The sequence below is a fragment of the Symphalangus syndactylus genome, chromosome 18 (assembly GCF_028878055.3).
Source record: "Symphalangus syndactylus isolate Jambi chromosome 18, NHGRI_mSymSyn1-v2.1_pri, whole genome shotgun sequence".
Lineage (NCBI taxonomy): Eukaryota > Metazoa > Chordata > Mammalia > Primates > Hylobatidae > Symphalangus > Symphalangus syndactylus.
The window spans coordinates 82,107,998-83,208,308 of NC_072440.2; the positions used below are offsets into that span (position 1 = coordinate 82,107,998).

Here is a 1,100,311-nt window from a genome sequence, read left to right on the forward strand (position 1 = left end):
GGTGACCCCACAATCTATTTTTTTTTTTAGGTGGGAAGAAACTTTGTATGGTGGTTATTCCAACACCATACTCTGCTGTAAGACATTTCGCACTGACATTGCTGTCCAGTTTCTCCTATAGCTTGACTTTCTATGCTATAGATAATCATAAATGCTTCCTCTTTTTCGTAGTATTGTTATCCATAGGAGCATCTGCAGGCCTTTATGACATTTTCAACAACACCTTTACACCACAGAGTAGAGAATAAACAAACAACCACAGCAAGTATTGCATGTAGGTCTTGGCCCCACGTGGGGCATTGTGGAGAACGTGCCGTTGGTGCACCAGCCTGCATTTTGTTACCCTTTGTGGGCGTGCTTGCTGGCAGGGAGTCTGGGCATGTGCAGGAAGGGTGTATATAGCATCTGAAGGGGCTGGGACAGTTTTTTTTCCCTTGCGAACACTGGACAAACTGTGTGTTGTTCTCTTGGGTTTCGACTGCGACTTGTCACATGAGGTCAAGTGTGGAATTTTCCATTTGTGGTATTATGTTGGCGCTCAAAAATGTTTGGGTTTTGGAGCATTTTGGACTTCAGATTTTCTGATTAGGGATGCTTAACCTGTGTAGGCACCATCATTTCCTCTGGACTCTTCCCCTATCTGTTTCCTGGAATGAGGATTGTTGGACTAACACAAGCTTATCAGAACCATGGGGGAAAAGCCAAGGGAATTTCAGAGACCTTGGCCCCAACATCTTTGAGTTACTCAAACACCTGTAGAGCTGAAAATACAGATTTGGGAGACATCAGCATGTGGGTGGCCAATAATTCTGTAGGAGTGGATGGCATATTTTTGTGGAGAGTATGGAGTGAAATGGTCAAAGGGCCAAGGACAGAATCATGAGGAATTTTATCATCGCTGTGTGATGCAAATAACACAGTAACATACTTTAATCATGTATTTTCTAAAAATAGAGAACATGGTACAGATAGCGCCTAAGGTCCCCCAACCAACATCACCAATGCTAATCCTCTAACTTGATCCCCAGAAATAACCACTTTTTAAATGTTTGGTTTGTATTCTAAAAAAATACTTCCACTTTTACTCCTGCAAACAGTGTAAAAGAGTACTTGTTTCCCCATGTTCTGTCATCATGTGATGTTATAAGACTTAATATTTGGATCATCTAATAAGTGAAAAATAGCATCATTTAATATTTTCCTACCTTTTAGTGAGACTGAGCATTTTCTATTTATTTATTCCTCATTTGTAAACATTCCAAGAACTGTTTTTTCATATCTGCAGACTATTTTCTGTTGGATAGTTTGTCCTTTTCTTATAGATTTCTAGGAGTTCTTTGCATATTCTGAATACAAGTTCTTTGATAGTATTTGCAAGTATTTTCTCTCAGTTTCTTGAAATTATTTGATGCTATATTTTAGTACATAGCACTTGAAAAAGTCAGATTTATCTATCTTTATGATTTTTGATTTTAACATCCTTACCACAAGGATATCAAAATATTATATTTTCTTTCACTTTTTAAAATAGCTTAGTTTTACATTTAGGTATTTTTTCCATCTAGAAATTTTCTTTATTCATATGAGACAGGTATCTATTTTCCTTCCCCAAATAGAGAGCCTAGCTGCTCTAATACCATCTTTTGAGTAATCCATCTTTCCTCTTCTTATTTGAAATGCCACCTCTATCATTTATCAAATTCCCTATACACCAAGGTCTGTTTCTGACTCTGTGTGTTCTGTTGGCCTATCTGTTATGACATCAGATAGGTTCGATTTACTTCTCTGGATCCATTCCCTACATTTCACCCTGCCCACTGCCCTGGGAAGCGGTATGGAATATACAGACAATTCTCCAGCACCCGGCTGAGCCAACGGATTGATCTCCAGTAGAAAATGAGGGAGTGAAGAAGATGAGAGCAGGATATTTATTCTTCTGGCTCTCTGCCTGCAGGGCTGCTTGGGGCTGGCTGTGTTCCTCTATTGAAGGTCACATGTCTTCTCAAGGTGGCTCTCTTTTCCCAACTCCTTCCTTCTGGATTCTGGTAACTGCTCTCCCTCTGCCCCTGTAAGCCTTGGGGTGGTAATATCCCCAGTGACACTTGCTCTGGGATACGGCGCTTTTCCTTGTGATTTCCTAGACCCTGTCTATTTCATATGTAGATAGTCTCTGTATCAAAACCTCCTTGATTCCTCCTAATTGGAATATGCTGTTGGTTTCCAGCTGAGATCCTGATTGATATGGTCACATTGAGATTTTGATTGAGATTGCATTGAATATATAGTTTTGGAGAGAAATGAAATACAGTATAGAATCTCTCCATCCAAGAACATGATCGATCTTCCTTTATTAACATCTTTTAAAAAATGTCTTTCTATAAAATGGTGTGTGTTTTTTCTCAAAAAAGGTTTTGCATATTTATGATAGACTTACTTATAGGTAGCTTGTAGCTTTTGTTTCTAAAATGAATAAGATTTTTTTCTGAAATATATTTAGTTGGTAAATGCTAGTTTATAGAAAAGTTGTTGATTTTTGTGTAGTGATTTTGCGTCTGGATACTTTGCTGAACTCTCAAATAAGTTTCAATAGTTTTCAGTTGTTTTTCTCCAGTTTTCTAGGCAGATAATCTCATCTGTAAGTAGTAACAATTTTATTTCCTTTCCAATTTTTAAGTAACTTTTATTTCTTTCTCTTATATTGTTTCTTGTTTTGGAAACTGGCTAGACCTCTAATACAATGCTGAATAATGTTAACGGCAGTAAACATTTTTGTCTTGCATGATATTAATAGGTCATTGCACCAAGTTAAAGACTTTAGTTCTGACTTATTTGCTAAAAGTTTTTTTTATTATTACTATTATACTTTAAGTTTTAGGGTGTATGTGCACAACGTGCAGGTTTGTTACATATGTATACATGTGCCATGTTGTTGTGCTGCACCCATTAACTCGTCATTTAGCATTAGGTATATCTCCTAATGCCATCCCTCCCCCCTCCCCCCACCACACAACAGTCCCCGGTGTGTGATGTTCCCCTTCCTGTGTCCATGTGTTCTCATTGTTCAATTCCCACCTATGAGCGAGAACATGTGGTGTTTGGTTTTTTTTCCTCACTACAGTTTGCTGAGAATGATGGTTTCCAGCTTCATCCATGTCCCTACAAAGGACATGAACTCATCCTTTTTTATGGCTGCATAGTATTCCATGGTGTGTATGTGCCACATTTTCTTAATCCAGTCTATCATTGTTGGACATTTGGGTTGGTTCCAAGTCTTTGCTATTGTGAACAGGGCCGCAATAAACATACGTGTGCATACATGTGTCTTTATAGCAGTATGATTTATAATCCTTTGGGTATATACCCAGTAATTGGATGGCTGGGTCAAATGGTATTTCTAGTACTAGATCCCTGAGGAATTGCCACATCGACTTCCACAATGGTTTAACTAGTTTACGGTCCCACCAGCAGTGTAAAAGTGTTCCTATTTCTCCACATCCTCTCCAGCACCTGTTGTTTCCTGACACTTTTTAATGATAGCCATTCTAACTGGTGTGAGATGGTATCTCATTGTGGTTTTGATTTGCATTTCTCTGATGGCCAGTAATGATGAGCATTTTTCCATGTGTTTTTTGGCTGCATAAATGTCTTCTTTTGAGAAGTGTCTGTTCATATCGTTCGCCCACTTTTTGATGGGATTGTTTGTTTTTTTCTTGTAAATTTGTTTGACTTCATTGTGGATTCTGGATATTAGCCCTTTGTCACATGAGTAGGTTGCAAAAATTTTCTCTCATTCTGTAGGTTGCCTGTTCACTCTGATGGTGGTTTCTTTTGCTGTGCAGAAGCTCTTTAGTTTAATTAGATCCCATTTGTCAATTTTGGCTTTTGTTGCCATTGCTTTTGGTGTTTTAGACGTGAAGTCCTTGCCCATGCCTATGTCCTGAATGGTATTGCCTAGGTTTTCTTCTAGGGTTTTTATGGTTTTAGGTCTCACATGTAAGTCTTTAATCCATCTTGAATTAATTTTTATATAAGGTGTAAGGAAGGGATCCAGTTTCAGCTTTCTATATGTGGCTAGCCAGTTTTCCCAGTACCATTTATTAAATAGGGAATCCTTTCCCCATTGCTTGTTTTTGTCAGGTTTGTCAAAGATCAGTTGTAGATATGTGGCATTATTTCTGAGGGCTCTGTTCTGTTCCATTGGTCTATATCTCTGTTTTGGTACCAGTACCATGCTGTTTTTGTTACTGTAGCCTTGTAGTATAGTTTGAAGTCAGGTAGCGTGATGCCTCCAGCTTTGTTCTTTTGGCTTAGGATTGACTTGGCGATGCGGGCTCTTTTTTGGTTCCATATGAACTTTAAAGTAGTTTTTTTCCAATTCTGTGAAGCAAGTCATTGGTAGCTTGATAGGGATGGCATTGAATCTTTAAATTACCTTGGGCAGTATGGCCATTTTCATGATATTCATTCTTCCTACCCACGAGCATGGAATGTTCTTCCATTTGTTTGTATCCTCTTTTATTTCATTGAGCAGTGGTTTGTAGTTCTCCTTGAAGAGGTCCTTCACATCCCTTGTAAGTTAGATTCCTAGGTATTTTATTTTCTTTGAAGCAGTTGTGAATGGGAGTTCACTCATGATTTGGCTGTTTGTCTGTTATTGTTGTATAAGAATGCTTGTGATTTTTCCACATTGATTTTGTATCCTGAGACTTTGCTGAAGTTGCTTATCAGCTTAAGGAGATTTTGGGCTGAGATGATGGGGTTTTCTAGATATACAATCATGTCATCTGCGAACAGGGACAATTTGACTTCCTCTTTTCCTAATTGAATGCCCTTTATTTCCTTCTCCTGCCTGATTGCCCTGGCCAGAACTTCCAACACTATGTTGAATAGGAGTGGTGAGAGAGGGCATCCCTGTTTTGTGCCAGTTTTCAAAGGGAATGCTCCTAGTTTTTGTCCATTCAGTATGATATTGGCTGTGGGTTTGTCGTAGAGAGCTCTTATTATTTTGAGATATGTCCCATCAATACCTAATTTATTGAGAGTTTTTCTTATTTGCTAAAAGTTTTAAGAGCAATAAATAGCTGTTGAATTGTATCAAAGACCTTTTCAGCAGTTGGGAGATAATATTTTCAAAATTGATCTGTAACAGTTATGCATTTAATAATTATATTTTTATTTTATTTTTTATTAAAGTTATACACGTTCATTTGTTAAAAATAAGACTTCTAATAAAAATAGCTTTTTCTAGCCATTATTTCTCACACTTCTCACTTCCCTGAGTCAGTCATTTCCAGTTCTTCTGGCTGTTTCTTCTGGGTATTTGCCTCCATAGTTTTTAATTACATGCATATACTGCCATTTAAAAAAATTTGTTTGAACATTTTCCTCTACGGATTAGAAAGTTACAAAGTTTATCTTGATTTTTTCAGGTCTTTCTTCCATTTTGACATAATACATAACTGAATATTTTTCTCATGAAGCCTAGAGTTAATTAGTATTTATATTCTTCCTCTGCATATAACAAAAAAGCATGCCTTTATTTGTCTTTCCATTATCCAAACCCCATGTTGCTATTGATTCAAATTTTGAATTCAGATTTTTATTAAAAAACTTTTTTTGTTACAATCAATACTTTAGATTTAACAACATATTTTCCTGACTTCTTTTCTTAATATTTCTTCTTTATAAACAGTATCTAAAAATGTTTTATTAAATATTGAGTATATACAAAATAATGTGCATGAAATATGTATAAGATACAAAATAAAAATACAATGAGCACATGAGTACCCAAAATCCAGTGTAAGGAAAGAACATTATGTTATCTTTGAAGTCTTCTCTGTGACTCTCCTTGCTGTTTTTTTTTTTTTGAGACGGAGTCTCACTCGCTCTGTCACCCAGGCTGGAGTGCAGTGGCGCGATCTAGGCTCACTGCAAGCTCCGCCTCCTGCGTTCACGCCATTCTCCTGCCTCAGCCTCCCGAGTAGCTGGGACTGCAGGTGCCCACCAACACGCCTGGCTAATTTTTTTGTATTTTTAGTAGAGACTGGATTTCACCATGTTAGCCAGGATGATCTGGATCTCCTGACCTCATGATCCGCCCGCCTCGGCCTCCCAAAGTGTTGGGATTACAGGCATGAGCCACTGCGCACTGCCGACTCTCCTTGCTTTTCCCTCTTCACCCACCCAAGCATTCCCCACAAATTTGTGTTTGTCACTCCCTTCCTTTCCTGTATAATTTTGCCCCTTACACCATTTTTTTTTTTTTTTTTTTTTTTTTTTTGAGATGGAGTCTTGCTCTGTCACCCAGGCTGGAGTGCAGTGGCGCCATCTCACCTCACTGCAACCTCCGCCTCTCGGGTTCAAGCGATTCTTCTGTCTCAGCCTCCTGAATAACTGGGATTTCAGGTGCTCGCCACCACCCCTGGCTAGTTATTGTATTTGTAGTAAAGATGGGTTTTTGCCATGTTGGCCAGGCTGGTCTGGAACTCCCGACCTCAAGGGATCCACCCTCTTCAGCCTCCCAAAATGCTGGGATTACAGGCGTGAGCCACCGCACCTGGCCCCCTTACACTATAAATTGTGATTTTATCTGCAAGTGATATAAAAGTATCTATGGTTTCTTTTCTAATATATGAATAAATGGAATCATCCTTTATCATGTTTGTATCCTTAACTTTATTTAGTTTTACAAGTTTTTTAACTTTATGTAAATAAATAGCACAGTATACATTCTTCCACAAAAAATTTCTCCCCTCCCCCATTCAACATTATGTTTCAGAGGTTATCTGCATTTTTGTATGTAGCCTTACTGTTGTATTGTATTCCATGATTAATTATCTTGGGAGGTGGGATGGATAAGTGGTTAAGAACACAGCCCTTAGACTTATAATATCCTTGTTCAAATTCTTGGGTCCACCATTTATTAACTGTGTGACAGTAGACAAATTTTTTAACCTATTTATGACTCACTTTCCTTCTCTGTAACATGAGCATAATAATACTACCTCACAAGGGTGTGGTGAGTGAGTTAAAAATGTAGTAGTATTGGCTGGGTGCAGTGGCTCACATCTGTAATCTCAGCACTTTGGGAGACAGAGGCAGGTAGATCACGAGGTCAGGAGTTCAAGACCAGCCTGGCCAAGATGGTGAAACCCCGTCTCTACTAAAACTATAAAAATTAGCTGGACGTGGTGGCAGGCACCTGTAGTCCCAGCTACTCAGGGGGCTGAGGCAGAGAATTGCTTGAACCCGGGAGGCAGAGGTTGCAGTGAGCCGAGATTATGCCACCGCACTCCAGCCTGGGCGACTGAGCGAGACTCGGTCTCAAAAAAAAAAAAGTAGTAGTAGTAGTATTTAGAACACTTTCTGGCATGTTATAAGGACTATATAAATATTAGCTATTATTGTTGTGTGGATATACCATAACTTATTAATCTGTTTAATGGCTGATGGACATTTTTTACCATCTCAAATGGTGCTTCTGTGAACATCCCTGCACATGCTCCGTGGTCCACACGCATGTACTCACAGGGCATGAGCATCTTCAACTATAGAATCTCAAGTTGTCTTCTAGGGTGATTGTAATAGTTGACCCCTCTACTAGGACTGTGTAAGTGTTTTGTTTGCTGCACTTCTTCATTGCACTTGGAATAAAGAGATTTTACAATACTTGCTAACGTGGTGATTACAAAATAGTATCTTGTTATGGTTTATTTTTCATTTCCGTGATTACTAGTGGAGTTGACCATATTTTTATTTGTTTATTGGCTGTTGCAATCTGGTTCCTTCTGTGTGGTTGTCTGTTCAGTACTTTTCTCTTTTTTGCCTAGTTCTTTTGTCTTATTGCTGCTTAATAAGTTTTAAAAATTTTAAGTTTTAAAAATATATATTTGGCATCTTAATGTCTCACCAGTTGTGTGTCATCTTAATCTCTCACCAGTTATGTGTTATAAATTTGAGGCTTATATTTTTACTTTCTTTATAGTGTGTTTTGATGATCAAAAGTTACTCAATTTTATGTAGTTGATTTATAAATTTTATCTTTTATTATTTTGCTTATTGTACCATTTTAAAGAATCCTTTACTCACCATGAGAACATACAAATATACTCTTGTCTTTTCTTTGGAAAGTTTGCCTTTCACTATTATATCTTTAGTCCAGCTAGAATTGAATTTTATGTGTGGTAGGAGGTTTGGGGTTCAATTTCATTTTTTCTCCATGTAGATAGTAAAGTATCTCAGCAGTATTTATTGAAAAGTTCAACTTTTTCCTACTGATGTGCAGTGTTCTAAAACAGTTCTTTATCTCATTGTTTGACATCTTTGTGTTTTCCTATAATATTTTAGTCCATTTGCATTTGTTGTAAGCACCAATTTATTTGGATGCATTTTATCTTCTTTATTGCTACCATTTTATTTGTCTTGCCTTTGCTGTGTTTTTTTCTTCTCCTTTCTTGCATTTTTTGATTAAATGCAATTTTTCATTTCACTTTTCCTTTCTAATTTTAGTAATTCTCCTAGAAATGCTCACATACATATCTAACTTATCAAATATGAAGACTGTTAATTTTTTTAACTTCATTCAGAACAATAAAAGGACCTTAAAACAGGTTAACTGTGCTCACCTCTTCCCTGCATTATTTGTTTTTGCTGTGAATTTTAGATTTTTTGGTTTATTTTAAACCCCACAAGATGATATGCATATAGATCGTATATTTTTAGATTTACCTACAAATTCACCATATCTGTGCTCTTTGTTTCTTCTTATATCTCAGGTCACTTTCCTTCATCTGAAGTATATCCACTTGAATTCACTTAGTGATGGTCTATTGTGTAAAATTATCATCTTTTGTTTGCCTGAAAATGTCTATTTTTCCCCTGCTTTTGAAAGATGTTTACAAAGTTATTTTCTAAGTTAACAGATATGTTCTCTCAGCCTAATGAAGATATTATTCCACTGTCTTCAGGATTAGATCACTGCTATTTGGAAATCAGCTGTCAGACTGATTGTCATCCCTTTCATGTCATCCCTGCTTGTCTCTATGGCAGGCTTTAAGATCTCTTTATCTTTGGTAGTTTCCATTTCATTGCGATATATTTGTTGGTCAAAGCAAGTAACTGGGCCAGCCCAGATTCAAAAGGTGTGGAAAAATACTCTACCTCTTGATGAGAGAAGTACAAAATAGTATGGCAATATTTTTAATTGAGTGTGCATTTTATTAGTCACCAAATGCACTTTTTATTCTTTTGACAAATATTAGTAGATAAATGTAAAATACATATTCTATTTAGAGACAATATTGGGTATCCAGGTAGATTTGTCAGAAAATCAGCCCACAGGTTAGGAACCATGAATGTAGAAAATGCTTCTCACATGTTACTTTCAATAATCATAACAGCAATTACAATTACAATATATTGAATGCCTATTCTGTATTAGGCACTGTTCTAAGTGACTTTTTAAAGATAATTTTATTTTGATATAATTTTAGATATATGAAAAAGTTGCAAAAAGAGTACATAGACTTTTAATACATGCTTTATCACACTTTCCCTAAATGTTAACCCCTTACATCACCATAGTATAATTATCAAAACCAGGAAATTACTAGTGATACAATACTATTAACTAATCTACCTTATTTTAATTTCATAAGTTTTCCCACTAATGTCCTTTCTTTGGTTCATAGTCTAGTCCAGGATTCCACATGGAACTGGCATGTCTCCCTGACTCCTTCAATCTGATGGTTCCTTGGACTTTTTTTTTTTTTTTTTTTGCCTTTCATGACCTTGATACTTTAAAAAAACTAATGTCAATTTTTTTTGTAGAGTATCCCTTAATTTGGATTTGTCTGATGATTTTTATCCAACAGATTAAGTTTAAGCATTTTTGGGAATAACACAGAGGGGATGTTGTGCCTAGTACACCTTATCTGAGGAGACATGGTGTTGATTTGTCTTAGTATTGGTAATGCTAACTTTGATCACATGATTAGGATGTTATCTGTCTTGGTCCATTTAGTGTTGCTATAAAGGAATACTGGAGGCTTGGTAATTTACAAGGAAAAAAGATTTATTTGGCTCATGAGTCTGAGAGCTGGAAAGGCAAGATTGGACATTGAGTGAAGGCCTCAGGCTGCTTCCAATCATGGCAGAAGGTGAAGGGGAGCCTATGTGTGCAGAGGTCTCATGGTGAGATAGGAAGAAAGAGAGAGACCTGGGAGGTGCCAAGTCCTTTTTAACAACCAGCTCTCTTGGGAGCTAATAGAGTGAAAACTCACTCACCTCTGCAGAAGGGCATTAATCTATTCATGAGGGATCTGCCCCCATGACACAAACACCTTCCACTAGGCCCCACCTCCCAACACTGCCACACTAGGGATTAAATTTCAATATGAATTTGGTGGAGACAAAAAAGTCATATCCAAACCACAGCAATGTCTCTCAGGTTTACCTTATTATTTTCCCCCTTGTAATTAATAAGAATTAATTTATTGATTTATAATTCATAGGAACCTTGTACAATAAGTATCAAGATACTCTTCTGTTTCTTATCATAGTTAATCTATCATACTTTTATTTTACATTTTCTACTCTTTATCTCTCTTGGCTGAATTCTGGATAATTATTATAATTTTATCTTCCAGTTCTCTAATTTTCTCTTTAGCCATGCCTACTCTGCTAGCAAACACATCAATTGTCTTTTTAATTTCAAAATCTCTAATTGATTCTTTTAAGGAACTACCTATTTAAAAATCTTACTTTACTGATAAAATTTTATATTCATTTTTAAGAGGATTATAACTCTAATTTTTAAAAGCCCTTTAAATTTTTTATTAATATTTTTCCCACATGAAAGTTCTTTCTTCTTTTGGAGAGTTATCAGTTATGTTCACCTCACCCAACATTTAGTAATTCTTGGCTCTGCATTCATTTTCTGTGACAAGATTCTTCCCTGTGATCCTGGAGCCTGCTGATTTTTTCCCATATGGTTGATAGCTTCTTAGTTGGTGGCATCAGTTGTTTCTTGGCATGGCAGGTAGGACAGCCTCTTGATGCAGTGCCCAGCATGACTGTCCCACTGGCTTCCTGGAACAGTGGCCCATCAGCTTCCCATGTAGGTCTTGCTTGTTTTCCCAGAAGATGTTAGGATATCCTGTGGAATCTTAGCTTATTATGAGCCTTTTAATCTACTTTCTCCCTCCTTATACGCTTCACAGCCTCAGATCCACCAAAATTCTTCTATTTATGTGTAGTCCTTAAAATAAAATCTTAGGGATTTGTGGTGGTAGGATGGGAATGTTAACACTTACATGCCACTTACCAAATGTCATGTCCTGTTCTAAGTGCTTAACATATGTCAGCTTATTTATTTCTTACAACATTCCTATTAGGTAGGTATTATTCTTTCTTTATTTTTATTATATGTATATATATATATATATATATTTTTTTTTTTTTTAAGAAATAGAGACAGGGTCTCACTATGTTGCCTAGACTGGTCACGAACTCCTGGACTCAAGAGATCCTCCTGCCTCAGACTCCCAAAGTGCTAGGATTCTAGGATTACAGATGTAAGCCACTGCATGCAGCCTGAGGCAGGTATTATTCTTTTCTTTTCTTTTCTTTCCTTTCTTTCTTTCCTTTTTTTTAATGCTCTGTCACCCAGGCTGAAGTTCAATGGCATGGTCTCGGCTCACTGCAACCTCCGCCTCCCGGGTTCAAGAGATTCTCCTGCCTCAGCCTCCTGAGTAGATGGGATTACAGGCACGTGCCATCATGACCGGCTAATTTTTGTATTTTTAGTAGAGATGGGGTTTCACCATATTAGTCAGGCTGGTCTTGAACTCCTAGCCTTGTGATCCGCCCGCCTCAGCCTCCCAAAGTGCTGGGATTACAGGCGTGAGCCACCACGCCTGGCCTATGTATTCTTCTTTATTCCTATTTTATCGACCAGGAGAATGAGGCCCAGATGTATTAAGTGGCTTCCCCAAGATCACAGAACCAGAGTATTGCTGAACCATGGGCTTTGAAATCCAGATACAAAGCTTCCCTTTGCACCCCTCTCCTTATCAGTCAATGAGCCCAGCTTCTACAGCCCTGACCCCCGAGAGCAACATCCTACCCCTCACCTTACAGCCTGCAACTACAGAGACTGTCATTACAAGAGTGGCAATTCTGCTACTGTGACCCGTGTGACCTTCAAGGTACAGAAAGAGGAGGATTTTGGCCCTTGCTCTTCCCTGCTCTATCCCCTTGCTTCAACCACTGCTGCAGGACCGTGTTGTTGAAATAAGATTATTATAAGAAACACTCTCCTGGGAGACCTTGGACATGTAATGTCTCTTCTTCTGAGCCTGCTTTTCCCATATGTAAATAAGTACTGGAGGTCGAACTGGAAAAGAGTTTCTTTAGATTTTTTTCAGCTCTATCGATTCTCTGAATCTATAATTCACATGATTATTTTTCATTATTTTGTTTTATTGTATTTTGACTTATTTGCATTTCTTTTATTTACTTTTCTTCTTGTTTAAATGGGCCTAAAAAATGAAATTAGTACACATGGTTAAAAACTGGCATGATACACAAGTGCTCAAAATGAAAAACAGTGCCCTGCTATTCACCTCTTCTTCTAAGTATTACTCTTTGAAGACGACCACTCATGGCTGTCTCTGGTTTTAGTTCTGCTGGAGTTTATTTATTTCCATACTAAATAATGTGAGCACAGGCATTCCTTGACTTAGGAAGTTCAGACATCATCTGTTGACTCCCTGTGAAAGATGATGATGTGGGTCACCTACAACAGTACAAGGATGGGAGCCCTTGCCCCAGCACCATGACCTCAGCTAAATCCCATGGTGCCTCTGGAAGAGGGGACATTGACCCAGGATGGCTGCTTGGCATGGTGGTGGCCTTATTTATGTCTGCCAAGCTGAAGATGGGAGCACAGAGAAGGGCTAGAGAGGCTCATGCTTACAGTCTGAAGTGGGGCTTTCTACTCCGGGGAATAGAGGCTTGGGTTTTGAAGAGGTTAATCAACAGGGAGTATGTGATTATCTCAGATGAGCACATGGTTTATTGCTCCCAAGTGGGCCTGGTGGCACTGGGGAGCCCAGGAATAGGAGCTATTTTATTATAATTGATGTGTGCTGTTGTTCCAGGCAGTGGGAAACTGCAAGGTCACCTGAGATAAGAAGAGCAGAGTGCCAGGAAGTCCTCTGGCTATGTCCAGTGACTGGAAGGGGAAAATGTGGGATGTAATCTGTGCGGTCACATCAGGCCAAGTTTCCTCCATCTTGCCGGGGACCAGGACAGCATCTTTTGGAGCAACTGGGAGCAGGAGCTGTGGCTGGGGCCTGGGAGCAGGTGGCTGCTCCCTGATAATTAGATTGCACCACAGGAGACCTGAGGGGAGTGGGAGCCACAGAAGGGAAAGCTCTGCAACTCTGATCATCTTTCTTACCTACCCTGGGCTTAGTAGCTCACAGAGAACACTGTCACATACCTGTCACCTGTGTCAGCTTCTACCCTTTCAAGGGTCACCTTCCTAGTGTCTTTGGAGAAAAAGGGGGTTTGACTAATATCCACTGAACTGCCCATAGACATTGACTTCCTCGTGATGGGAGTGTCCTCCCCATCCCAGCTCCACTATGGGTTCACCTCACTTTCCTGCTGTCACCACCTGGAGCTTGGGGGCTGCTATCCCACACAGAGTAAGGACGTGACAGCCTGGTCAGCTCCAGTAGAGGAGTGGCTTGGGGAAGGCCACACTTGCCTACGTTGCCCTGTCCCTCTTCTCCCCAACACACTTCCATACAGGGCTGAATGGCTCAGAGCCATAGCTGAAGGTAATTACAGAGTTGGAGGAAAAAGGGTGAACCAATGCATGCTTTGGCTGTTTCCATAGTCCAAGGCAAAAATCAGCCGAATAATGAAACTCCTTTCACAGAGCCCTCTCAGGTCCACCCTGATACCTAGCCTCACTTCCTGTGCCTGAGTTGTCTTCTTCATTCCCTTTCTGAGAAACTTCTTCAGTTGTCCAACACACAAAACCTCTGCCTTTTTAAAAATTAAAACTCATACCCTCTATCACAGGGGTTGCTCTTAGCCCAGAATCCACTCTTTTTATTATGCCTCATACCCAGGACTTCATCCCTAACAGTATCAAGGGAGGGAGAGAAGGAATTTGAGGGATAGTCCAGGGTGGGCGTGTGTACTCTAAGGTCTTATGTCCCTTGGGGATCCCTCTGTCTGTGTGAAAGTAGAACTCTTCCTCATTCCTGGTCTTCCAGCCTGCACACACGTGTGCGCATGCACACACACACACACACTCTCACACTCCACAAATACACACAAAAGTGGAAGTGGAGACAGCACAGAGCCAGCTGCTCTTTATTCATCTTCCACTATGTCCCAGGTTGATTGCTCTAAAGAGAAAGATGATCAAAGACCCTGGACTTTAAAATAATCACTTTTCTTTACCTTTGACACAAACACATTCTCAGGCACAGTGCCTTCCTCCCCAGCCTACAGCAATCCTCAAGAAGTGGTGTTGGTGGTGATGGAGTCTTCCACCTGCAGTGGGGTCTTCCAACTGCACGCACGAGTTCGTCTGATACCACAACAATTCTGTGAAGCTTGGAAGTGGAGGCTGATACAGGCTTTCTGGCTTCCACAAGGTCAGGTGTGGCTGAGCCAGGACTAGAACCCAGGTCTCATGAGTCCAGGCCTAGAGCTTTCTACCACATTGAAACGATAGAGAACATTACTAAAACACATTGCTGAACTAGTAAAGTAGCGTGAGCATGTGTGAGACAGGGAACCCACGGCACAAAGTAGATAAAGATGTTCCAAGATATTATTTTCCAAGAGAATTTAAGGCAGAAGAACCCTGTCTATAATCTTGGAGGCTGTGTTTTTACCCTTCAGCCAAATATTTCATCACATACTTTAAGACGAGTTTGTTTCTTCATCTAAAGGTGGGAGATGTTGGATTATGATGGGGCCTTTTCAACCCTAGCATTCTGTGATATAAAAGCTAATGTGACAAGTGATATGAAGTAAGGAGAATGACCTCCTTTGCTATATGTTGACTTAGGAATGGTCTTGGCAGAGTCTGCAGCAAGACAGCTGATCTTCCCATCCAAACACATCCAAGGTCAGCCAGTTTGCCTGGTCCTACAGCTACAGTAAAGAGACGTGCTTGATCTCATGATGGTGAGAAATGATTGGCCATTATCAAGAGCAAGGAACTCATGTCAAATTCTTGGTCAGGTTAAACAGATCTTCAAATGAGACACTTGACATGTAAAAGGAACTTAAGTGGTTAGCGAAAAAGCGCTGTCAGCTGACACTGATGAGCTCATGAAGGTCAGACGCCCCGTGAAGTGGGGGCCCATCTTCTGCAAGACTGATGAAAATTGAAAACAATCAGAAATTTGGCTTGCACAAATAGACAATTATCTGTGAGAATGATGGCTGAAGACTTAATCTGAGATGAAAGGACAGACTCATTTGAGAGGGTGCTTGAGGAGAAAAGTTTCTGTGACAACCATGCTGTGCATTTGAATAATAATCAGAAACAACCAGGGCTTGGCAGTTGTCTGGATCTCTCAAGGGAAGCTGGACAGAGTAAAATATTTTTGAGGCAATGTCTTCTACCTTTGACTCCCCTCTCCAGGCAACTCACAGGGACATTCTTGATCTGGAAGCACTTGTCAAAAAAAAAAAAAAAACAACAAAACAAAAACATAGGGGTAATATCTATCTCATAGGTGGTCTTCAAAATAAAATAAGATTATGTTCATGAAATGGCATGCTAACTTGAAAAGACCTCAGCTAAGTTGACACTGAAGAATTCACGAAGGTCAGACATACATGTGAAGTGCATGAAGTATTTCTGTGATTTAGGTGTGCTGTAAGGAAAGGGGGTGAGTGATATCTTCGCAACAGTCATGCCTTTGACATCAGCAATGTGGGTTCTAGGCCCTGCTTTGCCACTTGTAGAGAAACCACGTGACACCTGGAGTCTCGTATTTCTCATCTGTAAAATGGGAATTACAAATCTCACCTTCCACAGGTGTCTGATTTAAAGCCAAAACAAATAACATATGGGAAAATGTAAATACTAATGCACTATGTAAGTGTGAGGACATATTAACATGATTATTCTTGCTTGGGTCCCCAGTTCATGGGATTGAAATTCAGCTGTTCCAATGACAGGTGAGCTGGCCTACATTAATAATTACCCCCAAAGTATACTTTTTTCCTTGCCACCTATCACCAATAAATATTTGATTTAAATTTGAAATCTGGCAACGCTGAGAGTCATCAATCCAAATAAATACTCAGCACTCTGCAAAACAACATTTCCCAGCCAGAGCCTACACCTGCTGGGTAATGCTTGCCTTGCGCATGTGCTGAGAGACCTGGCCAGGTGCTGCTGGGGCTGTCAATGATGACTTGCCCATCAGCTACTCAACTACTTGCAGTGGTGGCCACCGTGCTTAGAACAGCTTGCAGGAATCTGCAGGCAACTACAAAGAAAGAACAAGCGTTGTCCTAAAATGCTGATAAGCTGATCGAGAGAACAAGAGGAGCACAAATAAAATATAGAAAACCTAAGAGATTCTGTGGTAGACAACTATTGTTGCTGCCTGTCTAGCCTTCATCTACCCTGTTCTGGTAAGAAAATCTCCATTTTCCTTCTGTTAACCACCCTTCCCCCATTCTTGCCTATGTGATATTTGAGTAAGACCGACCTTAGCCCTTTGCTTCAGAAGTGGGCACGCAACCCAGGCCTTTTAACCAGAGCTTTGGTGATTGGTTCTGGGAAGGGCAAGTCAGTTTGGCCCAGGTTTAGAGTGCTTGCTCAAATATTAAGAAAAAAATATTTTCCTGAGCCTCAAAATAACTATAAAACGCTTCCTGGTGGTATTTTTAAGCACCTGGACCTAGCTGGGCCTGAGGCTTATTTGAACTTGCCCATTGCCTTAACCAATGAATTCTTTTTGTTTCTCTGTTTAGTCCATTTGAGGATACCTGTAGCCACATAAATAGTTATGGTTGTGTTTATTCCTTCAGTCTGCATGACGCTTATTGGGTGCCTTATGTCGGGCCCTGTGCAACGTTTTGATGAATGACATGAGCTCTTCCCTTACAGAACTTTAAAACTAGCAGATGAGACACAGAGTATTAAAATACAATATAGTAAGCATGATGATGAATGATATATGTATGAACTATTAAAGAGCATAAAGTGGAAACCCTTAATTCACCTATGAGTGGGTCATTTGTAGAGGACCTGGGAAGGCCTTCCACCTCGAGGAGGTAAACCTTGAGAGGCTACTTAAGGGCTGAGTAGGAATGATCCAGGAAATTATGGAGAGGGAAGGAGATGGATGCTTGTTTTCACCTCTGTGACGTAGAGAATAGTGTGTGTGTGTGTGTGTGTGTGAGAGAGAGAGAGAGAGAGAGAGAGAGAGAATGAGAGAATGAGTGAGTGATTAACGGCTGACAACGGAGGGGAACTGCAAGCAGGTCCAAGTTTCTCAAATGAAAATGCAAAATCTCATTGACAGAAGAGTGAGCACGAAGGAAGAGTCAGGATGATGGGAGAAGTCCTCTTTGCCATGGAGGGCCTTGGGACTTCTGTTGGATCTTGATTTCATCCTATAGGTCATGGGGAGCCTGGAAACGTGTAGAGCAGGAGAATGTTTTGAAAGGTCATGGCAGCAGCTATCTGGAGAATGGATTTGAGAAAGACACCCTTGGAGGGAAAGAGACCAGTTAAGAGGTTCTTACTCTAATCCTGATGAGAGGTCTAATTCAGTTTGGAGAGTCAAATGCCGATTAAAGAAATATTTTGCAGGTAAAATTTGTAATATTGGTGCCTGGATGTGGGGGTGAGGAGGAAAAAAGGGTTAAGTTTGTACCATTTAATTTTCCTACTAGCAGTATAGAGTTCCAATTACTCTGTATCTTCACCACCGTTTGTTATTAATTTTTATTATAACCATCTTACTAAATATGAAGTGGTATTCCACTGTGCTTTTTATTTACATTTTCCTGATGGCTAATGATGTTGAGCATCTTTTCATGTGCTTATTGGCATTTGTCTATCTGGTGGAAATGTCTGTACACATTCTTTGCTGATTTTAAAATTAGGTTATTTTTCTTTATGTTGTTGAGTTGTGAGAACTCCTCATATATTCTGGATGCTAGACCCATTGTCCTTTCACTTTCTTGTTAGTGTTCTTAGAAACACAAAAGTTCATAATTTTGATGTCCAGTTTCTTTTCTTTTTTCCTTTGGTTGCATTTACTTTTGGCGTCATATCAAAGAAACTATTGTCTAATCTAAGGTCATAAAGATTTACACCTATGTTTTCTTCTAAGAGTTATATAGTTTTGGCTCTTACATTTAGGTTTTTTATTTTAATTATTACGTATGATGTGAAGTAGTGGTTCAACTTCATTATTTTGCATGTGGATACCCAATTGCCCCAACACCATTTGTTGAAAAGACTGTTCTTTCCTCATTGAATTGTCTTGGTCCCTTTGTCAAAAATCAGTTGACCATAAATGTAAGGGTTTATTTCTAGATTCTCAATTGTATTCCAGTGATGTACATGTCTGTTTTTATGACAGTACTACAGTACCTTGGTTACTGTCACTTTGTACTAATCTTATCTACAATTTTAAAATTGATAGGTTCTCTAGCTTTGTTCTTTATGAAGATTTGTTTTAGCTATTTTGAATTCCCTAGATATATAAATTTTAAGATCATCTTGTCAATTTCTACAAAAAAGCCAGCTGGTATTTTGACATGGATTATGTTAAGTCTGTAGATCAATTTGGAAAGTATTAACCTCTTAATAACAATAAAAGTAAGTCTTCCAGTACATGAACATGGAATATCCTTCCACTTATTTAGGTTTTTAAAAATGTCTTTCAACAATGCTTTATGTTTTTATTGTATAAGTCTTACACTTCTTTTGTTAAAATGTATTTGTATTTTATTTTTTTGATGACATTGTAAATCAAATTGTTTTTTAAATTTATTTTTAGGTTGTGTGTGCATTTCTAGTGTATAGGAATACAACTGGGTTTTGTATATTACTTTTTTATCCTGCAACCTTGCTGAACCCTCTTTATTAGTATTAGTAGTATGTGTGCGTGTATTTCTTCAGATTTTTAAAATATGTGTGATTATATTATCTGTGAAGAGTTTTTCTTTTTTCTTTCCAGTCTGGATGCCTTCATTATTATTGCTAATTTCTGTGGCTAGAACTTTTACTACAATGTTGAATACAGGTGGCAAGTGTGAGCATTTTTTCCAGTGTTCCTGATATTAGGGGTAAGGTCTTCAGTCTTTCACCATTAAGTTTGATGTTAGCTGTGGCTTTTTCATAGGTGCCCTTTGTCAGGCTGAAGAAGTCTCCTTCCATTCCTAGGAGGGAATAGTGATGTTGAGAGATTTTACCATGAAAAGTGTTGGATTTTGTCAAGTGCTTTTTCTGCATCTATTGAGATAATCCTGTGGTTGTCTTCTATTATATTAATACAGATTATTACATTGATTGATTTACATGTGTTGACTCAACCTAACATCCAGGGATAGATAACATGGTATTTAATTTTTTTTTTAAAAAAATATGTTGTTAGATTTGGCTTTTTAGTATTTTGTTGAGGATTTTGACAGCTATATAAGACAGATTGTTTTCTAGTTTTCTTGTGATTTCTTTGTCTAGCTTTGGTATCAGGGTAAATCAGGGTAATACTGGCTTTATAGAATAAGTTGAGGAGTATTTCATTTTATTCAACTTTTTGGAAAAGTTTGTGAAGAATTACTTTAATTTATGTATACATGATTTTTATTTTTTATTATACTTTAAGTTTTAGGGTACATGTGCATAATGTGCAAGTTTGTTACATATGTATACATGTGACATGTTGGTGTGCTACACCCATTAACTTGTCATTTACATTAGGTATATCTCCTAATGCCATCCCTCCCCCTTCCCCCCACCCCACAACAGGCCCTGGTGTGTGATGTTTTCCTTCCTGTGTCCATGTGTTCTCACTGTTCAATTCCCACCTATGAGTGAGAACATGCGGTGTTTGGTTTTTTGTCCTTGTGATAGTTTGCTCAGAATGATGGTTTCCAGCTTCATCCACGTCCCTACAAAGGACATGAACTCATCCTTTTTTATGGCTGCATAGTATTCCATGATGTATATGTGCCACATTTTCTTTTTTTTTTTTTTTTTTTTTTTTTAAATTTTTTTTTTTATTATACTTTAGGGTTTTAGGGTACATGTGCACAATGTGCAGGTTTGTTACATATGTATCCATGTGCCATGTTGATTTCCTGAACCCATTAATTCGTCATTTAGCATTAGGTGTATCTCCTAATGCTGTCCCTCCCCCCTCCCCCCACCCCACAACAGTCCCCGGAGCGTGATGTTCCCCTTCCTGTGTCCATGAGTTCTCATTGTTCAATTCCCACCTATGAGTGAGAACATGCGGTGTTTGGTTTTTTGTCCTTGCGATAGTTTACTGAGAATGATGTTTTCCAGTTTCATCCATGTCCCTACAAAGGACACGAACTCATCATTTTTTATGGCTGCATAATATTCCATGGTGTATATGTGCCACATTTTCTTAATCCAGTCTATCGTTGTTGGACATTTGGGTTGGTTCCAACTCTTTGCTATTGTGAATAGTGCCGCAATAAACATACGTGTGCATGTGTCTTTATAGCAGCATGATTTATAGTCCTTTGGGTATATACCCAGTAATGGGATGGCTGGGTCAAATGGTATTTCTAGTTCTAAATCCCTGAGGAATTGCCACACCGACTTCCACAATGGTTGAACTAGTTTACCATCCCACCAGCAGTGTAAAAGTGTTCCTATTTCTCCACATCCTCTCCAGCACCTGTTGTTTCCTGACTTTTTAATGATAGCCATTCTAACTGGTGTGAGATGGTATCTCATTGTGGTTTTGATTTGCATTTCTCTGATGGCCAGTGATGATGAGCATTTTTTCATGTGTCTTTTGGCTGCATAAATGTCTTCTTTTGAGAAGTGTCTGTTCATATCGTTCACCCACTTGTTGATGGGGTTTTTCTTTCTTGTAAATTTGTTTGAGTTCTTTGTAGATTCTGATATTAGCCCTTTGTCAAATGAGTAGATTGCAAAATTTTTTTCCCATTCTGTAGGTTGCCTATTCACTCTGATGGTAGTTTCTTTTGCCATGCAGAAGCTCTTTAGTTTAATTAGATCCCATTTGTCAATTTTGGCTTTTGTTGCCATTGCTTTTGGTGTTTTAGACATGAAGCCCTTGCCCACGCCTATGTCCTGAATGGTATTGCCTAGATTTTCTTCTAGGGTTTTTATGGTTTTAGGTCTAACATTTAAGTCTTTAATCCATCTTGAATTAATTTTTATATAAGGTGTAAGGAAGGGATCCAGTTTCAGCTTTCTACATATGGCTAGCCAGTTTTCCCAGCACCATTTATTAAATAGGGAATCCTTTCCCCATTGCTTGTTTTTTGTCAGGTTTGTCAAAGATCAGATAGTTGTAGATATGTGGCATTATTTCTGAGGGCTGTGTTCTGTTCCATTGGTCTATATCTCTGTTTTGGTACCAATACCATGCTGTTTTGGTTACTATAGCCTTGTAGTATAGTTTGAAGTCAGATAGCGTGATGCCTCCAGCTTTGCTCTTTTGGCTTAGGATTGACTTGGCGATGCGGGCTCTTTTTTGGTTCCATGAACTTTAAAGTTCCATGAACTTTAAAGTAATTTTTTCCAATTCTGTGAAGAAAGTCAGTGGTAGCTTGATGGGGATGGCATTGAATCTTTAAATTACCTTGGGCAGTATGGCCATTTTCATGATATTCATTCTTCCTACCCACGAGCATGGAATGTTCTTCCATTTGTTTGTATCCTCTTTTATTTCATTGAGCAGTGGTTTGTAGTTCTCCTTGAAGAGGTCCTTCACATCCATTGTAAGTTGGATTCCTAGGTATTTTATTCTCTTTGAAGCAATTGTGAATGGGAGTTCACTCATGATTTTGCTCTCTGTTTGTCTATTATTGGTGTATAAGAATGCTTGTGATTTTTGCACATTGATTTTGTATCCTGAGACTTTGCTGAAGTTGCTTATCAGCTTAAGGAGATTTTGGGTATGTATACATGATTGACAGAATTCACCAGTGGAATCATCTGCTCCTAACCTTTCTTTCTTTCTTTTTTTTTTTCTTTTTTTGAGACAGAGTCTTGCTCTGTCACCCAGGCTGGAGTACAGTGGCGCAATCTTGGCTCACTGCAACCTCTGTTTTCTGGGTTGAAGCGATTCTCCTGTCTCAGCCTTCTGAGTAGCTGGGATTACAGGTGCACACCACCATGCCTGGCTAATTTTTGTATTTTTAGTGGAGATGGGGTTTTGCCATGTTAGCTGGGCTGGTCTCGAACTCCTGACCTCAGGTGATCCACCCACCTTGGCCTCCCAAAATGCTGGGATTACAGGCCTGAGCCACTGTGCCTGGCTGTGGGAAGATTTTTTTTATTACTAAATTCAGTTTATTTACTTGTTATAGGTCTATTCAGATTTTGTTTCCTTTTAAGTCAGTAGGTTATGTGTTTCTAGGAATTTGTCCATTTTATCTAGGTAATCTAATTTGTGGACATACTTTTTTCATAGTATTATAATGTTTTTCCATTTATGTATGGTTGGTAGTAATGTCCCATCTTTCTTTCTTTCTTTTAGTAATTTTAATCTTCTCTTTTTTTTTTTTTCTGGTCATTCAGGCTAAAGGTTTGTCAGTTTTATTGATCTTTTCAAATGACCAATTTTTAAAATTTCTGTTGTTTTTCTATTTTCTATTTCATTTATTTCTGCTCTAATTCCATTATTGTCTTCCTTCTTCTTGCTTTGGGTTTTTACTCATCTTTTTTCAGTTTCTTGAGGTAGAAGATTACTGACTTGAGAGCTTTCTCCTTTATTTTAATGTAGATAGTTCAAAGCTGTAAAATTCCTTCTAAGCACTGCTTTAGCTGCACCTCATATGTTTTGGTATGTTGTGTTTTTGTTTTCATCTATCTCAAAGTATTTTCCTGCATTTCTTGTAATTTCTTCTTTGACTCACTGGTCACTTAGAAGTATGTTTTAAAAATTTCCACATAATTATAAATTCCCCAAATTGACTTCTTTAATTATTTTCTAATTTCATTCCATGTCATCAGAGAACACACTGTGTGATTTTAATCACTTGAATTCATTTAGGACTGTTTTATGGTCTAACATATCATCCATACTAGAGAATGTTCCATGCACATTTGAGAAAAATACAAATTCTGCTGTTGTTGGATACTGTTCTTTAGATGTCTTCTTTGTTGAATTGGTTTGAAGTGTTATTCAATCTTTTATTTCCTCATTGACCTTCTGTGTAGTTGTTCTGTTCATAATTGAAAGTGGGATATTGAAGCCTCCAAATATTATTTTCGTATTGATGATTTTACTCTTCAATCTGTCAGCTTTTGCTTCATGTATTTTGAGGCTCTGTTGTTAGGTGCATATATGTTTGTAATTATTATATCATCATGATGGGTTTGTCATTTTATCATTGTGAAATGTCATTCTTTAAAAAATGTTTTTAATTTTAATTTTTTTTTTTTAGAAATAGGGTCTGCTTTTTTGCCTATGCTGGAGTGCAGTGGCACAATCATGGCTCACTGCAGCCTTGAACTCCTGGGTTCAAGCTATTCTCCTGTCTCAGCCTTTTGAGTAGCTAGGACTATAGATGTGTGGCACCCTATGCCTGTGTTGGGATCACAGGCGTGAGCCACCATGCTGAATGCCCAAATGTCATTCTTTGTCTCCAGTAACAATTTTTGTTTTAAAGTCTATTTTTCTAATATTAGTATAGCCCTTAAGTTCTCTTCTGGCTACTGTTTTCATGGTGTATATTTTTTCATCCTTTTTCTTTCAACCTATTTGTATCTTTGAACCTAAAGTATGTCACCTAAAGAAAGTATATAATTGGGTTATCTTATTGTATCCATTCTGCCAAAATACCCCTTTAATAATTGAGATGTTTATTCCATTTATAATTTAACATAATTACTGGTAAGGTAGGATTTATACCTGTCATTTTGCTTTGTGTTTTCTTATATGTCTTATGTCATTTTTGTATCTATATTTTTCCATTACTACCTTCTTTGTTAAATAGATATTGTCTAATGCACTATTTTAATTTCTTTGTCATTTTTATTACAATTTTTTTGAGTTATTTTCTTAATGATCACCCTGGAGATTTTAATTAACATCTTAATTTACAACAGTTTAGTTCAGATTAATGCCAATTTTCTTTTTTCTTTTTTTTTTTTTTTGAGACAGAGTTTCACTCCTGTCACTCAGGATGGAGTGCAATGGCACAATCTCAGCTCAGTGCAACCTCAGCCTCCCAGGTTCAAGTGATTCTCTTGCCTCAGCCTTCCGAGTAGCTGGGATTACAGGTGCCCACCACCATGTCCAGCTAATTTTTGTATTTTTAGTAGAGATGGGGTTTTACTACATTGGCCAGGCTGGTCTCAAATTCCTGACTTCAGGTGATCCAACTGCCTCGGCCTCCCAAACTGCTAGAATTACAGATGTGAGCCACCACTCCCGGCCCCAGTTTTCTTTCAATAGTAGATAAAACTTCGCTCTTGTATAGCTCCATTCCCTCCTTCTTTGTAATGTTTTATAATACAAAATATGTTTTTATATATTGTATGCCCATTGACACAGACATATAATTACTGTTTTATGCAATGCAATTGTCTCTTAAACAAGTTACAAATAAAACTCATTTATGTTTTCTTTTATATTTACCTATGTAGTGTCCTTTAATACTCTTTGCATCTTCATGTGTATTTGAGTTCTGCTCTAGTGTCTTTTCATCCTGAAGGACTCACTTGAGTATTTCAGACAGGTCGGCTAGCAACAAGTTCTCTCAGTTTTGTTCACTGATAGTTTGGTGAACAATTTTCAAGTTCACTGATTCTTTTGTCTACTCAGATTTGTAGCTGGGCCCTTCTAGAGAATATTTTCATTTCAAGTATTATACTTTTCAGCTCCCAGAAATCCTATCTAGTCCTTTTAACAGTTTTTCTGTTCTATTTGGTATGACATCATTCTCATACTTTCCTTAAGTTCTTTAAATATGCTTTCTTTTAGTTTTTTGAACATATTTAAAATAGTATCTTAAAGCTTTTGTTTAATAAGTGCAATGTTTAGACTTCCTCAGGGACAGTTTCTACTGATTGACTTTTTATTACTGTACATTTGCTATGCTTTCTTGTTTCTTTGCATGTCTATAATTTTTATTGGCAACTGGGCATTTTAAATAATATAATGTGGCAACTCTAGAAATCATATTTTCCCTTCTCCCCAGAGTTTATTTTTGCTGTTTGTTGTTATTAGTTTCGTGACTTTCTGAACTCTCTCAAGGCCATATTCTTTGTCATGCATGATCATTGAAGTTTCGGCTCAGTTAGGTTATTGCTTACTAGTGATTGGCAGAGATATCCTTAAATGCCTGGAAAGTCTCCCAGTCATTGCTGAGGCGTTCTTTGTGTTTTGGGGTATTCCTTCAACCCTCAACCAGGCCATTGATAATTCTGCCTAAGCCTTTGCTTCCCCTTTGCCCAGAACTTCAATGTCAGCCAACAGTGAGATCTTAGGTTCTTCTCAGGTCTTTCCTGGGTGTGTGTCCCCCATATTCATGCAATTGGCGATCTAGATTCTCAAGAATATGTCTGAGGTTTTTGAAGCTGCCTGTGGACAACTCTCATTCTCCAGTTTTTCTTTTTAAGCTTTTTAATTAGTCTTTTGTTTGCCTCAACTTTTGCCCACCTCCTTAAGCACTGTGATGTTTAACAATTGCTAGGCTGTTCCCACTGGGCAAGTTCCCAGTTATGTCAAATAAACACAACCCTGTAAGTGAGATCTTCTAGGGACCACCAGAGAGGCCAGTTAGTGGGAATTCTGTGGGAATGAGGCTTTGAAGGTGCTCTAGCCCTGTTCTGCCCCTGCCAGTGGCAGCCAGGATGCTGCTTTTCACGTTGATTGTAACCTGTTGATTTTCAAGGCTACTTTGGAGCTGGGGTAGGGATGGGGATTAGGACAAGTTAAATGCCACAGTGCTCACTGTTTGTCTGTTTTGTTTTTTTTTTTTTTTTTAACTGAGATTCAGCTTTTTGCCTTGAATAAATGTTCCCTGGTTTGTATCAAGTCTTTGATTAAATCTCAGAGTTCTGGAAAAGTTGATTCTGATCATTTTTGCCAGTGTTTTAGTTGATTTTATGGAGGAGAGGAGTTTTAGACGTCTTTCCTCTACCATGTTCGCTGATGTTACCAGATGTTTTTTCCATGAGGTAGAAGTAAACACAGGGATGATGAGCTCCAAAGACTACATACCACAGGGCAAAAGTGGTTGTGGCTAAGGAGGGGGCTAGTGAGTGGGATGCCTCAGGCAAATTTTAAAAGAGGGAAGGCTTATACTTAGAAAAAGAGAGAAAATTCTGTTTTTATGTGATTTGAGAGGCAGTCTGGCTCCAAGGTCTCTAAATGAGGATTGCCATATGCAGATGATGGCTAAACGTGTCATCTGGAAATATATCCCCATTCTTAAGAGACAACCTTTTGTGATGCTATACATCTTCCCAGGTGCTATTCCATCTTCCTCTTCTTTTCTCATGTATAGTTCTCAAAAGAGTGATGTACAGTTTTTTACACTACATCTCACTCCTTTGGCTTCCCCGTCTGTCCAGAGGGACTGGAGGAAGAGAGCTTCATAAAGAGAGGCATCCCAGCCTAGATGCTTCCAGTTTAGAGTATGGATCTGGGCTCTTGACATGGACAGAAAAGAGTGGCACTGAGAAGGATCCTCAGAGGACAGGTTGGCATATTTCAGAGACAAGCCATCTGAAGAAACCGAAGAGTGTGGCTATTTATTAGGCTTGCAAGGGGAGCATGCAGGACAACAGCAGCATGAGATGCTGAGTGGTAGGAAGCACCAAAGGATTTGACTGGGAGGACAGTCACGGTTCCGTTACAGGTAAATATATATGTTAGGCAAGTCCCTGGTAGCCAGTAACAGAAACTCCTTTGAAAAAGTTGACGAAAAGGGGAAATGACTGGAAGGACACAGGGGCATGCTTGTTTGGTGGTCCCCAAGGACAGGGAAGCAGCTCCCTCACTAAGTGCAGGCACTGGGAGGAGGAAGCTGGCCGAGCTCTGTCTCCTGCCCCCATCTCTTCTCCTTTGCATGTCTCTGTTCTTCTATTTCTCTGCTTATCTGCTGTCTCTCCCTCTCTGGTCCCTGTGGTAGAATATGGCCACCTCATAGCTCATGCATGTATGCAGTATGAGCCCTGCTACACACAGAAATTGACTGGCATCTCTCAGAGTGTAAGCCTTGGAGCAGAAGGTCTGAGTGCCCCAATCTAATTCAGGTGTCCTCTTCTGGTCAAATCAGCTATGGCTAAGGGCTGGATTTGCTCAACCAATATAACTGAGGGTCCATTTGTGGGCTCACATGAGAAGGGGCAGTTCCCAGGGAAAGGGGGAAAGTGATGGTTCATAGGCTATTCAGACATTCCAGCTTTCTCTTCTGTAAAATGGGGATAATAATAGTACCTATTTCATTTTTGTTGGGTTGTTTTCTAGTTCACAGGAGAAATATATGCTTTGAAAAGTGTTTGGCATGTAGTAAGTGCTGTACAAATGTTTGCTATTATTTTTCTAATCACCATTACTGAGAGATACTGATATGCTGAAAATAAAAATCAAGAGAAACATATTGAAAAATAACTTGATGGGATTTTCTTTAGCAGTGTCTTTTTTTTCAAATGGAAGAAAAATATAAAGCATTCCATTTTAAAAATTTATCATAAGAACTACACAAAACAATTTTAAAGTATACATTCATTTACATATAATGCCCAAATAAGAAAAAGAAAACATGGGCTAGAGAGAGAAAAACAGTAAAGAAAAACAGAAAAAAGAGGCTTTTTGACAGGGAGAGATAGAAAGACAGAAAATCACATAAAGATAGACAACTGGGGAGTATGAGAGAACTGCATATCTAGAGATAAGACACACAGAGTGAAATGGAGCAAGAGAGACAAGCAGGCCAATTAACATGCATCGAGAAATGAAATCAAGAAAACAATACAGCCAGCCAGTGCAAGGAAGTAATACTGTCATCTGATACCCTTTGAATACATTACCATTTATTTCACAAACTGTGAGGTGCTTTCTAAATCAAGGCACAGATTGGGAGGACGTCTCTTGCTACTTGCCCCTTTGGCTAGGATAACATTAGACTAAGGGTCAAAACAGCCTTAATGTAAGGGACTGAAAAGACTTGTACTCTTTTTGTTTTCTGAGACAGGGTCTTGCTGTGTCACCCGGAGACTGGAGTACAGTGGCGGCTCATGGCAGCCTCCACTTCCTGGGCTCAAGAAATCCTCCCACCTCAGCCTCCCAAGTACCTGGGACTACAGGCATGTGCCACCGTGTCTGGCTAATTTTGTTTATTTTTTGTAAGGACAAGGTCTCACTGTGTTATTCAGGCTGGTTTCAAACTCCTGGGCTCAAGCAATCCTCCCGCCCCCATCTCCCAAAGTGCTGGAATTACAGACATGGGCCACTGCATTTGGCCAAGACTTGTACTCTTGCTGACAGCCTGTACATAGCCAGATGAAGGCTGACGTTCGACTCAGCCCAGTTCCTATCACCTGTTGTTTTTCTCTATCTGCTCCAGCTCGAGCAAAAGGTGAACCTGTGGCAGGCCAGGTCTCACTAACAGCTGAAAGGGCAGGCCTCCGTAACAACTTTTTCAGCACTGAGAGTGGTTAAGTTAAATATTAAAGGCTGAGGTGGGGCGCAGTGGCTCACACCTGTAATCCCAGCACTTTGGGAGGCCGAGGCGGGCGGATCACAAGGTCAGGAGATCAAGACCATCCTGGCTAACACGGTGAAACCCTATCTCTACTAAAAATACAAAAAATTAGCTGGGCATGGTGGTGTGCACCTGTAGTCCCACCTACTCAGGAGGCTGAGGCAGGAGAATCCCTTGAACCAGGGAGTCGGAGGTTGCAGTGAGCCGAGATCATGCCACTGCACTCCAGCCTGGGCGACAGAGTGAGACTCCATCTCAAAAAAGGCTGAAAGGGCCAGTGCCCTTTTACAAAGGCTAGAATGTAGCAAAAACCCACCAAGAGCCTAGGCCTTTCCTGGGACTTGAAGCATGACAAGATAACGAAGGAAATCTTAACATGACCCATTGAGGATAAAGCAAGTTTTACTAGGGGTCTAAAGGAACTCCCCAAACTTCCATGATTTAGCAAGAGACAAGATAAGGGTAATCATTCCCAGCACCTGGACTCATTTAGCTTAAGTAAATTTACTGAGGCTCCAGAGGAAGGTCTTTAAAACTCAGACCTTAGTTATAGATTAGAAGAGGTTAATCACTTATGTCTTTAGATGAATGCACACTTGCACATAGACACATAGAAAGTATGCAAGCTCTGGAAAACTTTGTAATTTTGAGGTGGTCTGGCAATGTTTTCCAGGCCTTCTCCCTGTACCAGGTTACAGAAATAAACTCTTCTTTCCCAGTTCATCTGCATCTTGTTGTTGGGCCACGAGAATAAGCAGCCTGACCCTCAGTTTGGTCCAGGAACAAACCCACTTTTCCTGAATCCCCACCATATGTTGTGAATTGAGTTAAAGTGCTCTAAGTGTGTTCTACACCAAATCTTCACATTAACCCTAAGAGATAGGAATCATTGTTTTCATTTTACGGATGAGGAAATCGAGGCATAGAAAGGTCCCCCCCACTCCCCAAGATTATGCGCTATTCAAAAAAATACAGCAAATTTGTGATTCTAAGGCTGGCCAACTCAGAGTTTGTGTTTGTTCTCTATCACCTGTTTCTTTTTTTACTCTCTATCTTCAAAGCTAGTCTGCGTCAGGTGCCAGGGATGCAGAAATAAATAAGCCCTGAACCCTACTCTCAAGGAGCTAACACATTAGTAGAGGGAAAGATATATGTTAATACATAAGATTAAGTAATGCAGGTGCGGTCCTAGGTGTTACTGGGACAGCTGGGTGCAGAGGTGGGGTTGATGAGGATGCAGAGTATGGCCTATAAAGGGGGAAAGTCACTCTCCTCTCCAGGGTGTCAATGGAATCTGAGTTTTGCAGGTAAACAGGATGCTGGAAGGGCCAGATATTATGGTGGCCATGTGTTTTTTATTTATATACTCCTTTCTCTGATCTGTGAGGGCTATAGGCCCTTCCTTCTTTTTGGTTTGGATAAGGGAAAAAACAAGCGCAATTTGGGCTCAACTTCCTGTTTGTCTCTTTTCTGGGGGCACTGCAGAGATTGAGACATGGTTTCATTATGGGAAGGAAAGGCTGGTGCATTTAGACAGGAGAGCTCCTGACGGAGCGTATGAGCTTCTGTGCTGAGTTGGAAGTATTCCCTTATCTGGGGTCAGACTGACATGTCCTTGCTTGCTGCTCCTGGCTCCTTGGCCCACATGCTTTGTTTCTGATGATCCCAGAGCCCCTTTGTCCTTACTGGTTCATATAACTGAGGCAGGCATCTCTAGAATGACTGGGGAGAGTGTGGCCTTCTGGGAATCCTACCAGAACTAGGCAACCTCATATAGAAGCCACTGGGCACCTATGACTTTTTTTTTTTTTTTTTTTTGAATACGGAGTCTTGCTCTGTCACCAGTCTGGGGTGCAGTGGCGTGATCTCGGCTCACTGCAACCTCCGCCTCCTAGGTTCAAGCGATTCTCCTGCCTCAGCCTCCTGAGTAGCTGGGACTACAGGGGCGTGCCACCACGCCCAGCTAATTTTTGTATTTTTAGTAGAGATGGGGTTTCTCCATGTTGGCCAGGATGGTCTCGATCTCCTGACCTCGTGATCTGCCCACCTCGGCCTCCCAAAGTGCTGAGATTACAGGTGTGAGTCACTGTGCCTGGCCACATGTGACTTCTGAGCAATTGAAATGTGGCTATTCTGATTGCCATGTGCTATGAATATTAACTGTACACAGGGTTCCAAAGCCCTTGCTATGGAAAAAAGAATGTAAAATATTATAATAATTGTTTACATTGCTTACGTGAAATCATGATATTTTGAACATGTTGGGTTTAATATTAAAATTAATTTTATCTGTTGTTTTTACATTTTTTAACATAGATGCTAGAAAACTTAAAGTTACATATGTGGCTCACATTGTGTTTCTGTTAGGCAGCACTGCACTGGGCCCCTCCTATTCCTGGGGCAAGGTGGATAAAAACTACTGCTCATTCTATTCCCACCATTGTGGGAACAACCGCATGAAGCCCTTGCGAGGTGGAGGGGCTGTTGGGAGTGGAATAACCAGGCCTGGGGATGTTGGGCATCACTCAGACAGCTATGCCTTTAAGACAGGTGCATACATGCCCACAGAACAGCCATGCAACCCTTAGCGGAAACAGCAGTCCAGGGAGGCGAAGCCAGGCTGATTGCATCTCCATAGGTCTGCTACTTGTCATTTCCTTTTATGTTGACCTCTGACTCTGGATTCTATCTCTCACCATTTTTCTCAGTATCTAGCATTAGTCATGGCCCTACATGATGGAACAGGGCCCTTGAGTGCTTCAGTTCTGCAGTTAGTATAGAACTGAACCAAACACTGTTTGCATTTGAGTGAGCAGGTTCAGGGATGAAAAAGTCTTTCTGTCACCTATCGGCCAGAGCAACAGCACCGGAGTCCCCTTTCCTGGCTGCTGTTGGAGGCTGGATATGCCCTCCCCCACCATCCACTCTGCCTCTAGACCTGAGATTGATATTCCTTTAGGACCCCAACAGAGTTAGGAGTCTGTGCAGTAGAGACCTCACCCCATGGGCCAAGGTGCATTTGGAGGGTATGATAGAGGCAAGGACAACTTAGAGCCAAGTTGTGTTCTGTCAACTGAGGAGTGCTTGCTGAATGTGAGTACTGAATCCTGGGTGTGCCAGCAGGGATTTAACCAGGAGAGAAATCAAGAAAGTCAGGATGAGGATGCAAGTGTTTGATGGAAGCATTAGAAATCACTTCAAAAACATTGTGCTGTGTGCTACCACTAGCATTACCATAGAATGCTCCTTTCTTCCTTCCTTCCTCTCATCTCCCTCCCTCCTTCCTTCTCTGCCTCCCTGCCTCCCTTTCTCTCTTTCTGCTTTCTTCTTTCTTTGTGCTTGGGCATGAACCTGCCAATGTGTCTTTGCAATCTCTCAGAGCCCTGATTTACATCACTCAGAGGTTTTGCATGGCTGTCACCTCATTAAGGTATTTATGTCCTGGCAGTGCCTGAACTTGAATGTACCTTGAAGGTGTAATTGTGTGTTGCTAATATAATGGCTAGAGTTGCCCATACAGAGAGTAACATGAGAAAGGTCACTGGGAAGAATGCAAGGTCACAGAGCCACCTGAAGCGTGCTCAGAGTTGATTTGCTCATTTCCTCCAATCCCAGGGTAGGGAAGTGTCATGATGGCAGGTAGGGCTTGTAGAGGGGAATAACTACAGTATGGGCTTGTGCAGATGGAAATGGAGAGGAGTTTATTGTGCTTTCCAAATGGCTAAAAGCCTCACTGAGAATCTGAGAACAGACACAGCAATAGTCTCAAACTAGATGCCTATAAATATAAATGAACCAATGGGACAAATGGTCATCTCTCCCCTAAAGATGGCTTGCTGTTTCCCTAACACTGGCAAATTAATCTGAAAAACAATATTGGAAGATATTTTCCCCTTCAGAAATAGGTTTAAAATCCAGGCCTTGCATGGGATCTACTTTCCAGATTCCTCGGGGTATATGGTGTGAGAGTCATGGCTAGATCGGCCACTGTGAGGCTTTTCTTTTCCCACTGCACAGGGAAAGGATGGCTCACTGTGCCTCGGGGGCCTCTGGCCCCTGAATCATATCACAATTGTGAATTCAGCCAATTAAGTACCTGCTATGAGATGTACCAGGTGCCGGGAATACAGCAGGGAATCAAACAGTCATGGTTCCATCCCGATGTTGCCAACTGACTGGCTGAGGATTCAGACAATATGAACAGCGTAGCAAGTGCTGTCAGGGAGGAAAGAGCAAGCTTCCAGCTGCACAAAGAAGAGGCATCTGGCCCAGATCAGGTGGGCTAGGGGGTGCTCCCTAGAGGCAGATGCCCCTGCAAATCCCAGATGCTCAGAATCATGGAAGGGATCTTGGAAGTCATCTAGATCAATGCTTTCAACAGTGAACATACTGAGTCTCAGAGAAGTGAAGTAAAACCCTCAATTTGCACAGCTGGTAAGTGGAATACCATTCAGGACTCAGGCCTCTTTACTTCAGTCTATTCTGTTCCACTAAAATTATGAAATTCTTCTTCCATAATATTGGAGGTTGGACCAATTGAATTTTAAGATATAAAAGAATTGATGGGAACCAAAATATTGCTGTTATTAATGCTATAACTGATATAGGAGAATACAGCTATGGTCTTAGGGAAAGGCTGAACTTTACATCTGTTCATCCTGTCCCACAGGTGCTGGCACCTGTTGGAGGCTGGATATGCCCTCCCCCACCATCCACTCTGCCTCTAGACCTGAGATTGATATTCCTTTAGGACCCCAACAGAGTTAGGAGTCTGTGCAGTAGAGACCTCACCCCATGGGCCAAGGTGCATTTGGAGGGTATGATAGAGGCAAGGACAACCTAGAGCCAAGTTGTGTTCTGTCAACTGAGGAGTGCATACAGGGTGTATGCATTTTCTGTATCAGTCAGGTTCCAAGAGGAAACATGGCAACTGAGAAAATGCATACACCCTGTGGGCAGCTCACTTTGAAGAGAGAGAGGAGAAGAAAGGGCTGGGCTGCCTCTATTCAAGCTCTTCTTCCAAAAGCGGTACTCAGATGGGTCACTCCATAATTCCCAGGGTCCAGTCAGGGAGCGGTGGGGAGAGGCTGGAGTGGCCTACTAAGGGAGAGCCCTGTTAACAGAGCCTCCTACACGAGGAAGAATCACTAGGAGAGGGGAAGGAACACGCGAGGCCCCTGCCAACTCCTCTTCCATACTCGTTCATTTGTGCATTCAACACACTTTTGAGCACCTTCTCTTCCTCTGTGCTCAGTGACAGGAATTCAAACATGAAACTAGATGTGGCCTTGGCTTTCAGTGAAGCCTTTCCCTTAGTAATGAATACTAGTTTCTTGAAGTTTAACATTGGAGGAGAAGGAGTTATTAAACACCCATTCTAAGCAAGAACATCAGTAGCCTACAAAGGGCCTTTTTTCACACTTTGAGTCTGTTGAAGAAAACTCACAGGTGGTATCACTTGCTTTAAAAGTGCCCCCCACTCCGCCTTGTACAGTCCGGATCGCTGTGAGGCCATGACAAGGAACCGAGTTCTGTTTTTCTGTGAAGAGAATGGAATAATCATTTCCCTCTTCCCTGTGGCTGCCAGCTGGTCCCTTCAGTCACTCCCTGTTTCCCCTTCTTCCCTTTCCTCTCCCCTTCCAGTACACAGAAACCCTTCTCCATATCCCCCCATGAAGAAGGACCACCAGTCGTTGGCTCACCTCTCTTCCAAAATTCCAATGACTAGACTCTTTCTCAGAGTATGTTTGACTGATGCCACAGACCCCTGAGTCTAGAAGGGTCTAAGCAAAAGTGGGTGTTGACCTGAATGTAAGTTAGTTTTCTATTGTCTTAGTTTTTGCTTCTCCAAAACGAAACCCTGAGATGATACGGATGAGATGATATGGATGCAATTAATTTTGTATGTGTGTGTTGGGGGGCAATTCCAGGAAGCAGTAGTAGGGGAGTGAGGAAGGGAATCCAGGGAAGGAAACAAGGCCAGCCATATGTGAGGTTAAAGAGCAGGTAACTGCTCTGGGCACTTGGGGCTGTCTTCCTCTGTGGCCCTCTGAGAGAGCTTTTCTGCAACATGTCTCAAAATTGTCCTTTAAAGGGTGAGGAAGCCAGGGTAATGATCCACTGACTCCCATCCCTCATTGCGTGAAGGGCATTCCTGGGGCTCCAACTCCCTAAAACTTCTAGCCTCCCCTCCACCCCAGAGAACCCCAAAGCAGAGATGCAAACAAAGTCATTACGTGGATGGCAGCTATCAACAGTGACCTCCAGGGCAAGCTGGGGTGTAGGCAGGACACTGACCACCTTGGCCATGTCTCAGCTAGTCTTTTACGCCACACTTAAAAAAATTGCTGCACTTATCATACTTTTCAATTTTACATTAATTTGTATATTTATATGTCCCTTAAAGGGTGAGGAAGTCAGGATAATGATCTACTGTAAACCCAATACCTACCTAAGTGCCTGGAATGTAGGAGAGCCTCAATAATTATTTGTTAAGTGAATGAATACATAACTGAATGAATAGAAGCATGAATGAATAGAATCTGTGCTTCTGCAAAAGCTTTCTGTTCTCAGAGAATGACTGGGAGTGCCTCTGGGGCTTTAGTTGCTGGGGAGAGGAGAGGAGGAAGGTAGGAAGCTATGCCTGATTCTAAGTAATTCTTCCCCTGAAAAGTCTCTATAGTAACATGGTATGGCTGTCATTCAAAACATGCCGCCTCCCAGCCCTGGAGCTCAAATCTTCCTGGACACTCAAAGATCCCTTTGATGGCTCATTCATTTGACAAGTATAAAGTGCTTACTTTGGACAACCATTATGTTTAGAGCTGTAATACATACAAGAAAGATATAAGACACAAATCTTGCCTTTACAGAATTTATATATAGTACAGTTCAAGGAACACAATAACCCATGTGAATTGCAAAACAGCTTATGATCAAGCAATGGCTTGTGTATCTCAGATTAAGTACTTGTAGGGTTCAGAATCACCCGAGGGATTCAGTACAGCAAAGGAAGTTGGAATAAGCTAGGAACTTGGAGTGAAAATACTGGGGCTAGGCTCCCTTCTCTATCCCTAGACTGTAAGACTAAAGAGGGCACACACTAGAGTTGATCCAAAGGTAGTGAAGAACTACTCATTATTTAGATCCCACAAAGGCCACATTGTTCTCTGCCCCAAAGATGATTAGAGGATTACATCGACGCACCCACGCCCTCTGGTTTCTGGTTGGGTTTAGCCAATGGAGAGTCCAGTTGGAGGGAGGAGACTGAGGCCAGGAAATTGGCATTCCATGGCACCTTCCCTGTGTTCATCTTGGCTCTAGCCCACTCTTTTTTTTTTTTTTTTCTAGGATTCATTAACTTTACCTTCTCTCATCTCTGTGGGTCTTTGCTAGCTCTGGATTCCCTCATGATCCCTTGAAGTTCCCTACAGCTTTCCTATGCCTTTGTAATAAGTCCCTTTGTAAATAAAACCTCCTTGTATTGCCCAGTTTCCATGTGCCATGTTTCCTCTTGGAACCTGACTGATACAGAAAAACCCAGTCCCTGCCCTTAAGAAATTCATGGTCTAGGAGAGAGAGTTCCAGACAAAACTACTCCCAACCAGAAGCAGACTGAAGGCAGCATGCTGGCTTCAATGGACCAGAGAGCCATTCCTGAATCACATACTATAGAAGATCCCTGGGAACTTTGCCAATCCTGAGTGAGGAAAGGATGCAAGGTAGTGACTAAAATTAAATTTGCTACTAACCCAGTGGGATAGGACCTCAGAAAAGATTCAATTTTATTTTAGGAGATAAAAGTAATATGAACTTTCTTATGTTCCATGTTGTGGAATAAAATTCATACCTGCTACACATGGAGACATCATCTAGGACTTCTAGGGCTTCCAGTGCAGAACATATCTACCACAGATTGATGATTGCCCTAGCTGTGAGACCAATTGGTTTTGAGGCAATAGCTGTTTCCCTATTGGAACACTGGTGGGCAGAGGTGAGCATGAACCCTCAGAGGTCACACCTGATTTGGAGAACAACACGTACCAGTGATGAAACTGAAGTTTGAAAAAGTGCTATAGAAAGCTTTAAGCCTCTGAGTTGTTGCAGGGTGGATTAACAAATGTTTGGAAGGAAGAGAACACAAGTGTAGCCTTGTTAGATTACCCTGACAGTAGTCATTTCTTTGAAATTCCCAAGGAATACAAAGAAAGATTAGACTCACAGAAGAACATCAAGGCCCTATCTGTGATTTTATTTCTAGAAGCAAACAGATGAATAAATAAACAAACAAAATGGAACCTTTTTGGGCTGGGCACAGTAGCTCTCACCCGTAATCCCAGCACTTTGGGAGGCCGAGGCGTGTGGAACACGAGGTCAAGAGATCGAGACCATCTGGCCAACATGGTGAAATCCTGTTTCTACTAAAAATACAAAAATTAGCTGGACATGGTGGCATGCACCTGTAGTCCCAGCTACTCGGAGACTGAGGCAGGAGAATCGCATGAAGCCGGGAGGTGGAGCTTGCAGTGAGCCAAGATCACATCATTGTACTCCAGCCTGGCAACAGAGTGAGACCCTGTCTCAAAAGAGAAAAAAAAGGCAGTGGGGGAGGGCAAAAGATCTGAACAGATACCTCACTGAAAAAGATACACAAATAGCAAACAAGCATATGAAAAGATGTTCAACATCATTTTATTAGGGATCACAAATTTAAATAGTACAATGAGATACCACTATATACCTATTACTAACCCAGTGGGATAGGACTAAAATCCAAACAAAAAAACTAACCCTGAAAACATCAAATACTGGCAAGGATGTCAAGCAACAAGAACTCTTCATTCATTGCTAATGGGAATCAAAATGGTACAGCCACTTTGGAAGACAGTTTGTTGGTTTCTCACAAGGCTAAGCTTAGTCTTATCACATGATTTGACCATTGTGCTCCTAGGTATTTACTCAAACTTGAAGCAACCAGGATGTCCTTTGAAAGATGAATGGATAGTCAAAAGACACATGCATGTGCATGTTCATTGCAGCACTATTCACAATAGCAAGGGCATGGAATCAACCCAAATGCTCGTTGATGATAGACTGGATAAAGAAAATGTGGTACACATACACCATGGAATACTATGCAGACATAAAAAGGAACAAGATTCTATGCTTTGCAGGAACATGGATGGAGCAGGGGGCCATTATCCTTAGCAAACTAATGCAGGAACAGAAAACCAAATACCACATGGTCTCACTTATAAGTTGGAGCTAAATGATGAGAACACATGGACACATAGTGGGGAACAACACACACTGAGGCCTGGTGTGGGGGGTGGGGGGAGGGAGAGTATCAGGAACAATAGTTAGTGGATGCTGGGATTAATAGCTGGGTGATGGGATGATCTGTGCAGCAAACCACCATGGCACATGTTTACCTATGTAACTAACAAACCTGCACATCTTGTACATGTACCCCTGAACTTAAAAGGTTGGAAATAAGCAAAAAAAAAAAAAAATATATATATATATATATATATATATATATATATATATATATATATATATAAAGGTGAATGGATAATCAAATTGTGGTACATCCATACAATGGAATATTCTTCAGTAATAAGAAGAAATGAACTATCAAGCCATGAAAAGACATAGAGGAAACTTAAATGCATATTATTTAATGAAAGAAGCCAGTCTGAAAAAGCTACATACTATATGATTCCAACTATATGACATTCTAGAAAAGTCACCATGTTGTAAGGAAGTCCCAGCTACATGGGGAGATCATGCAATGGTATTCCAGCCTATGGTAGCAGCTAATGTCCCAGACTATAGACAGCATCAACTATATATATATATAAGTGTATGAGCCATCAGATAATTCTAGCCCCCAGCTGTCAAGATACTCCCAGCCTTCTAGCCTAGCGAGGACTCAGTTATCTCAAGCAGAAGCTAACAGCCCCCACTGTGCCCTGTCTGAATGCGCAATGCATAGAATTCATGAGCATAATAAATGCTTGTTTTGTAACAGTAAATGGTAGGATAACGTAAATGACTAGACTATATATCTTTATAACAATACTTAACTAGAATATATATCTCATATTCTGGCTACTATTTAATTGGTAGGGAATTCTTTGTGGTGTCTGTCCCAGAAGACTCAGAAACAAAAACATTTAGAAGAGAAAGGAGGTTTATTTGCAAAGAAGTACAAGATAGAGGACTGGCTTTCCAAATTAAAAGACAAAACAAAACTGAATTCTTGTGTTAGTTTCCCATGGCCTCTGTAACAAATTATCCAAAATGTAGTGGCTTGAAACACCACAAATTTATTATCTTAAATTCTGTAGGTCAGACATCCAAAATGGGTCTCACAGGGCTAAAATCAAGGTGTCAGCAGGGCTCCATCCCTCCTGGAGGCTCTGGAAGGAATTCATTGTCTTGCCTTTTTCTAGCTTCTCAAGGCTGCCCAGTTCCCTGGCTCCATTCTTCCACCTCCAAAGCCAGCAGCATTGGGCTGAGTCTTTCTTATGCTGTCATCTCCCTGGATCTCCCCCTTCTCCTTCTCTCTTCCACTTATAAGGACCCTTCTGATTACACTGGGCCCACTCACATACTCCAGGATAATCTCCCCATCTCAACGTTGTCTGGTTAGTAACCTTAATTCCATCTGCAACCTTAATTCTCCTTTTCCATATCACCTTACATATTCACAGGTTCTGGGGATTAGGGCATGGATATCCTTGGGGGCCATCATTCTGCCTACAAAAGTTCCAAACTAGCTTTCATATCAATTATAGGATGAGAGTGGAGGTAGTTTTTGCATTCGTTAGGTGGCTGAGAGTACGTTTTATACACTTTTGCATGCCTCTACAAACTTTGCATGTGTTCGAGTCTCAATAAATGTTTGTTAACCATCCCTCTCCCCAACAAGTGCATGTAGTTAAAGTAATCCTATTCATTTACCAATCACATTGTTCCAAATGGAGAGAAGGAAAAATTAAAATGACAGGCAAAGCCATCTGAAACTTACCCATGATATAATAACCTGCCCTTCTTGTTCTGGTTTATCTCATTGAATTCTTAGAGGAATGTTTTGAAAAAAGGGGATGGGCGTTTATCTGCACTTTATGCATTTTTTGCCTGTAAGGAGGATGAATGAGCTCTCTAAAGTCACCTGGATCTCCCTGTAGCCAGTATTGAGCTCTACCTTCTGTTTCCAAACCCAGAGCCTTGCTCTTACACACTTGATTGCTGAGCTTCCCTTGGCCTCTTCTTGGGCAGGTGAATTTTCTGTATGTGTCAAAATCTAATGTTTGCCTTTGCCTTCTTCTCTTCCTTCTTCCCTTTTCTGGACTATGGGGTTTTTTATCATCCCCATTCTGTCCTGCGCTTTTATTTCCCGCCTATTCTTTGAATGTAGCTTGATATTTCAGGGCAGGGTTGTCCAATCTTTTGGCTTCCCTGGGCCACATTGGAAGAAGAAGAATTGTCTTGGGCCAGACATAAAATACACTAAATGCTAACGATAGCTGATGAGCTAAAAAAAAAAAAAAGCCAAAAAAATCATCATGTTTTAAGAAAGTTTATTAATTTGTGTTGGGCTGCATTCAAAGCTGTCCTGGGCCACATGCATCCTGTGGGCCGCAGGTTGGACAAGCTTGTTCTGGGGCATCCTCAGGCACCAGCCAAAGAAAGCCAGGACAGGGCAGTTGTGTGAGCCTTGATTTCACTCTCCTTTTCCTGCATGAAGATGCCCTACATTTTGTGCTATCATACCAGCGCATTTGGACTGCAACAGCTGATAAAGTCCAAATTCACTCTAAAAGTCATTATCAAACTCCCGTGTCTTTTAGGATTATCAGGAGCAGAGAGAGCCAATGCCATCAACAGTGCTCTCAACTGGGCACTCAATAACTTAACTTTCTATTTAAAATTTATAGATATATTTGAAAATGTGGAATTGTTCATGGTTACTCAGCCAGTTAGTAGCAGACACAGGACTAGAATACAGTCTACTTCCCCGGCTACCCTGATCATCAGTTTATTACAGAGACCAGCATGGCAAGATGGTGTGGTCAGAGGTGAGGGCTGCTCTTCTCCATCTGTCTTCAGATGTCATTTTCTGAGCATTTTCAATTCAGAAATCTGACACTGGAAGATCTCAGGTACAAAGAATAGGGCAGAGCTTGGATTGAGATTGGGGTTTGAATCGCAGCTTTACTAGTCATTAGTTCTAGGCAAGTTAGTTAAATAATTCTGACCCTTATATTCTTCTGTTTTCCTTCCTTACATTTTTATGTAATGAGAATAATTATGACTATCTTTCAAAGACCATTGAGAGAAATAAATGATATGGTTCACATGAAAACATGTGACAAAGTATGTGACATAGCAAGTGTTCACCTTTCTTTCCCCTTTCTGCCTGCAATGCATTCAGCCACTCCTCGACTCTGTTCCTGAGAAGACACTGAGGGTGGCTAAGGCATACCTGGTAACTGAAATTGCAGCCTTGGTTTTGCTATGGGTACCCTAGGTGTGATGCATCCTATTTCTGTACACGGGTTTTGTTCCATCCATCAAAATGTAGGTAGTCAAGCCTTACCCTCTCCAAACCTCATGAGGTTTGGTGACTAAGCTTTTAGGACTGAAAAACCTATAGGACAACAGAGAAAGAGAAAAGATCCAGCCTCTAATCTCACTGTACCAGTGAATAGAAAATAAACAACTAGAACTATTTGCCAGCAATCACGAACTATAAATATTTCAGGATGAAATGAATTTAGAAATGGTAAAAAGCACTTGATTAATAGCTCCAGAGATTGAAATCCTTTATCTATGTAGTTACTATTGTTAATAGACTCGTATTGAACAGCCGCTATGCTCTAGGTAGGCTTCAAATAAGAGTATTTAAACACAGCCCCTCCCCAGTGTCTACAATGAAAGGAAATAGCAAATAAGCCAAGCATGAATAAATAAGAGATGTGCTAAAGGGAGCAGGGGGTGGGATTAGACTCAGTATAGATCAGGAGACCCTCAGAGCACTGGAACATGTCTTGGGGCTCCAAGAGAAGGGCTGGGGAACTAGGCACTGGTTCAAAGGAAGGCAGTGGGAATGATAAAATAAGCTCTGAAGGAAGGTTAAATGCTTCAGGCTGATTGCCCTGCAGAAGAAAGGGTTGAGAGGTCTGCCTTACTCAGGCGATCACACCCCAGCTGTCCATTGCATGCACATCCATCCTCCTCTCAGCTGTCTCCTCTCCTGCCCCTTATTCTCTTTGTGGTCAGTTTCCAGTTTTACCAGACTGCAAGTCCTCTGAAGACGAGATCATATCTTACTTATTTTTGAATGTCAGACCACTGATGACCACTGGTGCTTGTACAGACTAAGGTGCTTCTTTCATGTTTGTTGGACTATTGAGTGATTGGAAGGGAGCATGGATACCAGCTGGTGGGGCCACAGCTGGTTCATAGTACTGAGAAAACACAGGTTATTTGTCACTACTTAAGAAAGTGTCCTCACACATTGTTGGTGAGGGAAAGGGGGAATAGTTGTTTGACTGTCACAGTATACATCTATTGGTTGCTCACCTAGCATCCTATCCTGCTTTCCCCCTCTTTCTAACAGCAACCAGAGTTTCTTCTTGTGATGTAGCTGAGGTGGGGGTTACCTCATTTGGGGCCTATTACCGTAAGCTCATTTTCCTTGCCTGGGCATTGGTCTAGGACTGGAGGATGACCAAGGCTTAAGCTAATCAGTGCATGGCCATTCCTTGGCCACTTTGATTCTTTCAAGTTGGTCCAAATCAGAGTGAAGTTTATCTGTCTGTTTCAAGTTCTGGAGAAGAAAAGGGTCACTTCTCTTTTCCCTCTGGATGATGTAGGGCATGAATATTATGTTGAAATCGCTGTAACCACTTTGCTTCTATGAGGGAAACCGGATGAAGCCTCACATGGATAAGGGCAGAACCAGAGAAACAGAACAGGAACATGGATCAAGCTGCACCAAAGACCCTTCTCCATTGTGCTTTTCTGTTATGAATCAATACATTCTCTTTATATTTAAGTCCATTTGATTTGGATTTGATTAATAAGTCTAACAATGCATGCTGAGTGATGCAACCATAATTCTGCCATTAAACTTGCAAACTGCGAGACAGTGGCACAGTGGTTGGGAATCTAGTTTGGCTCCACCACTCCATCACCAGCTGTGGTACTGGGAGAGTTATTTGAGCTTTCTGAGACTCAGCATTTCTCATATGAGAGTAGAGTGAGGATAATAATAGGCTTGTGAGGGTTAAATGAGATGGTGCATGTCACTGCTAAGTATAGAATGAGAGCTCAAAAGACAGTAGCACAACAGTGCTTACATAAACCACACAGCCTTGAAGCATCCTACCTGGGATTTCAAGTGTAAAATGACACCTCTGGAGTTACGAGTGAATTTTCTTATCCTATTTCTCTTAGTCTCAACTTTAAGTTCATTGTGTCTACTTCTTAGAAGGTCAAGGCAACTCAGATGGCTTATTATTAATAACACCTTCCATTTTATTGTGTTGTATTCATTGTACTGGTCATGGTTCTCCAGAGAAACAGAACCAATAGGATGAATGGAGATCAACCAATCAATCAACCATCTGTCTGTCAAAATAAACTTATTATAAGACATTGACTCACAGAATTATGGAGGCTGAGAAGTCCCAAGATCTGCAGTTGGCAAGCTGGAAACCCAGGAAAGCTTGTGGTGTAAGTTCCATTCCAAGTCTGAAGGCTGGTGAACCAGAAGAGCTGATGTTGTGAGTTCCAGTCTGAGGGCAGGAGAGGACCCTTGTCCCAGCTCAAGCAGTCAGGAAGGTGAAACTTCCTCTTGCTCAGCTTTTTTGTTCTATTTAGGTTTTCAACTGATCGGATGGAGTCTACTCATGCTAGGAAGGGCAATTTGCTTTACTCAGTCTACTGATTCGAATGTTAATTTTATCCAGAAACACTTTCACAGACACACCCAAAATAGTGTTTAACCAAATATCTGAGCACCCCATGACCTATTCAAACTGACATATAAAATAACCATCACACTCATAAATCCAAAGATGTCTGTTGGGTACCTCCTGTGTGCCAGGTATTGTTCTAGGCACTGGAGATGTGGGAGTGGGAAAAAGGAAAGAAAAACAATTCCTATTCTCATGCAGGTGGTTTTTTTTTTTTTTTTATAAAAGTTTCTTAATAGTTTAGAAATGGTTTTCTCTTTATTGTCTTATTTTAATCCTCAGTATTCCTGTGGAGTTGTTTGACAAGAATTATATCTTTGCTATACAAAGGAGGAGATGGAGACACAGAGAAATTAAGTCATTGACTTGGCCAAAGCCGCAGTGCTCGAAGCAGTAGAAACAAGACTAGAGATGAAATCCCCTGAATCCAGTACAATGTTCTTTTCACTTTAGTAGATTTTTTTTGTATCTGTTTACCTGCAGAGAGCTGCAAAATGGAGAAGAGTCTATTTACAGAATTACCCGTCTCCACTCTGCAATGTGTTTAGGGATGGACAGTGCAATATGAATTGTCAAATCATTCATAAATAATAGTGTGATTACTACTAGTACTCATTCAGCAGAACACAGTCTAACAGACTTTCATGGCTTTGTCCAGTGAGAAACTACATTTGAGTAACACACTTGGGTTGGCATCAGTTGACTGCTAAATTCTCAACTGAAGACGAGCTCTTGCTTTGTTTAATGGCTCTCAAAATGTTGACATGCCAGAGAGCACAAAACAGCACTCTTTCTTGTTTTTCTCTCCTTCTAAAACCATGAGAAATTATTTAAGGAAGTTTTAATGAAATGCATCTGTCACTTATTAAGATGGATGGCTGGAGTGCAGCTTTCCATTACTGGAAATGGCAGAATCAAATTAGGAAATAACAGTCCTCAGCATCTTCTCCAACTGGCTTTTGCATAATGTGTTGGGAAAAATGCCACCTCGGCAGAAAACTGCTGTTTTGAGGGCCAATGTTATTTCCCCAAAGGGGCTGTGTTTACCAATAAGGTTCTTCTTCCTTTTGAGCAGGTGAAATGGCTGCCCTTGGAAGTGAAGCTCCCTTGCCTGGGACATTTTTTGGTGTTTGGAGGTTGGAGACTCTGTTTCATAGTCCAGGAGGCTTGGATAAGTTCTGGGGTGTGTGTGTGCGTGTATATATTTTTTAAATACAGAGTCTTGCTCTGTTGCCCAGGCTGGAGTGCAGTGGCAGGATCTTGGCTCACTGCAACCTCCACCTCATGGGTTCAAGCGATTCTCCCACCTCAGCCTCCTGCATAGCTGGGATTACAGGCACCCACCACCATACCCAGCTAATTTTTGTATTTTTAGTAGAAACTGGGTTTCACCATATTGGCCAGGCTGGTCTCGAACTCCTGACCTCAAGTGATCCTCCCGCCTCAACCTCCCAAAGTGCTGAGATTACAGGCATGAGCCATCATGCCTGGCTTGCTGTATACTTCTCTAAGTCAGAAGTCTTGGCTTCTGATTTGGCTTTTAAGCTTTTAATTTCTTCTTCCTTATTGTTCCAAGCAGCACTCATTCAACAAATACTGGACATCTACTACATGGCCAGCACTCTGTTGACACTGGGGTTACCAGCAAGAGCAAAACGATGTCCCTGCTTCATCTTGCTACTGTGCTAGATGGGGATACAAAAGATAAAGTTCAGAGAGTGTTGCATGCTCTCAAGGTCATAAAAGCAATAAAGTAGAGTGGGTTCGGGAGGGGTTTATTAGAAAGAATAAAAACTCTTTCACAAGCCATGAAACCCAAGCCCTTATTTTAGGATAATCATTGTATTTTTATGTTTCCAAGGAAAAAAATGTGCAGCTCGCATTTTTGTCGTTGTTAGAAAGGGCTTTGTGATCATGTAATTTATTTTCCATCTAAACAGAGGCATCTGTTTTTCAACATAATGATAGATGATGATTGGCTAGCCACCTTTGCCTAAGTACATCCAAACTCAAATTCCCCCAATGAGAAATCAGATCAACTCAGAATGCTTGATAATCATATAGTCTTTCGGCAAACATTCATTGAGCTTCTACTATGTCCCAGGCAGGGTGCTAGGTACTAAGGGGACTGCAATAAACAGGATGCACTGAGCATCACCAGCATCCTTTCATTTCCATAGCACTTTATGAAGAAGTTCCATATGCATGATTTTATCCTTTCAATCACCCTGCAAAGTAGGTAGGACAGATATGATGGAGAGATTGAAGTTTATGATTGTCATTAATGCTGTTCTCCAGATACTCCTGGTGTTTGGCTTTCTGAGCACAACTCTTTTAAGTAGTTGTGTAGTTGTGCTGTGTGATGTGCTCTCGCCAATGAAATAGGAAAGGATCACCTCACTTGTGAACGGTCCCGAAGAAGGCCTTTCCCTTCCCACTTTTGTGGGCAATCGTGGATGCTCCCATGTACGTCACCAGCTTGCTGAGTGACACCACAGTGAGCAAAGACCCCTGCTTCTCCACATCAATGTGTAGTATGAGTGAGGAATTAAACTTTTGCCATATTAAGCTATGGAATTTTTGCAGTCTTGTGACTGCCCCATAACCTGGCCCAAGGAATATAAGGTTCCATTTGATCACCTTTCTTCACTGGGATCTTACTATCTTGTGGGGAAACTTGGCATCTCAGAGGCAGTCTGTTTCATTGTTAGAAAGTTCTAATAGTTGGGAAGTTCTCCTGTCAAAATTGAAATACAATCTGCTTTCCCATCATACTCCTGCCTCTGGAGTATCAAGGGAGAAGGGAGTTCCCTATGTGGCGGCTCTCCAGACGATGTGGCAGCTGTCCTGCCTCCCTTCAGAGCTCTCTTCTCCAGGAGAAATGTGGCTGATGTGGTTCCCTGATGCCTCGTGATTCTTGTTCCCAGTCTCTAGATACAACGACTCACCAGTGCCGCTTTTAAATGGGGACATCATTGTCTTCAGGTGTTTTCTGACCACATCTACTGCAATGAAATCTTTTTTTTTTACTTTTATTATTATTATACTTTAAGTTTGAGGGTACATGTGCACAACGTGCAGGTTTGTTACATATGTATGCATGTGCCATGTTGGTGTGCTGCACCCATTAACTCGTCATTTAGCATTAGGTATATCTCCTAATGCTATCCCTCCCCTCTCCCCCCACCCCACAACAGTCCCCGGTGTGTGATGTTCCCCTTCCTGTGTCCATGTGTTCTCATTGTTCAATTCCCACCTATGAGTGAGAACATGCAGTGTTTGGTTTTTTGTCCTTGCGATAGTTTGCTGAGAATGATGGTTTCCAGCTTCATCCATGTCCCTACAAAGGACATGAACTCATCCTTTTTTATGGCTGCATAGTATTCCATGGTGTGTATGTGCCACATTTTCTTAATCCAGTCTATCATTACTGGACATTTGGGTTGATTCCAAGTCTTTGCTATTGTGAACAGCACCACAATAAACATACGTGTGCATACGTGTGTCTTAATAGCAGCATGATTTATAATCCTTTGGGCATATACCCAGTAATGGGATGGCTGTGTCAAATGGTATTTCTAGTTCTAGATCCCTGAGGAATTGCCACATCGACTTCCACAATGGTTGAACTAGTTTACAGTCCCACCAACAGTGTAAAAGAGTTCCTATTTCTCCACATCCTCTACAGCACCTGTTGTTTCCTGACATTTTTTAATGATCGCCATTCTAACTGATGTGAGATGGTATCTCATTGTGGTTTTGATTTGCATTTCTCTGATGGCCAGTGATGATGAGCATCTTTTCATGTGTCTTTTGGCTGCATAAATGTCTTCTTTTGAGAAGTGTCTGTTCATATCCTTCACCCACTTTTTGATGGGGTTGTTTGTTTTTTTCTTGTAAATTTTTTGGAGTTCATTGTAGATTCTGGATATTAGCCCTTTGTCAGATGAGTAGGTTGCAAAAATTTTTTCCCATTCTGTAGGTTGCCTGTTCACTCTGATGGTAGTTTCTTTTGCTGTGCAGAAGCTCTTTAGTTTAATTAGAACCCATTTGTCAATTTTGGCTTTTGTTGCCATTGCTTTTGGTGTTTTAGACATGAAGTCCTTGCCCATGCTTATGTCCTGAATGGTATTGCCTAGGTTTTCTTCTAGGATTTTTATGGTTTTAGGTCTAACATGTAAGTCTTTAATCCATCTTGAATTAATTTTTGTATAAGGTGTAAGGAAGGGATCCAGTTTCAGCTTTCTACATATGGCTAGCCAGTTTTCCCAGCACCATTTATTAAATAGGGAATCCTTTCCCCATTGCTTGTTTTTGTCAGGTTTATCAAAGATTATATAGTTGTAGATATGCGGCATCATTTCTGAGGGCTGTGTTCTGTTCCATTGGTCTATATCTCTGTTTTGGTACCAATACCATGCTGTTTTGGTAACTGTAGCCTTGTAGTATAGTTTGAAGTCAGGTAGCGTGATGCCTCCAGCTTTGTTCTTTTGGCCTAGGATTGACTTGGTGATGCAGGCTCTTTTTTGGTTCCATATGAACCTTAAAGTAGTTTTTTCCAATTCTGTGAAGAAAGTCATTGGTAGCTTGATGGGGATGGCATTGAATCTATAAATTACCTTGGGCAGTATGGCCATTTTCATGATATTCATTCTTCCTACCCATGAGCATGGAATGTTCTCCATTTGTTTGTATCCTCTTTTATTTCATTGAGCAGTGGTTTGTAGTTCTCCTTGAAGAGGTCCTTCACATCCCTTGTAAGTTGGATTCCTAGGTATTTTATTCTCTTTGAAGCAATTGTGAATGGGAGTTCACTCATGATTTGGCTCTCTGTTTGTCTGTTATTGTTGTATAAGAATGCTTGTGATTTTTGCACACTGATTTTGTATCCTGAGAATTTGCTGAAGTTGCTTATCAGCTTAAGGAGATTTTGGGCTGAGATGATGGGTTTTCTAGATATACAATCATGTCATCTGCAAACAGGGACAATTTGACTTCCTCTTTTCCTAATTGAATGCCCTTCATTTCCTTCTCCTGTCTCATTGCCCTGGCCAGAACTTCCAACATTATGTTGAATAGGAGTGGTGAGAGAGGGCATCCCTGTCTTGTGCCAGTTTTCAAAGGGAATGCTTCCAGTTTTTGTCCATTCCGTATGATATTGGCTGTGGGTTTGTCATAGATAGCTCTTATTATTTTGAGATATGTCCCATCAATACCTAATTTATTGAGAGTTTTTAGCATGGAGGGCTGTTGAATTTTGTCAAAGGCCTTTTCTGCATCTATTGAGATAATGTGGTTTTTGTCTTTGGTTCTGTTTATATGCTGGATTACGTTTATTGATTTTCATATGTTGAACCAGCCTTGCATCCCAGGGATGAAGCCCACTTGATCATGGTGGATAAGCTTTTTGATGTGCTGCTGGATTCGGTTTGCCAGTATTTTATTGAGGATTTTTGTATCAGTGTTCATCAAGGATATTGGTCTAAAATTCTCTTTTTTGGTTATGTCTCTGCCAGGCTTTGGTATCAGGATGATGCTGGCCTCATAAAATGAGTTAGGGAGGATTCCCTCTTTTTCTATTGATTGGAATAGTTTCAGAAGGAATGGTACCAGCTCCTCCTTGTACCTCTGGTAGAATTCGGCTGTGAATCCATCTGGTGCTGGACTTTTTTTGGTTGGTAAGCTATTAATTATTTCCTCAATTTCAGAGCCTATTATTGGTCTATTCAGAGATTCAACTTCTTCCTGGTTTAGTCTTGGGAGGGTGTATGTGTCGAGGAATTTATCCATTTCTTCTAGATTTTCTAGTTTATTTGTGTTGAGGTGTTTATAGTATTCTCTGATGGTAGTTTGTATTTCTATGGGATTGGTGGTGATATCCCCTTTATCATTTTTTTATTGCGTCTATTTGATTCTTCTCTCTGTTCTTCTTTATTAATCTTGCTAGCGGTCTATCCATTTTTGTTGATCTTTTCAAAAAACCAGCTCCTGGATTCAATGATTTTTTGAAGGGTTTTTTTGTGTCTCTATTTCCTTCCATTCTGCTCCTAGTCTTAGTTATTTCTTGCCTTCTGCTAGCTTTTGAATGTGTTTGCTCTGGCTTCTCTAATTCTTTTAATTGTGATGTTAGGGTGTCAATTTTAGATCTTTCGTGCTTTCTCTTGTGGGCATTTAGTGCTATAAATTTCCCTCTACACACTGCTTTGAATGTGTCCCAGAGATTCTGGTATGTTGTGTCTTTGTTCTCGTTGGTTTCAAAGAACATCTTTATTTCTGCCTTCATTTCGTTATGTACCCCAGCAGTCATTCAGGAGCAGGTTGTTCAGTTTCCATGTAGTTGAGTGGTTTTGAGTGAGTTTCTTAATCCCGAGTTCTAGTTTGATTGCACTGTGGTCTGAGAGACAGTTTGTTATAATTTCTGTTCTTTTACATTTGCTGAGGAATGCTTTACTTCCAACTATGTGGTCAATTTTGGAATAGGTGTGGTGTGGTGCTGAAAAAAATGTATGTTCTGTTGATTTGGGGTGGAGAGTTCTGTAGATGTCTATTAGGTCGACTTTGTGCAGAGCTGAGTTCAATTCCTGGATGTCCTTGTTAACTTTCTGTCTCGTTGATCTGTCTAATGTTGACAGTGGGGTGTTAAAGTCTCACATTATTATTGTGTGGGAGTCTAAATCTCTTCGTAGGTCACTAAGTACTTGGTTTATGAATCTGGGTGCTCCTGTATTGGGTGCATATATATTTAGGATAGTTAGCTCTTCTTGTTGAATTGATCCCTTTATCATTATGTAATGGCCTTCTTTGTCTCTTTTGATCTTTGTTGGTTTAAAGTCTGTTTTATCAGAGACTAGGATTGCAACCCCTGCCTTTTTTTGTTTTCCATTTGCTTGGTAGATCTTCTTCCATCCCTTTATTTTGAGCCTATGTGTATCTCTGCACATGAGATGGGTTTCCTGAATACAGCACACTGATGGGTCTTGATTCTTTATCCAGTTTGCCAGTCTGTGTCTTTTAATTGGAGAATTTAGCCCATTTACATTTAAGGTTAGTATTGTTATGTGTGAATTTGATCCTGTCATTATGATGTTAGCTGGTTATTTTCCTCGTTAGTTGATGCAGTTTCTTCCTAACCTTGATGGTCTTTACAATTTGGCATGTTTTTGCAGTGGCTGGTACTGGTTGTTCCTTTCCACGTTCAGTGCTTTCTTCAAGAGCTCTTTTAGGGCAGGCCTGGTGGTGACAGAATCTCTCAGCATTTGCTTGTCTGTAAAGTATTTTATTTCTCCTTCACTTATGAAGCTTTGTTTGGCTGGATATGAAATTCTGGGTTGAAAATTCTTTAAGAATGTTGAATATTGGCCCCCACTCTTTTCTGGCTTGTAGAGTTTCTGCCGAGAGATCAGCTGTTAGTCTGATGAAAATCTTTATGTATATTTATGCTCAGGTAACAAAATGAGTCATGGCAGGCAATGGCTGTGTTAGCCACATTCATTATTGTATTCCCAGAACCTAACCCACTACCTAGATCATAGAAGGTACTCAATGGATCCCTGAAGAATAAGTAAATTCATAGCATATGGAAAGCAAGGTTATGACCCAGCATTCTGAGTTTTGAGAGTGAAATGAGTGCTTTGGTAACTATTAATAATGTCTGCAACTCTGAAGGTGATGAGTGTTGGGTGATGCCCTGTAACATGACTTTAATATCAATAAAGACACGTGTGAGCTTGACTTATATTTTGGATATCTATGGCACAAGAAATTTCCTGAGCTTTTTACCCAAAAGGGTAAAAACCTTAAATAAGGAATTGTTGCCACTGATTGTACCATATAAGGATCCCATCAGCAATGGCTTAATATTCTGTAAAAAATGTGGATAGGACTGGCTGTTGGCCAGGGTATCTTCTAGTGCTAAGACGACTACTTGAGGTTTATCCAGCTTTGCTGACCTTGGGTCCTGGATATTAGAGATGTCTCAGTTAGGAAATGGAAAACAGCAGCTCTCCATTGGGTTTTATCACATGCGATGGTGGCACTACCAATCCTTAAGTAGAGACTGTCTCTTCTGGTCACTCGGTTGATACCAAGGGGCACACCAGTGGCCAGCGGGTCTGGGAGAGGGGTGACCTCCTCTGGCGCCACTGCATTTGGCAAGGGATTGAGGACCAGGAAAGCCATTTTATTCTGTAGTCAGGATATGCCAGAGGGTGTGGGTTTGTCTCTATCTTGTAGGTACCATTTCCATGTTCAATAAAGAGGCTTCTGTAGCCATGCTGATTCTGTGCTGCTGCCTCCCTGACCCAAGGCATAGAGGCAGCTGAGTAAAGACCAGTCTGGTAGAGCTGGGTGAATGCTGGGCTCAGGACCTGTGAAAGCTTCCATTAATCTCCAGAGGACTCCAGTATATAGCCAGAGATTGCTGCTCTAGAGAGCCAAGGAGTTTCACGTACTGAAGCCCATGAACAATTTATGGCCATCCCAGGTAGTCCAGAGACTTCAGGAGGCACAAGAGGAGGTTGTCAATGTGTCTATATAGCAGGAGGCTTAGGGAGGCATTAATGGGATTGACTGCTGCATTTGAACAGACTTTAGAGTCTTCTGTTGTAGGGGGCCCCATTCAAAGTAGGCTGATTTGTGAGTAACAGCATAAATGGGCTGAAGTCAAATTTGCAAGTGAGAAATATGTTGCCTCCAAAATCCAAATATAACCAGTAAGTGTGGAGCCTGCTTTAAAATAGTCGCTGCCAATAAGGTGAAGATTGTTTCTTTCCTGTATTGGGTATGGATTATCACTCACCTGACCAAATAGCACCCAGCAATTTTACTGAAGTGGTATAGTCTTGAATCTTACAGGGCACAATGGCTCAGCCCCAGTTGGAAAAGTTCTGTGACAAATGTTTGTGTCTTCTATGTGAGTATATCCTTTAAATATCTTCAGAGAAGGATGCCATCAGTGTGATGTCACACTTGTGTTCCTAGAGAAAATTGGGTGTTGTTAAGATCTTGCCTGCAAAGACTGAGTGAGATGGCAGAGTTGTTGAAATACCCCATGGTGGAGGAAAATGAAGGTTTATTGTGTTTCTTCAAAGGCAAGGGCAAATCTCAGCTGAGAGGCTGTCAAAATAGGCACCGAAGAGGACACCTCAGCCAAATCTATTACAACAAAATACTTTTCAGTTGCTAAAGAATGGTCAATAATGTCAATGATACTAGATATGGGAACCTTATTGAGGGTACCATGGCATTAAGGCTGTGCTAAACCACTCTCAGGCATCATTTATTTCCATCAGCGGTGAGCACTGGCCAAATTGGGTTATTAAAGTGGGAGACAGCAGGAACAATGGCCCTTTCTTTCAGTAAGTCTTACATAATGGGTCAATTACTGTAGCCCTTGTTTCAAAGTATATGCAGCTATATTAACTATTTTAACTGGTGGAAAGGAGGGTGTGGAAAAGGTCTATGGGATTCCATTTTGCAAAACTAACTGTGAGTACTGATTATTTAATTTTATTCCAATTTATTGCTCATTGGGTTCGGGCATCCATGCCAACTATAAGGTATTTTAGGGTAGTGAGTGCTATCTATGACCATGGGGAATTTAGGTAAGGTAATAGTTCTGACAGTTAAGGTGAGGGATAGGTGTCTGTCCTATATTTTATGTCTTATACGTTCCCTAAGAGTATAAGGGTATCTAGTTTAACTTTCATGGGATCCAAGGCATAGCTATAACTTGAGCCTAGTATTGATTAAGGCAGCGAAGATTTGCTAAATGTGAGGAGACCAATGAACTACCAGAGAGGTATAGGGACAGTTGTCCTAGGTGGTGGCTGGTGCCCTGGGGAGAGGCTGAGTCCCTAGCAGGCTTGTGGCAGTTGCCATTACCTAAAAACTGGATATTGGACAATGAGCCCTTGGGGTGTCAGGGATATGGGAGTCATGGAGGCCTGGAGCCACCTTGCTGTATATCTGATGCGGCCTGGCACTGGGAGCCATAACTTCCCCACAGTCTGTTATAATCAGTCTTGTAATTCTTCAAGGGTTGTGCCCAAGAGAAAATGATTTGAGAAACCTAGATTGTGGAGTCTCCAATATCAGGCCTTTGGATTGGAATCTTGGTTTTGGGGAAGCTGATTGCCTGGAGGTCCCTCATGAGGACACTGCCTCCTTTATGACTCCTACACCTTTGATTATTTCATTGATAGGAAATGTTTATTGGGTTTCATCTTATTTATTTATTTATGTTTTTGAGATGGAGTCTCACTCTGTCACCCAGGCAGTAGCGCCATTTTGGCTCACTGCAACCTCCGCCTCCTGGGTTTAAGCAATTCTCCTGCCTCAGCCTCCCGAGTAGCTGGGATTACAGGCATCCGCCACCATGCCTGGCTCATTTTTGTATTTTTTAGTAGAGACGAGGTTTCATCATTTTGGCCAGGCTGGTCTCGAACTCCTGACCTCAAGTGATCCACCCTCCTCGGCCTCCCAAAGTGCTAGGATTACAGGCATGAGCCACTGTGCCCAGCCTCATCTTATTCTTTATGGGCAACTAATAGCTCTAGGCCATCCAGTGCTTCCCTAATGGTCACAAGGTGGCTAATAAGGAGAAGTAAGACTGGCTGAGAATTTGAGAGTGCCCTTCTTAAAAATAATTGCCTTGTATCAGCATCAAAAGGTCCTGCTTGAGGCTAGTAAGAGCCTCTGGTACATCAGAATATTCAGCAAAACAATAATAAACCCATTGCACCATACCAAGTTTTCTCAATAGCTGTTGTCCTTCCTCCCAGGAGTTCCAACTAGTGAAGGCATGAGCGTTTGCCGTGGTGGCAGTGGGCTGGGCTATTTTCCCTGTCAGCAACACCCAGTAAATGGGAGGACAGACCGGGAGAGGAGCTCTAGAACACTGCAGAGGGCATGGATTATGTGCTCATTTCAATAGATTAAATGGATTTCTTAAAAAATTATTAATTTGGGGATCACAAAAAAATGGCCTGACAATCAGCTCATCTCTACAGATGCTACAGTAAATTCTGAATGAGCGTTATAGAGGTGCCAAAGTCAGTTGGCTCCCTGTTCATCTTCCTGTTGAATAAATTCTTTTAGTAAATTTTCAGTCAGTTCAACTGACAGACTCTGTTTCCATTTCTGCTTCTTCTATCTGAATACAATTTTTTGAGTAGTTATAGGTAACACTTCAGGGAAGGTCTTCCCCTGTCCCATTTTTGAGCTTTTCCGTGAAGAGAATTCCAGTCAATGGCACTAGGATCAGGAGCTTGACCCTCCATGTATCCCCTCTCCTCAATATTACCTGTTTTGAAGGCTTAGGGGCCTCTGCTCCTAGTGGAGTTGCAACAGCCCCTTCATATACTGATGCTTGGTGGCACCCGCAGTGTTTGGTGATCACTTTTTCAATTTTCCAATACATGTATAGTTTGCTCTGGCCCCTTTGAAAGAACTGGGGTGAGATATTCTGGTCCACTGATCATTAGGCTCTTTGCCACAGGACATCTGAGATCTCCCACTCTCGAATACTGAAGATCAGGCTCTTTTCTTGTGACAGAAGCAAAGCAGCAACAACAGCAGAGACACTTTGAGCCTCACAGAGTCCAGGTGAGCCAGTGCCCTTGGGCTGTTCCTCGGTGCACCCCATGTAGTTGCTTTTCCTCACCTGAATGACTACCTGATGGACCCATACATTGTACAGGACACCAGCTTTTCCCTGAGTGCCCTGTGGAACAAGGGTCAGTACCTGGTTGGTGCACACAAACAACAGTCAGACGGCAAGAGTTGTTCCCTGAGCCGAGTCAGTCAGTCTCAGCTTATGCTGGAATCAAGACAGTTGATTCAGTCTGAGACACATGGCTCCATCTGGGCCATGACACACTCCCCAGAGCAACTCTAAGGAGGGCACCAATCCTATTTAGGGACCCCAGTCCCTAAATGCCAATTATTGAAGCTTCTCATTTAAGGCAGTTAAATCTATAGCAGAGTCTCAGCAGGACTTGGTAAATGCAGCACAAACTAGCACAGCTCAAAGTGCAGGCTCGCCAGCAAGCAGCAGCACCACTCAAAGAGCACACTGGCCAGCAGGCAGCAGCCCCAGGTGCACGCACGCCAATAGGCAGCAGAGCTAGTTAGCAAGCCGAAAGCAAGAGCAGAAAGGCCCCCAGGTGGTGGTGGTCATTGCGCAGAGCATCCTGCTCACACCACTTATTGTCTTGTGGTAGCTCACGGAGGGCAGGATCAATCCCTCAAAATTGGCATGGAAGTCAATGCTGAGGATGCTACACATGTCCAGAAAGGGCACAAAAACCTTCATTTCTCATAGATTGAGGCTTTCTGGAGAGAGCAGCACAGGCCCCCAAGGTGGTCTGAAATGACTTTAAAACCAGGGGCCAGTGGCTTTGGTTTTTACTGTGGTTAGGGGGCGGAAGCAGAGTGAGTTCTGTGCATGGCCAGGGTTTGTGTGGTTTGAACTTCTCTGCAGGCACCCAGGGAGAAAACATCTGGGCTTTCTCATCAGCTGCTCAGTGTGGGGCAAAGGAAGACAGGTGGGGCCTGTCACACTCTTGAGGCCACCAATACAACATGCTGTACAAAATCCTCATTTTGGTTTGGAAGCTCAAATTGTATCATTAGTTACAGGTATTGTCAGGTGTTTTCCTAGAAGTGACAGTCTCTGTTTCTGACCAAGTGTCTGTTAAGCTAACATCATTTGCTAGTCATCCTTTCAAGTGAAAATGGTGTTCCATGGACAAAGCAGCTAGGACCACTTGCACCTCCATCACACAAATGCTTCTCCTTGTGACCACTATAGTACTTGGGTGTGCAACACAAGTGCTTTATGCTTACTTACCATCTCCTTACACACACTAGTAAAACGTTTACTCATGCATCAAGATTTAATAAAATGCATCTTGTTTACTGCTTCATCAGGGAAATTTGTAGACAAACTGGCATTTTCCCTTACTGAGAGTGAATGGCAGTGAGGTATATACAATGACTATTGATTTAGCTTGGTGGCACAGCCTGGATACCTGCTGAGGTGCCAGCACTTTCACCCAAAGCTGCTTTTGCACCGTCAGTGGAAATGTCAACTCAGTGAAAAAATAAACAATGTTTTAGTATTATTATAAAAGTAGTTCTGAACACATAGCCTTTCTAAAAGTATTTCAGGGACCACTCCCTTCCAGATGTTTGCATTCCACACTTTGAAGACGGCTGGATAAGATCAGAATCAGTGTCAGGAAAGCCCACTTGCCCTTTCCTGAGGCCACAGTGTAAAGGTTCTACTATGGTGAGAGGGGGTGAAAAATTAGGACAAATAATTTAGTCTCCTATGATGGGTGTTTTACCAATCTCAGCTTCTCTCTAGCCAAACTCACTCAATTTCCATTCCAGGCACTGTTTTGGGAAATTAATAATAAGCAACAAGTAGCTCCTAATGTGATTCCAGACCAGTAGAGGCTGAACATACTCCAATAAATGACCATAAAGCTTTGTTAATAGGTTCTATAATAGAAACATATACTATGGGAACACAGTAAGTCTGCACTTTGGGTTCAGAAAAGGCTCACCTAAGGATGTAATGTTTAGGTTGGGTCTTGAAAGACGAGTACTTCATGTGGAAAAAGGATAGGAGCTTTATGCTAGGGAAACAACAGGAGGCGTGACATGAATGCCACAAAGAATGAGACCTGCTGAAATTTCTTCAAAACCGGCTGCAACTCTGGGCTTCTATAATTCCCTCTGAGGCTCCTTTAATCACCCCAGATCCCAAGGTGAGGCTGATTCTCATCCCCACCTTCTCCTCTTTGGCCAGCCATTCACTCAGTCATCAAAATTGTATCAAGCACCTACTAGACATTTTTACTGAGTCGCATCTTATCTTAGTCTGAAGTGGGGAAGGCGAAAATTACAGCTTGAAAATTCCTTAGATCACCTGTAACATACAACACTTGTGAAGACACAAAGACTTCTTAGACTTCTTTGTGTCTTCACAAAGCCATACACATTGCATGTGATAGGTGAGCTAAGGAATTTTGTGATCCACACTGCATGTAACAAAGGACTCGGACACATTAGACGTTTGCAGTGCTGCCATGAGACGCTCACACTGTGAGAGGCATGTGGGAGCTGAGACCAAGTGAAGGACTCGCAGCTTCATAGCTTCTCGTTCATGGAGGAGCACATGAGCCTGGAAATTTTACGTTGTTTTCTTTTCTCTCTCTCCCATGGTCAAATCTGTAGATTAAAGCACACATAATGAGACTCCCTTCTATTTTGTCCCTTGTCAACTGGCATTCATCATTTCGTTTCTGTCCCGTCTGTCACCACCCCGCTGGACTCCTGGATTGCTGTTAGGGTCCAGGATAGCTGGCCTCCTACTCTGGTCTCTGCATGCTCCCATCCATTCTTGGCACTAGAGTCAGATGAAGCTCCTAAGACTCCTTGATTGAAGGCCTTCCGCATGATACCCCATGGCCAATTATACACTCAGCATAGGCAACTTCGTGCCATATGACTTTTATCTCTCTGAACTTCTTTATCCAACCAGAATGGGAGGTCACTGGGAGTAAAAAATCGCCTTTTCTCCCCTTGAGACCCTCAGACTGTCCCTATGATAGGACCTTCATGAAGTCTGTTTGCTTTTTTTTTTTAAAAAAAAAAAAAGGTGAAAAAGACATTGAGGTACATTTTGTCCCTTGCATGCAACTTGATGTTCACTTGTTTTTTTCCCTCTTGTGTCCATGAGGCTCCTCCTTCCCCTGCCTTGAGCTAATCATCTGATAATGATTACTTGCTTTGTGAACTCTGCACCTAAGAAATGTAAAGCTGTCAATCATATTATCTTTTGCAGATCTCTTTTCAAATCTGATTCTCTTAAAGTCCTAAAGCAAATACAACCCATTTGTAAGCACTTCCAAAGTTGTTCTTCCTCATGGGTACAATCACTTCCTGCTGAGCGAAGTTCTCTTCTGGAGATCCAGTCTCCCACACAGCCACTGTGTGTGGGATGCAGCACCGCAGGCATTAGGGCAGCTTTCTTTCATCCCAGTCCGGATGTGTGAAAAAGTAGGGGCCCCCTATCCTTACACCACCACCAAAAGTGTGAGTTTAATAAATATTCCTCATTATTGTGTCCAGCTTCCTTCTAAGAAGAATTCAGGCCAGTTTACAAAGAAAAATAAATTAATCATGAGACAAAAAAAGAAAAAGGAAGCAGAGAGCAAAACCTTCATTCTTGGAAGATGGAAAAAGGTTAGTGCAAAAATACACACCTTGAAACCTATGCACTTACAAAGACGGGTCATTTATTTGGCCTCTGGCTTTGTTTTGAGGCTCTGCAGTAAGAACTATCATTATTAAGTCATAATGCCCTGAGGTAAAAACAATCCAATTGATTGAAAGAAGCAGAATTCCTATTATTGAGTTCAGCTAGAAACTTCTCCCAAGAATTTCCATAAAGAAAACCCATAGAGTAACGATGTCTCCAACAATGTTCTTAAATAGATGTAGTTGGGGGTTTCGTAGAGCTGTTTCTTATCATGTCCCCAGATATAGCCTTAGAGAATGAATGGGATGTCTTATAGAAAGGAGGCTTCCTTGAAGTCCTGAATCAGACCAAGGCAGGGCAAGACTGGGCAGAAGACTGGACAGGGCTGGCAGGGCAGGGCAGGGCCAGGTTGGAGTGGACAGGAAGGGCTGACTGGGCAGGAGTGAACGGGCTGGGCAGGATGGAGCAGAACGTGAACTGGGCTGAGCAGGGCGTGGCTGGGCAAAGCAGAGTTGGGCAGGACAGGATGGCACTGGCCAGAACAAGGCATGACTGGGCTGTGCTGAGCAAGACTGGGCAGGGATGCCTGGACTGGGCAGAAGTTGTCAGAACTGGGCAAGGCTCAGCAGGACTGGGCAGGCCAGGGCAGAACTGGGCAGGGCTGCTAGTGCTGGGTAGAGGAGGGCTGGGCAGGACTGGACAAGGCTGGGCAGGTCTGGGCAGAAATCAAGGCATAGCAGGATAGGGTCTTATACTCTGGAAGGAGTTGCTGAAGGAAGGAGAATGTCCTTTGCTCCCAGAAACCCCAGAACTCCTCCTCCCGGGCTATCAGAAACCTGCTTGACCTGTTTCACTGTGGACTTTGAACCCTGCCAAGGGTAGCGGAGACTCAGAGGCCTCCCCTGAGGATGCTGTAGGAGTGACTCAGTCATCTTGGGCTGGGCAGAGTAGTATCCTCACAGTTGGTGAAGACCGTCTGGATCTAATGTGTCCTGTGCCTTGAAGGTCCTTCTTCTCTGGAAAACTCCTTGTCCTTAAAGACCTAATACAAATAGCACTTCCTTTGTGCCACCTTCCTGATGTTTCAGCTCTGCAATTCTCAGATCCTTCACTACATTTACTATGGGTCACCCATAATGGGAGTTTGTGCCATTCTTAGTGCTGGTTATCATTCCCCTCCTTCTACCCTGCTCATTGATCATGCGTGAACGTGATGGTACTTGAATGGTCTCTACTTTGACATATCCAACATTAATAACAAACTGTTTGCAATATGCTTCACAATTAATGTGTCAAGACACCTCCACTGGTAGTCACTCCTAGGCTGAGACAGATCCAACCGCAGGATCAGAGAATAGAGGTAGAAGGGGCTTTAAGAAGTCTTATCAGGCAACTGAGGCCCTGAGACGATAATTGACTTACCTGAAGTCACTTAGAGAATGAGAAGGAGAATCTAAGCAAATTTCTTCTGCCTCTCGGTCTGGTATTGTCCCCTGGAAGCCTTTTGTAAAAACATGGGATTTAATATCTCAGGTACTCTGGGTTAATGGCTCTGAAACCAAGATTTTTCCAAAGGTGGGTCAGTAACTCCCAGGATTTGGGGACTTCTAGAAATTCTCTGAAATGTCACTTCCCAGCCTGAACTCATGGTTCCTTTATCCCTTGATTCTGTGGCACCCCCAGGGGCTTCTTCCCCTTTTAATGGTTTTGCTGGGGAACTATAGGAACCCCCAAAGTGGAGTGAGAATCACAAATAAACACACTCAGATCAGCCTGGTGGGAAGATGATGGGCACTGGAGTCAGACAGACCTGGGGTTGGAGCCCAGTTTGATAGCTTGAGTGAGTCATTGACTATCCCCAAGTTCAGTTTTCTAATCTGTAAACAGGAGATGAGAGTATTCACCACACAGGACTGTCATGAAGACAATGAGACCTGAGTACAGAATTCCAGCTCAGAGTAGGTGCTCAGTAGACACATTTGTTGCCTTTCTTCTTGAAAGAGCCCCGAGATGTCATCTGTAAAGCCTGTTCGTGCCTGGAAGGCAGTTCAGAACAGCACGCTGGTTAGGAACTCAGGCCCTCAAGTCAGACCTTAGCCCTAGTTCAGCTTTGCTGCCTCTTACAGGCTGTGCTGACTTGCATGGGTGAGCCTCAGTTTCCTCATTGTTCCTACATTGCACAACCATTGTGAAAATTAAACAAAATACTGCATGTAAATGGTCTGACAGCTCAGTGCCTAGTATCACTCAATGCCAGCTCTTACTGGCAGTATTGTTACTCCACCAGAACACTTTAGATGATGACAAGGAGAATCTTCCAGAAGCTGTGGCTCCCTGCAGCCGACCAGCAGCTCTGCGTTGGGCTCAGCTCTCTGGCCAGATGTAGATGCAGTTGCCTCCCGTAATTCTGGACTTGTTCCCTGAGACCTGTTAGGAAAACGAAGGGGGCCTCATAGTAGCTGCGTCTCCTATTCAGGATGTCCAGCGGACTTAAAGCACTCAAAGGCATGTCTAAAAACTGTGTAACACATGGTTAAACCAGGCACAGGGTTCCTCTGTCCCCCAACCCCTTAACTCAGGGCCCCCCACCCCCACAAAGGGGCTGCTGCTAGGGCTCAGGATCCCAGATCACCCTCTCTGGCCTGTCCCTGATTAGCATTGCAGATTTCTCAAGCCAGGACCTGCCTAATCCTAGCTTGAAGCTTTAACCAGATAAACATTTAATGAGCCCTGGAGCACAGTGGGCTCAGTCCTGGGGGTATCAGGAGGGAGGGGAGCAGCCCCGTGACAGGGGGCTGGAGAAGCAGTTGCTGCTTGGAGCTGCCATCTCTGCACTCCCCTTCCCACACCCCACTCCCCACTTGACTTACTTCCAAGCCTTGGCTGTCCCAGCAGGCTCTACAGGGGTGAGCACAGGGGCTGATTCCTGCATCTCAGAGCTGTGGCTTTAACTTTCATCAAGTCATTGATGGCCCCTGGCTGAGGCAGGGTGGGAGTGGGGACCTGGCCTTTGATATAATTGGGGAGCCACTAGGAGGGCTGGACTGATGGGCAGGAAGGGCCCCTCCGGAGCAGCCTCCTTGGCAGATCACAAGGGGAAGGTCAGAGCACCAGTGAATGCTGCTCTTTCTTTCCCCAGGTCCTATGCCTGGCAGGCTCCAGGAGTCTGGGGGGACTCTGAAGGATCACGATCCCCCAGGACATAGGCCCCAAGAGGACATCTCCAGTGGCCCATGGGACACAATGAAATGAGACCATTTCTGTCTATGTAATGTACCATGTTGAGTTCCCTAGTAGGCCAATGAGGTGGGCCAGCCACATTTACAACCCCAGTTTATGGATGGGGAGACTGAGGCCTAGACAGGGTGAATGAAGTGCCTGAGGCTGCTGAGTCAGGCAGGGCCAAGACTAGAATCAGAACCGAGGTCTTAGGGCTGCAGTCAGTGCTCTTCCTGAGGGAGCCCCTGCCCTGACCTCACAGGTCTCCTCTGTTCCTGGGAAGGTTTGTGGAGAGGTCCTAAAAGGCAAATGGGGCCCCAGATGTGGGTGCCTGTGACATCAGTGCTAGGCAGACTGGACAGGGAAGCAGGAAAAGGTCTGGAACCCCATTCGGCCAGGCAGCTGGGGTGGTCAGATCCTCTCCAGAGCCTGCTTGTCTCCTCTGGAGAATTGGTAGAAAGAGGGCTGCTCGCCATGTGTTTTGGGATTGTTGTACGAATGAAATGATATGAGACGGGCATGAAGGTGTCTTATACGTGGTAAACAGACATAAAAACGAACAGTGTAACTAACATAGAGTCAAGCTGAAAGGAACCAGGTTGGGGACACTTACAGCAGAAAACAAAAAGGTAAGAAGGAAGGAGAGCTTTAAGATGGAGTTGGCTTTCTTTCCTTATTCCTCTCCATCTACTGCCTATGGGCTGTCTTTGCTTTCTGTGTGAAATGTGCTGATCCTTTTTTTTTTGATCCAGAAGCTTCAAGACCAACTTTAAGATGAAAATGATTTTATGAGGCAGAATCTCAGTGTAAATTCCGAATTTTTCCTGAATTTCTGATTTTAAGCACGTTATTATGTTGATATTTTTTAATACCATTCTCTCAATTCCCAAGAATACAAATTAGGTATTTATCTGTTTGACATTATAAAGTAAAAACAATTTAATTTGGATTTGCTACTGTAATTTGCACACAGATACCACTTAAAAATCATGTCCTAAAAATGTCAGACTTAGCTTGAACAAGTTTTAGTGGGAATATATTGCAAAGCAAAGGGAATAAATGCATCATATAGAATGTTATAAAATATAGATGCCTCAATCAATTTTAAACGCAAGTTTAGACTTCAATAAAGGAGAATGATCATGTGTGAGTGAATAATTGTTTCAAATGTAGTTATAATTGGGATTACATTTTGGCTCACATAAAATTTTGTGAAACATGAGTTTTATGCAGCAAAGATGTTTTGTCATCAGTTCCCATTTTTTTCTTTTAAAATATTATTGGAGGAAGGAAGATCTTTGCCAATGACTGCTTGGAAAGACCTAAGGGAATGGGTCAATATCATTAACGCTTAACTGAAGAAGAAACTGAAGCCCAGAGAACTTAAATAACTCTCCTGAGGTTGCACCGGGAATCAAGGCCAGAGAATGCTGTTCCCTAAGTGTCCTGACTTCTGAGCTTGTGCATTGGTCTCTAAAGTTTAACTGCTGCTCTTCACCATTACTTTTTGTTTGGAATGTCATCTGGTGCTACAATCTCATTTTTTACCCCCTCTTATAACCTCATTTACAGAGCTAAATATGTTCTTTTTTCCTCCCATTAGTTTCAGATCATGATGGAAGGAGACCCAGGGTTCTGGGAGTGTGACTTGGTCCTAGCATATGAGTATGCAGTGGTAGAGGGGTCAGAGGGTGATGGAGCAGCAAGGTCCTGCAGTCCCTTACCCCAACCCCTGTGTCTAAAACTGCTTTACTACGGTTTGTCATATAGTCCGAGGTCAGAAGAAAATCGAATTTGAAAAGAGGATTTCACTGCCCTACAGAGAGTATGAAGAGCACTGCTGATAGCAAACCACCCTCCTTGGATTGACAGATCTAAGGTTGGGTGGGTCAAAGGTGGGAAAGGCAGGGCAAGGGCAGCTGTTGTATCCAGTTGAGAGTGGGGGGGAGGAGGCCAGCAAAGAATGAGAACATGAATGTTCTCACTCCAGGTGTGAATCTGGAGAAGCCCAGAGCACCTGCATCTCCCAGCTGCTTTGGGAGGTTTTGCTTATTTCAGGGAATCTGGAGCAGCAGCCAAAGGCTGCCTCAGAAACAAACAGGCTGTTTTCTGAAAATAGGACATTTGGTGTCCTTAAAGGCAATATACCGTCAGCTCCCCGCTTGGTACATTTACTTTAAAGGGAACAGAATTACAGAACTGTTCAGTGCTGAATGAAAGGTTTAGAGATATACTATGAAGCAGTTCCAAACTCCATGTTGATGGGCTCAAATCCTTTCATCTTAGGATCTCAAAACACCTTACCTGGCATTAAGGGTGATTGCTTCAGTTTTACAGAGAGAAAATAGAGACAGAAGAGAACAGAGCCTGCTGGATGAGATAGTGAGGGGACAGTGAGTCGTGAATAAATCCTGGGGCTGAAGGAGACCTTGAAATGCTGTTGGAAATTTGATGGAATTAATTCTTTCCTCTCCCTCTGTTATGGAGCTTGAAAAGAAAGGGGAGACTGCCTTAGAATCTGAATTTCATTGCCAATGAAATAATCCTAAAGTGGGGATTAGATGACAACTGAGAAACCCCAAATGAAAGCACATTCCACCCTTTGCGTAGTTCCTAATAAAAATGAATAAAACATATGCTATACTTCATTGTTTACCCATGAATTCTCCTCCCACCAATATATTGACAAGGCTTCAGCAAGAGATCCAGCACATATGGCTGTGAGGATAAGTGATAGATTCTGAAATAGATAAAAGTAAAAGCACACAGTCCAAGAATCAGTATTTAGATCATGAAAAGGGGGTGGTGGTGACTTCTTATCCATGTCTTTGCTATGATGAATAGCACTGCAATGAACATAGGAGTGTGTGTATCTTTTTGATAGAATAAATTCTTTTCCTTTGTGTATTTACCCAGTAGTGAGATTTCTGAGTTGAATGGTAGTTCTAAGTCCTTTGAGAAATCTCCAAGCTGCTTTCCACAGTGGACCTAGTTTGCGTTCCCACCGACAGTATATAAGTGAACCCTTTTTGCCACAGCCTCACCAGCATCTGTTATTTTTTGACTTTTTAATACTCATCATTCTGATTGGTGTAAGATAGTATCTCATTGTGGTTTTAATTTGCATTTCTCTGATGAATAGTGATGTTGAGCATCTTTTCATATGTTGGCCATTTGTATGTCTTCTTTTGAGAGGTGTCTGTTCATATCCTTTGCCTATTTTTTAATTGGGTTGTTTTTTGCTTATTGACATGTTTAGGTTCCTTGTAGATTCTGGATATTAGACCTTTGTCAGATGCATAGTTTGCAAATATTTTCTCCCATTCTGTGGGCTGTTTTCTGCTGGCAATTTCTTTTGCTATGCAGAAGATTTTAGTATTTTGTTTTTTTTTTTTTTTTTTTTTTTTTGAGACAGAGTCTCGCTCTTTCACCCAGGCCAGAGTGCAGTGGTGAGATCTTGGCTAACTGCAAGCCCCGCCTCCCGGGTTCACGCCATTCTCCTGCCTCAGCCTCCTGAGTAGCTGGGACTACAGGCACCCGCCACCACACCCAGCTAATTTTCTGTATTTTTAGTAGAGACGGGGTTTCACCGTGTTAACGAGGATGGTCTCGATCTCCTGACCTCGTGATCCGCCCGCCTCAGCCTCCCAAAGTGCTGGGATTACAGGGGTGAGCCACCGCGCCTGGCGGAAGATTTTAGTTTAATTAGGTCCCATTGGCCAATTTTTTTGTTGTTGCAATTGCTTCTGGAGACTTAGCCATAAATTCTTTGCCAAAGCTGATGTCAAGAAGAGTATTTCATAGGTTTTATTCTAGGATTTTATAGTTTTAGGTCTTACATTTAAATCTTTAGTCCATTTTGAGTTAATTTTTGTATACGGTGAGAGGTAGGGGTCCAGTTTCATTCTTCAGCATATAGCTAGCCAGTTATCCCAGCACCATTTATTAAATACTTTACCTATTGCTTATTTTTATCAATTTCATTGAAGATCAGATGGCCATAGGTGTGCAGATTTATGTGTAGGTTCTGTATTCTGTTCCATTGGTCTATGTGTCTGTTTTTGTACTAGCACTCTGCTGTTTTGGTTATTGTAGTCTTTTCTTTCTTTGAAATGGAGTCTTACTTTGTCTCCCCAGCTGGAGTACAGTAGTGCCATCTCAGCCCACTGCAACCTCTGCCCCCCAGGTTCAAGCAATTCCCCTGCCTCAGCCTCCCGGGTGGTTGGAACTACAGGCATGTGCCACCACACCTGGCTAATTTTTGTATTTTTTTGTAGAGTCGGGGTTTCAACATGTTAGCCAGGCTGGTCTTGAACTCCTTACCTCAGGCGATCCACCCGCCTTGGGCTCCCAAAGTGCTGGGATTATAGGCGTGAGCTACCGCCTGGCCAGGTTATTGTATTCTTAAAGCATAATTTGAAGTCAAGTAATGTGATGCCTCTAACTTTCTTTTTTTGCTTAGGATTTCTTTGGCTATTTTGGCTCTTTTTTTATTCTATATGAATTTTAGAATATATTTTTCTAATTTTGTGAGAAATGATGTTTGTGTTTGATAGGAATAGCATTGAATCTATAAATTGCTTTGAGCAGCATGGCTATTTTATTAATAACAATATTGATTCTTCTAATCCATGAACATAGAATATTTTTTCTATTTACTTGTGTTATCTCTGATTTCTTTCAGCAGTGTTTTATAGTTCTCCTTATAGAGAACTTTCACCAGTTTGGTTAGATAAGTTCCTAAGTATTTCATTCTTTGTGTAGCTGTTGTAAATCTTTGTTTACTTTTAAGTGAGGTTATTTGTTTTTTCTTGTTTAGTTTATTGTAGATTCTGGATATTAGTCCTTTGTCTGACACATAGTTTACAAATATTTTCTCCCATTCTGTAGATCATCTGTTTACTCTGTTGATTATTTCTTTTGCTATACAGAATCTTTTTAGTTTAATTAAGTTGCATTTGTCTATTTTTGGTTTTGTTACATTTGCTTTTGAGGTCTTAGTCATAAATTATCTGCTGAGGCCAATGTCCAGAAGAGTTTTTCCTAGATTTTCTTCTAAGATTTTTATTTTGGGGGTGTAGTGATATGGCTTGGCTGTGTCCCCACCCAGATCTCATCTTGAATTCCCACGTGTTGTGGGAGGGATCCGGTGGGAGGTAATTGAATCATGGGGGCAGGTCTTTCCTGTGCTGTTCTCATGATAGTAAGTAGACTCATGAGATCTGATGTTTATTATAAGGGGGAGTTTTCCTGCACAAGCTTTCTCTTTGCCTGCTGCCATTCATGTAAGACATGACCTGCTGCTCCCTGCCTTCTGCCATGATTGTGAAGCCTCCCCAGCCATGTGGAACGGTAGGTCCAATAAACCGCTTTCTTTTGTAAATTGCCCAGTCTTCGATATGTCTTTATCAGCAACGTGAAAATGGATTAATACATAATCCTTTGTCAGATACATAGTTTACAAATATATTCTCCCATTCTGTAGGTTGTCTATCTACTCTATTGATTATTTCTTTTGCTATACAGAATCTTTTTAGTTTAATTAAGTCTCATTTGTCTATTTTTGGTTTTGTTGCATTTGCTTTTGGGGTCTTAGTCATAAATTCTTTGCCAAGCCCAATGTCCAGAAGAGTTTTTCCTAGATTTTCTTCTAAGGTTTTTATAGTTTCAGGTCTTACATTTAAGTCTTCAATCCATCTTGAATTAATTTTTGTATATGGTGAAAGATAAAGGCCCAGTTTCATTCTTCTGCATATGGCTAGCCAGTTATCCCAGCACCATTTATTGAATGCAGTGTCCTTTCCCCAGTGTATATTTTTGTTGACTTTGTCAAAGATCAGTTGATTGTAGGTATGTAGCTTTATTTCTGGGTTCTCTATTCTGTTCAATTGACCTATATGTCTATTTTTATACCAGTACCATGATGTTTTAGTTACTACAGCCTTGTGGTATAATTTGAAATCAGGTAATGTGATGTCTCCAGCTTCGTTCTTTTTGCTTAGGATTGCTTTGGTTATTTGGGCTCTTTTTTTGATTCCATATGAATTTTGTGATTATTTTTTCTAATTCTATGAAAAATGATGTTGATTTGATAGGAGTTGTGTTGAATCTCTCACCATGCCTGAGTTCTTATTTGAGACTGAAGGCCAATGCTGTTAGAATTTTAAATGTGGTTAAGACAACAACAAAAAGATGAAATATTTTGGAATAAACTTAATAAGAAGTGTGTAAATCCTATATGAAGAAAACCAAAAAACACTTTTGAGAGACACAGAATTGAGTAAGCACATCCCTGTTCTTTGATAAATATTTCAATATCATCAGTATGCTGGCGAAGTTAATTTATAAATGTAATATATCCCCCCAAAACTGATAAGATACTTTTTTGCCATAGCTTTACAGATGATACTGAAAGTCCACATGGAAAAATAAACATGCAAGTATAGCCATGAAACAGTGAAAAGAAATAGCTATGTTTGTGTGTCTGGGGGAGGGGGAGAAGTGGGGGAAGGAAGCAGTAAGTCCTAGGAGATAAAATACACTGCAAAGTCCCTATCATTTAAAAATGCAGTTCTGACAAACAGACAAACTAATGGAATAGAAAGTTTAGGAATCAACCAAATACATGTAGCAATTTAGTATATGATAAAGGTGGCATCTCAAGTCACTGGGGAAAAGATAGATACTTTAATAAAAAATATGAGGCAACTAGAAATCCATATAGTAAATAATAAAATTAGATGTATACAATATGCAGCAGTAAACTCCAGATGTATCAGAGGGAGAGTAGAACTACTGGCCATGGTGGCATCAAGAAGTTGGCATATTCTCTGTCCCCAAAATACATATCAAACTGGACAAAAATCCTTTCAGGGATCTGGAAATCAACCAAAGGCTGACAAAACATTGAGAAGCATTTATTCATGAAAAACTACCAGAGCAGTGACTGAGAACATCGCAGCCTGCAAACTACTTGCTGGGGCCACTGTCAAATTCTCCCCTGACCCTCTTACAAATCCTATCCACTCTCCACACACAAATCTGTTGGCAAAAATTATAATTTCACCATTGCAGAATTGACCAGGAAAAACAGTAGCTTTGCTGCCCAGGGGAGTGGACTTGATATGGGGAAGAGGGAGGAAACTCAGGGTGTTGTCAGTAAAAATAGCAAACTCAGTAGAAAATGAGCAGGAAATACTATCACTCTGTTAATTTGCTTGGAGGTCCCAGGGCAAATCGGGGTATGAGGTGGATCAGTGAGATACTTAACAGGAATATCCTAGATATTAGAGTCACAGAGGGGCTCTCTACCCTTCTCTGACTGACCATGAAACCATGACCTACTCAGGGACCCAAGAGAGCTCAGGGCAAAGTGAAAGTCAAGGCTGACTTGAGAACTAGCTGACCTTTGAAGGCTTCCCAACCTATACATAGATAAACCAGCAGAGTGGAAGCTTTAAGAGACCAAGGCATTTGAGAACAGCCTCTACCCAAGTGTTGGTTATCTATGAACTACATAATCCTAGAAAGCCAGTGAAAGAAGTGAAGTTAGGAATGAAACAACTGCACAGAGACATTTGTGGCTATTCACCATGGGAGAAAGAGATTCTGTAGCTTAAGTTCAGGCAAGCTACCTCACTTTCCCTACCAAGAAAACCCTCAGGAAAAAAAAAAAAAAGAGAATCCAGAGTCATCATAATATATTACCTAAAATGTCAAATTTCAAACAAAAATGTTGAGCATGCAAGGAAACAAGGTGTGACTCATACTCAAGAAAAAAAATAAGTCAATAGAAAACGGATTCTGCATGAGCCCAGAATGATAAATTTAGCAAAGACTTCAAAGATCTATTATATATATATTCAAAGAATTAAATAAATATATGGTGGCAATAACTCAACAAATAGTAAATCTCAATAGAGAAAAAGAAACTATAAAAAATGGAATTTCCAGGATTGAAAAATACAGTAACTTTTAAAAAAATTTACTAGATTTGTTCAATAGCAGATTTAAGATAGCAGAATCAATGAAATCAAAGATAGTTCAATAACCACTTAACATTCTAGCTAAAAATGCGTAACACAAATCTAACGAGGAAATATCAAGCAAACCCAAACTGAGAAGTATTCTATAAAATAACTATATTCAGATAAAATTCCATAAGGTAACTGACCTATAATTTTCAAATTATCAGTGTCATGAATGTCAAAGAAAGGACAAGGAATTGTTTTAGATAAGAAAACTAAAGAAACAAGACAAACTAAATGTAATACTTGATAACTGCACTGGATTCTTTTCTGGGAATAAAATTACGGTAAAGGACATTACTGTGAAAATTGATGAAGTTGACAAATAACCTCCAGTCAGATAAAACTATATCAGTGTTAAAGTTCTTGAATTTGATAATTCAACCATGGTTGTATAAGAGGATATCCCTGTTCTTAGGAAAGATACATTGGTGTATTAAAGGTAAAGGGACATGGCGTGTATATATTAATATATAAAACATGCTTTCAAATGGTTTGAGAAAAATTATTTCAGAGAGAGAGAACAAATATGGCAAAATGTTACAACTAATGTGCCTAAGAATAATATCCAATGCTCTGTTAAGACCTGCAGTGTATTTTATGTGAATTAGATGGCTCTTTAGTCAAAAATCGGGGCTACACCACACTTTTTATGGACTCTGGATTTTAAGGGTTTTAATAGCCCTTTTTGGAAATAATATTTTTTCTTTTAAAATAAAAAATAAAACTAATATATACACAGTTTATAATGAGACTCTCTCTCACCCTCAGGTCCTGCTCCCTGCCTGCCCATCTTCCACCTCAGCCCTCCTCCTCCAAAGCAGTCCCTCAGAACCCTTCCTGGTTTTAGCCTGGCTCCCACCACGGGTTAAATGGCACACTCTCAATCTGGGACAGCATCAGCTGATTTTCTCCTGTGATAAATGAGGTTTTGGCTTATTTACATTCTCATCTTCCTTTTACTTTCTTCTAAAGAATCAAGTCACTACTTTCACTTCCTTTAGCTTTGAAATTTTAAATATTATATTTAAGCCTCTGTATTTTGTGATAGCAATAAAGACCATACCTCTTGACTCTTACTCTGCAAAATGAGGAAATGAAGACCCTGTACCTCCCTTTAAGTCATCTTCCTTCACCTCTCAGTTTCTGTGAGCTGAACTTTTATATCGCTGAAGTTGAGAGTGTGTACATTATATTTTGGGATTATAATTAAGTTTTCTTCTTTCTTTCTTTCTTTTTTTGCTTTGATTCTAAGTTGATTCCAAAAGTGGAAACCAATGCAGAGATTTTACATTATTATGAGGAGGTGCTGACTATTTACTGTAAAGCCAAAACCAATTAATTACTGTGCTCTGATTACATTTCTTTCTCTACAGTTGCCATTTCATTATTCCTGTACCACATAAAGAAAAATCTTCAAATAGATTATTTTTTCTTGCATTTTACCAGTTGCTTAAAATTATGTCATATTTTTTCGGATTTCACATTTGGACTTTGCCTTTCTTGTACTTGCCCTTCCTCAAAATTACAGATTGCTTTACATTTTTCTTGTTAAGGGAAGGAACATAGGCCTTTTTGCCTTTCTCTTTTTACCACTCAGTCTCTCTGTCGTTCAGAAATCCATTTTGTGTTTTCTTTATGGACAATGATCTCTTATTCTATGTTGAACCAGCTGCTTCATATTTGGACAAGTTTCTTGAGAGCTTTTTGGTTTCCTTGGAGTATCTAAGTGCCTTCCTTTATTTATCCCCATGCTTTTTGTTTTCTCATTCCTAATGTGTTTTTTAGATTCTGTTCTATTGAGTCCCTTCCTCAGCTTTTCCTCCCACTTCGGTTTTTTGTTTTTTTTTTTTTCTTAGAACCTTCTTTCTTGAAGGTCTCAGTTTCCCTGGTCCATTCTTCACTGGTTGGTAGGCCTATTTCACAGCTATCATTCTAGAACTTTTGTATTTAGCTTCCTGGGTTGCATCTATTGTTTCCTGGATGCAATATTTCCTCTTTCTTTATTTTCAACCCTATTTTGTTGACAAACATCCTGAAATAACTTTAAAAGACGGTATGTAGAATATAAACTTTCTGAGATTTTTTTGGTATCAAAAGACTTTTATTCTTTTACACTTGTTTAGTAAATTACCTGGTTATAAATTCTAGCTTAAAATTTTATGTTCCTCAGCCTTTGAGATGTTATTCCATTATATTTTAGCATCCATTGTGGAGGCTAAGAAACATGGTGTCAATCTGAATCTTTTTTTTATTTTGGTAGGTAGCCATTTTCCCCCATCTGGGTAGTTTTACTAGTTTCTATTTAGGCCTGGTGGTCATGAGTCTAGACATGGGTCAGTTTCTTTCATCTGGTTTGACTCTATGTTTTCCCTTTTAGCAGCCCTCTCAACTGAAGTAGACTTTCTGAATTAAACACTATGTCTCTTTTCTCTCATATGTTGCATCTCTTTGTCTTTTTGTTCAACATTCTGAAAGTGGTTTTTGGCTTTATATTTTAAAGATCCAATTTATTAATTTTTATGTTGGGGAAATTATATTTTTGATTTCCAAGAGATCTTTAGTGTCTTTGGATATTTTAAAAAAAAAAATGGCACTCTGATCAGGATTTTCTTGAATTCCACTGGGATTTTCACTTAATCTTAATGTTTCTCGTGATGCTGCAGGTTTTGCTTGGGCATCACGAGATTTTTAACTGAGGCTGGGGAGAGGCTGATTAGGAACTCTCTGTTATTTGGTGAGGCCTCTTGATTGACAGCTTTCCTTAGGGTGGGAAGACTGAGAGCCTTTGTCCTGGGGGCAGCCCAAATGTCCACATGGGTAGGGTTTTGCTTGCAGACACAAATCCTCACAATAAAGGCTCATGTCCTCTCCAGATAGTTTGTTTTAATTCATTAGAGACTTTAGTTTTTCTTTCTTTGCACAGGGCAAATGGCTAGCACCCAGTATTCTGCATGAGAGTAGAAGAAAATTGTTCCATTAACATGCCTGTATTCTTTGTTCCACTCTGACCCTAGCTTCCATTGTATTTACTCTCTCGGGAGGTCTGCCTGGAAATTTGATTTCCTCTCTGTAGGCAACTGTACCTGTATTCTAGGCTACACTTATATCTGTTGTCAGACAATACAAACAATTTCCTTCTCCCTTTGTTGAACTTTCTGTTTTGTGAATGGGCTCCTCCAGTTCTGTTTGATGTTTAATGAGGTCTTGCAAGGTATAAGACATGTGTCTGTCTACTATCTTTGGCAATAAGTTTTAATTACCAACAGTTTTGTTAACAGGGGTCTTTGGTCAAGCTTTCTGCCTCCAGGAGGTGCTGCCCTGTTCTGTCTCAGGCAGTTTGCACTAATCCTTATTTTAAATTTAGAGATAGCAGTTCCACAAACACTTTTCAACACACTAGTAATGCATTCAGTTTTATAACTTTCGGAGACATAAACCTACTCATTCCTGAATTAGTGATTCTCCTTTCACCAAAGGTCAGTATTTATTGCTTGGTAAGGAATCTTGGTTTTCTGGAACCTCCCCAAATCCCTGGCTTTCAAAAGTCCAAGCCAAGATCACATAATCTACAGGGGTAATGTTATCTTGAGCTTTGCTCCCTCCAAGTCTTTGCCCATCTTCCTCTTTCTGCTGAAATGTTTGCTCCTTTCTCCTGCACCTTACCTGTTGTCACTTCCAATAAAAATCACACCTGAGATTCCAGGCAAGACTGGGCAGGCCATTCAAAGTGTGCTTCCTATCAACATCCACCTTCTAATGAAGTCGCTGCCCTAAGGCCTGTGGAAGGAACTGTGGTCATCAGCAGCTTCTTAATGTGTACCATATTGTCCCGTGTGATTCCATCGCCCTCTCCTGTCACAGAGGATTGTATGAAGCTTGGCCATGATCCAAGGAAAACCAACCTATAGATGTGACAGCAACCTGTGAGGGGCCCTGGGCTTATTTTGCCTAATCAGACTGATGGTGACTACATTGGATCCATTACTCTCCATTGGGCAGTTAGCTGACAGCCGAGATGATGAGCAGAGTCAGATACACGCAGAGAGAAGGCAAGTCACATTCACAGTGGGGGCATTAATGAGTAACAAAACAAGACTATTGCTGGCACTGTCTTGGGCACCAAGTGACTTTTGTCTAACCCTAGACTGTCTGAGGCTTGGTGTGTCATGGGCTTGTTCTCCCCATTAGAACAGGTTGAAAAGTTTTTCTTGGTTACAGCAAGTCCTGGCTGATGGCTAGGAATCATTTTCTTATTGCTGTCTGCATTCTAATCATTAGCCTCCCACTGTTTGGGAGTAATATGGGTAAATTTCAGAGCTCAAGCTAGAATAAGATAAATCCAAAGGCTTTGTTCAAAGACAAAGTGTTCTATGAAGCTGCCACTGCAACCCCAGGGATTGCTCCTCCCTCTAAACTGACAGTTAAAAATACTACTGATAAGACATAGCCCATACTGCCCCATGGTTTGACTTTCAAACCTGTGCTATTACAGGATTGGAAGAGTATGAGGACCATGGCTTATTATTATTCACCATTATATCCTTACAGTGCCTGGAGTAGGAATGGCACAGAAGAACTATTCAGCACATGTTTGCCGAAGCAGTGAATGAAAAGACAAAAGGGCAGGAAATGGAGAGAACAATGGAGAAAAAAGATTTTAATTAAATACATGTGTGAATTTATCTCTGGCTATTATTTATTCCACCAAGTACACGGATGTATGAATTCATTTAGCAAACCTTTCTTTTTTTGCACATTTGCTATGTATTAAGTGTTAGATATACAAAGAAAGGTAAGAAAGACACAATCTTTTTTCTTAAGGGGTTCTAAATCAAATAGAAAATATAGAGTTGTAAAGTAATATTTATAATACAATAAATGTTGTGTCCTGACAGTTCTCTGAAAGCAAAACAGTAGCTGAAATATAAATGATGTTGTCTTCACCGAAGAGGAGGAAGAATGAGGCTCCTACTATGTGTGACCCGGTGCATACATTATCTCAGTTGATTCTCAGAGCAAGCTTTTCGTGGTCTATATGGTCCATCCTTTGTTTATTCTACAGCTGAGGGATCAGGCTCAGGGAGACTTGAGTTTTGCCCCAGATCACACAGCCAGCAAGTGACAGAGACATGATTCCATCCAAATCTTCTGACTTTAAACCCTCCTGCTCTGTGAGTGTTGAGTACCTGACCCAGGTGACTTTTCCGGAGCTTAACCTTGCTCTGACATAAGATCAGAGGGAAGAAAACACACCTTTTCGTTTAAGAAGATTGTCCTGACTCTAACACCCTTGGGGTCTTTAGGGGGAAAACAAACTCCCTGCTTGTTGGCCTCACAAGACATTTAGCCTCAGCAGCTGGCTTCTGTTCTAAGGAGGCCTGGTTTTCTCATCTCACACCTGGCCTCAGACTGACTCTGCTGGCCCCCAGCTGCTGGGCCCAATGGGAGGTGCAGACACAGGCTCTAACCTGCAGCTTGCCCTGCCTTGCTTTCAGCCTGGGCTTTGCATCAGCTCTGCCTTCAGGGCTTTGTTTAATTATTGCAAATCTGCTGACTCTGGTTTTTTTGTCTTTTTGTTTTTAAAATCCTGGACACAGATTCTGCAAGGAGCCTGATAGAAGTAAAACGTTTACCCACCATTGGTGATGTCATTACCAAAAGTGGTTGGCAACTTTCAGGCCAAGTTCATGCTAGAGTTAGTCTGGAGCTCAGCCTGGCTCCAGATGAAGACAGATGTAGGAGGAGGCAGGGTGCTTGGAGATCTGAGTGACTACAGAGCCACTTGTCGCTACCAGTCAACAAGCATCCCAACACAAGAGCTGGCCCTCCAGGGCATAAGTTAAAACAGGAAAAGGCCTAGAAAAAGTAGGGAGAGAGACACAGATCCCAAATGGCAGTCTAAGGGGCCCTGTGAAGATGCCAGCCTCTGCAAAGTAACAAAAAAAGGCAGAGAGACAGCATACATACACCACATTGCCTTACACACCACGTGCCTTTATTGCAGTGCCACCAAGCAGAGAGAGCACCTTTTGGGGAAGGATGCTTCTGGAAGGGCACAGCTGCCCATATTCATTCTGATAATTACTCTTGAGGACATCACATTTGATGCCCAACAATATCTCTTATGAACACTCTGGCAGGTGATGATGTTCCAGATTGGAAGAGAAAAGCTCACAATACTGTTCCAGGGAGGTCAGAAATTCATGTATGGGTCCCTAGCATTGCGGGGGGAGGGGGGCAGATTCAAATCAGAACAAGCACTTTTCTCTCTGTCCCCTCCTGTCTGCACAAAGTTGGGCAAGGAGTTCAACTTCTGTAAGCCTTGATAATCTATACAATGGAGCTAGTGCTAACTACCTAGTAGTTTGTTGTGAAGATTAAGTGAGAGAACCCATTTAAAGGGCACAAGATACAGATGGAGTCAGAGCTCACTAGATAGTGGCTGTCACGAGTAAAGAACCCTTTGTTTCACCCCATGAAAAGGTTCAAGAGATTCTTCGATCCTCAGTAGACCCTATACTGAGCGTTCATACCCATTAGACTCTCTCCATGAACCTGCACCTTTTTCCTCTTCCTGGGTTTTGATGGGTCTTACTGATCCTAAAATATTCCACTCAAACATTTCTCTCTCTGGAACTTTCCCTGCCATCACTAAGCTGAGCCAAATGCCGCTCCCCTGGGCTTCAGAGTTTGCTTGATATACCACATTGTCTTGAAATTATCTGTTCAAGCACATATCTGTTACGTGTTTTTCTCTCGCACTAGTGGTAAGCTTCATGAGGGCAGGGGCTACATTATTCCACTTTGTATTCAAGCATCATTCATAGTGAGCTGCACATAAAGTCTAAAATGAGGAGGACCGAATTCAAGGTCCAAGTTTGCCCCTTTCTATGGGTCGGGGCCAGATGGCTGCCGAAGGAGGCAGGGACAGTAGCATCAACTGCACCTTAAATAGAACAGGAATCCAAAGGGGAACAAACTCTATTTCTGCATGTCCCTGTCTGAGCTGTGAGTACCTGTGGGGGCTTTTGGCAGATCTAAGCCATTAAGGGGAAGAGAAAAAATGGGAGAAGAGAAAAAAAGAGGAGAAACAGTAAGAGGAAAAGCAGAATTGTAGCGGATCCATTATAGACCTCTGCTGATTGAGAAAAAAAAAATCATTGCCCAATTGAGAGTGAAAGTGGGAGAAGAATATTAGAGAGAGGACAGCCAAGTAATATTTTATAGACTCTCGCCCACCTCTGTGGGAGACTTGACTCCATGCAATGCAGTAGAAAATTCCCATGACGTTTCAGCTAGTGGGAGGCTGGAGAGCCAGAGTTTTTGCTCCAATCAGTGGGAGGCAAATAATTCCAGCTCTGGAGTCAGATTGTCTGGTTTGGGTTTCACCAAAAGACCACTTACGTAGCTCTTTAAAACCCTATTTTGTGACTCATACAATGTGAATAATAATGATCTCTCTCTTTTTATTGTAAGGATTAAATGAGATGATCAGTGTAGATGTAGTTGTCAGAGTGCTTAGTACATAACAAGTACTTAATAAATTATATCAATTATATGTGCTGGTATTTTTTTCTGAACATCCTGGTCCTGACTTTGGAGTATTAAAGAGTCGAGTGGGAAGGTTGTAGGAAGGGGAACCATTGGATAAAGAATCATATGGCCTAGAGAGGAGGAGCTATTCTCCTCCCAGTTTATGTTAAGACGCTCAAAACATTTTTACTGTGGATCTAAGGGAATTAGCCATATAGAGAGACAACTACAACAGTGGAAAGAGTGATCCTGAAGTGAAAACTACTGTGTTCTGGTCTAAATCCCCGTACTGCTCAGTTTTGACACATTGGACAAATTCTACAAGCTCTCTGGGTCTCTGCTGTTTCATCTGTCAAATAAAGGAATTGGACTGTAAGCTCCTTTTTGGCTACAATCGTCGATTCTAATGTCTAGCCAAACCAAGTTGAAACTTTTCCCCTTTGTCTATATTTACTTGCTACCCCACCTAGTTGGCTGGGGGCTATAAAGTAATTAATAGGCAAAGCAAAGGTCACCAGACAGGCTCTTTATAAAGAGAACTGATGGTTGAATAAATACAAGCTATATCTAGCACTCTCTGTTTAAGTATTTAAGAACCCAAAGATTTCTGGGGTAGAGGTAGGAGAGGGAGTGGGGTTGGGTGTGAGACATACATGGCTTCCTCAGAAGGCAGAGCCAAGCATGTGTGGACAAGGGTCCTTTTCTAAACTGCAAGTGGAGACTGCACAAGGAAGGGGTTTCCATCTTGGGGAAGAGAGAAAAAAGAACAAACCACAGTGATTGATTACACATAACCAAAGTGTTGTCTGATGGAGGAAGGTGGGGAACAGTTTGATGGAGGAGGATATAGCTTCCCATGGCACTCCCGGGGGAGGACTGTGACCACCAGGGCAGATTTCAGATTTCAGTGCAGTAAGAAAACCCATCTTTTCCATTGAAGCAGGGGCTGGGAAACTTTTCTGTGCAGGGACAGGCAGTATACATTCTGGGCTTTGTGGACCATACAGTACTTGTCACATCACTCAACTCTGCCATTGTAGTATGAACACAGCCACAGGTGATACATAATAAGCATGGCCATGTACAAATAATGCATTATTTGCAAAAGCAAGCAGTAGGTCATATTTGGCCCATGGGCCTCAGTTTGCAGACCCCTGCATTGGAGAATCACCTGTAGGATAGGTGACCATTGGAAGTAAGTGGTAAGTATCCCCTCCCATCATCACCATCACAGTAAGGACAGGGTGCAATTAGAGGTTGAAAGACCCTTCCTTAATAGTGTCAAAGTGTATATACCAGCCCAGGTTGGGTAGGGGTTATAATTAGCTGGCTTATGGCATGTCTTTTAACACTCAGTCCTACAATGGTATTAGATGGTAGGCATAGGGAGCTAGTATGGGGTCCCTAAGTACCCAAGAGAGGGCAGGAGACCTTGGAAGAAGCTGAGGCCCATAAGGCAAACTTCACAATTAGCCTAGCGCTGCTGCAGTCTCATTTGACACTTTTCCGCCTTGATCTCTTTCTTTGGAGAAACATTGCCTGGTAAGGATTTTCTGTTCTTATAATTTTAGCAGATTTGAAGGGGATATCATGGAGATGGTCAATTATCATCATATTAGATTAAAAAAATCCCTTCTCCTGCTGTTTTGGTTCCTCCCTCACCCCATTTGCTCAACACAAACACACACACATACACACACACACACACACAAACACCACTCACTCATTGTGTATACATTTTCAGTTGACCAGCTGCATGAGAAGCAGGCATCCAATTATCCAAAAGGAGCACTGTCTAAATAGAAAGATGTAGCTCTCTCTTGCCCCCAAGGGCCTCCCCTTCAAGGTTTGGTTCCTTAAACACTGTGTCCTTTTTCAGCTTCCTTCATAATCTGTTTAGCTTTCATCAAAAATATAGCAGGACTTGGAAGCAGGAGGAGGGATATGGGGCTGCTGGAGGGAATATTAAGTGTGCACACACCCATGCTGCCGTTATCTGACTCTAGGCTGCCAGGCACGGCTGCATCTGGAATATTAAGATGCTGGGCTTCTCCTGGGGCTGCCAACATCTCAATTTGGAACCTGTACCAGGCCACTGATAAATCGAGTTCTCATAAAACCCAGCTCAAACCCAAGTGGAGCCAGGCAGGATTCTAGGTCTTTACCTCGCCATTACCTCCAGTAAAGAGCCAGCTAAGGCATCCTAGAAGACCTTCACAGAATTACCTTTCAGTCTTATGGCATGGCTAACTATAGGTTTCTAAGACATGGCCTGAGGGACACTGGTATTTCTGCTATTTTAGCATCTGCTGCATTTCAGAGTAGAAATATGGTGGGAGTGGGAATCAGACCATTTGTGTTCAAGTCCTGGCTCTGATACTTAGTAGTTATGGAGCCTCGGGCAAGTCTCAGCCTTGTGAGACTTAGGGTCCCAATTTGTGAAATGGAGATTTAAAAGTCAAATAAAATGAAGCCATTCCAAGTGCAGTTGATTCTTATTATTCATGGTAGTTACATTCTATACAGTTGCTGCAAACACTGAATTAAATACTAAACCATTGCTCCTAGGGACAATATGGAGTTAGGTTCCTGCAAGCTTTTGGTCATAATAGTTTAATCATTCTAGCAACACATTGTTAAAACCTTGTTTTATGTGTGTTTCTGTTTATACATCCTATTTAATACAAATTGTTGATTAATTAACATTGAATTCATAGCCAACAGAACTACAACTCATGCCTGAATAAAGCTTATCTAACACATGCATTTTCTTTGTAAGTCATGTCACATCCTTCTGGCCCTGCAGCACTTCAGCACCACATGTGGGAGCTATTTTAAACAGTGGAATTGAAGCAGGTGGACAGGCAAGCCCCAGAATTGGGGTTTAGCCAGGGAAGGTTTGATATGGTTTGGCTGTGTCCCCACTCAAATCTCATCTTGAATTGTAGCTCCCATAATTCCCACATGTTGTAGGAGGGACCCAGTAGGAGGTAATTGAATCACGGGGGGCAGGTCTTTCCCATGCTATTCTCATCATAGTAAATAAGTTTCAAAAGATCTGATGGTTTTATAAAAGGGGGATTCCCCTGTACATGCTCTCTTGCCTGCTACCATGTAAGATGTGACTTTGCTCCTCGTTCACCTTCTGCCATGATTATGAGGCCTCCCCAGCCATGTGGAACTGTGAGTCAATTAAACCTCTTTCCTTTATAAATTACCCAGTCTTAGGTATGTCTTTATTAGCAGTATGAGAACAGACTAATACAAGGTTCTTGGCTTCACCCAGGAAAGCATTCAAGAGTAAGCCAGTGGTGTTAAATAGCAGTCTTTTATTGAACTGGAGCTGCTTCTGGTGGAGCAGGGCTAACTCATAGGCAGTGTGCCCAGAGTCACACTTGTGGGCTGTTGGTGGCCATATTTATATCCACTTACTTGCAATACTTGCAGTTACAATACTTGCAAATTAAGGGACATGTTAATACAAATTAAGGGGCAGGTTATTCAACAACATTCTAGAAAGGGGTGGTAACTTCCGGGTCATTGCCATGGAATTTGTAAACTGTCCTGCCACTAGTGGGAGTGTGTTATGCTGATGAGCAATGAGGGCAGCTAGGGATCACTTTTGTTACCGTCTGCTGGTTTCTGCCAGTTTTTTTTTTTTTTTTGAGACAGTCTCTGTTGCCCAGGGTGGAGTGTAGTGGTGCAGTCTCAGCCCACTGCAACCTTCGCCTCCCAGGTTCAAGCAAGTCTTCTGCCTCAGCCTCTGGAGTAGTTGGGACTAACTACTAGGTACCATTGTGCCTAGCTAATTTTTGTAGTTTTAGTAGAGACAGGGTTTCACCATGTTGGCCAGGCTGGTTTCAAACTCCTGACCTCAATGATTTGCCCCCGCCTTGGCCTCCCACAGTGCTAGGATTACAGGTGTGAGCCACTGCGCCCAGCTGGTTTCTGCCAGTTTCTTTACTTCATCCCATCTGGATCAGATTCTGTTTTGTGTCAGCAGGGTTGTGACCAGAAAACAAGTCCTGCTGGTCTCCTACCTCAGAATCACCAACAAAAAGCACAAAAATGTGCCACTCAGTAGACTGCACAAGGGTGCTGGCTTACAGTCTGAGAGCCAAAACGTAAAGGCAGAGCTTCACCTGGTCCCACCTCAGCTGGGGGCGTGCACATTTTCCCTCATCTGCATATGTCTACGGATGACTGCAAATGCATCTCAAGACTTGATTTGGGGGTTACACAGAAAGAAATTTTAGTAGGAGAATTTGCAAATACTGAAATGTGAATAATGAGGAAAAACTGTGCTTTGGGGTGGTCATGGTGAGGATCTATCAGAAAGTCCAAACTACCCTATCCCTTGTGCTGAGTCCTTTGAAATCTACTTCCTGCCTGCTTCTTCCACCCTTTCTGCTGCTGCTCCTAACACATACCCCATTCTCCAGCCACCTCTCTTACTCTCTGGTCAGGGAATGCTGCTTCTTACCTCTGTACCACTACACATACTGTTTTCTGCCTAAGGTGCCCTCTTTATCCTCACAAAACTAAGCTATTGTTCTTCTCAGAAGATGCCAATGGGTAGGCATCTTCATCCATGTGGGCTGCTATAATAGAATACCATAGACTGGGTGGCTTATCAACAACAGAAATTTATTTTTCATGGCTGTAAATGCTGGGAAGTCCAAGATCAATTTGCTGTTAGATTTGGTGCCTGGAGAGGGCCTGCTTCCTGGTACTTAGATAGCCGTCTTTTCACTGTAACCTTACCTGGCAGAAGGGGCAAACAAGCTCTCTGGTGTCTCTCTCGCTCTCTCCTTTTTTTTTTTTTTTTGCTCTGTCACCCAGGCCTCTGTCACCCAGTACAGTGGCACCATCTTGGCTCACTGCAACCTCTGCTTCCCAGTTTCAAGTGATTCTCCTGCCTCAGCCTCCCGAGTAGCTGGGATTACAGGCGGGCCCCACGATGCCCAGGTAATTTTTTTTTTTTTTTTTTATTATTATTTATTTATTTTTTTTTTATACTTTAGGGTTTTAGGGTACATGTGCACAATGTGCAGGTTTGTTACATATGTATCCATGTGCCATGTTGATTTCCTGCACCCATTAACTCGTCATTTAGCATTAGGTGTATCTCCTAATGCTGTCCCTCCCCCCTCCCCCCACCCCACAACAGTCCCCGGAGCGTGATGTTCCCCTTCCTGTGTCCATGAGTTCTCATTGTTCAATTCCCACCTATGAGTGAGAACATGCGGTGTTTGGTTTTTTGTCCTTGCGATAGCTTACTGAGAATGATGGTTTCCAGTTTCATCCATGTCCCTACAAAGGACACGAACTCATCATTTTTTATGTATTTCTAGTAGAGACAGGTTTTCACCATGTTGGCCAGGCTCGTCTCAAACTCCTGACCTCAAGTGATCCACCCACCTCGGCCTCCCAAAATGCTGGGATTACAGATGTGAGCCGCCACACCTGGCCTCTGGTGTCTCTTTTATCAGGGCACTAATCTGTTCATGGAGGCCCCGCCCTCATGATCTAACCACCTTCCAAAGGCCCCATTTCCTAGTATCATTACCTTGGGAGGTAGGATTTCAATATATGAATTTTACAGGACACCAACATTCAGACCATAGCAGTAGGAAATCTAGTCGTCCACACAATTTGTATATTTGGCTCAGAAGCAAAGAGTTTGATTTTTATGATTTGTTTTTTAAAGCATGCATAAGTTATGGGACAAACAAATGAAAATGACTTTTCATTAAGGATCTGTTTCTTTTGTTTCCCCTAATTATTAGCTCTTGAGGAAACTCAGTCCTTTGTGAATGTTCTCACTGTTAGGGCTTGGGGGGAAATTCCTGCTCTATTTATCCTGGCTTTTATACTCAAGACTTTGAAAATTCTCACTCCCAGCTTGTGGTTTCCACTCTTGCCCTATGCTTTCATCAGATGAGACCCTTTAGAATGGTGAGGAACAACCAGCACCATAATAACATCAGAAATCAAAGCCAGCCCTTTATGTCTCAGAATGATAGATCCAGTCCTTAGCCCTGGTCACTCCAGGTCAGGGCTGGACTCCTGGAGAAGGAGGAGCCAGTAATGTCATGAGTCCTGTGAGTATGGCTCCCAGACAGTTGCCACTAGGCAGTTTGGCTAGGTGTCACTGCTGGCTGGGTTTGGGCTCCCATCCATTTTTGCCTGCTTCTTGGATACGTGTGCTCCATTCTTGCCTTGTTTCCTGCCTACCTCTATCTAGTTCGGGGGCTTGTTTCCAAGTTCATTTCATCTTCACTCCAGCCAGCTAATTTCCAGCTGCTCCTGGCTTCTCTCACCTGCATGAACTGCTTCTCCCCTATTCCCTGCCAAGGCTCTGATGGTGTCATCTGACTTCAAAAAGAGATGGCACTGGGTAGTGGAAAGAATACTGTGATGAAAATTAAGCAGCCATGGGTTCTGGTCCTGTTCCCACTTCTCATTATCTGTATGTTTTTATACATGTCCTTTATTTTTCTGTGTCCCATTTTTCCTATGTGAAAAATGAAAGGTTGACTAGATTGCTAAGAGCTTTTCCAGCATTCACATCCTGTGGTGCTATGAGTCTTTGGAAGAGAGATGGGTGGGATGCACCTGATTTGTCATCCACAAGTGGTTAACTACCTTTGAATATCCCCAAGGCTAATGGAAAATCTGCCTCGTGACTGTTTGGTTGAAAATGTTCAGGAGCTATATTTCCCCAGGCTTGTTGGTGACAACACTCGGGTGAGTGCTGACTGTCAACACAAATGAAAATTAAGCAAAAGCAATAACATAGGCAGGGAACATTATCTGGCTTTCAAAGTAATCTCAAATTCATTCATTACTCATCTTTTGGAGAAGCAAAGCCTCCTAGGGTATCAGAGAAAGTCTTAATACTGAGTTTTCTAATGCTGCTTGGTGACTTAGAGATTGGCTTAAAAAGGAAACGCAAGTAGCCAAATGCCCATGAATCAAAAGAAGAGAATATTCATTGATTTGGGGACCTTTATAATATAAAATGAACCACACAAGATGACAATGACAATAGTGGTGATGATGGCAATAGTGGTGATAGTGATTGTGATGGTGATGATGATGATGGTGATGATGGTGATAGTGGTGATAGTGACTGTGATGGCGATGATGATGGTGATGATGGTGATAATGGTGATGATGATGATAGTGGTGATAGTGATTGTGATAGTGATGATGATGGTGATGGTGATGATGATGGTGATAGTGATTGTGATGGCAATGATGATGGTAATGATGGTGATGATGATGGTGAGGATGGTGATGATGATGGTGATGATGGTGATGATGATGATGGTGATAGTGGTGATAGTGATTGTGATGATGATGGTGATGATGGTGATAGTGGTGATAGTGATGGTGATGATGGTGATGATGATGATGGTGATAGTGGTGATAGTGATTGTGATTGTGATGATGATGGTGATAGTGGTGATAGTGATTGTGATGATGATGGTGATAGTGGTGATAGTGATTGTGATGATGATGGTGATAGTGGTGATAGTGATTGTGATGATTATGGTGATAGTGGCGATAGTGATGGTGATGATGGTGATGATGATGATGGTGATAGTGGTGATAGTGATTGTGATGATGGTGATAGTGGTGATAGTGATTGTGATTGTGATGATGATGGTGATGATGGTGATGATGGTGATAGTGGTGATAGTGATTGTGATTGTGATGATGATGATGATGGTGATGATGATGGTGATAGTGATTGTGATGGCAATGATGATGGTAATGATGGTGATGATGATGGTGAGGATGGTGATGATGATGGTGATGATGGTGATGATGGTGATGATGATGATGGTGATAGTGGTGATAGTGATTGTGATGATGATGGTGATAGTGGTGATAGTGATTGTGATGATTATGGTGATAGTGGCGATAGTGATGGTGATGATGGTGATGATGATGATGGTGATAGTGGTGATAGTGATTGTGATTGTGATGATGATGGTGATAGTGGTGATAGTGATTGTGATGATTATGGTGATAGTGGTGATAGTGATTGTGATTGTGATGATGATGATGATGGTGATGATGATGGTGATAGTGGTGATAGTGATTGTGATTGTGATGATGATGGTGATGATGATGGTGATAGTGGTGATAGTGATTGTGATTGTGATGATGATGGTGATAATGGTGATGGTGATAGTGGTGATAGTGATTGTGATGATGGTGATAGTGGTGATAGTGATTGTGATTGTGATGATGATGGTGATAGTGATTGTGATGGTGATGATGGTGATGATGGTGATGATGGTGATAGTGGTGATAGTGATTGTGATTGTGATGATGGTGATAATGGTGATGGTGATAGTGGTGATAGTGATTGTGATGATGGTGATAGTGGTGATAGTGATTGTGATGATGGTGATAGTGGTGATAGTGATTGTGATTGTGATGATGATGGTGATAGTGATTGTGATGGTGATGATGGTGATGATGGTGATGATGCTGGTGATGATAATAATAATAGTCAGAACATAATTATGTGCTAGGTGCTATGCTAAGTCTCCATGCATACTACCTCACATAATCTTCAGAATCACATTGTATTATTCAAGGTCAAACCAATGCATAAACAACAATATTTTATAAACAATGAACCCAGACATGTTAAGGGGTCATTACTGTTGGGCAATGTTAGTATTCATAATGTTTTACATTTATTTCTAGTTTATAAGCCATTGCTCATCTATGATACCCTTTCTGCTTTGACATTAGCAACAATCTAAGTTGTAGAAAGGGTGAGTATATCTCATGTTATAGAGGAAGAAACTGAAACTCATAAAGGCAACAGGCCTACGAGCACCTAAAAAGGAACTGATGAAGATTACTTCATGGCAATTGCATCAGAAATTTGAGAAGGACAATCCCATCATTGCAATGTGTAGCCACCCTCCTACCCCCCCAACCTCCCACCACCCCCTCCCCCTGCCACTACACACACACACACACACACACACACAAACATTGTTTAGTCTCATGTAGCAAAAGCATTTGCTTAACTGCATGCCCTTTAGCCATGTTGAAACCTGATTTGGAAATATTTAAGACTGCAAAAATTTCCCAAAAATTTTTAGAAAGAAAGCTGCTTACCTTTCCCTGTATGGCGCTGGGCTTATTGTTTTGTTTGTTTTGTCTGGGTAGTTCTCTGGCCCTGCCTTCCCAAAGCTCATTCCATGGGTCAGATGAGAGGAGTTTGCTGCTCTCTGCCCCTCAGTAGTGACAGCTGCTTTTTTTTTTTTTTGCTGCATTTCTCTTTGAAATCACTGACTTTGGAAACTTTAGGCCTGCTTAATCTCCAGTCTGTGTTCCCTTAGCTGCAGCCAGCCCTGAACCCAGGCTCTGTGCGGAGCAGAGGGGGACTCTGGCTCCTTCCTTCTCTATGCTGCTTCCATTCCCTTCAAGGTCAGCCAAAGGGCTCAGACAAGAAGAAAAGATGATGTCAGTGTTCTCTCTTCCAGTTTCCACATTCAAGAAGTTTATGAAACTCATTCTTTTAATCTTTATTCACATTTCACCTTGCCTCAGCTTGGTACCATGTGGCCTTGTGAGTAACTTTCTTCTTATTTCATCTTCTAGGTCATTCATAAGGATGTTAATCATTTAGAAGGATGGGAGTTTTCCCTACCCAGAAAATGCTTTTTCCTGAACTCATTGAAAGTCTCTTTGATTTGCCCAAGAACTAAGAAAATAAGTAACATATTTATAAGCTCTGGGTGTTATATCAAAATCCCCACATTGTAGAGAGGTCTGCTGGCTGCTCCCATTGGCAGAGTAGGTGGTTGCTTATACAGTGTCTTTTAAAAGTTTGCTAGAAAAGCCTTCCTGCATCTAAAGATATTGCCTTGGATTCTGCATTACAGATATACAGCTTAGTGTTAAGCATTGGCCTCTTAGTGCAATATGGGTGAGAATATCTTTTAAAATAATACTCCTGGAGTGGTTATCAGCTAGAATTGTGTCTGACTAGAATAACAGAGGCTAGATTGAATTTTCCCAGGTATAGCAGATGCTGTTAGTATCCCACCCATACCTGTCAATAAGGTTCTTATTGCTACTGCAAATACCCCCAATCACAGTCATAGGGCTGTTTTGGGGTAGGGGAGCATGCTTGGCTTGTGCGCTGGGCAAGCCAGAGTACTGAAGAATTAAAGCCCTACAGAAGCAGCCCTCTTCCAAGGACAGATGGGATTGAGTGGATACATACCCCAGCCTCTTCTCCACTTGGTTAGATAATCCTGGCATTGTTCTACATTGTCTCCCAGACTTCCCCAGGGATTAAGCTCCAGGTTCCAATTGTGCCATTGGCTTGGCGACACACTGCTACTGGCTCCCTTTGCTTCCCTGTCACTTCCCATCCCTCCACCAGTGTTTCCTGAAATCACTCCCAAATAAACTACTTGCAGCTGAATTCTCCTCTCAGGGCTGCTTTTGGAGAAACCCAAACTGGGGGTGCAGGTAAGGACAATCCATGAGACTTGAAGGACTCAGGCTGTTGCTTCTAGCACCACCTTCTCGAGTCCAGTTTTCAGTGTTATGGCCAGAGAGCTGCTGCCGCCCCTCCAGGGTATTCGTCGGTATTTGGGGCAGGATAAAGGGAGAAAACACCAAAAGCCAAGACAAAAGCCAAAATCTCTGCCAAAGATTTTGCCCTTTAAACAGGAAGAAGGGATGCTGTATTATTCAGGGTTCTTTTAGAGGAACAGAATTAAAAGGATATGTATATATAACAAATACATATATGTATTCATCATATACATATACGTGCATATATGGACATATACGTGCATATATGGACATATACGTGTGCATATATGTATGTACGTATATGTATATGTATACAAAGCAAATTAGCACAGGTATATAGGTGATAAATATTAAACTTTAATTATTGGAAAATGATAGGCCCAAACTACTTTTGATGCAACTATAGATCGCTGCATATCATATGGTTAACCAAATAACTGATAATACTCTAAATTGATAATAAGAAAGCTAGATGAACAGTGATTATATTTTACAAAAAGCAAAAATAGCAGCTCTTGAAAATCTAACCAGTTAATAATTGTGGTAAACTTGTTCTAGTAAGAAATCACATGAAGTATTATTTGCATTGTGAGTGCAACTCATGATAGCACTGCAGACCCAGTGATGGAGGAAACTGATGTCCTCAAAGTGTTGGAGTACACCTACCTAGCAGAATATATGTACATATATACACATATACGTATATGTACATATATGTATATATGTATATGTTTATATGTACGTGTGTGTGTATATATATAGGGGAGTTTGTTAAGTATTAACGTACACAATCACAGCATCCCAAAATAGGCTATCTTGAAAACTAAGGAGTGAGGAGAGCCAGTCCGAGTCCCCAAACTGAAGAACTTGGAGTCTGATGTTCGAGGGCAGGAAGCATCTAGGACGGGAGAAAGACGTAGGCTGGGAGGCTAGGCCCATCTCTCCTTTCCACGTTTTTCTGCCTGCTTTATATTCACTGGCAGCTGATTAGATTGTGCCCACCAGATTAAGGGTAGATCTGCCTTCCCCAGCCCACTGACTCAAATGTTAAATCTCTTTTGGCAACACCCTCACAGACACACCTAGGATTCATACTTTGACTCTTTCAGTCCAATCAAGTTGACACTCAGTACCAACCATCACAGATGCCTTCTCCAAGAAGTTCTGCCTATACTTCTTTTGCCAGAATTATTTCACACATACTCCCCTACCCCAACTACAATTGATACTACATTGAAAAATTGAATGGCTCTAGCTGAGCATATTGCCCTGCCAAACAAAACTGGGACTCTCATTGTGAAATAGAAAAAGAATGGATATTGAGTAGGCAAGTAGCAGTATTTGTCACCGTAGTTACTGCCTTATGATGTATCTCTAACACTTGAGTGAGGCATGAGTTCATTAGATCCACACTGCTCAAAGTGTCTGACCAGCAGCACTGGCATCACCTGAAAGCTGATTAGAAATGCAGAATTTCAGGCTAGCCCCAGACCTTCTGAATAGGAATCTTTTTTTAACAGGACCCTCCCCCTTCCCCCGCCCTCCCTTCTTAGGTGATTTGTATGCACAATCAAGTTTGAAAAGCATTGTCTTAGATTACTTTACTTAATGTCAAAGAAACAAGGGAATCCCTGGTTCTTGGAATCTTTTCCCTGGCTTTGCCCAGTGCCTTCTCAGTGGCAAATTTCTGCTAAATAAATTCACAACTGAATAAATTATGTCAACCCAGGTTTCAGGGAGAAATATCCTTTCTAGTAGCTCATAATCAAAGTGATCCCTTCTCCTTGGGACGATTCACCCCCTTGGTCAATGCTATTTGCATTTCTTTTTTTTTTTTCTTTTCTGTATCATAGTCAGTTTTGAACATCTGTCTTTGTTTTCCTGAACCAAAAGGTCCAGGATCTTCTCTCATTCATTCCCCGTCATCTCCCATCATCCCCATCCCACCCCTCCTGATATCCACCCAGCTGGGTGCTTTGCTAGGGTAAATTGAGATGATTAAATCTTATTATGTTTCTGTGCCTAGTTCCACCTTTTCTTTTTCCTTTTCAACCTTTTCTCCTCAACTAACAGTGCCATCTTTCTGGATTTTTCTAGCATTGTTTTAGAAGTTTATAATATTTTGAATGAATAGAAAAGTGTAGTGCAGAGATTTCAAACACTTTGGCAGTAGGATTCTTTCTGCAAACATAGAAACTCAGTGTGTACCCAGATTACAGGCTGCAGTGCTTTAATGAAGTGGTTGGGGGACTTGGATCCCTTACCAATGGCCTCTCCGTCATTGCCCCCTCAACCCCTATAATTTCTTAAATTTTTTTTTTATCATAGTCTACTTGAGTGAAACGGAAACCTCCCTGACCCATCAATTCCTTCTGTCAGTGACTGATAGGAGTTGGTGGAGATAAAATATAATTGAAGGACAAAATCAATTATGTTAAATTTGTTGCTATAAAGAAATACATATTGCATATTATTTGTATTGTAAAAAAAAGAACACATACAAGAGTCTATATATGCTAAAACAATGCCTTGTGATTTTAAGATAACTCTGATTTTTATTATACTTTCTTTGTTAGAAGGCTCAAGTGATTCAAATGGCACAAATTCACAGGCAGCACATAAGTGTGTCATTTAAGTGTCCGTATACAAAGCAAGTTAGCACAGGGATAAACATGATAAATATTAAACTTTAATTATTGGAAAATTATAAGCCCGAACTACTTTTGATCACTATAGATCACTGTACATCATAGGGTTAAGCAAATAAGTGATAATATTCTAAATTGATCATAAGAAAGCTAGATGAACAGTGATTTATATTTTACAAAAAGCAAAAATAGCAGCTCTTGAAAACCTCACCCGTTAACAATAATTGTAGTAAACTTGTTCTCGTAAGAAATCGCATGTAGTATTATTTGCACTGTGAGTGCTAATCGTGATAGCACCGCAGACCCAGTGATGGAGGACACTGACTTCCTCAAAGTGTTGGAGTACGCCTACCTGTAAAGCATTGCACACACAGTAGGAGCTGGGAAACACAGCCGGGCTCAAAAGATGTCCTCACTTTTGAGTGAATACTGAGTTGGACTCTTCCGCAAACTCTAATAATGAGCAATTTTTAGTTTATGAGTAACAAAATTTAAGAACCTGGATTGCTGAGTTTAAGTTGTGACTGTGTAGCCTGTGGTCCTGAGTCAAGATGAAAGTCTGCAGTCTTCCCTGAAAGAAAGGGAGACCTCTTGCCTTCACCAGGCTTTGAAAATCTGTAAAGAAGGCAGAGAGTCAGACTGGAAAAATGCTTCGCTTCCCTCAAAGGAGCCTCGTTCATTATGTGGTGCTGCTGGAGACAGAAGCTAAACTCACCAGATGGGCTCCCTCAATGGGCCAGGAGTGCATTCATTTCTCGGCAAACTTGCCTTGATGTGGTGTGACTTTCAGGGAAGTAACTAGCGGCGGTGCTGGTGGTTCATTAGCCAAGTCCCCAAACACCCCGGGAGGCATGGCAGCGGGACAGCTTCTGAGTGAAGGTTTCTTAATGGGCTGAGCTGCTTTACTCGTTTGCTTAAAGACCAATTTAAAAGCAGTTCAGCAGTTCTGCCACTTCACACCACCCTTGACTCCAACCACAGGAGGCTGCCTGTGGATCTCCTCAGCATTCTAAGGCCACCATCCAAAGTGGTCCTGACTGTGTGTGTGAACAGTAGACAGTTTGTAAATATGATTGTACATTGCCAGGGATGCTTGTTCTTACCAGTGGCCGTAACTCAGACTTGCAGGTGAGACCTGCTCAACATCATCAGGCTGTGGAGAAAAGGAGGAAGTAGAAAGAGGGCAGAGATGGGTACAAGGCAACCAACCATCTCTGACGAAAATGGCAGCTAGCAAGCCAGTGACTAGTGTAACCAGGGGTGTGGCAGATGCCATCGTGGCTCCTGTTAGCCCTAATACCTGAAGCAGTTCAGGAGCAAGTGCAGGCATCTGAGACACTGTGGAATTAGAGTCAGGGCTGCTCCATGGATAGGGATGTACAGAACCAGCCTTGGGCACATGTTGTCTATGGCTGGAAAGATCTTGCTATCATAGGCTCCCATGGCCCATTCCAGGAAAGGCTGATTTCTCTAACGAAGGCTCCTAGGTTACCTCACTAGTTCTGGGTTTGTCTGGGTTTGACAGACATGTCTGATCCACTTCGTTCAGAGTATTCACTAGAATCTACCCATGGATGGTTTGAGTGTGTCTCCACCTTTCCAGAAATGCATGTGCATTCTTGGAGTTTCCAAGCCTAGTTGTTTAGAAATAGCATTTGTCCTGTCTGGATGGGGGTCATAGCATACCTAATAGTTCTAGGAAGAGCCTGATAATTTAACTTCTCATCAGAAGAGTTGAGGAAGAAGAGTTGGACCTTGTAGGACCTTTAGCACTTCCTGCAGTACTGATGAAACTGTAAGGCTGTGCTTCTCAAATCATGGTATACATAAGCTTCACCAGGTGTTGGGGAGCCTGGGATTCTAAAGTTTTAGTAAGCATTCCTGGCTATTCTGTTTGTTGGGAAACTGTGATGTGTGGTTTCACAGTCTTCACAAGGTCAGCGTTAGCAGGTGTGGGTGAGGATAGAGAGTGTGTCTGAAATGATTTTGAGACCAGGGCTCAGCATGCTTTGTGAGTTAGAGACAGGCAAAGACTATAGGGGCTTAGGAAAGAAAGAGAGCTCAGATAGAACAATAGTATACGAACAGATTTGGGTTGAAAGATTTTGCAAGCACTGTCTTCTTTCTTGAATGTTCCCTGAAAATTAGGCCCCGGTAGTAAATTTTTACTCAGCAGCCCTAAGCTGAAATGTATCTGGTGCCTACCTTTTGGTAATCCCTTTTAGAGGAAAATGTTTAAAAATACCTTATTTTTGGTCTCCAGGAGAGAGTTTACCATCTAATTCTAGATGACAAATTCATTCCTCCAGTTTGAGATACGTACACATATCACATGTCACCTGATAGGTGCAAGATGGGGGCCACAGTGATTGATTGGGGAATCTGAATTTTTGATGGGAGCATGGAGTTTAGAAAAGAGTCGTAATTCAATAAAAAGATGTCTTTTTCAAGGCAATTCTAGCATTAGGCATACTGGTGAGATATTAGAACCATTCTCATAGAGTCAGGAACAACACAAGATTCTACACATCCTTACTATGATTTGGCTTTATTTTGGAGGAGCTAGCCAATGAAATTTGATAAGAGAAGTGTTGCCAAATGCCAAGGGTTTGGTGAAGGTCAGTTGCTCACTGCACAGAAAGCCAGTCACTGAGACAGTGGATATTGTCAGAAAAGAAAAGCTTTCTTGTGGGTGACATCTGCAGAGAGATGGGAGACAAGGCTCAAATTAGTTTTTTCCATGGCTATAATTAGGGGTTTATATAGTAGGGAAGGAAGAGAAGATGTTCAACAGGCAGCAGGTGGTCAGACAAGGGGTCTGGAAAGTTTCCACTCCTTGATACTATCTGGGAGGCCTGATGATTGGTTTTCTGAGAAAGAAACTCGGATAAGACAAATATAAGTTTCTCAAGCTTCAAGAACAGGAAAGTCAATATCTATGTTTACTGAAAAAAAGCTATAAACATCAGTTCTATGGGAAAACTGAGCTGGTTTCAGAAAGAAAGGAGGTATAAAACTCAGAAAGAAAGCAGCACAATTTTCATTGTTTTCAGATTATATATACTTGAAAAATCCAAGAAGACCAACTGAAAAACTGTTACAAGCGAGTGTATCCAGTAAGAAGGCCAGATATAAAATGAATATAGGAAAATCAATAGCATTACAATATTATATAATATATAACTCCAATATTATATAATTCCAGTATTATATAATATATAGCCAATTCAATAGCATCATATAACCAAAATTATGTATTGTATAACCAATTCAATATCATTATATAACCAAAATCAACAGCATCCCAATATTATATATAATTCTAATATTATATAATATATAATATAACCAGTTAGAAAATATATTTGAAAGGAAAAAAATTCCATTTATAATAGCAAAAGAAACAATAGGAATAAACTTTACGAGAAATATGCAAGATCTATGTGAAGAAATTATTAAATGCTACTTAAGAACACTGTAAAAATACTTCCTGTGTTCTTGGACAGAAAGACTCAACATTGTAAAGATGGCAGATTGTCCTATGTTAATTTATAAATTTTAAGTAATCTCAAAGCAACAGGATTTTTTTTAACTAATTGAGTCAGTTCTGAAATTTATATGGCAAAATAAAGGAGCAAGAATATTTAGCTAAATGCTGAAAAGAATGGATAATAGGAAGGAAGGAACAGCTTTCTACCTATTATAAAGCTATAATATTGTAAATGCTGTGTAGCTAAGGAGGGATACACAGACGGATCCATGCAACAAAATGGGGGAGCCAGAAAAAGACCCAAATACAGGCAAAAATAATTTTATAATAAAGGCAGGATTTCTTATCAGTGGGGAAAAAAGACTTCTTACGAAATAAATAGTGTTGGGACAATGGGTCCCATGTAGAAAGAAAATTTAAAAAGTAAAGTTGGATTCTTGTCTAAATCTTTATGAAAACAATTTAAATGGACTAAAAAGATTAAATAATATCCCATAAAATCACTAGAGGAAAATATAGAATAAATTTAAAATGAGAGAGATATTGTGTGTGTGTGCGCACGTAACTTACATATAACCCAGACACCATAACAAATTATTAATTTGATAGCTGCAAAATTTATTTTGCCTGGTAAGATAAACCAATTAGAAGGCAAAAGACAGAAATGTGCTAATTTTCTTATATATAAAGAAATCCTAGTAATCGATAAGAAAAAAAACAACAAATCAAAAGACAAATGGCAAAATACATAAGCAGACACTTTCCAGAGAAGAAGATACAAGTGACTTTTTAAAATAGGAAAATATAACTGATCTACTCATAATGGAATAAATGGAGCTCAAAGTACAATGGGATGCCATATTTTTAACTATCAGATTTTAATGATCAAAAAATTGATACACTGTGATAGTGAAGATGTGAGAAAATAATTGCTCTCAACTGTTGTGGGTATAAAAATGGATATATTCTCTATGGAAGGCAATTTGACAGTACCAATTTCAAATGTGCATACCCCTGGAGCTGGCAATTCCACTACTAAGAATTTACTGTAGAAATATACTTGCATTTTTACAAAATGAAGGGCACATAAGGTTATTCTGTATAACATATATTGTTATGTAATAGTAATAATGCAGCGAAGATATATTTTAAAACATTAAATTCTATTAATAGAAGCTGGTTAAATACATGTGGAACAACCATAAAATAGAACAAAATAGTCAATTAAAAACATGGAGACTGTTTTATAGCTGTTGAGATGAAGTAATCTCAGAGATATATTGCCATATATTTTTAAAAAGCCACAGAATACCTATAGCATACAACCATTTTTATGTACATGTATGTGTGTTTTAAAATCTATACCAACAGATCTTAACGTTTTGGTGTCAGGAAGCCTTTATACCCTTAAAAATTATCAAGAACTCTAAAAAGATTATCTTAGAAAATTCTAGAAAACCTAAGAATACACAAGCACACATTCCGTTAGCTGTCAACATGATGATGTCATCACATATCATATAGCTTTTGGAAAACTCCACTGTATACCTCTGTTAGAATAAAAGTGAAGCAAGTGAATAATGCTTTGGTATTATAATAAAAGTAGCTTTGATCTTATAGACTCCCTCAAAGGGTCCTGAGAACCCCAGGGGTCCATGGACCACACTTTGAGAACAGCTGACCTTTACATCTATAATTATATATGCATAGAAGGGTTCTGCAAGAATACCCCAGATTGGGTAACCATTATTGCCTCTGAAGAAATTAACTTGGAGGACCAGGGACCCTGGAGGGAGAAGGATGTGCTTTTTACTGCCTAATCTTTTGTAACTTTTCAATTCTATGCATGTCTTACTGATTACATTTTTAAAAAAGAAACTTAGGGATTTAGAGAAATGAATTGAAATGCAAACAGAAATTTATGAGCTGTAGAATTAATCAGAGTCATGGACAAAGATTGATGTACATGAATATTTGTTGCGGCATTATTTATAACAGCAAAGACTTACAAACAACCCACATGTCCAAAAATAGAGATTGGTTAAACAAATTATGGTATATCTATACATTGTAATTCTATGCAGTCATTAAAAACCATAAATCCCTAGAATGTTCTGTGATATGGGAAAATGCTTATAATATAATGTTAAGTTAAAAAATAGCACAGGATATAAATTTGCATCAACCAAATGATTCTGGTTTAAAACAATACCAGAAGGAACTATAACAAAATTTTGAGTCATTCCTTTTAGGTGGTAAGAATGTGGGTTATTGAAATTTTCTTTTAAACACAGTTCTGAATTTTCCAAATTTCCCACAATTAATATGTATCACTTTTATAATCAGAAAATTCTATAAAAGAAAAAATAATTAAAGGATTCCTTCCCAGGAATATGAAGGGCTGTGTAGCTTCAGCTGCAGGTGTTGAAGGAACAGTGAAGTATTTTTGAGGGGTTTCCTGCCTCTGGCTATAGCCTGTGGTGATGAGTCCTGTCTTGGTGGACATTTGGGTATATGTGGCACCAGCTGTGGCAGATTGACCTGCAATGGCACAGCCTGGCTGGGGACACAGGTGGAAAGACAGAGGAACCTGGTGAACAGGAAGAAGTGGTATGTCTGTTATCTATTACTGCAAAACAAACTAATCCAGAACTTAGCCACCAAAAATACAATAAATATTTATTATCTCACAGGTTATGTGAGTCAAAAACCTGACCTAAGCAGGTGATTCTGGTTCAAGGTCTCTTACAGGGTTATAGTCAGGTATTGGCTGAGGCTCTAGGCATCTGAAGGCTTGCCTGGGGCTGAAGCATCTACTTCCAAGATGGCTTATTCACATGCCTGGCAAGTTACGGCTGACTCTTGGCAGGCGTCCTTTGTTCCTTGCCACATGGACCTCTCCACAGGGCTTCTGAAATATCCTTACAACACGGCAGCTGGCTTCCCTCAGAGCAAGTGATCCAAAAGAACCAAAGTGTCTTTTATGACCAAACTCAGAAATCATACTCTCATTTCTGCGTATCCTGTTGGTGACAGTGGTTCCCCTAGTCACTGTGGGAAGGCAATGGACAAGTGTGCAAATATGAGAAGGTGGGACTATTTTCGAGGCTGCTTAACACCAGTGGACGTATGCTTCTCAAAGTAATGAGCAAGACTTCAGAGCTCGGCTATTACCACAGGGCCAGACATCTTGGACTGGTGGGAGAGTTGAGGGTCTGTTTTACAGGATGAGGACTGGCTATCTGGGCCATACTGGCTGCTAAGCCATCAGGAGCCATGAGACAGGGTTTGGGACTTGGAAAGGGGAAGTAGACACAGAGGAGGCTTTTCCCTTCTGACACTGATGTCACTCCCTGTTTACAGGACTGTTGTCCCACTGGCTGGGGGTGCAGATATTGGCCGGTGGTGTTACAACCTTGTATCCTGGATGCATTGGATCAGACTTGATATAATTTTATTTTCCAAGAAGCTTCAAAATATCTGCAAAATATTGACATTGTAGCATCCAAGCTACTTCTCCCAAATTGCCTCCTATGTGGAAATGTGCTGTATACAAAAGTCCCATCCGACTGCATATCCAGATTGGTGGCTCTGAAAATATGGTCATGATGGACCTATGTTTCCCTAGTGCTAGTCAAATCTACTTGGGTACTCAGTTCACAATCAGCAAGGGGTGACAGCAGAGGACTCTGGGGTTCTGTCACAATGGGATGAATAAGGCCAGTCCTGGATACCAGGGTAGACAGGTGCTGGGGGTCAGATACCCATGAGACTTTGAGAAAAGTGTTTAGGTGGGGCCTATGCAGGGAGTCAGTGCCAACAGGGACCAGTGAGAGGGAAAGGGCAAGTCCCAGCTTGTCTTAGTTTGATTTGCCAGGAGCAAAGTCCATCCCAAATTTTCTCAAGGTGAGGTGTTCATTATAAGATCGCAGATCTGATGGAAACCACCAGTCCTCGGGCATTTAGGTGCTCCACTATTAAAATGACTCAAAAGTCAGCTCCACACAGTCTGGGCTTCCTAGTTCAAATTTTGGAGAGAAAAGCTGATTGGTTCAACCTGGCCTGGGGCTTAGCTTCCCTGGAGTCAGGTGTTCACCTCTGATCTCATCAGCTATGGTTATGACTGAGGTCCCATGGTAATTAGTAATGCCCCCCTTGGCCGTAGGCATAATCACAAGAAAAGGAAAAGGGTGGAGAGATAGGTAACTCTAGTTTATTTCCCAAAGAGAGGCCTAGGACCTGGTGTGCACACAGCTGGGCCAGCAAGGTACTGGCATCATGGAAGCCAGTTATGGGGTAGCAGACCTCAGAGGAAGGGCACTGCCTGGGTGAGGGTCCTATAAGAACAACGCTAAGAAACAGTCTTTTAAGAAATTAGAGACAGGGTGTGGCTTGGTCATAGAGGCAAGACAAAATAGGATTCACTCAATTTATTAGAAATGGGATTCAAAGTGAGAGGGAATTAATATGAGAGGGAGTTGATGTTGAGCTGCGTGGTCTTAATTCCTCCTAGATAGAACCAAGACTGGTCTCTGAATGGGGATGGGGCTCAGTCAAAGGCATTCTGCCATCCTAGGGTCTTGATAAGAAAGGAAGGCAAGGACAGAGGCCCAGGCATGACAATGCACATGAGAGCTGATAGATCAGATTAGACTGGCCAGAGGGAGCTGTCTTTTATTTGATCATTATTTGTCCAGTTGACAACTGCAGCAGGTCAATTGGATGTAATCTATAGCTAAGAGACTGACTTGCCTACAGTTGATCTGATCCACCTCACAGACATGTCTAAGCTCTAAGACACCAAAGGCTTCTCCGTGATGCCACTAAAAGTCACAGACCACAGTTCTGGCTGCAAGGCAGAGAGAGAACTACATGGAAAGGATACTGCACGTGGGTTTGGAGCCCTTTAAAAGGCTTTTCAAGAAGGCTGTGTCGATAACCAAATTACCCAAAAAGGGTTTCTTTGTCTTCCTCAGCTCAAAAGGATATTTAAAAAGGCAAGAGCATGTTAGAATAGCAGCAGGTGATAAGACCAACACTTGTTCATTACAGTAATGGCCCCCACTCCTCTTCCCTGATGTACTGTGCTTTGGCAAGAACACGGATTGCTGTGAAATGTTCAGTGTTGGACACAACGTGCTTCTATCTCTCTTGCTGTTTCTCCCCTCTTCTGTAGATGTGAGGTTGTTTCTAGTCTTTAGGAGAGAGCTGTCACTCTTTGGTGTCTGGGAAAGGCTTTTCTTCTGTCTATGCCACCTCTTATCAAGCTGCCAGATAACTCTCATTGTTTCCACAATGATACATTCACAGACTGAAGCATGTCGAGGAGAGATTGTGCTCTCTGATGACGGCTGGACTCCCCAGCTGAACTGTGGATCCCTGGGGAGTTGAGGTCATTTTTTCTCCGGGTAACTCTAGTCTTCTGGACCCTTCCTAGTCTAAGTCATCTAATGCAGTGCTTGCCCGTCTTCCCCTTCTTTGGGAGTTGGTAAGCCCATTTGCTAGATATTTGTGACTCTCCACCTTGCAGGCCCTCTCATGATAGGGTAGGACGATGTAAATCTTCCCAGCCAGAGTCGTGAATGGAAGCGACATGTGCCATTTCCAGGCTGGAGGATTTACTTGTGGGTGCAAGACCCTCCAAGTTCACAAGAGTGAGTGCTCCCTCAGCCTGGATCTCTAAGTGACTATGACGATCAGAGCCCTCAGCTCACCTGAAATGGACATGGATTATGAGAAGAATGTATTTCAATATATTGTTTTTAATTTACTTAGATTTGGAGGGGCAGGGTTGGTTGTTATTACATCATAACCTAGCTACTCTAATATGCTTTCTTTATGGGGATCAAGTTCTATTGCTATATGTTCTACAAAACTATTAAAAGTCATTTGTTAAAAAAAAGAAAAGGAAAAAAGTCACTCATAATTCTGCCATCCAAATCTTTTTTCAATGTTTTCCTCCAGTTTTTTTTTTTTGTATTTTTAATTTTTGCTGAGTTGTAGCATAGGTGTGGATTCTATTTTGTACTCTGGGTATTTTTCATTTAATTTTATCAATGCTCCATGGTAGTAGGAACCAAGACTTTTATATATATATATATATATTTTTTTTTAAATTATAAATTTAAATTTAAGTTCCCTGGTACATGGGCATAATGTGCAGTTTTGTTACATAGGTATGCATGTGCCATGTTGGTTTGCTGCACCCATTAACTCATCATTTACTTTAGGTATTTCTCCTAATACTGTCCCTCCGCCATCCCCCATCCCCCAACAGGCCCCTGTATGTGATGTTCCCTGCCCTGTGTCCAAGTGTTCTCATTGCTCAATTCCCACCTGTGAGTGAGAACATGCAGTATTTGGTTTTCTGTCCTTGTGATAGTTTGCTGAGAATGATGGTTTCCAGCTTCATCCATGTCCCTACAAAGGACATGAACTCAATCTTCTTTATGACTGCATAGTATTCCATGGTGTATATGTGCCACATTTTCTTAATCCAGTCTATCATTGATGGACATCTGGGTTGGCTCCAAGTCTTTGCTATTGTGAATAGGGCTGCAATAAACATATGTGTGCATATGTCTTTATAGTAGCATGATTTATAATCCTTTGGGTGTATGCTCAGTAATGGGATTGCTGGGTCAAATGGTATTTCTAGTTCTAGATCCCTGAGGAATCACCACACTGTCTTCCACAATGGTTTAACTAATTTACACTCCCACCAACAGTGTAAAAGTGGAACTTAGACTGTTTTATTCACCACGGTCTCTCTCCATGGCACATCACATAGAGCAAAGCATATAGTAGGTGCTTAATAAAGAGTGATTACATTAATATTTAATGACTTTAATTACTCTTCTCTTAGCATGCCGATCCTTACAAGATATCTTGTATGTGACTGGTCAGCAATGTCAGGCTACAGATTCAGAGCTCAGGCTTGCCATGTGGCAGAGCATATTTTAAAAGAAATCCTGGTTTTGTTTTTCCTCTGTCCAGCACTGGGGCCAAGCTCTCTTCCTGGTTGTGCTGGAAACTCACAGTCGTCTTCTAGTACCTGTCAACTCTGGTCCCCAGTCTTGAATGAGGCCTTTAGGCCACTTGAAGAATCTCACAGAGGATTTCAGACTTGTATCTTAAAGACTATACTTGGTCCTTTCTTCTAATTTGAAACAGGAGTCTGGATAAGCCAAAGGTTTTCCCAAAGTCACAGAGCCTCTGAGAAGAAAGGCTGGGATGAAAATCTTTCCTGAACACACGTCTTGGTTCATTTGAATGTTTCTTCTGGGTTCCAATTCTTGCTCTTGGCCCAGGGTAAGCTCCTTTGGTCATGGGTTTCCAAATGCCTTAGCAATAAGTATACTCTGATGTGTAGTTTCAGGTCTACTTATTGATTTATCTCTTTCCTTTTTTATCTCCTTTCTCCTCCTCACCTCCCTCCTGCTTGCTGCTGCTGCTCCTGCTGCTGCTGCTGCTCCTGCTGCTGCCCCTGCTTGCTGCTCCTGCTCTTGCTCCTGCTGCTGCTCCTGCTCCTGCTGCTGCTTCTGTTCCTGCTGCTGCTTCTGCTCCTGCTGCTGCTCCTGCTCCTGCTCCTGCTCCTGCTGCTGCTCCTGCTCCTGCTCCTGCTGCTGCTCCTGCTGCTGCTGCTGCTGCTGCTGCTCCTGCTCCTGCTGCTGCTGCTGCTCCTGCTCCTGCTGCTGCTCCTGCTGCTGCTCCTGCTGCTGCTGCTGCTGCTGCTCCTGCTTCTGCTCCTGCTCCTGCTGCTGCTCCTGCTCCTGCTGTTGCCCCTGCTCCTGCTGCTGCTCCTGCTGCTGCTGCTGCTCTTGCTCCTCCTCCTCCTCCTTCTTCCTCTTCCTCTTCTTTTTCCTCTTCTCTCTCTCAATCTCTCTCTCTCTCATATAACACGTGGTTTCCCCCAGCCAGAATACAACTGTATCCTGTCCTTATTTTTGACATTTGACCATGATTATTGACTTGCTTTAGCTTAGCAAAGATAAGGGTACCTATCATGCCCTTAGGAATTTTCGCATTTGCTATATTTAATTGTCACAACAACTTTGTCAGAAAGAGATTATAATCCACTTTTAAACAGGAGAGATAGGGCCAAGAGGTTAAAACTCTTGACCAAGCCCAGAATACTAGCTACATTAAATAAAGTAAAATTAATTTAATAAAGTAAAATTAACTTGAATAATATATTTTATGTAACCTGATATACCCAAAATATTATCATTTAAACATGTAATCAATATGAAAAATACTAAGGAGAGATTTTATGTATTTTTTTCATAATAAACATTAGAAATGTGGTGTGTACTTTACACTTACAGCCCATTTGAGTTTGGATTAGGCATATTTCATGTGTTCAATTGCCACATATGACTAATGGCTACCATATCGAACAGTGCACATCTACAGCATAAATCAGAGTATGAGACTTTCCACTAAAGTAGTGTCTTCCCATTGCAATCAAAATAAAATGCAAACTTGTTACCATGGCCTATTCAACTGTAGAAGATCTAGACCTTGGCTGCCCCTCCACCTTTCTGTCTTCTGTTTGCTATGTTCCAGCCAGATTGATTTCTTACTGTCTCCTGGACATGCAAACCTATTCTCATCTCAGGACCATTGCATGTGGTATTCCTTTGCTTAGAACGTTCTCTCTCAAAAGCTTTTCGTGACTGCCTCTTTCCCACCAATCAGGACTTAACTCTAACCTCCTTAAAGAGGACTTTTCCAACTATGAAGCTAGAGCTAGGGCAGCACCTGCACCTGCTGTCCCAAGTCATCTACTGCATGGCTCTATTTTGTTTTTTATAGCACCTATTATTATCTTAAATTACTTTATGTGCTTGCACATTTATTATCTGTCTCTCATCATTAGAGTGTAAGCTTCTTAAGGTGAAGGACCTTTTATTTTGTCCAGAGCAAAAAATTCCTGGAACATAGAACAACATCCTGTATACATTAGGTACACCAGGAGTATCTGTTGACCAACAAAATGCCTAACTTGATTGATCCTGTAGGTCCCAATCAGATTTTGCAGTTGTGAGATGTGTTTTACCTTAAGTCACATTGCTGAATTTGTCATGTCATTTTTATTATTACTTCCCTTATAGAGAATTTATGTACCTCCTTGACTGAGTTGTTCACTTTTCCCTTTCCAGAAATTGGGAATTTCCTGAGGAGGGTGTTGGTGGTCTCAGTGTCCTCTTTGGCCACTTCCTCTCTTGGTACGTGGTCAACTCACATTCCTCCTCCCCCAGCCCAATGGCCCAAGTCATCTGCAAGGTGACTCAGAGCAGCCCACCCCACTTAGTTATCTCCTTGGGGATTCCAGTATCTATGTCAGAATTTATGTCTGCCACTTCCACTCCCCATCTCTCTGATTTGGCCTTTCAGCTTCTTCCTCTGTTGATCTCAGCTTGAATCAATCCATTTTACCTCATCCCATTTTCTCCATTGTGAGGTCACCCAGAATTTAAGAGCATGAACTTCTTAGTCAGGTAACCAGGTTCAGCTCTAGTTACCTGTGTAGCTTTGTTGGGAAGTTAACTTCCCTGAGCTTCTATTTGTGATCTGTAAAAAAGAGATACTATTACTTTTCCTCAGAGTGTTACTGGGAATATTAGATGAGATAGTGAATGAAAGTCTTTTTGAAATAGATCATAATAAATGCACAAGAAGTGTTAGCAATCATTCTCACACTTTTCATCTTTCTGTCTCTGTTTCCCCTACGTGCTCTTAAATTCATTTTCCCGTCTCCCATCCTTTTGATGGAAATTATATAGGATAGGGGTGTTAAATTATAACTTTGGGCATGAGTTAAGGCCCTAACTTTTTTCAGTGGGTTGTGTAAATGTTGGAGGAAAAGAGTCACTGGTTTGAATTCCAACTCTGTTATTTGCTTGCTGTTTTACCTTGGGCAAATTATTTTGCCTCTCTGAGCCTTAGCTGTTTTATCTCTGTAACAGAAATAATAACATATACCCTTTCCCAAAAAAACTGTGTGATGTGTTAGACACCCACATGTCTACAGATGCATACATTAGTGCCTGGTAGGCTATCAGTATTAATTCCGGCCTCCTTTTTTAAAAAAAAATATCTAAAAAAGAAGAAATTTTTGAGATTTAGTGTGATTTAATCTACAGGGAAAGGCACTTATTTTTCCTTGGGAAAAGTTTGAGACAATGTATGAATCATGAGAATTAATTGAGACTCTTGTGTCTATGAGGTGCAAAAGCAATGGACAGGGGCATTATTAGAGAATATTAAACCCTGGCAGCTCATTTAAAGTTTCAAGTCTCTGCAGCCCCCTAGTGGCCATTGGGTGCAGCAGACGATTCACAGTTACCTGACAAATTACTGGAGTCAGTAATGCCTTTGGTCAAGAATTGTATAGAGAAATAGGGAAAGGCTGGAGTTTTAGTCTTTTTTCATATTTCAAATAAAAATTCTTCTTCCAGTAGGTATGTCAGAAAAATCTGATGAAAATCAAACATATATTGTACTAGGAAAGTATTAATTACCATAGCATTTTCCTCCCTCTTTTCTTTCTTTTCCTCCCTTCCTCCACCAAGATAGGAACATATTTTCTTCTCCTTGGGTGAGATAATTATTTGCCCTAAACCTTGTAAAGTCAGTGTATCCAGTGTGACTTCCAGAGAGAGGGCAGATGCCTGTCAAATTAAGTGAGCTGCCAAACATAGGGCAGGAAGAAAGCCATTCTGAGAATCAATATTCCTTTCTTACTGGGTCTTCCACTTGCCAAGGGATTGCCACAAAGTTGGAAAGAGCCCAGCTCCTAGAAGAACAGAGGTTCCACTTGGCCACTATCTCCTGTGGGGTGGTAGGCAAGTTACTGCGGCCCCCAGGAGCTCAGTGAGGGAGGTTCAGTGTGACACTGTGCTCTGATCCTGTGAGAAAACTCCTGTGCTACCCGCTAGGCCGTGAGCTGCAGAGACGATCTTGCCTTATTCTTAGCTTCAACAGTCAGCCCAAGACCTGACAACAGCCTTTAAGAAGGAATCAAGGGGATTTGTGTGACCCAAAGATGGTAGTTTTGTCTGAGGATCTAGTGAACCACTTGTTATAAAAACAGCTATTATCTGAGTTCTGTGTTGGCAGCTCAGGAGAGACTAAAGGAAAGGGAGAGGAGAGGTACAGCCATTACAGGTGAGTAAAAAAGGCCTAAGATTCTGAACACTCATTCCCAAGATTGTGGGCAAGCAATTAAATGCTCTGCAACTCAGTTCCTGCATCTGTAAACCTGGAATTAAAATGTTTGCCTTGCAGGGACTAGGGGAGGTTACACATGTTCAGACACCATTCTGAGAAAACAGAGCGACTGACAGGGGTCTGAAATGTATTTGTTGTAGCTTTAGAACAACTCTGCCAGACCAAGACCATCCATCCCTCTTTGCCCCCCTATTCCCAAATTCTCCTGTGTGGACGGCAGGACTCCAAGCTCCCAGGAATGCATTCAAATAATAGATGGGTCAGAGAATATTCTGTCTCAGGGCCTTAATACAAGCTGTTCTCAGATTTGCCAGTGTCGGGCTGCCACCCCCTCCCCACTCCCTCCTCCCTTCCCACTCCCTCCTCCTTTCCCACTCCCTCCTCCTTTCCCACTCCCTCCTCCCTTTCCACTCCCTCCTCCCTTCCCCTCGCCTCCAGTTTTATTCTGGAAACTGTTTTTCCGAAGTCGGACCCGTTTAATCTCTTAAATGTATAATTAGGGAGAGTGCTTGATTGCAAAGGCCTCTTCCAGTTCTCACATTTGCTCCCTTTCACACTGCAGAGAAATAGGGCAGGGAATCTGGAGGAGGGGAAGGAACAAGAGACTGGAGAGGGACAGAGGGCGGTTGGGGCGGACTCACTGCTTTTCTCAATGAATGCCGAGGCCTCTGCAGATTTGCATAGGAGCCTACCGAGCCACGCCATTGGTTGGAGGGTGCGGGTGGGGCGGGGCGAGGCCGGACTGCGTGGGTCGGGCCAAGGCGCGGAGTTGGCTTGTGAGCCCCGCCCCCTCCGGGCCCCGCCCCCTCCCTGCGCGCGCTCGCGCGGCTCCGCCAGCTGCAAGTGGCGGGCGCCCAGGCAGATGCGATCCAGCGGCTCTGGGGGCGGCAGCGGCGGTAGCAGCTGGTACCTCCCGCCGCCTCTGTTCGGAGGGTCGCGGGGCACCGAGGTGCTTTCCGGTCGCCCTCTGGCCGGCCACCCAAAGCCGCGGGCGCTGATGATGGGTGAGGAGGGGGCGGCAAGATTTCGGGCGCCCCTGACCTGAACGCCCTCAGCTGCTGCTGCCGGGGCCGCTCCAGTGCCTGCGAACTCTGAGGAGCCGAGGCGCGGGTGAGAGCAAGGACGCTGCAAACTTGCGCAGCGCGGGGACTGGGATTCACGCCCAGAAGTTCAGCAGGCAGACAGTCCGAAGCCTTCCCGCAGCGGAGAGATAGCTTGAGGGTGAGCAAGAAGGCAGCCTCCACCTCAGTTCCCACCCAGACCGGGCAGAGGAGCTTGGAGGAGCCAAAAGGAACGCAGGAGGCGGCCAGGACAGCGTGCAGCAGCTGGGAGCCGCGGTTCTCAGCCTGGAAAGTTGCGGAGATTGGAGACTGCCCTGAGAGGGGACAGACCCCAGCTCCAACCGCCGGGGGCAGGAGAGGACGGTACCCAACTGCCACCTCCCTTCAACCATAGTAGTTCCTCTGTACCGAGCGCAGCGAGCTACAGACGGGGGCGCGGCACTCGGCGCGGAAAGCGGGAGGCTCAAGGTCCCAGCCAGTGAGCCCAGTGTGCTTGAGGGTCTCTGGACTCGCCCCTGAGCTTCCAGATCTGTTTCATTTAGACTCCTGCTCGCCTCTGTGCAGTTGGGGGAAAGCAAGAGACTTGCGCGCACGCACAGTCCTCTGGAGATCAGGTGGAAGGAGCCGCTGGGTGCCAAGGACTGTTCAGAGCCTCTTCCCATCTTGGGGAGAGTGAAGGGTGAGGCTGGGCCCGGAGAGCAGTGTAAATGGCCTCCTCCGGCGGGATGGGAGCCATCGGGCTCCTGTGGCTGCTGCCGCTGCTGCTTTCCATGGCAGCTGTGGGCTCCGGGATGGGGACCGGCCAGCGCGCGGGCTCCCCAGCTGCGGGGCCGCCGCTGCAGCCCCGGGAGCCGCTCAGCTACTCGCGCCTGCAGAGGAAGAGTCTGGCAGTGGACTTCGTGGTGCCCTCGCTCTTCCGTGTCTACGCCCGGGACCTACTGCTGCCACCATCCTCCTCGGAGCTGAAGGCTGGCAGGCCCGAGGCGCGCGGCTCGCTCGCGCTGGACTGCGCCCCGCTGCTCAGGTTGCTGGGGCCGGCGCCCGGGGTCTCCTGGACCGCCGGCTCACCCGCCCCGGCAGAGGCCCGGACGCTGTCCAGGGTGCTGAAGGGCGGCTCCGTGCGCAAGCTCCGGCGTGCCAAGCAGCTGGTGCTGGAGCTGGGCGAGGAGGCGATCTTGGAGGGTTGCGTCGGGCCCCCCGGGGAGGCGGCTGTGGGGCTGCTCCAGTTCAATCTCAGTGAGCTGTTCAGTTGGTGGATTCTCCAGGGCGAAGGGCGACTGAGGATCCGCCTGATGCCCGAGAAGAAGGCGTCGGAAGTGGGCAGAGAGGGAAGGCTGTCCGCGGCAATTCGCGCCTCCCAGCCCCGCCTTCTCTTCCAGATCTTCGGGACTGGTGAGCAGCTCCCGCCTGAGTGTGCCGGGATTTAGTGTTTTTAGTCACATTGATATGCAGCCATTAAATAATCCGCACTTCCACCCCACTTTCTAAAACCTCAGCTCTGCTTCTTCGCCCTCCTTCCTCCTGCAAACCTCCTTCCCGAATCAGACCGTAGTTTCTTGCTTTCTCCCTGAAGGCAGTTCAAGGGTCTTCCTTCCTCTTTAGCAACCAAGTTGGGAGAAAAGTTTCATACTCTTGGCAGAGCGCCTTCTTCTCTGGACTTATACGCAGTCCGAGACAAAATTGGGCGCCCCTCTTCCTGGGCCCCTGGGATAGTTGAAATGCCCCGTTTACTTCCAGGTTCCAAGCTTAGTAGTAGATGTCAAAACTATTGCCCTTCTCTCCCTCTTGTGCCTGGTCAGCACAGATTTAGGAAATATGGTACACCTTCTCAGGGAATATAGAATTTCTCCTCATATTATTGAATCTCACCCAACTGTCCCCATTCCAAACGTTGGCTTGGGCAGGTATTGCCAGGGATTGTCTCTTCTTCATTTATTTATTCTCCCCCTCCTACCCGCACCCATTCTGTTATGCACTCTCGACTCATCCTTTCTCTTACATGTTGTTGGGAGAGCCCCAGAGAAACTAAGGAACAGAGGACAGGAGGGAGGTGTGGCGGAAGGAAGGAAAGTTGTCAAGATTGTCTTCCTTTGGGGAGTCACTAGGAAGCCAGGGAGAAACCATCGTTGGTTTTTCTGCTTTTCTTACCTTTCCCCTCTCCTCCTTTCCCCTCTGATTCTTAGCTTGAACGTCTGCAGTAGCAGCTCTTGATGATAGTCTCTGGCAGGCTTGTTTCACTGCAGATCTCCCTGCTGGAGACTCCTAAAATGAGATTTTTCTGTTTCATTTACTCCCTCATTTCTTCCCATATTCACTGAGTTGGGGGTGTGTGTGTGTGCAGGCACTTACTTCTAACTTTTTCCAGAGTATCCTTTGACTGGAAAACCGGGTGGTTTTGAATCGATGTTCTTCTTGTAAGACAACTGGGGAAGACTTGTGAATAAAATATACAATGTAAATGAATGAGAAAGGCACAGAAAAGAAATCAGGCTTTTAAAAAGCCTACACAAATTCCATCAAGCAAACCCAGCTTCTTTTCTATCATTCTCATCATCAGAAATAAATGAAGTTCTTATGCTCCACTGGCTACTAATGTCTAATATTAATTGGATAGAAAGCATTGAAAAGGGCCCATTGTAGAGCTACAAGTATCTTGCATGCTTGTCCACACACATACACACACACATATGAGTACTCTCATGCAGGAGGGATATTCAGAAGCTGAGGTTCCCTAGTCATTGCACAGAAAACATATTAGTATGTGACCCCCAAGAAAAACAGTGCGGATGCACATTTCAACATTAGTGTTAGTGGCACTGGCACCTAAAGTGAGCCCTTTTCATTTAATGCTGGAATTTATATTGTCCATCCTAGGAGGCACTGATGAGTTTGATAGTGCCTTCAGTGAACTGAGATGGAAGACTGATACTGTTTTTCCACCCAAGATATTTTTGTAAAGAACAGCTGGGCTTTAATGTCGTTGTTGTTTGTGTGGTTTACACATGCAACATTCTGTTTTAGTGCCCAGTGTTTTAGTAATGGATATAAAAATGACTTCTCTGGAAATGCAGATTATCTTCTAGTTTCATGCCTATGAGCATCTCTGGAGCTTCCCTATCACCTTTTATCAAATGACCATAGAATCCAGCTGTCTATATCAGCTGTTTTCAGATGTTGGTGACAGGCAAAAGGGCTCATTTCTACAGGCCCAAGCCTGCCAACTGTAAAGAGGTAGGTTGCATGAAGCTATCAGTGGATGTCTCTGAAGAGTCACATGCTTAATTCATTTAAAGAATATACTCCACTCAAGTCTTAAATAAGGTGTTGGAGCTGCTGAGTGGGGAGGTTTATGTAGAAAGGCTGTGCTCCAAGGGCTTCTCTGCTATTGGCTGTAGGGAAGCATTGTGGGCATCCCAAGTCCTCCCTCAGTGGCCCAGTACATTTGGCAGCTGAACCAAGCCCTTATGCATCATTTGACACATCTAGCAATGCTGATTTCAGTAGGATCCAGGATTCTGCCATTAAAAGGCAAGAAAATTTGGCCAAGCATTTTTCAGCAGGATTGGGATCAAATGATTATTGATAGGATCAAATAAGACACTAAGTGTAACTGGATGAGCTCCCCATGACTTCCAGAGAGACAGACAGCTTATTGAAAAGCACTTTAGGCCTTGTGGTGATCATACTTGGAACAGCCTGGTCTCTCCTGTCTCTGAGGACACATGCTGTCTGCAGTTAGGCAGCTGGCCATGCAGGACTAGCCTCTCTCACATTATCATTGCCTCCCCAGCCTCATTCAGATACAGTCTCCATTGCAGACATCCCCATGGAGTAGATACACCTTGCTATACCATGTTCTGTGTTTCGGACAACATATATCATTATGGTTCCATTCATTTTCCTTATGAAAATTCAAGGTTAGGTTCTGACACTGGGATTGATTTTGCTATTTATCATGTTTGGAGAAATGGGTTCATTATTTTTATACAGGCTCTGATTTATAGAAAAGGCATTTAACTCTGCTATGATGTGTGCTCTTCAATTACACAGAGGGAAAGTAGGCACAGCTCAGCTTATTTCTTCCTGTGTCTGCCCAAGTGTCTTGTCTGGAGGTACACAATGATGCTGATGGGGCTATTTGTGGGGAGGGAAGAGCTGCTTGTTCTTCCATGTTTTGTGGTGAGGGGCCTGGAGCAGCCCATTTGGCTCAGACCAAAGATAGCTTCCTAAACCTGAGCAGGACCATGACTAAAATAGTAAAAATGAAAAAGCACCAGTTAGGAGAAAGCAAAACCTTTGCATTGCTTGTGATTTGGGCTGTGTGAGAGGATAGAAAGATGTCTGAGAGGCCTTATAATGCATGAAATGCTAATGGTTTTTCTTTGTGGGTTGCTGTGAATTCATAAATGGGATCAGCATTCAAGCATGAGGCAGATCCCAAATTCACCCATTCATGGAGAAGAGGTGAAGAGGCAGTTTCTGGGACTGTATTAATGGTTCTGGCCTCTCCAAGGACAGCCCAAATCATAGAAAAGATGTCTGTCTCCAAGGCTGGCATGTTGCCCACAGCTCCAGTCTATATCCTGGCTTACAGGTGTTTTGAGATCTGTTTCTGCCGTCACCCAGGCAGAGGGCTAGGGGATGATGACTCATGGGATAGGAGGCCTATTTCCCTGTAAGCACTCCCTCCTCACTCCAGGAAAGTGGATACATGACTTGGGATTTTACATGTACTGTGGAGAGGCCTGAGCAATTTAGAGATGTATGCAATGCAATATATCTGACCTTTGACCTCCCATATTTGTCAGTCCCTTCCCATTTCATTTCTGGAGTGGACAGAGAGAGCAAAGGAGGATAGAAAGGAAATTGGAGCTCCCAGAAGGGATATCAGTTATTGGAGGTGAATTGGGAGAATTGGAATTAGTCCAGAGAAGAGCAGAGAACTGATTTAACAGTCGAAGAGACTGATTTACGATGAAAGATGAAAAGAATTAAATATATATGGCTGGGCTAAATGGCGATGAAGGGAAAGCCATGGTAACAATCTACAAATCTCTGAAGAGAGAGAGTGGCAGTGAAGGAGAGGAGTTATTTAACGTGGCCCGTGGAAGTAATCGGATCATACTTGTAGAAGGAAACTTCGGGTTGGATATCAGGGAAACCTTGTTTTCTGACATTGATATTCCTTTGACTATGGAATGGAATTCCAATGGAGTGGGGAGTCAGGTGAGATGTGGGTCAGACAAGCCCCAGCATTCCTAATTAATCAGTTCTATGTTTTCAAATATTGAGAAGCCACAACAGGACAGAGAGCTGGCATGCAGAATGGCAGAAGGAATCAGAACCTTTTATGATCCAAACCCTGGAGCCTTTGGGCATTGGTGTTTTTAGAGGAAAAGAAAGGAATTGCATATACATCTTTGAAGTTGGTGAGAAGCACTTAAAAAATTGTTAATGACAAATATTTTGAAATTACTGAATTTATTCTTCCCTGCCCTCCAATTAAACATAGATTATTTCTCTGGGATGCGATCTGTATATCCAGAGGTTTGGGAGGCACACTCACCAGAGAATTGTGTATCATCTACATCCAATTAAACATTTCAAAAATTTTTAAAAGAGAAAGAAGGTCCATGAGGGGTTTTTGTGTAAGGCATGGGAGGAAAGTGTGATTATTAATAAAAATGGGTATCTTGGCTAAGCGCAGTGGCTCATGCCTGTAATCCCAGCATTTTGGGAGGCCAAGGAGGGCAGATCACTTGAGGTCAGGAGTTCGAGATCAGCCTGGCCAACATGGTGAAACCCTGTCTCTACTAAAAATAAAAAAAATTAGCCAGGCGTGGTGGTATGCGCCTTAGTCCCAGCTACTAAGGAGAGTTGCTTGAACCTGGGAGATGGAGGTTGCAGTGAGCCGAGATTGTGCCACCTCACTTCAGCCTGGGCAACAGAGTGAGAAAAGGATATCTATAAGGAAGTTGGTCTGCTGAAAGTCAGGAGGAACTGGCCTGCAGGTGGGAGAAGAAAAGAATGAGAGTTGCTCAGTAGAAGTCTCAGTGCCCTGCCACTCAGGATCACTGCCTGGCAACTTCACAACATGGAAATTTTTCCAGTCTGACCTGTAAAGGAAATTTTGCCTTTCTTTATAATCATTATTAGTGTCCTGTTACAGTTATTTGGAACTTTACAATTTATAAAGCACATTCACATTTATTATTACTTATTTATCCTGTGGTAGGCAGGACAAATGTTTGCTTTATTTTGTAAATGAAGTAACTGGAATCCAGACATTTAGTAACACTTTTTCCAGGCCATACAGTACAAAGTGGTATACACCTGGAAACTTTCATACTGACTAGAACCACAGTTCCCCTTTGCTTCAAATCAGAGTTCTTTCCACTAAGGGAATCATCTCCAAGTGCAGATTACAAAGATCAAGACATGTCAATAGGTGAAAAAATTTCCAGTATCTTTGCTAGAGGGCCATGCAACAGATATTTGGTGGGCAATAGCCAGGGCTTGGAAAAATTCCTCGAAATCATTGAAGCCCAGTTTTATCATTAGAAAAATAGGGATAGTAATAGTTCTTAAATGTTCCTAAGTGGAGATACTAATAGTTCAAGGTGTTGTCATGGGGATTAAATTAGATGATGTGTGCAAATCCTTAACCCAATGCCTGATGCAAAATAAAGTGCTTCATCAATATGAACCGCTATGGTTTTCTTATATAATAGCAACAGCAGCACTCCAGCATCTGGTCATGCAGGCTGTGCACTCTACAACATGGGGTTCCATATACATTTTAGTCTGTCTGAATGGTGCCATCTGGAGTTGTAATCTCTATGTGTGGCCATGTGTGGCAATCTTGGCGGCAGCAATTGTGATGCTGTGGTTCTCCATTCAACTAACTTCTTACTCCCAAGAGATGAAAGGTGGGATGTATGGGAAATGAAGAGAGTTATAAGAGTAGTAGTTTCTACTATTTCACCATGGAAGGCGACTTTCTCAGAAATATGCATGGAAAGGAGGATTGAAGTGTGGTGAACTAATGTCCTCGTGAACTAATGTCCTCTCCTAAGTCTTTTGACTTTGGATTCAGTTCAAAGAGTCAACCAGCATATTCTCAATCCAGTTATTTTTTTTCTATGGAAAGCAAGGCTTAACTTTATGAAAATATGAAAGTTAAGATGGAGGAAGAACAAGATAGAGATGTTGCAGTGGTATCATTTTCAGATGGCAGACCTTTCTTAACTGAGAGTGCTCTGTCCAGGTCTAGAGGCACTGGACTACTGGCTTCTGGGAACTCCTTTATTGTAATTAGCTGAAGATGTGTTCTTTCTATATTTTCAGCGTCACCATTCATTGCCAAGTGGAGAATATGGAGAGAAATGTAAATTACCAACTGGTTAATGGACCTGAGCACATTAAGAGCAGTTAAACTTTGAGATTCAATGGAGATGTATAACCCAGGGACTTGAGTGGGAGGCTGCCTCAGGAAGATCCCTCAATCTAAAAAAAGAGACTAAGAATCCACAGAGCATTTTGTACATGGTGGTTTTTATGAACCATAGCTGAGCCATTGCCTCCAAAAGATGCACATGAACATCATCTCTACTTGGGAGTAGATAAAAAATAGGGCGTGTGGGTGAGGATGGTTGTAGGTCTAGGATCATGTGGAGAGAGCTGAGAATAAAGCTATCAAGTAGTCCTTCTTCTTTACAGCCATTGTGTTGCTCTGTGGTCTAGGTGTGGCCAATGTTTCTTGACCTTGTGATGACCAGGGCTCTTTCACACAGGTCAAGATGTAAGCAGGGAGTGTTGGCCTGGTGGTGAGGTAGTGGAGGAGGTTGGAGGCATTCTTCAGTATGCTTTTTGATTAACTGTATTTTTCATAACAGCTTGTTTTTCTTCAGTAAATTTTGTGATGAATTTTTCAGCTGGCTGTTCTGAGCTTGGGTCCTTTCCCAGGGAAATTGTATCAGATTCGCTTTGTGTTGTGGTGTACATATTCCAGAAAGTGGGCAGAGAAGATCCCCTTGGGGAAGATACACCCAATCCCTTGGTTATTTAAGAGTCTTTTTTTTTTCTTGCACCTTACCTTTCTGGCTAAGTAACAACAAGTGCATGGAGTGGTAGGCAGTCAGAAATCCTTAGAGTAACAATAAAGCTAAAGGAAGGTATGAAAAAGGTATGAGGTTAGAGGACAAGGGAAATCTAGGCAGGCTTAAAGAAATCAGGAAACTAGCCAAAGGAAATGAGGATAGATTGAACCATTGATTACATTTTTCTTTGACCCCTACTTATCTTTTATTTAGTTTTCATTGGAATATGAGTTCAAGAGGGTGAGCATGGAAAGGACTCCTTTAAGCCGAGATAATTAAAGTAAGTGTTCTGTGGTGAGGAGAACACTAGATTAGGAGCTTGAAGACTTGAATTCTATGATGTTCTTTATCTTTTGTTAGCTTTGCAATCTTCTACAACTCTCTTAAACTTGCTAAGCCCGTAGATTTTTGTTTCTTGCTTTTGGAAAGGAAATAATAGAGACTTTGTCTCAATTATCTCATAGAGTCATTATGAGCATTGTATAAGATCACCTATGTGGAAAGTTCCAATTTGGACTGTTCAAAAATAAATATATAAGGCAGTAGAAAAAAATGAATGCACAAAATAATAAAATGTGCTGAGATTCTGCTTTACTCATTCAAGATTTCAACCAACCCTTGGCATTAGGAGCAGTGGTATAAAGTCCCAGACTTTGAGGCAGGCCCTGAGGTTCAAGTAATTGCCCAGTGGGCTTGAAAAGGGGCCCCTCCCTAGGGTTTCTCAAAATGACATCATTGCATTGAAGGCATTTTCTCCAATTTCAGACTTTTCTGGCAAAGAGTCTGAAAATGGGACAGAGGAACCTTCATTTTAACAACAGAAAATGATTTTTTTAAAAAAATTAAGGGATGACAAGTATAATAAAGTGTATTGAGAGTATTAATCTTGAATAGCTTTATGATAATTTACATATGTAACATCCATATAATCACCACCCAGATAAAGATACAGAATGTTTCCAGCACCCCAGAAAGTTCTCTCCAGTCCTTTTCCAGTCTGTATCCACATTCCACTCAAGGTCACCATCCTTCTGATTTGTATGTAAGCAATTAGTTTTGACTGTTCTTGAACTTCATGTAGATGGAATCATACCATACGTACTCTTTTGTGTTTGTGTTTTCTTACAGAATATGATTTCTGTGAGATTCATCAATGTTGTGTATAACAATATTCTTTCCTTTTTATCATTATGTTGTATCCCTTTGTATGAAAATAACACCATATATTTATCCATCTTCTTCTTTGTTTTTCTACCAAGGAGTTTGATTTGTGGGAAATCAAAAGTAGAACCATCTATCCCAAATAATGAACAGAATAAGACACAGATCTGGGGCTGAAGCCCTGCTGTCTTTTTTTTTTTTTTTTTTTTTTTTTCTTGAGACAGAGTCTCGCTCTGTCGCCCAGGCTGGAGTGCAGTGGCGCAATCTCGGCTCACTGCAAGCTCCGCCTCCTGGGTTCACGCCATTCTCCTGCCTCAGCCTCTCCGAGTAGCTGGGACTACAGGTGCCCGCCACCACGCCCGGCTAATTTTTTGTATTTTTAGTAGAGACGGGGTTTCACCGTGGTCTCGATCTCCTGACCTCGTGATCCGCCCGCCTCGACCTCCCAAAGTGCTGGGATTACAAGCGTGAGCCACCGCGCCCGGCCATCCTGCTGTCTTATTTACTGACCCAAGGCTATTTATTTTATTCTCTCCGAACTTTCCTTAATGGTAAAGTGAGAAAAACAACACCCACTTCCAGAGTTATTTTGAGAATTAAATGTGATAAGGCATATTGTAGATCCCAACCCATGGTCAGTGTTCAACAAGTGTTATTCTTTCCTGAACTCTTGATTATATTTTTGCCCTTGTTGGACAGAATCCATGCTTCAGAAACTCTTCCTGAAACAAGGAAGGTAAGTATTTTACAGGTAAAGCCATTAACCCACAGAGGTAAAAGGAACAACCAAGGGCTATGTAAGTCATATGTAAGACTTTTTAATAAAAAATTTTGTTTATAAATAAAATAATTTTAAATAAAAATAAAGATTTTTACATTCAGTTTAAAAGTTAACAAAGAAAATAAACTATTCAATAAATAAATAATTAAAAAAATTTTTTGGCCTTTTAGTCAGGACTGTTAAGAGAGAAAAATTGTAGAAGGAGTGGAAAAAGACAGAAACACAACTATATTTGCATAAAAAGAAAAAATGAAGAATGATGAAGCTGTAAGTGAAGAAACTGAGAGAGGAATGTATAAGAGGCAACCCAGAAAGACAGAAGGCAGGAATTATCTCCCAGACACTGAGATGCATAGACATAGAATAAGAGACCAAACAACGACACAAAGAGTGAGGTGGGGGTGGGGGAAGGAGAAGGGAGTGAACACATGACTATTTTGGGCTTGGATGGATGCTGACCTGGTGTCAAAATCTATACTCCAAATCTAGGCTAAAATTGTATGCTATTGTTTTTAACTTTATTAAAGTCTGATTCACATAGGATAAAATGTGCCTGTTTCAAGTGTATAGTTTGATTTGTTTGATAAATGCATACTCCTGGGCAACCACCACCCTAATTAGGATATAGAACATTTCTATCAACTGCAAAAGGTCCTTCTGGACCTTTCGCAAGAACACCGTACACTCCCTGCTCCAGGCAACTTCTGATTAGATTTTGATTACAATAGATGAGTTTCATCTGTTCTGGACTTTCATAGAAATGAAATCATATAGTGTGTTTTCTTTTGTGTTCGGCTTCTTTCACTTAGAATAATGCTTTTAAGATTTATCTGTTTTGTTGTATGTGTTAGTAGTCTGTTTTTTGTTGCTGTTGCTGAATAGTATTCCATTGTATGAACATATGATAATTTGTTTATCCTGTCGTCAGTTAATGGACATCTCAAAACCGTTACAGATAGGTTGTGTACAAGTCCAGAAGTTGCCTGGAGCAGGAGTTATAGGGGGTTTACTTCCAGTTGTAACAGAACAACTTCCATTAATTCAGCAACTTAGAAGAAAATAATATTTCCTTATTTTTTTTTTTGTCTGTGGGATCAGTAATGTCCCCTTTTTCATACTTCATATTGGTGATTTGCATTGTTTCTCTCTTTGTTGTCATTCTGGCTAGAGGTTTGGCAATTGTATATAATTTTTTTCAAAGAGACGCTTTTGGTGATATCGATTTCTGCTATTTTTAAAATTTTAATTTCATTGATTTCTGCTCTTTATTAGCCTTCCTTAATTTTGCTTGTCTTGGGTTTAATTTTTTTCTTGTTTCTAGGTTTCTTAAGGTGAAAGCTTAGGTCATTCATTTGAGACCATTCTTTTCTAATATAAACTTGTAATGCTATAAATTCCCTCTAACAACAGTTTTACTTACATCCCACACTTTCACTCAATTTAAAATATTTTATAATTTTCCTTTTGGCTTCCTCTTTTACCCCTGGGTTATTTCTAAGTGTGTTGTTTTATTTCCAAACATTTGTTTTTTTTTCCCCAGATATCTTTCTTTTATTGATTTCTAGTTTAATTCTAATATGGTCTGAAAACATGCTTGATTTTATTTCAGTTATTTAAAATTTATTAAGGTTTGCTTTATGGCCCAGAGTATACTCTGTCTTGATGAGTGTTCCATGTGCTCTTGAAAAGAACATGTATTCTGCTATTGTTGGGTGGAGTGTTCAATCAGTGTCACTTAGGTAAATTTGCTTAGTAGTGTTATTCAGATCTTTTGTTTCCTGACTGATTTCCTGTTTGTTATATGGATTACAAATAGAGGAGTGCTAAAGTTTCCAAGTTTTTCTTTTGCCTACTTCTTTCAATTCTATCATTTTTTGCTTAATGTATTTTGAAGATCTATTATTATATGCATACACATTTAGGATTGTTATGTTTTATTGCTGATTTGACTATAATTATGTAAAAATCACTCTTCACTTTTTATCCCTGGTAATATTCATATTTTGAAGTTTAATTGAATTATCTTAATATAGTCAACCCAGCTTTCTTTTAATTAGTGCTTATATGGTGTATCTGCTCCAGCCTTTTACTTTTAATCTATGTCTTTATATTAAAAGTGGGTTTCTTTTAGAAAGTATATAGTTGGATTTTGTGTTTTAAAAAGACAATCTCTGTCTTTTACTTGGTGTGTTAGGCCACTTGTATGTAATGTTGTAATTCATGTGGTTAGATTTAGGTCTGTCATTTTATTATTATTATTTTTTTATGTTTGTCCCCCTGTTTTTCTGTTCTACTTTTGTACCTTTCTTGGCATCTTTTGGGTTATTTGAATTTTGGGGGCTGGATTTCAGTGTTAATTCATCTGTTGGTTTTTTGGCAAGAGCTCTTTGTATTATTATTTTAGATTTTAGTGGTTGCTCTAGGTTTTATACATATATAGAGAGGGTCTTTCACATCCTACTTAGAGTTGATATTTTACCACTTTAATTAAAATATAGAAGCTTACAATTACGTAGGTTCCTTTGTCCTCCTCCCCACTTTTTCTTACAGGTGTCATTTGTGTTCTATCTACATAATTAAAATCCCTGCTAGATTTTATATATATATAAAAATATACAAATATATATTTATATATATAACTAAAAAACATATATAAATATATATTTATATATGAGTAAAATATATATACATGCCAGTCATGCATGTTTTAAATAACTTTTAAAAAGAAAAATAGTCCTTTATAGCTATCCAGATATATACCATTTCTTTTGCTCTTCCCTTTTCCTCAAGTTTCAATATTTTCTATTTTATCATTTCCCTTCAGCCTAAAGAGCTCTTTTTTGCATTTCCATTAGAACAAGACTATTGACAATAAATTCTCTTAGTTCCTGAAGGATATTTTTACTAGGTTCAGAATTATGCATTGACAGTTCCTTTCTTTCCACACTTTAACTATTTTGTTCCTGCGTCCTTCATAGTTTGTGATGAGCAATCTGCCATTAAATTGTTGTTCCTTTATGTAATTGCTTTCAATATTTTTTTCTTGGCTTTTGGTTTTCAGAATTTGATTATGATGTATCTCTGCATGGTTTTATTTGACTTTATCCTGTTTGTAGTTTTTTGAGACTCTTGAGTCTGTAAGTTTATGTCTTTCATCAAATGGGATTTTTCAATCATTATTTTCTCCTTTTTTTCGTGCACCAATATATTCCTCCCCTCTTTTGAGACTCTGATTACACACCTATTAGATCTCCCATGCTCTTGAGACTCTGCTAATTTCTTTTTTTGAAATTTTTCTCTTTTTTCTTTAGATTGAACAATTTCTATTGACCTATCCTCAAGTTTATTGACTCTTTCCTCTGTTATTCCATTCTGATATAATTATTTATTTTAGATATTGTAGTTTTCAGTTTAAATGTTTCATGTTTGACAATGACTTCTATTTTTTTGATGAGAACTACCTTTCCATTCATTTTCCAGAGTGTTTACTTTTACCTTCTGGGACACAGTCATAACAGCTTCTTTCACATCTTTGATAATTCCAGCATCTGGATGATCTTATTATTGCATGTGATATCTTTCATCTTAAGAATTAGTCTTTTTTTTCTTTTATGTTGAGTAATTTGAGATTGTATCCTGCAAATTTTGTACATTACGTTGTTTGGTCTGAGTTGGGTGTCGTTTGAACCTATGCTTTGTTCTCAAAGCCTTTGTTTTTCTGCTTTGAGTCTGTCTGCACCTCTGCCACTCAGGTGAGCTGAGGCCCTTGGCCAGTTCCTTCAGCGAATTAGCATATTTCCTTCTCCAGCTCTCTTCTCTTTAGGATTCCCCTTAAACTTAGAGTTTTACCTACCTGTATTATTGCTGCACAGATCCTGCATTTAGGGTAGCCCTTGAGAGATGACAGCAGAGAGATGATAAAGCAGATGAAAGTAGAGAGATGATAAAGAGAAACAAAATAGGGATTCCCTCCATACTCTTTGGACTGAAGGGACCCCTTTCCCAGTCCTTTATCCTGAAAGTTGTGGTTTCTACCAGGGTTTCTATTTGAGGGTTTCTATCAGCAGCTATGCTGGCTCTATTGAAGGGTCACCATCATGAGATAAGAAGGAAAAAAAAAGTAAATGTAGATTTTCCTCTGCACTTACTGAATCATAAAGCTCCTTTCCCTGTCCTTTGGGTGAGAAAGAAAAGATTGCTTTGGGCCCCTTAGCTGTCCATGGTGCCACCACCACAGATTTTCTGGGTGCCTGCATTCGGTTCACAGACAAAAGAGGTAAAAACGGAAGACTTGCCTTCATATGAACTGCTTTTTTCAGGTTTTGACTCTCTTCCTCAATGTTCCTGATTTTACTTTTCAGAGTCCCCAGTAGTCATTTTTTGTTTTTCTTTTTGTTGTTGTTGTTGTCTTGTCCAGAGTATTTTGGTTGTAAAGAACAGGATAAACAGGACTTAGTGGGCTTATTTCATCTTGGCTGCACTGGGAGTTTCTCATTTCTATGTTGAATAAGAGTTTCCATCTATAATTTTTTCCTTTAGCCTTTAATATTTAATGTTGTGCTATTCTGTATTTAAATTATCTCAGCTTCTGTTTGCTGAAAGTGACTTTATTTTGCTTTCATTTCAGAAAAAGATTTTCACTGGGTATACTTTCAGGTGGGATAGCACTTTAATGCTGTTGCTCCATTGTTACATGGTTTGCACTATTTCCAGTGAGTCAGAGAATTTCCTGAGTCAGAGATGCTCTTTACCTGTTTCCTGTTATGTCTTTCCCACCTTCTGCCTTCCTTAGGATTTTCTTTTTATCATAGGATTTTAGAAATTTGATTAATGATGTGCCCTTATGTAATTTGCTTTGTGTTTTTCCTCCTTGCGATTTGTTGATAGACCCTTGGTTCTCTTTATATTTTTCATCACATTTGGAAATTTTTAAAAAAATCGTTTTCTGCTCCTCCTTTCTAGGAATTCAGTTACAATTGTGCTGTACTTTTATGGTTCCCATATTTTATTAAGGGTCTGTTCATTTTTTTTCTCAGCCCCTTTTCTCTCTGTATTTCAGTCTGCATAGTTTTTATTGCATATTTTGAAGTTCACCTTCTTTTCTTCTACAGTGTCTAATGTGCTAATAAACCAGTCCATGTAATAAGTTTTCACTTTAGATACTGTATTGATTTTCAGCTCTAGAATTTCTGCTTCCATTTTTATTTCTATCTTCATTATGTTTATATTTTTCTCTAAGTCTTTGAACACATATAACAGCTATTTTAAAGTTCCTTACCACTAATTATAGTATTTCTATCATTTCTATGTCTACTTATATTGATCAGTTTTTCTCTTGGATATAGGTCACATTTTCCTGCTTCTTTGCATACCCTGTAGTGTTTTTTTTTTTTGATGTTGTGCATTATGAATATTCCATTGCTGAATGTGTGGACATTTTTGTCTTCATTGAAAGACTTTTGAATTTTGTTTGACAGTTAATTTACTTGTCTATCAATTTTATACTTTCAAGGATTATTGTCAAGCTTTGTTTGAGGGAGTTTAGAGAAGTCTTTATTCTGTGGTTAGTTTAAGCCGCCTCTTAAGGTTTGACCTTTCTGGAATCTCCATCACATGCCTCAGGTATTCAAAGGTATTCAATGAGTTCTCTCCTCTCTGGTTCTTAAACACTTAAAAAACATTTCCCAATTCCATGTATGAGCTGTAGAAATTGTTCGGCTTACAGTTCCGTGATAGCTATTCTTTACTTGGTAGCTGTTCTTTGCTTAGTCTTGTGGAATCTCTCTATGAATGCACAACTTAATATTTAGCCAAAGACTCAAGGGGACTCCTAGGCAGTTTTGTGGAGCACTGTCTCTCTCTCTCTCTCTCTCTGTCTCTATCTATCTGTGTGTGTGTGTGTGTGTGTGTCTAGCTGTGCCTTCTCTGGTTTGCTCCCTGGAAATTTGAGCTGCTTCAGCCTTCCTAGACACCAATCTCCATGACCTAAAGCCAGTGAGGCCACTATGCTCTCTTTGGCTTTCTCTTTCCTGTGTCAGAGTCTGGTAAATGCCTCTAGGCAAAAAATCAGGACAGTGCTAGGGCCCACCACATACACTCTCACTCTTTCAAGGATTATAGTCCTGTGTTGCTGATTATTCCACAGTTTCTTTCAAATATTTTGTTAGTTTTATAGTTATTTATGGTAGGAAGGATCGTCCGTCATGGCCAGGAGCCTATATGATAAGCTTTGGGATCTAGGTCATACTAGCCTGTCTCCTGAGACACCATATAGATCTCCATGGGAGGTGCACACCAAAGAGAAATTAGACAAGGGAATCCTTTTAATGGAGATCTATAAGTTTGATTTTTTGCCTGAGGAAGTGCTTATTTATTGGTTTAGTTTTTTTTTCTTTTAAATTGAGCACTTGCCAAGTTGAATGAAGTACAGTCTCTTCCTCCCAGGAGTTCACAAACTAGTTGGAGGAGAAAAGGCAGACAAAGCATGCTAATAAATAACTACAATAAAAGGCAGCACTTGAATGCTAAACAAATGGTGCAGGTGGTTATAGTGGTTGGATAGAGGGTTGGAAATGTCAATTCCTGCTGGGGTGATTAAGGAGAGTTTCATGCTGTACCTCCAGATCTCAAAAGCATTCCCTTAAAGGCAGATGAGCAATACTTTTCAGTGCATTATGGGAGAGGTAAAGTTTCTCTGAGACAGGAAACTATAGCTCTGGAATTTTAGAAACAATAAGCTTATTGCCTTTTGGCAGGGAGTCAGGTCAAAGGATATCTGCTGAGAATGATGGTTTCCTTTTGAGATTGAGATAGACGTGAGTAAAAAATAAAAACAATTCCAGAAGGAGGTAATTTGAGAATAGGGTCTTGGAGAGAGTGCAGCTTTTTGCTTGGAAAAGAGAAGGGCAAAGGATCTTCTGAGTTGGGGCAAGAGCCAAAATAATGCCCAGGTGAAGAACAATTGGCTAGAGAAAGGGAGAGAGGAAAGAGAAGAGAAAGGAGAGACAGACAGAAAGGCAGACAGACAATGTGTGTGTGTGTGTGTGTGTGTGTGTGTGTGTGTGTGTGTGCGCGCGCGCGCTCTGGAGAGTAGAACCAGCCAGAGCAGAGAGCTCTAAGGTGCTAGGTCAGATATTCTGAACTAGAGGTTAGCCTGGCTTTTTGTGTCTGGAATTTTGACTTGATGCTAGAGAAATCTGAACCTATTTAGGTCTTGAGTAGGGGAGATGCATTTTGACTGCATGTTGACTGCAGATTATTCAGGATGTATTTTAGTGTGGGTCTCAGGCCTGGATGTAGAGAGAGCTAGTGTTGGAACCCCGTGAAGCTGTTACACCAAATAAGCAATGAAAGAGTCAGAGCTGGGCCAAGAGATGCCCAGATATAAGAGGAACAAATGAGAAGGAGTCAAAAGCCTAAAGTTTTGACCAGGAACCTTGAAGACTTATGGTTTACTGATAAAGAAGACAGTTGGGAAGAGGATCTGGTTTGAGGGGTGAGTGGTTGGCATGACAATAATTCTAGTATGGCATCCATCCAAAATGAGGGTATCTGGGACGCACATGAAAACATGGGCCTGAAGCAGGAATGGGGAAGTGGTCAAGGCTGAAGATAACAATGTGGGAGCTATTTACACGCACGTGGTAGTTTAATTCTTGAAAAAAAGAGATGAGGTTTCCAGAGGACGTAGAGAGAGGAAAGAAGGAAGGTCAGCTTAGATTTAGGAAAGTTCATAATTAGACAGTAGAATGGAGTCAATGACATCACCAGAAAGAATTTTCTTACGAGAAGGAACAGATGCCTCTCTGGATCATGTGGTGTTAAAGAAGCTCAGCAAGGCAGATGGAGTGGAAAGAGCATTGTGTTGGACCAAGAGCAATTCATGGAGTGTCTTGTAGAGAGCAGGAACAGGCAGAAGGAAGTAAGTTTAGAGAGAATGCTGAAGAAATAGAAGCAAAATGTGTTTAAGTAGTCATTTAAGAAGCCTTTGAAAGAAAGAAGAGAAAGAGAATGAAATATCAGTGATGTCAGAGGGTTCAGCAGCATGGAGGAAACATGTTTTATGATAGAAAACCTCTTAATGTTGAAAATCAGGAGGGAAAAAGCTAAAGAGAAAAGATTTCAGGTATCTGAAAGAGAGAGGATAATTGTATAGCAAAACCATTCCATCTGGGCATTGCAGACTCTTATGCAGGACTTAGATGCCATTATATCTAGGGCCCTGTCTGCTTCTGGGTCTCCTCTTAAAATAGAGTTCGTTCAATGTTATTTAAAAAAATATTTCTGCTGCTTGGGAGGCTGAGGCAGGAGAATGGCGTGAACCCGGGAGGCGGAGCTTGCAGTGAGCCGAGATCGCACCATTGCACTCCAGCATGGGTGGCAGAGCAAGATTCTGCCTCAAAAAAAAAAAAAAAAATTAAATATATATGTATATTTCTGGGAATGTGGGGATCACTATTTTCCAAGGCTGCCATGTTGCTTGTTGGACAAATCTGTTGGGAAAATATTGAATAGTGGCCAAATTCTATTCCTCTGTAATTTAATGATAACAGCTACCATTGAACAGTTTGACGTAGACTGCTTTATTTAATCCTCACTATAATGTGGTAGTTTTAAGATTTTAGTATTCTTTTCATTTTTGCAAATAAAGAAACTGATGCTCAGAGAGGTCAGGTAACATGATCCAGGTTGCACAGCCAGTAAGTGAAGGATCTGGTATTTGAATTTCAGCCTGTTTAACTCCACATCTGTAATCTCTCTTATGTCTTTTACTTATGACTGTAGTTTGACTGACAAGTATTAACTTCTCCCCAGCATGAGGGTCTTTCAAACATTTGAAGTCAGTTATCCCACATATCCTATATATTTTTCTTTGTCTCCTCCTTCTTTACATTCTCCTCCTCTTTTTCTCCTATCCCTTTTCTTTAAAAAATCATTAATTCAACAAATAATTATTGGGCAGCTTCAGTATATTAGACACTGTACTAGATGCTGCACAGACAGCAATGAACAAAACAGACATGGGCTTTGCCCTCATGGGATTTATAGGATAGTGAGGGAAGAATATTAAATGTGCAAATGAACAAATAAATATATAATGAGAAATGATGATACGTGCTGGGAAGGAAACAAATGTCTCTAGCCCCCTTGTCACTTTTCCTCATTCACCACAGCTTTCACAGTGCTCACTGAGCCTGCTTCTTCCCCCCCACCCCGCGCGCCCTCTCCTCTTAAAGCATGGCCCCAGATGAGGACAACATTCTGCTCCTGTGACCTGACCCTCTAAGTATAGCGAGGCCCTTGAACTGGGAAACCTGTGTTGTTGCAGTTTAGCGGTAGGCATGGGCAGAACTGCAGGCGGGGGTACAATATAGAAGGAAAACAACCTCCTTCTCTGAGACGAGAAGACAGATGTATCCAAGGCCATGCAGAGATGAAAGGCAGAGAGCCCAGGAGTGGGGCCAGACGGTGGTCTCAATCTGTTCTGTGAAGTATGAGCAAAGGTTGTGCTAAACAGATCACAAAGCCATGCATCCCCTTCCATTCCTCACATCCTGCCTTTCCCTTCATGCTGCAGCCCCCTTGGACCCACACATCTGCTTGACAAATGCAGCCAAGGTGGAAAGCACAAAATTTACTAAATAGAATGCTTCACTGTGGGTGGCTAAGGTAGGAAAAGGGATGCCTTCTCTCCCTCCCTCCCTCCCTCTCTTCCTCCCTTCCTTCCTTCTTTCCTTCCCCCTTCCCTTCCCTTTCCCTTTCCCTTTCCTTATCCCTTTCCCTCCTTCCCTTCCTTCCCTCTTCTTTCTTTCATAGTATTAATCTTGACACCATAATTTGGAAGAATCTGATTGGAGAAAAATGTCATGAAGCACAAATGCAGATTTGATATATCTGACCTTTCTTCTCTTCAGAACAATAAATGTCAAATAGCTTAAAATGACAGCCTGGATAACTAGAGATTATTTATGTGCTTAAATATTTGAGCAAGAAACATAGTTTAGACTTAAGTCTAATTTACATGAACATGCTGACCTATGTGAATCAGAAGCACTTTAAGGGAACCATCACAAGCAGTGGTGTTTGCATTTCAGAAAACAGAAAATGTGAAAAATCAGAATGGAGTAGAAGTGGCAAATGACCCTTGATAAGTAATGAGAATGTTTGATAACATCAAGAAATTACTTTGCAGCACAAAATTGTGTTTGCATTTTTCATATCTGAGTGGTGTGGTGGCATCTGGAGAAGGACCCACAACCCACATGTCCTCTTCTTTATCAGATGCAAAGTATTTTATATGTGCATGTATATGTGTATCATTTATACCCATTTTACTGAAGACATTTATTGTTAAAACAGAAGGAGGGAGAATTATCTTGCTCCAGCTGTGTAAATCCTGATAGAAGTATAATCCCCCAGACAGAGTGTAATTCTCTACTCAACCTCACACTCAATTGTCATCAGGAACAGGCTCCGAAAGGTGGGTTTCTTGTTTTGTTTTGTTTTGTTTAAAGAACTCTGAACATTTGATAACCCATGTACGTCTTAAAGGAGAAGATATTGCGTTGTGTTAAGGAAGCAGAATCTGGAATTAGTTCTGGGTTTGACACCCAGCTCCAGACATTCTTAAGCTAGTATGAAAATAGTTTTTCTGGTCTTAGCATCCTTATCTATAAAATTATCGTACTTGCTTTATAGGGTTCTTTTGAGGAGTAAATGAGGTAAATTTTATTTATTTATTTATTTATTTTTGATACTTTAAGTTTTAGGGTACATGTGCACAATGTGCAGGTTTTTTACATATGTATACATGTGCCATATTGGTGTGCTGCACCCATTAACTCGTCATTTAGCATTAGGTATATCTCCTAATGCTGTCCCTCCCCCCTCCCCGCAACCCACAACAGTCCCCGGAGTGTGATGTTCCCCTTCCTGTGTCCATGTGTTTTCATTGTTCAATTCCCACCTATGAGTGAGAACATGAGGTGTTTGTTTTTTTGTCCTTGTGACAGTTTGCTGAGAATGATGGTTTCCAGTTTCATCCATGTCCCTACAAAAGGACATGAACTCCTCATTTTTTATGGCTGCATAGTATTCCATGGTATATAGGTGCCACATTTTCTTAATCCAGTCTATCGTTTTTGGACATTTGGGTTGGTTCCAAGTCTTTGCTATTGTGAACAGTGCTGCAATAAACATACGTGTGCATGTGTCTTTATAGCAGCATGATTTATAATCCTTTGGGTATATACCCAGTAATGGGATGGCTGGGTCAAATGGTATTTCTAATTCCAGATCCCTGAGGAATCGTCACACTGACTTCCACAATGGTTGAACTAGTTTACAGTCCCACCAACAGTGTAAAAGTGTTCCTATTTCTCCACATCCTCTCCAGCACCTGTTGTTTCCTGACTTTTTAATGATGGCCATTCTAACTGGTGTGAGATGGTATCTCATTGTGGTTTTGATTTGCATTTCTCTGATGGCCAGTAATGATGAGCATTTTTTCATGTGTCTTTTGGCTGCATAAATGTCTTCTTTTGAGAAGTGTCTGTTCATATCCTTCACCCACTTTTTGATGGGGTTGTTTGTTTTTTTCTTGTAAATTTGTTTGAGCTCTTTGTAGATTCTGGATATTAGCCCTTTGTCAGATGAGTAGGTTGTGAAAATTTTCTCCCATTTTGTAGGTTGCCTGTTCACTCTGATGGTAGTTTCTTTTGCTGTGCAGCAGCTCTTTAGTTTAATTAGATCACATTTGTCAATTGTTGCTTTTGTTGCCATTGCTTTTTGTGTTTTAGACATGAAGTCCTTGCCTGTGCTTATGTCCTGAATAGTATTGCCTAGGTTTTCTTCTAGGGTTTTTATGGTTTTAGGTCTAACATTTAAGCCTTTAATCCATCTTGAATTAATTTTTGTATAAGGTGTAAGGAGGAGATCCAGTTTCAGCTTTCTATATGTGGCTAGCCAGTTTTCCCAGCACCATTTATTAAATAGGGAACCCTTTCCCCATTGCTTGTTTTTGTCAGGTTTGTCAAAGATCAGATGGTTGTAGATATGCGGCATTATTTCTGAGGGCTCTGTTCTGTTCCATTGGTCTATATCTCTGTTTTGGTACCAGTACCATGCTGTTTTGGTTACTGTAGCCTTGTAGTATAGTTTGAAGTCAGGTAGCATGATGCCTCCAGCTTTGTTCTTTTGGCTTAGGATTGAGTTGGCGATGCGGGCTCTGTTTTGGTTCCATATGAACTTTAAAGTAGTTTTTTCTAATTCTGTGAAGAAAGTCATTGGTAGCTTGATGGGGATGGCATTGAATCTTTAAATTACCTTGGGCTGTATGGCCATTTTCACGATATTGATTCTTCCTACCCATGAGCATGGAATGTTCTTCCATTTGTTTGTATCCTCTTTTATTTCATTGAGCAGTGGTTTGTACTTCTCCTTGAAGAGGTCCTTCACATCCCTTGTAAGTTGGATTCCTAGGTGTTTTATCATTGTATGAGGCCAGCATCATCCTGATACCAAAGCCTGGCAGAAACACAACCAAAAAAGAGAATTTTAGACCAATATCCTTGATGAACATTGATGTAAAAATCCTCAGTAAAATACTGGCAAACCGAATCCAGCACCACATCAAAAATCTTATCCACCATGATCAAGTGGGCTTCATCTCTGGGATGCAAGGCTGGTTCAACATACGCAAATCAATAAATGTAATCCAGCATGTAAACAGAACCAAAGACAAAAACCACATGATTATCTCAATAGATGCAGAAAAGGCCTTTGACAAAATTCAACAACCCTTCATGCTAAAAACTCTCAATAAATTAGGTATTGATGGGATCCATTATTTATCTCAAAATAATAAGAGCTATCTATGACAAACCCATAGCCAATATCATACTGAATGGGCAAAAACTGGAAGCATTCCCTTTGAAAACTGGCATAAGACAGGGATGCCCTCTCTCACCACTCCTATTCAACATAGTGTTGGAAGTTCTGGCCAGGGCAATTAGGCAGGAGAAGGAAATAAAGCGTATTCAATTAGGAAAACAGGAAGTCAAATTGTCCCTGTTTGCAGATGACATGATTGTCTATCTAGAAAACCCCATCGTCTCAGCCCAAAATCTCCTTAAGCTGATAAGCAACTTCAGCAAAGTCTCAGGGTACAAAATCAATGTGCAAAAATCACAAGCATTCTTATACACCAGTAACAGACAGAGAGCCAAATCATGAGTGAACTCCCATTCACAATGAGGTAAATTTTAAAAAAAGTTTAGTATAGCATCTGTCACATGGTTAGAGCATTGAAGATATTATCCATTATCTTCTGTTTCATTATTATTGATGTTTTTATTAATAAAGGGGTTTCCCCTCATTATTTTTTGTGGCTTCCTTTCTATGTCATTTTTGCCAGGATCTAACTATTCCCACAGTTAGAGTTTATATTGTGGAAAATATAACTAAATAAATGAGGGTCACAATGTAATTCTTTAGATATTGAGCAGTGGAGCAGCTGTTTTGTTCTAAGAGTGAAAGTTACCAGAAAACGAATCCTGTCTCATTATGCATTGCCTAAGGATTCCATATTGAACCAGTGAATCTTTTGTTTATTTATTTATTCATGTTGAAAGTTTTAATTAAATCATAAATATTTCCAAAGTCAAGATATTCATTGTAAGATCTTTTAATTTCACAGCAGAAAAAAAACCTATTTCAATAACTATCTATGAAAGTTTAAAAACTATAGGGCCGGGCGTGGTGGCTCACGCTTGTAATCCCAGCACTTCGGGAGGCCGAGGCGGGTGGATCACGAGGTCAGGAGATCGAGACCACAGTGAAACCCCGTCTCTACTAAAAATACAAAAAATTAGCCGGGCGTGGTGGCGGGCGCCTGTAGTCCCAGCTACTCAGAGAGGCTGAGGCAGGAGAATGGTGTGAACCTGGGAGGTGGAGCTTGCAGTGAGCCGAGATTGAGCCACTGCACTCCAGCCTGGGCGACAGAGCGAGACTCCATCTCAAAAAAAAAAAAAAAAAAAAAAAACTGTAATATGAGTTGAAGCAGTGGAAGGAGGGAAGAGAGTTCTCAACCAGGAGTTGTGAGATTAGGTTTTCATTTTAGAATATACTAAGTTATTCTTTTTTAATCTGGGCAAATCACCTAAACTTCCTGAGTCTTTGTTTCTGTAATATCAAATAAGTGAGTTCTAATCTCTGTCCTTTTCATATTAAAATCCTATGATTCTAACCTACTTCCTGGGCTGATGCTGAAGCATGACTGGGAAGGTATTATTTCTATAAACAGTTGCAGGGTCCATTAGAATTTCATAAAGCAGTAATAAGAAATGATCACCTTCTCTGATTCTTATGTAATTGGTAAATTATGATAAGAGCTGCTTACCTCTAATATGCTTTAAAGACCATGACTAGATTAGGAACATTTATTTTTCTTTCTACCCCAAAGGAAAACCCAAGTTATTCTGATGCTTTTCTGGATATATAGTAAACTCACCAGAGCTGCTTTGTTATGGTTTTCTGTTCCAATCATTATAGCCAATTGTGTGAACAGAGGCAATCAATTGATTGATAGACCAACTGATAAATAAATATCTACCTACTTACATACATACATAAAAACTGTATTTTCTCTTCCTTATTTGGGTAGAGTTTATGTTAGGGTTGGGACTGAGGAACAAGGGAGTGTTTGACTCATTTCTCTCAGATGGGGGACATAGTAGGTGCTCAGTAAATATTTGCTGAATCAGTGAAGGAAGAAAAAAGGAATGAATGAGGGATATAAATGTGGTATATTATAGGGACTATCTGAGCAAGTTCTTTCTCTCTTTCATAGCCCGTGTCCCAGTGAACACAGTTTGTGTTTATACATTCACTTGCCCACTTCCTAATGGTTCACTGACTCTTTCCTAAATTCCAATTCTTCATTCTACAAACACACCAGTTAGAATGGAGATCATTAAAAAGTCAGGAAACAACAGGTGCTGGAGAGGATGTGGAGAAATAGGAACACTTTTACACTGTTGGTGGGACTGTAAACTAGTTCAACCATTGTGGAAGTCAGTGTGGCGATTCCTCAGGGATCTGGAACTAGAAATACCATTTGACCCAGCCATCCCATTACTGGGTATATACCCAAAGGATTATAAATCATGCTGCTATAAAGACACATGCACACGTATGTTTATTGCAGCACTATTCACAATAGCAAAGACTTGGAACCAACCCAAATGTCCAAAAATGATAGACTGGATTAAGAAAATGTGGCACCTATACACCATGGAATACTATGCAGCCATAAAAAATGATGAGTTCATGTCCTTTGTAGGGACATGGATGAAGCTGGAAACCATCATTCTCAGCAAACTATCACAAGGACAGAAAACCAAACACCTCATGTTCTCACTCATAGGTGGGAATTGAACAATGAAAACACATGGACACAGGAAGGGGACCATCACACTCCGGGGACTGTTGTGGATTGGGGAGAAGGGGGAGGAATAGCGTTAGGAGATATACCTAATGCTAAATGACGAGTTAATGGGTGCAGCACACCAACATGGCACATGTATACATATGTAACAAACCTGCACATTGTGCACATGTACCTAAAACTTAAAGTATAATAGTAATAAAAATAATCATTGAGACTTCCCATGTGTTCAGGACTTTGTACGGTTCTATAGGGTAACAGGCAATAATTACAAGATGTAGTCCCTGACTTTAAAGAACTTAAAGTCTAATGAGGTAAACAAAAAATATAGGATTTTGAGTCAGAATTTGGGGATTCAAGACTTGACACCATCGTCAGTTAGTTTCATGATCTTCATTTAAACTCTCTGGGTCCTAGTTAAGTGCAGGGATTATACCAACCCCACCAGGTTGAGGGGATCAGATAAGATTATATGCATAGGTTAGTGCACTGTAAAATCAAAAGCACTGTGAGCATTATACTACATACTTTAAAATAATACAAGATGGTGTGAGCTTAAGAGCTAAATGTCCCACCAACAATGTAAAAGTGTTGGTGGGACTGTAAACTAGTTCAACCATTGTGGAAGTCAGTGTGGCGATTCCTCAGGGATCTCGAACTAGAAATACCATTTGACCCAGCCATCCCATTACTGGGTATATACCCAAAGGACTATAAATCATGCTGCTATAAAGACACATGCACACGTATGTTTATTGCGGCACTATTCACAATAGCAAAGAGTTGGAACCAACCCAAATGTCCAACAACGATAGACTGGATTAAGAAAATGTGGCACATATACACCATGGAATACTATGCAGCCATAAAAAATGATGAGTTTGTGTCCTTTGTAGGGACATGGATGAAACTGGAAAACATCATTCTCAGTAAACTATCGCAAGGACAAAAAACCAAACACCGCATGTTCTCACTCATAGGTGGGAATTGAACAATGAGAACTCATGGACACAGCAAGGGGAACATCACGCTCCGGGGACTGTTGTGGGGTGGGGGGAGGGGGGAGGGACAGCATTAGGAGATACACCTAATGCTAAATGACGAATTAATGGGTGCAGGAAATCAACATGGCACATGGATACATATGTAACAAACCTGCACATTGTGCACATGTACCCTAAAACCCCAAAGTATAATAATAAAAAAAAAAAAAAAAAAAAAAAAAAGAGCTAAATGTCTTCGGGCAAAGAACAGTGAGTAGGAGTGGTGAGTACAGGCTTCCTGATGGAGCTGAAGCTTGATGGGTTTTAGAGGAGGAGTAGGGTTTGGAATAGTCAGGATGAAAGAGGAATAGGATTCCCGGTGGGGACCACAGAGTATGGAGCACAAGGTCAGTCCAGTTTGTCTTCCTAGAGTGCCTAAAATGAGCCTCATGCTCTACTGGGCCCTCTCAGTTTGGAGAAGAGATTTTATGTCCATAAGTACAGTTGGATGGGCAGGATGGGGCCAGGACCTTGAAGAGCAAGCAGAGGGTGTTTGACTTTCTTGCAGCAGGAAACAGGCAGCCATCAAAGGCCTGATGTAAATAGCATTTTAGGAAGATGAAACTGTTAATGGTGTGTGTGGTCTGGATTAGCATGTAGGGACTGGAGTCAGGAATCTGGGGTGGAGGAGAAGGAAGATTTGGAAAGATGCAGATTCAGCAGGATGATGGAGAAAATGATGGCTTCAGAAAAATTTCACAGGCCTTGGCACAAGGGGCCGAAAAAGAGAAATTCAAGTTTTCTAGCACTTTCTGCCAGCAAGATTAGAATAATAATGGGTCATTTGATAGAAAAGAATTTGGGAAGAAAAAACATTGGGGAGGAAGAGTTGAGTTCCATTTGCACCTTTTGCACCTAGGGAGCTGAGATGATAGCCCAGCTCCAAGCAGCTGTGTCCTGCTAGCTGGAAACGTGGCACTAGAACTCATGTAAGAAGTCAGGGCTGGGCATGGGGATTTGGGAGTCGTCAGCACAGAGACTTCTCTTAAATTATGCGCTTTGCTTAGAACTTAATTTCATGTTTTTTTGGAAGATAAGAGAAATGAAAAGCTTGCTGAATTATGGATTATGCAACTTTATTCAAAGTAATTCTCTTTCCCCCTCCCCTCTGTTTCCCTGATGAATTTTGTATTCTGTTCTTCCCATTGATCCACACCCCCTACCCCTAATTCTTTGTAAACTGAGGAACACAATAAACTATTTCTGTCAGATCAGAAGATTGTCAGTGAAGGGATTAAGGTGATCGAGAATGTTCACCAGAAGATATGGCGATCTTCCTGACCCCCTCTCCAATCCTTCATAGATCACAGGGAGAGAGGCTTTCTTTAGAGGAAAGCAACAATTTATATTTATAGGAGGAAATGTTTAAGGAGCTAAATTCTCAGTTCCCTGGACAACCTTGTTGTTTGATTTGCAGCTTTTCTTAAGTAAAGCACTGATTCTCAATGAGAGATGAGCGGCTTGGCCAATAATGCAATCAGATAAAGTAGGGTTTTCCGACCTGGTGGGTGGGCTTGAAGCTGGGACTCCTTCCCTGGCATCAAGCTTGCCTTTGTAGTTTGAACTGAGTTAGCATAAACAGCGGGTGCAACACTCAGAAGTTGAATTTTCTTTAGTTTAATCCTCTTTGTCCTCCTCTTCAAAGGGAAAAATTTGCAAGCAATTTGCTGAGACATGCTCAAGAATTACCTGCCAGAGAGAATATCAGACATGACCTCAGATAAGGCAATGATGAGAAGGGGGGTTGGAGAGAAGAGAAATGTGGCACTGAAGTTTATTGAACATCTATTACATGCCAGGCACTTTACAGACATTCTCATCTAATCTTCACAGTTGCAAGAGATAGATAGTTTTATCTCTGTTTCACAAATGAGGCTCTGTGGGGTTAGGTGACTTGCCTAGGTCAAGTGACTCATAAGTGGCTGAACTGGGATTTGATCTTAGGTTTCTAAGCCTGAGGATCCCCTCCTCATTTCAAATCTGTGCTTTCTTCTTACCCCCGCTATGAGGAAAAGCTTGCTTGCTTGCTTTCTTGCTTGCTTTCTTTCTTTCTTTCTTTCTTTCTTTCTTTCTTTCTTTCTTTCTTTCTTTCTTTCTTTCTTTCTTTCTCTCTCTCTCTCTCTCTCTGTCTGTCTGTCTGTCTGTCTCTCTTTCGACATTCAGCTGTGATTTTCCGGAAGCCTGTGGAGTAGGATGGAAATCGAGTGGTTCTCATATCTATCTACTCCTCGTCTGTCACTCACTTCCCTTGTCCCTCACTCCTTCTTGATTTCTTTTCTCTTGTTCTCTACCTCTCATAGTGGGATGTGCTCCTTTCTTCTTACATGTGTCTCTCTTGAGATGGAGCGGTTAAAGGATGAGGAGAGTAATGAAGCAGCAGAGCATCAAGTCCTTCATCTCTCACAGTGTCCTGTGCATGTTTCATTGCCCTTCTGTGAAGCCCAGTCAAGGGCATGTAGATGGCCCATGTTTGCTGGTTACAGCTTCTGACTGTCATTTTGACTGCGGATAGACATTGAGTGAAGTACCCACTCTGTGCAAGGCACCACAGTGGGTGCCAGAAAAAATTATTTTGAAGTGGCTAAATTGAAATTTCCTTAAAATAAAAATGAGTGTGCTTACGTTTTGCCTATTTAGGAAATATGGGCTAAGGAGAAAGGAGAGAGGAAGCCAGAAGAGGAGGCAGCAACCCTGCTTAGAAGCCAAGGAGTTCCCTGGTATACAAAGTGACAACTTGATATGCAGCCTTGGCAACCTGCCCTGGTCCACTATATGGTCATTACCTGGTCTAAAATGCTTGAGTGTCCAGGGCTCCCTGTTAGGTGGCCCATCTCCATTGACACTGCTCAGGTGGCACCCCATGCAGATTCTCTACTCTCTTTTCTCTTCCCCTGAGATTTATTTAATGATAAATGAAAGAATGCATGAACTGGCCTACTCTCAGGATAGATCTGTGTGTGCTTTCCAAAGCCCATTCATCTGGGCAAGACAGGGAAATTGGAGTGGGCCAGAGCCCCTTAAAATGCTCTCAGGTCAGGTCAGCATTTCAGAGTAGAGTGGCTAATAGTGAGGATTTTAGGTCAATGAAGAGGTGAGAACAGCTGTGATGCCCATGATGATTATGCCCACGAAGTAGCCATTGCAGTGCTTGGCACATGGTAAGTGCATCCTGAATCTTTTAGTTAGAATACATTTGGCTCAAGTAACAGAGACCCGTTCAGAGTAGCTCAACAATCAGGGGTGTGGTATTTCCTTTTTTCTCTTTCTTTTTTTTTTTTTTTTTTTTTTGAGGTGGAGTCTCACTTTGTCGCCCAGGCTGGAGTGCAGTGGTGTGATCTCGGCTCACTGCAACCTCCGGCTCCTGGGTTCAAGCAATTCTCCTGCCTCAGCCTCCTGAGTAGCTGGAACTACAGCAGCCCACCACCATACCCAGCTAATTTTTTGTATTTTTAGTAGAGACGGGGTTTCATTGTGTTAGCCAGGATGGTTTCGATCTCCTGACCTTGTGATACGCCCCCCTTAGCCTCCCAAAGTGCTGGGATTACAGGCGTGATCCACCGCGCCTGGCCCTAGGGGTGTGGTATTTCATGTGAGAGCTTGAGAGCACATGTGACTTCAGGGTAGGTTAATTCAGCTGCAACATGACAAGCTCAAGATCCCAGGCTCTCTGTCTTTCTACTCTGCCCTCCTCAGGGTGAGTAGCCGCCCCCAGGGTGATGGGTGGCTGCGGAAGCCTTCAGCACCTTCACACACAGCTGCTTGCAGGGGCAAAAAAGGGGCAAGCATCTTTGGAGAACAAAAATCTTTCCTGAAGGCCCCCACTGGATTTCCTCCTGTGCCGCATTTGCTGGGGCTGCCTCACACGATGCCAAAGTCAATCACTAGAGAAAAGAACACAATTCATAGTCTCAAGCTCGAGTGCACATCAAAATCACTGGAGGGTTTTTTAACACAGGCATTGCTGGGCCCCATCCCCAGAGTTTCTCATTCAGTAGGTCTGGGGTAGGGCCCAAGAATTTGCAGTTCTAACAAAACCTGCTGGTCTTAGGGCCACACATTGAAAAGCATTGATTTGAACTATTCAGCAATCATCTCCCAGGCCCAGGGCAGTGCCCCTGAAGTACCTAGAAGCCCCAAATCTGAAAAAAAGCAGAGGCTCTGTGAGCAAGAAGGAAGGAGGAAGTGCCTGCCAGGTAGTCACATCATCTTTAATTTTTGGATTTGCAGATGGATATCAAACACTGAGATTAGTAGACCACCAGAGGTGGTGGTGGTGGCTTCTTCTCCCCTCCCCACCCTTTTCTTCTGTTCCTCCTCTTCTTCCTCACTGTAAACTTTGGTGCCATCTGAAACTCCTCTCTTTCTGAACATCAAATTCCTCCTTGTTCTGTAATGGGTACACCCAAAGCTTACCATGTTGGGGACATTCAGTCCTGTGGCAAGGGCTGATGGTCTTTCAGTGGAAGCTGAGCTGCCCGAGCTCAGCCATCAGGAAGCTTGATGTGGCGGTTACTTCTAAATGAGCACTCATTATTGATGTTAATTGAACTTGAAGTTAATGAAAAAGGATTATTTTACAGGGCTTAAGTTGAGGCCAAAATTGTTATTACAGGTTAATTATTCTCCTTAAAAGGCATCATTACAGCCATGACTGTTTTTTATCAGCTTTTTCTCTGGTGCTGAAAGAGATTTCTTCGAAGGCAGATTCCTGATGTAATTAGTCACCTCATCTAATTCTTAATCACCAATCACTTCCCTCTAGATAAAGAAAGGGATGTGAGTTGGGTACTCTCCCTTAATCGCATTTGATCAGTTTCAAACAAACCCTTTCTTCTTCTATTTTTGGTTAGGAATGTGGCCTTTCCCCATGTTTTCAAACCTAAAACTTGGAAGAAGAATTCAGAATGGGTTCACTGAAAAAATCAGGCAGACCTGCTATGGACATCTCTAGGCTGCCTGGGGCTGGGGAAGGTGGCAGGAAAGAGAGGCCCTGAAGCCATGGAACTGTGTCACCTGCTGTCCTTTCTCTTCACCCTCCCTCCTTCTTTTATTCTTCCCTTTCCCTTTTCTCTTCTTCTAGTCTTGCCTTTACTCCTTCCATCCTCCAACCTCATTTTCACTTCTGTCTGATTTCAAGCTCATAATTTGGCCTTTGGATCTGACTGCTTTTCTTTCATCTTCTCTTTCCCCTTTCCACCTCTCTCTATAGCACAAGCCTGCACACTGGGCTAGAATTTGGGGGAGCCCGTTTGGCTTCTGCTACTGAGGAAAGATAACATGGGCCATAAGAAAGACTCTCACCACACCCAGGGAGAAGGGCAGGGCACAGGAGGGTCATGGACATTTGAGGAAAGCCTGAGAAGGGTAAGGGCTCTTCCTTGAGAGAAAGGGAAGGCTGAAGGGAATAGGATTGAGCTACACAATTATAAAAAGTCCTAGGTAGGAGGAGGAGAGATTTAATCACCAAATCCCAGGGTAACTGAATGAGAGAGGAGGTCTTGAGGCTTTAGCACCCTGTCTCACAGTGCCACACTGCTGACTGGTGGAGGGAGGAGCCGTCAGGGAAATCCTGCTGAAAAGCCTCCCAAGAGAATCCTCCCTGGGGACCCCACCCCACCGCCTCCCACTCTGATGTCCCTGGTAACAGAACAAACGCACCCTTCCCTTCCTCTTTACAATTATTTTTAAACTGAAGTATTATTTGTTAAAGTGACATGTGAATGCACTCTCCTTTTTCTTTATTTACTTTTTCTTTTTTATTTTTGTTTATTTATTAATTTTTTTTGTTGAGATGGAGTCTCGCTCTGTCCAGGCTGGAGTGCAGTGGTGCGATCTCAGCTCACTGCAACCTCTGCCTCCTGGGTTCAAGTGGTTCTCCTGCCTCAGCCTTCCGAGTAGCTGGGATTACAGGTACCTGTCACCATGCCCAGCTAATTTTTGTATTTTTAGTAGAGACGGGGTTTCACCATGTTGTCCAGGCTGGTCTTGAACTCTTGACCTCAAGTGTTGCACCCACCTCAGCCTCCCAAAGTGTTGGGATTACAGGCATGAGCCACCGCGCCTGGCCTCTGCTAACTTTTTAAAGGTGGATTGTAGATCTCTATTTACATGTATGTCTATCTATATCTAAGCTCCCCTTTGCTCAAAACATCAACCTAGGCTCTTTCTCCTTCACTAGAGATAACCTGTATTAATAGTTTGGTGTGTATTCTTCCCAGTATTTCCATGTATTTACACAATACAGAAACCTGCCTGTGTGAGGTAACGAAAAACCCAAGCTGAGCATCTTCTTACAATGAACTTTTATTGTCCGATGGGATCATGTGGAGGTGCTCCACACTTGTCTTAGCTTGCTAGAGCTGCCATCAGAAAATCCTACAGAATGGGAAGCTTAGCAGCAGAAATTTATTTTCTCACAGTTCTTGAGGCTGAAGTCCAAGGTCAAGGTGCCACAGGATGGGTTTCTCCTGAGACCTCTCTCCCTGAGTTGCAGGTGGCTGTCTTCTCTCCATGTCCTTGCAGAGCCTTTTCTCTTTGTCTCTTCCTCTTCTTGTAAGGATGTGAATCCTGTTAGATTAGAGCCCCACCCTTATTGACCTCATTTAACCTTAATTATCTCTTTAAAGGCTGGATCTCCAAATGCAGGAAACAGTTCATGGATCCTAGGGATATATTCAGTAAGTTTCCCTTACTTCAGGATGGAGAGAGCTGTGTCAGAATGTTCTGGCATCAAACACAGTATGTGGGGAATCTAGGGAAGACCAGAGAAAAAGACAGACCCATAACCTGTAGCCAACCCTCTTTCTTCACCCCAAGCCACTGAGAATGCTGGACAGCCAGTATCTCACTCCTGTGGTCCTCCTTTCAAAAACACATCAGCCAAAAGAAATGACCTAGGAGAGCAGATAAACTGGCCAGTAAGATGGTAATTAAGCAGACGGAGGCTCATGATGAACTGCTGAATTGAGATGGTTAGGGATCTCCTGAATTAAGCCACTGGAAGGACTACTAAAAGGCACATATAATCTAGAAGGAATAAAATAATAAACTATGGCCAATCCTGGAACACTCATTTAAAAGACCATGAATTCCTTTCTGCGTTGTTTCCTTTCTGTGGGTTTCTGAAGGCATTGATGGTGTTAAGGCATTCTGGTGCTGGACCATGGTATAGCCAGGCTCACAGCCACAGACCAGGGATCCCTGGAGCTGTAGCTTCCTGCTTCCAGCCTCAATTCTTGTCTCTCTGCCAAGCCTTTCAGTCTTAAACTTGCAGCTCATGGCCCATTCTCCTTTAAAGAAAAGCTCTGTGTTTTAACCTTTGTTCACTTTCAATGTCTTTCAGAATGAAAAAAGACTTTCTAATGGAATCCCAGTGCACTGCAGTGTGGTCTGCCTTCCCAAGTTGTCACCCCTCCACAGTGCAGAGTGCCGGGGAGGAGGTCATCCCAAGTAACAACTTTCAGAGCTAATTAAGGTTTTACATCATTCTAGAGAATTAGGATCAACGAGCAGCGCTTGTGTGTAACTTGCCAAATCCAAATGCTGCCTTATCTCCAGGCATAAAAGCTACATTAAGTTTTAAGACCTGATTCAAAAACACATTATGGATAATGATGACACCTTGATATTAAGTCTTCAGAAAGCAGTCTGGGCACATGACTTGACATATGGAGGTTTTACCACTGATGGAAACGTGGGGCTTTTTATGGTTCCCATTGATTGTTAAACAAATGCTACATCTCTCTATAGGAGATACTGACCACCAAGTGCATTTAAGAGGAGTATGTCAGTCTGTGTGTGTGTGTGTGTTTGAAAAATCACATTCTCACAGATACTGGTATGTTCCCCTCATCCTCCTAGAAAAGCAAAATAGTTGAGAATTGAAAGGGAGTCCAGAATCACAGAATACTGCATTCAAAAAGTGCTTTAGAAGTAATAATGAAACATTAATAGCATGATATCACCCTGATTTTTAAAATTTAATTTTTCTGTACTAGAAGAAAATATCCTTGACTTGAAGTCATTCTGCTTGGGGTCTTGCTGGTCCCCACTAATTAACTAAAGTATCTTAGATAAGTTATTGATAGTTTTTTTCCCTGCTCCCCCTCCCCAGGTTATTGGTAGTTGTGAGAGCTAACACTTTGTTGAATGTTTTCTCCCCTGCAAAAGTCAGGCTTAACCTCCATTTCTCATGTAGCCCTCCCAGCAACGCCACATGGAGGATAGTATTGCTTTTCCCATTTCACAGAAGCTTAGAGAGGTTGTCCCTTGCCCAAATATCTCACTGTTCAGTTGTGGAGGAGGAGCTCAGGGCTCCTGGACCCCCAAACACCTGCCCTTAGCCCCCATGCTATGCTGCCTCCCCTGGGTTTAACACCACCATCCACAGCAGCAACAAATATTCATTGGGGGCTACCATGAGCCAGGCACTGTGAAGGAGACAGACATGGCCCCTGCCCTCAGAGTTTGCAGGTGAGGACAGCTAAGTGCTCTCTGGGTTTCTTGATCATTTTCTATCATAAGAAAAGGGTTTGGGTCCTTGACACCCCTTTCAACTTGAAAGTTTATAAGCACTTAAATTATTTGCAGTGACTTCTAGTTTTCCATTTCTTCATTTGTATCACCAATTACATGCTTATATTGGGTGACTGTCATGTGCCAAGCACTCTGCTAAGGGTTTTTGTAGAACTACTGAATTTTGTCCTCATATCGGTCCATAAGAGACTTTAAATGAGGAAATGGAGATTCAGAGTTTACCTTGCTCAAGGTCATTCTGCTTGTAAATGTCAGAACTGGGATTTGAACACAGCTCTGTCAGCTCCATGCTTTTCCCCATGGAAGCAACTTCTTGAGCCACTGTTCTTGAAATTCAGTAAGTTCCATTCATTTAAACAAGCTAATTTCTATTATTACAGATATTATGGAAACAGTAATCTATTTAACTGAGTCATCTGGAAGCCTGCTCTGCAGTCTGCTTATTAGAGGCAGGATTGTATACCAGGGAATTCAGACCTGAACAGGACCTAAACCTTGGTGTTTGGTTGCCAAGCTCAGAAAGAATCCTGGAATCTTCCCCACAGTGAAAGTTAAAGTTTTGCCACTTAGAATCAAATTCGGGAGGTTGTTAGTTACAACAACAATAACAATAGCACAAAGAACTAATATTTATACACCTCTTTATAGTTTCCCTGGCCCTTCCACATCCATTATCTTATTTGATAAGAAGAAAAGAATAATGGAATGAATTGGGAGCTGGTGAACATATAAAATGATATTGAGTCTGCACGGCAGAAAGTCAGAGCAATGAGAAAAAGGAGCAGGGTCAGTCATCGGAAGCAGACGGGCTTATCTTTAAATACCTGATCAGGAAGGCGGCTGAGCAGTAGATAAATGTAAAAAGGACCATGAAGCTGAGAATAAATGGAGCAATCTTTTTCTGAATGGAAAGTGGCTGAAATCCCAGGGCCAGGGAAGGGGAGGGGTGGAAATATTCAAGAATTATGGCCTGAGAAGAATCCCTAAAGCTGTCAGGCAGCAGGGGTGACAACAGCACATCAGGAGTGGCCCAGAATAGATGGCCCCATAAATCAAGGAGGGAAACATTATGGCCAGCGCAAGGCACCACTGTGCCCTAATGGGGAATGGGCTGGAGGACTTTATAAAGCTGGGTCGGCCAGGCTCTGGGCACAATGGAATTGACTGAGTCAACCTTGGAAAGGCTCAAAATTCAGCACGTTTAAAAAAAATGGACTAGTGGGTGCTTAGATCATTCTGAGGATCCGCAAGTCATTCTCCCCCCTTTACCACAAGCTTACTTAAAAGGAAGAAACATTATACACAGTTGGGAAGTATGTGTGTGGGAGCAGGAAAGAAGATGCATTCTCCTTGCATCAATGTGCGTAGAGTCAGTCTGGACTGTGGAAGAGTCTCGGCTCTAGCGTGGGTGGTCATGGTGTCAAGTCTTAGGTCTGCCACTTACCAATCATGTGACCAATCCCTTCAGCTCTCAGCCTTCAGATTTTCTCTACAGAACAGGGACAGTAATATCTTAATAATTGCTCATTGTGAGGGTCCAATGAGCTGATTGATTGTAAAGTGCTTAGCACAGGGTTTAGTGCAGATAAGTGATTAGAAGCAATTATTAGCGGGGACAGTGGAACTACCCTTCATTCAGAAATCACAGTCCAACAGATGAAGAGTATAGTGGACAGTTTTCACTTGGTTATGCTGCATGAATAACCTCAAATTCTTGATACTTTCCAGCAACTTTGTTATTGATGTTGCTTGTTGGTGCAATGGGATGGCTGCTGCTCTTCTTCAGGCTGTCAGTAGATTCAGATCTGCTCCATGCATCTTCCCATCCTGTGATTCAAGATGAAAGGACATCTATGTGAGCTGAATATTCTCAGATTGGAGAAAACTAGTGCAAAAGAGCTCTGAGAGCCTCTTGAAACTGCCACATTGCCCCTTCTGCACACATTCCAATCAGCAAAGGAAATCTTGAAGCCAAGGCCAACATCAGTGGACAGGAAAGCACATCCTTCCATGGTGGGGGTGCAGGTAGTAGGAAAGACTGAATATTTGCAAGACAGTAATAGAGTCTGCCTAAGGGGCATGGTTAGGACCATGGTTGTACATAGAAAGCCAATTGACTGGGTTAGGGAGAGATGGGTTGAACTCAGTCAAGCCACTGTTTACTAAAGCAATAGATATGTGGTCAGAGAATGAGCTTTTGCTGAATCTTTCTCTTGATGCTAGCATTGTATAGAGAGAAGGTGGATGTCAGGACGACTGTGCCCTTCCTTGCAGTCCTGCTGCATCTAACCTTCCACCTGTGACATGGCACTGACCTTCCTTATCAGCCCCTTCAGCTCCTAAGCTTGGATAGCATGTGGTCCCAGGGAAGCGTGAATTGATGGTGAGTCAGTCTCTCTCTAAGCAGTTGGATGTAAATGTTAACACTTGTTTCCCAGGCAGCATAAGAATTCAGCATTTTCTTATGGTTCTATGGTTCTCCCTAGAATTATAAAATGTTCTTCTTTATGGGCCTCAGATTTGTCATTTTTAAATGAGATGGGATAGAGTGATCTCTAAGGCCATTTGCAGTTCCTATGGTCTATGACCATGATGATTTTACAAGTGTAGAGAAGGCATGTGAATTACTTGACCTGAAACGTGCTAATGCAGATAAGTGTTATGTCAACATTGTGCTCATTTAAGATGCATGGTGTTACCCGTATTACTGTAAGTAGAGGTTGTCACCCAGCATCCTCTGTAGGTCTCCTGTACCCTGGAGTTTCTCCTACTCTCACCTCTTTTAAAAAATCTGCTGCAAGGCATCCTTAAAGTGTGCACGCCTAATCATTGTTTACACTCTTGAAGGAGATGAGCCTTTACCCCCAAAGGAAGGCCTTTCTAATACTGTGATGTTACAGGTGTATGGAGGAAGACGTTTTAGGGCAGGAAGGCCCCTCTTTTTCTTTTATTCCAATTTGATAAATACTTACAAAGCATGTGCTTTCATGCTATGTGCTTTCATTTATGTTGTCTCTTTTAATCCTCACAAAACCCCCTTGAAGAAAATATTAGTATTCCCATTTATATAGATAGAGAACACCGAGTTCCAGAGAAATTAACTTGCCCAGTCATACAGCCAGGAACAGCAGGTGTGAGATTCAAACTTAGGTCTTCTTCACCAAAATTTCCATTCTATTCAGTTCCTCTTTTGTTACGTTTCGAGAAGATGTGTGCTGAGCTATGAGTTCGGGGCTTCCTCCCAAGACTTGAGAGGTCTTCTGGCCTGTGTGGCCGGAGGCAAGTCTCCAATAGCACAGAATTGAGGCAAGGGAAGAGTTAGCCACCAGGAGACCTTGGTTCTTAGATGGAGGGACACAGCTGATTAAGTCGCTGGATTAAGATGAGTCATATATGTGAAGTAGGACTGATGGCAGCTACCCTGCCACCCTCTCAGAGATTCAGAGGGGCCCTGGAGAGAGAATATACATAAAAACTCCTTGTAAACTGTTTAATATCATTCAAATAGATGACAATGTTGTTGGTTCTCTTTAGAAGGAAATGGGAACAAACCTAACTGCCATTTTCCCTCAACAGAGGTTCTGCCTGAAAAGGCAATCCTGTCCCCTAAAATGTTTGTTTTGAGGGTTCTAGGACACAGGGCAAAGAATATCACACCTATAACATTTTTGTAGTGGAGAGTACAACAGAAAATTTCAGACTCACTTTTAGAAAACTCAGGGCATAGAAATCCAGATTTCTACCAAAGGCATTGGTGGATTCAGGCCCAGGCTTGTTTGACTCTGGAAACTTCCACTGTTTCATTCTGAAACAGTACTAGTGCTTAGGTTAGGTATGGTACTAAAAGGGGTTACCAAATATAAGACATAGCCCCCTTCATTCTTGTGGTGCATGGTCTGCTTAAGGTGGGAAAAGGCACACTGACATAAAACAGCAAAACCAAAGTGCTAAGGGGCAGAGGGCTTGGAGTCGATTGTCAAGATAAATGCCTGATTAAAGACCAGGCACAGCTTGTCTGTCTCCCACTTGTAGATGCTCTACGTTCAGCTAAGAGTGCAAATGACCTGGAAATCCTTGCTTAGGGGACTGGAAACCTCTGAATGTACATGTGTTTTGAAGCATTTCTCTATAATGTCTTTGTAAAGCATCCTGCTGTCTTGGTTTTTCAGCTTGCTTTCACAACAGGGTCCAGCAACAGCTGGTGGTTGTTCTTATCCTTCAGTAACTTGGGTCATAAAGAGATGAAATGACTACCCAGTCATCCAGGACTAGCAGTACTGGAGTCTGTGTCCATCACAGGGCCTTTACATACCTCACCTGCCTGCCCTCCTTGTTTCTCTCTCTCTCTCTCTCTCTCTCTCTCTCTCTCTCTCTCTATCTATCTATATAGATACAGATAGATAGATATTCCACAACAGTACTGGGGGTCTGTGCATGGCCAGATCCAGGAACGGGGTGTTTTACCCTGCTTTCTCTCTGCTGTCACTTTCTCTCCACAGCCTCCCCACTATCTATCTATCTATCTATCTATCCATCCATCTATCTGTTCTTTAAAGGAAAAAGTCATTTTAAAGAAAATAGATCCTGTGGGAATGATAATTTATAACACCTGATAATCTAGACATTGCCATATTTTATCTAGAGGTTTATATTTCCTGTAATTCTGCTTTGAATGGTATCATTCCTTAAATAAGCAAGTAAACATTAGTAAATAAAATTATGTTAACATTGATCATTAGCTTATATGTGATATATATAATATATAGTATATATGTATATATATAGAATATATAATATATATGTGTATATATGTATATATAGAATATATAATATATATGTGTATATATAGAATATATAATATATATGTGTATATATGTATATATAGAATATATTATATGTGTATATCTGTATATATAGAATATATAATATATATGTGTATATATGTATATATAGAATATATAATATATATGTGTATATATGTATATATAGAATATATAATATATATGTGTATATATGTATATATAGAATATATAATATATATGTGTATATATGTATATATAGAATATATAATATATGTGTATATATGTATATATAGAATATATAATATATATGTGTATATATGTATATATAGAATATATAATATATATGTGTATATATATAGAATATATAATATATATGTGTATATGTGTATATATATAGAATATATAATATATATGTGTATATATGTATATATATAGAATATATAATATATATGTGTATATATATATATGTATATATATATTCCTTTTTTTTCCTTTCTTCTGCAGAGAAACCATTGTATATCTCTGGAAACATTTTTTTCTATTTAAATGTGCTTTAAAATGCAACTAAGTAAAAAGACAGAACTTTTTAAGAAGAAAGCTTAATATAAATCTAGCCAGACTAGATTTATATTCAAAGTCACTTTTCGGTTCAAATTAACTTCTACTCACTGGTTTTCAAACTGTGTTTGGAGACAGAGGTGCTCCCACGGTTGATTCAGTCACAGCTACTCACTCTTGTTGGTTTTATACATTGGGATTCCCCTTAGGACTTCACTTAACAGAATGTTCTATTTCAAATAAACAGCTTGAAAATTCCACTTTTACACCAACAGCGAGTTCCCCAGGAGTCAGAAGGAAATGGTGTATTGGATGTTACAGTAACAACATTTTTCTGATTGTGAGGAAACATCTTAGAAATTGGCATGTAACTTTTTTTTAAAGTGGTTTTTTTCAATGAAAATGTAAAAGATGCAAAAATTTTGGATATAGTAAGAGGGACTCCTTTTTGGGAAATTAATAGGAATTCATAGACATATATCAAATTTTACTTCTGTGAAATTTCAGTACTCCAGAGCTAATTAGGTATACTGAACAGAAATATTAACAATTCCTTTCAGGTAAGCTGGAGCGTGCATTTCAAGGCCACTGGCGCCGTGTGACTCTGAGTTCAGAAGCTGGTTCGGTGGCTGGAACAGCCCACCCCAGTGGAAATTCCACACAGGGCAAAATCTGCACTTGTTTTGATGGGAAAAGGGGAAAAGTCCCTTTAAAGAAAATAGGTCCTATGGGAATGATAATTTATAACAGCTGATAATTAATCTAGACATCACCATATTTTATCTTGAGGTTTATATTTCTTCTAACCCTGCTTTGAATTGTATCAATCATTAAGTAAGCAAGTAAACGTTAGTAAATAAAATTGTGATCATTGATCATTAGCTTAATACATGGGTTCCTTTTTTAAAAAAAAATAAATAAATAACAATTTATTGGAGCATGTGCTCAATGTCTACAGGCCCAATCCTCCACAGCTAGGAACAGCCATGGTAATTGGATAATTGACTTATATTGCCAGAAACCAAGACATCAATATTTACTAGTTAGCAACTAGCTGAGTCACAGGTATTGCACGAGCCTCTAAGAGGTGATAAACCACCAGTGAGTCCTCCTCTCACAATTAGCTTTTTGGACTTACTCTGTCCTCAAAGTGGATGGTAGAGAAAAGGTACCCAGAAGGCTTTATGATTACCTGACCTGACTTTCTCATTTGCCAAAGGTTTTCCTGGTAGCCCTTTTAGGTTCTCTTGTGAAATCTAAACACAGGGATGTTTCTTTCTTTTGAAGTAAAGGTCTTTTAACATAGCAGTCCTTCCAGTAAGCACAAGAAAAGATTGGCTGTCTGAGTTTTAAATTAAATGAAGCTACCCAGGAATGAGACAACATGAACAGTAACAGGATTTTGGTGCAATGGAAGATACAACATAATGGGCTTGTCAAGCCTCTCCTACTCACAGTGTGACTTTTAAAATGTCCATATTGGCATCACTTGGGAATCTGTTAAAAATGTAGAATCCAACGCCCAAGCCTCAGGCCTACTGAACCAGGATCTGCACTTTGACAAGATTCCCAGGATGGCAGTTTAAAAATATAGGCCCAAAGTCCTTTATCCTCCTCTCATTGAGAGATGATGGGCTCTATGTCCCTCCCCTTGAATCTGGGCAGGCTTGTGACTGTTTGACCAATAGTGTGTGGCAGAAATGACCCAGGATGACTTCTGAGCATAGGAAAGAAAAGGTCATGCAGCTTTCTCCTGATTCTCTTGAGATGCTAACTTTGGGGGAAGCTGGCCGCCATTTAAGACCTCCAAGTGCTCTGAGATACCTATGAAGGCACTGTGGCCAACAGCCCCAGCTAAGCCCAGACTTCCTGCCATTCTTGCTAGATTGTCAGGCATATGAATGAAGCCACCCTGTGCCCTCAAGACCAGCTATCTGCCAGCTGAATATCACCAAGTGACTCCAGCTCATGCCACATGGAACAGAAAAATCACCTTGTTAAAACCATGCCTGAATTTTGGAACTATGGCATTTATGAGATATAATACAGTGGTTATTGCTTTAAACCACTAAATTTTGGAGGTAGTTTGTTAGGCAGCAAGCTAACTGTAGGCCCAGTAAAATGTGAAAGCACTGGATAAAACAGCAATAATCAATCATTCAGGGAGGCATTGAGAAAAGTCCACAGAGTAGTCAAAATGCTTGGATGGGTTAAAATATTCCTGATTTCAAGTGAGAATGTTCCTCATTCAGTCTTTCTCTTCCCTTCTTTACTGTGTAAACCATGGGAAACCTTCTGATAAGAATTTGAAAATTGGCATTTAATAAATATCCAATTTGCCAGATGTTGAGCTAAGTGCTGCATTGTGTTATATCAGCTAATCTTCATAAAAACCTTTTGAGCTAGGTATAATTATTCCATGTTGTAAATGATGGAACTGAGGCCAAAAGGGATGATATAACTTGTGCAAAGTGAACTGCTGGAACTTAAATGTAGGTCTGTCTTACTTGAGTGTCTCTTTCACCCGGGTTTTGATGGCATGAGGCTGAGATGCACCACAGTCCTGACAAGGTACTGTTAGCTAAGGGCAATCTTCCTTCTTTCTCTTCCCTTGTGGGAGGAAATGGACATGGCTGGGGCCACAGGCCTGAGTTTTGAGTTATATCTCTTTTTCTGTTTAGTCTCTTATAAAAGGGCTAACAAAGATGAAGGTACAGGCAAATAGACAGGTACAGGGCTAGGGTACTACACATGCATGATGGGTTATTCTTAGTTAACTGGCTCAAATGTACACTTGACTTTTGAACAACCCCTGCACAGTTGACCCTTTACACAGTCAAAAATCCAAGTAGAACATTTGACTTCCCAAAAACATAACTACTATTATGATTAACCACTAATAGCATACTGTTGACTGAAAGCCTTACTGATAACATAAACAGTCAGTTAACACATACTTTACATATTATGTCTATTTTATACCGTGTTCTTACAATAAAATAAGCCAGAGGAAAGGAAATGTTAAGACAATTATAAAAAAGACAAAATACGTTTACTATTTATTAAGTGGAAGTGGATCATTACAAAGGTCTTCATTATCTTCAAGTTGAGTAGGCTGAGGAGGAGGAGGAAAAGGGTGGGTTGGTCTTGCTATTTCAGAGGTGGCAGGAGCAGAAGAGGTGGAGGAGGTGGAAGAGAAGGCAGGAGAGGCAGGCATATGTGGTGTAACTTTATGGAAATACCTAGTAATTTCCATCTGACTTTTGCTTTCTCATTTCTCTAAAAATGTTTCTATACAATATCAATTCTTCTTCCACCATGTGCTTTAGTTTCAGTGCCCTCATAGAAGGACACATGTTGCAAAAGAAGTAAAAAGTAGTTTTGAGTAATTAGAACCCTTTTTCTGGATTGTCTACTGTCAATTTGTTTTCTGGCACTGCGTCTTCTGTGTCTTCCTCCTCATCATCTGGCACTGGTTTGGAGGCACTCATCTCCATCAAGTCATCTTCTGTTAATTCCTTTGATGTGGTTTCTATTAGCTTTTGAACTTCTCTAAGACCCATATCTTCAAAGCATTCATTCTGCACCATTTTTTTTTGCCATATCCATAATCTCTTCCATGATTTCCTTGATTGTCATAAATCCTGCAAAGCCATGTACAAAACCTGGGCATGGTTTCCTCTAGCAGGAATTGATTGTTTTGGGCTTGGTGACTTTCACAACTTTTTCTATAACAACAGTGGCATCTTCAATGGTGTAATCGTTTCAGACTTTCATGATGTTCTGTCTGTTGGGGTTCTCTTCCATAGCATTGACAATCCTTTCCATTGAGTATCATGTGTAATGAGCCTTAAAGGTCCTTGTGACCCGCTGATCTAGAGGCTGAACTATAGACATTGTGTTTGGAGGCAAGTAGAATACTTCAATGCCTTCATTGTTGAACTTAGGGGTTTCTGGGTAACAAGGGGCATTATCCAATATCAAAAGAACTTTAAAGGGCAGTCCCTTACTAGCAAGGTACTTCCTGATTTCAGGGACAAAGCATTAAGGGCACCAATCCAGAAGAAGAGTCTCAGCATCCAGGCCTTCTTGTTGTAAAGCTCCAAACCTGTCTCTTTTCTCTTCAAGGTTTAGGGGTTAGCAGCTGTATTGATAAGTCCTGATCATAAACCCATCTGCATTTGCACAAAATGGTAGAGTTAGCCTATCCCTTCCTCCCTTGAATCATGGCGCTCACTTCTCTTCCTTACTGATAAATGTCCTTTGTGGCCATTTCTTTTCTGAATAGGGCACTTTAATCTGCATTAAAAATCTATTCAGGCAGATATCCTTTTTCCTAGTTAATTTTCTCCATGGCATCTAGAAACTCTTCTGTTGTCTCTTGGTCAGCAGAAGCTGCTTCCCTGTTATCTTGACATTTTTATAAACCAAACTTTTCCTTAAAATTATCAAACCATCCTTTGCTGACATTACCTTCTCCAGTTTTAGATCTTTCACCTTACTTTTGCTCAAAGTTGTTACATAATGACTTGGCTTTTTCTCAAATCACATTAGAGTCTACAGGTACGGCTTTCTTATAACAATCCTGCATTCATATAAAAGCTTTGTTTTCAATCTGACATAAAAAGGTATTTCCCCCAAAGTGCAAGGTTTTTATGCCTGCAGGTGTAGCCACAGCAATGGCTTCACATTTTTTTTTTCTTTTACAACGGTCTTTATGCTGGATTCATTTATCTTGAAATGGCTGGCAGCTGCAGACCTCAATCTATGGCACATATCAAGCAATTCATCTTTTTCTTGTAATGTCATGACTTTTCTCTGCTTCTTGGGAGCACTTCCAGCATCACTAATGTCACATTGTATGGGTCCCATGGTGTTATTAAAGGCTTACAGTATTGCACTAAACATGGTGAATAATATGTGAGAACCATGAGAGATCACATTTTACTATGATATGAAATTTACTGGAGAGAAAACTACTCGTGTAGAGAAGATTTTAAACAGATACAACACTTGACCTCTTGCAATATTAACAGGTGGTTATGAACTATTACAGTAGTACAGTATTAACTAAAATTAATTTCATAGTTATGATTTAATGCTACATCTTTACATTTGTTCACATTTCTCTCAATTATGAATGATGCCATGTACAGTCTGTGTTTGTGTGCACAATAAGTTTTAATACATTTTAACTTATAGATTTGTGTATATTTTATGGTAGTAAATGATAAAATAGACTAGTATCTACATATATTTTATGATTCATAACATACACAACTTTTTCTTATTTTTTGATATTTCCAGGCTGTGTAGTATATCTATGAGTTTCCTCAAACTGTCACAAATCTCCAAAAAATTTTCCAATATATTTATTGAAAAAAATTCACATATAAGTGGACCCGTGCAGTCCAAACTCATGTTGTTCAAATGTTATCCATATTTAATTGACATATGAGGAAATTCCATCTTACGCTTCAAGGAGTGAGTAGGTCTGAGCTTAGTTTTTACCCCATTGAATCTGAGTTAGTTGGCTTCTCTGTATTCATCTCTTGGGAAAAGAACACATTTCAATTCAGCATTCTTTACTGAGGGCCCCTGTGAGCCTGGTGTGATGCTAGGCACAGTTGGGGAGATACAGTGGTAGACAAGTCACAGCACCCATCCTCAGAAATTCATCATCATGCACCAATGAATATCACAGGGCAGAGGCCAGAGGATGGAGAGTCTGGGAAGGTTTTCTGGTGAAGATGGCCTAAACCTGGGCCTTGAAAGAGTTCACTGAAAGTAAATGAACTTAACAGCATTAAGGCAGTAGGATACTTAAAGGAAAGACCTAGAATAAGGAAAAGACCAGGTTGGGGAATGGCTGGCAGACCTCAGGAGCTGGAGTTAGCACAGGCTTGGTTGCTGGATAACCATTGTTTTGACCTGCCTAACAGGGAAGTAAGGGATTCTTTAATGCTGTACTTCTTTTCTTTTCCTTTCCTTTCCTCTTTTCTTTTCTTTTTCTTTTCTTTTCCCTTCCCTTCCCTTCCTTTCTTCCTTCCTCCTTCCTCTCTCCCTTCCTCTCTCCCTCTCTCTCTCTCTCACCCTCTGCTCCCTTTCTTCCTTCATGAAAAAATTCTCTATCAATATAAACATTAAGCTTACTTGCGCTTCCGTTTATGACCAAGGAAAAACATTCGAGTAATAGGTAGAGTGACCAGCTTTCGCAAATAAAAATACATGATGATCAGTTAAGTTTGAACTTCAGATAATCATATCTGATGTTTACAATATTTGGGATACACATCACTAAAAGTTGTATTTGTTGTTTATCTGAAAGTCAAAATTTAACTGGGTGTCCTGGATTTTATCTGGCAACTTTAGCATTAGGTAAACATAAACAGCCCTTTTGACTTCTCAAGCCAGGTGAAGTGATGCCTCCTTGGTATTATCTAGTTCGTTGTTGTTGTTGTTGCCTGCCTGTCACCAGGCTGGAGTGCACTGGCATGATCTAGGCTCACTGCAACCTCCGCCTCCCAGGTTCAAGGGATTCTCCTGCCTCAGCCTCCTCAGTAACTGGGACTACAGGTGAGTGCCACCACACCCAGCTAATTTTTGTATTTTTATTAGAGACGGGCTTTCACCATGTTGGCCAGGCTGGTCTTGATCTCTTGACTTTGTGATGCACCTGCCTCAGCCTCCCAAAGTGCTGAGGAATGAGCCACTGCGCCCAGCCTGGTATTATCTAGTTTTTATAAACAAATGAAGTTTCGATTTAACCCACTGTAATAGTTTATGTTGAGACATTATGTTTTGCTTCATACTTATTGTTTCCATTTTTTAGAAAAATGACCTGTTTGCAATTTGTGGCTTGGTTTCTTCTTGTCTGGCTTTATTCTCTTGATTTTAACACTTTCCTGTCTGACAGTTGAGTTCTAGAAGTTGTTCTGCTTCAAATCCCTCGAGATTTGTTTTGAGGGGACATCGATGCTCTCACACCTACAGTCCTTCACAACCTTTTCATGGCCAGCTTAGAAATGATTAAGTTTATTGAGGCAACCTCAAACAGAGTCCCATTTGCAGATGGAGGAATTGGGTGGGGGGACTGTGATGTGTGTGTGTGGGTCCTCACTGAGCTGCTGAAGGGCTGAGGGTCAGATCAGAAGGGAAGAGCCAAAAAAGTCACACCCCATTCTGCAGGCTCCTTTGGCCTTCTGAACTGAGGAAGCTCTAGTTGTTTTTCCCTCCAATGTGCTGGTAATAGAAACTACAGAAAATTTGAGGTTTAAAATGAGGGAAAGTGGGGGAGTACATACAATGAAAGTAATAATGAGAGAATAATTCATTTTGACTTGGAAAAGGTGAAGAGGATCATTTTGACTTGGAAAAGATGAAGAGGATGGGGGATTGGGAAAAGTTTCATGGAGGAAGTGGCGTTTCAGCTGAGCCTTAAAACAGTTGGATAGAACTTTTGCCCCATTCTTGCCTGTGAAATTTCCTTTCCCCTCCCAGTTCTACCTCATTACTTTGTAAAGAGTTTAACAGCCCACGCAGGAGGCGGGGAGACAGCCAGCAGCCTGTTGTGTCTGGGCAAGCTGGCAGGAGGGCCCGCCCCGCAAGTACAAAAGTTTGCCATGCTTGACAATGCCACCATGCCCTTTGCTCCAAAGTCAGAACAATTCAGCCCCATCTATCTTTCTTGCTTCCTGGAAGGCACAGAAATGCTCCTCTTTGAAATTTGATAAAAGCAGCAACCTGCCAATCAGAAGAGGGAAGATCATAATTAATGATAATAGCCTGGTTTTAATTATAGCTATTTAGCAAGTTAGCAGAACAATACCAGTAAAACAGCTCTACACTGAATGGGTCGGGAGCAGCCTGCTGCTTCCTTCAGCATTCACATAGTGGTCCTGGAACTTTGCAAGGCTCAGCTCTTTGGAAATGGAGGGATTGGAAACGAGGGCAAAGCAGCCTGCATTCCTCCTTCTCCAGTAAGAGATTTCTACCTTTCTCTGTTCCATACAATTTGCAGGTGCATCTAGCATGAGCTGGTTGTCCATGAGACTACACAGTTGAAGATGGACCTACATTCTGTTGGAGTAGAGGCAAGAGCTCAGATATGCATATTACAGTGAGGCACCTTAGTTGAACTGTCCATCCTTGGCTCCTTTCTCTGTCCGGGGCCAGACCTAGACTACTAGAAAGTTAACTCTGGAAGGAAATTTAGAGATCCTCTAATCCAGAGAGCTTCAAAATTTTTAAGGCCAGAAAAGCTGCTCTAATTGAAGAGGAAGAATGAGAAAGCGGCCACAGAACCTTGCTTCCAGCCTCCATCTTGCCAATGGCTATAGCCCCATGGTTGCTCCATGAAACCCTTAGGATTCCTTAAAGAAGCAATTTTTCAGCCTCATTTTTTTATGATGTGGGTACTAGAAGAAATATGGCTTTCCCATAACCAAGCAAATAGATATTGTGAGAATTAAAACCCAGATCTCCCCTTTCCTCCCAGGCATATGTGTTTATGATATCCCACTTGGGCTATTTTTTCAGCACTGAAAATCCAAATATACCTAGCCATAGATCCCTGGGGACTTATAAAGTAGGAGCTTAAGTGGGGGTGGGAGACAGCCACTAAGTCAATGGCTTTTAGTTTGGTCCAAAGGGGAGAGTCCATAGCTTTCATCAGCTTTTCAGCAGGATTTGTGACCCCCCAACATTTAAAACCACTGCCCTGAGGTTACTCAGCAACTCAGCCAAGGGCTCTGACGCACCCTGACTTCCTGCTTCCTTCTGAGGTTAGACCATCACCCTACTCCTGCCCTGGGGCACATCTGCCCAGCCAGCTGGTTTTTCCTACTTCACAGCTAATACTGAAATGACCGGAACCCAATCAACATAAAAGCTGATAGGCAACAAAGGTTTGGAGCAGGATGGAGAGCAGGCTGCCTCCCAAGGCAGCCAGGGGAAGATTTTCTCTGAGAGATGATAAAGTGGCCTTGTCATTAACGAGGCAGACATCTTTCCAAGGATGGGTCTGCAGAAAAGATGGCATTTCCCCAATCCCCTTTCTAACAAGACAGCAGCCTCTAACAGATGAAGAGGAAATCTGTAGTACAGAGCTTCTTGGATCTGCTTTAAATCTGCCATGGGACATTGGCAGTTGGAGAAAATCATCTCAGGTGATAAAGAGTTGGATTAGCATCAGATGACTGTGAAGTAATAATTTGTCCCTTTGAAATAATTCAGGCGGCCTTTCTTCTCTTTGACAGATTCAGGCCCATGAAGTTTCAGCCTTGTTAGTTATCAGATTTACAGGAAACCTACTGACTGCTTCTTTTTTTTTTTTGAGACGGAGTCTCGCTCTGTCACCCAGGCACCCAGGCTGGAGTGCAGTGGCGCGATCTCGGCTCACTGCAAGCTCAGCCTCCCGGGGTCACGCCATTCTCCTGCCTCAGCCTCTCCGAGTAGCTGGGACTACAGGCGCCCGCCACCACGCCCGGCTAATTTTTTGCGTCTGACTGCTTCTTACCAAAGGGAAGAGAAGTTTTTCCCTAAAAGAAAAGCATTCTTTTGGAGTGAATGACCTAGCATTCATCGTTTCTCTTCCCTTTGATAAGTGGGCACATCCTCTTTGTTTCTTAGGAACAATCACTCTGTCGCTTTGGGGAGAAAAGGATAGAATAAGTACCCCATTGTTTGAGTCAAGCTGAATGAACCATTATCTAGAAGGTGAGTCCTCTACTTTCCCATGCTGTCAGTCTCCTAGGACATGAGTGGACAGTGGGATTTGTTTGGCAGGCGTCTAATGCCTAAAGAGCTGGAGCAGAATAGTTTAAAACAGGTTGCCATAGATAGTCATTGATGAGATAAGGAGCTTGCACAAGGATGTAAATCACCTTCATCACTAAGTTTGCAAGTTAGTTCAGTTGACACTTTTTTTCCTTGCAAGACCTTTTTGACGGAGGAAGCAGTGTGTTGCTGCATGCATAGTTGCACACTGCTTTCCTGGTCAACCACCAGCACTTTGGTTTAAAATAAGAGTATTTCCTTGTAAGCTGTTTTGTCTAAAGTTTGGAAGTTTTCCAAGCCAAATTCTTTTAGAATCCAAGAAAACTGCTTGGAGGAGGGATTCTGATTCTCTAGGTCAGGATTGTGTGTCCTGGGCTGCCATGCAGGCATAGGCTATGTGTGGACAGTAGCCCTTTAGTACCACGCAGGGGAGGGTCATATATCCTGGTTCACTGAGTTCAAAGGATCTTGTGTCTTTGGAGTCAGAGAGTGCTGGGTGGAATTGACTTCTCCTGACTGACCCTCCCTGGCATCTGTCCTTTTTCTTGCCTGCATACTGTGTGGCTTCTCTGCATGGACTTTAGCCAACTAGACTACTATGTTTCTCTGCAGCATTTTGCCCTGGATTCTCTCCCTGCTCCATCTACCAGCCTCACCTTCTCAACTCTGGGTCCCTGGCCAGCACTGTCCCCTGATTTTACTTTCCTCTTAGACCTAGTAACCCTGTACCCCACATACCTGTCAACTACAATGCTTTCCAGCTCCCCACCCAGCTCTCTGCTGTGTCTACTGTCACTGCACTGGCCGAACCTCCATACCTTAGAGTCCTCCTTGCTCCATAATCTCATGAGATGACAGTTCCTTTATCATAGTGATTGGTAACTTGTTCATCCTCTAAGGAAGAGTGGAAATTTCTAAGCCCCAATAGTGACCTCGACCTACTAGTAACATCCAGGTCTGAGCTAGGGGAAGTTGTTTTAAAATGCCTCAACAGGACCTTTCAGCATATTTGCCTAGGAATGATGGCAAAAAGAACAAAACTTAGGCTTGGGATTAAATATGGACTTTACAATTTACCAGTTGTTAGATCTCAGGCAAGTCATGTGAGCCTCAGTTTCTCAATCTATAAAATACAAATGACTGCAGGAATGTTGTGAGAGTAATAGAGGCAGTGAACAGTGTACTTAACACAGGCTTGGCTTATAATAGTTTTCATTATTTTCAATCAACCTTCTAGAGACCTAATTTCCCAAAGGCTCATAACTTTTTCTCTCGTTTTCTGTGCCTCTTGCCCTTCCTCAGTGGGTAGAATACTGCAGCTCCACACTAATATTTCTCGGAGGCAATCAAATCCCTTTACAAATGGTAAACAGGTGGCTTCTTGCTAAACAAAAAGCTGTGTACTTGATTGATCCTGCAATCCAACAAAATGAAAGAGGTAGCTTTTTATCTTGTACAATGGATGAAAAGCCATTCTTATCAAACAATGTTCTACTCAGCTTTTCTCCCAAGATGGGGTGGATGGGATAATGCCCTCTACAGATTATGGTAAACAGGTGGGCCCACTACCCTATAATCTGGTAGTCATGTCTCTCTTCTGGGTCTGGGAAGGAAGCCAGAATCCCAGGGTTGGGCAGAGGGAATAGGAGGTTTCCTGCCTTTGCTTTACTGGGAAACATATGGCAGCCAATCATTCCATGGGGAAAAGCAGCCTCCTGGATTCTCCCCTAGGAGCCAGGAGGCAACCACAAGGAGCAGCTCTTTTGCCTTGAAGACCTGACTCCGAAAGTACAGATAGGCAGAGCAGAGCCAGTGTGTGGGAGGGGTGTGGGAGTGGGGTCGTCACCCATAATATGCTGCTATGTCTGTGAAATTCTGAGCCAATGAGATAGTTGGTGGACTGAGGCCTCATGAATTCATTCAATTAAACAATGAACTGACTTACCCACTGAATGAATGAATGAATGAATGAATGATTACTTAATACCTACTACGTGATAGGCATTGTCTAGGCACTAGGGATACAGCAGTGAACCAAACAGAAAAAAGTTTCTGCTGTCATGTTGTTTATATTCCAGAGGAGAGAACAGATAATAAGCCAAAAAATACATACTGGTAAGGGTCAGGGAGAAAATAAAGCCTGGGAAGGGACAGAGAGTGATAGGATGGTGGTGCTCATTTACATAGGATGGACAGGGAAGGCCTCTGTGACAAGCTGGTGTTAGACCAAGAATGGGAATGGCATGAGAGACAGAGCCATGAGGATATCTGGAGGAAGAGAGCTTAAGGCAGAGGAAACAGCAAGTACAAAAAGTCTGAGGTGGGAATGTATTTTGGCCCACATCAGCCTCCAACTTAACTTATAAATAGGCAAAAAGAAGTTAGATATTTATGTTTATTTTTGATATGCAAATGTGATACCACAAGAGTCACAGGAGACACTGATCCTTAAGAAAATTACTTCATTGAACTTCTGATAATGTAAATATGTTGGATTGGATTAGCTCTAAGCTCTCTTCCAATTTGGAGGGTCTGATTTTTACTATGAGTCCTGGGAGGTTAGATATTTCAGGGAGAAGTCAGAACGAAGGAAGCTAAGAAAGATGGAAGGATGGACAAGAAAAAACTGGTGGGACAGGGCCTGAGAGCTGGTTCAAGGCAAAGGTGGGATCTACAAACACAGAGCATTCTAAAGGGAGAAAGGATCAGTATTGTCATCTTCACCTTCATTATCATCCCCAACACCACCATCATCATTATCACCACCATCACCATCACCACCATCACCATCACCACCATCACCATCACCACCATCACCATCACCACCATCACCATCACCACCATCACCATCACCACCATCACCATCACCACCATCACCATATCACCATCATTACCATCACCACCATTGCTATCACCATCGTCACCATCATCATCACCACCATCGCCATCACCATCATCACCATCACTGCCATCACCACCATCAGCATTATTGCCATCACCATTACCATTACCACCATCACCACCACCATCACCATCATCATTACCATCACCACCATTACCACCATTACCACTACCATCACCATCACCACCATCATCACCACCATTGCCATCACCATCATCATCACCACTACCATCACCATCACATCATCACCATCATTATCACCATCACCACCATTACTACTACCATCACCATCACCACAACCACCACCACCACCATCACTATCATCACCACCACTGTCATCACCATCATTATCATCACCACTGTCATCATTACCATCATTGCTAACATTTAATGAGTTTATCATGTGCCAGACATTGGACTAAGCATCTTTTGTATTATCTCCTTTAGTCCTGACAACAATAGTATGCAGTTGAGAGTATTATCCCCATTTTACGTATGAGAAAACTGAGAATCAGAAACGTAAAGTAAGCTGCCCATGGCCATAGAACCGGCAAAGGCAGGGTAGATAACAGAATATAATCTCAACAAACACACATTGCTAGGCAGAACCCATAGTCCAGAGTGAGGATGAAGCAGAGAAAAACAGACAAGGGTGGGGAGGGCCAGGGAAACCAGAAATACCATTTGACTCAGCAATCCCATTACTGGGTATATACTCAAAGGATTATAAATCATTCTACTCTAAAGGCACATGCAAATGTATGTTTCTTGCAGCACTATTTACAATAGCAAAGACTTGGAACCAATAAAAATGCCCATCAATGATAGACTGGATAAAGAAAATGTGGCACATACACACCATGGAATACTATGCAGCCATAAAAAAGAATGAGTTCATGTCTTTTGCAGGGACATGGATAAAGCTGGAAACCATCATTCTCAGCAAGCTAACACAGCAACAGAAAACCAAACACCACATGTTCTCACTCATAAGTGGGAATTGAACAATGAGAACACATGGACACAGTGGGAGGAACATCACACACCGGGGCCTGTCGAGGGGTAGGCGACAAGGAGAGGGAGAGCATTAGGAGAAATACCTAATGCATGCAGGGCTTAAAACCTAGATGATGGGTTGATAGGTGCAGCAAACCACCTTGGCACATGTATACCTATATAACAGACCTGCACATTCAGCACATGTATCCCAGAACTTAAAGTAAAATTTTAAAAAATAGTAATGGTAAAAAAAAGAAATATTTTATTGTGGTAAGTGTACAATTGAGTGACATTAAGTCCATTTACAATGTTGTGCCACCCTCGCCATTATCCATTTCTAGAACTTGTTCACCATCCTAAATAGAAACTCTGTACTCGTTAAACAATGACTCCCCATTCCCCCACCCTAGTAACCTCTAGTCTACTTTCTGTCTCTATTTGCATGTATCAAAATTTCATTCTTTTCTGAGGCTTGAATGATATTCCATTGTATGTATATACCACATTTTGTTTATTCTTTCATCTATTGATGGTCATTTGCGTTATTTCTACCTTTTGACTATTGTGAATAATTCTATGAACATTGGTTTATAGGTATCTGAGCCTTTGCTTTCAATTCTTTTGAGTGTGTACCTAGGAGTGGAATTGCTGGATCACATGCTAATTCTATATTTAACTTCCTGAGGGCCTGCCAAATACAGGAATGTTTTTTTAAAGCTCTTTAGGTGATTCTAATATGCAGTCAGGCCAGAAGAGCTGACTGCAGGTAGGGACTGCTAAGGAAGTTCACTTGATGAGCAGGGGGAAGGTGGGCACTAGGAATAAAGACATACCTTGGTGTGAAGTCCAAGGTGTTTGTATCTGTGCCTCCAATGTCATTTACAAAGGCCCCTCTGATACGGAAATTACTACCCTTTGAATCAAGAATCCACTCTTGTCTCCCCTGTTGCTTTCTTGTGGGATTTTCTGAAAAAGATTTTCTTGTGTATATTTCTATGCAAACTTGTCTCATGCCTTCTTCCCTTCTCTCTTCCTGGCATGTTGAGAAATGACATTGGTAATTTGGAGACAAAATCCCCAAAAAGCTTGAACAACATCAATAGTATTTCCTCTAGGTGCATGTGGGCTGGGAGGTCCTGTCCAAGGCATAGTAACTGCTTTAGGTAAGGGTTCCAGCACTAGCCCTGACTTAAATTGTCCAAATTTTCATGTTGTCTGAGTTCTTCTCAAAAGAGAGGAAAACATCTGATCTGACTTATCTGATATTTCACTGAGTGCCTTTGGGTTTAACTTGTCATTGCCAAGGTTTATTTCAACTATGTCAGCCTTTGTCACACCAACACAGCACTTTTCATACTGGGCTTGAGTTGACAGTAATCAAACATTGCTTGGTCCTGGGTGGCGGGGGTGGGGTGGGGACCAGAGAAGAAAGCCATAGAGAAGGGAATAATCTCACCATTTTTTGAAGTCACATAAACAGTCATACCAACAAGTGCTTCTGTATGCATAAATCCTTGAGCAATGGTACAAGAGAATTTGTCCATACATTCCAGTGCATTGCTATATTTGGTCAGTAGTTAATGGGTGCTTTGATGGTGGAGCAATTCCTACTTAGGGTTGGGGAGGTCATTGTAAGGAGGATCCTTTATGGAACCGGTATTTCTTCCACTGCTAAATTTGGGTTCTGCTGAAAGAAAGTGCTTCCAGTACAAACTAGGTTCCCATGGAATCTGCTTTATTGTCCAGAGGCTGCTGCTTTGTTGGGGACATTAAAAGGGATTTTGATGCCCAGAGTGGAGGTGATTATCAGGTGGTTATTGCTACCTAGTCATTATCACTACTGTCCTGGGTAATGATGTTCTGCTTGTCTTGGTGGCATTTTCATATCACAGGAACTCAGGAAGGGTGAGTCCAACTCCATGGGCCCCTGCTTTGCCCAGGAAGAGGCCACGATGAGGCATCTGCTTCTTCCTGTGTAGCTTCGTTTAAGACTGACTTTGACTCCAGCTGCTCAATTCTGTTCCTAGAATTTGGCTTTAGGCACCTTCTGGATTCTGTCTCTGGGCATATTTCTAGCATCTTGGTTTGCTCCACTGATTTTAGTTGTCCCTTATACTTCCCATCTCTGACCTGGAACAAACCCTTGAGCACAGTCCTCATCACTGTTCCCCATCACCATTCCAGGTTTCCCATTCTCAGTGCCTGCACCTGACAAATGCCAGCACTCTGGTTCCGCCTCAGCTTCTGTTGCTCCAGTGGCATGTGCTGACCTGGCTTCAGAAGCTCTCTGGGTCCCAGCACACATCTTTTCTGCAGCCGCTTCCTCCACCCCCTACAAATGTCATTCTGGCTCTGGATATGGTATTTGGGAGTATTGAGGAGAAGAGGCATCTGAAATCAAGCCACCAAATTCTAGACTTTTTGTCATTAATCATGAGAAATGCCACTTGGATCTCTTGCTTGTTTGAGATGGGAGCCCATAGCACTGAGCTGTCACTTTGATAAAACATCTGTTAGTGGTTGGAGCCACAGCCCAGGGTGGATACCACCAGTGCCCCTGATTCCTGGAGGGAGTGTGGCTGGAGATACAGTCAGCTGAGGAGCTCACACTGTCTAAGACACTTTCGAAGAAGCCTTTGGGGATTCCCTGAAACTCTTCCAAGGAGAGATGTTGTGTGTCTCTTAAACCGCTTGCTTTTTGACTTGCAAATGTTCCAGTCCAACAAGTTCTTCTGAATGCACACATCTTTGGGCAGTGGGACAGAGGATTTGTCTGTACATTCCTTTCCACAACTTGAAAGTGAAGAGAGCTACTTTTGGGCAGATCTGTGGCAGAGATTAGAAAAATGAAATTTAAAGAAACATAGTTATAAGAGACCTTAGTGATTATAGAGGGTCACTGACTTACAGTAGGTTGACTTGTGATTTTTTGACTTTATAATAATGCAAAAGTGATACGTAGTCAGTAGAAACTGTACTTCAAAATTCGAATTCTGAAATTTTCCTGGGCCAGTGATATGCAGTATGATACCCTTTTGCAATGCTGGGCAGCAGCAGCAAACAAAGGCTTCCAGTCAGCCACACAACCATGAGGATAAACAACAGTCTATGGTATACTGTGCTGCCAGGTGATTTTGCCCAACTGTGGGCTAATGTAAGTGTTCTGAGCACATTTAAGGTAGCCTAGGCTAACCTATGATGTTGTATTAAATGCATTTTTGACTTACAATATTTTCAATTACTCTGGGTTTATCAGGACATAACCCCACTGTAAGCTGAGGAACATCTGTATCTAGTTTAACTACCTGTTTTGTCTGCTCACCAAATGAGGAAATTGAGGCTTGGAAGGATTTCAGGTTGTCCTTAATATCATGCTCTCTGCAGATCAGCTCTGTACTTAAATTCCTTGACTTCCAACACCCTCAGTTCTTCTGAGTTAAGAATGTTTCAGAGACCAGTTCAGTCAACTTCCTGTCGTTGTTCAAATATTCTGGGGTCTCCTCTCTGAAAACCTCTGAGCTTAATCAAAAAGAGAAGCAAGTGGAGAGTGTGAGGTTTCCTGAAGCTTGGATCTGTGGGTCAGTGTGTCCAGCATGCCATGAGATCTATGTCAACCACGTACTTACTGATATCCAGTCTAGGGCTTGAAGGACAATGGGCTGCATGTCTTCTTTGGCCAGGAAGGCATGTTAGAAGACCCACACCTCTATCAGATATGAGTGGTGTCTCTCTAACCTGATTGGGCAGGTAATATAATTGCCCTCAATTTGTGATTGCTTCTTCAAAGCTAATGCCAGGCTTTTATCAGAATTGGTCTAGGATATGCTGTGAACCATCTGTGTGACCTTGGGTGAGTCACTTTCTCTCTCTGGACTTCAGCTTTTCTCCTATGTAAAATAAATAGAGCTGCTGATGTCTAATGTATTTTTGTGGGGGAGGGGACTCATGTGCTATTAGTAGCAACCACTGTAGAGTGTCCAAAGCTCTTTTTAAGCACATATGTAGTCAAGGCAGGTTTCTTACGGTCAGGAGTAGAATTAGGGCCATTGGTTGAGAGTGGATTCTAGAATCAGAGGTTCTGTTGCTCTTAGATGTTGGGCATGCTCTGATTTGATTTTTCCTTTTCCATGCTGCTTGTGCCTAATGGCCCTAAGCTCCCCACTTCTCAGTGAAGGACCAGCCTTGGACTCCCATCTATGAATGATGAGTGGGGGCAATAGTGGGAAGAACTATACAGGGAGTGTAGTTGTCGATCCAATGAAGCCTTTCCAGGACATTCCATCCAGTAGGATTCAAGGGTGCAGGATGATTGCATGGTTCTATTATGGCCTAGATAATAGTTGCCCTTGGAGATAACCCAGGAGAGCCTGGATTAGTTTAGATACAAACTTCCTCTAGGTGAAAGGATGCCTTTACTGGTGGTTGGCTGTAGGCTTAATGTCACCAGGGATCCCTCCTCTGCAGTCAGGCATCTTAACCCTTAACACTTGGCATCTGTCAACTTTCCTAAAGCCAATGGGTTTTATACCAAGGTTCATGCATATTGACCAGCCAGACATTTCTGTCCCCACAAAGAACTGAAAAAGGAACATAAAACACACTCATGCACAAACTGAGGGCTGATGTGTAAAACAGTCCTGGATTCCTTATTTTCCTCCAAAAGAGATTAGCTAAGCTGCCCTGTGATCCTGCAGGACTTTGTGGTTCCTGTGGGCAATGCTCTTTATCAAAGACCTAAAACACTTAATTGCTCCTACTGGAAAACAGATCCAAATCTTGATCAGTTTTGCCCTGATTTCTTTTTCTTATTGCCTAAAAAAATGACCAAAACAAAAATGTATGAAGTAGATAAGAACATTCACAGGTAATCCCTAAGATAACCAGCACCATTAGTTTAAGGTACATCTTCTTAGACTTTTTTCTTTGTAGAAGCATATGTATTTTTGCATATTTTTATTTATTCAAAATTGTATTACATGTTCCACATCATTAAAAAGTCTTTGTAAGCATGATTTTAATAAATACATATTTTCTAAAATAGATAAATCATAATTTGCTTAATTATTTCTTTAATGGTGGTTGATATGGTTTGGCTCTGTGTCCCCACCCCAATCTCACATCAAATTGCAATCCTAAATGTTGGAGAAGGGGCCTAGAGGGAGGTGATTGGATCATGGAGCAGACTTCCCCCTTGCTGTTCTCATGATAGTTTGTGAGTTCTCATGAGATCTGGTTTTTTAGAAGTATGTAACACTCTCCCGTTCACACTCTCTCTCCTGCCAGCCATGTGAATTTTTGCCTGCTTCCCCTTCACTTTCTGCCATGATTGTAAGTTTCCTGAGGCCTCCCCAGAAGCATAAGCCTGTACAGCCTGCAAAACTATGAGCTTATTATACCTCTTTTCTTTATAAATTACCCAGTCTCAGGTATGTCTTTATAGCAGCGTGAGAACAAAATTATACAGGGATAATTTACCCTAAATTGTTTCAAGTATTTTTCTTTTGTTTTATTCATTATGATGTGTGTTGTCAAATTAACTCACCAACTTTTAAAAAATGTATACTTCTACCAGCAATGTATGAGACTACTCAGCTCACAATACACCATTATTATCATTTTGCTATCGTAGAAGAAGATCATTATTACCTCATTATTATTTTAATTTGAAATTCTTGATAACCATCAGGTTAGATATTTACCATTTGTATTTTCTCATTTAGAATTGTTCTGTTTGTGTCATTTGCCCATTAATCAATTAGGATCTTAATGTTTTTGTTTTGCATATTTGTTTGTTTTTGGTATTTGTTCTTTGCTTATAATCTTTGTGGCAGATACAGTTTTTAGTTTATTTTCTTTTAATATTGCATATAATTTTTTGGCATGCAATTCAATCCATCAATATTTTCCTTTGCAATTCCTTTGCTTTTACATTTGGAAAGCCTTTCCCTGCAAGAAATAAAATATGCCTTTATCCATACTTTCTTCTTCTTCATTATTTGATTTTTCAATATAAAGTTTTTTGATTATATCAAGTTAAGTGTAGGATCTAAATTGATTTTCTTCCAAATAGTTAACCAATTGTTCCGGTGTCGATTTTAAAATAATTCTTTCCTTCCTTACTGATTTGTGATGCTTCCTTTAACTTCTATTAAGGTTTGCTTCTAGGCTATTTATTCTTTTCTGCTGATCTCTGTTAGGGGTAATATTGAGACAATTCGATAGTTATTAGGTCAAGGGATATAAAAACACATTGATCTTACCTTAGCCTAACTATCTCCTTTCCTCCCAAGATGCCTAAGGAAGGTATATATTCAAGGGACATGCACATCAAGATAATTTTATTATTTAGCTGAGGTAGGGCTCTATACTTTTATGTGGCTGTTCCAGTTGTCTCTTGTTATATGGTTGCATAGCAAACCACTTGAACTTAGGGGTATAAAACAGCCATCTTATTATGCCCATGGATTATATGGGTCAGGAATTTGAAAAGGGTGCAGTGAAGATGTCTTGTTTCTGTTCCACAGTGTCGGAGGAAGACTCAATGGCTGGGGGTGACTTAATGGCTGGGGGATGGAATCATCTGAAAGACTGTTCAAACCTTGTCTACTGGTCAGCAGTAGCTGTCAGCTGGGACCTCAGCTGAAGCTGTCAGCCAGAATACCTGTATGAGGTCTCTGCATGTAGCTGCTTGGGCTTCATCACAACATGGTGGCAAGATTCCAAGACTAAGGGTGCCAGGAGAACTAGGTAGAAGGTTTACTACCCTTTATAGGTTACCCTCGGTAGCTATGTAGAATAACTCTGCCACAGTCACAAGTCTGTCCAGATTTAAGATAACGGAACACCAACCCCACCTCCTGATGGAAGGAATGTCAAAGTCCCATTACAAGGAAAGCGTGTGGGATGGGAGACATTTTTGTAGCCATCTTTGGAGGAAGGTATGATTTGTTAGAGTGAGGAAATTTGGCAAGCTGGATTAGAGCATAAGGCTTAGACTCCTTTTCCCGCTTGATGTTCTCTTCCCCTAGATATCCATATAGCTCACTGCCTCACTAACCACCTTCTCAGTGAGGTCTCTCCTGACCACTCTATTTAAATTTGACCTTATACACACTCTGGAACTCTCTATTGCTCTTCCTTGCTTTTTTTCTTCAGTTACACTTATCATCTCACATGCAATATAGTTGTCTAGTTTATTATGGTATTATTTACTGCCTGTCTTTCCCCTGTGGAATATTATCTTCACAAGTGCAGAATCTTTGTCTGTTCTGTTCATGGATGTCTCCCAAATGCCTATAACAGTGACTAATACATAGTAGGTGCTCAAAATAATTGGACAAATAAATGGCTGAATGAATGGCAGGAGCCCCTTATTCCACTTATTCTCTTGGCCACCTCCCATGTTGAGGCTCCTTTGGAAGCCCAGAGAGAAAACCAGACCATCTTCTCTCCTTCCTTTTCCTTTTCCTACCTCCTTGCCTTCCAGCTCCAACTCTACAGCCTTTCTGCTCATCACTATCTCTTTCGTGGCCAGCATTTGCTCTGCTCTAGCCAAAGTAGGGCATGATCTTGAGGCTTTGAGCTTCCCAGATTACACACACCTGTTCCTGCCACCTTGCTCTCCACCCAATTATGCAGGGTCCATGTCTTCTGCATGTAACCTTCCAATGGAAATGAGGTCATTGCTGTCTGCGCACCTGCCCACTCCTCCCATCCCCAACTGTGTCTGTAGTCATCTTGCTGCAGCACACCCCTCACTCAAGCAAAGCAAGGAGACTTGATCCTTAGAACAACCCTGAGAAGCATGAAGGTCAAATATAGGGGATCCCATTTGCAGATGAGGAAACTGAAGAACCACATAGCTTTCTGAGGTCATAAAGAATGGCTGCTGGAACAAGGGTGCTCAAGCTTGGAATCCATGAATCTCCACTGAAATGTCACAGTCCCCTTCTGAAAGTGGTAGCTGTATTACCTTGTGGCTCTGGGCCCCTTCTCAGTGTCTTTGGGCTTCCATTTCCTCATAAAGGAATTTAAAACACATCCCAAGTTATGAGGCAATTGTAAGATCTTAAATTGTCAGAGACAAAACAGTCTTGTTGCAACTCATGGATCTGTTGAATACCATGAATATAGCAACAAAATGGCTGAATATCCTTTTGGGACAAGTGAACCTTGTCGTTTGATCAAATTGCCTCCCAGAAGTACCATTTTGACTATCTTTAATACAGAAGCAACATATTGAGCAAATGACTATTTTGGTTATGGTTCTTCTACTCTCGCTACCTTTGCCCTGGAGAACATTTAGACAATCTCTTAATGTTTTTTGTTTTTTGTTTTTGTAAGGACTAACCTTCCTTAAAGGGACATGAGGACACAAAAATAACTTTATTTTGCCATCTTTGACATGCTCACGTGAGCTCTGGGCCTTGATAAAATGGGGACTATTTTCTAGAAGGTTTCTTTTAAATCTAACATTCTACTGTTGTGCAGTCGAGTGTCTTGCAGAATCTGGACAGGGCTGGAGGCTTTCTTTACATAAATATATTAATTCTTCCACCCACCCCAGAAGCTGGCATCCAGGGCCAGCTAGATAATAAGTTATGCCCTTCAATTATTGAACCAGTGTATGTATTTCAGCCAAAAGGTTAAAACTGGCTTGTTTGTAAGTGGCGAAAAGGACCAGCCATCATACACAGTTCTGATTCTGGTGCACACCACTGTCTGTGAACCACAGATTATAGGGAGGGAACCGAGAGGCCCAGGAGCCTTGCCCTCAAGGCTGATGTAGAATTGTGGAGTTTCCAACAGGTGACTTGTACTCCATGTGGCTCATTTTCAATAGGCCTTTAAGACTTTTCTTTCAGACTCTTCTCTGTTTCAGTATCTTTCAACTCCTTTAATTATGACGTTCTTTTCATCTTTAACTTTAATTCTTCCTTATGTATGTTCTCATCAGTCACTGCCAGTCTCTGGTAAATCTGCATATCACAGAGATCAGCCTGGGGCTGATATAGCTCCTAAGTATAGCCTGTAAATGGAACTGGAGTTTAGGCTCCTTATTACCATAGAAATTAAAAAACTCTTCCATTCATGTGTAGTTTGGGTTCTTAGACAGGGTCCACTAAACCTGCCAACTCTTAGTGGGCTGTGGAGGCTTTGTGCTTGCCCCATGCTGAGCTGGAACCATGCTCTGAAGCGCATCAGATGCTACCAGCTCCCTCTTCTCTGAGCATTGTGTGTCGAGTTGCACCATGCTGCTGTGCAAACATGGATGGGCTGACTGCCCTTCCTTTCAATTCAGTTAATAAATTCAGTGGGAGTGAGTTCAGTTCCTGAGATGTGCTAGAGATGAGAAAGGATGTGGCAGAAGAAGTACCTATCTCTTGAGGGATGAAGTGGCCTCATTTCACCTCCTGAGAGTCAGAGAGTGCCCCGTCTGCAGCCTCTGGGCTGGTTGGGGTCAGTCTGCAGATTTTCCTTGCTTTCTCCCATGCCCTTGTCTTTCTCTCCCATGTAGAGAAAGACACTGATGTTGCTGTTGTTCTAGGAATAGTGGAGACAACTGTTAGGTTAGTTAAAAACAAAAACAAAAAACACTGAAGAATCAACTCCCTTCAAGCATGGGCTAGATGCTGAAGATAACATACTGCCCCTATCCCCAGAGACCCTTGCTCCCAGCGACCTTTGGGGCCTGGGAGAGAGACCTGGGGCATCTGGAGACCTGGTTTCAAGTTCTGACTCCTGTCTTACCAGCAATATGATTTTGGACAATAAAAACCCTATCAATAACAATAATAAGTACTTCTGTTTTGGAGCACTAACTATGTGTCAGGCAGAATGTTAGGTGACTTCCCACATTACCCATTTGAGTAAACTTATCTTTTCAACTTTCAGTTTCCTTGTACTAAACAGACATTGTCAGCCCAGCTCTTCCTCCAACACAGTCCCCAACCCCACACCCCTGTGGACATGGTCCATTGATCTAAGAATGGATGTCTGAGCAAAGGTGGACCAATAGTTCTTCACCCTAGACTTTGGGGGCAGGACTGAGTTGTATTGGGAGAGAGAGAAGGAGAATGTGTATCCGTGAGTGTTTGGATGTACAGATTGTTACATATAAAACTCAGGAGCAGCTGAAAAGCAAAGGAAGCCAGTCCACATAGGAGAAACAAATAAAGCTGACTGGCAGAATGGTGAAGAAAAAAGAAGGGTTCAGGGTCCTGAGGGCTCCTCAGGCTCAGGCTTCAGTGTGCTCTGGGGACCCAGTTCCTTGCCTGTTCTTGGGCTCTGTGGGACAGCCTATGTCCTAGCAAAATCTTTCCTCCTTAGCCGGAGCTAGTAGGAATTAGGTTTCTAGTCACTGTGATAAAAATCCTAAATACATTTCTTTTGTGAAAAGTGGGGAAGTTGCACAATAGCCGTCCCATGGAGGACACATGCCCAGAGCAGGTCACCTGAGGTGGCAAGAAGATCATGGCAAGGTTGGGAAGACTTTGTTGAACCAGAACACCCCAACCATAAGCTCTGCTAATTTAATTGTTGGCAGCAGAGTTCTGCTTTAGGCTGATAGGAGCAAAAGCCCATTGAACTCAGTAGCATCAGGCCAGAAAGTGGCTAAGAGGTCTTGGCTGACATCTCTGACACTTTTGATGGATATCAGCCCTGCTTGATCTCCAGTGCCCTTCAGGGGAGACGATGGGAGGTGTTTGTCATCTCGATGTGACTTGCATGTCTAACTGCTAGTTCTATACATGTCTCATCTAGGAAAAACACTCCCAGTTCTCCAAACACGGGATGTGTCTTTGCAGACTGCAGACTCTCCCATCATTATAGGCACCCTGGCACTGGAGGTTCTTTTGGGCATGTGTGGAGCGATCTTTTTCTCCCATTCAATAGATTTAACTCTTCTCTTTTCTTTCCTTTGTATTCTCTTTCCCCATGATTAACTGAGACAATATGTGTGAAGAAATACTATGCAAATACATTAACTTACCCATCATTTGTTTATTTGACAAATGTTTGCTGACTATATGCCAGACACTGTATTAGGATTTATCAACACAGTTGTAAAAGAGAAAGATGTGATTCCTGGTATCATGGGGCATGCATTCAAAGGGTAGAAGGAGACAAAAACAGTAAGTAGAAAAGTAAAAGCAAAAATTGTATGTTGTGGTGAGTGCTATGAAGGAAATAAGCAAGTGACAGAGAGAAAGAGAAAGGGCCTATTTAGGGAGGCCAGGAGTACTGCTCTGCCAAGACTCAAAAGAGAGGAAGAAGCTGACCCTTCAAGGGAAGAGTATTTCAGACATGAGAAGTGGTTTTGGCAAAGACCCGAGGCAGGATAAACTGGCTGTGTTCAAGACAGGGAATAGACCGCTGTTACTGCCCTGTGGCAAGTAAAGGGAGGGGCATGTGTAGGTAGCCAGGGGCAAGAGGACAGACCCTGGAGTCAGACAGTTCTGGATTGAATCCCAGCTCTGCCCAGGTACTAGCTGGATGATCTCAGACAAGCAGGTAACCACTCTGTGCCTCAGTTTTCTAGTCTGAAAAATGTGGACAATAGTACTTATATTTTGGGTTATCATAATTATGAAATGAGATAAAGCATTATGTTAGTCCAAATCTTCTGAGAAGCAGATGTCAAGACAGGATTAGATGCACAACAGGCTGTTGGGAGAAATGTCTTGAGGGATAAAAGAGGAGAAGCCAGAAAATGTGGGAAAGCCTTCAGACCTCAATGCAGGTCTGACTTATGAAAGAGAAGGGGAAGGTTAATAATACTGCAATCAACATGGGAGTGCAGATATCTCTTTGACATACTGATTTCATTTACTTTGAGTAAATGCCCAGTAGTAGGATTGCTGGATCATATGGTAGATCTATTTTTATTTTTTTGAGGAACCTCCATACTAATTTCCATAATGGCTGTACTAATCTATATTCTCACCAACAGTATAAGGGTTTCCTTTCCTCCACATCCTCAGGAACACTTGTTATCTCTTTTTTTTTTTTTTATATAATAGCCATTCAAACAGGCATGGGGTAATATCTCATTGTGGTTTTAGTTTGCATTTCCCTGACCGTTAGTGGATGTGAGCATTTTTAAAAAAATATTGGCCATTTGTATGTCTTCTTTTGAGAAATACCTTTTCAGGTCATTTGCTCATTTTTAAATTGGGTCATTTTCTTGCTATTAAGTTGTCTGAGTACTTTATATGTTTTGGATATTAACCACTTTATACATGTATGGTTTGCAAGTATTTTCTCACAATCCACAGGCTGTCTCTTCACTGTGTTGATTATTCCTTTCACTGTGCAGAAGAAGCTTAACTTTTTATTTGATGCCATCTCTTTTGTCTGTTTTTGCTTTTGTTGCCCATGCTTTAGAAGTTATATCCAAGAAAACGTTGCCCAAATGAATGTCAAAAAGCTCTTCCTCTATGTTTTCTTCTTGTAGTTTTACAGTTTCAGGTCTTACATTTAAGTCATTAATCCATTTCAAGTTGATTTTTGTATATGGGGTGAGATAAAGATCCAATTTATTCTTCTGCATGTGGATACCCAGTTTTCCCAGTGCTCTTTCTTAGACAGACTATCCTTTTCCTCATTGTATGTTCTTGGTACCTTTGTCAAAGATCAATCAACTGGAAATGTGTGGATTTATTTCTGGGCTCTCTTGCTGTTCCATTGCTCTATACATCTGTTTTTGTGCCAGTATCATTATGATTACTAAAGCTTAGTAGTACATTTTAAAATCAGGTAGTGTGATGCCCCCAATTTTTTTTTTTTTTCTCAAGATTGCTTTGGCTATTCTGGGTCTTTTCTGGTTCTATATGAATTTTAGGATTGCTTTCTCTATGTCTGTGAAAAAATGTCATTGGAATTTTGATAGGGGTTGCACCGAATCTGTAGATCACTTTGGGTAGTACAGACATTTTAACAAGACATTCTAATCCATGAATACAGGATATTTTAAAATTTATTTGTTTCTTATTTAATTTCTTTCATCAACATTTTATAATTTTCAGTGTTCAGATCTTTCACATTTTTGGTTAAATTTATTTGTAGGTTTTTTATGCTATCATAAAAGAGACTTTTTCAGATAGTTCATTATTAGTATATAGAACTGCTATTGAATTTTATATGATGATTTTATATTATGAAACTTTATTGAATTTGTTTATTATTTCTAACAGTTTGTTGGTGGAATCTTTAGGATTTTCATATGTCAGATGATGTCATCTGCAACGGTGTCAATTTAACTTCTTTTTTTCCTGTTCAGACCCTTTCCCTTCCCTTTCTTTCACTTCCCTTGCCTTTCTGTTTTTGCCTAAATGCTCTGGCTAGGACTTCCAGTACTACATTGAATAGAAACGGTCAGAGTAGGCATCTTGTCTTGTTCCTGATCTTAAAGGAAAAACGTTCAACTTTTCACCATTGAGTATGATATTGGCTATGGGCTTGTTATAAATAGCTTTTATTGTGTTGAGGTACATTCCTTCTATAAGTAATTTGCTGAGGATTTTTATCATTAAAGGGTGTTGAATTTTGTGAATTGTGGATTTTGCATTTATTGATATAATCATATGATTTTTGTCCTTTATTCTGTTAATGTCGTGTATCATATTGATTGATTTGTGTATTTTGAGCCATCCTTGCATCCGAGGAATTAATCCCACTTGATCATGGTGAATGATCTTTTAATATGCCATTGAATTCATTTTGCTAGTATTTTGTTGAGAATTTTTGTATCTGTGTTCAAGGATATTGGCTTGCAATTTTCTTTTCTTGTAGTATCCTTGTCTGGCTTCAGTATCAGGGTAATTTTGCCTCATAAAGTGAGTTTGGAAGTATTCCTTCCTCTTCAATTTATTTGGAAGAGTTTGAAAAGGATTAGCATAAGCTCTTCTTTAAATGCTTGGTAGAATTCAACCATGAAACCCTCAACTCCTGGGCTTTTCTTTAATGGGAGATTTTTGATTACTGATTCAATCTTTTTACTCATTATTAGTCTGTTAAGATTTTCAATTTCTTTATCATTCAATCTTGGTAGGTTGTATATTCCTAGGAATTTATCCATTTTTCCTAGATTATTCAATTTGTTGCTGTGTGATTGTTGATAGTAATCTGTTATAATCCTTTGTATTTCTGTGGTATTAATTGTAATGTCTCCTCTTTCATTTTTTATTTTATTTGAGTCTTCTCTTTTTTCATAGTAAAGATCTGTTGATTTTGTTTACCTTTTTAAAATACCAACTCTTAGTTTCATTGATCTTTTCTATTGTTTTTCAAGTATCTGTTTCATTTATTTCTCTTCTGATATTTGTTATTTTCTTCCTTCTGCTAACTTTGGGCTTAGTTTGTTCTTCTATTTTTAGTTCCTTGAGGTCTGATGTTAGTTTATTTGAGCGCTTCCTCCTTCTCCTTACCCTCCTCCTCCTCCTCCTCCTTTTTGAGGCAAGTTCTTGTGCTGTTGCTCAGGCTGGAGTGCAGTGGTACAATGACAACTCACTGCAGCCTTGACCTCATGGGCTCAAGTGATCATCCCACCGCAGCCCCCTGAGTAGCTGGGACTACAGGCCTGTGCCACAATACCCAACCACTTTTTTTTATTTTTTTGTAGAGACAGGGTCTTACTATGTTGCCCAGGTTGGTCTCGAACTCCTGGGCTCAAGCAATCCACCTGCCTTGGCCTCCAAAATTACTTTCTTCTTTTTTAATGTAGATATGTATTGCTATAAACTTACCTCTTATAATTGCCTTTGCTGCATCTCATAAGTTTTGGTATGTGGTGTTTTAAATTTTGTCTCAAGATATTTTTAAATTTCCCTTTTGATTTCTCTTTGATCATTGGTTGTTCAGGAGCATGTTGTGCATATTTATGAGTTTTCTGAAATCTCTCCTATTATTGATTTCTAGTTTCATACCATTGTGGGCAAAAAAGATACTTGATATGATTTCAGTCTTCTTAAGTTTGTTAAGACATGTTTTGTGGCATAGCATATGATCTATCCTGGAGAATGTTTTGTGTGCACTTGAGAAGAATGTGTATTCTGCTGCTGTAGGGTGGAATATTCTGTATATGTCTGTTAGATCCATTTGGTCTAAAGTCTTAGTTTGTGTCCAGTGTTTCCTTATTGATTTTCTGCGTGTGTAATCCAAGAAATCTTGATAATTGCTATTGGTATCTTGTTTTTGTTTTCCTAATTTCTTTTCTGTTTTTTTTTTTTCTCCCTTGCCTTAACTAATCCTTAGTTAGCTATAGAACCTCAGGACATTACCCATCCTTATAGTTGAGCAAGAGACTTCCTAACAAGAGCTAACGTAGGCAGTTGCCATATGGTAGGATTTGAGAGGTACCACAAAAATTGCCCTTTCTTAAACAAACAAACCAATCATCCCATACCTGTGATACTACCAGAAGTTCCATTGTTAAGAATTTCTTCCCCTGGGGTAAGCCTCAGACCACAGCTTCCAAGGGGAACATTTTAAGGCCCTAGCCGTGTAGGTCTTTGTGTGTCTTATTTGGAAGCACTCAATGTTGCTTAACCCTACCCTCTTGAAATTCTCCCCTTCCCTCTCATGGGCCACTGCTGTTGTGATTCTTGTTTCAACCTTCCTCCCTTTCCTTTTGTCCATATCTATATTCTTTGCTGACTCCTTTCTCCCATCCTTTGGGAACCCCAAGGCTCTACTAACACCCTTTCCCTTATAAATCTACTATGACTTCAACCAGGAACATGATTGTCAATCAATATGTCAAATTTTCACATCTTCTGAGCCTCATAGCACATCTCTCAACTTTCCTTTTGTCATTTCCTCCCAGAAGAAGTCTTTCCAGTAACTCAGTCCCTATGTGACCAAACCGTCTTCTCCTCCCCTGACATCCTTCCTCTGGGTTTCCTGTCATTAGGCTGGAAATCTATGATACATGTGTGATGTTTTCCCTCTTTCCCCTCCAATTCCAATCACTCCTGATTTTTTCTATTTATTTTTTTCACAAGCGACCCCCTTTCTCTGCCATTACCTTCACTCAGGTTTTCTTCTTCCACCTGCGGTTTTACCGTGGCCCACTCTCTATACTTCTCATTGCCTCCCCTGATCCCTCCATTTTTTGGAACTGTCTGTTGAATATTTAATACATATGGGTGAAGTCAAAGTGGTTTTGAAAGTTCTTGAGCATGGTTTGTTCTCAGCAGTTTTGGCATCCCATAGTTTTCTTTACACGTGCCACTTGTGCCTAAGTCTGGCTTCAAGGGAGAGCGGAGGACAGCTTCAGCTGTAAGCCTCTCTTTCAGGCCTGGCCTGACTCCCATCCCAGACCTGACCTCCTGCTGAACAACTGCTGCCTAAGCCTTAGCTTGCAGACACAGCAACTTCTTGCCACTACTGTCACCTAGAAAGGGTTCCTATCCCCAGTACATAATCCTTCCAGTGGGACAAATCCAATTCCTAGCCCCAACCCCTTCTATTTTATCTTGCCTCACCCACTGAAGTTGTTAAATCAAAGTGGCCGTTTCCTGAGAATGTCTGGAAGATCAACCGGGTCAGACCTTTTGTTTGTTTGTTTGTTTTTTGAGACAGAGTCTTGCTCTGTTGCCCAGGCTGGAGTGCAGTGATGCAATCCTGGCGCACTGCAACCTCCACCTCCTCGGTTCAAGCAATTCTCCTGCCTCAGCCTCCTGAGTAGCCAGGCATGTGCGCCTGACTAATTTTTGTATTTTTAGTAGAGACAAGGTTTCACCATGTTGGCCAGGCTGGTCTCGAATTCCTGACCTCAGGTGATCTGCCCGCCTCAGCCTCCCAAAGTGCTGGGATTACAGGCGTGAACCACAGCACCCAGCCTTGTTTTTGTTTTTGAGATGGAGTCTTACTCTGTCGCCCAGGCTGGAGTGCAGTGGCGCAATCTCGGCTCACTGCATCCTCCACCTTTTGGGTTCAAGCAAGTCTCCTGCCTCAGCTTCTGGCATAGCTGGGACTACAGGTGTGCGCCACCACGACTGGCTAATTTTTTTTTTTGTATTTTTAGTAGAGACGGCGTTTCGCCACGTTGGTCAGTCTGATCTTGAACTCCTGACCTCAGATGATCCTCTTGATTTGACCTCCCAAAGTGCTGGGATTACAGACATGAGCCACCGCACCCGGCCTCAGACCTTTTGTCCATGTAACCTCCTGTCAGAGCATAGGAGATGCTGTGCGAGAGGGGGGTGGTTCCACTTTTGTGTCTCAGTTATCACCCCAAGGGATGTTTCTCACGCTTAATTATGTGCTATTATTCATATAATGTTAGAGTGCCTATGGTTCCATTTATGTAACATTATTAAAATGACAAGATTATAGAAGTGAAGATTAGTGGTTACTGGGTGTTAGGGATTAAGGAAGGAAGAAGGTAGGTGTGGTTATACGGGGGCAACAGGAGGGATTCTTGTGGTGACGGAACTGTTCTGAATCCTGACTGCGGTGATGGATACAGAAACTAATGCATGTGATAAAATTGCATAGAACTAAGCATACCACATGCATGCACATGCACACACACATCCACACCAATGCAAGTAAAACTAGGGGAATCTGAATAAGGTTGTTGGATTGTATCAATGTCAGTATCCTGGTTATGCTATTGCACTAAAGTTACGAAGATGTTACCATTGGCGGAAACTGAGTAAAAGGGACACCACAGGATCACTCTATTTCTCACAACTGCATGTGAATCTACACTTGCTTCAAGATAAAAAGTTTAACAAAAGAACTAGCATTTCTAGCTCTAACACTTGCTTAGTGGTATTTGTTGAACTGAACTGTTCATTCTTTCAGCCAATTCTGTCTCTTGGGAATAATAGATTTCATGGGACTTTTGTTCATTTAATGAGAGTATGTTTCTACCCACTCTCCAGAATGTACTGCTAGCTTCAGCTTCTCCAGCTTCCTCTTTATTCTTATATGCATAATTTTGTTGACATCAGTCATACCACCGTTGGTGCTCTTGCCTACGGACTAGAGAATCCCACTAACTTTAGTCCAGCCTCAATGCTCCTTTGATTGTTTAAACTGCTCTTCTCCTGCCCATCAGCTGTGCCCATGGGATCAGAGCCATATTCAGCCTTAGCCGAGGGTGACTGCACTATTATATGCCACAGTCAAAATTGGATCATCTCATTGGTTTGTATTTTCCCTTTTTTTCTTTCCAACATTTTTGGCCACCGAAACATATTAACTGGAATCCCCTGGGGTCCACTCTGGGAAAGACTCCCAGATGAATTCCCTGAGTCTTAATTGAGAACTCAGCTCTCTGAATCCTTTAAGTTGCAGAACTACTTTTCTACCTTTCTCTGCCCATTCACATAGTCTTGTAGGATCTTAAGGTTCCTTCCCATCAACCTCCCAATTTTATATTTAAAAAACTTAGTGTCACCTACCAAATCTGAAATTGTACTGCACATTTCATACTCTAGGTTATTTATAAACAAGGTGCATAAATTCGAGCCCAGTTCTAACTCCACAGACATGCACATTTGCCCCTTCTGGATGTTTTCTGCCTTTAGGCTAGAGTCCTATATTTGCTAAATCCCACCCTCATGGTCCTGTACCCGACACACACACTTACACACAGACAACTAAGGACATTTGGCTAAAAGGTACAACTGAGAACGGTACCTATTACAGAATCCTAGAGGCGGGAGAAACTGCGAGGTCATCCAATTCAGCGCCCGATCTAACTCAGGAACTTCATTTGTTAGGGATTCCTTCTTAGCATGAGTCCACAGCTGTTTGTCCTCTGGAGGGACACAGGATCCGTTTCTTTTCTCCTTCACCCGTGACGCTTCTCCACTAATTGAAACTCTGTTTCCTGGGTGATGCACCCACTCGTCCCTTCAGTCATTTTGTGCACATCGTAGGCAGACAGAGGATGGCACCACTTGACCCACTTCTGTGTGTGTTTAAGAGGAGGTAGGATTTGGTGAAAGCAGCTTGTTGGTGGAGTTACATAGACCTGGGTTCCAATATCTATTCCTGCACCTCCTAACTGCACAACCTCGAGCAAACTACTAACTCAGCCTCAGACTTATTTTCCTCATATGTAAAACTTGTCTCAAAGGTTGAGATGAGAAGTGACTGAGGTCGTGTTTGTAAAATACCTGGTACACACTAGCTGCTTTCACTATGATAGCTTATATTACAGGTAGTAGTTCGGGTAGTTTTACTGAACACTTACTTTGTGCTGATACTACATCAGGCACTTCCCATGCAATAATCATTTTTATTCTTCACAATGACTCTTAAATAAAGGTGCTGTTATTATTTCTCACTTTACAGACAAGAGAGCTAGGGCCTGGTTAAGTCATTTGTCCAAGGCCACAAAACTGTAAAGCAAGAGAGCTAAAATTAAACCCCAAGTTTTTTCTGAAACTTAAGAGTTATGAGTCCTCTGGCAACTCTGTGTCATTTTTTTTGCTTCCTCCCTCAGAGAACCTCAATACATTAATCAGGCAGTCACTTCACATCTTTCTTAAGAAGAGACAACGTATCAGTATAGAGAATATGCATATTTCATCTGCAAGTCATCATAGTACTGCTCGCTCTATGTTTATGTAATTATCATGAATTTTAAATTAATGTCATCTGAATTAATGAGGTCACACATTAAAGAAACAAAACATGATCTTTAGGATACTTCTGGCTTTAAAATTTGATGATTCTATAGACATAGCAAATTATAGGGAAATAAACAACTAAATAATTGAAGAAATGGGAAGACTACACAGTGGCTGGTTTTGACCAAGATTTTCAGGATTTTCAGAACCTGAAAGCCGTGGGCTTATGGAGACAAAATAGGCAAGGTCTCCATCTGTCCAACCTTCTCTGACCTTGTGGCTCTAACACAAGAACCGGGATGTATAAATTCCTGTGTTCACTTCTTTGAGGGAGGCACAGAGACTTTTGTCAGTGTGTTGATTCCTATTAATTAATTTTTAGGAACTCTTCCGTTAATTTTTCCCAAAGTTCAAGGGTATAATCCTTGAATGTTGACCAATTAATTAAAGGTTATGTATAGGCCTATTAATCAAGGTTCTCTTCTTTACATTTTCATATCCCCAGGGGTATGAGGTAGTGATCTCTTGGTAGAAGGAAGAAGGGGCTAACTGTTCCTGTGTCACTCCCAAGAAATGAGCACGGCACTGCATAAAGAGATGAGTTACTTGTGCATCAGGGTGGCAGCTCTATACGGTGGGAATAGCATGGGCCCAAGATTCATTCTGACTCAGATGTAAGTCTCTTAACCTAAGAGCCTTGGTGTATCCAACTATAGAAAGGAAATAATAATAATATTGCCATAGGGAGGCTGTGAATATTAAATGAGATAATGTATGTGAAATGCCAAGGTGCTAGCTTGTTCCTTTATGGCTTCATTCAATAAATATTGACTGAGTCCCTCTGAATGCCAGGTCCATGCCATGCACCAGAATTACAGTTGGTTACATTGTAAGACAGACATCGTCCCTGCCCTCATGTAGCACACAGTCTAATGGAAAAGGCAGACCAGAAAAAAGTCACAGATACAATTCTGTATTGTGCACTTAAAATTTGTCAAGAGAGTAAATTTCAAGAAAAAGAAAGAGAGGGTAGATCTCATGTTAAGTGCTCTTACCACAATAAAATAAAGACATAAATAAGCTAGTATATTTAACTACAAAAGAAAGTATGCACGCACTTCAATGAATTTATGTTGGTAAAGTATTTAGAACATTGCTGGTTACAGAGGAAGTGCTATGGAAGTATATGTTTAATAAAAAATATATTCAAGCATTAGGGCTTTATTATAAGGCCATAATTATGGGATGTGGAAAGATTTAATTGCAAAGATGCTTCACCCCAGGATGGTTAATAGAAAGTTGGAAACAACCTTAAAGTCCAACAGTGGATGATGAACTACATTAGTGCATTTCGTGTTGCTGCAAAGAAAGACCCAAGGCTGGGTAACTGGTAAATAAAAGCTTATTTTGGCTTATAGTTTTGCAGACTGTACAGGAAGCAGGGTGCCAGCGTCTGCTTCTGGTGAGGCCTCAGGAAGCCTCAGCCTACAATCATGATAGAAGGAAAAGGGGGAGCCAGCATATCATGTGGTAAAAGAGGGAGCTCTTAAGAGAGAGAGAGGAGGAGGTGCCAGGCTCCTTTAAACAACCAACTCTTGTGTGAACTAACAGTGAGACATAAGGGATTCACCTTCATAACCAAAACACTTCCCAGCAGGCCCCATCTCCAACACTGGGGATCACATTTCAACCTGAGATTTGGAGGGGACAAACATCCAAACGATATCATTGCCTAGTAAATTATATTAATCCATATACAAATAAAAGAGAATAGAGGGAACGTTAACGTAGCTAGTGTGATAGCAAAGGCCTCCTTGACGAGGTGACAACGTGATCAATGAAGTGCAAGAAAGACCCATCCTGTGCAGGGTGGAGGAGGACAGGATAAGAAAGAACGTTCCGGCCAGGAGCGGTGGCTCACACCCATATTCCCAGCTACTCGGGAGGCTGAGGCAGGAGAATCGCTTGAATCTAGGAGGTGAAGGTTGCAGCGAGCCCAGATCGTTCCACTGCACTCCAGCCTGGGTGACAGAGTGAGACTCTGTCTCAGAAAAAAGAAAAAAAAAAGAAAGTAAACAAAGAAAGAAAACTTTCTGGTCAGAGGGAACAGTAAACCCCAAAGCCAGGAGGTGGGGAGGGGCGTGGCAAATCTGAATGAAGGATGAGCCCCCAACTGAAGAGAGAAGAGGAGGGAGGGAGAGGAGAGGAGGGAGAGGTATGGGAGGATGGGGAGCCCAGCACGGGCTGACCCTGCAAAGTCTCCTAGGCCATCTGAGTGATGTTAGATTTTATTGGAAGTGCAACAGAAAGTCTTTGATGAGGTTTGAGTTGGCAGATGGCATGATCTGAATTAAGTATTAAGAAGACTGCATGGAGAGTGGTAGGTAGGGAGAGCAGAGGTGGGAGGCAGGAAGGAGGCTGGTTGAGAGGCTGCCGTAGAAGTCCGGGTGAGCAATGAAGGTGGCGGAACTGGGTTGTAGAAGTGGGGAGAGTAAGGTGTGGAGGGCCTGGGATCTTGTCTGGAGGTGGCATCCCCAGACTTGCTGAGAGATTGGATATCTAATCTATCCAGGTGAGAGAAGGTGAAGAGCTAAGGATGCAAAGCCTGGATTTTGGTTTGAGTAACTGGGAAAATCAAGGTGTCATTTACTAAAATGGGGAAGACTGGTGTGTGGAGAGAAACACAGGTTTAGGCTTTGGGCATGTTGGATTTGAGATGTCTGTGAAATATCCAAATGGCAAGATCAAACAGGCTGTGCGGAAGTTGGGGGGGTGGAGAGATAAAAATAAAAGTTGTCAACCATATTGATGGTGTTTAAAGCCTAAATCAATAAGGCTGCTTTCTATTCCCATATAATAATAATAACAGCAACTGCTAGTTTATGAGTTTTCTCTGTCTTATTCTTTGGTTATAGCTGTTATCTTAGTCAGTTTGGGTTGCTATAACAAAATACCGTAGTCTATGTACCCTAAACAACCACATCTATTTCTCACAGTCCTGGATACTGAGAAGTCCAAAACCAAGGTGTAGACTGATACAGTGTCCAACGGGGATGGCTGCTTCCTACTTAGCAGATGGCTGTCTTCTGGTTGTATCTTCACATGGTAGAGAGCAGAGAGAGAGGGAGAGAGAGCAAGCTCTGGTCTCTTCATCCCTTTCTAAGGGCACTAATCCCATTCATGAGGGCTCCACCCTGATGACCTAATCACCTCCCAAAGGTCCCACTTCCAAATACCATCACACTGCGGATTTAGGCTTCAGCATATAAATTTTGGGGGGACACAAACATTTGGTCCATAAGATTTGTCAGGCATACCCATTAGATTGTAAACCATCAGGAGTAGTTATAACTAAGTGACCTAGGAGAGGGGGAATAGGTGTGGAGGAAGGTTCCAGAACTGTTGGAATCCTCTGCTGGGCAGGCTGCTCATCCAATTCCAACCACTACAGTTGGGATTGAGAGATCTGTCTCATGGCATGGAGGGGCCCTTCCCCACACCTCTGAAAGTATCATCAGCAACTGTCATACTTGTAGGTCTGGCTGGTGTGGCCCGTCTTTGTAGGTAATGGTGAGTGGGGCTGCTAGTCTGGCTTTTTGAGTCTAAAGGGGTTGAGGAGGGCCACACAGATTTCATTGCAGAACAGATGGCTCACAGCCTCTGCACTTACACCTCCCATTGTCTGCTGTCTGATTGTCACCTGGGGGAAGGCTGCCATGCCATGAAAATGTAAGAAGTTGCAAGCTTTATTAGTCCATCACCACCTTACCTACCTTAGCATAGCCTCTTCCAAGGAAATAAACTCTGTGCCACAGGTCATTGGATAAACGCTACATAGGGGCTTCGTTTCTTATTCCTGTGCTGGCATGTAAGGGAACGGAAGAGAAAAATCGATGAGTTTTTGTTCCGTTCTCTATCTTCCCCTGCAGGCAGATATGGCCAGAACAGAGTAATAATATGAAGAAACTTCTCTTTGGCTGCACATAAGAAAATACAGGTTCTACCTCTCATTCTACTACTTATTGCTGCTGACCTTTTTCTGGCCAGTCCCTTGAACATTCTGCATCTTGGCTGGTCCATCTGTAAAGAAGGAGCAGTCTATGCCTGCTCTACCCTCTCCCAGAGCTGTTTTAAGCAGCAAAAGAGACAACAGGTGTGAAGGTGCTTTGGTAACTACAGAGCCGTAGAAATGGGGATTTGTTTGCATGTATTCAGCCAGGCGCCTGTTCTCATGGAAGTGTGTCTGGTGAGGAAGATGAATAAGGCGAGCTGCTTGGTCTAGACAGTGGTCCTTAAAGTGTGGTTCCCAGACCAGCAGCAGCAATACCTGGGAGCTGGACAGAAACACAGACTTCCAGGCCCCACCGTAGACTTACTGAGCCCAAAAGCCTTCCAGGAGTGCCTGATTCCCACCTAAGCTTGAGAACCACTGGTCTAGGCATTCAGGAAAGCACTTCCTGAGAAAATGATTTTAATAAAACCTGAGAAATAATCAGCACTTAGCCAGACCGAGAGGAAGGGAATGTGAGATTCAGAACACCATCCCAGAGGAAGGTCTTGGAACAAGAGACAGCTTCATCTTTTTGAGAAATTGAAATGAGTCCAGTGTGGTAGGAGTCAAGGAAGAGCAAGTGTAGAAGGCAATGAAAGGAAGCAGCCAGGTGTGAGGGGCCTTGTAAACCAGGGAAAAGATTTTGCAGTTTATACTCAGGTCAATTGAAAGCCATTAAGGGGTTTGGAGCAGAGAAAGGCCTTTTCTGTCAATAACATGCTATTGTAATTTTAAAACATTTCCTTACAATCCAATAAAGGCAGTTAATTGTCTTAATTAGAGCTTGCACTCTAATTCGGGAGAAGGCACACTGCAACTGTTGGGGCAGTCTTTGAATATACATATTAAACACAAATTTTGTGTTTGGCACTGTGCTAGGCACTATGACGGAGGCAGAAAGTTACGCAGGTCCTTTCAGGGGATTGAGAAGCTGAGTGAGAGGACAAGACAAAGGCACACACACCAGCACTGGTGAAGGGCGCCAGGCATCTCCACGTTAAGTCCCCCGGGGGCAGGGCTGGCTGTGGCAGTGGCTCAGAGGGTGGGTAGCTAAAGAAGTGTTGGGGCAGCCAGACCAGGCTTCCTGGACAAGGAAAGGGCTTGGGAGAAAGCACAGGGGCAGAGATGAGCAAGGGATTTCTCTGTATTCCCGGGGAACAGTTCCCTTGGGAAGTACTACAAAATACACTGAGAGGCACAGCTGAGGCCAGATGGTACAACCAAGTCTAGGGAGAGGAACCCCCTCCCCAGCCTGGCTGCATGGACCCCAGATTATCTTGATCCCAAATGAAGCTATCCTTGGGGTTGTGGCCAAGGGCCCTTCTGGGAGGGCTGATGCAAGGGATTGAGGCCTTTTTCTGCAGTTGCCGGTGAGAATTCCCTGTTCAGTCTCTTTCTCAGGCTCTGGGGCATCCCTGAGAGTTGCTGGCTTTGCCCTTGTTTTTCAACCTTTTTATAGAAGTATAACAATCATAGAAAAAATTACATAAACCTTAAGTGCACAGCACAAAGAATTTTTTTCAAATGAACACATCTATGTTCCCCCCGCCCCCCCCACATCATGATCAAGAAACAGGACATTCCCAGCACCCAGAAGTGCCCCCGCCTCCGCCATTCCTCGTCTGGCGCTGCCCTCCCTGCAGGGAACCAGTCCCCACTTCTAACTCACTGCTTTTTGTCTTCTATGGGCTCTTTGGTTTTTAGCTTCCCAGCGTGATGTTTGTGAGCTATGTCCACAGTGTTGCCTGTAGTTGCAGATTGATTCCTCCTCATTGCTGTGTGATATTCCAGCAGGTGAGGTGTATACAATACCATTGATTTGTCTTGTTATACTGTCAATGGGCATTTTGGTAGTTTCCAGTTTGGGACTATCATTTTGTTGCATTTTAAACTTTGAACTGGGTCTTCCTTTTCAGTTTTCTCAGATTCCCCTTATTGTCACTAATTTCCTCTCCTCTAAAACTGTTCTACTCTGTTGTATGTGTGTTTGGCAATGGAAACAAATAAAAAAAGAAACCTAAATAAAAAATTGGCACCACGAGATTGGAAGGATGAGGGGGGAGGGCACTACCAGAGAGCCACCTCTCTCCTCCCTCCTCCCCTCTCCTCTCCCCTTCTCCCCCTGCTTCCTCCCCACTCCTCTTCTTCCTCAGAGGGCCTAAGCGAAGGGACACCACTGCAACCAGGTGCTGACAGCCAGGTACCAGCAAAACTGGCCAAGGTAGATTGCCCTCCAGAGCCTGTGAAGGGCAGGAAATGTATCTTGCTCATTTTTATAAATGGCTTGGTGTGGACACTTGGTAAATGTTTCTTGAATGAATGAGTTTCTGATATAATAAAGTGTCTATGTTGCCTGTGAATCTATGATGTGCCATGTAGGCCCTGAGAATACAGTGGGGTGTGACATCTTTCCCTTGAGGATCTTCTGAAACACATTTGGCCAAGCACTTAGGCCAACATCAGGCACCATCTCAGCACATTCCGCCTCCTGCCTCCTGTGATTCTGCCACAGCTCTGTGGGTAGTCCCTCTTCTTACCCCATGCACAGGTAGGGAAGTTGAGGCACAGCTGCCTGAGTGGTGTCCTGGGTTCATACAGTTAGTGAGGGGACATTCAAAGCCAGGGGTGAGCTTGAATTTGTGCTCTAACTGCCACTGTGACATCTGACTACTATCAAGTAAGCATAGATAACTGGAAGGGACAGCAGACAGTGAGCAGTCTCCAGAGCAGCTAGTGGGAAGCCCAGCTTTTCTGAGGAGGCGGGGTCCGAGTGGAGCCCTCAGGAAGGTGATGCTTAGACAGGTGGGAAGAGCAGGTGGGTCCTGTGAGATGGGGGGCAGCTCGAGGACCCTCCTGGTGTGCATGGGGATGTGTAAGTCAGGTCAGGGATGCTGCGAAGGGCAGGTGAGACTATGGGGAGGGGAGAGGTGTCTCCGGGCTGTCCTGGGAACACAAACCCTAGGAGTATATTGTGGCCAATCAGTCCACCTAGAGCTGCCCGAATCAATATTTCACACTCTAGAATCTGCAGCTTTGCTGCTGCTGGGGTCCCTGGTGGCTGCATCTCTGCAGTCCTGACTTGTGCATTTTATGTGAGCTCAACTTTCCTCCCTAGCCAGTCTCCTAAGTCAGCTTCTGCCAACAGCCCACAGGATACGTGCTCGAGACCTTCATCTAGCCTTCAGAGCGACATAGCCCCCACCTCGCCCTCCTGGCACCCATTCCAGAATTTAGCCACAGGAAGCTCAGCACTGAGACCTGCTGGAAACCTCTCCCTTTCCACAAACCAGAGAGCCTACCCCTCACTTTCCATCCTGGGTAACCCTCAACAATACACAAATTCATTAACATTTATTAAGGTTTTACAGGCTAGGTATTAAAACACTATGCGAAAAGCCCTTCAGGCTAGCAGAAACACTTCAGAATTCTCTACTCATCCAGCAGTTTGATAATTACCTTGAAGGTGGTATGGTTAGAAAGCACATATCTGCATACACATGTTCATTTCCTTCCTTCCTTTAAGTCTAGCTCGGTGGTTCTCAAACTTGCTAGTTAAAAAAAAAAAAAAAAAAAAAAGCCTTCCTGAACAAGGTGGTCAGCAAGAAACATGCAGGCTGCATGTTCTGGGGAATTTAAGGGATTTTCAGGGATAGTTTTGAATCTATGCAATTCAAAATACCAATTTTTGCCTTTTGCACTGACATCAGAATTGAAGTCCCACTGTACTGCTTAGGTGGTTGGGAATAAAAGCCTCCCCACTTCCTCCTCCCAGAGGCACTAAGGTCTACTCACACCCACTGCCCCGATCCCCCAGGAACCCTGGCAGCTGCGTACCGAGCCTCACCAGCAGCCAAGAAAGCACTTTTTGGAGACTTGGAAATCCCTGCCACTTATGGGGGGATTTAAGTCCAGTTGGCTCCCGAGCTGGGCCTATTTTTTGGAGCCAGAAGTTTGTCTCGCCACTAGACAATGAGCGTATCAAAGCCGAGGCTATTTCCCATCTCTGCTTCTCCTTCTTACCCCTCTCTCCACCCTCATCCTCCTCTCCTTCCTCCTTTACTTCATCTTCCCTCTCCTTCTTGTCCTCTTCCTACCCTCTCCCATTTCTCTTCTCCTTTCTCACTTTTTCTACCCCTTCCCCTATCAATGTTTTCATCATTGAGCACAGTGCCTGGCATGGAACACCATTCTATAAAATTTATAAACGAATGAATGAATGCCATTCTTTGGCTTCAGAGGAAAATCCACCTATTTTTTTCCTGTCTTTTTTCAATCTAGGACTCTTGGAACTAGATTGTCATGTTCACCTTTCTGTCTTTTTCATTATTCCCTGAAAGCACAAACTCAATTTAGGCTTTAGTGAAAAATGAAGAGCATTAGACCAACCTTTTAAAATTGCTTGGTCAGTACTTCCTGCTCGCCTGTACTTCACAACGCTGTCATCACTGGGTAATTATAACATTAAGTATGTACATGATCAGCAAGTTGCTTTTAATTAAAGTCCCCTGTTGGTTTCTAGGTATCTCATAGCTCTTGGGGCATTTGTTCAACTCCTTGGGCCTCAGGCAGTTTCAGCTCCGGTGGGTATAGGAGCCCAGGTCCAGAGGTCCTGGGTCAACACGTCCCTACCACCACCCCATTCCCCAGCTTTCCTGATAGTACTTTTGCCAACCGTGTGGTGAGCAGCTCATTATGGTCACCTTTAGAAGAAGGGGCTGCCTATTCATAGATGAGAATACCGAGGTGTCGTGGAAGGAAGGGAGGAGCCCCTGGGAACACGGCTTCTCTTGGCAATCCCTAAACCACATCCAACCCACAGTGAGATTCCTCCCTGTGTTTTTGCTGGTGGAGACCACCTGGACCTCCTCTCACGTTTCCCTGCAGGGGTGATGGCAACTGTGGCAGGGCCGTTTTTTACTTTACAAGCTCCTTTTTACATGTGTTTACAAATTCTACAGCTCAGCAAGATTCTAGTTCTGGAGTTAGACAGATCTGCTTGTAGGTGCTGGGCCAAATAACCTCACTGTTCTGAGCTTTGTTTTCTCTGCTGTAAAATGGGAATAATAATAGAACCTATCTCATAGAATCCTTGTGAGCATCAAAAGATACGTGTAAAAGGCTTCACATAGATCCTGGCACATGGTAAACACTCAACAAGTGTGGCTAATATGATAATAGTAGTGCTACTTAGCAGTTGTCCAGTAAGGAAGCTGCCAGACTTTTGACAATCTCTGGAGGAGGATGGTATTGCTTTCTTGCAGTGTCAAAAATCTCTCAATGCCCGGGGGAGGAGGTGGACTTTGGTACATACAGCACTGACCAGAGTCTCCGCCACCAAGTAGACTCCTCTGCTTTATAAAAGTTATAAGCAAGAACTCACTGAGAGCATTCATTCACTCAACAAATGTTCACATGCCTGCTGCGTGCCAGGCTCTAGACAAGGATCACCCTAGACAAGGTCTTGTTCTCATGGAGCTAGTATTCTTGAGAGGAAGACAGATAATAAGTGTGTAAATAAATGGACAAGGCAATTTTATGTAGTGATGAGTACTGTGAAGAAAATACAATGGGGTTCTAGGACAGTAGGAAATTTGGAGAGGGGTGCTGTTGAGTTCCAGAGGTTAATAAAGGAGCCAGTCAGCGTGAACTGGCTGTGCAGTCTGGTCGAGGGGCAAGTGCCAAGGGCCAGATCCTAGAACCAGCATGGTGTGTTCAAGAAATAGACAGGAGTTCAGGGTAACTGGCCTGGGAGAGGCCAATTCCAGGTGAGATCAGAGAGATTGGCAGGGCCAGATTATGAAAGCCTGCTGATCACAGGACATCACATTCCCAAGCCCAAAACCAGATTTCTTTTTTATAATCATGGGCCAGATGTATGGGCCACATTATAGCACTATATGATCTAGACCAGACCACTGGAGAAGGCTTCCTTCATGAGGCAGGATTTAGTATGAACCTTGGATGGGAAATAAAGTTGTGCATTGTGCTGCAGAGAACCCTGGCATGAACTGGAGCACAGACACTTTTTAAGAGTGCTGTGGAGAGTCACAGTCCCCAAAATCTGTCTTGGAGCACCAACACCAAGAGGTGCTCCTCAGCCAAAGATTTCTGGGAGTCTTCCAAAAGTTTGGGGACATGGTAAACTAGATTTTATTCTCCAAGGTTAAAAAATGTGTCCGGGCACAGTGGCTCACGCCTGTAATCCTAGTACTTTTGGAGGCTGAGGCAGGTGGATCACCGGAGGTCAGGAGTTTGAAACCAGCCTGGCCAACATGGTGAAATCCTGTCTCTACTAAAAATACAAAATTGGCCAGTCATGATGGCACATGCCAATACTCCCAGCTACTTGGGAGGCTGAGGCAGGAGAATCGCTTGAACCTGGGGAGTGGAGGCTGCAGTGAGCTGAGATAGTGCCATTGCACTCCAGCATGGGCAACAAGAGTGAAACTCTGTCTCAAAAAAAAAAAAAATGTCATTAAAGGTTGAAGAAGCCTTGCAGCAAAGACACATGTCTCACCTTTTGTAATCCAACATATCCCAAGCTTACTTAACCGTGAAACCTTATTTATTTACAGAGTTCCTATTAACATCCCCCAGAATTAAAGTGCCAGGGAACACCCTTTGGGAATCACTGTTGAAGAAGAAGCCAGGGTTTGTGTGAGCCTGAGGGATCAGTAGCATCTGTGATTCAGCACCTGTGCCCCTGAAGGTTCATGCTGGTGATCCCCTCCAGTGACTCAGATCATTGAGTGTCAACTGTGCCTATGTTAGCCCTGATCCACTTGCTTTATTTTCATTTTGCCAGCAGGACAAGGGAGTGCCTGGAGACAGGAAGTGAGTAGATTTACATCCATAACCCCCCCGGGACTGGACTGAGACTGCGTTGGTTATGAAAATGCTCTTGGGCCTTAGACGACAGCCCTGGAACCCCCAGTGATGAGCTTCTCAAAGAGTTGAGGTCCACAGCCTGTGAGGAGCCTTTCGGTAGGATGGGCAGTGTGGGTACTGTGTGTGTGTGTGTGTGTGTGTGTGTGTGTGTGTGTGTGTGTGTGTGTGTGCAGGGGGGTTATCAGGGTTAAGGTGATTGCATTCTCAGCTCGTCTCTGCTGCTAGCAACATCAAACACATACTTTTAAACTTTTGGCTCTCATTTCCCTGCTGATGACAGTAAACCTTAGTTTGTCAATCAGTTGGATGGATCTGGGTTGGTTTTTGGCTCATGAATCTTAGAAATGGAAGTGACTGTAGTGAGAAATCATCCAGTCTCCAGTCTCCTCCCCTAAGAACCAGGACAATGGTTCTAACCTTCAGAGGATTGTGAATTCCTTTGGGAATCTAATAACAGCTATGGACCTAACCCCAGAGAAAAGGCACAAATGGAGATTCAAGTAACATTTCACCTACTATATCAGAGGTTTAAAGGCCTTTTTATGTCCTTGATACCCCCTGTGTGTGATATGGTTAATAACTGTTCCTTGAATACCTATTTAAATCCTGTTGTTCATTGTCTCACTTTGCTCTTAGGATAAGGTAAAATATCCCCTAAAATGGCACACGAGGTACATGATCTGCACCTGCTCCCCACTGGCCTCGGGGGTCACTGCTCAGTCTCTCTGCCCCCATCTCCTGCTGGTCTAGCCACGCTACAGCACCTCTGAGACTTCTTGCTCTTACCTGCCCCTGCTTTCCACAAGGCCTATGCGTACATTGTTTTCTTTCCCTAAAATGTCTTTTTTCCTTTGTTGCCCAGACAACTCCTTCTTATCCTTCAGATAGCAGTTCAGGGGTTACTTCCTCAAGGAAATTTCCTTCACCTCCTTTTCTAGATCTTATACAACAGATCATCCATTCTATGCCCTTTACCAAGTCCTATATGTCAGATTATCCATCCTGTATTCTCATAGCACTGTAGACGTTTCTTTCAAAAGCGTATGTCACAGTTGAAATTTACCTCTACTTTTGAGATTAATTAATTAAGGCCTGGCTTCCCCCACTAGACAGCAAGTTTCATGAGGGCAGGTGTTGGATCTTTGGTGCCTAATAATGTGCTCAGCACACAGGAGGTGCTCAGTAGTAACTTCGTGTAGGGTGAGAGGATGATCATTGATTATGAATGCTCCCTATATATCAAAGCAACCCATTCCATGATCCCAGAGATTTTGTTCTGTTACCTTCTGGTTTTGAAAAGTGACAGTTTTTTGCTTGCGTCCATTTTACTGACAAATTATGAGAGGTTTTGTCCTTTAAGTAAATCAGTGACCACTTTGGTCTTTGCAAAACTGTTGGCCAGGGCTCTACAATAGAAATCCCCTTCAATGAATTCATCTTCAGGCAGCACTTGGACATCACTCTGCCCACCCTCAGGCTGCAGGAGTATATGATAACCATATCCATCAGCAGCCATCCATATGATCACATTTACATTTCTGTCCTTTCATCATTCCTGCCATCGTTCCTGCCTCCCTTCCTTCCTTCTTTTCTTCCTCCTTCCCTCTTTTCTCCCAGCAGTTTCATAGGTACCCTTGCAACCTAAGTAGAGAATGTGACACACACGCACACCATACACACACACCACACACACAACTCTTGGAGGAAATTTTATGTGTATATGTGTGCCCGGTATGTGGGAGTAGGTGTAAAGTAGGGCAAAATTTCACTACCAATAATTCCGATTCATAGTTGAAATCGACTGCATGGTGGTGGGGCACCGAGACCCCTTCTAGCTGGTGGGTCTTTTCCCCTCATCCCTATTGATATTCCCCTCCTCTCCATGAACACAACCTAATATTGGTATTACTCAAGTCTCAAGCCCCAATATTTTTCTTACCCAATCACCCTCACCTGTTCACTCTGCCCCTGCCATTTGGTCCAGCTGCGTTCTGGGGACTTCATACAGTGGGGAGAACCTCACCTCACAAGGATGAGAAGCCGTGGGCATTCCCTATTCTCATTTCCTCTGTCTTTTGTGCTAGAGCATTTGCTCCAATCTGCACTTCCTCTCAGTATCCTGCCACAGAAAAATCCGAGGAAGATGGGAAGCCTATAGTTTCCCACCTACAACTCATTTCCCCACCTGCAAGAGAGGAGTGTTGGTGGAACCAGGTGCTGGAAGGGATGTTTGCACAGCCCCAGGAGCTCAGCACACACCACTGTTGTTAGGTCTACACAGTCCAGTGCAGGCACATGACAAAGCTGCTCTGATAGAAATGAGCCCTGCCTGCTTAGTCCTTTCTTACTGTCCTCCTTCTCCATGTGGTCCAGTCCCAGCATGTGGTCCATGCTGTGGGTCCTGGAGGTAATCAGCTGCCACTTAATTGAGAAATGTTCAGAGTCTTCACTGCCCCTTAACCACAACTAACCTGAGAACTTGAGTGTTTATCCTTGGAGAGTGAAGTGGTAGTGGTAACTGTGTGGGGTAGTTGGTGAGAAAGTTCATTGTCAAGTGGGAAGAAGAACAGACATGTGGGATGTAGCTGTGTGCCCTGGTAAAGCATGAGAATGATGGTCAGTACAGCCCGAGAACACCCCCAGATTCAGATTCTTCGTCCAGTTCTTGCTTTTTCTGAAGTGTGACGGTGGGGCTCTTCTTGAGTTCCTTCCAATAAATCCCTTGTTACTTGAAGTCACTCAAACAATTGTCTGTTTGTTGCAACCGTGAGAATCTAGCTAGAACCTCTCCTAGAGTCTTTCATAGATATAATATATATTTTTTCTTTCTTAGGATGGTCATAGATGTATCTGTCATATTTAACCTATCACACTACAGACTTCTTAAGTCAGGCTCTCCTTCAAAGTCGACTTCCTAGCTTCTGATGAAAATTGATTTGAAAAAAGAGAAGGAGGGAATGAAGGAGGGGGGAGGATGGAGAAAAAGAGGGAGGAGAGAAGGGAGGAGAGGAAGAAGGCAGAAAAGAGGAGTGAAGAGGAGGATGGAGGAAGGAAAGGAGAAGAGAACGTTAGTTTTCAGGAGGGACCTGCATAGCCTACACGTCATTACACTGTGTACCATGGCTGGGGTAAGAGTGGGGGATGAGGTAGGTCAAAGGCATAAGGGTCAAGGAGCAGTTATTGGCTAAGTTTGCCATGAAGAAGGGTCAGATAAGGCCTTGATTCAGAACAGAGAGTTTTGTTTTTGGATAAACTAGTTTTGATGGGTATTTTTGGAAGATGAAGAAATGGAAGTTTATTTCATTGTCAATTCTGCCCATTTCAATTTGGCAAACAGATTTCTTCACTCCCCTTTGTGTTTCAGACAGCACTAAGGCTGTTGTTCATTGCAGCTCCCCAGGACTCACGGAGCACAGCCCCCAGCAGAGGCTGCCTGCTATTACCCAGAAGGCCAATAGAGGGCACCCAAGAACACTGAGCAAAATTTGGTGGAAGACACCAAGATGTTCAACCGCAATGGCAGTAGTGGTTATTATCCTTCTCTAACATACAAACTGAGAAGACTGTATTCATATGGTAAAGGTGCAAATGGAAGAGCACCTGCCATGAATGCAACAGAAGCAGTTGCTGCATTAAGGAAGCTTGGGTTAGATTAGCTTTAAGTTTCTTTCTGAACACAAGCCAGTGTCTTGACCAGAAGTATCTCTTCTGGAATTAGCTGATGATGGAACTTTATAAAACATTTGCATGTAGGATATGTTAAAGCCTTGATTCTGTTCACTATGTTGTCTTGGAAGAAATTGCTTAATATCTCTAGGCATTATTTTGTCTATTTTTTTTAAATGATGGGGGTAATATTAGGGTAGTGGGAGTTTGGCTTTTTAAGACCTTTTAAGGTAAAATCTTCTGTTACTACAACTGATAGAAACCACATTCAGAAAAATCTGGCTGAACATGACTTATTCAAAGGGAGAAGAGTTAATCCTGTCCCCTAACACAAGGCTAACAAAATGATTCTTAGAGTAATACTTGGAGTAATACTTGGAGCGGTGACTGCAGTGTTTGATGGCCAATGAGTTAAGACAGTATAGTGAGGGTGAAAAAATAACAGTAACTGTATCTAAAAGACTTAGATTGAAATCTTGACTTTATTTAATAGCAAATCACTTCACCAAGTCTCAGTTTTTTTTAATCTGTAAAATTGGGATAATCCAAATTGCCTTGTCTACTCCAAAGTGTGAAGGTCAGATAAGATAATGCAATAGCAGTGTTTTGCATACTACAATGTGCCACGTAAATGTTCAGCTATTAATAGATGCAATAACTTAATGTTTCAAATTTTAGTGACATAGTATGTGTGAATGTCTTAAATTCTTTCTTTCCTGAACTTAAGATCTCATATAGCCATATTGCAGCCATGGTTTTTCTTTGTAATCTTTCAACAGAAAACACATTTGAAAAGAGATATGGAAAGAGTTCCGAGATGCAGAGGGAAAGGAATTAGATTCATAGATTTTAGAACAGAAAGGAATTCAAGAGACTAAGCAAAACCAGGTGATTTATAGGCAATATTGAGAATATGTTTGAATTAGTAACTATGGCTAGACTGTTTAAAGTGGGAACTAAGCTTTGTCTTTATCCATTTATTCTTTCATTTCAGTTGCTTAAAGTTCTAGGAATCCACATTTTGGAACTGTGGAAAGAACTAGAGTCTTGCAGTGGGATTGTCTATCTCTTTATCTCTCCAAGCATTTGTAGGACATATACCTATTTGCCAGATACCACATTAAATGCAGGAGGCAATACAAGGATGTACAAGATATTGCCCCTTCCCTCAAGGCACACTGAGTACTTTGCCTGTCACATAGTAAGTGACTTAAAAGAAAGAGATAGATTTCTGGGTTTGTTTTTGTTTGTTTTAAGATATATGAGACATATATGTCAAGGAGGTGGTATAATGTAGCAGTTAAAAATAAAAGCTATAGATTTAGACAGCTTTGGACTGTAATGTCAGATTTGCTAAGTAGACTAGCTTTGTCTTGAGCAAATAATTTGGCTTCTCTAAACCTGAGTTTCCTCCTCTATGAATTGTGTTAATGCTGCCTACCTTGGAGCATGACTGTAAGGATTAAATGAGCTGATGTGTGTAAAGTGCTCAGCACTATGAGTAGTGTGTAGTAAACTCACAATTATTATTATATCATTATCATTATTACAGAGTGACACAACACCAAGTCATAATATATCTCACAGAAGAGACACCAAAAGCCACAGAAATCCACAGAAGGGAGCACTCAGCAAAGGTTTTGTGGGGAATGACCCTGGACCATGTAAGGATAAGAGAATTTTCTATTGGCAGAGATAAAGAAAAGGTCATTCCAGAGAACGCAGAAGAAGGGACACAAACAAAGGAGGGAAGCAAGAGAGAATGTGCCAAGGGTTGGGAATGGCGAGACAACCATTTTGCCATGAACAAAAAGCTTGTGTTGTGATCTACTTAATGTATTCATCCTGACTCTGAAATTTCCATAAAGATACCTTGCCATGTCTCCCTGTGTAGAAAATTGCCGCAATTATCCTAATGCTTTGCTGGTCTGAATTGGAAGGCAGTTATGTGAAATCTTGAAGATGATGAGATTTGTTTCCTGGAATTCTCAGCCACTCATTCTTCTACCAGTTTTCTCTCTCACTGGGTCCTCCCCTCTGCCAGTCATCCAGCATCTCTAGGTACTTAAAAAAACTTACTCACTTTTCTTATTATATAAATAATATGTGTTTATTGAAGAGAAATTAGAACATGCAAGAAAATCTATCTCCTGTGACCCCCATGGAATTTGACCCAGCCATCTCCTCAAAAACATATTCTTAGAAAAGAAACAGATAAATTAATTTGCACTTAGGTGGAAATGGTTTTCAATGGGACCAATTTAAGAGCCCTTTGCAGACTACCAGGCCTAGAACTTCAGAATATATAAATAATTATCAGTGTAACTTTAGGCATCAGAAAGCATATAGGGAAGTCATTTTGGGTGGTAAAAGTGGTGCCAGTATCTACTTAAAACATAAAAGTATATTATACATAAGCTGTTGGGTTGTGCCTTTTAAATAACTTTTAAACATTTTTATTTAAAAATAATTTAAATACCGTGAAAAACACTTATCTTTTGTGTCCAGTAGGGTGAGTTTTGACAACTGCATGCACCTGCATAATCCTCTTCCCTATTGAGATATACAATATTTCTATCATCACAGAAAGATCCCTCATGCCCCTTCCCAGTAATCTCCTCTACAGAGGCAAGCACTGTTATTCATTTCACCCACAGGATCCTTTTTTTTCTGTTCTAGAACTTCATATATGTGAAACGGCACAGATGTACTTTTGCGTGTCTGGCTTCTTTCACTTATCATAATATCTGAAAGATTCATACACATTGTTGACTTGATCAGTGGCTTGTTCCTTTTTATTTATAGTATTCTATTGTATGGTTAGTCCATTAGTTTGTGCATTCTCCTGTTGATGGACATCTGGATTATTTCCAGTTTGTAGTTATTATGAATAGAGTTGCTATAAACATTTTTATACAAATCTTTTATCTTTCTATCATTAGTTTTTAACAATTTGATTATGATGTGCCCTGGTAGAGCCGCCATTGTATTTATCATGTGTGCGTTTCATTGAGCTTCTTAGATCTGTAGATTTGTATTTTTCATCAAATTTGGGGAAAATAATCAACACTATTTTCAAAAATATTTTTTCTGACCCAACTTTTTTTCTCACTTTTATTTAGGCCAGTTACATGTATGTTACACTGCTTAATATTTTCCCATAGATCACTGTGGCTCTGCTCCTTTTTTTCCTTTTTAACATTTTTTACTCTTTAGTTTTGATAATTCCTCTGACTGCTCTTTCAAGTTCACTAATCTTTTCTTCTGCAGTGTCCTCTGTTGTTAAGCCCATCCAGTGAACTTTTCATTTTAGATAATGTATTTCTCTGTTCTAGAATTGCAGATGGATTCTTTTTAAGATTTTTTTGCTTACCATTTCTCCATTGTAATTGTTTCTGTGTTTCTTTATTAAATTCATATTTTCCCTTAAATATATGAACAACTTACAATACCTATTTTAAAGTCATTTAAATGAATGCTATCAATTCTTCTCCATCATTTCTGATTTGTTTCTATTGATTGACTGTTCTTCTGGAAATGAGTCACATTTTCTTTCTTCTTTGCCTATCTGGTAATTTTTGATTGTATGCTTGACATTATTGGTGTTACATTATTGACTGCCTTGGTTGTATTGTCTTCCTTAATAAATAGTTGAATTTTGTTCTGGCAGGCAATTTACTTGTGAATCAGTTTAGTCCTTTTGAAGTTTGCTTTTAAGCTTTTAAAGAGATGATCTAAAGTAATGTTTAACCTAGGGCTAGTTTAGGTCTACTCCTAAGCATGGACTTTCTGGGGCTTCTGTGAATTTATTGAGGATTCTCCACAGTCTTGTGCCATCTCCAGTAGATTGGGGTACAATATCTTGCAGTTATGGGAGCAATTATCTTCGGTAATTTTTCTTTCTCTAGTAGATATTTTCCTGGCTCTGTGAAGTCTTATACTGCACATGTGCGGCACAGTATTCAGCCAAAGACTCAAGGGAATACCTATGCACATTTGTAGATCTCATTGTTTGCACTGCTCCCTTCTTTCTGGTGCCATATCCTACAAATTCCAGGCACCTCAGTATCTCCAAATCCCAATATCTCTCCCCTGGCCTCAGCAAGACCATGTTTTGGCCTTCTTTTGTGATGTCACTCTCCAACAAGTGCCTCCAGATAGAAAATGAGGTCAATTCCATGCCTTACCTTATCTGTTTCCCTACAGAAAATTATCTGTATAATTCAGGATAGGCTAAGTTACACTATGAAACATACAACTCTCAAAATATTGGTGGTTTAAAACAACAGAGGACTACTTCTAGTTCATAATACCTCTCTATCAAAAGTTGAGGGGGATGTCTCTATTCACAGTGGGATCAGGGATTACAGTCCTTTACTGCCTGCTGTCCAGTATTTGAAAACAGTTATTTAATATAAATTTTTTTAGTTTCAAAAATGTTTGCACTAGGACACATAGCTCTGTACCAGTTATTTTATCTTGACCAAAGTGAAAGAACACATAAAGTAATGCTGTCAGTTCATTTTGCATATGGAGGAACTGTAGCATTGACCATGGATTACCTAAGAGCTCCATATTAAGCTGGAATAACAGTGACATTTTTCAGCTCTTGGTTTCTTCAACCACCATATAATCTCTAGTAGAAAGTAAATAGATTTTGGAGCTAAATTGATATTCATGAAAACCAAAGCATGTTTCACAAGGAGGTAACAGATTAGGGGTCTAAGCTCTGATTTACTGTAGTAGCCATTAGTGAAGTTCTTCCTTATTCTGGCTTAAGGTGATATTACACTTACTTATAGTTAGCAGGGCAAGCTCTCTTCTAGTTGGATGGGGCCACAAAATTAGCTCTGGCCAGGGAGTTGTGAGCAGAAGTGGTATATGTCAATTCTGAGTGAACACTTATTGCTGACACGAGCATTCCAATCTCTGGTTTTTTTATGGTGACTATCAATGTTCAAAATGGTGACTCGGTCAGCCTGGGTCTCTGAGTGACTAATGTTAGCAGAGAGACCCTCTCTACTTTCAATAGCTGGGTAGTATGAGCAAGAGGTAGTTCTCTGTTATGTCCAACCACTGCAATTTTTGAGGGTTGTATATTTTCATAATGTAATTTATCCTAACCTGAGTGATACAGATAACTTTGATAAAATTTGCTATTTTAATTGTCTAGGTCGGTTCCCCAGAAGCAGACCCTGAAATGAGAATTAGTATACAAGAGACTTATTAAAAGAAGTGCTCCCTGGGAACACTGCTAAGGGAGTGCAGGAAGCAGGATGGGGAAGGGAAGAAGTTAAGTTATGGAATGATCTCAGGCAAAACCCCCTCATTTGTCGTGCTGCAGCATGATCTGCAGGGAAGCTATGGAATGGAAGTTGTGCCTCGGTGATGTCTCAACTCAAGGCAAGTGAGTTGGACTATATTAGTCCATTTTTGCACTGCCAATAAAGACATACCCAAGACTGGGTAATTTGTAAAGAAAAAGAGGTTTAATGGACTCACAGTTCCACATGGCTGGGGAGGCCTCACAATCATGGTGGAAGGTGAGGCTTGTCTTACACAGAGGCAGGCAAGAGAGAATGAGAGCCAAGCAAAGGGGGTTTCCCCCTGTAAAACCATCAGATCTTGTGAGACTTATTGGCTACCATGAGAACAATATGGGGGATACCGCCCACATGGTTCAATTATGTCCCATCAGGTCCCTCCCATAACTCATGGGAATTATACCAGCTACCATTCAAGATGAGATTTGAGTGGGGACACAGGCAAACCATATCATGGACTTTCTTATATCGACATACAGTCTGGATTGGGGAGGGGACAGTGGTGCATGGGGAATCTGTAGAAGGAGATACACGAACATCTAGATGAAGCATCAGCATAGTATACTACCATGATCCCAGGGGAGAAAGAAAACACTCCATACCTTCATTTTCAGTTCTGTACAATGGGAAGCAACGTCGTTTCTTGTCTCTTATAAGAATGGCATGGAAGAAATGCACGGCAGTGTTATTTGAGGGTAGAAATTCTGGTGGTTGCGGTACTCTCAGATGGAAATACCTTTCCTCCCTTATGTCATTAGGTCTTAACTGTCAATATATCTCTGTAATATGGCCACTGAATTTTACCCCAAAACGTTTACATTCTCTGCTACTTTCTCAGCCTCTAAATCAGCTTAGAACGAAAAAAAGAGCATCAAAATTTGCCTTCAACTCTTGCTACTTATTATTTGCTAGCTGCTAGCAGGGTACTCAGACCTTTTGCTGCACATAAAGACATGGGTCAAAATTGCTTGTTTCTTTGTCACCACTTGATTTACCCACTCACCAGCCCAGCCTGAGTGACTGCTGCCTTTTTATTTGGCTTAGATTGCGAGGCTCTGCGAGCTTGTCTAATGGGGCAGTTTTCTTTACCATGAGCTCTGAATGAGTTACACTTCCTTTGTGCTCTTTTGAAAGGTAAAGCAAATGGAATTTTGCCTGCCATGATTTGAAGTGAAGGTGTGTGATTCTTTTGCTGCAATTGATGGTACCATTAGTGCTGAAGGCAGATCAGGAAACTCTGGTCTTTCTGTGTTTTGGTGTGACTAATGTGGAAAGACTTCTCAGGTCGCTGCAGTAAAGTGGTTTGGGACCAACTGCCAATTAGGGGAGTACAGAATCATAACCCTCATTTTCTTTTCCTCCTATTTTTGTGATCTCCCCTCTCTATACTCACACCCTTTTTGCTTGTTGCCATTTCTAGACAAAGTATTTCCTATTGCAATCTCAGTTTTTCATTTTGATTTTTAAGTTGATAAAATGTCTATTATATTGGCATTATAGCTGATGTCTAAGAAAACTTCACTAAGAACTTCGAAAAATCTTTACTGTTCATTCCCACCCTACTTACTTTCCACATACTGACATTGTCCTAATTGTTTAGAGTTGGTACTTCCCCTAGAATTTTCTGCCTCCAGCTCTGTCAACCCATATACCAAAATAACGTGTCAAATCAGTTGAGAAAATTGATGAGACTGGTTACTTGGCATTGTGTCAAGCCCACAAAACCTGGCAAAATCAGCTGAATTTTTCACTTTTTTTCTAACTGGGTGAGTACCATGTAGACAATAAACATATTGTGTGATTAGAGCTCTCGGGCAGAAAGAAGCAGTCTCATATTTTCCCCAAACATCATTGGCTGAGAAGTCAGTGGTTTTGACCTTACCAGATGTGTGGCCTTGCTGGTCATATTAATTTAACTAACATTTTAGAGTCTCATACTCCTGACTTATGTCTTAGGATGAGTTTAATAATATTTTATATACCTTTGCAGTTTACAAAGTGCTTTCATATACCCCATTTTTTCTGCCCAACCATGCATCCTAATGATTTTGCAGGATTAAACTGTGCTCCCTGGCTTGAGATAATGAGGGCTGGGTTGGGCTGAGGAGTGCAGTTGGTATTGGTAATGTCAAAGTCTATAAGAGATCTCGAGTAATCATGTAATTAAGCTTCCAAGGACAATGGCATCAAAACTGTCTAGAGCTGGAGGTGGTGAGATATGTTTGTAATTTTTCAAGAAAGGAGATGCTGCATGCTTGAGATGCTTTCAAGGAGATACAGGGTAGACCCGGGCTCCAATCCTGAATCTACCACCTATGAACGGTGTCACCTTGGGTAAATTCTACATCTGTGAGCCTCAGTTTCCTCATTTGTAAAATGGGAGCTAAAATGCCTGAAACATGCAATATTGTGAAGATGAAACGAAACAATGCCTGTGAAGCATGTGCCCAGAGCCTGGCACCTGGTAAGTGCTCCATAAGAGGCAATGATTATTCTGGGCACTGGAGGATTCTTGCTATTGGATTTCTTCCTAATGTTTGCTTCCATCTTTTTTAGAAAGCTCAGGATATTGAAAATAAATGAATGCTTCAACCCAACTAATGAAAATTCACACTGTAGAGCATGAGAGATGAGCATGTGCAAAGATGGATCTGAAAACAGGCAGATTTCCTATTTTGTTCAGTGTCTTACAGGTTCAGGGCCAAGCCCGGAGGCTGCTGCATTATTGATGTGGACTTGCTCCTTGCACAGGTGCCGTGAGGGGTGGTGGAGGAAAACAGAGACACAGGGATGCAGAGCAGAGATGCCTTTTCATCATTCTTTCAATCTGATACCTGGAGAGATTCCAACAGAGGAGACGAGAAGAAGGGCCTGATGCTCACTTTCCTTCCAGGCATGAGGGCTCTGTGAGGCTGGAGTCCGGAGGTCTCGTCCCCTGACAGCCCTCTCTGTATTCCGTAGTGTGACTCCACTTCCCTACCTCAAGTGCTCTCCGGGCTGTGCACCCACCCACACTGGGCTCTCTTTCTTTCCATGCCCCCGCCTCTGTTGAAAGCCCTCTCCCTACTTCTCTTCGCCCTGTCAATCCCTACACATACTTTAGAGCCCAGCTCAACTGCCACCTTCTCAGGAAGCAAGCTTCTCCTGATTTCCCAACTACCTCCAGTTTCTTTACATGCTCTCATGGTGAAGTGAAAATTGAACATTTATTTCTATTCTTACTTGATTCATGCCCACTAGACTTTGAGACCCATGAAGATGGGCAGTGCCTCACTCAGAGCCTGGCACATGGTAGGTGTTCCCTAAGTATTCGTAGGCTGGATGGATAAATGGTTGGATGGGTGAGTATTCAGAAGCAGGTACAATGGTCCGTAGTTTGCCCAATGTGCTGAAGAAGCAAGGGTTTTAGCTTCGCTATTGCCTCGAAGTAGCTGTGTTCAGAAGCTTTAGATCTCTGGGCAAAATAACCACATACATAGTGAGAAGAGGCATGACAGAAATGTAGGGATTCGTGTAGCCCTACTGTGCACACGCACTCACTCTCATGTGCACCCTACATATCCCTCTTCCCCCAAAGATAACAAATTTTGGGCTTCTTGGTTGTTGTGCATCGGTTTGCCCCTTTGAAAGATCTACCCCTTCCTCTTCACTTCACCTCAGTTCCCTAGTTCTGACACATCAGGCTCTGCCTCTGCTTCTCTGCTCATGAGACCTCCTGCCAGGGACCTATGTGATGGGACCCCACACCCAGCTTTTGGAAATTGCCACCTGCTTGCTCCATATATCTGCTTTCTGGGCTCTCCACCCTCTGCTTTTCTTCTCATTAGTCCAAAGTCATGTGAAATTGGTGTCTGGACATCCTGAATTTAAACCCAGTTTCTCCATGATGTTGAGATGCCCTTTATTACTGTTTCTTGTTTGTCCATTTCCACGAGATTACAATGCATACAGGGACCCTCATCTCCCAGTGTCATGGTGAAGACTCACCCGTACTCAAGATTCCTTACCTGTTGCTAGAGGTTCTTCATAAATCGTATTCAGTATACTGAGATCTTTGAATGATAAGACCATACCCAGTTGGAGAACATTGTGAAATCCCTACTTTTCTAACGTTTTCAGAATTAAGCATGTAGTGAAAATGGTTCACCTATTCAGGAGATATTGGCCATTAACCCAGACAGATGCTCACAAATGATGCCTTGCACTCACTGTATAATAATGAGTGCTATTAAATATGAATGACCTCATTTGTCCTCCTGGCATGTGTGTCCCATAGAGAGTGACACATATGTATATGGTCATTTAGCATCTGGAGAAACTATAGCCTAGACAGGTTAAGTGATTTCTATCAATTCCCAAGGCTAACTATTAGGTGTTGGATCTTGAGAAGGCATTGCACTGGCCAGACTTGAGTTGTAAAAGTTGTAAATTATAGTGATGATAGAATAAGAAGACAAAATATATACACTGATGTGGGTCAACAGAGTTGGAGCTAGGTCAGGAGGGGGTACAGCACATACAGTAAAAACAGGAGAGGATCTGATCAGGAACTAAGAATTTAGCCTATAGAGGAGTCATTGTGCCTCAGGGCATAAAGAGAGAAGCTCTAAAGCATGCTTCTCAAAGTGTAATATATATCCAGAACTCCTAGGAATCTAATGAAAACCCAGATTCTGATTTGGGAGGTCAGAGATAAGTCCTGGAACTCTACATTTCTTCTTATTCTTCTTCTTTTATTTCTTAAGAGTTAGGGTCTCACTCTGTTGCCCAGGCTAGAGTGCAGTGGCACAATCATGGCTCACTGCAGCCTTGTACTCCTGGGCTCAAGTGATCCTCCCACCTTAGCCTCCCAAGTAGCTGGGACTATAGGCACATGCCACCATGCCTGGCTAAGTTTTGTTTTTTTGTTTTTGTTTTGTTTTAACTTTTTTAGAGACAGGGTCTTGCTGTGTTTTCCAGGCTGGTCTTCAACTCTTGACCTCAAGCAATCCTCCTCCCTCAGCCTCCCGAGTCACTGGGATTACAGGTACAAACTACCATGCCCAGTGTACTCTGCATTTCTAACAAGTTTCCATGTGGTGCCGGTGCTATTGGCACTGGATCACTGTGACTAGCAAGGGTCTTAGGAGCCCTGGATGGGATTAATGAAGACCTTGCATCAATAGGGCTCCTCTTACCTGAAGTCTCTTTTGAAAGCCCCATATCTACTTCCTCAGCAGGATATTCCTACATTCTAGGGCTGGAAAGGTGATGGTGGTCAGTGGGGAATGCTAGGCTATGCCCAGGTCCTGGAAATTGACCAGTGATTTTTCTCCTAGATTACATTAGCAACAGCCCTACTTTTTGAAGTTTGGGAATAATTTTTCCCCTGCAATGATTAATTCAATTGGAAGGGAAAAGAACTCTTTGCCGTTGGTCTCTTTGTGAAGGACAAAGCATGTATTTGTTCACAGAGTTGAAATAAATAATTGAAAACAAGTTTTCCTAAAAGTATTTACAGCCAAGAGCCTCACTAAAACATCCACTACACAAACACTCTGTCTTCAGCAAGCCAGAGCCAAGTCAACGTTAAACTTCTCGGCAGCCAGTGGCTCCATGCCACTTCAGTTTGCCAAGGGAGTGATGAAGGATGCCCAGATTGGAGAGCAAAACCTTGCAGAGAGACAGCAAATTATGGCATCAACTTAATGGAAATCTCAAATGTTCACCCAGAGGCTGACAGCTTCTGAGCTCCCATCAGCCCATAGGGTTTGCTGTGTAGCTACTAAAAAGAGAAATCAAAGTCCAGTAGGGAGAGAGCTTCACAGGTTCGGGCCATGCAGGCTGAGAAATAGATACGTACATCCATAGCTTGGGGCACTGTGCTTCAGAGAATCAGAGACAGTCTTGCACTGGTGACCTTGGATTTTTCTAACAGCAGAACTCAGTAGTATTAGGATAGGTTCACTGTTCACCAAGAATTAATCTGATGAATAATTTACCCCCCTTAGGTGAAAATGTTCTTAGTAGTGGACCCACCTCATTCATACAAATGCAGACCTATAGGCCGGGCGCGGTGGCTCACGCTTGTAATCCCAGCACTTTGGGAGGCCGAGGCGGGCGGATCACGAGGTCAGGAGATCGAGACCATGGTGAAACCCCGTCTCTACTAAAAATACAAAAAATTAGCCGGGCGTGGTGGTGGGCGCCTGTAGTCCCAGCTACTCGGAGAGGCTGAGGCAGGAGAATGGCGTGAACCCGGGAGGGGGAGCTTGCAGCGACCGAGCGAGACTCCGTCTCAAAAAACAAACAAACAAAAAAAAAAAACAAAAAAAACAAATGCAGACCTATAGTCTGATTCTAAATAATTGGTCCTCTGAGCATCTCCTGTGATAAGCCTAAAGTATACTCAAACTTGCTTGGTAATAGTCTTGGGCACCATGCAGTAGGACCGAGAGTAAGGGAAGTCTCATTCTCTGCTCTTACAAACAACCATCTGGAGACTGCATCTCATCCAACTCCCCAGCCTTGAAAGAGACCCTACAATCTACAGACTCAGTCCTAGAAGGTACAAAGAATATGGTTAAACTGATGCAGTTTAACCATCTTCATCTTTCTTTCTTTTTTTTTTTTATTATACTTTAAGTTTTAGGGTACATGTGCACAACGAGCAGGTTAGTTACATATGTATACATGTGCTATGTTGGTGTGCTGCACCCATTAACTCGTCATTTAACAGGTATATCTCCTAATGCTATCCTTCCCCCCACCCCCCACCCCTCAACAGGCCCTGGTGTGTGATGTTCCCCTTCCTGTGTCCACGTGTTCTTATTGTTCAATTCCCACCTATGAGTGAGAACATGTGGTGTTTGGTTTTTTGTCCTTGCGATAGTTTGCTGAGAAAGATGGTTTCCAGCTTCATCCATATCCCTACAAAGGACATGAACTCATCATTTTTTATGGCTGCATAGTATTCCATGGTGTATATGTGCCACATTTTCTTAATCCAGTCTATTGTTGTTGGACATTTGGGTTGGTTCCAAGTCTTTTCTATTGTGAATAGTGCCACAATAAACATACGTGTGCATGTGTCTTTATAGCAGCATGATTTATAATCCTTTGGGTTTATACCCAGTAATGGGATGACTGGGTCAAATGGTATTTCTAGTTCCAGATCCCTGGGGAATCGCCACACTGACTTCCACAATGGTTGAACTAGATTACTGTCTGACCAACAGTGTAAAAGTGTTCCTATTTCTCCACATCCTCTTCAGCACCTGTTGTTTCCTAACATTTTTTAATAGTCACCATTCTAACTGGTGTGAGATGGTATCTCACTGTGGTTTTGATTTGCATTTCTCTGATGGCCAGTGATGATGAGCATTTTTTGATGTGTCTTTTGGCTGCGTAAATGTCTTCTTTTGAGAAGTGTCTGTTCATATCCTTCACCCACTTTTTGATGGGGTGTTTGTTTTTTTCTTGTAAATTTGTTTGAGTTCATTGTAGATTCTGGATATTAGCCCTTTGTCAGATGAGTAGATGCAAAAATTTCCTCCCATTCTGTAGGTTGCCTGTTCACTATGATGATAGTTTCTTTTGCTGTGCAGAAGCTCTTTAGTTTGATTAGATCCCATTTGTCAATTTTGGCTTTTGTTGCCATTGCTTTTGGTGTTTTAGACATGAAGTCCTTGCCCATGCCTATGTCCTGAATGGTATTGCCTAGGTTTTCTTCTAGGGTTTTTATGGTTTTAGGTCTAACATATAAGTCTTTAATCCATCTTGAATTAATTTTTGTACAAGATGTAAGGAAGGGATCCAGTTTCAGCTTTCTACATATGGCTAGCCAGTTTTCCCAGCACCATTTATTAAATAGGGAATCCTTTCCCCATTGCTTGTTTTTGTCAGGTTTGTCAAAGATCAGATAGTTGTAGATATGCAGCATTATTTCTGAGGGCTGTGTTCTGTTCCATTGGTCTATATCTCGGTCTTGGTACCAGTACCATGCTGTTTTGGTTACTGTAGCCTTGTAGTATAGTTTGAAGTCAGGTAGCGTGATGCCTCCAGCTTTGTTCTTTTGGCTTAGGATTGACTTGGCGATGCAGGCTCCTTTTTGGTTCCATATGAACTTTAAAGTAGTTTTTTCCAATTCTGGAAGAAAGTCATTGGTAGCTTGATGGGGATGGCATTGAATCTATAAATTGCCTTGGGCAGTGTGGCCATTTTCACGATATTGATTCTTCCTACCCATGAGCATGGGATGTTCCATCTTCATCTTTCATTCTAAGTCTCCTTGCAAAGCCAGTAGTAGTCTTGGGCTGTGGAATCAGTTTCTTAGTAGGAGTAGTAAATCACCTCACATAGGGTTTGAGCCTACCAATTAATACCCTGACCCTGCCTTTGCCAACAAAGTTCACTAAACAGATTGGACTAAGTAGGATAAATACTAACCAGAAAACAGCATCTCTAATATGTAAAATCTACAAAGAGTTCATCATTTGGTAGAAGCTCAGAAGTAGAGAAGACCTGTGCATTTAGAGGACATCACATCATGACAGTGAGCCACAGGAAGCAAGTGTTGTTGGAAATGTCTGACCTCTTTGAAGGTCAATTGGGTTTTGCATTAGACAGTGGGCCATAAATTAGGGATCTTGAGCAAATTCCTTAGTCTCTCTGGACCTTGATTTCTCATCTATAAAATAATCTTAAAGGCCTTCACTTCCAGCTCTGATATTCTAATTTTTCTGGGCTTGGAAAGCCATGCTCCCAGAGCTGCCTCTGATCTGTGTGTTGTTCTGAGACCATTGCTTGATGTCTTTAAGCCTCTCTTTTCCCTCCAGCAATAGTTACCCATCAAATGTCTTATGATCATTGGTTGAAAGATACTGGATTGAGACCGATTTCTCTGTTAGTCTCTAACACTTGGATTTGGGTTCATATATGTGGAAATCAATCTCCTGTAAGGGTACAGCAGCTGAAGGCAAACCTTTCTGAAATGCTGCACCATTAACATGCCCCTTTAATGGGTTTAAAGTTTGACATCTGACTAATACCAACATGGCATATGCCTGGAGAATTACAGCCATGAGCTTGGGTAAAAACATTTTCAGTGCCCCTCCAATTTTTGTTCCTTATGGCAAATAAACCACATGATGCTCTCTTTTTAGTACTCAACCAATGCCTGGGGGCCCCAAGGAGGTGTGGAAGATAGCTGAGGGAAGGGAGATCTGATTTATTGCTCTGATTAATCATGGAGGGCAGGCAGGCATTGCTCTGATGTTGGACTTTCTCCTGGGAAGTGTAAGAACATTATTCTCCTCATTCCTTGCACACCAAGAACATTTGCTGCTGCTTCAAGCACAGAAAGGGTTGCATAAACATTTTAATATTGCATGAGGCTTGTATAAGACTGACTGAGTATGTGAATGCTAAACCCTGACACATAAAGAGACAGAGAGAGAGAGAGACTGGTAAAGACCTAAGATTGTCTTTTTTTTTTTTTTTTTTTAAATCAACTGGTGATGCTGTCTATAGTAACTCAGAATATTTTGATGATTCTCATTGGAGAATTTTGTCATTGTGATATATCAAAGCCCATGATCGATCAAGCCCAAACGCCAAAAACTACAGACATATTTCCTGTTTTTGCTTGATTTTTCACACACAAAATGTCATAAAATCACAGGCGTGCTCTGTCTTTCTTTTTCTGTAATAGTTTGGGTTTTGCTGTTGGATTTCTACTACCCCATATGGAGAGGCTGGCTTTAAAGAGATTTCAGAACTCAGGTCTATGTGTCCTTCCTACAGAATAGCAGGCCATGGCAGAGATGTTAGGGGGTGGGGAGGGGCACTGCAGGGAAGGACAGTTGCAGGTGGGCACCTGTCACCTGAAAGAGCCCCAGGAGAGCATTTGTGTAGGGAAAACTTAACTTGTTTGGTTTAGCATTCAGAGAGTCATAAGACCAAGTCATGGGTCACCAGGCACTGTCAGTCATGCTACCAGAGCATCTATAACATCTTTCCATAGTCACTCTGTTCTAACCCGTACCACCTAAACATCCAATTGCCCTTTTTGTTGTTTTGATTCTAACTTCTCAGTGTTTCTCAGATGCTTCATCTGATGCTTTCTTCATCTCAATCCCAGTCCAAGTTCAGATCATCTCTGCCTGGACCACTGCACTGGCCTCTTTGTTTCTTTTACCTTTATCTGTCCAATCTTTGGTACACAATGATTTAAAAAAAACACACACACAAAATGATGTTTTCAAGACAAAAACTTAATTCTATCACAGTCATGCATAAAGTCACTCAGTGATTTTCTCTAGGATTCCTTTAGAAGTCTTCATCCTTAATCTGGAGTATGAAGCCCTCCAGATCTGCTTCCAACCTACTCTCCAGCTTCACCTGCCAGTATTCCCTGCCTTGCATGCCATGGCCTAACCCTGTTGTCTTTCTTTCCGTTCCTTGAACATACCAAGGTCTCTCATTCTTCTGGCTCTTTACATACACTGTGATATATATTTACTTCTCGGCCTCTCCTCCTTGATTGTAAATTCATTAAGACATGGGCCAAACCATACTCATCTTGCTTGTTGTTATGGCCCAGGACCTAACAGGGAATCTGACCACATAATAGGCACTTAATACATATATGGTGAATGAATGGATGGACAGATGAAGAGATGAAGCAAATGTATAAGTCTATTTTCATGCTGCTGATAAAGACATACCTGAGACTGGGCAATTTACAAAACAAAGAAGTTTAATGGATGTAAACTTCCACATGGCTGGGAGGCCTCACGATCATGGTGGAAGGCAAGGAGGAGAAAGTCATTTGTTACATGGATGACAGCAGGCAAAGAAAGAGAACTTGTGCAGGGGAACTCCTCTTTATAAAACCATCAGATCTCATGAGCCTTACTCACTATCATGAGAACAGCACAGGAAAGACTTGCTCCCATGATTCAATTACCTCCCACCAGGTCCTTCCCACTACACATGGAAATTCAAGATGAGATTTCGGTGGGAACATAGCCAAACCATATCATTCCAGCTCTGGCCCCTCCCAAATTTCATGTTCTCACATTTCAAAATGAATCATGCATTCCCAACCATCCCCCAAAATCTTAATTCATTTCAGCATTAACTCAAAAGTCCACAGTTCAACATCTCGTCTGAGACAAGGCAAGTCCTTTCTGCCTATGAGCCTGTAAAATCAAAAGCAAGTTAGTTACTTCCTAGATACAATGGGAGTACAGGCATTGGGTAAATACAACCATTCCAAATGGGAGAAATTGACCAAAACAAAGGGGCTACAGGCCCTGTGCAAGTTTGAAATCCAGCCAGGCAGTCAAATCTTAAATCTCCAAAATGATCTCCCTTGACTCCGTGTCTCACATCCAGGTCACACTTGCAAGAGGTGGGCTCCCACAGCCTTGGACAGCTCTGCCTCAGTGGCTTTGCAGGGTACAGGCCCCCTCCCAGCTGCTTTCATGAGCTGGCATTGAGTGTCTGTGGCTTTTCCAGGCACATGGTGCAAGCTGTCAGTGGGTCTACCATTCTGGAGCCTGGAGGACAGTGGCCATTTTCTCACAGCTCCACTAGGTGGTGTCCCAGTAGGGATTCTCTGTGGGGGCTCCAACCCCACATTTCTCTTCTGCTCTCCCCTAGCAGAGGTTCTCCATGATGGATCTTCCCCTGCAGCAAACTTCTGCCTGGACATCCAGGCATTTCCATGCGTCTTCTGAAATCTAGGCAGAGGTTCCCAAACTTCAATTCTTGACTTCTGTGTACCTGCAGGCTCAACACTCATGAAAGCTGCTAAGGTTTGGGGTTTCCACCCTCTGAAGTCATGGCCCAAGCTATATCTTGGCTCCTGTTAGTCATGACTGGAGTGGCTGAGATGCAGGGCACCAAGTCCCTAGACTGCACACAGCATGGGACCCTGGGCCCAGCCCACCAAACCATGTTTTCCTCCTAGGCCTCTGGGCCTGTGATGGGGGGAGGAGGGGCTGCTGTGAAGACCTCTGACATGCCCTGGAGACGTTTTCCCCATTGTCTTGGGGATTAACATGCAACTCCTTGTTACTTATGCAAATTTCTGCAGCTGGCTTGAATTTCCCCTCAGAAAATGGGATTTTCTTTTCTATCACATTGTCAGGATGCAAATTTTCTGAACTTTTATGCTTTGCTTCCTTATAAAACTGAATGGTTTTTAACAGCACCAGAGTCACCTTTTGAATGCTTTGCTGGTTAGAAATTTCATCCACCAGATACCCTAAATCATCTCTCTCAAGTTCAAAGTTTCACAAATTTCTGGGCCAGGGGCAAAACAAAATGCCACCAATCTCTTTGCTAAAACATAACAAGAGTCACCTTTGCTGCAGTTCCCAACAAGTTCCTCATCTCCATCTGAGACCCCCTCAGCTGGATTTCATTGTCCATATCATTATCAGCATTTTGGTCAAAGCCATTCAACAAGTCTTTAGGGAGTTCCAAACTTTCCCACATTTTCCTGTCTTATTCTGAGCCCCCCAAACTGTTCCAGCCTCTGCCTGTTACCCAGTTCCAAAGTCACTTCCACATTTTTGTGTATCTTTTCAGCAGCACCCCACTCTACTGGTACCAATTTGCTTTATTAGCCTATTTTCATGCTGCTGATAAAGATATATCTGAGACTGGGCAATTTACAAAATAAAGAAAGTTAATGGACTTACAGTTCCACGTGGCTGGGGAGGCCTCACAATCATGGCAGAAGGCAAGCAGGAGCAAATCTTGTCTTACATGGGTGGCAGCAGGCAAAAAAAGAGAACTTGTGCAAGGGAACTCGTCTTTATAAAACTATCAGATCTCATGAGACTTACTCACTATCAGGAGAACAGCATGGGAAAGATTTGCCCCCATGATTCAGTTACCTCCCATGGGATCCCTCCTACAACATGTGGAAATTCAAGATGAGGTTTGGGTGGGGACACAGTCAAACCGTATCAGCAGAGAAGGGAGTCAATGTCTGGAACAGTATCTTTCCATTATGTCTCCCTCCATGTAGAATCATTGAATTCGGAAATAAAAGCCAGAACTGAGAGAGTCCTTAGGGAGAATATAACCAACAGCCTCACTTGATAGGTGAGGAAACCAAGGTTGTGAGAAGTCCAGTGATTCATTGCACCTCACACAGCCAGCTAATGGGCTAGGACTAGAATCCAGCTCTCCTAATGCCTATTGCAATAACTCTTCGGGTTCCTTTGCTGCATCCCCAAGGAGTTCACATTTGTGACTTGTAGACCTTCGGGGGATGGAAGGAATCTTTTTGTCAATTTATACGTGAGGAACCTCACTGAGGCTCAGAGAGGCCAAGGGCCTTGCCCCAGGTCAGTTTTTACACACCACTCAAGTCCTAGAGAACAGGGATGGGCATTAGCCACTGATCATAGCCACTGCTGGCTGAAATGAGGCAGCCCAGGAGCCAAGAAGCATGTGACTTTGACTATACATGGAGCTACAGTGATGCTCCCGGAGCAAATGGGCAGAATTCAGACTTGGCCACATGAGTTTCCCATTTCCTCTGTCCTCCTCCCACCTGAAAACTGGTTCTGCCTTTGTCTCCCCTCTGCCTAAGTACCCTGGGACTTTAGTTCTCTAGGCTGGTCCTGTAAACTGCCAGCAGGTGCTAGGTAGTGATATGACCAACCAGGTTGGGAGCCAAGGCCTTTGAATTTCAGATCTCCCCCTTAGGTAGGCGGCAGGGATGAGGCCTTGGATTATTCACCTTTCAGTCCTTTGACTCCTCCCTCTGCTGAATCAGGTGGCATTGGGACTTGGGAGCTGATTTTACTGGATTATTGGAGAAATGTGCATAAAATCCTTTGGACTCTTTAGGGAAAAGGACAATAGAAGTTTCAGACATCCTTATTATTTCACTCTGCAGAAGAAGGCCTGATTTCAGGTTTAGAAGCTAAGCATGCAGGGCCTGAGAGAGCTTCCTGAGGTCCCTTTCCTTTCTAATAGGTCGGAAGGAATGTCGAGACAATGTGTGCAATAGCCACCTCAGAGTGGCCCTTCAGCCCCTGAATCCCCAGTCTGTGTTCATCTTCAGAAAGGCGACAGTGGGAAGGGCAGTTCAGACAAGATTGATTTTCCACTTAATCCTGGCTGGCAGGCAGGAGATTGAGTTTCCCTTCTCTTCCCCCAGGCCTGAGGAATGGGAACAGCTGAGGGAGGCCAGGACAATTCAATTTGTGAAATGCATTCCAGAGGTCTTCCTCTTAATGCCAGGAGGATGTCAGGAGCAGAGTGGTCTGGAGCAATCCAGTGTCCCAGAACCCCTACAGATGCCCTTCATCAAGGGTAGGTGGCCAGGACTGGGGATGGCACCAGCTTTCTTTTCAGTCTCATTTGTGGGGATTGGTCTTGGACCTTTCAGGGCAGCAGGACTGAATTTCAGGGATTGTACCTTCTCACCAGTATATGAGAGCCTCTTGGCCCTCAAATTCAGGTGCCCTTCACTTCGATCTGTGCAAGAGAAATTTATCAAAATTGGTGCTCGTGCCCTTCCCTGAAAAAGTCTTCCCAAGTGATAGATCCTTGAGGGAAGGGGGGATAAGTGTGGGTTCAGAGAGGGCAGAGGAGAGTAAAACCAAGCTAGAGCCTGAGAGAGAAGCGGTCTCCCCCAGTGACTCAGAGGGCCACCTCCCTAGAAACTATAACACCGAGGGTAGAAGAAGATGGATGGTTGGTGGGGAGAGCACCCACCATTATTCTCACAACCTTCCTCTTCTTCCTCTGGCAACAGTGGGTGGGAAAACGGAAGGTGGGTTCCATGTGATGCCACCTTCCCCTAGTGCCACTGTGACACTTGATTTGGCAGTAGTCTCGATCCCCTCCTCTAGTGGAGGCTTCAGCCAGACACCCACCCTCACCCGGGCAAGCTCCAGATAGAATAAGCATGCTATCCACTAGCTCCTTCTTCTCCACACAGCATCACTCTGCTCTACCCCCAACCCCTGAGAACAACACGTATCCCCAAAACAAGTGTGCTAAGGTCAAAGGCTGCAGGGCTTTGAGAGTCAGGAACAGAAGAAGGAGAAGGGAAAAGAGAACACTGTAGGAGCAGTGGCTCCAGCTCTCCGAGTCCCATTTGGCAAGTGCTGGGTTAGTTCTCCAACATCACATCACTTCTGTTCTTCTAAGAGGAAGATTAGTTAAGGGACTCAGGTCACAAAGCCAGTCAGTGGCAAAGCCAGGGTCAGACCCAACACTTCCAGGCTCCAAAGTCTATGTCTTGTAAGTGTAGTAAGAAGACAAGAATCTCATGAATCTTCATCTTCTTTCATGGCTTGGGACCTCCTTCTTTTTCAGCTGGATCCCTATCTTCTTTCAGTTTTGTACATTGCTCAGGCTTTCAGAAAATATCTGATGTTTTCAAGACCAATGTATTGGTTATCTACTGCAGCATAACAAATTCCCCCAAAACTTAGTGGCTTAAAAATACAGCAACATCTGTGACATTATAGTTTGCGTAGGTTAGGCATCTAGGAACACCTTAGCTAGATGGTTCTGGCTCAGGGTCTTTTCTGAGGTTGCAGTCAAGCTGTTGGTCAAGGCTGCAGTCATCTGAGGGCTTCAATGGAGCTGGAGAATCTGCTTCCATAATGGCTCATTGGCATGTCCTCACTTCCTCCCTATGTGGACTTCTCCATAAGGCTGCCCAACTGAGCTCATAGCATGGCAGCTGGTTTCTCCCTGAGCAAGTGGTCCAAGAGAGGGCAAGGAGGAAGCTGCAATGCCTTCTGTAACCTAATCCTGTAAGTCACATACTGTCACTGACACCATATTCTATTCATTAGAAGATAGTCGCTAAGGCTGGTTCGCTTTCACAAAGGAAGGAATTATGCTCCATCTCTTGAAGAGAGGAATAGCAAAGAATTTGTGGATGTATTTAAAAACCATCATGCTCTGTTACCCAAGGCACCCCAGTCTTAGGGACAGATGTTTTGTTTTCCTCTCTTGTGCCAAATGAATATGGGAATTGCCTGTTCCTCACCTGCATTGGGGCCCAAACCCAAGAAAGACACGTTTCATTCTGTTCTACTGCTGTAGGATCATGGATTGGGGAATGTGGATGGTGGAAGGCAAGCAGTCACTTCCAGTAACACCTTTTAATGAACTGCTGACCATGGGGAGTCTAGCACAGGAGCTGAAACTTTCAGAACAAAGTCCTTTTAGCAAATAAGAACAAAAACAAAAAACACATGCAACAGCTCTGAGTTTACTTGTTTTAACCATTTCCTAATGCTCCAACATAAATTTATTTTCATTCAATTGGTAAGATCAATTTGGTAAGAAACTTTTTATGGCAATGAATTTTTCTCTACACCGTGGGAGAATGCACTCAGGGATGAAAAGCCCTGGGTGAGCAGGAGTCCAGGACATCGCCCAGTCATCCCTCTCATGGTAATAATAACACTCAGAACATGCACGAGCCCGCAGTGTTTCAAGCAGTATTAGCTAATCTGCTTCACACAAGAATCCTGTGAAGTAAGTGCTATAACTCATCCTGCAGATGAGGAGACTGAGATATGAAGAAGCTGTGTAATGTATCCCATGTGAATTGAGCGGCAGAGCGAACCCAGGCAGTAGTGACTGCAGAATCTGGGCTCTTAGGCATTCTTAGTGCTTTACACATAGCCCTGGATGAAAAAAACAGGAATAAAACCATGTTTCTCAGTTTGTAATGTGAACATGAATCTCCCAGAGTCTGGGGGATCCTGTTAAAAATGCAAATTTGGATTCAATAGGTTCTGGTTGGAGGCTGAGATTCTTCATTTATAACAGGCTCCCTGATGATCCTGATTGGAGGGACGAGAGAGGCAGGAACTACACTTTCAGCAACAAGATGTCTCTTCTCTTCCCCCATGTTTCTTTTCCTGGGGGCAATAGTTCTCCACTCTGGCTGGACTTAGGATCACAGGTGTGGTGGTAGAGTGGAGGATGTGGATATTAAAGAAAAAGCAAACCTTCTGCCTGTGTTCCACCCTTAGAAGTTCTGATTCACTTGGTCTGGGGTGCCTTCCAAAGGAAGTAGGTTTGAAAAGCATCCCAGATGATTCTTACATGCAGCTAGAGTATAGAACCAAGACCCTAGGCGTCAATCTGCATATTACTAAGAATATCTCTGCAGCCCCACCCAATCCAGAACCTGACCAGTCTCATTTCCCTTTGCAGAAACTGTGGCCAGGGCCGCCTCACGCTGTGCCAGCCACAATCAAACCCTATATCTGCTACTGAGCTGCTGGAGGCACGGGGGACAGAAAAGTTTAATGCTATATTTCTTATGCAATGGAATATTCTTGGAGCACTAACAGGCTGCCTTGCTTTGGGGGCGAACAGCAGGCGCTGCAGATTGAGGCTCCAGAGCTGGGCCAGCATGGAAAACCTGTGCGCTGCTCCCAGCCAGCGTGTTGGGTATGCAAGGCACGCGCCGGGCCGGGCTTCCTCTAACGTCTCATTTTGCATAACACTTTTTGTTTTCATTATGCCTAAATTTGGCCTGCCCAGAGAGCGTGATTAAAATGAAAACCTTATTCTAATAGAGCTCGGGAAATGAAAGAAGAAATCTAAAAATAGGCCAGGGAAAAGGGAAAAACTCAAATGGTATAATGACCAAATTGCTTCAAACACACACACTTGCAGTCATTTCTTTTCGAGAGAGAGAGAAAACAGCAGCGACATCCATGCAGGTGTTTGTATAATCCAGGTCACATCAAAACTCCTGTCAGTTTTATAAATTCACAACCCTGGGAAAAATGGAAGCAAACAGTAACAGGAGATAATAAGAGGAATAATAAGTCTGACTCCCTGCCTCTCGCACGATGGAGTTCGGCGAGCCAAGAGGGTATCTATAATGCACTTTGTTCTCTGTGGAGAAACACTGGATGGCGAGAGGAAATACAGCGTTAGTATTCTAGCACAGGCCTGATGAGGACTGGCCATAAGCGCTTGGTTTTTGGCTTCATTTCTTGCTTTCTCTAAAATTAGATAATCCAGCCTTAAGAGCTCAGCTTAAACAATTTCTTTTTTTTTTTTTTTTTTTTTTTTTTGAGATGGAGTCTCGCTCTGTCGCCCAGGCTGGAGTGCAGTGGCGCGATCTTGGCTCACTGCAAGCTCTGCCTCCCAGGTTCACACCATTCTCCTGCCTCAGCCTCTCCGAGTAGCTGGGACTACAGGCGTCCGCCACCACGCCCGGCTAATTTTTTGTATTTTTAGTAGAGACAGTGTTTCACCGTGGTCTCGATCTCCTGACCTCGTGATCCGCCTGCCTTGGCCTCCCAAAGTGCTGGGATTACAAGCGTGAGCCACCGCGCCCGGCCCAGCTTAAACAATTTCTATAGAAGCCATCCCCTAGTTCCCTGGCCCAAGTTCAGTCCTCCAGCTCTAAGTTCCGAGAATTCCTTCCATTTCCCCATCGGGGACTCTTTTCTCTTCATTACTTTTGTTTAATCTGTGTGTGTTTAGCTCAGCCCTACATCTATATGGCCTTGGACAAAACATAGGTAGTGCTTAGTATGTATGTATAAAGGGAGGAAGGGAGGAAGAGAGCAAGGGAGGGAGGGCGGGTCCTTGGGCAAGCCATTTAAATTCCATGAGCTTCTGTTGCCAAGTCAGTATAATGGTAGTGGAGAAGAATTTGGGCAGATGACCCCTAAGCACCCTTTCTGTTCTGACTCTCCATTGTGAAGCTTTCAGTTTTTCCAACCTGCAAGTCCCCTCCACTGGGACAGAGTGGTTGGCTGGACACACAAGTGGCAGAAGACATGGCCCAGCCATGTTGCTCACAGGCACAGATAAGGCCAATAGAAAAGATGCCATCTTGCCGTCACGTTGTTTATTCACCTCTCAGCTTGTCCCCGACTCCAACCATGCAGTATGATTTATAATTTGTCCTAGTTAAAGCTGATATCCATGAAAGCTGAGCTATCCAGTTGTCACAGGGAAATCAAGGAAAGAACTAGGACTAAGATCAGAATTCAGGTCACCACCCACCCACCCCCCACCCCTTAGTGTGACACACCCACCTCCTCTTGTATGTAAACCTTGAACTCCCATCTGATTGGTCTCAGGCTGGAGCAATAAGTGGCAGTGTTGAAGCTGCGTGACCTTGGGCAGGTTACTACTTAAGCTCCCCGTGCTTCCATCATGTCCTCTGTAAAAGAGGAATGGACATTTTTCTACCTCCTGGGGTTGTTGTGAGGATGTAATGAGTTCATACGCACAAAGCACATAAAACAGGACCCAAAGTTAGGTACTCAATAAATGTCAGCTCTTTTTATTGTTCCCTCTCTCTTGCATATTCCTGTCTCAGCCTCTGTGCCTTTATTCATGAGCTCCCACTCCTCTATTGAAATCTGATTCAGCTTTCAAGGCCCAGCCCCTGATAGACCATACATCACATCCCGTCAAGCTGGGAGGAGCTGTGCAGATAATTAAATCCAACCCCCTAATTTTACAGATGAGAAGTCAGAGGCACAGAGAGGCACAGCCAATTGCTCAAGGTCGCAGAGCCAGGTGGTGTGGAGCTGGCTAGAAACCAAGGGGGACCGACCTTGTGGCCCACCCTTTCCTTCCAACACTGGGCAGCCTCCCTCTTTGGAACTCAGAGCTGTTATTGTCGGCATCTTTCCTCTGGTGCTTGCCCTCTTGGGAAGGCTTTTTTATTAGCGTATAATTAGTAAACACTTTTAGAATTGCCTTTCTTGATGAATCCTTCATCCCCTGCCTGCTGGGCATGTTACTTTGTACAAAGTAGGCATTCACTGATAATAATAATAATAAGGTCTATTGGATTAGGAGGCCACTGTTTACAAAGCACTTTCATATATGTATGTAAGTATCTCATCGATGCAACAACCCGTGAGGCAGAGATTATTTTTATCTCCTCTAGAGAAAAGGAAACAGGTTTAGAGAAAGGAAGAGCTTGCTCAGAACCACCCAGCCCTCACCCAGGTGAACCTCTGTCTGCAAATGTCCCTGTTATTCCTGCTTGCCTGAATGAATGAATCTATTACTTAATGTTTCATGTGGATTTGTTTTGTTTCCTTAACTAGAAAGCTTGAGCTGTGTGTTAAAAATACTTTATCTTCTCGAATAATCTACAGTAATCACAGCAGATTCATAATGTATACTTGTGGAAGAAATTAGTCAGTTTTCTACCAGCGCCTCCAACCCCGAGGAGACAGGGTCTGTCCAGACACACAAATGCCATTGGCCATGTGGCCCTAATTCACTTGCTTCCCGGTCTTGTGTTTCTCATTCTTCCCTGTAAAATGTGATTAAAGCTATTTACCTCCTTTCAAATTCTTTGAGAACAGGCTGGTAACGAAACATTCATGGACTCTTTACACAAAGGGACTGTAAACACAAAGCCAGGAGAAAGAGTGTATATGGAATTTCCAGAGCCTCAGTTTTGGGTCAGTGTCTCAGGGGCACATCAGGTAGCAGAAGTTGGAGGACAGTGGGCAGGAGGTAGGAGGAGGCATCTGACCAACCCATTCCTGGTCCTTGTTTCCTTGATCTTTCATTACATTCTTATTTCATTAATTAATAATGTCACTACTACCTTAATATTATTCATTAAAACAGTTGATTCCAGGCAACCCTGCAAGGTTGAATGTGAATCCCACACGAGAGGCCTTTCTACAACCCAACAGCAGGAGGGTTCCAAACAAGAACTTCTCCTTCCTCAGAGAGGGACTGGTAGAAGAGGGGGCATGGCGCAGAGTCCCAGTGCCTCCCTCACCTTCTTTGCAACAACCAGATTTTAAACAGAACTCTTTATATTAAACATATGGTAGGCGAGAAATAGCGGGGTCACTCAGAGACTTTAATGAATAGCCCCTGCTACCCCTTCCCCTCTATTTTTAAGTAAATTAAGAAGGTTAGTAGTGACTCTATAAAGACTTTCCAGTTACTGTGCTAAATCTTTTCCAAACTTTGACTCCTGTCCTCACAACTTGCAAGTTACTGTTATCCTGTTTAACAGACAAGAAGACAAAGCCTAAGAAAGCTTAAGAATTTTTCCAATGTTGAACAATTATTAAGTGATAGAAGTGGGATTTAAACTCGGTTTAGACAGTTTCACCAGGAATATCTGAGGTTCCAGACATACCTTGCAAAACACTCTAGATTTCTGTGATTTTCCACTAATGGCCCGCACCATACTAGATGCTAGATGTTACACTGAGGCCAAGTCCATCCACTCATACATTCATTCATTCATTCATTCATTCATTCATTCATTTCAGATTAAATTAGAGGGTTTGTAAAACCTGACATTCTGTGATTCTGAAGCGCAACCACCACGACTACTGCCACTCACATTCCCTGCATTGACAGTTTACTAGTTGCTAGGCACTGCAAGTACATTTAAATTGCATGTAATTCTCACACCAATCCTGTGAATAGGGATTAGTTCCATTTCACATAGGAGGAAACTGAAGCTCAGAGAAGTTAAATAACATGGTCAAATTCATGCAACTAATAAGGCAGACCCAAGATTCAGGCTTAAGCATGCCTGACTCTTTTTTAGAGACTGTCTTGTTTTTCTTTTTTGGAGAGGGAGTCTCGCTCTGTCACCCAGGCTGGAGTGCAGTGGTGCAATCTTGGCTCACTGCAAGCTCCACCTCCTGGGTTCATGCCATTCTCCTGTCTCAGCCTCCTGAGTAGCTGGGACTACAGGTGCCCACCACCTTGCCCAGCTAATTTTTTGTATTTTTAGTAGAGACGGGGTTTCACCGTGTTAGCTAGGATGGTGTCGATCTCCTGACCTCGTGATCCACCCAACTCGGCCTCCCAAAGTGCTGGGATTACAGGCGTGAGCCACGGTGCCCGGCCTCAGGCATGCCTGACTCTTAACTCCCAAGCAGAGGTGAGGTGCTTGACTGGAGAAAGGACCTATATACCATCATGAAGGGAACTGGGAAGATCACCACTGGGTTGCCTCGATTAAACTCACAGCTCCACCACTTACAGTGCAGCATGACACGGACAAGTCAGTTAGCCGCTGGGCCTCAGTGCCTCTTCTATGAAACAGAATAGTATGCTTGCCTCCTAGGGTTGCTGTTAACATTTGCAGAGTGCTCAAAGTGTTAGCTGTTTTTGTTATTTTCTTCTTCCAGGGAACTGAGTCTGGGCTGTTGCACCCCAGGGGAGGTCAGCCCCAAGTTTCTTCATTCCTTGTACCACCGTGGGAGAAATCAGGCCCCAGACTTTGGAAGAGAGGTTTAAAGAGATAGCCTCTCAGATGTTACTGAAACGTGAACTTATCCTTTCTTTCTCTCCTTAAGTTTCTTCCAGCCATGACAGCCATGGACTTAATAGAATTCAATTCACTAAAATTCTATTCGTTCTGGATATGAATTATAGAAGGAGCTTTCCCAGGAAGCTGCTTATGGGACTGACAGTATAGATGCTATTTGCCACACAGTTGTGAGTTACAGGGTTCCACAAGGAGAACAGACTGAGTTTAGATGAGACACTTGGAGTCGGCAGATATGGATGCCGTAGAGTTCAGCATTGGGTCCAGGTTACAAGCTGATATTACTACAATGGGCCATTATTTGTGCAAGGGCAGGGCCTCTCATTTTATAAGGAAACAGACACCCATATCCCTGTAAGTTCTAGGAAATTTATTTTTAAGCCTCTTCTTTTTTAATCTAAGTAATGAATTTAGCAGGCTGTCTTGGGGGAGACAGTGACTCCTTGCTTCTGGTGTAACAAGAATATGCAACCTTGAGCCCTCAACACAGTTATTTCCTTAGCCTGCTTTCCCTCCTCCTCCTCCTCCATCCACTCCCTAATTCCCCTCACACCCCCGTTCTTAGTGCTAAGAGATTCTAGCTTGTGACATCTCTGCTGCATCCTTCTTGGGCGCTCACTGCCCAGACTGGAATGGATGTTTGGTCTTTACCTAAATATGAGGTAGGGACACCTGGAAAAGACATTTTTGAATCTTCTTTGATGTCTGGCACAGTGCAGAACCTCTAGTAGATGTGCTCAGGAAATACTGGCTGGACAAAGGCATGAATGTGCTGTACTCTGTCGGAGTCAGCCGTATTTACTGGGATATTCTTCAACCTCCTCCATGAAGCTTTTCCGGATGGTGTCTTCATCTAGAAATAATGTCTTCCAGTCTGAAATCCCATGAAGTTTATCTCTTAATGGAGCATCATGCTTCACAATGTGTCATACCCAGGTCCTGGTTTCCTGGAAGGACTGTACACGTCTTCAGATAAGGACCAAGTTGGCACCATCTTTATTCCGTATACAGCCCCTAGCATGGAGTCCATCAGCGAGATGTGTATGTGTGTGTGAACTTGAACAGCACATTCTAGATTGTGTGTGTGTTGGAGGGATGTATAGCCCCAGTGTCCAGCTCAGTCCTAACACATGATAAGTGATACATGAGCATGACTACGTGAAGCCCAGGTGGGAAATGTTGTAGAGGAAATGCAGCCCTGGATGGTGGGCCCTCAGAAGTGGAGGTCTCTGGACAGGTGGCCTTCTCCCCTCAATATGGCACCATCAACCAGATCAGGGGTTCTTATGTCTCACTGGAGCCAGGCACCACTTTGGTTATACCAGTACACTCACATGTGCTTGGTAAAAGGCAAATGGAGTTTAATCTGAAACCCCATCATTTAAAAACAGGAAGGGAATTTTTTATATGTATGAAATAATAATGTAAATTCTTAGGATAAATGGTGCATAGAAGACACTCAGCAGTTGTTAGTAGCCTTGCTTCCCTCCTCGCAGGGGTGTGTTGGAGTCAGCTCACCAAGTGCCCCTGAGAGCTAATTGTACGCAACTCTTTCTGACTCTGTGGAGTGAGTTTTTGTTGGTAGCTAGAAATTGATGATGGCGGGGGTATTTATGCTACAGAAACCAGCAAATACTACAGAGCAGAGCTTACCTCCTCTCTTACCCTCTTACCCGAAGCTGGTTGTTAAACATTTACCATTGGCTGCTCCCATCCCCCACCCTGGCAGGCTTAGATGCTATGTGCTTGGCTTTGTTGTGTGTAGCTGTGATGGGCACAACACCTGAGATATGTGAAGGAGAACTGGGTGAGTATGGACCAGTCTGTAGAACTGTGTGCCTTTTGTGTCTCATACTTGTCCTTCCTTCAGGAACCTCCTCCCTAGGTTACACTTGATAGGCATGAGGAGGCATGAAGAACCTGAATTACTGCCTTTTTAAAACAGGGATTTACCTTGTCATCTTTGCTATGTGTGTTTTACCCCTTCAGTTTTTCTGCCCCTTGCACCTTCTTTGCCACCTTTTCCAAGCCTTTACTCTAATTGTGCCATAGCTTTGCCACCTTAGCATTATAGAGCCTGGGGGGACATTTGAACTGGAAGGGGCGTAGACAGATACCAATGCATTACTCTGGACATCATTTATGCAATGAGATACACAGTATCAAGAGAAGAGAAAGGCATCAGTCACATGAACTTGAAATCCAGATCAGAGCCAGGAATGGAGAAGCAGAAAGATTACAGATCCTACAGTGCAATCTGCCATCCTCTGTTTGGCCAGTTTAGCTACATGCCTTATTGTGTTTGCACTTTAGAGTCATGTCCTTGGCATGAAATCAGTTTGTGTTAGGAGCATGGGAATATTTCCTGTGTGAAGCAATGAGTTAGGTCCATCTCACACCTGTCAGTGAGTCACAAACCTGAATACATGAAAGCTCCATCCATGCAGAGCTTTTAGAATCAGGGAACATCCGTTTTTTAAGGACTATTACATTTGATCTAATCCTCTTCTCTTGAGACATGGAGATAAGCTTGACATTACAATGACCCAATGTAAATACTATTTGTAAATATCTCACGGGCTGGTTATCTCTGCTTCTTTTGTAAGTATTCATGGGAGAGACCCTGGCTTTCCATCCTACCAAACTTCTTTCTGTTGTGCTACCTCCTCAAGCTACTTCATGTCTCCTTTCTTGTGCTCTTCAGTTTCAAAGCGGGAGTCAGAATGTGCCTGCTCCCCCCCTTCACCTCCCCTGCTCCCCTCCAGCCTGGCCTTCGACCTCAGCACTGTGTGAAAGCTCCTTATCTGTGTGACACTTGACACCTTTTTTCTTACCTCATCTCTTTGGACTCTGCAGTAGTCTGCTTGGGTTGCCATAACAACATACCGTGGACTGGATGACTTAACCAAAATTTATGATTTCACAGTTCTAGAAACTAGAAGTCCAATATCAAGGTGCCATCAGAGTTGGCTTCTGGTGAGGTCTCTCTTCCTGGCTTGCAGACAGCAGCCTTCTCACTGTGTCCTCACATGGCTTTTCTTCTGAGAGTGCGCAGAGAGAAAGCTCCCTGGTGTCCCTGGTAGAGCCCTATCTTCATAACTTCATTTAACCTTAAATGCCCTCCTAAAGACTCTATCTTTAAATACAGTTGCATTGGGAATTAGGGCTTCAAGCTATAAATTTGGAAGGTACACAATTCAATCCATAATGTATATATTCTTAATATAAAGCCTAAGAGACAGCCAGAAAAGGCCCTGTGATTGCCTCTTTATCAGCACAGGAAAGCATAGCTCAGAAAGTTCAAGTGACTTGCACAAGGTTGTCAGGCCAGTCAACATTGAAACTGGGAGGAGAATCTGCATTTTCTGACTCTGCCCCTGATCTCTTCACATTGTTCTCCCAGGCCCTCCAACACAAGTCATACAAGTCATACCCAACTAAAAATGCAATAGTCTTTTCTCAGCCATTATCTCATTGATAACATTTGATAGTATGACTATCCCTCTTTTTTTTTTTTTTTTTTGAGATGGAGTTTTGCTCTTGTCACACAGGCTGGAGTGAAATGGTGCAGTCTCAGCTCACTGCAATATCTGCCTCCCGGGTTCAAGCAATTCTCCTGCCTCAGTCTCCCAAGTAGCTGGAATTACAGGCATCCACCACCACACCCGGCTAATATTTGTATTTTTAGTAGAGATGGGGTATCACCATGTTGGCCAGGCTGGTCTCAAGCACCTGACCTCAGGTGATTCACCCGCCTTGGCCTCCCAAAGTGCTGGGATTACAGACATAAGCCACCACGCCCGGCTGACTCTCTGTCCATTTTCAGAAATTATGGTATCTCAATTTAATTAACTTGTGAAGGAGAAAATTTTACCCAAAACACCACCATCTTGACACCATCACTATTCTTTGTCTGTGTTACCTTTTTAACCCATATACAGTCATTAGACTTAGTTGTCAATGGGAAGTTGGAATGAGAAATCCATGGACTTGTCAAACTCTCCAAGTCTGACTTGGGAAGATTCTAAAGCCAGAGGCAATACAGACCACAAAGTACAAACTGGTTGCAGATAGACAAGTCCTTTCTCAGTGAAGCTGGACCATCCAGCAGCCACTTCCCTGTGCTCTTCACAAACCTGCTGGCCAATACTAGTTGCTCTTTGGAATTCCCTGGCCTTGTATATGTCTCTGGAAAGTAATCATTTGAATTCAGGACACAGCAGCAGAAGACACATCAAGATCCCACCAAACCTATGCTGTGATGGCATCTGAAGATTGGAAGTAGGGATCATGGGGATCTCACACACTCTTCCTAATGTCCTACATCCCCAAACCAGGATAAAGGGCTGTTAGGAAGCAAGGTGCCAGGCAGCCCCCCTCCTATCCTTAAACCAAACTCCCTCATGGAGATAAAAGTAGTAAGGTCCAGTAGAATGAATATGAATGGAGTCAGACCAACTGTAGTTCACATCCAACTCTGCCATGTAGTCATTTATTTTTTCACATCCTCCTTTGTTCCAGTAAAATTTTTAAATGGCTTTCTGCCTTATTACTTGCTATTAGGAAGACATTCAGAAAGCCATCTTGATTTCAAACTCTCAGTATTATGGAGATACTAACAGCTACCTTGCAAGGAAGGCTGTTTTGAGGATTAAATGAAACCATGTATGGAAGGTCCAAGTACAACATGTGGCACATAGTAGGTACCCAACACATAATATTCATTGTTTTAAAATGGAAATGTACTTGTGTGATAAGCTTGTGCTTCCAGAACCTTGCTCAAGTAAATGCTCTTCATCCATATTCTTCTTTAAAACTCATATGCTCTCCGATGTAGTTTAGCTTCTGCATAAAGTTTACACTGACCTGGTGTCATCAATCAGGGACTCATTATTCCACTGGTTTGGTGAAGCAATCCCTGGAAGGGCATTAGGATTTGGGAATGGCAGGTGATTATGGATGGGGCTAAATTATTTACTTCATCAAAGTATCTCTGGGCTTTATCATGCAGGCCTGTCATAGGAAGCTGTACATGAAGATGAATAATGGTCCCTTTAACTCAGGGATCTGAAAGGTCACTGGGGCCAGGGCAGACATATAAAGTTGTGTTTGCCGCATCCATCAAGATGCAATTGTGTATGGATGTGATGCATGGCAGGCAGTGGAGGATGGACTTTTGCTTTCCGCTTTGTATGCTGGTCATGCGGGGCTGCCATGTGGAAAGGCAGTGATCAGCCACCAGAAGGCCCAAAACCCTGTGCTGACACCACTCTTCGTAGCCACTGCCTCCTATGCGGGAGCATTCAGAGCAGCAGGGGTTTGGAGCATGGGCCAGCGAGAAGAGGGTAATGGCTTGTCTGTTTTTCCATCTGATAGGTATCCTGGGTCTCAGCTCACTCTGTCTCCCAGGGATCTAGGAAATTGATGGAAGAAAAATGAGGCAAAGTGACTAATTCTGTCACTACCATGTGATGCACCTCGGGGTTGGGGATCAGTTGGCTCTGGGTTTCAGGTTTCTTGGGCTGAAAAGGAGAGACTGAGACTCTTGGGATCCAGAGCTTCCGAGAAGTCACGTGGCTTCTCTGAGTGCCAGATGCTTTTCAGACGAGGCCGCTTTTCATCTTCTCTCCACCTTCATAGGAGACACCAGACAAATGTGACGCTATGGGCAAGTCATTTGCTGCACTGGAACCAACATCCTTGTTCTCCAAACTGCGGTCACATTTGTGCCACCTCCATTATCCATGTCCTCTTTGTGTAACCTGTACTTAGTATCTTTTCCCATAGACTGTTTTTAATTTCAGTGCATTCATTTTTAAGGAAGAAACCTTATATGGTTTAGTAATTGCATATAGAAAATACATGAAAAAAGACATAAAATGAAAAACAAACATTGAGATTAGATCCTTGATAGATGCTTTGGCCAAATCAAAGTCTAAGCCTGAAGTTTGCTGTCTCTTTGTTAAAAAAAGGAGCTTGGCAAGTGTCAGAGAAGCAGCACCTAAATGAAACTCTCTCTCTTTGAGATACTCAGAAGGGTTAAAAGAGAATTAAAAACAGACATCACCTTCTCACAATGTGATTTAATGTTATTTAATAATCCATGCCTGTGTCACGGAAAGCATTTCCCAAACCATCTACAATGAGATGCCATAACAACAATAGTATGGATTCTATACTGTGGGGAAAATTCTACAAGGAAAGTTTAATTCCCTTTTAACTCCACATTTTTATTACTTCATCTATTATCCATAATGATCACCTTACTAACCATTTATATTTCCATTTTCACTCATACTACTTGCTTACTGGCTTGTATGAAGCTGGCATTTATTTGAACTCCCACCCAACACTTGTACCTACGAAAAACTTCTAGGTGCTAAAACCATTGTCGCTTTCACTCAGCAAATCATTGGAGCCTGGAGGCAGGCCAAGGAACAAGCCCCGAGACTCCCTCTGCCCAAAGCTCCTGGCATGTGTTGGGCCTCTGAGCACAAAGCCCTCCCTGGCAGAAGGACGCCTCCTCAGCCTCTTCCTGAGGGCTGCCACCATTCCAATTAGTAATGTTTTCAGACAGATGCAAAATCGATAGCAAAAGACTCACACCGCTCTGGTTATCTTCTATTCTTTTTCATTCACCCTCCCTTGGCTTCCCTAGATGAAAGTCTGGGGAGAGATTCGTTTCCTCCGTTGTTTCTTATTTTGTCACTGTTGTAGCCACAGGGGCGAGAATGACAGATATTTCTAGGTTGTCAAGGGAGAGATAGGAAAGGCGAGCTCTTTGTAGCACCTGACAATTTGCCGTAAAGACCCAAAGCACTATTTGTGGGCTTTAAGAAAATTAAAGTTTTAATTGTCACTTCAATCTGCACAGATTGTAATCCTTGCTAAGGATTGCTCCCAAGTGAAATTTGAAAGTACTTTAGGTGGTCGGGTTGTCTAAGATCTCTTTAATTATGGTGTGTGTGTGTGTGTGTGTGTGCGTGCGTGCGCGCCTGCATGTGGGCACACATCTATGTTTTTCCTTACAATTGTCTAACACAGACCTGTGGTCTTTTCCTCCAAGAACCCTGTTTGTTCTTCTTACCACCATCTAACTTAAGACCTTCTTCTGCAACTCATTTGTTTTCCTTCTTGTGTCTTTGCCACCCAGAAATGGCCCCCATGCGTGCCTGTACATACCCTATGCAGTGGGGAGAGTTGTGATGAATCAGCCATTTCCCCATCTGACTTCCTCATGGTGTCACCAACTCCTCTACCTTCCCCCTGAAGGCTTTAAGTCCTCACCAATCTTTTTTTGACAAGCCCCAGCATTCTGGACAACATCTGCAAATATTGACACTGCTCAGGTAGAAAATCCTGCCAGGTGAGGACATGGGCAGGTAGTCTCAATTGGACTTCAGCACAGCTCAAAGTTTTCAGCCACTGCAATTTTAGTTACCTTTGTGTTTGCCCACATCAGCTGGCGGCTCCTTCTCTCCCAACTTTAATTGTTTAACGGTAGCTTCTAAGCTATCTTTCATTTTGGGGGGTGTTCCTAGATTTCGATCTCATCTGTTTTCTAAATGATTTCTTCCCTCTGCTGTTATCACATGGAACCCTTTTCTTCTGATTTAAAACACTGTTAGTCTTTCTCCTATGCTATTAAGAAGCTTCACCATCCCACACCTCTCCCCGCTCACAACAACGATTACAGACCCAATGTACATACGCACACCATGTGATTTAGGCTTTGCATTCAACTCTGACCTTTTACCTTAGTCTTAAGACCATCCTAAGGGATTCAGGCCTTTCCATATGGTATCACAGTTAGAAGACTATGGAAAAAAAGATAACAATGCATTGATTTTTATTTAAACATCTGGATATTTGAAGGCTTCTGGAAATTGCCTACTGAAGCCTGGGGATGTATAGACACACAGAGGCACCCCTCCATTTCACCTCCTCACTCACATGTACATGGCTTGTCAAATGTGCCGAGTTCCTTATGGTTTGGGTTCTGTAATCCTCAGCTGGTATCTCTGCTACCTAGCCCAGCAATATGAAGATGGTGCTCAGATACAGGAGTGAAACAGAGATGAAGAGTTAGGGATGGAGAGGTGGGAGAAACCAGCAGCCTGAACACATAAACAGTGATGAATAAAAAGTGCTCCCCATTATTCACAATAGCTAAGATGTGAACTCAACCTAAATGCCCATCAATGATAGACTGGATAAAGAAAATGTGGTACATATACACCATGGAATACTATGCAGCCATGAAAAAGAACAAGATCATGTCCTTTGCAGGGACATGGATAGAACTGGAAGCCATTATCCTCAGCAAACTAACACAGGAACAGGAAACCAAATACCACACGGTCTCACCTATAAGTGGAAGCTGAATAATAAGAATACATAGACACAGGGAGGGGAACCACACACACTGGGGCCTGTCTGGGGGCAGGAGGAAGGACAGCATCAGCATAAATAGCTAATGCATGTGGGGCTTAATACCTAGGTAATGGGTTGATACATGCAGCAAACTACTGTGGCACACATTTACCTATGTAACAAATCTGCATGTCCTGCACATGTATCCAAGAATTTTAAATTAAATTAATATCTTTTAAAATAGTGCTCCCAGGAACTCGAGCCTATTTGTATAGTGCTTCTGTCCTGTAGCCCTTAATGTGTAAGGACTCCTTGTCTGTTATGTTAGCTGCCCTCACAGTCACTCTGTGAGGTTGGGGAGGTGGGCACTATGACTGTTCTCATTTAATTTAATAGGTGATGAGTTGTTTCACAGTGGGCAGGTCTATGCAAACTTAGCCCCCAAAGTTCAAGGAAGCTGAGAGGCTGAAAAAGAGGCTGACAGATCCAGTTTCTCAGAAACATTTAATAGAGGCTTCCAAACAGAAGCCAGACAAGATAGTAGATCTCTGCACCATTACTTCCCAGGCCCAGGAAAGGGGGATATGTGATTGAGAAGTGATGTGTAGGACAGTCAACACACCATAACATCAAGTTTGTTTTGACATCTAGGGGCAGGATTTATAGTAAATACAGTGCTCTTATGCAGGAACAATAGATAAACTGGAAATCTTACAGGCCTTCCCAGAACTAGGGTTACTCGAAAGTCAACATGACAGATTAGCATCCAAGATGGAGTTGCTTTAGCCCCCAACATGGGTCTAAGAAACAGAGAGGATGGGCACACTTTCCAACATGGAAAGTCAGAAGTAGGACTAATAGGCTGCGACGCCAGCCCTGGTAGCCCCTTAAACCCAACGCTGGTATTCCTTCAGACAATGGAAGGCAATGGAGGTAGAGTGGGAGTCACAGGCCTCCACGGCCGCCAGGGAAGTGAGCTATGATGGCTCAATAACCTCTCTGAACCTGCGTTGCCATATCTGCTGAAGGCACACAGTCTTCCTGGCCTGCCTTACTTTTAAATGGTTACAGTCTTAAGCTGCATATGAGGTGAGGGTTTCAAAGTCCATTGTGACCCAAACAATGCTGGGCATTAGTCCGTGTTAGGCTTCAGGGATGAATCCATACCTTGTATCCAGGCCCATTCTAGATCTTGGAAGTCTCATTAGTTGGGAGTGGAATGAGATGGCATCAAGGGACACAGAGCATGGGCTGCCCTGCCTTGTACCCCACCTGTCTGTGGGGCCAGTGGCAACGGGCAGCCACTTTTAACTTTCACTTGGAAATATATCTTTACATTCAGCAGTTAGTTCTTAGAAGATGAGATTACTGTTCTGAAAATGTTCTAACTTCGGGCTTCACAGATAGGCAGGCTTTTATATTTTGCAATGCAGTAATGAGAAAAAAGAAAAAGAGATTTAGTTTTCCTGGTCTGCCCCTGAGTATTGCCTAATTGTCTTGAAAAACAATTGACTTGGTCTTTCTCATTCAGCTTCTAATACTAAACATATATATATTATGTCTCCCAGCTTACTTATCTATTTACCACTGTTGCTTGGGGGAGGTTAATTTCTTCTCGGTCTACATTGTTTGTTCCCTAAAAATGCCTCCTGTAAGGGACATTGAGGCAGAGCCCATATACACGTGCAAGGAAATGGAGAACAGTGTCGTTTATGAGGCATGACGCACCAAAGGGTTTGGGCCTCCTTCCCCCACCTCCAGCCTCTAAGCTTGGCATCTCATTATTTATCTGCATTACTTCTTAAATCCACATTTCACTATGTAGACAAGCCGAGACAATGTTTATTCTACATGAATGAATCAACCCTGGTGCAGTCAATTTATTTCTCCTTAGTAGGATAAAAAGACAATTGCCATGTGATGGATTGGATGAAACATACAGCAACTGGAAATAATGGTGAAGAAGGTAAAGACCAGCACCCTGACAGCCCAATGTTATTTTTCTCTCTAAACAGAGGTGGATATGGCTAAACCCCTCTATTCAGTTTCCACACCTTGACTGTGAAGAATACCCCAAGCATGACAGTGGACTCGTGTAAACAACCAATTACTGTTTTACAAAGTTAATCACCAGTTGCTGGCCATTTAGTTATTATTAAGGAATCAGTGGAATTCAAGCAAATAAGAGTCTGACTCTATTCAGCTCTACAATAATACTTTGTGGGAGTTTCATCTCTTCTGGCCCATTCTCTGCCCACATCTGCTGCCTAATGGGCTAAGTTGTTCAGAAGCTCATGTTGATGGAGTTGCAGCAATGACAGATTTCTTTGGTCTGAATTACGTGGACTGTTGCCCAAATTGCCACTTTTTGTTTTGCTGGCATAGACACAGCTCATTGAGAATGAGTAACTCCCTGAGGTTGCTTTAAAAAAAGATTTGGCATTTAATAAAAGCAATTCCTTACTTGCATAACAGTTCAAGCCATTTTAGATAATTAAGAAAGAATTCCTTTGAATACATTGTAACTACTTTTTAAAAGTTCTGTTATATTTTTAAAATCCCATTTAGGTTATTTGCATTTTTCCAAGAAACAGAGAACTCTACCTAAGCCAGAATGCATGGTTTGGGAGTTAGTGTCAAGGGGATGGCTGTCACTGTCTAAAATATGTCTTGGGCCTTCTGTTTGGGTTTTCAACATTTTCCTCCTTCTCCTCATTATTATAAACCACAACTGATAACCAAAAAAAGAAAAAAATAAGAGTTCCAGTCTTTTGTTTCTTTTCCCCTTTCCAGTGTAGGTACAAAGGTATAGAACAATGATCTAAAAATCATATTGGCAGAAGGAGATGGGTAGAGAAAAAATCCTGAATAATCTACCAACTTGATAATCATACCCTGAATATAGATTTGGGATTTGGCTCTGGAGGGTTTTCTCCCCTCCTCTCCCCTCCTCTCCTCTCCTCTCCCCTCCCATCCCCTCCCCTCCCCTCCCCTCCCTTCCTCTCCTCTGCTCTACTCTCCTCTTTCTCTTGATAAGCAAGACCATGGAAGTTGCCCAGTGCAATCAACCTCTAAGCTTTCTTCTTTTCTCATTCAATCTCCATACTTCACTGAGCTTAAGTAGGTAACTACTTTGGGAGACATGCATGGGTTTCTTATGTGACTGAGCGAAATATATTTAATCTTGATTAGTTTTGGGAGATTTTGTTTTGACATTTAAACGAAGTCAACATTTAAACAGAACTATTTTCTTTGATTGTACAGTTTTCCTTACAGAACAAGAGGTAGATTTTGATTTGGAGTTCATCATTATTATTTATGTCCCCCAGACCTAGGGGTTAAGAAGTTGTTTACTCTATCATTTCCCAAACTGATTTGCCCTGTAATGGTATTGCAGCTCTGTAGTAGAAAGAATACTGACATAAGAGTCAAGTGACCTTCAGGATCCTAAAGCTGATTCTTCAATAAATAACTGTGGTTTTAGGCTGTGATTTCTCAGCCTCCATTTCCTCAATATTGAAATGATGTGTTACTGGATAATTTCTAGGAGCCCTTTTAACTTTTACGGTTTGCACTAGCAAATGGAGAGCTGTATTTCTTTCCTCCTGGAAAAAGAAAGAAGTCAGGCAGGGAGGCAGGAAGGAAAACAGAAAATGAAAAAAGTTAAGTGAAAAACAGAAGGCAAAACCAAGGAATAGAGGCCAATTTCTACTAAAGTGGTTGTGTGGCATCCCTATTCCTTGAAGGGTGAAAGTCGTGCAGCAATAGCATACACAATGCACGATGCAGGCAAAACCTATATGTCTAGGAGCCGAACTTAGAATCGTTAAAATCAAATGAGAAAACCGAAGTGTTGCTCAGTATAGGTAGCAGCTAGAATACTCATCTGTTTTTTTTTTTGTTTTTTTTTGTTTTTTTTTGTTTTAACAAAACAGTCTCTGGGACTGAGTGATAGATGACTAGTCATTGAGCTTAAAAATTCTATGTGTTTTTCAAATTAGGTGCAATGAAGAGGAACTGGAAATTGGGAAAGCAAATGGGTTATTGTTTTCCATGTTTCTTGTTTTCTTCGCCTACTCTTGGTGGAAGACATTTCTCACAGTATCTGATAGTTATTATGCATAACTTTTCTTTTTCCTCCATCGGCTAGGTAGGGGGGCATATTCCTGGGCCTCACGGTCTTCCATGGGTTGAAGGTTGTGTCTCTCTTGCCATCTATGGGTTCTTGGGAGGTTGGGGGAGCTGCTTCAGGACCTGTTCCTCCCTGAGGTTGCTCTGCCCCTCACTGTGAGTAGGACCCCCCTCACCCCGATTTGGGTGACAGAGGGGAGGCCAGTGCCCATGGGAGCCCTCAGGAGGGAGAGAGGAGCATGGGCACACTTGGTGGCATGGCTGTGATCTGTCACCACACATCACAGATGCCAAATGACTATACTGTAAATTACTCAGCTCCCCAAATTGCCTTATTTAGGACCCAGAAGCCCCATGCGTTGGGAATGTTGTGGCTCTTCCTCTCTGCCTGTTTTACCTTGGTGGTTGGATGGGTGTGGGGTAGATTTGAGCCCAAAGGGCTCTCCTTGCATCTCAAAGAGAAGAGCTTGTTGTTAAGTCTGAGGTGTAGGAAACCTGAGTGCCTCCAGGGCTCTGGTCCTTCTCAGCCACCTCCCTGTTGCCACACTTCAGTGGAAATTCCTGGGTACCCTAATCCTAATGATTTCAGGGCTGGGGTAGGTAGCTGCAGGGGGTTGTAAGGAGTTATCTGTCCCTGTTGACCAGCCATTTCTACCAAGATTCCTGGTCCATAAGGAATTATCCTCTGCATAGTTCCAACACCTTCTTCCAACTCACTTTTATGTGATTATCTTAGATTGCCTTTGAATGCAATAAAACCAGGTAATGGTTCACGTTCCTTGCCTGAGCTTCAGGAAATGCTGGGAATGATGAAGAAACATGCAAGGATTTGTTTCTGTGCTCAGATGCTAAGGACTAAGTGGTTCCTTGCCTTTGCCCAGCATGCTGGTGGCTGGACTTTCCTGAAGTCCTCTGAGAAGTTAATCCTGCTGTCTCTCAGCCATGAGAGCTGTGCCCCACCTGTCACTCTTTAGCCTCCTCTCAGGCATTGCCTCCTCTGAGGGGTCCTCCCTGGCTTTCACATTCCTCTCCACCCCTCACTTTCATCTCCAATGAGTGTCCTCATTCCGGGCTGTCATCATTCTTAGAGCACGGCACGCACCACAGTGAATTATGGTTGTTACTTTGCATGTTCACCTCCCCTACTTGGAGTCAGGAGCTTTGTCCTATTCTGCACCCTAATGCAGCACAGTGCCTGGCACAGAGAAAGTTCTGAACACAGGTGTGCTGAATGAATAGATGAATGCAAGGATGCTGGCTCGGCCACAGTTGTTGTCATTGTACTTTTTGGTCTGGTTTTGCATTTCTTGATCAGCCAAATGTGGTTTACTGATGACAATACAATATTATAGTATGGCTTTTTCTCGTTTTGAGGTCTTTATGATGATTTTAATGTGTTTTTCTATTATTTTTGTCAACTCTTGTCTCTCTTAAAATATTGTTTTACATTTTTATTTATTTTACTTTATTTCTGAGACAGGGCTTGCTTTGTGACCCAGGATGGAGTGCAGTGGTGCAATCATAGCTCACTGAGCCTTGAACTCCTGGCTCAGGCATCCTTTCACTTCAATCTAGTAGCTAGGACTATAGTTGTGTGCCACCGTGCTTGTTTTTGTTTGTTTGTTTGTTTGTTTTGTTTTGAGACAGGATCCCACTATGTTTCCCAGGCTGGTCTCAAACTCCTGGCCTCAAGCTATCCTCCTGCCTTGGCCTCCTAAAGCACTGAGATTATAGGCGTGAGCCACCGCACCCAGCTGCTATTACTTTATTAGTGTTTTTAAAGTGATGCATGGTCATTCTTTCCAACCCATCTCTTCTGTGACCCCATTCTGAACCACTTCAGCGTCCAAGTTGGTACCCTGGCTAGATCTCAATGGCTAATTCAGACTTTAGAAGTTTCTGAAAATGTTTCTTTTTCAGTCAAAAGAGAAATAGAAACAAATGATAGAGAAGCAACTATGGAAATGTTGGTTTTTATAGTAACCTGGCTGGTGAAAAAGCCCATATGAACAATATCTAGCTGGTGCAGCTGTGGTTTCCAATTTCAGACAATTTCAAATCCCCTCATCTCATTGATTTCTCACAATAGCTCTGTGAGGTAGGTGGAGCAAATTTTTTTTAAATTTCTGTTTTATGGACAAGAGAATGGAAACTCAGAAAAGCTCAATGGCATATCCAAGTTCTCACTGGTGGTGCGCACAGAAGGAGGAATAGAGCCAAGACCCCTGACTAAATGCAGTGTCCTCACCATCACACCGATGACCTCTCCATTCTTTCCCTCTTTCTCCCTTTCTTTTTTTTTCCCCAGGAAAATTCTCCAGAAAGGTCAGAGTCCTTCTCTCTCTAGGATTGAGGTTTCTGTGTATTATTCTCCCTGGGGTGGGGTTAAAGCCGTCCTTACCTAACTATGGCTTAAAGGAAGAGAAAAGTTCTCTGGGTTATTATCATCCCGCCTTTGGATGTCCATGGAGGCATAGTGGGTTCTAGATATGGTGGCAAATATAGAATGTGGCCAAAGACTGTCATACCTCTCAAGAGCTTCACCATTCTTTAACTGCCTTTGAAGGTACATTTGCTAAAAAGACCTGGATGCGAGGAGCGGGGGTTTTTGTACTTTGTGATGAGAAGATCAAATTCTATGTATTTTCTGTCCAGCACAAAATCTCTTCAAATCATGTATGGTTTCTAAATTTTAAACAACAACTCACATTCCAGCAATATTTGAAATCACCAGTTTCCAAATGCAATAGAATTCTAATTCCTTAGATTTCCCTTTGATGGGATTTCTATGGTTAATTTTGTCCCTGTGAGTGAACCTAGGGCTGAGTGTACTTGGCTTTCCCAAAATGGAAAGGAGCTGGTGATGATACCGATTTAATAATAAAGCATCCAAAAGACTCCCTGTCTCACACACAAAAAGAGAGGCTTTGGCCACATAAGTCCCAACATGGTGATCGTTATTTCCTTTTGGATTTAGCCTTCTGTGCTTGTTTCTTTATTAGCTGATATAATGAAGGACACTGGCAGGTGTGAGGAATCTGGCTGCTAGGCTTTGCCCTCTGGGATCAGTAGTTGATGGCAACACCAAATAGTGCTCACCCTTAAGATACCTGGTCACAAGCCTGCAAGAAGCTTTAAGACTTGCTTACTGACCAGGAAGATCTGGAGCTTACCACCCCATGGCCTTTCACAGGTGGCTCTACTTACCCCTTTTCGTCTTTTCTGGCACCCTTTGGATGGCCACAGCTAAACCTTTACTTGACCCAAATTCTTGGGTCAATGAGTACATGAATAAACAGGTCTAGTGCTTTGGTGAAAGTGAAAAAAAATCCTATTTATCTGCTTTTTGGAAAAAAAAAATCAACAAATATTTATTTAGCACCTACTTTGTGCATGGATATGGAAATGAGTAAGAAAGAGTCCCTGATTTAAGGAGATTTAAAAATCTAACACTACTCCAGTAACTAGTCAGAACATCAGTTCCTTCAATCAGCAAACATTTAGTGAGTCCTTCTACACTAAGCAATGTCCCTGGCACTTGGGCTATACTGGTGAATGAGACAGACATGGTCCCTGCCTTCAGGGATCCTAGAGTTCCAAAAGGGAGAGAGACACATGAACAAGCAATGATAGTGGGGATATTACTCCTTGCTGTCCTTCCATGGGAGAAGGAGAGAGTGTCTGATAAACTGGATCTTAGGAGAGATCTACAGGCAAGAAATCAAATATAACTGGGGTGCAGGGGCAAAGATTAGAGGATGCTTCAAGGAGAAGCATTTGAAAAAAAATCTTTGAAGGACTTATGAATAGGAGCAGGAGGTGAGCATTTCTGGTGGAGGAAATAGCATGAGCAAAAGGCGATGAAGTGGGAGAACAGAGTGAGCTCAAGAAACAGAGTTATGTGGACTGTTTAGAATATACAGGATGGGACAGTTAAAGGAAGTTATGAGCAGAGAGCTGCTAAACTTCATTTATTTTTAATTTTTTTAAAATTATTGCAATCTAAAGAAAGGTTGCTAGGATAGTATTGTTGATTTCCATACACATTTCTGTTAGATTTTATAATCTAATTATTTACATTTTGCCATATTCTCTCTCTATATATATATATGTGTGTGTGTATGTGTGTGTGTGTGTATGTGTGTGGGTGTGCATGCATGTATGTGTATGTATGTATGTAATTTTTGTTATTGTTGTCATTGAGCCATTTGATAGTAAGTTGTGAACATTATGACCTTGTGCCTCCTAAAATTACACTAATAGAATTTTATTTGTGCTTATTCTTCTACATTTAAAAAAACTCATGAAAGGTAGCTCACCTCCTCTTCCCATTGTCATACCCGGTGCCCCACCCGACACCGGCGCTTCTTTTAATGTAGTTCCAGCTCCGCTTGCATCTTTCTGAGCTTTGAAATGAACAGCTGCTGAATAGCTAGGTTGCTTAGAGAAAAGAAACGAGTTTAAACAACTCCAAAGTTACTCGTAGTCTTTGCTGGGTTGAAGCAGACAGGGCCATCTGTGCTTTCTGTTCATATCTCAGGACCTGAAAGAAAATATTCTATGAGGCTTAGGAGAAAATGACATAAAATGAATCCATTCTGCTGTCAGCGATCATAATGAAACTAGAGAACAGGTACAAAATCAATTCATTCTTATTATAATTTTCAGATTGCCATCTTCCCGTTTGTTCAGATGCAGGTCTGATGTCTCAAATTGGTCTTTGTAATATTTAAGGAGATTTTTTGGTCTTCTAATATTGGCTTATCAGTTCCAGTAATTTTACCTCCCAGAGTGAAATTGGCTGCTAACGTTTGGAGGAAATCCGTGCTGTATTTTTCGTAAGTTTTGCTGATCGTCACTCACCAGGCTACAGTAAATGTGCTTCTGGCTTATTAAGAAGACAGCCACAGAGACTGGACGCTTTATTACAGATCTCTGATGGTTCCAGGAGCTCTTCCCCAGCAGCGACAGCCTTTGTGAAGCATTTATCTATTTATCTATTTTTCTGCCATAATACCTAGATCTTCTGTTTAGAAGTCTTCTCATTTGACCGTAAGGATAAAAGAGAAAACTCAGCCTACAAATGATTCTTTTATTTCTCCTTCAAGGCTGTGTGTGTGGACCTCACAGAGAGAGATTAGGAAGGAAAAGAAGGGCAGGAGGAAAGGCAGTTCGAAGGCAGTTGTCACCCTCATCTTTCTCCTGTTGCAAAGTAATAATTGGAATATGCAGTTATGTCCTTTTTATAAAAATATGTTATGCTAATTATAAAAATAATGCATAGTAATTATTTTTCAAATAATTGAAAAAGAAGAAATTAATTGTTCATAATACTACCCACCGAAGATAACTACTGTTAACAATTTAGTATTTTTTAAATCAATCTTTGTGAGTTTAAAGCCTAGGGTTGATTCATATAAAATTTTTAAGATGATCTTTTCATTTAATATTACATAAAGTCTTAGTCATCTTTGTTGGAAGTTACATAATAACTTATCTTTTGGATATGCCATATTTACTTTATCACTTTTTATTTCAAGTAGCTACTTTGCTTCCTAGTTTTGTTCTGTTTTGTTTATCCTATAAAGATTGCAGCAGTGAATATTCTTATGCAAAAAAGCTTTTATGTGTATAACAGGTAATTTTCTTGGGATGGATTTCGATGAGTTAAATTACTGGGTCAAAAAATAGGCATATTGTAAAGGCGATCTATCTTTGCCTTTAGAGAGTTTTTTAAAATGCTCTTCCAGAACAATTTATACGCCCACTAGAAGTGTATAAGAATGCTTATCTCACTCAACACTTGCCAGAACTGCATATTATTTAAAAATATTTTTTAATTAGATAGGCAAAGAAAAACTACCACCTTAAATTACAATTCTTTGCTTACCAGCAAGGCCGAACAACTTTTCATATTTGTTAGCTCTTTGTGTGTGTGTGTGTGTGTGTGTGTGTGTGTGTGTCTGAATTTTCTGTTGATGTTAATAGCCTTTTCACCTGCCTGTCTTAGTGTTTTTCAAAATTATTTGGATGATATCAGGGCTAACCCTCCATCTACTACATTTGTTGTAAGTTTTTCCCAATTTGAAAGTCTTTTGCAATATTTGTATGCAGTTGTAACACAGACATACTTCCATTTTTCGTGCTTTGCTTTATTTCACTTCACAGATATTGCAACTTTCACAAATTGAAGGTTTGTGGCGACTCTGCATGGAGAGAGTTTGTCAACACCATGTTCCCAACAGCATGTGTTCCCTTCATGTCTGTGTGTCACATTTTGGTAATTCTCGCAATATCTCAAACTTCATTATTATACCTGTTATGGTGATATGTGATTGGTGATCACTGATGTTACTCTTCTAATTGCATTGGGATGCCACAAACCATGCCCCTATAAGGTGGCGAAGTTATTAAATAAATGTGTGCTCTGATTGTTCTACCAACCTGCCATTTTCCTAACTCTCCCCATCTCCTTGGGCCTCCCTGTTCCCTGAGATACAAAAATATTGAAATTAGGCCTATTAATAACCCTACAGTGGCCTCTAAGTGTTCACGTGAAAGGAAGAGTAGTATGTCTTTCACTTTCAGTAAAAAACTAGAAATGATTAAGTTTGGTGAGTAGGCATGTCAAAAGCTGAGACAGATCGAAAGCTAGGCCTCTTGTGCCAGTTAATCAAGTGTGATGGAAAGGAAAATTATTGAAAATTAAAAGTGCTACCCCAGTGAACACACAAATGATTTTTTTAAAAGCGAAACAGCCTTATTGCTGGTATGGAGAAAGTTTGAGTGTTTTGGATAGAAGATCAAACCAGCCACAATATTTCCTTAAGCCAAAGCTTAATCTAGTGCAAAGTTCAATTCTCTTCAATTCTATGAAGGCCAAAGGAGGTGGAGAATCTGCAGGAGAAAAATTGGAAGCTAGCAGAGGTTGGTTCATGAGGTTGAAGGAAAAAAGCCATCTTTATAACATGAAAGTGTGAGGTGAAGCAGCAAGTGCTGATGGAGAAACTGTAGAAAGTTATCCAGAAGATTTAGCTAAGATAATGGATGAAGGTGGCTACACTAAACCATCAAAGTAGGCAAAACAACCTTATATTAGAAGAAGATGACACTTAGGACTTTCATAGCCACAAAAGAGAAGTCAATGGCTGGCTTCAAAAACTTCAAGGGACAGGCTGACTCTCTTGTTAGGGGTGAATGCAGGTGATGACTAAGTTCAAGTCAGTCTTATATACCATTCTGACAATCCCAGGGCTCTTAAAATTATGCTAAATCTACTCTGGCTGAGTTCTATAAATGTAACAACAAGGGCTGAATGACAACACAAGTGTTTACAACATGGTAAATCATGTAAACTGAATATTCAATAAACGGAATATTTTAAGCTCACTCTTAATACCTACTGCTCAGAAAAAATGATTCCTTTTAGAATGTTACTGCCCATGGACCATGCTCCTCATCATCGGAGAGCTCTGATGGAGATGTACAAGAAAATTAATGTTTTTATGCCTACTAACACAGCATCCTTTCTGCAATCCGTGGATAGTACACTAATTTTGACTTTCAAGCCTTATTATTTAAGAAATACATCTTGTAAGGCTGTAGCTGCCATAGACAGTGATTCCTCTGATGGATCTGGGCAAAGTAAGCTGAAAACATCCTGGAAAGGATTCACTATTCTAGATGCCATTTAGAACATTTTTAATTCGTGGGAGGAGGTCAAAATATCAACATGAACAGGGGTTTGGAAGAAGTTGATTCCAACCCTCATGGATTACTTTGAGGGGTTCAAGACTTCAGTAGAGTCTTCACTGGAGGAAGCAATTGGAGATGTGATGGATATAGCAAGAGAACTAGAATTAGAAGTGGAGCCCAAAGATGTGACTGAATTGCTGCAACCTCATGATCAAACTTGAACGGATGAGATGTTGCTACTTGTGGATGAGCAAAGAAAGTGGTGTTTTGAGATGGAATCTCCTCCTGGTAAAGATGCTGTGAACATTGTTGAAATAACAGCAAAGGATTTAAAATATTACATAAACTTAGTTGATAAAGCAGTGGCAGGGTTTGAGAGAATTGACTTCAATTTTGAAAGATTTACTGTGGGCAAAATGCTATCAAACAGCATCATATGCTACAGAGAAATCTTTCATGAAAGGAAGAGTCAATGGATGCAACAAACTTCATTATTGTCTTATTTTAAGCAATTGCCACAGACACCCCAACATCAACATTGAGGCAAGACCCTCCATCAGCAAAAAGATTATGACTCACCAAAGACCCAGATGATTGTCAGCCATTTTAGCAATAAAGTATTTTTGAATTAAGATGTGTATATTGTTTTTTTAGAGATTATGCTATTGCATACTTAATAGTCTAAGAGTAGAGTAAGCATAACTTTTATATGCACCAAAACCAAAAAAAGTTGTGTGACTTGCTTTATTGCAATACTGGCTTTATTGCAGTGGTCTGGAAATAAACCCTCAATATCATTGAGGCATTCCAAATGGTCGCATTTTCCTCATTTTCTTTTAATCCTTTTTACTGATTTTAATCTTAGAAAATCCTGTCTTATCTAAAGATGTGTGAAATACCATTTTGTGTTTCCACTGAGTTTTGTTATGGATTATTTTTCTTACACTTACTTTATCTGCCTTTTATTGTGGTAGATGATTTGAATTGAGGTTTCAAATGACTTCTTCCCCCAAAAGTTAACTAGCGCCCCCAGCGGTAATTATTATCTAGTGCTACCCTCTCCCTGAAACTGAGATGTCCTATTTATGACGTATTAAATTCTTATACAGACCTGAGTCTGTTTCTGGAGTCTCCACTGGAATGTTCCATTATTCCATCTATCTAACTTCTGCAACTGTTCCACTGTTCCATCTATTTTTGTGTTAGCACCACTCATTTTAAGAATTAAAGCTTTATAAAATACCTAATGTATAGTTAGAGAATTCCCCATCCCTCCATTTGTTTTCTCTAACAAAAAAGGTTAAAACTATTTTTAGTTATTTGTTACAACAGAGGAGTTTTAGAATCATTTTTCAAGTTCCAAAGAAATTACATTCATGTTTTGGTTAGAATTGTTTAAACCTATACATGCACACAAATGTCTTCAAGTTTACAACTCTTATTTCATAAGCTCATGTTATGATCAGAATTGCTGATTCCTAAACATCTATGGAAAACACAAAATACTCATTTTCAGATAACTTAGCACATCTGAATCACCCTGATTGTTTAGAAAAAATCCTGAAATGCTATGTTTCAAATTCCCTCAAATTATAATTATTAATTGATGATAAATGACAAAGGCTGTCTTTTGGTCTATATTGCACAAACCATATAAACTAGTTGAAAGTAAGCCAATAAATAAATGGATGGATGAATGAATGAGATTACAAAAGCGTTATGAAAAACAAGAGATCTGGTCTACCAGAGGCCTTCAGTATCATCTGGGCAGTGGCGACTATTGTTTGGAAATCTTTTTTTTTTTTTTTTTAATTATACTTTAAGTTCTGGGATACATGTGCAGAATGTGCAGGTTTGTTACATAGGTATGCACATGCCATGGTGGTTTGCTGCACCCATCAACTCGTCATCTACATTAGGTATTTATCCTAATGCTATCTCTCCCCTCCCCCCACCCCCCGACAGGCCCTGGTATGTGATGTTCCCCTCCCTGTGTCCATGTGTTCTCATTGATCACCTCCCACTTATGAGTGAGAACATGCGGTGTTTGGTTTTCTGTTCTTGTGTTAGTTTGCTGAGAATGATGGTTTCCAGCTTCATCCATGTCCCTACAAAGGACATGAACTCATCATTTTTATGGCTGCATAGTAGTCCATGGTGTATATGTGCCACATTTTCTTTATCCAGTCTATCACTGATGGGCATTTTGGTTGGTTCCAAGTCTTTGCTATTGTGAACAGTGCTGCAATAAACATATGTGTGCATGTGTGGAAATATTGTCTGACAACATCAATTACATATGGTACAGAGATAGAAAACCAAATGTTTATTGAGTTACACTGGGCATTTTGTTAGGTGTTTTTCACATGTTATCTAATAGAAGAAAAATAAGATAAAGGAAAGGAAGAGACTTGCCAAGAGGTCACAGAGACTATAACAGGTGTACCCAGATACAAATTCCTATCTCTTGGGCTCCAGAGCCTTTGCTGTCACTCCAGTTTCAACAGCCTGTGCGTGGGTAGGTCTAATGTACAGGATCTTAAAGAAGGATTATTTTTTGGCCAGGCGCGGTGACTCACACCTCTAATCTCAGCACTCTGGGAGGACCAGGTAGGCGGATCACCTGAGGTCAGCAGTTTGAGACCATCCCGGCCAACATGGTGAAACCTCATCTCCGCTAAAAATACAAAAATTAGCCAGGTGTAGTGGTGGGCACCTGTAATCCCAGCTACTTGGAAGGCTGAGACAGGAGAATTGCTTGAACCTGGGAGGCAGAGGTTGCAGTGAGCTGAGATCGTGCCATTGCATTCCAGCCTGGGCGACAGAGCAAGACTCTATCTCAAAGAAAGATTTTTTTTGTGTGTGTTCCAATGTCAATGTCAGAAAAAGCAATGGGTAGTAACATCTTAGAAATAAAGTCCCACTGATAAGATTATTTACCCTTGGAAAAGAACCACAAGATTCATCTTTTCTCTCTGTTATATGGAAGTAGGTCCACAAGGATGTGTGCCATAGAGGAATCTTCTGGTGTATACTGAGAACAAGAGGATTTTGCATAGATTAACATTTTTTCAAGCCCAGTCTATGTCACTTGTGATTGCATAGACATGGCTCTTGGAGGCTTAACCTGGCATCTGGTCTTAACATGAGCAGCCCTGCTTTAATTTACTTTCCACTCCGCCACCCTCCATCCTGACAAGATAGTCTAATTATGGCAGATGCAGGGTTGTGAACTGTGGTTTACTCTTCTTAAAAAAAATGACATTAACATTGCTGTAATCATTCTTTAGCTGCATACATTAGAGATTTCTTCCCTAGAGCCCCAAACACTTTGCAAATGTGATCTCATTAACCCACATGCCTACCCTCTGTGGTAGGTCGGCCGTCTTGACGGCATTCGGGAATTGAATTATACAAAGAGAAAGTGGTCTCTTCAGAGCTGCCTGCCAGCTGGGGATGGGATCAGGATGAACATAAAATCTTAGAAATTTACAGGGCCCTAGATATTACCTGGTCTGACATCCTCAACAAATAAACAGGAAACTGAGGCCTGGAGGGGCCATGCTACTAAACTCCAAGGTTCTCCATGGCCAAATGTTATTATCACCTGGGAAGCTTAAAAATAATATTATCCAGGTTCCACTCCAGATCAATGTAATTGCAGTCTCTGGGACCTCCGCACATCAATGATTTTAAACGCTCCTTAGGTGATTCTAATGAATAATCATGATTGAGATTTAGCTGGACAACAGCAGACCCAGGAGAAGCCCCATTCATTCACCCCAGTCTAGGGGTCTGCCCATGGCTTCACTTTGTCATTTTCCACCATACAGTTTGGTTTATGACAGAAGTTCTTGAGGTTTTAATCCAGGCTGGCGTCTTTCATACAGGAAATAATCGGGGTAATTTCTTAGCTTTTCACTTCATTTCACCAGCAGAGGCACATTGTAAAGCTGTGGCAACATGGTGCAGAAGTAACTGTGTGACTCTGCCAAGCCAGTCAATCAACTGGTCACCTAGATCACTGGACAGAATCAGTCAAATTGGTTGGTTGGTGGATTCAGCCATTCCAGATAGAATAGCCTGCCTGGTTGGCTAAGTGTGGTCATTATTCTTCTAGACCTTGTCTTTTACAAGGAAGTGTGATGATATTTATTTTCCATCATAAGCTCAGTGCTAGGGAGCGCTGGAGATTCTCAGCATTTGCTCTGTAAAAAAATAAATGAAATGATATCCTCCAGCATTGTAAGAATTAGAGATTCAACAGTTCATCACAGTGCCCATAGGAGGTGCTCAATAAATGGTAGTAATATTATGGTGTTCATATTGCCTTGGGATATTGCAATGACCTAGACTCAGACCCAGGGAGCCACGCACAGGCATGTTCATACAGACACACACACACACACACACACACACACACAGTGTACCAGGATGGAGCATGTTTTTAGACTCGGCCATTTGCAAAACTTAGCTAAAGTTGATGGTGGAAGGAAGAAACAACCAGTCTACTAACTCTTTTACCTTCAGAAAGAAGTGTCAATATAGAAAGTGACATTGGTTAGGGAACTGGAAAAAAAAACCATAAAGCTGTGTCTGAATAAGAAAACAAGGTTACTTCTTAGGCTGTATTTGAGGTGCAGCTATAATGGGTCTCTTGGCTCTTGTTCCTTAGCCCTCCAGGTTGTAAAGCTGAAGTCCTTTGACCCTGGAATCCGGGATTACCCTGTCCTGCAGCTCCAGAAGCTCTTCCTGTCCCTTTCTGTTCTATTATGACAGTCAGTCAGTCTTACTGAGGTTCTTTGAGACTCTTTGCTATGTTCCCAGAAATTCAGTCTGCATCCGTTGCCTGTGAACTTTTCCTAATCTCTTGTTCAAGAGCTGGGTCCTTGTCTAGTTCCCTCCTTTTCTCTTTCTCATGAATACCCAAGTCCCTATATAACTTCTAATTTCTCCCAGACCCAGGGGTCCATCATGAAAGCAACAGAAATGGAAAGGGAAAGAAAGCAACTGTTGCTCCTGGTCTCCATAGCAGGCTGTTGGGATCTGTCTAGACCTCTCTGGTTTTGGCAGCTAGACACTCGTTCCTTCTCTGACAAGGAATGTCATGTTAATCTGTCCACTGGAATATCCCTCACTGCCTGTCTCCCATGACATTGTAGCCCTTCCTGTCATGACAGGTGCTGTGGCTATGTGGTCAGGCCTCGACCCACCTCACGAAGCACTCAGCGAGTTATCACTAGGCTCCTTAATCTAACCAGCTGTACTATAGCCAGATGGCCGGATAAGCTAAGACAAGTTCGTTTGTTGTCTTTATAGACAGGTCATAGGCTAAAGAGCAGACAGAGGCTGCGAGGTATGTCTCTTAGCAATTGTGATCACTGCTTGTTTCAAGAAACTTTTTTTGCCTTTATACAAATCCCTGGTGTCTGCTGCAAATGATGATGTGTTTTCATTTCCATGACTATGCCTATGTGCCACACCTAACCAATATTTCCATATACTAACACTGAATTAAGTTGTAGATTCTAATCTCACTTGAATGGAATTCATGTTCACAGAAGAATAGCAAAGATCATTGGTGATTTTGATTCCATTCTTCATTAGTTGGGACATTTGGTTGGGATGTAGGTCATTTGGTCCCACCCACATTTTCAACATCATTTCTGCTTCTTTCTCGGAGGACCACTTAAATATTCTCCCTTACTTAACCTGCCCTACTGTCTTGCAGCCTCTTATCTGCATACTTACTGCTTCCTCTCTACAGACTGTCTTTCTCTCATTCTCTTCCTGGCTAACTCTGACTCATTTTCTGAAATCCGACCCACACATGTGTCAGCTCCCTTGTAAAGCCTCCCTGGGCTACTCTCTTTCCTTATGCATACGTCCCATGGACCGCTTGTCATATTTCTGTGAGCTCCAAGGAAAAGCCTGCACATTGTTTATCTTCACATACATGATGTGCACAGTATGAGTCCAGTAAGTGCTTTGGTGCCAGTGTATACATTTAACTGCAAATTAATAAACAGTGGCCTTGGATTGCCCTCTGTGACTTTTGGCTCAGTCATAGAAAAACATTAAGTAGCTTAAGGAATAAAGCCCTAATTAATTCATCTTTGTATCCCCTACCCAGCACCCAGCACTGTGTCTCGGACATAATAAGTACATGTATTCTAGATGAATAAACAATCACTAGATAGTTTATTGCAGTGCTAATGTGCCTTGCCTAAAAATGGTATTTGCTTGGGTTAGATCGAACCTGATGTGAAACATGTATGAAATTGGACTTCAAGAGGCTTCTTTCTGTTGAGGGGGGCTTCCATTCCCTTTCAAAAACTCCCAGGGAAGGCCAGGCAAGGTGGCTCACGCCTGTAATTCCAGCACTTTGGGAGGCCGAGGCAGGCGGATCACGAGGTCAGGAGATCGAGACCATCCTGGCTCACACGGTGAAACCCTGTCTCTACTAAAAATACAAAAAATTAGCCAGGCGTGGTGGTGGTCACCTGTAGTCCCAGCTACTCGGGAGGCTGAGGCAGGAGAATCGCTTGAACCTAGGAGGTAGAGGTTGCAATGAGTCAAGATCATGCCGTTGCACTCCAGCCTGGGTGACAGAGCAACACTCCATCTCAAAACAAACAAACAAAATAAACAAACAAACAAAACTCCCAGGGAAATCCTCTGAACATTTGTCTATGTAAACATAATAAGCAGAGTGAATACAAGAGAACTTTTCATTAGCATTTATTTTCCACCTGGATTTTGGGCTCCCACAACTGAGACTCTGACCTCCTACAGTCAGGGACTACCTTATTCACCTTTTCCTTGCCTCACCCAGCACAGTACACAACTGGTGCTTTATAAATGTTTACTGAGGGAGTGGCCATGTGGTGATCTCTACACCACTCCTGGAAGCCCTCCAGCACCGTCGCTCTTAACACACATCTAGGTATAACATTGATCGCTGCAGATGCCATTTCCTTTCTAGGAGAAGTTATTTGTTCAAGTGCAACTTGCTGGCCTTTGTATTGTCCTCTGAAAAGAATCCCTGATGGCTGTGCAGATGCTTTAGTTAAGTGGAATAAGATAGTTTCCATTTTCGTATTGTTAGAGAGTGCCACTCATGTTGGCTGATGAGTGCTGGTTAGAGCTAGGGGAGGATCTCCTATCCTTCTCGGGTTCTATAGACATTTCAGATAATATAAGGGAAAGAAACGAAAGACTGGATGGGAAAAGGAGAAAAAAAACTAACCTAGGCAAAGAAAATGAATATGAGAAAACTCCAAGGGACGTGAAAATCGGTAGCATTCGTCATTAAAAGGGGAACATCAATCATTCTTAGTCTCATTTTATCTTGATTGTGTGCCTGAGTGAAGGCGAAAGTGGAAATGACAACGGCAAAAACTTTTAAAAGCCACTTTATCCAGGAACAGTGAATAAGAAAGATATTTAGTTCCAACCTTGCAGAGAGGGTAGTGTGTGTGTGTGTGTGTGTGTGTGTACTCAAAAACATTTCCCCCTACGTAGGTGATACTCCCCCTGAATCTCTCCTATGCTTCCTGATATCAAGGGAATGAAAGATAGGGGTGCAGTCAGAAGTCACAGAGGAGGTTGCTGACGGGAGGCCAGGGATGGCGGGTGGTGAGGGGTCAGTAGTGCGATAGTGGTCTGTGGCTTCGGGGCTCGTGCTAAATTCATTTTCCCACTGCAGGATTCATTTTCAACCCCATCTACTTTATTTCTTGGTCTCAGCCTTGCAGCCTGCACACATTTGTATGCTTTGCTTCTTGTTTTACACATTTTCGCAAGTCACGTGGACTTATGCCCATGTCACTCACCTCTGTTAATGCAAGGTTGTGTGAAAGGTTGTGGACAAATGGAACTTTTGTAAATTGAATCATCTTTCAGATGTATTTGGGAGCTTTCTATTTAACAGAAGGTAGGCTTGAGTCTTGGGCAAAATGAAAAAGACTTTAGCAATCTCACTCACATTCCAGTTTGTTTCTTCCGAAAGGTAATTTTGTGTTTTTATCGGCAATTTTCTTAAAGCTGAGTCTGGTTTTCCTGAAGCAACAACTGGGTGCCTGCCATTTGCAGGATATTGGTATGTTCTGCTGAAATGGCTCCCACCTCCCCACTCCCCTCATGTATACCAGGAAGTACCTGGGACAGAACTGTCGTCTGCTTGTGTCTAAGTCCTTATACCCACGAGCTTACGTGCACCAGGATATCAGCGGTGCTTAGAGGCAGTTAGGGGAGAGAGGGCAGAGTCCTGTGAGAAATCTGTGGCCAGAGTGTAGGCCCAGCTCTCCTGATGTCTAAGCCAGTACTTGTCCCTCTTTTTGCTATGCTGTCCCTCACAGCAGGATCCATCCTGAAAAGGGATACTTCTTGTCAACGGTTCAGGGCAGTTCAACTTGATCCTCCCCTTCTGTGTCAGAGGTACATTCAAAACTGCTGGTGGTGGAAGGAGATACTGCCTTTGTGGATTTCTCACAGCTCCTCTAGTTGAGCCATGCTTTATCAACTAAAGCAGAAGAGAGCACTGCATCTCTTGCTAAACAACTGGGAGAATGGTTTAGGAGGCACTATAACGTAATAACATAGTGCAAAGGCTAGGTTGGATTCCTGGGTTCAATCATAGTTTTAAATAAGTAGCAGTCTGAACTTGGACCAGTTCATTTTTGTTGTTGTTGTTTTTTCTTGTTGTTGTTGAGACAGAGGTCTTGCTCTGTCACCCAGGCTGGAATGCAATGGTATGATCTTGGTTCACTGCAACCTCTGCCTCCTGGGTTCAAGCGATTCTTCTGCCTCAGTCTCCCAAGTAGCTGGGATTACAGGTGCCTGCCACCACACCTGGCTAATTTTTGTACTTTTAGTAGAGACAGGGTTTTGCCACATTGGCCAGGCTGGTCTTGAACTCCTGACCTCAAGTGATCTGCCCGCCTCGGCCTTCCAAAGTGCTGGGATTACAGGCGTGAGCCACTGTGCCCAGCCTGGACCAGTTGTTTAACTCCACTCAACCTCAATTTCTTCACCTATGGGACAGATGTGTTCATACCAGCCTCAGAAAACTGTGAATATTAGAGAAAATGTATATGCAGCATGGTAGGTGCTAGATAAAGAGAAACCCTCATTGTCATTCGTGTTTATTAGCACTAAAATTCCTTTCATCCCATCTTTGTCTTGTTCTCTACTTTGTCTACACTTTCATTTTCTGTTATACTTCTCTCGTGGTTTCCTAAAGACATTTTCTTGGTTCTATCTCCTTGCTCCCTCATTTCTTCCTTTCTTCTTCTGTCTCTCTCTCTCCTCTCTCTGTCTGTCTCGCTGTCTCTCTGTCTCACTCTCTCGTTGTCTCGCTCTCTCATATCTAATATTATGGCATTCCTGTTCTTCTATATAAGAATTACAACATTTCAAAGCTGAAATACCCCTTGGAGATTCTCAGATCTAGCTCCTATGTGTGAGATGAGACAACTGATGCCCAAGGAAATTAACATCTTACACATGGCTGCCACTTGGTGGAATCTTGGAGGACTGGGACGGGTGCTCAGGCCACCTGCTCCGCAACAACACTTTGTCCCTGGGGGTGACCATGGGAGGGTCCTCTATCCCCAGGGAACCCAGTGTGGACAGGGATGTTACAGTTCTTTGTCTCCCTAAAGGGTAGTGTTTTTCCTGTGTCCTTTCGAACTCCTCGGGAGCACTTTGTATTTAAAAGCTTTTTGATAAAACAGCTAAACCAACTCATCTCCTGGGACAGCAAAACTCAGTAGAGATTTCTCACGAAATTCTCTTATTGTTGGACTAGACTGAGGATATTTTTACTTTTTTTCTTGCAATCAAAAAAATTTAGTCGCTCAGCATGGATAGTACATCATGAATGGGCAGTTGTGGGTCTTTGATCTAATTTTTATGTGTCTGATTTCTCAATAATAAATGGGCTTTTGTTAGAAGACAGGTTGACACTTACTGAGTTTGCTCTTTATGGGTCTGTAGTGAGTTGGGAGCCAGCTGTGGATGTGTTCTCTTTTCTTGGTCCTACAGCAAAACTGTGACTTGACACATAATTGAACATTGTTGCCTAGGCCCTTTCAATATTCCAGGCATTTGAAAAGAGAGAAAACTGTGTTCCATCCAAGAGAATAGCATCTAAGCTAATGTCAGGTGACAATTTAGCATAGTTGTGACTGATATGATCCATCACAAAGGGGGGAAGAACTATTGATTATGATGCAGATAAGAGAAAAACACATCCCAGAGACAAAAGTAGGAAAAAGCGAAGAGCCCGTAATGTAACCGGTTGTCTTTAAGTCACTGCCCTTGAGGAATGACAAACGCCTTGCACTGGCTCAGATTTCTTTGAACAGCCTAGAAATGGAGCACAACACTGCTACCATCGCAGGCAGGAGTTACGTTAAAGAAAGATGTTTTGAGTAATGTTCATGAACAGCAAAATGGCTCACACAACAGACATCCTTCTAGAATGTGGTCAGAGGGCATTCTGCAAAAGGGCCTGAGAATGAGGACTGGGGAAGAGGAACTGGCATAAACATGTCAAGAAGGCTCATTTGTCTGTACTCTTGAAAGGTGAGGTGAGAGGCAGAGGCACACAGAAGGTTGGCTCTGGGGAGTGATAATGGCATTTGAAGCTTTTCACTTCTGTGTAGGTCACTGGCTCAGTTCAGAGCCTAACTGCTCGAAATTGTTACTGCTTGATGGCTGATGGGAAATTAGGTCCTGGCTTTCAATCTGCCTCCTAAAAGTATTCCGTGGGAATTGGTCTCCCTTCCTGGAAGACCGGCAAAGGCTGGGAAAGGCAACAGGTACATAACTGTTCTGATGCCAGAGGGGATCTTGCTGGAGTGGGGCGGGGTTAACACTGGCCAGGTGCAGGAGAGGGAAGGCCGCGAGGGGCGGTGATGGTGGTGGATGGGTGGGGGGCACCAAAGAAGAAAATGTTTATTCCTGCAGCCCCTGGAAGTGTGAGGGCTGCAGGAATCCTGGGGCTGCCAGTGGGCTGACCAGCTTGGGGATCATAGACAGCAAGCTGAATGGAGTCCCATGAAGAAACTCATGCCTGGCTCTGGAGGGCACAGTCCTCCTTACAAACCCACAGGTCTCTTCACCCTACCTCTCTCTGATCTACCTCTGGCTCCCTGACTCCAGAGAGTCCTTGTCTAATCTCAGGACAGGCAAGACTGATTGATGGGCTGTATTCCAAATCTCTTACTTAAGACTCTTGCAAAGCAATTTAGCTCTTAGAATTAAACAACTTTTTTGTGTTTCTATTATTGTCCCCCCTCCCCTGAGGCAATGACATGAGGAAGAGATAGGGTAACCAGATAAGGGGAAATCTATGGAATAAAAAGCACCTCAGTTAATATCTCCCACTGTCAATCCTGCTATACTTCCCTATTTGTTTTTCTTTTGACACTAACTTGACTCCTGGGCTTTTGAAGCCTGCACGCAGACTGTCTGGGGGACCACTGTGGGCTCTGTTCTTTCTGTCTAGAGGAAACTCCCTGTGGGCAGTTCACACACCCAAAAGCTATGAGAAGGTTTATTTTGTGTCGTAGGACAGGTTAGCAGAGGACAGGAGACAAAGAGGAGAGCCCATGGAGAACTTAGCTAGAGAAATTCTCTCCTGATTCCCCAGCTTTTTCTCTTGCAAAACAGGAGGTATGAGGGTGTTGCACTCAATGATGAGCTACTACTTCATGGCTTACAACTGTTTGGACACAGGTTTAGTTGATGAGAAAAACCTCAGTACAGTTCATCACCCATCATAGGCATGCAGTGTCATTTTTATACGGGTGAGACAGATTCTTTGTTTGCTTCGCACATTGTAATGATTTGATGTCACTTTGCAGATCATCTGTTTCTTAAAAAGTGTCCCTATTGCATTGGCTGTGTGATTGCAGGCGTGTTCTCTCTCCTTCCTGGAGGTGGGGAGCTTTTTGGTGACATGCAAGGCCCATGCAAGGAGGATGGGGAAACTGGCATACTAGACCTATCAGTAAGCCTGGGAGAAGCCCAGTGAGTGGTTTCCATTGGTCTCGAATACAGAGATTTGTGCAAAAGCTTAAAGGCTGGGGTACAGTTCTTTGAGGGAATCGCCCTGCCAAGGTAGAGGGTGGGATGGAAAACAAAGATGGTGTTCTGTGGAACAAACTGCTGCCTCCACAGCCCTGACAGATGTTGAGCAGCCTTCATGCTCTGTCTGGATAGTAAGTGGGTGTCTTTTAAATATTTGTATGTAAGTTTCTCTCTCACTATCCCTTGAACTCCGTGGGAGCAATGTCTGAATCATCTTTGTTCTGTTTATTCCTGGCAGCTTCCAGACACATAGAAAGTGCACAGAAAATCCTTGTTATCAGAATGAATGAAAGGAGAGAGCAAAGCCCAGGGGAGTTCTATCTTTTCTGAAGATGATGTTTGAATGCCTTGGCATATTTTAATCCCTTCCTACCTGACCATTTCTTTAAACTATACTTAGGCCTCTAGAAAGTCATCAAAGAACATTTTGCTGAAGAGCTGAGGCACTGATCTTAAAAAATTAGAGCTTAGGTTTCCATATAATGATAAAGTCAGAGCTTCATCAATGGAAAAGATGCTAGAAAGATTTGGAGACACTCTCGCCAGTATCATCTTCCTTAACCAGCATGGGCTTTTTGCTGTGGCATCTGTTACCCCGACATGCCATGGGTTGTGCTAACATAGCCCGTCAACTTCAGTGGAGGGCGCTGCTCAGATCTCCCTAAGGTGTTCGGGACTTAGCTCTCCCAACCTGGATTCCTCCTGTGCATTCCTGACTCCATTTGACCCTGTCATGTTGCAGTTAGGCCCGATCAATAATCTTTTAAAATAAGCTTTGCCCTTTGAAAACTAGCCCTAAGCACTTTGCATTCCTTTCTGTTTGAAAAGTTCAGTTTTATTCCATGCTCAGTTCTAAAAATACCCTAGAGAGGTGGGAGGCCCACGCCATGCAGTTCAAAGCTGCTCCAGTGGGTGAGGGTCTTCAGGGCTTGGCAATGAGCTCACTTGGGTGAATTTATCACCTTCACACTTTCTGGAAATGGGCTCCCTTAGAGATAGAATAGGAAACTGAGCATTCTGTCACCTGGCAATCTCAGGTCCATGGACAGGAGGGCTCTGTGCTCGGAAGATGAGGCAGGCACCAAGACCCTGAGGGTTGCTGAAGAGCCTGAGTTGAAAATGGCCCCCAAAAATTTTGTTTTCAAGATGAATGCAGTGTGTAGACACTATTGACTGCAGGTCGATTGATAATCTTCAGTCTGCATTTTTGAGAGCACCTGTAGAGATCCGGAATCAATACTCATTGTCTTTGGGGCTGGGATGCTTTGTCCACAATGATGCTGGTTATTTGGTTCTCAGCATTCCCAAGATCAAGGAATCTTGTCCCAAAGCCCCATAAATGTAAGACAGTTTCCTGGTGTCAGTGAAGTAATACATTTGTTCCCTTTGCCTATAATTGTCCCAAAGTGGCTAGCAGAGGTCTAATCTCTGTTTTTACTCGATGTCCTTGGGGAATGAAGGCACAATGAGATACAGGCTGTTCAAGCACTGAGCTTTTTACACTCTGTTTATCTGATTCTTCTCTCTAATTAAAGTTACCTTCTACACTTGATTGGTTTTTAAAGCCCAATATTTGGCAATTAAACCTTCTTTATTCTAACAACTGTGTGACATTTCCCTGATTGATTTAGCACATGATATATTATCTGCAGAACCAAAGACTGACTTCCTTGGGGAGCTTCTTTTGCAGAATTTGATGTCCGGTGACTTCTCTAAACATCCACTGAGCATTCTGCAGACAGAATGATGCAGACTCTATTCAGGAGTCCATATTGCTGGTGAAGAGAGAGCCTTGGCTTGAATTCGAACTCAGGAGACCCCATTTAATCCCCAAATGAAGCTACTTTTCTAGAGCCCCCTCGAGGTATTTGAAAGTGCCCCCCTTTTTATCTGTGTCTGTTCATTATAACCAAGGAAGCATGAAGGGTGTCTTTGGAGAAGCCAGCCTGCACCCACCATAACAGCAGTTTAGCCCACTCAGCCCAGGCCCCGGGTGGGGTGCTAGAGGCTCTCGGGGCACAGAGCACTTCCAAATAGAGCTGTCTGATACACCAGGAGCAAATTATTTCAACTTAACCTTTCCTAGAGGCCTAGTCAAACCACCTCAAGGTTTTCTTTCTTTCTTTTTTTTTTTTTTTTTGAGACGGAGTCTTGCTCTGTCGCTCAGGCTGGAGTGCAGTGGCATGATCTCGGCTCACTGCAAGCTCCGCCTCCCGGGTTCACGCCATTCTCCTGCCTCAGCCTCCCAAGTAGCTGGGACTACAGGTGCCCACCACCACGCCCAGCTAATTTTTTGTATTTTTTAGTAGAGACGGGGTTTCACCATGTTAGCCAGGATGGTCTCGATCTCCTGACATCGTGATCTGCCCTCCTCGGCCTCCCAAAGTGCTGGGATTACAGGCGTGAGCCACCGCACCCGGCCTCAAGGTTTTCTTTATTCCATTTTCTCTCAGACAGGAAAACCTGTGGCGGGATGCATGAGGGGTTCAACAGGCACAGACATTGTAATACAGCCCCTCCCCTTTCCTTATAAGAGTGGATCCTATTTCCTATTCAGGTTTGTTCAATTTTTGATGTACAGAGTTGTAGTGTTGCCTTTTCTAGGCCATAGGAACCTTTCAGCTGCCATAGGAATGAGGGTGCGAAGCAGATAGCAGCCACTGCACAGAAAAAGCATCAGTGTGCTCAATACTTCCTCCCCACCTCACTCCTGCTGCACACACACTTGCACACATGCATGCACGTGTATGTATGCACACATGATGCCTGCACCCATGCATGATGGCGGCCAACCTGAACCATCTTGGAATGCACACAGAACTCCACCTCCTGCTCTGTTGGGAAGTCATCTTCTTCCAATTTAGCATTTGAGCCAAAATTTAGTCTGTGACCATGACCCTTCCTGGGAGACTGGTCCAACCATATAGGCATTCTTTATCTGTTTGAGAGTGTTTTCAGTCTTTTGTCCTCACATATGAGTTCAGAGTGATGCTGAAGGGGGGTTAAATCACTGCCATCAACTGAATTGGATTCCCTGTGAGGTGATTAACTCTGCCACCTGACACCAAGGACTGCAGAGCACATCTTAGTGCCTTTGTGTTTCCTGTGCTGTGAATGCAAATGATTTTAGGGGGTTTCTCCTAGACTTGTGGTCCTGTCCTGAGGACTCTCCTGGGGAGGATAACTGGAGCTATTAAAGACCCGCTGTAGTAATTCTGGTGTGTTTGTAAGCTTCCTCAGCAATACTTCCCTACCTGGAGCTGAGGTGTCCCGCTGCTACCTGGAGTACTTTTGCATCTGAGCATCACTGTTTTTGCCAGGTAGAAGGCTGGACTGGTGTATTGGGATGGCTCAGAAAGCAAGGGCCTGCAGGAATAATCCCTGAGACTATTGATCTGGGAACTTCTGGCTGAGATCATTCTGGGGTGAGCTCACAGGCTTGGGCAGTCAGAGCTAGAAAGGTTTCTAGTGCCTCCTTACTTAAAGTGTGGTATGAGGACCAGAAATAGCATCATCTTGGAGCTTGGCAGAACACAGCCCCTTAGACCCCATCCTAGACATACTGAGTTCAAATCTGCATTTGAACAAGATTCCCAGGTGATCTGTAGGTATGTTCCAGTAAACAGCCAGTCAGCCTGTCCCTCATCTTATGAGATATTCTTTTACCTGTCCCTCTGAGATACATTGCACCAAGAACATGCCCACATGGGGAAGAGAAAGCCAGCCAGCCAGCGGGAAGTTGCTGCACGAATTTCTGACTCAGGTTTCTGGATGGTAGAAGACCCTAGGTACCTAGCAATAAGCAAAATAGATGGATGGCAAGAGGGGATATAGAGAGAAGGTCTGCACAAACTTAACCTTCTCTGACATTCACTTCTCTTCTTCTTCCCTACAAACTAGCTGCCAGTGACTCACTGTCAGGTGACCTCAGCCAGTGACTCGTAGGCTGGGTGATGATTTCAAGAGACCCTGGTCTCTGAGAAGGTCATGATGTACCCTTTTTCCTACTCCTGCCATGGAATTAAAAATAAAATAATAGTACATTGTAAAATAGGTTATTAAAAATCTAATAGAATTCTGATTTTCTCCTGGATGAATATTTTGCTTCTTGCTTTAAGATAGCAAATGTTAGTTTAGTATATGAGCCCCTGATGCCCTCCCCAAGCACATACTCAGCTTCCCACTGGGTGCCAGGCCCTGCCCTTGCTGTAGTCTGAGGAGACACATTCTTGAGACTAGATGAGGAAAATCTCGACTCCATGGCCGCCTACCAATTACAGAGCCAGTTGCTGGTAGACTGGGGGTCAGAACCCTTGTTTCTGGGGTTCCACCTGGATACTTAGGTCACAAGTAGTCCTGGTTCGCCTGGGCAAGGTGGTATCCTGAAGGAATCATGAAATTTTCTTAGCTTCTAGGACTTGACGTGAACTAAGACTTGGGGTTTGGGCTTGTCTTTTTCTTTTTCTTTTTTCTTTCTTTTGTTTTTTTGAGACAGGGTCTTGCTCTATTGCCCAGGCTGAAGTGCAGTGGTGCAATCATAGCTTACTGCAGACTTGACCTCCCAGGCTCAAGCAGTCTTCCTGCCTCAGCCTCCTGAGTAGTTGGGATTGCAGGCATGAGCCACCACGCCCAGCAAAATCAGGACTTGTTTTGAGTTTATCCATATCTTAGCCTCTGGGAGCTAATGAGAAACAGATCTGACTCAGATTTGAAATAAGTCAACTATACATTCAACCACCATCATTTCACTACCATTTGCCATGAGTGAGAGGGATAAATTGGCCCTCTGACCAAGGTGGTGCAGGGGCTCAGAGTGGATCAGAGAGAAGCTGCCCACCCAAAGGCTGTTTTCAAACTATAGTCTGCCACTGTTTCTTGCTCAACACTGAATCAAGGTTAGGATTGGAAGGAATGAGGAGGGGGTTTACCATTGCTGTTTTTGACTTTTAAATTGATTTTTGATGAACACCTTTCTCTCTTATGCCTAAAGAGCCAGTTTAATCATCACAATGTCTTGTGGGAGTAAGAAGTTTTTTTTTTTGTTTGTTTGTTTTACAAAATTCCATTGTTATTTTCTTAGCGTAGTTACAGTTCCATATTAGGGTTACATATGTCATGCTTCTTCCAGGAAGATCTGAATGTAATTAAGCCTTGTGCTGTGCCTCACATCATGCCTTGCAAGGAGAAGGTGATCAACATTATGTCTGATTCAGCAAAAGGCTTGTAGTACCATCAATAACATGGTTTACTGCTTCAAAATTAGCAATCAGAAAAGTCTCTCTCCATCACTGCCTTCCAGATGTTACCTGAGTATACCTGGGAGTTTCCTGGGTTATGTCATGTGACTTTTTCAAAATGCTCAAGAATGTGTAAAATACCCCATGGTGCCCTGACCTTTATGATTCTCCTTCACTGCAATACTTACTAAAACTTTAAACTACAGTCATTGATCATTCTACTATCCACTGGGTGGTTACTATCTGTTGCCAGCCCTGTGCTAACCACTTTACTTATATTAATCCTCACAATAGCCTATGGACAGGTACAATTATTATCACCATTTTACAAATTAAGTAACTTTCCCAAGGTCACCCAGCTAGTAAGTGGGGAAGCAGGGATTTTTACCCAAAGAAGTCTGTCTAGAAGAGTCCAAGTGATTAACTAAGCCCTGCCCTAAAGGTATAAACAGAGAGAGCCATTCTCTCTTTTGATTTCTGCTTTTGTTTTTGTTTTGTAGGGGGAGGGAGTCTACTCCAATCCTATATGGTAGAACAGGTTTCTGACTATGAGGAAAAGCTTTGGGGTGTAACATCTAAGGCTTCCATCATGTGGTACACAGTTATTTAGGAGGAATTTCCTTCTCCCCTGGTGGCGTGACAATCTCCAATTCCTTTGGTTAGCAAAATAACAAGACTGTCAGGTGTTTTGGTAACAGAAATTATGGGCTTCAGTGAAACATTTCTCTGACTTTCCAGTTGAAGAATGGTTTGCTCAGAGTTAACCAAGACCTGAGAGTTGGAAGGGAATTTAAAGGCCCTTTTGTTCAAATCCCCATCTAATTCATGGCTCCCTTAATAACCTTCCACTGAGCATAATGTTGTATTTTGGTTTATTTTTTAGTCAGTCAAAGGGGACCTTGTGCTTGTTGACACTTTCGATGATTAAAATAAGAATCCTTTTTATTTGGTCTTATTCTGAATCTTTAACCTGGATTTCTTGTCTCCATCTTTTCTCCCCTTAGGCCCTATTTGTCTGCTTAACATGAGCATCTGGGTTAACTATATCCACAAAGAAATCTGTTCTTTTAGTTATAGAATGAATGACTATATAAATTTAAATTAACCCATCCCCAATTCAGAATTTTAGAATCATCCCTTTTGGTAACTCTTTGGCGAAGTTTGTTTCAGCTACTAATTTTTTTTCTTGGAAGTAGTTAGGTCATCCATTTTCAAAGAGAAGTCATATGTACTCAACAGAAACTGTTTAATTACGGGTGTCAGTATCCATCTTTGTCTGGTCTAAAGTGGTACCTTTTGCATTCTACTGGAAGAAATTACTCAGGCACATGGCATTCTATTTTTACCTCCTAGGCCCACCTCACAGTCCAAATGTCAGCACTTTATGGAAAGAGAACTGGGCTCAAAGCCAAAACAACTGAGTGAGTCCCAGGTTGGATTCTGCCCTAGGACCTTAGTCAAGGCATTAACCTTTGGGAATCCTGGTTTCTCCTTGAGATAATAGCCACTCTACCAGCTCTGCCCTTGTCATAAGGTTGTTCAGAGGCTCAAAACAGAGATGTATGTCAGAGCACTTAGTAAACTGTAACATGGTATGGCAATAGAAGGTCAAAGCACCGGGTTCCCAGAATGATTATGATGTGGGTACGTGGGAACCAGAGAACAAGAGAACCCCACAGCTTCAACCCCACAGTGGATTCTTGTCCTTCTAGAGTGAATGTCTGCAGATGTCTTGGCAGGGGAGGGTGGTTGGAATTAAGTTGCCTCAGAGATGAACGTTCCTGTCAGTCAGAAATGTGTCAGTCAGGGAGTTTCAAAGCAACAGGGGGGAGAGAATGAGCTGACAGTCATTTGTAAAAATTTAATGAGCACTAATTAAGCATCCTGTTTGTAAATAGCACCAAAGATAGCATTATATAAATGCTCACCTAGACCGTTTTTGGGAAGTGGCATTAGGCACAGGCAAGCTGCTCTGGTTAGCACTGTGCCTTGCCTGCAACAGCTCTGAGCATCGATGGGCAAGGGTCTTATTTATATCTTTTAGAACTTTTCCACAACAGACTAGCTCTCCATTGAATATTATCTTATCAAATTATGTTTTTCTCAAGATTTTGATAAATCTGGCACCATCCCAGTTCTAAGACCCTCTCTTGAAAGAAGCCTTCACATTAAAGACGTCTTCAGAGATCCTCTTCCTTCTCCTTGTTCCCTTCAAGATTCTAAATTAATCTCTTCCTCTTTGAAGTCTTATTTTTTGTGATGGGTTTTAAAAAGAATAGAATCTCATAGGGAAATTGATGAAACAAAATTCAGCCAAAATGCATTTAGCGCTTAATGCCATAAATATTTCAGTCGTCTTTCCCATCATCCATCCCAGTGGATGGATGTTTTACTTATATTTCTCTGAAAAATAATGATTCTGTCAGTTATCAATAATCTTTAACTTTATGCTAAAGAAACTCATCATTGTCTAGTGAGTTTTGCCCTTTGTGGTCGTCACTGCCAATGTCCTTGGGGGAAACTCACCAAAACTGAAGTCAGTCAAGTGAGAACTGAGACTTAAAGACCTAAAAGCAGAGGCTTCCTCTATCCCAGTAGCGAAAAGTAAAGAGGGGAAGATAGAGGTCACTTCCTAAAACAGATGGCCCCTGAAAGATTGTTTTGGCCAATTCTCTGTTTCTACATAGGATTTCTCATCCCTCACTCCTGAGCAATTGCTATAGGTACACTGGTGTGCTGGTAAGGGTTGAATAACTAGTTCTCTAAAAAGAAAAAACGTGTGTGTGTGTGTGTGTACATTTACTGTGTATTTTACTGATAGAAAAGATGTGTAGTGTACAATTTACAAATAATAAAATATTCTTTTTTGAAAACTCCAATTGATTCTCAGAGAATGCTTTTGTTGATTTTGCCAAAATTTGTATTAATAGTCAACATATGGTTGTAATTAACAAATGAGTATAGTTCCAACATCAATGTTTGTTGGTGTTTTTGTTTACATTGACAAGCAATGAAAATAGTGAAACAACAAAGGTAAACATGGGAACTCTAGCACGTCATTCCACGAATCCCATTTTCCTAGAGTTCTGAGGAGAAAGAAGTCATTCCCCCTACAGAGAAGTCCTCGCATTGCATGGTAAGCCAGTCCTCTGCTTTGATCGTGAGACCAGGTAGGAAAATATTATCAAGACCTGTAAGAGGCTGGGGCACTTGAAGAACTGAGATTCATTCGCTCTTTAAGTTCTAACATGTTATCAAATTTTATACGTGCCCATTGTTTAAAAAAGCAAATAGTGTATAAGGCTCGTCGTGAAAAACAGTACTCCTCTACCCCTTACCTTCCATCTACTCTGAGCAGAGAGACGCACTTTAACTCTTTTAGCTGTTTTAGGGGGGCATACAGCTAGACCTCTGTAAATAACACACTTGTGTTGCTGTTTCTTGATTTGTCATTTTAAACCCTTTCTATTGACTTCCCACTATGGTGAGGAAGTGTGGGAGGCGGGGAATTGGTTCACTCCACTCGCATTCTCCACCCCACCCCTGCATCTGCATATGTGCCAAGACATGCCTTTAATTTCTTTTCACTCTTCCAATAGAAATAAATTTTAATTTCATTCAAATCAATATTCAGTGTTTATATTATATAGCAATGCAAATGATATTCATGACTAAGCCTTTATTTTTCCTTTCATGAACCATCTTTTATTTTCCCTGGAGGTTTTGCTTTGTTTTTGTTTTGCTTTGTTTGATATTTACATTTAGATTACATTATATCCTTTTATATCAGCTCAGTTTCCTCTGAATGTATCACTGTGTCAACCTTAGACTCTGCCAGTTGTCTGTATTTCTAATCCAAGTATCAGAAGCCTCTGCCGTCCCACCAATCTCATCTTCAAGAAATCTCTCCTGGAGTCCTCTTCCCTGCTCCCATCTGGGTGGGTTGTCCTCTGGCATCCTGGGCCCTGCCATCTGCCTCATCTCAGGAATTCTCTTTACCTGGCTGCCGTGTGGGTTAGACCTCTGTCTTCCAGTGTCCGGATGGTACTGGCTGGTACCGAAGGAGCCCCTCCTCAGTCAGCTTCCTGAGAAAGAATGAAGAGGAGATAAGACATTTGAGGCCCTGCTTATCTGACAAAGCCATTATTTTGCCTTCACATTTGATTGGTAGTTTCTCTGGGTATAGAATTCCAGGGTGCAGGCTGGGCGCGGTGGCTCACGCCTGTAATCCCAGCACTTTGGGAGGTCGAAGCAGGCGGATCACGAGGTCAGGCAATCGAGACCATCCTAGTTAACACGGTGAAACCCCGTCTCTACTAAAAATACAAAAAATTAGCTGGGCGCGGTGGTGGGCGCCTGTAGTCCCAGCTACTCGGGAGGCTGAGGCAGGAGAATGACATGAACCTGGGAGGTGGAGCTTACAGTGAGCCGAGATCGTGCCACTGCACTCCAGCCTGGGCAACAGAGTGAGACTCAGTCTCAAAAAAACAAACAAACAAACAAACAAAAAAAAGAATTCCAGGGTGCAAGTCATAGCCCTTCAGATTTTGGAAGACATCACTCCATTGTTTTCTGGCCTCTGGTATCACCATTGAGAAGTTCAAAGCCATTCAGACTCATAATCTTTGGAAGGGATATGTTTTATCTTTCTCTGTCTAGAAGCTTGTTTGATTAGAACTTGCCCTATGTACTCTAAAATTTCATGACACTGTGTTATGGTTTGAGTTTATTTCATTTGTCTTGCAGTATGAACTCCTTTAATCTAGCAATTCAAGTCTTTTGGTTTAGGGACATTTGTTTGAATTGCTTTGTGGTTAATTTTCTTTCCTCCTTTGTGTGTGTGTGTATTTGTGTATGTGCGCATGTATGTGTGTATTTGTGTATGTATGCGTCTGTGTGTGTGTGTCTGTGTGCATGTCTGTGTGTGTATTTGCCTATGTATGTGTGCATGTATGTGTACGTGTGTATTTTTCTGTGTACGTGTGCATGTCTGTGTATGTTAATGCTTGTCGGTGTATGTGTGCATTTATGTGTTTGTGTTTGTCTGTGTATGTGTATGTCTATGTGTCTGTGTATGTGTGCGTGTGTGTGTGTTTCTGTGTATGTCTATGTGTGTGTATTTGTGTATGTGTGTGTTTCTGTGTCTGTGTGTATTTGTCTGTATGTGTGTGTGTGACTGTGCGTGTGTGTGACTGTGTGAGGCTGTGTGTGTGTGGCTGTGTGCATGTGTGTAACTGTGAGGCTGTGTGTGTGACTGTGTGTCTGTGTGTGTTCTCTTTCTGGCACTCTCATTATTTACATGCTGGGCATCCTGGACTGGTCATTTGCTTTTCTTATATTTCCTGTCCTATTTTCTATCTCTTTATCTTATAACCCTCTGTTGACTTTTTTCATTTCTACTATAATGTTTTTAATTTCACCAGTCTTGTTTTGCTATCATAATTTTTTTATATTATCCAGCTCTTGTTTTCATAAGTGTAATTTATCTTCTTTTAAATCTCTCAGGATATTAAATATATTCTGAATATAAAATGTTTTTCTTACATAATTCCTATTTGGTTGCTTTTATCCTGTTTGCTTGATTTGATTGCCATATTTCAACTCAAAGGTTTTCCTCAGATTTCTGTCAACACTAGTTTCTGCTCTTAGTAAGAGGAGGACACTGGAATGCTGTTTGGAAGCCCTGAGCTTGTTGTTGGGACATGTCATCTGTGAGCTTCAGTGTAGGGTGTGACTGGACGACTTTGTTAGAGAATCTTGTAGTCAGTACCTTTAGGTCTTTCCTTTTGAGCTGTTCAAATCCCCTTGGAAAAGCTCTCCCAGTTACCTGCTTAGAGGTATAGGCCTAGTGGCCATGATTCTGGCAACCCAATGGGGAAAGAGTTTGGAGATCTCGGCATTTAGGATACAAGAACACACTCCTTCTTCCTACACTTGGTAGTTTACCCTCTTCCTCTAACTGTGCCTGGTGTCCCTGGACTGGGAGTCTCCATTTCTCCAATTCCAGATAGTAAAGAAGCCTCTGGTCTCTTGCTAGATATAGGAAGGGGATTTGTGGATCCAGCTGCTTCTTGAATGAACTTTCATCAAGGCTTCTTTGCTTAGTTTTTCTTCCCTCCCACCAACACTCCTAGAGGTAGCACAATCAATGCCTAATCCTTTTTAGGAGTTCTGGGAAAATAGGGCTGCTGCTAGGCCTTCACACTATCAATTGAGGATGCAGCTTTCTGATCACTGTTCAACTGATTGGCTATCAGTCTAGTCATCCATTTGCTGCCCAGTATCTAAACCGCTGTTGCTGTTGTTTGCTTACTTATTTTCTTTGCCCTTGCACATTAATGCCCCCTTTCCTCCTGTAGCATCTCGATGCACATTTATTTCATGTCACCTTTTTCGTGTTATCATTCATTGTAAATCTGTCTGATCACCCCTCTAAAGAGGGAACACCTCTGAAGGAAGAGATGCATCCACATACTTAATAGTTCTCAGTACTCAGCAGGGGAAGATCACTATGTGCTGAAGTCTGACTACCCTGAGGTCTGTTCAGTAGCCGAGCCAGGCCTGGGGCTAGGTGCTGAGGCTCAGATACTGGTGGACTCGTCTGTGCCCTCAAGGAGCTTATAGGTGGGTGCTGTTTTCTCCTGTCCAATCACAGGGAGCCAACTTCTGCCTGTTGACATCTCGGTGGCTAAAGAAAGAAGTGATGGCTGTAATCGTGAGCTTTCCTTACTCTCTATTTATCAGGAAAAAAGACATAGAAAAAAGTGAAAGACAGCCTAGAAATGAAGAGACATGTCATTCTACAGACTGATAGGAAAAACAAGGCTGAGGAAGGATGGAAGTCAAGAGACTCCAATCCCTTTCCATATACTTCTTTGCCCTCTTTAATAGGAAAGACTGTTTCATAATTTCAAAAGTAATACCAGCTCAATGTGGGAAATTTGAGAGATAAAGAGAACTATGAAGAAAAAATTTAGCCAGATGCTGTGGCTCATACCTGTAATCCCAGCACTTTGGGAGGATGAGGTGGGTGGATCGCTTGAGCCCAGGAGTTCAAGACCAGCCTAGGCATCATGATAAAACCCTATCTCTATAAAAAATGCAAAAATTAGCAGGGCATGGTGGTGTGCACCTGTAGTCACAGCTACTTGGGAAGCTGAGGCGGGAGGATCACTTGAGCCCAGGAAGTCAAGGCTGCAGTGAGCCGTGATCGTGCTACTGCACTCCAGCCTGGGTGACAGAGCAAGACCCTGTCTTAACAAAAAAGATAAAAAGGATAAAGAAAAAATTTAAAGTTACTGTTAACCAGACCACTTTTAACATTTTATTATAAATATTTGTTTATAGGCACATATACATATCTATATATACACACATAGACATATATAATTTAATAAAATTGTAATTTGGTTAAACTATACCTCCTCTTATAGTTTAGATATCAAGTAATTATTTTTTATTGATTTTAATTTATTACTTGGTCAAATTTTGTCCATTTTAATATTTTGAGATTCATCATTTTTAATTAAGAACTTTATATACCAATATAATGGAACTTTGTTGTATCTTTTCCATCAGTGTATTATTTTCCTTTTTTACTTGTATTTTGACATCTTCTGACATATAGAAATTAGTATTAGATTTGTATGCAATCAAGGCTATCCATCTTTCTTGGCAATATCTTCTTGCTTTATACCAAGAAAGTATACTGAGTAGATTTCTTGAGGCGGATTTCCTGGGGAGGTTTATTTCTGAAAAAGCCATCAGCTCTCCCTGAAGTTGTTTAATTACCATTTACTGGGCCCCCGTTTACCTGGAATTCCATGGCTGGCTCAGATAGAAGACGTGGATTGGGATTTTTAGAGCTCCAACTCTCTGCTAAATCTGTTCATTGTCCCGTTTGCCACTTTCACAAAGAGGATGGGCATGCTCGCTGCAAGCAGAGCCAGCAACGTGGCCACAGCTGTCATCAGATCTCTAAGCCATGAAAATTCTTGGGAGCCTCTTGGGATACTCCAGCTGATATCCACCTTTATTTGAAAGTCCTAGGATCCTCCCCAGAAGACTCACTAAGACAAGAAATAGCAAAGACTGCTCTAGGCACCAACTGTCACCCGGACAGTAACAAGTCATTTTTCTTCCCTTGTAGCTACCTAATGAGTAATCATCACGACTTCCCCATACTGGGGCTAGAAGACAAACAGTGTTCCTTGGAGTTATGTCCTTTCATCTTGCCTGTTTGACATCCCTGTTGACAGGACACAAGATGCCAGGCCAGATGGTGCCAGGCACATTATACAGATGAGTGGCAGCAGTCCAGGTGTGCCAGGCAGGGGGAGGAGGCAAGGGGGAAACTGAGCATTTCATCACGGGAGTGTACTATAAAGAACAGGTCCAGCTGGGGTCTGTCTCTTCTTGAGAGCCTGAGTGACTGATGTTCCAAACAGATTCCAAAATGCCTATTTCAGTAAGGGCCCGGGAAAATGAATACATGCATCCTAATGACTGCATCTTCCATTAGGCCCTCCATGAAGCAAGAAAGTAGGACGTATGTTTGTGATGGAAAGAGCACCATGCCGGGAGCCAGAGGCCCTGAGTTCTATGCCTTCATAGGATGACCAGCCATCCTGGTTTTCCAGGGACTGATGAGTTTCCTGGGACATGAGATTTTTCACTTTTAAAATCACAACGGTCCTGGGAAAACTGGAATGATCTCCTTTTCTAGCTATTTGACCTTAACTGTGTCATTTATCCTGCTGAGCCCCCATCTCTTGCCATTTATCCCTGCTGTGCCTTTAAAAAGTTGCAGTAAACCTCATGAAGGTATTGGGAGACAGAGTTAAAAGTTGTGTGACTTTGATCAAGTAACTTAGCCTGTTTAAGCTTGGTCTTACTTCTTACTAATGAACACTTCATCAGATTGTGGTGAGAATCAAATGAAAAGTAAAAATTATATGTAAACTCCTGATCACAGTGCCTGGTGCATAGTAGGCCCTATTAAAAGTTATTAATAGCTGTGGTTCCTATTATTTAGTACATTGTCAAAACTAGATGTCATTGTTACTGTAAGAGATTTTGGAGTTAAGAAAGTCAACTCTGCCCTCTTTGAGTTGGATTGCTCTTTATCCAGAGAGGGGCCAGGTGGAGCCTCAGAAGGCCGAGGTGTTCCACAGCTTCTAGAAGAGCCTTTTGGAGGCCAGGCTCTGGGAAAGTGAGGAGCTACACTCAGAAGCTGGCAGCACTGGTCTCCTCCTTTTCTCCTGGACATGAGTTTCAGGTCTGTCAGGGACACTTCCATGCTTCCTGTCAGAAAGTAAATCATGCAGAGGATGGCAGGTGGAAAAGTACATAAAGGATTGTATTCAACAATCACTTATTAAGCTTCAGCTTTGCTCCAGGTCTGATACTAGTTACTATGCATATGAAGATGAGGAAGACTCATTTGTTACCATATCCTCAAAGGGTTATGGTCTGCTGAGTAGACAGATCAACGTAGATTTAGATCATAGACATTTGTTTAGATGCCATGACACAGGTGTCTGTGCAATGCTGGGAGACCCAGGGGAAATATTCACTGCCCAGGGTATGTCTTGATGAATGAGCAGGAGGTGGTGGAGAAGAGGAGGTTTCAGAGACTGGGGAGACAATACTCAAATATGTGAGGCAAATATGTTTGTATTGAGAACATGGGGTGATTCATGGTGGCTGGGGGAGAGAAAGGAACTATGCTGTGTAAGAATAAATGCCAGGCTTGTAGGACTAGAGGATCCTAAGCAGCCTGAAGGGTTCTGAACAATGCCATGAAGGAGTTGGGATTTGTGGTGGTACAAAAGGATCCATACCAGATGTTTAAGAAGGAAACAAGAACCAGCTTTCTGAATTTGGAACTATTGCTCTGTCCACACAGATCTGTTTGTAATTATGTTCATAATAGCATTGTTTATACCAGCAAAAATCATAGTGTTTATATGGATTCTGTTGAGTCGATTATGCATTGATACAACAAAATACTGTACAGCTAATTAAAATTATATTAGTGATATATATTCATTGGCATGAAAAGACTTTAAAGAGTGTATTACAAAGCAAGACAAAGCATTTCCACATTTCACTTCAAATTATATATGAGTTTTACAGTGGTGCGCTGCAGCCAGCTCACATAAGCTCACAAGATCTGATTTGCTAGCATCTCTTTCCAAGTCCATGTTCAGTGACATCATGTTGGTAGCATGAAATAAGCCAAGTGGAAGTATTTATTATGGAAATTGGCAAATACTACAAATAAGGGCTTAAAAAAAAAAACAGAGAGCTTGTTAAACATCTCCCAGCCCACCACTGTGTATATATAAATATTGAGAGAAAAACCTGAACACTACTGGTTGATGAGATTAGAAGTGACTTCTTTGCTCATCTGTATTTTCCAAGTTTTTAAAATTGACATGCATAACTAAGGCACTTTTTTTTTATTCTAAAAGTGCCAGGCATGGTGGCTCATGCCTGTAATCCCAGCATTTTGGGAGGACGGGGCCGAAGGATCACTTGAGCCCAGGAGTTTGAGACCAGCCTGGGCAACATAGTGGGACCCTGTTTCTACAAAATAAAAAATAAAATAAATAAAAAGAAAAATAAAAGCAAGCTCACTCTGATAGCAGCATCATGATGAGGGATGGGAGCAGAGGGATCAATTAGGAGATCACTTAATCCAACAGTCCTGGAGAGAGCTCATGAGAGGCTGAGATAGGGCAGTGAGAAAGTGAAGGAAGGGGAGAATTACCATAAGAGGCCACTCTATATACTTCAAAACTTTCAGTCATTTTCAGGTGAGAAAGTCATGGAGAATGAATACTTGGGCAATACTTTCACAGAACTGTATTAGTCCATTCTCACATTGCTTTGAAGAAAGACCTGAGGGTGGGTAATTTACAAATAAAATAGGTTTAATTGGATCATAGTTCTACAGGATATACAAGAAGCATATTGGCTTCTGCTTCTGGGGAGGCCTCAGGAAACTTATAATCATGGCAGAAAGCAAAGGGGAAGCAGGCACATCATATGTGGCCAGAGTAGGAGCAAGAGAGAGAGAGAAGGAGGTGGTGCCACCCACCTTTCTAAACCACCAGATCTCACTAGAACTCACTTACTATCATGAGAACAGCACCATCAGGAGATCCAATCACCTCCCACTAGGTCCCACCTCCAACATTTGGAATTACGGTTTGACATGAGATTTGGGTAGGGACACAAATCCAAGTCATATCAATAACCAACACAAGGACAACCAGAAACAGATTTCATGAAAATGGAGCATCTAAGGATTTTAACATGATACACCAACCTTCATTTTAACCAAGAATTTTAAATCCTCTTGCAACCTTATTGTGATTGAAGGATGACATCAACCAAAATGACTGGACTTGAATGCCTTTGCTTTTGGGAGTCCCTGCCCACCCTAATGGGATATATTAAGCCAGTGACAGAACAACATAAGCAGGCAGGATCCATTATATTCATATATGTAGTGACTCTCACAGTGCCTGGCCCCAAGTGTGTGTTCTAAGAATGTTTGATGAATGAAGAAATAAAAGGTGAGGCTTCCTCAGTGGTGTGCTGATAAATGTTGAAGAACTATTTTCCTGATTTGGGACGTTCACTGATATTTGTGGTGTAAATACTCCTACCATGGCCAATTTTAAGCTGTAAGTGTGATCACCAAACTTGGGATGAGGTGAGGACAATGTGGTCTTGGGAGCCTCTAGGAGGCTACATACAACTAGACCACTTGGTACTCAGGGCCCACCCCTAGGCACCTCTCTGGCTAGACCCACCATCCCCACAATCACTTGGAGAGCTCTACTCAGACAGTCCTGCAGTCAACACAGGGCCTCAGCCTGACCCTTGGACACATGTAATGAATGCCATGGTCCTTGAACTGCATCCTGGTAACATGAGGGGATTGACCCCAAATAGGGACTCCACTGGAAACCCTGAGTTAGGGTTGAAGGAAATCTGGATTCTGGTTCTGGGTGACCACAGGAGGTCACAGGATGTCTCTGAGGGTTTGTCCTCTTGCCTGTCTCTTGGAGATAGTGATCTCCACCTCCCCAGGTGGCTGTGAGAGTAGAATAAATAGGGTGTTACTAGAGGGAGTTTCAAGGATCCCTGAAAGTTGGTGTGGGGCCCTGAAGAAGGCTGTTTCTTTCTCTACCCCTTTCTTTCTCCTCCCCTCTGCATTTCCCTCTATTGGCCTGGGCTTTATTGTGTGTGAACAGGAACCAAGTCACCTTTCAGTGCCCTAGGGTTAGGGGACATGAGTTAAGGCTTCAGGAATCTCAGGGGCCTCAGACAAATCATAAATAAGTGTGGAGCACTGCCCTCAAAGCTGATAGGAAAGGGGCAGCAGGACAGCACCCTCAATCCTCACTATAGCCTGTGACCTGCCAGGCGGGCACTCTAGGTTCCCTTCAGCAGAGGTGCATGAGCTCCTCAAGAGGCAGCTGGGTCTCCAGTGGCCCATAAACGTGGGGGTTGAGCCTGGTTTAATGGGGAAACACTTAATTTCCTGATTTATGAGGCACTCGTTATTTTTATTAACTGTCCTATTTTATTAGGCCTCATTCATGGACTGGGAAAATCCTTACTCTTATGGTTCTAAATGCCAAGATCTCCATCCAAGCAGAAAGATCCTTAGAGGTTGCATATCTGGTAAAAAGCTAGCTCTCAAAGTGACTAGAAGGAGAATGTTGGCATTTATAATGATTATAATAATGCTATTTAGTGCCTACCTACGGGCCTGATTCTACACTGATACCACATGTTTCATGTACTCCTCAAAGCAACCCTACATGATAGATACTATTATTCCCATTGTACAGATGAAGAAATTGAGGTCTAGCAAAGGTATACAACTCGACCAATGTCACACAGCTAGAAAGTGGTGGCACAAGACCCATACCCACGTCCCCAGGTCATCTGACTTCAGAGTCTTTTTTTTTTTTTTTTTTTTTGAGATGGAGTCTCACTCTGTCGCCTAGGCTCGAGTGCAGTGGCACGATCTCGGCTCATTGCAACCTCTGCCTCCCGGATTCAAGCGATTCTCCTGCCTCAGCCTCCTGAGTAGCTAGGACTATAGGCACGCACCACTACGCCCAGCTAATTTTTGTATTTTTAGTAGAGATGGGGTTTCACCATGTTGGCCAGGATGGTCTCTATCTCTTGACCTCGTGATCCACCCGCCTCGGCCTCTCAAAGTGCTGGGATTACAGTCGTGAGCCACTGCGCCCAGCCAATCTCTTTCTTTTAAAGAGGCCCTGCCATAGATGGTTGGAACTAGAAAGAGACTTAAAGTCTCTCCCCTAACCTCCTTGCATGGCTGCAACATCTTAGCTGGTTGCTTAAGCTTCCCTTATCCTTATTTCCTCTTCTATTCTGTAGTTCAGAGCCACATACATCTATGTCTCTAAGAGCTGCTATATTTTAAGAGCTAACTTCACTTCAGCCATAACTGAATCCTGCCAACCCCTTATTATCATATTTTTCCTCTGCCGAGACATGGATCTGGTATAATGATTTCCTCTTGTCAGATGGACCAAGGGCTACAAGTTGTTCCACAATATATACTCATGGGGAGACTGCAAAACGCAACCCTCTGTGCAGCTATTAAAATAACCTTCCCTCTGTAATGGATTAGTTATTTCAGCAAGGAGACCCATTTGAAGGGAGATCATGAGATAATTGACTGTCAAACAGTTGAACAATGTTAAGGTCAATTGTAGTGGAGGTCAATTCATTTGAACAATGGGCCTGCTTCTGACAGGCCTCATAATGTTGATAATAATAACTTTGGTTTAATGGAAGCATTCAGTGGTGTTAGAGAAGAATGAACTATTAGATGTTCAGATTAAGTATTGTCTAAACTCAGAGGGTTTCGGACGTTGTTTGGTCATAGAGAATAAAAATCCTCGGCTAGGGAAAACCAACTTTAAAGAACAGCTGGATTTAATGTCAAAGGCAAATGATTTTCTTTCCCCCTTTACCGATTGACTTGAATTTACATCGTGCAGATTGTGATTATTCCCCTACTCTATATTTATAGTTTCTCATTTGCATTTTCCAGAATAATTAAGAATTTAACCTAGAATGGGCCATTTTTGAATAGAGGTGAATGCTTTCTGATTTTCAAATAAACCATCTCAATTAGATACCAAATATACATTGTATTCTCCTTGCCTCCTGCTTGGAGTCCTTCTAAACTTCTGGACTCGTTACTGGAACCCAAAGGGAGAGATTGCTCACCCCATCCAGAAGTCTGTCTTTGTCTAGGAGGTGACTCTCATTCACAGAAGACAAGCCATTTCACAGATGGGGTCATCTACTTATGGCTATGTGGAGCCCACAGACAAGCTCAGCAACCTCTTTAATGGGTGGACACTGAGGGACTCCCCAGTGAGTTCCCAGCAGACAGCAGAAGAGGAGAGCAGCTCTGCATTCTTTGCTTAAATTCCACTGAACATTCCCAATCTATTTTGCTTTGCTTTCCAGTGCGGACTCTTCCTTTGTGCTTTTAAAGGATTTACATCTCCAAGAAGAACAGAACTCTGACACTCCCTGAGGTCATGCTGCCCTCAAGATTCAGCCGAGAAGGGGTAGAGCTAATCTTCAGGAGAGTTTGCTCCTCCAGCCAGAGCATATTCATCATCCTATTGCTCCCATTTAACACAGGAAGGCCAAAGCTCCAAAGATCAAGGAATGTGTCCCACATCACAAAGTGGCAGGAAAAACCGGCAACTGGGCCCACATCTATCTGCCTTCAAAGCCTATTCACTCTTCCTATCTACTTTACTACATCCCAGATTTATACATGGGACCTCATCATCGTGAGGGCTGCTTGGTTCTTCAGCAACAAAGCCCCCGTCTACTCCCTAAGTTCATTCTCTGTTAGTGGATAGGGGGCTACTAAGACCACGTCAACCCTGCAGCTGCTGGATTCTGCATTGCTACAACATGGTTCCAAGAGAAGGGCTGTGTTCTCCCTGGGCAGGGGGCTCTATATCCCCAGGCAGGCATGAACAGAACTGCAGAGGTGATTCATCAGAGCTTCCTGGGAAGTCTGCAGCCCCAGGCAGTTGTTTCTTTCCTTGGGACAGAAGGGGCAGGGGTAGGGGAGAACCATGAGACTCTGGATGATTGTAGGTGTGCAAACAGCCAAAAGCTCTTTCAGAGTTCTTGGATGGAGGCAGAGCACGCTGAGGTGTGTTGAGGACAGCTGACCTGGTTTTACTATAGGTTTTTGAGTTGTCTGCAAAGTTCTCTGCATGGTTGCGTTCCAGAATTTCAAGTACTCCCTCTACCCCAAACAAAAATTAGCAGTAATCCCAACAATAATGTCTGTAAGCCCTTTGCAAAAGAGTCAAAAGACTCTGCCAGTCAGACAGCATAACCTGTGAATTTCCTGGTACTCACCTGGACCAGGTCATTGATCAACTAGTTAGCAAAGATTGGGGCTTAATGGAGTCTGATGGGTCCATTTTGACATTGAAATTCACTGGAGACATCCCCAGGAAGGGTGGACCTTAGTGAGGTTCCATACTGGAGGAGCTTAGCCAATGATATTTGCACTTACCAAGCACTTACTATATACCTGGAATAGTAACTAGGACTCTTAAATGCATTTTCTCACTTCATTATCACTCTGTAAGAATGTAAGTACTATTATTATCACCCATATTACAAATGAAGAAGCTGTGGCTGAGAGGGTTAAATAGCTTGCCTGAAGTTGTCCAGTTAGTTAAGTGTTGGCACCAGAAGTCCCACCCAGTCAGTCCAACAGACTCTACAGATAGGCTGAGCATCAGGAAAAGTAAGTGTGTATATAGGGATGTGTGTGTGTGTTTAGGGGTGTGTGGGTGTGTAGGGGTACTTTTGTGTGTAGGGGGGTACTGGCTAGACAAAAATGTTGCCAAGCATCTTGTCTGGCCTGAAAGCGAGGGCAGAATACTGTCTGAGTAAAGTACTTGTAGCTTAGTTGCACTTGCTGTGACAAAACCAAACAAACAAAACTAACTTTACCTCCGTGAGAATGATAGGCAGAGGTTTAAAAAAAATCCTGTAATACTTCCTTTGTTTTGGCTTCAAAAGTGCTGTTGATAACAGCTGTTCCCAGTGTTCAGTGTATTTATTGTTGAGTAATTATGTTTTGCTTTCATATTGGCAAAGCTATTATTTGTACCCTTAGGAGCAGTGGACATCGTGTATGCACAAATGAATTAATGTGACAATGGCTTTCGATGTTGGAAGTAGTGACCTATTAATCTGCAGTGTTAAATAAATACTCAGACCTGTTCATCATGGTGCCTATCACTACTGGGTTTCGCTGGCTACAAATTTCACAAGATCATGCAACCCAAAGGACCGGAATATAGACAAAAAGAGAGAAATCATGGACATGTCTCTTGTGATGATTTTGAAACCTATTCAAAGGCCAAAGAGTGTTTCTGATTTAAAACAGCCAGAGTGGTCAAAGCCAGACATTGGAAATTTCCCAGAAAGCATGTCAGGGGAAAGATTCCTGCACTGTATCCTGCCGCTAGAAGGCTAAATCAAAGTGACATTCCTCTTTCTCCACTCACATTTGCACACACGCACACATGCACACACGTGCACATGCATGCCCAGGGATCTTTGATTTCTCTCAAACTTCCTAAGTACCTCATGGAGGTCTCAGTCAATAGCATTGCTTGACTGTTTTATTATTACTTACCATTTCCTGTATACAAGGCAACATACAGTTAGCTAACTTACCCACTAAGTTGACTAAATGGAAAGGCAGACAGAAAACCTCAGTTAGGTGAAAGATGATGAATATTCTCAAGGAATAGGAAGGTACAATAATGAAGAAAAAGGTCTTGTGAGACCATCTTGCAGACTTGCATTCCTATTGGTTAACTTCAGACAAGAGGAGAAACTGACAAGCAGGGAGGAGACAGCTTACACACAGAGAAAAGAGATGGGAAATGGAAGAACTGCGTTTAGTAAATATTCTTATATTCTTGTGTCTTCATTATGTCCAAAGTGAGTGTGGATTGTGGATTGCAGAAAAAAAAAAAGCAAGACTTAGCCTGTATTCCCAGAGAAGTCAAATTGTTGGACAGCAAACACTGAGCCTATAAAGAGGCAGTGAGAGGTGGCTGTGTATAAAGGGCCCCAGTAGGACATGGTGAGAATGAAAGGAGAACAGTCTTTGTCTTAGACATTCTTCAAGGCAAATCTGAAATGTCCAGAAAACAGGAATTTGAAGCCCTGACAGAGGTAGGAATTCATTTTGGCTAAAGCCTTTTTCATTGGGAGAAGAAGAATGAGAGAAAAAAGCAGGAAGAGGCCAGAAGGGAGGTCACCCATGGAGACAAATGATGAATAAGGCCTGAGCAGTGCCTGGGGAGGGAGGAGGGAGCCAAGGAGAGGGCCAGGTGCTTGTATTCAATGCAGAAATGGATGAGATCCAGAAAGTAGGCCAAGGGACCTTGGTCTACAAGGTACAAATCCTGTTCATCTCTGATACATCCCATGGGCAGTGAAACCCTGGAGTCAAATCACCATCCCAGACACAAGTAGGCCAAGCCTGGCACTCAGAAAAGGTTTAACCAGTGGCTTGTCAATGAGATGCCATAGTTGAACCTTAATGCTAAAGTGAGTCCTAACTCCAAGGCCAGCAGGCAGCTGTTCCTCTACCTGATGGGAAAGTCACAACCACCCCCAATGCTCCCCAAATAAAAGTATGTGGGGCTGGGCACAGCATCTTGAAAGGCTGAGGCAGGCAGATCACTTGAGGAGGAGTTTGAGACCAGCCTGGCCAGCATAGCAAAACCCTGTCTACTAAAAAGACAAAAAATTAGCCAGGTATGGTGACACATGCCTGTGGTCCTAGCTACTCTGGAGGCTGAGGCAGGAGAATCACTTGAGCCCAAGAGGCAGAGGTTGCAGTGAGCCAAGATCAGGCCACTACACTCCAGCCTCGATGACAGAGTGAGACTCTGTCTCAAAAAAAAAAAGAGGATGCAGGTAAGGTATGAATATCATCTCTTGGGAATGGGTGTGTTTTCCCTCATGAAAAGAATCAAGGCCTAAGTGAGATCATGTCTGTCTACTACTCAAAATCCTTTAGATTAGGGGTCAGAAACTGCAGCTGGTGTGATGTGTGAGCTAAGAATGATTCTTACATTTTCAAAAGGCTGTTATAAACAAACAACAGCAACCAAAACCAAACCAGAATATGCCACAGAGGCTGTATATGCCATATTCTTATATGGCATAAAATATTTACTATCTTGCCCTTTACAGAAAAATGTTTGCTGACCTATGCTCTAGTGGATTCCCACTACATTTAGACAAAATCCAAAGTTTATTATGGCTTACTAGTGGCATTGGCAGGTTACACACACACACACACACACACACACACGTAACAACAAAAACAAGATGTTTGCAAAATATTTAGATATATGAAAAAATGACTTGTTGTTTATCTGAAATTCAAATAAAACTAGACATTTTGTATTTTACTTGGCAGTCTTCCCTACAGGACATGAAAGGGTGGTATAGCAGGAGTATAAGCTGTGGATCAGACTGCCCGGGTTCATAGCTCAGCTCCGCCACTTATATAACTGGGTGAGTGGTTAACCTTTCCATGCCTCAGCTTTGTCAGCTGCAAAATGGGGGTGATGGTGTCTTCTAGGGCACCTGGAACAGTATGTGGCGTGTAGTAAGAGATCAGGAGTACCAGCTGTTACTACATCACCTGCTCCAAGATACCCCTCTGGCTTTCCCTCCCGCTGCTCCCCAGTTTCCACATTTCACTACAGCTATTGTGGTCTTCTGGCCATTCCTGGACCCTGCCTTAAAAGCTTTGTACCCATGGCACCCTCTGCCTGGAACACTTTTCTTCCTATTATCCTACAGAGCTCACTGCCTCAATGCACAAAGGATCCTGCTCAACTGTAACTCTTGGAAAGGCCTTTCCTGCTCTCTCTCTAGCCCCCTTTCTGCTTTCCTCTGTCATCACAGCATTTACCTCTCCTTGATACTGTTTATCTGTGTTATTTGCTCATGATCTGCTCTCCCACGGCAATGCCAGCTTCCTGGAGCGAGAGTCTTAGTGATCTTGTTCTCTGTAATGTTCCTAATCCCTAGCACAGTGACTGGCACATATTTGAAGAATAAATGGGCCAGGTGCAGTGGCTCACACCTGTAATCCCAGCACTTTGAAAGGCTGAGGTGGGTGGATCACTTGAGGCCAGGAGTTCAAGACAAGCCTGGCTAACATGGTGAAACCCTGTCTCTACTAAAAATACAAAAATTAGCCAGTCGTGGTGGTGCGTGCCTGTAATCCCAACTACTCAGGAGGCTGAGGCAGGAGAATCACTTGAACCTGGGAGGCAGAGATTGCAGTGAGCCGAGATCGCGCACTGTATGTCAGCCTGGGCAACAGAGTGAGTGAGACTCTATCTCAAAAAAAAAAAAAAAAAAAAAAAAAAAATCAATGAGTAAATGATCTACTGTACTTTGCTAAGGGGCTTGCTTCAGAGTCATGGAAATAGTTATAAAGACATCAACACAGTGTACAGAGGATTGACTACATGCTGAGACAGGGTAGTGAATAAACAGATAGGGTCCTTGTCCCCTTCTGAGTTTACAACCTAGCTGGGAAGGCAGATATGACACAGATACTTGGGACTGACAAAGTATAAAATCTGAAAAGAGTTGTTAACAAAAGTCCTGGGGACCTTGAGAGCATTTAAAAGGTCCAGAAGGTCCTCCCGGGAAATGGACTTTTGAGCTGAGCCATGAAGCAAGACCAATTTAGCCAAGTGAAAAGGGGGAAGAAGAGAATTGTAATCCAAGGGAACTGCATGTGCAAAGGCCTGGAGGCAGGGTAGGCCCAGAATGTTCAAGGAGCATAAAGGAGTGCAGGGAGCCCAAAGATGTGGGCCCCTTGCCACTGTGTGTAGAAACCTATTAGTCCCGCTCAGTGCTCGGGCATTTTGTGTTCTGGCTTGATGCTTACATCAGCACAACTGAGGTGCATCTGGGCCAACAGCAGCCTCCTTGCATGTACTTATTAAAACTTGGGTTTATTATTCTTTTCAATTCATTTAAGCACTGGCAGAAAGGGCTGAGCTGACAGGTCTGAAGATGGATGGATGGGTGATGCGGCTCAGGTGCTTGAGGTGCTGTGACTCTTTTTTGCCACTCCCTGTTTGGCAGTGACAGCCCCGTAGGAACAGCACAGCCTTGAGTCAGCACTGGGTGTCCTCCCATCGGCAAGCTCTATGAGCCCCAATCTCCCCACTAACAAAATGGGGAGGTGGGTACTAATATGTGCCTCGTAAAAAACAAGAGAATTAAATGAGAAGGGATATAATGTGTTCAGTCTGTTGCCTGGCACATGCAGGGGACCCAGGAATGGTAAGCCTGTCTCTCATTCCTCCCTCTTCAAACCCAGCCTTCTTCTACTAGGCAGAACCCATTCAGAGAAGGAAGACTTGAAGCTAGCGTTTGCCATCCTGGGCCGTTTGAAATCCCCGTTACCTGAGATAGTCTGCAGAAATAGGTGCTGTGGTAAAATCGGTCCATGGAGAATTCTTCCCCCAAAACCGCAAGGTTTCTTTTTAAAGCACCAAACAAGGGATTTTCCTCAGCCCAGAGCCAAGGATGTGTGGATGTTTGACACTCTGGAGCTTCCTGGCAAAGTCATTTTGTGATGCAGCACAGGTCCTCACACAGGGCCATTCACCGGCAGGGACTCCAAGTCCATGAGTCCCTTTGAGTGCAGGGTTGAGATGTTTCTGACTAAAGAGGGCTGCTCCCCTGGCTGCAGTGCTGGTCACCAGCTCCTGCGTGAAATCGCCTCATTGTAGAAAAAACCAGAGGGTTCCTCACTGACACCCCACTGTCACTTTAGCCTCCCACTCCCGGAGTTGGTACTCTTAGAGAAGCTGCTATTGGAAAAACTTCATAAGCATTCCTTCACAGGCAACCAAGCTCAGAATCATGGTGCTTCCTGCCACTCTGGGGCAGGGGTCTTCCAGAAGAGGCTTCCCATCTGCACATCCATGCTGGCGTCCGGCGTCTCCTGAGACCAAGAGACATTTTTGTCATGAACACTTCTATACTACTATTCGTCAAATGGATGTAGAAGCTGTTGTAGGTAGAAAAATAGAAACTCATTCAGAACTTTCTTCTGAGAAATAATATTAGTGGCCACTAAGTTATAAATACCAACATGTATGGATTGGCAAATATTGTTAGCCTAAAAACAGTCCTTATTCCCAGACAAGTTTGGAGCTCTACTTTATTATTATTATTTTGAGACAGGGCCTTGCTCTGTCACCCAGGCTGGAGTGTGGTGGTGTGATCATGGCTCACTGCAGCTGCAAGCTCCCAAGCTCAAGCGATCCTCCCACTTCAGCCTCCTGTGTAGCTGGGACCACAGGCATGCGCCACCACATCTGATTAATTTTTTAATTTCTTGTAGAGATGGAGTCCCCCTATGTTGAACACTGCTGTAGAATATTTGGTATTCCTCATCACAAATGAAGAGACTGAGTCAGAGAGTGACTGGTATCATGCTTAAAGTCAGTGAGGGCAAGCAGGGTCTATGGTATGCTAGTTCGTGAAGTGTATGATGGGGTCACACTTCAAACTGCCCTGTCCTCCTTCAAAGATCCTTCTGCAGGGAGATGCAGGCAGAGAGAAAGGCTGCTATATTCTGCATCCTGCTGAAATTGCTCTGGCCACCCTTGGATGGCCTGGATTTGAGGACCTGGCTTTCTTATCTGATAAGCCCAATCACTCCTGCGTTTGGGCTGGCAGCATCCTGCAAAGGTGCATGGTCTAGAGCAAAACAGAATGAGCACTGCCTTAGGAGTTAGAAAACCTGGATTCTAACCTAGTTTAACCATCTATTATCCTTGTGGCTTGGGGCCAGCAAATTCCTCTCTTTTTGTTGTTTGGATTTTTTTTTCAACATCCACATCTGTATAATGCGGCATTGGTGGGAGAGGGAGCAGATCTGCTTTACCTTTCTTAAAAGATGCTGTGAAATAACAAGATGTAAAACATTTTAAAAACATTCAGAATGATTCAGCCAGACTCGGGCTGCTGATTGTGTTTTGGTGCTAATGCCAAAGCAAACATTTGCATTTCTTTTGGCATGTTTAGCATCAGATTCATGGCCTGGAATTGTCAAAAACTGACCAGAAAAAGTTTCTTGGAGTCTGTCAAGGGCATTCAGTTATGGTTCAGCCGAGTTTAAACCTTGGGAAGTTGCAGGATGAAATTGGAAATTGCCCTGGATAATGGAGAGCCAAATTGGACCTTAGAGCAGGTAGCAGGGTGACTTATTTTTTAATGTTTCCAACATGAAAGAACACAATTGATTTCTTTCCTCCTTAATCCCTCCAACTCCCTAGCTTTTATTGTTTCTAAAATAAGATAAACCAAGCAGGTGTTATTTCAGCTCTGTAAACAATCTTTATTTTTCTGGCCAATAGGAATAGAAATTGAGACGGAGACCAGGCTTAAGAGAGGGGGAAGCCAGGGCAATCAAGGAAATCATTGATCTTAACTTAGCCAGTTCCTACTACTTCTGCAAAAGCTCACAGTGGTCGTGCTCCCCCCGTAACTTACCCTTGGGTCTTTGTTGATACCTCATGAAAGTGCGGAGCCTCCGGCAGAGAAATCTTCAAGCACTCTGGTTCCTTGCACTGATCAAATCACACTTGTTATTTTTTAAGATTAGTGGCAGCTCCTAAAATGACTTTACTTTCTTGATCCAGGCAAATAATTGTCCAATGATTTTATTTTAATGCTTCAGTGCTGGGAACATTGGAGGAGTTTCTATTTTATGGCACATTCTGAAGTTCCTGACCTGTTTTCTTCTCCTTCTGTGTGTTTCTGCCATGGGCAGAACTGTGTTAGATTCAGAGGCCTTTTCTGAGTTTGTCGACAATTAGCAGGGTGGAGACAAGGAAGACATGAGCCTGAATGGTCCTAGTGAAGGAGATAAACCTGTGACCCTGGGCTGGGTCTGAGTACTAAGATTGGGGTGCTTGCTGCTGCTAAAGTGTAGGCATCAATCCGGGAAAGCCCCTTCCCTCGTACCAGTCCCAAATCTTGTGTGTTTCAGTCTTGGGTGAGTCCTTTCGCTCCTTGAAAAGCAGTTTTGGCAGAGCTGGCTCAGATGACAAGACTGTTTCTCCTTCTTCCTACCTTCAGGGCTATTCTGCAGTGTCAGTACAGGACGTGAGAGCAGAAACAACAGGGTATAGAAGCTCCTCGAGCTAGCATGAGGTTACATCTTGATGAACCCATCATAAGCTGAAAGTAGCAGAAGTCACAAATGTATTGAGTACACGTAAGCTACCAAACATCATAGCCTAGCCTAGCCTACCTTAAACGTGCTCAGAACACTTACACAAGTTTATAGTTGGGCAAACTCATCTGACACAATGCCTATTTTATAATAATAAAAATAAACAATTTATAACAAAAAAGGTCAAAATTTAAAATATGGTTTCCACTGAACACACATAGCTTTTGCACCATCATAAAGTCAAAAGATCATTAAGTTAATGCCATCATAAGTTCAGAACATCTTTGTAGAGTACAGGTGAGGTCTTTGATGACAGACAGACTCAGGTTAGATGATGTTAGCTTTGTGCTATTATCTTAGCTTCCTGAGCCTCTATTTCCTTACCTCTAAAATGGGGATAATACCTCTACCACTCTGGTCTCAAAAATGTTAGCTACAATTATCATCATTGTTGTTTTATAGTTATCCTTAACCAGTATCTCTAGGGTTTATGTATATTTTCATCACCACTAATTACTACTTGTTGGTTGAACAAGAGGACAGAATGCTTGAGCTGGGGAACTGTCCCTAAAAATCTAGAACATGAAGACATGGTGGATACTTGCTATGCTTCTACTGTGACTGGCAACACGTCACCTCATGAAAGGTGGTCACTGCCTCAGAATTGTCCCTAAGTTTCGGTAAAATGGTGCTTCATACAAGTAGGAGCCTGAGAATTGGGATCCTAGGCTGCCTCAGAAACCAGTTATCTGGTGTTATTCATTAACTCAGAGCAGCAGAAGGCAAGAAGAACAGAAAGTGCAATTATTACTTGGGATTACAAGAAGCTGAGATTCTCACACTCCAAAAACACACAACTCATCCCCGAGACCATGGGGCAGGCAGAACCCAAATCAAACTAGTCATGGGCCACATAACAACATTTCAGGCAATGAAGGACCGCACATACATCAGCGGTCCCATAAGCTTTATGAGGAAGCTGAAAAATTCCTATCACATGCTGAAGTCATAGCCATCATAATGTCCTAGCACAATTAATTTTTTAAAAATAAGTTTAGTGTAGTTTAAGTGTACAGTGTTTCTAAAGTGTACAGGAGTGTACAGTAGTGTCGTAGGCCGCCCTCACTCACCACTCCTTACTGACTCACCCAAAGCAACTTTCAGTCCAGGCAAACTTCATTCATGGTAAATGCCCTATACGGGTGTACCATTTATTAGCTTTTATATTTACTGTAACCTTTCTTTCTTTTCTTTTCCCTCCCCTCCCCTCCCCTTCCTTTTGAGATGGAGTCTTGCTCTGTTGCCCAGGCTGGGGTGCAGTGGCTTAATGTCGGCTTACTGCAACCTCCACCTCCTGGCTTCAAGCGATTCTCCTGCCTCAGCCTCTGGAGTAGCTGGGACTACTGGCACAGGCCACCATGCCCTGCTAATTTTTGTATTTTTAGTAAAGATGGGGTTTCACCATGCTGGCCAGGCTGGTCTCGAACTCCTGACCTCATGATCCACCCACCTTGGCCTCCCAAAATGCTGGGATTACAGGCATGAACCACGAGCCACCGCGCCTGGCCTCTGTCTTTCTCTCTCTCTCTTTTTCTCTTTCTCTTTCCCTCCCTCCCTCCCTCCCTCCCTCCCTCCCTTCCTTCCTTCCTTCCTTCCTTCCTTCCTTCCTTCCTTCCTTCCTTCCTTCCTTCCTTCCTTTCCATTCTGTTCCATTACACTCCACTCCACTCAAGCAATCAACCTGATCTCAAGCAGTCTTCCCACTTCAGCCTCCCAGGTAATTGAGACTACAGGCATGTGCCACCATGCCCAGCTAATTTTTTAATTTGTTGTAGAGATGGGGTCTCACTATGTTGCCCAGGCTGGTCTCAAACTCCTGGGCTCAAGCAGTCCTCCCACCTTGGCCTCCAAAGGTGCTGGAATTATAGGCATGAGCCACTGTGCCCAGCTCAGTACCTTTTCTATATTTTAATACGTTTAGGTCACAAATACCATTGTTATACAGTTGTCTACAGTATTCAGTACAGTAACATGCTGTACTGTGGCCTGGTTTGTGGCCTGGGAGCGATAGGCTATATCATATAGCCTAGGTGTGTAGTAGGCTACCATCTAGGTTTGTGTAAATGCACTCTGTGATGTTCACACAGTGATGAAATCATCTAATGATGCATTTCTTAGAACAAATCCCCATCGTTAAGCAATGCATGACTGTACTTCTCGAGTCCCATGTAATCACACTCTCAGCGGATGTGCTGTCTCTCTGGGGCAGCTGTTCTCTGCCTGCTGCCTTTTTCCTGAAATGCGTCTCTAGGCTGTTCCTTCCTGGCTAATGCTGCCCTTGAGATATTGACATGAACCTGCTTTCAAGGGTCTGGAGTGTTTTAGGGGAGGAGCACTACACTTCTGATTACCATAGGTCCAGGTAGAATGTGTTCCTATTCCGTGAAACAAGAAGACTCAACTCATTTCTTCTCTCTCTGTCTTGATAAATTTGGGGAAGATCTCAATGAACAAGTGTCACTCTAGTTTCCATATATTATAGATAAGCTGTTCTGCTAAACTGAAGCTGCTTTATGTGGGCTAATAAATGGCTGGGCTCACAGGGTTGGAGATGCTCTGGGCTGTGGGGGAGCCATGACCTCCTTTACTTTGGGGACTGAGAAGGATGGGCCTACCACCCTATGGAGCAGCTTCCCTCCTGCTCAGCAACTGTTAGGCCTTTCCTTGGGTTTGGGTCTGAGGACTTCCCTGCCTGAGACCCCTGGGTCTAGTTGGTCAGCAGTCACACGTGTCTCTCTGGGGTCCTAAGAATATTTATTTAAAACTATTATCTATTCAGGATTAAGGGGCCTTTCCTTTGGAGTATTTGTTCTCTGAGTGGGTTCTCTGAGCACCTGAAGTGCTGTTTGTAAAAGACATAGGTTGGTGTCCCCAAGCATTTCATAATGAGTGTGGGTTGAAAAGCTCCTCTGGTGATTTTTAAAAGGTTGCCTTTCATCTCTATTATGGGTTCTCAGAGCGTGACCTCCAAACCACCAATATCTGCATTTCCTGGAAAACTGGTTAGCAATGTGAATTCTTGGGCTCCCCCCGAGACCTACTGAATCAGAAACCCTGGGGACTGGGGGCAGTTCTTTGAGCTTTAACAAGCCCTCCAGGTGATTTTGTTGTGCCTTGGAGTTTGACAGTCACTGTCCTAAGTGGTCAGGAGGTGTGAATGTCAGGTATTTCTCTTCTGTAACAGGCCAGAGGACACACCTTCAATGTTATCATTCAAGAGATATGTTAGTATCTCTTACTTTGGGAGGCCAAGGCAGGTGGATCACTTGAGGTCAGGGGTTCAAGACCAGCCTGGCCAACATGGCGAAACTCCGTCTCTACTAAAAATACAAAAATTAGCCAGGAGTGATGGCTCGTGACTGTAATCCCAGCTACTTGGGAGGCTCAGGCACAAGAATCACTTGAACCCAGGAGGCAGAGGTTGCAGTGAGCCATGATCGTGCCACTGCATTCCAGCCTGGGCAAGAGAGTGAGACTGTGATTAAAAAAAAAAAAATGTGATATGTTAGTATCTCTTAAAGTACCATCGACTAAGCGCCTTCCACTGAATCACTGAAGGATACCTATTAAATATGTATATACTGTGGTCCCATTTCAGTTTTTCTGAATGAAAACCTTTGAGGTTGGTGACCTGGGATTGTGCCTGTTCAACATGCTTCCCACGGGCTTCTTTCACCCAGTAAATTTTAGAAATAACTTTCCTATTCAATGTATGGTGTTTGGAGCAGCAGCATGTTCATCACCTGGGAGCCTGTTAGAGATGCAGAATTTTAGGCTCCACCCCAGATAGTTAATCAGAACCTGCATTTCCAATATGATCTCCAGGTGATTCATATACACATTAACATTTGAGAAGCGTTGCCAAGGGCCATATGCTTAGAGCACTTGCTATGTGTGGGCTGCTGATTCATAGTTTAGTCAACACATCCTTGAGTAGAAAGTGTCATTCTAGGGTAGACCAAGGGCTCTTAAAAAAGTACTAGTGTCCCATGGGTCCTGACTCAGACATCCTGGAGCTTGTCCAGGATGTGATTAACAGGGTAACAGATGTCTTTGCAAAATACTGGAGAGAGCTGATCCACACCTAACGAGTGCCAGATCGAAGGCACCATGTGGATCTCTTGTTGTGGGGCTTGCAACCCCTTTAAGAAGGGAAGTCTACTTGACCGCCCTTCCAAACTGCTTGTTTTCCCAGAGGAGACAGGTAGGCAATCTCATCAGTTTAGATGACATCTAGCTCAGAGAAGCAGAGATTTAGGATTCACATGACTCATTCTTTTGTTGCTAGTTAGTTTTATGTAGCTTTCCAGAAAGGTCTGCCAACTGTCCTTTATACCTTAGTTGAGTTGAGGGTAGTTTATCTTTCCTTTGGACCTTGCCACTTTAGAAGGGAAAGCTTGACAGTGTGTGCTATGACAGGCTCCAGACTTCCATCAAAGCAACTTTAGGCATCAAAAGCAGATGAAAAGGTAATGGATTTGGTGGCGGGGGAGGGGCTTTCTAGGAACCCACAAGAAATTACTGACTTGTTTCTCTTTTATATTTCTGGGAGGAAAATGATTGGGCCAAATGGTTTCTGGGGCTCTTTCCGTTACTGGAAATTCTCTGGAGTGTTTGTTGAGCATTCACTCTGTGCTAGGTCCTGTGCTAGACATTGAGGGGATAAAAATGTAAACTGATGCTTCTACCTGTCTCCCAGGATGGGGTGGGAAGGGAGACAGAGACATCAGCCCCTCTCTGAGGTCCAAGAGATACTCTCCTCCTGTCACTCCAAAACTGATGTATCCTGATGGTAACTCAATAGTAAAGGAAACTTCCATTTTTATTGGTGTGAGTAAACTCATTCATTCAACAATTATTTTTTAACGTCTCCTATCTGTAGACAACTGTTTCTGAAATTTGTTTTTAGATTTGAATATTAAACTGATCTTTCTTAAGAGCACCTGTTTCAAAGATAAGTTTGTAAACTTTCAGACTAGTTGGAACATATTGCTGTGAATAAAGCACTGATTAGAGGAGAAGAAATGGACTATTTTCCCTCTAGTTTTCCATAGGACAGTTTGAGAGAAGTCAAGCTGAAGTTTTAATTGAGAAGGACTTTTCCCTCAGTCAGCACTGGCCACTCGTGAAATAGAGTGACCTCCTGCACTCAACAAACACACACACTTGGAACTAGTGAAGGAAAGGTCAGATGCCATTGCCAAGGGCTTTGAGAAGGGACCTGGACTTGGTGGCGTCCTACAGTACTTTCCAACCTTGAGATTCTGTGAGAAATTAGAGGGCTGCGTGAGATTCATCTCAGGGACTATGGTTTCTTTTAGCATAACATCTTCATGGCTTATTTCATCATGTTTCTGCACAAACATTATGAGTAGAAGGGCTTGCATTTGCTTTTCTAATTTTCTCTCCCAGGTGAAAAGACACTGGGCTTATGGTTCAAACATAATGGACTGATAGAAAACATGAAAGTTAGAAGGTAATAGATATCTGAAAGATAGCACCTAAGAAAAATTACAGGCACTTTCCCCCCTAAACTGGACTAAGGACCTAGAGTTTCAGTGAATCCCAGAAAATATCAGGTTTCTCATCAACCTTTCTCTAAGTTACCTAAACCATATCACAACCCACAACTAAGGGAGATGCTGGAGGTGGCATGAGAGCCACATTAAACCCTATGCCTGGGTAGAAAACTGAGAGCTTAGAATAATTTAGATCAAGTTACCCTCTTATTTAAAGAGTTCAAGCAAAGCCAAACTCTGTTGCACCATTCCCTATTTGCATTCTGAAGATTCAAGAGGCCCCAAATGCTGATCCTATAATTTGGGTACCTGTCACCAACATGCATGGACCTAGTCCAAACACTACTTGGTGTTAGTAATGTGTGTCAGAGAGTCAAGTAAGCAATTGTCATTTTCCATAAAAATTAATTGTTTAAAATTGATCTCTAGCTGCATTTTAATTTTTTTTAATCAAAACTTTAAAGAAACCCATAGTTGGCAGTATTGCCCAATAGCCGAGAGAGCAGGCTGTGGAGTCAAACAGATCTCAGTAAGAACCTTTAGTTTTGCTTCTTTCTAGTGGTGTTAGCTTAGGGCAAGTTACATATCTTCTCTGAACCTCAGTTTCCTCATCTGGAAAGTGGGAATAATTGTAATACCTATGTCACAGGGTTGTTGTAAGGAATAGTGAGATAATAATCATAAAGTGATGGAAGAGTACCTGATTTATAGTTAAGTGCCTCATTAAGATTGCTATTATTACACCTGATTTTTCCATAGTGGGGCTTGAGAGTGTGGACCTGTGGTCCTAGCATTCTGAGGTCAAAAGTAGAAGCTCTATGAATCTCAAGGTTTTTATGGTCTAGGATCATTCCCTCATTCAGTTATTTGTCCATCTAACAAATATTTATTTAGCACCTACTCTCTGCCAGGCACTATGGTAGCAGTCAGGCAATAAACAAGTGACTAAGCCCATGTGTAATTATTGTTTGGGATACACGCCAGGAAGGAGGCAAACCATGAGCAGTGATGGGACATGCTGCTAAGGGGGGACCTACTTTGATGGGGTAATCCAAGAAGAACTTTTTGAGCAGGTGACATTTAAGCTGGGTCCAAACGATGAAAAAGATCTTGTTAGGCAAAGAACCACTGATCTTTTCATTAGTGCATAAGGTAGACACGATTTCGCCAGGAGTACTCCAAACAAATTGAGAGCCCCAGCTTTCTTCTCATCTGTACAAGAAGTAGACCTTGCCAGCAACTGGGAGGGAAGGTTTTGCTCATTTTATTGTATATGGTGGAGGGTTCAATTATATCAAACTTCTCTAGGGTCTAGCATTTTCAGGGGTGTTGTGCCACCAGGGATACAGTTTCCCACCTCAGTGGAAGCTGGCAGGAAGTTGCAGAAAGTTATCTTATGAAAAGAGAGTGAGCCTTCAGTCCAGATCTGGGATAAAATCTGCCACAGCCACTTCCTAATTCAGTGAGTTTAGGCAAATTAAACGATCTCTGCGTCTCAGTTTCCTCTTCGGTAAAATGTGAGTGTGACTGCTGTTGTCAGGATTGAAACTGAAATGAAATAGCCATACAAACCATTCAGTCTAGTGCCTAGTATATGGTAGGCACAGAGTAAAGCACACTTTCCTGTGGGGCTGTGTATTTAAAACAGTGAAAATCGATTCCTCACTTTCTAACCCATGTGGTAGAAAAAGACATCTTTGGCATACGTGGTGGCTTTAAAACAGGTCCACAAATTCTTTGACACCCCTTCTATCCACAGATAGAGTTGAATTCCCTTCTTCTTGAAAATGGGCTTGCCTGGGTCACCGACGCCTGATGAGTAGAATGCAGTGGAAGTGACACTGGATGAGTTCTGAAGTTGTGTTGGAAAAGTTAATATAGCTTCCAACTGCTCTCCCTCTCGGTACCTCCCATCTTGAAACCATGTTGTAAAAAAGCCAAGTGGCCACATGGAAAGGCCTCTTACAGATGATGTTCCAGCTACAGCCCCAGGTGAGATCCCAGCCAAGAGTCAGCATCAGCTCAGGAGGTCGAGGCTGCCATGAGCTGTGATTGAAACACTGAACTCTGGCCTGGGTGACAGAGAGAGACTCTGTCTCAATCAATCAATCAATCAAATAATTTCCCAGAAAACTCAGTTAATAAAAAAGTCAGCATCACCCACCAGATACGTGAGTGAATGAGCCTTCAGATGATTCCAGCCTCCAGCCTTTGAATGACTCAAGTGAGCTAGAGTTGACCAGAGACAAGCTGCCCCAACCAAGCCTTGCCCAAGCTGAAGATTTGTGAGCAAAATAAATGCTGTCATTGTTTTAAGCCCTAAGTATTGGGGTTGTTTGCTACACAGCAACAGATACCTAGAATAGCACACTTCTCACTTCTTTGTCTTTGTCCAACCCACCCCCTGCCATAGGGTCTCTCCCAACACTGTAGACCCAGAGTAGCAGAGATATTAGGAAGGACACTGTACTATAGTGGGATCTTATTTCTTCTACTAACATCCTGCAAAGTCTTAAGCAAGTAGCTCCTCCTGTGGGGCCTCAGTTTCCTCCTGTGTGTGGTGAGTTTGGATTAAATACTCCCTCAGGCATCTGCTAGTCCCAAGGTCATGTAGGAAACTGATATGAAAAAAGGAAAAGTTGCAAGATTTAGGTATTTTGCATTGTAGGCCTAAGTTTTGCATGCAGTGGCATAGAAACACAATGTTCTCTGAGAGCCTTCTTTGCAACTTTTCAATTAAAGAAAACATGGTCTAAGCATTTTTTTTTTTTTTTTATTTCAGAGGGAGATTTTATGTATCTCGAGACCTCCACGTGAACCATAAAATGGGCTTGGAGCCTTGCAGGCCTGTCCTGATCCAATTGTCTAGCAATTCTCATAGAATCCTCATTAGAACCTATGCCCTTAAGAAGCCTGCAAACCTGGGGCCCATTTAACACCTGCAGTTCTCTTAAAGTTTAAACAAAGACTGGCAGGCCTCAGGCTAACAGAGTTTTAAGCCCCCATCTGTTGGGTGGTTTCTGGCAGATGGTCTTTAAAGATGCTGTGTGTTTTATCATTTCAGTTTCTTCTGAAGAGGGATTTAAAATCAATTTAGGGGTCATGTTCCGGGACTTTGTCAAAAGTACAGGCTCCACGTCAAACAGGAATCCGTCCTCAGGGGCTCACTAATGACAAAAGGAAAGTGATCCCGGCTGTGCTGTGGATTCTTGTTCTCATCTCCTTCCTTTGTGGAGGGGATAGCTTTTCTTTTGAAGTCTGTTGCTTCCTTCATTTAGTCTTTAGTTTTATACCACCAAGGTGAGTACTGCTGTGTCTTATGTATGTAACTGACTGTGGTATGGGAGACTTCCCTAATGAGCAAAGGCCAGTCTGAAAAGGGTTGGCTTCCAGGTTTCCAAGTCGAACATCATACTCTAAATGAAACAGAGGAAATTCTCATTAAGGGAAACTTCTGGGTAAGCTTTGGCGGAAAGAAGAAATGAAAAATTGTAGAAGCTTTAGAGATCTCAGCTAGCTTATGCATTATCAATATGGAAAAATGGATCGTTGATTTTTCCATCCCCACTACTACCCATGGATAGGGAAATCATGAAACTCAACATCAGAAAAAGTAAATACCAACAGCCCAGAAAGAGCACAACTTGTTTTTCTTGGTCTGTTTAAGGCTGCTGAGATTGAATTGTATCCCTAGGATATTGGAGTTTTTCTTGTCTATTGCCTAGAGCCTGGCCATTATTGTGATATTTGGCTGAGATGTCGCCAAAGTACAAGAAGTGTTTGTCATTATGAGTCCTTCACTGAAAGGTGGCTGACACATGAAGGGCCCTATTCATTGCTGGCTGTTGCAGCTGTCATTTTGGTAGGGGCTGCAGCTTTGTGTAGGGAAGGCTCTTGCTCTAGGCTGCTCTAGGTGTCTTAGAGCAAACAAAAAGGAGGGAATAAGCTCTTCAGGTTGTAGTTCCAGTTTGGATTGCAACCTAAGGCATCCTTGCTCACCTGACTAGAATGGGAGAATAAGTGAGGTTTGGCATGCCAGAGTCTCCTGCCAGGGGTTCCCTGACCCTGAGCTATGGTTGCTGGCTTCTGTTGGTTAGATCACTGGACTAATGTGTCAGTGCCTAGTTTTGGATCCCTGGCTAGATGGAGAATCTAACATACAGATATAAAGCCTGTAGGGGAAATCAGAGGCAGGAAGGACCTTGGCAATCAATTGGCCTAGCCCCTTTCTATTATGAATGCAGAAACTAGGCCCACAGCCATGGAGTTCTTTCCTCACAGCCTGTAACAGAGGCAAGGCCACCCATCTCTTCTCTCAACTCCAGCTCACGTCTCAGTCCAGGTCAAGCAACCTGTGAACTCAGGCCCTTGGTCACGAGGGTGTTCAGAAGAGGGCTTAGCACCATTTGCCCATACCTACTGTGGGAAAAGCAATGTAGAGTGCTTGCCCTGCCGATGTTTATCAGCAAGGCTGCCTTAGAGTTAAGATGGCATCTCACCTAATGGACCTGTCCCTGCGTTTTCCCTCCAGAAAGAGGGACTTGGACAAGATGCACCTCCCTGCCCTGTTCACTCGCAGTCACACAGGCCCTGCCTGAGGCGAGGCTGAATAGAAGTGAAGGCTGTCATGAGTTGGAAATGGCCCCCATTCCCAGGGAAGCCCTGTGAGCAGTAAAGTTGTTGGTGTGATGGAGGCCAGATGCTCACTGATGTGGGAGGCAGAGCAGGTTTCATTATTGAAATGTTCAGATTTTTTCATGGGTGATCGAAACCTTCTTAGTCCCAGCAGTTTGGGTGAGTAATTCTCTCTCCCCACCTCCTCTTCTTGACCCCATTTGGACCCCAGTCATGTAACTGCCAGCCTTTACCCACTAGGGTCCCTCTGAAGCTGCAGCTTGGATCCCATGTCAGAGTCTATCTATGTGGCACCTTCAACTTGCCCCAGAGACTTTTGTAAGGGGATGGAGGCCAAAGAGGCTTTTGTCTTGGAAGAACCATCACAAATGACACTCTACTTCTAAGAAAGGGGTTGAGCTTGGTTGCCGTCAGCTTCTCATTGACTAGGTGATGTCACCAGGGGAGACATGGGCTGGTTCACTTCAATAACCAAGCAGCTCAACTTAAAAGCTCCGAATGGATCTGACCTCTTTTTCCAGATTGTTTTTGTGAAGATTGATTAGCTTCAGTATGCAGATTATATAAATTCATTTTATTTTAATACACATTATGTTTTAGAGCAGTTTTAGGTTCACAGCAAAATTAAGTGGAAGGTACCAACATTTCTCATATATTCCCTGCTCCCACAATGCATAGCTCCCCCACTGTCAACATCCACACCAGTGTGGTGTAATTTGTAACAATTGACAGACCTATGCTGACACAGCATTATCACCCAAAGTCCACAGTTTACATTAGGGTTCACTTTTGATGTTGGGCACTCACCGTTATGGTATCATAGAGAGTGGTTTCATTGCCCCCCAAATCCTCTGTGGTCCACCTATTTATCTGCCCCACCCCTACTCCTAACCCCTAGCAACCACTCATCTTTTTCCTCCATAGTTTTCCATTTCTAGAAGGTCATACAGTTGGAATTATACAGTCTATAGTCCTTTCAGATTGGCATCTTTCACTTAGTAATATGCATTTAAGTATCTTCCATGTCTTTCATGGCTTGATACATTTCTCTTTTTTATTTTACTTTATTTTTTTCTGAGACAGAGCCTTGCTCTGTCGCCCAGGCTGGCATGCAGTGGCACAATCACTGCTCACTGCAATCTCTGCCTCCTGGGTTCAGATGATTCTCCCGCCTTAGCCTCCTGAGTAGCTGAGATTACAGGCATCCACCACCACGCCGGGCTAATTTTTGTGTTTTTAGCAGAGACAGGGTTTCACTTTGCTGGCCAGGCTGGTCTCGAACTCCTGGCCTTAAGTGATCCGCCCGCCTTGGCCTCCCAAAGTGCTGGGATTACAGGTATGAGCCACCACACCCAGCCTGATAGCACATTTCTTTTGAGAGCTAAATGATATCTCATTATCAGGATGTACCACGATTAAATAAATTTTAAAAAATCAAATACTCTATGTTAGTGTGATTTGTCTGTTTTACTTGACACCTAATATTGGCACTATTCATAACCATTCACAATCTAATGCCTCTCTCATTTTTAATTTGTTCCTTTCAATAGTCCTGTGAAGCAGGTAGGAATTGTCATGGTCCAAAGATAAGAGAACACAAGGACAAATAACAATGTTTTTCTGTCTCTCTGTCCCTTTGTCGAACCGTCCCTCTGACCTCGTGTCTGTCTTTCTGACTGCCCTCTGTCTCGGTGACTGACTGTCCATCTCTCTCTCCCTCTTTGACTGTCTTCCCTTCTTTCATCCCTTCCTTCTTTCTTCCTTTTTTTCATTGAATAAATATCCGCTCTCCTACTATATGGAAAGCGTTATTTTTGTTAATTCACGAAGCTGATAGAGCTCTGTTTTACCTTTGTGGAGCATAATAGTCAAGTAAACTGGCCCTGCATAGTTAGGGACTGAAAACTTCTCAATGTCAGAAGTAGAGACTTGAAACAACAGCCTCTGACCTCACATCAGAATGTAGTAGCTCTCTGAAGTTCTACTAAACTAGGGAATGAGTATGTATGGGGTAGGCATTCAATCAGTGTTTGTTGAATTGAATGCAATACAAATGATAAAAGTAACATTACAAGTGCATTTTTGAAGTCTTCATTACATGTACTGGAAGGTGTTTTTGGCATTTTATCCACATTTCTAGTTGCATCCTTAGTGCCTAGCACACGATAGAGTTCCTTGTACTGCCGTGGTATGTATCACTGGCTGTAGAGTCAAAAACCATGCTTGCCTCTAATTATTTGATTGTAATGGGGGTTTGGGGAGTGAATTCACATTGAAACAGTCATTGATATGCGCTTGGTATTCACAATACACATCTCATAAAATCTTTTAACAATAATACAAGGCAGAATTGTCATCTTCATTAAATTTTGTAACAGATGACAAAAAGGAGGCTCACATTGAAACAGTCATTGATATGCGCTTGGTATTCACAGTACACATCTCATAAAATCTTTTAACAGTAATACAAGGCAGAATTGTCATCTTCATTAAATTTTGTAACAGATGAGAAAAAGGAGGCTCAAATATATGAATCTGCCTCAATCATATGCCTTGTAAGTGGTAGAATAGAAATGTAGACCCAAGTTTATCAAATTTCACAAACCATGTAACTATGTTCTTTTTTTTTTTTTTTTTTTTTTTTTTTTTTTGAGACAGATTCACTCACTGTCGCCCAGGCTGGAGTGCAGTGGCACAATCTCAGCTCACTGCAATCTCTGCCTCCCGGGCTCAAGCAATTCTCCTGCCTCAGCCTCCCGAGTAGCTGAGACTACAGGCACATGCCACCACGTCCAGCTAATTTTTGTATTTTTGGTAGAGACAGGGTTTCACAAAGTTGGTCAGGATGGTCTCAATTTCTTGGCCTTATGGTCTACCCGCCTTGGGCTCCCAAAGTGCTGGGATTACAGGTGTGAGCCACTGGCTCCTGGCCTATGTTCTTTTTTTTTTTTTTTTTTTTAAGAGAGACTGTCTTGCCCTGTTGCCTAGGCTGTAGTACAGTGACATGATCATATCTCACTGCAGCCTCAAACTCCTCGGCTCCAGTGATCTCCCTGCTTCAGCCTCCTGAGAAGCTAGAACTACAGATGGGTGCCACTATGCCTGGCTATTTTAAAAAAAATTTTTTGAAGAGACAGGGTCTCACTATGTTGCCCAGACTGGTCTTAGACTCCTGGTCTCAAGTGATCCTCCTACCTTGGCTTCACAAAGCACTGGGATCACAGGCATGAGCCACTGTGCCTGGCCAATATAATAATGTTCTTTTCTCCCTTTTCTGCACATCTTTGAAATCAGATATCCTAGAAATTATTGTTTTGCTATTTTTGGAATTGGACTGTCAATAGCAAATATCCTTGTGTGTTCTGACTATGGTTTCATTCTGAGTTTCATGAAGCTCTAAGCATAAAACTTTAAATCACCAAGTAGGGCAAATGGCTCATGGCATGGTGTTCTTATCATGCTTCAGCTTTAAGTTGAGGCCACTCTTTAATTGATTCAATCTCTATAGAGGGTAAACAAGTCTCCTTTCAATAGTCCTTGCTTGAAATTTCAGTTCTTCATTTGATTCTCTTTTCCCACATTGAAAAACCCTAAGGTCCACATATTCAAAACACGTTTCGTATTTCTCTTGGTCCCAAAAACCTGGGCAACCTTCTCTAAATATGACCAGAGATGGATTCATGGGCTGTGTTATCACCACCCAGTAGTTCTGGAGTGACAACAAAGTAGTAGATGGCCACATAAGTTATAGAATTTTCCCAGCAGGCTCATAAGCTAAATTATGCTATCAAGACATAAATGTGGAAGGCTATTTTATGATAAAAAGTAATGATACATACAACACGAGCATGATTCTTCTGCAAAAAGAGCATGCCAATTTATAATATGTCGTTTACTTTTCAAGCGTCCGTCTGGTCCTTCTCTTTCCATTGATATGGACTCCAAGGTCCATGGGGGCTGGGACTACTTGGTGTGATGCTCAGTTTTGTGTAACTAGGTGCAGCACCTAGTTACAGTTCAAGAACAGAACAAGGGCTCAGGTAGTATTTGATGAATAATTGAATGAGTGTAATATAACATGATCTCCCTGACCTGAGGCACATGAAAAGGTACTGCCAAAGCCATCTTCCTAGCTTGCTGTTGCTGATGATCTCTACCCTTTTTCACTCCTCTCATACCAGGATCTGGGTGTCAGGGCTCAGATTAGGCCCACCAGGCTTGCGTTTTTGTTCTTACTCTCTCGTGCCTGTTGTTCTCCCTCTCACCTTGGCTCAGCTATCCTCATGATGGCCTGACTATTTTTCCAAGGTCTAACTTCAACTAGAACTCAAACCATTTTCCACCCTCCATGCAGGCACATGGGTTATTCTGAGGAACCATCCCAAAACGTTTCCTAGTTGTGGAGACTCAGGGAGGATTATGTAAAAGAAAACAGACACCAGATTGCGAAGGATGGTGGAGGTAACGCTTTCCAATAGACTCTCCTTTTCTGGGAAGCCATGTTCATGGCAGATGCCTACCACCTGCTTGTTGTATTCTGGATTCCCTAGTTTGTCAGTTCTTTTCTAAAATAATGCAAGAAACCAATGCAAAATTATCACTGTGCTTTGCCCACTGTGGAGCCCAGAGGAGTCACTGCTGCCCATAGCCAAGAGATTTTGCTTCTCGTTGTGTCACTTAAGATTGGAATTAACGTATTCTTAGCTGCCATGCTGCACTGCTAGCTATACAGAACTTGGGGCAATCATACATCCAGACCCATTTTTTTAAATATATATGAAATGTAAAATCAGCACCAACTGCAGTTTTCCAGAACACATTCTGTAGTTGTATAGAGAATAGTTTTACATTTGTTTTTCAAAAGTAATTCACATTCATCAAAACATAATGAAAAAATACAAATATAACTAAGCTACCTATAATTAAATCATGCAAAGATATCTATCCCTAACATTTTCAGGTATAGCCTCCCAATCTGTTTCATAAATTTATCTCCAGCTAGCACCTATATATTTTCACAACATTAGATCACATTTTTATATTGTTTTATGACCTGCCTTTTAAAATTAACATATTTGTAAAAAATACTTCTACATCAACACATAAATTTCTACAAACCCTTTTACTGGATAAGATTTTATTTTAAGGATGCCCAAAGTATATGCAACCTATCCCATACTGTTAAACATCTAATTCTTTCTAATCTTTAGGTGCTACCAAGTACTGGAACAAGGAACATCACTGGGTCTAAGTATTTGTGCCCATTCTCTGTTACTTCCCTGGGATAGTCAACATTAGCAATTCAATTAATAAAAAATATTTTAAGACTTCTGATACATAAATTTTAACAAGTATTAAATTTCATCCTGTATACGGCTTAGATAATTATAAATGTTAACTCTATTTTCTGTGATATCAGTTATCACTACAAATTCAATAAGCATTTTTTTCTATGTCTTGTCATTGATTTTTAAAAGTGTTCAGCAAGATAAAAATCACTCATTCTATAAATATTTGCCAAAAGTCCACACTACATAAGATACTCTGCTAGATACTGGGGTAAGGGGAGTAGAAATTCAAGAGTGTATAAGCCTTAATCTTGGTCCTCTTCTATTTACTTAGTACAGGAAACATTGCTTCATTAATAAATAATTCTAAGCATTATTTTTATTAAACTTGTTCCCTTGTTTCCATTTTTTAATGTACTAAAATATAAGTTACTTTGTCAAATTTTAAAATACACTGTCAAAATGGAAATAAGGGTAATTTGGCATGAACATGGCTTGCTTTATTTCCAGCCTGCATTTTTAAAAAAATGACACATGGTTATTTTAGTCCATTAGAAAAATTCAGAAAAGTATAAAGAAGAAAATAAATGACTCATAACCAGACCATTGAAAGGCAATTACTGTTAATTGGTGTATTTCCTTCCAGGCATTTTCTTTGTATATTTTTCACATAGCTAGATCATACAATATATGTAATTTTCCAAGCATATAATGTAAATATTTCCCTATGTTATCAAAAACGCTTTGAAAACATTATCTCTAATGGCTCTATAATATTCCATCATGGAAATGAACTACATATATAGGGTTTGATCATTAATAGTAAAAGCTCTGGAGTAAGACTTCCTGGGCTCTAATTCTGATGCTGTCATGGGCTGGCTTGGGGTCTGGAGCAAGTTACTTGTCGACGGCTCAGTTTTCTTATATGCAAAATAGGGATAATTATAATCTCTAACTTACAAGGTTTTTGTAAGTGTATTAGTCCATTCTCACACTGCTATAAAGAACTGCCCCAGACCGGGTAATTCATAAAGAGTTTTAATTGACTCACAGTTCTGCATGGCTGAGGAGGGCTCAGGAAATTTACAATCGTGGCGGAAGGGGAAGCAAATATGTCTTTATTCACATGGCAGCTGAAGAAAGAAATGCCGAGCAAAGGGGGAAAAGCTCCTTATAAAACCATCAGCTCTCACGAGAACTCACTCGCTATCATGAGAACAGCAGCATGGGGGTAACTGCCCCGTGATTCAATTACCTCCCACTGGGCCCCTCCCATGACGTGTGGAGATTATGGGAACTACAATTCAAGATGAGATTTGGATGGGGACACGGTCAAACCATATCAATAAAGAATACGTGAGATAATTCAAGTAAAGCTTAAACTAGCACCTGGTACATAATGAGAATGCAATAACAATTATTATTACTACTACTCTTACTACTACTATTACTATTATTTTCTAAATCATTTAACCTATTGCTAGATATTTAAGTTGTTTCCAACTAAGATAGCATTTATTATTGTAAAATCACTGAAGGCTGTGATTGTTCACAAACACTTTTATAACTTTCAAATATTTTCTTAGGAGAGAATCAAAGTCAAAAGTATCAACACTCTTAAATATTGCCTAAATTAGTTATCTGTCCTTATGTACAGGATAATGCATCGTTGTTATTCTAAACAGGGCAATGGTATATCCAAATCAGAACCCCCTGTGGGGCTTTCTCTTGCCTCATCCTCTCCTTACCCATTTCCATTCTCCCTGCAACCCTTAGATGACGTGTGAGAATCAGAATCTCCGGGGCATTTGAAACTCTTACCCTTTTAATTTCTTCATATGCAAAACGAGAATACCAATACCTGTTTCATAGGGTTGTTGTAATAAAAAAATAAAATGATCCATGTGCATAGTAATTTACACATACTCATTTTTTTATTTATTTTTATTTTTTTATTATTATACTTTAGGTTTTAGGGTACATGTGCACAATGTGCAGGTTTGTTACATATGTATCCGTGTGCCATGTTGTTTTCCTGCACCCATTAACTCGTCATTTAGCATTAGGTGTATCTCCTAATGCTGTCCCTCCCCCCTCCCCCCACCCCACAACAGTCCCTGGAGTGTGATGTTCCCCTTCCTGTGTCCATGAGTTCTCATTGTTCAATTCCCACCTATGAGTGAGAACATGCAGTGTTTGGTTTTTTGTCCTTGTGATAGTTTGCTGAGAATGATGGTTTCCAGTTTCATCCATGTCCCTACAAAGGACATGAACTCATCATTTTTTATGGCTGCATAGTATTCCATGGTGTATATGTGCCACATTTTCTTAATCCAGTCTATCGTTGTTGGACATTTGTGTTGGTTCCAAGTCTTTGCTATTGTGAATAGTGCCGCAATAAACATACGTGTGCATGTGTCTTTATAGCAGCATGATTTATAGTCCTTTGGGTGTATACCCAGTAATGGGATGGCTGGGTCAAATGGTATTTCTCGTTCTAGATCCCTGAGGAATGGCCACACTGACTTCTACAATGGTTGAACTAGTTTACAGTCCCACCAACAGTGTAAAAGTGTTCCTATTTCTCCACATCCTCTCCAGCACCTGTTGTTTCCTGACTTTTTAATGATGGCCATTCTAACTGGTGTGAGATGGTATCTCACTGTGGTTTTGATTTGCATTTCTCTGATGGCCAGTGATGATGAGCATTTTTTCATGTGTTTTTTGGCTGCATAAATGTCTTCTTTTGAGAAGTCTCTGTTCATGTCCTTCGCCCACATTTTGATGGGGTTGTTTGGTTTTTCTTGTAAATTTGTTGGAGTTCATTGTAGATTTTGGATATTAGCCCTTTGTCAGATGAGTGTGTTGCAAAAATTTTCTCCCATTCTGTAGGTTGCCTGTTGACTCTGATGGTAGTTTCTTTTGCTGTGCAGAAGCTCTTTAGTTTAATTAGATCCCATTTGTCAATTTTGGCTTTTGTTGCCATTGCTTTTGGGGTTTTAGACATGAAGTCCTTGCCCACGCCTATGTCCTGAATGGTATTGCCTAGGTTTTCTTGTAGCATTTTAATGGTTTTAGGTCTAACATTTAAGTCTTTAATCCATCTTGAATTAATTTTTGTATAAGGTGTAAGGAAGGGATCCAGTTTCAGCTTTCTACATATGGCTAGCCAGTTTTCCCAGCACCATTTATTAAATAGGGAATCCTTTCCCCATTTCTTGTTTTTGTCAGGATTGTCAAAGATCAGATAGTTGTAGATATGCAGCATTATTTCTGAGGGCTCTGTTCTGTTCCATTGATCTATGTCTCTGTTGTGGTACCAGTATCATGCTGTTTTGGTTACTGTAGCCTTGTAGTATAGTTTGAAGTCAGGTAGTGTGATGCCTCCAGCTTTGTTCTTTTGGCTTAGAATTGACTTGGCGATGTGGGCTGTTTTTTGGTTCCATATGAACTTTAAAGTAGTTTTTTCCAATTCTGTGAAGAAAGTCATTGGTAGCTTGATGGGGATGGCATTGAATCTATAAATGACCTTGGGCAGTATGGCCATTTTCACGATATTGATTCTTCCAACCCATGAGCATGGAATGTTCTTCCATTTGTTTGTATCCTCTTTTATTTCATTGAGCAGTGGTTTGTAGTTCTCCTTGAAGAGGTCCTTCACATCCCTTGTAAGTTGGATTCCTAGGTATTTTATTCTCTTTGAAGCAATTGTGAATGGGAGTTCACTCATGATTTGGCTCTCTGTTTGTCTGTGATTGGTGTACAAGAATGCTTGTGATTTTTGTACATTGATTTTGTATCCTGAGACTTTGCTGAAGTTGCTAATCAGCTTAAGGAGATTTTGGGCTGAGACAATGGGGTTTTCTAGATATACAATCATGTCATCTGCAAACAGGGACAATTTGACTTCCTCTTTTCCTAATTGAATGCCCTTTATTTCCTTCTCCTGCCTGATTGCTCTGGCCAGAACTTCCAGCACTATGTTGAATAGGAGCGGTGAGAGAGGGCATCCCTGTCTTGTGCCAGTTTTCAGAGGGAATGCTTCCAGTTTTTGCCCATTCAGTATGATATTGGCTGTGGGTTTGTCATGGATAGCTCTTATTATTTTGAGATATGTCCCATCAATACCTAATTTATTGAGAGTTTTTAGCATGAAGGGTTGTTGAATTTTGTCAAAGGCCTTTTCTGCATCTATTGAGATAATCATGTGGTTTTTGTCTTTGGTTCTGTTTATATGCTGGGTTACATTTATTGATTTGCATATGTTGAACCAGCCTTGCATCCCAGGGATGAAGCCCACTTGATCATGGTGTATAAGCTTTTTGATGTGCTGCTGGATTCAGTTTGCCAGTATTTTATTGAGGATTTTTGCATCAATGTTCATCAAGGATATTGGTCTGAAATTCTCTTTTTTGGTTGTGTCTCTGCCAGGCTTTGGTATCAGGACGATGCTGGCTTCATAAAATGTGTGAGGGAGGATTCCCTCTTTTTCTATCGATTGGAATAGTTTCAGAAGGAATGGTACCAGTTCCTCCTTGTACCTCTGGTAGAATTCAGCTGTGAATCCATCAGGTCCTGGACTCTTTTTGGTTGGTAAGGTATTGATTATTGCCACAATTTCAGAACCTGTTATTGGTCTATTCAGAGATTCAACTTCTTCCTGGTTTAGTCTTGGGAGGGTGTATTTGTCGAGGAATTTATCCATTTCTTCTAGATTTTCTAGTTTATTTGCATAGAGGTATTTGTAGTATTCTCTGATGGTAGATTGTATTTCTGTGGGATCGGTGGTAATATCCCCTTTTTCATTTTTTATTGCATCTATTTGATTCTTCTCTCTTTTCTTCTTTGTTAGTCTTGCTAGCAGTCTATCAATTTTGTTGATCTTTTCAAAAAACCAGCTCCTGGATTCATTAATTTTTTGAAGGGTTTTTTGTGTCTCTATTTCCTTCAGTTCTGCTCTGATTTTAGTTATTTCTAGCCTTCTGCTAGCTTTTGAATGTGTTTGCTCTTGCTTTTCTAGTTCTTTTAATTTTGATATTAGGGTGTCAGCTTTGGATCTTTCCTGCTTTCTCTTGTGGGCATTTAGTGCTATTAATTTCCCTCTACACACTGCTTTGAATGTGTCCCAGAGATTCTGGTATGTTGTGTCTTTGTTCTCGTTGGTTTCAAAGAACATCTTTATTTCTGCCTTCATTTCGTTATGTACCCCAGTAGTCATTCAGGAGCAGGTTGTTCAGTTTCCATGTAGTTGAGCGGTTTTGAGTGAGTTTCTTAATCCTGAGTTCTAGTTTGATTGCACTGTGGTCTGAGAGACAGTTTGCTGTAATTTCTGTTCTTTTACATTTGCTGAGGAGAGGTTTACTTCCAACTATGTGGTCAATTTTGGAATAGGTGTGGTGTGGTGCTGAAAAAAATGTATATTCTGTTGATTTGGGGTGGAGAGTTCTGTAGATGTCTATTAGGTTGACTTTGTGCAGAGCTGAGTTCAATTCCTGGATATCCTTGTTAACTTTCTGTCTCATTGATCTGTCTAATGTTGACAGTGGGGTGTTAAAATCTCCCATTATTATTGTGTGGGAATTTAAGTCCCTTTGTAGGTCACTCAGGACTTGCTTTATGAATCTGGGTGCTCCTGTGTTGGGTGCATATATATTTAGGGTAGTTAGCTCTTCTTGTTGAATTGATCCCTTTACCATTATGTAATGGCCTTCTTTGTCTCTTTTGATCTTTGTTGGTTTAAAGTCTATTTTATCAGAGACTAGGATTGCAACCCCTGCCTTTTTTTGTTTTCCATTTGCTTGATAGATCATCCTCCATCCCTTTATTTTGAGTCTGTGTGTGTCTCTGCACATGAGATGGGTTTCCTGAATACAGCACGTTGATGGGTCCTGACTCCTTATCCAGTTTGCCAGTCTGTGTCTTTTAATTGGAGCATTTAGCCCATTTACATTTAAAGTTAATATTGTTATGTGTGAATCTGATCCCGTCATTATGATGTTAGTTGGTTATTTTGCTCATTAGTTGATGCAGTTTCTTCCTAGCCTCGATGGTCTTTACAATTTGGCATGTTTTTGCAGGGGCTGGTACCGGTTGTTCCTTTCCATGTTTAGTGCTTCCTTCAGGAGCTCTTTTAGGGCAGGCCTGGTGGTGACAAAATCACTCAGCATTTGCTTGTCTGTAAAGTATTTTATTTCTCCTTCACTTATGAAGCTTTGTTTGGCTGGATATGAAATTCTGGGTTGAAAATTCGTTTCTTTAAGAATGTTGAATATCGGCCCCCACTTTCTTCTGGCTTGCAGAGTTTCTGCCGAGAGATCAGCTGTTAGTCTGATGGGCTTCCCTTTGTGGGTAACCCGACCTTTCTCTCTGGCTGCCCTTAACATTTTTTCCTTCATTTCAACTTTGGTGAATCTGACGATTATGTGTCTTGGAGTTGCTCTTCTCGAGGAGTATCTTTGTGGCGTTCTCTGTATTTCCTGAATCTGAATGTTGGCCTGCCTTCCTAGATTGGGGAAGTTCTCCTGGATAATATCTTGCAGAGTGTTTTCCAACTTGGTTCCATTCTCCCCGTCATTTTCAGGTACACCAATCAGACATAGGTTTGGTCTTTTCACATAGTCCCAAATTTCTTGGAGGCTTTGTTCATTTCTTTTTATTCTTTTTTCTCTAAACTTCCCTTCTCGCTTCATTTCATTCATTTCCTCTTCCATCAGCAGTACCCTTTCTTTCAGTTGATCGCATCTGCTACCGAGGCTTCTGCAATCTTCGCGTAGTTCTTGATACTTGGCTTTCAGCTGCATCAGCTCCTTTAAGCCCTTCTCTCCATTGGTTATTCTAGTTATCCATTCTTCTAATTTTTTTTCAAAGTTTTTAACTTCTTTGCTATTGTTTTGAATTTCCTCCCGTAGCTCGGAGTAGTTTGATCGTCTGAAGCCTTCTTCTCTCAACTCGTCAAAGTCATCCTCCGTCCAGCTTTGTTCCATTGCTGGTGAGGAACTGCGTTCCTTTGGAGGAGGAGAGGTGCTCTGCTTTTTAGAGTTTCCAGTTTTTCTGCTCTGTTTTTTCCCCATCTTTGTGGTTTTATCTACTTTTGGTCTTTGATGATGGTGATGTACAGATGAGTTTTTGGTGTGGACGTCTTTTCTGTTTGTTAGTTTTCCTTCTACCAGACAGGACCCTCAGCTGCAGGTCTTTTGGAGTTTGCTAGAGGTCCACTCCAGACCCTGTTTGGCTGGGTGTCAGCAGCGGTGGCTGCAGAGCAGCGGATTTTCGTGAGACCACAAATTCAGCTGTCTGATAGTTCCTCTGGAAGTTTTGTCTCAGAGGAGTACCCGGCCGAGTGAGGTGTCAGTCTGTCCCTACTGGGGGGTGCCTCCCAGTTAGGCTGCTCAGGGGTGAGGGACCCACTTTAGGAGGCAGTCTGTCCGTTCTCAGATCTCCAGCTGCGTGCTGGGAGAACCACTACTCTCTTCAAAGCTGTCAGTCAGACAGGGACATTTAAGCCTGCAGAGGTACACATACTCATTGTTAGTCAATTATTACATTATTATTAAAAAAACATTAAATTTACAATTCATACTTCTACCAGGAATATATAAGATTATCTATCTCATTGCCCTCGGCAGTGCTGAGCATAATTATTTTAAAATGTATTTTAAATTGTATTTAAATTACTAAAATATCTATTAAATTTATTTAAATTATTAAAGTGATTTTAAATATTTTCTAATTCAATAAGTGAAAAGTAGCAGTCCAGTATTTTAATTTTCTTTTATTTGATTACTGTTGGAATTGAGATTTTTTTCAAGTATTAGCCATTGGTATTTGGATATTTGTGTGTGTATTTGTGTGTGTTTCAGAGAGAGAGAGAGAGAAAGAGAGATCACGATCTATGTTTATTTTTACAGGTGTCTTTATTTTGTAATCATTTTTCTTTTTGAGCATGGGGGAAGAGGTTGTTCATTTGGTAGTAAAGATACTATCCCTAGACTGACTTTGTCTTATTCCTACTTAACTAGTTTCGTCTCCCTCTGGTCGATGTATATTTCTAAAGGCTTCTGTGCCATCCGATTAATGATCTATTTTAGAGTTTTGTCCAAGAGCACTCTTAAACTTATAGGCCTGTGGTCCCTGAACTTTATCTTTTTTTCATGTTAAAAAAATCTGAAAACATCTCTTCTCTTTAGGACAACATGAAATCTCCATGATTACTCAGAGCAGATGGGAATGGAGACGGTCTGCAACACCTTTTCTTGGAACTTGAACATGGTTGAGGGATAACGAATATAAACAGCACAGATTGCACAATTGCCAAGTCAGTGAATCTTGGACACATGGCTAGAAGGAGGCTGAGTCCTGGGCCCAGTGTTGGATCTCTGCCCTGTCCCGCTGCTTGTTCTCCAAGTCCTCTCATTGGGCCCCTAACTCGTTTTTCCATGCCTCGGTTCTCACCGTGGGAAACTGATGTATGTTTTGCTGGCTCCCAGACTGACAGCTTTTGTAAGCATTACAAGCAACTCCAAGTTCAGGCCACCTACTTTTGGCCCCTCTGATGTTTATCAGTGGTCTGCCAGGATCTACAGGCCACAAGCTCAGCAAGTCCAATCTCCCATGGCCACTTTTTTTCCAAGACAGCCCCTCCAACACCTCCTGTTACTGCCTGCACAGCCCTGAAAACCTGCCGGATCCCCATGGGTGTGTCTGGATTGCAGATCTTCCCCTCCTGTCTACAAAGTGTATGTTTCCCTCATAGGGATCACATGACTCTTCTCTGAAGTTTTAAAACTCAGAACTCTCAATGGCTGGGCCCACATTTTGCCCAGCATTTTATTTTCTATAATAATAATATAAATCACATTGACTGAACGCTTACTCTAGCTAGGCATTGTGCTAAGTGCTTCATAAGCACTCTTATGGCATCTTCAAGGCAAGCATGTAAGGTTGCTTCTATTGTTCCCATGTCACAGAACAGGAAAGCAAAGTGTGAAGAAATTAAATAGTTTGCCTGAGGTCACGTAGGTGCTAGTAAGTATTGGAACTGTGAGTTGAGTTCAGGCCAGCCTGACATCTAAACCCATGATCTCAACTCCAAGACAACATGTTACCATCTGGGATTCCCCATCTGGCCTCCTTTTCCCTTAATCTAGTTTGCAGCCCCTTTTATAAATTCCATATCTCTTGCCACAGATCTCTATTAAACAAGGACATTTCAAAGCTATAGGAAGACCTGGCTGCTATTTCATTCTGCTGGGTGATACCAGCAGATCCTGATCCTGCTATACTTCATGTATGACTTCCAGGGAGAATGGCTAGGTTACTCTTGTTCAGTGCCCCGCTTTCAGGGAGAATGCCTCACCAGCCAATTGTGTATCTTGCTCTTGGGTGTCATGTTTTCTATTTGCTCAGAGTGGATTTCCTTCTACTTACTTCCTAGCCTCCTTCCAACCCCCTGGAAGGCTGCTTCATATTCTAGTGCTTCTCTCTGTTGGTCTTATATTCACTCCACTTATATCAATTCATGAAGGTCAGGAACTCAAAGTCTTTATCTTTGGGGTCTCCCTTAGTCTATTCAGGCTGCTTAAAAAAAAAACCTATAGACTAGGTAGCTTAAAAACAACAGAAGTTTATTGTTCACAGTCCTAGAGATTGGAAAGCGCAAGATCAAGGTTCCAGGAGATTAAGTATTTGGTGAAGGCCTATTTCCTGATTCATGAGCAGTGCCTTCTTGCTGTGTCCTCACATGGTGAAAGGGGTGAGGGTTCTCTTTTGGGCCTCTTTTCTATGGGCACTAATCCCATTTATGAGAGCTCTGCCAAAAGCCCTACCTCTCAAAGGCCTCACCTCCTAATACCATCACTCTGGGGAGTGGGTTTCAACATGTGAATTTTGGGGGAACCATAAACATTCAGTCCACAGTGCTCCCTAACAGTCAGCAACCCATAAACATGTCTTCCTCAAGTCTTTGCACCCCAAGGGTGAGTTAAACCTAGTATAGATGTAATTGCTACTTACCTCAGGCAGGAAAACTGCACAGTTCTGCAAGTGTGGGCAGTGAGGAAGCCATGGCTGGAACCTCTGGAGTTTGTGACAATAGTTTTTGGCTCCCCACTGCTCATTTCAGAGTCTGGGACCCCAGAGTAGGTGGAAAAGTCACTTTTGCATCTTGTTTTATTTCTCTCTCATATTCTGAATACAGCAATTTCTTGGTAGTGGCAGATTTAATAGTCACACTTTCTACTATTTGCAAGCGACCCCAAATTATATGATATGTAATAAATTGTCATTTTGCTGAGATAAGAATTTGAAAAATCTCATGCTATGAGGCTGGGTTTGGTTATGAGTCACTTAGTGAATGATTTATTGTTTTCTCCCTATTGTAGCAATGCATTTTTTGGAGGTAATGATATGTTACAGCAATATTCTTGAAGATGAGGATTCCAGAAGTCTCTGGATGTATGCTGTACAAATGACCAGGGTTTACCCAGTGTGCAAGGCCCAGGGCAAAGTGAGGACTCTCTTCTCTTCCCCTCCCACTGCTGAGTATGAGAAATTAATAGGGAATTGACCTCACCTTCCTACAACACCTTTACAGGTCACTGACAGAACCTCCCAAGAAGTCAGGGGTGCTCTTGGTGCGCAATTATAAGAGATAGATGTAGTATCATCCAATTAGCCCTTGGTTCATTCACCTGCTCCAAATATCTTTAATGTTTAGTCCTGACTGCTTCTCTTGGGCCAAATTGCTATTGTCCTAATGAAAATGTATATCTTTGGTTTACATTTGGAGATATTAGAGGATTTGAGGAAATATTTTCATTTTCCATCCAGAGGTTTAATATTGTATAAGTGCTGCCTGAGTGTGACCTACCTGTATCTAATGAAATCATTAATTCAGCAGGCCAGAAGGTTTAGTTTCTGTTATACCTGTTGCCAGCAGCTCATCCTGTCCTGATGCTGCCCAGAATCTCCCGTGACAGCAAGACCCAGGAAGTCTTGGGAAGATAGAGTGCCACTTGCAGAAAAAGAGTCCATTATGTTGAGAGCCGCTCCTGGAGTCATTGCCAAAAGCAATTTCTCTGAGTTTATGCTCAAACCTTGGAAGGCTTCTCCTGCCACCATGATTGAAGGGGACATGGAAGGAGCCAAGCCATCTTGGCCAGCAAATGTCACCAGTAATGATGAGCCCCTAATCCTGATGGGACTTCTGATAAGACGCTTGTATGATGACAGATGAGGCTACGCACAGCAGTTTAACTCAGTCATTTGTAATCGTTACTTTTCGGCCATTCACTAACCATCCTGTGAAATTATTTTCTGAATTTCCCAGAATATAGAAAGGAGCCAAGTTTTACCCCTTTTCTTTAGGGGAGCCTCTTGACAGTTACAAATGCTTTAAGGCAACTTTCTGAGGTGATCTCAGATCAACCTTCAAAGCCCTTACTCACCCATACCACCTGCTTTGTTTGAGTGATGACATAGTTTTGGCAACAAGCACCGGGAACTTTCAGAGGCCAACATCTCTATTGCTGTGTAGAAATGTCCCTGGGGCAAGAGGCAGGGTGACAGCGCATCCTGCTCTTCTCATTGTGTGATTGTGGCCACATCACCTGACCCAGAGCTTCCTTCTCCAGCAGTGAGCTGTGGTCCCATGTGTGCTGGCCAACAGGTGTGCAGAGACACTGTACACCTGTAGCCTGTCAGCACACTGGGAGGCTAGGCCAGACCTGGCCTAGGAGTGGCAGGAGACCCAGGCTAGGAGTGGCAGGAGCCCTCGGGCCAGTTGCCTTTCACTGCAAGCAACCTTAACTGTTTACTCCAGTGGATGATATATTATTTTCTGTGTGTATCATGATATGAAAAAAGGTGAGGAAGCACTGGCTTAGCCTCTCTGATTTTTTGTTTTCCTCCTGTGTAAGTTGGGATTTGTTTTTCTTATCTTATTAAACCTTTATGAGGATCAAAGGCTTAAATGAAAGGGCTTTGGGAGCCCATGTATTTGTGGGGTGTGTCATTGGCCACAGAGATAGAACTCTTTCCCTCTATCTCTAGTTTACTTTCATTGGCTGTTCCTTTGAAAATGAGGTGGAATTCCACTTTTTTTTTAGCCTTTCCAGGTCATAAAATCAATGTACTGTACCTACTATTTAGGTTCAAGCACTTACATAACCCTATAATTCTGTATAGTCTTTGCTTTTTATGACTTCTGCAAGGCGCCTACCTGAGCAGAATCTGCTTACCCCTCTGTCTACTTGTGCTGAGGACACACACTAGTGTATCTGCCTCCTCCTGGTCTATGCTGCACTCACATCCCAGCAGCTCCCAAATCCCCACAGGCCTGCTCTTCCTAAGGACGGCCTTTGCTTTCTCGGAGCTTGTGCTACATTTAATGGCAGGTCCTTGCACAGGGGGGAGGGGATCCCGAGTTGCCATGACTTCAGCATCTGTATGCCAGGGTGCAAGCTGCTTTGGTGGTTTAATAGGACGACTTACCTTCTCTGCCCTGTAGACAAATCTCATGGGTGCAGAGGAACTCTCTCCTTCCCTTCTCCTCAATATACTTTTCAGCCAAGTGCTGTCTTGTTAAGTGAGTGAAAACCAAGTCACAAACCAATATACAATAAAATGTTAATGCTGGCTTCTCTGGATGCTGGAGGTATAGGTGATATTTATTTTCTCCTTTAGACCTTCTTGATTTTTTTTCAGATTTTCTATAGTAAAACCAAAAGTGTATTTTAAATTATATTCTTAAAGATGCACTCAAGATGTGCTGCATGAAGGCAAATAACAGCTTCAACATTCCTTCACACTTGCTAGCTCCAAATTACTGCCTCTGCCTTTAGAGCCAGGCGATTTGGAGGGGGTGGGAGCTGGGAGGGAGTGGGGAGGAGGCTGCAATGTGGGCCATTGAATTTCCTCTTTAGACATCACTCTGGCAGCTAATTCCAGGGTGCTCATCTGTATGGTGGCAGCGTGACTTTCATGTTTTCCCCAAGGTGTTTTATGGCCTTTTTACAGTGGTACTTTGAATAACTTTCTCTCAGTAACTTCCAGGTAGTGAAAAAATATCAGATGATTTCTCTTTCCCCCACCACGTTTCTTCCCTTCTTTGTTGCAGCTCCACTGCTTAATAGGCGTCTCCTTGCCATCTCTTCCTTCTCCTTCCTCCCTCTTCTTTTCTCTCTCTCTCTGCTCTCCCCTCCCTCTTTGCCTCTCTTCACCTCATTTTTAAAGCAAAATAAAGAGAAAGGCTTTGACCTTGCTGGCCCTGGCCATGGGAGAGGGCAGGGAGAGCAAGCCAGGGCTTATCCATGACCCAGATGGCTGCAAGAATAGTTCCTGGGGCGGATTCAACCCTTCACTTTTCCAGAGGGTAATTCAGGTTTCAGAGCAAGGGGAGGCTGAGGTAGTGGCTGGATTCCAGGCCCCTTCCCTGCAGGAAAGTTGGCCAACAGACTGAGCATCCGAGAAAAGGCAGGAGGGTCCCTGGCAAGTCAGGTCAGTCCTGTTACAGGGCAGAGCCATTTTAGGTAGCAGTTTTAGATGGCCTTCTAGGTTGATCTAGAGGGATCTGTCATCCTTAGTCAGGAGAACGCAGCAGGCATCTATGATCTGGTCACTCCTTCTGCTGTGTTTAATTCCCTGTCCTTGTTTTTGATTGCAATCAATGTCATCTCCAAGGGGTTCTTTGCTGGACAGTGGCAGTGTGATTGGGCCATCTATCAAGGTTCCTCTATAATGCCTCACCTTTGTTGGTGGCAAATAAGGAGCTGGTGCTCCGTTCTGAGAGACTTGAGTTTCAATAGACCCCTGCCTTCTCCAGCCTCCCATCCTACCCCACTCCCTTTAACTAGTTAACTCTACTCCTCTGGTTAAGGGCCTCAGCTCAGGCATCAGCTTCTCAGGTAATCTTCCCCTGGCTCTCATAATGAAGTCAGATCCCTCATCATACGTTCTCATAGGGTTGTGTCTATCTCCTTCACAATGGATAACAACATCAAGATGTCAAAAGGACTTGAGAGGTTGTTGGACGGCTGTCTGCTGCCTTCCACGCTCTAAGCTCCTCAGCCTGGAAGCTTTAAGAGGGTAGTGTGGGGTTCCACTCACGAATGCAGCCCAACTGCCAAGGGCAGAGCTCGGCACATAGGAGATACTCAGGAAGTATGAATGGAATTAATGAATTAATCTTAGCTCCATCCCTTTTGGCTCCAGAACCTTGGACAAGTTACTCAACCTCTCTGAGCCTCAGTTCCCGCGTTTGAAAATGGTAATAATAATCCCCACTCAGAAAATTGTGGGATTTGTGGGGCAATGATTATAAAGCCCCCAGTATGGTGCCGGGCACCATGTGTAATAGACACACAGGAAGTATTGGTTTCTTTCTTAGTGAGTTTGTTTTTTTTTTTTTTTTAAACATCCCAGAGTATTGCAGTTTAAAGGTTTAAAGAACAAAAACATGTCTCCCTATTTCTTCTCCCTCTTCCTTTCTTTGCTACCTTCTGCTGTGGTGGGTGAGGCATAGAATGGGGGCACAGAAGATCAGATTTTGTGATTTTTTTCACTAACGAGATGACTTTGGGTGAAGCATCGTTCCTTCCTGTGTTTCAGCTTCCTCACATGTGTGATAGGAAGACACAGATAAATAGTCTTCATGGCCCCTCCCAGCTCCCCCACTCTGAGTCTCTGCATGAGGCCAAGGGTAACACTGATCACCATTGTTAACAGTGCAAGATGAATGGAAGCAACAAAGGTCACATAGCGCCAGAGTAGGATGAAGTCAATCAGGCTGTTGGCCTATCTATTTTAATACAAGCTGAGTTTATTTTAGTAATACAGGTGAAGAGTGATTTAAAATATAGCATCATGCCAATACCCCTTAGTAAAAGCACAAGGATTTCTAGTGTACCTTTCTTCAAAAGAACCTGAGGGTTTTGTAGATACTGTCTCATTAATTCTCTGAGCATCCCAAAAGTTGGCTGGGAAAGCATGATGAGTTCTGTTTTACATGCAGAGAAACAAAGCTTGAAAAAGGTTACGCAGCTTACCCAAAGTCATGCAGTAACACTGCTGTACCTGAGAACACAGTCCTCTAGCACATCAGCCTATCTCTGGAAATGAGTTCAGTCATGGTGAGGGGCCTTTGTGCTGAGTAATGTGGTATCTGGAGCTGGCACTTCTTAGAGGATAGACTCTATCCTGAAATGACAGGGGTGACAAGTAGATAAAGAGAGATTGAAAGGTGTGGAAGTTAAGAGAAAGTGTTCTGTCCCTCTTCTTCCCCTCACCCTAAGCATCTTACCTTGGACAAGCCAAGGACCAATTTCAAGGATCCAGGCATCAGGCTTTGTGGTGGTTGCCATGGAAACAGTCGTGGCTGAGCCGGAGGCCCCACAGAGCCAGCTGCCCTGATGGAAGGTGTGTGTTTCTAGGTCGACTTCCTGGTTGACCCAAAGGGATCTATTGTCCTCAGTTAGGAGAATGCAGCAAGCATCTCTGACCTGGTCAGTTTCTTTCTTCTGTATTTAATTCCCAACCCCTGTTCCCCAGGACAATCGTCACCTGCAAGGGATTTGTACTGTAGAGTGGCATTCCTAGCTGGTCCACACATCAGAGGTCTACAGTCATACATCCTATCCTAGTACTCACTGGCATGTGACCTTGGGCATTTGTGCTTTCTGAGCCTCAATCTTTTCATCTGTAAAAGAGGTTAACTACCAAGGTTGTTGTAAGGATCACAAAAGCAGATGCCCCTGAAAGGCATCAGGGAGCCCTAAGTCATGGTGAATGTGCACACAGTTGCAGTCCACTCTTCCACACTGGAGCTTCCTTCTTCCTGTGAAAATGGGTCACACTCTCCCCAGGGCACTCACTGCATGATTTCAGGAGTCATCCTGGTAACCGTTACTTCTCAACTTGAAACATCAGGTCAAGAGAAGAGCCAGTTGTTCTTGGATAGTTTGTAGCCTCTTGTCTAACATGTCCGGAGACTCCTGGGCCTGCTGGTGGGTGATTATCCTTACCAGGACTCTCTCACTCCAAAAGAAAAAGGTCTTTTGTTGATGGACTTGGTTTTCCAGGCTGCCCTGTCTTTGTGTCTTTGTGTCTTTGAATCACTTTCAGTACATTAATTATTTAGTGCTTGGTAAAGCTCTCTGAGATCACAAGATGAAAGGCCTGGTGGCAGTTCAAAGCCTTCCTTTTGATTATTATTCTAGTCAACATATTTTGGGGGGAGAAAATAGGCTTAAGATCACAGTGGAGTAAATTTCATAAGGAGTAGAGTACAAGCAAACCACAGAAATGGACCCAAGCAGATAGTCATGTTGCCCTGCTAATGGAAGCACTCAGGTCTTACTGGGGTGGGGAGTGCGGGTGTGTTAAGAATCAGGCCACCTGGAGAGTGATATTTGCTGTCTCGGATTAGTAAAATAAAAATGCCCGGCCGGGCGCGGTGGCTCACGCTTGTAATCCCAGCACTTTGGGAGGCCGAGGCGGGCGGATCACGAGGTCAGGAGATCGAGACCACGGTGAAACCCCGTCTCTACTAAAAATACAAAAAATTAGCCGGGCGTGGTGGCGGGCACCTGTAGTCCCAGCTACTCGGAGAGGCTGAGGCAGGAGAATGGCGTGAACCCGGGAGGCAGAGCTTGCAGTGAGCCGAGATCACGCCACTGCACTCCAGCCTGGGTGACAGAGCGAGACTCCGTCTCAAAAAAAAAAAATGCCCATTAGTCTTCCACAGCTGCAAAAAGCCAGTATGAGTCCACCTTGGCTAGTTAGGTAGGGCCAGTGACCAAGCACACCTGCAGCAGGGGTTCAGGGCCAAAGGAGACATTGTGAGGCTCATGAGTGAGTCAGGAGCTGCTTGCTTGGGATGCTGAAATCATCTCTGGAAAGGTGAAAATGCAATGAGTGACTTGGAACTATCAAATTCTGAGAGATACAGATTCTGAAGAGGAGGCATCAGCTGTCACATGGCCTTTGTTATTGGACTTTGGCCGTGAATTATGAGTCACTAGTACCTGCATAGATGTGGTATCTCAACTGATGAAATAGGTCCATGTCTTGATCTGCCCCTGCCCCTGCAAAGCATGTCCTACATGACACCAAACCAAAAACAGCCTCTGTGAAATGCTTTTCCTAATTTTTTCTAAATCAATGAGCAAAAAAAGAAAAGAAATCAACATAAACAACAGACCTGAAGCTTAAGTTGTGTGAGTGAAATTAATATGCAGTTACAATCTATCATCATTAACATGTTTGTTGAATGACCTCAACACCACTATCCTAAGTGGTTAAGGAGTTCAGGGCCCAGGTTCAAGTTTTGTTCTGGCACAACCCAAATCCCAGCTCAACTGCTTTGGTGTCCAGCTCAGGGAAGACAGGGACCTTGAGGAGGAGGGATTTGAGCTGGCCCTTTAAGAAGGGGTAGGATTTAGGAAAGCAGGGGCTGGAGAAGGATCTTCTAGGCAAAGATTAGCTTGGGCGTAAGTTTGGAGACTAAGGAGTAATGGGATAGAATGTGACAGGAAGGATTCTGAATGGGAAATAAGGCTGAAAAGGCAAACAGTGGCCAGAGTGTTTGGGCTCCAAATTTACACGCTTTAGCCATTTCTGGAGCAACCTCTTTGTCATTCTTTTTTTTTTTTTTTTTGGTATAGGATACCCTGCAGGTAACCAAAGCCCTAATGGCAGGCACCATGCTAACAATTTCCTTTATTAATATTCCTCACTGTTGTGCCTTGGGAAGGGGTACATGCTTTCATTGGCTGGCAGAGGTCCTTCACCATTGAGTGAACACAGAAGTTATACATGGGTCCTCTTGGGGAGGCAGGAAATGCATGCTGAAACTATAACTTTTGACAGTACAAGAGAATATTATGGGAGAGTAATTTTTGCTTCAATATTTGAGCTACCAAGAAAGAACACAAACTTCTCTGGCAGGATGGGATGGGGCTTAGAGAAAGGTGAGGCGGAGTGGGAGCTGTTTAATTCCATCCAAATTCCACCCTTGACACTAATAGCTCCCTTCTGAATGAGCCAGCTGGAAGAAAATGTGAAAGCAAACCATAGAGAACCAAATATGTATGAACCAGAGAGGACCTTAGCGAGCAGTGAGTTCAACCCGCTCATTTTCCAGGCCTAGAGAAGGTATGGGGAGGGCTATATGTTTAGGACAAATGGTGCATCTGCAAACTCTCCTTTCTCTGAAATTACATGTCTGTTTTTCAGACTAAATTAACAACATCGCCCATCACCGCTAACTCTAGGAGTCATGTAAATTTACTGAGGTTTCTTTTGCTGAACAGGTGCAGGCTCAGCCTAGTGAATACCCAAACCATTTCCCCGGGGCTGCCAGTCCCAAAAACAGGCCTGCCCTGTACTCTCTGAGAGCTGTGCCTGATTTGACATCCAGACCACTATTTATTTGGCCACATTAAGCTTTGCTTTGTGTGACACAAAATCATTGTAAAAGAATGCATTATTAAGTGTGTTTTCAAATAACGGGGAAAAGACAAGCAGACTGTCACTGATTGTTTTATTGTTGGAAGGAAAATAAATAAGTAAAACGTGTACAGGCAAGGTAGGAACTGTTCCAAATAGCATTTAGAATAGAAGCATTTGTTACATTTTATTGATGTAGGTTTGTAAAACATGCTTGCTAGTGAGCCTGGGGCATTCATGTAAATAACCATCACACATGCATAGCTCTTCATTATTTATACTGACACAAGTATGATATATTTACTATGTTATGTTCATTGGCTTAGGAATAAATAGACATGCAGTGAGACATATAAAAATAAAGGTTGGAAATACACACTGCCAACTGGCTGCAATTTGGGTAGTTGTGATCATGTACAGTTGGCAAAGTTAATGATTAACTAGTGAATAACAGAGAAGCAGCTCTCTGGAGCACTTTTGATTTCTGGACATTGTAATTATTGACACAAGATGATCTAAATATAGAAAAGAGACCAAGACTCCCACTGATTTTGGATTCTAAAACAGAGATAGGAGCATACAATTTTAAGAATGATATGACTGATACTGAAAGACTATGTCATGCACATATTATCTCGTGTGGCCCTTACAAAACCCTGAGAAATTTTAGAATATGCCCTATTCTTATTCTCATCATCATTTTCAGAAAATTGAGGTTTGGCAGAGTGTGTGCTTAGCCTGAAGTTAACAGCTAATAAGTGCCAGAGATAATACCTTCCTCCAGGGTGCTGATTTCATTTATCTGACAAATATTTATTGAGTGCCTGCTGTGTGCCAGGCATGGAGACGTAGCAGTGACTAGTGCAGGAGGTACACAATGAATAAACCAATATACAGAACACATATATGTGTAAGAAATAGGGCAAAGGGATGGGAGTGGCTTATAATGAGTTGTCTCTCAACGGGATGACCAGGGAAGTTCTTTCTGGGAAGGTGACCTATGGACAGGGACCTGGACAGAGAGAGGGAGTGGCCATATACCTCTGAGTAGGAGGAGCTTCCTCGGCTCAGAGAACTGCCAGTGCAAAGGCCCTGGGGTGGGAATGTGCTTGGTGAGTTTGGGAAAGAACAAGAAGACCTGTGGGATTGAGCTCCAGCAATGAGGGAAAATGGTTGCAAATGAGGTTAGAGACAGAATCAGGAGCCAGATCCTGTGGGGCCTTTAGGGGCTAGGCTATGGCAAGAAATTTGAAAGCTATTTCAGGGGCTGCAGTGTCAATCTAACTGCCACATAGAGAACAGACTGAAGGGGGGCCCTCTGGGAGCTCATAGCAATAATGGAGAGATGCAAGATGGGAAAAGATGAGAAGGGATAAAATTTAGGTAGAGCCATCAAGATTTGCTGATGAATTGATGTGGGGTGTGAATAAAAGGAAGAAGTTAAGGATTCCTCATTGGTTTTTGGCCCAAGCAACCAGGCGAGTATTGGTAACACTTTCTGAAATGGGGAATACCTAGGGGAAGGGAGGTCAGGTTTTTGACTTGCTCATGATAAATTTCAGATGCTTATCGGGCAATAAAGTGGAGATTTTGAGCAGGCAGTTGGATGTATATTCTGTGTATTCTGTTGTTCAGGGGAGAGATTGGGCTGAAGACACAACTTTGGTAACAGTAGTATGTGGATGATATTTAGAGGCATGGAACTGGGTAAAATCACTTTGAGAGAGAGTTTAGATGCAGAAAATGCCCAAGTTCTTCAACTTTTAACAACTGTCAAATAATAAAATAAACATCCCACAGAGTTGTTGTTTTTTTACGACAAGCTTACTTACATGTCAGGCAAGGAGAAATTCACTGTATGGTTTTCCAAGTAAGAAAAGTCAGAGTTTTTAAAGTCTTACGAAGAGGGCTATAATGTGGTTCTGGTTATTTGGAATTGACAATCGGTCCTTTGAACTAAAGAGAATGAATGAATGCATAGGTTTGTGTGAGCGTGGATAAACAAGTTCTCTTCATTGGTCAGCAAAGAGTCTTCAGTTATGTACAGGAAGGGTCTGGTGTCCCGCAGTCACTTGAAATTTATTGATCATCAGCTGGTTAGAACCAGTGGGATAAAATACAATACTCAGCCATGACAGTTCCTAAGCAAGTGCTGCCAGAAAAGGAGATGTTTCCTCCTCCACAGTTTGGAAAATAAGGAAGACCTGGCAAAGAAGAATAAAGAGGATCTTCCCACTGAAGCAGGAGGCAACCAAAGACTATGTGGTGACCAGGATGTGAAAAATCTAAGAAGCAGGGAGTAATTGCAGGGGCAAATGCTGCTGAGGGGTCCAGTAAAACAAAGACCGAGAGTTGTTCAATGTATCTGCAGCCTAGGGTCGTCGGCGACCTTGAGTTGGAGTAGTGAAGCCAATCTAGATTTTGTTGGATTTAAGAGAACATGGGAAGAAGAAGGTGGAGACAGGAGCAAAGACAAATCCTTTAATAGATTTAGCTGTAAAGAAGCGCAGAGTAAAGGGACAATGGCTGGAGAAGAGTGTGGCAGTCAGAGAAGCTTTTTCTTTCTTTATAAGATGGCGCATGTTTGTGTGACTGACTTGGTAGAGAGGGAAAATTGTTGATGCAGGACCATCGTAATAGCAGATCCCTTGAGAGGAGACAAGACTAGCACCTAAGTGAAGAGGCTGGCGCTGTTTAAGAGTGTAGACTGTTATCCTTTACAACAGAAGAGAAGGCACTGATACCTGTAAGTGGGTAGATCACTTCTCTTTTCTCAATAAGCTAGGAAACAAATTCATTCACTGAGAATGTGGAAGCATATGGAGAACTGGAGGTTTGAGAACTTAAGAGGAAGTTTGAACTAGTTGTATTGGAAAGAGAGAGAGTAAACTGAGTTAGTCAGGGAAGGCAATGGGATTCCTGGGCCATCCTGAGGGCCTTGAGGTTTCTGGTGATGAATTTAAAACGAGGCCTGTCAGCACTGTTGTGTGTTCCTCCACCCCTCTTCTCCCACTACCACATCCACCTGCTCCAGGATAATTGTAAAGAAAGAGGCAAAGGAATTGAGATTGTATGCAATGGAATTATGATAGAGATGAGCCCTCGAGCTGAAGCTGAGGACATTAGGGGGATGATACACAGTGAAAAATGCAGAGTGTCAAGAGCTTGAGGTTTTCACTCTGCCTTGATACCCTGCAGTGCCTAGAAAGGGCTTAAGAAATCATCAGAAAAACAACAACAATTGTATCGCTAGCAAATCAATAATGCCCTCAGTCCAGGTATATTTCTTCCTCATTTCTCTTCAGGCCTTCACTTGTCTGCCTCACTTGGGCACCCAGAAGCTCCTGCTCCTATTTCCCCACTCCTTTCTCCTCTATGCTTCATCTTCCAAGGTCCAAGAGTCACTCTACTTGAGCCAGTTGGTCTGCATTCATACCTTCACCCATATATCTGCATTGATGAGGCCCATTTCACTCTGGATCCTCGTATTTTCAGAGTGGAACTCTGAAAAGACAAGGCTTTCTCTAGCTTAAATGGATTGCTTCTGATGGCATGGCTTCTCTTTCTGCTAGAAAATCCTTCCCTGCAGTGGTTGGGTAGGGCAAGGGTAAAGAGCGTGATGGGAACAGACAGGGTCTTGACCCTGTACTTGTTAAATGCAGAAGTATTTTGTTCTTTATAGTCTACATTGATGTGTATTCTATGAATTTTGACTAGCACTCATTTCTGTTCCAATGCTTCTGATTTTGGCAAACAACTGCATTCATGTGGGCTTTGCTTTCCTTGATCCTTGACTTTTCAGGTGGGGAGGCTCAGCCTTTTGGCTGACCCCCACATTAGCTCCCTAGCCTCATCCGACTTATCACTTGCACTCCCTACTCTCAGGGGTAAGATTGGACACCCTGTGAACCCACTGGCTGGAAGAAATTCTAGGAGTTCCTGTAAGGGCAAGATAAGACTTTCTGCTTTTTTTCAACCCTGCAATATTCAACCCTGTGGATGACTGGCAAGTTATTGGTGTTTTGTGATATAAAAGGCTTTAAGCTCATGCTTCTGAAGGGATGGCCCACAGTGATGTCCATACTACCTTGCTGAGTCATGACCCAGCCCTCAGAGCCCTTCCTTTTGAAAGCTTTCTTTTTTTTTAACCCCTGAATATATTATCTGGCCCCCATTCATATCAAAGTTATCTGCCATTCCGTACCCATTCACAGATTCATAAGTGCTTCCTGAAGTCTAGCCCCATCTGCCTGGTTCTTCACATCCAGGAAGAAGTTAATATCATTCCCAAACTGAATGGTTCAGAAAAATGACATCACTTAGAAACAGGAAAGTATAACCTAGGCTTAGTCTTCCTGTCACTTCAAAGCTACATAAAATTTGAGATTAGCCGATGACTCAGACCTAGAGTCTAAGTGAATTTTTATTCACATGGGAGTCATTGCAGGGGATTGATTGTCCGAGTCTTCCCAGACCCTTCCCACTTGCCCTGTTCTGAAGCGTGCTCAGTGGTGGCGTCCGACCTCAGCCATTGTGCCGTGGGGACCCTGCCAGGCCCTGTGGAGAGCCGAGGACCACCCTGCACCAGTCTGTGGCCTGTGCAGAGTGGTGAAAGGAGCTTGGACTTCAGTGTCAGTTGATCTAGTCTTTTGACCCTGATTTCCTGTCTCCTGCTGGCTGTGTGGCTGTAGTCAAGGTAACTAACCTCTTTATGCCTCAATTTCCTCAGCATTCCTCAAAATGAGGACAAATAAACTTACTCACAAGGTTACTGTAAGAAGTAAACAAAATCACACATTTAAAGCACTTAGCATCATACCTGGTCCATATGTGCTCTATACATACTAATTTTTTAAAAGGCTAATAAACTTAACTCCACCCAAAGTAACCCTACGTGGCTTTGCATTCACTTCTCTGAGCCCCATTGCCTATCTATGAAACAGAGTTGATGTGCAGGTGAAATGAGATGGCTTCTCTCTGCAACTCACGAGCACAGACTCTCACCCCTTTCAGTGCATTTCCTCCGAGCTGTTTTGCAGAAATGCTGCAGAAAGATGTACCTGGCACCAATCAATTCCGTTCTAATCTCTGTAGACCAAATATAAGAGAAAAGTAAAAATTCTCTCCTAGATACCCAGGAGCCAGCACTTCCAACTCAGAGCTACGGAAAGCAGAGATTAAAATGTTTTTTTAGGAAGTAGACCGTGGAATGCCCATCCTGTCCCAGTTGCAGGGCACAAGGGCCTTTAATAAGCATTGCCTAAGGGCAGCACCTGCAGGTAAAATAGTGGAGGGGTCTGGAAACAAGAGACTGCCATGTGTAATCAGGCCAGAGATTTCCTTCAAGTGTGTGAAGTGGGGTTGATCCTAAAAGGGAGTTAGAGGTAGGAGACCAGAACCTGCAAGAGCTGGTGCAGGGGGTAATGCGGAAGAAACTGCAGAGCAGGCAGACTGGGAAAATGCTTCTGCTACTGTTACTGCCTGCCTTTTCTTCTTTCTCTTCTTCTCCTCCTTTTCCTCTTCACAAAGTCCCTCCAAGTGGGTTAACAGTTACCACCAGAGTAGCAGATCTGCCCATTCACCGTAGAACATGGCCTGTTGATATGAGGCAAACCTGGGCTCAGTTCCTGCTTCCATCACTTGCCTCTCTGGGTCTCAGTTGATGCTGTAAAATGGAGATGATCATTTCTACCTCAGAGAGCCACGGTGAATATCATGTGACATTATGTAGGTAAAGATTCCAGCATGGCGCCTGTACCAGAGAAACTACAGAAGAAATGCTAGTTTCCTTCCTTCCCTCCTCCCTGCACTCAGTCTTGTGACACATCTATCTATGAAAGAGAACTAATTCTCAAATCCTTCCTTCTTTAACAAAAAAGGCTTTTTGTCTGCCATAAAACATTAGCAAATAGTGACTGACCTTGGGATTTTCTGGAAAGCACTGTGTTAGAGCAGGCAGTGTGTGATCACTTGATTTGTAGATATATTGTAATGACTTTTCGCCACACAAAATACACTTGAGGTGCTGCTAAGGACAGGAATAATGCTTCTCTGCTGCTTTTCTTTCAAGCCTTCTTTCTGTCATGCAAATCAGAAACATTAATCCTTTTGGCTTTCTGGCCTCTTGGCTTTGGGAAAACTACAGTCCCCTAGCTTCCCCCACAACCCTGAAAATAACATAATTGTTAAGAACTCATGACTTCAGAGTGAAATTTCAGCCCTCTCATTGATAAGGCAATAACTCAAGCAAACAATATTAGATGAAGTTACAAGTCTGAACATAAAGTAGAGATGGAGGCATTATCTAGACGAGATGAATTGGAGTTCTCTATAAAGCTGCACAAATTATTATAGGCAGAATAGACCTTGGGTAGAACTCTTAGACCAAGCCGTTAAGTGCCCTGGCTTCTAGTTCGTCTCCCAGAGATCCTCAGCATGGCCTTGGTAAGAACATTCAGACCCCTTATATCTGTCTGCCCTTGGTAGAAAATGTACATCGGGGTCCTGAGGTCAACTCAGTCTACTAGTGGCTCAATTTTTTCCCCCTCATCTTTCTGATGGGTGTCGTGAAAGCCCCTTATAAACTTCATTTTTGACTGATATTGAGTGACAGCTAAAAGACACACTCCAAGCACATGGATCAGTGTTTTCTTTGTTTTTATGTCCAGGTCATAGCTTCTTGGAATCACCAACAAACATGCCTTCTCCTCCTGATTATTTTACATGGAATCTCACCTGGATAATGAAAGACTCCTTCCCTTTCCTGTCTCATCGCAGCCGATATGGTAAGTACATGTTTAATAGTTACTTGAGATGCACGGTCACCATCTCGTAATAAGGACTTTGTGAGTTTCAGTTTGGGATTCATAGTGCTCCAGGGGATTCCCTCAGCTCCCTATATGCAAAAGAAGTCTTTCTGAACCCTCTGACTCCCAGTGATGCTCAACCCCGTGGACCATTCCAGCCAGGCCATTCCAGCTGCATTCTGTATCCTGATGGGAGCCAAGGGCTTTGTGGCTGCCATATCCCTACCACTTAGCCTTTATGGTGTATAGTATTCCAGCCATCCCCTTATCAATCATTAGGGGAGATGCTCATTTGCATCTTGACTGTGGCTTGCTTTCTGGTTCTAACCCACAGTGTTTCTAACAATCACAATCTCTCTCTCTCTCTTTTTTTTTTTTTTTTTTTTTTTGAGACGGAGTCTTGCTCTGTCGCCCAGGCTGGAGTGCAGTGGCACGATCTCGGCTCACTGCAAGCTCCACCTCCTGGGTTCACACTGTTGTCCTGCCTCAGCCTCCCATGTAGCTGGGACTACAGGCTCCCACCACCACGCTCGGCTAATTTTTTTTTTTTTTTGGTATTTTTAGTAGACACGGGGTTTGACTGTGTTAGCCAGGATGGTCTTGATCTCCTGACGTCATGATCCGCCTGCCTCAGCCTTCTAAAGTGCTGGGATTACAGGAGTGAGCCACCGTGCCTGGCCAACAATCACAATCTCTTAAGATGGGATTATTATTGTGAGTGTCACAGGTCTTCCAGGGCCGCTTACAGTTAAGAAGCTCCTTAAAGTTTCCCAAACATGTTCTTTGATATTATTTTGGTTCATTTGATTCTGCAACAGCATCCAACATGAAGAGACCAGGTCCAATTACATTTTTACAGATGCAGAAAATAAGTTTAATAAGATCACACAGAGTGGTTTCTCCAGCTACCAAGCCAGAGTTCTTCCCCTACTTTCATTTTTTCTCCCAGGTGCCACCTACCCAGCCTGGTAGGTCCTGTCCTAGGAGCCCTCAGGAGGCTGCCTTTACATGGTATAAGATTCCTCCTTCTCTGTGCTCATTCTAACAGTTGATAGTAGCTGGGTCTCTGCAGTGAGAAGATTTAGAGGAGAGAAGAAGCATTTCCAAATGAACATTTTAATTCTCTTGAACTCCTCTAGGGTGAACCCCATAAGGACAGGCACTAAGCTTTGCTTTCCACTTTATTCTATCGCATGGAAGTTATGCATAAAGACTTACTAGTTTTTCAATGGCTACTTTCAATAGCAATAACCACAATTACTTTCGCACCAGCCTCATATTTATGATGAATGAATGCAAAAGGCCTCCAGAGATGAAACTCATTCATCAGGCCTGATTCAATTAAGTATTTATAAACCTGGTGTGGCACTGAGTTCTAGAGTCCCTTCTGGGCATATTTACCTATTCCTCTATGCAGTCTATACCCTTGGGCCTAAGCTATTTAAAATGCACCTAACAGAGATGTTCCACTCACTGTAGAAAAGCTTCCAGTCCAAAGCCTGCTGTCTCTCATCTATAACGCTCTTGGTTCATATTAATTGTACCTTTCTGTACCATATTTTGAACTTAAAAAAAAATCCATCAAAAACCCTAGGGCAGTTTAGAATTATCTTCTGTGCTGGAATGTTTCCTGCGACTCTTAAGCAGGCCTCGCAGGAGAGAAAGATCAGTGGTTGAGAGGAGATTCCAGATAAGAATTACTTCCTGATTTTATTTAAGCCAGACACTGAGTGTCACCTTATGATAAGGGCAAGTACCTATAAATAATTGATATCTGGATCTTTGCATTGTTAATGCTTTGTAACCAGATTTGCGATACAACTGGTCTTCAGGTAACATTTTTGATTTTGCTCCCAAAGTCATTCAGTATCTCTACAGAAGGACAATTTTTATAAAATGCAGAATGCCCAAAGGGGCAAATCTACCCCCTCCATGCTGCAGAGGGTAACATATTTGTTCCCTGCAGAGCATCTTGTAAGAGGTTGCAGGTCAAAAGGAGAAAATCGTGAAAGCTTATTAAGCTGCCTCCTACCCACGGCTTGGCCCTGATAAACCCATTTGTTGCTCCCTGAGCTTCATCCTCCTTATCTGTAAAATGAGGGTGAAATGGCATGCCACCTTAGGGTAAAGGAATTGATCTGGAGGTTTTTCAAGATCTCTTTCAAACTCTCCTTATGGCCTGGAATCCTCATGATTTCCCTTCTTGGCAGAGGAGAGGACCCAAACCATTGGCAGTTACTGCCCAAGTTCTGGGTAAGAGTGCCCAAGTCATCACCATTGTTGCTATTGATTTATGGGGAAGGAGGAGCTGATTCTTCATTGGTGGTTCCTTAACTGATCATGGTGGGCATTCCAGAGGCTTTACATCTTTCTGCCATATTTAATTCAGCTGAGACTTATAAAGACATTACCACCACCATCACCATCTCTGTGTGCTTGGCCCTGTGCCTGATGTGGGACGTGATGCAAACATAAAGACAGGTAAGGGTTGGCCCTTCCCTTTCAGTGCTCATAGGCCAGAGAAATCATTCCATAGGCAGCTAAGCCCATTGCCATAGTGTCCCCGGTGGGCTGACCTCAGAGCACAGACAAGGACTTGCCCCAAGACCCACTGCAGAACAAGCTAAAGGCAGAGCTAAGGCCAAGAGTCTGGTCCCCTTAAGGATGCTGGTCAGAGCTCAGCCCACATGTCTATGAATCAAAGAGGCCAGCCAAGTTGGGTGATAAATCCATACCTTTCAACTGCCGTGAAAGACATTTTAAGAAATGTTAACAACTTCATTAATTTTAAGGCCTCAAACTTGGGCAGATAAATTTGACTGGAAAATTGCTGCCTGAAGGGATCGTTCTTCAGACAGTGAGAATTCACCAAGTCTCTGCAAGTCCATCATGGAACTTCATGCTTGGCTGGCTCTCTTCACCTGCATTCTGGTGGGGGGATGTCAGGGTGGGGGAATGAGAGTGAGCATCAACAACCTGACCGCAGGTGTCCTGATGACCACTAGGCTAGGCCTCTCTTGGGTGAGCTGTCCAGTTCTGAATTGGAATGGCTTTCTTCTTTCCAGTGTTTTATGAGAAGAGACGAGGTGGAAAGAGGCTAATAAGATTTACTCACCCCTAGTATGTAATTATCTGCTTGAGGAAAAAGTTTGACCTACCTTTTTGAAGGCTCCCCGTATTTCTTCTGATTTGTGTTGGGGCCTGATATGCTGTGTAAAATATATTCTCTCCCGTGGCTTTTGACATCAGATTCCAGTCCTTTCTCGCCTTTGTGTTGAATGACGAGTGCCCACTAATTTCATCATCAGCGAGCAAAGGGCTGCACATTCCTCCCCTAAGGCTTTGAGAGGGAGGACGTCTGAAGAAAGACTTTATTTTTCTTTTTATCATCAGCTCTAATGCCTTTAGACTTATTTATAGGCTTGGCTAAAGGATTAGGCTCTAACTACCTACCCAGATAAAAATCTGTTCCATCAGGTAGCACCAGATGCTAAAAGATTGAGGCCACTGGGGGTTTTGAAAGGCAGTTTTGATCACCTTCAGTTTTAGAGCCACAGAGACAGATGGTATCCTTTCCAGCTTTAAATCATATTTGCCCACTCTGAGTTTGGGACATCAACTTTTTAAACAGAATGACGAAAAGTTCTACCCATATGAGCAGGAGAAAGGGACTTTTCATTTATTTAAAAAAACAAAACATGATACATTGCAAAACTCTTTTACCCACCTTTCTCATTTAAGTTGTATTATAAAATTGCAGTAGATGAAAATTATTTTATATTTTATTTTTATGGGAATACAAATCGAGGGTCAAAGGAGTTTATTAATGTGCTTTCAATTTACGGGGTTAGGTGAGCCATTAGAAAAGAATGAACCCGGACTTTCTGACTCTATGAGTGCTCTTTCTATCATATCACAAAGTTATTTCAAAGATGAGCTTTCCCTGCCTGGAGAGCATGCCCACTTCCTGGATGACCTGGTGTTTAGCTGAATGATCAATCTGATGTCTAAGACCTTGGGTAGCTATGGGACCAAGACTTGATATCACCAAATGGAGACTATCCCAGGCAGGCCAAGTAATTGAACCCTCTCTAACCATGAGTGGAATCCCCTTAGCACTGCAGGTAGTCTTGTCTTCTCTGCCCTCCCTCCCCATCCCAGACTATGGTCCCTGGGGATTGACTTGTGTCTCCCCACAAAATTTTGTTAAAGTTCTAATGCCCTAGTACCTGTGAATGTGATCTTATTTGGAAATAGAGTCTTTGCAATCAAATAAAAATGAGACCATACTGGATTAGGATAGGCCTTAATCCAATATGATTGGTGTCCTTATGAGAAGATAAAACACAGGCACATATAAGGTGCACACCATGTAACTATGGAGTCAGAAATTAGAGTGATGTGTCTACAAGCCAAGGAACACCAAAGATTGCGGGCGGCATTGGGAGCCAAGAGGAAGGCCTGGAACAAATCCTTCTTTAGTGCCTCAGAGAGAGCATGGCCCTGCCTACATGTTAACTTTGAATTTTTGGCCTCCAAAACTGTGAGAAAATAAATTTCCATTATTTTAAGCTGCCCAGTTGAAGGTACATTGTTATGACTGCCCTAAGAAACTGATCCAGCCCCCTAATGTCCAGAACATTGGCTCCTGGAAAAGAAAATATTCTTCCCAACATCCCAACATCTAAGCACAACAAAATAATTGTTAGATTTGAATAAAAGTTCTATTCAAACTTTGTGTGCTTTCCAGTCCAAGGGGACCTATCCAATTCAGGGGCTGGTGCTTTTAGAAAGAAAAATTAGACTCTTTAATTACTTTCCCTGCCACTGCCACCATCACCACCCATCCTGTTAATGTATCAATTTCTTTGATTGAAAAGACTAGGTAAATTAAATATCTCTCTCTCAAAAAAAAAAAAAAAAAAAATCAGCCTAACACAGAATCAAAAATGGGAAACACAAAGGACCTCCGGCTCTGTATGGGATTTGCTTCATAGCTCTGGCAGGAAGACAGTTTGATCGCATTTCTGAAATTACGTATTTAATGTGGCTGGCCGTGATCAGCCATTCTGGTCCTCAGGAGCACTGGTGTCAGTGAAAAGCAGCTCCCTTGTGGACTGTTGTCAGGGTTGAAAGCTTCCTTACCAGCTCCTCTGCCCCTTCCAGGCCAGGTCTTTTTGTGTTCTTTTCCTAGCCTTGCTCCACTGAGCTAGGGGGTCAAGCTCTTTCCTAGCTCATGCCTCTGTATTTTCATCTACAAGCTTGGTAAGCAAAAGATCTCTGCATGCATTCACCACAAAGGCTGAGTCCCAAAGGGGACAATAATGCTGGCAGTCACACAAGACCAAGGATCAGGGACCAGGCTATCACCTTGAGGGCCCTGACCTGCTGGGAGCCAATGTACTCAATCCATGGAAATTCAATATAAAGGAGTTGGCTTAGGTGTGTCAAGGAGAGACATGTTTAAAATGCTCCTCTTGGTCATATCCCTTTAAAACAAAGACACATAGAGCCATGCACAAATATGAACAATTATCTCTATGTTGGTGGCAAGCTGAGTAAGGAAATGCAGAAAGAAAAAACGTCAGAATAAAATATAGAGAATGAATGACCATGTGACACAAAGGTAAGAAAAACAAGTCAGAAAAAATCCATTCAAAACACTTTTCACGAAAAGGGAAACATGATGAGGGGACAGAAACAGAGAGAGACACACAGGGAAAGAGAGAGAAAGACACAAAAGTAGGGGTCTTCCTTGGCTCTCTGACTGCCTTTTCATTTATTCTTTTCCCTGTTCACATGGGTTCAGCTCTCACCCTTGGGCAGGTGGCTTCCTAGTGCTTGCTTCAGTCTTGACTTCCCCCTGCAGAGGCCCTCCCTCACCCCCCACCCTGCCTGCATCATTTCCCCCTTAGCATGTCTCCACCAACACAGAATGGGAGAAGGGATGTCAACAGTCCTGGAGTGCTGAGTGTATGCTTGGTTGTGCTCTAGGCATGTCAGTGATAAAGACAAATAGGACACATTTGCTTCCCTCAAGGAGCTCTGGGGGAAGAGGTAAGCATGCCTGCTCTTTGACAAGTGCAGAAACAGAGGCCCAGGAACACAGAGGACAGAGGAACAGGTCTGTAGAGGACTCAAGAAGAGAGATGTTTTGGAGACTGTGGCAGCTGAACTGGACCTTGGACTCTAGGGAGCACAGAGAGTGGTGAGAAGAGTGTTCTGGACAAAAGGGATGCATGTGCAAAGGAGTTTGGGAACAGGTCAAGCTCTGTGGCAAAGGTTGTAGAGGACCTGGGGTGAGGCTGGAGAGAAAGTTACTCTGGGAATGCTCAGGAGTTGGGCATGGTCCTACACATGAGGCATAGGATGGAAAAGAAAGGGAAAGAGGAGAATCTGGAAGAGATTCTGGATGTAAGGTGAGCACCACTTGGTTTCCTATTCAGGAGAATCCACCTTGAGTAATTGAGATTACTTGAGTAATTGAAGATGTCATTGACTGGAACAGAAAAGAGAAACGTTTGGCAAGGAAAGATGTTGACCAAGACATCTAGAGGGAGGAGGAAATGTGGTGAGATCCACCATAATCAAGTTACATTTGAAATGCCTTCAAGACAGCCAGGTGAAGATGGCCAGTAGAGAGCTGTAAACCCAGGCCTTGCTTTTGAGGAGAGAAGTGGATGGAGAGTTATTAACAGCAAAACTGAGGTTGAGGCCAGGCACAGTTGCTCACGCCTGTAATCCCAGCAATTTGGAAGGCCATGCAGGTGGATCACCTGAGGTCAAGAGTTCAAGACCAGCCTGGCTAACATGGTGAAACCCTGTCTCTACTAAAAATACAAAAATTAGCTGGGTGCACATGTGTCTCTAGCCTCAGCTACTTGGAAGGCTGAGGTAGGAGAATCACTTGAACCCAGGAGGCAGAGGTTGCAGTGAGGCGAGAGTGTGACTCTGCATTCCAGCCTGGGTGACAGAACGAAGCTCCATCATACACACACACACACACACACACACACACACACACATGCACACAGACTGAGGTTGAAGCTGGTGATTGGAGGTTGAAGACCCAGAGGAGATCCAGGATGTTTCATTTGAGAGGTAAGCAGAGGAAGAGGAGCATGAAACACAGAGAGAGGAAGAAATGGGAGACAGGAGGAGAACCAGGAGATGGTATAGTCACCTGTGTTAGTCTGTGCTCATGCTGCTAATAAAGACAAACCCGAGACTGGGTAATTTATAAAGGAAAGAGGTTTAATTGACTCACAGTTCCACATGGCTGGGGAGACCTCACAATCATGGCAGAAGGCAAGGAGGAGCATTTTGTGGTAAGTAAGATGTGCTTACCTCTTGCCACATCTTACATGGTGGCAGGCAAAGAGAGCATGTGCAGGGGAACTCCACATTATAAAACTATCAGATCTCATGAGACTATTCACTATCATGAGAACAAGATGGGGAAGACCTGCCCCCATGATTCAGTTACCTCGCACAGAGTCCCTCCCATGGCACGTGGGAATTATGAGAGCTACAGTTCAAGATGAGATTTGGGTGGGGACACAGCCAAATCATATCAACACCAAAGCCAAGGAAGTGAGGAATTTTTAGATGAAGGAATGTTGTATGTATGTGTGGTACCCCCAACATTCCAATCAGTTCTGTGGAGACAGAATCTCTCTCTGGGTTTAATGAACCATCGGTACCTAATAGGAAGGTTTGCTCGGTTTTAGCAGACATGACATGGCTCTTGGATTTAATAGAGCTTCCTTTTGGATACCATATAGCAAGTATTCACAACCAGCAGCTGGTGACCGCACTATAACCCCAAATTAGAACCGCACTATAGCCCCAAATTAGAAGTGAGGTTGTGGACCTCACTTTATCCCCATATTCTCATGGAGAAAATTTTTGTGTCTCCCCACTACTTGGTGCCTCTGTGTCACACTTTTCCTTGTGTCTTAGTTATTTGTGGTCCTGCATTATCACTCTTCCTAGACTTTAAGCATTTAAACGTCAAGGAATTCACATCTTGTTTCCTTTTGCACACCTAGTACTTCTCTCATGTTTTGTACTCATTGTGTACTCACTAGAGGTAATTGCAATGTCTGCTCAGCAGTTCAGGGACAAATGAGGAGCAAACTGAGGTCTCCCAATTCCCAACCTACAGGTTTCCAGCCCCCAAAGTTCTCTATTTTATTAAAGGACAGGGACATTCCCACCAGCCCTCTCATTTCTAGTCATGTTAATCAGTTTCAGGAAAGAAGTGTGTCTAAGGGGAGAACAGTTCCTGAGCTGGACTTACTTTGGTTGAGGATTCAAAGCTGTGATTTTAACTACTTTGAGCAGGCTTGTTTTTTTTTTCTTTTCTTAACCTAAAAAAAATATTCAGCAGACATGAGTGAGCTGAGGAATTTCTCTTTTGACAGCTTTGGGACATCTGAGATACCGTATACAGAGCACTTCTAACCAACCTAGAAAGACATGTGTCCAAAACATGTTCAGGAAAAGGACTGATCAAGAGTGAGAAAAATGAGAGAAAATCCTCTTAAAATGTTTTGTCGAGAGCAACCTCAGGTGCAAAACTTTGTGTCAGAAGAGACCTCTAATTCACAGGACTTGAACCAGCCCATTTGGGTAGATGACTAGAATAATTTGGTCTACGAGAAGTTCATAGAAATTGTGAGCTGTCAGGGCCTTCTGTGGTCTGATCAAATAGCCACATCTGTAGGATGAGGAAACAGGCCTAGAGAGATTAGTGATCTCCCCAGGACTAGCAGCAAAGCAGAGATTCAAACCCAGGCCATCTGCTTGGCAGAGCCCATGCCTAACCTCTGTACTGTAGAGGCAAGGGTTCATTTTCTTCTCAACAAGGGGGCTCACAAAGTATTTTCTCACATTTCAGTCCCATCTGTTGGCTTTACACACCTCATCCCTTGAATACCTTGCGTTTCCAGCCCAGCAGAGTTTTGCTGCCCCACGGATTGCCTCAGTGTGGGGTCAGTGCCTTCCTGGTGTGGATGAACACATGGCCACACTCAGTCTAGTTGCCTCATAGTCACTTGGAGAGCACCTTAACAGGATTCTGGTGAGGGTGTTCGCTGGACTGAAGAACTAGGTCTGGTAATCCTAGGGCTTTAACTCACCTCTGCATTGCCTATTTAAATCTTCTCTGGGCCAGGCATGGTGATTCATGCCTGTAATCCCTGCACTTTGGGAGGCCAAGGTGGGTGGATCACCTGAGGTCAGGAGTTCCAGACCAGCCTGGCAAAGATGGTGAAACCCCATCTCTATTAAAACTACAAAAAATTAGCCGGGCATGGTGGCAGCTGCCTGTAATCCCAGCTACTTGGGAGGCTGAGGCAGGATAATTGCTTGAACCCAGGAGGTGGAGGTTGCCATGAGCTGGGACTGCACCATTGCACTCCAGCCTGGGTGACAGAGCGAAACTCTATCTCAAAAATTAAATCAATCAGTCAAACAATCTCCTCTGTAACATCCCAACAAAAGGTCTTCCAGCCTCTGCCTGAAAGCAACACATAGAACCACAGCGGGGAAAACTCATCTCGGGGATCTGAGACGTGGAATGAATTCCCAGCTCCGATTCTTGTGAGTTGTATTACCTTCAGCCACTACCTACTCCTTTTGGTTCTCTATGTCATCTTTCAAGTGGAAGTGATCAGGATTACCAACTGACAGCATTATTGTGAGGACATGATGACAGATCTGAATGTGCCCAGGGCACAGAGAAAGGTGGGTTTTGGTGGCATGGCTCCATTTGCTCTAAGGCTCTTGCTTAAAAATTCTTTTAAGTCCCTAGTTTTGCCCTCTGGAACTTGAAAGCATTTTGCCTTTAATCACACTAGTATTTGAGCTGGGATTTAATTCATGCAGTTCAGCTTCAAAATTTATACAACTATACTGAATTAAGCAATATCAGTTCTTCACCTGCCTAGAATAACCTTATGTCCTCCTCTGTTCTTAGCAAACTTCCTAGCCAAACCCTTACTATCTGTTCAAATTGTTTCATCCTTCAAGATGCAGCCCAGCAGCTGCTTTTTCTATGGACCTTTGGTCCTCCCAGGCAAATAGCCTCCCTTGTTCTGTTTTCCCCGAGGCCTCTTAGAGTTAGGTATGGGCGAGTTCATCCCCCAACTGGACTGGGAGTCCCTGAAGAGTAGAAGGTCTGTGTTCGGGCAGCCTGGTACCGTCCTGTGTTTTAAAACAGGAATGGAACCCCATGTTTACATTAACACCCAGCAGGTCCTGTCTCTTTAGAGACAGAAGAGTAAGTGGGGAGGTCCATCTGCATATTCTGAGGTCTCCCTTAACCAGGAGGCTTCTCTTGTTGTCATGGATGCCACATTGCTCAGAGTTCATCTCCAACCTTCTGGTTTCAGGAATAAACCCATTTAGACAGATGTCATATTGAGCAGTGATACAAACTGCTAAGGATTTCACCATGCCCTCTTGAGCCTGCTTCATACTGTTAGAGACTTCCTTACCCAACACACACACACACACACACACACACACACACACACACACACACACACAGACATATTCTGCATGAGTGTTTCCTGGAAATTGCAAGCAGAGAATTAAACTGGAAGTCCAATCTGGTTCTGGTCTCAACTCTCTTACCGCTCCAAGCCCTAGGCCATGCCATCTTGGCCAAGTCCCTTCACTCTTCTGAGCCTTAATTTTCCCATCTATAAAATGAAGAGGCTGAGCTAGTTAACCTCAGAATTATTTTCAATTTTCTGTTCTGTGATTAAGAGCAGAGTCCTGTTTTTCTATCTGTAACATAGTAATGGTCACAGATAAGAGAAACAAGAATTCAGCTTTCCGTGTGTATCTCCCACTGCAGTGTGCACGTGTGCACACACACTGCCCTCTGAGGCTGTGTTCATGTAATTGATGGAAGGAGACTTGGCCCTTCTTCTCTTCAGCTTGATTATAAGTGAGCTAAACAGATGTCTTGAATTGGGTGATTGGTTCCCAGATGCATTCCAGGGAGCAGGCTGGTGGGAAGGAAGTGAATGATTTCAAGTTCTGGGGCTCTGTGACAAATGAACAGTGGTTGTGGGCAAAGGGGGTAGGGGCCAGGTTGGATACTTAGTGTTATGAAGCAAGTGACAAGATGTTGATGGCAGCTGGTGGATTAATAACAAGGGTGACTGGTGAGCCAAGTACCCCTTAAGGAGATAATCCAGAAAGGGGGAGCCACAGTCCCTAATCATCTGAGCCTGGGCTGGAAGTCAGGCCCCCTGGGTTCCTCCTGACCAGCTGGCTAGAGTGAAGTTAGAGAGTTTATTTTGGCCACCTGCCCAAAGGGGCAATTATTCTTAGCATGGTAGAGATGGAAGAGACCTGAGAATCATTTTATTCCCCCACTCCATTTTAGAGATGAGGACACTGAGGTCTGGAAAGGTTAAGTGACTTGTGTGAAGTTATATCACAGAGCCAGAGCTAGAACCCAGATCATCTTGCTGGAGGTCTTCCAAAGGCAAGCTCAATCAGCCGTCACAAAGGAAAGATTGAGAGAGGAGCACACGTTTCTCCACCCCGTTTCCTTTTACGCTTCCAGCTGAAACACGGCTTGAAACAAAGTTTTCTTCCTGCTGTGCTGGATATACTCCTTATGTCCTCTCTGCCATTGCTGACTCCTGGAGACACTTAAAGAGTAACAGCAATGACGCCCATCATTAAATAAGGCCAAACTGTGTGCAAGTCACCATGCAGGGCGCTCAACATACACTATTGCATTTCACCCTCCTCACAATTCCAGGAGGTGGTCCCTGCTTTAATTCTTATTTTATAGTTGAAAAAATTGAGGCACAAAGGGATTAATTTTCTCTGACATGTGGAGCTAGTAATGGCACAGCCAAATTTCCAACTTGGGAGCCTGACCTCATGCAGGATCTGTGCTTATAGTTACTCCCTGCAGTGCCTCCCCAGACACCCTGGTGCCTCTCCCAGCCCCCCAAGAGGTTGATATAAAATAGGGCAAGGATAGAAGGATGTCTGTTCTAGCCTGCTTCTCCCTGGGTCCTCCAAGGTCAAGTCAGGTCAGTTCATCCCCAGGTTCCTGGTGATAAATCTGAGGCACAGGAAAACACAGTGCTGTGTCTGCATCACAGGGCCAAGGTGGTAAGAACATCCATCTATTAATATATGGTATCTCAGGGTTTCAAAAGCATGGCGACATTCATTACCTTATGCAATCATCACAGCAGATATATATATATATATATTTTTTTTTTTTTCTTTTTTTCTTTTTTTCTTTTTTTGAGATGGAGTCTCACTCTGTCACCCAGGCTGGAGTGTAGTGGCACAATCTCGGCTCACTGCAACCTCTGCCTCCCGTGTTCAAGCGATTCTCCTGCCTCAGCCTCCCGAGTAGCTGGGATTACAGGCACCAGCCACTACACTTGGCTAATTTCTGTGTTTTTCGTGGAGACGGGGTTTCACTATGTTGGGTAGGCTGGTCTCGAACTCCTGACCTCAAGTGATCCATCCGCCTTGGCCTCCCAAAGTGCTGGGATTACAGGTATTTATATTATTTTTATCAAAATCATTAGTGTGATAATTCTCCCTGGTTTATCCATGAGAAAACCAAGACTCAAGTGGTTAAATGAATTGCCCCAAGCACAAGGCTAATAGGCCTGGAGCTGGGAGGCTTCCTAAGAATTCTCTAGTGAACTTTCCCCTTTGCTTCTGGCCCCATGCTTTCCCTCACCCTGTTCTCACTGCGGCTCCTGGCCTGAGAACAGACCTGCTCACCAGCAGGGAGCTTCTAGCAACCATCAGAAAGCAGTTTGTTGGCAGAAGAATACATGCAGGAGGAGACAACCCAAAAAGCTTTATTGGAGGTGAGTTGAGCCGTCTGATCATTGGGAGATATTTGAAACCTAGCCATATATGTTTTCGCCAATTTATTCCAGAAAAAAATAGAATTTTTCAGAATTTTTCTACTTGTTTAAGATATTGTTTTGTCTATTTGTCATGCACAGCTTTGAATAATTATAACGATAACAATCACAGGACTAGAAACAGAATTTTAGTACCGGCCTTGCAACCAGCCACTGTGCATTCTTTGGTGATCCCCATCATTCTCCAGCCTTTTCCTTCCTCTCAGAGGTCTCCAAGGTCCCTCATGACTCTGAAAGCCTACAATTGGGACATTCTGATGAATCCCTTGAGCAAAGAGGATCCTCCCTGTGCCTCAGGATTAGTGGCCACTGAGAGAGTTCCCTTGAGCTGGGTACAATCTTTAAGGATTGACAGTGTTTTAAGAATGCTAATTTCAGGGTTTCCATTTAATGAAATGTAGCTTTACGTGTAGATCTCTCTAAGGGCCAGCTGTGAGAGAATTGCCATGTATGCATGATGTTTCATATGGTTCTTTATTGAAGACACTTAACCAGGCTTGTCAGGAATACATTGGCATTTTCCTATGCCATGAAGAAAACCAGTTGCAGCTGGAGGGGCCAGTAAGTGAAGCCTGAGGATGCATGACAGCTGGTGGTTCAGTACCTCTGACCAGCCCCCGTCTGGTGCTCCCTGAAGAGGTGACATTCAGAAAGACTTCTGCAGCCAGGAAAAATGCCCTCCACACTGTGTGTGAAGGACTCATTTATCAGTGGCATGGCCCTAAGTCAGTATTTTCCCTTGCCTGGATCTTGTTTTTTTTTTTTTCACTTCTCCAGTGAGGAAATGGTTGACCTCAAATGTTGCTTAAAGTTCTAACAGCCTCTGACTGCAAATATCACCAAAAGGCAATGCCAACCTTACTTTGGTACAACAAAATCCTAAAGAAATGGTCATGGTCATGTGCCATCACCTCCTTCAGATTGACAATTGGAATACTATTTCTCAGGATTAACAGGAAGCTGTGCTCACAAAAGGCATGGTTATGCAAATTCAGAATCAGCCAATGTGTTTTGGGAATTTCTCCATTCTAAGCACATGCCTCATCATCTTAAGCCCTTTCAGCAGTTCTGGGAAGTGAGGCTTCTCACTGAGATGACCTGACTGAGGCTTAGCACAAAGCAGTGTCCCATATCACAGAGCTGACAAATGGCAGAATTAGAGTCAAATCTCAAGTCTTGTGCTGTATTCCTGTGAATCAATCATGATGATATTAAGGTCACTTGATGAATAAGACATATGGCCATAGACATATGGGAAAAGATTGTACAACTGATTGGTATCACAGATATCACCATTCAACAAGTGAGGACAGTCAGGCCCAGTGTCAGGCTCTGTATCCCAGTAGTTAGACATCAAGGCAAGATAACTGGAGACAGGGAAGCATTTTTAGCAGGAAAATAACCCCAACACAAAATCACAATCATATTGTCATATTTTAAGTGAGTGGCAAGCCTGATAATTCTGTTTTCAGATGCAGATCCCATTGTCCAAGTATTCAGTTAAATGAACTCTTACAGGCCCCTTCTGAAAACAGATACATCCTGATGGCCACAGAAACTTTGCCCACTCACCCTCAGTTTTCTAAACTGGGATCCCAAGCAGACCCAAGAAATACAGCACATATTCTGGAAGACATCAGTGATATGACTTGGCTGTGTTCTCCCACGAATCACATCTTGAATTGTAGCTCCCATAATCCCTACATGTCATGGGACGGACCCGGTGGGACGTAATTGAATCATGGGGGCAGCTTTTTCCTGTGCTGTTCTCATGATAGTAAGTCTCATGAGATCTGATGGTTTTATAAAGGACAGTTCCCCTGCACACACACTCTTGCCTGCTGCCATGTAAGATGTGCATTTCTCCTCTTTCGCTTTCTGCCATGATTGTGAGGCTTCACCAGCCATGTGGAACTGTGAGTCCGTTAAGCCTCTTTTTCTTTATAAATTACCCAGTCTTGGTATGTCTTTATCAGCAGCATGAGAACAGACTAATACAATCAAGAAACCTAGAAGGGAACTTTAAGCCCTGGGCTTTATTACACTTGTGGCTTTGGCTTCCTGAGCCATATACCCACTGAGATTCAGACTGAGATCTTGGTGATGTGTCCTCAGACTCAGTCCTCGCCTAGGGCATCCCAGGCCCAACTTTATAGGTCATATCAGAGCCTTCAAGATAGCGAAGACACTCTGGCTCCTGTCCTGCCCCCAGCTTTGCCCTGCCTGTCCCTCTCTGGGCCCAGGTCCTTTCCTGCCTCACTTGCAGAGCTTGTACATTGTTCTAGTATGAAGTGCGGCCATTCAGAAGAATGTTGGGATTCTAAATCAGCACATTGGCTGATTCAGAATTTGCATACCATGCCTTTTTTTCAGCACAGCCTCCTGTCCATCCTGAGAAGTAGTATTTCAATTGTCATTTTGAAGGAGTTGATGGCACATGACCATGACCATTTCTTTAGTATTTTGTTGCACCACAGTAAGGTTGGCATTGCCTTTAGGTGATACTTGCAGAGTCAGTGGCTGTCAGCTCTGCCTTACTTGTGGAGCTCGTACACTGTTTCCTGCCTCACTGCAGCCACAGACATGTCCATGTCTGTGGCTCTACATGAGGGGAGCTATGTCTGCTGCCTTTTCTATTGGCGATCCCGTTTGTGACCTACTGAAATCAGGGCCTCAGGACTCACAGGAAGGAAGCACATCAGTAAAAGACCACATAGTCCCTTCCTATCTGAGTAACATCAGATGTGACTTCACTTCTCTGAGCTCCAATGCCTTCATCTGTTGAATGGAGATAAGAATCCTGCCTAATTCATAGGGATTAAATAAGATGGTCATGTAAGGTGCCTGGCTTGGTGACCAGCCCCAGTGAGCCCGTGGCGAGTGTTATTACTTATGAATACACTTCCCACACACCTTCACAGAAGTCCTCTCCATGGGGGTCAGGGCTTTTCTATACACACTACAGCATGCATTGCCAGGAACAAGAAAGTAAGTCAGACCTCCAGCTTTACTTCATAATAAGAGACAAAATCAAGAAGGATGAAGTGTTATGGAATTGACGGGCATGGCATTCTTCTCTTTTTTATGACTCTTCTTTTTCATTCTGCAGTACTTGTTTCCAAAGCTCACGGTGGCCTGAGGCTGTGAGGCCTCATCCGAGGGGCTGATGTGGACCTGCCCCAGGGGGCTGCCCTTTAAGGCCCTGCCACTGTACATTCACCTGGAAACTGGGCAATGTTGGAGGGGATGTCTTTAAAACTAAGGGGAGCTGCTGGTCCTCTACCTTGAAACTGACCCAAGGTGATTTAGAAAACCAGTAGGATTTAGGAAACTAGTCTCTGGGTTAACAGGCTTAGGGTTAAGGCGGCATAAAGGGCTTTGATCCAAGGGATTCTGGGGAAATCTGAGGTCAGTCTGGATACAAAGGAGGATTGTTGAATATTCTGAGCCCACTCAAGAGGAGACCCAAGTGTCCAAAATGCACCCAGCTCCCTACTCCCCTTTTGTAGTGTTACAGAGAATAACTAGAACCTACATGCAATCTCCTTGAGTGTCTTGGCCTGGCACATGGCCCCAGTTGGAAGGCCTCCATCTCTGCCTGAGTAACCAATGCTGGGCTTCCTAGGCACAGGCCTTGGGCTTGACTGCTTTGGGAGTCTCACACATTCCTAGAGGCTATATTTCCACTCTCGGGTTCAGAGTGTTCAAGGTGGGTGGTCATTGACAACTCTTCTACAGCCAGGGGGTTTTGATAAGGGAGACTGGGTATGTCTTTGGGCAAGCTCACTACCGTGGTTTTCTGATACTTACCACAACATTTTTCTGAATGGCTGTGCTTCATACTAAAACAATGTCTAGAAGCTAACTGTTAATGAATTCAGTCTTTAAAAATGTGATTCACATACTGGGAGATTTCAGGAAGTGAGTATCAAATGATAAAAATGCATGAACACACACACACACACACACACACACACACACTCACTCGTTCATCCTGCAACCATTATGTGCAAAACTCACATAAGCTTTCCTTTTTGTTTTTTTGAGATGGAGTTTTGCTCTTGTTGCCCAGGCTGGAGTGCAATGGTGGGGTCTCGGCTCACCGCAACCTCCGCCTCCTGGGTTCAAGCCATTCTCCTGCCTCAGCCTCCCAAGTAGCTGTGATTACAGGCATGCGCCACCACACCTGGCTAATTTTGTATTTTTAGTAGAGACAGGGTTTCTCCATTTTGGTCAGGCTGATCTCCAACTCCCGACCTCAGGTGATCCGCCAGCCTGGGCCTCCCAAAGTGCTGGGATTACGGGCGTGAGCCACTGCACCCAGCCAAGCTTTCGTTTTTAATTCTTTGAGAATCTGGAGGCAAGCCAAGTCCCCCATTGCGTGTGATGTACATTCAACCTCCTTCCATAGGAAATCTGCCTCTTGGGATGACAACCAGTCCTTGTTTAGGGGCAGCAGCTCCTGAGCAGAAGCAGGCTGCATGGTCTGTAGGTTTGGTTGTGTCGGCCCAGGGTAAGCCTATGGAATCACTGACCTTCAGAGATGAAGGGCACCATGGAGGGTACATGCTCCATTTCTTTCATCTTCCAAACGCAAAGAAACAGGCCTAGAGACAGAAATGGACCTGCTGGGGTCTCAGCTGCTTTGTGCAGGACCAAGCCCAGAACAATCCTCACTGCTCTGCTAGAGCCCTTTTCCTTCATAGCACTTGACGCTCCTCTCAGCTGGCAGATCTTTTCCAGAAGGTTCCATTACCTTACCTTTCTTCCATGATGGAAATGACAAAAAAGTAGGTGACAATGATTTCACATATGTGATCGGCAGGTCCTGGAAAGTGTGTCTTTTTCTCAACGCTCTTTTTCAATGGTCAGATTCTCTTCGGTCAAAACAAAAAAGGTCAGGATCTCTGGATCCTCCTGAAGGTCATAGTCATTCTGCAAAATGGGCCTGACATTGAGAAAATATAGATCTGTCCCCTATCATGGAGAAGCCTTTTCAGATATGAAAAGTTTACAGGCTTTGGGTCTAAGAATAACCAAGATAAAACACTTCATAGGTTTCTCATCTATTGCGTAATTTAATCTTCAGCCCTAAATCGAGATTCTGAAGCTGCAGGAGAGAGATGAACAACACTGGATATTCTGCATTATCCAGTTCTAGGTCACTCTCTGGGTCTGCCTTGGGGTAGTCCTTTCATTTGGGGGCAAGAAAACTTTTTAAGCCTCAGCTTCCTCACCTATAGAGAGAAGAAGAAACCATCCACTTCTCAGTGTTGTTCTGCAGATGAGGTACAGTGATGGAAGGAAAACACCCAGGACAGTGCCTGGAAGACCGCCAGGAGGGGCTGAGGGAATGTAGTTTCCCACCTCTGCCCCTGGGTGGGTGTGGACCTGCCTCTGCGGTTGGATTGCTTAAGGCTGAGCACTATACTGAAGCCCTAGACCCCTCTGAATCCCTCCTGTAAAATAGATTCTACAGTCTCTATCTCATAGGCACTGAGTTGGAAGAGGGTGAAGGAGAGAGATTCAAGAAACACCCTAGGTCTAGAACCTCGGAAAAGGCCCAAGGAAAATAAGACTTAACCTGGTGTTTTAGACAAGTCCCAAGGTATTATTGCCCAAGAGGCACTGAGGCTAGTTTGAGAGAGAAAAACCTGTGTCTCCATGTTTTGTAAGAAATTAAATCAGAATGTAGAAAAGCCTAATTCAGTTTCAACCAAATGAGTAGTAATATTAACTCCATTCCTATTTAAAGCTAGAAAGTACAGCTTTAACAGCTAAAAGGAGGTTGCTGCGGACTAAGAATTACAGAAGGAACTCATTTGATAATCGGTACGTTTGCATAGCCTGTTTTACTAGGCAGGATCTGGCCCAAACACAGCCAATTATCACACTTAAACTCTCCAGAGTTCAAAGATCCCAGAATTAATATGCTCGGTGCTGGGATTGTATATTCCACTGTCTGTTTGTTGAATACACATGTAGGGCATATTTGCCAGGCAGGACACAACTCAGACAGTTGGCATGCCTCACCTCTGTCTTGAATAGAAACAGGTCATCTTTCATTGGAGGAGAAAAATCAAGATAGAGGATGGCCGCAGAAGTCGAAGCTTTGGGAAAGGCATTGATAATTGTCAATGTGGGATGGGAGTGGCTGGTGGCTTTCTCTCCCTTTTGCTGACGTGAACATCCACCAATGTGGATGTGTCTTTTTGAACCTCCCTAAAGGAGTTACGTTTCATGGCTACGCCTCTCCTTATTAGTCATATTTCATGGTAATCCTTGCGAAGTACAAAATGTTGGACCAGTTTTCTCTTTGTAGTCTGCTCGGAAAACCAGGTGTCTTCAAGTACATCTTGAAGATTAAGGCAGCCTGTGGTTCCTAGACACCAACTGTAGAGCAAGTGGCTTATCAACTCAAACGAAGTGAGAGCTACCCATTTCAGCTTGCCACTATGAAGGCAAGTGGTCTGAATCGTGAAAGGGCAAGGAGTATTAACCTTAGGGCCAGAAGGATGGCAGCTCCTGGAAAGCAGCTGAGGAGCAGAAAGACGCTCAATAGAAGTGTAATTGAAGGATTTTTTTTCTTTTCTCCTACATTTAAATAGTTTGGTTAGTGTTAACGGGAATATTTTGCTCCCACTCTGCAGCAGGGCCAGTTGTCTATGGATGTGGACACCCATTGGAAGACAATCCAGTGACTGGCTGCCTGCCTTAGAATCTGCCCCCACTGTATTCTGAAATTTCCAACACCAGACTTGTCTTGGCGATTGGGGTAGTAGTAGCCTCAGAAGCAGCTTTTTAAATGCACAAATGCTAATTGGGACGTAGCACCCATTAGCACTGCCACAAAGATTGAATTATCAAATTAGCTATTACAACTCTTCTGAGGCCAAGGACTTTGGAATCTTTAAAAAGCCAAATCAAGAGGGAACTTTAGAAAATATCTGTTGTAGATTTTATATTTGAGGAACTTGAGGCTCAGAGAGGTTAAGTGACTTATTCAAGGTCACCAGCAAATCAGTGGCAGAGTTGGAGCTGCAGCCCAGGTTTCACCCGGTGCTTGTTCCTGGAATCATCTAGTCTGTAAGCCCTTTGTTTTGCAGATGAGAAAACCAAAGTTCACACATGAGAGGTAACTAGTCAAGCCTGGACTCAAACTGAATTCCTCATGTTGTCTGTCCAATATCTATCACATTATCCCATTTTTTCTTATTCCCATGGCTTCAGGGAGAGGATGAAGTAAGAGGTAGTTGAACGTTTTGTGTCTTGGCATCTAACGTTAATCCATAAGCCAGCTTTGAGAGCCCACCATGTGCAAAGTTCTTCAGCCGCTTTGGGGAGTAGACAATGAGCAAGGAAGGGGAAGAAAAGCTGAGTGGTCCATGTACCCTAAAAGTGGGGCAAACGTGGAATCATTGGACAGAAAGAGTCTGCCCAGGGAAGCTCAACAAAGTACAAAACATCCCAGGGCATGGGTCCTTCCTGCCTCTCTTTTCTCTCTCTCCTTATCCAATGACCCTCCCCAATCACTCCCCAAGAGAAAATAAACCCTGATTCACTGTCATAGCCTTGGCCCTCTTCTCTGGGGAGGAGATCGAAGGGTAGATTATAGGGCTGGCAAAGCAGGCTGTGAGGAAATTCCAGTTCCCTATGGCCCTTCTGTTATCAATCAGAAAGGACAGGGCCTGGCTAGCATTTTTCGGAACATCAAACATGGACCAGGTCCATTTTTTATAGGCAGTACTTTTTTTATTATTTATTGTTTTTATTTTTTATTTTACTGTAAGTTCTGGGATATAAGCGCAGAACATGTAGATTTGTTACATAGGTATATGTGTGCCATGGTGGTTTGCTGCACCTATCAACCTATCACCTGGGGTTTTTTATTTTATTTATTTATTTATTTATTTATTTATTTATTTATTTTAGAGAAAAGGGCAAGCAGGTTTTATTTCTGGCTAGGCATGGAGAAGGAGAGAGCACTTCCTCTAAAGACAGCTTCTCCCAGAGCAGTTGGAAGCTGGGGAATGTTACAGGGTTAGACGTGGGTCAGGGGCTATGTAAGCTGGTGTGGGGAAGAACTTCAGACACACAGGTGCAGATCAGGAACATGCTCTTCATACGACACGTGTGCAGAAAGTGGCAGTGATTCTCTTCTATGGGTGGGGACTTTCACATTATAATGATATGCTAATGATCTAAAGGTAACAGGGGCCACTGGTTCTGGTTTGCTCTGGTTTTGTGCAGGCCTTATATTCCTCTGCAAAGCATCCTGAAGTTCCTAGGCCATCTGGAATTCTTTTTTTTTTTTTTTTTTAATCCTTTAAGTTCTGGGATACATGTGCAGAACATGCAGGTTTGTTAAATAGGTATACACGTGCCATGGTGGTTTGCTGCACCCATCAAGCCTTCATCTACATTAGGTATTTCTCCTAATGCTATCCCTCCCCTAGCCCCCCACCCCCCTACAGGCCCTGGTGTGTAATGTTTCTCTCCCTGTGTCCATGCGTTCTCATTGTTCAACTCCCACTTATGAGTGAGAACATGCCATATTTGGTTTTCTGTTCCCGTGTTAGTTTGCTGAGAATGATGGTTTCCAGCTTCATCCATGTCCCTGCAAAGGACATGAACTCATCCTTTTTTATGGCTGCTTAATATTCCGTGGTGTATATGTGCCACATTTTCTTTATCCAGTCTATCATTGATGGGCATTTGGGTTGGTTCCAAGTCTTTGCTATTGTGGACAGTGCTGCAATAAACGTATGTAGGCGTGTGTCTTTATAGTAGAATAATTTATAAACCTTTGGCTATATACCCAGAAATGGGATTGCTGGGTCAAATGGTATTTCTGGTTCTAGATCCTTGAGGAATCGCCACCCTATCTTCCACAATGGTTGAACTAGTTTCCACTCCCACCAACAGCGTAAAAGCGTTTGTATTTCTATTTCTCCACATCCTCTCCAGCATCTGTTGTCTCCTTTTTAATGATCGCCATTCTAACTGGTGTGTGATGGTATCTCATTGTGGTTTTGATTTGCATTTCTCTAATGACCGGTGATGATGAGCTTTTTTTCATATGTTTGTTGGCCACAAAACTGTCTTCTTTTGAGAAATGTCTGTTCATATCCTTTGCACACTTTTTGATGGGGTCGTTTGTTTTTTTTTCTGGTAAATTTGTTTAAGCTCTTTGTAGATTCTAGTTATTAGCCCTTTGTCAGGTGGATACATTGCAAAAATTTTCTCCCATTCTATAGGTTGCCTGTTCACCCTGACCCATCATCTAGATTGTAAGCCCCACATACATTACATATTTGTAGGCAGTATGTTTTACCACCAGTTCTTACAGCAAACTGGAGTGGTAATTATCAGCCTAATGTACAGGTGAGGGAATTAAGGGTCAGAGAGGTGAATTTTCTTGCTTGGAGTCACCGGGCTGGTAAAAGCAGAGCCAGACTTGGACTCAGCCCTCGTGGGTTGCTTGGGCAGGCTCTGCCCACTCACCCTCAGGCCCTCTCTATATCTTCAGGTAACTTCACAAGATGCAGAGCTTCTCACCATTCAACCTGTTAGTTAGCTTTTTTTTTACCTGCCTTCTCTGAGAACATCTCCCGTAATATGAGTTACAGAAAGAGCACATTTTATTCTCTTAGGCCCCTTTTCACCAATACAGAGCCCTGTGGTATTGACAACTGATCTCCCCTGGACAGGGCAAAGGGTGTGGAGGAGATGAAGGCCAACCTCCTAGTGTGGAGTGGAGGGGGCTGAAAAGTCACGTTTGGGAAATGGTTTGTTCCACTGACCCTTGGCTATTATTGTAGGTCTGGAGTGCAGCTTTGACTTCCCCTGTGAGCTGGAATATTCCCCTCCACTGCATGACCTCAGGAACCAGAGCTGGTCCTGGCGCCGTGTCCCCTCCGAGGAGGCCTCCCAGATGGACTTGCTGGACGGGCCTGAGGCAGAGCGTTCTAAGGAGATGCCCAGAGGTAAGGGAGAGGCTGCTGGTGATGTCCTGGGTGGGTCAGGGCCAGGCTGGAATGCCTATTTCTGTTTGAAATGATGAGACTTCACTCCTGTTCTGCTCTGTTTACTTTGAAACCTGCTTTTAATATCTGTGCCTTTCCATGGCTTCTTGGGCCATGCAAGGAAGGGAGGAAGACAAGTCCCATCTCAAGATCAGCCCGACCCTTTATTCTTTAATAAGTAATAAAAGTAGGGTTTCATAACTCTCTTCCATGCAGATTTCCCTGTAGGAGAAAGTGCTGATCGGTATTTGAAATGGGATTGCCAGATAAAATACAAGATACCTCATTAAATTTGAATTTCAGATGAACAGCAAATGATTTTTTAGTATAAGTGTGTCTCATGCAATAGTTGGAACACACTTAAACTAAGAACTATTCCAATTTTACAAAACATTTCAAATGTAATTGAGCGTCCTGCATTTTTATTTTTACTGCCAAATCTGGCAATCCTAATTTGGAAGGTATTGTAGAACTGGCTTAAATGTTTGTTTCTAAGCCGTTCATACTCAGGCGACATGTTTCCTTGGTGTGATGCTTCCCATGGTCTAGAGCTGTTTATGAATGCCCCTTCTTTATTATCAGGCCCTAGGAAAGGTAGGCTCAGAGGAAAGTAGTGGGCAGTTGTTAAATTGTGCTGAGTTTCTTAGAGAGAGACATGAAGGCACTAAGCCCTAGTCTAGTTTTAGGTCTCACCAAGCCAAATCTTAGGACTCCCAATGTCTTGGACCCAAGAAACTCTACTGACTCAGATTTGAAAGCCTATGTTCCTGGCTTTTTGGAAGAAGGAATAACTGAAATGGCAATGGGCCTATTAGACATTCAGGGTAGTTTTTTCAGTTTGCAAAGCACTCCCACCTACACTATCTCATTGGATTTCAATGACAGAGGCAGGGCAGATAAGAAAACTAGCGCTCAGAACAGGGAAGTGACTGCCCCAAGATCACACAGCATGTACCTGTGGGTCCAGGTCTAAATATCTGCTGTGATGAGTCCTAGACAAGGGCACTTTCTGCCACATCATGCTTCTGTCTTTGTAGAAAGATCAGGACCAGAGCCTGCTGTGATGTGTCCTAGACAAGGGCACTTTCTGCCACATCATGCTTCTGTCTTTGTAGAAAGATCAGGACCAGAGCCTGCTCTGTGGCCAGATTCTTGAGAGAGATCATCTCAGGCTCATGCTACTAGGAAGCCTAACAGGTCAGGTCTTGGGTAAGCTGATGAGGGAGATTGGAGGTGGCGCAAAAACAACTAATGCTCTCAGGCTTATACCTCAGCCTCTACCTTGTCATCAAAGAACCAAAAGAGACTTTCCTTTCTATACACTTTCCTGGGCTTTTTGTTTTTATAACTCTTTTGGAATTGGTTGACCTTGACTTATATTTTAAGCTGCTTTTATCTGGATGGTGATAGGTATTGTAGGGTGTGTGTGTGTGTGTAGGTGAGTGCTCTTAACCTGACAGTGCATCAGAATTCTTCTGGAGAACTTATAGAAAAGACTGCCTAGATCCTTTAACCTGAGATTCTGAGTCAATAGATCTGAGATGGAGACTACGTGTCTGTGTATTTTACATTTTTACTAGGAAATTTAGCAAAAAGTGGATATAATATACATGCATAAATTAGAGATTACAACAAAACCAAGAACACTTGCATTCTCACCACCAAAAAGCTGAAGAATCTGAACATTATCAGTCTTTTTGGAGTTTCCTCTCTCCCACTTAGATCACAAACTTTTCCCCACCCTCCAAGGTAACCACTCTCCTATATTTTGTGTGAATCACTTATTTGCTCCTTTTCATGGCTATACCACCTATGTATATAGCTCCAAACAACATATTGACTAGGTTTGCATGTTTTCAGCTTCGTATATAAATGGGATTATACTGTTTTTGATCTGTTCACTTTGATACATGTAGCTGTGATTCATTTGCTTTTGGTACTATATTAATCCTTTGCATAAAAATATCACAATTGATCTCTTCAACTGTCATTGAACATTTGAATTATTTCCAGGTTCTTGCTATTGCCATCAACACTATTGTAAACATTTTTGTACATCTCTCTTGGTGCACATGTTCAAGAGTTTCTCTAGAACAGGGATCCCTAACACCCAGGCTGCAGACTGGTACCTGTCCATGGCCTGTTAGGAACGGGATGCATAGCTGGAGATGAGTAGCAAGCAAGCCAGCATTACTGCCTGAGCTCCACCTCCTGTCAGATCAGCTGCCACATTAGATTCTTATAGGAACATGAATCCTATTGTGTTTATAGGAACGTGAATCCTATTGTGCACTGTGCACACACATAGACTGTGAATGCAAGGGATCTAGGTTGAGTGCTTCTTATGAGAATCTAATGCCTGATGATCTGAGGTGGAACACTTTCATCCCAAAACCATCCATGGAAAAATTGTCTTCAAAGAAGCTAGTCCTTCATGCCAAAAAGGTCAGGGACCATTGCTCTAGAGCATGTAACTAAGAGTGGAATTGCCGGGTGGGAGGGTCAGAACATGTTCCATTTCACTGGGTAATGCCAATCTATTTTCCAAAGTGGTTACACCAATTTGTACTCCCACTAGTGACATATTGGTATTCCTTCCCATGGCTTTACATCCTCATCAATATCGCTATTGTCAGGCTGTATTTTTTTATCTGTCTGGTGAATTAAATACAGTATCCCATTGCAGCTTCAATTTTCATGGAAATCTGTTTTATTTCATTTTTCGTAAGTTTCTTGGATGATTCTGAGGCATAGCTGGGCTTGTAATACTGTTGACTTACTCCCATTCAGACTTACTCCCATTCAGCCACCCCAGGACTATCTCCAGATTCCAACACTTAACCTCTAGAAACATTTTTTTTGGTCGTTACAGATTTTTAAAAATTTGTATTCCAAGAGTGGAACTGTGATTACAGTTCAGTGAGATCAAGAGAGAGGGACAAGTGGAAATTGTGTTCTTTGTAAATTCCACAGATGTTACTGAGTCACACATTATAACTTTGAAAGTTTGTGGTTTAAAAAAATGTTTTTAAACAGTGCCAATAAATTGTGCGTTTCACTTGGTGACCTGTTTCTCCTCCTCCACCTGTGATCGCTGACATGCGCAAATTACACTGAGTGCTATGACAAAACAAAAAAGAAGGGGGAGAGGAGGGAAGGAAGAAAATAAATACATTTTTACTTCTCAGCATTCTTTAGCATGGAAACATATCAATGCCTTTATGTTTTTACGAAGCTGGATCCCAAGGGTCAGTGCACACACTGAATGTGAAACTTTCCCATTAGATGCATCAGGATTGGAATATCCATCTTTTAAAAGTAAATGTTGTCAACTTCCATTGCTCTGAAAAGTAATCACTGTTAGCATCAGGTACTAGTTAGCAATACGAAGGATGGTGGTGTGAACAACCACAGCAAAAGCTGCTGTGGATACACCAGTCTCCTTTACCAAGCTCTTTCATGAATGGGCACATCCAAACATAACTTAAGAGAGGCTCACCACTGTCAGAAACTTCTGCTAATTTGTCTAGGGTCTAATGGAGTGGTCTGTACTCACACAGCATGGATCAGTCATGGAAACAAGGAGATCAGCCTCCCAGCCCTCCCAGAAACTCCACTGCTTCAGTAATGGCACTGAGAGGTGATTGGAGCTTTCAGGAGTGGGTCTCTCATCACTTTTCTAGTCAGTTATTTACAACACTACCTTTCCCTGAAGTAGCGTTGTTCCTCATGAAGCAGCCTATTGTAATAAACTCCCTTGACCTTCAGGGAAAGAAGTGAAGGTTCAGAAAGAGAAAACAACCTGTCTATTCTGCACAATGGCCAAGCAGTGTTCTATATTCCAATCCTAATCCCAGAGCTTTAGGGTTTCAGTTTCTCGGTCATTTTGGCAGAAAGGGTGCTGGTGGTGAGGATGAGAAGTGGGGATGGGTTGCCTTTAGTATGATGTAGTCACTATTTTGTTTTCTAACTCAATATTCATGGGTCAGATAGTATTTAGATGCTATTGCAATATTTCTTGTCAGGTATAGAAGGGCCAGAAAAAAGCAGCAAGATGATACCAATCAAAGATAATGAACTATAAGTATATAAATCCTGAATGGTTTTAATTTATGGCCCCTGTAGCTGAGAATAATAAGGAAGATACAATTCAGAGCAGCAAGATAATAAAAAGTGATCATTTTGATGGAACATAATATTATAAATTAATAAAATCTTGAAGAACCATCAGATGGAGGCATTCTGTGACTTTTTGAGAAGTGCCAAGGGCCATGTTGATGTCTAAATGCTTCCGGTGTTTTGGAATGTAGTCAAAGGTATTTTTCTTCTCCAGCAAGGCAAGATTTTACTCTGTAGCATGAATCCTGGCTTAAAAATGGAAAACACACTCTCAGCCCATCTGCAGAGCCCCCTCCCCAGGGCCTCACTCACGGGCACACGCAGAAAAGATGGAAGCAGACTCCACAGTGAGGAGGCTCCTATTCTTCCTGGAACAGCTCAACTCTCTCCCTGTGCTCCGACTCTCAGGTTTTTGCTTTGTTTTGTTCTGCTTTTGGTGGAGGGTCTGGATGCAGCACTGCTACTGAGGTTCTTTTGTTCATCAAGATGGCTTCATTTTCAAAAGGTAGTGAAACGCTGTCCTGGAGCCCTGGAGTGGCTAAGGATGTTTTCACACATCACTAGGGTATTGCAACACCAGAATGGGGTCATTCAAATTTTTGATGCACTCCTGTTGTACCCTTGTGTATTAGTTTCCTGTGGCTGTTGTAACAAATTCTTACAAACTGGATGGCTTAAACAACAGAAATTCATTCTCTCCTCATTCTAGAAACGAAGAGTATGAAATCAAGATGTCTGCAGGGTTAGTACCTTCCGGAGGCTCTGAAGGGAAATCCTTTCCATGCCCCACTCCAGCTTCTGGCATTGCCGGGAATCCTTGGCATTCCTTAGCTTGTAGATGTCTCACTCCAAACTCTTCCTCTGTCATCACATGGCATGCCTCCTGTGTCTCTGTCTGAAATCTATGTCTTAACGAGACATGTGTTATCGCATTGAAGGCCCACCTTAAGTCCAGCGTGATCTCATTCTGGAATGCTTGATAACATCTGCAAATACTCTACTTTCAATTAAGTTTATCTTCACAGGTACTCAGGGGTTAGGATTTGGACGTATGCCCTGGGGGCCACTCTTCAGCCCACTATGCCTTGTTTTTTCTCCCCCTGCGTCTGGGTTGGCATGTGGATCCCATGCACCTGTGGACTGTGAATTCTTAGACCCTTCAGGAAGTCTGATTAGACAGGTTCAGAGGAGCTCAGATTCATACTAGCATTTCTCATCCTTTCTTCAATTTCTTCCCCCACCCCAAAAGTTTGCCATGTTCTTAAAAGGGTCCCTGAACCCCTCTCAAGTGAACTGTATCCCAGGAGTGGCAGGGACCTGAGTCACCTTTTGAGCTGCAAGTGCAGACTTTGCGGGAAAATTCTCTCAGGATATAGCCTCCTTTGCACACACAGTCACTGCAGGCTGCAAATAAGTGGCTGAGTTGACTCTGAGTCTCACCTCTGACTCTTGATCTTTTGAGGTATTGATAGGCTACGAATGATAAAGGGCTGCCCAGCATTTCCTCCTTCATCAATAAAACTCATCATTAGCCACCCATTTCTGCCTTCAGGCTTCATTTGCTGATTGATGGGGACTTCTGATACCTACATGTGAATGGGTTTGCCACTTTTCCTGGAGAGCAAGTTCCATAGGTGAGGAAGGGTAGGAGGTGTCCTCATAGATGAGGACAGGCTCTCAGTAAGATGGAGATGGATGACCTTCAGAGCTGGAGAATCACTGATCTTTCTCCCGAGAGTGCTGCCATTGTCCCTGATCTGCACCGCTGCAGAGTGGAATGTGCTAGTGCAGGCTTCAAGTCCAGAATTTATGGCCCACAGGGTTCAGTGGCCACCCTGAAGTTCATCTGGTTAATGGGAGTCAATAATTACACACTTCACTGTGTCTGTAGGAACAACTTTTAGCAAACCTCTTATTTTAGAAGACTGTTAAAGTTGGGGAAACAGGAGAGGTAAGAAAACTGGAATAGAAGAAAAATGTAATTGGAATGACTGCTGATCACACCCACACAGACACAGACACACACTCATGGGCAGAACAATGTTCCTTTCTTTTCACTTGTTTCAAACCGGATGATCTAAACTGGGACTACTCTTGCCTGGTATCACAGGCTGCAGCTCCCCAGAGCTCCGTTCCTGTGCTGCTCTGTTCATGGCCAAGTTTCTACTTTAAGTTAATGGTTTCTAAACTTTATTCTGTTGTATGCCCCATTGGTAAAATATTTTTGAGCCTGTACTCCTACCATGTTATATTCCTCAATTATATGCACTTTTGTGTGCCTAATTGTATAATACTATTTATTAGCAAAGGTTTTCCTTTTCTTTTTAGGTAAAATAAATATAGCCACACATCTGTCCTCTATTAATGGAATCAGACTTCCTTGTTTGCTAAGTCATCTTACCCTGGCCCCAAGGTTCCTGATGTCTCTGTCCTTTTTCCAGTCCTTTAAGGAGTATTTTTGGGGCAGGGTTCTCCCTGTCCACTCTCTTCCCATTACATGGGCTGTGCTGGCCAGGGACTTCTGCACCAGGAAGTCCTCACAGACAGCTCTAGCCCCTGTGTTCCCTCTTAAGTTTCAAAGACCTTTATCCTCTTTTCTTAGAATCTACATCGTTTGGAGAGGAAAGAAATAACTTCTTGGTTGAATGCTACTGACAACACTAACTCTCCAAAGTCAAGAGATATCTTTATAGAAATTCTTGTTTCCATTTCAACTGACGTACCTAAGATACAGGCTGCAACCGATATTTCCTACTGGATTATCTAAAAAACTATCTTGGTGCTGTTTATGATGGTGAAAAAGTAGAAATAACTTAAATGCCTAAAATAAGGAATTAGTTAAATAAAATATAGTATACCTAAAATATTATACCACAATTACACATATACATTGTAAATATATTGAATAATATGGGGAAATATTTGGAACCTATTATTAGGTTTCAAAAAGCAAGTTAAAGAATGTGTGTAGTAGAAATTGTTTGTAAAAGAAAAAAAAACTATGTACATAAGGAAAAAGTCCATAAGGAAATATACCAACATACTAGCAGAAGTTATTTCTAGGTAAATTAATTATTAGTAATTTTCATTTCCTTCTGTTGCTTTTGCTATTTTCCAAATTTGAGTTCATTAACATGTATTATTTTTTATAATATAAAACATGCTTTTTTTTTAATACAAAGGGATAAAAAATTCTCATTCGAGAGTGTATTCTATTGAGTTATCTTAGACTTTGGAGGAAAAGTGTTAACTATTTTGTGCCACATACACAGGCAAAAAAGCCCAGCCAAAAATCCTGGCTAGGATGTGGTAGGCAAGCAGACAGACAAGCAGGTTATTTTCCTGCCTGCCTGCCTAGGGACAGCACATTGGCAGCTGGCATGGGCTCCCAAGTCCAGAGCACCCCACCACCTACCTCTTTCTGCTTGGCTTATCCTTGAAGGGTAGGAAGAGGGAAATGTGGAAAATAAGTATGCAGCAGGCTCAGGAATATACCCAGGGCCCAAATCCAGCATCTAAGTAAGAGTACAGAAACACACCCACTTCAGTTCAATTTTTGCCCCTGCAGACTTACCAAGAGGGCTCTGGGTGCTCATGCTTTTCATTTGAGCATGATTTCTCATCATACTAAGGTCACTGGGTGGATGTGTGGCCTTTTATCTCTGTCCATCTTTTGGAATTCACCAGGAAAGCCCACATTAGTTCTCTGGTTCTGTTTGTAGAAACATGTCACTTGTCTCTCAAGCAATATGGTCCCTGGCCCTTAGATCTGGACTCTTGAGCAATCACATCAACAAGTTGTGATGTGTGATTCTTTCTGTCTAATGCGATTCTGATACAACTAGCAACTGGAGCTTGGACTCCTGAGAAGGGTTGCCTTAATGAGTGGCATGCTTGCCTCAGGGGTGGACCTTCCAGGGAAGTATTGTTCACCTCCTCATCAGAACAGGCCTCTCCTGGGGTGTTGGGATGGATTATAGATGTCCAGTGAACATGGAACCCCTCCTAACTGAACCTCATGGGTCTGCCCACAGGGAGATAGGGAGCTAGGCATGTGGAGCAAGGAAAGAAGGACTGGCTGGGGAAGCAGAGGCCTGTCTCTGGTCCCAGCTCTGCCATTAGGAGCATCACTTTGCCTCTTTGGGTCTTGGGTTCCTCATCTGTTAGGCAAGATCTTAGAGTAGATGGTCAATAAGGCCATTTCCTGCTCTAAGGCAAGGGTTAGGCATATCCAATACAAATGATGGCCAAATACCTGGCATAAAACCTGTGAGGCACAGAAATCTCTACCAGCCCAGGGAGAGAGACCCGCCTCCTAAGGTTTGGCCATGGCTTCTGGAATCTAAACAGCCCAGTGATTCAGGTCACCCTTTGTACCACAGAGCCAAGATAGGATCATTGCCTCCAGAAGCCCTACGGTTTTCTCTGGAGGAAGGAAAGAGGAACTCCTGGCCCGTCACAGCAGCTGAACTTGTCAGATTAGATTCTAGAGGTTCAGGAGCCTGAAGAGGGATTACACATAGAGCTAAAAACTAGTATTGGCAAATTAATGCTTCCTCCAGCCCCCAACAAGATGTCCCAATCCCTAGAACCTGTGAAGGTATTACTTTATAGGGCAAAAGGGACTTTGCAGATGAGATTGTCTTGGATGATCTGGATTGACCCAGTGGAATCACAGGGGTCCTTAAAAGGGAAGGAGGGAGGCAAGAGAGTCAGTGTCAGAGAAGGAATGTGAAGAAGGAAGCATAGGTCAGAGAGAGTTGGCGATTTAAAGAGGTTACATTGCTGGCTTTGAAGATGGAGGAAGAAGCCATGAGAGGAAGAATGGAGGTGGCCTCTAAGGGCTGGAAAAGAAGAGGACATGGATTCTACCCGGAAGCTCATCCGGAAGGAACACAGTCCCACCAACCCATTTTAGACTTCTTACCTGCAGAACCAAAAGATAATATAGTTGTGTCATTTTCAGCCCCCCACTTTCTGGTAATTTGTTACTGCAGCAATAGGATACTAACACAGCTGGTCTTGACCAAGTCGGCAGGAAAATTGACATGCTCTTGGGCCCAGGGCCAGGGCTTACCTGGGGCACGATTCTAGAAGGAACAGGGCTCAGAGGACTGATGGGGCCTTCAAGACAAACTGACTTAGATATATTAAAGATATCCAATGAATTCTGGCTGGAAATGCAGTCCTTAAACTGTCTCCTCCACTCTAAACAGAATAAACTTCTCTATGGACAAGAAATGGGAAAGAAATACCCAAGAGGACAAGGAGTTGAGGCCAGAAATAAGGAGATGCTTCTGGGAGTTTGGCTCTTGTAGGGCAAGAAGGACCTAAAGCACCTCCAGGGAGGGTCCTGGAGAAGGCACGTTGTTAGAAATGGGGCACCTGGGATAAGGCTACTACTTTACCTGTAGAAAGAGCCTGAAGGAGCTGTAATAGCTGCCAAGGACTCGGTTTCTGTGAAGCTCCTGTCTGGGGTGGTTGGAGGAGGCAGTGAAACTACACACACAGGGGCTGGGTTGAGCTGCCAGCTGGCTCAGAAATGAGCCCTGTTTCCTGTTCCAAATGAAACTGGCAAGAGTTGCAGACTGTAAAGTGCTTCTCCAGCCACAGTCACAACTGATCCCTATAACATAGCAAGATAGGTATTATCAGTATTTCTAATTTGTAGATGATAACCAAAGATGAACTAGTAAGTTTCAAAGAGAGGAAACTGAGTCTTTCTCATTCATTGCAGTGTTCCAAGAGCCTAGCCTAAGCCTCCATATAAAATAGGCATTCATTAAATATTTCTTGACCTATGGTTAGAAGCTTGGAGAGATGAAGTAAGAGGTTCAAATCTCCAAAGCCAGTATATTGCAGAGTCAGATATTCAATTCCAGTTTTTGAATACCCAATCTTATGTTCTTACCATTATGACAAACTCTTCTTAAAGCACAGTGCTTCCCAGGCCTGTGCCTACAGAAGACTCACCCTCATTAGATATCTGGCAGTACCTTCAGAAGTTAGGGGCATCACCCAGATACCAGTGATACTGGGGTGTCTGCTTTGTTCTATGACACAACCAAATTACATCAATTGGGGTGTCTGGAAGTGCCGTGCCTTCAGAGGAGTCTTGGGAAGCCCACTGTCACCTGTGTCTTCTTTGCAGATGGCCAGGTTGAAGGGTGCTGCCCAAGGCAGCCACAGCCTAAAACTTACCATCCATCCTGGCCACACAGAGATGCAATCCATGTGAGGAAGTGGAATCAGTTACTGCCACCAGCTAAGCTGTTTATAGTTTCTCTGCCCTTTTAGAAATGGAAGGAGCACTGTGCTGAGAGTTGAGTGCTGGGTTGGTGTTGGCTGACACGTGACATCAGACCTCAGTCTCTTAATTGGTGAATTGAGTGGGTTGGACTAGATCATCTATAAAAGTATGTGGAGCTGTCTTTTTGCTTTCCTTACTTCCTCGTATTAAAAAGGTTTTATTAATGTTATCTGAGTTTTTTAGCCTTACTGATTTCTATATATCAAATAATACAGATAAGACACATCCTAAAGAAAAATGGGCTCTGCTTAAGAAAAGCCATAAACTACTCTGAATTTATGCTTGAAGGGATTTGAAAGCCAGGACCTTGCAAAAAAGAATAAAATAAAATTCTCTTGAATGGGGATAACTACAGAATTATTCTACCTAGAGTGGAAATATAATCTTTACTCATTCAAGATAGAGAAAGACTGGTTCAATGTAAGTTGAAGAGGGATCTGGGGGTCATTTTACCTCTGTGGCTCCCTTTCCTGACTTGTTATAAAAATCAATCGAAATAATGCATGAGAGACCATTCTGTAAACAGGAAAATGGCATAGTAGAGTAACACACAGCCCTGCCTGACAGCAGCCATCCAGCCACAGCAGCCTGAAGCAAGTGGTGCTGCTCTGTCTTGATTTAAGGATCTTGACCCTACAAAGCAGGCTTACATATGCCTGGGCCCAGGCATTCACATATAACATCATATCTGGGAATGGGGGGTGGGTTAAAATCAGGAATTTTGGACATGACAAAGGATTTGCTGAGAATGAGGAGCCCTCACCTGAGGCAGTAATCACGCACATTTACAAATGGAAGTGCAACAAGCTTGAAAGAATACACAGGGCTTCAGATCTCATTGTCCAGCTCTTTCTACTAAGTGATTGGTGAGGACCTTTAACCTGCGTAGCAAAGGTCATGGTCAGGTTATTCTTATCTAATCCATTATGGTCCACTTTGAATTTTCTACATCTTGCTTTGGGATCCTTACTACTGATTGCTAGTCATGTTATTTTGTTTTTGTTTTTGTTTTTAGTTTTTTTCTTTCTTGAGACAGAGTCTTACTCTGTTGCCCAGGCTGGAGTGCAGTGACGCCATCTCAGCTCACTGTAACCTCTGCCTCCTGGGTTCAAGCGACTCTCCTGCCTCAGCTTCCCAAGTAGCTGGGACTACAGGTGTGCACCACCACACCCAGCTAATTTTTGTATTTTTATTAGAGATGGGGTTTCATCATGTTGACCAGGTTGGTCTCAATCTCCTGACCTCAAGTGATCCTCCTGCTTCGGTCTCCCAAAGTGCTGAGATTACAGGTGTGAGCCACCATGCCCAGCCTTCATGCTTGATCAAAGTACATGTGTTGAGTATTACTCTTAAGTACATGTGTTGAGTATTACTCCTTTCCTAGTCGATTCTTATGGAAGCTGTTAGTATTTGGAAATATGCGAGATGTTGTGTTTACTTGTTAATGAAACTGATAGCATACATAGTGTGGCAGCTCCCTGTGTCTCTTTTCTGGAGCACCGTGACTTGTATTTGTGTTATATTTGGTAATCTCCTTCTTTCTGTTGTGATCATCATTTGTTGCATCTAGAGGCAATGAAAGAGGTATTTAAAATATTTTGCTAAGAATGATGAATTATTCTTAGGCAAGGTGCCTACAATGAGAATAGTCTTTCAGTTATATATTGCCATGACAGTAAAGTAGATAGACATTAAATTTACTTCTGCAACAACAGCTTGGGATGCCCCTGTTTAATCCCGCTATATCCAATATTGCTTCAGCTAAGCAAACATAAAGTATTATTAAAATATCATTATGTAGATTAAATAATCTTCCTCTCCTAAGAATTATTTTTCTTCATTTATTAAGACAATACATTGATACCCAAAAGGAATTCATTCTATAGTGGTATGTACCCAGGCAGTGCAGTGTGGGAGAACTCAGTGCAGTCACTGCTATCTCTCCCATGTCCAAGCTCTAAACACAGATTATGTCCTATTTGGAGCCTTTAACTATAAAATAGGTCAGAGCACTGGGAATATAAAAAAATAGAGTCATCAAAATAATCAATGCTTTCAAAATGAGGATTTGAGAGAAGACAGGAGTCTCAGTGCTTTTGGCTAGGCAGTTCTCTAGAGAGCATCCATAATTGCCCAGCCCTCAAATGAGTGCTTCATTCATTTCTCTCACTTTTGCTGTCTGTTACTTTTCCATTTCTCTTCTATCCCAGTGTTCTCTCTTCCTCTTCCCTCCTCAATCTCTTTGCCATCAAAAGCCTAAAGTATTCTTCCCATCAACAACTCTGGAAACAGAATAGGTAGAACCAGCAAGATTGGCTGACATACAGACTAAATGGGCTGGCCCTACTAATAAAAACAAATTCAGACACCTGTTGGTCTTTTGTGTGACACATTTATAAGGACAAATTTAAGAAACATTGATTGCTAGAGAAACAAGCTTAGTTGCCTAAATTGATAAGAGAGGTGAATTCCAGAAGCCTGTGGGAATGAGGAAATAATTAAATGGAATAATATTTTTAAAGTACGCTGGATCAACTGGGTTCTGTGCTCCTGAGGTCAAAGACAGGATGAAAACTCAGTGTCCTTCAGAAGGAAATCAGATGTCTAGATGGAGTGAAATAAAGATGAGGTTGGGGGGGGAAGGGGGTAATGTGCATGCCCAGTGGGGTTGTAGGTGAAAGTGATAATCTCAGAGGGAAGTGGGATGGGGCTGGGATAGGGAAAGAACTACTCTACTAGCCTGAGGCTCCATTTATGGCTGCATATATTCCCAATGGAGATGGGACAGAGTCTGAGGTAGCCACGGCCTTTTAGCCAATCCTAAGGTTGTATATATGCAGAGCAGACACGCAAGAACTAAATGGCCTGAACATTAAAGTGCATTCTTCCTCCAGATTTTTAAGACCTGACATACACAAAACAAGAAAAGAAATGCATTATCTTACCTATACACAGATCTATTGACAGATGACAGAAGTTTTACTGACTTAAGAAGTATAAGCACATCATCTGTAAAAACATTTGCCAGTCACTAAGGAACATAGGAATTACCCATAGAAATCCAGGCTTAAAAATCAAAACAGCTGGGTATGGTGGCACATGCCTGTAGTCCCAGCTACTCCAGTGGCTGAGGCAGAAAGAATGCTTAAACCCAGGAGTTCTGAGCTGTAGTGTGCTATGCTGATAAGTGTCTGCACTAAGTTTGGCATCAGTACGGTGACCTCGCAGGAGCAGGGGACTACCAGGTTGCCTAAAGAAGGATGAACTGGACAGGTCATAAACAAAGCAGGTCAAAACTACTTTGCTGATCAGTAGTGGGATCACGCCTATGAATAGCCACTGCACTCCAGCCTGGGCAACATAGCAAGACCCCATCTCTTTTCTATTAAAAAGTAAAAATAAAAATAAGCACCTGAAAAACAATCAACAGAGACATCAGACTCTACACACTGCAAGGAAGACAGACTTCACAGATAGAACCCAGCCAAGTTACTAAATGAAGAAACAAAACTAACATAGATAGCAAAATAAAACAACTATAAGAACAAGAAAAGAACCTATGGCAGTCTTCAGGGGGAAATATCAGAATCCAGAATTGCTGTAATATATTTCTAAAATGTTCAGTTTTAACAAAAATGAGAATATATACAAAGAAATAATACAATATGACTCATACTCAAGAAAACAAAAAGCTAATAAAACTTTCTGAATCTCCTCAAATATTGGATTTAGAAAACAAAACCTTAAAAGTAGCTATTGTGAATATATTCAATTAAAAACAACAAAAAAGTTTAAAGAAATAAAGAACAGCATGACAACAATGAGCAATAATAACTGAAAAATTGAGAATTTGACTGGACAGATAAAAATCTTTTAAAAAGAAACCAAAATGGAAAATCTTGGGTTGGAAAGTGCGGTAACAAAAATGAAGAATTCACTAGAGCAGCTCAGCAGCAGATTTAAGAAGGCAGAAGAAATTTTAAAATATGAAGACAAGCCAGTATACATTTTTCAACCTAAAGAACAGAAAAATATCTTTAAAAAAAATGTTCAGATGCTAAGAAACCTCTGGGACAACATCAAGTGTTATAATATATGTTTAATAGAAGTCCTATAAGAGAGAAAAGAAAAGGGGGGCAAAATTTTTTTGAAGAAATAATGGCCTAAAACTTGCCAAATTTGGTGAAAAAAATCAATTTCTGAGGCACATCCAAGTGCCTCAGAAAATCCCAACTAGAATAAATACAATGAGATCTACATCTAGGCCTATCATCATCATATTGTTAAATGCCACCAAAGATCTTAAAGCAGCAAGAGAACAATAGCTTATCATGTACAGGGGATATTGAAATGATTAATGGCTGACTTCTTATTTGAAACACTAAAGACTAAAAGACAGTGGAATACATATTCTAACATGTTGAAACAAAAGAAAAATGTCAACAAGATTTTGATATCAAGCAAAACTAACCTATGAAAATAAAAAGAAACCAATAATTCCCAGAAAAACAAAGACAGAGAATTTGTTGCCAGCAGACCTGCTTTACAATAAACACTAAAGGAAGTGTTTCAGGCTGAAACGAATCATACTAGGAGCTAACTTGAAACCACGGGGAGAAATGAAGACTACCAGAAATGGTAAACATATGGGTTAATATAAAAGGCTCAAACAACCTTTTTCTTATTCTTCTCTTAACATCTTAAAAGACAGAATTATATAAATCCACAATTATAAAACTATATTATTGGGTTGATAACATATATAGATGTATATAGGACAATAACAGCACAAAAATGGAGAATAGAATTAGATTGGAGCAAAATTTCTATATTTTAGTAAAATTAGGTAATATTAATCTTAAGTAGGCTGTGATAAACTAAGATGCGTGTTGTAATTTTTAGAGCAATCACTAGGAAAATAACTCCAAAATGCAGGAAAAAGAAACAGAGAGAAAAGAAAGAAAGAAAAAGCAAGGAAGAAACAAAGGAAAAAATGAAAGAAAAAAATAAACGATTCAAATGGTACAATGAAAAGTATTCAGTGTTGAAAAAAAGGAAGAAAGATACAGAGGAACTAAAAAACACAGGAGATCAGAGATTGTCAGACTACATAAAAAGGAAGATGAAATAGATGTTTTCTAGAAGAGGGACACTTTAGACTCAAATACTCAAATAGATTGAAAGTAAAAGGATTGGAAAAGAGATATCATGCAAACAATTAAACAAAAGAAAGCTGGAGTGGTTATATTAATATCAGATAAAATTAAGACAAAAATATATTAAACAATATATTTTATAATGATAAAAATGTCAATTCACCAGGAAGAGATAACAATTATAAATGTATGTGCATCATACAACAGGGCCTCAAAACACAAGAAGCAAAACTGTTAGAACTGAAAGGGGAAACAAGACAATTCAACAATTACAGTTGGAGATTTCAATAACTCCCAATAGTAGAACAACTGGATAAAGAAGGATATAGAATCCTTGAGCAATAACATCAACCAACTCAACCTAACTGAAAAATAGACATCTTTCCACCTAATGACTACCTAATACAAACCTTTTAAGTAAACAGAGAACTTTCTTCAATATAGACCATATGCTAGGCCATAAAGCAAGTCATTAATTTATATAAAATTATACAAGTAAAAAATCAGTATTATATAAGTAAAATGAAAATTAATTAAATTTAAATTTAATTAAAATTAAAATTATGCAAGTAAAATTTAAAAAGTATATCCTTCAATCACAATAAAACAAACTAAAAGTTGGCCACTGAAAGAAATCTCAGAAATCCCTGAATATTAGGAAATTAACTAATGAACTTCTAAATAAACATCAAAGAGAAAATCAATTGCATGGAAAATAGAAAATATTTCACCTGAATGAAAATTAAAATAAAACATATTAAAACTTATGAGATGAAATTTAAAAGTGCCCAGAGAAAAAAAGTATAGCTTTGAATGCCTATATTAGAAAAAAGTAAAGTCTCAAATCTATAACCTAAGTTTTTATTTTAAGAAATTAGAAAAATCAATGAAAACATGCGATGTAAAAGCATGCAGAAGAAAGGAAATAAAGACTGAGTAGAAATCCATGAAATAAAAAAGCAATAGTAAGAATCACTGAAACCAAAAATTGATTATTTGAAAAGAATAACAAAATTGATAAACCTTTTATCAGATTAATCAAGTAAAAGAGAGAGAAGGCACAAATTACTAATTCAGGAATAAATGAGGGACCATCACTCTTGACCCTAAAGAATTTAAAAGATTGTAAGGGAAACTAAACATCCTATTGCCAATATATGACAACTTAGATATGACAATATATGACAACTTAGATAAAATGGACAAATTTCTAGAGATACACAAATTACCAAAACCAATTCAGGAAGAAATATTAAAATCTGAATAGACTTATAACAAGTAAAGACTTGAATTAGTAATTGAAAATCTACCCCAAAAGAAAAGTCCAGACCCAAATGCCTTCATTGGGGAATTCTACCAAATATTTGCAGAATAAATTATGCCAATTTTTGACATATTCTTTTAGAAATAAAAGAATGAATACTTCCCAACTCATTCTGTGAGGCCACTCACTATTGCCCTGATCCTAAATCTAGGAAAATAGATGGGACAAGGAAAGAAAACCCCTGATCGATATCCTTCATAAAAGCTGGGTGCAAAAATTCTTTACAAAATATTACAAACCATATTTAGCAACGTATGAAAAGGATGATATACTATAACCAAGTGGAATTTATTTAGGATTGCAAGGTTGGTTTAATATCCCAAAATCAGTTAACGTAATACACCATGTTAATAGGATAAAGTACATAAGCCATTTGGCTATCTCAATAAACACAGAAAAGGCAGTTGATAGAATTCAACATCCACTCATGATCAAATTTCTCTATGTACTAGGAATAGAAGGTAATTTCCTTAACCTAATAAAGAGCACCTGTGAAAAACCCATACCTAACAAACAACATACTTAATAATGAAAGACTAAAAGCTTTTCTCCAAGATTAAGGGAAAAATATTTGTTTTCATCACTTGTAGTGATTGAACCTAGCCAATACAAAGGAAGGGAAGGGAAGGGGAGGGGATGGGAGGGGAGGGGAGGGGAGAAGGAAGGAAGAAGGGAAGGAGGAAGGGAGGGAGGGAGGAAGGAAGGAAGGAAGGAGGGAAGGAGGGAGAGAACCAAAAACATGCAGATATATAGATTGGAAAGGATAAATAGGGAGGGAACCAAAAACATACAGATACACAGATTGGAAAGGATAAATTAAAATTGCCTTTATTAGCAGATAAGATGATTTTTAGGTAGAAAATCCCAAAAGAATTCACAAGAAATGAAAACTAATTTAACAAACAAATGAATTTACCAAGGCCACAGATACAAAATCAATATTAAAAAATTAACTGTATTTCTATGTTCTAACAACAATTTCCAAAAGGGAATTAAGAAAGCAATTCCACTGACAAGATCATCAAAAAGGAGAAAATAATTAGAAAAAAAATTTAACAAGTGCAAGCTGTATACATTAAAAATTGCAGATTGCTGAAATTAAAGATAATATAAATTAAAAAAAGAGACATTACATTTTTGGAATTGAAAATATCAGTAGCTTCAAGATGGTATTTCTCCCCACATTGATCAATAAGCTTAATGTAATTCCTATCAAAATTCCAGCAGGCTTTTTAATTTTGTAACTTAAAATTGACATGGAAAAGACCTGGAATAGACACAATATTTTTTCAAGGAACAAATATGGAGAACTTCTACTACCTGATTTCAAAATTTACTATAAAGCCAAGGTAATGAAGACAGTGTGATATTAAAGAAAGGAGAGGCCGGGTGCGGTGGCTCACGCTTGTAATCCCAGCACTTTGGGAGCCCGAGGCGGGTGGATCACGAGGTCAGGAGATCGAGACCACAGTGAAACCCCGTCTCTACTAAAAACACAAAAAATTAGCCGGACGTGGTGGCGGGCGCCTGTAGTCCCAGCTACTCGGAGAGGCTGACGCAGGACCCGGGAGGCAGAACTTGCAGTGAGCCGAGATCGCGCCACTGCACTCCAGCCTGGGTGACAGAGTGAGACTCCGTCTCAAAAAAAAAAAAAGAAAGGAGAGGCTTATATATCAATGGAACAGAACTGAGAGTTCAGAAATACATGTTTAATTTATAATCAACTGATTTTTGACAAAGGTGCCTGAGGCAAAAGAAATAGTGCTGGAATAATTGGATATTCATATACAAAAAAATGAACTTAGAATATGACCTCATACCATACACAAAAATTAACTCAAAATTTAAGAGCCAAAAGTATACAGTTTCTACCCAAGAAAATGAAAATGGCAGAACATCTTTGTGACCTTGGGTGGGGAAAACCGTTTGTAGCTATGACACTAAAATCACAATCAATGCAAGACATGGATAAATTGTGCTTCATCAAAATTTAAAACTTTTGTGTTCTAAAAGACACCATTAGGAAAATGAAAAATCAAGCCACAAGACTGGGAGAAAAATTTGTGAATCATACATTGCATAAAAAAGTGTATCCATAATATATAAACAACTCTTACAAATCAATAATAAGACTAAAAACTGAATTAAAAAATAAGATTCAGGCCAGGTGCCATTGCCCACACCTGTAATCCCAACACTTTGGGAGGCCAATGCAGGAGGATTGCTTCATGCTAGAAGTTCAAGACCAGTCTGGTCAGTATAGAGGGACACCATCTCTACAACAAAAATTTTAAAAAATAAGATTTATAAAACTTACTTCAAGGGGATTTAATAAGAATTAAACAAAATAATACACTAAAGCTCACATTGGCACAATGTTTGCTACACAGGAAATAATCAATAAACAGCAGCAAGGGGTATATTCAGAAAGATATACTCATTATTTTGTAAATAAACAAACTGGGCTGCAAAGAAGGTAAAGAATTGTCCAAAGACATACAGCATGTAAGCAGCAGCATGGATCCAGCTGTAACTTTCAGTATCTAAGAAAAAAAAAAGTTCACAGGTGATTTTCACACTGGATGAGGGAAAGATGTTCCCCTGGGCCATCCCATCCTTCAAGGTAATGAGGGCTGGGACCTCCCCCTGGTCTGTGTCCCATCAGGTTTTGCTCATAGGGAAGGTTGGGGGCAAAGGAAAAGTGAGAAGCAGGCTGCCTTTAAGAGGAAACTCTCAGAATCTCAAAGTTGTCACTCTTTCCTTCACTTGATTTTCAGTAACTGTTTAAATATTATTATAGTTCATTGTCAGAATTATGTGGAATAGAGAAAAAAATAGAATCTGCTTTAAATGTGCATCAACAGTGAACTGGCCAAATTAATTAGGATGGATCCATAACAAATTTAATTACAAAAGCAATGTATATTTTTTAAAATGTTAAATAAATATATACGCTAACATGGAAAAATATTGATATAGTTAAATGAAAATGTAGGTTGTTAAACAGTATGCATATTATAGCCTCATTTTGGTTCATATATGTAATTTAGGCATAGAAAATGTCCTGGAAGCATATATACCAAACTATTATTGTCAGTTACTTTTGTAGAGTGGAATTTTGGTTGGGGAACTAGGAGGAGAATACATTTTTGTATCATTAGAATTTTTCACATATTTATTTTGTAATTAAAAACTAAAAAAAATTTTTTAAATATTTATATCTAAAAATGCTGTTTACTTTCTATTAAGAAAAGGAGACTTCCAGTTTTAAAATGGTGGTGTAGAAGCAAGCTTGTTTTACTCCCCACACCCTGTAGAAAATCAAAACCAAAGCACTGAGATTTTCACTAGCAACACTTGAAATTCAAACATGGGGATCAGACAGGTCCCAGGACCACAGAGAAGTGAAAATATTCTAAGCAAGTGGTAGGAGAATCAGACTTTCACATCTGTCACACCCCTACCCCACAATCTTCCTGGTAACAAGTTCACAGAAAATCTTTCCTCATTCACAATTTCTTCACTGGAAAAACTGAAATTGAGGTGGTTAACCAGCTTTTCCACCTTCTTAGGGGCTCTTTGGCAGGAGATTTTTCCTTCCCTTTATGCACAGGAAGCATTGTGATTGCCTAAAGGGAAGAATATCCCTGAGGATGGGCATAGGCAAAGGTAGGACTGCCATCTCCAGCCGTGGAAACTCTGCTCTGTAACTCAGCCAAAGGAGATGCCAAATCAATGTGGCTCTTCAGCAGCATCATGCTTAGGAGGCACATTTCACAGATTCCCTGGGCACAAACCACTAGCCAGCCTTCCCACACTACTGGGTAATCTCTTTGAGACCTCCCCCATTCGGAACAGGCAGCACTTTGACTATTTATTAGTGCAGAGGTGAACCTGGGCTTCACGTGCTACCTGGAACCAAAAAGGAGGCAGCAACCTAGAGGTAAAAATTTGCTAAGCAAATATATCCAATAAAAAACAAAACAAGCCAGAGAGAGAAAACTAGAATAAATAACTAATCTTTCAATGCAAAGATATAAACATACTAACAAGAAACAACAGCTAACAGGGAACCATGAACTCCCAAAAGGACAAAGCAACAATCCAGTGACTGACCCTAACAAAGTGGCCATTTGTGAGCTCCCTGACCAATAATTAAAAATAGCATTTTAAAGGAAACTTAGTGATCTCCAAGATAACACAGAAAAGCAAATCAAAAGTTTATCAGAGAAATTTAACAAAAAGATTGAAATAGTTTTTAAAAATAAAACAGAAATCTTAGAACTGAGAAATACATTTGCTGAAGTGAATAACTCATTAGAGGCTCTCAGCAGAAAAATCGGCCAAGCAGAGGAAAAAATCAGTGAGCTCAAAGACTGGCTATATGAAAATACACAGTCAAAGAAAAAAGAACAAAAAGGAATGAAGATTGCCTGTAAGATATAGAAAATTATCTCCAAAGACCAAATCTAAGAATTATTGGTTTTCAAGAAGGAGCCAAGGAAGAGCAAGGGGTATAAAGCTTATTCGAAGAAATAATAGCAGAAAACTTCCTCAAACTTGGGAAATATACAAGTCCAAGAAGGTCTAAGAACACCAGAATCAACCCAAATAAGACCACACTGGATTGTTGCTTTGTCCTTTTGGGAGTTCATGGTTCCCTGTTAGCTGTTGTTTCTTGTTAGTATGTGTTTATATCTTTGCATTGAAAGATTAGTTATTTATTCTAGTTTTCTCTCTCTGGCTTGTTTTGTTTTTTATTGGATATATTTGCTTAGCAAATTTTTACCTCTAGGTTGCTGCCTCCTTTTTGGTTCCAGGTATATAATAACCAAACTGTCAAACTTCAGAAACAAAGAGAGGATGCTACAGGCATCAAGAAAAAAAAACAAACTGAAATAACATATAAAGGAACTCCAATTCATCTGGTAACAGACTTCTCAATAGACTTCTAAGTAGGCCAGGAGGGAGTGGAATGACATTTTCAAAGTGCCCAAAGGAAAAAAACTCTGCCTTCCAAGAATACTGTGCTCAGCAAAATTATTCTTCAACTATGAAGGAAAGCTAGTCCTTCCCAGACAAATAAAAGCTGAGAAACTTCATGACCACCATACTCTTCTTAAAAGAAATGCTAAAGGTAGTTCTTCAATCTGAAATAAAAATAAACACTAACATGCAAAAGAAAAACATTTCAAAGTGAAAAACCCACTGGTAAAATTAAGTACACAAACCCATAATACTCTATTGTAATTATGGCATGCAATTCACTTATAACTCTAATATGAAGTCCAAAAGACAAATCTGTCAAAAACGATAATAGCTACAGCAACCTGTTGAGAGACAGGTAATATAAAAATTTGTAAATTGAGACAACTAAAAGTCAACATATGGGGGATATGGAGTTAAAGTATAGAATTTTTTTTTTAGTTTTTTGCCTTTGTTTTTATTCTTCTATTTGTGATGTAAGATGAGTTATCTCTTTAAAACAACTTATTATTATCTATAAGATGTTTTTGTAAGCGTATGGTAATCACAATGCAAAAACCTGTAGTAGAATCACTAAAAATAAAAAGAAACAAATTAAAACATACTACCAGAGAAAATCACTTAACCACAAAGGGAAATGGTAAGAAAGGGAGGATCTTAAAACAGCCAGAAAGCAGAAAATAAAATGGTAGTACTGAGTTCTTATTATCAATAATAACACTAAATGTAAATGGTCTCAATTCTCTAATTAAAAGGCATAGAGTGGCTGAATGGATAAAGAAACAAGATTCAACTATATACTGCCTTCAAGAACCCCACTTCACCTACAAAAGACACACATAGACTGAAAGTGAAGGGGTGAAAAAAGATATTCCATACCACTGGAATCCAAAAAAGGACAGGAGCAGCTATATTTATATCAGGTAAAATAGACTATATATCTAAGACTGTAAAAAGAGACAAGTTACTCTATAAAATAAAAGGGTCGAATTCAAGAAGAGGATATAACATTTATAAATATCTATGCATCTAATATCAGAGCTCCCAAGTATATAAAGCAAACACTAATAGATGTAAAGGGAGAGATAGACTACAATCCAATAATAGTAAGAGACTTTAACACCCCACTTTTAGTAATGGACAGATCATCCAGACAGAAAATCAACAGAGAACTAACAATGTTCACTTACACACTAGATCTAATATGCCTAACTGATATTTACAGAACATTTCACCCAACTTTGCTGATATGGTTTGGCTGTGTCCCCACCAAAATCTTATCTTGAATTGTAGCTCCCATAATTCCCATGTGTCATGGGAAGGACCCAGTGGGAGGTAATTGAATCATGGGGGCAGGTCTTTCCTGCTGTTCTTGTGATAGTGAATAAGTCTTACATAGTGTAAAGGGGAGTTCCCCTGTACATGGTCTCTCTTGCCTGCCACCATGTAAGATGTGCTTTTGCTCTTCCTTTGCCTTCCACCATGATTGTGAGGTCTCCCCAGCCATGTGAAACTGTGAGTCCATTAAACCTCTTTTTCTTTATAAATTACCCAGTTTTGGGTATGTCTTTATTAGCATCGTGAGAACAGACTAATACATGTGCAGAATAAACATTATTTTAATCAACACATGGAATATTCTCCAGAATAGATCATATGTTAGGCCACAAAACAAGTCTGAACAAGTTCAAAGAATTCAAAATCATATCAAATATCTTTGCTGCCCACAATGGGATAAAACGCTAATAAGAAGAGTAACCTTGGAAAATACACAGACACAGAAATTAAACAACATGCTCCTGAACAACCAATGGGTCAATGAAGAAAATAAGGAAATTTTAAATTTTTTGAAACACATTAAAATGGAAATACAACATATCAAAATCTATGGGATATGACAAAACAGTGCTAACAGGGAGTTTATAGCAATAAATACCTATGTTTTAAAAAAGTAAAAAGACCTCAAGTAGACTAATGAACCCCAAGGAAAAGCAGGAATAAATCAAGCCCTGAAACTGAAAAAAATAATAAACACCCGAGCAGAAATAAATGAAACTGAGACTAAAAAAATACAGAAGATCAGCAAAACAAAAAGTTTTTTTTAAAAGATAAACAAAATTGACATTTAGCTAGACTAAGAAAAAAAATAATACTCAAATAATAAAATCAGAAATGAAAAGGGGGACATAACAACTGATACCTCAGAAATACAAAGACTTATTAGAGACTATTATGAACAACTATATGCCAGCAAATCGGAAAATCTGAAATAAATGGAAACATTCTTGGACACGTACAATCTACCAAGATGGAAACATGCAGAAATAAAAAACTTCAACAAACAGAGTAATGAGATTGAAGCAATAACAAAAACTCTCCTTTCAAAGAAAAGCCCAGGACCTGACGGTTTCCCTGCTGTCATGTAACAAACATTTAGAGAAGAATTAATACCAATTTTACTCAAACTCTTCCAAAAAATTGAAGAGGAAGGAATACTTCCACATTTATTCTATGAGGTTAGCATTACCCTGATAGCAAAACTAGACAAGGACACAAGAAAAGAGAACTACAGGCAAATATCCCTGATGAACATAGATGTAAAAATCCTCAACAAAATATAGGCAAATCTAATTCAACAACACATTAAAAAGATTATTCACCATGACCAAGTGGGATTTATCCCAGGGATGCAAGGATGGTTCAACATACACAAATCAATAACCTATCTTACACCTAGAAAAATCTGAGGACTCCACGAAGAAAGCATTTGATAAAATTTAATGTCTCTTTATGACAAAAATCCTCAGCAAAGTGGAGATAGAAGGAACATACTGCAAAATTACAAATGCCATACATGAGAAACCCACAGCTAACATTGTACTGAATAGGGAAAAATTAAAAGCCTTTCTTCTAAGGAATGGAACAAGGTAAGGATGCCCAGTTTCACCAGTTTTATTTAACATAACACTGGAGGTCCTGGCCAGAGTAATTTATTCAGAGAAAGAAATAAAGGGCACCAAAATTTGAATTAGTATAGCCTCTATGGAGAACAGTATGAAGTTTCCTCAAAAAACTGAAAATAGAACTGCTATATGTTTCAGCAATTCAACTACTGGGTGTATATTCAAAAGAAAGGAAATGCATATATCTAAAAGACATCTGCACTCTCACGTTTATTGCAACAATATTCACAATAGTCAAAATATGGACTCAACCTAAGTGCCCATCAATGGATAAAGAAAATGTGTTACTTATACACAATGGAATACTATTTAGCCATAAGAAAGAATAAAATCCTGCCATTTGCAGCAACATGGATGGAACTGAAGACCGTTATGTTGAGTGAAATAAGCCAGGCATGGAAAGACAAATATTGCATGTTCTCATTTCTATGTGGGAGCTTAAAAATTGGATCTCATGAAGACAGAGAGTAGATTGATGGCTACCAGAGGCTGGGAAAGGTAGGAGAAGGGGGGTGAAGGGGAAGAATATTTACATATGTAGAAACTATATTATATAGACAGTTATTACCACTTAACTGTATACTTAAAATAGTAAAGATGGTAAATTTTATGTGTATGTTTTACCTTAAATTTTTTTTTAAAAAAAGAATAAGTTACTTGCTTAAAGTCACATGGATAGTTAATGTCATGCTCAAGACTGGAGCTCAGATCTGTGTCTTCAGCACACCATCCTCTTTCAGAATAGTCCTGGATGAGAAATTAGGAAGTTCTTCTGGAGCATAAGGTCATACATGAATAATTGATTCAATTATCAAAAGAGGTCTCAGAATCTCCTGTTTGGGAGACAATGAGTACTGGTCTAGAATGGTTTAGAAAGGAGATGAGAGCCTTGAGGAGATAAAAGGGCATTGATCAAGTGACTTCTGGGAGCTCCTTTCTTATTCTGTGATTCAACAGAGTAAGAAAATACCATTTTTTTGATAGTTTCAAATTACGTAGCACATTTTCAAAGCAGTGGGGAGAAAAAAAAGGGACCCTGGAAACGACCATCTAGTAATTCAATCCCTGTTAATATAGTGGAACAAATATTAAGAGGAAAAAAATACTATCTAGGATAATGGAATTATGAGCAATAAGCATTATGGATTTTAAAAGAACAAATCATGCCAGACAAAGTTGATTGCTTTTTTGATTAGTAGACTAAGGGAATAGAGTAGATGTAATATATCTTGATTTCAGCAAAAGATTTGATAGTGTCTCATGAAATTTTACTCAGGAAATTAATTGAAAATGGCCTAGAGATGAGCACTGTTGCGTGAACTTCGGCACGGTGGCAGGACAGCAGAAGGGAATGAGAAACACCCATGCATCAGAGTGGGGAGACATGAGGCAGGGAATTTCAGGTCAGGGGTTAGTTCTATTTAATTATTTCATTACTTCTCAGGAAGAAGAGGAGGCTGATCTTACGTAAGTGAAATTCATAGTATATCTTATCTGGGTGCTTTAATGAAAAAAAATCATTTGAAAGCTAACAAGTCTACATAGGTTCCAATCCCAGGCTTAAACTCATTCTGGGTCCCAGGGGAAGCCCTGTTGATGCAGACAATATCAAGTAGGCCAACAATTAACTTCAACTCTAATTCTGAATGATGAGGTGGGTGTAATGTTCTTAGCCAAGAGCTCTGCCTATTATTGTCCCCATGCCCTTGACACTGTGCCCTTGTCACTATGCCCTATCCTGCATAGGCCCCCTTTCAACCTCAACACCTGGGAGCCCACCAAGCACTCAGAGCCTAGTACTTAGTGCTATAATAAGTTATTTAGTACCTACTATGTTCCAGGCCATCGTAGGCATAAAGGATAAAGGATGCCATAAATATATAAGACATAGGATAGTTCATGGTTTGGAGTAGGTGACAGACACATTAAACTTGCAGTGATTATTGCTGTAATCAAGTTTAAACAATATTCCATGAAAAAAATACAGTAGGCCCAGAGTAACATCAGATAGGGAAAAGCAGGAGGTTAGGAGGGTCAGGGGTTGTGGAAGCCAGCCTCAAAGAGGAGCGGAGGCCAGGCGCGGTGGTTCACACCTGTAATCCCAACACTTTGGGAGGCTGAGGTGGGTGGATTGCTTGAGTCCAGGAGTTTGAGATCAACCTGGGCAACATGGAAAACCCTGTCTCTACAAAAAATACAAAAATTAGCCAGGTATAATGTCACATGCCTGTAGTACCAGCTACTTGGGGGGTGGAGGCAGGAGGATCACTTGAGCCCAGGAGATCAAGGCTGCAGTGAGCTATAATGGTGCCACTGCACTCCAATCCGGGTGGCACAGTGAGACCAGGTCTCAAAAAAAAGGGGGGGGGGGATATATTTTACCAGGTTCTCAATGGAAGCCTAGATTTTTATATAGGATGGGAAAGGAAAGGGCAATGTAGCCAGAGGATAGACTGATGGGCAGCCTTGGACAAGTTCTGAACCTCCAAAAGTGATCCGGAAGACTATTACAGTAATCATGTTAGCCCTAAGTTGTGAGGATGAAGTGAAACGTTGTCTATGTAGAACATAGCACCATGCTGAGCACAGAGTAAAGGTTCAATAGTTGGAAGCCATTATGCTGTCACTGCTGATGGTAGGACCTGGGGCAAGGTAGGGTGGAGCTGGGGTGCAGCATGAGGATGGAAAGATAGGTTTAGAGCCAGCTTGTGAAGAGGACCGTAAAAGTCATATTAAGAAACCCAGACTTTATTGGGCAGACAATAGAAGGACATAAATAGGGGGGTAACTTGACTAGTGCTTCTTTTGCCAAGATTGCTCTGATAGTGATGGAGGAAGAGTATGAGAAAGGGGTAGCCACAAGATGACCAGGTAAGGGGCTACTCAAGTGTCAGATAAAGACCCAAACCTACTCCCAAATGGAAGTGGGAGTAGAAAAAAGGCTCTGCGTCTGAGGTCTGTTTTGGTAACTAAAGAAAAGAGAACCAGTATTAACTTAATTGTATAGTTTGGACAACTGACTATTTAGTAACGTCATTATTTTTAAAACAGAGCTCAGAAACAACAAATTTCAAGTTTGATTTTTCATATTCCCATGAAAAATTTCTTAAGCAGACTTATGCAAATCAAGCCTCTGAACCATGGTTGGAATGCCATTTTCATCATTGCCACCTTTGTTGTAGAAGTGAGATCTTAGTGGGCTAAGATCATCTCTCCTGGCTCTCAGAGACATTGGCAATCGGAGCAGAGCTGTTTATAGGAGAAATGTTTCAGAAGGTTTTACCTGGGAAGAACTGGGAAAGCTGTACTAATCAGAAAGAGGTACACGAGGAACCCAGAAACCAAGGGGGTTCCTAGAGGTAGTACTTTCCCCTCTTTTTGCCCTCTCCTTGTGTTGTTTCAACGTAACAAGTAAAGGTTTTTCTAAGTCCCCTTCAGGGTAGTTTCATCATGGAGCAAAATGTTTCTTTGTTTTGCTACTTGACATATAGACAAACACTAGAGAGAAGCATTATACATATACTGACCTTAAACGTAATAGGTTACAGATTAGACCTATTAGTTATGATTCTTCTTCATTGTTACATGGAACAAAATTTAAACTTTCACAACTACTGATGCCCAGTTAGATTTTGTCCTATCTTTTATTTTAAACATTGAACAAAGGAGAATGAAAACTAGTTGAAAATATTGCCTGATTTGTTGTCTGTTATGAGAAGATATTCAAATATGTCTTAGATACACAATACAACTGTGAGTCACGCAAAATACAGTCCTGTTCTCTTGAAATGATCCCCATGAGATTAAACTCTACAGAGGGAAATTGCTTAAGGATCTCACTGATGCCATCACTGGTTGTACTCTTTCTTGGGTAAAAGTTGGTGGAAGAATCAGGGAGGGAGAGAAGGAGGATGATGGGATGGAGGAAGAGAGGGAGAGAAATCATTCTGGACCAAGAATTTTCTTTCAATCTCTTCCTGTAAAGCTTTGACTGATTATGTTTACTTTGACTCACCTGAAGTGATTAATAAGAGTGTGGCTCCATAAAAGAATTTTGGGTCTGTGTAATCAAGACATTTTTACTTAAACTTTTTTCAATGTCCCTAAGACATAATTACTAGGTCATTTTGAAATCATGTTTTATGGTTGCTCAGGAAGATGAATATGAGGAGTTTCAATGGGGAAATTAGGCCCACGGTTTAGTCTGCTCTGATTTATGAATTGCCCTTTAAGGAAATACAGTGGTCGTTGAATATAGGCTTATGGGAAGACCGTGTTGTTTAGGAAGCGTGTTCAGTGGAAGGAGTATTAGCCTAATAGTCAAACTTAGCTATGGGTCAATTTGTGACTCAGTCTGATTTATTGTCAATCATCAAACAGCTCTTGAGTACCTACTATCTACTGGACATTCTTCTAGGCCTGGAGAGCAATACATAGCAGTGAAAGATATGGTACTTATTCTAAGGAGCTCATATTTTTATCAAAAAGATAAAGCACAAACATGTAGCAAGGATTAAACATATTATAAAAGCAGGCACACTACCTTATCTTGGGAGGAAGCTGTCTTTATTTGGAAAAATGCCTTCATGTGAAGGACACAGATGTCCATATTTGTGCATGAAAACAATGAGAGGACATTTCTGGAAAGAAGAGAAGGAAAAGATAGGACCAGTGAAGTCAATTTTGACAGTTTCTTACTAGAGGGTAGTCGTAACTGTAGGAGCTGGCATAACCATAAGGAGCCAGCACGCCTAATGATCACCTTGAAGTTGTTGATGTTCGTCGATGTAAATTCTTTCTCTGTATTTATTGTACCACTCCTACCCAAATCTTATAATGAACACACAAATGGCCTTGCAATAAGTAACCTTTTGGATGAAATTTAAGAAAGGGGCCAAATTTCACTTTTGGGACAACTTATTATAAAACCTACAGGAAATTGGGACAAATGAGACAATTCATGAATCTGAAGTCAGAGGTGGCCATGAGCACCTGGGAGTTTGGGAAATCTTCATGAGAATTTTAGACTTTCACAAGGTATAGAATTGGAGGTTCAAACTCAACTTCCTTAGACCTTAAAGGGCAGGCAGGCTGGCCCCAGTCAACTTTTAGTTACATATGTATTAAAAGATACTGATAGGCTGGGCACGGTGGCTCATGCCTGTAATCTTAGCACTTTGGGAGGCCAAGGCGGGTTGCCTGAGCTCAGGAGTTTGAAACCAGTCTGGGCAACATGGTGAAACCCCGTCCCTGCTAAAAATAGAAACAAATTAGCCGGGCATGGCAGTGTACACCTGTAGTACCAGCTACTCGGGAGGCTGAGGCAGGAGAATTGCTTGAACCTAGGAGGTAGGGTTTGCAGTGAGCTGAGATGACACCACTGCACTGCATTCCAGTGACAGAGTGAGATTCCATCTCAAAAAAAAAACAAAACAGATATTCATAAAAGACACAGTATGATACTCCATAAACATGAGAGTTCAACAGATAGGGCATTTCTTACATTGGCCTCTGTTGGGCCTCAGTTTTCTGCTATGCCAGCTCTAAATGACACAGATTGGCCATTTCAGTAAGTGTGTAAGTGGAGGACAGAGTGAACACAAGGACCAGAGTCAGACTGCTCGAGTACAAATCTTGGCTCCATATTTATTCACTGTATGATCTTCAGAAAGTGACTTTATCTCTCACTTGTGCCATGCAAATAGAGAGTCATACCTTATAAGATTTTTATGAGAATGATGTGATTAATATATGACAGGTCTTAGAACATCACCTGTTAAGACCTAAACAATCATGTTATTTTTCTTGTTAAAGTTCAAAGTGATTTCACACTTATGTGTCCTCTCAACATTGACATAAACTATTCTTATCCGAATCACAGAAGTGAAAATATCATTCAGTGAAAATGCAATGAGCCAGATAGGGTGGTGAGTCCTGGAGTTGACAATCATAGATAACATCAGTGCAAAATGGCAATGCCTCTCTCATCTAATCTTCTGGCTTGTTTGAGAGCCCTAACTAGGTAGAGAGGAGAAGCAGGAGGGTTAGCATGATGCACTGGAGACTGAAGTCAGACCCGTCTGACTCTGCTTCCTGTAGCTGCATGACTTCCATTGAGATGCTTAATTTCTCTGAATCTTGTCTTTATCACCTGTAAAATAAGAATAATAATATCTTGTTTTAGGGTTGTGATGAGATTTAAATGAGTCAACATATATAAAATCCCTAGAAGAATGCATAACACTCAATAAATATTAGTGTCTTCGGTCTCTTTCCATAGCTATGTTGCAAGGAGCCAGAGAGGAGCAGAGTAAGTGCTTTTAACTGCCCGGGAAGATGTCCGGTGTGTGTACTTCATGGGAGAAGTCAACGAAATGAGAAGTTGAGGTGGCACTACGGTTTCCATGAGGGCGTTGTGTGGTCTCCTTCTTCTATGCCTTTATGGCTAATGCAGTACTGCAAGGTAGAATCCGGGAGGCCGTTTAATCACATTCAGGAAGAGACATAAGTTATGAAAATGCAAGGAAACTAGGAAGACCCCAAAGGAAAGAAAGCTGTGCGCTTTGGAACAGCTGTGCACATTCCAGCTTTCCATGGCCCCTTGCCTGTCTGCTTGCCTCTACTCACTCTTCTGACCACCCCTTTTTTCCCCTTTTCTCCCCTCTTCCTGGGCCCTTTCTCTCCTCTTTTCCTCTCCCCATCTTTTCCTGGTTTCCCTCATCCCTTTTTCACCCTGACTTCCTCGTATGTGTCTTTCCTTCTTTTCTTTCTTATCACACCCCATCTCCACCACTCCCCTTCTTTAAAAAGAGGTAATTGTGTGAAGCATTGGCCTGGGGATTGATGGAGTTGAGTGACTGGCATCCAGGGGGTGGCCTTGTCCCCACCAGTGATTTCCTCAAGAGGGGCCTCAAGAGGGAGTCGCTGAACCTCAGCATATTTGCCCACCTGTCTTGGCAACTCTTCTTGTTTCCAGTTCCTCTGAACAAATTGGACACAGATCACTCAGGCTTTAAAATGTTATCTGGTTTGTGTTCACAGTCAGTCCACAGTACAGCTGTTACTGCATTTTCTGGACTAGGATTTAACATGACCAGTCAGGAAGCGTGTCTGTGGGTGCAGAGCCTGACTGGGCCCTGGGCCCCAGAGGAACCATGCTGGACAGAGGGACCGTGCTGGACAGAAGGACCGTGCTGGACAGACTCTCGGTGCCCCCATTGTCCACAGCACATCCATGGCTTATTTGGAAAGGACAAGGCTTCCTTCCAAACTTGTATACATTAAAGGGCTATTTTATTTCATGTCCCGAAAGTGGGGTATCACTTTTTAAAAGATGGAGTCTGGCTAATAATATTTAAAAACTGGATATATAAGAAGGGGCATATTAAGGTAAGCTAAAGGAAGAAAGAACAGAGCTGGGAGGGGAGAGATGAGAGCAAAGGAGAAAGTTGAAAAGAAGATAAAGTGCAGCAGACAAGAAGAGAAGGAGGCAGGGAGGGAGGGCTCCTCTAAGAGACTGATGGTAATAAATCTCTTTTCTTTAAAAATTATCCAGTCTGTAGTATTATGTTATAGCAATACAAGACAGAATAAGACAATCTGTTGTGTTAAAGTAGACCCTCAGAAATGCCTGGTCCCTGGGAACAGATGTTGCAAAGGTAAAGATGGGTTGGTTTATGTGGTAGGCTGGTAGAACTGTTTGTTTGTTTAATAACTTGGGTCCAGCCCCAGCCCTGAGAGAATGGATGATTCACTTTGCCTCCCCAAATGTCAGTCCCTTTTGTATAATGTAGTGCTTAGAATGCCCTACCCTTCTTAAGGGGCTGCTCACAGAAAGTGTGTGACCAGGTTTTGTGACCAGTTGAGAACCTAGACAGTGCTGTCACAATAAATAGTTCACCATGGAGACCCTATCCCATCTCCCCAGCTCACCTTCCCCAGACAGAACAGCCCACTCCTGGGTGTAGTGATGTCAGTGGTATGCACTTGCCTTCCTGGAAACCTCACCTACTGATTCACCGTGGGATCCTAAATACTGTCTACAAATGCAATGCTAATTTCATTAAGTAGCATTGTTCCCAGTGAAACTGCCAATCTCCCTATCAGTCACTAATGCTTTTGTTTGAGTGGGTTTAGAGGATCCCTATCACTCCTTTTAACTACCTGCAGCAGGCTTGACAGTGAATATTAGTTCTGGGAGAGGCAGGAGGAGAGGAAACCCACAATTCTAGAGCGCTGGCTAAGCATTAACATCATCATCTCTTTTTAAGGGGAGGGGAGGGAGGACAATTCTGAAAGCCCAGTGAGATACATGGGTTTGCTTGAGATAATGAGCTCTCTCCCAATTTGATTTTTTCATTTTGCTGAAAACTTCATAATTTTGAATTAAACGCAAGTGATTTAAAAATCACAGCACCCAAACAGTAGCTTAAACTGGCTCAAAGAGGGAATTAAACTTATGGTCCCTGCTTCAGTGTAGTTTATGAGCCTCTTTATCTTGGTCTATTCTAGGGGTGAGTATGTAATAAGTATTATATATGTGTATTATATATTATGCAGCACACATAATTAAGAAAATTTGTATCACTTAATCCACTCTAGAAAGTAAATATACTAGCATTAATATGCATGCTAAATAAAATGGCACTCGTCACACTTGCATATTACACATCTTTAGAAATCATGCTAGTATTTTCTGAAGCCAGGTCAGCTCTGTGTGGGTGTTTTATTTGAGCACTTTTTCAGCCCTTGCTCTCCCATCCCTGAATAAGGGTTATACCTAGCCACTGCTGTCTTCCTGGAAGTGTTGTTTGGTGGTATTTGGCAAATAGTTGACATGTCTCCTAGAAAAGATATATTTATTAACTCAAATTTCATAATGCTAGAAAGGATACCAAATGAACCTCTTTCCATGCAGGTAGTTAGTTCAGGTGAGGTAAAAGAAGCCCAGAGAGATTAAAGCACCTTACCATAGCTCCAAGCTGATCAGTGAGAGAGAAGGCCCTAGAGCCTGGGCTAGGACTTCTGCAGGCTGACATAGTGCTCATTGTACCATATTACACTGCTCTCATTTGAGTGCTACACAAAGGCAGAAAAAACCTCATTTTAAGCATTTTCATTTCCTTTGTTTCCCATGGAGTTACAATCCTTTGGCCTGGCTTGAGTGGATAGTGGAGAGGAGAGGAGCAGATGAACACCGGAAGCTCACGTTTTTTCAGCCTTGTAGTTAGCTCTCCCTTCTCCTCCCAGAACAGGACACATGCATGGCCCGCAGAGACACCCGCCATCCCTCCAGCTGTTCAGTTGAGTGAGACAGATGCTCAGTCCAGCAAGTGACCCAAAGTGACTGGCAAAAATTAATTAACTTGCTGTGGAACTAATAATAAGCTGCTGGTTTGTTTTTTCTTTCCCTAACACCAGTTGCCAAAGAGTTTTTCATTAAGGGGCTGAATGCTTCCTTTGTAACCAGAATAACCTCATTAGTTACAGCCCCATCGTGGCTGGAGAGTCACACAACAAATCATTGTCTCCTCTTTAGCCACCGTGACCTAACTTGCATCTTTCATTGTCTTTCTTGGAGGAGTTTCTCTCGACCCCAAACATTCTCCATCCCTTCTTCAAGGTCTCTTTCAGAAGTGACTTTCAAGTGTATCTACCCACTGTGTTTTTCTTGATAGCAAAGCCATTTTGTGTTTGTTAATTCAGGCCTTTGTTGGAAAGAGAATAAACATGATCACTCTATGTCCATATTCCCCGATTCCCTAGCTTCTTCACCCAGGCACCTTTGGTTGGTGCTCTGCCATTTTAATTCATATTGCACGGTGCTTTACAATGTGTACATCAGTTTCAGAGACATATCTTTGGTCTTAACAAGGACCCTTCTATGCTATCCCCATTTTACAGATGAGCTCATGGAGGTTCAGAGAAGTAGCATATTCGGAGTCATTCTTCTACTGAAAGACACAAATGGTATTAAGATCAGGACTTCTGACTCTGAGTCAAGTGGTCTTTCTAATCCACCGCAGCTGCCTCTCAGTCCCTTCTTTTCCAATGTTATCTTTACAGTCCAGGTTTTGCTTCCCTTGTCACTCTTGTTCACCTTAGCCTTGTTCTTCCTTTAAGACTTTTGTGTCCAACTAATTAGCTTAAAGCCACCAAGAAGTGGGTGGCAGGGCAAGGGCACTGGATCACAAAAGATCCACCCGTTGGTTCATCCTCCTTGCAACTTCACCAATCTTACTTCAAGCTGGCAGCTTACCTGAACTGATGCTATTGTCTATGTTAAATATTTTGCGTGGGTGCTTTCTAGGAGGAAAAAGCGAGGAAGCAGAATAGGGAGACAACATGCCCTTTATATAAGCAGGAAAAAAGGTTCTGAGTTTTGTTCTTTGAACAGTTTTTTATCCTGCAAAAAGGGAAGGAGTAGTAGGATGGAGAATGTGGAGCAAGGATAAAGAAGTCTGTGATGGGAGCTTCAAACGCCGTGTCTACCTCTCTGTGGAGTATATAAGGTTTGATCCCTCCTTGCTCATTGGATTCTGAGTCTTTCCACAAAGAGTGCACTACCTGGCTTTAAGTCCTGGCTTTACCACTCACTTGCTGTTTGACTGTGAACAGGACATCTAACTTTTTTGTGTTTCAGGTTCCTTGTGTGTAAAATGGAGACAATAATAGTTTCAGTTTCATAGAGTTGTTATATCAAATAAACTAATACATGTATGTCACATAGAAATGCCTGTGCATAGTAACTCTTCAATGAATATTAGCTAGCACTATTACCTTAGCCAGGAATTGAGATATTAACATTTGCTTTTAATATGTTCCCCTGCATGTGGGAAGAAATGTGTATACATTAGTTGGCCAGGTTTAAATACATGTTTACAGTCTCAGTCATTAGTGTCCTGCAGGATAGAAATGTAAAGTGCTTCAGTTGAGATGCTTTAAAATTATTCATAGAATATTAGAGTTAGGAGGGATCTTACATATCATTCAGTCAATCCCTCTACCGTTCCAATAAGGCCATGAAAGCTGGGCTTTATCATAGACTTTTGTCTTTAAGAACTTAGTATGTGTGTTGGGGGTGTATATAAATATGGACACAGGCATTTAGTAGCACAGCGGCCCTACTCCTATGACCCAGTCTCCAGCTAGCACGACCATATGTCAATCAGGAGAGAAATGCATGAAGTATTAAGACACTTGATGTTTGACCTGGATTCTTTCCAAGTTGCTTAAACACACTCCTTCAGAAAAGAGAAATACATCTTTATACTTTATTTTCAATTTTATTTCTATGAAGAGTATCTAGAACTTTTATAATTGTTCAAAGGCAATCCATGTTTGTGAGCTGATTTTTTTAATGAGCCTGATCTCTGAAATGAGCTGAGACCTTACAACTCCAAGGTGATGAGTGTTAGAGTCCGGAGATCATGGGCCTAAGCCCCAGAGGACTGTCTTCTTGCCCTGTGTTGTTGTGAGTGAGCTTTTCCAGGCCTCCCTGGACTCAGCTCAGAATAATCTGAGGGAGGACTGAATGCGTTCCTCATGGACTCTGTTGTTAGTGAAACCTCAGTGTTAGTGTGGGACCCCTTAAGATACTATCTTCAGCATTTTTTTCTTTTACCCCCCAAAAATGGCTTGGAAAAGGTAACATACAGAATTGGTATATTATTATTTACTATTTATTTGGACATCTTGACATCTTCCCAAAATTATAAAGCACAAAACCATTAATTAGGTTCACAAAAGTGCACTTCCCTGTTTCTCTAGATCCTTAGTTTGTTAATGTCACCATATTCAGCCCCTACCAGTATTTTTATAATACCCCAGTATTGCCAAGTTTCCACCTACAGGAACTTCCTGAGTCTAATCTGAAGAACCTTCTTAGACTTTGAAGGTTGATAAATCAGAGACAAACATGGCTGATTCTTGTTTTTGCACTTTCCTATTAGTATTTTTGGACGTTTCTCTGATTTATATTCCTGGAAACCAATATCTGGTCTTCAGCAGCTCAGATACTTTCAGCTTTTGAAGATGTCTTCAGTTAGTAGAACAAAAGAGCTTGTTTTCTTGGCCTACAGTAAGTGAACAATGACAGAAGCAGCCAGTTCATCATCTTTTCTTTATTAACAGATGTCAAAGTAATTGATGAGGGCTTTTTTTTTTCAACCTTTAGTATATTTTTTAAATGGATTGATTCTGGGGCATCTCAGTTCATTTACTGACAGTGTCTTAAGGAGGGGAATGTGGCTGTAATCAATTTTCATTATCATTGTGTAGCTAATAAGGCTAAAAATAAGAACTCTTAATTTGCTATGGCATGATTGATTACCCAAGAAGAATATGGAAATAATATCTTTTAATATGCCTGGAGAGTTACATTAGACCTCTAAAATTTCCATGTTCAAAACATATCACTTCCTATAATCTTCTATCCACTAATAAAATAACTCAGGACTCATAACATCACTTTTCTCTGGGTCCTAACCTCAAAGGATGATCTCCAGTTGCGATTTTCATATTCAGTGTTCCCCTACCCACAAACTGTGTGACCCAAGCTTCCTTTTTCGTGGATTCTTTCCAACATCGTTTCTCTCAAAATAATTACTAGAAGCCATGCTAGACCTGGAAGACCCAAAGCAGCTTCCTGGAGCACTGACTGTTTGCATAACTCTCCCTAGAACGAAAGTAGGTCATCTGGAGCATGGCAGCCATCACGGAGTTCCCAAGATGGTGTGGTAAAGACAGAAAGCTGAAGATCATATAGCCTTATGAGCAAACCACTGGGCTGGGAATAAGGAGAACTTGGGTCCACGTGCCAACTCTGCTTCATCATCTTGGCCAGTCAACTCTTTTAATCTTTTAGACCTCAGTTTTCTCGTCTGAAAAATGAATACTAAATCCCATCCTATCTCACAGGGCTGCTGGACTATGCTAGTGATATAATGTGTATAAATTCACTTTTTAACTACACAATTCTGTATATTATTATTATTGTTGATATTGAAACAGAGTCTTGCTCTGTCACCCAGGCTGGAGTGCAGTGGTGCTATCTCAGCTCACTGCAACCTCCCCTCCTGGGTTCAAATGATTCTCATGCCTCAGCCTCCTGAGTAGCTGGGATTACAGGCATGTGCCCTGCCCAGCTGATTTTTGTATTTTTAGTAGAGATCGGGTTTTGCCATGTTCGACAGGCTGGTCTTGAACTCCTGATCTCAAGTGATCCTCCTGCCTTGGCCTCCCAAAGTGCTGGAATTACAGGCATGAGCCACTGTGCCCAGCCCTGTATGTGATTTTTACTACTTTTTCTCATCTTCTCTATCTCCCTATTTTGAATCACCTGTTCCTCATACCTTATATCTTTCCACATTCCTTTACCTTCTGATAAAACTTTAGCCACCCTTTGCTCCTGCCTGACATTTATTGAGCATCCATCCATATCTGGTCCTTTGGGATATGTTAGGACATTTAGTCTTTACAGTAACTTGGTAGAGTACTTATTGCCATGACCCTTTTACAGACAAAGAAACTAATGTTCAAATTAAGTTGGGTAAGCAAGAGGCAAAGTCATGATTTCAACTGAAGACGATCCTACCCTAGGTCACAGTTTCTCAGTGAGATGCTTCTTGAGTCTAATTCTTGGCCTGGTCAAATTAAAAGACAAGATGTGATGCACCTAAAGATGGGGTGAAGGGGGTAGGAGTTGGGGAAAGTCCCAAGTGGATAAACTGGTGGCTTTTTCCCTCTTTAGCATCAATATTTCTTGTGGTTTTTGAACTATCCAGGTGAGGGTGAAAAAAACACAAACTGGGTTTCTCAGCTCTCACGCCAAAAGTCAACACAGATAGAAGACATCTGTGACCACGTGTGGAGATTTTCCCCACACACCAAGCAAGCAGGAAGTTCTGCAGCAAACACCAGCTGGGTATCCTCCAATTCAGTTCTATTCTGACAGTATCTACCTGGAGACATCGTCAGACTCCACTGGTTGAGGGATCAGTCCCCAAAATGCCCCTGCTTCCTACCAGTCTTAAGTCCAAGCCTTAGGAACCTCTGCCTGACCAGCTTCAAGTTGGGGTTCTCACCGTTGCCATTTTGGGTTTGATTAATTTGCTAGAGCAGCTCACAGAACTCAGAGAAACTTACTTATGTCTACCGATTTATCATAAAGGATATTACAAAGAATATAGACGACAAGATGTGTGGGGCAAGGTATGGGGAAGGGGTGTGGTGCTCCCATGCCCTCTCTGGGTGTGACACCTACAGGAAACTGCAGATGTTCAGCTACCCGCAAGCTCTCTGAACCCTGTTCTTTGGAGTTTTTATGGAAACCTCATTACCTAAGCCTGATTGATTACATTATTGCCCATTGGTGATCAACTTAACCTTCAGCCACTCTCTCCTTCCCTGAGGTTGGGGGATGGGACTGAAAGTCCCTATCTTCTAATCCCGCCTTGGTCTTTCCAGTGACCAAATCCTATCCTGAAGCTACCTAGGGGCTGCCAGTCATCAGTCAATCATTAGCATACAAAAATGCGTCACTTTGAAATTTTTAAGGATTTTAGGAATTGAATGCCAAGAAATGGGATCAAAAATGAAACATATTTCACAATATCACACCAAGAAACTTTCATTATGGAAAAGGATGGCTCTTAATGGATGCTTCAACATTCTTCCCTTTGAGTTTAAATCACGTCATGCAAAGAGAACTCGTTACTCCTTCATTAACCAATCTCAATCATTTTTTTATTTCACTATGGGCAGCAGACCCTAAGCCAGGGGTTCCCAATCTGAAGACTATAATGCCTGGGGAGTTATGATAAGGAATCCAGAAATTTATCTGTGGACTAAAAAGATAAAATGGCTGACATCTCTAGGTGCTATTTTTAAAAAATATATAGATGCAATAGTGAATAATAAAATACAAATTTGTTTAAGAGCGACACTAAATTCACAGGACAGTAGAAGCTCTCTTAATTAACCTTCCCTTTACCAGCTCTCTGTATTAGCTTTCCCTCTGTAAAGCATCATTTTTTAAAAAATTCCTAGAACTGAGCAGAACACTCTGTAAAGTATCTTGATTGATGCCCATAGCATCCTGTACACTCAAGGCCTATAGGCTATTCCCTTGCATACATGCACACTTCTGCTCACCAGTTAAGATGCTCACTTCCCAAGAGGCTGTTGTATTTGTTCTAAAAGATATTTATGGTAATTACAAGATTCAATTGCAATGCAAGGAGAGAGCTATTGTTTCTATGAAAACTCAGTTGAATGCTGCAGAAAGATTCAATAAAGGCAAGCCACTACAAAAGAAGTTGCTGCTGGATGAGGCAGGGTCCCTGAGAACGACTCTCAAGTTGTCACTGCATGACTCCAAGGGATACCCTGTGGCTGATGCCTCCTCGAGTTGTGCAGGGCATAACTGCAAAACAGCACACAGAAGCCTTTGAATTGGGTGACTCTCAGAGTTTGGAAAGAAAAACATAAATATCTCTGAGAAGATGCTATTGAAAATGATCCTCAAATCTTTTTAGGTTCTTATTCCTCATCACATAAACCCAAACTGAAAATTATAACCAATACATTAAGGGTGTGATAAATGTGAGAAAGATGATACACAGAAGACACTGACCTTGGACATGACCCTACATCAAGAGATTGGTGTATGAATATGTGTGTGTGTGTTAGTTAAAACAGAATGTTTAAGGTATCATAATTTATGGTTCTCTGACTTAACTAGCTCTTTAAATTAACATTTGTATCACTAGTCCTTAGGGATTCCAGCCTTTGCTTGTTTTACATGTTCCCAAACAGCTTGAAGTGCAGCCCCCACTATCATGTCAGGAAGAGTGGTCTGGATGTGAGAAGCTTTGAAGTTACAGAGGAGATCTTTTTGGTGGCACTCAGATAGCTCTTAACTGAGTACAGGGTTGGGTAATTCCATCATTGTCATAGAGGGGGCTGAGATTTCTGCAAACACCCATATCAGCTTCTGTGTCTGCCACACACTCCCTGAACAGCCCACACCACTGTTGTTTCAAGAACTCCAAGTCACCGTGCGGCGACTAGCAGACTCTGCATTCTCCATAATTACACCCAATTTTCCAATTGAATTATCGCATGATTTAATTCGTTTGGTGCATCTGGAGAGCATCAGCATTGTGCAGCTGTTGCAGCTTCAAGAGCTAATTGTTGCCAAGCACACTAAAAGTAGCCCTATTGCAATGCTCTGATGTCAGAGGGAAGGGGGCAGAAACTTTCACTTGCCATTTTCCCTTTGGTTGAATCATCACCCAAAGAGCCTGAGGGGGTAGCAAACATTTAAGCTCTGTTAACACGGAGACCTCATCGGGTATGGTTACTGTCACTGGATGAAACTTCTTAAGTGAGTCAGACATATACAGATACCAGAAAACAGAGAAACCTGAAAGCTCTGTTTGGCATGTCTTAGAGAATCATGCCAAATAAGATTAGGTTAGAAACTAAAGGCAGTGTTAAAGGAGAGACAGTGCTTCCCAAAAAAGTACTAGGAAGTCGATTGTTAAGGAAGCCCCAAGACATCTTAAGACCCCAAATCTTACTTCTAGTAATAAGCCACCTTAAAGAGAGTTACCCTTTTCCATAATGAAAGTTTGTTGGTGTGATATTATGAAATATGTTTAGTTTTTTTTAATTCCATTTCTTGGCTTTCAAATCCTAAAATCCTTAGAAATTCCAAAGTGATGCATTTTTGCATGCTAATGATTGACTGGTGACTGGCAGTCCCTACGTAGCTTCAGGATGGACCAGCTTCTGGTCACTGGAAAGACCAATACAAGATTAGAAGATTAGGACTTTTATACCTGCTAACCTATCCATACGTTCATTCATCTTGATATGTTTCATTACAGCATCTATTTTGTATATAACCATTTGAAGGCTTGCTTCAGTGTAAAATACTCCCTAATATTCATCTTCAATCTCTTGTTACTCAGGGTCTTAGAGTCAGGGGTCTGAAACTCTGGAAGGCATGGTTGGACACTTGTCCTTCCTTCCCTTCCTTGTGGTTCTAAGGATGTGGAGTTTGATTCCCAAAGGGTCTCTGTCCTCTGCATAAATTTTGGGGTCTATACATATGCTGTCTTTCTTATGTGAAAGATAAAAATCATGAGTTCATGAAAAGATATTAGGGTTATCAGACCTGAGCTGAGGGCTAGCCAGGGAGGAAAGCAGGCCATGGGGGGCCGAAGTAAGGGCTGGAGGGCAGAGGTGAGTCAACTGAGGGAGAGAATAGAGGGACCCCAAATGGAATATAAGGACAGAGTCCACAAGCCAGGCAGAGGTGAGAGCATGGGTGGGCACCATACTAACCACCAGGAGGTCAAGGAAGAGTCTGCATCCTGAACAGTGAGATGTCCTAGCCTGCTCCTCTTTCAGACTTCAGAACAGTGTAGTTAGTCGTATGCCCCCCTACTAAGGAAAAAAAGGGGGTTATTCCTCAAGGAGACTGGCATACCCAAGAGAAAAATCTGTTATTGCCATGGGGAATCCTCCATTCAATGGTTCAGTCCTGGCCCAATCACCCTCCTATGAAGTTTACAAGGCAACAGCCCTCATTCATGTGCATAGAAATTCCAATTGGCTTTGAATTGTTCATAAAGAACAACCAAGGATCAACAGATATTTGATGGTAGCAGTTCTAACAGAAAGCACAGTGACTGAAACCAAAAAGCAAATTAAAACAAAGGCCAGTGGTGAGGTGGGGTGAGGGTCTCAGAGTCAATACGGGGAGCAGGAATAAACATGAAACACCCACACACACACTCTGTCACACACACACACACACACACTTTCTCTCTGTCTCTCTCATATACACACACTCTTTCTCACACACACATATTGTAACCTCAGAAAGATGAATCCCACACTATAAAAGGCATACACAATACCATATAATTATAAAAATTTAGAATACTAGAAAATAAAGATTGTATATCTTGCAGAGGAAAAAATATAGATCGTATACAAATGATAGGGAATCAGAATAGTGTCTGCATTAACATCTGCAATTTAGGGACCTAGAAGTCAGTTGATAAATGTGTTCAAAATGTGAATGGAAAATAATTTCCAATTTAGAATTCCACACCCAGCCAAACTATCATTAAATGTGAAGTTAAAGATTTTTTTTTACACATGCAAAGTCTCAAAATATGTGCTTGTTGTGCATCCTTTCTTAAAAAGTTACTGAAGGATATGCCACATCAAAATAAGAGAATAAAACAAAGAACAGGAAAACATGGGATCCAGAAGACAGAGAATCCATTTCAGAAGAGAGGAAAAGAGAATTCCTAGCATAATGACAAAAGAAAGTAGTGGAGTGAATTGAAAGTGTTACATGCTACCACATGAGTGAGGCTTGACATAATGATGCTAAATGAAATCAGCCAGTCATAAAAGGACAAATACTGTATGATTCCACTTATATGAGGTACCTAGAGTAGTCAAATTCATAGAGACAGACAGTAGAATGGTGATTACCAGAGACTAGGGGAATGAGGGAGTGGGGAGTGGGTTGGTGTTTAATGAGCACAGAGTTTCAGGTTTACAAGGTGAAAAGAGTTCTGAAGATGGGTGGTGGTCATGGTTGCACAGGACTGTGAATGTACTTAATACCACCAAACTATATACTTAAAAATGAGTAAAATGGTAAATTTTATGTTATGTATATTTCATCACAATTTTTTAAAAAAAGAAAGTGTATGCTCTAGGAAGGGAGAATTAGGAGGGAGGGGCAGCTGTGTTTTGTTATAAGCCTAGAGTACTAATTGATTTTTCAGACTATTTATGTGTAATACTTTAATAAAAATTAAAAAATGTTTAAACCTAAAACTAAATTAATTGGGGTAGGCATTCCAGGCCAAGGGAACTGCATGAGCAAAGTCAGTGAGGTGCGAAACAGCGTGCAGAGAACTTTAAGAATTTTCCTCTTCGTGGAGAGGGTTGAACAAACTGGGTAAAGGAGCTGCAGCTTTATTCTCTAGGCGGTGTTTCCCTACAGTGTGGTGCACACTTACAGATGAACACGATAACTTTGTCATCCGAATCCCTATAGATTTAATTTTAATATTCTCTTCTATTCATAATGAATGACACATTGGGTTTTAGTTTATGGTGGTGACAATAATGATTTAGATTCCCTAAACTGAATTTAAGTTTATAAATATGAGTTGGTTTTAAGAAAAACATTAGGTGAATAATAGTAAGAGAGGCATATGACTGCGGCAAAAAAAAAAAAAATCATGAAGGTGGTGCATAGATTACTATGGTAGACGAAACACTTCTCTGAGCAATAGGGAGCCCTTGATGGTTTGTGTGAAAAGAGGCGTTCAAGCTAATTGTATGGACTGGCTTGATCAGGGGAATATGAACTTCATTCTACAGCTCCCTGAGTTCTGGAGGCTTCTTCACAGGCTGCCTTGAGGTGCGGTGAAAGAAAGAGCTTCAAATAGAGATGCTCTGTTCTATATATGAGTCTACCTATAATTACAAAGGGGTGGCCACTAAAAATGAAAAATTGCAGGCCACTGAGATAGATCATTCTGGTTAGGTGGGAATTAAGGGAGAAAGACTAAGAATGGGAAAATCAACTGAGAAGCTGATGCAAGTGACCTAACAGGAGACTATGTGGGCCTGGCCCAGGACAGTATGTAGGGAGAAGAAGAGACAGAGATGGCAGAGCTCCTAACTGGATGCCCAGAGTTCTACCTAGTGGCAGCTCATCTGAACTATAAGTATAGCACTTAAGGAGATATACACAACTCTTACAGAACAAGCCTTACATGCCACAATACAGAAGTGATGGCAGTAGTTCATTGACGTATTGAATTTTCTAACGTAACTTTCATTACTAGGAGCAGTTGTATTTGAAACTGATTTTGCCAAGCCCAGAAGAATGTGAAACTGGAAGAAGAGCCATATATTATATTACAAGGAAATTAGATTTGGATTCATCCATTCATTCATCCATTCATTCACACCACAATTATTTGTTCAACACACGTTGATTCAATACAACAGTGCAAGGAACTGGTTTATACACAGAGACCCATCAGTGAACACAACCAACATCAATCCTTGCTTTCTTGATGCTTATATACTCATAGGAAGAAACAGAAAAAATAAGCAAAATATACAATATGTTGAAAGTAAATAAGTGCTATAAAGGACAATAAAGCAAGGAAGGCAGGAGTGGTGGGGTGCAATTTTTGAAAGGGTGGTCAGGAAAGCTTTGTGTGACAGAGACATTTGAACAAAGAATTGAAGGAGGTCACATAATGAGCCACACAGCCATCTTGCGAGGGCTGACCAGGCAGAGAGAGTAATGACCACAAGGGCCCTGAAGCAGGAGAATGCCTGGAATATTCAGGAATGGCAAGACGACCATGTAGCTAGAGCAGAGTAAGCCAGAAGGAGAGTGGCAGGAGATGAGGTCAGAGAGTCTTCGGGGCAGGTTGTAAGGGTCTTGGAAACATCATAAGGACTTTGGCTTATACTCTTAGAGAAATGGAAGGTTTTGGAGGGTTTGGAGCAAAGGGGAAACGTGTCCTAATGCAAGTTTTAAAAGGACCCCTTTAGCAGTTGAGTTGAGACTATAGTCAAACAAGGGCTGAAGCATGTAGAGGTGTAGAAATATTTTCAAGAAACTAAGCAAGAAAAAGATAACTTGTATCAGATGCTGGAAGGGCAGATGGTTAGGAGTGGTGTTTTTGAGGCAGAGCCAATGACTTGGACATAGAATGTGAGAGAAAGAGAGGAAACAAGAGTGACTCCAATGGTTTTGGCCTGGGGGGATAAAGTTGCAATTAATTGGGGTTAGAAATGACTACAGGTAGATCAAGTTTGTGTCAGTGACTCATGAATTTAGGCTCTAATGTGGGAAACTGGAATCGTTCATCCATAACAATGCCCAAGTGGAGATCTTAAGAAGGAAGAGAGATAAAGGGCCCTGGATCTCAGGGCAGTGGTCTCGGCTGAAGATACAAATCCAGGGTCTTCACTAGGGAGTTGTTCACTAGGGAGATGAGACTAAAGGAGATTTCCCAGGGAATGAATGACTGTAGCTAAGAAAGAGTAGAAGGCCAAAGGCTGGGCCCCATGGAACTCCAATATGAGCACCTTGGGGAGATGAGAAGGAACCAGTAAATGTGATTAAAGAAAGGATGATGAGGTAGGAGGAAAACCAAGAGAGCCCTGTGTCCCGGAATTCAGGTGAAGGAAGTGTGGGTGTGGGAGTGACCAGCTGTAGGTAAATGCTGTCTATGGCCAAGGAAGAGCATCTGAGGGCTAAGGGTTGACCACTGGATGGAACAACACATTCCTCGATAGGAACAGTGGTGGCACAGGATGGGGGAAAAAGCCTGGCTGGAGGAGGAATTGCTGGGCCCTGGTCCATTCCACCAAGTCACCACGCAACTTCTCTAGGGCCAATCTCCTCATTTGTAAAGTGAAAAAGCTCCTACTAGCTCTAAAATTCTAAGATTTTATGATGATTCTAATGGAGTATGCTTTATTCTTTTCATGAAAATGATACCATGTGAGTATTTGGAATCTGAGAAAAATGTGGGTGAAAATGTGGGACATTCCTCAAGCTGACCATTGGGTCTTTTATGAAAGAAGCCAAGTTTGTTTCTTGTTGAAAACAACTGAATACACACTTTCTGACTTTTCCCACAAGGAAAGACACCTCATTTATATTTGTATTTTTGATTTTGTTCCGTGTGTAATATTGATCCTATTTAATTAAGATTTCCAGACTCTCATTAAACAGAGTTTATTTTGGTAATTTTCTGAAACTGAGCCTTTACGTTTTGATAACTCCATCTTTCTCATAGATGCACTTACCTACTACCACCTGGTGGTAGCAAAAATATTACAAAATAGAAGAAAAGAGGAAAAAGTAAAGGCTCTTATTTTTAGTTTACTACTCTCAAGGATTGGACCTGGGTCTTTCTGGGCAGTCTTGGCTTTGGGACATCTCTAAGACCTCCAAGACTGTGGGACCTGGAGACCCTATGGAGAATTGACATTGGGTGCTTGGCCTGGAGTTCTTGTACCCAGAGCCAGTGAAATCTAAACACACTGAATATTTATGAGATATTCCTAGGGGAATGAACCAAGCAAGTCAGGATCATTATAATTAATTCTGATTTTCTGAAACTACTTGAAATTTCTATTTAAGGAATGATCCATGCATGAATTGTTTTTAAAGCTTACCTTTTTAATATGTGCTTTTAGAAATTTGTTTCTAGTAAAGGTTGAGCTTTTTGTTTTTTTAAGGTCTTCCATCTGTGTCGGAGACAAACTGAGCATATCTGGTTGCTAGGGGTATAAACTTCTGTAAATGATCAGCAAACATAATGGCTAGCAATTTGATTCCTACGTGAATGGAGAAGTTGCTGCTTTCCCTGGAGAGTGGGGGGAAAAAAAACCTTAATTTGAAAAGATATATAGGATTTATTCTGCTCTTGCAAAGACACACCAACATGACTATAATCTCTCTGTGTTTCTGAAACCACAAGGAAAGCTAGAAGAAGCTCTAGGTGAAAAATACTGAAGGATAGCAGGAAACTAGTAGATTTTGATTGTTATAGTACGCCCATTTCCTCCCCTCCCTAACCTGATTGATCCGAGCCAGCTCAGAGAAGAAGGTCTAAGTTATAAGGCAGAGCCACAGTTATAAATGGCCTCCCCACTGTTCACCCGCTCCTGGCTCAGGTCCTCATTGCCCTCCACCAAGCCTTTTGCGATGCCCTTCCTCTAGGTTTTCAGTGTCCAATTCTGTTAGCCAGCATTTTCCTCCAAAGGCTCAGGCTTGGCTGTGTCACTCCTCTATTGAGAAAGTGATTGGTTGCTCCTATTGCTTTAGAATAAAGCTCAAATTTCTTAGACTAAAATTAAAAACCCTCCACAATCTTTCCAACATATTTTTTGAATTACTTATCTTCATGCAGGGGCCACTCAAGTCAACTTTGTTATGTTCAGATGTCCGCACGCTATATATGGTAACCACTTTGCCTTTGCAGATGCTATTCCCTTTCCTGGTGATGTATCTTGCTTCCCAGTACCAGCCCTGGAAACTTTAACACCTGCCCATATCATTTTAACTTTTCAACGCATGTTTCAAACCCACCATGACCCCCAAGAAACCATTATTATTTTTCCCCAGCTGAAAAGATTATCTTCTTTGGCATTCCCCCATACCATTTTATCTCTGTCTCTTTTAAATCTTCACTTCTCACTTTCTATTAGGTGTTATTATTATTCCTGAAGTTTAAATCTCTAATAAACTCTGAGCTCCCAGAGGAAAGAGGTAGGTTGGATTTAATCTCACACAGTATGATACTTGGGGTACCAAACTAAGTAGGTGCTCAATAAATGTTGGTGGAATGAATGACTAAATGACAGTTACTGAAACAATTCCTGAAGACAGTAGGCAAACTGAGTTTAAATTCAAGTAGAGAGGTAAATATAGAAAGAGATTTGGGATTTATCCATGTAATACTAATGGAAGAAATTACAACAGGTTTTTTGTTGTTGTTGCTTATTTTGATTTGCCTGTTTTTCTTTTTTTAAAGAAGACCTGAATAGGTGAGAGTTGATTCTGAGACAGGACAGAAACTGCAGAACACAGCTCAGGATGAGAAGGACCCAGTGAAAAAGGAAGCTGAAAGGGAGGAGGATATTTAATACCCCTGAGAAGAAATTTATGCAGACCCAGATTTGAAGTCAACCTCTGATTATCTACTATTTATATATTTTAAAGAAATATGCAGGAGATTTTAGTGCTTCCTTTTTTGTTTGTCCCTCAATATATGCATGAGCCAGCACAACTCAGGACTTGATTTACCTTTGCTGATTCAGCTTCTTTTCTCTGAGCTTATTTATGGCTGTGAGAGAGGCATTCTCTCCTTGCTGATAAAGACAACCGAATTGCATTCAAAGCTCAGCCACTGAGTTGCTCTGCTTCTGCTGGAAAGTTGGTTTCTTCTCCAACTTCCAAGTTTTCCTGAACTATAGGAAATAAGGTGCATATTTGAAAGGTAGAGTCCTAGACTAGAACTTCTCAAATTTTAATGTTCCTCCAAATCTTCCAGGACTCCTGTTGAAAGAGTAAATTCTACTTCAGCAGGTCTGGGGTGGGGCTGAGACTCTAGATGTCTGACAAGCTCCCAGGTGGACCACACTGCAAAACAGTGTCCTAGACTTTTGAAGACAGAAGGAACTTGACAGGTCATCCAAGCAAGTGGTTCAGAATACAAATTCTCAGGCTCCACATACAGAGAATCATGGATGGAGCCCGAACAGGTGAATTTTTGAAAAGCTTCCTAGCTCTTTCTTATGTATACCTGGGTTTGGAAACCACAAATTAATCTGATCCCCCATTAGGGATAGCAAAACTGAGGCCCAGAGACTAATTGATTTCCATGAAGAAAAGTTTCTGTTTATATGAACGGGGCTTTCCTGAAAGGATAACCCTTATACATTTTGCTGCCCTAAGTGAAGGTTCCCCTTTAAAGCCACAGAAATAACTGGATCCTGTATATAATTTATTTCTTAAAAGCTACTAGCAGAGAAAAGCAATTTTTTCTGCCTCTTTTAGAATGACAAATACTCTAAGTTATTTTAGTTTTGTGCTAATAGCAGGGGGTGGTGGTGGTGTGGTAAGGAATGGCTATTAAGCAATTATGTTATTCAAACACATCATTATTATTATTACCAAGATGAGTGGACTCATTATAATTGAACAATAAAAGCATGAATGACTTTGCATTGTTATTAGTGTCTGTCTCAGGGCCCCTGTTTTTCCCAGGGGCTGTTGCGTTCAGCAGATCCGACTCACAATGTACTGGACTTGCGGTGGTTCACTTGCAGACAATTGGATTGTTTTTCAGAATCATCCGCTGTGGTCATCTTTTCTTTTCTGGTACTGACTTATTGTTCATTAAAGACTCTTGCCGCCCCCACCTCCTGCTCAGATAACCTAATCCTAGAAAGCCTGTGGCCTCCCTGACTCCACTCTTGTCATCTTCCTATCCTTTTTTTCACACAGCAGCTACTGATCATCAGAACTGTGAACTGGCATTAAAATTCCCTTGCTTGAAACCTGCCAATATCTGCCTATTTATTTTAGGATAAAACACAAATCCTTGGCAAAGCTTTCCAGGCCCTTAATGAAGTGTGCCACTTCCTTCAGCAGCCCCATTGGGAGCCGTTCCTCTTCTTCCCCTCACCATCACTGCCCCCGCCAAGCACTATACTGTTTTCAGCTTCTGGAATGTCCCGACATCTCCAGTTTCTGGAATGTTCTAACACCTCTCTCAGGGGATTTGTACATGCTCTTCTTTCTATTCATAATACTCTTTCCCTAGCTGTTTAGTTCTTATCCTTAAGATCTCAGCTTAAATGTCTATTTCTCCTTCACTACCTGACTAATTCAACACCCCATATGGACCCCTTCCATAATCCTAGCACTTCACCATTGGTAGCAGTGTCTACACCAGTAATTACTTGCTTAATTATTTCTTTCCCCACTAATAGCCCCAAAAGGACATAACTGTCCTTTCAAAACTAACTCCATATTGTTCAACACATACCTGGTATATTAGGCCATTTTCACATTGCTCTAAAGAAATACCTAAGACTGGATAATTTATAAGAAAAGAGATTTAATGGCTCACGGTTCTGCAGGCTGTACAGGAATGTGGCCTGTACAGCTTCTCATGTACAGGCATGTACAGAATGTGGCACCTGCTCAGCTTCTTTCCTCAGGAAACTTACAATCATGGCAGAAGGCAGAGGGGAAGCAGGCACATCACTTGGCCAGAGCAGAAGCAAGAGACAGATCGTAGGAAGTAGGTGTCACACACTTTTAAACAACCAGAGCTCATAAGAACTCACTCACCCTCATGCGAACAGTGCCAAGGGGCTGGTGCTAAACCACTCGTGAGAATTCCACCCCCATGATCCAGTCCCTTCCCCACCAAGCCCCACCTCCAACACTGGTGATTACTCTTCAATGTGAGATTTAATTGGGGACAAGTATACAAACTATATCACCCGGCACATAGTAAATGCTTAATAGTTATTTACTGAGGAGATGAATGTTTGAGAATCCACCAGGTACTGAAATTGCAATACAGAATCATGGAGACAGAAGGGGGAACTGGAGGCGCTGGGCCTCCCTCTGTCTAATTTGCAGCATTAGGTGCTGAGCTTCTTCTTCTGTAGTTGCATCTCCCCTGCCCCTCCACCATATGTTTAAAAATGCTTAAGTGAGTAAAATGTGTTTCATCTCTAAGTTGAACGTCAAGACCCAGCACATTTGATCTAGGTTTCCTAGAACTGTGGTGGCATTGTTACTCTGGGAGGATACGTGGATGAAACCGTGCAAACCCTGGACCTGAACTTTCATAGGATGTTGAAGATGCTGTTCACGACAGCACTCCCTGTTCCCTATGTAAAGACACACCTAAGAAATGTCTCTTGTAGATTTAAATGTCAGGAAGCCCTTTGCTTCCTTGAGAAACTGGTGAGTGTTTGCCTTATGTTCACTGAATTTGTGAACCATGTTTTTCTCTCTTAGCTTTGGCTGCCAGAAAGCACAGAGTCACAATCTCTGCTCAATTTTTGTAACTGTAGAAGCCTATAGCTCACACACCTGGCAGTATAACTTTGCCCTGGTCTTGATTTCCTGTTCTGTTCTCCCCGGTCTCAATTTATTAAATTATTTGTAGCTTTTTATTTTAGAGTGCAAAGTCTTGTAAGTTTGCTCAAATCCTTGGTGGAATGGGGCAAGGAGATATATGAAAGGAAGAAATGCATGAGGCTCTGAGATACATTCCGTTTAACTTACAGAGGGTTCCTATCTGTGGGTGGTCCTGGCAGGGGCAATGCACAGAAGGAGCCCTGCTGACACGGGTGTCTGTGCACCACACAAGGACACAGCAGGGTTTCTAGAAGAGGAACCCTCTGGAACAGCTTAACGGAGGTGGTTCTGTTCCTGATCTCTTGCCGAAGCTACCCTCAAGTGACCCAGAAGTGTGAGTGATGCTGACCTCCATTCAAGATCCGAATCCTTTTCTGGGGAGTGGCTAAATATGAGCCCTGTAACCTGTCCTGAAATTCTGTGTGAAAGCTAGATTTCTGCTGGCGTGAAGTCTTCTACTATAAGGTCAGAATTAGAGTGTTTTCTTAGTTAAGACTATAATTTTAGCTACTTTCTAATTCTCCTTACGTGCCCAGTATTGCTGTGGAAGCCCTATTTGTTTTCCATAAAGCTGGCATTTATTTCTTGTCTAAGAGAACAGGAACAACCTGACCACAACATGTGGTCCACATGTACTGAACACAGGATGCCATGTATGTCCCTCACACAGGCTGATTTGTGAAGGAGCCTCATTCTCCGCATTTTATATATGGGTAAAACATGTATAAACATGTACATGGCTCAGGGAGACGGATTTGTCAGAGGTCACTAGCTAATGAGAGGGGGTGCTGTGGTTCAGTCCCAGTCTTCTGATCCCAAATAGGCAGATCCTCTACAGCCCATTTCAGATGGTGTTAGAGCAGAGAAACTGTAGGGCAAGAAACAGGCCACTCCATGGGTGAGATAAGGAGCTGTTCCATGTGAAGCTGGGAGAGGACTAACAGGCAGGCAGAAGAGAAAGGACGAGACCCTTGCAAGGATTCAGCCACATTCTTGGTATACATGCCCCGGCCCCAGCATTATCCGCATCCATCTCCCCCCACCCCCACCCTACTCCATCATCCTTGCCCTGTGGTCATTGCCACAAACAAGTTCCCTGACACTCGAGGCTGTCCTGGCTCTCATCATTCTTGTCTCCCCAAACAAAATGAAGATTGCTTGAGTGGAGAGCTTTCATCCACAGCATTGTTAAGGTAGGAGGAGCTCTTGGAAGGTGTATACTAGTTAATGAAAGTTGATATTGGTGAAAAGTTACTATGTGTTGATGTACAGTCATGCTCTGTGCCCCTAGGCACAAACTTCACAATAACTCGGCATGGCAGGCACCATTACCTTTCTATATTGCAGGTCCCCATGGTCATGCAGTTAGTAGGTGCTGGTGTCCCAGCTTCCTGCCTCCACTTTCCATCATTGTTGAGATGCCAGAAATGACTATCAGAGCCCTCCAAGTATCAAGTTTAAGGTGTGCTTTAGGGAAAACGGAGTCAATAGAGAAGAACATATTCCACAGCCCTCTGAAAAGCTCTGATCTGAACACTAGAGCTCTCTGCTTATTTCATTGACATATACATTGATTTTTTTTCAAGTTTATTTCAAAATTTTGTATTGGGTTTAATTACCAGCTTGAGTTTTAATAGCAACTATATACTTTTTAATTAAACTTATGTTGAAGGAATTATGGATTCATATGCAGTTATAAAATAATATAGATTTCATTTCCCTTTTTACACAATTTCCACTAATGGTAATATCTTGCAAACATAAGTGTAATATCACAACCATGATATTGACATTGACAGAGTTAAGGTACAGAACATTCCCAGCACCACAAAGATTCCTCTTTTTTTTTTTCAAGACGGAGTCTCACTCTGTCACCCAGGCTGGAGTGCAGTGGCGCAATGTCGGCTCACTGCAACCTCCACCTCATGGGTTCAAGCAGTTATCCTACCTCAGCCTCCCAAGTAGTTGAGATTACAGGCCTGTACCACCACGCCTGGCTAATTTTGTATTTTTTAGTAGAGGCGGGATTTCACCATGTTGGCCAGGCTGGTCTCGAACTCCCGACCTCAAATTATCCACCTGCCTGTTGCTTTTTTATATTCTTATCCTCTTCCCTCCTCTCTTATCACTTCCTTAACCCCTGGAAACTACTAATCTCTTCTCCATTTCTACACTCTTGCGATTTCAAACATGCTATACAAATGGAGTCACAGGGCATAAAACCTGTTGAACTTGGCTTTTCTTACTCACCATACATTTTCTGGAGATGTATCTAAGTTTTCACACATATCAATAATTTATTCCTTTTATTGCTGAGTGATATTCCGTGGTATGGAGATATCACAGTTTGTTTAACCATTCATCCATGGAAGAACACCTTGGTTTCCAGTTTGAGACCATTATGAATAAAATTGCTCTAAATATTTGTGTACAGATTTTTGTGTGAACATGTCTTCATTTCTCTGGAATACATTTTCAGGAGAGCAACCGCTGAGTCCTGTGGTAATGGCATGTTTACTTTTATAAGAAACTGCCAAACTGTTTTCCAGAGTGGCTGTACCACGTTACTCTCATCAGCGATGTAGGAGTGATGTAGTTTCTCCGAATCCTTATCAGTATTTGGTGTCATCATTTTTTATTGTAGCCATTCTGATAGATGTGAGGTGATAGCTCAGTGTGGTGGTAATTTGCGTTTCCCTAATAGTTAATGATATTTAACATCTTTCATGTGCTTATTTTCCAGCTGTTTATCCTTTTTGATACAATGTCCCTTTAAATCTTTTGCCTGTTTTCTAATTTGAATTTTTTTAATTGTTGAATTTTGAGGTTTTTAAATATTCTAGGTACTAGACTTTTCTCAGAAGTGTGGTTTGTAAATATTTTCTCTCAGTCTGCAGCTTATCTTTTCATCCTATCAACAGGATCTTTTTGCAGAGCAAAAGTTTTTAATTTTGATGAAATCTAATTTACCAAATTTTTCTTTTATAGATAGTGTTTTTTGGTGTCAAGTCTAAGAACTCTTTACGTTGCCCTACTTCCTCAAAATTTTATCCTATATTTTTTTAAAGTGTTATAATTTTACATCTTACATTTAAGTCCATGATTCATTTTCAGTTAACTTTTATTAACTAAAAATTCTGACCTGAGGTCATTTGTTTCTTTTCCATTTTTCTTTATCTTTCTTTTCTTTTCTTTTATTTATTTATTTATTTATTTATTTATTTATTTATGGCCTCTGGATGTCCAATTGCTCCAAGACCATTGATTATTTGTTGCAAGCCTATCCTTCCTCTATTTGTACCTTTATCAAGAATATGGGCGTATTTGTATGTGTCTGTTTCTGTGTTCTCATTTCATTCCGTTGATCTATGTGTATATCCCTCCCCCACCACCACATGTCTTGATTACTATAGCTATATAGTATCTTAAATTCAGGTAAAGCAATTCTTCCCACTTTATTCTTCTTTTTCAGAAGTGTTTTAGCTATTCTAGTTCCTTTTCACAAGAATCTTCCTGGGATTCTGATAGGAATTGTGTTAAACCTTGTATTAGTTTCTTGTGGCCACTGTAACAAATGACCACAAGCTTGGTCATTTAAAACAATAGAAATGTGGCTGGACGCAGTGGCTCACACCTGTAATCCCAGAACTTTCAGAGGTCGAGGTGGGTGGATCACTTGAGGTCAGGAGTTCATGACCAGCCTGGCCAACATGGTAAAACCCTCACATGTACCCTAGAACTTAAAGTATAATTTAAAAAAAAATACAAAAATTAATCAGGCATGGTGGTGCATATTTGTAATCCCAGCTACTTGGGAGTCTGAGGCAGGAGAATCACTTGAACCTGGGAGGCAGAGGTTGCATTGAGCCGAGATCACGCCTGGGGGACAGAGTGAGACTCTGTCTCAAAAAATAAAATAAAATAAAATAAAACAATAGAAATATATTGTCCAGAGTTCTAAAGGCCAGAAATTAGAAATTAAAGCGTCGGCAGAGCCATTCTCCCTCAAGAGGCTCTTGGGGAGAATTCTTTCCTTGCCTCTTCCAGCTTCTGGTAGCTGCTGACATCCCTTGGCCACATCACTCGGATCTCTGCCTGTCTTTACTTCATAATCTCTGCATAATATCTGTACAATTGTCAACTGCCTCTCTCTTGTAAGGACACTTGTGATTGAATGTAGGGCTCACCTGGATCATCTAGATTAATACCCCCTTGTCAGCATCTTTAATTTAACCATATCTGTGAAGACCTGTTTTCCTTGTAAGGCAATATTTAGATTAGAACCTGTTATCTTTGGGTGGTTATTATTCATCCTGTTACAAACCTATATATCGATTTTGGGGAAATTGACAACTCTACTATATTAAGACTTCCAATCCATGAACTTGGTGTTCTTTCCATTTATTTAGATCTTCTTTGATTTGTGTCATCAGCATTTTGTAGTTTTCAGCACACAAATTCTGTACCAGTTTTGTTAGATTTATGCCTAAGTGTTATTTTTTGAGTAATTAGAAATGTTATTGTATTCCTAATTTTGATGCCTTGGTGTTCATTGCTAGTATAGAGAAATACAATTGATTTTTGTATACTGACCTTGAATCCTGCAGCCTTGCTGAATTCACTTATTAGTTGTAGGAGTATTTTGATTAATCATATATTTTCTATACAGGCAACTATGCCCTCTGAAAATAGGGACAGTTTTATTTATTCCTTTCTGATATATATGTCTTTTATTTCTGTTTCTTTGTTTGTTATTTAGGTATTTTTGCCCTATTGCCCTGACTATAACTTCCAGTACTAAATTGAATAGCAGTCGTTAGTGTGGACATCTTGCTTTAAATCTCAGAAGGAAAGTAGTCGGTCTTTTACTATTATATACAATGTTAGCTATAGAGTTTTATTTGTAGATTTATTGAGTTGAAGAAGTTCCTCTCTCCCTATCTACTTTTCTGAGTTTTAATCATGAATGAGTGATGAATTTATCTGTTGCTTTTTCTTCATGAATTGATATTATCATGTGATTTATCTTCTTTAGCTTGTCAATATGGTACATTATATTGATTGATTTTTTTAATATTGAACCAGCCTTGCATCCCTGAAATAGCTCCCAGTTAATCATGGTATATAATTCTTTTTATATTGCTCAATTCTGTTCGGCAATATTTTGTTAAAGATGTTTGCATCTATATTCAGTAGGGATATTGATTTGGTGTTTTGCTTTTGTTTTGTACTGTCTCTGTTTGGTTTTGGTTTCGGAGTAATACTAGCTTCATAAAATGAATTGGAAACCAGCACTGCAGTGTGTCACTAATCCTAGCTATTTGAGAGGGTGAGGCAGGAGAATCGCTTGAACCTGGAGGCAGAGGGTGCAGTGAGCTGAGATTGCACCACTACACTCCAGCCTGGGTGACAGAGCAAAAAAAAAAAAAAAAAAAAAGTGCACCAGTCATCCTTTCATGAATAGCCAGGACACCAGGAAAACATAGTGAGACTCTTTCTCTAAAATATATATAAGTGAAATGGAAATTGTACCTCTTCTATTTGTATAGAATTGGTATTAATTCTTTATGTGTTTGGAATTTTTCAATAAAGCCATCTGGGCCTGGAGATTTCTTTTGGGGGAGTTTTTAATGGCAAAGTTATTGCCTTAATAGTTACAGGGCTGTTCAAATTACCTATTTCATATTGGTTGACTTGTGGTAGTTTGTGTTTTTCAAGGAATTGGCCCATTTTATCTACATTGTTAAATGTATACGTGTAGAATTGTTTGTAGTATTCCCTTATTATGCTTTTGATGGTTGAATGCTCCATAGCAACCCTTGTTTCCTTCCTCGTATTGGTAATTTGCATTTTCTCTTTTTTTCCTTTGTCATTCTAGCTAGAGGTATATTAATTGTATTCATCTTTTCAAAGAGCTAGTTCTTTGTTTTAATTAAATTAGTGTATTGTCTTTATGTTTTCAATTTCATTGATTTTTTTCTCTATATTTATTATATATTCTGCTTGCTATTAGTTTATCGTGCTCTTCTTTTTCTAGTTTTTTGAATTGGGAGCATAGATTGTTGATTCAGGAATCGCATTCTTTTCTAATGTAAGCATTTGGTGTTATTAATTTCGTTTTCATCACTGCCTTAACTGTGTCCCACAAATTTTGATACATTGCATTTTAATTTTAATCTTGTTCAATGTGTTTTTTAAATTTACTTGAGACTTCCTTTGGGATCTATGTGTAATAGCTGACATGGGTAAATCTCTCCCACACCTCCTGAGCTCAGACCAAGAGTGCAGCCTTTTCAGCATGTTCTAAAGATTATTTTGACATGATCACTGTTATGACTATGATGAAGAAAATATTTCCAGGAATGAGAAATCAGGTCATTCAGCCTATGAGGTGGATCATCATGGACTTAGTCCACCACCAGCCTGAAGTGTAAGATGTCTGCTCAGGCTTCCATAACAACCATAGATGAGGTTGTGTAAACAAGAGAGATTTCTGTTCTAGAGGTTAGAAGTTCAAGTTCAGAGTGTCAGCATGGTGGATGATATGGTTTGGTCCTGTGTCCCCACCCAAATCTCATCTTGAATTGTACTCCCATAATTCCCAGGTGTTGTGGGAGGGGCACAGTGGGAGCTAATTGAATCGTGGGGGCAGTTTCCCCCATACTGTTCTCGTGTTAGTGAATAAGTCTCATGAGATCTGATGGTTTTGTCAGGGGATTCTGCTTTTGCATCTTTCTCATCCTCTCTTCGCCTGCCACCATCCACATAAGATATGACTTGCTCCTCCTTGCCTTCCACCGTGATTTTGAGGTGTCCCCAGCCATGTGGAACAGTGAGTTCTCCATTAAACCCCTTTCCTTTGTAAATTGCCCAGTCTCAGGTATGTCTTTATTGGCAGCATGAAAATGGACTAATACAGTGGGTTTCTGCTGAGGGCTCTCTTCCTGGCTTGCAGATGGCTGCCTTCTCACTGCATCTTCACATGGTGGGGAATGGGGAGAGAGAAAGATTTTTCTCTTCTCCTTCATGTAAGGCCACCAATTCTATCAGATTAGGGCTTCAGCCATAATTACCTTTTATAACCTTATTTATTTAAATTTAATATTATTTACTATAACTTTAATCTTATCTCTCAAATTTAACCTTATTTATCTTCTAGATTACTATATGTAACCTTAATTACCTCTGAAGATCCCTATCTCAAAATACAATCATACTGGGGGCTAGGGCTTCAGCTTATGAATTTGGCAGGTGAGGGTCACAATTCACTCCATAGTACTTGCATTCCCACTAGTCCTGCACTCTACAAGGAAAACCTGCCTGTTACTCAGGTCTCACAGTTTATTTCTGTATCACCCATTTTTATTGACTCATACTTTGTGCAAAGCTCTGCACAGACAGCACGTAGGCATGCCCTCTGGGAGTTACCACCTATCCTGGGGGAGAGACATGAAGAAACTTTCTATATGACACAACCCTAAGAGATGAATCTGGACCCACATCCTGTCTCTACCAGTTACTATGTGCATGGGATTTGTGCAGTTTTCTTATTTCTCCCCTTCAGTGCTACTTAGAAGCAATCCCTATTCTGTCTCCAAGAGTTAACAGTGGTCGAATGATACATGTGTGGGATGTGCACGTGAAATACAATAACACACAATACATAGCTGTCATATGGTAGAAAATGGTAACTTGATTCAGGTCACTAGAGCTGTGGATATGTGGCTAGGTAGCAAGGAAACTGAGGTAGGACACATGGAATGGGATTAAATGGTGTGGGGCCTTGAGGGCCATGTTATGATACCTAATCTTTATTCTCAAGCCAGGTTAACTGTAAGTTCAGTGCAAATCTGATTTACAGCTTTCAGAAAACCTTCACATTCATTTTCATTTGATGTATGAACAGCCTTTTGAATTGCACAGGGCAGGTACTGTTTTTTCAGTTTTAGAGATTTTAAACAATGAAATCAAAGAGGTTAACTAATTCACTAAGATCCTACAGCTAGTAACTGGCAAAGCTGGGATTTCCAACTCCTGTTCCAGTCCTTTGTCAGCAGCCCTGCCAGCTGCTGTTGGAATACACAACCCGTCCCAGGATGGGATCTAGAATTAGAGCCCATTTCTGTGCTCACTGTTCCACACATATTAGTAGAGCCAGAAGCAGAGGCTCCTCCATGTCAGCAAGATTACCCTGATTGATCTGAACTGTTTTGAGTTTAGAAACAGCTTACAGCTCTCATCTGATGTGATGATAAAATCTGAATTTCCTTTCATTTGTCAAAGTTTTACTTCATCTGCATCACCCTCATCATGACATACAGCCTAGGGGCCCAAATCATTACTTGTTCAATAATGCATATTAATGGGGAATTTTCTTAAATGAAAATGAGCAACATCTATGACACAATGAATGCCCAAGTTTTTCCCAAATCTTAAAGCTGCATATATAACTATAAACATGTGTTATTCACTTACATTTTTAGTTTGTGCAGATTCAGTTAGTACAGTCTCACCTTGGTCATCTTATCTACAGATCTGTGAGTTTGCTTTTTTATTTGAATATGTTGCACATATATATTTCTAAATTGCTACCTTTCTTGAAGAACCCTAAGCACCATGTGCTATACAAATCGCAGCTAAATGCATCTATATAGAGAGGGATGAGTAATGGATCTTCATGAACAATGGCTTATGTGATGCTGGAGTTTATAAGGTTTGTCCACAAGAAAAAAATAGATATCAGGAAGTAACTAGGCTGAGAGTCTTGCAGTGTAAATACCAAAGTTCTCCAAAGACATAGACAACCAAATTTCAAAATATAGCCTGGGATAATCTAGTATATATTTCCTTTGAAAATATAACTCTTCATTAAGAAAGCAAAGCATTAATCTAGAAAGATTCCTAATGCCTGATGGTTTATATAACATTTTAGTGATACCCTTAAGAACAATATTTTTAAAATTATTTTAAAATTATAAATACCTAATACACTCAGGTACTTAATAATTGCCAGCCTTAATTTCATTTCTCTTTTCCTTCTCTGCTTTCCATAAAAGCTTAACATTTTCTTCTTATTTATGGTAGTTTGGGTGTCAAAAGTGCCTAGGCTACCATAAAACTCCCTGGTGCTTAGAATTAGAGACCCTGTAATTAGGCTTAATATCACCTGCAAGAAAAAAAAATAATAAATAAAATTTCTTATCTATGATGGCTCTGTTAATACCAGAGAATCACTAAGGTCACCTTTTAGCTATTTCTTTTTTTTATACTTTAGGTTTTAGGGTACATGTGCACAATGTGCAGGTTTGTTACATATGTATCCATGTGCCATGTTGTTTTCCTGCACCCATTAACTCGTCATTTACATTAGGTATATCTCCTAATGCTGTCCCTCCCCCCTCCCCCGACCCCACAACAGTCCCCGGAGTGTGATGTTCCCCTTCCTGTGTCCATGAGTTCTCATTGTTCAATTCCCACCTATGAATGAGAACATGCGGTGTTTGGTTTTTTGTCCTTGCGATAGTTTACTGAGAATGATGTTCTCCAGTTTCATCCATGTCCCTACAAAGGACATGAACTCATCATTTTTTATGGCTGCATAGTATTCCATGGTGTATATGTGCCACATTTTCTTAATCCAGTCTATCGTTGTTGGACATTTGGGTTGGTTCCAAGTCTTTGATATTGTGAATAGTGCCGCAATAAACATACGTGTGCATGTGTCTTTCTAGCAGCATGATTTATAGTCCTTTGGGTATATACCCAGTAATGGGATGGCTGGGTCAAATGGTATTTCTAGTTCGAGATCCCTGAGGAATCGCCACACTGACTTCCACAATGGTTGAACTAGTTTACAGTCCCACCAACAGTGTAAAAGTGTTCCTGTTTCTCCACATCCTCTCCAGCACCTGTTGTTTCCTGACTTTTTAATGATGGCCATTCTAACTGGTGTGAGATGGTATCTCACTGTGGTTTTGATTTGCATTTCTCTGATGGCCAGTGATGATGGGCATTTTTTCATGTGTTTTTTGGCTGCATAAATGTCTTCTTTTGAGAAGTGTCTTCTCAAAAGTTCATGTCCTTCGCCCACTTTTTGATAGGGTTGTTTTTTTTTTTCTTGTAAATTTGAGTTCATTGTAGATTCTGTATATTAGCCCTTTGTCAGATGATACTCTCCTCTTTCTTTGCAAGGAGGAGGAACTTTTATTTTCTCCACAATGTGCTTGGCAGAAGCTAGGAGAAATATCCACGATCCACTTTGGGCACCTTCCTATGCATCCATGACTGTTGTTCTCCAATCAAGTGTCCTTCTACCTCACCTCCTCCATACTTATTCCCAGCGCTTTAAGGCACATGTGGCCAAACAGTCAATCAAATTTCCACCCGGATTCTAATTGCATTGTGTGTCGAAGAAATGCAACTGACATGAAATACCTTTAAAGCATAATGTCTTCCTATTTATTATTATACTGCTTTTATGGGCAGGGGTGGGGAGCAAAATGGAATTTTTTTTTCCATTTCTCGAGGGTAGACTACTGCCTCGAGAATATGTTCATCATTTTGTAGATCTAGGAATGTATTACTTCCAACTGGCTTCATGGTTAAAACTGTGAATGTGAAGTCAGGCCGACCTGCATTCAAATCCTCAAAGATCTATCACCCGCCCCAGTGTGACATACTGCTTTGACTTGTAAAATGAGACTAATAACTGTCTGTACCTCAGAGGGTTGCTGTCAGGATTAGCCGAGATCATGTATATAAAGGGCTTATTGGAGTGTGCCTGGCAACCCATTACTGAGTAACATTACTCAGTAATGTTAGATAGTATTAACATTGTTGTGGTTGAAAGACAGTGCTTAATAAGTGGACAGAAAATGCCTTGGATTATGATTTCTTAGAATCTGTGCGAGGTGTAACAGAAAGAATTATGAGAGCAATTTAGATTATTCAAGATTCTCCTCTAAAATTTAGCTTTAAGAATCCTAGAGGAAAACTCTGACCAGTATGTAGGAAAGTTCTATATTCCATCTCAAGAAAGATTCAAACAAATAAAACTCCTGTTGTGGGCCATTGTATGTCTTCACTGTCATATTTGTCTGCTTGAAGACACCTGTAGTTAGAAAACAGTTTTCCATTTATGCCATTCTTTCCTTAGGGTCTCAGGTTTTCTAGCATTTATATACGGAGTTTGTAAAAATACAATAAAGGATTAAATATTTATTATGACAAATTATTTTCACCCTGGGTAATAGGCAGTGTTCCTGTCAGCTGGGTTTGAGTGCAGGATTCTTAAGACTCAGATGTGCTTACATGTGTGAGGGAGGCGAGTCTCCAATGGTGTTCAGGTCTAAATATGACCCCATTGCCTTTGTGTACGCAGAACTAGGCAGAGCGCCATGTTTCTTCTTCAAATAAGCTCTTGCGACTAATCATAGAAAGCAGATAGCTTTGCCTGCCAACACTCCCATGGCAGTCAGGTTTCATTTTTAATTTGGTTCCCTGCATCTTCTCTATATTAGAAAGAATGACTCACTCCTATATATGGGGTCATTCTCGGTTTTGAGTGTGCTCCGTTTTCTGTGGCGAGAGCGCTGAGTCTTGAACATGCTAAATCTGTATTATGTCAATATTTTATTAGGCTCTCTCTTTTTTTCTCTTACAAGGTTGTCTATCTTTGAATAGTTTCTCATTTAGTGCTTAGTTTAAAAGTCATTTGCATTGAATTGCTTGGGATCACACATGAACTAGTTTAGCAAACAGTTTTTGCAATCTGATCTCTGCCAAAGATTTGGTTTTAATTGTTAAGGTAGCCAGACATATTTTCTGACTCAAGCATTTTAAAGAGAATTCCACTAAGTTTTAAAACAGAACTGTACACCATCTCTTCATAACACGAGTGTTTGCTACGCAATAACAAATGAGTAGAGTATAATACTTGTGAAGTGGTACAACTGAATTCTGTCCAAGAAAACTCCTCCATATGGTCCCATCAGCTCGTAAGTTTGGCTGCAACCCTGAAGCATTCTCCTGGTTACTATGGCTGCTTATACGCTTAAGTCCCATGAAGTTAAGAAAAAAATGCAGTAGAGTGAAAATTAGCTATATAGCATGTTTTAATAGAGAGCACACGTGATTCATCCCGAATGTGTTAAGATTATATAGAAAATTTGTAAATTTTACTTGTGGTTTTGTGGGAGGATGTAAGGCTCATAGATTGCATGTTGACAAATGTGAAATGCTTGCAGTGAATCATAAAAGGCCTAAATGGTGCTTTTATTGTATTTCAGGGTTTTAAGGAAACATATCTGAAATCATAATGGAAGTCAAAAGGAAAAGATTGTAGCTTAATGCGTACTTTTTACACATAGCTGGGGATTGCTTGTGATGCATAAAGTAAGATCAGTCTTTACTGAATTTACCAATTCTTCATCTGAAAACTCCTTAAATTAAGCCTGTTTGATTTCTCAACTGGATGCTGAAAGAGAATTAATGTTATTTCCCAAGCCAAATCAAGGTTTGATGCTCTGAAGCTTCCTTCATTCCTTTCCCCTTTCAGCATTTTCTTTCATTTTGGGCCCTTTGCAGTGCCATCGAAAATGGAGCATGCTAAACTTTTCTCTCTTTAAACACACAAGATCTCTTCCTGCTTAAATGGTAATGAATAAATTACTTTCTGCCGCCTGACAGAAAGATGAATTGTTTAACACTTATTATGCAGGCATCTACTTAAAGCCCAGATTACAGTTCAATTCATATTTGATTCATAGAACTTGAAGTATTCATCATCCCACCCCCATCTCCCCTTCAAAAAGGTCCTGGGACATCTTCCTGTTGTAACAAACAAGACATGACTCACGCCTCCTCATTCCTGTCTCCTGCCGGGGTCTCAGCAGTTAGGCAGCCAGAGACACGTGTGTGAGAAATAAGACTTAAGTTGGATGGATCAAATGCTTCTCAATTCCCTGGCCCACTGCTGTTCACACAACATAAATACAGTAATCATCTTCATCTGCTAAATTAGGGAGTGGAAATGGGCTACCAGCCATCTAATGCAGAAATTAGCTACTCGGAGAGGCTGAGGCAGGAGAATGGCATGAACCCGGGAGGCGGAGCTTGCAGTGAGCCGAGAGCGCGCCACTGCACTCCAGCCTGGGCGACAGAGCGAGACTCCGTCTCAAAAAAAAAAAAAAAAAAAGAAATTTGCGGCATCAACAGTGAGCCTTATGTTGGGGAGAGGGAGTGGTGAGCAGGCAAATACTCTTCCTTGCAAAAAGCCCTGCCTTTTGAATGCATGGAATGATTGTGTAGTCCTCTCTGGGTACTGTGTAGAGGGCAGCTGGGGCTGGAGAACAGAGGAGAATTTTCTTTTAATTGGACAAGAGAGAAATCTTTTACAAAACAGAACCGTGGTGGTCTAGAAAATGCAGCTGTCTGCCTTCCGGAGAGTATCTTGCCCAGCAGAGCCTCTTTGCATCAGTCAGCCTGGCTTTAGAGCCAGGGCAGTGCCTGGCATTAGGAGATGATGGGCATGATTACCTAACACTGGCATCTTTCTCTTTTGGAAACTGCAGCCAGGCTTCTAGAAGCAAGTCTAATAACTAGTGGGCAGGTTTCAAGTGGTTTAGAGGAGCCCCGGCTTTCGGGATGTTTGGCAGCTGGGGAAGGAACAAGAGGGGCTTTCTTTTCACTGCGAGCCTCTGGAGCTCCAGGCATTATCTCTGCAGAGGTAGAGGCCTGCATCTAGCTAGAGTGGAGAAAGCATACTGTCTCAGTGTGCTCGGGCTGCTATGACAAAATACCATAGGTTGGTAGCTTAACAACAGACATTAATTTCTCACAGTTCTAGAAGCTGGGAACTCCAAGATCAAGGTGCTGGCAGATTTGGTTCCTGGTAAGGGGTCTCTTCCTGTCTTGCAGATGGCCACCTTGTCACTGTGTCCTTACATGGGGAGGGGAGAGTGCCAGTTCTGATCACTTCCTCTTATTTTTTCTTTTTTTTTTTTTTTGAGATGGAGTCTCACTGTCGCCCAGGCTGGAGTGCAGTGGTGCTATCTGGGTTCACTGCAGGCTCCGCCCCCTGGGGTTCACGCCATTCTCCTGCCTCAGCCTCCCGAGTAGCTGGGAATACAGGTGCCCGCCACCTCACCTGGCTAATTTTTTTTTGTATTTTTAGTAGATACGGGGTTTCACCGTGTTAGCCAGGATGGTCTCGATCTCCTGACCTCGTGATCCGCCCGCCTCGGCCTCCCAAAGTGCTGGGATTACAGGCATGAGCCACCGCGCCCGGCCACTTCCTCTTATTACAGGACGCAAATCCCATCATGGAGATTGTTTTAGTCTATTCTCATGCTGCTAATAAAAACATACCCAAGACTGGGTAATTTATAAAGGAAAGAGGTTTAATGGACTCACAGTTCCACATGGCTGGGGAAGCCTCACAATCATGGCAGAAGATGATGGAAGAGCAAAGGGGAGCAAAGGGATGTCTTACATGGCAGCAGGCAAGAGAGCTTGTGCAGGGGAACTCCCATTTATAAAACCATCAGATCTCATGAGACTTATTCACTACCATGAGAACAATATGGGGGAAACCGCCCTCATGACTCAATTGTCTCCACCTGGCCCCACCCTTGACATGTGGGGATTATTACAATTCAAGATGACATTTGGGTGGGGACACAGCCAAGTCATATCAAAGGCCCTACCCTCATGACCACATCTCAATCTAATTACCTCCCAAGGGTCCCACCTCCAAATACCGTCACATAGGGTGTAGGGCTAACCAAACCACAAATAAAATTCAAAGACGTTTCTCACTCTTTGAATTTGAGGGACACAGTCCTTCAGTCCGTAGCATACACACACCATCAGTAGTTCTTAGAGCCCTGTGTGGCTTCTCACTTTTTTGTCTTTGCATGGGTTGTTTCCTGAGCTGAAAATGTCATCATCTATCTTGTTCTCTTGGTAAACCTATGTTTTAAGATTCAGCTTTAGGAATCTTCAAAGCCCTTTCCAATCTTGGCTCCCCAGGTGAAGCATAAAGGCCTCAGTGGATGTCTGCCTTGGCACCCACCACCCTCTTGGTGATGGCACACAAAGCTCAGGTGCCTCTGCTCCATCAGGCAAGTGATGTCAAACTCCTCTCAGTATCTCCAGAGCCTAGCCCTCCAGCAGCAGGCAGAGGTTAGCTGGATAAGTAAGTGAGGGCAGCAAGCATGGGATTAACAGCTGGAAAAAGTGGATTCACGTATTTGCAGCCAAACACCTGGAGTACAGAAGGCCATATCACCTAGGCTTGTATAAGAACATTGTATGATGCTGACACAGTGATGAAAATGCCTAATGACACATTTCTCCAAACGCATCCCCTTCATCAAGGGACACATGTCTACACTACTTACTGCTTGGTTCTCTGTCATATTCTAGTTACCAGTTTTCTGATTTGTGAAATTTAGGTAGTTATAATTGTTACTTTGCAGAGCTATTGAAAGAATCCACTTAAACTTCTGGGGGAGAAGAACTTTGCAAATGGTAACATTTGATTCAAATCTATCGGAAAGCTTTTGGGAAAATGCGCACATATACATACATGCTATGCATGTGTGCACTCCTCCTTCCTTCTACTTATGGGTCTTGAAGTCAAACGGAATTAATTTGGAAGTTGAACTGCGGTCTCTTCCCTAGCTATGTAATCTTTACTCATTAATTTTCTCATTTGTAAGATCAATAAAATAAATATAGGATTGTTGGTGAGGATGAAATAACAACATAGTGAAATTGCCTAGCACAGCACCTAGAACATAATGGATAGCTACAGATGCTCTTCCTTGAACCCCACTCACATTCCACGGCCACCAGTGTGGACACAGTACCCCTCTGACTGCCTCCCCACACTGACCTGACACACTCATGTCCATACCACTCATGTGGGCAAATGTGAACCACATGCATAATTTGAGATTATCAATTACCTTTTCCCTAGCTGTCAGTCTTATCTCCCCACCTAGTATGTAGGTTTCCAGAGCTGAGGCAAACCCCATTCTCACCCAGCACCAGGCTCTGCCCACAGTGAACACCCTCCTGTAAGTATTAGTTAGAGGAACACTCTTATTTGTAGTGCCTTGGAGTGGGATTTGGGACTAATTACAGAAGAAACGAGTCCTACTTTTATGTGTTTGATTTTGTTTTCGCTTTAACTTTTATTTTAAGTTCAGGGGTGCATGCGCAGTATGTGCAGGTTTATTACATAGGTAAACGTGTGCCGTAGTGGTTTGCTGCATGGATCATCCCATCACCCAGGTATTAAGCCCAGCATCTATTATCTATTCTTCCTGATGCTCTCCCTCCCCCCACCCCCTGCTCCAGCAGGCCTCAGTGAGTCTTAAGTTTTAGGCAACAGTGGTGGCTTCGCTGCATTTCCTCCTCACCTTGCTCCACTGGAACAGCTCCTCCAAACCAAGCTCCACCCGCTCCTCTGCAAACCTGAACAGGGAGGTGTAGGAGGAGCCCTCCCCAGCTGTGTCCTCTCATTTCCCATAGAGGGTTTCTCACTCATATACAGACATGAAACCTCCCTTTGTGACAGAAATACTCGTGTGAGAGCTCAAGGAGTCCTGGATGCTCAGTTTTGCTTTTATAAAAGAACTAAATCAGATTAACTTGGTAAAAACTTAAGGGTACCTTTCCTTGTGCCCCAGAAATAGGCGCAACACTGGTCTCCCTCACACATCTCCACCCAAGAGGCCTCCCAGGACTTGGTTTGGAGTTTCTATCACCAGCGAGAGCAGGGCTGGTGTTCGAGCAAAGGAAAGGCATCTTCCTTTCCCGTCACACACCCTCCCACCTCAACCCTCCTGCCCTGCAGTGACCATGGTTTATAAACACATAGTCTGACAATGATTTTTTTCCTCGACTTGTGAATTGATATCTTTCTACGAAGAGTCTTGCTAGGGTATAAACATCAAATCCCATATGTTACACATTACAAAGGAAATAAATACATGAGCAGAAATACAGTTTCAGCTTCATGTGTCTGTGTATGCATCAGGTAACTTAGTATTTAAACATTTTCATTCAAGACAATTCTGGAATATTTAAGCCACCAACCATTGTAAACATGCTTTACAATAGACGTTTGAAGAAAGATTTCTATATTATAAAATTTCTAAAATTTTTATTTTAAATATTGTTCTGTTGTAAAGGTAGTATAAGCCCATTATAGAAATGTTTAAATATAGACTAAGAAATTCCTTTTCACAACCTTAAAAAAGCAATAGCATTTGGTTTTATTTTCTTCTAAACTCTAGATGAATTTTATATAATTACGGTTAAGAACACAGTGTCTAAACACAGGCTGTCTTGGGTTTAAATTCAGACTCTATTACTTACTAGCTGCTCAGTTTAAGGAAAGTCACTTAATCTCTCTGTGCTTCTGCCCCCATCATCTACAAAATGGAGATGTGAATAGTACCTACCACACAGGATTGTTGTAAGAATTAAGAGTTCATGTAAAGTATTAAAGTGAGCTACCATATATGTGTTAGCTATCATTTTATTTTACTTAATCATTGTCCTATCCATGTGTTTTATGTCATTTTCATTTAATGTTTTATTATAATTCTTTTCCACATTTGACACAATTTCTTCTAGTGGTGATTTTTCATGGTTGCAAAACATTACATCAGATTATAATTTAACTGTTTCTCTATTATTGGACATTTATGTTTTTTCTAGGCATTTCTATTTTAAATAACACTGCTATAAATACCATCATGAAGATCATTTTTTCATAGTTTACATTATTTCCTTAGGCTAGATTCCCAGAAGTGGAGTGCCAGGGTCAAAGTTGATAATATTGCCCTTGATACACCTTGCCAATGGCTTTCCAAGAACCTTGAATCAATTTATATTTCCACCACAAAGTAGATGGGTGCTTCAACTGAGTCCTATTGCTTTTTAATCAGCAAATTTAATGGTTAAAAAATTGTTCATTCACAATAAACATTGTTAGGAACCTCCTAGGTGCCAGGGATGGCGTCTCACACTGGGGTTGCCAAGATGGAGGCCAGTGGTTCTGCCACGTTCTAGAGGAAGAAACTGGAAACCAGATGAGCAATTCTAATCAGTGTGATTAGAGCAATGAGGTGCAGGGGACCCTCACCTACTTTGGGAAGTCAGGGAGGCTTCCTGGAAGGGGCAGACTTGAGTTTAGTATTGAATGAAGAATTGTAGTTAACCAGGTAGAAAAGGGATGGAGGGTTGTTACATACCAAGGGAAGAGTATGCGCAGAGGAGGGGTGAGGGAGCTGGCCCATCTGGGGAACTTCAAGGAACTGGGTATTGGTGTGTTGGAAGGAGGATCGAGAGATGCAGCTGGCACCAGGTCATACAGAGAAGCTGGGTTCTGTGTAAAGTTATGATTTTTCAAAGCTGCTTAATATGGTTTGGCTGTGTCCCCACCCAAATCTCAACTTGAATTGTATATCCCAGAATTCCCACATATTGTGGGAGGGACCCAGAGGGAGGTAAATGAATCATGGGGGCTGGTCTTTCCCCTGCTATTCTAGTGATAGTGAATAAGTCTCAGGAGATCTGATGGATTTATCAGGGCTTTCCACTTTTGCTTCTTTCTCATTTTCTCTTGCCACTGCCGTGTAAGAGGTGCCTTTTGCCTCCCATTATGATTCTGAGGCCTCCCCAGCCATGTGCAACTGTAAGTCCAATTAAACCTCTTTTTCTTCCCAGTCTCGGGTATGTCTTTATTAGCAGCGTGAAAACAGGCTAATACACTGCTTTTTATTTGTTGGTTGGTTGACTGGTAGGTTTTAATAATAAAAGCAGCCTCAGAAGAACCCTGCAAGAGAATTTCTGATGACATACGATCAGATTTGCCAACTGGCTCACAGTATTAACTGTTAAAGTAATTTAGCGGTATGGGTGTTCCCTAAACCAAGCTAACCTATAAACTAGTAGCATTGGTGCTTCACTAAATGAGGTTAGCCTGTACTGTGGCTCATCTGGCAGCATAGTGAGGTGGGCAAAAATGGTCTTCAAAGTCTCCCACCCACCCCACCTCATCCCTTTTTTGTTTTTCTGCTTCTTCTTATTCCCATCAGAGGCTTGGAGACCTGCCCTGCCCTTCCCAGTCCCTCTCTAAATAACCTCTCAACACCCTGGAGAAGGATGGTTGAGACAAACTCATTCCCACAATGATGCTGGTGATTGGTTAAGAGGTCCAGCCCTCACCTCTCCAGAAGCAATTGAATTCTTGAGGGGGTCACCTGGAGGATAGATATTTTTTCAACCCAAAGAGCCTCCAATACTGGAATTTCAGATCAGAAGGCCAGCAAGTAAAGAAGCTATTTAAGATCAAGGTGGGCAGCAGTGCCTTCTTGGCCCCTTCCAGGGTCCCACATGATGAGACATCTTTGTGCAAGCCCAGATCTGAAAGTCACCTTTTGTCCCACTGTCCAGGGTCAGCTTCAGCCCTAGGATTGCCTCCTTCATCTTGCCTTCTACATGGAGTGTGAAATCAGTGTCCTGGGATAAACTGTGCCTGATCATCAGCTTTTCCTAAAAGCTGGTCAGACTCAGGACAATGGCCAGAGGCTGGGAGGATGAGGGCTTCAGTGAAGTGGCCATAATTCCATCATTTCAAGGTAGCCTACCTTTTTAGCCCTGATTTAGGAAGGAAAAAAAAAAAGGTATCTTTTCTACCTTTGCAATAGCAAAACCACAACAACAAAAAAACGATAAACAATTCATCTAGGACAGTGTTTTTTTTTTTTTTCTCACCTCGGAAAAACATTGTAATTCCTTCTCAGCAGATTTCCTAGATCTTAAATATCAGCTCAAACATTTATGCATGAAAAATTAGAGGCCATGAATGATGCATGTATTCTGGAAAGTCTGCCTGTAAATCTCTCCCCCTCCTTTGGAAAGTCCCAGGATGGCAGCCAAAGCCTCATTTCCAACCCCTATTTCAAAGCCACCTGAGATGAAATTTCCTATTTGTTTCCAACTCGCTCACCCTTTGCGTATTCAACCCTCCCTGGAGGCAGATAAGTCTGCTATTATCTTGTCTGAGATGTTGTTCTTTTACTTGACCAGATTATAGCACAATTGTCAGTTTGCTCTTTAATAATACTACTTCAGAGGGGATTTGTAAAGATTAATGAAATAATGTTTGAAAACCACTTTGAATTTGTATGCGTTCTTTCTCCCGAGGCGCGGGGTTATTATTTCTTAGTGTTTATACTGTATCGCCCATGTAAGAAGTTTTAAATACTCTGCTAACATTTAGAACAGTTTAAGTTAGATGGTGAAGCCATTGGCTATTAGAGCTGGAAGGGGTCGTACCCTCAAATTGAGGAGGCGAAGAGAAATCTGCCGCCTGGAGTACAGGGCTGATTTACCTAGTGCCATGCAGCTGCTGAATGGCAGAGCTGGGTCTAGAATCCAGGGCCCCGACTCCGTGTTCACACCTTCAGCTCTGTTATAGGTTAAATTGTGCCCACCCACCCGCCCGCAAAACAAAGAGAAAAATATATGTTGAAGTCCTCACCCCCAGTACCTCAGAATGTGCTCTTATTTGGAAATAGGGTTGTTGTCAATGAAATTACTTAAGATGTGGTCCTACTGGAGGCGGGTAGATCCTTATAAGAGGTGGAAATTTGGACACAGGCACACACAGAAAGAACACCATGTGAACGTGAAGGAAGCCATCTGTAAACCAGCGAGAGGGGCCTGGAAGGGATCCTTCCCTCACAGCCCTCTGAAGGAACCAACACCTTGATTTTGGACTTCCAGCATCCAGAACTGCCAGGCAACACAGCTGTGTTGTTTAAGCCACCCAGTGAATGGGATTTCCTTACAGTAGCCCTAACAAACTCATACAGTTTTTCCTACTTTTAATACTAATTATTGCCACTTAGCAGATTAAGAGATTGAGGCATTAAGAAAGGGGTCATTGGTCCAAGGCTGGAACATCTACTGGAGAGCCAAGTAATGAACCCAGAAACCTGAGCTCCTTTTCTTCACTTTCCCCAGGCATCCCTCGGGGCTGCTAGAGTTGGGCAGCCCTAGCTCGATGCCCCTCACTGTGGGTATGGGCACCTGATGCAGCCCATAATGACATCCCAGTGCCCCAGGGGCTGCCTTCTTCTGGCACTCCTCCATCCTTCCCATTGTCAGAAGGCAGCAGCAGGGCTGAGTGCGGGTAGCAGACCAGGGACCCTTGTCATGTATTGTTTGACAACCCAGGAGGGGTTTTAAATGCAAATGGGTGGAGATAGGTTCTGAGAGTCTCTTTGTCAAGGAGGCGTTGGATATGCAGAATCCATTTTCCTGGGATACAGCATTCGATCCATCGGGGCTAAGTTCTCAGTCCTGTCCACAAAGCCCGTGTAAGTCAGGGTGTTCCAGAAGCTGAGGGCCGGCAGTGCTGCTTGCTATTTGGGAAGTCATCAGTGACACTGAAGAGGCCCTTTCAATGGTGTTGTCAGGGAGAGCAGAGAGAAGGAAGGCAATACCCTCAGCTCTGGCACCCACAGAAAAGGGGAGAAGGGAGAGGAGAGCTCGATCTGAGGGCTCACACACTCAAAGAACAGGTATTGGAGGTTTATTTTCCACACTGGAGAAACTTGAGGACATTTGAAAATCAGGAAAGAAGCCAGCCCCATGAAAGCACCAATGATGCCCAAGGAGGCCTAGAGAGGTTAAGGCACATCCCAAGGCCATACTGGAAGTGAGAAATAGAGCAAAGACTCTTGCTTGCCAGCCCAGGGCTCTCCACTGTGCAAAGATCATCCCAACTTCCACCCATGGTTTCCAATGTCACAGATCACCCTGTGATCAGTTACTTGGTACTATTGCAAGTCAGCTAGCTAAACTTAAATATTTAACCTCATCTAAAACAATAACATCCACAAAATTAAGTGTTTCTTGTGTTATATAATCATTTTCTTAATACTTATTTAATTAAATATATGCACAAGGATTTTTCAAGTGTTTTTCATTTATTTTTTATTTATTTTTTGAGATGGAGTCTAGCTTTGTCATCCAGGCTGGAGTGCAGTGGTGCAATCTCAGCTCACTGCAACCTCCGCTTCCCGGGTTCAAGGGATTCTTTTGCCTCAGCCTCCCAAGTAGCTGGGATTACAGGCACACGTCACCATCCCCAGCTAATTTTTGTATTTTTAGTAGAGATGGGGTTTCACCATATTGGCCAGGCTGGTCTTGAACTCCTGACCTGGTGATCCACCCGCCTTGGCCTCCCAAAGTGCTAGGATTACAGGTGTGAGCCACCGCACCCGGCCAAGTGTTTTTATTTTTTAGTGGTTTTGTATATCACGGGTAGTAGCCACCTAGTCTGTAGCGTAGGCAGCTTTGCACCAGCGGTTAGGGAGGAGAGAATCAGAGTCAGGGACAGTGGCTTAGAATCCTGCAAATGGCGGTGTGGACATGTTGGGAGCACAGGGAAGGGACCCTCTCCCCACCAATATAAGGGCAAGTAGGTTCAGGGACAGAGTGACATTGAAATGGAGGTGAAAGAAGATGACAGCACTCATGTCCACTCACCTTAATTTGTCAACAAAAAAAATTGACAAACTGATGACAACTTGAAGGTAGCACAGAGTTTTAGATCTTAAATTAAAATTGTATTATAGTCATCTGAGACTCAACCATTTTTGTCACAAAGCAGAGGTCAGTTGTTTCAGGAAAAAAAGTTGGACTTTGAAACTCAACTCTAGTACTTAAATCACAACTATAATTGCTTCTGGATTGGATTTGGAGGTTGGCCTTTGATCAGAAACATTGGTTTCCTAAGATGAGGCCTCTCCCTGACAAAAGCCTGGTTTGATTGCTTGGAACTGGAGTGAATGTTGGTCAGCACCTAAGAGCAGCTTCTAAAGGGCTAGCTTGACCCCTCCTTGGCAGCTCAACACATTGACCCTAAGGAAAGCTATGAAGGGATGTGCCAGGCAGACCCTGTGCTAAGCAGAACCCAAAGCACCTGCCTGGAGTCATCGTGCAAGGGCAGGTCTCCCAGCCCAACGGTGGTGCTAGAAGAGTCATCACAGGACTGTGGGTGTGCTGCCTTCCCAACCAGGAACTAGGTAGAAAATTTCACTGTCTGTTGATCCCTGGGAGACAGGAAAGATGATGGCAATAGTCACGTGCATGTACTGTTAGAGAAGTTATTCTGAAATGCAAAAGGTATTCCTTGCAGCTCAAGCACTATTTGAAGGCTCCTGTTAAAATAAACTGCCTTGGAGAGCACATCAAACCCGCAGGGAATCCTTCATTAGACCTACTGATATCAGCAAAAGTACCGAGTACCTACTGTGTGCCATGGTGACATGAGATTAGAAGAAAAGTGCAAAGATGAATAAGACCCAATCCCTGCTATGAAAGATCCTCCCAGTCAAGGATTGTGGGGTCGGTAGTGGGCACAGGGCAAATAGTATTGATAACAACAATAACTATAAACTGTAAGAAGAGCTCTGATAATAACGCTAAATGTATTGAAGCACTTACTATGAGTCCGACACTATCTCCAAGCACTTAACAGCATAAATGCATTAGTGCCATAACCCAATGAGCTAGGTATTATTGCTATCCTCATTTTTTAACAAGGGAACCACAGCACAGACAGGTTAAACCATTTGCCCAAAGTAAACAATTAGAGAAAGGTGGAGCTGGAATGTGACCCCAGACAGTCTGGTGCCAGAGCTTTGCACTAGAAGAACAGAAGAAAGAGGAGTTAGCGTTACCCTAGGACAAGAGTCAGGCGTCAGGGGGCTGTCCAGTGAAAATTTCACAAAGGAGGTGGCATGATATCTGGAAGAGTAAATATCATGTAACCAAGTAGGAAGGAGGAGAAGAGGCAACAGCATCCTTAAAGTCACAAGCAAGAGCATAGATACTCCAGGTCTTGTTAAAGAAAGAGATTGGCTGGGTGCAGTGGCTCAAGCCTGCAAGCCCAGTACTTTGGAAGGTTGGGGCAGGTGGATTGCTTGAGTTCAGGAGTTCAAGACCAGCCTGGGCAACATAGCAAGACTCTGTCTCTTAAAAAATGAATAAATACAACTTAAAAAAATTATCCATGATACTTATTAAAGAACTGTAAGGCAGAGTTTATTCCAGATGATTGCAACAGGGGTTTCACCATATGGGCTGGAGAATGTGCTCAACTCAGAATCCAACAAGAAAAAGTGGGAATTGATAGCCAAAAACCAGGGGAGGGAGAAGTTGTCTGTGGATAGAAAATTACTAAAAAGAAACATGGAGGAATTCTGGCCAAACTGACCCAACAGGAGCCATGCAGGCCAGGGTAATCAGACATGGCCTAGGGGATGATGAAGGATGGGAAATTCAGTCAGATATGAAGAGTGGGGGATTCTGGTTAAATTGACGTGACAGGATTCTTGCTGAAATTGGGCTCGTGGAGACCCTGCCCAAGAATGGGGCCTAGTGGGGCTCAGATGAGCCTGATTAATGTTTGGTCACAGAGAGAATTCTTGTCGGTCTCCAGATCATTTGGAGTGGATGGAACATGCTGTCAGTCTACAGAGAGGGGAATCTTAGAGAAAGGAGCTGGGCTCAGGAAGCCTGGGAGGGCAGGGGCTGGAGAGTGGAGTGAAAGGAGCTAACCACAGAGCCTTTCACAGGGCCTACCATGGTTCTAGGCACTGGAAATGGGTGAAACTTTCAGTAGTGATGTGAGGATTATTCTACCTGTTGAGCAAACTGGACTTTCGAGAGGTGAAATGATGCAAAGCTGTCAGGTGGCAGAGCTGGGATTGGAAGCCAGGTCCCACTGATGCCAGCTCCACTGGAACTAGCTGTAGGGGTTGATGCAAAGGGTTTGGGAGGCAGGCACCCCTCGTCAGCAGGCGTCCAAGGACCCAAGAGAAGCAGGGTCATGGTCTAGGGAAAGGAGCCTGGGAACAGTAGGGGGAAGTGAACTCTGCCCCAGCTCCTCCTCACTTTCTCTGAGTCCTGATGCTCCTGGTGAGTCTCCTGTCACACAAGGCTGCCTGGGCAGGATCAGTGCTGATTGGAAGCAGGATGAAAGACGATGGGCTTGCATAGGAAACACTGGCTCCTGTTTCATTGCCCATTAATCCCTGAGCTGTAGAACCCCCCCTTTTCCTGACTTGCTGGAAGTGGATCTGTCTCTACTTAGCCAGAGGGAAAAGCAAGTCCAGCTGAATCTGCAAAGCTAAGTAACCTGGTTACCACAGGGCAGGAGTAAATCAGTCTTGATAATCACATCTGGCAGTATGTAAAGCCATTTTATTCGGACAGTACAAATACATTTTATGGTATAAAATGCTGCTTATTTATTGTGGAGAAACACTGAACTCATCAGTGCTCTTCCTAGTGTTTAAGATTTCCACTCCATGAAGAACAAGCTTTTCCTTTCTTCATGGAAGAGATATAGATGTGTGAAGTGCTTGTGTACCTGTGCGACATATGCCGTGGCTAAAGACTGCGTGTCAGCTGATGTCCGCAACAAGGAAGAACAGTGCCCAAGCCATTGAACTGTGTTTCTATTGATACTTGTGTTTCCAAAGCTGATTTTTTAAAGGAAGAGCTTATGCCTTGGAAGGAAGAGTCAACATCTGAAAATGTTAGCTAATTTAATTTCCTGAAGAGAAATGCAAAAGGGATTGAGGTAGTTTATTATGTTAAATCTCAAATAAACCTGGACAATTAAAAATGGAAGGAAAGCCAAGACTAATTAAAAGGAGAAGAGAATGAGAAATGCCAGGCATTCTGGGATAAATTGATTATTGCAGTTGAGCACTAAATTTAGCTCTCGGCTTCTTTGTGGCTCAGGCGTTCAAAAAATAATTTGGGATAATAAAGTTTTTTAGGTTTATTTACAGAAAGCTACCAGTGACCACAATCATGACAGAACACTTATGACTAAACAATTAGTTTAGGGATTGAAATGTAAATAGGACTAGAATTCAAGAATTTGTTCTCAACATTTTTCCTCTCTGACAAAACTCATGTTTGATATTGTACCTTTGCTTTTGTACTCAGACCACCCGTGGTGTGTGTGTGCCTGGAGTGAGAGGAGGTCATGGTTCCTACTTTTTTTGTTGTTTTGATTCCTTTCTTCCTAAACTGGTCTGGAGTTGTTCTGAAGGTGATATGTAGTCTGGAGCTCTAAAATTCCGAAGGTACTAGAGCAAGACAGGAGGGAAGACAGCACCACTGCCTCCCTGCCGGATGGGCACAGCTGCCTCTTTCTGTCAACTCTTCACTGACATTAACAGTCCAGCACTTAATAAACATCCTGAAGCTCCCATTTGCTCATCCCCACTCCCAGCACCCCCTTCATGAGCTAAACTACCTGGAGATGTTGCCATCATAGACTCCTCGACAGGAGGGTGATCCTTCAGGGCTAGGGGTCAGGTGAAAAGAAAGAGAAGTTTCAGTAAGTTTTGGGGGAATTCAGGAGCATTGATTGGAAAGTGAATGACCTCAAGGGAGAACTCTCTTCTGGGTGGGACGGTTCCTCCTTAGCTGAGCATTAGTTGACCTCATGATCACTTTGGAAACAGAGAGAAATTGTCCATGTTTGAAGTAGAATTTCTACATTTGTCTTTATCATAGAACCCTGAAATGTAGAAATAACTCCAGGGATGATTAAAAGCAAGGAAGCAGAGTAAAATGCAACCTACCAGGTACTTTAATAATCACCCAGATAAAGATTTTAAAAACAACACACACAGTTAAAAGCACAGGAGGGGGAGACGTGCAAATTATATTTAGAAAGGCTTAATTTTTAAAACTTTTTCATTTTCAAAATCAGAGATGCTATTAGCACACTACTGAGACGGCAACTGCAAAAGTGTCTGTCTCATAAGCACAAAGGCATTGAACAGGCCATTAACATTGAAGGCAGTGGGAGAGGGAAGGGAGGAAGCATGGATTCTGTTGCACATCCTGGTGTCAAGTCCCAAGTTGGCCACTTCCAGGCCCTGGGCTGGTGAGCGAGTCACCCTGTCTGGATCTGTTCCTATAAGGTGTTCCTGGCATTGATACTGTAGAGAAAGAACCTGTTTGTCTGTCTCTTTGTTTATTTATTGTATTAGTCTGTTTTCACACTGCTTTAAAGAACTACCTGAGACTAGGCAATTTATGAAGAAAAAGGGTATAATTGACTCACAGCTCTGCAGGCTTCACAGGAAGCATGACTGCTAGACCTCAGGAAACTGACAATCATGGTGGGTAGCAAAGGGGAAGCAAACACCTGTGGCAGGAGACAGAGAGATAGAGCGAAGGGGGAAGTGCCACACACCTTCAAACAACCGGATCTCCTGAGAGCTCACTCACTATCACAAGAACAGCAAGGGGGAAGGAAGCCCATGCCCACGATCCAATCACCTCCCACCAGGCTCCTCCCCCTAAATGTGGGGATTACAATTCAAGATGAGATTTGGGTGGGGACACAGAGCCAAGCCATATCATTTATTTATATAACCTCCTCTTTCCTCAAGGTAAGAGTTCAGATGGTTGACATAACCATTTCATGTAACTGTTAACAGCAAACAAACAAGCACACGGAAAGCCAGGGATTTAAAACTCTACCTATCTCACAGGGTTGTAGTGAGAATTATATGTACTGTTTATGAAAGTGTTTACTTTTTGATGGGCACATAGTAGATAGTAAACGTTTGCTGAGTCTGAAAATATGCTCCTACCAGCCTAAGGAGCTGATGCACTGTCGGTTCTGCCCACGTATCTTAAGGAGAGCCGGAGAAAGTTCTTGTCTGTAGCCTCCTTTCCTTTTGTGCTGTCCCACGCCATCCACCCAAATAATGCCTATCACTCTGGCCACAGTGCTGTCTGTGGCTGTTCCCCTGCAGCCCAGCCATTCCTGGTGACTTTAGCATGGAACCCCAAAATCACATTTGATTCCCAGGGGTATCACATTTGGTCTGATGGGCAACATTCCCATGCCTGTCCCTCTCCCACACTCTTTTGGTGTTAGTGACCTAGGTCACATTAAAGAAACTTCTGTTCTACCTTTGGAGCCAAAGTCTGAGAAGTAGAAAACAAAGGGGATCTGGGAGAATCAATTAATGATCCCAGACACCTCTCATACATTTTTCAGTGGGGTCCTAGAGGAAGTACAGTGTCAGCAACTCCAGGCTGATTTCAGCATAAGTGAAATGTATTCAAGTGACAAAACTCACAAGCAGAACTAGGACATGATCTTATCCGGAGTCATTTGTTTAATTATTGTTGAGAAGCAGAATCTAGTTACAGAGAAATGATTTGATGCAGATGCCCAGACTCTAGCTGCAAAATGAGATACAGAGTAACATTTGTCCAGTGACCTTTTCCATTCACTGGACAATTAATAGATCTTATTTTTGTAGAGCTATGATCTTGTCAGTTTAAATCCAACTCACTGACCAAACTGGAAAGAAACCTTTGTCTCCAACAGACCAAGTGCTCCTATCTGCCGTTGCTTAGAATCGAGTTTGCTGGCTGGTGTGAGTGGAATTTCAGATTTATCAGGCCAGCCGTGGAGCAGAAATAATAAACATGGGATTCGAACGAAAGGAAAGCAGAAAGTAGAACTCATTTAAGAAGAATGAAACCCTTTAAATGAAAGTGCATCTTTCTCAATAATAGAAATTCTAATGTTCTTGGAGTCATTATTATAATAGCTTCCTCTAGAGTATGCAATACATTAAGGAGTCCAAGTCAGAGCAAAGGACAAGCAGCCGGGAATCGTTTGTCCACTGAGCCAACAGCAAGTCATCAGCCATCCATATGCCTTGGTTTCCCCATCCATACGCTGGTAATGGCAACTGTCACTTTGTACTCCTGTTGCAGCATGTGAAAAAATAACAAAGATTTACGAACATATGCTTGCTTTAATAGCCAACAAAGTTATGCTGGTACTTATATCCAACATGAATGGACTAAATGCTCTTTTCTGGGTTCACAGACCTACTTGAAGACCTGATAATTAAGTGAACGATGAGATTTACTCAAAATAGGTGTCAAGGACAAAACCAGGGCCAATGTGTGGAAGCTTTAGGGAGGCTGGTTTTATCTCAACCTAGGAAAATTGTATGAGAGTAAATCTAGGCCAGGTGCAGTGGCTCATGCTCATAATCCCAGCACTTGGCGGGACTGCATTGGGAAGGTCACTTGAGGCCAGGAGTTCAAGACCAGCCTGGGCAACACAGTGAGATCTCATCCCTACAAAAGATTAAAACTAGCCGAGTGTGGTGGCATGTGCCTATAGTCCCAGCTACTCAGGAGGCAGAGGTGGGAGAATTGCTTGAGCCCAGAAGTTCTTGTGCTGTTATTGTGCTACTGTACTTCAACCTGGGTGACAGAGCAAGACCCTATATCTGAAAAAAAAAAAAAAAAAAAAGTAAATATGTTCTGTTGATAAAAAGCCCCAAGCGAAGGTGACTCACATGTCACAGATGTTTCAGGGCTCACTGCATTGGTGCAACATGGTGAGACAATATGCCATTTGAGATCCCATCCAAATCAAGATCTGGATTCTAAAATTTTATTAATTTTGGATGCATAGATGAGTTAGAGAAGACCTCTAGACAAAAGCTCTTAATATTTCTCTTCTGTGGGTCACCAGGATCGGGTAGAGTTGTCACAGAGCCCCTGCCTCTCCCGACTTGCCATCATGTAATGAAATCTTCTCAGCATGGAAGGGCAGGCTTGCAACGCTTTGGAATGGGCACCAGCGAGAGTGGACAAAAGAAAAAAAAAAAAAAGCTATTCATCCAGATAAGGCACAGGCATTAAAAACTGGAAATAGGCTGAGCATGGTGGCTCACACCTGTAATCCCAGCAGTTTGGGAGGCTGAGGCAGGCAGATTGTTTGAGGCCAGGAGTTCAAGACAAGGCTGGCCAATATGGTGAAACCCTGTCTCTACTAAAAATACAAAACTTAGCCAAGCATGGTGGTGTGTGCCTGTAATCTCAGCTACTTGAGAGGCTGAGGCACAAGAATCACTTGAACCCAGCAGGTGGAGGTTGCAGTGAGCCGAGATCATGCCACTGCACCCAGCCTGGATGACAGAGCAAGACTCTGTCTCCAAACAAAACAAAACAAAACTGGAAATGGAATTATGAGAGACCAGCTAGTAGATACTGGGACACCTCACAAACCACCAAGATACCCAGCTCTTAACAGTCATACTGTGGACAAATGAGAAAGTCGCCTTAAATGCGAAGGGTAAATTTCTTTCCTGCTGCAGAAGTCCTCTGTCTAAGATTTATGCCTCAGGAGGAAATGGTGGCTATTTAAGGACAAACATCTTCTTGGTCACAACTGGTCATTAGGATGGTGGAAACATTATGATGGAAAGAGCCTGGTCTAGAGGTCAAGGAGCAAGCATTGTCCATTCAAAGTCAGTCTTCACTGAAAATCTCCATGAGAGCAGAAATGGCGCCTATGTCCACACGGTTCATTACAGTGCCTGGAACTTAGGAGAGACTCAACAAATGACCAGGTGTCTGATGTCAGCTCTGCCACTAACAAGCCATGTGATTTAGGACAAGAAGACCCAATCTTAGGTCCATCAGCTATGAAATAATGATGAACTCTAGAACCCTATGTCAGACAATTCACACCTCTGTTCATCCATCCTAAAATATTTGCTGAGTGTCTGCTATGTGTCTTGCAGGATTGTAGGCCCTGGAATTACAGCCAAGAACAAAATATTCCCTTCCTTCATGAAGCATATGTTCGAGTGAGGGAAGACAGACAGACAGCTAACAAATATAAGCAGATGTAGAGAATATATCAAATGGTAATAAGTGGTAGGAAGAAAAGAAAGCATGGCAAGGGAGGACTGGGAGGCAGGTGTGGGGTGCGGCTGTCCTTTATACATATATTTATAGAGAGTTGTCAGAGAGGACCTCACTGATAATGTGATATTTGAGCAGAAACATGAAAGAAGCTGAGCCTTGACCATTGGTTTTAGCTATCTGGAGGTCATAATGACCTTGACAAGAGCCATTTCAGGGGAGTGGTGAGGGAGAAAGCCTGACTAGAGTGGATTCAAGAGAGGATGGGAAAGGGATTGGAGGAAATGTGTATTGACAGTGCTTTAGAGGAGTTCTATTGCAAATGTTAGCAGAAATGGGTAGGAGGTAGCTGGATAGGAATGTGATTTTCTTAAGGTAAAAGATGCTCTATTTCTATGCTTAGAGAGACGATCCAGTAAGGAGAGAAAGTATGATGACATTGGAGGGAAAATCCTCTGCATTTCTCCCCACTTCTGTTATTACCACCCCCGTCAGGGAGGAAAGCACTACTCGCCTCTACTCCCCTGGCTTAAGGGGAAACCACAGCCCTCCCTAAGATATCATCAGCAAAACTGTCACTAAACTTGAAAATCTAAGTAAGTCCTGTCTACAGGCTTAGAAAAAAACAATAGAAAATCAATTCAAAGAACAGTAATAAACAACAAGATTGGTGTTTCACTGCGTGTGCTCCCCATGCTCTGTGGAATGCTGATAGGTCAGGTGAGTTTAAGGACTGCTGAGTTAAACAAAGGAAAGCAGTTGCATGGCTGCAAGACTTCTTGGAGGCTTTAAAGGCTGGTGAGCACTGTGTATTTCTAAGAGGGGCATCTAGTGTGAGGATTTTTCCCACCACATTTGGGGAAGTATGACAGGGGACTAGTGTTGCAAGGCATACAATACAGGAAAGAGTGAACAAGATCAGGAGTTGGCAGACTTTTCTGTAAAGGGCCAGATACAAATATCTTAGCTTTTGTGAGCCATTGTCTCTGTTGCAACTACTGAAGCCTGCCATTCTAGCACAAAACAACCACAGACAATAGGTAAACAGATGGGCATGGTTTTGTTTCAATAAAACTTTATTTACAAAAACAGGAAATGGGCCAGATTTGTCCTGAAAGCCATAGTAGTTTGCCAACCATTGAACCAGATAATCTGCCTGAATAGATGAGCTCATTTTCCTGCAGAGACACCCAGGTCTGTCCACAGGGATGCCAAGTTCCTAGTTACCTCTCTTTGGCAGGGGCTATTTTTTCTTTACCTTTCACTTAGGAGCACTCTCAAATACACTTAAATTCTTTGCAATTTAGCACAAAGGTCTGAGACCTAGAATGGCCCATGTAGATTCCCACTTCCTTTCTGGGCCCCTGCCCTTTTCCTCATGATTAACACCAGAGGTATCCAGCTTCTTTGCCATTTTTATAAAACTGGGTCCAAACTGAAAATAACTCTGAATCATCCAGATTGTGGCTTATCCAGTAGGCCTTTTGCTTAAGTGTACCTCCTCATTTCCTCATTTCTGTGAGGGAGACAGGGGAGGGGAAATGAAGTGAATGCCTGCCATGTTGGCTGCTTATTGTCCCTGTGGAAAGCTTTTGTGAAAAAATGAGTCTTGGAACCATAGCACATGAAGAGTGATTAGAAAATATTCGCTTATTGGATCTGAATAAAAGAACACTTGTGAGGTTATGGGGAAGTGGCAGTGGGGATGGGAGGTGGAGGGATGGTTGTGGGGCTGTTTCATGGAAAGGAAATTAAGACTTTTTCTTTGGGACCCAAGGGATGGAACCAAGACCATCAGGTTGAACTTACAGGGAGCAAGTTCCAGCTGACAAGCAGGAGTCACTTTGATATTGTCAGAGGGGTGGGGAGGCAGCATTCCATGTGAGCCTTCAGGTAGAGGCTACAGAAGGAACACTCACAATTCAGATGTGCCAGTAAGCTGGTGCCTTCGCTGGGGCTGCTCCAACCAAGTATCATATACTGGGTGGCTTAAATAACATACATTGATTTCTCATAGTTCTGGAGGCAAAGACATCCAAGATCAGGGTGCCCACATGGCCGGTTTCTGGTGAGGGCCTTCTTCCTGGCTCCCAGACGGCCACCTTCTTGCCAGGTGCTCACGTGGAAGAAAGAGACAAAGCTCCGATCTCCCTTCGTCTTCTTATAAAAACACTAATCCCGTTATGAGGGCCCCACCCTTCGTGACTTCATCTAAGTCATCTATCTCCCAAAGGCCCCGCCTCCAAATGCTATCACACTGGGGGTTAGAATTTCAACCTATGAATTTTGAACATTTAGTCTATAGCAGTGGGATAACTTTTTAAGGCCCCTTTCAATCCTGATCATTTATGACAGGCATCCACAACCCCAGGGCCATGGACTGGTACTGGTTCCTGTTAGGAATCGGGCCATAGCAGCAGGAGGTGAGTAGCGAGCAAGGAAGCATTACTACCTGAGCTCCACCTCCTGTCAGGTCATTGGTGGCATTAAATTCTCCAAGAAGAGTGAACCCTATCGTGCACCGCACATTCAAGGGATTTAGTTGCGCACTCCTTATTAGAACGTAATCGCCACCCACCCCCCTGTCCGTGGAAAAACTGTCTTCCACGAAACCAGTTCCTGATGCCAAAAAGGTAGGGGACTACTGACTTTTGAAACTGAAGCAATCCACCCAAGCATGGTTTTCTTTAGACTGTAGATTATTGCTTCCACATAGTGTCCTACTATTGCCCTGGCCCCCATTGTCATTAAACATCACCTATTTTTATTGGCTGGAGTGAAATATGTCAGAATATCCCAACAGGAATGATTGAAGAGAGGATTCACCAACTTTTAAGAGACATGAGTTAACACCAATGCTGCCACCTTTGTATAGCTCTGGTTTGAGCAGGCTGAGCTGAAACAAGGCACTCTAATCCAGAGACAACTGTCTGCATAGGATCGTGGCTTTGTTCCTATGTCAGAGATGTGAGCAGAACAAAGCAAGATCTGAAAGAAGAGCAATGTGGTGCCAGAACATGAAACTCCTAGGGTTGTTGCATTTTATAATGGAATGGAAACCAAACTCAACTTTGGCACAAACAGGACACATCAGACCTCTTTTCGCTTTTATCTTTTTAAATGTCTTTTCTCAGGGAGGTGTTCAAAGTGGCTTTTAACAAAGCACTTTTTATCCCATGTCCTCAGGATATTTACCTATCCCAGATACCTAGAAAACCTGCTGAGAGGGCCAGGTTAGATTCTGGGCCATGAGTTTTGCTGTCTTTGTTGCCAGTTTGGAGAAATTCAATAAGCAAAAACTCTGCAGGAGTTTGAAAGATCTGAGTGTAATCTCTGACACATGTATGAACTTCAGCATGGCCCTTCTCTGCTTCTTTTTTCTGTTGTAACTACTCAACTCTGCCATTGTAAGACGAAAGGGCCAGAGACAATATGTAAATGAATGAACGTGCCTGTCATCCAACAAACCTTTACTTATGAACACTGAAATTTGAATTTCATGTAATCCTCGTGTCATAAAATATTCTTTTTGATTTCTTTCCAACAGTTAAAAATTGTAAAAAAAAAAAAAAAAAAAAAAAAAAAAAAAACCAAAAAAAACTTCTCTATTCTCAGCTCTTGAGTTATACAAAAATAGGTAGTGGGCCAGATTTGATCTACAGATTGCAATTTGCCAACCCTGTGCTAGACCCTGAGTATACAGAGGTGACCACATCTAACTTGATCCTAGCCTCGTGTTACTTACTTATGGGAGAAGTGGATGTTAAATAATTTGAAGAGTTTTTCATGTAATCACCAATTGCATAGGAAGGAAAATAAAGGGTCTCAGGAATTATAACAGGGAAACATCGTTTAAATTGGCAAGTCAAATGGGTGCAAAGATTTAAGGATTTAGCCAGGAAAGAGTGGATAAAAAAGGAAGTATCCCAGGCATAGGGGGAATCATAAGCTCAAACTGATAAACTGAGGGGTGGTTTCTATCCCTCATCACTGACCTACCAGTGCTTCAGGATGTTTCCAGAGAGACTGAATGGTGCTGAGCTTGCTGGGCCAAGTGTGAGGGATGAACTGGTAAACCAAAAACAAAATTCTGATCCACCCAACCGACTGAATGGACCCCTCCTCTTGGCCAAGCAGGCTTCCAAGGAAGCCTAAAAAAAACTAGTTCAGACCATGATGGGAAGGAGGGGGTCAGACATGCCTCAGGCTACTCTCCTTTCCTTTGGAATTCAGGCACAACTAACTGGTATTAACATGAAAACAGAGATCTGAAGGCTGACAAAACAGACTCTTTGTAGTAATAAGATACTAACTTCCAATCTGATTCTAGTGTAGCATCACATGACAGATAGCAGGCCCTGAAAGAAATCTAAGTATTTTACCCCAAAATACATTTCTCTGACATATTTTGAAATGGACCTGCAGAGCTGTCTCTTGTGGGGGAAATTTACATTTGGTAGAGAATCCCCTTCCCTGTCTAGGTATTTTTCTGATCCTGACAAGATTAGCTGAAATTCAGGTACCTTTTAAAGGTCTGAATAGGAAACATTTGCGATCTGTTGCTTCTATGAGTGGCCACCTATGAGACTTCATCTTCATAATAAGAACCTTGGTCTCTGTAACCCCTTATCTTAACCCAGACATGCCTTTCTATTGATTCCAAGTCTTTGGATAATAAATAACTTAACTCTTTCGACAAATTGCCCATCAGAAAATCTTTGAATCTACCTCTGACCTGCAAGCCCCCACTTCAAGTTGTCCTGCCTTTCCAGACAGAATCAATGTATATCTTACGTGTATTGATTGATGTCTTATGTCCCCTTAATATGTATGCCAACTAAGCTGTAGCCAACCACCTTGGCCACATGTTCTCAGGATCTCCTGAGACTGTGTCACAGGTCATGGTCTTCACATCTGGCTTGGAATACAGTTTCAAATATTTTTACAGAACTTGGCTTTTTCATCAACAAACTCACCTCCAAATGTGGTAGCCTCTGTTGTCCAGCTATAGTCCCTCCACCTTCTTTAGCATCATTATGTATTTTTGCAGAGGTTCAGGACTCTTTAACCTGATCTTTTTCATTGTACCTCCCCTGGGAGGCAGGTGAGGGATAGTGACATTATCAAGCAAACAGGACCCTCTATGTCTGGGAGTCAGGCATCCTGGTTTCCAGATCCTTTTCTACCACCACCTTGTTAGGTAATGCTAGACACATCACTTAATCCTTGCTAAACTGGAAAATAAAGAGATTTTATATATCAGGAGTCTCCAAGCAGGTGGCCTGGTGGGAATCCAAGCCCCTTTAACCAGATCAGCCCCACTCATGTCTGTCTTATATATTAAAGAGTTCATTCAAAATATGATTTCATAAAAAGCTCATTGGACTTGATGATCTTTGGGTCCTCCCCAGGCCTGACCCTCCTGGGATTCTATGAGCAGAATCTCTTCTCCAAGCCTGTCCATGTTGGATCCTGGATAATTCTGGGGCCTCCTTGGGGCAAATGAGCCGTGAGAGTGACCATCCAAGCTTGTTCTGTGAGAATAAAGACAAGTCAAGCCATTTTCTCCAGGAAAATGATAAATCCCATCCTGCTGGCAAAATATCAAGAAAAAAAACAAAAATATATGATTCATATCGAGTTTTTCAGCTTTCCGTTGCCTCAGTAGTGCCACAGGCAATTAGTAACATAAACTAGGTATTAGCCCTTTAACCTCCCAGTAAGTCTGCATCCAACCCTTGAGGCACTCACACCCTCAGGACACTGAGCTGGTAGAGTTCCTGTCCCCCGCCCCCACCTTCAGGTGTCCTCAGAGGCATCCCTTGGGCTTTCTATCTCTGTCCAGCTTGAACATGCTTCTCTCAGAACTTCTATCTCCCCTAATCCAGATAGGCCAATGAGCTTCGGCCTCTGAGTCTGGTAAGGGGCATCCTGACAATGAATGCCAGGACGAGGTCTGGACCCTCTGCTGAATCTGCCCAGGTGCTGTTTCTGAGTTGCTTGAACCCAGCATCACTGCTCTGGATACACCCTGTACCCGTTTGCATGACTTTCCTGCCTGCTTTTGTTTTTTCAGAGAACTCTTCCCACGGCTCACTTCACTCTACGGAACGCTCAGAGAAGCTGAGTGAGCACCATAACTCTGCCCTGTCCTCTCTGGGTGGCCTTGACACTGAGAAAAAAATCCACTGGTACTCTTGATGCTTCCACCAAGATTAATGGAGCCGTTAGTATCCAGGCCACAGTGTGCACCTGCTTCCCTTTGTTACACCCCCGGCCCCTCCCCTGGAATCATGCCACAGCTCACAAAGTCTTCCATTCATATCCTTGCATTTGATACTCAAGATAACCCTAATACTTTAGGATAGGCAGAGGACACATGATTATCCCCTATGACACATGGGGAAACTGAGGCACCAGAATCAAGTCATTAAATAGGACTGGAGCTAGAACTGGTGCCCAACGTCTTGATAGGTATTAAATTAATATTTGTAAAGTATTGGAACCTGTCTGGGGGCTTGCTGCAACACCAGGCTCCTACTCTCTGCCCCTTCACTCCCTGATATTTCCGTATTGCTTTCAGAGGCCATTTGCCAAGCTGTGAATTGGCTAGTTTGAAACTTCTTTTAGAATGGGAATCAGAGAGAGCAAATTTCTCTGCATATAAGCAGGGCTGTGTGCAAATGCAATTCTGGTTATTTGGACTTCCAGAAAGGAATTATAAAATAGACTACAAACCCAATTCTGAAACCTTTAACTCAATATAGTTGGTGACCCAGCAGTCCTCACCTTTCCACCTAGGTGGGTGTCCCTCTGAGCTGGGCTGTTAAGAAATTTGTTGCTAACCCTCAATAGAAATACTGAGCCCTTTCATGGTCCTCCAAGCTAAGCTGCCTATTTCTAGAAATACAGCCTGGGTTCCTTCCTACTCCTCCACCCACCAACCAAACACCATACCTCTTCTACTGTTTATGCCCCAGCTCTTAACGTGTCCCCAGACCATCCTTTTGAATCATCACAACCTACCTTTGGTTGCCACAAAGTTCAATCTGGCCTGAATCCTCTGAGCTCTCAGGGCCACCCCCACCATGCAATCGACATTGTTCACAAGCAGTCCTGAGCGTGTGAGCAGCCCCCATGATATCAGCCTGAAACACTTCCTTGCCCATCTCCCAGCAGGCTTAGGATCTGTTTCTCTCATTTGCTTCTTCTCTAATACCAGGAGCTACTTCTTTAACCTCAGCATTTTATTTCCCACATAAGCTATGATTTAATGTCTTCCTCTACTTCTGCAGCCTTAATTTCCAAAATTTCTATGTGTTTTCTCTTCGATAACCACCTCTTCTCATTCCTTAATCATCTATCCTTTTCCATGGATGTTATTACCTCCTTTATCTCTTTGAGTAAAGATACTTGTTTAAGAGCCAATTTAATATTATTCTATCATCTCTGTTTCCCCATGTGAGTTCTGTTTGTTGTCTGCCTTTTGTGGTGTTACTCTCCCACAGGCTTGAGAATTTTTGGTTTATGAGCTCAGCCTCCACCAGAGGCTACCCTTCTGAATGTTCTGGGTGGTATCCCAGGAAAACAGTCTTGGGGGGTCTCAGCCCTAGACTTGCGGGGAAGTGGTTCCCAGCCAGGCTTGTGCTGGCCACTGGCCTGCCCCACGTGTGGATGGGTGATGTGGATCTGAGCTCTGTCCTCACCGGAGTGAGCTCTGGGCCCTTGTGTCACGTGAGTAGCACTTTCCTCACCTCACCATGGGTAATCACATCACCCCCAATCTTAGGGAGATGGCAGGGGTGGGGACCACACAGCTTAGCTTTTCAACACCAGTGAGCATGGTGACCCAGTCCCCAGCCTCATGAGGGTGGTTTTGTCCTTACTACAGGGAAAGAGCATTGGCATATTGCCCATTTGATGTTCCTTTTGTTTTCATGTTTTAAGGTTTAAGGAATCCCCATTTTGGTCTCATGAGATGTCTCTATCTTGCTTTTAAGTATGGATATGTATCTATTAACTCTTATTACACTTAAATAGTTTTCTACCTTTCCCAGTGTTTGGTGTGGAAAAATGAAGTGTCAGCTTATGCTCAATTTTCTATCTTCAAGAAGACACTCAAGTTCAAGTTCAAATCCTTCCCTTCTGGTTCAGGCAGGTCCCTGAAAACCTGCGTTGTACTGCAGGCCCTGCAAACAGAGCCCTGGTCACACACATTCTTGGACCCCAAAAGCCAACTCATTCAACAGCTTCATTTAAAAGCCCCCTTGGTGCTTCACAATTCAAGCCTCCTCCCTTCCTTAAATATGACTCCATGTCCTCTATTAAGGAATTTTTCTGCTTAAAAACATGTTATGAAGTGAGAGAGTCGCCATCCTACTCCTGGCAGCTAGTTCCTCATTGACTTTGAAACATTAAAAAGTACTTAAGAGCTCACATTTTTATTTTATCACATCTGGGATTGTGCCTTATACTAAGGATGTTCTTGTTATACCACAGGCCTTCCAATTACATAGCACTCCTCTAGGACAGAGTGTAATTTTTTTTTTTTTTTTTTTTTTTTTTTTTGCAGAGTCAGATATTTAAGTGAATTTTATTGTCAGATTTGCTTTGTAGTCATTTTAAAACCAGCCACTGTTTCTTAAGCTACCTCAGAGGGTAACTTATCTATTGATGACACAGCTATATCATTTTACAGGGTTCCATACCACATAGCTTAAGTGCCTGGACATCGTTATTTTAAAGCAGAGGAAAAAAATTTTTTTTTTGGTTCGTGATTTTTTATGTGTTTTTTTACATGTACTTTTAAGTGTCCATATATTTTGTAACAGGGAACAAAAGAGATGGCTTAAGGTGCCTTGTCATATTTATTGTGTAATACAAATTATATGTTTATAATATTTATTTCTCTCAGTCATAAAAGCAATTCATGCTCATTATAGAATATTCATCAAATATACTAATGTATGAAATAAGAAAATAAAAATTACTCATGCTCCCATCATCCCAAGGCTTTTAATCAATATTAATATTTTAGAGCATTTCCTTCCATTCTTTTTTCTATGCCCATCAGTGTACATTATAGTATATATTCTGTAATTGAAATCTGATTATACATAGCTTTGTAGACCACCATTATTCACTAAATGTCATGTACTATTAAAACCAGAGCCAGATGCCCTTTGCTCTCTAGACCCATGGCTGCCCTATTCCTACTTGCAAGACTGTGAAGCTGTGAGCTTTCATGGTGTCCCTAATAAAAACTGTTAGGATAAGAACAAGTTGTTTTAGGATCATGCCATGCCTTAGTGTCACCTCTAGGTTTCTATGCTGGGTTCTGTTACACTAGTCCGTGTCAAAACAAACAAACAAACAAACAAAACAACTAGCGTTCTCTTTTTAGAAGTACTCTCTGGACCGGGCATGGTGGCTCACGCCTGTAATCCCAGCACTTTGGGAGGCCGAGGCAGGTGGGTCACCTGAGGTCAGGAGTTCGAGAGCAGCCTGGCCAACATGGTGAAACCTCGTCTCTACTAAAAATACAAAAATTAGCTGGGCATGGTGGTGCACACCTGTAATCCCAGCTACACAGGAGACTGAGGCAGGAGAATCGTTTGAACCGAGGAGGCAGAGGTTGCAGTGAGCCAAGATCGCACCATGGCACTCCAGTCTGGGTGACCGAGTGAGACTCTGACTCCAAAAAATAACAGTACTCTCTGAACCTCTGTTTTCCCCTCAACAAAATGAGAAGCTAGAGCAGGTGACAAAACCCAAACGAAGACCAGCCACATTGGCCAGCCTCCCTTGGCAGATGCTGGCAGTGGCCCACACTCTCCTCAGGCACATGGGTGCTCTGCTCCTCCCCTCTGTACCCCTCTGCAGCCCTGCACCACACCCCCATATCCCTCCACCTGCCCCGCTATCTCCCTATTACCTTGGGGCCATTCTGTGTCTCCTCCCTTGGTGAAGAGGAGAGAACGCTCCAGGAGTCTTCAAGGCTTTAATTAAACATGACTCCAGCTGAGCAGCTGTACATATTAAAACTTTTATTAAAATTACGGCTAAGGTTCCACGTTAATCAGGAAGCCGCATCTTTCCTTAATGGACAAAATTGCTGGTTAGATCACCAAAACCAGTTGAGACCTCTTAGTTGTCAGGTTTTTTCTTCCCTAATGCAAAATCCATATGAGTCACCTTTCCCGTTAGGAATTAATACGTTTATTAACATTTGATTGGTTATGTGATTTTAAGAAAAGGGCACTGGGCTTTGTGGAGGAATTTCTGAGGACTCCACGGCAAATGGAACAACTCGGCACCAAATTAGTGTCATTGGTTCATATTCTCCTTTGATTTATCATCTTTTCCATGCTTTGAAGCACAACAGATATGATGGATCTGAGAGTGAGCACTAAATCTCCACTCCCTCGCTACTCTGTTGACAGTAGCTACTTAAGAGAAGCCTGATTTGTGAGGCTGGCCAGGCCTGCTGCCCACCTCTGTCACTGCCCGTCAGGGGATTGGATTTCCAACAGACTTTCCCTTTCCTTCTAATCTCCTCCACCCAACTTTTAATAATAGGCTCATGTTTCCCAGGTACTTTCCTGTGGCCTTAAAGAATGCGGTTGCCTTTGTCTTAGTCTCTGAGGGAGTGCTATTTTTTGTGTCTGTTTCAAAGTGGGGGATGCTAAGAGATCTAGGTATTGACTGGCCCATAGTCACACCAACTAAAGACCCAGCAGCTGAGACTAGAATGTCCCCTCTGGGGAAGAATTCAGTATCAGGCAAAGTTTGGTTGGACCCCTCCACGAAGGGCAATGATGAAAGACTTCATGGACCACTTTAAGAGGGCTGACCTCATTCAAGACATAGCAAGAAGTCTGCAGTCCACAGAGTTACCGGGAGTCTCCCCACGTGGTCTCAGTTCTTTTTATAGAAGTAGGAACCTGCCCTGGCCTGCCAGGGGAATTCTCAAGTGGCCAGAGCCCTTGCCACCATGCCAACACTCTTGTAGAGTCTATTTCATCAAAGGCTATTTTGCTTCCAGTCCCTTTCAGTTAGGGCTCTCCACTGGGTTTTATGATCAAGTCATAAATCCTCAGTGCCACTCAAGGCCCTCAGAATCTGGCCCTGCTCATCTTTCCAGCTTCCCCTTTCCCCTCTCCACACACCCCTACCTGCCCCTTGCAGCCATTCTGAAACTCTATTGTTTCTTAAGGTGTCTTTACTCTCCTCACCTCCTAGTCTTCTGACAAATCACTCTCTCTTCAGGGAACACTTTCAGGGAAGGAAAGATGGTTTGGGGAAAGAGAGGGTGATTTGTTTTGGACATGTTTAGTGAAGGTGGCAGCAAAACATTCAGGATGTCTGTATACTACTTAAAAGATAGGATATGGGAGAAACAAGATATTGGGACTTAAGCTGTGAACCCCAGAGTCATTTTCACAGACAGGGCAATTGAAGCTGTCAATAGGACTATAGGGAGAAGTGTACAGGACCTAAAAACAGAGCCTCTATCTGGGTTAGGGAAAGAAAAATCTGGCCAAAGGATATGGTAGAGACAGGTTTAACTGAAGGAGATCAGAGGTGAGAGGTAAGTCACAATCGTGTGCAATTGAAAGTTAGGGAGAGGAGCTAACATTTGTTGAGTGTAGAGTAGGCACCAGCCCTGTATTAGGTGATGTATGTACATGTGGTCTGGACTCCTGGGATCTAAGTGGACACTCGTTTACTCTCGCTTCTTAAACATGGCCCTAGCCTCATTTTCTCATTGTCAAGCCAGCTTACCACTACTGGAGCACAAGATACCTTATCTTCATCCAGAGTTCATTCCTATCAGTGTCCAGGGTTCTTCTGCTTTTCCCCTTCAGTCCTAGAATTCTCTCAGCTTCAGAAAACTTTTTCCCTGTGCCTCCCCTTCTGAGATACCACTTTGTCCCAACAGACTTGTTTCATTGGCTTATTAGTTTTAAAATTTGTAAAATTCTTCCTTTCATTGAAAATGTTTTGTTTTCTCTCTCTGTCTTCCTCTCTGTTCCCCCTACTCCCATGTGTTTTTATTGAGAGGAGCTCTTTAAGAACGTGACGACATCACAGAGCAATCTCAAACTCCAATAAGACACTGGGCGCGGCGGCTCACGCCTGTAATTCTAGCACTTTAGGAGGCCGAGGCGGGTGGATCATGACTTCAGGAAATCTAGACCATCCCGCCTAACACGGTGAAACCCTGTCTCTACTAAAAATACAAAAAGTTATCCGGGCGTGGTGGCGGGCGCCTGTAGTCCTAGCTACTCGGGAGGCTGAGGCAGGAGAATGGCGTGAACCCGGGAGGTGGAGCTTGCAGTGAGCCAAGATCGTGCCACTGGACTCTAGCCTGGGTGACAGCGAGACTCTGTCTCAGAAAAAAAAAAAAAAAAAATCCAGTAAGACAGCAGATCCCAGTGAAGAAACCACTGTCTGTGTCTTTGCTTCCACCTGGGATCACTCTGAAACCAAGTGTGACTTTAGCACAAGTGAGTTTGTTTTCAAATATCTGAGGAAGAAGAAAAAAAGTAGAAAATCATCTTAATATTTCCTAATATTGTGATATTAGGCTTTGTGTAATGCAAATATTCAAATATTCATCTACTTGGCATCACAATGAAAAGACATCTGGGAGGAGGATAGATTTTCACTTTTCATTCAGATGTTTTAATTGTGTAAAAAGATATTTAGATGCATGACTTCCTTTCCATTTAAAATTATTTCTTGTAAATAACTTATTCCTTCTGTTCCTTCCTTTTGCATTTTTATCAGATACTTCATTTTTTTCAACCTTCTTTGCCCCCCACCCCCCCACCTCCCGTTTTTGTTTAGAAAAATAGAGGTCTCAGCTTCACTGCATTCTTTTGAAAGAAGTAAGAGAAGAGAACCCCCCCACATACCCCTGTAGCCACACTATACCCATTTCTCCAGTAGTGAGCTAGGGCATGCTTAACAACTGGCTGTTCAAAAAAGCAAGGAGACTTGGCTGGGCGCAGTGCCTCATACCTGTAATCCCAGCACTTTCGGAGGCCAAGGTGGGTGGATCATGAGGTCAGGAATTCGAGACCAGCCTGACCAACATAGTGAAACCCCGTGTCTACTAAAAACACAAAAATTAGCCAGGCATGGTAGCGCACACCTGTAATCCCAGCTACTCAGGAGGTGGAGGCAGGAGAATCGCTTGAACCCGGGAGGCGGAGATTGCAGTGAGCCGAGATCGTGCCACTACACTCCAGCCTGGGTGACAGAGCAAAACTCCATCTCAAAAAAAAAAAAAAAAAAAAAAAATGAGGAGACCTTATTTGTACTGTTTGTCTATACTCATAGTGTAAATTTTGCCACCATGGACACTTTAAGCTACTGACATGATTTTACTGAATGTGGAGTTGGGAAGAGATACACAGTTCACACCCTTATATAGTATTTCCACCATACAGACACGATAAGCATGTAAACACCTAACCTCAAAAACATAGATACTAGTAAATAATTGGAAAGTGATGAGTTTTGGGTGATTTATTACCTTTATAAAAATATAATGTAGTTAATTCAGAATTCTTCAACATTAGTACTGTTGACATTTTGGGCAGGATAATTCTTTGTTTTGGGGGGTCTGCCTTGTGATTATAGGATGGTTAGGAGCATCTCTGGCCTCTACCCACTAGATACTAGTAAAATCCTCAGTTGTAAAAACCAAGAAAACCTCTCCAGATATTGCCAAATGTCCCGTGGAGTACAAAATCACCCCCAGTGAGAAGCACTGATTTAATTGTTCGTATATTTTAATAATGGCTGTATTTAACAATCTTCTTTCAAAGTTCCTGAAAATGTCACAATCAACTTTAAAAGCTGGTACTGTCAGCTTCAGCTTAACACTCACAGCATTGACTAGAGAAGCTTGTCCTAAGAATACACTGGTTTGCCATAGTCACATAGGATATCAGAGGAAGCAAAAAGAGCAAGATTCTGCTATACTTCTGAACTTTTTGGTTTCTACATTTAATGGCTGTGTTCATCACATCCCTAAATGCAGAGTGACATCTTTCATTGTGTTTTGGTTTTCTTTGAATTAAAGAATGCTTGGCTAATGGCCAATATTCTTCTCAAGTGCATAGCCCTAGAATTTCCTCTAAGGCGAATGTGATTTTCTGCTCTGTCAGAGTTAGGGACCTCCTGTAGGTCCTTACGAGTTTTCTGGAAACAAGTTTTGCAGTGGGAAATACAGGGTGGAGAATGAAAGGGGACAGGGTCTCTAAGGCAGTGTCAGGTAGTGATCCCGGTGAAGAAGGGTCAATTCCCTCATTCTCAGGGAAACTATGTCCTAGGGTAAGAAATCCTAGCCTGCCCCCATCTCTTCACTCCCTGTCTCTCCATTGGCAATGGTCGAGCCTTTACAGATACTGGAAATCATCTCCAGCCATCCCCACTCTGGGACTTTTCTGACCTCCTGACATCCTCATCCTTTGTTCCCACAAAACCCCAAGGCCCCTTCACAGACCAATGTTACCTTTGGCTTCATCGAAAGCTCTCGCCCCACATGCCAGCGAGGCACTGGCGTAACATAACCTGTGGACTCATTTGTCTGAACTCGTGAGGCCCAGTCCGTACCCCTCTGTCCAATGTATGTCAACAGAAAATATTCTGTTATTGGTGGTGTCTGCCTCGGGCCGTGTGCTAGTTTCTTAGGGCTGCCACAACAAATGACCACAAACTGGGTGGCTTAAAACAGCAGAAATGTATTATCTCACAGTTCTGGAGGGCAGTGTCAAGTTGCAGCGGGGCCGTGCTCCCTCCCAAAACTCCAGGGGAGAATTCATTCTCGCCTCTTCCAGCTCTGGTGGTTCCTGGAGCTCCTTGACTTGCAGAAGGACTCCAAGCTCCTTCTTCATATGTCTGTCTTCCCTGGGTCTCAAATCTCTTCACCTGCCTCTCTTTGGATTTAGAGTCCATCTAAGCTTAATTACATCTGCAAAGACGCTGTTACCAAATAAGGTTACCCTTGCAGGTACCAGCAGTTAGGACTAGTACATATCTTTCTGAGGGACACTGTTTAATGCACTATAGGGATATTAGGAGAAGGGTTATTTCTCCTGCTTCATAAATTATTCAACTTGTCTGACCTCCCAACATGAAAACTAGCCAGGAAGTGAGGAGAAGGAGGCTTTGTGGCCTCCAGCATCCCTCTTCCCAGGTAATGGGAAGGAATAAGCAACTCTTTCACTCCCTTCTCCCACCAAATTTGTTCCCCGAGAGCTCAGGCGAGAGGGATACTTTGCAACTCCAAGCAGCCTGCTTGAGCCAGGATGGACTAAGGAGCAGAGAGGGCTGGTGTGGTCAGCTCAGGCCTGATCTGACAGAAGCAGAGAGCTGGACCCCAGAGCACACAGGGCTTTGTGACCAGCTCCTCGGAGTGGCAATTAGTCAGGTGATGTGGCTGGGTCTCAGGCTAGGGTGGACCTGGTGGTATTCCAGCAACAAAGGATGGGGATTAAGAGGAATATGAGAGTCAGACCCACAGGGAGCAGAAAGGTGCTCTGGGACCCGCTGAGTACCCCGGAAGCCATCAGTTGCTGGCGACTCAGGGTCCTGCCTCTGCCCAACTCTCACTCCATCCCCCAGGCCCCTCCGGAAGCATTGTCATCTGGATTTTGGGGAGCTGGTTCTCCAGTGACAATACCCCCAGCCTTCAATGTGGGTAGCCTTGACTTTGTACCTGAGATAGAGAGTGATCTTAAGATTGGCAACAAGGGATCTCAAGTCGAAAAGGATAAAGACGGACTCATGAGAAAGACGACAGAAAGAGTAAAACTCAGAATGAACTCAGGTGCTGACAGATGCCAGCGATGGCCCAGAAGGTCTGTCTCAGCTCTGACAACACCGAGAATTAGAGGGCGCCTCTGCCACTCAGGGAAGATGATGTAATCTACGTGACCGGGGCTTCGTACGTTGATTATTTTTGTAAAAACTTTCTTTTTCCTTCCTTGTCTTACCAGGCCCCCTCTCTCCTTTCATTTCTCTCTCATTGTTAGCCCTGCTCTCACTCCTTGCCTCCCTCTTCTCTCTGACCTTTAGTGAGAAAAATTCAAAACGCCATCTTAGAGCTCTATGTTTATTTCCATGTCTTTAAATTCTGGCAGGGCCCAGCCTTCACCTGGGCTCCTCTGAGGTTTTATTTTCTTCCCTCTTTTTAGTCATCAGCCTTAATGTTTCATGGCCCTGGGGTGTGACTGGGGAGGCGGCCATTCCCAGTTGCCTACGTCCAGCCCTCTGTCTTGCTTTCGGTACGTCCCTTATTTACCATCCTGGCTGTGGCTGCCCGGTTGCTTCCAAAAGCCAAGCAGTCTTTAAGATCCCAAATTCAAGAGCAGCTTTAAATCTTTGAACTTCTTTCCAGGGACTAAAAGGAAAGAATGAAGAATTTAACTCATCAGAATGAGGAAGTCTGAAGGACCTGATAAATGAAATTGGTTTAGACAGCACTGGTGTTTTGTTTTAATACGGGGGTACTGTGTTGAAGAAAAAAAAAATTATTCCATGATTCTTGCTAAAGCATGGTAAGACAGACTTCATTCAGGACCATCATGATAGGGAAAGGGACCACTGCAGTGGGATTTTTGCAGGGAGGGAGAGAGATGAGGCTCAACTCCCAATATAGCACGAGCAAGTGGGAATACATAGCCAAGAAGCAGGATGGGGGTAAGAGGATGGAAAATTCCAAGGAGGAAACATCACAGGTAAGGGGGGGATTCTGGCTAAAGTGACCTCACTGGATTCTTGCTGAAGACAGGCCAAGATGGTCAGATATTACCTGGGGCCTGGTGGAGGATGAGAAACCTTATCAGATATCTAGGGTGGAGGGTTTTTGCTAAACTCACTTAGCAAGGTTCTTAATAACACTGGGTTTTATAAGGGAGTACACAGATGTGCCTAGGAGAAGGTTCAGGAACCTCACTAAAGTTTAGTCTGGCAAAAAATCTTTGTCAACTGACCGTGAACATGAGTTTGAAGGTAAAAAACAAATTTTTTTAACCTTTAAAAATGGTCAGCTGAAAACAAGCCACAGAACCATGCATGATTTGGGTAGACCATTGTAGAGTAATTAATGCAATACAAATTAGTGACCCATTTTCAATCAATTAAAATATAATAAAGCTACCAATAACACTATGTTCAGCATAACGTTCAGAAGAATTAAATAGTTTCATGACTAAGAATATATTTGTTCTTCTTAGTGTACCTCTGGAAGAATTATGCACATCCGTTCCCATGGCCCTGGAGATGTATTCAAGTGTTGGCTGGTGGAGAAGTTCATTTGATGACAAGCAAGACAAACTATCTTTGACTGTGGGTGGACAGTGTCCCAGGGGTGACTTTCCCGTAATATGCTCAATAATATCTTATTCCCTGGCACACAGAGAGCTTGACACAATGACCTCCAAAGCCCTTTTAGAATGGCAATTTGACAAGCATGCTAGAGGGGACTTCACTGTTTACTTTCCATTCTGCCAAAGTTCTTCCACCTGGCACAGGGATACCCACTCCCTTTGCAGCTGATTCTGACTTATGAAAGTACTTTATGCCAGGTCTCTAAATATTCATTAGATTCTTTTGATCTAGGTAATAGTATTCTGAAAATACAGTTACTCATCCACAAAATGGGGATAGTGTAACTTCTAGAGCCGTAACCATGAACGAGAAGGCCCCAACTCTATACAATAGCAGTGGAGTTAGCCAATGATTTTGGATATTGTTGTCTAGTCAGAGCCTAAAGACAGCAGGCTGTGAATGTTTGAGGTTTCTCTGAGTGTGTCATAGCAAACCCCACAAATTTCAGGACCCAAAAGACCTGCCTTATGGTTCTAGCTCTGCTGTTCATAAGCTGTGCAACCTTGAGGAAGCTTGTTGGTCTCTCTGCACTTGATTTCATCACTGTACAAACTCAGGACCACCACACTTTTCCTGAACCTGTCCTTGCAGGGTTGTTGTGAAGATCTTTCTCCATGAAGTAGGACTAGGTCAGAGATCCTCCAACTTCTCCTGTCACGGGTCACATAGCTCTGGTATATTCATGGCAGTTTGTCCTGCCGGTGACCCTCACCTGTTAGTCATCTTGCAGCAGACCCCATCTCCTACCTGGAAAAGGCAAATGCGAGTGAGGGAGAACAGCATTATCATAGCAACAGCGTCAAATCTGCTCTAACTTATAAATAGGCATAAATCACCTGCAAGCTTTGGTAGTTTATTATCAGCAGCAAATTACTTATGATACATCTCACCTATCGTCGCTTGCTCGGTGGTTGAACACTGCAGAGATGATAAGGTTTCTCCCACCTCTAAAGCTCTCAGACCTCATGTGTGTGTTCAGGCTATATAAATGTAAATGTTGTTGATGATGATGATACCCAATGTATGCAGAGAACCAGCCCCCGGAGGGGAGCGAGGGGCTTGTTCACCAGTATCCAATGCATTCAGTAAGTTGCTAAAACAGCACAAGGCAGCTACAACTTGCAGGCCTTGTCTGGCCCACAAGTTAAGAATGGTTTTTACATTTTAAATGGAAAAACAATCAAAAGAAGAAAACTATCTTGTGACACGTGAGCATTATATGAAATTGAAGTGTCTGTGACCGTAAATGAAGTTTAGTTGGGAAATAGCCAAACTCATTTGCTTACATATTGTCTGTGGCCACCTTCTCTACAATAGCAAAGTTAAGTAGTTGCAACAAAGCCTGGCTGTCCCACAAAGCATAAAATATTTACTATCTGGTCCTTTACAGAAAAAGTTTGCTAACCTCTGGGATAGCATGTGACTCACCTTACCGCAATCCCCAAATTTAGAGACAAAAAGAGAGCTTAATTTCTTTCTCGGCCAGGTGTGGTGGCTCATGTCTGTAATCTCAACACTTTGGGAGACCGAGGCAGGCGGATCACTTGAGGTCAGGAGTTTGAAACCAGCCTGGCCAACATGGCAAAACCCCATCTCTACTAAAAATACAAAAATTAGCCAGGCATGGTGGTGGGTGCCTGTAATCCCAGCTACTCGGGAGGCTGAGACGCAAGAATCGCTTGAACCTTGAGGGTGGGGGTTGCAATGAGCTGAGATGTGCCACTTCACTCCAGTCTGGATGACAGAGTAAGACTCTATCTCAAAAATAAAAATAAAAATAAAAAATTTTTCTCTCATCTCTTTTTCCATGAATAGCTAGGATAATGTATAATTTATGGTCTCAGTGGAGACATTCTTGAGAGTGAAAGGGGTCACTGCATAAACTGACACAATCCCAGAAAAGCTGGGATGCACGATCAATCTACTTAAAATCCTTAGCGATAGCAAAGCTAAGTAAATCTGTCCAGGATGGGGACAGAAATTCCTGTTGGCCCAAACTCTGACGATGCATTCTCTGGCTTCCTGAACTAGAAGAGGCATGTCTTGGCCCAAGAACCAAGAGGAGGGTTAGATGCAGGGGAAGTTGGCCTTCCAGGTGCTACAGAGCTCCACTCTGCCCACCTCTTTCCCCTGAACCAGGCCTTCACCGTTAAATCAATATTTTGATATTTCTATATGTTATTGCATTTAGAGGGATAAGCTACATTTTTTTTTTAATTTTTATTTTTAGCACATAAAATATTGAATACAACATAAACACAATCTCTCATCTTTATTCGTTTTTGGAAATTTACTAAAACTTTGCCCTCACCCGGGCTGTTGATATTTGTATAGGAGATCAGGATCGAAAGAAGTCAAAGGAAGAAGTGAAGCTACTGACAGGCATTTTCTATAAAACCAAATGCAAAATGCTAAGTATTAGCTCCAGGCCAGCGAGTTGACACATTAGCATGTGACTTAAATTAAAAAGAGAAGTGTTTTTTAAGGGCCTGGACCTTTGGATCCTCCGACTAGTTCACCTCAGCGGGGGAAAACAAAAATTCTGATTTACTCTTGTAGGGGCAGAAGAAGAAGTGATCTCTCAGAAAAGCAAAGGCTGTTTCACCTTGAGCTTTATACTTCTTTGTGAAATCAATGCTTTGAGTTGTGCTTAATAATAAGCTCACAGCCTATGCCAGTCATGAAAGACAGATGTTATTTGTATGGGAGATCAGGATTGAAAGAAGTCAAAGGAAGAAGTGAAGCTGCTTGAAAGACATCAGGCAATAGCCGGGAATCTCAGATCTGCTGTACCAGAAGACCAGGGACTTGGTGTCTGTGCCCAAGTCTAAAACATGGAAATACCCTACCCCTCCTCCAAGTACAGGGGAAATATATTAGCATCCCTCCAGTTGCCCTGGGGAATAGTCTAACTGGTCACCCAAGAGAAAGGCCCTAGGCTAATTTTCAGGCAAGCAGGGACAGGAGTAGGGAGGTGTTGATGGAAATCAGTGATTCAGGCTTCATTTGCATTGAGGAACAGGTAAGGGTACACCCACCTCATCCTCCTAGATGCCCCCATCTCAGTGCTCCTCCATCCTGGAACTGGTCCCAGTAGTCTGGGAATCTCAGCTAAACGTCTTCAAAAATAATCACCCTTAATTGTGGGAACTGACTAGAGGATTTAACTGCTCAGGCTTTAGTTTTTTTATTAATTGGAATCTGGTAGAAAGAAAAGGGATATATCTATAAAGGTGAAATTTGAGTCCTGTTCCTAGATGTTGAAAGTGTTTTATATGTTTTGGTAGGTAGCAATGGGGAGATGGAGCTTTCTGATTCACTTCCAATCACACTGTACAAGTTGTCGCCTACTTTACTTTCTCTAGAGTCCAGCCTAAATGAGTGTTGGAAGTGTTCCTATTTCCCAGGTAGATCACAGGACCACTATCCCAGAGGAGCTTGGAGATAACTAATATTAATATACTGTCATGGGCCCAGGCCTTGAGCCTGCAACAGAAGCCCAAAATACACCAAGATTAATTCTAGATTTTAACTAAATGTAGTTAAATTTAAAAGATCAAAGCATTTTTTGAGACATAAAAGAAAACATATGTGGATAGTTATTTCATTCTCAAATGTAGATACGAATTAAATTGAAAAAATCTGTTGAGATGATTGCATAAGAATTAAAATCCTATAATTAAAAAATTTAACAAAATGGAAACACAAGCATATTTTCCATAAATACATAAGAAAATAGTCGTTGTATTTAATATATGTATGAAAGCCTTACATTAAAAAAAAGAAAAATGTTAATATCCCCCCCAAAAAAAGGGCAACCGATATGAAACAACAATTCAAAGAAGAATACATAAAAAATGTTAATAAAAGGATGAAAAATGATTGCAATTGCTAGTATTCAAAGATGCAAATTAAAAAACAAACCATTCTCTACTACAAAATGGCAAAGGTTTTAACTGTAATAACACAATAATGCCAATGAGGTTGTGATGAAATAGGCACGCTTTTTATGCTGCTAGCAAGAACATAAATATATTGTACAACTCTAAAGCAGTTGTACAATATTCATCAAAAGTATTAAAAATGTTATGTATTTTAAACTACTAATTCTCGTAGTAGTTATGTATCTTAGGATAATAATTAAAAACTTGAACAAAAAAATTTCTAGAAAGATTTTTTAATACAACATTATTTATAATAGAAAAAAATACCAAAGCAAAACCATGGGAACATGCTAAAAGCCCCCAAATGAGAAAGTGGTAAATATAGAGAATATTTAATATTATAGAAAAATGCTCAGGATATTTTGTGGAAAAATCAAGATACAAGTTTGTATATGGTATATTATTTTAATTTTGTAAAAGTAATTGACAGGGTGGGCACAGTGGCTCACGCGGGTAATCTCAGCACTTTGGGAGGCCGAGGCAGATGGATCACCTGAGGTCAGGAGTTCAAGACCAGTCTGACCAACATGGCGAAACACCATCTCTACTAAAAATATAAAAAAATAGCCAGATGTGGTGGCGCACACCTGTTTTCCCAGCTACTTGGGAAGTTGAGGCATAAGAATCACTTGAACCCAGGAGATGGAGGTTGTGGTGAGCCGAAATTGTGCCATTGCACTCCATCTTGGGTGACAGAGCAAGACTCAGTCTCAAAAAAAAAAAATAGTTGACAGAAAATACATCAAAATATTAACTGCATAACTTTCTCTGGTGTTTGAATTACAGTTGACTTTTACTTTCTTCTTTGCATCATCACCTAAAGTAAATGTTAAAAATTTTTTAATTATACATTTATACTTTGCCTTATTCTAAAAAAGAATGTAGGGTTTAAAACTATGAATAATTGAGCAACATGAAATAAATTTAAAATAAGAAAGATGGAGGAGAAAACATAGATAAGCAAGTTACTATGAACCTCAGAATGTCCTTAATACAAAAAACCATGCCATGCAATTTACCTGATAGAGGAAGCCACACGTTTGGCTGTGGGCCTCCTAAGCAGCACACATGAAGCAAAGCACACGAAGTGCTTTCCATTATAAAATTCACAGTTTAGCTAAAGCAAAACAAACCAGCTGCTTCACAAAAATGTATGTGGTCTGAAACTATGACCAGAGAGAAATCTTTTATATGGATCCTTAAAGAGATGCCAATACTCAACAGCATCTGAACGGTCATTATAACAATGCATTTATGTGGCATTGCTTACAATGACTTTTCAAATACAACTGATGTCACCATGCTCAAGTGCAAACCAGAAAGGCATTCTGATCACTTGGCAAAATCCAGGGCTAGACTCCAGAATACCAAACCAGCCATTCTATAGAAGGAGTTCTGCAGGTCCTGGAGTTTCTCTGTGAAGAAAAGGTATTCCTGTGAGTGTGGGACTCCCGATGATGAGGGAGGGAGAAGTGAAGGGCAGGGCCTTGAATAGTCCTATTTTTTGAATATCTTGTTCGGTATTCAAGCAAGTGTTTCCATGGTCACATGGATGTGCGGATGCCTGCATACTCTGTGTGCCTGTCTGAGAGTGACAGGGTATGTTACCAAATCAGACAGTGTTCAATACAGGCCTGCTCCAATTTATTTGACTAATTTCATTGCAAAATTCCTGTTAAGATCCAGATGAACCAACCATTAACTTTTCTCAGATTTTATTTGGGAAAAATGTCCAAGGAACACTCATTACCTTTAAAATTAGGGGAACATCGTTTAACAAGTAATAAATGAGGAGGGCTCCTATCATGGAATGTCTTCTTGCCCTTCAGTAAATCTTGCTAGGTTTGACTCAAAGGTGTTTCCTAAGGACTCTTTCTCATACAGGCCCCACTCAGTTCTGGTAATTTTTTTTAGCAGCCTGGGTTTTGCGGGGGGCTCTCTTGAACACCCCCTGACTTACCCTACCCCATTTGGCTTTTGCCTTTAGCCTTCTGCTCCCTTATGCTCCAGGGCTAAGATCCAAGAAAGACAGAAGCTAATTGTTTTTGTTTTATGCCAGGGAAAGAGTGTTCAGGATGCAGAGCTGGAGAAAGTGGTGACTGTTGATAGACACAGAGTAAATAAATCAGGCCTCTAATTAAATTTACATGATACATAAATAGGTTGTCTCATTTATTTAGTAAACAAATTTAGGTAGATAATGAGATTTCCACTGAAGACTGGTCATTGCCCCAGAGACATATGCCAGCTACTTACCCTGTTAACATCCCAGGTTTTGTGTAGAATAGCTTATCTGGTTCATCAGGTGAGTGTGACTGCAAGAGATGGGACAAATGACAAACAGCAAGGAAGAGGGGTCACTGGTACAGGGGACTGTCCTTCTAGATAGTTCTCTTACGGAGGGAAGAAGCAGGGATCCCATGGTAACTGGAACAGGAAAAGGGAACAGATGGAGCATGTTTATCTTGATATTAAAAGTCCAGAAACTGAGATCAAGAGAGGTTGGAATTAGCATCAAGACGCATCTATTGTGTTCTTTGTGAAGGGTTTTGCTTTGAGTTAGGGGTCTAGCCAGGAGTTTGGTTGCCTTGGGGAAGCTCTCTTGAATTAACAGAGACAGGCTGCAAAATTCCGCATTGACCAGTGGTGTGGTCTTGGGCAAATCATCTGGTATCTGTATGACTAACAGAGACTAATAATGATGGAAGGGTTGTCAGTTATGAGGCTTGAAATACCTTGCAAATTATAAAGCATGATGCAATGTTTAGTTTTACAGTAATATTATGTAAATAACAGCAGAAGCAAAGTGTAGTGGAAGGAACAGTTTCTCTGGATTAAGAGTGCTGGGTTTGGGCTGGGCATGGTGACTCACGCCTGTAGTCCCAGCACTCTGGGAGGCTGAGGCAGGTGGATCACCTGAGGTTAGGAGTTTGAGACCAGCCTGGCCAACATGGCAAAATCCCATCTTTACTAAAAAAAAAATAATAATAAAAAATACAAAAGTTAGCCAGGCATGGTGGCGCATGCCTGTAGTCCCAGCTACTTGGGAGGCTGAGGCAGGCTAATTGCTTGAACCCAGGAGGTGGAGGTTGGAGTGAGCTGAGATCGTACCACCACACTCCAGAGTGGGTAAAAAAGCAAGACTCTATCTCGAGAGAGAAAAAAAAAAAAAAAAAGGAGTGCTGGGTTTGAATTCTGACTTTTGCTCTTTTCCTTGTGTGAAGATGACATTGGAAAAAAATTCTAGTTCTCTCTGGTTCAGTCTGTCTCTTTCTCTGCATCTATATTTTATACTCTATCTCTCTCACACTTGGTCTCTGTCTATGAAACACGTGTGACAACTTCTTGGAATCTTGATGCCAGGCTTTGGAAAATCCTGTTCCTCAGAATGACTGTGCAGGTAAATGTTCTTTAGAGCATCAACACAGAAACTAACAAAATGAAGTCACATCACAGTGTCCCTTTAATCTGCAAATGCCCCGCAGAAGCCTAGCAGGCATAAGACAGGTAAGAATGTCCAGGACAGGGTATCTGAACAATCTGTCACATCCATGGCACTCACCCAATCCTGAGACCCCAGTTTTAGGTTCTAAATTATCAGACTAGTCCTATGAGCTCCTGGCTCAAACTCCCTCCCAGGCCATCTTACTGAGATACTGAACAAAATGAGATTGTGCCTTTAGAAGCAGTTAGAAGGAAGTGAGATGCCCATTCTTGTAGGATTTTGGGTGGGGTTTCTTAGTACTACTCAAATATCTCCCTCCTCTATGACTGCCTGAGCAAGGCCATTTCCCTCTGCTGCACCTGCATGGCGCTCTGTTTCTGTCACTCGTAGGCACTCATCCTCTTCTCCCCTCCAGAAGTGGCTCTATCTAGGCAGATCTCCCCTCTCATGAAGACTGAGCAACTCAAGGTCAGGGCTTAAGTGGGAGATATTTCTGTGTCTTCATACACTGGCCCCATGCTTTGTACAGTGAAGGCCCAATAAATGCTTGTTGAATGAATGCTCAACTTGAGTCTGCATGCAAGGATGGGGTGGAGGCAGGATTGTGCCATGGCCACCTCCTGCAGCCTACTCTGCAGAGGCACCACCCACGCCCACTCTTCCCTTAGTCTCATCCTTTCTATACGTTTCTCTCTGCCTAAGAGGTAAGGAAACAAGGCAGGATGGACATTTAAGCCACCACTGAGCAAAAACTCAGCAGAGCCAAATGCCCAGTCTTTCCAATTTGGAAAGAAAGAAGTAAGAAGAGAGAAGAAAGGGACTCCTTTCTGTTTTGGGGATCCAGAGGGCTGAGGTCCCTCACTCACTGCCCTGGTCATCTAGGATGGTCACCATCTCCTGCAGCTCTGGGTCTTGGTGCAAGCAACTCCCACTTCTTTAGCCAAGACCTGCAATACAGGCCTCAAGGCGCCCGGGCCACACTTCACCTTCCCAGCCTCTTCCCTCCAGTGCACTGACAGCAGGGATTGGTGAGCAGAGCTAGTGGGAAGTGGATATGACGAAGTGGTCCTAGGAGGTGTTCCCCTGGCTCTGGGGCTAGGGGCGGGTTCCACCAGGTGTGGCCCTCCCTTTGAGCAGCTGCTCTGCACAGGCTCTGCTCGCGGTTTGACTATTTTATATTTCATTTTATTTTATTTTATTTGAGATGGCACCTCACTCTGTCGCCCAGGCTGGAGTGCAGTGGTGTGATCTCTGCTCACTGCAACCTCCACCTCCCGGGTTAAAGCGATTCTCCTGCCTCAGCCTCTTGAGCAGCTGGGACTATAGGCGCGTGTCACCACACCAAGCTAATTTTTGTATTTTTATTAGAGATGGGGTTTCACCATGTTAGCCAGGATGGTCTCGATCTCTTGATCTCGTGGTCCGCCCACCTTGGCCTCCCAAAGTGCTGGGATTATAGGCATGTGCCACCATGCCCGGCCACTTTGTCTCTATTTCTGTCTATGAAACGTGTGACAACTTCTTGGAAAGGAATCTTGATGCCAGGCTTTGGCAGAACCACATGGTATGGCCATAGAGATGGGCAGAAGATCCGGACCTTGTGGAAAGAGGCACCCCATGTCCACCCACACTGACCCATCCTTGCTTCCTGGCCCTCAACACTTCTTTCTCCCTTCCTGAGACATAAGGAAACTATGACAGGAAGGGCATAGGAGCCATCCCTCAGCAAAACCCCATAGAGCTGACCACTGCTGGACCTGTGGCATAAGCGTCAACCCCTCTGACTCCCCACCATTGGGCAGCAGGATGGCATAAATAGCCCCAAACCATGCCAGGGCCTGTTTTTGTTCAAGCTGAACCAAGCTGTCATCTGGATGGCAGGTTTCCCCTCCACATCTGTTTAGCATAATTTAGAAATCACAGCCCTTGCACCTACATGATCGGAGCCACATGTTGCTCATCTTCCTCATTATTCCAAATTAAAGTGTTGCCTGGTATCTGGGTTTTCTGCATGGACTGTAATAACAGGGCTCTAATCTGACACCCAGATTGAATCAAATGGGGGATATGCCAACCTGAGACGTGTGCTGTGGCTGGGCCTGAAATCCTAGGCTTTGGTTATAAGGATGCTCAGATGCCAGCGGTGGCCTTGCGGTTTGGCTCCTGTGCGTTACAGAGAAAGGGGGAGTGGGAGAGGACACCGAAGCGAGTGCATCTGGGCTTCATTAGTGGCAATGTAATTTACAAAAGGCAGCTTTTCAGATGTTGGGATAATCAGCAGGCTGTTATCAAGGTAGCGCACGGTAATCACGGGTTGACATGGGCAATCCATGCTCGGTGAGATAAATGGGTTTGACTGGCAGAGCAGCGGTTGGACTTTAATAAAAAACAAATTGGATTTTTTTTCCTGTGGCTTAATATAAGAATCATGTGGACATATGCATAAAACCGACACAGTAGCAAAAATCCCTGGCAGAAAGAAAATGCCACTGCGCTGGGTCTCAGAACCAATTTCTGCGTTATAAATTCTGTGGCTGTTTGGGCAGTGGTTGAAACTGGGGTGAGTGGGTTGAGGAGGAGAAAGCAATGCAGGGACCTCTCAGCCCAACCCAAGAATAAATCACATAATAATGGACAAGTAATTTAATACTGTTCTGAAGCCTCAGAGTGAACCATTGCTTTTCCTACAATGAGTCTGGGTTCTGGAGGGTGCAAAACCTTAAGCTGTTGACTCCTAGAATTATGCCCTCTTTGGGAGCTGTGTATCGGTGTGCCTAGCTTTGTCAAGACTGAAGTCTTTTGCTGAGGGGGTCTTTCAACCTTCCCTCTACATATCCGGCATCTGAAGCAAATGAAACGGCTCTCAATCTGATGAGTTGACAGTTTTTCAAACCTGGCACGTAGTGGGTGCTCTTGGAGAAGCCTCAGGATGGCTCATATATGCTGCGTTAGTTCCCAGAGCATAGAGGAAAAGAGCAAAATATCACCAAAGTGTACAGAGGACATCGCTGAGGACATCTTCTGGGAGGCTGTCAGGGATTTCTTTGCATATAACAATGCACGTAAAAATCAAAGTCTAGCTGAACATTTGCTATCACGTCATTCCCATGTGGATAAGAATTTCATCTTGTTGAAGTTCAAATTAAATAAGCCATGGCGATCTTTAAGGCCTCTGAAGCTTGTGGGATACAAAGGAAGAGCAGATACTATTTTTCATGGCAAGTTGATAAAAGGACAGCTATTGGTGCAGGAATAAGGTCATCTTTAAAGATCAGAAAGAGCCTGGAACGCTAAAGCTGGAACGGAACTTAGGCATAAACCATCCATAGGTGAGGCAAGTCAAAGAAAAAATTGCTAACACAAGGTCACACGGCAAATTGGCCACAGTGTCAAGGCTACAGCCCTGGGCTTTGGGCATTTTGTGTGGTGTTACTTGGTGCCCTGTGGATTTCCAGACCCGTTCAGCAGGGCTACCTAGAGATGCTGAAGAAAAGGCCTGGTGAACCAGGTGCTCTCCAGAACATCAAAGTGCAGATAGCTAGTACTTCTTCAAGAGTGTGCATTCTCCTGCTGACATTGCTTGTTAGACTTTCTCCCTCCCCATTCAGCAGTCCGTGCCTAGGTTTCCTGGCATCACCAGCCAGGAAAGCACAGAGACAGTGCTCAGATTGTCTGAAGGGCAGAGCCAGGGGTGGGGAGAAGAGCTGGACTCCAGGGTAGATGCAGTCCCAGGCTAGGATCTGCACTAACCAGCGGGTGACCTTGGGCAAGTCTCTTCACTGCTCTGGCCCTCAGACTCCTTTGACTCTGAAACGTGGACATGAAATCAACCATCTCTGTGGCTTTTGAGGCAGTCTTTGTTTTGCTGCAATGGAACCCTTTATTCCGGGTGACCCCTTCATCATCACATACCCCTGCAAGAAAGAAAGAGACAGGGTATGGTGGTTCTAGTTGAAGATAAGGAAGAAAGACAGAGAATGCCTTCACATGTGAGACCCCTTACCCCCAAACAGGCCCTGAGGCCCCTCCTCAAGCTTAGGACTCCACAGAGTTAGGAAAACACTGGAATAACCATCATCAAAGACCCTTTTGGCAGCAGCACTTCATGATTCTATTAACAGCCTGGAGTCAGGTGTCCAAACAGAGACTGTATAAATTAGGGCACCATACCCTGCAACTTCTCCCTGAGCTACAGTATTCGTCTGTTCTCATGCTGCTGATAAAGACATACCTGAGACTGGGCAATGTACAAAAGAAAGAGGTTTAATGGACTTACAGCTCCAGATGGCTGGGGAGGCCTCACAATTACGGTGAAAGGCAAGGAGGGGCAAGTCATGTCTTACATGAACAGCAGTAGGCAAAAAGAGAGCTTGTGTAGGGAAGCTCTCGTTTTTAAAACCATCACATCTCGTGAGACTTATTCACTACCATGAGAACAGCACAGGAAAGGCCCGCCCCCATGATTCAATTATCTCCCACTGGGTCCCTCCCATAACACATGGGAATTCAAGATGCGATTTGGGTGGGGACACAGCAAAACCATATCAGTTAGTGTAGATCAAGATTCACTCGTCTTCCTCTTTACCTAAAGAGCCCAATGCAACTAGGAGGTGCCACTCTAGGCCTGCCAGTGCCGCCACCCCTCAACTTTCCCCTGACCTAAGAAACAGTCTGGCTTCGAGGATTGAAGACCACATCCTGCAAAATGACAGGTCTTGGGTGTCTTAAGAATTGGCTTATACTGTCCATTTAGGTTGCCAGAAAAGATTCATCAACTGCCAGCTCATGTGAGAACGAGAGCAGAGATTCACCAAGCCCATGCTTTTCTGTCAGATCAGTGTTTTAGGCCATTTGGGAGACAAAGATGTTGTGAGGAGCCAGTCACTTCTGTGTTTCCAGAGCTGGGGGAGGTTGCACTTGCTAGAAGGATGGTCCCGTGATGGGCAGTGATGCATAGAGCTGTAGCATCCCCTGGGGCAGGGCCCTCATCTCCTTTTTCTACCTTTACTAATCCTTTATCGTCATGGCCCCAGATCTCCTCTGTGTAGACTTACCGGTCCCACCCCTTCCCATGCATATGTTATTATCTGTTATTTAAGGCAATTAGACACATTCCTACCACCTTCCTACCATTCATATTGCTCGTTAAATTTCTTTTTGCCTTTTGTCACACCTGAGGGAGGGAAGGAAGTGACTGCTGGGTGCCAGAGCAGAGCATACAAGGACCATGACAGATGTCATCTGCTTTAAGCGTATCTGAAGTAGGCATCTTTATTTACTTCCATATGAAGAAACTGAGGCTGAGAGGGGTAAAATGACTCAAAGAGAGTGAAGGGCAGGCCAAAGATCTCAATCCAATCACCCCAGAGTTTATTTTACAAACATCCAGTGCCACTTCCTGCGAGAATGTGGGTGAAGCCTTGGGCTCCCTAGGAGGGTGCCATGCATGAGTTGGCAGGCATCTAAGAAGTTCTCCAGAGCAGCAGTCTCCAGCCTTTTTGGCACTGGGGACTGGTTTCGTGGAAGACAATTTTTCCACAGACCAGGAGTGCAGAGTGGTTTCAGGATGATTCATGCACATTCCAATTATTGTGCATTTTATTTCTATTATCATTATATCATAATATGTAATGAAATAATTATACAATTCACCATAATGACCATAATGTAGAATCAGTGGAAGCCCTGAGCTTGTTTTCCTGCAACTAGATGGTCCCATCTGGGGGTGGTGGGAGACAGTGACGGATCATCAGGCATTAGATTCTCATAAGGAGCATGCAACCTGGATCCCCCGAATGTGCAGTTTACTGTAGGGTTTGCACTCCTGTGAGAATCTAATGCGGCCACTGATCTGACAGGAGGTGGAGCTCAGGTGGTGATGTGAGCCATGGGGAGTGGCTGTAAATACAGATGTAGCTTCGCTCACTCACGCACCGCTCGCCTCCTCCTGGATGGTCTGTGGCCCTGGAGGTTGGGGACCTGTGCTCCAGAGGACCTGCTAGCATGGCTGTCAGAGGCATCTGCAATCAGCATGGGGCTTCACTGAGAGCAGTCAGCAAGCAGAGAACCGAGCTGAACAGGGAGGGACAAATGTCAACAGAGAACCTGCTGAGGACACGGGCCCTGCCCTTACCAAGTTGGCATTGACAATTGAGAGCATTTGCCAAGTTAGCCTGCAGTTGGAAGGCAGTGTGCACGGTGTTAGGAAGGAAAATGTAGAGCAACACCCAGACGGGCTGGCAGCATGGCCCTAGAGGAGGCAGGAAGAAGAGGCTCATGGATCTGCTCCTGATCTCTGGGAGCTTAATGGGCAGTGGAGTTGTTGACAAGCACACTTGTAAGTCAGACTATTTCTTAATGCCTTGTGATTATTTAGGGATTTGCTTTTCAGCACATCATAGCTCTCTGTTTCATTCATTTCTTAGTCTCGAAAATGTGCCTCTGTTTCACTTCAAATGACCTAGAGCAGCGAATCAGTCAGCCCCAGTTCCTGACTGCACCCCATGCACCCACTGGCTAATCATGAAATGGGATAACTGCAGGCTCTTACAGGTTCTTCCTCATTCCAGCTTCGGGAGCACATAGGCACATCTTAACTGGGAGGCTCAGGAGGTGCACAGTATGCTCTCAAATAAACACATTTCCTCTGCATCAACCTCCGGTGTTCAGAGTATGCCTTTCATGAGCACATCAGCCACACCCCTACTGCAAAGCCCCCTGGACTCCACTCTGTTGGAGCATTTGTCAACCCCAGCAGACTTGACCAAGAGAAACACCATGCTGGGGCCACAGCACTGCAGAAGAGCAATCTTCTGCTTAGAAACTTTCCGAAGGACTGGGAACTCACTTATCTGCCGGCAAAATTGCCAGCTTGGGAATTCAGCACTGCTTCTCTGCAAAATCAGGCGCTGAATTACCCTGCACTTAACAAATGGTTGCCCTGCTCTCCTAAAGCTGCCAGCACAAATTGAATTGTATTTTTTCATTGGTGTATATAGTGGGTGTGTGCTAGAGCCAGCCCTAATTTCCCCCAAGCAAGATAAATGCACAGACCCGAGCCTTCCTGCTTACATTCTGTCTCATTCTAGCAAATTAAAATGTCACAGAGCTATAGCCATCCTTTAGGAGACCGGGTCAGGTGGGGATGAGGGAGGTTGCATTGCGGGTGGGGAGCCTATCAATTGGTCTCCTGCCTCAGCTGCAACTTAGATAACTAAGGAGAATAAAAACGGATGAAACCTGGTGAAAACATTCGCAGCTTGCCATAAAATAAGTCTGTAGAAGGCCGTGTCGATGGAATCTTTCAAGAAGCAAAACGTATTATTTTGGCAGTTTTCTTCAGGGTAATTTTTACATTGCTGGTGTCCTGTCTTGGATTTCCACCTCCCCCCCAACACCGTTCACCCTTATAACCAATCACAATCAATTTTGTTTAATTGAGTTCTATGAAAATTTTCACCTAGAGAGGCCACTTCATGAATCAAAGTTCATCAGCACACAAAGTTCAGGCAATCAGAAATAGAGTCTGATTTAGAGAGGCTCTCACAGGGACTTGCAGGAGGAAACGGGGCTGTGTTTGCAGCTGGAGTGCCGCTGCTTGTGCCTGCCTTAATTCTCTGAAGTTGCCGTGCAGGTATTAATAATGTAACACCTGGTTCACATGTGCTTTTCTGGCAGACATCTCCCCAGCATCAAAGGGCACTTCAGCAGGCTCATGTTCATCCTTTTTGGAAAGGGTGTGTGTGGGACTGTGCTGCGTCCCGTTTTCCAGAGCAGAAAATGCAGGCTTAGAAGAACCTCCCCAAGTACCTAAGCAGTAGCTGAGAGAAGAGTTCAGCACGGCCTCCCCTCCTCATCAGCAAAAGGTAGCAACACCCACCCGCAGGAGGCCCTGCCTCAAAGCAAGTCTAGGGAACTTGTACCTATTCCTGCCTGCACGCCCAGAGGTCAAGCTTTTCTCACCAAATCTTCATTAACAAGGTCCTGCCAAGAGGCACTTCATACCAGAAGCAGTCAGAGAGATGCAGTTTGGAAGCTGAAATATGAGTCTTTCTGAGACATTTCAATGGTTTATAGGGCCAGCAGGGCCAAACATATAAAATCAAGGCTGTCCCAGAAAATTCAAGCTAAATGGTAGCCAACCCATGGGGGCTTAAAATCAAAAGCAGAGAACACCAGCACAGACAGGTGGGAAGAGGCCCATGTTGGTGATACTTAACCCCTTCATGTACGTTTCAGTTTAGAAAGAGCCTTCTTATTCAGGATCTCACTCGCCATCCTGGAAGGTGGATGGAGAAGTGGTGTCATGGCCCTGCTCAACTGGCAAGAAGCCAAGGCTTTAGGGAGATGCAGTGGTAAGAGCAAATCTGTTTTGCACAGCTGGGATCCAAACACAGATCTGCTGACACCAGAGCCATGCTCCATCCACTGCACCATAGTCCCTCACCATACCAGCTTGCACGCAGTGGGGCTTACTTGCTCTGTTCTGGCATCAGTAAGTGCTGCAAGGACATTTTTTTTTTTTTTTTCAGACAGGGGGTTCTGGCCAAGGACTCTCCTCCCTCGAGGTCTTTGCTCTTGGTATTCCCACTACCTGAAATTCTACCCACTATATATCCATCTCTCTCTCCTTTTTATTGTGCAGGTCTCTGCTCAAATGTCAGCTCATCAGTGAGAGAGATCTTTTCTTACCACCCACCCACGCCCATCACATTCCATTTTCCCTCATTGCATGACTCAGTATTTGTATACTGTCTGTTTCCTTCCTGTGAGCGTAGTCGTGAGCACTGAGACTTTGGCGTGTTCATTGTTCTATTCCCAGTGTCGAGGTTAGGAGTTGGCTGTTTTTGTAAAAGGCCTGATAGTAAATATTTTAGGTTTTGTGGGCCGCACGCTCTCTGTTGCAGCTGTTCAACTCTGCCATAGTAGTACGAATAATACATGAATGATACGTGTATGAATGGGCCTGACTGTGTTCTAGTAAAATTTTGATGGACACTGAAATTTGAATTTCATCTAATTTTTACATGTCACCTGGGCAATAGAGATCCTGTCTCAAAAAAATTTTTTTTACATGTTATGAAATAGTCTTCTTTTGTTTGCTTTTAAACCCATTTACAAATGTAAAAGATAAGCATATAACATTCTTACCCACGGGCTGTACAAAAACAGGTGTTAGACTGGATTTGGCCTTGATGCCATACTTTGCAGACGGACCTCTGATCCAAATCAGTGGCTGGCACAGAGCAGGTGCCTAGTAAATAATTGTTGAAGGAGTGACCAAACCAATGCATAACTATATCATGAAATTGCATCAAGCAACAGGTAATCAGCCATCAGGTGTTTATGGAGCAGCTGGGTGCTCTAAGGGATGCTCTAGAAGTCAGATCCAGCCCAGTCCTCAGGGAGCCACGTCTTGTTTTACCTGTAAGGGGAGGGAGAGCAAAGAGGGAGCTGTAGAAGTTCATCAGGAGAAGAGAAGCCAGGCAGATATCCCAGTTTCCCTGCAGCTTACCCAGAAATTGCATTCCCTTGGTAAAAACTGCTTTGGAACTAGAGACAGGGTGGTCAGCTCAGAAGCCAGGGCCTGAGGAGGACAGTGTTGTCTTGGGGGCCTGGTGCTCCAGAGAGGCACCACAGAATGCTTGCCAGAGAGAAGCGTGGACCACCACAGTCCCGCTGTCTAGGGCTGTGTGAAGGAATGCACTGGGCATAGTGGGGAGGGGAAGAAGAGGCCCCTCCTACAGACTGAAGGAATGGGTGGATGAGAGGCATTTTCCCAAGGCAAAATATTTGAGAGAAATCTTCATTCATCTGTTCAACTCCCATGTTTTGAGAGGCACAGGGATTGGAGCTGAAGAACAGGCAGGCATGGTCCTTACCTTTAAGAGATGACAGTAGAATGGGGATCATAGATGCTAAACGTTATTTTGTTAAATTTGTGGCAGGTGCTCTGGTGAAGAAATAGAGTGTGCTATGAGAATATAATAACCACCCAGATAGGCGCCACAAAGGGGATGGATTTGCCTGGCACACAAGGTCGGGAGGGGGGGGCGCGTGCCAGACATGCAGGGCAAGTGACAAGTCGCCATGGCACAAGAGAGCCAGGTGTGCTCAGGAACTGAGCCATCAGTCTGACCAGACTGCAAGAAGTGTGCTGCTTCCCTAGGACCTTGCATGCTATGCTGAGGAGTTTAAGTTCAATCCTGAAGTCTAAAACTTTTCATTTAAATGGTGGCCAACCACCTTTCTGAATGGCCCACAACCTTGAGTTCTCCCTCCAAGGCTCAAGACCTCTCCACAAATCTGCCTTACCTGGCAATTTCCAAGAAAAGAAATCTTCGTAACTACTTCAGGATAAACAAATCCAAAACGGCTTTAAGTGACATCAGCAGAGATATCCTTAAGTGCCACAATTTGGAAATGATACTCAACACAGGCCTTAGATTCTTGAAAATGTGACTTGACTTCGCATCTTGCAGGATACAAAGTTAAGTGTTGCCTCCAGGGAGCTGAGCTGCTTTCCCTAACACTGGTTCTTAGTCTTTTAATCCCTCAGTCTAGCAAGGCTCAGCCCATTCTTCAGCTGGGCTTTCTTTGTGTTTGCAGATATTCTCATTGTATTAGTCTGTTCTCACATTGCTATAAAGGTACCCGCCATCTGGGTGCTATAGTTCACACCTGTAATCCCAGCACTTTGGGAGGCCAAGGCAGGTGGATCACGAGGTCAGGAGTTCGAGACCAGCCTGGCCAATATGGTGAAATCCGTCTCTACTAAAAATACAAAAATGAGCCAGGCACGGTGGTGCACACCTGTGGTCCCAGCTACTCGGGAGGCTGAGGCAGAAGAATCACTTGAACCCAGGAGACGGAGGTTGCAGTGAGCCGAGATCGTGCCACTGCACTCTAGCCTGAGTGACAAAACAAGACTCCATCTCAAAAAAAAAAAAAAAAAAAAAGAGAGAAAAGAAAAAAAAAAGATACAAGCCAAGACTAGGTAATTTATAAAGGAAAGAGGTTTAATTGACTCACAGTTCCACATGGCTGGGGAGGCCTCAGGAAATTTACAATCACGGCAGAAAGCAAAGGGGAAACAAGGATGTTCTTCACAATAGCAGGGGAAATTCCAGATTCTTATAAAACCATCAGATCTCTTGAGAACTCACTATCACAAGAACAGCATGGGGGAAACTTCACCCACGATCCAATCACCTCCTCCCTTGACACGTGGGGATTGCCGGTCCCTCCCTCGACATGTGGGGATTACAATTGGAGATGAGATTTGGGTGGGGACACAGAACCAAACCATATCACTAGTCTATAAACTACCTCTGTGTGTGGCTGAGCTCCTCTCTGTAGGTCTCTGGGTGCTCCTGAGAGTTTATCTCTGACTTCTGCGTGGCCCCTTAGGTCTCCTTAGCTCTCTCTGCAAAGCTGTTCATTTTCATCTTTCACAAACAGGGAGAGAGAACACATGGTAAGGTGCCCCCTCCACTATCTCCCTCCAGGACTGTGGGCTCTTCCTATGTTTTTTTATGTCTATTTTTCTCTCCTCCAACTCTTTCTTCCTCCTCCTTTTTCTCCGTCCTTTCTCCCTGAGTCTCTGCTCTGTAATTATCCATAATATAAACAGATTTTATTATTTGTTATAAGTATTTGAAAAGATTTTGTGTTTCCTGCTTCTAGTTTAAAAGACTGCTGAGAGAACAGTGTCTAATTCCTCTCTCAGAAACAGGTAAATAAAAGTTTTGCTTTGCTGATGAGCCCTAGTTGGATAAAATGTTCGCCATCTGCACTCTGCACAAGGAAGCCCTCTGCCAGGGAACCCTGCTTTCATCAAAATCACTCCTGACCAGCCAGCTTTACTGTCGAGAGAGCAAAATGTCTAAAAGAGATAAGCTATGCCCATCAGAGGCTTTGAGGATCCTTGCCCTAGAGCTGGCATTTACCAAATTCTAAGAGAGAGAAATGTCTCCCAGGACTCAGCCTCAGAGCCTGCTCCTGCAGACCCTGTTTCTATCTTAGCGTGAGACCCTGCATCTCAGGCTGTTTGACCCTTACAATCCTTCACAATCCAGAATCTCTGAACACTTTCTGTTCTAATGTTTCCCTCTTCCCATGCAACACTCCCAGAATTTTTACATTCTTGAGCACTGTCAGTCCTACCTGGGCACACCTGCCAAGCTTCCTTGGAAAACAGGCCCTAAAAATTAAGCCAACTTCATAGGCACAGATGACTACATACACACTTATCAACTCTTTTCCTAAAACATCATCTTCCAAGTCCAGTGTCTTTGTGACATCCAGAGCATCGATCACTCCTATTTCTTTATCTTCTCTTTCTTTTTAGAAATCCATTAGAATCCTAGGTTTTAATAGTTGTTTCCTTGATATAAGGAGTTTAATTGTGCAGCTCTTAGCATGCCCTAGAGAGTCTAGTGAGAAATAAATAATCCTAAGTAGCCTCCCTTAGGAATGAAGGATAAACTCTACCCAGAGGCTCTGTTGTTAAGGAGACTTTGCTAATTGTTTCCACAGTGTTAGGCTACTCCCCAATTAAGCAGGTGGTTCCTTCAGGCCTGGGGTCGTTTCTTATCATTTCTTATCCTACTACACTATTCCCTTTCCTCTGGAGCTCTGAGCCTGGGCAAGCAGGACCTGAGCTGGAGGCTCTGTGATCAGCAAGCTTATAGTGCAGAGGAGGGAAGGGGGACAACCTGGAACCCAGGTTTTCCCTTCCTGGAGTGGATGTGGGGTTCCAGGGACCCCTGAAGAACTTTCAACTGGAAAGCAGGGATCCCTGCTTGCCCAGGATCTGTGCTAGAGACTGAAGGGAATACCCTAGTAGAATAATCATGTTAGTCAGTTGATGGTGGAATCAGCACCACCCCACCAGAGCCCTCTGGTGCCCTTTGATTGTTTGAGTGATGGCCAAGAAACCCTATCAGTTTTCATGTGCTGCCATGTCCTCATCTGTAAAAGGAGACACTGTCTCTGGACCTCACTGGGGTTGAAGAAAAGGGAAAGAAAGTCACATTTATTGGGCAAGTTCTATGAGTCATATCCTGTGTTAGGTACTTTCCCATTCATTATTACCCACCTACAAGGTACATGTAAGTATCCAACCCATTCTATAGACAAGGAAACTGAGATTAAGTGATTTACCCAAGTAATGCGTTATTAGGGATAGAGAAGGGATTACTTGGCTACGTAAGGATGCAGAATGGCACTGGAAGGGCTCACTAGGTGTTAATCATTGCTGCTGCTGCTGCTGCTGCTCCTGCTGCTGCTGTAATTATAGAAAGTCAGGCTATTTGATTTCCAACCCCATGCTCTAAGGGTGAATGAAAGGAAACTTGCAAAATTCCTTGAGACAGGCAGGATGATGAGCCTCACAGGTTGGATAAATTCAAGCAGTTTAAGCCATAGGCAGGTTCAAATTAACAGTGCCCAAAGGGCTTGCTGGTGGGGCAGTGTGGCATGTGATTGGAAGCCCTCCGGGTGCTCAGTCTCTGGCCTTCCTCTTTGGATGGAAACAGGGGTACTGCAGAGAGCCAAGGCTAAAGTCTGAAAAGAAAGACTCATCCCCCACCCTGCCCCACCCAAGGTAAGAAGTGGAGAGACCCAGCATAACTTTAGGAAGTGCACTGCCAGTCCCTCCTACAGACCACACACAAGGGTCAGTTCGAAGAGCTGTCATTGCCCATGGCGACACCACTGCCAAGCGATTGTTTTTCCATCTAGTCCCACTGAGAAAACACTGGCAATACACAGCAGCTTTACAGATGACAAAACAGGACCCCAAAGGGAAGAAGAGCTTCTCTCAATTCAAGTTAGTTCTTTCCCCTTCTTTGACCACCTCTGCTAACCGAACCCACACCCACACTTTCCCTTCCTTCCTGTACTTTGGAAGTTCTGCAATTAGTGAGCTTACAGAGCAGGGGAGGGAAGGAAGACAACCTGGCACCCAGATTTTTCCCCTCCTGGAGTGGGTGTGGAGTTCCAGGGACCCCTGAAGAACTCTCGACTTAAAGAGCCTGCCCTCCCTACACTTTGAGTCACCCACCTGAAAGCACACTAGACATTTGAATTCCTGACTGCAACCAGCTCTCAATTAGGTTTTCACCGCCCCTTGTCAGTTCTCTAGCTAGATTTCGGCAGTGACACTTGTTGTAGCCACTACAGAATGTGGCAATGGAGAGAAAAAGTGTCACTATGCCGTTGTCAAAAGAGGAAAGGCACTCTGTTCAGTCAACTGTGAGAGAGATTGAATTATTTATATTGCCTTTGTCAGTCACTGCGAAAGGTAATTTCATTGCTGAATTTTAAGTTTTTCATTAATTAACCACTTTTTCAGTTCAGTGCTCCGCAGCCAGGCAGAAACCCATGGCAGAGCCATTTCTGAAGAGGGCGGGGGCCCTGCTGCTCCCAGTGACATATGGATGTCTCTGTGTTTTTGCTTTTCTGCAGTCACTTTTGCTGTGTGCTGGTACAGATATTGAATGTTTCATTTAAGGCTCAGAGTCTCACCCAAACTATCTGCAATTTAATATATCTCAGTATATACGTTGGTAAATCATCTCTGTGTCATTTCTCTCAATATTCTGTTATTAAAGCCCATTTTTCATGGTAAAATATTCCTCCAAGAGATGGCACAAGGTACACACATCCCCAAGCCTAGTATTTAACACTAATAGGCTGAGCTTTCTCTGAAACTAAACTTGGAATTGAGAAAATGTAGCAGAATGAATTGGGAAAATGCTTTCTTAGAAACGGAATGGGATTTAGACTACGAAGGGAGTTCAGAAGAAGGCTTACATTTTACCTGAACTGTCCAGATAATTGCTTTATTTTTTTTCTTCTCTTGGAAAGTGGAAACGTGGCTAGACGCACCTTGGGAATGGTTGCAGGGAGTCTGTGCAATGATACCCCAAAAGGAACAAGCATGCAAGGTTTATAAAACTTTTTCAGGTGAAGCAATAAGTTAATGATATTGTGTGATTGTGAACCTCCTGTCTGAAGGCAAGAGTCTCCCAAATATCACCCCTGCTAGAAACAGAGAGTAGACAAAAGCTGTCGATTCAAGAGAATACTTGAATACATACTAAGTGCCAAGCACAGGACAGGTCTGGGGATGTGGAGAACATGGACTTGACCCCTGCCCATTTGTGAGTGACTGGAATGAGATGGAAAACATTGGCAGAAGCTGCTTCTTGGCTCTTGGAAAGGCCAGTATTTCTGGGGCCTAGTTACATGACCTTACTCTTTCTAGAAGACATCACTAATCTGTCAACAAGGATGGAGTTATCTATCAAATCCTAAATGCTGCAAGAATGCTGATGCCCAGTAAGACAACTAAAAGGTGTTACCTGGTCTGTGTTGCCTTTGGTCACTGAGAACAGCTGGCTTTTCTTAAAGATCCCTCCTGAACTGTGACTTGTTCATTTACATGCAGCACCACCCCAGAGTTCTTTGAATCTTAAAAAAAAAATAAAATGAAATAAAAAATCAATTATATAATTTAAGTTGACAAAACTAACATATTCATTGTAGAAAATTAAGAAAATAAAGATAAGCAGAAAGTTACTCATAGCTTATGACTTAAAGATTTCTACATTTAATGTTTTGATGCTTATCCTTTCAGTTTTTTTTCTTTGTATATATTTACATACATGGTTTATATATCATATTGCATTCTGTTTTGTGGCTTTATTTATTATGTAGAAATATATGATGATCATCTCCCAGGTCGTTAATTACTTTCCTTCAACCTTATCTCCCATTCTCATTATATGCATGAATTAGTTCATTTAACTATTCTCTTTTTAAGCTGTTTCCAATTATCTTTTGCCATTACAATCAATATTTATTATAATATTTTGGAAACTACATTTTTATTCACTTCCATAATCATTCCCATTAAATTTGGGTTTTAAATTGATGAGGCTAGGATTTTTGCCGAATCTCAAGGTTTTTGCCAAATTTTCCTCCAGAAATCTCCAACCAATATATGTTCCTACCGGTCATGTATGTGACAATTTGTTTTCCCACATTCTTGCCTTGGTTCCTTTGAGTGTCAAGAATTCACTTCTTAACAACACATAAGTGTACTTGGGATACCCTATTCACAACTATCATCAAAGTTCCATGCAGACCCGAATCAGTATATGCAGAGCCTCTTATTTCTTGTTTTGGGGTACAGCAAATTGATGTTGCTACTATTGTTAGCATCTTAAATAAAATGAGGCAGGCTAGCAGCCCCTCCTGGAAGTTCTGGCAAACTTGGTGTAAACCCAAGATGCCTAGACCAAGCCTGATGTGGCCAATAAAATCATGTGGACCTCTTTAATGACTAGGATTCGGCCATGGTGAGTGACCCTCGTGAACATGCAGAAATAAACTGGACAGCTCATACAGTGATCCAGGCAGGGTGACCCTGGGTGGATGGCCCTGGCTTCAAACTTCACATGGTTTCCTGGCCCGGCTTTCCTTCCTGTAAGTTTGTCACTCAACCAACCTTAACCTCTCATACGGAGCATCTCCAGGAGACCTTCCATAGCTTGACACACTGGGAGAGTCACTCGAGGCAGTAAGAGCTGACAGGTGCAGTCCCACAAAGCTCTGAGTGCTAATAGCGGTCCCCTCACCTGCCCATAGGGTTTCTCTTTCTTTTCTCTTCTTTTTCCTTCCTCCCTTTTTTAACTGTGTTAATTTAATCTCGCCAATATCAAACTCCTATGCGAGAGGTAATAAAATCCTTTTAGGAGTAAAGCAGAGTTTATGCTGACAGGAACAATCCGTCAGTTTTGCAGGGTGCTATTAAATGGCTGCTGTGCAGTGTGCTGAGGCGAGGTGAGGCTGGCTGCCTTTGTCTGTGGCCCTGCTCTTCTTTGTGACAAGCCTTGCCCAGGGCAACGTGGTGGCTGCTGATTAAGAGAGCTTGGCCACTACCTCAGGAGTGCTCCACTGAAGAACCTTATGAAGAAGTGGATCCCAAGGGCTCTTCTTGTTTGTTTAGGCTCTGCTGTTGTTATTCTCTGCTGTTGTGGCTGAGATTGCTTTTCCATAATCCACCTGCTTGATGCCTGGTTTCTAGCACTCCTCTGTTCCCCTTTCCTTTCCACCAGCGTCCCCTCACTACCTGTGAGCTTCCCTTGGGCTTGCTAAACACTAAGCAGGGTCTTGGGATGTATATTTATCCATCTTTCTGCCCTTCCATGCTCACCAGTAGGAAGCTAACGCCAGAAGACCCGGGTTCAAATCTCAGTTCCACCAGTTAGGGTCTTTATGTCCTTGCTCTTGGATCTTCTTTGCTTCAGTTTTGTCATTTGCAAAACTTGGCATAGTAATCTTTCCTAGCATTTATGGAAGGATTAAGTGAGAACATAGTAAATCTTCTGCCACACAGGGCAATGTCCCTTCATGACCCCAGAGGGCACCATATCATGTTATCACCTAGAGTTGTACATTAGTCCCTTCTCCAGCTCTGTGTCTGTACAGAGTAGGCGATTGGCAAATGGAAGCTGTGGTTATTGTCGATATTATTTTTTTTTCTGCTTTTTTCTGAAAGCTACCTCAAGTCACTGGCTGTGCTGTTACCCCTAAGGGTATTCTAGTGAATGCCCTGGTTATAACTGGCCTGCAAGCCTGGGTTCCCAGTCTCTCTGTAATAAAGCAAGAGAACACAGGGGTCCTCTCAGATTGAACCCTGGAAAATAACCATGCAGGAACCAAGTTGTGGCCACACAAACGCACTAAAAATAAAGCAACAACGGAGAGATGACAAGAGTGGCTCAGCCTCCCTCCACCTCTGAGTGGAACCTGAGATACCTCCTCCCTTCCTGAGGCCCGCAATTCTTCACGCATTATGACCCCAGTGGTTTCTCTGAGTTATGCTATTCCAAGATTCTGCAAATATGAGTGCCTTTTATCATTTCTATTTTTTAAGTGGGAAATGGAGAAAGAAGAGGAGTGGATGACAGGGCAGATTGACCAGCCAAGTGTGAGGCAGCTCCTCAGAATGACAACAGGAGCGACAGGAAATCTTCTAGGAGATGGCGTTTTGCCACAAGGTCTCAAAATAGCTAGGAAGAGAGTCTGTTCTCTTACAAGGGTGGGGGGTGGTGGTAGAGATCCTCTATGCCAGGCACAGGGTTGAATATTCTGTGTTCACTCATTTTTATTGGAAGGCCCATTTGACAGTGTCTGTTTTTCTGATTATTTGATTATGTTTTGATTTTGATAGTTAGGATAGTTGGGTAAGAAAAAGCACCTGTCACCCCTTGAGACTGGCCTTTGAGGGTCCAAGTTGGAATTGTTTGTTCATGGGGTGCAAAGTATTATCCCAGGGAGTTGGGAGAAGTTAGCTTCCCATGTAGCTGAGTACAAAGCTGGCACCACTCACTGCACAACAGCCAGTAAGTCAAGAGACAAGGTGTTGGGGCAAGGAAGATGCCCCATTATGGAAGATGTCCAAATAATATTTCAGGGAGCCAGCAATCTGAGAAGATGGTGGACTAATGTCCTAAAGAACCACCTTAAAGGGCATAAATCTCAAGCTTCTTTTTATATTGGGAAGGGGGAAAAAGGAGGCGGCTGAGGTTAGGAGGTGGCAAGTGACCACAGATGTTTGGGGATCAGCGGGAATCTAAAAGGGTTGCATAACTTCTTTGCCCTTGGTCAGGCCACAGTGCTTCTGTAAATCATTAGAAAAACATTATTACTTGTGTGTATGCTCCTTATCTCTTTGAGGGCTAGTTTTAGGAAGGGACTATTCTCATCCCTGTCTTAAACTATAAACTTAACTCCCCCCATAGTTCATTTGGCTTATGTGCAGAGATAAGCAAGAACAGTTAACCTAAAAGATATCATCGCAGATGGTGAGAGTTGGGAGTCAGGAGCAACATGGAGTTAGCCATGTTAGGCCTCCTTTTCACTGTTATACCCACATCAGAAAGAGGCTCTTGGTTTGTGTGTTACAAAACCGTAAATTTCTCTCCATCACTTTGATATCTCTTTCAGCCTCTGCCATGTCTGTCTATAGAATTTGGCTGATTTCAGGTGAAGGCCATGACCCACATGAGCAAGGTCACTGTGGAAGGGCATACACTAGGTTTTGAAAATGCTCCTTTTTTATTAATATTCTCAAAATCAGGCAGGAAGATATTCCTGAGTTTTTCTGGTACTTCCCTGATCCTCTCCCAATTCCTATATAGACTCTCCACCCCCTGGAATCTAGTGATCCTTTCTGAATAGCACTAGGTGTTCCCATTCTGTAATCCAAGTAAACCCTGTTGCAACAAATTTAAAACAAAACCATATGTAAAGGCACCCTACCCAGGTATCTAGCACAGGTTGTGAGTATTCAATATACCTACATTGAATTTGAAATGAATTATCTTTGGACAGAGATGTGGATAGTTAGGCTGCCTAAGAAGCAAATATGTCCTACCACAGTCTGGGCTCTGCGCCAGCAGAGAGGAGTCCAGCACAGCCCCTCCTCTTTGGGAGACCATGTTTTTGTGAGTAAAGCCACATAAGGAGCAGCTTCAATTCACAGCCTGGAGTTTAAATGGCCTCTCCATGCAGGGGATGTGATTTACATTTGATCTTAGCTTACCTTTGGGAAACAAGTCATTTCCCCAAATAGAAGGTGCCCTACTTAAGATAGACCCAATCCTTTCCAATCTGTTAAGCCCTCTGTTGAGTATTCAGTAACATCCCCAAACTTTGGCCACTGGAGTACTTGATAGAAGGCTAATAGTTAAGAAATAAGTTGGAATAATGAGAATTCCTTCTCTGTAGACAGTCTTTCCATTCCAGTAAATTGGGTCCACATTCACTGGATGAGTATTTTGTGAAGTGTCATACTCAAATGTAAGAAGTTTACGGATGAGAAATTTCCAAAATGTAGCTTTCCCTTTTTTTCCCCCTTCTTCATCTCTTCTTTCCAATTTTTCTGCTGTTGAGCCAATGCAGTGTGGTTGTTCATTACTAGGAGTGTAATGGCCTTATCAAGGAATGTAATTGTCCTGCTGTACTGGCCCTAGGCAGACACCATCTGGAGGGTGAGCATTTGGAGGTTTCCCAGCTTAGAGAGAAAACTGATAAACTAGAGCTGAGAGATGGTTACAGGCCTGGAAAGGAGGCCATGCAGTGAACAGATCAAGGAAATGGGATGTACAGTGTAGAAAAGAGTAGAGAAGTCCTGGTAATTGTGTTCAAATAGTGGAAGGACTCTCATGTGAAAAGGGGCTAGACTGAATCAGTCTTTGTCCAGATGGCAGGACTAGGACCCATAAATGGACATTAGAGAGCAGAAGGGTTGAGTTTAGACTGGGAAAGACACGTCTAACAATTAAAGCTCATCCAACACAGAGAAGCTGTCTCATAAGCCACAGACGGCACCCATCCATGGTTGTCCAGCAGAAACTGGCTGACTGCCTAGAAGAGCAAAGGGGATGCTGGCCCTGGTTGGGAAGGGGATTGATTATAAACTTTGCTTGGCCTGCTGGATTTGGTGGCTCATCCTTGTCCATCCTCCTCTCTCTATTAATCCAAAGTCCACTAGAAGTCCTTGCTGAGCAAGGCCCCGGGTCAGTGATTCTCAGTAGTGTCTGTTGAAGACTTTTTGAAACATCACTACTTAGACCCCACCCCAGAATAGTTAAATCAATATATCTAGGGGTGGGACCAAGGCATCCACATGCTTTAACCACCACCACTACCCCCCATCCCCGGCCCCGGTCATTTTCATGGGGAGCCAGGGTTGGGAACAACTGCTTCAGACAAAAAGAGAATGTGATAATAACCTTGCTCCTCTAAACCTATCGTATGATATTTTTAAAAATAAAACAGTTTTGTCTCAAATTAGTAGCGTTTAAGCTTAGATCCTCCTAGATGGTTTTAGTAGCTTCTATGCTTACATTATTTTAGCACAGATCACTGGCTTTGAAGGGTATATGAACATTTATGAACACATATGAAGGGTGTATAAACATTTGGGTGGACAGTGAACATGCTCCATTTTGAGACGTGATGGATGTGCCATTGACATTGAACTTGGTATTCTCTTATGCTCCTGTGCCTCAGCTTGCAAAAGGACAGCAGCTTCCTCCTCGCCCAGCCCAACACCCCGCCTCCAATCACTGGGATACTGTTGTATAGCCAGGGGCCTAAACAGCTACAATTTGGGCAATTTCCCCCCTTTTTAGCATCTTCTGGATGATGCAAGGACTCAGTTTCCATATGGGGCTGGTTGTGAACCAAGAAGAGAGGAAGCACAGTCTCTGAAATGGGATGGAGGCGTGGGGATTGTTTAACAGCTATCGTGGGATCATCTAAAGCTGTGCTGCCCAATAGAAATATAATGCGAGCTACATACTTAATTCAAAATTTTCTAGTAGCCACATAAAAAAGTAAAAGTAAATAAGTAAAATTAATTTTAATAATACATTTTATTTAACTCAATATAGCCAAAATATTATTTCAACATGTAAACAATTTAAAACTTACTACATTAAAGTTTCATTAAGAATTATTACATATTAATGAGAATAATATTAGACTAAAATCACATTTAAATTTATTACATATTAATGACATATCGGATACAATTTGTATACTATAAAATTTACTTGTTTTAGGTAAAAAAAAAAAAATCAAAAATTTTTAGTAAATTTACAGAGTCGGGCTGGGTGCTGTGGCTCATGCTTGTAATCCCAGCATTTTGGGAGGCCAAGGTAGTGGATCACATGAGTCCAGGAGTTCAAGACCAGCCTGGGCAACATGACAAAATCCAGTCTCTACAAAAAATACAAAAATTAGCCAGGCATGGTAGTATGCACCTGTAGTCCCAGCTACTCAACGGGCTGAGGTGGGAGGATAGTTTGAAGTTGGAAGGTCAAGGCTGCAGTGAGCCGAAATTATGCCACTGCAATCCAGCCTGGGCAACAGAGCAAGATCCTGCCAAAAAAAAAAAAAAGAAGGAAGGAAGGAGGGAAGGAAGGAAGGAAGGAAAGAAGGAGAAGAGAAAAGAAAGAAAATTACAGAGTTGTGCAACTATCACCACAATCTAATTTTAAAACATTTTTTATCACCCCAAAAAAGGCCTTCAGCTCATTTGCAGTCATTCTCAATTCCCATCACAAGCCCCAGGCAACCCTTAATCTATTTCTTGTCTCTACAGCTGTAAAGACAATAATAAAATATGTGGTCTTTTGTGTCTAGCTTCTTTCATTTAGCCTAATGTTTTTGGCCTTCATATATATTGTAGCATGTATCAGTCCTTGGTTCCTTTAGATTGTTGAATAATATTCCATTGCATGGATATACCGCCATTGTTTATCCATTCACCAGTTACCGAACATTGATTTCTACTCTTTGGCTATTACATACTGATAAAGCTGCTATGGACAGTCATGTACAAATCTTTATGTAGACATATGTTTTCATTGCACTTGCGTAGCTGTCTAGGAATGGAATTGCTAGGTATATGTTAACCACATGCTTAATATTTTAGGAAACTTCAAAACTGCTTTCCAAATAATGAAATATTTTATATATTTTTAAAATACCCAAGGCTTCAAAATCTGGTGTGTATATTATACTTCTAATACATTCATATTAAGCCTAGCCACATTTTAAATGTTCAATAGCCATGTGGGGCTGAAGTCACTGTATTGCACAGAGCAAGTGAAGGTGCTTCTGCCCAGATATCTTATCTAGAATCCCAAGCCAAGTCAGGATAATGTGTGAACTAATACACACACACACACACACACACACACACACAGACTCACACACATGTACATGCTCCCCTCTGACCCACACACATCATGAACACAGGCACAGCAGCTCCACTCTCATTACTCTTCATTTATGATTTATTCATTTGCCTTTACAGAATGTTGCAATAATTAGATTGTGCTAAATAAATATGCTTTACAATAATTCATCCATGTCTTCCTGAAACACATTTCTCATGGGATTGAAGGTGATAAATTAACAGAAATATACCCCCCAAAATGAAGATATAGAACCTCATTAAGAGTTGATGGCAAATATTAAGAATGTGGAGAGACAAGGAGGATTAGAAAGCTGAACATATTAAAAACTGTGTCATAATTCTGAAGTTCTCTATTATTTGTCAGCGATGCAGAATTCAGCCTATACGCCACTGCTGGGCAGACGTCTGGGGCTGCTTCTCCTACCTACTTTATCAGTCCTCCTTAGATCCCAAGATGCTTGGTATCTTGGCTCTCTAAATTTCTAATAAACAGGCTTGGATGTAATTCTGAGTCCCCAAAACCACCTACAGAGTGAGGGTCCCAAGGCCATCAGATGGATTCCCTTCAATATACAGATTCCTGGAAAGGCCGTTAAAGCTCAGTTGGGGGCTATCTGTACCATTTCAGGCAGATAAGCAAAAGTCCATCCAACTCTTCAAGAAACTCTTTTTGCCCTCAGATCTGGGTAGACTTGTCTGAACGCTTCAAGGTTCTTCTGTCTGAACCCTTCAAGGTATGTTAGGTACTGGATGCATATTGGCTAGAAAGAGAACTTGCCCACCTGTGCATGTTTATAGGAGTGTATATGGACAGAAAATTATAGGCCACCCTCTTAAATTTTTATATTTGACTTATTAAAATAATTGATAGATAATTTCACATTTCTAAACCCCTATAGTCCCTTTCAGTTCAATTCAGGAGTCATTTATGGGTATCCACCATATGCCAGGACTGGAATAAATGATGCAGAGAATGAATGAATGCTGAAGGAATAAATGTTAGTTCATGCCTTGGGGAGAACGTGGATAGCTGGAAACACAGGCATATGGTCATAATAACTCACTAAGTTTTAGAAGATATTATACCCAAAGATTTGGCTACGGGAAAGGAGAATAAGGCCAACTCTGCTTGAGGAAGTTGGAAAAGTCATCCCAGAGGAGGTGACCCTTAAATGGACCTTGAAGGGTGAGCAGATTCCAAGGTAGAGAAGGGGAAGAAGGGCAGAAAGGGTATGGAGGGGTGTGTGCAAAGGCTTGGTGGCCTTAAGAAGAATGTCGTCCTCAGCTAGCAGTGACCAGTCTTGTGGGTTGGGAGGTGGGCCACAGAGTAAACCAAAGGGTCAGAAAGCAGGGAGCTGTAAAGATAATGTTGGGCCAGGCTAAAGAGTTTGGACTTCACTCTATAGGCAAAACAAAAAGCCACAAAGCTCCAAGGAGAAGCAATGAAGTCACTGGGCCAAGGCCTAACCCTGAGATAAGCAGGAATATATCAGCATGAAACCAGAAAGCCTAATCCAATTCTAACAGTACTGCCCAGGTCTAAAGTTTTCTGTCTCTGTGAGTAATCTCAAGTGTTATAGTACATGCCATAAACAAACAAGTATGTTTGTAAATGAAGGAAAGATCGGCTCTTGATTGAGGACAATCCTGTAGTATGTAGAGATGCCAGAGAGAAGGGAGGACTTTTTACAGAAGATTTAGTTGGTGTCAGTCTTCCAGAAACCAGAAGAGTTTTTAAAGCAAAAGGAATCAAACAAGGAATGCAGTGTAGACATCACTGGCCAGACCTGGAGGAGGAAAGAGACAGCCTTTCATCTCAATAGAGGATTTAAGGGCTCTCAGTCTAGAGGACTCCTTTGCCAGGGCTTCGAACTTATACATAAGTATAAGCTTAGACTCTCCGGAGTCAACTTGGAGGGAAGAGGACAGTAGACTAAATACATGCAAATGTCTACCCCAACCCACACCCTAAAATCTCAATCTCCATTATTACTATTATGTGGCACTTAGAACCTATCTATACCTTTTGTTCTTGCTTGTTTTCATACTATATTATATATTCCCTGAGGACTAGGAGGGTATATGTACTGCTTTATACAACCCCCACCCCACTAATATATTGCTATATCTTGGAGGTACTTACAATCTGTTTCTTGACCTATCAACGGGTGTTTCCAATGAAAGAGAATGCATTCATGCAGGACCCTTGGTGTGAAGTTTTGTCTCATGCCCATTTGTTAGTTAAAAGGTCAAAATAAAGGATACTGACCTACCTCTGCTATTTATGCCCAGTATAGCAACCTTCATATCTCTTGCCAAAAGACCCAGGATCTGAGATCAGTGAATTCTGAGCCCTCAGCCCTGAGAATCTGGCTGGAATTATTTCAGAAATCGTTCTCTAAGAGAGTATCAGCATTCTTGACTAGGTTGGAAATACGTTTCTCATGACCATTTGGTTCCTGAGAATCAAGCACTTTCAATATGCCTTAGTGTTTCTAAATATGCTACTTGATGATCTGCTCCAGGCTACTTAAGAACAGAATTTAGAGCAAGGTCTTAATTTCAGGGTGATGCTTAGTTCCCTTATTCTTTTATTTTTTCCAATAAAAATTGTTGCATTTGCTTTTTTCATCCATCAGTTAGTCAGTGAACATCTACCTGTTCAGGACCTACACAGTACTGGAGAACAAAATATATATGATTTTATTACACATTTGTGTGACGAATGTTTCTATGCATACATAGACCACATGCTTTAAGAAACATTGTAGAAAAGAGTCTGATAATGAAACTAAAGTATTTGTAGAGATATTTTTGATTTCACAAGTATTATTAATAAAAGGAGAAAAATCAAAATTTGGAAATGTAATTTACTACAAATTGTCTGGAGGAGAAATATTTACAGCTTATGACATAGACTGAATAGTGTAAGCTTATAAACACCAAATGGAGGCTACCTCATGGCCCTTGAGGGCTAGTAATAAGCCTTGAGAAACCTAGAAAATGTCATCAGTGTATACCTGTGCAGGTAGAATATTGATCAGAAAACCCTAAGCTAAATGTCGCTTCCACATTTAAATGAAACCTGGATGGTTCTCATAGGCCCTACTAAAATCAATAGCAAAACCTTAAGACTTCTTGATAATAGCTTCTGTATTTAAATGAGAGTGAATTCATGAAATCATAGTGGCCACCTTTCTATTTGCCCTGACTTACCTGCCACCATTCAAGTCCTTATATAGAGATTACAACCTTGAGAATTGATTCCTGCTACATTTCTTGTATCCCTCGTCATTGAAAGTTGTCTTGACAGTAATACAAATCCTCAAGACAGTCTTGTTTGCAATAGTAAGGACTGTGAGGACAATAATAAGAGGAGTGAACAGTTCTTGAACCCTTGCTGAATGCCACACAGTTTGCAAGCATTTTAGATGGGTTTCCTCCGTGAGACTTCTCCATAGTTCTACAAGAGAGTCCTGTCGCTGTCTCTATTTCATAGACACTTTAGAAATGCTACCGTGTCCTACAGTAAGATCACACAGCAAGTAATGGCAGAGCCAGGACTTGGCACAGGTGGTCAGAGCTCTGAGAAGTGGGGAAATACCCCTCTAGGCTGCAGCATCTCCCAGACAGGCTCTGCAGGTACTAGTTGGGCCATCATAGGTACAAATCCCTGATGCCAGGTTTTGTGTGGGGTCCATTTTGACCATCGCCTCACTGAGGGGGGATACAGATGCTTAGGATTTCAAATCCAGCCTCTTGAATGTTGGGATCCTTGAGCCTGGCATTTTAGATTGTTTCTTTCTACACAAGATTATACTTTTAACAGCCTAAAAGCCGTTTTTTCTACCACAACCAAAATTTTGTCTAAGTCATATTTATAAATATTTAACAGTTATCTTTTTCCTTTTCTTTAGTCCTAAACAACTATTTTTTTTCCTCTGTTTTCTCTTCTGATTTTCAAAGTTTAAGCATTTCCGTTTTCCAAAGAAATTGGGAGTCTGCCCCTATTTATTTACCATCACTACCTGCAGCCATTAGGATGTAAGATGCAAGATACCAGCTGTATTTTCAGGCTCATTCAATTGAGGTCAGTTCACTATCTGCTTCTTCAATTGGGCTTTTGTTACAGAATTTATGAATTGAAGTCAATATAAATCATATTCATTAAATCCAAACCAAGGGAAGGGGAAGGAGATAAAGGTGGAGGGCAGGGATGGAGAGAACAGACATCAATATCCACTTACAGAAATGGACAGAGCAAATACTCACAGACTGACTGTTCCCAATTAAACAGTCAGAACTAGATTTAAATTTAATCCCCATATTTCCATGATTGGGGAGATTACCCAGCAAATTTCAGCAGCCCAACCTGATGTTCTCAAACAAAACTCAAATGCCCACAGCAGCCTAGCAGGTAAAGTACATGAGTGAAGTGGGCCAATGGTAAGATGATAAATAGCCACTGACCCTCAGCCTCAGTGATGGGGACATTAGGAAATGGTGGAGACTGTGAGGAACTGGAGAGACATGGCCATCTGAGGGGGTAATGTTACAGGAAAGGGGTCCCCATCCAGAACCGAAGAGAGGGTTTTCAGATCTCATACAAGAAGAATTCAGGGTGAGTCCATAGAGTAAAGTGAAAGCAAGTTTATTAAGATAGTAGAAGAATAAAAGAATGGTTACTCCATAGAGCAGCCCTGAGGGCTGCTGTTGCCCTTCCTTATGGTTATTTCTTGACGATATGCTAAACAAGGGGTAGATTATTCATGCTTCCCCTTTTTAGACAATATAGGGTAACTTCCTGATGTTGCCCTGGCATTCGTAAACTGTCATGGTGCTGGTGGGAGTATAGCAGTGAGGATGGCCAGAGGCAACTCTTGTCGCCATCCTGGTTTTGTTGGGGTTGGCCTGGATTCTTTACTGAAATGAAACCTGTTTTATCAGCAAGGTCTTTATGACCTGTATCTTGTACTGACCTCCTATCTCATCCTGTGGCATAGAATGCCTGAACTGTCTGGGAATGCAGCCCAGTAGGTCTCAGCCTCATTTTACCCAGACCCTATTCAAGATGGAGTTGCTCTGGTTCAAACGCCTCTGACAGTAGCAGATATTCAAATCCAGCCATTTATTGCTACCAAAAAAAAAAAAAAAATAGGCCCAACATTGCCAGATCTTCCTTCCCTTTTCCAAATCCAGAACAGCTCCAGATATTCAAGTGATTACTGTTTCCTGACTTTTAAGCATTGAAGACCAATCCAAATCTAAAAGTCAGTGCAGACCCAGCCTTGGGCCAAATGAAAACCCATCCAAGAACAATCAATGTGCTCCGAAAGGCTGACAATTTGCAAGCTCTTTTCTAAGTCTTCTTCTCCTAGCCTTGCTATTGTTTTGCAATTTAGATCTCACTTAAAATTTAGGGCTTTTTTCTCTCTCTAGCTCTAATAGCTAAGGAAGTCCTAAAGAAAGCTCAATTTACAACACAAATTTAGTGACTCTTTACAAAAGTTTTCCCTTTTTCCCCCCACTTAATGATATCTATGAATATAATTATGCTTAAAATTTCCAGCCAAAGATCCATAAAGCAAGGTATACCATTACAGTGATTATTTTTGTCACATATTAATGAAAGTAATACTATGGAAAGCCATTTACAGTCACTCAAGTTCATAAATATAAAAAGGCAAATCAGTAAACTTTATATATAAGATTTGATAGCATAAAATTATCCAAATTGTTTACATTAAAAACAAAACTAAATGGCAAAGGACAAAATGGAATAATTTCTTTTAGCAAATATAATAGATAAAGGGTTAAGAGCCTAGTTTTAAGAAGTTCTTACAAATCAACAAGGAAAACACTAAGCCTCCAACAGATAGCTGAACAAAAAAAACAGACAATTCACAAAAGATGAGAAACAACTAATTAAAGAACATATGGGGAAATGACTCAACCTCACTAGTAATTAAAGACATGCAAATTGAAACAACAAATATAATTCCCAGTTCAGACAAGGGTGCAATGAAACAGGTACTGCCATGCATTACAGATAGACAAAATATAAAGCCTCGTTGGTAAGCAATTAGCTAATATAAATCAAGAGTTCAGTTCTATTAGGCAATATTGAGCTTTTTCTATGTGCTAGGCATTGAGTGTATGCAAATGACAAAAGCCCACCCCTGCTGTCAAGGAGTGAGCATGTTTCATGGGAGAGACAGACACAGGTAACTCCATTATTAGGAGGTAAATGTCAGAAGCATTCACACATGTGGCAAATGCAGGAGTAAAGCCAAAGAGTTTGGAAGATATCTCAGTCGATTTGTGCTGCTACAACAAAATACCTGAGACTGAATGGTTTATAAACAATTGAAATTTATTTCTCACAGTTCTGGAAGCTGCAAAGTTCAACATCAAGGCACTGAGACCGTTAGTGTCTGGTGAGGGCTGCTCTCTGCTTCAAGATGGTGCCTTGCTGTTGTGTCTTCAGATGTCAGAAGGGGCTAAGGGAAAAAAGAGGCTAAGCTAGTTCCCTCCAGCCTTTTTACAAGGCACTAATTCATTCATGAGAGTGGAGCCCTCATGACTAAATCACTTCCCAAAATGGCCCCTCTTAATACCACCACAATGGAAATTAAGTTTCAACATGAGTTTTGGAAGAGACACATTCACACCATAGCAGGAGTTTTATTTGAAATGATCCTGAGCTAAATCTGGAAGCATGATTAGAATTCAGCTGAATAAAGAAGGGAAACAAGAGGAAGAGAAGATGAGGAGGTTTCTCAGCATATGGCACAGCATGGATGAAGGCATGGTGTCTACAAGAACTGTGGGAGCATTGAGAACTGCTTCAGCAGCAAGTGTGAAGCGGAGAGACAGGATGGGAGGATGGAGAGGGATCCCAGGCAGCCCATGCTCTGGTAGTGTGAACTTTTTATCCCAGAGGCAGATTGAGATATGAAAACAGGGAATGGATATAATCCAATGTGTACTTTTTAAAATTCTGCACAAAAGTCACTGTGGTTTGTTTTTCTAATTCAAGAAGTAACAGATAAAAGCAAACAACCCAACTAAAAAATGGGCAAAGGACTTGAGTAGACATTTCTCCAGGGAAGATATGCAAATGACCAATAAGCACATAAACATATGCTCAACATCATTAGTCATTAGGGAAATGCGTATCAAAACCACAATGAGATACCACTTCACATCCATTAGTTTGTCTATTATTTTTTAAAGTAATACAACAAATATTGGTGAGGATGTATGGAGAAAAATTAGAATCTTTGTGTATTGCTCGTGGGAATGTAAAGTGGTGTAGTTGCCGTGGAAAACAGTCTGGTGGCTCCTCACAGGGTTAGGCATAGAAGTATCACATGACCCAGCAATTCCATTCCTGCATATATACCCCCAAAAAATTGAAAACAGACTCAAACATACTTGTACACCAACATTCATGGCAATATCATTTACATTAGTCAAAAGATAGAAATAACCCAAATGTCCATCAGCAGATGAGTGGATAAACAAAATGTGGTATACACATACCATGATCTTAAAAAGGAAGGAAATTCAGATACATGCTGTAAAATAGATGAACTCAAAAACATTGTGTTAAATGAAATAAACCAGACCTGAAAGGGCAAACATCGTTTGACTCTAATTTTACAAGGTTTCTAGAATAGGCCAATTCATAGAGACAGAAAGTAGAATAGAGGTTACCAGGTGCTGAGGGGAGGGATTAATAGCAAGTTATTGTTAAATGAGTACAGAGGTTTTATTTGGGATGGTGAAAATATGTAAAATTGGATTGTGATGATAGTTGCACAACATTAGGAATGTACATAATGCCACTGAATGGTATACCTAAAAATGGTTAAAATGGTACATTTTATGCTGTGTATATCTTATCACTGTAAAAAGTATTTTTTTTAAGTAGCAGGTGTTTGGAAAATTCAAGAAAGTATAAAGAAAAATATTCTAATCTCCAGAGTTACCCATTTAACATTTTGGTGAATTTCCTCAAGTTGTTCTGTGTGTAGAGTCATATATTTATTAGATTTTGCTAGACTGAGGTCACACTATCCATGCTGTTTTATAACTGCCTCTCTCTTCTAATGAGAGATTGTGAACTTCCTAGTTGTTTATACAGCATGGTGGTTAAGGATGTAACTCCTGGAGACAAACCACCAGGGTTTTTTTGTCTTAGTTCTATTGCTTACTCAGTTATCAGCTTTGTGGCTATGGGAGGTCACCTAACCCTCTAAATTTGTTTCTTCATCTGTGTGAAAGAGACAGTAATAATAATACCAAGCACATGGATTGTTCAGGATTAAATTATATCCTAAATATATATAAACACAGTGTCTGGTACTCAGTAAAAGAAAGCTATTGTTATTATTTAAAAATCCTCACCTATTCTTCCAGAGAATAATTTTAATGACTCCATGAAGTACTTTGTTATGTGGATACGCCATACTTTACATAACTAATCTTACGTATTGAACATTTACGATTTCTAAATATTTACTCCCATAAATAATGCTGGAAAACTTTGCAAACAAGTCTTTAGAAATAACTCCATTTCTTTAAAGCAATTCCTAGAAAGGAAATTATTGGGTAAAAGAATATTCACAGTTTAAGGTTTTTAAACTGTGCATATTTTGGTGGACTATCTTCCAGAAAGGGTATGATATTCACAGAAGCAGGAGAACAACTTTATCAACAATAGCAAGAAACTGGAAACAAGCTAATTGTTTAAGCTAAAGCAATAGATTAAATGTGATGTCCAGTTATTGGACTATTACACAAATATTTATAAATATGTTTGCAAATCCTACATAAAAACATAGAGAATGCTTATGACAACATTAAGTGAAAGAACAAGAGAAAAAAAGATTTTAAATTTTTTAAATCCTATGCAGGTGGTGAAATAAAAAACCAAAACGGAATGGTTAAGTAGTAGGACTACAGATGAATTTTTTCTTATCATTTCTTTTCTAAATTATATTTAATGCAGATAAAAAAGATTAATAACAAGATTGATAACAAAGGAAAAATAATTTTCCTGGGAAGGTATGATTTGACCCTATATTTGAAGGCTGTTATTGAAATGTAGTCTGACATTGCAAGTAGAACTTTAAATAAGCACCCATGATAACAAAGCCCAAATTTCAATTTTCTGGTTGAAAATTTTCAGATACAAAGTCACCTTCTTCAGCCTTATCTATATATTCAAAAACTGTAGAGATTGGAGATTTCTGCCATATAGTGTTGGAATCAGCAACAAGATCAGACAGCCATTATTTCTCAAAGGAAATGAATCTAAAAAGACTCTAGAAATAACAGCAATATATCGTCTCTCAAACAGAGTCCAGCTGCTTTCATAAAGGCCAAGGTCCAGGGAAAGGCTCTAGCTGTCCAGTCATATTCATGGAGCTCCTGGGCTCTGGGGCCCTCAGTCTACACCATCTTGAGCTGATAGGCAAGTTAATTGATATCTCTGAGTCTCAGTTTTCTCAACTAAAAAGTAGGTATAATAATCATATAACTACCTTACAGGGTTGTTGCAAATTAAAATGCAGTAAACCTTGTAAAATGTTAACATATTGCCTGGGACTAATAGGCACTGGATAAGCATTAGCCATTATTATTATTATCATCATACACTAGTTTACTTGCTGTTGTTAAAGATAAGAACAGCAAGGCCTGGGGAGATGTGACTTGTCCTAGTTTAGTGGGAAGAGCCATAGATTTGTAAAGGGACCTGAATTGTAATAGTAATTGAAGCACTTACTTATCCAGGAGCTTAGGGCGAGATACTTAATCCTTAAAGTAGTGCTAATAGAAATACAATATGAGCCAAAAATGTCCTTTTGGATTTTCTAGAAACCACATCATAAGAAGTAAAAAGAACTTCATTTTAATAAACATCATATTTAACCCAATAGATCCAATATTTTCATTTTGACTTGTACTCCATATAAAAATTATTAATAAAACATTGTATGATTTCTGTACTAAATCTTTGAAACCCAGTATGCATTTTATACTGATAGCCATTTTAATGTAGAGACTAAATTTTCATCTGAAATACTTCATATGTATTTTATAAAATTTATTCTTGGAAAATGATATTCACATACCCAAGTTGTTCCAAACATATTTTTCTAATAACTGAATTAAGTTTCAGTACTTCTTAAATTAATTAAAATTAAATAAAATAAATTCAATTCTTCAGTCACGTCAGCCACATTTCAAATACTCAAAAACCACATGTAGTTATTGGCTGCCATTATTAGACACACAACTACAACTGGGGATAGCATCTATTTCACTGGGTTGTTGTAAGATTGCATGAGAGAGTTTTACAAATCATAAAATGCTGTCCAAATAAATTACTTCTCCTCCAAGGTCACCCAACTAATGAGAGGTGGTTCAGGAACAAGAACCAGGCCGATGTGATTTCCACATATGGACATTTGAAATTTGAACACTACTCATCTTGAGCCTGGCTTTCAATTTTTTTAAAACTGTGATTCACAGTAAGAAATATATTTCACATCACAATGCAAGACACATACACCTGTGCGTGTGTGTGTGTGTGTATGCGTGTGTGTACCTGTAGATCAGCAGCCACTGTTATTTCCCAAAGGAGAGTTACAATGAGGATATTTTATAAATTCATTCTGCTTCTTCCTCCTGCTGGTCTTCTCCTCTTCCTCCTTCTCCTCCTCTTTGTTTAATGCTGGTCATGACCCACTAAATTGATTTCATGGCCCATTAATGGGTTACAAACCACAAGTTGAGAAGCACTGATCTTAACAGTCCAAACTTCAAGGCATTTTAAAAATTGATTTGTTTCGTGTTGCAAAGAATAAGCCTCTGTAGCCACTAGTCATAATGTTCAAAAAGGAAAAACATCCCCCCCCAAGGTAAATAAGAAATATGACACTGCTTTAGATAAGATAGAAGAAAATAAGTGAGTTGCCCACTTTTTTGTTAAATATTATTCATTTATTCATTCAGCAAATGTTTATTGAAGAAACACTGTACTTGGCATTGCACCAGGTACTAGTGAGCCCCAGCCCAAGACAGACAGGATCCCTGTGCTCATGGAAGTTCAGATCCAAAACAACAGAAGCCTTCGCTGCAATGACTTAGCCAGATAAGGATCTTGGGTGTTTTGCTTTGTGTTTCCCACAACAAGAAGAGCGGAGACAGGCAGTTCAGCACTGGCATAGATATCCAATGACACCATTAGTGACTTAACTCTTTTTTTTTTTTTTTGAGACTGAGTCTTGCTCTGTCACCCATGCTGGAGTGCAGTGGCACGATCTTGGCTCATTGAAACCTCCGCCTTCCGGGTTCAAGTGATTCTCCTGCCTCAACCTCCGGAGTAGCTGGGATTACAGGTGCGCGCCACCACGCCCGGCTAATTTTTTGTATTTTTAGTAGAGACAGGGTTTCACCGTGTTAGCCAGGACGGTCTCAGTCTCCTGACCTCGTGATCCGTCGGCCTTGGCCTCCCAAAGTGCTGGGATTACAGGCGTGAGCCACCGCGCCCGGCTATGACTTAACTCTTATTACTTTACTAGTCCACATCCCATGTTGTCAATCCCTGGTTACAAGACAGCTGCCACACCTCCAGGCATTATGTTCATATTCTAGGCAAGAAAAAGAAGAAAGAAGCAGAAAGGGGAAAATTTCCCCACAATTCCCAGCTCCAGAGGGCTGCCAGATAAAACACAGGATGCCCAGTTAAATGTGAGTTTCAGATGAACAACAAAATTGTTTTTTAGCATAAGCATGTCTCGTGCGATATTTAAGATATATTTTCACTAATAAAATTGTTCGTTATTAATCTGAAATGCACATTGAACTGGGTGTCCTATATTTTTATTTGCTGAATCTGGCAACCATACGAACATAATTCTGCTTAACATTTCACCGCCAGAACTGTGTCACATGGCTGTTCCTATCTGCAAGGAAGCCTGGTTAAATCAAGTCATTTTTTTTAAAGTTCCGGTCTCAATAAAAGAAGGAAGCAAGAGAGAAGGAAGTTGGTTGGGGACCTGAGTGAGCCAGCCTATGAAATCCACCTCAGTTCAGTTCCCCTCTGGCCTTTCTTATAGATCATATTATGGAATTTGTTTTTGTTTTTGTTTGAGACGGAGTCTCACTCTGTCACCCAGGCTAGAGTGCAGTGGTGCGATCTCTGCTCACTGCAACCTCCGCCTCTCTGGTTCAAGAGATTGTCCTGCCTCAGCCTCCTGAGTACCTAGGACTACAGGCGCACGCCATCACGCCCAGCTATTTTTTTGGATTTTAGTAGAGACGGGGTTTCACCATGTTGCCCAGGCTGGTCTCGAACTCCTGAGCTGAGGCAATCTGCCCGCCTCCGCCTCCCAAAGTGCTGGGATTACAGGAGTGAGCCATCTAGCCCGGCCCCGTATTATGGAATTTCTATTTTAATCTGTACTCAGTGAGAAGGAATTGAAGAGTTTAAAAGAAGGGAAGGATAACCTAAATTAAATGTAAGAAGATGGTTCTGACTTCTGTGTGTAGAATGTATGAGGAGGAAGTTTAGGCCTGAAGTGAAAAGATCTGTTAGAAGCCCAGAACATTCTAGAACCTTTGAGAACTCAGCCTGGCCATCTTGCCATGCAGATACCTCAGCTTCCTGCATGTGCATTGACTCTTCCGAAAAATGAAGAGGAATGGATGAGAGGCCCCTGGGTGCCCCATGCAGCTCTCCCAGAGTGGCAGCAGGTGACAAACAGTGATGCATTCTCAGCTTCCCTTTGCTTCTCAGCTGCGTGGCTTGGTTATTAACATCCACCCACGTTCCATGCTCCTTCTTCAGCAGGGGTGTCTGAGAGCCGCAGTAGATGGAACATCAGAACTTATTATAATAAGGTTGAGATTTTATGAGACTCCTGCAAGGAAATGGGCAAAAAATTGCTTTTTAAAATATTTAATTTAAAAAGTCAATGGAATGCCCAGAAAAAGCAATAAAAGCTGCTGCCTCTTAGCAAAAATTTTAAAAGTAGCATAGAAGATGTTTATCCCTTGACATCTGGGACTTAAAGCAAAAATTGAACAATCCGATTCCAGAGCTGAAAAACCCACCTGGGAAAGGGAAAACCTGACTTTGTGCTTCTCTCTCTCTCTAGTGGGTTTTGTTCCACTGAAGGCACCCTGGTCGCCCAGCTCCCTCCCTTTCGTCCTCCTCCTCCTCCAGCAGGTGCTTTTATCTCTCCTTCCTCCTGTTTCTCATTGAATTAAATCAATTCTTTAGTTTTCATTTGGTTCCCCTTTCTCCTTCTAGTCAGATCAAGTGCTTTTCTATTTTCCTTGAGGATTACCAGAATGAGCTCTTAGGGAAAAAGGATTTCTCAGCACTTTGTCTTCTGTTTCTTTCTATTTATTTGCTTTGCCTTTTATTATCTTTTTTTGCTGACACCCCAGGACATGCATGCAGTATGTAGAGATTATTGGCTCTGCCCCTTTTTTCTAAATGAAATCCATTGATGTAAAAGAAAAAAAAAAACCACCTTTGTGTCTCACCTAAAAATGGTTTATTTTTTAACAGGGTCAGAGATCTAAAAGGGAATATATAAAAACATACTCCCCCACACATAGACATACATATACATTCATACATATGCGTATGTTTATGTGTATCCATCTATTGATGTACACGTATATACACACACACACGTACGCATATTTTACTACACACACAAGAGCATAAATATATATTATTTCTAGGGAACTTCTGCCTCAGTTAAGTTGGACCTGAAGTGTTGTTTTGCCTTTTCAGTTTGCAGAGGCTCACTAATTGTGCAAATTGTACTACTACTTCTAGGCTACAACTAACTCATTATCTTAAGATTAATAATACTATCAAGAAAAATCAACTCCCTCTACTCCCTTTCTCTCTCTTAATGAACACGCTTGGTTTTTCTAATGATTCAATCTCAAAAACAAATACCATTTCTCTTCAAAGTGCTTCCAAATGAAGATGCAGAACAGCAATACATGTAAGTCCTGGTGGTGGAGAGTAACAGAGCTAATTCCAAATATTTGACATCAAGACAGAGGGAGACAGCAAAAGTGCACAGGGAATGAGTGCCCACATAGCTCAGCTCTTCTATGGAAGCCAGGCATAGTCCTTCACCCGCTGAACTGTTTCCTCAGCTGCAAGGTGAACAGGTTGGACCAAATGATTTCCAAGAGCCTCTAGAGCTTTGAAGTTCTGTCTTTCCATTATCTCAATATTAGGCAAAGCATGCCAATGAGCACAGTCCCACCTACTCTTTATTCTAAATGTCAAAATTCTGCTCTAAAACCTAAAATATGAGTTGAGGCTACACAGGATAGTAGAATTCAAGTTTGAAGAATAAACAATAAGGAGTCTCTTTCAGTGGCCCCAGTTTGCTTTGAACAGTTCATAAGACCACATGAACAAAGGAAACCCTCAAATACTGCTCAGCCATGGTGAGGCCATCTAAGCCCTGTGAGTGATTTCAAAAGGAGTACCCACTGTCTGGGTCCCACCTGCCCATGCGTTAGTCTGTGATCTCTGGGGACAGTCAGAAAGAAGAGCTTGAGACCAGCTGCTGGGCCTGATCCACAGAGTGGTGAGAGTGCTGAAAAGTGAAAGGAACATCTGCAGGCAGCTGGGAACCAAACCACAGGGCATTTGACTGAAACACCTTCGTAGATTTCTATCATGGACAGGCATATACCCAGTGAGTGTTCTACTGGACAGAAGTCTGGAAACCTTGTTTCTAATTGCAGATCCACCACTAATATGCTGTGTGACCTTGGGCAAGTCCTGAACTTCTTTGCTTCTTGGTTTTCTCCCCAGTACAACAAGCGATTAAGCTACGTGACAATCATGTTTATGTCTAGCTATGACATTCTCAAAGTCAGATATGGAATGTAGCATTTTTAAGTCTCCTCAGGTAGCGAGACCAGTGCAGTAACTCAGAGGAGGCTTTCCAGGAGCATGATTCTGCCAGAAGGAGCTGAGGTCTTATGAAAGGACAGTTTGAAAGTCAGACAAGCAGAAAAGACTTAAGAGATGATACAGATGTAGATACAGATTAGCCATACACATAGATATCGATATAGATAGATATGGATAAGGATATATTGTTTCTCCTTTTTTTCCATGATTTTTTCCTTTCTTATTTTCTGCAAATGGTCTTTGCAGCAGAAATAGATTAGAGGAGGATATCCAAAGTGTGTTCCATAGAACATTATACACAATAACAAAAGGGTTCTGTGCACAAAGGAGTTTGGGAAATGTTTCATTTTATAGTCCACTCTTGAAGAGCCACAACTCTTATTGGCATATCAAGGCTCTGAGAAGTCTTCAGTGAAAGAGCCTGTTTACTTCTTGTTGTACCCAGGAGTCCTCAGACTCATTTGCCCACAGAGCCTTCTCATAATACCTGTGGACATCCATGGGGCTGGTGTTCTGTGGAAGGTACTCTGGAGTTGGCACAGCATTATTCCCCAACACTGATATCTCGGAGCATGCATCTGGGTGAGGCCTGCATGCATTACACTGCACTCCTTCTGTCCAGATTCCAACCCATTAAACCTCTGCTGTTCCTTACTTCCCACCTAACATGAGTGGCATTGTGATCAACTGAATGAGTAATAGCTTATAATAATGATTTAATAATTTATTGTACTAAGGACAATTAGCCAATGATGCCTGGATCCTGTTTGATTGATTTAGATGGAAATCCATCCATCCATGAATGTGTGTATTTATGTTCTCACTCAGAGAATATGATTAAGAGGCCTCTGGTTCAGAAAGGTGGATTGAACATTTGTCTCCTCTTTTGAGATCCCACTAAAGTTATATTAAATAGAGAACTATCAATGGAGGAACAAATTCTGAATAGCAAACAGAGCAGGAGGGGAGGCATGAGCAATTTCTAGAGCACACAGAGGAGACAGAAGCTGTCCATGGAAAAATAAAGTGGCCAGAGCCCAGAATGTGCCAAAGAGGTTTAGAACAGAGGAGGTGTCCTATCTGCTGACAGTGCCGGTAAAAGATCACCTGAAAGAAAGGATGAGGGTAAAGAAGAAGAATCAAATTTCTCTATGGTTAACCTAGATGGCCTTCATTCCTTTTTCAGTATCATTTTCCCAAAGCAAAAGGTAGCAGGATGCTTAACCATAGGGCTAGGAAAAAGCCTCTAAAACTTCAAGTGGAGTGATAGACTTATGGTTGCTAGTGGGAGTGTTCGTATCCAGGGTGATGTGCCCTTTGGGCTGGCATTGGGAAGCAGTCACCTGCAAAATGGCTTGCTCCTGACACTGTCCATCAGGCAAATTATGCATAAAGGACGAACACCATCTATACACGTATAGCTCCTGTTAGCCTCCCTAGTCTCCCCTGTTTAAATGTGAGGGGCTGATCAATGATCACTCAACATGTGAATAATCCAGCAGCATGAAAAAGAAAGATCATGCATAGCAAGACAGCCTTTTCTTGCCATATGTTTCCTCCCCTCACCCTTACATAATCTGCTGCCGCCTCTCCCCAGGAGCTCCAAGCCTCTGTTCATTTCTGCACAGTATAAAAACTTCTGTCCTCTGGTCCTTCAAGTCTCATATTTTGTGTCGTTCCCATGCATTTGCACATAAATAAATTTATATGCTTTTTCTTCTGTTAAAAGAAGAAGAAAAGAGAAAACGAAAGATCAATATAAAAAAAAAAGCTGACCCCAGAGAAAACAAAGATAAATCAGATAACTAACAGAAGCTAACTTGAAAGATAAATCTCTTAAGAAAGATTCAAGATTAAGCATGAGGTAATTAAATTATCAGAGAAATAATAAAACAAGATTTGCTAGAGATGAAAGAGGCATGTGTTTTCTGATTGACAGAGGCCAGCAAATGCCATGGATAAATTTTTGTACAGATCTATAGCTAGATGCATTGCAAAATGCCATGGATGAATTTTTATATAGATCCCTACCTAGATACAATGTATTGAAATTTTAGAACTTTAAAGTTAGAGAAAGATCCCAAAAGCTTCCAAAGAGGAAAAACAGATTAATTACAAAGAAATTACAAATAAAACCAGCGTTAGACTTCTTCTTAGTAACACTGACACTAGAAAACACTGAAGCTAGGTCTTCAACTTTTTGAGGCAAAGTTTCTAATCTGCAAACCATAACCAGAAAAGCTACCAACCAAATGTAAAGATGAAATAAGCATTTCAAATATTCAATGATTCATTAAGAAATTTCCCCCTGAAGAATTTTTCTGAGGATGGTGGGACTAACATAAAAGTCTCAGTGAAAAGAAATTTCAGAATAATAGCTGTACCATAGGCCCAGAAAGCAACTGATACAAATCAAAAGAGGAAATCAGTGTCTTCAAGAAGAAGGGAGTCATTTTTTCAAGGAGTATATGGATGTGTCAGTGATATGGTAAAGAAGGCAGATATAAAATAAACAGAAAAAAAATCAGCTAGAAATTCCTGGAAAGACAAACTGAAAAAAACAAAACAAAACAAAACAAAACAAAAAAACTGATTCTGTAGGGACCAAGGGAAAACTTACCCTTTGCCCTCCCTCTGAAGGTTCATGGAAAAATTAACCCACAAAGGGCAGATTAATTGGAGAAAAAGCACACCAATTTATTAATGTGCACACAAAAGAAAGTCACAGAGTGATTAACCCCCCCCCTCAGTGGGATGCAGAAGCTTATTTACCATCTTGAAGTTACAAAAAGAATGGGGACTTGGAGTATGGCCAAAACAGGTTATGGTTGCAAGACAGGTTATGGGAGGAAGAGAAGAGGAAGCTTGGCTAGCAATGGCGGTCTTGTTATGTAGATGAAATCTCACAGTAGCAGCTTTCAAATAGAATAAATAATAAATGTATTCTTCAGACTTTTAAAGGTATCAACTTCTCAGTTAATTTTTCCTAGCTCTGGACAAGGGAAGAGCTGGTTGCATCAGTGCAGATTTTCTACAGATGCAAATCTGCCCCACAAAAGACAGCTTTGCTGGAATACTTTTGTTTTCTGACTCTCCAAGCAGCCATTTGAAAATATGTCAAAGAAATATACTTTGGGGTAAAATAATTTTATTTCCTTCAGTCCCCACTTTGAAGCCTTAATAAGTTTCACATATTTGGCCATGTGTGGTGGCTCACGCCTGTAATCCCAGCACTTTGGGAGGCTAAGGCAGGAGGATCACTTGAGATCAGGAGTTCAAGACCAGCCTGGTCAACATGGTGAAACCCCATCTCTAGTAAAAAATACAAAAATTAGCTGGGCGTGGTAGTGAGCCTGTAATCCCAGCTACTCAGGAGGCTGAGGCAGGAGAATTGCTTGAACCTCAGTGGCAGAGGTTACAGTGAACTGAGATGGTGCCGCTGCACTCCAGAGCAAGACTCTGTCTCAAACAAACAAAAAATGTTTCACATATTAAAAGCCAAGTTGATAGCTTTGGAGAGGTTTGGGTTAGAGATCATTAGAGATAGACAAAAGAGTGGAAAACAAATTGGGATATGCAGAAAAGAGTAAATTTAAATACACCATCCCATCTCTCTTTAAATCAGTCTTTTAGTCCTGAGAATAGATCAGTTTGGTTAAACAGTTGTGTCCCATTCCAGGAGGTGGCATTGCAGGTAGGCTAGGCTCTATATATGATGCAGGCAAACAGATCATAAATAAAAGGTATTTCTATGGAAACAGGGAAAAAAGGCTAATGTCTGGAATAGTCTATGAACTACTTTTTTTAAGAGTCTCTGAAGCATCTTCAGATTTCAGTGACAATCTGACACATATTTCTGGATTGTAGTTTGAATTGGGTGTTTAAATGAACTTTGTGAGTTCATATATTACTGACTGTTTATATATAATTTGCTGTGGTAATTTTTCTTGAAGTGTATTTAAGTGGCCTATCTTTAGTTTGCAGGACTTTAAGAAAAGCACAGTTTTAATTTCTAATAATTTCTAATAATTTCAAGTTAGAAAAACGGAAGAAAATTTGAAAATGTTATTTTGGAGACTTGTAGCCAAAAAAGAATTCAGGATTCAGTCTACATTGTGAGAAAATAATAAAAACTCAAAAATAATGGACAAAGTTGGAATCTCATAACAGAGTTATGAGGAGAAAAACCTATAGGGTTTTTTTAAAAAAAAAAAAAAACATAATTTTTCTCTTTAGGCCTTTATTTCTACCGAAGACAAATAATGGTATGACAAACTTATTTGCAAAATAAGTATTAGTTTGATAATATTTGGCCTGATTATTCATATAAAGTGTAGCAAGAACAGTGATTGGTCATAGAGGCTCTTATAAGTTAGCTTTGTTGGAACTTTTTTACAAGGAATCTAAGATTAGACTTTTTAAAACCTCGAGGCTAGAAAGCCAAGCCAAGGAAGTGCCACTTAACTATATCTGTAATACCTGTACAAATTGGGTGAATTTTTCCCTTCTCGAGGTCTTAAAATATCTTGAGGTTTCTGGGCCTGTCAGAAAGTGACATCTTTTCCTTACCACAGGTCAGGAACCCTATAAAGAAACTGTGTAGAAAAGGTATCAGGTCAGACTTTTTAAAGGGTTTCTTATCAGCTCAATAAAGTCAATCTAAATTCCTCAAAGCAGTCTGATCATATTTGAAAATATGCCATTTCAGTCAAGGCCTTAGTAAAATAACCACTATATCCAATAACTACTATATCCACTATTAACTACTATATCCACTATATCCACTATTTTGTCCTACAAAAGAAAACAGATTCTAATTGAACTTACGTAAATATGTTGCCATAAATTAAGAATACTCACAACTTTTCAAAATTCTGGAGAAATCAGGTAAAGAAAAAACTAAATGTTTTAATTTTGCTCACAAAACTATACTTTACCCAGTTGTTGTAAGCTTTAAGTAGCTCAGAAGAAAAAGTTTTCTTAACTTTAGACAATAAAGCATAAAAACAATCAACAATGTTTCAAACAAAAAGAAGTCATTAAAAATTATTTCAGTCCTCTATTAGTTCAGTCCCATGCAATTAATTCTTGTCCCACTTGATGTTGTGTTGGCAATTTTCATGAACACATCAGATTATTAAAATTAGAGTCTTGAACTTTTTTTTACCTAGTTGAATGATAGCATCTCCAAAGTTATAATACCTGTGCTCAAGAGAACCTGTCAGAGTCCTTTCAATGAATTACCTTAAAGAGGAAGCAAATTTTGGACAGTAGCTGATTACAAACCTTTTTTTGAGAATAATCAAAGTAAAACAATAATTGTCTGTAGATTAAAAAAAGACAGAAATAGCTATAGTTAAAGGCACAACTGGCAATGAAATTTGGTTATTTTTGTGGCATACAACAATTTAACATAATAATCTTAATTATTGCTGATAACATATACCAAGACTTATTTCAAATATGAGACAAATTAAAATGTGCCACAATTTTGACAAGTAACAATGCAAGAGAGAGAATTCATTTGATCCTGATGCTGGAAATATATCCTGCTTGGAGTAGAATGCATTCTTGGATCTATAGAGAAGATTATAAATATAACCCTTATTCACTGCAGTGAGAAATATATAGCCATCAGTATAAAGGGTCTGTTTATTGATTTTCCACACTTAGCATCAACCTATAAACAAAACACAAAATACTTAATCATTGTTACACAATCTTGACAAGGTAAAGGAAAAGTACAGCTGATTTGGGAGGGGGTTGTGGAAGAGAAAAAGCACAGGAAAGGGCAGGAGGACTAAATAGCCTCATCTTTATAGTGAGGAGAGTCAAGTGATACTGTCTGGAGCTGAAGGAAGAAGTCATAAATATATCACATCAAGTTAAAAACTTTTTTTTAAGGTGTAGAAGATAATTTTTAAAATCAAGAACATTTTAAAAATCAAGAATTATAAAAGGGATAGATATTGTTATTTTTCTTATTGTCCTATCCATGTCTAAAGTTGTCACACCTGCAAGTAAAACTATGACTATAATATTTAGAATTATGAAGGCAGCCACCTAAAGAAATTAGAAATCCTTAAAAAATTTTTTTCCAGTGTGTGGAATGTGGTCAGGTGGAGCCGAGGTCAGAGACTGTTTTTAAAAAAATTATAAGCAATTCTTTACTATTTGATTCCTTGTCATGTGTATTAGTTCATGCTTGTGTCACTGTAAAGGAACACCTGAGTCTGGGTAACTTATAAAGAAAAGAGATGTAATTGGCTCATGGTTCTGCAGGCTGTACTGGAAGCAAGGCAATGGCGTCTGTTTCCTGAGTGAGGGCCTCAGGAAACTTACAATCATGACAGAAGGCAACAAGGAGCCAGCATGTCACATAGTGACAGCAAGAGCAAGTGAAAGAGAATGAAGAGGTCCCAGACTCTTAAACAACCAGATCTCACATAACTAACTGAGCAAGAACTCACTTACCACCAAGGGGGTGGTATTAAACCATTCATGAGGGATTTGCCCCCATGATCCAATCACCTCCCACCAGACTCCACCTCCAACATTGGGAATCACATTTCAACCTGAGATTTGGAGGGACAAACACATCCAAACCATATTATTTCACCCCTGCCCCCCCAAATATCATGTCCTTACATTTCAAAATATGGTTATGCCTTCACAATAGTCCCTCAAAAGTATTAACTCGTTCCAATATTAACACAAGTGTTCCATGTCTACAGTCCAAAGCCTCATGTGGGACTCACCTATGTGCCTATAAAATCAGAATAAGTAATTTACTTCTAAGATACGATGGTGGTACAGGCATTGGGTAAACATTCTTGTTCCAAAGTGGAGAAACTGACCAAAACAAAGGGGTAGTAGGCATCACACAAGTGTGGAACACAGCAGGGCAGTCATTAAATCTTAAAGCTTCAAAATAATCTTTGACACCATGTCCCACATCCAGGGCACACTGCTGCAAGGGGTAGGCTCCCAGGGCCTTAGGCAGCTCCACTCCTATGGCTTTGCAGTGTGCATCCTCCATGGCTGCTCCCACAGGTTGGAGTTGACTGTCTGCAGCTTTTTCATGCTGAGATTTCAAGCTGCCAGTGTCTCTACCATTCTTGGATATAGAAGGCAGCAGCCCCCTTCCCACAGCTCCACCAGGAAGTGCCCCAGTGGGAACTCTTTGTAGAGGCTCCAACCCCACATTTTCCCTTGATATTGACCTAGTAGAGTTTCTTTGTCGGGGCTCTGCCCCAGTGGTAGACTTCTGCCCATGCCTCCTATGGAATTTAGATGGGAGCTGCCAAGCCTTCTTCACTCTTGCATTCTGTGTGTCTTGTAGGCTTAACACCACATGGAAGCATGGCTTATGTAATCCAAAGTGGCGTCTGGAGCCATACCCGGGCCCTTTTGAGCCATGGCTAGAGCTGGTACAGCCAGAATGTAAGGAGCAGTGTCATGAGGCTAAGCAGAGCAACAGCACCCTGGGCCTGGCCCCTGAAACCATTCTTTCCTCTTAGTCTCTTAGGCCTCTGAGCCTGTGATCAGAGGGGCTGTCCCAAATAGTCTTGAAGTGCCCTTGAGATCTTTTTTTTATTGTCTTGGATATTAGCACTTGGCTCCCTTTTAGTCATGCTATTCACTTTAGCAAGTTGCTCCACAGGCCACTTGAATTCCTTCCCTGAAAATGTTCTTTTCCTTTCTACAACATGAGTAGTGTGCAAATTTTCCAAACCCTTATGCTCTGCTTTCCTTTTAAATAAAGTTTCAAGTTGTCATTTCTTTGCTCCCATATCTGATCATAGACTGTTAGAAGCAGCTAGACCACTCATGAACACTCTGCCACTTAGAAATTTCTTCTGCCACATACCCTAAGTTATCACTCTTAAGTTCAACCTTCCACAGATCCCTAACGCATGAATATGAATGCAGCCAAATTATTTGCTGAGGTGTAACACAAGTTACCTTTACTCCAGTTTTCAATAACTTTTTTATTTCCATTTGATACCTCCTTAGCCTAGTCTTCACTATCCATATTTCTATCAGCATTTTGGTCAAAACTATTTAATTAGTCTCTAAGAAGTTCCAAACTTTCCCTCATCTTCCTGTCTTCTGAGCTCCCCCCGCCCAAATTCTTCCAACCCCTGCCCATTACTCAGTTCCAAAGTTACTTCTATATTTTCAGGTATGTTTATAGCAAAACACCACTGATTGGTGCCAATTTTCTGTATTAGTCCATGCTTGTGTCCCTGTAAAGGAATACCTAAGGCTGGGTAATTTATAAAGAAAAGAGATTTAATTGGCTCATGGTGCTGCAGGCTGTACTGGAAGCATGGCAATGGCACCTGTTTCTAGTGAGGGCCTCAGGAAGCTTGCAATCATGGCAGAAGGCAACAAGGAACCAGCATGCCACATGGTGAGAGTGAGAGCAAGAGAGAAAGGAGGGGAGGTCCCACACTCTTTTAAATAACCAGATCTCACATAACTGAGTAATCACTCACATGTACCAAGGGGATGGAGCTAAACCATTCATGAGGGATCTGCCCCCGTGATCCAGTCACCTCCCACCAGGCCCCACCTCCAACACTGGGAATCATATTTGAACATGAGATTTGGAGAAACAAACACAACCAAACTACAGCACCATGTTACCACCATATCAATTTGATTTTTAGGATGATTGAGTACCTACCATGTGGCAAGCATTGTGTTGCATACCAGACATTTAGAGGTGGTAGCAGCCTTATAGCAGAAGCATCTAAGAAACAAATGATGCCAGCACAGGAGCCCTTCCTAGGGATGTATGTGTGTAAATCGGGAGAGAGGAAGGCAGGGCAGGGAACCACGGCTTACTTCCTTACATCTCAGCAGGAAAGTCCATGGAGTATTTGGCCAATTGATTAAAACTGTTGGTATATAACCCTCAGAGAGGTGAATTATGAGAAGAAGAGTTTAGGACTTGGAGACTTGACTCAATTTCTTTAGATTAGTGATAGTCTAGGCAGGCAGATAGAATTACTGACAGTTTGGGGCTGTAAGAATCCTTAGAGAGATTGTATCCAACCCTTTCATTTTACAAAGGAAGGTTGGTAGTAGCAGAGCTACTCCAATTTAGTCCTTCTGATTCCAGGTTTAGTCCTAGATCAAAGGAATTCCAGACTAAGACACCTGTCAACACAGGGAACTGATTTTTATTACATACCTACCTTGAGCAGGCACAGTACTGCCTACTTGATACGTGTTATTTAATTTAATCTTCACAACAGCCCTATGAGGTAGGCTCTGCCCATATTAAATTTGAGCAAATTAATATTTAAAGTGTTTAAATAATTTGTCTAAGGTCAGTAACTGAACAGATATAAAAGAGTTTGACCTCTAAGTTCATGACCCTTGGGTTTTGGCCCATAATTTGAGCCCTGCTTGTTGAGATGAGAGCAGCACATTCCTACACTGGTGACCAGAGGTAAAAATAATAACCATTTCATATTTAATCATTAAACATAACAACACGATGCATAATAAAAGAAACATGGTCGTGGCGCTGTATGAGCAGAGCTCTTTGATCTGCCTCTCCACTCTCCCATGGCCACACTGGGTGAAGGTCTGTGTGCTGCTAGACCATCCTTCTTAATTAGAAAGGACCCCAGGAGACTTCGCCTAGCCCCAGGCTATCCTGAGCAAAATAAATAGAAACGGAAAAGAGAGAGGAGAGATAAATTTTTACTGACTTTAAAAGATTTATACTGACAATATCCCAAGGAGCTCATGAAATGTATTTTTTCCCTTATTTTTGGTAGAGGAAAGCTGCTGATGAAGAGATAGCTCTCAACTATAGAGTTCCATTGAGAGTGAAAATACTTTAAGCTCAGTCGCTTATTGATAGTCCAGTTGCAGAAAATAAGATTCATATAAACATCATCTCACATATTAGAACTGGAAAAATAATCTATCTTCCAGTCAGCTTTGAAAGAGCTCCATTATTGAGGTGCCAAATTTCGGGGACAGAATTTGCATGCATGGCCACACGAAAGGGTGGAGAAGAGCAGTGACACAGAAAGAGCCCCTAGTCCCAATACCTCAACACCTTCAGCTGGATTTTTGAGCTTCTCATGCATGTGCACATGTGCATAGCAGTAATCTTCCTAAGAAGAATGGAGATACTTTATTTTGCCCCCATTCTTCCCTTCAGTAGCTCAAAAAAATCCTGGTTTCTACTCAACATTGAGAACATCAGAGAATGGTCTCAGACCAGGACACAGTTGCTGCTGCCCCCTTATGTGTAAATTATTATCGGACATGGGACTGGCTTCATCCTAACCCCAGGCCATACCCCCAAAGAGTCTGCAGCAAGACTCTGTCCCCAGAGATACTTCCAGGGTCCTCACGTGCTCTGCACAGATACACACTACCCTAGTACTGGAAACCCCAGTCATCCACCCTCAACACATTGCCTTTGCTTACAACAGTAACATAGCAAACACTTCAAATTTGCATTTAGTCACATTCTTGCCCTTGTGTGGACTTGTGGTGCAAGATGAGGTTGGGTCAATATTAATTCCCTCTTGCCCCCACCATAACAGATCAGTTCTCTTGCAGCAACACTCTGATGGTGCCATTCTCCTGCTCAAAATATCTAGCTCTCTATTATCCACAAAATGAAGCTGGAAGTCTTCAGCCAAGAAGCAATGCTCTCTATGGTCTGGTTACACCTCCTATCACCCTGGCCCTCCTTATTTCTCAGTCTTCTCTCCAGCGTCCTACTCTGCAGCCAAACATCATCTACCTTTGTCCTGACTCCACTTCCCTTCAACTTCTGCACAGTCCATTCTGCCAGTATCTTTGTTTTTCTCTCCCTTTAAGACGTGGCTCAAGGGTCTTCCTCTTTAAAGATCTTCCCACCTGGACCTCCTGTCTCCTTCTTCCTGAAGGCTCCCAACATGTTTTGCCTGGATGTGTGTCTGACTTTATGGCCTCTATTTGTGCTGATAGTTCTTGCAGACATCTCTGCCCCCTGCCAGACCTGGAGTTCCTTGAAGGCCACAACTGTGTCTGTCACATCTGTGTCCTCAGGGCAAAGCCACTGCTTGGATGTTTGCTCAAAATAGGCATCCATTAAATGGAATCTGAGGGCAGAAAGGAGTAAGGAAGGGACTGAATAAATGGATTTGGTCTGGTGCCCATATGCCCCTCATTCCCCTTCCTGCCCCTCTGACTTCCAAAGCTATACATCCTGGCCACAATGTACCTTGGCCATGTTTTAGGCTGAAGTACACAGCGGGCCAGTGAAAAAGATGCAAGGAGAAGAGTACTGCTTAGGAGTCCAGAAATCTGGAGTCTGGTCTTAACTTTCAAACTAAGACTTTGGACAAGTCATTTCCCTATCTGGATCTCCAGTCTGCTTCCCTAGGAAAGCAAGGGGACTGGATTAGATGATCTTCCCAAATCTTTGTCTTTGCTTCTAATCCCTTTTCTTTTCCTCTGTGCCCATGACAAGAATATTTCCTCCACTGCAAAATACTGTAATAATGTCGATTATTTATGACAGTTGTAGAGCACTTTTCTCATATGGAAGCTTCCCAACAAGTACAGAGGGTTCACATTCTCAATCCAGCTCAGACACAGTCTTGTGCTTCATCCTGATTTTAACCAGAAGTCGCTTTTACTTACTTTAAGAAAGTTGGAAACCTCCAATTCCTGGAACAACACCTTCCTTTTGAATAATGCTTTACCTTGGTAGGAGTCCCCCTCTTTTATCTGCACCATTGTTTATTGCAGGCTGCTAGTTTATTTGCCTATTTGGGAAATTGGGTTATCTGCAGAAGGAGACCTTGGAAGTGCCAGGAGTAGTTTAAGAAGACTGAGTACTCATTAGCTGCTTCCCACTGTGGAAGTCAGGGATCTTGTTGAAATAGATTTCTTCTGCAAAAGGAGCAGCATATAATGGCCCAAAACTTCAATGCAGAAGTCAGCAAGTAAAATTAATGTATCGGAAGGAATGCCTGGAACAATATAATGGTGGTGTGCTTTTACACTGACGGTAATCCCCATGAATGTAGGTTTCTTGCAGGTCATTTGGCCTGTGCTACTGGAATCAGGATTGGCTTGTTCTAGAGGGAAACTCTGCCGTGGGCACAACACCAGGGGGGATTTGTAGGGCTTTTTCTGTGGAGACCAGTTGCAAGTTCACATGACTCATAGGCTCAAGAGCTGAAATGAACCTTAAGAGATTATTGAGTTCAGCCAACCCTCTCACCCCATTTTATGAGAGGAAACTGAAACCTAAGAAAGTTAATGCTTTTCCCAAGATCATTCAACTAGCAAGGGAAGGAACTAGAGTCTTTTGAAGTAGATGTTTTTATTCCTGTTTTGCGGATGAAAAATCTAAGGCTCTAGGACACAGAAGTAGGAAGTAGGGGAGCTAAGGTTAGAACCTTGGTCTGCCTGATTATAAGGCCCATGTCTCCAGCCACTATCCACCTGCATCAGGCTATACTATTTACAAAGAAAATCTAAGAACGGAGGAAGAAGGCTGGGTGCATGCAGAGAAGGAGATAATGGCCTCCAGTATCTCTGATTTTGATGCCATTTGTCTCTAAGTCTTGCCACAGAGCTACTGCTGGTCTTACCTGAACACATCCTCATATTCGTTTTCCCTGTCTCTTTCCAGGCTCCTTTCTCCTCCTCAACACCTCAGCCGACTCCAAGCACACCATCCTGAGTCCGTGGATGAGGAGCAGCAGTGAGCACTGCACACTGGCTGTCTCGGTGCACAGACACCTGCAGCCCTCTGGAAGGTACATCGCCCAGCTGCTGCCCCACAACGAGGCTGCAAGAGAGATCCTCCTGATGCCCACTCCAGGGAAGCATGGGTAAGTGCTTCTCCATGTCCAAAACTGATTTTATACCAGGTGATTTGGCTTTTGGTTACACATTTCCAGAGTCTGTGACATCTACTTACAAACTCATGATTGTCCTTTAATCAGTAGGTCCAGGTTGAGCAATTACTACTAATATCCCTTGGGTAGTGTCTTGGGTACTGATTTGTAGGTCCCTCTGACTGCCCTGGCTAGTGGCCCTTCCAGAGGCGAGAGGACTAGCTGCCAGAGTGGGGATTTCATAAGTGGATGTTAAAGATGTTCATTTCCCAAAGTTCAGCTACAGCCAAGAATAAAACAGCCAAAGAAATGTTAAAAGGCCAGAATGAAAGTAATTTAATATGGTAGAAACGGTTTTACCAGCAGAAGTTGGGCAGGAAGGGAAAGGACAAAGTATTTTGGCCATCCAAGCAGGTTCTATGGGAGTTTGGTACCCCAGAGCAGGATTAGTCATGGATACTATACCAGTGTAATTCAGTAGAGATTGGAACAGAGCTTTGCGCTACAACCACCAAGACATATGACCGTGGAATCCTCTAAGCTTTCTGGAGATACTTACTTGCTTACTCAGTGATCCATCAGGCCTCTACAGTAGTGACATTGGAAAGCACCTCTGTGCCTGGCTTTTGTTTTTCCATTCCATAAGTATAAATACTATCCTATGACCTCAGCGTTGAGGGACCCCAGATCTGATTACTTTAGCAACAAGGATCCTTCTTTGTAACTTGTTTAGAGGAGAAAAAGCACAAATGTCTAGCTATGCTTAGACTTGGCTTCCTTCTAAGAGAATACCTTCTCAGAAGGGTCCCACCTGAACGATGACTGTTACCCATCCTCCATCCCCATGGTGTGCAGGGGAGAGACCCTGCCTGTTGCTTTGGCAATAAGGCTGAATGGCCTTCTTCGTAATTGCTTGAAAGTCTTCTCCCCACTCCCAGCCATTAACCCATCTGTATTTAGTTGCACTTAGAAGGACTACAAGCTGCTGCAGTCTCATCAGGAATGAAATCTTGACATCAAAAAGAATGCTCTCCCCATTCCTAAACTCATATCCATCTTCTTGCCTCTGAAATGCCTCTCTGGGCTGGCTGAGAAGGTCCCAGCTACCAAGGACTCTTGCTCTATTCACCAGATATCAGTGTGGCATAGCAGGTGTCTGGGCTGCCCCCTGTTTGGGACCAGCTGTCTTCTGGCACCAAGCCTCCCTCCAGCACGGCTTCTCTTTCCAGTAAGAAGCCTGGATGGGAAGGCTTCTTATCTGAGGGCAGGGCTATGTGCCATCCTATAGGTATTTGCCCATCCTCATATTCTGAGAGCTGCATATGCTGACTTATCGCTGTCAACATTCCTTCCTTCCCTACCAGGCCTGGCAGAGACCAGGGAGTGCTGCTTGAGGCTGCTGAGCCCTCAGGCATCAGTCTATTGTGGTGCTGGTGGGGGGTGGGAGGATTCACTGATGTGGCTGGGAGAGGTGGAGTTGGAGTCTGAGAATACCCATGAGTGTGAGAAAAGGTGCCAGAGGGGTTTCAGCACTTCTTATGTGGCCTGGCCTGTTTCCCTGTGTAGCATAGTCAGGAAAATAACTCCTCGGGTATGACTGGCCATAGGGCCTTGCAAATAGTTTTTCCCTCTTTACCTTTCTATGCTTATATAGAAAGTCAATTCTCTTTTAAAAGAGGAGAAAACTGAGGCAGAGAGAGGAAATAGGAAGTGACGTGGTCAAACTGGACTCTTTCCAGGAAACCTAAAGCCTCTTAGGGAGAAAGGGTGGAGTTGGGAAAGAGAAAGGGAAATATAAAAGAATCTTGCAAAAAAAAAAAAAAAAGAGTGATTATTTTGATTATTTGATCCTTCAAAACAAATAAGGCCTGGGACTTGCCATGTCAGTGCCTTCAGGGGCAGCCTTCCCTCCACATGATGCCATGGCCACCTGCCTCAAGGTCCACCTGGCCACCCAACTTATCCTCTTCCCAAGGCAATGCCTCCATCACCAGAGGAGCTGCTCTGTCCTCTGGAGGGTGTGAGTTGAGCGGGAGAGAGGAATTGGGACTGAGCTGAGGCAAATTCAGTGACTTGATGGCTTTGTCTGGGGCAGAGTTTAGTGATGAGCAGGAGTGATTCCAGATTTAAATTAAAGATGCCTGGGCCAGCCTTCTCACCTCCCATGAGATCATTGTGGTGAGGGTAGAAGGTGGCAGCAGAAAGGACAATCAATAGACCGTTCACTGCAGCGCAGAGCTACTCTTGTGGGTGCCTTAGCCAGCTGCAAGGAACAGGGCATTTGCCTAGCAAATCAAAACTTGCCCAGCTTTGCACTGTTTAGAGTTTGGGATCACAAAGGATGGAGATTTGCCTGCTCTCTGATTATGGGGTCGCTGCTAGTCTCAAGAATCTTTAGATTTGCAATACTCAGCAGTTTGCCTTGCCAAAAGCTCACTCCGTTTAATGTCAGAGATGACCTCACTAGCATAGCACTCAGAGCAGCGAGGGGGACACAGTGATATCCTGGTGATGTCGAATGTGATGATTACAAATGGAGCTGGCTTCCTCTGATAACAGGAGATGGTGGTTTGGGGACCACTATTTGGAAAACAACATTCCGTGTTTGTAGTAATGAGGGAGGAAGTTGTAATAATAAAGTCGGCTGGGGAGAGCCTGACTCAGAGGAGTGGGCTGAGGAATGACAAGTCAGACGCCACCAAGTTCCCTGGAAACCACTGTGTCGTGAGCAGCCGGTGCCGGCTGTCATGCACCGGCGGGACAGGAGCAGCAGGCTGGTTGGAAGCACTCGGAGGCAGAAGGCAGGGGAAAGGCAGTTGGAGAAGGACAGCAGCTGCTCCCTTCCTAGTTGCCTGGAAAGCAGCAGAGTATATGAGGTCTAATGAATCACAGAGCATGAGTGGCCACATTGGCCAAGGCTGCCAGGCTTTGGCCAGAGTCTCGCAGGGGACAGACAGATGAGTGCCCAGCCTGCTCATCTGCCTGGCCAGAATGACCAGAGAAGCAAGGAAGCAGAGAAATAGGGGCTATCAAACAGCCTAGGCCCGGCTGGTCACAGAGTCACATAGGCATAGGACATCTTAGCTAGAAATTAGTGGCCATAAAGTCCCCATGAACAGAATGAATATGATAATACTTATGTAAAATGGTGAGCTGTGAAATGGCATATGGAAAATGGCTCACACAGTGCCTGGCTGTCGTTGGCACTAATAAGTGCTAGGTCCTTTTGGGTTCAAACATTCATCTCACCATCATGGGTTGAGTGCCTCTTGTGTAGCAGGTGCCAAAGACGACACAGCCGAAGACAACAAGGTCACAGCTTTCAAGGAACATCTAGTCCAGTAAGGAAGACACAAGCAGAATAGCAACAGCATGTGCTTGTGCGAATGTTTTAAAATTGAGGCTCGTATTATTAAGAGGCTGAGCTAAGATCGCTAGTGGCAGATCCAGCAGAAGCAGCCAGCTAGGGAGCCACCCACTGGACCACACTGCCATTCTGATGTGTTTTAGAAAGATCGATCCAGCAGCAATTGTCTGTGTAAAATTGGTCTTCTCCTGGACGCAGGAACGCAAGCTTGAGGGTGGGTGGCGTGTCGGGCTATAGGAGACACTCTCCAGGGCTCCTACCCAGAAGGCCACCTCGAGTTTTGTTTCCTCTCGAAGCACATGACTTTCTCCCACAGCGGCGGGTACCTGGGGACTTTATTATGTATGACCAGAACTACACAGTGTGTGGAGGGAAGAACTGGGCCCCGAGGGGATAGAAGTTGCCAATCATTTGAATTACTAATACTTGAAAAGATACTTTAAACCGAAAGTCGTTGGGGAAACTCAGGCTTGAGCCAAGATAAGCTGTCAGGGCATTTTAAAGCACAAATAAGCCTCAGTCCAGAGGGTAGTGGTGAATTGAAATTCTCAGCACAAAGCCTTGCCTTTCTGCAGGACCTCAACCCCTAGACCAGGAAGATACTTGAGTCTAATCTCCTCCCCTTTCCATGTTGGTTTCCTGATGGGCAACAGGAAACCCAGGCGGGTGATGTGATGTAATGTGATGTGATGAAGGTCAAACTGCAGGCTCAGACCTGGCACAGTGGCTCACACCTGTAATCCCAGCACTTTGGGAGGCCAAGGTGGGAGGATCACTTGGGGCCAGGAGTTCAAGACCAGCCTGGGCAACAGAGTGAGACCCCCCAACCTCTACAAAAAATATATATTTTTAGTTAGCCAGGCATGGTGGTACATGCCTGTAATCCCAGCTATTCATGAGGCTGAGGCAGGAGGCTTGCTTGAGCCCAAGAGATTGAGGCTGCAGTAAACTGTGATCATGCCACTGCCCTCCAACCTGGGTGACAGAGCAAGACCCTGTCTCAAAAAAACAAACTAACAAACAAAACTGCCTGCTTGTGGCAAAGCCAGGACTCGTTTCCACAGTGGCACCCTGGAAAGGTCTGTTTCCCAGCTGCCCAGCTGCATCAGGAAACCCTCAAACTCACTGCCCTTAGATTAAAATCTGCAGCCACCTCCCCAAGTGAAGAAAAATTTGCGTTCATGCTGGGTACCCACACAGCTACCGTGCTTACTTAAGGCAGTCAGTTCTGACCAAAGATCCCAGCTTTAAAACCAGTAACAGTCCTAATAGGAAATGTGCCAAGGTAATTTAACTCAAAAAGATATTGATTTGTGGCCATCAGGAGGTATAGTTTCAATCCTGATTCCGCCGCTAATTTGCAGCATGGTTAAGGACAACCACAGCATTGCCCAGCCGTAGCTTCTTACCTTCTAAAGTGGCGGCTCTGGCTGCCCTCTGCTCCCCTCTTCTGTCCTGGCAATGCCAGCAACCTATCCTCAGATGCCATCCAGGACTAGGGCAGCAGGAAGCAATTCTCCCCACCCCAGACTCCTGCTCCTGGACAAAGAGGAACCTCCCTACTGGCCCGCTGATACCTTCACCACTAATGCACAGAACCCTGGCGGTTCCTGTCAGTAGACAGGCCGAGTGAGAGATGGTCTCAGGGCGGGGCACCTGTGGAAAGATGCCACCAGGTATTTGCTTCTGAAAAGGGAGCTGATTGCTTTTCCCAGGCTGCTTTGGGCTGAACTTCAGTCAGCCCAGGGCAATGTGGCAAGTCTTGACAGCTGGGGAAATCAGAGCCTGTGGCATTCAGCCTCCATGGTCAAAAGTTCTCTTCGAATCTTGCCTGCATGATAAACGAGATCAGAAATAAAAAAGGTGATCATTTATTGAAACTGATGCCCTCAAGTGGCAGTGTCACAATGATTTAATTTCAGGCCCAGCTTTTTCTCACTTTCAAAGTCATTCATAGAGTCAGCTTCTCTCTTTTCCCCCATGGTCTGAATAACACCCTAATAAATATACAATAAGGCCTTTAATGTCTAGGTGATTTACACTAAAAAGAGAGAGCCATTCAAAGGCTCTAAAGATAATTTTTAAAAGCCTTAAAACTCACACCCAGGCTTGTCCGGGGGATATTTCTCAGACACCTTGTTATAGGAACAATCATGTAGCTCGAAGTTCTCTGAGCACACAGTGGGCAGGAGACTTGAGGTCTAAGTGTTCTTGGAGGAAATTCTTCACACACAATATGAGCTTGGACAAGTCTCAGAATCTCTACAAGCCTCATCTTTGTCAAATGGTAGTAATTGTGCCACTCATGGGGTTGTCGTGCGTTTAAATTGGATTAACAAGCAGAGCAGGTGCTGATAGTGCCTACCCCCTGCCTCCCAGGCTGTCTGTCTAAGGGACACTCTTCTCTCAGGCTGCTCAGGGTCATGGGAGGGTGGGCAGGAAGAGAGCCAGGGTTACAGATTTCACTTAAACCCCTCCTTCTCAGAGTAACCACTTGTGTTCTCCAAGATGGATCCCAAAGTACCAGTCCCATTGAGTATACCTGGATTTACCATATTTCTCCCCACTTTAAGTAGTAATATTGAAGCAACTACTAAAATGCTAGTCCTCTTTAGAGGAACTGGACCTTCAGCCGTTAACATAGTAGGTCTCAAGCTTTAGTAATACAAGTGAGAACCACACATTTTACAAACTTCATATAATTGAGTCTCATCTTTTTGTTTTGTTTTTCTTTCTGAGATGGAGTCTTGCTCTTGTCACCAAGGCTAGAGTGTAGTGGCGTGATCTCAGCTCACTGCCAACCTCTGCCTCCCGGGTTCAAGTGATTCTCCTGCCTCAGCCTCCTGAGCAGCTGGGATTACAGGCCCCCACCACCACAGCTGGCTAATTTTTGTACTTTTAGTACAGATGGGGTTTTACCATCTTGGCCAGGCTGGTCTCAAACTCCTGACCTTGTGATCCACCCACCTCAGCCTCCCAAAGTCCTGGGATTAAAGGCAAGAGCCACTGCACCTGGCCCAAGTCTCATCTTAAGCCATTCTGATTTTTCTCATCTTGGAGTGGGCCATGAGCATATGTATTTTTAGAAAGCTCTGCAGAGATTCTGGGTGTGCACCAAAAGTTAAGAATCATGGCTCTAACATCTTAGCTTGAATTGGTTGATCACATAAGCGGGTAGCTTTGTATAACCATTTGCTAAGCACTAAGAAGAAAAGTAAAAAAGAAAGCTTAAAGACTTGGGAGTGACTTGTGTTTAAGGTGGAGAGCCATTTTTCTCCCACTCATGAGTGGACAGGCTAGTGACAAGGTTTCCACCCCTGGCCTAATCCTGCCTACACAGTCCCTGAGCTGGGATAGCTGGAGGGTATCCACGGTCATGAATGTCGCTGGTCTCCACAGGTGGCTATATTCTCGACACTTCTGTTGTCCTCTCTCTAGAAGGACTATGGCTTCCAAAGCCACAGGGGAATGAGAAGAATACAGATGGATTAGAGAAGCCAAACTTCTTAAAGCCAGAAGGAAGCTCCATCCCATTCTTCCATTTAACTATCCATCCATTCATCCATTCATCCACCATCCATCTATCCATCATCCATCCATCCATCTATCCATCATCCATCCATCCATCCATCCATCCCATCCACCCACCTATCCAACCATCCATCTACCCATCCATCCATCCATCCATTCATCCATCTACCATTCATCCATCCATCCATCCATCCATCAATCCACTCATCCATTAATCCATCCATCATCCATTGATCCATCCATCCACCCATCCATCCATTTTCTTTGTACTTCACGTATTGACTCTCATCTAGGTCCCCAGTTAACAACAGAGCCACAGCCCTCCTTTTTGTTCTCAAGAAGCAGATACTACGTGATTAATATTTATGGTAAATATCTGTACAGTGCCTATTCAGTTTGCCAAGTGAGTCAACCTCTATCAACTCATTTCATCTTTACTATGATCTGTACCATACATATTATTCACCTGCTTTACAGAAGAGTAAACCAAATCTCAGACAGCTTCCATAACTTGCTTATAGTCATGGGTAACACAAGGAAACAGATCTTCTGGGTCCATTTCTTTTCTCATGTTTTTTTCCCAAGAGAGCCTTGCAGTTGAACGCTGGCATCACACCTGGCTCCGAGGAAACTAAGAGCTGTTCTTATCCAATCAGGAAAAGCTCTTCTCAGGAAGACTCCTCTGATATTTGGTCATCTAATTCTGGCCCACAAGTCTTGAAGATGGAGACTTTGGGTTGCATACCTTTTTATGCTAGCAATGTCTGGCACACTGCCTAGCACATAGTAGGGGTTCTATGTTAGGTGGGTGGATAACATATCAATTGAAGCTAGTTCTAGGATGCACCTCTTCTAAAGCCTAAGCTCTGGGTCTAAAAATTAAAGCCCCCTTCAAGATCACAGAAGAGTCTCCAATCGATGGAAAGATGTAAAGTATTTTCTCCCTGCCCTCCACCCACACCCAGGAGTAAATGTGTAACCCTCCCTGGGGCTCAGGAAGCAGCTGTCAAAATGCACCTCAACTGTGAAGGTTGCCATGAAGTACAAAGGACAATTCCTTTCCTGGCAGGTACAACTTTTACTCACGATTGCTTTCATTGATGGGCATCAAAAAAAAAAAAAAAAAAAAGATCATCGGCTTCTGCCCGTTCTGACCTTCGAAATTTGACAGTTGAAGGCTTGTAGTGAGGCTCTTTTGAGCTGCTGCTTTTGCTTTCTCACTCTGCCCTGGATATTTGATGGATTAAACACCAGGACGATGAGAGAACTGTGAATACCTGTAACCCTGTGCTTGTCAGAATGGCATCTTGGCCAATCCCATAATGATAAATATATATTGTATACAAAGAGAAGTCAAAATGCATAGAAACAGACGCTTCTCATCTCAGAAGTGTTTACTGAGCCTCACTGTTTCCCAGTGGGAAGGGAGATGGTAAAAATAGGTGCAGGGATTTTAGTGATAGAACACTGGTGTCAAGAAATTCACTCATAGTTCATGTATGCATTCTGTCAACAAATATCTATGAGTCATGCTCAGTCCCAGGCACTGGTTGGACTCTGGAAGCTCATTCAGCCTTCAAGGGGCTCAGAACAAGGTTTGGAGTTGGACGACAAGACAAGTTATGAGGCCATAAGGAAAGGGGTGTAATGGGTGCTGTGCATTGGGTGCTATGGGAATGCTTGTGGCTGTCAGGCAAGCTGGCCCTGAGAAGGACATGAGCTGGCTCTACGGGGGCAAGGGGTGTCAGGTGGATGATGAGAGGAAGACCTTCCACACAGAGTGCACGTGTGCGAAGGACCGCCTGAGGACACAGATGATGAGCTGTGGCCATATGATTCCCTTGGTTTCTTCCTCCCCCTCCTGCCTGGAGTTCCTTATCCTGGCTCTCTGAGTGCTCACTTTCATGTGTTTGTGACCACTGGCTTATGTGGCAAGAAAACCCATCCCTCTCCACAAAAGCAGTCCTCAAACAGCAAAGCCTCATCCCTAGGCCCCACAATCACCATTACCTCTTCTTGTAGCAAATGTCCTGCTGCAAATGCCCAGAAGACCTCCCTCTGAGTGCAGGCACTCCCCTTGCTTTCACTTTCTCTCTGGTGGTATCTTCTTCCCTAACGAAAACTCCAAGTACCTACATGGACAATCTGTGCATGCAACTATTTTTTACCCCAGCACGAGTGGGTTTCAGTGGATAAGCCAGGACTTCAGGATTGGCCTGTTGCCCCTTCAGTCCCCACTTTGCAAGAAGAGTAGCCATGGAGAGGGGGTGGGGGTTCTTCATGGACTGCCCTTAACCCCTTTTCCACTACAGAAACCCCTACACAGGCAATGTCCCCTCCTCTGAGAAGCCCTTTTAGGGTTTCTCAAATAGCATTGACCATGCAGCCTTGTGACCATTCAGTTACCAGCTTGTCTCTCCCCACAGTCAACAGGGACCCAGGGTCCTCTCCCTGTTGGCTCATGAGTCCCAACACATGAAAGATAGGGAGAGAATGAGGCTGCTGGCTGGGGACAGGACAGGACCTGGCATCCCAGGTAGGAATTCACCTCCCTTCCTTCATTCACCGTTATTTGTATGATAATGAAGAAGAGAAAGAGGAAGAATCACTTGATGCTTACTCTCTGGTGTCAGCATTGTTCTAAGTGCTTTGCATGTGTCAGCTCATCTAATATTATGTGTACCACCACTTGGTGAGGGAGGCCCTAGCACTACCACTTTCACAGTGGGGAAGCTGAGGCTCAGTGAGGTTAAGTAACCTGCCTAGAGTTGCACAGCTTATAAGGAGTAGACTTGATCTGCGCCCAGCTAATCCAGCTCCACTGTCCCTGCTCCCAATCACCACTCTATGGATGATAACTACCCTATTACCAGCTGATAATTAAGGATGCAGTCTTATTTATTTATCATTATTAACCATTATTTATTGTTTATAAATCTCAGCTGCATTTTTCTATGGTGTGTATACAATCCTTCCTGTCCACAATAAATGGCAAAGTTATAAGGTTTTGATGCACAGAAGAAGCCTGTTTTAGAGAGCAGGCAGTCCTGAGACTTACGTCCGGCACTGCCGAAGGTCATAGAGAGTCTATCCAGAAGCCTGGCCTCAGCTTTCCTGTCTCCTGAAGCTCCATTCCAACCCAGTTGCTTTCACCTTCAAAAACCAAGTCTGCATTGAGGAGATGGAATCGGGTGATGGAATTGCCAGCTCTTTGAGCCATAAGGAAACTGACCAGGCAACTGGAGCTGATGGCCCAAGAGTGAGGAAACACCATGACCTGCTTAGTAGCCCTGTTCCCCTCTGCATTCATGCCCAGCCTCAAAGCAAACGTCCTTCTTTCTAGTTACTTGGCCTGTTTCTAAGTTTGCCTTTTCCTCTTTGTTTTATTTAGGGAACCACACACATATGCCTGGCTAAACTCCTGGCTTTTACAGAAATGCATTCTCTTATGGTTCAGAGCCTTAGTTAAGAGCCAAAGCAGACTTGGGATTTTGAATTTAAAGGGCTTCACGAAGTCTACACACAGATTTGGTGCAATGTCTATTCCTGGGAGAATCTTACGTCAGTAAGCTCAGTGAATGAGTGTTCCCACTGCTTTCCAATGACTGATTGTGTTCCCCCTGCCAGTGGGGAAGTCCTGTGGTGGTGAGAAAAGGGAGGGTCCCTAGGGGAGGCCACTGAGAGCAGGCTGAGCCCAGGGCATGAGACCTACCATTGCCAGAAGCTGAAGATGTTTCTTCAGATCACTCACCCGAAGGCACCAGGTTACCTGAGGATCTGGGACCTTGCTCCACCCTACAGGGCAACTTAGCTCAAATGACGCACACATAATGGGAGTCTAAGGAAAGACCTGTGGGCCATGCTGCTTTTTTCTTAGCCCCACTCTGTGATCCAGGCTTTCAATTCACCAAAAGGAGTGTGAAGGAGAACCCACAGTCAAATTGGTATTTTGCATTGTGCTGTTCATTCTGTGGAACGTTCCTTGCAGTCCTAGGATGATCATCTCAGTGGCTTCTCCTGGCCATCAGGAAGCCCCATATTGGAACAAATGAAGACCCGGATGAGAGAACTGACAAGTGAATATCACGGGCTGTTAATCTTCAGCCTCAAATCCTTTAGGGGGTCCCTGTGAAACCCAGGATCAATCTGAGCTGTTTATTAGCATGGCACTCAAAGCCACTGATCAAGCCTCACCCCTCTTGAGCCTGGCTCACCCCATTTCTCTGGACCCATGATTCATTTGTATCAAACTACCCACAGTTGCCCCCCAGTGAAGCAAGCCAGTTCAAGCCCTCTTGTCTTCCCTCACCTTCCCGACCATCAAGAACAATCAGTCTTCTCCTCCAAGAAGGAATCTCCTAGCTCCTTTTCCACAAAGCCTTTCTTGAGACCCCAGACCTTCTGCGAGCAGAGCTGATTGCACCACCATTTGCTGCCTGTTCCACATCTCTATGAGTGTTCTCACAACACTGGGCCACGTTTGTTCTTTCACATGTCTTCCTCACCAACCAGGTACCCCAAGAATAGGGATGGGCATTATTTATCACTGTATCTGCAATGCCTAGCACAGTACTTGACTCACAGTCAATAAATGCTTATGAAATGAACAAATTCCCAAATTAATTGGACCAGAAACTCTTTGAAAACTTACGACATGGTTTTGAGAATGCATCTGTAATGCTCTTGACCAAAATTCCATCTCTGTTCTTCATAACGATTTCACTTCCTTCTACCCAACCTCCAATAGAAGGACTGTCTTCAGCCTGGGTTATCTCCATTTGTGGCCCTAACCATCCTACACTGCCGAGCAAATGCTGGCCTATTTTAGTCTCGGAAATGAGATCGTTGCCATGCTTGGTGATTGCCTTGTCTGTGTGTGCCTTTTAGTTCCTCCAATTTCCTGAGCTATTTCCTGCATATTTCCTGTTCTTCCAGTCAGGACTTCTACTTAGTAATTTTCCCCCAATTCCTCCTTCTCCTTAGTTTACTAGTCTTTACATCACCACTTAGCCACACTGACTTCTGTTGAGTGTTTTATCTTCTCAAATAATCTAAGATGAATTCCAATTACATTCTGTCCAACTGTTTCCTAAAGATTCCCTCCATGATTTTGTTTCTCTGTCTTAGGACTAAAATTTCTCTATGACTGCATGAAATTCTAATCGGCATTCTGTTGGATGTTCACCTGCAGGCCTCAGAGTGATTTCCCTGTCTGGAGTCTTCCAGCATTTCTCACAGTGGCCTGGTCACCTGCCCTGGAAGCTTCCTAGTGACCATTGGCTCATCCTCTCAGTAGACCCAGATGACTTCCATTTCTAAAAAGCCTCACTTGTCTAACAAATTTCTTGTTTAACCTCTGCCACCTTGTCTAACTTACGGACAGTCTCCAGGGTTCCAGGAGCTGGTGGCAGCAGGTACATTGTGTGTAGGATGTGAGCCAGAAAGTGTGGTTGTTGGCAAAGCCAGAAATCAAATGGAAATAAAAACTCCTGTATTTCAACATATATCCAAGGTCCTTAGTCCTTGGCCTTCACCCATGACTGCCTCTCCAATTTCACATTCCTACATGACTGTTTATGGGTTAAAGGCATAATCTAGCTAGCAGAACTTGAAAAATATTTCAATCATAGAATCATGAACCAGAAATGAGCCTTAAAAGTAATTGAATTCAGATTCTTTATCCCCTACCCCAAACCAATGCAAGAGGCTCTTCCAAAGCTCATCTGGCTTTGACTTGCCTGATGCCAGCAGTAGAATGCTCACCACCTTGCAAAACAGATCACCCCATTGTAGAGCAGCTTTAGCTCCCAGGTAGAACTTGCTGATGGCCCCTTGGCTTTATAACCTTGGAAAGGTAATGGCTGTCTCTAAAAAGTTATTCGATATCTCCAAAACTCTTGTGTTTTATACACAAAATGGCAATAGTGACACCTGCTTACCTTGTAGGCTGTTTGTGAAAATAATGCTTTTAACAATGGTAGCCAATGTGTATAGATTATTTACCATGTTCTTAATACAAAGACATATGATTTCATTTAATACTACAATTTCCCTATGAAGTAGTGTTATGATAATTCATACAAAGCACCTAGAATCATATGAGTACCTAACACATGATAGTTCCTTCTCCTATTTCACCATGATCTGGTTGATCCTCTATTTGTCCTCTAGAGTCATACAGAGAAAGCTTACTTTCTCCTAACAAGGCAGTCTGTCTTCCCTTTGAGGATAGTTTTTATATCTCTTCTTGTTTTCCCAGGCTAAGTGATTTTAGTCTCTTCTACAGCATATTTGCCACAGCCATATTGTTCAGAGGGATTCTTACCAGCAAAGGGGTCAGGGGACTTGTTCTTCAGTGATCTGGAACCTCCATCTGCTGATGTGGCTTAAGCCTGGCTCACGCTTTCGCTAGTTTTATTCTGCGTTTGAACCTCAGCCACCTGAAGTTGACACCATTGGGAACAATGAAAGCTGCTGTAGCATTTCACTAAAACCATTTCTTAGATTATTTGATTTTTTTTTTTTTTTTCTGAATGGAGAATCCTAAAGTTTTTCTTGCAGGCAAAGAAGGCCTTTCTTGTTCGCTATTGACATTCCCAAAAATGTCTGATTCGGAAAGAAATTTAATTCTGGCCCCAGCTTTCACATCATCTTGCTTTGTTTGTCATCCCTGTAGCCTGCCAGCTTTGCCCCTTTGTTCCCCTAGTTGCCAGAGACATTTTTATACTGAGTAAATTGCATCAGGCCCACTGCAAAATGAATCAATTTGGGAAGAGTATGAGCTGCACTGTTGTCTTAAGTGTGCATTAACATTTAGATGCGTTATTTAAAATGGGCCTGGAGTTCATGCCAGAGAGACCGCCTCATGCCTATTCTGACTCATTCTCTGCTATTGGACTGCACAGAAGGGAACTGGGGAGCCCTGCAGCCCACCACCAACCCTGTTTTAGTCTCCATATCTCCAGGGAGGGCTTGAACTAGGTGAGAACTTCTAAGAGCTCAGATTTGGGAAGTAAATTTACAAACGGAGTTTGACTTGGTGATCTCAGAGTGAAATAAAGACAGTTGAAGGAGGAGATGAAGGAGAGGCGAGGTACTCCTTCTCTGTCTGTCACACACCGTGCACACACATGACATCTAGCTTTAAATACAAATCATACAGCCAGAAGTCTTTGGAAGTAAAACAAAGCATACACAAAAACACAAAGGACACCAGCCAACGCTCTAGTTTAAAAATTAAGTGATGTTCTGGAACTGGTGAAGAAGCAAGGCTGCAATCCTGATAATCATGTGGTGATTTGATGAGATAATTCTTTTATTACCAGGAGAGTCAGATAATATCTCCATTAGTAGCAGGAGGTTTAAAAATTGGAGAGAGTGGTAACACCAGGACAATAGCCTGATTAATGCTTCTTCAATCACCTGGGCTCATGGCCTAAACTGGTAATGGACTCCATCCATCAAAAAATTATTCTATCTGGCATCGTGGTTTCTGAAGAAATCTGGACGTCCTCATAGAGGATTGGTAAATGATTTAATGTGGATGAAAGCTCTTAGCACAGTGCCTCAGTAAAAGCTGCTTGAATCTATTCAGTCTATTTTAATATATGTTCAGAGATATAATGACCCACTAGATACACAAGAGAAATAAAATGACAGTTGTATAACGAAGATCTTGAAGCTCTGAGATGTACAATTATCAGCAACGTAAGGATGGCACCTTCTGGGGGAGATTAACCTGGACCCCCCGTTCCTGAGGGTCACTTCTCTCTGTGCTGCCCCTAAACCTCTCTGTATGTAACAGCCCCAGTCCCATGGAAACTCACTGGTTGTGTGTATTTCTATCCATTTTTTTCCACTACAGCCTCAACTTCATCAAAACATACACTGAACTTTCATTGTGGGGTCCCCAAAGTCCAAAACAGTGCCTGACACAGAAGAGTTATTCTATAAATTTTTGTTGACTGGGCAGTATTTCCAAATTAAAACTCAAAATTAGTGTCATGCTGATGTGTGAGTGAAAGTAGATGATGATAAGGATATCTGATGTATTTTGTGCCAGGCAGGCCTGAAACAGTAGCATCCCTGACCAGAGATAGAAAACAAGACATACTCACTGCTAACCCAGCTCATTGCTGTCAAATAACAACAGCTACCACGTTTATAGCACTTACTATATGCTGGACATTGTTCTAAATGCCTTTACCTATCTTTACCCATTTAATTTTCACAGTGGGCCTGCGAGGTAACATATTATCACCATTTCACAAATGAAGAGACTGAACTTGCTCAGTCACACAGCTAGTAATGAACAGAGTTGGGATTTGATCCCACAGAGACCACTGCACTATATGATGTGACCCCTCCAGAAGAGATGTAGAGAGGTGGCTCCCCACTTTTCCTCCCCCCCCCCCAGCAGGGGACTTCACAGTGGCCCTGGCAGGTGACATGCCAGATGCACAGGGACAAGTACCAGTGAGAAGAGACCATCTCCCCGACATGTACCACATGGAACAGCATCTCCACCACCTACCCAGTGGACCCCCTTCGTTCAGCTACCACTAGGACCTGGGAGGGAGGATCCTAGGCAAAGCCTCACCACATATGGTATCTGTACGGGAAAACTGAGAGCAGAACCATTGCAAGCTGGAGAGATGTTTCCTGCCCTGCCGTGTTTCAGGACAGGTGTGGGGACTAGGAGGCAGTGTCTGATCTATATCCCCACCAAAATCCCAGCAGTGCACTTAGCAAAGGAGTTGTTTCATTCTATTCATAGGTGAAATTGGGTAATGAACCACTAAGAGGAGGGACATGTACATAATGTATTCTTATTTAAACTGAGGCAAGATGAGGGTGACTAAGTCTGCATGCATTCTGCTGCCCTGCAGGAGCTCACTCTGAGCACAGACCTGACCCCAGTACTGTCACTGTCAGAGCCCTCACCCGGGTCACTGGACCCAGAACTCACCTTAGCCCACTCGGCCAAGCTTGAGCTGGCCTTTCACAGCTGTGTAAATAGGATTTCCAAAACCTCCAGAGGAAGAGTGAAAATATCTCCCTGTTTTCTAATTGGCTTATGAAAACATTTTCCTCTAATTGAACTTTCCCCTCTTGCCTGTGCCTTTTGATGCCTATACTTAATTGTTTCTAAACAGGAAGCTAGTGTGATAAGAATTTAGTTACATCTGCATCTTCCGTGCTGAAACTATTTTACCATATGCTTCTAAAGTTGGTTACAGGTTGATTTTGATGAGAGTAATGTAAGTCCCACCAGTTTTGCTATAATTGATAGTCTGCTACATGACTTGGGAAAGAAAATTGTTTATTGATTCCCAATTCAAAAAGGAAATCTACAAAAGTGTTTCCCACAACCACATGATCCCATTATGCCTCGCCCTATCCCCACCCCCACCATCTTGGTGAGGTCTTACCCCATGGATCACCCCTACCCTTTCATCCCATCCAGGATTGCCCATCTCTTTGCCTTCATTCACTCATTCATCCATTCATTCATTAAACATTTATTTCAATACGAATTCCTCTATTATGTGCAGGGAAATTAGATGGTGAAAATAGAACAGAGGACAAGCAGAAACAGTCACTATCCTCAAGAAGCTCACATGCTAGAGAGTGAAATATATACTACATTACAATTATATGTATAATTATGTCATTGCCATAGTGATACATGACAGAGGGGTACAAGCTTGCAGGAGCTCTTGCAAGCAGGGACCTGAGCCAGGCCAGGGGCTCACGGGAGCCTTCCCCCAGGAGGTGTCATTTGAACTCAAGTGAGAAAGATGAGTAGAAGTGACAAGTAGCAAGACCCTTTCTGGGAGTGGGAACAGCATATGAAGGACCTGAAGGGAAAGCGGTAGGACATTTTTTAGGAAATAAGGGAAAACATGCATCTGAGCCTGAAAGAAAAGAGGAGACTGGTTGGAGAGAAGGCCAGGGGAAAGGACAGGCAGAGGACTGATCAGAAACATTTAGGATCATAATCCTTATCTTCAAAGCCAAGCTGAAGTAGAGTTTAAGGATGGGACTGCAAGTCAGTTGGAGGTAGGGTAGGGATGGGTATGGGAACCCCAGACCTTTGCAGCACCACAAGGAAAGGGAGGGTAGTCCTGAATAGAGAGTGAGGCATAGAGAAAAGTGAATGACTTGCAGATATGTACAAGAGACAATGGGCAGGATTAGTGGTGGGTTGGATACAGGTGGGAAAGAGGAGAACATATTTTTAGCTTGACCAATTTGGTAGACAGAGCCATTCACCAAAACAGGCAAAAATGATGGAGGCACAGGTGTGAAGAGAAAAGTACAAACTTCAGTTCTGAGATGTTGAGTTTTTTGAAACTTATAGACATCCAAGGGGAAATGCATGCGGACACAAGGGTCTGGAGTTTGGAGGAAAGATGTAGACCATCTTTCCAAACTCCAAAAACCAGGAGTTGTTGGCATGCTGGAGTGGTCTTCAAGCCCTGGGAGAGTATTAAAAGGTCTAGGAAATTAACTGATAATAAACCATAGACCTAAACAAAATCTAAAGCTATTATAACATTTCTGGAATAAAACATAAGAGAAAATTATTGCAGACTTGGGTAAGAAAAAACTTCTTAGATAGCATACAAAAAGCATAAACTATAAAACAAAATATTGATCAATAGGAATTTATCAAAATTTAAAACTTTTTCTCTCCAAAGGTTCCATTTGAAAAATCAAAATACATGCCACAGTGTGGGAGAAAATATTAGCTATACTTATATCTGAAAAGAACTTATACCCACCCAATTAAGTGGGCAAAATATTTTAATAGACAGTACACTAAAGAAGATATACAAATGGCCATGAAAACATATGAAAAGATGCTCAACATCGCTAGTCATTAGTAAAATTACAATTGCTAAAATTAGAAAGACTAACCATACCAAGTGTTGTTAAGGATATAAAGGAACTAGAACTTTCATATACTACTGGTGAAAATACAACATGGTATAATCACTGTGGAAAAACAATTGGAACATTTCTTTAAAAACTAGGCATATGCCTACCATACAACCCAGCCATTCTACTCCCTGTCTGGACATTTACTCAAGAGAATGAAAACATATGTCCTCACAAAACTTTATGCATTAAAATTAAGAGCAGCGTTATTCACAATAGTTTAAAACTGGACCCAAATGTGTATCAACAGGTGAATAGATAAAGAAATTGTGGTTTATCTATACTATGGAACACTATCCAACAATAAAAATAAATAAAATACTGATATATGTGATAACATGGATGAATCTCAAATTCATTATGCTGAGAGAAAGAAGCCAGCCACAAAGACCACATAGTTTGTGCTTCCATTTATATATAATTCCAGAAAATGCAAACTAATCTACTAATCTCTAATGACAGAGAGCAGGGCAGTGGTTGCCCAGGAAGCAGGGCAGGATTGACTGCAAAGGGACAAGACAACTTTTCGGAAGGGAGAGAGAGGGTTGGAGATGATGGAAATGTTCTATATTTGGAATGTAGTTGTGGTTTCTCGGTGTAACAACTATTAAAACTCATCAACTTGTACACTTTAAATGGATACCATTTATTGCACATACGTTATGCCTCAATAAAGCTGACATTTTGTAAAAATACCTAGAAAAAAGAGCTGAGAGTAAAATTAGTGAAAAGGAGATGAGGAAGTGATAGATGCATGTACAGACAAGTGCATTGAGTGTATGGGTGAAGGGCTAGTGAGAGAGATGGTGGCAGAGCAGAGAGGCAGAGGATCAGAGCCCACTTATTTGGCCTTATCTACCCTTCAGTCTGCCTTGCACAGTGCAGACACAGCTAGACAACATGAGTGGTATTCCCAGGCCCCTGATTCATGAATCACCTCCCTCATGAAGGCTTCTCAGAAAACATCAGCCCACTCTGCTCTCTTCCTCTCTCAACTCTGTAAAACTGTCTAGACCACAAAATAAAACTCCAGTGTCCCACCTGATCAGGTAATGCCTGGAAGTTGTTAAACAATACTCTGTTTCCTCAGTCTGTAAACATCCAATACTTTTTGTTTGCAAATTCTTTTGTATAGGTGTTTCTGGTTTCCCCAAAGGGACTGTTGTTTCACTATTAGTTATTGATTTTTTTTTTTTGCTGCAAACGTATTACAATTATTGCACACAATAAATAATTATAGCAGCTTATGAAGTAAATACTATTAATTTCCATTTACAGCAAACAAAACTAAAGCTCAAAGAAATTAAGCAACTTCCCAAAAAAGATGAACTGAGCCTATTCATAATCATTGTAGAAACAAGCTTCTTCTATTTTGGGGCCACGTTTTATGCCTAGTTGGCCCACCATTGCAAGATGCTAAACAAATATTGGTTTATCCATTGATTAATTCCTTCAACTATTATTTTTATGATTTAAAATAGCAACCACCTGCCATCAGGGACTCTTAAGGGGCCTTAAGAATGCCAGTTGCTAGGGACATTTCATACTTGCCAGAGCAGATGAAGAAATTAAAGGAGCCACAGGTTTTGTGTCACTGCCTGGGTGGGAGGAGAGAAATGGAGTCAGCTTCCTCCCCTCTGCTTACCCAGCAGCCTTTCTACTTCTTCTAGGATTTCTTCTCCTTCCCACAAGAATGTCAGGGATTGTGGCTACCTCCACTGGCCACCTTGGCCCAAACCCAGTGTCGAAGCTTCCTTTACACCCATGACCCCATAGGCAATCCTGGACTAGGGAGTGGTATCTAAAGCCACTGGGTGGTCATTCTTCTGGTTACAAAGTGCCAAGTCCCAAACCTGAACCACAAACAGATCGCAATTGCTAAACCTAAAAACTACCTTTCGATTGCGTTGTAAATAAAGCCCCCTCTCTAACTCTCTTTCTCTTTTTAAATGCTTCTCCCCAACCCTACCTTTATTCTTTCTGGTTCTCCAATGTCCCCAAAGTCTGCACTATAACTGCATATCTAAAAGATTATTTTAGTTGTTGTAAAAGGCATTCTATTAGAAATAAATTGGAACAAAATAAGAGAGACATGTTAAGAAATGTAAATTCAAACTATGTGTCCTTGAGTTTTGCATAATTCAGGATGAGTCATGTTTCTTTGATGAATCAGTTGGCGGAGGAGGTAAGGATTCATTCATGAATAAAAGTATAAAAGTTCCTAGGATTCACGAGGACTCAGAGTGAGATAGTTGCCGGGAAGGTAGAAAGGCTCTTTTCTTCCAGATTTCAGACTTAATATTCACTGAAAAGCATGAGAGAAGGAGGGACTGAAAGGGATTGTACAAGCAAGTACAGAAAGCTTTCGCTGATCTAATTTACTCTTAAAACAGCCTTCTCCATGGTTGAAGGAACCCCTGTTCTCCTTGAGCCTTTCTATCTCAGCTACATTTTTGAAAAATAAGCTTCTTTTAATCTATCAGGGGAAACCAGGGATGTGTTGAAGATGCTTCCGTGAGAGATGAAGCCAAAATCAGTAATGCTGAAAAAAGTCAAAGCTAGAATTGTTATTTAAATGTTCAGTGTCCCCAAATTTACTACAAGTTGCTTATAAACATTCACAAAAATGACTTCCTTTTCCCTCCAGAAGTTTCCATGACAAAAGCCTCCGCACATGACCATGGGCACCTGGTCTTCTCATAGCAGGGCTTACGTATCCCTGTTCCCCTCTGTCCACGGATGGGCATACCTGCACACGCTACTCACATCCATTTCTTTTTCCCTTTCTATTAAAATAAAAATACACACTGAATTAGAATCACCAAGAAAGGAGCCTGGGCATCTCTTTAATAATGCACACCCAGATGATCTCCATGACTGGGCACGCTTGGGAGACACTGAATTAGATGGCTTAAGCAGAGCTTCTCAGCATTCGTTGTGCCTGTGAATCACCTGGGGATCTAGTAAAATGCAGGTTCTGATTCAGTAGGTCAGGGATGGGCTGGAAGTCTGGATTTCTTTTTTTTTTTTATTTGAGTTGCAGATATGGGATTTTTTTGGGGGGGGTTATTATAGTTTAAGTTTTAGGGTACATGTGCACAATGTGCAGGTTAGTTACATATGTGTACATGTGCCATGTTGGTGTGCTGCACCCATTAACTCATCATTTAACATTAGGTATATCTCCTAATGCTATCCCTCCCCCCTCCCCCCACCTTGTGACAGGCCCCGGTGTGTGATGTTCCCCTTCCTGTGTCCATGTGTTCTCATTGTTCAATTCCCACCTATGAGTGAGAACACACGGTGTTTGGTTTTTTGTCCTTGCGATAATTTGCTGAGAATGATGGTTTCCAGCTTTATCCATATCCCTACAAAGGACGTGAACTCATCATTTTTTATGGCTGCATAGTATTCCATGGTGTATATGTGCCACATTTTCTGCATTTCTAACAAGCTGATGCCTATGCTGTTCTGAACAGACCACTTTCAGTAGCAGGAGTTGGAAAGGAAATGCGTTGGGTGTCCACATGCAGATGTTAACTGAAGCTAGAGGCCAGAACAGTTTCAGAGGGACCACGTGTACTTTCTGCTTTCCTTGAACATCAGATCAGTGACAGTGGAAAAACCTCTCAAGAAAGCCAGCCAGACCCTGTAGGGTGGCAGTTTCTCAATGCACTCCCCAGGTTCTAGATCAGACCCTCAGTTTGGTGGGACCAAACACGCTCAGGACTCAAGCTAACCACATTCGCGCAAGACGTGTAAGTCACGAGTAGGATTTTGAAATGTCCAATAAAACATACAGTGATTAGTGTGAATTCACTCCTTGACCAATCAGTGCATTCTCTGACTGCAGGCAGAGCCACGTTGGGGGCCAAGATAACTGATTATGATCAGCAGGTGGTTTGGTGAACAGGCCTTTGGATGCATCAGCTGATTGACTTCATGGCCCCTCTCTGTACCATGAGGGACATCTTAAGTCAGGACTCAGTCAGCTTGTCCTGCCTTTCCTGCTCCTATTCTAGGAAGTTCTTGCTTCTCTAGATATGTTTGTGTTCAACTCATTACTGCATCCTAATCCCTCCTAAGCCCCAGGTGCTATCCTGAGCACAGAGGCCACAGAAATGTTAATTTTAGTCAAGCCCTGCTCTTCCTGATTTGAGCCTGGAAGTCATTTCTGCCTCTTAGTTTTTTCCATTTTTAATTATTTAACAGTGGTAAAATACATATAAAATTTACCATCTTAATCATCTTTAAATGTACAGTTCAATAGTGTTAAAGTACATTCACATTGCTTTGCAACTATCACCACCATCTATCTCTAGAACCTTTTCATCATCCCAAACTGAAACTCTGTACCCAATAACCAATAGTTCCCCACTTCCCCCTACCTCCAACCCCAGGCAACCACCATTATACTTTCCGTCTGTATGAATTTGACTACTCTAGGTGCCTCATAAAAGTAGAATTTGATGGTATTTGTCCTTTTGTGATTGACATTTCACTTAGCATAATGTGCTCAAGGTTCATTCATATTGTAACATGTGTCAGAGTTTTCTTCCTTTTTTAATGCTGAATAATATTCCATTGTATGTTATCCACATTTGGTTTATTCACTCATCTGCCAATGGAGACTTGAGTGGCTTTCAACATTTGACTATTGTGAGAAATGCTGCTATAATCATGGTTATGCAAATACTTCTTCAAGACCCTGCTTTCCCTTTTCTTGGATATATACCTAGAAGTGGAATTGCTGGATCCTATGGTAAATTGGCTTTTAATTTTCTAAGGAGTTACCATGATGTTTCCATAGTGGTTGCATTATTTTACATTCCCACCAGCAGTGAACAAGGATTCCAGTGTCTCTACATCCTCACCAATATTTTCATCTCTTACTTTAAGCGTCTTTGTCAGTTATAAGCTGGGTCATTCCCCAGTGTCCCACCCAAAACACTGTTTCAGTCTTCTTTACCCCCTCCAAATCCTGCTCAACTTTTTTTTTTTTTTAATTATTATTTTGAGATGAAGTCTTGCTCTATCGCCCAGGCTGGAGTGCAGTGGTGCAATCTTGGCTCACTGCAAACTCCGCCTCCCGGGTTCATGCCCTTCTCCTGCCTCAGCCTCCTGAGTAGCTGGGACTACAGGTGCCTGCCACCATGCCTGGCTAATTTTTTGTATTTTTAGTAAAGACGGGGTTTCACCGTGTTAGCCAGGACGGTCTCAATCTCCTGACCGCGTGATCCACCCACATCGACCTCCCAAAGTGCTGGGATTACAGGCATGAGCCAATCCTGTTCAACTTCTAAAGCTAAGTCTCATATTTTCTAAAAAGTCCAAAGCATGATCCCCTGATGAGCTCACCCTGTCTGTACCTGATCATGAATGTCTCATTCTCTAATCGCCTTCTATTACCCCACTGGAGATCATATTCTATGCTCCTTGGCTTGATCTAGCAGTAAAAGCAATTGGTATTTGTTGTAGCTTGTTTGATAGAATAATATAAAGAAAAGTAACAACCATGCAGAATTGGAAAAAGGGATTAAATGCGCAAAGTTTGATCCCTGATCTGAGAACTCTTGTACAAGGGAAAAGGAAATCAAGTCTTCTTGCCCCCAGAAAACTATCTCTGGCAGAGACTTACTTAGAGCCTCTGCACCCACCTAGTCAGCCATTCCTTCCTGGCCACAGTTACCTAGGGGATCACTGGCCCTAAAGATCATCGGGTAAGGCGAGATGCCTCTCAGAAAAAAACTGGCTCTGGAAGAGCTAGCCACAAATCTGTAGCAAACCTGAACTCATTAGTTCAGGGGATTGCTGTAGGAGTCCATGTGGGTTTTATTACAATATATGCAGCCACTTACATTATGTCAGGCCTGAGTTTTCTTCTGTATTCATTCACCCCATGAACGGGTGTTGCTGGCTGCTGAACCAAACCAAACTTACTTTTTTTTTTTTTTTTCAATTAGTGTAGCTGCTCTAGATTATGGAAAGAGCTGAATGGTGCTGGCTTTGGCCTCTTAGAATGGTGATTTCTCTGCAGTTCCATGAATTGTCTGATGTGTGAGGTGGCCGCTACAGTTCCTGGGCTGCCCTGCACCCATTTATTGGTATGAAGCAACTGCCTGAAGCCTACAGCCACCATAAACAGGGCCTGGGACAACCAGGAGCCCAGTTTCAGGGTCCTTTCAACCTCTTCCACCCACGACGAGGTGTCAGTCATCTCAGAAGGGCCTGGCCTAACATAGAGCTCCCCGCAAGCTCACCAGAAACTGATGGAACCAGGAGTGCTGGCAGAAGGAGATATTCAGGACATCTAGTACAACTTCCACCTGGCATTTGAAGCCCCTGCCAAGTACTTATCAGTCCACTTGAACTTCTCTTGTGACAGGAAGCTTACCACCCCCAAAGATAGTTCAATCATCTTGAGATAGCACATTCACTCAGGCACCATTGATGAACCAAGAGTCTACACAACAGCAGGTCCCTGGACCCCCTTCCCCTCCCCCAGAGGCATGCTGGGGGCTGTGTGGCTCCCAGGCAACCCATCAGCGTGTCCCATCCAGTAGAGAATTCACAGCCTTCTCACCTGAGAACCCAGAGCAGGCCACCTGCTCCACTGAGAGGCCCGAAGGCTATCAATTTACTCTCAGCCCATCTTGCCTCCCTCACCCTGGTCCAATTACTACCTCCCAGGCAATAACTGCATTTTCCTTCACAATCCTAACCACACTGGACCCTGGAGTGGCCACAGGCCATAAATAGCCTGAGGTCTCTGTCCCACCTCCAGCCCTCATCCCTGCTTGCTCACTGTCACAGTCACCCTGGACTCACCCCATGCCTCCAGGCTCCTTGCCTCCCCCCTCTACCCAGCTGTCAAAGTGGCCTTCTATTAGGATGGCGCAAAGGTCATTGTGGTTTTTCCCATTGGAAGTAATGGCAAAAACCTCAATAACATTTGGACCAACCTAATAAAATGCCAGCTTGACTATGTTATTCTTCTGCTTAGCATCAGTCACTGGCTCCCTATCTGCTATGGGGTCAAGTTCAGCCTTGCTGATGAGCCTCGAGGTCTCTCTCGTTTCTCCCTTTTACTCCACCCCTCACTGCCTCTCTCATTGTTCAAGCATTACCCAAGGCTGCGATTCTTCCTCATCTCCTCTTCACTCTTTACCCCATATCCCCCATGAGAGCAAACTCTGTCAATTCCATCTCCAAAATATACACTTACCCACTTGCCCCTCCCTCCCACCATCCTAGTCCAGGCCACCATAATCTCTCACCTGGTCAACTGATACAGCAGTAACTCCTGACTGGCCTTTCTGCCTCCACCTTTGCTCCCTTCTTTCTCTGCACAGCAGCCAGCATAATAAACATCAAAAATATAGATAAAGTTATGCCAGCAAGCCACCTCACTATAAAACCTTTGCATGGCTTCCCATTGGTCTCAGAATAAAATCTCAGCCTAAAGCTCTGTGTGACCTGGCTCTGCCCACCTCTGACCTTCTCTCACACACTGTCCCCACACTCGTTGCCCATCTGTTTCTCCTGGCCACTGGCCCTTTGTACTCACTGCTCCCTAGCATGCAACACCTTCCCTTGGCTCTATACTGTCACCTCCCACTCATCCTTTGGAGCTCAGCTGGAAAACCACCACCTCAGGAATTCCCACTGTGATCTGTGTTTTCCTCTGTCTCAGTGTTGTGTTTAGCTCTTTTTAGCACGACTAACAACTGGTAATTAATTAATATATTTGGTTCCTTGTTTATTGTCCAAATCACCTCACTATTAGGTTGGTGCAAAAGTAATTGCAGTTTTTGCCACTGAAAGTAATGGTAAAAACCACAATTACTTTTGCACCAGCCTATAGAAAGAAAGCTCCATGACGGCAAGAACTTTACGGATCTCATTATATCCACAGCAACACAGCATTAAACACCATTCATAGCACTTAGTAGAAGCTCGATAAATTTTGTTAATTTAATGCCAAATAAATCCAGCCCCTGCTGCTTCTCCAGTGTTCCTTCTGCCATGCCTCACCCCACATCCCAGCCATGTTGCCTGGGATTCCTGAAGATGCAGCTGTTTTAGGTCTCTGCCTTCACTCATGCCCCCGGGCTGGGATTCTTAAGCCAGAAAACTCCACTGATGGAAATGTTACCTCCTCTAAAAGCGTTTCCAGCTTCCCCAAACAAAGTCAATTCCCCAGATCTCTATGTGCCATGGTAAGGTGCCCATGCATTGTTTTTTCTCTTGGAAACTTGGTTGTAATGATGCTTTTTCATATCTGTATCCTCTGTGAGATCTAATTTCCCTGATGAAAGATACCACGGCTTTTCCATCTCCACCAACCTTCACTCATAATCAAATACAGAACCTGGAGCATATCAGTTGTTCAACAAACATTTGTTGAAATGATGAATGAATTAAGTGGAAGAGCAGTCCCTGGATATAAATCCAATAGACCAGATCCCTAATCCCAGCTCCCTGGTAACCTGAGTGACCCATAATGCCACTTGTGTCTCAGTTTCTTCACCTGTAAAATGGGAATCATAATTCATTACCTATCCCATAAGTCAGTTTAAGGCGAAAATAAAATAGTAAATACCAAAATAGTTTGAAAACTATAAATTCATTCATTTAAACAATATTTATTAAGTCCTTACTCAGTGCTGAGGCACTTGAGTTACAACTGCGAAGACATCATCCCTTGAAGAGTTCCACATCTTCATACTGGCATATGATTACTAGTTAGTTGCCCACCCTGCATAAAGACAATCTACCCTGAACCGTCTTTGTTCTTGGGCTGCAGCATCTTTGCATTAATCTTTTGCTTTTGGATTCACTGCATACCTGTTTACTCTAGTTTTACTGGAGGTCTCTGCGTGCATTCCAGCTGTAATCACGGCTGAATGATTCCCTCACCAATCCTGGTTCCACTTCAGGAACACTGTCAGCAGTGCACACAGCACCCAGTCCATCCATCTGTGTAAAGAGATAATGTAATTCTAAGACAATATTTAACATTGTGGGATGAGGCATAAACTCAATATGCTTTCAGGCAGAGTAAAAAAAAATATGTGCCCCATCTCATTAATCACAATAAGAATGAGGGATGGGGCAGATACCCAGGCCGGTGCTGTTCCTCCAAGTTAATCTGTCTTAATACCAAGCCCTTGATAAAAAGAATGCCTGTGTCATTGTCCTGCTTGTTTGATGGCAATTTACATTGGGGGAGCTTAAGATTTATGAAGTAACAAGAACCTCCGAGCAATAAAACCTTGAGTGATCCATGCTGTGTTTGGAAGTCACTTCTACTGCAAACACTCTCTGGGGATGAAACTTCAAGAGAAGGATTTCAAGAGAAGTTATGCATTTACAAAACTGATCTTTTACAAGTGCTTATTGGGTTCATTCATTCATCCATTCATTCAGCAAATCTTAACTAGGCATTAACTCTGTGCAGAGCTCTGTTAGGGGTTTGGGGACCACCAAAGAAGCCGGCAATGGTCTGTACCCTCAAGGGACTCGCATTAGGGAAGTTGTGACTCAAATTCAGTACTAAGGGTGCTGCATGGACTGTATGCTTTGCAAGGGCAGGGATGATGCCTGTTTTATTCTCCAGCACATACCTGTGCCTGTTACAGGACCTGGCAAAGAGGAGCTCATTAAAAATTTGTTAAATGATAAGTGTCCATCAAGAGATAAATAGATAAACAAAATGTGGTACAATGGAATATTATTCAGCCTTGGAAAGGAAGGAAATTCTGACACCTGCTACAATGTGTGTGAACCATGAAGACATTATTCTAACCAGACACATAAAGACAAATACTATACGATTCCACTCATGTGAGGCACCGTATGGACAGAAAGTAGAATGGTAGCTACCCAGGGCTTGGAGTAGGAGGGAATGGGGAGTGACTGATTAACTGGTACGAAGTTTCAATTTTGCAAAATGAAAAATGTTCTAGAGATGGATGGCAGTGATCATTGCACCACAGTGCAAATGAACTTTGTGCCACTAAACTATACACTTTAAATGGTTGAGGTGGTATATTTTACGTTATGGATATTTTACCACAATTAAAAAAAATGTTTTCGAAAGGGCTAGCAAGAAGTCCAGAGAAAGCTTGAGGCAATGGATGAAATGGAGCTTTCCACAGAGATGAGGCCATTGAGGGGAACCTGTACTTTCCCTGGGAAGGAGGAAGAAGAGGGCATGAAGCAGTGCTAAGGACACCCCCTGGGCATCCTCCAAGGAAAGGAGGCCACGGGAAGAGTGGTGAGAATTTGCAGGAACAGCAAACCAGTAAGGACATGGAAAAGAAGCGTCAGAGAGTTTCAAGGATGGTTCTTTCAAGGATGATAGCAGTGTGCAAAGGCCTTTGGCTTTGACAAGTAAGAGGTAACAGATGACCTCTGGTAGAGCATCTCCAGAGAACTGTCGGCACGGAAGTGAGGCTCACAGGATGAATGCCAAGTAAATGGGGAATAAGACATTGACATTCAGTAGTGAAGGAAGGGGAATGATGGTAGGGACTTGAAAGAATCAGTGGAGAGGAGAGAAGGAAGACTTAGCAAGGGACAGAGGGACTGAAAGAAGAGATGTTCTAGAAGGATCCAGAGGGCTTGGAAGGATGAACTGGGGGAGTTCTTCTCCCCATGAATCAGAGGTCAGTATAAGAAGATGAGAGAAGAGAGGTGTCAGGAAAAAGCAAGGGGAAGAAGAGGGCATTGAAGGGCTCCTAGGGGACAGCCCAGTCTCCCTTCTCAGCAATGCAGGAAGCAAGATCAAGTGCTGATAGTGGGAAGACAAGAATATGCCAGAAAGGAGGTGGGGAGTTTGGGACTGGGGTTGTGTGGATGTGGTAGGGAGCAAATCAGAGATGAGCAAAGCATTAGATCCAGCTGAGACCAGAGCCCCTGTGTATGCAAGGATCCCAGCAGGCCTGGAGACATGGCAGCATTGGGCTCCTGGTAGCCTGAAGGAGAAGAGCGAAGGGAAGATTTAACCAGGTGGGGATGGATGAGACAGGGTCAGCACAGGCCAGAGGGACATGCTTCTCTAGGGTAGGCAAGACCGTGAATGGCACTGATGTCCATGAAGTTCCTGGATGACAAGGAAAGCAGGGAGCAGGGAGGAGGTGAAGTCAGGGACTAGAGCACATGAGGAGGGTAAAGGGATGGTTCCTGAAAAAAAAAGTCTAGACCAGGTAGAAGAAACAGAATAGGTGGCCATTGTATTAGTTCTGAGATTAGGTAATTTATAAAGGAAAGAGGTTTAATTAGGTCATGGTTCTGCAGGCTGCACAGGAAGTATAGCAGCTTCCACTTGGCTTCTCAGGAGGCCTGAGGAAACTTAGAATCATGGCTGAAGGCAAAGGGAGAGCAGGCATCTTGCATGGTGGAGCAAGAGCAAGAGAGGTAGCAGGGAGGTGCCACACACTTTTAAACAACCAAACGTCATGATAACTCAGTCACTCACTATCACAAGAACAGTACCGAGGGGATGGTGCCAAACCTTTCGTGAGGATTCCACCCCCATGATCCAGTTGCCTCCCACCAGGTCCCACCTCCAACACTGGGGATTACAATTCCACAAGAGACTTGGGTGGGGGACACTGATCCAAACCATATCAGCCATCAAGGAACTCGGGGGTTGGAAATCATGGCCAAGGAGCCACTGTGGGGAAGGAGCCATGTTGAGGAGCCGTGTTGAGGAGGAGTGGGCACCATCCAAGCTTGAGTCCAGGAATGGTGAGACCCAAGTGTGTGGGGGTGTCACAATGTCCCCAGTGTTGGTGACTGGGTGATGAGTTGGGGACAAGTGTTCCATGAATAAGAAAAGCAACCACTGGGGAGGAAAGAGCAGGGGAAGGAGAGGGGAAGGTGTACTTGGCTGGCAAGTGTGACAAGAGGAAGGGCCTGCTGAAGCTGGAGTCACATCTATGGCTAGGAAGACACCTGGAAGCACTGCAAGACTCACTCAGTCAGGAAGACGTGGGCTGGCAGCAGAGGGAACTCCATGCAAGATGGTTCATGGTGGGTGAAAATGAGTCCACCTGGGGAGAAATGAGGGTTGGAAGAGGAGAGCTGGGGTTTGGATTTTCAGCCTGAGCAATAACGATGAACAATCTGATAAAGAGATTGGCTGGAGGGAGGTGAGAGGGTCCAGAGAGTGGAACCAGGGAGACGTGTGGGAGAAAAGTATCTGAACTTCAAGTATTTGTAAAACTAGTCAGCCCTCAACCTGAACTTAGAAGACCCTAGGAGCTGGGTGCAGTGGCTCATGCCTGTAATCCCAACACTTTGGGAGGCCAAGGCAGGGGGATCACTTGAGGCCAGGAGTTCAAAACCAGCCTGGCCAAAATGGTGAAACCTTGTTTACTAAAAATACAAAAAATTAACTGGGCATGGTGGTGCACACCTGTAATCCCAGCTACTTGGGAGGCTGAGGCAGGAGAATCACTTGAACCCAGGAGGCAGAGGTTGCAGTGAGCCAAGACCATACCACTGCACTCCAGCCTGGGCAACAGCAAGACCCTGTCTCAAAAAAAAAAAAAAAAAAAAACCCTGGAGAAGGACCCTCGAGAAATACTCAGATGTTGGATTCTCAAATGCCACAAAACCGGGGTGAGGAACGTGTATCTTGGGAATGGAGAACTCCTGCTTCTAATTTGTAGGACTGCCAGGCAGGCCACCATGGGTCTCATTCCAACTACCACCAGCCAGCTTCATGAACTTAACTAACAAGCCGTTTCTTTTTGATGGGGAGGAGAAGTTTACTCTGAGTCTTGTACTCCTTTTCTGCAAAATGGGAGTGTTTGGAGTAGGTGATCTTCTAGCTTCCAAATGCTGTACTCCTGTGAATCTGTGTCCTTGGCTTTTCCATGCCACCATGTCTGACTGTGCTCAATTATAGTGATGATCCAACTCCACACTCTCCCCACTGGTGGGACGAGTAGACACTCATTAGGAAAAAGTGAAAGCCCTTGGTTGAATAATAGTGTCATTTCACACTTACCTCAGTCAGGGCGGCTGTGAGCACAAACAACTCCTTCTTGTAAATTAGAAAAAGCCCCTCTGCTCTGGGCAGACAAATGAGCAAATGAGCAAAGACGCACGAGCAAAAGGCCACAGCTTGGCAAGTGGAGCCTGGCTCCATTGGGGCCCCTCTGCTCCCCTCAGCAGAGTGTTCCAGAGCAGGCCCAACCTGTACAACTGCACCCAAGACCCTGACTTCAACCCTCAAGACAATAGACGTGGCACTGATGGTGTCTCCAGTACTCCCATTTTACGGATGAAGTCGAGACAGAGAAAGCATCAGTAATTTCCTCTATATCTCATAGGCCGTCCACCCACATACCAAGACCCTACGGGCTTTAGATTTTGAAAAAAAAATCACATTTCAAAATTTTATTGTTTCATTTTTGCATATTTATCATCAATAAGTGTATTTCCTTGCCTAAGTAGCCTGACAAATAATGAAGGATATCTCCCAACCTCCTCCCGCCAACCCAGTCACTGTGCCTCCCTTTCAATTTTTTAGGTCATATTTGGGCATTAATCATATCACCCACAGTCAAAATGCCATCTCATCTGGAAGGAATAGAGCTGCAATATTGGGAGAGCATAGAATAAATACTGAGACTCATAATTCTTTATCATACTCTCAGCTCCCATATGCACCTACTGAAATGCATTTGGCCAAATGAGAGGAGGGGAGAGGAAGAAATGAATCCTAACGAAGTTAGTAGTAATGGCATTAGAAATTGTATTTTGACTTATACTATTATTACTTATTATAAGTAATAGTATTATAACAATATCAGGAGTTCTCAATTAGTTTTGTATCTTTTGGACTTAAGAGGAAAGAAAAGAATTTAAATTTACTTTTTGGACCAGGAGAGCAATAATCATTTTATGACTATATCCATTTTCTTAGCCTCATATGAAAAAGGTGACCAGGGACTAGTTATAACAAATGATCATGCCTTCTTTTTCAAGGCACCCTACATGACCGAAACAATATGATTTGTTGAGTTCCCATGTGAGCAGAATATTGAACCTAAAAGGAAGAAAAAGATTCTGTCTTCAAGGGATTTGCCCTCTTGATAGGAATGCAGCGCCTGGACACACAAAAGAATTATAATGAGTTTTGCAAAGATTTACAAATTACCATTGAGTGCTGATTAGCAAAGAGCAACAGAGCATGGGTCTGTGTGGAGTTTAGAGAGGAGAGGAGGAAGGAGAGTGAGCTGAGGTCAGTGGGGATGTGTGTGCTGCTGGGAGCCCTGGTGCACTCGGTAGCAAGCACCATGCTGACCTAGACCAAGGTTCTGTTCATATTTGAGCAATGAAATGAGGCTGAGCATAGGCTGGTGGTAGGGAGGGAGCCAGGTATTGCCAACCAAGGGAGTGGTACGCAGACCTGGAGAACATTCACAGGGCTCTGGTGGAAGAGCCTGTGATGACCACAATCATCAGACTTTTTTTTTTTTCTTTTTGAGACAGAGTTTCACTCTTGTTGCCCAGTGGGGAGTGCAGTGGCACTATTTCGGCTCACTGCAACCCCCGTCTCCCATGTTCAAGCGATTCTGCTGCCTCATCCTCCCTAGTAGCTGGGATTACAGGCGCCCACCACCATGCCTGGATAATTTTCATATTTTTTAGTAGAGACGGAGTTTCACCATGTTGGTCAGGCTGGTCTCAAACTCCTGACGTCAGGTGATCCACCCGCCTCAGTCACCCAAAGTGCTGGGATTACAGGCGTGAGCCACCATGCCCGGCCTCATCAGGATTTTAAGATGGTGAATCTATAGTGCCCGGAATGTGATGATGATTGTGGTCATTGTTCCAGGTGCTGTGGATTCACTATCCTGAAATCCTTACAACAACCTTCTTGAGCAGTGACAGCAAATGGATACCAGCCAGTATGCCAACCCCATTTGGTTGGCAGTGGTTGCTTGGCACATGGTGTAGGTTGCATCCAGACTTGATGAGGAAGGGAGCCACGGTGGCTACTGGGGTCTTCCATGGGCAAAGTGTGGTGGTATACATGGCAAATATTTGTCATCTCTATTCTAAGAGATTTCCCTCGATTAGATTATAAAACCTGAAGTAAGTGATTTTCATAAACTTATATATAATTGCTTTATTATGAAGCTAGGAGAAGATCATATTAGAAAAAGTTATCTCTTCCTCAAGGCATTTTTTTTTATTTGTTGTAAAATTGTCATAATATACTAAGTTTAACAAAGCCAGCCACTCTACTACTATCCTCTGGAAAACTGTCATTAAAAAACATAAAGATCTATAGCACTGATGATGCAAATACCTTAGATGTAGCATCCTGTGCAGGACACAGCCTGCACCGTCATATGCAGTTACCCTGAACCAAGTGTGAATCTAGTTTGTCTGTATTAGTTCCATGAGCCCACACTGCCTAATGAAAAAGTGAGTGAGTTGTGGAGGAAAGGCAGTACATTTTTATAAGACTTTAACATTTTGACAAATAAGCTTGGATCTGATGTAATAAGCAATGAGCAAAAAGGCTGTTTATAAGCATATGCTATCCTACGTTCGGATATTTATAGATTGAATAGCTATAATCTTTTGCATTTTGTAAAGAACATTACAGTGTTTAAAAATACTTCAGATAGGTTATTTCATTTGATCCCTACATGGCTATAGTCTATTCCTGAGCAGAGAACTGACATGGGAAAAGGGGGGCCACAAAGGGAGGGGGATCTCAGCGTAGGAGTTCTATAAAACATTCCTCTTTTAGAAAAAATGTGAGGTTGTGCTCTTTTCCTCAACTAGGTTAGGATTCTCTTAACTAAAACTGAAATGTGCATTTCATTATTTAATTTATCAGCATCTCGAGTAGACTTGCTAAATCATAGCTCCATTCATTGGATGTGCCAGCAATAATTAATTACACTGAAACCTCCTGACAGCATCTTCCAGGGACCAAGAAGAAAAGAGAAAAATCTGGGTCAATGTTCTACATATTCATGATAGTCTTAGTCAGCTTGAGTCCTGGCTTTCTCTCTAATTGAGTAACTTTGGGTTAAGTCACTTCCTGCGTTTCCTCCTCTGTCAAAATAAGGAATAGATTATCTTTATCACTCAAGGTCCCAGGAAGAAAGAGATGGCACATTCAAATTGGATAATTTGAGGTGAGTCTAATCAGGGAGATTCTTTACAAAGGTGTGGGTAGGGTAAGAAAACCACCAGGGCTAGTAACTAGCACTAGTATGCCAGGGCTAGTAACCATCACTAGCCTAGTCCTGAGTGGGGAAGGTGTGATTGCTAGAATCCAAAGGGAGAAGAGTTTTGTAGAGAAGGTTGTCTTGAGAGGGGAAGAGACCTTGACTCGGGAACATACTGTGCAGTGCCACAGGAAAGGAACTAGAGAGATAAACACTCCAATGCCACCCTCCACTCTTGCTCTGATCTCCTATGGTGTTCCCATTGGCCAAACCCAACCAGAAGCCAGAGAGCCAGGGAGGCAGGATGCACCTCATCCCCTTCAGCCTCCCACAACACGAAGCAGGCAGGGAAGGAGCAGGGAGCAGAGCTGGGGTAGGCAGGAGGGAGCTGGCACACTTCCTAAGTCCACCCCAGCTCTGTGAACATACTTCATGCACATTAAACATCCCGCTCTCTTCAAGATACCAAATGTTAGATGTCTTAGAAGAATTATTATTATTATTATTTTTTTGAGTAGAGAACATGCTAGCATCTTGGGTCAAAGCATCATAAAGCACAGTCTGCTATCGCAGGTGAGCGATATCTATGTTTTGAATGAATAAAGACATGAAACAAACAAAATAGTCTCTTCTGAGGTCTAATAGTGAGGAACTAAGAGACTCTGTGCAACATACACATGCATGCATACACACACACACACACACACACACACACACGAGTTTCTAAAGAGCTTTGAGCTTCTCACAATAGCATGGAATTTACTAGGCAGGAAGTCAATCCTGGGACTCCAGCCTTGAGACAAAACACGTCAAGGCATCGAAAGTGTCCTATTGTAATGCCACCTCAAAGGCCAGGCAGACCTGGAATCCAAGGATACTAGGCCTGGGAACGACTTGAGGGAGCAGCTAGCACAATGTACCCCTTTATGTTCCAGGCTGGGTTACCTCAAACTGCAGAGGGGCTGGACCTGCCAGGCACCCACGCAGAGGGGGCAGCACCTGTGTTGAAGCCGTCTACAGCTGTCACTCCCCCACCCACCCCTTAAGACTCACTGTCTCACTCATAGGATCATGGCCCTCATGAGTGTGGGAAAGTTTGCTGTTTTAAAGATCTCAGAGCCCCAAACTGAGTGGGCCTTCTAAAGACCCTCATTCACCAAGCTCTCTGTAGTGTTAGCATCTGCCTGTCATCCCAGATTTCTCCCGCGTCACCTGTCTCATTTTTAAAAATTCTGCTCTCCCTCACCATGAACAGAGACCCAGAGCAGACCAGTACCAGGTCTGGAGGCCTCAAAGCTTGAGGCTGTTCTCTTGATACTATTATTATCACAAATCATAATAGAAACAAAACTGCCATTTATATACTGCACCTTCTGGGTGCCAGGCTCTGAGCCAGGAAATCCAAATACCTAATCTCATCTAAGCCTCCCAATCACATTGGTGGATCTAAGCCACACATCTAAGCCTCCTATCACATTGGTGGATTCTGCTTCTTATTGCCCGTAGGAGGACCCTTAGACAGGTCTTCAGACACTGAGCAACCTGCCTGAGGGCCCAAGACAAGTTAGTGGAGAGCCAGTATATCTTTCTGCATCCACCCCACTGTGTCTCCTCCTCTCTGTCAGAATTAGACATGGAAGGGTGAAAGAGCCTTCTCCTTCATCGTGCTTGGGGCCATTTCATCCTGACAGTCCTGGCCTTGCAAAGAGGGCCTCACTGGGCTGCCTCACCAACCAAGTCCTAAGGGCTTCGCATGGGACCTCTCAGGGAGCCTATTCACCTGCTTCCAAAGTGCTCTCTAGAAGACAGAAAGGAACTAACATTGACCGAGGGCACACCTGTGTGCTTGCTGCACTAGACAGGCCTCATCACTTAATCCTCCCACAACCTCTGGAAGTAGAAATTATTATCCCCATTATACAGATGAGGAAACTGAGACCTACCCAAAGAGTAAAGAGTGAAGTCAGTTTTGTTTTGAAAGCCAGTGTTCTTTTCACTGCATTCCACTCCCTCAGAGAATAAAAGAGAAAACAGGAAGGCTAGACAGAGCATCCTAGTCAACCTCTCAGTGATGCAGGGACCTCCTAGAAACATCCTAACAAGGACTCGTTTTGTTATGGAACAGACAGCTCATTCTGTTATGGGACATCTGGAGAAAACACAATACATGACTCTCTGATGTATACGCCTTTGGCCTTGGCTGAGTTGTGGGGCAGAGTTTGGGGATGAGGCGAAATTAGGACCCGAAACAGCGGAGTAGTTAAGGCACCTGGAGATGCCCAAATCGCAAGAATGAGTTACCCAGGTGGAGCCATTTGAAAATCCAATGAGCTATAGCCATCCAGTCTTCATCCCAGTGTCGGAAAAAAATGTGAGACAGGACAGGGCAGACGACAGAGAGACACCAATCCACACTCCTTGCTATTGATGCTCAAGTAACTGTAAATCCACTTAATACTGTTATCAACTAATCCACATCTATCATATTACTCAAAAGGACAGCAGGAGAGATTTCATCAAAAGCTGAAATGAGATGCATGCTCTCCACTGCATTCTTCGACCTGCCAAGTGCCAAGCCTATCAGAAGAGAAAACGAGATTGGTTTGTCTGCTTGATTCTGAGTTTACCCACAGTGGCTTTTCAATGATTCCTGCATTCTTTTCTAAATACTCCCATACCATCTGGTTAGAAATCTGTTTTTAAATTTGTTCGAGGATCTATGCCAATATTACCACTATGAAGTTGATTTTTTGAATCAAAACAGTTACCTACATCTAATCTGCAACCAGCATCTGCATAGCTGGAAAGCCATGGGTTCCATCCCTAGCTTAGACAACCAAACCCTTGATGTTATTTACATCTGCTCTCAAAAATCATCTCTAAGAATCCTTATGAACAGCAGGAGGAAGTTCCTCATCCATATTCTTGGCTTTTTTCTTATCAGGCAGAACTACTGGACCAAACTGAAGTCATCAAACTTGGGCTAAGCACCTACTGACTGTGTGCAGAAACAGCTAGGCCCTGGAGATATCCAGCACTGAATAGGGTCCAATGCCGGACAATATGGAGTCTGTGCTTTAGGCCCTGATTCCCTCTTCCCAGTCCTAATGACTTTCTCTCACTCTTTTTAAGCAATCCTCACCCAAGCCATCAAGGGCCTTCATCCTTTTCTCTCTTCTTATAAGGTCAGGCACTATATTTTATTTCTCAGTGCATCCCCAGTGGCTAGCTCTATGTCTTCCATGGAAAACACACTCAAATACACACTTGTAACAGTGATGACAATGTTGATGATGGGTTGCAGCAAGACACAGCCTAAAGATAAATGAATCTCTGATTCAGAAAGAAAGGGTTATGGAAACACATTAAATATAGTGTTGTCAATTAATATGATTACGTATTAAAGCAGGCCCTACAATACTGTAATTGGTAATGGTAACCATGGCATATTCTTTGAACCAGGCCCAGGGTGATATTTCTCATGATTAGCTTTTGATTAATCCTACTAGATAGATACTTCATTTACGGTCTATACATTTGTTCTTAACGATTTAATTGATTGTGCAATTTGTAAGTATTAGAATTGCTGTTATGTAAATGAATTTTCAGCATCCAATTCACCTTTAAGGTAATTAAATTAAGTGTGGTTAGTTAAGAACATTAGATATCTGTGAAAAGTGCCTGAGAAAAATTTGTTTTGCTTAGAAGAGGAGAAGGCCTGGTAGGTTTCTCTTCTCTCATTTTGTGCTTCTCTCTGAGCCTGGGTTCTCAGCACTCCCTGTCCCTTTAGTCACTGCCTTCTTGCCTCTCCTGCTGGCACTAACTAATTTGTCAGTTAAAGAAGGACACACGTTGAGTGAAAGTAACAACCTGTTTCATTAACAACCTCAGCTGCTTCCAAGAGAAGCCAGAGGGACTGGCATTCCTTGCTGAGACACTCCTCTCCTCAATTTGTTGAATTGTTTTCCAATTTTGTCCGAATAATGTTGCTCGTGGTATGTGTATTCAACATCAATTATAGAATCAAAGCTCAGTTGTCAGGTCTAGTAGATCAGGGAACTGAACTTACCCTTCCCTGCCTGCTGGATGAATAAGGAGAAAAGTCTCCTTTTCATACATAGTTGCATGAGATAGATGGAGAGTAGAGACAGCATGGAATTTTGAGGTACACAGGCTTGACTTTCAATTCAATTCATTCATTCATGCAATCAACACATACTTACTGCGTACATATTATGAGCTCGGTCCTGTTCTAGGCACTCTGAGAGACACTAATAGATCAGCCACGGAAACCTGACTCTACAGGGGCTTTGAGCCCACACTCCATATCTGACTAACCACATAAGACATTAGACATGTTTCTTCAGTTCTCTGAGCCTCAGTTTCCTGATCCATAAAATGGGAATATAAGGAGTAAAACTTTTAAAAGAATAAAATAAGATTATGCTTATTAAGGACTTATAGCATAGTTCTTAATTTGGGGACCATGGATCCTTAGAGGACCTTGGAAAGAATTGAGGGGCCTGTGAACGTGGATGGAAATGACAGTTTTATTTTGATTACTTCTAACTGAAATGTAGCATTTCTTCCATTGTAAATGCAGGTAAAAATTTACTACTACTATAGTAATAGGAGTCTATGTGATTTTGTTAGTAATAGAGATCGCATGACAGCTGTTGCAGACATCTTGAAATACTGCTGAAGCTCATCACTACATCAAAATTACAGATGTTATTAGACCTGCCATGAGATGGTTATTTCATGTGTTTATAAACAAACACATACATTATTGCAGCATAACTTTTTAATAACTATATTTCAGTATAACTGGTTTCCTTTGTAGTTTTACATGTTTGAAAACATTACTCTGGGGAATCTATGTGCTTCACCAGTCTGCCAAAAAGGCCCGTGGCATCCATAAAATCCAAGGGCCTGATTTCGATGTTGTCGAACACAGTGGTTCTCAAAGTTGAGTATGTGTTGGAATCCCCTGAGGGGTCTGTTAAAACATAAATTGCATTTCCCCCCTCCCCACACCCACCATCACCTCCCAAGTCTCTGACTCTAGGCTAGAACCAGACCTAATAATTTGCATTTCTAACAAGTCCCCAAATGATGCTGATGCCGCTGATCTAGGGACCACACTTTGAGAACCAGTGGCCTAAGTATATAACAAATATTTAAACCCATTTTTCCCCAACATTGACCTGGCACATGAACACTTTCCGATTATTGGAATGCCACTAAATGATCCAGTACAGCATATTAACACACCATCTGACTCTGCTAGCCAGGCCACACTGAGTGTTAGCCCCTCCTCCGCCCAAGGCCAAGGTCATATGACCCTGCTGGGCTGCTTGCAGCCTCAGCTCTTCCCTATCTCTAGCTCCAGCTCTGACTTGGCACGGACAATTTCAGAAGTACTGAATATTCTGGGATTCAGCATCAAGGCATACTCACTGCCTAGCCAGCTCTAACCCTTTGTCCCTTGTCCCCAGGGATGATACCTAGCTTCTGCTTTATTCCACGGCACATGAATCCCTGGCCCATGCCCTAGTTCCTATAAGTCAAGAGCCTGTCCCCATGTTCCAGGTTTGGAGTCCCTGCCAGCATGTGGTGCAACAACCATGTTTCTGCTACCTAAAGATTTTCCACCTTCCTGCATTTGTGAGCATTGCCTGCTGTTGGCTTTCTTGTTGACATGCTTCTTTCTTTTGCAGGGCCACTTTCCTTTCATAACACCTGCCTAACCAGCTGTCTAGGGCCATGTCCTTCAGACACCAGATCCTAGGCCTTTCCAGGGCTCAGCACCTGAGACAGCTCTTCATCCCTAGAATAGGCTTCTTGGATCCAGGCTCCAGGATGTCTCATCCTCATGGAATTCACTGTAAAACACTGCTTCATGCCTTAAATAACACATTTTTCATGCTTTGCTATTTGGGGCAGTATTGAGCATCAGATTAATAGAACATCTTTGGAGGGCCAGGCACAGTGGTTCACACCTGTAATCCCAATACTTTGGGAGGCCAAGATGGGAGAATCACTTGAGTCCAGGAGTTTGAGACCAGCCTGGGCAACATTGGGAGATGCTGGCTCTACAAAAAAATTAAAACTTAGTTGGGCAAGGTGGTGTGCACCTGTAGTCCCAGCTACTCAGAAGTTTGAAGTGGGCAGATCGCTTGAGCCCAGGAAGTCGAGGCTCACTGTGATCACACCACTGCACTCCAGCCTGGGCAACAGAGCAAGACCTTGTCTCTAAAATAATGGTAATAATAATAATATAACATCCTAGGATGAGCTTATACTTGTAGTATATTGAATTCGATTAATCATTTATTGAGCATCTATTAAGTACTAGGCATAATGCCAAGCCTTAGGGATAGAAAGTCAAAAACTAAGATACGGACCTTGTTTTAAGAAATGCATAGGCTAATATGAGACGTAAACATGTAAGTAAGTAATTGAGGGCTCTTTTCATCTCCTCTGTGTGTTCATTTGCATAGTTCTGCTCTAGTTAGTCATTCATCACTAATTCTGATTTAAGTGGACTATTTTTAGATCCTGACAATGATCAGTTTGGGGTTCTCCTTTAACAGAATCTTTTAGTTCTTTTGCTTTCTTTTCAGAGCTTGTGGCCCCATTCACTCCCCCAGTGATTACTGGTGCTGAGTTGGCTAATAAAGTGATAAACCACTTCTTTGCTCTACAAAACCAAAGTAACAAACTTAGACAAAGACAACAGCCTTCCTAGGTGGAGGAAGACCAGGTTGTGATCACAAGTGTTTGACTAACTTTATTTTCTGCTAAGCCTACCTGGTATTCCCACTTCCCATCCCTTCATCTCCCTTTGAACATACACCATGGTTATGGAGTTCCACTGGGACTGAGTAATTTGAAGTTCTCCCCATACTAAATAAGAGATGAAGATCATGAGTACATGGTGAAGGAAAAGAATGTTACACATCATTTTTCCATTCTTTGATTTTTTTCAACCAACTTCAGTGAAATTTATGAAATATGACCATGAAAGCTATCTGGATTCTTACCAATATTATCTGGTCCATGTCAATCCTACCACTCCAATACCATCAGTCATGCCTGGGAAACTGCTTGATATACCCTGAACTAGCGCTGTTCTACTCCAGTGCTGCTGTAATTAATTAGACATTTAGGAGAGCTGGTGAGTCACCGGTGTTTGAGTCTCAGTTTGGGGGTTAGGGAATGACCCCACCATTCTGCTGCATACAACAGTGTGATGAAACACTGCTTATGTAATAAGAAGTAAGCACCTGGTGGAACATGGTGACAGATTATTAAGAAGTAAATAGCAGGAACTTGTCAGTTGCCTGAAAAGCAGTCTGTGAAACTAAATGAATGCAAATAATTTAATCATCCACATAGGCATATATAAATAGCACATGCTTTGTCCAGAGAACTGTTCTGGGGTTACCTAGAACTACACATGAGATGAACCCAGCTGCTATGAAGTTAAGTCAGAAAAGGCAGACAGAATGTAAAGGGATGTTAGTGCTTTTCTGTGTACACATAACATATGTGTATAACTAATATAAAAGAGTCCAACAGAAAAAAAAATAACAACCCAAGAAAATAAACTGAGCAGAGAAACCCAAAGTAACTCCAACCACACACTGGGCCCCTCTTTCTTTGGATTTGAGCTGGGCTCCAGGAACAAGCACAGGATAGCAGGCAGGCTTTGGAGAGAGGGAGATGCATAAGCTGTGACTTCTCAATCTGGTGCCATCTATGGCCTTGGTTCTGTCTCGGTAAAATGACAACTAGCTCAGTAAATGGGTGGTAAATTAAATGAAATAATGTTTAATACTTAGTAAGGTGACTGATAGATAGCAGGCATTGAATAAATGTCTTCTCCTCATCAACTAAAAATCATGTGAGCTAGGGCAAGATGGATACAAGTAACCCTATATTTCTGTTAGGAAACAGCCTTAAAGCAGCTGAGTTGCTCAAAGTCACACAGTTGTTAAGCTACAGAGATAGGACTTCAACCTTGAATCTGATGCTTTGTGTACTACCCCACGTTGTTTCTCATTTCACATTTTGACAGATTAACCAACTCAAAAAGAATCATTTTTCGATATCAAAGTTAGACCACCTTTCCACAAACTCCAAGCTAGCACTTGGAAAAACAGTCCCTCCTTATTGTCTAAAGTGAATCCTATCTCCTCAGCTCTGTGGCCACAGACAGCTGTCTGGGGGTGTGGGGGTTCCCTTTCACACTGCTCTCCCACCACAGGCTCAATCGCTGTCCTCTCTGCAGCCCAGCTCTCGTAGGAAGCATCCATTTAAGCTCCCCTACATGGTCATCTGTTTATTTCAGTCCCTTTTGGACAATGATCCCAAACTGACAATTCTTAGAAATCCAATTTTGTCTACTTTTTTGATGACTCTAAAGTGCAGAAAGTTAGAGTATTGCTTTTTAATTAATTCTACTTTCCAGAAGCTCAAAATGCATAGTCCTGCTTCCTGAAGAAAACGATCCCCTCTAACTCTTCTGGAAACATTGATATAGGTCAGTTAGTTGGCGTTGTATTCGCCATTGTTACCCTTTTAGGACTCCACTTTAGAAAAGCTTACATTTTTTAAAATTGCTATCATTTAATTACATAGGCAGTTGACTTAAGCTTTATTTTTTTCCATTAAATGAAAATTAAATTAAGCTCATTATTGTATTAGACAAGCATTGATTGTGCCCACTTTGGTTTTAATTAAATGCTACTATTCATTATTTCCTCCTCTGTAGTGCTTTTAATTTTCTTTGGTATATAATTTGGGGTAACCACAATATCAGTAAATTATCCCTCATAAATAATATTCAAAGAGAAAGACAAAACACACTGTGAAAGCAATTTGAAGGTATTTGCTTCTTGTTTTTAATTTACTGGTAGGATATTTATCAGTGAATATTTTTCCATGTTGCTCCTTTGTTATAAAACAAGGCATGCCCGTATCTGTCTTAAGCAGCTCTGACTTTCGCAGTTAATGGCTGACTTCAAGACGTCATTGATCTTAAAAATGTGCTGACTTTATGTGCAACACTGAAGTTATGGTCCAGGGGATAGGTGTTTGAATTTAAGTCTAAGAACATTATCAGAAAGGTTCAGAGAAATGCCCAGAAAAGCTTATTTCGTTTTCTCTTTAACATTTATGAAGCACTCATTTCATACCAAACAGTCTCTGGGGTACTGGAAATGCAGGAATGATAGAGAACTACAGTCTCCGTCCTTCTGCTGCTTGTATTCTAAAGGGTAAGAGATAATATACTATATACCTTTCCTCATCCACCAAGAAAACAAGATTCTCCATTATTAATTTGGTGACTGTACCTAGGCCATTATTTTGCAAATCTAGACTTTGAGGAAGATGGTGTATTTTGCACTACTCTGCTCTAAATACAGCACAAGGAGAGGTAACATGGGAATGACATAACTGTCCTGAACAATAGAGACACTGTGTTTCCATCTCTCAGACCCAGAACAGAAATGGAAACTAGTAAGCAGATCAAGCTGCAGGCCAGCTGAGCTCTGGGGCAGGAAGCAGTCCATACAGCCAGGAATTTGGCCTCTGTGTGGTACATACTTCTAAGGATGACCAGCCAAACTGAAAGACCAGGGCCAGGATTAGTGCTTGCAGCCAGGGTTCACATGAGATCAGCTCCCACAACCATAAAAAGGATCCTAAAAAAATGCCACTGAGGCCACTGTTTTTCGCAAGCTGCAGTCCTAGGAGCAATGTCTTATGACTCGGACCTGAGCCAAACTGCCCAGAGATTGAATCTGGTTCTGACCTTGAGGGGGGACCAAACAGAGGCAACATAAACAGCCAGACAGGAAGGGGTGAGCCTGGCTGGGGAAGGGGAGGACATGTAAACAAACACCCATCAAGCAAAAGGAGCCTAGCCTTCAAGTACAAAATTCTAAAATGTAAAACTCGGCCAAGAAAGCAAGCCAAAAACCAATCATTCACATATGAATCCTCTTCAGATTAATAGAAATTTTTATACCAGCCTGAATAAACTTTCAAAGGAATACATTTAAGATATACTTGAATAGATACAGGAAGGAAATCTTTTGTTTAAAAAAAGCCAGAAGTTATGAAACAGAATCAGGCTGAAATGAAATGAGAATGGGTAGATATGGAAAAGAACCAATTATACATATTAGAAATACAAAAGATGGTCACTAAAAATAAAATCAAAATGAATTAAAAATAAGTCTTAAAGTGTCAGCTCAGCAGGTAAGATGAACTCTGGGATGGTCTTGTTCAAATGGAAAATTAGAGGATTAGAATATCCACTGGTGGTTACTCAGAATGCAGCAGAGAGATTGTCTAAATATTTGAAAAAGTGGTTTAGAGACATGGAAGATAGGTGCTTAGATATAGTCTAACAGGGCATCAGAAGAGGAGATTGGAAGAGATGGAGGAGAATCAATACTTGGGAAAATAATTTGAGTCTTTTCTAGAACTGAAGAAGGACAGAATTATTTAGATAAAAGGTTCACTCCAAGTAGGCAGCAGGATTAAGAAACATCTACTTTTAGACAAATTATCGTGAAACTTTATCAAAAGTAAAGAAAAAAAAAACACTAAAAGCTAGTAGAATACTTTTTAAAGGGATTACCTATAATCAGAAAGACATCCAACCTGTCATTAGCAACAACAAAAACAACAGAAAACAGTAGATCAGTACTTTCAAAGTGCTGACAAAGAGGCGTTGTCAACATAGAATTTTGCAGTCACTTAAAGTAGTGTTAAGGAATAACGTACAAATAAAGATGTTTTCAGACTTATCAGGACTAAGAGAGTTTAAAATTTATAGATCTCATGAAAAGACTATTCAAGATGTATTTCTTGAAGAAAAAAACAAATTTAAAGGGAAGGTATATAAAACAAGGTACAATAGGTAGCACTAAAATGAATAAATTTGGTTAGTAAATGTTTAAACATTACAATTAAGCATTAATTACAAGAAATGATTTAGGGTAACTAAAAATTATGAAACTAAAACACTAGAAAAAAAACAAAATTGGAAGTGGTGTTCAGTCTGTACTTAAAGCTTGCTAAGTTCCATGTTTTGAGGGGAAGAAGAATAGAAATACTTTTTTAAAAAAGTAAATTTAGCTTTTCTTAGAAACTAACTAAAGTTAAGTATATATGTAAAATTTAAGATTGTTTCAGAGAATAGAGAGATAATCTATAACTTTCAAACTAGCTGAGGAAACAGGATATAAAAACATGTTGATCTAACAGAAGGCAAAGGGGAAAAGTAAAAGAAGGAAAAATGTAAAAAATAAATTATTATGGCAGTTGGTAGAAATGAGTCAAATAGATTAGTAATAACACAAAAAGGTAAATTGACTAAATTCACCTATGAAAACGATAAATTATCATATTGAATTAAAAAGAAGCATATCTAAAATGAAACCATTCAGCAAGGTTGAAAATAAGGAGATGGAAAAAAATTTACCATTTGACTAAAAGAAATGATTGTTATCAAAATAGAACTTAGCAGCAAAAAATTCATAAAAAGGCTAACAAAATCATAAGAAAAGAATCTGGCAAGAAGATCTAGCAATAGCAAACTTTCATGTGCTTAATGATATGGCCTTGTTATATGTAAACTAAAAGCTGACAGAGAATAAAGAGTTGCTGACAAGGCTGCTCTCTCAAAATTTGAAGATCAAACAGAAAAATACTTAGTAAACATAGAGAAGATTTGAACAACAAAATTAACATGCAACATCTTATTATAAACCCAGTAAGTCCATAGACACATGAAAAAATTCTAAAAATGGGTCACATTCTATATCCAAAGGAAGTCATACTTCACAGAGTTGATGCCATAGAAATCATGTTCTCTGTCCACAGTGACATTAAATTAAAAGTAATAAGAGTAACAGCATTAAAAACAATAACAACATATGTTTGGAAACATAAAAATGTCCTCCTGAATAACTAATGGATTAAAGAGACAATCACAATGGAAATTACCAGATATTTAAAATGGAGAGACAATAAAGGCACTAATCAAAATTTACAATATGCAGCTATAGTGAATTTTGAGGTAAAGCTTATAAGCTTTATGTACATTTTTTAAAATTATAAGATTCAATTCAGCAAGCTACGAATGTAAAATCTAACTAAAAGGAAAAAGTAATAAAGAGTGGTTTACAAAACTGGCTGTTTGAAAACAAAACAATAAATGAGACAAAAGGAAAATCAGACAATAACTACAGATACAGTAGAATACTTTTAAGTTACTAAGTTAAATAAAGAATTTTTATGTCAATAAATTTGAAAACTTAGATGAAATACATAAATTTCTAGAAAGAGGCTGGGCACGGTGGCTCACATCTGTAATTCCAGCACTTTGGGAGGTGGAGGCAGGTGAATCACCTGAGGTCAGGATTTTGAGGCCAGCTTGACCAACATGGAGAAACCCCATCTCTACTAAAAATACAAAATTAGCCAGGAGTGGTGGCAGGTGCCTGTAATCCCAGCCACTTGGGAGGCTGAGGCAGGAGAATCGCTTGAACCTGGGAGGCGGAGTTTGCAGTGAGCTGAGATCGGGCCATTGCACTCCAGCCTGGGCAACAAGAGTGAAACTCCATCTCAAAAAAAAGAAAAGAAAAGAAAAGAAAAAGAGATAAGTTGCCAACACTAACTCTAAAAGAAATAAAAACTCAGAATAAGCTGATAGCCATTAATGAAAAGGAATCAATAATGAGCCCCCTACAATAATCCACAAGAGACAAGACACAGATGCTTTTATAAGCAACTTTTTCCATCCCTCCAAGAAACATACCAATCATATTTGCAAACTAATTCAAAGAATAGGAAAAAAAAAAAAGGGGGGAAATGGCTGGGGGTGGTGGCTCACACCTGTAATCCCAGCACTTTGGGAGGCCGAGGCAAGTGAATCACCTGGGGTCAGGAGTTCAAGACCAGCCTGGCCAACATGGTGAAACCTCGTCTCTACCAAAAATACAAAAATTAGCCAGGCATGGTGGCAGATGCCTGTAATCCCAGCTACTTGGGAGGCTGAGGCAGGAGAATCACTTGAACCCAGGAGGTGGAGGTTACAGTGAGCCAAGATCATGCCACTGCACTCCAGCCTGGGAAACAGAGCGAGACTTCATCTCAAAAAAAGAATTAAATTAAATTTAAAAAGGGTAAAACCACCTAACTCATTTAATATGCCAGTATAATCTTTATACCAAAAACCTGACAATAGAGGAACACTTTAAACTGATCTGATTTAATACCATAAGTCCTAAAGAAAATGCTAGGACCCACATCCAGCAGTGTGTTTATATATGTGTGTGTGCTTGTATATATAGATATACGCACACATATAAAAACCTGTGTGTGTGTGTGTGTGTGTGTAATGACCCATTAGGATTTGTCTCAGGAATGCAAGAATGGATCAACAGAAAACATGTTAAGAAGGCAAAGTCATTCTATCAATCAATCAATCAATCTAATTACCTACTTATATAATAATAGTATGTGATATGGTTTGGCTGTGTCCCCACCCAAATCTCATCTTGAATTGTAGCTCCCATAATCCCGTGGGAGGCATCCAGTGGGAGGTAATTGAATCATGGGGGTGGGTTTTTTCATGCTGTTCTCCTGATAGTGAATAAGTCTCACGAGATGTGATGGTTTTGTAAAGTGCAGTTCCCCCTGCACATGCTCTCTTTCTTGCCACCATGTAAGACATGCCTTTGCTCCTCCTTCGCCTTCCGCCATGATTGTGAGGCCTCCCCAGCCATGTGGAACTGTGAATCCATTAAACCTGTTTTTCTTTATAAATTAGCCAGTCTTGGGTATGTCTTTATTAGCAGTTTGAGAACAGACTAATACCATATGAAAATATTAATGAGATGGAGAATCACCAAAGTCAGGATAGTGACTCTATCTATGAAGAAAGCAATAGGCATAAGATCCAAGAGGAATACACAGGGAGGTTTCAACTTAAAATATGTGTCATTATATTAAACAAAACCTAAATGAAAAATAGTAAAACCTAATGACTTGATAAAGCCAGGTTGGGTATGTGGGTACTAATTAAATTATTCTCTATGCATTTCTGTATGTTAAAAATATTTCACATTAAAAGTAAAATGTTATTTAGAGATGAACTGTCTTGGGGCTTTTCAAACTTGGATGTGCACATGAACCATTTGAGAATCCTGTTAAAATGTGGATTCTCTAAGCTGAAGCTAGAGATTCTGCATTTCTAAAAAGCTCCCAGGAGATACCGCCTACTGGTGCACAGACTACACTTTGAATAGCAAGAGTGGTTCTCAAACTTAGACATACACTGGAATTAGCTGGGAGGGCTTTAAAAAGGCCCTGATGCCTGTGTCCTATCCCCAGAGATTCTGGTTCAATTGACCTGAGGCAGTGCCTAGACATTGGTGTTTTTTGAAAGCTCCTCAAGCAATACCAGTAGACAGACAGGGTTTCACACCATTGAGATAATATATTTTCTCATTTCGTACCTAAGAGAACTAAGTCTCTGGGAGAGGGAGATGCTTACCCAGGTCATATAGCTTGCTGGGGACCAGAACCTAATCATGTAACTCCTATTCCTGCTCTCTTTTCAAGTGCAAATATTTACCACAGTCTTTTCCAAGTTCCTGCCCTTTGGGTTTCCTATTCTAGAACACATGTTGCTCATTCACTCTTCTCAGCCCAATAACTGTGTAGGCATAGCCTAGTAGAAGAAAAGCAGGCAGATCCAAGGCAGGGCTGTAAATCAAAGCATGCTGCCATTGGCACTCTCCATTATCTCCTTGCCTCCCATTGCCCCGTCATGCACACAATCTCTTGGGGACCTTCCTACTGTGGATTTTAATAATCCATGTAGTCGTCATGGAAGACTAAAGAACTTTCTTATCCAAAGACTAGGTCTCAGAGTTTCTCAGTTTTCGTTGTTGTTGTTGTTGTTGTTTTTGCTCTTCTACAGCACTCTCCTGCTCTGTCATCAGCTAAAATACAAGACACTTGTAGTTCATTCCATTGTACCAACAATACTCACTTCTGTGCAGAGGACCCATACGGTGCATGCCGTAAATAACTGAGGGAAGCCTACCTACTGACCTCACCTCACACCATTAGCTTGGTGCCTATTTAAAGCATCAGGTCACTTTTCCCAGGTGGTGCCAGCAGTCACACTTCTCTGCTAACCTCGACCTCTGTTCTTGCATACTAAGCCACCTAATTTGATACCTCCTCCCTCAGATGTAGGCACAGGCATCTTTCCCCCTTAATTCTCCTTCACCTTGAAGAAGTGGGATTTATGCCCTCACTCCAAGTCCACTTTCATACACAGAATCCTAGAACTAGACACCAGAAATTCTTGCAGGCCAACCCTCTATTTTATGAAATTATGGCTCTAAACAGTAAAATAACTTCCCTGCTCATGGCATACTGTCCACTGGTGTATCCCATCCTGACCAGCTGGATCCTACCCCTAGCGGTATCTCTGCAAGCCCAGAGAGAGCCTTGATGGCTCCAATGCTACTAGGGTTTTCATTCCCAGTACTGGTCTCAAACCAGGCCTTTCTTGAGGGAAGAGGCAGAATTTATCCAGAGGGATATACTACAGGCTTGCACTTTTCCCATTTGAGATCTGTGGTCACAAGGCAAGAAGAGACAGCCACAATTGGTTTTATTAGGTTTCCTCATAGGTCCACTGCACTGACCCTATTCTTTCTTTTAAGGAAGGCAGGACATCAGCCAATTAATCACCTTCTTTCTTTGTGGGAAGAATTGAGGCTTAAGAGCCTTTGAAAATCAAACAGAAAGTCATTCTGTTGCTGAGTTTTAAATAGTACCTTGACCCTCCTTCCTGAATGTAAAGTAACCACTGTATCAATAGTCCTTCCTGTCACTTATCACTTTTCTGAGCAGGAAAGCTGTGAACCATGCAAAGAGAAAAATGACAGCTGGAAAGAGAAGTCCCAGAAAGCCATATTTAAGGTATACAAAGAGGAAAACTTTAAACTCAAAAACTATTAAAACTGAAAAGACCTTAGTGATGATGTGTTCAACACTAGTTTGTAGATGAAAAACTTGAGGCCTAGAGAAGAAGCTTTGCCAAAGTCAGAGATTCTAGAAACCTCAAGGAAGACAGAGATGTAGAGTCTGACAGAAGCACATTAATCAGTTAAGGTAGGCCTTTATTTATGCAATGTGTGCTGATAAAATAATACGTATAAATTGAGTTTTGGCAAAATCAAATGCGAAGTGTATTATGGGAGCTTGTAGTTTCCAGGAATCCTATGATAAAGACTGAAAAATAATCGTCTTCCCTTCCGCATTGCTCTTCTATTTTAAATCTAAGTTTGTCTACAGGGGACTTGCTTAAAGCCAAATATATTGGCAATTTAATGAATTCTTACCGTCAAGTTTGTTTTCTTACTAAGAGGAAAATGATGAAATGATAAAATAGTTAAAGCACTGAACTACAAACCAGGATTCCAAGTGCTAGTACAGATCTGCCATTACCAGCTGCATGGCTTGGGTGAATGATTGAAACTCCATGGGCATCTGCTTCTTCCCTTGCTATTCGAGAATAATCGCTCAGGTCTCCCATTCACTAAACCTGAAGCTGGTCCTCAAACACAGGAGCATGGGCCCCCATGACAGGAATGCACCCATGTGATATATGAGAAGGTTCAAAGAATCATGCCGGATCTCTTTTCCTTGTTAGGGACTTTGCTCCTGAAAGCGTGGTCCCTGGACCAGCAACCTCGGCATTGCCTGGGAGCTCACTGGAAATGCAGAATCTTTGGCCTTGCCCAGACCTGCTGAATCAGAATCTGCAAGGTCTCTAGGAGATTCCTGCGCACCTTTAAGCATTGAGAAGTGCTGGCTTAAATGATGGCTTTTTTTTTTTTTTTTTTTTTTTTAAGATGTCTGTTCCCTGAGCTTTCTGAGTTCCCACTTTTGCATCTGCCTGCGTGTTGCTGGAGAGTGCCTGTAGCCCCCGGCCTGAGCCAGCCAGTCCCACTTCTGCTTTCCTCCCTGCGTCTGACTGGCCTCTCCTCTTAACTGCTGTGCGAAGTGAGTGGGTAGGTTGACTGACAACAGCAAGAAATGTCAACTTATCCCTGGGGCAACGGGGCAATAAAAAGCAGAGACAAGAAATATAACAGACAATCACCTAGGACCATACAGCTTAGAGATAAACAGTCCCATTTAACTCAGCAAACTCCGAAAAGATTCACACCTCTCCAAATGCCAGAAGAAATTATAATTTTCATTGTTTTTAAAGTAATATTTTACTTTCAGTTATGAAATATTTTAGACACATAGAAAATAATATCACAAATATTACAAACAGCTCCATCCCCACCACTTAGAATTAGCAGATATTAATATTTCACCCTATTTGCTTTGTTTTTCTTTCCTTTTTTTAAATAAATTAAAGCCTCACCTCATCCTCCTTCAGCCTCACGTCACTCTGCTGAGGTTGCTGGTATTATTCCACATGAGACTTTGTACTTTTCCTGTATACTATGTGCCCATACCATAGTCAATGCATATTCCTGTTTTTATCACACTGTATATCTCTTTTGCAACTTGTGTTTTTCACTCCACATTATGTTTGGGGGATTTTTCTGTGCTGAAATATACAAAGTCACACATATTTTTAAAGCTGCTGTTTAGTATTTAGCTGAAAGAACAAAACGCCCAGGGATGGTTAGTTGAAGGGAGTGAGAAGGGCTATTTAGGAAAAACAAACAACTTTGAGCTATGTGTCTGCTATATTTTAGGTCAAAGATTTCCTGTGCCAGATTTCAAGACTCTCATGTCCTTTTCCTGGTCTGAACCTATCCTTTCCACCCCTGAGATGCATGTTATCTTCCAGATCTTCCTAACTTTTCCCAAGGTCGTTGCCAGAGCAGAGGGCACCCACTCATCTAGGGGGGTGGTAGGAAGGCAAAGGACCAGCCATCCCCAGACCCACAGCCAAGCTGCCCCATGTCCCCCTGTGTGACCCTGTGGTCTTCAGTCAAATTGCCTATGACTAGAGAAGGCTCAACTCCCTGAACCCAGCAATACATGAAGAAAATGCAAACACTTTATTGCTACAATTTATCCTAAAGGAGATTTGCAAAGCCGCATGCCTGAGATTTATGGTGTGACATCCAGAGATTTCATGCACTGTATTTCTCATTTATGGTCTTCAATTTAGTTAAGAGAAAAGAAGCTTTCTAGAGCAAAACACCCTAAAGCTTTGGTAAGATAGGATATTTAATTAATTCCAAAATCACCAAGTGGGTGAAGAATGAGTTTCAGGCCTGTGTGTTCAAGCGTCCCCTGGGCCTGCTTGTTAGCTACCTCCTAGGTCTTGGCAACAGATCTGTGTATGAAGAAAGACTGAGGCTGTGGTTGAGGTCTCAGAACCTACTACTTGTGGTTGAGATCTCAGAACCTACTACTATCTCCTGCTGCCATCCCAGAAAGCTCAGGATAGGGTCTTTCCCCAGGACAGTGTAGATCTGCCTGCTTCGGAGTGAGCCACCATTTTGGGGACATCACAGGAGATGGGAGATATTCAGGGACCCCTGGGTGGTCCCAGGCTCTAGAGCTCTCTCTAACACACCCCCTTTCTCTCCAAGATGATCAGGCTGCCCAGTCTCACAATAGCCAAGCCATCCTTTCTTTCATACCAGTCTAGGACCCTTTTACGAGGACATACGATGTCATGGCAAGGCTTCATTAGATGGCATTCACTGAAGTCTAGGGTCCTATTCTTTGCAGGGCCAGAAACTAGATTTATTTCTGTGTTCCTGAACCTAGTCAGTCTCTGGGGACATGTCTTAACAGTAACTGAATTCACAAGCCAGGTATGCTCCCACCCTCTGCACCTGCCCCTACCATTCCCACAAGCTGGGACACACTTGTTCTCCCTGACCTTTCCACATCCTGCCTGCCCTTCAAAACACAGCTTAAACACTGAGGTCCTCTTTGAAGCCTCTTCTCAGGCCACCCGGCCTTTGAGTGACTCCTTTCTTTGAATATGTCCATGTTCATCGTTGATACAGATCGGGCATCAATCCTCAATCCCCTGGCAGTGTAAACTGACTTGCGTATGCGCATGACTCATTCCTCGTCAGTCTGTAGGAGCCTTGAGAGCACAGCATGAGCTCATTACTTCAAAGCTCTTCTCAAGTACAGGATAAGGGAGTCATGGAAAGAAGGAGGAGTCACGGAAAGAAGGCCACCAGGGAGGCAAGTCCTCCACATGTCCAAGGCTCTCTTTCCATATACGCCCAGTGATGGGAGCACTCACCCTACCTTTCCTGGAAGGGGCTTGTGTGGCTCATGGCAGACAATAGATGTGAAGGCTGTTCTGGGGCCACAAAGCCCTTTATATGAAAGCAGGATCATTACAGTGCTGTGTATGGTAAAACATGGTTTGCTGATTGACTCTAACTGGAACATGGAGTGAGAGTTGTCCTCCCCCTAGAGATGAGAGGAGGGCAACATGGGCCATATTCATATGTATGTTTCCATTCACATGTGTGTTTGTATTCCTGTTCATATGTGTGCTTATATCAATCCTCATATTTCTATCTGTTGGGTCTGGAGCCACAGGCAGCAAACCTGGGGAGCTTTGAGAAGCTGAGAGTGAGACAGTCTCTTCATTTTTTATGGATGGAGGAGCATACATCAAGAAGGACAGTGCTTTGCACAGCTTATCAATACTGAATTCAGACTCAGGAAAATAGTCTTTTTCTTTTTTGCTTAAAATCAATGTGTTATCTGCTGGCAGAAGTGCCTTCCTTGCTTCGCCTATATGCTCCCACACAGCACCTCGAGCTAGAATCCAAGATTTCGGATTCTAAATCACATTCACATTCAGCTCTGATTTCCTGACTGCCACCTGGCGCTGGCCAGGGAAGCAATTTCCCCTAAGTCTTTTAGCCATATCTGAAGTCCCCACATTTCTTGTTGCCCCTGCCCACACAGAGCCTCCAGTTCCCTCGCATCCCTCTGCCTGCTGTCACTGTACCTCTGAAACCAGCAGCTGGTTAGGATCTATCAGCTTGGGAACCACTGTGTCCCAGGACAAGAAGATCTGGGACCACTGAGAAGCCATCTGTTTAGTGCATGCCCTTTAAAATCTGGGACCAACTCTGGGTTATAAAGAATCATATAGCACCTCTGATAAAACAGTCTGAACCTGAGGGTGGGGACTTCCTGACTTGCGTAGCTGGGAAGGAAAGAAAATCAACATCACTTGAATACACATGTGTGCCAAGAACTCCACTAAGCAATTTCATGGTTTCAATCTCAGTAAATCCTCACCACAACTAGAGAGCCAAGTGTTGCCATTTATTTTGTAATGTGGAATCTCAGAAAGCTTAAGTAAATGTGCCCCAGACCACACAGCTGGTATGTAGCATAGCCCCTTTCTCTTTAGCATGATGCTGCCTCTGGGTAGTGGGATGAGGGGGTACTGGCCATGTTAGTGATGATGACGTCCTTTCCAGGCTCTAGGACCCACTCAGAGCTTCCACCCCAGGAGGTATCTCTTGGCTCCGATTCACGTACCCAAGTCTTACCCAGCCTGCACTACTCAGCTCAACTCTCCCTTGTGGTTCACTTCTTCCTGTGCACACCACAGCCTTTCTAGTCTGGGTGTCCCTAGTCTACATCTCCACCTAGACCCTGCTGCTCCACCCCTTCGCATCAACTCTGTGTAGTCTATCAGGACATACGTGAATGAGGGTGAGGCGAGGTGCATGGTGATCTCCTTGAATCTGCTCCAGTGTCAACCAACGATAAAAAGGCAAGGTGATCAATACCCAGAGAGTCATTAGTAACAAATTACTAGCTATACACCTCACAACTAATTTCTGCAGTGTGACATCACAGCAAGAAATGCTCCAGGATGGAATCGAGCTTTTCACAAAGCCCAGGGCTCTTTTACACACCTAATCTGTCTCCCTGGTCTCTTCTCCCTGTCTTCCCCGGGCAGCCTCACATGCTCTGAGTCTCAGCCCATGCAGCACACTTCCCCGCAGCCTCCTGTGACTTCTCGGGCAAGTACAGCCCTCTTTCTCCACCGGGAAACTCCTCCACGTCTCAGGGCCACTCACTCCCTCTTCTGTGCTTCTGCCGCCCACACCCTGTCTCTTCCAGGCACGGGCCTGTGGGTACACGGAGTTTTTTTCCATATACCTAAACACATACCATGATTGTCTCTGGAGAGTGGGATTCTGTGTGTTTTTTATTTCCTTTTTGATATTTTGATTCATTTTCTATATTTTTCTATAATGTGTCTTTCCTACAATTTACAAGTGGAAAAGAATGTTGGTGTTTAAAATGATTGCGGTAATTTTATGTCCCTACTGTACTGTCGGATCATCCAGGCCAGAAACTAGGCCTTGGTTTGATCTTCAGAGCTTAGTGCGGTGCCTAGAACCTGGAATGCGTTCATTGTATGTCAGATGCATGAAGGACTAGATGCATGCCTGCAGGCATGGGCAGAAGGCAGCATTTGGGTTGGCAGCTAAAGGCTGGGTCTGAGCCGCAGCTTGTGTCTCCTCATCTGTAAAGTGAGCAACAAACCCTGGTGGTCCCAGCATCCTAAGTTGTTCTAGAGAGAGTCTCCTGACCACTCCCGCCTGTAGGCAGCGCTGGAGGAGCACACTGCTCCCTGGCCTGAGTCTCTGCCCCGCTGTCCCTGCCCCATCTGTCTGAAGCAGCCCCACGGGAGGACCAAGAGACTTTCACTTCATTGCAGTTGTGAGACTCTATGTCACCGTTCTCATTTGCCGCCTGTCTGGGATTTTATAGACATGCTCTCTCTCTCTGTTTATTGTGATGGCAGTTTGCACAATTCCTCTTCAGGCACTCAGAGTCTTCCAAGCATGAAGCTCCCAGAGATGAATGAACCTTTATCGGGGCCTCTGCGCTCTTCACTCAGTGGGAGCCAGCTGTGCTCTAGGCTGTCTTAAATTTCCAGCCACATTTTCCAAACCTTTGACCGAGAGGCCGGGACCAAAGGGAGATTGGACCCAGCGGGTTGCCGATCTCTACATAGAGCTAGCAGGGGCTTAGCCACTCACTTTAGGGGAACAATGAGGATGGCAACAGCTGCCTCCCTTTATCTAGTGTGGTCTGGGAGGGCCTGGAGATGCAGCCTCTTCCAGCCGGCCCGAGACTGTTCAGGAATGTTCTCCAGTGTGTGGACTTGGAGATTGAAGGATCCCTTTAGTGGAGGGAGGGACTCTGGGAAAAGATGGGGGGAGTGGCGGATTCTGCCACCTACACTGTGTGGCCTTGGGCAGGAGTGTTCACCTCTTGGGGCCTATTTCTTCCACAGTCAGGTGATAACTATGTTACCTGAGGGGATGTGGAGTTGGGAGGAGACATTGAGTAAAGGGCAGTCTTCCTCTTTTGCTGCCTCCTTGAGCTCCCTGAGGCCTGAGGTCCTCCAGAGATGTGGCTCTGGTTCAGCAAGGAAGGGGTTTCTCCAGGACAGGTTGCAGGGTCTCTGACCTCGCCCACTGCCTTGCCTGGCCTGTCTTCTCCATTTTCCGCCCTCTCGGGTTGTCTGATGCTTCTGCAGGAAGTCAGCAGAAGGGCTCAGAGACTCATAGGGAAGATGAGTGAGTGGAGGAGATAAGAGGAGGGAATGCAGGAGCAGAGGGGACAGAGGAGCCAGGCTGTTTCTTCTGCAGAAACTTTAAGGGGTTCCCTAACGCCTCTCTTCAAAGTGAACATCAGAGCCTGGGCCCTGACCAGCAGCAGGTGTGGCAGCCAGGCCCCGACCAGCAAAGACCTTGCAGTGGATAATTTGTTCAGGCTTTTGTGCTTCTATCTTGGCTTTTGAGCATGATCTGATGAACCACCCCTTGCTCCACCTCTCCCCCACTTATATCGCACTAGAAAATCAGCCTGAACTAAACCTCCCCAAATCCAACAGAATAAAAAATGAATTCACGAATAAGTTTCTGTGTTGCAGTTCTGTCTTGTGAAACATAGCATATTCCTGAATCCACAATTTTTTCCTAGAGGCAAAAAATTCAGATATTATTTCTGTAGAGTTAGTTATGCAAGGTAACTGGAAATCTACACTTGATTTTAAATAGAGCATACAACTTTGGCGTTTGGAAAAAAATCAGACCTCAGAATTAGGAAGTCATCCTTGTCACCATCAGCACAACCAGCTGTCATTGCTATTTTTCCTTTTTTTAAGCTATCTTTATGTTATAGAGCATACATACACTAAAACCACACATCAGTGGATGCATTTTTACAAAAGAAAATCATTCATGGAATTACCACTCAGACCAAGATGTGAAATAATTACCAGCAGGTAGGAAGCCACCTTATGCCCCCTCCCAGTCATTACAATCCCTTAGAGATCATTACTATTTGACTTCTTTCACTATAGATTAGATTGTCCTGTTTTTAAATTTTGTGTAACTTTATTTGATAGTATTAACTATTTTGTGTCTATGAGATATTCCTGTTTAGTTGTATGTAGCAGTAATTCAATTTTGTTGTTGTAGACTATTTCATTGTATAAATATACCACAATATATCCAGTGAATTAGATTATCCTTATACTTGTCTTTTGGAGCATATATATACATTTCTTTTGGATGTTTACTTAGGAGGGTAAAAATGTGTGTCTATTCAGCTTTAGAAGATATTCTGGAACAGTTTGCCAAAGTAATTGTACCAACTTAACTCCTCCCGGCAATGTATTGAGAATGTGCTCCATAGTCTCAACAACTTGGTAGGGTCCATTTTTTATTTGTTTTTAGCCATTCTGGTGGATGGGAAGTGTTGTTTTTGTTTTTGTTTTGACAAAGTCTCACTCTGTCCCCCAGGCTGGAGTGCAATGGTGCAATTTCGGATCACTGCAACTTCTGCCTCCCAGATTCAAGCGATTCTCCTGCCTCAGCCTCCTGAGTAGCTGAGATTACAGGCTAACTTTTGTGTTTTTTTCAGTAGAGATGGGGCTTTGCCATGTTGGCCAGGCTGGTCTCGAACTCCTGCATTTCCCTGATGAGTAATGATTTTGAACACCTTTCATATGCTTATTGATTATTTCTTTTGTGAAGGTCCCGTGCAAGTCCTTTTACCCTTTATGTTGTATAGTTTGTATTTTTCTTAATGATTTTAGGACTTCTTTATATATTATAGACAACAGTCCTTAAGATGTATACATCACGAATATTGCAGATATTTTCTCCAAATCTGTGGCTTGCCTTTCGTTTTTTGTTTTTTGGGTTTTGTTTTTTGGCTTTTGATGAGAAGTTTCTCCAACTTACCAATTTTTGTTTTTATCATTACTACTTTTTATATCCTATTCAAGAAATCTTTACTTACCTTGATATCATAAATATATTCTTCTATGTCATCTTCTAGAAACTTTATTGTTTTTCCTTTCACATTTATGTCTGTAATTCATTTAGCATTAAGTAGAGGTATAGGCTCATTTATGTTGAAGATTCTCCTTTCTCCACTGCATTGCAATGGCATCTTTGCTGTGAATCAGGTGGTTTTAAGAATAAGTTTGTTCCCGGACTTCATTCAGTGCATCTCTGTCTATATTTGCACAAGTACCACACTGTTTTAAATACAGGAGCTTTATAATATGTCTTGATATCTGGTACTGTAAGTGCTCCAACTTTGTTCTTCAAGATCATCTTTGCCATGCTTTGCCTTTTGCATTTCTACGTGTATTTTAGAATCATCTCATAAATTGTCACACAGTACAAATACACACAATTCTGCTGACATTTTGATTGGGGTTAAGTTTAATCTACAGATTTGAGGAGACCTGACATTCTCACTATAGTGAGTCTTCCAGTCCTTAACACATTGTAGTCTTTCATTTATTCAGATCTTCTTTAATTTCTCCAGGTAATTGTTTTTAGTTTTCTTAGTGTTCTTGCCAATATTTCTTTAAACTTACTCTTATGTGACTTTTAAGTGTTTTTATAAAAGTTATTTTTAAAGATTCATTTCTTTCTTTTGTGACTAGTATTTAAAAATGTAATTTTTGTTGTATACAGTATTGACTGTGTATTCAAAAACCATGTTAAATTCACCTATTGATTCTAGTTGATAATTTTATTTTTTTTTCCAAATGTGCCTTTTATTTCTTTTTCTTGCCTTATTGTATTGGCTAAGAGAACTAGTAAAATGTATATTAGAAGTGGTAACAGGGAGCCTCATTGTCTTCTTCTTTAATTCAAAGGGAAAGCTTTCAATATTTCATCATTAAGTATGAAGTTAGCTGTAGGATATTCAGAGATACCATTTGTCAGATTGAGGATGTTTCCTTCCGTTCCAGTTCCTACAGTGGCATAAAAAATTATCCCAAAACTCAGTGGCAAAGAACAACCATTTACTACACTCACAGATTTTGTGGATTGGGAATTTAGACAGGGTACAGTAAGCAAGGCTTGTCCCTGCTTCACAATGACTGGGGAGCTGGAAGACTTGAAGTTGAGGACATGGAATCATTTGAAAGCTTGTTTACTCACACTTCTGGTGGTTGATGCCAACAGTAGACTGGTGGCATCACTACTTGGGCCTCTCATATATTCTCTCCATAGAGGCTAATTCAGGCTTTCTCATACCATGGTGAGTGGGTTCCCAGGGTGACCGTCCTGCAAGACAGCCAGGTGCCACCTGTGATCTAGCCTTGAAAGTCATCAACATCAGCCGGGTGCAGTAATGTAATTACTTTGGGAGTCCGCGGTGGGTGGATCACCTGTAATCTCCGCACTTTGGGAGGCCACGGTGGGTGGATCACCTGAGGTCGGGAGTTTGAGGCCAGCCTGGCCAACATGGTAAAACCCCATCTCTACTAAAAATACAAAAAATTACCTGGATGTGGTGAGGACCACCTGTAATCCCAGCTACTCAGGAAGCTGAGGCAGGAGAATCACTTAAACCCAGGAGGTGGAGGTTGCAGTGAGCCAAGATTGTGCCATTCCACTTCAGTCTGGGCAACAAGAGTGAAACTCTGTCTCAAAAAAAAAAAAGAAAAGAAAAGAAAAGAAAGTTATTTAGCATCATTGCCACTGCATTCTACTCTGCAAGTTCTGTGAGAGCATGTGGGAATGGAAATATTGCTGTGACCATATTTGGAAAATACAGTCTGCCACAACTGCTATTCCTAGTGTGCTAAGGTTTTTAATCATGAATAGGTAATCAATTATATCAAATGCTTTTTCTGTATTTATCAAGACAACAGTATACTGCTTATTCTTTTTTCTATTAATATAGCGGGTTATATGGATTGAATTTTGAGAATTAAACCAACCTTATATACTGGAATAAGCTCAACTTTTTGTGATGTATTATCTATTTGATATATAATTCATACTAATCTGTTAATACTTTGTTTAGAACTTTTGCATCTATGCTAATGAGAGAGATTGACCTGTAATTTTTCTTTCTTGTAGCCTTCTTAGATTTTGTTATCAAAGTTATGCTAACTTTATAAAACAAAACAGAAAATCTTTGTTTATCTATCTTCTGCTAAGAGTTTGTGTGAAATTGGCTTTACTGCATCTTTAAATATTTGGAAGAACTCATTGATAAAGCCAACTTGGCCTGGAATATTCTCTGTAGAAAAGTATTTAATTATATATCCTATTCACATAATTAAAAGTATTTAATTTTGCATCCTATTAACTGTGTATCCTACTTAATTATGTATTCCATTAAAATATAGTTACATATTATTTTACTATGCTGTTCATGGTTACCCTAGAGACCATTAGAGTATATCTTAAATTAGTATGCTTGCCACTCCTGAACAAGGCAAGAACCTGATTAAACTCCATTAGCCACCATCCTTTCTTTTATCCTTTTGTTGTCATGTATTTTACAGCTACATGTATTTTACAGCTACATGTATTTTACATATCTGAAGACATTATTATATTAATTACCCAAAATTCATTTAAATATTTCCACATATTTTCCCTTGCCATTGCTCTTTATTCCTTCTTCTATGACTGTGCCTCCATTTGGGAAAAATTTCCTCTTGCTTCAAGAGCTTGCTTTAATATTTCTTTTAGTAAGGGTCTGCTGGCAAAAAAAACTTCAGCTGTTTTGTCTGAAATGTCTTATTTCACTTTGATTTTTGAAGAATATTTTCACTGGGTAAATAATTCTTGGCTGGTAGTCATTTTCTTCTAGCACTTTAAAGACATCACTCTGTTCTCTTTCGGCCTTCCTTGCCTCTGTTGAAGTCAGTTGTCAGTTTTATCGATGCTTCTTTGGAGGTAATGTGTTTTTTCCCCTCTGGGTATTTTAAAGATTTCCTTTTTGTCTTTGATTTTCAGCAGCTGTATTATGATGTGAGTAGGCATAGCTTTCTTTACATTTATTCTATGTGGGACTCACAGAGAAGTTTGAAGTTTTGTCAATTTTGAAAAATTCTCAGCCAGTATTTCTTCAAATATTGCCTCTGTCCTTTCCCTCTTTCCTCTTGTCTGGGACTTCAAGTTATATGTATTTTAGACCTTTTCATTGTGACTCATGTGTCTCTTGAATTCTTTTCTGTATATTCCGTCTTTTTTTTCTTCTTCCTATTGTTCAATCAGGGCATTTTCTGTGAGTCTCTCTTCCAGTATCCTAATTTTCTGTTCTCTTGTGTCTAATCTACTGTTAAACTCATCTATTGAATTATTAATTCGTTATTGTATTTTTCACTTCTAGAATTTCCATTTGATTCTTATAAATTCCTGTTTTCTAATGAAGTTCTTTATTGCTCATCTGTTTTCTTGAACATATAATTATTCTAAAGTCTATATTTGATAACTCCAATACCAGACTTCAAGGTCTGTTTTTATTTTTTTCCATTGCTTTTTATATTGGCTTTGGGTCATTTGGCTCTGTTTCTTGTCGTTTCTGGTAATATTTTATTGAATTCCAGAAGCTCTAAATGATGTTGTTCTTCAAAGAAGTTTCATTTTCTTTTGGCAGGCAGATACCTTGATCCAATCAGGATTTGATGATTTAGGGCTGTGAAGTCTCAATGAATGAGTAAATGACTGCATAGAATTGGCAGAAATCCACAACTTATTAAAAACTCGTTGGGAGGCTGGGGGATGATGAGTGGGAATTTTCAAGAAAGAAGAAGTCAAACCCTTTGTGGCTGGGAACTTCAATGTCAGGGAGGGGGATGGTGCCATTAAGAGAGCTGCAGAAAGGGCCGAAGTTAGGGAAGAGTAAGGAGAGATTTCATGACCACAGAGGTGCAGCATGCCTGTGAAAAGATGCTGGGAGTGAATGGGATTTTTATCTTTCTGAGAGAGAACACATTGAAAGATGGACCTAAAAATAAATGCAAGTGGGCCCTTATCAAAACTAATATCTGAAGACCACCTGCCACTTTCCTATTAGATATTACTGTTAATGTCACTGGTTCTCAGCAATCATCAAATCAGGGGCTCTGGGTATTGAGAAGGCAATTTGGCACAAGATAGTGGCTGGTGATCACTGATTTGGCTAATTCCTTACATTGGCCCAACATGTCCACAGATGTGGAATGGATCTGGAAACTCATCTTTTCATTATCTCATTGACCAGGTGCCTACTCCTCCACTCAGACGGCAAGTAAGAGCAGCTTCCTTTAGGAAAGCTTCATAGCATGATCTTTACCCTCTCAGACCTCATTAGGGCTGGCTGTTTCCAAGACATATCAGCCTTCAGCCTGTGCCATTAGCCCATTTATGCCTAGTGTTCCATTATTGGAACACCAAGCATGTGAGAGTGTGAAAGTTATTTATATCCTACTGCTGAAGGTCATTGCCAAAGTCTGATTGCAAAAGTTCAAAAAATTGCAACCTCAGGCATAAATGGGTTATTGGTAAGGCAGTTACTGTAGTTCTTTTGTGTGCTAGTTCTTTTTTTTTTTTTTTTTTTTTTTTTTTGAGACAGGGTCTCACTCTACTGCCCAGGCTGGAGTGCAGTGGTGTGATCATGGCTTACTGCAGCCTCAACCTCCCAGGCTCAAGCAAACTTCCCACCTCAGCCTCCTGAGTGGCTGGGACCACAGGCACATGCCGCCATACCCAGCCACATTTTTTTTCAAATTTTTTGTAGAGGAAGGGTCTCACTATTTTGCCCAGGCTGGTCCTGAACCCCTGGGCTCAAACAATACACCATTATTGGCCTCCCAGAGTGCTGGGATTACAGGCATGAGCCACTGAGCTGAGCTGGATATTCATTCTGAACCATGAACTTTTCATTTAGAAGGATTGAAAAAAGAAATGTATGTTCATGAACTTATTATGGGCTCATATCGCTAGCAACCAATATTCTTCAAATCTGTATCTCCATGGCTCCTCAACTTCACCCTAAAATATATTTATTGATCTCCCAAGTGCTCAGCATTGGTCTAAGTCAGTAGTTCTCATACTTTTTATCTCAGGACTCCTTTACACTATTAAAAATTATTGGCCAGGTGCATTGGCTCACGCCTGTAATCCCAGCACTTTGGGAGGCCGAGGTGGGTGGATCACTATGTCAGGAGTTCAAGACCAGCCTGACCAACATGGTGAAACCCCGTCTCTACTGAAAATACAAAAATTAGCTGGGTGTGGTGGCACACGCATGTAGTCCCAGCTACTTGGAAGGCTGAAGCAGGAGAATCACTTGAACCCGGTAGGCGCAGGTTGCAGTGAGCTGAGATCACGCCACTGCACTCCAGCCTGGGCAACAGAGGAAGACTCTATCTCAAAAAAAAAAAATTATTGAGGACCCCAAAGAATTTTGTTCATGTGGGTTATATATATTGATTCTTATCATGTTGGATATTAAACAGAGAAATTTAAAAAATATTTACCTATTAATGCATTTACAAATAATAAATATGTTACATAACAATATTGGTATACTTTTAATAAACAGTAACCATATTTACCAAAACTAAAATAAATTTAGTGAGAAGAGTTGTTGTACATTTTTGCAAATCTCTCTAATGTCTAACTTAATAGAAGTCAGGTAGCCTCTGGAAAACTCCGTGATATACTCATGAGAGAGTATGTGTAGAAAAGAAAAATGATATTTTAGTATTATTATGAAAAGAGCTTTAATCTTGAGGGTTCCCTGAAAAGATCTCAGGGCCCTGAGCCACACTTTGAGAGGAACTGGTCTAGTGGATAGGCTTTTATACCAGAAAGAATGAGCAGATTCCAAGCTCTGGTCTTAGACCAGGCTCATTTCTTAAAATCATCCTTGTACCTTTTAAAACCAGAATTAATAGAGAATGTACTTGGACTCCATCAGATGGCAGAAAATGATAAACTAAGTGAAAAGGGAAGACTAATTGGCTTATGTAACTGAAAAATCTAAAATAGTGAAACTAGGCTTCAGGCTCTGAGGGCTTGTTCACTGCCATATTCCCAAGGCCAACAACAGTACTAAAAACATAGCAAATATTCAATATGTATCTTTTAATTAATTAAACAATAAATTAGTTACTGTTATCAGGACTCTTTATCCTCAACTTGGCTTGCCGTTTTTTTTTTCTGTTATCAATAAGACTCTTCCTTAAGATTGCTCCTTGGAAGCCCTGGTCAAACAAGGCTGTTGGTCCTCATGACCCCAAAACAAAAGTCATCCCTTCCTTCACACAGCATATCAGTATCAGCCCTTCTTGGGTCATGTGCCCAAGCCGTATCAACTATTGCATGTGAGGTGAATGGGTATTGCCAGCTTAGAAGGGGAGGAGGGGTGAAATTATTAACAGCCTTACCAGAAACAACCGGAGATGCGGCAGTTCCCAAAAGAGAAGAAATACTGATCACACGTCACACAAAATTACAGATGTCCACTAAAGATATCATAATAACCCATCAACAAGTGGCTTATCCAATCAAGTGTAAACACAAATTATCAGATGTAAAATATGTGCTCTAATCACTTCAATGATCCAGAGAACCATCTTCCAGACAAGTTAACAACTGAGTGATTGATTTATGATTATTTTATTAGTTTTAGTCAGCCTCGAAACAAACTCTTCAGCTTTTTTCTACCTTATTTTCATCAAATGTAAAACTTGTGAGAGCACTGCTATCATATGACACACCGTTGAGAAGCCATCAGCAATTGCCTGTTACTTATAAGAAACAGTCTCAAACCCTCAAGGCCAAGCCCTTTAATTCATCACAATGGTTCCATTGTTCCCAGCCTCTTAAAATTGAGGAGCCCTTTTTAATGACTTCCATGAATTAGAACCTAATTGTTAGTCATAAATATTGATTGATTAAAAAACATAATGACACTTTAGAATATAGATTTCCATGTGATAGCACCCATATGTGTTTGAAAATTATTGTGCATATATTTATGAGGCATATTTGAAATGTATTCTCCAGATAAAGCTTGGTGAGTGTGAGTGTGTGAGGGTGTGTGTGTGTCTATGTGTGTGAGTTAGTGTGTGTGTGTGTGTGTGTGTGGTTTCCATGACTCTGGACATAGAAACAATAGATGACGGGAACTAAGATGTCAACACAGAGGCTTGGGAGATTCTTTTCTGAGGTCTGTACTAGTGTTTTCATGGCTTTTTAAAGAAGAAGGAAGAAATTGGGCCACATGGTGTCCAGAAGCGCTGGAACCATGAACAGCTTCAGTTTACTCAAGTATTTGTTTGTGATTCCATTTTAGTTTGCCTATGGTTTATTAACTATGTCTTTCTTTTTTAATATATATTTTGGTGGGTGTTCTAGGGTTTTTCATGTTCATCTTAAACTTCTCACAAGCTGCCTTCAAATAATATGACTGTATGTATAGTATAAGATTTTTACATTCTTATATTTCCAATCTCCACCCCCAGCCTTTGTGCTATTATTGTAATACATTTTAATTCTACAGATGTTATAAACTCATAATATATTGCCATTATTTTTTCATTAAGCATTCAAATCTTTTAAAGGGATTAAAAGTGAGACAAAATGTTTTTTAATTTGCCTAAATATTTGCCATTTCTGACATTCTTCATTTCTTTATGTAGATCCAATTTTTCATCTGATATCATTTGCCTTCTGCCTGAAGAACTACTTTTAACTTTTGTTTTTTTTTTTTTTTTTGAGATGAAGCCTTGCTCTGTCGCCCAGGCTGGAGTGTAGTGGCACAATCTCAGCTCACTGCAACCTCCACCTCCCAGGTTCAAGTGATTTTCATGCCTCAGCTTCCTGAGCAGCTGGGATTACAGGCACACACCACCACGCCCAGCTAATTTTCGTATTTTTAGTAGAGACAGAGTTTCACCATGTTGGCCAGGCTGGTCTCGAACTCCTGACCTCAAGTGATCCACCTGTCTCAGCCTCCCAAAGTGTTGGGATTATAAGCGTGAACCACCGCACCTGGCCTACTTTTAACATTTCTTATAGTGAAAGTCCCTATAGAATTTTGTCTAAAAAACTATTTTTCTTCATTTTGAAAGGATGTTTATGTTGAATATAGAATTCTAAGTTGACAATTTTTTTTTCTTTTAACACTTTAAAGATATTGCTCTGTTGTCTTTTGGCCTGTGTGACTTCTGACAATGAGTCTGCTGCCATTCTTATATTTGGTCTCTGCATATATTGTATCTCTTTTTGTTTAGGTACCTTAAGATTTTCTTTTTATCACTCATATTAAGCATTTAGATTATGATGGATCTTGAAGTAATTTTCTTTACATTTCTTCAGACTGGGGTTTGTTAAGCATCTTGGATCTGTGAACTTAAAGTTTTCAACACATTTGGAAATCTTTGTGCTATTATTTCTTCAAACAGTTATCCTCCCTTCTGGGATTCCAGTTATACATATATTCGACTGACATTGTCACTGATGTTCCGTTAATTTTTTCCAGTCTTTTTTTCTGAGCTTCATTTTGGATGGTTTCTATTGCTTTGTCTTCAAGTCTAGTGATCTTTTCCTCTGCAACAAGGTTTCTCAACTTTGTCACTATTAACACTTGGGGCTAGTTAATACTTTGTTGGGGGTGCTGTCCTGTGAATTATAGGATGCTTAGCAATATCCTTTGTCTGTACCCATTGGATGCCAATAGCAACCTCCCCTCATTTCTGACAACGAAAATCATGTCCTCACATTACCAAATATTCCCTAGTAAAAAATGGGCCCCTGTTGAGAACCACTGCCCTACACTCTCTAATCTGCTTTTAGTCCCATCTAGTATATTTTTTATCTCAAAAATTTCCATCTGGGACTGTTTCAGTCTTTCACTTTTCCCCTGATTTGCCCATGTCTCCTTTACATGAAGGCACACACAGGCTTCTGTTCTACCACTTGCTTTTATAAATAAATTTGTATTTGAACACAATAATGCCCATTTGCCAATATATTATGATGGCTGTTTTCATGACTCAACAGGAGAGTTGAATAGTTGATGACCTGCAAAGCCTAAAATATGTACATATTTATACTCCAGTTCTTTATGGAAAAGGTTTTTGGCCCCCTGCTTTATATTAGTGAGTATATTTATAAGGTTTATAATAAGCTGTTCTAAGATCATCAAATTCTATTATCGCTTTGACTTCTATCTCTGTTTCCACTCACTGATTATCTTCTTACTTATAGGTCCAATTTTCTTCTTTTTTGAATGCCTGGTCACTTTTGGTTAGATGCTAGACATTGTGATTTTATATTATCAAGGTTGAATTTTGCTAAGATTCCGTTAAAGAGTGTTGGATTTTGATCTGGCATGCAGTTAAGTAATTTGTAAATCAGTTTGATAGTTTCAAAGATTGCTGTTAAGTTTTGCTGTGTCAGACTCAGAGTAGCCTTTATTCTGGGACTAATTTAATCCTAATACTGGGAAAGTGTAACTTTTCTGAGGGCTCTACTGAATGATCCATGAATAACTAGATCTACCTACTTTGGCTGGTTGGGACACAGATTATTCATAGCCTTGGATCTAGGAATTGTTCAGCCTGATGCTTTCTGGTACTGCTTTCCTTGTCCGGGGGTAGTTTTCCTTCATGCATGCATGAATTAGTACTCAGCCAAAGACTCAAGGGGGATGCCTTTACAGATTTCCAGAACACTCATATTCTCTCTCTCCCCTACATCTCCCATCCCAAACTTGACTTAGTCACCAAGCTGTGTTTGGTTTTATTCTCTCTGCATGGCAACCTGGAAACTGCCTCCAGGCAATAATCTGGAAAAATTATAAGTGTCACTTCATTTGTTTCCTTTCTCTCAAGGATCACTTGTTTCCCTTCTCTCAAGTCTTGTGCTGTCTGCTGTTCAGTGGCTGAAACCCACCATTTTTTCTAGATTTCCAGCTTTCTATTTCTTTATAACATGAGAGCAATCCCTGTAGCAGTTAATCCTCATGAGCCAAAGTAGAAATGTTTGAGGAGCTTTGAATAAACCAAAGAGCAGACTTTCATATTAAAACATATTTTCAGTGCGAAACATATCATATCTACTCTGAACAGCAGTCATCATTTTCTGTGGTATTTCAAGTGAATGGAATGTCTGGAATCCTTCTTCTTGCTGCAACAGTCAATCCAAAACAAGGGAGTGCATAAGCACTAATTTCCTTGGGTATTTCACATGTTAAGAGAAGTGGGCATCTAAACCATCCTGTAAAAATCCATCTAAAGTCTAAAAGAAGGAAATAAAATTATCCTTCATCACATGTTTTTGGTTTATTATTGTCAGCATGTTAGTCTTAGGTCAGATATATGGTGTAGGTTTTTACGATTATATGTTATATGACTACTTTTATTATACAATCAGCCCAAATGTGCTGTAATATGTTCTATATATTTATTCCCATTTTATAGGATTTGGATCATCATTTTATTATTTCAAATGATGTTACATTTTGCTCTTGTGCCTTGTTATTGGCTATATTTATAATTAATTGGATCCTAAGTCTTTGGTTAACAGCATAACCCTTTTTATGACATAATTCCTATGGGGAAGATAGGAATCGTTTCATAATGATTTGCTTTATAACACTGTTTTCAAGGACACAATGTAGCAAAAAAGGAGCCGTTGCTTTAAAAGGACTCTAGTTTAACTCTCGCATTTCTTCTCAATATGGTACAGGCATACCTCAATAAGGTATTCCAGACCACCACAGTAAAGCAAGTATCTCAGTAAAGCAAGAAACACAAGTTGTTTGGTTTTTCCAGTGCATATGAGTTTTGTTTACTAAGTGTGCAATAGCATTATGTCTAAAAAATGTACATACCTTAATATGAAAATGTTTTATTGCTAAAATACGCTAACAATCATTTGAGCCTTCAGTGAGTCAGAATCTCTTAGCTCGTGGCAGGTCTGACCTCAATGTTGGTGGCTGTTGACTAATCAGGGTAGAGGGTGCTGAAGGGTGGGATGGCTGTGGCAATTTTAAAAATGACAGCAATGAAGTTTGCTGCACCAACTAACTCTTCCTTTTATGAAAGAGTTCTCTGTAGCATGTGTTGTTGTTTGATAGCGTTTTACCCACAGTAGAACTTCTTTCAAATTTAGAGTTAATCCTCTCAAACCCTGCTACTGCTTTATCAACTAAGTTTATGAAATATTTTAAATCCTTTTTGTCATTTCAACAATATTAACGATATCTTCACCAAGAATAGGTTCTATTTCAAGATACTACTTTCTTTGCTCTTCCACAAGAAGCAACTCCTCTTCCATTCAAATTTTATCGTGAGATTGCAGCAACTCAGACACATCTTTGGAGTCTCCTTCTAATTCTACTTCTCTTGCTGTTTCTACCACACCTGCAGTTGCTTTCTCCAATGAAGTCTTAAACCCCTCAGAGTCATCCATGAGGGATAGAATCAACTTCTTCCAAACTCTTGTTCATGTTGATATTTTGACCTATTCTACAAATCAAAAATATTCTTAATGACACCTAGAATGGTCATTTTTTTTTCCAGAAGAGTTTCCATTTACTTTGCCCAGATCCATCAGAAGAATCACTATCTATGGCACTTATAGCCTAACAAATGCATTTATTAAATAATAAGACTGAAAGTTGAAATTACTTCGTGATCAATGGGCTGCAAAATGGATGTTGTGTTAGCAGGAATGAATACAACATTGACTTCCTTATACATCTCCATCAGAGCCCTTGTGTAACCAGGTACATTGTCAACAAGCATATTTTTAAAGGAATCTTTTTCTCCAAGCAATAGATCTGAACAGTGGACTTAAAATATTCAGTAAACCATGTATTGTGATCCAGGCTTTGTTGTTACATTTACAGGGCACAGGCAGAGTAGATTTAGCATAATTCTTAAGGGCCCCACAATTTTCAGAATGGTAAATGAATATTGTTTGTAACTTACAAGTCACCAGCTGCATTTGCCGTTAACAAAAGAGTCAGACTGTCCTTTTAAGTTTTGAGGCCAGGTATTGACTTCTCCAGCTATGAAAGTCCTAGATGGTATCTTTCAATAGAAGGAAGTTTTAATCTATATTGAAAATCTGTTGTGTAGTGTAGCCACTTTCATCAATGATCTTACCTAGATCTCTAGATAACTTGCTGCAGCTTCTGCATCAGCACTTGCTACTTCACTTTGTACTTTTATGTTATGGACATGTCTTGTTTCCTTAAACCTCATAAACCAACCTCTGCTAGCTTCAAACTTTTCTTCTGCAGCTTCCTCACCTCTCTCAGCCTTCCTGGAACTGAAGAGAGTTAGAGCCTTGTTCTTGGTTAGGCTTTGCCCGAAGAGAATATTTTGGCTGATTTGATCTCCTATTCAGAACACTGAAAGTTTTCTCCATAGCAGCAATAAGTCTGTTTCACTTTTCTTATCATTTGTGTGCTTCCTCGAGTAACACCTTTTATTAAAAGTCCTCCAAGAACTTTTCCTTTGCATTCACAACTTGGCTGTTTGGTGCAAGAGGCCTAGCTTTTGGCCTGTCTCGGCTTTCGACATGCCTTCCTTACCAAGCTTAATCATTTCCAGCTTTTGATTTAAAGTTAAAGACATATGACACTTCCTTTCACTTGAACACTTAGAGGCCATTGTAGGGCTACTAATTGGCCTCATTTAAATATGGTGTGTCTCAAGGAATAGAAAGGCCTGAAGATAGGGAGAAAAATGGAGAATGGCATGTCGCTGGAGCAGTCAGACAACATTTATTGATTAAGTTCACTGTTTTATTTTGGCGTGGTTTGTGGCATCCCAAACCAATTACAATATTAACATCAAAGATCACTGGTCCCAGATCACTGGAACAGATATAATAACAATGAAAAAATTTGAAATATTATAAGAAGTATCAAAATGTGGCACAGAGACAGGTGAGCACACACTGTTGGAAAAAGTGGTGCCAATAGACTTACTCTATGCAGGGCTGCCACAAATCTTCAGTTTGTAAAAAATGTAATATCTGTGAAGTGCAATAAAACAAGGTGTCCCTGCATGTGTATATGACTTATGTCCTCCACTGGGTAACAAATGTGCTGAGAACAATGATCAAGTATTGCATTCTTTGTACCTACAATGCCTTACATTTAAGAAGAATGCAGCATGGCATAATGCTATTGTATTTCAAACTATTTTTTCATTCATCAAAACTCTTTCTTTAAATTGTATTTTACATGGAAGCCCAATTTAGAAAATAGATTAACAAGAATTCTTCTGGCTGAAGTGAGACAGGAGCCCAGCCCCCACAGCTTGCTGTGTTTCTTCCACTCCTACTGCAAGGTAGTCACTAAAACCCCTTCACTGTGGAGCAAGGCTCCAGGGTGGATGGGTCAAGATTTGCAATCAGTTAAGCTGAGTTCCAGCTGAGGATCCACTGTGTACTTGCTTAGAGATTTTGAGCGAGTCACATAACCTTTCTGAGGCTGCTTTTTACAAAACACAGATTTTAATCATTATAATACTTCTATATCATTCAGGAATGCTTTTAGCTGAAAGTAACATAAAATTCAGTTTATGGTGATCTAAACAGAGATTCGCTTTTCTTACTTAAAAGTAAGTTCAGAGGTATGCAGTTACTAAGTGATTTTTAGACATTCAGTGATATTGTTGGGGACCTCAGCTGTTTTTATCTTTCTGTCCCATCATACTTAGCATTTTGGCTTTTATTTGTATACTTGTTACTTCAATGTTACAAGATGGCTATTTTCATTTATAAGTTCCAGAAAGAAAGAAGGAGCAAAGTCCTCCACCTCTGGAAGTTGTTTGTTTTAAATTCAGGAAGAAAAATTCTCCCCCAGCACACTTAAAAAAACAAAATCTTTAGCTAGAACATGCCCATCCTTAGCTAATCAGTTGCCAAAAATAATGAGTTTCCACCAATCAAAGACCTCCCCCTGAGGGTTAGATAGGGACTTATGTTCCCAAGTTTTAAGGAATCTCCAGCCCAACCTCTGAACACATCAGGGTCCTGCTGACAGAAGAGAGGGAGCAGCAGAGGAGTGTCCATTGGTGTCTGCCATGTCTGTCCCTATTCCTGCCTGAAGTTTAGATGGCTGCCGTGCGCTTCAAATGTGGATGTTGGAGAAAGTGACTTTCAACCTATAAAAGCACCAGTGAAATGAGATCGTTTATTATGTTAACCTCTCAGTAAATATTTAAGGAGTGAACAAAGGGGAAAATTTCAGTGGAGAATAAGAATGACCTTGAATGTCCTAAGTCAGCAATTATCAAAGTATAACCCCATAATGCCTATGTTAGATGGCATCAGAAGGATTGTTAATTTAAAATATAAATTCAGTCCTACTGAAGGTGGACCTCTAGGTGAGTCCCAGGAACTTATATTTTGAAACATTTCCCAAGTGACCTATATGCCTATTAAAATGGAAAACTGTGGTCCTGTATGACTGGGAACCACTCAGTGAGGCAAAAGCAGGTGTTCTTGGGTAGATGTGCACATACAATGGGCATCTGGGAGTATCAGAAAGGGGAACACCAAACAAAAGAGCAGGTTGCTGACTGGTAGCTGTACCTTCTGTTTAGCACAGCCCCTCCACAGTGTAAGCACTCAATCATGGCAGCAACTTTTATTCTTATTGACAATTTTCTCCAGCACCAGGAGAATTCAATCTTAATGGAGGCTTCAGCTATGGTTCAGTTGTTCAGTCACTGTCTGTGAAATGAAGCCACTATCACCCAGGTCTGCTTGTGATAGACACCATTGAAACTCCTAATTTGATCCACAGGGAACAATAGGAAATTCCCAATGCATTCTGTAGGTCAATAAGAAATGTTAAGCCTCAAGATTGTGTTGAAGACATTTGCGAGATTGATGCACTATCTATAAAGGGTATAGAGTCCCTCAAATGAAAGACAGCCCAATCAAGGTGTAATGATTAGCGACATCGCCTTAGCCCAGAGCATTGGAAAGTGTAGATGATAAATTACTATAAACGCTTAACAGAATGCTTCAAAGTTCTGTGTAACATTACAACATAGCATCTCTGAAGCTAAGTCCCTGGGTGTGACTGAGCAGATGTTTTCCTGGTTGATTTTGAAGCAAATTAATCAAGTTGTGGATGATTATTCCAGGCTGTGTGTCCCAAGTTACATAACTGGACCTGAAATGATTCTCAAATGTAAACAAATGTATACCCAAGCATATACATTTAAGTTTACATAGATATGTGTGTACATGTATGTGTACATGTATGTATATGTATACACATTGTAGAACACTGTGGGAGTCACATGTTAAACATGATTATAGGTTTAAAAAGTAGATTACATGTCTCCATTTGTCATTCTTAGAGTTTTTTTTTCCTATAAGCTAAGCACAACAGTAAGCTTTCACAAAGGCTATTGGTGAGGGTAGCATCTGAGACCTTCCTAAACTTCCTAAAGTATTGATAATAGTACTTTCAAGATGCTGAAAGATTGTGACTGGACAGGAGAAAAGTATGTGAAGGATTTTTTTTGTTTTAGTACCTTGTACAAGGCACCTAACCTCTCTAAACATCAGTTTCCTCATTCATGAGAAGGAAATCATAATACCGACATCAAAGGATTATTGTGGGGAGTGAATGAAATAATGTATATAAAGCACCCAGTACAGTCTGACAAATAGTAGACTCTTGATAAACCACTGTTATTGGTTTTATTTATCTCTATCTGTAGATGTGACAGGTTTGAAAACGTGATCTGAACCCAAGCTCCCTGATTCATAGTGTTGTTTGAAGGCACCATCTGAGAAGGAGCAATGTAAGAAGACAAAGAGTCATGCCCAGACCTTAGACAAGTATGCAACAGGGTTCAGGGCCTCGCCTGGGTTCCTGCAGGAAGTGTTCCCCTGAGACCTGCAGGTGGAAACCTGTCCATGCACAGAGTCCGTAGATGCACTGAAAATGATCTGGAAGAAGCCTTAGAGAAGTACTGTTTGGAATTATCCCCTGAAAGCCCATTTCCCAGCAGCAGCTGAAACCCTCCCTCCTCCTAACCGAGGCTCACCCCTTCCGGTTTACTTCTTCACCTTATTTCTGAAGTTCACCTGAGCATAGATGGGCAGATGCAGTGACTCACCACCCAGAAACACCATTCGGCCAGGTGGGTAAGATTCCAGTTCCTACATTTCAGTCGAGCCAGTGCTGAAGTGTTAGCTGGCCTAGTGGACTAAGTAGGTAAGGAAGGATACTCCCTTCACTTTTCAGACCCAGAGAGGTACATCTCCCCTTCTGTTTTAAACTCAAGAGAAAGTTACCACAGTGTCTTTCTGCTTTCAGTGTGCTGCAAGAAGCTGTTTGTTTTTAAGGCATACAATGAAGAAAGCAGGGTCTCCAGACTGGCTCGTGATTACTTTCTTTCTTCTTTGAGTGTGGTCATCTTGCAGTAGAAATGTCATTCTATTTTGTCTTTATGTGCGTGGCCACTTTTCAGTTATTCTCCCCTGAGAAGGCAAGGGCACACTCTGTATAAATTGTATATTCTCTGTAAAGAAAGAAACCAGTACATGTTGAGCAACTATTAGGAGATGGAGCATTATTCTAGATATTTCACATGTGACATCTAATTTAATCCTCAAAATAACCCCACAATCTAGGTGGCAATATTCCCATTTTTTATTATGGTAAAATACATATAACATAAAATTTACCATTTAACCATTTTAAGGGTACAGTTCAAAGGCATTAAGTATATTCATACTATTGTGCAATCATTACTGCCATCCATCTCCAGAACGTTTTTCATCTTGAAAACTAAAACTCTGTACCAGTTGAGCAATAAGTCCTCATTCTCCCTCTAGCCCCCGGCAACCAGCATTCTACTTTCTATCTCTATGAATCTGACTACTCTACATACCTCATATAAGTGGTATCATACAATATTTATCTTTTTGTGACTGGCTTATTTCACTTCTCATGACTTCAAGGTTTATCCATCTTGGAGTGTGTGTCAAATTTTTTTTTCCTCTTTAAGGCTGAATAATATTACATTGTGTGTGTGCTCACCACATTTTGTGTAATCATTCTTCTGTCAATGGACACAAGTTGTTTCTACCTTTTGGCTACTTTGGCTGCCATGCGCATGGGTGTACAAATATCTGTTTGACTCCCTGCTTTCAATTCTCTCCAGTATATGCCCAGGAGTAGAATTGCTGGAGCATACGACAATTCTATGTTTAACTTTTTGAGGAACCATCAAACTGTTTTCCAGAGCCCCTACACCATTTTACATTCCCACCAGCAATGAACGACGGTTCCAATTTCTCTTCCACCTTACCCACTACTCTCATTACTTTCTGGACATTGTTGTTGTTGTTTATTGATAATTGGCATCCTAATGGATATAAAGTGGTATTCCCACCAGGCTCAGTTTTAATCTAGAGCTCTTTGATCTCAAACTTATGGCTGTGTTCCTTGCACCAGCTAGGAGTGCAGGGACTTCGGGAAAACCACAGAGTAGAGAATCTGTGTAAGAGAAGAGCCTGGTTGTGTCAGTTCTCTTTTTCAAGAGCCACCCAAAGATGGAAAGGCAGTCTCTGCAACATAATTGCCCAGTGAAGAGCACAGCCCAGAACTTCAGCCTGTGCAGTTATAAATAGAAGCTTTTGAATTCCCATTTCTCTTACTTCTCTTAGTCAATCAAGTGGTTTTTGACCTTTTCTTTCTTGCATCCGGACGAAGGTTCCCCCTGGGGATATTGTGCTTGTTCCCTTCTGCAGCCAATTAGATCATTTTGATTGTGGAGCTAACAAAACAGTCCTTATTTGAAAACTGACAGTGAAAGAGAGAAAAAGAGACAGAAATAGAAGCAGTGAAAAGAAGACGGAGGGAAAAAAGAGAGGATTGTGAGGTTGATGTAATTAGCATGGCACAGCGTTTCAGTCAGTTAAACAACATCCATTTCTGTCCCCCCGCACACAGGACAGCAGAAGGCTCCAAGCGGATCAGACCAGACCCCACCTTGCTGCTCTCCCAGGGTAGGAGAGGGTTTTCATGTCTTCGTCATCTGACAGATGACACAGCTAAGGCTCAGAAAAGGCAAATGCCTTCACTGATTCCACTGAAATAATATGAGACAAAGGCAGGACTCCAGTCTGCTGACAGTCCCTCTGGGCTCTCTTCATACTGTTCCCGCCACCTCCTGCTGCCACACCTTGTGAAAGAAACCAGGACCAGGACCCCTTCCTCTTAAGGTCTCGTCTCTCTCGTCTGCAAATGTCTATTATGAAATAGACATGAAAGATGGGCAAAGAAGTGAAGGGTTGGATTAGATGACGTCTAGGACCCTTTTCAAGAGCTTGGAATGAGAGAGAGCTAGGTTTGAGTTTCTGGCTTCATGGCCCTATTGTGTAAATTAGGGCCAGTGATTTTCTTCTCCGAGCCTGTTTCCTCATCTGTGAAGCTGGTACATTAAACTAACCGCATAGGACTTTTATTTGAACAACTAAGGGAGTATAGAACTTTAATTTTAATAGTATATAACTTTAATAGTATATAATTTTAATGATATGAATCAATTGCCAATTATGTGCCCAGTATATAGGCACTAATGTACTAGGTGATGGGTTTATAGGAACTCTCTGTACTATTTTTGCAACCTCTATTTAAATATAAAACTATCTCAAAATCAAGGTTTTTTGGTTTTTTGTTTGGGTTTGTGCCTATTATATAGGCATATGATTAGCAATTGATATATAGAATTAAAATAATATTCATCAATGCAATTTCATTCTTTCTACGGAAAGACACCTCAAATTTTGAGCCCTTCTTGTCTCCTTAGATTTTGAAGACAGCACAGCATATACAGTCAGATCTTTGTGTCTGTGGGTTCTGCATTTGTGGATTCAACCAACTGAGGATCAAAACTATTAGGAAAAAAATAAAAAGTAACAATACAACATAGAAAATAATGCAAATTAAAATATAGTATCACAGCTATTTACCTAGCACTTACATTGTATTAGGTACTGTAAGTAATCTGGAGATAATTTAAAGTATATGGAAAGATATGTGTAGGTTATATGCAAATATTATACTACTTCATATAAAAGACTTGAGCATACTTGAATTTTGGTATCCACAGGGGAGTCCGGGAACCAATCCTCCACAAGTAGTGAGGGATGTGTATAATTTTCTATATCCCACGGTTGAAAATAAACTCAGTTCTATAGGTCATCCAAGAATGGGCCCTGTTTTACTTAATTAGTCTTGCTCCAATTTCTAGCAGTCTTTAGAGCCTCACGTATGCAAGCCCTCAGGACCCAGGCCTTAGACTATGACAGTTCCACCCAGTAGCCAAAGTTATTAACCTGCCCACCAAAAGCTGGAGAACTCTTTTGGGAGAGCGTTGCATGTGTTAATCCAACTATTGCATTTAATCCAAGTTATCAACTATTTGAATTAAATTGAACTCAATCAAACATCTAGAATATGAGATCTCCATGCTTTTGTGTGTCCCTGGGGTATGCTGGATGCTGTGAGTGAGCCTTTTCTCTGAGGTCCTTAACAGGCCTGTTCTGTTTCACATGATCTTCAAGGGATACCTCAAATTTTCCCAAAGCTGTGCAGTCCTTCTCCTCACACTTGCTCCATATCTTCTTCCCTTCCTCTTTTTCTTTCTCTTTTCCTTTATCAGCTCCTCTTTTCTCCTATTCCATCTTTCCTTCTTCATTCTCAGTCTTCCTCTCATTCACAAATAAATATTTAATACCTACTATGTAGTAGGTACTGTTCTAGCACAAGACAGATAAGCCCTTGCCCTCAAGAAACTTGTATTTTTTTTAAAAAAGAAACTTTTTATTTTAGGCCAGGTCCGGTGGCTCATGCCTAAAATTCCAGCACTTTAGGAGGCCAAGACAGGAGGATTGCTTGAGTTTAGGAGTTCAAGACCAGCCTGAGCAACATAGTGAGACCTCGTTTCTACCAAAAATTAAAAAAAATAAATAGCCAGGCATGTTGGTGCACACTTGTAGTCCCAGCTACTCAGAAGGTGAAGTGGGAGGATGGCTTGAGCCTGGGAGGTTGAGGCTGCAGTGACCTATGATCATGCCATTGCACTCTAACCTGGGCAACAGACTGAGACTCTGTCTCAGAAAAAAAAAATTGTTTTGAGATAGTTTGATATTTAAATTAAAGTTGCAAAAATAGTACAGAGAGTTTCTATAAACCCATCACCTAATTTTACCTTATGCCAACATCTTACCTAACTAAAACGTAATTACTGAAAACAGAAAATCAACATTGATACGATTCTCTTAGCTATCCTACAGATCTTATTAGATTGTTGCCAGTTTTCCTACTCATTTTTCCAGTTCAGGAACCAATCCAGTTTCCTGCATTGCATTTAATTATCATATCTGCTTATTTTCCTCTCATGTTTGACAATTCTTCAATCTGAATGCGTCTTTCATGACCTTGACACTTCTGAACAGAATCGCCAGGTATTTGGTACAATGTCGCTCAATCTGTATTTGTCTAACGTTTTCTTCTGAGTAGACTGAGGTTCTACATTATGGAGAGGAGACCCCAGAAGTGATGGATCCTTCTCAGTGCATCATATCAAGTGGGCATCTCATGTCAAAATATCTTGTAACTGGTGATGTTAGTCCTGGGTTACACTTGAAGTTAACATGTGGAGAGGTGGCACCTGATGGTTTTCTCTTCTGTATTAAAGTTTCTGTTTTCTCCATTATAATTAATTAGTATCTTATGGGAAGATACTTCGAGACTATATAAATATCCTGTTTCTCATCATGCTTTCCTCCGTTGATTTTATTATGCATTGTTTTTGAGCACTTCTTTACTCAAGAAGCTTACCTTTTATTAGGAGTTAGACAATGAAGAAGTAATGAAATAAATGAGATGACTTTAGTGAAAGTGTTATAAAGAAAGTGGAAGAGGGTAGAGTGAGAGCAAAGAGGTCTACTTTAGAGGGCACATCAGGGAAGTCCTCTCTAAAGATGGGACATTTAAGCTGAGTCCTGAATGAAGAAAAAAAAAAAACAAACTTGAGTGAGATCTAAGTGAAAAACACTCTAGGCAAAGCATGCAACAGCAAAAGCCTTGAAGCCAGAACAAGCCAGGCCTGTTGGAGAAAAGGAAGTCAGCCAGGCATGGCTGGAGCACAGGGAGTAAGGGGCCAAGTGTAGAAGACAAGGAGGCGGAAGTAGGAAGAACCAAATCAAGTGACGTCTGTAAGTGGGGTAGAGAGTGGGGACGTTTTCTAAGCACAGTGCAACCTCCTTCGTTAAATATATTCTCATCTGTGCTGTCCAATAGGGTAGTCACTAGCCACGTCACCTACTTATATTTAAATTGTTATTGATTGAAATCAAATAAACCTTTTAAAATTCAGTTCCTCAGTCACAGTAGCCACACTTTGAGGGTCCAGTAGTCACTCTGAGGTTAGTGGCTGCCCTATTCGACAACACAGCTATAGAACAAATCCATCATGGCAATAACGTCCACTGGACAGCACGGCTGCGCATGTTTTCTGGAGGTCATTCATTATGTTAGTTTCTAGGGGATACGCAAAGTTGAATGAGTTATGGCCCTTATTCTCCAGGAACTTCAAGTTTAGGAGACAAATATGCAAATAAACATAGTACCAGATAGCTCGTATTAAGAATCATGGGCAGGCACAGAAAAATTGCTGTCAGATTTGGATGCAGCACTGACAGTTAGGAGATCAAAAGAGGCTTCCTGGAGAAGCAGCGGTTAAATGTCTAGGTAAGATTCTTTTGAGTTGAGAGGAAGAAGTTATGTCCAATGGAAGTTTGATATTAGCTGAGGTTTTTGAAGACAGCAAGTACAAGATGAGGATAGCAAGTAGTGTAGGTTGGCTGCAGTTTGGTTGTGGGTGTGTAGGAGAATGTGAAAGGGAGATTAGCAGGAAGGAGGGCGATAGAGTGTGAAGGGCCTTGGAGCCAAGCTAAAGAGTTTTATCTTTATCCCAGAGGCAGTGGGGGAGCTGTGGATGGCTCTTACCAAAGGAGTAACATTATTGAAGTTTTGCTTAAGAAAGATTGGTCAGTGTGCAGCATATGAAGTGGACGATGGCTGGGGAGATGGACTGCAGAGAGAGGGTGGGAAATCTATTTGCAGTAGAGCAGGTGTGAGGTCATTCCTGTTCCAGCGTCTATTTTTCTGAAACCTAAAAGCATTCTCAAGCACAAGAAGACAGGCTGCTTGAAATATAACATTCAGAAATAAACCTGAGATTAGAAAACACACCACTTACTCTTTACAGCAAGCAAACATCAGACCCACAGGATGTAATTAAGCTCGTTGAAAAACAGGCACTCTTTGTACGTGTTTGTTTACACAAATCAGGGTTTTGTAAACTTTAGGGCTCATAAAAGTCACCTCAAGCAGCTTATTAAAATGTGGAGTCCTGAGCCCCGCCCCCACGGACTCTTACTTCATATGTCAGGGATGGGGCCTAGGAATCTGTTTTTTAAAAGGAATGCACTATGATTAGGGCAGTCAGTGATCTGAGGAAAGATGCCTGAGAAACACTGCCCAACCTCTTTTCCTTTTAAGCTTTCTAACCTCAAGCTAACAGGTTCCTCGTCTCATTATAGACCATAGTCCTGCAAATATGAAAATTGTTCCTCTCTCATTATGCTTTTTTCTCTCACCTCCATGAATTAGTAGGCTTAAGAGAAGTGTAACATATTTTTTCCATTTATAATTTTTTATTTTATCCACTTAAAATAGGCTTAAAGAATTATCCCTTCATTTTTTCTTTTTCCCCAAGTGCTGATTTCCAGAGCTTAATCTATCTACCCTCTGTCTATGTATCCCTTATATTGGCATCTGTTTTTCTTTGCCCTGTCTGCCCCACACAGCCAAAAACTCTGAGGGCAAAGACCTTGTTGTAGTCACTTCCTTGAACCCTACAGGGCTCAGCCCTGTGCCCTGGAATTGTCCTATTTAGCCCTGGTACAATTAGAGCTCTGGCCCAATTGGGACCACAAATGTTCTAAAAACCCTCTGAATTGGCATCATTACCAAAGCCACTTGACAGACGAGATGAGCAAGTCTCAGAGTATCTATGTGGAATCCTCAGAAGCATGCAGTGAATATCTGAGCGGTTTTGAATCTTGGTCTCTGAACCTGGCATCCCATGTGTTTTTATTGTTCGCTGCATGGGCTCAGAGAAGGTAGGTAAAGGTAGGTGAAGGAAGGTTTGGTGATGCTGATGTTCTTTCCCTGCGGTCACAGGAGCCCTGCTGTCAAGGAGGGAGCGGGGGAGGGACAGCATTTTCCCCTTTGCCCTTTGTGTTTTGCTTGCTATTATCTACTTCCAGCTTTGGCACTTTCTCTTCCTGTTCCTCTAATGTCATGTGCCTACACGTGATCAGCACAAACAGGCAGCCATTCCATTAGCCGATCTTCAAGACCAGCGTTCCCAATTCACAGGTAACTGGGGAGTCTAGAGAGTGATAATTACAGTCCTTTCCTCCAATTTCACATGAGTAAGGAGCTTTTACAATTTAACACAGCCCCTTTCTCCCATTATGTCACATTTCAGACAAAATGCTTGAGCCTCAACATTTCCTTTGGCAATCCATGCCTCTACAGAACAGATGGGGGTTGTGAGATAAGAGCCTCCTCTGCACAGTTCCTGTAGGGAAGTGATGGGGGATGGAACGAACATCTGTAAGCCCTCAGCTTCTACAGCCAAACCCTTGGGGGCCCTGGCCCCTCCCAGGGGCATTCCTGCTGCAAGTTGCATGCCCAGGTGAAGTAAGATGGATCTGAACTGTGAATGGAAATGCACCAAACTGTTGTGAGTGTCAGAGCCCACATTAATGGAGGCCCTAACACAGCAGCTGGGCAGACATCAACATGCAAGTCTCCTAGTGATGAATTTGCCAAGCAGTTTGAAGACAAGTTAGGAAACATGCAGCCCTCAAGGTCCAAGATCAATGCCACCACCTTGGGAAGCCTTCTCTGCTTCTACTCACTTACCCACCCACTAGGCAATGAACATGCTTTCCTGTAGACCCCCAGAGGACATTGTTTAGGCTTTCACTCACCATAGAAAATTCAGATTAGTTGACTTGTGTCCAGTACCACACTATATTGTGAGAGCACATTCCATATCTTATCCATCTTATATCCCTAGTCTCTGGTTTCTGAGACTTAGTAGCTGCTTAATATATGTTCACCTAATGAATGAACAAATAAATGAGTCGTGATATGGCATGGCAAGACAGCTATCTGCAGCTATTGGAAGATTGTCATGCAAAGAAAGATTGTTTATGCCCTTTGTGCAATACTGGATAAAATGAGAATCAAGCAGTGGATGTCATGATTTTAATAATGTAAAGTAGAGGGGTTTTGTTTTTGTTTTAGCAGCACAGTCACTGAGAGGTTGAGAAGAGTCATCTGCCTTGGGGGAAGCAGTGAGATCCCCTTCATGGACAGGGTTTAAACCAGAAACTGGAGGAGAATAAATAAAGATTTTCTAAGAGCGTTCAGGTGCAGACATTTGGAGGGGTGACCAGTCTGGACACTTTTAAGGTTTCTTCCAACCTTGAGACTCTCTACTTTCAAGATTTGTTTTTATTCACCTGCATGGCTGCTTTATTGGTCTGAATATATATGGGGATATTTTTCATCTTCCAAAGTAATCTGAGGGCAGCCTCTCCATTTACCCACAGAGCTTTTGGTGGGAACCGTGGATTGACTTATAGTGGGGCTGACTCGTATGTTGCATGATTCACTGTGCTCTATAGATGCCCCCAAACACATATATCATTGTATCTGCTGTTCCAGGATGACACTTATTTCCCCACCTGTGCAAATACAGCTGTAAAAAATGTTGCATGTCCAGGCTTCCCTTCCCCAGAGTGTAGAGAGAGAGCACACACCCTCTGGTTTAACACTCCCATGAGGCACACACCCCCTTTTCTGAATTTCAACACTCAGGTTCAAGTCTATTAAGAAGAGAAGAGAATTGCAAATGAACTCACATTACTGGCCAAACCAAGCCAGCCTCCCTCCTAAATTACTGCATATATTGAGTCTGTGGGCTACAGAAACTCCTGCACCGTCTGTGGCTCCCTGGAAAATCAAAAAGGTTTCCAGCAGTTTCAGCACACAAGCAGGCTCTGAGACTTCTCTCTTTGTTAGAGATTTGATTCAAACTGTGTCCATTAGCAGTGAAATACAAAAGGAAAAAAAAGTCAGTATGGTATAGCTTTGAAATATTTTAGCAAGCGCCACAGGAAAGAATAACAGACCATAAATTGCTGCATCTGGCCTTAAATTTAGGAAGAAAACAGTAATGCAAAAAACCAAAAATGTTACCCTCCTTTGTCATTTAAAAAGATAGTTTCGACTTCTCATCAGTTTTTGTTCACCCTTTCATACACCAATTGTGAAACTGCAACAAAAGCAACATCCCTTTCTCACCACCCCACCCCCATTAAGCAATAAATTTTGCCAAAAAACTCACACATATTTGAGCAGCAAAGAGATTGGGAAAAGTTGAGAGTAGTAAGGACCCCACCCCATGCCAAAGACAAGATGTGTGGGTGGGTTTCTGGTTAGGAAACAAAGCCAGGAGCTACCTGGAGGGCCTGTGCCATTGAACCTGAGATGTGAAGCAGCCATCTGAGCTCAAGGTGAAACCGCTCCACCTCTCCCCCAGCCACTCTCTTTCTACGAAAGGTGCTATTGAATCATGTCATCTCCTAATAGAAACAGACTGTGAAGAGAAGGATGGGGCCTGACTCCATGTTCTTATCTTTTATGCATGTTCAGAAGTCCAGGGCCACTTCTATTCGATTTTGCACATTTGGGGCAATCATCTTGGACTGCGTTATAATAAACACGAGATTTTTTTTTCCATCCTAAAGCCACTCCTTGCTGTGCTGCTCAAAATAATTTCCCCATCTGACAAAAGCACCACATGCCAGTAGGCCTGTTCTGCGTGTACTCTCTGTCCCCGTCTTACCCAGATACTGTGATGGTTTAGTCTGAACGCTCCCTGCCCAGGTGCTGCTGTACCTGCCAGAGAGATTTCTGCAAGAAATCATGATGGGCAGCGCTAATGAATAATGGAGAGGGGTAGGGGAAGAGACTCTGGCCGGAAGGTCAGCTGGGGGTAGATTGTGGAGGGTCTTGAGTGCCTCCATCAGGTATCTGGACTTAATTCAAAATGGCATCCAGCTCCACCCACGTGTTTGCCAGGAGATGAGGCCCCAGCTGCATTTACAGCTGACTCTGGTGGCCACATTGCCAAGGAGGTCCTTAGGGGTTGGTTGGTTCCTTACTCCTCTTCCAGTGAGTAAGTGCCTGGCACCATCATTTTTAAGTGATTAATGAATGAAAGACTTTGCTTAAATGATATCAAATACCCTGATGAAGACTGGAAAAGAATATTAAGCACACAGCTTATAAACCACACACTAAGCTCTAGCTTCCCCAGCATCCATATTTTATAAAACAGCTGGAAGGGTAACTAAAGTTTAAACTCTTCTTCCTGATTCTTGTGAAGAAACAGACAGCCTTTGGCCACCAGGTTTTTCTAAGCTAACACAGGGGCACTATTTGCACATTATTTTTCATGAAATGTGGTCATTTACATATATTTGCATAGTGCTTTCAAAAAGCCTTAATTCTAAGTATGTCAAATAAAATAAAACAAATTAGTGTAATCTACTGCCATTGTATAGCAGCTCAGCTTGGAGATCTTGGCAGTGGTGGCTGGAAGAGCCCAGAACCAGTTTTTAAGAAGCTCCAACAACCCAGATTTAGTGTATCCAGGGGTCAACAGACACAGTAAAGTCTGAGAACAAGGAACTCCTTGGGGGCAGGGTCAAGTTTCAAGTGTCTGGATAGTGCTAGTAGTTGACAAATCCCAGTTATACCTCTGATTTAAGTCTCACAAAAACCTGTGTACTTGGTAGGGCTAGGATTGTTAAGAACTTTTCTGCAAGGGGATTGGAGGGGTCAAGTGGATTGCGCAGTTATATCCTGGTAAATGGTCATGCCAACGCGCAAACCTAAGACAATTCCAAATCCAGGCCTCATGGACCTCAGAGCCTTGTTGCTCTGAGAATTGATCCAGAGTTGCCTTGAGAAGAGGTGAAATGTCCCTATTTACTGGTTGTTGTGTTTTCTTCATTTTTTGTTGTTGTTTGTTTTGTTTTATTTTGTTGTTTGTTTGTTTTTTTGAGACAGCGCTTCACTCTTGTTGCCCAGGCTAGAGTGCAATGGTGCAGTCTCTGCTCATTGCAACTTCCACCTCCCAGTCTCAAGCAATTCTCCTGCCTCAGCCTCCCAAATAACTGGGATTACAGGCGTCTGCCACCACACCCAGCTAATTTTTTGTATTTTTAGTAGAGACAGAGTTTCACCATGTTGGTCAGGCTGGTCTCAAACTCCTGACCTCAGGTCCTCAGGTGATCCACCCACCCCGGCCCTCCAAAGTGCTGGGATTATAAGCGTGAGACACCATGCCCAGCCCTTATTTACTATTAATCCAGCATCTCCTCTTTAGACACCACACTGCCACTGGGAAGCGATGTGAGGGAACCACCTATTGGCTCTGGAAGAGCGTTACCCAGCCTGTGATGCATCTGGCCCTAAGTAATTGTCTTTTTATAGTTTGAGACAGTTATTTGAAAGTTATGGTAATGGGGTGAAAATATAAGCAGCTTATGGTTTACTAGAACATTAATCCTCTGGGGATGATTTCCTTTCTCCTCTGTGCATCTCCAAGGGACCTTTTTCATTGCATTGTGTGAAATTTATTTTTAGACTTTTCTCCCTGTGATCTACCATCGCTGGCCCACCTCTGCCTAATTATTAATTTCCATATTTGCTAGGGTATATAGAAAGGGTTCTAGTGCAGGTCAGGCCAGATTTTGGACCAAGGACCAAGGACCTTTTCAGCAGAGGCTCAGGGGAGACACACAGTGGGAAGTAGGAGTCAAATCCAAATGGGCTTTGGAGGCAGTCAGAGCTGAGTTCAAATCCTGGCTCCTGTATCTTTGATAACTTGGCCTTGGCCTCTCTGATATTCAGTGTCTTCAGTCATGCACCTGTAACTCCTAGATGCCCAAACTGATGCTCTAAGACTAATCCTGTAAATTTGGGTCAGCCTGTATGTGGACAGGCATGGGCAGGACCAAGGAGTCAGCTACTACAGCCGATAGCCCTAAGATGCAGAGGAGACTTCTAGGGCCGACTTATTCATGGGAAAGAGGAATGCACAGTGCCTGGGGCCACAGTACTTTTAGGAGCCCAAGGAAACTTTTTAATTTCTTGAAAAATCAGAAGAAAAAATTAACTTTTGAGTTTAATAAAATGATTTAAATATATGATATTAATATAATTTGTATACATTAATATATGCTATTAATGTATTTATCTCAATTACTAATGCAATTGTAAAACAGAATTTTTAATTGTTTTTGTATAAAGGATACCATAGTGGCAAAAGCACCCAGGGCCCCCAAAAGTCATAACGCAGCCCTGGGAGTCCTTGCCCAGTCCTCTATTGTCTCCTGGGCACCCACTTCTCCTTTGTTCAATCTTCATCTGCTCATTTACAGAAGAGCTTCCGAATCAGGCAGCCTTGGGCTGACCTAGCTCCCAACATTTCATGATGCCCAGTGAGCACCCACAGGGCAGGTCCTTTACATCAAGGTGACCTTTGGTTTGCCCAGACTTGGCCACCTGCCTGCCCTGCATCTTGCGCCAGCCAGTATCATTCCACATTCTTCAGTTTCCCTCATGTTCCTGCCTATAACCCTCAACCACCTCAAGCCAAGCAATAAAAGAGAGGAGGGGAGAGTTCATAAATGGAGCTCCCGATTCACTCTCTGTCCTACCCCCAAGAGCCTCCCCACGTAGGACTGTTCTGGCAGACTAAATAAACATTCCAATGGCAATCACATTGCTCTCTACTGTAGTTTATTTTATGTGAACACTTGAGAAACCAGTAGAACCAATGCCAATTCATGATATGACTTTCTGTGTCTCAGTTTCTCCTTTTGCAAATTGGGCATAACAAGAGCAATGTGGTAGAAGCAATAGGAAAAGAAATAAAATTACACTGGGAGAATGCAGAATGCCCTTCAGAAGAAACATCCTAGGTACCTTTGAAGTTATTATTAGCATGACTGTCAATGAGCTCAAGCCTCTCAGAGTGCCCGGGGCATAAGGACTTCCTGTATTTATAAGGCTACACGTCCGCCTCCTCTTCCTTCCTGATTCACCATCAATTGCTTTCACCACTACTAAATGGGCCCTGAGCTCCAGTTATTCTCAGTTTATGCCCACAACCTGCAAAAGGGTGAGTGAGCCAGTGGTGGGTTAATTTCCGGAGACTAGCCCCTTTCCAACCATCCTGAGGGCCTCAGTCAGTCTCCCAGGAGGCCTGCACCCTAAGGGGTGAGAAATTGGGAGCAAGAAGCAAAGCCAGCGGTCAAAGGCGGGCAGAGGCTGTAAGGAGAGAAACCCAGAATTGTATTAAACAAACAAACCCTTCCCCCAAACTGGAAGGGAGCCAAGAGATCAAAGAAAGACTCCGTGGCAAGTAGATGAGTTTATTTGGCCTTACATATGGGGCACTCCTGGGCAGCAGCAGGACAGCTCTAAAGATCCAGCCTGCCTCCCATCTCTAAGCTGCTTTTAAGCTAATTTTCTGGCTCTTGCCTACTGTATGTATGCAATGGAACTGTTTTCCTCATTGGTTCTCAGATACTCTCTGGGAGGTTTGCATTCTCAGGGACACCTGCTCCCTGGCAGGCACCATGGCCTTGGCTCACAGCCTGGCCTTCAGGGTTCAGGCAGCATGCATACACCCTTAAGTAACCTGTCACACTACAGAGGCAAACAAGGAGAAAGAGGAGAAGTGCAAGAAGCGAAAAGATAGTTAAAAATGCCACAGGGATGGGAAAGGACGCCCTCAAATGTCTAGTGTCACCCAAGGCTGATGCCTTCATTCTCTGTTCCACAGTCATCCTTTGAGCAGGACACACAGGACGTGCTCCCAGACCCGCTGCAACTTCATCACACTGTAGCCACCATGTGGCAATTCACCTTACCCAGTGGCAGAGTCACGCTTTGTCCCTTTCAGGTTTCAAGTTAGAATCAGATCTTCGACCTGGAAGGGACATTGAGAATCATTTGTCTAACACTGTATTTTTACAAATTAAAAAATTGAAACCCAGAAACTTAAGGGGCTTGTCCAAGTTCTTACAACAAAGAAATCAGGACTAAAATCCCAGATCTTCCAGTGCCCAGTCCAAAGTTCATTTCACTGTTATGCATAAGGTTTTTAGGTGCATACCCTTCCCACATGCTTAGGATCTAGGTGTGCTTTTACTCTTATGCATCCTGACACCAACCAGGCCTGGAAAACATGTACTGTATCCCCATTTTTACCAGTGAAAAAGCAGAGGCTCAGAGAGGCTAAGGGAGAGTACCCAAGACTCAAGGGAGAATATTGAAGATCGCCAGGTCATTGTGGCAGAGCTGGAATCAAACCCAGTCTCACTGACCAATACTCTCAGACAGTGCACTTCCCTCCATCCCACACTGCCTGAAAGCCGACTATCCAGAGCTCTGTGGTCATGGATATTGTGAAGGAGCAAGGATTCCCACCCATATTTATAGGAAAACTTCTGGCCCAACTACATTCATGCTTAGAAGTCTCAACATTTTTTTTTTATTTGTCAGAGGAAAGAAAGTAACAATACAGTTGATGGGCAATTTGTGTAATTAACACCCCAAAGCTCCTAGTACTATAAGGTTTTTGGATTCAGTGCATTCTCCCAACAGATGCTCTTTTTACTGGTCAAGTGTCATTATCACGAGGATTATAATGGAGTGGAAGAGAATGGCTGCCAGAAGAGACCAGAGGGTAGGCGGGATATGGGTTTGTCATTAGTGGTCTTGGGTGCACTTCGGTGCACCTATGAGCCTGCTTCCTGTGAAGATTTTAATGATGAAACCGGTGAGCTCTAGAGAAGGAGTTGGACATCTGCTTCTCAATTAGTGTTAATTTAGCTTGTTTGGAAATGATTTGTGCCTCTACAAGACAACATAACTGAAAGTTGTTTTCTCTCCTATGATCATAACTTTTTACTCTTCTCACAATGGGCCAGATGAATGCAGCAGAGGGGCATTCCTGGGCTGCAGAGAAACATTCCTGGGCTGCAGAGGAATGATGGATAGTCCTGTTCCTGCCAGTTTTGAAAGACATTGTTGCTCCTTTGTCTCAATGCAACTGTAATGCCCAAATCAAGGTCTTGAGAAATGTCCAGCCCCTTCCAAGGCACTTCTTGGAAGCAGGTAATTGGCCCTTTTATGGTGGTTACCCCAGGGCGGATGTTAAGGTGGTACACACAGCTACAATCATGCTGGTTATTAAAACATTGACATATTTCCAGATCAGTTGAAAAATAACCATTTCTCCATGTCATACAAGTGCTCCATCACCTCTTCAGCTTCCCCAGACTCAGGGATCCCAGATGAGCACTGATCAGGAGCTTCCCTGGTACCCAGGCACCCACCAACCTTCCAGTCAGGCCTCCATGGCCCCTGCATGCCTGCCCCATTCCTACATGTCCCCCAGCCAGGGCAGGCCCTGCTCTGCTAAGGGAGACAGCATCCCTTACAGTGACACCAAGCCCCAGTAGGCTAATGCCCACTCTGTGATACCCCCAGAGGCACCTAAAGTGATTGATTACCAAATGGTTTTAATGGCACTCTGCCTTTGAGTTCCTTTGTGAGGTACACAGGGAGACCCCTGCTCTATGCTTTTCATAGGGGCCCAAGCAGACGTGCTGTACTCTTGTTGGCTCTGAAGTTGACATAGACAGATCCAGAGTAGGCTCTGCCCCTGAGCAGGGCATGCCAGCACTACCTCTTAAAGTATTCAGGTGAGCGATGCTGGAGCCTGATGGCCAGACCCTGCCTACAGGGCCAACCTGGGTTGAGTGTGATGGGAAGTCCAAGTCCAAGTTGGCTATTGAAGCCAGAGACTCTTGACCAGCCAGAGCCTGGAGCCACACAGGAGTCAGGAAAGGTAGAGGGAGCAAGAAATGGACGAAATCTGATGTTTTTGCCCCTCAAATCAGAGTTCATACACAAGGATCTGTGGGTTCTGTATGATAATTTAATTGATATGTTCTCATGTTGATGATAATCTAAAAGAAAGTCATTTTTGCCTCTACCTTTGGGCTTGTGTTCTGGATCACTTTGGCATCAAAGAGTGGTGCTTTAATAGTTATCAGACTTGAAGACAGAAGCCAGGTAGACTTGTCGAGGGTTCATGCCCTTGAAGGCCAAATGATTGCAGGGGACCCTGACAAGAGAAGGGTTTGCAGCAGTTGCATACCAAAAACTCTTAGAAGAACTGATTCATTGGCCAGGCACTGTGGCTTACGCCTGTAATCCCAGCACTTTGGGAGGCCGAGGCAGGTGGATCACCTGAGGTTGGGTATTTGAGACCAGCCTGGCCAACATGGTGAAACCCTGTCTCTACTAAAAATACAAAAATTAGCTGGGTGTGGTGGCAGACGCCTGTAATCCCAGCTACTCAGGAGGCTGAGGCAGGAGAATTGCTTGAACCCGGGAGGCAGAGATTATGGTGAGTGGAGATCACACCACTACACTCCAGCCACTTGGCGACACAGACTCCGTCTCAAAAAAAAAAAAAAAAAGGAATTGATTCATCACGTAACCTATGTAACATGGGCATATCAGTCATCTGAAAGGATGTGTATTAGTGTTTTTTTTGTTTTTGTTTTTGTTTTTGAGACGGAGTCTTGATCTGTCACCCAGGCTGGAGTGCAATAGCATGATCTCGGCTCACTGCAACCTCTGCCTCCCAGGTTCCAGTGATTCTCCTGCCTCAGCCTCCTGAGTAGCTGGGATTACAGGCACCCACCACCACGTCCGGCTAATTTTTGTTTTTTTTGTTTTTGTATTTTTAGTAGAGACAGGGTTTCACCATGTTGGCCAGGCTGGTCTCGAACTCCTGACCTCAGGTGATCCTCCTGCCTTGGCCTCCCAAAGTGCTGGGATTACAGGCGTGAGCCACCATGCCTGGCCAAAGATGTGTATTAGTTTTCCATGATTGCTAGAATGGATGGCTTATTCACTCAAAGTTCTGGAGGCCAGACATTCAAAATCAAGGTGTCAGCCAGGCCATGCTCTCTCTGAGACTCTGGGTAGAATCCTTACCACTTCCTAGCTTCTGGTGGTAGCTGTCAGTCTTTGGCATTCCTTGCAGCCACGTCCCTCCCACTTCTGCCTCTGGCCTCACATGGCCTTCTCTCTGCACATCTCTCCCACCCTATTTTTTTTTTTTTTTTTTTTTACAAGAACACCAGTCATGTTGGATCAGGGCCCACCCTAGTGACCTCACCTTAACTTGATTACATCCGCAGAGACTCTATATGTGGTCACATTCACAGGTGCCAGGAGTTAGGATTTCAACACATCTTTTTGGAGGACATAATATAATCCATTACAGAACCTGAGTAGGAGCCATCTATGCTCTGTCTGTCCTGTGAGCAGTGATATTGTTTCAGCAAATAGCACCTTCCATCACATTGAATTGATGTGTTAATTTAAACAGTATGGTTTTATACATTTATATTTATTTTTTATTAATTATTGAATTATTTTTGTTTTGTTTTAATAGTCAGGTAAGAGCTATAAGCATAAGGAGTTTATACCCACGTTTGTGCTTTACATTTTAAAATAATATTAGAATACATAATTTGTCAGTTCAGGCAGTCTTGACAATTGTCACCTGTTCTATTTAAAGCAGCTGCGTGTTGTTTCAGTACTAGAAACCCTGGAGTCCAGATGAATTCCAGATGTGAGAGGAGATTGTGCCTTTTCTAAGCTTGATAGATGGTCAGATTTCAAGTTCCTAAGGACCTGTGTACTCTCAGGATTTGCAAATGTCCTCGAGGTAAATGTTGAGTTTTGAAATGACCTGGAGCCAACACCAGTTTTCTCAGCAACAATATCTGGGCCAGAGAGGGGACAGATTCTGGCTTAGAGTCCCACAGGCAGGGCTGATAGCCAAGCCTATTCTGGAGATAGCCAAGCTCCAGAAAGCTGGGTGGCCCCTGGAACCCTAGGGAAGAACTGGCATCTATAATAGAACAAGCCCACAGTTCTCTCCTTCCCAAATCAGTGGGAGCCGTAGGGGACATTGTAACCTACTCCATTGACCTTCATGGCCCTGAGGACAGGTTTGCTCTCAGCACCCCAGCAAGAAAGCCACAATGTCAGTCTAAGGTGTTTGCTTTGCGTTCTTTGATCAGAAATGGATGGAGGGACACTAGTGGAACTTCTTAGCTCCACCTGCGTATTCCTAAAGGCAGCCCTCTGAAGGTCAGGTGGGATCTGGGAGAGTAGACTTCAACCATTTGCAGCAAATTACTGCAAATCTCTTTGCTTTCTATTTTAACATTCCTTTGAGTTTTGTTTAAATTTTAAAATGTTTGAATCTCATGCTTTAAAAAAATATTAAACTTGTTTTCTCAAAATAATTTGATTAAAATTAATGCTTCTGAAAGATATTCCAGGTTTTTCATATGTCATGGTGCCTACAACCAGTCTTATTCCCTTCTCACCTGCAATCTCCAATTAGTGCAGCACTAAGTAACAAATAGCTATGAGACATCTTTCTTCTATGACCAGCTCATGTGAACAAAACACTGTATATGGAACAAGATGACCTGGTTCAAACTCTGATTCTAATACTTTTGAGATGTTTGAACTTTGAACTTACATCTAACCACACTGAGCCTCAGTTTCCTAATCTGGAAAATGAGTATTAATATAATAATACCTGCAGGTCTTCTTCATTGGTGGTGTTATGAAGATTGAATTAAATAATGGGTATAAAAGCTTTTCAAAATGTAAATGACTGTTTGAATCTGAGTTATTTTTGCCGCTTGCCTATGCCCTTCAGCCAGAGACCACCAAAGATAATCTATAGTTAAACAAATTTGGTTTATTACTAATTGTAGCATGAAGAATAAACATGTAGAGTGTCTCAGTAAGAGGGTGTTAGAAGGAAGCTATTATAGAATTTGGGCTTTATTGGGTAATTTGAGGTGGGGCTTAGGGAAGCAGGACTTTGCTCTAAATTGGATGCTGTCATTAGATGGCAGCAATTCTATAATTGGGTATCTCAATAAACCTCCATTGAGAAGAAAGACTAGAATGAGCATAAAGCTGTATTTGGTAAAAAAGCAGGAGTAACTCATTTTGGTCAAGAGAAGGTGTTTGGCATTTTGGAGGTAACACAGTGATCTTATCTTTGTCTGTACTTAGAAGTGGCCTCGCTTCGTCTCATTTTATCAAGATCTCAGAATAGCCTTGTCTAAACTTGGTATTCTGCATTCTGTGTCTAATGGGAGAATCACATGGCCTACCTGTGAGTCAGGCCAGCTTCTTAATGTCAGAAGCTGCTCTTTTATTTCTCACATTATGCATGTTCAAACCAACAGATTCTCTGTAGAACCATGGGCCCGCATGGGGGTTCAAAAATAGATGTGCTCAGCATATCTAAGAGACAGAAGAAAGAAGGGAGGGAGAAAAATGAGGAAGGAAGAAGAAACATTAAAGGGGGAAACAAGTTGGGAGCTGTAGAGTGTTCACATGTCCTCCGAGACTCCCCAAGAGCCCTGGAAGAACTAAAATGGATCGAGTGATTTCCACTTCCTAAGAGGCCACCGTTAGAAGGCAGCATCACATGGTTGGCCGAGAAAACACCAACACCATTTGATTCCCTTAAAGGGCACCACTTGAATCAGATCCTGGGACTGGTTGTAGATTTGACCTTTTTTGGCACCCCTCACTACCTCTCTCACTCCTACTGAGTTCCATGTCATACAGATTTTCGGGTCTGTGCTCCCTAAGTGGTTTGAGGGGAAGGATTCCAGAGCCATTTTCTCCTCTGGCTGGTCTGTGATCACAGTGCACAGATGTTTCATAAAACTTTAAAATGGCTAAGCCATTTACCTCAGGTGGCTAATCAAGCAGATTTAAAGAATTCCGAGGTATCAAGGAACCACAAGTGCAGAGTGGAAATTGAATTGCGGTCACAGATATGGTTGGGCCATTAAAAGCCAAACTTGATGGGCTAAGAGTGAGTTATCAGCTGATGAGGGAACATCAATATGATAGCAAAAAAATTGGCCTCTGTTGAAAGAGGCTTTTCTCAAAGGCCTCATGATACCCAGTAGAAGATGAACTCTTGATACCTGCCATCTCTCCGTTAATAGCTTCAGTTGAATCAGATTAATTTAAAGGGGCTAATGAAAATGATGTAGGAGAAGAGTTTGGAGGTAATAATTTGATGCCGAGGTATTGGCTTAAAGATGATGACATTATAAAACCAGTCCCCTGGGGAATAGGCAGAGAGCACTGGGAAGTGATTAGGAAGCAGGGGGTTCCCGCTCTCAAGGGTTCTTGCCTCCCCTGGGCCAGTCCACAGTGCCTTTCTCAGACAGGAGCGTGTGGCAACATCAGCTGACATTTATCAGTAAGGATTTTATCAGTAAGTTTCCTGGGGAATTTAAGTATTTGAATACATGGCACATGGTAGGCTCAATATCTATTTTATTTAATGAATGAATGCCAAGTAGTAGAGACTCTTTGTTTCCTTTATTGGTTAGCTCATTTCTACTGTGTTTTGGGTGAAGACCCAAATCTTAAAATGATACTGGAATGATACTTAAATTCCAGTATCATTTGCTTGATACTGGAATTTCTAAGAAGTTCCAGTCTTCCCAATGGTTTTATAATATTTATATCTTGCCTTTTTCTTTCATTTCTAGGAAAAGTTCTCCAGATGTGCTTACGATGCCTTCTTTGCTTCTTCCTATCATTCTTTGGACAAAAGTTACACTCAAACCAAATCTTAGCATTATGAAAGCCATGTCTTATACAGAAAAATAAAAATCCTTAAGACAAAGGTGGAAAATTGCATAGTTAACAAGTGGGAGGTAAGGTGGCCAAATGGACTCCACTTTTACTTCTTTAAGGGTCAGAGTTACCCAGGTCTGTCTAGCTGGCTGCTCTCGAAACAATTCCTCAGTCATATTGGCATAAGGGAGAAGCTTGTGTTGCCTTTGGTGTTAAATGTACCTGTATTCAAATCTTAGCTCTAGCTTTTTTTTTTTTTTAACCACTGTGACCTTGAACTGACTCCATAAAACTTTTCCAGACTCCTGTATTTTTATGTTTTCAGGAAAAAGATTGGGAGAGGGGGTAATATTTGACTGCGTTGATGCCAAAACTAGATGAGAACGTGGATATGAAAGCACCTGGCATTGCACCTGCATGTTCAAACTTTTTTTTTAATCTTACAAAGTGCTCAGTTTTATCCTCTTATTGGTGGCATCTGGCAGGGCTGCCCCTGACAGAGGCATATAGGCATTACTCTTGAGGTAGACTCAGCAGAGAACACCTGGATGGTGCTGAAGACTCCTAGGAGTCTGTTGAGAGATGAGTTTTGAAGTTCCAGTAGGAGGGTTCATGGTTCCTGGGGAATTTAATTATTTAAATACTTGCCACATAGTAGGCTCAATATCTATTTTGTTTAATGAATGAATGACAAGTAGTAGAGACTCTTTGCTTCCTTCATTTGGTTAGCTCATTTCCACTGTGTTTTGGGTAAAGACCCAAAAATATACTGGTAGGAGGGGTAATGGACTGCTAAACTGAGAGGTCCCAAGGGCTTTGCTTGATATGGGTCAGCTGCATTCATGAACGGCCCTGACCTAACAACCAGGAGATCTGAGTGCTTTAAATAATTGTGCAACCTTGGGCAAATCAGTTCAATTCTCTGAATTTCAGTTTCCTTATCTATGAAATGACAGCTTTGAGCTAGAAGATTTCTATTATTCCTTCCAGTTCTAATGATCTGTGATCCAAAATTGACTATTCTCTTGCAAATGGATTCCCCATGGACCTAATGGAAAAAGGCACAATGGCCTCATCATTCAACCCTGAGCTCAGCAATGTCCATTAGAATTGGAAGGCGAGCCTCCATTGAAAGTAGTTATTATACATGTCGGGGGCTGATCAATGCCTTTCCTTTGTGGGTGAAGTGTTATTTTGATAAAAACTCATCTTATGAATTTTAATCATGTAGGTTGTCAGCACTCCTCAAACTCTAAAGACCAAACCATTGTTATTACTTATTGACTGACTTACAGCCAGGTCAAAGAAACAAGTCCCAAACATTGGCAGCTGAAATATTTATGATGCAACTAGTGTTGCTTCCCAGTAATGTACACTGTATTCAAAAAGGAACACATTATGGCAAGCCAGGGCTTAAATTGATGAATGTGTTTCCATTTTAGCCATGCAAATTATGCATCAGAGAACAATCAATATGAATTTGATATTCCCAGGAGACAAAGCAGGCATGGGAGTGGGTCCCGGGACTAATTCTACTTTCGCATCTTTCAGAAAAGGAATGAGCTATCCTCAACATGCTACCCTAGCCTCCATCTCATTTGCATTAGGTCATTATGCTCTTCCATCCAAAGGACAACGTGCTCACTTGGAGTGTATCATATAGACATATAAGATTAGGAGTTAGTTTCTGAAAATATTCAGTTAAAAATTTTATGCATTTCTTTTCCAACCAAGGATAATACCGTAAGTATTCTTGTACAGGTGCAAGTGGTGAAGTGATATGGAAAGCATCCCGTATAAAACTCCAGGCACAAGCAAGCATCCCCTTCTCCATGCTTTGCCTTTTCAGCACTTTACAAAGCACATTGACTGGTTCCAATTCTTGGGAGGTTGGGTGCAAAAAAAGCTCTGAGTTTTAAAATATCTTGTAGATATTCTATTTAGCCGGGCCTAAGAGATCCAGAAAGTCTTAATTGCAGACAGGATGGATGTGATATTTCTTTTTTCATTTATTTGTTCATTCATTAAACAGTATCCATTAATTGCCTTTTTATGCCAGGAAATAAGTACCTATTATAGTCTGGGTATACCCATAGATTCCATTTTCCTTCCAGAATTGACTTATTAGCTGTACCTCATCATTTTATTTTTTTTTTTAAGTTGACAAACTATGGCTCCCAGGCCAGCCACCTGGTTTTGTAAATAAAATTTTATTGGAACACAGCCGTGCTTACCTGTTACATATTTTCTAGTTATTTTCATGCTGCAATGGCAAAGTCTAGTAAGGGATGCTATTTGGGCTATATTGCCCTCAGTGGTTAAAGAGGAAAGAGATACATTTTCTTCCAGCCTTTAGCAAAAGAGCAAAGTTTATCAATCAGTGAGCAAACACTTATGAGGCACTTGAGCAAGGCCTCGAGGTAAGTACTTGGGGGGAGCAATTTGGTATTCTCTCAGATATAGTATCAAGCCTCCTAATGGCCTCATGTTTCCTCCTCAAAACCCTCTAGAAACTTGCCACCCAAAGTGTGGTCAACATCCGTCTTGTCTGGGAGCTTGTTAGAAATACAGACTCTCCAGCCCCACCCTACACTGACTGAATCAGAATCTGCATTTTAACAAAATTCTCCTGTCCACTCCTATGCATGCTAAAGTTTGAGAAGCACTGCTGCAGACCAAAAGGCCGTGAGAAGCAATCACTTGGCTGATCAAAGAGCCTTCACAGCGGGCATCCTGAAGTCCCGACTATGGGTTCAATAGTGTCATAACAGCCCCTAGTGGTTGTTAAACATTGCCTGGTCACTTTGGAAATAAATAGGGATTATCTCTAAGGGTCCTACAAAGAGGACTTTTTTGTTAATTGTTTGAAATCATAGATGGTACAGCTGGGAAGGATCTTATTGACTATCTATTTCCTGCTCATACAGATAAGCAAACCCAGAGCAGGGAAATGATCAATGGCTCATAGCTAGTAAGTATGAGAGCTGGAGCTAGAACTAAGGTTTCTGAATGTATTATGTAGCGTTTACTCACCTCTACTTCACTGAGCAGTGAAGACAGGGGGTGAAGCACATGTTTAGACACATGTTTAGATGAATCACTCCAGATCAATTGATGTGCAATGGATCCGTCGGTTTAAAAAAAAAAAAAAGGCTACCTCTAGTTTACCATTGGGTTATCCATTGCTTACAGTCAAGTTGTCAAGGGGAGAAAATGGAATTATAAGAATATGGCCAGTTTGTACCACAATTAGTGCCATAGCATGAGTCAGGGACAATGTGGAGACTGACCAAATTTAATCATTAAGTAAATGACCTTGTTATACAAATCTGAGGTTGATTGTCCATTTGCATTGCTATAAATGATACCTAAGACTGGGTAATTTATAAAGGGCTTTATTTGGCTTAAGGGTCCGCAGGCTGTACGAACATGGAACCAGCATTTGTTCGGCTTCTGATGAGGCGTCAGGAAGCTCACAGTCATAGGAGAAGGGGCGGGGGAGCCGGCATATCACATGGCAAGGGAGAGAGCAATGGGAAGATGGTGACAGTCTCTTTTAAACAACCAGATCTCATGGGAACTAATAAAGTGAGAACTCAGTTATTATCACAAGGACAGCACAAAACCATTCATAAGGGATCTACCCTCATGACCCAAACACCTTCCACTACGACCACCTCCAACATTGGAGGCCACATTTCAACATGACATTTGGAGGGGACAAAACATCCAAAGTTTAATCTTTTCTGATATCCAAGAAATAGGTATCAGACAGAGGCCTACCTGTAACCTAGGCTTCAGGGGTTGAGGTGGTAGCAGGGCAGGGGCATTCTCCTCAAAGTTTCTTCTGTGCTAGGATACACTTCCTCAAGCCCTATCCTTCAAGGGTCAGCTGAAATACTGGAATGGGATGGGATGGGATGGGATGGAATATTCTCTCCTCTACTGGCCTGGGAGCTCCTAAAGATAGAGTACACATCTGACTTGTATCTGGGTCTCCGAAATGCCTAGTACCTAGTAGGCCCTCAATCCTATTTGTTTTGTGGAACCTTTTGGGAGAAGCTTTCACAGTTCACAGATTGACTCAGCTTCCATCACAATGACTGAAGGAGCTTTGTGGAACCCCATATCTGCCAGCACCATCACCATGACCTGGTTATCATACAAATCTGAGGTTATAGACAGACCTACATGAACACTTACACAGTCCCTGTTGCTGTTCTTGCTTGCAGTGGCAATGGTATATATATTTCGTATCCTGACCTCTGCTGAGTCAAGGGACAAGCAGGTGGTTTGCACAGAAGCCTGGGCAAAAAGAAAGGTTTGACTACATTGATTTGTCAGTTTCCATGTGCCTAGAATAAGTCATTATAAATGGAAAAAAAATAAATCACTTCAGTGATTTTTATTTGGGACTTAATTTTAGCTAAAATTCAGAATCAGTTGGCTACAGGAGTCAAGAGGATTGATTCCCATCTCCTCCTTAACCCATTAGCCTGAATGTTCTGTCTTGCACAGTGGTCCTCTGTCTTGTAGACACAGCCTTAAATACACATTAACATTAATGACTTGGGAGATACAACCTGAGAGCATGTTATCTTCCCATATTTATCATTTGGTTAGATTTTCCAACCTCCTAGGTCGCTTTGTGTCTTATATCAGAAATCATTTGATTGAATCACCTAAATCAATTTTCCTTTACTTTCAGCTAGCTTACTGTTGTCCTTTGTAGCTCTTAGTTTATACTGATTCTCTTGTGTCTGGCATCTCCAGGTCTTCTTTGGTGGAAGTGATTATGTTTCTAAGAACTCTTACTCTTATCCTTGAGATACAGAAGAAAAAAAAAAAAGCCTCACCTTGCCTTCTAGTGCAGCCTCCTTGTCCTCACCTTGCATTTCAGCCCAGCTGCAGTCAATCTGGAATGCTGACGTACTGTACCAGGATTGCTCTGGCTGGGCTGTTTTCCTTCTGAAGTTCCCGATCAAGGTGTCCAAAAACACAGGGTGTTAGGAAATTTGTTCAAATCAAAGTGAGTACATAGGAAAGCATACATAGTATGTGGCCTCTGCCTGCCCCATTCATTTCTTTGTTCATTCATTAAACAGTATTCATTAATTGCTATCTTTATACCAGGCAATAAGCACCTATCACAGTCTGGGTATGCCCATAGATTCCATTTTATCTCCAGAATTGACTTATTAGCTATATCTCATTGTTCTATTTTTTAACAGTTGCTCTAGGGCATGAGTGGGCAAACTGACTCTCAGGCCAGCCACCTGGTTTTGTAAATAAAATTTTATTGGAGCACAGCCATGCTTATCTGTTGTTACATATTTTCTATGGTGGTTTTTATGCTACCATGGCAAAGTTGAGTAGTTGTATTAAAGACTGTATGGCCCTCAAGCCTAAAACATTTACTATGTGGCCTTTTACAGAAAAAGTTTCCCAATCATTGGTTTACAGCATCCTTTGTACATTTTTAATTGGTTGTCTTTTTTATTATTGAGTTATAAGAATTCTTTATATATTCTAGATACAAGTCTCTTCAGATATGTGACTTGCAAATATTTTCTCCCCATCTGTGAATTATCTTTTCAGTTTCCTGATGGTATGCTTTGAAGCAACAAGGTTTAAAATTTTGATAAATTCCAATTTTTCTATTTGTTTGTTGCTGCTTATGCTTTTTTGTGTTATATCTAAGAATCCATTGCCAAATTTGAGGTCGTAAAGATTTACTCCTATGTTTCCTTCTAAGAGTTTTATAGTTTTAGCCTTTATATTGAAGTCTTTGACTACTTTAAGTTTTATATCTTGTATGAGGTAGGGGTTCAACTTCATTTTGCATTGGATATCCAATTTCCCAGAAAAATTTTTTTAAAGACTATTCTTCCCCCATCAAATTGTCTTGGTAGCCTCTCAAAACTCAATTAACCGCAAATTTGAGGGTTTATTTCAATTCTATTTCATGAATCTGTGTGTCTATCATTATGCCAGTATAACATTGCTGTGGATGCAATTACACTGCAGTAAGTTTTGAAATCAGAAAATCTCCACTTGGTTCTTCTTATTAAAAACTATTTTGGCAATTTGGGGTCCCTTGAAAATTTTATATGAATTTTAGGATCAGTTTGTCAATTTCTACCAGAAAGTTACCTGGGATTCTGATAGGGATTATATTTAATCTATTGATCTATTTAGGGATTATCATCATCCTAACAATATTAAGTCTTCTGCTCCATGAATCTGGGATGTTTTTTCATTTATTTAAATCTTATTTGATTTCTTTCAGCAATGTTTTGTAGTTTTTCAGAGTGTAAGTTTTGTACTTCTTTTGTAAAATTTATTTCCATTTTATTCTTTATGCTACTATTCTAAAAAGAATTTGTAATATCATTTTTGAATTGTACAATGCCACTTTATAGAAATATAATTGATTTTTTGTATACTGCAACCTTGCTGAACTTATTAGTTCTAATATTTTTTAGTGATTTCTTAGAATTTTCAATACAGAAGATTGTCATTTGCAAATAGAGATAGTTACCCTTCTTTCTTTTCAATCTGGTTGCTTTTTATTTATTTATATTTTTGCCTAATTTCCCTGGCTAGAATCTCCAGTATAATGTTCAACAGAAGTGGCATGAGCTGATATTCTTGTCTTATTCCTGATCTTAAAGGAAAGCATTCAGTCTTTAATAATTAAAGTAGAAAGTTAGCTGTGGGATTTTTTGTAGATGCCTTTTATTAGCTTAGGAACGTTTCTTACTATTACTTGCTTGTTGACTGTTCTGTTACGATACGGTGTTCAATTTTGTCGAATCTTCTTTCTGTGTCTGTTGAAATGATGCTGTGGTTTTGTCTTCTACTCTACTGATACGGTTTATTACATCCATTGATTTTTGCATATTAAGTCAATCTTGTAATAAAGCCCAATTGGTCATGGAGTACAAGTCTATACATTGCTGGATTGAGTTTGCTAGTATTTTGTTGAGGTTATGTGTGTTTATATCCATAAGAGACATATTGGTCTGTAGATTTCTTTTCCTGTAATAACTTTGTCTGGTTCTGGTATCAGAATAATATTGACATCACAGAATGAGTTGGGAAGTGTTTCCTCTTCTTCTATTGTTTGAAAGAGTTTGTAATGATTGGTATTATTTTTTAAATGACATAATTCAGCAGTGAAGATATCTGGGCCTAGGATTTTCTTTGTAGGTAATTTCTTTAATTACTAATTTAATCTTTTTACTTGTTATGTATCGATTCAGATTTTCTGTTTCTTCTTGAGTCAGTTTCAGTAGTTTGTGTCTATCTAGGAATGTATCTATTTCATCTAAGTCATCTACTTTATTGGCACATAGCTTTTTTTAAACAGTATTCTTTTATAATCCTTTTTTGTAAGTTTGATAGTAATGTCCCCTCTTCCATTTCTGATATGAATGATTCAAGTATTTTCTCTTTTATTCTTGGTCACCCTAGGTGAAGATTTATGAGTTTTGTTGATTTTTGCAAAGAACAAATTTAAGTTTTATTGATTTTTCCTATTCTCTGTTTTATTAATTTCTGCTCTTTGTTATTTACAGTCTTTGCATGTTTTAGTTTGCTCTTCTTTTTCTGGTATCTTAAGGTGGGTGGTGAGGTTATTCACTTGACAACTATCTTCTTTTCTAACATAGACATTTACAGCTATAAATTTCCCTTTAAGCACTGTTTTAGCTGCTTACCATATGTTTTGGTATGTTGCATCTTTATTTTCACTTATCTCAAAGTATGCTCTAAGTTTTCTTATCATTTCTCCTTTGACCCATTGATTATTTAGAAGAGTGTTGTTTAATTTTCACTTATTTGTGAATTTCCCAAATGCCTTTCTGCCTTGATTTCTAATTTTATTCTGTTATGGTCAGAGAAAATAATTTGTATGATTTTAATTCTTTTAAATGTATCGAGCCTTGTTTTGTGACCTAGCATATGGTCTATCCCAGAGAAAGTTTCATATGCATTTGAGAAGATTTTGTATTCATACCTGCTGTAGAAAGCATACAGACAGATTTTGGGTTTCTGTTTCCCCCATTATGACAATCTCTACCTTTTTATTGGATTGTTTAGTCCATTTGCATTTAATATTATTATTGACATGCATGGATTTTTATCTGCCATTTTATCTCATTTTTTTCTATATGTCCCATGTCATTTGTTCTTCTTTTTATCTCATACTGTTTTCTTTTTTGTTAAGTGAATATCTTCTAGAGTAACATTTTAATTTGTTTAATGATTTTTTTCTCTACATTCTATTGAGTTATTTTCTTAGTAGTTTCTCTAGGGCTTACCATATACATCTTAACTTATTAGAATTGATTTTAGATTTATATTAACTTAATTCCAGTGAGATACAAAAACATTACTCTCATATAGCTCTATTCCCCTCCATTTTTAATGCTTTTATTCTCATACGTATTACAACTATACATGTTATAAACTTTACAACAAATACATTGTTATAATTGCTACTTTATATAATTTTATGTCCTTTAAATAAGCTTGCAGGAAAAAAAGGAGAGCAAGTATATATTTATAGTGTTAGTGATACTAACCTTCGTATTTACCATTTCTCTTAAATTTTTTTGTATGTTAAAATTACTATCCGGTATCCTTTCCTTACTCAAGTATGTCTTTTCTGTCCCCACCAATCCTTTGTGCTGCTATTATCAAATATATTATGTAATACATTTCTAATTATTGTAGGCCCAACAATACAATTATAAATCTATTTTTTATGTAACAGCTTTTTTTTTTTTTTTTTGAGACTGAGTCTTGCTCTTTTGCCAGGCTGGAGTGCAGTGGCATGATCTTGGCTCACTGAAACCTCTGGCTTCCCGGGTTTAAGCGATTCTCCTGCCTCAGCCTTCTGAGTAGCTGGGACTACAGGTGCACACCACTATGCTCAGCTAAGTTTTGTATTTTTTTATTTTTATTTTTTTTTTTTATTTTTATTTTTATTATTATACTTTAGGTTTTAGGGTACATGTGCACAATGTGCAGGTTTGTTACATATGTATCCATGTGCCATGTTGATTTCCTGCAACCATTAACTCGTCATTTAGCATTAGGTATATCTCCTAATGCTGTCCCTCCCTCCTCCCCCAACCCCACAACAGTCCCCGGAATGTGATGTTCCCCTTCCTGTGTCCATGAGTTCTCATTGTTCAATTCCCAGCTATGAGTGAGAACATGCGGTGTTTGGTTTTTTGTCCTTGCGATAGTTTACTGAGAATGATGTTTTCCAGTTTCATCCTTGTCCCTACAAAGGACATGAACTCATCATTTTTTATGGCTGCATAGTATTCCGTGGTGTATATGTGCCACATTTTCTTAATCCAGTCTATCGTTGTTGGACATTTGGGTTGGTTCCAAGTCTTTGCTATTGTGAATAGTGCCACAATAAACATACGTGTGCATGTGTCTTTATAGCAGCATGATTTATAGTCCTTTGGGTATATACCCAGTAATGGGATGGCTGGGTCAAAAGGTATTTCTAGTTCTAGATCCTTGAGGAATCGCCACACTGACTTCCACAATGGTTGAACTAGTTTACAGTCCCACCAACAGTGTAAAAGTGTTCCTATTTCTCCACATCCTCTCCAGCACCTGTTGTTTCCTGACTTTTTAATGATGGCCATTCTAACTGGTGTGAGATGGTATCTCACTGTGGTTTTGATTTGCATTTCTCTGATGGCCAATGATGATGAGCATTTTTTCATGTGTTTTTTGGCTGCATAAATGTCTTCTTTTGAGAAGTGTCTGTTCATGTCCTTTGCCCACTTTTTGATGGGGTTGTTTGTTTTTTTCTTGTAAATTTGTCTGAGTTCATTGTAGATTCTGGATATTAACCCTTTGTCAGTTGAGTAGGTTGCAAAAATTTTCTCCCATTCTGTAGGTTGCCTGTTGACTCTGATGGTAGTTTCTTTTGCTGTGCAGAAGCTCTTTAGTTTAATTAGATCCCGTTTGTCAATTTTGGCTTTTGTTGCCATTCCTTTTGGTGTTTTAGACATGAAGTCCTTGCCCACGCCTATGTCCTGAATGGTATTGCCTAGGTTTTCTTGTAGGATTTTAATGGTTTTAGATCTAACATCTTGAATTAATTTTTGTATAAGGTGTAAGGAAGGGATCCAGTTTCAGCTTTCTACATATGGCTAGCCAGTTTTCCCAGCACCATTTATTAAATAGGGAATCCTTTCCCCATTGCTTGTTTTTGTCAGGTTTGTCAAATATCAGATAGTTGTAGATATGCGGCATCATTTCTGAGGACTCTGTTCTGTTCCATTGATCTATGTCTCTGTCGTGGTACCAGTACCATGCTGTTTTGGTTACTGTAGCCTTGTAGTATAGTTTAAAGTCAGGTAGCATGATGCCTCCAGCTTTGTTCTTTTGGCTTAGGATTGACTTGGCAATGCGGGCTCTTTTTTGGTTCCATATGAACCATAAAGTAGTTTTTTCCAATTCTGTGAAGAAAGTCATTGGTAGCTTGATGGGGATGGCATTGAATCTATAAATTACCTTGGGCAGTATGGCCATTTTCACGATATTGATTCTTCCAACCCATGAGCATGGAATGTTCTTCCATTTGTTTGTATCCTCTTTTATTTCATTGAGCAGTGGTTTGTAGTTCTCCTTGAAGAGGTCCTTCACATCCCTTGTAAGTTGGATTCCTAGGTATTTTATTCTCTTTGAAGCAATTGTGAATGGGAGTTCACTCATGATTTGGCTCTCTGTTTGTCTGTGATTGGTGTACAAGAATGCTTGTGATTTTTGTACATTGATTTTGTATCCTGAGACTTTGCTGAAGTTGCTAATCAGCTTAAGGAGATTTTGGGCTGAGACAATGGGGTTTTCTAGATATACAATCATGTCATCTGCAAACAGGGACAATTTGACTTCCTCTTTTCCTAATTGAATACCCTTTATTTCCTTCTCCTGCCTGATTGCTCTGGCCAGAATTTCCAGCACTATGTTGAACAGGAGCGGTGAGAGAGGGCATCCCTATCTTGTGCCAGTTTTCAGAGGGAATGCTTCCAGTTTTTGCCCATTCAGTATGATATTGGCTGTGGGTTTGTCATAGATAGCTCTTATTATTTTGAGATATGTCCCATCAATGCCTAATTTATTGAGAGTTTTTAGCATGAAGTTTGTTGAATTTTGTCAAAGGCCTTTTCTGCATCTATTGAGATAATCATGTGGTTTTTGTCTTTGGTTCTGTTTATATGCTGGATTACATTTATTGATTTGCGTATGTTGAACCAGCCTTGCATCCCAGGGATGAAGCCCACTTGATCATGGTGGATAAGCTTTTTGGTGTGCTGCTGGATTCGGTTTGCCAGTATTTTATTGAGGATTTTTGAATCAATGTTCATCAAGGATATTGGTCTGAAATTCTCTTTTTTGGCTATGTCTCTGCCAGGTTTTGGTATCAGGACGATGCTGGCTTCATAAAATGTGTGAGGGAGGATTCCCTCTTTTTCTATCGATTGGAATAGTTTCAGAAGGAATGGTACCAGTTCCTCCTTGTACCTCTGGTAGAATTCAGCTGTGAATCCATCAGGTCCTGGACTCTTTTTGGTTGGTAAGCTATTGATTATTGCCACAATTTCAGAACCTGTTATTGGTCTATTCAGAGATTCAACTTCTTCCTGGTTTAGTCTTGGGAGGGTGTATTTGTTGAGGAGTTTATCCATTTCTTCTAGATTTTCCAGTTTATTTGCATAGAGGTGTTTGTAGTATTCTCTGATGGTAGATTGTATTTCTGTGGGATCGGTGGTAATATCCCCTTTTTCATTTTTTATTGCATCTATTTGATTCTTCTCTCTTTTCTTCTTTATTAGTCTTGCTAGCGGTCTATCAATTTTGTTGATCTTTTCAAAAAACCAGCTCCTGGATTCATTAATTTTTTGAAGGGTTTTTTGTGTCTCTATTTCCTTCAGTTCTGCTCTGATTTTAGTTATTTCTAGCCTTCTGCTAGCTTTTGAATGTGTTTGCTCTTGCTTTTCTAGTTCTTTTAATTGTGATGTTAGGGCATCAATTTTGGATCTTTCCTGCTTTCTCTTGTGGGCATTTAGTGCTATAAATTTCCCTCTACACACTGCTTTGAACGTGTCCCAGAGATTCTGGTATGTTGTGTCTTTGTTCTCGTTGGTTTCAAAGAACATCTTTATTTCTCCCTTCATTTCATTATGTACCCAATAGTCATTCAGGAGCAGGTTGTTCAGTTTCCATGTAGTTGAGTGGTTTTGAGTGAGTTTCTTAATCCTGAGTTCTAGTTTGATTGCACTGTGGTCTGAGAGACAGTTTGTTACAATTTCTGTTCTTTTACATTTGCTGAGGAGAGCTTTACTTCCAACTATGTGGTCAATTTTGGAATAGGTGTGGTGCTGAAAAAAATGTATATTCTGTTGATTTGGGGTGGAGAGTTCTGTAGATGTCTATTAGGTCCACTTTGTGTAGAGCTGAGTTCAATTCCTGGATATCCTTGTTAACTTTCTGTCTTGTTGATCTGTCTAATGTTGACAGTGGGGTGTTAAAATCTCCCATTATTATTGTGTGGGAGTTGAAGTCCCTTTGTAGGTCACTCAGGACTTCCTTTATGAATCTGGGTGCTCCTGTGTTGGGTGCCTATATATTTAGGATAGTTAGCTCTTCTTGTGGAATTGATCCCTTTACCATTATGTAATGGCCTTCTTTGTCTCTTTTGATCTTTGTTGGTTTAAAGTCTATTTTATCAGAGACTAGGGTTGCAACCCCTGCCTTTTTTTGTTTTCCATTTGCTTGATAGATCTTCCTCCATCCGTTTATTTTGAGTCTATGTGTGTCTCTGCATGTGAGATGGGTTTCCTGAACACAGCACACTGATGGGTCCTGACTCCTTATCCAGTTTGCCAGTCTGTGTCTTTTAATTGGAGCATTTAGCCCATTTACATTTAACGTTAATATTGTTATGTGTGAATCTGATCCTGTCATTATGATGTTAGTTGGTTACTTTGCTCATTAGTTGATGCAGTTTCTTTCTAGCCTCGATGGTCTTTACAATTTGGCATGTTTTTGCAGGGGCTGGTACCAGTTTTTCCTTTCCATGTTTAGTGCTTCCTTCAGGAGCTCTTTTAGGGCAGGCCTGATGGTGACAAAATCACTCAGCGTTTGCTTGTCTGTAAAATATTTTATTTCTCCTTCACTTATGAAGCTTAGTTTGGCTGGATATGAAATTCTGGGTTGAAAATTCTTTTCTTTAAGAATGTCGTATATCGGCCCCCACTCTCTTCTGGCTTGTAGAGTTTCTGCTGAGAGATCAGCTGTTAGTCTGATGGGCTTCCCTTTGTGGGTAACCCGACCTTTCTCTCTGGCTGCCCTTAACATTTTTTCCTTCATTTCAACTTTGGTGAATCTGACAATTATGTGTCTTGGAGTTGCTCTTCTCGAGGAGTATCTTTGTGGCATTCTCTGTATTTCCTGAATCTGAATGTTGGCCTGCCTTGCTAGATTGGGGAAGTTCTCCTGGATAATATCTTGCAGAGTGTTTTCCAACTTGGTTCCATTCTCCCCGTCATTTTCAGGTACACCAATCAGACGTAGGTTCGGTCTTTTCACATAGTCCCAAATTGGAGGCTTTGTTCATTTCTTTTTATTCTTTTTTCTCTAAACTTCCCTTCATGCTTCATTTCATTCATTTCGTCTTCCATCAGCGATACCCTTTCTTCCAGTTGATCGCATCTGCTACTGAGGCTTCTGCAATCTTCGCGTAGTTCTCGAAACTTGGCTTTCAGCTGCATCAGCTCCTTTAAGCCCTTCTCTCCATTGGTTATTCTAGTTATCCATTCTTCTAATTTTTTTTCAAAGGTTTTAACTTCTTTGCTATTGTTTTGAATTTCCTCCCGTAGCTCAGAGTAGTTTGATCGTCTGAAGCCTTCTTCTCTCAACTCATCAAAGTCAACCTCCATCTAGCTTTGTTCCGTTGCTGGTGAGGAACTGCTTTCCTTTGGAGGAGGAGAGGTGCTCTGCTTTTTAGAGTTTCCAGTTTTTCTGCTCTGTTTTTTCCCCATCTTTGTGGTTTTATCTACTTTTGGTCTTTGATGATGGTGATGTACAGATGGGTTTTTGGTGTGGATGTCCTGTTTGTTAGTTTTCCTTTTACCAGACAGGACCCTCAGCTGCAGGTCTGTTGGAGTTTACTAGAGGTCCACTCCAGACCCTGTTTGGCTGGGTGTCAGCAGCAGTGGCTGCAGAACAGCAGATTTTTGTGAGACCACAAATTCAGCTGTCTGATAGTTCCTCTGGAAGTTTTGTCTCAGAGGACTACCTGGCCGAGTGAGGTGTCAGTCTGTCCCTACTGGGGAGGGGGGATGCCTCCCAGTTAGGCTGCTCAGGGGTGAGGGACCCACTTTAGGAGGCAATCTGTCCATTCTCAGATCTCCAGCTGCGTGCTGGGAGAACCACTACTCTCTTCAAAGCTGTCAGTCAGACAGGGACATTTAAGTCTGTGGAGGTTCCTGCTGACTATTTGTTTGTCTGTGCCCTGCCCCCAGAGGTGGAGCCTACAGAGGCAGGCAGGCCTCCTTGAGCTGTGGTGGGCTTCACCCAGTTTGAGCTTCCTGGCTGCTTTGTTTACCTAAGCAAACCTGGGCAATGGCGAGCGCCCCTCCCCCAGCCTTGCTGCCGCCTTGCAGCTTGATCTCAGACTGCTGTGCTAGCAATCAGCGAGACTCCGTGGGCATAGGACCCTCCGAGCCAGGTGCGGGACACAATCTCCTAGTGTGCCATTTTCCAGGCCCGTTGGAAAAGCACAGTATTAGGGTGGGACTGACCCGATATTCCAGGTGCCGTCTGTTACCCCTTTCTTTGACTAGGAAAGGGAACTCCCTGACCCCTTGCGCTTCCCGAGTGAGGCAATGCCTCGCCCTGCTTCGGCTCGCGCACAGTGCGCTTCACCGACTGTCCTGCACCCACTGTTTGGCACTCCCTAGTGAGATGAAACCGGTACCTCAAACAAATGCAGAAATCACCCGTCTTCTGTGTCGCTCAGGCTGGGAGCTGTAGACCGGAGCTGTTCCTATTCGGCCATCTTGGCTCCACCCTCAGTTTTGTATTTTTTTTAATAGAGATGGGTTTTACCATGTTGGCCAGGGTGGTCTCGATCTCTTGAACTTGTGATCTACCCACCTCGGCCTCCCAAAGTGCTGGGATTACAGACATGAGCCACTGCGCCCAGCCTATAACTGCTTTTTAAATCCGTTAAGAGAAAGAAGGACAAGAACTATGTATTAAAAATGTCTTTTATAATTACATAGTTACCTTTCTTGATGTTCTTTGGTGTGTGTGGGTAGGGGGTGTCCAATTATTGTCTGGTGTTACTTTCAGCCTGAAGAAATTCCTTTAGTGTGTCCTGTCAGTAACAAATCTCAGTTTTTGCTGATCTGGAAGTTTTTTATATTGACAGAGTTTTTTCTTTCAGCACTTTGAACATGCCACCCCACTGCCTTCTGGCCTCCATTGTTTCTGATGAGAAGACAGCTATTAATCTTTTTGAGGTTGCTTTGTAAGTGATAAGTCATTTTTCTCTTGCTGCTTTCAAGATTTTCTCTTTGTCTTTCAGCTTTTTTACCATGAGTCTATGTGTGGATGTATGGGTTGAATTTTGTCTCCCAAAAAGACATGTTGAATTCCTGACCCCCTCCTACCTGTAAATGTGGCCTTATTTGGCTTTAGTGTAGTCTATTTCCCTGCAGTGGGAAGCCTTTCATGTCATTCTCCAGAGGGCATGGTGTGTGTGATCATCCTAGGATGACACTGCTTTTAACAAGTTTCTCTTTGACTGTTTATTTCCCTGATCTCTGTTAAACCAACTGCTTCTGCTGGCATCACATCCAGCTGTTGGCACTCACTAATTGTCAGCTGATTATTCTATTGTTTTTGGCAAAGATCTGGGGTAAATGTTGCACCACAGTCTGATCCAATTAAATATGAGTCCCTTTACAGACATAATTTTTGAGGCCACTCTTTGAAGGTTTTTTCTCACTCCAGCAGGTTCTTCTTAGCTATCTATTTCCATGGTTCTCTCAGGAGAAATAGCTAACCAACTGTTTAGCTTGTTGTAGATAGTCATGAAACTGCCAGTTTCCTCTCAGTTGTTTGCCACCAAAATCACAATTGTTTGTAAGAGCATTCTTAGGCTTGAACTCCCTCACACTCTGATATAAATAAATTCTGTTGCTTTGGGGAGAACTTTGAAGATCCCTATTCTTATGGCCTTCTTCTCTCCCTGGGCAAAATCTCTGAGCCACAGGTCTGAGTGAGGGAGCAAGAGATTGTGGCCCACTTTTCTTAGAGTGACACCCTACATTATGGTCAGGGTGCTGAGCAGGGTAATTAGCCTCTCTTCTTCTCAACATGTCTCTTGCAGCTTAGAACATCCATCCTACACATGAGCTGTGGTGAGGGCAACTGGAGCCCCAGCATTATCAGCATGACATGCCTGAGGTAGAGACTCCACTCTATGAGGGAGAACTGGATAGAGTAAGGGATCCCCAACTTCTTGGCCACACTTACCTGGAGTTTAGCCTCTGCCATGTGTAGCTGGGGAAAATTAGAAATGCTCATAGCCTATCCCTCCTGGGTACCAGGAGGTACCAGACTCTAGAAAGGGAATTGGGGGCCAGGGAGAAAGCCTCTCTTGGCTAAACCTTCCTGGAATGGAATTTCCATTATATTGAGCCAGGAGGGGAAAAGAGAGAGCAGGCCATGGTCCCAATGTTACAAATTCTCACTGTTCTTAATGAGTTTTAGTAGCTTCTCTTAATTTTTTTTCATTTGCTATGTTCCCTTAGGACAATTTCCAAAGACTTTAAGTGATTGTGTTTCTAAAAAATAATTTTTACCAGTTATGCTTGTTTCACTGGAGAGCAGATCTGCAGGGCTCCTCATTCCATCATTCAAAAGTAGAATCCCTCTGCAATTCTTTATTTTTCTCTCTCCCATACCAGACAGTGAATGCCTTTAGAATAGGGTCTGTATTCAAATAATAATTTCTGCCTACATTTACTCTATGCCTGGAGATCTGTGAATTTTATTTATGGTGCCCTCAATAGAAAGTTAATTATTATCACCATTCCACTGGTGAGAAAACCAAGGCTTACGAGGTTAAGTGATTTGCCTAAAATCTTATCATTAGTAAATGTTGGTTCCAAGAACACAAACCAAGAGTCTTTCTTTCAAGTCCATGGTCTTCCCACTCCATCATGCTGCCGTTTTGTCTCTAGCACCTAGCATAGTGCTTAGGATACAGGTTCTGGCTGAATGAATGAATTATAATGGAATGTACAAATAATTAAGCTCTTAGGGATCAGAAGCTTAAGAATATAAGCATACTGCTACTCTCACCCCTTTTGCATTTTGCTTTCAGGCTGATTGATGTACCTTCATGGCAACCTTCTTGACTTTGCTAATTAGTTCTTCTGCCTTAATGATAATCGTAATATACAAGAACAACTTTAATCCTAAATTCATTAAATTAGATCAGTGGCTATTATGTAGCCACAATATTCAGAAAAGGTAGTGCTAAGGTCTCTGGAATTTGCAAAAAGTCTTCCCTTTGAGTTTATTTTAGTGCCAGCTTATAGTAGTATTCTTCTGTGCTACTTGATTTTTGCATAATTTGTCAGTTTGGCTATTTTCAGGTTGGTCATCTTTGATATTGTATTGTTAAGGAAGTCAGGTTAGATAAGCCATTCATAGCATGATTGTATCTGAGTCTGTTTTTGACACATACATTGATGTATTGGACACCCTAAAAGTTTGGAATCAATAACTTCATTCCAAAACTGAGCTTTGTCTTTTAAGTTCCACTTTACCTTTCTCTTTCTCTTTCTTGCTTAGAATTACTTTTTCATTACCCATGTAACACGTGAATTTATTCTCCTTGTGAACATTTCTGTGAGTACATATTTATGTGTGATACATGAGAAAAAGGCCTGAAAAGATGTATTCCAAACTTTATACTATGGCTACCTCTAGGGATAGAAAGGGAAAGGGAAAGGAGGGAGTCTGCTGGTCAAAGAAAATGCTAGGCTTATCTGTATTGTTTTAATATTTTATAAGGAGAACATAGCCTCCTCCTTTCTGTGTTCCCTTTGTTTGCTTGTCATTCTTAGTGCAAACATATGAGAATGTGTTTATATGCCCATGTATATAAGGTAAATGCAGCCGAAACCTCCTCCTAGGAGGGTCCCCCAGTGTCCTAAGGAGTCGTTCACCCATTCCTAATTTTCCTCTCTTGAGTAGGAGAAAAGGGGTATCATTATTCTTGCCTGTGCCTTTTTCCTCTGCAATGTACATTTTTCTATTAGCTTGTGCTGCTGCAGTTTATGGCAGCTTTATTGCTCAGATTATTTGCCCAGTAAACACCAGCTTGATCATGAAGAAGCAGAGAAGATTGAAGAGGTAATTCTAAAGACACATCCTGTTGCCAATAGCAGGTTGCCTCCTCGATTAGTGATTCAAGCTAAGGCCACCTGTGGCATGATCTAAGCCTTCACTCGGCTGACCAGCCCCCCACTGGACACTGTCTGCTGCAATGGGATTAGTCACCGAAGGGCCCACATTGTTGGCTAGGTCAGTGCAATGTGGTGCAAAGAGCAAGGGCTTTGGGGTTTCAATCTTGGTGCAAATTCTAGTTTTATCTCTTACCAGTCAAAGGGCTCACAGGCAAGTTCCAGTTTCTTTCAAGTCTCAGGTTCCTCCTCCTCCCCCTTGTTTCTCCTCCTCTTCCTCCTTTTTCTTTTAGAATTAAATGAAATGACATATGGAAGATATGAAAGAACCTAGTTCCATTATAGCTGAGGCACATAAGAGGTGTTTTATGATTGACTGCCACTTTTCTTTCTTTCTGCTAAGAGAGAAAAAAATAATTCTTTCTCCTTCTTCTGGCATGAATATGCCCTCTATTTCTCTTTCTTAAAGCTATGGAGAGCAGTCCTTACCCATGCTCATCTCCCCTGGCATTGTTGATGACATTTCGTGGTAAGATCTCTTAGGCTGAACAAAGAATTGATGCTGGAAAAATAAAAAAACATATCAAGTGTTATTAGGATTGAGGATTGAAGTCATAGACTCAGGCACTGTTCCTCAAGCAGTTCCTGAAAAAGCTTTTAAGACGAAAGATTTCTAATATCTGTAGGAAGAGTAAAACCTGGACCCCTTAAGGAACAATAACCCTAAGCCATGCCAAATGCTTCCTTCCTTTAGATGAGGACTCTCATGAAGAAATAGCAGCTGGCAAGAGATGTCACCGGCATTTCTCATTTCCATATGATAAGCTTGGTGTAAAGGTGCCTAACTAGTCTCAAAAAGAAAAAAAAAAAAAAACTAAACAAAAATTCTTAAGCATTTCTTCAGAAAGTGTTAGAGAAGACAGAAAATAGAGAGTCGGACTAGCACCTCAGGAAGCACCCAACTTACTAAGGCCAAGGCAGTCCTCATTGTTGGTATTAGGTTGGTGCAAAAGTAGTTGTGGTTTTTGTCATTATTTTGCACCAACCTAATTAAAGAAGCCTGGACTAGAGAGGCTCCCCCATAGGATCAGGGATGAGGTTTCCTCTGAGTGAGTAGAACCCCACCAATTGGGTGCATGTAGTCAGTCATTCACAAGGCTCTTTCCCTGGCCAAGGAGACTGTCTTTTCTATTAGTAAGAAAGTCAGGAGACCGAGGAAACCCTCCTAGAACTCACTTGATTTTGCTGGGAACTATTAGGTTCTTCCAAAAATGACTTCGATATCATTAAAGTTCTTTGAAGACTTTTAATTCTGTCATTCTGACTTAGAAAGGTGGAGTCACACCTACCTTACCTACAAGCTCCAAAAAGACTACCTGGCTTTGGTCTTCAGACTCTGATTTCTTCGCCTCTCCTCATGGAAAAGGCCCAGGGAGCCTCACTGGAGAGGCTTTATCAAAATGGAGTTGTCTGGGTGAATTCCAGAATGGAAACAACCTAACTGCTACTTCCAAGCACTCTTGGAGGTTAAGAAAAAGAGAGGTTAGCTGTAAAATGAATTGCTTTTCTAGAATTTCTAGCAAACAAAAGTTCTTCCTCAAGACATTACAGTGGAGTGTTCTGTAGAGTTTCTGATTTGCAGAATGGGGCTCTGGAGGAAGGTTTAAATTCAAGGGTTCTTCTTTATCTCCACTGCGGCTGTGATCTGGGCAGAGGTACACAGGATGCCTGACCAGTGGCTGACACTAGGAGTCTCATGCCTGAAGCAGACACTCTGGTCTCTCTGAGATACAGGACGCAGACAGGCTGAACGTGAAACAGTGAGCTGGGAGTCACATCTCTAATCTGGTGTTTATCTGGTGGGAGTAGGGAGTCAGAGGTCAATCATAGAATTGCAATTGCAGACTGTTAGCATGGAAAGAGGCCTTAGAAATATTGTCCGTGCCTGTGCTTTTAAAGGAAACAGGTTCAGAGAGATCAAATGGCTTTCCAAATGCTTCCTCTACTAGCGCGTCCTTCAGGAGTCTCATTCCTCTCAATGTTCTCAGCTGTCAGCATGCTTCCTGACACATGGTAGGTGCTCAACAAATGTGGAATGAATGAGTATGCATTGTGCTGGTGACTCAATAACGGAGCTGAAATGAGTACCAAGACTCTCTTTTCTACCCCTATTGCTCAAGTCAATACTCAGTATTACTTTCTCTGCACAGTCAAGCATTGGCACTTGGAGCTAAACTGAGGTTCACCAAAGGTGGCCTCCTGCCTGCACTCAATCTGGACAGATTTGCCACTCACTGCTATGTTGGCCTTGTGGATTGAAGGGGCTGCAGCTTCCAGTACCAGCAGAGGATGTCCATTGTCTTAGAGAACAGATTGGAGCCAATCTCCCCTTTGGAAGCTAGGACGTATAGAACCAATGACGCTGTTTCGCCACAGCTGACCTGGGATGAACATGGAATGATGGCATGGAGACAGAGAGGTCGAGAGCCACCAGTAGCTCCTGGCCATTGCTTTTCCTGACAAGTTCTGTGATGAGGAGAGCATGTGACCTCCCCAAGCATGTAATCACAAAGCGGAGAGAGCAAGCTATGTCGAGCAAAAGTAAGGTCTGGCTAGCATTCTCTTTCTCCTGACTTTTTAAATAACAGGCTGCAGGGCTAGCATTTCTCCTCCCTGTGGTTATTATCTGTTTCTTTTTGCAAAGCAAGACATTCCGTGAAGGGCGCTGGGACTGCAAGGCGGGTCATAAAGGGTGACAAAGCAGAAAGAGACTTGCCTGCAGTCTCCTCTGCCTAGGATCCACTCCGCCTGCTTATTCATCCGCACAGGAGTCGCGGGCCCCACTCTTAAATGGCTTCATTCATGATGATTGACTTCGGAGATTTGCCCATGCCGTTTGCAGAATGTTAAGCAGGAAAGGATTTTTCCCTCCTTTGAACCAGCTATGTTAGGAGGCTCCAGTTTCACAAACTCAGGGTGGGGGAGGCTGGAAGGAAAAATCAGTCCTCAGCCAGAATGCATTCCTCAAATGTGAATAACTGCTGAATAAAGATGGTAATGAACTTGGAAGAGGCTCCTCAGCATGAAACTGATGCCTCAGGGTGCTCAGGTATTTCTCCGACCAATTCTAAGTAGCATTTAAAACCTTCAAATATCTGTAAAAGTTTGTTCTATTTAAGACAGCTTCCACTTCTGTCTACTGACTAGCTTTAGTCCCTACATTACAGGAGTTGGAGAAGATCTGAACCTAATTGTTCATTAAAAATCAAAAGTTGGATTTGTATGATGCATTGGAGCTTGCAGTTGTGGTCTCTATTTTTTTTTTTTTTTTTTTTTTTTTTTTTTGAGACAGGGTCTTACTTTGTCACCCAGGCTGGAGTGCAGTGGCACCATCCCAACTCACAGCAGCCTCAACCTCCCAAGTTCAAGCAATCCTCCTGCCTCAGCCTTCTGAGTAGCTGGGACTACAGGTGGGCCATCATGCCCAGCTAATTTTTGTATTTTTAGTAGAGACAGGGTTTTGCCATGTTGCCCAGGCTGGTCTCAAACTCCTGAGCTCAAGTGATTTGCCTACCTTGGCCTCCCAAAGCGCTAGGTTTGCAGGCATGAGCCACCTCACCCAGCCAGCCCCTGCCTTTCTAGAGAAACTGTCAGCATGCATGTTGGTTCAAACTTTCTCCTCTCAAAGTTTGATTCTTGCAGTAGCTTCCCAAGGTGTCTCCATTCTTCATAGTCCTCTCACCCCTAAATATTCTAATGCCAAAATATTTTTCCTGTGGACTGTTTTGTTTATATAACTTTCCCGATGATAAACCTTATAAGCTTCTCATTCATCCCCTTATGAAAACCAAACTTCTTCATAGAGCAGTTAAGGTCCTTACAAATGACCATTCTCACTTTGTATCATACTAATCCTCTACCTCCAATCTCCATTCCAGCCAGGCAGGTTCACGCCACATTTTTAGCCAATCTTCAGGCCTCCCCAATTCTGTAACCTTTCTATATGCTTGTTCCTCCACCCGGAAGGCCTTCACCTCCCATCTCTGTTTAACACGTTCCAAGTCATGCTGCAAGGTCATGAAGGCTTTACTGATAACTCTTGTTTGGGAACTCCTTGTATTATAAGCACATGGGGAAATAAACATCTTGGCCAGTTGCAGTGGCTCATGCCTGTAATCCCAGCACTTTGGGAGGCGGAGGTGTGTGGTTACTTGAGGTCAGGATTTCGAGACCACACTGGCCAACATGGTGAAACCCTGTCTCTACTAAAAATACAAAAATTAGCCGGGCATGGTGGCATGGACCTGTAATCCCAGCTACTTGGGAGGCTGAGTCAGGAGAATCACTTGAACCCAGGAGGTGGAGGTTGCAGTGAGCTGAGATTGCACTATTGCACCCCAGCCTGGGTGACAGAGTGAGACCCTGTCTCAAAATAAAATAAAATAAAAAATAAAATAAAATACCTTGTCTTCTGCACAAGAATGTAGGGTTATGGAGAGCATAGACTATGTATTTTTAATATTTCTACCATACCCTCTCACCTATAAAGCCCACTGCTTTGCATATTATGCACACTTTAAAAATAATTTTTCAATGATGAATGAATATATAAGTGAATGATCAACAAATAAATGTATTAATTCTAGATGTACATTTTCTTAGCCTTTATCTCTATTTTCCTATACCACCCAATGCAAAGAAACTCACCTCTTAGTAGCATATTTTAAAAAGAAAGACTATAAAATATCTACTATTCAGCCATAAGAAAAATGAAATCATGTCTTTTGTGGCAAGATGGATGGAACTGGAGGCCATTATCCTAAGTGAAATAACTCAGAAACAGAAAGTCACATACCACATGTTGTCACTTATATGTGGGAGCTAAACAGTGGGTACACATAGATACACAGAGTGGAATAATAGACATTGGAGACCCCAAAAGGTGGGAGGGTAAGAGAGGGGTAAGGACTGAAAAATTACGTCGTGGGTACAGTCTTAATATATATGCATGTAAGAAATCTGCACTGGTACCCCCTACATCTTTAAAAATGTTTTAAAAATAAATATATAGGAGAAAAAGAAAGATTATACATATCCGTTATAAAGTCTGTGTTTTCCTCTGGACTCTTTAATTGTAAAAACAAGAGAGTAGAGAGCATAAAAACTTGGACCTCAGGGCTAGGTCTTCTAGTCCCAGGATCCCCAAGGAGTGCTGGGGAGTAGGGATTGGAAAACATCAGGAGTTAGACCAGACAGGGCATGTAAGAGGTTGACTGCTTTCTGGTCTGGGTGAATATGTTTTAACTGCAGAGTTAGCCCTCAAAGGTCATGGACTGGGAAATCTAGCTCTTGTTGGTTTTACTCAAATCAAAATGTTAAAGGACTAATCGAATCCAATCAGTAAAAGCAAACTTCTTATGGGCTGTAAGTAAAGCATAAGGGAAGCAAGCCAGAAAGCATGAACTTAAAGGGGTGCCATGCCCCAGGGGTGTGAAGCTTAGAGGCCTCTTATGTCAATTTGCACAAATAGAATTCGCAAAAAAAAATAACTATGATAATTTACAAGCTCAGCCAGTAGGGTAAATACGTTTGGGTCTAAAGCATGCTGTTATGCTACAATACAGTACTTGGGACAGTCATATTATACCTAGCAGATGCAAGAATAGAGCACAGCTAGTCCACTCCTCCTTATGTACGTAAGGCACAAAGGATGGGATAGCCCTGAGGAAGTCTCTCTTCCTGATGTCATATCTGGGTTTTTTATTTCGGTAGGAAATTGTCCACTTGGTGATCACAGGATGTAGGTTAGAAGCTGTTTTATCAGTAAAAATAGGCTTGCCTTGGAATAAACATGTCCTTTCACTCACTAGCCACGTGATCTTGAGCAAGTCATTTTCCTCTCCACCAGTCTCTTTACCTGGTGAACTAAGTGATTAGAACAGAGCATCTCTGGGTCTCCTTTCCACACTAGGGCTTTCTCTTATGGATGAAATTCTGTGGGTCTATGAATCTTCGTTCTTTGTAGCTTCTACAGAACTAATTTTACAATACAAGTTTGGCTCTCAGGATAGTTCAAGAACAAATTCGTTCACGTTGAGGAAAAGAAGGAGGAAATGTTTCAAAAGTTGATTAGCAAAGCAAAGAAAGGATACTCACATTTTTTGACCTGCTTGAATGTTTAAAATGCTTCAAATGCTCACGCTTGTAATCCCAGCACTTTGGGAGGCTGAGGCGGGTGGATCACAAGGTCAGGAGATCGAGACCATCCTGGCTAACATGGTGAAATCCCGTTTCTACTAAAACTACAAAAAAATTAGCCAGGCATGGTGGTGGGCACCTGTAGTCCCAGCTACCCAGGAGGCTGAGGCAGGAGAATGGCGTGAACCCGGGAGGCGGAGCTTGCAGTGAGCCAAGATCCCACCACTGCACTCCAGCCTGAGTGACAGAGCAAGATTCCATCTCAAAAAAAAAAAAAAAAAAAAAAAAGCATCAAACATCTATAAAACAAAAGTTCACTCATTTTTTTTAATGAGCAAATATTTATTGACTACATGCCATATATGAGGCAGGCATTGAGCCAGATGCTGGAGATACAATAAGAAGCTTTTGTCTAATCCCATTTTACAGATGGAAAAATTGAAGTTCAAAGAGCTTGGTTAAGTAATCAGCACAAGGTCATGTAGCTATTGGCTGGGGAGTCTGGATTTGAACCCATATTCCTCTGACTACTGTAGTACCTCATGTTGCATCCTGCGAAATGAGTCTACAGAGCCAAAAGGAATAGTGTCTGGGGCCCGAGCCTTGATCTAATATCCTGGGTATTCTTTCTACAAGAGCCACCAAAATGAGATTTTTGTGCTTCCTGACACTATCCCCAAAGTCTGATGGTATCTGAAAATTCTCGCTTTCCTTAATGATTTTTATAGAAACATCTTCTGTTAATCATGCTAAACTCTTAGAGAACTGCCTTTGAAAACCTCAGAACTATATCCCTGAAGCCTGGCCCTTGGATGCCACATTTGATATTTCTAGAAACAAGAAGGGGACTTCATGATATCTGAAATCATGAATGAGGTACTTGAAGAAATAGCTAAAAGATGGTTCTCCTGCAAATTGGAGTTTCTTTCCCTAATCTTGCTCCCCAAAGCCCCCGGCTTCTTGTTGGATTTGCATACAAGTATTCATAGACCTTGCAGAGTCTGGGAAGACCCAGAGAGGTGACTCTGTGCCCATCCAACCCTCCAGCCACTCCCGACATGCAGCCTTCGGGCCTGTGTCCTTGTATTCACTCAGGGCTCTCCAGAGAAACAGAACCAGTAGGGTATATATAGACATAAGAAAGCATATCTATTACGGAAATTGGCTCACATGATTATAGAGGCTGATAAGTCCCACAGTATGTTGCCTGAAAACTGGAGAAGCAGGAAAGCTGGTGGTTTAATGTAGTCGGGGTCTGAAGGCCAGAGATCCAGGGGAGCTGATGGTGACTTCCAGTGCAAGGCTGAAGGCCTGAGAAATACAGCTGGGGTAGGGGTGGGAGTTGCTGCTGGTATAAGTCTCAGAACCCAAAAGGCCCGAAAACCAAAAGCTCTGATGTCCAATGGCAAGAAAAGGTGGATGTTTTAGTACAAGAAGAAAGAAGGAGAATGTGACCTTCCTCCACCTTTTTGTTTTATTCAGGCACTCAAGGATTAGGAGATGCCCGCCCACATTGGTGAGAGCAGGCCTTCTTTACTCAGTCTACTGATTCAAATGCTAATCTCTTATGAAACGCCCTCATAGACATATCCAGAAATAATATTTATACCAGCTATCTGGGTGTCCCTTAGCCCAGTCATGTTGGCACATAAAATTAATCATCATAGCCTTTAACTGGGTAGTTCTGATTGGGGAGCCTGTGTTTCCCAAACCTAATGGATTGAAGCAGCACTGTATGATCCTAAGGTAACTCCTTGCTCACTGTCTCCATCTTATGCTAGAAGGATAGAAAGTGTTCTTAAGGAGAGCATACCAGGCTAGGTGACCAAATAGAGCTTCAGCAGAAGACAGTGGATTAGCGATAAAGAATGTGCTTTGGGGTTACAGTAGAAAAATAATGAGTTTGAATGCCAACCCAGCCTACTAGCTGTGTACCTGGGACTCTAGCATCAGTGTCTTCCTCTATTGAATGAGGATAATAATAATTCTTTTGGAAGGTCGTGAAGATAGTTGCTAACACAAAGCAAAAACCTGTTTTGCAATAATGAGTACCTGCTGTTATTTTTGCTTTGTTTATTAATATATTATCCCTCATGAATCATGTAAGATTTCAGACCATGGCATTCTGGATGGTCACTTATGTGAGGGAAGAAGAAGCTTAATTGCAAACTAGACCCTGTGACTATATTTGATGTGTGTGTATATGTGTGTGGGCTGTCTGCATATCTGTGCATGTGTGTGCACGCATGTCCTATGTATCCGTGCATGCATTTGCATGCTCCTGGGCCTGGAGCCACACCTCCACGTGACATCCTCTGGAATGACTAGAAGATTTGATAACCTCCCTTCTTGTGCAGGCTTCCTTAAATATGGCAGTTTGAGGATCCCAATTATAGACTCTTGTCTCAAAACAGCCTGGAAGACATAAAGACAAGTCTCACAAACATTGTCTCATTAGTTCAGTAAAACCTTGCTAATTTATCCTAGTTGTGGGGAAGGATCGTTTGCATGCGGGAACTGTCTGAAAGGGACCTGCTTTAATAAATAGACAGGACTTACTTGTAATTAGTGGTGCCACTCACACACAAACAATCAATGTGCTCAAGTACTTAAAAATAGTTTGTTCTCGTAAGTGGGTTGCACATTCCCAATGTCATCTTGAAGCTGCTAATGCAAGGAATGGGCTGGGAGCAAGGGGTCTTTTATTTTCTTTCTTATTTGCAAATAACACAACCATCTGACAGATGGCCAGGGGCCTACTACGACCTACTCGCAGGGAGAGAAGGAACAATGAAGGCAAAGCAGAGGGTTTTGGCAAGAATCGGGACTCAAAAGACCAAAGTTCTAATCCCAGTTCAGTCTCCAGCCTGTCAGGTTATGTTCAATTTCTGGGTCTGTTTTGCCTGTAAATGAAAGAGTTTAGCTAAGTGGTCTTCTAGTGTTTTTAAGTTACAGTATTTCGGAACTGTAAGAGATCCTAGAGATCATCCAATTTAACTCCTTTCATTAAAATGTGAAGATAGTAAAGGGTTCTTCCAATACAGTCATGTGCCACATAAAATTTTGGTCAACAACAGACCACATATCAACCATTGTCCCATAAGACTATAATAAAACTAAAAACTTCCTATCAATCACCTAGTGCCGTGTAGCCATCCTAACCTCATAATGCAATGCATTGCTCATGTGTATGTGATAATGCTGGTGTAAATAATCCTATTTCACTGCCAGTTGGATAAAAGTATAGCACATACAATTATGTTCAGTACATAATACTTGATAATGATAATAAACAGGCCTGGGCACAATGGCTCACACCTGTAATCCCAGCACTTTGGGAGGTCGAAGTGGGTGGGTCACCTGAGGTCAGGAGTTCGGCAGAGTGGCCAACATGGCGAAACCCCGTCTAGACTAAAATATAAAAATTAGGCCAGGTGCGGTGCCTCAAGCCTATAATCCTAGCACTATAGGAGGCTGAGGCAGGTGGATCACCTGAGGTCAGGAGTTCGAGACCAGCCTGGCCAACATGGTGAAACCCTGTCTCTACTAAATATACAAAAAATTAGCCGGGAATGGTGGAGGATGCCTGTAGCCCCGGCTACTTGGGAGGCTGAGGCAGGAGAATTGCTTGAACCTGGGAGGCGGAGGTTGCAGTGAGCCGAGATTGCACCACTGCACTCTAGCCTAGGCAAAAGAGCGAGGCTCTGTCTTAAAAAATAATAATAATAAATAATAAATAAAAATCAGCCAGATGTGGTGGTGTGCACCTGTAGTCCCAGTTACTTGGGAAGCTGAGGAAGGAGAATCAATTGAACCTGGGAGGTGGAGCTTGCAGTGAGTCAAGATCGTGCCACTGCACTTCAGCCTGGGCAACAGAGTGAGGCTCCGTCTCAAAAAAAAAAAAAAAAAAAAAAAGATAACAACTATGTATTTACTATACTATTATTATTATTTTAAATTGTGCTCTTTCTACTTATAAAGAAAAGAGTTTACTGTAAAACATATGCTATGTTACCCCAACAGCAGCCTCATCCATCTTGTGTGTACCATGTCTCTTGACGGTGTCGTTTTCTCTTGTGCTTGATTTAGTCTCATGTTGTTTTGTTCATCATGGCCCCTAAGCATACAGAATCCACTGCTGATGTTGCCAGTAACAGGCCACATCAAGTGATTGACCTGGAAACAAAATTAAAAGTGATTAAGGACTATGAAGGTAGAGATCAGTGATGGTTATTGCTTGCCCATCAAGCATGTCACATGCCACCATAGCTACGATCTTGAAGAACAAGAACAAAGTGATGGAAGCTATTAAAGGATCTGCTTCATTGAAGGCAAGGAGACAAACAAAAATTCTAGAAGGGTCTATAGCAGTTATGGAGAAACCTCACAACTTGGATTAAAGACCAGATACAGAAGTGTATCCCTCTCAGCAGCATGGCAACCATGGCCAAGGCAAAAAGCTTATTTGCAATGTTGAAAAAACAAGGCTGGACCTGACTGTGATGTTGAATTTACTGCTAGCTCTAGATGGTTTAAATTATTCAAGAATCATTATTCATCACATAATGTGAAAGTGAGTGGTGAGTCTGCATATGCTGATGTGAAGGCAGCTGAAAAAAATTTTCAAACTAGATAAGCTGATTGTGGGGAAAAATTACTTGCCAGAGAAAATCTTCAGTATGGTTGAAACCTCCCTATTCTGGAAATGGATGCCTGAAAGGACTTCCATCCATAAGGTGACTAAGTCAATGTTGGGTTTCAAGGTTTTTAAGGACAGAACAACAGTTTTGCTTGGAAGCAATGGTGCAGGCTAGAGCTGGAAACCCTTCGTGATCTGGCACAGTGAAAACCCCAGGGCTTTCAGGCATATCTATAAGCACACAGTGCCAGTGTACTACGGGAGCAATTAGAAGTCATGGATGACCCAGCTCCTCCTCCAAGATGCCCTCCTGAATTGCTGTCTCAGTGAAATGGAGAAGTGCTATTTGGAGAGTAACATACCTCTCAAGATTTTGTTCACTATTGATAATGCTCCCACACATCCTCCTTTTATTGGTGATTTTCATCCCAATATCAAAGTGGTGTCTCTCCCTTCAAATAGCACCTTTTTGGTCCAACCAATGGGTCAAAGAGTTATAGCAGCTCTTAAGGCCTACTACCTGGACAGAACATTTGTATCTACTACCTGGACAGGCTATTGCTGAAGCTGAGGAAGACACTGAGATGACACTGTTGCAATTCTGGAAGGATTACAATATCTATGACTGCATCAAGAACCTTGCTTGTGCTTGAGCTGGTGTCACCAAAGAGTGTATGAGTGACATCTAAAAGACACTCAAGAGGCTCATCCATTACTTCAAAGGATTTGCCAAGGATGAGGAGGTTGCACAAATCAACAAGGCTGGAGCTGAGATGGCAAATAATTTTAACATGGATGTGGATGAGAATGACATTGAGAAGCTCCTAGAGGTGGTTCCTGAGGAATTGACTTATGAGTTGTTGGAACTGGAACAGGAATGCATAGCTGAAGAAGAGGCAAGAGAAAAGGAAACTGCATGAGAAGGAAAAGAAGAACTCCCAAGAAAATTCACAGTGAAGCATTTAGCAGAAGCTTTTCCAGACCTCAACAAAGTCCTCAAAAAGTTTGAAGACATCTCCCAGCTACTTGGGAGACTGAGGCAGGAGGATCACTTGAGGCTAAGAGTTAGAGGCCAGCCTGAGCAACATAGCAAGACCCCCATCTCTTTTTTTCTTAAAAAAGAAAAAGGTTTGAAAACATGGATTCCGACACCAAAAGGTTTTTTTTTTTTTTTTTAATAGAGAGGAATGTTCATCGTGCATTATCTGCTTACAAGCAACTGTGTGATGAAGAGAGGAAACAAAGCAAGAAATCCACCCTGGACATATTTCTAAAAAGAGTGACAGCTCCTCTAGAATAGCCTCAGGCAGGGCCCTCAGGAGATATCCAGAAGAAGGCATTGTTATCACAGGAGATGACAGTTCCATTCATGTTATTGCCCCTGAAGACCTTCCAGTGGGACAAGATGTGGAGGTGGAAAACCGTGATACTGATGACCCTGACCATGTGTAGGCCTAGGCTAATGTGCATGTTCGTGTCTTAGTTTTTAACAAAAAAGTTTAAAAAGTAATAAAAAATAATTAAAATTTATAAAAAATAGAAAAAAGCATACAGAATGAGGATATAAAGAAGAAAATATTTCTGTACACCTGAACAGTGTATTTGTGTTTTAAGCTAAGTGTTACTACAAGAGTCAAAAAGTCAAAAAATTAAAAGTTTATAAAGTAACAACGTTACATAGTAAGCTAAGGCTAATTTATTATTGAAGAAAAATATTTTTTATTAATTCAGTGTAGCCTAAGTGTCCAATGTTGCTAAAGTCTACAGGAGCGTACAGTGATGTCCTAGGCCTTCACCCTCACTCACCACTCCTCACTCACTCACCAACTTCCACTCCTCCAAGGTTCATTCATGGCAAGTGCCTTACATAGGTGTACCATTTTAAATCTTTTAAGCTATATTTTTCCCATACTTTTTCTATGTTTAGATATGTTTAGATACACAAATATCATGTGTTGCCATTGCCTACAGTATTCAGTATAGTAACATGCTGTACATGTTTGCCACCTAGGAGCAACAGGCCATACTATAGCCTAGGTGTGTAGTAGAAAGTTTATTTTGCCAAGGTTGAGGACGTGCCCATGACACAGCCTCAGGAAGTCCTGATGACATATGCCCAAGGTGGTCAGGGCACAGCTCCATTTTATACATTTAGGGAGACATGACACATCAATCAATATATGTAAAAAGTACATAGGTTCAGTCTAGAAAGGCGGAACAACTTGAAGCAAAGGCAGAAGGTGGGCAGGAGCTTCCAGGTCACAATTAGGTGATACACAAACGGTTATATTCTTTTGAGTTTCTGATTAGCCTTTCCAAAGGAGGCAAATCACATATGCATCTATCTCAGTGAGCAGAGGAGTGACTTTGAATAGAATGGGAGGCAGGGTTGTCCTAAGCAGCTTCCAGCTTGTGCTTTCCTTAGTGATTTGGGGATCCTCCTTTCACACCATCTAGGTCTGTGTAAGTACACTCTATGAGATTCCCATGATGACAAAATCACCTAAAGATGCAGCTCTTGGATGTATCCTTGTTGTTAAGCAATGCGTGACTGAACCCTCTAAGGGTTCATAAGCTATAAATTATGAAGGTTGAACATACGTTTAATGAGGTATATGATTAAGATAAAGGCTCAAGAAAGAGAGAAACTGGAAGTACTTGACCCAGCTCAAGGTCCAAGCAGAGAAAAGATGAACAGCCAACCGGGCACACAGAGAGCAGGCAATCAGAGAAGACAGGAATGGGTAATGGGATAGAGAAATGAACCCTTGAACCCTGGGCTCAGGGAGCAGAATAAGTCTGGGGTCACCAAGGGAGCAAGAAGGCAGATGGGAAGCCCACTAGGAATCAAGGACACAGAAAAGAGTCTTAGCAAAGAAAAGCAAAACTCAGCAAAAATATTGCACCACAGTCCCAGGTCATTGAGGAAGAGGATGAGGCTTGACAGGAGCCACTGGCTCAGCCAGTGGTGATCATTATAAGGCTGGAGGTCCAACGGCATCTTCTCTGATTAAAGGAGATTAAGAAAGCTCTGGGCTTGTAAACTGTGTCCTCTCCTCTGGAGAAAAGAATAATGGATACAAGGATGGGCTGATGGATTGAAGGGGGCTCCCTGTAATGGTTGGCATCTGGTGGAAATGGTTCCGAGTGGCAGGAAACAGTGCCAATGGCCCCGTGAGCCTGACCAGAGCAGGAGCTGAAGATTTGAGAGTCCTCCCCACAGAAAGCAGCATTGAGACTGTGAGAATGAACAAGCTCTCTGCAGAGACAGTAGAAGGAGAAAAAGGAAGGTCAAAGATGATCTTAGAGAACACTCTCTTCTGGCTGGCTAAATACACTAAAAGGTGACCTATTCTCTTCCCTTACTAGAGGCTAGTAGTGAAGCACATATTGAGGACAGGTGGGAAACAAGACGAGTGGCATTTTAGAGGTGACAAGAATAAATATGGCTCACTCCTTGGGTTGCATGTTATCAGATTCGCCCATCTGTGTCTCTCCTTCGCTTACATTATTGTTCACTGATGAGATGGCATCTCCGTTGTCTCCAGAATGCAAACTACAACAAAACAAGTCCCTGGTGTTCTTTGCCTTCAGAGATAGGTGTGGATTGAGATATGAAAGCCACGGAAATAAATCAGCCCCTAGAAACAAATGCTTGTATGTTCCTTTCTCCCTGGGAAATTGCATTCCAAGGAAAAATCAGCAAGTTCTGTTCTTTTCTTGATCTGGTTTTCTATCTGAGCATTTTCAAGCCTGGTGACCTTGAGGCTGTCAGCTGGGGCAGCAATCTCAGAAAGGTCTGCCCGCCTCCAGAATGCCTCCCTTCTCAGCCTGAAACTCATAGAACTAAAAATTCTCATCTGCCCATTTCCCACTTTTCTAAAAATGTAAAGAATAAGTCCAGAGAGAAAAAATATTTTGATCAAGATCATCATCAGTGCATATCATGGATTAGATGGTATTTCTCAAATCAGAGTACTACGTAAGCCTCTTTTAAAAGAAAAATAAAAATATTTTATAAGTCCCTGTAATATATGCATATACCTCGATTGAACTCTGACTTCAGGTTAACAATCCGCAGATTGGTTCAGGGTGGCTGAGATGTGTCATGTGCTCCCCGCCCACTGACTCATATCCTGAGCTCCATCGGGCTTGTTGCCCCTCATGGTCCACTCCATCCTGAGCTCCTGGCAGGCCCTATAAAAAGAGCTTTCCGACCAGATGCGGTGGCTCACACCTGTGATCCCAGCACTTTGTGGGGAGGCCGAGGCAGGCAGATCATGAGGTCAGGAGATCGAGACTATCCTGGCTAACATGGTGAAACGCTGTCTCTACTAAAAATACAAAAAAATAGCCGGGTGTGGAGTCCCAGGTACTCGAGAGGCTGAGGCAGGAGAATCGCTTGAACCCAGGAGGCAGAGTTTGCAGTGAGCCAAGATGGCACCACTGCACTTAGCCTGGGTGACAGAGCAAGACTCTGTCTCAAAAAAAAAAAAAAAAAACTTTCCCTGAGCACCTTTGCCTACAGGAATCTTCCCAGGCCCACCTGTAGCCTACTCACTCTTTCTCCTTTGATCATGGCAGGATCTGCCTCTAGTTATACAGTCTCTGGGACTTCTTGGTTTCCAAAGCTACTCTCCTAGAAATTGGTCTTTATTTGGCTTAATTCCTTTTTCAGCTCCACACTCACCCAGAGATGAGATAGAAAAAGGTGGAGGAGTCTACCAGGTGATGCGATGAGCAGCTAGTCCACCATGTCATGACATATGGGTGAAATGTTAGGGGTCCATAGGAAGAGGGCATAGCCCTGGGAAGCTCTGAATGGAAGGTAGGGTAGAAAAGGCTGCAGGGGTCAAAGTGTTTGTAGGGAATTGATCCACAGCATGTGAGAACTGAATGGACCAAGGAAAGCCCTAGACCTACTCCCTTACTTTGCACATAAAGACAGTCCCAGAGATCCAAAGAAGCTTGCTTGGTTCCTTGTGGGTTAGGAGACCATAAAAGGTAGCAGTCAAGAGCAGTGGTTTTGAAGTTGGACAGGCCTGGGTCCTGAAGTTAAACTCAGCGTCTGTTACGAGCTGTGTGATCTTGAGCAAGTCATCTGACTTTCCTGAATTTCTGTTTCCTCATCATAATAGACCTACTTCATATGGTAGGGGTGAATGTTAAATGAGATAATGGCTTAGAAGTGCTTAACACAATGTCTGCCACTTAATAAGAGTTCAGTAAATGTTAACTGTGAATAATGACAAAGGTAGAATTAGAAAGTCAGGTCTTCTGGATCCTTCATCTGGATATTGTGTATCTTACCCAAAGCAGACAAATTTGATTCATAGGTTTATTTATGGTTGAACCTGGCAGAAAACATGCACTTCTAAGAAGATAAAGAGCTGCTTCAGATCAGAAGGTTGAATCATAGGTAGTTAGACACGTTTGCTGGGGAGTTGAAGGACAGTTTTACCTGTCCAGGACGGAGGATGAAACACAAGTGATGCATGCGGACTTCATGCACAAAATAAGATGTGCTGCTAATCAGGACAGCTGATACATGGACAAAACCAGAATGTGCAGAAGAAGAAAAGAAAAACAGACTGTGCCAGGATGGGAAGCAGGATCATTATACAGGCCAGATCTTTCATGAAAATTCTGTTGTAACTTTTTTTTTTCCTTTCTTTGAGATGGAGTCTCGCTCTGTCTCACAGGCTGGAGTGCAGTGGTGTGATCTTGGTTCATTGCAACCTCCACCTCCCGGGTTCAAGCCATTCTCCTGCCTCAACCTCCAGAGTAGCTGGGATTACAGGAGTGCACCACACCTGGCTGATTTTTGTATTTTCAGTAGAGATGAGGTTTCACCATGTTGGCCAGGATGGTCTCGATCTCCTGATGTCATGATTGGCCCACCTCGGCCTCCCAAAGTGCTGGGATTACAGGTGTGATCCACTGCGCCTGGCCTTGTTTTAACTTTCTAATACAGAAAATCCTTGAATTGGGCACCCTCCCAGCTCCATGCAGGCTCTGCAAAGGAATACAGGTACAATCAGCAATCGGTCAGCTTCTATTCATTTCTGTGAGGCATCTCAGAATGAGGCTTCTGAGCCTAAGAGGAACCTGTTTACTGAAGGCAAACTTGGAGACAGGCTGGGAATATCTCAGCTCATAGGCTCATAGATTCTCATTCCACCTCAAATCCTAACAAGTCCTTATGCAGAAGGGATCCTTGAGGAAGAAATGGAAACGAGAGGTGAGGGAGGGATTTGGGAGATCAGAGTTCCCAGGGAGGACTAGAGATGATCCAGGGAGGCTGATTTGGTGGAATGACGCATTCCTTCAGCCTTTGCTATAGAGGACACCCCAGACTTCCCTGCATTCCATCCTGGGGGAACATAGGTGTTGACTTGTCCCAAGGTCATGCTCATCAGTGATAGTGGTGGAGAAATGTCACTCTGGGCCTTGTTGGCTCTGCAATTATTCAAATGCTTTGCTTATAATACAATCACAGCTCCTAGCTCTGATTATGGCATCATCAACATCATCTATTAATGGCCTTTGAGCTCCTCTGGGTACATGGCATTGTTCAAGATGCTAAAAAATGCCAAATACAGACTCAGAAACTGAAAGAGGAAAAAGAGCAGAAAGTGGACCAACCCAGGCATCATTCTGAGTAGAAAGATCTAAACCCTCCTAAATCCATTCATGTGAGCTAATCTTAAAGGACCAGGGCCTGCTAAGTACCAGAAGGGCATTAATTATTCCATGGTCTTCTATCATTCCTATCTTCATTATTTCAGCTGCGTATTTTTAACTAGAAGTATTTAAATTTCCATTAGTTTTCCTTTTATCCCTTTTGTTAAGTAAACCCTCTCTTTATCACCTCTCTGCCTCTCCCAGTGTGGTGGCTGTCTGCAGAGTGGAGAATTAGAAAAACTCTAACAGTTAGAACAAAATAAATAGGTAAAGGAGGGCTGGCTTCCAGATTGGCCAGACCTTGCTGTGTTTGCACAGTGGCACCTTGATACCTGGCATTTCTCTTTGATGGTGCCATAGGAACTCAACACAAAGTAGGGAGACACGCTTTGCTGAAAATGCCCCGTCACCCTAGCATGAAACATGTTCCACCCACTGCAGAGCTCCAAACAGCTGTTCTGCCTCCTTTCATGCATGTGCTTTTTAGCTGATGGTGGGAGACAGCATGCCAGAAATGTCTGAGTTTCCACCAAAGACATATTGCAGGTTAGAAGACACAGACAGCTGCTGTTGTATTGAAAACCTGCTCATCAGAGTTTCGAAAGGAACAGATATGAAAGGTTCAAATGACCCCTTCAGGGTTTCTCCATCTAACTAGGCCTTAAGCTCTGCCTCTCATTAATCTTTAATGAACAACAAAGAAAATGTGTAGCTGGCTAATTATTGTGTAGGGCGGCAGATGCTTACCGAGGAAAAGTCCCCAGAGTCATGTCATTTAAAGAGACATTGTCAAAAGGAGAGTCTTATTTTGAAATGGCTTCCCTGACCTGTAGCATTATCTATTCTTTTAAACTTGAACTACTTTTCTCTCAACATTTTTATCATTGTCTCTGTCTAGGGCATTTGAGCTTTAAAAGTCTAGAGCAATCAGGTGATGGAATCCCATATTCGTCCCCTACAAGAAATTTTCAGTCCTCCTCCTTGGGGCTGGGTGGGAAGACTTGAGTGCTGCTTTTCCTCACGGCATGATACCTACCTGGGATGTCTTTCTTCAGTTTTCTCTTTCCCCAGTTAATTCATTCATCCTGTCCCATGCTGTACTGGGCTCTGTCTTTGAATTTTCTCAGCATTTAGACAGTTTTAGTATGAAAACTTTTGAATACAAGTTCCTCCAGGGCAGAGACTGTCTCATCATCTCTGTCCAGTACTTACTACAATGCCTGGCACACACTATACTCAATAAATGTTTGTTGAATTCAGTGAAATTGCTTATAGGTGCCTTGGGCTTATTTGCTTTTTATTTCATACTACTCTGCAGTTTTCACCACTAAAGATTCCTTGAAGGTAGAATTCTTGTCTTATTCTTTTTTTGCCCTACCTCTAGAACAGTTGCTACACATTGATGTAACAGGTTCTCCACATGCTGGATGGCCTTGTTAATTGTTGTTTAAAGTCATCTTGTATATCAACTCTGCATGCACTGTAAGGTGTTCTGTTTGAGTAAATATTTGTATGTTATTTATTTAAGAGGAAACTAGGCAAGTTTGATTAGAGCTCTTTTTTTTTTTTTTTTTGAGATGGAGTCTTGCTCTGTGGGTCACCCAGGCTGGAGTTCAGTGGCATGATCTGGGCTCACTGCAACCTCTGCCTCCTGGATTCAAGTGATTCTCCCACTTCCGCCTCCCAAGTAGCTGGGATTTCAGGCATATGCCACCATGCCTGGCTGATTTTTGTATTTTTAGTAGAGATGGGGTTTCACCATGTTGGCCAGGCTGGTCTCAAACTCTTGACCTCAGATGATCCACCCACCTCGGCCTCCCAAAGTGCTGGGATTACAGGCATGAGCTACCATGCCCGGCCTAGAGCTCCTTTTATAGACAATTTTAATTTTAGATTTAGATGCAAGGATGTCAGTGCTGTATTTTTAAGATTGTGTTTACTTCAGGAGTCGATAAAAAAAATTTTTTTGAGACAGGGTCTCTCTCTGTTGCCCAAGTTGGGGTGCAGTGGCATGATGATTGCTCACTACAGCCTCAACTTCCCTGGCTCAAATGATCCTCCTACCTAAGTCTCCCAAGTAGCTGGTATTACAAGCATACACCACCATGCCTGGCTAATTTTCTTTCCTTTTCTTTTCTTCCTTTTTTTTTTGTAGAGACCTGTCTCACTATTGCCTGGGTTTGTCTCAAACTCCTGGGTTCAAACAATCCTCCTGACTCAGCCTCCCAAAGTGCTGGGATTATAGGTGTGAACACCATGCCAGCGCCCCCCACAAATTGTTTTAATTTAAAAAGATTAACGCCAGTAATATTCTAAACGGTTGCTGAAGAAGTGATTTTGGAATCTTTGGAGGAGAATATGGTAATTCCAAAAGTCAACACAGGCTCACTTAGAATAAAAAGACCCTCTTCAGGAGCGTCATGAGCTTAGTAGGGTAGAGGAATGGAACAGACACAGAATAACTTGATTTAGGCAACCCACTGGACAATGCTTTCCCGATATTCTGGTAGGTGAATCTGTGGCAAATTGAACACTTTTATCCAAAGAGGCATAGTGAATAAGTCTTGCCCATCTGGAAGGCATCTCAGATAAAAATGCCCAAGGATTCTGCTTTGGCCTTTGTCTTTTCTGTGTTTTTGATGCGTGATTGAGAGGTTGGCAGAAACAGAATTTAACATTTGTTCAGCACCTACCACCTTCTAGGTACGGTGCTAGAAGCTGTGTGGTCATCATCTCATTTCATGAGTGGCCTGGTCTGCTGATGATTCAAAGCTCAGGAGCAAAGCCAATTTCACAGATGACAGACTAAATTCTGGCAACTAAGTAGTTAAATTTCCTGCTGAAAGCACCATGCCCCCACACTCAGGTTCACAACAACCAGCTACTTTGAGCCACAACCTAAGAATCTAGGAGATCTGGTTTGGTAATCATTTGTGGGAAAAGAATTGGGGGTAACGAAGAGGGAGTGGGGAGGAGGAGGGATTTGCGGTGATCACATGTGAACAGAAAGCGATGGTGTGCTGGAGCTGCTTGGCGAGAGAACCCTCCAAGAGGCTGCAGATGCATAGCCTAGACCTCAGGGAGACCTGGCCCTAGGATTCCCTGCACCCACCAGACCAGTACAAGGTACCACCATTGTCCTAGAATTCTGTAGCTGAACGAAGCTTCAAGAGTCATCTAGCTGTATTCTGGTCATCAGATTTGAAGGGAACAGACAAATCCAGAAGAGAATGACCATATCAAAATGGGCACTAGAAACCAATACAATAGAAACCTGTTATACGGTGTATCTTCAAAGCACTCTTCTATTCATTCTACCGTTTAATCCTTCAACAGTCCTGTGAAAGGGTTAATAAAATAAAGGAACCACAAGGAAAGAAGTGGAGTGACTCGCCCACAGCCAGGCAGTGAAGAGTCTGGCTCTTGAGTCGGGATCTCCAGACCATCACTCGGGTATTCTTTCTCTGGACCATGCTGTGTCTCTATGCACAAGCATCTGCTCACACTGGACCAGACGCCGAGTAGGCACAGGCCTGTGGGGAAGTTGTTCCACAAGGCTCACGGGAGGCCAGAGGTTCCCACAGCCCATAAACTCCCAGCCCTTAGCCAGCCCCCAGCCCCCCACACAGTCTGACCCAGAGCAGCTGTGTAACAGGCACGGGCTGTTCATGCCTCTGGCTTTCAGCAGAGCTTGGGCTGGAGTTCACCTGGGAATGGCTCTGCCAGCCTTTCACTCAACACCTGCTGCCAAGTCTGCCTTCCCTTCCTCCACTGATCTCTTGTGAAGGGAGGGATGTAAAACACAGCCCAACTCTAACCTGCGGTTCCCGCCAGCCCAGCCCTCAGAGCTGCCCCTGCTCCCAGAAACAATACCCTGATTATCATTCATTATTTCTACTTCTTAGTATTAAAATCCTTTTAATATGGCATTGAAGACCATTGGGGAGTTTTAAATTTTGTGTCAGACCAGGATTTATAGGCCAGTTCTGAAATTTTACCTCTGGGCTCGATAATTGCAATTCCCTTTTAATCGCTCTCTTAGACACCTCTGTTAAAAGACTTCAATTATTTCCACACTGTGGCCCATGAGACGGCTAATTTGAATACCCAACCCATGTCACCTCCTTATTATGGAGGCCTACATAGGAGGTGCTAGACATGAACCTGGTCCGAAGGTACTAGGTCTGATGTGCTGTCCCAGGGGGCCTTGGGATTTCTGGGAAAGGAGTCTCCTCTCTCCAGGAGTCGTGAGTTCAGGGATCATACCCCACCCACCTCTGTTCTTCCACTCCCCAACTGGAAGCAAGAACCAGATGTGTTAGGATGTATATGCTCACTGAGGCTTTTTCTGAAAGCTGTACAACTCTATGAACAGGCAAATGCATATACTGGGAATCCTTCCATGGGAAATTGCTTAAAGGAATATGATACAGGGGGTTGGCTGGGAGGGTCAAGGCAGATAGAGATCCTTCAGCTGAGCTCTCGAGAGTCCTGTGGTGCTTTTGGGAAAGTAAGAGCAGATACTACCTGAGGGGGTTGTGGAGTATTAGAAAGAGACCCTCACCACCACCTCCACCAAGGACAGAAAGAGGACACAGGATCAGCCACAGCCTGCAAAGGGCGGCCATGTCAGGAGAGGAGAGAAGAGCAGCTTGCTCCTCGAAGACCCAACTTGATCAGGTGTAGTGAAGGGGGCTGAGACAGGAGCTGAGGGTGGGAGTAGCTAAAGGAGCCACCTCCAGGATGCCATTTAGTGCTTTGTATCTGATGACAGCAATTTGTAAGGGATAAATGCATAACTCTGTATCCAGAGCCACTAAGTGCTGAAAGAAGGTTTCATTGTGGGCCAAAAACACCTGCTGTTTTTTTTTTTTTTGAGACAGAGTCTCACTCTCGTTGCCCAGGCTGGAGTGCAATGATGTGACTTCGGCTCACCGCAACGTCCGCCTCCCAGGTTTAAGTGATTCTCCTGCCTCAGCCTCCCAAGTAGCTGGGACTACAGGCATGTGCCACCATGCCCGACTAATCTTTGTGTTTTTAGTAGAGACAGGATTTCTCCATGTTGGTCAAGCTGGTCTTGAACTCCCAACCTCAGGTGACCTGCCCATCTCAGCCTCCCAAGGTACCGGGACCACAAGCGTGAGCCACCACACTCAGCCAACATCTGCTTTTATTGGGAGATAGTGGGCTGAATGAGAGGCAGCACTCAGGCTGGGAAAAGGGGACTTCATAAAAGATGCAAGGGAGACAAAGAACATCTAGGATTCAGGGTCTCACACATTGTGATCAAAGTCTTGTTCTTGGGTGGCGGCAGCCAAGAGGGAATGAGACTCCACAGCCTTGGTAAGGAGGGGTCCCCTGGGACCTCGGTCAGCAGCCTTGCACAGTAACGTAAGGGATGTCTGCACTGGAGGCCGTTAATGGGTTGGACCAAAGCGAGAAGGGTCACTCAAGAGCATGGATCTCCCAATACAGCAATGGGCTAAGCTATTGTGTCCAAAAACAGAGTACTGTCATCCCAGGATCTTCAAAATGATTACCTGTGGTACTAGTAACATGGCTTCTTATATTTATCACTAATTTTAAAATAAGATATTGAATTTTACTAATATTTAATATCAGACTGACAGGAGTATATGTGCATGCTCAAAAGATTTTTATAACACAGGAAAACGAACGAAAAAAATCTTTTAAATGAGATGATGTACTTGACACCAGAAGACTCAGTGGCATATGATTTAACTCAACATGGGGCTCCAGCCCCTGGCCTGTCACCAAGCCCATGCCCACAAACATACACGAAGCCAAGTCATCATGGACGAGGCCTCAATGTCCCAGTTATCCTAACTCAGTTCGTAAGATGCCGTGAGGATCAGCACCAGACGCTTGCTCTAGGATCCTAGTGTCTGTGTCTTTTCCTATCGACAAAATGGGCTTTTATTTCCTTCTGCTTTCCATGCCTATTTTCTCATCTGTAAAATTGGAAGAGTCTTGCATTATCCCAGTCCCACAAGAACCAACGTTCATTTTCACCCATGTGAAAATGCAAGGAAGAAGGAGACTCCCAGGTCCAGTTTGTCCCAGGCTCCTCCACACATATAAGCCCCTCTCATGCCCCTACCAAAGGAAGGCTTCATAAACAGAAGACACATCACCGGTCAGGCTCCACAGGCACACACAGCAGGCAGACACCATGGTGGCCAAGCCCCATGCTCTGCGGCACTTCCCGCTTGCAGGAGTCTTCAAGGGGTGGATAAGAGAGTGCCAGCCTAGAAAACCCAATCCCAAGCCCCAGCTCAGGCACACACTAGCTCATCTTCTGAGCACGCCCTGTAACCCTTCATTCCACGTTGCCTGGCTATGTGACAAAGGGGACACGGGTATCCTCGTGCCTTTTGCCCAGGGTGGCCGTAAAAATCAGATTAGTTGGGCGGTGGGGGGCGGTGTATGTGTGGAAACATGGAGCCCTCTTAGATGGGAGAGAGAGTACTGAGCTGAGGGTCCCCTGGCTGTCCCAAGGACTTACCCTGCTGTGGACTCGGAATTTGACAAATCTAGGTTGGAATCTCATCTCTGTTATTTACCAAACCTAGAACAAGATAATTCACTTGCTAGTATCTCAGTTTTTTAATCTGTACAATGGGAACAACAATTCCTACCTCTTAGAGCTCCTAAGAGATTAAATGAGATAACTGTGCAGAATTCCTGCCCAGCATCTGACAACAGAGTTAGTGTCCAAGGATGGCAGGCGCTAATGTAACTATTATCTAATATCAGTGTAACAATCACCACCATCACTACCTGGATGACATCATTGGCAGGTTTCCAAAGCCAGAGACTCTTGCAGACCACAGTCTTGACCACTTTCAGATACCCCTGCAGCAGCTCCTGCCACACAAGCCCCACCCTGTAGCCATGAAGAGCCTGAGTGTCCATTACCTGCCTTGGAACAGAGGCCACCAGCCGTTTGAATCAGAGGCTCAGAGCTGTTTTGAATGCTGTCTCTGAACCTGCTCTGAGCTGTCAGCAGAGCTTTGCAACCACCCACAGAATTCACAGGAGGTGGGAGCTCACATGACAGATTCCATCTTTCCAGCCTTTGTCACGGTCTATTCCAGAGTCCTCTGACCTCCGAGGATGCTGGAAACTGGGAAGGAGGAGGGGGGTCCTGCTCTCCTGCCCAGATCCATAAGAAACATGCCGAGCAACTGAAAAGATGCCAGCTTCTGTGACCTATCACAAAAAGGCCTGGGTGAAGATATGGGTTTTATAGCCTCATCCCCAGGAGCCAGTTTTTATGGACTCTTTGGAGGTTTCTGCTTGGTTTGCTTTTAAGAAAACTGCATTGCAAGCTCACCAGTGGCTATAGTGACACTTATAAAACAGTGGGTGTCCAGGAAGCTCTGTATTAAGACACTTTGCATACATCTCTTGGGAGACAGGTAAAGGAAGTGGGCTATTCCTGTTTTGGAGATGGCCAAGCCCTTATCAATTAAATATATCACTGAAGGACTGAACCAGCCCAAAACTGGGAGCAGCCTGTCCTTTCCAGAAAATTACAGCTTCCAATGTATAGGCCAGGGACCACGTCAAATGATCCTGAGGGTTTGGGGCTTTCTTACTGTATTGATTCAAAGTCTGAGAGAAATGAGAAGACAGGAGGAAATGCTAGCCTGTGCCCAGGGATTCCTGCCCCCTCTAGCCCTAGCCCCCATCTTTCTGGCTCCTCCATGTGCCCCTGCCTCTCATGCAGGCTCAGCATCCCTTAAAAGTTCCAGGTCAAAATTTTGAGCTGACCCTCGAAAGTCATGAAAATTGGCAGTGGCAGTCCCAGCCCAGAAATTGACTCCCAAGTGAACATATCATTGGCACAATCTCAGGGCCTCTCAAGCAGTTCTGTTTGCTATGTTCTGGAAAGCTCCCATATGGCTGATACAGTAGAGGCCTGAATTCTGAATTCCAAATTCCATTAGTTTCTTCAAGCATGGCTTAAAGGTGTGAGCACGATCCTGGGCAAATCTAATGGGCCCTTGATTCCTGCATTATTAGCAAGCACTTCCTAGTATCGTTCTACAGAGGGGCCTCCCTGAAGGGTATGGTGATGGTATTCATCTGGGAGGCAGAGGTAAACGTGTAGAAAAATGTTCTGTGCAATTTCTGGCCACAAGGAAAATAGGGCTGCTTTGCAAAAAATTAGTTGTTTCCTCAGCAGCCTGTGGACCGTCTGTCCACCAGGCTGGTCATCACATAGAAAAATGATATCATTCATCTCCAATCTGCAAAAATACTTTTAAAGTTTGTTTCTCCAGTTAGTGGGGATGGTTTTGAATGATCGACCTGTATTAGTTTGCAAGGACTGCCATAACAAAGTACCAGAAACTGGTGGCTTAAATAACAGAACTTCATTGTCTCACAGTTCTGGAGGCTAGAAGTCCAAGATGAAGGTGTCAGCAGGGTTGGTTCCTTCTGAGGCCTGTGAGGAAGAATCTCTTCCATGCCACTGTGCTTCTAGTGGTTTTCTGGCAATCTTTGGTATTCCTTGGTATACATCACCCTAATCCCTGCCTTCATATTCACACGGCATTCTCCCTGTGTGTGTATCTGTCTCTGTGTCCAAATTCCCTCTGTTTTATAAGAATATAGTCATATTGGATGAGTGCCCACCCTAATGATCTAATTTTAACTTGATTACCTTTATAAAGATCCTTTTATCACATAAAGTCACATTCTGAGGCATGGGGGGTTAAGAATTAAACATATCTTTTTGAGTGAGTCACAATTCAAACAATGATACTGCCTTTCCTGCCCACCCTACTAGGACCAAAGGAAGCCAGCCAATAGTAGCACATGCTACCTTCTCCAAAAAGCTTTTGCAAAAACTTCTCACACAGGGTTTAGCACTCATTGTCCTTGTCCCCTATACCAGTTGCCTGGTCCAACCTGGGAGGTGTATTCCTGAAAAACATCAAGATGAGCCTTGATCAATGAGGAGTAGCCAACTAGCAAAAAAAAAGAAAAAAAATAGTAACAAAGGGCCTCTGGGTACAGGGAACATCATGAGCAAAATGTGGAGGATGAAGGAGCCCTGGTACGTGCAGGGAGCCAGAAGCAGGTCCTGAGGCCATTGGAGAACTGTGGTCATGTTTGAGGTTTTTGTTTTTTGTTTTTGTTTTTGTTTTTGAGATGGAGTCTCGCTCTGTCACCTAGGCTAGAGTGCAGTGGCACAATCTCAGCTCACTGTAACTCTCAGCCTCCCGGGTTCAAGTGATCCTCCTGCCTCAACCTCCTGAGTAGCTGGGATTACAGGCACGCACCACCACGTCCAGCTGATTTTTGTATTTTTAGTAGAGACAGGGTTTCACCATGTTGGTCAGGCTGGTCTCAAACTCCTGACCTCGTGATCCACCTATCTCGGCCTCCTAAAGTGCTGGGATTACAGGCATGAGTCACCGCGCCCAGCCATGTCTGAGTTTTAAAGAGATTATTCCTGACACAGGGTGTAGAATGGACCCCTCCTCTGGCTGAAGGTGGATGTGTCCTTGGGTCTCAGTTCTTCTCTGCCACATTAGAGGATTAGACACAGTGATTTCCAAGGTTCGTACCAGTCTTAACATCTATCAAGCCTGCAACAACATTATTATCCAGGATACTTGCCACCATGGAGTATAAGCAGTGTGGGAGGGCTTGTGAGCCTTTTTTGTACCAAGAGGGCTCAGAGCACCATCCATCAAAGCCTCTGACAATTACCTTCCCATTTCTAGCGTGGAGGTGGAAAGATGTGATCCCTCTCCTCACTCATCACAACAACCACAGCTGACACACCTGTAACAAAAGACAGGTTAACAAGAGAAAAAGCAAAACAAACGTATTTAATCAAAGTTTTCCATGACATGGGAGCCTTCAGAAATGAAAACCCAAAGACCCAGGGGAAATTTTATGTTTTTATGCTTAGGTTCAATGAAGAACAGATAGCTGTATAGAAATATGATTGTGCAAAAGGGTATGAGCTAAGGCTAATAGACTGAGGAGGGACCCCAAAAAGGCCTGGCTGTTGGACTCTTCTTGGTCTCTTGTGTAGCACTCCTTCCTCACTCCTCCCTGGTACAGGGCAGGACCCTCTGGAACTAGGGTCTTAAGACCTGCTATCCAACAAGGTAGTTCAGAGAATTCCTTTATGGACAGCTCTATACAGAAAGGCAGGGGGAAGGTTAGAGCAATAATTCTTATTTCTATGGCTTGCCTTGGGGGAGAAAGGGAAGCAGGGGATAGAAAGGCAGGAGAGGGTCAGAGAGAACTTGCTTCTGAAGCCCCTCCAGTGTCCTTCAGTTTAAAGTCCCCATCATGCTAAGGTGACATACCTTGGGGTCATGTTCTGATTCCCAACCATGACCACCCCAGTGAAGGGGCAGGGCATGGCAAGGTGTGGGTGGGGGACCCTCTCCAGCAGATACAAGTCTGTGAGCTATTCTTACCCCACCTCACCAGGCCCCTCCAGCCTTTTCTGGCTGACCACTTATCCCAGCCCCAGAATTTGCTTACAGGACCACAGTTTATCTCAAGTTTCAGCACAGTGGCTTGACTTGGCCAGAGATTTATGGCTGAAATGAAGCCTCTGGGCTTGGGTGTCAGCATTTTGCTTGGCTCAGAGGCTTGCATTCGCATTTGAACCAATCAATACATGCAGGCATTAAGTGGTATTTAGGCTGCCTCTCTAGGGAACAGGACAGGCTGCTGGAATCATTTGAGCATGAGCAGGGAGGATGCTTCTAGGACTGGGAAATCCCAGGAGCTCTGAAGTGGGGGCCCTGGATGAATGCCCCAACTCCAGCCCCGCTCAAGACTCAGGCCTCAAGCTGGAGGCAGACTATACTGAAGGAGGGATCCCACAGAAACGGCCATATTTAAGTTTCAATGTTGTCTTTATCCTTCTCCACCGGGATGATGTATTGAAGAAAAAAAAAAAAACTTACTGCATTGACTTGGCTTGAAAGAAAAGATTGTATTTGAAAAGAACAGATGGGGCTAAAAAGTTATTGGAAGGAAGAGAGAGTTAGGAAACCAAATTCCAGGTTCCCACTGGCTGCTGGTGGGTGATGTGCCCACATCTCCTTACAGAAAGAGTTAGCAAGGCAAAATGATCACCTGGGACTCTAATCACAGAAAATTCACCACCCACCCTGCCAGAAAGATTGTCTGGCAAGTCTGTGGAGTGGAAAAGCCCCACTGGGATCCCCTCCTGTGGTCTCTTCTCTAATTCTAAGTGATTCCTGGAATGCCGGCACCATCCACACTCTCTCTCCTCTCAATTCCCCTGCCCAGAATTCAGCTGGGTCCCTCCGCACAGCTCCCTGGTGAGGGATGCTCAGCAGATGCTGGAGGAGGAGGTGGCTTGCATGGGACCTAATCCAAAATTCAGAGAAAAAGAAAGAGGAAATTCAGGATTCTCAGGGTCGCTACTCTTAATTAGAAGTTTTCTCTCACTTGATTTTTTCTTTCTTTTTTTTTGTGGTCTGGATAATCAGTGTTTTTTCCTTTAAAAAGAAGAAAAAACCGCTGATGCATCTTATATGCATTTTTTATACAAACCAGAGCAATCTTAGACAATACTACTGGGACCAATTGTTGTTTGGGAATCAACTTAGATCCTTAAACGTTTTATTTTAATTTGCAGCTTCTAAATGCATGTTAATTCACCAATGCTTGATGTAGGGCCAAATTAGCGTGGTGTGGTCCATTGATTAGAGTTCCTCATTGTCTTTCTCATAAATCACATTCATAACACCTCATCCATGATGTTCAGTCTCCATTTCCTTAAAATGAAAATAATTTTAAAATACTTGTGAAGTAATCTGAAGGCTCTCTGGAGGCTTTCCGGATTTTTAAGATTTGTTTCCTGATCTTTCTGTTGCCCCATTCATACCTAATTCAACAGTAATTATTTGTAGTGACTCACCAGCTACCAGTCTTTCCAAAGTATTCAGATGTTCTCCTGCCTCTTTCATCTACTTAATGAGTACAGCTGGCATAAACAGTTTTAGAAACTGTAGGGGCAGAAAGGTGTGTCACTTTTCCTTACCCATCACAAGGGTCACTCTGGACAATCCTAGGACAAAAGACAGGAAGGCAAGAGGAAAGCAAAACAAATTTGTTTAATCAAAGTTTTACATTACTTGAGAGCCTTCAGAAATGAAGACCGAATGTCTTTGTTTGGTTTGATGAAGAGTGAGCCATTGCAGAAGCGGATGGGACAGATAGGGGATGATCCAGTGGTGACAGACTGAGGGGGAAACCTAGCAAGTCTGTGGGTTCAGATTCTCCTTGGCCTCCTGTCTAGCATTTCTTCCTCCTGGGTGTGGAACAGGACCCCTGTGGAATGACGGTCTTCAAAGTAGCAGGGAGAGAATAACCATACTAGTTTTATGGCTTGCTCCAGGGGAAAGGGGTGCTAGTTCCTATGACTGATTTGGGGGAAGAGGAATTCTGGTTTCTGCAACTCACTTCAAGGGAGAAAGAGGGGCGAGAGACAGGAGAGGAGAAGGTCAGAGAGAACTTGCTTCTGAGGCCCTTTCAATGTCCTTCATTTCAAAGGACTTAGCATGCCAAGGGGCCATACTTTTGGGTATTATGTTCTGAGTCTGATAGAATAAGCATAACTGACTCTCAGTGGGTGTGGAAATCAAATGATGGGAGTAGGGGGTCTAGGGGTTACTAAAGAATAACCTTGAACACTCAGTAACCTTAGGCATTCAGTGACCTTGAACATTCAGTGACCTTGAACACCAGTGACCTTGAGCATTCAATGACCCTGAACATTCAGTAATCTTGGACACTCAGTGACCTTGAGCATTCAGTGACCTTGAACATTCAGTAACCTTGAACTTTGAGTGACTTTAAGCACAGTAACCTTAAATACTCAGTAACCTTGAACATTGAACCTCAGTAACTTTGAACATTCAGTGACCTTTAACACTCAGTAACCTTGACCACTCAGCAACCTTGAACATTCAGAGGGCACAGCGTATTTCACAGCATGTAAAATGTAGAGCTTGTGCTAATCCAGCAAGCAAATTAGTCACACGAAAGCCAGTTAAGAACACTTCTACTACTATGTTTTTCTTACAACTGTGGCTATGATCAGTCTACTCCTCCCCATCCCGATTGCAGTGATTTCAAAGCTAAGTCTGTAGAGGTAGACTCTTCATCTCCTACTTTCTGGCCTGGTATACAGAATGAGAAAAAATGCTCAGCCAGGGCCAGGGTGGACATCAGCCCCCCACAAGCCTGCATATTCCAATCCATATTCTGAAGATGCAGAGGTCGAGTAGATAAGGAATAGGGTAGCCTGAGGCAACACTGAAAGGGGCCAAAATATCTGCAGGATGCACCATTTACTAGTATGCTGTTCTTCAAGCACAACCCACCTCTGACCCACCAAAAGCTCTTCTAAAAAATGAGTTACTTGCATTTGGCATACATCTAAACCTATGTGCATTATAGTAGGAAGTGCCAGAGTTTTGAAGACAGTCTTGGGTTCACATTGCCTCCTGGTACTTACTACATGAACCAGCTGTGTCAGCTCTCTGAGCCTCAATTTTCTCTCTTATAAAATCGGGACGATGATATGTTTCATGCATTTGTTAGGAAAATTAAGTAAGATTTTCATATTTAATGGAAGGAGTCCTGAAACCTTTACGTCTGGAATGGGAGGCTTTTCTCCAAAACCCCCAAATCCCACCACACAATCTCTTATTTCACCTTCTTATAAGATCATCAGCCACACTGGATTTAGGAGAGAAAGGAAACACTAGCATAATAATAACAACAGTATCCGCTAATGCTTATTGAGTGCTAACTACATGCCCACATGTCTCAACCCATGTGATCTTCACAACACCCCTTTATGAGTCAATTATTATTCCCACTTCTTAATTACAAAATTCAGGCACAGAGAGGTTAGGTTAGGTAGCTGGCCCAAGGTCACACAGCCAATAAAAGGCAGAATTGAGACTATAAAACTCTCAGTAGCCACGGAACTCAAGTGATGAGAGCAGGAGGTCCAGGGGCCTGAGGTCACACAGCCAATAAAAGTCTGGCTGCTTAATTATTATATTTCTCTTGAAAGAAGGAAAGGAAAAGGGAGGGAGGGATAGAAGCAAGAAAGAGAGGAGGGAGACAGGGAGGGAGGGAACGAGGGAGGAGAGAAAAAAAGGGGAAGTTAGAAGAACCTCAAAAGAAGCTAGGAGGCCGAGTGCGGTGGCTCATGCCTGTAACCCCAAAGGAGGCACTTTGGGAGGCCAAGGTGGGCGGATCACCTGAGGTCAGAAGTTCAAGACCAACCTGGCCAACATGGGGAAACCCCATCTTGACTAAAAATACAAAAATTAGCTGGGCATGATGGTGCACACCTGTAATCCCAGCTACTTGGGAGGTTGAGGCATGAAAATCCCTTGAGCCAGGAGGCGGAGGTTGCAGTGAGCCAAGATGGTGCCACTGCACTCCAGCCTGGGTGATAGAGTGACACTCCACACCCTGCCCCACCCCACCCCACCCCCCAAAAAAAGAGGCTAGGAAAAGGAGCTCAGGACCATTTATGTTGTCTTTGTTCCAAAACATGAGAAAATAATTAAGGAAATGCAATTTGGAACATCTTCTATGCCTGTACCCCAGTCACCCACATAACATCTCTGATGAAATGAAAACTGCTTTACAGCTGACAATGCTAAGGTCTCAACAAGCAGACCTGCAGCCCCAGGGAACCCATCCCTGCCTTGGCCCCTCCTACAGAGCCTTGAGCCCCCTTAGCCTCAGAGCAGCTCTTCTCCACGCTGGGCCATTGGGAGCCAGATCCTCTCTCAACCTGAAACCTCTTCCTATCACAGCTGGTCCTCTTCAGAGCACATTCATCTAACTTGTGGGAAAGTATGAAGGGCAAGTGAATAACAAAGCCAAGGCTACTTGGATAAAAGACTCCATGCCATACGCCATGTGTAATTATTATTACAGAAAATTAATAAGCAGCAAAGGACTTCACACTAAAATTTACATTGATCTAGCATTTTTTCCCTGCTATCTCCCATAAAAATGCTTTAAATGCAGGCTGATTTAAAGGAAACAGTAAAAAGTTGTGCTGAATGGTTTATATCTGCTACAGAGTTACTACAAAGTATATTTTAAGAAAAATTTGAAAGTTATGTGTTTTTTTTTCCTGTAGGATAAGATTAGAGAAAGAGGTTCAATTGTTTTTTTCTTTTTTTTTCCTTTCTTTCTGTATTGATCCAGACAAACTCCCACAGGCTCAGTTCTTTGTTTCTAACAAATCTTCACACCTTCACACCTTGTCCAGACACTTGTCAAGAGAGATTCTTAGCAAAGACACATGTGGAGGAATGCCAGCAGTGTGGCCTGACTCTTGACAGGGTTATGCTTGATAATAATCATCACCACGTGACTGTGTTCTATGTGACAGGGACTTGGCTGGTTATCTAATTTATGTGGCTTTTGTCATTGTCGATCTCACCCGTGAGTTTGGCCATCCCAGCTAGGAGCTCAGTCACCATCTGAATGACTTGGCTCTCATGACCAGCACAGGACATGAGGATGGCCACATCTTGTAGCTTCTGGTCCCCAGCCATGTTCATCAGAGCCAGAAATAGAAATAAAGCCTTGGAAAAACAGTTTCTAACCTCAAGGAGCTTAAATGGCAGAATAAAATGGTGTTCTAAAGATTATAGAGGCATGCCAACCTACATTTAAAACTCAGTTATAAGCAGTGCATATAGTAGGCCTTTAATAAGTTTTAACTCTTGTTGGTCATATTATTAATGCTGCTGTAGGTAGTATTCATATTGACTTGGTCCAAGCCCGACCTGCATTAGAGAGAACATTTACGCAACAGATGGTAACTGTCATAGTTGAGAACTCAGGTATCCTCCAGGTCTCAATTACATAATTCTCTGGTTCCTTCTGATTCGCTCTTGGCAAATGGAGGCCAAGAGTTATGTGATGAGCTATGCAGTAATAATGCAACCGCCAAAGTTCCCCAGTCTTTGCGTTTCTCCTAACAGGGAAGGCATCATTATCATGTGAATAGATGACAGCTAGTGTTCATGAATTGACACGAATGTTTGGATTAACTCAGCTCCACTGCAATATAAATTTTGACCAAGAGTGTCAGAAACTTGTCTGATTTAACAGAAATATGTTCATTTGTCCTCTCAGTCAACAAATATTTTTTGAGTGTCTACGATGTATAAGGCATTGGAGACATGTGATGAATGATCCACCATTCTGGCATTAAGGAGGTGGGAAGGCAAGACACAGAAGTCATCCTTCCTGTAGAGGCCAATGAAAAACATTGGCACCCTCAAGATTGGACCACCTGTTCTCCAAACACACACTGTCTATGTGGCCTCTGCTCATGTGCTCATGCCAGTCTCTCTTGCTGCATTTCTGCGTTGCCCTTTTCCTAATTCCTGACCCCTCTTCACAACCCATCAAGATACTCCTATCCTGACCACCCATTTGGAGACATCACTTTGGCCTCTGCTTCAATAGCATATGGTGCCTATACCTCTCACTCTCCTCTTGTATGCTACCATTCACTAAAAATCTTGGCACATATGTTTATTCTTTCTCACCAGTCTGTAAGCTCCTTGAGAACAAGGCTAAATCCTAAACACTTCGCATCCCTAGAGCATCCAATACTTTAACTAGTGTGCAACAATGCACCAATAAATATCTGAGAAATGGAATGCGACTCAACAAATGCTAACCAAGAACTACACACAAAACATCTTTTCATGTCCTACAGGAAGATGCAAAGGTAAAGAAGAAGGTTTTACTCTAAGTGAGGTGGAGGCCTTTGGAGGATTCTGAGAGGAGTGGTGATCTGCTATCATAGTCAAATCCTAATACATCTTGTTGCAGGGATGTTCTAACATAACTTCTTGGGGTTGTATTTAACATATAAAGATGCATTTAACCAAGTTTTTCTTTATTTAAACAAATGTGATGGCTGCTATTCATAAATTGCAATACCTTTCTCACCCTCTTTTACTATATTCCTTTCTCCTTTGACTCTCATAAATGAATTGAGATGCAGATATTTGCAAGGACCAGTGTCATCCCATGAAGAAAGCAGTGGTTTCCATAGGAATAGCTCCGCTTATGGAGCTCATACTGTGTGCTAAGAATTATTACTCTGCATACATCCTTCTCAAAAATCCTTACAACAATCCAGCAAGTTAGGCATTATGACCTCCATCTTAAAAATAGGGAAACTGGAGCTCAGAGGAGTTAAATCATTTGCCTAAGGTCGTGGCTTAGGGTGGTGGATGGTGGAGCTGAGAGCTGAATCTAGGCCTTGCCTTGCTACACTGCAGCAGCTAAAACCATCTCAGAAAGGCATTCCTTTGAAAAGTGTGTAGGGTTTGAGGGCTCACTTAAGGGAGCCAGCCCTATGTCAACATGATGCCCATCGGGATATTGCACAGAAGCAAAGTATGACATGTTCCCTGTCTTGTCAACTGCCACTAATGGTCCTCACATGTTGTCATAAAGTGTCCCTTTATTCTGGGCTTAAAATAACTTGGTGCCTTTGCCCTCTTGAGTCACAGCTGCCAACCTTTCAATCTCATCAGCAGCTTGCCTTGTATCTGATGTGCCAGACAGTTTTCTTTAAACATATAGAGCTAAGCTGGTAAGGAGCTGTGGGAGCCTTGGAAATTCTTTTTGTTTCCATGTCAGAGCTTCTTATGGTTTTTTTGTAGATTTTTCTGACAATGTATTTCACTATCTGGCTGGTGTGTCTATCCTGAAAACCCAAATTGATGATCCCTCCAGCAATGCCAAGTAGACATATTCTTCTCTATCTCTGAGATTTTAGGGAAATGAAATGCAATTGATTGTATAGACTGACCCATAGGTTGCATTGTCTCTTGTGCTTGCGGTCTTGGAGCAATAATATGCTTTATTTTAATCTTAAGTCTGCAGGTAACTCAATGTGTGACCTTGAGCAAATCTTCACTTCTCCAAGGAGGGTGAAACTGAGTCTTTCTGCAGAAATAAATCTGTGATTCTGTGATTAATCATTCTCCTACCACCTCTGTGGGATATTATTTGTCCATTGGAGATTCCAGGGCTTTCATAAAATGTTTTGTTACTAGGACTCCTGCAATCAGCTAGGGAAGTATAGACATCAGATCAATAAGGGCCCTTAGGGAACTTTTAATTCAATGCCTGCATTTTGCTAATGAGGAAACTAAAATCCAAAGAGGTGCAGGAACTTGCCCAAGCCCACGCAAATCCACGACCGGAATCCAGGACTCAGCTCCCAATTCAGTGGCCTTTCTATATATCCCTTCTAGCCTGTAGGTCAGAAATGGACCTTGATATTCACAAGCCAACCCTCCTGCCTTTTTTGATGGACTCTAACGTACTCATTATAACATAGGCACTCTGCAAAAATGGGTGGTCCGTGTTTTTCTGAAAAAATTCATGCAAAGTTGGAGGCAGAATACAATTGATCAGAAAACATCCAACATTTCAGGCATTTTTGGAGAGAAGTTCCTTATTCAAAGTCATCAGGCAAATGAGGGGCAGAGCCGGGACTGGAACCGGAGAGCTCCAGAGAGACACGGGGAAGATAATGGATTGTGACAAGCTGTCCATACAGTCCTCTGGCTTCCTAAAGTCCAGATGGACACCCCACACTGTCACATTGATTGATGGAAGCACCAGTGATAAGACAGTCACAAATCCCCAACACATGGAATCAGCTGTACGTTTGTCTCCAGGAGGCTCTAGGTCAGAACATAACCTTCCCTTCTGCAAGCCTAAGTAGAATTGCCACCAGCCGAAGGGACAAAAGCAAGACCCTAATAGGCTCATCTGTGACCACTTGGGTGTAAGCAAAGAAAATGGAGGTAGACCAAGAAGAGAGTTTAGATTTGTTTTTCACTGGGTTTTTGGCGGTCTCTTAAACAAATCTGACCCTAGGTATAAGCTTGCCCTTTTCTAGTCCCAACTTCCCTGGATATAAAATACATGTTTTGCAACTTCTCTGGAAGTTATTAAAGTTGCAGCAGTAAACTATGGGAGGCCAGAGAATTTCAGACAAAAGTTATTACATCAGTAACTCAGAAACTAATTCCTAAAACTCTTGACACATTTATCCAGAGGGCTAGTGCCAATATAGAAATGGAAATCATTTTCAAGGGCCACTGTGTACCTGGAATTAAAATCCATCATTCCTCAGAGCAGAGAGCTATGATTTTGGCAGAATATGAATACTCCTGCCTTTCACCACTATCTTTCCTCAAAAATAGGTCCTTTATTTTTCAGAAGAACAAGACAAATTCTGCTCTTTTTGTCTTTTTGTTTGTCTCCTTAAGAACCCCTTGTTTACATGTTCTTTTCAAATATTGCTTTCTTTGACAGTCCCTCATTTAAACCGAAAGGCCTCCTTTTCCTTCAATTACACCAGTTTTATTGTGGATGGAAATCCTGCTGGGTACAGTAACAGAGAACAAACTTTACAGTAGCAATAATCCCTTCTACAGCATCTATTGTGGGGAAACTCAATACACTTTTATTAAATGATTGAAGAATTGGCTTCAGTGATCTGAATTAACTACAGAGAGCAAAGATAGGGAAGAAGACTACCTCTTTCATTCAGCAGACACCCACTGCATGCCAGAGACCAGAGACATAAAGCTACCAGCCAGGAGCACTGTACTGAAAGAGATGGTGGATTGTCTTAGGCAATGCCTTCATCACCAAAAGTTAGCAAAGGCAGAAAAGATTTGGTGGGAATTAGTGTTAGCAAGCGCATGCAGAAATGGGCCCCCGATTCACTGTGGGAGGATTGACAATATGCCTAAATGTGCACACACTTTGACTCTGATTCTAGGAATTTGTCCTTAGGCCGTATTTAGATAAGTACACAGAGTTAGCTTTGGCATAATCATGATCAAGAAAAAATCAGAAGCAACGCACAAGTCATTAAAAATGCAATCATTAAAATGATAATGTAATCTATATTGTCTTGCGACATACCATCAAGTGAGCAAGTGCAACCACAGAGTACATGTACTATGGTCTCATTCATGAAAAATTAAAATGGATTAAAATGGACAGGTTGGGCTTGATGCAGTGGCTCACACCTGCAATCTCAGCACTTTGGGAGGCTGAGGCAGGTGGATGGCTTGAATCCAGGAATTGGAGACCAGCCTGGGTAACACAGTGAGACCCTGTCTCTACAAAAAAAAATACAAAAATTATCCAGGTGTGGTGGCTCACAGCTGTAGTCCCAACTACTCAGGAGGCTGAGGTAGGAGGATCACCTAAACCTGGGGAGGTCAAGCCTGCAGTGAGCTGTGATCACACCACTGCACTCCAGCCTGGACAATACAGCAAGACCCTGTCTCAAGACAGAAAAAAAAAAAAAACCTGACATGCTGTTCCCTTAGGTGGTGACTATGGTTATTGCTAGACAATGGTATTCTAGGTGACTTTTACTTTCCATTATCAGCCTTTCTGAATCTTTGGATTTTCAATGCTTTTTATTTTTTACAGTGAGCATCACTTTATATTTAGGGGGTGGAAATGTTTAAAAAAATTTATTTATTGGAAAGCTAGTTTTTCCCTTAATCCTTTACCATTTGTACTGCCATACCAAAGCCCAACCTACTGGTAAAAAAAAATGTGAAATATTGTGATGATTTCATAGATGTATAAATAAGCCAAAACCCACCATCAAATCATACACTTTTTTTTTTTTTTTTTTTTTTGAGACAAGAGTCTGTATCGCCAGGCTAGAATGCAGTGGCGATCTCTGCTCACTGCAACCTCCACCTCCCTGGTTCAAGTGATTCTCCTGCCTCAGCCTCCCTAGTAGCTGGGACTGCAGGTGCGTGCCACCACACCCAGCTAATTTTTGTATTTTTAGTAGAGACAGAGTTTCACCATGTTGGGCAGGATGGTCTCAATCTCTTGACCTCGTGATCCGCCCACCTTGGCCTCCCAAAGTGGCACTTTTTGTACATGTAATTTATTATACATCAATTATACCTCAATAAAATTGTTTTTAAGGAAAGAAAATATGAAATAATCTAGGTAATTTTTATTTTCCACACAAACCACTCAAAATAAGTAGGTAAATAAATACACACACACACACACTTGCAGACATTTATGAATCAATGCTGGAAAGTAAATTTGATGGTCCAATCAGTGACAGGAGGCTATTTCAAGAGGTTACTAGCATGAGCAGGGTGTAAAAGTGTTCATTTAATTTATTCTCTATTCTCTGGCAGTGTCAGTATCCTTGATTATAGGTGGGTGCGGAGCTCACCATTTCACCTGCTTCCATCTTTTTCTGTTTGCACCTTTTGCAAAGTCCACGTCAATCTTAGGTACCTTTTACCCCAAAATACATGCTTCGGTGCACTTTAATTTTCCTGCAGTAAATAAATAGCTCTTACTAGCTTCCATCTTAAGTAACTGTAGAACAAACCTGAGGGTTCCAAAACTTTCTATCAGATAAAATTCTGAAAACCAATCATTCTTTCTAGAGATAATTTTGAATAGAGTGATACATGTTTTGAAGACATTTCCTTGAGTCTGCTGGCAGGTTTTCTCAAGTATATGTATTCTTTCTTGTGATACTCGCTACTGAAATAGTCCAAAGAGCTGCATTTGCCTTAAACAGAATACGACAAAAGAAATGCCAGTGGTGAGACTGGGTTTGCGAATTGGATCTCTTAAGTTTGCTGGAGTAAAAGAAAATAAGTATTTGCATGTTGCTGTCAGAGTCACTGTCCTCAGTGCCACTTAGAGTCCCATCTCTTGGTGCCCATGAAGAATGTGAGCCCTGAAGTCCCTGCAAGGACATGACTCTGTCCACATGTTAGGCCTAATTTTCATAACTGTTTCTCTATGCTTTTCTCCCCTGCTTTCCAATGCAACCAGTTGGACAGTGCTCCAGGGAAGAATCGGGCGCCCAGACAACCCATTTCGAGTGGCCCTGGAATACATCTCCAGTGGAAACCGCAGCTTGTCTGCAGTGGACTTCTTTGCCCTGAAGAACTGCAGTGAAGGTATCTGAATCTGGCTTTCCCACACTCCTTGGTAGCCTATTGTGTTAGATGTGTCAATAACCTGCAATCATGTTTAGCTGGAAATGTGCACACTTAGGAAGAAAAGTCTAGAGTGGGCTAGGTGCTGTGGCTCACACCTGTAATACCAGCACTTTGGGAGGCCAAGGCGGGCGGATCACTTGAGGTCAGGAGTTCAAGACCAGCTTGGCCAACATGGCAAAACCCTGTCTCTACTAAAATTACAAAAATTAGCCTGGCGTGGTGATGTGCACCTGTAATCCCAACTACTTGGGAGGCTGAGGCAGGAGAATTGCTTGAACCCGGGAGACAGAGGTTGCAGTGACCCAAGATTGTGCCATTGCACTCCAGCCTGGGCAACAGAGTGGAACCCTGTCTCAAAAAAAAAAAAAAAAAAAAAGTCTAGAGTGTTTTAGGGGCTAGTTCTGAATGATGCCAGATGATCCATATCCCAGACAATCAATTTCAAAGAGCTAGTATAAAATTATATCTACCTTGAGAACACACAGGCACATAGAAGGGAACAGCAGACATTGGGGCCTAACAGAGGGTGGAGAGGGAAGGGTGGGAGGAGGGAGAGGATCAGGGGCCCAGGAATGAAGTTTGGACCCAGAGGAAGCCTGAGGCACTCCCAGACCTAAATTCACAACTTAGGCTATTCCTGAATAACTTTGAAGGCCCATGTCCCACAGTCATCTGTCCCATGTACAGGCCTGGATTTGAACTTTGCGCCTCTGGGAAGTGGTGTGTGAAAGAGATTCTCTTAGGGAGGAAGCCCTACTGACCCCGCACCAACCCAGCTTCTTTTGCCCCTGTGGCTCTTCATTTATTGCTGGCTTTGCAGGAACTTTTATAGTGTATTTTGTTTTCGTTGTTTAATCAAAACTGGTTTATGTGTGGGGAAAAGAAAAATCACCATAATGTGATAGATTGAACCACAGTTCAAGTTGAAAAGGTGGTTAACCTATGGTATGAGGCAATGTATAAGAAACATGTGGTTTGGGAGCAAGCCAGGAGCTTGTACAAATGTTTCCGCACTCATGAACTTGAAGACTTGTGAATGTCTCTGGACATCATCAGTCCTCACAGATGTCAAGGATCTATGTACCATATAAAAGAGGCTATCAGTTGAAATGGAACCAGTTAACAAGAATGTGACAGGGAGAAAGTATCAATTCCCAGAATGTTCTCATTTGATCATCATTAGGAAAAAGGAATAAGAAACTACCAAAGTCCAGATATTAGGCCCACTACAAATACTCCTGCAACAATTTCTTGACCTGAAAAAAATTCTTTGCATGTTAAAATCAAGGATCTCAACCTATAGATGTTTTCTCCCTTGCCCTGCAACTCCCTCTCACCTAAAAACATTCATTCCCTATAGCCTGTGTTGCATTCATGGTGAGTCTGTTCCAGAGACCCGTTCCTTGTCTGCTTTTCTATCTTTACAAAACCAATAGAGTTGACCTACCTAAAATCTCTCTAATGATCCAGAAAATTTCCGCTGGCAGGGCACCCTCTTAGAGGAGGGAGAAGGTGAGTCTTTCTCTGATTCCCTAGAGAAAGTGGCTTGGCCCAGATACCTGGGGAAGTTCTCATGGTCCAGCTTCCTTCTTTCAGTGTCTCTAGGTCCAAGAACAGATGGTCTCCATGAGGAAGCAAATGTTCTTGTGTTTCTTCTCTGGGTCAGACCACCTGTGATCAACAAGGGATGTGGAGGGATTGATACGGATGTGTAAGGCAGAGAATAGTGAAGAACAAGGTGATCTCAGTGTTTGCTTAGAACTTCTAAATTTCCTTCCCATAGAAGACAAATTCAGGTGCACATCAGTAGGCATAGACAAATTGCAGACATAAGAATCATCCTAAAATTACACTCATATTTAAAGGGAAGGGGTTACTTTAAAGGCATACTCAATGTCTATTCAATGTAGACAAATGTCTATGTTTTCTGGGGTCATTGCTTTGGTTAAGCCAGAAGAAGAGGGGATAAAAGGAGAAAAATGGTGTCTTTGAAGGAGGTGAATAGGGCTGGCGACATTACTGGCCAGGATTGTAGGTAGGTCTGCAGGATGCCTGGTCTATATTTCTGATAAGAACTTGGTCCCTTCATGATGAGTCACAGATAGAGCACAAGGGGAAACACAAATGTATAACTCCACAGCTCTTCCTTAGCCCACTGCAGAGACATGCCATTTTAGTTCATCTGGAGAAGCCTCAAGGAGACATGGGACAATTCTCCCTGCATAGGACATAATATCTATCTGTGGGTGTCATCAAGACAGAGGCCCTTCCTGTATCCTCTCTACATCCTTACACTTATCATAGTGTGTGACACTAGGTAGGGGCTCAGTTCATCTCAGTTGATATGGACTAATAAAAAAGCTAACATTGACAGAGCACTCGCCATGCGCAAAGGCTAGTGTCAATGCCTTTATGTGTTACCTCATGCAAGCTTTACAATAATGCTGTAAAGCAGGGACTAGTGTCCTCATTTTACAGATGGGGAAACTGAAGCTCACAGAAGTTTCAAAACTTGACAAGGTCATTCAGTTAGTCAAAGGTAGAGTCAAACTCAATCCCAAGTTGATCGGAAGACAAAGCCAGTGTCTCTGTCCACTACACTCTACTGTCTTTGTGGAAGAGGCTGAGGTTTCATTTATTTCCTGAAAACCTTAGCATCATCTTTGACTCTTCCTGTTCCTCTTATCACTACACCCAAATTGCCAGAACCTTCACCTCTAGACTTGCTTTTGCCTGTATTCTATCTGTCTCTGTCTAGCTACTTGATATGGTTTGGATTTGTGTCCTCCCCTCCCCACCAAATTTCATGTTGAATTATAATCCTCAGTGTTGGAGGAGGGGGCTGGTGAGTAATTGGACCATGGAGGAGGATCTCCCCCTTGCTACTCTCGTGATAGTGAGTGAGTTCTCATGAGATCTGGATGTTTAAAAGTGTGCAGTGGGCTGGGCACAGTGACTCATGCCTGTAATCCCAACACTTTGTGAGGCTGAGGTGGGTGGGTTACCTGAGGTTGGGAGTTCGAGACCAGCCTGACCAACGTGGAGAAACCCCATCTCTACTGAAAAAAACAAAAAACAAACAAACAAACAAACAAAAATTAGCCAGGCGTGGTGGCACATACCTGTAATCCCAGCTACTCAGGAGGCTGAGGCAGGAGAATCGCTTGAACCTGGGAGGCAGAGGTTGTGGTGAGCCGAGATGGCGCCATTGCCTTCCAGCCTGGACAACAAGAGTGAAACTCGGTCTCAAAAGACAAAAACAAAATCAAAAGTGTGCAGCAGCCAGGCGAGGTGGCTCACGCCTGTAATCCCAGCACTTTGGGAGGCTGAGGCAGGTGGATCACGAGGTCAAGAGATCGAGACCATCCTAGCCAACATGGTGAAACCCCATCTCTACTAAAAATACAAAAATTAGCTGGGCATGGTTGTGGGCGCCTGTAGTCCCAGCTTCCCGGTAGGCTGAGGCAGGAGAATCACTTGAACCCAGGAGGCAGAGATTACAGTAAGCCGAGATCTTGCCACTGCACTCCAGCCTGGTGACAGAGCGAGACTCTGTCTTAAAAAAAAAAAGTGTGCAGCACCTTCCTCATTGCTCTTTTCCTCCTGCTTTAGCCGTGTAGGATGTGCCTGCTTCCCTTTTGCCTTCCACCATGATTGCAAGTTTCCTAAGGCCTCCCCAGCCATGCTTCCTGTACAGCCTGTGGAACCATGAGCCAATTAATCCTCTTTTCTTTATAAATTACCCAGTCTCATGTATTTCTTTATAGCAGTGTGAGAATGGACTAATACAATACTGCTGTTGCTGTCTCTTGGATATACCCTTCTGACTTCATATTCCCAGCTGTGTGTCTTTTTCTTTCTATATTCTTCATATATGCAGACTTGAACTTTGGCAGCAGCCAACTGGTCTCCCTGATACCATTCCATCTTCCACACACGTTGCCAGATAAATCTCCTCAATATTACTCCTTCCCTTGTGGCACTTTCATGTGACATAGGTCATTTCTTATTGCCTCCCACATCAGAAAATAATAGAATAAGGGGCCTAGACTGGACCACCTCACTCATTTCCTGGGGCCAGGAAATGTCATTTGCAGCTACAGAAATTCTCCTTGGAAGACTTTATTCTCTACATCTAAATTTAGTAGGTGTTTTATAATCATTTCCCATTTAATCATTTTGGGATCCTAACTTGAAGTTCAAGACCTTGTCTTACATTTCTTTTATTTCTCCAGGGAGCAGTTAGCATGGTGCTAAACACACAGAAAACACCACACAAATACACGTTGACTGATTGGTTAATCAATCAATTGATAAATGCTGCACCTTCTTTTACAGCTTTGGGCTATTACCCTACTACTTCCAAAAGAAAGTAGCTGTGAGTAGAAATGGCTTGGAAGCGATTTTTCACTGAAAGGCCAGTGAAAGAGCAGCTTACACAATCAGCACAGACAAGGAGACATTAGCCCCCAGAGACACCCATGCCTGGGCTCCCAGGGAACCCTTAGCCCATTCACAAAAACCCTCCTTGAGCAGACAACCCAGAGCAATAGGATCACGCAGGACACTCACCGGGACCCCTCAGGTTCAGAGGTGCCTACAGAAACACATACATCAGAATGGGAAAGACTAGCTTCTTGAAAGGGATTTGAAAAGGACCAGTGTGCCAGGCATGGTGGCTCATGCCTGTAATTCCAGCACTTTGGGAGGCCAAGGTGGGTGGATCACCTGAGGTCAGGAGTTCGAGACCAGCCTGGCCAACATGGTGAAACCCTATCTTTACTAAAAATACAAAAAAAGTAGCCAGGCATGGTGGCACACACCTGTGGTCTCAGCTACTCGGGAGGCTGAGGCAGAAGCTTGAACCAAAGAGGCAGAGGTTGCAGTGAGCTGAGATGGCACCACTGCACTCCAGCCTGGGCGACAGAGCAATACTCTGTCAAAAAAAAAAAAAAAAAAAAGAAAGAAAGAAAGAAAAGAAAGAGACGGAGGGAGGGGAGGATCAGCATGGCCCTGAACAGCTCCTAAAAATGCACAGCCTTGCAAACCCTCATCTAGCTCTTCCATGCACTAGGCCCTGTTCTAAGCATGGTACATATATTAACTCATTCAATCCTTACAACAATGCTATGAAGTATGTAATATTATTCTTATCATTATTATTCCCATTATATGGATAGAGAAATCAAGTCACAGAGACCTAAGTAATTTCCTCAAAGTCACACAGCTAGTATTGAAATGGAGGCCGTCTGGCTCCAAAATCCATGTTCTTAGCTACCACACCTTGCTGTGTGCACAGAAGATCTCTGCTGGAAGGGACACCAGAAACATTTAATCTGTCTCCCTTGCCATGTGGAAATTGAATGAACAAAGACCCAATGATTTTCCTTGAAATGTGATACACTAAATTACTGACCAGCCCAAGGTGCTTTCTGCCTCCACCTTAGGGTTGTCAAGTTCTCAATTTTTCTAAGAAATCAATTCAGTATGTCCCTTTCCCAGCTCAGATTGGTCAGAGGCAGTTGAGATGGACCACTGCCACTAGTCAACACCAAGACAAAGAGCTGCAAAGGAGCTCCCCCATGAAAAACAAGGAGATGTAGATAGCTCCTGTGTGAGCCTACATACATTTTAGAGCAGGCCACTATAACTCCTCTTCTCTTTCATGAACCTACAAGAAACACATCAGGTTTCCCAGGCTACAGCCACATTCAGCTCACTAACAAATTTCTCAAAAGAAGTAATCTTCTTGATTCCTTACTCTACTGAGATAATTTCATACACATTGCTTCTGATTCATTCATTAGAGAGGATGTCATAACCTTCACCTTACCCGTGAGAAGTTATTTCTCTAACTTCTCTGGCTCAGGAAGGTGAAGGAATCCAAAGTGTCAAATGCAGTCCCGTTATTATGGATACCTTGAAACACATGTCCCCAAAGAGTCTGAGATGCACAAATACCGTTTTTTAACTTCTCTGGGGCTAAAATGAGGTGTTCGAACTCGACCCGTGGTCTTCAAACCTTTTCTAGAGCCTGAAGCCTTAATTAAAACAAAGTCTTATATGGAAGCCCAGTATATAAAATGATACAAGTATAGCTGTCTTTGGGGGGCGCCCAGAACCCACCTGTTCCACAGCCCTTAACATTCCCCCTCATTGGGGCTTCATGAAATACATTTTAAGAACCACTGGACGGTCTGATTCCAAGCTCTCTCTCTCTCTCTTTTTTTTTTTTTTTTTTGAGATTTAGTGTCACTCTGTCACCCAGACTGGAGTACAGTGGCGCCATCTCAGCTCACTGCAACCTGCGCCTCCTGGGTTCAAGGAATTCTCCTACCTCAACCTCCTGAGTAGCTGGGATTACAGGTGCGTGCCACCATGCCTGGCTAATTTTTGTATTTTTAGTAGAGATGGGGTTTCACCGTGTTGGTCAGGCTAGTCTCGAACTCCTGACCTCGTGATCCGCCCGCCTAGGCCTCCAAAGTGCTGGGATTACAGCCGTGAGCCACCGCGCCCAGCCTCAGCTCTCCTATTAACTCCAGTTTTTATGGTCTGGTCCTAGATGTTACACTTATTTAAAATATGAAAAGCAAAAATAGGTATATTAACAGTATCTTCTTTAAAAAATTAGGGCTTAGCACAAGGCTATTAGACTTTGAATATGGGCCATTTTCACAAGGCAAGTTCTTGTCCAGGTGGGTTCTGGCTTTGAGGTACTGGGTATGTAGCTAGTATAAATATTTCCAGGAAAAAATGGGTAGCATCCTGTAACCTTGTCCCCCTCTCTCTCCTTCTTCTCCACCAAAGACAATGTTGGGCAATGGAGGATATCTTTCTTAGCCTGAAAGGGGACAAGAGGAAACGAGAGAAGCTGAACGAATAGATTCAAATCTTTGGCCAGCCATGTGGAACCAATCAACATCTAGAGTAGGCTCCAAAATCCAGCTGGGTAAATGAGGGATTACTTCATGGGCTCCTAGCAGCCTGGCCCAAACTGGGCATTTTCTCTTCCAACAGCAAGCAACGCCTCAGCAGGATCCTCAGTCTGTGCTTGTAAAATGTAGATCACAGTGGCACTCTGTCTTGGGGCTGCCAGCAGAAAACTCTGTATGTAGCAGGCTCAGCTATCCATCCATCCATGCATCCACTCATCCATGCCACAGACATTTTCTGAGCAAGTACTAAACTGGGTGCATGCTGACATTAATATAAAATAGTTGTTTCTGTCTTAGGACTGAATTTTGGTGTGGTTGCTTTAATATTTCCATTCTACTTTGCATAGAACTATTTCTTAAAGGGCATCTTTGAGTTATATTTAATTTGCACCCTAACCCTAACCCTAAGAATTGTAAGAGTTTGTGCAAAGTAAGTGCAAATCTTACAAAGAGTTTGTAAGAGTTAAAGAAAGAGGAAAGAAACACAAAATGCAGCTCAATGGTTAAAAACAGATTTATTTTAAAGAAAATAAACCTGAGAGGGGCTTCTGGCTGATTTTGGTCAGGAGAGCTTTCTCTTACAGACTAAGAGTATATATTGGTTTTAGGGTGAGTGGGCTTATCACAAGCTTGGAATGTTTCTGTGTTGGGGAGAAGTTTATGGGGGTTTGGAATTTCTCTGGATGGAGGGGAGGTTATCTTGGGGCTGACATCTTTCCGGCCGGAGGGAGACTATCTCGGGGCTAGCATGTGTCTGGTTGGGGAGGAGTTTGGAATGTTTCTGGTCAGAGATGTTATTTGTGGTTTATGGTCATGCTGACCTTGGTCATTAGGCTGATGTCCTTTGGATTTAGGTGGTTTTTGATTAAGGTGAACTTTAGGATGAGGTGCTTGTCCAAGATGGCAGTGCTCCTCCTCTGTCAGTATTGAATAGGTGTTCCATTCCTGGAGATGTCTTCCTCCAAAGTAGTTCCAACATTCCTTTCTCAGAAAGACCACAGAATGAGCACTGAACCAGAATCAGAAAACCTGGATTTAAGTCTCCTTCTTACCTCTTACTTGCCATAGACTGGACATCACACTTCAGATCATTAAAGATTTCCCTCATAACTGGAACATAGGTTGGGTTTTTTTGTTTTGTTTTGTTTTGTTGTCATTTAAAATAGAGATAGGCCAGGTGCGGTGGCTCACACCTGTAATCCCAGCACCTTGGGAGGCCGAGGTGGGCAGACCACGAGGTCAAGAGATCAAGACCATCCTGACCAACATGGTGAAACCCCATCTCTACTGAAATACAAAAAATTAGCTAAGTGTGGTGGCAGGTGCCTGTAGTCCCAGCTACTTGGGGGGCTGAGGCAGGAGAATGACGTGAACCTGGGAAGCGGAGCTTGCAGTGAGCTGAGATGGTGCCACTGAACTCCAGCCTGGGAGACAGCGAGACTCCGTCTCAAAAAAATAAATAAATAAAAATAAAAATAAAATAAAATAGGGATAACAACATGTCAGTAGTTGTCTCAAAATTGACCTCATGCTGAGGGTCAGTGATAAGGTGGCTGTGGAGGTGCCTTGTAAATGATGCCATGAGCTACTTAACCTCTCTGGGCCTCACCTCGCCTGAAGCGTTTGAGAACTAACCTGCTTCGTTGCTGCTGATGTTTCTCATGAAGAAATTACCATTCACAGAAACAAACTGGCTCCTCTGAGGCCTCCTGCAGAGCTTTGTGACGTTAATTATTGACCTAATGCCAAGAGGGTGATGAGAGCCACACACTGCCAAACTGGGGAGGTGCCACCACCTGGATCAGTCACTTCAGGGCACTCAATCAGCCATGCAATGGTGGGCTCTATTGCTTGGAAGTGATCACCAGGGAGAAATCGCAGTCACGACCTTAGTATCCTCACTTAGTTCTTGTGCCTAACTCCAGCTGAATGTTCAACTCCATTTTCAAAACGCTCTCCTTCTTAACTCCCTATTTCCAAAATCTCTTGCCCTTAACTTACTGTGGACTGAACCATTTAAAAGATAAGCATGAAAATTATGATTTCATCAGCCACTGAGATCTGCTTGCATTTCTCAAATGTCCCTCCCCAGCTCAAGCTTTGGTTCCATCTGTGCCCCCTGCAGTGCACTCTCCATCTTTCAAAGACCTGCACATCTTTCAAATCCCAGCTCAATTAGTATTTCCTTTAAGTCTCCACTCAGAATTGTTTCCATGTATATCTATTTTAGAACCGTCTACTTCTCTCCACAGTTATTTATGTGTCTCACTCAATAGATGCTAAGTTCCTAAAATCAAAGACTGTCTTTTTTAAAAATCTCTCTATCCCAATTAGCAGCGAAGTGCTTTTTTTTTCATGGCAATCACTCAATAAAAGTTTGCTTATTCCAATGTGGGAGAAAGATTAGAGGCTTTAGAATCAGACTGAATGAATTTGGAATGCCAGCTCCATCACTCACCACCTTTTTGAGCTTGGAAAAGTTTCCTAAATCTATGAGTTTTCATTTTCTCATCAGGAAATACATAATTATAGGTTTTTTGGGAAATTAAAACAGATGTTGCGTGCAGTGCTCCTAGCACAATGCTTGGCACAATACATGTTCTCATCCTCTCTCTGGCATCCCTTGACTAAGCTGAATCTCCTAATTCTGGAACCAGAGCTGAATAATTCTGCACAACTATCCTGGGGTATGTTTACAGGTTCACATCCGCCTTTTGCCTTTCCATCTGCGCCTTGCCGGAGCCATTATGCAAAGGGAAAATTTATCTCTTTTGCAGCAGAGATTCTGATAGCCCAGACTTGCTTTCTGACTGCAAAGGCAGCTGCTTCTCTTGCCTCCTAAGACCTATGCTCTTATGCCTGATAAAGTCATTTTTTTACCTTGGTGACTGGGTGCACAGAGTCCTTTGTGCCACACAAAGGAGTAATCCTGCTTAATTCTGTAGAGGTAGTTGGAGGCAGGAGAGAGGTCTTTTCAAATGCCTGTCACACTGCCTCCCTTGAGGAAGACTGGAATCCAAAACAGTCAGGCCAAAGCAGGTGGAACCAGGAAGGAAATTCGCTGGTCTTTCCTTTCTCCACCAGTGCCTAGCTACTGTTGGCAATGAAGTTCTTACTTTGGAATGGCTTATCCATAATTATTAATAAAGCCAATTTTAAAATGCCCCATAAAGTGCTTAGAAACAATGCCTGCTTGGGCAACTATTTTAAATATTCGATCATTGGAACTTGCCCAGGAATGGGGGCAGACACAAAGGCTTTTAAATATAAATAAATAAAGAATGAGTGTGCCGAGGTCATTGTACTCCCAGAAGAAAATTGCTTTCAAATTACAACTACATAAAGGAAATAATTGAAAAGATTAATCACACTAAAATAATTGGTCTGTTTTACAAGTAATTTGGAGCAATACTCAGTCATTGACATCAATGTGTAGTAGTAAAATAGTAATGAATTTCATTCTCTGACTAATGTATTTATTTTATTAATGGTAATAAATGGTGTTGTTACTGCTTATAAATATTTCATAATTTTTAATTCATTAAAATGTTCAACGAATTTCCAAAAGTATTTATTAGTTTTACATCATCCTTGGTATTCAATGTGCAGTTGCCACTCTGCCTGGGTAATTAAAAATATTATTGTTTTGGGTAATGGGACTCCCTTTGAATGTGAAGGATTAGGCTCCAGTTATTAATGAGACGGATGCTCCAGCTGGTGATGGGGAAGGGGCTTGGGAAGATGTTTTCTCTTTAGGTCGCTAAGAGCTCTCTGGAATCGTTCCTTAAAAAAAAAATGTGGCTGTGAAGCAAACAGGGTGGACCCAGATAAATTAATTCCAGATGTGATCAGAGAAATGTCACTTTAGACATTGGTTCCAGTCTACCACCTCTCCCACACCGTCTCCGCTTTCCTGAAACAACTGACAGCAGGATTCAAACTTTCCAACTTCACCTCCTCTCTCTGTTTTATTCTCCAACTTTAGAGGTCATAAGGAGTAGAATGGCCAAAAAGATGCAACAGAAAGAAAAGCAAGGGATACAGGAGCATGGACAGTGGAAAGAAGATATAGGACTTGGAAAAGAAAAACGTGGACTTGAATCCTGAGTCACTTGGGTGCTACGTGTCCATTACATCCTGTGGTACCAGATAATTCATGTGTGAAATGAAGACAGTGACACCTATCCCTGGGTCCATGTGAGGATTAAATAGGATACTGTGTGCCTCACCTGACCCAGTGCCTGGAACCTAGTGGAAAATCAAACTGGTTAGCTCTACCATTCCCTGTGTCCAAATTGCAGATCATGGTATTGTTGGCCCAATGGCCTTGGCAGCTCTTCATTAACTAACAATTGATACAAACAGTTGATATGAGTCATCAAGAAAAACTGGACCAACAGTGAATTAGTACAACTCAGGATCGGTGAAGTGAAATGGTATCCCCTGGAAGAGGGACTAGATGATTCAGCTCGCAGCACCTTACCCTGTAGGTCTGAGATTCAGCTCACTGTAGTACTTCCAGAGCCTCTCCATACAGGAGGCTGAAGGCATTTGGCTATGGACAGATTGAGAGGTACCAACAGGTGGGTTGGGGTAAACTGGGGCCAGCACTCACACTTAGATGTTTGCACCTGCAGGATGTGTAGCAATGCTCCCAAAGCATGCAAACCCAAAGAATCAGCGTGGCTCATCTTTCAAGAGCTTCAGTTTTACCAAAAGATTGGAGTGGAGGAATATTTCTTAATTTAAACTAGCATGGCTATGTATTGAGTTCCAAAGCAAACTGCAGGCAAATGTTAAGATAAAGCATCGAAGACCTTCCCTGCTCATAGTGATTCCCCATACTCTGAGTGGTGGCTTTACTCTTCTCTGCCATTTGGGGACACATCAGAGGGGACAATGGTAAGTCATCACTCCAGGGGGCACAGAGGAACATGAGGAGGAGGTGCAGCCAGGCCTGGGATCACCAGCTGGAGAGGAGAGCCAGGGGGTAGTGTGTCTTCTCAGTGCAAGCCATTGGCAGGTGCAACAGTGGGCAGGATCCTGAGGTGACAACAGAGACTAGCAGGGGGTCCAATCTCCCAAATCAGGCAGAGAAGGGCTCAGTTTCTAAACTGACATACCAAGTCAGAACCAAACCCACCAAACATTAGATGTAAAAGTCTCTTGTGCATTGGCCTAAAGTTTCATAAATGTCCCCAAGGACAGAATTGATCTTGTTGATTTGTTTTGTTTGTTTGGTGGGGTAGGGTGGGGTAGGGTGAGGTGGGGAGAGGTAAGCAAGGACTGAACCTTTAGCTGAAGATCCTGGAGACATTTCACTTCCTCCCTACCCAGACCCCTGGACAGAGCTCCTCACACCAGGATCTGTGGGAACCTCATGCTGAAGTCTTCCAGAGTGAAGGGCTTTGTGCAGGGAGTGAAGGAGCCTTTTGCTAGCCAAGGGGCATAGCCTAGGAGTACCAGAAAGTGCACTGCTGGGATTTGATGATGGTTCTCTTTTTATTCTGGTTATTTTAAAGTTCTGGCATTTTCTGTCTTCAAGTTATGCTGAGAGCATGGTTTTCATGGAACTTTATTTTGCCCTTCTCGTTGAGATTTTTTTGGGGAGGAAACGTTGGCAGACAGTTGCTGGGCAGCAGCCCAGAAGGCCCCTCAATGCACAATTTGCAAACTATAGAGCAAACGGTCTCGGAGATCCCTCCTTCCCTCAGCTCCAACATTATGGAGTTCTATGATCAGCATTTGAGTGGATATAAAGTCTTTCAGCTTCTGCTGCTTCTGCTTCTTCCTTTAGCTCTTAGCCAGCATTTCATATGTACAAAACGATTAACAAACATTAACTAATTACCCCCCATTAATCATTTATACCACTGGTAGCTCAGGGTCTTATCATTTCCTTCAAGAACACAGGTGCAATATCCTGTCTGGATCCCAAGTCTCACGTCTAGGGGATGATGGGCCAACATGGCAGCCCTGGATCCTCCTGAGCTCACAGGGGAAGTGGGCCGGAAGGTGGGCACGGGCTCTATGAGGCTACAACCCCACTAGGATGCCTTTCTGCTCTAATTAACAGGGAGGGCCAGCCACATGGCCAGCCAATGGTAGCTAAGAGGCAATAAGCTTTAATTAGAAGCTTCTTCCTGGAAACTTACATGGTCATAATAAGTCTGTGGTCTTAAAAGGCCCAGAGAGGTTGAATGCCTCAACTCTCTTTTGCGTTTATGAGCTGATCCTTTCAATTGTTTATGAAATTTAAATATAATGAAAACATTGGCTCCGGACAAGGGCCCTGATTATCTCCCCCTTGCTACAGGGACGGGCAGCCCAAGTGTAAGGTCAGGAAGGCAGCCTGTCTTCTTCCCATCCTAGGCTGTCTATAGATTTATGATTCAGAGACACACCACAGGTGTGTGAATAAGCTGCCATGGCTGGGACCAACCACAGAACTCTCCCTTGGAGGGGGCCAGTTTGTCTCGGGGAGGACTAGACAGGGAACAAGCCCCCTGCACACCACTACCCAGAGATCCAGGAGAACAAGTGAATAGCTCAAAGCCTCTGTCCTGAGGACTTGGGCTTATGAATGTATGAAGGTGGGGTGCAAAATTTCTTGAACTACGTGATTTGAATTAGAAGAGAAAGCAGAAGGTGACAGGAAGAGGTGGTCTCTGTTTTCCTCCTTGTCTTACCATCACAGGATCGATGTCTTTCTTTCTTGTTGGAGCACAAACACAAACTCATGCTTGCTCCCTGCACACCCTCTCTCCCCAAGAGATCCACTGTGCACGTGTGTCAACTAATGCACGAGGGCTGTCCTCTTGTCCACCCCCTGCCATTCTTCCACGGATGTGGCCTTTTTCTCCATTCCTTTCTTCCTGTTCCTTATTCTGTGGCTGTACGTAATGCAAAAGCAGGTGCTCGACTCAGAATCATATCATTTATTTATTCCGTGTGATCATAAATAAATAAATGCAGACAGATCATTTTCCATCTCAACTGTTTGGCAGCTCATGGACAGCCTTTCCCTGTATCTCCCCAGCCTCAGCCTCTTCTGTGTGCCTCTCCACACTCCAGATACCTTTGTCTTTTTGCTTGCCTATTAATTCATTCTCACTTCTCCACTTTCTTCCTTTCCTTTTGTGAAGGGAAGAAATCTGGGCCGTGGAATTGCCCATCTGATCCCTGTGCCCAGCTCCATTATCAGTGAAGCCTGCTGTGCTCTTGCTCCAGGCACAGGCCTGAGGCTGTATATCCACAAGGTGGCTGAAATGGTTGGATTGGCTACACTGGGGCCCAGCTCCAGGGCATACACTGATGGAATATTCTTCTCTTTTCATCCTTACTCTAAGCAAAGATCCTCTGATGATCTCTTCTCCTTTTCCCCTTCTGCTATTTCTCCTCCTTTTCCTTCAAGTGCCTGTCATTTTCTCATTAGGAGACCAACACACACACACACACACACACACACAAATATGCACGTGTGCACACACACACAACCAGCGAGGAGGCATTTGAACGTGGTGATCCTAAAGAGGACCTCAGGGACAAGGCTGAGGTCTTTAATTAGAGATTGAGGTCTTATCCAAGGCTGAGGTCTTCCCTAGTGCCAGTCACATGGCAGAAGCAAGGCTCTAGGTAGATAAGAAGGTCCAGCATTTTCCTGTGAGTGTCAAGAAATTAAATTGGAGCTAAGATTGCAGTCTCTGCATGGGAAGACAGTGGAAAGCAGGGTCTTGAGAAGAGTCTTTTCTCTTCTGGGGTCAGCAAAGCACAGAGCCTTAAATTCATGGTGAGTGCTGGAGGTTTCTTATTTGTTTGTTTGTTTGTTTTGCCCTTGTCTGTTCCTAGTCTTTAGTAAAATCATATTGAACATTCCAGCTTATCTTGGTTGTACTCCCAGAGTTTTGACTAGACTTTTGCCAGGGTTTTAAAGGGTTTAAATATCACCCCTGAGAACAGATGGATGATGGCAGTAGTGATCCATGGGATATTCCAAACAAATGCCAAGTCTCAGAAAAAGGAGGAGGAAGAGAGGGAAGAAAAGAGGGAGAAAGGGAGAAAAAGGCTATGAGGTCTTACCACTTCCCACTCTATGAAGTTATCCTTTTGTGCCCAACCTGGAAGTTCTGAGCTTGTATTAAGGAAAGTAAAATTTCCCTACCTGATATATTCCCTACCAGACATATAAACTGGTCTGTCCATTTCCCCACCACCTGGTAATTTGATTTTACAACAAGAAGCCCTACTTTAAGAACCAAGGCAGGAGACTTTACTAGAGAATTCAAATTCTTTGGATTTTTGAAAATTTTATTTGCATACTCTTGTTATTATATTACCTGGTGCAACTTCACCAGAAATTCTACTGACATATGAGGGGCCACTGTCTCTCATCACTGGGTGTTGCTTTTCAGAGATGAAAAAAATTAGAAATGAAGTCACACAGCCACCATTTGACAAGTTCTTTTGTGGGGTGTAGAATTCCTCCCACTGTATCCCCATCCCAGCCCTTGGTTCCGGCACACAGACAATCTCATTCCATACAGTATGATTAGTAGCCCAGTGTTCTGTCTGCAAAGCTCTGGCAAGCTCAAGCAAGGCTTCCCATTACCCAGGTGGGTCATCCAAGTGCCACAGCCTATTTGACTTTAGCGTCTGTTATTTTTTCCTCCTGCTAAACAGTAAGCCATCCCCTTTATCTCCACATCCCCAGTGTTTGGCTCCAAGCCTGGGACAAAATGGAGGCTCCATGAATTTTTGTAAAATGTTGAAAGAGTGAATGAAATAATGAGTCAAAATGGTGTGGCATGGGATACTATAAACACAAAGCAGAGTAGGAGATTGAGATCAGTAGCTAGAAAATGTAAATAAGGCAAATATATTAATATTTCAGATGATTTCAGAGATTCGTTTAATCACTTTACATGGACATTCAACTTTGTAATTATAGGCAAAGACAAATAAGCCAAGTAGCATAAGCTAAGATTCTAGATTCTCCCCTGCCAATATAATAACAACAATGACAATAATAACAATAATAATAAATTGCAAGAATGGGCCCTTCAATACACAACATCTAGAAACTCCTTCCCTAGGTCCCAAGCACTGCCAGCACTACTCAGGGAGCTGATCAATTATGTACGCACCCCAGCGTAAATTGCTTAAGGTGTGGCTTTGCCACTGCTCTGAGGATCTTACAATGGAACAGAAGAATTTGCTGTATCCTGTCACCGCTCTTGCCCCCTGGGGTTTCAGTTGACTATACAATTTTGTACTGTTGAAACTCACAAGAGTCATATAATTTAACATCTGGAAAGGATCTAAAGGATTTCTTTGTCTTCCTTCCTCCCTCATTTTACAGATTAGCAGATTGAATCCCAAAGACATTATGATTCTATAGCTACCAAGTGGCCAAGTCATGAGTTTTTTACCTCCTATTCTATTGTTTTTTTGACTGCTCTCTGCCCCTTCTTAATCTTGAAAATATTAGAAAATGACTTTAAAGTCTCTGTGTTTATGTTCCCCAATACACTGGAACCTTTGTTCCAAATCCTCACCCTCCAGCACGGAGCCTGGCACACACTGGATGCTCAGTCACCTTCCAGCACAGAGCCTGGCACACACTGGATGCACACACTGAAATAAATGGAATACATAGCATCCAGATAAATTATTAAATGCATAATAAGCACACTAGAACCTTATATCTCGGCTTGTATTTTCAAAAAGAGGACAGCCCAGCCCAGAGAAGGGGCGTGTTTGAAAAGAGAGTAATGACGAGAGGAAGAAAAGCCAGACCAGCTGGAATATGAAAGAACTGACCAACTGGAAAGGACCTTCAGGAGCATATAGAGAATATAAATCTTACATTCTATATGCAAAAATTAAAAATTAAACTTAGCTCTTTGGAAAACCCATTTCCATCAATGGCAAACAGCTTAATCTAACTAATTTAGAGTAAACTCTGACACTTGAGAATTTTTTCCTCCCTTTTGGATAGATAATCAGATAATTCAGAATTGTGCTCTTTTCGTTCTCCATATCATTCCTCTGAAGTGTAAGTAAACATGGGAAGGCTTCTGTATCATCCTAGTATTGGAAGAGCCATCTACTCCCTTCTCCACTGAGAGACTCACTCCATGCTGGTCTTTGGTCACGGGCCCAGCCTGAGTTATATTCTCTATATGCTCCTGAAGGTCCTTTCCAGTTGGTCAGTTCTTGACTGAAGGAGTCCTTGCTGGCAGGTCATTAGGTCCACACAGATCACTCTGTCTCCATCCACAGGACCTCCAGTTCTGCCCACACCCTCTCGACCACCTCTGGGCCCCTCTCAGGGAGACACTGAGACCCTCAAAGCTCTCCTATGCTGCTCTGGGTTCCCAGGCCCTATCTGCCAAGGGCTTCCCACAGCCCTACTCAACTCCCCTGACTACCAAAGCAGTCCAGTGCTAACTTGGGGCACACAGGTCGTCTGGTTCCCAAGCTCCCTCAACCTTTCTGGTAAAGTCTCAGGTAGGGAATGCACCCACCTTATTGCTCCTGCAGGGCCCCTCTCATGCTCTCCTTGTCTATTTCTCTCTGCTCCCAGCCCACAGGGTCTGTTCCACATCACTGCACATTCTGCCTCACTCTGACTTTTGACTACAAATCTAGGTTTTGGAACCTATCAATTCTTGGTTCCAGATATTCAAAGTTTAGCTTTTTAGACTCAAGGATGTAATTTCACTCTCAAATAGTCCATATTTTACTGCTAAAAAGCTGTATTTTCAAGTGTATCTGCCCTCCCCAACCCAAAGTAGTGTGCAGGGAAAGCAAGAGCAGCTCTCTAAATGGAGGGAAATGAAGGAATGGGTCTGCAAAGCTCAGGAAAAATAAACCTCAGGCGATGTTTCAAAGCATCACCATATTTTGAATCGTAATTGTCATAATCATGATCTCATTGTAGTGCCACATCCCCAGACTCTAGTTGTCCAGCTGTCTCTAGCTAAAATAATCACCAGAGAGAGGTATCAGTGCCCTTTTATAAAGGTCTTTATGGAGAAAGTTTCCATGACAGTTATGATGGGAGATAAAGAACTCAAAATATTTTAAAATTCTGATGTTCCGTTAAATACCCAACCCTTTTTGGTATCGATTGTAGTCCTGAGTCAGATTTAGAGCTTGTAGAACTCTAGGTAAACCCTTTGGTTTACACCAAATTATCTCCTGGCAAAAGATGATGACTGAAGACAGGATGCAGAGTGTGTTCTGATTCATTTTTGGAAAGCACCACTTGTGTCTTTTTCCTGCACAAGGTCCCCATCGTCTGTAGAATAAAGTTTGGAGACCTTGGAGCTGGATGCTCTTTCTCTGGCCCCAACCTGCCTGCCCAGCCTCTAGGTCCAACCACTGGGCTCAACCAGATCTACAATCTGTCCTCTAAATGGGCCAGAGATGGCCACCACCCTGCCCTAATCCCGTCTGTTCATCAAGGACCATCACAAATCTCATTTCATCTCCCTGAGGCATCTGTGAGTGCTTCCTATGTTTAAACTGCACATTTGGCACTAACTGGCCTTAAATTACCTACTGCTCATGACTTCTCATGTAAAACAATTTTGTTTTAAGTAAAAGTCTATGTTTGGGGCAGAGTCTAGCAACTCTTCCTTCAGCCAACACACATGAGAATGTGTTCCTGCTAATCTAGAGGGTAAATTCCCTGAGGACAGCACACCTCAGTGAAAAAAATTTTGGAGCCACAAACAGCATCCACCGAACTCAACGTCTCTGAGCACTGGTATTTCTCATTGTAAAATAGGAATCATTATAACGCCAACCTTATAGGGATGGGTTTAGACTCAGTGAGACAACCTATGTAACACACTGGCACAAGAAATGTTCAAAACAAGCTAATTATCTTCCTTCTTTCTCATCAAGTTCTCTATTTCCACCTCTTCCTCTTCTCAGCCTTCATTCACCAAAATGGGTCCTGCTAACTCACATGATGGTACAATGCTCAAAATAATATATGCCTCATAAAGATGGGCTCAATGTTGGATGATGAATGGATGAATTAATTAATAAGACTAAATGTAATGTAAGGATTGCTCCATCACCCACGCCTGCTCCCTGTTCCACATTTGGTCTCTACAAGGATGGCCTCACCCACCCTTGGGAAGCCTCCTGACTACTCTCTGGAGCCCTGACCCTTCTTTGGCCATTTTGCTAAGAAACGCTTAGCAAGGACCTTGCACTGGGCTTCAGTTTTCTTGATAGTGAAATCCAGGATGTATGTAAGGAATGATAGTTGGCTCCATGCTCAAGGATTGTGTGTCCTTCAGAAGGAACTGGCAGGATTTCTATCAGAACCCCATTCCCTTCTGCTGCAAGTGTGCCAGGGGCTTCTGGCCTTTCTAAGCAGTGACATGAAGTCCATGGTGAGCTGACTTGGTTAGCTGGTCCTTCCCCAGCTCCACCTCCAACCCATGATGCAGAGAAATCACCGTGGCAACTCATCATACTCCATTTCCCCTTCCAGGAGGGGACAGGTAAACAACAGCAACCAAAGCCTCTCAGGCATTCCAGGTGTTATCATGACCTAAGCTGGGCATTTCTTTTCTGGGTGTGAAAACACCAGGTATCTGCCATAGAGCTTGGGTGGCTGTCTTAGACACATGTATCTGAATAGCCTCCCTTTTGTTAATCTCTAACCATGAAGGACTCTAATTCAATGTAGAATATTAGTACAGTAATATTCAGATTTTTCCCATTTTGAATCTGTGTTTATAGCCCATAATAATAAGGAACTGTGAGGTTGGGTGACATTTTAAGGACTTAGATTTAGTTTGGTGAGAGCATTGAAGGGTTTTGTGATCTCACTCCCAAATGGGAAGAAGAAAGAAGTCTCCTAGAAAGGGGGATGCCACCTCATGCCCATGTTACTTCAGTTTCCAGCTACAGTATTATTATATATTCTCTCAATGCTCTCAAACAGAATGAAATCTGGGTTCCTCGATGTATTTTCAATAACTTTTCTGAAGAGATGGCCGAGTCTGAATCATTGACTCAAATTGTATCAGCTTTCCAAGAATCTTGCTTTCAGAGGTGAGAATGATGAATTAAAGAGTTATTTACTTGGATTTTTAAAATGTGTCCATCACTGAGGCCCCTGGGCTTGTGTACAAAGATTAAAAGGTACTATTCCCCCAGGAAAATAGACTGAATAACCTGCATACAGGCCAAGACAACTACAGTCTAGGTAACCGTGCAGTCCTGCCCTACAGATCCAGAAGTGGTGGTACTCCAGCAAGCTCACCCAGCTAGAAGACATGTCTCAGTAGAAGCAGAGCTCTCATGAGGGTGTGAGAGATGAGGCCAGGTGATTTCTACCTACACTTTCAAGTCAGGAGACAGACCTTTCTGGGGCTGAGGTATGTGAGCTCAGAAAGGCACCACTCCATGGAGAAGGCTATGCCTCCAGTTCCCTAGATATGCTGTTATCCAAGAAATAGCCCAGCTGTCATCGGTGAAGGCCCCTAGGAAGAAGGAAGCCAAAGTGGGTTCTGTGGTTCCAGAGAAGAGATATTCCCAGAGCCATTGATTTATGTTATTGCACACCCCAGGCTCTGCCTGAGAAGAGATCCCTGAGACCCACATTCTTAGAAAAAGGTCCTAGATAGCCATTATGAGAGGGAAACTGGGGCTTGCCCACTTTTACTGAGGACTCCTGGAGAGAGGAAGAGGCAAGTACAAAGGGAAGGGAAGGGAAGGAAAATGGAAAGGGAAAAGCAGCCAGGCAAGGCATGGATGTTGATGAAAGCATTCCCAGAAACATCTTTCCCTTCTTTCCACACACAATGGTGGTGATGTGATGGAAATACTAGATGGGGAGTTACTGTTGTAGCAACCCATGTAAATGGGAACCAACGGAAGAGAAATTATATATGCCTTGCACTTCATTCAATGTTTCTTCTGTTTGTTTGTTTGTTTCCGGGTGGGTATTGTACCTGCTATTTGCTGGCATCAAACTAGGTCCCAGGCAATATAAATATGAAGGCAATTAAACCAAGTTTTCTGGCCTTGAAGAGCTCAGTGCAGTGGATAAGATGATAAAGAAGGGACTACAATATAGTGAGGTGAATGAGACACAGTGCTGTGGAAATGGGGGAGGATGCAGTGACTGTGTGAAGGATGATAATACAACAAAGCCAGAGAGTGAATGCAGCACAGAAGAGCACAGACATTCTACTCATCTCCTGGGATCCATCCAGCTCCATGAAGCCTCTCCAAACTCTCCTTCCCTCTTCCCAGGGGCACTGATCCATTCCCTTAACTGTAGACACACCCCTCTTAGGAGGGTCTTTCCACATCTTGTCACACATTTAACACTCTGCCTCCTTCTAATATACTGTCAGCTCCTTGTGTGCAAGAACCATGTTTTCTTCATGTTTGCCTCTTTAGCACCTAGAATATTGAAGCCGAATACTATGTGCCAGATTGTGAGTTGCTAGTGTTTGTTGGCAGGAAAGGAAGAAGGAAGGAACAAGAGAAGGAAGGAAATGAATTTCTCCAACTTTCAGAACTTCCTCCCATTACCTCCCATCCTTCTCCTGTATTTGGCTCCCTTTTTATTCCTTCCAGTAACTCCTTCTTTCCCCCTGTTCTCTTCAATTCTTCTTCCCCACCACCCACCAATCCATTTCTGAGTCCTCCCTTTCACCTTCCATCCTTTGTCTTCCTTTCTCTGTTTCTCCTCCAGGTTCTTCCCTTTTTCCACTTCCTGTCTGACCCCCTAAGCCTTTGTGTCCTTTCTCCATCCTTCTCTCCCTAATTTCCCATTACTTAGGGCAGGGTCAGAGGTCTGCTATGGCTCGTGAGGAACAATGAAGTGATGAAAAAGGATGGGCTAAAGATTATTTGTTTCAAAGACAGTCAATCGAAGGAATGGTGACAGCTTTCAAACGGGGCATAAACCAAGGTAGGCCTTCAGTCAATAAACAAAGAACCAGGACCTCCAACCAGATAGTGGTTGCAGACATAGGTCACAATATACAAGGATCATGTGGCCAACCAGTTTTGAGGGTTTCTAGCCCAAAGCAGAAGTCCTGGGAGAGCCTGTGCCCCTCTGAAAAAGACCCTACATGGTGACCCCAAATTGCAGACCCCACAGGGATCGCCTGTCCCAGCCTTACAACAGGGGAAGCCCTAGCACCAGAGAGATTAGGTGACTTACCCAAGGTTACATAGCAAGTCACGGCTGAGTCAGAACCACAGCCCAGCTTCTCCACTCCTGGCCCAGTGTTTTCCCACTATAACGCATTGCCTCTAGCTCCAGCAAATGCATTTCCTACGTGCCAGGATTGATGCAGCCAGCATACAGGGAGTCATTCTTCCTGCTGAGAAATGCATCCAGTTATGGGGAGGAAGGTGACAGCTGTTTAATAGCAGCTCTGTGGGATGGTTCTGGACTTGGAATGTGGAATATTATCTCCCGCTAATGCATTAGCAGAGACAAGGGGAAACAGAATGTAATTACCCAAACGGCTGTTTTTCCCGGATACTAAAATGAATTCTCCCACCCTGGTGAATAATGCAGAGGGTCTTTAACAATTGGTTTATGCCCCCATCTGAAAGCTGTCACCACTCCTAATAGCACAGGGACCTGTCTTACCAATCAGAGGTATTGATTTGAGACTGTGACGGTGATCTGCTCATGGATTCATCAGCTTCCTGAGAGAGACTCCCCAGAAAGGAAGATCCAGGGGGACTTTGCTGCTGGGCTTCTGAGAGCATGGCCTCCCTCAAATATGGCCATGCTTCTCTGCTTCTCTGCATCTCTCGCTGAGCCCTAGCAGTTTATGTGGTTTCAGGCCCGTGACCAGGGTGGTGGGAGGGTCCAAGCCAAAGTGAAGATTTAGAGAAATACTCCATTCTTAGGAGAACCCAGAACAAGTGAGCTTCTGACCACTCATCTTTGCACAAACCTCACAGATAAATATCAACTACAAAGCACATAAATTAAGTATAATTAATTCATCTCGTCAACCTAGAAATAACTTCTCTTCTAAATGTTTGTGGGCTTTTATTTTTTACCACCATTATGGTACTTATGCTTCACCACAATTCCTAGTTATTTGTGCTCCTGTCATATGTGCCCTAAGACTGCAACTCTTTGAGGATAAGAGTCCATGAATCATTTCTGCATTCTCACAGCACCTACCACCTACCACAGAGCTGTACATGGGAAAGATGCCCAGTAAATCAAACCTCAACATGAAGTCATTGACAAACACATGGCTTCAGAGGAAGGAATTCATCGTGGGCAGGACGAGCCTTGTGTCAGGAGCTCTGGGCAACGTGCTGTCTCTGCACTTCCTGTCTCCAGAGGCCAAAAGGCTACACAGAGGCTAGATCAGGGACAGGAGAGGATTAGCTGACCAGGGGCAGGACAGCAGTGCATTATCCAAAAAGAAAGGAAATGGAGCCCACTCAGACTAAATAAGACCTGGGACCCAGAAACCTCACTCATGGCTGTGAAGACTCTGCCCAGAGAGGGAAGGGCCAGGACTGGGAAGGTCAACTATGCCAGAAAAGCCATGAATCATGGCTTGCAATCTTGGCCCTTGGGAAGAAGGAAACCAAAGTGTGTTCTGTGGTCCCAGAGAAGAGACATTCCCAGAGCCACTGATTTATTTTAGTGCACACCTCAGGCTCTGCCTGAGAAGAAGAGAGATCCCTGAGACCCACATTCTTAGAAAAAGGTTCTAGATAGCCATTATGAGAGGGAAACCGAGGCCTGCCTACTTCTACTGAGGACCCCTGGAGAGAGGAACCGCTTTCAGACCATGGAAACGTCATGGTCTGGATGTGAGAAGGAAATTGGAATGCAGGTCAGGTCTTCTTCTTCTCAGTGATGAGGAAGCATCTGGACAAAGCCTAAAAAGTCTTAGACACCACCAAAGGGCCGTGCTGCTTAACTGTGTTAGGTAGAATTATCTTCAAGACAGAGACAGGAGGGAAGCAGGCAGCAGACCAGCAAACCAGCTAACAAGACTGCCAGCCCGGGAACAAGCTGCATGGTGCTGGCCGCCTTCTGGGAGATGAGTGTCTGAAGCAGCCCATTCAAAGGCTTTGGGAGCCTTTATGAATCGAATCTCTGGAAGTCCAGCCAAAGTCACCTTCATGTGCAACAACCATAAATTACCAGTCAGCTTTTATTATTGAGAGACTTTCAAATTCTAAGCCTGACTTTCTCCTTTTTTATTATCCTAATGAAATACCATGACTTGGCCCAGTCTCAAGAAAGCACCCAGTGAAGACGGAACAGGATTTCTGAGCTAATTGACTCAAGTCCTCACTGAGAAGTCCTGGACACCAACCCTGCCAGGAACCGTCCTCCGTGTGGGAGACAATCTGGAAGCCAAATCACACAGATTTGACGGAACTTAAAGTGGGTGGAGGTGTGGACCCAGGAGTTTGGAGGAGACCTGGGCCACCCTGAATAATCCCCTCTTCAAGGGAGGGGCACTGGCCGCAATGCAAACCTTGACTCCATCCAGGAACGACACTAGTCCCAGCTGGTTTGTGTGCGGATGCTGCAGTGTTAATTTTTTCTAAAGGCTCCTTTACATTCTGGTTTGGGTCATCCTTTTAGATATACCTAGAATATTCTCTTTTTTAGTTTTTTTTTTTATTACTGTAGCAAGAAGACTTAACATGAGATCTACCTTCTTAACAATTTTTGTAATGCACAACACAGTATTGTTAACTATAGGGATAATGTTGTACAGCTGATCTCTAGATATACCGAGAATATTCTTAATTGTGCACCTCTTAGTTGAAAACTCCTGTGCTGAACCATTTATTAATCCCCTAAACATTTATTAATCATTTACAAATGTACATAATAGGAAATTGTTGGTCCTCACAGAACTGATAAGGTAGTAAGGAGGAAGGATCTATGACAACTCATTATAAGGAAATTAAGTACCCCAATGGGGGAAGCTGTGGAAGCAGAGAAGTGAGCATGTGATTCCAAATGGGAGAAAGTATATCAGTGCCTGCCCCTCACTGAGACCACAGTTTATTTTCTGGAGGTGCAGATGAGACGCTATACAGAAAGGTGAGCATCTGCAGGCAGAGTAAATCCATGTCCAAGTAGAACTGGCAAACAATCAAATTCCCTGACACTGGAGCAAACTTAAGATTGACAAGCCTCCTCTACAGCACTTGGGAGAACTTGCTGTCAATCAGTCTGCTTCCTGGGGGCCACATGTTGGGAAACTTTTGTTCTTATTTGGAGACAAACAAGATGGAGAGCCTTAGACTGAACCATAGGCCCAATCACTAACACTCTGTGTGAGGGTTAAATATTTATGTGAGATTTTCTCCTTATTTACTTCTACCTGATGTTTTCTCCATCTTTACTTTCCAGCTAAGGCCAGAACATTTATTAAAAGTTACACAATTTGATCACCTTTTTCAGTCATCTTTCAGAGATTTAAATTTCCAAATAAAGAAGATAAAATATCTTACGAGGACAGCATTGCCTTTTCCAAAGAATGGAATTCCTGTCTTGGTTCAGTTATTGTTTTAATACATTTGCAGATTTTCTGGCATGAAATGTGCATGACACACAAAGCAACTTTATAGGTACTCCTGACAAACTCAGTACCATATTGATTATGGACTCTGGCTCCGCAAGCTGACATTCTGGGCTCAAGTCTCCTTTCTGCTGTTTACCAGCTGTGAAAACTTGGTTAAGTCTTTTGCTTCTTCTCTTAGCCTCTTGTTAATCTGTAAAATAGTGGACCAAATGGGATATTGCATATTCTGTTTATCACAGTGATTAGTACACAGGGAGATTTTTACTTTTGACCCAGGAAAGGGCCAAGCCAGTGAGATATTATTAAGAATCTCTGAAATTGAGAGTATAGTTTTTGAGATACACCTTCATCTACCGTATGCAAGGAAATAACCCTTTCCTCCTACCCCTCCAGGAAGATCATAGCTTAGTTCAGGGCCCCTACCTCCAGCAAAGTCAGCCTGCACATTCTTCAGGGGGAGAACTGACATGAAAGAGATGCTAGGTCAAATCCCACCTGGAGCTTGGCATTTGACATGGGAGACCAGGGATATTCCAATGGACAGACTGGTGGGGGAGATGGGACTTCTGGTTTGCCACAGCACCCCCACTATGACCAGGAGGACAGAACGAGAGTTAACTCTGGCTGTGGTTTGACCCTAAATAACAAAGGCATCTGCCATGAAAGTTTGCCATGACTGCTGAGATTTCAGGAATAATATAACTGGCCTTTCTAGAAGCCAGAAGAAGTGGTGTGATGTGCTGTGTCAAGGAATAAAGAGCGCACTTCTCCCTGGAAGAGTCACAGATGTTTTCAAAGAACAGCATCAGCTGGGCCCTGCCAGCAGGGGAGAAAATTGGGACAGAGAGACGTGCAGGGTATTCCAGATGCCAGGGACAGTGATAGTGGTCATGAGAAGAAGATGAGGGCAAAGAACTAACTAGTGTCTGCATTGTCACCACTAATCATTGCTGACTCATATTTAGTCCTAGTGAAGGACCAAGCTTTGCACTGAGCATTTAAATGGGTTAGCTCATATTCCTCACTATAGCCCATGTGGTAGCTCATCCCAATTTTGGAGGCAGAGAACCTAAAACTCAGAGGCGTTCATTATAGCTGATATATAAGAGCAGAAGTGAGTACCATGGCCTGGTTGAATCTTCGCACTTAATTTGATGGGAAAAAGCCTGTGGTTTACTCACAAACTACCTGTGAGTAGTTTGTTGTGGCTGAAGCTCCAGAGGGTGGGACTTGTGGGTCTTTGAAGATGTGGAGCAGTCCTGGGCTGGATGGGGAAGCTTCATTTGCTGATGGTTTAGCTCATGCCCAGGAACCTGGAGAATTCTTTAACCCTGGCTGAACTCAGGTGTCTCCTTCTCTGTCCAAGACAGCTCGGAATAAACAGCACCCCGCAGCTGCGTGAGAGCCCTGCTGTGTGCAGGGCCCAGATGGCACACTTGATTTTCTTTATTTATTTGGATGTCATTTTCAGTGTGATTGAGTGATTCCACCACCCCAGTGGGTCTGCTCAGTCCCCCATCCAAAATCAAGCAGGAGTGGAACAAGTTTGAGGTTTCTGAAAGATACTTATTTATTAATTGGGCTGACTCTGACTAAGCAGCTCCTACTAAAATCTAGAACCAGAGGCAGCAAAGTGCGGAAAAGGGTACACTCAGGGCACTCCATTGTAGTGTAGTGAGAATATTACTTAATTTTCTAACAGTTTCTTCCCTGGGATTTTTTTTTCCAAATTAAATCTGATGTGGAGAAGGAGTATAGCATAGAGGTTAAGAATGTGGGTTAAGAGTCAGACAGCCTGAATTCAAATCCGGGTACCACCCTCACTAGCCATGTAAGCTATAGGGTAAGTTATGTAACCTCTCTGAGTCTCATTTTCCTGATCTACAAAAAAAGAAGTTAATAATACTATTTACTCTTAGGATTTTGAGGACATAAAACAAGTTAATACTTGCAAAATGTCAGCACACAACCTGGCACATATATAGTCCTCAGGAAAGGTCAGCTGTTATTGCTCTGCAGAACAGACACAATCAGAAGGGCCCAGGCTGCATCAGGACAGAGGAGCCTTCAGATTCCACCCACACTTCCATGCAGGCTCCTTGGACCTCCAGGGGCCTTGGGCAGGTGTCTAACAAGTGCCTCTTCAGGAGGGAGCCTTTATTTTACCGTTTGCTAATTTCTGTAGTGTAAATATTCCCATGATGGCTGATTACAAGATACCACTGTGAGGTCTCCAGATGTGGAATTGGGAAGAGATGCACACAATTGGCTCCAACGTGCTACTCTGGGAGCCTAGGTGGAAGCCAGAGAGTCTTAGGTGTCCCTGTCAGCTCTGGCTTTGTATATCCTAACTCAGGGTAGCCTAAACATTGGAGTTAATCTCCCCACCAATGTTTGGCAAATGTTACGAAATGGACAGAGTATGGAGCAAGCAGAAAAGAGTTTGGAGAGTTCAGGGTGTTAGGTTTTAATGCCTGATCTAAAAGGCAGCACATCTGACAGTTCAGTGACTTTTAATTAGATGCGATTGAATCAGCAGAACTGCTTCCTGTAGCTAAAAGTCTTTCCCTTCCAGTGCAGCCATTCAATTACTGCTAGGGCCCATTGGGCAACACGCCTCAGCCGAGGGATGGGATAGTGGCATAAGGACATGCATTGCAGAGACCTTCAAGGACAAGTGGGGTGTGTGTATGTGTCTGTGTGTGGTGGGTGTGTATGTGGTGTGTTAGCAGGGAGCACAGGCCAGGATGGACTGAAAGTCTTGGGCTTAGAAACTCAGAAATTACCCTGGTAGAAAGTGACCTGAAAACCAGAGAAATTACATAAAAACAGCACTGGAGTAGGAATGTGGGGACCTGGGTTTTAGGCCCAGTGCTGCATGACTTTTTTTTTCCCAGCTGAAAATAGGAGAATCAGGATGCCCACCATGCCTTCTTCAGAGGGGTGTTGTACAATCAAGAGACATCTCATCTGTGAATGCACCACACAAATGGAAGAGGTTAATCTCTACTCAGCTGTGAAGTAGCTAAATGCTCATGAGTCGGCCAAACACCTTGGAAACCAATCAGTTGCTAGGGAAGGTATCAGGTATCCATTCTTGTCACAAAGAAAAGTGGGCTGGCCAGGCACGGTGGCTCACGCCTATAATCCCAGCACTTTGGGAGGCTGAAACAGGTGGATCACAAGGTCAGGAGATTGAGACCATCCTGGCTAACACAGTGAAACCCCATCTCTACTAAAACAAATACAAAAAAATTAGCTGGGCGTGGTGGCAGGCACCTGTAGTCCCAGCTACTCGGGAGGCTGAGGCAGGAGAATGGCGTGAACCTGGGAGGCGGAGCTTGCAGTGAGCCAAGATCGCGCCACTGCACTCCAGCCTGGGTGACAGAGTGAGACTCCATCTCAAAAAAAAAAGAAAGAAAGAAAAAGAAAAGTGGGCATGTGGTAAGAGTAGTCATGGCCTGGAACTGAAACCAGAAAGCTACATGCACCAGGAAAGCAGCTCTTCATCTTGCTCCTCAAAAGAGGTGAGAGCATCTCTTAGGTATCATACCAGAGCCTCTAGGTTTTAGCTTCTCTCACTCTCTCTAAAACTGGGACATTGAGAAGAAGGATGAAGAAGAATGGTCTCTGGTGCACGATGCCATGTCTCCCATTGGGTGCTGCTCTGCTCTCCTGCCTTCTCTGATGAGCATGGCCCAGAAGGGATGCCCTGGCCCCAAATCCACCCTGAGATCATTCAGCTCAACCCTCACAGATACCCAGCACCATCCCAGTCTTGAATTCTGAAGAAAGGAATCTGATGGGCCCAGATCTGGCTTTTGAGCAAGGCCACATGCGTCTTGGGTTGTTGGCCAGCTTGTGAAAGGGCTTCCCTTCTATCATAGCCAGGAAGGAGTCACGCAGCACAGAGACCACAGGGCCACCTAAGACAGGGAAGACTCTGTGAGGAGTCAGGACAGGAAACAGCCACACTTGGCCTCTCTGGAACATCCTGTGTTCCTCAGACACGTCTACAGTCTTTTTGTAGCCTCTTAAAGACAAAGAAATGAAATTCTGAAGGACCTTATGGCCAGCACATGAGACTACACTGAAGGTCATACAAAAGCTCTAAAGGTCAGTGAAAGGCTGGTCTGGGGTGTTTGAGCTGCCAAGTGATAGAAATGCCCCAGCCTCAGGCTGTCTCGTGCATAGGGACCAAAGGCTGTCCTTTGTTAAAAGTGTCAGCTGCGTCCATTTATCTTCCTACCTTTGAGTCTCAACGTCCTAATCAGGCCAAACAAAGTACCAAGGTTTTCCTTATGGGATGTCCATGAGGAATTCAGCAGAGTCTGAATGCATTAGGTTGAATCATATGAAATTGCCATTTTTATGTTCCCAGAACAGTACAACGTCACCAGTTTCATCTGGTTCAACCTAATAGGAAGCCTTCAATAAATGATTTTTTTTTAAATCCTCACTTCGTCATGACCTTCTCCACCAGAAAATATTGAAACCTCAACACACTGCCTTCGGGTCATTTACAGTTCAATACAAGTGTGTAATGAACAAAACACCTCTCCCTGGTGTATGGACAGGAGCAGGCTTTAGCTCCAACACCACCTTGTAAATTCCCTGCCCTCTGCCCTCTAGAGATGGAGGTTTGCTGTGCATGGAGCCAGACCCAGACTCAGCAAGGCAATGAACGCTCTGTGTTCTCAAGCTGGAAAATTCTAGAGATGAGTCTTCTGTTTAATCATGTCATTTTTTTGCTCTCTTCCCTGAAAATTGGAGTAATTGCAAATGTAAATACACAAAAAGTGAAAAATATTAGTGATTGATTGATAGGAAGGAATAATGCCTCAAGCTCATTATCTTCCCTTGGAGTAGCACACAGCCAGACCTGAAGCTCTTCTAAGCACAGGCAGGGCCTGATGGAGGACATGGGGATGGAAGAAAGGGAATGAGCCAGGTAGAACTCAGAGGACATTGGCCTGAGGGCCAAGGCAGCCACTAGCATCAGGGGACTCTGGACTGGTCCTGTTTTCTCACTGGACCTCAGATTCTTCATCTACAAAATGAAGAATGGGTCAGATTCATTCCCACTTAGCATCCACAGCCTCTGAGACAGGAGTGTACACAGTACTCCAGATAACCTTAGCATGAAAGGGGCAGTGTATTAGTCTGTTCTCAGAGTACTATAAAGAACTGCCCAAGACTGGGTAATTTATAAAGTAAAGAGGTTTAATTGACTCACATTTCTGCATAGCTGGAGAGGCCTCAGGAAACTTACAATCATGGCGGAAGGTGAAGCAAACATGTCCTTCACACGGCGGCAGGAGAGAGAATTGCAGAGAAAAGGGGGAAAATCCCCTATAAAACCATCAGGTCTTGTGAGAACTCACTATTACAAGAACAGCATGGGGGTAACCACGTGATTCAGTTACCTCCCACAGGGTCCCTCCCACGACATGTGGGGATTATGGGACCTACAATTCAAGATGAGATTTGGGTGGGGACACAGCCATACCATATCAGGAAGAAAGGGTGAGACCCAAGCCAACCGGGATGGCAAATGAGAGGTCCCTGCCCATTCACTCCTGTAACCACCCAACGAGTTCTCCTTGACCGCTGCCTAGACAGAGCCAATTTATCAAGACAGGAGAATTGCAATAGAGAGTTTAATTCATGCAGAGCCAGCTGTGTGTAAAACCCAAGTTTTATTATTACACAAATCAGTCTCCCCAAGAATTCAGGGACTGGAGTTTTTAAGGATAATTTGGTGAGTAGGGGCCAGTGAGTTGGGAGTGCTGATTGGCTGGGTAGGAGATGAAATCATATACGGAATCAAAGCTGTCCTCTTGTGCTGAGTAAGTTCCTGAATGGGGGCCACAAGAACAGATGGGCCAGTTTACTGATCTGGGTGGTGCCAGATGATCCATTGAGTAGAGGGTCTGCAAGTATCTCAAGCATTGATTTAGGTTTTACAATAGTGATGTTATCCCCAGGAGCAATTTGAGCAGGTTCAGAATCTTGCAGCCTCCAGCTGCGTGACTCCTAAACAATAATTTCTAATCCTGTGGCTAGTCTGTTAGTCCTACAAAGGCAGTCTGGTCCCCAGGCAAGTAGGAGGTTTGTTTTGGGAAAGGGCTGTTACCGTCTTTGTTTCAAAGTTAATCTACAAACCGAGTTCTTCCTGAAGTTAGTTCCTCCTGCACCCAAGAATGAACAATGACAGCTTGTAGGTTAGAAGCAAAATGGAGTCAGTTAGGTCAGATCTCTTTCACTGTCATAATTTTATCAGTTATGATTTTTGCAAAGGCAGTTTCACTCCTGTCCCCCAACCCTTTCTGGACTCTGCCCACTTCCCACAAACCCTCTTATTCCTCACTACCCCACAGCCTCTATCTTCTGGCCTCTCCTGCCTCTCTCCCACTACAGCCTAGGTGTCTTGGGACAACTCCTCTGCAGATGGATCTGGAAGTGCCTGCTTGCTGACCACTGATTAATCAATCAACATCACAATATCACATAACCCTCTCTGGACCTCTATTTTCCCAGATAATTGGATGTTGCTTGTCTAAAAGTCCTCTGAGCCCTGAGATTCTGTCCTCTGTATCTTTGCTTTAGCATACTCACCACAGCCACCATGCAGGCATGGAACATTCTGGGCGTGATGTAGGAGAGCAAAGTTGGGGAGGGCCTCAAGCCATGGCCTACACAGGGCACTTCTTTCATGACCACGTGGCCCTAGTAGCTGGAGACCAGCCTGCTTGGCTCCCGCAAGTATTACAAGCCCCACACAGCTTTTAAAGACATCTCTGCCTGTCCTCTCTACATACATTTCCACAACCAGTAACAGTAATAAATCTGTGCCACTCCTGACAGTTTACAAAGGGCTTTCACACATACAGCTCATGTGCTCTTCCCCACAATCTTTATTGTCACCAGTTTAGCAGTGAGGGTGAGGGTGCAGCACAGATGTGAAGTGATGTGACTAATCGGTAGCACAACTTGAAGCAGAGCCCAGATGGCCGATTCCTACCCCAGTGGCATCTCCAGGATACAGCATCTCCCTCCTCCAAGATGGTCATCATCTCCTACTCCTTATGACGGGGCAGCTGGAAGAAGAGAGAGTGGCTGCCAGGGCTAGGGCTGATGATAGGATTGGCGTCACTGTGGCCACAGCTGAGAAGGTTCTGCATACCTGGAGCTGCAGGGACCCCCAAACAGGAGAGTCCTGGGATCTTAAAGCCAACATTCTGCTCTTCACCTGGCTCAGCCCCAGTTGAGTGCCACTTCTCTCTGGTGCTTCTCTTCCAACTAGGGTACTCTGCTTAGGAGTCTGGGTCTGCCTCTCCCACCCTACCACCAGCCTCCCACAGAGTTAACTGAATTACACCTGGCCCACCTTAGCCTCTCCAGCCTTACTCCAAGACTTTGCAGCTGCAATCATCAGCATAAATCAGCAAGTCTTTCCATGTGTTTGATCAGATTTCTCAAGCTGAGAATCTGATTGCTCCAGTCTATCTCTTAAGGCGGAACCACACAAGTCACAGGTGTGGCCAGTCTAGTAACTGGTTGCCTGTGGCTCGATCTGTGGTGGCTGGAGTGGGCATGGTCTGGTTCAGAAGTGGCCCCCAGGATGCAGGAACTCTGAGCAGAGGACTGGTCCTTGGAGGGTGAAGGGAGGAGGACTGAGCATGCAGTTAACGCTTTTGTCTGGGATGCCTCCCCTGTGTCATCGGGTGATCCCTGCTGACCTGTCATGGCCCAGCCCAAGTGAAGCACAAAGGCTTCACTGCTTTGTGAAGCCTTCAGGGAGAATGAGCCAGTCTTCTCTCTAAGCTTCCATACGTCTCTCCTCAGTTTCACATATGTCTTCACCCCCACAAAAATATAAGATCCCAAAACAACAGAAGTATTTTTCATGTATCTTTAATAACTCTATATGTTAATTCAAAATAGAAGCCACAATATAACTCAGTGTTTCCCAACACTGTTGTGGTGAAAACGTGTCCCATGTTCAAACATGAGCAATGAATGTTGGGTTTTTAAATGTTGCCCAAATTTCTCCAGCCCAGGGTTTCTCAGAGCCTTTAATTTGCTAATGTACAACATGAATCTCCAAGAGTAAAACAGAATATGCAGCCTTCCCGAACTTATTCCCACAAAATAATCTTTTCAATGAAGCACCAAAAACAGTTCCCAGAAGCAGTGTTTTTGCAGAAAACAGTTTGGGAGATACACATGTAGCAGAAATTCCTTAGACTCTGGTGTGGACAAGCTATAGTTCAAATTTGGCTCTGCAACCTTGGACAAGTCAGTTAACCTCTCTGGGCCTGAATTTCTTTATCTGTTAAACAAAGATGATAATACCTACTCGCAGGGTTAGTAGGAGGATAAAATGACATACAGTGGGTCCAGTGTGACTTGCTCAGTGACTGCCTGTGAGCAGGTGCTCCATAAATGATCGCTGCTGGTTTCTTGGGACTCTGTCATTACTGAGTTTACTCTGCAGCAGGTACTCAGGAGGTTCTGGTTCAGAAGCACAGCACCACTGAGAAGCCTAGAAGGTCCCTGAGAGCCAACAGAAACTGAGCAAGACCAGAGCCAGTGGCAGCTGTCTCTGTCCCACAGAGGTGGGGCAGGCTGACTCAGGTGCTCAGGTCAATGGAAGGATCTTCCCAGGAGCTCCACATCTGCCAGTCCCCTCTCCAGAACCAATGGCCATAGGGATCACCAAGGGGCCACTAGCCTTTCACTGGCCACAACAAATGTCTGGTGGCCCAAGGCCATTCTCAGCCAGCATGCAGAATAAAATAATACAGTCACTTGCAATCGCCCAGTTCCTTCACATTCACAAGACTTTCTTTGTGGATTCCATCTTATCACTTCAACCAGGCCCAATAGACCTCACCTAGAATGCTCTGGAGTTATGTATCAGAATAGTTCTAATCCCAGAAACCCTGTAGGATAGACAGGACAGGGATTATTTATGCCCATTTTACAGATACAAAAAGTAAGATTTGGAAAGACTAAGCCAGTTGCCCAAACTTTCACCCTGAGAGCAGCAGTTTATCAGCCCTGCTTGCTAGAGATGGTTCTTGCTGATTATCCATTGCTCTCCCGGCTCTGAGCTGCCTCCCTCTATCTTGGGTGGGTTACATTCCTGTTTCGGTGATTCCTGCCTTGCACAGGCTGAACTTCCCAGCCAGGTGTCTTCTGACCAGCCCTCACTGTAGCCATGGTGACAGGACCCAGCAGGTGCTGGTTCTACTCATCCAGCTTGGAGTATTCCCCACAGTCGCACTGTACATTGCAGGCTGCTCTTCCCTGAGCAGGGCACATCCTAGCTTTGGTGTGTACACCACATCTCCATCCTTCTTCCAGCTGACAGACATAGCTCCTTCCTGTGAGCTGTCACCTGACCACTCTGCGCATCCTTCATACCACCTGCAGGGTGCTCCTCCAGAGCTGGAAATAATGAAAGGGGAGGCCTTTGGCCAGAGCAGGTTGCCCTGATTTTTGCACTAGAGTATTTAAAATAGCCCAGGTGCAGAGGATCCCTGCTTCCTGGAAGCAAAGTTGTTTTGTGTCTAGATGAACGTCTCTCTTCAGCCATTGCCCCCTACCCTGGTAGACGCCATGCCAACTGCCTTAGCATAATGCACTCTGATTTCCCCACTGTGACTAGTAATGGACTATTAAGCCAGTGTTGCCCCATGAATCTCAGCCTATGAGGCGGCAATCACAAACAAGCAGTTTGAAATGACTTTCCCCTGATGAGGCTACAAACAAACAGAGGCTAAAACCCAGCCTGTGGCCTATTGTCAAGAATACCAGTCAGAGCAGGGTCAAGAACAAAGTGGCAGGCTGCAATATAGTCCAGGGAAACCACTGCTTCCCGGTAATTAGGACCCAGTGAGCCCATAGAATAAGGCAGACTCTACTGTCTTCCCTGAGCTGATGGAGAAGGCAGCCCTGCAATCCCTTTCAGCTGGAGTGGGGACTGAGCTAGTAATGCAGCCAACATTCATCAAGCCTTACTCTGTGTTAGGCACCACTAAGAACTTGATGGACACTAATTCATTTGCTCTTCACAAAGTCCACATGAAGAAGGTACTCTTATTATCCCCATTGTACATTCGAGAAACTGAGTCTTAGGATAAATCACTTCCCAATCTTACAGAGCAAGTAGGTGATGGAGCCAAGAGTTAAACTCAGACAGCCTGTCTTCAGAGCCACTGAAAGGTCCTGATTGAATCTGGGTCCTTTTAATGGAGAGTACTCAATGAACACTGATAACATAATAGAGCATTGAATTAGGAGTCCAGCCTTACAATAGGAGCTGTAAATAGCAGAATGTGAGCTGCCTTCAGTTCTGCCTCATTCCTTCTATGTGATCTGCACAAGAACCAAACTGACTTCATCTCTACCTCACACACAGGACTATTACAAAGATTGAATTTCATAACATGTGTCAAAGTGTTTCATAAACTATGATGCTTACCATATGAGCTGTGAGCGTTTGTTGCTTTCCTATAAAGAATCAGTGTCCTGCCCTGGTCCTGCTACTCACTAGCTAACTGAAATGGCCCAACTGACCTTGTTAATTGGTATTTCTAACCTTTGGCTTTTTAAACATGGAATGACACTATTTATACAAGGCCAGCTTCTCACCTTGCTTCCTACCGACCTGATTGTCCAAGTTGTAGAGCCTTAATGAGCTGAGCCCCTGGGTGCCCCGAGGATGCAAACATACCAAATGAACAGAAAGCATTTATTATTACGGTAATCGTGCTAAGATACTCTCTTTAGAGAGCTGCCAGCACTTTACAGACACAGTTCATTCATTCTCATAAGCAGACCCAGATGGACCACCCTGGGGGACCATCTGGCTGGGTCGAGTGTGCCAAGTCAGCCTAGGAGAGATGGGGCAACTTGGGCTCACTGGGGTGGGGGCAGAATCCTACTACTCATGCATTCCAACCCTGCCCAGCCTGACACAGATCATGTTGTCTCTGAGAAGAAGCAACTCCTTCAGCCCTGTCGTCCTTGAAGACCAGTTCTCAGCCTATATCAAGTTGATGGGAAAGGGTTTAGTAAGACACAGCAAACCCTTACAGCTGTCCCTTGCAGCAAAACCCTTATGGCAGAGGTTCTTAAGGTGCAGTCCCAGAACCAGCACCAATGTAATTTGCATAATTAAAAATGCAAATTATCAAGCTCTATCCTAGATCTACTGAATCGGAAACTCCGGGGGTGTTAAGAAGCATGACTTTGATGCATGCTAAAGTTTGAGAACTACTTCCTTAGAGTAAATCCCTGTTATAGTGGCAAAGGTTATCTGTGCCTCCTGAAAGGCACTTTCTTCAGATGGAAAGAGCTAGATCGGCAGCTGCTTATTTACTGAGCAGTCATTATTCCCAGGCTGGAGAGTCCCCACCTAATATGTCTCTATCATTTCATTTTACTGCCCAAGTAGCCCCTGCATCTTAGGAGTGGATGGGACTATACGGCCAGTTATTTTATAATTAAAAAGAAGTGAAAGGAGACAGACTTCCCAAATTCTTTGCTTGAGGACATAAAGTTGGAGCTAAATCTCCCCTAGGTCCTCTACGAAAGAGACCAAGGTCTCAACTGCAGACTGCCCCCAGCAGCTCAGAGCAAGAGCCCTGCCACTCCCTGACCATTCACACCCCACCCCAACCAAACCAAAGGACAGCATTTAGTGGTCCTGTGCATTGTTCCTCCAAGTGCTCATGGAAATGAGTTGGTTGACCTCCTCCATCAGCCCAGTAGCCCACCTGGAAAACCAGATTCTAGGCAGAAAGAGGGTGTTAGAGTTTCAGAGGAATGGCCAGGATCTCTCTCCTCAGGCAGGGCCAGAGACCCCACTCTTAGAATGTTCTAGGAGGAGCCCTGGACTGGCAGCCATGAGACCACGGTTCCAGTTCCTCTCTACCTCTTACCACCCATGTGATCTTGAGCCAGTTTCCTCATCTATAAATGGGGGTGACAGTTCCATGTCATAGAGTTGTTTTCAGGATTAACTGAAATCATGTACCTTGAACTTCAAAAAATGGAGACTGCTATGCAAATAAAGATCTTTATTATTCTGAGTCGGTGCTCTTTAAAGAAGACAAGTGAGGTCAGGAAAGCAGATGGAGACCACATCTGACCATCGGGTAAGGATTTATGAGTGAAACTGTCCCACTGATTGGGATGAAGACCCAGGAAGCGTGCTGCAGAGTGCATGGCAGCTCTGGGGACTGCCTGGCTGGTCAGCTGTCTGTGCTTCATTCGTCTCCTCCTCCCAGTTCAGAGCCTCTGACAGATGGACCCAGGAATTGCTTCCTGGTTCAGCCAGTGAAATGGACACAGTGAATAGCCTACAGTTTACCCCTGAGCCAGTAAATCCAAACTCTTCTGCATTGTGTCGTGCCGGGATCACAATAAATCTGGCATAAGATGGGACATAAAACATATCGGTGTTTAGTTGATTTGTTAATGTAACTGTCAATGGAAATCAGATGTTGAGATTCACTGTGAAATGAAGTAGCAATGTGTGCCTCTGTCAGAAATACGGGTCTACAGTGATTCAGAAACCTCGCCCCAGCACGGTGGGCATTTCGGGGATGCTGGTGGCCCTGAGAGATGCCAACAACTTGGTGGCCCAGGCCTGGGTAAGGTCCGTCTCCCCATCCCCATGGCTGTCCATGCTTGGACCAGCCCTGATTCTGCAGGATGCTCTAGGGAGTGGGTCAGGGGTGTGAATGAGCTGTGGATCTCTGAAAATAAAGCAGACTGCATTCAATCGGTACCTTCCTGCGGATCTTTTTTTCCCCTCTGAAAATAGATGCAATCCTCACCCTGCCTGCTTCCTGGATTGATTGAAAGAAACTAATGAGATAGTGGACATGAAAGGGCTTGGAAGAGTTTTGTGACTAGAAATACAGGTGATGTATTGGAATAGAAACAGGGTGAATTGGGGTCCTCAGAATGTAAGCATCAGCCTAGGAAGGAAAGAGAAGGACTGACTCACTCATGCTTCTTTTAGAGAAATTTACTTCCTTTTTTTGATTGTACAAGTTATGTATGTCCATTATAGGACACAGAAATTCAAAAAGGTTTAGAAAAGAGAGCTCAAAGCATTCATAATCCTCTCCCTTAGAGGTAACTATGGTTAACAATTTAACATCTATTCCTTCTAGTTTTCCTTTCTGTGTATATAAATGGATTTTGCTATGCTGTTCCAACAGTCTTAGATACAGGTGCATTGGGCGTTTTTGTTTGGTTGGTTGGTTGCTTTTCTTTTTAGTTAATTTATTATGAAAATTTTCTCATGTTAATAAAAGTTCTTCACCTTGTGTGATACAGGGGTACAAGCTTTTATTACTATTTCCCTGTCTGTAGGGATCTTGTTTCTTTGTTTTCACTTTCATGGTATTATAATCTACTATGAGTTTTTTTAGATCTAAGTGTCTGATAACTCTATTTCCTCAAGGAAGTTTCCTAAAAGTGGAACTTTGGGGTTCAAAGGTCTTAAATACAAAGTTTTTAAGGTTCTTAAAACATACTGCCAAGCTTTTCTAGAAAAGTTCTCCCAGTTCACCTTCTCACCAGCAGTATGTAAGAGTCCCTAACTCACTACATTCTTGCTAGGACTGAGTAATATTTTATTTATTGATTTATATATTTATTTAAAGTAACACAGGGTCTCACACTCAGTCACCCAGGCTGGATTGCAGTGCTGAGATCACAACTCACTACAGCCTCGACCTTCTGAGGAGACCTCCCAGGCTCAGGTGATCCTCCCACCTCAGCCTCCCAGGTAGCTGGGACTACAGTCGTGTGCCACCATGCCCAGCTAATTTTTTTGTATTTTTAGTAGAGACAAGGTTTTACCATGTTGCCCAGGTTGGTCTCAAACTCCTAAGCACAAGCGATCTGCCCACCTAGGACTTCCAAAGTGCTGGGATTACAGGTGTGAGCCACTGCGCCCGGCCTGGGTATTATTTTCAAATCTTTGCTAATTTGATGAAGGTATTTTGTGCAAAAGCTATTTCAGTTTCTGCCGTTAAAAGTAAAAATAATGGCAAAAACCAAAACAGCTTTTGCACCAACCTAATAAAATGTTTGAATCTGACCATCACTTGATACAGCTCATACTAAAGTCACACAGACAAGTCACTATTCCCTGAGCATACCATCCTCTGTCCCTGGAGCTCCCTTATCTGTTCTCTTTTGCTGAGAATTCTTACCCAGTCTTTGAGGATAACTCAAGTGTTGTCTCTTTCCTAGAGCCTTCTTTTGCCCCCTGGCTGGACACTCCTTCTCTGTGTGCCTATCATTCAGACATCCCAGTTATCTATTTCTGAGCAACAAATACTCCAGAGCATAGTAGCTTAAAACAACTACCATTTTATCATTTTTCACAATTGTGTGGGACAAGAATTTGAGCAGGTAGTAACTTTTTCACACCACATGGCATTGACAAGTCATGTATTGGATTCAGCTGGCAGATCAAATGGTGTGTGGGCTCCAGGATGGCTTTGCTTGCATGTCTGCTGCCTTGAAAAAGATGGCAGGAGGGCTGAGCTCAACTGGGACTATCGCCAAAGTGCCTACACCTGACCTCTCTAGCATGGTAGCCTTGAGGGAGCCAAACTTCTTACATGCATGCTCCAGGCTCCAAGGCCAAATGTATCCATGACCAAGGAGGGTGCTGCGCAGTTTTTATGATCTAGCCTCAAAAGTTACATGGTGGCTTCCATCTTATGCTATTAGTCCAAGCAGTCATGAGCCTGTAGGACTCATGAGAAGGATACCAAAATCTCCATCTCTCAGTAATCCTCTCAAGAGGATTTTTAAAGAATTTGCAGATAAGTTTTGAAACAGCCAAAACACACACCTATTTTAGCACTTATTGTATTTTTACTATTAATTGCCAAAATATCTGTCCTAGTATACAGGGTGGCCTCAAGATGGTAAACCATGTTTTCTTCATTGTCTACTAGTTGTTGAATACCTACTATGTACCAGACACTGAGGCTCACCTGCAGTTTTTCTAAACCTCAAGACAACCTTGTGAGATAGATGCTGACATTCAAGGCAATTGAGTACCTTGTACAACCAAGCACGGTCGAGTCAGCATTCAAATTTGGTCCAAAATGGTCTCCAAATCCAATCTTGTTTTCCTCACCTGTAGTACATGCTCAGTAAATTGAAGATCAGTGGAAATTCAGGACAGCACACAATTTTAAAACTTTATATCAGGTCCATTGAAAATGCATCTTCCTTATACTACCAGGGGTTCCATAGCAAAACTGCTTCCATCTCTGGACCCTTTGTGAACTGAGAGAGGACACCTGTGTCTGTGCCCCTGTCACTTGGCCAGCAGTCCAAGACCTGTGGGCATGAATATTTCCCCTAGGTGTCCTCCGAGATTTTTCCCATCAAGTCTTGTTTGTTTTCTCACCTATTTTCCCTAAATGAAATTGTAGACTCTGTTCAGTAGCTCTTCACTCTAGAGAATATAGTACCTGGCAGAACCCCCTTGGGTGTTTGAGAAAGACTTGTAAAAGTGGAAATGGAGTCCTGTGCGCCCTGGGACCTGCCCAGTCTGAAGCAGCCCTTTGTGCCATCTGCCTATACTTCGTAGCAAGATTGAGGGCTGAGAGGATTCTAGCTGAGCTGGGAGTCTCCCCATATGCTTTCCGAATCGTCATCCACATGTATCACCATTGCCAGACCCTCCCCCAACACCTTCTTCCTCCACATGGAAATTCATCTCCATCGTTCCCTGCTGCTGGCTGAGATCTTGAACCACAGCGCGGGGAGAAGCAGCCCTCAGAGCTCACCCGGTTCAACCCCATCATTTCACAAATAAGCAGACTGAGGCCGAGAAAGGCTAGTGCCAGGTTTAAGATCACTCAGGTGGCCTGGTGCAGTGGCTCATGCCTATCATCTCAACACTTTGGGAGGCTAAAGCAGGAGGATTGCTTGAGCCCAGGAGTTCAAGACCAGATTGGGCAAAATAGGGAAACCGTATCTCTACAATTTTTTTTTTTTTTTTACTTAGCCAGATGCACTGGCACACACCTGTGATCCAGGCTACTTGGGAGACTGAGATGGGAGGATCACTTGAGCCCAGGAGGTTGAAGCTGCTGTGAGCCATGATCGTGCCACTGCACTCCAGCCTGGATAACAGAATGAGACCCTGTCTCAAAAAATAAAAATAAAAATTTAAAAATTAAAGAAAAAAGATCGGCCGGGCACAGTGGCTCATGCCTGTAATCTCAGCCCTTTGGGAGGCCAAGGTGGGTGGATCACGAGTTCATGAGATTGAGACCATCCTGGCTAACACGGTGAAACCCCGTCTCTACTAAAACAAATAACAAAAATTAGCTGGGCGTGGTGGTGGGAGCCTATAGTCCCAGATACTTGGGAGGCTGAGGCAGGAGAATGGCAAGAACCCAGGAGGTGGAGCTTGCAGTGGGCCGAGATCCCACCACTGCACTCTAGCCTAGACGACAGAGTGAGACTCAGTCTCAAAAAAAAAAAAAAAGATCACTCAGCACACAGCAGTGTCAGGTTAGCTCAGAGGCTTTGTCACTGCCAGGCCACTGTAGTTCCAGCTATATCCAGTGTCTCACACACAGGTAGATTCCACTGGAAACCAAACAGAAGGGGGATTTAAAAGAAGAAAGAGAAGAGCCTGAACTCCGCACGGGGCCTCAGCCACAGGCTTTTCTCAGTAGGCCACACTGACTTCCCCCTGTTCTGCAGTCTTCATTAGGGCTTATTTTCAAGGCCAGGGTAATCAGTCATCTTTCAAATTGCTCTAAAATATAACATAAAATTTACCATCTTAACCATATCTATGTGTACAGTTCAGTAATGTTTAAGTATATTCAACATTTCTGTGCAACCAATTTTCAGAACTTTTTGAACTTCCTAAACTGAAATTTCATACCCATTAAACAGCTCCCTATTCCTCCCTCTCCCCAGCCGCTGTAACCACCATTCTACCTGCTGTCTCTATGGATTTCACTACACAGGGTACCTCATATAAGTGAAATGGCACATTTGTCTTTTTGAAACTGGCTTATTTCACTTAGCATAGTGTCTTCAAAGTTCATCCATGTCGAAGCATGTGTCAGAATTTATTTCCCTTTCAAAGCTGTATTGAGGAACCACTAGATTGTTTTCCATAGCAGCCACACCATTTTACATTCCCACCAACAACACACAAGGGTTCAAATTTCTCTATATCTTTGCCAACACTTGTTATTTTCTATTTTTTTGATAGTAACCATACTAAATCCGTCATCTTCTTGTATATTTCAGTCACATTCATTGAAGGAATCAAGTGAAAGATAACACATACAAAAAATGCCCGATACATAGTAGGCTAATATTATTTTCGTTGTTGTTTTTTATCCTTCCTGACTGCCTATCATCCAGTTTTCCTTCTTCATTAGGTTTCTCCCAATCTTGTGGTTCTGAGAAGTTCAGACCCTCACACGAGAGGCTTAGAAAAGAACTAAAAACTAAAAAATACAAAGAGGTTCTTGACTCCTGGCCATAGAAAGTGATCTTGATCTTTTCACAGGGGACTCTACCCATTTCCAGGTTTCTCTGCCTGAACTGTGCCTATCAAATTTGATAATACCAAAGTTTCTTACATTTCCTCCAAGGAAACCCTGCTTCCTCTCGCCCCTAGCTGGAAGAATGGCCCATCCACTGCACACTGCTAGCTTGGAGTCTGTTTTGCACTTGGCTTTGTGCCTAGAATGGGAAGCACTTTTTTTTAAGAGATGGAGTCTTGCTCTGTTGTACAGGCTGGAACGCAAAAGCACAATCATAGCTCACTGCAGACTCAACCTCCTGGGCTAAAGCAATCCTCCCTCCTTAGCCTTCCAAGTAGCTAATACTACAGGCACATGCCACTGGGCCCAGCTGGGAAGCCCTTGCTGACTGTCTCCCAGCCTCTCGCTACTCACTGTGAATCAGCCATTATTCTCCTCCATGTATGGTGGCTCCCAGCAGCCTATGCCAGTTGCGATTTCATCAGCTTCCCAGTCCATGCCCCATTGCAGGTATGAGTGGGCAGCCATCGTCCTGAATGGAGTTGGCAGCACTGAGCAAGGTCTTTAGATACAGAGAAGGCCACCATCACTACAAGGAGCCTTCTACATGATTTGCTTTTTATATGAACAAATGCCAGCCTTGTACACACATAGCCACAGGAGTTGGGGCTATGTGGAAGTCCTCTGAAATACCAATTTTATATTATGAACAAGCATAAACCCTGCTTCTGAATCCATTACCCAAAACTATTTATTAAAAAGCATTATTCACTTATTCTTTCAAGAAACTTCTATTGAGATTCCCAGGTGCTAGGCGTTGTTCTAGGCACTGGGGATTCAGCAGTGAAACACACACTAAGTTCTCCATCCCCTGAGTGCTAGTCAGGGAGACAGACTACCAACAACACTAATGAGGAAGGCGTATATTGCTCAGCTATACAGGTAGCAAGGAAAGGAGAGACGAAGTACCTGTGATTTGGATTAGAGGCCACGGAAGAGATTTTAGATAAAGCCACCAGGGAAGGCCTTGCTGAGAAGGTAACATTTCAGTAAAGATGAAGGTGTGGAAGCCTCTTATGGGTTTAGTGATATCGTGTGTAAATGTCAGATGGTTGATATTAAAAATAAAATCTTCATTATTTTCTAGCACTAGGTGGTTTACAAAGTGCTTTCCATAATTATCTCATTTGGCCCCAACAACCCCTGATGGGGGAGGCATTTTTGCCTGGCTCATGGGGACAAACCCTGAATGCCGATATTCAGGTTCCTGGACCTTAGTGCCTACTTGGTCCATTATTCCTCTGAACACACTGAATGTTCTAGCCTTTTGAGAGACTGGAATCCTATTCCCAAATCCTAGCCACCCTCCATGGGTCCCCAAGACACAGGCTTGCTTGCTCAGGCCCTGCCTCCTGCCTGTTGTACACATTCTTCTCTGGCGCTCCACTGGCTTGCACTCCACAATCCTCCCTCTTGCTCATTTCTGGGGCTTCTAAAATGGCCTTTTCCACCCTGGTGGGGCTAGCATATTGATTAAGAGCGTGGGCTTCCGGGAGCCAGACAGACATAAAACTCTGGCTCTGCCAATGCTTATGACCTCAGGAATGATCTTACAAATATTTGGATTCCAGTTTCCTTCTCAGTAAAATGAGGGAGCAATTACTTTATAGAGTTACTGTAAGAGCCAAGTAAAATAATGCTGATAAAGCCTTGAGTACAGGACCTAGAACATTGTAAGCACTCAATCAATGGTGAGGGTGGAAGCTATTGCTATGATCATTGACAGTGGCATCAGCACCCGGCGGCTGTCTTGTCTCTTTAGCAACTAGCCAGCCCTTCTACTGTGGCTACCGTGGATCTAATGGGGGCAGGATGACCTCCTGTGTATCTTTAAGAGGGCTGAATCCACCTGGCTTCCTTAATTGGAGGTGCCTCAAGGGGCCACTACCCATGATCAGGTGCTCCTGTCTTTATTCCTCCAGCCTGAATGAGCCCTCCTTGCCTTTGCTCTCATTCCAAGCAGCTTTCTCTGCTGCAGAATCTAAAGCCTGGTCCCTGCAGTAGTCTCAGTAGTAGCTATAATTTGTTTGTGATTAGTACTAATTCTCCAAGGTACAGTTGAAATTGCATTGTTTACTGAACAAACAAGAGGAGAAAATGACAAATTTTACGGGGAGGTATGGTGCAGAATGGTTAAATGCAACAACTTTGCAGGGAGATTAATGGCAAAATGTACACAGAGGTCATTTATAATATTACAAATGAAATTATTGGTGTGTGTTTTCAACAAAGCAATGAAGATAAATGTTGAATAGGAAAACCTTAGGAAAGGATCACGCAACAAAATAAAGGGGCTATGGAGACTACAAAAGAATAAGGAAATTTTTAATTCCTTTGGAGAACTCGACCACAAAAATGAAACGCACTCTGCCTTCCTGCGGGTGGCCTACAGGAATCTTGGCGGTTCTCAGTAAATCTATACGGAGACTGACTTTGTCCTAGGAATTGGAAGTTGGAAACCAGCCCTCACAGGCTCTGTCATGTCAGGCAGCCCTGGTCCCACCCTAGTGCCATCCTTTATGTTGTCCTCTCTCACCATCACCTTGGGCCCTCGGCCAGTCTTATCAGGCTCACCTTCGTATCCACTCACCTCCCTCCATCTCCATGTCACCAGCCTCATTCAAGCTGCCTTTGTGACTTTCTTGGTCAGTTACAACAGCAGCCTCCCAAGTGGTTTGCCCACTTCCATTTTCTCTCCAACCATTCTTCCCGAATCACTCAGAATGATCTTTCTAAAGACTTAGATTTTTTTCAGTTTCTTGTCTAAACTCCTTAAATAAGGTCCATGCTCCTTGCCACGGCCCACAGGGTCCTGCCTGGTTGGGCCTTGGCCTCCCTGCGCAGCCACCTCTCATAACCCTCTGTGACCATCTGTGACCCTCTTGAGCCGTACTGGCCTCAGCTCTGCTTCTAGATCAGGAACATCTTTTCACACCCCCAGCTTTGCAGTTTCTGCTCCTCCAAGCCTTTTTCATGGCTGATTCTCTCTCATCCTTCACTATCAGCTCACATACCACCTCCACAGAGATGGCACATCATTTTTTTTTTTTTTTTTGAGATAGAGTCTCGCTCTGTCACCCAGGCTGGAGTGCAGTGGCGAGATCTGAGTTCACTGCAACCTCCACCTCCTGGGATCAAGCTATTCTCCTGCCTCAGCCTCACAAGTAGCTGGGACTACAGGTACATGCCACCACACCTGGCTAATTATTGTATTTTTAGTAGAGACGGGGTTTTGCCATGTTGGCCAGGCTGGTCTTGAACTCCCCACCTCAGGTGATCCGCCCGCCTCAGCCTCCCAAAGTGCTGGGATTACAGGCGTGAGCCACCGCACCTGCCATGTTGCTCTTTCTTCACTACTGTCACCCCAGTGCTGGGCACATTGTAGAAGCCCAAAGATTGAAATGGGGACTGGGGAAGGTGGGTGCGATTTCTGCAGTGCAACCCAAAGGAATTAGTAATTCCTAGCAGAATGCAAAGAAACCCCACCTTGCGGCATTCTTCTACTTAAACTCGGTGATCTGGTTTGTATTATTTGACTACATACATTAGCACTTGCTATGTGACAGGCACTCTTGAGGAGATTGAATAAGTGACATGGACTCCCTGCCTCAAGGAATTTAGAATTTAGTGGGAGAAGCTGGCAATGCAGATATAAACACACAATAAAGTGAGGCAGGGCACAGCCAAAGGTATGCATCAGCACCCCAGAGGGAGATGCGTGTCTTTCTTCAAGAGAGAAGAGCAAGCAGTTGGGGAAAGTGGCATCCGAATTAGCAGGAATTATTGAGATCAAGATGATTCTAGACAACGGAACAAAGTTATACAAAAGCTGTAAGGAACCTCACGTCCCGATGTTTAGCTAAAGATGTGAAGGGACATGGCAGAGCTGGGATTTGGACTGAATGCTGCGGAAACCAGCAAAGGTTTATGGTAGGATTAGGACCAAAAAGGAGCTGACCTCAGAAAGCTGACTCCGGTGGTGAGGTGACTCCAGAGACAACTAATGCTGAAAACCCATCACTGCAAGTATAATTTTTCATAGCTATTATTTATGTTGGAAATGACTCTTGCATTTGTTTCAGTTACTGTTTTGCTAAAAGGATCTGGCAGAGCCTCATCTCTACTGTGTGACATGAGGACACCCAAAGTTTCTCTCTGTCCCAAAATCTGGCCTCTGTAACCCCCCTACTGACCCCCTTCCCATCCACCCTCCATAGCTGGTCCTCTCAAAGTCCTTAGGATAGTCTCTGAAATGAGCCCATAATAAGAACCCATGTATTCTTTTATGTACACATGATTTCATTTCATCCTCACATAAATCTTGTAAATTAGGCAGCATCCCCAATTTATAGAAAACTGCAAGCTATGTCAGCATTCACCCCACTAACTAGTAGAAGATGGGGCCTGGAGCCTAGTATTATTTTCTCTACACCTTAGGGGGCTCATCAACACAAACTGAACAAAGTGGGTCCTTGGGCCTGCGAGAGTATTCACAGACATGGAAACTAGGGGTGAAAGGTGCTCTTGAGAATCCTGGACCAAGGAGGAAATCCTTGCAATGAGACGGTGGGGGCAGTGAGAGGTGCTGGAGGTCTTGGAATTCCTCTGTGAGGAGAAGGGACTAAGGATCCATTTCTCAGGCACCAGAGGTTCTCAGACTTGGCTGTACTCAGTTATCACCCAGAGAGCCTGTGGCACCTGCTTTTTCCAGGCCCCCCACCCAGATCCTCTGATTCTATAGGACTGAAGTCAGGCCCAGGAAGCTCCTGCATGGTTCTCATATAGGTGTGTGTGGACACACCATTAACGCAACAGCTGAGCCCATGGCAACTATGAATGGCTGGCTTTAGAGGGTTTACAAACAAGGAAACTGAGGCCCAGAAAGAAAGAGACTTGCTCATGGTCCCAGAGGGCTGGTGGCAAGGCTAGGCCTCAAGCTAACTCTCTCACTTCCCAGAATCGTGATTTCTTACCCAGCCCACCAGCAGCCATCGATAGTGAGACCCGCTCCTCGCTGATTTACATTTTGAGTCGTAGAAACCCAAGATGCCAGCTCTTTAATGAGGTTGTCCACACTACAATTGATGAGGCTCAAAGCCCTCAGCAGGACTGGTCTCTGCCAGGCTTAATTTACACAGTTCTCAGGCCTTCCAATACTCCCATTAACGTCAGAAAGGGATCTGTAGCTGTTAGTCTGTGCACTCGACTACATTCTCATCATGTCACCATCCATTTTCATGTCTTGAGGCTGTTGAGAGCCTGATTTTCCTAGTCCAGATCATGACCCAGTCCCCTGGACTCCAGCTGCAGCCCCAGGTTTGACCTGAGTCCCCTAGACACCAGGTTCCCCCGCGTGTCGTCTCCCCTCATTTAATTGAAGAGCAAGACCCCCTTCTCACTGAAGCAGCACTCAAATTTCCTCCTTTAACGAGTGTCATTAGTTAGGCAAGAGCAAGCAGGTGGGAGATGGCCAGAAAGCTGATAGAAATGTGCCTTTTTAAAATGACACATAAATCACCCTAATTAAAAATTAAGCGCCCGAAAATTTGACATTCATTTAGAAAAAGAAATTTGAGTTAGGAGAGTTGTGTAGGTTTTGTAGCATCAAATCTCTAAGACATAACTGAAGGAGCAGAGGATGCGTGGGTTTCTGTTTTGAATGCACAATTAGGGAAGAGGCATCATTCTCAGTGAGTGAACCCAATAAATCACCTGTGGTGTAGAACAGCAATTCACGTAACCTGACCTGGGCCACGTGTGTCTCCAGTGCAAATCTGAACTAATTTCTACTATAACCAGAAAGGAGATAAATGGGCAAACAAATGTGGCATGCTGCTCCAGGAGAGATGTTCCAGGATGCGAGTGACGGATGACTCAGACAGGAAATCCCATCGAGAGGCAAGTTTGCTGAGTGTGTGGCTTTGGAAAGATGCCCCGGAGGGGAGAAGGCTTCAGGGGAGAGTCATTAACAGCAGCCAGCATTAATAAAGTCAACACTAACTCTATCCAATCAACCTCATAGACACGTAGCCACCAACAGCTACTGCCCAGAACAGGACATCAGAGATGGAAGGCGCCTTGGAGACAGGATTTGAGATCAACAGTGAAGAACCCATCCCTGATACAGAGGCATCTCAGCCCAAGATCTCCAGGCCTCCAAGGAGATAATACTCAAGTATATGCCCCTGAGAATTGCCCGAGGAACAGTTTGTTGTTGTTGTTGTTGTTGTTTGTTTGTTTCTTTTTTGAGACAGTCTCACTTTGTCACCAGACTGGAGTGCAGTGGCATGATCTCGGCTCACTGCAACCTCTGCCCCCCAGGTTCAAGGGATCTGCTGCCTCAGCCTCCCAGGTAGCTGTGATCACAGGTGCCCACCACCACGCCTGGCTAATTTTTGTATTTTTAGTAGAGATGGGGTTTCACTATGTTTGTCAGGCTGGTCTTGAACTCCTGACCACAAGCAATCCACCTGCCTCAGCCCACCAAAGTGCTAGGATTACAGGTGTAAGCCACGGCACCCTGAACTTTTAAAACCACCAGTGCCAAGCATCTGTCCTCCAGAGATACTGATTTCATTGGCCTGAACATCAAAAATATTCCTCACTTCCCAAGTGACTCCCATGGGCAGTCAGGGAGCCTCTCCTAGAAGAGAATTTAATCTGAGTCATGGGAGAGGAACTCGAGCTGGGATCATCTGACCAGGCCTTGGGCCCCTATCTGTGGCTTACTAGCTGTGAGACCACTTGCAAAGTACCCAGTAAGTCGCTGGTTACCTTTTGTAGTGCTTTATTGTCTAAAAATCATTTCTCTGTGCATTGTGTAGGCTCTCACATTCTCAGTCTTCTGATTAATCAAATGAGCATATTACTAACAGTCCTTCCAGTTTTTTATGAGATTCAAACGAAGGGTAAAGAAAATACATTGAAAGCTATTAAAATGCTATATAAAGGTAACCCCCTGTGATTTACATTGTTAATCTGGGGGAAGTGCCATTTCAAAGGCTAATATGAAAATTCCCATAGAAAGGACCCTTACTGATAAAAGATCCCCAAACACCGACTCTTCCCAGAGGGGCTTGATCTCAGATCTCCCTTACTTTTGCCTGTTAGGGCATTTAGGTGTTTCAGTGGTTACCAGGAACCACATGGGCAGAAGGCATCAGAAGTGTCGACGGGAAACAGGAGCTGGCTTTTCATGTCCAAGCCACTGCCCTTCCTCGCTGCTCTGCAGGCTGTGGCCAGCCAGGGCCTCAGGGTACTCTACACTGCAGGCCAGAACAATCATTTTATAACCACAGAGAAGATGCTGTTTGGGAACTCAGGCCCTTGATTAAAATCATTCACCAAGGATACATTCCTTCTTGGAATTTATGGGCCCCATAAAAAAACAGAACTTGAGAAGACAGAGCGTTGTTTTTTGTTGTGCCTCATTAGTTTGGGGTTTGGGCTGGCAGTAGAGATCACAGTACCAGGCATCCATCTAACTGACTCTCCCGCAAGCGTAAAGCTCCCTGTGGGATGGAGGAGGCTGTGCCAGGGAGCCTGGAAGTCTCCATTCGGGGAGGGAGACTGGGCGGAGTTGGTAGCAGTGCTGAAAATGTAGGCACCTCTGGGCTGCTGCTGTGCTTCCACCCAGGAAGACAGGTCCAGGGGACAAAATCCAGGGCCCCAGAGAGTGGAAGCCACACTGGTTTCTGCTCCTGGACCTCCTCTTTTGTCGAGGTGTGTGGGTGAAGGGCAGAGATGCTGACAGCCTGACCTTCCATGCCCACCATTACCACTCCTTGGAGGCAGCATACAGAATAGAGAACAAGGGATCCAAATCCATGGGTTTCCACCAATCCCTCAGCCAGCCAGGAACCACTCGGAGTTTTGGTATTCTCAACTATCAAATGGGCATAATGAGACCTTCCCCAGCTAATATACAGGATCAGTTCAATTCCTAAATAGGGAGAATTTAGATCTTTATACGAGACACTGTCTGAGGTTCTTGAAGGTGAGACTTGACACCTCCCTTCAAGTCACTTGCAGTGGATGAGGAAGTCAGGCATACAAGCCATAGTAATGATATGCAGCGGAGTGTCTACCACATTAATTGTAAGAAGTAATGTACCCGAGGAAAAGGGCCATTCATGGAGGGGAGAATCCATGAGAATGGCACAGATGAGGTGGTGAGATCTAGATCCCCAGTGCCGAAAGAGGAAGAGTTGGTGGAAGGTGTCCCCAGAAGAGAGGGGAAGCCAAAGATTCCAAAGGTTAACCCACATATGACCTACTGATCCCACATGGAACAAACTCTGTAAGCATCCATATAGAAGAGGAAGTCACCAAGGAAAATATGAATAGGGTGGCATCGTATGAAAATTTCAGGCTGGGTGCAGTGGCTCACACCTGTAATCCCAGCACTTCAGGAGGCTGAGGCAGGAGGATCGCTTGAGATCAGGAATTTGAGACCAGCCTGAGCAACATGGTGAAACCCCATCTCTACAAAAAGAAAAAAAAGGAGCCAGGTATGGTGCTACACACCTCTATTCCTAGCTATTTAAAAGGCTGAGGTGGAAGAATCACCCGAGGTCGGGAAGGTCAAGGCTAGGATGAGCCAAGGTTGCGCCATGACACTCCAACCTAGGTGACAGAGACCCTGTCTCAGAAAATTTTAAATGCCTATTTATCAAAATACATTATAAACAGAATGAAAATATACATAAAATACTGGGAAAAATTGTCACGCATATAATAAATAGTTTCACATCCTTATTAATGACCTCATACAACTCAGTATGAAAACAGGAAGAACCTAATTGATACATTGGCAATTCCCTAAAAAATAAATTTGGAAAGGAAAAAAAGGCTAGTAATGTGAGAAAAAATTCAACCTCAAGGCTGGGCACGATGGCTCATGCCTGTAATCCCAACACTTTGGGAGGCCAAGGTGGGCGGATCACTTCAGGCCAGGAGTGCAAGACCAGCCTAGCCAACACAGCGAAACCCCATCTCTACTAAAAATACAAAAATTAGCCAGGCATGGTGGCAGACATCTGTAATCCCAGCTGCTTGGGAGGCTGAGGCAGGAAAATCACTTCAACCCAGGAGGCGGAAGTTGCAGTGAGCTGAGATTGCGCCACGGCACTCCAGCCTAGGCCACAGAGTGAGACTCTGCCTCAAAAACAAAAAAAAAAACAAAAAAAAAACCAAAAAAAAAAAACAAAAAAAAAAACTAACTTCACTGGCTATCAAAGAAATCCAAAATAAAACAGCAGAGGGATACCTTTAGTTAAAAATAAAAATTCTGGTAAAACTCAGGGTTGGCCAGGATGTAGTATGAGGGATATGCATGTATGAACACAGCTGGTGAAGAGTGTAAATTGGATTAACTTCTAGAAGGCAATTTGGCAATCTGTATTAAGAGCCTTTAAAATGTTTATACCTTTTGATTCAGTAATTCCACTTCTGGGAATCTATCCTATGAAAATAATCTGCAGTGCAGGCAAAGGTTTACGCTCAAAGATATTCTTCAAAGCGTTATCATAAACAGACTAGCAGCCCAATCATTGAATAATGTTTAAATAAATGATGGGACATATTGCACAATATTGTAGCCATTAAAAAGGATTTTTATGGGAAAATTTTAAAACCTTTGGAAAAGCTTGTGATACAACCTAAATTATTTTAAGGCCTATATGTATGACACAACTATACATACTTATAAAGCATGGGCAGAAGAAACTAAACCAAAGAGAAATCTACCAAGATGTTAAAAATGGTGGCCTCTGGGTGGTGGGATTCTGGGCATTTTCTTTGTTTCTTTTGACACTGCTTTTGAACTTCAGATAATTGGATTCTGTTTTTAGAATGAAGGAAAGTAAAAGAAGCTGTAAGACCTCTTTGAGGAATGACAGGTGATTGGTGTGTGAAACACTCATGCACATTGGGACATAAGGTGTGGATGAAACAGACACAGCCTAGATTTGTCCAGGAGGTTGAAGGAGACCTCATAGATTTTTTTTTTTTTTTTTTTTTGAGATGGAGTCTCACTCTGTCTCCTAGGCTGGAGTACAATGGCGCGGTCTTGGCTCCCTGGTTCAAGTGGTTCTCCTGCCTCAGCCTCCCAAGTAGCTGGGACTACAGGCACGTGCCACCACACCCGGCTAATTTTTTGTATTTTTAGTAGAGACAGGGTTTCACCATGTTAGTCCGGATGGTCTTGATCTCCTGACCTCGTGACCTGCCCACCTCGGCCTCCCAAAGTGCTGGGATTACAGGTGTGAGCTACCGCGCCTGGCTGATTTTTAAGTTCACTTATGTTTTCTGTGGCAGGGCTGGGAGTGAGGGTAATAAGGTCTTAACTATATTTAATGGTCTCCTGTGGTAAGGCATAAGAAAGAGTGATTTGGAAACAAAATCACCAAGCAAATGTGAGAACTCTTCTTGTTATCCTAAATACCTGTGCCTTGAAAGAGGGGCAGAGAGGACACTGGCCTTCCCCATTTTCTCCTACTAAGTAGAAAGAATAGAACTGCCCTGTCCTGGTTGTTACAAGTTTAGCAAGCAAGCAGGTGCTACTTCTGGGGTGCTCTCGACTCCTGGGACACAGCCCCGTCAGCTCCCCAGGCAAGGGGGCATCTCCTCCCACTGTTTTAGGGAGAACACACCTTCCGTGGGACCAGCACCAGTTTGTGCAGAAAGCATTTTACCTTCCAGCTTCCAAGAGGACATGAATGACCGGTGAAGAATTGATGCCCAAAATTAAAGCTGCAAAATGAATTTGACATTTTACATCCTAAAATGAGCATTGTGTCTCATTCTGCTGTTCCCTCTGTACTTTGATCCTGTGTGTTTGTCTGAGAATATGGCCTCCATACAGTGGGGGATTGGTTCCAGGACCCCCAAATCTGCACAGGCTCAGTCAGCCCTGCCAAACCCAAAAATATTGTATTTTCCATCCACGTTGGGTGAGATCCATGTATAAGTGGGTCCAAACCTGTATTGTTCAAGGGTAATTTTTTGTTGTGCATTTTCCTGCACTTAGAATCTATAAGTTATTTGGGGTAACCTTGCTTAGGCTATCTTGAGGCCCAGGGATGAATGGGGTGGTGTTTTTCCTTCTGTGTGAGTAAGAAAAAGGTAGAGGTGAACAGTCCAGGGGACTGCAAAGATCTAGTCACAAAAACAAGTTAGAGCACTGAGAAGTGGATCTAAGTCTACTCTGGGATCCCGATGATGGGAGGCTCAGCTATCTGGGATTTCAGCGGGAGTCAGGTTTCGATGGAGTGCTCATTCTCTATTGCTGCTGTAAAAACTACCACAAATGTAACAAAGCAACATGAATTTGTTCTTTTACAGTTCTGGAGGGCAGAAGTATGAAATTAGTTTCACTGGACTAAAGTCATGTCAGGCAGGCCAGGTTCCTCCTGGAGGCTTTAAGAGAATCGCTTCCTTGACTTTTCCAGCTTTCAGAGGCTGCCAGCACCCTTTGGCTTGTGGCCCCTTCCTCTCACTACTCCGAACACTTGCTTCCACCCTCACAGTCCCTACTTCTTACTTTGACTCTCTTGTCTGGTGATCACATTGCCCATGCCCCCCAACCCTAGATATTCCAGGTTAATATCTCCAGCTAGAGATTCTTAATCACACCAGCAAAGCTTCTTTTACCACACAGGTAACATTTTCACAGGCCCCAGGGCTTCAGATGTGTCTATTTGGAGGTCTGCTATTCAGCCTACTTAAGATAGGTAACCTAACACGCAGGCTATTCATGAACCCTCCTAGGGGCCAGGCACTTGCTAAGGCTGGGGGAACACCAAGCTCAAACAACTTGGTGGAGATGATGGGATCATGCACAAGCTTTCTGGAGGCAGGTTGTGTGGAACCAGCAGCTCGCAAATGGAGATGGGGAGGAAGGTGTGAGGATTGTTACAGGCAGTGTCTGTGAGCTGGACCTGGACGGACAGCAGGATTTCAATCAGCAGAGTATGGGGTGCATCATCACACAGCCATCACACTACCACGTTCATCACCCTCTGGGAGCCTGCAGCACAGAGTCCATGAGGAGAGGCAGAGGGAGAGGCAAAAGCAAGTTAGGCCCAGATCACAGGGACCTTGAAGAGCAGGTGAAAGGGCTCAGCTATGATTCCTTGGAAGGAGGTGGGATCTGTTTTTCCATGACTAGTATTTGCAGAGAATGCCCTGCAGGAGGCAGGGTGGATAATGCTGGGTGGCCATCTGCTGTCATCTGACAAACTTTGCCTTATCTGGACTACCCTAGAAAAGAGGGCACAAGGCCACCCCCAGCATCTCCTTCTGTGAGATGGAGAGGGCACCTTTACAGTTAGAGAGGCTGGGTGTGTATCCCACATACCAGCTGTGTGACCTAAGTCACTGAACCTCTCTGACCTCAGTTTTCCCACTTAGGAAATGGACATCATTAAGACCTGTCTAGTTTCCTCACAGGGCCGGACGTGCTAAAGTAGATGGAGGAATTCCAGAAGTAAACAAGCTGGGCTTCATGTTAGTTTCAGTGCTATTGGGAAGAGTCCTTTGAACCAGGAAATCATGGAGTTTTAGATATTAAAGATCACCTAACCTGGAGAGTACTGCATCAGAATCAGTTGAGTTTGATTTGCAGCCAGAGTTGGAAAAGCCCCACCCCCATGTGAGGCTCAGAGAGGCTGGGGGACTTAGCCAAGTGGGATCCTAGTTCATCTCCCCCCACTGCCCTGAGCACTGAGATGGGTTTCGCACCAGCTATGACCAGGATAGAGCTAGAAAACAAGGCAGAGGGTAAGGCAGGCTCACTCGGGGTGTTGACCCAGGTGAGCCCTACCTGCTCATCTCCACAGGGGCCAGAGGCTCCCCATCTGACACCAGGCAAGAGCTGAGTAGCAGGAGGCACCAGCCAGGCCTTGTGAGGTGGTCCCCAGGCAAAGCCCTCCATTTGGTCAGGGAGGCTAAGCCAGACCAGCCTTCTCCTTCCTGTTGTCTGAATCTCTGGGGCCTGCAAAGATGTGAGTGGTCACAGGTTAATTCATTATCAAAATGCATTGTTCTTAATCCAGAAATTGATAACTCTATGTTCATTATAAACTGCCCCATCCCTTCCCCCTCTGGAAAAAATTAATTATCTAAGAATTTCAGACTAGAGCAAACCTTAGTGATCTAATAGAAATCCCTCCTTTGATAGAGGAGGGGACAGGGGCCACACAGAGAAGGGACATGGTCAGCCTCATACAGCCAGGCAGGAGGATCCAAGTCCAGATCTGAGGCCCAGGCTTGCATGATCATGTTCTTTGCATTCCAGAACAGAAAGTGCTGCATCTTTCTAATATCTTCTCAGTAAGTCACTCCAGTGGTAGAACTTGGGGTCAAGAACATGGGGGACATGCACTAGACCAGATCCACCTCTTGGTACCCCAAATTTGACCTTGAGGGTGGAGCTGTCTGTGCAGGTGAGACTCCACCTGGAGGCCATCCACTTGGCACACTAAAGTCATGGGTTTGAGGACCCCCGAGGAGGAATGTCGTGGAGGGAACATGGACCACTCTGCTGCTCACCTTCCTAGAAAGTGAGATACCCCAGCAGGCCATGGATGAGCGTGAGGGGTTTTGACCCCTCTCACCTGCTGGTGTTGGCCCTGGGTGTGGCCAGATGGAGATGCAGATGTCTCAGTCAGGCCTTGGGATGTGAATGGCAGGGCGGGATAATGCTGTCCCTGCAGCCTGCCCATGGGACCAACCCATCAGGCCAGCTGGTACCTGGGGCCATGCAAACTCACCATGGTTGTGTGTCTGTGTGCTTTCCAGGAACATCCCCAGGCTCCAAGATGGCCCTGCAGAGCTCCTTCACTTGTTGGAATGGGACAGTCCTCCAGCTTGGGCAGGCCTGTGACTTCCACCAGGACTGCGCCCAGGGAGAAGATGAGAGCCAGATGTGCCGTGAGTAGATGGGGCTACCCCACCCTGCCAGAGCCCAGCCCATGCTCATAACCCCCTGTTGTCCCCATTATCCCAGGCATGAGAGCATGGACAGCCTTCTCGATATCCAATGACACTTGTGACTCCTCTCGTGGCAAAGCCACACAGTCTTCAAGAGGCAGAGCTAAGATTTGTGGTCTAGAAATAGCCTGGTCCGTAGATATAAGTCAAGAACCAAACAAGATCTTATAAGTTATGCTGTCAGCATCCTCAAGGAACAGAGAAAATGTGCAGGATAAAAGCCCAGCTCTAATGTGACATTGGAAGTCCTCCATGCCCAGACTTCCCTCGCCTTCCAAGTCTCATTCCCCACCTGCCCCTCATCCTCTCCCTCCTCCATGCACCCCAGCTCCGGCCGTATGGAACCACCTTACAGATCCTTCATGCCTCCATGGCTTTGCTCACATGGTCTCCCCTTTCCTTTCTCGAGTCACATCTACTTCAAGACTCGCCCTGAGTCGATTCTTTCAGAAAGCCTCCCTGACTGTCCCCCACAAGTACCACTGGTTCTTCTCCCTCTGGATCCTTCCCCCACAATCCAGTGGATCCATCCAAATATCATCATTGCCATTACTTTTTATGAATAGCTTTGAGATACAATTCATATACAATTCACCCACTTCAAGTGTACAATTCCCTGTTTTCCATATAGTTACAGGGTTGTTCAACCATCATCACAATTTTATTTTAGAACATTTTTATCACCCCCAAAAGGAACCTGTAGTATCTCCCCCCAGTTTGCTCCAAACCCCTGCCATTAGCCTGAACCAATCACTAATCTTTGTTTCTACAGATTTGCCTATTCTGGGCATTTAGCATCCTACGAGGGGCCCACTTTCTCCATATCTTTGCCAACATGTCATATTATCTGTCTTTTTAATTTTAGCCATACTAGTGGGCATGCATCCATTATGTTTAATGGAGGTGATTTCCATGTCTCTCTTCCTCTCTTGGTGGTTTGAGTCTGGTCATCTTTCCCATAGCAATACCTCTCATGATTCCTGGCACAGCATCTGTACTCACTGACTCTTCGTTTATGAGAGGAAAGAATGAGTTGGGAAACTTGGGCTCCATAGGGGAAAACAAATTGCCGAGGCCCCACTGGCAGTCGGGGCGGAGTAGACTCCCAGCTGGTGCTCCTGCACTTGAACATGGTGCTCCCTGCAGCTGCCTCTCCAGAAGTAATCACTCCAGAGCCCTTGATGTTTTTGCCACGGAAACCACCAACGCTTCCAGAATACCTACAGGCAGCTGGAAAACGTGCCAGATCCTGGAGCAGAGATTAATAACTCGGCATCTTCCCTCAAAGCACTGAAAGCTCCACACAGGGGCAGGAGTGAAATGGAGCCTGGACTGGGGAAGGATGAGGCACAATGGTGCCTGCGGTGGGGCCCAGACCCGGAGCAAATGCCTCACCTCCCAGATATGCAGACCCCACTGGCCTGCAAGAAAGTTTCCAAAATATGTTTCAAAACAGGGCCCTCTGCGCCCCAGTCATCTGGACCCTTTGTGGGGGGGTGGAGAAGGTTTCATTTATTCTAATTTAAGCAATAAAGACATCCATTTTCCCATTTTTAAAACTTCATTTCTATATGAAACTTTCAAGTGAAGTTTTTCAATGATAATGGAATAGTTGTATGTTTTTAGATAAAACTCAGCAAAGAGTTACAGGGAAGGGCTTTGCTTGCCCTGTTCTGTTCCGCTCCTGGCCTTTCTCGTACAGTTCTCATTACACACATGGCCCAAAGTGAAGCCAGTCTTGCCCACAATGCCCTGTTCAGGGGCCTGTGTGTGTCTCTATTTATTTGTGTCTGCAGTGTTTCCAGCAGTGCCTTTGAACTGTGTGATTTCACGATTGCCTTTTTCAAGTTTTTTTGATACCCACTTCCCAGCTGGGACACAGGTCGGGCAGGCCACGACCTGATTGACAATTGGGAAAATGAAGGCACAGATAAGGCAATTGACTTGTTCAGGGTCACGCAGCATGTCAGGGACAGATTAGAGCCCTGAGCCTTCAGGATCCAACCCATTACTATGGGCTCAGGGCATTTCCCACCACTCCAAAGCTTACCACTATTGGTTTCCTGGCCAGCTCCAAGCTTCAGGGCAGTCTACTTCAGGCACTGAGGGCAAGAACCTGGGGCCCAGAGGCTTTTTCAGCCACATTTGAAAAGCGGCTCTGACAAGCTGTCAGAGTAACCCCTCCACCCTGGAGAACACCCCCACTGTGTTCCTGGCTACAGAAAGCAGTTGCTGGGAGGGAAGTTCAATTCAGGAGAGTTATTCCTCCTCAGATCTTGGCAGAACTCTTAGAAAATATCCTTTTTCTTATTTGTGTGCCTTATCCTCTCCGGCATTTTTGCTGTGTTCCCCATCACACTAATGGTGACTCTGAAAACCATTCCCATGAAGATAACAACAGCAACAACACCAGCTTAGCTGTTGAGCCTTTATGAGTCAGGAGCTGTTCTCAACACTTTTCATGTATGAACTTGCCTCATCCTCACAACATCCTGTGTGATGCTATTGTACCCATCTTTGTTAGAGACCAGGAAGCTGAAGCTCGTGGAATTTAAGTGGTCGTCCATGATGAAACTGATAGCCAGCAGCTGAGCAGTGATTCAGGCTCAGTCTGACTTCAGAGCCACACTCGAACCACTGCAGGGTAAACTGTTTCACGAGCTTCCAGCACTTAGCTATGCTAGGCGCTGAACCTAGCCACAGACACACCCAGGATGAAGGGGCCAGGAAGAGACAGGGAGGTCCAGGGCTCTGCTACCGCCTTTCTCTGGGGATAGGAGGATTCAGATCTTGGGCCTCCCCCTCTGGGTCTCGGGTTCCTCATCTGTAATGTGATGCCTACTGACACTCTGATGTCTGAGAAACAAGCAGGAAGTGTTTGGAGCAGCTCCTGGCACCAAGTAAGTGCTCAGTAAATGTTAGCCAGTATTATTCATGTTATTGTTTTCTTCATGGGGATGGTTTCCAGAATCAACACCAATATCATAGGAAAATACTCTTGACTATACCAGCTCTTTCCCAGGTGGTCTGGAACCTGTTAAAATGTTTCTTCTGAGCAGGTGTTCACACTTCAGCTCTGTTAGGAATGGCCAGGTCTTCTAAAGAACCTTACTGAGGGTCTTTCATCTTGGGCCAGGGTAGTTGACCAAACCCTGCCATGGTTGGAATTTGGAAGGGGAAAGTAGGTTGCACTTAATCAACTCCCCCTACCAACGGGCCAGCCTCAACTCCCCACACCTTCCCAGAGGGAGTCCCCTGCACACACCGGGGCTGCAAACAGATTATCAGACTCACTCTGGGCAACATAACTGGATCTGTTTGGAGCTCTTAAAAATTCTAAGAGTTGTCCAGGATGAGTGGAGGGCCTGAGATGGAGGTGACATTCCCCTGCCCTTTTCTAGCCAATCATGATACTCATCTGTCCGTCATACTCTCTCCTCCAAACCCACAACCCAACACACTACTCTCGGTCCCCTTTCCAATACAGCCACTCCTGCATTTCTAATTAAACATTGCCAAATCCAAGTGAGACATCCCGGATGCTGTAATGCACTGAAGGGGGTCTTCGTGACTCTCTGTGCGTTCTGACCAACGGCCTCGATGGCATGTGGCTCCCTAGAAAGGGGCCAGATGTCCCCAGTTCATTCACTGGATGGGTCTATGATTCACTGGGTATTGCAGACAGATCACTTTTCCCCCATGGACTCGATAATCTCATCTATGTGCTGGGGATACTCTTCCTGCCAGGCAAAAACAGTGTTTTAAAAGTGTATTTCTTTATTGTAAGATAAAACATACTGGTTGTAAAATACAGAAAATCTGGAAATGTACACAAGAGAAAATAACTATCACCCATAATCCTCCCTCTCAAACATTCAGAGATAACTATAATATTTTGATGTATTTCTTCTAGCATTTTTTCCCATGACTCTGTATTTTCAAGAAAATGTATAGCACATATTTATCAAAAATGTTAACAGAGTTGTCACGCAGGAAGGAAAAGAAGTAGTGTCATTTGGCCTGGAGTTTATACTTGGCAGCTCCCACAGCTGCTGCTGAGGTCACAGCTCCATGACTCTACCAATTTGTCTCTCTTAGAGTGGAATCAGGTGTCATAATTGCCAAATGTTGCAGGATTGATTGACCTACCCACAGAGCGATTTGGCCATCCAGCCAATGAAATAACTGGCTACAGCCCAAGAGGGGGGTTGGTTAGAACAGTGCGTCTCCAAATTTAAGGTGCACAGAAGTCACTAGGGGAGCCTCTTAAAAACGCAGATTCTGATTCAGTGTGTTGGGGCAAGGCCTGAGATTCCATACATTTTACAGATTCATAGGTGATGAGGCTGCAGCTGGTCCCTGGACCACCTTTTGAGTGGTAAAGAGTTAGAGGATTGAGCTCACTCCCATTTTGTTCAGCAAATAAGTTTTGAAGTCCTCCAGTGTGCTGACTGAGTAGGAGCTTGGGGCGAATGAGAAGAGAAAAGGATGATCAGAGGATGAGTTGATACCATTAGACCCAACCCTGCACACCAACCTTTTGCTCAGCAATTGGCCTTAGTGGTGATTTCCCAGTTGCAGCCTAATCCACAGGGGTCTTTGTTCTGACTCTACTTTTTTTTTTTTTTTTTTTTTTTTTTTTTGAGACAGAGTCTCGCTTTGTCACCCAGGCTGGAGTGCAGTGGTGCGATCTCGGCTCACTACAAGCTCTGCCTCCCAGGTTCACACCATTCTCCTGCCTCAGGCTCCTGGGTAGCTAGGACTACAGGCACCCGCCACCATGGCCAGCTAATTTTTTTGTATTTTTAGTAGAGACGGGGTTTCACTGTGTTAGCCAGGATGGTCTCAATCTCCTGACCTCGTGATCCACCTGCCTCAGCCTCCCAAAGTGGTGGGATTACAGGCATGAGCCACTACGCCTGGCCTGTTCTGACTCTTAACCTTAACCCCACCAGCTTCCTCAGGAGTGGCTTCTGGCTGAGTACGCTGCCCTGATGAGTTTACAGTCATGGAAACCCTCAGCTCTCCTTCCTCCCTTAGGGGTTTTAATTGCCACATCGATTGTCCACTGGCCTGTCTTGCTCTTTTGCCTACCTCCTCTCCCTTTATTGAATCAGCCAGAAAGAAAAGGGGTTTCCGCTCCCAGCTCACCCTGGATTCTACGGCAAGCTGAAACAAGAATGGGATTCCACAGACAGAGAATGCTGATGGCTTTCTTCAATCCTGTCCGGCCGAAAGGCATAGGCAGAGTTATCACATATGCAGCCTCCAACAGGCATTTCCAGAGAGCCAGGCAGGGACTTGCTGTCAGTTTCAGCCATCCTCTGACGAGCTAGCTCCAAGTTAGGTATGAATGGCAATTAATAACACTACCACCACTTTACATTTGTACCCCTCTGGCTGTTTACAAAGTGTTTCCACACTCTCTCCCCTACTTTATCCTCAAACCAGCTCGGTAAAATTTAGACACTAATATTGCCCCATTTTACAGATAAGGAACCTGAGGCTCTGAGGAAGAAGTGACTTTTGTAAGATCACAAAGCAGGAAGTGGTGAGGCTAGAACTAGAGCCCATATGTCTGGATTCCAGTGCTGTTGTGGTACCAATACCCATGATCCAGGCTCAGTTCTCTCCCTCTGCCTCCTAAAAGGGTAAGGAGGGAGTGACGTACTGTGCGTCTCCCACCTCAGGCTGGTCTCCTCCTTCCTCCAGGAATCCATCACCCACTGGAATCTTCCATCATGGGCCTTGGGGTATTTTGTTTGTTTGTTTTTGCTTATTTGTTTGAGACGGAGTTTTGCTCTTGTCGCCCAGGCTAGAGTGCAGTGGCGCAATCTTGGCTCACTGCAACCTCCACCTCCTGGGTTCAAGTGATTCTCCTGCCTCAGCCTACCGAGTAGCTGGGATTACAGGCGCCCACCCCCAGGCCCAGCTAATTTCTGTATTTTTAGTCGAGATGGGGTTTCCCCATGTTGGCCAGGCTGTTCTCGAACTCCTGACCTCAGGTGATCCGCCTGCCTCAGCCTCCCAAAGTGCTGGGATTACAGGCATGAGCCACCACACCCTGTCGGGCCTTGGTTTTTAAAACTCACTTGTGAAGGACATTCCATGAGAAGGTCACTTCCACCAGTTGGTTTCTGCAAAAGAAGTAGATGCGGGATCCCTTGAGGGGGGAATAAAAGATAAAACAGAAAGTTCTTCTTAGCTTTGGGATTTTTAATCAGAGAAACATGTGGGGCTTAGGGGGAAATGATTTCTTCAGGGGGGTATAAATGGGAAGAGATGTTCAAAGTCAGTGACAGCCTGTTTTAATTTATAATTCTGCCTCTGTGTGAAATGCACAGAGAATCGGGGGGAAATGAGTAATAATTCACTAAGGTGCTGTCACAGCCAGGAAGCGTTAGGGCCCTCTTTGTCAGCCTGCTGCTGCCAAGAAGGCTGAGACAGAGGAAGGACATGCAGTGCTGTGGGTCTCAGCTAGAGAGCTTCTTTCCTCCCACGTGGAGACACAGACTTCTCCGCAGCTAGGCTGGGAGGTGTTGGGAGCCATCAGAATTGCCTGGAATAGCCCACTAGCTCCTCAGGGCTGAGTGCCTTTCCTGGAGCCATGTTCAGAGTGAGCTGGAGAAAGTGAGCTCTCTCTCTCTCACCCTCTTATCCTTTCCTCTTCCTTCTGTGGACTGTATATTGGGAAATACACAGTCTAGAAAGCTGACTGTCGCCTCTTCAATGGGACCTGAGATCAGTCTGATGTAGAGAAAAAGATGACGTGCCCTTTGTGCTGAGCCCACTGATGATATAAAGAGGCCCCAATGACTGGGATTGTTTGATCAGGACAGGCTAGATTATGCTGCAGTAATAAACCCCATATCTCAGTGACTTGGGATAACATTTACAGCACCCGTCCAATGAGGGTGTGGGTGGGAGGGGCCTCTGCTCCACAGGATCACTCAGGGACCCAGGCTGGCAGAGGCTCCTCCATCAATATAGTCTCACCCTTAGGAACAAGAATTCTCATTGGTTGTTTCAGCAAAGGAAGAGAGAAACCAAAGATTTACACAAGGGCTTTTCGCAGCCTTAATTCAGAGAAGACACATCACTTCCACTCACGATTCATTGGCCAGAGCACATCATATGTCTTCATTTAACTGCAAGGGGGCTGGGAGATAAGGGAAAGCAAATGGAAAGTTTTGAGCAATATGTGTCTCTGCAGACAGGTAATTTGATGGACCCAGACAAACCCCCAGCCAACACTGCCACAACCACCACCACAGTCTGGACACTGTGTCAAGCATTAGAAATGTAGTGAGCTCTACAGCGGCTTCTCCTGGGGTCCAATCATGGTGATCAGTATAAAGAGTGCAGAATTTAGAAGCAGAAGACCTGGGTTCGAATCCTAACTGGGTTACCTGCTAGCTGTGTGACCTTGGTCAGGTTGCTTCACATTTCTGAGCCTCTGCTTTGTCAGATATACAACTGGACTAACAACACCCATGCTGAGGAGTTATTTTTCCTATTTTGTTTTCTGAAGATAAGAAAACTGTAAACCAGCACGGGCATCAGTTAGGGCTTGGGGGCTTCTTTGCATTATAATCGGTGTCATTAGTCATCCAGCATTCTGGCTGGGGAGCTATATTACTAATGAAGATAATTTGGTCATGCCTGGCTAATTCGACTTGGCGTTGGCATATTTTGCCTTTAGTGGTCCTGGAAATGACTGTGCCTCTCTGCTCTCTCCATAGGGAAACTCCCTGTGGGTTTTTACTGCAACTTTGAAGATGGCTTCTGTGGCTGGACCCAAGGCACACTCTCACCCCACACTCCTCAGTGGCAGGTCAGGACCCTGAAGGATGCCCGGTTCCAGGACCACCAAGGTACTTCTGCTCTCCTCCCTTTTCCCTGGTGCCCATCTTCATGCCCACATAGACAGATGGGAGACTCAGGGCTGGGCTTCACCCCACCTGCAGGGCAAGCTCGGGTGTCTGACCAAAGCTTGCCTAGAGCACTCACACACAATTCCCTCTTCACACCTTGGGCTTTCGAGTGATTAAATCTGGCCAAGATAGATGTCACCTTTGGTTACTTAAAATAAGAACCATGAGGAGGGATTAACAAAAAGATAACAGCAACAACAATAATAATCCTTTCCATCAACAAGTATGTGTTGAGGGCGTCCTATGTGTCAGGCACATAATTCATTGAGAGGTAGGGAAAGCCATAGCCCTCTTTATGACTGGGGAGACTGAGGCACAGCAAGGCCTTGTGTCATTTGCCCCGGGGTTGTGCCCAGGGAACCTCACCCTACACCTGGTCCATGGTCCATTCCCTGCAGCACAGCCCCTCCAGCCATCCTCCCACCTCACCTCTGATTTAAGCTAGTAATACCTGTCCTCCCCTCTCCGGGGCCCATCCTCCCCACAAACCCTGCATGTCTGGCAGAAAGCAAAGGGCCTCCGTGCAGCCAAGAGATAGCCAGCCGCTCCTGGGTAAGCTGACTCCAGACTCAGAGACACCAGGCTGGGCAGGATGTGGCATCACAGAGGGTCTATAAGGCCAGCACAGCTCCCAACGTTAGGCTGCTGGAGAGGCCAGGCTAGCCAGCTTTGGGGGCTGTCCCCGGTGATGGGGCCTGGGCAGGCCCTGGTGCCCACCTTTCTGCAGCATAGGGCTGATGGGGTGGGAAGGTCTCTCTCCTTCTTCTGTCCTCTTCATTTGCCTTCTTTCTGTGGAAATAGAGACCCTCCAATGCTTATTTGTTGAACAAAGTAAGAGTTGGCTCAGTCCTTACCGTGCAGCGGCATCATTCTTAGCATTCTGTCTGTAAAAGACGCAGAGGAGAGAAACGGAGTTCCAAGCTGGATGTGCCCTTAATGTCTCTGTTCCCAGTTTGATAATTTCCACTACAGCATCCATAGCAAACAAACATCCAGCCCTGCGGAATACCTCCAGTGACAGGGCTCCCACTGCCTCCTACAGCAGCCCATGCTGTTGTTCTCAGTCACAGATTAGCTTTCCTTACCTGGAGGCAAGCTCCACCTCTCCGTGACTTCTACTCATTTATCATGACTTTTGCCCCCTGGAGCCCCACAGAAATGAACTACCCCCTCTCCCACCAAGGCAGCCCTTCAGAAATCTCAAGGCAACAATTGTGACCCGCCTGCCTGCATGAGGGCTTTTCTGTCCCCAGTCACACAATGCCAGCCCCTTGAATCTCCCTCATGCTTGCTGAGATCTCTTGGTTACTCTGCCCTTGACCCACCTGAATTTGTTACTTAATAACAGCCTTTACTGAGAGAGGCAGAAAGGTAGAAAGGAAAGACTAAAGTAATGCTTGGGGTTCTGTGGCCCCCTAAAATGTTGTGACCTCACAATGGCACTCATACCACAGCACTGACCACCTACAAAATGCTCTGCAGACCCTGGAAGTTTGCAGATGCTTCTTCCTACCACCACGTGGGGTTGGGAGCCCCTGTCCTCCCGGATTTTCAGGCAGAGCCGTGCTTTGAAAATACAAGAAGTGAGTCTTCATGGGCAGGGGCATAGGATGACCTGGGTTCTGGACAGGGGAGAAGAGAGTGAAGGTCGCAGAAACCACTGGAAGGCCACACATGACTGAAAATGGGGAGGGTGGAGCTGGGGAGGCCAGTGTGCTTCAGGCTAGTCCTGGGCCATGGGCTGAAGCTGGTAACCTTGGAAGATCAGGGATGTGGTAGCCCAGATGATGGTGCTGGGACCTCACAGGCAGTTTAGAATGAAATTGTTGGCCAGGCACGGTGGCTCATGCCTGTAATCTCAGCACTTTGGGAGGCCGAGGCAAGTGGATCACAAGGTCAGGAGATCGAGACTATCCTGGCTAACACAGTGAAACCCCATCTCTACTAAAAATACAAAAAATTAGCCGGGCGTGGTGGCGGGTGCCTGTAGTCCGCTACTTGGGAGGCTGAGGCAGGAGAATGGCGTGAACCCGGGAGGTGGAGCTTGCAGTGAGCCGAGATCGCGCCACTGCACTCCAGCCTCGGCGACAGAGTGAGACTCTGTCTCAAAAAAAAAAAAGAAATTATTGACAGGTGGGCGTTCTTCTCCATTGTAGGCCAGAAACCTGTTTCCTCAAAGATATCCCTAGGCTAGATAAGAACTGTGCACAGTCCATTAACCCTGCACCCCTGGTCCCCCAGTTCCTGATAATGGTGTGCTTGTGATTCTTTTCCTCTCTCCTAGACCATGCTCTATTGCTCAGTACCACTGATGTCCCCACTTCTGAACGTGCTACAGTGACCAGTGCTACATTTCCCGCACCGATCAAGAGCTCTCCATGTGAGGCAAGTCTCAATGTTTCTCTAGTTCTCTAATTTCTCCTCCTACCTCTTGTCACTTCCGGAACCCAGATTAAGAAAGTAGCATAGCTGGCTGGGCTGGTAATTCTCCTGGGGAGAGAACAAGAGGGCCACCTCTGCCATCTTCGAGGTAGAGCATGTCCATCAACATGGTAAAGCCCTATCTACAGAGAATCATGCCTTAAACAGCCATACCCAGCTGCACTGAACTATTTGCAGTAGAACCATGATTTAATCAAACCCAAAAGAGATTTTCCGTGGCATAAGGGAGAGTGACAAGGATTACAAAAGACTTTCTACAGAATCCTTTTTAAAAATATTGAGCTCTTGTAATACATTGTAAATACTATACATCCTCAAAAATTTGATTTACATAAATTTCACTAAGACATCAATGGCATTCAGTGAGGTACCTTCAAAGCCACTGTCTCAAATGGTTCCTGATGCTGTTATCTCATTGGTGTGTGGGTGGAGGCACTGGCGCCCTGTTCCTTAGCATACAGTCATATTCTTAAGGGGCCAAGAAATGTACTTAAGACCCCAACATGGTACAGTAATTAAGCTCACAGACTCTAGAATCAGGTTTCTGAGTACAAGTCAGGTTCCACCACTGATTGATTGTACAGTTTCTTTGGGCAGTTAATTAACCTCTTGGGGCTTCAGTTTCCTCACTGGGTAAGTGAACACACTCATAGTGCCTACCCCGAAGAGTGAAGATTAAATAGATAATGTCCAAAGGGCTTGGAAGAGCATCAGGCACAAAGTAAGCACCGCGGTATTTAGCCCACAGGGTGCCTGGCACCCTGTATAAACATTCAGAAGGACACTGGGGGAAGAGGAAGAGAACTTGAGCCAGAAATCAGACTGTAAGCTCCAAGAGAGCATGTCTTGTACTTCTTCGTACTCCCTCACTGCACCTGCATCAACATCTTGCACGTAGTAGAAAATCTACATGTAGTTTAGATTTGGCCAGTCATCTCGTTCTGGACGCTCACAGGAGAAATTCCTGTCTGGCTCAGTTTCAGGAACAGCTATGCACCCTATGAGCAATTTGTTTCCTGTCAAGTTATGGACACTGTGAAACTGACCAGATTCACTTCTTCTGTGGCTAACAGAAATCCCAGGGAGGTGGTTCTGTGGCCAGCACAGGGACAGACAACAGGATTGCCCCTGCTAGGGGACGCAGGCAGATTCAAGCCCCTCGAGTTTCTCATAAAATAAAAACTCACAGACAGAAAACAAATAAGAATGGAAAAGATGTAGAAATGATTTTTTAATCCGAGGAGTGGTTAAATTAAAACCAAGGCTCCACTTGGCAAGCAAATGGGACTTCATGATATGCAATTTGTAGCAGCTTACTCCTGGTTTGATTTTACAACTCGACATTCGCCACTTCCTTCTCACCCTCTTCTAGGCTATGCTATCCTGCTAGATTTTATGTATCTCTGTGAACCACCTTAAATCCTTTTTGGAAGAATTCTGAGCACAAATAAATAGATTCATTAAATTAAATTGTATTTGCGAAACCATGCTATCTCGTGCAGATGGTGGAATTACACAGTCGTTGCTGATATTTCTCAGGTGTCTGAAAGCAGGTACCTAGAAAGGAATGCTTTTTAAGAGAACATATAAATGAGGACAGATGGTTGGCCCACCGGAGAGGACAGGAGGATCCTTAAGAGCATTTGGTCTTTAAATTTACTCTTCGCTGGGTTTAATAAGAGCCAAATTTCAGAAAAAGAAATGTCAAGGTACAAATGATATTATTCTAATACTTCATCATTTCTCTAATAACCTTTGAGTTGATCAATAGCTTAAACAGGTGTTTTGTTTTACTGGCCTGTTTTATTTTTCCTGCAGTCTAATTTGCTCTGGGCTGTTTCTGCTATTTCCTGCCCTTTTCCAGAACTTGGCTCAGCAGGCATAATGAAGGGAAGAGAATAAGTCCAATCCACACTCACATTATTTATATTTATATATATTCATATGATTTCACATTCAGGTTTTCAGACCATTTGTCTAATGCTGATGGGTCTTTGAATTCCCAATGTTGGGAGAAATGTTTTTATCAGGAAAATAAATAACCAAAATAGAAATATGCATTTCTAGATTTGTAAGCCCTACCATTTATTTTATGTGAATCCTAAATGCAGAATGCAGGAAGTTGATTTCCTCCTCCCAGACAGGCTAAACCCCAGTGGCAGAAAAAATGGATATTGCATTTCTCTGGGGGACTATGTGAGGTTCACTTAGGGCTTTCAAACCCCACCAACCCTACAGGGGTCTCTGTTGCCTATGGGGCCGGAGTGCAGAAAGGTGGACACTAGACAGAGTTTTGGGGACAGGACTCTGATGAGCATCAGGCCCACAGGGAATGGCGACTGGTCCAGCTGATCCCTGAGGCTGATGCCTGTCACAAAGGACCTTCTCCAAACCCAGCTCAGTCCTGGTCTCTGGGAAGTTAAAGTCACTGTACACTATCTCAAGAAACCACAATCATCAATGGATTCCCAGAGAAGAACTGGTGTCATCTTCGAGAACTTCCTGCAAAATCTAGAAGTGAGTTAACCAATAGTTCTGTGTTTCACCAATCACATTCACCTGGAAAATGTAACAAATGCCCCACCCTGGACCTACTGAATGACATCGCTAAGAGTGGGGCCCAGGGCTCTGCGTTTTTAAACCCTGTCCTTGGTGATTTGGAGGTGCACTGAAACTTCAGGGCTATTGGCCGTAGGTGTGCTTGCCACTTGTGACTGAAATTCATTCTGAGCCCATGCAGAGAGTTTTCCTCCCCTGTCTGTGGCCCCAAATAGCGTGATATCACTTGTCTTTTAGAAGGATGAGTCAGAAAAGGGATGAGAAATGATGGAGGCGGGGGCGAAGAGAAGCGGGTGGGAGAGCATATGAAACCAGGTCAGGAGCCCCCATAATGGAGTCATAGCCACAGTGTGCCTTTGTGCCAATCTAACTTCCAGGGCATTCCAGAAGCCTGCTCCACTCCCACCTCCTCCCTCCAGGCTCCTGCAGCCTGCTCTTGCTGACTACCATGGCTGCCTCCTATCTCTCTGCATAGTTACACATGGGGCATGAATACTTAAAGACCTCTGCCTCGCCCAGCCACAAACAAGAGAGAACGTTGTGATTTTGGTTTTCTTTTTGTGTTCCTCCTCTCCGCCACAAGCTCTTCTCTGCAGGAGACTGGGGAGCCACTTACAATATATTCTGATTTTATTTTTATTTTTATTTTTCTGAGCTCCAGTTCAAATAATTAAAGTTGCCACCGGGGAGGGAAGGCTTGCAGTGGCTTTCATGTGCTCACTTGCTGTCAGACCTGCTCGAATCCGCCTCGGCTTTGAGACACCCACGGATGTGTCTGGCATTGCAGCCACTGGTAATAAAGAGCACGGCAGAGTGGTGGCTGACACCACCCCAGCCCCCTGCCTTTCTCACACCCGAGCAGCCTGAATGTCTCAACAAGCCCCGTGTGGTTTGAAATTCTATTTTATTTGAATAGCCTGCCTGTGACTAGAATAATTTAAACCATGTTCTCAGGCCTTCTGGGCCTACAGGGAGAAAAAGTGGACTTTCCTCATTTTCCTCCCCCTCCAAGGCATGGAAGCAGTTTTTCTTGTGTGAGCTGCAGAAGTGCAATTTGATCCAAAAGTGAGATGGGATCCCCCCAATTTGTGGTGGTCAGTTCCTCAATGCTGGTTTTCCTACCTGGCCACAGCTGCAGTTGCCTTTCCCCTCTTCTCACACATACATATGTACACGCAAACACACACACACATACGCACATGCGTGCACACACCCTTTGGGATCTTGGGACACAGCCGAACATTTCCACCCCTGACATCACCTCTAGCAATAAAAAGAATCAGGTTGGATTAGCTGTGGGGAGCTGCTGTGATCTAGGCAGAAGGTGACCAGCGGGCCCCTTCCACGTCTACGTGGGCCTGGAGAAAAGGGGACCCATCCTTTGTGTCATTAAAACCAGCAAATGTAGCCCAGAGGGATGTGAGGGAGAAGACGCCATGGCCCCTGGAGTTGCCCTTGGCCATCCGTTCCTGAAGCCTTTCTCAAAGGAAGGCACCTGAAGGCAGGGAATTTTTCTGTACATTGCTCACTGGTTGATTTTGTACGACTTTTCAGGGTGCTGGTGATCATCCCTGGAAACAGGCTCATCCTTCCCTCCAGCCTCTCAGTGTGATGCAGAAGCAGGGAAGCCGAGAGGCAGGCTGTGTTGATTGGGCTTACTGAAGCTTGCCCCTGACCTCGGCAGCAGGCAAATAGGACTCTCAAGATGGGAAAAAGAGAGGAACTTTTCTGACTGCTGTATTTTTAAAGTTTATTAAACTCATTGACAAAATCTTCTGTGGAAAGTCAAGAAAAGGAGGATAAGAGTAAGAAAACTTAGTATCAGATGGCATGAAATCGAGGAAAAACAAAAGCAGAAGGGGACCTTCCTTTATCAGCCCCCACCAAACTCTCGACAGGAGTCAAGGAGGATGAGCAGAACTATTGAATTCAGCTCATTTCCCAGAGCCGATCCTAGGCATCAAGGGCTCCCCATCCAGATCATGAAATTTACCCCAAGACCCACAGCTAATAAACACAAGACCAAACCCAGATCTTAGGATTCTGAGCTTCATGCTCTTCCTGTCACACTGCCCTGCTGGGGACAGATGGAACCTTCTCAGCTTGGGGAGAGTTGATGAGAGCCTCAAAAGCATCAGAACTGGCATTACTCTCACCTAACTCAGAGCCCCACCGCCTCGTCTCCGCAGGCAGAGGCAGAATCCCACTCCATTGTGTAAACAAAGAGTTCTCCACTTCGTCTCTCCACAGGCTGGGAGTAGTCACTGGGTCTAACTCCTGAGCCACCAAGGGGACACTGCCACTCACCTACAGGACTCAAATAGAGTTTGTTCGTTGGGTGGGCCTCATTCTCGGCCCCATGTGATCCAACTTACTTTGGCAAATCAGGAAGGAGAAGCCATTCCAGGAGGCCTCATGGGCTTGATTGCAAATAAAGTTGTTATTTCCTGGAGCCAGTTTACCTTCTGCATAGAACGGATGACCATCTAGGGAGAAGAATGTTGCATGCTTCCCCTCTCTGGGCTGACTGGTGGAAGAACAAGCAAGCCCCTATCAGAGCCCACCTGGGACCAGCCTCTCTGCCCGTGCATGGCCAAGCAATGCTACACTTTGCGGTGTTTGTAAAACCCTTTTCGTAAATAGTTGGGGACCAGTACCAAGCTAGAGAGGATTCCAGGGTAATGTTATCTCTACTGCCCTCACTAAGCCCAAGTCCCTTTGGTCAGGTATTTGGGGACCAAGATACTCGTCAGGCAGAGTTTCTGTGGATGTCCAGCCCCCAACTCATCTGATGCTGTGACATCTCTGCAGTGACAGAATGTGCCTGAATTGGGAGAAAGCAAGTCCAGCTCTAGGTGTCAGTGCTTGCCTAAATTAAGAGCAGATCCTGCTAGTCTGGCTGGAGATTGTTTTCACACATGCTGTTCTCTGCACACTCCTCTTCCTGCATTGGACACCACGGTCAGGACCCCAAGCTAGCATATGATCCCTCTAAGTTGTCCACTCTCTGCCCAGGAGGACATAATGTTGGGCCCAGCAGAAAGCACAGGTCTCCTCTGGCTCCCAGAGGGTAACACTGATACCTAGAGCAAGTCGGAGCAGGGTGGTGGCTCCAGGTAGAGCTGCCTCCCTCCTGCCCCATAGCCCAATAGCCACGCCATCTCCTGTGACCAGAAGAATCCAGCTGGCTATGTGGGGCCAGTGCAAAAGGAGCATCACCAAGGCAGTGTGGTGCAGTGGGAAGGACAGGGCTTGAAGTCCCTTAGCCCTTAGAGGAAGCCCCCCACTTTCTAGCCTGGAGACCTTGAGCACAGCACCCCACTCTTCTCAGCTTCGGTATCCTCTCCAGGGCTGTCAGAAGAAACAAGTGAGAGGAGATATGAAAAATGCCTAGCCTGAATCTAGACAAAATTATGTGCTTAAAAATGGAACATGTGGTTTCTGCTACTCTGTCATAGCCATTACTATTATTATCTTCTTATCTGACTTTAGTGATGATTCTGAGACCAAGGCTGGAGCCTGCCTTCTCCAAGGAGCCTGAATCTGGAGGGTTTGGCCTCTGCCCTGCCCTGGGCAGCCTGGCAATATGGCAACACCCCTCTCCCCACTATTGCCAGTGGAGAGGGGTGTTGCCCAGCTCAGTGGCTGGATCAGAGGAAGTTTATGCTTTAACAGCAGCAAAGGGGCCCCTGCCGCCCCGTCCACTGTCTCCACCAGCTCCTCTCCCCAGCCAGTGGGGGCTCCCTCCTCCGATCTGCCAAAAGTCCCTTTGCTCCACTGCCCCACCAGCAGACACCTACACAGAACAGTAACCCCATACCTTGATATAGTCCCAACATATTTACAGAGGGGCCTTCCCTCACATCGCCCCCATGCCCCAGGGAAGATGATATTGTCACCCTTTTACAAATGGGGAGAGAAGGCTCAGGAAAGGACCCTAGGCCTCACGCAGCTGGCCAGCAAGGCCCACAGTGTCCTCCAGATGCAAGAGCATCGCCACTTTCCCCAGGGGAGCTCCTGAGAGTGGGACAGCTGCTGTCAACAAGGTCATCCAAGGCAGGGAGGAAGTCTGGTGACACGGCCCAGAGCAGAAAATCATAAGCCTGACTTTTCTTTTACAAACCCCTTTTTTTAACTTAAAAATAAATGTCAATTCTGTATTTTATTCCTTAACATACCTATTTGTTTGGACACACAAACATGCCTCATTATTTACTATTGAGTGGCTAATGCTCCAGGAAGGTACACCCTGTTTGCCCTGTGGCTTTGGGTACCCCCAGGAAGAGCTGAGCAGCTATGTGCCCCCACTCTAAGCACAGAGGAAGAGCTCCCACCTTCACTGCCTTTTTCGGAAGCCCCAAGGCCTCCCCACCTTTATGATCTCATTCCATCCCTTAGGTCGCAATTAGGCTCATAGATGGTGCATTTTGAACAGCACCTGCTCTGCCTTGGTTGGCCCTGAAGTCAGCTTCAACTCTGGTTGCCCCTCATCTACCCCATTAGTCACCCTGACCCTGGTGCTGAAACCTCAGGAGGGCTGAGCCCTGGCAGCTGCTAACACTGCCAGTGATAGAGACAGTAACCTCAGAAAGCCTTTAGCTGGGGTCTAGGCATCCGCAACTTTGTATTAGAGGACAAGGACCTCTAATACAAAGGAGGAAGCTGCAGTGGTTCTTGAGGCATTTTCCAAATGGCTTTTTCCAAAGGCTCTCTACATGAGTAAGAGATTTGGGCCCCACTTCCAGTCTCTAATGACAACCATCCAGACACCTGTAATAACATCACTGTAATGAGAATCCCCTGTGTGTCAAAGCTTACAGCGCCTCTCCACCTCCCATGGCTACCCTGTGAGTAGATAAAATCTTCCCTGTTCTGATGAGCCCCTGAGCCATGGCAACAAGGCACTTGACTGGCTGGATGCACACACAGACCCCGAGCAGGAGGGATGAGCGAGGGAGGGGCACTGAGGGTCCACAGTCAGGTGGTAAACCAGCAAGTATTGATTTCAAACCTGCCATGTGGCCAGCCATGCGGGGAGACAGCCCACGGGAATCTGGGATCTCTTTGGGGTGTTTATTCTACAGAAAAGTTAAGAACACTTACATTGAGTGTGAAAACTTCTGGTCTTCAGGTCACTTACAAGTCACTTGGCTGTATTATGCTAAAAAGCAAGCCATTATTCTTAATGAGTGTCCTCAAACGCCCTAGCTCTTTGCACCCTAGTAGAAAGAAGCCTTCACTTAGTCCAGAGCTGGAGAAATGAACCCTTAGTATCAGTAAAGCCAACTAAGGATGTAGTTTTCAAATATTGATTCCCTAGTATAAGGCTGGCACTGTGCTAAGCATTTCACCTACATTATCTCATTATAAAAAATTGTTATCCCCATTTACTGATACAGAAACTGGAGCTTAAAGAGTTTAAGTGACTTGCCCAAGGTCACCCTGCTAGAGGCAGAGTCATGATTCAAACCAGGTCTGCCCAACTCCCCAACCGAATCTGTAAATACTGGATTTGACTTAGATGGCCTGAGTTTAGATCCCAGCTCTGCCCCACTGAGGAGCCATATGACCTCAAGCAAGTGACTTCCTTTAATTTGAGAAAACAACAACAACAAAAAAAAACCTTTTTAGTTGCTGCATCAGGTTGTTACCAGGATCAGAGGAAAATGTGAAAAGCCTTTGTCTTCTCTGCAAAGCTTGATGAATGGCAGCAATTATTATTATTATGATCCCTCATCTTATGTTACTCGTTACTCAGGCATGAGGAAGTTGCTGCTGCATAAATTCAGCCACTACTTGTGTTCTGATTTCTCCTCTCAGTCGATCAGCAACACGTGGGCAGGTCGGGAGCGTTATTTCACACAGTGTCCACATTAGCACCAGCAGGACATGCCCAATAAGCCCACTTCGTTGATAATTAATTAATTAATTGTGCAGCCCCACCCCCCACCCCCCATGGTTGCAAGCATAACCCTCATCCAGGATGAGAGCGAACAAGAAGACTCCTCAATGAGTCTCGAGGACCCAACAAATGACATCTTCCTGAGCTTTCTGAGCCAAAGTCATTCTTACCGCAGCACCTAGAGCTAGGAAGCCACTGGAGCCCGGCATTCTATCACCACTGCCTGTTAAGTGGTCCACTCTGCCGGAGCACTTGCTAATGGCTACAGTAATCAACAGCAATTGTAAATGCAGTCAGACATAATTAATGTAATACCTTTGAGCCATCCACAACTAATACCTCTCCCATTGCATGAGGAAGCTGAGGTCTAGGAAGAATCACTGTCTCAGCCCCAGGGTGTGAATAGGATTTTCCTTGGCACTTGGCACAGACTTGGTTCCCATTCAAAAGCTGTATGTTAATCACAGACCTCTCTGGCTCCCACTAGTGGTCATTGCAACACATTCATGTCGCCCATGTACGGGGGAACACCCCATTGAGAGCATACACTCTCTCCAGCTATCAGGGAAAAATACTCCCAAGAGGGCTCTGGGCCCCCTGCAGATGCTCCTGTGCCCCACATCTACTTTTTCCAGTGGTGTCCATGAAGGCTGTGGGAATTTCATTGCCTAGAATCATCCTGTTCCCCAGCAGTCAGATTACAAGGCTACTCCTCCATGTCATCTCCATCACATACAGAGAAACTGAGGCACAGAGGAGGCCGTTTGCCCAGGATCACACCACGACAGCGTGACTGAAGAAAATACCGTCTTTTTCTTCCCATATGCCTGGAAAGATAATTCTCTAGGGAACCCAGAAGATTAAAAAACAACAACAAACAAAAACTAGACAGAAACTTTAACACAGCATTTTCACCCTGTCCTATTCTGTTTTTTGTGAACTGTTTATCTCTAACAAAGTGTCCCCTGTCTGCTCTTTCCCACGCAGGAGAAAGGAACTAACATTTATCAAATGTCTTCGCTAAGCTGGGCACTGGTCTCATATAATCTTATTAAAGCCTCATAATAAATATCTAAGCAGGGTACTGTTGGCCCCACTTTATGGAAGAAGATGCTGAAGCTCTGAGATATTACGTGATACATAAAAAAATAGACCATTCTGTCTGATACCAAAGCTTGCGTTCCGTTCACAGCACGGTCCCACCGCATTCCACAGAAGCTCCCACCTTCCCTTGATCTCCCTCACAAAGCCTAGAGTACAGGCACAATAACTTGATTCTCCCCGAAGTGGGTAAAAACATAGTACTAGCTTTTACTATTTTCCAACATCAGAATCCTCTCTCACCACCTTTTTAATATAGCATTTATTATTTTCTCTGATTATAAAAGAACTTTATGTTCATTGTAGAACATTGGGAAAATGCAGGAAAGTATGAAGAAGAAAATTGAAATTGCCCAAAATCTTACCCCCCAAAGATATTGGTACATTTCCTTCTAGACAGATAGATTTAGACTTGAGCTTTGCTATAGAGAAAGGGTTTATATAATATAAATATAAACATTCTGTGTCTTATTTCTTATTTAACATTACATTTTCCCATATCAATATTAGTCTTCATAAACATGCTTTTAAAAGCTGCATACTCTAAATTAATTTTATTCTTTTTGTTCTAGTTATCAAAAGTCAGATATTCATTGTAAAAAAAATTGGAAAAGAAAGAAAAGACCACAGAAGAAAAAAAAAAACTTGTAACTTTATAACCTCACCAGCCAGAGATCCCAAGGTGATTATTTTTGTATGTAGCCTTCATGTTTTTAGAAAGAGGGCATATGGATGTCCCCTGGTGTTCCCTGGCTTCTACATAATCCCTCAGCAAGGTGACATTAAGGGGTATTTTCAAGAAGGATCCTGATCTTTTAAGTATCCTGCAAGACCAGGAATCCAGCATTTCTTAAGCCTCCATAATTGCAAGCATTTGCCAGAAACATGTTTTATTTGCTTGTTATCAAAAATCTGCATCTGGCCAGCTTCTTGCTGTGCTGGGTTGATTTGTCATTAGGCTATTTATAGCTAGAGAGTTGGTGTTTCATTTTTCCAGGTGAACTAGAAGATGGTGAACAAAAACACTGGATTTTGCAGTGAGTCAGTATTCTCAGCTGAAGTTAAGAAGATACCACATTGAAACTAGGGAAGCCAAAATTATCAGTTCACACTGAGAATTACGACCCTCTGGCACCCTATATTGAGGGAGAGCCTTAAACCCCATACAGAGATGTTCCTGATGACAATTCCAATCCCAGTCATTCAACAGAGACTGGATGGGGAATACCCAGGGAGTACCCCCACCATGCAAGCTCATCTTTGAGCATCTGTGTTAAAAACGTGTTTCCTTCTCTTGAAGTGAAATACACACTACAGCATCTAGCCTTGGTTTTGTCTCTACTATTGGAATTCATGCAGGTCTTCAGAAATTTGAAGAAAGATAGCACCTCCCCCCTCAGAGCATTTCCTACATTTAGGGGTGTTGCATGCAGAATAGATACTATTTGATGTCACTGTGTCTCTTTTGAACACTGCAGGCTAAGTATCATTACAGTATTTTCTATGGGTTGAAGGGATTGTCCTGAAGCTGCCACGAGGTATGCATAGCAAACATGGGGCATATTCAAGACATAAAATTGCAATAATTACCTCTGGTGGAGGAATGGGCCATGAAAGAAATAATAGCGTTAGGCCTAGCCACAATGCCGTTACGGCTTTACATACAGGACTTTAACTAATCAAATGACAAACACTGGTACCACATAATTGGAAAGTCTATCAGTCCCTTCCGAGAGGCAGGAAAAAATGGCCCTTGTGAAAGCGCTGGCTGGAACCAGAAGATATAATTGCTGGTGGCGTGCTCCTGGTGTTGTCTCTACCCACTTGTCTCATTTGCTGTCTGCATATAAAAGAGTTTATTAGTCAAACACTGCCATTTATAACCTATATCTACTAGGATGTGTCTAGAAGGATCAAACATTTTATTGTTACTGGCATCAGCAAGTGTTATTTCCCATAAATATAATTTAGGATTTGTATCAGATTTCCCATATTTGTGTGAATACACACACACACACACGACTGTTAATTGTCTGGTAAGGACAATGGTTGTAAATGCACTCAAATTCACTAGCTCCCTAATTTCTCCAGCACGAAAGTATTTCTAGGATAAGATCTTGTTAAAATATAAATTCTGATTCAGAAGAGCTGGGGCAGGCCCTGAGACCCTGAATTTCTAATAAGCTCCCAGGTAGCGCCCACGTTGCTGATCCAAAGACCACACGTTGAGCGACAAAGATCTGGAAAATCTCCGCAATATGTCCCCAAAGCTTTAAGGAGTACCATAATATATCACACGGGCATTGCACTCCATGTATGGTAGAAAGAACACAGAGCATATTGTGGACTCCAGGTCTGCAGCCTGTGGGCTTAGTACTCAGGGGTGACTGACTTAACCTCTCTAAGCCTTCAATTCTGCATCTGAAAAATGGATGGAATAATATCTACATGAACAGATATTGTCAGTATACAGTGAGATAAGCCTACGTGCAAGTGCCTAGTTCAGCTTCCTGGCATTCAGTAAAGAGTCAATTAACCAATGACTTCATATCCTGTAGGCCAGGGGTCCCCAACCCCCAGGCCACGGACCAGTACTGCTCTGTGGCCTGTTAGGAACCAGGCCACACAGCAGGAGGTGAGCAGCAGGCAAGTGAGCAAAACTTCATCTGTATTTACACCCACTCCCCATCCCTCCCTCGCATTACTGCCTGAGCTCTGCCTCCTGTCAGATCAGCGGCAGCACTGGATTCTCATAGGAGTGCAAGCCCTATTGTGAACTGTGCATGTGAGGGATCGAGGTTTTGTGCTCCTTATGAGAATCTAATGCCTGATGATCTGTCACTGTCTCCCGTCACCCTCAGATGGGACTGTCTAGCTGCAGGAAATAAGCTCAAGGCTCCCACTGATATGACATTATGGTGAGTTGTATAATTATTCCATTATATATTACAATGTGATAATAATAGAAATAAAGTGCACAATAAATGTAATGTGCTTGAATCATCCTGAAACCACCCCCCAACCCCCAGTCCCTGGTCTGTGGAAAAGTCCTCTTCCACGAAACTGGTCTCTGGTGTCAAAAAGGTTGAGCACCTCTGCTATAGGCCACCCAGATAGAAATAGGTCTTAAGATGGAATTCTAAGGGTCTTTTTGGACCAGAACTTTGACTGCCAAGATCAAGCTGGGTATACTTGGCATGGGTAGTTACATAAAATGATATCAAGGGACCTCTTTAACCGAGGACTGTGTAAGGGAAATGAAGGTCTTTGAGAGGGACTTGAGCCTGCAGTCTGCTCTAGGAACCACATACAGTGAGTGCTGTCTAATATTAGCCACATGTGATCAACAAGAAATACTCAGTAAGAACTGATACCAGGCCTCCGGGTCTTCTAATTAAGAAACTGGTAAAAACCTTATCTTGCAGATCCAAGAGGGTACTTCTAGCCCCATATACCTCCTCAGGTGATTCCTGCTCAAGGGGTCTCTCTCTCTCTCTCTCTCTCTCTCTCTGTCTCTGTCTCTCTCTCTCTCGGTTATTCTCAGTCTTTTTCTGGAGGTGATGTTACAGCCCCAAGAAGGCCCTTAGCTGATGGCAGCAGACTCCTGGCTGCAGGAAAATAGCCCCCTCTACACCTTGGTGATGGTGGGCACCTTTTAAGCCATTTGTAAGTTATTAAGAATTGCCTCTTACTCAGAGTCCAAGATGAAAATGGACCCCTCACTGAGAGGGCCAGGCACTTCCTGCACTAAGTAGCCCAGCTCCCCAGAAGTCTCTACCCAGGCTGCACTTTAGAATCATGCGGAGAAATTTTAAAATCTGCCGATGCCCAGGACCTACCCACATCTACTTAAATCAGAGTCACCGGAGTGGTGCCCAGACATTGGTTGTCTGGAAAGCTGATTCTAATTTGCACCCCAGGTTGAAAACCACTGGTTTCACCATGTCATTCACAATATCACAGGAGCTCTACTTCCACGTTCTTCATCTCATACTTCATAATCCCCTTTTGAGGCAGGCAGGGAAGGTGTGGTGGTTATTATCACAAGTTTGTCTATAACAAAATGCAGGTTCATAGGAGGTAAGTGGTTGGCTTAAGGTCACACAGTTAATACACATTGGCCTTGAAGCACAGACTCCAAGTTATGCCATAGTCAGCAGACAAGAAAAGAGGATGGTTTGACAAGCCATTGAAGAATGAATGTTGATGCAAAGGGCAGGTGGTTCCAGTGCACTCTGGAAAGGTCACAGGATGAGTCACAGGAGCACAGGGACAGGGATTTGACATCAGGCCGGAGATTCTGCATTTCTTTTTTCTTTTTCCTTTTCTTTTTAGACGCAATCTCACTCTATTGCCCAGGCTGGAGTGCAGTGGCACCATCTCAGCTCACTGCAACCTCCGCCTCCCAGGTTCAAGTGATTTCCTTCCTCAGCCTCCTGAGTAGCTGGGACTACAGGCACCTGCCACCACACCCAGCTAATTTTTATATTTTTAGTAGAAACAGGGTTTCACCATATTGGCCAGCCTGGTCTCAAACTCCTGACCTTGTGATCCGCCCACCTCAGCCTCCCAAAGTGATGGAATTACAGGTGCGAGCCACCGTGCCCGGCCAGATTCTGCATTTCTAACAAGGTCCCAGGTAACACTGATGCTACCAGTCTGAGGACCACACTCTAAGCAGGAAACCACTGACTGGCTCTTAGAGGCACAATGTGGAAGAAACTAGGATTATGACTGCAGGTGAGAAGTAGGCCAAGGGAAAGACATAGGCTCTGGACTGCTTGTATCATTTTTTTTCCTGGATTCGGGGGTACACACCCAGGTTTGTTACATTATGCGATAGCATAATGCTGGGGTTTGGGCATCTATTGCACCCATCACCCAAATAGTGAGTTTACTACCCGGTAGGTAGTTTTTCAATCCTTTTCCCCCTTCTTCTCTCCCACCTTTTGGAGTCTCCAGTATCTATTGTTTTCTTCTTTAAGTCCATGTGGACTCATTCTTTAGCCCCCACTCATAAGTGAGCACATACAGTATTCGATTTTCTGTTTCTACATTAACTCACTTAAGATAATGGCCTCCAGCTGCATCCATGTTGCTGCAAAGAACGTGACTTCATTCTTTTTTATGGCTGTGTAGTATTCCATGGTATATATGTACCACATTTTCTTTATCCGATGCACCATTGAGGGACACTTAGGTTGATTCTATCACTTTGCTATTGTGAATAGTGCTGCAGTAAACATGTGACTGCAGGTGTCTTTATGGTAAAATGGTTTATTTTCCTTTGGGTATATACCCAGTGGTGAGATTTCTGAGTTGAATGGTAGTTCTGTTTTTAGTTCTTTGAGAAATCTCCATACTGTTTTCCACAGCAACTGAACTAATTTACATTGCAACCAACAGTATATAAGCATTCCCTTTTCTATGCATCTTCACCAATATCTTTTCTTTTTTTACCTTTTAATAATAGCCATTCTGACTGGTGTGAGATGGTATCTCATTGGTTTTGATTTGCATTTCTCTGATGGTTAGTGTTGTTGAGCAGTTTTTCATATGTGTATTGGCTGCTTGTATGTCTTCTTTTGAGAAGTGTCTATTAATGTCCTTTGCACAGACAAAGGGCAAAGGTGTTATTTTTAATGAAGTTATTTGGTTTTTTCTTGATTTGTTTAAGTTCCTTATAGGTTCTGGATATTAATCCCTTCTTGGATGCATAGTTTGCAAATATTGTCTCCCATTCTGTAGGCTGTCCGTTTACTCTGTTTATAGTTTCTTTTGTTGTGCAGAAGCTGTTTAGTTAGGTCCCAATTGTCAATTTTTGTTTTTGTTGCATTTGCTTTTACGATCTTAGTCATAAATTCTTTGCCTAGGCCAATGTCCAAAAGAGTTATTCCTAGGTTTTCTTCTAGGATTTTTATAGTTTGATGTCTTACATTTCAGTCTTTAATACATCTGGAGTTAATTTTTGTATATGGTGAGAGGTGGGATCCAGTTTCATTCTTCTGCCTAAGGCTAGCCAGTGGACTGCTTATATCCTGAGGAAGAACATCTGCCTGGATATACTCCCTTACTGAACACTCAGTGGATGAAAAAAATGGCCAAAAAATACACATTTGCTAGCCATTCACTGGCTGCCAGTTTGCAATCTTATTCCAGGCCTTTTGCATCTATTTCTAGAATGAGACATTGTTGAAACTCAGACGGTGCATGCCTTGGCTTGAGTTGTGGCTGTAGTTGAGTGTCTTCTGCTATAAACATAGGAGGTATTATTATAAGATGAAAGAAGGTTAATTCTTTTCTTTTTTTTCTCTTTGAGACGAAGTCTTGCTCTTGTCCCCCCGGTTGGAGTGCAATGGTGCAATCTCGGCTCACTGCAACCTCCGCCTCCCGAGTTCAAGCAATTCTCCTGCCTCAGCCTCCCAGGTAGCTGGGATTACAGGTGCCTGCCACCACCCCCAGCTAATTTTCATATTTTCAGTAGAGGCAGCTTTCACCATATTGGCCAGGCTGGTCTTGAACTCCTGACCTCAGGTGATCCACCTGCCTCGGCGTCCCAAAGTGCTGGGATTACAGGCGTGAGCCACCGCACCCGGCCGGAAGTTAATTCTTTAATTCTCTTATTTGTTCCTACCTCTGAACAGTTGGGTCCAGTGGCTGTCTGGACCTAAGTCTTTACTGTGTGATGTCATGTGTCTTGCCTCGATTATCTTATGTCGTATGTCCTGACTGTCAAGTGGCTCCAATTACTTCACCTTTTGCTACAATCAGAACATTTGTAATCATTCATTTAAATTCTGTCTTCCTGGCTAGATGATAAGCTCCATGAGGGCAGGAGCTCATCTTCAAGAGCAGAGTATGCAGCACAGAGTAGGAGTGCAGTAACTATCTGTGAGTGAGCAGATGATGATCTCCCTTAAAGACTAACCCCAGGAAGGATCCTGGTGGATTGCCTGACAAGGCTAAGGATGCCATAGCCTTCACACCATCCCTGGGTGGCCAGTCCAATTCTCTCTCTTTTGCCCAGCCTGATTGGCCTAAAACACAGAACAGGAAGATGGAGAGAGCTCAGCTGCTGGCTGGCCCCTGGTCCCAGCATAGACAAGACAGGGCTGCATCTTGCTGACATGCTCATACCATCAGCAGACTCTACTTTAAACTGAAAAGTTCCGGGGGGCAGCTGAGGAGGGGGCAGTTTAGAATATAGCCAAGTGGCTGGAAAGTGAGGAACCTCTCCCTTTCCCTGGTCCCTGGCCCACAGACTGTAAGAAACTGCCAAGGAGCTTCCTAGGATGGAAAGTTGATTGATTACCCCTAAGAGGAAAGCCTGGCAAAGATGAGAGGGTCTCCCTATATAGATATGCAGTTTTATTCATGCTGACATTGGTTGGTTCCTGCCATGTTCCCTTGCTTGACAGCCATTGTGAACATAAGATGAATAAGATAGTCCCTGCCTTGAAGGAATTCATGACCAAGGGTAGAGAGAGAAGACAAGGCAGCAGGTCCCAATAACCTTAGTTAGAAGACTTAAGAGGAGGAAGAAGTCATTTCTGAGATGGATGAAAAGAAAAAGGCTTCCTGAAAAGGAAAGAGATCTCATTTTTTAAGGGAACAGAAGGAAAAAGCAGGTAGAGAAAATGAAAGAATAAAAAGTACAGAAGCAGAGAAATGCAAGGCAGGTGCAAACCTGGCAAGTAGACTGGTGTGGGGGAGTCTGGAACCCGCATTCATTCAGCTTCCCTGTGTGGGTTGCTAGGTGAAAACTGACAGACTACTTCTCTGGTCACTTGAAGGTAATGCAGACAGTTCTTCAGTCACTTAAAAATGCAAAACACAGGCTTTTTAGTAATCAGCATGCTCATACAATCACAACTTCAATCTTGCTTTAAAGTCATCACTTCTTGCCCTCTCCTGCCGCCTCCACACTTGGTCCTATTGCAGATGGAAAGCCTGAAATGAGAGAAAGGGTGTGGTCAGTGGCCTCTCTAGTTCTCCACCCAACCTCTCCTCCTCTTCTGTCATTTTGTTGACTTCTGACTTGTTGGAGTTGTAAGCATAGACAGAGAGAGGATTTCACGGGAGCAAGAAAGTTCTTATTGGAGACTGTTGGGTAATCTTGCATTGGTGTTCTCTGGATGTGACAAATGTGCAAGGGTTACTATTTCTCACACAGGGGCTTTTGGGGTTCCTTTGTAGATCCACCTTTCTCCTCATCCCCTCCACCATGGCTTAGAATTTTTCACCTTGACTTAGGGCACATGCATGTTTTTTTTTGTTTTTTTGTTTTTTGTTTTTGAGATAGAGTCTTGCTCTGTCACCCAGGCTGGAGTGCAATGGCACAATCTCGGCTCACTGCAACCTCTGGCTCCCGGGTTCAAGGGATTCTCCTGCCTCAGCCTCCTGAGTAGCTGGGACTACAGGCGCCCACCACCATGCCTGGCTAATTTTTGTATTTTTAGTAGAGACGGGGTTTCACCATGTTTGCCAGGCTGGTCTCAAACTCCTAACCTCAAGTGATCGACCCGCCTCAGCCTCCCAAAGTGGTGGGATTACAGGCGTGAGCCACCGTGCCCGGCCAGGTATGTGCATTTCTATTATAGGTGGTCACTTCCACCTTCCTCCACTCTTAGGCATCTCAAGATATCGGCAGCTTCTTCCTACTATTGTCTATTTACCTTCCTCTTAGGCAAGATCTACAGTGACCCTGCATGGGCTCCCCTACACATGGTTCTCCTCCCACCCATAAGCAACACTCATGCATTTCTGCCCCAGGAAACTCTGGGAGTGCAGGCCACCCAGTGCTGCCACCTTGCCTTGTTCTGCCATCAGAGCAGCTAGCCAGCCCCTAGGTTCAAACTTTAGACCTTCCAGGTAGGAGACAGACACTAATCCACTGTGTTTCCAAAACTGCAGGGGATAAGTATCAAGTCCTTGATGTGGTATCATAAAACCATTCTCTCTTGACTTGAGATAAAGATGGAACCCCCTTCCCACCTTCTTCTTAGCAGGAGAGTGAAGTGGAACTCGTGGTATGCCAAAAATGCCTTCCAAAAACTCTCTCCTAATAGTCAACCTCTAGCATTTTGTAATATGCAAAGTATGAGTGAGGGGTTAAGAATTATGTCATTCATTTTTATCCACCTCTCTTGAAAGTTCTGCAACCTTGTGCTCTTACACTTCCCTTTGAAATGCGGCACCCACTTCCTCCGTGCTTCAGCCAAAATGCCTTTTTAATATTTTGTTACATCAATTATTATTTCAGTTAACAGTCCCTATAACCCTATAAGAGATAAAACTATTCTCATCTTAGAGAATAGGAAACTGAGCTTCAAAATGATTAAATAACTAGGCCAATGTGGCAAAAACACGTTTTGAATTCAGAACTCTCTGATTCTAGAGGTCTTTGACCATTCTGAAATGGAGAATTCATGTGACCCAGCATAAGTGCTTAACAAATATTTGTTGAATGATGAAAAAGTTGATTTCCTCAGATAATAGAGGAATGTAAATGCCATAATTTTTGATAGGGCATGAGAAACCATTGACCGCTGTTGAGCCCAAGTCACAGATGAGCATGATCAACAGGAGAATGTGATAGAAATATACAAGAGAATTCGGAAGAGAGAAAGAGTGGAGAGGGAGAGGCACTTTTGGAGACTCTGAAGAGTTCAAAGAGTTATAAAGGACATGGGCACTCTATTTTGCTAGAGTAATGAGGAAATTATCTAGCAACCAGGTTGAAAGAATTTAAAGAGAGAATGAGCAACAAGGAACTAGAGGCAGCAGTTACATCCCAGCTGTTCAAGATTGAAGCATCTGAATGGGGCAAAGAAATGGTTACAAGCCAGAGGAGCCCCGAGGATCAAATAATGGATATTTCTCCAGAATGGGTGAATCTTGATCTTATTTGTAGACAAAGGAGCCAAAAGATTGACTCTGAGATGCTGGGGAAAGGAGGGAAAGGAGGGCAGTAACTAAAAGCAAGGACTGGAGGAGAGAAAATGAGCAGGGCTAACGTGGAAGATAGTGAAGGATGCAGCTTCCTCTAAGAGAGAAAAGGAAAAGAAAGGGGAGAAATAAACACTTGGCCCACAAAAAAGTGAGAAGGAGGCTGAAGGAGATTGTACCTGACATAGCAGATCTTTCTCAGTAAAGTAGAAATCAAATCAGTGGATTAGGAGGTGGGCACCAGGGGGTGAGAGTGTCAGTATGAGACGGAGAGTTTGAAACACCCATTGTACTATGTGTGTCCAGAAGTCAACTGTGGAAATCAAGAGAGAATGAACAAGTACCACCTCACATCCAGGGCATTGAGACTCAACAGTCTGAATTCATGGAAGTTCAAATTAGCAATATTCTGCAGCCAAGGAGCAAAAGGAGAAAGCATGTGTCAAGCATGATCCCAAGCTAGGCATTGCATGGCATGGGGTGAGAGCAGAAAGGGTTTACAGTTAGCAGGGGTGGAGCTGAAATTTCCAATCATGGCATCCAGCTTGTACAAGAAAGCTAAGTGAGGCCAGAAAAAAAATTAACAGATTCATTCATTTATCCTAGGAGGTCTCAGTGGAGATGCATATTTGCTACCCAGGATATGGAGAATTGGGAAAGGTATAAGTGAAGAGTCTGTGGTTATAGACCAGGCTTACGAGGTCCAGGGTCTCAGAAGTAGATCAGTACCTGGGGGCCGTAGTGCCCTGGTGTGACCTTATTAGTGAAGGGTTTGTATGCAAGAAAGTGGGAAGTTTGGGGCTGCGGTGAGTCATGGTTCTTAACCTCTTCAATCAAATTGTGAGGCAACAATATATCAAGGACTGGAAGACAAAGGAGTGGTAATTTACAAAGAAGCAGGTATTCAGAGAGAATCAGTGAAAAGGGGGTACCTTTACTCTGATGAAACTGCCAGTTTGCCATAAGACATATTTTACCTTTCTTTCTACAATAGCCACCATTTTATCTCACAGGATTATTTTGGGCAATGATATGATGTAGTTGTCCTAGGTTTTTAAACACAAAGACATTTTAAACACAAAGACCACCCAGCACTTTGGGAGGCCGAGGCGGGCGGATCACGAGGTCAGGAGATCGAGACCACGGTGAAACCCCGTCTCTACTAAAAATACAAAAAATTAGCCGGGCGTGGTGGCGGGCGCCTGTAGTCTCAGCTACTCGGAGAGGCTGAGGCAGGAGAATGGCGTGAACCCGGGAGGCGGAGATTGCAGTGAGCCGAGATCGCGCCACTGCACTCCAGCCTGGGCGACAGAGCGAGACTCCGTCTCAAAAAAAAAAAAAAAAAAAAAAAAAAAAAAGAAAACACAAAGACCAGAAACCTTGTTTATAGTATATCCTACCTCTGAATATGACTGTACTTAAACCTTCTTAGAAAGGCTATTAGTTACAATTCCCTTTCAAATGTTTAGGAACAATGCCACAGAAACTTTTTTTTTCTTTTTTTTTTTCTTTTTTTTGAGACTGAGCCTCTCTGTCACCCAGGCTGGAGTGCAGTGGCGCGATCTCAGCTCACTGCAAGCTCCACCTCCCGGGTTCCCGCCATTCTCCTGCCTCAGCCTCCCGAGTAGCTGGAACTATAGGCGCCCGCCACTGCACCCGGCTAATTTTTAGTAGAGACGGGGTTTCACCGTGGTCTCAATCTCTTGACCTCGTGATCCGCCCGCCTCGGCCTCCCAAAGTGCTGGGATTACAGGTGTGAGCCACCGCGCAGAAACTTTTAATAAAGACACAATGAAAAACAGACAATTGTAACTTCCTTTTGGCAAAGTGGGCATCCTCTTTGAAAGACGCCCATATTAAAAGATCTTGGTATGTAGATTTTTGTCTGGCCTTTGCCTGCCAATGGCCACAGGTATCAAGTCATTGGGTCTTTAGTTAGCTGACATGTGACATGACACCATTCAAATGAGATTATTAGAGTCTTTGGGGAAGAGATAAAAATCTATGATACCTAAATCACTAAAAGAAACTGAGTCACAAAATCATTTGTCCAAGGTCACAAAATAAATTGGGGCCACAGGCAAGAATCCTTGGCTACTCTTTAGGAAGTTCATTTACTACCCCATTGATCTTAATATCACCTCACGGGTAGAATCTTGTGAAAGGTAGGATGATAACATCAACCTGAACAAAGTTCCAAAACTGCCCATCAGTTGTCCCTGCCTAAGAAAAAAAATTAACAGATTCATTCAGTTATCCTAGGAAATAGGATACTTGAACTTCATTGAAAGCCTCTTGGTGAGACAGGTGGTGGGCATCCAGCTCTTCTCACCAGGCTGAACTCAGCTGAGTCTCTGACAAGGTCCTTGAAGCTTCAGTGGAGAATTCCAGAAAGGGGACCTTTCAGCAATCATACCTTGTCCTCTGACTCTTCTCGTCCTCACAGCTCCGAATGTCCTGGCTCATTCGTGGAGTCTTGAGGGGAAACGTGTCCTTGGTGCTAGTGGAGAACAAAACCGGGAAGGAGCAAGGCAGGATGGTCTGGCATGTCGCCGCATATGAAGGCTTGAACCTGTGGCAGTGGACGGTGTTACCTCTCCTCGATGTGTCTGAGAGGTAGGCTCTATGCATCTCCCCCAATACCCTTCTCCTCTATCAGCTAAAATGCAAAGGAAATCATGCCTTCCCTTTCCCCGTGCCTTTTACCCAAGATGCACATGCAGATGTGCCCACGCACTGATATGTGCGCACATGTTCACACACACACACACTCTCTCTGCAGGTTACACACTTTCTGCAGTTTACAAGCTTCTCCAAGGGATGAAGAGGCTACTGAACACTTGTCTCAGGACCACTGGTATGGCCTGGTTGGCTACCCCCATGTCTGTAGGAAAGATAAAATTGAACAACTCACATTACTCCCAAATAACAGCTTGGTTTTACATGTATATAGCATGTTCTCTTATATGATGGACTTTGCCTTACTTTCCCATTTAACTTTTATTTTATCCTTATTAACAAGAAAACCTTCAAGGTAGGTAGGACAGGCCTTATCATCATTTACCACTCCTGTCCTGTTATAAGGGGAGAAACAGAATCAAAATGGTGAAGTGCCAGCAATTTGGAATCAGAATTGGGACTGGTGCCCAGGCCCGACTCCGAGTCCAGTGCTCTCTGTTGAGTCAGGTCCTGAGGCAGATTGATAAGGAGGATGGCAAATTCTTCAGTAAACAGAGGAATGCTTCTACTTGGGGTCTTGGTTCCTATTTGGGCTCTATCACTAATGGCCTCTGTGACTTTGAGCAACATCCTTGACTTCTTTGGGCCTCAGTTTCCTCACCTTTAAGCTGAGAGGTTTGAACTAGAAAATCATTAACTCCACGTGGCTCTGCAATGGAGCAGGAACCATGGAGTGTTCGCTGCTACGTGTCTCCCAGGATGGCACTATTCTGCCACCTGCAGTCAGCCTGGAGCAAGCCGTACTTGAATAAAGATGGCCCTGCATGGCAGCACTCATATGACCCTGCCATATCATCCTGAACCCTCATGGTGGGTGCTGACCTGTTCCAGACAAAAGAGGGGTGAGGGGCCATTTCTATAAAGGGGACAGATAAATGGATCTGGATGGAGGAGAGCGATCTTTTATGGGCTAAAAGTCAACCCTTACAACCCAGAGCAGCCTCTGCCTGAGACTCCTAAAACACATTCAAATTACCATCCTCGTGGATCCTCCTTCAAAAAATGAGGGCAGAGGGCTCAATGCAAGGTGGAGGGTGATGCTAGTTGGCCTGCAGCTTTGTAAGTGTAAAGCTGGTTTCACATTTTTTGCCCAAACCCCACAGTCTGCTATATCCAAGAGCTCATAACTACATCAGTGCTGTCAAAGGATAAAGGCGTTGTCCTCACTCTGAGCACTAGCTACCCACTCCTTCAGAAGTGTGTGGGTTAAAGATCAAAGCCGAAGGACATTCCAAGGATCAGTGACCCCAGGACAAATGGGTTTAAGTGGAGAAAGGAGGAAGTGTGAGCTCTGCCCACTATGGTTTAGTCTTTTGTCTTTGGGGATTGTGGAGCTGCATGCAGTTGGTGGAGAACAGGAGGGTGGTGAAAGATTCCTCCCTCCTGGGAGAGGTGAAATTAATTCAGATGAATCAAAGAGTTTTTTTTCTCCTCAATCCAGCAAGTCTTCTCTCTTTCATAACTACTCCAGGGGATTTAAAGCAAGTAAGATGTTGACTCTGTTCACTCTCATCCTCTAGAGTTTCATTTGAAAGAGACTTTATTCTCAGCCTCCTTCTTCCCTGTTAAAGGCTGTTTACCAGACTGACATTTCCAATGTTGATACTGAGACCAAACTGTCCAGTGGGGATTCAGACAAAAGACAGCTTGGTTTGATGATGCCTTGTGACCTAATAAGTGTACAGTTACAGAAAACAAGAGTGCTTCCATTCGCTGGGAGCCTGCATACCACTGACATGCTCTGAGGTTGGAAGCTGCCCTCCCAGAGGTACAGATGATATGGGAAGCATCAAGACCCAGAGGCAAAAGGTACTGAAGGAAAATGAGGTGCAGCAGTTTTCATTCGCTAAAATCAAACTAGACTGTAGATGTGACTGGCCCCCAAAAAACTAAAGAAGCACTCTGGATGAAAGGGCAGAGGCTTTGGAATCAAATAGTGCCAAGTTTGAAAACTGACATGGTCACTTACTAGTTGTGTGACCTCAGCCAATTACTTAAGCTCGCTGAGCCTCCGTGTCCTCATCAGTAAAATGAGGATAATAACAGTATAATTTCACAAGATTGTTATGAGACTAAATGAAATGACTATTGAAAGAGTCTACACAGAGTAAGTATTAATAGATTTTATTTTCTGCATCTTTCAGTTATTTGGCCTCAGTAATAATTTATTAAACACATAGCACAAATCACAACCACTGATCTTCCAAGTCAAGCCATGTTCTATAAAACAGACAACACAGTCTCCTCTTAGTGTTGAAGAAGTAAAGTGCTTGGTTAACGGCCTGATCCACACTAAATGCTCAACTACTAATAACTATAATATAATAATGACAATATCTCCCCACCTAATGCCTCAGAAGGGTCTGGGATGGCCAATTTAGCAATATAACCAGTCAACCAACCCTTAGATAAAGGTGGGCTTCTTATGAATTTGTTTTCACAATGCTCTGTTGACTCTTTATAAGAAGAAGTCACTGATGGAGGAGCAAGAAGCATACTCTTCCCTCTTCCTTCAGGGAGAGTCAGCTATAGCTGCCCAGATTGCTAGAAGATGAAAATGGGAGAAAGGAGAAGGTAGAGGAAGACATAAGCAAGGAAAATAGAAAAATAGAATGGATAAAAGACAAAGAAAAACCAACTCTCTTCCTCCCACCTCTGAGGTAGGCAGTAACACCTGGCGCCACCCGCCCCGCATCCCATGAAGCTTCCTTAGGCAGCTCCTGGCTTCAGCTATTCAGCACCTGCCTTGTGGACAGCTCCCCAACCCTGACACTTGGAAGCGGCAATAATTTTATTCCCTATGCTGTCCCAAATCACCTCTGCTCCCAGGATCCTCAACCTTCATACATTACAAAATTTTTAAAGCAACTTTATTAGGGCTTAGAGGTTAGCACCTAAGAGACTCTGGGCTGTAGTCACTGGTATTGTCCCTGGCTGTTACATGAAATATAAAACTGACCATTTTCCTATTTTGGAAATCCTTCTGTGGCTTCCTGTGGCTTTCGGGATACCTTTCAAACTCCCTAATAAGACCTTTGTTAAGCCCATGTGTGATCTGTGCAGCGCTAATTTCACCAGCTGCTTCTTAAAGCACTCTTTCTCTCTCAGTCTCCCCTTCCTTCCACTCTGTTGTACCATGATACATTCTTACTTCTAGGCTTTTGCAGTTGCCATGTTAAAGGCGTGTTAAAGTTAAAGGAAGATCTTAATGTTCTGCCTTTACCTTCCATCTCTCTAAATACTACTCTTCCTTCACTTAAAAAAAATTATCCCCAGACACCTATACTCTATATGTACCCACAATATATTCTCATGGCTCTTGAAACATCCCTATAATAATTTATCACTCTTTACTATCTTTTTTATATCTGAATATACAAACTAACAAGGCAGGGATTGTGTGTGTCTTATAAGTCACTGCTTCCTGAATCTTTAGTACCATACTTAACACGTAGTATGCCCAATAAATATGCATTGACAGAATGATGTATTGAGGGAAATTGCATATACTTTCAAATTCCAGTTGAATAAACTGAGAATTTCACTTGATGGAATCTATCTAACATTCCTCCTCTCTTCAATCTGTGTCCGACAAAACAGATATGATTGCTTTATAATAAATACTACTGCAAAGTGTTCTGTATATCACAGCAACACCTGTGTCCCATCAGATGAACCAAAACAGCGTTTGTTACTCTGTGACAAGGAATTATCTTTAGGGACTTGCCTGGTACCTGTGCTTTCTTTGTCTCTGGTCACATTCCTGTTGGAATCACTTCATAAGAAAGACTTTGATCCTAATTGGGTGCCTTGGTCCTTGTGATAGAAAGAACTAGAGTTGTGCACTTGAGAGAAAAGAGCTCTAGTCAGATTGCCCCCACCACACAGTAGCCCTCGGGAAGGCTCGGTGAATATGTCATAGGTACATAAAGCCTGGTGACAGGGAAGCATTGATCCATGGAATGATATTTCTTCTGTCCACTTACAAACATGTAAAGCGATAGAAGGAATGTAATAGTCTGTCATCATTACAGAATTATGTTAACTGTACAACCACAGTATAACGAGTAACAAGAAAAATCTCTAAGAGCAATGCCTAAGATGTTTTGAGCAGTGGCAACGTCCTCCGAATACAGATAAATGCTCTCAGGGTAATTTTGAAGGACAACACCAATTCAAATATCGGCTTGATGTGTGCTTAAAAGTTATCTCATTACTTTACATCCACCTCACATAGCTACTTTTCCTCATCCTCTCCCCACTTTATCAGCCCCACCTCCCTCATTCAATTGCTGCTCTTTCTGCTGGAATTAATTCTACCTTTTCTCAAAATAGAATAAAGGCAAGTTCTCTCTCCTGATTCTAACTGTCAATCTCTTGCAGAGATATTCCCCTAGTTTTTCCTCTCTATATATATCTTACTAAATTAAACACAATGTTCCCACGCCATCCTAAGCTTTGACACACTTACAGAGCAGAAGCCATGCTAAGTTCAAATCATTATGAGATGGATTTGGAAACACCATGGTTCAAATCATGTCCCACAAATCACTGCGATTGTACAGTACAGTCAAATACAAAGTACACAACTTATCACACCTGTGCAGGCTCCATTCCTCAGCACTATCATTATAAAGTCTTTTAGCCATACACTATATACATAGTCTAACAAGAAAAATTGTTCCTTCTGGAGATATTTAGATTTCCTGTTCCCTTTGCATCCTTTGTCCTAAACGACAAGTGGTGTGTTTCACCAATGCATCTTTCAAATGAGATGGGTTAAACTGAGAGTTATGTCTTCATGCATTTAGACCAGAATCTCCATAGAACCAAGATGTTTTTCCTATTCAATTTTCATCACTGACAGAATTCTCATTTTATATGGGATGCTGTCAATAACAACACTCTCCCTTTGTGTGGCATCTGTCTGTGATGAGAAAGGCATTAGAAGAGTATTTTTTATTACTTGTTCTTATCAGTGTAGAGAAGTAGTAGATTTCAGTAAGTGGAAATCCAGAGATTTCCAGTAAGCCTCAGTTTGCAGGTCTAGACACACCCCTAAAAAAGTTCTGTTTAATTCACATTTCTGTAAATTGAATCACAGCATCCTGATAAAGCCATTCAAGAGTTATAAATGATGATTAGAGCTAGCATTTATTGAGTGCTTACTGCCTGCCAGTCATGTAACAAGTACTTAACATGCATTATCTAATTTCATCCTTAAAACAACCCCTTGGGGTAGATATTATAATTAATCCCCTTTTTAATATGAGAAATCTGAGGGCTATGGAGGTTAAATAATTTTCCCTTAACCCTTAGGTTGGTCTGCCTCCTATATACTGCCTGAGGAAATGATGCACGGGGCTTGGCATGTAACAGAAACTTGAAAAACAGTAACCATTGTTGTTGTTTTTTTAGTTTTTTAATTTAATTTTTAGAGACAAGGCCTCACTCTGTCACCCAGGCTGGAGTGGAGTGGCATGATCACAGCTCACTGCAGCGTCAAACTCCTGAGCTCAAGCAATCCTCCTGCCACAGCCTCCCTGGTAGCTAGAACTACAGGCGTGCACCACCATGTCCAGCTAATTTAAAAAAAACAAAATTGTAGAGACAGGGTCTTGCTATGTTGCCTAGGCTGATCTTAAACTCCTGGCCTCAAGTGATCCTCTTGCCTGGGCCTCCCAAACTGCTGGGATAACAGGCAGGAGCCATCGCACCTGGTCGATAGCCATTGTTATTAACAAAATATTTAGGTTCTCAGTTATTTTTAGGCCACATCTCTTATTCATTTCACGTTAGCTTACTGCTTTCCCTTTGCTTCAACCAGCTCCTGAAATTCATCATAGCAATTCCCACCACCACCTCCTACTGCAGACCATTCCCCGCACGGCCCCTCCCTGCCTGCCTCTCCTCTCAGGGAGTCTCCCCTTATCCTTCCAGGCCATTGTGTCCCCTCTCCAGGTGCCTCCCACTCCGGCATGCCTTTGACTATCCCCACACCATGTGTTTCCTCCCCAACACTAGAGCACAGTCTCTGATAGGCATTTTTAATTTACAAATCTATTCATGTACCAAGTCTAACCAAGGCATAAAAATAACCTTCAGTTATACTGTACATTTAACAAATCACCCTTTCATTGAGAATAAAGTTCACTGCTGTAAGGATCAACAGGAGACACCAGCCACAAGGTTGGTACACTGCGCTAAATAGAGCCCTGCTTCATCTTTAGGAGCACATGGCCCAGGGGTGCCCCCCACGTCTGCTCTTGCCCTCCTGCCTGTCTGCCCCTCCTAGGAGCATTTTCATCTGTAACTGCTCTGCCTCTAACTCCACCTCAGGAAAAAGGGATGCCTATGAGGAGGAGCAGACATCACTTGCCTACTGACCCTCTGCTGAACAAGCTGGCTGACAGTCCCAGCAGCTCCTGTGCCTCCTCACTCTGCCCACGTCTCCCCATCCACGGCAGCCCTGTGCCCCCTTCCAGGGTGCTTGGCTCCTTCACAACACGAGGTTCTCACTCAGGCCCACATCTGAGCAGCTAGGGTAGATGTCATTCCCTATTTTCAGCTGAAAAGACAGAGGCCCAGAGGGGTTTAAGAACTTGCCGTCAAACATAGAGGCCCCTCTGTGGAGGTCCTTCCTCCCCTCGTTTCGCTTCACCAGACAGCATCCTGTGAAGGTTTCCAAGCATGAAATGTACAAACCTCCAAAATCCCCTGAGGCATTATGTCAACCAACATTTACTGCAGTGTTGGGTGCCAGGCGATGGGCACACCCAGACAAGCAATACAGCCCCAGCTCTCAATCTCCATCTAATTAGGGAGGCTGGCGGGAAGACAAGACCACGGCATCACAGAACACGAGTCCTGGGAGCTGGAGCAGAAGGAGCCCAGTAAAGCCCCAGCTGTTGGAGCTCCTTGCTTCCCAACAGGCACCTGTCTGGTTGCCAGTGGTAAGTCCTCCCTCTGCTGGGCATTCCCACACGAACAGAAGCAGAGAGTAATGACTACCACCCCAGGTAGACGTGCATTTGTTCATCCACTCTCAGCAGACACATGCCAGGAACTTACCCCAGAGTAGACCTGCAGGCTCCAAAGTTGGAAATGGGGCAGAAGGGAGAGGAATGTCTCAACTGCCTCTCACGAGGGGAGTTGAATTGTCCTGATGCCATATATATATATACACTCAGGCAAAACCAATTCGTTCACATGGTGAATGAAGAAAACAAACGGTGCTCTCCACTCATGACCTGCTGTGGCCGCACAAGTGTCCCTTCCTGGAGCTGCAGGGGCTAGGGACATTGACATGCTTATTGGCATTAGGCTGAGTCAGTTCTTTGAACTGGGAGAAAATGGTGGTCTCAGAGGCAATTATAAGCCATGCAGGGTAAACTACATTGACTAAACCCATCAAGTCTTTCCCCAGGGGGTTCAAAACACTTCAAGTGCACACTATGCTTTATTCTCCTTACCTTGATGAAAAGGGAGGTGGGAACAGAGTCCCTGGCTTCATCAGCAGCCTGCAAGGCTGAGGGGACTTTGACGGGGCTGGGGTCCCACCTGGAGCCCATGGCCTGTGCCTCTTGGGGCCATAATGATCGAGGACAAGAGAAGGGGGATGGCGTTCTCACTGAACCAAGCATCTGTGCCCGTTTGTCTTCATCATTGTAAGTCAGATTTTAATGTCCTCAGTTTATCAATGAGAAACTATGACTCAGAGTAGTTTAATAATCTGTCCAGAGGCACACAACTAAGAAGCAGAAGAGTCAGGATTCAAAACACAATTTTCTTTGATTTATTTTTATTTATTTATTTATTTATTTTTTGAGAGGGAGTCTCCCTCTGTCACCCAGGCTGGAGTGCAGTGGCACCATCTCAGCTCATTGCAACCTCCACCTCCCGGGTTCAAGCGATTCTCCTGTCTCGGCCTCCCGAGTAGCCAGGCTTACAGGCATCCACCATCACACTTGGCTAATTTTTGTATTTTTTAGTAGAGATGGGATTTCACCAAGTTGGCCAGGCTTGTCTTGAACTCCTGAGCTCAAGTGATCTGCCCGCCTCAGCCTCCCAAAGTGCTGGGATTACAGGCATGGGCCACCGCACCCGGTTCATGGCATAATTTTCTAGCTCAGACTCTCACCATTTTCTAAACACCGTGCTGTCACGGTCAAAAAATTTTTTCCATGAATCTCAGTGACAACAGGCAGCAGGTGTTATCACACATCAGCAGCTGATATGAAAGAATGGTGCGATGGCGCCTAGGCCTCAGCCACCTGAAGACCCTGTCAGCCATGAGGAGGTCAGCCTGTACCTGCAGGGCCCAGCCATGCAGTTAAGAGCCAAAGAAAGGACTCTGACCTGTAGGAGCACACCAGGCACAGACTAGAGTGCCAGATCAGTCATCCAGAGAGGGATATGAGTGTGTGGTCAGGACCCAGGTGAAAAACCGGGACAAGACGAGGCCCCAGGCCTCCAGAACATGACAGAAACCGGGTCAATGAGCCTAAAGCCTATACAAATAGCACATCAGCACAAGAAAGCTGCATCTGCATCCCGAGCCCTGGGCCAAGCTCCTTTATGCCCCCTGCCTTACTCAGACCTGTCCCTAGTCCTGGAGTAGTGCAGGAGTGTGCTGCGGGGGGAAGGCTATAGCTGTGAAGGAAGAATACTGCAGATTCCTGCAGCCAGTCAAGGACCAAGTTCACCCATCCCTCCCACCCCCATGAGTGTGTTAGTCATCAACCCAACAATGCCAAGTGCACTGAACACACCTGAGTACCTAGGTATGTGCCACATGTATGTGAGAGGGGGTGACACTAGCTGAAGTAACATTACATCTCCACGCCAGGGGCTGTACACAAAAGAAATGTTATTGCCTGCTCGTATGAAATAAAAAATAAGCATGCTGGTTGGTGGGTGGCCTTCCACCTCATCATTCAGGGATCCAGGCCCCTTCTACCCTTTTCCTTCCCTGAATGGAAAGGATTCCAAAGCCAGAGAAAAGGGTGGGCCTTTCCTCTGGCCTTGGAATCCTTTCCATTCAGCCAGTCAGTGGGCAAAGAGCTTAGGAAGCCTTGAACAGGAAGATTTTTGTGAATCATCACTTCTGCTCCCCTCACATTGCCTCCTTTCCCATCTGCTCTCTTTGGATTTCCTTACTGACTTTTTGCCTTATCTGGGCTGGTTTTTATGCTTCGTACCTAGAAAACAAAAATTTTCAGTCATTGGGATTTTTTTTTCAGGGTTAGAATTACCACACTACCTGTAATATCATACTGTGGCTTCTGTATCATCATTTAAGGTTTCTGTCTAAAATTGGCACACGTAAGAATCAAAGAAAATGGTTACATAATTCAGTTGAAGGTCTTGGTCATTAGATGTTAGGCATCTGTTGTGCGTAAGACACAAGGCCAACAGTAATGCAGAATGATGTTGACCTGTTAAGTATTCTTTGAAACATGGCCTAAATGTATTTTATTATGAGCTCATTTTTGACTATTGTAAATATTAGTGTTTTACAATGTGCTTTCGTCGTATTTCCTAAAAATTCAAGCAGTGAGAAATAAGACTCCTCTGAATTTAGTAGCTCAAAACTGATAACATTAAATGTGACTTGGAAAAAGTCTAGAATACATGGTGCACACAAGAAGTGTTCAAGGTTCTGTGGATGAGTTTCTTAGCTTTTGCAATGCACCATGTTTCTCAAAGCTTGTTTTCATTAATAAAACATTTTATAATGTAAAAAAAGTCACATGGCCACACCTACTGCAAAGGGTGCTGGGGAATGTAGTCTAGCTGCATGCCCAAATAAGAGAAGCGAGTTAGATTTGAAAAAAAAAAAAAAAATTGAGATGGTGTGTCACAAAATAAGCCAAGGAATATAGCTCTCATATCTGGCCATCTATCAGAGTGTCACTTGAGAATGTCTCTTCCTCATTTAGCTACGCTGAGCATTGATCATGCTTCTTCTCCACAAAGCATAATAATTCGAGGCTGAAATCAATTCCAGGGTCTATTCTAAGGTATGAATGTTTCATTCCCAAATTTTTATGATGCAGCAAAATCTTACTTTCTGGCAGAAACCACCTCAGAATTTCCCTCCCTGAATTTTTCATTTCTAAAAACAAAAAATAAATAAACAGGAGAAAGTACTTTTGAAAAGCCTTAAAACTAGCAGGACAGTGCAGGACGATGGTTTCCAAACTTGGATGAACATTATGATCACCTGGAAAACTTATTTTTTTCTTTCAGAGCCCCAGATCTCATACACAAAGATTCTGATTCATAGATGACATATTGGGACCAGGAATCTGTATTTTTTAAAGTTCCCCAGTTGACTTTCATGTGTAACCACATTTGGAAGTCACTGGTATATAATGGCAGATCCAGGTATCTGGATCTGGGCAAGACAGGGAATCAAGAAGTGACTGGAGAAGTGTCATTGGCTAACACATTGTCGGCAAACATGTATTAAGCCTCCATCAAGCACAGAAGATGGAAAAGGATGTTTGATCAGCTCTTGCCAGATCACAGGACCTCCACAGGCAAACAGTAGCACACAGGCACCCTGCAGGTTCCAACAGATCATGACCAGGGTTCAGCAGGTGCAGTGACCTCCAGATACAAGAGCAGTCAGATGAACCATCACGGAGAAAATGAGCTTTTTATAAACTGGTGCTTGAGGAAAATTTAGGTCTTAGAGAAATGGAAAAGGGACAAGGCGTTCCAGAGAAGGCCTTCAGGGAAAGCAGAGGCTTGGAGATGCAGAAATGTTTTCTGTGGGTTCAAGAACAGCCAACCTGGTTGTGTCCGAAAATCCTGAGAAATCTTTTTGGGAGAGAGTGAGTGTGAATATTAGGCCAGGTGTTTTGGATTTAGGAATACAGGTCATAAACAGCCACTGAAGGCCAGGCGTGGTGGCTCATAACTGTAATCCCAGCACTTTGGGAGGCCAAAGTGGGCAGATCATTTGATGCCAGAAGCTCAAGACCAGCCTGGCCAACATAGTGAAACCCCATCTCTACTAAAAATATAAAAAATTAGCTGGGCAAGGTGGCGCACCTGTAATCCAGCTACTTGGGAAGCTGAGGCACAAGAATTGAACCTGAAAAGTGGAGGTTGCAGTAAGCCAAGATCACACCACTGCACTCCAGCCTGGGTGGCACAGCTAGACTGTGTCTCAAAAAAGAAGAAAAAATAAAAGAGCCTCTGAGCACGGAGATAGGCTGGAGGGTGGGAAGCACAGAGCATGGGGGATATTGGAAGGTCTCGTGAGGGGCCCAATGGGAAGTGATTGGAGCCTCAGTGTGAAGCTCAGAAAGCGTGAAGAAAGAAGCTGGAGGAGAAGAACCTTCTTCCTCTGCTGTCTTCCAAATGGCACCACTGGCTCAGGACAGCCTTGGGCGAACTTAAGTAGACATGGGCTACTTAAAATTATTAAGTGAGCTTAATTAGGTTTGTCAACCCCTAAGGCTGGCAGGGTGGCAAATAAGGCAATATATTCACTGTCCATCGACAGCCTGTTTCCTGAACGAGACTGTGCATTTTATGAGCTGTATGTGAGCAGCCTCAGCCCTTCAAGAAGAGGAGAAGAGATGCGGCCAGTGGCTCAGCATGCAATGTGCAACCAGGCATTGATATATACAAATCAAACATTCATAATTCTGGAAGGATCTGGCCCTGTTTCTTTCTCAGAAAATATCCCAGATCATTGGAGCAAGGAGTAGATTAGAAATTCTGAGCTTTAAATCTTATTTCTAACACTGATTTACTGTGACGTTTGGGACAAGTTGTTGCTTTTGATTGCTAAGTTTCCACAATCAGGAGTGCAAAGCAGTGAGACAGATCCGGCCCATGAGCTTGGTTTAGGAGGCAGTTGCTCAAAATGGCACTAAGTGAACCTCTTTAAAATAACAGGATGTTCGAATCTGCTCAAGATTTTCTTGGTAACATCCACAGCTTGGCTTACAAGTCAACAGATGCATATGTTTTTCATAATACTTAATGTCTCGGAAAATGTAGCCCTGTGTTTTCAGCCCCTTCTTTCCCTAAACACAAAGCCTGCAATTTAGGAGATAATTGAGCTTCCAATATTTGAAGCAAAGAATCCAGTTCTATATATGTTGCCCCCACCCCCACACCAGGAACCTCATCAATGCTCATAACTTCCACTCTTACCTCTATGCAGATGACTCAAATATCTTTATGTCCACCTGGGTTCCACACATGGGTTTCCAGCTGCCTGACTGGTGTCCCACCCACACCTTCCACATTGCTCCCACCGGCACACCCCACTGCCTAGTGAGAGTTTCACCCATGGTTCTACCATTCTCCAAGACTTTTCATTATTTTAAGTCTTTCTTGACTTCTCTCTCATTGTCCAGATGCAATATTTTTCCAGCTTGAGTAGCTTCTAGCTCTATAGGGGGCACAACTAAAAGAGACTTCAGCAGTTCCCTGGTCAGTAAATAATGTGAATCACATCACTGACGGAAATCCTTGGGAGCAAGGTCAACACCTTACACATCTCTACACTCCTAGCTATAGGCACAAGTGTCTGATTTACAGTACATGCTCAAGTAATCTCTGCTCAAAGAAAGAGGGGGAGATATGTCATTTGTGACACTGCCTGAGGAAGCACATGTTACTAGTAAACATGTAATATAAAACAGGAGCAAAAAATTAGCATCTCATGCTAAACGAAGGGTTCCACTGTTGGGGGAAAAGAAAAACACATCTTACATAGATTCTTTTAAAAACCAAGATGGCACCTTAAAAGTTTTGGCAACTTGCCCAGGGCCCCACCAACTATATAAGCCAGTCTTCACTCCACCCTGCTTTTTGAAACTAGTCCTCACCAAGCAGAAAAGACTGCTAATTTACTCTCATAAAGATGTTTTTGGTCAGGCGAGAAGAGAGGTAGAAACCACCCTTTTTCTGGGTCTTCTCACCATTGGCAGTGCTGCCGTCTCTGGTACCATGTCAGCTCCCCAAGCCGCAAGCCAACACAGCAACAGAGGACAGAGGAAATGTTTGTGTGTTCCGAGAAACAGGGAGCAGACATCCCTGTCCCTCCAAGAAGAATGGATGGCGGGCCTTTCTACCTCCAGACAGCCCTCATGCCCCCAGTCATCCCAAGGAGCTTGCTCTACTTTTCTGATGGTACGGAGTACATATGAGACTAAATGAGATTCAAGAAGTTGGATGGTTCTGCAAGAGACGATGGGAAAAGTGGCCAAGGAAGCAAGAGGCCTGAGCTCTCATCCCACATCCGTTACTGTCTCCATGCGTGACCACGCAAGTCAAAAGAATGGCAGGGGCCCAAGAGGCACTTGACTCCTTCCCCAGGGCACTTGGCATTTGACTGTAGGTCAAGTATTTTTGTGCACAGGCACCTCCCTTGCTGGGCCATGGCTCCAGGAAGCAATGTCTTTCCCCATCAAAGCCCAGGGCCCAGCAGGATTCAACATACACCACACAGATTTTGAGAACGAAAGCAAAACAGCAACTTGCCAGAGATGGGCCTCCATCTGCTGTGGTGGAACATCTTGCAGCAGGCCTTTCCAATTGGTGACACACCAGAGCACAGGAGGGAGCCAGGAGCCTTTAGGCTGAGCTCCCAAAAGTGAGCACAGAATGCCTGGAAGCCTCGAACTGAGAATGTAGAAGGGTCTGAGTGATTCTTCATGCTTGCTCAGCCTGGCTGAAAATTCATTTTCTCTCTTATTTCTAGAAGGGCTTCCTCACCAAGGCAGACTCATTGTGAAAGATCTCTATGGCCTTTGAAAGCCCTGGAAGCTCTGTGTTGACTTTTACTCGTGCTCCTGGTGTCATTATGCCTAGAGGGGAAACCAAGGCAAGAGGTGGTAAATTACTTCTGAGAGTGGGATGGAGCCAGGAGGGGTATTTTCCCAACTCCTGAGTGTGGCCTTGAATGTCCAGCTCATCTCCAGTTTACTGTGCAGAAGTTAAAGACTCCTAGAGCCAAGACACACATTCCCAGCCATGATTGCGTTTGACATGGCCAAGGATTGTCCCAGGAATCCAAAGCTGTCCATCAGCTCCCATCTTCATCTTAGAGCTGAAGTCCATTACACAGATAATAGGAGGGTTGTGGCAGGGCTTTTTCTTCACACATATTATTCTAATAGATATGCCTACTGCGACCCAAGCTTCATGACAGCCCATTTTAGAAGACTTTTGCAGAGCAAATTAACTGCACAGTGAGAAATTGGAGAAAGTGTTTTTCCTCTACAGTACCTGCCAGCTCTATCCTAAGCAGCCAGGGCCCAGACAAGCCCCAGCAGCAAAAAGGGATGCAGAACACTCCCTCCTTCCGAGCCCACTAAATGGCCGAGGGAGGAATCTGAGACATGGTGCCCAGCTGGCAAATGCCTTCTACCCAGTCCAGCCACTCCATCCTGCTCTGCCCTCCAAAGCATTGCCATTCCCTCCATCCACATCAGACACAAACCTTTCTGTCAGCTACTTAAAATCATTAAGTGAACTTAATTAGGTTTGTCAATCCCTAAGGCTGGCAGGGTGGCAAATAAGGCATTATATTCGCTGTCCATTAACAGTCTGTTGCCTGAATGAGATGGTACATTTTCTGAGCCGTACGTGAGCAGCATCAGCATTTCTCAGGCAGAGATCTGCCCAATGAGTCTCCGAGGCGCCCAATTCTGAAGCTGCCCTTCCAGACTTGGCCCACTGCCCAGATGGCCACCTCCCAGATCCCCCCTGAGTCTGTTTTCAAAAGGCGTCTCTGTAGAGCTGAATGAGAAGAGTCAGGGCGAATGCATTCTTTATGCAAAGCCAGCCTCCAACCAAGATCTCTAGCCAAGTCTGTTTTAATAACAAGTTCCAAACTCCACCGGCTGGAAAAAAGAAAAGAAAAAGCAACAACAACCCATGCAATCGAAAGTGTCCTGTTTGAAGAAACAGAAAGAGCTGAGCAGGTATGAACTATGGAGGGTCAGGAATAAAATCTCTGCTGCTAAGTACTGGGAAAGAGAGGAGGCTCCCCTGCCACGTTCTTAGGCAACACAGATTGGTGAGAGAGTGGAAGGAACCCCAAAGGGCTAACGCTTCCCTTCTCCTTGACCAGGCTGCCCACAGAGAGGAAGGGGAAGGCTCTTCTATCCTGGGGAACCCAGACTCCTTTCCCCATCGAGAGCTGAGGTTTCAAAGTGGGGCAGAGGAGTACTTGTATGTTCACTAGGACGGCCTGTCCCTCGCAGTCTTGGCTTGGCAGTGATGTGTCAGGGTCCTTGCTTTCTTTCAGCCAAACCCAGGGTGGCTCACCTGGTACATGTCAGAACCTTCCCACAGTCCCAGAGTAGTCTACATGCCAGAACTTTCCTTCAATCCCAGAATGGACCACCTGGTACATACTGGAACTTTTCCTCAGTCCCACAGTGGTCTACCTGGTACATGCCAGAGCTTTCCTTCAATCCCAGAATGGTCCACCTGGTACATACCAGAACCTTCCCTCAGTCCCAGAGTAGTATACCTGGCATATACCATAACCTCCCCACAGTCCCAGAGTGGTCTACTTGGTAAACACTAGAATTTTCTCCCTCAGTCCCAGAGGGTCCGCCTGGTACATGCCAGAACTTTCCCTCAATCCCAGAATGGACCACCTGGTACATACTAGAACTTTCCCTTGGTCCCAGAATGGGCCACCTGGTACATTCTAGAACTTTCCCTCAGCCCCAGAGTGGTCCACCTGTTACATACCAGAACCTTCCCTCAGTCCCCGAGTGGTCTACCTGGTACATACTAGAACTTTCCCTGAATCCCAGAGTGGTCCATCTGTATATACCACAACCTCCCCTCAGTCCCACAGTGGTCTACCTGGTACATACTAGAACTTTCCCTCAGTCCCAGAATGGACCACCTGGTACATACTAGAACTAACCCCCGGTCCCAGAGTGGTCCAGCTGGTACATTCTAGAACTTTCCTCCCGTCCCAGAGTGGTCCACCTGGTACATACCAGAACCTTCCCTCAGTCCCAGAGTGGTCTACCTGGCATATACCACAACCTCCCCTCAGTCCCAGGGTGGTCTACATGGTACATACTAAAACTTTCACTCAATCCCAGAATGGAACACCTGGTAGATACTAGAACGTTCCCTCAGTCCCAGAGTAGTCCATCTGTATATATCACAACCTCCCCTCAGTCCCAGAGTGGCCTACCTGGTACATACTAGAACTTTCCCTCAGTCCCAGAGTGGGCCACCTCATACATGATAGAACTTTCCCACAGCCCCACAGCAGTCCACCTGGTACATGCCAGGACTCTCCCTCAGTCCCAGAGTGTGTCAGGTCCCACCTAAGTGTCAGGTCTACCTGGTATATAACAGAATTTTCCCTCAGTCTCTTGGTAGTCTACCTGGCACATACCAGAAGTTTCCCTCAGTCCCATGGTGGTCCACCTGGTACATGCCAGAACTTTCCCTCGATCCCAAAGTGGCCCAGCTAGTAAGTGGCAGAACTCCAGACCTGAGGCCATAGCTGACTCTGGAGAGTGACATGGTAGCTGTACTTCTGGGGGACTCACAGGAAGGAGTGGGCAGAACCAGCAGACTGCGAGAGCCTTGAGGAAGCCTTTCCCATCTCCAGCAAGGAGACAGTGAGCGGTGCCAGAAGCAACCTCTTCTTCACCTATCAGGTAAAGACACACAACCAGGCACCTTCCAAAGTAGGGAAACCTGAATCTGGGTGGTCCTGATGCCCACTCTGTCTCTGGGCCAGCACATCCACAGAAAAGAGCCTCCCAGATTGGTGTTGCTCTACCCCCTGACTGCCCATCACCTACCACCCACAGACCCCATTCCTAGACGGCCTTTGCTTCTGCCCCACCCTCCACCCATCCTTCAGCGGCTCACCTTTGTCCCACCTTTGTCCCACTGTCCCTTCCCTGCAGCCTCTGGGGGCTGGAGCCATGGGGGAGGGTTGGCCCATGGGTGGACAGAGGCACCCATGTGTGGGTGGCCCCGGGTGGACAGAGGCAGCACTGCCTGGTTCCATATTGCCATCTGATTGAATCTTCCTGATGGTTGTGCGTGTTCCTGACTCAAAATATGTGCAATTCCCAGTGTCAATCAAACTCTTTTAAGCAGCAGCTGCCACTGCTGTCGCCGCACAGAGCACTTTAGAAACTCTTCTATTTAGAAACCATTCCAGCCTCAGCCGGCATCATCCCATCCATGCTAAGAGGCCCAGTGGCTGTGAGAGACTTCGCAGATCTAATTTCTTAGTAATAAGGAAGGAAGGCAGAGATAGGGGCGGGGAGACATGCAGCTTCCCAGGGAGCACCCATTTAGAGGACAGTCGCGATTCTGTCCCCCCTCCCCAGGCACACACATGTCATTTACTCGCTCAAGCCCCTCTGGCCTCCTGGAAGGTACACCGCTCATATAGCTCAGCATTGAAATCAGGGCCTGGCTTGGCCCCTGGTCCTGTGAATGACAGGTTAGGAGATGATGACCTGGTGGAGAAATGTGCCCTGTGGGGGGACTCACCCCCTGATGTGCAGGCGAGCCAGGCAGCTGTGCCTTCCTGATGCTCCCACAGGGAACCTGAGTCCTTCTATTTACCCTCTCTTTCACTCTAAGTGCCTGTTTTCTTGCTACCTGGAAGCAGCATTTTCCTAAGGGTTGCACCTGCTTTAACAAGACAGCAGTATTAGGGCCCTGGTTTTCCAGTTGAGATCCCAGGCCTGGGCTTTGTCCGGGGTTACAGAGGCTCAAGCCAGAAACTCATCTATGGACTGTTTCCCACGGGGGGACCCCACGGAAATCGTGGCTATAACCTTGCCAAGATTCATAGAGAAACATGATGAAGGCTGTGAGATGCTGGCAGAAATGCCTCTCACGCTGTCTCCCCTGCCTCTGCCTCTTCTCCTGGTCCCCATCCTGCTTACTAATCCCATCACAATTATCCTCTAAGAGGTCTTTGATCTTGCCACTGTCCTGTTAGAAACCTCCAGTGGCTCTCCATTTTCCGTGAAATAATGGCAGAACCTCCTTGCCTGATCTCTGTTCAGAGGTCCACACCATCTTTACCTCCTTCCTCACTCCTTGCTCCCCAGCAGGACAGGTCCTATCCCTGCCCACATGGCCTCACACCAGTTCCTCTGCTCCAGACATCTTCTCCTCCCTGCACTGCACTCCCACACACACATCCTCAAGCCCTTGCCTGCATTCAAAACCAACATAAATACTGCCTTCTCTGTGAAGCCCTCCTGATCTCCCCACCCTGGTGTAATTCCCCCTTCCTCTGAGCTCGCACAGTGCTGTATCTGCACCTCCATGAAGCATTGACCTCCTTCTACTTTATTCCACACCGAGGTACACACACTTCATCTTCACACTGGACAATAAGTAACTTGAATGCGGCGTTCATGTCTGATTTCTCTTAGAATGCCCATAGACCTATATGTAATAGCTATACAGGAAACAAAAATAGGTGTGTATCAAGGTTGGAATGAGAGATGCCTCTCAGAGGCATACACCCCAGTGCCGGGGTGGCAGGGGCCGAGGGTCCTTGTGCTGTCCATCCCCTCTTGCACACTCGTCTGGCATGCCCAAGCCGCCCAGAACAGGATTTGAAGGTTCTCCGTCAGGCACTTCTCCTTCCACACCCAACCACCAGCACACACTATCCTGACTGAGGGTAGCATGGAGACTTCTTCATGGGGAATATGGCCTGAAGGGCCAACCCCAGTGGTGTTGGCCATGGCTACAAGAGATTTGGGCATTTCTTCTTTAGAATCAAACCAGATTTGGGTCCTGTAATTGTGACTTTCAGACAGAAAGGATTGTTTCTGGATGACCAGATCCCACAAGATGGTTGAAAGCACAGACAAATATATGGAGTAGTTCAGTTAAGCATAATCGATCACAGTTATTCAGATAAAAGTTTTGGGATTCAAGGCTTTGCTCCACGGAAACAGTAATTGTTCTCTGGCCAGGAATAACCAAGCCAGCATCTAACAAGCCAGCATCTTCTACATGTTGATCAGAGATCATCTGCACACAGGCACAACAGGAGCTTCCAACCCCTGCTGTAGTTTACCCACTGGCTAAAGCTTTGCTGCCTCACTGCAAATCCATATGAGCAAATGCCGTTTCTCTCCATATCTCTTCCTCTGCGTCTTTCCTCCCACTGTTGACATCCCATTTCTTGTCCTTGTTGTACCCTGCAGGCCCTGTTCTCTCCATGTTGCCAGTGCCGCCCTGCTCCGGTTTTCTGCTCTTGACGCCCTATGTGGCCAATGCCCTGTAGCCTGGGTTCCCTCTCTCTTCCTCTCTCTTCTTTTTTTCTAACAGCTTTATCAAACTGTAATTTATATATCATAAAATGCACCCACTTTAAGCGTACAAGTCAGTGACTTCCAACAGTTATAGAGCTGTGGAGAGAGCACCACAATCCCGTTTCTGAGCATTTTCATCACCCCAAAAAAGCCTATGTGCTAGTCTGTGGTCAATCCTGTGCCCACTCCCAGCCCCAGGCAACCACTAATCTGCTTTCTGGCCCCATAGGTTTACCTTTTCTAGACATTTTCTATCAACGGAATCATTCAATAGGAGGTCTTTCACCTACCGTCTGGCTTCTTTAACTTAGCATCACGTCTTTGAGGTCCATCCATTTTATAGCACGTCTCCAGGTCCGTTCTTGACCGTAGACTGGCATCCCATCATATGGCTGTACTGTATGGAGTGTGCCTAGTCACCAGTGGATGGGTATGACTTCCTTCTCTTGGTGTTTTCCTACCCAAGCCAGAGACCGCACCCTGTTCTGCAGGTCATTCTGGATTGACGTTCTGGAGGGTGGGAAAGGATTTTAAGGTTCTCAGGAAACCTTCACTTAGAGCAGGAAAGGGCTGGCTGACTCTCCTAGCCTTCCAGGGAATGACTTCTCAGGAAACAAACAAACCAAAGGTACTTTCCTGTTTAGGTCACTGTAAGGCCTTCCCTGGCCACAGTCTGAGAACCTGGCCCTCCAAGGATATGAAAGGGTGGGGGAAAGAAACAATATCTTAATGGGTTTATTGTTAACACTTTTATGACCCCTCTGCATTGGTTATAAACACTTCCAGGGGTAATAGTCAAGTCGCTTAATATTTAACCACCTGGCAGGCAACCTCCAGTGATGCTGGATGAAACCCAGGATGCTTGAGACCCCTGCTGGGCTAACCGATGGATAAACCCTATGGGTGCTGGTTAATTGGGAAATTCAGGGGGCAGGGGCACCAGGGAATGAGCCAGTTGCCTGAAGCAATAAGCAACGGGCACTCATGGAAATATGGTTCTTTATTGGCTGGTACAGAAGCATTTTAATATTTTAATCATGACTTCAGCCCCACTGGCTGAATGTCAGACCTACCTATTTCTCCTGTTTAGTTCACCCAAACAGGAGACCCGAGCTGGTATTTTTTTCCCCAACTCAGTGCCTTGAAATCACTCCCCATTTACTGAACAAAGCAGTTACTGTCAGATTTCTTCCCATTTCCAAGCATCCTGCACACCCAGAAAGTAAAAGATTTCTCCTCAGATTATCAGGGAGTCCTGGTCCCAGGCCCCAAACTCCAGGCTGGATTTAAGGACCAGTGTGTCAGCTATTAACATTATGGTGCGAGAGTTCGGAAGGGTAAGTGCTCTGCATTGCAGAAGTAGGGGGAGCTGACTGCTCTTCTCTCGCCACTGCTCTGGGATTAGTAATCCTTTTTCAGACTCACATTCTGAGCCAGGTGATCAGCACACACCTGCTGGATGCTGAATCCTAAGACAAGGACCCCAGTTTGCTCCTCACACACATTCCTCTTGATGTGTACAGGTTCTGGCTGCAGATGGTCGCATGGTGGGGACAAGGATCCAGAGCCATCGTGGCTTTTGACAATATCTCCATCAGCCTGGACTGCTACCTCACCAGTGAGTTCACTCTGACCCCAGGACTCTGTCCCCCAACCCCGATGGCCCATGGCCTCACTGTCCCCTCCTCAGCCTAAGCCTGACTGTCTCTCCCACCTCCCTCAGTGTGAAATCATCTCTCACCCTGAAATCGACCCTCACCTAACTCAGCCCATGGGGTCTTCTGTATTCCAGTTAGTGGAGAGGACAAGATCCTGCAGAATACAGCACCCAAATCAAGAAACCTGTTTGAGAGAAACCCAAACAAGGAGCTGAAACCCGGGGAAACTTCACCAAGACAGACCCCCATCTTTGACCCTACAGGTAAGGGCTCAGCTCACAAATGTGAGCACAGTAACTTCTTGTTGCAAAAGGCAGAAGAAAGATTGGTGCTGTCTTTAGGGTGGGAAGCTGTGCTGAAAGAATGAAACAGTCAGTCTTTAGAAGGAGCATCACCTACACTCTGACTATGGGGTCCAAGAGGAAGCTGTCTGGTTCTCATATTGCCTGAGCAAAGGAAACCTCTGGAAGTTGTACAAAGGAGCAGCTTCCCCTATGCCTAGGGAATACCTAGGCCCCACCCAAAGGAGAGAAACAAGCTGGCATTTTTTCCCCCAACTCTGCTTTGAATTCACTGCCGCCTTACTGAACAAAGCAAACCTTACTGTCAGATTTCTCCTCCTTATAAAGAGGGCTGGGCCTGGCCAAGGTTATCTGTTGCACCAAGGTGGGCTACCCCATCATGGGTAAAGCCACCAAAGCTTCCTTTCAACACAGTTCCCCCAGAGCTCAGATCCTCTCCAAAGCTGTTCTATTCAGCATACCCCAAGCCAAGACTTCTCATGGCCCCTTGCCACTTCAGCAGAACTCTTCAGCCTCTGGTTATAAACCACAGGTGTGACTTCTCCGCCACTCTTCTATTAGACCAGAGGCTGTGAGCCTAGCCCCACAGAAGCTGACTAAGGCTGCCCCAGCCCCATGCCAGCCAGCCAAGGGATTTTCGCAGGCAGGCACTGGTGCCTGGGCCTGTGAGGTTTCTTCTGCTGTGTATAGCCTAGAGAAACAAGTGTACAACACACAGTCTACCCACACTCTTTTTCCTATAAAAGGTAAGTCTTTATCAAAATAATAACAGATCAATGATAAATCTCTAATTTCAACTTATAATGTGAAATCCTTTTTTTGGCACAAAGTACAAAAAATGAGGTTCATACCTTTGCCACATCAGTTCTCAACATGTGAACTAGACGTTAGCATGGCTTTGTCTTTGAAGGAGTCCTTTCCTTTCTGTCCCATGAAAGCTGCCCCAGGGCTAACTGTCACCCCTTCCTGATTCCTGCCTGATCTAATCCAGCTGCCAGACCCAGGAGAAAGAGTTAGTTACTTTTCCCATCATCCCTCCCTTCCCCTTTAACTAGAACCACAAAAGACTTTTGCATATTCCTACAGAGGGGAGCCCGTCCCACAAAACTGCAGCTCTCTCCGATTTCCCCCTCGCCTCCCAGTTCATGCCAACATCTCACCTGATGGAGGCAGCCTTCTAACTTCTCCATTCAGTGCCCTACCCCCCAGCCCCAGTGATTCACCTCCACTCACTCCTTGGCTCTTGGTCAACTACCACCTCCCTGTGATAAATTCAGGAAATGTATAAATTTATAAATTGAGGGAAGAAGCCAGACTTCCTCTTTTAGTGTGCTGAGTAAACATAGCCATAGCCTCCTGCCCAGCCTAATCAACAGCACTGATTACATAGCAGAGACTCCAGAAACATCTATTGACTAGTGGGTGGCTGGATGCCTGAGCTTGGATCTCAGGTGTCAGCAGCCAGACCCCTGCAGCCAGCATTTAGGAAACAGCCATCCACCCTGCTCAACTCCTGAGTTTATTGCCACATAACTCCCACTGTCCCTAAAAGGTTAATGGATAAGGGCCTGCCCAATGGCCACTCAAACTAATGAAATCACCAATGGCTGACACATGGTGATGACTCCCCCACCACCTCTAAATAAAATTAAAGGCTGGAGGAGATAGCAGCTGGAACACAAGTCTCCCCACTGAGAAACCTGACCCCTTATTCTCAACCCCAGTCTCAGAGCAATACCAAGGTAGTACCTACGGGTTCAGGCAGACTCATGGAAGCAGAGGCGAAGGCCACACCCACTCAGTAATAATCACCCAGCAGACACGTGCCCAGCATGGTGCACGGTTACAACAGGGACAGGCTGAGCCAGTACTCGCCGTTCTGGAGCTTCTGGGCCATGGGAGGACAGTGGCCTATGAGGCAGCAGGGCATGTTTGCAAAGCCCAAGCTCAGAGCTTCTACCTGGGAGGCCCCCTGAAAAAGGACAGACAGATAGGCCGGAAGGGGAAGGAAAGGAAAGGAAAGATCACTGAGCGTGGTCCCATAGCCTAGGTTATTTCACATAACAGCTTGTCCTCACACGGGCCCCAGGCCAGATGCTTTTTTAAAAACATTGTAGGGATGAGGAAAATGGTATGGAAGAATTTAAGGGCCCCAAGGCTGGAAGGGAATGGGGCCAAGAAGTCAACCTGGAATCCACATTTTTTCACCCAACTAAGCTACTTCTAGGTATCAAAGTCTCCAATCGGAGATAAATACTAAAAATGGAAAAGAGCAGGGAAGAGTTCCAGCCAAGAGGCCCTGCATGAACAGTAAACAAATCAGCTCCCAACCTTCTGAAAAACAATCGAGGAGACAAGATAATAAGATTTTTCTTTCCAAAGTTCAAAGCTGTCAGTTTCTGCTGGGCTGGAACAAGATGGCTGGTGGCATTTCAACTCTCCTCCAGGCAGGTGTTAGAGAACTAGAAATGCAAAGGCCCTTTGGGGTCTTTTGAAACAGTTACTGACAACACTTCTAAGCTTCCCTAAACATTCCTCACTCCCCACAACAGCCCTCCCTTCTGATGAGGGACTCAGCCTGACTCCCTGGATCTGGGAGGTTCTTCACCTCCAGGCCCATGGAGCAGAGCTGAGCCACTCAAGTTTCCAGGCTGGGAAAATCCTGTCCAGGTGCTTCATGCGGCATTCTCGGAAGACTCTGAGTCACTTTAGCTAATCAGATGAAGATGCTGAAAGAGAAAATGGGGCAAGTATTAAGTCCAGGGAAATTACATTTGTCAGCTTTGCACATACAATTACACTAACCAAATGATTGGGGTAATGTGATCACGGGGCTGCAGAGCCAGGTTCTTCTCTCTCTCTCTCTCCCTCACCCCGCTCCCTCCTTCTCTCTCTTTCTCTCTCTCTCTTTCCCCTCCCTGTGACTGTCTCTCTCTGGCAGTAATGAATTTTAGCAGTGAGGAGGAACGGGCAGGCTCTACCACAATCTTTCCCTAAAAAGCCCAGTTGGGGACAAGCAGGCCCCCAGGGCCCAAGGACCCTTCCTCAACCTCCCTACCCCTCCATCCTTCTCCTTGGAGCTCAGAGGCTGTCTGTGTAGGGCGAGTCTAAGGGAATCAGCTCAGCTGACAGGAGAACCCGCCCAAACTTTGGGCCCAACTCCACAACCCTAACTGTGGAGCCTTGGCATCAAAACCACAGCCTTGCCTCTAGCTATTTGGTGACAGGTTGATCTGCCATTTTCTGAGTACACATCTCTCGCCAAAGGGGGGATAAAAGCAATTAAAACTATATAGAGTCATGGGAAGAGCACTGGACTAAAAGAGAGAACACCCCCGCTGGGCCCTGGCTGGTTGAACTAGCAAGCCGTAGGCCTGGGGCCATTCTGCCTCTGCAGGGCCTCCCATGGGGGCAAGTCAGCAGATGAGGGGGGTTAATGTGAACACAGACAGGGGCAGAGAGACTGCAATTTTTTTAAAAATCAAGGTTAGAAGTAGACAGTGTCCAAGTCCCTTCCCGTTCCCAGCTCCAAGATTCCAAGGGTTGAAGGGCGCTACCATCAGGGAGCCATGGCTTTATTTGGCCCATATCTCCAATTAACCCATGGCACTGCTAATGTGCCCAGAAGTGAGGGTGACAGGCTGTCCACTTCCACACATGCTCCTGATTCAAGAACAGATGCCAATTCCAATGAGAAAGTTTTATGTGTTTCATATAAATTGATTGGGTCTATTTCTGCTAAATGCATTATCCATTCACCACAGAACAACTATTAGAGTTAATAGAATTTGTAGCTAGAGCCGTTATGTTCCAAGTATGTCCTTCTGGGGATGACGGCATCATTGGAAGGCAGGCTCCGCAGGCCTGCATCCTCCCTCAGACCCTGTCTTTCCACTCGATGGGGGTCTTTGTTCCCCTCAGAGCCTGCTGCACTCAGGCCCGGCAGGTCCGGCCAAGCCTACTTTAGTAGCACACCCCAATAGAGGGGGCCTCTTCCCTTCAGAGTCACTCCGTTCCTGAATTAATAATGTATTCTAATCCAGTTCCAAAAAATCCTGGCCTCTTCCTTGCTAGCCTTGCAGATAATCCCATGCTGGGGACAGGGAGGAAGCCAAGTCCCTCTCTTTAGTCACAGCTCATCATTGCATCCCAGCCTTGAAGGTGGGAGGTCCAAGATGTGACAAGTCCAGAGACAAGTCAGAGCAGGAAGCAGGAAGTTCCCTCTGGAGGGAACTCAGACTCTTGCGTTAATGGCATCATTAACAGCTTTCCCCAGAAATCCCCAGTTACGGACACAATCCAGGACTCACAAGTGCAGCAGTGAGCTGGCCAGCCAAGGAACTAGATTCAGCCCCAGGTTTCTCCAAGTGTGTCCTCAAATCATCAGCATCTGGGTCCCCTGGTGTCTGCAAGTGCTGCTCGTTAAAAATGCAGATTCTTGGGCCCCTGTCAACCTGTGGAATCTGAATGTCTGGGAGCAGGAAGTCAAAATCCACATCTTTAACCATCCCTCAAGGAAAGTTTGGTTAGCAAAAAAGTTTAGGAACCCAGGAATGCATCCTGACCTACAGACAAGGAGCCTGGCCCAAAGCAAAGGCTTTGTGTCATGTTCCCTCTTCATGCAGCAATCATAACTGCAACTCACCAAGCACTGCTGTGTGCCAGGACTGCGCTGAGCTCTTGGTGCTATCATAGTATCCCCCTTTAACAGATGAGGTCCAGAGAGGTGAACTAACTTGCACTAAGTTAGACAACCTGTGTAAAAGGCAAATGATCATGTTTCTTAAAAATCATACAGAAAGTGAAAATTTCTAGGCCAGATAACATTTAGAAGGTCAAAGTTGTGATAAAGAAATCTTTTAGGAATCCCATTATTGAATAGGTCTTCGAGAGGGATCTCTCTTTCATTATTGAATAGGTCTTCCAGAGGGATCTGGCTTCTTATGTTAGTTTTCGTTTAAACAGAGCACATCTGCATCTTCACTAACATTCAAGACGGTGCCCTAGGCAGGCAGTGTTCCCACGCACATGTAAGAAAGCTGATAATTGCAGCTAATTGGCATTCCTCCGTGCACCCCAGCCTTTACTGGTGCACTTGGAAGGCACTTCTGTTAGCACCCATTCAGCTAGGGGGGGACCGTTCATTAAGGGGTGGCAGGCATGGGACCGTAGTTAGAACCCTTGGAGCCCCTTCAGACACTGGTCATTTCCCTGTTCAGCTGCCCTACTGATTAACCTTATGCTCTGTGTTCTGGCTTATTTTAGATTATCTCGCTAATTTTAGATTATCACCTATTTATAGCAAGCACACTAGTGATGATGCAGGAAGTACTAGCCTTAACAAGGCTCTTGGGACCCCTGTCATCACAGCACGTTCGGCGCCCTCCCAATTAGAATGTCACTATTCATTTGGGTGTGTCTCCCTTCCCCGGAGCAAGCACGGCTGTGCTCCAGGAAGAGAGGTGGCAAAGAACTAATTTGTGATTCATGATCCCATTACCAATGCTAATGAGTCTCTTCCAGTGGAAGAGGCTTTCACGCTGGAGAGCCAGTCAGCGTCCCCAAGAGGTGGACATCAGTGAACACCAGGGTTAGCTTGATGGTGAGAAAGCACTTCTCCAGGGACCTGGTGACGGTGACAGGGTGTAACTGGAGGCTGGGCTGAAAGCCAAGCGCCCATCAGCAATAGAGCTTCCCAGCGTGTGTTCTGCCGTTTGTCAGCCACCTCCTTCCATCTGTCCACGGGGTGACAGTCACTAAGCTCATTCAGTGTCTCTTTCATTTGATTCTCACAGACTCCCTGAGGGAGACATCACTATGAGGAAGCAATATAGCATCTTTTTTAAGAGCCCAGACTACCGGTGTCCAAACCCCAGCTATGTCACTCACTCTAAGCACCTCCCTTCTGCTGTCTGTGCCTTTGTTTCCTTGCATCAAAAAATGGTGCTTAGATTATCAATGCTTATATCACTTAGGTTTGATGCAAGGATCACATACGTTAATATGTATCCAGGGCTTAGAGAGGTGCCTGACACATAAGGAGCTACCTGAGCTGTCATTTTCTTCCCATTTTACAATTGAGGAAACAGAGGATCAGAAAGATTATGTGACTTGACCTACTAATCAAATGCAGAGCCAGGATTCAAAGTCAAGCTGGCTCACTCCAAAGTCTTTCCAACTCTAAGCACATGCCTGTTAGGAACAATACTAAATACTGCCCAATTGCTGACCGGCATAAGGGAGAAGCTCTTGATGCATCCAAATCAGCTATTTTCTTTCCACTCAGGAGATTCAACTCAGCGCCCAATGCAGACATCATTGCTTTCCCTGAACCCAAGCCTAGGGAATAACAACTCATATAGTTCAATTTAACAAGCATGTACTGGGTGCCTACTGTGTGCCACACCCTATGCAGGGGCCTGGGGCTCTGAGGCTATGAACGAGCCAAAGTGTTCTCTCGAAAAATGATCACCCAAAGCTTCGTCTGCATAAGCCCAGTATGAAGCCACTATTATCCCAGCACAAGAGAGACTTCTGATTCTGATCACATCTAGAACCAGGACAGGTGCCCTCACTTGACCCTGCCCTAGATGGTGCATTGCAAATTATTCTGAACTAATCATCATTTTCAAAATGTGTCCTGTGAGATAGAAAGCCATCAACACTATTACTTCAGAACTTCCCAAACTCAGGCCCTCCTTAAGAAATAGCACAGACTCACCCAGCTCTGACAGACTCAAAGATGCCTCATGAACCTCCAGTCTAATGCTAGGTGGGGGTTGGAATTATGGCAAAGCTGCTGACAAAATGCTTCAACGTAAAGTCGATACTGTTGCCCTTCTAAGCAGCAGACAGGAACCATTGCCTTTCTCTCTCCTGGCTGGCCTGAGAAAACATGTTGTTTTTTCTCATTTGTTTCAGCGAAAGGTTACATAAGTGGGAGACAATAAATGATCCAGGAACTCTGGGCTCAGTATGCCTTGACTAAGATCGTTTAGCTTGAAGACTAGCAGAACACAAAGGCCTCTCCATCAGGGCAAGTGCATTAAGTACTTGTTTGGGAAGACCGCTTTTTTATCAGTCTTCTCTCGGACTTGCTGCTTCTGCCTGTAAAACAGCTCTGCATCTTCTCAGAGCCTATTTAGCTCTCTGCTTGTTGCAGCAAAGCTTCAGTGGTTTTGGACAAAGAAAAAAATTTTTTTTAATTCATCTGGGCCTGGAGGTGGACAGTGAATCTAGGAGTAAAAAGGTTAAAATGCTAACTCTTGATCACAAAAGGTGGTCTTCCCAGCTTGCCCCTCTCCTATTGAGAGGAAAAGAAACAAGAGGTGGAATTGCCTTAGCTATCATGGAGTCAGGGAGGAGAGAGAGGGCACAGGGCAGAACTCAGCCCAGCCAGTGCCCTCCCTGCTGGGTGCTTACACAAAAGATGAGGAGGCCAAAGAATGTACCAGTTGTGCAGCAGGGGCTTTGGGGTGCCTGGATAGTTATCTATTGTGTTGTAACAAATGACCATAAATGCAGTGGCTATAACAACACACATTTACTGTATCAGTTTCTGCAGGTCAGGAAATCAGACACAGCTCAACTGGGTCCTACACTTCATAGTCATAAGGTTGCAGTTAGGGTGTCAGCCAGGGCTGGGGTCTCATCTGAAAGCTCTACTGGGGAAGGGTTCACTGCCAAGTTCATACGGTGGTTGGCAGTTCTTGGAGGTTACTGGACTGAGGGCCTCAGTTCCTAACTGGCTGGAGGCCAACCTCAGTTTCTCCCCAGTATGGCAGCTTACTTTTTTAAAGCTAGTGTGGGGGCAGGGGAGTGGGGTGGGGAGAGAGAGAGAGAGAGAGAGAAAGAGAGTCTTCTAGTAATACAGAAATTATAATTTTATAACATAAGAAAACGACATCTCACCATCTGTGCCATATTCTGTTGGTTAGAAGCAATTCACGGATCTCACCTATACTCAAAGCGAGGGGGTTACACAAGGGTGTGGTTATCGGAAGTTGGAGACCACTGAGGCCATCTTAGAGCCTGCCTGTAGTGGCTTCTCCATGCTGGAGGCCAAAATTCTCCAGGAAGCTCTGGGAGCCCAGTGGGGATTCTGATGGGCAGAATTCCTAGGATCAATCTCAAGACTATGTATTCAATATTCTACAGATGCTTAAATAGTCACGAAGCACCTACTGAGTGCCAGGCAATAGCAAGACAGTAAGTGAATTGGCAAAGAATCCCAGAGACCAAGGTTCTGGCCATGCAACTTCAGGAGAGTCAAAGATTCTGGGCCCCGTTTCCTCATCCATCAAGTAGGGATATTAATTACCTGCCACAGTTCTTTCTCAGAGCTGGCTATTGTACTGAGCAAATGAGATCATTTCTATCAGGCTTTCAAAGGTACAAAACAATATGCTAATATAAAATGCTGTTGTGACATTGTAATTAACATTATTATTAAATATATATGTAAGCAAAAAGATTGGGCCAATTCACTCACCCCTCATGTGTTGCCTTCTATAAATATTCAGTGCATTTACAATCTACCTCCTTCGATGAGTTGTGCCCACTTTTGTGTATACACGAAATTCTATGAGCTGCACACTCTTATGTATACACACAAATATGTATCTGGGGGGAGGTTAATATTTTGAATTTTGTGTCCTCTCATTCAGTCAATTCCTCCAACCCAATTGCTCATCAGTTTTCAGGTAAAGCCCTCAAACTCCCCTTGGGGGAAATAAATGATTTGTGTGGGGTATAGAGGATTGCCCCAAAAATCCTCTCATCCGTATAATTTAAAAGAGGATCTTTAGGCTTCTAAAGCTTATCAAGATCTTGAAAATAATGGATGCGTCAAAACCTTGTTCACGAAAATTCTTTTAAACAAATTTGAAGTGATTGAATTGGAGATGCTTCGTTTTTTTGTTTGTTTGGGGGTTTATGTTTTGTTTTGTTTTGTTTTTTGAGATGGAGTTTCGCTCTTGTCACCCAGGCTGGAGTGCAATGCCGCGATCTTGGCTCACTGCAACCTCCACCTCCTGGGTTCAAGCAATTCTCCTGCCTCGGCCTCCCGAGTAGCTGGGATTACAGGCGCCCACCACCACACCCAGCTAATCTTTGCATTTTTAGTAGAGACAGGGTTTCACCATGTTGGCCAGGCTGGTCTTGAACTTCTGACCTCAGGTGATCCACTCGCCTAGGCCTCCCAAAGTGCTGAGATTACAGGCATGAGCTGCCACGCCCAGCCCTGATTTGTTTTTATGGTGAATATTAACAGTGTCTTCATAATAAGATAAGAGCAAATTGTAGTCATCTAATTTTTATTATTTTTTTAGTAAGTGATTGGCAGATCTAACAATGATCATATTCTAGGAAAAATGTTAAAAAGTAAGAAAACAAGGCTTAGTGTGTGGTTGTCCAGCAACCTAACTGAGAATCAGAAAAACTTCCTGGGCCTCAAAACAGTTTCCTGGAAAAGAAGACTATTTCTTTCCCCTCAACTGGCTTTATGATTGTGATCCTACTAACTAGACCATTCAGTCTATCAGCCAATCTGTTTCATCAGACATGGGATTAGGGGAGTGGCCACGCTGCTAAGGAGTAGGACTCACGTGTTGTCTTAAAAACACAGGGCTGGGCCAGGCACAGTGGCTCATGCCTGTAATCCCAGCACTTTGGGAAGCCAAGGTGGGCAGATCACTTGAGGTCGGGAGTTCAAGACCAGCCTGGGCAACATGGTGAAACCCCGTCTCTACAGAAAATACAAAAATTAGCCGATGTGGTGGTATGTGCCTGTAATCTCAGCTACTTGAGAGGCCGAGGCATAAGAATCACTTGAACCCAGGAAGCAGAGGTTGCAGTGAGCTAAGATCTCACCCCTGTACTCCAGCCTGGGTGACAGGGCAAGACTCTGTCTCAAAAAAGAAACAACAACAACAACAACAAAGAACAACAGGGCACCCTGCATTTTGGATATGTGTATGCATGCATGTATGAGTGTGGGCTGGTGTGCACAATTGTGTGTGTTCCAGTGAGTATGAGAGTGTGCACCAGCTCCTCAGAAGCCCACCCCCATCCAATCATGCGTAAGAGACAAAACAAAAGGCCTTTCAGCAAACGTCCACTTACACTAACAAAACCACTCTGGTTTGTCCATCTTAAACATTCTAACACGAAAACAGGGGCCCCAAAGGGCCAAAAGTGTCCCAGCACCCACTCACTGTACCCCTGGCATGCATGACCACCTCCTTCTGACCACTCAGGTGGGTTTGGAGATGGCATTTGGGCTACTCTGTTCTTTCTATTTCATTTTGCTTTGGTTTTGTTTTTCATGTAACAAAGATTTATTAACCACCCTCTCTGTGACTAGCACTGCTTTAGGCCCTGGACACAAAGCAGTGAACAAAATAGACAAGCCCTACTCTTATGGAGTATATGTGCTAGTGCAGAAAGCAAACTAGTGTATAGACGGCATCATTTCAAAGTGATGTGCCGTGAAAATAATAAAGCAGGTCAAGGGGACAGGGGTGGCGGTGGCAGAGCACACACGTGTGTGAATGTGGGCCCTAACAATGAAGTATCAAGGGAAAAAAACTTCAGCTTCCTTCAAGGACGTGGGAGCAGAATCAGGAAAATGCTACTGGCTACTAATATTAAGATGCTACTTCTTACTCTAGACTGGTGTGGCCTAGGGAAATCTTCCAGGCCTTCCGCAACGTCCGTGCAACACCCAGAGCTCTGAAGGCCTTGACGGTGAAGTGCACTGAGACACAGCAGAGGGTGGGTGGAGTGGGGGAGCATGCCTTGGCTGACCAGACTGGGCCGGGGAAATGACCAGGGTGCCTGGCTGTTCACCAGAGAAGTCAGGCAGGAGGCCACATGCAGTGTCAGAAGAAGCACGAGAAAGTTGGTTCCAATCCAGGCTGGCACTGCTCTTTGAGAGACAGCAGCAGGATTCTCTGGTCAGTGGTGTTTCATTGCAAGTAGCTGGGAGATCTTGATTCTAGGAGGCTTCATTGAGGTTGAAGTAGGATCCAGCCAGTGGCTGGGAGCCCAAGGATTAGTCCAGTCCTACACCAAAAATTATTTTATAGATGACTGCTGATGTTAATTCAGTGGCCCTAGAAGTGACTACTGTCATTATCCAGTGCCTGATAATGTCAAGACTCACATCTCTGAGATCCTCTTGGCCTTTTCTGCATGCTTGTTGCCTCATGGTTACAAAATGGCTGCTGCAACTCCAGCCACCATGACTGCATTACAGACAAAAATAGGAGGGAAGCATCTCTTCCCTTCTTTTCTCTAGTCCTCTAGTCTTACACACTTTGCCTTCTCTTCTTGGTCTAGTATTTGGTCCTAATGCTTCCCCACTGCTTTCTTTTCTACCCTTGAAATTTGGATCTCATATCTTCTCATATGCGTCTCAGTCCTCCAATTCATTTTAGAGGATCTGGTACCTAGACCCAGAAGTCGGGACATCTTTCTAGCTCCAAATCCCCTAGCCAGTTGGGCTGCCTGCACCTCTGTCTGCTTATCTGTCAGAAGTGTTACAATCCCAAGGGCCTTGTAGAGATTTCAATCATCATGAGTTAGAACCAAACAATGAGCAGGAATGACTTAGAATAGAGTGAGGGGCTGGGGCTTCCCACACGTTTGCCTCTCTCTTAGGTGCTAGTGAACCTTACAGCAGGAGGCCGCAAGTCCTAATCACATAACCCCTATGGTGATGCACTAGATTAAATCTCTCCCATCTGCAGACAAGAATGGACAAGGCAGAAGTCCATGACCCTTTGGGCTTGAGTGTGGCAGAGCTGATATTTAAACCACCAACCACTTCCCACTTAAGCCTCAAAACCAAATCCATTATGTGTAACCTGCAGATGGCTGAGTCCACAGCACCCATCTGATATCAAACACTTTATTGGCCCCACTCTGGCCTGAAGCCAAGTTAGAAATAACCAAATTAGCCCTGAGGCCTCCCTTAACTTAATTTTTACAGCTCTGCTTTCAGGGTAGTGTTTTTCCCGTGACCTTTCTCTTCTCCCTTGTGTTCCTGACTTTCCCTTGGGGAGCAGGGGGTGGCTGCGAACACAATACGGCAGCCATCACAGGAGCCATTAAAATCTCCTGCAGATCGCTGGGTGTCAGAGCTGCTTAGGGCAATTCAGCCCTGAAAGCAGCTTTTATCTAGACAACCCCAGCTTGCTGCCCTATTGATGGGGGCAAGCTCACTGGGAAGTCCCTCTCCAAGAAGCGGTGTCTGCCTGCCAGTAGGGAGGGAGATGGGCCTCTGGTCTTTGTTCCAGGAGATACTTCAGCATCATCAGGCACTCTGCCTGGCTAGAGGAACTGGGTCTAGAGCAAAGGAAACAATAATATCAAAGTAAAAATGAGATCATGTGTGTGAGCATTTCCAGTAAAAGACAGGGCTGGTGTGATCCTTGTTGTTGTTACCACCCCTGACTTCTCATCATCCACAAAGAACCAGAGAGAAAGCTTTGCCTGAATGAACGGGGTGGGTGTGTATACACAGGCACACATGGGCAGGCGCTCACAGATGCACATGCAAGCATACGTACGAGTATGTGTACAAGCACACACGTGTGTGTACATGTGCATGCACATACACGCAAATAAATTCAGTCTGAGAGGCCGGGCGCGGTGGCTCACGCTTGTAATCCCAGCACTGTGGGAGGCCGAGGCGGGCGGATCACGAGGTCAGAGGATCGAGACCATGGTGAAACCTCGTCTCTATTAAAAATACAAAAAATTAGCCGGGCGTGGTGGCGGGCGCCTGTAGTCCCAGCTACTCGGAGAGGCTGAGGCAGGAGAATGGCATGAACCCGGGAGGCGGAGCTTGCAGTGAGCAGAGATCGCGCCACTGCACTCCAGCCTGGGTGACAGAGGGAGACTCCGTCTCAAAAAAATTAATTAATTAATTAATTAATTCAGCCTGAGAAACAAGCTGGAAGAACAGCATGGAAAATTCATCAACTGAAAACAGTTTGTGTTGTAGGAAGAGGAAAGGTGATGTGCCCCTCCTCACTTAGCCCCAGGTTTACTTTGCAATCACTGGCCAATTGCTTAACTTTTGTACATGATTGCATGACTTATGAGACAAAAGTCACAGTTCTTCCCCCTTCCTTATCTACTGACCTATCGTGGTTGTAAGGAGCTAGGCTTACTGGAGGAGAAATGTACCATAAAATGTCCACTGAAATTGAAGGCCTCAACATTCTCAACCCTGTTCATTCAGAATCATGATAACATCCTTTTGTCTGAAGTTAGACTTCCAGTACCTTCCACCATCCACCAAATATGAATGCCAAAATATGAATATGTTGCAAAACTGTGACATAAAGATTTCCTGCAGTTAACTGCCCCTTAGCCAGATACATGAAGAGGGGTAGGGCCACTCTCATGCCCTCACCTGATCTTGGAGGTAAAGTAAGATTAAACATGGGTGGACACGCTGCAGTACCGAGAGACACCTGCCAGCAGAGACAGAGTCACTATAAAATATTTATGCCTGAGGCCATTTAGTGAAGAGTCAAATAGCCCTAAACAACTCATTAAGTCTGGGTAGCACTATCAAGAAAAGGTTAAATTATACTTAGTGAGCTGTATCGAAAATAGGCAGAGCATAGTATAACGGCAGGTTCTAGACCATGGTCATTGGAGATGTCCCTGAGGTGAAATCTGAAAAAACAAACCTGCAGCCCAGGAATAGAAACGCAGGTGAGGGCTCTGACCAGATAGATGGCATACAGGGGCTCACCATAGCAAATGAGCTCAAAAGATTTCTACATTTAAAAAATGTTTCAAGGATTCTGGGAAGAGGGCAGTGATTGTGGTAACAGCATAGTATTTTTTTTAATCTTTCCGAATCCCTACATAAACACAGAACAACCATATATCAAAACTGAAAACCCATGAACAACATTGACAGCAAAATTTGAAGATAAGGCACTTCCCTAAAACTTCAAAATGCAAGTGAGATAGGTCAAAGCACCAACAACCATAAGACCTGCATGGTATCAGCATCTATACAAGATATAAGACAGGAAAGAAACAGGCCTGAGAACAGGAGAACCCCCAAATAGCCAAGAGATAGTTGCTAGAAATTACAGAAAGCCAGTCTGAGAGCAGCTTCCAAAAGTGGGAGCAGCTTTGCCCAGTGCAGGGGACCATGAATACCACAGTCAGATCTGAAGGGGCTGGAGCAGCCTGGCCAGCAAACCTCATTCCAGGAAAGGGCCCACTTGGAGAAGAAAGTTCTGGGGGTAAAATCAATATTGGGTAGGAAAGGGATAATAGAGAATAAATAAATAGGAGAATGTCCAGATAAAAGTGAAGGAAAGAAACAGTCAGAAACCTCAGAAAGCAAACTGCCTTTTTTTTTTTTTTTTTTAGGCAGAGTCCCCCTCTGTCACCCAAGCTGGAGTGCAGTGGCATGATCTGAGCTCTCTGCAACCTCAGCCTCCTGGCTTCAGGTGATTCACCTGCCTCGGCCTCCCGAGTAGCTGGGATATAGGCACCCACCACCACACCTGGCTAATATTTGTATTTTTAGTAGAGACGGTTTTACTATGTTGGCCAGTCTGGTCTCGAACTCCTGACCTCAGGTGATCCACCTGCCTCAGACTCCCAAAGTGCTGGGATTACAGGCATGAGTCACCACACCTGGCCAAACTGCCATATTTTTGAACACTGTATTAAAAAAAGGAGTAGAAGGAGTTCTGTGAAATAAAAAAGCTCCTGAACCCTAAAAATCCAGGAAAACTAATCTCACATAAAAATACATAACAGAAGAGCATCAAGATCAAATATCATTCAAAATTAAAATAAGAAAACAAAAACAGGACACAGAGGGCAGAATAACACACCTACAGAAAATAAAATCATGCCAGAAAGACGTGCTTATTGGATGAGTCAGAATCTAACTTTGTTTTAAAATGAGCTAAAAGACACTAAAACAATAATACAAGACATGAAAAATAACGTAAGTCAGTGTAAGAAGAACTCAGAAATGTGGTGCTAGGGTTCAGAAAAGAATTTGCAATAAAAGAAAAACTATTTTCAAAAATGAAGGCTAACCTATTAAGGGAAGGAACAAAAAGCCAATAAACACAACAGATTATGCCTTATAAGAAAGAAATAGAAGTTAAAAAGAGGAAATTTTTAAAAACGAAAAAGATGACACACATCAAAGACTCTATTTTCTTGTTATATAAAGTGTTGCTGTCAAAAACTCTGATAATTTTAAATTTCCTTCTCTAATAAGTCACTTGCTATTTTGTTTAGGTGCCCAAAGTATTTTTTTTCTTTTTATTTAAAGTCCAGCAATTTTACTAGAATATACATGAAGATCCAACATACAAATAATAGACCTGAAGAAGAAAACCGAGTAACTAGAACAAAACAAAATACTTAAAAGTATAACTCCAGGAAAAAACCTTATTGAAGCTACTTATTAAAAGAGCACATTGTATACTTAAGAATATTGACCCAGAATGAGCAGTACCAATGTGTATTCTAGTAAAATGCTGGACTTTAAAGAGAAAGAAAAAAAATACTTTGGACACCTAAGCAAAATAGCAAGTGACTTACTAGAGAAGGAAATTTAAAATTATCAGTTTTTGACAGCAACACTTTATATAACAAGAAAATGAGTAGCATCTTTAAGATACTCTAGGGAAAAATATATTATCAACACTCAAATAATTCAAGGAATATTTCTCCAGTGACCCCTTTCTAAGGAATTTACTTTAAAACAAGCTTCAGACAACAAAAATGACTACGGAAATAGCAACATAACAGCTGATGTGAGCAATAAATATAAATACTTACAGAACTATGACTAAGTAAGGGATAAAGAGGAAAGAGCACCATATGTAATGGCTATCTGCCCAGGGTAGCTGTGTATAGTATGCCACACAAAGTCACAGGAGAATGGAAAGAACATATAAAAAAAAAAGTTGAATGCTCTGGATTTTTATATTAATCATGGTGGTAGTAGTAAAGCATTGTGACTCTAATACTGTAAGGAAAGGTAAAGTAAGTGAATAATTACAATATGTTCTAATTCAACTATCACATGTGTTCCTGAGAGACATGGTTCTCAGTGTGAAAAAAGAAATGCAGATATGATATAGACGAGGTTAAATAAAAAGTCCTGTCATCTGAATTTGAGTTGGAAATATCAGTATGAACTCATGATGTACCTTGTCATATACATATGTATGTGTATTTCATATAGATGTATGTTTATACTGATATACATATATGCATGCACATATATATTTCCTAGCTCTGTTCACTCAAAAAAATAGATAATCACCAACCCAGTAGCAAAAAGCTTCCATAGCACCCAGAATATGTACTTAAAATACTTTTTCCCACTAAGAGAAATCAGGGCTTTTGAGGAAATGGTTGATTCTAGGTCTGGAGAAGACATATTTTGTCATACCATATAGCAAAGAAGCCTTAAAAGTCTACTAGGGTCATGTCAAAAGGACCTGGGAGGCTACCACTGACCGAAGATGTGATCATTTGAGCTTTCAGAGGATAGTAATTGTGATTAATTAAAATTCAAAAATATGTTTAAATTCATGGATTCATAATGATGTACAAACAGTTAATTGGCCAGCTTCAGAGGATGATAGAGGACCAATTCAGTATCTTGAAATGTATACATAAGGAGAAATAATTCAGCGTTTATTCTGCATTTTCTACATGAACCATATTACTCAGTAACCCAAATAGTAGATTAGGGGGAGCATCTTTTTATAAATATATTCCAGCTAATGTATGAGGAAAGAGGTAAATAAGTAGAATAACATTATTTTGCAACTTGCAATAAATAAATGGTTCTAAGCATTGAGCTTTGTTTGATAAGTGCTAACATGAAAAAAGAGAGCAATAATCAGACACAAAGTATCTCCTGATGAAAGAACATGACCCGTAGTCTTGCAAAAGGATCTAGTTGGCAATTTGCAGGACAGAGAACGTGTTGAACTGGACCATGGAGAAGGAATCAGCAAAATTCAGACTCATGGAAATGCTGCAGGTCAAATAGCCCAGTTTCTTCAAAAAGAGAAAATATGGAGGCCAGGCATGGTGGCTCATGCCTGTAATGCCAGCACTTTGGGAGGCCACGGATCACTTGAGCCCATGAGTTCAAGACCAGCCTAGGTAATATAGTTAAACCTCATCTCTACAGAAAATTTAAAATTTAGCTGAGCATGGTGGCATGTGCCTGTGGTCCCAGCTACTCTGGAGTCTGAGGTGGTAGGATCGCTTGAGCCCAGGAGGTGGAGATTGCAGTGAGCCAAGATCGTGCTACTGTACTCCAGCCTCGGTGATAGAGCAAGACTTCATCTCAAAAAAGAAATGGGTGAATGATTATATTTGCCTGGATTTTGGTCATGATTTTTATTTACTGGGACCTAGGGTGCCCATCAAAATGGCTCTGTATCCACAGCATCCATGGCATTTAGTTCAGTCAATGGATGTGGATGAAATTCAATGCCATGGATCTGAATAAAACTTGTACAAATGATCCATATGAAGCATTGAGTGCTCTTCCGTGGTACAATACACACAGGCCTCCAAACTGAGGCAGATCCTTGCTGTTGTGATTAATAGTGATGATCGAGAACTTACTTTCCTTTGTATTATGCTTTATTTCTTTGCATTGAATTGAGCAGATGAGATGGCTTAGCAACAGTAGTAAAACCAGGACAATCACTGTCTAGCCTATTTTTTTAGTGATGCACTGTTTATTACTAATTGATTTGTTTCTTCTTGGAGGGTGCTGCAATGTACTTAAAATGAAACGCAGTGCTTAATAGACTTTTCTGTACTCAACTGTCTATAACCAATCGGTATTTTGATATGTGTGGGTTCTTTATACAGTCTAGATATGAATGAGTATTAAACTATGTTTCCAGTATGTGGTATGTGTAAGAATGAGATAAGGCAGTTCTTTTTTTTTTTCTTTCATAAATGAGTATTAATAAAATAGGTTTGTTTGAGAGAAGAGGAAAGAGGCAGGTGACCTCCCTCCTCTGCCCCCCATCCCAGATCCTCCCTGGGGACCATTTGATCCTCCTACAGCTCCATAGGGCTTCAGGGACCAAGGCAGACCCTCAGCAGGGGAGATATGGGGACCCTTAGATTGTCTGCTCGGCATCAAGCCAGCCTCACTGCTAGTCTCACTATGACCTTGATCTTCTCTCCAAAAACTGGGATTTTTGTCCTGTTGCTTATGACACAGTCTCTCTCTCTAATGTCTCTGCTTCCTGACCTTGTAAACACTCCAGTTACTAGGTTTCCCTTATGACACCGTCTTGCTCCCATGTCCTCTCTGGGACCAGAGCCTCAACCTGAGCACCTTCTCTCCTTGGCTGACACCTTTGACCCTGCACAGCCCACACTCTGCTAGGCTAAGCGACTGCAGGGGCCATTGCGGGACTTTCTGGGATGGAGGGTCCACTCATCTCAGTACACTGACCACACTCTCACCTGTCCCCTCATAGTGGCCTGCCTACTCTCTGGGCCTGAGCAACCTTCATATGGTCTGTCCTGGCTAGAACTGAGCCCCAGGCTCAGGGATTTCAAAAGGAAAAAAAAAAAAAACACTCAAAAGTGTTCCCTAGGGATTTCCTGGGGAGCCGAGCCCCTTTTCAAGCCTTGAACTTGGACTCAGAAGATCTACATTTAGTTCCTGGCTAGACCAGTTATCTACTTCGTATGCTGCAGACCAGCCACCCAATTCCTCTGAACTTCATTTCCTGATTTTTAGAGGGAACACTGTAACTCCATTTGCAGCACTACAAAGTTGCAGCAGGCATAACGGCATTTCATGCATGTGTGAAAGCTCAGTGACTGGCCTATATTAGGTGCACAGTAAACACTGAGAGGTTTTCACTCCTTTCATGAGTGGAGATTACCTCTCAGGTGCCTGAGGTGCAGCCTCCCACCCCAACTCCTTACCCAGGAAGAAGGACGAAACAGGTCAGGAAGCACACAGCTTCTACCTGGGGATCAAGGCTCACCTTGACTCCTCCTGTCCCCTGGAACCACTCTTGCTAACTCTCTTGCCTCTCTGGTTTTAGACCTGCTCACTTTGATCCGCAGAGTTGTGCCCATTGCCTTCCACTTCAGCAACACTTTTGAAAATCAGCCTAGCATCTGCCTGTCTTCTCATGGTTCTGACTCAACCTGTCTTAGCGTAGAGCTGATCTCATGTCTACCCTACCTGAAGTACCTGCCAGATTCTTCCTGCTTGAAGCAAGAGCCTACTCCTTGGGCAAGGATGTGGAAATAATTAGAGTCTGTTCCCAGCAAGCCTCAGTCCAGTGCACAGCTAAGAGAGGTCAATAGTGTATGGAGCAGCTTCAGAGAGACACTATAGATAAAACAGAATAAAAAGAGTCCCCTTATGCAAAGTCACAGGTACCCACAGCTCTGGTGGGTCAATCATGAAAATCAGATTCTGGTATTAAGTAAGGTTCTGAGAAAGACAAGGTGGATCAGGGACTCATGTGGGGACAATCTGACAAGGCTTGGAAGTCTTCAAGGCAGAAATCTTGGAAGGGTTTAATCACCCCCAAAGGACCCTTGGTCCAAGAAGGAGGAACCCTCAATTTTAGTTCCTTCTCCAATACTGATAGGCTCAGAAAAGTCACTTCTCCCTAAAATGCTGTTTCTCCACCTGGACAATGAGGTACAGAAGACTAATGTACCAGTCTCATCGAGTATTAGATTCTCTTGAGAATGCTTTTTACATATTTCAAGTATTGCCTTCTCATCCCCACCCAGGATCTACTGAATTTAAATCTCCAGGTCCCTAGAATCTGTATGTGAAAGGTCCTCAGGTAGTTTGGAAAACACTGAATTCAGAGATCACCAAGGTCCCACTGTGCTGTGACATTCTCTGATGACTACAGGATTGCAGACAGTATGAACAAAGGGAACCAGCAGAATGAAGCTGGAGCAGCCCACACATGAGAAGCAGGACAGCCCTCGGACAATGAGCAATACACTCAGAAACTCCGCACCCCCAGAGGCGGTGCTGGTAGGAATCATAAATTGATCCCAAGCAACTCTGGGCAGATTTATGAGGATCAGAGCCATCCGAGGCAGGGAGGACCACCATGCCTTGAAGGCTACTGGGAGCAACAGAATTCTGGCAAGATAAATCATGGGTCTGACACAGGATGGCAAATCCTCTCTTCCTACGGAATCCACTTTAGAAAGCGTTCCCTCTCTAGGCCAATCCATCTGAAATCACTGAAAATCAAAACAAAATTTTGTGTATGGAAACCACTGGAGACTAATGTATGTCCACTGAATTGGGAAAGTACAGGTCCCTTTTATTGAGAAATGACCCTGGAGTCCCTCCTTTATGAAATGGAGGACATTAATTTTGAGATTGGATATCTCCTTCCCACAGTGAAAACTTGAATGCAAAGTTACACACGTTTTAAACTGTAGTCATCGTGCATCTCTAATGCTGAATGTTGTGCTAAGCACTTTGCCTAGGTCATCATCTAATTCTCACAGAAAGTCTAGGTGGTATATCTTACAGTCTCCAATTGTTCAGATTTAAAAAACTGAGGCTTAGAGAGGTTGTACAATCTACCTTATGTCTCACAGCTGGCCAGCAGCAAAATCCAGAACGAGAACACAGCCTATCTGAATCCAAAGCCTAAGCCCTTCTTCCTCCCTCACCAGATGTCTCACCTTGCCAGAAGTAGAAGCCCAGCATCTCTGGGAATATTTCAGAACCCTCGGAATAATCTAACCTAGGCTGAAGTGGTTCCCACTGAAGGTGAGATGCTCAGGTAGTGTGCCAAGCCCATACCTTTAGATCTCTTCCCTAGCACTCTATTGAGAAGAAAAAAAATATATATATATACACACACACATATATATATGTATTCATGTATATATATATATAGAATATGTATTCATATATGTATTAGTCCATTCTCATGCTGCTAATAAAGACATGCCTGAGACTGGCTAATTTATAAAGGAAAGAGGTTTAATTGACTCACAGTTCAGCATGGCTGGAGAGGCCTCAGGAAACTGACAATTATGGCAGAAGGGGAAGCAAACATGTTCTTCACATGATGGCAGGAAGGAGAAGAATGAGTGCCCAGTGAAGGGGGAAGCCCCTTATAAAGCCATCAGATCTTGTGAGAAGTAACTCACTATCATGAGAACAGGATGGGGAAAACTTCCCCATGATTCAATTATCTCCATCTGGTCCCTCCCATGACACATGGGAATTATGGGAACTACAGTTCAAGATGAGATTTCGGTGGGGACACAGCCAAACCATAGCTACCTATCTATCTATCTATCTATCTATCTATCTATCATCTATCTAATACAGATATATGTGTTCTTTCATTTTCAGGGTTGAATTAACTAAATAGACTGCCACACTTCTGCCCTGTGATTGATAAGGCCACCCCCACACCCAGGCTGCTTGCTGTAAGGAAAGCCTGGGTCTGCAGAACAGGTTTCAAGGAACTATAGATAAGGAGAGGAGTGGATTTCACCACTTCTTTTCTGAGGTTTTATTTTTCTCCCTGCCCCCATCCCTCCTCCCCAACTCACTGACTTTAAATTCCCAGATGCTGTTGGCACAGGATCCATATTCACAGAAACTCCCCTGGCCACATGTCCTGCTGTCCAGGACAGCACCAACCTTGAGTACAGGCAGGAGTCAAGGACACACTCACATGTTTAGAGTTTGGGACTTAGCAGCAAAATTTCCTACCCCCTTCTTTTAATATGCCAATCCAGCCTCTTTTACAGACAAAGGAACTAGATCAAGATCCCCTAATCAATAAATGATAAAGCTGCCCCCAAACCCTGGTGTTCATGCTGATTTCAAAGCCTGTGTTCTTTCCACATCACCCCTCACGTGGTGACGTAGCACAGCCCACATATATATTTTGGGCACAGGAGTGGGTAAAAGGGCAACTGGTCAAACTAGCTCTGCCAAAAATGCATTCTATAAAGAGTCTGAATTAGCAGGTTTGCCCTCTTTATAATAAAAATAGAGGATGGGCATGGTGATTCATGCCCATAATCCCAGTATTTTGGGAGGCCGAGGAAGGAGGATCGCTTGAGCCCAGGATTTCAAGGCTGCAGTGAGCTTTGATTGTGTCTCTGCACTCCAGCCTGGGTGACAGAGTGAGACCCCCATTTCAACAAAAAGTTTTAAAAATTAGCTGGGCTTGGTGGGGTAGGTCTGTAGTCCCAGCTACTCAGGAGGCTGAGGCAGGAAGATTGTTTCAGCCCAGAAATTCGAGGCTGCAGAGAGCCATGATTGCACCACTACAGTGAGACCCTGTGTCAAAAAAAAAAAAAAAATCAGGAAACTAACAATCAGCCATTCACACCCAAAGTGAATGGCTCCATTACCTTCTAGCCCTTGAAATGACCATTCAGAAACCAAATAGAAATAAACATCTTCCTCTGCAAAAAGAAAAAACCCAAAAAACAAAAAACAAACAATGAAGCCCAGAAAAGTGTTGAGGACTCCGTGTTGAGTAGCATATGCATTAGAACCCCACCCAGAACTTCCATCTCCCAGCCTCTGGACCAGGGCAGCATGACAAACACCCACCAAAACTGGCCCAGTTTTCAGATTAGCAACCCTGCCCACGGCAGTCTCAATCTATTGCTTATCATCGGCAACCCAAGTTAACCTTTCACATTTACATAATTAAATTAGTGCAGTCTTCAAAATATTTTCACTTTAATGTCTTAGCAAAATTATGCATGCCCAAATTAATGTTTCTATCATTTTCCTTAGACTTGAACTTAACCTCTCTTTTAAGGGAATTTCTGCAATCTTATGAGATTTTTGTATTTTAAGTAAAAGTAGTTTATCAACAACACCTTTTTAAAAGTTTTTATAGGTTGTAAAAATGTTAGAATTCTGGCCAACATGAGATCTGACAACTCCCCAAGGTTTGGTCTGGCTCAAAGACAGAAAGTTTGAAAGGAAATGGCCCACGGGGGGTGGTGGGGGGCAGTTTGTGCTGAGTGTTCCTGTGTTGTCCCCAGAAGGCCACCTAGGGACATTGCGTGGGACACAGAACACCAGGAGGTGGGTGAGGGGGGCTGGGAAAAGGAGGAGCATGCACCAAAGACAAATTTGACCTGTTTTTCCATTTTTTATACTCTGTTGCATAGAGAGCCTGAAAGCTGCTTTCGTTGCATTTCCAAATGCAAGCTGGTTTTAATAAGGAGGCTGAGCCCTGCCGTGCTGCAAGTCTGTTAGGGAGCACCCGACAGGCAGGCCAAGCCATGGCCAGGGAGTGCAGGGCTTCCTGCTCCCACCACCGGCCTGGGTCCCTGGGCCAATGTAGAATCACAGAGCTTTCAATTCTCTTTTTCAATTGTCTCCAAGCTAAGAGGCTCCTATATGTAATGCTAAGCCTTTGGGAGCAGGTTAGTTGCAGTCAACAATAGCACAGATTGAGCACCTGTTGTTTGCCCAGCACTATGCTAGGCTCAGTGAGAGACTAGGAGAAGACTCAGCTACTGCCCACGCCTGTCCCACCTGCAGGGGCCTTCTCCCCTTCCTGGAACTCCCCTAGCACAGTGTTGGCTGGGCCCTCCTGTAGCTTGCTATTCTTGCTGTCCTGGCATCCCTTTGGGTCTCTCATAGTAGCCTGTAAGCTTCTTAAGGCCAGGGTCCATGTTAAGTCTGCGCCATCTTTGTCTCTGACTCAGGGTCTGGCACATAGTAGGCTTTCTACGGAAGTTTCCAGTTTGATGGCTGATTGGTGTTTCTTGCCCTGACCTTGGTGCCATCTTGGATGGAGGGTTTGGGGCCATGGAGCAGACATCTCAGAGGCCACCCAGGGAGGCCCCTGGAGGAGGGAGGGCCTGGCCACACGAGTGACTGCCTCTCCTCTTGTCTCCTCTTGTGCCACAGTTCATTGGCTGTTCACCACATGTGGGGCCAGTGGGCCCCATGGCCCCACCCAGGCGCAGTGCAACAACGCCTACCAGAACTCCAACCTGAGCGTGGAGGTGGGGAGCGAGGGCCCCCTGAAGGGCATCCAGATCTGGAAGGTGCCAGCCACTGACACCTACAGGTGCGTATGGAAGAGGGGGAGGGGAGGGGCAGACCACCCCTCCTGAAGAAGCCTGGAGTCTCGCCTATGGGTGCATGCTCCTGGGGTGCCCAGGCATGCCAAGGTTCAAAGGCCACAGACTCAGGCCCATAGTGGGGTATAAAGGTTGGAGATGGGGAGATTTGGGATGTGAAATATGGCAACAAAAGAAGATGTGTCCTTTGTCCTCAAGAAACTCACAGGCTGTTTGTGGAGGTGATATGCATGCGTGAGCTAGTTTCAGAATTATTGCTAATAAGGATAATTATGGTGGCCTGTTCATTGAATATTGCTTAATGCTCTTCAAATGAGGCATGCATGTAAAATGTTTGGGAAACAGAAGCACAATGCACCTGAAAGCGGATGCTCTTATCCTTGCCCCTCCTTTCCTGGGCCTTCACTGTTGGTAGGAGAGGCAAACTGCTCTGGAACGCTCCTCCCAGCCCCAACCCTACCCCAGCCCCCAGTATTCCCTTAGAGCAGAGCCAGGCTGGAAGGAGATCCAGCTCCACTTGGCCACTTTGAGGCCATGGCATTGAATGAAGCTAATGGTAAGATTGGAGGGCTGGTGGAGACCCTGACTGCAAGACCTCCTCCTGGAGCATCTGGTTCTGCAGCTCTGGAGTGGGGGCTGAGAACTGACATTTCTAACAAGTTCTCAGGTGATGTCAATGCAGCCTTTTAGAACCTCTGAGCTTGATCAAGTCTTGGACTTAAATAAACCTGGGTGGCCCCCAAACGAGCTCTATGACTAGGCAAGGCCAGTGCTGCCATCCTCGTTTTACAAATGAGGACACTGAGGCTCAGAGAGTCAGGAGCCTCCGCACAGTTGCACATCCAGAAACAGCCTCCACCTCCAGAGTTCTGGGGCAGGGCCTCATGCGGCTCCTCCACGGAGCATGGCAGGGCAGGTTAAAACGAAAGCAAAACCACTCTGCCTTGTGGGAGCAATGTCCCCTAGGGCTGAAACAATAGGAAATGAGCTCGCCTCCCCTTCCCGCAGCCTCCAAAATCCACCACATCCTGGGCCTCCTGGGAAGGAGAGGTGCTTCTCAAATTGCCCTGTTTTCTCTCTCCAGGTTAACATTTCCTGTGGCAGCCCCATCCCTGGGGCCTCAGGGTAAATGTGTTACGGGGACAGCCCTAAGTGCTTTTTAAATGGCACTCCGGGCAGAAATGCTATAACAAGATTTGGCTATAACCAGATTAGCTGCTACACTGCCCACACACCCCCAGTAAATATCCTGAAAGACACGGGACCACCTCTGGCCCTGCTACACCAAGCAAGCCAGACCTCCCCTTCCTGCTGAACCAAGCCTCCGTGGGGCCCAGGGCAGGGATGAAAGGACTCCTGGAGAGGAGGAGAGGAAAGCTTGCTAAGGACCCACAGGCGTTGCTCCTGTGTTAGCATAGGGTGAGTGGCATTATTATTGGTGTTCCCATGTTTCTATGGGGTCGGAGGAGCTTAGCAACACATGTAAGGCTGCACCATCAGTGATGGAGCTGGGATTCGAACCCAGGGTGCTCTGGCTCAAAGTCTGTGTTGTTTCTACTAAAGCTCACGCCTGGACTCTGGGAGGCATGCAGACGGCAGAAGGGACAGGAAAGGAAGGAGGGCATAGGAATCACCCAGCACCCACCCCCTGGAAGCCTCTGGAAATGAGAGGCTATGAGAGGGGCCCAGACTCCTGAAGGGATATTGGGTAACACACCCCATATACAAAAAGCAATATGAAGGAGAAAGCGCTGGGAGGCGCACAGGAACCCTAACAGTAAGCCCCCAGCAGAGCCCATTGTCCTACCCCTGCCCAGGGCAACTCCAATGCCAGCTTGGCCAGAATTCCCCTGCTCCCTGTCCCACAGAGAGGGACAAACTGTCAGGAGATCCCTTGCATGGAGATTCTCTTGGGCTGTGCTCCCCCGAGACAGTGTGAATCAAGCTCACTTCCAAACTTGCACAGGTCAGCTAATTTCTTGAGACTCCGTTTTCCCATCTGTAAGCGGCAGGGGCTGTAAAGGTGACATATAGTGCCTGGCACAATGCTTACACGTGGTGGGTGCTCCCTGGCCCATGGGCGGAGAAATCAGCTGAAGCAACGCTGCTATGCAGCAGCAGGCAGCAGGCAGGCAGTGTTTCCAAGGACACACCGACCCCATAAGCGGTAGTTTCTGACTTTTCCTGTCTCCAAAGACGTTTCTCTGACTTCCTCAGATGAGCCCTGTGTTCTGAAAACTTTGGACTGCCAGATGAACTACACTTATTAAATAATCATTGATTCATTTTCCCACTTATTATTAATCACAGCCATATCTAAGTCGAGTCAGGTTTCTGAGCTGCATGAAGTGCCACATTATTTCCACAGTGCATTGATAGAATCCCAGCCAAAATCAGAAAGCTGTCTCCACTCATCTCTTTGAAATATTGAGACTGAGGCCAGCTCCGGGCCCCAGCACTGTCTGGCGATTTTGCCTCTGTTGAAGCAGGACATTTCGAAGTGTCCAAATTAGTAAAGGAGACATTTTGGTCTGGCCTAAGATAGGACCATATCAAAATGGAAGAACCAAAACCAAAAGCCACTCAGTTGGGGTTTTCGTCACTGCTGTTTTTGAGACAGAGTCGCGCTCTGTTGCCCAGGCTGGAGTGCGGTGGGGCCACCTCAGCTCACTGCAACTTCCGCCTCCCAGGTTCAAGCAATTCTCCTGCCTCAGCCTCTCGAGTAGCTGCAATTACAGGCATGAGCTAATTTTTGTATTTTTAGTAGAGACGGGGTTTCACCGTGTTGGCCAGGCTGGTCTCGAACTGCTGGCCTAAAGTGATCCTCCCACCTTGATCTCCCAAAGTGCTGGGATTATAGATGTGAGCCACCACACCCGGCCAGTCATTGTTGTTTTTGAATACTTGTATTTTAACCAAACAAAGGCTCTAACAGATATTCCTGACCCTCACCTCCTTTTGGGCCTTGGAAGAGACTCAGGTCTTAGATGACCTGAGTCTATTGGTCACATAACTTAGTAATCTGAGAAGCAGGCAGTTAATGATTTGATGTTCAGACCACTTCAAAATGTCCCCAAGTCAGAATATGACTGAGAAGTCAGCACCCTTTCTCTGAAAGACTTTTTCTCCATAGTAATTATTACTATTTAATAAGTGCAGTTCATCTGTTGAAAAAAAACACAAGATGCACCAGAGGACGTGAGAAAAAGGTGCTTGGAAACAGAAAGGTGGGAGCCGAGCCCTAACAAACCCACCCATCCTGGAGGCGTGGCTGCCACCAAGGCCTGGCACTGGGACGGCTCCACTGACTTCTCTGCCCGCTGCTGGGGAGGTGAAGGGAAGGGAGCGAGTGCTACCAAGCCCCAACTTCATGCCAAGGTGGGGCCACCATTGCCTGGGGCCTCCTCCAGGATGTACACAGTTGGAAACACCCCCACTCTTAGCTGGTAACTTATCCTGGGCCCACCTCCCACCCCCCACCCTCTACAGCTTTGCCCACCTCCACAAAGGAAGAGGCCCAGAAAGAGGGAGAGGAAGGGGGTGCGGGGCAGGCAGGAGGAGACAGCAGGCTGGCATGGGGGCTTGGGTGCAACCCTGGAACCCCCATCTCCTCCACCCACCATGTCCTGCTTTCCCTGCCCTGGACTTACCACTTCCTCTGACAGGTGATGTAGTCTGTGTGTCCCAGGTTCCTGGGCTTCATTTTCCCCCTGCTCTGCAGATCTCAGTGACCCATAGGAAGCACCAATTGGGATGCTGTGCCTGACACCAAGTGTGCAAAGGTGATTAAGATCCAGCCCTACCCCAGAGGCGCTGCTGCCAATGGTGGTGGTGTTGTGTGCACAGGCATCTCCGTGAGGTGTAGAGAGAACTACAGTGGAGGTTTACACAAGGCGCTGCTGCGGAGGCCAGGGGAAAGGTGCTGCACTCAGCTGAGCTTGTGAATGGCTCCTGCCAGCAGATGGGCACCTGGGTTAAGTTCAAAGGCCCTAAGCATTGTCTACAAAGAAGTGGGTGGCCAGAGCCTGCGGTGAGCACAAGAAGTCGGTACTGCTGATGAGAAGTTGGGCAAAGCTGGCCTCGGGGAGCGGAGGCTGGAGGCAGCAGGGCCAGGTCCTGGGGCTGCAGTGTTACCCCCAATGCCTCTCGCTCCCCCTGGTGACAGCATGAGGGTGGAAGTGAGAAAAACGGCCTGGAGGTGGGGAGAGCAGATGGAAGAGAGTCACTGTCACTCAGGCCAGGGTCAAAAGGACTAAGCCAGGACAGGGGAAAGATGGCAGGGGAGGGTCAGGTGCAGGGGACAGGCCCAGAGGTGTTCAGGAGGTGGAATCAGCATTGAGGACTGAGTGAATGTGGGGTCGGGGGCAATGCCGGGACTACATCCACACTCTGGCATGGACTGAGGAAGCGAGGACAAGGAGCACAGCCACTCTCCCACGAGCTTGGCTGAGAACAGGCAAGACCAGGGCAGCAGCAAGAGAGGCCCTGATCGGGAGGCCTCTGGGCTGTGGTGCTGAGTAACCATAGTGTCTAGAGGGTGGGTGGCTGGAGCTGATGGGAGAGTGGGAGGCCACTGCAGTGCCATGAGAAGAACGTGGATTATGGGGTTTGTGCTGGGGAGGGGGACAGCATCCTCGTGTTGTCATAAAATGGAGACAGATGATGGCACAGCCCAGCTCTGAGAGGGCTGTTGGGGGACTCAGTGAGAGCCCACGGGTGGCCTGCCACAGGCAGAGGCGCCAGCACTCAGCCCAGCCTGCCCCCTCTCTCTCCCTGACTTCTTTCCTCTTTCATCCCTCTCTCCCCCTCCAGCCTGCCTGCCTTCCTACCTGTCTAGGACCAGCATCCTTCTCAGCCCACAGTCCTGCCCCCACCTCCTCCCCACCCACTACCATACACACACAGATCGTATATAACACCATTTGTCAAGCATGGCCCATAGCTCCCGATGGCAGTCCTCAGACAGCTCACCTGCTCTTCAGACATAATGGACAAGAGGCCCCAGGTCCCAGCTGGAGCCAGCTGACCTGGGCCACAGCCGTTCCTGATGGTCTCTATCAATGACACTCATTTCCTCACCTGGGGCACCAGCGTGTGCAGCCAGACAACACCATCGTTCAACTCCACAAATAGCCATGAAGCCGTACTGTGTGCAGGGCACTGAGCCATGGAGCCCCAACTGTGTGCAAGGCACTGAGCCATAGAGCCCCTACTATGTGCAGGGCACTGAGCTATGGAGCCCCTACTGTGTGCAGGGCACTGAGCCATAAAGCCCCTACTGTGTGCAGGGCACTGAGCCATAAAGCCCCTACTGTGTGTAGGGCACTGAGCCATGGAGCCCTGCTGTGTGCAAGGCATTGAGCCATAAAGCTCCTATTGTGTGCAGGGCACTGAGCCATGGAGCCACTACTGTGTGCAGGGCAGTGAGCCATACAGCCCCAACTGTGTGCAGGGCACTGTGCCATGGAGTCCTACCGTGTGTCAGGCACTGAGCCATAACACTCCTACTGTGTGCCAGGCAGTGAGCCATGGAGCCCTACTGTGTTCCAGGCACTGACTAGACTGGTAGAAAGGCCTGAGACTCTGGAACCTCACAGTCTCTAGAAAGACCACAGGACAGAAAAGTTTAATAACAGTCCACAAAGCCAATCAAGTTCTAGACAATAGTAGGAGAGATATCACAGGCATGATTCATTGCCAAAGTAATTGCATGGATAGCCATCGCTATAAAGGGCACAGACCAGGGAATGTCAGAGATGGAGGAATTAGGAAAAGATGGATGAGCTGCAGGCAGAATTAAGTTTGAGTTCAACCTCCACCACCAATGCTCCATGTGACTTAGAAAGTTGTTCTCCTCTCCAGAGGCTCCATCTGCAGAGCGAGGGGCTATAGAGAGAGGTCACTGAGGTCCCCGCAAGCTCAGGTGTTTTGAGGCACTTAGGGCTACACTGGCCAGGAAGGTGCTGAGGGAGAAACAGACCATGAACCTTGCTCACTGACGCAACAGGAGTGGAACCTGGGCCAGCCCCACTGAGAAGCACCTGCCTCCACAATTGGGCCCTTCAACCCTGACCCCTATCTGGATAATACAACTATATACCTGATCAGAAATCTCCCGCTGACCAAGCTCCATCCACACTCACACGCGTCGTGTGTCATCACAATAACCCTGCAGGGTGGGTAGGACAGACCTCACCAACCTGATTTCACAGATGAGGAAGCTGAGAAACAGGGGAGAAAAGGGCCTTGCCCAGGATCCCACGAGGAGTTAAAGGCAGAGCCCAAAGCAGGATGCCGCCCTCCCACTCCTCCGGAGGGTGTGCCAGAAAGGAATGGGGTGCTTCTGTTTTTCTGAGTGGGGGTCCGCTCTCTCCCCCAAGATCCCCCAATGTGTGTGTGGACACTGTGGATGTGCTACACACCAGCTGTGCTCTCATTTCAGGATCCGGCAGGCAGCCACTTTGATTTGCTGCTAATTCTTTATTTAAAAAAGATTCACAACTCAATTACATCAGGTAACAATGGTTCACAGTTTATAATACAAAACACAAACCCAATAAACATCTCTTCTGACCAGGGGACATGGATTTAGATGAGGAAAAACCAAAAAATTACAGCATCAGCTCGTTCAAAGCAATATCTTGTAATTTCCAGTAAATTGGAATCACTGTGAGTCATTTTCCCCACTTGAGTGGCAGGTACATTAATTTCTTGTTGTTTCTCAACCATCAGAAATAAATTGTTTACAAGGGATAGGGAGAAAGCTTCGGAGAGGCAGGCTGAGGCTATTATCGTAGCATGAGTTTGTGTAACGTGATTCACAGGGTGCAGGGGTCTTCAGAAGAGCTAAGGCTGCCCCGTGCTTTACACAGAGGTGGGCCCTGGGTGAAACTGAACAGCCTTGACCCCAAGCCCTCTTGGCCATGCCCTGGTTCACCTACTTGGTCGCCTTCTGCCTCCCAGAAGTCACCCCCAGAAAAGGAGTGGACAGGCTCACCCATGGGGGCATATGATGACAGCAGCTGCCATTTGTCACTCACTGGCTGCCCTCTGGGCTCTGAAGTAGGTCCCTTATAAGCATCATCTCATTTAATTATCATAACAGCCTTCCAAGGTAGGTATTATTATCCCCTTTTTATACATGAGGAATCTGGGCTCAGAGTGGGGGAAAATAAACTACCCAAGGTCTCACAGCTAGTGAGTAACGCTGGCAGGGCCAGGACCGGGGAGAGGTAAGCAAAGCACCTTGGGCAGAAAATTTAAGGAGGTGCTTCTTCTTGGGGTTAGTCGAGTGCAAGGTCCTCCCTGGGAGGGAGGCACCTCGCCGGGCTCAACCTACTCCTGGCCCTGCGTGGCAGAGCTGGGATTTGGATCCAGGTCTGTCTGCATTCAAGCCCTTGCTTTTCCACCTGTGGCACATCCAACTCTGAAGGCAATCAGCCCTGTAGTAGCAACTAGAAGCTTCCAGAGGAGTGAAGCTCTAATGGTGGAATTTCAGGCTTCAGGGGACTGATGAGGGAGCTACTCCTTCTAGGACCCCCACAATTAATTCAGGCAGGCAGCTGCCTGCCCCCTGTGACTTTAAGCCAGCCCCTCATCTGGGTTGGAAATGTAGGGCTGAGGCCACCACCCAGGAAAGTACAACCCAGCCACAGACACCTGCTCGCCAAGCTCTACTGTCTACTTTGGAATCTAGAGAGCTGACCCCAGCCCCGGGTCTCGCCTTGTGCTTTGCATGGGTTTGCAGTCTTCTCAAATTCGCTTTGTATGCCCATGAGAGCAGGGGTTCTTGTCTTCATTTTCTTCCTCAGTAGTGGAAGTTGAGGCTCTGAGACATTGACCATGTTGCCTCAGGTCACACAGCCAGAAGAACGGAGACAAGAACCAGCAAATGACTTGGAGCCTGGGGCTTTTTCCATCCCACCTCACCATCAAGAACTAGGTCAAGACGTAGATGGGGATAGCTTTCAGATGTGGTTGAGGAGAACGGGGTGGGAAAAATAGCAAAGAAGGCTTAGGAAGGGTAAAAGGAGTCAGGAACAAACAACGTCTAAAATATAATAATTTGGCTAAATTTAAACATATGAAAGAGTTCAGAATGATTCATAATGCATGGTTGATGCAAATGACTATGCAAATGATGCCAAAAGGAATGGGCAACGTGACGATTACCTCTCAACCACAGCAGGAGTGGGTAGGATGAGCACTTTGTTTTGGGCTGAAGTTTTCCAAGCAAACCACATCTTCAGGTGGAGATGACTTTTTTATGCAGCCTGACCAGGCCCCAGAAACCTGGGGCAGTGAGCAGGACAGATTTGGGGCCCATCCACACTGCCGTCCCTAGACTACAGGAAGCCACCACATCATCCCCTGCCCAGGTTCACTGAGCTAAATAATGCTGCTTCCTCTTACCTTTCACCAATAAGCCTTCCTTTTTCTCAGCCTTTTAATTATTGTTATCACCTTGTCCATTTCTCATGGATCAGGAGGGAGTGTGTGGCTGAGTGTCTGGGAATTAGAAGGGGCAAATGGCTTCTCAGACCCCTCTCTTTGTGCATCCCAGCAGCATATTGGGGAGGAAATGACCTCTAAGAGAGGATGTGCGAGGGTTTGGACTATAGCCAGCCACTGACTGGCTGTGTGGCCTCAGATGAGTTACTTAGTCCCTCTGAGCCTCAGTTTCCTCATTTGTCAAATGAGATTAATAACATTTGCTGTTTATGGCTATTGGGTGATGCCGTGTGCCTGTGAGCATGCATCATGCCTGGCACATTGGAGGATGCTGGTAATCAGCCCACAGCCCTCTCCAAACCTAGAGCCCTCAGCTTCCCACTCCATCCACCTGCTGCAGCCAGACATACCAGAGGCTCCCTGCTTCTTCACTTCCGTTCACACAAGCCCCAATTCCCACTACCTCTTTCTGTTTGTCTCAGAGCCCTACCTATCTGCAAGCTCCACGTGAAGCCAACGTTAGCCTTCCTCACCCCATCCCCACACCCCACAACCACCTGTCACAGTCCCCCATCTCCCTCCTGGCCCTAAGCACCTGACGACCCTTATTTTGGCCAGAGATTTGCAGCTTCCCCGGGGCTTTCACCCATGAGCTCCTTTTGTTGGACTATCATGTTTTTTTGGAATGAAAATGATTCTTCTCTTACTAGGGAAGGGGCTGGGGCTCAGAGAGGGCACAGGGGCAGGAAATGGCCCCACCTGATCAGGGAGCCCGGGAGCACTCCACTTTGCCTCCTCAATGTAGCCACCCTATGGTGAGACTTCTCTTTTCATCAGGAAGATCATCTCCCCAGTTTCTTTGTGAGCTCTTAAGAGCCTGGAGCTGTCTCAGGTCCACAAAGCCTTACACTCCTCCCAACATTCGATAAACTCCCATCAATGCCCAGGCACTCACCAGGGCAGTGGGCACTAGATTCTCCATTTGCATTTCATGAAGACCTCGGTTCTTTGCCTGCCATGTTTTCAAACAGCCTCTGCAGAAGGGCCGTGGGCTCTGCCTTCTGAGAGCTCCGGGAGGCCCCTCACACACTGGGAAGAAGGGACAGTTCCTGGAACTGTAGATAAAGGAGCTACTATGTGCACATGGGCAAAACTGCCTGGCATCTCTTCCTGGTTTTTCATAAAAGACCTTGGATCTGAATACACACGGATGTGAAGGTCTGCCGAGTCCTGTACCCTGGCAGCTGGTCTCTTTGGACACATTTGTTAGCTGGTACGCTAGCTGTCTTCAAGACATGCCGCTCTTCTGATATGGTTCAGAAGAGAGTTCTTTTTTCCCCATCCCTGCTTGACTTCATTGCAGCAACCTAAGAGGCAGCAGAAATCATCTCCCATCCCCACACTCTGTTTTTATTTTCCTAATGATGGGTTGTTTGTTGTCTGTACAGGTATTGCTCCAGAAGGAGTTGCCGGTGGGATGGGAGTAGACAGTCGGCTCATATACACTGCTCTCCTCAGCCATTCTGTGAGGAACCTCCTTGTTTCCAGACCCCATGGGGAGACTTTACAACTTTGTACCAAGTCAATTATGGCTACTACCATCATTAATAATAATAATAATAATTAACTAATACTTATTGAGTGCTTATTACATGGCAGCCACAATTCTAAGACCACATGTCATAATTTCTTTAATCCTCATAACACATGTAGGCTAGGAGGCAAGTTCACTTATTATCCCCATAGCATAGATGAGGAATCGGGAAGTTACTTGTCTAGGTCACGTGAGTCCATTGATCTAGGACAAGGAGAGAAAACCATAATGAGGAAATCCTGGGTATTCAGAAAGCCATCACCCCAATATGCCACATTCATATGGTCTCCCCTCTCTCTCTCTCTGCTGTTTCCCTCTCTCTCCCCTCCCTCTCTCCCTTCTTCCCTCCCTCCTCCCTGCCCTTTTCCTCTCTTTCTCTCTTGCACCCTTTACTAGTCTTTCACCTTCCTAGTTCTGTGACTGAGGCAACTGCCTGTTCCTCTCTAAACTTGACCATCCTCTCCTGAAGTGGGGGAGAAGAATCCCTTTCTGCAGGGACTGATATGGGGGAGAACCCTCAGACCACGACGGCGATGTGCTCAGCCCACTGGAAGCTGCTGGGTTGGCAGGAAGTGGGACAGTCTTCATACCACAGCGGGAGCCAACGTTCTTTGTCCCATTGCAGCATCTCAGGCTACGGAGCTGCTGGCGGGAAAGGCGGGAAGAACACCATGATGCGGTCCCACGGTGTGTCTGTGCTGGGCATCTTCAACCTGGAGAAGGACGACACACTGTACATCCTGGTTGGGCAGCAGGGAGAGGACGCCTGCCCCAGTGTAAGTGCCCAGAGCAGGGGTTTCTCGTCTGCACTCTCTCAGGCCCTGGGGAGGCCTCTTGGAGGCACCAGCACTCAACACCCTCCTCCTGGAAGGAGAATGAGACAGCAAAGAGTAATTAAACAGCAGCCGTGCAAACTCCCAGCACCCCAGTGGTTCACCTCTTGCCTGTGCTGGGGGGAGGCAGGACCTGGCAGGGTTGGCCATCCTAGCAGGAACTCAGCACCCCGCAGGGTGAATCTCCTGGTTGGGCCAGGCCCCACCCTCCCTCACCTGAAGCACAGCTTTTGCTTGGGAAAAGGGACCAAAGCAAGCAGCTATGTTCTAGCACCCAGGACCCCCGGCTCCTTCTCCAGAAACTTATTTGAGAGCATCCTTGGCAGACAGATATGGAAAGAGGGGCTACTGAGAAAGCAGTTTACTTCCACAAAATAAATTCAGGGCTCCTAAGAGCCAGGCCCTGGGCTAGGAACTGAGGAAGCATGAAAAGTTCAGTTTTTCCCTTCTGCTCCTTCGGGGTTAAGGTGAAACGACAGGAGTAAGCTTAGCAAGTGCAACCTTTTGCATAAAAAATGTCTCAACTCCAACTTTTATTTAGCAACTATAATCAGTACTTTCCAACCTAATATATTAAGCCATTAAATTACAGGCTGCTGTAATTTTCACAGGAATTTATTGAGTGCTAATGTAATTCCTTCATCTAAGCAGAAAGGTTGCATTATCTTCTGCAAGGGACTTTCACTTGATTGGACTGTAATCAGTTATGTCTTTTCACAGGACCGCGTCTTTTTTAAAAATTCAATTGAAACCTAGTTGTTCCTCGGGGTTGCTGCACTTTATCATTTTTATTAATCAACCTACTAGCTCTCAAATTTTGTGGACGCACAGGAAGTTCCCAAGCAGGCGGGAGGAGGCGATTCTGGGCCAGGGACAGAGGGCAGCTCCCTCTGCTGGTCGGGCGAGGCATAGCAGGGGCATGTAGGGAGAGTAACTGGTCTTCCCTGTGGCTTCACACCTCCACCCCTGAGGAGGCATTTGGAAAGGGGGAAAAATGGCCGTTGTCAGGCACTACCTCCATCTCCAGTTCTCACTAGGCAGAAAAAAATGGTGTCTAGACACAATTCTCAAGAGAATGAAGTGGACTCTAAGAATTAAACTGCAGGGTCCAGGTGCGGTGGCTCATGCCTGTAATCCCAGCACTTTGGAAGGCCAAAGCCAGAGGATCACTTGAGGTCAGCAGTTTGAGACCAGCCTGGCCAACACAGTGAAACCATGTATATACTAAAAATACAAAAATTAGCCGGGCGTGGCGGCACACACCTGTAGTCCCAGCTACTCAGGAGGCTGAGGCACAAGAATCACTTGAACCCGGGAGGCAGAGTTTGCAGTGAGCCAAGATCGCACCACTGCACTCCAGCCTGGGCAACAGAGCAACACTCTGTCGCAAAAAAATAAATAAATAAAAATAAAAAATAATTAAACTGCCGGATGTGGCAGCTTTGCTGGTTCAACTGCACATCTATGGGGGCGGCGGGGAGTTGCCCTTCTATGTACCTGGCCACACTGGAGCTCCTGTGCTGGAAATGGGCTCCAGCTGCTAGAATCCTCCCCACGCCCAACCGCAACACATGCGCACACACACAGCCCTCAGCCTTTGTTTCTCCAGTGCCTTCCAAACCTCGCCTGGTGGCATGAGTCTAAATCAGGCTTTCGCAACAGTGGCATTATTGGCATTTTGGAGCAGGTAATTCTTTGTGGCTAGGGGCGGAGGTCTGTCCTGTGTATTACAGGATGTTTAGCAGCATCCTTATCCTCTACTCACTTGGTGCCAGTAACAACCCCCAGAAATGACAATCACAAAAGCCTCCAGACATTTCCAAATGTCCCCTAGGCAGCCAAGTCTGTTCTAAATGTTAAATCACACCATTACCATCCCCTGCAAGGCAAATATTGTGAAGAGCCAGCTCACAATCCAGACAGCACTCAATTCATTCAAATTTAGTTAACCAATATTTATTGAGTACCTGCTTAATGCCATCCGTGTTACAGGAACTTGGGATATATTGGTGAACAAAAGAAAGCTCTTTGCTCTCAAGGAACTTACATCTGAGGAGAGGGAGGGGGAAATATCTGGGGAAACTGATCCCAGCAAAGGCCATGTCCCAGAGGTTCGTCGATGCTCAAGGAACACTCGGGCTGGAGGAGAAGGAGCAAAAGGAAGGGTAGGTAAGAGATGAGGCAGAGGTAATAGGGCTGGATCAGGCCACTTTAAGGCATGTTGGAGCCATAGGAGGGTTTTGAGGCAAATGGTGACATAATGTGGTATGTGTATTAAAAAGCTCACTAGGGCTGCAATGTGAAGAATCTACCATAGAAGAATCTATGGACACAAGGGAAGGGTCAAGACAACGAATTCAAGGACTATGGCATTAATCCTGGCAAGAGATGATGATGGCTTAGACTAGGGTTGTAACAGTGGAGGGGATGAAAAGTGGTTGAATCCTGGGCGTAATTTGAAAGTCAAATCCAAAAGGATTTTCTGCCAGATTGAATGAGAAATTAAGAGAAAGAAAAGAGTCAAGGATGACTCCAAAAATTGTGCCTGAGCCACTGGAAGAAGGGAGCTGCCATCACCTGAGTTAGGGAACGCTGTGGAAGGAGCACATTTGGGGGCAAGATCAGAGTTCAATATCAGACATGCTGAGTTGCAGAGGCCTGGTAGGCAGCCACAGGCAGACAGGTGGATGATCGGAGACAGGCTGCTGGAGTTCAGGAGAGAGGTCCAGGCTGGGGATATAAATATGGGAGAAATTAGCATAAAGTTGAGACAGGATGAGATTGCCTAGGATGCAATACAGACAGAGAAGAAACCGAAGACCAAGCTTAAGGGACCTCAACATTTAGAGGTCAGGAAAAGAAGAGGAACCAGAAAAGGGGGACGAAAAAGAGGAACCAGGGAGGTAGGAGAGGATGCAAGAGGATGGGGAGTCCTGGAAGTCAGGTGAGGAAAGGGCAGCAGCTCCTCCGAATGCTGCTACTGGTCCAGCAAGAGCCTTGACCGCTCCCCACCCCCACCTGATCTAAAGGAGACACCAGAAGCAGGGGTGCAGGGTATGAGCATGGGTCACAAAAGATCTTTCTTTTGTTCACCAATATCTCCCAAGTTCCTGTAACAGGGATGGCACAAAGTAGGTACTCAATAAATATTGGTTAAATAAATTGGCTCCAACTACAGGAAAGCCCATCCTCAAGCCCACTGCTATCTCCTCCCCATCCCAGCAATCTCCAGATCTGTTCACGAGGAGAGGGCATCCCCTAGGGGTGGAGGTCCCACTGCTGCCCACAAGCCAAGAGGGGAGATGGAGCAGAGGCCGAGGGGGTGGACCTTCTCAGCACCACTGGTTCAGACTGAGCAGCCCCTCCATCTCCAGATGAAGAGGCAAGTCCAGGGAGGCGGGGTGTCTCACCAAGTATAGCCCAGCAAATCTCTGGCAGATCCGTCAAGAACCCAGACTGAGCAGGGTGTGATGGCTCATGCCTGTAATCCCAGCACTTTGAGAAGGCTGAGTCAGGAGAATCGCTTAGTTAGTGACTAGCCTGGGCAACATAGCAAGACCCTGTCTCTAAAAAAAAAAAAAAAAAAATACAAAAATTAGTCGAGCGTGGTATTTCGTACCTGTACTCCCAGCTACTCAGGAGGCTGAGGCAAGAGAACTACTTAAAGCCAGGAGTCAGAGACCAGTCTAGGCAATATAGCAAGACCCTCTCTCAAAAACAAAACAAAACAAAAAAGTCGAGCCTGGTAGCTTGTGCCTGTAGTCCCAGCTACTCCGGAGACTAAGGCAGGATGATTACTTGAGCCCAGTGAGCTACGATCATGCCACTGCACTCCAGCCTGAGTGACAGAGTGAGACCCTGTCTCAAAAACAAAGAACCCAGACTGGACCTTGAATCCTGTGCTCTGCCCAGCTGACAGCTCACATCCCCCAGACCCATCCCCAGGGCCAACCCTCAGGGCACATTCCTTGCAACTCATGCCTGTGCCAGGTGGCAGTGAGCAGGGTCTCCTCCCAGGAGTCTCCCCCCGGGCCAGGACATAGCTGCATGTATATATGGGAAATGCCAGCTCTCTACAATAGCAATTCAGAGCCTTCCACCCACACTAAATCCACTCTAAGAAATATCAAATTATTTCCATCATTAAATCCAAAATGCCATTAAACAAATTGCATCTCGGCTATTTATCTGGAAATTTCTGTAGTACTCATTGCCGGCACCCCTGAGTGCTTTAGCATAAGAAGTGGCTCAAGAAGAATGGCTGCATCCACTGGCTGGTTACGAAGCAGCATCGATGGAAATGTGATGTTTTACTGGCTTTTTTTCTGTTAAGTGAAAGAAAAGTCACTTTCCTCCGAGGTCAGGCTGATGTTTGAAGAATTCGTCTGAGCTGTGGTGGCCGACAAGCAGGCGTGGCTGTTTTTGAAGCACCATCCTCCTTCTTCAGGGATTCCAGGATTCTGTTACAGAAATCTCCAGCACAATCCTGGGGGCTCCCTAATACCTGAGCCCCAACCAGGAGCATATGTGGGCCCAGAAGTGAATCTAAATTAGAACAGCAGCTGGCTGGGCACAGTGGCTCACGCCTGTAAACCCAGCACTTTGGGAGGCCGAGGCGGGCGGATCACCTGAGGTCAGGCATTCAAGACCAGCCTGGCCAACATGGCAAAACCCCTCCTCTACTAAAAATACAAAAATTAGCGGGGCATGGTGGTGTGCACCTGTAGTCCCAGCTGCTCGGGAGGCTGAGACACCAGAATTGTTTGAACCCAGGAGGCGGAAGTTGCAGTGGGCCAAGATCGTGCCATTGCACGGAGTAAGACTCTGTCTCAAAAAAACAAACAGATAAGAACAGCAGCCGTTTACTCAGTTCCCACCATGCGTGTGGCGCTCCACTAGATGCCTTACTTGTACTACCCTCAGTAAATGCCACAATGACCTGTGTTGTCTTTATTCCCAGCCACACTGGAGGATCAGACATCGAGGGCCCCTGCCACAGTTTCCCGGGGTGGGTGGAGAATCCAGACTACCTGATTGCAGGGCTCACTCTACAAGGCAAGCAGAGGGCTGTGCCAGGGATTCTGGAGGGAAGAAGTGGAACATTAGCTAGGAGGAATGAGATGTCCAAAAGGGAGAACTGATTTTCCCAGAGAAGAACTGGGAATAAAACTTGAGTCTGGCCTCTTGCTGGTTTTTCTCTCTCCTCCTGATGCTTCAGAACTGTGACTTCTCAGAAAACCTCGATGGCTCTCAGGGAGAGAATGGCTCTTATAGAGAATGAAGTCCACTCCTCGCAGTGCCTTCAAGGCCTCTAGCCATGATCAGACTGTTCAGTTTAATTCTCTCTATCCACCTAATTTATGCCCCCTCCAGCCCCATCTCACCACATAGGACCTTTCCCATTCTTTCTTGGATCTCTTCATCCCACAGGATCGAAACAGGTCGTCCTGGACAATCTCTCTGTCCTGGTAGACTTCTGGGCCAAAGAGACCCTTGTGCTTTTCCCCCACGCACCCAACTCACCCACTTCCCTCCAGGCTCATGCCGCTCTCTGCTCTTGGAATGACATAACTTTGCCCCACTCTCTGTGAAAAAAAAGAAAAAAAAGAAAAAAAAAACTCCCTATCCTTCAAGGCTCAACTAAAAGCCGCCTCCTACAGGCAGTCCTCATAGTAATAAAACCTTGCTCTCTCTCTCCCAGTTTCTCCTAGCATTTTCTGTCTAAGCTATCCTTGTAGTCCTTCCCTAACACTGCCCAGAGTGACAGTTATTCGTGTATTTTTCTGCCTCCTCAACTCAACTGTAAGTTTTTTGAGAGACAGTCAGATCCTGTTTTTAAGCATAGAAGTTCTGTCTGCTGCAAAGTGGAGAACTCTGATTTGGCCACAAACCTAAAACATGCTTTTTGTTTCTACAGACCAACCAGTTAATCCAGAAAGTCTGCATTGGAGAGAACAATGTGATAGAAGAAGAAATCCGTGTGAACAGAAGTGTGCATGAGTGGGCAGGAGGAGGAGGAGGAGGGGGTGGAGCCACCTATGTATTTAAGGTATGGTCTGTGCTGCCAGATTTCCACCAGGTTCCTGTGCATCTGCGATGTTAGAGCCTCATGACAGCCCTGGGATAGAAAAACCTCAGGTGCTCTTATCCCCATCTAAAGATGAGCAGGGCCAGGTGCAGTGGCTCATCCCTGTAATCCTAGCATTTTGGGAGGCCAAGGCAGGAGGATCGCTTGAGGTCAGGAATTCGCGATCAGCTTGGGCAACATAGCAAAACCTTGTGTCTACCAAAAAAATTTTTTAAATTAGCCACTTGTGGTGGCTTGCACCTGTAGTCCTAGCTACTTGGGAGGCTGAAGCAGGAGGATCGCTTGAGCCTAGGAGTTCAAGGCTACAATGAGCTGTGATCACGCCATTGTACTCCAGCCTGAGCAACAGAACAAGACCTTGTCTCTAAAACCAATAAAAGAATTAAAAAATAAAAATGAGCAGACTGAGATCCAGAGAGATATAGAGTCTGTCTGTCCAGGAAAGGGTAGACTCTTCTCTTACTGATACAGCAGCCCAATTTCACCATGAACAGCCTTTGCCATCCTACTTTCAGAGAGTCCCACTCTGCCCTCCTGGACCAGCTTTCTGTCGTAAGGTGGACTTTTCTGACATCATCACAGCCAGGCCAGAAACTGAAGACAGAGGCCACCTGCTAGGTCCTCCCACAGGACTGTGATGCTGAGGGCTTGAATCTTTGGGGGTCAGAGTCAGAGACCCCTGAGAATGAGGGAGAGAGAGCATAGAGAGACCTGCTTCTAATCACCAGCATCCAGACCTCTGAGGCCATTCTGAGGAGCTTCAGGAACGGGGCTGGAGGAGGTAGAAGAAGCAGCCTCTAAGATCAACCCCCACTAGTGTGGCATCTAGTGGAGCGCCACACGCATGGTGGGAACTGAGTAAACGGCTGCTGTTCTTATCTGTTTGTTTTTTTGAGACAGAGTCTTACTCCGTGCAATGGCACGATCTTGGCCCACTGCAACTTCCGCCTCCTGGGTTCAAACAATTCTGGTGTCTCTTGCTCTTGGTATATAGGTTTTGCTTCTCTGGTTGAACCCTGACTGATAGAGAAGCTGGTGGAGCCAATGGGCTATTGTAACAAGGGTTCAGAGCCCGCAAACCACCTCAGACCACTGAGAGGTCCAGGTCACCCCACTGCCCAGCAAATGGGGTTGAAAAAAGGTTGAATTTACCAGAGCTTGGGGGCTCCGGGGGGAAGCACAGCTCAGTTTCTCAATGTCTGAATGTCTCCCCTGGTCAGATGAAGGATGGAGTGCCGGTGCCCCTGATCATTGCAGCCGGAGGTGGCGGCAGGGCCTACGGGGCCAAGACAGACACGTTCCACCCAGAGAGACTGGAGAATAACTCCTCGGTTCTAGGGCTAAATGGCAATTCCGGAGCCGCAGGTAAAGCGCCGCAAGTGTGCCCTGTCCCAGAACCTCTCCCAGGCCTTCAGCTGGGCCCTGATACCATTGCATGCCTGAGGGCATCTTAGTCACTGGCACCTGGGATGCTAGGAGCTCTGAATATTGGTACCGATATCCAGGGAGTGGGGGCAGACAGCACCCTGGGGGCCCTGCAGGCCGTCTTGCTGACCTGGAGCTTGGACTTGTAGAAGGTCACTGAGAAAGTGAGGCAGGGAGTAGCCATCAATCAGCCAGCTGGCCCTCCCTGGGTTTTACCAACGTGCAATTGTTAAAGCCTCCCCCTGAGATTCCTTCTTCCTCCAGGGGCAGATGGGCCCACCAGTTAGGATGTGAGCAGATGAAAAAAATCTGGGCAATGTCAGGCCTCCTAGACCCCCATGATACAGACCTCCGGGCCCTGGGCTGCCAGACCCAAGCATATCCCCACTGGCAAATCTCCTTCTTGACTCTCCACGGCTGAGCTCTCTTCCCTCATTAGTGGGAGCCAGAAGCACAGAAATGCGAGACAGGCAGGGAAGAGAGCGTCAGTTCCCTGATTCCTCTAAAGTCAGCCACCCCTAAAGACAGAAAATGCAATTCATTTTTGTATTTTCTTTTCCACACAATCAGACTGTGGGAGGATCTTAGAAGGCATTTAAGATTTGGGATTAATTAAAACAAATGTGCAAACTGTCTCTCAATTGAGAGACGGCTAGAAATAGAAGAGAAAAAACAGTCATGGGTCCACCATGAGGTTCTCCAGGGACGTTTGCAGCACTGAGGCCCAGCACCTGAGAAACCCTGAAGCACCTCCGCCTCTGTTGCGCTTGTGCTGTCAAAACAACCTGCAGGTTTCCAGGCAGATACCGTTCCTGTTTTACAGGAGAGCCAATGGGCTCACCAAGACCTGATGACTTTTTTTTTTCTCAACATGGCTGAGCTGTTTAGTGATGGAGACATTTTTTTTTTTTTTTTTTTTTTTTTTTTGAGACGGAGTCTCGCTGTGTCGCCAGGCTGGAGTACAGTGGCACGGTCTCAGCTCACTGCCACCTCTGACTCACAGGCTCAAGCGATTCTCCTGCCTCAGCCTCCTAAGTAGCTGGGATTACAGGCACACGCCACCACACCCAGCTAATTTTTGTATTTTTAGTAGAGACAGGGTTTCTCCATGTTGGCCAGGCTGGTCTCAATCTCCTGACCTCAGGTGATCCACTGCCTCAGCCTCCCAAAGTGCTGGGATTACAGGCGTGAGCCACTGCGCCCAGCCAGACTCAATTCGTATTTTTAAAACACCGTTGTTCTGATTTTGATATGGGTTATTTTCCTTTCCACACATTTGCTCAAAGGCTGCAGAATGGGTATGGGGTCAGAAACCTCCTCAGCTGGGGGCTGAGCAGGATGAAAGCACAGCGCGTGGTCTCCGCCCATCTCGTTCTGATTTATTTACTACGCACTTGCTCACAGCTGTGCAAAAACACCAGCGCCAACTTCTGGCCCCTAATGCGCCTAAGGGGCCTTCTCTCTGCCACATGACAACAGCCTTGACAGGCCCACACCCTCCCCTGAGAGCAGAAGGGAGGACAGCGAAACAAACCCAAGCTCAACCCCCACCCCTGCAGGTTTCATGGCTGACAAAGTCCACCCAGCTTGCCTGATGGCCTCGCCTCAGCTCTGCTTTTTCCCATTCTAGATTCAAGCTTGTTCCTGACCTCAGCTTCATTTTCAAAACCTGGCTTCCTCTTTCTAGCAAGACAGTCATCCCACCTACAGGTCCCTCTGGGTCCCAAGGAATCTCGGCCACAAGTGCTTCCAGAAACCCTGCCAGGCCGGTTCACCCGTAGAGGGTGAACCCTTTCCTACTCATCAGTTCTGCGTTCGTGGGATTCAACCAACCACAGATCAAAAATATTAAAAAAAAAGGATGATTGTGTCTTTACTGAACATGTACAGACTTATTCCCTAAACAATACAATAGCTATTACATAGGATTTACCCTGTATTGGGTATTATATGTAATCTAGAGATGATTTTTTTACAGGAGAATGTGCAAATACTATGCCACTTTATATAAAGGGACATTTATTTTGGTGTGATGGAGGGATCCTGGAACCTCCACAGATACTGAGGGACAACTGTAGATGTCTGTTCAAGTGTCCTATGGAACAGTAGGCATAGGGGATATCCTGGAATCTCAAAGGTTAGCAGAAGAGATTTCTTGTGGTCAACCTGTGGCTACATTCAACCTCGGCTCTGTAGATAGCTTCCTTTGCAAGAGCCCAAAGCAGCCCCAGGCATTGGGAAGCACAGCCCTGAGGCTGCCTTTGTTGCCAGGGTATCATCCACTGACCAGGGCTTCTGCTCCTGACCTTGGAGCAGTTCCTGAGCGCCTGGCCCTGGAGAAGCTCTAAGCAGGCTGAGCCGAGGTGTGAGGCTGTCTGAACGCGTGTGTTCGGCCTCTTCAGCCCCTGACACTCCCCACCCCTGGCAGTTTGTGGAGCATTTCATACACTCACTGTCTCCTTTAATCTTAACATCAACCCCATCAGGTGGGTCTTATTATCCACAAGCTACAGGTGAGGAAACAGGCTCAGAATGGGGCATTCTTGCCCAGGGTTTCACAGACAGCAGTGGGCTCTCTGGTCAGCCTAGTCCAGGATTCCTGCAAGGAACTTTAGTGCAAGGTTTTGACATGTGGCTGCTCAAAGACTGGTGAGTCCCTTTTCTTGTTAGGACGGGAGGCAGTTAATGAAATGAAGGTCCAGCGCTACGGGGCTTGGCTGACATGAAAAGATAGAGGAACGAGTTTAGTCGCCATGCTGCCTGTCTGCCCACCTCCCCCAATCCTTAACCAAGCACAGCCCCTGCTTTTGAGCCAGAGAGTACTGGCAGGAAGCAGGGGTACAAGCCACGCTCTCATTCGGGTGTACTCAGCTGTGGCCAAACAGGTCTCCTAGGGCAAGCAGCCTCCTGGTTTTCCTAGTGTGGATCTGAAGCCCCCAGGCCCCACGGAAGATGGGCCCCAGGAGCTGGAGCTGGTGCGGGCGCCCTCCAAGGCGTCCTGCATCCTGCTTCTCTGGCCAGCATGGCTAATTGAACCTTGCCAGCATCCTCATGCAGGTTCCCTATCTCTTCCCGCAGGTGGTGGAGGTGGCTGGAATGATAACACTTCCTTGCTCTGGGCCGGAAAATCTTTGCAGGAGGGTGCCACCGGAGGACATTCCTGCCCCCAGGCCATGAAGAAGTGGGGGTGGGAGACAAGAGGGGGTTTCGGAGGGGGTGGAGGGGGGTGCTCCTCAGGTGGAGGAGGCGGAGGATATATAGGTAAAGATGATTCGTGTTCAAGGTGTCACTCCCTCCCCGCTTAGTTCTAGGCTCCTCACCTCTCTGCCCTGCCCCACCCTCCCCTGCTCTCCCCTGGCCTGCCCAAGTGTGGACTGTGATGTGACTGCACGCCTCCCTCTCGACCTGGCTGGACCAGCCAGAGGCAGGGTGTTGGCTTTCGAGCCAGCATCCTGCCTCCAGGCTTCCTCAGCGACAGCATCAAGATCCCATGTGATTCTTGATCTCCCCCGAAGTCAATGATAAAGAGGCTTTGGCTTTCCAGACTAGTCTCTGAGTCACCCGTAAGGACTCCTCCAGCCTCCCTTGGACGGCCTGGCCAAGCCAGCTCCTGAAGGGGCTGGTTTGTGGTTTCATGGACTCCTCACTCCTGCTCCCTACCCCAGCCCACCAGCTTCCTGAAAGGCGCCGCCGTGCCTGCTGATGGGAGCTATTCCCGAGGGCAACTGCAGGCAGGCTTAGCCCAGCCCTTCAGCAAGCAGCCGGCCATTGACCCCAGCTGCCTTGTCTGGGCTTCAGAGCACAGTCAGCAGAGCCTTCTGAAGCTGAGAGGCTGGGAGACTATGGCTCCCCGCTCCCCACAGATTAGGACGAATGCATGCATGCTCTGTGGTGTTCGTGTCTGTGTTTTGCTTTGACGCTGTGTGTAAGATGCTTGTGTTAACCACATGCTCTTCTTTTCCAAGCTGGGTGGGTGGGAGGAGCCCGAGGGGGGAGCCCAAAGATAGCCCAGCCCCAGGTGAAAGGAGGGACGGGAGCCTCAGGGCACAGGGGCTCATCTCCTGCAATCCGCACGGCCCGCCACACCCCAACCCTGACCCAATGGGGCTGGAGAGCAACTCTTCAGTGCTACCATCCTGACCAGTCCTGGGAGAGGCACCACGGGCATATCCCAGCCCGGAAAGACTAGAACTTTTTGGACTCTTGCTCACATTAACCACTTCTTAGTGGGCCCCCGGCAGAGTGGGAGCTGGCCTGGACCTGAGGGGAAAGTAACCACACACCCAGCATCTACTGAGCCAAATCCCACGTGCAGCCTCTATGCCCTGAGCCTCTCTTCCCTCCCCGCATCCCTGCCCCTGAGGTCCCCAGTGACCCCCTAACTTTGGCCAGAGCTGCATGCCCCACTGACGTGTATGTGTGTTAAGATTTTGGCACCCACCCCCCATGTTAAACTCTGCTCTGGTTTGCTACTCAGGCGGCAATGCAGCCTCAAACAATGACCCCGAAATGGATGGGGAAGATGGGGTTTCCTTCATCAGTCCACTGGGCATCCTGTACACCCCAGCTTTAAAAGGTAGCCTCTCTGCCAGGCAGCAGAACAAACTTGCTTAGGTCAGTCCTCCCACCAAGCTAAAACCTCAGAGTCTCTGACCTGTATCCAGGATACAGAGGCACAATTATGGGTCCCTGGCAGGCAAGCTTCCTATGGCGCAGGTCACCACGTTTTCCAGAAATCAGGATGTGTGCTTTAATATGAATGCAGAGGCAGAATCCTAGGAAATATAACAATAATAGCCCAATACCTGCATCAGTCAACCTAAAGATCACGTGTGTGGGCTTCCCCCCACCACCAACACAAATGCAAACATCGATAGGCACCCATGCCCACTGCCTCCGCTGCACTCTCCATATGCACAGGAAGACTCTTCTACACAGTTGTGCTTCCAGTGGCTACAGGACCTAGGAACAGGGACCAGAGCACCCACAGTGACCACTTGGAGACATAGTACTGAGGCTGGGAGTGGGGAGGCAGGCTCGGCCCAAGACTGACCCTCCCTCCTTGTCACTAGTGATGGAAGGCCATGGGGAAGTGAATATTAAGCATTATCTAAACTGCAGTCACTGTGAGGTAGACGAATGTCACATGGACCCTGAAAGCCACCAGGTCATCTGCTTCTGTGACCATGGGACGGTGCTGGCTGAGGATGGCGTCTCCTGCATTGGTAAGGGGACAGGGCCGGGGAGGCAGAGGGGCCCACAGCCTGAGATTTGGCCCATGACCACAAATGGTTTCTGGGTTCCAGGACACCCTGTATTGGGTTTTGTAAACTTTCTGTCCCTCCCATACCTGCCACAGCTCGAGTGCTCTGACCACTGTGTGAAAGGTAGGTCATGGCTCCTGAAGGAGTCTTAAAAGTCCTCTACTATAGAATAAACCCTCTACCATCCCCACTGAGGGGCCATCCTGCCTCCACTTAAACATGCCCGGTGACAGGGATCTCACTGCTCCTAAGGTGCTCTGTTCCCTTGGGCAGTTTCAGAGCTGGGGACCTGTTGCCTTAACCTTCCTTTCCTAGGTTTCCTTACAGCAGCAGCTTTGCACGTGCAGTGTTTGAAGACAGTGCTCTCATTCTCCTCCTTTTTTTTGGGGGGGGGGGGCGGAGTTTCACTCTTTTTGCCCAGGCTGGAGTGCAATGGCATGGTCTCGGCTCACTGCAACCTCCACTTCCCAGGTCAAACGATTCTTCTGCCTCAGCCTCCTGAGTAGCTGGGACTACAGGCGCCCACCACCATGCCAGGCTAATTTTCATATATTCAGTAGAGACAGGGTTTCACCTTTTGGCCAGGCTGGTCTCGAACTCCTGACCTCAGGTGATTCACTCGCCTCGGCCTCCCAAAGTGCTGGGATTACAGGTGTGAGCCACTGCACCCGGCCCCATCCTCCTCCTTTAACTCTTCTTCAGATTAAATAACCCATTTGTTTGCAGCAGTTCATACAAGATGCAGTTTTATGTCTCCTCTCCCTGCCCCACCGGTGTCCCTCTTCTGCATGTGTTCCACTGTCGATGTCCCTTTTGAAATGTAGTGTCCAGTACCAAGCACGATACTTCCGTGTGGTCTGGCCAGCAGAGGGCACAGGACCCCTCCCCACTCTGAGCCCAGTGCCTCAGGGCCACAGGGAAGTAACCTAGCCTCAGAGGGTGTTACTTACAGCGCACCCTGTTGTTTGGTCACCTGTGGCCCCCACATCTCTTCCAGATCCACTTTCATTTCACCTTCCATCCTCACCCTATAGTTGTGCAACTCATGTTTTGAACCAACGTCCCGCCACTGATATTCATCCCTGTTAAATTTCCCTCCACCCGAAAGCTACTGCTAAAAGCCTGTAAAATCAGGATGAGTCTGGTCCTGCTCATGGTCCCCTGAAAAGAAAAGTGCGACAAGGTCTCCAGCGATGGAAAGGAGCAAGTAGTTTTTGTCTCAGTGGGGGAGGTTATTTCTGACTTGAGACCAACTCAAAGGAGACCTGGTGTGGTTGTCAATACCCCACTGGGACCTGTCTTCCAGTGTCACCCACCCCAGAGCCACACCTGCCACTCTCGCTGATCCTCTCTGTGGTGACCTCTGCCCTCGTGGCCGCCCTGGTCCTGGCTTTCTCCGGCATCATGATTGGTGAGTGCACAGAGCCCCAGGGACTCCCAAGGGGGCGGGAAGGCAGGATTGAATAGTGTCTCAGGCTGTGCCACAGGTGTCAAGGTGTCACTTCATTATGCTAGTCCCTGGAATTGGGTGGGGTGGTGATTAGGGCAGCCCAAGCCAAGCCAAAACGGAAGCTCCCAACCTTCCCCCAACCAGAGCAGCTGCAGTTCCCTGAGGAGCCCCTGATTCTGCACCTCAGCCCCATGTGTATCCTCCTGGCTGATCAGGGGGTGGGGAGCTCTCTTCAGTGTCCATCATGATGGCAAAAGCTCGCCCCCACCCCCAGACGTCACTTCTAGCTCCCGTGTGCTTCCATGGGCGCAGCTCCTGTTTGGCTCCCACCTTATGTAATGCACTAGCCCACTATTCTCCAAACCAGCCCTCCACCACCCTCCAGGCAGAGAGATGGGAAAATCGGTTTCTGAGTATATTTCTGTTCAGCCTGTGAGCCAAGGTGAGTTGACCTGCAGGTCACAGAGAGCTCAGTGTGGTCCCAACCGGCTCTTACTGCTGGTAGAGACATGCCCAGGACAGATGGGCAGAGGCTTGAAAAGGGAAGAGGGAAAAGCTCCTGGGAGCCCTCGCAGGCCAGGCCCCTGCAGGTGAAGGGATCTGCCGGTAGAAGGGAGATGGCAACATACACTGTGTCCCCATATGGTGCCATCCCTCAAAGGGACAGGATAATAGGAGCTAATACTTGTTGCATGGTTACTACGTGCTCAGCAATTTACACATTTCAATTCATTCGATCCTCAGGTAACCCTAATCTGATCATGGTCGGTCCATTGCATAGAGGAGTGAACTGAGCACATAACGGGTGACTCATTTGCCCTGGCCCGTTTTGGGGGTGCTGGGCTTTACACACAGAATCTACCCACTGAGTCGCAATTTTGTTCTGGCGTCCATGGAGTTTGCCTTCCAGAACATCCTCACATGTAGGAGTGATAATGGTCACTCACATTGGTAGAGCTCTTTAGAATTTTTCAAAACCATTTTATGTTGGTGAATTCATTTCATTGACAACCCTGGAGGGGGGGAGTGGGAGTGGTTAGGGAAACAGGAGGGCAGGAGTTACCATCCCTGCTTACAGAGAGGGAAACTGCAGTCCAAAGAGGTCCTGTGACCTGGTCCTCATGGCTCAGCTTGTAAGTAACAAGAGGTGGAATTAGAGCACAGATCCCCAGACACCAATTTAGAGATCTTTTCATGATGTGGCTCTTCTCCAACTCTGTGGCTTGGCAGTTCTCCAACTGTAGGAAACACAATTGACCAAGATCCCAGCTGCACCCTCAAATCCACTGCTGTGATTGCACTGAAGCTGCCCTACCCAGTGGCTGAGCACAGCAGAAATACTAAGGCAGGCCAATTCCTGGGAGTCATGGGACTCCTCTGATGACTGACTTTGGCTCCAGAACCCCTTAGGGCCTTGCTGGAACTTTCTTAGGCTGCATGGCACCCAGGGTGCTTCCACCCAACCTTCCCTCCCTCCCTCGTTCACATGGGGTCAGACTTGCAACACAGCCTGCTGGTTCACCCAGGCTGCCCTGGCTCCCTCCCCATTTCCTCTCATGGGCATTTCTTCTAATAAAATCTGCAGACCATCTTGGGTTTAATCCCATCTCCAGTCTGCTGCTTGGAGGACCCAGACTAACATGACTGTGCCCTGTATAATACAAATAATTCTTTTCCATATATGTGATTTTTAGCTTTACATTTACTTTAAATCATGCTTCAATTAAAGACACACCTTCACATCTACAATCATTTTGTTAGTACTTGTAAGTATGGAAAGGTTCAGAGCTTGGGGAGGATATGGAGATCCAGGGAGGCTTCCTGTAGGAAGTGGCCTGTGTAGTGCTTCAAGGGCCAGGCTGCCAGGCCATGTTGCAGCTGACCACCCATCTGCAGTGTACCGCCGGAAGCACCAGGAGCTGCAAGCCATGCAGATGGAGCTGCAGAGCCCTGAGTACAAGCTGAGCAAGCTCCGCACCTCGACCATCATGACCGACTACAACCCCAACTACTGCTTTGCTGGCAAGACCTCCTCCATCAGTGACCTGAAGGAGGTACCGCGGAAAAACATCACCCTCATTCGGTGAGCGCCCTGCTGCCGTCCTGGGAGGAGAGGGGGTGCAGTCTAGGGGCTGCATGTTATCACAGCACCACAGACTCCTCTAGCCACAAAAGGCCAGCGGAGCCCTCCCTATGGGCACCCCCAGCCCTCCTAGGAGGACAAGCCTTGACATTCAGGGCCATGTATGTTGGCTTACATTAACTCCCATATGTTTATGGAGTTTATACAATGAGAGGAGAACCAGGGCTTTCCTCAAAATTCATTCAGGTGTGCCCTCTCCAAGCCTTCCTGGCCCCCCTTCCCTCCAGGGGAGCAGGGGAGCAAAGGGCCCCTTCTCTGAGCATCGAGAGCAACTGTGCCTTCCTCTGTCACTCACTGGCAACACTCTCCAGCCAGTACCCACCAGTGATCTGTCTCTCCCCAAGGAGCATGAGCCTCCCCCGGGGAAAAGCCATGGCTTATGCACCCCTGTGTCCCTGGCAAATATCAAAGACTCAATAACTACTGATTGAATGAATAAACATTTGACCATCGTCATGAGTCCCTGGTTGGAATCCTTCTTAACCAGTTTTCAGATGAAGAACTGGAAGCCCGAGATTGCATAGCAAAGCTATGTTGAGGGTGTTATTCCTGGGTGTGTATGTTACCCCATGCCTCTCATGTTTGTCCACTAAATGTGACGCCTGGGCTCAGGACCCCCAGCTGCTGCATTATTGTGGCCTGTTTGACTCTGTCTCCTCTTGTCTTCTCCTTTGCACAGGGGTCTGGGCCATGGCGCCTTTGGGGAGGTGTATGAAGGCCAGGTGTCCGGAATGCCCAACGACCCAAGCCCCCTGCAAGTGGCTGTGAAGGTAAGAAGTGGCTCGCTCTTGAGCCTGCCCTTGGCTTGCGGACTCTGTAGGCTGCAGTTCTCAGCTCACAGCCTCCTCCTCCTCCCCACCCTCCCCTTCTCTGCCCAGACGCTGCCTGAAGTGTGCTCAGAACAGGACGAACTGGATTTCCTCATGGAAGCCCTGATCATCAGGTAAAGCCACAGAGAGACACCCTCACCCCAACTCCCCACTGCCCCCAAAGAACCTGGAGAGGTTTCTAACAGATCGATGTCTCCAAGGGAAATGGTGTTGTCCCCAGCATGTCCCCTTTTCTCCAGTAGGAGACTCCCAAACATTCTAGACACTTCTTACCAGACTGGAACAACCCCGATGGTTGTTTCAGAAACAAAGTCTGTGTGGCCTAATAACCCCACCAATGTCACTGTCTGCAACCAGTATCCCTGCTGTTATCCACTGGTTCTTCTTCCCTCACTTTTTCTTAAGAAATGGAGCATGCTAGACTTTGACAGTACAAGATATAATCTCCTTCCAAGACCCTTCACCAATCCCAGTAAATGTGCTGCTAATATGATGGGAGGCCACCCCGTCGTAGGCTCCTATCAGCGGGGCTGAGTCTCAGCTGGCTGCACCTTTCGACTTGAGGCTCCAAGATCTGGATTTAAGCTGAGAGTCTCAGTGCCTGCGGCTCCTGAGGGCATCCACTGTGACAGCAGATCCCCTCAAGGAGGGGGCAGATGTTTGAACTCAAGATCAGGTGGGGGCTCATGGCCCCCTGTCACACTGGGAAGACTCTGAACGTCCTGACAGGTGGGGGCAGACTGGGATGTCCCCTTGGTGGAAGTGGCAGGGGTAACAAGGCCAGGCAGTGTGAGTGATACGGCTGTGAGGTCTGGAGCCACAGGAGGACACACAAAATAACATTTATTTTCTGTTGATACATGTAATTCCTGATTATGAATAAAACTTGGCAAGTATGAGATTATATTGAATAAGACCCAAATCAACCTCACTACTTGGTGGTAACTAACCATAATATGTTGGTGTCTAACCACCCAGTCTTTCAACACTTGGCGGGGGCGGGGGGGGGTGCGTGTGTACATGTGTGTATGTACACACATGCATGCACATGTTGGCCCATGTGGAATTCCTAGGCCCCACTGCCCTGTGTGTCCTAAAGGGATCATGTTAACAAGAAAACCCAAGTCTTGGTCCCTCCCATGAGGAATCCACAGGAAACTGATGGACTCGTGAGGCCATCCCCTTTTGCTGGCTCTATTTCACACGCTGTCACTTGGCAAGTCTCACCCAGTCTCTCTTAGAAGCAGTTGTTTTGCTTCACCTTCTGCCTGAGGCCTTCCTGGGAGAAATCAACCATGAATTCTAGCACCCAGTCCATGCACCAGTATCTGAGAAAGACACTCTCCTGCCCCCTGAGACACTTTCTCACCCAAGTGCCTGAGCAACATCCTTACAGCTCCAGCCACTCTCCTGCAAACAGAACTCCTGTGGAGCCTGCTGTGGTTCTTGCCACCTGCTCACCAGCAAGATTCTGGGTTCAGGCTCAGCCCGGGACCCCTGCAGCCCGTGTTTAGAGAATGCCTTTATACATTGCAGCTGCTGAAAATGTAACTTTGTATCCTGTTCCCCCCAGTTTAAGATTTGCCCAGACTCAGCTCAGTTAATTTTGGTTACATCCCTCTCTGCTCTGCAGCAAATTCAACCACCAGAACATCGTTCGCTGCATCGGGGTGAGCCTGCAAGCCCTGCCCCGGTTCATCCTGCTGGAGCTCATGGCCGGAGGAGACCTCAAGTCCTTCCTCCGAGAGACCCGCCCTCGCCCGGTGAGTGAGAACCAGTCTTTGCTGCAGTTATTGTGCCAAGGACAGGAGCAAGGATGGAAGGAGCAAGAGTGGGCAGCCTGGGTAGCAAGTTCCTCGGTGGAACCCAGGGAGTCAACGTTAAGCTTGGATAGGGGGGTGACTGGCTGGAAGAGAATGGACAGAAGACCGAGGTAGATGATGGCTGAGCCCCAGCCCCAAGGAGCTTGTGCAAGGCTCTAGCAATGCATTTGTATTAGTCCATTCTTGCATTTATATAAGAACTACCTGACACTGAGTAATTTATAAAGAAAAGAGGTTTAAGTGGCTCATAGTTCTGCAGGCTGTACAGGAAGTATGGCTGGGGAGGCCTCAGGAAACTTATAATCACAGCAGAAGGCGAAGGGGAAGGAGGCATGTCTTACATGGCTGGAGCAGAAAGAAGGGAATGAAGGGGGAAGTGTTATACACTTTTAAACAACCAGGTCTCATGAGAACTCACTCACTATCATGAGAATAGCAAGGGGGAAATCCACCCATGATCCAGTCACCTCCCACCAGGCCCCTCCTCCAACACTAGGGATTACAATTCAGTGTAAGATTTGGGCAGGGACACAAATCCAAACCATATCCACATTCTATAGCCTGGATCCATTCTCATGGCCTGCTGACTCTGGAAAACCAAACTAGAGACAAACACAGAGGGGAACTTTCATGCTAGCCATGTCGCTACTCAAGCAACTGACCTGGGCAGGTCACTCTGCAGCTACTCATTCAGAGCCCGCAGTCCTCATGTCTCAAGTAGGGATAATAATACCTGGACATTCCAACCTTGTATTTAGGAAGGTGCTACACACATCTTATGGTTAACAGAGCGAGGGAAGTGAAGATACCCAGGGTGGACCCAGGAATCCCAAGCTCCAGCTCCAACTTGGCCATTAGACACCCACGTGGTTTAGGGCAGTCTTAAACCTTTAACCTGGGTATCCTCACAGGTGAGATCTGAGGATCAGACTAGAACATCTCAAAGGTGGTTCCAAATTATTAAACATAGCACCCTGGGCAGACCCAGAGCCCAGCTGCCCATGCTTGGGTCTGCAGGTCTTCAGCAGGCCCCGGGTACCAGGAACTGGAGCTGAGCAGGCCCCAGGGTTAGGATCTAGGCTTCCTCAAGAAGCCACTGTACTATGGGGATCACAAGGAAGACTTGCACTGTAAAAGCAGCGGCCACCCTCCCCGCTGCCCCGAGGAAAGCAGGGAAGGACTGACAGCCAGTGGTTCCAGAAAGCCCAATCTGACCACACTGCTCACAGGGACTCAAAGTGGTGATGGAAGCCCTGCAAGGTCATGGGTATTCTGATTTCCACCTTCAGTCAGGATCCGTGTAAAATACCTTCACCTTAGCCACTGGGTGACCCTTCTCAGTATCTAAGAAGAATACTGTCTTACCCCTTGAGAAGAGGGATGTGTGTGCACCTGAGCATACCTGGAAGGAGGACTGGGCAGGGAGCAGGGAGATAAAGACTACGCCTGTCTCATAAGAGCCCTCATCAGCTGGCATCATCCTTAGACCTTTCACATTTCTCAACACCGCCCTAGGAACAGACAATGCAGATCTCTCCGCAATTCTATGGATGAGAAAACGGTGGCCCAGAGAGATTATGGGACTTGCCATGGCCACACAGGAAGTGGAAGAGCTGAGACTAGAACTCAGGCCGTGTGACTCCTGATTCAGTGCTCTCTCCAACTTACTGCTTATCCAGTGGTCCCCTCTGGGAAGCTGTAAACTATCAAGATGAAGTTGGGTCCTTAAAGCCAACACTGCCAGGCATCCAGGCATCTCTGCAATGGTACAGGCATCAGATTCACTGGCTTTCCCACCACCACCTAGAAGGGCAGAGCCTTTGACCCTCATGCCCTGAGATTCTCAGCAGCGCTGCTGTCAGTGGGGGACATGTGGCATCACACTTTGGGAAGAGGCACAGCCCTGGTTCTCCCACTGGACCTTCCTGAGGCTTAAGGAGAGAAAGTCGTATGCATGCAAAGGAGAGGGACTTTGCAAAGGGAGTCTCGGAGCCCAGCACTTGGCAAGTTCAAGGACTTCAGGGGCAGGAGAGGGCAGGAGTGAAGAGTGGTGTGTCTGTCTGTCTCTCTCTCTCTCTCTCTCTCTCCCTCATTTCTCCCCCTTTCTCTCTCTCTCTTCCCCTTTCTCTCTCCCTTTCTCTCTCTCTCCCCCTTTCTCCCTCTCCCTCTCCCCCTTTCTCTCTCCCTCTCTCAAAGACAAAGGCATCTCTCTCCTTTGATGATGAAAGATGATTCCAATATTATTACAAAGAACAAAGTCCAGCAAGGAAAGACAGATCATTCTCTCTCTCACCACCCCCACCCCAGAGTGCCACCCTCGGAGAGTCAGAACAGGAGCCTGTCCCCAAGTTCTACCCTCTAACAGCAGGCACTACCTGAGGGACCCCCACACCGGGGAGGGGGCCTGTCCTTGGAAGAGCCACTTCTCAGGGCCAGAGTCCCACCCTCACCCAATCTGCTCTTTCAACCCCTGGCCCCGCTTTTCCTCTGTGTGGCTCTCGTTGCCAACCAGGCACACCCAGGCAGCACCCCAGTCATAGTCCTCCCCGCCTCCCATACACCCACCAGGCCCAGGTGAGCTGTCCTTCCTGGGATCCTTGGCTGATTTCAAATGTCCAGTTGTGGCCCTCCAGAGCCACCAATGCAGATGTGTCTGTGGCAGCAGCTTCCCTGGGGCTTAGGTGGGTTTCCTGCATGGATTCTCAGGGCCACAAAATCCAACTTTGTAAGATGAGGATTCAGTGGACTGTGAGAAAGGAATGTGATTTCCAGCAGACAGACGGGACTAATATCAGTAAATCCTACACAGGATGAAGGAGGGTGAATCGGCCAAGGGACATGAGGGATGGAGAAACATGTGCCGTGAAGAGAAAGTGGGCAGATGTGTGCCTCTAGATTCTGAAGCTCAGACTTCAGAGGCCTGAATTCCACCTGATTCACTTGTTGGAATCACCCTGATACTCCCAGGGGTTCCCTGATGACCTACTGTGTGCAGGAACCAGGCTTGGGGCGCAGAATCAGACAAGGTCTGTGTCCTCACTTTCTGCCAGCTCTGGAGCTCAGTGGCTCCACAGACCTTAAATCAGGATCAAAGGCCCTTTGAGATGGGATAAAAGGCTCAGGCCTCAGAAAACATCTGTGCAAACATGAAATGACAGAACAGATGTGCAGACTCGGTAGACAGAGTGGATGCCCAGGTCAGCCGTGCCTGTCATGGAAATGAAATGCATGGGTACAGATGAAAACATCACTTGGTCCCAGGACTCCACCTCTTCAAGAATGAAGATCCCTTTTTAATGTCAAAAAAATTCTACAGACCCAATATTTACTCAGTAAATATTTATGCAGGGCTTCCTATATGCCAGGGATGGGTAAGAGCTGTACTTTAGTATCCATGAATTCAGTCAATAATGACAAAAGCCATTGGAAGTCAGCAATCTCTTTATAAAGGTGTAGGTCATTAATCACAACAGTGTCTATGACTATTTGGGACATGGTAGTGCCTGCGGGTAGGGGCTGTATGGAAGACATTCAGAATACAGTTGGCTTCTTGGATTCCAGAGGTCCACAGTCCACAGGCGAGAGACCAACGATGACAATGCTGGCTCCAAACGCATAAGGGGCATCTGGCACCAAGGAAAAGTGGGGCCTTCTCGCTGCTTTTTTTTTTTTTTTTTTTTTGAGACGGGGTCTGGCTCTGTTGCCCAGGCTGTGGCCCAATCTCGCCTCACTGCAACCTCCGCCTCCCTGGTTCAAGTGATTCTCCTGCCTCGGCCTCCTGAGTGGCTGGGATTACAGGCATGTGCCACCATGCCCAGCTAATTTTTGTATCTTTAGTAAAGATGGGGTTTCACCATATTGCAAGGCTGGTCTCACATGCCTGACTGCAGGTGATCTGCCCGCCTTGGCCTCCTAAAGTACTGGGATTACAGACATGAACCATTACACCACACTACACACACAGACACACCACACACAGACATATATGCCACATACACCCCACACACACACACACACCCCCACACACATACACACCACACACACCTCACACACCCTACACATACCACACATACACAAAACGCAGACACATATACATACCACACACGTACACACCACACACCCCATACATAAAACACACACTACACGCACATATACACAGCACACACCACATGCATACACACCCCACACACGCACACCACAGCCACGTACACACCACACACCCCCCCATAACTCATGCTTGCTGACCGTTTGCCCTGTGCACACTGATTAGTGGAGCAGTTAATCTGCTCTGAGCAGCCAAGGACATGGAGCCGTATCAGCCTGGCCCGTGAATTAATGGCCGGAGAGATTTAGTCCCCACAGCGCTCCAGGCTCCTGGGGCTTCCGAGACATCTATGGCCCTCACATCCTGAGTGATGGGTGCTAAGACACAAAGAGACTGGCAGGAAGAGTATCTTCCTCAAGGCTCTAGCGCAGCTAGGACCAGGGCCTCCTCTGGTAGGGACAGAGGGCATGTTCCTGAAGAGCGAAAAGGTATTTATTTATTTCTCGTTAGGGCAGAGGTACCCCCTCTGGATAAGCCAAACACAAGAAACCGTTTTCTGAGTCCCCCTGGCCTCCCATGTGGCAACCCCTCAATACCTCAGGTCCCCTGATGAGGTACTGCCCGAGGCTGCTGGTGTGGGTGCTCCTGACAACCCAGGGAGGCCGACAGTCCCATGCCACTGTCACAGATGAAACTGTGGCTCTGAGAGGCTGAGCAGCCAGCCCCAGACCACATGGCCTGGAAGGGGCCAGCAGGGTGGAGCCCGGGTCAGCTCGATGGGCCACTGAAGTGTGGTGTTTGCCATTTGTGGGTGCTGTATTCCGCATTTGGTGTGCGTTGGGCACCGTAGTCACATATACTCCAACCCCCTTCAGGCACTCTCTCTTCCATTTTAACTCCTTGGATCCTCTCCCAAGGAAGAGGGAGGATGCCTCTCCAACCCAGATCCTTAAAGCCCATCTCTGGGCAGCTTTGGCTCCACCCTTACTAGCTATGTGACCAGGGGTGAGTCATTTAGCCTCTCTGAGCCCTCAGCCTTCTCATCTTTCTTTAATATGGAGATCACCTTCTCTTCCCTACCTACCACACAGCAGATCATGTGTGTGCTCTAGGGAATGTAAGGCACTGGTAGGGGAACTATCCACTCTCAGTTGTCTTCCCCCAGAACTGAAGCACGGCCTAGAGAAGCAAGATTCTGTTCTGCCTCCTCCAGACCCAGGCCATTGCTCCAAGGAGTCCTGGGGAGGCCCTGATCTATGGCAGAGAAAACCCCCAGCAGGCTAAGCCTGCACCCAGACCCCACCTGGTTCCACCGCTGCCGCCTGGCTGGGTAACTTCCCTGTGGGCACCTCAGGACTAAAGAGCCCAGTCCTCAGCCCACCCTTCGAAAGAAGTGCAAAATAGGAGAGCTACAAGCATGAATTTCCTGCAGGGAGTTTGCCCAGGTGCTCAAGAGTCACGAGCTTAAACACCTTTCTTGGGGCAGCCCGAAAGCGGATGGATTTGACACCCTACCTGCATGCACTTTCTTGGGGAGGTATGTGAATCATACTCCTCCAGGTAAATCCTGGCCTGCGGCTATAATCAACCAATCAACCAATCAATCAGCCACCCAACACTCACTGAACCCCCAGAGTGTGTCCAGCATTGTGCTGGGTGCTGTGGGAGGGTGAGATCCCTGTCTCTGGAACTTCAACAACGTGACTTGGGGAAATGGTGAAATCAACATGGAACAACACAGTGACTCAGACACTGCATGAGGCTGAACTGCCGCACACGTCAGGGATTTAGGAATTAAAAGAGAGACCAAGATAGGATGTCGCCTTCTGAAAAGGCTTCATTGTGCTCAGCAAGGCTGTCTGGGAAGCCAAGATGGGAGGTCCCCAGAGGGGTAGGGAGGTGACATCTCCTTTTGAATGAAAGAGACCTCATGCAGAAAAGCTTGAAATAGCTCATAATTCCCCAGCATTTCCCAAAACTTTATTTTTCAATCAGTTTTAGCACTGGATCTGCTTGAAGAAAATTAGTTTTAAGAAATATTTTAAGACATTTAAATCGAGGATTTTTAAAACTCCCCTAGTCCCCTGTGGTTTCCTCACAAACTTGTTTATAAATTGGGGGTATTCAAATGCTTATGAAGATGGGGGTGAGAGAATGTGCACAATAAATTTAAAGGGAAAGAACACCTGCTCCAACCTAGCTTCCCGGAGTCTGGGTGTTCCGAGCCTTCGCTGCACGCTGGCATCATATTACCTGGGAAGACTTCAAATGTACAAATGTTATGCCCACCCAGAGAGGTCTGGGTTGGGGCCCAGGCATCCAAATTCTTTCAAATGCCTCCAGGTGACTTCTAATGTGCAGCCAGGGCCGAGGCCCCTGGTGTAGCTGCATGTTCACGGTCTGCCTCCCTGTGAGCACTGGAAGCCAGCATTTCAGATTTCCCTCCTCTCACTGACAAGCTCCTCGTCAGTGGCCCACTTCTGTCTCCCCACAGAGCCAGCCCTCCTCCCTGGCCATGCTGGACCTTCTGCACGTGGCTCGGGACATTGCCTGTGGCTGTCAGTATTTGGAGGAAAACCACTTCATCCACCGGTGAGTCAAAGTGACTGTGCTCTTCCTGTCATCCTGTCGCTGTCTGTGTGCTTCCCTGCAGATCTCAAGGGCTCACATCTCCCCCTTCAGAGCAGAATACTAGGTCTCCCTCCAGAGCTGTTTGGATGTAGGATGATTCGGCTTTGTTTTGTTGTTTTTTTGTGAGAGACAGGGTCTCACTTTGTTGCCCAGGCTGGTCTCGAATTTCTGGGCTCAAGTAATCCTCCCACCTCGGCCTCCTGAAGTGCTAGGATTTCAGGCATGAGCCATGGCTCCTGGCCCCTTCAGCTTTGTCTTTGAGATGGTAACTTATTCTATCAGGGTTTCACTTGCCCCTTACATAAAACAAGTGTCATAAAATATCCTTGCCAGGGCTGGAGACCTATAAGTTATTCTTAACCTCCTGTGAGGACCCCTGCCTGTATCTTGAATGTTCAAGTCCTTTATCACTTTAAGGCTTCCCCTCACCCATAGAAAACTGGGCTCCTTATGGGGAAGTTAAGGAATTGCATTTTTGACAGTGGGTGGCTTATTGGCAAGGATGCTGTTTTATTCATCTTTGTATACCTGGCATGGACACAATGTTTGTTGGATACATTAATTTTTTCTAAAATACTCTGAAATGAAGCATAATGATGATTTTCATTACTTCTATACTTCGTTTCTTCTATTATAATCATTCTTGTGTTTAAAAGCTGTATAGACTGGGATATCATGCTATGAACATCATATATCATGTATGTCTTTCCTTGTGAAAGCTGATGACTTTCTCAGCTGACAGCTTGAAATCAGAAAAGTAAAACAGATCATCAGGCTCTTTGCAAAGCTCTTAACGATTTGCCTCTAAAGTAGTAAATAATAACCTAGTGAACTCACAATAATTTATTAACACATGTCTTCAAAGAGTTTAAGGCATGCTCATAATAATTAAAATATGTAAGTACAAAATAGGAGATGAGAGATGTTGTAAGAGCTTAGAAATAGAAAATTATCATGCCTGTAATCCCAGCACTTTGGGAGGCCGAGGCGGGAGAATCACGTGAGGTTGGGAGTTCGGGACCAGCCTGACCAACATGGAGCAACCCCAACTCTACTAAAAATACAAAATTAGCCAGGCGTGGTGGGGGATGCCTATAATCCCAGCTACTCGGGAGGCTGAGGCAGGAGAATCACTTGAACCCAGGAGGCGGAGGTTGCAGTAAGCTGAGATCATGCCATTGCACTCCAGCCTGGACAACAAGAGCGAAACTGCATCTCAAAGAAAAAAAAAAGAAAAAAGAAAGAAAGAAATAGAAAATCATGCAAATACATAAGTTATGCTTTCTCCCTAATAAAAACAGGGAAACGAGAGGTCAGGAAGTACACTTGCCTAAGTTCCAAAGTCACTCCTAACACAAGGCAATCAACTCTCAGAAGAGCTTATCCTCTTACTGTCACTTCATCCTTTTGGCCTTCAGTTCTCCCTCTAGCTTCTAACCCTTTCCAACTTGCAGGTCGTGCTGCTTCACAGAAATAATGGAAGCCAAAAAGGAGCCGGGCCTAGCTTCACCATCTGCTCCTTCTAAGAGTCTATCAGTTCTGTTCTTTTTTTAAGGTAGTTTTTCAGCCCTTTACCCCGCTCCCCAGTCCTGTTCTTGTCCTTTGCGTTGTACCCAGAACTTTCCATAAATCTCAGCTCTGGGCTTTGCCATTCCGTTGCTCAGTCAAGACAAAGCTGTGCTCTTTTTGAAGTCGTCCTTGGTTAGAGTCATCTTTCCATCTTTGTCCATGTGCTTTAAGTCTGGACTCCTGCGAGAGCAACCTGTGTCATCTTGGTGGCCAGATGTTTTCCTTCACTTAGCACTGGGATCTTTTCTACTTGTTTTTTGTTTTTTATTTTTTATCTCTGCCCACGTTGGTCACAATAGCATACAAATTCTCTGGCTGAGGGATCATTTCCATTTGTCCTCTGACCTTTTGACATCTCTTTTCCTACAGCCACAAGACATTTTGATGATACCCAATGCTGTTGTTATGATGTTAACAGGATTACATTCCCTCAAGACTCCTGTCACTTCCGTATCTGGAAATAGTTACTGAAGGTTAGAATTAGATCCCAGAGTAATCATTTATTGCTCTTTTCTCCTTTTTAAGAAATTAAATTGTCAAACACCAAATCAAGAAGGTATCAGATGATCTGTTTTAAGCAAAAGAAAACTTCTGGCAGAAATTGTCCATCTCAATCAAATCTTTTCTTCTGGGATAATTTGGTCATTTGTATGGAAAAAACGTCTTTTACGTGTTCTAACTAGCTAAGAGATCTATGGTACATACCCACAACAGAGTTGCCTCGAACTCTCTCTCCCTCCACCCTTTATCTGCTCTTAAGATTCATGGACTTCCACACATGTATATTTTACGCTTTTGGAATTCAGAGTGGAACTTCCTCACCAGATCCACATGCTTCCATTTTAAAAAAAAAAAATTAGATCTTTTTCCCTTGAACATGGTTTATTGCCATTCATAAATGATGTGTCATTCTCCCAGCTCTTGGTGTGTTCTATATATTGCATTTACCTTCTTGCCATTAAATTCACGATCACTTTTTAAAACAACCATTCCATACACATCAGTGTAAAGACTTTTCTGGAGCCATAAATATTGTTCCTGGTCTACTTTGCTGTATTTCTCTTGAGAATTAATGGCTATACAGCCAACTATTTTTCTTCCTTTTTGATGTCATATGTGTTATGCTTTTATGGTTTTATGGGGGCATTTTATACACCACCTCAAAATTCAACTTAAACCTTCTGGATCAGGTCAGCAGCATTAACAACATGAATCTCCTACCTGAACCCATTATTCTTGTACCCTCAGCCATGATCCCCAATCAAGATCCTATTTTTTAAATACTATCCTAGTAGCCAGTTGATTCTCTAAGTCCTTTCTCAGCCTAGGATCAGAACCATCACGAAACCAGTTGAACATGAAAACAGCAGCTGTGCTCCCTAAGTACATCTTGTTTTTTTCTGCACAGGACCTTAATATTATTAGAGACCCACCCCAGACTTCTTCTGGCTGTATCCTTCATTCCTACATGCATGACCAGAATGTAAGCAGTCAGAGAGTAGAAGCTGATGAGTCTTGGAGAGCAGTTGACCATGCCTCAGAGGCAGGCTACAGGAAAGCAGGTCATCTAGAGTCAACAGCAGAGATGACAACTTTATCACCTGAAAGAAGCAATTCTTCAGCCATGTAGCTTAGCAAGGGCTTTAGATCAAATCAGGGACAAGAGAACCATAATGGCTTATTTTTAAAAAAAAATATAATAATAATAACTTTGGGAGGCCAAGGCAGGTGGATCACCTGGGGTCAGGAGTTCAAGACCAGCCTGGCCAACTTGGTGAAACCCTGTCTCTACTGAAAATACAAAAATTTAGCCAGGTGTGGTGCTGCATGCCTGTAACCCCAGCTACTTGGGAGGCTGAAGTAGGAGAATTGCTTGAACCCGGGAGGCAGAGGTTGCAGTGAGCCAAAATCGCACCACTGCACTCCAGCCTGGGCAACAAAGCAAGACTCCATCTCAAAACAAAACAAAACAACTAGAAATATCTGTGAATATCTTAATCTACTTGAATTTGATTTCAGGGAAGTCATGCTGTTCCAAAACACTTTTTCAAACAACTGGCAGAAACCAACCCATGGTTTGTACCAAATCTGCCTAAGGCCAGATAGCATTCCTTATGGACCTATGTTATCTACTTTTAGCTTACTTTTTAAAAAATAAAATGAGGACAGTAATAGCACCTTGTGTCTTATAGGGTTGTTGTGAGAGTTAGACATGAAGCACTTACAACAACACTTAGCACATAGTAAAAGGCCAATAAATCCTAGTTCCTAGTGTGATGCATTTCATTATGATTGCCCCATTAAACATTTTTAATCATTTCCCCTAATCCTTTTCCATTTCTCTCTTAGTTGTGAGGCCTAGAATTGTTAAGGCTGTTTCTCTCACACTGAAGTATACTATACTAAAGGAAATATAGGGAAGGGAAGGAACTATTTAAACTTCAGCTTGGAGATAAAATCCTAGTGATGGCCATTGTACACGCATCTTCCTAGGGATAAAATTAGGAAATGCATTTCCTTTCTTCCCAGAGACATTGCTGCCAGAAACTGCCTCTTGACCTGTCCAGGCCCTGGAAGAGTGGCCAAGATTGGAGACTTCGGGATGGCCCGAGACATCTACAGGTGAGTAAAGACTGCCTCACCCCTCGAGGCCTGTTTCTTCCACCTCAGCCCCTCAAGCTAATGGGGTGTGGCTGCTTGTCCCTTATATCATCTCCTGGTACCCTGTCAACTTTCCACCTAAAATTTCACTAAGTTCCTTTTCAGGATATGGGAAACCTTAATTAGTGACCATGCCCAAAGGCTTAAATCTAGGATCACACTTACTGCAATAATTGACACCAAGTTTTGTTTTGTTTTTGTTTTTTTTTTGAGACGGAGTTTCGCTCTTGTTGCCTAGGCTGGAGTGCCATGGCACGATCTCGGCTCACCGCAACCTCTGCCTCCCGGGTTCAAGCGATTTTCTGCCTCAGCCTCCCGAGTAGCTGGGATTACAGGCATGCACCACCATGCCTGGCTAATTTTTTGTATTTTTAGTAGAGATGAGGTTTCTCCATGTTGGTCAGGCTGGTCTCAAATTCCCAACCTCAGGTGATCTGCCCACCTCAGCTTCCCAAAGTGCTGGGATTACAGGTGTGAGCCACCATGCCCAGCCAACACCAAGTTCTTAATTAGGTTATCCATCGGTTCCAACTCTAATCTGGCCATGCTCTGAGACGTGGGATAACTTGGATACTTGATGTGGAAAGACCTTCAAAGTGAGCTTTACTGAACTTTCTCAACTCCTCTTCTCAGTACTCGGGAATTCTAAGTGGCTATGGCTTCTGTTACCGCAGGCACCTGTATCTCAGATCAGGCAGGATGCAGGGCCTGGCTCATTGCTCAGCTTTAGCCACCCCAGGAGATATGGAGTATAGTGCAGAACCCATCAGTACTTAATGCAGCCTTATTTTTTTTCCCTGTCACATTTTCAAGGCTACATTTTAAAAATTATTTTTTTTCAATTTTAAAAGCTAATACTACTTTAATTGTACTTTTTCTCACTCTTCTCTTCCCAGCCTCTAGTTCCTTGTTTTCCCTGATTATTTACAACACTTGCTATGTGAGCTGAGCAAGTCCCTCCTTGCATGGGATGACCCCTTCCCTAACTCACAGGGGTAGAGAGAGGAGCAATCGTTATATGGAGCTTTAACTCTTTGGGGAATAAGTGAGACTGATCTAGACACCACCCCTGAAGGCCTCCATCAAACATGGTAACATTCCCCACAGGGGTGAGCATGCTGAGGCCATCACGTTACCACGAGGCAGCAGCACGTGGAAGATGTAGTAAGGACATCTCTGGAGCGTCTACCACTGCTATCCATCGCACTCCTCCCCTCTGCTCCAATTCACCTTCTAACAAACACTACCCACTAGCTCAGCGTTCCTTCCTCTTCTTCCTCAGAATACCCTGGGACTGCCTCTCGTTTCAAGTACAAATGCTGCAGCATGACTCCTCGAGCCCTCTGTTATCTGACTTTTCCTTCCCAGGCTCAGCTCTGACAGATCCCAGCTCGAGGTTTCAACCACCCTGAGTTGCCTACAGTCCTTCATACCCCACCTACTCTGTACTTTGTGCAATGGCACGGGTCAGGAATGGTCTGGGAGAGTGTCTTTTCTACTCAGCTCCATCAGTGCCCTTCTGTGAAGCTTTCCCTGTCCCTGACCCCTGCCTCAAGTAGAATGAATCAATTCTTCATTTGTGTCACTGAGCCTTGCACATACCTGCATTACTGTATGTGTTTTCTATATTGCAATGCATATATATCCATTTCTTCCACTAAACAATATCCTTGGGAGAGAGAGACTGACCTATTTATGTCCTCAGCACATGGCAGAGTATCTGATACATACTAAATATTCAGTACATATTTATTGAGGTAATTAATTAATGTCAACAGCTGGCAGGAAGCTGCCTCCTGTAACACACTCACACAGGAGAACACCAGGCTAGACAAGCAGTTGGCCTAACAGGCAGATGAGTTAATTTATTGGTTTTTATCAGTGAGTTGCATTAATGACATTACTGACGAAAACTAATAAATTAACTCATCTACCTTGTAAGCCAACTCCAGCCTAGCCCTGTGTTCTTTTGTCTGGGTGTGTCATGGGAGGCAGCGTCCACACAGCTGTCTAGATTATTGGTTGATTGCCTATACTGAACTAAATGCTGTGTGAGTGTCAAAGGATCCAAAATGATTAAGACACAAGCCCTGCTCTCAGTTCTCCCATTTTGGATCTTGCATTACTGCAGATCATCAGAAACACACTATACTTATAAGGTTGGAGTAATGTTATTCATTGTGAGCTATAATAAACAAAACCCAACAGAGAAAGCTAAACATCTGCTAGCAGGTATCTTAGTCATTGCATAGATCATTCCTCTCATGCCTCTCGTGGGTTGCTTTGTCTTCTATTAAAGGATACCAAAGTTCTTAACTAAATGATCTGTGTGCCCCTGCTCTCCTCTTGAACCACCAAGGACTCTTGGTTAATTTCAGACCTTTAATGGGTAGACTATATTGTTGCCACTTTCTCAACTTTCCCGGCAGGGCAAATGCTTAGTGCCATCTCCAGATTCTAGTTTAGTTTGGTTTTCCTCTCCTTCCCCACAGGGCGAGCTACTATAGAAAGGGAGGCTGTGCTATGCTGCCAGTTAAGTGGATGCCCCCAGAGGCCTTCATGGAAGGAATATTCACTTCTAAAACAGACACATGGTAAGTCTGCTATCATCCTCCAGGTATCCCTGTAGCCATAAGGTGGTGCTCCTGGACCAAATGATTCTATACTCTAAACCGGGAGCCCCTGTGTTAGTAGAGAGGGAAAAGAGAAGAATCAATACACCCGACAACAGTGGTTCTCAAATGCGAGCATGTATCAGAATTCATAAAGACTTGTTAAAATTCAGATTATTGGACCCTACCCTGGGAATTTATGATTCAGAAGGTCTGGGATCTAGCTGAGAATTTGCATTTCTAACAAGTCCCGGAGTGATGCTGCCATTGCTGCCTGGAGGACCACACATTAACAGCCACATGTAATTTTAAATGGCAGATTGAACGCATGCCCCTCACAAAGTACGCATACACACATGCCAATAAAGGGAGTCTTTTAATTGCATTAAACCCTGCAAGGACACAACAATGACAAAATTTTGGAAACTGGGAAGTCATGAACAAGTGGTACCTTACTGAGAAGACTAGAAAATGGATCTCTAAACCAACAGTCCAGATCCAGAAACAGGGCTGGTTCCCTCTGCCTGAGAGCCCCAGAAAGGTCCGAAATTGAAAGTAGGGGTATAGGCCAGGCACAGTTGCTCATGCCTGTAATCCCAATACTTTGGGAGGCTGAAGCTGGAGGACTGCTCGAGCCCCGGAGTTCAAGACCAGCCTGGGTAGCATAGCAAGGTCCCATCTCTACCATAAATTTAAAAATTAGCCAGGTGTGGTGGTGCACCCATGTGGTCCCAGCTACTCTGGAAGCTTGGATGGGAGGTTCACTTGAGCCCAGGAAATCAAGGCTGCAGTGAGCTATGATCATGCCACTGCACTCCAGCCTGGGCAAGCAAGAGAGGGAGAGAGAGAGGGAGGGAAAGAGAGAGAGAGAGGGGTGGGGTGGGGAGAGGAGGTAGAAGGGACGGGGAGAGGAGAGAGAAGAAAGGGAGGGGGGGAGGAAGAAAAGAAGGGTAGGTACAGCAAACAGGAAAATTCATGAAAGGTCTGTTTAAGGAATAACTAAATCCTGTGGCTGAGCCCCTCACCCCTGAAGCTTGCTGGCTGTCCCTTATCTACCATCAGCACAAGACAGGGGCTCTCTCTCTCTCTCTGAAGAGACTGAACTGAAGTCTCCCTGGTCCCGGCCCCTGCTGGCCCCTCAGCACCAAGAATACTGGCAACTGGGCAGGAGATCAGAGAATTTCTCTTTGGAGGGCTGATGAAGAGAAAATTACAGATACAGTACTGCCAAGTGGGGCACAGGTGCACTGGGCTGAATAATGGCCACCCGAAGGTATCAGGTCCTAATCCCAGAAGCCCAGAATTGTTGCCTTATAAGAAAAATGGGTCTTTGCTGATGTGATGAAGTTGAGGATCCTAGAGTGGGGCAGCTGTCCTGGATTATCTAGGTGGGCCCTAAATGCCATCGCAAGTATCCTTACAAGAGAGAAGGACCAGGAGATTTCACACACACAAAAGAAGAGGCAGTGTGAGCACAGAGGCTGAGACTGGAGATGCGGCCCCAAGTCAAGGAGGTCACGCAGCCACCAGAAGCAGCAGGGAACAGATTATCCCCTAGAGCCTCCAGAGGGGACACAGCCCTGCTGATGCCTTGATTTCAGTCCTGTGATACCAGTTTCAGATGTCCAGCCTTCAGAACTGTCAGAGAATGAACTTATGTTATTTTAGGCCACCAAGCATGTGGTTTTATGTTTGGTTGGTTAGTTGGTTTTGTTTTTCACAGCAGTCACAGAAAATTACACCCAGTGAAACAAGCAAGCTGCCCACCAGCCAATGTCTTACACAGAACTTTCCACTGGCTTCTTAATGTCCTAGTCTTAAAATATGAACAGACAGCCAAGAATCAAGAAACAAACATTTGAGAAAATATTCTAATCTGAAGAAAACAAACATATAAAAAGGAACTTGAAAGAAGAAACATGTAGAAAGTTTAGGAAAACTTTTTTTAAAACTATAATATCCTCCAAAAGATCAGAAAAACTATTGCAACCATAAATGGAAGACAAAAGGTTATTTTAAACAATACTTTCAGGAGGATAAGGAATCCAAGTGTGATAAGAGGTGGCGTCTAGGAGATGGGCATGGCTACCCTGAAGCCTGTGTGGGCTGTGTGTTCTCACTGTCTTCCAAAGAGTACAGGGCTGGGGCAGAGGGGAAAAAGAAACTTCACAGTGGAGAGACCTGACAAATAACGACCTCAGCCAGGTGCTCAAGGTCATCCTCAACAGTGATAAGTCTAGGGGCCAAGCACGTTGGCACACGCCTATAATACCAGCTCTTTGGGAGGCCAAGGTGGGCAGATCGCCTGAGGTCAGGAGTTTGAGACCAGCCTTGCCAACATGGTGAAACCCATCTCTACTAAAAATACAAAAAAAATTAGCTGTGCATGGTGGTGGGCCCCTGTAAACTCAGCTACTCAGGAGGCTGAGGCAGGAGAAATGCTTGAACCTGGGAGGTGGAGGTTGTAGTGAGCTGAGATTGTGCAACTGCGCTCCAGCCTGGGCGACATAAGCGAAACTCCATCTCGAATAATAATACTACTAACAACATGGCTGGGTCATGTTGCCGGTATGTACCCCTGATGTGATGAAAATGGTACTTTACCTCTGTGGTCTTCTTCCTCCCCACATCCCATAACCGCAGTCTAATCATGAGAAAAACAGACAAATCCCAATTGAGGAATATTCTACAAAATCCCTGACCAGATCCTCAAACCTGTCAAGGTCATAAAAAACAAAGTTGGAGGTGTTGTCATAGTCAAGAGAAGCCCAAAGAAACAGGACAATTAAATGTAATGCGATATCCCAGTGGGATTCTGGAATAGAAAAAGGAGATTCAGTGAAAAATAAGGAAATCTGAAGTATGGGCTTTAGTCAATAATGCCTTAATTGTGGTTCATTAATTGTAACAAGTGTATCGTACTAATGTGATGCTAAAAGTAGCAGGAATCAAGTGTGAAGTATAGGAGATCTCTCTGTATTCACAGTTTCTTCCAAGTTTGAACTGTTCTAAGAAAAACTTTTTAAAAATTTGATGGCAGAAATGTAATGAAAAGGATGGAATGTGAGGCTGAATAAACCTTCCAGAAAATAAACCTAAAAAGAGATGGGAAATACAGCAAAATATAATAATTTTTTCTTCAAAAAATTAAGGGATGTAGAGCAAAAGGTCCAATTAGCTGACAAAATAGGAGTCCCAGAGAGAAGGAACAGAGGAAATGAAGAGAATAAAGACAGCAGAGAAATCATTCAAGATTTCCTAGCACAGGACATAAATTTCCAGAATGAAAGAATTCACCAAGTGCCAATCACCATGGATAAAAAGGGCACATCCTCGGCCAGGCACAGTGGCTCACGCCTGAAATCCCAGCACTTTGGGAGACCAAGGCAGGTGGATCATGAGGTCAGGAGTTCGAGACCAGCCTGGCCAAGATGGTGAAACCCGTCTCTACTAAAAATACAAAAATCAGCTGGGCGTGGTGGCAGGTGCCTGTAATCCCAGCTACTTGGAAGGCTGAGGCAGGAGAATTGCTTGAACCTGGGAGGCAGAGGTTGCAGTGAGTCGAGATTACTTTAGCCTGGGCGACAGAGCAAGACTCTATCTCAAAAAAAAAAAAAAAAAAAGGCACATCCTCAGGCCAATGGTGATGAAGATCCTGCAAACTTCCACGAAGACAAATTTAAAAATTAATAGTAAAAAATAATAGAGATAAAAGATAAGGAATCCAAATGGCATCAAATCACTTAACAGCACCACAGGAAACGTAAGAAGACAATGCATGAATGAACAACCTCCACATTTTGAAAGCCTGACACTGAGATCATGTCATAAGATGGTGCGGCCACGAATGGCCAGAGCTGCCTTTCTGACCAGCATTAGATAATGAGAGCAAAAGCCTTTGTTGTTTTTACACCAGTGAGATTTGGTTTTAACCTAACCCAGTGGATCTCTAAGTGTGGTATATCAGCACCACCTGGGAACTGCGAATCCTCAGCCCCCACCTCAGGCCTAATACAACAGAAACTCTATGGGTGGGACTCTGCAATCTGTGTTTTAACAGATGATTCTGATATGCAGGGAAGTTAGAGCACCAGCAACCCAACCCAAGGGATCCAGAGACAGAGAATAACTTAAGCAATTAAGTAATTGTCCCGAACACACGCACATCCTGTGACCGAACACTCCTATTTTTAAGTAAATACATTAGAAGATGACACAAATAAATAGACTTGGGCGCTGGATGTTCACTTGCAACATTGTTTACAATAGAGAAAAAGCAAAACAAAAACAAAAATAAAAACAAAACCCAACCCAACTACCCCTCAACTAAGAGATGGAAAAATTAACTGTGGTTTACTTATATCATGGAAAACTATTCCGCAGTATAAAAGAAGACACTACACCTACATATAGCAACATAGATCTCAGAAACAGTGTTCAGTGGGGAAAAAGCAAATTGCAAAAAGGAGTAGGATATCATTTATAACTTTACAATATAAAAAATGTCTATAACACAGAGTCTTTATTGTTTGCGCTTTCATGCATTGTTTAAAAATGTGAAACATGCAAGTGTAGGATACAGTCTAACTTCAGGGGAGTGGAGAGAGGGAGGTGGGGTCTTCCTGTCTCTAAGTCTTCATAAAGAAAGGGAGAGCTGACACCTATAAGGCAAAAGATTAACATCTAGATATATAGATAACTCTATTCCTTTTTAAAGTTTTGACTGCTTCACAATTGGAATGCTTAAACAAATTATATAGCTGCAAGGATTAGGAAGTGCTCTAAGACAATCAATCAGGCAAAAAGAGGAGGAGCTGGGTTTTTTTCGGCAAAGGTGGGCGGGGGGAAGCTCCTTACAAGAGGTAACTTCAATACCTGAAAGACAGAAAGGGCAGGCCTTGGAAAGATCTGAGAGAAAGGCTTTCCAGACTGCAGGAAAAGCCAGTGCGGAACAGCCAGAGGCAGGAAGGAGCCTAGCTTGCTTGCTGGGGAATGAAATCAAGTCCTGATGGTCGGAGCTAAGGGAGCCCAGGGCCAGTAGGGGTGGAAGGGATGGGTCAGAACACAGACAGCCTTGGAACTCAGATGAGGGGATGTGGATTTTATTTTAAACACCATGGGATGCCAGTTGAAGGGTTGTAAGCAGGAGTGTGATATAATCTTTGCTTTTTAAAAATCTCTCTGCCATTGAATTTATACTAGAGGTGGGTAAGTGAAGAAGGAAACCAGTTAAGAAAATCCTGCACATTGCTAGCTGAGAGAAACAGGAGAACGGCGTGGCTTGGTGGTGGCAGTGGAGGTAGTGCAAAGTAGTCACATTCAAGATTTTTTTTTTTAGACAGACTGTCATTCTATCACCCAGGATGGAGTACAGTGGCGCCATCTCAGCTCACTGCAACCTCTGCCTCCTGGGTTGAAACAAACAATCCTCTCGCTTCAGCCTCCCAAGTAGCTGGGATTACAGATGCATGCTACCACACTCAGCTAATTTTTGTATTTTTAGTAGAGACAGGATTTCACCATGCTGGCCAGGCTGGTCTCGAACTCCTGACCTCAAGTGATCCGCCCACCTTAGCCCCCCAAAATGCTGAGATTACAGGCATGAGCCACAGCGCCCAGCCTCAAGAGCTATCCTGAATGTAGAGTTAACAGGACTGCTGACTGTTGGATGGGAAGTGGAGGAGTATGGGCTAACGGAGTCACGGATGACTCCTGGGTTTTGGGCTTGAACAAATGCATAACCAGAGGTGCTGCTGAGTTGGGAGAGAATGAAGGAGGAGATGGTGTGGGTTCAGAAGGAGTTATGTTTGGGCATGTTAAATTTGAGTTGCCTATTAAAATAGGCCAGTGAAGCTAATGAGTGGGCATCTGATAGATGAAACTAAAGATCAGAGAACTGTATGAGATCTTGGAATCCACTGGATGGATAATTTAAAGATATTAACTTTTGGCTCTCATTTTTCCTAAGAGCATACCCTCTATCACACCTGGAGACCATCTTCCACAATGTTTTTTTTTTCTTTAATCATAACCTCCTTTCAGGTTATGATTAAGGAGAAAAATGTAGCTTTTAAAAGCTGATATAGAGCAGCTTGGTATTTTAAAATCTTTTATCAGATTATCTTCATTGATTCAAATGTTTAACAGTTTAATCAGCAATAATGTTTGCTATTTTTGTCATTCCAGGCAGAGCAAGTTTAATACCAAAAGAAAGTGAAGTTTAATATATATATATTAAATATATATTTATAAATAAATATATAATAATTATATATATATATATATCTTTATTTGATTTTAAATGCTCTGGTGCAAAGCTTTGGGCTTTTGTTGCTCCTATTTAGGGCAGGCTTATAGGTGATGAAAGAATCATCTGGCATACAAAATATAGATTTGCCTTATCTGTAGGGTTTCTAGATAAAATACAAAATGGTCAGTGAAATTGAATTTCAGATGCACAGCAAATAGTTTTTTAGTATAAATATTGGAGCACACATATACTAAAAAAACTATGTGTTGCTTATCTGGAACTCAAATTTAACTAGGTATCTGGCATTGTTATTTGCAAATATGAAAAATCCTACTTATTCAAAATTATCAAAGTTCTATGACCAATACTACTTCTTGCTCCCTTGAACTCTAAACTAATAAATATCCATGTGCAGTTCTATTAGTGCTCTCAAATCTATCTAGAAAAGCAGAAAACATATAGCTGTAATTCTTTAGGCCTTATTGCCAGTTTCTTGTTCATTTGATTTTGCCTAGTTAGTTTTGCCTTGAAGGGAAGTAAGATCACCAAACAGAAAGGAACAATATATGTGCTAGGCAATTTGTAAGTAGCAAAATCAAGAGATCTAATAATGTATTCCAGTCTGTCTCGGATTAGTTGTATAATAACCTCTGCTTCAACCTTCTCACCTGAAAAATAGGGAAAATATCTTTGCCCAATCCTTCTCACAAGAGTCTTTGAAATTTCACACAGATGATAACAATAAAAGCACCCCATGTTTCTTAGAAGATGGAGGAACTATTGTTCTCTACAATTTTTGCGGTAATATTTGCTAACCTCAGAAAACTACAATCAGACACTAAAAGATAGTCATTGTCAAAAAGCTGATCATTAGGTAGTGGTTTAAAGTTTTAATCAGAATATCAATGGTGATTCTTTTAGAACAGGAAGAATTCATCTCATAAAGCTTTTAAAAAAACAAATGAGAAATCAAATATTTTTTAAAGAGAAATAGAGAAAAATGCCTTATCAGATTTAAGACAAATATACAAAAAGTAAAACAGAATGGTATCAATGCAAAAAGCAGACAAATAGATGAAGTGAAAATATAGCCAGAAACAAACAGACCTGTTTTTAATCGTGCGTCAATGGGTAAGGAGGAAATTATGTTATGCATAGTGTTGGAAGAGTAGTTATTTGAAAAGCAAATCAATTTAGGTCCTTACCTCACACTAGACACCAAATTAAATTCCAACTAGATTTAAGAAGAGAGCAAAAACAAACACAACTAGAAGAAGATAGCAAATATTTATCTAATCTTTGGTGAAGGGAAGATTGTATAACTATAAAATAAAGGAAATCATGACATTAAAAAAACAGGTTTGACTATCTAAAAATAAAAATCTTTGGTATGCTAAAAAGTAGCATTAGAAAGCCACTAAGGCCAGGTGCAGTGTTTCACACCTGTAATCCCAGCACTTTGGGAGGCCGAGGTGGGTGGACCACCTGAGATCAGGAGTTCGAGACCAGCCTGGCCAACATGACGAAACCCTGTCTCTACTAAAAATACAAAAATTAGCCAGGCGTTGTGGTGGGCGCCTGTAATCCCAGTTACTTGGGAGGCTGAGGCAGGCGAATCACTTGAACCTGGAAGGTGGAGGTTGCAGTGAGCCGAGATGGCACCACTGCACTCCAGCCTGAGTAACAGAGCAAGACTACATAAAAAAAAAAGAAAACCAATAAAAGTATTTGAATTTTTTATAAAAGGTTAACATCTCTGACATATAGAGTGCCTACAAATCAAAAAGAAAATTGATAGATACCAATTTGTCCCAGCAGATAAAAATGGGCAATTCATAGGAATAAAAAGTGAAATGAATTAATAAACACTTGGGAAAACATCCATGTGAATTATCAAGTCAGTAAACATAATTTAAAATATTCTACCATTTTTTGCCTTAAAGTCAGCAAAAGTTGTCATTATTATTAATAATAATGCTGGTGAGTGTGTCTACCACGCTTTTACATGGTGCTGGCAGATGAATAGAGTGACACATTTGGAAACCAAATAGTATGTACCAAGAATTTGTCAATATTCATATTCTTTTGATCTAGTTATCTTACTAGAATCATCCTACATTTTAATTCAGTAATTACCCTGAATTACTAGATTATCCTATCTGGATTGGAGATCTATCTTGAAAGTTATATGACTGCTGACTGTTGGATGGGAAGTGGAGGGGTGTGGGAGAATGGAATCAAGGACGACTCCTAGGTTTTGGGCTTGAACAAACGTATAACCAGAGGTGCTGCTGAGTTGGAAAATAAAGGAGGAGATGGTGTTTGTACAGAGAGAGTTCCATTTGGGCATGTTAAATATGAGTTGCCTATTAAAATAGGCCAGTGAAGTTGATGAGTGGGCATCTGATAGATGAAACTGAAGCTCAGAGAACTGCAAGAGACTGTGGAATCAGCTGGCTGGATATCCTAATCTAGTAATTCAGAGACTTTATCTTAAGGAAATCTTCCTTTTAAAAAATGCACAAAGATGTTCATCATAGTATTTTAAATATTTTGAAAACTGAAAACAATGTGGAAATGATAAGGCAAACCAACTACTCAATGGAATGTTTTACAGCCATTAGCCATTCCAAATGTTATTTATAAAATGCACTGGCATGGAAAATGTTTACGCTATAATGAAATGTGCAGAAAAATCAAGGTTCAAATTGCATATTGAATATAACTGTAACTAAGTGAAAAAAAATCTCAGCACAGAAACGACTTAAAAACCAACAGTGGTTGTCTTTTAAGGGAGCATCACGTGTAGTATTTTCTTATTTTTAAAATTTTTCTACATGTTAAGAGTTCTATGTTATGGAAAAGGGTAAAATGAAAAAAAAAGGTTGAAATTGTATGTCTGTGTGCCTGTGTGTGTGAATGTGGGAGGGTGTGTCTATATCCATCTCCATGTCCTCTGTCCCATGCCCAGGTCCTTTGGAGTGCTGCTGTGGGAAATCTTTTCTCTTGGATATATGCCATACCCCAGCAAAAGCAACCAGGAAGTTCTGGAGTTCGTCACCAGTGGAGGCCGGATGGACCCACCCAAGAACTGCCCTGGGCCTGTGTATGACTCTTTTAGGAACATTTCTACTAGTTACTAAGCAGTTTTTCTTTTCAAAAAATATCCAGAGCCACATATGCTTCTTTAAGATGAAGGGGCAGATGGCTGCCCTCCCTTTAATATGGCCCAAGATGCGAAGTGACTGCAACTTCAATGAGATGGGTGGGTCTCCCAGGCCCTCAAAAGCAATGACGCCATCCCAGAAAAAGTATCCATTTTCTGGCTACAGGCTGTGGACTCACCAGGTCTACATTCTGCAAGCTCCTGCTGGGAATGTGTGTCCCAGGCCCAGTCCCTGCTGCCCTACACCGTATGTCTGTGTCTACTTTAAAGATTTCCATTCCCTGCAATGTCTGCTGCCCTGCCTGGCACCCCTCGCTTCCTTCCCACAAGCAACGTGGATGGGAAATATAATTGGAATATTCTGTCCCCAAAGTGGCTTTAATTCAGGAATGGAATGACAGCAGCCATAGTTAACATAAACATCAGGATGTCTGTGTTAGATACCTTTACACCTGCGCACTCTTCCTTGACCAATCAGCAGGGGGCAGCATAGGCCAAGTACACGGGGCCTAGACGAGTTCCCACCCTCAACGTATTCGTTGCAACCCTAGGGCTGGAAGAAAATATATTTTTCATCATTGTGCTTCTCCTTATTTTAATTAATGTGCTTCTTTTAGATACCGGATAATGACTCAGTGCTGGCAACATCAGCCTGAAGACAGGCCCAACTTTGCCATCATTTTGGAGAGGATTGAATACTGCACCCAGGTAGAAACATTTTCTCCCCTTGATCAACATTTACTCTATACGAAAAAGTCTTAAAGATGGCAAATACCGAAATATGAAATAGGTCAAGTCAGTCAGAGTACAAGATTTATGATCACAATAGTGAAAATTAATTTTCTCTAAAATGAAATGACTGGTGTCTCCATTTGCCCATTTTGTAAATTAAATACTAGTAACTTCACCAGCACACAGCACAGTGCCGGACGCACAGTAAGACTGGTGAATCAGTCCAGTCCACAAGAATTTACCAAGTCCCTACTGGGGACCTAATGTTTTAGTAGCCAAAATTGAAGCTTCACAGACGTATGGAACACATCTGCCCTCAAATAGTTTAGAGCCTGGCTGGAGAAATAACAACATGTGAAATAATTAACTGCATATAATTGATAGATTATATATCCAACTATATGTCAGGAGGATTAAGGGAATGAAATTTCAAAGTAATCTGGAGAAATTTTAACATCATCAATAATACCTGCATATCATTCATACTGCACAAATCACTTTTTGCGTATTTCATTTTATCCTTAGTGAGGAATGTAAAATATCCCTACCTTATAGATGAGGAGTTAAGGCCTGAAGAGTCTGTCCAAGTCAGATATTTTTCTAGCAATCCTGTGGGTTCCTCTACAGATCCCTCTCCCATTCCTTCAATAATGACTCGAAATTTTTGCTTCTCTCCCTCATTTTCAGCAGACAGCTATGCTTCCTCCCTCATCAAGAGGGTGCAGATTATCAGAAGAGAATGCCCTCATTTCCTCCCTGTCTCTGATACAAACTTCTCTGCCTCTGCCGCCATTCCTCACCACCTGCCTTCCCATCTCTCCTCCCCTTCAAGGCCAGCCTTGCTGCCAGTATCACCAATCGCCTGCTCAGGGCTTTGTTCTGCCCGATGATCTCCTCTATCCCTGTATTCACTTTCTTTCCCTCTCTCTTGGTTCTCATTCTGCCAGGATATCTAATTCTGAGAATATTTTAGAAGAGTCAATAAACCACTATTGATTTATTTAATTTTGGGGGCAGTCTCGCTCTGTTGCCCGGGCTGGAGCGCAGTGGCGCCATCTTGGCTCACTGCAGCCTCCACCTCCCGGGTTCAAGTAATTCTCCTGCCTCAGCCTCCTGAGTAACCAGGATTACAGGCATGTGTCACCACATCCGGCTAATTTTTTTTGTATTTTTAGTAGAGATGGTGTTTCACCATGTTGGCAGGCTGATCTCGAACTCCTGACCTCAAGTGATCCACCCGCCTCGGCCTCCCAAAGTGCTGCCGCGCCTGGCCTACCTACTATTTCTTTAAATCCCCTCCTCTTCATTGTGACTAAAGACAGACAAATTTTTCAAACTGTAGTCATTTTCCAGCCTCACTACTCCATCCTCTTATTCCTTTCAGCTCAGGTGAGTGAACTGACATTTTTATCAATACAGACTTCCTATATCACGTTATTGGAGGTTCTTCCAGAGAACTTTGTTTAATGACATTAGGTTATTTTGTTGTACTCTGAATGGAATACACCCACTTAAACATATATACCTTCTTAGGAGTATTTTTCTCAATAGTCTGTAATATCCCTCTTAAAAGCAGGCAGTTTTACACAAGCATATTTAAAATGATTCACTATAGAAATTACTAAAAAACAGAAGGAACTAAAGAATGTTTTAATGAGTCAAAGGTAGTTATTTTTTAAACTCAATGATGAACACTCATGTGTTTTTCTGTTACTCAGGTAATGAGGGTCTTTTCTCAATTTGCATAAAATATTAATTTCTCCAAATTTAATTTTTCTTCCACAAATTTTCCCTAAACTTCTGGCAGCTGCTTCTGTTCTTCTATGTTACAATCTATTACTGTGAAAATGATCTAGCACACAGTTGTTTTTGTAAATGGTTTTCCTCACAGCACTTCAGCATTTCCTGGGTTATGCAAAGGGTCCCTCACATCCAGACTAGTTAAAGAATGCCTGTAATCCCAGCACTCTGGGAGGCTGAGGCAGGTGCCTCACCTGAGGTCAGGAGTTTGACACCAGCCTGGCCAAAATGGTGAATGAAACCTTGTCTCTACTAAAAATACAAAAATTAGCCAGGGGGTGGGATGCATGCCTGTAATCCCAGCTACTCAGGAGGCTGAGGCAGGAGAATAGCTTGAACCCACAAGGCAGAGGTTGCAGTGAGCCAAGATTGAGCCATGGCACCCCAGCCTGGGCGACTGAGCAAGATTGTCTCTAAAAAACAAAACAAACAGAACACAAAAACATGCATTGTGGTACCTGCACGTGTGATATGTGGCACAGGAAAACTTATAATCAAGTGTAAAGTACCCAAATGGAAATGGAAAGCAGCTGGGAAGAGATCAAAAAATAAACCCTGTAGGCCAACATGGCATGTGTCTCCTCTCCTCCTCCCCCCAGCCCCCCACCATCACTCTTGAAGTCAAACACATAAACTTTTTTTTTTTTTTTCCCAGTTGGAACGATTTTAGTGGAACTAGACTGGAATAATACAAATAATAATCTTAATGTTTTTTTTAAAATCCACTAATCTTTAAAAATTGGCCAAAGCTCTCCTCCTCTGCAAAGCTTTTCCTGCTCCACTCTGTCCCAGGCACCCATACACACTTCCATTATAGCGCTTACCCTCTAAGGTCTTTAGGATAAGGATGACTTCCCATTCATTTCATATGCCCCAGTGCCTATAAGTTCCTATATTCTCAATAAATAAATACTGGTTTCCGCATCTGTAGAATATGTTTAAATAACATCATCTCTAAGGTATCTTCTAGATCCAATATTTTTGTCTCTGATTCAAAGTTTTAATAATTTCTCCTACGGCAGGACCCAGATGTAATCAACACTGCTTTGCCGATAGAATACGGTCCACTTGTGGAAGAGGAAGAGAAAGTGCCCGTGAGGCCCAAGGACCCTGAGGGGGTTCCTCCTCTCCTGGTCTCTCAACAGGCGAAACGGGAGGAGGAGCGCAGCCCAGCAGCCCCACCACCTCTGCCCACCACCTCCTCTGGCAAGGCTGCAAAGAAACCCACAGCTGCAGGGGTCTCTGTTCGAGTCCCTAGAGGGCCGGCCATGGAAGGGGGACACGTGAATATGGCATTCTCTCAGTCCAACCCCCCTTCGGAGTTGCACAAGGTCCAGGGATCCAGAAACAAGCCCACCAGCTTGTGGAACCCAACGTACGGCTCCTGGTTTACAGAGAAACCCACCAAAAAGAATAATCCTCTAGCAAAGAAGGAGCCACATGAGAGGGGTAACCTGGGGCTGGAGGGAAGCTGTACTGTCCCACCTAACGTTGCAACTGGGAGACTTCCGGGAGCCTCACTGCTCCTAGAGCCCTCTTCGCTGACTGCCAATATGAAGGAGGTACCTCTGTTCAGGCTACGTCACTTCCCTTGTGGGAATGTCAATTACGGCTACCAGCAACAGGGCTTGCCCTTAGAAGCCGCTACTGCCCCTGGAGCTGGTCATTACGAGGACACCATTCTGAAAAGCAAGAATAGCATGAACCAGCCTGGGCCCTGAGCTCGGTCGCACACTCACTTCTCTTCCTTGGGATCCCTAAGACCGTGGAGGAGAGAGAGGCAATGGCTCCTTCACAAACCAGAGACCAAATGTCACGTTTTGTTTTGTGCCAACCTATTTTGAAGTACCACCAAAAAAGCTGTATTTTCAAAATGCTTTAGAAAGGTTTTGAGCATGGATTCATCCTATTCTTTCGAAAGAAGAAAATGTCATAAAAATGAGTGATAAATACAAGGCCCAGATGTGGTTGCATAAGGTTTTTATGCATGTTTGTTGTATACTTCCTTATGCTTCTTTTAAATTGTGTGTGCTCTGCTTCAATGTAGTCAGAATTAGCTGCTTCTATGTTTCATAGTCGGGGTCATAGATGTTTCCTTGCCTTGTTGATGTAGACATGAGCCATTTGAGGGGAGAGGGAACAGAAATAAAGGAGTTACTTGTCATGACTCAGCATGGGGAAAGATGTTCTTTACTTGAAAAAGAAAAAATCGTAAGACAACTGAAATGTCACTTTAGGTGACGGTTAGATGCTTTTAATTGTGCTGATTCATCATCAATTGTAAAAAATGTCGTGAGTAGTTCCAGTAGTATAGCAGAAGTGTGTATATACTCATCTAAATGAAATGCATACATTCCAAGTGCTTTCAGTAGGATAAAGCACCAATACAGATCCAGAGATTCAAACATCCTATTAATATACCTCATGCCTTAAGAAAATCCTCCTACTAGAAGTAAAAAACTGAGTGTGAGGTTTCCTACTGGATTTAAAACTCAAGATTTAAACTACTTCTAATTTAAAAAATTTCCACTAATTAAATTTTTTCACTTAAAAGCAAAAGTTTTAAGCAGCAGTGATACATGGAAGCATAGAAACATATCCATTTGTGGGCATAAGTGTCAATACATTTTAGGCCAAAACCTTCTATTCGTTTCAGTCATGGAATGACTACCAAACTCAAGTTTCTACCTGTAGAGATGGACAGGGCCCCAGGAGGAACATGCCGCTGGTGGTCCTAAGGAGGGGCACTGATCCAGTCTCTTTCCTTCCACGGTTAACTTGCGTTTTCTCTCCCTTCATCATGTGATCCAAGTACACTGGGAACGCAAATGTGCTGAAATACACATAGCATAATTTGTATAGCTGTCAAAGGCAGATTAAAACAAAGAATTTTTTTCCCTAGGAGTCAATGAGGAAAGGAACTGTGGAACCCTTGGAGAGTTGAGGTTGACACTGACATGTTAGAGTGGGAGTTCTGAACTTGGTTTTCACAGATGAATTTTACTTCCATGAAAACGCATTGGGAATCTGTTCAATTTTGCACACATACTTATGTGTGTAATGCTTAGAATGCTTTATCAGTAAGTCCTCATTTCATCCTCTTTCTGCTTCTCCTCTATCCTCATGCCCGCTTTCTTTCCTGTTGGTAGCTACGCCAAAGCATTCAAGAGGGAAGCATTCTCTTATTACCTGCTAGTTACTAAACATTACCAAACAAAAGGACTACGTGTGTGTGTATTATAAAAGGTATATATATACATACCTTTTTCCGACTCTCTCAGTTTCACCTGCATCAAAAGCATCACTTTCAGCGTGGGAAAGCCATTATGTTGAAAGCCAACACCAGACAACTCTTCCTTTCTCTGAAGGCAGTTGCCTTTCCCTGGAGTTAGGAGTGTACATCTGTAAAAGCACTGATGATGGGCTAGAGGCTACTTTCCTTATCTGCTTAACTGCCAAAAATATTTTCATCAGAGATGCATGAAGATGAAACATCAATGAACTCATCTCTAAATAAATGTATCAGTAAAATTCTGGTTCATGCCAGGCACAAAAGTAGCCTAATCATATACACATTATTTAACTCACAGACCACCTGAAGGGGCTCAAGAATATCACTTTGAGAAACACTTCCTAAAGGATACTGAAAGAGGAGTTGTCAATAACTGAGAAAAACACCTCCGTTTCAGATTTGTAACATCAGTTACCAATTAAGCTGGGAGTAAGCTATCTGGTTAAATAGCCATCTCTTTATTGTTATTCATGGGGAAAATATTACTTCTTTCCACTTTTAAGAACTACAAATCCATTACATTTTAAGGTTGTGCCTTTCTACCACTAAGATTGATTTGTTGATCTCTCTAATCGTCCTTATTGGTATCAACTTTCATGTAAATAATAGTCAAGTCTTAAAAGCTTGTATACATGGACAAGTAAATAAACAACTCCACACTGAGATGCGATGACCTCAAGATGTTTCATTTAACTTGGTGTAACCCATGGGTATCAGCATGATATTAATCTGGACTATTGTCCACTTGAATATTGCTCCAGCCATATGGCTACAATTCATACAGACACTAAGGGCTTTAATAAGGTTATTAACCATGATAGAAAGTTCCACCCAGAATATGAACGGGCACAGTTAAAGTTTGCAGAAGCTATGCTAATTAAACTGTAATCTAGCATAATTATTGATATCCTATGTCTATAAAGAAGCCCATCGGAAGTTCACAACTGTTCCACTGGGAAACCGGCAATTTGTGAGCAATGACCAGTTTGTTAATATGTTGTACCTCAGGATTATAGCAATTCAGACTGGCAGGAATAAACTTTTTAAAAAGAGTATGCTCTACTCAGTAGTTAAAAGGCTGGATTCTCTTTCCACCAGTTAGGGTCTGAGTTCTGACTCCCCTTGGGTTATCTGGCCCGTTGGTACCTCAATGTCTCCATACATAAAAGAAGGACAATCACCTCCCTTCCTCACAGCTCCTCAGGGAGATCATACACTGTGTGAAAGCACAAGCACCCCCTCTTACACCTTAGCAGCTCCCCAGGTGAGGTGGGGCTGGGTGTGGGGGCAGGTATGTCTATGCCTCCCTGCCCTCGTGCTCAGCAGTGGTTCCTGTCCCCACTCACATCCAGCCCTCTTGGCTTTCCCATTTGTGCAATGTTTTCTTCGTCTGTCATTTGGTTTTGTTGTTTTAATTGACATATAATAATCATGCATATTTATGGGGTATCATGTGATGCTTCAATACAGCATATATTATACAAATCAAATCAATGCATTTAGCATATCCATCACCTCCCACAGTTATCATTTCTTTGTGGTAAGAACATTCAAAATCCTCTCTTCTAGCTATTTGGAAATATACACTATTGTTAACCATAGTCGCCCTACTGTGCAATTGAACACCAGCACTTATTCCTCCTCCTAACTCTAATGACAGCAGCAGGAACCCTGCCAGAACCCAACTCCTTTTCAGCTCAAAAGAAGAACGTAAAGTTACTACCACAATTTCAGTAATTCTTTAAAAAAAAAAAATTGGCATGTCCACATAGTACTTAGTAAAACCCTATAGCTGTAAGGTATTATGTAACTACAGTTAAGTTTATTCTGTAAAACATGGGGCTTTATATCCAAATTCCCATAGCACACCACTAAGAAATTCTAATGATCAAACCATTTTAATAGGTTTTCAGTAGTAATAGCAGGATTAAAATTCATATGAGCTTTACAGACCTAAAAGGAGATGCTTTTGAATTCAGGTTACTCTAAATAACAGACTACCCATGACAAGATTCAAAAAATTGTATGAAATGTGTTGTCAATCTGTCTTTAATGGTTTTTAAAATGAGTCCCTAAAGAACACACAATTTGACTTTGCTAATTTCATTGCAGCAGATGGCTGTGTTGTTGCGTGAACATGAAAAGCAAAACCAGCATTCCCATAATCCTAAACATGCTGCTGTAAAATACAAGATCATTACTGAGAACAAATAGTAAGGCTTCTATTAAGATTCTACTTTCATTTGGTGTCCTGAGTGGGGGTGTTTAATTTTTGATGCACTACTCAGGTGCAAAACATTTTTTAGCTATAGCCTAACAACAGTAAGACATTTGAAAAACTTGGTAAGAACACACTATTATATGGGGGGTGTGGGGGATGGGAAGTTACATGAACTATGACCACAAAACTACAGGAACCACCTTCCTCTCTTCAGCATGCAGTAAGTGTAAAACAGGTGTGTTACCCTTCACATGGAAAGATGGCACTACAAGTCTAGCCTCAGAAAAAGCACAAGTATCAGGATTAGTCATTAGAGCCTTCACATGTCCATTTCTTATATCCCTCTTCTTGACATCCTCGGGCTGTCTCCCCATCACATCAGTTTCCTAAGACTTATTGCCTCCTTGTGAGAACTAACACACACTTATTTTTCCTCCATCACTCAATGTTCATTTCAGCTGGTATTAGGTGAAAGTCTTATTAAACGAACTCACATTGAAACCTTAGCAGCTAGGGTAGTATTTCTCCCTAGAATATTTACATATTAGAAGACGTTATTTGCTAACATACATGAATATCAAACTGATAAAACTTCAGATGATTATATCATCTTGGATGGTTTAGCATTCATCAATTCCTTGAGAAAACAGCAAGCAGACCAGGCAGGAGCTAAGAGACCTACCACTACTAGACTGCAATTACCTACCTCCCTGACTCAAACAACTTACTGCAACTCTCATTTAAAAAATGAGGTCAGGAGTTCAGGACCAGCCTGGCCAAAACTGTGAAACCTCGTCTGTACTAAAAACACAAAAAATTCGACAGGCATGGTGGCAGGCGCCTGTAATCCCAGCTACTCGGGAGGGTGACACAGGAGAGTTGCTTGAACTCAGGAGGCGGAGGTTGCAGTGAGCGGAGATCACGCCACTGCACTCCAGCCTGGGTGACACTGCGAGGCTCCATCATTATTATGTATATATATTACACATATAATATATATATTATATATATAGTTATATATATAAGTTATATATAACTAGTATATATAATATATTATATAACATATATAATATAATATATAATATAACACTATATATTATATAATATATATGTTATATAACACATAACATATATTATATATGTTATATAACACATAACATATATATATTATATATGTTATATAACACATAACATATATATATTATATATGTTATATAACACATAATATATGTTATATATTATATATGTTATATAACACATAATATATGTTACATATTATATATGTTATATAACACATAATATATGTTACATATTATATATGTTATATAACACATAATATATGTTATATATTATATATGTTATATAACACACAATATATGTTATATATTATAAATGTTTTATAACTCATATTTTATATATTATATATGTTATATAACACATTATATATTATATATTATATAACACATAATATATTTTACATATTATATATAACACATATTATATAAATTATTTAACACATAATATATATAACACATTATATATATTAAGTATTATATATCATATATATTATATATTATATAATACATTATATATTATATATTATATAATACATTATATACTATATATTATATATACATGAACTATGACCACAAAACTGCAGGAACCACCTTCTTCTCTTCAGCATGCAGTAAGTGTAAAACAGGTGTGTTACCCTTCACATGGAAAGATGGCACTAGAACTCTAACCTCAGAAAAAGCACAAGAACCAGGATTAGTCTTTAGTGCCTTCACATGTCCATTTCTTATATCCCTCTTCTTGACATCCTCGGGCTGTCTCCCCATCCCATCAATTTCCTCAGACTTATTGCCTCCTTGTGAGAACTAACACACACTTATTTTTCCTCCATCACTCAATGTTCATTTCAGCTGGTGTTAGGTGAAAGTCTTATTAAACTAAGTCACATTGAATCCTTAGCAGCTAGGGTAGTATTTCTCCCTAGAATATTTACATATTAGAAGACGTTATTTGCTAACATACATGAATATCAAACTGATAAAACTTCAGATGATTATATCATCTTGGATGGTTTAGCATTCTTCAATTACTTGAGAAAACAGCAAACAGACCAGGCAGGAGTTAAGAGACCTACCACTACTAGACTGCAATTACCTACCTCCCTGACTCAAACAACTTACTGAAACTCTCATTTAAAAAATGAGGTCAGGAGTTCAAGACCAGCCTGGCCAAAACTGTGAAACCTCGTCTGTACTAAAAACACAAAAAATTCGACAGGCATGGTGGCAGGCGCCTGTAATCGCAGATACTCGGGAGGGTGACACAGGAGAGTTGCTTGAACTCAGGAGGCGGAGGTTGCAGTCAGCGGAGATCACGCCACTACACTCCAGCCTGGGTGACAGTGCGAGACTCCATCATTATTATGTATATATATTACATATATAATATATATATTATATATATAGTTTTATATATATGTTATATATAACTAATTAATATATATTATATATTATATAACAATATATGATATATTATATGTTATATAACACATAATATATATTACATATTATATACGTTATATAACACATAATATATATTATATATTATATACGTTATATAACACATTATATTATATATTATATACGTTATATAACACATAATATATGTTATATATTATATATGTTATATAACACATACTATATGTTATATATTATATATGTTATATAACACATAATATATATTATATATTATATATGTTATATAACACATTATATATTATATATTATATAACACATAATATATGTTACATATTATATATATTATATAACACATAATATATACATTATTTAACACATTATATATAACGCATTATATATATTATGTATTATATATATCATATATATATTATATATTATATAATAAATTATGTATTATAGATTATATATACATGAACTATGACCACAAAACTGCAGGAACCACCTTCCTCTCTTCAGCATGCAGTAAGTGTAAAACAGGTGTGTTACTCTTCACATGGAAAGATGGCACTAGAAGTCTAACCTCAGAAAAAGCACAAGAACCAGGATTAGTCTTTAGTGCCTTCACATGTCCATTTCTTATATCCCTCTTCTTGACATCCTCGGGCTGTCTCCCCATCCCATCAATTTCCTCAGACTTATTGCCTCCTTGTGAGAACTAACACACACTTATTTTTCCTCCATCACTCAATGTTCATTTCAGCTGGTGTTAGGTGAAAGTCTTATTAAACTAAGTCGCATTGAATCCTTAGCAGCTAAGGTAGTGTTTCTCCCTAGAATATTTACATATTAGAAGACGTTATTTGCTAACATACATGAATATCAAACTGATAAAACTTCAGATGATTATATCATCTTGGATGGTTTAGCATTCATCAATTACTTGAGAAAACAGCAAGCAGACCAGGCAGGAGTTAAGAGACCTACCACTACTAGACTGCAATTACCTACCTCCCTGACTCAAACAACTTACTGAAACTCTCATTTAAAAAATGAGGTCAGGAGTTCAAGACCAGCCTGGCCAAAACTGTGAAACCTCGTCTGTACTAAAAACACAAAAAATTCGACAGGCATGGTGGCAGGCGCCTGTAATCGCAGATACTCGGGAGGGTGACACAGGAGAGTTGCTTGAACTCAGGAGGCAGAGGTTGCAGTGAGCGGAGATCACGCCACTGCACACCAGCCTGGGTGACACTGAGAGACTCCATCATTATTATGTATATATATTACATATATAATATATGTATTATATATAGTTATATATATAAGTTATATATATTATATATGTTATATAACATAATATATATTACATATTATATATGTTATATAACACATAATATATGTTATATATTATATGTTATATAACACATACTATATTTTATATATTATATATGTTATATAACACATAATATATACTATATGTTATATAACACATTATATTATATATTATATATGTTATATAACATTATATATTATATATTATATATTATATATTATATATTATATATTATATATTATATATTATATATTATATAACACATAATATATGTTACATATTATATATATTATATAACACATAATATTATATATATTATTTAACACAATATATATGATGCATTATATATTATGTATTATATATCATATATATTATATATTATATAATACATTATATATTATATATTATATATACATGAACTATGACCACAAAAATGCAGGAACCACCTTTCTCTCTTCAGCATGCAGTAAGTGTAAAACAGGTGTGTTACCCTTCACATGGAAAGATGGCACTAGAACTCTAACCTCAGAAAAAGCACAAGAACCAGGATTAGTCTTTAGTGCCTTCACATGTCCATTTCTTATATCCCTCTTCTTGACATCCTCGGGCTGTCTCCCCATCCCATCAATTTCCTCAGACTTATTGCCTCCTTGTGAGAACTAACACACACTTATTTTTCCTCCATCACTCAATGTTCATTTCAGCTGGTGTTAGGTGAAAGTCTTATTAAACTAAGTCACATTGAATCCTTAGCAGCTAGGGTAGTATTTCTCCCTAGAATATTTACATATTGATGCACTACTCAGGTGCAAAACATTTTTTGGCTGTAGCCTAACAACCGTAAAACATTTGAAAAACTTGGTAAGAACACCCTATTATATGGGGGGTGTGGGGGATGGGAAGTTACATGAACTATGACCACAAAACTACAGGAACCATCTTCCTCTCTTCAGCATGCAGTAAGTGTAAAACAGGTGTGTTACCCTTCACATGGAAAGATGGCACTACAAGTCTAACCTCAGAAAAAGCACAAGTACCCCGATTAGTCTTTGGTGCCTTCACATCTCCATTTCTTATATCCCTCTTCTTGGCATCCTCGGGCTGTCTCCCCATCCCATCAATTTCCTAAGACTTATTGCCTCCTTGTGAGAACTAAGGCACACTTATTTTTCCTGCATCACTCAATGTTCATTTCAGCTGGTGTTAGGTGAAAGTCTTATTAAACGAACTCACATTGAAACCTTAGCAGCTAGGGTAGTATTTCTCCCTAGAATATTTACATATTAGAAGACGTTATTTGCTAACATACATGAATATCAAACTGATAAAACTTCAAATGATTATATCATCTTGGATGGTTTAGCATTCATCAATTCCTTGAGAAAACAGCAAGCAGACCAGGCAGGAGTTAAGAGACCTGCCACTACTAGACTGCAATTACCTACCTCCCTGACTCAAACAAGTTACTGAAACTCTCATTTAAAAAATGAGGTCAGGAGTTCAAGACCAGCCTGGCCAACACAGTGAAACCTCGTCTGTACTGAAAACACAAAAAATTCGACAGGCATGGTGGCAGGCGCCTGTAATCCCAGCTACTCGGGAGGGTGACACAGGAGAGTTGCTTGAACTCAGGAGGCGGAGGTTGCAGTGAGCGGAGATCATGCCACTGCACTCCAGCCTGGGTGACACTGCGAGGCTCCATCATTATTATGTATATATATTACATATATAATATATATATTATATATATAGTTATATATGTTATATATAACTAATATATTACATAATATATTATATATTATATAACAATATATAATATATTATAACACAATATATGTTATATAACACATAATATATATTATATATTATATATGTTATATAACATATAATATATATTATATATTATATATGTTATATAACACATAATATATTTTATATATTATATATGTTATATAACACATAATATATTTTCTATATTATATATGTTATATAACACATAATATATTTTCTATATTATATATGTTATATAACACATAATATATTTTCTATATTATATATGTTATATAACAAAATGTATTTAATATAATCTGTATGTTATATAACACATAATATATATTATATACTATATGTGTTATATAACACATTATATATTATATATTATACAACACATAATATATGTTACATATTATATATATTATATAACACATATTATATATTATTTAACACATAATATATATAACGCATTATATATTATGTATTATATATATCATATATATATTATATATTATATAATACATTATATATTATATATTATATATACATGAACTATGACCACAAAACTGCAGGAACCACCTTCCTCTCTTCAGCATGCAGTAAGTGTAAAACAGGTGTGTTACCCTTCACATGGAAAGATGGCACTAGAACTCTAACCTCAGAAAAAGCACAAGAACCAGGATTAGTCTTTAGTGCCTTCACATGTCCATTTCTTATATCCCTCTTCTTGACATCCTCAGGCTGTCTCCCCATCCCATCAATTTCCTCAGACTTATTGCCTCCTTGTGAGAACTAACACACACTTATTTTTCCTCCATCACTCAATGTTCATTTCAGCTGGTGTTAGGTGAAAGTCTTATTAAACTAAGTCACACTGAATCCTTAGCAGCTAAGGTAGTATTTCTCCCTAGAATATTTACATATTAGAAGACGTTATTTGCTAACATACATGAATATCAAACTGATAAAACTTCAGATGATTATATCATCTTGGATGGTTTAGCATTCATCAATTGCTTGAGAAAACAGCAAGCAGACCAGGCAGGAGTTAAGAGACCTACCACTACTAGACTGCAATTACCTACCTCCCTGACTCAAACAACTTACTGAAACTCTCATTTAAAAAATGAGGTCAGGAGTTCAAGACCAGCCTGGCCAAAACTGTGAAACCTCGTCTGTACTAAAAACACAAAAAATTCGACAGGCATGGTGGCAGGCGCCTGTAATCCCAGCTACTCAGGAGGGTGACACAGGAGAGTTGCTTGAACTCAGGAGGCGGAGGTTGCAGTGAGCGGAGATCACGCCACTGCACTCCAGCCTGGGTGACACTGCGAGACTCCATCATTATTATGTATATATATTACATATATAATATGTATATTGTATATATAGTTATATATATAAGTTATATATAATATAGCTAATATATAATATATATTATATAACATATAATTTATATATTATATAACATATAATTTATATATTATATATTATATAACACATAATATATATTATATGTTATATAACACATAATATATAATATATTATATATGTTATATAACACATAATATATAATATATTATATATGTTATATAACACATAATATATTTTATATATTACATATATTATATAACATATATGTTATATAACACATAATATATTTTATATATTATATATGTTATATAACACATAATATATTTTATATATTATATATGTTATACAACACATAATATATATTACATAGTACATGTTATATAACACATAATATATATATTATATATGTTATATAACACATTATATATTATATAACACATAATATGTTACATATTATATATTATATAACACATATTATATATATTATTTAACACATAATATATATAACACATTATATATTATGTATTATATATCATATATATTATATATTATATAAAACATTATATATTATATATACATGAACTATGACCACAAAACTGCAGGAACCACCTTCCTCTCTTCAGCATGCAGTAAGTGTAAAACAGGTGTGTTACCCTTCACATGGAAAGATGGCACTACAAGTCTAACCTCAGAAAAAGCACAAGAACCAGGATTAGTCTTTAGTGCCTTCACATCTCCATTTCTTATATCCCTCTTCTTGACATCCTCGGGCTGTCTCCCCATCCCATCAATTTCCTCAGACTTATTGCCTCCTTGTGAGAACTAACACACACTTATTTTTCCTCCATCACTCAATGTTCATTTCAGCTGGTGTTAGGTGAAAGTCTTATTAAACTAAGTCACATTGAATCCTTAGCAGCTAGGGTAGTATTTCTCCCTAGAATATTTACATATTGATGCACTACTCAGGTGCAAAACATTTTTTGGCTGTAGCCTAACAACCGTAAAACATTTGAAAAACTTGGTAAGAACACCCTATTATATGGGGGGTGTGGGGGATGGGAAGTTACATGAACTATGACCACAAAACTACAGGAACCATCTTCCTCTCTTCAGCATGCAGTAAGTGTAAAACAGGTGTGTTACCCTTCACATGGAAAGATGGCACTACAAGTCTAACCTCAGAAAAAGCACAAGTACCCCGATTAGTCTTTGGTGCCTTCACATCTCCATTTCTTATATCCCTCTTCTTGACATCCTCCGGCTGTCTCCCCATCCCATCAATTTCCTAAGACTTATTGCCTCCTTGTGAGAACTAAGGCACACTTATTTTTCCTGCATCACTCAATGTTCATTTCAGCTGGTGTTAGGTGAAAGTCTTATTAAACGAACTCACATTGAAACCTTAGCAGCTAGGGTAGTATTTCTCCCTAGAATATTTACATATTAGAAGACGTTATTTGCTAACATACATGAATATCAAACTGATAAAACTTCAGATGATTATATCATCTTGGATGGTTTAGCATTCATCAATTCCTTGAGAAAACAGCAAGCAGACCAGGCAGGAGTTAAGAGACCTGCCACTACTAGACTGCAATTACCTACCTCCCTGACTCAAACAAGTTACTGAAACTCTCATTTAAAAAATGAGGTCAGGAGTTCAAGACCAGCCTGGCCAACACAGTGAAACCTCGTCTGTACTAAAAATACAAAAAATTAGCCAGGCATGGTGGCAGGCGCCTGTAATCCCAGCTACTCGGGAGGGTGACACAGGAGAATCGCTTGAACCCAGGAGGTGGAGGTTGCAGTGAGCCGAGATCACGCCACTGCACTCCAGCCTGGGTGACAGTGTGAGACTCCATCATTACTATATATATATAATTTAAAATATATATTATATATATTATAGAATATATATATTATATATTATATATTATGTAACACATAATATACATTATATATTATATAACACATTATATACGTTATATATTATATATTATATAACACATAATATATATTATACATATTATATAACACATAATGTATATTATACATATTATATAACACATAATGTATATTATACATATTATATAACACATAATGTATATTATACATATTATATAACACATAATATATTATATATTATATAATACATTATATATTATATATTATATAATACATTATATATTACATATTATATATACATGAACTATGACCACAAAACTACAGCAACCACCTTCCTCTCTTCAGCATGCAGTAAGTGTAAAACAGGTGTGTTACCCTTCACATGGAAAGATGGCACTACAAGTCTAGCCTCAGAAAAAGCACAAGTATCAGGATTAGTCATTAGAGCCTTCACATGTCCATTTCTTATATCCCTCTTCTTGACATCCTCGGGCTGTCTCCCCATCACATCAGTTTCCTAAGACTTATTGCCTCCTTGTGAGAACTAACACACACTTATTTTTCCTCCATCACTCAATGTTCATTTCAGCTGGTATTAGGTGAAAGTCTTATTAAACGAACTCACATTGAAACCTTAGCAGCTAGGGTAGTATTTCTCCCTAGAATATTTACATATTAGAAGACGTTATTTGCTAACATACATGAATATCAAACTGATAAAACTTCAGATGATTATATCATCTTGGATGGTTTAGCATTCATCAATTCCTTGAGAAAACAGCAAGCAGACCAGGCAGGAGCTAAGAGACCTACCACTACTAGACTGCAATTACCTACCTCCCTGACTCAAACAACTTACTGCAACTCTCATTTAAAAAATGAGGTCAGGAGTTCAGGACCAGCCTGGCCAAAACTGTGAAACCTCGTCTGTACTAAAAACACAAAAAATTCGACAGGCATGGTGGCAGGCGCCTGTAATCCCAGCTACTCGGGAGGGTGACACAGGAGAGTTGCTTGAACTCAGGAGGCGGAGGTTGCAGTGAGCGGAGATCACGCCACTGCACTCCAGCCTGGGTGACACTGCGAGGCTCCATCATTATTATGTATATATATTACACATATAATATATATATTATATATATAGTTATATATATAAGTTATATATAACTAGTATATATATTATATAACATATATAATATAATATATAATATAACACTATATATTATATAATATATATGTTATATAACACATAACATATATTATATATGTTATATAACACATAACATATATATTATATATGTTATATAACACATAACATATATATATTATATATGTTATATAACACATAATATATGTTATATATTATATATGTTATATAACACATAATATATGTTACATATTATATATGTTATATAACACATAATATATGTTACATATTATATATGTTATATAACACATAATATATGTTATATATTATATATGTTATATAACACACAATATATGTTATATATTATAAATGTTTTATAACTCATATTTTATATATTATATATGTTATATAACACATTATATATTATATATTATATAACACATAATATATTTTACATATTATATATAACACATATTATATAAATTATTTAACACATAATATATATAACACATTATATATATTAAGTATTATATATCATATATATTATATATTATATAATACATTATATATTATATATTATATAATACATTATATACTATATATTATATATACATGAACTATGACCACAAAACTGCAGGAACCACCTTCTTCTCTTCAGCATGCAGTAAGTGTAAAACAGGTGTGTTACCCTTCACATGGAAAGATGGCACTAGAACTCTAACCTCAGAAAAAGCACAAGAACCAGGATTAGTCTTTAGTGCCTTCACATGTCCATTTCTTATATCCCTCTTCTTGACATCCTCGGGCTGTCTCCCCATCCCATCAATTTCCTCAGACTTATTGCCTCCTTGTGAGAACTAACACACACTTATTTTTCCTCCATCACTCAATGTTCATTTCAGCTGGTGTTAGGTGAAAGTCTTATTAAACTAAGTCACATTGAATCCTTAGCAGCTAGGGTAGTATTTCTCCCTAGAATATTTACATATTAGAAGACGTTATTTGCTAACATACATGAATATCAAACTGATAAAACTTCAGATGATTATATCATCTTGGATGGTTTAGCATTCTTCAATTACTTGAGAAAACAGCAAACAGACCAGGCAGGAGTTAAGAGACCTACCACTACTAGACTGCAATTACCTACCTCCCTGACTCAAACAACTTACTGAAACTCTCATTTAAAAAATGAGGTCAGGAGTTCAAGACCAGCCTGGCCAAAACTGTGAAACCTCGTCTGTACTAAAAACACAAAAAATTCGACAGGCATGGTGGCAGGCGCCTGTAATCGCAGATACTCGGGAGGGTGACACAGGAGAGTTGCTTGAACTCAGGAGGCGGAGGTTGCAGTCAGCGGAGATCACGCCACTACACTCCAGCCTGGGTGACAGTGCGAGACTCCATCATTATTATGTATATATATTACATATATAATATATATATTATATATATAGTTTTATATATATGTTATATATAACTAATTAATATATATTATATATTATATAACAATATATGATATATTATATGTTATATAACACATAATATATATTACATATTATATACGTTATATAACACATAATATATATTATATATTATATACGTTATATAACACATTATATTATATATTATATACGTTATATAACACATAATATATGTTATATATTATATATGTTATATAACACATACTATATGTTATATATTATATATGTTATATAACACATAATATATATTATATATTATATATGTTATATAACACATTATATATTATATATTATATAACACATAATATATGTTACATATTATATATATTATATAACACATAATATATACATTATTTAACACATTATATATAACGCATTATATATATTATGTATTATATATATCATATATATATTATATATTATATAATAAATTATGTATTATAGATTATATATACATGAACTATGACCACAAAACTGCAGGAACCACCTTCCTCTCTTCAGCATGCAGTAAGTGTAAAACAGGTGTGTTACTCTTCACATGGAAAGATGGCACTAGAAGTCTAACCTCAGAAAAAGCACAAGAACCAGGATTAGTCTTTAGTGCCTTCACATGTCCATTTCTTATATCCCTCTTCTTGACATCCTCGGGCTGTCTCCCCATCCCATCAATTTCCTCAGACTTATTGCCTCCTTGTGAGAACTAACACACACTTATTTTTCCTCCATCACTCAATGTTCATTTCAGCTGGTGTTAGGTGAAAGTCTTATTAAACTAAGTCGCATTGAATCCTTAGCAGCTAAGGTAGTGTTTCTCCCTAGAATATTTACATATTAGAAGACGTTATTTGCTAACATACATGAATATCAAACTGATAAAACTTCAGATGATTATATCATCTTGGATGGTTTAGCATTCATCAATTACTTGAGAAAACAGCAAGCAGACCAGGCAGGAGTTAAGAGACCTACCACTACTAGACTGCAATTACCTACCTCCCTGACTCAAACAACTTACTGAAACTCTCATTTAAAAAATGAGGTCAGGAGTTCAAGACCAGCCTGGCCAAAACTGTGAAACCTCGTCTGTACTAAAAACACAAAAAATTCGACAGGCATGGTGGCAGGCGCCTGTAATCGCAGATACTCGGGAGGGTGACACAGGAGAGTTGCTTGAACTCAGGAGGCAGAGGTTGCAGTGAGCGGAGATCACGCCACTGCACACCAGCCTGGGTGACACTGAGAGACTCCATCATTATTATGTATATATATTACATATATAATATATGTATTATATATAGTTATATATATAAGTTATATATATTATATATGTTATATAACATAATATATATTACATATTATATATGTTATATAACACATAATATATGTTATATATTATATGTTATATAACACATACTATATTTTATATATTATATATGTTATATAACACATAATATATACTATATGTTATATAACACATTATATTATATATTATATATGTTATATAACATTATATATTATATATTATATATTATATATTATATATTATATATTATATATTATATATTATATAACACATAATATATGTTACATATTATATATATTATATAACACATAATATTATATATATTATTTAACACAATATATATGATGCATTATATATTATGTATTATATATCATATATATTATATATTATATAATACATTATATATTATATATTATATATACATGAACTATGACCACAAAAATGCAGGAACCACCTTTCTCTCTTCAGCATGCAGTAAGTGTAAAACAGGTGTGTTACCCTTCACATGGAAAGATGGCACTAGAACTCTAACCTCAGAAAAAGCACAAGAACCAGGATTAGTCTTTAGTGCCTTCACATGTCCATTTCTTATATCCCTCTTCTTGACATCCTCGGGCTGTCTCCCCATCCCATCAATTTCCTCAGACTTATTGCCTCCTTGTGAGAACTAACACACACTTATTTTTCCTCCATCACTCAATGTTCATTTCAGCTGGTGTTAGGTGAAAGTCTTATTAAACTAAGTCACATTGAATCCTTAGCAGCTAGGGTAGTATTTCTCCCTAGAATATTTACATATTGATGCACTACTCAGGTGCAAAACATTTTTTGGCTGTAGCCTAACAACCGTAAAACATTTGAAAAACTTGGTAAGAACACCCTATTATATGGGGGGTGTGGGGGATGGGAAGTTACATGAACTATGACCACAAAACTACAGGAACCATCTTCCTCTCTTCAGCATGCAGTAAGTGTAAAACAGGTGTGTTACCCTTCACATGGAAAGATGGCACTACAAGTCTAACCTCAGAAAAAGCACAAGTACCCCGATTAGTCTTTGGTGCCTTCACATCTCCATTTCTTATATCCCTCTTCTTGGCATCCTCGGGCTGTCTCCCCATCCCATCAATTTCCTAAGACTTATTGCCTCCTTGTGAGAACTAAGGCACACTTATTTTTCCTGCATCACTCAATGTTCATTTCAGCTGGTGTTAGGTGAAAGTCTTATTAAACGAACTCACATTGAAACCTTAGCAGCTAGGGTAGTATTTCTCCCTAGAATATTTACATATTAGAAGACGTTATTTGCTAACATACATGAATATCAAACTGATAAAACTTCAAATGATTATATCATCTTGGATGGTTTAGCATTCATCAATTCCTTGAGAAAACAGCAAGCAGACCAGGCAGGAGTTAAGAGACCTGCCACTACTAGACTGCAATTACCTACCTCCCTGACTCAAACAAGTTACTGAAACTCTCATTTAAAAAATGAGGTCAGGAGTTCAAGACCAGCCTGGCCAACACAGTGAAACCTCGTCTGTACTGAAAACACAAAAAATTCGACAGGCATGGTGGCAGGCGCCTGTAATCCCAGCTACTCGGGAGGGTGACACAGGAGAGTTGCTTGAACTCAGGAGGCGGAGGTTGCAGTGAGCGGAGATCATGCCACTGCACTCCAGCCTGGGTGACACTGCGAGGCTCCATCATTATTATGTATATATATTACATATATAATATATATATTATATATATAGTTATATATGTTATATATAACTAATATATTACATAATATATTATATATTATATAACAATATATAATATATTATAACACAATATATGTTATATAACACATAATATATATTATATATTATATATGTTATATAACATATAATATATATTATATATTATATATGTTATATAACACATAATATATTTTATATATTATATATGTTATATAACACATAATATATTTTCTATATTATATATGTTATATAACACATAATATATTTTCTATATTATATATGTTATATAACACATAATATATTTTCTATATTATATATGTTATATAACAAAATGTATTTAATATAATCTGTATGTTATATAACACATAATATATATTATATACTATATGTGTTATATAACACATTATATATTATATATTATACAACACATAATATATGTTACATATTATATATATTATATAACACATATTATATATTATTTAACACATAATATATATAACGCATTATATATTATGTATTATATATATCATATATATATTATATATTATATAATACATTATATATTATATATTATATATACATGAACTATGACCACAAAACTGCAGGAACCACCTTCCTCTCTTCAGCATGCAGTAAGTGTAAAACAGGTGTGTTACCCTTCACATGGAAAGATGGCACTAGAACTCTAACCTCAGAAAAAGCACAAGAACCAGGATTAGTCTTTAGTGCCTTCACATGTCCATTTCTTATATCCCTCTTCTTGACATCCTCAGGCTGTCTCCCCATCCCATCAATTTCCTCAGACTTATTGCCTCCTTGTGAGAACTAACACACACTTATTTTTCCTCCATCACTCAATGTTCATTTCAGCTGGTGTTAGGTGAAAGTCTTATTAAACTAAGTCACACTGAATCCTTAGCAGCTAAGGTAGTATTTCTCCCTAGAATATTTACATATTAGAAGACGTTATTTGCTAACATACATGAATATCAAACTGATAAAACTTCAGATGATTATATCATCTTGGATGGTTTAGCATTCATCAATTGCTTGAGAAAACAGCAAGCAGACCAGGCAGGAGTTAAGAGACCTACCACTACTAGACTGCAATTACCTACCTCCCTGACTCAAACAACTTACTGAAACTCTCATTTAAAAAATGAGGTCAGGAGTTCAAGACCAGCCTGGCCAAAACTGTGAAACCTCGTCTGTACTAAAAACACAAAAAATTCGACAGGCATGGTGGCAGGCGCCTGTAATCCCAGCTACTCAGGAGGGTGACACAGGAGAGTTGCTTGAACTCAGGAGGCGGAGGTTGCAGTGAGCGGAGATCACGCCATTGCACTCCAGCCTGGGTGACACTGCGAGACTCCATCATTATTATGTATATATATTACATATATAATATGTATATTGTATATATAGTTATATATATAAGTTATATATAATATAGCTAATATATAATATATATTATATAACATATAATTTATATATTATATAACATATAATTTATATATTATATATTATATAACACATAATATATATTATATGTTATATAACACATAATATATAATATATTATATATGTTATATAACACATAATATATAATATATTATATATGTTATATAACACATAATATATTTTATATATTACATATATTATATAACATATATGTTATATAACACATAATATATTTTATATATTATATATGTTATATAACACATAATATATTTTATATATTATATATGTTATACAACACATAATATATATTACATAGTACATGTTATATAACACATAATATATATATTATATATGTTATATAACACATTATATATTATATAACACATAATATGTTACATATTATATATTATATAACACATATTATATATATTATTTAACACATAATATATATAACACATTATATATTATGTATTATATATCATATATATTATATATTATATAAAACATTATATATTATATATACATGAACTATGACCACAAAACTGCAGGAACCACCTTCCTCTCTTCAGCATGCAGTAAGTGTAAAACAGGTGTGTTACCCTTCACATGGAAAGATGGCACTACAAGTCTAACCTCAGAAAAAGCACAAGAACCAGGATTAGTCTTTAGTGCCTTCACATCTCCATTTCTTATATCCCTCTTCTTGACATCCTCGGGCTGTCTCCCCATCCCATCAATTTCCTCAGACTTATTGCCTCCTTGTGAGAACTAACACACACTTATTTTTCCTCCATCACTCAATGTTCATTTCAGCTGGTGTTAGGTGAAAGTCTTATTAAACTAAGTCACATTGAATCCTTAGCAGCTAGGGTAGTATTTCTCCCTAGAATATTTACATATTGATGCACTACTCAGGTGCAAAACATTTTTTGGCTGTAGCCTAACAACCGTAAAACATTTGAAAAACTTGGTAAGAACACCCTATTATATGGGGGGTGTGGGGGATGGGAAGTTACATGAACTATGACCACAAAACTACAGGAACCATCTTCCTCTCTTCAGCATGCAGTAAGTGTAAAACAGGTGTGTTACCCTTCACATGGAAAGATGGCACTACAAGTCTAACCTCAGAAAAAGCACAAGTACCCCGATTAGTCTTTGGTGCCTTCACATCTCCATTTCTTATATCCCTCTTCTTGACATCCTCCGGCTGTCTCCCCATCCCATCAATTTCCTAAGACTTATTGCCTCCTTGTGAGAACTAAGGCACACTTATTTTTCCTGCATCACTCAATGTTCATTTCAGCTGGTGTTAGGTGAAAGTCTTATTAAACGAACTCACATTGAAACCTTAGCAGCTAGGGTAGTATTTCTCCCTAGAATATTTACATATTAGAAGACGTTATTTGCTAACATACATGAATATCAAACTGATAAAACTTCAGATGATTATATCATCTTGGATGGTTTAGCATTCATCAATTCCTTGAGAAAACAGCAAGCAGACCAGGCAGGAGTTAAGAGACCTGCCACTACTAGACTGCAATTACCTACCTCCCTGACTCAAACAAGTTACTGAAACTCTCATTTAAAAAATGAGGTCAGGAGTTCAAGACCAGCCTGGCCAACACAGTGAAACCTCGTCTGTACTAAAAATACAAAAAATTAGCCAGGCATGGTGGCAGGCGCCTGTAATCCCAGCTACTCGGGAGGGTGACACAGGAGAATCGCTTGAACCCAGGAGGTGGAGGTTGCAGTGAGCCGAGATCACGCCACTGCACTCCAGCCTGGGTGACAGTGTGAGACTCCATCATTACTATATATATATAATTTAAAATATATATTATATATATTATAGAATATATATATTATATATTATATATTATGTAACACATAATATACATTATATATTATATAACACATTATATACGTTATATATTATATATTATATAACACATAATATATATTATACATATTATATAACACATAATGTATATTATACATATTATATAACACATAATGTATATTATACATATTATATAACACATAATGTATATTATACATATTATATAACACATAATATATTATATATTATATAATACATTATATATTATATAATACATTATATATTACATATTATATATACATGAACTATGACCACAAAACTACAGCAACCACCTTCCTCTCTTCAGCATGCAGTAAGTGTAAAACAGGTGTGTTACCCTTCACATGGAAAGATGGCACTACAAGTCTAACCTCAGAAAAAGCACAAGTACCAGGATTAGTCTTTAGTGCCTTCCCATGTCCATTTCTTATATCCCTCTTCTTGACATCCTCGGGCTGTCTCCCCATCCCATCAATTTCCTCATACTTTTTGCCTCCTTGTGAGAACTAAACCACAGTTATTATATTAATAATTATAATATTATATAATATATATATTATTTAATAAATAATATAAATATAAAACCTTGACTCTTATCCCAGTGAAACAAATCATATGGAATCTTTATGTAGAAGTAGACCACAGAGTTTAGTATCAGTCCTCTGTTTATTCAAATATATTATATACATAGTATATATAATATAAAATATAATATATAATATATATGATATATTATATTGCATATATTATATATATTACATATATATTATATATTATTTATTGTATATATTATATATTATATAGGCTTTGAGACCTATATTATATTATATATAATATATAGTATATAATATATATATTATATAATATATAGTATATAATATATATATTATATAATATATATAGAAGGCTTTGGTCTCAAAGGCCCCTTCTAACTGTGAGGTCATGATTCTGTAGGACTTCACCTGTGTAAGGCAAATTCCAACACCCAGTCATTATCAGTGGAGCATCACTGGTGTGTGCATGTGTCCTTGTCCTTGACTCTTATCCCAGTGAAACAAATCATATGCAATCTTTATGTAGAAGTAGACCACAGAGTTTAGTATCAGTCCTCTGTTTATCCAAAGATCTTTCTATTCAAAGATCTCTTTAACAAATCATCAAATCCTTACCATAGCAAAACGAGATTAATCAGGGATGATTTCCAGAAAGAAGAAAAGCCGGCAGAACTATGAGTCATGACCATTTAATGACTTTCATGCTTTCAGTGCCACATCACTTATTTCTCTTTCATTACATTTGCTATAATGGGAACCTTATTAGCAAAGTAAAACCATAAAACTTATCTTTTATCACACCTAATATTTGATGGCATATCTGATGCACTTTCTTTTTGTCAGTTGACAATTTGCACCTCTTAGTGCCTGTATTAGTCTGTTCTCACACTGCTGATAAAGACATACCTGAGACTGGGTAATTTATAAAGAAAAAGAGGTTTAATGGACTCACAGTTCCACATGGTTGGGGAGGCCTCACAATCATGGTGGAAGGCAAAGGAGGAGCAAAGGCACGTCTTACATGGCGGCAAGCAAGAGTGTATGTGCAGGGGAACTGCCCTTTATAAAACTATCAGATCTCATGAGACTTACTATCGTGAGAGCACCATGGGAAAACCCACCCCCATGATTCAGTTACCTCCCACCAGGTCCCTCCCATGACACACAGGGATGATAGAAGCTACAATTCAAGATGAGATTTGGGTGGGGACACAGCCAAAATGGTTTGGTGCCCATTCCCAAAGTGAGGTGGCAAAGCCTAGAGCAAGCCAGGTGTTTGAGAGCAGGAGGTGCCTGTGGATTCTGACGCTCCTCAACAAGCGCATCCAAGTGCCATTATGATGGGCAATTCATTAAGAACAGGAGTCCTCTCTCACCATCACCATAGAATTGGATAGAACCCCTCTTTTCAGGTTTATAGAGATATTCACTGCCACTGGATGGCAATTTTTGGAAATCTGTTGTGAACCATATGGCTTTATAATGGATCCCTAGAAAGAGGGAATCCAAAAAGATAGCCAATTCAAACATCCCACCAAGATTGTGAAGACTGTGGGCAAACTTCCTATATTTTACTGCATCTAACAGTTGAGAAAAGAAACAATTTAAATCCTTTTGCATTATTCTCAAAGTAATATTTATATAGTATTTTACAGTTCTCAGAAGAAATAAAGTAATTTTCAAGATAGAAATTCTTTTTCCTCAAGTATGTACCAGGAAACAGCTGGTGATGCTTTATAACGGATAAGAAACTAAAGCAGAAAATTACATTGGATTTTCCTTTGTCACACACCAGGGGGTGTAAAGTGAGGCCTCAAGAATCTCATGCTATTTCTTAATTCCCTAAGCTCTATTCCGTTCAAGAAAGAGAAAATATCATCTGAAAAATTACAGTATTTTCGCTAATATGTGTAATGTATTGGAATTCTTATTAGAAATCCATTTGTATTAGCAGGTTCAACAAAGGTGACTATAATTTTTCACTTTATTCTTCTGCTCTGTAATGCTCCATATTGTCTGTAATGCAAAATCCACTTCCCCTTGCCATCAATAAGAGACATTTTATGACTATTAAAATTCATTTAAAAATCCATTATACAGTTTTTTTCCCCCCAAAGATACTGGATAGTAACACCCACCCTTCAGGACAAGAACTGTCAGGGGCAGCCAATGTCCTTAACACCGTTGACTGAGTTTCAAGCTGAATCTCAGAAGTCATACTAGAGAAAAGAACAAAACACATGGCTTGAAGCTGTGCATATAATCTTAACCTGATTCATCTCCATGTCAGTCTGATTTATGTGAAAAATAATAATTAGTTCAGTCTTCAAGAAGGTAAGTCTGTCTACGTGGAATAAAGTCATGAAGGGCTGGAACTGAAAGAACTTAACCTCCACCAGATGGACACAGGCCAAGATCACAGCACTTGGATGGTTAAACCTTCCATGCTTTAGAAATGCCTAAAATTCAAATTCAGTACAGGATAGTTAGCTTGCACAGTTCAATTGATCCCAACTGGATTTTATGTAGCCAGTTGAAACAACTCTGACTAAGTATCTAATCCTGAGACCAAATTCCTCCTGACACAGGAGTCTATTGGGGCTACGGTAGCAACAAACTCACATATCTGGGTTCATCTGGGATTTCAGAGCCGAACTTAAACCAGATTTATGAGCATTTAAAAAATGACACCAGTGATCCTTGGGAACAGATTATGTTTTCAGCTAACAGCCTCAATTTAAACACCTGAAATATCTTTAATAATTCAGAATGCCCTGCCCCTTTCTCAGTACCACCATGACCACTACGCTTGCCCTATTTGAAAGGTATAGTAAATTATGAAATTTGCTGCTGATTTATTGTCATGAACATTCTATTCACTGGAAGACATTCTAAAAAGATAAACGGAAAAAGCTTCTCCTACACCTTGATGCTGCTCGCAAAGGAGAGCTATAAAACAAAAGGTTTCATCTGACCACACATAATGAAATGATATTAATCTCAGTAATATGTGCCCGTCTACTCAAATTCCACCACGTATACTCCTTTTCCTCTCATAAAAAGGAGAATTAGCTACTGTAGCCTTGTAGTATAGTTTGAAGTCAGGTAGCGTGATGCCTCCAGCTTTGTTCTTTTGGCTTAGGATTGACTTGGCCATGTGGGCTCTTTTTCGGTTCCATATGAACTTTAAAGTAGTTTTTTCCAATTCTGTGAAGAAAGTCACTGGTAGCTTGATGGGGATGGCATTGAATCTATAAATTACCTTGGGCAGTATGGCCATTTTCACGATACTGATTCTTCCAACCCATGAGCATGGAATGTTCTTCCATTTGTTTGTATCCTCTTTTATTTCATTGAGCAGTGGTTTGTAGTTCTCCTTGAAGAGGTCCTTCACGTCCCTTGTAAGTTGGATTCCTAGGTATTTTATTCTCTTTGAAGCAATTGTGAATGGGAGTTCACTCATGATTTGGCTCTGTTTGTCTGCGATTGGTGTACAAGAATGCTTGTGATATTTGTACATTGATTTTGTATCCTGAGACTTTGCTGAAGTTGCTTATCAGCTTAAGGAGATTTGGGGCTGAGACAATGGGGTTTTCTAGATATGCAATCATGTCATCTGCAAACAGGGACAAATTGGCTTCCTCGTTTCCTAATTGAATACCCTTTATTTCCTTCTCCTGCCTGATTGCCCTGGCCAGAACTTCCAGCACTATGTTGAATAGGAGTGGTGTGAGAGGGCATCCCTGTCTTGTGCCAGTTTTCAAAGGGAATGCTTCCAGTTTTTGCCCATTCGGTATGATATTGGCTGTGGGTTTGTCATAGATAGCTCTTATTATTTTGAGATACGTCCCATCAATACCTAATTTATTGAGAGTTTTTAGCATGAAGGGTTGAATTTTGTCAAAGGCCTTTTCTGCATCGATTGAGATAATCATCTGGTTTTTGTCTTTGGTTCTGTTTACACGCTGGATTACATTTATTGATTTTTGTATGTTGAACCAGCCTTGCATCCCAGGGATGAAGCCCACTTGATCATGGTGTATAAGCTTTTTGATGTGCTGCTGGATTCCGTTTGCCAGTATTTTATTGAGGATTTTTGCATCAATGTTCATCAAGGATATTGGTCTGAAATTCTCTTTTAAAAAACCAAAACAGCATGGTACTGGTACCACAACAGACACATAGATCAATGGAACAGAACAGAGCCCTCAGAAATAATGCTGCATATCTACAACTATCTGATCTTTGACAAACCTGACAAAAACAAGCAATGGGAAAAGGATTCCCTATTTAATAAATGGTGCTGGGAAAACTGGCTAGCCATATGTAGAAAGCTGAAACTGGATCCCTTCCTTACACTTTATACAAAAATTAATTCAAGATGGATTTAAGACTTACATGTTAGACCTAAAATCATAAAAACCCTAGAAGAAAACCTAGGCAATACCATTCAGGACATAGGCGTGGGCAAGGAATTCATGTCTAAAACACCAAAAGCAATGGCAACAAAAGCCAAAATTGACAAATGGGATCTAATTAAACTAAAGAGCCTCTGCACAACAAAAGAAACTACCATCAGAGTGAACAGGCAACCTACAAAATGGGAGAAAATTTTTGCAACCTACTCATCTGACAAAGGGCTAATATCCAGAATCTACAATGAACTCAAACAAATTTACAAGAAAAAAACAAACGACCCCATCAAAAAGTGGGCGAAGGACATGAACAGACACTTCTCAAAAGAAGCCATTTATGCAGCCAAAAAACACATGAAAAAATGCTCACCATCACTGGCCATCAGAGAAATGCAAACCAAAACCACAATGAGATACCATCTCACACCAGTTAGAATGGCAATCATTAAAAAGTCAGGAAACAACAGGTGCTGGAGAGGATGTGGAGAAATAGGAACACTTTTACACTGTTGGTTGGACTGTAAACTAGTTCAACCATTGTGGAAGTCAGTGTGGCAATTTCTCAGGGATCTAGAACTAGAAATACCATTTGACCCAGCCATCCCATTACTGGGTATATACCCAAAGGACTATAAATCATGCTGCTATAAAGACACATGCACACGCATGTTTACTGCGGCACTACTCACAATAGCAAAGAGTTGGAACCAACCCAAATGTCCAACAACGATAGACTGGATTAAGAAAATGTGGCACATATACACCATGGAATACTATGCAGCCATAAAAAATGATGAGTTCATGTCCTTTGTAGGGACATGGATGAAACTGGAAACCATCATTCTCAGTAAACTATCCCAAGGACAAAAAACCAAACACCGCATGTTCTCACTCATAGGTGGGAATTGAACAATGAGAACTCATGGACACAGGAAGGGGAACATCACACTCCGGTGACTGTTGTGGGGTGGGGGGTGGGAGGAGGGACAGCCTTAGGAGATATACCTAATGTAAATGACAAGTTAATGGGTGCAGCACACCAACATGGCACATGGATACATATGTAACAAACCTGCACATTGTGCACATGTACCCTAAAACTTAAAGTATAATAATAATTTTAAAAAAGGAGAATTAGCAAAAAAAATATGGTAGAACAAAATCTTTTTGCCTATGCAAAGGCATCATATTCTGCTTATAATACAATATTAACATGTCCTGCAGGCTTAACTTGTTCAGCCTATACACAAATTTCATTAGGAATGTTCATTTTATATTCAAACAGTATATGTGACACCGTTTGTAAAAAAGGCCTGTGTACCAAGGGATACTAAACAATTACTAAAAATATACATGATAACGTGAGTTTTGTATTAACCACTGTATTTGTATTATAAATAAGTGTATTGAAGCAAAAGGCATGAAAAATATAAAAAATTAATCCTTCTATCAGCTTGCAATGTGGCAATGGATATTATATGTCTCTGAGTCATTTAGTCATTTGTTATTTAGCTAACAAATATCCATCTGGTAAGTAGTTAAAATTACTAGAACTGTTTCTCAATTAAGAATGATTTTAACACAATAGGCTTCTAGCCATTGGTTGATGTGGTTTAAATAACATTATCACACATTCTAAATAGGTAGCCTCAAAATAAAACTCTGAAATAAAAATATCTAACACAGCCAGGCACAGTGGATCACGCCTGTAATCCCAGCACTTTGGGAGGCCAAGGCAGGTGGATCACCTGAGGTCTGGAGTTCCTGACCAGCCTGGCCAACATGGTGAAACCCCGTCTCTACTAAAAATACAAAAAATTAGCTGGGTATCGTGGTAGGTGCCTGTAATCCCAGCTACTCGGGAGGCTGAGGCAGGAGAATCACTTGAACCCGGGAGGCAGAGGCTGTGGTAAGCCGAGATTGCACTATTGCATTCCAGCCTGGGTGACAGAGCGAGGCCCTGTCTCAAAAAAAAAAAAAAAAAAAAAAAAAAAAAAAAAAAAAAATTATAGATATAGATATATATTTAATACTGGAGATCAACGTTATCCCCACTTGAGTATGATCCAGTTCATTCTCTCCATATTAGACCACATGTATTACCATGTTCTCTAAATTATCATCATATTAAAATAGGAATTCAAAGTTAGCCCCAGGCAGAAGGGAAAGGGAGCTGCTGCAGGTGGTCCTGCTGCGTTCCTCCCCATTCCCCACCTGCTGCGCCACTCAGCATCTGCTGTCTCTTACACGGCACTCTTCATGGTTAAGTTGGGCTCCTGGATTCAAACTTTTCTTGTCCTCCTTCCTTCCGTGTCTAAGAAAATTTACCTGTTCTGTGGCCTAGTCTCGCAAGGCCCCTTGTCTGAAGCTAGCTAGATAGTATCTCTATTTCCAACAATCAATGGCCTTTACTGCCTTTGTTCACTCAACAAAACCGAGCATCTACTAGGTGCCAAGTATTATTCTAGGTGTTGGGGATAAAGTGGTGAACAAAACAGTCAAAAATCCACTCCTCAATCTAGTGAAGGAAGAAAGAAATAATAAGCAAGAAGTTGTAATCACTAATAAGCATGACCAAATGCTAAAGAGAAAAATAAAATATGAGAGGGGAACAAGGAGCTCTTGGGAGGAGGTGCCAGAGACTCACCCCAAGATTACACCACCACGGTTCACAGTTAGCAAACAGCAGTACTCAACATTCTTACATACTTAAAAATATTCCCCCCAAATCACCCTAACTATAAAAACAAAGTTTTTTAGTAAAAGGCAGTTAATTATTTCTTTTTTAATCTAAATTCAAAGTGTTCCATCCTACCCTAAACAAACAAGTGAAATCCCAACTGTAGAAATACATTCTTTTCTTAAATGACTCACTATTCACCAAAACAATACTAATAGGATGGTGGCTATGAACATACATTGTTGAGTAGGAAGTATGATACTTTTTAATACTATTTTATAGGGATAGGACAAATCCAAGCCATTACCATGAGGAAAAAGTTCAAAGCATATGTACCCTGAGTTACTGAGAAAAGGAGAGTTACAAATAGGGTAAATAACAAGATACCATTCCAAAACCACACAGCTTCCCTTTTTATTGATGCTCAAGAAGTGAACTTTAAATGACATTTCATAAGCAAAACACAAATGAAAACACCTAATTTGCATGTATAGCATATGCAAACATACATGTTATATGGACTTAATAATCCTCATTTAAATATAAAGAGAACAACCGGTTCTTTGACCTCAAAAATAAATTCAATGTTGGCATTATTGTTTTTAACTTAGTGTTTTATATTTAACAGGAAAAATTATGAATAACCAAGTTTGGTGTGGTCATGGATTTCATGTTAAGGTATAAATAGAGTTTTTAAGAAATAATCTGTATATAATAAAATAAGTTTACTTTTGAATCGCAGTACAGTCATTTCCTTCTATCAATAAAAATATTCCTTGATTACAAAGCAGCCTTATTTTGCAAACGTATTTCAGGAAAATAGCTCTAGCAATATTTGAAACACCATACTATTTTAAAAAGGCAGCGAAGTGACAGAATTTAGATCTAAAATAGTATATTGCAAAATAGTTCAACATATTATTTCTAAGCACAAGGCGAGCTCCATTCTGAAGGATACTTTTTAATCTTATAAAGCAAACTCTTCCAATATTTCTGTGATAAAGTCTAAATATTTACAATAAAAGATGAATCTTTACACAGACAGGACATAAACTTCAATACGTAACCACAATGCAAACATTTTACATTATGACATCACTCTAATATGAAGCTTAGTCTAATATGAAGATTAATGTGCTCAAGAAGGAAAATAAAAACAATATAGTTCTGTAGCTTTGTAACAGGCTGAACTCTGCAACAATTAGAGAAATAAAAACAGCAAACACAACACCAGTTCTATGAGTAATAAAACAAAAAAATCCAGATATTATAAACATTTAAGTAAATAACTAATACATCCTTCCTAATATATCTTTATTTGCTCTCTTCTGTTAAATACGTTTTTTAAAATGTTTCTCATACCCCAGGAGGAAAGGACAGTAAATTCTTCACAAAGATAAAAGTGCATCATGTTTTAAAAGTGCTTCGTGTTTATGAGTTACAAACATATCCAATAAGGAAGTTTTAAGTAAGTCTGTGCAAAAAAAAAATCTAATTATCACTTGAATTCATAAACCTTAATCATGGGTTTTTTGTAGTTCATCCAGATGAAGCAGTCAAGCAGCAGAAGAAAAATCTGAGATTAGACATTTTGTATAGCAGAAAGAGCACTGGGCCACAAGTGAGGAGACCCACAGTCTATTCTTAGCTCAGTCAACCAACCAGTTAGTGACCCCAGGTAAGACGGGCTTCCATTTCAGTATTTGGCAATGGGCAAGAAGCAGAGCTGGAGAGCCTCTAAGGCCCCTTCCAACTCCAAAATTATCATGTATCTTTAGATGAGGCATTTCTGAAACGGCAAATAATTTTACCAAAATATAAAAATACATACTAGTCATCTAGCTACTATTCACTCATTGGACTTATTAGTAATAAAGCACAGAAAGAAAAATTCCAAAAATGCTTGACAAAAAAAGGTCACGTGAACATTATACATAACCAAAGCTAGAGAAACCCTTCACAATTAGGGCACTAAGAAAAATCCAATATGATGTGCAAGAACAAAACAGTATAAGCAAAAAATGCAACAGCTGGTCACCTGATGGCACTTTTTCTTCCTGAGTCCCAGAATTTTCTTGGGACCTAAAGCTTTAATCGGTACTTATTTTGAAAATTGCTTTAAAAGAACCATGATTCCCCAGAGCTCATATTCATGGCTTTGTAAAGAACTCTCTCTAAATTGTTATAATGGTTTTTAAGAAGATAACTATATTTTCAAAATTTTAACATGGCTAAATAAAGTAAACCATTTACCATGGACTCTTTATTTACACCAAATATATATATTCAAGCTTATTTAATATTTTAGAAGCTTAACTCAACAATTCTCATCCACAAGTTTTGACCCATTAATTCCCCGATAGGTCACTCTGCTTGGTCGAACTAAGACTCCATGGTTCGGCTTACAGGTGAAATAGCGCTTGTCACCCACTGACCCATCATTTTTTCCCTTGGCGCTTCGGAGCTCAAGTCCAAGCCAGATACCTGAAGCAAAGTCAGTGGGGCCCATGTACCTAACAGTACCCATTTCATTGGAGCTCGTGAGCAGGACCTGAGACCCCTCGTGCAGCTTCACGCTCCCTTCAATGCCACCTGCAGTGGGGGTGCTGCTCCAACTGCGACGCAAAGCAGCTTTCGATCTGTGCAGAAGGGAAAAGTGGGAAAAATTCTTTAGTGCTGAAGCCACGTAATGCAATGTATCATATTCATTTCCACTGCCAGATTCAGAATTCATTCATTCAGTTCCCAAAACAGAATACTTTAAGGTCACAACTTGATTCTTAAATTTTAAATAGCAGTTTTAGAATATACAGTTGACCCATGAACTACACAGGTTTGAAGTATGTGGGTCCACATACACACGGAGTTTCTTCCGCCCCTGCCACCCGGGACAGCAAGACCAACCCCTTCTCTTCCTCCTTCTCCTCAGCCTGCACAAAGTGAGGACAATGAAGATGAAGATCTTTATGATGATCCGCTTCTACTTAAGGAATAGTAAATATATTTTCCTTATGACTTTAACATTTTTTTCTCTTTCTTTATAGTAAAAATACAGTACATACTATATGTAACATACAAAATATGTATTAATCAGCTGTTTATGTTATAGGTAAGGCTTCCAGTCAACAGTAGGCTATCAGTAGTTAAGTTTTAGGGGAGTCCAAAGTTATACACTGATTTTCAACTGTTGCAGGCAAGCAGGGGATGGCACTCCTAACCCCCACACTGATTACTCAAAGTTCAACTGTACTTCTGTTTTACATTTTAAAAGTTTTTGTCTTTTGTGCTATTTTAAGACTACCCTATTCTGGATTTAAGATTTCATTTGCCATATATATATATATATATATATGGTGTGTGTACACATATATATGTGTATGTACACACACACCTATACATATATATGCTTTCAGTAAAATAGCAATTAGAAAAAATACACTTATACCTAATTAATTTCTACCAGTATCATCAAATAAAGCAAAAAGAAAAGAATCTAGTATTTTGACAGTGTAGTAAATTTAAATTATTTTTTGTTCACTTTAAAAAATATTTTTTTCATATGCAAACGAATTTTAAAAAACTATAAATCTACAACTTCGGAAATATCTACACATATATGTATATATGTTCTATGTGTGAACTCCAGTTACGGTTAAAAGTTTTGTACCCTCCCAGCCACTAACACTAACGTGGGTCTGAGGTGCCTTGAGCAGCTGCCTCTCTTTCTCCCTACAACATAACATTCCTTACAATGTGCTAGAACATCTCCTAGCACTCACCACCACCACAACCTGATAATGAGGCATGGGACTCCCCAGTGCATTCATTCAAGGCCTCAAGGCTATACTGACCCAGAGCTGCCTTCACTGTCCACTGGAAGTAGCTGACCCTGATATTCACCCACAATAGAAATATGACCAGGGTCTTGTTGCTCCCTGAGCTGAGACCTTCCAAAACGGCCAGAAAGAACCATCAAAACTACCTGGAGCCTTCCATCCTCTATCCCATGCCACCTCTCCTCCAAAAGAAACCCCTCTCCCTACCACACAGGAGATTCAACACAGAACCTGTTACTAATACTACCCAGGATCTTGTTGTGAACAGAATCTGGGTCTTATTTCATATTTCATTTCACTTTCTATATTTTTAATACACTGTCACGCACAATGTCTCATTTGTTCCTATTAACCACCCTGTAAGAAAGGAAGATGACTAATTTTAATGGATAGGAAAACTGAGGCTCAGAGATTTATTCTAAGCCACATCTGCCAGTAAGTGATAGAATTTTAATTAGAAAATAGTCTTATTTACATGTCAAATGCACAAGTACAATAATAAATTTAATAAAGAAACATGTAATACCTATAAGAAAAAGCATACATCTTTACTGAAGAACATACATGGAAGAGCTCTGTTACTAAATAGAAATGTATATAGGTTAATTCTCCCCAAATGGATGTTTTTTGTAACCTGACAACATTACTGTAATTTTCACATGAATAATGACAATAGCTATCATTTCCTGAACACTTACTAGGTACCTAACGCTTCACATACGTTATCTCTTTCGATCTCACCCAAACCAGTGAAGATGGGATTATTACCTCCTTCTAATGGAAGAAGAATCTGAGACTCAGAAAAACTAAGCTACGTGCCTGAGGTCAGAGAGGTGAAAAGAGCAACGACGAGGCTCAGACCCATGGCTGTAAAGCACAAAGGCCAGGCTCTCTTCACAGACAGAACGGGTACTGGTAATTAAGAAAAGCTCGAAAAATAATGAGGCAAGGTTTACGCTGCCATTAGGTTAAATTATTAAGTTAAAATAGTTAAAACAATGTGGCTCTGGCATAAGAATGTAGTTTTAAATGACACAGAAAACATTTTAGAAAAATGAAAAATACACATAATTATTTTACATGTGATTAAAAAGTAAAACTTCAAAGCAGTGAAAAAGGAGTGAACATTGAATTAGGAGTGCTGTAAAAATTAGTTAGCTGAGAAAAAGGATATGATTCTCACCACTCCTCTATATTAAAATAAACTGCAAATAAAGACCTTTAATGCAAAAACTGAAAAAAAGAGGCTGGGTGCAGTGGCTCATGCCTATAATCCCAGCACTTTTGGAGGCTGAGGCAGGCAGATCACTTAAGGCCAGGAGTTTCAGACCAGCCTGGCCAGCATGGTGAAACCCTGGCTGTACAAAAAATACAAAACTTAGAAGGGCACAGTGGCAGGTGCCTATAATCCCAGCTACTCAAGAGGCTGAGGCACGAGAATCGCTTGAACTCGGGAGGCGGAGGTTTCAGTGAGTTGAGATAGTGCCACTGCTCTCCAGCCTGGGCGACAGAGCAAGACTCTTCAAATAAATAAATAAATATTGAAAAACACTCACACACACACACATATGTAGACAAAGAGATAGGAAGTATTGGGAAGGGAGTAAGAAAGGGGAGAGTTCAATACATGTTTTAGAAGTCTGGCATCTATTACTAGTTAAATTCTGATTTTTTTTTATTATTGTGCCATAAAAATGTTTTCATATCACAGCACAGTCTTTAAAAACATTGCAAAAGTCACACTGAAGGAAGCTATTAAAGAGTGTGGGAATATGACGATGATATACAGGGGGAAAGCTTTGAAATGGGTATATGGAATATGATTCATCTCCCTTTGCTTAAAAATTCAGACACATGGCCAGGCACAGTGGTGCACACCTGTAATCCTTGAATTTTGGGAGGCTGACGCAGGTGGATCACCTGAGGTCAGGAATTCGAGATCAGCCTGGCTAACATGGTGAAACCCCGTTTCCACTAAAAATTCAAAAAATTAGCTGGGCATGGTGGCACGGGCCTGTAATCCCAGCTACTCAGGAGGCTGAGGCAGGAGAATCACTTGAACCCAGGAGGCAGAGTTTGCAGTGACCAAGATCACACCATTGCACTCCAGCTTGGGCAACAGGAACGAAACTCTGTCTCAAAAAAAAAAAAAAAAAAAAAAAAAAAAAAAAAAAAAAAAAAAAAAAAAAAAAATTCAGACACATGCATTAGGAAAACAACTGGAAAAGTATATACCAAATGCTAACAGTGATAATCTCATCCACGTAACAAAATTACAGATGACCTTTTTACATTTAGTTTTTCTTCATTTTTCAAATATTGTACAACTTTCATAATCAAAAAAGCTTTTAAAGAAACAAATAATGGATTCAACATCTAAACCATGTTAAGTGGATAAACACTTAACATTCTAATAAGAATGATTTGATTCAAGGTATGTCAAAGCTCAAAAGCCAGAGAATTGAGACACTTAGAATTATGGTATGTTGGAGAGCTCTGTTTACTCATTCAAAAATATTTATTGGCCACCTATGAAATGGCAGGCATGGGGCTACGTTCTAGGTATTTGCACATAATAATCAGTAAAATGTTATAAATACATTAATAAAGACTGTATACAGTGCAGAATGAGCACAGAAGAGGAAGATGTCTCTTCTCCCTTAAAGCCTCAGGAAAGACACGTTAGTGGGGAAGTGATATTCCTGCCAGCTTGAAAGATTAGCATACAGAAAAGGAAATGCAGAGATAGTCGTCTGAGAAAAATACGTATATTACTTTTTTTTTTTTGAAACAGAGTCTTGCTCTGTCACCCAGGCTGGAGTGTAGTGGAACAATCTAGGCTCACTGCAACCTCTGCCCCTCAGGTTCAAGTGATCTTCCCGCCTCAGCATCCCAAGTAGCTGGGATTACAAGTGCCTGCCACCATGCCCAGCTAATTTTTGTATTTTTCTTTTCTGAGACAGAGTCTTGCTCTATTGCCAGGATAGAGTGCAGTGGCATGATCTTGGCTCAGTGAAAACCCTGCCTCCCAGGTTCAAGTGATTCCCCTGCCTCAGCCTCCTGAGTAGCTGGGACTACAGGTGCAAGCCACCACACCTGGCTAATTTTTTGTAATTTAATAGACACGGGCTTTCACCATGTTGGCCAAGATGATCTCGATCTCCTGACCTCAAGTGATCCTCCTGCCTCAGCCTCCCAAAGTGTTGAGATTATAGGCATGAGCCACTGTGCCTGGCCAAACTATGTATTACTTTTTATATTCCTGAAAAGCATACACTTCAGAGAACTGCAATCACCTGTGAGGATATTACCATTAAAAAAAAAAAGTCAGGGAAACACAGGAGCCAATCGCGTAGGTCTTCATATGCTGGGCCAATGAATCTGGACTTCATTCTGTGTTTGAGAATTCGAAAGCTTTAAAGGACAGGCAGAAAACAAACCCAAGCACACGATGTGAGAGGACAGACCTGTGGCCAACTGGATGGTATCAGTTCTGCCTAAAGACAATCAAATTTGGGCCAACCAAACCATGCCAATGAGCCAGGTTCACAGACAGGACCCAGTGAGGATTTTTTAGCAGGCCCTGGTGATAACATGGAGAAGAGCTGAAGTGAGTTGGTAACAACAGGACAGGAGACAGATCCCAGGCAGGATGTAGACATCCGCAGAGTGAAGGAGAATCGACGCCTCATGCCTATCAGGTCCCTGTGACGACCATGGCAAAACCTCAAGCTCATTCTTGGCACTGGACATAGAGTGTTCTGAAGACAGAGCTGCTTCCCTCCCCCTTTCTGCCATGTCTTCCTCGGGATGAAACGCATTCCTCACTACCATTTCTATACGTGATCTAGAAAAATCTGTTCCTTCTCCTCTCCCAGCTTGCTTTCACTCACAGGGGCCAAACGTGTCCTCCAAGGCCTTCAAGTTTCTACCCAAGAATGTCTATCATCTCTGACTAGATTATCCACATTTCTTCTCAAAGTATCATTTATTTCCATACGAATAAGCAAGGACATGGAGCAGAGTTTGATGAATCTCAAGAAACACACTTTCTCAACACATGTGCCTCAGAACACACCACGTCTCCAGGTTAGCAACAGCACAACATGCAATCAACTCTGGCCCCTTGGCAGAAGGCCATCGAGCACTGCCCTGTCTCCCTCACCCCTAAGGGCAGGGACAAATGTCCTAGTGCCTGCCAGCACCTGAAACCCTTTCTTTTGTTTCTGAGAACAATGATCACCAAACATTTTGGTCGCACACTTTACGAGTAAAAACAGATAATTTAAAAAGTTTATTCTCGGCCGGGCGTGGTGGCTCACGCCTGTAATCCCAACACTTTGGGAGGCCAAGGTGGGCGGATCACAAGGTAAGGAGATCGAGACCATCCTGGCTAACACGGTGAAACCCCGTCTCTACTAAAAATACAAAAAATTAGCCAGGTGTGGTGGCAGGCACCTGTAGTCCCAGCTGCTCGGGAGGCTGAGGCAGAAGAACGGTGTGAACCTGGGAGGCGGAGCTTGCAGTGAGCCGAGATCATGCCACTGCACTCCAGCCTGGGTGACAGAGCAAGACTCCGTCTCAAAAAGAGAAAAAAAAAAAAAAAAGAAAAAAAAGTCTATTCTCTATCCTCAATAAAAGTATATGTTTAAGGGACTAGTGTTAACCTGTATAAATATTACTAAAGCTATTTTTAGAGAAAACAGGGAAGTACTGATATTTCCACCTCACGTCTGCAGAGTGTCTTGTGTATAACCATACCTGCTGTATAATTCCCAGGGCTCAGATTGTTTTCTCCTTCCCTTGCTCCTCTGTATCATGTTCTTCCACTCACCAACATCTCGATACTGATTTGGATACCTCTCCCCCTTCAGAATCCTTTATTTCCTGGGTATTTCTTCTTAGCAGCTTCTTCCATTCTGCCTAAGAACTCTTGAATATCTTCAATAAACTGGAGCATAAACTGACTGCCCTTAAACTCCTTCAAGCTACTCAAGCAAGAAGACCTTCAAAATTCTCAAAATTGGTGATGGTTTATGAGGAAGGGAGAAAAATAGCCCCACCAAACCCTCTCAATAGTACCTAACAGTCCTCAGGATGAGCCAGGTTTCTCCCATGAAATTTCAGATCTCTGTGAAGCTTGCCAATACCTTCATGCCAGAAGGTAAACAAATGACCTGCCTATCCCCAGTGGGACATCAAGTTCTAGCCTCTGGGCTCTAATTTCTGGTGTCTCCTAGGGTCCCAGTACTTAAGCAAGCACGTGTACTTCCCTAAGCAGCTAAGCCTTTTCCCCCAGGGTATTATTCATAGATTAATTGGCAGCATTTTTTAAAAAAGAACCTCTAAATTCAATCAGTCTGGAAGAGCCTCATATTGCTCTAAAGTGAAAAAGCTTCAGAAAACCACTGGGGGGTAGTGAAGTGGGTCTCGGGGAGATAAACAAAAATGAAAAAGAGAAAAGGGCATTCTCTCTACAACAAAACAAAAAAAAAGGCTTTTTTGAGCATTATACTCTTAAAAGGAATTGGGAGCATTTTTCAAAACAACTGTAAGATTATGCCTTACATTTCTTTCATGTATCACTGACAATATTAAGTCAAATCTCTGATTACTTAAGGAGAGTTTAAAAGCAATCCACCCTACTTAATGAAAAGACAGTATGTAAATTCCTCTAACTTTTATTAACAGTTCTAACCTCTATGAAGATAAAATATATGCAGTGCACTAGTTTTAGTCACTGGTGACATTTTTATTTGTGCTTGCAAAGGAGGGAGGAAGAACTCTTCTCAATACACTTATCACACCTTTTCTCCTACGTGTTAAAACTCTACCAAGCAATGCAAAAGATACAGCACTCCACTTTTCTTTCTTCACAGAATCCCATCATGTTCATCTTGAAAGGTGTTTTTCTAAATCTTCTTAATACTCACTTGGCAAAAGCATTTCTTCTGTTAATCTCCTTTTGGGAAGAAGCAGAAGTTGTGCTAAAACTTCTCCTAAAACCTAAATATGAAAGTCGGGGTTAGAAGAGGAAAAATAAAAGCTTTCAGTTCTTATTTAAAATGATATTTTATCACTTCTTCTATAGATGTTCTATTATATTAAATGTTTCTTTCAAAACAGAAAGCAGGCCGGCACGGTGGCTCACACCTGTAATCTCAGCACTTTGGGAGGCCAAGTGGGAAGACTGCTTGAACTTAGGAGTTCAAGACCGGCCTGGGCAATAGAGTGAGATCCTATCTCATTAAAGAAAGAAAAGAAAGCAGAGAAGGTAAGTATACAGAATATAATGGTAGTTTAGATTTCTTAACAAATTTTCATCTTTACTTTCATGATCAAACTATACACATAGATGAATAAGTGAAGAGCATGACATTACTTTTGGAGAATTTCATTATAAGATTTCTTAAAAATCAAATCAAATTGAATTACACATTTATAAAGCTGATTATTTTTACTACCAAATAGGATAATCTTGATAATCATATAAAAAAGAAAAAGATAAAATGGTTTAAAGATACAATCATTTATAAAACATTGAACAATTAACTTCAGAGCTTTTGATTGTTGGCCTCTCCAAAATAACAAATAACAAAAACACTTCACAAGAGGTAAATTTTTAAAAAGATGTTTTTAAAAAGAAACAAGATTTCCAGCCTGGCCAGTTATGGCAGACCAGATGTGCAGAATGAATCTTTTGATTGACACAATTTTAGTTTAAAACTATACTTTTTAAAAAATACTATTGAGCTGACACAAAACACACAATTTCAAAGAGGCTAAAAACTAAAAAGGGAAACCATCAGAGGCTCCCAAGCACCAAAGTAATTGGCCATCTTATAACAGCAGGCTTTCCACTGAATTCCAGAGAACCTGGGCTTTCACCTTACTGGCTGCACAGGAGACAGGCAAGAAAATAAAGCCCAGGGCCTCCAAATGGAGGTTCTCACAAAAGATTCTTGGTTAAAGTGAGGATCCCAAACAGCTCACTCTCAGTGCAAGGTGAAATAAGAAATAAAACGAAACACCAGGCCGGGCACGGTGGCTCACGCCTGTAATCCCAGCACTTTGGGAGGCCTAGGCGGGCGGATCACGACATCAGGAGATCGAGACCATCCTGGCTAACACGGTGAAACCCCGTCTCTACTAAAAATACAAAAAAATTAGCTAGGCGTGATGGCGGGCGCCTGTAGTCCCAGCTATGCGGGAGGTTGAGGCAGGAGAATGGCATGAACCCGGGAGGCGGAGCTTGCAGTGAGCCGAGATCGCGCCACTGCACTCCAGCCTGGGTGACAGAGCGAGACTCTGTCTCAAAAAAAAAAAAAAAAAAAAAAAAAAAAAAACACCATTCAGATGGAAGGTTCAGAAGGAAAGTCACTTATGTCAACCTTAATCCTCAGCAGGAGACAAAATTTTCTCCCCTCAGAATTTGTTACCATGAATGAAATTCATGTTATCTTGTAATACAAAAAAATGCTGCAGAGACTATAAATTAAAGTGTCCCAGGTTGGCAGTGCCTCCAGGCAACTGGCACAGGTAGATACAATCTTCTCTGGAAGCATCAACCCAGGCCTCAAAGAATTTTTATATATAAAATTCTGAGTAAAATAAGCATCTCACAAGAATAAATTACAAAACTCACAAGGAAAGAAGGCAAACCATAAGTTAGTCTCAACAGAAACAGATGGCAGAATCAGACTCACAAAGACTTTATATACTGAATTATTTAACACAAAATGAAAGATAATACTTTAAATATTTAAAGACATAAAAGAAAAATTTGAAAATATGGGGAAAGAATTGCAATGGTAAGTCGCAAGCAGATTTGAAAAAAGAAAAAAAAGACAACTTTTATAATTTTAAAACTTTATGGCGGGATTAAGCAGCAGAATAAACATAGCTGAAGAGAGAATCAAGAAACAGAATGATGGGTCTGAAGATATCCAAAATATAGTCTAGAGTGACAAGTTGTGAGAAATAGGAGAGAGCATGGGAAAGAAAACGAGAAGGTCCAACATGCTACTAAACAGTTTCAGAAGGAGCTAAGAAAGATAATACAGGAGCAACTATTGTAATTAAAACATACAAGAATTGTGAAGAATTGATCAACTCCCAGATACAGAAAAATCCGTAATGCCAAACAAACAGGATAAACAGGATAAAGAAATCTCTACCTAGACATATCATAGTGAAACAACAATATGAATTAGTTAGACTCAAAGACAACGTCTCATTAACAATGACAGAAGCCAAAAACAGCACAACAATACTGTCAATATGCAGGGGGAAAATATCTTTCAACCTAAAATTCTACACCCAGTAAAATTATCATTGGAAAAGACAAAAACCAAGAGTTTATCACCCAACAGACCCTTCCTCAAAGAAATTTTGTATACATGAAATTTAAAAAGTGATCCCAAGTAGAAGTTCTGAGGGTTAATGAGTAAAAATACTGGGAAATATGAGAGTAGCATTACAATGTAAAACTATTACAATAATGTCAAATTTATAGGAGAAATAAAATGTAAACTGGACAACTCAGTTTCTAATTATTTTCTATTATTTGAGAAAGGATAAAAATCATTAACTTTAGACTTTGCCAAGTATCAATGTTAAATTATCTACAGTAATTACTATGAAGCATATTCATAGACTATAACTTCTACACAAGTAGAGGCAGTAAACAGAATGAAAAAAAAAAAAAAAAACAGGGTGGGAATATAGCCAGAATAAAGTCAAGAAATAAAAATCACTTATTAAGTACAAAAAAGTGTACAGAAAACAAATAACAAAAATATCAGTGTATATCAGTAATTACAGTAAATGCAATAAAAGATTGTCAGGTTTTTTAAAAAGTAAAACCTAACTATATGCCATTTAGAAATATTCTAAAGACATAAGAACATAGAAAGGTTACAAGTCAATGGACAGAAAAAGATCTATTAGGCAAATACTTAACCAAAAGAAAGCTGGTATAAGGTAAAAAAATATATTATGAAAGCAACACCATTTACATTAATGCCAAACAATTAAATACATAGGTATAAATCTAACAAAACATGTACAAAGTGTATGTGAGGAAAACTAGAAAACTCTGATGGAAGAAATCAAAGAAGATATAAATAAATGGAGAGATAGTCCATGTTCATAGGTAAAAAGACCAAATATTAACATGTCAGTTCTTCCCAACTTGATCTATATGGTCAATGAAATCCCAATTAAAATCCCAGCAAGTTATTTTATGGATATTAACAAACTGATTATGAAGTTTATATACACAGGTGAAAGGCCCAGAATACCCAACACAACACTGAAGAAGCAGATCAAAACCAGAGGACTGACACTACTCAACCTGAAGAATTACTATAAAGCTACAGTAATCAAAACAGTGTGGTACTGGCAAAAGATTAGACAAATAGATCAATGAAACAGAAGAGAGAGCCCAGAAATAGCCTCACATAAATTAGTCAACTGATCTTTGAAAAGGGAGCAAAGGCAATTCAATGGAAAAAAGACCATCTTTTCAACACATAATACTCGAACAACTGGACATTCACATGTGAAAAAAAAAATCTAGATACAGACCTCACGTCTTACCCAAAAATTAACTCAAAATGGATCATAGATCTAAGTATAAGACACAAAACTATAAAACTCCTAGAAGATAACACAGGACAAAAATCAGGGTGATCTTGGGTTTGATGATGACTTTTAGATAAAACACCAAAGCACAATTCATGAAATAAAACACTGATAACTCGGACTTCATTAAAACTAAAAGCTTCTGCTCTGTGAAATACACTGTTAAGAGAATGAAAAGACAAGCCACAGACTGGGGGAAAATATTTGCAAAACACATGTCTGATACATGTTTGGTATTCAAAATATACAAAGAACAACAAGAAAATAGCAAACAGAATTTAAAAATGAGCAAAAGATGTGAATAGGCACATCATCAAAGAAGATAAAGCACACTGTTATTGGGACATTGTTGTATGCTGTTGGGAATAGGCAGCAGTTACAGCCATCATGGAAAAACAGGATGGACGTTCTTCAAAAAACTAAAAATAGAACTATCACATAATCCAGCAATTCCACTGCTGGTCTATATCCAAAAGAAAGGAAATCAGTACATTGAAGAGATAGCTGCACTCTCATGTTTACTGCAGCATGATTCCCAACAGCCAAGATATGGAATCAACCTAAGTGTCCACCAATGGAAGAATGGAGAAAGAAAATATGGTATATATACACAGTGAAATATTATTCCACCATAAAAAGAAGGAAATCCTGTTTGCAGCAACATGGATGGAACTGGAGGTTAAGTGAAATAAGCCAGGCACAGAAAGACAAATATCACATGTTCTCACTCATGTGCAGGAGCTAAAACAGTGGATCTTGTGAAGGTAGAGAGTAGAATGTTTAACCTCAAAGGCTGGGAGGGGTGTGTGGGTGGGAAGGCGGATAAAGAGAGGTTGGCTAATGGGCACAAACATGCAGTTAAAAAGAAGGGATAAGTTCTAGTATTCAATAGCATAGGGGGAAATTATAGTTAATAACTTATTGTATATTTAAAAATAGCTAGGAGAGAAGAATTATAACATTCCCAACACAAAGAAAAGATCGATGTTTGAGGTGATAGCTATCCCAATTACCCTGACGTAATGATTACATATTATATACGTGCATCAAATTATCACATGTACCCCAAAAATATGTACAACTATGATATGTGTCAATAAAAAATACAAAAAAGAGATGGCAAATAAACAAATGAAAAGATAGTCAGCATCTGTTACAGGCTGAATTGTGTCCCCCAAAAACTCATATGCTGAAGTGCTAACCTCCTGGCATTTCAGAATGTGACTATATTTGGAGATAATTACGGTAAAATGAGGTCATATGTAGTTGGAAGTAATTAAGTTAAATGGGGTCATATGGATGAGCTCTAATCCAACATGACTAGTGTCTTTATGAGGAGAGTGGGACACACACACACACACACACAATGAAAAAGACCCCATGAAGACCCCAGAGATAGAAGGCCATCTACAAGCCATAGAGAAAGGCCTTAGAATAAACCAAACCTGCCAACACCTTGATCTCAGACGTCTAGAGCCTCCGGAATTGTGAGAAAATAAATTTCTGTGTTTCAACCACCCAGTCTCTGGTACTTTGTCACAGCATCCCTAGCAACTAATACATCATCAAACATCTTTAGAAAATTCCAAATTAAAACACTAGGGAATTTCAAATTAAAACAACATACCTGTTAGAGGGGGCCATAAAATTAATCTCAACAATTTAAGGATTGGTATCATACATATCATTCTTTCATAGATGGTTATCCATGCAAAACAAAAAAGAAATTAGATCCTTACCATACACAAAATCAATTCTGAGTAAACTGACAAATGGGAAACACAAAAATATAAATCTTTTAGAAAACAATATAAGAAAATATCTTCATAATTTCAATTTTAAGAAAAGATTTCTTAAAACAAAAAGTGCAGGCCGGGCGCAGTGGCTCACACCTGTAATCCCAGCACTTTGGGAGGCCGAGGCAGGCAGATCACGAGGTCAGGAGATCGAGACCATCCTGGCTAACATGGTGAAACCCCGTCTCTACTAAAAATACAAAAACTTAGCCAGGCATGGTGGCAGGCGCCTGTAGTCCCAGCTACTCGGGAGGCTGAGGCAGAATGGTGTGAACCCAGAAGGTGAAGCTTGCAGTGAGACGAGATCGCACCACTGCACTCCAGCCTGGGCGACAGAGCAAAACTCCGTCTCAAAAAAAAAAGTGCAAACCATAACATGTTTTGCTATTTTGACTACAAAAAAAATTAAGGAGTTCTGCTAATCTAAAGACACCAAAAATAATACATTAAAAGATTAAAAGACAAGTAACGACCTGGGCAAGATATTTGCCACACACGAAATTTACAAAATGTTTGTCCCCAAAATACATAAAGAAGCCTACAAATTAATAAGATAAAGACAAACTACCCCCTGAAAATGGGCAAGAAACTTGAACAGGTACTTCATAATAGAGGAAATGCATATGGCCCATAAGCATGAAAACAGGCTCATCCTCATTTGTAATCTAGAAAATGCAAATTAAAACCGTAATGAAATACCATTTAAGCCCTTCAGATAGGCAAAGACTTCTAAATCAAACAAGGTAAGTACTAATGAGGTGAGGAGAAGCAGAGGCTCTGGTCCATCGCAGATAGAGTATGCAATACAGACAGACAGGCATTACCTAGGAAGGTGGAGGACACAGGTATCCCACACCTGGCAATCCTAGAGAAACTTCCTCAAGTGTGCACAAGAACATAGTTTGTAATAGAAAAGACACAGGATATAACCCAAATAACCATCAATTATGGAATGAATATTTCAATGGAATGCTAAATAACAAAACAGCAAACAATCAAAACTGAACACATATTATTGATATATCTATATATGGGTGATAAAAATAAAGAGAATCAAGGGAATAATTAACGTACAATTCAAGACTCCTCCACCTGAGGATGGGGTATATGAAGAGGAAGGCAGATGAGATGGGATGGGGTACTCGGGTTTCTACAGGTCAGGGCATCATCTTCTGCAGCCAGGGGACAGGTAACAGATGTTTGCTCTATTATTACACAAACTATACAGTTTATAGACCCTTTTGTATACATAGATACCTCACAATAAAAACTTTTCAATAAATGAAAGCAAAGAAATAATGATTAGGAACACAAAACTGTGTAGTCTTACCAGGATAAGAATGGTTCTGTTTATTTGAAGAAATTTCTGAAAGGGTATCCAGGGAATCTGTTACTCTATGAATAAAACAAAGGACATCTTGTTAGAAGTAGCTGGTCTTCAGGGTTTAAGACTGGTTATCAACTAAGTTTTTCATACCAATTGTAGCCATTCATTAGACAAATATTTATTGAGGGTTCATTATAAGCCAGGAATGAGCTTCCACCTGGCATGGAAGAAAAACAATAACTAAATAGAAGAGGTTCTCACTATCTAAAGATAATTAGTGTAGAAAAAATTCAAGTGAATTCACCTAAAATATGGACCTGAATTTATTTCTTTGTAACTTCATCTTCAAAGGTGAAACTAAAAAATATGAAAATAAGTTTATTTTATATTAAACTTAACAAATGTTAGACTAATATTGTGAAAAAGGCACCAATTCTTAAGTTGAAAGAAAAAGATATTGGCTGAGTTTGTGTGAGTGATTTTTCTGGTAAAACTATATGGCTAATACAATTCAACATCTTTTACTTTATATTTGACTCTAAGCCACAATCATAAAGGTCACTTTCCGATGGATTTTCCTGCATTTTTTGATATTCTAATCATTCTTTATTTTTAAAAAGTCAATCCTGACAGGCTCATTTTCTTTCAACTGTTTAGTGACCTAAATCTGGAAAGCCTTCATTTGTCAATCACTTCCTCCAGCATATCTTATTACCATCAAGAAATCCTTCAACTCTTGCAATATTTGCAATTTCACATTACAATTCATAGGCATCATTTTTACATGACATACAACATACTGCAATGAGAGACTGATGGACACAAAGAATATGATTTTATGAAGAGAATGGATATCTGAATGAAGCAGTAACAGACAGTTGAGAGGCAGTGAATTCGAGAAGTAACCAGTTCATTAGTAGTAAGTGTCTAATAATAGTAAGAACTAAGAAAGTGAATACTATGCTAATGAAGATCACTTGAGCAATGTGTATGTGTGTGTGTATGTGTGTGTGTGTGTATGTGATTAACTTAGTGAGTTTTCTTGGAGTTTCTCTAAAGAAGTTTTGACTGATTCATATATTAGTAGAAGAAAAGGTATTAACTAAGTGAAAGTTAGGCAATAGTAGGTGGGTGTAGAAAGCCATCCAAGCAGAAAAAATAACGTGCAAAGATTCTGGGATAGAAAGCACATTTTACAAACAGAAAGGGGTGGGGGGAAAAGCCAGCTATAGTCCTGAGAAGGAAGAAGATGTAAGGTGTGATTGTGACTGGCCACTACCTTATTAAGACTGTCTTCAAGCAGTCCCTAGTTTAAAATTCTTCCATCTTGAAGATCAGTGGTATCTTTCAAGAGTTCCAAAGCTGGTTCAGATTAGAAACTCCTCGAAATCAGGGACCATGTCTGTTTTATTTGCTTATAGAATGCCTAGCACAGCATAAGTGCTAAAAGACACTTAATAGTATTTGATGATGATGAATGAGACAATCAGAAGATGACAGGAAGACAGCTGGATTGAGATAGCAGTTCATTTAGAGACAGCCCTATTTTTTTTTTAAGAAGAGGGGGCTGCTTTTTAAATGCACCACCTTAAAGAAAACCAAATAGAAGGCAATCAAAAAAAAAAAAAAAAGTAAAAAACGTGTGCTCCAGAAACAAAGCAAGAAAGAAAAGATGAAACCCTGAGAAAGTGGCTTTACAACGTAAAGGAGGAGGAAAAAGCTGTTACAGCATAAAACCACTGAACTAGGAATCAGATTGGATCAATATTTACTGTGCCTAAAATATGCCAAACTATGTACTCTGGGTAATCAAACATGAAAAGCAGAATCCCAGTCCTCATGACTAGGAAACAAACAAAACTTATAAGAGACTGCTGCAATGTTTTGATGAAGATATGCCCAAAGTAACATGAGAACACAGAAGACTGACTGGTGACTCAGCATGCATTTTACTCCCAAACCAATTATTTACAAGATATATGTCCTGAAGAAGGTCCCTGAAGCTCTTCTAACCACTATAGGGTTATGGTTAAGGGCACGCATGCTGATACTAGACTACCTGGGTTCAAATCCCCAGCTGGGAGCACAGCACATGTCACCCCTTGTGACTGACTTTCCTCATCTATGGAACATGGTGCCTGCACCACAGGGTTACTGGAGAGCAGTAAACAGGTTAATACATGAAGAGCCCTGCAAACAGACCCGAGCATGTATAAGCACTATTCGTAGTTACTACTTCCTTTTCTTCATTTATAAAATAAATACGAAAAAAAAAAAAAAAAAAGAACAAACCACCTAAAAGCAAGGGCTTACAAAAAAAAAATTACAAAATAACACACCTGGGCTGAGTCCAGCTCCTTGGCTAATTAGCTGTATGGCTTTAGCTAAATCACTTATCTCTTTGAAACCTGTTTCTTCATCTGCAAAATGGGAATGATCCTAATAACTCACAGCTCACAGGGTCTGGGGGAATTAATGAGGTATGCATCTAAAGTACACTGTTCAGAGCCTACCCACTTACTAAAGGCTCATAATGTTGGTAATAGTTATTATTTTCCAGCTTACCTGATCAATATTTATTAGGATCAAATGAAACAACACTTAAGTGAAGATACTTTATAATCTACAAAGTATTGTATGTTAAATTCTGTATCACCATAAATACGAAGAAAATTATGTTAAGTATATCACAGAAGGAAATTAATACTAAACAAATAAATGATTCACTAAGAAAAAGAAACTGAGGCAGAAATGGATGTAAAAACTTCAGTTTGCCAGGAGATAGTCACAACAGTCTAGTTGTAAGGGAAAACTAGACAAGACTCCCAGATTGCGATCGTAGTTCTAGTCTCATGAATGTGATTATGCCATATATGTTATCTCTCATTTAAAGATTAGTATCCCATTTCCCATCCACTAAAAGGCACACCAAGCAACTTCTTCCAGTGCATAAGAGAAGCCATTTCACATAATGATACCTGGAATTTTATGAGGACTTTGTTTCTGCTCAACTTATTTTTTAAAACCAGATGAGGTGGTATGAAAGATACTATCTTAAGAAAAAACACCAAGGAGGTATATTATATAAAAATCCTTGAAGCTTCACTTCCCCCAAAGATCTACTGCCTATCTATTTTTGAAAACTAAAGAAATCAGAGGAAAAAGCCATTTTGGTTCCATTAGGTTTGTAGGAGAATGAATGGGGTGCCTGCTGGCAGGAAATTTAATGTAGTTAGGATGTGACTGAAGCAATCAGAGAGCATTTTTACTTTTGTTTGCATGACAGATTAAGCTTGCTGCTCTCACTGTTCTTAGCTGCAAACGCCACTTCTAATAGCCTACACATACTCATAGAGTTTGCAAATGAGGAATAAAGGAGGTTTTTAAAATTGCAAATCCTCAGCAAAGCAAATTTAGCTTTCCATGAGCCTTCTCTCTGAAAAAGGTGGTTGGTTAACCCCTTGAAAGAAGACATGAGCTACAATCAGAGCGTATCTTTAATATAAAATTAATGTCCCTATTAACCACTGCAAATTACAAAGTTTCTGTAAATAAACATAAATTTCATTCTCTCACCTTTGCACCCTGGATGGGGGAGCAAATATTCCATATCTTGGAGAGCAACTAAAATACTGCACACCTCCAACTGAACCATCATTCTTGCCATGGGGTTTTTCAAGCTCTATACCATACCAATATCCTAGAACATGAATATTGCATTTTAAAAGCATCTGTACTTTATCCAAAACTGTTATGCTAGTATACAAAACCAAAGTCTAGGTGTTTTAACATTTCCATAAATGACCAAAATGAGGGAAGATCATGATACTCATTAAGATTTCAAATGATAAAATTGTAAACTTTGAAAATTCAAAAAGTGAACAGGAAAAACATTTTACAAGTATAATTGCAGAGTAGTACATTAAAGGAGGAAAATAAAATGCACAAACACAAATTTGGCAAGAATTGGCAATTGTGCAAACAGTACATGACCAAAAGATATCTAAAAGCTGCAATGAAAAACTGTTCTTGACTCGGTAATATAGTGTGTTTCAGTGAAAGAAGTGAAACATAATACTGAGATTTAAAGATCATAAAATGAACACGCAATCTTCTCATCTTACTCACCTAACATTAGAACACCACAAACAGTGCTCAAATAATTAAAGAAGGACAAAAATATTATAGAAAATACTACTAGACATCATGATGAGTGCTTTTTCTCTTTTCTTTATTCCACCCAAGGTAAAAAGAAAAATCATTTTTTACCTAAAGGAAAAGGTTTAGGTTAACTAATAGGGAGAATTATTTTAAGACTTTTTGTATTTAAAAGGACCTACTCTGAAGGAAATAACAGGATTTCCTTTTCTAGAGAGCCTAAAATTAAAGTAGCAAGGTTGCTTTAAATGTGGTTTTACCCAATATAAGGTAAATGGACACATAATCCTAAAATAAGGATTTTCGAATTGAGGGTGCCTCAAGACCAGTTAGAAGTATCTAATAGTCCATTTATTTGTGATTTAAAAGGAGTGTACAGTAGTAATTGTATTTGGTCTCTTATAGTCAGTATCAAGTAAAAAATAGGAGATAGATATCAAGAAACTTAATACAAATTACAAAAATAGTGTTTTTCCAGATTACTAGTTCAAAGAGTTAATTATATGCCTTCTAAAAAACCAACTCACAAGTTCTTAATTTTTTTCCTCTATGTATAAAAGATGATACCTGAGTCCATTTCCTACTATGCAATACAAGTAATGTCTACAAAACTATTGTTAAGCTGCACTAACGCTCTAAAAATAGGTCGTCACATTTCCAAATGTCCTAAACCAGGTTAGTCTGGTTGCCACTGTTATTTCTCAGTGCTACAGTCACAATTTTCCAAGTTTTACTTGCTTCTGCCTTTTATGCTTTCCTACATCATTTTTGCATTTTCCCACTTTAATTTACCATATAATTGCTAATGTTAACCATATAACTCTTGGAAACATGTAGCATACAGCAGAAATACATATGACAAGTGTTAACAATAAAGACTACACATTGGCAGTGGTGTGGTATGGATATCTTCCCATTTAAATATTAATTTTCTTTCCAAGGTGGCACTGATAAAAAATGCTGATGAGACTAAATATGACCTCTCTCAAATCTAGATCTTATAACCTCCAAATACTTAAGATATTACCACTGTTCTGTAGCAGTGATTAATTTTTGATGCTACTACTTCCTTACAGGACAGAATGTTTTTAACAAAAAAGTTTCCACTTTTTATTATATTTGCTTACTACTTCCCGAATTTCTAAATGCTTTACATTAGGAATTTAAAAACTGAAATCAACCTAAAATGAAGAATTATATCCAAAGAATCAAACCATTCTATCTTGGTTTAATATCATCAGAGAAAGGGAACTCAAAAGACAAACAGTAACTGTAAAAAAAATAACCTAACTGTGGGATTTTTTTATTTGAATCCTATATTAAGTATATCCTAACTAATCTCAATTACTACCTGGAGACCTAAGAAAGTCATGAATTATAAAACACCTAACTCAAATCAAGCAGTTGGCTTGCAATTATAAGTGGTATTAGTGAAACAAGACTGTGTTGGGAGACAGTGGCCTATGGTCCTGTCATGTTTCCGCATGTCTTATGGGTAGAGGCAGTGACTACTTTTGTTCTAGACTACCTTTTCATAAATGTCTGTACAGGGGACAGCCTTGGAGGATAGAGATAGCATCTCCCACCAGAGCAAATGGCAGGCATGTGTACAATAAATTCACTTTAAAGATTCAGATTCCCTAAGCCCTGGGGTCCTCTCCCGGAACAAAAAACACTGGCTATGCAGGTGACACCCGGCTCGCTCGCCCTCACCCTGTGGAAATTGGCACTAAGGGACTAATAGTTCAAGAAAATGCTGATACTCTGGCTACTGCTATGACTGTGAGTACTAGGGTGCTTTGTTTCAAACTTGTGATGACTCTAGTACTCACAATATCTTCCACCAACATCTATGAAACTGTGGCAGGCGAATTTGTTAGCTTGCAAATAGGGTAAAATACCAGATCCCTCATAGTTCTTGGCTAAATGCTACAAACTTTTTTTTTTTTCAATCAATGTTCTAGATAACCTTTTCCTAAAATGCTGCAATGCCACCATGTGTTAAAATAGCATATTACTATTTAAGACATACAAACTTGGTTTCATTCAACCGACTTCTGTTTAAAATTATAATCATTGACAATACAAAAGAAAACAATCTGGCTGGGCACGGTGGGTCACACCTGTAATCCCAGCACTTTGGGAGGCCGAGACGGGCAGATCGCCTGAGTTTGGGAGTTCGAGACCAGCCTGGCCCACATGGAGAAATACTGTCTCTACTAAAAACACAAAATTAGCTGGGTGTGGTGGTGCATGCATGTAATGCCACCTACTCAGGGGGCTGAGGCAGGAGAATCGCTTGAACCCAGGAGGCAGAGGTTGCGGTGAGCTGAGATCATGCCATTGCACTCCAGCCTGGGCAACAAGAGCTAAGCTCCATCTCAAAAAAAAAAAAAAAAGAAAGTAATCTCTCCTTTTGGAAACAATGTTAAGTATAGATTGGAATGAACATATAAATACACAACCATATATTTTTAAGGGCCCCCAAAACATGTATTTTGAGCTCTTTTGTGTTTTTTTCTCTGCAAGCCAGTCTTTTAAAAAGGTATAGTTAACTCATTATTTACTACTTATTTTAAAGATTATCCGTAGCAAAAATCTAATCCTAAAATGTTTGTCTGTCACTTAGCACACCAGCAATCAGTAGGAGTAAAATTGGGGAATGACAACTAATTTTTAACACCGACCATGTAAAACACAAATGGCAAGAAAAAAAGGTATGGGCAACCATCCACCTGAGTAAACAGAGTCTGAGTTTTCACCATCGTTTCACATTTTCTGTACTATAGCTGCCATCCACAAAAACTGTTCATCAAGATTTCGCTATAATTACATTCTATTTACATGTAAAATTTTAAACCTTTTGTATTCTAAAGAATTCAAGTTAAGAAAATATGCAGATGAGTTACCTGGAGCGAAGTTTGTTGTCCCAAAGAACCTAATGGTGCCCAGTCTCTGTCCTACCACTAACACTCTCTCTCCGAGGCGGAGTTCCCCCTCGCAACGGCTATTATTTGCTGTAGATGTTGCTGAGGAATTCAAACCTGTTTAAGTCGGGGAGGGATACGGGGGCAGGGCAGGAAAAGAGGAGAAAAAACAAAAGGAGAAAAACTCAAAAAGCACATTAGCCAAAAAATCACACTAGGTATTCTAACTAGTCTAGTTAGCTGGTGATTTTGATATCTGATGCCTTTCATCACATAAGTCATCTACAGTTGTGTTTCTCACATGTGAGGTCAAGTTACTCAAAGGAAATGTGAAGAGTTTCCTGGGAAAATTATTGCCATGGGAAATTCACAAAACCTGATCCCTGGTAAAGTACCAACTCTTCCAATATTGCTTGCAGCATCTCTACTAGAACGGGTCACAGCAAACTGTTTCTGCAAAGAGCTGGACGGTAAATATGTTAGGATTTGCTAGCTATACCACCTCTGCCACAACTATTGAACTCTGCCATTGCAGCATGAAAGTAGATACAGACAATGTATTTTTTTAAATGTGCATGGCTGCATTCCAAAGAACTTTATTTACAAAAACAAGTGGTAGGTCAGATTTGGCCCATGGGCCATAGTTTGCCAATTTCTATTCTACTAAAATACTAGAATTATAGTATTAATAGTTCACTTAAACTCAGTGTAAATTATATAAAAAGTCATGTGATTTGACTTTTTTTTTTTTTTTTTTTTTTTAAGAAACAGGGTCTCGCTGTGTTGACCAAGCTGGTCTCAAACTCCTGCGCTCCAGTGATCCTCACACCTCAGCTTCCCAAAGTGCTAGGATAACAGGCATGAGCCACTGTGACCAGCCAAAAGTAGTGTGATTTGAAGGTTAAATTGCTATACGGTTCTAATTATCCTAAAGTGATTTTGTTATTAAGAACAAAACCACTGCCTTCTCAACTTGATTCAAAACTAAACCCTGAAATGCCCACTATTAAACACAGAAGTCCTAGAGAAATATGATCTAGAAAGCTGTTCAAATATAACAGCTAAAAGAGAAGAGGTGGGTGCTTGAGCCTTGCCCATCCATACATAAATAAAGATTTGAAGAGCTGCCATCTGAGAGGGAGTACAGAACTCTGGAGGAGGGCATGGGATGGAGGATAAGTCATACTGTGAAAAAAGAAGAAACCAAAAACACAGCAACTAAACAAGGAAAATAAACCCATGGAGAAGGTCTGGATTATACCAGTAAGGCCCTCATCATAACCAATATTCTATAGCACTTCATAGTTTACAAAGTGCTTTTCCTAAAAACTATACTGAAAAATAAGATACAAATTCAGGAATTAAGTAAGACACTCTGTTAACAGCCAGTAAGTGGTACACCTGGATTAAAACCAAGACTCTGTGATCAGAAATCCTCAGGCCCGTCCCCTTGTTGCCTGTAAACAATAAACCAAAGATGGCAAGTTCAACAGTGGGACACAGGCTGGGCATGATGGCTCATGCCTGTAAAACCCAGCACTTTGGGAGGCCAAGGTGGGAGGATCACTTGGGTCCAGGAGTTGAAGGCTGCAGTAGCTATGTTTGCAATACTGCACTCCAGCCTAGGAGACACAGCAAGACCTTGTCTAAAATAAAATAAAATAAAATAATAAAATAAAATAATAAAATATAATAAAATAAAATAAAATAAAATAAAATAAATAACAATGGGATATGATGAGGCCGAGGTCCCTACCTTTCCCATTTGCCGAATCCTTTATTTCCATTCTTCTTTCTCTAATTTTTTAACCTAACTTTCCATTATTGTTCCTTCTCTGCAGTCTACATCTCCCTCAAATGCAAATCTATAGAAAAAGTGGAATAGCTACTCACTAGAGAAATACGTTTTAAGTAAATGTCTCTGGGGTTCCCAACACAGACTTTCCCATATCTCCCATTCTCTGCCCATCTCCCTCTTTGAAAGGTCCTCTTTCTCACTCTGATAACTCTCTTCATCTTCACTGTTGTTTAAGTCGACATAACCCTCAAATTTATTTTTTAAAAGGTAAATATATAGACATACTAGACTACTTTGTTTAAAAGGTTAAAAAAAAGTAATTCCATACCCACATATATATTTTAAAATCAAGTAAATGTCAAAAGTGCAAATACCAAATGAAGGGGGCCTTAAAATGTGAATAAAATTTGGACAAACAGGATGGCTGTGTCAGCACTGTACCTTCTCACCTCTGCTCCTCACAACATAAAGAAAAACTGGTTGGGGTATGGAGAGAGGAAGCCACCCAGAGAATAAATATTCCAGGCAAACAATTTCAGGGAAAACTTTCAGGTTCTCTACTTTTAGGGTCCCAATTTTTAGGCTTATCATGTCAATGTTATTGTTGAGAGTTTTGGAGGTTTTTTCCCATCAAGTATTTTTTAAAAAATCTGTCATGAACATTTTCCATAATAAAATGTTGGTTCAGTACAAGAACTATTAATAGAAGTACTAAAAAAAGAATCTAGTAATAAAGAGGTTCATGAAGAACGTATTTTGCCAAGATGGCTTTTGCCTTTCTGGGCAAGTTCACTGTATAGACAAATAAGTGAACTGCAACAGACAAAATCTATGTCATTTCAAAAATAAGTCTGATATAAAGTGTCTTATGTATCTTTACAAATAACTGAAGAAATGTGGACTGAGTGAGATTATGCAGGTTCACGGCTAGTTAAAAAGCCGTATCAAAACTGGCTGGTATTGCCAGCTGGGAGAGGACCCTCTGACCTTCTCCTAGGTTTTAAGCAAACATAGTTTTAAAACAATCACTTGAATAAAAACAGAGAAAGCATGCTTTTTAAATATGAAGATGACACAAAGTCCTGTGAAGAAGCTAAATTCAGATGAGGTGAAACCACTAAGAATGAATTACATGAAAATAAATGCAAAGTCTTATATCTGACAGCAAGACGAAGAGACCTTAAGGATTAAGGCTCAGGGGGAGGCAGGGAAGAGTAAAAGTAGTTCAATCTGATTGAAGTAAAGGGTTCCTTCTACACATTTAAAAAGAGCAAATCTACTTACAAACAAACCAAGATAAAAAACACCAAGAAAGCCTGGTTGAAAAAGCCATAGATACCAGCACTGGCTCTGGATGAAAGGGAAGGGCTTTTGCTCATTGTCTTCTTGTTACTGCTGATTGCATTCTGTTTCTTGGGGTAGCTCTGTCTGTGTTCCAAAGAAGACGTAGAGGAGCAGCTGCTGACAGATCCAAGCAGGGCAACTGTAACGGATAAAGAAAAAGAACGTGTCAAACCGTGGAAAATAAGATGTGGACCAAGAAGCAGCTCATCAAGGCATATCTTTCTGAAACTCTTCATTTAAAGTCCTCAATTATGGATTATCTAGTGTCAAATTAAATGCCTGATTTCATCCAAATAGCAACTGTAGTTTATATACAAAAGATTTTATAACACAAGCAATAATATTTTAAGGATTCCCATGGTAAGATCACAATCTTATATAAGAGGTGTCACAGATCAGTTGATGTAAACTGACTACCTAATCTAAAGACCATCACTCACCTCTCACCTTAGATGACATAGTAGAGTCCCATCTTATTTATACAAAAATTAAACATGATATTAATATGTTTTAAGTCAACAAAAGTTTAATATTAAGACATTTTGAGTTAAACCAGAAGGCAAGCAGGAATACTCATGCTCAATTCATCTAATGATTTGATAGCTAAAGGCAAATGAAACATTTGTGTAGAGTGATCTATATTATAGAATTTCCTTTTATTTTCTTACATCTAGTCCAGTAGTTATCTAATTTAAGTAAAAGAATCATAATGCAGTACTTTACACACAAAAAAATATAATGTATATAGCTTGGTATGAGCTGCTTCAGTGATTTCCAAGTTTAATTTTTACTATAATTTTTCCCTTACCAATTAAAACTTAACCTCCATATAAACTACTTTCCTACTATTATTTTAAAGTTCCATCAAAAGTTAAATTTTGAGAAACAGAGGTTACAAGGTATATTACCATCTTTCTCTGTCACTGTTTTCAGTTCTTCACCAGGAGGCAATGAAAGTGTTGACTCAGAAGCACTATCTTTTTTTGATGTCATTAATCCTTGGACGCAAAAATAAAACTTTCAGCAAGAATTTTAACATTAAACATAAAATGTATTTTTTAAAGTACACGCATCCCTCATTATCGAAATCTTACTCACTTCTGAAAAACACATTGGATAACAACTGCACAGACATATGAGGACATGTGTTGGTATAAGCACTAGCATACAAGAAGGAGACAGTAACAGTGGCTACAAAGATAAATTAATGTCTCATCAAGATGATCACATTCTGAGATGGGTCCTGAGGGGACAGGTCATATTTCTTCCTGAGAATACTGGCCATATGGTCAGAAAGAGCTGAGGGCAGGCATTCTGGATGGACAAAAAGAAAATCTTAAGGAAAGACACAGAAAATGGTGAGTAGCTTGGCTGGAATAGAGTACTTATGAAATGTAGGAAAAGCAAGACTGGACAGACGTCACAGTAACTCCTCAGACAGGGATGCCAGTGCCCAGCTAAGGACTGAGAACTCTGCTGTAAAGAAGGAGCCTCTGCTGGGCTTTGAAAAGGAACACTGGCATGAACAGAGTCTAGTTAAATAAAACACTCTCCTGACAGCAGGGCTGCAACGAAACCACAGCGGGAGAGGGTGGAAGCAGGGACCAGTCAGACGTTATTAGCATAGTCCAAGCATGAGAGCCTGAACTCCAACAGCAGAAACTGAATGAAGAGGGTGGAGAGGAGACATTTTATGAAGGCAACCTGAAGAGTAAATTTTTATTTTTCCATTATATTTTTCAGTTATAAAATATTTTCTTTAAAGTTTTTATAAAAAATAATACAAGGAGATTCCTTGTACACTTTGACTAGGTTTCTTCCAGAGGTAATATTTTGCAAAATTATGGTATGTCAACCAGGATGTTGGCAGTGATACAATTCACCAGTCTTAGATTTCCACAGTTCTGCTTGTACTCATTTGTGTGTGTGTGTGTGTGTGTACGTGTGTGTGTGTGTGTACACCTGGGTGTATCATTTGGTTCTTTTTCATATCTTCTATTTCTTGGCTGAAACTTTCTTTTCATTTGTTTCAAGAGTGTTCACATTTGATTTTTTTTTTTTTTTAAAGAAACAAGGTCTTGTTCTGTTAGCCAGGCTGTAGTGCAGTGGCACAATCATAGCCCATTTCAGCCTAAACTCCTGGACTCAAGTGATCCTCCTGCCTCAGCCTCTGGAGTAGCTGGGACTACAGGTGTGCACCACAATGCCCAGCTACACCCTTAATTCTTGGAGTGTGGTTACATTACCTAAAATCTTTATGTGTTCATTGCAATGTCCGTGTCATCTTAAAGCTCCTATGCTTGGACTATCTTTTTCCTTGTAAGAGATGTTGACTTTCCTGGTTTTTCATATCTTGGGTAATTTTAAATTGTATCTTGTGTCTTTTGAATATTATGTATGGACACTGGAATAGGTCTTGTTTAAATCCTATGGAGGATGTTGACTGTTTCGTTTTAGCAGGCAGTCGACCCATGTAGGCTCCGGGCAGAAGTTCCTGACCACCCTCTGTGCACTGTGGTTCTGATGTGGGTTCTGTTTCTGCAGCCTCTGCAGTGCTGTTTGAATTTGTCTCATGTGCTGGGCAGCCCAGTAGTCAGGCTGGGACCCAAGCAGTGGTCTACCAAGGAGACCAAAGGCTTCGGTCAGATCCATGCATACACCACTTGCAAGAAGACCTAGGAGTTCACAGCCAAAATTGTGAGGCCTCTCTCTTGAACCCCCTCCTCTCCATGATTTCCCTGACACTTCCTGCTCCTGGGCATCCCCCTTCCTGGTATTCTGAGTAGAATGTCTAAGCTTTAGTTTCCTTGCTCTGTCATACAATCCTGAGATAGATTGTGCCTCTGGGGCCAAGCAGTGAGAAAACAGAAGAAAAACCAATGGGGATTCCATCTATGTCCTTGGACCAAAGTTTCTCTGGTCAGAGACATGGATTTCCCTTCCTTGGGGTTTCAGGTGCCTGCCCATCCACAGCTGCCCATCCATACCATGTAGGACTGCCTGGGGACTGGATGGGAGAGAAACAAGGGAAAGAAAAGGCCAGCAAGAAAGATAACAGGCGATTTCATCCACATTCTATCTAATAGGAGACCCCTTTTCTGCTCGTCAGACCAGAAATAGAGGGGGCTTCTCTTGGAGCTTTCTGTCTATATTTACTGTATACTTCTGGGCTTCAGGTTAAAAGGATGCTACTTACAACAACATCAAAAAGTATGGAGTATCTACCAATAGACCTAACAAGGTAGATATAAAATATCTGTAGAAAAAAATTACATAATTTTGTTGGGATATTTTCAAAGGGCCTAATTAAATAGAAAGATATTCTAAACTCATAATTTAAAAACTGACTATTGTAAAGATGTCAGTTCTTTCCCATTGATTTAAGCTTTAACTAAAACATCAGTTGAAACCTCAACAGAATTTTTAAAAGGAAACTTAACAGTTTATTGTAAAACGTATACAGAAGGGTGATTTATAAAAGCCCCAAATTGGCAAGACAATGATCAAGAATGAGACAGGAGGTTTTCCACTACTGGGCATCAAGATTTATTTTTAAAAACTACTTATTATGGAGTGCAGTATTGACACAGGGATATTCAAATAGCCCAGTGGAACAGAATATAAAGGTCAGCCAAATTCTTGGACAAATTCCTTTCATCCTGGTAGAGAGCTTTCTACCTCAACTATTTACAAATTAGCAAGTGTTTACTGAGCACCTATTTTGTGCATTGCTACAGTGAAAACAACACTACAATTTACTCTCATGGTTCAGTTAAAGTTTAAAATTTTGATGAGAGAATAGGACACTTGCACAAATAAAGCAATCAGAGGACAAAACCCGGATAACATATAACAATTGGGTGGTATGGACAAAAAAAAAAAAAAATGTACATACAAAGTTAGGGAATGAGGAGATTAAAGTGAACTAGAAACAGGATATGAAAAAGAAGTCGAAAAAATGGTGAGGACCTCAAAAGGCAGAAGTCAAATTACTGCACACAGATAAATAGCATGAGACAAGTATGAAGGGAGGAGTGAGAAAATGTATGTAAAAGACAGGGAAGAGATACGATAAACCGTTCTCTTCCATAGAACTCTTCCCTAGTTCTTCCACAGAACTTCCACAGTTCACCTATGGAAGCCATGCGAGACTCTATCAATAAAGAAAGAGAGCCGCAACCGCTAGTTTCAGGAGTCAGGACTTTTTTCTGGTAAAAAAAGAAGTCACTAAACATCCTTCAATAGGCGAGGAGCCTAAAGCTAGTTTTGTTCCATAAAAATTTGATGAAAGTATGAAATCTATCTTTGAGGATAGATTATGTGGGATAAAGGTATGGAGACAGTAAGGGGAAAAAAGGAAGGAACAAATCTGAAATACATTTGTTAGGAACTCAAGTCATTAAAATTGAGGTTTAAAAACACATAAGATGCAGGTTTTATTAAATTCAGGTTTCAGAGTTGGCTAACAAAAAAAAAGTAAAGCCATCTAAATATTAGAAATTCTACAAATAAAATTAAAATACTGAAGCAGATGGTTAGCTTTCTGGTTTGACCTACCAGTATTCACTTTTGACGTTACATGAGCTACGTCAATTTTCTGGGACCTGATGAGAGGTACAGCAGCTTTTGTAGAAGGAGTGTGTGCTATATTCTTCCTTCGACCTTTTGCTTTACTTATCTTTGAAAGAGGTGCAAAAATACCTAAAGGAGAATGCAGAATTTTAGTGTTAAACAATTAAAACATTTCAAATAATGGAACAAGTAAACTAATTAGTAACATAAATCTTTAATATAAACCTTTAGTGCTCACTGTATGTCCTATGATGAGAGGAAAAAAAATGTAAGACACAGTACTTACCCTCAAAGAGCTTACAATCTAGTTTTCAAGACTAACAACACATCAATAATGTAAGAACCACATTTCAGGTGTTAAGTGAAATTCAGGAGAAAGAGAAATGAGTAAAGGTAATATTAATAGTTTTCTATCATTTCTAAGCAACTGGCAAATAATAGTGAGCCACATAGCATAAAAATCTGTTCTTCCATGCCAACTTACATCTCCTTTGAAAGTTATATTTATCCCACATTATAGCTTTTTATGTCCCTGTCTTATCTCTCTTCCACACTAACACCTTTTAAAGACAAAATGTAAATGTTACTTAACACTGCATTCCCCCACTGTACCTAATTACAGTGTGTTACACATAGCAGGGATAAAATAAATCTTTCTGGCCATAAAATATAATCTTCCTAAAAGGCCTGGCCCTCAGGTCCTGACAATCAGAAACAATACAGTGTGCTTTGGGGAGGGGAGCGGCAGGGGCAGGGGGGTTGCCTATCTGCAGCTGCTGGGAGTACAAAATTCCACCAAAAAGGAGTTTATCCACACAATAAAATAACCAGTATAAGAAGTATGCACTGACATTAGAGATAGTGAATATAGACTATAAATACCAAAATAATCTGGCTAAGATATTTAAAAAGTGAAAATAAAGCCATAATATGTATATTACACTCTTTCTTTGAGTGTTTACAATCTAGCAAATATACATTATGACTAAAATGGAATATATTAAAAGCAACTTGTTTTAAAGCAGGGTAGAAATGCTCGAGACTCTATAAGAAGTGAGTGCTTTGTTAATAACTAAAAAGTACCAACTACACTACTTTTCTGCTAATCTTAAAATTATCTCCCACCTCAGAGTCCGTACTACTTTATCCTGATTTTCCTATCTTTTTTAAAACTTATTTACAATGTTCTCTCTTCTGTCTCCTACCTATGAGATTTTCCATAACTTTCTCTTCTTTCTCTGGATTATTTTCCTTCCCTAACACACACACACACACACACACACACACAAGCTCACTCTCTCTCTCTCAAGCTTGGTGATAATGATGACGATGATGATGATTACAACCAGCGTTGGCAAGGGTTTGACGAAAGAAATTATTTTATACTCTGGGATTGTAAATTTGTATGATCTTTTTAGAAAACAAAAATCTTGACCTAATCCACTTTATAGAATTTTAAAGAAATAATTACATGTAACGGTATGACAAAGGTTACAAGGTTTTATCTGTATACCAAAAGAAAAAAAATACATTTCAAGAGCTGACACAATTTCTAGTTTACTACAATGACACAATCACACTTCTGGAAATGAATCATGAGAAAATACTCTAAATAGGAGGAAAAGGTTGTATATCTGAATATGTCATCACTGTAATATTATTCATAAGTAGGAGAAAATATAATTGCCTGCCAATATGATGAATGAATTCACTATATCCATAAACCACTATATCATTATAACATTATAAGACAATAAAGATAATGTAGAAATATAGAAAAATATGAAAAGTAAATCAGGCCAGGCGCTGTGGCTCACACCTGTAATCTCAGGCCTTTAGGAGGCAGAGGCAAGCGGATCACCTGAGATCAGGAGTTCAAGACCAGCCTGGCCAACATGGTGAAACCCCATCTCTACTAAAAATACAAAACTTAGCCAGGCACAGTGGTGCATGCCTGTAATCCCAATCAGGAGACTGAGGCAGGAGAATCGCTTGAACCTGGGAGGCCACTGAACTCCAGCCTGGGCGACAGAGTAAGAGACTGTCTCAAAAAAATTAATTAATTAATTAATTAATTAAGTTATATATTTGATCACAGTATAACATTTGTGAAAAATTATATGTGTGAATACAGGCAGCAAGCAGGATTGGAAGAAACCTAAAATAAACATTTATAAGAGAAGTCAAGCTATGCAGTATTTTTCTAATTTGATTTGTATAATTAATGTCATAATAATGTTCAATAAATTATGTTTTTCTTCATCTCAGGGAAAACGTGTGGTTTTCTGAACAGCAGAAAGTGGCAGGGCCAAAACCTAGATCAGGGATCAGTCATTGAAGGACACTTTTCAGTATTAGTAAACCCTCTTACGATGATTAAAAGAGAAGGGCAGCCCTCTCCACCTTTTTGTACTTTCTCTTCCACTGGCCATAAAACGTTTCTCTTCTGAGTAAGCCCCATCATTTGGTGAACCTCACCCCTAACAAAGCAGGATGGGGTAAAAGGCTAAATTAATTGGAGTGGGGAGAGGAGAGACCACTGTAGGCAGCAGTGCTGGGTGGAATTGCCTAGGCTGTGGCATGTTGGCTTTCTCTTTCTTTCTTTTCTCCTTTGATTATATAAGAGCTATTTCAACTTATTACAGTGATCACACAGGCAAAAAGACAAAAATGAGAGAAAATGTACCTCTTTTACTGGAATAATGTTTATGATTACAAGTGAATAAGGTATTTTTATCAATATGAAGGCAACCCTGGCTGATATAACCTCTATCATGACTACTGACACCTTTACTTCACTATCAATAATAAATACATTTTCTAACAAAAAAATCTCACCAGGAAATTTCTGTAAGCTAAAGTATATTTGTGTATTAAATTAAATATTTAATTCTATGGCTTGAAAAGATTTCCATAGTATATAAAACCTTATCTATATAGTTTTCATTCTTCTTATTTTTTTTTTTTATTAACCAAAGCATTTCAGAGAACCAAAACGAAATGTAAAGCAATGACTGGATGCATAGAATATGGGTGGCCTCTATTACTCAGTTACTCAGGCTAATCGAAGTATTGATAGGATTTTTCTCAAATCTCAACATGTAACTGTAAGGCTTAACTAAAAACAAACACATGATGAAGAATTATTTGGAAAGACAAAAATAACAAATTTCCAGATAAACATGGCCCACTGAACATAAGTTTAACTCCAATTCTTCTTCCCCAACCCCCACTAAAATATCGGTAAGGAATAAACATGGTATGAACTCTAAAGAAAAAAAAAAAAGGAGAAAAAATACTAAACACTTCCAAGAAGGAGGAAAGGTCCAAAAACAGAAGATGGAAAAACCTCTACCTACTTTTTGTTTTTCGTTTTTCATTTTATACTAAATAATCTGTACAACAATACTTTGAAACTTCTGAACAGCAACACTGGAACTCAGGATGGTAGTTGGTAAACTGTGGCCCAACAGCCATATCCTGGCTACTGCCTGTTTGTTGGTCAAGTTTTATTGAAACGTAGCCACATCCATTTGCTTACACACTGCCTGTGGCTGCCTGTTTACTACAACAGCAAAGCTGAGTAGCAGGTGCAACAGAGAATGCACAGCCCACAAAGCCTAAAACATTTACCATGTGGCCCCTTACAGAAAAAGTCTGTCCAACTCTACCTAAGACAATAGAGTATCTCCTTAAATATACTGAGAGAATATGAAATTCAACCTAACATTCCTTATCTCAAATTATCACATAAAGTCTGAGGGGAGAAATCAACATGTATTTAGAATAGAAGGTCTCAACACATTTACTTCTCATGAGTCCTTTGTCAGAAAGCTACTGAAGGACAGCCTATACCAAAAACAAGTCAACCAAGAAACTGCTACATTGGGTTTCATATTCTCTCAGTATATTTAAGGTAATACTCTACTGTCTCACGTAGAGCACTAAATCTTTCTCTTCATGGTACGAACTCACTAGATGTCTCGAACTGGAAAAATCAAGGGAGATTCATGTAAATATATTAGTTATGAATACAGACATTAATATCAGATGATACAGCTAAAAGAGTTGAAAAAGTTCTTCCTTCTAAGAAGCAGGATTCCAGGGCGGAGAAAAACAAGCTAAGAGCGAGTTTTGTAATAAGCCTAACCATACAATCTGTCTTTAGTAAACTAAGTATATGTATTCACTTTGGTAATTATTAAAAGACATAAAAACAGTAATACCACCAAGTATTAAAACTTATCATTTTCTACAGTTAAAAAATCTAATATGTATGAGAGTTAACAGATCAATAGAACAAAACAAGCCTGAAATATGCCATAGCATTGATAAGAACTTAATCTATAATAAAAGCAGCACAACAAGCCAAAGGGAAAAGATGATAGATTTAGAAAGAGAGAAAACCATCGTTGAGAAATTCCTTGGCTTCTGATTAGCCAGGGGATTCCCCAACTCCCCTCCCCTCCACCTTACGTAGCTTAGCCATGACCTGGGGCTCCCAGGACTGTCAAGGGCTATGCCCATTTTCACACAATCGAACACATGACCCCTGCCCCACAACTTGCCTTTAAGCACATATAACGGGACAGAGGCAGGGTCCTGGGGGTATCCAGCTTTGTGCCAATCAAGCACGCCTCTCCTTGGGACAATGGGAGTTTGAGAGTCCCCATGCGTTCTGCTGGCAATCTAAATGATTCCCATAATTCTGATTTACCTCTGCCCTATGTATTGCTAAAGGCTTCTGATCCTGCCCTCAGACTGCTTGACAGGTGGCAAAGTAATCTATCGGAGGAAAATTAAAATTAAATTCTTAACCTCAAACTACTAACCAAATAAATTCCAAATGGATTACATAATTAAGTATAAAAATTAAAACATTTACATTACAGCTAGACAGGAGGAATAAGTTCTAGTGTTCTGCAGCACTGCAGGGTGAAGATGGTTAACAACAATTTATTGTATATGTTCAGAAAGCTAAAAGAGAGGATTTTGAATGTTCTCAACACAAATGATAAATATTTGAGGTGATGGATATCCTAATTAACCTGATTTAATCATTACAGCTTACATTACACAGAAATATCACTCTGTACCCCATAAATAGGTACAATTATTACGTGTCAACTAAAAATAAAAGGAAAAAATATAAATATTTAAAGAATATAAAATGTATAACTAATCCTTAGATTAAGAAGAATTATCAAAGCATAAAAGCAATATAAGAATTTATAAAAGAAAAGTCTTAAAGCCATAAAACTACATGTCCAAAAAGCATTGCAAATGAGGTTCAAAGGCAAATGACAAGCTGGACAAAATATCCATAATAAATAAAGCTTAATATCGTAAGTATGTATTTTAAAACTCATCCTTTTTTTTTAAAAAAGACACACTAATATCCCAATTTTTACTGGGAAAATAATACAAACAGGCAATTGCCAAGAAACATAAAAAATACCTACACTACAACAAAACACTTTAACAAGTGTTCTATTTCACCGCAATAAGAGAAATACCAATTAAAATACAGAAATTTTCATCCATCAAATTGGAAAAAATTAAAGGAAATGGAGCTATTCAAAGTCATATTTTCAAACAACATGTAAAGATTTGGAGAAATTATACTAGGATATTAAATAAAAATGCAGAATTTTTATTTTCCTCATTTTCAAATATTATACAATGAGCATTTTTATAAACAAACAAAAAAAGTTTTAATAGACCAAAAAAATGAGATTCCATCCTAAGTGTGTGATGAAAGGAAACTAGTAATTTTGATAAATGCATGATAGCCAGCAGCTCTCATCTGTTGAGTGCTTACAGGGAATCATGCACTGTTCTAGGTGCTTTATACTTTTACCAACACATTTAATTCTTGCACTAGTCCCTATGATAGTGTCATCCCTATTTCACAGAAGACAAACTGAGGCACAAGAAGAGAAAGAGAGTCACATAGCTGGTAAGTAAAGAAATCGATTCACACACAAGCAGTCAGACTCCAAAGTCCATCTCCTTCATCATCATCATACCACACCACCTCACCATCAGACCACAAGATGAATATACACAATCGTGGAAAATAATGTTCTAGAAGAATATTTCATTTCAAGGAAAAATATTCACAACATGGCAAGTGACTACAAAATCAAATTGAAATCAATAGACAGGATAGGTGTGTGTGAGAGAAAGAATAAATTTACCTAAACATGTCAGAAAGAATTTACTTAAATATTTGTCAGAATTTACTTAAACATTTGTCGGAAAGAAACCTCGCAGAGATTCAAAGAAACCTCAGGAATGCGGTCATAAAGTTGGCCTTGCTTGATTTTTCCAGTTTTCCAAGTTCTTCATGACCTCCAGAGCTCTGTACTTCCTTGATAACCACGTCCCTCCCTTGGCCACGACATTACTGGGTCAGGATTTGAGGGAGGTCTTGGGCATGCCCCTGGTCAGAGGCCTTCTCCCAATCAGTATACTGCTGGCAGCAAGAATCAAGGGCAGCCCAACAGCTCACAGCCTACTAATGAAAATACCCCTCTCATCACTGTCTCCCCACTAAAAGCCACCCAAGAGACCAGTCCCAAGAAAGACACTTTCCCAAAAACATCATTGAGACAATCCCATCAGACGCCCTCTTCACCAGTCACTACCAGACACCCTCCTAAACCTTTCCATCATGGCCTCTGAAATTCATGGTTGGCCAGGCACGGTGGCTCATGCCTGTAATCCCAGCACTTTGGGAGGCCAAGGTGGGCAGATCACCTGAGGTCAGGAGGTCGAGACCAGCCTGGCCAACATGGTGAAACCCCGTCTCTACTGAAAATACAACAATTATCCAGCATGGTGGCAAATGCCTATAATCCCAACTACTCATGAGGCTGAGACAGGAGAATTGCTTGAACCTGGGAGGCAGAGGTTGCAGTGAGCCGAGATCGAGCCACTGCACTCTAGCCTGGGCAACAGAGCGAGACGCCGTCTCAAAAAAATAAATAAAATAACATAGTGGAAAGCTGCGCCTGATCTAATGCAAGGCTAACTCATACTGAAATCCATTTCCCTTTCAAGTTTTTCAGGACTTTCCTCCTGTAAGTGTCCGCTTTCTCTCCTGCAACCACCATTTCTCCCTCTCACGTGACATCACCTCTCATCAGTGTAAATAAATATAACTATCTCCTATCTTTAAAAAGTCCTCCCTACATCCACATGCCCCTCATTTATCACACAATCAGGAGAAAAGTTTTATTTAACAACTGTAAAAGACTAAAACTTGATTATTTTTAATTAATTCTTACTGAGTTAAATAATATCAACCTTACCATACTTGGGGGCACATTTAAAGTACTGGACTTTTCCAACACTTCCATTATTTTTTCCTTCTGGTTCATCCAGTTCAATGCCAGCCCACTGTCCACTTGCAAATTCAGTTGTTCCACAAAATCTTAATGTACCAACCTAAAGAAAATATAAATCAGAATAACTTTGGGGAATTATTAGTAATTCCAAGGGTCCTACTCTTGCAACTTTACTTCACCATGGAAGTTTTTAAAAATTCACTCTCTCAAAGTGAATTTTAAAAAATTCGCTCTCTCAACATTACGTTTTTATCCTTGGTAATGTTCCTTGCAGCAAGGAACATTACCAAGGATAAAAAGGAACATTAGATAATAATAAGGGAGTCAATTTCCAAGAAGACGTAAGAATCCTAATTAGCTGGATAGTAGCACATGCCTGTAGTTCCAGCTACTCCAGGGGCTGAGGCAGGAGGGTCGCTTGAGCCCAGGAGTTTGGGGCTACAGTGACCTATGACTGTGCCACTGCACTCCAGCCTGGGCAGCAAAGTGAGACTCTTCTCAAAAAAAAAAAAAAAAAAAAAAAAAAAAAAAAAATTGGGATGTAACTATGTTGGGAAATTCAATATCCAAGCAGGAATTCCTGTTCCATTCTCTATACCAAGCTCCCTATTAACCTCAATATTAAGAAAAAACTGGGGGTCGGGGGCTAGGGGAGGGATAGCACTAGGAGAAATACCTAATGTAGACAATGGGTTGATGGGTGCAGCAAACCAGCATGGCACGTGTATGCCTATGTAATAAACCTGCATGTTCTGCATAGGTATCCCAGAACTTAAAAGTATAATAAAACAATTAATTTGTTTAAAAAAGAAAAAAACAAGAAAACCTCCCATATATTTTTAAAAAGCAACTGGCAATAAATGAATGCAATATGGAAACAAAAGCTTGGGAGGAAAAAAGGTGTCTGGATGATGGGAGTAGGAGGAGTCCTCTTTTCCGCATAAATCCTTATCACCAGGTTACATAATATCTCAGACTGCCCTATTTGTGGGAACCCAAAGACAAACACCCACGAACAGCAAGGGTTTCCTGTGCTCCATTTCTATGGAGGAGCAGCGGTCGGAGATGTACCACGGGGGACAAACACCTACGAACAGCAAGGGTCTCCTGTGCTCCATTTCTATGGAGAAGCAGCAATCAGAGAAGCACCACTGGGGAAAGAGGGGACTGCAAAGAAAATCCTCCACCCTACATCATCCCTCAGCTCATGCCTCTACATTCACTCAAGAGTTCCACTCCACTCTTTATTCAAATAAAGATGTCTTCTTTATTAAGTTCAAGTAGTTTATATTCTTAAAGCATAACTTAACAGTAAATTCGTATCTAAGTTTTACATTTTCCATTAAGCATCTTTCTACCTACATGTTGAACCTTTTTTAAAAACTCAAAACTCTGACCATACTGTCTGTGTCCTTGAACATAGGTCATGGACATAACGACCTTGGCTTCAGAGATTGCAGTTACTTACTATACCTTCTGTCCTGCAATAACAACACGATCCCCCAACTTCAGGCCAAGTGACGTAAGCATTGCCTTGCCAGTGACATGATCATAATTTGGGAGCATGGCCTTTGAGATGTTACATGACAGAGGCACTGCATCTAGAAGCATCTGCTTGATTTCCTTAGCAGTGGCTGCAGCATCAGCCATCTCTAATGGCATATCTACTGGGTCTGGAACAACATCAGCAGGGATCTGTCCTTTGTCATTCTACAAATAAAGATAAGAGAAAAATGTTGAACTCTTATTTACTTAAAGTACTAGAAAGTCATATAAAATTTCTGTTGGAGGGCCTTTTGGCCGGAACCGGCATCTTCCAGTAATTCGCCAAAATGACGATCACAAAGAGAAAGAGGAGAGGCACCCGATATATGTTCTCTAGGCCTTTTAGAAAACATGGAGTTGTTCCTTTGGCCACGTATACGCGAATCTATAAGAAAGGTGATATTGTAGACATCAAGGGAATGGGTACTGTTCAAAAAGGAATGCCCCACAAGTGTTACCCAGCATGCTGTTGGCATTGTTGTAAACAAACAAGTTAAGGGCAAGATTCTTGCCAAGAGAATTAATGTGCATACTGAGCACATTAAGCACTCTAAGAGCCGAGATAGCTTCCTGAAACGTATGAAGGAAAATGACCAGAAAAAGAAAGAAGCCAAAGAGAAAGGTACCTGGGTTCAACTGAAGCACCAGCCTGCTCCACCCAGAGAAGCACACTTTGTGAGAACCAATGGGAAGGAGCCTGAGCTGCTGGAACCTATTCCCTACGAATTCATGGCATAATAGGTGTTAAAAAATAAATAAATAAATAAAAGACCTCTGGGCTGTAAAAGTTTTTCTTCATTGAGTAGAAGTGTGGTGTCCTCTCCCGCAAAGAAATACTTAAAGTAAAAAAAAAAAAAAAAAAATTCTGTTGGAGGAATTTTACATTAAATTCATTCATCATTTGTTTATTCAAAAACATTTCCTGAGCACCTACAATATGCAGGCACCATCCTAGGTGCTAAAGATCCTGCAGTGAAAAAAACAGAAGCCCTGCCCTCAAGGAACATTACATTCTGGTGGGAGAGACAGACCGCACAACATTAAACAAGTAAATTATATGTGGCATAATAAACAGTCATAAGTGGCCCAGAGGAGAAAAAAAAAAAAGCAGGGAAGGGGAATAGGAAATGTGGAGACAGAGATGGTTGTAGGGGAGGCTCTTCAGATTAAGTGGTCAAGGAGACCTCACTAATGAGATGCATCTCCACAGAGATCCAAAGCAGACCAGGGAGGAGCTGTGCAGGTTCTCTGGCAGGGAAAAGCACTTGCATCCATGTAGGGAGCGGTGCTCAGGTCCTAAGCGGAGAGCATCCTGCCCATACAGGCATGAGAAAGCAAGCTTGAAAACAAAAGTCACAGGACTGACTGGCTTCCCAGCCCCAGATCCACGTTTCCAGAGCTGCCCTCTTGGCTCTGTGACCTCAGCCCCCTGCCCATTCATGGGGTAACTCAGATTTCAAAACTAGAAACTATGGTTTTGATACTTCTAAAACCCGGGCTATAATCAAGAAAAAAGCTCTGTTTTCACTACGACGGAAAGACTGTAACCTGGGATTTATCCTGTGACAAGATAAAATGGCCAGTGACAACCCCACGGTCATTTGCATGGTATATGTATCATCAAAGCTCTATCATATGAATTATCTGTCATCTTACATTCCCTAACCAAAAACCTTAGACTTCATGAGAAATAATCTAGATTGTAATCTTCTCTTAATATAAAGAATAAAGATACTTCTGTTAACTGAGAAACTTTTTTCCCTTTCTTCATTGATACAATCTTCTTCAAATGATCCACATGGAAAAATTAATGAGGCTTTTAGAACACACTTAGTTTGCAATTGCTTCGCATTTTTTTGCTTTAAAATTCAAGTCAGGTTGGTCCTTAGTAAAAGTATGGCAAGAAGATACGTTATTAGATTTCTGGGATGGTAATGGACTCTTTTAATCCCAAATTTCAAGAAAACATACAAAATACAATAAAGATATGTGTTACACTAATGTATACTCTAAAAACAGAGAGAGAAAAATAGGGAAACATAAAAATTTTAAAAATACACCCAGGCTGATAAGTTGTAAGCTACGCTTACAGTGAATATTTTACTTTGAACTTTTGTTATATCCTCTCTTTTTGGAGCCTGTCACACACTTCTGTTAATTCCCATACAATTCAAGAATCAAAACTTCTGTAAAAAAAAAAAAAAAAAAAAAAAAAAAAAACTAAATAATAGTAAGAATAATAAAATAACAATGATGATATCTTCCTAACCCAAGAAGGCTTATTCATGATCAATTGTGGAATTCCACTTTCTTCTAAAGTGGTGGCATACCACCAGACTGGGCCTATAAAAGATGATTAAGGGAGTTCTACACATGGAAACAAAAGAATAAAACTTGCTACCACAAAAGCATACATAAGCACATAGTCTATGTTCTTCATAAAGCAACTACACGATTGAGACTAGGAAGCAACTAGCTAACAACACAACAGGAACAAAACTTCACATATCAATATTAACCCTGAGAAAAGGTTAATAAAAGATGATTAAGAGAGTTCTAAACATGGAAACAAAAAAATAATACTTGCTGTCACAAAACAATACATAAGCACATAGTCTATAGACTCCATAAAAGCAACCACGCAATCAAGACTACAAAGCAACTAGCTAACAACACGACAACAGGAGCTCAACTTCACATATCAATATTAACCCTGAACATAAACAGCCTAAACACAGCACTCAAAAGACATAGAGTGGCAAATTGGATTCAAAAAAAAAAAAAAAAAAAAAAAGACTCGTCTTTCTGCTGTCTTCAACATGCCTATTGCACACGTAATGACATCCATAGGCTCAAAGTAAAAGGCTGGAGAAAGACCTATCATGCAAATGGAAAAAAAGGAGCAGATGATCACTATTAAACATACTTTAAGCCAACAACAGTCAAGAGGGACAAAGTAGGGCATTACGTAATGATAAAGGGTTCAATTCAACAAGAAGACTTAACTATCCTAAATATACACACACCCAACATTGGAGCACCCCAATTTATAAAACAATTACTACTAGACTTACAAAAAGATGTAGATAGTCACACAATAATAGTGGGTGACTTCAACACCCCACTGAAAGCATTAGACAGATCATCAAGTCAGAAAACTAACAAAGAAATTTTGGACTTAATACAGCACTTGACCAATTAGACTTAATGGGCATCTAAAGAATACTCCACCCAACCACAGAATATAAATGCTATTCTCATTTGCACATGGAACATACTCAAAGATGGACCATGGTCATAAAGCAAGTCTCAACAAATTCAAAAAATCAAAATCACACCAAGAATCTCTTGGACCACAGTGGAATAAAAATATAAATCAATACCAAGAAGAGCTCTCAAAACCACACAAATACATGCAAACTAGAAAACTTGCTCCAGAATGACTTTTGGGCAAAGAATGAAATTAAGGCAGAATTCAAAAAAAATTCTTTGAAACAAATGAAAATAGAGACACAATATACCAAAACCTCTGGGATGTAGCAAAAGCAGTGTTAAGAGGAAAGTACAAAATGCTGTATCAAGAAGATAGGGAGGTCTCAACACCTAACACTAAGGGAACTAGAAAAATAAGAACAAACTAAACCCAAAGCTAGTTGAAGAAATAACTAAAATTGGAGTACAACTAAATGAAACTGAAACCAAAAAAGGCATTCAAAGGATCAGCAAAATGAAAAGGTGGTTCTTTGAAACAATAAGATTGACAAGACTGCTAGCTAGATTAACAAAGAAAAAAGAAAGAGAAGATCCAAATAAGCACAACTGGAAATGATAAATATGACATTACAACAATCCCACAGAAATGCAAAAGATCCTCAGCAACTACTGTGAATACCTCTATTCACACAAACTAGAAAATCTAGAGGAAATCTAGAAAATCTAGGAATCTAAACTCCTAGAAACACACAACCTTCCAAGAACCAGGAAGAAAGTGAAATCCTGAACATACCAATAATTAGTTAAAAAATTGAATCAGTAATAAAAAACCTACCACCCAGAAAAAGCCCTGGACCAAATGGATTCACGGCCAAATTCTACCAAATGTACGAGGAGGAGCTGATAACAATCCTACCAAAATGATATGAAAAAACCAAGGAGGAGGGATTTCTTCCTAATTAATTCTATGAAAGCAGTATCATCTTGATACCAAAATCTGGCAAAGACACAACAAAAAAGAAAACTACAGGCCAATATCCCTGATAAACACAGACACGGAAATCCTCAAGTTACTAGCAAACCAAATTCAGCAGCATACCAAAAAGATAATTCACCATGATCAAGTCATGCAAGGAGGTTCAACATATGCAAGTCAATAAACGTGATTCACCACATAAACAAAATTAAAAACTGTATGATCATCTCAATACACACAGAAAAAGCAATCAATAAATTCCAATACCCCTTCATGATAAAAAAAACCTTCAAGAAATTAGGGATTGAAGGAACGTATCTCAAAATAATAAGAGCCATCTATGAAAAACCCACAGCCAACATCATACTGAGTGGGCAAGTTGGAAACATTCCTCCTGAGAATTGGAACAAAACAAGAATGTCCACTCTCACTATGCCTGTTCAACATAGTACTGGAAGTCCTAGCCAGAGTAATCAGGCAAGAAAAAGAAATATAAGGCATCCAAATAGGAAAAGAGGAAGTCAAATTATCTCTCTTCACCAACAATATGGTTCTATATGTAGAAAATTCTAAAGGTTCTGCCAAAAAAAACTCCTAGACCTGATAAACAACTTCAGTAAAGTTTCAGGACATAAAATCAATATACAAAAGTCAGTAGCATTTCTATACACCAATAACACTCAGGCTGAGAACAAAATCAAGAACATAATCCCATTTACAATAGCCACAAAATAATAATAAAAATACCAAGGAATACATCTAACCAAGGAGATGGAAGATCTCTACAATAACTATGAAACACTGCTGAAAGAACACAAACAAATGGAAAAACACTCCATGCTCATGGACTGGAGGAATCAGTATCATTAAAATGTCCACATTGCCCAAAGCAATTGACAGTTTCAACACTCTTCCTATCAAATTTCCAACATCGTTTTTCACAGGATTAGAAAAAACTGTTCTAAAATTCATATGGAGCCAAAAAAAAAAAGAGCCCAAATAGCCAAAGCAATCCTAAGCAGAAAGAACAAAAGCCAGAGGCATCACATTACCTGACTTAAAATTATACTACAAGACTACAGTAATCAAAACAGCATGATATTGCTACAAAAATAGACATATAGACCAATGAAACAGAATAGAGACCCCTGAAATAAAGCCACACACAACCAACTGATCTTTGACAAAGCTGACAAAAATAAACAGTAGGGAAAGGACACTCTACTGATAAATGGTGCTGGGATAACTGGCTAACCAGATGCAGAACAATGAAACTGGACCCCCACTACTCACTATATACAAAAATTAACTCAAGATGGATTTAAAACTTAAATGTAAGACCTCGAACTACAAAAATCCTAGACGAAAATCTAGGAAATACTCTTCTAGGCATTGGCTTAGGCAAAGAATTTGCGACTAAGTCCTCAAAAGCAAAGGCAACAAAACCAAAAATTGTCAAACAGGACCTCATTAAACTAAAGAGCTTCTGCACAGCAAAAGAAACTATCAACAGAGTAAACAGACAACCTACAGAATGGGTAAAAATAAAAACTATGCATCCAACAAAGGACTAATATGCAGAATCTATAAGGAATGTAAACAAATCAACAAGAAAAAAAATCCCATTAAAAAGTGGCAAAGAACATGAACAGGCACTTCTCAAAAGAAGACATACAAGCAACCAACAAATATAAAAAATGCTCAACATCACTAATCATCAGAGAAATGCTAATCAACACCACAATGCGAGACTATCTCACACCAGTCAGAATGGCCATTATTAAAAAGTCAAAAAATAACATGTTGGTGAGGTTGTGGAGAAAAGGAACATTTATACACTATTAGTGGGAATGTAAATTGGTTCAGCCCCTGTGGAAAGCAATGTGGAGATTTCTCAAAAAACTAAAAACAGAATTACCATTTGACCTAGCAATCTCATTACTGTACACACCCAAAGGAAAATAAATTATTTTACCAAAAAAACACTGCACTCATGTTTTTCACAGCATGATTCATAATAGCAAAGACGTGGAATCAACCTAGGTGCTCATCAATAGTGGACTGGATAAAGAAAATGCAGTACATATACAGCATACTACAGTCATTTAAAAAATGAAATCGTGCCCTTTGCAACAACGTGGATGCAACTAGAGGCCACTATCCTAAGAAAATTAATGCAGAAACAGAAAACCAAATAATGCATGTTCTCACTTATTAGTGGGAGCTGAACACTGGGTACACACAGACATAAAGATGGGAACAACAGACACTGGGACCCCTAAAGACGGGAGGGAGTGTGGGAGAGAAGGAGGTGGGGAAGGGCCAGGGCAAGGGTTGAAAAACTACCTATTGGGTACTATGTTCACTGTTTGGGTGACGGCATCAACAGAAGCCCAAACCTCAGCACCAGGCAATACAACCTATTTCACAAACCTGTACATATATTCCCTGAATCTAACATTTAAAATAAAAATTAAAAAACAAGATGGTGGCTATCAAAGTACGGTCTGAGAGCTACTGCTGACCCACATGTTTACTTTTTTTTTTAAGTAGTTATTTTCAAAATATGGCAACCTATTAATCTGTTTCTGGCCTAAATTGGTAATTTAGCTCAATAACATATCTCATGACATCCTAACAAATTCAGAACATTGTCCCCACTAATGGCGCTCTGTCAACAGCTGTACCAACAAAAGCAAACGCATCCTCTTCACATTCCAGCTGGACTGAATGATCATCTCCTAGGCTTCTTGCATGCCACTCTCTCTGCCTAAAATGCTTTCCTCACCTCCCTTCAGTATCTGGTTAATTTCTGCCTTTGTAAGCACTTGATTTAGATGTCATCCCCTGTTGAAGCCTTGGGAAGATGACCCCATGGCCCTCTGCCACCCCCGCCCCATCGTGTCACACTGAATTAGCACACTACAGTAAAACTGACTGCTTCCCTGTCCCACCTCCCCTCTGCAAGACATTCTTTTTGAGGGCAAGGGCTTTATCTACATTATTGTAGTATTCTCCCAGTGCCCAATAACAAATATAGTCAGAAGGGAGGGAAGGAGGGAGAGAAGAAATTAAAAGTTGGGGAGTAATCAAGGGAGTTAAACAGAAAGAAAAATGGCAAAGTAGTAGGAAAAATGGGAAAAATAGGAAAGGGAAGGGAAGACAGGTGTTTTCGAATACTGCACACTATCTGCCGCTCACACACACCACTTCAAGGGAAAGTATAACATGATTAAGAATACCTGCCAGAGTGAGTTATTGTTATTAATATAAAGAAAGTGAAAACAGAACACTTTCTGAAAAAAAAAAACAACAAATGATCTGAAGACTATGAAATTCAATCCTGTGTAACTCTGTAAATTAGTGACATTTTACTATTAAAAAATACACTTTTCCTTTAAACATTTCATTTTCAAAGGCTTACTTCATCCTTAAATGGGTATTTAACTTTCTGAAATGAATTTTCTTTCCAAAAAAATTTAGAATGATTTAACAGAAAAATATAACTGTAATACATGTATTTGTACTTAACAGCTGAATTTTCATAAATGCATCAAACTCCTAAATGAAAGATACTTAAAGATTATGACACTTAAAGGAAGACTTTACTTTCCTGAATGAGACTTATCAATATAAAAGGAAATTTATCATTATGCCTTAAATTTATTTACAATAAAGATCATCATCACTCTTTACATGTGGCACAAAGATGTAAATTACTTGCTCATGTAAGAGTTCTTCTATTAATAACAACATTCAGATTCAACACTTTACCAGAAAGCAGGATAAGACTTCTTAATTCTTTTAATATTTTTCACTTTTAATTTAACCTCTTACCCTAAATGCAGGATTTGCTCCCTGCTCCAAGAGGCACTTCACAGAACCTGCACACAAGTTGTATGCTGCAATATGCAAAGCTGTTCCAAAATTAAAATCACTGCAAGTGGCATCCACATCTGCAATTAAACATCACAAGTATATTAACTAAAAGTTTAAACTTAGCTATCATAATTTAAAAGAAGACAAGGCTTTGGGAGGAGGGACTTTTATCGCTTATAAGACTTAAATCAACCCACTAGAGGCATGATTTCACAATAGAACAAAATCTTTATATTACAATCTAGTTAAAATAAGCAGTTGATTATTAGTACAATAAAATTCATTATAAGATGGAGTGATATTATCCTGGATTTTCGAACTACAACATATTTTAAAACAATTAATGGCAATAATTCATATTTGTAAAAGTAACAGCTTATCACAATCTCCCATTAAGTCTGTTGCATATTTGCCACGACAACTACAGTGAGGTAGAGTAGTAGAGTTTAGGTCAGGGGTCAGCAACCTATGACTTAGAGGCCAAATCCAGCCCACCTGTTTTTATAAAGTTTTATTAGAACACAGGCACACTCATTCATTTACATATCCTCTGTGGCTACTTCCATGCTACAACTATGGAACTGAGTAGTTTCATCAGAGACCATATGGTCCAAAAAGTCTAAAGTATTTACTAGCTGGCCCTTTACAGAAAAAAAATGGCCAATAACTGGTAGGTAAAACAAAGCAGAATTTTCAAAGTAGTTAAAGTCTAATTAAGCATAGAAATGCTTACCTATAAATTGATTCATAATACTCTACTGAACAAATGAATTTGAATTTCATAATGAGAAAAGTAATCTTGCAACTCTAAAGACATTTTAATAACTTTTAACATAGCATCATATGTTATACTTAAATACAGGAAATCCTCCAGATTTGGGAATCCCATCTTGAGTATTTTCGATAACAAGGGTTTAAATATACCTCTGGTTCTGCAAATCCTACCCTCAACTAAACAACACTGCACCCACATACCCTTCCTACAACTGCAAACTACCCAGATATACTCAAGACAAACTCTCTTGAATTATTAAAGACGCAGTAGTGTCGACAGAGGCTTTCTTCCCAACATCATTTAGCAATTAAAAAGGTAGAATTTTAAAGAGAAAATGGACAATTATGCAGATTGGAGGTTAGAAATGAACATTCTGGGAAATTTATCTATTGAATCTCTAAAGCACATTCCCACAATGGGGAAAATATTGTACACTTTCTTTAACTTAATGTTAATACTATTCGCTTACTCTCATATTTTTCTAAGAAAGAAAGAAAAGAAAATTGGCCCCCAAGAGAACCAGACAGAAAAATCAAAATACCAGGACTGTGATTTAGACATTCAGATCTTCATTTTCAGGATATCACCATCAAAACAGGGGAAAAAAAACTGAAATATTATCCCTTAAGTTGAATTATATAATTTCAGAACCAAATGTCATCTAAAATAAATATTATTTATTATTCCAATGCCAATCTCTGAAGACCTTATTGTTCTATTTCTGGCTACCCAAGCAAGGCAAAAGAATCATAAAGCATGTAGAATCAATTATATAAAACATCCGTGTTATGCTGGAGAACTTATAGAGATATGAAAACCCAGAGAACACTCTTTCATTTTGTATCTCTCTGTACTAATCCTTTTGTAGAAAAGATAGTAATTAATACTCAATAAAGAAATTTTAAACTATCTCAGAAATAAAATGAATTAGAAAGGCATATGAAACAAGATGGATTAGAAGTAAAAAATATCCTTGAATTATAATTTTTATGCCACCACTGAAGTGTTCAGTTAATAATATCTAAAGGTGATCTTATAGTACTTGCCTTTTGGTTTCGATGTTTTCAAAATCACTCTTATAAGTTCTGGGACATCAAAATAAGCAGCATAATGCAAAGCATTCATGTTTGTCCAGCGACTCCGCAAACTAATGTCTGCTCCCAGGTCAATAAGCTGAGTTGCAAATTTTACAGCTGTTTCCACATCACCTAAAGAAGATTTTCTAAATTACTTTCCTTTAGTACAAATTTTAAGTTCCAACGGATGGCTACCAATTGCCTCATTTAAAAAGCCAAAGCAAACAGTGCACTGTATAGACACACTTCGAAAATTTCACTTGCAAGAATTGATCCTAAGAAAATAATCATACTCAGGGATTGCAGATAAACACTTGGCTGCAAAGATGCTCATCACTGCACTGTTATTATTAATATAATTCTAAAAAATCCAAAAAGTATAAGAAATTGGTTAAATTGAGACACACATAGAATGCTATGAAGCCATCAGCAACAACACAGATGATCAGTGCTACTCCAAACGTGTTCTGTGGACCACTGGTAGTCCCAAATTGCAATGTGTGTGTACTTTTTACAGCTTTTCCCCATTTAATATGTCTTCTCATTACGTTAACTAAAATGTAGTCTTATGCCTTTTATTCTTTCTTCTTTTTTAAAGACAGAGTCTTGATCTGTCACCCAGATTGGAGCATAGTGATGTAATCACAGCTCATGCCAACCCTAACCTACTGGGCTCACACGATCCTCCTGCCTCGGCCTCGCAAGTAGCTGAAACTCTAGGCATGCACCACCATGGTTGGCTAATTTTTTCATTTTTTTTGTAGAGACAAGGTATCACTATGTTGAGACCACCAGGCTGGTCTCGAACTCTTGGCCTCAAGCAATCCTCCTGCCTTGGCCTCCCAAAGTGTTGGGATTACAGGTGTAAATCATCATGCCTGGCCAGTTTTATGCCATTTGAAAAATATTTGGGCTTATATTTTATGGCTTTATTTTATTTTGTATTATAAAATTCATTTTTATTTTGTGAAAGTATCAGTTCAGGATGGGTTGTGAGAGGAAAAAGGAGTCCATCATCACCAGTAGTTTCAGCACCACCACATCAGACTACTGAAACAAGGAGAGACAATCACAATATATAGTTAAGTAAGAGATGCAGGTTTATTAAATGACAAAGCACAAGAGAAAAACAATTTTAGAAAATATGCACATATGTTACATATGTAAGAACAGACCTTAGGTCTTAAGACTGGGGTCTTGAGATTCGGGATCAGTATGCAAAGACTGACCTTGGACTGTCAAACCTTGTTATAAACCCTCAGAAAGATTTTAGAGTGTTAGTAGTTACTCTCATCTAATACGCAATCAGGCATGAGGCCTGATCCAGAAAAGCTGAGAGGTATCAGGAGGGTATAAAGACCTCCTTGAGAAAAGGGAATATGGTTTTTGGAAGGACCTAACTGAATCCTCAACTCTTCAGGCAATATTATCATCATCAGCTGGGTGCCTTCCCCCGGACAATATATGGGCATAAATATAGATTATCTAAGCACAAATGCAGATGATATAAGCAATTGATAGATTTATCACACACTTACCAATACCATGAGCTCCAGATTTGCAGGTATAATGTAAAAGAGTCATATCTGTCAATCCATCTCTATCATTCACATTGCAACCTCTCTTAAGAATCTGAAGCAGTCAAGGAAAATAAGGTTACACCCTAACTACTGAGGTACCTATTGCTTTCAAACCAATGCTGAGGAACCAAGTTAGTCTATCATATCTGAATTACTTCTCAGTAAAATGTATAGACAGTATGGGCATCTCTTAAGGGTAAATTTTAAATCTGCACTCAACAACAGTAATGAAAACTGAACTTGTCAGCAGGCTGAAGGAAATTCTTGAAGATTATTCCAAAGGTAATCTGGCACTCCAAATATGTTCCTCTCAAAAATGAGCAAAATTTTATTTCTATGGGTGTAATGATATTTGAAAAAAGTATAAGCACTCTCTTCCTACAACACAGCAACATACTGGTCAAGGAACCCTCCCTCAAAAAGTCTACTATTCTTAAAGACTACATTCAAGGTTATATCTTTACCAAACCACCCAAAAGTGTAAATGGAACATGATGGTAATCAAATCCCTTCATGAAATGCATAAAAAGTTTGCAAAATCAATTTTTACAAAGAAGGAAATATGAAAAATGCCCCTCCCTGCACCCACCGGGAGTCTACAAATGTCAGAAGTACAGAGCATGAAGAAATAATCAGAAGAATATATAGTATTAACTCACTGCCCCATGAAAATCCTGGAAATACAAATAAATATCAGAACCTTTAAAGGGTTTCTCCTTTATTACCATCTTCCTTTCAGATGGGGAAAAAATCTATACCATTAACAATCCTAACAATGCAAAACTTGAAATGTAAGAATTCCTTACCTCATTTCCAATAACGTCAATGTTTTGTTGGACCTGAGGAACCCACTGTCTCAAAATGGCAAATAATTCTGAAACTGAAGTTTTGGGATCAAAAAGAATTTCCTGGCATGATGCATCATTGGGATCAAAGAAAGAAAATTCTGAAATTAAAAAAAAGATGTAAATTAAATTTACTAAAAGTTTCAAATAAATATATTGAAAATCATAAACAATAAAACCAAGGTTCAAATGATACAAATATTTTAGATGCTTAAAAAAAAGCAGAAGTATCTAAATAAGGAAAATATTATGAACATTTGCTGAGCACTTACTAAACACTTTAAAAATCCTCACCAACACCTTACCTGGCAGGTATTATTCTCATTTTGCACATGAGGAAAGCGAAGCTCAGATTAAATAATACCAGCTCAACGTCGCACAGCTAGTAAGTGGCAAATCTGGGGTAGAAAACCAGGTTTGTCTCTGAAGTCTATCTTCTTTCCTCTATTATTCTACTTGCTGAGGTAACTCACCATTGAGCTTGGATTGTAACAGCATGCATAAGTAGTGGGACTCATGGGGTTTTTTTGTTTTTCCTTTCTTCTTTGCATTTATATATTTTCCAAAATTATACTACATACACATAGTTCTTACTTCTAGAGTCAGCATAACTAAAAGATGAGAGGCACCAAACTAAAGACACATATACAAGCAGAGCAGCAGTCCATCTGAAGAGAATCAGAAAGATTGAACCAAAATGAGATAACATTCATAATCTTAGACAACAAAATGGTCCTGTTAGGCAAAAATCAAAATAGAAGCCAAGACAAACCTTGGCCTCTGAGCCAAAGTCCCACATCCAGCTCAGGAAAACCTATGAGGACCTATTCTCCAAAACACCTACTTAAACTGCACGTGAAGCTTGAGCTTCACTTCTTGGTCAGCATGACTCAGCATGTTGCAGCAAATCAGTAATGACTAAACTAACCTACTCATTCTAACCAGTGAGAATTAAGCTATATAAATTTCCTTTTCTAGGCTTTCTAAACCTTACTATGACCTTCGTGAGACAAGCTTTTTACCACTTTTGGTTTGGAAGTCTGCAGTTTTTTTACTCACTTAATATTTATATTAAGAAAAGCGCCCTGAATTTTCTTTCGACAGTTTTTGGTGTCAGAAGCAGGATCAGAAGAAGACCGCTGTGAAGTCCCAAGGCCAGTGAGTAACTAGGTGCTGGTACCCAGGGCCGCGGCACTGGCTGCTCTCTCACCCAGCCATGCAGTTCTAGAGTAAGTCTCCTTTGAATCTGACCTCTCCTTCTGTGTAGAACTCTCCAATTATGCTGAGCAACCTTTGCTGAAACTTCTCAGGAAGCCACCCTATTCTGTTCAAAAGGGGGCAGGGGGAAACACATGATTCCCTGTGTTCCAGAGCAGCTGCTGAAAAAGGAATCCTTAATAGTTAAGACCTTTCAGAGAATGTAATGCAAAGATGGGATGCAAAAACAACTGTGAATCAGAATCTTGTACCTTTTTGGAAAAATGGGTGAACTTTACAAAGAATAATTTGGAATTTCATGACCACTTCAGAGAACCTTTAATTTAGATAAGATATTCAGTCTGGCTTTGGGAGTGCCCTAAACCTTTCAGAGACAATGGAATGCATTCTTTGATTTGTATGCAGAAGCTTCTGAACACAAAATGACTCAAAAATAGCTTCTCTAAACGCATCCCTACAGCATTCAAATAAAAAAAAAATCTTCAGTAAAAAGCTGTAGCCACCTGAGCAGGTAACCTTGGCTTGTTCCATCTCTCAGAGGTACAATTTGGATCCAGCTTCTTTTATAAATAAGCTTTGTATTATTTTAATTGACACAGGCTAAAATTTGGAAATGAAACCTATAAGATCTCTGTGTCTGTCTGTATACATAAACATACAGACACAGAGATCTTATAGCTATGTATGTTCAATAGACATAAGTAAAAACAAGTGCTTATATAAATTAAGTATTCCTGAAAACTCTCAGAAAAATAGGAACTAATCCAAATGCTTTTCAAGCTCATGCGACTTGGGTAATTTTCAATAAACAAAAACATTGGTGGTTTAGTATAAAAAACCAATATGCCTTGAGAGTTGCCAGCATTAGACATAAGGCAGACGTACAACTTTGATTCTATGTAGGTCTACTAGTCAAATAAGCTCATGTTAGACAAGTGAATTACAAATAAGCTTCTGCTATCTCTATGTTACAAAATTTCTCAGCAAGAAAAACAAGATGATGCTTAGCTATTTAATGTCTCATGAAATTTTCGTAAGTACTCCAAGCATAATTGTTCAAAACAAGTGAATTAAATCAATTTAAGTTCACATACAATAAATACTGAAACATTAATTGCTGAACATAAGTTTATCTACTTTTGGACAGAGAAACTAATGATACCTGGGTATGTTAGTAAACATCTCCTGTGCTACACTGAAAAATTATAAGGAAACACGTGCTTCTAGAAATGATGGTGTATTCATAGATTTCTCAATCTACAGAATGCTAGCATGACAGTCAAGAAAAGATGTGAGGTAGGAAGATATGTTTTTTGTCAAAAAAGAAAATGAAGGAAAGAAACAAAATGGCTATAGGAAGTTGAGAAGAGGGAGAGAGAGAATCTTGTGTGATTAAGCTGGCTAAAATTGAATGAATCTATTATCATTCATATCAAAATAATGCAGAACTAGCATTGAGCTCCTATTAAAATGACTAAACTTTCTTGGAGTATGGGCCTGCTCTTGATGGGAGATTGTGAAAGGTTTTTCTTCAACTTTTGAATGGTCTGCCTAGAAAACAAAGATTCTGTATTTTGTCAAGATAATTTCCTGTGCTTCATGTTGTCTTTGATTATTTAAGTTTCTCTCTCAAAAAGTCAAGGGGTTTTGGTCTTTTTTTTTTTTTTTTTTTAACAACTACATGGCTTTCTGTATTTGCCTTTGAAATCTTTATCACTTTGGTTAAATGGATAACCTGTAATCCTATTTAATCAAGTGTTTTTAATCTTTTGGGTATTCTTTTCATAAACTTCCCAAAAATCAAATTCTGAATGAAGTCTTTTCTGACCTTAGACTAACTCTGGGATTTTTCAGCAGCCCCTAGAAAATCTTGTTCTATTTCCTTATTAAAAAAAAAAAACACAGACATTAAACTAATTAAGCATCTTTGCATAGGAAGCTTTGTCAAATAAATGTGAAACTAGGCTTATTTGATATATTACATTGCATGAGAAGCACTGTCAAAGGTGATGCTTAACCTTCCTTATGTTATTTTTGTATGACTATATTATTAATGTAAGTGTTCTAGAAATTGTATGAAATTCCTAGAAATTGGATATGTTCTGGTATAATTTTATCAGTCATAATTCCAGTTATTATCTTCAAATGTTATCAAATAACCAAATTTCCTTGTCAATTGCATTAAAATGAACTCTCATCAAATCTGTAACTATGAACATTTTAAATCTTTTGCCATCTACAGACAGTGATTTTTTACTCTGATATTTTCCTGAAAGCTTTTGCAAGCATCTGTGATACAAAATTGCAGGAAGATTTATGGAAAAGACTCTGACAAGTACAGGTTTCTGATCACTTTAAGATCACAGCATTGGACTGCGTAAGAATTTCCAGAACTCTAATGGAAAACCAATGGATTCAGGGGGCTGCTAACCCAAAATCAAGCAGAACAAGAATTACAGGGGACTGAATGAACTGATGAGGGTGATTATAATTTTTATGTCTTTGAAATATTGCGTGTTCTTTAATGTTTGTTTTCTAGATTTAAAGAATGCCTTTTCTCTTTTCCCTTAAGACCTACAACTTACAGCAATTTGGTGAAGAATACTTTTGTAAACAAAAATGAAACACATTTTCTTTTCTCCCTACCCCAACCCCTCCAAAATTCAGAAACTCTTATTGAGTATTCTTTATTTTCATCACAATATAAGTATTTACATAAGTGAAATGAAAGTTTGTTTTCCCTGTAACAGGACAGAATTGGGCAAATCTTCTGCTTGGCTTCTTAGACTGAAGAGGCTTTTTAAAGTCTAATTTCAGATTCCTTATTACCAGACAGTTTTAAGGAATTCAGATTGACTTTACAAAACCAATAAAGCCCCTTAGATATTATCAAACCTCTGACTGGAATGGCATACTTGAGAATGTGCACATATTCACTATTCTTGCTGCACTTACGTATATAATCAGGCCAGCTTAATGAGACAAAACTTATTTTGCAAACAAATTAGCCTGTGATTATCTTTGGTAGAAATGGGGAACTGTAGAGAGAAACATTGTGTTTCCATGGAAAACTCTAAGTACGTCCATTATCAGATTCTAGTCCTGTTTATTGTCTTTGGGGCATTGTCCACCTATAAACTGCACTGGATCCTGAATTCCTCTAGTTTTCTCCAATATCTGGTTACAACCCTCCAAACTAATGTTTCCAATTTCTTTTTTTTTTTTTTTGAGACAGAGTCTCGCTCTGTCACCCAGGCTGGAGTGCAGTGGCGTGATCTCGGCTCACTGCAGGCTCCGCCCCCAAGGTTCACGCCATTCTCCTGCCTCAGCCTCCTGAGTAGCTGGGACTACAGGCGCCCACCACCTCGCCCGGCTAATTTTTTGTATTTTTAGTAGAGACGGGGTTTCACCGTGTTAGCCAGAATGGTCTCGATCTCCTGACCTCGTGATCCGCCCGCGTCGGCCTCCCAAAGTGCTGGGATTACAGGCGTGAGCCACTGCGCCTGGCCTCCAATTTCTTAAAACTGTCCTTTTCCCCAACCCCTACTGGATGTTTTGATGTAAACTTTAGACAAATCGCCACCATGGCTCATGTAAGGAACCTTTGTGCCTGAATTCACCAAAACATCTGATGACATCAACCAAGACATTCAAACTGCAAACCAAGAAAGTCCATCGGTAGAAACTGCCATCCTCATTTCAGCATCTCAAGATGCTCCAAGAGCAAATCTGGAAACCTTGTTAATGCACTGCCTTCCAGAGGGCTCATTTAAATAACAATAAGTTAGACTTATTAAGTACCTTATAGATACCAGGGACTGTTCTCTATGAACTTTGTGTATATTAATTTATTTAATCCTCATAACTACCATATGAGGTAGACACTATTGTTATTCTCATTTTATAGAAGAAGAAACAAAGGGATAGAGAATATAAACAATTTGCCCAAAATCACACAACTGGAAAGTGACTGAGTCAGGATTAATGCCAGAATAACCCAGAATGAGAACATAACCTCTAAGCTACAGTGCAATAATATGTTAACATATCTAACTACATTTGAATTTTCAACTTCCATAAAGGAAAATAAAGTATTTTTATGCTGTTGCAAGATTTTGAGATTAAAAGAAAAATAGTTTTTATTTTTTTATTTTTTGGGGGGACAGAGTCTCACTCTCTCACCCAGGCTGGAGTGCAGTGGCCAATCTCAGTGATCTCAGCTCACTGCAACCTCTGCCTCCCTCAAGCGATTCTCCTGCCTCAGCCTCCCAAGTAGCTGGGGCCACAGGTGCACACCACCACACACGGCTAATTTTTGTATTTTTAGTAGAGACGGGGTTTCACCATGTTGGTCAGCCTGGTCTTGAACTCCTAACTTCAGGTGATCCACCCACCTCAGCCTCCCAAAGTGCTGGGATTACAGGTGTGAGCCACCACGAACAGCCTAAAAAATAGCTTTTAATCAAAAGAAAGTGGGGTGAGGGGAGAAAATGGAGGTGATGTCTACTTTAAGTCAAGATGGAATAATGAGGGCCAAATTCGCCCTTCCATCTGAAACAACCACAACACCAGAGGGAAGGAACAATGGTTTTCAAGACACTGGATGTTAGACAAGGAAAGACAGTGATCCCTGAGGAATGGAATACAAATGAGCAAAGTCCTACACATGCCCCAGGTAACTGCCTTGAGGGAGTCTCCAGGAGCATAGTTCAGGGGTGGGGCAGGGGGGACCAAGAAAAAGCCCAGCAGACTCGCTGAGTTGAGGAGACAGAGCTAAGAGTCTGGGGAACTTGAGGTGGCCAGAGGTCACAGGGCAGAATACAGCAGAGACAGATGCACACACTGCAAGAGAAACCCAGAGACCTGTGGAGGGTCCTCCTCAACTATTCACCATATGCTTGTGAGGAAATACTTGAGGTTAGGGAAAGAACCATCCATAAGGACTACAGGGATTAGTGCCTATTCTCACCAGGAAGACTGAAAAAGAATCCTCATAATTCACACAGCATTGAGTAGAACAGCAATCCCCAATCTTTCTGGGATCAGGGGCACCCCGGGGTACGGGGACCAGTACCAGTCTGTAGCCAGGGGGTTGGGGGCCCCTGGAGTAGAATTCTCAGTAGTAGGGAATAATTAGCCCCAGGCCAAGAATGGCTCTCAGACCCACCTAACAAATCAGAAAAGCAGGACCTCAAAGGGTCCAACTATTTCCAAGTAACTAAACTATATCCTGGAACAAAGTTCAAGAATACTTACGGGAATACAAAAATATCCAGCATCCAACAAGGTAAAATTCACAATGTCTGGCATCCAAATTAAAGATTATCAGGCATGCAAAGAAAGAGGAAAACATGACCCATCATCAGGGGAATAACAGACCTAGAGTTGACATGGATATTATAATTAATAGAGAAGGACATTAAAACAGTCATTATAACTCTATTCCAAATGTTCAAAGGTGGAGAAGAGACCTGGGCATAAAAAAGAGACAAAGCAAACTTTAGAGATGAAAACTGCACCTGAAATGAAAACCTGCACTGGATAAAATCAGCAGCTAATTGATTAGACATTGCAGAAGGAAAGATTAATGAACTTGATGCAGTAATAGAAACTATCCAAAATAAAGAGAAAAAAATGTTTAAATATAAATCAGTGAGTTGTGGGACAACTTCAAGCAGTCTATAACACACATGCAATTACAGTATCTGAAAATGGGGAGAAGCAGAAAAAAAATTTTAAATGATTTCCCAAACTTAATGAAAACTGAAACCCACAGATCGAAGCAGTTCAACCAAACCCAAGCACAAGAACATACAGAAAACAATACCTAAGCACATAATAGTAAAATTGCTGAAAATAAAGAGAAACTCTTTAAAGCAACCAAAAAAAGACGTTACATCTAGAGAAACAAAAATGACAGCAGAAACAATGCAAATGGGAAGACAGCAGAACAAGATCTTTCAAGTACTGAAAGAAAACTACCAACCTATAATTCTAAACCCAGCAAACACATTTTTCAAAAAAATAAGGTAAAGATGTTTTCAGACATAAAACAGCTGAAAGAATTCATCACTGGCAGACCAGCACCATAAGAAACATTACAGGAAGTGCTTTGGGCAGAAGGAAATGGTATCAGATGGAAATCTGGACCTACACTCACAAAGGAATGAAGAGCACTAGAAATGGTAACTACATGGGTAAATGAGATTTTTTTATATTTTTTAAATTTAACAGATAATTCAATGTTTAAGCAAAATATATAATAAGGTATTTTGGTATTTATAATATATATAAAATGTGTATTCTGTGTAAACTGATTCTGAAGGCATTTCAAAGCAAAAGATTCCAAAAATTGTTATGCAAGAACAGTACATAGTTTTACAGGGTAATCACCTTGAGAGTCAACACTGAGTCACATGCCTCAACTCTGGTTTCTGTGGACTGGTTTATTTTTGTTTCTTGGTTTTACACTCATTAGGTGGCATTACATAAAAATTCCCTATGGGGGCCTGCATGACCCCGCATGACCTGGCCAGTGTCTTACTGTCCAATTCCGTCTCCTCCCACTCTGACATCAATCACTTTGCTTCTCAGCCACAAAGGCCTTCCTTTAATTCTTAGCATATACCAAGGTCTTCCCTCAACACTGTGCCTTTAGTTTTCTGTTTTTCTTCCTGGAACACTTCTTCCCAGGCTCTTCTCACAGCCAACCTCTTCTGATTCTCCGAATGACCACCCCATCTAAAGCAGCTGCCTTGCCCCCATTGTTCTCTATCACAGCACCCTGTTTCTTTCTTCCACAGAATTCATTACGACCTATTTTTGCTTTGTCTATTCATTTGTTTGTTTACTGGTCTTCCCTATAGAAGACCTGTCTTGGTCACTGATATCTCCAGTATCCAGGACAGTCCCTAGCACACAAGAGGCCCTCAATAAATACTTGCTCAATAAATGCAATTATATATGCCATTTTTCAAGGGGACACTGACCACAGTGTGCCAAGAAAGCAACTACGATTAAAAGGGTCTAAAAATCCTGACAATCAGAAACTGGTGAAGGAACCAGAAATGTGTAGCCTAAGGAGGTTCAGACTAAGTTAAAACGTTCAAATTATCTGCAGATACTTAAAGGCTATCCTATAAAGGAATTTGTGCCATGTATCAAACTAGAATCACTTGGCCAAAATTTCAGGGAGACCAATTTTGAGTCAACATACAAAAACAATTTTATTACAACTAAAGCTTTTTAACAATAAAATTAACTATTTTGTTAGTTTCCCACTATTGAAGACATGCAAGAGGTTAAATGGTTATCTGACAGAGATCCTGAAAATATGATTTCTACACAGGGAGGTGAGTGGGGAAAGGTTCATAAGAATCTACAAACCTATAATTCTAAGACTACAACGCTTTTTTTTTTTTTTTTTTTTTTGAGACAAAGTCTCACTCTGTGGCCCAGGCTGGATCTCAGGTGCAATCTCAGCTCACTGCAACCTCTGCCTCCCAGTTCAAGCAATTCTCCTGCCTCAGCCTCCTGAGTAGCTGACAATAAATATAGGCGCGCACCACCATGCCTGGCTAATTTTTGTATTTTTAGTAGAGATGGGGTTTCAACGTTTAATTCCAGTTACACAAAATGTCAATATCCATTATCACCTTTTATTCAATGTATTTATTCAACAATCATTGAGCAACTAATAACAAATGACTATATTAGCCTTTTTGAGATAAACAAAAATAAAATATGATTGTTCTCCATCCCAAAGCGCTACAATAGAGGAAAGAAAATATGACAATTAGAAGTCGAGATGGAGTGAGACAAGTATCATACATAAGGTACAATGCACAAGGTTCAAGGTTTCCCCTGCATAAGTGATTTTGTTATATCCGAAAATAAGCCCAGTCGATTATTGCAAAACCTGCAGATAACTCCCAAGATCAAGGTACAGGTTTTATATAATACTTCTGATGACTGGTCTAGGTAAGCTGCTATAGAATCTGAATATAAAAAAAAAGATACTTGGAGATGAGGAATTACTATACTACAATGAATATGACTAAAAAGACAAATTCTCAATCCAATAACTTTATATCTACTAATATTTAAAAATTGTATGACCTTTACCTCCAAAGACAATTTGAAATGGTGAACCAACATTTTACTTGAAAAACTCTAAATTGGAAATTTAACAATTCTATCAAATTTATCTCCTGGTTCTCTTTTATTATGGTTCTGGAGAAATAAGCCTAGATAGATGAGAAATGGAATGCTTCTAAATTAACATTTTACAGAGGAGATGTAAATGGACGAATTTAAACATTAACCAATCTCATTTCACATTCCAGGGAAGTGTCTCTTACCCTCTTTGCCTAAGTACATGGCTTTTTTAGCAAGTCAGTATATTTAACCAAAATAAATACATCAATAGCAGAAGAATGCTAGATGTCTAAGCACCACTGCTTTCTAAAAATAAAGTCCTCTAAATCCATCATGATGCTTAAAATGAACATTTTAACATAATATAAATGCTGACAGCAGAAATAAAGCATTTGGCTTAAGAAGCAGAAAAAGCAATAAGCAATTGTATTTTTGAAAAAGGAAAACTTTAGCAATTTTATGAAAACCATAAAAATGGTTCTAAGAAAAACTATGAGTGCAAAAAAGGCATAACAGAGAAGTCAAGTTACCAGTTCACAGAAAATAAGCACAGCTACTTCACATACCACAGTCTGAAGGCATTGGTGCTGCAGAAATGGAAAAGATAACTGGGGTATCAGAAGCAGAAAATATAAATGGGTATCTTCCAAACAAAGGATTTCCTTCTAATGGAAAATCTGGAAGGTCCTCTATGGTCATCTTCTAGAAAGCCACCTATAATAAGAAAGAAAAAAAAGTGTTTCTGCTTTATTTGCATGCAACTTAGAATGACTGCCTTCAATCACTGCCTAAAAGTTATTTGATGTCAAATCTGCTGACATTTTCAGCAAGGATCTTTTACGAAAGGGAAAAAATTCCTTTTGGCAAAACTGTTGTTAAAAGGCATACATTGCTTCACACCACCTCTTATACAGTCGGTGGCACATGTAATCTTTCTAGACAAAGCTCAAAAGGAATATATAATAGGTGAAAACACTTTTTAAATGCTGAGCTAATCTAAATGGGTGAAATCCTCCTACTCGTGTAGCAAACAAGGGCACATTAACCCTTGTAGATGGATCTTTAACTTCCCATAACGCTGGCACAAGTTACATCATTTGTCATCCAAATGACATGCAATGTGCTCATCATATGAAGATAATCTACCTTAAAATGTTTCCATTATTTTCTATCCCAGAAAACTTTACTGAAAATTAATCATGTCACTCTTAAAAATCTAAGAGTTTACTAAGATTGTTCGACTTAACAAGGTCCAAGGGTCTGTGAGTTCTATCCTGGCCGAAGATGGAAGCCATGCCTTTTAAAGCACATGGCTTATATTACCTCTTTTTCCCAGAAAACATGAGTGCTTAGAATAAATTTGCTCTAAATGAGACTTTGTACTACACCCTAGCCTACATCTCAGAAATGATGTAGAAAGCAGAGAAACTGCTAATAAAACCAAACTTGTGAAGCTAAAAGCCTTCCAGTTTCTTTTGTATCAGATCTTTACAATCTGAAGTATCATGAATTCCTGTTTTTAAAATGTAAGCAAAACTTTATCAAACTAAATGAAAAATGAGTTTAGATTATTTCAGTAGAAAGCATAGAATAAAAATAGGTAATGGATGGCTTGATCTGGTAGTAGATAACACCATACTAGCTATTACTTAATGTGTGCTCTGTTCTACTTAACCAACCCTATATCTAACTTAATTATCCTTACCATCAGTGCCCCACCACAATAAAACGGTCATTTCATTGAGCTCACTGTTGTCTTCCCAACTTGATTCATGTTTTCTTAATACTGGCAGGAACTGGTAAAAAGGAGGAGGCTTTCTTTTTCCTCAAAAATTGTATGCTTATATGGATATAGATGTTATATATTGGGTAACCTAATCCAGTTGTTACTATTTTAAGGTATTCACATTTTCTTGGATGCTAAAATTACTTACCACCAAATACTTAGAAGCATTTTGACATTAACCTTGCCACGTAAATAGGAAAATGACAAGTTCATGGACTTAGTGTTATAGAGCAGTGGTGATCTTCCTCAAATACTATCAATTCCAAACAGTACTGAGTATTTATTAAGGAACCGCTACATACAAGACACTATTCTAGATGTTTCAGCAAATACAAAAATGAGTTAACAGATGGTCTATGCTTGTTAGGTAGTTTACAATCTATTAAGGTGAACAAAATACCACTAATAACTATAGATTATGAGGCAGAATGGGATCCGCTCCATCACATAAGTACCAGGAACATTTGCAGTGGGAGCTTCTAAGAATCATAAATGGTGAGGAAGGTATCATCTGCGATGAGTCTTGAATGATGAATAGGTATAAATGTAAAAGGGGATCCCATTAAAGGAACAGTAGGCTGGAACTTGGGATATGGCTAGGAAAAACAGTCAGAGGTGAGGCTGTAAGGGCTTTTTAGGGCTGTACTGAGGAGCAAATACCTGATCAAAGACCAAACCACTTACTTTCATGAGCACTGGGAAACTACTGATTTTTTTAAAGAGAGTAGCATGATTAAAGCTGTTTTAGGAAAATTAATCTGACTATAATCACGGTTTGGGACTCAGACATGTTTTTATACTCTTATTTCTTCAGCAAAGTGATTCAGTGGGTATCTGTCTGAGTCGGTGAAGAGGAGTCACCACATGACTTCCCTTTCAAAGGGTGGAGTTTCTCATTCAAAAAAAATTTTTTTAAGCGATCCCCAGAGCACCTTTCATTTCCTTGTAAACTGTTGAGATCCTCAAAGATATGAACTACACAACTATCAGTTACCACAGGAGCTAGAACAGTGTGTTACACATATTTAACTAATATTCAAAGCTTAGATTCAAAGTGGAAAGAGGATTCATGTAATCAGATGTAACCAGCTTCATTCTTTTCCATATTAGATACTTCAAGTCCAGAGAAGCTACAATATTACCTGACCAATGCAGTGAACATTCTTTGTATTTTGTCTTTGTTGCGTTTTTCTCTAGTTACAGTTCCTTATCTTCATGAAAAACTTAACATTCTACCTTTTGTCTTACCAAAGGAAACTATGTACCCCTATAAACTTCCTTATAGTCTGATTCATTTTCTAAAAGCAATTCCTGGATCTGAAGACTTATGACACCTGGACTCTTGGTCAAATGTCTAAGTATACTGATCTGGAAAGAGTACACACTTTCATTCCAAATCCGACTATGGTTAACTGGTGACAACTGATTATAAAGTAAGCCTAAGGTTTAAAAAAAAAAAAAAATTGGCCCTGCCAGGCACGGCGGCTCACACCTGTAATCCCAGCACTTTGGGAGGCCAGGGCAGGTGGATCACCCAAGGTCAGGAGTTCGAGACCAGCCTGACTAACATGGCAAAACCCCATCTCCACTAAAGATACAAAAAATTAGCCAGGCGTGGTGGTGGGCACCTGTAATCCCAGCTACTCAGGAGGCTGAGGCAGAAGAATTGCTTGAACCTGGGAGGCAGAGATTGCAGTAAGCCGAGATCGCGCCACTGCAGTCCAGCCTGGGCAAGAAGATCAAAACTCCGTCTCAAAAAAAAAAAAAATTGGCCCTAATCAAGTGTCTACAGAATAGGTGCCTCTGATACTAACAATATCTAGAATCAAATTCCCCAAACTCTGATTTCTATAGGAATTTCATCCTACTCATCACTCCAAGTTAGCTGTTAGCAAAAGCATCTTATATAACATGGCTCAAATACCTTGTGATTTTTTTTTCCCGAGACTCCTTGGTCCATGCTTTAACACAGAGCAGTAATAAATGGGGATGTCCACTAGCATCTTCAGGCTGGTTCGGGACTGTCTGGACCCCATAAAAGAGCCTTACTGAAGCCAGGAGACTTCAGATTTGAGAAATGGTTCAAGAACATCCTTGAGTTATTCAACAAATAGGAGACCGAAGCTGTGTCTACATTAGCTGGAATCATGAGGCCCTTTCATTCAATTTCCTGTAATACTTTGTTATGAGTCATCACTCTCCTGAGATTCCAATCTCACCACATAAGTATTTAAAGCATAACTGCAATGATCCTTTTATTTGCTACCTACATAACATCTGTACAATCTACTAAACAGGTATTTACAGTATTGGACACTTAGTTGGCCCTAGAGAGAACTCAAAATTGAAATACCTGCCCTGAAAAAGCTATTTATGCATTTAACAAATATTTATTCAGTTTTTCTTACTAAGTTCTAAGCTATGCAAAGGTAAAGAAACCAGATCTGTCCTTGCCCTCATGTAGATTACAGCCTAGTGTTGATTCCTACCAGAAAGCTGAAAGTAGTAAGTGCTATGACCAAGAAGAGCTGAGTCCTATGAAAGCACAGATTCAAGAGGGTCAATGAAGGCTTCCTGGAGACTAGTAAGTTAAAACTGTGGCGTCAGACCAGATAACTACTAGCCACATGTGACTATTTAAATTAATTTAAAAATTGGCCAGGTGCAGTAGCTCACGCCTGTAATCCCAACACTTCGGGAGGCTGAGATGGACAGATCACTTCAGGTCAGGACTTCGAGACCACCCTGGCCGATATGGTAAAACCCCACAGCAAAAATTAACAGGGTGTGGTGGCAGGCACCTATAATCCCAGCTGCTCGAGAGGCTCAGGCAGGAGAATCGCTTGAACCTGGGAGGCAGAGGTTGCAATGAGCAGAGATCAGGACACTGCACTGCAGCCTGGGTGACACAGCAGAGTGAGACTCCGTCTCAAAAAAAAAAAAAAAAAAAAAAAAAAAGAGAGAGAGAGAGAAAAGGAAAATAAAAGAAAAGATTAAAATTTCAGTTCTTCCACTGCTCTAGCCCCATTCAAGTGCTCAAAAGCTATATGTGGCTAGTGCTACCATATTGGGTAATGCAAAAAGAACATGTTTCTGGTCTCCAAAAGTTCTTCTAAACAGCACTGAAGGAAAACAGTGCAGCTCACTCTCCAGATGAGAAAACAATATACAAATGCCTGAAACAAGACACAAATAAAGGTTAACACACTAAAGCAAGCCTATAGTTCCACAGTTCATTATAGATAATTAACAAGGGAGCAGTACGCCTAAAAGTAACCAGAGTTTGTAGGTTTGAACAGGGAGAAAGAATGAAGTTGATTTTATATAATCTAAAGATCACTAGTTTCAAACACATGTGTCAAAATTGGAGTTGTCATAAGCAATAAAAGACAACATAGGTCACTTTTTTAAAAGCCCTTGCTGGTGGGACTGTATGTGGTAAACACAAAATGTCTGAAATGAACCCTACAAATAGTATACCATGGGCTAAATCTTCTACAAAACAGAAGTAAACACATTCCATGCATGGCAAGACTCAATCTTACAGTCCAGATAGTCCGTATCAAATGAAAGCATTTAAAAAATGCATCACATTTAAGATAGCAAAATAAGCTGGAACCAGGACGGTTCTCCAACATAAAAATGCAGACCAACTAGACTCCAGCAGGTTCAAGTCTCTGCTTTCCTCCCTAGTTGCTCCATGCCCCGCACCACCCGATCCTGTGCTGTTTAGACGACTCACTTTAAACTGTGCACAAGATTCACAAACAACAAACGTCAAAGTGAAAGTGAAGTACAATTTAAGTGCTGGCGGATGTTCCTAAGGAGGAAGGTGTTTACTGAAATCTTTCAAAGGCGCCGTTTTATACGATGATGGTGCCACAATACGAACAGTCTAGTATCTCAGAACATACAGCAAGTTATTGTCCCATAGGAACATCATTCTGATACGTATCAAAACACTGTCTCAGAACAGAGCTGAAAACCAGTGTCTGGATGACGTGAACAGCCTGACATCTAATTCAAAGCGCTACCATCATAAGCAGTGAATGGAATCCTTAAGGATGCGGGCTCAGCTCCAGCGCTCCTTCCAAACTTCCCCTCCCAGGTGCGGATGGTTCAGAATTAAGGGATCTCAGGTAGCCAAGGACTGCAAGGACAGCCATTTGGTTTAGCTTTGAAGACCCACTGGCCAAAGGTTTCTCGACAATTTAATGCGCAAGGGGAGTCAAGTGAGAAATGGGAAGAGGCCGCGTTGGAAAGCCACTGCGCGTGCGGGGACTCTCGGGGCAGCCGCGGCGGTCGGTCGTGGGCCAGAGCCCAGCTCCGCCGCCGGGTGCCGCACACCCCGCGCCCCTCAACCTAAAGTTGGGCCGTCGGTCAGCGGCCGCCACGAGGAGCCCTCATCCCCACCGGGTGGGCCGCACCGCCCCGAGAAGGCCTCCCCGCAGCCGGCGACACCGGTGCCCACGGGAGGCGGCCGCGGGGCTTCCACAGCCCCCAGTGCCTCTGCGCGACCCTCCCGGGGCCACCGACCTCCCCGCGGGCCCCCAGGGCCGCCCACCCTGGCCCCGACCCCGCCGCCGGCCAGCCAGCGGCCCTGGGGGCCCCGCGCGCCCCCGGCCCACCTGCCTCCTCCGGGTCCTCTCGGAGCGGCCGGCTGGGGACGCGGGGGCGCGGAAGAAAGGCCGAGAGGCGCGCTCCCGCCGGCGCTGTCTCCCGTGGCCGCCCACGGAGCCTCCCGCCGCGCCGCTCCGGACCTCTTCTGGCCCCTCCCGCTGCCTCCCACGCGCGGTGGGCGCGCGCGCAATGCAGGCGGCCGGGCGGCGCGCAGGCCTAGGCCACGGCCCCGCGCACGCGCCGGGGACTCGGTGGGGACGGAGGAGGCAGCGCGCGCCTGCGCCAGCTCGCCTCGCTCCCGCGCCCCCGCACTCCCCAACAGTCAGAAGATCCGGCGCACGCGGGGCCGCGACCCCGGCTGACAGCGTCTGCGGGGTGTCGCAGTGTTACCTCCCCCGCCGCGAGGCCAGGCGGCCCCGGCACGCCGTGCATGCCCACCGCCTTCACAGCTCTCAGCCTCGCGGCCTCACGTCTCTAGCCTGCGGCGCCCCCACCAGCTGCTCGGGCCGGGGACCTCGTCTTACCTGTCTTGGGCTCCCCAGAGTCCAGCCGAGCGTGGCCAAGGGTATATCCACCAGTTCCCTGCTGGCAGGACTTGCTGTAAAAGGCCTAATCCATGCTACACCCACGTTGAGCAATTAGTTCATATCTCCTGCGGCTTTGCTGCCTCTTCACCCACCTTTTCTCCTGACCCCCTTTTCCGTCTCGCAAGGACCAGACAGGGTGAAGCTGTGCACCTAAAGTCGTGAACTCTGACAGCCTGACTCTGTCATCTGGTAACAAGAAAGCGTTACTGGACACATAGTGAGTCCCCTTAATGAGGAGACCTAGTAAGACCATGACCGAGGTTTGAAACATGGAGACAACAGTGTTACATCTGTCAGCTGTCTCTGAGGCCTACAGCGGCTGCGTCATAGAGGCTATACTTCTGTGTTCAGCGCGCACAGTGCCTGGCAGGAAGAGATGTTGAAGAACGTCTGTCAGTGTCTCTGCAAGAGCAGAGGTAAGCGCTCACCACACCCCAGAGCATCTTTTCCTGTTAGAATCATTGATTTCAGGGACTGGGAAAAGTCCCCTTCCCACTTGCCTGAATCCTCCTTACAGTGTCTTCCCACCAAGCGGTAGTTGAATACCTGCAGTAACAAGGAACTCATTACCTTTTAAGGCAGCCATTTAATCTTTGATCAGCCTTTTGGAAAATTTCTTTCTACCTTAGGAGCTAAAATCCAGCTCCCTGCATCTCCCCCTCACTGGATTTTGTTTCTGCCCTGGGGACTCTTAAGCCTCACTCCAGTTCATCCAAGACACGCATTACCTGTCCCTTAGGCTACTCCTGATATGACCTGGTCACAATCCCACTCACCAGCATGTTGAGGGACTCTTGGATGCATTCCAGCTTGTCCAGAGCTCTCTTAAATGTGATTATCAGGAATGAGTGGGTGGCCTGCCAAGTGCGGACAGGAAAGAGATTGCCACCTGTTCTTAGGTCCTATGCTTGTGTTAACAAAATTCACCACATCAAAATAGTTGCTAGGAGCAGTCACATCACATTGTTGAATCGGGTGGAGCACACTGTTGACTAAAACCCACAATATTTGAATACATGACCATCCCTGACCCTGGTCAGCTGCCAGTTTCTCTGTCTCTGCAGGCTCAGCATCTGCGAGTGCTCTCAGAGATAATGTGACACGGATACTTCCTCCTCCCTCTGAAGAGTCCACCTCCCTTTCCCTGCTTCCATCATACCCTCTTCTTGTCTGACCCACCCCATCTCTAGCTGGTTAAAAGAAGGAAGGCAATCTGCCCTTGGTTGGCTTCAAGCACCTATAAATGAGGCCAATTGTCATTGAACCACAGAAAGTCAAAAAGATCTGTGTGTAACAGAGGAGCTATTGGTGAAGTTTCCAAACGTATACAGTTCACTTTTCTTGCTGATTTAAATTATCCCTCTGAAATACCACTATTAGTAGGTGACAAGGCATGGCTAGCTGAGTTGTTCTTAGCTATAATAAAGATCTCTGTTAGAACCAGCCAGGCCACTGGCTTTATCTGCTACACCCAAACACTGTATGATACATAGGCAAATTCCCAGGATACCAAGCCACCAGAGTCTCCTACTTACTTAGTTGCCTTTGTTCAAAAATCTGATGTTACTCCCTTACACCATCACCAAGAATGCAAGTGCTCGTTGGAGTCATGCTTCCTAGAATACCTCATGACATACAAGCTTTAGAACCAGGTATTGCCTAGTTAACCAGAGTGAGACTGGACAATGATATGTGGCCAGAACTTGGAACTTGAACTATTCACTGGGGTGGGAAGGCACATGGGGATGTGGACCAACTGTAGCTGCTGAGATTCAATTCTATCTGGAGACACAAAGTTCCTGAAAAGTATAGCAATAATCCACAGTGTCAGGAGGTGATCGACTTACTGGTCAACATCACAGTATGGAGAAGGGGCATTACTCACTGACCACTGTAAGGCACTTGACCTATGGAGATCTTGTCTTCACTTTACAAATGAAGAAACAGACTGTGGGAGGCTGCGTGACTTGCTCCATGTAGCCAGGGGCAGAAATAAGATTCAAACCTAAGTCTGTCTGATCTGAAGGCCTATGTTGATTCACTACTTTGCTAACCTACACAGGCTGTCTTTCGGGGCATTAAAGACCCAGAATGGCTGCATAGAGCAGCATTCAGAAATTCAGACACTCAGCAGCAGGAAGATCTGTCAGCAGCTCTCAGGACCCCGACCATGATAAAACGGTTAGAGGAAATAGCAAAAGAAGAAAGGTCACTGCTTTTACATGGACTGGATATGGGACGGAATATCATCAGTTTCTAATTTGTGAGTGTATAGGGGGCCTAGGCCCTTAGGACCATGAGAGATACGCAACTGTCAGAATTGGGGCACCAGATTGGAGTTCAACTAGCAGAAGTGCTTAAATGCAAAAGATAGAGCACTGGGTAGAGCCCCTAAAGTCTTCCTGTCTGTGATGTTTACAGATATGATCGTCAGCATCAAAAGCCCAACAGAATCAACAAAGTATTAGAAGTAATGTTAGCTCAGCAAAGTTGCCAAGTACAAGATCAGTTTCTAAAAATCAGTTGTTTTGTCTACATCAGCAGTAAGCAACAGGGAAATGTAACAGACAATAAGAAACCATTCACAATAACAATAAAGTTCAACCAACTCTAAAGCATAATATCCAGGAATTAACCCAACAACTTGCAATAACTTTAAGGAGAAAATTTTAAAGCTCTATTTAAGGACATAAAAAATTGAGTAAGTGAAGAGATATAGCATGGATAGGATGACTTTGCATTGTAAAAATATCCATTTAGTCTCCAAAGTAAATGTTATCACAACCAAAATTCCAGCAGAAACTAAATTTTTAGGGAACTCAACAAACTTATAAAATATATAAGGAGAAATAAATTTTAAACCGTTAAGTCAATTTTGAAAAACCAGAGGAGACCTGCCATGCCAGATATTATGTCATTGCCACATAGTAATAAAAATATTATGGTACTGGTATAGGAACACATAGAGCAAATAGGAAACAGAATGAAGAACTCAGGAGCAGACCCATGTATAAATGGGACCTCCATTTACACAAAGGTGGTACCACAGATCAATGAGAAAAATATAAATTATTTAGAAGACGGCATTGGGGAAACTGGCTTTAATTTGTCAAGAAAAAATAAAGTTGGGAGCCCCATGTTCTACCATGTACAAAGGTGAACTCCAGATAAATGGCAGACCTACATATGATAAGAAAATGCAGGAGACTACTATCTCTATAATGTGGGTTAGGAATTTACTTCACAAAACAGGTTTGCAAAAGTACAATCCTTGAATCAAAAAAAAATTGTATGACTTGACTGCATCACAATTAAGGGTTCTGTTCAGTTAAGAATACCATAGAAAAAATTAACAGATGGCTGACGAATTGGAAGAAGACATGTGGTATGTTCAAAAGCAACTAGAGATTAATATCTGAAATGCATGAGGAACTTTTCACAAATCAAAAAGAAGTCAATATAAAATATTTTTAAAGGCCAATATAAAAATGAGAAAAGTATAAGAATAGGCAATTCACAGAAGGAAAAGCCAGAATGACAACGAAGCATTAAAGAGACGCTCAACCCCACTCATAATCAGAGAGTGGGAATATAAAGAGTGTGACACACCCCATAGCCACCAATATGCTGGTCTATGTTTTAAAACCAGCTCCCCAGGGAAGGAAGAATCCTAATATACAGTGTTTGCCAATTTCCATGGTACAAATACTCTGGGCACTGCCAGTTTCCAGCTACCAGTGTAGCTTGAGGTCACTGAACAAGAAGTTGGGAAGAAATGTGCTTTATCAGCTCTCATGAACTGTTTTAAACACACCACTGCCTTACCCACCAGCATGGCAAAAATCAGAAAGATAATCCCAAATATTGGCAAAGATGTGGGAAAATAGTAATCATGCACTGCTGATGGAAATTTAAACTGGTAAATATATTCTGCAGATCAACCTGGCAGTGTTTAGTGAAAAAAATTAGCAGTATGCTTTATGACTCAGCAATCACCCTCCTGGATATGCCTCCGAGAAACCCTTACAATGGTTCTATAAGCACCTTCTTCATGCGGTTTCCAGAAAGTCAATTTCTCCTTCACTAGGTGACCTTATTCAGTCTATGGCTTTAAATATTGGCCGGGCATGGTGGCTCATGCCTGTAATCCCAGCACTTTCAGTGGCCGAGTCAGGATCACTTGAGGCCAGGGGTTCAAGACCAACCTGGCCAACATGGTGAAACTCTGTCTCTACTAAAAATACAAAAATTAGCCAGGCATGGTGGCATGCACCTGCGGTCCCAGCTACTTGGGAGGCTGAGGCAGGAGAATTGCTGGAACCCGGGAGGTGGGGGTTGCAGTGAGCTAAGATCATGCCACTGCACTCCAGCCTAGGGGACAGAGTGAGACTCCATCTCAATAATAATAAACAAGCAAATATCATCTCTGTTTTCATGATTCCCAAATTTCTATCTCCAGCCCTGAACCTCAGATGTATATCCAACTGCCTACTCAACATCCATTCTACAGCATATATTATATATCACAAATAGAACATGTTCAAAATGGAACACTTCCCCATAACCTTCCCTGTGTCAGTAAATGGCAACTCTATTCTTCTTTTTGCTCACTGGAGTCATCCTTTCTTCCTATCACATTTCTGGATTCTCCAAACCAAACTCCCTGTCTTCATTCTTCAAAAAGTTTGTGATATCATTTATTGAGTAAATTCACGTACCATAGAAATCCTTACAAATCAGTAGCCACTGGAGACCCCAGGAACCTCCTACTGCTTCTACCTGTACTTGCCCTCCTCCAATCCATCTCCTTTGTCAAGACTGCAGGTGGGGACTGCCTGCTGAAGTAGACCACAAACTGAAGAGGATTCCATTGAGCCACACGAGCCTTATTATCTGAATGGGGCTTCTCATTCCTGGTTGTACATTAGAATCACTGAGATATCTTTTGCAAAATAAACCCTAAAGACCCCCCTCAGATATTTCAATTCAATTGATCTAGTTTAGTTTCATGCTATATTTTTTTTTTTTTTTTTTTTTGAGACAGAATCTTATTTTGTCACCCAGGCTAGAATGCAGTGGCTTGATCTCAGCTCACTGCAACCTCTCCCTCCTCGGTTCAAGGGATTCTCCTGCCTCAGCCTCCCGAGTAGCTGGGATTACAGATGCACACCACCATGGCTGGCTAATTTTTGTGTTTTTAGTAGAGACGGGGTTTCGCCATGATGGCCAGTCTAGTCTTGAACTCCTGACCCCAAGTGATCCGCCCACCTCGGCCTCCCAAAGTGCTGGATTACAGGCATGAGCTATCATACTTGGCCCTATACTATAAATTTATTTTCCCTTTTCTTAGCCCTAGTTCCTGAGAAGACACTAACAAAGGAATTTGCATGTTCCTACATGGGGCACTGCTCCCCAGACCCTTCAGTTGCTGCCACTGTCAGACACCACATGATGCAAAGTCTTCTTTATAATTACAGCTAGATTGGAGGCATATGTTCTAGTGCTCTATAACTCTGTAGGATAACTATAGTTAACAATAATATATTATATGGTTTCAAATAGCTAGAAAGAGGATGTTGAATGTTCTCAACACAAAGAAACAAATGTTTGAGACGACGGATATGCTGATGACTGTGATCTGATCACTATACATTATATGTGTTGCAACATCACTGTGTACCTCATGAATGTATGCAATTATTATGTATTTTTATTTTTATTTTTAATTTAAGTCTTCTTAAAGCCTACATAAAGGAAGATGGAACAAAAGGAATGTTACATGGCATTAGGATGAAAACTGCGACTGCGGCACAAGAGCTAAGTTTTGGATACCAGCCACCCCCCAAATTTTTGGCCAGTAAGACACCTCCAGAAGCATCTTTGGCACACAAAAATAGCACAAGCCAGTTTCCAGAAGGATGTCAGACCAACAATCTCCCCAGCACATGCCACTGAAACTGACTCTGACCAAGCCTCTAGAAATAACTATTATTTTATACAAAATGTAAGGCATAATAAAAATCATTTTTTAAAAACACCATGAGGATGCAATCATCCAACGCCAAAATGTGGGAATTTCTGCAGAACAAATAACCCAATTCTGACAATCAAAAAATGGCTGAGGGGAATGGTTATAGACCGGAAGAGACATAAGAGCTCCATCCACAGCCTGCAACGTCCAGACTTTCTTCGGATCTGGATTCAGACAAACAAATGTGAAAATATTCCTGAGACAAATGGGGGAAATTTAGCCTGGACTGGATATTAAATTATATTTTACAATTGTGTTAATTTTGGGAGGTATGATGATCATGACATGATGGTCATGTTTCTATTAAAAATTCTTGCCTGTTAGACATCTATACTGATGTATGTATGAAAAATGTTTGAGGTCTGGGATTTGCTTTAAAGTGCTCCCTTAAAAATAAGTGTGTGGTGGAGGGATAGATGTAAAAAGAATAAAATATTGATAATTATTAAAGCTGAATGGTGGGTGCGGTAGTCTTCTCTTATGGGCAGTTTCACTTTCTGTGGTTTTAGTTAGCTGCCATCAACCATGGTCTGAAAATATTAAGTGGAAAATTCCAGAAGTAAACAATTCATAAGTTTTAAATTGCACACCATTCTGAGTAGCATGACGAAATCTCACGCCATCCTGCCCCGTCCCGCCTGGGATCTGAATCATCCCTTTGTCCAGGGCCTCCACACTGTACATGCTCCTTATTCATTAGTCACTTAGTAGCCAGCCCAGTGATCAGATCGACTGTCAAGCCATCCAGTGCTTGTGTTCAAGTAACCCCTGTTTCGCTTAATGATGGCCACAAAGCACAAAAGTAGTGATGCTGGTATAATTGTTATATTTCATCATTAGTTGTTATTGTTAATCTCTTTCTGTGCCTAATTTACAAATTAAACTTTATCATAGGTATGCAAGTTTAGGAAAATACATAGTACATATAGGATTTGATTCAGGCATCCACTGGGAATCTTAGAACATATCCCCTGTGGATAAAGAGGTGGGGGACTACTGTATATTATTCTTTCTTCTTTTATAGCAATTTGAAATGTTTTCCATAATATAAAGCTTTAAAAAAAAAAAAAAACTCCAAGAGGGCAGGAATTGTAGTCTATTTCTATCACTGCTATATCCTAAGTACCTAGAATAGTATCTGACACATAGTACTAATTCAATAAATGTGTGTTGATTAAATGGGCCAGGGTTTTTCAAGATTTCAGTCTCAGAGTCAGATGCAGCAGCATGTGCTTGTAGTCTCAGCTACTTGGGAGGCTGAGGCAGGAGGCTCGCTTGAGCCCAGGAGATAGAGGATGCAGTGAGCTGTGACTGTGCCTGTGAATAGCAACTGCACTCCAGCCTGGGCAGCATAGTGAGACCCCATCTCTAAAAAACAATTTCAGTCTCAGCCAGGCATGGTGGCTCATGCCTATAATCCCAGCCCTTTGGGAGGCTGAGGCAGGTGGATCACAAGGTCAGGAGTTTGAGACCAGCCTGACCAATATGGTGAAACCCCATCTCTACTAAAAAATCAAAAAAATTAGCCGGGCGTGGTAGTGGGCACCTGTAGCCCCAGCTACTTGGGAGGCTGAGGCAGGAAAATGGCATGAACCCAGGAGGCGGAGCTTGCAGTGAGCCAAGATCACGCCACTGCACTCCAGCCTGGGCGACAGAGTGAGACTCCATCTCAAAAAAAAAAAAAAAAAAAAAAAAAAAAATAGACTATCATGTCCCAGGAATTTAGAAATCACAGAAGCTGCCTTTGTATCACATGCACACACACACAGGAAAATCTGAGGCGTTTACATATTACTAAAGTACCACTGAGTTGTCTTTCCGGCAGCTGTTTACAAAACCAATCCACTCTCATCCCAGTTGGCTTTAAACCATCAGAAGCTTTAATAACATCTTGATTCGGGGTTGAGAAAATGTCAGACCCAGTGGAGCTGCCACAGAGTAGGTAGAAAGCAGCTTGCACCTTGTCAACAATGGATCAAATGACACTCCTCGCCAAAGAAAGCCACTGACAGACTAATTAGCTGGTACTGAGTCATGAGAAAGTCTCCTTTGTGACAAAAGCAGCATTCATAATAAGATTGTTCCTGACATTCCCCACCTAACCATATTTGAAACAGCAGGGGATAGTTAAGGTAAAAAATAAATGAGAATTGCTTTTTTAATTCACATAGAGTTCAACACAAGAATAAGCTATTGTCTAACTTTTTAAGGCCCATCAAAACATATCATGCAATATCTTTATCATCATCAAGATCATCACAACCAGAAGGCACTGGGTGGCACTTACAAGGGCAACAGTTTGCATACTGACCCATCAAATCATCAGCAATATGTTAAGTGCCTTCTACTTGAAAAGCAGTATGGAAGCTGGAATCAAGTGCAAGATTCACTCCCTGTTTCCTAGTAAAATAGAGAGTGTCATGGTTGCAAGTGTGGGGAACCTGAATTGGAACCCCAGAATCACCTCTCTCTGCAACGCTAGCAAGTCACTTAACCTCCCTGAGCCTCAGTTTGTTCCTCTGTAAAGTGAGATAAAGAATACCTGCCTCCAAGTGTCATACAAGCCTGACTCAAAGTGAGTTCTCAATGAATAAGCTGTGATCATAAGACACAAGAACAGAAACCACCCACCCATCAAAGAACAGTGCCAGAACTTGGGATTTCTCAAGACGGAAAGCACCTTGCGGGATGGGGTGGTCAGGAAAGTCTTCAAGAGAAAGACATATTTTGAGCTAAGTGAGGAGGGTAATAAGATCTAGTTATGGAAATAAAGAGCTAGCATTTACTGAGTACTTACTATGTGATGTGCGTTGTTCTAAGTACTTTCATTCTTTGACTCCTATAAGATAAATATCATTTCGGTTTCATTTTTTTCCAGTTGGAGAAATCAGGTCATAGAGCAGTTTTAAGTGACTTATCCAAGATCACATAGTAAATAGAAGAACCAAAATTTCAGCCCATGCAGTCTAGATCCAAAGATTAAATGCTCTGTCTCAAAAAAGATTAAATGCTAAACCATGATACCTTGCAAGAGAAAAGTCTTAAGAGGCAGAAAAGTTCAGTGTGTATTTAGATGATGGTAATCGAAGAGCCTGTGTCAGTCCTTTCAGGCTGCTGTCATGGAATACCATAGACAAAGTGGTTTATAAACAGCAGAGATTTATTTCTCATGGTTCTAGACTCTGGGAAGCCCAAGATCAAGGCACTGGCAGATTCAGCGGCTGGCAGGGGCCCTCTGCCTGGTTCATAGACAGCCATTTTTCAGTGTAGCCTCACGTGGGGGAAGGAAAAAGGAGCTCTCTGAGGTCTCTTTTATAAAGACAGTTAATTCCAAAGGCCTCACCTCCAAAAACCCCTCACAATGGGGACTAGGTTTCAACATGATTTGGGGGTACACAAACATTTAGTCCCTAGCAGTCTAGCTGGAGCAGACCCGTGGTAAGACGCTGGTAGGAGATGAGCTGCAAAGGCAGGTTGGAGCCAGACTAGGCCAGGAATGGCCTTGAATGTTACACTGAGGTGGAGAGGCTGTCCTCTGGAGACAAGGAAAAGCCAGCATGAGTTTCTAAAGAGAGAAAGACGGAGGAGTCTGTCAGCATGGTTCAAAATGGAAACTCCTGCCTAACCTTTGTACCCCATGTCTGTTACATTCTCTTAAAGAAAAAACCTGAACATTAAAGGCATATAAAAAACTTCAAGCACTTTCAAGTAATATGTAGCAACAGAAAAGACAGTTACCTTGAGATTCTTTTACCAATTCAACTTAGATTTCTTTAAAATAGCAAATGATTGTTTACAGATGACTTCTGCACATACAGCTTAGTTCTTATATTTAATGTGTGCTCAATACCAACCTGCATTTAAAATGAAGTTGAGACAAGTTAGCCACACACCCTTGGAGGATGGAAATCTGTCATTTCTGCCTTTCCTATCACACCTCATTAAACACATTGCAGCCTAACAATAACACCCACAAATCATCATTTTAACCACTTGGTTATTATATAATAATGTAATAATATATAATTTTTTGGATATGTGCCCATTGGACAAAAGCAGAATCCCAGCAAAGAAACAACAGCCACGCAGCTTCCTAGGGTGCTGTCCCATCCCAGCAAGGTGCTGACTGGCTTGCCGCCCACTTGCACCCTGCTTCTCCTAGCACCCTGGCTTCTGTTTCTCCAGCCTCACCCATACCCTAAAACTCAGACTTCACAGCAGGATGCCTCTGAAGGCTCAGCTTGTCAAGTGATACACCACACACCTACCTACCAGTGATCTGCATTTTCAGCAATTTAGAGGCATTGTTGCTCATAGCAATCACCTAGCATCTTTGCAAGCAGAATCCAATGGCATCATGAAAACATGTGTGCCTCTATTGCAAAAGCTTCCAGTCGTACTCAGGTCTCAGCTGAATCTGAGACTGGCCACTCCCAAGCATGAGCTCCACACAGTCCTCAGCAGCTACAATCCAAAGAGACCCCAGAGGCTGGGACGGTGGCTCACGCCTGTAATACAGTGGCTCACGCCTGTAATACCAGCACTTTGGGAGGCCAAGGCAGGTGGATCACTTGAGCACAGGAGTTCGAGACCAGCCTGGGCCACATAGCAAAACCCTGTCGCTACAAAAAATACAGAAAAAAAAAAAATTAGCTGGGCATGGTGGCATGTGTCTAGTCCCAGCTACTCAGGAGGTTGAGGCTGGAGGATCACTTGAGCCCAGGAGGTGGAGGTTGCTGTAAGGAAGTATCTCACCACTGCACTCCAGCCTAGGTGACAGAGACCCTGTCTCAAAACAAAAGCAAAAACAAACAAACAAAAACAAAGAGACCCTAGAAAAGAGATTTGGTCTGTGAAGGAACTTCCTACTCCTGACTTGTCAAGCACTTACTAAGTAATTCTTAGTATGAGTAAATACCATAAGACGTGTCCCTTTCCTTAGGGAGTCCATGGTCTAGCTGAGAGAACACAATTAAAACCCATGAAAAATGAGAAGATAGAATCCCAATGTTAAAGTCAGATGTTTAGGGCTTGCCCAGGACTGAGGAGGTTCCTGGGATGTGGGTGTCAGTTTAAAAACAGAGCAGTGCTGGCGGGGTGTGGTGGCTCACACCTGTAATCCCAGCACTTTGGGAGGCTGAGGCGGGTGGATCAGGAGTTTGAGACCAGCCTGGCCAACATAGTGAAACCCTGTGTCTACTAAAAATAAAAAATTAGCTGGGCATGGTGGCGGGCACCTGTAATCTCAGCTACTCTGGAGTCTGACGCAGGAGAATAGCTTGAACCCAAGAGGCAGAGGTTGCAGTGAGCTGAGATCATGCCATTGCACTCCAGCCTGGGCGACAGGAGCAAAACTCCATCTCAAAAAATAAACAAAAACAGGAACAACAACAACAAAAAAAAACAGAGCAGTGCCACGAAAATTGAAACAAGTTGGTCACCCTACAGACAGATCAACATTCAAGTCCTTAATTAGCTTTGGAACCTTAAATAAATAAAATAACCTCTCAAAGACTCAGATCCCTCATTTATGAAATGGGTATTATAGTAGTACCTACTTTGTCATGAATCTTATAAGAATGTAAGTTATGGTATGAAAAGAATTTAGCACAGTGCCTGATGTTGAATAATTGCTCAATAAGTGTTAATATTGTACATATAATTAATAAGTATAAGATAGCATAGAATGAAATACTGAATTAAAGACTAAATTGGGTGTTTTAGAAACTAAAAAAAGGAGATCAGAGAAAATTGGGTCATTAAGAACAGGCTTTGTAGCCATAAGGTTGACAGGTAAAATATAGGTTGTCTAATTAAGTTTAAATTTTATATAAATAATAAGTAATTTTTAGTATATGTCCCATATTTTTAAACATTTTTTATCTGAAATTAAAATTTAACCAACTATCTGATATTTTATACGCTCAAAGTGGCAACCCTGTATAGAGAAGGTAGAACTTAAATTGTTCTTTGGAGGGAGAAGGAGGAAAAAATGCCAGGCCCAGGGGTAAAATGAGCAACAGCGGACTAAGGCCTGGGATCTTGAAATCCAGGCCCAAGAGTCCAGACTTGATGCAGAATATATGGGGGAGTTTTAGGGAAGGTGCTGAGGTCCTGGGGCAGGGTGGGAACCAAAAGGAAGTGGTGCGCCGGGCGCAGTGGCTCACACCTGTAATCCCAGCACTTTGGGAGGCCATGGGCAGATCACTTGAGCTCGTGACCAGCCTGGCCAACATGGCGAAACCCTGTCTCTACTAAAAATACAAAAATTAGCTGGGCGTGGTGGTGGGCACCTGTAATCCCAACTACTCAGGAGGCTAAGGCAGGAGAATCACTTGAACCCGGGAGGCGGAGGTTGCAGTGAGCCGAGATGGCACCACAATGCACTCCAGCCGGGGCGACAAAGTGAGACTCTGTCTCAAAAAAAAAAAGAAAAGGAAGTGGTGCGGTGCTTCAGAGAAGGGATGAGACACTTTGTGTGGGAAAAGAATGGATCTAAGCTGCCTCTGATGTTTTAAACGCAGTGACTGTGAGAGGGACGAGAGCCAGGGAGTTTGTGGCTGCTCTTGTGCTCTTGCAGTCAAGTGGGCAACCTGAACTCAGATGGCAACAGTAGGAGTGGTGGCAAAAAAACAGAGAAGGGGCGGATGCCTAGAGAGATTGTGAAGGCAGGTGATGTTTGTGGGGCAGGTGTGACCAAAATTGTGTATATGTCCTTTCACCAACAAAACTTTCTCGTGTCCCTGCAGTCTCATTGATGACCTGAATAAGCAATTCCATGTAAATCTAGAGAGGCCTGTTGAGATAAGTTAACTAAGACCAAGAAAGAAAAATAGGGTATTTTATGCCCTCCTTGCTCTTCCCCTAGTAGTGAGAAGAGATTAAAGCAATAGGGTTCATTCAGTTCCCTCATTGCTTTCCTCCCTTCTTAGAGACCCCACAGGGTTTTCCTGACCACCAGAAATGACAAAGGCCTTCAAGGAGAGTGAGTTCAACCCAGGAAAGGGGCCTGGAGAACTCAGGGCAATTTCCCTATAGGGTCCGTATTGCTATTTGTGACCTCCTAAGCTGTTTGCTTTCCTCCTATGTGCACACACAAAATTCTACCCTTGTGGCAAATGAAAAAGCCATGGTCCCATTTGGTAGATCTCCCCCAGAAGCAGTGCTTCTCCTTGGCATGAGCCTTTAATTTTGATTCAAAGAAGCAAATGGTACAGAGTATCTGCCTTGAGATATATGTGAAGCCAAAAACCAATGGTCCTGGGAAAACCAGATCCTAAAGATCTGCTCAGAAACTCAACTCTAAGCCCCTTATCAAGTTTTGATTCCTCACAGCAACATGAAGAACTGCGATGGTTAATACTGAGTGTCAACTTGATTGGATTAAAGGATGCAAAGTATTGTTCCTGGGTGTGTCGGTGAGGGTGTTGTCAAAGGAGATTAACATTTGAGTCCGTGGGCTGGGAGAGGCAGACCCACCCTCAATCCAGGTGGGCACCATCAAATCACCTGCCAGCACAGCCAGGATAAAAGCAGGCAGAAGAACATGGAAAAACTAGACTGGCTAAGTTTTCTGGGCTCCATCATTCCCCCCATGCTGGATGCTTCCTGCCCTTGAACATTAGACTCCAGGTTCTTCAGCTTTTGGATTCTCGGACTTACAGCAGTGATTTGCCAGGGGCTCTTGGGCCTTCGGCTACAGACTGAAGGCTGTACTATCGGCTTCTCTACTTTTTTTTTTCTTTTTTATTTTTTTTGGAAAAGAAAAAACGCCTGTTGCCCAGGCTGGAGTGCAGTGGCAGAATCTCGGCTCACTGCAACCTCTGCCTCCCAGGTTCAAGCGATTCTCTTGCCTCAGCCTCCCAGGTAGCTGGGATTACAGGCATGCACCACCATGCCTGGCTAATTTTTGTATTTTTAGTAGAGACAGGGTTTCACCATGTTGGCCATGCTGGTCTCAAACTCCTACTTCAGGTGATCCGCCTGCCTCAGCCTCCCAAAGTGCTGGAATTACAGGTGTGAACCACTGCACCTGGGCGGCTTCCCTACTTTTGAGGTTTTGGGACTCGGACTGGCTTCCTTGCTCCTCAGCTTGCAGACTGTCTATTGTGATCGTGTGAGTCAACTCTCCTAATAAACTCCCCTTCATTTATACATTTATCCTATTAGTTCTGTCCCTCTAAAGCACCCCAATACAATGACCCTGTCCTGTTTGCTCTTCAAACTCACTTCCCACCTCTGCCCAATGTGATATGTGCTAAAGCCCCTCCCTCTAACATTCCTGCCTCTGTAACCTTGCATACGCCTTTCCTTCTGCTTGGACTTTGCCTGTAATCTACCTGCACCTATCCAATTCTTACCTCTCTTCCAGATCCTTCCTCCTTCTCAGGAGGACACACCTTAAAACCAAATTGTGCACTATTTTGTAGTAATGGCTCATATGACAGTATTTTTTTCCTGCCTTCTCAGTGGGATTGTGAACTTCATGGGAGTAGGGAACATTTCTTGTTCATGTCTAAAAGCACTCAATACCTACTTACTGCATTAAACTTAAATGTTAAATTTGCAACAAATGTATCACACTAATGGAAGATATTAACAGTAGAGGTAACTGTTGGGGGGCACATAGGGATTCTCCATACTGTCGGCTCGATTTTCTATAAACTTAAAAATAAAGTCTATTAATTTTTAAAATATTTAATTTCATATTTTTTTCCAAACCCTGAGTATTTTCTCTTTCAAGAGACAGATGAAATCAATGAAAGAAAAAGGCAAAGAGGGGATTTAAAAGGTAGGCTGACATACAAAAGTCAGTTGTGGCCAGGCATGGTGGCTCATGCCTGTAATCCCAGAATTCTGGGAGGCCAGGGTGGGTGGATCACTTGAGCTCAGGAGTTCAAGACCAGCCTGGGCAACAAGGCAAAAACCCTGTCTCTACAAAAAAATAGAAAAATTAGCCAGTATCATAACTTGTCTCAAAGTAAATAAATAGATTAAAATTTGAAATAAAATAAAATAAAATTTTAAGTCAATTGCTTTCCTATATGCCAGCAGTTAACAATGGGAATTTGAAATTTAAAACACAATACCATTTACATTAGCATCAAAAAGAGAGAGAAAGAGTTATGTATAAATCTAACAAAATATGTACAAAATATATATACGGAAAATAAAATTCTGATAAAATAAATTTTAAAAATCTAAATAAATGGAGAGATATTTCATGTTTGTGGATCAGAAGACTCAATAATGTTAAAATGACAGTTCTTCCCAGCGTGATCTGTAGATTCAGCACAATCCCAATCAAAATTCCAGCAAATTATTTTGTACATGTTGACAAACTGATTCTGAAGTTTCTGTGGAAAGGCAAAAGACCCCAAATAGCTAACACAATCTTAAAGAACAAAGTCAGAGGATTGACACTACAGGCTTAAAGATATACTACAAAGCTACAGCCATCAAGACTGTGGAATTGGCAGAAGAATACACAAATAAATCAATGGAATCTAAAAGAGGGTTCAGAAATATACTCACTCAAATATAGTCCACTGATAACACAGGAGCAAAGACAATTCAATGGGAAAAAAGGATAGTCTTTTAAATAAACGGTCCTAGAACAACTGGACAACCACATACGAATAAATGAATCCAGACACAGATCTTACACCTTTTACAAAAATTAACTCAAAATGGATCATGAACATAAACGTAAAATTCAAAACTATAAAACATCTAGAAGATAACATAGGAGAAAATCTAAGTGACCTTGGGTTTGCTGATGACTTTTTAGATATAATACCAAAGGCATAATTCATGAAAGAAAAAATTGACAATTTGAACTTCATTATATTTTTTCAATTCTGTTCTGTGAAAAATCCTGTTAAGACAATGAAATGACAAGCCACAGACTAGCAGAAAATCTTTGCAAAACACATATCTGGTAAAGACTGTTATCCAAAATATACAAGGCTTAAAATTTAATAAAAAGAAAATTCAATTTTTTAAATGGGCAAAAGATCTGAACAGACACCTCACCAAAGATATACAGATAGCAAATAAGCATGTGAAAAGATGCTAACATCATATGTCATTAGGGAGCTGCAGATTAAAACAACCATGAGATGCCACTACACACCTATTAGAATGGCTAAAATCCTAAACACCAACACCACCAAATGCTGGTGAGGATGTGGAGCACAGGAACTTTCATTCATTGCTGGTGGGAATGCAAAATTATAAGGCCACTTCGGAACATCACTTGGCAGTTCTTACAAAGCTAAGCATAGTCTTACCATATGATCTAACAATCATGCTCCTAGGCATTTACCCAAGTGATATGAAAACTTATGTCCACACAAGAACCTATACATGAATGTTAGTAGGAGCTTTTTTCATAATTGCCAAAATTGGAAACAACCAAGACATTCTTCAATAGGTGAATGGATAAACAAACCATAGTACCTCTATACAAGGGAATAGTATTCAGCGATAAAAAGTAATGAGCTATCAGGCCACAAACAAACGGAGAAAACTTAAGTGCATATTGTTAAGTGAAGAAGCTAATCTGAAAAATCTGCGTGAAACTATGGAGACCATAAAATGATCAGTGGTTGTCAGGGCTGGGAAAGAGAGCAGAAAGGATGACCAGATGGAGCACAAGAGACTTTTAAGGGCAGTGAAACTATTCTGTGTGATACTGTAAGGGTGGGCATGACATTATGCATTCATCAAAACTCATCGAATGTAAAACACAAAAGTGAATCCTAATGTAAACCATGGGCTTTTGTTCATAATAATGTAGCAATAGCTATTCATTGATTGTAAGAAGGAAAAAAAAAGTCAATTATGAAGCATTTTTAATACTCCTTTTAGGTTTGGAGTGTTGAACTGACTTTCTGATCATTCTGTTATGTAAAAAAGGTTGGTCTTGAACTCCTGACAGGGTCATATATCTATTTAAAAATAAAATATGTCAAAGTTGCCTCATTATATATCCAGTTACTGAAACCCACACTCATCTGTCTAAAATAATGCTACACTGTGTTCAGGATACTCACCTCTGCCTTAGCAGAAATTAGTTTCATCAGAGGGCTGGGTAGACAGGAGATTGGTGTTCTACTGAGACTTACCCAAACTATGTGACTGTCTTCTCAGTGTCACGTAGGAAAAGAATTTTCAGTCCCTTATGGGTCTTTCTCAGCGAGAGTACAGATTGTTCAGCGTGTTGGTTGGGAGTGCATGGAAATGGGTGTTTTCATCCTGCACTTCCTGAGGCCCCTATGCAGATCCAATTACAGAAAGCCTGGTGGTGGTGGCAGGCTTCAGCAGGCCTCCCTTAGAGTCCTCCTTTGAGAGCACCAGCCAGCGTCCCCACAGGCAGCACATACACAATAATGGCATTGCGGAGGTGATATGGAGACCAGATTTAAAGGGCCGGACGCTACTAATTATGCCCCTTCACCTACCTCATAGGCTGCCAGCAGCAATAGCAGAGGAAGAAGAAACATAAATGGGGCCTGGACTTTCCCTTCACAGCAAAGTAGCCCAGGAAGTTTGAGGAGACTCTCTCAGAGTCACTGTCAAGTCGTTAAGGACCTGGGTCACCCTGCATCCCTATCTGGGGCTCCTTTTATGTCAGTTTTTCTGAAGCTTAGTCTAACTTCTTGAAGTGGGCCGAGAAAAAGGCTGTTTCCAGAATTGGATATTGCATCTCTAAAACACAAGCTTCACTGATGTCATGGAGTCTATGAGACACAAACTTTATCTCGTATCGTGGAATCCGGAATGGTAGGAACAGAGGGAGGGAGCAAGCAGCCCATCGGAGGTCACAAAGCATCTTTGGGTGCTGGGAGTGGTCACTACCAGAGGCTCAGCTTAGGAGGGCAAAACACTTCCCATCTTTGCCCAAACTGCCACATCACCCAGGACAAGGCTGCAGGGGTTTCTTTGACTAATGAGAGATCTGCGGCCCCAGTGTGTTTTGAAATTGTGCTCTCTAACATACTCTAAGGAACAGAGGAGGTCAGTACAAATTGCTGGTCTTCGTTGATTTTCTCTTCTGCAAACACATCAGCCATCGCTTCACACCCAAGGAAAGAACTGCTGTCCGATGCCAGGCCCAGAGCTTCTTGGTTTGTGGCAAGTCTTTGGAAAGATAAAATCTAACTTCATTCATTTTAGCTGAAAATACCCCGTGGTGGCATTTTTCTGGTCTCCCTACTAAAAATGTGAGCATGACACACAAAACATGGTGCATGGCTCTAGCTCTTAATAAATTCCAAGCCCTTTTGACCAAACCATTACTATGTAATTTCTAGGAGGAAGCTGCTCCCACTAAAAAAAAAAAAAAAAAAAAAAAAAAAAAAAAAAAAAGAAAGAAAGAAAGAAAATTCCAGTTATTAGGGTCATATATCTGTTTTTTGTTTCTCTCTTTTTTTTTTTTGAGACACAGTCTTGCTCGGTTACCCTGGCTGGAATGCAGTGGCATGATCTCAGCTCACTGCAACCTCCACCTGCCTGGTTAAAGCAATTCTCCTGCCTCAGCCTCCTGAGTAGCTGGGACTACAGGCATGCACCACCATGCCTGGCTAATTTTTTGTATTTTTAGTAGAGATGGGGTTTCACCATGTTAGCCAGGCTGGTCTTGAACTCCTGACAGGGTCATATATCTATTTAAAAATAAAAAGTATTGTATTAATGGCATAAAGAACATTTAAGAAATTGAGGAGGTATCACTCTGTGGAGCATATCCAGGCGAGGGGAGCCTTGGAGTCTCTGGGACTTTCTTCAAACAGGAAACCATTGGCTAGGAGCTGGGGAGATCAGTCTCTATTGAAATACCACTGCTGACAGAATAGAAGCTGCCTATGATGAGTGACTTCTCCCTGCCCTCTTTCAATATGAATGTGAATCCTCAGTCATTGTCTTTCTAATAGAAATCCTTAACCTAGAAGTGTTCACTCCTGGCTTTAAAAGGAATAGCCAACCCCTTAGTACCCAGAATTTTCTACAGGCTATCATTTTTTTCACATCTATAGCAATAATTACTGTTTATAATGAAGATCCTAAAGAGCTGAAAGATCTGAAAGTACAACCAGAATCATGTACAAAAGACTCTGGAACCTGTACTGCAGTAAGCAGGCATGTCACCTGAGAAATCATTAGTCTTGCTCACTCAGGGCTCTTGACTCAGCTGTGTGAAGAAAACGTGATGTTTGGAGCACACATGTTCACATGACCCACTCCCTGTGTTCATGTAGATGGCATAGAGATTTGCTATACAGCATGTAACCATCTTCAAAGCATCAGCTAAGAACACTGTAGGAGATGCAGCAGTTTATTAGTAAAGTGTTTAATAAAAGTATGATTTTCAAGGCTGTGGGCAAAATTTAGGGAAACCCTCAGAAAAAGGGCAGTACTTTGGGACAGTATTAAAAGTATGTTACTACCCTAGCCTGAAAGTAAGGAGAGAGAGTGATTTTTTGGAGCCCAGAGAGGGTGACTGGATGGAATGGGGTTGCCTGATAGGTGCTGTGGTCCTCTGGAGAGGGCTGTAGCCAGCCTGTGGGGACTGGCAGGGAGGACAGAGGAATCAGTATCCTGGCTTGTTACAGTAGGTAGCTGGTCAGGCATGAGCAGGGCAGAAGAGGCCTCCACCTGACCAAGAATGTCAGGCAACCATCAGGTGATGGTCAGGCAGTTGTTAACTGTCTAAAATAATAATTAGCTGCAGCCAGCACCAGGGAAGGGAAGTCTCCCTACAGATAGAAAAAACCTGAAACTGGTGATCAGCTTCTTCCTGATAAGATCTCAGGAGATAGGCAAGTGGGCTCCAGCACACGCAATAAGAGGCAAAAGGGCAGCGTTTAATTGATATAAGACTTTCCAGGGACATCCCACAGGTAGAGGGAAGAATGCCTCAAGTGAGCATGCATACAACTCCGGTAAACACTGCACATGCTCACCTCCCAAGTGCTAGCAGGACACCACGCATACAGGCAGCTTACCCCAAGGGAAGAGTCAAGGGAAAAGGGATGCAAGATGCTGGAAGTATGCCAACATACAAAACCCTTAGTCCAAGGTCAAAGGAGACACTGTCCTCCAAGATGCCCACTTGGCCCTCTTCCAAGAATACTTTCTTCTCATTCCTGCTCTAAAGCTTTTTGTTTTTGAGATGGAGTCTCACTCTGTCGCCCAAGCTGGAGTGCAGTGGCACGATCTCAGCTCACTGCAGCCTCCGCCTCCCAAGTTTAAGCGATTCTCCTGCCTCAGCCTCCCAAGTAGCTGGGAATAGGCGCCTACCACCACGCCCGGCTAATTTTTTGTAGTTTTAGTAGAGACGAAGTTTCACCATGTTAGCCAGGATGGTTTTGATCTCCTGACCTCGTGATCTTCCCGCCTCAGCCTCCCAAATGGCTGGGATTACAGGTGTGAGCCACCACACCCGGCCCGCTCTAAAGCTTTTTAATAAACTTGCACTCTGCCCTAAAACTTGCTTTGGTGTCTTTTTCTACCTTATGCCCCTCAGTCAAATTCTTTTTTCCAAGGAGGCAAGAACTAAGGTTGCTGCAGACCCGTACAGATTCACCACCGGTAACTTGGATACCTTCTACTGCCAACAAACTCACTCTCTCTCTTCCTCTGATTTCTTGCCAATGCCTCTCAAGGGCAGGAGCCCCAGCGATGCCATGAACAGGGATACGCCTCCCAGAAGAAGTGTAGAAAGGTGGGGACAGTGGTCTGCAGGGGCAGGCAGAAGATATCCAGCACTACTTGCAATTTCTTCCCTCTTTTGGTCATAGGTTTATAACCTGGCCTAGGCCTCCTTAAAACTCTGAAAAATGTATCTTTTCCACCTCACAAGGCTTGGTTCTGCTTTCTGACAGCAAGAGAACATTGCAAAGAAAAATGTGAATGGGTTTCATCATGATTTCTGATGATGGGACATTGTGTTGACCTTTTGAGGTACAGCCACAGATCAGGTAATAACTTGGAAGAACAGCACATAATGATCCCTTGGTCTGTTCTTGAGATTTGACTTACACCTGGCCGCCTGTAATTATTGGAGCCAGTACAAATTTCACAGTAACTGACTTGAGTGTGTAAAAATATAATTTTCTCTATTCTTTTATAATTGAGTGTAATTTCTGCCTTCAGCCTCCATTCTGCCTCAGAGAAAATTTAATCTAGTCACTTTCAGATAAACTCATTCAAATTCAGTCATTTCTTAGTCAATTCCAGTTTATAATGCAGTCACAGTTCAGTTTAAAACTCTTTCTCTCCCTTTTCTTCCCCCCTCCCTCTCTCCACTCTGGAATTGAATTTAAGCTCTCAATGGCTTATCCAAAAAGTCCACTTCTCGGTCTTAATGTGTCCTGTGTGCCTCTGGGCATCACAGAGGTTAGGCGCTCCCTTGAAAGAGGACCTGGGTGGTCCACAGAACAAAAAGGGGCTCTCATTTGTTCTCTCCATTGAGAGTGCAGCTCAGTCCCGGCCCAGTTCTCATCTTATCCTGGGTTCCCAGTGGCTCTCTTTCTTTCTCTGCTAAATCGCGTTCCAAAAGGAAGGCTTTGGGACACTGTGGGTGCCCTCCTGTGCCACTCAGACCTATGGGCAGCAGTCAGCAGTCTCTAGTCCTCTTGCATCTGAACACCAGTCCTCCTTTGCTATATCAAGATGACATGAGGCCAGATGTGGTGACTCTTGCCTGTAATCCCAGCACTTTGGGAGACCGTGGTGGACGGATCACTCGAGGTCAGGAGTTAGAGACCAGCCTGGCCAATATGGTGAATCCTCATCTCTACTAAAAATACAAAAAATTAGCCTGGCGTGGTGGCGGGCACCTGTAATCCCAGCCACTCGGGAGGTTGAGGCTGGAGAATTCCTTGAACTTGGGAGGCAGAGGTTGCAGTGAGCCAAGATTGCACCACTGTACTCCAGTCTGGGTGACAAAGTGAGACTCTGTCAAGGAAGGAAGGAAGGAAGGGAGGAAGGGAGGGAAAAAGGAAGGAAGGAAGGAAAAAGACCCTCAGAAGAAATCAACTCTGCTGACACCTTGGACTTCCAGCTTCCAGAACTGGGAAGAAATTAATTTGTTGCACACGCTACCCAGTTTGTAGTACTTTGTTATGGCATCCCTAGTACACTAACGCAGATTGTGAGAAAATTAGTCTGTTTACTTAACAATCACACCTTTTGTTTTATTTTTGAAACAGGGTCTCACTATGTCACCAAGGCTGAAGTACAGTGGTGTAATCATGACTCACTACAGCCTCAACTTCCCAGCCTCACATGATCCTCCCTCCCACCTCAGCCTTTTAAGAGCTGGGTCTACAGGTGGGCACCACCACATTCAGCTAATTTTTTAAATTTTTGTAGAGATGGGCTCTTGCCATGTTGCCCAGGCTGGTCTCAAACTCCTGGGCTCAGGTGATCCTCCCACCTCAGCCTCCCAAAAGGCTGGGATTACACACTTGACCCTCTGCTCTCAGCCCATTTTGAGATTCTTTGAAACATTAAAACCAGCTCCAGAAATCCTTAAGAGAGGCCATAATTTACAGCTACCCATCTTGAAATGTGTCCACTGTTTCCTGGTTCAGAGATAAAACTCAATCTAGTCAAGTCATGTTCTCTCATATTATGGGTACTCAACTTTAGAAAATAATAACTTTCTGAAGATAAATTTATCAGGGTATTTATTTCTGAGCTCTCTATTCTGTTCCATTAGTCTGTGTATTTTTATGCCAGGACCTTGCTGTTTTAATTACTTTAGCTTTACAGTACATTTTGAAATCAGATAGTGTGTGATACCTCCAGCTTTGCTCCTTTTACTCAATTGCCTTAGGTATTCAGGGCTTTTGGTGGATCCATATGAATTTTAGGACTATTTTTTCTATTTCTGTACAGAATAACATTAGAATTTTGATAGATACTGCATTGAATCTGTAGATGACTTTGGGTAGTATGGACATTTTAACAATATTAATTGTTCCAATCCATGAACACAGAATATCTTTCCATTTATTTGTGTCTTCAATTTCTTTCATCCATGTTTTATAGTTTTCAGTGTACAGATCTTTCATCTCCTTGGTTAAATTTATTCCAAAGTATTTTACTTTTTTTGAAGCCATTGTAAGTAGAATTGTTTTATTTCTTTTTCTGATAGCTCATTGTTAGTATATAGAAATCCTATTCATTGGCCGGGCGCGGTGGCTCATGCTTGTAATCCCAGCACTTTGGGAGGCCGAGGCGGGCGGATCACAAGGTCAGGAGATCGAGACCACGGTGAAACCCCGTCTCTACTAAAAATACAAAAAAAGAAATTAGCCGGGCATGGTGGCGGGTGCCTGTAGTCCCAGCTACTCAGAGAGGCTGAGGCAGGAGAATGGCGTGAACCCGGGAGGCGGAGCTTGCAGTGAGCTGAGATTGCGCCACTGCACTCCAGCCTGGGCGACAGAGCGAGACTCCATCTCAAAAAAAACAAAAAAAAAACAAAAAAAAAAGAAATCCTATTCATTTTTGTATGTTGATTTTGCATCCTGCAACTTGACTGAATTTATTAATTAACATCAATTGATTTTCAGCAGAGGGGCTAAGAACATACTTGTGGAAAAGACAGTTTCTTCGATAGATGATATTGGGAAAGCTGGATGTCCACATGCAGAAGGATGAAATTGGACCTTTATCTCACATCATAGATAAAAATCAACTCGAAATGGATTAAAGACTTAAACATAAGGCCTGAAGCTGTAAAACTAGTAGAAGGAAATAGGAGAAAGCTTCATAACATTGGCCTGGGCAATGATTTTTTAAATATGACTCAAAAACCACAAGTGACCAAAGCAAAAATAGACAAATGGGTTGCATCAAACTAAGCTTTTGTCCAGCAAAGGGAAAAATTAACAGAGTAAAGAGACAACCTACAGAATGAGAGGAAATACTGTATTTGCAAACCATACGTCTGATAAGGAATATCTAAAATATATAAGGACCTAAAACAACTCAATATTTTAAAAGACTGTTAAAAAATGGGCAAAAGTCTATTCAGGAATAGACATTTCTCAAAGGAAGACATACAAATGGCCAGCAGGTAAATGAAAAGATGTTCAATATCACTAATCATCAAGGAACTGCAAATCAAAACCACAATGAGGTATCACCGCCCACCTGTCAGAATGGCTATTATTAAGACAAAAGATAACAAGTTGTTGGTGAGGATGTGGAGAAAGGGGAACCCTGGCACACTGCTAATGGAAATGTAAATTAGTACAGCCATTATAGAAAACAGTATGAAGTTTTCTCAAAAAAATTAAAAAGATGACTACCATGTGATCCCGCCATCTCTCTACTGGGTATATATCCAAAAGAATTGAAATCAGCCTGCCTGGCCGGGTGCGGTGGCTCACACCTGTAATCCAAGAACTTTGGGAGGCCGCTGCAGATCACTTAAGGTCAGGAGTTGGAGACCAGGCTGAGTCCATCGCTAAAAGAAAAAAAAAAAGAAAGAAAGAAATCAGTATGCCTATTCATTGCAGAATTCTTCACAATAGCCAAGATACAGAATCAACCTAACTGTCCAACAATAGATGAATAGAAAATGTGGTAAATATGCACACTGAAATATTATTTTCACCTTTAAAAAAAAAAAAGGAAATCCTGTAATTTACGACAACATGGATGAAACTGGAAGACATCAACCTAAGTAAAACAAGCCAGGCACAGAAAGACACATACTGAGTGATCTCACTTATATGTGGAATCTAAAGTGTGTCAAACTCATAGACCAGGTGCGGTGGCTCACTCCTGTAATCCGAGCTCTCTGGGAGGCTGAGGCGGGTGGATCACCTAAGGTCAGGAGTTCGAGACCAGCCTGGCCAACACGGTGAAACCCTGCCTCTACTAAAAATACAAAAATTAGCTGATCACAGTGGTGCATGCCTGTAATCCCAGCTACTCGGGAGGCTGAGGCAGAAGAATCACTTGAACCTGTGAGGTGGAGGTTGCAGTCAGCCAAGATCACATTGCTGCACTCCAGCCTGGGCGACAGAGCTAGAGTGAAACTCCGTCTCAAAAAAAAAAAAAAAAGTCAAACTCATAGGAACAGAGAGTAGAATGGTGGTTGCCAGGGGAACAATGGGGAGATATTGGTCAAAGGGTACAAAGTTTCACTTAGGATGAATAAGTTCAGTAGATCTATTGTACAATCTGCTGACTATAGTTAATAATAATGTACTGTATAGTTCAAAATTGCTAAGAGGGTAGATCTTAAATGTTCTCACCACAAGAAATATGTGAAGTAATGAATATGTTAATTAGCTTGATTTAACCATTTCGCAATTATGCATGTATCAGAAGTAGCTACTTATTTCCAAAGGGTACAGTATGGAGGGAGGGAGGAGGAAGTTCACAGGGGAGCACTGGGACAAATGCTGCACAGCCAGGGATCAAGGTCAACATCAACAGTCACAGATCACATTGATGGTATGTACCCTTGATATGATGTGATGAAAATGGCATACTACCTCTGTGATCTTCCCCTAAAACCCAGAATCCCAATCTAGTCATGAGATATCAGACAAATTCTAACTGAAGAACATTCTATAAAATAGCTAAACCAGTATTCCTCAAAACTGTCAAGGTACCAAAAACGAAGAAATTCTACAAACTGTCACAGCCAAGGGGAGGCTGAGACATGACAGCTAAATATAATGTGGGGCCAGGCATGGTGGTGCATGCCTATAGTCCCAGTACTTTGGGAGGCTGAGGCAGGAGGATGGCCTGAGCCCAGGAGTTTGAGACCAGCCTGGGAAACATGGCAAAACCCTGTCTCTACAAAAAGTACAAAAATTAACCAGGCATGGTGGTGCACACATGTAATCCCAGCTATTTAAAAGGCTGAGGCAGACGGATTATCTGAGCCCAGAAGGTGGAGGCTGTAGTGAGCCGAGATGGCACCACTGCACTCCAGCATGGGCGACAGAGTGAGACCCTGTCTCAAAAAATATAGATAGATATGTATATGTGTATATTGTATTATATATATGCATGTATGTATAATATATAATTACTAATTATATATATTATAATTAGCTAAAGTATATACATGTTAGCTAATGTATCCATTACTTCATCTATATATATATAATGTGGATCCTTGAACAACTACAAAAAATGGACATTAGATAAAAACCAAGGTGTGGGGGGGGTGGAGCCAAGATGGCCGAATAGGAACAGCTCCGGTCTCCAGCTCCCAGCCCCAGCGACACAGAAGACGGGTGATTTCTGCATTTCTGCTTGAGGTACCGGTTTCATCTCACTAGGGAGTGCCTAACAGTGGGTTCAGGACAGTCGGTGAAGCACACTGTGCGCGAGCCGAAGCAGGGCGAGGCATTGCCTCACTCGGGAAGCACAAGGGGTCAGGGAGTTCCCTTTCCTAGTCAAAGAAAGGGGAAACAGATGGCACCTGGAATATCGGGTCAGTCCCGTCCTAATACTGCGCTTTTCCAACGGGCCTGGAAAACGGCACACTAGGAGATTGTGTCCCGCACCTGGCTCGGAGGGTCCTATGCCCACAGAGTCTCGCTGATTGCTAGCACAGCAGTCTGAGATCACGCTGCAAGGCGGCAGCGAGGCTGGGGGAGGGGCGCCCGCCATTGCCCAGGCTTGCTTAGGTAAACAAAGCAGCCAGGAAGCTCGAACTGGGTGGAGCCCACCACAGCTCAAGGAGGCCTGCCTGCCTCTGTAGGCTCCACCTCTGGGGGCAGGGCACAGACAACCAAAAACTCAGCGAGAACCTCCACAGCCTTAAATGTCCCTGTCTGACTGACAGCTTTGAAGAGAGTAGTGGTTCTCCCAGCACGCAGCTGGAGATCTGAGAACGGACAGACTGCCTCCTAAAGTGGGTCCCTCACCCCTGAGCAGCCTAACTGGGAGGTACCCCCCCAGTAGGGACAGACTGACACCTCATTCAACCGGGTACTCCTCTGAGACAAAACTTTCAGAGGAACTATCAGACAGCTGAATTTGTGGTCTCACGAAAATCCGCTGTTCTGCAGCCACCACTGCTGACACCCAGCCAAACAGGGTCTGGAGTGGACCTCTAGTAAACTCCAACAGACCTGCAGCTGAGGGTCTTGTCTGGTAGAAGGAAAATTAACAAACAGAAAGGACATCCACACCAAAAACCCATCTGTACATCACCATCATCAAAGACAAAAAGTAGACAAAACCACAAAGATGGGGAAAAAACAGACCAAAAAAACTGGAAACTCTAAAAAACAGAGCACCTCTCCTCCTCCAAAGGAACGCAGTTCCTCACCAGCAATGGAACAAAGCTGGATGGAGGATGACTTTGATGAGTTGAGAGAAGAAGGCTTCAGACGATCAAACTACTCTGAGCTACGAGAGGAAATTCAAAACAATAGCAAAGAAGTTAAAAACTTTGGAAAAAAAATTAGAAGAATGGATAACTAGAATAACCAATGGAGAGAAGGGCTTAAAGGAGATGATGGAGCTGAAAGTCAAATTTCGAGAACTACGCGAAGAATGCAGAAGCCTCAGTAGCAGATGCGATCAACTGGAAGAAAGGGTATCACTGATAGAAGATGAAATGAATGAAATGAAGAGAGAAGGGAAGTTTAGAGAAAAAAGAATAAAAAGAAATGAACAAAGCCTCCAAGAAATTTGGGACTATGTGAAAAGACCAAACCTACGTCTGATTGGTGTACCTGAAAATGATGGGGAGAATGGAACCAAGTTGGAAAACACTCTGCAAGATATTATCCAGGAGAACTTCCCCAATCTAGCAAGGCAGGCCAGCATTCAGATTCAGGAAATACAGAGAACGCCACAAAGATACTCCTCGAGAAGGGCAACTCCAAGACACATAATTGTCAGATTCACCAAAGTTGAAATGAAGGAAAAAATGTTAAGGGCAGCCAGAGAGAAAGGTCGGGTTCCCCACAAAGGGAAGCCCATCAGACTAACAGCTGATCTCTCAGCAGAAACTCTACAAGCCAGAAGAGAGTGGGGACCGATATTCAACATTCTTAAAGAAAAGAATTTTCAACCCAGAATTTCCTATCCTGCCAAACTAAGCTTCATAAGTGAAGGAGAAATAAAATACTTTACAGACAAGCAAACGCTGAGTGATTTTGTCACCACCAGGCCTGCCCTAAAAGAGCTCCTGAAGGAAGCACTAAACATGGAAAGGAACAACCGGTACCAGCCCCTGCAAAAACATGCCAAATTGTAAAGACCATCGAGGCTAGGAAGAAACTATAGCAACTAACGAGCAAAATAACCAACTAATAGCATAATGACAGGATCAGATTCACACATAACAATATTCACGTTAAATGTAAATGGGCTAAATGCTCCAATCAAAAGACACAGACTGGCAAACTGGATAAGGAGTCAGGACCCATCAGTGTGCTGTATTCAGGAAACCCATTTCACATGCAGAGACACACATAGGCTCAAAATAAAGGGATGGAGGAAGATCTATCAAGCAACTGGAAAACAAAAAAAAGGCAGGGGTTGCAATCCTAGTCTCTGATAAAATAGACTTTAAACCAACAAAGATCAAAAGAGACAAAGAAGGCCATTACATAATGGTAAAGGGATCAATTCAACAAGAAGAGCTAACTATCCTAAATATATATGCACCCAACACAGGAGCACCCAGATTCATAAAGCAAGTCCTGAGTGACCTACAAAGGGACTTAAACTCCCACACAATAATAATGGGAGATTTTAACACCCCACTGTCAGCATTAGACAGATCAACGAGACAGAAAGTTAACAAGGATATCCAGGAATTGAACTCAGCTCTACATAAAGTGGACCTAATAGACATCTACAGAACTCTCCACCCCAAATCAACAGAATATACATTTTTTTCAGCACCACACCACACCTATTCCAAAATTGACCACATAGTTGGAAGTAAAGCTCTTCTCAGCAAATGTAAAAGAACAGAGATTATAACAAACTGTCTCTCAGACCACAGTGCAATCAAACTAGAACTCAGGATTAAGAAACTCACTCAAAACCGCTCAACTACATGGAAACTGAACAACCTGCTCCTGAATGACTATTGGGTACATAATGAAATGAAGGCAGAAATAAAGATGTTCTTTGAAACCAACGAGAACAAAGACACAACATACCAGAATCTCTGGGACACGTTCAAAGCAGTGTGTAGAGGGAAATTTATAGCACTAAATGCCCACAAGAGAAAGCAGGAAAGATCCAAAATTGACACCCTAACATCACAATTAAAAGAACTAGAAAAGCAAGAGCAAACACATTCAAAAGCTAGCAGAAGGCTAGAAATAACTAAAATCAGAGCAGAACTGAAGGAAATAGAGACACAAAAAACCCTTCAAAAAATTAATGAATCCAGGAGCTGGTTTTTTGAAAAGATCAACAAAATTGATGGACCGCTAGCAAGACTAATAAAGAAGAAGAGAGAGAAGAATCAAATAGATGCAATAAAAAACGAAAAAGGGGATATCACCACCGATCCCACAGAAATACAATCTACCATCAGAGAATACTACAAACACCTCTATGCAAATAAACTAGAAAATCTAGAAGAAATGGATAAATTCCTCGACAAATACACCCTCCCAAGACTAAACCAGGAAGAAGTTGAATCTCTGAATAGACCAATAACAGGTTCTGAAATTGTGGCAATAATCAATACCTTACCAACCAAAAAGAGTCCAGGACCTGATGGATTCACAGCTGAATTCTACCAGAGGTACAAGGAGGAACTGGTACCATTCCTTCTGAAACTATTCCAATCGATAGAAAAAGAGGGAATCCTCCCTAACACATTTTACGAAGCCAGCATCGTCCTGATACCAAAACCTGGCAGAGACATAACCAAAAAAGAGAATTTCAGACCAATATCCTTGATGAACATTGATGCAAAAATCCTCAATAAAATACTGGCAAACCGAATCCAGCAGCACATCAAAAAGCTTATCCACCATGATCAAGTGGGCTTCATCCCTGGGATGCAAGGCTGGTTCAACATATGCAAATCAATAAATGTAATCCAGCATATAAACAGAACCAAAGACAAAAACCACATGATTATCTCAATAGATGCAGAAAAGGCCTTTGACAAAATTCAACAACCCTTCATGCTAAAAACTCTCAATAAATTAGGTATTGATGGGACATATCTCAAAATAATAAGAGCTATCCATGACAAACCCACAGCCAATATCATACTGAATGGGCAAAAACTGGAAGCATTCCCTCTGAAAACTGGCACAAGACAGGGATGCCCTCTCTCACCACTCCTATTCAACATAGTGCTGGAAGTTCTGGCCAGGGCAATCAGGCAGGAGAAGGAAATAAAGGGCATTCAATTAGGAAAAGAGGAAGTCAAATTGTCCCTGTTTGCAGATGACATGATTGTATATCTAGAAAACCCCATTGTCTCAGCCCAAAATCTCCTTAAGCTGATTAGCAACTTCAGCAAAGTCTCAGGATACAAAATTAATGTACAAAAATCACAAGCATTCTTGTACACCAATCACAGACAAACAGAGAGCCAAATCATGAGTGAACTCCCATTCACAATTGCTTCAAAGAGAATAAAATACCTAGGAATCCAACTTACAAGGGATGTGAAGGACCTCTTCAAGGAGAACTACAAACCACTGCTCAATGAAATAAAAGAGGATACAAACAAATGGAAGAACATTCCATGCTCATGGGTTGGAAGAATCAATGTCGTGAAAATGGCCATACTGCCCAAGGTAATTTATAGATTCAATGCCATCCCCATCAAGCTACCAATGACTTTCTTCACAGAATTGGAAAAAACTACTTTAAAGTTCATATGGAACCAAAAAAGAGCCCGCATCACCAAGTCAATCCTAAGCCAAAAGAACAAAGCTGGAGGCATCACGCTACCTGACTTTAAACTATACTACAAGGCTACAGTAACCAAAACAGCATGGTACTGGTACCACAACAGAGACATAGATCAATGGAACAGAACAGAGCCCTCAGAAATGATGCCGCATAGCTACAACTATGTGATCTTTGACAAACCTGACAAAAACAAGAAATGGGGAAAGGATTCCCTATTTAATAAATGGTGCTGGGAAAACTGGCTAGCCATATGTAGAAAGCTGCAACTGGATCCCTTCCTTACACCTTATACAAAAATTAATTCAAGATGGATTAAAGACTTATATGTTAGACCTAAAACCATTAAAATCCTACAAGAAAACCTAGGCAATACCATTCAGGACATAGGCGTGGGCAAGGACTTCATGTCTAAAACACCAAAAGCAATGGCAACAAAAGCCAAAATCGACAAATGGGATCTCATTAAACTAAAGAGCTTCTGCACAGCAAAAGAAACTATCATCAGAGTGAACAGGCAACCTACACAATGGGAGAAAATTTTTGCAACCTACTCATCTGACAAAGGGCTAATATCCAGAATCTACAATGAACTCAAACAAATTTACAAGAAAAAAACAAACAACCCCATCAAAAAGTGGGCAGAGGACATGAACAGACACTTCTCAAAAGAAGACATTTATGCAGCCAAAAAACACATGAAGAAATGCTCCTCATCACTGGCCATCAGAGAAATGCAAATCAAAACCACAGTGAGATACCATCTCACACCAGTTAGAATGGCCATCATTAAAAAATCAGGAAACAACAGGTGCTGGAGAGGATGTGGAGAAATAGGAACACTTTTACACTGTTGGTGGGACTGTAAACTAGTTCAACCATTGTGGAAGTCAGTGTGGCGATTCCTCAGGGATCTAGAACTAGAAATACCGTTTGACCCAGCCATCCCATTACTGGGTATATACCCAAAGGACTATAAATCATGCTGCTATAAAGACACATGCACACGTATGTTTATTGCGGCACTATTCACAATAGCAAAGAGTTGGAACCAACCCAAATGTCCAACAACGATAGACTGGATTAAGAAAATGTGGCACATATACACCATGGAATACTATGCAGCCATAAAAAATGATGAGTTCGTGTCCTTTGTAGGGACATGGATGAAACTGGAAAACATCATTCTCAGTAAACTATCACAAGGACAAAAAACCAAACACCGCATGTTCTCACTCATAGGTGGGAATTGAACAATGAGAACTCATGGACACAGGAAGGGGAACATCACGCTCTGGGGACTGTTGTGGGGTGGGGGGAGGGGGGAGGGACAGCATTAGGAGATACACCTAATGCTAAATGACGAGTTAATGGGTGCAGGAAATCAACATGGCACATGGATACATATGTAACAAACCTGCACATTGTGCACATGTACCCTAAAACCCTAAAGTATAATAAAAAAAAAAAAAAAAAAAAAAAAAAACTCACGGGAAATAGGGACATATACAAATAAAAATAGGAAAATGTACAACAATAAAAAAAAAAAAGAAAAAACTAAGGTGTGATGGTTAATACTGAGTGTCAACTTGACTGGATTGAAGTGCACAAATTATTAATCCTGGGTGTGTCTGTGAGGATGTTGCCAAGGAGATTAACATTTGAATCCCTGAGCTGGGAAAGGTAGACCTACCCTTAATCTGAGTGGGCACCACCTAATCAGCTGCCATCCCGGCTAGAATATAAGCAGGCAGAAAAATGTGACAAGAGAAACTGACCTAGCCTCCCAGCCTACATCTTTCTCCCATGCTGGATGGTTCCTGCCCTCAAACATTGGACTCCAAGTTATTTAATATATAATTTTTTATATATATATAATATACATATATATTCCATTAATTCTGTTCCTCTAGAGAACCCTAATACATAAGGTAATTTGAATAAGTGTGAACTTTAGTTAAAAATTATGAATCAATATCAATTTATTAATTTGTTACATATGGTAACAAATGTACCATAGTAATGTAAGGTGTTAATAATAGGGGCAACTGAAGGTGGGGATGGTATACAGAAACCTTCTATTCAATTCTTCTGTAAATCTAGAACTATTTTTAAAGAATCTATCAATTTTTTAAATGTTTACATTCTTTATCTGGGCAATTCAACATCCCAGAGTTTGTTCTGAGAAAATAATCACAAATCTGGGCAAATACTTACCTACAAGAATATTTTACTATTATTCATAATATATATAAACTAAATGCTCAATAATAGGAGACTGGCCTAAGAAATTATTTTTCCTTAATTCAATGGAATATTGTCGTCATTAAAAATACTGTAAAGAATATTAGATGATGTGAATTTATGATATATTAAGAGAAAAACTAGGCTACAGATTATACATACAGCAACATTCTCTTTACTGAGACATAACTAGATATAGGACAGATGATTGATAGATAGGCACATTTATTTTCCTTTGAGTTTATCTATACCTTCTAAATTTTTACATGGTATAGATTGCTTTTTATTGTGGTAAAGTACACATAACATAAAATTTACCATTTTCAGCATTTTAAAGTGTAAAATTTCATGGCATTTAGTACATTCACAATGTGCCATCATCACAACCATCTAGTTCCACAACATTTTCATTGCAACAAAAGGGAACCCTGTATCCATCAAACAGTCACTCCCATTATCCTATCCAGTCCCTGGCAACCACTAATTTGGTTTCTGTCTCTATGGATTTGCCTACTCTGGGTATTTTGTATAAATGAAATAACATGTGACCTGTTGTGTCCAGCTTCTCACTTAGCATAACGTTTTCAAGGTTCACTCATGTTGTAGCATCTGGCCAATACTTCATTCCTTTTTATGATTGAATAATAGTACATTGTATGGATATAAAAATTTTATCCATTTATCAGCTGGTGAACATACGGGCTGTTTCCATTTGTATCTATTGTAAATAGTGCTGCTATGAACATTCATATTTAAGTTTCTGTTTGAACATTATTGCTTCTATAATGTAAAAATGCTGTTCTTAAAAGGTAACATCTAAATAAATTATACTCACCAAATCCCCCAGTCTGTATCAGTGCTGATTCCCTAAGAAATTTCCTAAGTTTACTTGTGTACAAGGATCCAATCTTCCTTTCATCACATTTGTGAAGTTTCTAGCCCCAAATTATCTTTTGTTTTGTTTTTGTTTTTTGTTTTTTGAGACAGAGTCTCACTCTGTCGCCCAGGCTGGAGTGCAGTGGCACGATCTCGGCTCACTACAAGCTCCGCCTCCAGGGTTCATGCCATTCTCCTGCCTCAACCTCCCCAGCAGCTGGAACTACAGGCGCCTGCCACCACACCCCGCTAATATTTTGTATTTTTAGTGGAGATGGGGTTTCACCATGTTAGCCAGGATGGTCTCAATCTCCTGACCTCGAGATCCACCCACCTCGGCCTCCCAAAGTGCTGGGATTACAGGCATGAGCCACACGCGCCTGGCCCCAAATTATCCTTTAAAAGTTGAACAATATTTTTCTCAAGAATCTTTTCAATTCGCAACACACAAATTGAATTAAATAGGATTTTGTAAGAATTGATATAATATTTGAGATTAGCTCATGTTTTCATTTCCCTTTGGCTAGTTTGGAAGGCAAACGTGATTTTTACCATTTTACACATTATTCCTGTAATTCTAGTTAATATTTTGCATCCTAGAGGCAATGAACAATAAGGAAAACAATTTGCATTTAAGTCTCATGTTAACAGTGCGCTATGTTCAAGTTGATGGTCAACACTAGAGGTAGACTGGTTCATTACTTTTGATTGCCTGGAGCTGGGCAAATTCTCCTAGAAGTTTCAAGCTATCAAAAGTTAATCATGTCGTGGGGGGCATGGAGGCTCATGCCTGTAATCCCAACACTTTGGGAGGCCAAGGCAAGTGGATCATTTGAGGTCAGGAGTTCAAGACCAGCCTGGCCAACATGGTGAAGCCCTATCTCTACTAAAAAATGCAAAAATTAGCTGGGCAGTAGTGGTGCACACCTGTAATCCCAGCTACTCGGGAGGCTAAGGCAGGAGAATTGCTTGAGCCTAGCAGGCAGAGGTTGTGGTGAGCCAAGATTGGGCGACTGCACTCCAGGCTGGGTGAGAGTGAGGCCCTGTCTCCAAAAAAAAAAAAAAAAAAAAAAAAAAAAAAAAAAAAAAAAAAAAAAAGCTAATCATGTGTGAATGAATCCTCTCAGCAATGAAAAGGTCTGAACTAATGATGCATACAGTAACATGAATGACCCTCATGACCCTCAGTATAACTATGCTGAGAAAAAGAAACTAAACCAAAAAAATAAATCTGTATGAAATTCAAGGCTGGGCACAGCGGCTTATGTCTATATTCCCAACAATTTGGGAGGCCAAGGTGGGAGGATCACTAGAGGCCAGGAGTTTGAGACTAGCCTGAACAACATAGCAAGACCCTGTCTCTTTAAAAATTAGCCAGGCATGGTGGTGCATGCCTGTGGTCCCAGCTACTCAAGAAGCTGAGGTGGGAGGGTCACTTGAGCCCAGGAAGTCAACACTGCAGTGAGTTGTGATGGCACCACTGCACTCCAGCTTGGGTGACAAAGTGAAACCCTTTCTCTACAAAAATAAAATTTTTAAATCCCAAACAATGCCAACTAGTCCATAGTGACAGAAAGAAGATCAACAATTGCCTAGATGGATGAGAAGGGGTATATAGGGAAGAATTACAAAGGGCCATGAGGAAACTTCTGGGACTGATGGATATGTTTATTATCTTGATTCTGGTGATGGTTTTGAGACAGCCAGGTGGGTGGCGGTCCCTGGAGAAACTCCAACCAGCCTACCCGCTGAGGTGGAGCCTCAGGAAGTTCATGCCCTTTGCAGCGGGGAGGAGCCCAGTCCCTCCTCTTCCTGTATGGAACCTGGGATTCAAACGGTGGGTGGGAACTGCTCTAGCAGGGACTCTGGCCTAGCGAGAGTCTCTGTTTCCCCCCTTTCTCTCTTTTTACCCAATAAAACCCCATCTTACTCAATGGTCTGCAAGCCTGAATTTTCAAGGCCATAGGACAAAGAACCTTGTCTTTAACTGAACTAAGGAAAACTCCTGCAAAAGTTTCATGGATGCATGTATGTGTGTAAACTCATCAAACTGTATATTTTAAATACATGTGTCAGTTATACCTAACAGCACAAAGAAAAAAAAAGCTAATGATGTGAGCTGCTCATATAATTATTATTAAACAGTTTAAATGTGTTCCTTATATTGGTCCCCTTTTACTATTTATTCGCATTTAATGTCAAAACAACAAACAAGGGAAGGGTTATTTGATGTACCTCAGGTTAGAGGCATGTTTGTTCTTGGTGTCTTTATTAGTAGTCTATTTTAAATGTTGACATTGTTGTAAATTAGAATCTACAGAGATCAACTCCCTGTTCTGCATAAATGCCAAAAGTATATTAATCTGGTCCAAAGATATGCTCCTTTCATAAGGCCAAAGTATTTTAATCATCACCTCCCTGGGTTATTCTTCAGAGTTAGTGTTGGGTAATTTATCTCCTTTAAATATTATGAATACTTATGGTTTTTTTTTTAGGGGAGGGGGCCTATTTTTGTCATGGTAATTCTAAATGTATAAACACGATTTTTTTTTTAAGTCATGAGCAAGCAGGAATGAAATTTCCCAGCAATAACATTAAAAAGTTATAAGCAGGGTTATAAGCGGTGGTTGATGTCCCATTCCCCCATTCAGCACAGACAAACCATCCTTATGGACAAATGTAAAGGGGAACTGAATCTGATATCTGCTCTTCAGTCTAAGAGCAGACTTTAGACGAAGTTACAATACAATTAAATAACAATTTAAATACTGTAACTTTTTCTGAGAAAAATGCACACAATATTTGAGTTGTCTACAATATTTCAAAGACTCTGAGCTAGTCTGACTCTTGTTGCATAACCCTGGGAAATTGTGAAACTCAGTTCTGACTTATGTTCCCCTATGATGAATTCATATGACCCAACGTCTTTCCCCAAATTTGCCACACGCACAAATGCATACTCACAAATTCATAAACAATAACTAGAGTGAAGAGTCTATTTTGAGAAGTTTGTACAACTAGCAGCCATTATCTTTCCAAAGCCCAGGGTACTGATGGTGGCGGTGGCCTATTTGGAGCAGCCGCTGTGAGGATGCCAGCTGCAGTGGGGAAGGTGCAGCTGAGGCTGTGTGTTTCATGGAGCCAGAGGAGGGCGGGAATAGGTGGGAGTCCCGCCACCTACTGAGTTGTCTGGCCAAGAGCACCTCACTCCCCAGTGCAGCAGCAGCCACATCAACGCAGCTCCAAAACCGGGCATCCCTGTACTCTCAGGGGCATGGGAAGCTCTCTGCCCCCACAGGCTTGGAAGTGCCTGCTCCCACTCCCTGGCCTCTCCCAAATCCTGGTACCTGCTCCAATTTCAGAGCCTGAGCCTGGGTGCTGTCATGGCCCGGCTAGGTGTGTACACACTCAGGGCAGCACTGACATGCCAGACATCCCCCGCTGCCTTAGCACCTTCTGAAACTTTGAGCACCAACGAGCTCAGGAAGGGAGGCCAGGAGGGCTGAGGGAGGCTTAACGCAGGCCTGCAGGTGCCCCTTGGTGTGAACAGCCTGGGTGCCATGGAGGGCATGTTGATGGTGGCAGGAGGCAGACAGGTTCCTAGGAGGGAAGGGGCGGGTCCCCAGTGAAGCCCCACTTTCAAACCAGGGACAGCCTGAAGCCTGGGGGCCAGGCTGCCAATCCCAGGTGGTGTCCATGACCCAGAGTGAAAATTTATGGTGTTTTTTCCAGGCACGCCCATGGCCACCCATGGACCAATCATCACACAGTTCCTCCTTTCTGAGCCCATAAAATCCCTGATTCAGCCACACTTGCATACTGGTCAGGATGACCTGCCTGTGGAAAGGAGGTACCCACTATAGTTCTCCTCTCCACTGAGAGCTGGACACTCATCAGCATGGCCTGCCTGTGGAAACGAACTACTCACTTTGGGTCTCCTCAGAGTTATTCTGTCATTCAGTGAAGCTCCTTTCCATCTTGCTCACTCTCCAGTTATCCACGTGCCTCATTCTTCCTGGACATGGGACAAGAACACAGGACCCACTGAATGGTGGCACTGAAAGAGCTGTAACACAAACAGGACTGAAACTTGCCCCCCACTCACCACATTGTGGGTGACAAGAAGGACAGAAGAGCTGCAGCCCTTCTGGGAGCCCAGACCTCAGGGCTCCCCGAGTCATGGCTGTGACATGCTATAACTCCCTCTTTGGGGCTTTGTGGTTCCTGGTGTCTCTGAGCTTTCTGGTGTTACTGCTTTCCCCTTGTCCACATGCTGGTGCCCACAGCGGAAGCTGCTTGCAGTACGTCTGGTCCAGCTGCAGCCTTGCACAGAGCTGGCGCCTGTGCCGGTGCCTGGAGCTGCCTGCCCCACCACAGCCGGCACACCTGGCTATGTGCAGTGGCTGGACCCTGTACTTGCTCATTCACACAGCCTGGGAGGTGTGGGATCTGGGCTGGAAGCAGGAGCCAAGCGCAGCCTGATGGGCCAAGTGAGCAGAAGGAGCCCAGAGGGCGTGAGCGAAACCAAAGCAGAGGCACTGCTAGCCACAGAGGTTTCCAGCTGGCAAAGCAACACCCTAAGAATCCCATGACAGTACGTACATGTAAAAGTAAATATACAAATAAACAACCAGTCAAAAGTCAAGAAATTCGAGTCTGCTTTTATTTCCCTACAGGGAATTAGCAAACCATTCCACAGTTCATAAGGACATTGACACAGTTTTCCCGTAGGTTCTTCTGATAACATGGCTGAGCAGTGGTCTTAGAGTTTGGGAAAAATTCTCAATTAATTCCTTCCCTGTGCGCTGTGTTCTGACTCAAAGCCCAGGATTTCTTTCCCCAAGCTATCTTGTCTTCACACCAGAGCTAAGTTCCAGAGGACAGGGACAATCCTCTGTTACAGGTGGAGAGATTCATACCTAGGGGACAAAGGCAAAGATCTGAGGATATTTCACAGGCTTGGGGAGTAGAACAAAAGGCAGGAATGAAGAAAGGGCTCGCATTCAACCTGTGGACTCAAGCTTTTCAGGCCAGAGTCTTCCTTACAACCACCTCAGCAACCAGCTCCCAGGAAAACTCAGCTGAGTTTCACCTTTCCTTTCCTCCTAGTGTGGGGTCTTGTCTAATAATGCTAAATTCCATTTATGGGCATTTGATTTCACAGCCTGCTCATCATGCAGCAATGGGCTACATATAGTGTAATTAAATAAGACATATAAAGTAGTCACAGCACAACCTGGCACGTTCAATAAATGTGAATATCATCATCATCAACTCTGAGTCAATGAGATTATTCACATTTTATTTTAAAAAATGTTCTGACCTTCATATGTGCATGAATGATCTTTACATTGAAGAAAGATGGTAAACATGTTTTTAAATTTTAAAAATATTCTGATGAAAAACTGCATTAAGCTGCATTAAGAAAGTTGGAAGAGCACAAAGGTATTGTTTCCTCTGATTAGCATCTATATTATTTTATTTGAAACCAGATCAATAAATCTGGACCAAAAAGTAGGGGGAAAAAACAATTCTACATTTGTTACAGGGTTTGAGGATTTGGGTTCCTCTAAAAATCACTAGCAAGGTAGAGATGGCAATCAGACCTTAGGACACGGCACTTTTTCTCTGCTGCTCTGAAAGGCCAAACTATTGCAGAACCATATTTTTAACGATCAGCATGTTAGTGTCAGAAGGGACCTTGGGAGTCATCAATTAACAGCCACAGGGATTGCGAAAGCCCCGAGTAGGCCCCAGTAGATACCTGCTAAATCTCTTGGAAGATATATTTTACAGGAAAGCCCAATATATGAAACAGATAAAAGTGGAGGGCCAGGAGCAGTGGCTTATTTCTGTAATTCCAGCACTTTTGGAGATTCAGGCAGGAGGATTGCTTGAGCCCAGGAGTTTGAGACCAGCCTGGACAACATAGCAAGACCCCATTCTCTACAAAAAAAATAAAAATAAAAATTAGCCAGACATGGTGGCACATGCCTGTAGTCCCAGCTATTTGGGAGGCTAAGGTCAGAGGATTGGTTGATCCCAGGATTTTGAGGGTGGATCATGGCACTGCTGCACACCAGCCTGTGTGACAGAGGCAGACCCCTGACTCCAAAAAAAAAAAAAAAAAAAGGTAGAGGTGATTGGTCATGGACTTACCTAGAACTCCTTAGAGCAGAGTCTGAAAATCATTAACATATTTCAACTTCCTCATTTTGAAGTTGTTGTGGTAGACAGCCAGATAACAGCAGAAGGTGCTAGATCCTTGGAGTTAGCCACACCTGAGGTTTCATTTCTAGTTCAACCACTTTCAAAATGTTGGTCTATGCCACAGACATTGGCTTTTCAATGTGACCTTAATGTTTGGTCATCCCCTCCTCCATTCGCTGATGCCACCGGGTAGGTGTCTATGGTGATGTCCATATGCAATTCTGTGAATGACTTCTTCCTGAGAAATATCTGCATGGGGAAGAAGAGTTAGCAAACTCACGTACTGCACTTCAATTTACACCTATAAACTCTTTGCTATTAATCTTTTTGATAAAGTAAGAGGTCATTGCCTTTATTATACACATCGTGTTTTCTTAAGTACTATAAAACAATTTAATTTGGAAAATGTTTACGATGTGTTAAATGAACAATAATAATACAATGGTATGTAAATTATGATTAGCAACTATGTACTACATATACAAGTAGAAGAAAAGAGTGGAAGTTAATAAGCAAAACTAAAAATGATAATGCTTGTAAAATTCAAATATTTTAATGAAACATAAACGTCTTTGCTAAAATCAACATTTCTTACTTTAAAATGTCTCTGGGAATAGAAAAACATTTATTGTTTTCTTGTAATAGAGACTTTAATCAGTAGTTAACAGGAAGCCACTTTACAAGTCCAATTCTCTGGCCCTACTACCTCTCTGGCAAGGTAGCATGCTGGGAGGTGGGCTGGCTGAGGACCAGAGACTAGGAGACTGGAATGAGGTCAGAGATGGCTGGGCATGGGACTCCTTCTGGGATCTAGAACTCAGAGCTAAGGGTATCTGAAAGTCCCCATCCAGAAACAAAATTAAAACCAGTGACCATCCAGCAAAGCCATCAATCGAAAGTGATTTGTCAGGGACAAAGAAGGTTTGGAAGGACAACCTGGAAGACTTCTTTGGGCTGTAGGGCAAAACTGAAGTTGCTTGCCATAGACTCTTGTAGCCTTCCTCCTGTCGAGGCCAGAATCTGATGAGACTTTCAGAATCTGAAAAGCTCAATGTGGTTGAACTTCCAAGCCCAAGTAAAGTTTAAAATGTAGAGATCTCATTTTTAAAATGCGGTAGGAATAACACAGACTTAGGAATCAGATAGACCAGGGTTCAAATTCCAGATCCACTACACGCTAGTTATATGACTTGAGAAAATTATCTAAACTTTTTCAGCCACATCTGGAAACATGGGTATGACAGAGGAGACTAGTTGACCCCCTAAACTGAGACTCTTGTTCCATGGTATAGAAATGTTGCTGGTAAACAGCTTTCTTCTTGACTACATTTCCCAGCCCTTTTTGCATCTAAGTAGGGCCATGTGATAAGTCCTGGCAATCAGAATGTAAGCACAAATGATGGGTGTCAACTCTGGGCAAAGACAGTCGAGGATCTGGCCTACCTTCCCCATACTCACTTCCCTTTCCACCCTGTAAGTCATGTATTGAAGATGTTCATATTGCAAGATGGAAGGGCTTAAATCCCTGAGTCACCATGTGGAGTGGGGCTGTTTAAGAGAATGTCCCGGCCAGGCGCAGTGGCTCACACCTGTAATCCCAGCACTTTGGGAGGCCAAGGCAGGCAGATCACAAGGTCAGGAGATCAAGACAATCCTGGCTAACACAGTGCAACCCCGCTTCTACTAAAAATACAAAAAATTAGCCGGGCGTGGTGGTGGGTGCCTGTAGTCCCAGCTAATTGGGAGGCTGAGGCAGGAGAATGGCATGAACCCAGGAGGCGGAGTTTGCAGTGAGCCAAAATCGCACCACTGCACTCTAGCCTGGGTGACAGAGCAAGACTCCGTCTCAAAAAAAAAAAAAAAAAAAGAGAGAATGTCCCAACATCTACACTGGCATTGTATAAACAATAACTCTTACTGTGCTAAGTCACTGAAATTTGGGGATTGTTAGTTACAAAAGTTAGCGTACCCTTTAAAAAAAAACCCTAATTTATATGTAAGAATTGAACCTATTTCAATAAAACACTTTCTCTTATTATCATACAAAAAAACTAGACAAATGTTTTTCAAGCTTGTGGTACATTTAGGATACTTTGATTCTAAATATACACTACCTTGTGTACATGAAATTTGCTTTGGAGGATCTTTAGAGGCAACTTAAAGGGTTAAGCAGTCAACCTCCAGAGGTAAAATGTAGCTATGTGATGACTGATCCAGACCATAAACCATGCACACTAAGATTCAAGAAAAACAGGCAGATGTTTCTACTATGATCACCGAATCAAAAGCTACTTAGGGCAGACACCTGGATATCACATGTTGGTTTCTGATAGAATTGTGTATCCCACAAGCAGCTCTGGATTGCTCTAAGGTATATAACAGTAGCCAGACTGGTTCTTTTAAAGATCCTCCAAAGCAAAGCAAGCCAGGCCAGCTTCTGAAAAGATAAATGTAAAGTGAGTGCCTAATGAAGTGCCTGGAACACAAACATGACCTCCTTCCCCACCAGCTCACCACAATAGATGCGTGCTTATCTCTCTGTTACCTGTTCATCTCACACCTAGACCAGGGAACTGTGTTGCAAAAAGCACTCCTTCGGATATGGAGGACCAGGTATGTCCTAGGTAGGCCTTGACTAGTGGGAAATTTTTTTGGCTTTTAAGGTACAGGAGAGCCCCTTTGGTGAGGCTGATAGAATTTGAGAGGTAAAACATTTCTTAGATTGTTTAAATGACTTTCAGTCTTGGCTCAAAATTGATGTCACACTAGAACCATCTTTTGCTGATCAATTAGTTCAGGGCCACATCAAACAAAATGGCATGGAGTTTATTTAACATGCTAAAGGGGAAAGACTAGTACCTTGTAAACTAATGTTTAGTATAGTTACACTTTAGATGCATTGGTTTGAGCTATGATATGGCCTGATCTTTTTTTTTTTCAAGTGACCTTTTGAAGGTGGAGCCTAATTTTTCTCTCCTTGAATGTAGACTCTACACAGTGACCAGCTTCTACAGAATAGAATATGGAGGAAGTGAAGGTGACCTTTGAGATTAGGACTTGCTCTGGGGGAAGCCAGCTGCTCTGTTTTAAGAACACTCAAGCAGCCCTACAGAGGAGTCCATATGACATGTAACTGAGGCCTCCTACAAACAGCCAGCAAGGAATGAAGGCCTTCACGTGAGTGAGCTATCACAGCCATGTAGATGAGCTATCTTGAAGAGAATCATCCAACCCCAGTCAAGCCTTCAGATGACTGCAATCCTGGCTGACATCTTGACAGCAAACTCATGAGAGATCCTTTTGAGTTGCCCCCAAATTCCTGACCCACACAAACTGTGAGATGTTTGTTATCTCAAGCTGCTAATTTTTGGAGTAGTTATACAAAAACAGACAACTAATGGAGGGACCCTTTTCCAAGACCAAGAGCATTATAGCTAGGACCCTCTTAGGCACCAAGCAAAGCATACAATACCACATTTTAGTTAGAGGTGTGTGTGTATGTGTGTGTGTGTGTGTGTGTACCTGAAGTGCAACATACATAGAGTGTGCAACTTCATTGTACACCTCAAGGAATTTTTGCCTATACAGTATATACCCATATAACTACCACCTAGGTCAAGATGTGGAACATTTCCAATACCCTAAAAAAATTCCTTCATGTCCACAACCAGTTGATAGCTCTTCCCAGAGATCACCACTTTTCTAATTATTTAATATAACTATGGATTACTTGCCTGTTCCCGAACTCCATAATAATGGAATGTTTCACCCTGTACTCTTTAATGCCTAGCTTCTTTCACTCATCATAATGATTTTAAAATTTATCCTGCTGTTACATGTTTCATTAGTTTGTTCATTTCATTGCTAGGTAGTATTCCATGTACAATTATATCAAATTTATCTATTTCCCTATTGATACACATTTGGGTTGTTTCCAATTTGAGGCGATTATGAGCAGAACTATATATTTTATACTAGTCTCTGCAGACCTTTATGTTCAATATTCTTGGGTAAATTCTTAGGAGTGGAATTGACGGGTCACCGGGTATATTTTTAAATATCAGTTTTCCAAAATAATTGTACTTTTATACGCCCACTCAAAATAACTTTTTTCTTTTGAAGCAAATCCAATTTAAAATAAAGCAAAACAAAAGTTGGTCTTAATGAAAAATGAATGGCAATGAATAAAGAGCTTCCTAAATTATTTGGAATAGTCAAGGAAACTCATGTGTAAGGTACGGAGCTATCTGACAGCAAATCCTCCAGGCAAACACTTTGATTTTGATCATTGGTTTGGAAATAATTTTAGTCACTTAGATCAAAGTTTTTCACAAAGATGAGTCAAGCAGGGGCCCAAATCCCAAGAGAAGAAGAATTTACATAAAGCGTCCTTCAGATGAGCTTTTCACTGTTAAATGGATGACCCGAAGGGAAAAGAAAGCCTTCCCACGTGGCACCCTTGTTTACTGGGCCAGCCTAGCACCGTGACAAATGAAGCAACGTCTTGATGCCTAACGCAGCTCGCCTGCAGGCACTGATTCAGCTTTGTATTTCCCCCGAGTTCTGCTTCAAATAAACAGATCAGGGAAGTTTATTAACGATGCACTCTGGGGCATCGGGCTGTGCTAGGCAGCAGGCGCTGCACACAGCCCCAGTGGCCAGTCTCCAGTTAGCACAAGAGGCAGCTCTAAGTCCTGCCTGTTTTGGAGACATCCTGACACCCACGGTGTTGTTTTCATTGATTGTATGAAGTGGGAAAAAATGAAGACTGGAAAGTCAGAATAGCAACTCCAATCTCAGCAACTTCAGGGGGATGCTCAGAGATGCTCAATGCAATGTTTTTCTATTTGGAAAATTTCAAAATTGGCAACAACCTAGATGCCCAAAAATAGGAAATGGTTAAATAAAAGCCCCTCTTCCTCCGGCAGACAGTGGGAATCATTGTGTTTGAGAGCAGAGAAATTAAACAATGAGGCCTTAGAAAAATCCTGAGGCAGCAGTGGATTGAGCACAGGGTGGGGGTGGGGGGCAAAAAGAACACCAGATTCAGAGGGCTGTAAGCGCATCATAGGCAATTATTTCCAGACCATTCAGGAATAAACCAATGCAAACCAATGAAATTCTTATGACTTTCATTATTATAAGCACCCTAGCTTCCAGGAGGAAATGAATAAGAAACTTTTTTTTTTTTTTTTTTTTAGAAGACAGGGTCTCACTTCCAAAGTCCGGGCCGGCTTGCAGTGGCACTATTACAGCTCACTGCAGCCTCAACTTCCTGGGCTCAGGTGATTCTCCACCTCAGCCTCCCGAGTAGCTGGGATTACAGGTGCATGCCAACATCCCCAGCTAAATTTTTGTATTTTTAGTAGAGACAGTCTCACCATGTTGCTCAGGCTGGTCTCAAACTCCTGAGCTCAAATGATCAGCCTGCCTCAACCTTCCTTCCAAAGTGCTGAGATTTATAGGCATTGAGTCACCACACCTGGTTGAAACTGCATGTTTTTGAGTACCTACCTTGGGTCAAGCACTGGGTCAAGCACTTAGCAAGTATTAATTGACAAGCTCCACAATGGCTCTGTGAAGTAAGTACTGTGGTCCTCATTTCAAAGATGAGCTCTGCCTCAGGGAAGTTTAAAAACTTGCAGAAGTTTCCTCAACTAACAGGAGAAAGAGTCAGGATTCAAACTCCAGTCTTTCTAGGCCAAGCCGTTGTTCTAGATTTTACTGACAGCAAATAAAGTTTAAAAGGAGGTTTTAAATGGGCAGCTGCTACCCTTAGCCACAGGCAGGGGCCCCATGCTCAGTTTGAGCAGAGAAATGGGCTTCCCCTTGAGTTCTCCTCTTAATAACGAAATGGCTCTCCACCGCCCAGTTTTAGCTTGTTTTCCTATGAAGAAAGTTGAATAAAAAGCCTCTTCTCATGAAAGCATTGCCCTCCTGAGTATAGTGACCGGCCTTGAGCTTTACATGGCAGTGACTTTTCCTGCTGTCCCCATCCAAACTGGGGGGATAGCTTTCCTGCTACCTAACTCAATTTTCTAAAGCAAAGGAAAGCAACCTGCCTCTTCTTCATTCACTATCTTATTTAGAGACATTCTCTATCACTAGAGTCCTGGGGTTTTTATAAGCCACACAAACAATAATGCATTACTTCAATTATTATCTATTGTGTGTTTTGGGGGCTTCTTGATAACAGCAGATTGGAGCACACTTGGCTGGTTTGCCCTTATTAAACCGTGAAGGTCACTTCTCTTCCAGGGCCTGTAATCAACGAGCCCTCTCTTCTCTTCCACAAATGCATCTCTTCCAGAGCCTTTGCAATTATGGCTCATTTCTCTAGGTTTCATATGGCAGGCGTCTGAACAGAATTAAAAGCATGAGCACGTGCAAAAATAATCCGCTTCCCAAGATAGTAAATGCTGAGAAGTTCTATATTAGAACACACTGTGAGTGCTGACTGGCTAGGGCATGATTAACCTAATAGGCTTAAGCTGCACTTGCTATCCACATCTGTCAGGACGCGAGCAAAACACAGGCCCGTAATCCACCATGCTGGGGGCCTTCAGAATTGTCCTACTGCTCACTAACAGCAGAGGCTTCCAAACTTAGAACAACAACAGGACGACAGGTACCACTCCATCTTCACATTGGGACCAAGAAAATAAAGAGAGCTGATTCCAAGTTTAGGATATTGTACCATGGACTTCAAAGGATTCTGGCCTGAAAATTGCCTGGATGGACTAGTAAGATTGCCTTTTGTTCCTATTTCAAATATGATTCTTGGAAAATTGTGAAGGTTGTGGGTGGAAGATGACTACAAGCTGAAGTCATGGGGTGTACACCTTCACACAGTGACATTGTAAACAGCGTTGCAAAGAGTGGCATTCAGTTCTTGAAAAAGCCCAAAGCAATTCGGCCAGGATGTCAGGGCGGAAGTGAAAGGGGTTCCATCCCTTTGCTGGTTAAAAACTCCACCTGCTATGACGCTGGGGAGGGCCTGGCAGAGGAGCAGCCAAGTTCCAGGAGGAACCAAACCACAGCTAAAGGTTTTTGTCAGCTCATGGGAGATCCTGCTTCAGGCAAAAGCAAAGATATGGAAGGACTGATCCCAGGAACCAAAACCTCTTCATCCCAGCTGAACAAATCACAAAGCCACATGGCTAAGGATATTCCGTTCAAGACACAGGGTTCCCATGGATCACAAGGGGCAGACTTTTCTGGAGATGAGAGTGAGGAAAGTAGTACCCAAGATACTTCCAAATGGAAAAGGACACCAAAATGTCACACGTCAAGCACACAGAGCCACTGCTACCAAACCATCCACCCTGCTCATGAGTCTGAAGGCAAAGTGGACTTCCCGGAGCCTCTGGTAAAGGCCCACCAGCACGCTTATGCCTATCTACACTCCAGCCTCTCCAAATATGAAGCAATTCTGTGCATCATCCATCAGGCCACCCAGACCCGGGAGCTGCTGCAGCCCATGGTCAGCTTCCTGCTGCTGTGCTTTGAGGAGATCAGCCAGCTGCTGGGGGAGATCTCCAAGGATGGAGAAGTGCTCCTGCAGGAAGTCAGGGGGGATCTGGCTTGGCCTTTGAAGAAAAGAGAGCCCCAGGAGCAGCCAGATCTCCTGCAACAGCTGCTGCAGTACACAGTCAGCAAGCTGCAGGTGCTCAATGGCACGGTGGCCTCGCTCACCGGCAGCTTCCTGGAGGGCTCCAGCAGCTACCTCCACTCCACTGCAACCCACTTGGAAAATAAGCTGAGTGCAAAAAGGAATGTGGATGAACGCCTCCTGAGGGCTCTGGGGCAGCTAGAGAGCCTGGCGAGTGGCTGTGGTGACCCTGGGGTGCAGGGTCTCCCCTTGTGCTCTGAGGACAGTGGCATTGGTGCTGACAATGAGTCCGTGCAGTCAGTGGACAAGCTGGGCAAGCAAACCAGCTGGGACCTTGCACCAGAGCCCGAAGAATGGAAGTCGGTGACTTCACCCCACACAGAGGCCAGGCAGTCAGGACACACCTGGCAGCAAAGTCCATTCTGTATGGAGTCAGACAGACCCCAGGACTGCCTGCTCTCAGGGGCTCCTATGGCAAAGGTTCAGCCACGAGCACAAGATGAAGCAAGGAGCCCATACCTCTCCAGTACAAGCCCAGAAAATATCACCTCCCCACCTTTGAAGCTGGGGACAAGCACCCCATGTGATTCCTTTGGGATTGGGGTCTCTGTGGAACCACACCTTTCCAAAACCTCCAGGCTGATGGACGCTTCATCTCTCAGTGACAGTGAGGACAGCAGCCCAGAGGAGGAAGACAAAATGAGCAGCACGAGTCTGTGCGCCTGGCAAGAAAAAGCTCCACATTCAAGGCCACGATCTTCACCTGCTGACCGGGAAAGCCCATTTCAGGCCCGCACCCAGGCCCAGGAAATGATTCTGAAGATGAAGGAGGCAATCAGCGAAAGGATCAAGTTTGTCCCTGTGCCCTGTGGGCACCAGGACTGGTCTGAGGAGGAGGAGGGGAGGACAGTGGTCCCCCCGAGACCCAGCACGGTGAGTGGCAGCAGGAGGGCCCCTGAGAGGCAGAGAAGATCCCAGTCAGAGTCGTGTCTCCAGAGTCAGGTGGAGGACGCCACCTTGCAGGAGCTGCGAAGGGTCCAGAGGGACCTCAGTCAGAAGCTGGAGGCATTTTATGCCCTGGGTGCCAAAGGGCAGGGGCAGAGCCAGGAGCAGATTCTGCAGCCCAGAGCAGCAGCCGTGTGGCCCAATGGCACCTGCAGGGTCAGTCCAAGCAACACCACCAGCAGGCTCAAGGCATCCCTCACCAAGAACTTCAGTATTTTGCCTAGTCAGGACAAGAGCATCTTGCAGAAATGCAATCCCCATCCTGAGGACGAACAAGGCAAAGCTGAGAAGCTTCCAAATGCCATCCCATCAGGAGAGGTCAGTGAGGCTGCCAAGGCCACAGACTGGAATGTCAGGGGCTGTCCCACCAGAACATCCGTCAAGAAGCTTATTGAAACTTTCAGTCCCACGGAGAGTCTGAGGACGCTGGGGGACTCTAAGGACTCAGGGGCAAGTCCCTGCCTCAGGAATTGCATCATGCCCCCCAGATTTCCCATGTACAGGGGGCTAGCCCCTTTGTATCCGAAGCCCCAGATTTCTCCAGCATCAGGCAGAGAATCTCTCAAAATGGGCATAGGCTGGAAGCCCTTAGCACCTATCTTTCCCCCTCTGACTAAAGCAGAAGCAGCCAAGAGAGAGGAGCTCAGCTGTGAAATGGAGGGGAACCTCGAGCACCTCCCTCCACCGCCCCTGGAAGTTCTGATGGACAAATCATTCACTTCTCTGGAGTCCCCAGAAAGCAGCAAGTCCACAGAGAGCTCCCCCAAGGAAACCCAGGATCCAGGGCCGGGAGAGGCTGGCCCCACCAGGAGAACATGGGCTTCCCCAAAGCTGAGGGCCTCTATGAGCCCCCTGGACTTGCTGCCCAGCAAGAGCACTGCCAGCCCGACCAAGCCTCACAGCACAGGGCCAGGGAGTGGCAGGAGCAGCTGCCAGCCCAGGAAGCCAGCCCTCGACCTGAGCCGCCCACCAGCCACCAGCCAAAGCCCCGAGGTGAAGGGTGGGGCTTGGAGTCAGGGAGAGAAGGCCACCAGCCTCTACAGGCAGCCCCGGAAGGCCATCGCCTGGCACCACTCCGGCCCTCCATCTGGGCAAAACAGGACCTCAGAGTCCAGCCTGGCCAGACCGAGGCAGAGCCGAGAGAGAAGCCCCCCTGTGGGCAGAAAGGCCTCTCCCACAAGGATACACTGGGTGCCTCAAGCAGACAAGAGGCGCCGGAGCCTGCCCTCCTCTTACAGACCTGCCCAGCCAAGCCCCTCTGCTGTGCAGACGCCCCCCAGCCCACCACTCAGCCCTGGAGCTCCCAGCCCACCTGTGAGCCCCAGGGTGCTAAGCCCACCCACCACAAAGCGGCGAACTTCCCCACCGCACCAGCCTAAGTTGCCCAGCCCTCCCCCCGAGAGTGCACCCACTCAGTGCAAGGTCCCCAGCCCTCCGACCCAGCACCCAGAAGTAACCCCCCCTTCCTCGACTCCCTCCCCATCACCCCCAATGTCCCCTTCTCAGGGGCACAAGGAAACAAGAGACTCTGAAGACAGCCAAGCAGTCATAGCCAAAGTGTCTGGAAACACACATTCCATATTCTGCCCAGCTACCTCCTCTCTGTTTGAAGCTAAACTGCCACTCTCAACAGCCCACTCACTGACCCCACCATCGCTGCCGCCAGAGGCTGGGGGCCCTCTCAGGAACGCAGCAGGATGCTGGAGGAGCAGCTCAGGGCCTTGGCTGAGAGCAGACTCACAGCGGAGAGCAGCTCTGTGTGCCCTCAACCCTCTGCCTTTCCTCAGGAGGACAGCTTCTGACCGCCAGCCGGGTGGCCGACCGCAGCCTCCCGCCTTGGACCCCACCAGCACCTCTTGTGAATCCCAGCTCGGCCAAAGCAGGTAAGGAGTGTCCTGGGGTCACTGCCCTTCAGCGGCTTGGACTAGAGAGGAACAGAGCGAATGGGCCTCAGGATCTTCTGGGTCTCAGTAGTTTTCAAACTGTGCTCCAAGAGAAGAGGCAGTTGGGAAAAAGGTGTAGGGGGCAGTTCCAGCTCCCCAACTCTCCAACCTCGAGTTACTGTGCTCTTATCTGTTACACATTCCAGCTGCCTAAGAAAGATTTTAATTGAAAAGAGGCCTTGCTGTATTAAGAAAATCAAGTTCAAATGAGAACACATGGACACAGGAAGGGCACACACCGGGGCCTGTCAGGAGGGTAGGGAGCAAGGGGAGGGAGAGCCTTAGGACAAATATCTAATACCTGTGGGGCTTAAAACCTAGATGATGGGTTGATAGGTGCAGCAAACCACCATGAAACGTGTATATCTATGTAACAAACCCGCATGTTCTGCACGTGTATCCCAGAACTTAAAAAAAAAACATAAATAAAATATCAAAAAATAAAATAAAATAATAAAGTTCAAAACACTCAAGTTAGTTCAACCCCACACACCCCGTATTTTACAGCTGGGGAAACTGAGATGAAAAGGCTTGCCCTGTGGCTGGCTCACTGGCACTATGTCTCAAACCAGCAGCCTGGCTCCCCATGTTTCTGGTTCCCTGCAGGAGACTAGCATCTAGTTGGGAGGTTCTCAAACTATTTGGTCCCAGGACACCTTTTAACCCTTTAAAGTTTTTAAGAGCCCAAAAGAGCCTTTGTGTGTGGAGGCTATATCTACCAATGTTTACTGCATTGGAAGTTAAAACTGAGAAATATGTAAAATATTTATTATTTTTTAAAAAAATTATATGATAACACAAATAATATACTCTTAGAAAAAGTGTGTATTTTCTTGTGTAGATTTTTTTAAAGCTTTTATTTTAGGTTCATGGGTACATGTGCAGGTTTGTGATGTAAGTTAACTTGTGTCACAAGGGGTTTATTGTACAGATAATTTCATCACCCAGGTACTAATACCCAATAGTTATTTTTTCTGCTCCTCTCCCTCCTCCCACCTTCCACCCTCAAGTAGGCCCCAGTGTCTATTGTTCCCCTCTTTGTGCCCATGAGTTCTCATAATTCAGCTTCCACTTATAAGTAAGAACATGCAATATTTGGTTAGTTTGCTAAGGATAATTAATGGCCTCTCGCTCCATCTTGTTCTTTGTTATGGCTGCATAGTACTCCATGGTATATATATGTATTACATCTTCTTTATCCAATCTGTCATTGATGGGCATTTGGGTTGATTCCATGTCTTTGCTACTGTGAACATGTGCATGCATGTGTCTTTATGAAAAGAGTATCTTCTACAACAACAAAAAAATTGGGGAAAAGAGTAGCACTGTCTTACATTTTTTCAAATCTTTTTAGCATCTGGCTTAATATAAGATGACTGGATTCTCAGCTCTGCTTCCATGGTCAACCTATTGGGAACTCACACCTCCTGTAGACGCTGGGATCCCCACCCTGCATTCACAAAAGAATGAGTGAAAAGGAGAAGTGACATCTTAGTATTATGATGAAAATAGTTTTGATGTCGTGGGCCCCTATAAAGTGTCTCGGGAATAACCAGGGGCCCCCAGACTACACTTTGAGAATGGCCAGTCCTGGAGGCATAGAATATAAATGTGTGGCTTCCCATATCCCGAAGGACCTGGATCCACTTCTCCTCTAACTTCAAAAGTTTGTAGAGTGAGAACAAGAGTCTCTTCATGAGTGCTGAGTGCCAGAATCCAGGGGTGGGGCTGCTACCTCTCCCCCGGGCAGGCTGAGTTCCAAGTGTGCCTTTCTCATCAGGGCAACAGACGTGCATGTCATTGGCCCAGATGTGCATGTCATTGGCCCAGCCGTGCAGACAGGCCCAGGCATGCCGCCGCAATGGGGCATGAGTCAAAGTGTAGCCATTGCTGGACACTGAAAGAAGAACTCATATGCTCAAGTGGTTATTTTACGGAATACAAGGGGAAATGTGCCTTTTCCCAACCTGGCATAGAAACAAAAAAAAAAAAATGTCTGAGGTCTATTAGAGAAGAACTCTTATTAATGTGTCTATCAAGATCAGACAAAGCTCAACTAACATCGGTCCTTGCTATCTTTGCATAGCCCACAATTGTGTAAATCAGCAGTTAATTTCTGCCAGAGTGATACGTTTTGCAGACTTCACAGTCTGCCCAGGCACAAATGGTAATTTTTTACAAAGTACTCGGCCGTCAACTTAAAATAAAGATATTATCTTGGGAAAGTTGTGCATTATTACGGTTAGATAAACTTCCCCAGCCACTTGAAAGAAATGAAATATTGATTATTTTTGCGAGAATCTTAATGTAACATTGCTCTTTTCTTAAATCTAAAATGAGCTTCCTACAGTACAGTGGTTTTCATCTAAGAACCTCTATAAATGTTAATGCATTATTCCTCACTCCAGCCACTTATTCAGTTATTAGATTTCTAAAACTGTGCCCTTCAGCAGAAGAGCTTGAGAGAACAGGGACAATAAAATGGCATTAATTAAAAACACTAATATTTTAAAACAGCAGGAGCAATAATAAAGTAACATAAAATTGTTCAAGAAGAAAATAATGCCCTTCTCTCAGCCTTCTCCTCAGAATAGGGCAGCCTAAAAGGTTGTTTTATGTCCTGAATCTCAATACTTGGGGCAGGGGCGGCAGGGAGGTAACAGTGGCTTAAAAGAGAGAGGACGGTCGGGTGCAGTGGCTCATGCCTGTAATCTCAGCACTTTGGGAGGCTGAGGTGGATGGATCACCTGAGGTCAGGAGTTTGAGACCAGCCTGGCCACCATGGTAAAACCCCGTCTCTACTAAAAATACAAAAATTAGCAGGGCATGGTGGCACGCACCTGTAGTCCCAGCTACTTGGGAGGCTGAGGCACAAGAATTGCTTGAACCTGGGAAGTGGCAGTTACAGTGAGCCAAGATCATGCCATTGCACTCCAGCTTGAGTGACAGAGTGAGACCTCATCTAGAGAAAAATTTTAAAAAAGAGAGAGAGAGGAGGGTTCATAAACAGGATGCTTCCCAAGGTCACGTGGAAGGTTGTATAATGACTCGCAACCATTCCCCCACCTCTTATGACACCACACAGCTCTAAACCTTCCCACACTGTGAGCATGTGATGGGAAAGTGCTCATTCCCCAGCCCCCCTGCCCCCAGGTATAAAGTTGGCATCTGGGAGCAGAAGTGCACCTGCTGTAAGCACATCAAGCCTTTGCCACTCTGTGAATGGCAAGCATTTTTTTTCTGCCATCCTGCATATGGGGAAACACCACCAGGGACTAGGCATGATTTCCCCAAGATCATGCAACAAGCCAGTGCCAGGGAGCCAGAGGCTGCTCAGAACGGGCTGTTTCCCCAAGCAGGAACACACAGGGACACGACCACACCCATGATGTCTTGCAGCTGAGGCAGGCCTGCAAGCTGAACCAGCCTTCCCTTCCAGTCACTCCGTGCGAGGCATGAGCCCCCTTTTTTGAAAAATGGATGATGTTTATTTACCCTGGGGATTGGGAACAGCCATTGGAGGCTTACCCAGGAAGCTCAATTACTGAGCTTCAACTGTTATTTCTGTGCCAAATCCCCTAGCAGGGGTAACAGCCTCTAGGTCTCAGGATGCTGGGGCACTGTGTGCATTCGAGAAGGCTCCAGACTTTCTCCCCTCAATGTGGTGTTTTCAGTCTTTGCCTGTCCTGGACTGCCCAAGCATGCACGTTTTGCCGCCTTTACTCAGTCTCCTGGATCAGATACCCAGTGGGCCCTGGGCTCTGAACTCCTGTAGGGACCTGTGATGGGGCCAGAGGCCAACACAGATGAGATTGGCTCCATGGCACAGTGAGTTGGGTTTCTTCCTGTCTGACAACCATAGCTGTGTGCTGATCTTAGCGCCCACCCCACTTACCCACGACTCCTACCACCCACCTTGATCTTGTTCAGATCCAAATGCAAACATATTCTCCACTGGTTTGGCATCTCATGTAAGCCTAACCTCGCAGAGCTGAGCACATTGTGCAATAAAGTTTACAGATCAGGCAAGAATGTGCTGTCGCAGGCAGAGAGAAGGGCCTTCTTGCCTGTGCATGTGGGGAACTAGGGTCCTGTCCTGGCCCTGAGGCAACTGATTGAGAGCTCTGACCAAGGCCTCGTAGTCCCTGTGGTGGGATAGTGTGGTCCCTAGAGTCCTTTCCCAGTGTAACTTCCTATTCATTCAACAATGCAGCTCCATAGTGTCACTACCCACCTATGGGGCACTTATGCTATTAATACAATAGTATGCCAAGGGTCTTCCATGCTTCACCCAGTATTGATACCTATGAGTGCCTGATGAGCTGGGTACTATTATTGCTTCCTTTTTTTTTTTTTTTATTTTAAGATGGAATTTTATTCTTGTTGCCCAGACCGGAGTGCTATGGCGCAATCTTGGCTCACTGCAACCTCCGCCTCCTGGGTTCAAGCGATTCTCCTGTCTCAGCCTCCTGAGTAGCTGGGATTACAGGTGTCCGCCACTATGCTCGGCTAATTTTTGGTATTTTTAGTAGAGATGGGGGGTTCACCATGTTAGCCAGGCTGGTCTCGAACTCCTGACCCCAGGTGATCCGCCCTCCTTGGCCTCCCAAAGTGCTGGGATTACACGTGTGAGCCAACACGCCCGGCCTATTACTTCCATTTTATAAGGAAGGAAACAAAGATTCAGAGGGGTGAACTAATAAGCGGGAGAGTCAGAACTTGAAACCAGGCAGCCAGCCTCTAATTCCCACCCTGGGGAGCCTCAGGCTGTCCTGCCAGCAGACGGCCAGTGTGGTTTCCTGGGCGGGTCCCCTGCTAGCCGAAGCTTGCTCCATGCTCAGGGCCACCCTCCATTCTGCACTCCCAAGGCATGCCAAATCCGACTCAGGCTCCTGTGGGGGTCCCCTCGCCATGCAAAGCCCCTCTTAGCTGTGTCACTTGGCAGCTGGGAATCTCTGTTCCGGCCAAATGCGGGGCCTGGGCTAGGCCAAGCTGTTTGCATTTTTGTCTATTTAGGAAAAGGGTGGCAGCTGCACGAAGCCGGTTTTTTCCTTGTTGTTGTTGTCTTTAATTCAACTGGCTAAGCCTAACCCTTATTAAACAAGAAGTGCTTTAAAAACAAAAACAAAATAAAGGCCCAGCTCCCAGAGCTTCTGAGGGAGTTGCTTTGTTCACAACAGCAGGATCCAGGGCTTCAAGGGAAAGAAAAGGACTCAGCCTGTCACCCCAGCTCCCGCAGCGCCCACCCCTGCAGGCACACGGCAAGGGCGGCACCAGCCTGGCAAGCCTGGTATAGAGGGCGGAGGCCTGGCACCCAGGGTGAACGGGCTTGTGGGAGAGGGCTGGGGAGGGACAGAAAGGGAGAATGGAGGACAGGGGTGGGGCAGGAAGGAGCAGCAGAGGAGGAGTGTCTGAACTGCACTTGTCCTTTCTCTCGGCAGCAGCAGCGAGGAGAGCCCTAAGAAGGACACAGAGCCGGGGAGCAGCCCCTGCTCCCCTGAACTGCAGGGCGGCACCAGGCGTGCATCTCCCCCAGAGTTCTGTGTGCTGGGCCACGGGCTGCAACCGGAGCCTCGTACCGGCCACATCCAGGACAAATCCCAGCCAGAGGCACAGCCCCAGCAAGAGGAGGTGTCCTGACAGGCTGACGAGGGGACCACACTCACGCAGTCACCCCAGAAGGTCAAGTGTGACAGCCAAGTGTCCAGCCTGACCCAGAGATGGTGGGCAAACCAAACTCCTACTGAGGTGTCCCGGAAAGGCCTGGAAGGTGCACTGCCCAGCGGGTCTGCTGAATTTTAAACAATCGCCGTTTTCAGTCCCAGATCCTGCTCTGCCTTGGGGTTCAAAGGTTAACCAGAACTTTAGACCCCACAATGACAGTATTTAATGCTTCAAGTGATGGCCTTATTTGGGGTGGGGTAGAGGGTGGAGAATGTATTTGTTGCATGCTTGATAGGGTTTTAACTGGGTTCGTTCCTTGAGATCACTTAAGCCTCACAACAGTGAATGAAGCAGATAGCATTCTCCAGTTTTGCGCATATGAAAACTGAAGGTGTGGGGAGAGGCCCCCTCAGGTGTCTGGCTGAAGGTCATACAGCTAAGAAGAGAATAGAGCAAAATTTTGCACAGATGAGTCTGGTGCTAGAATCTCTCTGCTCTTTTTATTACATTCCATTGTCCATAAGTATTGCGTCACTCCACCTGCCTAAAGCAGACATGGGTGCGCAAATGGTCGCAAAGCTTCTTTGTTGTAAGGTTAAGTAGTGGCACAGCATTGAAGTCCCTATTGAGAGCTTTGTTTAGAAGCACATGGCTCCCAAAATGAGAAGGCTGAATGAGCTGGGATTAAAACACACAGCCCCACCCATCCTCTGTCCTCTCCTCCTTCCCAAGCTGAGTCTCAATGCTGTAAACTTAAAGCTGACAGCTCACAATACCAGCCACGCTGCCTCTCGGCCTAAGCATGTAGCAAATGCTCTCACTACCCTACGCATTACATGCTTCTCAACTGAGTAGGGTAAACCAAGCCTCCCAAACAAGGCAGCCCATTCTCCACATGCCGTGGGCGCTGGAGCTCAGAAGATAGCGTGGGTAAGGCATACGTACTCACACGCCGATCTCCCCTCGGAGGCTTCTTGGCCAACTTTATTCCCAGGTCATCTTGCAGAACTTCTGCTGGAGTCGAAATCAAAGTGAAAAACAGTCGTTCATGCCAAAAACCTGCTGCTGCCAATGAGCTAGATATTTGCTGCAGATCTTGGAATGTTTCCATTGGAGGCTGTGGTGTGCGTTCTATTTAGAAAAGATTTTGCAGTAATTGAGTAATTCAATGCCGGCTCAATGGGTTGGCAAAAGACAAGAATTCTTTCCCACCGGGGTACAGCTAAGGGACGATCCTCCAGATCTGCTGCAAAGCTGATTTTTAAAGTTTGGGGTAATTATAGACCTCAAACCCATTCTTGCTGAGATTGTGGGCTCAAAAACTTGTTAAACTGGGTCCCTAGGGACTACAGCTACCTCCCCCAGACAGAGGCTATGACTCTGAGTAAATGAATCCTACCTCGACTTGTCCAGTTATTATTCAAAGGCACCCAAAGAACAGCTGATTAAACTACCAAGAGCGGCCACAACCCAGCCCTCCGCTGGAAAGGGACACACCCAGCTGTCTGTTCACGTTTGCTCCTGTTGCCGCCCTCATCTCAGAGAAGTGCTCAGGCAGTGCCCAGGCCAGCTGATTCTAGAGCCAAGCCACACCCACTGCTGGGTGGACACTTAGGAGCTGCCCGGGCTGCAGGCAACGCAGGGAAGTCCAGCCGCCCAGGCAGGGCAGGGGCCGAGGTAAGCACGTGAGAATGGACCAGGTTCAGCAAACTTGCCCAACAGAGATCTGGGCATTCTCCCTAAATGGTTGGGCAGACCAACCATCGGGTCACCACGGGGTGAGCCTTAGGTAAGCTGGGCACTGAGTGAGCAGGAGACACACAGGGTGGGCGGCCTTTGAGGTCTAGCTCACAAGTAAGTGGCTTCAGGTGGGACAGCTCAGAAAGTGGGCCCTGCTGGGCTAGGATTTAGGGGCAGGATTCCTGGAGGTCCAAGGAAACAAAGCTGTTCCCCAGCTGCAGGGAGACTGGAGTGGGACACAGCGGGTGAAACTGGGGTACCATGAGGGGGTGTAACCACAGGAATTATAAACATTTTAGTTACTGGAACCAGGATATGAAGTGGAGCCACACCAGCAGTGAGGGGAAGCAAAGCTGAGTCTCCAGCCCAGGCCTCCTTCCATGAAGGGCATCATCTTAAAAGTCCAGGGATAGGTAGAAAGTGGAAAGAGTGGCTGAGTGCCCCCCTGCTGTGGCCATGCAAGCTAGCGGCAGCAGCAGGGAGCCAGGCAGAGTATTCCACCACAGAAGGGGTCAGTGTCATGGAGAACACGCAGGAAGGGTCCAGAATGAACAACTGTGCTTTCCGTGAGCGTGCATGGCAGGAGGCTGTCTGAGACTAGAGGTTGCCCCTCGCCAGGCTAGGCTGGTAAGCAGCAGGAAGTGCCCACCCACCATGTTGCAGGCAGACGAAGGGTACGGGGTACCCGGGTTCCTGCCACCAGCTGAGGAGATGCCCATGATGCCTCCTTGTCCCTCTGGAGGACCTCCACATTTGCCCGGTGCCAACATGTGCCAGGACAGGGCAAGGCTCCTGCCATAGGTCCCCACATGCGATGTCATAAGAGCCCCCAGCTGCCACCAGACCCAGGCAGCAGGGACAGTGAGCTGGTGACGCCATTGTGTTGCCCAGTAACCCAAGGCTACTGGAATTCCAAGTCAGCTTCCCCCACTCCAGGGAAGATGGGGAGGCGTTGCCAAGGGGCTGGGGGTCACTTAGGTCAAAGGTGAAGCAGTGCTGAGCCGACATAGGAGCAGGCGGGTCAAAGATGTGTTTTTGGCTACTATACCAACTACCAGACAGCTCAAATTACATGTGCATTAGACTTTGTACAAAAGGAATTAAATCCACAATGGAACAGTTTTGTGGCATCTGCTCAGTTTTGCCCCACTAGAGACCAGGTCTTCCACAAACTGGAGTCTGCCTTGGAGCACGCATTGCTGGTGGCAGGAGGGGCAAACCCAGCTGTACAGCTTCTCAGACAAGGGCTGCTCATGCCCACCATCTCCCTTCCACCCAAGAATGGTATCCTTGCTGCACCAAATCCACTTCCTTTGCCCAAGGGAGAAGGGAGGACAGTTTTTCTTTGTTCTGCTTTTTGTTTTAATAAAAATTATTAAGCCAATGAACCCAACTCATTGAAGACCCATGAGTTTATACTTCTTCATAGAGTTAGAAACCAAGGACTGTCCGGGATGCAGAGAAGGAGGAACCCACCACAGATCAATTTAAGGGGTACATGTCATACCCATCTTCTTACTCGGGCCAGCTCCACTCTGGAGGAGCACAGCTTTCATCTTCCCGACCATGGAGGCCCCAGAACTGTGGAGAGGGAGGTACTGAGCCCAGCCCTTTACCCAACACTTGAGTGACACTATAAACAGTTCCACCCCAGGGAAAAAACACAATTTTCGGCTCCCATCAAAAGGATTCATGGAGAAAAAAAAAGAAAGCATCATATTCTGGCAGAACAGTGATAGCTTTTTGCAAGTATAAATACAGTCTTCAAGATGAAATATAACCTCCCTCCACGGCTGGAGTCTGAGCTGTCGTTTACTCTAAGCAATATCTATTTTCCTTCCTCACATCGTGTGCCCAGTTCAGAGCCTAAAATAATCCATGTTGATAGGAAACACAGGGCAGACAGACCAAAGAGATTTTCTTTCATTGTGAAGGGCCTAGGATTGACAAGACTTGCCTCATAAACCTTACAATATGAATGAAAGGGATTTTGAGAAATATATTCTTTTTCTGAAATAAACCAGTGTTTTGCATGTATCAGGGGAGCCGCTGCGGTGAATTATAAGTGCTGATGTGTTTGTCAATTGATCATCTGGTTGATGGCTTACAGGCTGTTAAAGCACCCACTCTATCTTTCAAAGGAAATCTTTTCAAAGGTAATATATTTTTAAGTAGCCCCACATCAAAGATTCAGTTGAACTGCCATAAAGTACATGTGTTCTGAGCCTGTATTAACAGAACATGTTATACTGCACCATCGTCTACTCCCCGTGCCTACCTGAAGTTTAAATAAAGCTCCATCAATCCATCCAGACGTTTTTATGAAATTGTAATTAAAAATGCATCGCACAAGAAGAGGAGCAAACAGTTAATTCACTCAGCACTCTAATTCAATTTTATGGAGGACCCTGGACACTGCAGGCTTGATTGCACTCTTGGACTTCAGAAAGTAACTTTGTGAATGGTTGGTGGGCCCTGCATCAGGTGGCTCTAGGATTCCACCGATCTAGTCACCAGCTTCTGAACGCTGTCATTCCATACACCCTTGAAGTCTAGCACATGAGGCAGCAATCGGTTTTGGCTGGAGTGATAGCACTGGCAGGGCTCAGTTAATGCCCATAGATAAAGCTGGTTGGCCTAAATTGGAGGAAAAAGAAAAAGAGGAGGAAGAGAGCAGGAGGGGAAAGAAACAAGGGGTATGGTAAATGGGCCATGCATTCTCAGCAGCCACAGGGTATCACGCTCCTGAGGGTTGGAATTAGAACACCAGAGCCTGAGTCATGACACCTCCATTCCCTGGCTCTGTGACCTGGCATTTCTGGGCCCATGTCTTCATCTGCAAAGCAGTGATAATAATGTCAGCCTACTTATCCCGCCATCAGCATGACAGGGGCAAACCTGTCTTTTCTAAGGCATCTTTTTGAGCCATCTTGGGGAACGGAACTCATAATCCTGGCCATTTTGGTCCTTAATGTTCATCTCTGCTGCCTCCGCACTATAAGAGCCTGGTTGAGAAAAGAAGCCAATATCATTTCCCCTCATTCCTGGGCTGCGCTTTGATCTTTGGAGAAACTTAAAAACAGCTGTCAAACTCAGCAAGCATTGACTTCCTTCTTTGAAGGTTTTCATGTCTTTCAAAGTGAAGAAAAAAGACTTTACGACATTTGCTTGCAATTGCAAGTACATATGTCAAATATACCACATGGAAAAAAAACAAATTAAGCCTCTGAATCTCTCGTCTTTCCCATGTTGAGTCATGAGGCTGTCAGTCAGATAGATGACTCGCAATTACTCTGAACACTGCTAAACAGCAGGCTTCGCACACAGTGTGGGATGAGGCTCCAGTTAATAATTCTACCTTTCTTTGTATGTAACACTCTACTTTTTCAAGATGCAATTATGTACATTGTTTCATTAAATCTTTAGAGGAAAAAAGACTCTATGAGATGGACAAAGCAAGTGTTTTTTCAATACCTTTTACACATGAAAAAAACATCTCACTCCAAAGATACATTGCCAGTGAGTGCAGAGCAGGCCTCTTACCCTGGCCAGCCTTCCTCCTGATACCTGCTGAAAGCAGGATCTAGATTATTCCATAGAGGCAGTACTGGAAGGAGACAGCATACCTTTCTATGGAAGAAATTTTCCATTTTCTCCAACATTTACAAATAAGAAATTATTTTTCTTTTTAAAGATACAGGGTCTCACTCAATGTCGCCCAGGCTGGAGTGAAGTGACAATCATAGCTCACTGTAGCTCACTGCAGCCTCAAACCCCTAAGCTCAAGTGATCCTCCCACCTCAGTCTCCTGATTAACTGGGACTACAGGTATGCATCACCATTCCCAGCTACGATTTTTTATTTTTTGTAGAGATGGGGTCTTGCTCTGTTGCCCAGGCTGGTCTCAAACTCCTAGACTCAAGCAATCCTCCCACCTCAGCCTCCCAAAGTGCTGGGATTACAGGTGTGAGCTGCCACACCTAGCCCAGGACATTACTTTTCATATCTAACCAAAGTTCAGCTGAAATTCTAGCCATTCCTCAAACTAGCTTGGATGAAAACTCAAAACAAAGTTTCCAAGAGTTTTTTTGTTTGTTTGTTTGTTTTTGAGACGGAGTCTAGCTCTGTCGCCCAGGCTGGAGTGCAGTGGCGCGATCTCAGCTCACTGCAAGCTCCGCCTCCCGGGTTCCTGCCATTCCCAAGAGTTTTTAAAATAATTCCCTCTACAAATCTCAACCACTCCCATCATTTTCCAACCACACACACACACACACACACACACACACACAACTGCTGCTAGTATTAAGAAAAAAAGAAAAGTATTTTCCAAAAATCTTTGCTTCTCATCGCCATGAACCCTGAAGTGGGCTTCCAGATGAAAATTGGCAGGAGCAGACGTGGCCTCCTTCTGGAGATAGCTCTTTATTGCCAGTGCCCTACAGCGGTAAAAACCAGTGGATGAGACAGAAAAGAATATAGACCCTGGGAAACAAATTGCCTTCATGAAAATTATTTATCTAGCTATTTTTTTTCCTCCTTTGGAAGAGGACAGGATTGGCTATGTTTACAAAACCTGGTGACATTTTAAAGTGATTATTTAGTTAACGGCTTCTGACATCAGCTGCAGAAGTGCCGGATCACTTTAAGGATGTAAAAATTCTCAAGGAGAACCCAAGGTGATGCTAATAACAGCTGTCAACCCACAGAGAGGTAATTATAAAGATGTGATTAAAACAAAGCAAAGCCTTCAAATGTTACAGCCAGCTTCACTGAAACACCAGGGGACGGGATATGGTGAAACCAGCACGCCCCCTGAATAAACCCCAGTAATGATAAGGACCAAACTTGAGCCCCCAAGAGGTCCCTGACTCAGAAACACCCACCAGGGAGCACCAGTGCACACAGTGATGCTGCCGTGCTGTCTGGAACCCGGCTGGGAGCAGGCAGTTAGGACGCTGCTTCCCAGGCTTCCTGATCCTCAGAATCAGCTGCTTGATAATTTGCAGATTCCCAGGCCTTCCCCCTAGTAACAGCTCTACAGCTGAGACTAAGAGTCTGAGTTTTTAAAAAGCACTTGTTCCTGTCTCTCTCTCTCCCCGTTCTCGTCCCCCAAGCAATTCTTTTCATCAACCACATTTGGTAAAGACTGATTTAGGGATGCTGACTCCCAGGTGTGGGCTAGCCTGGGAACCTACTAACCACTGAAAGCTTTGAGATTGTGACAGAGGTTCTCAACCTTGAGAGTGAGTGATCGAGGCTCTGATTCAGTAGGTCTGAAGTACAACCCAGGGATCTGTACTTTAACAAGCACTGTGGGTGATACTGTAACAAGTAAGCCACAGTCCACACTTGGTGCCTACAGCATCCCCAGGCCAACAGCTTCCAATCAGGGCATACCTGAAGTCTCCCCTTTTTCCACTAGGAAGCTGCGGCATTACCTCTGCTTGCATATGAGCCTCTGCCAAAACTCAGGTTGTCATGGCAGACTCCCTTGCTATAGCAAGCTCTGAATAGGCTACGCTTTTCTCATGTAGGCTTCATTTGTGTCCACAAATCCTATCCCCACCAGAGGCCAAGTGTTCACAGCATGTCCAAGTAGACCTGATCAGAGCTGACCAAGTAGACCCTCTCTGCTCTGAAGCTTTTGGGAGCAAAACTCTGGGACCAGACTAACTCCAGAAATCCATGGGGTTTCAGTGGCTTATTTCAAAGGGCTCAAACTGACCCAAGAGGAGGTAAATGTCTTGGAGCCATAAAACATCCTGGAACAGAAAGTCAGGGGCTTTGGAGTCAAACAGGCCCGGACACATACCCAAGTTTCAGCCACTTTCTTGCTGTCTTAGGGCCTGACCCCGCAAAGTGTGGTCCCTGCCAGACTCACAGGATTGACATCACCTGGGAATTGAACAATAAAGAATCTCAGGCCCCACCCAGACCTGCTGAAGCAGAATCTGAACTTTACCAAGATTCCCAGGTGATTCCTGTGCACTGGCTGAGGTTATTCATTAAGCATCGCTGAGGCCCAGTTTCCTCATCAGGAAATGGAAGAAATAATATCTTCCTTATAAGATGTCAAGAATGGCAGACCTGGAACACTGCAGAATTTAATGAGGAGGTTGGCTCTTCTCAGCTTCCCTTTCTGGGCCCCCATCTTCCTCCCTCCATCACAAGGAGAACAGAAGACTTATGGTCATTTCCACCTTTCATTTCCTAATGGCAGAACTAAGTTATAATAAAAGGAAAATGCTTTAGGCAAGAAAGCGCTCTGCTCCCCTGCAAATCATACCCTCTCCAGTCTCAAGAGTCAGAAGAGTGGAGGGGAGGGAACAGCCACAAGGATAGAAGAGCTTCTGGGTTTTCTTCTCTGGGGGAAGGGATGGTTGTGAGGGCGTCTGGAGAAAGGGTAAGACAGCTGGAGAAATGGCAGGCCCCAAACAGAGAACAGCTCCCTGTTTTCGTGGCCTTATGCTAAGTACCTTATGAGAATGTTTTCAGTCATCTTCACCACAGCCAGGTGTAGGTGGGCATTGATGTCATCCACACACTAGATTGATATGGAAAGATCAGAGAGGTTGACAGATGGGTCCCAAGCCACATGCCAGCAGGCCACAGGCCTGACTCCAGGGCCTGGACTCAGTTTCTGCCATCAACCCCAGAATACTCTAGGGCTGTGAGGTAAGGGGAGCTGGCAGACCAGGAGCCCACAGGGCCTAAGCCATGGCCAGTTTCCTTTTTTATCGGATTTTTTACTGTGGTTTTTGAATTCGCCCAGCAATTAGAATCACCTGGAGTTAAAAGAAAAAAAAATACAGCTGCCTAGGCTTCACCTCAGACCAAGTGAATCAAAATCCCTGTGGGGTGGGGGTAGACCTCAGTATTTTTTAAGTCTTGCCAGATGATTCTGAAGCACAGTGAGAGGGTAGAAACATTTATCTCAGAAGGTAGGAGATAATAAAGGGAGGAGAAAACAAGATGAGAGATTTTGTTCCTGGACCAAACTGAGGGTCAGGCTGCTATTTCTCGTGGCCCAATAACAAGATGCAGATGAACTGGGGAGGAATTAATTTCCATAACCGGTTACAGGGAGAAGGCCTAGAAAATATAGCCAGACCAACTCAAATTACGAAGTTTTCCAGAGCTTACATACCTTCTAAGCTACATGTCTATGTGTAAGTGTGCATTCATCTAAAGACATAAGTGATTCATTTCTTTTAATCTGTAGCTAACATCTAAGTCCTGAAGACCTTCCTCTGGAGCCTCAATAGATTTACTTAATCTAAATGGGTCCAGGTGCTGGGGTGATTATCCTTATCTTGTCTCCTGCTAAATCCTGAAGGTTTGGGGAGTTCCTTCAGCCCCCCAATAAACTTGTTTGTGGAGGCCTGAGGAGTTTCTTCAGACACCCAGTAAAGCTTGTTTAATCTTAAACAGGTCCCACTAAGAATTCCTTCATTATCTCGTCACCCTTCAAGGCCCAGGAAAGGCCTAGGCAAACTCTTGGTGGGCTTCTGTTACATTCCAGCCTTTGTACAAGGCCACCAGCTCTCTCAGCTTTTAATGTTTAACTTAACCACTCAGTCAGTATTGAAACAGTTGTTATGGATGCCTGCATTAGTGATACCTGGCCTGCCACAATAGGACCTATAGGAAAAGTTTCCTAAAATCTCAAAAAAATTCTCCTTGATGTAAAAGGGAGTCCTGGCAGTTACAGCTCTCAGACAAGTCTTCTATGAGTCTCACTCTGAACCGAGTACACCCATTTTTCTAAGAAAACGAGTTTTTAAAATTATTTCTCTTCTCTTTTCCCCATTTCCCCTTGTTCCCCACTTCCTACTTAGCTCTTTAGAAATGCAACTATACAGCACTACTCACAATAGCAAAGACTTGGAACCAACCCAAATGTCCAACAATGATAGACTGGATTAAGAAAATGTGGCACATATACACCATGGAATACTATGCAGCCATAAAAAATGATGAGTTCATGTCCTTTGTAGGGACATGGATGAAGCTGGAAACCATCATTCTCAGCACACTATCGCAAGGACAAAAAACCAAACGTCTCATGTTCGCACTCCTAGGTGGGAATTGAACAATGAGAACACTTGGACACAGGAAGGGGAACATCACACACCGGGGCCTGTTGTGGGGTGGGGGGAGGGGGGAGGGACAGCATTAGGAGATATATCTAATGTAAATGACAAGTTAATGGGTGCAGCACACCAACATGGCACATGTATACATATGTAACAAAACTGCACGTTGTGCACATGTACCCCAGAACTTAAAATATAATAAATATATATATATATATATAAAATGCAACTATAACCTTTTACCTCCCCTTCACCAGATACTCCCTACAGGGCAGGCTCATCTAACTGTGTGTTTAGAAGCTCCAGAGCAGAACTTGCACCCACCAGGAAACTGCCTGGAGACCCAACAGTCAATTAATAACCCAAAATATGCCCACTATGAAACTCCCTCCCACCCGGAGAGCTTCAGCCACTTTATAACCTAATTCTTCCCACAAGGATGCCAACTTGACCACACGTTACATAAGTCATCAAAGCGAGTATGTGGACTCCCCCACCTGCCCGCTTCCTCTCCTGCATGCCATTTGTGCCAGCACCCCCCACTGCCCCTTTAAAAGTACCTGCTTTCTGCTCCAAAAACGACGCAGTACCCTTCAAGGCAACTTCTTCCCCTAAACTAGCTTTGGAAAAAAAAGTCAGTTTCTTTATACCAGGCCTCCCTTTTGTTCACTGGAGTCTGCAAGCAGTGAGTGACTGAACCTGCATTTTTGTTACATAGAGAGAGAGATTGAGAGAGAGAGAGAGATTGAGAGAGAGAGAGAGAATCTTCCATCATTAGAGGCTGTATTCCCACCCCCAAGAGCATCTCATGTAAGTGGAGTTCCTGGCCACACACAGAGCCAAGCAAAGGATGTGTGGGCTCAGCTCCAGCCTCAGCTCTTAGGACAATCTTCATTTCCCATGACAGGTCGTCCCATTAGATTCCCACAGGTATTCCCAACAGGCCCAGGGCCAGGTTACCAACATGCTGTCTTCCCTTCATTTTAAAAGTAATGAGATAAGGAAATCTTTGGAGACAGAAATTTCTCAAGGTACACCAGAGCCACCCAGTGCCTCCCAGCAGCGTCACGCCACAGGTGTGGTTAATAAAACCTGAAATAATGAGGGAAAAGAGAACAGTGCAAAGATGTATTCTGCACTTTTCCACTGTTTTCAGCTGTTTTCAACGCCTCCACCCCTGAGAGTGGGTGGAGGCCCATGGGATGGGAAGCTTCCTGTGTGAGAACAGACCTGGAAGGCAGGAAGACAGGACAGTGCTGCTGAGCTTCATTTCTGCCGTCAAAATCCTTACCAAACTCTACATCCTTGGCCTCCTAGGGATCTAAAAAACCCTGAAATGTTCTGACACATTCTAGGATAAAAGCAGAAAATGCAAGTCTCCTCACCAAACCAAAAACATTTGCTCAGATGACAGGCAAATGCAATTCATTAAATTGTTCAACACTTAAAACATTTACTGTCAGCCTCTTCGGCATTTGTGGATGGCTGCCTGTCTAGCAGGCCTTTAACCTGGTTCAATCAGAATCAACAAAGAGCTAGATGGTCACAGGGAAGCCCCTGCTGGGGTCACAATCAGGTGAGAAGCAGCTCACTGGGCTAGAATTACCCAAAGTCACTCTTAAGCCGCCTATGACAAGCCCAAGGCCCGGGATGACTTGCAGGCCCAACCTCACCCCAGGGCATAAGGAGGGGCCGGCCTAACTACACCTGCCACACAGGCAAGATGGGAGAGTGGCTTCCTCTTTCCAGCCTGGCAGGGTCTGGAAATACGTAAGTGAGTAGATTTGGGGCTTTTCAGAGCCAGACTCCCCAGGAGAGGCTCAGAACAGGGATGTGGAATGGATGTTAGGCCTGGGGGGCAGATGACAGTGGAAAGAGGTTCCACTGAGGAAGGGCAGGGGAGAGGGGTGTCTGCCAGAAAACTTGCTGGCATGAGGCTGGGCCCTCAGGGCCTCAGTCGTCTGGATCCGCCCCAGCACGTGGCTGCAGGCTGGGCTCCCCTGCGAGAGCTGGGATGCTGCCCCTTCAGCCTTTGCCTTACCAGGCCTGCCTTGCCTGTGCATTTGAGGTCATGGCCTTAGCTCTAACTTTTTCCGGTCACACAGTTGTTAAACTGCCACTGTCCCCAGCCAAGGCAGAGCCACTCCTACCTAAAGTGTCCAGAGCCTGAGCCCTAGACTTCCCTCTCCACTGCCGGGACCTCATTTCACTGGCTGCTCCCCCAGGGGCCAACACCTTCCCTGCTTCCACAAGTCCTGGCCTGTGCTGTGCCCACACGCCCCTCCAGCCTTGTGATGTGGCCCACAATCGCAGCCTGTGCAGTTTCAGAGACTCGGCAGCATCTGCACACTGGCAGCACTTTACGCTCCGCATGCATCTCCATTTAGGGTGTTTCAATGGCAAAGCATTGTCTAATCCTCTCCAGAATGAGCCAGAACTCCAACTTCTAGAGAAGGCTTTTAGTGAAGCAAATCTCAAATTCCCCTTGTCTTTTGATAAGCTGGGCAGATCCCATCAGAAGGTTCCCACAGGACCAACAGACGCGCGCTGTAGCTTTTGCAGGGCGGAAGCACGATGTCCCTGAACACGTTTGTTACACTCACCTCCAATCAGGCCCATGACAAATGGACTGGATTCGATGACCAACTCGGGCTGTGGGTTTCGGGAGGGCTTGCCCAGCAGCTCACAGATGGGCAACTATCGTCTCGAGCGGGCTGCAGCTTGCAGGCCTGTGCTACCCTTTTTCTTCCTAACTCTTTGTCTCAACATTGTCTGCAACTGGTTTTGCTACTGTCACATTTCATTTCATTCATCACAAACCTAGTTACTGGAAAATTCTCTGTGATTAAAAAAGTACAAGATAATAAAACCTTAGAAAAATAAGTAATTCTTTTATTTCTACTTCAATATATACCATGTACATCTGGAACTCTAAGGGGGAAAGTAACCAGGAGAATATTCCATCATAAAAATAAGATAAATAATAATTGCCCATTTCAGATCCATCTTTAATCCAGCTGAAAAGGGTATGAGCTGCCAGTTGTCTTGCTGTCAGGGGCCACCCCTCTGTCAGTGGCCTTGCGGCTGCCTCCCAAGGACTCTAAGAGTTCCTGGAGCGTCTTGAGGACATGCTTTGGCTGGCTGGCGGCAAAGTCCAGCAGGCGGGAGCCCATGTGCTCCTGGAGGCTCCTGGACAGCCGGCACACCACCCCGCGGATGCTCCCGCTGGGTCCAGGCAGGGTGCCATTCCCGGTGGTGGTGTTCAGGAAGTGCCAGAGGATGGGAAGGACATGCCGCTCTACAGCTTGAGGCTTCCGGGTGTAAACTGAGGCCACCAGCACTGTCAGGCAGAAAAGGAGAGTCACTTGAGCCAGGCACTCTCTCCCTCTCCCACTTCCCTCTCTTAGGGCACCAACTTTGTCCCCCAAAGGGCTGGCAGCCCAGCAGGTGCAGTATCTAAGGATCCGGACACATTTAGGAGCCTATGAAAATGTGTTAGCGTCTTTTACCATTAGTAGAAAATATATGAATATCTCCAACCTGGTTTATATCTGTGCTTATACCAACCAGTCAGAAACTATAATTTTTAAATTTGTTTTATGGAGAAAGGGGCACGCAAAGGCAGAAATATGCAGAATCTCTGACAATCACAATGGTTCCTCCAGCTCAGGGAACAGGAAAGAGGCAGGCACACCTGGTTACAATCCTGCCCCCATCAACTGTGTCAGCCTGAGGAAGCCACCCCACCTTTCTGAGCCTTTTCCAAACCCATAAAGTAAGGATAAAAATGCTGAACCAACCTCTCAAGATTGTTAGAAATTCGATAATAAATATACATAAAGTGCCTACCTGTAGGCAGGCAGGTGACAAATAGTAACTACAGTAATACTGCATTTATCCACATCACCACCTATGGAAGTCCACACAAATACAGAGAAAAACTCCTGGGGAGGGAAATCAAGACCCTCTCACATGAAGCATGCTGGCAGACAAGACAGCTGGCAGGGGAGGAGCCTAGCACAGCCTCCCCGGTGCCCAGATGCCAAACCTCAGGACGAGACCAGCAGCAGAGGCATGAACATGCTTGTGAACCAGCAAGCTCTGCACAGGCCATTCCAGTGATGAGCCCCCAGATCTGGTTTCCCAAGGCCCCCAACCCTCTCTAAACCCCAGAAAACCCAGAAGCCAGCTGAATCTGCCAACCAGCTCTTCATCACCTGAGTAAATGCCAGGGCTGTGGCCACATCAAAACCACGTCAAGGGCTCTCCTGGGTCCCCAGAGGGGCTGCTCAGGCCTTCAGCTGTGGCCGCATTATCCTAAGCGCATTAGCACTAACGAAGAAGGCTTTGCGATTCACATGCTCTGCCTGTCATCCTGCCGAAGGATAAGTGCTGGGGCAGGCAAACAACACTAACAGCAGTGCTTTATTGATTCTGTGGGCCGGGAATTCTGTGGAAAACAGTTTCCATATCCTGGAAACTGCCTGAGCCCAGGGCTCAGAGCGTCACATCACAGCTCCATTTCATGCTCACAGCACCCCCGAGAGGCAGGATGCTTGTCCGTTTTCCAGAGGAGGAAAGCAAGATTCAAATCAAGGCAAAGGGCAAAGCAGAGGACAAAGGCCAAATCTGCCTGGACTCCAAAGTCCACACTCTTTCTACCGCACGCTGTCCCCAAATCTCTAGGGATTCCGTATTTCAGAGGCTGATCTGGAGCTTTATTTTTTGTTTCATTTATTTATTGAGACAGTGTCTCGCTCTGTCACCCAGGCTGGAGTAGAGTGGCATGATCACGGTTCACTGCAGCCTCGACCTCCTGGGCTCAAGTGATTCTCCTGCCACAGCCTCCCCAGTAGCTGGGACCACAGGCATGAGCCTCCACGCTCAGTTAATTTTTTTAAATATTTTTTTGAAGAGATGGGGTCTCATTATGTTACCCAGGCTGGTCTTGAACTCCTGGTCTCAAGCAATCTGCCCACCTTGACCTCCCAAAGTGCTGGGATTATAGGTGTTAGTCACCATGTTTTATTTTTCATGAAACTGCAATTTGTCCTTCCCTCATCGGGACCACATCATCTAATCCCCTAGGATATCCTCCCCTGAGAGCCCCACGGGTCCCTCTGATTTCAAAGCCAGCCTGGAATAAGGAGGAACCAGGGAAGATGCCCTGGGCCACCCTCTGGTCAGCCTGACACTCTCTTGGTGACATTTCTCAAGGAATGTTGGCTTTGAGGCTGCACCCTCGGGGCTCTTGCAGGACCCTCAGAAGTGAAGGTGGTCCTGATAACTGGAAGGGCAGGACTGCACCCTGTGGGTCACCCCTGCATTCCCCAGGAAAGGATCCTGGAGGAAAGAGCTTGGAGGAGCTTTATCAAGTGGAGCGAAGAGGTACACTGGTTGGAAAGAGTTGAGAGTTCTGTTCCCTGTGCTTGAAACAGGCTGAGTAGGAAGAGAACAGGTGACAGGAAAGCAGTTCCTGTCAGCCCCAGGGTGGGAGATGAAGGGAAACTAGAAGGGGAACAGTGAGAGGGAACCAAAAGAAAACGAATGACCCTGAGTAGCCACCTACACTGAATAACGATAACTCAAAAGTGTCCTGAATCCCTGTGGAATGCAAAAATAGGTGAGAACACAGAGATTTGTTGCCCGTGTTTATACCAACGTTTTTCACAATCGCCAAAAGACAGAAGCAGCCCAGTGCCATTGAGGAATGGATAAACAAAATGTGGTATGTACATTTAATGGAATGTTATTCAGCCTTCAAAAGGAAGGGAATTCTGGCCAGGTGCTGTGGCTCATGACTATAATCCCAGCACTTTGGGGGGCCTAGGTGGATGGATCACTTGAGGCCAAGAGTTCAAGACCAGCCTGGCAAACATGACAAAACCCTGTCTCTAAGAAAAATACAAAAATTGGGCCGGGTGCGGTGGCTCACGCCTGTAATCCCAGCACTTTGGGAAGCCAAGGCGGGTGGATCATGAGGTCAGGAGTTCAAGACCAGCCTGGCCAACATGGAGAAACCCCGTCTCTACTAAAAAAAAAAAAAAAAAAAAAATACAAAAATTAGCTAGGCATGGTGGTGTGTGCCTGTAATCCCAGCTACTTGGGAGGCTGAGGAAGGAGAATTGCTTGAACCGGGACCCAGGAGGCAGGGGTAGCAGTGAGCCGAGATCATGCCACTGCACTCCAGCCTGGGCAACAGAGCAAGACTCTGTCTAAAAAAAAAAAAAAAAAAAATTAGCTGGGTGTTGTGGTGGGCACCTGTAATCCCAGCTACTCGGGAGCCTGAAGCATGAGAATGGCTTGAACCTGGAAGACAGAGGTTGCAGTGAGCTGAGATCTCGTCACTGCACTCCAGCCTGGGTGACAGAACGAGAATCTCTCTCAAAAGAAAAAAAAAAGGAAGGAAATTCTGACACCCGCTACAACACGGATAAATCTTGAGGACATTCTGCTGTGTGAATTAAGCCAGGCACAAAAAGACAAACTGTATAATTCCATTTATATGACATACCTAGAATAGCCAAAATCATAGAGACAGAAAGTAGATGGTGGTTGCCAGGGACTGGGGAAGGGAGAAATGGGGAGCTAGTGCCTAACGGGGACGTAGTTTCTGTTTTGCAAGGTGAGAGTTCTGAAGATGACTGCAAAAATCATGGACACTACCTCTGAACTGTACACCTAAAAATGGTTAAGGTGGTACATTTTATGTTGTGTATTTTAACACAATTCTTTTAATGAGAGGTGATGTAGTTTGGCTGTGTCCCCACCCAAATCTCATCTTGACTTGTAGCTCCCACAATTCCTACGTGTCATGGGAGGGAGCTGGTAGGAAGTAATTGAATCATGGGGGCAGGTCTTTCCAGTGCAGTTCTCGTGATAGTAAGTCTCATGAGATCTGATGGTTTTATAAGGTCATAAGGGGGAATTTTCCTGCACAAATTCTGTCTTCCTTGCTACCATGTAAGATGAGTGGCATGATGGTGAGGCCTCCCCAGCAACATGGAACTGTTCGTCCATTAAACCTCTTTTTCTTTATAAATTACCCAGTCTCGGGTATGTCTTTATCAGCAGCATGAGAACAGGCTAATACAGCAGGGAAAAGTGAGAACTATCTCAAGAACCAAACCCAGGCACGCACCCTCCACCCCCACCCCCACCAAAGGCTGGGGGGGCTCCACATGCCCCCAACAGAGCCCCCTTCCCCATCCTGCTACATTTTATCCACTCTTGCTCCTTGAATTCTCTTCCATAGAGTGAGGTATGTTTACACTTCAGCCCCCAGGAAGCTCGTTCCACAGGAAGAGTAGCAGTCCCCACCCAAACTCAGTTCCACAGCCCACACCACCCTCTCCGCTCATGTCTTGGCTAATGGAACTCAGGCTGCTTCAGAGCCACATTCCCCAGGTGCAAGGATGTGGCAGTCACCTGGCTGCCAGGTGTTGACTCTTAAGCTGGCAAAGATGGCGAGGCCCTTCTGGGGGCCAGCATGAGGGGGCAAACCCCATTAAACTCAAGCTTAGAAGCAGCTGAAGTAATTAGCAGAAGATTTACTCCTATTAAGCTGTGCTATTATTAGTCCTCGCCTGTGTCAATAAAAATATTCTTCTCTGTTCCTGGTGGACACAGAGTTAACAGAAGACCTATGGAGAAGCTCTTGCTTTTGAGGTCTCTTGGAAATAGACAAGAAAAAAGTACAGTAAGTGGATAAGGTGAAGATACTTGCCCACCTCTGGGCCCCATAAACTACCCAGACAAGGACAGGTAAACCTTTCATGCAGAAACTGCTGATTTTGAGCAATGGCAAAGGGCTCCTTGTCTGGTGTCTAGGACCATCTTACTTACATACCCTGTTCTCCCCCAGCTCACCTGCAGCCAGCCCTGCCTCATTCGCACCTGCCTTCCCGTAAGGCAAGAGACCACTCCAGGAATGCTGGAAGGACAGACTCTGCACAGAGGCAAGGCCAGGAGCAAGAGATGGAGCAGGGGAGAAGCTGAAAGGGCAGCTGGTGTCAAGGTCCTCAGCCATGCAGCATGTGTCAGGCCCCTCTCTGAATGCTCACAGCTGGGCTAGGAGGGGAGGGCAGTAGACAGACCAGTGATACCATGTGGGATGCAGTCTTGAGAAGTACACAGGAAGAAGGTAATGCCAGAGCCAAGCAGGCATCCCCCAGGTAGAGGAAGAAGAATGGAGAAGGCTTTCCGGGCAGGGCAGCCACATGTGGGCAGAGCAAGAGGCTGAGAGACCAGCCACTGCATGGAGGGTACATGCAGGCACCCAGGAGGCAGAGTGTCAGGGGGAAGCAGCGCAGCACAGGGTTGGGGCTTGGCTCTGCAGCCAGGCTCCCAGGACACATCCTGGGTTCCTCACCAAGGGACCTTGTGCATTTCAGTTTTCTGAGCTCCATTCTCCTTGTCTCCACCAAGTGGAATCTACATCCTCCTGTGGGGTGGTCATGAGGATTCAATGATCCAGTGCATAGAGCTGGGGGTGGGAGGAAGGGGGCACATCCTAGAGCAGCAATGACAGCTGTGGGCCACTCCAGGGGGCCTGGACACTATCCTGGAGACAGCTCAGGAGTCTCACAAAGATTAAAGCAGGGCTGGTGCATGATCTGTCTGCGTTTCAGAGGGACTATCAGGAGTTTAGGGAACAGAGTCCCTCTGCCCCCCTCCTTAGATGGGACCTTCCCAAGGCAAGGGAGGAGGCTTTGTGCAAGCAAAAATGATCATGAAACCAAGATAAGTAACCTGCCCAAGGTCAGGGCTGGTGGTGGCAGATGGGTGTGTGGACACCAAAGCCTGTGTCCTTTCTGTGTTGCCACCTCAAGGACCACAAGAACAGATTTCAGCCCTGGAATGAAGTCACTTGGACTTCTCCTGCAGACTGAAAGCAGAAACAGGATTGGAGCAAGCCTTCGCCAGCTGAAGCTTGAGCAAGGCTGAGTAGATTCAGGCCAAGGCCCCATCTCCACATAATACAGTCCCAGCACCGGCCAAGGGGTCCTGAGGGGTTGAAACCCAGCTGGTGCCTGCTTGCCAGGCTGCACATGCTAAAGCTGTACGTGGCAACTTTTTCTAATTCTCTTGACGGTGCTGTCAACTGACCAAGCCATATGCACCCACTAGGCAGTGTCTATTGAAAAGGGAGGCTTTTTCTGACTCACACAAAGGTACTCTATAGGCAAGAAGCAGCCTTGTTTGCAAGGAGGAAGAAACGCACACAGGTTGAGTGTCCCTTACCTAAATTGTTTGGTACCAGAAGTATTTCAGCTTTTTTTCTGATTTTGGAATATTTTCATGATACTTACCAGTTCTGCATCCCTAATCCAAAAATCCGAAATCGGAAATGCCCCAGTGTACATTTTCTTTTAATGTCATGTCAGCACTCAAAAAATTTCAGATTTTGGAGCATTTCTAATTTTCTGATTAGGGAGATTCAACCTGTAAAAGTTTTTTAAAAACACTTTTGCTTTTGTACAAACCTACTTCATTTTGATCAAAAACAAAGATTGTCTTCTGGCAATATAGAGATTGTCACATACAAAAAAAGCAGATTATCAAAATTTTAAATGATGGGGGGGGATTATTTCAGGTCTAAGATAACTGGGTGAATGGTTCAACCACAGACCAGGAGAGAACAGAAATCTACCGGGAGGCAGGGTGGGGTGGGGTGGGGCTGGGGTTGCTCACCTGCCAGGCGATCCGTGACATCCAGCACCGCACGGCCACTCAGGAAACACACTCGCCCAGCAAAAGCTGGTAGAAGGCAAAGGTTGTCTGAAAGAGAAGGGGGATGTCAGTGGCCACACTTCTGGGGGCTGGGTGACAGCACTAGGGGTTTGCAGGGCCACATACCCACAGTGCCTGCAAGGGGATGAGGCCTCTGGGGGAGCTGAATTAATTTTTCCAGGTCACAAAGGGGCCACTTAAAGTGAACATATGTAGCGTGTTTGGGAAAGAATCGGTGGCCTGAAATAGTTAAACTGGCTCCCAAACAGGCCTCATTTATTCCCACAGATCTAGTTCATATTGCCTGTGCGTCTCAAAATTGACATGAGTTTTGGGGCAAAACAAAGTAGATAGGTAGGTAGGTAGGTAGGTAGGTAGATAGATGATAGAAGATGGATGGATGGATGGATGATGAAGAGAAGATGTTGGAGGATGGATAGATAGAAGATAGATAATAGAGATGGATGGATGGATATACAGATATGTTTTAGGGGAAACAGAATCACTGAGCCATGATTACACAAAGGTCAGTAAAGGGTTAGGATTGAAATTCAGAAAGTATAGCTCTTCTCAAAGCCTGAATTTGTGCTCTACCCACCAAGATGTACCCACATCTTGTACCCACAAAAGATGTTCATTTCCACACTGAACACATACTGATATCATCTATGTAATAAGCATGGAGCTAGGAGCCAAGTAAAACCCAGTACTCCCATCCCCCTCAAGAGGCTCCTCTGACGAGCAGACAGACGCTTAGACATGAACCCTGACACCAGGTGGGAAGCACTGTGCTCTTGTAACCTAGAGCCTGGGGGGTCTGAAGCCAGGGTGACCGACTGGTCCTGGTGGGCCCAGGCTCTCCCCATTTCAGCACTGTCAGTCCCGAGTCCTGGAAACCCAGGATACTTGGTCATCCTATCCAGAGCAGAAGCACCTGGTTGGCTCTAGCAGGGTCAGAGGAGGGAGTTTGTGGGTTGAGGAGCACATATTATCATCAATGGTTTATACATGACCTCACTGCCCAGGCCTGATTTTCTCCTTACTTGTAAACCCCAGGTGGTCTGAGTCTCAGACCCAGCATGAATATACTTGCAAAGATGGCTAAGTTTATCGTCTATATGCCCCAATATGCCTTTCAGGAGGTTTGAAAAAGAGGTATTTTAAACCTTTTTGAAAAAATTGTCCCAGTGCCCCCGCCCCCAATCCCAGCTCCACCAGGCCATCCAGCCACACCCAGCTGCGAGGCGCAGCTCCCTGGCTGCCCAGCCATGCCCATGGGTAAAGCTCTGGGGACTGAGCACCACCTCATCTGTATCTTGAAAGAACTGAAATAGTATGAGTGTTTATTACAGAGATGAGCCACTAATGGTGAAAACACAAGCAAATGGGTGGGGACATTCCTGGAATAAAGAGGCTCTCTGGCTCCTTCATATTCCTGAAGTCGACTGCAGCAGGACCCCATATCTACGGAATTTAGAAGCTGCTTGTTCCTCTCCATTCTAGCTGACACCTCCTGGTTTCTCAAACTACTAAACTTGAAGAGCTACACTTCTCACAAAGACACACAGTGTGAGAAAAATGGGCCTGTCCTAGTAAGGTGTGCTAAGCTGAGAAATACACACCATCCTCAGAACCTTCTCCTTGTGGACGGCAGAGAAACGAGCATGCCAAGCTCCCAGCATTTTGCAACCACACTAGTCACAGCTTAATTCAGTAGGAGGTGGGGCAAGTAACAAAATGCACTTGTCAGAGATGTGGCTTTGTGGCTTGCCTGCACCTGTCAGGCAGGTGAAGGTGGGTGGCCTATGTGGTGTTACCATAGCAGCCCCAGCATGTGTATCCTGGGACCCAGGAGCTGACCATCTCCAGGCCAGACTTCTCTTTACAGGGGACAGAGATTTTAGAGCTCTGCACGAGGAAGTCTTTCCAGTCTCACCTTTTCCAAGTTCCTTCAATACCTCAGCACAGAGCCCCTGCATTCCTGGAGAGGGGCACTCAGTGCTTTGTTTTTCTCATCAGGCACAAGTTTATCTAAGAGCTCATCCCTGCTTCCCTTGCTGTCCTCCTGAGGGATACAGAGGAGAAAATGTACCCAGGTACATCTCTTTGCAAAAGCTCCATCCACAAGTCAAGAGGCTTTAAAATAATTTGTCCTGGGAGACAAATGAGATGCCAGCTTCTAGAATATTGTAATTAGCAAGATAAGGTCTCGGGCTGCATTGGTAAAGCTGTCAATTGCGTAAGAATAGGTTTTCATATGAATGGCACCTGTTTGTTTCCAGGTGTTTCTATTTGTCCCACCCCATCATTTACCTGGGCTCAGATTTGAAGACAAGGATTTCTTCCTCCGTGGTCACTTCCCACAATGCTCAGCCTAGAACATTCTGTAATGTAAGGAACATGGCTGTGCTTTGGTCACGGACAGGCCAAGGTAAACATCCAGAGTGACTCAGCAAGTTTAGAGCACAGACGTATAACTCCACTTGTTATCACAGTCGTAACATGGGAAGGCCATGCCTTGGCCCTGTGCCACTATGGTCTGTAAAAGGCATAACTGCCTTGCTGACACTGTGCAGGCTTGTGTGTGCCCAGAGAGAGAGTGAAGCTACTGCCCCCTGTAAGAGAGAATGCCCGTCTGGCAGACGGACATGGAGCCAGGAAGCGACTTGTGCCCAGAGGGAAAGAGTTAAGCTGCTGACCCCGAAGGCAAGGGAGAGCCAGCACAGCTGTGTGTGGGAGCCAACAGACTAAGCAGCTGAGACAGGGCAGATGGTGTGAGAGTAAGCTGCTGCTGAGAGGTGCTGCTGAATAAAATCATCTTTCACCTGCCTGTAGCCCCCCCGAGTGTTTTTTCTGCTCATCCAACCACTCCCTTCAGACCTCACCATGAGCTGGAACCTGACCCTAGACACATCTAGACCTGACATCTAGACACAGCAGGGGCTCCCACTTCTGGCCCCAAATATCCCCTTTCCCCAGAGCCAGAAATAAGTGAACTTAGGGAACACTTAAAAATGCATATCCAGCAGAGACCTGTGCCAGACCATGCTCCCACGGGGCACAGCACACTGCAGGTGCTGAATAAATGCTTGTAGCGTGCAGGGCAATGTCAAAACAGGACACAGTGTGCCTAGGCTGATTTATGAACCCCAGAGCACTATGCCCAGGCAATCGGCCTGTCTTTCCACTGGCCACTTTTAAAGTGAAGGCTCACCTTTCAGGTTACCTCCAGGTTCAATAAGACACACTAAAGCACAGCAGTTATAAGAGCTCTGAATACAGATTGCCTGGGTTTGAATCCTGGTTCTTTCATACTTTACTGTGGAACACTGGACAAGCCACTTATCTGCTCTATGACTCAGTTTACCCATCTATAAAATGGGGATGATACTAATAGCTTTCTCATAAAGTTGCTGTAAGGGTTCAATGAACAAACAGTGCTTAGGATAGTGCCTACAGCATATAATTACTATGCAAGTATCAGCTATTATTGTTACTATTATTACCTTAAAACTCTGAGAGCCCAGCAACCACCATGGTAGAGAGACCAATGAAGAGGCCAGAATCTAATATTTAAAAGCTGAAAATCTACACTCCATTAGCCTAACCTGGGGCTTTCCTAGGCTCCTGCATCACAAGGAAGCAAAGACTGGCCTTGCAATGGAGAGAAAACAGCCACTAGCCGCAGCCCAGAGACTGTCCTTCCAGGGTTCAGACTCCCCTGTCTACAATGGGGTGGAGGTCTAAGGGGCCACACACCTGTCCCATTCAGCCAAGCTCTGAGGCTACCAGGCCACATCATCCTCCAGCTACTGGGAAGCCAGATAAGAGCTTCTAAGAAAGTGTAGAAAACATGGTAGCAAGGACAGTGGCAGCAAGGAAACTGGAGTTAGACTGGAGTCCCCCAAATAAGCACAAGACTTGGTAAGTTATGATGTGCTGGTTTTACCGGATTCACCATGGCTGCCAACACTAGGTGTGTTTATCTAAAGAAAAAACTGGGACTGATTGACTTGCACAGAAACATGCAAGCTATGGTGCAGCCACGTGATGGAGCTGTTAAAAGTGACTCAAGGCCGGGCGCAATGGCTCACGCCTGTAATCCCAGCACTTTGGGAGGCCGAGGTGGGCAGATCACCTGAGGTCAGGAGTTGAGACTGGCCTGGCCAACATGGTGAAACCCCATCTCTACTAAAAGACAAAAATTAGCCGGGGATGGTGACGTGCACCTGTAATCCCAGCTACTCGGGAGGCTGAGGCAGAAGCATCGCTTGAGCCCAGGAGGCGGAGGTTGCAGTGTGCCAAGATTGCGCCACTGCACTCCAGCCTGGGTGACAGAGCCAGACTCCATCTCAAAAAAAAAAAAGTGACTCAAGAGTATAATCATCTGCAAATGCTTATGCTCTGATTTTTTTAAAAGCAGGATGCAAATCCAGATATATGACACCACAACTGCTGTGCTGAACCCCTATTAACCCCTATCAATAGGAAGGGCCTCCAGTTCAAGAGGCCAAAGAAGAGACCCAGAGCCAACAAACAAGACATGGGGTTTTATTAGGGGCTTAAGTACAGGGGAGAGAGTCTAGTGGCGGCAGGCCGAACGGGAGAGCCTCATGGCACAGTGGCTGGGCAGGAAAATCGCAACCGCCTGCAAACAGCACGCAATTTACATAGCACTTTCACTTAACCCCCTCCACCTGGCAACCTTCATTTACCCCAAAACTCAGGGCCTCAATCCCCTGTATGGCTCATGTTCCAAGGGACAGGTCGGGGGCTGAGATGTGCCTCATAAACAAGGAACGAATCTCCAAGTTGGCCACTCCCAGCTCCCTAGCTCAGAACACACACTCATTGTGTCTGCCATTCAGGGTCATTCTAAGGGGATGCTAAAGTTATTGCTATCAGGTGGATTTACCCTACAACAACCATGTACACAAATGTGCACAGGAAAAAACTCAAAAAAGTGCCAAATGTTAATAATCATTTCTCTTAAGAGTTGGAACTATGAGTGAGGGATTTTTTTCCCCTTTCAAATGCTTTGTATCTTCATTTTCTCAAAATAAATATGACTTCTTTACAGTGGTAGAAGTGAACTTTCGGTTTTTTAATTAACTAGAAAGACTGCCCAGCAGCATGGGAAACTGGGTAGTGTTAAATGAAAGAAGCAAAACCAAAACTATATTTACATTATGATTTTTAACAAATAGACAAAAATAGAAGAGATATTTTTAAGCAGTTGGTATATTGGAGGAACATCGTGGATGCATTTTTAAATTCCATTAACATTATAATGTTCATATGATTTATATAAGGTAATAAATTTAAAGTCAGAGAGCAAAATAGCAAAAGTAGACCTGAAGCCACCCGCATTCCAAGCTTATCTGCTCTCTCCAGTACTGACCAGGGGCTGGAGTAAATTAAGAAAGTTCCTTTTGGCACAGAGAAGTCTGAATGCTGAAGTCTGATCGGGAGAAGATGAGCTGTCAGCAGCCTGATGTTTTCATTAGCAAAGTTTCTTCGGTAACTAACCCATTAAGAGCCCAAAAACAGAGCCAACCAGTTCTACTCAGGAACTTCCTTGATCCCAGAATAATTCCCCTGAAATCAGAAGGTCTTGGTGCTGAGTAGGAAGAATGCCACTTGAGCCCCGATCCCAGAGAGGCCTCAAGGCTGGCAGTGAGAGATGGCAGAGGTCAGGGAGCAAGCTGCCAACATGTCTCATTCCTTACTACCTCCCATGAAAAGGACATGGGCAGAAATCCCCACCTGCTCTGCCAACCAATACTCCATTCAACCCCACCCAGCCTGAGAAACCAAGGGATTAGAACAGATGATGTTGGCTTCTTTATCACTGACTTCTAGAATTAGTGAGTTCTAGAAGATCCCCATACTCCATTCAACCCCATCCAGCCTGGAAAACCAAGGGATCAGAAGCGATGACGCTGGCTTCTTTATCACTGAATTCTAGAATTAGTGAGTTCTGGAAGGTCCCCCAAGAAGGCCATCCTCCCAGCTTGGCTGTGCCATCTGGACTTTATGCCAGAAGGCATCCTAGCTTGGCATTATTCTTGATCCCCTTGACCTCCAGTTTAGCAGGAAATAAACAGTAACCTGCTGAGCTATTGCTTTGTGACTTTCCATATTTAAATATTTCACAGCATTCAACAGTCATCTCCAGCCTGGAGCCCAGAATCTGTTATGCAGCATGAAGAAGGAGGTTTGGGGAAAAGCTCCTTCCCATCAAAGAAACTGGATCATATCTAATCCAAGCCACTTCCAAGAGGGGCCTCAGGTGTTAAAGGTCCCCCAAGAAACCACTAGAACCACCAGGCTCAGCTTGGGTGATTTGGGAGGACTTCATACCCCTTCTCTTCCATCCGATTTGATGTACTCTCTGCCGCTATCACCCAATCCCCTGGGACAGAGGGAAATTTAGTTACTTCCATCTGCAGGCCAGGCTCAGACCGTGACAGGCAGATAAGAACCATTCCCAGAGATAGATTCTACCCTAGGTACTCCCTGGCAATGAGTTCCCCTTGTTGGTAACCTACTCCCTCCGGTTCTGACCTACATGGATGTGGAAATCAGCTGGTCACTTCAAAGTTAGGAACACTTTCAAAACCCGTTTTGCTGGCTGGGCTGAGAGGGTATGGCTTACAGCAAAGCCATCAGGCCCAGATAGCCCATGCCTCACCTGCTCAAAAATTACCTGGATCCAAAACAGCATATTTGGCCTGACACGGTGGCTCACACCTGTAATCCCAGCACTTTGGGAGGCCGAGGCGGGTGGATCGCCTGAGGTCAGGAGTTCAAGACCAGCCTGGCCAACATACTGAAACCCCATCTCTACTAAAAATACAAAAAATTAGCCAGGCGTGGTGGCACACACCTGTAATCCCAGCTACTCAGGAGGCAGAGGTTGCAACGAGCTGAGATCATGCCATTGCATTCCACCCTGGGTAACAACAGCAAAAATTCCATCTCAAAGAAACAAAAACAGTATATTTTACCCTTTGGGCTCCACCAGAGCCTTTTGCCAGGGATTTACTGGACTCCATTCATCCCTTTGAGGGCCACACCATTCCATTCCAGCCTAAGCACTGACCTATGGATTAGAGAGGAAGAGAGCCAACCCTTCCCATTGCACCAAAGCCTCTGGATGATGAACCAGAGGGTACATCATCAGCCGTACCCAAGGAGGCCCTGTCCCAGAAGGGAGAACATAGGCATCTTCCTAGTAGCTACAATCCTGCTACCAGGTGAGTTCAGATCACAAAAGCAGGCCACCCCTAGGCTCTCCTTTCCAGGATGCCCAGTCTAGTAGGGGTACAACAGGGCCCCAAATAAAAGGGACCTGAATCTTGTGACAGTATGAGACACTAGATTTTTTGCCCAAAGCGCCACAATTCCAGAGCTCAAGGAGGCTGGCCTGATGGCAAAAAGTGGAAACTAAAACACCTGGAGAGGGAAGAGTTAAAAATTCCTCTCCCTAGACAAGGATGCTTATCCTCTTCAAATAGCTAAAGCTTATTTTGCTTGGTTCAGGTTTTCCCAATAAATCCAAGGCCCATGGCGATTTACCAAGAGCCTTGGTTATTGGCAAGAGCAATCTCACTTACCCAGAGCAACGCTGAGAACAAGCCGTAATTTAGAGCTGGATTTATATTGTTTGTTCTATAGCAACAAACTCAGCAAATCATAAATTCCCTCTGAGATGAAGAGTGGAAATTGACAATATTTATGAACTCAAGAGGCAGAGAGGGACCTGACCAGGCCTTTGATTTGTAACTGAAACTTTTCCTGGAGCCTCCAGCCAAGGACACGGTGCCTGTCCCAGCCCCAGGGAGCTGGGCTCAGGCCAGGTAGCGGGGTGGGGTCGGGGGGAGGGGGACAGCAAGTGTGTCAGGAGGTGCGTCCAGCCTCTCTAAAGGATGGTCTTTGGATGCTAAAGGCAAGACGTTGCTCTATGCTCATCAGGACACACAGCAACAAGGCAAACAGAGGCAGTTTTCAGACCATGGCTTCCTCGCTCTGAAGCAAGGCTTGTTTGGGAAAGCTCGTCCTTGTACTGGGCTGGCCATAAGGCTACTCATGTGCTACTTTCTCCACACACCTAAAGTTTGGAATTTACACTTTGATCCATGTACTGGGTACACCAAACATCACTTTCTATCATCCATGAAAGGAATAAGAAAACACAAGCAGATGCACCAACATTTCCCCTAATGTTCCAGAAGCAAGGTGTCATACCGAGAAGCTCTTACCTTTCCTGATATCTCTTCCATAGCTCCCACCTTTTTTTCTTCTATCCTTTTTCCCCTCCCTCCACTTTCCCTCCCTGCCCATCACCACAAACCCCACCCCAAGCCCCGGCCCAGCTTAAGCCTTCCCAGCACTCCTGACTCACCCACTGTGGTGCCTTGTGACCCTGGGGGTTCATTTCCCTCATGTGTCTATGAGGAGGCTGGACTGGATCATCTCCACATCACCTCCACTTCCAGCCATCCAGAGGTGTGGGTGGCTGTGACATGGAAAAGCCCACCGGCCAAGAGCCTTGGAGGCCCTGGGCTCCACCTCTGCCCTACACAGCCTCTGGCGAAACATCTGGCCTGGGAACCAACCAAGGCCTTATCCACCTTGCAGATTTCCAAGCAGGAAGGTGGACATGCTGACCAGAGCCACACAGGCCCAGGTGGGACACTCACCCAGGCTCTCAACCATCACATCCAGCACAGCCATGGCAGCAGCGTAAATCCCCACGTTCTTGGAGTTGAGGTTGTCTGCAACAGCAGTGATGATGGAGAGCAGCATGGGGTGTAAGCTCTCTTTGAGGAGGGGGATCATCTTGGCGAGGGACTCCAGCGCCCACTGGTTCACTTTCTTGTTGGAATCGTGAAGCCTTGGGGTGAAAGCATCAAAGACCTATTGAAGAAACAGAAACCAAGAGCCCATGGGAACCCAGGCTGGGCGGGACTCCCACAGTGCAGGCAGCTTGGAGCTCACCCGGCCCAACTGAGCGACCTCAGCAGAGACTCGTCATGCATCCCTGACCTAAGCCACAGCACTCTCAAAAACGAAGAGCTCACCTCCTCAAAAGGGCGAGCGAGAGGGGAGGAATCAACAGGTATTGAGCACTCATTGCATGCCAAGCATCCAGGGTGTCTTGTTAGTTGCTCTGCAATCTCCTTTTTACTGAATGATCTTAACAACCCATGGAGCACATTTTCACCCCCACTTTCCCATAAACAACAACAACTGGGGCTCCAAGAGGTTCAATGATTTGCCTGAGATCACACAGCTAGTAAGAAACTTGGATGGAAACCCAGGTCTGCTGACTCTGAGCTGTGTCTTTGCTCAGCTGTGTAACTGACTGTCAGCAGCCTCACTCCACCAAGAAGCAGGCACCCACCCGAGTGTTCAGCCTGTGAAGGGCTTGTACCTACTCCTAACACACCTGTCCAGCCATCACAGCCAAGTCACCTGTCCAGCCACATGCTCTGCCCCCAAACATGATGCACCTAGCTCCCCAGAAGCAACCCAAGGCCTCACCACAGTATCCTCCACCTCTACCTCCTACCCTCCTCGCTGTAAATCTGCTAGAAGGACAAGAGACATCTCTGAGTATTTCCAAGCTGCCAGCAGGAGGCGGTGCCCTTGCCCACTCAGCCATTTCCAGGTAGTCTCCATGTTACAAAGGCCAACTGCATAGCAAGGGGTCTGACACAATGTCCAATGCCATTCAGAGTTTTCAAACTTCAAGTTGCACCCCCCAGAGGAGAGACAGGTGGGAGAGTAAAAGCAAGCAGTGCTCACCTGGACCAGGTGGGCAGCGACGAGCTCCGGCTTGGCCTTGCAGAGCTCCAGGAGCCGCCCCACGCCTTCCATCCGGGATCGGAAGTCCTTGGCCTCCAGCAGCCGCGTCAGCTCCCGTAGCTGCTCCACCATCTCCCGGTGGCCCTGCAGTGTGGAGCGCAGCCCCACCAGCCTTGGGCCATTGCAGCTGAGCCTAGATAAGGAGCATGGCGTCTGACCCCCAGGGAAGAGCCCCGGGGAAAGAACCCACTTCTGGTCCCATGCCACCTCCTACAGGCAGGTGGGGCAGAGACAAGAGTGTCACCTGCAGCTTAGTCCACCCCCAGCTTCCCCTTCACCTACAGTTTGTTGCCCAGGGCCCCATCCCCTTGTCAGGGGTCAGGGCTCTCTGTTCCTGCCTTTTTCTCTTTTCAGAAAATATGTAAGCAATGGGGGAAGTCAGAGTGAGGGAGTGGCTATCCACAAAAGAATGACTGGTACACACTTTTTTGTTTTTTTTTTTGAGACAGAGTCTCACTCTTGTTGCCCAGGCTAGAGTTTAATGGCACAACCTCAGCTCACTGCAACCTCCACCCCCTGGGTTCAAACGATTCTCCTGCCTCAGCCTCCCAAGTAGCTCGGATTACAGGCATGTGTCACCATGCCCGGCTAATTTTTGTATGTTTAGTAGAGACAGGGTTTCAGTATGTTGGCCAGGCTGGTCTCAAACTCCTGACCTCATGATCCACCCACCTTGGCCTCCCAAAGTGCTGGAATTACAAGTGTGAGCCACTGCACCTGGCCAACTGGTGCACATTTAATGTAAGAGTGGGGAAAGACCTTGGAGGTCATCACGGCCAACCTTCTGCCTGGCTCCTATATCCTGAGCCCTGGCTGGCTAGGCTCTGCTCACACTCCCCCAGCGACTGGGGACATTATAAAAAGCCCCATTTTCTTACGCTGGGATCACATGTCCATCACAGCCCCCTACCCCTTCCAGCCAGCATGAGAACAGCTCTGGGCAGAACTACTGTCTCCCACCTTCAGCTCCAAGCCTGGGTCATTGGCTCATGCCCTACACCCAGCTCCCATCCAGCGGAGCCCACTGTCCCTCATTCTGTGATTCACTCCTGCATTCCACACTCACTGTCTACTGAGAGCCAAGAGCTGTGCTGGGCACTGAGAACTGTGAGATGAGAGCACAGCCTTTGCCGTTAGGAGCCCACAGACCAATGGAAGATAGATACATCAACGGGGCTGACAGAGGTATGACAAACAGGCCAGCCTGTCACCCTGAGGACATGAGGACACAGAGTGGTAGAGCTTCCTGGAGAAAGTGACAGGTGAGCTGAATCTTGCAGAACCAATAGACATGTTCTAGGTGTAGATGGCGCCTAGGATAAGCAAAGTCACAGCAGGGAGAGAGGATGTGGAGGGGCATGAATACCAGCTGCTCTCATGTTTTGCTTATCCCAGGTGCTGCTCTGGTCAGGCTGAGAGAGGAAGAGTGGGAGAGGAGGCAGGAAGTTACCTTTGAAGAAGTGGGCATGGGGCTTCCCTGGTGCCCTGCTAAGGAGTTCAGATGGGATCAGCCCAGGACATTGCAGAAGGGCTTCAGTTTTAAGTACAGGCATGACCATCGGACTCCTGCTTGGTTTCTAACTGCTCCCAGCACCCCCACACCCCCTCTTCCTAGTCTCTCAGTCCATGTCTTCTCATCTGCCTTAGTTCAGGCTGGGCCTCTGAACTAGTCCCAGGCTGGCCACTCTGGTGGTTAAAGGATCTGCTGGTCTAAGTGAGCAAGGAAACACTGAGCTCACACAGAGAGCCCAACCACCGATGCTAGTGGAACCCCACCCATTCAGCTGGGACTGCAGGAGCCAACTTCTACTGGCAGATGCTCCCAAGCCCAGGATTTGTCTCCCTGGGATTTGGGTTGGGGAGAACACATCCTGCAAATTCATCTATTAGTATTGCAGCCCCAGCTAGGTCTCAGCGGTACCCTAGATCCATATGTCCACCCCAGAGCCACCCCGGCCATGCACAAGCAGGATGCCTCTGTCAGAAGTCTTAGATGTGGAGCCCAGAGATACAGGAGCAGCCATACCCCTCCTTGATGGGCAGCCCGTTCTCACACACCACCAGACTCTTCAACACCTTGCGGCCTTTGGCAGAGGGAAGTTCATCATTATCTTCTATTCCCTTGAAAAATACACACAGAGCATGAGTCAAAAGGAATGGCCCTCCAGGGAACTGCCAGACATTCCAGTGGAGACATAACAATGGCAATAATCTCTTCCACCTAGGAGAGCTTCAGATGCCACAGTTGAGCCTTCCAGAGCCCTGAAAGTAGCTGGGGCAGAGATCAAGATCCCCAGTTAACAGATGAAGGCGTGGAGGCCCAGGGAGGCTCAAGGAACATAGGTAGTGTGGGGGCAGAACCAGGTGTGAGTACAGAGGACAGAAATCACATCTATCTCACCTATCAGGAGTAGTGGATGAAATCAACACCTCTGGAATCCACTCCCCACTCCCCTGACCCACTCGAAGGCTACCAGGCTCAGCACTGTCACTCCCACCCCCAAAAGGCCATGACCCACTCATGCCCCACAACTCACCTGCTGTTTAATGGCCGCCATGACCTTCTGCAAGTCGTAAGATGGGAGAGATTGCTTCAGAAATGCATCAAACTTAGTGTTCGCCATCAAGATATTCACCATCTTCCGGCCATAAAATCTGCCACAGGAGAGAGAGCAAGATAAAGAAACAGCCTCCGAAATGCAAAATAAATTTGCTTTACAGCTTTACATAATCTTCCTAATTAAAGTGAGTTTTTAATACTTTTTCTAATTACAAAAGCAATCCCCACCCAGTTAAAAAATAGATTAATAAAATAAACATAATCCATAATCCCATTACCAAGAGAAAATCCCTATTAAATTTTTACATATTTTCCTATAGTCTTTTTTCTGTGGCATTTACTTTCTAGTTGATATCAGAATGTATATACAAGTTGTATTCAGCTTTTTCACTTTATCATTCATTAATCATCTTCCCAAGTCCCTTAAAACTCTCCATAAACATCCTTTTTAACGGCTACAAAATATTCCGTTGAATGGCTATACCAAAGTGTACCCAATTTTGTTCTAATATGGGACATTTAGAAGTCCAAGAAAGGGTAAGGCGGGACAGTATAGGAGGGTGTAGTCAATCTACCTGATGAACAGTGGTGGCAGGTGAGGGAATCAAGGAGGGCTTCATAGAAGAGGTGACCTTTGTGTTGGGGCTCAACAGATAAGTAGGAGTTCACAAGTGGGGTGGGATTTGGGATACATCGGAGGAAAAGGGTTATTTAGGTCTATAACATGTCAGCAGGGGGATATGTTGGAGAATAGTGAGCAGGGGTTGGACACAGGAAGCAGACAGGCCAAAGGAGAACACAGGACCCTGTTTAGGGAGACATGAAGGAGTTAGACTTCAGTTTGCAGGCAATAGGAAGCTGAAGAATGATTCAATTTGTACATTAGTCAAAATGTCTCTAACAGCAGTGCAGAGGATGGATCGGTGGAGACAAGGCTAGGGGCCAGGAGACTTATTAGGAGGCCACCATAACAGTCCAGGAAAAAGATGGTGCAGGCCTGAAATCAGGCAGTACAGTGAGGATAAGGAAGCACAGTCAGATCCAAGAGCTGCTGAGAAGATGGAAACCACAGGATTTGGTAGCTGGTTGGAAGTGAAACAGGAAGCATCTAAAATCTTAAATCATATTTCATTCAAACCTAAGACTCCATTAATTGTAAAAGGTGCCCTTACTTTATTTTCCACTAAGGAAAATCAGAAAAATAAAAACTGGTGATTTCCATAGCCTCCAATGACACTGCCCCATGTGTGAAGGCAATCTTTCTATGTGCTGTCTCAGAAACAGAAGATAGCATTGCTTGTCGGTATTTTTCTTCCTTAGGTCAGATAAAGTTCTTAGTGATTGCTTTGCAAAAAATGTGGGACTTGGTCATTCCTTCCACAGTGAGAGTTTGCTTCATTGACATCTAATGGCTATCCACTGATGTTGCCATGCCTTTTCTCATATACAATAATGATTCATTTCAATTGCAAATAATAGTGTAATATTTCTAAGAAACTTTAAACAGATTAAACTCGATGATTCTCCAGAGAGCATCCAAAAATCTCTTCTGAAAATAAATCTAAAAGTTTACAAAGAAAGGCTCATAATGTAGTTCCTACAATGGAAAATTTAATTCAGAAATAATACTCTGAGTGACAATGACTAAGATTGTGAAGGTGCAGATAGTATAACTACATCATAAACTGGGCACAGTGGTGCACAATGGTTGTCTCAGCTACTTGGCAGGCTGAGTCAGGAGGATTACATGAGCCCAGGAGTTCAAGGCTGTAGTGTGCAATGATCACATCTGTGAATAGCCACCGCACTCCATAGTGTGGTGTGGCAACAAAGCAAGACCCCATCTCTTAAAACAACAAAAATACCTATGTCATAATCACTGCCTAGCCCAACTGAAACCCAACAGCAACTGTGAAATGCCTGTCATTGTAAGATACATGTCAATTTTAAAGATATTAAAACCAGGGAAGGATGTGTGTCTTGAAATCAATGAAGTATGGGAGTCCCCATTGTGCCTCTTGGGTGGCTCAGTAAATAACAGCCACTTTTAATGATAGAACACAGAGAGACAGACTTGGAAAGGAGGCAATGAGTTCATTTAGGGACTCTCAGCACTGCAGATGGCAGTAGGACATCAGATGATGGGTCCCATGGAGGCTTTAGAAATAGGGGACTGATGCTCGAAGAAGGGTCTGGACTGGAGGGCAAGAATTGAGAAGCCTCCAACTTTGCTGGTGGCTACAGCCACCAGAAGTAAAAGCCAGGAGAGGGAGATGAGGACTAAAGACACATTGGCAGCACCTACACTCAGGTGGCAGTCAGGGGCAGAATGGTCAGAGAGGGACAAGGAGAATCCCTGGAGTACAGTGCCATGGAAACCGGGAAGGAGAGTTCTAGGAAGGAAAAGGAAATATAGTCACCATCATCTAGCGTAAGGGACGGGTCAGAATAGAGAGGAGTAGCAGATCTGGAGAGACTTTAGACCTTGATTTCCATCCCTCTAACAACCATTTAAAACCAACAAACAAACCAAAACCTTCTACATCCTTTTTTTGTTGTTGTTGCATGGCAGAGCTACACAACACTTTATTATATACTAGATGCTCTAGTAGATGCCACACAAAGAATAGCTGTTTATAGACATTTCATCCCATTCCTCCAGTCCCCCTAAACTCACTCTTCAAAGTATTTGCCCCAAGTTTAATGGCAATGTGATTTGTAATTTTTTTTTTTTCAGACAGGGTCTCACTCTGTTGCCCAGGCGGGAATGTAATGGCCCTATTTCGGCTCACCGCAACCAGTGCCTCCTGGCCTCAAGTGATCCTCTTATCTCAGCCTCTCAAGTAGCTGGGACCACAGGCACAGGCTACCATGCCCGGCTAATATTTTGGTATTTTTTGTAGAGACAGGATTTCACTGTGTTGCCCAGGCTGATCTCAAACTCTTGGGCTTAAGACAGATCCACCTGCCTTGGGTTCCCAAAGTGCTGGAATTACAGATGTGAGCCACTGCACCTGGCCAGGCAATGTTTTGTTTGCTTGTTTTTGTTTTAATTTTTTATTTCCATAGGTTATTGGGGAACAGGTGGTGGTTGGTTCCATGAGTAAGTTCTTTAGTGGTGATTTGTGAGATTTTGGTGCACCCATCACCCGAGCAGTATACACTGAACCCTATTTGCAGTCTTTCATCCCTCACCCCCTCCCTGCTAGTTCCTCCTGAGTCCCTAAAGTCCATTATGTCATTCTTTTTTTTTTTTTTTTTTTTTTTTAAGAGTCTTGCTCTGTCGCCCAGGCTGGAGTGCAGTGGCATGATCTCGGTTCACTGGGTTCACGCCATTCTCCTGTCTCAGCCTCCCGAGTAGCTGGGACTACAGGCACCCGCCACCACGCCCGGCTAATTTTTTGTATTTTTAGTACAGACGGAGTTTCACCGTGTTAGCCAGGATGGTCTCGATCTCCTGACCTCATGATCCACCCGCCTCGGCCTCCCGAAGTGCTGGGATTACAGGTGTGAGCCACCGCGCCCGGCCCATTATGTCATTCTTATGCCTTTGCATCCTCATAGCTCAGCTCCCACTTATGAGTGACAATATACGATGTTTGGTTTTCCATTCCCGAGTTATTTCACTTAGAGTAATAGTCTCCAATCTCATCCAGGTCACTACAAATGTCATTAATTCATTCCTATTTATGGCTGAGTAGTATTCCATTGTGTGTGTGTGTGTGTGTGTGTGTGTGTATACACACATACATACATACATATCACAGTTTCTTTATCCACTCGTTGATTGATGATGCGGCATTTGGGCTGTTTTTGCATTTTTGCAACTGAGAATTGTGCTGCTATAAACATGCGTGTACAAGTATCTTTTTCATATGATGATACCCAATAGATACCCAGTAGTGGGACTGCAGGATCGAATGGTAGTTCTACCTTCACTTCTTTAAGGAATCTCCACACTGTTTTCCATAGTGGCTGTGCTAGTTTGCATTCCCACCAGCAGTGTAGAAGTGTTCCCTTTCACCACATCCATGCCAGCATCTATTATTTTTTGGTTTTTTGATTATGGCCATTCTTGCAGGAGTAAGCAAAACCTTCCACTTCTCCACTGATATTCCTCATTTCAGCAAATGGCACTATTATTCGCCATTGTTCAGGGTAAAAACTTAAGAGCATCTTCAGTTCGTCTTTGAAACCCTTACCACCTGCATCCTGTTGGCTCTGACTTCAAAACACACCTGAAGCCACCCACCACTCTCCAGTCTGAGCCTCCAGCCCCTCTTGCCTGGACTGCGGGGCAGCCATCATCTGCTGTTCCTCCTGCCTTTCTCTCTCACTACCAGTCCTGCGGCAGCCAGAGAGGCTTTGTTTTTAATTATAAAGGCTAACACGCGTGTAAAGAAACACTCAAACTCATTATTAATAAGCAGGGGGTCAAAGCACTGTAAAACAATGATGAGCTATCATTTTTACCCATTAGATGGATAAAAATTAGAAATCCAGAAATTGCCACATGTTGAGAGGCTGGGCAGGAGGGAGGCAGATGCGGATGCCAGGCAGGGCGGGGCTGCTGGAGCGCACACATGCATCTGACCCACGGTCCTGCTCCTGGGCACCTCCAAGGAGGAGCCATGCAGCACGGTTTGCAGCAGGGGAGAACGGGAGGAACCGCAGGCACTACATCCCTCAGGGAGCACCCTCAGACGTGGGTACCCTACGAGAATGTCTGGCCTGGAGCTCACCCATCCAGGGTGGGCGTGGCCTCTGGAGCCCTGACAGGTGCCACACGGTCTCCAGTTGGGGCGAGGATGGAGTGAGGGGTGGAAACCTACACACTCATCCAAACGGATGTGGTAGTAACAAGCCCTGAACTGAGGGGTGTGAGGAACTGGGCCCCAGGCCTAGCTTTTGAAGACAGTCAACCAGATCCTCTCACTCTCCTGCTTAAAATCCTCTGACACCTCCTCATACTCCTACTAAGAAAACCCTCCAATGACTTCCAATCACACACCACCCAAAATCCCAGCTCCTGACCTTGACCTAAGAGAACGTCCCTGACCTGGGCCTGCTGCCCACCCTCACCCCCACCCCTCACTCACTGTGCTCCACCAGGCTGGCGTTCCCACCCTTGGACACCAAGCTTGTTCCCATCCAGTGGCCTCTGTGACATTTCCTTTGCCTGATCCTCAAAGAGCTGGCTCCGTGTAGCCATTCAGCTCTCAACTCAGATGTCACTCTTACAAAAGGCTCTCTGAACCCTCAATCTAAAGCAGCCCCCACCCTAACTCCATCGCATTGCAGCCTCTACCTCCTGGACTCAAGAGATCCTCCCACCTCAGCCCCTCAGTAGCTGGGACTACAAGTGTGCAACACCACCCCTAGCATTTTTTTTTTTTAAGTAGAGACAGGATCTCACTATGTTGCCCAGACCGGTCTCAAACTCCTGGCCTCAAGCAATCCTCCTGCCTTGGCCTCCCAAAGTGCTGGGATTACAGGTATGAACAACCACATCTGGCCTATTTTTTCTTTATATCCCTGATATGTATCTAAAATTACCATAATTATTTATTATCTGTCTCCCTCGACTGGGAAGTAAGCTCCAAGACAACAGGGGCTTCATTTTTCTTATTCACTGCTGTGTTCATAATAACAAAGGAGTGATCATTAAGTATCTCCAGAAAAAAAGGCCTGAATGGTCTTACAGAGAACGGTGCTAGGGTGAGGCAGAAACAAGAGCAACACTCAATGGGGTAAAGGGGAAATGGAAGACCAGAAAGTGGAGGCAGGGAGTAAGGACCCCCTCCCTGAATGGGCTTGGCTTGACGGAAGGGATGGGACAAGAGCTGAAAGGAAAGGACATAGCTTCCGCCCACCTGCCTGTCCCTCTGCAGGATCCCAGGGAAGCTGAGCTGTGTGCTCCAGGCCCCTCAGGGCTGGCTGGTTGGTTGCCTTCTCTGCCCCCAGGCCCCTGGCCCTGCCCTACCTGGTGTCCTTGTTGGAGTCCTGGGCCAGCCTCACCAGGTTGTGCACCAACATGTCTGTGCTGTCTCTGGTGCCCGAGAGAAGCTTCTCAGCGCCGATCTGCTCCAGCACAGCTGAGAGGTGCTCAGCCGCGTATCTCCGGACCAAGGGGTTCCGGTGGCTGAAAGGAAATCATGGCCCGGGGGTCAGTCTCAGGATAGTGGTGTGGGAGGCCCCAGGCTGGCAAACATGGATCTACCATTGCAGACCCGTGCTTCATGCCAGCCAGGGGCTCCAAAAATACCTGTCCCCATGTGAGCCGAGGGGAATCTCTGAGGAAAGAGCACTCACTTTCTACTAATAGGGTGACAGCAACAACGGGAGAGGGAAGGAAAGTGACATGAAGCTACGCGACGTTCCCCAATACACCGTATGCATACCGTTCTTGGAAGCTTCCTGCACACATATCCTTGCTTTTGTCTAAATACTCTTCTCCATCTTCCCTCCACCTAGAAAAGTCCCACCTAACCAATGTCTCCTCTTCCTTCCTTCCCCAGCCCCACAGGCAGAATTAGACGTCCCACCCACCGCCCAAGGTAGCGCTGTCTTTGTCCCTGGGGAAGTACAGTTGCACCCTTAGGGCCCCCATCAGGCTGCCAGCTCCCTGTGGGCGGGGACCAGGTTATCTGTCTCCCTTGACTAGGAAGTAACTCCAAAACAACAGGGGCTTCATTTTTCTTTTTCACTGCTGTATCCATAATGACGAAAAGAGTGATCATTAAGTATCTCCAGAAAAAAAAGGCCTGAATGGTCTTACAGAGAACAGTACTGGGGTGAGGCAGAAACAAGAGCAACACTCGATGGGCAGAGGGGAAATGGAAGGCAAGAAAGTGGAGGCAAGGAGTAGGGACTCCTTGCTGAATGGGCTTAGCTTGATGGACGGGATGAGACAAGAGCTGAAGGACATAGCTTCCATCCACCCGCCTGTCCCTTTGCAGGATCCCACGGAAGCTGAGCTGCGTGCTCCAGACCCCTCAGGGCTGGCTGGTTGCCTTCTCTGCCCCCAGGCCCCTGGCGCTTCCCCACCTAGTGTCCTGGCTGGAGTCCTGATTCCCCCTCTGTGGCAACCCCACTGCCCTGCTGGTGCCTGACATATCCCCGGTGCTTAGCAGGAGCTTAACGCGTGTTTGCTGAACTGAACTGAGATAGGAGGGAGAAGAGGGATTCATGGGTGAGTTGGTGACCATAACAAGTGGAACCTGAGCTCTATAAGAGAAACCTGTCAGAATGGCACCTCTTTCAAAGGGCCTCTGTGTCCACACTCCATCAGAAAACACTGACCCTTTTGTCCCCTAGAGTCCCACCCCAGTGGAACACAGTGGGGGACATCAGAACTCTCCCTACTCAGCATGGTCCATGGACCAGCAGCACTGGCATCTGAACCAGAATCTGCATTTCAGCAAGATCCCAGCAGACTCAGATGCACAAGCCATGACCCTGGTTCTTGTTGAGAGTGATCAATTGCCTGTCCCCCCATGCCAGCACCTTTTATCCATTACCTCACATCTACCTCATCAGCTACTATTATCATCATCATTCTGCAGGTGAGGAAGCTGAGCCAAAGGGAGGCATCCAGAAAAAAAAAAAAAATACAATTCATTTCTCCTAAGTTAATTACAGACACAGTAAACACTCAGTGAATGTCAGGAACGGGCAGGCACCGTTCTAAGTGCGCTTTCATGAGTCAATTCAATTACCTCTTATAACAACCTCATGAGGTAGACACCATTATTATCCCCATTTTACAGATGAGTCAACTGAGACACAGAGAAGTGAAGTGACAATCAGGATGTGAACCCAGGCGATGTGGCTGGGCAGGATCTCACCCTTTGCAGTATGCTATGGTGCAATTACTAAAGGTCTCCCAGCTGGTCCAACAGGCCCCTGGGGCTACTGAGAAACCTCACGCATCAGTGTAATGATCCACTTATGGGGTGGAGAGGACTTTTGCTCTGTGGGAGAAGTGGCTTGGGAAATGCTTTTGCTTTTGCTTTTAGTGTGGGTTTTTAATGACAGGGAAAACAAATCTGCAGAAAGGCTCCAACAGGAGCCCAATACCTTCCCCTCCCCAGGAGCAGGTCCAGTGGGGCAAGCTGGAGAATGAAATTTTGCGACTTTCTCTTCTCACTGGCCCACATTTCATCAGAAAGCAACACTGCTCCTGGGGGTGGAAGGAGCTGCAGGGCCCACGCTCAGGTTGCCTCTGCAGCCCTGTCTCCCGGGGCACTCCCACAGCCACAGTGTGCTCCCCAGCCTTGGAGTGCAACAGCCCCCTCCTCTTTCAGCCAGAGCTCCCTGCATTACCCCGGCCTGGCCAATGAAAGGTGGGAGAGAAGCCCGGTGCCCAGCACAGGGAAGAAGGGGTCTTCCTCCCCCGGCTAAGTGGGAGGCACCTGCTGTGAAGTCTGAGGTGGACCCCTTCTTCACTCTGAACCTCTAGTATCCCGAGGGACCCCCTGCAGCCTCACTTGCCTGCTTCCCTCCCTCCCTGCACCCTTCCCTCCTTCTTTCACATCCCAGAGCCTCTCCCCTTGCCTTACCCTCCCTGATCTCCCCCGCCCCTCAGACAACAGGCAGCCACATACTAGACACCCGCCGAGGTGAGGACCACCAGGGAACGGGCAAGGGTCACATTCTCCACCATAGCCCTCAGAGACTGGCCGGCTGCTCTCTGGATGAAGTCGTTGGTGTCCCCCATCTTCTGCAGCAAGCAGCGGGCAATCTCCTCAGCCTCCTGGTCCATATTCTTCTTCAAGGCCTGGAAGAGGTCTCCCAAGGTGCTGATGGCCAGGCGAGACACCCTGGACCGCAGGTTGGTGACCTTGGAGAGAGGAGAGGGGCCCTCCAGGGTGCTGGACCCTGCCAAGGGCTCTGGGACGCATGGAGAATGGGCCCTGCACCACCCTCTTCCTCCACCCCCACCCTTCCCCTGACCTAGGCCTTGCCACGCTGGAAACGAAAACCCTGCAGCCACTATGAGCAAAACTGTCGCATTTCGTTATCATCTCAATTATTCATCCCATCATTATCATGACCATAGGAAATGTGTACACTCTGTCTTCAAAGCACTTTTACAAAGAATGTCTGATTTGATCTTTGCAACTACCAAGTGGGAAGTAGGTACCATGAGAAGCACAGTAGTGCTGACTGAGGCTCTAATTAACCTGGGAGAATGTAACTGTATTTTTTCTAGATGCCTCACTTTGCAGAGGAAACAGAGACCCCAGGCCACATGCAGGAAGGCAGATGTTCCCAACACAACCCAGGCCCCTGTGTGTTAACAAAACAGCGTCCTCCGTATTCATCCCCACCCCACCCACACTGGAGCCGCCCACTCCCAAGGGCAGGGCACAGCCTCCGCATGAGACCAAATGCAGCCTCCCGCCTCTCTGGACCCAGCTAGACCAAGCCCCAGAGCCATGAAAGAAACGCTTTGGGAAATATTACCACTGCCCTGGAGGTGGGGATCTGGCCCTGGACGCTCCATCCCTCCTTAGGCATTTTGAGTACAGAGGACCATGCAGGCCAACACATGGGCACGTGGGATTCTAATTGTTTCCATTCCCAAAGATTACAAACAAGGAAACCCCAGGCCTCAGTTTTCCAATCTGAGAAATGGGTGGCTACCTCCTACCTCAGTGGCTGAAGGCTGAGAAATAAGCAGGAATCTCCATGTTCCTGCAGCCACGGCCCCTCCACAGCTGCTAGCGGATGCATCGAGCAGCCGAAGTGGGGCCAAATGCACAGCACACAGTCTGGGGGGCCTCACCTCCCCAGTCACCGCCAAGCACACGTCGTGCAGCCTCCCAGTAAGGACCTCCGAGTGACAGGCTGCCAAGCGCTGGATGCTCACCAGACCCTTCTCCTTCATCTGCCTGAGAAGCAAGGCCAGGCCCTGTTGCAGGCGGGTGGAGAGGGAGGAGCCCCACCCCTCTGCAGACTAGGGGCCCCACATCACACACCATCACGGTCCACCCTCACCCACAGCAGGGTGCCATTCCATGGCCTCAGAGCAGGGTTTCCTGGGGTAACACCCTGGCCTGGAATCCTAACCACTCAGTAAATCCAGTTTTATGTGGCCTCTGGCTGGCCCTCAGCTCTGACAGTGCTGTATGGAAGCCCACCCCCCACCCCCACCCCAGGACCTGTCTGGGTCCTTGACACAAAGCCAACACCTTCAATAAAAGGCACTTGAACAGGGAGGACTGAAGGCAGGGAGGGCTTCTCACAAATGTTCTAGAGCCCGAGGCATTGCTTTGCTCATGACCACGGTCCTGCACGGTCCTGCGTCCCCACAGTGGGAGGAGCACTCGGAGCAGATACAATTTCATTCAGAGAAATAAAGGGCTGCGGCCTTTCCTGGGCCCCATGGTGTGGAATCAAATGCATCCTTGCCATGCCTGGCTTTGGTACACCACAGAGCCAAGCATAGGCTGCTTGGAGGGTCCCAGGGCACACACATAAAGCCAGGAACACTACACACTCATGCACACACGCACGTAAACACACACACATATCTATATGCATGCACACAGTCCTCCCTCCAAACTGGCTTTTACGCTCCATGGTGCTGGAACCCCAGAGTGGGAGAGGAGGGAAGTTGAGGGGCAGAAGCTATTCTGCAACAGCCCCTGCTTCTGGCCAGAACACAGCACATGGGGGAGGCATCTCCTCACCAGTCACCGCTGTTGAGGCACTGGAGTGCATCCCTCAGCCCCAGCTCCGGATTCGAGAAAGGCCTCAACTCCTTACAGGCTCTAAGATCCATCTCCTCCTCTTCTTCCCATTCAGGAGACCCCACCGTGAGCACCGCAGGTAATGAGTTAGCTGCATTCACAAGAAAGAAACAGCAGGCTTCACGCAGCAGGACAGGCAAGAGCCCAAGTGGCCGCTCCTGCCACCGCTCACCATGGGAGGCCGTGCCACCACCCTGAGCCCACCTAACAGGGAGGGTGTACAAGGGGAAGTGCCTGGTGAGGCTAAGAACCCAATGCCTGGGCCTCCCTCCCCAGGAGCCATGAAGACCTCCTAACTCTACCTTTGGTTGACTTTTCCCCTTCCTGCCCTTGCCAATGCAATTCTTATAAACAGACTTGTGATAAGCCACATGATGTCATGGGACAAAACCCCCCAGTCAGGGGGACACCTCCAAACCTGCCCCATCTGTGGTGGGGTGGGGCCCCGAGTCATCAACCTACTCACTTTGGTGGCGGTCTAACCTCATTCCCAACCAGAGGCCCGTGTGGTCAGTGCCTCCTCCTTCCCTCCTGCTATCCAGCCTTTTGTGAGGTTGCCCACGAGCAGGGAAGGCTCCAAAAGCAGATGGCTGGAGGAAGGCAATGTAGCTAACTGGCACCCACACGGTCTAGACACAGCCACACACGCAGGGACCCACAACAAACAGGTTGTCGTGTTTTTCTAGGCTCTCTTTCCCAGGTGACAGATGCTGAAATCATAAACTCCTAGGACAGGAAGGAATCTTACAGGGCCTCTGTCTAGCCAAATGCCCTGATCACACGGTTGAGGTCTCAGAGGCCCAGAGAGGGTGGGGGACCCTCCACAGCCCCTCAGCTCCTCTGTCAGCACAGCCAGGACAAGAAGGTCCCCCTCCCAGTCCAGAGCTCTCACTACCATATCTTCCTTCCTGGCGAGTTTTCTCCCAAGCTTCACCTCCACCGGGATGATTTTCATCACAGTACATCTGGAGGTCCTAGGCAAGTCTGAGTGGAGAGGAAGCCCTTTACTGAAAGTGGAGGCACAGTCGGGCATAGTGGCTCACACCTGTAATCCCAGCACTTTGGGATGCCAAGGCGGGTGGATCACCTGAGGTCAGGAGTTCAAGTTCACCTGCCCAACATGGTGAAACCCTGTCTCTACTAAAAATAAAAAAATTAGCTGGACATAGTGGTACATGCCTGTAATCCCAGATACTCGGGAGGCTGAGGCAGGAGAATCGCTTGAACTCAGGAAGTGTAGGTTGCAGTGAGCCAAGATCGTGTCACTGCACTCCAGCCTGGGCGACAGAGTGAGACTCAGTCTCGGGGATTTAAAAAAAAAAAAAAAGCGGAGACACAAAGCCCCCACTCTGGGACTCTCTTTTCAGCACTGCCCTTGGCATGTGGAACAGTCTCTTAATCAGTTATTTCAGTCACTCTCTGAAAGGCAGGAGGTAACATCCAACCTCCCCGTCCTTCCCTGGGCAGCACGGACGTGAATGACATGCCGTCTGCAATGCTCTCAAAAAGAGGCTCAGTCTTCTGGAGTGAGCAATACAGCCTCCTGCCCTGCTGCCCCCCTTCCTCGCCTTCACCGCACCCTGCAGGGGCATTTAGCATCCACTGGATTTAAAAACAAACCCACAAAAGGCACTGGCAGGGGGATTCCAGCCTCCAGTGTCTTGAGGGCTTGTGTGGCCTCCCCCTTTGCCCTACCTCTGACAGCTTTCCAGTCATGTTCATATTTGTGCCTTCTGGTTCAGTCATTTCTATTTTTCACACACACAACAGAAGAAGTTGAACAGATCCTGAGCTGAGCTCACCTAAACCAACCCAGTCTCCCAAGAAAGGCCAGCTCCTTGTTGGAAACAGTGAGTTCCTCTTCAAAGGTCCCGCTTGTCCTCTATTTTCAAAGCTTAACTTCCTTGCCTCCTTGCCTCCTTGCCCCTAGTTACAGTAAACAACTTCCGAGCCGCTCCCAATCTGTAACCCACATCAGTTGCCAATCTGTAACAACCCACATCTGTTCCTTATTTGACGCCCTTAGTTCCAAAACTGCTCTTCCCGCTGCTGGAGCCCCCACCCCTGCTCCATTTGAAGTAGCCAGTCGGATCAGCTTAGATTGTGCTGTCCAACCCCAGGCAATGGGGACCGGACACAGTAGTAGGGCCTGACTGCGTTAGGGATAAAAACCCCTTCCCTCCTTTGTTGGGTATGCTCTCACAGTGACCAGAAGAATGAGCAGCAGCCTTCTGCAGAAGTAAATTTGCCTCGCTGAGAACTCCTTTATTTGAGTGCTCACTCTCTTTGTGACTCCTAGCTCTTATTTCCAACACCCTCACAGGACATATTAGGAGAATCAGGAGGACAAGCAGGTTTATAATCCTGAAATACTATCATTTCCAGCCAGACTAAAAACCCAAACTATAAAGCAAATTAAGGGATTCTTTGTTCACGGTGAGGAGAGAGGAAGAAGAGGAGGATTCAAATGCAGCTTCCAGGATGGTTGTAAGAGTAGAATGTTGGCTTTTTTTCCTAACTCCAACAACCTAACCTACTTGATTTTATTTCTACCTACCCGCTCACCCGCCAAACATAAACAGTTCAAATAAAGAGGGGCAACAGACTATCCTGGGTCAAGCATCACTAGCCAGTCTCAGTCTAGTGATCTTTAGATGGTGGTACTATGGGGCACCATGACCTTGAGTGACCTTGGGTGGCCTTTACATCACTAGGTCTCAGTTCTGCTGCTATAAAATGAGTGGGTTGGCCAGGCATGGTGGCTCACATCCGTAATCCCAGCACTTTGGGAGGCTGAGGTGGGTGAATCACTTGAGGTCGAGAGTTCGAGACCAGCCTAGCCAATATGGTGAAACCCCATCTCTACTAAAATACAAAAATTAATCAGGCCATGGTGGCATGCACCCAGCTACTCAGGAGGCTGAGGCAAGATCACTTGAACCCAGGAGGCAGAGGTTGCAGTGAGCAGAAATCGCAATACTGCACTCCAGCCTGGGCAACAGAGTGAGACTCTGTCTTAAAAAAAAAAAAAGAGTTGGTCGGGTTATATACATCAACAATTCTCAGTATCAATCACATAATTCAATTACCACTTTCATGATTTTTGCCATATCTCTCAATAGCCTGTCCTTTCATTTTCATTGTACTTTTCTTGAAATCACAAAAGAATTTCAAATCCTAAAGAATTTAACTTTAAAGGGAACTTTCTGTCACTACCATAAACTAACATTGTTTGTCATAGAATATGATAAATATTTACAATGAAAGTAAAACAATGTTAAAAACTCTAGCTAAAAAATGTGCAGGCAGCTTCTGTCTTTGAGCCTGAAAGAGGATCTCCTTGTTTAAAAAGAGAGGTGCCACCATGATTGTAAGTTTCCTGAGGCCTCCCCAGCAGCAGAAGCAACTATGGTTCCTGTACAGCCTGTGGAACTATGAACCAATTAAACCTCTTTTCTTTATAAAAAATAATAAAATAAAAATAAAAAGAGAGGTGCTAAAGACTAGCACCAAATTCAGACTTTCTACTCAAGACAATTGAAAGGATAGAAAGAGAATTGCAAAGGGAGATGAGTTGGCATTATTTATAGCATGGAAATTATGCTCTAGTCTATGATCATTTACCATCACATCCCACACATAAAGAAACTCCGAACCAAGCTGACTGTTTTTAAGTTTTTTTCAGTAGCAAAATCTTTCCAAATGAAATCTCACATGAATGCCCAGTATACAAAAAAAAGAGGCAAAATAGAAGCTCCTCTGGTAGAATGGGGACAGAGCGTCCCTATGTCCCAGGCACGATTCCTGAGGTGCCCTGGTAGAAGCTCTGGACCCTCTGATTCCCGTTTGTAGCCAGTGCTGTCCAGCCCTGACATTTTATGAAGCAACAGGAAAGAAACCGAGGTCTTCCCCAATTCTCTCATCCTCTTTCTGCTGTTTGCAGCTGCTTGCTTGGGTGCTGTTGTCTAGTGTCTTTGGCCCTGGTGCACTGGTCACTCCTCTAGGACATGTCACACAGGCTGGGCACATCACAACTCCAGTTGTGACATCCTAGGTCCCAAGCCCAGCCCATAGACAATGATGAGTCCCTGACACTGTTTCTCTCTCTGGCAAGGCAACCACCACCCCAGGCTGCCTCCTGGTCTAACATGGACAAGGGGCGGAAGCAAAGCCACTGAGGTCATCTTTGCCATGCCTCAGGGCATCCCGAGGCAGCATGGGCAGAGGGACACGTGTGCCTGCCAGTCGGGCCTGCCTACCCGAGGCGTGGCGGGCAAAGCGGGTCTCCTGCTGGCTGACGGGGATGCTGGGCAGGGAGGCCCGGCTGGCCCACTTCCTCAGGATGACGCCGACATCGTTTCTGCGTGGGCCGCTCAGCCTAGTGGGCACAGACAGGGTCCCGCTGCCCCGGAGCGGAAGGAGGCCTGTGGACACAGAGAAAGTCCTAGGACTAGGCAGGTCTGTTTTCCCCTGGCCTCAATGTCCTCCTTTGAAAATGGGCCCATGGCTGGCCACAGTAGCCCATGCCAGTACCCCCAACATGTTGGGAGGCCGAGGTAGGAGGATGGCTTGAGGACAGGAGTTCAAGACCAGCTTGGGCAACATAGAGAGATGCCCATCTCTACAGAAAATTTAAAAGAAATTAGCCAGGCATGGTAGCACACGTCTGTATTTCCCACTACTTGGGAGGCTGAGGCAGGAGGATCCCTTGAGCCCAAGAGTTTGAGGCTGGGGTGAGCTGTGATTGTGTCACTGCCCTTTAGTCTGGGGCACAGAGCAAGGCCCCATCTCTAAATAAATACATAAATAATAATAAAAACTTTAAAAAAGAAAATGGGCTCATCAGCAGGCTATGAGAGAGTGGACTCCGCTCCCCAAGGCTGAGCAAATCCCACACCAGGCACCTAGTACCTTCCTTCATGAAGGCTCTCCGGGAGCCCAGGCCCTGGGGAGTGAGCTCCTGCCCTGTCCTGGGCTCCTCCGGCCTCCGGAGCAGCTCCATCTCCTTCATCTGCTTCAGCCGCATCTTCTCCCGGGCAGACTTGGAGATAGTGACTTGGATCTGGCACAAGGTCAAGGCAAACTCTATTAACCTCCATTCATTCAATCATCAACATTCAATCATCAGAAATGTTTCTCTTGTGTGCCAATTGCTGTCCTGGAAGTGAACAAAAAAGACAAACTCCTTGCACCTTAAGAGCTTCGAGGTGTGGGGGAGAGACAATAAACAGACCGAATGCTGATATCAGGCAGTATGTGCTGAAAAAAAAGTAAGGAGAGAGAGATGATAGTGGCTTTTAGCCTAGAAGGTCCTCGAGGAGGTGAAGCTTAAGTGGAGACAGAAATAAAGGAAGGAGACCAGCCCCACAGATTTCTAGGAGAGAAGTGTTTGAAACAGAGGGAGGGAGTGCAAAAGCTCTGAAGCCGGGTGTGCTTGGCTGGTTGGGGACAGTCAGGGGGTGGACACTGGCTGAGCTCTCTGAGTCAGAGAAGTGACAGGACACAAGATCGGGCAGGGGGCAGGATCCACATCACGTGGGCCAAGGAAAGGACTGGGCTTCTCCTCTGAAGGACACAGGAAGCCGTTTAAGGTTTTGAGCAGAGGAGTGACATGATCTGACTTCCACTGGTGGGGGCTGTCTCTAAGTGTTGTTTTTTATAACTTTTTATTTTGAAATAGTTTAAGACGCAAGAACAACTTGTAAGTTGTCAAAATAGAACCAAGACTTCCTGTGTTCCCTTCACCCTTCCCAAATGATAATATCCTCCACATCCACAGAACGTTCTAACTTCCATTTCTCTAAGGCTCATGCCAGCTGCTGCACGGGAAGGGTCTGGAGCTAGCCTCACACTGGAAGCAGGAAGTGTTTTGGAGGCAGCTGAACATCCAATCAAGAGGTGGTAGGGTTTGGACGGCAATGGGGATGGTGGGGTGGGCAGATTCTGGACATGCCTCTAAGTTGGAGCTCACTCTCTTCGCGAGAGACGAAGAGAGGAGCCAAGGATGCCCGAGGTGGTTGACCTGAGCCACTGGAAGGCTGGAGCTGAGTGGGTCCCTGGGGAGAGAGGAGGTTTTGTGAGGTGAGTGTTCAAGGGTTGAGTTTTAGACACAGTCAGTTGGAAGTATAATTAGGCACTTAAGCAGAGATATTGAGTAGCAGCTAAATATGTTAGTCTGGAGGTCAAGGGAAGGTCTAGGCTGGCGAGGGAGGTGTGGGAGTCCTCAGCATAGAGATGGTACTTAATGTCTGGACTGGGTGAGGACCTAGCGGGTCAGTATAAATAGACGAGAGGCCAGAGGGCTGAGCGCTGGGGGAGTTCCAGCATCCAGAGGCAGGGGAGATGAGGAGGAGGCAGCCAAGAAGGGCTGGGAAGGAACTGCCTTTCACGTAGGCAGGACCAAAAAAGAGCCACCCCTCGCCCTTATCCCTGGCTGGAGAATTCAAGGATGAGACACAAGTCGTGTCAAAAGCTATGATGGATGGGGTCAAGGTAGACGAGGACTAACCGTGGCTGCATTTGGGAAGATGAAGGTCACTGGCGACTCCAATGTGGGCAGTTTCAGTGGGGAGTGTGGACTAACGCCTGTCAGGAGTGGACTCAGGAGAGAAGAGAGACGCAGCAATCATTTTGTCTTGGTTTTGTTCCGCTTTCTTAAAATGAAAGCGGCAACAGAGAGCTAACATGCTGATAGCAATGATCCCGTTTCAAGGAGAATATTGTTGATGCCAGAGAGGGAACAAGTGTGGGAACTGAAGGATTAGCTGGATTGAGCAGAACAGCAGGAGAGGGTGGTGAGCCAATGGGATGCTTGAAATTGAGACCATGGTGGGGGGACACACTTTAGAATGCCAAGGCCTACGATGTGGCCACGGGAGGGAGCGCAGAAGTGGGATGGAGGATGAGCTCGTTTCGCTGCATTGAATCATTGTTTGTGTTTCACGTTCTGTGGCCCTCTCTACAATGGGAGGGCTGTGGTGCTGATTTAACACAGTCACCCAGTCTCTAACAGAGAATATGCACCCGGGAGGCCTTCAAGATATGCTTCTTGACCTGGAATGTTCTGTTTCAAAGAATGAGCACAGGCTCCTCACTACAGTGACTCCCCAAGCTTCACTAAATTCCTTCCAACCAGGGAAGAGACCACCTTCCAAGATCACCTGAGAAGCGTGAGGTATTCACCAGTCCGTGGAGCACAGCCCGTGGCTGATCAGCCCTAAGTCAGCTGCCTCTCATTTGCTATCTTGGGTGTTAGTTCAAACCACGCAGCCCAGTTCACCTAAGGCTTCCTGCTCTCTCTCCCCCACATCCAGCTTCCTCCTGAGCCCTGTGCAACCTCCCCGTCCTCCTTCCTTCCTCTCTCCTACCCCTCAGCAACCCTCTGTAGTCTTCCCTGCGCCTAGTTCCCCACCCCACTTCCGACCCCCATCCTTTCTCTTCCTTTCTTCAGCCCTCACCCCAACCCCGTCTGCAGGTTCTGGCCTTTAGTACTTGGGTGGCTGCCTCGGGCTCTCCTTGCTCTGCTCTGTGGCTGGTCCCACTCTTGAATACTTCAGACGCTTGCTTGCCTTCATGCAGCCTGCGGTCCACTCCAGCCCCACTTCCTCCTCCTCCCGCTCCCCAGGTACCTTGGTGCCGATCTCCTTCTGGTCCTCTTCTTTCAGCAGAGGGCAGGCTTCTTTGGCATGGTCGAAGGAGAAGGCTGTCAGCATGGGAGCAGACTGAGAAAAAGGCAGGGCAGGCTTCTTGGCAGTGGCAGGCCTGTCTCTGATGGGTGAGGCCAAAGGTTTTGGCTCTGAGGGGTTGAGAACAGGGGTGGAACTGAAGACACCCAGGTCACTCCTGAGCTCACTGACCCTGCGGCTGGCTCAACTCTACTGCTAAGCCCCACACCCTCAATTCTTCCTCAATGGAGCAAGACCTGAGTTAGGTTTACTGTACAGGGCAGCACTGGCAGGCATGAGGCAGACTACCTGTGGACCAGCATCACCCTTCATTCGTTCATTCACTGCACACTTTATTCCAAGATAGGTGCGGGCGTGGGGAGGCTGGGCGGGAAACAAGGCCAGATGTGTTATCCAGGAGATGTAAGACATTTCCTGAGAATATAAGTAAGTGTATCTGTCCTGGGAGGTATGTACGGCAGGAAAAGAAAAAGCAGAATAGGCCCACCCATGCTTTCATATGACCATGGGCTTGCCTGAAAGCATGACGCAGCAGGAAAGGGCAGAGTTGCCAGGACCAGAGGTCTAACACTAGTCCAGTCTCATTTCACAGATGGAAAAGCTGAGAGCCAGTGTGATGGTTAATATTAGGTGCCATCTGGATTGGATGCCTACATAGCTGGTCAAGTATTGTTTCTGGGTGTGTCTGTGAAGGTGTTGCCAGAGGAGATTGACCTTTGAGTCAGTGGACTGGGAGAGGAAGACCCACCTTCAGTGTGGGTGGGCACCATCAAATCAGCGGCTAGCTGCCATCACAGCTAGAACAAAGCAGGTGGAAGAAGGTGGGGTCACTATGCTTGTCGGGTCTTCTGGCTGCCTGCTTTCTCCCCTGCTAGACGCTTCCTGCTACTCCTCCTGCCCTTGAACATCAGACTCCAGGTTCTTTGGCCTTTGGACTCTGGGACTTGCACCAGTGGCTCGCCAGGGGCTCTCAGACTTTTGGTCACAGACTGAAGGCTGCACTGTCGGCATCCCTGGTTTGAGGCTTTCGAACTTGGACTGAGCCACTACCAGCCTCTCTCTCCTCCAGCTTGCAGATTGCCTCTCGTGGGGCTTCACCTTGTAATCGTGTGAGCCAATTCTCCCTAATAAACTCCTTTATATACAGACATATATCCTACTAGTTCTGTCCCTCTGGAGAACCCTGACTAATACAGCCAGTAACCTTCGAATGCTCTTGGGATGGATAAAATACCCATTCACTTCCACTTGATGGCATCAAATCCACAGTATTGCTTTGTCATTCATATTTTCTCCATCAGCAGATTTTAAAGGTATATTTCTCATTATGAAGGCAGGGCTCAAACAGGTTCATTCATTTTCTGCCACCCACAGGGTTTGGAGCTCACCGTCCTTGGGTGAACCTGCAAGTCAGGGGTCTGCTGAGATGGGGCCACCAGCTGAGGCTGCCTGAGGCTGGAAAAGGCATCTTACGTCTGGGGCCCGTGCAGAGCTCCCAGGTCACCCAGGTCCTCTGCCCAGCCCATGTCTTCTGCAAAGGATTCCTCTGCTTGGTGCAGGGAGAAGGATCAAGGGCCAAGGGGGAAGAGGGGCTTTGAAGCCTCATCTGCCCAGAGGTAAGAGGCAGGGCAGAAGGCACATGTGGTAGGCACCACCTGGCCAGGGCAAGGACTGCAGGAATGCCACAGATGTGGGGAAGCCCCCAGCTTCAGACAAGACCCTGTGAGCCCCTACCATGTGCTAGGCATGTTGCACACAGAGGGCAGTGTCAGCCCAGCTGCCAGCTGGAGGGCAGAGAGCCCTTTGAGGACTTAACTATTTTGTATGTCACTTCTTCACCTGCACCCCAAAGGGATGCCCTGGAAAGCCTTGTCTGAGCAGCCTGCCCCTGCCACAGGCCCCTGGTGACCTGGTTCTCAAGCAGCAAGCTGGAGAGCCAGGGGAGGAAGTGGTTACTGACTGGTGTCTCCTGGCCCAACCCCCACACCAGCATCCTCCAGGTTAGCTCTTAAGGTCACTCAGGGTGCCAGTGCATTTCGCCACAGACTGCCTGAGCTCACCCTGCTGTAGCCTGGCCCAGGAGCAGGGGAGAAGCAGCTGCCACAGAGGTTTCTGTGCCAGGCCCAGCTTTGTGTCTTGATCCCAGGGCCTCTTGTGCAACAGCCACCCCCCTTCGCCAACTGCCCCACCAGCTGAGCTGATTAGCAGAGTGACCTGCCAGGAAGCTGGTCCTGGGGAGGCCATCCCTCCTGCCGGGCAGCAGAGCGGCTGCCTCCAACTCCTCTCCACCATGGCCTGGGCTCAGGGTGTTCTGCTCCCCAGCCCTGCAGCAGAGGCTCAGCTTCCATCCACCTGTCCCACCTCCCCATAGAGTTCAATCCAGGAGTGATCCCTCCTCCCTCTTTAAAGGCCTCCTACCCTGCCCTGTCCCCTCTCCTCACCTCAATCCTCTGCTGGCCCTATTCCCTGATAGCTAAAGCTCCTGGGGCCGGCTGGCTGAGGTTTGTCGGCTCTGGTTTACCCTCTCATTCTCTAGATGAGGAATACTCTCTCTACTTGCTTAACACATTGCAAGGGGCAGCTGCTTGATGTGTCAAGACCCCAGCTTTGGAGCCATGGAAACTTGAGTGCAAGCCTGACTGGGCTCAGCGACCAGGGAGAACATCCTGCTCACAGAGCCTTCATGTGCCAGCTCGTCCGTCACACGGGGCCAGCCTCGTCTCTCTTATCCAGGCCGTGGCAAGCCGCACAAGCTGGTGTACGTTAACACACCTGACGTACCAGAGCAGGTGCCAATAAATGTCACTTCTCTTCCACACCTTGCCCGGGCCCGCTGCCACCCTCCAGTTAGACCTCTGGTGACTTCAGCTTCCTGCTGTGAAATGAAGGGCCCAGACACAAGAGCTCTCAGATCTCCTCTGGCCCTAATTCTGTTTCCATGACCCAGCCCAGGAATGCAGAGAGTCAAATAACAAAGGGAGGTGTGCATGGAAGATACGTACCCAGAGATGCAGGGGTCTTCTCCTGAGGCCCACTCTCCCGAGCCAATCTTAAAAGAATGGGGGAGAGAAAAGCATCACGAGGGACGGCCAGCCAGAGACACTGCTGGGGGAACCCAGGGTGGCTCCAGGATGGGGCAATGACCGAGATGGGGGACAGAGAGGAGGGCACTGTTATCCCTGCAGAGGCTCTTGGCCCAGGATTCAAGCTGCAGGAGACACAGCTCCCTCTGCAAACACAAGAGCAGGCTGACCACCAGGCCAGGTTCAGCCCCATTTCCTGGCAGTGCAGCTCACCCATTCCCCAGGAGGCCGACACCCACACAGAAACTGCTGGCTTAAAGGAAGCCCCCACCCTCCCGCTGCACTGCTTGGGCCTGTGGAGCTGAGAGCAGCTGCAGCAGACAAGGGTAAACTGCCTCCCAGCTCAAGACAGCACCAAGCTCAAGTTCTCCAAGCTGAGCCAACCCCGTGAGAGCTCAGTGACCCCTAAATAGTCCCACTCCTCATGATTGTAATCCTCATCCCCCCATATCCCATCCCCCAGGGCCTGGGGGGCGGGGTTGATCCCCTTTGCTGTGACAGGAAGTCACCACTGTTTTATACCAGAAGCTCAATCCCAATTACCCCCAGGAAGGGAAGACAGTGGCATCCCTGGCACTGGTTTTAATTGTAATTTCTTAAGTTGGAAGCACCATTTACTTATTCAACAGATATTTACTGAAGACCTACTATGTGTCAAGCACTATTCTAGACACTGGGAATGGGGCATCAATAAGACATGACACTCCCTGCCTTCCAGGAGCTCAGGTTCCCATGGAGACCAGCCCTGCAGTGTCCCACATGGCTTTCCCTTCTCAGTGGACATCAGGACCACTGGGGGGCTGACATCACCCACTGGGGGGGCTGACAGAGTAACAAGCCACAGCAACAGGACAGGAACACAATATCCCATGCTCTGGCCTCAGAGGATCACAGTCCAGGCCGGGCTGGAGGAGGGGCGGTAGGACAGCCCACCTCAGTGCCTGCCTGGATCCAGGGGAACCCTGATCCTTGGGGACTGTGTAGGTCAGAGGACCCGGGGTCCACGGGAGGAGCGGATCTTCAACCTGGGCCTAGATCAGCCGGGATTCGCCATTGCTCCCAGGGCCAGGCCCAGCCTCCTGGGTCTGGACCCACAGGGAGGGATTGTGTGGGCTGGAGATAGTAAGCGAATGCCCCAGGACACCCCTGACCTGGGGAGCTCACCCCCTAGGCCTTTGCCATTGTAACCTACCACTGCCCAACCTCTGCCCAACGGCACTAACAGGATTGGAGGCGGGCAGGGAAGGGAAGTGGACTATCAAAGTCCACACAGTTGCCCTTGGCTTCTATGAGCTCATGGAGGTCCCAGGCTGCCTGAGGTGAGCACAGGATGCCAAAAACCCCGATGCTGCCCCCTTCTCCAAGGCCCTGCCTCATCCTGCTCATGCCTCGGCTCTGCTCCTGGGGCCCTGAGCTGCAGCCTCCCCCCCTCCGCCCCCCCCAACACACACACACACACACACACACACACCTGCTCTGAGCAAGGGATTTGGCCTCAGAGGACTTGGCTCAGCTTCTCTTAAGCTGTGGACCTTGGGAAGCCTCGTGCCCTCCCCTTCTCTAGAGACCCCACAGCAGAAAGGACTAAGGCCAAGGCAGGCCACGCTGATCAGGGCCCCTGCCTTCCTGCACGTGGCAGCCCCGCCCCACCCTCTGCGAACCTCACGGAAAACCCACCAGTGCTTAGGCTCCTCCCCAGGCCCCAAGGCGGTGGGTGGAGCAGGAGCAGCAAAGCCCTGTTTCCAGCAAGAGCCCCTCCCTGCTCCAACCCAAACGCCTAAGCGTGTCCAAGAGTGGCCTCAGCACTGTCCCCAGCACTTGCCTCTTCTCCTATGCCCTGTCTCCAGGAAGGGTGCCAGTATCTGTCCAGTGGCTGAAGCCAGGAACCCAGGCATGGTCTCAGCTCCCCCATCTTCAGCCCACATCCAGCCCGTGGCTTAGCCCTGCCATTCATCCCGCCCCACCCCCACCTCTGCATCCTCAGCCCGCAGACTCCCTGCCTCTGCCCTGTTCAGGCACCCTTTGCCTTCTCCCCGGATTCCTGCAGCAGCCCCACCTCCATCTACAAGGTCCATGCCTCTCTGAGGTTGCCAACGTGGCCTTTCTAAATCACAGCAGATGCCACTTTCACACCCGAAAGCCTTTGGTGGCACCTCCTCACAGGAGGATGAAGCTCCCACTTCTCAGTTGGCACATGGGCCCTTCACCCCCACCCCACAGGCTGTCACGCAAGGATGCAGGGGCTCACTCCTTCCATCTCTCCCTCTTCCACCTCCATCTCCATCTCGCAAGTGTGCCCTCACCCTTCCCTGAGAAGTCTGCCTGGCATGATTCAGATCTCTTTCTCCTGGGTCACCAACATGACAGGCAGCCTTCGCCTACGCGCCCACCTCTCTGAACTTCACCTTGATGACTTCCTGGGAGGTATCTCTTGTGAGCTCCTGGGAGCACACAGATTGTGACCTATGCACCTGGCACATAGCAGGTGCTTAACAGCTTTTAGGTGAGTAAACGGACAGATGGATGAGTGAAATGGTAACAGAGCCTCCATCCCCTCCATTGGCTAGAGAGCCCCACATTGTCAACAAGGAGAAATCCATGTCACAACCAGACAGGAAAGGACAGATATTTATTATGGAACTAATCCATGCCAGGTACCAATCCTGGCCCCACGGAAGCCACAGAGGTTTTTGACATATGGCCCCTGCCCTGTGGTGCTCCAAGTTAAAGAACAGAATGAGGTTTAAATAAAATAGTCTGGGCCAGGTGCAGTGGCTTATACCTGTAATCCCGGCACTGTGGGAGGCCGAGGTGGGCAGATCACCTGAGTTCAGGATGAGCCTGGCCAACATGGTGAAACCCCATCTCTACTAAAAATAAAAAAATTAGCTGGGCCTGGTGGTGCATGCCTGTAATCCCAGCTACTAGGGAGGCTGAGGCAGAAGAATCACTAGAACCAGGGAGGTGGAGGTTACAATGAGCAGAGATCATGCCACTGCACTCCAGCCTGGGTAACAGAGCAAGACTCCATCTCAAAAAAATTTTCTTTTTTTTAATTAGCTGGGTGCAGTGGCTCACAACTGTAATCCCAGCCCTTTGGGAAGCCAAGGTGGGCAGATCACCTAAGGTCAGGAGTTCAAGACCAGCCTGGCCAATATGATGAAACCACATCTCTACTAAAATAACAAAATTTAGCTGGGCATGGTGGCATGCTGCTGTAGTCTCAGCTACTTGGGAGGCTGAGACAGAAGAATTGCCTGAACCCAGGAGGCAGAGGTTGCAGTGAGCCAAGATCGTGCCACTGCACTCCAGCCTGGGCGACAGAGTGAGACTCCATCTCAAAACATAATGATAAAAAAAAAAACAAATAAATAAAACAAAATAAATTTAAATAATCAAGATTTGCTTATTTTGTTTAATGGAAGGGAGGGGCTGAGGCAGTCCCTGGGCTGGATGCCTGTGGACAATGCAGAGAAGGCCACTTCCCCTCCTTGCCACCCTTTAAAGGGAGAGTATGTAGACGTGGAACAGTGGAGACGGAATGAATGGGTGGGGAAAGGGGTGAGAGGCTGTTGGGGTTGCAGAGATGGACGAGGGGAAGCACCATGTCCCCTCATAAATGGACGGATGGATGAGTGAAATGGTAATAGGTTCTCAGGGTCTGGAGGGGTAAGAAGGCCCTGCAGAGCAGCACTGGGGGACAGCGGGGAGGAACTGTGGGGTCATGGGCTGGATGGACCCTGAATGTCAGGCCAAGGAGGCTCAGCATTATGCGCCTGGGTCCTTGACACAAAGGACCCTCCATTCATTCAATCAGGAATGTCAATACAGGCAAAGTGCATGCAAGAGGTGTGCAAGGTGGCGGGGGAAGCAGGAAAATGAAAGATGGGGATTGAGCGCACAGGGTTGCAAGGAGACTGGCTAGGCAATATTAGGGGAGGTCAAGAAGGAAGCGGAAGTGCAAGCCAAGAGGGAAAGTCAGGGGCTAGAAAGGGGTGGAGCTTTCATGGCTGTTAAGAAAGACTTGGGGGGCTATGGAAATGTGTTGAAGCAGGAGGCGCTAGGAGCAAGGGTCAAAGATGACACCGAGACTTGAAGGCCAAGGAGAAGGTCTGCACCTTGACAGCAATGCGGAGGTCTTGGGAGGCGGTGGTTTGGGAAAACACGAGGTGGTCGTTGTTGCCATGATGGCAGCACAGCCTCCCTGTCTCTCCCTCTGGTCCTGGATCACATCAGCTAGGAGAAACTGGAGATGCCCAACAGAAAGATGGAAACACGGAGCCTGCCCTGTGGATGGTTCCAGGGCTAGAGCAGGAGATGTGAACTCACCCACATTCCACCATCTGGAAGACTTGGGCACACATAAGGGCCCCAGGAGAAAACAGGAGATGGGGCAAAGAGCCCTGGAACAATTTTGGGAATGGCAGAACTTAGAAATGGAAGAGGGCACACAGGAAGCTGCCTGGAAGGTCGAGAAGCAGGTATAAAGTCAGGATGCAGAAAAAGAAGAAAAATTCAAGTGCTGTCCATGGTTCAAATGATGCAAAAAGTTCAAGAGTAAGGAGATAAGAGGAAAGGCCACAGGTCTGGGGCCAGCGAGACATGCGAGGCACAGATAAGGCTGCTCCGAGGGGAGGAAGAGGCCAGCGTCTGAGTGGGAAAGGGGAGGACGTGTCCAAGGGTGAGGAGGCGGAGGTCAGGGGAGCAAGCCGCTGTCTGAGGAGGCCGACGGTGAAAACTGAATAGAGAACTCGAATCCAGGAGCAGGTACATGGACGGGTCTCCATACCCCACAGGGTCAGAGAAAGACATGAACATGTGTGTGCACAGAGGGAAAGCACAAGGGAGATGGAGGGAATGAGGAAGTGTGAGAAAAATGGAAGAATCCAAGTCATCAGGCCCCACGAAACAGGAGGGAAGCAGTCACAGCAGGAACTGGATTGCGACTGTACTGAAGGAGCCAGGCCCATAGGCCCTGAGCACACGCACACACACTCCACACATACACATGCACACACATGCACTCACATGCACTCGCACACACATGCACTCACATACACATGCACTCACACATGCACACACACACTCCACACACATGCACACACACTCCACACAGATGCACTCACACACATGCACATACATGCACACACATACTCCACACAGACACAGACACAGACACATACTCTTGCACTCATGCAAACACAAACACCCTCAGACACATACACTCACACACATGCACGCACTCACGTATACACATACTCAGACACACACACATACTCTCGCACTCACATACATGCATGCACTCACACATACATGCACACACACACACTCATACACACACACTCACACATACATACATGCAAGCACTCATACATGTGTGCACACACGAAGACACACTCAGACACACACTCTCACTCTCACACACACGTGCTCTGACATCACTCTGGACTGACCACAGGGATGTTGCTGGCCGTCTAGAGCACTGTCTTCCTTATAAGCCATAACCCAATTTATGCCAACACAAAGACCTTCTTCCCCACTTGTTTGTGGGATATGAAGACCCCTTTTCAAGTCCAAAAGTTTGTGGACTGTCCCCCATACACATGATACTGGTTGTATTTTTAGTATCCATCAATTAAGAAAATACTTAATTACAAAGAGCTGCCATGAACTAAATCATGCTTTAAAATAGTGTTTTATTCATAGCCGGGCGCGGTGGCTCACACCTGTAATCCCAGCACTTTGGGAGGCCAAGGAGGGCAGATCACCTGAGGTCAGGTGTTTTGAGACCAGCCTGGCCAACATGCTGAAATCTGCCTCTACTAAAAATACAAAAATTAGCAGGGCATGGTGGTGGGTGCCTGTAATCCCAGTTACTCAGGAGAATCGTTTGAACCCGGGAGGCAGAGGTTGCAGTGAGCTGAGATCACGCCACTGCACTCCAGCCTGGGCGACAGAGTGAGACTCCATCTCAAAATTATATATACGAGCTAAAATAATTAGTGTTTTATTCATTACTCCAGCAACCTGGTCCACTAAGGCACTGGGAGAAGACAGAGGCTGGAGACATTGTTCATGATGCCATTGACCCAGCCTGCCAGAGCCAAGAGGCGGAGAAGCCCTGGCAACCATGCTGGGACCTCCCTAGGTCTGTGGCTCGTGGGTGGAGCCCCTGGCCCTTTCCCTGTCTGGTGTCCCAAGAACTCTGCCCCAGCATGGAGGGTTGGCCACGAGGAGCCCCATTGGCTCTCAGGGGGACAGAGGGAGAGAAGTCAGCCAGGAAGGTTTGACCTAGAGCTCTTACCGCGTGTGTGGAGCTCTCAGGCCTGTGAGGACTCCCTGGCCTGGAGGTAATGGGCTGGGAAGGGAGCCAGGCACACGGGAGGGGGTCGCTGCAACCGTCCTGGCCTTCGGGATGGGTGGGATCATGATGGCGCCCAGGGACTTCCGCATCTTCTCATCATTGCAGTGCAGGTATTGCCGGGAGATCTGTGCCTGGGAGCAGAGGCGGGACAGGGGTCTGGCCTATGGAAACATCCTACGGTGAACGCTCATCTCCCAGGCACCTCACACAGTGTAGGGCCTGCTGTCTCTTTTCAGCCACACCACCTGGGACCCCCAGAAGGCTGACTGCTTCCTTACCACTCCTGGTGAGGAGACTGGAAAGCCCTTTTATGACTATTATTATTTGTTTTTCTGTTCTCATTTCAGAAAAATCCTAGAACATCAGAGCTGGAAGGACCTTCAAACACACCTGGTCCAAACCTCTATTTTCATAGATGTGCAAACTGGGGCCCAAAGAGGGATGTGACTTGCCCAAGGTCACACAGCCAGTGAGGGGCAAGCAGAAACCAAGGCCCAAATCTGAGTCCTAGCTCAGCATTCTTTGCCACACTCTTGCTTAAAATGGAGATGGCCAGAAAGCAGGAGGAATTCTAGAACATTTAGACCAGAGAAGGCCTAGGGGACCACCAGTTCTAGGACAAAGGTCATGCAGCCTCTGGCACAGCCACCCAGAGCACCCAGGCCAGCTATGGAGGTTTGGGACGCTGGGGGAGGTGGTGAAATGAGCGCCTTCAGCCTCTCCCAGTGCTGTCCCTATCCTCACTGCAGACCTCGAGACACCTCCAGGGATGCTCAGGGCATGGAGTCAAGGGTTGGTGGAGGCTAGAAAGAAAGGCAGGAGGAAGGGAGGGTAAGAAGCTGAGGACCAGACTCACAACAGTTGAACCGCCTTACCTCCTGAGCACAGGGTCTCAACTCGTGAGGACCCGGAATGCTCCCCAGTGGGTCCAGGCCCTTCTCTTTGACTCCACTGGCCTCGGGGGTGGTAGGGATGCTCTGGATGGGAGGCATCAGCCTGGGCACCCTCAGCAGCCTCTGAGAGGTGGCTCGGGGGATGATGCTGCGCAGGGGAGCTCCTTGGGAGCCTCCCCCTGGATCCAGAGAGGCTGTACAGGGATGGGGATGGGAAATCAGTTAGTCCCAGAACAGGGAGTGGAAGGGGGATTCAGACCCCAGCAACAGGGCCTTCTGCCCTGGGAAGGACTGGGATGGCGAGGAGAGAGATCAGATCTGCCCCCAACCCCACCACTGGTAGACTGAGCAAGCAGCTGCTTCTGAGTGTCTGTGCCATTCCAGAAAGTGCCAATCCAAGCTACCTGTTTAGAATTCAGAGGCAGCGTGGGAAGGAAGGGAAATAAAAGCAGTGCCAGATCAGGAGGAAGCACGGCAGGTCCTGGCCGTGGGTAGAAGCTATGTGACCTCGGGCAAGCCACTGTCTCACTGAACCCCATTACGCTTCTGTGAATTGGGGTGATTCAATGACATCACTTGTATAAGATGCCAGGCAAGTACCTGGCACATGACAGGGGCTGATAAATTACTTCTGTTCCCCCTTCCTTTTCGGCTAGTGATGTGGGGGCATAGCTGTTTTGACACAGCTAACGTAGTCTAAGACAGACCGCCACACTTCCAGCTCCCTTCTGAATGCTTCAGGTGCGCAAAAGACATCTTCAGCTCCCTGTGCCCCACCCCACCTCACCCAGCAGCCATGCCTCAGGCAAAGGCACAGGGCAAGAAGCACTGGGATGGGCCAAGAGCTCAGGGTTATCTTTGCAAATATTGGTGATGAGGAATAAAAAAAAAAGACTAGCATTTTAACTTTCTTTCTGGCCTCATCAAAACCACTGCATCAAAACAACCAAGTCAGGCCAGGCGCAGTGGCTCATGCCTGTAATCCCACACACTTTGGGAGGCCGAAGACGGGAGGATCACTTGAGGTCAGAAGTTCAAGACCAACCTGGCCAACATGGTGAAACCCCGTCTCTACTAAAAATATAAAAATTAGCCAGGCATGGTGGCACATGCCTGTAGTCCCAGCTACTTGGAAGGCTGAGGCAGGAGAATCGCTTGAACCTGGGAGGTGGAGGTTGCAGCGAGCCAAGATCGCACCACTGCACTCCAGACTGGCAACAGAGTGAGACTCGGTCTCAAAAAAAAAAAAAGATTAGCTGGGCCTAGTGGTGGTTGTCTGTAATCCCAGCAACTCAGGAGACTGAGGCAGGAGAATCGCTTGAACCCAGAGGTTGCAGTGAGCCAAAACCGCACCACTGCACTCCAGCCTGGGCGACAGAGCAAGACTCTGTCCCAGAAAAATAAAAATAAAAATAAATAAACCAGCCAAGTCAAAATATCATCTCTGTTCCTGCACACCCACTCCCCTCCTGGCTTCCAGTGCTGGTTCTGTTCTGTCTTGGAGCACTGTTGTGTTGTGGTTAGCCTGTGGGGTGCTGAAAGGATGGAGAAGAAGGGGTGTGGTCAAGTGGAGACTGTGCCACTTGCCGGGCCACCTTGGGCCCCAGCTAGGTCAGGGCACAGAGGAGTCAACTCAGCCTCAATGCAGGGGCCAGAGCAGCCCCAGCCGTGCCCGGGGGCCAGAGATCCCAGCCCTCCATGCTTGCTGAGGGGCCTGATAAGTCTACAGGTCCCTGCGCATCAGAACATTAGGTAGAACAACTCCATTCTTTTTTTCTCTATGCTGGAACTTTGTAAAAAAGAAATGAAAGGTCGAGAAAAAGGCTTCAAACCCCTAAGGGTCTGGTAGCTCTAGAAGTTGTACCTCCTGGAAGTTCTAAGGAAGCTTCTCTGGCTTTCCAACCCCACCTTCTGCCTCTATAATGTGCAGCCAGGACGATTCCTCCCAGGGGTTCCCTGGCATCCTCCTGGGCTCCCCGGGAGCTGGAGACACCCCACGGCTCCAGGGAGAGGCTCAGCAGGGGGAGCAGTCTGCACAGGGGAGGGGAAGAACAGCCAACCACAACCCCAGGCTTGACGGCAGCAACCACGTGCCTCTTGAGAGCACTTCCGCCTTCTTCCTAAGACCTCAAGACTTCTTATTGCTCTTGTTACCCAAGAGTTCATTCCGCTAAAAAGAGCCCATATGATTCGCCCAGAAGAGGAGAGAAAGAAGGAAAATAGTAACAATTTATTAAGTTCTTCCCATCTGCCAGGTGTTGAGAATTCTTTGTACAAGTTTTCATTAAACCCCCACAGTAACACAGAAGTATTATTAATAGTGTCTCCATTCCACAGAGGAGGAAATTGAGGCCTGAAAGGTTACCAACTTGCCCAAGGCCCCAGAGCCGGTGAGTATCAGGCTAAGATTTGAACTTGGCTTGTCCACCACACAAATGAGAGACAGTATAAAGTGCCTGCTGTTGAATCCCTTGTTCATCTGCTCAACAAACGTTTCTTGAGAGCCTCCTAGGTGCCAAGCGACTGTGCCTCACACCGAGATCTCAGTCACTGCCCTCTTGGAGCTGACAATTACATGCAAGATTCAGGTTTTAAATAGTCACAAAAGTAAAGATATAAATGCAAACCATGAAAAGAACTGAAGGAAAAAAATGATAGGGCATTATTGGAGAGCATCCTAAGGGGCAAATTCATGTTGGGGAGTCAAGGAGGCTCTCTGAGGAGGGCTTTGAAGCCAAGAAGGGAGGCTGGGTGGGGATTTTCGAAGTGGGAAACGGAGGAGGGGTGGGGGAGGAGCAGCGGCTCTAAACCTCAGGCAGGAAAGAGCCAACAAGCCCCCGGCCCCGGACAGCAGAGACCAAAGACAGAGAGTGACATAGTTGGGGTGAGGCCAGGGCCAGAAGGTCTTGTGCATAAGGGAACGTTTGGGGTCTTAGTCTAAGCACATCCAAAACCCACTGGCTGGTTTTGAGCATAGTTGGTGGAAATGGGAAGAACATTTGTTTAAAGGGATCCTTCTGGAGCAAGACTAGAAGGCACAAGGGTGGGAATGAAGAGGCCAGTCGGGAAGCACTGCAGAGCCAGGGAGGGAGGCTCAGCTCCAAGGAGGTTGCTGAAGCCATAGAGAAGGTACCTGGCGTGTGTCCACCAATCACCCCCAGGGGATCCCAGCATGCCACCTGGAAGCCTGCTGACCCTCACAGCCCTGGTGGCCTGGGGCCCTTGACCTGGAAGTGGGTGGGTGAGGGGTGAGCAGGGGCCAGTGCTCACCTCGGGAAGACGCTGCCAAGCCCTCTGAGAGCCTCCTTTTCTTGAGTTTGTCCTTAATCTGGGTGGTGTCCCTGGCCACGCTGTTGGCCCCTGACTCCGGAGAAGGGAGGAGCACCAGAGGCTGGGCCCCCAAAGACAAGGCTCTGAGGTTCCTGGGGTGACCATTCCTTGCCTGCCAGCCCTTGGAAGGGGTGTCCAGCTTGAGGCCACCCAGCTGTCCAAGTCCACTCAGGAGCTGTGACGTTTCCTCATTGCTCAGCAGGGCTCTTGGCTCAGGCTGGAGGGAACCTGAGGGGGACAGAGGTGTGAATGGCTCGGCACGCAGTACCCAAGGTGGCACCAGGCACCAGCAAGCTCCTTGACATTGCTTCCTTCGAACAGGCAGCCACTTGCCTGGTGAGACCCAGTCATTTAATGTTTCAGTCACTCTTGGGGGCGTGTCATTCATTTGACAGTGTCTCTGAAGCACCTAATTTTCACAAGACCCGTGCCACAAGGTGCTCAGGATAAAAGGGGGAATCCACATACAGTCCTATCGCAGCACAGACAAGAGGCCATGAATCATAGGGAAGGTCGTCTGCCCAGGGACCACCATCCACCAATCTCCAGGGTCCACCATCCACCAATCTCCAGGGTCTAACAAGGTCATCAGATCCCCGAGCACTGACCTATGCCAAGCACAGACTGCAAGGAGGAGCTCAGGCGTCCCAGACCAAATCACCCCCACCCCCAGCAGACACACCAGATGGGAGAGAAACAAAACACTCTGCACATTTAGAGGAGGAAAGAGGCTCTAGAAGACCTTCGGGAAGTGGTGCTCTTCACCTGGGTCCTGGGAGAGCCCTGGTGTAGAAAGGGGCAAGGAAAGCATTGAGACAGGCAGGCTCTGGGAAGCTCGGCCACACCCCAGCTCCTCCAGAGACTCAGGCCACAGATGCTGGACAAGTGGCAGAGACGCTGAGTGGACATCTTGAGAGGGGCCCCCTCCCCATTGCCACCCTGGGTGCTGAGTGCACTCCCAGGTCCAGGCGCATGCAGAGAGCCCTGCTCCCTATTCCTGTGGGTCCCCCTCTGCACACCTCCAACCTCTGAGGCACAGGGTTAAAAGAACCTGCCTTTGAAACAATCAAAGGGTATTTTCAGCAGGAGCTACAGGAAAAATGACACCTGCTGGTAGCTTGAGAACACAGCCAGCATCTACCACACCCACTCCCCGCTCCAGGATGAGGCCAGGGGTCCTGATCAGGTGGGGTCTTCCCATCTCACCTTCTCCATGAGGCAGACTGGAGTTGATGCTTCCAGGCGGGAGCACCCGGGGCCCAGCACTGGTCCGAGGGATGCTCCCGCAGTACACGGCCACGGGGACCAGGACCTTGGCTGGAGACAGAAGCACAGGAGAGCAGCACCTGAGGGTCCTCCAAGGCCAAGACTGGGAGCAAATCAAGAACACCCGGCCGTAACCCTGAGCACTCCATCTCTCAGCGTTCCTGCCCAAAAAACCGAGGCATGTCGTGGCTCCACCCCCAACACCAGAGCCTGGCAGAGTCAGGCAGCGTGCCTGTGATCTCCACCAAATGCCTCCAAGCCCGCTTGCCCCAGCCTCTCAGGCTGGCTGCCTCCTCCCTCCTCGCATCCTGGCTTTACTCCAAACTCCCCTCCATGCCTTTTCATCTCCTTCATGGGCACCCCTCTTCCATCACCCAACATCACTGACCCATGGAGTGCCCATCCCCAACCTCTGTCCACCAGCTGCTCTCCCCAGGACACTTCCTCACTGCCACACCCTGCAGATAATCCCTACCCTACATCTTCCGCCCTGACCAATCCCACCCGTTGCAGAGCATCCAATGACCTTGCCAATCCCTTTTTGGAAGTCCCCAGGCACCTCATCAGCATGTCCTACACTGATCTTCCCTCTTCCCTCCTAACCTCCCTCAGCTCAGCAAAAGGCACCCTCTATCCCCAACGCAGGGATTTGTGAACGCTCTCTGTGCAGTGAGACAGTAGTGGGCAAGGCTGACTCAGTCGTCAGTGAGACTTGAAGTCTGGCAGAGAAGACAATGATTAACAAGCAATGACAGTGCGGGACCTGGGAGCCCAGCCAGAGATGGAGACAGAAAAAGCTTCCCAGAGGGAGGGACCACTGAGCTGAGAGCATACAGGGAGCAGGAGTCAGGAAAGAGGAGGGGAAGCTCAGCTAAGGCATGCGCTCCTTTAAGAAGCCTTCCATCTTTTGCCAGTTTTTAAAGCAGATTCTCTGTTTTTGTTACTGAGTTGTTTGAGTTCCTTATATATTCTGGTTATTAATCCTTTGTCGGATGGATAGTTTGCAAATATTTCCTCCTATTCTTCACTCTATTGACTGTTTCCTTGGATGTACAGAAGCTTTTTAGCTTGATGGAATCCCGTTTGTCTATTTTTGCTTTTGTTGCCTGTGCTTTTGAGGTCACTTCTGGGTAAATATCCAACAGAAAGTAAATCAGTACTTTGAAGAGCTATCTGCACTCTCATGTTTATTGCAGCATTATTCACAATAGCCAAGACATGGAATCAGCCTAAGTGTCCATCAACAGATGAATGGATAAAGAAAATGTGGCACATATACACAATGGGATACTACTAGGCCATAAAAAAGAATAAAATCCTGTCACTTGCAGCAACATGGATGGAACTGGAGGTCATTATCTTTTTTTTTTTTTTTTTTTTTGAGATGGAGTCTCAGTGGTGCCATCTCGGCTCACCACAACCTCCGCCTCCTGGGTTCAAGTGATTCTCCTACCTCAGCTCCCCCAAGTAACTGGGATTACAGGTGCCTGCCACCACGCCTGGCTAACTTTTTTGTATTTCTGTAGAGACAGGGTTTCACCATGTTGCCCAGGCTGGTCTCGAACTCCTGAGCTCCTGCAGTCTGCCCACCTCTGCCTCCCAAAGTGCTAGATGACAGATGTGAGCCACCACACCCAGCCTGGTGGTCATTATCTTAAGTGAAGTAAGCCAGGCACAGAGAGACAAATTCTACTTGTTTTCACTCACACATGGGAGCTAAAAAAGCCAATCTCACAGAAGCAGAGAAGAGAATGGTGGTTACCACAGACTGGGAAGAGAAGGGGGTGGAATGAAGAGAGGTTGGTTAATGGGTACAAAAATACAGTTAGATAGAAGGAATGAGAGCTATTGTTTGATAGTACAGTAGGGTGACTATAGCTCATAATAATGTATTGTATAATTCAAAATAGCTAGAATTGGAATGTTCCCAACCTCAAGAAATGGCCAGTGGTTGAGGTGATGCAGATCCCAATTACCCTAATTTGATCATTACACATTGAATGCCTGTATCCAAATATCACATGTACACCCAGAAAATATGTACAACTATTATGTGTCAATATTTTTAAAAGAGAGAGAGAAGCCCTCCCTCTCCTGTGTTCCCACAGCGCCAGGCACAGCCCCGTGTTACTCTCTCTTCCCCATACCTCTCTCTGCTCCTGCCCTGCAGCGTCCCTAGGAACAGGCACTGTGTCTTACTCATCTCTCTAGTACTGTACCTGCCGCTAAGTAGGCACTTCACAAACGTGGGTCCCACACCCTCCTGGCTCAGCCCTTCCTGAGCCCACCTCAGGACCGTCCATGGGGTCCTAACCCACCACCTGGAGAAGCTACCACGCAGGTGGAAACCCAGCTCGTCCACCCCCAGGCTGAAAGACTCCTAGTCGGGGACTCAGGAGCCTGGGCTCCCACGTTTTCCACCTGTGTGACCTTGAGGAAATAAGCTAACTTCTCTGAGTCTCAGCTCCCACATCAGTAAAGCAAAGGAGTCGACAGCACTAATGGTTCATACAACATATTTATCCTATTTCTAGATTTGTAGATTGTTCTTTCTAAGACCTCAGCACCTCCCACTTCCCCACTGGAATCTACCTTCAAGTGGGATCTGCTTTAGCACTAAAGTAAGCAGGTGTTTTCCGATTCATATGTCGAAGCCCCTGGGAGTTCTGCCAGGTGCATCATGCACTGTCTCCTGAACTGCTGCTCTGGCCATCCTGCTTCTCTGCCTTCCTTCCAAATGCCATCTGGCCCCTGCTCCAGCCCCTGCAGGATGAAGCAGCTCTGCACCTTGCTAGCACCCATTTCATCTGGGGCAGGACCAATCCTCTCACTTTCCAGGGGAACCTGAGGCTCACCCAGCTGGCTCCCAAAAGCAGAGCTAGGCCTCAAGGCCCATCTCCTGATGCTAACTGGCCACACACTGCTCCTACTACCCCACCCGGTTGGCTAAGGAAATAGAGTTGTTCACCCTCCCTGAGGCCCCAGCCCACATCCCCTGCCCATCCACATACCCTTGACCACAGAACAGAATTAGCCCCTTAAGGAACCAGCCACCCTGCTGCAGAGAGTGGAGGCAAAGGCCCTAGAACACCAAGCACCTCCTTAGGCCAGGGAGCTGCCCAGACAGCCAGCTGAGCAGCAGCATGTGGGGAGCTGGGCAGGGCTGGAAAGGCACGGCCACCTGGCTGCATCTCCCAGCAGCCCTTTATCCCCACATCTCCCTTTTTCTGGCCCCTGAGAGTGTCTGAGGTAGGTTCCCTAGCCTGGAAAACACCAGCAGCAGGCCTCCCATGGTGCCCCTTACCTTCGGGGACATCGTCACGGGTGCCCATGTCCTGGGTGGAGAAGGTGACTGCAAGGTTGCCCAGAGGCAGCAGCTATTTCTGGGCAGTGAGTACAGTCCTTGGGGGTCTGGAGGGCTCCGACCTGTAACATCTGGGACCTAAGGGTGAGAGGAGAAAGGAGAAGTCAGTAAAAGCAAATTAACAGTTTTAAACTACTTCACAGAAAGCCCATCAAGGGCTAAGGCATTATTGTCATGAAGAAATCAGCCACTAAACCGAAGGATGCCATTTTTCTGACATTGGACTCACAGATGTTTCAGTTCCCAAGTGCGAGGCCACGTGGTTCTGGGAAGAGTTCCTTATGAAGAGTGTCAACGACACCCATCAACCTGCCATCCCTTGTCACTGAGACATGGACACCTTTAGGGTCGCAGGGAAAGATGATTTTTTTCAAGGTAGTGTCTGACATTTTGTTTCTCCATCAGTTTCTGTTTGCTTCAGACGCCCCTCAGTCCGCCAGCTGCCCTGAAAGCCCACGCAGTGTTGGCCTCTGCGACCACTCATCACACAGGTGTTGGCGGGGCCTCTCGGACAGCCGCTCTCCAGTCTCTCTCAGGATGCGCGGTCACGACCTCCATGACGTCCTTGGTGCTCCTTCTCACCTGACCGAACAAGCCACGCCTGTGACCCCCTCAGCCAGCCACTGCATTGCGCACGCCTTGATCCCTCCAGCCCTCCCTTCAGCCTCTGGGTCAGCCCTCAGCTCTTGCCCTTGACCTAACTTCACTTTCTTTCCATGTGACAGGGTCTCACTGCACACTCTGCAGCTTCACACAATTCTATGAATCCTTTGCTGAGATCATGGTGACCCGTTTTCCCCTGACAGGTAATGGAGGTGCCTCCAGAGCTGATCTGTGGTAAGACCAGGGGTGAAGCCCACAGCACCCAATTTCTACCCCAGAGAGGAGCTCTCGTCCACAAAGCATCTGGGGACAGGGCAGGAACCTGTGCCAACTCTCTTTTCTGAGCAACAAATCCCAACTCAGGAACTGAGAAACTTGCCTTCCATCTGGAAGCCAGCCAGCCACTGCCCCACCCAGGCCCCAGAAGGCAGAGTAGCACCTAGCAACCCTCAACCCAAACACAGGTGTCCAGCCCAGCGCCCGGCCCAGCACAGCACCCAGCCCAGCTTGGCCCCAGCCTGGTCTCACTGCTTAGAACCTCAGGACATGAGTTCCCTGTCTGAGGAGAATTTTCCTCACAACCAGGGAGAGGGGAACTCTCTGTTTAATATCTACTGGGATAAGGATGTGGCCACATGGTGGTGAAAAGCAGTCCTGAACCCCTGTGAGACATGGCGCCTCTCCTAGACAAGGCGAGGGAAGATTCTATTCCACAGGCACCAACACCCCAAACTTCACCCCCTGAGGTAGGGAAGAGGCTCAAGAGATTGGCCAGGCAGCTGGTTTCCAGACAAAGCCCAGCAGGAATGTGGCAGACTGGCACAGATCTTCCATGGCTGAATTAATAGCAAACAAGCTGGGGTCCTGGGATTTGGGGGCTGTGACAGTTGCAAGCCCCACCTGTTCCCCTTATCTCTAACTAGAGGATATACTTTCTATGAAAATTATACGCAGAAAAGCAATATTTAACTACAGTCCTTGTTCTCCTTAACTGCAGATTAGAATAGCCTGGAAACCAATTAAAATTACAGATTCCCAGACCCCACCTCCAGCCCCTGCTGAATTAGGTCTAGGAAATAGACCACAGGGATTTTTTTTTCTTTAACTTCTGATTTTTTTTTTTTTTTTTTTTTTGAGAGAGAGAATCTCGATCTGCCACCCAGGCTGGAGTGCAGTGGCATGATCTTGGCTCACTGCAACCTCCACCTCCCAGGTTCAAGCCATTCTCCTGCCTCAGCCTCCCAAGAAGCTGGGATTACAGGCATGTATCACCATGGCCAGCTCATTTTTGTATTTTTAGCAGAGATGGGGTTTCACCATGTTGGCCAGGCTGGTCTCAAACTTCTGACCTCAAGTAATCTGCCTGCCTCGGCCTCCCAAAGTGCTGGGATTATAGGCATGAGCCACCACACCCGGCCTTAACTTCTGATTTTGATGTTCAAACAGGATCGAAAAATCACTGGCCCGTAGTTGAGATTCACTTTATAATAAGATCTCGGCCCTATTTCTTACCCTAGACTGTCAGAGTGGTCATTGCTGCTTCAGTTTCCCCAAAGTGATCACTCTCTAGGAGGCTCAAAAGAAGACTCAAGCTGCCTGAGGGTACGGGATGCTTAAGTTTCAACAGCCACCCTTACTGCAATGGGCCTTCTGAACAAGACAGCTTTCCCACCGTAGCCTCCTCAGTGGTCAGAGGTCAACAGGCCAAGGCAGCCCAGTTTCCCCCTGGCCCCAGGACACCAGCAGTACGGAAAGGAAACCGGGAGCCATTCCATGGCTCGCCAAAGCATCCCCTCTAGCAGAGCCCCTTTGAGACCCTCTCAGGGTCTACACCTTCGACCCTTCAGGCCCCAGGGTCTAGTGCAGGATCTCCTAGGTGCCCGCCCAAGAGGAGGTGGCCAAAGCTACTATGGACGAACAGGCCTGACTAACGTGAGCGCAGTGAGAGGCACCACCCCAGGAAATCACTTTGGCCCAGGGGCCTGTGGGAACTAAATGATCCATTTCCAAACTATAAAAGTCAGAATCAGGAAGTCCAGCACAAGTGTGGACAGGGCACAGACGCCACTGAGCACCTGACCCCCAAAGTGCCATTCACCGAGGCCCCATCGCACCCGGCACTGCTCTAGATGCTAAGGCGCTACCCTCCCCTGTTAGAACAGCCAGCCCCTGAACCAAAGGGCTAAATGAGCCGGTGGATTGTGGTGACCAGGATCTTGTCCTCACTTTCTGATGCTCTGAATTGCTCTGCCTGGCTGGCTCCTCCCCTCTCAACCTCCGTTTCTCAGCCCAGGGAATGGGGCGACCCAAGGTAAGTGACCGTTGTCCCCTCCTCCCATTAACGCTATGGCTACAGAGGTTCCATAGTGACCGGCGCCACAGGAATGAAGAAAGGTGACAGAGGGGACTCAAGTGTCAAGTGGAAAGGGAACAAAAGCTAGCTAGGGCTGTCCCAGTAAAGAAGTTCAGTCCCAAGCACAAAACCCCAACCGCCCAGGCCTCGCACAGCCCACAGGGAGCACGCAGCTCCACGCCCACCCTGCTCCCAAGGAGCTGGGCAGACAATTCCCACCCACCACAGCCCTGGGGCTGCCGCTCCCACAGCTTCTCTTGCTGTCATGACACCACCCGCTCCGACTTTCAGAGACCTCTGAGACATCTCCAGCCAGAGTTCTCATCTCCTCAGACAAAGCTTGTGGGAACAGTAGAGCCCACGCCAAGGTGACAGGGAAAGGAAGGAGGGGTGAGCCAGGCGGAGGGGAAAGGTGGCGGTGTTTACAAACCCTCATTCTGGAACCAAAAACATGGCCCCCACTGACACACTCTCGGAAGAGAGGCCTCAGATCTAGGCTGCCCTCCCGTCTCACACCCCACGGGCCAGTATGCACCCGAGTGCCCAACTCAGAACTCCCAGAACGCCAGCTGTGGGCTCAGACACAGTGGGGCTGGAATCCTGCCCCGGGCCCTCTTGTATAAACTTGGGAAGCTGATTTAATTCCTCTGAGCTTCAGTTTCTTCATCTGAAAAAAAAGTCCTAACAAGGGGTTTGGTTAGGAATAAATGAAGTAATGTTAGAAATAACAGGCCTATTGCCGGCACATAGTAATTGCTCAATAATGTCAGGTGTGAATCTTCCTTCTCCTTCCCTGGGGAAAAGCAACACCCCCCCCCCCCACCCTTCACACACACACATACACACACATACACACACACACACACATACACACACACATACACACACACACATACACACACACACACACATACACACTCGCATGTCCATATACCCACACCGTCTTTAAAGTTATGACAGGCCAGCCCTCCATTCCTATAAGACAGACCCAGGTGACAGAGACCCTCTCATGCGGAGGAGACAGATGTGTCTATAAAACAAGAGGCTCAAACTAGATGTTGCCTTTGACCCCCCTCCAGCTCTCACCCACGAGCCCACACTTCTAAGCGAATGCTCTCTCTAATGCCAAGCAGAGAAGGTGGACGTTCACTGTCATGCCCGACAGGACGAAGTAACCCTGCTGCAGACATGAGCACTCAGGGATACCCTCCATACTGTCTGACTAGAGCACCGGAGAGGCTCCACGGAAAAGCAGCATCCGTGCTGGGCCTGGAAGTGGGATCAAAACGGGTAGGAAATGGGGTCTAAATGGGTAGGAAGGAGGAATGGCGGTCCAGGCTGAGGAGGCAGCCTGAGGAAAGCGTGGAGGAGATGCACCTGTGAGTCTGGGGTCTGGCAAGAGGACCCAGGCCTGGGGAGCGGGATGAGGGCCATCGGGGGAGACCCACAATGCTCTGTGAGAGGGTCGGGGCTTGCTCTGCAGCCCAGGGGAACTCTGAAGACTGTTCAAGGAGAGGAATGGCATTATCTGACCTGCAGTTTCATGCAGGCCCCTCGAGGGGGGCCTTGGAAGGACTTCCTAAGGAAGGGGAGCCTCTGACAGAATTACAGGACTGAAATGTAGAGATGTTAGCCCAGCCTCTGGACCAGGCACAGAAAATAAACAACTTAACCAGGGTTTGACAGTGATTATACGCAGGGTTTAGACCGGGCAGAACATGCCTTCCTGTATCTCATGCTGTCCCCCTGAGGATAAGAAACAGCTACCCACGCCTCCAATCACCATACACATACATGTCACCCCTCCACCCACCTCTGCTCCCCTCATGGAAGGCAGCCCAGGCCGTAGACCTGCAGGGAGGACCCTGGATGTTGTCAGGTGACCAATTTATGGGACTCTGACCTCCAGAGTTCGGCCTGCCACTGAAAATGTGAGATTCACTCACTCATTCAAACATGCCATAGGTACTAAGATATGAAAGGGAATAAGACTAAAATCCAGCACCTGCAAGCTGTGTGACTGAAGGCACGTTGCTAAACTTCTCTGAGCCGCAGCTCTTTTAACTGCAAAGTGGAAATAATGCTGTAATCCTGGCACTTTGGGAGGCCAAGGCTAGCGGATCGCTTGAGTTCCAGACCAGCCTGGCCAACATAGTAAAACCTCGTCTCTAAAAAATACAAAAATTGGCTGGGCACGGTGGCTCACGCCTATAATCCCGACACTTTGGGAGGCCAAGGCTGGCAGATTGCTTGAGTTCGAGACCAGCCTGGGCAACACAGCAAAACCTTATCTTTACAAAAATACAAAAATTAGCCGGGCGTGGTGGCTTGTGCCTGTAGCCTCAGTTACTTGGGGGTGCTGAGGCAGGAGGATCACTTGAGCGCAGGAGGTTGAGGCTGCAGTGAGCCAAGATTGTGCCACTGTACTCCAGTCTGGGCGACAGAGACCCTGTCTCAAAAAAGAAAAAAAAAAAGGAGATAATGCTTATCTCACTTCAATATTGCATTCAATAAAATATGAAAATTGGGCCCGGTATGGCGGCTCATGCCTGTAATCCCAGCACTTTGGGAGGCTGAGGTGGGCAGATCACTTAAGGTCAGGAGTTAGAGACCAGCTGGCCAACATGGCAAAACCCCGTCTGTACCAAAAAATACAAAAATTAGCTAGGTGTGGTAGCACAGGTCTATAATCCTACCCACTCAAGAGGCTGAGGCAGGAGAATCACTTGAACCTGGGAGGCAGAGGTTGCAGTGAGCTGAGATCACACCACTGCACTCCAGCCTGGACAACAGAGCAAGACTCTATCTCAAAAAAAAAAACAAAAAAACCTGGCCACAAGAGAGTGCCCAGAGCTAAGGAACATCCCAGGGAGCAGCAGCACTGAGCAGAGATGGGTAGGGAAGGGGAGGCCCTAAGGGAGTGTGAGCAAGGACAGCCAGGGAGGCCAGGGGAGTTGGCACCAGGAAAGCCAGATGAGCAGAGAGTGGTTGGAGGTGTCAGCTCAGCCAACTGGATGTGACCATTATGGAATGACTGGGAGCTTAGTGAGAGCAATGTCTGTGCCTGTGGAGGCATGGGGGTTGCAGAAAATCGCTGAGGTCTCAGGCGTGAGTGGAAGGTTAAATAGAGACAGTGAGACCAAACAATGCTGGAGAATTTGGATGAGAAAGGCAGGAGAGAGATTGGAGAGTAGCTGGAGGGGAATGAAGGGTGAATGAAGCTGTGTTGTTTGCTTGTTTGTTCTCTGTATTTTTCAGGGTAGGAGATTCTAGAGCGTGTTCACAGGACGAGGAGAAAGAGTCAGAAGGAAAAGGCTGAAGACAAGGGGAAGGAAGGGAGCTGATGGAGCAGGAGCCCAGTGTGTTAACAGCTGAGGGAGAAGGGCACAGGCTGGGCCAGATGGGAGCGCCAGTCCTTGGACCCTGGAGGAAGAGCCAAGGGTCCTACAGAGGGAGAGGTCAGGAAGAGAGAAAGGGCATGTAGAACGGCCTTGATATTGGCGGTGAAGAGGGAGGTGAGTCTGCTGCACGTGAGAACTGAACTCGAGAGTGTGAAGTTCTGAACAGTCGCAGGGACATATTCTGGCTTTAGAAGAACCAAACCATTCCTTTCCTTTCCTCTCCCAGATGCCTCCATCTTTATTAGGAGGGCTTCTTACAGGCAGCACCTACCCTTGTGATTTCAATTGCCATCTGATTATCGGGACTTCCAAGCCTACAGTGGAGCCCAGACCTCTCTCTCTGGAGCTGCAGACAAGCTGCGAGGAGGCCTGGATGGCTCCACCTGCATGTCCATCTTTATTAGTTTGGGGCAGGGCTGGTTTCCACACTGACCCTCAACTCGGCCACTCCTAGAGCTGGCAGTCCCAAGAGCCACTTCACCCCCAACTGGGAGACTGATGTCCACAACCCCCAGGCCCCCTGCCACTCAGGCCCCTGACTCCAGCTGTGACTGGCATGTGGGGGCCAGCAGGAAGGCCGTTCACAGATGAGAAGCCCCCCACCACAACTGGGCCCTTTTACCAGCTCTGGGGCTACCACCACCGCTGCAGATGGCGTCTCCCCTCCCATTATGAGATCAGGTGGGGTTAATACTCCTGCAACCACTCTGTTCTCAGACAATATGAGGTGCAGCCAGCCAGCAATTCCATAGAATGCAGACAAAGGGACAAACAGTGCCAGGCTCATGGCAATAATGCAGTAACTGTAGTGTGACTGAATGAATGAATTCAAAACTAAAGCACATTGGCCGGGTGTGGTGGCTCACGCCTGTAATCCCAGCACTTTGGGAGGCCGAGGCGGGCTGATCTCGAGACTGTCCTGGCTAACATGGTGAAACCCCATGTCTACTAAAAATACAAAAAATTAGCTGGGCGTGGTGGCGGACGACTGCAGTCTCAGCTACTTGGGAGGCTGAGGCAGGAGAATGGCATGAATCTGGGAGGCAGAGTTTGCAGTGAGCCGAGATCACGCCACTGCACTCCAGCCTGGGTGACAGAGCGAGACTCCATCTCAAAAAAAAACACTAAAGCACATCTTCCAGACAGTCTTACTGAGAAGAAGCTAAGTGAAGGAATTAACATTTCTTAGTTCCATTTTGCTTTGTGCCCGGGGCAATGTACTACAATGTGCTTCCAAATACTATGCCACTGAGCTTTGGAAATAGAGAAAGAAAGTATATATTTTCATCCTCATTTTATAGACAAGACGATTGAGGCTCAGAGAGGTTAAGTAACTAGGTTGAGGCCACAGAGCTACTAAGTAGAAGAGTCAGGGCTGATGGTTTCTGCTCATGGAGGTGGCAGTATTTCAGGGCATTTATTCAGGAGTCAACAGGGTTAAATTCCATCACCTACTAGCTGGGTGACTTCGGGCACATGATTAAAGTTCTCTGAGTCTCCATTTAACTGTGAGATGGAAATAATAATATCTATCTCCAAGGTTATTGAGAATATTCCAAAAAATATGAGAAACATTTAATAGGCCGATTGGGCCCAAGAGCTCAATCTACAGTGGCTATTAATAGTATTGGTTGTTTTGTAACTGTTTTGCTGTGTTCAGATGTTCAGGAAGCGGGGAAATGTCCCTTTTGAAAGTCTTTGGGCCAAGAAGCCACAGAGGCCTGGCTGAGGCTGGACAGCAACACCGAGGTGCCACCTTGTGCAGCAGGAGGTCCTTCCACTTCCTGAGCTGTCGAGGGTGAGCAGGAAGCAGTGGGCAGGCTGGGGCGGGACACTTCCAACAGGGGTCAAGTACCACGTTGCTGGGAAGAACCTTTCTTAACAGAACAGTCTGTTCAGGAGGCAGTTCACACGTGAATCTAATGACCTCCCAGGACAGGGCAGAGGAAGTGGTCAGAAACCCAAAGCAGCACTTCCCAATTGTTTTATGCCCAATGCAGCTGAAGAATGTGGCCATCCATTTATAACAGCAGCTCAGGGTGGGTGTCTCGAGTTGGGGGTAGATGGGCCACAGCACTTAAAACAGCCCCCCACCAACCCCAGGAAATTCTGATGTGAGAATTAATGGTCTAAAAGATATAGGAAAGCCTAGGGTGAGAGAAAGTTTTATTTAGGCTGTTTTTGAAAAACAATGAGATAGGTGACAAGCAGGGCCGCCATGTTTGATTGTCTAGGTTGGGCACTGCACAAGGGCATCCTAATTAAGGAGACATCTCTCACACTACATCTTTTTTTTTTTGGAGACACAGTTTCACTCTGTCGGCCAGGCTGGAGGGCAGTGCCATGATCTCAGCTCACTGCAACCTCCACCTCCCAGGTTCAAGCAGTTCTCCTGCCTCAGCCTCGCAAGTAGCTGGGATTACAGGCATGTGCCACCACTCCCAGCTAGTTATTTTTTTGTGTGTATTATTAGTAGTGACGGGGTTTTGCCATGTTGGCCAGGCTGGTCTCGAACTCCTGACCTCAAGTGATCCACCCACCTCAGCCTCCCAAAATGCTGGGATTACAGGCATAAGCCTCACACTACATCTTCTCCAAAGTCCTGGCAATGTTGTTTTAGACAATGACTGTACATATTTGTACATTCATTTCAGTCTTTTTCTGATGAATAGAAGTGTCTTGAGAAAGAGACATCTTTTTCTAATTCACAAAGGAACCATATGAGTGGGCTGTGGTCCTAGTAACAAAGCATATGTAACTTATACACAAATTTACAAAATTCAAAATCTTCTGAACCTGCCCCCACCTTTGTGTATCGTGTTGGTGCAGATATAAATTAGAGATTGATCAGAACTTGGCCTAGTAATTTAACAGAATTTCCCGTGCCTTTCTCTGGTCACTAAATTTCAAGCTGTAAGGGGACTTGGAGGTCAGCTAGTTTCCTCCCTTGTAAATGAGGAGTTAATGAGCCAAGATCATACCATTGCACTCCAGCCTGGGCAACAAGAGCAAAACTCCAACTCAAAACAAAAAAATGAAAAACAAAACAAAACAAAACCCCAGCAATTTAGTTCTGGAGGCTGGGAAGTCCAAGATCAAGGTGCCAGCTGATTCCGCTCCTGGTGAGGACTCACTTCCTGGATTGCAGGTAGCTATCTTCCCTTTGTCCTCATATGGCAGAGAGAGAGAGAGAGAGAGAGAGCAAGCTCTCTGGTCTCTTCTTCTAAGGATACTAACCCATCATGAGAGAAACACCCTCACAATCTCATCTGAATCTAATTACCTCCCAAAGGCTCCACCTCCTAATACCAACACATGGGGGGTTAGGCTTTAACATCTGCATTTGTGGGATACATGCATTCAGTCTACAACACCTACATAAGGCCATCAGGAGCCAATACCCATTCCATGGCCCATACCCCTATAGGCATCACACTGGCTGCCAGCTGGCAAGGCCTTCAGCAGGACTGGAAGGAAAGCTTCCTTTTCCAGCTTCCCATCAAGGCCTCCCCAAAATGGTCACCTTGCTGCTGCAGTGCCTGGTCAGAGCCCGTGTAGTGTGCTCCCAAGGATTAAGGTTTTTGGAGGGGTTGGATACCACTGCATCAATCCTGCCTGAAATCACACAGCCATTGGCTGGGGCTTGGAAGTCTTCTGCTGGCCATGAGATTTCCACCATCGAGGTAAGAGTTATCCTAGCACTTGATCATAGTCCTGGAGTCTCGAATGAAAAATGGCTTGGTCCACTGCCCCAGGAATGCCTTCTGCAGGGTTTGGCTGATCAGGTGAGGATTCCTGCCCAGTAGTGGGAGCTTGAATCTTCAAACTATAGACTGTGAACAAACACATGTACTCGGAGGATCAGAAGGGACTAGGAAGCAAGAAAGCATCTTGTCCAAAGTCTCAGCAAAGATGTATTGGCATGACTCTAGCATCTGAATGTCTGTCACACCCCAGGAAAGGGCTCTTGGCAAAGGCCTCCCTGCAGGAAGCTCAGAAGACTTCAGATCCCCGGCCCTGTCCCTTCCCAATGGCCCAGGAGAAAGTCGACTTTCTTGAATAGGAGCCAGAGTTTTGCATGTGCCTCTCCAGGACATACACCAGGTTTTGCCTGGGAAATGTAAATGGCTTCTGTGGAGGGACATTTTTTTTTCTGTCTTTGTTTTATTGAAGAGAAATCCAAGACCCAGGAAGGGATGTGAGTTGGGCCAAGAACCAGAGGTTTTAAAACACAAAATGGGAAACTCAGACTTCCAGACAGACTGGCTCTGTAACTCAAACACTAAGTACGTGGAAGAGTGATTGGTCCTCCAAGAAGAAGGATGGAGGAATGGGGAGGGCAGAGAGAAAAATGGGGCTCAAAATCCTGAGCATCATGAGGGGCTGAGATCACAGAGAGCGGAGGAAGAGAGGCACCCAACAGAGGAGGAAAGAGGGGAGGAAGAAGGGCTGGGGGCAGATGCCCAACCCCCTGGTAATCAAGAAAATACAAACGAGATGCTACCACCATCCCACAAAGATGGGCAAAAATTGAGATGGGCAGCAATGCCACGTGCTAGTGAGAGCACAGAGCAATGGGAGCACTCACAACAGCTGGCAGGTGAGATGCAAATGGGCACAACCCCTTGGGAAAGTGGTCTGGCTTTACCTGATAAGGCTAAAAATGCACAAACCTAATGTTCAGCAATTCCACTCCTAGGAACCCACCCTTGAGAAAATCTTGCACAGGTGATCCAGGAAAGGAGCTCAAGAGTGTCCAGAGCAGTGCCATGGATAATGGCCAAAATCTGGAAAAAATCTAAATGTCCAACAGGAAAATGAACGAATAAATCATGGTGCACTCACAACATAGAATATTACAGGGCAATGAAACAAACGACTGCCCCACTCAACACCATGGATGATGCCACAGCGTAATGTTTAGTGAAAGATGCCAGACCCAAAAGACTACACAGGGTATGACCCTACTTCTGTAAAGTTCAAAGGAAGACAAAATTACATCGAGTGTTTAGAAATGCATACATAGGCCCGGCGTGGTGGCTCACACCTGTGATCCCAGCACTTTGGGAGGCCAAGGCAGGCATATCACCTGAGCCAGGAATTTGAGACCAGGCTGAGCAACATGGAAAAAACCCATCTCTACAAAAAAACAAACAAACAAACAAACAAACAAAAATATATATATATACACACACACACACAAAGATTAGCCGGGCATGGTGGTGTGCACCTGTACACCCAGCTACTTGGGAAGCTGAGGTCAGAGGAACACTTGAGCCTAGGAGGCGGAGGTTGCAGTGAACTGAGATCGTGCCACTGCACTCCCACCTGGGGGACAGAGTGAAACCTTGTCTCAAAAAATGAAGCGAAATTAAATTAAAATAAAAATGCAGACATAGATGGAAAACTTGATAGAAAATCAAGGAAAAATTAACCCTAAGGGGAAGGGAGGCAGCTGTGATAAGGACAGGGCCCATGGGGGTGCGTTCTGGGAGGCGGCCAGTTTTTCTATTTCTTGGCCTGGGAGGTGGCTACATGGACATTCACTTTATAATTATTCCTCACACTCTGCATGCATTTTATGCATTCTTCTGTCTGCAATAATAAACTTCCAGCCTCTGTGCTGGTGAGCAGAGTCTGGTGCCTCTGCGGTGGCTGTGGGGTCAATGGGAGGATGCGCTGCCCTCAGAGGCAGGTCTCTCCAGAGCTCAGGTTGACATCTCCCCATCCCTTGCCCCCAACTACCTCCCCCTTTCTTCAAATCTGTTAGTCTCAGGCTCCATGGGCTGAAACTGAGCCAGTCCTGGGAGCCAGCCTGTGGCTAGAAGGCTGCAGGGCCGTCTCTTGCAGGGCATTGGTGAGAAGGGCGAGGGACTGCCCAGTTCAGGATAGAAGCGATTATGGGCCCCTCATACCACTTCCTGGGGCCAGGCACCAGTGCCCTGTGGCCTGCCTCAGTGATGCTCCAACAGAGCACGGGCCCCAGTCCCTCCCCTCCCAGCACTCCTGAGGAAATGGCAGCCCTCTGAGGTCCCCCGCCAGCACCAGCCCTTGTCCTGGAGAAGTGACTGGCATAATCTTAGTTTCAGGAGACTGAAATGCGCTCCAGAAAGGAACACGCCAATCTCCACCGTGACAACAGCATCAACAACAGTAACTTCCGCTCTGCACATGGGCTAATGTGCCAGCTGCCCTCCTGACTGTCTCCATGCTCACAGACAGCACCAAGAGAGGCTTTTTTAAAACCCTTCTTCACAGATGAGAGACCTGAGGCTCAGAGAAGCAAAGAGCTCAAGTCCACACAGCCAGAAAGAGGTGGGGTTAGAATTCAAACCCAGAGCAGAGCCCCTCCAAGACCTATGCTCTCACGGGGTGCCCCAGCACCCCTAAGCACAGGTGCCATCCCCACAGCATGCCCCCACCCCTCCTGGCACCATTGCCCGCAGCACCCCAGGAAGCCATTGCCCTGTGAAGGGTTCACCCTGAGGCAGAGAGCACTGCCCACAGAGGCCATGACTCGGGGAAGGGGCCAGCCCAGGCCAGCCCCTCCTTCCATGGCTCGCAGTGCTCAGAGAGCAGTGAGTCCAACCTCCTCCCCTAGAGCTGCCACATGAAGGCCCAGAGTGGGTCAGGGACATCCCCACGGTCACACAGCCTCCATGTCACGGCAGGATGCTTTTTCTTTCACTGTGCATTTGTGCTTGCTCCAGTTCGGGTCCTTATCCCTCCCTCCAAGGACTTCAGGGGTCCTGACCCACCCTCCCTACAACAGACGGCTTGGTGGACCTATTGCCTCTCACCTCTCTGTCCAGAGGCCAAACCCCTGTCACTGGAGGAATCCAGGGTCCTTGGCCTCTATAGAGACGTTGATGCTCATGGGCCCAGGGAGGCAAGGACGGGGCAGCCCCAGGCCTGACCCACCCTGGCCCCCACCAGCCACGCAGTCCTGGGCCGCAGCCTCCTGTCTGAGCAGGTGCTGGGTGGCCACGAGCCCCACTGCTGGCGTGCTCCAGCTCTCAGCAAAGCTCTCCTTGAATAAACAAGGCTGCATAGCAACCACTCGCTGAAGGAGCCCATAGCTCCCTGCGCGGGGGAGAGACCGAGCCGAGAGACTTTTCCCCTTGGTCTCATTGCCTCTGTGGCTCACCGGAGCACAGGCACTCCCAAGCGGCCGACCTGTCCTCTGGGGTCATGGACACCACAGAAAGAGAGAGCACTGGGCCCCCCTGCCTGGTGACTGCAGCCAGGAAGTGCATAGCTGGCTTGGTGCAGGGATGTTGTTGGTAGAACCCTTGGTTTTGCTCACATGGCCTCTGGGCTCAATCTGCTTCTGCTTACTAACTCTTCTAGAGGCAGAAAGAGAGAGTGAGCATCCAGGCCTTGGCAGCAAGCAGCTGGGTTTGAATCCTGATCCTGCTACTTCCAGCTGTGTGCCCTCTGGTCAGAACTTTACCTTTCTTGATCTCAGTTTCTTCATCTATAAAATGGGTACAACAATAGTACTGACTTGATAGGGTTGCTGTAAGGATTTCAAAGGTGCATGTAACAGCTTGTAATTTTGTCTAGCACTTGGTAGGCTCTCCATCACTTCCCCAGAAATCCTTGCAGAGCAGGAAGCCTGTGGCCTTCATCCCAACCAGATTTCTCCACCTTAACTTTTGGAAAATGTGAATCCTAGCAGCCCATGTGTGCTTCCTCACTGAACCCAGGCTCTTGGGCAGAAATCCCAGGCTAGCATCCTCTCCCTGGAATGACAGCCAGTCCCACTCCTCATGCTACCCCCTTCTAGCCCTCACCATCCAGGGGACACACGGTGGAAGCCAAGGACTCAATTTGTATGCAGGCTTGCAAACAGCCACTCGCCCAAAGACAATATGAAGTTTCCCAGGCAGCTCCTCCCCATATTCTGTACAAAGGAATCAGCAGGTGTGTGGAACACACAGAGAGGGCTGGTGGGAGGCCAACTACACCCCACGAGACCTGGGCCGCTGAAATCCTTGCACACGGATAGCTCCTTCCTGGGACTCTCTCCTCTTCCCTGAGATGGCCAGGGAGGGCGGGCCTTGGGAGTAGCTGCTGTCATTTACCAAGATCCAGGAGGGAGCAAGGAGGGCCAGCCAATTATGACTGACAACAAGGTTCCCCTGGGGCAGGTGCTGGCCTCAAGCCAGAGGTCACAGCTGACAAGGCGAACGGAACTCCTGAACTCCCTCTGGCAGAGGCCCAGAAAGGAGGCACTTCCTCCAAACTAGGGACAGTGGCTCTGCGGATTCCCCTTGGGAGACAGGTATGAAGATGCCCAGGTGGGGAAAGAGAGGCCTGGCAAGTTAAGCCCTTGCCCCAAGCCACACAGCTTGTGAGAGCGAGTCAACCATGGGAACCCAGGGCAGGGATGTGACAAGGCAGGTTTTGGTGTCCCTCATCTCTGGCAGGGAGACCGTGTGTGTGCAGCTCCCCCAAAGCCCACTGCTTGAGTCGGAGCTTCTAGAACACAGATCCGATGGCCGTGCCCTGCTGGACACCGCTCGTGGCCCCTGCTGTCCTTGGGGTAAGGGCCAGACTTAGCACCATGGCTGGCAAGCCCCTCTAATCAGTCCCCACTTCATCCTCCTTCGGCTCCCGGGCTCTCCACACTCTGCCTCCCCTGGATGGCCGAGCATTATGAGTTCCCAAGGTGGGCTGGCCACGCTCTGTGCCAAGTGCTAGAGACACAAGAGGCAGCACAGCCTGCCCTCAGGAGCTGAGTGATGGAGAGAGGCCCCAGCAGGTAACCCCCTGCTCGTTCCTGTGTTACCTGCAATAAGGGAGGATCGATAGCACAGCACAGCCCTTAAGAACCAGGGCTCTGAAGCCCCTGGATTCCAGACTGGATTCTGATCCCAGCAATGACATCTTAGGCAAGAAACAAACTCTCTAAGTCTTGGTTCTTTCACATGCCTAGCAGGGAGGCTGCAGATCCTCCCTCCCTGGGGTGGCTCCAGTGACCCTCAGTGTGCCCACCAGGCACGGAGCACGCACTCACCACTGTGACCATGGACAGAGAGTGAATCCCAGGGGCAGTGAGGTGTGACATCCACATGAAATCCCCAAGGTAAGGAGCAGGTCAGGTGAGGAGCGTGGGTGGAAACCGCTGAGGCAAACACAACCTGAGCCCCGGGCCTCTGGGGGAGCCAGGAGCTGCCCGGAAGGATTGGGGCACTCCAGGTGGGGAGGGCAGCCAGGCTGCCACCTGGAAGCTCTCCGGAACTCCCCTGAAGAGATCTCAGAAAGAAAGGGACACGAATCCAGCCCTCAGTCATTTGTTGTGACTTCTTTTCTCATTCTAAAAAAATATTTTCATACTTAATTTTGTTTTCTTTCTTAAAGAAGCCCCCAAATTGTTTAAGCCTCGAGCCTCGCAAAACCTGTATCGACCCCTGGTGGAAGGGCGGCCAGACCCTTGGAAGAGGGTCAACAGCTACGAAGGAAGCCAGATGTCACCTGTCTCCTCCAGTGCCCAGTGTTCCCAGTCATCGCCCCAACTCTCCTGGGTGTGCTCACACTGGCCTGCTCCCACCCCCAAAACCAATGAACAAATACTTGATGTGAATGAATTAAACTGACTCATGATTCAGAATCACAAGCTGGGAAGAGGGCTCTTGAAAGCACCAAATAAGTAGCCCCTCCACATCCACAGGGGATAGCCCCCATCTGCCCCAGAAAGCCACTCAAGAGTTCAGAAACCAACATTCTATAACTTTCCATGCTGACGGATTTGGTCAGTGGAAGACTACTAAATTCTGATCCTGTTCCCTCAGTAAAAAGGTCACCAAGAGTCCTCTTGGCCCTTGTTGATTTGTAAAGTGAACAAAGCTGTCTCTATGTCTAGCAACAAGAAGGACTAGATACCCTGAACACACTTCCCATTGCAAATGACCTGAACATCCTATATCCAAATAGTCTCCTGAACATGTAGCTGGGCTATTAGCAGGGGCTTCACTGAGGGGTCTTCTCCTCCCCCTGCTCTGGGATGTAGCTGTCATGCTCCTCTCCTCTCCTGGCCTTTGCTCATGCTGTTCCCTCCACCCCAAAAGCCTTTCCCATATCCCTTCCTGCCTCTTACTTATACCTATCTCCAGCCGGGCACGGTGGCTCATGCCTGTCATCCCAGCACTTTGGGAGGCCAAGGCAGGTAGATCACCTGAGGACAGGGGTTCGAGACCAGCCTGGCCAACATGGTAAAACCCCAACTCTACCAAAATTACAAAAATTAGCTGGGCATGGTGGCGCATGCCTGTAATCTCAGCTACTCAGGAGGCTGAGACAGGAGAATTGCTTGAGCCCAGGAGGCAGAAGTTGCAATGAGTCGAGATTGTGCCACTGCACTCCAGCCTGGATGACAGAATGAGACTCCATTTCAAAACAAAAACAACCAAAAAAAAAAAACCTTACACCTATCTCCCTTGGCCAGTTCCCATCCGCTTGCTCCCAAGGGGAGCACTTACTGACTCTCTAGAAAAGAGGTGCCTCTCATCTGCCTTTCTAGGGCCAGCACTTCCCCACCACAGCACCACTCATCCGCTGACTGTAACTGCCCGCCCCTATCCTGGCCCACCAGCCAGCCACACAGACCTAAACTGTGAGCTCCTTGGGGGCAGGATTCATGCCTTATATCTCTAGAACCAGTGCCAGCCACGGCCCGCAATAGACATTCCACATGCAGCGACTCCAACCTGACTGCACGTGGGGAGAGGAGGTGGCTGGCGGCATGAGAACCCTCTGCCCCTGCAACATTCGCCGCTTCTTCCAGGACCAGACCTGAGATCCAAGCTGCAGACCAGAGTCTCAGCCCCATACATTGTATGGCAGGGAACAGGTAGGGGGAGTTCTGACTCCCTGGGCTGTCGTTGCCCCCTTATAAACCGGGACCATCCCAGGCCCAGCTGGAGGTCAGATCCCAGGGAGCATGGGGAGCGAGGGCTCCTGGTAGGGACCCTAGGAGGTAGAATGCTCAGGCGCCTCCCCCATCTCTGTCTCAGGTACCCATCCCTCAGGATAAGGTGCCCCCAGGCTAAAGATGGCTAGCATATGGCATGGTCAAGGGTTCCAGGCAAGTGGACAGAGGGTCGGTTCCAGTCCTGACTTTGTCACCATTACTGCGTGCCCTCCAACAAGTCCCTGCCCTCCTTGGGCTTCCAAACTGTCATTTGTGATCAGACACTGGGTGACCTCCTGGTCCCTTAGTGCCCTGATGCCCTGTGTCCTGGGCCCTGGCCCAGGCTGAGGAGAAGGGCTGGAAGCCCCCCTCCTTTCACAGGCCACATGCCCCCAGGTAGGAAAGCGGACAATGGAGGCAAGCTGGCACTGCCTCCAGACTGACACTGCGCTGGCTTATCTCCCAAAATACCACTGCCCCAGCCCCTCCAAGGCCAGCCCCAGCCTGGAGAGCCTGGAAGGCCCTGTCAGTACCACAGGCTGGGTGGGGGTGCTCAGACACTGCCAAGGACACAGAACAGGCCCCTCCCCACCAGCACCTGCCACTGGGCTGACGTGTTCCCTGGGAAGTTCCTGGGAAACTGTAGAAAAATGTATGCAACCTAAGCACAGGACCAGAGAGAGGACTAGGCCAAGCCCCTCCTATCACAGATGATGGAGTCACACGGGAATTCAGTGGTAATGACAGGATGGGGACTAAGGCCTTCTGGTTATGCTGCTTCTGGCCCCAGCTGCCCTTCAGGGCTTCTCCCAACAGAAGCCAACCCCTCACCTCACATGCGGTGTGCCTCTCCCTCCTTTCTCCCCATTCCACAAAAGGACGTGTCAGAGAAGAGCAGCTCCCTGCCCCACAGTCACAGGAAAGCTCGAGAGATGGAGGGCAGGGGGAGGGGAGGAGTTAACAGGTGAGTGAATAACTCCAGAAGCTAATGGCAAAAAAGAATTTGGTGGGTTTTTTTTTTTTTTTCTTTTTGAGGCGGAGTCTCGCTCTGTTGCCCAGGCTGGAGTGCAGTGGTATGATCTCCACTCACTGCAAGCTCTGCCTCCCGAGTTCACACCATTCTCCTGCCTCAGCCTCCTGAGTAGCTGGGACTACAGGTGCCTGCCACCACATCCGGCTAATTATTTTGTATTTTTAATAGAGACAGGGTTTCACCGTGTTAGCCAGGATGGTCTCAATCTCTTGACCTCGTGATCTGTCCACCTCGGCCTCCCAAAGTGTTGGGATTACAGGCGTGAGCCACCGCGTCCAGCCCAGAATTTTATATGTTTTTATAAGAACATGCAAAGAAATAGGAAAACGTGTAAAATGCTCCTAAACTTCCAGTTTGTAAAAATTAAGCATATGTTTCACATACTTACAATATGTACATATTCCGGTATGTATATTATAATTTTTTTTAAAAAGCCTCCACCAGCAGGGCCCAGTGGGGACCTGAAATTCCATCCCATCATCAGCAATGAGGAAAGGCATAGGGGTGTGAGGCTGTATCCTGCTTTTGCTGAGATGGTATCATCAAGGCCCAATGGTGATCTGAACATCCAGTCCTACCTAGATCTGTGTGCTAGACCTAAACAGGATAAATGCCCTGCAAAAAAAGAAGACAGAAGAGGACCTAGAATCTCCAACACAATACCCAAAATGTCTAGGAGACAACTGAAAACCACTTATCATACCAAGAACAGGTAAAATAACTTGAATGAGAAGAGGCAATCAATGATGCAACGCCCAGATGACACAGATTTGAGGATTCTCTAACAAGGATTTTTAAACAGTCATCATAAAAATGCTTCAATTTGCAATTATGAATGTGCTTAAAACACATTAAAAAATAAAGCGTCTCGGCCGGGTGCAGTGGCCCACGCCTGTAATCCCAGCACTTTGGGAGGCCGAGGTGGGCAGATCACGAGGTCAGGAGATCGAGACCATCCTGGCTAACACAGTGAAACCCCGTCTCTACTAAAAATACAAAAACATAGCCGGGCGTGGTGACAGGCACCTGTAGTCCCAGCTACTCAGGAGGCTGAAGCAGGAGAATGGCATGAACCCAGGAGGCAGAGCTTGCAGTAAGCCGAGATTGCAGCACTGCACTCCAGCCTGGGCGACAGAGTGAGACTCTGTCTCAAAAAAATAATAATAATAAAAATTAAAAAAATAAAATAAAACATCTCAGCAAAGAAACACAAGACACAAAGAAAAACAACTGGAAGTTTTAGAACTAAAAAATACATAATCTGTCACAGGAGTATAGAGAAAAAAGAAAAAAATTTAAGAAAGAAAAATACAATATAAATAACTCAGCATGAATATGACTATGATAGAGGAAAAAAATCAGTGAACTTGAATATAAAACCATAGAAATTAATAGGAACAACAGAAAAAATATAGACTGAAAAGAAATGAACAAGGCTGGGCGCAGTGGCTCATGGCTGTAATCCCAACAATTTGGGAGGCCGAGGTAGGCAGATCACTTGAGGTCAGAAACTCAAGACAAGACTGGCCAATATAGTGAAACCTTGTCTCTATTAAAAATAATAATAATAATACAAAAATTAGCCAGGCATAGTGGCGCATGCCTATAATCCCACCTACTCAAGAGGCTGAGGCAGGAGAATCACTTGAACCAGGGAGGCAGAGGCTTTAGTGAGCCAAGATCATGCCACTGCACCCCAGCCTAGGTGACACAGCAAGACCCTGTCTCAAAAATTAAAAATAAAAAAGAAATTAACAGAGCCCCAGGGACTGTGGGACTACTACAAAATATCTAACATTTGTATTATTGGAGTTCAAGGACAGAAGAAAGGGTGTGGGTCTGAAAAAGAATTCAAAGAAATAATGGCTGGAAACTCTCCAAATATGGTAAAAGATACTAATCTACAGATCCAAGAGGCCAAGCAACCCCCACATAGGATGAATCCAAAGAAATCCACATCAAGACACATCATTAAGAGGCCGAGGCATGTGGATCACTTGAGGTCAGGGGTTCGAGACCAGCCTGGCCAACATGGTGAAACCCTGTTTCTACTGAAAATAAAAAAATTAGCTGGGAGTGGTGGTGCACGCCTATAATCCCAGCTACTCAGGAGGCTGAGGCAGGAGAATCACTTGAACTCAGGAGGCAGAGGTTGCAGTGAGCCGAGATTGTGCCACTGCACTCCAGCCTGGGTGACAGAGAGAGACTTTGTCTCAGAAAAAAAAAAAAAGGTATATTATAATCAAAGTTCAGAAAACTAAAGACAAAGTCTTGAAAGCAGCTAGAGATAAATGTCCCATTGTCTATAGAGAAACACAATACAAATGAGAGTGGATTTCTCATCAGAAAGCATGGACAACCAAGAGAATGGCAGATTTTTCAAATATTGAAAGAAAAAATCTATTAACCTAGGATTCTACATTTTTCAAAAATAAAGATGAAATCAAGACATTGTTAAAGAAAACTAAGACAATTTGTCACAATCAGACCTACCCGAAAAGAATGGCTGAGGGCAGGTCATTCAAAGTGGTTCATTCCTGTAATCCTAGCACTTAGGGAGGCTGAGGCAGGATGATATCTTGAGGCCAAGAGTTTGAGACCAGCCTGGGCAACACAGCAAGACCCTGAGCCCTACAAAAAACTTTTTTTTTTTTAATTAGCTGGATGTGGTGATGCATGCCTTTGGTCCCAGCTACTTGGGAGGCTGAGGTAGGAGGATTGCTTGAGCCCAGGAGTTTGAGGCTGCAATGAGCCATGATCACACCACTGCACTCCAGCCTGGGTAACAAAGTGAGACCGTGACAAAGGAAAGAAGGCAGGAAGGCAGGAAGGAGGGAGGGAAGGAGGAGAAGAGAGAGGGAGAGGAAAGAAGGAGGGAGGGAGGGAGGGAGGGAGGGAGGAAGGAAGGAAGGAAGGAAGGAAGGAAGGAAGGAAGGAAGGGGAAGGGAAGGAAGGGAAGGAAGGAAAGGAAGGGAAGGAAGGGAAGGAAGGGAGGAAGGGAGGAAAGGAAGGAAGGGAGGAAGGGAGGAAGGGAAGGAAGGGAGGAAAGAAGGAAGGAAGGGGGCTGGGCACGGTGGCTCACGCTTGTAATCCCAGCACTTTGGGAGGCCGAGGCGGGTGGATCATGAGGTCAGGAGATAGAGACCACGGTGAAACCCCGTCTCTACTAAAAAATACAAAAAATTAGCCGGGCGTGGTGGCAGGCGCCTGTAGTCCCAGCTACTCGGAGAGGCTGAGGCAGGAGAACGGCGTGAACCCGGGAGGCGGAGCTTGCAGTGAGCCGAGATTGCGCCACTGCACTCCAGCCTGGGCGACAGAGAGAGACTCCGTCTCAAAAAAAAAAAGAAAAAAAAAGAAAAAGGAAGGGAAGGAAGAGAAGGAAGGGAGGGGCTAAGGGAAGTTCTTCTTCAAACAGAAAGGGGGCAATCATAAAGGAAGGGAACCATAGAGTTGCTGTCCAAGGAAGAAGGCAAGCAGGTGAGGACAGGCTTGAGCCATCTGGATCAGAGCTCGGGGGAGGTGCTGCTCCAGGCCTGGCAGGGAAATGCCAAATCTGTGTTGAAATCTGCTTCTCCTCATCACCCTGTGGGAAGGATGTCAGCCAATCACAGCCCACACAGAGGAAAGAGGATGTGAAGGTGCAGGACTCTAGACCACATCATAGGAGCAACAGCGAAGACATAAAGAGGACTCGGAGGCAAACAAGAGGGCTCCATTCTGCCAGTGGCGGGATAACCAGCCACGAGGGACTAGGCTTGGCCATGTGGCTCGGACACTAATTAATAGGAGTGTAGGAGGACAGACTTCTTAACAAATGGCTCTAACAAAAGGCTTTCCATTCTTAGAGGTGTTCAAAAAGCCAGACAGCAACCTTCCAGGATGTTTCATAGGAAGCAGGCTCTTTCCACCCCAATCTCCCAGCCCCCAGCCCTACCAAGAACCTTTCTAGCTCAGGGACCCTGGAATATGGAGGACATGTAAGACACAGTCCCCTGCATGCCAGGTGGAGCCTATGTTCTATTCCAACTATGGTCTGGAATCATGCCTTTGGCCAGACCTGCCCCAGGGCCAGTGGGAATCTCCAGCCCAGCCATTCTCCAAGTGTGTTTTGTGGAACAAATGAAGATTGTGGAAAGAAATACAGGACAAAGAAGAAAAAAATGTTCTATGGTAAGGGAAGTTTGGGAAACATGAACTTAAATGATGCTGAGGCTGCATCTGAAGGTGATGAGTTATCTCTGTTATAACAGAGTCAGTTACACATAAAACTCGTTCTCCTCTTTCCCCTCTTCTCACTACTCCACTTGACTAGTCTAAGTAAATAATACTGACCAGGGCCAGTGGCTCACACCTGTAATCCCAGCACTTTGGGAGGCCGAGGTGGGCAGATTACCTGAGCTCAGGAGTTCAGTGACAAAAGAGCAAAACCACCCTGGGCAACATGCTGAAACCCCACCTCTACTAAAATACAAAAAAATTAGCCAGGCGTGCTGGCGTGTGCCTGTAATCCCAGTTACTCGGGAGGCTGAGGCAGGAGAATCGCTTGAGCCCAGGAGGCAGAGGTTGCAGTGAGCTGAGATTGCACCACTGCACTCCAGCTTGGGCGACAGAGCAAGACCCTGTCTCAAGAAAGAAAATGTGAATAAATAAATAAATAATACTGAACTCATTTCTTACCTATCCCACATCTCAGGGCCTTTAATATACACTGTGTATTATGATGTTCCAATAAGGGATACAGTATGAAGCAATTTCCAAATCTATATGACCATATAGACCTGTTTGTTCATAAAATATCTCTTAAGATCAGAGTTTTCAAGAACAGACATTGCAAAACTCTGCTCTAATCTGTTTCAAAGTTTCCAAAGCAACTAGCCCAGAACTTGAGCACAGTCAAATAACAAATTTATCATTCAATTCAATTCAAATAATATTTTACTCCTTAGAACCATCAAGAAAAATCAGACCTCAAGAAAGGTGTCCAAGCCAGGTAAGGTGTAGATCTCTCTCCCCAGCTGGCACAGGCACATCCTCATCACTGCCCCTCAGAAAAGCCATCGGAACAAAAAAGGAAGAAAAACCAGTCAGGAAAAAATACCTCAGAGAAGACACAAAACCAGCCTCAAGGGTCAGAAGCAAGAGAACGTGTCTTCCCACCTCAAAAAACCTGATTGAGGATCCCCCCTACACCCCCACCAATCCTTTCTCTAGAGACTATACACTGCCGGCCGGGCATGGTGACCCACGCCTATAATCCCAGCACTTCTGGAGGCCGAGGCAGGAGGATTGCTTGAGCTGGGGAGTTCGAGAACAGCCTGGGCAACATAGGGAGACCCCATCTCTACAAAAAATCTAAAAATTAGTCAGGCATGTTGGCACACACCTGTAGACCCAGCTACTCGGAAAGCTGAGGTGGGAGGATGGCTTGAGCCTGGGAGGTTGGGGCTGCAGTGAGCTGTGATCATACCACTGCACTCCAGCCTGGGCAACAGAGCAAGACCCTGACTCACAAAAAAAAGAAAAGAAACTAAACTCCCACCAAACACAAGCCTTTGTGAGCAATTTCAACCCCCCTCTGGAATGTGATTGACAAATACTTTCCAGAATTCCCATTCCGTACCTGTGGAGCCAGGCTTCAGGGGAGCTCTCAAAAGCAACAAGTCCCAGTCCGGGGTCTGCAGCCTCCAGGCCTGCCGGCTCGAGCTGTGAGCCAGGGCCCCCCAGGAGGGAGAGGCGAGCAGGAGAGGACCCACACTTCCTCCTCCAGGAGATGGGCCAGGGCCGGCCAGAGTGACAGCCAGGCCCAGAGGTCTCTAGGCACTGGCTCTGTTTGATGTGAATGGAAGAAAAGATTCTTGTTTTTCACAGTTCCCCTGGTGACAGTTACCATGGATATAAATCAATTTTTAGCATCTGTCAGTAGCTAAATGAATAGAAAGAGTGCACTCTCTCGGAGCCACGGTCAGACAGAGACATGCATGGGGACAGAGTTTGACAGCAAGCTCAGGTCAGCCAATAGAGTGGGCGCAGGTGGGTGCATGGCTCCTGGGAGTCCACCCTGGGCTTCTAACAGGGTGCACACGCAGCCCCACGGCACCCACCACCAGGGAGAAGCAACTTGATATAGGTGGATAGTGATTTCCCCACATTAATAGGCAGGACACCCACAACTCTGAAAGACATTCCCTAGAATACCCAAAGAAAACGTTCAAAAACAAGCCCCAGAGAGCAGGCCAGGATCCTAATGGCTCATTTAACAATCAGAGCTACCACTTATTATTTGCCAGTCTAAGCGCTTTACATATTAGCTCATTTATCTTCAAAACAACCCTTTGGATAGGTACTCTTATTATCCCCACTTGATAGATGAGGAAACTGAGGCTCAGAGAGGTCACTCAACTAGCAGTAGTCACAAAAGGATTAAAACCCAGCTTATCTAATTCTGTAGCAGCTCTACTGCATTGTCAAGACTTCTGGGATCCAGACCCAGCTCTGTCCCTGGGGCCTCAGGCAAATCATTAAACTTCTCTGAACCCCATTTTCTCATCTCAAAACTAGGGGAAAAATATTGTTCCTGCCTATGTCCTGGGACTTTTGTAAGAATTGCATAGAAGACAACCGAAATTTAGGGAAGGGAAGATAAAAAGAAAGAAAATTAACATTCATTAGGCATCTATTGTGTGTCAGGGCAGTTACATTGTTACTTATAAGAGTTATCTCTCATTCCAAGGTGGCTTTCTGAAACTTCTCTCTCATTCCAAGGTCAAAGACCTTGTCAGAGGCCTTGTAGTCAGGAAGCTGGAGTCTAGATTCCAACAGAGGTCTGTCTGGTGCCAAACTTTTGTTTGGATGTTTTTGTTTTTCTTCTTGTACTCCGAGATGTCATAGGTACAAAAGTTAATGACCCATTGGTGTGAATGACCCAAGCCCCGTTGGGCCTCCTGTCTTCTGGAATCCTCATTTGTTCTGCCAGTGTAGCTTCCAACTTCTCCATTTGGGAAAGGTGCCCACCCAGGACCAAAGCCCCCTGCCTCTGACGCCACTGTAGCACTCACGACTGCTGCCCCACATTCTGCCACGCAGCTACAGATGCTGTGTGGCCTTGGGCAAAGCCCTTGACCTCTCAGATCCTAATAATCTCACAT

General features: G+C 43.1%; 4 protein-coding genes across 12 annotated transcripts; 2 read left to right on the top strand and 2 right to left on the bottom strand.

Moving 5' to 3' along the window:
* Positions 1–106,822: 106,822 nt before the first annotated feature.
* Positions 106,823–851,722, top strand: ALK (ALK receptor tyrosine kinase). 2 transcript variants are annotated; one of them, XM_055254443.2, is made up of 29 exons: positions 106,823–108,415; positions 324,446–324,562; positions 347,337–347,501; positions 505,186–505,387; positions 658,835–658,962; positions 715,957–716,088; positions 723,891–724,022; positions 726,367–726,467; positions 748,481–748,650; positions 769,616–769,710; positions 769,885–770,013; positions 794,018–794,180; positions 804,864–805,014; positions 810,989–811,120; positions 812,380–812,524; positions 815,663–815,845; positions 817,062–817,160; positions 817,657–817,809; positions 819,155–819,259; positions 821,195–821,381; positions 822,121–822,211; positions 822,320–822,384; positions 823,905–824,034; positions 830,634–830,731; positions 834,869–834,961; positions 837,493–837,594; positions 846,834–846,968; positions 847,646–847,736; positions 850,583–851,722. In XM_055254443.2, exons 1-29 carry the CDS (start codon positions 107,731–107,733, stop codon positions 851,279–851,281), a joined length of 4,878 nt encoding a protein of 1,625 aa, XP_055110418.2. In that variant the 5' UTR covers positions 106,823–107,730; the 3' UTR covers positions 851,282–851,722. The 2 variants fall into 2 exon arrangements, with proteins under 2 accessions (XP_055110418.2, XP_063478823.1); XM_063622753.1 differs by lacking the exons at positions 106,823–108,415; positions 324,446–324,562; positions 347,337–347,501; ... (14 more) ...; positions 817,657–817,809; positions 819,155–819,259 and adding an exon at positions 820,027–820,042.
* Positions 851,723–881,019: 29,297 nt separating this feature from the next.
* On the bottom strand, positions 881,020–967,021 carry CLIP4 (CAP-Gly domain containing linker protein family member 4). 6 transcript variants are annotated; one of them, XM_063622755.1, is made up of 16 exons: positions 966,731–967,021; positions 943,216–943,363; positions 933,236–933,375; positions 932,388–932,481; positions 930,820–930,981; positions 928,957–929,075; positions 920,859–921,095; positions 919,350–919,485; positions 912,019–912,162; positions 908,370–908,459; positions 907,457–907,600; positions 904,302–904,436; positions 900,811–900,934; positions 897,238–897,302; positions 890,400–890,472; positions 881,020–883,269 (listed from the first exon to the last, which is right to left on the bottom strand). In XM_063622755.1, the coding sequence occupies exons 2-16, from the start codon at positions 943,346–943,348 to the stop codon at positions 882,948–882,950; spliced, it is 2,118 nt and encodes a 705-aa protein (XP_063478825.1). In that variant the 5' UTR covers positions 943,349–943,363; positions 966,731–967,021; the 3' UTR covers positions 881,020–882,947. The 6 variants fall into 6 exon arrangements, with proteins under 6 accessions (XP_063478825.1, XP_063478824.1, XP_055110421.1 ...); XM_063622754.1 differs by lacking the exon at positions 966,731–967,021 and adding an exon at positions 949,068–949,315; XM_055254446.2 differs by lacking the exons at positions 943,216–943,363; positions 966,731–967,021 and adding an exon at positions 949,064–949,307.
* Positions 967,022–996,723: 29,702 nt separating this feature from the next.
* PCARE (photoreceptor cilium actin regulator) lies at positions 996,724–1,006,094 on the top strand. The gene is made up of 2 exons (XM_055252087.2): positions 996,724–1,000,394; positions 1,005,896–1,006,094. The coding sequence occupies exons 1-2, from the start codon at positions 996,724–996,726 to the stop codon at positions 1,006,092–1,006,094; spliced, it is 3,870 nt and encodes a 1,289-aa protein (XP_055108062.2).
* Positions 1,006,095–1,018,820: 12,726 nt separating this feature from the next.
* TOGARAM2 (TOG array regulator of axonemal microtubules 2) lies at positions 1,018,821–1,088,259 on the bottom strand. Of its 3 annotated transcripts, XM_055252670.2 has the most exons (20): positions 1,088,019–1,088,259; positions 1,074,802–1,074,939; positions 1,071,438–1,071,548; positions 1,070,172–1,070,459; positions 1,066,884–1,067,095; positions 1,065,949–1,066,139; positions 1,059,564–1,059,610; positions 1,056,505–1,056,671; positions 1,053,788–1,053,938; positions 1,053,136–1,053,300; positions 1,048,817–1,048,967; positions 1,047,910–1,048,015; positions 1,046,726–1,046,961; positions 1,044,103–1,044,261; positions 1,038,097–1,038,214; positions 1,037,586–1,037,680; positions 1,035,500–1,035,692; positions 1,034,392–1,034,608; positions 1,025,648–1,025,734; positions 1,018,821–1,019,294 (listed from the first exon to the last, which is right to left on the bottom strand). In XM_055252670.2, exons 2-20 carry the CDS (start codon positions 1,074,827–1,074,829, stop codon positions 1,018,963–1,018,965), a joined length of 3,054 nt encoding a protein of 1,017 aa, XP_055108645.2. In that variant the 5' UTR covers positions 1,074,830–1,074,939; positions 1,088,019–1,088,259; the 3' UTR covers positions 1,018,821–1,018,962. The 3 variants fall into 3 exon arrangements, with proteins under 3 accessions (XP_055108645.2, XP_055108646.2, XP_055108647.2); XM_055252671.2 differs by lacking the exon at positions 1,053,136–1,053,300; XM_055252672.2 differs by lacking the exons at positions 1,047,910–1,048,015; positions 1,048,817–1,048,967; positions 1,053,136–1,053,300; positions 1,053,788–1,053,938.
* Positions 1,088,260–1,100,311: the final 12,052 nt, after the last annotated feature.

Coding starts and splice junctions, on each gene's coding strand:
- TOGARAM2 (XM_055252670.2), bottom strand. CDS start 1,074,829: ATGGGCACCCGTGACGATGTCCCCGAAG. Junction 1,048,968..1,053,135: donor CTTTGCCCGCCACGCCTCGG/GTAGGCAGGCCC, acceptor TTGTGAATGCAG/CTAACTCATTACCTGCGGTG. Junction 1,025,735..1,034,391: donor TGTGATGGTTGAGAGCCTGG/GTGAGTGTCCCA, acceptor CTTCTCTTTCAG/ACAACCTTTGCCTTCTACCA.
- CLIP4 (XM_063622755.1), bottom strand. CDS start 943,348: ATGACCATAGAGGACCTTCCAGATTTTCCATTAGAAGGAAATCCTTTG. Junction 932,482..933,235: donor TTGACGTTATTGGAAATGAG/GTAAGGAATTCT, acceptor TGACTGCTTCAG/ATTCTTAAGAGAGGTTGCAA. Junction 890,473..897,237: donor ACAGAACCATTCTTATCCTG/GTAAGACTACAC, acceptor TTTCATATTTAG/GTTTTAGGAGAAGTTTTAGC.
- PCARE (XM_055252087.2), top strand. CDS start 996,724: ATGGGGTGTACACCTTCACACAGTGACATTGTAAACAGCGTTGCAAAG. Junction 1,000,395..1,005,895: donor TCCCAGCTCGGCCAAAGCAG/GTAAGGAGTGTC, acceptor TTCTCTCGGCAG/CAGCAGCGAGGAGAGCCCTA.
- ALK (XM_055254443.2), top strand. CDS start 107,731: ATGGCCTCCTCCGGCGGGATGGGAGCCATCGGGCTCCTGTGGCTGCTG. Junction 748,651..769,615: donor CTCCTCGATGTGTCTGAGAG/GTAGGCTCTATG, acceptor TGATGTGTACAG/GTTCTGGCTGCAGATGGTCG. Junction 811,121..812,379: donor GAGCCACCTATGTATTTAAG/GTATGGTCTGTG, acceptor TCCCCTGGTCAG/ATGAAGGATGGAGTGCCGGT.